Source organism: Lasioglossum baleicum, chromosome 9 (genome assembly GCF_051020765.1).
Source record: "Lasioglossum baleicum chromosome 9, iyLasBale1, whole genome shotgun sequence".
NCBI lineage: Eukaryota > Metazoa > Arthropoda > Insecta > Hymenoptera > Halictidae > Lasioglossum > Lasioglossum baleicum.
The window spans coordinates 7,645,893-8,716,156 of NC_134937.1; the positions used below are offsets into that span (position 1 = coordinate 7,645,893).

General features: G+C 43.6%; 45 protein-coding genes, 4 long non-coding RNA genes, 2 other non-coding genes and 1 pseudogene across 147 annotated transcripts; 26 read left to right on the top strand and 26 right to left on the bottom strand.

Annotated features, from left to right (window-relative positions):
- Positions 1-1,060: 1,060 nt before the first annotated feature.
- LOC143212350 (WD repeat-containing protein 13) lies at positions 1,061-5,268 on the top strand. Its single transcript, XM_076431060.1, has 4 exons — positions 1,061-2,063; positions 2,139-2,812; positions 2,888-3,180; positions 3,271-5,268. Exons 1-4 carry the CDS (start codon positions 1,982-1,984, stop codon positions 3,515-3,517), a joined length of 1,296 nt encoding a protein of 431 aa, XP_076287175.1. The 5' UTR covers positions 1,061-1,981; the 3' UTR covers positions 3,518-5,268.
- LOC143212332 (uncharacterized) lies at positions 2,137-13,865 on the bottom strand. Of its 4 annotated transcripts, XM_076431011.1 has the most exons (9): positions 13,328-13,865; positions 13,109-13,254; positions 12,991-13,014; positions 9,257-12,558; positions 8,433-8,973; positions 7,549-7,809; positions 7,140-7,266; positions 6,976-7,047; positions 2,137-6,581 (listed from the first exon to the last, which is right to left on the bottom strand). In XM_076431011.1, exons 1-9 carry the CDS (start codon positions 13,419-13,421, stop codon positions 6,052-6,054), a joined length of 5,097 nt encoding a protein of 1,698 aa, XP_076287126.1. In that variant the 5' UTR covers positions 13,422-13,865; the 3' UTR covers positions 2,137-6,051. The 4 variants fall into 4 exon arrangements, 3 of the variants coding, with proteins under 3 accessions (XP_076287126.1, XP_076287127.1, XP_076287128.1); XM_076431012.1 differs by lacking the exon at positions 12,991-13,014; XR_013009676.1 differs by lacking the exons at positions 2,137-6,581; positions 6,976-7,047 and adding an exon at positions 7,363-7,460.
- Positions 13,866-14,989: 1,124 nt separating this feature from the next.
- On the top strand, positions 14,990-15,061 carry Trnaq-uug (transfer RNA glutamine (anticodon UUG)). The gene has a single exon. It is a non-coding gene; the product is annotated as a tRNA-Gln (tRNA).
- A 754-nt stretch (positions 15,062-15,815) lies between these two features.
- LOC143212335 (structural maintenance of chromosomes protein 1A-like) lies at positions 15,816-27,288 on the bottom strand. 3 transcript variants are annotated; one of them, XM_076431020.1, is made up of 19 exons: positions 26,736-27,288; positions 24,655-24,775; positions 22,967-23,066; positions 22,693-22,871; positions 22,011-22,614; positions 21,506-21,934; positions 21,202-21,413; positions 20,957-21,125; positions 20,736-20,858; positions 20,532-20,663; positions 20,392-20,457; positions 20,156-20,313; positions 19,992-20,089; positions 19,598-19,902; positions 18,625-18,900; positions 18,365-18,544; positions 18,102-18,280; positions 17,858-18,035; positions 15,816-17,403 (listed from the first exon to the last, which is right to left on the bottom strand). In XM_076431020.1, the coding sequence occupies exons 1-19, from the start codon at positions 26,845-26,847 to the stop codon at positions 17,248-17,250; spliced, it is 3,777 nt and encodes a 1,258-aa protein (XP_076287135.1). In that variant the 5' UTR covers positions 26,848-27,288; the 3' UTR covers positions 15,816-17,247. The 3 variants fall into 3 exon arrangements, with proteins under 3 accessions (XP_076287135.1, XP_076287136.1, XP_076287137.1); XM_076431021.1 differs by lacking the exon at positions 26,736-27,288 and adding an exon at positions 24,946-25,033; XM_076431022.1 differs by lacking the exons at positions 15,816-17,403; positions 17,858-18,035 and having other exon boundaries at positions 18,107-18,280; positions 18,426-18,544.
- Positions 27,289-27,312: 24 nt separating this feature from the next.
- Positions 27,313-29,895, top strand: Dph1 (diphthamide biosynthesis 1). The gene is made up of 4 exons (XM_076431061.1): positions 27,313-27,867; positions 28,787-29,094; positions 29,177-29,560; positions 29,633-29,895. The coding sequence occupies exons 1-4, from the start codon at positions 27,555-27,557 to the stop codon at positions 29,867-29,869; spliced, it is 1,242 nt and encodes a 413-aa protein (XP_076287176.1). The 5' UTR covers positions 27,313-27,554; the 3' UTR covers positions 29,870-29,895.
- LOC143212347 (DNA polymerase delta subunit 2) lies at positions 28,942-38,898 on the bottom strand. Of its 2 annotated transcripts, none has more exons than XM_076431058.1 (6): positions 38,388-38,898; positions 37,988-38,292; positions 37,187-37,403; positions 35,273-35,507; positions 34,920-35,212; positions 28,942-34,239 (listed from the first exon to the last, which is right to left on the bottom strand). In XM_076431058.1, the coding sequence occupies exons 1-6, from the start codon at positions 38,647-38,649 to the stop codon at positions 34,184-34,186; spliced, it is 1,368 nt and encodes a 455-aa protein (XP_076287173.1). In that variant the 5' UTR covers positions 38,650-38,898; the 3' UTR covers positions 28,942-34,183. The 2 variants fall into 2 exon arrangements, with proteins under 2 accessions (XP_076287173.1, XP_076287172.1); XM_076431057.1 differs by lacking the exon at positions 28,942-34,239 and adding an exon at positions 34,620-34,844 and having other exon boundaries at positions 38,388-38,885.
- LOC143212357 (uncharacterized) lies at positions 29,898-33,081 on the top strand. Of its 3 annotated transcripts, none has more exons than XM_076431075.1 (3): positions 29,898-31,117; positions 31,358-31,594; positions 31,673-33,081. In XM_076431075.1, the coding sequence occupies exons 2-3, from the start codon at positions 31,370-31,372 to the stop codon at positions 31,904-31,906; spliced, it is 459 nt and encodes a 152-aa protein (XP_076287190.1). In that variant the 5' UTR covers positions 29,898-31,117; positions 31,358-31,369; the 3' UTR covers positions 31,907-33,081. The 3 variants fall into 3 exon arrangements, with proteins under 3 accessions (XP_076287190.1, XP_076287192.1, XP_076287191.1); XM_076431077.1 differs by having other exon boundaries at positions 31,383-31,594; XM_076431076.1 differs by having other exon boundaries at positions 29,898-31,594.
- A 963-nt stretch (positions 38,899-39,861) lies between the features above and the next one.
- Bhd (folliculin) lies at positions 39,862-46,582 on the bottom strand. Of its 3 annotated transcripts, none has more exons than XM_076431053.1 (7): positions 45,411-46,582; positions 43,985-44,090; positions 43,569-43,843; positions 43,380-43,492; positions 42,968-43,297; positions 42,653-42,887; positions 39,862-40,331 (listed from the first exon to the last, which is right to left on the bottom strand). In XM_076431053.1, exons 1-7 carry the CDS (start codon positions 45,713-45,715, stop codon positions 40,190-40,192), a joined length of 1,506 nt encoding a protein of 501 aa, XP_076287168.1. In that variant the 5' UTR covers positions 45,716-46,582; the 3' UTR covers positions 39,862-40,189. The 3 variants fall into 3 exon arrangements, with proteins under 3 accessions (XP_076287168.1, XP_076287169.1, XP_076287170.1); XM_076431054.1 differs by lacking the exon at positions 39,862-40,331 and adding an exon at positions 40,363-41,674; XM_076431055.1 differs by lacking the exon at positions 39,862-40,331 and adding an exon at positions 41,719-42,307.
- Positions 46,583-47,273: 691 nt separating this feature from the next.
- On the bottom strand, positions 47,274-56,264 carry LOC143212333 (uncharacterized). 2 transcript variants are annotated; one of them, XM_076431014.1, is made up of 5 exons: positions 56,063-56,264; positions 55,492-55,840; positions 52,161-52,447; positions 51,974-52,087; positions 47,274-51,718 (listed from the first exon to the last, which is right to left on the bottom strand). In XM_076431014.1, the coding sequence occupies exons 1-5, from the start codon at positions 56,109-56,111 to the stop codon at positions 47,736-47,738; spliced, it is 4,782 nt and encodes a 1,593-aa protein (XP_076287129.1). In that variant the 5' UTR covers positions 56,112-56,264; the 3' UTR covers positions 47,274-47,735. The 2 variants fall into 2 exon arrangements, with proteins under 2 accessions (XP_076287129.1, XP_076287130.1); XM_076431015.1 differs by lacking the exon at positions 56,063-56,264 and adding an exon at positions 55,914-56,044.
- Positions 56,265-57,352: 1,088 nt separating this feature from the next.
- On the top strand, positions 57,353-76,962 carry LOC143212334 (uncharacterized). Of its 3 annotated transcripts, XM_076431017.1 has the most exons (5): positions 57,353-57,566; positions 57,758-58,103; positions 62,392-62,678; positions 62,774-62,887; positions 63,143-76,962. In XM_076431017.1, the coding sequence occupies exons 1-5, from the start codon at positions 57,518-57,520 to the stop codon at positions 66,244-66,246; spliced, it is 3,900 nt and encodes a 1,299-aa protein (XP_076287132.1). In that variant the 5' UTR covers positions 57,353-57,517; the 3' UTR covers positions 66,247-76,962. The 3 variants fall into 3 exon arrangements, with proteins under 3 accessions (XP_076287132.1, XP_076287134.1, XP_076287133.1); XM_076431019.1 differs by lacking the exon at positions 57,353-57,566 and having other exon boundaries at positions 57,670-57,835; XM_076431018.1 differs by lacking the exons at positions 57,353-57,566; positions 57,758-58,103 and adding an exon at positions 61,396-61,880.
- Positions 76,963-95,889: 18,927 nt separating this feature from the next.
- LOC143212158 (protein couch potato) lies at positions 95,890-347,639 on the bottom strand. Of its 5 annotated transcripts, XM_076430606.1 has the most exons (11): positions 346,073-347,639; positions 268,756-268,796; positions 212,415-212,492; positions 190,193-190,246; positions 175,522-175,584; positions 168,814-168,955; positions 143,415-143,548; positions 136,077-136,285; positions 112,859-113,063; positions 99,724-99,809; positions 95,890-97,056 (listed from the first exon to the last, which is right to left on the bottom strand). In XM_076430606.1, exons 2-10 carry the CDS (start codon positions 268,756-268,758, stop codon positions 99,759-99,761), a joined length of 939 nt encoding a protein of 312 aa, XP_076286721.1. In that variant the 5' UTR covers positions 268,759-268,796; positions 346,073-347,639; the 3' UTR covers positions 95,890-97,056; positions 99,724-99,758. The 5 variants fall into 5 exon arrangements, with proteins under 5 accessions (XP_076286721.1, XP_076286718.1, XP_076286717.1 ...); XM_076430603.1 differs by lacking the exon at positions 268,756-268,796 and having other exon boundaries at positions 95,891-97,056; positions 168,814-168,952; XM_076430602.1 differs by lacking the exon at positions 268,756-268,796 and having other exon boundaries at positions 95,892-97,056.
- Positions 347,640-351,622: 3,983 nt separating this feature from the next.
- On the bottom strand, positions 351,623-360,334 carry LOC143212228 (protein GPR107). Of its 2 annotated transcripts, none has more exons than XM_076430792.1 (10): positions 360,140-360,334; positions 359,590-359,700; positions 358,319-358,485; positions 358,092-358,246; positions 355,666-355,892; positions 355,455-355,588; positions 353,996-354,263; positions 353,440-353,712; positions 353,184-353,356; positions 351,623-352,866 (listed from the first exon to the last, which is right to left on the bottom strand). In XM_076430792.1, exons 1-10 carry the CDS (start codon positions 360,227-360,229, stop codon positions 352,716-352,718), a joined length of 1,749 nt encoding a protein of 582 aa, XP_076286907.1. In that variant the 5' UTR covers positions 360,230-360,334; the 3' UTR covers positions 351,623-352,715. The 2 variants fall into 2 exon arrangements, with proteins under 2 accessions (XP_076286907.1, XP_076286906.1); XM_076430791.1 differs by having other exon boundaries at positions 351,623-352,878.
- LOC143212243 (uncharacterized) lies at positions 359,359-363,311 on the top strand. Of its 2 annotated transcripts, none has more exons than XM_076430851.1 (3): positions 359,359-360,523; positions 361,044-361,438; positions 361,518-363,311. In XM_076430851.1, the coding sequence occupies exons 2-3, from the start codon at positions 361,245-361,247 to the stop codon at positions 362,671-362,673; spliced, it is 1,350 nt and encodes a 449-aa protein (XP_076286966.1). In that variant the 5' UTR covers positions 359,359-360,523; positions 361,044-361,244; the 3' UTR covers positions 362,674-363,311. The 2 variants fall into 2 exon arrangements, with proteins under 2 accessions (XP_076286966.1, XP_076286965.1); XM_076430850.1 differs by lacking the exon at positions 359,359-360,523 and adding an exon at positions 360,543-360,827.
- Positions 363,312-364,557: 1,246 nt separating this feature from the next.
- On the top strand, positions 364,558-370,210 carry LOC143212253 (clavesin-2). Its single transcript, XM_076430863.1, has 7 exons — positions 364,558-364,791; positions 367,196-367,425; positions 367,891-368,050; positions 368,123-368,184; positions 368,369-368,562; positions 369,081-369,294; positions 369,601-370,210. The coding sequence occupies exons 2-7, from the start codon at positions 367,251-367,253 to the stop codon at positions 369,804-369,806; spliced, it is 1,011 nt and encodes a 336-aa protein (XP_076286978.1). The 5' UTR covers positions 364,558-364,791; positions 367,196-367,250; the 3' UTR covers positions 369,807-370,210.
- On the bottom strand, positions 370,187-373,604 carry LOC143212239 (putative serine protease K12H4.7). Of its 2 annotated transcripts, XM_076430834.1 has the most exons (10): positions 373,402-373,604; positions 372,929-373,110; positions 372,676-372,859; positions 372,324-372,372; positions 372,101-372,236; positions 371,952-372,018; positions 371,634-371,841; positions 371,136-371,268; positions 370,900-371,069; positions 370,187-370,351 (listed from the first exon to the last, which is right to left on the bottom strand). In XM_076430834.1, the coding sequence occupies exons 1-10, from the start codon at positions 373,597-373,599 to the stop codon at positions 370,242-370,244; spliced, it is 1,437 nt and encodes a 478-aa protein (XP_076286949.1). In that variant the 5' UTR covers positions 373,600-373,604; the 3' UTR covers positions 370,187-370,241. The 2 variants fall into 2 exon arrangements, with proteins under 2 accessions (XP_076286949.1, XP_076286948.1); XM_076430833.1 differs by having other exon boundaries at positions 372,101-372,372.
- A 362-nt stretch (positions 373,605-373,966) lies between these two features.
- On the bottom strand, positions 373,967-378,300 carry LOC143212222 (uncharacterized). 2 transcript variants are annotated; one of them, XM_076430781.1, is made up of 4 exons: positions 376,940-378,300; positions 375,725-376,026; positions 375,025-375,567; positions 373,967-374,905 (listed from the first exon to the last, which is right to left on the bottom strand). In XM_076430781.1, the coding sequence occupies exons 1-4, from the start codon at positions 377,189-377,191 to the stop codon at positions 374,107-374,109; spliced, it is 1,896 nt and encodes a 631-aa protein (XP_076286896.1). In that variant the 5' UTR covers positions 377,192-378,300; the 3' UTR covers positions 373,967-374,106. The 2 variants fall into 2 exon arrangements, with proteins under 2 accessions (XP_076286896.1, XP_076286897.1); XM_076430782.1 differs by lacking the exon at positions 376,940-378,300 and adding an exon at positions 376,089-376,917.
- A 1,598-nt stretch (positions 378,301-379,898) lies between these two features.
- Wus (TM2 and DnaJ domain-containing protein wurst) lies at positions 379,899-402,492 on the top strand. Its single transcript, XM_076430857.1, has 5 exons — positions 379,899-380,857; positions 381,010-381,157; positions 382,045-382,409; positions 382,480-382,587; positions 382,665-402,492. The coding sequence occupies exons 1-5, from the start codon at positions 380,558-380,560 to the stop codon at positions 382,887-382,889; spliced, it is 1,146 nt and encodes a 381-aa protein (XP_076286972.1). The 5' UTR covers positions 379,899-380,557; the 3' UTR covers positions 382,890-402,492.
- On the bottom strand, positions 383,411-396,662 carry LOC143212218 (uncharacterized). Its single transcript, XM_076430769.1, has 10 exons — positions 395,144-396,662; positions 392,496-392,651; positions 389,890-390,265; positions 388,828-389,265; positions 388,134-388,324; positions 386,881-387,010; positions 386,062-386,202; positions 385,752-385,936; positions 384,880-385,103; positions 383,411-384,208 (listed from the first exon to the last, which is right to left on the bottom strand). Exons 1-10 carry the CDS (start codon positions 395,156-395,158, stop codon positions 384,091-384,093), a joined length of 1,974 nt encoding a protein of 657 aa, XP_076286884.1. The 5' UTR covers positions 395,159-396,662; the 3' UTR covers positions 383,411-384,090.
- Positions 396,803-406,227, bottom strand: Metro (membrane palmitoylated protein 7-like protein metro). Of its 4 annotated transcripts, none has more exons than XM_076430783.1 (11): positions 405,468-406,227; positions 403,472-403,758; positions 402,785-402,916; positions 402,239-402,265; positions 401,128-401,295; positions 400,809-400,880; positions 400,456-400,580; positions 400,237-400,361; positions 399,498-399,800; positions 398,596-398,939; positions 396,803-398,051 (listed from the first exon to the last, which is right to left on the bottom strand). In XM_076430783.1, the coding sequence occupies exons 1-11, from the start codon at positions 405,508-405,510 to the stop codon at positions 397,875-397,877; spliced, it is 1,803 nt and encodes a 600-aa protein (XP_076286898.1). In that variant the 5' UTR covers positions 405,511-406,227; the 3' UTR covers positions 396,803-397,874. The 4 variants fall into 4 exon arrangements, with proteins under 4 accessions (XP_076286898.1, XP_076286900.1, XP_076286899.1 ...); XM_076430785.1 differs by having other exon boundaries at positions 399,498-399,674; positions 405,468-406,226; XM_076430784.1 differs by lacking the exon at positions 402,239-402,265.
- Positions 406,228-406,835: 608 nt separating this feature from the next.
- On the top strand, positions 406,836-677,554 carry LOC143212216 (protein bric-a-brac 1). Of its 7 annotated transcripts, XM_076430762.1 has the most exons (10): positions 406,836-406,995; positions 408,268-408,308; positions 462,920-463,039; positions 476,994-478,398; positions 544,090-544,152; positions 662,677-662,734; positions 668,778-668,958; positions 671,604-671,695; positions 673,734-673,973; positions 674,331-677,554. In XM_076430762.1, exons 4-10 carry the CDS (start codon positions 477,430-477,432, stop codon positions 674,882-674,884), a joined length of 2,157 nt encoding a protein of 718 aa, XP_076286877.1. In that variant the 5' UTR covers positions 406,836-406,995; positions 408,268-408,308; positions 462,920-463,039; positions 476,994-477,429; the 3' UTR covers positions 674,885-677,554. The 7 variants fall into 7 exon arrangements, with proteins under 7 accessions (XP_076286877.1, XP_076286879.1, XP_076286878.1 ...); XM_076430764.1 differs by lacking the exons at positions 406,836-406,995; positions 408,268-408,308; positions 462,920-463,039 and having other exon boundaries at positions 476,093-478,398; positions 671,604-671,689; XM_076430763.1 differs by lacking the exons at positions 406,836-406,995; positions 408,268-408,308; positions 462,920-463,039 and having other exon boundaries at positions 476,093-478,398; positions 668,781-668,958.
- On the top strand, positions 545,284-581,728 carry LOC143212273 (uncharacterized). Its single transcript, XR_013009663.1, has 2 exons — positions 545,284-571,726; positions 581,637-581,728. It is a non-coding gene; the product is annotated as an uncharacterized LOC143212273 (long non-coding RNA).
- On the top strand, positions 664,253-664,600 carry LOC143212270 (uncharacterized). The gene has a single exon (XM_076430886.1). It carries the CDS (start codon positions 664,253-664,255, stop codon positions 664,598-664,600), a length of 348 nt encoding a protein of 115 aa, XP_076287001.1.
- A 5,540-nt stretch (positions 677,555-683,094) lies between the features above and the next one.
- On the bottom strand, positions 683,095-690,914 carry Nucb1 (Nucleobindin 1). Of its 10 annotated transcripts, none has more exons than XM_076430822.1 (11): positions 690,769-690,914; positions 685,975-686,133; positions 685,795-685,902; positions 685,483-685,704; positions 685,315-685,411; positions 685,146-685,222; positions 684,970-685,072; positions 684,716-684,896; positions 684,494-684,653; positions 684,017-684,058; positions 683,095-683,886 (listed from the first exon to the last, which is right to left on the bottom strand). In XM_076430822.1, exons 2-11 carry the CDS (start codon positions 686,098-686,100, stop codon positions 683,371-683,373), a joined length of 1,632 nt encoding a protein of 543 aa, XP_076286937.1. In that variant the 5' UTR covers positions 686,101-686,133; positions 690,769-690,914; the 3' UTR covers positions 683,095-683,370. The 10 variants fall into 10 exon arrangements, with proteins under 10 accessions (XP_076286937.1, XP_076286933.1, XP_076286929.1 ...); XM_076430818.1 differs by lacking the exon at positions 690,769-690,914 and adding an exon at positions 687,118-687,242; XM_076430814.1 differs by lacking the exon at positions 690,769-690,914 and adding an exon at positions 686,952-687,219.
- Positions 690,915-691,106: 192 nt separating this feature from the next.
- On the top strand, positions 691,107-696,689 carry LOC143212259 (twisted gastrulation protein homolog 1-A). 3 transcript variants are annotated; one of them, XM_076430869.1, is made up of 4 exons: positions 691,107-691,443; positions 694,361-694,589; positions 694,664-694,864; positions 694,947-696,689. In XM_076430869.1, the coding sequence occupies exons 2-4, from the start codon at positions 694,367-694,369 to the stop codon at positions 695,252-695,254; spliced, it is 732 nt and encodes a 243-aa protein (XP_076286984.1). In that variant the 5' UTR covers positions 691,107-691,443; positions 694,361-694,366; the 3' UTR covers positions 695,255-696,689. The 3 variants fall into 3 exon arrangements, with proteins under 3 accessions (XP_076286984.1, XP_076286987.1, XP_076286985.1); XM_076430872.1 differs by lacking the exon at positions 691,107-691,443 and adding an exon at positions 691,450-691,700; XM_076430870.1 differs by lacking the exon at positions 691,107-691,443 and adding an exon at positions 693,497-693,713.
- Positions 696,690-696,764: 75 nt separating this feature from the next.
- On the bottom strand, positions 696,765-700,039 carry LOC143212244 (uncharacterized). Its single transcript, XM_076430852.1, has 10 exons — positions 699,554-700,039; positions 698,916-699,062; positions 698,628-698,849; positions 698,476-698,551; positions 698,201-698,379; positions 697,853-698,108; positions 697,469-697,699; positions 697,325-697,390; positions 697,157-697,254; positions 696,765-697,084 (listed from the first exon to the last, which is right to left on the bottom strand). The coding sequence occupies exons 2-10, from the start codon at positions 699,015-699,017 to the stop codon at positions 696,980-696,982; spliced, it is 1,335 nt and encodes a 444-aa protein (XP_076286967.1). The 5' UTR covers positions 699,018-699,062; positions 699,554-700,039; the 3' UTR covers positions 696,765-696,979.
- A 3,916-nt stretch (positions 700,040-703,955) lies between these two features.
- Fw (CUB and Sushi multiple domains furrowed) lies at positions 703,956-720,628 on the top strand. Its single transcript, XM_076430729.1, has 22 exons — positions 703,956-704,798; positions 711,949-712,066; positions 712,703-712,761; positions 713,794-714,003; positions 714,378-714,473; positions 714,554-714,676; positions 714,764-714,927; positions 715,280-715,403; positions 716,026-716,175; positions 716,270-716,446; positions 716,951-717,130; positions 717,206-717,324; positions 717,398-717,632; positions 717,701-717,874; positions 718,155-718,334; positions 718,409-718,654; positions 718,729-718,908; positions 719,002-719,175; positions 719,353-719,532; positions 719,609-719,717; positions 719,876-720,058; positions 720,129-720,628. The coding sequence occupies exons 1-22, from the start codon at positions 704,744-704,746 to the stop codon at positions 720,232-720,234; spliced, it is 3,342 nt and encodes a 1,113-aa protein (XP_076286844.1). The 5' UTR covers positions 703,956-704,743; the 3' UTR covers positions 720,235-720,628.
- Positions 720,629-721,408: 780 nt separating this feature from the next.
- Sqh (myosin regulatory light chain sqh) lies at positions 721,409-723,958 on the top strand. The gene is made up of 4 exons (XM_076430879.1): positions 721,409-721,562; positions 722,701-722,900; positions 723,120-723,333; positions 723,417-723,958. The coding sequence occupies exons 2-4, from the start codon at positions 722,711-722,713 to the stop codon at positions 723,535-723,537; spliced, it is 525 nt and encodes a 174-aa protein (XP_076286994.1). The 5' UTR covers positions 721,409-721,562; positions 722,701-722,710; the 3' UTR covers positions 723,538-723,958.
- A 596-nt stretch (positions 723,959-724,554) lies between these two features.
- Positions 724,555-801,308, top strand: LOC143212242 (uncharacterized). 5 transcript variants are annotated; one of them, XM_076430845.1, is made up of 8 exons: positions 724,555-725,483; positions 732,265-732,371; positions 750,832-750,901; positions 754,980-755,461; positions 760,608-760,748; positions 774,253-774,438; positions 798,158-798,485; positions 798,724-799,323. In XM_076430845.1, the coding sequence occupies exons 2-8, from the start codon at positions 732,292-732,294 to the stop codon at positions 798,796-798,798; spliced, it is 1,362 nt and encodes a 453-aa protein (XP_076286960.1). In that variant the 5' UTR covers positions 724,555-725,483; positions 732,265-732,291; the 3' UTR covers positions 798,799-799,323. The 5 variants fall into 5 exon arrangements, with proteins under 5 accessions (XP_076286960.1, XP_076286959.1, XP_076286962.1 ...); XM_076430844.1 differs by lacking the exon at positions 798,724-799,323 and adding an exon at positions 799,802-801,308 and having other exon boundaries at positions 724,556-725,483; XM_076430847.1 differs by lacking the exons at positions 732,265-732,371; positions 798,724-799,323 and adding an exon at positions 799,802-801,308 and having other exon boundaries at positions 724,557-725,483.
- On the top strand, positions 781,449-791,701 carry LOC143212275 (uncharacterized). The gene is made up of 2 exons (XR_013009664.1): positions 781,449-783,038; positions 790,999-791,701. It is a non-coding gene; the product is annotated as an uncharacterized LOC143212275 (long non-coding RNA).
- Positions 801,309-803,203: 1,895 nt separating the features above from the next.
- On the top strand, positions 803,204-812,756 carry LOC143212266 (uncharacterized). Its single transcript, XM_076430880.1, has 3 exons — positions 803,204-809,600; positions 811,128-811,411; positions 811,945-812,756. Exons 1-3 carry the CDS (start codon positions 809,568-809,570, stop codon positions 812,150-812,152), a joined length of 525 nt encoding a protein of 174 aa, XP_076286995.1. The 5' UTR covers positions 803,204-809,567; the 3' UTR covers positions 812,153-812,756.
- On the bottom strand, positions 812,337-816,355 carry LOC143212233 (uncharacterized). Of its 6 annotated transcripts, none has more exons than XM_076430809.1 (7): positions 815,994-816,355; positions 814,634-814,848; positions 814,336-814,554; positions 813,786-814,046; positions 813,336-813,728; positions 813,112-813,248; positions 812,337-813,033 (listed from the first exon to the last, which is right to left on the bottom strand). In XM_076430809.1, exons 1-7 carry the CDS (start codon positions 816,166-816,168, stop codon positions 812,796-812,798), a joined length of 1,638 nt encoding a protein of 545 aa, XP_076286924.1. In that variant the 5' UTR covers positions 816,169-816,355; the 3' UTR covers positions 812,337-812,795. The 6 variants fall into 6 exon arrangements, with proteins under 6 accessions (XP_076286924.1, XP_076286923.1, XP_076286927.1 ...); XM_076430808.1 differs by having other exon boundaries at positions 813,112-813,263; positions 815,994-816,354; XM_076430812.1 differs by lacking the exon at positions 815,994-816,355 and adding an exon at positions 815,371-815,948 and having other exon boundaries at positions 813,112-813,263.
- Mau2 (Mau2 sister chromatid cohesion factor) lies at positions 815,239-826,071 on the top strand. 10 transcript variants are annotated; one of them, XM_076430788.1, is made up of 9 exons: positions 821,230-821,361; positions 821,814-822,112; positions 822,383-822,562; positions 822,638-822,916; positions 822,993-823,239; positions 823,319-823,566; positions 823,645-823,850; positions 823,937-824,139; positions 824,257-826,071. In XM_076430788.1, exons 2-9 carry the CDS (start codon positions 821,888-821,890, stop codon positions 824,451-824,453), a joined length of 1,785 nt encoding a protein of 594 aa, XP_076286903.1. In that variant the 5' UTR covers positions 821,230-821,361; positions 821,814-821,887; the 3' UTR covers positions 824,454-826,071. The 10 variants fall into 10 exon arrangements, 3 of the variants coding, with proteins under 3 accessions (XP_076286903.1, XP_076286904.1, XP_076286905.1); XM_076430789.1 differs by having other exon boundaries at positions 821,243-821,257; XR_013009653.1 differs by lacking the exon at positions 821,230-821,361 and having other exon boundaries at positions 821,402-822,112; positions 824,257-825,357; positions 825,434-826,071.
- Positions 820,154-820,614, bottom strand: LOC143212277 (NADH dehydrogenase [ubiquinone] 1 beta subcomplex subunit 1). Its single transcript, XM_076430890.1, has one exon. It carries the CDS (start codon positions 820,470-820,472, stop codon positions 820,287-820,289), a length of 186 nt encoding a protein of 61 aa, XP_076287005.1. The 5' UTR covers positions 820,473-820,614; the 3' UTR covers positions 820,154-820,286.
- On the bottom strand, positions 826,072-827,714 carry LOC143212261 (NADH-quinone oxidoreductase subunit B 2). The gene is made up of 3 exons (XM_076430874.1): positions 827,555-827,714; positions 826,550-827,071; positions 826,072-826,465 (listed from the first exon to the last, which is right to left on the bottom strand). Exons 1-3 carry the CDS (start codon positions 827,577-827,579, stop codon positions 826,368-826,370), a joined length of 645 nt encoding a protein of 214 aa, XP_076286989.1. The 5' UTR covers positions 827,580-827,714; the 3' UTR covers positions 826,072-826,367.
- Positions 827,715-828,161: 447 nt separating this feature from the next.
- Positions 828,162-828,280, bottom strand: LOC143212473 (5S ribosomal RNA). The gene has a single exon (XR_013009698.1). It is a non-coding gene; the product is annotated as a 5S ribosomal RNA (ribosomal RNA).
- Positions 828,281-828,517: 237 nt separating this feature from the next.
- Positions 828,518-862,604, bottom strand: Wwk (anoctamin 8 white walker). Of its 7 annotated transcripts, none has more exons than XM_076430720.1 (17): positions 861,264-862,604; positions 848,917-849,002; positions 842,438-842,598; positions 841,296-841,572; positions 840,606-840,794; positions 840,222-840,407; positions 839,958-840,110; positions 839,149-839,284; positions 837,988-838,043; positions 836,809-836,883; positions 835,717-836,031; positions 834,773-834,787; positions 833,691-833,888; positions 833,274-833,565; positions 832,340-832,621; positions 831,814-832,081; positions 828,518-831,529 (listed from the first exon to the last, which is right to left on the bottom strand). In XM_076430720.1, the coding sequence occupies exons 1-17, from the start codon at positions 861,454-861,456 to the stop codon at positions 830,953-830,955; spliced, it is 3,459 nt and encodes a 1,152-aa protein (XP_076286835.1). In that variant the 5' UTR covers positions 861,457-862,604; the 3' UTR covers positions 828,518-830,952. The 7 variants fall into 7 exon arrangements, with proteins under 7 accessions (XP_076286835.1, XP_076286837.1, XP_076286834.1 ...); XM_076430722.1 differs by having other exon boundaries at positions 832,340-832,645; positions 835,762-836,031; positions 861,264-862,603; XM_076430719.1 differs by having other exon boundaries at positions 832,340-832,624; positions 861,264-862,603.
- On the top strand, positions 833,501-844,657 carry LOC143212280 (uncharacterized). Its single transcript, XR_013009667.1, has 2 exons — positions 833,501-837,482; positions 837,565-844,657. It is a non-coding gene; the product is annotated as an uncharacterized LOC143212280 (long non-coding RNA).
- Positions 862,605-865,773: 3,169 nt separating the features above from the next.
- LOC143212195 (uncharacterized) lies at positions 865,774-896,280 on the bottom strand. 2 transcript variants are annotated; one of them, XM_076430688.1, is made up of 10 exons: positions 895,953-896,280; positions 878,255-878,602; positions 877,698-878,105; positions 875,671-877,625; positions 875,147-875,402; positions 874,185-874,874; positions 873,286-873,735; positions 872,292-872,807; positions 869,739-870,377; positions 865,774-868,839 (listed from the first exon to the last, which is right to left on the bottom strand). In XM_076430688.1, exons 1-10 carry the CDS (start codon positions 895,953-895,955, stop codon positions 867,478-867,480), a joined length of 6,627 nt encoding a protein of 2,208 aa, XP_076286803.1. In that variant the 5' UTR covers positions 895,956-896,280; the 3' UTR covers positions 865,774-867,477. The 2 variants fall into 2 exon arrangements, with proteins under 2 accessions (XP_076286803.1, XP_076286802.1); XM_076430687.1 differs by having other exon boundaries at positions 873,286-873,744.
- A 12,832-nt stretch (positions 896,281-909,112) lies between these two features.
- LOC143212495 (5S ribosomal RNA) lies at positions 909,113-909,232 on the top strand (annotated as a pseudogene).
- Positions 909,233-920,797: 11,565 nt separating this feature from the next.
- Positions 920,798-999,270, bottom strand: Mctp (multiple C2 domain and transmembrane region protein). Of its 8 annotated transcripts, none has more exons than XM_076430714.1 (14): positions 978,016-978,665; positions 966,815-967,191; positions 956,818-957,210; positions 954,876-955,139; positions 953,830-953,972; positions 952,777-952,968; positions 940,753-940,901; positions 939,392-939,797; positions 939,122-939,264; positions 938,601-938,960; positions 937,929-938,058; positions 936,768-936,932; positions 936,083-936,408; positions 920,798-934,210 (listed from the first exon to the last, which is right to left on the bottom strand). In XM_076430714.1, exons 2-14 carry the CDS (start codon positions 966,870-966,872, stop codon positions 934,099-934,101), a joined length of 2,841 nt encoding a protein of 946 aa, XP_076286829.1. In that variant the 5' UTR covers positions 966,873-967,191; positions 978,016-978,665; the 3' UTR covers positions 920,798-934,098. The 8 variants fall into 8 exon arrangements, 7 of the variants coding, with proteins under 7 accessions (XP_076286829.1, XP_076286831.1, XP_076286830.1 ...); XM_076430716.1 differs by having other exon boundaries at positions 936,768-936,887; positions 978,016-978,659; XM_076430715.1 differs by lacking the exons at positions 966,815-967,191; positions 978,016-978,665 and adding an exon at positions 966,690-966,744.
- On the top strand, positions 968,765-973,780 carry LOC143212276 (uncharacterized). The gene is made up of 2 exons (XR_013009665.1): positions 968,765-969,114; positions 970,030-973,780. It is a non-coding gene; the product is annotated as an uncharacterized LOC143212276 (long non-coding RNA).
- A 1,273-nt stretch (positions 999,271-1,000,543) lies between the features above and the next one.
- On the top strand, positions 1,000,544-1,003,729 carry Scpx (Sterol carrier protein X-related thiolase). Its single transcript, XM_076430827.1, has 4 exons — positions 1,000,544-1,000,703; positions 1,000,837-1,001,273; positions 1,001,368-1,001,743; positions 1,001,930-1,003,729. Exons 2-4 carry the CDS (start codon positions 1,000,847-1,000,849, stop codon positions 1,002,741-1,002,743), a joined length of 1,617 nt encoding a protein of 538 aa, XP_076286942.1. The 5' UTR covers positions 1,000,544-1,000,703; positions 1,000,837-1,000,846; the 3' UTR covers positions 1,002,744-1,003,729.
- Positions 1,003,730-1,004,785: 1,056 nt separating this feature from the next.
- LOC143212197 (uncharacterized) lies at positions 1,004,786-1,018,336 on the top strand. 4 transcript variants are annotated; one of them, XM_076430691.1, is made up of 30 exons: positions 1,004,789-1,005,560; positions 1,006,450-1,006,612; positions 1,007,705-1,007,803; positions 1,007,908-1,007,997; positions 1,008,088-1,008,239; positions 1,008,395-1,008,480; positions 1,008,637-1,008,696; positions 1,008,980-1,009,145; positions 1,009,665-1,009,890; positions 1,012,752-1,012,905; positions 1,012,975-1,013,104; positions 1,013,385-1,013,606; positions 1,013,686-1,013,859; positions 1,013,922-1,014,082; positions 1,014,163-1,014,445; positions 1,014,669-1,014,798; positions 1,014,936-1,015,050; positions 1,015,134-1,015,256; positions 1,015,323-1,015,670; positions 1,015,819-1,015,989; positions 1,016,052-1,016,207; positions 1,016,267-1,016,374; positions 1,016,443-1,016,718; positions 1,016,786-1,016,840; positions 1,016,919-1,017,060; positions 1,017,195-1,017,300; positions 1,017,370-1,017,479; positions 1,017,559-1,017,697; positions 1,017,782-1,017,879; positions 1,018,148-1,018,336. In XM_076430691.1, exons 3-30 carry the CDS (start codon positions 1,007,706-1,007,708, stop codon positions 1,018,218-1,018,220), a joined length of 4,152 nt encoding a protein of 1,383 aa, XP_076286806.1. In that variant the 5' UTR covers positions 1,004,789-1,005,560; positions 1,006,450-1,006,612; position 1,007,705; the 3' UTR covers positions 1,018,221-1,018,336. The 4 variants fall into 4 exon arrangements, with proteins under 4 accessions (XP_076286808.1, XP_076286806.1, XP_076286805.1 ...); XM_076430690.1 differs by lacking the exon at positions 1,006,450-1,006,612; XM_076430692.1 differs by lacking the exon at positions 1,006,450-1,006,612 and having other exon boundaries at positions 1,004,793-1,005,560; positions 1,014,684-1,014,798.
- A 33-nt stretch (positions 1,018,337-1,018,369) lies between these two features.
- On the bottom strand, positions 1,018,370-1,022,251 carry LOC143212207 (G patch domain-containing protein 1 homolog). Its single transcript, XM_076430737.1, has 5 exons — positions 1,021,975-1,022,251; positions 1,021,655-1,021,795; positions 1,021,200-1,021,578; positions 1,020,895-1,021,119; positions 1,018,370-1,020,822 (listed from the first exon to the last, which is right to left on the bottom strand). Exons 2-5 carry the CDS (start codon positions 1,021,716-1,021,718, stop codon positions 1,018,605-1,018,607), a joined length of 2,886 nt encoding a protein of 961 aa, XP_076286852.1. The 5' UTR covers positions 1,021,719-1,021,795; positions 1,021,975-1,022,251; the 3' UTR covers positions 1,018,370-1,018,604.
- Positions 1,021,465-1,025,987, top strand: LOC143212213 (calpain-7). Its single transcript, XM_076430754.1, has 13 exons — positions 1,021,465-1,022,285; positions 1,022,384-1,022,654; positions 1,022,865-1,023,028; positions 1,023,099-1,023,312; positions 1,023,388-1,023,710; positions 1,023,789-1,023,921; positions 1,024,052-1,024,242; positions 1,024,324-1,024,551; positions 1,024,628-1,024,872; positions 1,024,944-1,025,152; positions 1,025,268-1,025,476; positions 1,025,546-1,025,778; positions 1,025,843-1,025,987. Exons 2-13 carry the CDS (start codon positions 1,022,471-1,022,473, stop codon positions 1,025,985-1,025,987), a joined length of 2,478 nt encoding a protein of 825 aa, XP_076286869.1. The 5' UTR covers positions 1,021,465-1,022,285; positions 1,022,384-1,022,470.
- Ptpmeg (protein tyrosine phosphatase Meg) lies at positions 1,023,077-1,035,424 on the bottom strand. Of its 7 annotated transcripts, none has more exons than XM_076430745.1 (17): positions 1,035,273-1,035,424; positions 1,034,114-1,034,325; positions 1,033,753-1,033,875; positions 1,033,628-1,033,670; positions 1,033,374-1,033,541; positions 1,033,172-1,033,292; positions 1,032,830-1,032,917; positions 1,032,597-1,032,749; positions 1,032,282-1,032,514; positions 1,032,033-1,032,218; positions 1,031,730-1,031,907; positions 1,031,501-1,031,668; positions 1,031,253-1,031,428; positions 1,030,746-1,030,945; positions 1,030,322-1,030,665; positions 1,029,614-1,029,898; positions 1,023,077-1,029,532 (listed from the first exon to the last, which is right to left on the bottom strand). In XM_076430745.1, the coding sequence occupies exons 2-17, from the start codon at positions 1,034,261-1,034,263 to the stop codon at positions 1,029,449-1,029,451; spliced, it is 2,700 nt and encodes an 899-aa protein (XP_076286860.1). In that variant the 5' UTR covers positions 1,034,264-1,034,325; positions 1,035,273-1,035,424; the 3' UTR covers positions 1,023,077-1,029,448. The 7 variants fall into 7 exon arrangements, with proteins under 7 accessions (XP_076286860.1, XP_076286859.1, XP_076286862.1 ...); XM_076430744.1 differs by having other exon boundaries at positions 1,033,622-1,033,670; XM_076430747.1 differs by having other exon boundaries at positions 1,032,033-1,032,203; positions 1,033,747-1,033,875.
- Positions 1,035,425-1,035,516: 92 nt separating this feature from the next.
- Positions 1,035,517-1,042,721, top strand: Dre4 (SPT16 homolog, facilitates chromatin remodeling subunit dre4). 5 transcript variants are annotated; one of them, XM_076430727.1, is made up of 14 exons: positions 1,035,517-1,035,658; positions 1,037,019-1,037,153; positions 1,037,247-1,037,351; positions 1,037,690-1,037,854; positions 1,037,951-1,038,103; positions 1,038,343-1,038,489; positions 1,038,582-1,038,848; positions 1,039,057-1,041,015; positions 1,041,148-1,041,226; positions 1,041,308-1,041,476; positions 1,041,608-1,041,706; positions 1,041,816-1,041,881; positions 1,041,950-1,042,066; positions 1,042,136-1,042,274. In XM_076430727.1, exons 2-14 carry the CDS (start codon positions 1,037,085-1,037,087, stop codon positions 1,042,140-1,042,142), a joined length of 3,402 nt encoding a protein of 1,133 aa, XP_076286842.1. In that variant the 5' UTR covers positions 1,035,517-1,035,658; positions 1,037,019-1,037,084; the 3' UTR covers positions 1,042,143-1,042,274. The 5 variants fall into 5 exon arrangements, 4 of the variants coding, with proteins under 4 accessions (XP_076286842.1, XP_076286841.1, XP_076286843.1 ...); XM_076430726.1 differs by lacking the exon at positions 1,035,517-1,035,658 and adding an exon at positions 1,036,764-1,036,922; XR_013009651.1 differs by lacking the exon at positions 1,035,517-1,035,658 and adding an exon at positions 1,042,703-1,042,721 and having other exon boundaries at positions 1,036,788-1,037,153; positions 1,042,136-1,042,227.
- A 1,047-nt stretch (positions 1,042,722-1,043,768) lies between these two features.
- Positions 1,043,769-1,045,196, bottom strand: LOC143212271 (uncharacterized). Of its 2 annotated transcripts, none has more exons than XM_076430888.1 (2): positions 1,044,558-1,045,196; positions 1,043,769-1,044,216 (listed from the first exon to the last, which is right to left on the bottom strand). In XM_076430888.1, the coding sequence occupies exon 2, from the start codon at positions 1,044,214-1,044,216 to the stop codon at positions 1,043,923-1,043,925; it is 294 nt and encodes a 97-aa protein (XP_076287003.1). In that variant the 5' UTR covers positions 1,044,558-1,045,196; the 3' UTR covers positions 1,043,769-1,043,922. The 2 variants fall into 2 exon arrangements, with proteins under 2 accessions (XP_076287003.1, XP_076287002.1); XM_076430887.1 differs by having other exon boundaries at positions 1,043,769-1,044,245.
- A 141-nt stretch (positions 1,045,197-1,045,337) lies between these two features.
- On the bottom strand, positions 1,045,338-1,049,533 carry LOC143211877 (glutathione S-transferase LANCL1). Its single transcript, XM_076429965.1, has 10 exons — positions 1,048,498-1,049,533; positions 1,047,268-1,047,427; positions 1,047,018-1,047,197; positions 1,046,784-1,046,935; positions 1,046,563-1,046,710; positions 1,046,351-1,046,491; positions 1,046,100-1,046,282; positions 1,045,877-1,046,023; positions 1,045,688-1,045,790; positions 1,045,338-1,045,609 (listed from the first exon to the last, which is right to left on the bottom strand). The coding sequence occupies exons 1-10, from the start codon at positions 1,049,415-1,049,417 to the stop codon at positions 1,045,533-1,045,535; spliced, it is 2,211 nt and encodes a 736-aa protein (XP_076286080.1). The 5' UTR covers positions 1,049,418-1,049,533; the 3' UTR covers positions 1,045,338-1,045,532.
- Positions 1,048,968-1,060,374, top strand: LOC143212267 (ninjurin-A). 3 transcript variants are annotated; one of them, XM_076430881.1, is made up of 3 exons: positions 1,048,968-1,049,093; positions 1,058,602-1,059,047; positions 1,059,814-1,060,374. In XM_076430881.1, the coding sequence occupies exons 2-3, from the start codon at positions 1,058,709-1,058,711 to the stop codon at positions 1,059,988-1,059,990; spliced, it is 516 nt and encodes a 171-aa protein (XP_076286996.1). In that variant the 5' UTR covers positions 1,048,968-1,049,093; positions 1,058,602-1,058,708; the 3' UTR covers positions 1,059,991-1,060,374. The 3 variants fall into 3 exon arrangements, with proteins under 3 accessions (XP_076286996.1, XP_076286998.1, XP_076286997.1); XM_076430883.1 differs by lacking the exon at positions 1,048,968-1,049,093 and adding an exon at positions 1,057,123-1,057,328 and having other exon boundaries at positions 1,058,697-1,059,047; XM_076430882.1 differs by lacking the exon at positions 1,048,968-1,049,093 and adding an exon at positions 1,057,127-1,057,328.
- Argl (Argininosuccinate lyase) lies at positions 1,049,706-1,056,045 on the bottom strand. 8 transcript variants are annotated; one of them, XM_076430799.1, is made up of 11 exons: positions 1,055,913-1,056,043; positions 1,055,294-1,055,477; positions 1,054,938-1,055,105; positions 1,054,605-1,054,688; positions 1,052,935-1,053,066; positions 1,052,692-1,052,792; positions 1,052,092-1,052,285; positions 1,051,292-1,051,491; positions 1,050,972-1,051,196; positions 1,050,461-1,050,567; positions 1,049,716-1,050,396 (listed from the first exon to the last, which is right to left on the bottom strand). In XM_076430799.1, exons 1-11 carry the CDS (start codon positions 1,056,026-1,056,028, stop codon positions 1,050,249-1,050,251), a joined length of 1,659 nt encoding a protein of 552 aa, XP_076286914.1. In that variant the 5' UTR covers positions 1,056,029-1,056,043; the 3' UTR covers positions 1,049,716-1,050,248. The 8 variants fall into 8 exon arrangements, with proteins under 8 accessions (XP_076286917.1, XP_076286922.1, XP_076286914.1 ...); XM_076430801.1 differs by having other exon boundaries at positions 1,049,717-1,050,396; positions 1,055,294-1,055,396; XM_076430805.1 differs by having other exon boundaries at positions 1,049,724-1,050,396; positions 1,055,917-1,056,045.
- A 4,615-nt stretch (positions 1,060,375-1,064,989) lies between the features above and the next one.
- Positions 1,064,990-1,068,672, bottom strand: LOC143212235 (uncharacterized). Its single transcript, XM_076430825.1, has 7 exons — positions 1,068,273-1,068,672; positions 1,067,198-1,067,478; positions 1,066,815-1,067,108; positions 1,066,419-1,066,728; positions 1,065,952-1,066,341; positions 1,065,582-1,065,844; positions 1,064,990-1,065,498 (listed from the first exon to the last, which is right to left on the bottom strand). Exons 1-6 carry the CDS (start codon positions 1,068,366-1,068,368, stop codon positions 1,065,587-1,065,589), a joined length of 1,629 nt encoding a protein of 542 aa, XP_076286940.1. The 5' UTR covers positions 1,068,369-1,068,672; the 3' UTR covers positions 1,064,990-1,065,498; positions 1,065,582-1,065,586.
- Positions 1,068,673-1,070,264: the final 1,592 nt, after the last annotated feature.

The following is a 1,070,264-nucleotide window of genomic DNA, read 5'->3' on the forward strand; positions in this document are numbered from 1 at the left end:
TCGTGTAAAACTACGATTTTCAACATTTTTAATCGCTTGTAGCTCGTGTGTATGTTAATCGATTTTGACGAAATTTTCAGCATGTGTATAACTAACATAGATCTACAAAGCACATATTTTAAATTTTCTTTAAGGGCCCTAATAAAAAAGTTACAAAAATGCCTTTTTTAATTTTGCGTGTAACCTCGAAAATTATAATTTTTTGGAAAATCTTTTTTGCATATCATTTCATAAACCAATGCTTCTAATTGATTATAAAAAAAATCAGGTCGTTTGGTACAATTATAAAAAAGTTATTTTGTTTTAAAGGGCGTTCGAATACTTCCGGTAACGGCCGCGAGTTCGAGACCGCGGAAAGGGTCGCTTGCCCGGCTGTATATTCGACGTCGAAACGCCGAGCATAAGAACACACTCACGTGTTTGGCGTTTTTCACTAATCAGCTGTAAAGATTTGACGTCGACCCGAGGTGAATGTACCCATAGGTAAACGCCGAGCCGACCGCGTGTGTATTAAACACTAAACCCAAGTAGCCACGTACGTCCCTAAAACGTACGGTTCACGTCCAAACGTCCTACGTCCATTCTGCGTACGTTTTAGGGATGTACGTGGCTATTTGTGGCTACTTGGGAACATTAAACACTAGTAAACACGCATCGGCAATCGCGAGGGACATCCTTCGAAATGACGCGCTACCGTTCCCTGCTTTCTTTTTTCACAACAGCACCGTCCGTTGGCGTCCATGTAAGCTGCACCTTGTCGTTAAACGTCGGAAATTAAAACGTTCATTTCAAATTCCCCACTCCGCTCTCGTTCCGAACAAATAGCCAGCCGAATATGCTGCCCGCGGACGGCGGACGTTTGCCATGAATTTCGAGCAGGTTGACGGGCCCGTAAAAAAATAGTCTCTATGGGCTCCACGCCTCCACGGTTCGTTTAGGTCAGTTCAGGTTTAGGTAAACTACCGATACTCTCTGCCGATAGCTTCCCTTTAAAGCAGTGGTCGGCAACGATTGCACCGTTCAGCCCAATTTCGAGACCTGCAACTCCCCCCGCGCGTCACGCTTCCCGTGACGGCACTAATGCTCATGCCTGTACCGTATGAAATGCGCGTGGCGCATTAGGGCGACACCGGTATCAATAGGTTTCCATATTACCACGGAGGTACTATCGTCAATGCGTTTTTTTCAGTAGTATCCTTTGTAGGCCTATTCCACTATGCCGTATGATAATTTCGGAAAAAAGTTTGAAAAATAAACTAGTAAGATTAATTTAAAAATTGTAACACTGGTTTCTCACTGGTTTCTCACAAACTTCGGACGTAGATACGTTCCTGACGGAAGCGCCTTAGGACCTTAGGTACACCGTACACTTATCAAATCTAGCTGTGCGGCTGTGCGGCTGAATGTCCCCCGCAAGGGGAAACGACCCCGCTGCGCAGTGGTAAATAGGCGGAACTTCACAACGATACGTCATCTGTCAAACGATTCACGTTGCGACAGTTCAGTTAAAAAATATAGTGACGCAAGTGTATTCACACAAACATATAAACAGTTGTCTTGTATGTTTACTGCTATAAGAAATAATGGACAGTACGCACTTTTGACGAGGTGTGTACTTTACCGTTCAAATGTTGCATCCTTCTCTCGTCGAGTGCGGTCTTTGTTTTCTTCTGCGCATCTGCGCATCCCTATGAATTTGGTCAACCCAGGTCAACTGCACAGCTACATTTGACTAGCGCCCACGAATTGCACGAATATCCCATCACATTATGTGAGAACTCCTTCCTTTTTGACAGGTGACAGTGACAGTGCTGTTGTTTACCGCAGTTCAGACCAGACACCGACGACATACTTCGTCGGTGGTTCAGCTATCCTAAGATTGTCGATGTTGATAGGTTAACTAGTACAATATTGTTTTGGCTAACAAAGCTCTACCAGAGTTGTATTGTAATGTTACTGATTTAAAAATACATACTATGAAATGGTTACTATGTGTCATCAACAAATATTTGCTCTCGATGCTAAATACAATGCGCAACGTGTAAATAAGCTGCCTTGTTTAGGTTTGTATCATTGTATCTTGCATTCAAACATATATAAATATCACATTGAAATTGTAAAATGATATAATTACACAGGAATGCTATACATTCGTCGTAGGAATCAATTGCTGAAGGAAAAATTTTGTAAAGATCCAAAGGTCTGCGAGAAGTATTTAAAGTTAAGAGCAAAGTTGCTATTTTTGCGATACGGTGAAAGCTTGGAACAAAATAGTCTCGGAAGTCATGCCACTGAAGAGGAGAAGTCTGAGACTAAAACAAAATTATGTAGCATTCAAAGGAAATCGATAGCTGAGAATTTTGCGTTCGATGGGGTGCATCATGTTTTCGATCAGCACAATGCACCTGTAACGATGCTAAAGTTTGCGAATAACGACAAGTCCAGATTATGTTGCGCATCGTTAGACGGACTGTTGTCGATATGCGAGACTATCAGCACACCGCCGAAAGTAATAGCGTTGCTGAAAGGCCATAAGAAAGGAGTGACCGCGTTAGATTGGAGTATTAGCAACGATCTGATAGTTTCGTCTTCTTTGGACTGTACGATAAGACTATGGAACGTGGCTACGGAAACTAGTCCAGCTTTCTTGAGAGAAGTTAAGGATCAACAGAGAGCGGAAGTATTGTGTTGCGGATTCGTACCTATAAATAATAATTTAGTTATAGCTGGCAACTCGCAGGGATATGTACAGATCTTAAATATATCTACCGGTATATATACGCGTGGCGGTTCTTGTAAAATTGGAGGAAAAGTTAGTGTTTTCTAATGTTTGACGATCAAAGAAAGGTAGAGTTGGATAATTTGAACGTGTTCTAATTTGATTTAGATTTTATCGTTAACTTGTGAGGGCAGCGGTGGTTTAGCGATATGGGCTGGAAACGACAGAGGAGTTATTATGTCGTTTCAATTGGAACCAGGAACCGGACGATTGACAAAGTTACGCAGAGTACAAGAGATCAGTGGAATGATAACGAGTCTCTCGTGGCGTTCGTGGTTCTCAAAAAATGCTCCGTGGCCAGCGCTTTTAGTGAGCAGTGCTTGCAACGCGATATTATTATATCACATCACTGATAATCAGGGCTCTTTGTCGCTTTGGACTAAATACCCAATAAAGCACAAGTATTATATCCTTCAAATACAATCTTCACAGTAGTACAACAAAGTTACAGAAAGTAATGTATGAAATATAATTTTGTTCTTCTCTTACAGACAGTATTTTGTTAGATCTACTTTCGGCCCTCAAATGGAGTCGTGTTTAATAGCCACTGGCTCCGAAGATGGTACGATCCACCTGCTAGATTCAGCTAGACAAGGCAAAGCAGTAAAGATTAATCGACTCGAGGGTCATGCGGCTCCAACTCTCGCGTTATGTTTCAATTACGACGAATCTCTTTTCGCATCTGCGGATCATCAAGGGCTTATTATTGTGTGGCGTAATCGACAGCGGCATATATAAACTTTTCAGCAAAATATGAAATAGTATTATTTAAATAAATGTGTTGCAAAAGCTCTTGTTCTGTTTGAAATATTTATAGTACAGTCCAGAATAACGATTCCTTCTTTTCTGACTTTGTAAAAGTTAGTTTCACTGATTACAATATTGTGTGTTTAAAAAATAATTTGTAGCTACTAAATATTACAAAGAAACTAAGAATAATATGTACAGATTTTATAAACAAAATATATATGTACTATTATATGAAATATTTCTTATTACTTGTACAATAAAGGCATTTTGTCAAATTTTCTATTGATTCCCAGATAGCACACGATGTCTTAAAGACGTCTATTTTAAGTCTGAAAGTCTTACGTCCTAAAAAGACGTGTAACTTTGCCAAAAAAGTTGAACAAAATTGGAATTGTATTCAATCGCTTGGGAAGACTGCATTTATTTTATAGATTATAACTTTATAGGATTGAAATGCAGATCGCGAAGACTCGTGGAATAGATATAATAAATTAGACTGCGGATCATTATGCAATTATGGCTTTCAAAAATTTTCGGAAAATGCTAGGATATAAAATATGACAGAATTTAGTACAACTTTAATTTACTTCAGATCTAAAGAGGTACTACATATTACCACGGCAAATGAGATTTGATTGAGTTTCTTAAAATTCGTCTACAGAAATTGCATAAACATCCTCAATCTAATAATAATATGAATGGTGTGGGAAATAATAACTGAGACGCCTGTTCCGAGTAACTAAGTTTCTGTTCTGTATAACAATATATTAATTGTTCTCTATTAATACTCTATATGTTATAATGAGCACAGAATTAGCAGTATTAATAATCATAATAATAATAATCCTATTAGTAGAAATCGCATAATGATTGTTGTGCTATAAACAGTAACTGTAGAATGTAAATTCTTCATTTCACGTATTAATTAGTATGAATGAAATGTAATAGCGCGGGTGCCAAATATATTAAACTTATTGTTTCGAGGGAGCATTCTTGCTATTCCGTTCTATTTTGCATTTATGCTATGATTTATTTTTATTCGTTATAGCAATATTCAGAGCTTTTTTCAAGATATTTCTTATGTGGATCACTATTAAGTGATTAATAATTATTAAATTATTAATGTATCATTGGTATTCGTCATTTTCATTATAGCATATTTTCAATAAATATACGCACTTCGCCGAATTCATTATTTAATACTATATTGACATTAAACAGTTGTTTTCCTCGTGCACTTCCGTACATTCAAATTTTGTTGTATTCTCATTGTTTTTTTTGTAAAAGATTATCTAAACATTAAAAATGGTTTGGAAGGCTACTTTAGGTGCTTAAAAAGTGTTGTAAAAAAATTAAAAATATTTAAAAAGTAATATATAACAAAATACCGTAGCACGAGTTTAATAACATTCTCTTGCGCTATTTTTATCCAGTTCGGCTAACTTGATTGATCGAATCGATCGAAGTAAAAGTGCACGCATTTGTATCGATCACAGTTCTAATAACGGTAAAAGTCAATACAATATATATATATATATATATTTATAAAAAAAGTATTTATGCTTCAATAACATAACTTTGATCTAAAAATCGACACTGGATTAATGTATTGTTTCTTGTTGAAAATTATAATACTTTTAGAGTAGAGAGCCGTTCTTTTTCTACTGGACTAATCTTACGACGAATGCCGGGGCCCGTAAATTAAGAAATTATGCAACTTTGTATGCAAATATCCGCAACACATATCGAGAAAACAGACATACTCTTGCGTCGCGACAGAGTATAACCGTAGGGGATGAAATCACTGCAGTTCACGGAGTTATTCAACTCCCTAATGCCGAACTATGCCGCGAGCGAAAAGTAGCCTTGTACGAACCTTGCCAGTTACTATACTTGAACAGAGAGTTTCATAATACCTGAAATTTACGAGTCGCGTGAACTCCCTTAATATAATACAATAGAATGAGAAATATCATATCCAAAGATAACAATAACAAAAAATCAATGGGAATAATTGTCGTACATCATCAACTAAAGTAATAACATTAACTTACACAGGCACTAATCCTCGGGTAACAATTACGTACTGAACGATCTTTGATCAATATTTACACGCGAACGAAACCTTTCGATAGTTCTTACGTAGCCTTTACAAATCGATTGTCAGCTACTTACTCGAGAGTAGCGATTCGTATTTGCATGAACGCTGTCGAGCTAATTGTATAAAAAAATTATGTTAATCTTAAGCTCTATTTATATCGATAGATTTTCTATACAACGAAGAAAGATCTAGTAGTTAAATGTGAAATACTATAGACAATCGATGAAATTTCAGCCGTAACATAAAAATTAGCTACATCTTATGTACACGTAGAGCCTTATGTATAATATTCGAGATTCAATTTACATACAATGATTTCGCCAGTTTCGGAAATCATTGTAATTTCGCAACAAAATTGTTTCGGACGGACTTCGGCTAAAGTATTCCCTTTAAAAATGTACAATTAGCTTTGCGAGATACGTTAGTCGTCGATTAAAACACTGCACTTGTCGGTGGGTTCAACGTTCCACTGGCTATCACATTGGGCACTTTTCGAAGAAGCTGGATCAACACTTCTCTCTTGTCGAATATCACGGAGAGGCACCGTTGGCGAAAGATCATGGTTCAAAGAGTTCGGTAGGATACATTGGTCTTGTACAAAGTTTATACTTTCTGCTGATTCCATGAGCTTGTGTTTGTCTTCCAATTGTTCAACGTCATCCTGTTTGATCTGTTTCACGAAAAGAGAGGGTGCGCCGTTCGTAGACAAGTTTAATTTCAAACGATCTCTGGTGTGTCTGAGTTCCCCTAACTGATGTTGCTGGCCATGGGCATAATCGGTTAACAATTCTATCCTATTCTGCTGCGCTTCTTGGTGACCGCCGTCCACTTCGTCCGGTTCGTCGTTAACCGTTGTAGAAGCGCCGGGGAAGAATTGACTCACGTATTTACTGTCGCCTGTTTGAAATTGAAATGGACGATTTGAACTGCTCACAAAAAATTCCTCGCTCCCTGCAACAGAAATAAACTTCAAAGTATTATACATACGTACAACTAGACAATTTTTTTTATATTTCTACACAACTTTCAAGAAAGTGGGAACAAATGAAAACTTGTTTTCAGTGGTAGTAGCCTTTGTTAATCTGAAATAAGTCAAAATCGTATTAAATTCTGTGTAATTTTAAATTTAAGCATTTTCGAGCGTGCGAAAAAGAGACACAACGTCGGACGTCGTCCGAATTGTCCGACATCGGATCCACTGTGATCGCACCCTTATACATGTGTAGATGCCCGTCCAAAATCGAGCACGTTTGCTTACTGGGTACTTATGTATACCATAATTTGAGAGTAACGGGGAGGGACCTTTTATTTAGAAGAAAGTAAAATAATACGTATTGAAACGTACCGGTATGGTTACCGTCATCATAATCCAGAGGATATAGATCTAATCGTGGTTCATCTATCATTTCCTCCCAATCTAAAAGAAAAGATAAAAATAAAATGATCTTCTTATTAGAAATTATACTAGCTAAAATATTACGTTATATTATGAAAATATAGACACGCTACCAGCATATGAAGTAGGCTCCCAGGTGGTAGATGTTTCTCCTTGAGTATCGGTAGCTAATGTTTCCTTTGGATATTCGTATACGCAGTGATAACGTTGCTTCTTGAACCAAACACTCTTCTTTTGATCCTGGACAAATCGCACATTGTCGATCCGATAAAAATGGTTAAGCTATATCTATATTTAACATATATTTAATATGTGAAAAGTACATTTGCTAAATACCTCAAATTAAATCTGGAATAGAAACATTCGTCAGAAGAAGGTTAAATATTACATGAATTACTCTATCTACAAATAAATGATACACCTACCGATTCGTCCTAGCCGCAAAATGGAGGACAAAAAGTTATAAATCTTTACGCTACATTAAAAAAAGATAGTAACAATAATAGCTGTTGTAAAGCTTACGCCAGATTTTAATGTTTTGTCTGGAGATCTTAGCGCGGAACGATGCGGAGCTAACGTTGCGTTCCAGGCTGATGGTGTAAATTCTTCTTCCTCCTCATCTTCTTCTTCTTCGTCTTCCTCGTCTTCTTCATCTTCTTCATCTTCCTCCTCTTCTTCCGCGTCCATCTCATCTTCAATATCGGCAACCGCTGCTGATCCTTCATTAGTATTAGCCAATGTACTTCGAGTTTGAACTTGTTCGACGTGCGGTTCATTGTACCTCTAAAAAGCATTGTTAAACGATCACTCCGTTGTCGATCGCTTTATGTTTAATGTAATGGGTCCCATGGAAATCACCGACAATAGTTCACTGATTCCAGATTTGACCGACAATAACTTTGACCGACAACGACTTTGACCGTCGATGAACTACATAGTGGGTGTACAAAGTATTCGTACACCTTTCAGAAACGAATAACTTTATCAAAATTGGACCCAGCAGCTTAAAAAAAAATTATTGACACATTAGCAGTTAGCTAGTAAACTAATCCTTCTAAAGTCTCAAAAAAACTTAAGCTGTTGGGTCCAATTTTGAAGAAGTTATTAGTTTCTGAAAGGTGTACGACTATTTTGTACACCCACTGTAACTATTCTACACTGACACTTGTACATTTGTATAAATGTATAATGATTACACTATAAGAAGTATTAGACGTAGTCGGCTAATGTTTGTCAAACGATGTTCATATCGAATAATACTGTTGTAGACTAAAGTCGTTGTTGGTCAAAGTCGTTATCGGGCAATGTTATTGTCAGTCAAATCTGGAGTCAGTGAAATATTATTGGTGAAAGTTGTGTCGGTGCTTTCCATGGTAACCAATATAATATCATAAACATTAAAGTACCTTCCAAACAAATTCTCCGGAGCTGGAACTATTATCTTCATCCTCTTCTTCTTCTTCGTCTTCCTCCTCGTCTTCTTCTTCCTCGTCTTCATCTTGACTACCCCATCCGTGTTCGGTTCCAAAACTTGTTGACATTAGGCCATCCTCTACCGGTAACGGCAAGGGAAGCGGGAAAGTCGGAGGTAATTGTTGCCATTTACATTCTTCTTCGGGACTTGGCAAAGGAGCTACTCCGCTTCCAATCATGATATGTGACTTTTCATCGCGAGAACGTACCACCGAACAATTATAATCTAAATTTTCTTCCTCGGAAAGATCGCCGTTGGTTGTATCTCGTTCATCATCCTGTAATCTCTCTCCTAAACCTTCCAATAAAACCATTTTGTTCGTCCGAGTATCAACTAACAACACATCGTCCGATACAGCTGATTCTCTCGAGGTGATCGACGTATCTCTCGAATTTGACATCAAGGACTCTGATGTGAGAGTACTTTCTCGTTCTTCTTGGATCGGACTAAGCGGAGTACCATAGATGTTATACCTGTATGTAATATAAACGGCTGTTTAATGTGAATTTATAAATGAATGATTACGTTATGGGGGTAGATGTTCCCAAATAATACAAATAATAATTGTCGAATAATGCAAATAACGCCTTGTAAACGTAAAAATGGGACTTTTCAGGGTGATAGCGGCCTAGATTGACCTTTTATGAGAAATGAGAAGACACATCCCGCACCCTTGCAATCCTGGAAACGAGTCTACTCTCTTCATAAGGGGTGAAAAAATAGAAATTTAAAGGTTTAAAAGTATCAGAGAAATACCTTATTGAAATACCCACTCCTCCACTGCCTTGATTCGATGTCTCATCGTTATCTTCGTCTTCGTCGTCGTCATCCCATTGTCTGTTCTCTATATCGGTAGACAGAGAAGTATTATCATCGGCATCATGCATCTCCAAAGGCTCTATAATAGACATTTGAGCATGAGGCAACTTCTCTCTGAGTTCGTTTCGAATTGCTGTAACAAACTCTTCCTCCATACCAAACGATACATAAGAATTATCGCTACGCAAACTCATCGTAGAGCTATCTTCCTCTTCGTCATTTATACTTGCATTTTGATTGTGATATTTGTTTTCATTTTCATTTCTATTGTCAGCTTCGATTTCGTTCTCATTCTCAATTTCATTTCTATTTACAATTCCATCTTCGGTTTCGTTTCTATTTTCAATTTCATCTTCACTTTGGCTTTCCTCTTCGTTCTTGTTGTCGTTGTCAAATTTCTTGTCCTCCTCCACCTCGTTCTTCATTTCAATTTTGATTTCTTCTTCACTTATACATTCCATGTTCGTCGATACGGAATGATTCTGTAATTCTGTGATTCTGTGATTCTGCGTTGAATCTTTCTGCGGAGAAGTAATATTAGCATTATTTAAATTTCTTACAGTTTCTTCTTCACCGTCCGACACGTTTAGAACACCACCTTCATCAATTTCTGTTTCAACTATGGTATTTACAGTTTGCAAAGAGTTTGCGGACTCCTCGTTGTTTACCTGATGCACGCTGCTATCTGTACATTTAACAAGGGATAAGTTTTCCATTGGTTTTTCAGAGCCCTGTAACGTTGTGTAGTACTCGGCATCGAGAATTGCATCTAGTTCGAATAAAATCTGTAACTGCTGTTCTTCCGTGCATGCTGTTGCGACTGCGGTAGAATCACTAGTAGAAGGTGGAGCAACCGAAGACGAGCAAACGTTTTCTTCCTCTTCGCAAGACTCTTTATCTCTGAAACCAGAATCAGAACTTTGTTCATCGTCTGGAGTAGATAACTGTTTTCTTTCCTCTTCTTCGTCGTTGGGTGTACATTGTTGCTCTATGTCCATGTCGTCGACATTACAAAATTCATCGGCCGCATTATACGCAGAATATTTTGTCTGAAATTGTGGAGTACTCGCCATAGACACAGAAGTTACAGTCAATTCTGGTGTGTCGTTGGTTTGTTGTTTAGGAGAGGTCTCTGTATATTCGTTAAATTCGCCTTCGTACAAGAAACCAGGGACTTTCTTTTCTAAAGCAGAATCCAACGCGTGATTCCATAGTTCAACGTCGACTACGTGATTCTCAAGTTCCTTGTAATTAACCGAAAAATTGTTGGAGAAGCAGGTGTTATCATTGCTTTCGTATTTAGATACATCATTATATCGAGATTCAATGTTTTCTTGTAATGTTTCGCAAGAAGATGCAAGATCAGGTACAAAACGAAGCAGGGGAAGGTCGGGATTTCCTTTCGACAAAAGTCTCAACACGTGTTTGTCGTTACGAGTTTCCACGGTTGTAGTTACAGTAGCATTGGTTTCTGCGATCGGTTCATCATCGTCGTCTAACGATAACCTTAAAATCGGCGTTTGACCCTGATCCATCGTTAACGTTAATAGTTTAGGCCTTTCCGACATATCTAATGTTTTGATCTTATGAGACGCATTATTTGGCAGAGGATCTCGTAACTTTCTTAATGCTTCGTCGAATTCGTCTGTGCGAACGCTATGTCTAATGTCGCTATCGCTACCGGTAGCTGGTAATTTCTTTTTAACATGTTTATCCGATGCTTGAGTTCCCATTGACAATTCTGCATCGGAATCAAGGTCGATATGAACAAGCACCATTAGATCCGTCACGGATTTCGATTTCTCTTTCACTTTCTCAGTGTAAACTCCTTGCTCGATTTGTCTTTTCCAACTTTCTTCTTCGGTTTCGGAGCTAGATTCGTGATGAACAACGATGCTTTTTACATTTGGTACGTTCTTCACCAGTTCCGTTGGTCCAAGACGAAACGAAGATTGCCGTGGCGTGTCGTCGACGATCGTAGTCCAATAATCCGAATCGATGCTACCTCTGAGATCCTGTAAGCTAGCGCTACGGATGTGTTTGGTTTTGTTCGCTCGTAAATTTTCCCATCGTTGATCGAAGTCCAAGTATTCCGTGTACTCGTTTAAAAGGACTTGCTTTAGTTCATCCAAAGTTGACCTTTTCTGTGGATTCAAGTTCAAACATAAATGAATCGCTTGAAGAATATTTGACGGACAACCTTCTAGGTAACTCTGTAATACTTGTGTACCATTCGGCAAGAGATCAGTTCTTAGAGATAACAGCATTTCAATCACTTGCTCATCGCTCTTATCGTTGTACGGTTTGCTTCCCCAAGTAGCAATCTCCCAAAGAAAAATAGCGTAACTCCACATATTCGCTTGAGGCGTGATCTCTCTTGTTTCGATAGTAGTATCCGTACACTCTATGCTTTCCGGAGCTGACCATCTTATAGGCAACGCACGATCCCCTACCACGTAATAATCTTCGGGATACTTTTCTACGCCAATTCCGTAATCTCCTAACTTCGCCGATAAATCTGACGCTACTAAACAATTTCTTGCCGATAAATCCGTATGCACAAACCCGTAATTGTGCATATGTTTCAAACCGGCTGCGATATCTAGTGCCATTCGAACTGGAATATTCTCTTTGATAAGCGCGTTCTGTGATTTTTGATCGTAATTCGATAACAAAAAGCGTTTAAGATCACCTACTGGACAAGATTCGAATATTAATAAATACGGGTCGGTTTCTAGACAAACACCCAACAAAGTCAAAATATTTTGGTGTTGCAGTTTCAAATACGGTGTTGCTTCGCCGAGAAACCAGGCTTTCTCCTTGGTAGTAGCTTCTTCCGTAAGAATTCTCACGACTACGCCTTCGTTCTTCGATATTCGTTTACATCCTTCCAAGTCTGCACGACCCTCTACGACTTTTCCAAACCAACCGTGACCTAATTCCCTCAGATATTTCAGTTTCTCTCTGGGCGTAGATAATTCCTGTGCGTCGAACCATTCGCGACAGTAATCCGGCAGAGTATTAGGATCGGAATCGCGTTCTTCGAAGAACGATGTTGACAGCGGCAGCGGTTTAGGTTTCGTGGAATTTTTAGAGCCGGATATAATGTGATCCACAGGTAGAGGTTCAAACTGAACTCTGTCTGCAATAGTTAACATACGAGGAACATCTAATTCTAATCCTTCGACGGCGTGCTCGAGTGCTGCCTCCTGTTCAATGTTGTTTCCATCTTTGAATTCCTAAAATATAAAACATTCCACATATTCACTGGATCGCTTTACCAAAAGAAAACAAAAATAAGCATTCTAAAGACTAAACAATTCGGATGCACTAAACATTGATCAATATTACATATATGTATATTTAGACACAGTTTTGATTAAGACATTCTACAGCAATATATAATACTTTGTTATGCTATAGTCGTGCGAATATTTGAAACGAAGAAATTGAGTAAATTTTGAAACAACAAATTACTATCGTCGTGTGACTCTTTCCATAAGAATATCGAGTTATCTAATTGTATGTAAATATCCATGGTGGATTCTGTTGTTTCAATTTCTATTTGATTCGGAATACTCGAATAGAAAGAGTGGACGGTAAACTTTGCAAAATCTATTCGACTAATAATAACAGACCAAAATTCACATTGTTTGTATCGTCGATATTACCTGCTTGTACTTTTCTGCTGTGTCCTACAATTAGAAACGTATAAATCATTCTTAAGACCGTAACGAATGGTACGACTTTGATCTGGTAGATACGTCGGTGAGAACGACAATATATTACCTGGAATCCTTTGGGTCGTCTAGGTCTTCGACAACAGAGACATCCAACCAAAGTAAATGCCGCAGCAGTGATACCCAAAAGAGCGATCATATACTGCACCCAATATTGTTCCCATCTTGACAAAGCATGGGTTGTATATGGAAAATCTGTTGGAAATCGAATAACCTCCAATTGGTCAGTTGTCATTAAAATACACGTTGGGATAGGCGATCGACATACCTGTTTCTATCGAGGATGATATAGGATAAGCTGTAAGTGTCGGTAGTCCCACCCAAAACAGCCAACATATCCAACATAACATAATATCCACCATCGCGCATCGAACCTCTTCAATAATGATCGTGATCCGTTTAAGTCATTCTTGAAGTTTTCAGACCCAACTTTCCAAGTTGGTGTGCAATTGCGAACGTTGACGGATTTATCAAGTCGTAACACGTTACAATTTTACGACATACATATCACAACTTTCCGTAATCTCATATTTCTGGTCTATATCTAAATACACTTTATTGGAAACTAGCTTCGGTCGTACGGAATGCTGTTAAATGACTCTGTCACAGCGACAATAAAATGTTGTAATAGTATGTAAAACAGAAATACACGTTTCTTAGGGAAACCACCTAGGCCAAGCATGGTATGTATCGTGAAATGGATACAATACAATCAGCCACGGTCCGGTTAAAAGGTAGGTGTAAAATCACCACGCTTGCCAAACCCAGTTCTATTCTTGCCCCTCTATTCTCTCTCTCTCTCTCTCTCTCCCTCTCTCTCTCTCTCTCTCTCTCTCTCTCTCTCTCTCACTTACTTACTCATACACTACTTCCAATGCAGTGATACGAAACATATGTATATGAACAATATATATGTATTTACTTTGCTAGCGATCGCTCCAGTCTCTGACATTTTGATCAGTACTACATCTTACATAGTTGACTATAGAATTTATAATTCAATTGATTATAAGTAACGGTTAGGAGTGAAGGGAATTAATTGTCAAAAATCGCGTATCAACGTCTCGTCAATTACTGCATCAATCGCTATATAATTGAAAACACTAATCGTTATATCATTAATTATTACATTTTAATTGACAAATTTAGTTGCAATTATATATAAACACCCATACCATTTTCAAAATTATTATTTATACGGTTGTTTTTATTCAGTTGCCAGTGCAACGTGTAATGTCAAATCCAGATGGCACATGTCGTCTTAAAGACGTTGTTTTTACGTCTGTTTTAGATCTGACCGTCGTACGTCCCAAAACGCCTTTTCGGCGACGTCGTTTTTACGGTTTCGAGGCGTTTCAAAGACGTCCTGGTTCAGTCGTCTTAAAGACGTCAAAAGTTCGTCTTAGAGACAAAGTTTTGTAACAAAGACAGTAGGGAGTCCTTCCAGCGACGTTCCAGCGACCATCGAGCGACTTTCGAGTTAAACCCATTATTAATGATACACGGATTTAAATATAAATTGAATCTTCGAATATAATCTAAATTTTGCAATATATTTATGTATATAAGTAAATTTTTATGTAATTCATATTATTATTATATATATATATACTGTACTTAGTACTATGTATTTAGTTAATTAATTGAAAGCTATTTAAAAGTTTAATCAATTAGTTAATTAGACTTACAACTGGAACAACGAATTTATTTACAAATCCTGAGAAATTAATGTATAAATCCCTAATGGTAATATTGAATATTTTAGCTACCATAAATTATATGATAAGACAATAATAAATCACGATGAAGAGACATATATAAGCTCTCAAAACAATTAGCAATTGTGGAAGTATCCTTTATATCTATTCAAGTGTATTCTAAAAAATGATTGACTCTTAAAACAGTAAAAATAAAAAGCATTAATACAAATGGTCCCATGGTGTAATGGTTAGCACTCTGGACTTTGAATCCAGCGATCCGAGTTCAAATCTCGGTGGGACCTGAACATTTTTTTAGTACAACTTAGTTATAAAATAATATATATTATCAATGTAAACAAATCTTTAAATAGAAATAGATATCTTTCATTTTGTTCGTACATGAAATTTTACATTAATTATGTGTAAGTATGCAAGCACTATTAATCATGAAGTATATTTCTTTGGAAAAAATATAAATTTTAAATTTCTTAGAACTCAACATTTACAGTTAAATATACTTTTTTATATAATATAATTTAATTATTATCTAACTGTGATTTTGTTTCAATAATTATTACATGTGTATATGGATGTCATTGATACGTCTGTCGCATATATTACATATTTAGAATCGAATTGTAGCAAATTCAGAGGGCATTGCTATCGACTGTCACACCGTCACACTGTCACATCTCACGGTCTCACATGCAAAGCAGAGGTACATATTGTGCAAGATTTCAAAGAAGTAAAAAAGTTTGACATATATATATATACTATGGATTGGAAATGCTTGAAACAACATGAAGAAGGCTTTGGCTGTTTGGCATGAAGCGCCACTTCCCTCTACGCTTTGCCTCACTTTACCACGCCACCAATCAGAGCAGATGAGATATTGGTGCAAGATTTCACGCATTGAGCCGTAGCGTGCTTCGAGCTGCTTCGAGCAGCTTCGAGCGAGGTTCGGCCAGTATAATGCCCGTTAGGTGGCCTCAGGTGGCCTCCGCACTCTGGGCTCGATTTCTGCTACGACAGGCCTGGTTGACTGGGTAATTTTACAAACATTTAATATATATAAGACGAAATTTATTATAATATTATTTATTATAACCGACAGAGATTTCTCCTCTAGTAAAAATAAAATGAAAATACATTTTATGTAAATTATCTATAAAATGAAAATATATATTTTGAAAATACATTTTCATTTTATTTAACAGAACAACAAACAGTCCCACACAATAACGCCACAATTTGCCATACAAACAATATTTGCTAATAATACGTACTTAACAATAAACCTCTATTATTATGCATACGGATCATTTTTTAAGGGATGTCGCTTATTTAAAGATAATCGTAACAAAGTTTTACGTTGATCGAGGAATGGTCGTTGCATTAGTTTAATCTCGACTGCAGTGTTAGTTAGGCGGTCTCATGCGCATGAGTCACTGCGCAGTTGGGAAAAACTTTGACAATTCTTAGGAGGGGAATTATTTTTTATCTGTAAATTGTGTAAGTTAAATAAAAAAAAAGCTAGTCAGTCATTTGGACTGAAGAATGTGAATTAAAAATAGCTGAAGGAAATGTTGAAAACATTTTTCAGAAATAAACGAAAATCAATTGATCGGATGAATATTTTCGAAACTGAATAAGTTCGACAGAAAAAGTTAATGAGATATATTTGAATAATCATTCATGTTTTCATTTCGTCGTTGTTGTTTTATTAATTACCATCACTTTTTCGTCACTTTTATACAAGTACAAAAGTTAATCTATATTTTTCATTGTTTCTATCTATGATGTTAATTGCGTATTCGAGAAAAGTGAAGAACTTATGCACGCTGAAAACCTCCAAGGACACTAAGTGCAAGTTTGTAGTGTGTATAGTGTGTAACAATGAGAGAGAGAGAGAGAGAGAGAGAGAGAGAGAGAGATAATTCTACATATTATATTTATATATCCCAAGTAGCCACAAGTAGCCACGTACGTCCCTAAAACGTACGCAGAATGGACGTAGGACGTTTGGACGTGAACCGTACGTTTTAGGGACGTACGTGGCTACTTGGGATTTGACATACTTAAAAATATTTTGATTTGTTTTCTCTTTTTATTGATTTATGCCTTAGGCAACCCCTTTCGATTGTAAATTAAAAGTTAAAAGAATCCGTCAAATTGCCGTTCACTAATATAATCAACATAAACAGAATAAAGTTTAATATCGATTTCTTTAAAACAAAATACCGCATGCTGAAGTGAATAGAATAGAAATAAAAAAGAAACAAAATATATTACTTCAAATATATCTCGTTCGATCATTGTTTCTGTTTTCCAATTTGTCTGATCATCTATTTCGACATTGCCCATAACACCTACCGTCTTTTCTTGTCAATTAAAAATTAAAATACAAAAGAAGATGCAATTGTAACAATAAATAATGAAATATATAAATATTAGATCTATATATCTTAATTAAATAATACGTTAAGTATTACGCCGGTCCAACGGGACTTTCCGTTCGAGCATCGCCGGTCTTCAACGGGTCTGGTGTGGGCCTTAACTGAGCGGCAACCAAAACGCGCTCAATGTGCGTGGGATATACAGATAGATCAAGTGTTATTACTTTACTTTCTAAGCATTTGCCAGACTGAAATTTAAAACAGATCAGATAACATTACTAAAGTGATTATCAAAAGTGGTAAAATATACGTGCCCAAATAGCACACGACGTCTCAAAGACGCTTATTTTACGTCTATTTTAGGTCTGAAAGTCTTACGTCCTAAAAAGACATCTTTAAGACCATAAACAGTGTGGTTTTTATATATAGCCATAATCTAGCAGTAAGTATTAGCATTGGTATTATTTGTTCGAGTTAGTGTTTTTGCTTCAATTTGGATTTCAGAATGTCGTACGAACGTCTCCTGAACGTCTTCTAGACGTCAAACAGAAGTCTTCATGACGTCTTTTATACGTACCGTTTTCTAACACAAGAGTTCAGGAGGCGTTCGGAAGACGTTTGTAGGACATTAGGAACATCTTTAAGGCGTCTGAATGCCCAACTGAAGACGTCTTTGTGGTATCTGGGCGAACAAGTGCTTACATCAGGGCAAATGCCAATCAATGCGTCAGCATGCGTATAAAACTCTTCATTCAAAGATATAACAATGGTTTGCAAGGAGCTTGTCTTGTTACGTATGTAACTTGCAACTTTTCCTATATTAGTACCATCCAGTGCAGCATCGATCTCATCCAATACAAAAAACGGTGCTGGTTGGAAACTGTAAACGCAATTCATTTGTAATTCATACCTTCAAATAAATGAATATTTACACAAATAGAATTACCTATGAATTGCAAACAACAAAGCCAACGCGGCAACTGTTTTCTCTCCTCCAGACAAATTCGACATTGGCTGGAATCGTTTTCCCGGAGCAACACAATTATAATTAATACCATTCAGGTATGGTTCTTCTGGATTTTCTAGACCAAGGAATGCCTGGGCAGACCGACTTTTTGCGAGACTCTAGAATACCACAACAATTTCAGTTTATTCATTTTATGTAATTAAATAAAAAAGAGGTAACACGAGTTGTTGACAAACAATAACCTTGTAAATCGGATCGATCTCGTTGGCCACATGCTCGAAACATGACATGAATTTGTCGTACCTCTCCTTCTTGATTTTCTCGAACTGTGTTTTCGTATTCTTCGCCTTTTTCCGGGACTGCTCGAATACTTCGTTTGTCTCTTGTAATTTCTCCTTGACGAGATCTAATCTTTCCGTCGCCTGAAAATACCAGAAATATTTTGTTCGCTTTTATCTCTTCACTGAAGTGCTAGTGCATTGCGAGATTTATTATTTATTACCTTCATATTGGGAGCTTCAATTCTTTGAATGGCACTCTGTAAATCGGTAATCAACCTCGTTAGTTCGTCGCGGGTTTTCTTGATATCGTCATCGTCCACGTTCTTCAAAATTTCAGGGAGAAGACCATAATCGATGGTGATTCGTCTTTCTCGTTCGTATTGCCGCTGATTGCTCAAACCTGAGTCATTATTGGATTCTGTGTTGTTAACTTCATCCGTCTCATTAATAATGTCCTCCATATTCCCGTGGAGCATTGGAATTACAATATCCTCCATCTAAATATCATTATTACTGTCGTTAACATTTTCCCAGTAAGCCAAATGCTCGGTTTTGGCCGGACAGCTGCGTCAGCAGAGGCAACGCTTAATGCTGGCAGAAAGACCCGGCATCTGCCCGGCAGAACTTATTCCATGTGCCAGTTAAAACTGTGACGCCCAAGGTGGTTGGGAACCCACCTTAAACTGTAGATCCCGTCGCTTAACAACCATAGCAGTTGAAGAAGCGACGTAAAACAATCAAACAAAAGGAGCTGCCGTGCAGATGGAAGGAGCTCGGTCCTGGATTCTGCCTGCGTCGCACTAACACAGACGAGGTATTCTCGTCGGTGGCACTAATCTTAGTGCGACCTGCCCTGTATAACGGCATTCGCTGCACTAGTGCGACCATGCTGCCCTCTTACGGCGGTGCAGAATCCAGGACCGAGCTGCCTTCCATCTGCCCGGAAGCCGAAAGCTTCTGCCGGGCAGACGCTGCCTGGAGAATACCACGCAGCTGCGTCAATAGAGGTAGCGGTTTATGCTGGCAGGGTGTGCCCGGCAGAATCGAGTAGATTCCGAGCATCCTATGCTTCGAGCAGCTTTGAGCGTCGTTCGGACAGGATGATGCCCGCCATCTGCTTGCTAGGCTGTGCTCGATATCTGCTCGAGGCAGGCCTGGCTTACTGGGTACTTAAACATTATTCCTACGACGTACCTTGCACTGCATCAGTATAGTGTGCCGATCAACTTTCTTTTGCTCAATTTTCGTTTCGATACCGTTCAATTGTATCTGGGCAGCTTGTATGTCTTTCGCGATTGCCCGAACCTTGCATCTCGCGTTGCCAATTTCATCGTCCTTTTGGTCAACCTTCAGTTTCTTCATGTCCCGTTCTGATTTCAATTGTTCTATTCGAGTCGCATCGTGATCCATCTCCATTTTCTGATTAGACTCAACCCGCCTTGCTGACTCGAGCTTGTCTTCTGCATCTTGAACCGCTTGTTCCCAACGTAAAACGTTGCCTAACAAAAAAATAAGATAAATTGAGCAACTCTAGTCTACCAAAATGATCTATGGAAAAAATAAGAGTATCGTTAAGAAATTTACTTACTCTCCGTGTCGCGTTGTCTCTCAAAATCTAATTGACTGTGTATGCGGTTGCATTGGTTCTCAAATTCCATTCTCTTCTTTGATCTTTCCTGTTGTGATCTGCATATAATTCAATTGTTTTTTTTATCAATTAATTTTATTTAAATTATTACGAATGATACACACCTTAACTCTTTTCCTTCGTACTGACGAATATTGGACACTCCTATTTTTTCGCAAAATCTGGCGAATACGTCATCCTCGACATTGTTCATGTTCTCTTTAATATTTTGTATTTCTCGGTCCCTTGCAGCCATAGTTTTCTCAATAGCAGCGATCGTTGGCTACACAGACGAATCAAATGAATGCAATATTTTTGTATCTATTAACTTAAATGAATGCAAAATAATATTTTCACTTACAGCGAACATATTCAACTCATTCTGTAAACCTTCTAATTCTATCGCGAGTGTTGCAATTTGTTTTTGCTGTAATACATATAATATTTAAGTACTTATTAACAAAATAAGGTAATTTTACATATATTATTTTATATACTCACAGTTTCGAGAAAATCACTCTTGCTATACTTCAGCCGTGTTTCTAATCCACGTATTTGCGATTCAACTATGTTCAATTCGGACTCTTTCCGAGACTTCTTCAAAGACTCGTGTAACTCTTCCGTTAATTTCATCTGAAAAATATTTCGAATATGCTATATCCTAATTCCGGGTGAGAAAGAAATAATATGTTTATAAAATCTTGCCTTCTGTGCTTTCAGTTGAGCCGTTTGTTTCTCGTCCCACCGTTCCGCTTTCTTTGCAAGATCCAAACTACCGCCAGATATAATTCCAGATTTTTGATAAAACGATCCGTCTAACGCAACACACTGTAATTGGAAATGTATATATATATATGTATACATACATTGTTATCTATAACTATATAGGCTCATATTTGAAATAAATAAATGAATAATGTGCATACATTGTATCTTGCATTTTTGTCCATTTCATAAGCTACTTTATTCGCATCTTCAGGCGTTTCACACACGAGAGCGTTATTCGTAGCAAACAACACAGCCCTCTCAATATCCTTCGGAGAAAAATGCAAGACGTCGTACAACAATTTTACATTTTTAGGTTCTTGAATGTTTCTGAAAACAGTATATCATTCAACACATGTGTTATGATTTTCTGAAATAAACAAACTTAATTAGTTCAGACAAATACCTAAGCCTTTCTTTCAAGGGCTTCGCTTGAATATAATCGAGAGGAAGAAACGTTTCTGGTTCGAGATACTGTTCTTTGAGGTATTGAATACAATGTCTAGCTGTTTTCTCTGTATCGACAACAATCGCCTCCATGTATCTACCGAGGACTTTAGTAATTGCAACATTGTACTTCTTATGAATAGGTTCGCACATATTATACATACGGTCGTACTAGGAGCAATAATAGTAACAATTACAATAAAACTCCTACAAGGAAAATGACGTTATATGTATACAGAAACTTAATGTGCAATATTTCTTACCACCCCAGGGAACAAGAGCTTAAAATGTTCTACAACTTCGGTTTTCCTCTTAGTCCTTGACATTTCGTGCTTGTCAACTCTCGCGTCGCCCAATTGCTCAGAAATGCTTTCCAATTCTCGTTCAAGGTTCTGTATTTTATCTTTGGCAATACCAATGTCCGACTGTAAATCAGATCTCAGCTTCTTCTGATCCTCCAAAGCAGCTTCCGACGTTTTAATATGTTCCCCTAATCTCTCTACTCTCTTCGCAGCTTCGTCTTGCATGTGACCTTTCTGTTTGTGCTTGTTCTCTACCTCAGTTTTCTTCCGTCCTTCGTTGTCTAGTCTGTCTTGGTCAGATTTTTGTTTGCGATTAATGGAATCGAGGAGTGGCAGATACCTTGCCGACTGTTTGCCTGCTTCCTCTTTCAAACGATTGTACTCCTCCACCTTGGAATCATTTTACAATTATTACAAGTACTACATTTATATTGTAATTTGACCAATTTTATTTTGAAATTTATACCTGTTCGTCTTCAAGTTGTACGTCTCTTCCTTGCAGCTGCGATTGCCCAGCTATACTTGCTTCGTAGGCTGCTTTAGCTTGCTCCACTAGTCGCAATTCGTCCTGAAGCTCATTTATATCTTTCTTATGAGCTCCATCCGCGATGCGAGCTTGAGCCAATGACTTCCGTGCGGATTCTACCTTCTTCTGCATATGCGCAACGCGTTCCTTCGCTTTGATAAACGTTTGTTTTTTCTTTGTTATGTCCGCTTCCACTTCTCTGATGTCCTGTTCGATTTTATCGAGGTCGCTTCCCAATTCTCCAGCATCTTTTTTCTTTTCTTTCAACAACTCCTTCGCCTTCTCTTTCTTCTTTTCTATCTTCTCGATCTTGTATTGCTTTTCCTTTTGCAACACTTCTAAACTCTCCGTGTGCTTCTCATTATGAAACAAACGAAACAATTGCAATTCAACTTGCTTTTCTACATATTCTTTCTTCAAACGTTGATACTTCTCAGCTTCATCCTTCTCTAGTTTCAGTTCTTTTCTCTCAGCGGCGATCCCCCTTCTCCTCTGATAGAAGAACTGCATTTCCATTTCTGCCTTCAACATTTCTGTCTTCAATCTATAAAATATCCCAAGACACGATAATTACACACATTGTATTATTATTATTCCAGGTTTAGCTTAATTGTTTATGCACCTTTCATACTCTGCTTTCAGTGCTCCCGAATTACTAATCTCTTCGAACAGTGCAGTACGCTCTTTTGGATTTTTCATGGCAATTGATTCAATGGCTCCTTGGAAAACAAGGAAATTTTTTGCTTTCACATTAATACCAAGGTGTTCCAATTCGTTAAAGTATACTTGACTCGTGACAACCTATACAATGCATATACAACACATCGATTATGTACAAAAATTCGTCCCTAGAATTAAATGTGTTCTAGTACGTTCACATAATATCGTATACAAACATTATGATTTATTCTATACTCGGAGGAAGATTCTCGCACAGAACGCATAAAATTTTTCTCACTGCCATCTTCCAGTTCAAAGACGGCGGTTACAGACGCGCTGTAAGTTAAAAAAAGAAACATCTTTAAAGTTCCCTATTCATCTTAACGGAGTAGTCTCGTTTCCAGGATTGCAAAGATCAATCTATATCGATAAAAGATTGATCTAGGCCGCAGTCGCCCTCAAAAGTCAAGTAATTCCCATTATTTAGCAGCGCAATTTGCATTATTCGGAAGCTGCGATAGTTACATCCCAGTATGCAAAATGCTCGGTTTTGGCCGGGCAGCTGCGCCAGCAAAAGTAACGCTTGCTACCGGCAGAAAGATCCGGCATCTGCCCCGGCATGCCGCAGTTGCTACCGGGTAGATGGAAGGCTGCTCGGTCCTGGATTCTGCCTGGTCGCACTAACACAGACTAGGTATGTATTCTCGTCGGTGGCATTAACATTAGTGCGACCTGCCCTGTATAACCGTGCTGCCCTCTTACTGCGAGGCAGAATCCATGACCGAGCTGCGCTCGAGCCATCTACCCGGCAGCGTTTGCCCGGCAGAAGCTGCCGGGTTGATGGAAGGCAGCTGCGTCAGCGCAGGTAGCATTTGCTGTTGGCCGCTGTGCCCGGCAGATCCCTCCAGATTCCGAGCATCCTATGCTTCGAACAGTTTCGAGCGTCGTTCGGACAAAATACTTATATAATGCCCGCCATCTGCACGGTAGGCTGTTCTCGATTTCTGCTCGGAGCAGGTCTGGCTGACTGGGATACTGCCAAATAATGCAAATTACGCCTCGTAAATGTAAAAATAGGACTTTTGAGGACGACTGAGGCCTAGATTAATCTTAACGATCTAACACAACATTCTAGCATGTAATTCTTGCAATACAGTGTGTACAGGGCAACTCATTTAACCGCGCCACCCAAATGTTACTTATAAACTCTTCGTTGTAGTTCGTTGTATGGAAATATGTTTCGCATCAAGTGGAACTTATGCCAGTCAGCACAGCCTGGCACAACCTACCAGCTGACTCAGCCTGCAAAGCCCCTGACCTGCAGATTACGGGCAACACAACGCTTGGAGCTGCTCGATTTTGGACGGGCCCCTGTGTGCACCAATGTGCCGCTTATCACCTGCAGAAACTCGAGCCCACGGCCTGCAGGCAGAGCCGGGATTCAGCCTGTTTTTGAGAGGGCAGCACGGCCACACTAATGCGGCCAATCAGGCCGATGCCAGTATACAGAACACAAGGCGGGTCGCATGAATGTGGCAGATGTCGTTAAAGTAAAAAAATAGGACTTTTGAGTGTGATTGCTGCCTAGATTGATGTTTTATCTGGCGTTTTGACTACTGAAAAACCCCGTGTTTGTATTATCACGAAATGAGAACACGAATCCCGCACCCTTGCAATCTTGCAAATGGGCAGAATACCGGCCCGGCCTGCAGGCCCTGGGCTCGAGCCCCTGCAGGTGGTATGCGCGCACCGGCGCGCCCAGGGACCCGGCCAAAATCGAGCCGGCGTGCTATCTGGGATATAGCGTGCTAATTAATGTTTTGATAGTTTGCTTCTTTCTTAGTTTACATTTCACATGTACATAATCACTGGATTGTTACAGCCTCGTACAAGTTTACATTCTGGTGTACAGAGATGGAAATACCTTCGAGCTACTGGCAGTCCTATCGCTGCTCCGTGGATCAGCTCGCTACAACGTTTCACACGTAAACTACTTGTTTTCTCTCCCATCACGAAACTGATCGCGTCCATAAAATTGGATTTTCCTGCGTAAAAAGAATGCGTATAAAATGTGATGAGTGGAAAGTAGGACTGCACAAGTACCCGAATATACGGGTTCGGGTCGGGTCTTAATGGCTTAATCGGTCAGGTAGTTTGATCGCGTCGGGTACTTGATCGTCATGGGTAGCCGGAGATATTCGGATTATGTACATACCCAGTAAGCAAAAATGCTAGATTCGGGCCATGGCACATAAGCTCGCGTGGGTTCGTATTCTTGCCTCGGCACCATCCCGGCACAAGCTGCCCTCGGCACAATCCTGGCCGCTCGGTTCATTTTAAGAGAGCAGCAGTGTCGGGGGCAGCTTGTGCCGGGCTGGTGCCGAGGGTAGAATACGAGCCCACGCTAGCTTTACTGCCATGGTCAGAACCAAGCCAGCTTCGAGCGACGTTCGGCCAGTATAATGCCCGTCAGGTGGCCTCCGCACGCTGGGCTCGATTTCTGCTACGACAGGCATGGTTGACTCGTTGACTGGGTACATTGGCCAAACTCGGAAACGATCTTTTTAACTCAAGATTGAACATACTATATGCCGTCCTGAATTATGTTCTCGCTTTTATAAGACGAAATATATATAGGGTGTTCCAAAATTTCTGTTACACGGGATATCTCTTTATCCATCGTATTTAGGAAACAATTCTTCGAGTGAAGTGAAATATTATACTATATTCTATCAAATTAATTATGATTATATTACGTGTTGTACTAATACATAAATTGAAAACTGAAATGTGCAAATGTCCCTGCAAAATGCACACTTCTTTTCTGTGGTTCGAATCACGACTGAAATATTCATAATATAAAAGAATAAATGTGAAGAAATACAGAGAAATTTATAACCAGAGACATCGGTGATTTAAATTTTAAATTATCTGGAAAAGTACTAAATGACAATAAAATTAATTAAATCTCTCAGACACTATATAATTAAAAAATTATTATAAATATACGTATATTGATTGCGATAATTAGCAGAAGGTAGGAATCATTTAGTGCAAATTTTTTCCCGATATCTCTTATGGTTCAAGAGTTATAGTAAAATATGTTACCAAATTTCTCGATCCAGCCCACTGCATGTGTGTAGGGCTGTGCGAGAACCCGAAAATGTAAAAATCTCGATGGTCGGGACAGGTCGGGTTCTCGAAAATTTCGAAATTCTCAAAAGTTTCGTAATCCTCGAAATTATCGGGATTAAAAAAAAGAATATTCAATGAATAAATTTCATAATGTAGAGAGTTTTCTGAAACGGCTCAAATATCAGAAATCTCATACCACGAATTTTATAACCGTATATGTAATAGAGCAGTGCTCCCCAACCTTTGCATCGCCGCGGACCGGTCAACGTTTAATAATTTTACCGCGGCCCGCTGAGGGAGGGGGGGGGCGTTGATTCTTTACATTTTAGATTGTTTTGATTTAATAATTTTAATTTAATTGTATTTAATGCTCCTTGGGCGGCCCGGTACCGGTCCGCGGCCGAGGGGTTGGGGACAGTTGGGGACCACTGTAATAGAGTACTGAGCTCAGTACTCTTACATTCTAGAATGTAAGAGAATCCTGAAATTTTCGAGAATCCCGAAACCAACGAAAATCTCGAACATTTTCGGGAATCTTGACATAATCGAGAATTTCAAAATTTTCGGGAACTCGTCTCGATCTCTAAAAAAAATTCTTGTCTCGACCCGACTCGACATTTTCGAGTTCTCGCACAGTGTGCGGCCGTTTGAGGCTGTATATCGCGGTGCAGCGTTCACTTATATTTTTAAAAACATTAACATAAAGGGGACACTTGGGACTAAATCATCACTTTTTTAAACGATGATTGCAAAACATTGCATTTGTTTAAACGACGCGATCAAGCTATCCGAACATTCAGATGTCTCGAGTACTCGCCCGAGCCCGCCGGACATTTTCCGACTCGACTCGACTCGAAAAACATAACCTACCACTTCCATTTGGTCCGATAACAGCGGTAAACGATTTCAAAGGACCGATAATAAGTTCCCCTTTGTACGACTTAAAGTTATCCACTTCGATATGCTTCAAAAACGCCGGCATCTTTGCAGTTAATTAATAAAATTTCACACGTAACAGCAAACTGACATAATTGCCGCCATAAAGTTTTCAACACAAACAAGCACGCTGACAGTGCACAGATCTTGTGTGATCTTGTGCAAGATTTCACGCGCATGCGCGGCAGACAGTTATATTGGCGGGAATGTGCCGAAACAATCTGTCCCGGACAAAAAGACTCCAGGACGTGTCCTACGAGTTACAAAATATACACAAATTATACATTCATTTTTCAGAATGAAATAATACCAATTTTTAAAAATGTTACGAGGGCTCAAGGTACCCCATTTTATCGAGAAGTTTACTTTACTGATATGCTAAGATCGCCGCGCATGTGGGAGAAATCTTGCACAATATCTCTACCAATCTCTACTCTGCTCACGCTCACGTCACATCATGTGTGATCATGTGACGTGACATGCACATATGAATCGAGTCACAGTCACATCTATTTAGTTTCATTCAGTTTCGTTCGACACAGAATGTGATGATGGTTCATAACCTCTACGTAATAATATTTTACCGAAGAATAATTTTAATCTATAAATATTGTACATAATACAAATATTGTGTTTATAAAAAGAAATAGACGGATGTTTTCTTAAAGATAATGAAACGTGAATGCACATGTTAAAACTTTGTAATTGTAACTAATCGAAAAGCTAATCGAATAATAAACATTGTAAATAATTATGGATGAGGATTGCAACTCGGTTGTGATAGTTAAAGCGAAACCAGTTCGTAAAGTTTTCAAAGCACCGGTTAAAGTCAATAAAATTCCAGAGGAAATCTTGAACGATCCTCTATTAAACGCAGCGATTGCTGCACTACCCAATAATTATAATTTTGAAATCCACAAATCCATATGGAGGATCAAAGAAGTCAAATCTAAGAGAGTTGCGTTACAAATGCCGGAAGGACTGTTAATGTATGCCACGACTATAGCGGATATCATAGAAGAGTTTACAGGTGCCGAGACCATTATAATGGGAGACGTAACTTATGGTAACAAAATTTTAGTTTTTTCATAATATAAATCCATGGCGATCATGTTACAAATTTGAAATTTAAAGAGGTATTCGCTTAACAAAAGTACAAAAGATAATAGCTGTCCGTAAATCCTGCTTTCATGTTGGTTTATTAACTTTTATTCACTCGCATGTAGTACTTACAATTTCAAAACTTTAAATTTAGTACTTTAAGGGCATAGTTCTCATTTCCCGAGAATGCATGAGATGGGCTTTTTCAGTAGTCAAAAATGCTAGATAAAATATCAATCTAGGCTGCAGTTGCCCTAAGAAGCCTTTTTTTTATGTTTATGAGGCATAATTTGCATTATTTGGGAGCATAAGCTGTGCATGTAGTTATTTTCATAAAACTGCACAACTATTTAACATGCAACTAATTTTGTCGCTTCACTTATTATATTATTCTTTTCTCGTTTTGTGATTTTTATATTTAGCTCATAACAATAGATCAGCAATGTTTATACTTAATTTCGTTATGCACGAATATAATCCATATGCTCGGATGACAAAGATATTGGATATTGCTTGGGCATGAATTAGTCACAGTTATTTGAAACATGCATTGGACTTTGTACTTGTGTAACTTTGTTAACACTTGAAATTTTGAAAAAGTCTTTTCGGCAAAATAAATTTGAACCTTTGTATTAACCCCTTGCCATATCATTTTCTTTGCAGTTACAGCGATTAAAACATCTTTATCCCTAAAAAATGTTGTAGAAGAGAAATGAAAATTTATATTTTTGTTAGACTTTGTTTAAAATCTTCATGTCAATTGTGAATCGTTAAAATACGGAAAGGGGTTGATAGGAAAATACAATCAGCTGTTTAGAAATAACTTGAACGAGTACCTCTATAAGCACTACCGAGATATATTCACGTTAAAATATTTTCTATAGGAGCATGTTGCGTAGACGATTACACAGCGAAAGCATTGAACGCAGATTTTTTAATTCATTATGGTCACTCTTGTTTGATACCTATCGATCAAACAGTTGGGATTAAAGTACTTTATGTATTTGTAAATATAAAAATTGATACTTCGCATTGTATAGAGTGTTTACAAGCCACTCTATCTATCACAACGAAAATAGCTCTTGTAAGCACTATTCAGTTTGCTGGAACTTTACAAGCAATCGCGTTAGAGATGAAAAAGAATGGCTATGAAGTATCTACGCCGCAAAGCAAACCGCTAAGTCCTGGAGAGGTACTTGTGATTTTCTATATAACAAGAGTTAATTAATGTGCCAAATGAATTTAAGCTACATATTTTACATTTTATACTACAGATTTTGGGCTGCACAGCACCACAAATTAGATGTGCCAATGTTGTTGTTTATATCGGCGACGGTCGATTTCACTTGGAAGCGGTAATGATCGCTAATCCAAAGCTGAGAGCATTTCGTTACGATCCGTATGAGAAAAAACTGACCGAAGAATTTTATAATCATGAAGAAATGTTACGAACTAGATTAACAGCTATAGATAATGCAAAAGAGACTGGAACATTTGGACTGGTACTAGGCACCTTAGGCAGACAAGGAAGTCTCAGTGTTTTGAGAAATATAGAGAATAAAATCAAATTACTAGGCAAAGAAACTGTTATTATATTACTATCAGAGATATTTCCTGATAAAATTAAATTATTCAACGGCATTGATGCTTTCATACAGGTAACATTCATTTGTATGCACGACTGTTCGCTTCTAAACTAAAAATATATTATGTGAAAAATTATTCGATAGATTGCGTGTCCACGATTAAGTATAGACTGGGGTATAGCTTTCGAAAAGCCATTTCTCACACCTTACGAGGGAGCGGTTGCTTTAAAAATGATAAATTTTAACATCCATGAACCGTACCCTATGGACTATTATGCTGCTGCTAGTCTTGGACCATGGACCCCTAATCATAAAGAATCAGAGTTAGAAAAACAGATTGATGCTTGTTGTGGCAAATGTAAGAAAATTGATAGTACGTAAACAATAAAGATCAATTTAAATAAAAATTTATACTTTTACAACTCCCCATTTCGTTAAAGTTTCCATATTTAAACATTTTTATTCTATACATATATTACTAAATGAAGGAAATTTCTGGTCTGGGCACTGGACAATAATAAATTCGATCGTTTATTGATTCAAAGAATTCTTATTATTTGTACGACTATTTAAAAAATTCAATAACATAAAGATCAATTTCAATATTTTGTACTTTTACAACTCCCCATTTCGTTAATGTTACCATATTTAAACATTTTTAATTACTAAATAAAGGAAATTTCTCGTCTGGGCACTGGACAATAATAAATTCTATTGCTTATTGATTTAAAGAATTCTCATTTTTCGTACGGCTACTTAAAAAATTCAAAATAACATATTGAAAAGAACCATTAATCGGAGATCGATTATTTTGAATTGCGGAGATTTAATTAAATTGCGAACGAACCGCGTGTACAAAATATATTGAAAGATATTTCACGCTGTCTTAATCGAGGGTAGTATGATTATAGGAAGATAGAAAGGACCGCGTGGGCGAATTACGTCATACGCCCACCTGTAGCCGTGCACACGTACAAAGCTTATCATATATACCGCGCGTGATAAGTGTGCGTTAAAAATGAAATTTATAAACATTAGAGAGATCCGTCTTGCCAATGAAATTTGAAATTGACAAGTATTACAAACTCGAATTTGCAATTTTTCTAAGAAATCTCGTAACATATATACGTAATGGCACATTTTACGATTCCAAGATACTCGTTTTGTTATTTCGTCGACGGTATATTTTAATGAAAATTCGATGGGATGTATGGATGTTTTCAATAAAAATTACGAAAATTTTGGATAAATTTGATGTACACGAATGGAAGTTTACGATTAGCAATGCATTATATGAGAAAGATATTAAGAAAAGGTCACAGGGTAGATCGCATAGTTCCTGGGGGTGGAAGGCTGTTTCGGCCGCACCCCGGCATCGCGACGTCAGTCGTCGTTCCAACGTGGCTCAACAAGTACACGCGGTCTTGTGCAGTTATTTAAAATATTCGAAAATGCGTTAAAACACCTGAATTACCGTTACCTTGTTTTCTATCTAAAAATACATTCCGATAAAGTTTAGTAAAAATTCGCGAATTACATTTATTAGAAAAATTAAAGTATATAACTATTATATTTGTATCTTACTTCTCTCCATTGATTAGCAACTAATAAACATTTTATTCATAAACTGTAAGTACATAAAATTTTATAAACAATATATTTCTTTGTACGAACTTATAAATACTTAATAAACAGTACTTGTTATTCTTTAATTTCTATTTATATCGACCTTGACAAAATATTTTATACACTGAATAATAATCGTTTGACTGTGTTTTTTCAATTCTGTAAAATATATTATCTAGATTTTTAATAATTCCAACAAATTCTAAAAGATACATGTAATGATAATATCATTAATTGCAAAAGGAATATTTTTGAATGAAATCTAAAGTAATGAACGGAGACAACTGGGAAGAAAACTGGTCTAAACCGCAGTCGCAGACAAGAAGATCGGTGCAGCGGAATGTCAAGAGATCTGAAAAGTCAGGCTTAAAATTATCCAAACCGTCTAGAAGAGCTACACCCAGAGAAAGAACTCTGCGAAGATTAGAAAGTAACGAAAGAGAAAGAATGAGAATGCACAGTTTAAACGATGCTTTCCAGGTAAAGATATTTGTAATGTTTCTCTTACTCAGAATTGTTCGCTTTCAAGATGGGACCATTAATCGTTACGCTTTGTAGTCTTTACGCGAAGTAATACCACACGTAAGCAAGGAAAGACGACTATCAAAAATTGAAACCCTAACTTTAGCAAAGAATTACATAGTTGCTCTCACAGATGCGATATGTGCGATGAGAAGTGAAGAGAAAACTATAGATCAAGAAAATGAAGTTTCGGAACCTCAAGAGTCAACGAGTAATATGAATATTTGTCTGAATATGAATATACCGATCCCTTCGAAGTCTTGTAGTTAGGAATGTTTTAATTTCTATCTAGATAAACATTTGTGATGTACTATAATTCTAAAAACTGTGCAGGCCTCAGAACTAATGATAATCGCTATTTGATATTCAAATTAATTTCAGTATCATGACTGTTCGAAAAACATAGTACTTAAATTTGTTACCGAAGTAACAGCCCGAAGTACCTCATAGTCTTATACTAACAGTAAAATCAATGGAACTGTTATTCAGTTAGTATCGTAGAATTCGAATTTGATTTACTTGAATAATTTCAATATTATTTGACGCTATTCTAGTAACTACTGTGCCAAAGATAACTTATATTTTCATAAGAGAGAGAAGAGACACTATTTTACTATTAAAAATTACCAGTATTATTGCATACATATATTATATCAGAATTATTTTGTAAATATCAAATGCATGCTATATTCTTCCAAACGTCAAAATAAATATTGTTAATGCAGTAAATACGATGTACAATATAATTTTATCGATGTAAAAATATATTTTATGAAATAACATCTGTTTTTTTTACATTCATGTATATAATTGGTAAAGTAACATATATAGAATATAACATTTTCTTATTTTTCACTGTTAAGTATAAACTCTATTAACACGTTAATAGTTGAACTATTTTATCGTACTTAGTGTACATTGACGTGTACAGTAGGCAGTAATATTGTAATTTATTTAATTCAGATGTTTAATTAATTCCAGCGACGATATCAGCGGATCAGATAGCAGTTAACGTGCTAATAAAGTTCCTATTTCTTTATTAACCCACTGGCGGGTGGGCTTATGTATTCACTCCCGTCCATAAATCACCGGACACTTGGTAATTAAAACTAAAATGGTAATTAAAGAATACAAGCTTTTAGCTTGATTTGATTGTTTTATATTTTTAATTATTTCAAAATTAAAAATATATACATATACTATTTGAATAAATGTTGGAAAAAATGATTCAGAAATTGTGGGATGATAATAATTCAACAAAATGGTAACTGTATACAAACTTCCAGCTTGATTTGATTGTTTTGTTTTGATTAGATGTAGCTATTATATTATACGATATAATATTTGAATGCAAAATTAAATATATTACATATATACTGTTCGAATAAATGTTGGAAAAAAGAAAAGGAGGTATTGATTGAGAGATTGAGTGATTGAAAGTGCCCATAATCTAGCAGTATTAGCACTGATATTATTTGTTCGAGTTAGAGTTTTTGCTTCAATTTCAATTCGAATTACAATTCAATGTTCAATTGCAATCTCAATTTCAATTTTTATTGCAATTTTAATTTCAATTCCAATTTTTATTGTGATTTTAATTCCAATTTCAATTTTTATTGTGATTTTATTTCCAATTTCAATTGTAATCTCAATTTTAATTCCAATTCCAGGTCCAATTTCAATTTTTATTGTGATTTTAATTGTAATTATAATTATAATTTGTATTAATTTTACTATGATTTTAATTTGCAATTGTTATTTTTATTACACTTTTTATGTTAACTCCACATGCATTCTTCTGATAAAGCTATTGGGTTGGCAAGAAAGTAATTTTTAAGGTGAAATAGAGCCCAATTTTTTTTATCCAAGCAGTGAATTTTAATGAATGAGATATTTTCCCTTTTGTTCGATGATCTTTTGCCAAAATGAATAAATATAGAAAATATTTTATTGATTGAAGTTCATTGAATAAAGATTAAAGAAATTCGGTTTTATTTCACCTCATTTCTGTCTAAATCTATTTTTACTCTTCCCTTCTTTTAATGTAATTAACATTTATGAACCTTTAAGACTTTTTAGAGACGTCCTAAAGACCTCCCGAATGCCCTACGAACGTCTCCTAAACGTCTTTTAGATGTCAAACAGACGTCTCAAAGGCGTCTTCAAGGTGTACTGTTTTCTAACACAAGACGTTCGTAGGACATTCGGGACATCTTTAAGACGCCTGAATGTCCAACCGCAGACGTCTTTAAGACGTCTTTGTGCTACCTCGGTAGAAACTAAATTGAACGTTATTTCTTCCCTTAATGATTTGAATAGAGGAGAAATCATATATTAACATTTTCAATTTTAAAAATTTTCCAACAACTTTGTATTTCATCTGCTCAATTTCGTTATAAATGCATGAAAACCGGCAGTTTAATGTTTCCTTTGCTTTTTAACAAAATCGTCCAGAAAAATTTGACGATACAGAAAAAAGGTTGGTAGTTGATCATTTATCACTAGACTGCGGATGTTTATGCAATTTTCAATTTTTCTAGACGAATTTTAAGAAGGTGGAATAAAATGCAATCTCATTTTCCACGATAGTAGCCTTTTTAGATCTGAAACAAATTAAAATTGTACTAAACTCAGTCATATTTTGTATCTTAGCATTTTTTGAAAATTCTCAAAAGCCATATAATTGCATAACTAAGATCCGCAGTCTATTTATCACGTATAATACAAAATAAATTACAGAATCCCTTCAAATTAATAAAGAACTTCCAAATCGTCGCTAAATATCCGGTAACTGGTACCTTTAACCTTATGCATATATAAATTATGGAAACAAATGCATTTATGTTTTTTGTAACGATGGATTTATGCATCGAAATAAACATTTTGTCACGATAGTGTGACGAAAAGAAGTGTGCCTGCCGGAATGTTAAGAAAAAGACTGTGCTCGTGTAACAAATGGTTTTAAACAAATCGATGCGTTGTTCGGTAGAATAAATAATATATTATATATATATTTACTATGTACAAATTATACTAAAATAATATACAGAAATGTTAATAGTTTGCGTCAATTTTAAAAATATACTAAATTAACTGACGCCAAAAGAAATCGGCGAAGTTTGTAAATCCTGTAAATCGACCAACACGGCTGTTTGCGTTTCAGAAAATTTTGGAATGCAGATCAATCTTATTGTCTCTCCTTGATTCGCTGCGAATAAATGTTCCACTTCACCATTTCCTTTATCACAATGTGAAAATAAAAATCATTTGAAAATATTCTTACCTGTGAATAGTTTGGTTTCAAATTTATCCATATTGCCGGCGAAATAAATATCAGGACATTCTGTCATAATGAACGGATCGGTGTTAAAGTATGGATAAGCTGGTACAGTGTCTGGGGCAGTTGGTGCATAATGTCTCCAATTTAATGTATATTCTAGCCATGTTAACGGTGATACATTAACAAGTCCAGCAACCTTCGTGATATCCATGATCGGTTGACCACTGGATCCAGCTACGATACGAGAGTTGATGCTACCGATCCACGGATTTGTAGATCCATAGAAACTCTTGAGTCTGTATCATGTAAACGTAAAGAATACTTCACTGTGGTAGGAAATAAATATATAACAATACCTGGAGCTTTCAGGTAATATACAAGGATGAAATGACGGTTGAGGCAGCATGTGACAAGTTGGGTCAAATTCACCCGGCATTAATACTATAGGACAACACTTTGCTATAGGAAGAAGAAAGTTGTCCAATTTGTCCGCTAGTATCGTAGCCTCCTTGAATACAGTTTCATTGTGGGTATTGGTTTCGAAATATCCTTTATGATTGTAGATTTCTATTGATCCTCTTATACTGTTTCCTAAAATAATTCATTGGACCACTTGTTTCATGTATTTAAATGTTTCTCTACGTATCCAGTTAACCAGGCCTGTTCCGAGCAGAAAGCGAGCACAGCTTGCCGGGCTGATGGGGGGTAGTATCCTGTCAGAAAGCTGCTCGAGGCTGCTCGGAGTTCGGAGCATTGGATGCTCGGAATCTACTCGGAGTCTGCCGTATACGCCCTGGCGGTGCAGGGTGCAGCTGCCGACGCAGAGCCCCGGTATCCTCCTCCCAAGCATCTGCCCGCCAGCTTCTTCCGGGTAGATGAAAGGCAGCTCGGTCCTCGGTCTTACGGCGAGGCAGAATCCAGGAACGAGATGCCTTCCATCTGCCCGGAAGCTTCTGTCGGGAGAATACCACGCAGCTACGTCAGCAGAGGTAGCGCTTTATGTTGGCAGGGTCTGTCCGACAGATTCGTCCAGATACCGAGCGTCGTTCGGACAGAATAATGCCCGCCATCTGCTCGCTAGGCTGTGCTCGATATCTGCTCGGAGCAGGCCTGGCTGACTGGGTTGTTCACTCAGGAGACAGTTACGTTGAAGTCCTCCTTAAAATGCCCTACTCTGCAAGTGTTCACAAGCTCTAGCATAAACATAATACTACAAACAGTTCGTGGACAGCTCTAACTGGTGCGAACTCAGAATAAGAATCACGTACAGTGAGCGATACTCGTTGAAACGCACTTCAAAATTGACAAATTAGAAGAATGTAGTTTTCAGAAAACCAATGTTAAAACAACATCGTAAGGCTACCCGGTTTACAATTCGCAAAAAATCACATGCACTGGACCTATGAATGACATAAAGTCATTTTTTCCAATGAAAAGAAGTTTAATTTGGACGGTTCAGACGGATGACCATTGTATTGGCATGATCTGCGTCAAAAGAATGGTTCTAGATTAAGCTGAAATTTTCATAGCGGTAGTGTTATGATTCGGGAAGATTTTTCATCATTTGGGAAACTGAAACTTTGTTTCGTTTCCCCCAAGATGAATTTAAAAAAATACATAGACATGCTAGATGGGGTGTTAATATTTTTAGAAGATGTAGTTCGAGAAAACGAATTTATATTTCAGCAGGGTAACGCAGTGGTCCACGTGTCAAGATAGTCCCGTGAATCTTTCGAAGCACAAACCATTTGTATAATGGAATGGCCAGCATGTAGCCCTGACATGAACTCAATTGAGAATTTATGGGCAATACTGGTAAGAAAAGTTTATGCCAATAGCCGTCAATTTGCCAATATAGTCAGTTCAAAAGAAGAAATTAAACGCTGCTGGGAAGAAATTCCTAATACCGCTGTTACCAATCCTGTAAATTCAATGACCAATCGAATTTTTGCTTTAACTGAAAGCAATGGCGGCCGTACAAAATATTAAATTTATAATGTTCATGTATTTTTAATTTTAAATTGTTTTCTTTACATGTGTGTTTAAAGGAATTTTGCACGTAAAATATGGTTTCGTTTGTAAAAATTCTTACATAAATGTTTTGGTAAATATATATGTACAAATATTATAGTATATAAATATATTTAAAATCCTCGTTTATTGTTAAACGTTTCTTATTAAAATTTCGAACCTTTAGCCCCGAAATCCTTATTTTTGTATGTACGTTTCAACGAATTTCGCTCACTGTATTAAACCTTGTATATTGATACCTGCTATAATAATGCACGCTATGGATGCTACTTCTGTTTGCACCTTTGGGCAACCGATCATTCCAGTTACCCATTCAGAGAGCAGATTCAAACTTAATAATTGCGTATTATTTGCCAGATCTAAGCCTGATATTATTAAAATCTTCCCCAGTTGTTCCGATGGTTTAGGGGTGGTAATTAGCTTCGGAGTACATCCTGGATAACACCAATCTACAACCTGCAATTAATACAGTTTATATATTTCAAATAGTCCAAATTGAAATGCAATCTATCACAGCATTAGTATACAATTACATTGATATTCTATCTATCTTTATATTGTCACTTTGTAAAAACTAAGTTAGCATATCCCTCTTGTTTAACCCCTTGCCCTAAACTGTGATACACCAGAGGATAATAAAATATTGATTTTATTTTGCTACGGCATTAAAAAAATTAATCAATTAATTTGTTATGACAAATTTCTTGTGTTCGGCGAATAGGACCGAAACTTCGTTAATATTTCTTTTGCTTTCTAACTAAAATCGTCCAGAAAAATTTGACGATAAAGAAAAAAGGTTGATCGATCGTTTATCACGAATAATGCAAAATAAATTAATAAAAAACTTCCGAGTCGTCACTATATATCCTGTAACTGGTACTACATTTACCCTACTAATATTTTAAATTGTTATAACTTTTTCATGAAGTTTATTACGAAAACGTGAAAAAGCGAAACGTATATCATAATATGGGGAAGAGGGCGTATTGTTTACATTACTTCTAAAGAATCATTTGTAACGTAATAAAATTGATATTTACATGAAATTCACCATTTTCTAATTGATGTCCAAACACAGCACAAATAATGCCAGTAATCACATATTGAATATTCATGTGACTTCCGTCCAATTTAACACGTAAATCATCATCTTCCAGATATAATATATCTTTGAACGATGCATAATTCGCTCTTGGTAAATGAGTCGGTAATTGAAGTTCTTCGCTTAGCTCTTGCAATGCCGATGGCTTCAACTCTTGATGTTTATATAATATTCCTATCACGATATAATTATTTTCTTGATCTTTTTCGGGAAGTTCTGACAGTGTAACCACCTCATGTTGGGCTGAATACAATAAAATATTTATTTATTTACATATATTACGAACCTAACCTAAAACGATAACGTATTTACGTAACCGAAAAATAAGAATGTTTTACCCCATTTGGCCTTTGCTTTCTGAGAGACATGATCCCTTAGTGTTCTTAATCTTGCACTATATATACGATTATATTGTTTATCAAAACTTTTCGAATCAATTTTAAACTTATTAAAATCTTCAAGTTTACACAATTTGCGATGATGCGCTGGCGGTGAACGAAATTCCATTATTAGACAATATAACTTTTTTTTTTTGTCTTCAACTAAATAGCGTATTTTATTTACATTTTGTAAACAAAAACAAAAACAAATGAAGAACATGTATACTATTTTTTAATATTTCTATTGAAATCATTGTATATAATGATAAGATCGCTAAGAGGAATTTAAAAAATTATTGCAGTATTATTAAAGAGGAAATGACATTTTTACAAATTATTTAGTGTTATCAAAGAGGAGAAATGACATTTCTTACGTCCTAAAAACCCATAATCTAGCAGTATGTATCAGCATTGGATGTTCGAGATAGTGTTTTTACTTCAATTTCAATTTCTATATCAATTTCTATTTCAATTCCAATTCCAATTTCAATCCCAATGTTTATTGTGATTTTAATTGTATATAATTGTAATTTTAATTTTTATTATTTTTATTGTGATTTTAATTGCAATTGTTATTTTTATTACACTTTTTATGTCAATTTCACATGCGTTCTTTTAATAAAGCTAACTTCAAACTCGTTTTTGTCGAAATCATTTTTACTCTTTCCTTCTTTTCATTTAATTAACATTTATGGATCTTTAAGACTTCTTAAAGGACGTCTTAAAGACCTTTCGAATGTCCTCCGAACATCTCCTAAACGTCTCTTAGACGTCAAACAGACGTCTTTAAATGGTACCGTTTTCTAACACAGGTACTTCTTTAAGACGTCATAATGTCCAACTGCAGACGTCTTAAAGATGTCTTTGTGCTATCTGGAGTAAACCTAAGTAAGTTATATACATGTACAAGGTTTCATCGAAATCGATCAAGGTTGTTATGAAATATAATTGATTGAAAATAGCAGAGATTGTAAGAATCTACGGTTTGAATGAATCACAAACCCTAAATTCACAGATTTTTACATCTTACCCATATCATTTTTTTGTGCGTCAATCGATTTCAATGAAAGTTTGTACATGTATTTTACTGTAATTGACTTGTTAGATTTACAAAATACACGTTTCAGATTATCATTACAGGGGCACAGATAAAAAATTAAAAATTCGTGACTTTTACTTTTACCTTCGCAATTGTGACTAATAACAATTTAAAAAAAAAATTATTTACACATTAGCTAGTAAACTAATCCTTCTAACGACTGGAAAAAGCTAAAGCTGTTGGGTCCAATTTTGTAAAAATTATTCGTTTTCAAAATGTGTACGAATACTTTGTACATCCACTGTACATGTTTCTCATAAAATTATGGATAGTATGGGTTAAAATAATGATTTTAACAATACTAATACTTCATATTGCCGTAAATAAGTAAACCAAAGTAACTTCTATAAAACTTTATTTTTGGTATAATTTTATTGACATTATGTAGATATTATATATTTTTATAAAGATATATATCTGAAATTTTCAGACTATAAAGATGTGTGTGTGTGTGTGTAAAATAAACTATTTTATATTAACATTAGGTTTTAACCCTCGTTTCTCAACTACATTATAAATAAAAAAATGTTGCACAACCTCGAATATATAAATATTGAAAAAACAAATTAGAAATACAAACAAGAAAATACATATTATATTAGATTATATATTACCCGATAACACTCTACGATGTATAATATATGTTCAGTTAATTAAAAGATTAAGCTGGGTTCGGTGGTAAACCCATTGACCAAGCATCTAGTAATTTTTTATCGTGAGGACCAGCACCTAAGCTAAGCATAAGTCCTGAAAGATCTTCGCTATGGCCACGACCTCGCATAGCATGAATAACCTTCGCAATGCTACAATTACAATAAAAATTATACTTTTAATTTTTAAATACATCACAATAGTATTTTAAGACAGAGTTCAACAATATTTCATTTAATCAACGATCAATTATTTAGTGACTATTAACCGATCACGAATATATGTAGTCGTATATAACTAAAGTAGGTTTCTAATTGCAGATTGAATGAATGATCTACTATTTAAATTTGATTACGCAAATATCAAAAATCCTGCTATTGTAGAGCTTCTATTGTACTGTATATGCAACTACCATATTTTAATTAGTACGCAATTATGATTTTTAGTGGTAAATATTTTTATTAATTAGTAAAAAATTATTTTGTATTACCAGATGGCTAAAAGTATTACTTCTACGATCCCTGAACAGTTGAGAGAATTGAACCACATAAGACTATAGCGGAGAAAGAATTTTTGCAAGTTATGCCACTGGAGACTAGTATTATTTTGTAATACATATGTATAGGGGAATCTAAAATTTTTTCTTCTCTAACCGTAACAGCTACACGAACTACTTTTACCCAGATAGCACACGACGTCCTAAAGACGTCCATTTTATGTTTATTTTAAGTCTTACGTCCTAAAGAGACGTCTTTAAGACCATAAACAGTGTGGTTTTTATATACCCATAATCTAGCAGTATTAGCATTGGTATTATTTGTCCGAGTTAGTGTTTTTTCTTCAATTTCATTTTCAATTTTCCAATTTCAACTTCAACTCTTCAATTCAACTTCAATTTTTCCATTTCAACTTCAACTCTTTAACTTCAATTTCTCACTTTCAACTTCAACTCTTCAACTTCGATTACAACTTCAATTTCAACTTCAATCAGACGTCTTAAAGACGTACCGTTTTTTTTTAACACAAGCCGTTCGGGACATCTCTAAGACGTGTGAATGTCCAACTGCAGACGTATTAAAGACATCTTTGTGCTATCTGGGTACATAGGAAAGTATAGAAATTCTGCAAACTTTCCCAAGTATGACAGCATATTTTTTATATCATAATAAACATTTAACTATTGTGAACGTGTCAAAGCGAGCGAATCGTCTCTAACGCGCAATTTTCACGGAAATTGTTCGATTTGTTTCGAAAATTAAATTTCTAATTGTTTTGAAATCATCGAAAACGAAACAATAAATCCTAACGTGAACGTCGTCTTTTCCGTACTTCTAGTTTGTCTATCGAAAACTAACTCTGTGTTCCATCTTCTTTTATCTTTCCGAAATAAGAAGTCCCTATCGCGGAGTGTATTTCACTTTTGCCTCAGTCCCATAGCTTTTAATCCTTTGCGCTCGGAGCTATTCTAATTCGAAAACCGAATTTTTCTTCCAGCCTGAAATATTTCCATTTTATATGATTTTCTTATATCGATAAAAATCAATATAAAACTGATATAATACCTCGTACAATACTTTCAGTAGTTTATTAAAATATTAAATACGTTCAGTAATTTATTGAATACAAAAATTATGCAACAAATATTTTGAATAATGGTACAATATGAATTATTAGTGACGCCTCCAAGTCACCACTCTAGTGCAAACGGTTAAAATAAATTAATAAATGCTTGTGAGAATTGGTGAGTTAAAACCGTGTTCCTCTTCTTAATGGCTGTTTAAATATGTTTAAATGTTTAAAATATTGTAAAAACTATACTATTCTATTTGGGAAAGTCTGCAGAATCGATTGTATCGTTATATACGTATATTACAGCTAAGAACAGAAAATTTAAAAAATTTTAAAATGATATTTTTTCAAAGATAAACTTCTTAAAAACTGAGAGTGATGGAGAAAAATGATTTTTAAACCCCGATATGGAAGAATCGTCTATTGTGTTATTAAAAAATATTTTCGAAGTGAGAACATATCGATCGTAGATTGCCCAGCAACGTCGCAAGACATTAATGTTAAGTGTGATTAATGCTGACAAATTTCAAGGAACAATGCTATGTGCATATGCCTTCGTCTGAAATTGCATAAAAATTTACCTTACTGAATAATTAAGTATTTTTAACAGTTCTATTTAATTATATCGTGCGTGACATTATTTTCAGCGACGGTATCTGATAATTTTGTCCAATTCTATTTGTGTAATTCTACTAAGGTTGGATGAGTGTCTTATAGCGTACAATAATGTGCTATAAAAGAATTCATCAAATAGAATTTCAATTAAAAGCTAACAGTTTATATTGATTAATATTTGTAATCAGTAATCGACGATTAATTTCATCGATTGCGATTTCTGACAACTAATTTTTTCTATCGATCAACTCTGTTTTAAAATATTCGTAAAATGTAAAAATAAACATACTTTGCCCATTCTTCCTGTAACGCCGCAAGGTGTGCTTTCAACGTCGAATTCCCTAGTTTCTCGTTATCGAGTGACTTTTCGATTTTTGTTAGCAGCGTCGGCAGTTTTAATGGTAACGTTCCTGTCCATCTAACAACGTGCGAGCTTGCATTTTCAATTTTGTGTTGTTCAGAAATAATATCTAATCTACATACACTCGCACATGGTACAGGTACTGCCACCGATGTATCCACGCCTGAAATCAATGATACAGTTGGCTAAAGTTATAGTACTTCTGGCAGTGCAGTTTTAATGGAAATATTTTGCAATAGATACCTATGAAGTTACATTTGTTAGGATCCATATATTCTGTGGCTTGAGTTTTGACTCTTCGACACGCACATGGAATAAGAGAACTAAGTCCGTACAAAGACTCCTTTCTTTCGAAGCTTGGACCCCTCACTAAAATTTGAACACCCGTTAAACTAGAATATAAAAGTTGTCTAAATTGGTCCTTTCCTAGGGTGGATCTTAAATCTTTGAGTATCACTGTGGCAGATTTCCCAGAGACCTCTACGAACTCCGAGTTCGTTTCAGTTTCGTTCGATGTTAAATTCAAGTGAACAGGTAATTTAGCATTGACTAAAGTGAATCCTTCGTCAGTTTCTAAAATGGAAATGTTTTCTGGTACAGCGCAACTGTAGGTAGAAGTAATCCTCTGACATGTGGCACATTTCAAGATACTGACCAATCTGATGTTCCAAATCATAATTTAACTCGTCATCTAACAAGCTCATAGGAAAAATTTCTATGAAATGTCTCGCTCCTGCGCTGAGAATCCATACCAGCCACATGTGAATTCTAATTGAATTATAATTTGTTAATAGTTTACTTATTAAAACGCTAGCGCGTAGCATATATTGAGTATAAAACGGACCTTATGAAAACATGTTTTTCATTAGTTATTTCGCTAAAAGTCCTGGGTTGTTTATGCGAACTTCTATACGATCCCGATCCGTTGTTAACCATTGTAAGACGAGCAACTCTTTGCGGACATTCCGCTTCTTCCGCGGTATATTTTTTCTCTGCGAAATCTTGCAGCTCTCTAATCACTTCCTTCAAATTGTCAACTAAAAAAGGCCACATGTTCAAGAGGAACTGCTTGTCCCTCATGAACACAATGAAACTGCACCACCTTCTGAAACCTCTTGCCTACAAAAAGCACAAGCAATCCTTTGTATTGATGAAGTTTTCCTTTTAGGAGTCTCTAAACTTTAAACACATAATTATTGAGACGATTGGAATAATTTGTTGTAATAGCTACCAAACATGCTTTTTCGTTGCATAATTCACCTGGGCATCTTTTAATGTAAACGTATGACTTAAAACATGCCCCCTGTACTCATCTCCAAAATAGCAAACACCTTCTCTCCCAGGATGTACTTCACAACTTAAACTCCTTGAACAAAGAAAATTCAAATACAATCATTTCGCTATAAACATACCAGTTAATCCGATAATGCATTCACCTACTTTATTAACCCTTTACAGTCCTAGCAAAGTAACGTATACTAATGCTAATACACTTATTTAAAAATCATATTATAGTTTGAGTTAATTATAAATTTCCATTGCATAATATTGTTTGACCCTTCGAGTGTGCAAATCTTTAGATTTCAATGTTTTCTGTAAATTGCTTGCAGCTTTCCAATCATTTATAAAATTAAACATTTTCAGTTTCCACATAAATTGCACTTAAGGGGATAGTCTCGTTTCCAGGATTATAAGAGTTCTCCTTTCTCAACAATGCAAAGATGGGATCTTTTGGTAGTCAAAAGTGCTAGATCAGGGGTGACCAACCTGTGGCGCATTGGATGATTACAAGTGACGCATTGGATCCTTGTGCCTATACTTATTCTTTTGAAGTAGGCGCCATAACTGAATCCATCTGCATATTTTCAACACCTGAGAGCTCTCAGTTGAATTTATTCAGCCTTCTTACTCATCAATTCGTCGCAATTTTTTGACAGTTTACAATTATACGATGGGAATTGCAATATTCAAGACAGTGATCGCCCTATCGTCCAAAAGATCATTTCTCACTATTGTAGATTAGTACTCCAATGAACTTTTCAACTGGCGTAAGTTAATTAATTTATTTAGTTGCATGATTGAGTAATCCCTTTTCCTCCCCTAACCGAAGCAGATCCTACCCCTATTCCTATTTTCCAACCGCAACAACGAACGTAAGAAAGTGGAAAAAGTGCTCGAGTTGTATGGCGCACCTAAACTCATATGTGAAAAAATTTTGCGCATGGTATGCAAAAGATTGGCCACCTCTGCGCTCGATAAAAGATCAATTTAGAATAATGCAAATTATGCTGCCAAATAATGCAAATTACACCTTGTAAATGTAAAAATATGAAATTTGGGAGCATCTGTGGCCTAGATTGATCTAGCGCTTCAACTGAAAAACTTCTTTGCATTATCGAGAAATGTGGAGGAGCATCCTGTACCCTTGCAATCCTGGAAACGAGATCCCCTTAATATCTTACTTGTACACTCCTCGAATTATAAAATGTGAGCAGAAGACAAAAAGGAACTTAAATAGAACATGTGCAGTCATAATAGTATAAAAAATATGCTTAAAATCATGGACATTGATTAAAAATAAGCAAAATCTTTGTCAAGTTAAAAAGAGACACAATGTTAGATCAGACTCAATATAGGACCGCAAAGGATTAAAACTATATAGTGGATAATATTTTAGTTATTATACCTAAAACATGCATGTTTCAATAAGCACCAGATATCTTGAGTTAACGATTGTTGAGCAGAAAGGAACGATGTCTTAGTTTCATGTTCGTTACTCAAATACTTGACATTACCGATGCTTTGACATCCTTCGCATTCATACTGTTCATCTTCCAATATGTTTTGACTACGTCTTAGTATTTCCTTAGGCCCATAGAATTTCAGTTTCTCTGTATTCTGGTTATCATAATTACGATACGTTTGGGTCGTGAATATCACTTTAGGTCCGTGTGATTCACAAAAAATACATAATGCGATCACAGCATTCATTTTTTATGTATGTATATTATAAAAATATTTGCTCCGCATACAGAATCATTTTAAGACCGACTTAAGTTTTAATTACAATATGCAAATCTTTTGGTACAATCTTTTGTTCAATCATCGTGACAGATATTTATTTATGTAGGATTAGAATTTCGAACCTAACCTTTGCTTGCGGTATCGCGTATTTACAAATGAAACACTCGTAACAAGAAAATTTAACTTGATCACTAATCTAATTACAGTTCACGTTTTTAAAACAGAACATATAACTTTCTTTTTAGCTTTTTCACGCGATAAGACAAGAACGAAGACAAGTCAAAAGCACGTGACATTATGATTGTCTCTTTTATATATGTCTATTACACACGTTCGCACTTTCGTCCCGATCAAGTGTATTCACATAACACATCTAAATAATTTTCCGAACCTCGCGTACGTAAAATAAAAATATACGCATTCGCATAGCGCAACAGAACAGGCTATTCATCGTATGGTACATACAACACGTAACATGATTAAAATGTCGGTCAATTTTTTTCTTATAATGTTCAAAACTAAATACAGTTCTTTCTGAACATAAGCTTGAGATCTCGCTTCGTTCTCGATCTGCATCTATTTATAAAGCTGCATTTCTGTTGTAGCTCATGTAGCTGCGATATTAAACGCAAATATTTTCTACAGCTTATTTCTTGCCAACCCAATAGCTTCGTCAGAAGAACGCAATTGAACGCATGTGGAATTGGCATAAAAAGTGTAAAACAATTGCAATCACAGTAAAAATAATAAAAATTAAAATTACAATTAAAATCACAATGAAAATTGAAGCAAAAACACTAACTCGAACAAATAATACCAATGCTAATATCTATACTGCTACATTATATTTAATGTAAATAAAAACCACACTGTTTATGATCTTAAAGACGTCTTTTTAGGACGTAAGACTATCAGACCTATAATAGACGTAAAGTGGACGTCTTTAAGACGTCGTGTGCTATCTGGGAGTATTGAAACGAACCTGTTGCAAACAGACGAGATTTATTTATTTTCGAATGCGCATTGAAGCATATCTTTCAAAGTATTTTTACATATTTTTTCGTAGTAACAAATTGAATGATTAGGTAGCACTTTGGCATTAGTCGATTAACACACAGCAATAATGTATATAGTAAAAAAGAACAGCAACTTATAAAGCAAATCGGACATCACAGATTTTAATATCATTTTACATTTGTCTTATTTAACTGTAATACAACGTCGCGATCGTTCTTTCAATAAAGGAGACGCATTTCTCAAAAACTTCTCTCAAACGCATTATAGAAAACATTTCTGTTAACATGCTGAGTTAAATGTTACTTTTCATTAAATTATAATAATTATTATTTGTCACGCGTAAACACATTAATGTATAAAAACCGAAACAATCGTTTCACAGAAATTTTCAACAATTTTTAAACTTTGTTAGCTGGTAAAACAATTCGATCAAAGGTTCTGGCAATTTCTTTTGCTATTGTGTGACTCTTCAGAATAAAATACTCTTTAGTATGGATGCAATCTTAGAGGGGGGGGGGGGGGGCGAGTTGAACCCAGCCCTAGGTTTTGCGCGATGACCTTTTTTTTAGCCAACATATCTGTCAAGGGCTATTCCGCGATTTTAATTTTGGATTTAATTTTTTTTCTTGGGTGCGCCCCCCTGGGTGCGCCACTGTACAGAATAATTGTTACTATGATGATTCGAAAGTGCCACACAATCTATAAAACAACGACACGAAATGATTAAAAATTTGTTATTTCCTAAACACGTCCTATATCGTAATATAACATAATATTGTACCTATTCTACATGTTTCAGGATGCGGAGCAAGATATGAAAACACGCATCACGGAATGTTCCCACCTTATTTAGAGCCCTTAAAAATCTTCAAGATTTAAATGAGAAAGGATTTTTTCGGTTATTAATCTATTTACCGTGTGGCAATGATATATAACATAAATTAGAAATTTAATACGGTTTACGATTAAACTAATGCTTATTTGAGGCTGCTTGCTTCTCCAAAAACATTGTATAATGCGAAATAGGTTGACGTGGATTTCTGTTGAGCATTCTCTGTCTGAATAACTTCACTTCTGAAGTCTTTTCCGATTTTTTCACCTTCTGAAGATTCGCAACATAAAAATTACTTGTACTGCCGTAAGAACTTAACGGAATGAAGTCCTGCTCCACATTTACGTTACGCTTTCTAAGCTCTGAACGAGGGATAGACCGCGATGGCAATTTTTTCGGTTCAGGTTTTAATAATTTTCGTTTCTTCGATACTTTTATAGGAAGGTCTGAAAGATTCTCGATAACTTCCTCCGCGAGACGTTTTACGCGTTTATTTGATACCTCTACCTTTGCGCATTCCGTTGGTTGATTTTCACGAATCGCCGCAGCCTTTTCTTTTAACGTTTTATTGTCATTATCCTTTGCTGTGATCTTTTTAATCCTATTACCTGTTTCTATTTCAGATTTCCTCTTAACATTTTTACCACTTTTCGACATTTCAGGTAAATCTGTTTTCGTCGTCTTTCTTAATTTACATTTTTCTTTTTTAGGAACGTCTGTGCATTTATTTTGGATTCCTTCAACATTTTCTTCCGTACCTCTCTTCCGTTGTCCTTTTTTAGTTACTTTTTTCGCGATTTCTTCTTCGAGTATTCGAAGTTTGTTTAAGAGTTCTTCCTTATCAATTTCTTCTTCTTCAACACATCTTTTTATCTTCTTCCTCTTCTTTTTCTTGCCAATTGTTCCCACTTCGGAGTTCATCATTTTCTCATCGCTTTCGGTAATTTTATCCAAACCTAATTTCTCAGACTTTTTAAATTTACTTTTTTCTTTTTCAGAGGTATCCTTATCGACTCTATTCTGTTTTCCATCCTTCATTCTTTTCTCATCGCTTTCGTCTTGCATTTGAATTTTTCCGCGTTCTTCATCTGTCGTATCTTTATCAGATTCTAGATGCTTATCATCATAGCCATTGGATGATCCCTCGTGAAGTTCGCTTGACTCGACTTCTTCAGAAATCTCATCATCATCGTTAACTACAAAATCTGCCAGATCTGATCCATTATCATCCGGATCAGATGATTCAGTTTCCGATGCTCTACATTCGTCCCCTGGTACATCATCATCGGAAAACTTACATACTTCCACACCGTTAAGGTTATATTCTCTCTCAATGTCCGAATCCATACTTTCATCTGTTTTGCTCGAATCACTTACATTTGATGGCGAGCCAATAGGTGACTTACTCAACGAATCCTTTTCATCTACAGCGTCAACCTCGCTGGGTTCCTCTACTTCGCTATCTGACTTTTCTACTGATTTGCAAACAGATTTTCTCTCATTCGACCCGTCTTTGGATAGTCTACTTTTACTTTCTCTCTTATTTAATGGTGATTCAGTATCTAAAGTTTGATCAATTTCAGTTGTTAAATTTGTATCTGCTGGCTTTTCAAGAGAAGTATCGCTCTCGAGTGGAGATTGTTTAGAAACTTCGTTTGTTATGGATGTTCTCGTAGATACATTCTCTGCATTTTGTACTTCTTCTGTCTGATTTGCCACATGTCCTTCTTGATTTTCGGAGTTAGCTTCTGCCGCGATAATTTTTTCCTGTCGCATAGATTGTTGCGTATCTTTTACCATCGTAGATTTATTTTCATTCGTTTCGCATTGAGATTCTGACATATCCATCCGTTCTACTGTTTTTTCTTGCAATGAATTTTTCTGTGCTTTCAGGAGAACTGTATCATCTGAATCATAATCGGATGATTCCTTTTCTTGTTCAATATTCTCCGCTGTTGGAGATATTTCTTTGTCAACCAAAACAAAATCATCGCATTCATTCTCACTCTCGTTCTCCAATCTCTCTGTTGACATGGAGTGCACAGAATTCTTATCAGAATTTCTTTCTGTCCACTCGTCAGCTGGAATATCTTGAAATAAGTCTGTATCGTCGACTGGCATTTTTTCTTCCTGCTTTTGCACAGTTTCAGCAATTTCATTTTTCTCTATGTCATTCTGTGAATTCGAATCAGTTATAGATTTTTTTTCCGATGCCAAACAGTTATCTACTTTAGAAGTATTCTGAGTTATGTCTACTTCTTCTGATGCTTTGTCGATAGGTTCTACCAAGGACTGTGCAACATTGTTTTCAATCACATTACTTATATTATTTTCATTTTCATTGGCAAGTTCAACATTATTTGATTGTGTATAAACATTAAAAGGTTCCTTCGTTATACTTTTACGACTAGGAACTTTGGCAGCCACTTCTGTCTCTTGTAAATCATTTGTTGTAGTTTCATCCGTAGCCATTTCTGTCTCTTGTAAATCATTTGTAGTAGTTTCATCAGTAGCCATTTCTGTCTCTTGTAAATCATTTGGAATAGTTTCATCCGTAGCCATTTCTGTCTCTTTTAAATCAATTGGAGTAGTTTCATCTGTAGCCATTTCTGTCTCTTGTAAATCAATTGGAGTAGTTTCATCTGTAGCCATTTCTGTCTCTTGTAAATCATTTGTAGTAGTTTCATCCGCAGCCACTCCTGTCTCTTGTAAATCATTTGTAGTAGTTTCATCCGTAGACGTTTCTGTCTCTTGTAAATCATTTGGAATAGTTTCATCCGTAGCCATTTCTGTCTCTTTTAAATCAATTGGAGTAGTTTCATCTGTAGCCATTTCTGTCTCTTGTAAATCAATTGGAGTAGTTTCATCTGTAGCCATTTCTGTCTCTTGTAAATCATTTGTAGTAGTTTCATCCGCAGCCACTCCTGTCTCTTGTAAATCATTTGTAGTAGTTTCATCCGTAGACGTTTCTGTCTCTTGTAAATCATTTGTAGTAGTTTCATCCGTAGCCATTTCTGTCTCTTTTAAATTATTTGGAGTAGTCTCATCCGTAGCCATTTCTGTCTCTTGTGAATCATTTGTAGTAGTGTCACCCGTTGATGTTATTGAGGATGTAGGTATTTTATCTACCGACATATCAGACAATTTCGAATATTCCACGACACCCGTGTCATTCAGGTTTCCAGACGTGTTGCACACTCCAGCTTGATTACTTTCTTCACATTCAGCATCTGCAGTCGCGATCTGAGTTAAATAAACTTCTTTCGGGTCTTCTTTATCTATGTTCGCAGTTTCTTCTGCCTCTAAGATTAAACGCATTTCAATATTTTCGTCTTTAATAGTTGTTTCATCTTCTGAAGTAGAATGCTGTATTTGTTCTTTCTTCTCATTGTCGAATTTAAAACTCTTGTCGGTATGCGTGTCACTTATATTTTCCTCACATTTCTGGATTGGACTGCCTCCATCTTGATTCGAATCATCTTGCATTTCTACGGACAATGCTTTCTGGTCCTCGTCATCGTTGAGAGAATTTAATGAATCTATGTTATTTACATTTTCTGGACATTTCATAATTTGAATGTTTTCATCTAAACTTGAATCTTCACAAACTTCTATACACGAAGCACTCCGACCTGTAATGTCGTTAAATGGAGTTCCACTTAACGATTCCGTGTCTGTTACTACTAAATGCTGTGCATTATCTGAGCTGTCCGTATCTTCATCATTTTCTTTAATTGGTTTTTCTGTACATGCGTCACTAACAACAAGCGGTTGTGGACTTTGCGATAATATGTTAGAAATTGTGAGATCGTTGCTTTTAGGATCTTCAATGATATTGGATGCCCGATTTTCCTTATTACTGAGATGTTCATCTTCTTCTTTTATTGAACTTTCATTTTTCAGTCGTAATTTCCTCGGTGTGACTTCAGTGGAGATTGGAGATTGTGTTTTTGGTACATCCGGTATGGATGTCTTCATTTGGGTTATAGTATGCGTAGACTCACTCCTACTTTTTTCACTAATGTCTGACAATGTGTTTTTATTGCTCGACATACCCGTTTCGTTCTCCTGAACTGTCTCAGCAGAGGGATGCTCTATGGGAGTAGCATGTCCTTTTTTGGCTGTAATAATTGTGAATACAAATAAATTGTAACTCAGTTTTCATATTAACACGATAAAATCATTTTTCAACATTATACCAATTACTACAATTGAATATTGTAGAAAATATCAGATCTTAAAAATATCAATTTTCAGGTTCAACGAAGAGCTGTATTTAAAAATAAAAACTAAAAGAATTTTTGTAACTTTAAGAACATTATAGGAACGATAAAAGCAATTAATAAGAAAGTAATAGTTGAATGAATTAACATTACCATTTCCATCAGCTTCCATCTCTTCTTTGCACGTATTTCCAGAACTTGAATTAAGTGTCTCCTTGGAATTGGATATTGATTTGTTTAGTGTTTCTGTTGTAGAGTTTTCTGAGTCTGAAATTTAATGTGACACATTTAATATGATATATGTATTATTAAAAGGAATATTCTTATTCCAACCACATACATGTTTCTTTCATTTCTTTAAAATTGGGCAATACACGATCCAATGTTACGAAAGGTATCTTCTCTTCGCTTTCTTCAATAACAGTTGCTTCTAAGGGTGCCATAGATTTTCGTTTTCTGGTATTAATCGGAGTATTATGAACAATTCCACTGTTATGTACTTCTAAAACATTATTCTCGATGACACCTTCTGGTCCCACAGAACTAGCTCTTGTTCTACGTGTTGGTCTTGTTATAATCTGTGGCGACTTTGATTCAGAGCCAGCTCTCGTAAGTCGCCTGCTAAAACTAAATACAGAAAACATGATGGAACTACAACGTTTTCGAAAACATTATTACTGTTCAAATACACTCCTCAAAAGAATTAAGGGATCACTTGTGCGAACCCGAAGAATTGGTCCCACTTTACGTGATCATAACTCCGTCAAAAATTGCCGTATCGACATCGTTAAACAATGGTTTGAAAGCCTGAAACCTCTAGTTTCAGATGCTCTGTTTCAAATTGTTGCTATGTTGGTTTTTTACAAAGTTATAGCCAGATGAAGACAACATTGACGGTTAACAAAAATTTTGTGCAACTTTGGAACATCACACGGGGAGCAACAAATTTTTTTGATAAATCGCGTTAATATCATTTGGAAGGGCTATCTTTCCTGTGTAAATTGTGTGGTTCTTGAATATTGTGCGATTTTTTTTATTCGAGTTATTCAACATTGAAGTAAATGTGGGCTTTTTAACTTTAACTGGCTCCAGAAAGCAAAAAAATTATCGTAGAATCTTGTGCAAAAAAGCAATAGAAAGAGCATTTCTTTCTCTTCAAGGCACTCCTTTTGTTTTTTCAATTTCATTAACATTTCGATATACCAGGTGTTTCTGAAAATATGCTTAAAAAATGCACAATTTCCATTTTTCCTTTAACTCGCTATATCTCGGCGAGAAATGATCGTAATACCATGATCGTAATACCATCAGATTGAAGCAGAGATTTTGCCGATTCGATTGAGTACCCCATGAATTCGCTGCGATAATTTTTTACCTATGGCAGCTGTGTTTGAAGTTAGTGCTTCGTAGAAATTAGCGTGCCACGTACAGCGGCTGCCTGACATCTCGAAAAACACATGTTGCTGCTTCTTTCCTTCTCTTTCACGTCCACTCCAACAAAGGAGTAGCAGCAACATCTGTTTTTTTGAGCCAGCGTTGCCCAGGTCTACTGTACAGTAACACTTCGTAACTCGTGTTTACGAATCAGTTTAGTTCTAACGTAGAAATGAACAGGAAACTTATTGTACGGCATGTCCAATGAAGATAATATTCTAAATGCAAGTGCAAAAGTTCTGGCAATTCTTGATGGAAAATATTTTACAGTTGTATCAAATGAAAATGATGGCAAAAATGTCGTGGCAATATGTGTTAGCTGTAATCGTAGTTTCAAAAGAAGTTTGCGTGTGACATTAAATTTTGTACTTCATCTTAAACGCAATCATGAAAAAATATTAAATAAATATAAAGAATATAAACGTCAGAAACAATCAGATTTATCGATGCAGAGATCACAAAACTTTAGCATTAGAAATTACACCTGAAGTACCGTGCAAATGCAGGAAATTGTATGATCAAGATCAGGCTAATAAATTAATCATAAAATATATTATAGCAACAGGAAACCCACTCTGTACTGTTGAGGAAAAGGAATTTATTCAGTTAGTTTCACATTTAAGTAAACTAAAAACTGAAGTGGTTACTATGTCTAGAAAAACTCTATAACAAAAAGAATTTAAATTTATTCCAGGAAATGATAAATAATATAAAGAAGGAAATATCAAGTGTGGATTATGTTTGTACAACTGCCGACATTTGGCCCTGTTATGGTCGAAGTTTTTTAGGAATAACAGTACATGAAATTAGCAAAACATTTATGAGATTTTGCATGCCTATGAACGCCCGTTCTAGTGGTGAGGGCCACTGGCGGCAACTCATGTCGGGCAAAGATATTTTGCTTTCTGGTTCGAAAAAAATGTCGACCACGCAAACTTGAAAGGGTGGTTTTTCAAGATAAAATGAGAATCTGTCTGCTCTTTCGCGTGGTGTAGTTCGATTTTCCGCTGGACCCTTATTTTTTTAGATAAATTGAAAAATATCCGCAAAGATTGGTGTAAAAGTGGTGTCTCTCCGTCTTTAATCATGTTTAAACAATCATAATGTATTAATGAAAAATTATTAATGTATTAATATTGGATATCACTGTATTTGGGAAAGTCTACGGAATCTTTTGATGTAAAGAACAATTCAATATCTTTTATAATAACATCACAATATTTGTTCAAAGTTGAAAAATATGTCTTTTTTTACAACACAATTTTCTCAAAAACTGTACGTCTAGGAGAAAAATTAAGGACAGATTCGGAATCAGCGCGGAAAATACTATAAGAATCATGTAGTGGGAATCGAAATACAAAAAAAGAGTTGAAATTTGTTGGACAGTGTAATCCTTTCTCTTGCATACTTTCTTACTTACTTTCTTCCTTAGAAACAATATTATTTCAAATATTTATTCCTAATACATTCTACGAAAACTGTTATTTCAAATAATTATTTCTAGAACATCGCACAGCAAATATTACTTCATTAATTAATAGCTTCTATATGTGTATATTTTCAACTATTCTTCTATGTAGAACTAAGAAATAAAATAAATGCTGAAATACTACTTAATTTGAATAAAAGTATTGTAATTACAATTTCCAATAGTTTTTATTTGAATTGCACCCAGTACTGTGGGTGTGTCTAATAAAGTTCAAAAATGAGAAACAAGTTAAATTTGCTTATACATAGCTTTACACAACATTGAAAACTATATTGGTAATATTTGCACTTGTTGTGCAATGGGGTTACTTGGATAACCCAAATGTCCTGTTCTAATAAACAAAATATAGAACGATAAATTTGCTTTCTTGATTTCTTCGGACATGAAAACATGAATATATTTGTGATCACTTGGCAATGTTCAAGTATGAAAACACAAGTATTGTCATGACCACTCTTTAAAATGTTAAAGGGAACGTAGACATGGGTACCCAAGTATCAGGTTGGACACACAAGGGTCTGTTAACGCCTGTTTAATCTGGCTAAATATTTGGAATGTATAAATAGTAACTTCAATTGTAAGATGTAAACTATCTTTGGGCAACTAATCGCTCATAAGGATAAGCTCCAGAACATTGTCTCTGCAACCATGCTGATTTACTCGAGCTGCATAACGTGTAGTCGAAGTAATAGCTTGACAGACCAGTGCTCGTAAGCAATTAGTTGCCCATGCCTGTTGTAAACCATACCTAGTTTGGTCATTCAATTTGTTGACTCCATCATTAGTAGAAATATTTCTAGTCTTTTTTGTAGGTGTGGAAATGGCAGCATGTGTATCTGCTGTTTCTATGGCATCCGACACAACAGAACTTCTTCTCAAACGTAAAGATCTACTCCGTTCAGTCATTGTAGAATTGTTCAGGGTATCTGTTCGACGTCTTGTATTTCTCACTGACTGTGTATTACTAATATTACTACTGTCGCTTGAAGGTGATTCAGGAGAAGATTCATTTTGTTTACCAGCAGACTTGACTCGAGAACTACGACGTAATGGGGAATCAACTGTTTCTGTGCTGACGATACCACGAGTTCTGTAGCCTAAAAATTTAAAAAACGTCCAATTAATGAAAACGAAAATCTCTCGGTTCAGATTTCATAAGATGTACGTCACAATGATTTAAAAGGCAAATCCATGTGCACAGATCACACGATGCGATCAAATGTTACAGTATATTCGATGTCCAAACGACTGTAATAACCGGTAGTCACACAAACCGCGTGCGCATATGTATGCAAGTGAAAAAACGAGAAAGTACAAACCTGCTTTCACATCAGTTTCTCCATCTGAATTTTTTACATAACGTGACATGTTGTCGCTTAAATGTCTTATAAAATCAAAAACTGGAACTGAAAAATGTTTTTGGTATACACATGTGCTAACGTCCAAATTCAACTTGATTCAACAGTACTGAACAGTACACAAGATGTTTTCAGTGGTTTTCAGTGCGTATTTACATTCCGTAACAGATTCGTCATGGGATATGTAACTAAATAGAGACATCGGGTAACGAAATTTTACAATACTTGATAACAGATACGGGCCAATACGGGCTGATACAGGCAGAGAGTATATATACTCTCTGATACAGGATGTATTGAAAATACTATCGGAAAAAATAAGGAATGATTCCTGAGGTGTTTCGAAGGACCTTTTTCCTTTGCCAATTCGCGCCGCAACGCTTTGTTTTCGAATTATTACCGAAAAACATGGACCAATCAGAGTGCGACCTTAGCAGATGGATATCTGCACGAACCCTATAGGGTGTGCCGGAGCGGAAATAGTAACTCGCCAATCGAGGTGAAATACGAAAACAGAGAAGCAGATATATGTTTCTCGCAGGAAAGACATTGACAGAGAATATGAAACAGCTTGATTTTTCGATCACGCGGACGGGCTGCATTTAGCGAAGAAGCAATATTTTTTTATGCTCTTTGTGTTGAAATATTTTCTGCATTATTACCTACGTACATTATAGACCTAGAATCGGTCAAGGACAGGAAGTCGTAAATTCTTAGTCAAGGACCTCTTGGAACTCATGGAACTCATCCCTCGGACCCATGGTCATGCGACGTAACACGGTGTAACACGGTAACAGTAGATTTTGGATCAAAACATGGGTTGCGGAATCGGAATTCCGTCGGACCAATCGCCGAGCCGGAATCCGTCCGCTACAGCTGTGCTCTGATCCACTAGAGCAGTGCTTCGATTGAGCCCAACTTTTTGATACGATGGATGGCCGCTAGAGGCGCTGCGCGGAAAACCAGTAACGTATCTACTATTGGGTAGATGAAATAGGGTTCCTTGAGCACCCCGCAGAATTTTAAAAAATTTATATGATTTGATTCTGAAAAATGAATGTATAACAAGTGTATTTGTGTATATTTTGTAACTCGTAGGACACGTCCTGGAGTCTTTTTGTCCGGTAAGATTATTTCGATACATTCCCGCCAATATAACTGCCTCAGGGCTCTGGCCGCTTTGCTACCCAATAGTAGATACGTTACTGTTTTTCCGCGCAGCGCCTCTAGCGGAAATCCATCGTATCAAAAAAGTTGGGCTCATCGAAGCACTGGTACCAACTGGTACAGTGTAAATACAGTTGAATTGTTGAATCGAGTTGAATTTGAACGTTAGCAAATGCGTATACCAAAATCATTTTCCAGTTCCAGTTTTGATTTTCTCGTCACTTAATAATAAGGCATTTAAGCGACACCATGCCACGTTATGTAAAAAATTCAGATGGAGAAACAGATGCGAAAGCAGGTTTGTACATTCTCGGTTTTTCACTTGCATACATATGCGCACGCGGTTTGTGCGACTACCGGTTATTACAGTCGTTTCGACATCGAATATATTTACTGTAACATTTGATCGCATCTTTGTGACGTACATCTTATGAAATCTGAACCGAGAGATTTTCGTTTTCATTAATTGAACGGTTTTTAAATTTTTAGGCTACAGAACTCGTGGTATCGTCAGCACAGAAACAGTTGATTCCCCATTACGTCGCAGTTCTCGAGTCAAGTCTGCTGGTAAACAAAATGAATCTTCTCCTGAATCACCTTCAAGCGACAGTAGTAATATTAGTAATACACAGTCAGTGAGAAATACGAAACGTCGAACAGATACTCTGAACAATTCTACAATGACTGAACGGAGTAGATCTGTACGTTTGAGAAGTTCTGTTGTGTCGGATGCCATAAAAACAGCAGATAATCATGCTGCCATTTCCACACCTACAAAAAAGACTAGAAATATTTCTACTAATGATGGAGTCAACAAATTGAATGACCAAATTAGGTATGGTTTACAACAGGCATGGGCAACTAATTGCTTACGAGCACTGGTCTGTCAAACTGTTACTTCGACTACATGTTATGCAGCTCGAGTAAATCAGCATGGTTGCAGAGACAATGTTCTGGAGCTTATCCTTATGAGCGATTAGTTGCCCAAAGATAGTTTACATCTTACAATTGAAGTTACTATTTATACATTCCAAATATTTAGCCAGATTAAACAGGCGTTAACAGACCCTTGTGTGTCCAACCTGATACTTGGATACCCATGTCTACGTTCCCTTTAACATTTTAAAGAGTGGTCATGACAATACTTGTGTTTTCATACTTGAACATTGCCAAGTGATTACAAATATATTCATGTTTCCATGTCCGAAGAAATCATGAAAGCAAATTTATCGTTCTATATTTTGTTTATTAGAACAGGACATTTGGGTTATCCGAGTAATCCTCGGAAATTTGTCTAGCTTGTCAAGCTTGTTCTTTTGCATAAAAAACTCGGTCTCTTCCAATCATCGTCTTTTTTTTCTTTGGTTCAGAAGAAATTGTTTATCTTCATCGAGCGTGATCATCTCTAAAGCATCAGCATGTGCGATATCGAAAAGATCGTCTAATTGATGAAAAAACTGTTGTTCCCGTTGATCTTGTAGCTGCGATCGTCGTTTACAACCCTCTTGTAAGGCCTTCCACTCCTGGTATAAGGATTCCAATTTCTTGATGATATGATGGCTTTGGGGGACTGGAATTCTTACCTTTTCGCACAGCACTTCCACTTCTTTCACAACAAGATATGCACTACATCGAAGGTTCAATTTCACATTCCCGGAATTGTAAAACAGAACTCTTAAAACTGGTCCTTTCGATGGCAACTTAGCGCCTATAATCTGACATTCGTCATGTCGTAATAAGAACAGTTTTTCGTGACTTCTACTCTCCATTGGGCTTCTGATTCTCTGATTCCCTATCCTAGTGCGTTTAGCGGTTACGACGCACAGTGGGCGAAAACCGGATGAAATAGACAAAATTCGATAACTAAGTGAATTCTGCAGTAAATTTTTAGAAAATTGGTACATATCTCTAGGTTGTTTTGGACGTAGATTTCAAATTTTTAATCAAAATGATCAAATTCAAAATGGTCGATTCAATATGGCGGACCGAAAAATCACAACTGAATGGATTTTTTTGAAAATTGATATATATGAGTTATTGGGGATGCTGAATTTGTATTCGAAATTGTGAAATTCAAAATCACTGATGCAACTTGGCGGAATCCGGAAAATTTGTACAAAAATCGATAATTCATTGAATACTGAATGAAATTATTTGAATATTGCTAGTCCAATGTGTTTTTGGGGTCGCTTATTTCGAATATCAAATTAAAATTGTAAAATTAACAGTGGTGAATCTAGTATGGAAGACATTTCATGAAGACAATATGTATATATATACACAATATATGTATATACAATATATATATATTAATTCATATATTGTATATGTTGAACATTACCATCAGATTAAATAGTGACTGGATTTGGTTTAATTGTTATTTTAATTATATTTGAAAATGTATGCAATTATAAGCCTTTTCACCGCGACAAGGTACCAGGTTATTTTTAAATATATTTATTTGTTAATAACAATTTGTTATTAACTTTAAAATGTTATCAACACATTAAATAAACTTAATTCAAGCTATTTTTTTACAACAGATTCACACAAATAGCCTTTCTTGATTCTGGGTATTAACTGTCTGCATGAAATACATACAGTATTATATTGGGTCGTTCGGAAAGTTCCCGCCGATTTTTAGGGTAAATTGAAATCGAAAAAAATTGTACTTAGAATTTAGTTTATTCAATTATACATTCACCATTTTGTTCGATGACCTTTTGCCATCTTTTGGTGAGTTTCATTATTCACCTCTCGTAAAACGTTTTCGGTTTATCATCGAAAAACTTTTGCAAGTGGTTTTTGCAGTCCTCCAATGAATTGAAATTTTTTCCGTCAAGCGAATTTTGCAAGGAGCGGAAAAGATGGTAGTCCGAAGGTGCTAAATCGGGACTATATGGTGGGTGCGGTAAGACATCCCAGCCAAACTCCAACAACTTTTGCCGGGTAACCAAAGACACATGTGGTCTAGCGTTGTCTTGATGAAAGACCACACCTTTACGATTCACAAGTTCTGGGCGCTTTTGATCAATTTCTTTTTTCAAATTCTCCAGCTGACTACAATACTTGGCGGAATTGATGGTTTGGTTTTGCGGTAACAGCTCGTAGTACACAATTCCCTTCCAATCCCACCAGCAACAGAGCATCACTTTCTTGACATGGATGTTAGCCTTTGGAGTGGTTGTTGGCGGCTCATTCGAATGACCCCGTGACCGTTTTCGTTTAACATTGCTGTAAAAGATCCAGTTCTCATCGCCCGTTATCATCCGCTTCAAATTGGATCGTTTTCGTTGCGTTTAAACAACAAATCGCACGTTGAAATCCGGTCCATTAAATTTTTGTCCGTCAATTTGTGCGGTACCCAAACATCGAGGCGGCTAACGAAGCCAAGCCCCACCAAATGCGCATGAATGGTCGAATTGGATACTTTCAGACTCTCTGCCATTTCACGAGTGGTAATTCGTTGATTACTGGTGATTAGGGCCTTGATTTGGTCGTTATCAACCGTGGATGGCCTACCAGAGCGTGGCCGATCTTCGAGATTAAAATCGCCATCTCTAAATTTTGCAAACCAATCGCGCACTGTCCGGTCACTTACAGCATCCTCTCCGTAAACGGCGCATATCTTTTTTGCCACTTGAACGGCATTCTTGCCTTTTTTATAATAAAAAAACATTAAATGTCGATAATGGAATTTTCTGTCCGCCATGTTTATATCGATGCCAAACAAAAACAATTGAAGCTATGATCATGGGCAATGCATGAAAATATTGGCGAAAGCGCCATCTAATAGAAAATGCATAATAGTAAAGGTTTACAAACATAGTTTAATGTTCCTAGAGTTTTTTGTGCCATCTCTCAGAAATCGGCGGGAACTTTCCGAACGACCCAATATTATTAATATCTTTTCAATAGGCAAAAATGGGCAAACGGGGTTTGTTTCATAACTTTAAGGATATTTTTCCATGAATGCTGCTTGTTGCTGAAAATTGGGTTCTTCTCCTATTATCTCTTTTGAGTGTCTTAGATTAAGAAAAAGATTTATCCTAGTTTCGTTCAGGCATAATGAGGCAAACTTATTAAATTTTGCATCGGAAACTTACTTTTTTTTATTCAAAATCGAGTTAATACGGTGGTCAATTAATAAACTTGAAAATAATTATTAAACATAATCAAAAAAATATTAAACATTTTTTATCGATACAATGTACAAAGAGCTATATAAGCAAATTTTTTTATAATTTTACATGCGACTCTAGCTGTGTACGAGGACTTAGAACAGACAAAAATATTATGAAATTAAAGGAAGATGAGCGTTAACGACAATACTTAAATACAAATATCAACTTATACTTAATAACTTTTAACTCATTTTACTTGTTTTTCATAAACTTTAGGATATTGTTAAAGACGTGAAATAATTGATTTCGGTCACATTTAAACAAAAGTTAAAAATCTATTTTTGTCCAGTTTTCGCCCACTGTGCGACGGTAGGGTCCTAATGATTTCCGGTCTAAATAAAATGTAACACATGGAAATGTTTAAATATCTCTGTTATTTGTGATTATACGAAAAAGTCTCAGAGGAGAAAATTGCACAGTTCAATAAGGTAAATATAATGGACAAAATAAAACATTTTTTTGGAAAACACATTTTCGAAATTTCAAGGTCATCATTATTTTTATTTAAAGTAGGTCATATAATTTTTCCATATTCCTATTCAGAAAAAAAGACAAATCCGACGATATGCCATGTTCCATAGTTAAGGTGAATTTCAAAATTTTCAATTTAAATTCGCCACGAGATCCTTTTACCCGATCGATCTCAAACTTTGCGCTCATTTTTTCGTCATGTAAAGGAACAATTCTGGAGGGCGCGGTGCATTGTATCACGATAAAAATTGTTCTCCAAGTATAGCTTAGATCCACCCTAATGGTACACACAAGATAAGTTAGTTTGCGAATAATTGGAACTTACCCCAAGTTATATTTGATATAACTTATATTAATACGAAAATGTATTTCAATAATCTTTACTTTTACAAATTTAACTTTTTATTATATTTGAACAGTGATAATGCTTTCAAAATGTTGTAGTTCCATCATGTTTTATGTACTTAGTTTTAGCAAACGACTTACAAGAGCTGGCTCTGAATCAAAGTCGGCAGAAATTATAACAAGACCAACACGTACAACAAGAGCTAGTTCTATGGAACCTGAAGCTGTGAAAAAGAATAATGTTAAAAAAAGAACATTTAGTGGATTAGTGTCTAATACTGTTACTATGAGGAAACAAAGATCTAAGGCACTCTTAAAAACAATCGTTATTGAAGAAGACAAAGAGAAGATGGATCCTTTCGTAGCATTGGATCGTATGTTGCCTAATCTTAAAGAGATTAACGAAACATGTATGTAGTCATTCATAAATTTTAATGTCTTTGGAATAAGAACATTCCTGCTAATAATACATATATCATATTAAATGTGTCACATTAAATTTCAGACTCAGAAAACGCTACAACAGAAACACTAAACAAATCAATATCCAATTCCAAGGAGACACTTAATTCAAGTTCTGGAAATACGTGCAAAGAAGAGATGGAAGCTGATGGAAATGGTAATGTTAATTCATTCAACTATTACTTTCTTATTAATTGCTTTTATCGTTCCTATAATGTTCTTAAAGTTACAAAAATTCTTTTAGTTTTTATTTTTAAATACAGCTCTTCGTTGAACCTGAAAATTGATATTTTTAAGATCTGATATTTTCTACAATATTCAATTGTAGTAATTGGTATAATGTTGAAAAATGATTTTATCGTGTTAATATGAAAACTGAGTTACAATTTATTTGTATTCACAATTATTACAGCCAAAAAAGGACATGCTACTCCCATAGAGCATCCCTCTGCTGAGACAGTTCAGGAGAACGAAACGGGTATGTCGAGCAATAAAAACACATTGTCAGACATTAGTGAAAAAAGTAGGAGTGAGTCTACGCATACTATAACCCAAATGAAGACATCCATACCGGATGTACCAAAAACACAATCTCCAATCTCCACTGAAGTCACACCGAGGAAATTACGACTGAAAAATGAAAGTTCAATAAAAGAAGAAGATGAGCATCTCAGTAATAAGGAAAATCGGGCATCCAATATCATTGAAGATCCTAAAAGCAACGATCTCACAGTTTCTAACATATTATCGCGAAGTCAACAACAGGTAGACAGCTCAGATAATTCGCAGCATTCAATAGTACAAAAGTTACGTAAAACTCCACTTAACGACAGTTTAGATCAGAGTAATTCATCTACAGAAGTATGTGAGGATTCAAGTTCCAATGGAAACAATCAAACTCTGAATTCTGAGGAAAATATAAATGACACACATATCGACATTATTACATTAGGAGATGAAACAATTACTTTAGATGAAAGTGATGAAATGTGTTTAATATTAGAAGCAGAAGAAACTGCGAACGTAGGTAAAGAAGACCTGAAAGAAGTTTGTATAACTCAGATCGCGACTGCAGATGCTGAATGTGAAGGAAATAATCAAGCTGCAGTGTTCAACACGTCTGGAAACCTGAACGACACGGGTTTCATGGAATATTCTAAATTGTCTGATATGTCCGTAGATAAAATATCTACATCCTCGATAACATCAATGGGTGAAACTACTACAAATGATTTACAAGAGACAGACATGGCTACGGATGAAACTACTCCAATTGATTTACAAGAGACAGAAATGGCTACGGATGAAACTACAACAAATGATTTACAAGAGACAGAAGTGGCTGCCGAAGTTCCTAGTCGTGAAAGTATAACGAAGGAACCTTTTGATGTTCATACACAATCAAATAATGTTGAACTTGCCAATGAAAATGAAAATAATATAAGTAATGTGATTGAAAACAATGTTGCACAGTCCTTGGTAGAACCTATCAACAAAGCATCAGAAGAAGTAGACATAACTCAGAATACTTCTAAAGTAGATAACTGTTTGGCATTGGAAGAAAAATCTATAACTGATTCGAATTCACAGAATGACAGAGAGAAAAATGAAATTGCTGAAACTGTGCAAAAGCAGGAAGAAAAAATGCCAGTCGACGATAATCTTTCTGATGCACATATAGATACAGACTTATTTCAAGATATTCCAGCTGACGAGTGGACAGAAAGAAATTCTGATAAGAATTCTGTGCACTCCATGTCAACAGAGAGATTGGAATCATCCGATTATGATTCAGATGATACAGTTCTCCTGAAAGCACAGAAAAATTCATTGCAAGAAAAAACAGTAGAACGGATGGATATGTCAGAATCTCAATGCGAAACGAATGAAAATAAATCTACGATGGTAAAAGATACGCAACAATCTATGCGACAGGAAAAAATTATCGCGGCAGAAGCTAACTCCGAAAATCAAGAAGGACATGTGGCAAATCAGACAGAAGAAGTACAAAATGCAGAGAATGTATCTACGAGAACATCCATAACAAACGAAGTTTCTAAACAATCTCCACTCGAGAGCGATACTTCTCTTGAAAAGCCAGCAGATACAAATTTAACAACTGAAATTGATCAAACTTTAGATACTGAATCACCATTAAATAAGAGAGAAAGTAAAAGTAGACTATCCAAAGACGGGTCGAATGAGAGAAAATCTGTTTGCAAATCAGTAGAAAAGTCAGATAGCGAAGTAGAGGAACCCAGCGAGGTTGACGCTGTAGATGAAAAGGATTCGTTGAGTAAGTCACCTATTGGCTCGCCATCAAATGTAAGTGATTCGAGCAAAACAGATGAAAGTATGGATTCGGACATTGAGAGAGAATATAACCTTAACGGTGTGGAAGTATGTAAGTTTTCCGATGATGATGTACCAGGGGACGAATGTAGAGCATCGGAAACTGAATCATCGGATCCGGATGATAATGGATCAGATCTGGCAGATTTTGTAGTTAACGATGATGATGAGATTTCTGAAGAAGTCGAGTCAAGGGAACTTCACGAGGGATCATCCAATGGCTATGATGATAAGCATCTAGAATCTGATAGAGATGCGATAGATGAAGAACGCGGAAAAATACAAATGCAAGATGAGAAAAGAAGGAAGAATGGAAAACAGAACAGAATCGATAGGGGTACCTCTGAAAAAGAAAAAAGTAAATCTAAAAAGTCTGAGAAATTAGGTTTGGATAAAATTACCGGAAGCGACAAGAAAATTACGAACTCTGAAAATAGAACAATTGACAAGAGAAGGAAGAGGAATAAGGTAAAAAGATGTGTTGAAGAAGAAGAAATTAGTGAGAAAGAACTCGCTGAACAATCTCGGAAAGTACAGATATACAAAGAAGAAATCGCGAAAAAAGTAACTACAAAAGTACAACGGAGGAGAGGTGCAGAAGAATATGTTGATGGAATCGAAGATAAATATACAGATACTCCTAAAAAGGAACAAAGTAAATTAAGAAAAACAACAAAATTAGATTTATCTGAAATGTCGGAAAGTGGTAAGAATGTCAAGAGGAAATGTGAAATCGAAACAGGTAATAGGATTAGAAAGATCAAAGCAGATGATAATGGTAGTAGAATGCAAAAAGAAAACGCTATACCAACTTGGAAAAAATATGAAACTCCGACAGTTAAATCTAATAAAATGGAAGTGTCGAGAAAAAGAGGAAGGAATCTTCTGGAAGATAGCCCCTCGGGATTTACCATCGACATATTGAAAAAGAGAAAACTAAATCTGGAAGGCTCCAGTTCGTTGAGCTTATATGGAAGCACAACGAATTTTTATGTTCAGGATATCGAGAAATTGAAGAAAAGAAAAAATACTTCGGAAACACAATTATATAGACAGAGAATGTTAAACAGAAGAGCGCGTCATTTAAATAATCTAATGTTTTTGGAAACAATAAGATTTGTGTACACAGCGAATTTAGTAGGAAACCATTTAAAGCTTTTTTAAGTTATAAATTATTTATTATGCACTATTGTTATCAGGCAGATGAATTTCGACAGCCTTAAAATTCCGTTTTTTGGTTTTCAACTTTAAACTATAGAGGAAGAAATTTATCTTATTTAGATAACAAATTTTTAATATTTTAATTGAACGTTCTATAGGCCGTATAAAATCAAAAATAAATAAATAAACAATAACCAATAAATTGGCCTCATCCAGAGTATCGTAATGTTTAAAAATCAATGGTTTCAATTAAATCTTTGAAAATGATCCGCAAGCACGGACTTGACACATCTGGAAAAACGGAAATTCCATAATGATTTTAGAAACGATTTTCGAAAAATATTTGCATTTGTATCTAGAATGAATAAGGCGGAAGTAGAATGTTTTACAATTTACTTTTACTTTTTTAATATGTTGCCTATTTATTTTGTCAAGTTACTCTATTTATACATTTTTATTACTATTTATTATTGTTGCGTATTCGCCGTTTGTTGTGCAATTATTACTGAATGATTTATAATAGTTTTCTATCGTATTATAAGCATACATTGCAAAATCAATGCAGAATCTTCTAGTTCTCAGAACTGGAGTTAGTTCCTGGTGAACATTCGAGAAGAAATAAGACTAGTCTTTAGCATCGTAGTTTTATTTGGCAATTATAAAATTGGTAAATATTACGTTTAGGGGAGGCAGCTCGGATATGATCTTGATCTCGATATATGTTCTCAAGGTCAACATTCTGAACAACTTTTCCGTATACATGTGTACATCGCTCGGTCTTAGTTTCTGAGAGATATTCGTGAAAAACCTAAATCTCGAATCAATTGGGTATTGAATACATTCTGTTCATTATTTCAAAAAATACATCAAATTAAATGTTATTTTTGTTGAACTTGTGGACAAGCTACATAGATAGCCAGCTTAACCAGCAACCAGCTTGGACTGTACCTTCCCTTCGAGATTCTGTATATTTAAAGTACCATTCACGCTTGTACGAGAATAAAGTGAACTTGTAACTTACATTTAACGAAAGTTGTTTGCAATTATCTCGGAAACTAAGTCCGATCGACAGGTAAATGTAAAGAGAAAAGTTGTTTAGAATGTTGATCTTAACAACATATTTCAAGGCCGAGGTCATTGATCCTGGGTCCCGTTTTATCAACATTTAGCATTTTTTAAAATAATAATCCTCTGTCCATTATCGTGTTACTGCTCCAAATGAGCTTTTTCCTTAATACTTGCTTCATTTCCACGCACATATTAGTCGTTTGGGCCTTTAATACTTCAAATATAACTGCTACATTTTGCAAACTTGTTTTGTTCATAACTTTTTAATAAAAAAACAAGCGATGGCTAGTACATCTTGGGGGTCACTCAGTAAGGTGACCTTGACAATGTATGTCAAAGTCCAGGTCATCCCGGCCGCCTCCCCTGAACGTAACATTTACCATAAAAATTAATCACCAAATAATATTAATCGCGCCTACTACTCGTAAATGTGCTATCAATTAAGCTTTTGTAAATATAAAGCGTTAAGAATAGTTGTTGATTTTAACTGTGATAAAAATTTTCGAAAATTATATGTATATTTTGCATTTATATTTATAGTTTGCATCGTCTTAATTTGTATATCATTCAAATTCCTTTTTTTGTAAATAAAGATCGAAAGTATGCTCGAAAGGCACCGAACTTATTTGTACACCTAATCTATATATCTGTATTAGGACGGGGAACAATAAAAACACAGAATATATTTTGCTTTTTTTATTATTTCCAAATCTTGCTTAGAACCTGAAGAAATTCTTTCACAATCTAATAATTAATTAATGATAATTAAGTTTAACATTAACGCCTGACAACGACGAAGTAAAGATTATAGATATATATATGTATATTGCTCCATATACATATATATATTTATATTTATGATTATGTATGTATATAAGCTAATCCTTGCCCAGACACACATTGTTGATATGCAGTGTTTCGCTTTCATCATTCGAATTTATTCTTTTTCTACAGGCATATAAATAAAATCTTATTGCTTAATATTTTTTTTAAATATATATATATATATATATTTATACATACAACATACAGACACACGCCAACATATATATATATACATATATACATAGGCATATATAATATATATGTATTATAGTATATATACTGTATACATATTGATATACACATATATATAAATATATATATATATATTCGTGTATGTATGTATGTATGTATATATATATATATTTTGTTTTTTTATGTATCATTACCGTTACATATGATGATATGTTTTTGTAGTCCCAATGATTAATATGCACGCATTTGTGCAAATGCCTCGACGTGAGACACGTATGGACGGATTGATCCAGACACGCATAGCGGACGTTCCGAATGATCGAGCCAGTTCCGTATCATAGTTTTCAATCTTTTTCTTTTATTTACATGGTTAACGTTGCTCCCACTACTCGGGTCATTACCAACGTGCAATTTCGAATTCTCTCGTTACCTGTAGCGTTGATAGCTTTTTGTCGGTGCTTGTTTTTGTCTTTGTCAGGGAAAAATAAAATCGGCTGGTCTCGCGATCGACTTTCGGAATGTCCTCGCGTATCTGGCAGTAATTTGACGAGGCCTAAGATTGTCGTTTGAGCCTCGCCCGTGAAAATTGCACATGTCGCAAGTAAAATAAGAAGAGAGACTTGCGGCCATTCTCACGGTTGTTTCATCGCTGTTTCACCGATCGCGGTGAGGCATATCGCTCAAAAGCCCCGTCGACATACTGATATAATATATATATAATATATATGATATATATAACATATACAATATATGATATATATTACATATACATATACATATATATATATATAATATTAATTATTATTATTTGCTCACTAAACATCAGATTCTTATTTCTGTAATAATTCATATCGCTACGGTAAAGTTATTATTTTTTTTTAGATATCACAATAACCTTACACAGAAAGCTGCAACTAATTTCTTATTATATTAATATTAATATTATTATTAAATATTATTATTCGTTATTATTAATTATTATTATTGTTGTTTTTATCATCTACCTCGTAAATACGTCGGGACTTCATTTCTTCCTCTCTCTTCTCTCTCAGTTTCTCTCCCTCCCTTTCTCACACACTTTCTCTCTCTCATCTCTCTCTCTCTCTCTCTCTCTCTCTCTCTCTCTCTCTCTCATGTTTCTCTCAATTTATCTAGTAACGAAAACACCAAAGTAACTGTTACGCGTGATTCTTTTCTTTAGAGTAATTGCTTTTATACGTGACTCGTGCGCACGCGCATAATTTTACATTATCCGTTGGTAGAGGATGGAACGTTTACTCGCGTGATTAAATAACGATGGGCAAAAAGAAGTCAGCCGGGTTTTCTTTTGCTTGCTTACACTATTTCCGAATAGTCGTTTATCACGTCCCCCGTTTTGTCGTCAAACGTTTTTACGCTTGTAATTGTCCCCCCTATCACTTCCTTGTTTCCGGTCGGGAGACTTATCCCAACACCGAGCATCTCTATACGCCAGGCATGCACAACTAGTAGCTCCAAGAGCGGCTCGTGAGCGGCTCCTGTTGCAGTTCTCCCCGCCCTACGTGTGCCAGCCAACTCGCGACCGGCTCACGAGCAGAGTCGAAAGCTCGCGTTCCCAAATTGTCCAGTTGTGCATGCCTGTTTTACGCATTGCATCAATCGAGAGTAAAATGAACATTCGTCTACAACTTGTACGAGTCGCGTGGAAGCTGTATTCCAAACTATAGTCTCGATTATCAGAAGAAACTAAAATTCTCGACATTTTATACACGGTATTTTCTTAGTCGAAAGTATGAACGAATTCCGGGGAAATCGTGATGTTCGTGTTTGTGTACAAGAACATATACAACACATTGGAGATAAATATTAGATCATCTCTAGACTACGGATCCTTACGCAAAATATAAATTGTCTGCATCGATTGCAAGAAATGGAAACTAATTATACATATATTGACATCTTGAATTTTTTTAACTTTCCAATATAATCTTGAATTTCATCTATTCAATTTTTCAATAAATCCATAAAGATCAGCAGTCTAATCATCTCCCATTTGAATGTAAGATAGTGTCGAAGGTGATTTCCCAAATTTCGAAATGAATTCTTCAGTGATAAATTGACCCGTTGCACTCGGAACTATTTGAACGCGAAAACTAACCATTTTTTCAGGCCCAGAATATTTTCATTCTATGTATATGATTTTTTTTATTTCCTGTCATTTCATTTTCATTTCAGATGTTTAGCAATTAATCTGATATAAAATAACTTAATAACGTAACAATTATTTCACATTACTGATATAGTGATATTTAGGTTAAGGGTTAAGAACGGAATAACCATTATCAGATCAAGAAATTTAACCCTTTGCAGTCGGAGCTACTTTAACTGGAAAATGAAACATTTCTTCCTAGCTAAAATATTATAATTCCACTTGATATGATTTTTTTCGTTTTATGGATATCAAATTGACACATTTACTAAATGCGTAAAGATCCGTAGTCTACCTCAACTAATCACTTTGGAATTGCACGTTGGGTTATTCCCATCAATTGTAACAGCAAATTCCTTGTATGGTATTTGAAGAAATATTTTGATCAATGAAATACATTAATCAACGACCATGAAACGTGCAAAGTCCTTTTTCTAGTCCTTTTCGTAAATAGTTAAGACGATCGTGTAAACTTCTGTAGCCGACTATAGTTATAGTTGTAGGATCGAAAAATGTAACCGTTTAATTTTATTTTCGATTGACAATGACAGCTTCGTGCGTCGCTCGTATATTAAAAACACGCATGGATTCGTTGGAATAACTTCTACCGTTCAACATGATATACACTGTCTGTACATGGGAGAAATCATGATAACAGAGTCGTACGAATTTGCTGATAATGCGGTCAATATTCTATTTCGATTGTTTCATTAGAAACTGATATCTTTGTCGATAATAATAATAGTTATAATAAATATTTCGAGAATTTCGAGTTGCTTCTCCTGGCTGCGCAATAAATTTCGTAATTTTATATTTCTGATTATTTTTTCAGACAAACGAATTACAAATATGTATTACCGAGTTTAATTTGAATTGATAAGTTAATTTCAGTTGATAAAATATGTAAGAAGTAAGAACTTATTGTTCTCTTTTTTAAATTTGTTTACGTTCAAGTGATCTATGTAGACCTCTGTAACTGAGTTTAATTATAATAATGCCCTTATCGTTATGATGTCAATAATAAACATTTCGAATTTAACGGATGGTGCATATATAAATATACGCAGATTTGCAAATTGTTCACCGTGTTCCTACATAGATATGCATACTGATGGTCCATTAGGACAGGGAGTTCTAACTTGTAGCTCGCGAGTTATACGCGCGGCACCTTCACCGCTTAGGTCCTTCTCCCACTCTTAGACTTCATCCTTATGCATATGTATAGTAACCGTCGAACTTCGTCCCTGTTCGAATCGCGGGGACCTTGCGGCTCTCGGAGGGGATCAGTTGGAACTCCCTGCATTAGGAGATGGCAGTGAGAAAATTGTAGAGACCACGTGATATTCCCACTCCGTGCTACACGCTATTGGCCGAATTAAGAGTGGCGTCTCGCGGATCACTGCTATCTCCTGATGGACTTTAAATACTTTTTTCGTTACGAATTGTTTAAGTAAACTTATTTCTAAGTAGTTCAGAAAATGTCTCAGAAAGTATAGGAAACTTCCATGGGATTTCGTTTGATGTTCTTTTGACGTGTTATCCTCAAGTTTCGTGTTAATTTCGACGGTTTCAAACAGAATTGCGTCTACTAAGATATCAGTTATTAAAAAAATGTTGCTTTCCCCCTTGCATCAAAATACAAGGGCACACTGTAGCTGCTAATATACAAGGCCAAAGTGTTATTTGACCTTGATCTTTGCATTGAAATCTGCAAACATTTCTATCGTTTTTTATTGTTGTTGCGGTAACCACAGATAAATCGTTTGAAGTTGGTCATAGTACTCGTTCGTCAACGATCGTTCGCGCGGCTAACGAGTGTACGTGCGATAACCAGGTGTATAGAATACGAAATGATCGATCGTTGCAGATTAAACGACATTGCTGGTCGCGAATGGATCGTTGATCGAATCGATTTGCATCGCGTACGACGTCCAACAGTTTCTTCCACGAACAGACATCGACTTTTATAAATGTTACAAAGGTATCACAACTCGGGCATCTTAGCTTCTATTACAGAGTGTCCTGTAACATCCATGTGTTCCATGAGTCGCCAACGGTTATGTTATTCTTATTACACATGGCCGACATTCACGCGGACGAACGCAACAATTCTGGCCGAACGATTTACGTTCGCTGTTTCTCTTATGCGAACGATGCCATGAACACGTTCTTTCGTTTCTTGTTTCCGTTTACCGTTATCCTGCTTTCACTGTCGAGAATCATCATCAGACTGCGGATCTTCGCGTGCTTGCGAGTATGTTAACAGAAATTAATAGGACTTTTTATCTCTAGCAAAAGAAATTATGGACGTTCACACAGCGATCCGCAGTTTAATTATCTTCGCATTTGATTTCAATGAATTCTCGCGTGAATTTAGAACGACCTATCAAAGCGTTCGCGTTCTTCAAATATCTTTTATACTTATGATATCGATACTTTCTTTCGAATTGACTATCAAGTTTTCCTAACATTTTCCATTACACGTTTAGCCTCGATTACGTGTCTTTTCTTCAGAGAATCGTTGAGACGCGAACGTTAATTCCCCTTCTTTTCCTCGGCTTTCGGATACTTGTTCGATGTTTCCGGTGCTCGTTCCACCGGTGAACGGTGTACCGTTGTCACGGAAGAGTTCGCGATTAGAAATGTAGAAATCAGTGACCTATTTATCGGGATATTCTTCAAGTACCCGATAGCCTTGGTACAAGCATAGTCGACGGAAATCCGATTTCAACAGCTCGAATGTTTTCTGTTCCAATGCAATTGTTACAGGAACAGAGAAAAGCTAAACTTCACTTTAGGGGGACAAACATTTTTAAACTTTTCGTTTATATAATCCTGCAGATCTTGACGAGAAAATGCCGGAAATCCAAGTTTCAATGTTAGGAATTCACTGGTTCAAAAGTTATGGGTGTTTGAAGTTAGCGTTTTTACTTATATATATACTTATAGACTTGGCATTGGTATAGGATATGCATAGGACGCAGTGTTCCAAGATAACAGAGTATTTGGTGCCCACAAGTCACGTCATCACGTTAAAATCATTCAATTTTAAACACCCATTGCTTTGGAACCAATAAATTCCTAACATTAAACCTTGGATTTTCGGCACTTTCTCGTAGAAATCTACAAGATCACATTTAAAAAAGTTAAAGGTTTCTGGTTTCCTCAGGTGAAGTTTATCGAAAAAAATACACCAACGATGTACATACGAGCTGCTAATGTTACTGTTAGTAGACTGTGGAGTTTATGCATTTATAAATATTTTATATTTTCATTTTCTAGAGCTGAACGTGTCGGCGTGTCATATCGCCATGGCAACGGCGCTTACTGGAGGGGGACAGTAGACGCTATGTGGTGGGGACGGTTTCGCCTGAATTCAGGCAAATGTGCCCAGCACCGATCTTCGTCATAGTTGTCACTGCATCTTCTCTTTACATCGTGTCTCGTTTTAATTAAGTCGTTCCCATTAGGACCAATGCGTGGTCATCGTTGAAAATTGATTCTGTGATCGAGGCTCGGACGGTTCCAATTCACTGTCGTTGGCTGCCGGCATTTTCATTCTAATTGAAATCAAATCGATTCGTTTGATTTCGAGAGTCAACGTTCTTTCCTTGCGTGGAAACTTCACGTAACGTCGTGCTCTTTCCTCCATAAAATAATCACTATTCGTGGTTAACGCTACACTTGAGATTGATCGATCATCACGATATTTTATATAATATTTATACTTATTGCAGAGCTCCATTGCTAAGCTCGCAAGATCATTACATAAATTTTTTCATACTAAATAATTGGTTCGGTTTCGGACAACTGCTAAAAAATCCTCCGTGTGGATACATATTTTTAATTTTCTATGCAGTTTCGTAAAACATTGACTACAGCGCTTTGACAATAAGCTTTCAAAGTAGATATATCAATTTTGTTCAGACTAAAAATTCGTTCAACGGATTATGTAGTTTCAGATAACTGTTAAAAAAATGTGTGCGCGTTACTTGAAAACATTTTTGCCGATAAGAAATGGATAATCTTTTTCTTCTGACAATGAGACCAAAAATTTTCCACATTTTTTTATACAGTCCTGTAGATTTTGCCAAGGAAATCCCGAAAGTTCAAGTTGTAATGTTGGGAATTCACTGGTTCAAAAGTTATGGGTGTTTAAATTTTAAAGTTGCATGATTTATAAACATCTAGAAACAGCCGAACGCCCGATATTTACATTTAGAAAAACTTGCAATTAATTAAGCTCCCGAGCACAGATTATCGCACGAATCAAAAATCCATCAGATGACAGTGGGCCCCATGAGCGTATTAAAATTAGAATATCAGGTACCTTTTCAAAACAACTAGTAAGATTTAACTTGGTTTTCGACAACACTTCCACAAAACATTACTTTTTAACCCAAAATCTAACTCGACACCAATCTTGAAGTAAAATTCTATACCAACAGAGTACCTGCTACTAAATCTTTGTGCTGCCACCTAGCGGATCAGCTCACCTTAGCAGTCAAAAACGCTTGGAATCGTTCAACTTTAAACACCCATAATTTTTAAACCAGTGCATTCCTAACATTACAACTTGGACTTTCGGAATTTCCTCGTCAAAATCTACAGGATTCTATAAAAATAGTGCAAAATTCTTGGTCCCAGAAGGAGAAGAATAGCCTAAGAAATTACTCACGAATGAAACATCGACTAATATCGAACGCTAGAACTACCAATATATTTATTTGACGGTTATTAAGATTATACAGATTCTATCGCGTGAACGATTATTGAATAAACTGTTTCACCAATGCCCGTGTTGTAGTGAAAGTCACCTTGAATCTAAGTTTCCGTAATTTGATGAATTTTTGTAAAACATTTTGAAAAGCTTATTTTTACTCCGCCGGTAGTTCTAGCGTTGGAGACACAAAATACGCAATGATCCGATATAAAGATCATTGTTCACGGTTGCCCTGTCAAACACAATGACAGCTCGCGATTTTCTCGTGCCGCAACGATTGCTTAAAAGATACCTACGGTGTTCACGACGAGGTAAAATAGCATCTTTCTTTCTTTGGGATTGTTTACGCGAGTTTTAAGAATTAATAAATAGTCGAATATCTCAGGTACTTATGTTTAAAGAACGTTCACTAGCGAGAATGAAACTGCGTGCGAGCTGTCGAGCAGACATCCGCAGCTGATTCGTGATCGTGATCATTCGTAATCAGCCTGAGAACCGTCGGCGTCGTCTCGATCGTCGATGATCCACAGCGGTTGTTTTACAGCAGAGCCGGAAAACTGGCGACCCATGGCCCATGGGTCAGTGCAGGGATATTGCACGGGTTTCACGCGCATGTGCGACGATTTTTAGCGTTAGTAACCTAAGAGTGTGGCTAAAATGGGGTACCTTGTGCACCCCGCCTAATTTCGCAAAATTTGTTATGACTTGATTTTGAAATATGAACGTATAACACGTGTGTGTTGCATTAATATTTAATATGTATGTACGTACATATATAAACAGCTGAACTCTTCCGATACTTTCCTGCCTGTAATAGTTCCCCACTACTGTCCCCACAAACTTAGGACGTAGATACGTTCCTGCATTTGGTCGCGCATATGCGTGAAACCCGTGCAATACCCCAGCACTGCCATGGGCCGCACCAGAGTCGCCAGGTCGTGGAAATCGAGGGGAATACAGTTTACCTCCTCTCTGATAACCAGATTAATACGTGACATGTTACGCGTGCGCGACGGGGATGCAACAACCAATTGAGTCGCGCGCGGCACATCACGTGACCAGTCTACGGTCTTAGTGGCGGATGCTGGAGTATGCTCATGGTGGTGAAATGGGATAGTGGAAGGGGAGAACGCGGAATGGGAAAATCGACCGTTTTTGGTCGATTCTGGCGACACTGGTCCCCACGGACCTAAAGGATTGTACATGATTCTGAAGGAGCGAGGCAAAAGACGGAAGGGGTATCAACTTGTCGGCCATCTTGTGTGGTTAAAACTGGGTGCGCTCTATAGGCAACTTTAAATACTAGTGTAGCGCCTGTATACACGCGGTACACCGGTACACGTGCGGTAGTGTTTTGTAAAGTATCGTGGCGTCGTTTTGTTTTTTTTGCGTGTTAATAAAAATTAATTTATAAAAATTGTTATTGATCCTCCACATCGAAAATTTATACATTCTTCATAACAACTCTGCTAATTTTTCAAAGCACATCCTTTATGGTAATAAATGCGGAGAAACACAATTATTACACAAGTCACAATTGACTTGGAATATACGAGATTCAATTGTACATTTTAAATGTTGCCGCGACGTTATATGGATGGCAGCACTAGTTTAACCACGCAAGCTGGCGGCAGTCAAAAATTCCCCCGCTCATAGCAGCACTCCTCCCAGCCATAAATCTACTTTACGCTCAGTTCTTTAGGCCCGTGGCTGCTGCCAATAAGCTTCCTCCACCAACGTCTCTTTCGTGACGCGCGCACCTTCGCTGCGCAGCGGTGCGTACAAGGGGGGAGCGAAAGCACGAAGAAGACGTTGGTGGGAGAAGCAGGCAACTCAGGTGGCCGTACCGTGCCCATCGCTGGCCTACCAGTATCCCCCGTCATTCGACTGCTATCCAATCAAAGAAATAGCTGCTGCCGAAGAGTGGGAGAGCAGGAAACTAATGGTGGGGATCGTGCAGCGACGGTGGGGCAAGCTTCCCGGCTCTGTTTTATACGGACAACCCGCGTGAACCTAACTCATTGTCAGACCAGGAGAGGAATTCATTTCGGATTACCTACTAATGATTTCAACCCTTTGGTAACGAAATATACCGTTCAAAGTAGTTAGGACACCATTTTCGGACAGTGAATGTATCGACGATTAACATTCTCTTTCTTTGTGATTCGAAATAATACCGTGCGTTGTATTGGTCATTATTAGACTACGGATCTTTATGCATGTATCGTTTATAAAAATTTTCAAGAAATAATAGAGTATCATATTCGACTGAATTTAGTACCATTTTGATTTATTTTCGACCTACAAATGTCATCACCAATGAAAATAGGATTTTATTTGGTACCACTTTTCTAAAATTTCTCTACAAAAATTGAAACTTGAATAAACATCCGCACAGCTCAACTTATATTTATAAATCCTTAACCAGAATTTTATCCTTCTCGGGCAACTCATACACATTGTAAGCATTATTTTCGCTCTTTTGAAAATTTCATCCATTGCATTAATTTATAAAAATTTATTCACAACAGAAATAGAATAAAAAAATCTTTTCAAAGTCCTATAGAATTGTGTATTACTTTGAATTCCAGACCATTCGAACCGAGATAAATGCATCAAATCCACACAATCTAGTCCTAATTCTAATTTTTAAAATTCCAAAAAAAGATGCAGACATAAAATATATACTCGAAACGTGTTTTTAAAATTTTCTTATATATTCTTGCATTTATCGATTAGTTGTTAATTTGTTTTGTTGTATTTAGAACGCCTCCACGACAAGGAAATAAATATGAAAATTTAAATATAAAAGTTTGTCAGACTTTTAACCAATCCGCATGGCTCATTGTCAGTGAGCCCTTAAATACTTTGAACAGCATACACGTGATGCGACGAGTAGTGTAGGGTCAATGTACAATGGTACAATAAATACGTAAAGCTAAGAATACTTTGCACAAATAAATACGTAGAGCTTAGGGTAACATTAAAGTATAACTCGTTACGATTGCAGTAGGACAAAGGTGAACGGCGTTCAACAAACAAGTTCTACAGTTCTAATCAAAATGAATAATTATAGCAAGTATCGTAGTAAATATGATTTCTGTTAATTCTGACCTCAGTCTGCCAAGACAAAGGATCAAAATCACCGTCGGACAATATTAGCTCCGCTAAAAATACGTATGACGAGCATAAAACGGACGTAACGATTTGTGGATAAACTAAATACCACAGAAATACGATCGATTTATCCTTCATAAATCACGACATTAAGAAACAAAAAAGAAGAAAAATCTCGGAAACATTATGACGTCGATACCCTAACAGCACGCTGCGGATTTTTATACGAATACCAATCTTCAGAATGCCATATCAATTTTAACCCTCGGTTGGTATAGCACATAATTTATGGTTTATGGTAGGCAGTTCCAACTAGTAGCTCCGGAGTTATTCGAGGCACCTTCTCCGCTTAGGTTCTTCCCCCACTCTTAGACTTTATATGTATAGTAGTGGGAAGCTACCACCACGAGAGGGACCGTCAAACTTAGCCCCTGTTTCCTCCCGCGCCACCACTGCCACTACTGCCTCCCAACTCACTAACTCTACAGCTGTAGGTAGTAGTGGGAAGAGGTTCGATGGTGGGGACCTTGCAGTTCTCGGTGGGGTGGGGGGGGGGGGGGGGGTGGGTGGGGGTATAAGTTGGAACTCCCTGGTTTATGTGAAAAAGGTACTGATCGTCCAGCAGGGGATGGCAGTGAGAAACTTGTGAAATCACTGCCATCTCCTGATGGACCATCGGTACAGCAAATTACCTAGCAATCACAAAATCAATAATCTAGCCGAGAGCCAGGGGTGTGGTTTCTTTCGCCTGTTCTCAGTAGCTACTAGGGCTGTTACTTTTCCGAAGCTTCGAAGTGTCCGAAGTTTCGAAGTCTTGGAATCGTACGAAGTTGCACTGATATAAACATGTGTCATAAAATATTGGGGTATTTGTTGAAAATGCCCGACTTGAATCTTTTAGCTGTGGTGGCGTATTTTTCGAAATGTAGGAGTGTCCAATCACTGTAATTGTATCAAATATAACATAACAGCGAAATTTCGAAGTTCAAAGATTCAAAACTCCGTCTCTTTTAATCTTCTAATAATTTACTACAGAGGTTCTAAATTCTCAGCTTTGAAACTTCGGTTCTCATCACCTTCGAAGTTTCTGAAATCGAAGCTTCGATCTTCGATCTTCGAAGTAAAGCAACAGAAAAAATTGTAGCGGGAAGGGAACGGGGCAAGACGAACGGAGAGGACATCTGAGTGGTCAGACTTCTTGCCTCGGTGCCTTCCCGCTACAATTCTTTCGTGCTCCGCACAGTAGTACCAGCATTCCCACACCATTCGACTGGTATTCTACGAAAGAAATAGCGTGTGGCTAATTCCCCCACTCTGGAAACAAAGTCAAGCTAGGAGTGGCGCAGACGAGTGGGAGACCAGGAAATTAATGGCGGGGGTATGTTCCCCGGCTCTGATCTAAACTGTCACGGGTCGCGAGAGACCCAACGATGCCAACCAAGGGTTAAACACAAATTTCTAACTACATGGCATTTGAAAAAATCATCGATGCCATAAAGATCTTTATGCAAATTCTTATTTCTTTTATGAAAATTGGAATGAAGAAAAAATTTCTTTCATCGACCACGAGACTCTTTGTGGAAAAAATAAGCTAGAAATATTGTTATGTTTAGAAATTGCATAAAGATTTGCAGTCTAGGCATAATTGGATAAAATCCGCAATCCGTCTACAGTGTAGACTCTACACGAACACGAAGAAGACTCAATCCTACCGTTGAGCTTGCAATAAATAGTGTTAAAATTATAACCGAGCCTAATTTCTTTGAATATATACGTCAACTACGGTCCCTACTTCTCATACTTTCGGAATGTATAGAGTCCACGATCTATTTGTATCACTTTGAAATACGGGACGCCTAAAAAGTTAGACAGGGCTTGCCAGAATGATGTCCGATGGCGGCCGTCGCCATTTTCCGCGCAAAGCCTGCGTTCTGTATTTGTGTGCTAGAAAGGAAAAAGAAACATTGATATGTCTAGTTGTACATGATTCGCGATTGCTCTCGCGTTCTCATTTATCACTTTCTTCGCTGACTCGGCAGCTTGTCGATCGCTGATGCGCGCTCGCTGTCTGAACCCCGGGAAATTTGCGTGATCGTGATCAGCCGGCGCGGCGGTTTCGAAATAGTCTGCGATCGTGTTCGTCTTTGAAAGCGTCGTTCTCGTTGTTTCCGGTTTGCTAGTTAGCTCTCTATGGACACTCGGCTTCAGTCTAACCGACGTTTCATCGAAATTACGTGACGGACAGAGCGGGCTGCGATAAAAAATAATTTTTTTGTTATTTTCTCGGGAAAAATATCGTCGTTCTCGTTCGAGACTGATCTGAGTCAACAGTTTCTGGGCGTCCGTGTTCAGTTCATCTTGTTAAGGACGGATTCGGGGTCTGTTTCAAGACTTCTTTTCCGCGGGCGTGTTGGTTCGGTTCGGTTTGTTTTCTTGTTGCGCGGTTCTGAGCACGATTTCCACGGTCTCGGGGGTTCAAAGCTCACCAGGACTAGCGTTGGATCGTCGAGCATCTTCGATCGAAATCGGAATTCCTTGAAATCTCACCGGTCACTTGGGTCACCATTAAGGACCCAACGCTAGGATACGATCGTCTCGAGGCTCGTGATCTTTGGATAGATGTGTGTTTCGACGTCTTTGGCGTTCGTCAACTTTGTTTGTTTGTCATTGGACGCGACGAGGGGATAATCTTGCCACCTTCTCGTACGCTCTCGCAAGCGATAGTCCGCGAAACTCGGCGGACAGCGATGGTTTCTTCTGCAGTAACTCGAGTCTCGCTAGGTATACGCGTCTCACAGTGTTTGTGTTTTGTTCGTTCGCAATCTTTGTTGTTCGCTTTTAGCAGATTCGAACCACAGAATATCTCTGCTCCATGCTCCTCAGGATCACTCTGTTCATTGGTTGGCGCAGCATACCTGCCGATCTATTTAGCATGGTGATCGCAGAGTAATGCGTGTATACATATATACATATGTATATATATATATATATATCTCTATTATATATTACATATACGTATGTAAAAAAAAAACGGAAAATGGACTCGTTAGAATAATTCTCTAGTTACGGTACAAAATATCCGATTCACATGTACCTATCTTTCTCTCGGACTCTCGCTCGTTCGTATTCATTCGCTCGATGTCTCTTGCTCGCTCTTCGTTTTTACGATGTCATGTGATATACATGTACATTTATATATATACTTTCCATATTTATATATCGATTTCTAATATTCTTACGCGAATGCGACTCTCTAATGTTATTAACTGTATAGAACGGTAGCGTACTGCCTACTGATATGAGTTAGTTTCACTTGTAAAGCACTTTTAAATTCAATCTAAACGATTCGTCGATCGCGAATAAGCTGCCCCATAGTGGTTCAACGGAGAACTGGCAACGGAGCGTCATTAGCGTCGCGAACACGCTCCTTTCGCGTCCATTGCTCCTTTTCTATCTTCGAGCCTCTAACCTTTTTTCCATTCCCGAAGCCGAATTTGCATCCTTTCATTGTGGATCCTTTTGTTTTCGTTTTTATTTATCTCTCATCATCATCATCGAGGACGAATCATCTGCGACGATCATCCTAACCTCTTTTACCTTTTATCATCCAAATTGATATACTATCCAAAGTAGAAAGATGCAAATTCGGCCGAAAAAGTTAATCTTCCGACCCGAATTATTGGATGTGCCGTTACACATAGTCGGACACGTAACGTCGATCTGTGAACAATAATTGATCATTGATCACGATATCGCTGAACATTCCCCTAATGTTCTCTCGTTGCTTTAGCGACGTCACGCTGATTCCCGTGCTCGTTCCGAATCCTTTTTATTTCTTAAATTGTACTTCCCTTGAGGATCACGAGTATCTTTAGTTAATGCATTTCTTAGAAAGAAGTCTCTGTCTTCGAAATCAATTTCGTCGGGTCTTCTCAAGATGGACCAGTGCAGCCAGAACGGGGAAATCGAGGGAATACAGTTTACCCCCTCTCTGATAACCAGACCAGTCTACTGGAATGGGACAGTGGAAGGGGAAAAGGAGGAGAGTGAATGGCATCCGTTTAAATGCCATCTGGCTACACTGACTGAGATGAACTGATCTTGTGTCACGGAAATCTTTCACTGAATAAACAAAGGGTCTTCGGTGAAGATATACTCCCTCTGTCCCGTACTAAGAGTAGCAGTTGATGAATTTACTTTGTCCCATAATAATAGTAGCAAAAGAAAATAAATATAGAACGCAACATTTCTTATCAAAAACTGGATTACATTAAACAATAAATTAAAAATATATTACTCTTAATTTTTATTTCGAGTGTTCAAATAGTTTCTGGATTTTTCAATAATTTCGTTGCTGCATTTTAAACTTTTAGGTAGGTCCCCTTGGCTGCGAAGCTTTGCAGTTTCTCCAATAAAATTATTGGAGCCTTCGTTCTTCATTGCTTCCAGCATAGCTTGTTTTTTCATCTTACTTTTACAATGGGTTGATATTCAACTGAAATAAAACAATTGATTTCGAGCAGCGGATGAAATTAGAAAATTAGTTATAATTCGTAATAATGAGGTTAACCTAAAAATGGTGTGAAAGATGTGTCAAAACAAATGACAGATATCATGAAACATTGACATTGATTGAAGGCTTCGCAATTTTGCACTACAACATAACTTACAGCTGCATTCGCCAATAATTCCCGTTTAAATATTCACTTGCTACTATTATTATGGGACAGAGGGAGTATTGTTTATCCTGGAGCGACTGGATTAGTTCAACTATTCGCATCCTGGCAAGAACAGTGACACAATTACAAAAACAACAATTTTGAAGTTGGAACAGTGATCGATGCAATTATTTAGTTGGCCTCGGAGTTGTGGTAATTTAAATACATTGTAATTGAATTGAGTAATTCAAGTCGAATCACGAGTGTAATCGAAATAGAATGCAATGTAAATTACTCAATGTGTACATTACACGCTTAATGTGAAAAATATCTTTCATTTTTATGGTTATGTTTATAAGAACGTTTTCTTATGCGACGATGACCCAACCCAACTTTTTTTTGTTTGATTGTTTTACGTCGTGTCTTCAACTGCTATGGTTATTAAGCGACGTTATTAATCTAACCTAACCAACCTTCCAAAATGCAGCAATCTTAGCGACAAGATGTTTGAACAAAGAGTGTTCATTAAAATTCATTTAAAACTTGCTTGCAATTGTTTGAATGAATGTTCTTTTTTTGGGTCTCTTTTATTAAATAGCGTTACTTTTTTTCTGTAGTAATTTTGTTCTATGTCTTTCTCCAATTTATATTTCTTTTCTGAAACGAAGGTAATAAACAAGTTTATTTTTTATTACACAATATGGATTCATGAATTATACCATGTTCATCACTGACACTAATCTTTTTCTTTTTGCACCTGTTATCCTTTTTATAAATAATTATACTGTACTTTGTAACTGTATTTCAATTGTAATCGAGGGAATTCAGTTTACCCCCTCTCTGATAACCAGACCAGTCTACGACCGGACTCCGTGGTCTACGGTCTTAATGGGGGACGTTGGAGTATGCGCATGGAACGGAGGAGAGTGAATTACAAAATAATTGAATACAATATAATTGAATTACTTTGTAATTATAATTCGTGTTGTAATTCAATTGTAATTCAACACAACTCTGGTTAGCCTTTGCGTACTAGAAAAACTTCATATCTCAAACTCTTAATTGAGTTATGTCAGTTTTCTTTTTGAGCTGGTTCAGATTCGTAATGACAAGAACGGTGTCATTTTAGAGTTGAGGCATCCTTAATATCATTTTCTAGAGCCTAATCGAATTGACTTCCGAAAATATTTTTCTGAAAGATTCAAGATTGAGGCAGTACTGCATTTTTGAGTTATGTCACTATTTTTGCTGGGGTGCATAGCGATTGCAACAGTGATAGAGACGAGTTTCTCAATCTTTACATTTGCGGTAATTGTACAATGTTTTCCCAGAGTAAATTCAGTTTGCAAATGATAGAAATATTCTGAAAGATGTTATATACCCCCGCCCATAAATCACCAAACACTTATTCAAATTTGGATGCAGACGATTTTTTGTTATTAAAGGACCTAAATTATGAAACAAAAATGGAACTTGCTAATTTTTTCTAAAGTAGAGAACATGTAAATAAAATCTGACCAATATATCCTACATTTTAATTGTTATTCTTATATTTTCTAATTTTTAAAATTTTAGTGGGGTGGTTCTTATCCAATTTGGCTTGCAGAGCTGTCCATGATCCTTTTTTCCAATATTTATTCAAAGAGTATATGTATATATTTAATTTTGCATTGAAATATTATCGTATAACAGCTACATCTAATCAAAATAAAACTATCAAATTAAGCTAGAAACTTGTATGCTTTAATTACCATTTGTTAAAGATAATTGAGTGTTCGGTGATTTATGGAGAGGAGTGTAAATAAGTGAAATAGTAAAATGTCGATATTAAAACAGTCGAACGTGTATCATGCGAATACTAGTTATTCAAGGGATTGGTTGAAGAATTATATTTTGAAATGTGAATCTCTCCCTTTTTACGCATCTCAGTGCCTCGCATATTATCGAAGTTATAAAGAAAATTTGAAGTTTTCATATTAGGAGAAGTGCATTGTAAACAAAATTTTATGTTATTTTGAATGTACCTTTGAATGTTGCAAAAAGTATACCTTTGAGTGTTGCAAAAGTAAATATTGTATATTTGGGAAATTGGTTCTTTTCGAGGATCACGTTTATCTGCGGTCCCAACAATGAATTTAGATAATTCACGTTCTTCCAAATATCTGTTGTTGATACGGTACTGTAAACCTTTATTCGTCTTTCAATAATTTTAAAGACGAAAAACTCATTTTGTAAATAAGATTCTTCACATTTTTCACAGCTGATATTCAGCATCAATAAAGATGAGTCAAATCGGCTCGAGAATTTTCCAAGAATCGAGATTTGGATCTATTCGAAACTTTGATAGGCTTATAATAATGTCCTTTGCATAACAATTCACGGATTATAGAAGAAAATGTTGATTTTGCAAGATGAAATTGTGCACGGTCGTCTCTAGTACAGGCCGGAGCATGTGATAACGGAAGAGGATAAATCCTTTGTGGCCAGATATGACCCGATACGATGCTTCCCCCAACACGCGGGGGCAAATGTGAAGAGTAGGTCCCCGGGTGCTGGTATATCGGGCTAAAATGAGGACTCGGACAGTAGCCCTGGGTGGTAGGTGCTAGGGATTAAGTCCCGTTCCCCCAACTTTCATCTGGGGGGGGGGGGGGGCCTGAGCCCCACATTACCCTCCAACCATCATCGTAAGAGGGTATGCGTATCGGCATTTCCCAACCGCCCTGAAAAAAAAGTCGGAGTAGGCAGAACATCAGACCGATCAGTTGGTCCGATCAAGCTACTGCGCATGCGCAATAGCATATAGAGACTTTAAATCACTTGAAATCGGACTGAGACAGCGTTGCCACTGATCGTCCATCAGAAGGTGACGGTGAGAAACTTTTAGGGGGCACGTGATATCCCTACTAAGCGTCGAAACACTGTCATCTGCTGATGGACGATCAGTACTAGAGGCGGCCGGGAATTGTGTATCCGAAACGATCTTCCGAATCGTTTTCGAAACAGCAAACTTCAGTCATCAAAATGTTACTACATCGAACAGGTACCGGTGATACAATACCTGCTCTCAGGATTCATTCTAGAGGTTCGTTATAATTCTGTAGTCGTTAACGCGAGGTCCAGCAAGAAAGAGAGAAAACGTCATCGAAACGAGCGGCGGGAGAGCGCCATAGCAGTTTATACATAGAATAATAGATCCCGAATAGACGGAGCAAGCCGTAGCTATCCATGGAAAAATCGTCTGTCGAACAGCCCTTTCCTCTGTCCTCCGGTTACACGGTATTATCACCTTTGTTTTTTCTCTTTTCGTTTTAGTACAAAAGTAGCAAAAGCTTGGCCGTGAGTGCCGAAAAATTTCTGTGTTTATCATATCTTTCTCTTTTACGCGAACGAATACATCCTGCCGGGCGACGTCCTCTAACGTATGAGCCTCGAATGACAAGATATCCCGAGCAAACCGCGTTTATACGTTTATGTTCGCACGAGTATCACTTCTCCTCGGTGCTCGGTGTGTTAAATAGTTCCTAAGCTGTTGTACGATATCTCCTGGGAGCGATACGACAGAATCGCGCGACCATCGGCGGTCGGATCACCTATAAAACACTGTCTTCTCTTACTCTCTCAAGGTGGGGTCTCCTAGGCGTGTCTGGACGCAGCGTTCAGCGGTCCATATTTCGTCGTCTAGATGCAAACCGCTTAGGAGATCCCACCTTTATTCTCTATCTTCCTTCCTCTCTCTCTCTCTCCCTCTCTCTCTCTCTCTCTCTCTCTCTCTCTCTCTCTCTCTTTCATACTCTCTTTTTCTCTTATAACAGTCGCTCGCACGATCACACAGACACGCCTATCATCAGACTCTCTCGCTCTCTTTCTCTCTATCTTGGGCAGTACAACTATATTGTTTAAATCGTAATATGATATGTTAAGTTAAGGTCAAGCGAATACGTTGCCCTTGGAAAGGCATTTGAGAGCCTCCATGTTTGTTTTCCGCGTCGGTAGTCATGGTTCGAATCCTCGAATAACGTGAAAAATAGAACAAGTCGTTACGTGGGTCCGAGAAAATCTTTGAATGGAAGAGGGCCGTGGGGGGTTTGGTGACGAGAACGATTCCCAATGGGGAAAAAGACGGGGAATCGCGAAGCATACGTACAAATTTTTCCTATTTTTTTTTACTTTCTTCCCTTCTCTCTTTCTTCCATCTTCCGTTTTCCCATTCTCTTTCTGTTTCTATCAGCGGGGGAATAAAAACGAATGGTAAAACGAGCGGCTGTCGCTGCTCTCTCCGAATTCGCAAATGTAAGGCCTCGTTTGGGTTACAACTTAGGCTATACTTTCCGTCGTTTTCAAACATCACAATCTAATGACGCGTCGAGCGGGTACGTCAGAGACGAATTGACTATACCATCCTCGGTTTCCTTCCTCCGTTTTTTCCCTCCCTCCATTTTCCCCCCTGCGTCTTTCCTTTTCCAAAGAAACAGCACAAAGGACACGAGGAGCTCCTTCTATACGGAAAAAGTTAACATTCAGTCGCGGCCTATACTTGTATAGATATAATATCTATAACATATATTTATTATATATATATAGATTTTTGTATATATATCGACGATTTTCTAATATGTCGGAAAATTTGGTTGATATGTGTTTGTGAATCGACAACGCTCTCGCGGATTCAAGCGGCTGCGCTAGTTTAACGATAAATCGTCGTATAGAAAGCGTTTGTTGAAATCGTCCGGCATAACCGAATTCAAAGGACAACGGCGCGTTTCGGTCTGTCTCCGCGTAACGATAACAAAAAACGGCCCCCACTTTCCTTTCGCTCGTGATCCAGTTCGTCACGACCTAGAGATCCTCCGGGAACCATTCCGGATCACTTTCACCAGCGCTCGGATCTACTTACTCGCGACGGCCGAGTTTCGAACGCTACGCCCCCTGGACGTGGCCGCGCGTTTCGCTCCCCGTGGCGGTCCTAGTTTGGAGCTCCCCATGCGCGTTCCACGCTCGCTATTCGTGGCGCCTAGGAGAACTAGGGCCGCCACGGGGACCGAGACGCGTGGCCGGATCGAGGGGGCGTAGCCTTCGAAACTCGGCCGTCGCGAGTAAGTAAATCCTGTAAAGCGCTGACTTTCGCCATGCTCGAATTCGAGTCTGGCTTCTTTCTCGAGTCAGAAGACATCGCTTTTACATCTTTCGTTCGTGGTGGGGACGATCGCAAACGCTTTCCAGGGCACTTGCCTATTTCAAACGACCTGCTCGGCAACCCCTTAATGACTAACGATATGTATCAGAAGAGTGACAACCCTGAAACCTCATTACCTCTCCCTCTCTCTCTCTCTCGCTCCCTTTCTCTCTTACTCCCTCTATATCTTATCATTCGTCTATCCGTTTGTCTCTGATTCGACCACACGCTTTCGGAATTCGAAGCATCGTTGCACAACAAACACAGGAAGAACATTTCGAGAATAATTTGTTCTGGCACGGCCGTTCCTAGTATTATTCGTCCAACGAAAGATGACACAGAGAAACTTGTAGGTACCACGTGATATCCATACTTCGCGATACACGTCCTCCGCGATTGGCCGAAGCATTTGACGAAGTCAGCAAACGAGCGTATTGAGTGTGACTGCAATAGAGCGATGAGGTGACGCCGAGCTCCTATGTCGACTGTTCCCGCCAGAACCTAAGCGCAAGAGTGGGGTCCAGGGTTACCATATTCTAGCCTCGCCAGGCCCCTTGCCCTTCTCTTCAGCTTCGCTGCGCAGCTGGGCGAGGGGCGGAAGGGTAAGGGGCCTGGCGAGACTCGCAGATGGCAAACCTGGTGGGGTCTCGCAGATCCCCCTGCAGCACACTGTCAAAATCTCTGTCATCTTTCGTTGGATGAATAATACAGGCCTGAACATGTGATGTGGCAACACCGCGTACATACAGAACATCAGTCCGATCGGCTGGTCCAGCTGAGACAGCGTTGCCAAATCGACCAAGTTCCGGACTGCACCAGAGACGGCCGTGATCCTCCCGTAATGACGACGGTGGTTACTGGCATACTTCCATCAAGAGATTTCCCATGATTATGGGCTGAATCGCTGAGAAAAGGACAACTCGTCTCGCTCTGAATTTCGTGACGGTCTAGTTCCCTGGGAACGGAGTCTCCACTATGCGAAGTGTCACTTCACGGTCATGGGACGGACCTGGTTCGTTTATATTGTACACAAGTAAAATATTGCTTAACATTAATACCAAGTATTACCAGCAACAAGAAACAAATCTGTTTTGAATTTATAGGAGAGAATTCGATGTTAAGCTCTTATCCAAATAATAAATTAAAAGATAAATAGTATCTTTAGTCGGTTCCAATTTCATTTAGTTGGTATGCCACGGGGTTAATAATTTTAATAATATAATCGTCATAAATCTACGAAATCTACAATCTAGTTATAATTAAATTTAAGATCTTTAAAAATAAAATCTCTCTCTTTAATAGGAATTTACGGCTTTTTTAATGATTTTGGTTTTACTTTTAATACATAGTTTACCTACAAGCTGTTTGACAGTCTTTTAAAAATCAAGGATTCAAAGCTAATTTCTTAAGTAATTATACCATGGTAATTTCAATTACTAATCAAGACGTTATTTCAAACAAGATATAGTGTATTACATCTTGCTTTTAAGATTAGTGTTTAAATAAACATTATTTGAGTCTTCTTCGATGTAGCATAATCATTGAAAAGCATATCAATAATTTTTCGGTAGATAAAGTGTTAAATTCATGTAATGATTTTCCTGTTTTACATTTCACCTATTTGTTTACATCATAAATGTATAATCGTTGCAAAGGCAACCGCAACGGTGAAAGTGCTTGTGTAAAAAAAATATACAATTATCCTATGTATATGTATATCTTCTGCCAATAATAATAAATCTTGTGAAACTTATGCTACAAAATAAATAATCATGTACACAAGGAAAAATGTAAATCGCATTATAATTCTATAAAATTTCTACCTCGAGCATAATTTTCATTTTCGTTGAAAAAAACGTAAGGTTACTGTAACTTATCAGTAACATTGTACTGTATAATCCATGTCTATGCGACTTTTATAATGATTGTAACAACAATACTGTTCAATTAAAATCTTGTTATCTCTATTATAAAATATTGTAGATTGGTCTCCTATCAATTCTTTGGTCTAGTCTACAACTTTCTGCGTTGTAAAATATATACAAGATTACGCGAGTATCTAGTTAAACAAATAATGTTTAGCATGGAAAGTTTGCTGCAGAAGTTGCTATAAAAAGTAGGTGATAATATCAGTCTCCTCTTTCTTTGAAATTAACATCGAATAAATTCTAAATACCAAATAGAAACTTCCATTAGCAAAGACAGATTTTAATGTATGAAAATTTCTTATTGGTGAAAACGAAAAATTGTCTCTTTCACAGGGGCGGATTAAGCGGTAAGCGAACTAAGCGGCCGCGTAGGGCCTCCGATGGTCCTGGGGGCAGATATTTTCCTGAAAAAAAGGTCATTCATGGCAGGGTCTCCCGGTAAAATAGTCGAACAAATCTAACAATAAAATGTGCAGTGTATGACCTCTTATTCTAAGTTGCACTGTATGGTATTTTTTATTATTTTTCTTTCTTGTTTATGACTTACTGAGAATTTTTTTGAAACTTTCTTTGGGGGGCGGGGAGGGCGAAATTTTGACCGCTTAGGGAACCCACTTGCCTCGATACGCCCCTGCTCTTTCATTTAATACTTTACCTACAAGCAAGTACCTAATAGTCTTTAAGTAATCTTTAGTCTTTAAGTAATCGATCATAATTAAGAATTACTTAGTAAATTGTTCGATATGAATTTTATTCGTAAACCTATGCGACCTAATAATGTCTTTTCAAATGAATAGGGTAAATGTACCAATAAGTACCACTAAGGATTATTCATTTTTGACATATTTGTCACGAACTAATCATCGCAGCTGTGAGAACAATCATAAGATAAGAGATTAACAAAAGAATCTTCCAGTTAATAATGTGATGTGGCAAAACCGCGTACAGACAGAACATCCGCCCGATCAGTTGATTCTATCAAACTACTGCATATGAAATCGTGACCAAAAATATTTGTGGAAATAAGATAATTCTTTCACATACCCGTCCGCCAATTTGTTCCTTGTAATTTTAATATCAGTGGATTCATATTCCACGGTACAAGAAATATGGGAACTACTAATATTGAATCTGCTATTTTGTTTCTTGTAGTTTTGACATCAGATTCATAATATAATCAGCGACCCGGAAAACGTTAGAGTATCAATTTTCAACTAAATTAGAGTACTTCTTCCATTTTGGCCACGTTTTCGCGATTTCCGACCAGTGTACAGCGTTGCTAAATCGACCATGTTCCAAGTTTTGTGAGCGAACACAGAAGCTTCCCCTATCGCCAAGTGTCCAACAGCTTCTACTCGCGTATTCGAAAGAAACGTGATTAGTATATCCTTAAATAAGAAAAGTTTGTCCGTGTCCGTGAGCCTCAACGACAGGCATGCACAACTCGTAGCTCCAAAAGCGGCCCCTGTTGCAGTTCTCCCCACCCTACGTGTGCCAGCCAGCCCGCGACCGGCTCACTAGCCGAGTCGTGAACTCGCGCTCTCAAATCGTCCAGTTGTGCATACCTGTTCAACGATAATGATAAGATCAATGGTAGACTCGTTCGCCATTCGTTTCTCAGCCATTTCACCACCGCTCGCGCCCAATTAATAAATGGCCAATGGTGGCTAGGTAGTAAAGATTGTTTTATTGGACGTGTATTGAAGATACACGTATTCACGTGTTCAAAAGTTTGGAATCACGCTGTAAATTCAGAGAAACAGAAGGTTTATTATAAGAACTGAATGCCTTTAGAACAACCAAGGAAGATGAACTTGAATGCCTATTTTTCTTTAAATTGCTCTTTCATTAAAAAACCGCCTATGTTTTTAATATCAGCCTGACATATTCAGGGCATTCTGGCCATTAGTTCTTCGAATGTTTCTAATTTGATGTTTTTCCGTGCTCCTTGTAGAAGTTACCAAAGATGGTCTTACACTGGGTGTGTAAACTATAGAAGAGCATTATGGACATAAGAAACTAGTTAATATTTGATATTATAACGATGGATCATTTCAAAATTCAAGAATCAGCAAGTGATTCCAAACTTTTTTCTGGCCGGTAGTATATATCCGTGTATTAAATAATGTCTGGACTTCTGCACGGATTACGTATTGATTATACGTGTATGTAATGGGGTATCTCTTGTAGGTAGTATAGCAAAGAAAATTGCAAAGGACAGATCGTGGCCGCGGGTCATAGTAAGCTCCCTCTTGTCGAATGCGGACAGCGGGCCACAGGGGGGTGGGGTGGGGGCTTCTCCGACAGTCCAGTGGGAGAGAAAGGTACCGGGAGGCCCCTGGGCGGTGGGGTTTTAGTGAGTATGCCTTCGTCTCATGTTTTTCTCAGGCAAGGAGAGTCCCACACTTCCCCTCCCCCATCATCAGGTGGGGGGGGGGGGTGGTGCGTAACACGCATTTCCCCACCGCCCTTAAACAAAAAAAAAGAAAGGTAGTAGAGTAAGAAATTCCCCCCGCTTCGAATTGGCGAAAGCGCTCGGTCGATAGAAGCCGCGCGAGATCTGTAGAATCATCTGTGAGAGCTACGTGAGAAAAATATGAATCTTGCGAGAGTTGTACGAGGTGTGTCTCGATCGCCGTTGAGAGAACGCGTATATTTTTCCCGTTTGCGTGGCCGTTGAAGAGCGGCACGAGGAGGGCGAGTCGCACCCCAACGGAATCGTGTCTGGATCGAGAACGCATCTTAAAAAGGAACACGCATATCCTGGATGCGGCAGCTACCTTCAAGAGGGCTAGCGTGTACGTACACGGTACACACGTATTGTAGAAAAAACGACGAGGCGATAGAAATCTATCAGGCAGGCCCGAACAGCTTTTGAGGATAGTGAAAGAAGCGTTACTTTTTTCTCCGTGTTCTCTCTCTCTCTTGTCGCCACGGGGACTCGGGTTTCACAGGGTTTTTCATTTCTTTTCTCCTGGGATTATCGGATCTGGGTGTGTGGAGAGAGGATATGTGTTCAACGTTATCTGCTTTCCTCATATTTGTTTTGTTTTTCTTTTTTTTGTTCGTTTTCCTTTTCGAAAATCGGGACGAGACAAACACACGGTACGATTACAGCATGACTCGACCAACGGGAAGGCACTTGGGCAAATTACGTGCCGAGTTGGCCGTTGTATCTAGCGCGCAGGACGCAGCTCCCGCACACCGCCACCCTCGCGTTAATATTCCTAATCCACGCCTGCGCCACTACAAACGACAGATCGTTTAAAAGTATTTTCTTTTTTTTTCTCCTCGTTATCTCCTCTCATACAAGATCTTTAACTTTCTTTTCTCTACTTGCTTAATCCTATGATATGTTCGCATTCGTTATGTATATATATATGTATGTATAAGATTATTACGTAGTACTCGATCACACTCTCTTTCTCTCTCTCTCTTTCTCTCTCTCTCTCTCTTTCTCTCTCCCATTCTCTCTCTCTCTTTCTCTCTCATTCTCTCTCTATCTCTCTCTCGCCTTCCCTTGTTACTCTTTTTTCCCTCTTTTCTTTTAGACAGCATTCTCAAGTCAACCTGGCATTCGACCTTTTCTCGTCTAGGATTACTTTAAACTCTCCTTAACAAGATACATAATTAAATGTATATGCTCGCGTTCTTGCGACGCGCCAATGATAAAACATAAATACACGCTTCTTAGGGCACCTTTGGTATTAAGCTTGATGTACTCGTCTTCGTCTCTTTTCACGTCTATATTATATGCAATTTTGTCCACGAACACCCACGACCGCCTCTGCCGGATTTCCGGCGTACCCGTGATACCACGCGCGGCCGTCCAATTCATATTTTAATCGATAAGTGAAATTTTCCTCGGGCTTCGAAAACGAGGAAACCGAGCGGCTGCAACCATACGCATACTTCGCGGCGTCTTTTCAAACCTAACAGATCGCAAGCAAGTCGCTTTAACCATTTCACATTCTCCTGGATTGAAAACGTCAGTTTGAACCCGAGAAAATGAATTCTGGACCTTTTCGATTCGACCTCTTTGAATGTTCCATGTTTATTGTAGTAAAAATAAAATATCTGTTTCTTCTTCTTATTCTGAATTCTCATCGATTCCCAGATAGCGCAAATACGCCTTTAAAACGTCTGCAGTTGGACATGCAGTCCTACGAACGTATTTCGAATGTTTTCTGAATGTATTCTGAATGTCTTGTGTTATAAAACGGTACGTCTTAAAGAAGTCTTTAAGATGTCTGTTTGACGTCTAAGAAATGTTCAGGAGAAGTTCGTAGGACATTCGGGAGGTCTTTAAGACACACTGTTTATAGTTAAAGACGTCTCTTTAGGATGTAAGACTTTCAGGCCTAAAATAGACGTAAGATGGACGTATTTAAGGCGTCGTGTGCTATCTGGGTTAATGTTCCAACTATACTCGTTGTTCTTTGAAAGTGCTATATATGTAGCAATAGTTATTCTCAGCTATTTTCAATTATAATTTGTACAATATAATAAATAAAGAAATAAATATGATATACAATAAAAAATTTTAAATAAGGAGGGAAACGTCCCATATGAATATTATATTAATATTACCTAGTAGCTTAAAAATGTCTACTTTGAGTAACTAGTTCTCGAGTATAAATAGAATTTACAGTATAAACCAACGCAAAATATAAATAATTCTCCTGTACCGCACAGTATATTAAATTTGGTGCCATATATAGTATATATCATCATATAGTGAAAATAAATAAGTTACATGTTCTCCCCAATGATCATACATAGTGTTCCTACTTTAACCTTTCTTAACAATTTTATAAATGTTTAAATTAATTCGAACCCTTATAGACAAAATTAGATCCGTCGAAAACCCAACGACGGTTAAGTTCCTTATTAATTTTATTATAAATAACTAAAGATTTTAGTTGGACGCAGGAAGGTGTGTTGGAACATTAGAACATTTTTCAAGCTGACGTAATCCAGGTCTTGATGTGTTAAAGCGACTGTGCGGAATACACATTGGCTTTCTAATATTCTTTCTCGATCTTCAACAATTTCAAAAAGAGTCTACCTAATGTTGACCCTTTGCACTCGAATGGTTGCTCTGAGAAAATAGTTTGAATATTATTAACCTTCGCAAGCTAATGTGGGGTCTCAGAGACCCCAGCTTCAGATTTTTGAAAAGAATTTTTATATGAATAAAATTAAATCTGTTTGTTTATTTTTTATCCTGTGTTATTCTTTATCCAAAATTTATTAAAAACGAGGTTATTTGTGAAATTCATTTGTCGGGGTCTTACTAAAAGATCCCACCTTACTATTTATGTGTTATTAGACCTTACCTTGCGAGGGTTAAATTCCTTTGTATTCTATAAATTGTAAAGAACTCAACTGTTGTATGAAAAAACAAACACAATGTATAAAAGACTACACTGAATAAAAATGATCTGGGTTGAAAGAAAGTCCAAAGGAACTTTAGTTAACGGTGTATTATACAGTCTTCGGACTTCTCTCGGAAAGATGTGATAGATAGAGGTTAATTCTCTAGTCACCGCCAGATGGAATACTAGACACCATTTGGCGACGGCCAGAGAACTAACCTCTATCTATCACAAAACAACCTTACAGAGGTGCTTAGTCGTAACCAGTCATAACCAGGCTTGCCATATTCCGCGCGGTACCAGGCCCCTTACCGCTGCGCCCTTCGCCCATCTGCTGGGCTAAGCCCGCCTGGGGCACTGGCGAGGAGTGGGGCAAGCCAGGCGGGCTTAGCCCAGCAGATGGGCGAGGGGCGCAGCGGTAAGGGGCCTGGTACCGCGCGGAATATGGCAAGCCTGGTCGTAACACCTCTATAATACACCGTGTTCGAGTTGGTTCGAGTCCAAAGGGTTAAGGTACGCTATCGTGCTTAGCGAGTCGATTTCCTGCATCGTGTTCGAGCGTCACGGTCCCGTCGAACTTTATGCTCGACGGAAGTAATTCTGAACAAATTGTCTGTTCAATCGAATGATAATTCGTTCGAGGACGGCGCGGGGCTCGCTCTCGAAAAAAGAATCTGTCGCGTCTGTGAACTGTGAATTTACGTGTGTGTGTGTGTGTGAACAAGTGTTACATATACGTGAGCGTGTGACTTGAAGAGTGCCTTCCTTTCTTCGTTTGCACGTGTTTAGAATACGCGGTGTCACTCAAAAACGAAATATCGATGGGGCCGTTTATGTTCTCGATTAGGTGAACTCGGACCCACCCTCCGCGTGCTCTAACCCACCCCTTCCCCCTTCCCCCCACTTCCTTCTCCTACTGGCCGCGTTCTCGTTTCTTCACCGAACGTTCGAACATTCTTCGTCGTCGTCGATCTCAATCAAGACTCGGTGGAAAATAAATAGAGAAGGTAATACACGGCTACGAATCGATAAGTTAAGTCGTTAAAAATATATATATACCTAGGAATATTATTATACGCGATTATTTGGGCCCCCGCGAGTCGCGAATGTAACGCCGTATGCGCCGCAGAATTTACAGAATTTGCCTACTGGTGCTTGCCGGGGTGCAAGGGCTCCCCCTTGCCTCCCCTCCTTTGTAATTCGTGGTACTTGTTTCTTTTTGCCTTTTTTTCGTCCGCTTTTGTTCACGTATCTCCGCGCGTACTTGCCCCCCTTCTTCTTCTGTTTCTTCTTCTTCTCTCCGTCTTGGTTCTTCGTGGTCAGAATCATCGATTCGACAAGGTCGTCGTCGTCGTCGTCGGTCCGTCCTGATGTCTCGATAGTTTCCGTTGCCGTGGCCGTGGCGAAGACGAAGGATCCAAATTTTGCTCGACTCGTTTACCGTTTGCGTTTTGACTGTCTCTAGGGGCCTAAGCACCACGCTCGAGCACGATCCCTTGCTTTCCTTACATGCCGTTGATGTCGATCTTAAGGTTGCCCGTTTTCTTCTCTCTTTGATCCCTGGAAAAACGAAGGGTCAGATTAATAAACCGGCAGAAAGGGATGCACAACGACCTCCGCGTCGTTCGTTATCTCTCTCTCTCTCTCTCTCTCTCTCTCTCTCTCTCTCTCTCTCTCTCTCTCGCACTCACTCTCCGACTCGATTCGAGAACCCTTCTAACTGGGGACCGCTCGGTGAAACGTTCGCTTTCGTACATGACGTGCGGTTTCTTGGCAGCACTTTCTGTTTTGCCAATTCCTTTTTTTCCCAACAGATTACAATACGTTTGATTGAATAGATAGAAGGTAATTGGAATTCATAACGTAGAATTTAAGCGATCGCAACGAAAACAGATGGCTAAAATAGGAGCTTCCATAGAGAAGAGTTTCTGTGAACGGCTGTGGTCGAAAGGAAGTTGAAAATTCTTTATGCGTAACTTTATTTCATAATGAAAGTTTATTAGAGTCAGGCTTGCCGAAGGTGATTGTATTTATTATCTAAGTACCACACTATGCATGAGTGATACGTAAGTGAATTTTTTAATTAGTGCGCACCAACGGACTAACTTTTAACAATGCGAATAATACGTAAACAAAGTTTCAAACCAGAACACACGAACCAGTCGATTTTTAACAATGTAATTAATATGTAAATAAACTTTTAGTTTTCATATTTTTAGCAATGTAAATAATGTGTGAATATAATGTTTGGGTAAACTTTACTTTAACGGACTCAAAATTTTGGCCTTTCTGCTATAAATTACTATGCATTTGGTATGTAATTCAGTAGATTTGTACCCGGAGAACCTGCAGATCGAAGGTTCGATCCTGTAGGATCAATGGTTCAGGAGTTATGGTTGCTTAAAGTTAAGCAATTTGTAGTGTTTTTGACGGGTAATTGCGCCGCCATATTGGTTTGTAGTGACGATCGCGCTATTTTGCAAACGGCTCTGTTTTTCACGGGGAAATACCGTGTAGGGACACTACTTTTTATGCCTGAGTCTACCGAACCGCCCGCGCCGAAAGTACAAAGGAAGCCGAACGTAGAGAAGGACAGCATGCAAACACGGATCGCGCTGTCCATCCTTGCGTCCGATACTTTCATCGTCGATTAAACCACTAAATACAGTTGAAATTCTATCGTGTTTAGTGTCATTTTAATCAGAAAAATGCCAGAAATAAGTTGGTGAAAGTCCTATAAAAAAATAATGAAAAATAAAGAAGTTTTGTAATTGGATCAGTAGTGGTTCACACCGATATACGCGAGCCGAGATCAGATTACGCGGCACAAGTGAAATTATAATTTATTCTATGGTTAGTAATGACTTTTTCAAATTTCTTTCGACCACCTGTGTAATGTAAGAGTATCGAGGGGAAACAAAGCGCAAGAAGTATGATGGGAACAGAGAAAATTGATATTTTCACGGAAAAAATGTCTGGAGCTTGTTTCCAATGACGACGCGACGACCTGAATACGTATCGGCTTTCGTTCATCGTGAAATCGAAACGGATGAACGACGCGACGTATGAAAGGAGCATTCGATCGTTCATCGCGCCTCGTTTGTCTCCATTCCATCAATTTCACGGGGTTTTGTTCGCGATACCTCTGATTTACAATCGCGAGAAAAACTGTCTGTCTAGTAGAGAGTTGTCAGCACCGAGGATTATCGCGGTTCCCGAATAAAAGCAATCCTTCGTCATCGAATCGATCGATTCTACAGCTTTTTTCATTTTTCTATGTTTGTACGCTTATACAGGGTGTTTCGGAACATAGGGATCACGGCTGAACTTCCGAAGACGTCCATGCTCAGAATTGGATGAAATTTTGGGAATAGGCTCCTTTTTGTCTAAAATGATGATTGTCAGAAGGATTTTTGGCTACTTGAAAAAGAATTTGTCACCATTTTAATGTCACTCTCTACCTCACCGACAACATTTTTTTGTAAGGTTAGGCTGGGTTAGGTCTGGACGACACCACACACACCTACCCAGTGTTTCTGAGAAGAAACGGCTAACGACTGTGGATAACCCGAAAAGTTTATTTTAAGAGGGAGCAGAAATGACATTAGACTGAATTAGGTTTGGCTAGATAACTGAAGTTGTTGTTAATCTGGAATTGAAGTTAGTTTAATAATAAACCGTTGGAAATTTTTGAAAAGAAGGTCTGGGTTGGGTCTGATTAGGAATTTGTGCGCGAAACGAATTGAATTAGTTATAGCGGTATGAAACCATGTCGGCCGCCTACGACTTTGTCGGTAGGGTAGAGAGTGACAGTGAAATGGTAAAAAATTTTTTTCGTGTCGCGAAAAATCCTTCTAACAATCTTCATTTTTGTTAAAAAGGAACCTATTCTAAAAATTTTATTCAATACTGAGCATGGACATCTTCGGAAGTTTAGCCGGGATCACGATTTAACGTATCATGTACATGAATGGATACAGACGCCGGCAAAAGTATTCGTGCACATGAATCATGCTTATGCAGTTTCATCTTTTCTCTACTTTCAATCGTTTCATGCAATTACTATGTAAATGTTTAATTAACAAATTTGTTTGTCTATGTCAATTTCAACGGAATTAATTTCTTTTGCGTGGACGAACACTTTCTCGGACAGTCGATAAGCAAAATTAAATGTAAAATAATATGCGCTTGTATTTCATATTGCATGGTTAAATAATGCATACGTACAGTGGCATGCAAAAGTTCCCGGCCAGATAGATTTTTCACTTTGTATTGCAAAAGCTATGTCTACAGTCACTCACGAAAGGTTCCTTCTGGTGAAAATAAAACAGAAATATCATTAACACATTACCTACCGACAAATTATTTAATATTGTGTTTCAGTAATCTCTGAGATTCACAAAAGTAAACATCTCTGTAACAATCTTTCAGTTGAATAGCCATTTTACGAGACGCTTAACAAGTCCTCAGTAACACAATCTAATCATTTAATAATACACTTTTCCTTAACATCTTCCGAGATAAATCAGTTTTTACATTTTCTTTTTTACATTTTCGAAACTTTACGAAAAAATATGCATAAAAGAACTTGGAAGAAATTATTTGATTTACAAAATAAAATATTGGATATAAACGGATCATAGTAGCTAATTTATATAAAACAGGTTTGTTCTTCCAATCAGCGGCTGCTATTTGGTTTAAGGAACCAAAAATTTTGGACTTTTTAAAATATAGTCCCGTAGATTTCGACGAGGAAATACAGCAAATCCAAGTTTCAATCCTAGGAATTCAGTAGTTTAAAAGTTCTGCGTATTTAAAGTTCAGCGATTTTCACTGTTTTTGACAGGTAAGGGTGTCGCCATGTTGGTACATAGTGAGCGTCGCGCGTCGTCTAACGAGCGGTGCCATTAGATGGCAGCACAAGCACGCGGTGACGTCGATAATGTCGAGAAAACTATCTTTGAGAAGTACACTTTGTTCTCGGACAAGCTATTATTGACAAAGAGAAAATGTAGTATAAGTTGGTTGGTGGTTAGGTTGGTGAGAGGGTCTGGGCGCGGCGACCTCTTCCTGTGGCCAGGGGGAGGAGGGGCTACGTTCCCCCCTCGTCTGGGCGTGGGATGGGATCACAGGAGGCCGCTGGGGATGATGTGGAAGGGGGGACGCCGGGAGGATGACTAATTTGGTGTCCCTTGTAAGAGTAGGTTTTATGTCATGAGGTGGGAGGAAGATCAGTAGCGTTAGATTACAAGCGGCCGCGTGGGGCTCCGGGATACCATAGGGCGTCGAATTTCACAGCATTCATTTTTTTCACAAAAAAATTTAATGTATTTACAAAACATTAAAACAATTTTTTCAATTTTCAATTGTGAATTATGCTTATTTTTAATACCACGAAAGTTATAGACTACTATGTTAAAGACTAAGATTGGTTTTTTATGTGAAAGACTAAAATCTTTACCGTTTGGGGCCTCCACTTGACTTGAGCCGCCACTGCCTCCCAGGGAGGGCGAGGAATCCGTAATGAGTGATTACCACGGGGAGGGGGCGGAGAGACTGACTACACTTGGAAATCTAAGTGGTCGACATCAGCGCATTCTTGTGGCGCCACCTAGTGGCTGCGCTCGATAAGTGGCGCGCGACCGTCACTACATAGCAACACGGCGACACGCTTACATGTCAAAAGCACTGAAAATCGCTCAACTTTGAACACTCATAACTTTTGACCGATTGATCTTCTAGGATCGAAACTTCGATTTTTGGCACTTTCTCGCCCAAATCTACTGGATTACATAGGAGAAGGGCAAATATTTCTGGTTACCCAAGTTACAGTTTAATCAAAAAGTTACTTCAAATGACGCCCATAATTTTTTCATATTATTACAAATAAGGAAAATATTCAAAATGGTCAAAGTTATTGGAGCAATAGGATCCAATAAGTCTATAGATATCTTTAGATTATCAGACCCTCTCTACGACTACGAAACTCGAAGTAGCAAGAGGTAAACGCAAATAATGAATGTAAATGAACATCGGGCGATCTGCCTTCCTTTTTAATTTTCTTCTAATTGTCCGCGAGTTACCGGGCCGGTTCGCGGCAAGAAGCGCGTTAATGAATTCGGCCATTGTGCAAGGACGGATGAAGAGACAACCTACATTTGTCCCTTTCCCCGAATGAGGTTCTTCCCACGGCTGAGGAGAAGAGACGCTTTGCCATTGAGTAATTTACGTACCTCATTAGGCCGTGGCTGGGTCCGGACTGAAAAGCTCTCTTTCACGGGCTTTCGGTGAGAAAGAGGGGGCGGTGGAATGGGATGCGGTGGAGGAGCAGCAGATCTTTGGTAGCCGTAGCCGGGAGCCGGGAAGGAACGAAAGAAAATGCGGAACGGTCGTGTCGGTTTATTCACGGCGGAATTTCAAGAAGAAAAGCTTTCTAATACGTTGGGCATTCCTTCAGCAGCCACGTCCGGCACGCTATAGCGTCGCGCTGCCAAGATGACTTGTTGGACAGTGAAGTGAATTAGTGACGACACGTTTCGTCTCTCCAGCCCGCCCCTCCCAACCCCTTCCACCTCCACGTATAGATTGATTATTATCGATCTTCTAATTTCGGTGAGGAGAAGGTCGGTCGATGTAACTCATTCTCTGGGAACGAACAGTTTGCAGTTACAAGCTTCTGTTCGGAGTGCATACTAAATTTTAGCTTGCCTAACAGGTTACTTTCTGACTTTTCTCGATTCTGACTAGGGTCGATCGATCGATATATGTTGATTTTTATATGCTTCTCATATATATCAAAAAATTGTAATGTTTTACAGAAAACTCTCGCGTTTTAAAAAGTATTAAAAAAAAAATCAGCTTACACTAAAAGAGGCGTCATTCAAAGACGCACAAATTGGTTTTTCAAAATTTTGTCTAGGCCAAATAGTCTAAAAATGGATTTTTCTACCCCAACTTTGAGGGCTATTTTCACCCCCTTGACACGAATCTTGGCAGCTATAAAAAAAATGTGTGAGATTTGGATTCTATATCATACAAAAATTCAATAAAAAACTGGTTAACCTCCCTTGTGAGTATACGAAAAATAAAAAAGTATTCCATATTTACTTACTTTCCTCTACAAATGCACGGATGAGAAATATATATACATATATATCAAAACAAATGAATTTGTTGTTAGCAGTGAATATTGATATACGAGTTTACATAAAAATTTTCCTTTTATTTGATAACTATTTAAATGAATTTCTGGTATTCTTTTCAATTCAAGTATTATTACAGTGAATAACTGTCTGAACTCTAAAATTGTTAATATTGCACAAAACAGCTATGTGAATTCAGTTAAGAGAACAGTGGAATATTGTTCATTCCTATAATTTTTTGCAAATTATATGTACCTTGTAAGTTATGGATAACAAAAGGTCCAAATAAAGAAATAAACAATGCAGTGATATAAAATCTTTAAATTTTAAACACCAATTTGCGCAGCACAAAATTAATTATTGCAGGGAATTTTGTAATTAAATAATTTTCACAAATATCCGCGATCGAAATTATACCAAAATTGTGTATAGCGACGTTTCGTAATCACTACATATTAGTTTACTGTTTCTAATTATAAATCATTAGCTTCAACGTTTAATTAATAGAATTGAAATCTTAAGTAAAGTACAGATTCTTAATGAATTTATGACAACCAAAAGTACTACGACACTGTACAAAAATGTTCACATAGTTGTCGGTAATGCTTTTATATTCGGAAAATGTTTGCTGATTCAGATTTCATTCCGAATTCATCTCAAGAAGAAAGGTTACCCTTTCTCTGCCAGTACCGGACACGTGCACGACAGAGACGAAACGCGTCACGTGACCACGCCGCAGCGGAAGCGGGGAGAACAGTGTCGTGGAAGGGGAAGGTAGAGAGGGGACACAAGTCTTAATCTGGCGACTCTGAGTATAACTCGTAATATTGACCGGAAACTGGGTAATTCCGCATCCGAAAATAAGTTGACAGTGTTAGGTTTAATTTTCGAGTGAATTGGAGAAGATAAATTGAGAACACTCGTACTTACTCGTCGGAAAATTTACTGCGAGCATTACCGTGAATGTACAAAAATCTTTCTTCCACAAATTTTCCAAGCAGAATATGTGCACAGGCAAATTGTGGAGAATAGAAAAATTTTATGACACAGTACCATAGACGAAGGTCCAAATTTTTATAAAATAAACACGAAGAAAACAAAATTGAAATTTATTTTCAGGGAATTTGAATTTTTGTATGTATGTATGGTATTTTAAAATAACATAAAACTATGAACTGATGAAAACAATAAAGTCAAAATTTTTACGGAACAAACAATATATGTATTTATATTTATGTAATGTGTTTCACAATATATTGTTAATTACTTTCAGTGTATCATGGTTCCAAAGAAGTTGAAAATCGCTACTGCCACACGTTCAAGTTCTATTAATTTAAATTGTGAAGTCACATTTCCATGTGCATTACTACAAATTATTCCGTAGCATGTTTTCTGGAAAACATAAAATTACGTAGATTGTGTTACTGTTTTCGTCCAACGAAACCGTCACTGTTCACGATGACTTGCTTAGACAGCCTCAGTTAGCTTTTAAAACTTGGAAAAATCGTATCAATTATAACAGATGCCTTGTAGTTGAATCCAGTCAGCCACACCCTGCTTCGAGCAAATTTTGATCAGTCTTTGTAATCGTATTTTGCGAGAAGGAAATGCAGCCATTTTGGTGCAAAGAATTTGAAGCAGAATTTCGTCCCTATTTGCTATGAATTTGCTGATCAAAACTTGTCGACAAATTTCGAGCCTATGGCGTGACAGATGGGTCGGAATTTGAGTGCAAAGTTTGCAGACGGAATTCAATGCAAAATCGAGGGCAAAATGGGGGCAGACTGTGCCTCTAAGACCTACTCTTGCTCCAAGATTAAATTTTGAGGAAAATCATGTTAAACCTTGATGTAGGAGAAAAAACGGAATTTTATTTAAGTTCTAGTTTTATGTATTTTCAATAATTTAAATATTTACAGGTGTTAAAATAATGACAATAACAATTTTGCTCGATATTTACTCCTAGAAGAAGGTTAGGTCCACTTTTAGTGCGACCGACCTGCCCTCTACACGAGTGCAGGGTGTGCACTCATTTTGTCCTCGATTTGGCATGGACTTTTGCCTGCATACTTTGCACTGAAATACCGTAGGTAATGACGCGAGAGATGGGCCGGTATTTCATTGAAAAGTTTGCAGAAGTCCATGCTAAATAGATGCCAAACCGGGGGCAGACCCTGTCTCTAAGACCTACTCTTGCTCCAAGAGTAAATATCGAGGAAAATCAAAGTAAACCTTGCTGTAGGAAGGAAAACGGAATATTTAAACTTTTAAATTATATAATTTTAAGATTCATGTATCTTCAATAATTTAAATTATTAAAAATAAATCTTGAAATAATTACAATAACGATTTTGCCCGATATTTATTCTTAGAACAAGGTTAGATGCATATTGATAAAAATTCAGAAGTTTTTCTTTGATTTTTACCAGAAGGAACCTTCTAGTGAAAAAAATAAATTTGTCCATCACTCTGATTTGATGAAACAAGCTATAAACATTGGAATGTGCGTAAAAATGTATGTATAGTCCATTACAGTATAACTCAGTCATGTTTCATAAGTCTGTACTACTTATTGAGTTGGACTGTAATAGATCACCTGAGGTTTACTAAAATCGACCATCTCGATAACTCGGCTGCTATCACTCAAAAGATAAAGTGCATCAGACTTTTATTTTATGCCAAGTAGTGCATAACTTCGTCTCAAATACATTGTTTCTAATGAATAGTATACTTTTTTTATAAATTAGATATATGTATATTAGAAGCAGTAAATATTCATACTATCCGTGCACATTTCTCAGCATATCGATCAAAATATCTTCTAAAATAATAATTTTTTACAGTTTAAATACAGGTGTTCTGCTTCTATATTTTAGTTTTATACGTTTTTTCTGCCCGTGACCTTGAATGACCTTGGGTAAATAAAGTCACTGAATTCGTAATGAAATGGACTATCATTGTAGATGTTTAAAAAAGGGTGGTTCCTTTAAAAAAATGAAGGTGACTTTGATAAATCTAAAAAGAGTTACATAAAAACAAACATTTTTTTGGTATCGCATGAGCCCCATTTTACCATTCAACTTTGTCCTCAAGACATTTAATGTATCTTTGAAAACGACAAAGATATTTGAGGTGATAACGTTAGGTGACTCACCCTGTACAATACATATAATCATATAATGTATACATATAATATGTATATAAAGAGATAATATAAGAGAATATAAAAATATTTCGTAGTAGAGGGGGAAGCTTTTTGAGAGGCATACAAGCCCGCCAGGCAATTCTGTTTATGACGGCGCTGCGCGGCGGGACAGCGGTGGGGATAGCTCGAGCGACCGTTAATTGGGATCAGTGAAATATCGGTGCGAGTTAGAAAAGACTCTAGCATAGGCCTAGAACTCGCAGGAGTCCAAAGGGTTAACGTGTGTGTGCCATTAATTACGTCACTGACGGTATATTTTGACACCAAGCACCAAACTTAATCTGGCGGCCGAGTTATTCGAGTAGCCGTTTCAAGCGATTTTGCCTTTATAGGTCCCATACTTTTATCCATCACAGTTTTGATAAGTGAAGTAAACTAATACAACTGGAATACATATTAACCTGGAACATGTTAGGTAATACTAACATTGATAAACTATTGGGTTGGCAAGAAAGTGATTTCCCTATTTTAAGGTGAAATAAAACTCAATGTTTTTATTCAAGCAATGAATTTTAATTAATAAAATATTTTACATTCTGTTCCATCATCTTTTGCCATCTTCTGGTAGCTTCATAATTCCGCGCTCATAATACTTCTGATCCTTATCAACAAAAAACTGATCCAAGTGCGACTATCAGGTCATCACCATTGGTGCATGTTTTATGGTGGAAATGATATATGGTGGATGTAACATCACTTGCCAACCAAGCTCCAATAATTTTTCACGTATTACCGAAAGATGTGTATGGCCTAGCGTTATCATGGTGGAACACGTGAAAGATTATTGGAGCTTGGTTGGCAAGTGAAGTCACATCCACCATATAGCCCGGACATTGCACCATCAGATTAGAATTTATTTCGAAGTTTATAAAACTCTTGAATGGTAAAACATTCGCTAATGATGATCACCTGAAATTGCACTTGGGATCAGTCTTTTGCCGATAACGAAAGTTGGCAGAAGATCATCGAAAAAAATGGAAAATATTTTAATGACTGAAAGTTGATTACTTGAATCAAAACATTGGGTTTTATTTCATCCTAAAATACCGAAATTAGTTTCTTGCCAACTCAATAGCTCTGTAATCCATGTAAAAAATGAAATAATTATCATCGTGATTGAAGAGATTGGTGTTATAAAAACCCACATAGGAGTTGGCGTATCTCTAAGAGCATTGTACATTAAAAATTCGCTTCAACGAAAGAATAGTCCCCGATTGTTTCACCTTTGTGTACAGTCTACGAGTTCGCAATAAAGTTCGACTATCTGGCCGAGTGATTCGTAGCGCGTCGCCATTCGTCGAGATTCGCTTGAGAACTGATTGGCGATGATACGGGTTCGGTGCAAGGGTGCTCGAATCAAATGCACACATTAAAGGGTTGCGTCCAGGGAGAGTTAAGATAGAAAAGAAGAAGAAAAAGTAGGTGGGATCAAGACGGAAAGACAGGTTGGAAAGGTCATGTAGCGAAAAAAGTAGAGAACACGGCAAACATACTACAGAGGCTCTGCGGCGCAGACTGCAGCGGAAGCAAAAGAAATGAGCTGAAACTGAACAACAACGGAGTGGAAGAAAGTAAATGGCGTAGACTTCGATGCGCTGGCAAATGGCGGTTGGATCAACTGAGACGGTGGAGCGAACGAAAACGGAGGGAAAAAGAACGGAAAACAGAAGAAACGAATCGCCATGGCGGAAATGGAATTATCTTTGTGGCGACTAACCTCATACGCTCGCCACAAGATGGACAGATAGTCAAGACCTTTCTCGTCACTACCTGATCCGTCACCGATCCCTATATACATATGTATATCGTCCTCAATCGCCTTCCGATATCCCAGCCAGTGTCGCCAGAATGAGCTCCGAACGGAGCTCATGTACTCTCCTCCTTACCACTTCCACTATCCCATTCCAGCACCATGCGCACACCCCAACGTCCCTCACTAAGACCGTAGACCACGGCAGTGATGCCAGAACCGTGGTACTGTGGTACTAAACGATACCTCCACCATAGCCTACATTTGCCCCTAAGTTCCTTTCCAACGCGCCCGCGCGCTACACTCACCAGCATACCTCTACGGATACAGTAGAGGAACGTTGGCGAGTGTAGCGCGCGGGCGCGTTGGAAAGGAACGTAGGGGCAAATGGAGACTATGGTGGGGTTATGGTTTAGTACCACAGTACCACGGTTCTGGCATCACTGGGCCACGGTGCCCGTGCCGTAGACTGGTCTGGTCGTCAGAGAGGGGGTACATTATCTCACCGTGATTCCCCTCATCTGGCTACACTGATCCCAGCGTCTAAGATAGGACCGCTAGATAGTCTTACCGATGAGCCCTCTAGCCAGGCCTAAGACGGAACGCTCTCCTTCCTTTTCTCCTTCTCTGTCACAGCTCTTCAGACGCCGTCAAATGGGGTCACCACGACGACGTTATTCGCCATACAACGCAACTAACCAGGAGCCATCAACAAATTCAAAAGTAAGGGGAGCGTTTCGTCCTAGGCCCGCTAGAGGACTAATTGGTAAGGCTATCTAGCGGACCCTGCCTTAGACGCTGGGATGTCGGAAGGCCGTTGAGGACGGTATATACATATAGGGATCGGTGACGGATCATGTAGTAGCGGAGATAGGCCGCAGAATAAAGTTTGTCGCCCACTAGACTGCACCACACCAGCACCGCACTAGCGTTTTCAGTGGCGCTCACCACTACAACGGTCTGGGTTAGGTCGTTCGACGGGTTACAGCGCGGCGAACGGCCACGCTAGTGGTAAGGGCCAGTGAAAACGCTGGTGCTGTGCTGGTGTGGTGCGGTCTGGTGTGCAGCGACCTTTATGAGGTGTGAAGAAGAGACCGGGAGGCCCCTGGGCGGTGGCGTGGGTTTTAGTGGGTATGCCCTAGCTCAGTGATGCCAGAGCCGTGGTACTGTGGTACTAAACCATACCCCCACCATAGCCTACTATTTCCAACGCGCCCGCGCGCTACACTCACCAGTGTACCTCTACGGATACAGTAGAGTGATACGCTGGTGAGTGTAGCGCGCGGGCGCGTTGTAAAGGAACGTAGGGGCGATAGTAGGCTATGGTGGGGGTATGGTTTAGTACCACAGTACCACGGCTCTGGCATCACTGCCCTAGCCTTTAGTTTTTCTCAGGCAGGGTGAGCCCCACACCGTCATCTGGAGGGGGGTGTGCGTAACATCCACCACGCCCTTAAACAAAAAAGAAAAAAAAGGTAGTAGCGGGAAAGGTCTTGACTATCTGTCCATCTTGTGGCGAGCGTAGGAGGTTTAGCCGCCACAGCTTGTACGCTTGACCGGTCGCCGCCGGCCGCGCGCGCGTCCCTCGCGGAAGAAAACAAGGAAAGAAAGACGGACAGAAAGAAGAAGAGAAAGTACAGATCGGCTGGCGCGATCCATAGACGATTAGCGACTGATAAATTGGCAATTGTCGATGCAAGTGGACCCAGCTTCGATGACGCGACGTGTTTCACGATCTGGATCACGGTGTATTATAGAGGTGTTCAGACTTCCCTTAGTAAAGTGTGATACATCTCTGGTCGCCGCTAAATGGGATATTGGGCAGAACTACCGTCCGTGAACATAATCCACACACATGGACGGTAGTTCTGACCGATATGCCATCTAGCGGCGACCAGAGAAGAAGGAGCTAACTATCACAAAACGTCAACCTTACAGAGGTGCTTAGTCGTAACACCTCTATAATACACCGTGATCTGGATGTCTACAGAGTGGGTCACCTAACGTTGCCACCTCTTTGTTGTTTTTAAAGATACGTCAAATATCTTAAGGACAAAGTTGAATGGTTCAGTGGACCTCACCTGATATTAAAAATATTTTTGTTTTCTATGCGATTCTTTTTAGAGATATCAAGGTCACCTTCATTTTTTTAAATGGAATGAGGCATTTAAAAAAAATGAGGTAGTAAAAAAAGTACTAACCTATGTATGTCGGAAAATGACTAGTTCAAGAGATATTTCAATTTAAATAATTCTAAGATACCATTACTGTCGTACTAAGTCATTAGCGTTTATTTACTAGTGTAACGTCTTAGTACGACAGCAATGGTGTTTTAGAATTATTTAAATTGAAATATCGTCTGAACTACAAACTTTTCGACATACATAGGTTAGTATTTTTTTATAGCGAATATCCAGCTAGCTGCATCGATTGATGTATTGAGAAATACCTCATTCCATTAAAAAAAATGGAGGTGACATTGATATCTCTAAAAAAAATCACAAAAAAACAAAAATATTTTTGGTATCATGTGAGCACCACTGAACTGTTCAACTTTGTCCTTCAGACATTTGACGTATCTTTAAAAACAACAAAGATATGTAAGGTAGCAACGTTAGGTGACTCACCCTGTATATGTATATTGAAATTTCGATTCGGTCGATTGAAATCGAGATAATTCGCTGCGAATCCTGCTGAGGCCACTATTCTGTTAGGAAGCTGGAGAAAATGTCCCTGGGGTCGGTCAGATGGCAAGAGGAACGTCTCCCTGCGCCTGATAACGCTCGAAGCGGATCATCGAAATTATCTTTCTCGAAATTGTCATTTTTATATCAGGCTTTCTTTGAATTATCCAGCGAGATCGAATGAATGGATATTTATTGAAAGATGGCGGAATGAAGAATGGTATCGATAGAATTCATCGTGTTTCACTTTTCAGGGCCATTCTGACCAGCTCCCCTCGTCCACTGTATCTGACAACGAAAACGCAGACCTATGCTTTGGATTCTTGCAAGATTTTCTTGGGAATTTAGTTTTGTGGATTTAGTATGAATTCCATAAAACAACCATCGTTCTCTGATTTTTTTTACATACGAGCCGTTTAATGCCAAGGTAGTGCAACATGATCTTTCTTCTTATTTGTATTTTAAAAAACGGCACTATTGTCATAACATTTTGCGACATCGTTTACTCTATCCCGTAATTAACTTTCTTCTTTATTGAATACCGATTTTACATTGAACGGTTCATGTACGGAGAGTTTCATCGTACGGATTACCATGTTTACAAACTCGTGTTTTTCTTATAAACTTTATTGCGCGAAGGAGAGTATTGTAACATATGAACGAAAATAATCCAGGTGTACTTCGAGCATGGAAACAGAGGATAACAACGATTTTTTAATGAAATCGAGGGTATATGTATGTGTTTGTATAGTTCTTAATATATTCTTTCTAATGTTTCACAAAGTTTACAGTGAACATTAAATTTGAACACTTTAATCAGCGTTACCATAAACATTTTTAGATAGAAAATAGTTTTATCTATCAGTCATGGCTTCTGAGAAATTCAATTTCCAAGCTTAGGTCAAATTTCCAACTTTAGGAATTGTTTGTGTTTCGCTTGCTATGCAAATATTTTTTACATACAACGATTCTGTACATTTTCTTAAACACAATAGTGTATGTTTTACAATATTATAAATATTTTAAAATGTTTCAACAATATTTGAAACAAGAGGGAAGGATATGGCCGGCTTATTCTATGGTGTAATTAAATTTGGTCTTGGTCCCTTATTTTTGAAAAATAAATTGAAAAAGGTTCTCCTGGTTGCGCAAAGTAAGTGGAGAAACATCGAAGTAAATCGATGCGTCAACGGTGTATCGCTCGTTTCAAATATTGTTGAAATATATGCAGCTATACGAAACTATGCTATTATATTTGCGAGAGTCTATGTATACATAGAATAGTAGTCTTTACTCTAGAACTTTGATAGTCTGCGAAAAATGTAAAAGAATGCAAATTTACGAGCATTTTTATTTTATTTCGAACGTATTAAACTTACTACCACTCTCACACGCCTATTTCTTAAATACTTGACCCAGAAGCTATATATTTTCCATAAAGATCTGCCGTCTATTTATTGGTTAACGTAACTGCAAAATAGATGTTGAAAATTTTTAGGTAGCAGTCCATAACAAGATTGAAATTACCCTTCACTTGGCGTACAACTGGATTCTTTTCAATTGCACATTACAAAGCATCCCTCCAAACATTATAAAATTAAAAAGACTCGTTTTATGTAATTCCATAGAATTTGACGAGAAAATGCTAAAAATCCAAGTTTTAACGTTAGGAATTCACTGGTTCAAAAGTTATGGGCGTTTCAAGTTGAACCTTTTCAAGCGTTTTTGTGGCAGCACAAGCACGTTGAGCAACTATTCCCTATGCACTGACCTGTCGCTCTGTCTTAGTTCCTGAGATATTCGCAAAAAATTTTAGATTGGTCAGGATTGGGTTCGACGGAGATGGAGAGTGATTGTGACGCCCTCTAGCAGCTCCGCACGTTAAACAACGTGTTGAGGGGGTAGACTCCCTTTTCCAGAGTTTTTCAGTAATCAAAAGCGCCAGATAAGAGTTCAACCTACTTCGCAATTGCCCTCAAAACTCCTATTTTTACGTTTACGAGGCGTAATTGGCATTGTTCGGAAGCATAAAGCTGCGCAATGTAGTTACTTTCATAAAGCTGCGACAGTTACATGCTGCCGGATAATGCAAATTAAGCTTCATAAACGTAAAAATAGGACTTTTGAGGGCAATTCTGGTCTATATTGATCTTTTATCTAGGGCATTTGACAACTGAAAAAGCCCATCTTTGCATTATCGAGGAATGATAAGGCGCATCCCACACCCTTGCAATCCTGGAAACGAGTCTACCCCCCTAAACTCAAGTTTAAACACGTATAACTTTTGAACCAGTGAATTCCTAACGTTAAAACTTGGATTTTTGTAATTTTCTCGTGAAAAACTAAGGGATTACATTAAAAAAATTCAAAACTTGTGGTCCCGTAAGGTAAGGTTTAACCTGAGATGTTAAATCGATGAAACGGTGTCCGTCGCTGCAGGTCGAAACGTCTAGGACAACGTCGAGGCGTGATCGTGACACGATAAGACAACGGATGAACAAGAAAAAACAGGTGTTGCGTTTTCGTGGTCGTATATGGTCGCGCGTAGGTAGCGGCTAGCGTAGCATAAAATGAAACCTACTTCGATCCAGAGATTTGTAAAGCCCACCTCGGCCATTTTTGACTTTGCATATTCGATTCGTATTGCTCCCCGGTCGGAGGAGAGGAGTAAGGATCCTTGGAGAGTGGCCATCGCCTGGGCCGCGAAGCGAACGTCTTGATATTCGACAAAGGCCACTGGCGACCCTCCCCCCGTGTGCATACGAAGCCGGGAGAAACCAGGAAAACTGTGCATAAATAAGAGAAGCGTACAATACGTGCTCTATTTAGTTATGACAGACGGTACTCTGGTAAAAGAGAGAGGGTGGTTGAGTGTTATTGCTTGGCAATGGAGCCGCTGCCACTGGCAGCGACCAGGCACGAGGCTGTTGCACGAAAAGGAGATCTATTACGATTACCACTCATCACTTTCCACAATAGACCCCGTATAGCGCGATCGAGAAACTCTTTACATATATTTCATGTGCTATTCAATGTATTATACAAAACACGTCTACTTATGTATACCCAATACAATTTATTGTCAAAGAAGATTTAATTTTTGTAGTGTTATACGGGGGTCCACTGTATGAGAAAACGTCACAACTAGACTGCAATCACTAGGCGAAATAGGAACCATTTAAGGGCTGCTCTTTACTTTACCGGACTCAAAATTACTGCCTTTCTTCTATAAGTTATTATGTATTTGGTATGTAATCCAGTAGATTTTTAAATTCTTCTAATGTTTTTACTGTTCTAAGTTATATCTGCTCATTTTTCCCATAAATGCATAAAAGTCGCTGTCTAGTTATTGCCAATCACAATATATAATCAATCAAAGTTTCTTCTTTTCTGTTATTTTCGACTTTAGAAAATAGAACGAATTTACAAAAAGTGAAGATAAACGGAGTTGCGTTTAATACTTGTATGTTCTACTTCTAAACTAAACTAAAATTATATGAAAACATTGCGACAAAATTTTTTCGCAATAATAATATGTAATTTCGTCTAGCTTACGGTTTTCCAACGTTTTCCTCTGTTTTTATAACTTCCAAGCATAGTTACACATACTTTTTGAATAATTGAAAATCCAACTTGTTGGTTCACGATTAGAATTGCTTTTGCTATTAAAAATTGATTAAATAATCATTAGCAGTGCACCAGAAATATGTAAGAACTATTTTAAATAATCTCTGGGAGGTATTGTGTTAAAAAACGTTGGATTAAAAATAAAGAAAACATTTCAGTTCACGAAGAAAATGTTGGTAGATTACCCGAACGAGATCTGATAAAAAGGACATTAGAAACTGTGAGCTCAAAAGGATCGAGGAACTGTCGTCAAGTTTTTGAATAAAATATTCTGTATCGAAGAAACGCAATCTTTCTTCGAATAAATCTTATCTTTTTCAATGAGGTCGGAATAACGCACTTTCATGAATAAATAGATATCGTATTCACACGTTTTTGCGGGGGTTTGCCACAATGTCTGTTCCAATGTTCTTCTTTCCAGCATAGTTCAAGTCACATTTTTCTGTCTCCACTTTTGTCAGTATAGAGAGAGATAGATCATACCTTATGTTAGACAATATACAGGGTGTCCCGCATACAATGGACAACCGTTTAGGAAGTCATTAGACACGAAAAAGTGAGACCAAACTAAAGAATACAATTTTTTTGTTTGACGTGTTATTGTCTCTAGCAGCAGGCGTCCTAGATAACCTTTCGTATCATAGTTGACGCTTTTAACGAAGACCGAGCTCTGGTCCGATTTAATTGGAAGTGACAAAAAACGAGAGTCTGGCCCTACGTGATCTCAGATTATAAGCAAACCATTCCATTCATTTTAGGGGTATGTAAACTCTTAAATTTTTAATATTCAAAAATTGAATTGTTCACTGAAGAAACTAAACCCTTTGCCCTCGGAGCGATTTTAACTCAAAAATGAACCATTTCTTCCGACCTAGAATATTTCCATTCCCTATGATTTCTCTGAAATTTTATGGATATCAAATTGGTACGAACCAATATATTTAATAATGTAAACAATATTTTGAGTAATGATACAGCAATTTTTAGTGGCACCTCAGAGTCGCTATTCCAGTGCTAAGGGTTAAATGATAGGTTTTAGGAAGAAATCAGTAAGAAATTGTTGAATTGTCCCCCTTAACAATCAACTTGCCTCTTTGTGGGGCGTGGACCCCACGTTGGGAAACACTGGTACATGGTCTAAGGTTCATACATACTTTTAGCATGAAACAGAGCCTAACCCATTTTACCAAGCTAAAAGTGGATATTGCTTCTGTTCCAAGCTGAAAGTGGATATTGGTTCTGTTTCAAACTGAATGTTGGTATGATCTATCTCTGTCTACACTGAAAAAAGTGGTGGCAGAAAAATCTCCGCTGTGAGCGTTCTCATATCCTAAATAATTTTAATAAACACAGTAATTCTTCCATAGTCACAAAAAGGTTGTACACGTTGAAGGCAAAAAATAATATCCCCTCCACTGTAGTAATCTGATCTCGGCTCAGGTATCTCGGTGTGAACCAGTGCGAATCCAATTACAAAAATTCTTTATTTTTCATTATTTTTTTATGGGACTTTCACAAACTTATTTCTGGTATTTTTCTGATTAAAATGATACTAAACACGATATAATTTCAACTGCATTTAGTAGTTTAATTGACGATGAAAATTTCGGGCGCAAGGAAGGACAGCGTATGGGAAAGAAAGAGACGCGGAGAGTCAGCCGCGCACGGTTTATCTTTACGCGCGCTGTCCTTTTCTACGTTCGGCTCGGTCTTTGAAGCTCAAAAAATAGTCAACGAACTGTGCAAACGAACCTCCCCGAGGCTCTTGCGACTACAGAGGATTTCTTGTAGATGTACTGAAGAATGAAGAATGTTATCGAACAAAATGAATAACGTTGACATTTGACCAAAGTCATGTCATAAATGATTTCGGTTTGCAAGAATAAATTATAATGATTCTTTTCTCATTCCGCGACTGATTATATTATACTCGAGCCACCTGACAAACAGGAGTTGTTTGCATAGCAGGTTTGAATTTTTTTATTTTACTATTATTGAAAATATACAGATGCATTCATAGTATACACTACCGTCCATAAATCACCGGACAATTACCGATCTTCAACAAAATGGTAATTAAAGAATACAAGCTTTCAGCTTGATTTTATTGTTTTATTTTCATTAGACATATACATATACTATTTGAATAAATGTTGGACAAAAGAGATTGAGAAATTCTGGGTTGATTATGGACAGTTCTAGAAGCCAAATTGGAAAACAATTGGCCCATTTAAATTTAAAAAATTAGAAAATATAAGAATAATTATTAAAATTTAGAAAATATACGGTATTTTGGTCAGATTTGATTTGTATGTTCTCTCCATCAGAAAAAATTAGTAAGTACTATTTTTATTTGATAATATAGGCCCTTAATAATAAAAAAAACGTGTGCATCCTTTGAATAAGTGTCCGTTGACTTATGGACTCAAATTTGTATTGTAACAAACATTATACCAACTCTAAATAAATACAATTTGGTTACTTTTATTGGACAACATATATCAGTTGCATTTATTGCGAGGCAATTTTTGTGTTAAAATATAATTGTCCTTCAATCACCTTTAAATGTAGACACACTCATAGCGAAACTAAATGTTGAAGCTTGTCTTTGTATTCATCCTTTCTTCAAAGATTGTAATCTGCATATTTAATGTTAACAGACATTGTTATCGTATTCACTAGTTGTTATTCTTATAAAACGAAATAAACTCAGAGGGGTTTAAAGTGCTTAAATAAAAAAATGTAATTGTGTGTCGTTTATTCTATTGACAAATAAAATCGATGTGTTAAAATGGAAATTATTTATGATTCGATCCATTATTTCAGCCAAGCCCGATATCACATGTCACTTTTGTCTTCAGAACAACTTTCGCCCACGAAAGATTTCAGTCGAATCGGTTCGTGGCGTGTACGAAGACCGATTACTGATGAATTTATAACTCTGGCCATAAGGGCCAATTGGATCGTTAGGATACCATTAACGGGAATATCGGTATCGATTACGCTTGATTTACCGTAGCTCTACCAGGCACCGCGCAACCACGGTCAATTTCGATTCTTGCCAGCTGGAGGTGGCCGTGTCACGACACGGTTCACGTTTTTGACTATTTTTCTCACTCTTACAAAATCCCTTTATCCTAGTCTCTCCTTCGAGGCCGATTAACGAGAAAATAACTCGTATTTGCGAACATTATATTATTATTATTAATCGTTTATAAACATTTTGTCACTTCTAATTTTATACAGGGTGTCTCAAAATTCCTTCAACATCTGGAAATGGAAGGTTTCTGCCATCATTTGAAGCAACAGTTTCTTTTGCAATAATGGCGTCCGCGGCTTTGTTAAGGAGTTATTAACGAAAAACATGGACCAACCAACACGCGTCTAGGTCGCGCTCTGATTGGTTCGTGTTTTTCGTTAATAACTCCTTAACAAAGCCGTGGACGTCACTATTGCAAAGGAAAATGTTGCTTCAAATGATCTCAGGTACCTCCCTTTTCCGGGAGTTGAAGGAATTTTGAGACACCCTGTAGATTCGGTTAGACCGCAAAGATCTTTCTGCAAAACTGAAATTTCCTGCCTGAAATCGATCAATTTTGGAATTGACTGGCAATCAAAGATTTTTGTAAAATATTGTCAAATATCTTTTTCCCAATTTTCTCACAATTTCGTTTTCACTTCATTTGGCAAACTATTATATTTATATTAACTTGTCAAAAAGTGCAAGTCTTTTATATGTAAATTCTTTTATATGTACATGTATGTTCTTATATGTATGTATGTGTATATATACGATTCTAAATTTTGTTAGTTTTTATCCTATTTGAAACTGCAGCTGCTCATTTTTGTTTTAAATAAATCATATTTAAATAAATCATATAATATATAAATATAATATATAAATATAAAACTCTGTATTTCATACTCTATGTATGTGAATTTTTAAATCATTTGAATCAACTATTTTATGCTATTAATAATTGTTAATACTCAAAAGAGTATTATCAAAAGAGATAAAAATATCAATCTTAATCTACACATTTTATAATTGATTGGCAAAGATTTCTCAATAAATTTTTCAGCAAGAACGTCAATTTCATTCAAGAATCAACATGCCACCCCCCTGTAACGTAATCTTATCATTTCTTCCGGTTTCCATTATTTCAAAGAATATTTAAAAAATCGTTTTCATTTCCCTGTCATTTCGTTAGTAGTATCTTGTTATTTTTCTTCGTGTACTTTCTTAGTAATAATAACGAAAATGATAATAAAAATGTGTTGGTCATACTCGTTCCACTTCGTGCGACACCTCGTGCGTGCCAACGGGTTACGGCGACAATAAACGCCACTAATGTCATCATTACTGGTATTGTTTACAGGTACTAGCATAGGTGCGTTTTGATGCCTACGAGCTACGACTGGTGGTTAGGGATGGGATCAAGTTCAACGCGTACAAGTTCATATTAACCGATTATCACCAAATATCAATACTTTATATTACAGAAATATAACATGCATCTTGAAAATGTAGAGTGTACATTGACGTCGGATTACCTTGAATAGCTATCTTGTTCTTTATTATACGGAAAAAATGTTCCTTCATTCAAAAAGACAAATACTATGGTAAATAATCAATTTTGCCGTTAAACATCACCTTAGGGACCCAGAAGTTTTTAACCTTTTTTTATACAATCCTGTAGATTTTCACGAGAAAATGCCGAAAATCCAAATTATTGCATCAAATAAAATATTTTATTTTCGAAGTTGTACAGACACTGTAAAATAAATAGGATTATATATTTACTATTTACTATTTAAAATACTATTTTCCCCAGCTCTGGAACTAATGTCGTGTTTACTCCGACAAAAAAATGTCAAATACCTCGCGAGCTTGGGTTAGTACTTTTATACGTAAGATAATAATTAAAGAATAAAACAATAAGAAATAAAGTGTAATTGCACCTGGCGGAGTGCATCCACAAAAGAATAAGGTCGTAGGAAGTTAGAACGTATTATGAGGTATATGATCTTTTCCTCTATCATTTTTTTTCTATTTTTACTTGACCACGAGCAGTAACTTGTCCCAGTTCCCAGAATCGCCCCTTGTATATGTATAAGAACTATACCATCTCTTTAAGATCATGTAAAATTGAGGGGAACTTTTAAATTAATATATAAATTTGTAAATTAGTAAATTTATTGTAATTTAAATAAAATTTAAAATTGAGGGAAAATATGATTCTGTATATTTTAATTACAATTTGCTAACAGGAATCTACAGAATCGTTTAAACCAAAAGCAAAAATATCTGGTTCCCTAAAGTAAAGTTTAGCCGCTGAAGTCAATAATTCGCAATAACATGACTCTCGCGTAATCTTGAATTCTATTCAAAACAAATTTGTGTATATTCTTTCCAGATTTGTGAATAAATCCACAAAATTTGAATACGTTATAGTAAGGTAGTATTATATTTGTTTCTAGTAATTGTTTAAAACTGTTAAAACGTAGTATGAACTTGATTCCCCCTCTCTACACGTGGCAAAATGATCAGCGGACGTTTGTGATACTGTTTGGAGGCGGTGCTGTTAGTACGAAGCTGTTAATGTTAATATTTTGATACGTGATAAGGTCCCTAAAACCATCAGCTGGCGTTGAGACAGTTGATTGAAACAAACATAGTGGAGTGTGACGATTAAATTGCGGATTTAAGGACAAAAGCAAGTAGTAGGGGTGGACGGAATTTTCGGGTATCCGAGACTCGGTTCGGGTCGGGTTGGGATCCAAAAATTCATGATACTCGGGTACCAGATTATTATATTCGGTTGGAGTAAATGAAAAATACATGTTACTGGTGAATGATTGAGAAACAGGGATTGGAAGATGGCAACAAGTTGTTACAAATAATGGAAATTATACCATTGAATAATATTAAATATATATGGGCAAGAGAGAGCTTTACTTAAGCGGACTCAAAATTTTTGTCTTTCTCCTATAAATTATTATGTATTTGGTATGTAATCGAGTAGATTTGCACCCGGAGAACATGCAGATCCAAGTTTCGATCCTATAGGATCAATGGTTCAGGAGTTAGGCTTGTTTACAGTTGAGCAATTTGCAGTGTTTTTGACAGGTAAGGGCGCCGCCATATTGGTTTGTAGTGACGATCGCGCGCCGATTACCGTGCAGAATCGCTAAATAGCTGCACGGACTGTATTTTTTAACCCAGACCAGTTAAAACGCAACATCGTGGTCATGTCTTCCAAAAGTCAAACAACAATCGCAATAACCGCTCTATAGTATCAGCATTAACGCGTGCCCGTGCTGCCATCTAGCAGTTCTGCTCGGTAAGCGCCGCGCGATCGTCACTACAAACCAATATGGCGGCGCCCTTACCACTCAAAAACAGTGCAAATCGCTCAACTTTTAGCAATCATAACTTCTGAATCATTGATCCTACAAGATCGAAACTTCTTCGGGTGCGAATCTACTGGATTACATACCAAATACATAGAAGAAAGTCAAAAATTTCGAGTCCGGTAAAGCAAAGAGCAGCCATATATTTTTATAAATTGATTCAAATGTTTTCTTTCTAATAAATAGATTGCGGATCTTAATGTAAAATTCGATAGAATTTGGTACGATTTTTATTGTAAATTTCAAGCCTACAAAGGCTACTACCATTGAAAAAAGATTTTATTTAATTCTAATAATGTGTGAACGTTCGCAGTCTACTAATAAACGTTCGCGATGAACCCGTCGAAATGAACCTGATATCGATTTCGGGTACCCGAGTATCACGAATTTTCGGATGCCCACCCATTGCTAGCGAACAGTTCGTAGCGTAATAAACACGTGGGTTGGATTAATGTGAATGTTAAGGACGCGTTGGATCGTTTGGAGAGGAAATGTAGCTGATTCGTCGGTGACCTATATGGTTCTTTTAAATTCCGAGTTGCGTAATTGTTTCCAGCGCAGAACGCGGTACTCGGTACTAAATTCGTCGTTTCCAGTTCATTGCTGCGTGGCCTGGATACGCTCGAAAAAATTGAACGTATCTAGGAAGATCGTTCCGGTGAACGAGTCATCCTGTTTCGAATCGTGAACTTCTCGCAGTTCGACGAACCTTGTTCTGTACTCTATACAGGGTGTCGCAGTTAACTTGATCACCTCGAATAACTATTAAACGATACATTTCACGAAAATTGTAAAACATGGAATTTAAATGGATTCGAGGGGTCCATCTTCTCTGGTACTTGCTTTTTTGTGGATGGAGGCGTACCGGAGATTTCAAGGTCACCTTTTTGTATCGTAAGTCAATGGAGAAAGGAATTCTCAGTACAACCCTAATAGTTAAAACCCCTTGCCGTATCTTAACGGGTCACACTCGTCATGAAGATTTTAAAGAAAGTCTAACAAATGTGAATGTTACCCCCTTCCATTCTAGCTATACAAAAAATATAAATTTTCCTTCCTCTTTTAAGACATTTTTGGTAATAAAGACGTTTTAATCACTGTAACTGTAAAGAAAATGGTACGGCAAGGGGTTAACGAGGTATTATCGAAATAATTTTCCATATGTACCTGTAACCTGGAAGTTAGTAGGTGCTTGAACTGATATCCCTCAGCTGGAATATGGTTAGTACATTTGGGAAATTACTTCGATACAGTCAAACCTCGATAACTTAAACCTGCTCTATAAGACGAAAATTTTGTTCATTCCCTTCCGTTGCACTCTATAAATCGAAATAAAACTTCCTTTAACTCGAATTGGCTGCTCTTCTCCTTGCGTAACCAGGAATTTTTGCCTTTTTCCTATGTTATCCAGTAGATTTGGGCGAGAAAATGCGATAAATCCAAGTTTCAATTCTGGAGGATCAGTGGTTCAAAAGTTATGAGTGTTTAAACTTGACCGATTTACAGTGTTTTTGTCAAGTAAGAGCGCCGCTTACTGAGCGGAGCCGCTAGGTGGCAGCATAAGCACGATCGACTGTAATATCTCGTTAACCTTCTCATTAGATTTAGGACGTATAAAAGCCAATATATTTTTACTCAGAATTTCATACTCTATTCACTTACGATACAAACGGTAGGTCATTCCATACAAAAAAGAAGGTGACCATTTAAATTCCATGTTTCACAATTTTTATAAAATGTATCGCTTAATAGTTATTCGGGGTAATCAAGTTAGCTGGGACATCCTCTGCATGTATACTATGCAAATTGTACTTTTGCAGCGCGGGTAATATTTAGTTGGCGCTCTTAGACTTTTGATGACGATTATTCCGCGTCGTTTGAGACTATACATGATGATTCAGTTGAATGTGCCACCTAAATTACTTATATACTGATTGTTATATGAAAAAATGGTAGAACTGAAAGATCTTCAACAGTAGCAAACCATTTAATAATCATAATTAGTCTTTTCTCTGGTTTGCTTTTTCATCGAGATTGTAAATGTAAACTTGAGTTTCTTTATTGTAAAAGATAAATTTTAACCCTTTGCTCTCGGAGCTATTTTAACTCGGAAAATTAAACATTTCGTGGACGGAGTTTTTTCTCAAAAGGCAGACTGTTTTAATGGCGGCGAAAGGAGGCTCCAAGTCCAAATGGGCATATACAGGGTATTTCACCTAACTTGATCACCTTAAATATCTTTGTTGTTTTTAAAGATATGTCAAATGTCTGAAGGACAATGTTAAATGGTAAAATGGGGCTCATACGATACCAAAAGAATTTTTGTTTTTATGTAATTGTTTTTAGAGATATGAAGGTCACCTTTATTTTTTTAATGCATCAATCGATGCAGCTGGACATTCGTTATAAAAAAGTACTAACCTGTGTATGTCGAAAAGTTAGCAGTTCAGGAGATATTTTAATTTAAATAACGCTAAAATACCATTACTGTCGTACTAAGACGTTACACTGGCAAGTAAACAATAACGTAAATAAAAGTAAAATTAATAATTACCTTATTCCATTTAAAAAAATGAAGGTGACCTTTATATCTCTAAAAAAAATTACATAAAAACAAAAATTTTTTTGGTATCGTATGAGCCCCATTTTACCATTTAACTTTGTCCTTCAGAAATTTGACGTATCTTTAAAAACAACAAAGATATTTAAGGTGGTCAAGTTAGGTGAAATACCTTGTATACATATATATGTATATATGATAAAATTTTGTACGTTTCTGGGATTTTAGTATAATTTCATTATTATATAATAGCTGTTCTCTATCTATAGCACGTGACCCAACATTGCCCCCCCCCCCCGCCCGGTTAAATTAGATAGTTTTATGTTTTATCAAATAATTGTGATTCTATTTATTTCGATTTTGTAAGCTTGTTATCACAAGTACGAAAACAAATAGATTTACTTAATAATTTCTTATGCAATCATCTTTATAATTCCAGCTCGTGTAAAATACAAATTCTGAAATCTATTTTTATTGACCCAGAAAATATAGAATTAATAATATCCAAACAATAATGCAGAGTGACCGATACATTACTTATGACTAAACTACGGAACTTTATGCAAAATAAAAATGTTTGCATTAACTGCAACCAACAAGGGCCAAGTAATAATTTCTTTCATTCTTGAATAATGTTCATAAGCTGCAACTAATACATTGATGTTCTTTAATTCTTTTAATTTGTCCGCTGTTTCAAATTTCAACTATCCATTTTTGTCATAAATACAGTGAACTACGAAAGTGTTTGAACGTACTTTAAAACAGTATAACTTTTTTATAATTGTACCAAACGACCTGCTATTTTGTAAGAAATTCGAAGCATCGGTAAGAGATTTTCCAAATATTACAATTTACAAGGTTGCATGCAAAAATAAGTTAAGCATTTTTTAGAACTTTTTTATTTGGGCCCTTAACGAAAATTTAGAATGTATGTTGTGTAGATTTATGTTAGTTATACACATGCTGAAAATTTCGTCAGAATCAATTAACATACCCAAGAGCTACAAATGATAGTTTTTCGCGACTTTTGGTTAGTTTTCGCTTAAAATCCACAGATTCTTATATCTTTCGATGCGTGTCGTTTTTCGCCGCATCAACCGATTTCGATGAAATTTTCAGCACGAATATAATTAACATACATCTACAAAACCATTATAAATGGTGCTTCTCTTACTGTCTCATGTAATTCTTAGCAATTGCAATTTTTTCAAAATCTTTTTTGCATGTCATTTGATAAATCAATTCTCCTAAATGGTCAATCAATAATTGGTGATCAAAAAAAGTTACACTGTTTTAAAGTACGTTCAAATACTTTCGTGGTTCACTGTATGGGCGAAAGAAAAACTGGATACGGTTGATAAGTGAAAATGCCGGCGAGCCGAGGCGAGGCAAGAAGCCAACGGCAACGGAATCGGCGCGCCATTAAATACGCGAGCATACAGGTCAAAGCATCTTCCAGCACGATGAATGAACTGGATATGACGTCAGTCGGGCTCGAATCTGACGCAACGGGTCCCTATCGATTTCCTCTTTGCATTCGACGCTGAAATAACTCGCGAGAATAGAACCCTCGAACAATCCCAACCGATAGGAATTACTTCTCGTCCTCGACCTTCCTTTCCGGGATTAAATGGGTTCGATTCGGGCCGCGGATCTTCTTTTCTCTTGCCTGCAATTTTCTCGCCTCCGAATGTTACACACCGGGACAAAAGGACCCGACGCGACGCCGCTCTCAAAAATCGATGTTCGTACGTCAAGAAACCAAAAGATAACTTCGGAAATATGCTTGCCGATCAAATGTCTTCTTACGTAAATATAGATATTGTACCAACCACTGGAACGAATAGATTTCTTACAATCTTGTATTCTTAATTGGTAAATATTATTTAATGGACAATATTGTTGGCTTTGTGGCGGCTAACCTCCTACGTTCGCCACGAGATGGACAGATAGTCAAAGACCTTTCCCTATATATACCGTCCTCAATCGCTTTCTAATATCTCAGTCGGTGAAGCCAGAATGAGCTCCAAACGGAGCTCCCGTACTCTCCTCCTTACCCCTTCCACTATTCCATTACAGTATCGTGCGCACGCGCACACTCCACGGTCCCCATCGCGCACGTGCAACGTGTCTCCCATTCGCCCCACTCATTTCCCGTCATCAGAGAGGGGGTACATCATTTCACCGTGACTCCCCTCATCTGGCTACACTGATCACAGCGTCTAAGGCAGTGATGCCAGCGGGCGCAAGTTTTCTCGTGCATGCGCGGCGATTTTAGCCTCAGTAAAGTACGATTCTCGAGAAAATGTGGCACGTTGAGCACCCCGCAGAATTTTAAGAAATTGATATGATTTGATTATGAAAAACGAATGTATGACAAGTGTACTTCTGTACATTTTGTAACTCGTACGACACGTCCTGGAGTTTTTTTTGTCCGGAACAGATTGTTTCGGTACATTCCTGGCAATATAACTGGCTCAGGGCGCTGCTACCTCATCATCCTAATACTCGTATAGATACGTTACTGTTTTGGCCGCGCATATCACAAAAGAAGAGTCGTCGAGTGGGAGACAAAAGAGAAAATCGACTAGCCACGCTACCGAATCTGAAGGCAATGTAAACGACGCGACGGTGGGACGGTCATCGTCGCGTAGCGTAATTAGTCCGTGGAATCTCGTTACACCGCAAACCTCAGGGTTCCACGTATGAATTCGCAAGTAGCTGTCCGAGTTAATTACACATGGTTCCGCGAACAAGTTGATGTCTAGAATTTTCGGGGCTGCGCGAGCCTCGGCGAGCTGGACTTCCTCTCGTTATGAATTAGTCCCTTAGCTCTTACAAGTAAAAGCTTATCTTTGTTTCGTCACATCCGAGCATTGTCAGGGATCCTTGGTGGCAGAGCTGCGTGGCGTAATTGCCTCGTAACCCTCATCTGTCCGTTGACACTGTCAATTTCACACAGTTTTCAAGGACATCGAATAAATAGTACAGTTTTCATCCAATCTAAGTGGACCAGAGTTGGGCAAAAATTTTTATTTGAATAAAATGAAGTGGATGATGTTCTTTTTCACAACAAGAAACTCTCTGTAGTTCTGAGTAATTATAGTCACTGAATTCGTAATGAAAGGGAATATCATTGTAGATGTTTAAGTATTGAATTTTTCACAATGTTCTGTTCATTTTAGTGACATTAATGGACTGAGTATCGAGATATTCATCTTATTGTCAGATATTCATTTTCCAAGACCTGACCTGATAATCGTTATATTACAAATAAAGCTCCTCGAAGGCAAACATAACTTCGTAATAGAAGGAGTACTTTACTGTGACGTGTGCTCGACGTGTTGCGCCGAATAAACAATGAATAAAAAACAATTAAATGAAAATAAAAAAGTAACAATTGAAATGATATCATTCTGAATAATTTATTTATATGTATACATATATAAATAATAAGTAATTATTTTTGTCTCTTATGTAAACTTCCACCTAACAAATATATTTTTTTATCTAAATAAACATTTAAATGAACGTTTACTTAAATGATGCCCAACTCCGGTTGTATCTAACTAATTTTTCGAAAAAGTGTAATTGCAAACATCGAAATTTGTCCGAACAATGTGATGCAGTTTTTGTCAAATAAGGATTTTGCAAAGTAATAACTTCACCAAGTATTGGTCCACAGCTTTGGGAAGTTTAACCACGAACTTCGCTTACAGTTCCCAAGTTTAAACGCGCGTACAGAATTCAGTCCAAGTTTATTCGCAGTTCTTGCTTTGCTGTAAATAATTTTCAGCGGATTCTGCAGTTGCATGAAATAGCTGCCCTCGAGCAAAAACGAGTATAGTAACTACAGTACAACACGGAAATTTTATGTCGAATAGTTTCATTCATAAACATACTATACCTCTAGCAAAAACTGTTCGACCAAATAAACCAAGCGTCTGTCATTATTAGACAGTGGATGTTTATCCAAAATAGAAATTGTAAAAATGTATTTCTTCTTTCAATAAGCAATTTTTAATACCTGTTGGCAAATTTCGAGAAAGTATGAACAAATAATATCTAATTTTCAGTGGTAGCAGACTTTATAGTTCTAGAATAAATCAAAATCGTACTAAATTCTGTGAAATTTGATATTCCGGCATGTTTCGAAAATTTTTAGAAGACACAAATACATAAAGATCTAGTCGTTACATATTCTGTACCGGAATTTTGAAAAATGGGCACGGAAATTATTCTTAGTTGAATTTTTAGTTATTTTTAGTTAAACAGCCACACTTACGGTGTAGATAGAATATTTTCAGCCAGAGGTGGTAGAATCGAATGCCCCAATCAGTGGTATTTGCTAGTTCGTATGCGGAACACATGATTCTAGTAGAATTAGAGCCCTAGCGGAGAGATTGACCCTAATTATGCTCTAACTGAGAAAAGCCTAACGTAACTTCTCCAAGAATCAGAACGCTATATACATATAGCGTGACTGTCGGTGGACAGTCTACATCAGAGGTGGCCAACCTATTACATACGATGCTTCAATTTCTTTCACATACGAGTTCAGATGCGCCATATAACTCGAACACTTTTTCTACCTTTTTATTGTTGAGGTTGGAAAATAGAGATAGGGGTAGGATCTGCTTCTCTTAGGGGAGGGAAAGGGATAAAAGTTCAAAAGATACACGTTTATTGGAGAACCAATCTACGATAGTGAGAAATGATCTCTTGGACGAGAGATCCTTTCTCCAAACAACAGTGTTTCAGTGTCGCCAGATCGAGGAAATCGAGGGGAATACAGTTTACCCCCTCCCTGATAACCAGACCAGTCTACGGCACGGACACCGTGGTCCAGTGATGCCAGAACCGTGGTACTGTGGTACTAAACCATACCCCCACCATAGCCTACTATTGCCCCTACGTTCCTTTCCAACGCGCCCGCGCGCTACACTCACCAGCGTATCATTCTACTGTATCCGTAGAGGTACGCTGGTGAGTGTAGCACGCGGGCGCGTTGGAAATAGTAGGCTATGGTGGGGGTATGGTTTAGTACCGCAGTACCACGGTTCTGGTATCACTGCCGTGGTCTACAGTCTACGGTCTTAGTCGGTGACGTTGGAGTGTAGGTATGGTGTTGGAATGGGATAGTGGAAGGGGAAAAGAAGGAGAGGAAAGAGATATCTTCTGGCGACACTGTAGTGGTTCCCAAAGTGTGGTACGCGTACCCCTGGGGCTACAGGAAGAGTTTGGAGGGGGTACGCAATGTTCTGATTCTAGTGCAACAATCCGGGTGTAGCGGGAGTCTACTGTTGTGTACAAAGGATGTATTATTCGTCCAACGAAAGATGGCAGAGATTTTGACAGCGTGGTGCAAGGGGATCTGCGAGACCTCACTCTTGACACTAGGCTGCGGATCCCACTCTTGCGCTTAGTGTGGATTTATAGTGGAGCTGCGAGCATCGATGATAGCGGCGCGGTGAAAACAAACCAACATTCGTGACAACATTTCGACACATACTAATGAAAAAGTACGTATGTATTTTCTTTGTTTTTCTTTTTTTCACCGCACAGCTCATCTGGCTGCTCCACTATAAATCCACCCTTAGGTTCTGGGGGGTACGGTCGACGTAGGAGCTCGACGTCACCACATCGCTCCATTGCAGTCACACTCAATACGCTCGTTTGCTGTTTTCGTCAAACGATTCGGCCAATCGCGGAGGACGTGTAGCGCGAAGTATGGATATCACGTGGTACCTACAAGTTTCTCTAATTGTAAGACATCTTTCGTTCGACGAATAACACACGTCTGCTACTTAATACCGATTGTTCTTAACGGTGTTACGACACTTATAGAAGGGGTACACAGATGTCGAAACTTTGGGAAACACTGTCCTGCAACAACCTTCATATTCTACAATTGTAAACTGTGCAAAAAATGCGACGGACTGATGAGCAAGAAGGCTGTATGAGTTGAACCGAGAGAACTCAGCTGTTGAAAATATCAAGATGGATTCAGTTATGGCGTCTACTCAGAGTTGTGCCCGGATTACAACATAATTTAGGAGATGTGCAAATAGCGGGGTCCTAAACTATGCTCTCTCGGACATATTAGAGGATAGAGAGGAAAGGGTCCAAGGTCCTAGACGTGCGGTTTTTTTAGTGGGAATTGGGGAAACCGAAGACTTGTTTCCCCGAGTCCCACACTAGACCCTTCGGGGGGTGTACATGAATGTATATTTTCCGCACGTCTTTAAACTAAAAAAAAGTGGAGTAAGGAGAGGAATCGTTTGTGAATCACGAGCAGAGTTGTGCTAAATTTAGCACTAAAATACATTGCAATTAAATTACGTATAATTCAATTACACTATATTTCATATATGTATACAGTATTTGAATTACTGTAATCGCATGACATAATTCCAACCTTTTCCTTCATTTAATTGCTAATTACGCGAATCAAGAGTGTAATCGAAATACAATATGTATAATGTAAACTACTCAATGTGAACATTACTCGCTTAATGTGAGAAATATCTTTCATGTTGATCCGTGTTTCTTCTGTTTCGTATTCACAGACAAGACAATTTTATGTTTATGTTTACGAGGATGTTTTTGAAAATGCAGCAAGACGTTTGAGCAAAGAGTATTCATTAAAGTTCATTTAAAACTTGCTGACAATTGCCATATCAGTGAATATGACCATATAAGCAATTGGTGCCACATGAAGAATGTTCTTTCCTTGTTTTCTAATATAATCAAGTTTATTTTTCATCATACAATATGGATTCATGAATAATATCATGTTCATCACTGATACTAGTCTTCTTCTTTTGCCACATGTTATTATTCTTATAATGCAATTCATGATTACACTGTACTTACTAATTGTATTTCAATTGAAAAATAGAAACCAGAACTAACCTAACCCATACCTAACCCAGAACCACAAATTACATTGTAATTTAATTGAATGAAACAACTGAATTTCGAATTACGAAATAATTGAATTACCTTGTAATTCGACACAACTCTGCGCCTACATCGAAAGAATAACTAGTGTGTCACAAGAACGTATGTAACGCACCACAGATTGGCCACCGCTGGTCTACGTCATGCTCTTCCTTCATCTTTTCAGCGCTGTTCTGCCAGCGCAACGGAGTGCTGCGTGACATTTTGTTGAAAGCTAAAAAGGCCGGGCGTGACATCGGATAAAGAATTGCTCTGGGAGATACAACCGTTAATGTTAGATTAATGCCTGACCAGTTCTTACGATAGAAATCAAGATTTTGGACTATTCATCATTTCAAGGTCATGTTATTCTACATATCTAAATGTATTTTTCGATCAGTTACACGATGCAATAAAAAAATATAGTTATGTCTCAAAGCACACCGATGTCCTTGATAACTCCCGACAAAAATGACCTTCGGAAAAAAATATTCTTGCCAGACATTTGTTCCATTGACACCATGCACATTATGTAACAAATATGATATTTTTTGCATCACAGTAACCTGTAGAGATACAGTAAGGAGCATAACTGATTCCACACACTTTAAATCAGAACACCTTTTTTATGAATGGACCAAACGACTTCAATTTCTCTGTAAGGCTAGAAGAATTAGCCATTGGATTTTTTTTATGGGGAAAGTTAAAAGAAGATGTTTATCGTGCAGCACCAACTACAAAAGAAGATATGCAAGAACGGATACGAAGAGCCTGTGCTGATATTAAACGCCACGACAAGGGCTACAATTGTAGGAGTTCAAAAATATGTGATTCCATTTTAAAAAAACTAAGTTGACCTTCTAATCTCTTAAGCACTTCCACTTGAAAAAAAGTTATGTAAACCACGTGATGGGCCCCTAGAAACCAAACAACTTTTGTGAGAAGCATTTCTTCCTATCTCAAGAAATGTAGAAGTTATTCAGGTGGCTTGTCTTATTGTTAGGTGACTCACCCTGTAGAACGTAGATGCAATTTCTTGGAACTGTTTATTAAAAAGAGTTTATGAGCTGGATGCTTCGGTGAAGCTCCAGACCTAATGCCATTACATTTTTTTATGGGGTCGCATAAAACGGAAAGTAATGGCTACTGCTACTACCACGAAAGGACACATGAAAATAAGAATCCGCGTGGTCTCTGCATCAAGAACCCTATATATTTTATAAACGGTTTCGTATAATATCAAGAGGAAGATTAGAAAAATTTCCATAGTACTTTCATAAACTATTCAAATGATTTATCAACCATTTTCAGTGTTCTGCAAATAATAAAATATACTCTCTCTGTCCCATAATAATAGTAGCAGTTGATGAATTTAATTTGTCCGATAATAATAGTAGCAAAGGAAAATAAATATAGAAAGCAGCATTTATTAAAAAAAACTAGATTACATTAAACAATAAATTAAAAATATTACTCCTAATTTTTATTTTGAGTGTTCAGACAGTTTCTGGATGTTTCAATCATTCCGTTACTGCATTTTAAACTTGTGGGTAGGATCCCTTAGCTGCGAAGCTTTGCTTTCCCTACATGCGTGAGCTTAAAATTATTGGAGCCATCGTTCTTCATTGCTGTCAGCATAACTTGTTTTTTTTTCATCTTACTTTTACAATGGGTTAATATTCAACTGAAATAAAACAATTGATTTCAATCAGCGGATGAAATTAGAAAAATAGTTATAATTCGAGATGTGTCAAAACAAATGACAGATGTCATGAAACATTGATTTTGATTGAAGGCTTCGTAATTTTGCGCTACAATATAACTTACAGCTGCATTCGCCAATAATTCCCGTTTAAATATTCACTTGGGTTGCACTTTACTTTGCCGGACTCAAAATTTGTGCCTTTCTCCTATAAATTATTATGTATTTGGTAGGTAATCCAGTAGATGTGTACCCGGGGATCCTGCAGATCGAAGTTTCGATCCTGTAGGATCAATGGTTCAGGAGTTATGCTTGCTTAAAATTGAGCACTTTTCAATGTTTTTATAGTGACGATCGAGCGCCACTTACCAAGCCGATCCGCTAGATGGCAGCGCACGGGCAATGCTGATAATATAGAGCGGATATTGCGATTGTTGTTTGAATTTTGGAAGACATGACCACGATGTTGCGTTTTAACTGATCTCGGTTAGGTCTGGGTTAGGTTTTTGTAAATATTTTCCACGATATTTCTTCTCAAACATTTTCTGAGATATTTTCTCTATGTTAGCGATATTAGTGTGTCCGTGCTGCCATTTAGCGGTTCTGCTCGGTAAGCGGCGCACGATCGTCACTACAAACCAACATGGCGGCGCCCTTAACTGTCAAAAACACTGAAAAATGCTCAATTTTAAGCAACCATAACTCCTGAATCATTGATCCTACAGGGTCGAAACTTCGATCTGCAGGGTCCCCGGATACAAATCTACAGGATTACATACCAAATACATAATAATTTATAGGCAAATGGCACAAATTTTGAGTCCGGTAAGGTAATGTTTACCCTTCACTTGCTACTATTACTATGGGACAGAGGGAGTAGTTTTCAATATTTCGCTTGTGTTCAGATTAATTCGCACACTACCGTAGCTTGCAAGAAAAGCCCAGCAACAGCCATCTCGATTTACGTTCACCGACCCGTGCGGCTTCGACAAATTAAAAAACGTCGAAAGAAGTTCCATGGCGCGGTGCGGAGAGCTTGGCGTTTCGAGTTCGTGACGAATTACGATCTAATACGTGGCCGCACACGTACCTCGGAATCGTGGGAAGGTTCCGCATGGCGGATCACGCGAAAATAATTTACTATGCGAGCGTAACCGTAATGCCCGGGGGAATAGCATACTTCGTGGCGATTATTTGCTGGTTGTGTTTCACGGGCATTTAGCAAAATCGCGCGCGATACCACCGGCCAAAAACCGGAACTGTCTTTGGACCAATTGCGAGCCGTTTAATTAATCAATTCTGCCACTTCGATCGAATTGTGAAACGATCAGTTCAAACGGAGTGCTAAAAAATAGAAAGATTGTTTCGAAGCAAGCATTTTCGTTTGAGAAACGCTAAAGGACTACAAATTAATTATTTAAATAATCTGTCACCTTGGTTCTTAAACGAATTCTATAGAAAATGGTAGACTTGCAAATAAAAAGTGAATCGAAACCTACTTTTGGAGTAAGCACACTTGCTATAGTACTTTATTTTACTATACTTTACTGTAACTGAAATTAATATTTATTTATATCAGATGTAACGAGGAAATGAAATGACAGTAGGTTTTAACGGATGTAGAGCCGATTACTACAATTTAGAAGTCCCAGTTGGGTTCGGACGTAAACCCTTCAGGTGAATATACTTGAGGAAAGAAAGATCCGAACCCCCCGTAATATGGCAGTGTTCTCTTTACGATACAACATTCGAACCAAAGATTTAATTAACAAACTCGGAAAACGGAAATTCCTACTACCCCTTCAAACAGAGAACTTAATTAGTAGTTCAAATACGCAAGCTCTTGTGAACGCATATTCGCATAGCCTGAATAATGTAACAAAACTGTACAAAGTTGCACAGCAATTATATAGAAATTGTAACGTACAAAATTTAATCTGTTAACCGTACGGTTTCTCGAGTCGACATTTGCAGAAACGCGATGCAATACTGTTTATAATAACTAGACCGCGGATTTTATGCATTTATGACAGAAATTGGTGGTTGCCATTTAAAACTGTAAATTGATCACTTTTTGGCGTCGCCATCGACGATTTTGTACTGAATGAAATATGTTGCAGTCCATGTGAAATTTTCCGATTCAGATTTGTTTAAAAATTACAGGCCTTCGAAGTTTGCAAAGCTCGCCTTGGCGAAAACGCCCTCACTTACGAATTTTTATCTCGGGAACTGTTTGTCCAATTGAGCTATATTTTTTTTTGTTTTATTCAGAAAGGATCGGGCTATTATAAAATAATTTTTTCAACCTAGATAATACACCTTATAATGTCGAAAAATGTAAACTAATTGTTGTTTCGATAATGGGCCAGTGTGATTTAAATTTTGAAAAAATGTGGTCATATTCCTTGGAGTTTCCCCTTCAAAATGAGCCCTTGAAAAGGTTGGAGAATTTGAAATTTATGAATGGAGAGAATTAAAACTTCGAAGGCCTGTAATTTTTAAAGAAATTCTAAACTGGCATAATGGTGACTAAAACCACCCCTAATTTTGCATGGACTACAACATATTTCATTCAGAACAAAATCGTCGATGGTGACGTTAAAAACTGATGGATTTCGCATGGAATGATCCAAAACTACTCAAGACAATTTAAGATCATCCGTATGTTATTCTCAATTTATTAAAATTCTTCAAAATGGGAACAAATTCTGAAATGGTTTCTGCATCTTGTAATCGACGAGATAAAAAAGTTATTTTACATAAAGATCCGCAATCTAATAATAATTATTATAGAGAGTTGACTCTCTATCACATGATAAAGTAAAAGAATTGTCGAATGAGTTGAGACGAAAAATGGAAAATTACCAATTGGCGATGGCGAACAGAAATGACGAGTTATCTAGTCTTCATAGAAATCTTTTATGTAGTGTAATGTAATAATGCGTAAAATAAATGCGAGCCTCAGTTTCAATCTCCGTGTTTGGCTGTGTATTTAGGGGATTTACGAGACTGTCTTGGAGCTGACCTTTTGAGAAAATCCGTCGACAAATCACCATCCCCTGAAAAGGAACTAGAAACGCGTTCTCGTCAACGATTCGACGAGCAAATGCACATCGACTAATAACCGCGACAGATACGACATACAGGGTATCCAATTTTAATCTATACATGCGAATTACTGGCGAATCATTCATTTTGTAAAAAAAATGCTTCACATACGATGCGAATGGTTTCGAAGAGGCTATAATCCGATGTAGTTAGTTTCCCTATAAATGAACAAGTTAGAATCATATAAGGTGATCTTGTACACTGGTATATGTGTAAGTGTATGGTACATGTACGCATTCGTTTTATATTTATGTATACATTATGGTTAAACTTCGCTTACAGGACCCAGACATTTTTAACTTGCTTTTATATAATCTCGTAGATTTTCATGAGATGTCAAAAATCCAAGTTTTAATGTTAGGAATTCATTGGTTCAAAAGTTATGCGTGTTTAAATTTCAGCGATTTTCACCGTTTTTAACAAGTAAGGGCGGAACCGCTAGGTGGCACCACAAGCACGCGCTCATGTCGATAACGTAGACCCCACAAGCGAACACCCTAACCACAATCAACTTGAACTATATCTTCTCTTTGAGATCCTGCATATTTGAATTACTGTTTGATGGTAGCTTGGCCCAGAACAAAGTAAACATCTCAGAGACAGCTGCTTTAGGGCAGCACCGCGTGCTTGTGCTGCCACCTAGTGACTCCGCTTTGTAATAACTAAATTCGCCACCTTTTGTTTCGTAATTATTTTCTTGTATCATTTTAATCTCATTCCGTGACCATTCCTTTTGAACTGTATATCATTGGAAAGTTCTGAATGTTGCGATCAATTTGATATAAAATAATCGCGCCTAAAAAATCTATATAAATGACTTTGTATGAGAAAATGAGTAGGTCACGAACTCAGTTGCCAACCTAATAAACATGCCGGTGCCCTTACCCGTGAAAAAGGGTGAAAATCGCTGAGCTTTAAACACGCACAACTTTTGAACCAGCGAATTGCTAACATTGAAACTTGGATTTTCGGCATTTTCTTGTCTCTTTTCGGCTCAGCCGAAACAAAGGTTAGAAAAAAGAGGTGAATAGTTCGATATGCTTTTTGCAGCTACACTATTTGTTAAATAGATATCTCTTCTGTTTGTGTTCGTCTTCTTTTTGGTATAAGTGGAATTCTCTTGTTATTTCCAAGATTAAAATGCCCTACAGATTAAAGATTTCTCGACATAAATAGCTGAATAAACTTAATCATTGAGTTTCGTAAGAAACAGCAGGGAGCTGCATCGATCCGCGAACAACAGAGGAGCAGCAGGATCTAAACAGTGTTTTGGTCGCGTTATACCGGGACTATAGCGTAACTGTAATAATGTTCCGCATTTACAGATTAAAATCGGACCCCTCCGGATAATAATAGTAAGCGAGGAGCGTGCGTCTGAATAAGGGCGCACCGTCTGGCGTACGATCTTCTTAACGCGAACGTTTCGCCTGTGGGATGTTCTCTAACCTGCTGAAGATGTCCTTGAGTTCGTGCTCAGAAACGAACTGGCCGAGGTTCGCCACAAAGAGGGTTGAACACGGTGCATTGCTGACGGCTATGTTCGGCTGTGACGAGGGCGAACCCACCGGCGATGCCAGTGCCGGCGAGGGTAAGAAATGGGGCAGCGACGCGTGTATCGACGTCAGCGTCGTAGGATGCGGCAGAGACATAGGCGCCTGAAATAAAACAGAAAAAACATTTCTTTTTTTATCCTCGACAGACATCGATTCAACGAAACTCGAGTACTACTAACAGCAAGCTATCCGTTTTTTAGGTTTATAGACGTGCGGAGAAAATACGTTTACGTACACCCCAGAAGGGGGTAGTGTGGGACTCGGGGGACACAGGTGTTCGGTGTCCCCAATTGGACAAGAACATGAGCGAAGCCAGCTCGCATAATAAACCAGACGGGAGAAATGCGAAAAGTGGGGCGCTGTCTGGCCCTCCTGCGAGCCAGAAGTTGAGGATGGAAAGGGCATTAGTCCTGGACGTGTGGTTTTTTTAGTGGGTATTGGGGAAACCGAAGACCTGTTCCCTCGAGTCCTACACTACCCCCCCCCCGGGGTACGCAAATGTATTTTTTCCACACGTCCATAAACTAAAAAAAAAGGTTTTCGGTGTCCCCTAAAAAAAACCGCACGTCTAGGACTGGGAGTCCCTTTCTCTCTCTCTCTAATGCCCTTTAGGACAGTCAGGGCCCCACTATTCGTATTTCTCCTGACTGCCTCTTTTTCCAGAGGGCTCCATTCCTGTTCTTTGCTTAACCCCTTAACTTACGATTTACTTCCCAAAAATTTTGGCCGAAAATATATATTTATTTTCAAATATTTATATTTGGCCCGATCATCGTATTACGGGCTGTCCGTAGTTTTAGGTTAAGGGGTTAAAACAGTAAGCCCACCCACTGCCGGTCAAACGACAGTCTCTTTATTTTACGAGTATTCAAATCAGCAAAGATCCTTTAACCTTTTGCAATCATTTCTTGCTACCTATATCATCTTTTTCATTTCATGGATATGAAATTGATGAAACACCTCCTCCAATACTTAAATGTATAGTGATTGATTCGTAGACTGCAGATCTTTATGCAAACTAAAAATGTTGTGTATTCATTTTAAGAAGGAGTAGCCACATAAAAAATTCTTTCTGAATAAATTCATAGTAAAAATTCATGTTTCTAAATTCTCTTAATCTTTATTCCACTTTAAATTGTACCCACCCATTTTTACCATAATTGCATAAAATCCGCAGTCTATTGATTAGATACCAACATTTAATAATCTAAACAATATTTTGAATAATGGTATAGTAACTTTTTTCGGTTTCTTTAGCAGAAACGTCTGTAAAACCAAATTTTACTGTATTGGAAACTCCTCCTAGCTAAAGAATCTTTCGCATAAATTCGAAAATAACGCGTATAAAATACCTGCGTCAGCTATTTTTCAAACTTTAACAAGCACTTACAATTATTGAAGAATATAAACAAGATATGATTGTTTACATGAATATAGGGGGAAGAGTCTCCTCTATCTTTTGACTCAAACCTGAACTTTCTCGAATATTTAGTTTTTCACGTAACACCCTGCAAAAATATCAAAATTTTTGCCATTCTTCTATAAATTATTATGTATTTGGTATGTAATCCAATAGATTTGTATCCGGGGAACCTGCAGATCGAAGTTTCGATCCTGTAGGGTCAATGGTTCAGAAGTTATAGTCGCTTACAGTTGAGTGATTTGCAGTGTTTTTGACAAGTAAGCGCTACAAACCAATATGGCGGCGCCCTTACCTGTCAAAAACACTGAAAAATGCTCAACTTTAAGCAAGCCTAACTCCTGAACCATTGATCCTACGGGATCGAAATTTCGATCTGCAGCCGCCCCGGGTACAAATCTACTGGATTACATACCAAATACATAATAATTTATAGGAGAAAGGCAAAACTTTTGAGTTCGGTAAAGTAAAGTTTACCCGAGTACAGCAACACAGGATTTCCGAGAGAAGTGGCGCAACGCGCAATTACAGGTGACATGTTGTTAATGTGAAATTACGAATTGATTGCGCGTCACGGTATCCAGTGTTGCGAGTAATCCAGGACGCAGTGCATTATTAAAACGCAGAGAATCCTGTTGCACATTTAATGTATTGAAATGCAAATTAATTGATTTCAAATATTGGCCGGCGTGGAGTGCATTCAAAGTTGCCCGTGGAAAGAAAGAATAATATAATCGATATGTTCGGAACTGGAATTCCATTTATTATTATTGGATCACTGATTCGAACGTCTGCGAATTATGCCGCAATAGCATCTGACACAGTCCTCGCGTTAATTAATACACGTTCCATAACTCGATCACGGACACCGGTTTCAATTGCGCGTATTCAGATTACTGAATAATTCCATAAATTCGACTTCTACCGTGAATTGTTTAATGTCAGTAATATTATTACAGTTGTGTAATGTACAAATAGCGAATCAATTTTGTGGAAATTCACAGTTCTTTGAATGCTGAAAGTAGTACGAGAATTTCATGTTGTTGATAGGTCTGTTGGTAGCAACATAATTACACAATGAATATGGAATGCAATTCAAAGAGATTTAAAGATTTTCTTTCTGTAAATAGTGTACCAATCACAAATTTTGCATTTAAGAATCTATAATTGTAGAGGAAGTCACTTTTAATCTTTAACAGTTTTGCATAAAAACAGTTTGTGTAAATGTGAATTGGTTTTTGTGTAGACATGTTTTACTTGTCTGTTATGCTTTTATAAACACCAAAACGTTTTCCGGATTTGAAGAAAATTTCGGCCTTTTCTTTTTTTTTATTTTTTTCTTGTTTTTCGTCTAGGAGAAAAATTAAGGACAGATTCGGAATCAGCGCGATAAACACCATAAGAATCGTATAGTGGGAATCGAAATACAAAAAAAAAGTTGAAATTTGTTGGACCGCAAAATAAATTATGCAAAATAAAAATTGTCTGCATTGATTGCAAGGAATAGAAACTAAATTGGATGTTATTTCTTCCCTTAATGATTTTAATATAGGAGAAATCATATTATTGACATCTTCAATTTGAAAAATTTTCCAATCATTTCGAATTTTATCTACTCAATTTTGCTATAAATACATAAAGATCCGCAGTCTACATATAATCCTTATTTGTAACCAATACTGTTTTTAAGAGTTGTGCCACTGTTCTTGCTGGGGTGCGATGAATAGGAACTGCGGAAAAATGTGAAAAAGATGTGGACATTGTTTTTATTGAAAAGGAAACTATTCAGAAGATTTCGAAAATACGCCTAGCGTGTCCTCCGATTGCATGCAAGGATAACAAGTTCGAGGATCACGAGAGTTACGAAACTCGAAGCAGTTAATTACATCGGCTGGTTAACTATCGCGATTGTTAACGGTAAACAAGTACGAATCAACCGAATGGGTTTTCCAAGGTTCCGTAAGGTTTTTGGGCGTGCTCGTGCCATCTGCACCGTTCAACGTATCAGAACGCGAACGGTGTGGTACAGCCGGGTACGGATTCACCAAACAGGAGATATTGATTTTTAATATCGTCTACTGCTGTGCCAGGTTAACGCGGGTACCTATCACGCACTATCGCGAACGATATCGCCCAATGGCGGACTCTCGTTCTCTCGTTCCGTCTGCACGATCGAGTGCAATAATCTTTTGCAGGTCAGAATCCGAAATTAACCATTCCTATTACTAACACAATGTGCTTGGCGTTCGAACGAAATCGTAAACGTGATTGAATATTAAACATTTCTTCCAGCTTAGAATAATTCCATTCTAGAAAAGTAATGAATCGATATTCTTAAATGCTTTTAATCATACAAAATAAAAATTGCTTCAATTGTGAGAAACAGGAGAAAAATTTGATTGTCATTTTTTTCTTTAGTAACTTCAGCAAGATGAAAGTACTGGATCGATATCCTTAAACTGTTTGCAGTCGGAGCTATTTTAACTTGAAAATTAAACATTTCTTCCGACCTAGAGAATAATTCCATTCCATATAATTTTTTTTTCATTTGATTGATATATGAAATTGATATAAAAGCTCATACAATACTTAAATGTTCAGTAATATAATTAGATACCAACATATTTAATAATGTAAACAATATTTTGGATAATGGTAAATTTTTAGTGATGACTCTGAGTGCTCAAAGTTCACCACTCGAGTTCTAAGGCTTAGATTCGTGCAAACATCGCGTGGTTTCAACCCTACGACGCACAAGAAATAAATCGGTTGCTGTAAAAAGAGGTCAGGTTTCAGGTTGGAAGGTCAGAATTTTGAAGTTTCTTCGTTATTGAATATTTTTCTTTCTTAAAAGTTGTCAAGGGGCACCTATGAACATATACTATTTGAATAAATGTTGGAAAAGAGAGATTGAGAAATTGTGGAATAATTATGGACAGTTCTAGAAAGCCAAATTGGAAAAAAATTACCCCACTTAGAGATTTTAAAAATTAGAAAATATAAGAATATCAATTAAAAGTTAGAAGATATAGGATATTTTGGTCAAATTCGATTTACATATTCTCCACATTAGAAACAATGGTTAAACTATAACTTGGGTAACCAGAAATTTTTGCCTTTTTCCTGTGGAATCCAGTAGATTTGGACGAGAAAATGCCAAAAATCAAAGTATCCATCCTAGGAGATTAGTGGTTCAAAAGTTATGAGTGTTCAAAGTTGAACGATTTTCAGTGGTTTTGACAGGTAAGATACCCACTACCCACTACCCACTAACCACAAACTAGGATGCACCTTCTCATTTCTTGATAATGCAAAGATGGGCTTTTTCAGTAGTTAAAAGCACTAGATAAAAGATCAATCTAGGCCGCAATCGCTCTCGAAAGTCCTATTTTTACGTTCAAGAGGCGTAACTTGCATTATTCGCCAGCATGTAGCTGTCGCAGCTTACCTGTCGAAAGCACTGAAAATCGTTCAACTTTGGACACTCATAACTTTTGAACCACTAATCTCCTGGGCTAGAAACTTGGATTTTTGGCACTTTCTCGTCCAAATCTACTGGATTACACAGGAAAAAGGCAAAAACTTTTGCTTGCCGACCACTGATCTACATAATGTTATAAAGAGCAATCGATCAGAACAATTTCTCCCTCTTCCCAAACCACAAGACGGCTGGGAAGTGAGGTAATAAAGTATTATCATACAATCCCGGGGAGTTGATTGAATGTCTGCAAAATTATTTTCAAAGTCCGCGGTCGAGCGTTGTCGCAACAGATACGTTTTAAAATTTTTCAGACGAATATTGAGCCGATGATCCCTTGGAATATCGATTGGTTAATATTGGGAACGACTTCCATCGTCTTGTGACCAATTTCCAACGCATTCAGCAAAATCATATTAAATTAACGTTTGTCCACTTTCGAACAACCGGACGAAGTATTTAATGTATTTTAGCGATTGATTTTTCGTATATAAACGTATAGATAGCGTTAGGAAATTTCCCTTGACAATGAGAGGATTCATGAAAGCGAACCGTGAATTTCGCGAATGAAATGCTCTATTTAGGTGAATTGCTGCCCCATTATCTCATAAAGTGGCTTCCCCAGAATATTTTCATCCCCCTTAACGAAATTCAGAACCCTTTCAAACGAAATGAATGCTATTTTCTCACATTCAAATTAAACGAGTGTTTGCCATACTCTGACGTTCCCCTCTATATTTCTACTCTTCCCTTCTTTTCATTTGATTAACTTTTATGGATTTTTAAGACTTCTTAGGGACGTTTTAAAGACCTCCCGAATGTCCTACGAACGTATTCTAGATGTCAAACAGACGTCTTAAAGACGTACTGTTTTGTAACACACAAGAGGAGACGTTCGGAAGACGTTCATAGGACATTCGGGACATCTTTAAGACGTCTGAATGTCCAACAGCCGACGTCTTTCTGGGTGTAGTATAGGTTAGTATATTAATTTTTCTTTGGCTTCTGTAATTGTGTTTGGGCTATTAGAAAACGCTAAATAGTGGAGAAGTATATACTCTACATAATTTTTCGTATTTAATGGTATGCAGTGGTGCCAACCTTAAATCATAATTACTGTAATATAATAGTCCTTAATCTTTGCCATGACTTTTTGCACACCGAATTGCACGAAAGCTGTATATTAGCGCTTATCTAAATTACAGTTTTAATCATGAAATTTTTAGCACACTTAGCCGAAGTTCACCGACTTCGCAAGATTGATAGCAAGTAATTTATAATAATTGCGGTATTAAGCTTGTTGCGCGAAATTACGGGCCTAGAAAAATAGTTTCGGAGATCGGCTACCAATACTGTGCAGTCTAATTGTACATAAGTACGGATATTAATACTTTATCGTTTCTTTGAAAAGGGTGATTCCTAAGGTCGTTTTAAATAACTTTTTCCTTTACGAAAATGTCCCCGTGGCTCGGTTGAAGATTAATGAAAAACACGGATGACGATAGCATTTGCTCAGTTAGGGGTCAAAAGACACTTTTCTTGAAATATCTCGGAAACTAGAGATAAAGTCATATTGTTACGTAAATTGTGAGTTTTCAAATAGGGGGAATTTAGTGCAACGAGAAAATTGTTAAAGTAGTTATTTGTTTAGACAATATCTAAAACATTTGAAATTCCTTGTAATCTTTATTACTAATTATTAACGTTAACCGGAGTTTACGACAACTATAGCATTAATTATATAGCATTAAAAATGTTACGTATAATGTTGTTAATGTTGACTAATTAGAAGAAGCAATTTCTTTATGTATAAAACTAATATTTACTATTGGTATTCTTTTCGAGCAACGATACAGTCAAATCAAAATGGACAATCAAATATTCTAAATGGGAGAGGCAAATAATATACTTTTAACATTTTATAATTAGCTCAAGAAGTCTTACCCCCCTAGTCTTTTTAGATTTCAAGTATCAATATAGCAAAATTAAAATATCCTTATAATACCACTTACGATAAGCTCATTTTCTAACCGTACAAAACTAATTTCCTATACTAATTGCAAGTGGATATGGTTAATCTTTGTTCTTTCGATTAGGAAGTATCAACAAGCAAATTTTCCGACGATTCGACGAACGCAATTCGGGAAGACGAATCGTCGATTCGAGGAAGAACCCGCTAGTCAGAGATCGCAAATCTTTCTACGTGCGTGTCTACCTGCTAGGTTGTACCGTATAGTAATCGAGTATAACGATCATGTATCACTAACGTGCATCGGGGCGCTCGTCGGCGGCTCCAGAGCTTTGTCTGCAGATAGTCAAAGATAGGAACGTACGGGGACCTGAGGATGTAACGCCGGATGGACCAGCGTCGCATGTTGGAGTGTGCCCGGTAATTCTCCAGCTGTTGAGTACGCCAGTGGATGGTGCCACAATTCAGGACCACCAGGGAAGAATGGGCTCCCTAGATCTGCAACAGAATACGTGGTTAGTGGAAACCTTTACTGATGCGACGCGACGTGGCGTTGATCCGGTCGAACTGTTCGCGTTCGCTGCGATTAACACTAAGGGCCCGTTCAGATACGGCGGAATCCGCGCGATTTGAACCGCGTCAAAATTGACAGTCGTTCAGGATGAGGCGGTAATCGCGCGGAGATGCAGGAGAGAGACAAAGTTTTAGCTTAGTACGAAGATGAAAATCTCGCGGATCTTTAGACCGCGCGGTCACGTGTGAACGCATCCATTTACCTAACCAATCCTGTACTAGTTTACCACCAAGGGCCTCACGAAGTATTGTAAATTAATTCGAGGGCCGTGTCGCGAGAGGGGAATACGGGCTCACCGTAAGGCAAGTAAGGGAAGCTCGTATTCTCCTCTCGCGCTGGTGTGGGTTGGATGGGGGTAGCCAATTCTACGTTCTTAACTTTCGGAGCACCAAGTTGCCATAGGCCTGTCTTCTAACATTAGCTGATAACTATAAGAAATTTCCTATAATTATTCTAGAAATTGTAGAATACTATTGTAGATACAGATTTTGTAGAAAAAGGATAAAGACATGGGAGCTCGACAGAAGTTTGACACTGAACCTACCACGAGGGGTCAAATGACCCATTCTAGATTTTTTATTTGACACTTACTGAAATTGTAAAGGTGTGTTTTCATGGGAATTTATTGAATATATTTTCTAATATATAATAAATAAATTTAATCTTGCTGTTTTCGTAATACTCTACACATCAGTCTCTTGTTGTGTCAAAAATGAATATCCAGTTTTAATTATAAAATTGAATTATCGCATTTCATGCATTCGTATTAAACGTCAAAGGATCTCAATGTTTTGCTATGTGTACGCCTTACTACATCTGTTTTTTTTTTTAAATAATTGTGCTACTACAATTTTTTCGAGTGTACAGAGTTGTCGTCTTGACTGCTCGATATTTTCAGTATTGATTAAACTGTTTGGTTGTATTACTATTTTTATTGAAATTTATTTTGCTTCTCTTTTATTTATATTTGTAATATGGAAGGTCCAATTTACCACCGTAGTACGCGTCATAATATCGTAATGGAATAATGAAAAAAGAATGTCTCTTCGTGCGATAGAGAAATAACTTATAATTCCGTAATTGTTACAAATAGGTTTGAAAAATCATGTTTGGAACTTCAGGTTTCCTTTATATTTACTACGTGTAATAAATGATGTTTAATATTTTAGAGATTCCTCCATGTTGCGTAAAATTTCCATCATATGTTTCGAACGTGATTATTGTAATTTATACATATAAAGTTAAATTTACAGTATAATATAAATGTATAATGGATGTGTAATAAATAAATTTACAAAAACAATCACACTAGAAAATTTTGCATTCCAGTATGTAACTTAATTAACAATAGTTATTAATGAATATATTTAAGATATAAAATGTATTAAAATTACGTAAACCACCATTAAGATGTACATACGTATATGTATTAGAATGGCTCTTATTTACTCTTGTCAAAATTTCTTTTACAGCACCCCCCAAAGTTGTTTCAAATAATTGAAAAAAAGCTGTGTAAAGTTTGAGCTCGATCGGATAACGGGAAAAGGTGCCCCAAATGGATCCAACATTAAAATAATTTAATGCTCATAAAAAAAACAAGTTTCGCTAATGTTTACTGATAAAAGATACTGAAACCAAACTTCAATTTTCAAATTTCAGAAACAATTTTTTCGAAAACCGTTTGTTTTACGAAAACAAGTAATAGAACATAAAAGACGCAGCCTGTCCAGATCTACAGGTTTTGTTGAACATATTTTTTGACGCAGTAAATAGTTTAGAAGATATTCGAGAAAAACAATTTTATGAGCATTAAATTTAAATTAATTATTTTAATGTTTAATTCTTTTGTGGCACGTTTGCCTGTTATCTTCGGGTACTCAACCTTTGCACGTAATCTCGCATGTTGCATGTAATGTCTTTCAGAAAAATGGGTCGAACCAAAACCATTTTTCTCATGTCTATTCATTATTTTGTCACTTAACCCTGATCCGTTCCTTATTTCACAAACTGAATTTGTCCCTCGGAGTCAAATTGTAATAGAGTGGTAATAGATCGATGAAATACCAACTAAACAGTTGTGTCTCGATGTTTTTTAATGCAAGTTGACGAGTTAACATTTACATCTTAGGTTTTCGGTTATGTGTTTCGCATTGAAAAAATAAGTCACGAAGCTTCGTTCAAATTAACCTGAATTTGTTTAGAATCTACCTAGAATTTGTCAAGTGTCTCGAGCTGCCTCAGTCTCCGAGCAGTGTAAACATGTCGCGTAATCTGATCTCGTCTCGAGTATATCGGTGTGAACCACTGCTAATCCAATTACAAAACTTCTTTATTTTTCATTATTTTTTTATGGGACTTTCACCAACTTATTTCTGGCATTTTTCTGATTAAAATCACAGTAAACACGACATCATTTCCCGATATCGATGTTGTTCCTGTCAATTGAACAAATACATCCGACGTCAACTGTTACTACACTAGCTTTTACCAATAAACACGTATTGATATTCCCTGTTTCAATGAAGCCAAGACTATATGCATGTCGTGAATAAATTACGAATCGCCAGTCCTCGTGCGCGGCGAATCGAACAAAATTTCCTTCGAAAAGCATGTGACACGCGAGCCGAGCGACTGTCACGAAATAATAACAGTCAATCAAAGCATTTCAATCGATCTAACAACTCGTGACCGGTATACCACGACGCGATCGCTTTGAAAGAAACAATCGTCGCTTGCAACTGCTTTTCACTGAAAAATTATTCCGACCGCCGATATGTATCATAACCACCTACATATACATATATGTAGGTGGTGTCATGTGTATCTATCCAATGATGAAATATTGTCCAGAGATTTCCTCGTGTAATGTAAAATTCTCGATAAAATAGAATACCTTGATGAACCTGCAGAATTTTTCAAAAATTCTTATCATTTGAGTGTGAAAAATCAATGTGTGTATTTGCCTGTGTATTTGCAAAACTACACGATGGCTGCACAACGGACGGAAGTAGATATTTCTACGCGAAAATGAGTAATAAGTAATATTAAAATAAAGTTGTTTTGTGGGGGTAAAAATCCTTGAGAGAAATTGGAAAAATAATACGTAGATGTCATTCTACCGTGATGATTAGTTCTATTTCTAAATTTCTATTATATTATTATTATACTGCGGATCTTTATGCAAAATAGCAATTTTTTCTACCTGAATTGCAACAAACTGGAACGACATAGAAATTAACTTTCTTTCGTAATATGTTTAATACGTTGGAAATAATACAACAAAATTTTTAAATTTTTCTAATGGTCTTGCTGTTTTAAATTACAGCTACACATTTTTGCCATAAATGCATAAAATCCGCTGTCTAATTAATTATTATCTATTATCTGTCCAATCGTAACTAACTAACTAAAACGATGTTTACAAAATTACCAAAAGCTATGATGATCCTTCGTTTGAAATATTTCAAGTTTTGCTACTATAAGTCAACTTTTATGAGTAATTATGCATTGCATATGTTTCTCCATTCTAATATTAATTATCTTTTAAGTTTATGTATTTTAACTGTTACTAAAAACACACCGAAAGAATAAGAAAGATTCGAATAATGAAAGAGAGTGTTTGTTTATCTTCCTTCTGAAAAGAAATTCTTAAACAAACCGATATTACTGCAATTTCTTGTGCTTCGAGTCCTTTTGTTAAAAAGCATGTCTCTGTATCTCTTCTATTTTTATTTACTTATATTTTCCTTCCTATCTACTTCTTCGAGCTCCTATATTATTTTATTTACTTTTGCTTCTCACAAGTTTCCTTCCTGCTTCACTGCGCTTTTCTCGACTTTTATGATAAAAAATATCTTTGTACATATTTGTTGCTTTTGGAAGAAAAGTAGCCATGATATCACATCGTCAAAGCTTACATATAAATCAATTAATTTGTAATTTGAATTATCTTTCTGTTTAGTACGTTTATGTATTACACAACACACAAAATCAAGGATACTATTGATTTAAAAAAAAAAATGTTTCTCCTTGAAAACATTGGCTAGCCCATAATAGTAATAATGTGTCTAATCTCCAGTTACCTCCTTTTAAAAAAAATGGATCGCAAAATTGACCTTTACTCTTCTTTTTATGGTTAAAATTGTTTTTTACTGCATCTCATAGTACTGATAATAAGGAACACAGGTCTCAAAGGAACCATGTGTCTCATGTGACCATTATTCAAAATATTGTCTGCATTATTAAGTATGTCGGTATCTAATCAGTAGACAACGGATTTTATGCACTCGAAATTTATGCTTTTCTCCTATAAATTATTATGTATTTGGTATGTAGTCCAGTAGATTTGTACCCGGGCAACTGCAAATCGAAGTTTCGATCCTGTAAAATTAATGGTTCAGGAGTTATGGTTGCTTAAAAAGTTGAGCATTTTTCAGTGTTTTTGACTGGTAAGGAAGCCACTATATTGGTTTGTAGTGACGATCGCGCGCCGCTTACCGAGCAGAACTGCTAGATGGCAGTACGGACACAAAATAATATCGCTAACATAGAGAAAATATCTCAGAAAATGTTTGAGGAAAAATATCGTGGAAAATATTTACAAAAACCTAATCCAGACCAGTTAAAACGCAACATCGTGGCCATACCTTTCAAAATTCAAACAACAATCGCAATACCCGCTCTACAGGGTGTCCCAAAATTCGTGAAAATCCCGAAAGGGGGTGGTTCCTGAGACCATTTCAAGCGACATTTTCCTTTGCAAAAATGTTATCCGCGGCTTTGTTTAGGAGTTATTAACGAAAAACACGGACCAATCAGAGCGCGATCTAGACGCGAGTTGCCACAGTCTGCCCGGCGCGCCAACTGTCTATTGGCCGACTGTGGTAACTCGCGTCTAGGTCGCGCTCTGATTGGTCCGTGTTTTTCGTTAATAACTCCTAAACAAAGCCGCGGATAACAGTTTTGCAAAGGAAAATGTCGCTTGAAATGGTCTCAGGAACCACCCCCTTTCGGGATTTTCACGAATTTTGGGACACCCTGTATATTGTCAGTCTTAACGCGTGCCCGTGCTGTCATCTAGCGGTTCTGCTCGGTAAGCGGCACGCGATCGTCACTACAAACCAATATGGCGGCGCCCTTACCTGTCAAAAACGCTCAACTTTAAGCAATCATAATTCCTAAACCATTGAGCCTACAGGATCGAAACTTGGATCTGCAGGTTCCTCGGGTGCAAATCTACTGGATTACATACCAAATATATCATAATTTATAGAAGAAAGGCAGAAATTTTGAGTCCCGTAAAGTAAAGAGCAGGCTATTACGGTATTAGGAGAACTGATCCTACGTTTTCCCGAGTAAGTTCGAAAAAAGTTGGTAAACTTTCATTTCGCTAAAACGAGTGCATTGGTATTAGATTAGGTAGATCCATTCGGCGAAAGAGTTGGTAGTGTTTGGATTGGTAGGGTGAGTCGATCGTTTCTCATGGAATCACTCGGCACCCTTTGATTTTCTCTTCGTTCCCACGTTCGGTCAGGTTGGCCGGAAGTGCTCGCCCGTATTACATTCGCGACTCGGAGACGAGGGGCGTCTGGCAACTAGCAAAATCAATGCAAATCGGCGCGCAAGGCGGCTTCCGCGAAAACGTTTGTTTCTTACGGCCGGAGATACGTCACGAACGACCAATTATGCCACAAAGATTGTCGAGAATGACCAACGTGCGCAACAAGACGTTCCGTTACAAGTTACAATGTTACAGCACGACCGGCTGTCGAGAGCTCCGATTCAACTCGCGTCAAGGCAGCTCAATAAGTAAGCAGGTTTTCACCATTTTTATTTCAAATGCCAATTATGCTATTTTAATTGTTATTGTTCATTTCGTGGATATGAAATCGATATAATACCGCGTACAACATTGAAATGTTTAGCAATTGGTCAGATACCAACATAGTTAATAATGTAAACAATATTATGAATAATTGTACAGCAATTTTTATTGGTGACTCTAGCCAGATAGCATCCGACGTCTCGTAGACATCTGTTTTACGTCGTTCTTAGGTCTGAACGTCATACGTCCCAAAAAGACGTCTTTTCGGAGATGTCGTCTAAAAAGACGCTTAAACTACGTCTGAAAGACGTAGTTTATTTCTTTCAGACGTCCGTGTGTCTTGCGGTAGTCGTCTTACAGATGTCTTTGAGATGTCTCAGTGCTATCAGGTTTGGAATGGCGTCACCACTAGGAATGGTGTGAACTGTTTCTTTATTAAAATTATTTAAATATTTTCCCTATGTTTCTATGTTGATAGATGTTAGAGTTGATGCGTGGATATATACATATTCACAACAGAATGTGTTTATTACAACCAGATTAACTAGATTACAAAAACGTGGTCTATCTATGCACACCGTTACATCGCGCTGTGTCGCCATATTGAAAAACAAGTGATCTAGTCATTCCAGTAGTGAACACACTCCAGATCATTCACTCACACCAGATGACTCTGCATACAATTATTAGTGATGATTCGGCTCACATTTCGAATGTACAAACAATATTTTTTAGCGAACTGTACTTCGGTTACAAAACTTTTTGCTCATTAACTCTGATGGAAGTTTCGATGCACTTTTTCTGCGACTGATGCATATCAGTTCGGAAGTACATGTTGGCAACAATGTGTTGTTCGTATAGTTACCTAACGACTACTATAATACGAATTTCTTTTCATCCGGAAGTTACTTAGGGAGGTATAATTTACTTAATGACCAAGGCTCCTCATAATTTTTCAGCTACATGTTCACGGTTAGTCGTGAGATTAATGAAAGGAGTAAATGCGTCTCATACATCGGATATTTAAAATTATTTTCTATTTTTAAAACAATAATGTGAAAGTACCATATTCACTACTTTTTGTTTCACAATTTTTTGATCTCTCAAATTTTTCGATTATATTATTATTTTGTAACTACAATACAAACAGTGTACAACAAATGATAACTCTTTTTTTCAAATTGTCCGACATTCAGTGAACAATTTTCACCAATTTTAACAAATTCCTATAAATCGTTTTTAAGGACTACCCCCAATTGTTTACAAATTTAATCTTAAAGAAATGTCATAATAAATCTTTAATCATAGTAATCAAAATCTACATAAACAATATCTAAAAATCTACGTAAAATTAAATCAAAATAAATCTGTTTTTGGGGAACAAACTATAATTGCAATATTGTATACATATGTTACATATGTATACGTATGTATGTGTGTAATAATATAAAAGATATAATAAGTCGTTATAATCATTTTAATAATTATTAAAAGAAGGTATTCAAATAAAAAAATTTTTTTTCTTTACCAAAATATTGGTTAAGGCTTCGTTGTTTAATTATAAATGAAGTTAAGTAAAGGTAAACATGGTTTAGAACGAACTGTCTGCAAACATAACTTTAATTAAATTAAGATCAGAAAAATGTTTAAATTATAAAACAAAATTTTAAGAAGCAACAAAGTGAAGTAAGGAGCACATCCCAGCAAAATTGGAGTTGCTCGAGTTTCTTTGAACAAGTTATTCAATAGTTTTTCCTAAAGTGGTAGTTTAAAAAAATTTAACAATTCAGCACTTTACGAAATCTGCACCTTCCTGTAAGTTTACCTAATTCCAGCAATCCTTCGACCCTATTAATATTCATTAAATCGTGGGCTTGAGCGCTCATCATTTCGATAATCTCATAATTATGTATGTATGCACTGTTAGCATCTTAGGGTCAGCTAACAAGTTCCTTTTATGAATTGTTAATAGCCCCCACACGCCTTTGTTAATTCCATGAAAGGTAGCCTATCTAGAACGATCACGACCGTGGAAAAACATGATCACTCGTATCCATATACACGGTGTCGCAGAAGAAGATGCTATCTTTACGATGGCTGCATTTGAACTACTCTCGTGAAGATTGCGATCTTATGAAATTTCTCGAGGAGATCATGCTCGGATTGAAGCTCGAATAAAATTGCACTTTTCTTTCCAAATATTCACATGTCCAGTACACTTGTAAATTGTAAACTATAATTATAATTAGAAAATTGTACCCCAAATGAAACTGGAAATTCTACCTCGAGTTCAATATTGATTACTATATGCGTTATACATATATGTATAATATAATATACAGGGTATCCCAAAATTCATGAATTTCCCGAAAGGGGGTGGTTCCTGAGAGTATTTGAAGCGACATTTTCCTTTGCAAAAATGTTATTACCAATGAAAATAGGATTTTATGTGCTACCATTTTTTAATGATTTGTCTAGATAAATTGAGAATTGCATAAACGCAGTCTATTAATAATCAATACTCTGCATTTAGTCTAATTACAGACCATATTTTACAGTTCACATTATGTACATACAATCGTCTGTAGATGTTTGTTTTGAAAAGAACACACCTGAGTCACGAAAATAATGCGACAAAAGTCAGAATAGTGGCCCACTCAGTTCCTACGTTGCAAATCTACAATTCACTTAATGTCTACATTGACAAATTATAAGTTAGTCATAGCTATTATGACCATCACCATTGAAGTTCGTATACCGAACTTCGCGGGGTCGTAACTCCCGTTCCGCTTGTTCGCGACGATACTCGGGGCTTTGACGGTGTTATAAGGATAACACCGACTATTTAAAATAAGTCGACTCCTCGGATGTTAACACTTTATATGTATTTAAAAACTTAACAATATACAATAAAACAATGAGGTTCGAGGTAAAGTGAAGTTGTTTCGGCTCGGCATCTTCCCTTATTGGTTGTCTTAAAAATGGATGGGGATGACGAAGTGATTTCTATTGGTGAGTGGGTGGTGCATTTTGGTCGTAGGAGTAGGGGCGCTTTTGTAAAACTATGTTTAGGCTATACAGGGTGTCCCAAAATTCGTGAAAATCCCGAAACGGGGTGGTTCCTGAGACCATTTGAAGCGACATTTTCCTTTGCAAAAATGTTATCCGCGGCTTTGTTTAGGAATTATTAACGAAAAACACGGACCAGTCAAAAGGATTGCTTCAAATCATCTCAGGATCCTCCCATTTCTCCCATTGAAGGAATTTTGAGACACCCTATAGTTTACATCAGTGATGTGAAATTCAAACAATATTATTCTAATTCATCATAGAGTTTGTCATTGTCCAATACGGCAACAATCAATCGTAAGATCCATTCACGTCAAACTCTGCATTGGCCGATATTCACACTAATTGCCTGACACTGTCAACAACGTGAACGATGTGTTGTTGTAGTCCGAATGTTGCATGGAGCAGGTGGCAGCCGGTTCCTTGCTATTGTGTACCGTAGCGTCGCGTCGTGTCGAGTAATTTGATATTGTTTCCGAGATCAAGTAGTTTCAGCTTCGTTTCGTTTGTAAAATGCTTGGTCCAATTTAATCCTTCGCAGCTCTCTTTCTTTGTTTCCTTTAACATTCTCAGATCAAAGACGCATGCGATCGACATTGTTCTCAACAACTTTCCATTCCCCATTATCCTGACGCGATAAGAAATCCCGAAAAAAAATTTTCAAATGTGTACACTCCAGGACAAAAAGGTAGCACACATGAAAATTTACATGATTTTCATTCGTGTTTACATTGCTACCTTCTCTACGCACTATTAAAATAGTAAATAAAATTCTTTATGTGGACGTATAGTGTTCGTACACCTTTTGGAAACGAATAACGTGTTTCTGTAATTAGTATTTCTATAGTAACATTCTTATAATTACCATTAAGGTGAGTCACAAAAAGAGACTGCGGATCTTTATGCAAAATAAATATTGTTTGCATCGATTGCAAGAAATAGAAACTGAATTGAATGTTATTTCTCCCCTTAATAATTTTAATAGAGGTGAGATTATGTATTAGCATTTCCAATTTTTTAAATTTCCAACAATTTTCAGTTTCATCTACTCTATTTTGGTATAAATGCGTAAAGATTCGCAGTCTAGTCATAAATAACACCAGTTCTATTAATCAATAAGGTAAACAACGATTGCAGCGTACTTAATTATGTATTCGTTAATATTTACAATAACTTATTGATCGGATAGCTCGTATATTATAACCCCTTGGAATAATAAATGCATCGTTACAACTTGCTCCCAGAAAGATAAGTTATTTATAACTTGGTGTGAAATATGTACATACAAACTAATAACAGGATTACATCATAAAGAAGAAGTAAGCTTTTCACTATCCTACAATATTTAAAATTTAAAAAAAAAACTCACATTGAATACGGCGTATTTAAAATTTTAAGTAATAGCATTGTATTATGCAATCCTCATACGCAACGAGGTTTTGTAATTGTTGCAACGGTTGCACAACAGGAACAACAGTTTCACCTACCGCGACCCACGCACATGTAGATACATATGTGGAAACATGCAAATTGTGGAAGTAGCAATTTGCTGTCTGGCTGCACAACGTGTTGCAGAATGGGAACCTATTGTTTTTCTATATCCCAAAACATATTCAACGTATTACGTTCGTTGCTCGAGTAGCATTCTTTACATACTAGAAAACGTGCTTATTCCGAGTAGATACGTAGAATATGCAGTTACATATTAAATTGCTGATTCAATAAATAATTTTATTAACTTGAACCATTTGCTTTTCGTCTTGCAGTTGTTACGAGCCGAGTTCTGGCGGATAAGACGTGGCCGAGGTTTGTTCGTGTGAACGGGATTTGTCGTGAACTAGCTGGTGCCTGTTTCATAACCGGGTGTCACAGAATAGGTTGTCGTGGACTAGCCGATGTCTTTTTCACCACAGGGTCGCCACTAGATAACAAATCGTGGACTAGCCGATGCCTGTTTCATAACCGGGTCGTTACTAGATGGAAGTTTGTGAACTAGCCGGTGCCTGTTTCATCACCGGGTATCACAGAATGGATTGTTGTGGACTAGCTGTTGCCTGTTTCAGCGCCAGGTCACCACTAGGTAGGAAGAAACGGGTGGTCGTGGACTAGCCGATGTCCGTTTTACAACAGGGTCGCTGCTACATAGGAAATCGTGGACTAGCCGATGTCTGTTTCACCACAGGGTCGCCACTAGATAGCAAATCGTGGACTAGCCGATGCCTGTTTCATCATCGGGTCGTCACTAGATGGAAGTTTGTGAACTAGCCGGTGCCTGTTTCATCACCGGGTATCACAGGGTGGATTGTTGTGGACTAGCCGGTGCCTGTTTCATCGCCAGGTCACCACTAGGTAGGAAGAAACGGGTGGTCGTGGACTAGCCGATGTCCGTTTGACGACAGGGTCGCTGCTACATAGGAAATCGTGGACTAGCCGATGTCTGTTTCACCACAGGGTCGCCACTAGATAGCAAATCGTGGACTAGCCGATGCCTGTTTCATAACCGGGTCGTCACTAGATGGAAGTTTGTGAACTAGCCGGTGTCTGTTTCATCATCGGGTGTCACAGGATGGATTGTTGTGGACTAGCCGGTGCTTGTTTCATCGCCAGGTCACCACTAGGTAGGAAGAAACGGGTGGTCGTGGACTAGCCGATGTCTTTTTCACTACCGGGTCCTCATTAGATGAAAGTTTGTGAACTAGCCGGTGCCTGTTTCATCACCGGGTGTCACAGGATTTCGGTAAGGGTAAGGTATTTGGAAGGTCGGCTCTCGTAACTCTTTAAAGAATTGTCGATAAACCTCGAGCGGTAAAGGTTTATCGAAGTGGAAGAATTGCTAGTTACCGGAGTTTTAATGGATGTAGAAATAAGATTAAAGACTCTCAGATGTCTAATATCAAAAGTTACAACATATTCAACAGTAGATTTATGAGATACATTTGTTATTGTATATTGTAAGTATAAGTCGCGGAAGCTAGCTCCCGAGCTCTCGGTTCTGGCGCACTGAGAAATGTGGGGGTGATTCAGTTGAGTTGCCTTTAAGAACCGCGATTCGAATCGTTTTACAGAATTTGATTGGAAGGTAATAAGAGCCTATCTCACGAAATGCGTATAGCTTCGTTGTCAGCATAGAATTAAGCCCCAAAATGGACAAGCTCCTGCCTTTTATACAGTATAGTTGATACTTGTTTAGAAAAAAGGCAGTGGAGGTATAGGAAAAATTTGGAAGACCTTTCTATGTTTTCCAGGTGTATGTACTTGACCATAACGGGAAAGCTGTTTATTTGGGCATGTGAGCCGGACCTCCTACATAAACACATGGTTTCAAGAAGGGAGTAAAAAGCCTCCGTACGTAACACAGTTTATCGTATATTATTTTGTCAATTGAAACTTTCCCGATTAACTTTCGAGCATCGAAAACAGATTAAAATGGCCAGTGAAAATAAAACACAGAAATGTTACGAACTACCACATACATAGGGTGCCACAGTTAACCGAGATCGCCTAATAAATGTCTGGTTCATTTATTATAATATGAACAAATATATTCGAGACAAAATTACAGTATATCCAAGGGTGTATGTAACAGAGGAAAGAATCTTTTTTTAAGTTTTTACGGAGTACGAACATCATCGAAATTTTTTCAAGAAAACCTTATAGTTTGTCTTCGATATTATTCGAGCATAAAATAACCATTCTGTTTCGATCATATAATACCAGGAGGCAATTTTCTTAGATCCTGAAACTCCCGGTTTCCTAGATCAAGACTTTACTGTATATGAAAAATGACTGCAATCATTATTAGTCGTATTTACTTTAATATTTATTTTCTTCTGCGATTGTGTTGCGTTTCGTTAAAGAAATTCAATTTGTTTCCTCTGCCAGCTCGATGAAGGAAACGATTTGTTTCCGAGAGTCACCCCGCATGTAAAATGTTGCCTCACGATCGGCCAAGGAAGATCTAACAGTACAACGTAGCTGCACCGAACTTCGTAATTACGGATTTTCCTGTCATCTGGGAACATCTAATTTTCTCTGAAATTTCTTTACGCTTCCTCTTCCCGCAGCAAACACAATGTTGCCGTAATGACTTGACTGAATCTGCAATAAATCCAAGGTTTCTTACATCTTTCAATATCTGTCGTTTTTTTCCCTCATCGACCGATTGGATGAAAATTTCACAATATATAATATTATAATTGACACTGATTGACCCATATAAAAAAGCAACTCTAAAAAAAAATGCTACTCTTGGTATATTCTCTACAATTCCGGTCAATTGCAATTTTTGAAAAAATTTCTCTTGACAACATGCAGTAAACTATTTAATTGCACTAACTTCTCAAAAATGTTCAAATCGTATAGTCCAATATTGAAAGTCACTGTAATTCTAGTCAGAGATAGAAACATCTCTGACAAGTTGCTCGTGACAAACATAAAATTGTTCAAGTGCCACAAATCCATAAACGTTTACATACAGTTGTGTAACGAGCAATTTTATCAACGACGAATAACGTACAATAGAAACAGTGGGGATCGTTGATGTTTCAAAGAAACACAGAAACTTCGAAAAATGATTAAAGTTCGATAAGGGGATCTTGTGTTGTTATTTCATAAATTTCTGTATACAGTACATATGAAATTTTTTTTAGAGATATCAAGGCCACCTTCATTTTTTTAAATGGAACCACCCTTTTTTAAACATCTGCCATGATAGTCCCTTTTATTACGAATGCAGTGACTATAATCACTCAAGGTCATTCAAGGCCACGGACAAAAAAAACGTATAAAACTAAAACACGGAACCAGAATACATTTATCACCAGTGAGACTTGTAGTAAACATGCTAAGCGATTTTAGGTGTGAAAGTCTTACGTCCTAAAAAGACGTCTTTAAGACCATAAACAGTGTGGCTTTTATATACCCATTGTCTAGCAATATCAGCATTGGTATTATTTGTTCGACTTAGTATTTTTGCTACAATTTCAATTTGAATTTCATGTTCAATATTAATTTAAATTTTTATTGTTATTTTTATTACACTTTTTATATCAATTGCAAATGCGTTCTTCTCATTCACAGCTATTTATTGGTTTAACTTTAAACTCGTTTTTGTCTAAATCTATTTTCACTCTTCCCTTCTTATATTTTAATTAACATTTATGCACCTTCAAGACTTCTTAGGGACATTTTAAAGACCTCCCGAATGTTCGACAAACGTTTCCTGAACGTCTTTTAGACGTCTGATTGTCCAACGCCGACTTAGCGCGGTCTTTAAGATGTTTTTGTGCTATCTGGGAGGTGATAACGTTAGATGTGACTCACCGTGTACATATATCAGAAACGCATAAACATTCAGCCTGGTAATGAGCAATCTCGGGAAATTCATAGAATGTATATTCGGTAGGTTTTAACGGCGAGTCGCGACGAACGTAATTTTAATAGAAGAAAAATTGAAAAGTGGAACATTTCGAAGCCAGGAAAATAATATTATCCCAGAGTAATTTTCCCCCGGCGAGTTATTCGACCGGTCGATTCCCTCCGCTATTCTCGAAGTATTATTTCTGTTGAAAAAATCATTGGAATATCCCCCCTCCCCCTTTGCATTGCTAAAACCGCCTCGGCACCGGTAAATAATTCAGAGGGCTGTCGCACATACGAGTACACATACCATTCGCATTTTACTGCACACAGAGGGTTTTCGTACGTGGCAGGACCTTGCACTTTATTGATTTTAGGCTGACCTGCGATTCCCACGGCGAACCGTACCCGTAAGTTCGAGCGAACCCAACCTGCCTCGATACTGTTCCCTGTCCCCACCACTGTCCGCACGATTTTCACGGCTTTCCGTGTTATTTGCTCGGAATCGTTCAACTTTTCTTTCGTGTTAAATAAACCGTCGATTCGGATCTACCAAACACTGGCCTTAAATTAACGCTAGCCAATTTACAGTTGCGCTCCAGACCTTTTTCTCCGGCTTTGAACTTTCGCTTTGCGTGCCTCGAAACGGCTTATTTTTTCACTCGGTTCTGCAGTCCTACTGGATTTAGTAAAGCAAACGAGCATTTTAAAATGTCGCCTGATTTTCTCACTATAGCTCAGACACCTAAAATATCTTTTCCTTTTATTTTTTTAATATTGTGTAGGGGTTTTTATAAAAGTGAGCGAGGTACTTTCTTCTCTATTTGTTAACATGCCTTGACTTGAATGTCTTAGCAACAGCTATAGATTGTAAACTATTACAGGGGTCGATCATACATATTATAAAATTATAGTTGTCTATTTATAACGATCGCATTAACATCGAGGTCATTAGCTATTTTGGTATACAGTTGTAGATTCAGTTTTCTGTTGACGCAATAATAAATAATCAGGTATTAGGGTTAGAATATGTGGATGCATGGACGTAATCGGAAACTTTGCCAAATCTTTTTTATTATTACTTAATTTTTTATGAAACTTTCACCAATATATTTGTGATTTGTGTTGAAATACAGCCAAAGATTTGATGTTAGTATTACAATTGTGGGGACGCACGGGCCTTTGAACTGTGCCGACGACTGGGACTCTCCGCGTCGCATTAGTAGTGGTTCACACCGATATACCCGAGCCGAGATCAGATTACTACAGTGTTTTTGCGTTTATAGATAATTTACTGTATCCGGAAGTCTCTCGTGATCCCAGTAAAATTAGAAAATTTTACAGAAGTAGACTCTTTTGTTTTTCGGATTTGGTTCTAGAATGAGAAAAACTATAAGAATCACCCAACAGTAACTGTTGAATAAAGGTGTCGTACAGTATTATTATTCGCTACTAATACGGAATCGTCCGTATTTTATAGTCGATGAATGTGAGCCGTTCAAAATCTACCTGAACCGATTTAACGTACGCTTTTACAAGAAGTGTATTCGAGAGATTTACAGTGGAAGAGACGTGGAACCGCGCAGGTAAATAATGGATACCTGACACCTTTGTCTCATCAAAACCGTGAATTTAATATCACGAGAACTGGACATCGCAAAGCAAACGTGCAAGTTACTATATCCAGCCAGGAGATATACTATTTACATAACAGAACGTAAATGTAGTAGACACTTCACCTGATTTCCGTCTAGAAAAATGAATAATACGTATTACAGTGCAGCGAATTTCATGGAAAACTAGTACTGTTACATATAAACATTTTCAGTGGACGATAATAATATATTTTTAGTTGCTTATGTTAGTCGTGAGGCAAGCCAATTTTATGTATTAAGATTTATGTACATATGTACACTAAAGTGCAAAAGAAAGAAGCACCCGGCCATATTTAATAGAAAAGCGTAAAAAATCAAATGAGCACACAGTAAGTTTTGAAAACTTGAAAAATTTCCGTAAATTTTAACTTAAAATTTTCACGAATTGAAAACTCGAAATTTCCCTTCATTCAAAACTTGAACTTTCCCCCGATTTTTACTTGAAAAATTTCCCTAAATTTAAACTTGAAATTTCCCTCAATTTAATCTTGAAATTTCCCTGAATTCATAACTTGAAATTTGCAATTTCCTACAAATTAATCTGGTCTAAACATTCTTTAATCATAATTCGCTTTTATAAATAAATGTGTAGTCATACTTAATCAAAGCTTACGAGTACATAGTATTTACAATTTTTAAGTATCATTATTAATATATAAGTATACTATTAATATATAAATATAATAAGTCCCTAGGAGAAAATGTGAAACGTGTTTTTAAAATATATAAAAAATAGATTAACTTTTTTAATAACTTTTTTATAAACAACTACCGGCGAGTAAAACATTTACAGAGTTAGAACCTGTTTTCTCTCTCATCTCCGCAGCGTGTTTACAGAAAAAAGTAAACAGACGCCGCGCCAAAACAGGCTTAGGAAACGTGCTTCGAAAATATTTAATCCACGCCTAACTTGGGTCTAACGAGTGTTGGAAATCTATAGAAATGACTATCACATTTATGTAGCACATTTATGAAAATTATTTTGTTAATAACTTTTTAACAAAAACCGAGCGACGGCTAAAGCCTTCTGAAGGTCATCGGAGCTGCCTCCCCTAAACTAGGGCTGTAACTTTCCTTCGAAGGTCGAAGATTTCGAAGCTTCGAATTTCGAAGCTTCGGAACTTCGAAACTTCGAAGCTTCGGAAAAGTTACAGCCCTACCCTAAACGTAATATTTACCAAAAACATATAGAAGGGAAATATTCTAAGTCGGAAGAAATGTTTCGGTTTAGAATTAAAATAGCTTCGAGTGCAAAGGGTTAAAAGATTGCGAATGCCCGACAGTCTCGACAAATAACTCGGTGCGTTACCAATGTGCTGAGGAATGCACGTCTGCGATCTCTCGAGTTGCACGGGTGGCTGAGTTTTCACACGCTACAAGGTGAAGCTTTTTATGCCGAAGGTTGTCGTGAACTCTGGCATACGCGTTCTACGCAGTGACTTCAAAGTTTTATCTAAATAACATACGTCTATTTACTGATCGGTATAAACCAGCGTTTCTTAATATCACACATGTAAATAGTAGATAGGAATTTAATTTTAATTTTAAATACAATTTATTTCAATGTTAATCAATGCGATTACTAGACTGCGGATTTTTATGCAAAATAAAAATATTTTGCAACGATTGCGGGCAGCAGGAGTTACAGATTTACCTAATCTTCTTTTTTTTCCACCACCTATTTTCCCGAATTATAATTCATAGTTACACTCTACTTTGTAATTGTATTTCAATTATAAGAACGATTTAAGGTGGAGTGAGGTATCTACGGGACAAGTCCGTTAATTGGTTATTTTTATTATAATATGAATGAAATTTCTCTAGCTTGTATTTATTAATGTAGTATAAGTTAGTATGAAATATTCTACATATGTTGCCCAAGAATAAAGGTGCTTTCCTCGTTTCAATCAACCAATGCCAAACAGTCACGTGCGAGGTAGGTACACGTACAACTTTGAGGTTACCCTGAACGTGCAATAGTTTACACGTTATTAATATATTCTGTGTTGTTATTTTAGGTAAGTACAACAAATATTGACGTAGGTTTACATGAAATAAACCGTTTCTAATGTATTTCTTTAAATTTATTGAGAAAAACACTAAAATGATCTTGCCCCGTAAATATTACTACACGGGGCAAGTCCGTACTATCACGGTGGAGTAAGTCCGTACTGTATGGGTAACTATAAAACTAAACAATATATTTAATGCAATAAAAAGCATTTTGTAGCAGGTTTGATAATAATTCTTTTCTTGCCCCGTAGCGCTCTTGAAACAAGGTTCGAAAGCATTTTTCTTATGAAAACCTCATTTTCTAGAACAAATTTCAATTCACAAATCATATTTTGCGATAACATATTCTCAAGATAAAACTTCATAGGATTTGGCGAAGTGATGAAATTGATATTTTTGACTAGCAAATGAAATAAAACGATGCCCTCTTAAAAAGAGCAACGAATAAATGGAACACCCGGCGTACTTGCGTAGTCGTTTCCGCTCGTTTGTCATATTGATTACCGATATACTCGCGAAGAGGGTTGAAATGGAACATCATGGCAATAAAATTCACTGTTTTAACCGACTTTCCTGTCTCTGGATGACTTCTACTTATTTCAAGAAACCTCTCAACCATCCCAGGAGCACGGATGTATATTTATTGATAACGTAAAACAAACATTCAAAGAGAATCCTCTGGAATTCCGGACCATTTCTTTTATTGGCAATCATTCGATCGCATCGAGTGCCGCACTGCCTTCGTATTTTCTTTAAAAACTCGATTATTTACTCAAAATTAGTTATTTCGACACACTTATTTGTTTATATTGTTAACCCTTTGCTCTCGGAGCTATTTTAACTGGAAAATTAAATATTTCTTCCGACCTAGAATATTCCTATTCTATATGATTCTTTTCTTTTTATAGATACGAAATTGATATAATACCTGGGTAAACTTTACTTTACCGGACTCAAAATTTTTACCTTTCTCCTATAAGTTATTATACGTTTGGTATGTAATTCAGTAGATTTATACCTGGAGAACCTCCAGATCGAAGTTTCGATCCTGTAGGATCAATGGTTCAGGAGTTATGGTTGCTTAACGTTGAGCAGTTTGCAGTGTTTTTGACAGGTAAAGGCGCCGCCATATTGGTTTGTAGTGACGATCGCGCGCCGCTTACCGAGCAGAACCGCTAGATGGCAGCACGGGCACACAGTATGTAGGGATTACGTGACGTCGCGGCCCAACTTCCTACATGCTCCACAAGAGGGACAGGTAGTTAAAAACCTTTCTCGCAAGTACCCGATTCCTCAACGATTAGTATACATATATGTATACCGTCCTCAACCGCCTTCCGACATCCCACCGTCTAAGGCAGAGCCCGAGGTGACGATGTGGTGGCACACGCCGCGGTCTTTGAGATGTTGGAACACGGTTGAGAACGGTATATATACTAATCGTTGAGGAATAATCGGGTACTTGCGAGAAAGGTCTTTAATTACCTGTCCCTCTTATGGAGCATGTAGGAAGTTGGGCCGCCACGTCACGTAATCCCTACAAGTAATGTCGCTAACATAGAGAAAATATATCAGAAAACGTTTGAGGACAAATATCGTGAAAAAATATTTACAATAAATGATAGTTTACGTACCTAATCCCAATCTAATCTCAACCACCGACGAGATACTATTAAAGACTGCCAGCCTTATGGGAGTTGATGTCTCTCGAATTTTTCGGTATTTCTTACGCCCTCTAGGATATATTCTGGCTCCATCCAGAGAAACAGAAGGCAATCGACGGCATTTTGTCGGCGAAGAAGACCATTGAGGAGATTCTCGTCGCGATGTATCGGTGAGAATGCGAATTATCACGAAACCATATCGATTATTATTAAATGTTACATTCTCCGCCATATTTCAGACGATGTTTTGGCATTATTGTGGCACTATTTCGAATTTTTAGCGATGTGGTATATCAGGTCACTGTAACTTTCACGTTATCCCCGCGCCCGGTTACCCGTCCCCCTGAATAACACAGGGGCTGGCAGTCTTTAATAGTATCTCGTCGGTGCCTCAACTAAGTAATTAAAGGCCCTAAATTGTATTTTTTAATCCAGACCGCTTAAAACGCAACATCGTGGCCATGCTTTCCAAAATTCAAACAACAATCGCAGTAATATAGAGTATATTATCGTTACTGCAATCCAATATGGCGGCGCGCTTACCTGTCAAAAACACTGCAAAAGTCCTTACAACTTTAAGCGACCATAACTTCTGAACCGTTGATCCTACAGGATCGAAACTACGGTCTGCAGGTTCCCCGGGTACAGAACTACTGTATTAGATACCAAATGCATAATAATTTACAGAAGAAGGGCAAAAATTTTGAGTCCGGTAAAGTAAAGAGCAGCCTGATAAATACCTCATGCAATGCTTATATGTTTAATAATTGATTTGATACTAACATATCTAATAATGTAAACAATATTTTGAATAATGGTATAGCAATTTTTAGTGGTGACTCTGAGTCACCGCTCGAATGCTCAGGGTTAATATTTCTCGATATACAGCGTCATTTTTATGAAGGGACCGATTGAGTTTCGTCGAAATGGATAGACATTCGAAAAAATCGATTTAACAAAAAATGTTCTGTTTCTAGGACCACATCTCCTGATGTACAGGGTTTGCAATTTCACCCTTTTGCAAATGAATTTCACCCTGTTGCAAATCAATTTAACCCTTTTGCAAATCAATTTCATCGATTGCGAATATGTAAAATTAATTATTCATTTATTTAGATTAAATTACATATTTATTTAGCCACTCGTGAACATACGTACCTACTTTCATTTTTAAAATTTATTAATCGAAAAAGGGGCTACAATGAATATACATATCTACAGAGAGAGAGAGAGAGAGAGAGAGAGAGTTTTCATACATTAGAAATAACTTATTAACATAAACTGGTAGTTACTTATTAATAAGTATTTGATGTACATTTGTACATCTTTGCAATGAATAAATTTTAAATTTTTTAACAATTAATATTCATTTGGTTTGATTTTTTTTACAAAAACTTACTTAAAAATACTTTACTTGCAAAAGGGTGAAATATTGATTTGCAAAAGGGTGAAATTCAATTGTAAAAGAGTGAATTTCCCCTTCTAGTTGGAGGGGCCTAGGAGATCTCAAGGTCAGTTTAATCTGTTTATATAAAACCTTATATTTTTGCTGTATAGTCTGACAATCTCTTGTGTGACGGGTTCGTTAACCCCGGCACGAGGTCATCCAAGGTCACATGGTAGGTCCCTCGGACCAACTAATAAACACAGAAAGTAAAATCTGTGTCGATAATCAAAAGACGATTAACTCGTCCTGATCGCTCCATTTTGATCGTCCATTGAACGTTCTAGACCAGACCTGGGCAGTAGTGCTCCGAGAATCGATGACGGAGAATCGGCTAACCCCACACTCGGCCGGCGAGCGCGAGAGGGGAATACGAGCTCGCCTTACTTGCCTTAGGCAGGCCTGGGCAATATCTTCCCCGCTGTCGCTTCACCACTCCCACTACCAGTGTGCCGGTGTTCCCCCACTATCAACTATTTCATATTACCTTCACCGTGCTTTGCCTCGCGTGATTGCGAGGATACGGCCTCCTATACATACATACATGTACAGGATGTACCAGATAAACTGTTACAACCTGTTTTTTCGAAATCTAATGAAGATATCGAATTAATTTTTTTTTAATTATATGGTAAAAGAGGGCTAATATTTTTTTTTAGAATTTATTACGTTTTTTGGGGGCGAAAGGGGGACCCCACTTTTTTTTATGAAAAGTATTATTGATTTTTTGTTATTGTGGTATCCCTTATTAAACTCAACAGCTTTTACTTGAACGTTTTTTTTCTTGTTGCGCATAGTTACAGAGTTATAGCGAACAAACTGTTGTGAATTGATACGTTGAAGAAACCAAAAAAAGAACGTAAAATATCATAGTATTATCACGAGAGACTGCGGATCATTTTGCATTTATGGCTTCTGAAAATTTTCACACAAAAGGGTGTAATATAAAATTCGACAGAATTTAAATAGTAGTACAATTAATTTGATTTTGAAATCCCTCCTTCCCCCACCATTCGAGTCCTGAAAAAACATTACACCATATAATTGTTCCCTTCATATCGAACAATTCTTGTAAACAAATTTTTTTCGTAACTTCGGTGCGTTGCGAGATATTTCCGTCTTCAGATAAATGAAACACCCTGTGTACACCTGTGTGAATTTGTTGGGGAGAACTCAGAAGTAAGGAGAGGCTTGAAGGTCGTTAGTGGCTCGTGAGCCATAACTTGCCCAGGCTTGTCTTACGGCGAGCTGGTATTCTCCTCTCGCAGTGTTGCGAGTCGAATGGTGATAGTCAGGGTAGCCGATTCTACGTCACCGACTCTCGGAGCACTAGTTGTCCAGGCCTGTTCTAGAGCTACCAATTAGGGCATCTTGTGTATATACAGATGAAACAAACGTATTGTACAGAGAATGAATATTTTTCTTGACTTATTTCTCGTGAAATTCCCGTTTCGTTGGGAATTTCGCATGCGTTCGGATGCACATTAGATGTTCGAATGTAAGTGTATATTTATTATTTATTTATTTATTGATGCCATAAACCATGTTTGGTTTATATAGCATACATTAGTATAACACTTTACCAATAATAATGAAGTATATATCGTAATATAAAGAATGTACGTGTATATGAATGATCGATGTCTACTGTTCGACGGGGTACTAAAAAAATCGCGGGGAGAACGCATGCCCACACGCACTAAATTGGCCGGACAGTGGTCCAAGTATGGTCATTAATTCGATCACTTAAATTTTAATCGTTACAGTGTTCTGTAATAGTAAAGCACTGTCAGTTATTGTTGAGAACTGTTTCGCAATATCAATTTGAAGTTATCAGTAATTTTTCAAATCTCTTTTTTTATTCTAAATTTTAAGCACGAAATGTTTTGTATCGTAAATAAGTTATCAATCACAATCAAAGTAAGTTAATATTGTGTCTATTGATTAGAATATTACTGATAGACGCAATATTAATACATCATTAATTTGAAAAGAGTATAAGGTCCTCGAATTTGTTTTTTATGAGCTACAATACTGTTGCGATGAAAATATGTTAACCCATTAAAAAGAAACTTCGATGACCTTGAAATCTCGAAAAAGTGACCTCAGAAATTTTGTTGCCTATCACTACATTTGTATATATGATTACTCTTTTTCTCTGACCTTTTTCCTATCAGATATTTAAGATGGTCAAGTTAGGTGAAATACCCTGGTTGTACCCAGACAGCACCCGACGTGTTATAGACGTCTGTTTTACGTTGTTTTTAGGCCTGAACGTCTTTTCGGAGATGTTGTCTAAAAAGACGCATAAAATACGCCTAAAAGACGTCTGAACACATCTCTAAGACGTACCGTTTTGTAACACACGATATTCAGAAGTCTTTCGGGAGCCGTTCAGACGTCCGGATGTCGTGCGGCAGGCGTCTTACAGATGTGTTTGAGATGTCTCAATGCTATCTGGGTATTAATACTAACGTATTGTTACCCTGTACATGTCCGTATTAATTGCAATAAATTTCATATGAATCTATAAATAGCATACCAATAATTATAATAGAATGGTATGAACCTTTTCAAGGTTATTCAATCCCGAAAATCATCGACGTACATATTATGCGTCCAACGAAAGATGGCACAGAGAAACTTTTAGGTACCACGTGGTATCCCTACTTCACGCTACACGTCCTCAGCGATTGGCCGAATCGTATGACGAAGACAGCAAACGAGCGCATTGAGTGTGACTGCAATAGAGCGACTTAGTGACGCCGAGCTCCTGTGCAGTGTCGCCAGATGAGGTAGACACCAGCTTCATTTCCTCTCCTCCTTTCCCCTTCCACTATCCCATTCCAGCATTATGCGCATACTCCAACGTCCCCCACTAAGACCGTGCCAGTGTCGCCAGATGAGGGGAATCACGGTGAGATGATGTACCTCCTCTCTGGTGACCAGACCAGAGATGCCAGAGCTGTGGTACTAAACCATACCCCCACCATAGCCTACTATTGCCCCTCCGTTGTTTTCCAACGCGCCTGCGCGCTACCCTCACCAGCGTACCTCTACGGATACAGTAGACTGATACGCTGGTGAGTCTAGCGCGCGGGCGCGTTGGAAAACAACGTAGGGGCAATAGTAGGCTATGGTGGGGGTATGGTTTAGTACCACAGTACCACAGCTATGGCATCACTGGACCAGACTAGTCCACGGCACGGGCACCGTGGTCTACGGTCTTAGTGGGGGACGTTGGAGTGTGCGCATGGTGCTGGAATGGGATAGTGGAAGGGGAAAAGGAGGAGAGGAAATGAAGCCGATTTCTACCTCATCTGGTGACACTGGCCCGTGCTGTGGACTGGTCTGGTCATCAGAGAGGAGGTACATCATCTCACCCAGTGATGGTACGTAAGGCGCTTTTTTCGCGCATGCGCGACGATTCTAGCCTCAGACGAGTCAGTCGAGTACGAAGATCAGGTACATTGGCCTCCCCGCTAATTTTTGGCCCCTGCCGTAGGGCAGCGCCAAAGCCGCCACAGTTCCCCACAAACTTTCGCGCATGCGCGAAAAAAGCGCCTTACGTACCATCGCTGATCTCACCGTGATTCCCCTCATCTGGCGACACTGCTCCTATGTCGAACGTTCCCGCCAGAACCTAAGCGCAAGGGTGGGATCCGCAGCCTAGCGTCAAGAGTGGGGTCTCGCAGATCCCCCTGCACCCCACTGTCAGAATCTTGCCATCTTTCGTTGGACGCATAGTAGATCTTACCCTTAAATCTCCTGTTGCCACTTAAACAAAGAACAGCTTACATAATTATAATAATTGATATACGAGTCCAGCACAGCTTTGGCGTTCCTGAAGAATTTTGCTGATCCGCAGAAGTGCGAAAAAATTAGAGACAACCTTTGTTCTTCACTGTTGTTGCGGTGAAGAATGTTTATGAATTAATAGAGATCATACTTTGGCACACTGTCCGACGCGTCGGTGTCGGGAACGTGTGAGGGCGAGCCGGGGGTGGCTTGGGTCATGTATCGGAAAAAATACAAAAAAAAAAGAACTATACTGAGAAAGTGAGAGAAACAACAGGAAGGAAGATACGCTGTAGTCGGTGCAGTGGGTGAGAATAGTAGTGAGACGTATCCAGCGAGTGAACGAGTGGCGGTGCATACTTACGTCCAGTTAGAGGGTGCATCAGAGCAGGGTGCGAGGTGGCTGCTGCAGCGGCTGGTTGCTTGGGTTTGCTAACCTTTGTGTTACTTTTTGCAAATTCCAAACGTATGGTTTGTGGCATATCAGGATCGAATCTAACCCCCTGCTGCAAATAGATTCCCTAAATTAGTAAACCGGGAGCACACGTGGAGGCTTGGATTTGGTGAGGAGAGAACAGATAGTACGCTTCATGTTTCATTGTCAGATTCAAGCGTGCCCGCAAGTTTTTCATCGGCTCCTCGACTTTCGTTTCCAGCTTGTCGCATACACTAATCCACCGACTTTATCGTTAACATTTCTTTCAAACGTTCTCTGTCCACCTAACTGCTAACCCTCAACTGCTGAGATAGAGTCGTGCGACATTACTTCATTCAAAGTTAGCTTCATACAGTAATGGAAATGTTTACTCTAGAACAAGTACGATCAATAAAAAAAATCTGCATTGCTTGTGAATTCTGAATATTTTAAAGGAGTATTTTCAGATCGATATCGATTTTCACATAGTAAGCTTACAAGGGAGGTTACCTAACCGTAACACGCCGATTTTCATGAAATTTTAGTATGGTACAGAACTCAAAAAAATATTTGACACGGATTTTTTTATAGCTCGCGACAGTATCATGTACAGGCTCATAGCCTGAATCTGTTCATGTTTATAGCCCTTTAAATTTGGAGTGGAAAATCCATTTTTGCATCTTTGAATGACGAATCTTCCAGTGTAAACTTGTTTTTAAATAAATAATTTGTCTAAAAATCACCCAAATCTACTGGATTACATAGGAAAAAGGCAAAACTTTCTGATTACGCAAGGAAAAGTGCAGCCCAAAAAAATTTAATTTTTAACATGTCCTTTAAACAAATTATTTTGTTAAGAATCATTCAAAGACGGGCAAATTGTATTTTGAAATTTTTCGTCTAGTCCTAATAGTTTCGGAGATATTCAATAAAATGGATTTTTCATCCCAAAATTTGAGGGCTATTTTGCCCCTTAACTCGGATGTCAGCAGTTATAAAAAAAGATGTGTCAAATATTTTTTTTGAGTTCTACACCATACCAAAATTTCGTTAAAATCGAAGTGTTACAGTTGGGTAACCTTGCTTTGTCAATACAAATAGTTGATCCCTTAAACTGACTATTCGTAAGTTAGAATTTAGGTGGAACTGTTGCAACCCTGGGTCAAACTAGAGCAAAATTCCGCTACCCGGTAAACTCTATACATACATATAAACGATGATATGTTTATATTCATTTGAAAGAAAATATATATGTATAGGTATAAGGCTGCTCTTCTCCTTGCGTAACCAGAAATGTTTGCCTTTTTCCTATGTAGTCCAGTAGATTTGGCTGAGAAAATGCCAAACATCCAAGTTTCAGTCGTAGGAGATCAGTGGTTTAAAAGTTATGAGTGTTTATACTTGAGCGATTTTTTTTCAGCGATTTTGACAGGTAAGGACTTAGACCATATAAACTCATAGACACGGCATGTGTATATGAAAGCCGAGAATGCAGTGAAGGAAAGATTTCTGGAACATGTGACTTCACACACACACATTCCTAAGATATCCTGTCCATTCTTTCGCCCGCTGACCCTCCCTCACCCCCCGCCCCCCATAAGCCAAGCGTAGGCTCTGTTCTTATGGTCCGCGGGCCGATGAGTATAGTTTATACATTTTTGGAACCTGTGACGTCACGTATTGCTTAATCTTTGCTTCAAGGAAAATTATCTCAGCCGTGTCTATAAATTGATGTGGTCTAAGGATAAGAACGCCGTCATATTGTTATGTTCTCAGACATCGTCTAATGAGCGGAGCCGCGACAAGGTTGGTCTGGGTTAGGTTTGTGCGGGGGTAGGGGGAGAATACGCTTGCAAGTCTACATTATCGACATCACCGCGTGCTTGTGCTACCACCTAGCGGCTGCGCTCGTTAGACGACGCGCGACTCTCAGTACATACTAACATGGCGGCACTCTTACCTGTCAAAAACACTGAATATCTCTCAACTGTAAATATTCATAATTTTTGAACTAGCAAATTCCTAATGTTAAAAAAAAGTTAAACAATTTTGGTTTCCTCAGGCGAGTTCATCCTTTCACCAGCTAAATAATGATATTCGATAAGAAGTCTAGAACATGAGAAATTTAATTAAAAGGGCCAATTTTTCTGGACTAATTCAAAGTTAACATCTTTGAAATGACCTGATAGTAATTTGTCGATCAATCGTTACACGGCAATAGCAATTTTATTTTCATAATAAATTGTTCAATAATAATAGCAATACATACTCTCAACTCGTAAAGCCACAGTTTATTTTGAGTAATATGATCCAATAACCTCTGTTGAAGCCATTACTTAGGAGGAAATTATTCAGCTTGTTTTTGACATTTCAGAATGATTGAAAGTCTCTTAATTGGTTTCCTGTAGTTAGAATATTATGAAAGCAGCAAACGTTCAAAATTGGAGGTGCTCGTGATGGAGTGGCAGGATGCTGTACAATAAAATGTCTGTTTTACTTAATTTCTTTGAGTACCATCTGTTGCAAACAACGTGCTAACGATGCTACTTATTTCAAAATATATCGTAGATCAAAATCATAGAAAACAAAATATATATCAATTTCACTGTTTTAGAAAAAGACAGATCGAGATACGTCAGAATCCACCTCGGCACTTGATGGTTAAACTTCTCCTACACTAGTTGAGGTGCCCGTAAATCCCATATTAAATAAACCATTTAAAAACCATTCGCTCTGAAAGTAGTCTTAACCCTTGGCACTCGAGTGGCGACTCAGAGTCATCATTAAAAAATTGCTGTTCCTTTAGTCAAAATATTGTTTACATTATTAAATACGTTGACATCTAATCAATTACTAAACATTTAAGTATTGCATGAGGAATTATATCAATCTCATATAATGAAATCAAATGGAAAAAGTATATAGAATGGAATTATTCTAGTTAGGAAGAAATGTTTATTGTAATTTTCGAGTAAAAATAGCTTCGAGTGCAAAGGGTTAAATTTTCTTTCATCCAGTAAAATATTCTCGCACTCCACTTGTAACTTATTAGAAATACATTGCTCTATCTGTGAACCCCTGCCTCATAATATCGCGAAGATTTTAAATTGATTAAAGAAAAAAAAACACTCTATTTTCCTCCCTTCGATATGTAACCTTCAACTCATTCCCACGAACATTATAGAAATATTTATTTCTGTGATGTTAATTAATCGAGACGATTTAGCACTGACGAACACATTTGAAAAAGGAACCACAAGACAAGGGGTTGATATATCGTGAACCAATTTCGAAACAACAGCTGGCAACGAAAGATTCGGTGAAACGATCTTCAACTGACGACGTAAAACCGACGCTAGGGGATGAGGATGCGAAAATTACAGGGAAATTAGCACAGGGTTCGTGTGTGTGTGTGTGTATGTGTGTGTGTGTTTGTGTATACGTGTCCGTGTGTCTATATACGTGGGCACTGACACAAGTGGGGGTGGTCGTTCGTTAGTCAGTTCCAGGGTGTTCTCAGCGATCGTGTCCATCCGACAAGAGGATGTTTCGGATTTCTCGTAAAGAAACTGGTTACACAGGGTTATCAGACATTGCAGGTTGCGTGAGTTCAGTTGCGGTGGTGTGGTAAAACAAAATCTCTATGTATGCAAGTATATACATATACATACATATATGTATACAATATAATGTATATATACAGGGTGATCCAAACATGTCGTGCTTCCTTAAAAGGGCTGTTTCTCGAGGTCATATCAAGTAACTTTTCCCTTCGCGAAAATCTTATCCGCGGTTTTCAGAAATTATTATTAACGAAAAACACGGAACAATCGGCTGAGCTGGAATCCGTCCGCTGTAGCCGCGCTCTGATTGGCCCGTGTTTATCGTTAATAACTCCTTACGGGGGTCGTCTCGTTTCCAGGATTGCAAGGGTGCCCGGCATCCGAGGAGGCATGGCTGTGGGGGCGGGGATGTGGGAGGGGTGGGTGCCACCTTATCGGTGGCGGCATCTTCTTACCCCGGCCGGGGCGAGAACCTTCGGGTCTCCCGCTCCGAGCGGGGGATACTCCCCCAGAGGGGTCGGGGTATGCGTAATTTTCACACAGAAAAAAAGGATTGCAACGGTGCGGGATGCGTTTTCCTATTTCTCGATAATGCAAAGATGGGGTTTTTCCTAATAGTTCCATTTTTACATCTACCAGGCGTAATTTGCATTATTCGGCAGCATGTAGCTGTCGCAGTTTTATGACAATAGCTACATGCGCAGCTTTATGCTTCCGAATAATGCAAATTACGCCTCGTAAACCTAAAAATAGGACTTTTGAGGGCTCCTGGGGTCTAGATGGATCTTTTATCTAGCGGTTCTTGGCTACTGGAAAAGTCCATCTTTGCATTATCGAGAAATGATGAGGCGCGTCCCGCACCCTTGCAATCCTGGGAACGAGTCTAGCCACTCAACATAGCCTCGAAAAACATTTTCGCAAAGAAGAAAGTTACTTCAAATGACCTCCCTCTTCAAGCAAGTAAACTTGTTTAAGACACCCTGTATATATACTACGTTAAGATTTTACCGTATATGCGCACGGCAATGCCTTGCTATTTATCGACCTATCGGAGTTTGATATGATACTCGTGTGTTCGCGCGTCGACTGCCATAGAAACTTTCTGCTACTCATGCACATAATACATATAATTAAACAGTGGATCTTTATGTGAATTTCTACCTTCATAACAGATTTAATAAAAATAAAACATTTCGTTCATTGAGTGAAAGATTCTTTGTAGTAAAGAAAAGATATAAATAGTATTCATCTATATTTCTGTATACCTTGTCCTGGATTTTAGAATATTTCATCTACTATAAATGTGCAAATAACTTGTGCAAAAAAAGTGTTTAATAACTGATAATAATTCTGAAATAAAGAAGATTAACCTTTTTTTAAAGGAGTTTTTTTTAAGTGGTCTACAATTTTTATTATAGTAAATTATAGAAGTTTGTAGGTTTTTAAGAAAAGTCAGATGTATCTATTATAATACGGGTCACGACTGACCCAGCGAATCATTAGGATTGGACCTTTATAGACAACTTCAGAGAATCAAAAATGAAATTATATTAACATCCATGGACATTTTGAGAAGTCATTACGAAAGATTATTATTATTTTATGAGCGAGTCCACAAATATCGTTCTATATACGCGTGATTTTTTATTTTTATGAAATATAGCTCGATGTTCCGATTAAAATGCGAATTTAAATTCCTCAGTATTGTTTGAACTTTTTCAGTTTCTAGAGTTGAAACTTAAGAAGATAGAGATGTGAACACGGAGAAAACGGTGTCCGTTAAAGGAACATCGAAATTTAATGGAAAAATACAGAAATTACAAGTTACAAATAATGTTTTTGAATTTTCACTGTTCTTTTCGTGATTCTAACTACGCTTGATCGACCTCGTTGGAAGTTTTCGCGAGGTCCCGATCAGCGATCAAGTAACGAGGCATTGCCGTTATACGCCGCGCCGGTATCACATTTGTACAAGATCAACTCTAAACAGTGAAACTCCTGTACAAAGACATAGGTACAGTGCTTATCAGAAGTATAGACGCACTGTGTTATTTTAATCTTCGATTGATTTTTTTTATCGTATGTTTAGAAAATTTTGAAGAATTATGATTACTACTAAAACTATTCATATATGGCATTGCAGGGAAGGATTTTCTTAGACTTTTCTTTTTGCTTCTAACTTCATATCGTACACCAGGGGCCTATATTCATTGTAAGAGTGAAGTTAGTAAAGTATTAAGAGACTCGGCATGAAGATAGCCACAGAATTGGTTGTTTGAAATATATATATATATATATTATATATAATAATATATATATATATATATTATTATATGTATATATATATATATATATTATTATATGTATATATAATTTTTCAAAGTATTCTAAACATACGATAAAAAAAATCAATCGGAGATTCATCAGAGGGTACGTTTTTGTTAGAACAGTAGGGTGATTCGGTGGTCGAGAAGAGCGAATGGAATAGTGGGGGGGGGGTGACCACGCTTGTCAGGAGGTAAAACAACACCATATAAATATATATATTTATATCGATAATATGTCACACGGTGCAACCAGCGTTATTACAGTACGGTCTTGGTACGTATACAAAAAATAGGTATTTCTACTGTATGTCCCAAGTAGAGAAGGAAGAAGCTAATGGTAGAGATAAAGATAGAAGGAGATGTGTATATATATATATATATGTACACATATATATATATATAAAGAAAGAATGAGAGAAAGTGGCAGAGAGAGAGAGAGAGGGGGAGAGAGAGAGAAAGAGAGAGATCGACAGAAAGAAAAGTAGTGTATGTGTGTAGTACTTGATAGGTAAAAGAGCTACGTAGCATTAACCCGTGCTAGCTGGAATCTAAGGCGGGGCGTTACTTTATATATTATATATATATAGATTTTTGAAAAAAAAAAGATTGAGAATTGCGGGCTATGTTTGTAAGTGTGTGTATGTGTATATATATATATATATAATATATAAAATATGTCTAGTTGTAGGCTGCCCTCGGGAGCTCTCGCGTTTAATCGCGGAGCCCGGGAATTTCTGTTTCGATGTGTTCATGAAACGGGCTATTACCTGAAGATCCTGTTTCGCCGCTTCTGCGCCGGCCCTCGTGTGAAAAGTCACGAACCCCACCGGCTGAAATCATACGGAATAAAAACATGAGTCGCGTAATCCATGTTGCGTTGCTAAGCATTATATCTATTTGTAATTTGTTGTATACAGGGTGTCTCAAAATTCCTTCAACATTCGAAAATGGGAGGTACCTGAGATCATTTGAAGCAACATTTTCCTTTGCAAAAATGACGCCTGCGGCTTTGTTAAGGAGTTATTAAGGAAAAACACGGACCAACCAACACGCGTCTAGGTCGCGCTCTGATTGGTTCGTGTTTTTCCTTAATGACTCCTTAACAAAGCCGCAGGCGCCATTTTTGCAAAGGAAAATGTTGCTTCAAATCATCTCAGGTACCTTCCATTTCCGGATGTTGAAGGAAGTTTGAGACACCCTGTATGTATAAATCTCGATAATTTAAATTAGGCCTCTTACAACTAATCGATTGCAGCTTTCTTTTCACTCTACCGTTCGTAATCGGGGTACCTGGGTGCCCGCATAAACGTGAATAGTAAAATCAGATTGCAGTACTGTATGTCCCTCTAGTAACCATGCAACATTTGTTTGAACATTTTTTGTACAACAAATAACTTAAGAGTTATTTGAGACCGTCACGTTACGAGACCTATGCTGGCTACCTGTCTTCTATTTCTCCCAAAATGTTTATTTTAATGTTCATCTTAATGTTCATTTTAATTTTATTTTTTATAATAAATAATAAATAAATGGAAAGCGATTAGCGTGCGTTAAGACATATTTCTTCCATCCGCTACTTTTTGTCATTCCAAGTAACATCAAAATTACAATAGTATTTTAGTGAGTGTACAATGAGTTCGTCATTTAGTCAAGCTCAAAATAATTCGAGTCATTTAGTCTTATTTCAGACGTTAAAACGACGTCTCGAAGAAGACGTCTAATTTCAGACATAAAAACGGCGTCTCTAAATACACGTCTTAACGTCGTTTTTTTTTCGTAAAGTCGTTTTAAAACGACGTAAAACAGACGTCTATGAGACGTCGGGTGCTATCTGCGATAAAACGGAAGAAAGCGTAGGATCTATGCATTCGATAAAGTTCTGTTTGTTCAGATTGTTGTTTAAAAGCACCGAAACGAAATGGAGAATGTCGTGATTAATTACACGGCGACAGTAATTGCAGTCTTTTATGTCGGCGTATGGTACTTTGCCCCCTTTGTTCGGTTCATATAATGTTCCGTGGTTGTGAATGATTGTCCTTTTTTATGACACCATGAATCGTGCGTCGCTCGCGTCACCCACCGGTTACGTAAAGAAGATTTAAGTAACACTTGTCCATTTATTACAGCTGAGGAGACGTTTGTTCAGTTATTACTTGAAAGGAAGTATTTATAGTGCCGGTGGGAAAGCGTACACAGCCGACTGAACGTGTGAAATATATCGCTTCAGCGATATACATACATACAATACATGTGTATATGCTCAGTTAATACAAAAAGAAATTAAATAGATAGCCAGATAGCACACGACGTCTTCAAGACGTCTATTTTACGTCTATTTTAGGTCTGAAAATCTTACAATCTAGCAGTAAGTATTAATATTGGTATTATTTGTTCGAGTTAGCGTGTTTTCTGATATCGCATCAGGTTCGTCTGCGCTTGACTCGATTCCGAGAGGCTCCCTGATTTCGCGTTAGTTTCGTCCTCGTTGGTTATAATCCTAGCGGCTCACAGTGGTCTAGAAGTCAGTTTTAGTGCGAATTAATTATTGTGCGAGGAAAAAATTGACATTTTGTGTAAAAATTACTTTTAAATATTTGGGTAAAGTAAATAAAACATAATTTACGATACTGACTACTTGTTTATTAATATAATAACTATTAATCTAATACTACATTCATTAAAATTTTTTAATGGCCTTCCAACTCTTGCGGGTTCAAGTTCGTGAATGTCAATCTCGTTAAAGGGGAATACTATGGTCGATTCTAACCAAGTCTTATTTGTTGACAGGAATCTATCTTTATAGCGTTGGCTGTGTGGAGCGAGTAGGCACTGGACTTCGAACGCACAGGCGACCCAGGACTTCGATTGAAGAATTACTGTATTTTTAATTTATTCGCGCTAGAACTGACGTTTAGACCACAGTGCGGCTCCCCAATTTCGTATTGGGTTCGTCCGCGCACCTCAACTAACAAATTGATACCATATTCCTAGGGTAACAACCCTTCGCCGGCCACTCGTGCTGCTCGCGGCTCCTGGCTCGTTACAGTATAAGTAACATACATCTACAAAACGCATATTTTGTATTTTCATTACGGGCTCTAATAAAAAAAAGTTATAAATGGTGCCTCTTTTACTTTCTCATGTAATTTCATAGCAATCGCAATTTTTTCAAAATCTTTTTCGCGTGTCATTTGGTAAATCAGCTAAAAGAAAACGTAAAACTGCTAAAAGAAAGTCAGGTCATTTGGTCCGATCATAAAAAAGTTATACTGTTTTAAAAGTACGCTCAAATGGTTCAAAGTGGTTCACTGTAAGTGGCCGAAGACTTTTGCACGGTACTGTACGAGCACGTATGCATGCATAATATCGACAGAAATTACTATTGTACGTTTCGTGTCGCGTAGATCGAATTAAATTCGCGATGTACCGAGCACCGAGGTTCGTGATTTTTCATTTCGTGACATACGTTACGTTCCCGGAATTCTTATCGGAATACAGAATTTCCGAACGTAATATACTGTTCTGCCGAGCCCATTTTTATCAATACGTCCATCGTGCAAGCTCGTAGATGTAGGTTAATAGTTTTGCACCCGCCACATAAAGAAGCACAATCAATTTTCGCGTTTCTTGCTTCGACGTTTTCGCACGCATTAAAATCAGAATCGTTATTTTTGTCGACGTGTACTTTTCAGTAAATCCTTCTTGCACTCTCGGTGTCTCACAAATATTGGATGATTTACGATTCCGTGTAATAACAGAAATTAGAACGTACGATCGATTTGTCTTGCACAGTTCCGAATTGATTAAACTCTTCGAAAATTCATATTTCTATAACTTGCTTATCAATTTCTGTTAATAGACTACGGATCTTTATGCATTTTTGTGGCCCATGAAAATTTTCAAAAAATGCTAGAATATAAAATTAGACAGAATTTAGTAAAATTTATATTTGTGTTTTGGGTCTACAAAGGCCGTTCCCATTAAAAATAGGATTTTATTTCATGACACTTTCTTAAAATTTGTCGATAAAACTTGAAAACTGCGTAAATATCCGCAGTCTACTTATTAGACTTATTTTTGTGGTCAGCTTTTCCAATGAAGTTGATCTTGTCGAATACATAACTAAAAAGTTGCGAGTTTGAAATTTAAATTCATCGTTAAAAGCTAAACAGATAGCTTCCCAGAATTATTTCTCTGGCGTTCTTTTCACAAAAATTGGCAAACTAAAAAAACTAAAAAAACTAGTAGTATCGTGTTATTTTCACGACCCAAAAGATCAATCAACGCCCAAAATATATGCGAAATTCTTTTTCAATCGATTTGTCATTATAAAACTTTTATCAACAAACTAATTAACTGATTAAATGAAGTTTCTATTCTTCTTCATTCTCGAATATCATCAATATCTCCAATATCATTTATCTTGGGTGCAACGAAACTCGTCTAAAATCAAAAAGTAAACTGTCAATGAAAGAGAAACGAGCCTCGCTTGCAAATTACAACCAAATTACCTTGCGATAGTAGGACGAATACAATTTAGACGGTCGGAGATAAAAAGCAAGAGCGACGAATCAGAGGAGAGAGAGAGAGAGAGAGAGAGAGAGAGAGAGAGAGAGGAACAAAAAAATAATTCATTCCATTTGCAAGTTCTTTTAAAAACTTCGTTCGTCGCAATTGAAATCGTCTCTTTTCCCGGGAACGAAAAAATATTGAATAAAGCAACTTCTCATGAACGCGAGTTGTTTCACGTTTTTCCACTGCGTCCCGTTCTCGCACGAAACTGCTGCCCTAGTCGGCAGCCATTATAATTTTTCAACCCCTTCGATTATGCGGAATTCCGCTACACGCAGTACACCCTCGTCGAGTGCCGTATATGCATAAACGCCGTACTTGCACTTTTCCACAATCGTGCTTACCATGTACAAATCTATTTTCTCTGCGCCCTTCTCTTGTCTACACTATTCTACACTCGTCGAGTAAACTTTACTTTACCAAACTCAAAATGTGCCTTTCTACTATAAATTATTATGTATTTAGTATGTAATCCAGTAGATTTGTACTTGGGACTCTGTAGATCGAAGTTTCGCTCCTGTAGGATCAATGGTTCAGAAGTTATGCTTGCTTAACGTTGAGAAATCTGCTGAGTTTTTGACAGGTAAGGGCGCAAAACACAAATTTTGAGTCCGGTAAAGTAAAGAGCCGTCCACTCGTTTCCTCATTGGAGAAATTTTCCTACGTAACAGATACAGTGACTCCCACTAATACACCCCCTGGCAAAAAGTTTCCTAGCGTACAGGCATTAATCCGGAATTTACAGAAAACATTCACGTTTTAGGAGTATAAAATATCACTTTATGGAGTTACAACTGATGGGAAATTAAAAGAGCCTTATTAAAGAATAAAAAACAAGAAAATAACATAAGCTTCTATTTATTATAACATAGATACGAGAAAATAAACAATATGTTACACGGAAAATAGTTTTGAAAGAGCGGGACAATTATTTTCATGTACTGTTTACATTATGAAATATGTTGGTATCTATAATCAATTACTAAACATTTAAGTATTGTATAAGCTATTATATCAATTTTATATTCACACAAAGGAAAAGATTAATATAGAATGGAATTATTCTAGGTCGAAAGAAATGTGTAATTTTCAAGTTAAAATAGCACCGAGTGCAAAGAGGGTTAATATAGTTTATATAATTCTGTGCCAAGAATATTTTGAAGCCATTGTAAAACTAAAAGGAATTCTGCCAGCTACTGAAATATCGTATATAACTAATTATTTCTTGTAATTTATTAACTGTTTTCCAATGACAATGAAACTTGGTTGTTTCCTAAGATTTCATGGTGACATTTATGGGCAACCATTGACTTCTTTTTTCGAGAGAAAATTGTAGAATTGCTTAAACAGCAAACAGCGTTTTCCACTCTTGTCTCGCACGAAACCGTGCGCGTCTCGTTTTCAAGCTTCACTTATCACTGTCAGTGGTTGACGCGATGTTTATGAATTTTATATATCTTTGTACTATGCACGATCACTTTTCGTTGCAGAGCTTCGTCCAAGAGAATTGACTGCGATAGTTGAACAACTTTCTTTTGACAACGGAGATATTTCATCTTTCTCGACAGTCCGAGTGATCTATTAGAAGATGTAAATTGTTACCTTGCAGGTTTTCTGACTAAAATGCGGATACTTATGTGTTCAGAAGTTCCTAAACTAGAAGAGGACGTCTATGATAAGAAACATTAGTGACATTTCTGTTTTATTTAGATTTTTCACAATTTTTACGATAATACGTACTCGAATAAAGGAATTTATAGTGAATAATTTCTACTGGAAGCATCTTTATAATTCCAATAATTAAAAAATGAACGATATGGAAGCGGTCGTTTGACCAGTCGCGGTACAGTTAGTGTTCAGGTGAAATGAAACCGAATTTTTTTATTCAAGCAATGAACTTTCTCGTAGCTTCATAATATTTCCGGTCCTTATCGACAAAAAACTGATCCAAGTGCGATTTCAGGTGATCGTCATCAGTGAATATTTCACCATTCAAAGCGTTTTGTTAACCTCGAAATAAATGGTAATCCGATAGAGCAATGTCCGGGCTATATGCGAATATGACGTCACTTCCCAACCAAGCTCCAACAATTTTTCACGTGTTCCCCTATGATAACTAGACTGCGGATGTTTATGCGTTTATAGCAAAATTGAGAAGATGAAATTCAAAATTGTTGAAAAATTTTGAAAATTGAAGATGACAACATATGATTTCTCCTCCATTAAAATCATTAAGAGCAGAAATAACATTCAATTTTGCATAAAGATAACATGTAACACGTGAAAAATTATTGTAGCTCGGTTGGGAAATGATGTCACATCCATTTGTTTCGAAGTGTACAAACTCTTTGAATGGTAAAACATTCGCTAATTTTTGCCGCGAAAAAGATGGGGAAAGATCGTCGAACAAAATGGAAAATATTTCATTGATTAAAGTTCATTTGCTTGAATCAAAAAATTCGGTTTCATTTCACATTAAAACTACCTGTGAGAAAACGTTAACAGAGACCTAACTAATGTGAATAAATAATTAATTAGAACTAAAATAATTGTTTTATTTCGATTGAAACATTATTATAATGAGGTCCTACAAGATCCCACGCGAGCAATTTCACAGAAATCGAGGTGCGAGTAACTAAAGGTTAAAATAGCGAAATTACTATCTTGCCAACCCAATGGTTAACTAATCCATCTAGCTCGGCAGAAAAACTGAAGTCGTCTGGTCCATTTATAAAAAAGTTACTCCGGCTTCAAGTGTGCGCCATCCGTTATGAGACTGACTGTAAATATCGGAATTGCCGAGATTTCGAGAACCGGAGTGGCGTTTTGAGGCGAGCTTTATTGAAAACGTGGTCGTGAATTGATAGTGCTAAAAGCGTTTTCACATTGTGTAGTTTCCACCGTCGTCCGGTTGACAAACGAATGGTGAGCGATTACCGTCCGGTAAAATTCCAGTTCTCTACTTTGACGTGTTAATTACGTGTATTATCGAAGAGCATAAAAATTGCGCAATGAAACGAATAACGGCGAAATCGAAGATGCTGGTCAGCCAACATTCATTTGTCAAGCAGACTGCGAAAACTGTGTACAGAATATGAAGACGCTTTAAACAACTAACTAACGAAAAGCTTTTTATTCAGAAATACAAATGGAAAGTAAATTCATTCAAAGTATGCTCCATCGACATCTACAACCTTCTTCCACCGTTCAGGTAATAACGACACAACAATCAATAATGTTCAAGAACTTCGGAATCGCATAACAACTGCATGTAATAACATAAAACGAGACGCCCTAATTATGTCGATAACGAAAAATCTAATACAAAGAGCGGAGTTCTGTATCATAGAAGATGGACCGCAGCTCGAACATCTGATGTAACTTGATTCATTTTGTAAGAAATTATTTTTCATTAAAATCACGATTGCACAAAATTTTTGAGTTTGATGTCGTTTCAAGGTCATAGCATAATAAACTGTTGAATTCGTCTCGACGTCAGCAACAATCCTATGACGTTCAAAACATATGGTGCCATTTAAAAAAGTCAAGGTGACCTTCACTTTTTTACGTAAAAAGCATTCTTTCAGATTTCAGAATATGCGAACGTGTAGCTCACCAAGTACTGATAAACTTTTGTTTAAAATATTTTTTAATTGCATTACCGGAAATGCCTAAAAAATGGTGACATAACTTAACGCGCAGAGCCTGTATGAAGCAGAAGCAAAGTTAGAGATTTTTTATGGCCGCCAGGTCGTTTGGTCCCACTGTGGAAAATCAACTTGTGCTGCACCCGAAATAAGTTGGTACACCGCGTTCCGTGCAATCAGGCCCTCGCCGACCGCCCCGGTCACTGGCACTGTTCGGTACGAATCAATACGAGACAGTTTCAGCTACCATTTGTTTGTTCTAATTGCCCCTTCGTCGCGGTGGCAAATTGCACACACCGTTGTCCCGTTACGATTTTCATAGAATATTGAATTTTGCGGAATTCGGATTGAATAATGATCGGACTGCGGATGTTTATGTAGCCATAGGATATCTATTGAAACGCGCGAGTTCTGTGTGAGAATTGTATGTATACAAACAGTGCTTGCTATGCACGTATTTACGAAATACTTATCGCTTTACAATCCACCTTCCGAAAAATTAGAATTATTAATTTATAGAAATAATTTAACTCGCGCTATAAACACAGCAAGTACGCATCTCTCGAGATCAGAGCTAAATATCATTTTAAAAATAGGAAATAAAAATGGTTCCTTTCCAAAATTATCAAAGTAGGGTAAAGGTACCAGTTACCGGATATTTAATGACCACTTGGAAGTTTTTTATTAATTTGGAGGCATTCTGGAATTTATTTTGCTTCATTTGTGATAAACGATCGATTATCAAACTTTACTTACGGAGTTTTAATCCGAAATTAATTAATTAATTTTTATTACGCCGCAGCACATTAAAATCATTATTTTATTATCCTCTGGTGTATGAAAAATCGCGTTATCGAAACAAGATTTTTAACTAATATTTTCTGCATCTCAAACAAAAATTATTTTAATAGTTTTGATTTATATACCAAGGGGGAAAATCGGTTTTAGTTTTCAAAATGAAGTAATACTAGGAACTTCATGTTATTTTTTTTAATTTCTCCTAGTGATTCAAGTATTCCATCGACACAGCTTCAGATTTCGTTTGCATTCAATTGCCGTAGGGACACGAATAAAAAAGAATTTATTTAATAATTTCGTACAAGAGAATTCCTAGGATTTCAGTAATTGTAGGGTGAACATTTTTTAATGAATAATTAGAATCCATTGTATAATTTTATTATTAAATGTAAGTATTGGCAATTTGGACAATTTAGTCTCTTTCATATCTATCGATTTTAAAATGATTTTACTGGTATGTACCTTAAGACGAGCTTGTATTAAAATAGACTATATCTTCGTTGGATCCTTTTGCGGTTCTCAAATGTATGCAAAGTAGATTGCTGACATCTTATTCAAATTGACGTTTCGCAGTGAGGAAGCTTCTTTTCGTGGCAGTAAAATGAAATGTAAGTTGATAACAGTTCTTCAATTACCAATTTTAATAGTTTTCATTCGTGGTAATTTTGGAGTCACAAGTTCCAGCGTTTTTAATGGCTATTTTAGCGATTGCAAAAACTGCTCTACGCGTGTCAAAGAGTACTATAAATCATTAAGTGGTATTCATTACTAGACTGCGTATTTTTATGCATTTACAGCATAATTGAGTAGATGAAATTCAAAATTATTGGAAGATCTTTTAAATTTAAGTTGTCAATACATTTGATATTTCCTCTATTAAAATCATTACGCGAAGAAATAACATTCAATTTAATTTCTACTTCTTGCAATCGATGCGGACAATTTTTATTTTCCATAAAGATCCGCAGTCTATTGATTACTTACAATAAGCAAGAAAATAATTAATGAATTTCCGATATGGTGGTTGGAAGATTCGGTTTCAAAATAAAGTTGTTTTCATTAATACTTTTAACACGGACAAAAGAGTTAGATGAACGAAAAAAATGTTCATATAGAGGGTGAGTACGAATAAATTTTTCAAACAAATGCTGCGTGGTTTCCAGGGGAACATACAGTGCTGCAATCTATTGTTTGTTACTTTTCTTTTCTATCAACATATGGGTGTTACCTTCAGTTTTTTAAATGGAATGGCCAATATTTTTTCTCGAATTCGAATAAGGTACTAAATTCTCCATAAAAAGTGGTGGCGGCTAACCTCCTACGCACGCCACAAGATGGACAGATAGTCAAGACCTTCCCGCTACTACCTGATCCGTCACCGAATCCAATTGTATACCGTCCTTAACCAGAGAGGAAATGAGAGTGCTCACGCCTGGGGTTTGGCCGTGCCACTTTTGTCTCCACATCATGTTTAGCCTGGAACAGCTCTTACATCATCTTTAGCATGGAATAGAACCTACACCATTTTTAGCAGGAAACAGAACCCATTTTACTGTTATTAAATCTGTGGCATGGATGAGAACTAGCTTCAACCACCGATCAGATACTATTATTTAATAGTTAATATCATTCAATAGTATCTGGTCGGTGGTTGAAGCTAGTTCTGATCCATTACACAGATTTAATAACAGTAAAGTGGGTTCTGTTTCCTGCTAAAGATGGTGTAGGTTCTGTTCCATGCTAAAGATGATGTAGGAGCTGTTCCAGGCTAAACATGATGTGGAGACAAAAGTGGCACGGCCAAACCCCGGGCGTGAGCACTCTCATTTCCTCTCTGCCTCAACTGCCTTCACGGTATCCCAGCGTCTAATTAGGGTCTTTTCCCACTAGACGCCTCCACTGCCTACCTGCGCCATCGCTCCGTCCCCGTTTTGGGTTTCTTCTGTGTATTTCAATGGGACTGCGCCTACTATACCTGCGCCTGCAGGTATATGGCGCCATTGCAGGTATAGCAGGCGCAGTCCCATTGAGATACACAGAGGAAACCCAAAACGGGGACGGAGCGATGGCGCAGGTATACAGAGGGGGCGTCCTAGTGGGTAACGACCTTAAAGGTCCTTGCAGACTATACCGACACGGCGGCTGCCTGCACCGCGTCGCTGTGTATTACAATGGGGATGCGGCGGGTCGTCGGTACGGCCTAGTATCCGCATCCCCATTGAAATACACAGAGAAACCCAAAACGGCCTAGCGGCGCGGTGCAGGTAGCCGCCGTGTCGGTATAGTCTGCAACGACCCTAAGGCAGGGCCCGCTATCTAGCCCAGGCATGGGCAGAAATAGCACGCGTGCTAGTGATTCTCAAGGAATACCCCCACTTCTCCCGGCCGCGCGTCTCAGTCCCCTTTGGGGCCGTAGTTGCTCCGAGCACTATGGCCGCCACGGGGAGTGAGACGCGTGGCCGGGAGAAGTGGGGGTATTCCTTGAGATTCCCTAGCCCGCGTGCTATTTCTGCCCATGCCTGATCTAGCCTTACCGATGAGTCCTCTAGCGGGCCTAGGACGAAACGCTCCTATTCCTTTTCCTTCCCTACAACAGCTCTTATCAGCCGTCAAATTGGTTACCCTGACTTCGAACAGAAACGCGACACAGAGGACGACCGGAGGAAACGACGACTACAACCAGGACCCAACAACATCAGGTCTACTGAAAAAACCACCGAGAATCGTAATCCCTCTCCTAGTGTGGCCACCCGTCGATCTGTCGCAGATTACCACCAGGTATCCAGAAGGCACGAGACCCACAGACCTACGACCGACGTCAGCAGATCACGACGGATTCACGGAGGATCAGCGCACCGATTCCACGTCCTCTTCGAACGGCCATGCTAGGACAGCAGCATCTAGGCTCGATAAGCAGGAGTGCGACTCACTATCTCGCCACGATGTGTGCTTACAATTCGAGCAAAACGCGCTTCTCAAAACACGACGACGACACAGCATCAATCGAGTGGGCAACGACCTGCAAGCATCCGGTCGTCCTCGCTAGATTCTGACTTGGATCATCGTAGAAATGGGAACTCGTCAAGATTATCCTTGTTCACTGGCAAGGGAGTAATGTTGCGGCTAACCTCCTACGCTTGCCACAAGATGGACAGATATGTAGTCAACACCTTTCCCGCTACTACCTGATCCGTCACCGATCCCAATATATACCGTCCCCAAACGCCTTCCGAGGGTTCCTTAGGTCATTTGAAGCAACATTTTCCTTTGCACCAATGTCAGCCGGGGCTTTGTTTAGGAGTTATTAACGAAAAACACAGACCAATCAGAGCGCGACCTAGATGAGTTCTCTAGCGTGTCTTAGACGAAACGCTCAAGAGTCTAGGTTGTTCGTAGATAGAGTGCGGATATATGTGTAAATGTTAAGACAAATTGAGAATTGTTCGACGTTTAGTATCTCTAAGAAAATGCGATAATCTACTGAAATGATAGTCGTCTTAAACTTATATCCGCTACTGTATGTATATTGTCCTAGGAAGGAGTTGAGTCTTTACATCTTCGGATTGTATGATTGTATTCAATGATTATAACCATAAAAGTGAAATTTTTGTACGTAGTCCTAATTCGATGACCAGGGACTGTAGGTTAACCGAGGTGCTACAGCAGACTGGAGGAGCAATGTCGCCAGAAACGACCAAAACTGGTCGGTTTTACTTCTCCTACTTTTCCCCTTCCACTACCCCATACCAGCACCATCAGCATACTCCAACATCCCCCACTAAGACCGTAGATTGGTCAGTAAATTGTATTCCCCTCGATTTTCTCGATTTTGCGGTACTGTGCAGGGGTGGGCACTGTAGGGGCTCCTCAAACTCCTGCTTCCTCACCAACCTCCCTTTCATGCGCGAGGTCTGTGCATTGCTTGCGATGGACAAAGCGCGACCTTCCGCCATGGTAATGAGGGATGCTGGTGGGGGACACTGGGGGCTATGGTGGGGACGATCTTGTCTCAATTCAGACAAAAATGCCCACCCCTGTGCCACTGTATTCGTAATAAATTCCTGGTCTCCCTCGTAATTTTAGTGGATTCCATGGAAACCGTGGAACTTTTCTTTGAAACGTTCACGATTTTGATCGAATATTTTCTGCCAGGGTAGTTGGACACGGAAAAAGGTTAAACGTCCGGTGTTAGCATGATTGGTGAAGCGGCCTGTACAACTAATGTCGATTATACAGCAAACGCGCTCGATATATTTAATCCTGCTACATCTTGCTAATTTTTTTACAAGCGCCTATAACGAAGACTATCCATCGTGAACACGGTTTCGATGAAATCGAGCCGACGCGCGACGCGGTGACGTCACTTGGCATTCTTCGGAGGAAATGCATTCCTTTTACGCGATCGATATCATCCCTGCTGCGTTATTTTAGAGAGCTTCGGGATGCGGGTAAAGGGCAAAAGCGTTGCACAGCTAGCTACACGAAGCGAATACACGCGCGCGCACACGTACATGCACAACAGAGGGAAATATACCCACACAGGAGCCGGACAAGAACGTTAATGCTTTAGCGGAGTGGAGATTTTATAGCGTTAGCGGTGCAGGTTGTCGCGTGCGTTGGTTCTACCTGCGGCGCATAAATTAATGCTATCTCACTGGATTATATACCAGGTCCGAGCCGACATGATGGCTTCCGCGGAGGTATAAAATTGACGTATTTTTTCCCCCCAGGAATCGATTAGATGTTTTTCCGTGTTACCTGACTCACGTAATACCGGCCGCCATCGCTGACGCCATCGTTGTCGGGGCCGGGACTTTGTTTCCCATCGCGCGTCACCTCCGCAACAATGCAATTCTTTTTGTAATTATTATTTACCGCTTTACTACTGTTACATCTGATTCAAACTGTTTTATTACACTCCGCGACGATTCCGTAAGACATTGGTACCATACAAATCTGTGTTGTGAGGAAGAATTTGTTGATCCCGTATGTGTACAGTGTTCTTCTTTACCTCGTCAAAAGTACTCTCGTCATAATTTAATACCAATAAAAAAACTTTTTTTATTATTACTTACATTTTTATGAAACTGTCACCAACATATTTGTGGCATTTCTCTGATTAAAATGATACCAAACACGATAGAATTTCAACTGTATTTAGTGGTTTAATTGACGGTATGAACATACGTTATGGTTCACATGTGGGTACAGTAAATATGGGCCAAATTATATCTTGTTTGGTATTATTTTAATAAGAGAAATGTCACACAAATATGTTGATGAAATTTCGTTAAAAATGAATAAAAACAAACGTTTCTGTCCTTTTCTACGTTCGGCTTCTACGTTCTCTTGTGACTATAGAAGATTTACTGTAACAAGATTTAAGATTCCTAATCTTTTTAAAAACAATGTGACAAGATTTAATATAATTTTTTGACACCCTGTACAAGTAATTCAGGTGGCACACTAATCATGTTAGCTGAACTACCTTGTATTATCTAAATCGGCTGATACATTGGATTAGGATTAGATAAAGGAATTGAATGTTGTCCCGCTAGATAGCTGGGATATCACGCGGGTACGGCGGCGAAAAAAATTCGATCGTACATGCGGCGACAAAATCATTGGAATCGTACAAAGTTGCTTCGATCGCAGAGCGAGTTCTATTGAAAGTTGCCGATCGCAAGTTTTCTCATTTGTTCGGTTACCGAGGAACAATCGCGAGTGGAATCTCGATACTTTGTCGAACTGCTCCCGCTTGATAGGAAAGCATCTGAAACCAAGGAAGGGAATCGATGTTCCTGAGAAGAATCACCCCGTGCGCCTGAATTTGCCCTCCATTTTGGGGAACGAATATGGAAAACGGCGTATTGGCCGGGGTTAACCTTTCGCGCAACGAAATCTAGGACAGATTCATCGTCCTGTTAAAGCCGTGTGGAACAATTTTTCTTGCCGTGAGCCACGCGAGAAGATATGGCAATGATACGATCTCGTGTATAGTAATCAGTTTGTTACAATAACTGTAAAATATTACCACGACTACACTTAGCGAGAATACTAAACCACCAATTTCGTTTTGTTTGTTACGAAATCATTCAGAAACCATCTAAAAGATAATCTTCTTATCAAAATAATAATAATAATTATTGCGTTTAATAACTTTCAAGCGAAATACGCGGATTCATTCTGGATAAAAGTCACGTATTAACCCGGCAGGGGCTTATAATTCTCTTCTCAGAATATATTAAATAGTCTGCAGATACATTTAAATAATAAAAAGTTTACTTATAGAGGTATATTTAACGTCTCGCACTACACCGGCAGTAAAAAATCTCGTATATATACAATATTACAGCGATAATTTTTCATTTTCTTGTAAACAAATACTAAATCACACAGAGAAATAAATATTGAGACTTACCGATGCTGTTTTCCCATTTTTACTTGTGATTTTCAGCAGGGACCCCTCGTACCCCTGAAACAAGATAGAATTTAGTATATTATTATTATTATTACACAGTGCAGAGATATTATATAAGAATGTTATGTAAATATGACGAATATTGATGTACGAAGAAAATTGATTTTCGCATTGAAACATTAATGTTCTTCGACACTTTTCAATTTGACATTTTGTTTTCTCCAACTCTTAATCTTTCAATGAACCCTTATAATTTGTGATTCTTAAAACATGAGAACGGATAAATAATAAGTAAGTAATAAATAATAGAATACACAAGGTAAGTCAATAAGGACAGAACGAAAACGGTCACTTCAATATTCATAACTATATAACATGTTTATATAACAGTTTATTTAACAAATAATAATGATCTTCCAATGATCCAGTTACTGATTGTCACGTCTGCTGACGTGTTGCCATAGGTTGTAAGCATAGTTAATAAGAGTAGGATATTGTAACCGTAATTATTAATAATATTCATTAGTTATAAGTAGTCATACTTCGCTCCGTTCATCAGATCCGATTCTCACCTCATACCATACACCCATTCTTATCTTAACCCTTGTATAATAATCATATCTTAATGTATTCCCTGTAGCAGTATCACGTAGCATTCACCGTAATCATTAATCGCGCATCTCATAACATCCGTAGCGTTATGTCTAACGAGACATCGCGTAGAAGATAAGACACCTATGTATTCGACCTCACGATCCTAAAAAGAGTTCAGTTAGTTCAGTTCAATTCGGACAGCCAGTCTGTCACGTTCGTTCAAGACTCCAGCGAGGCTCGTCGCCTCCTGGATGTCCCGGTCCGGACTCCGACGAGTCCTCGCTCTCATCCGCCTTTGAGCGGTCCTGCTATATCACGCGCTTCTAATTCATTGTAATTCCATTTCATACGTTACAAATATATTCCCAGTTATTAATTTAATAAGTGAGTCTCGCTTAGTTCTTGTCTCTACATCCTCGCGCTTGCGACACTCTCTTATTCAATTCGCGTTCGTCGCTATCAATTACGAAAGCTCGTGCGCGTCAACGAACGCGAGACGGAGGACAACAGCGGGGTATCTCCCGTCAACCGAGGATCACCGACGACGTGATCTTCCCAGGACGAGTGAGGATCATCGTCCTCCCTACGACGATCCAGCCTGATTCGACTGCAGCCGTCAACGAGCAACGAAAGCAGTTCGCATAAACGAAGCCTGCCTGTCTTCACCGATCGCTATACTCAACTGTCCGATAAGTCGCTAAATATTTCCCTGCGAAGATTCGCGCCGTCTCAGTTATCTCTGCTCTCGTCCGCCGCTTCGGGCGAATCTACTGTAAGCGTTAAGTAGAATACGCATGTTCGCGAAAGTCGTGGTTCCCAGTCAGACGTCGGACGTAACGTGCCGCGTGGACAAAAGGTCCAGTAAGGGGAATGGGTCGGGGAACGATAGTTTCGCGAAAGTCAGACTCCGGGACGTAACACTGATATCAATTATTATTGTATATGATTTAATAAATTTCATTCATTCGAATAATTACAGAATAATTTTAACAATTACACGCTGTATGGTTATAACCATTTTGCTGAAAATGTTGTTTCCAAGAGACTAAACAAACATTCAACATACACAGAATATCGCATTTCAATTTATCCACAGAAATATCTCTCAGACTATTAATTATTCTAAAAGATACAGTAAATCCTCTATAAACACAAAAAGGGCGTACACGATAAACGCAAAAAAATATGCTCTCCACTGTAGTAATCTGATCTCGGCTAATGCGACGCGGAGAGTCGCAATCGTCGGCACAGTTCAAAGGCCCGTGCGTCCTTACAATGTAACACCAATATTAAATCTTTTTTATTATTACTTATTTTTTTTTTATGAAACTTTCACCGATATATTTGTGGCATTTTTTTGATTTCTGAAGCAAATTATTAAAAAAAAAAAAGGATCGTAAAGTCTTAATTGATTATGTTTCGTGTTTACTTTCTCGCCTCCGGGAAGAATTTATTCCAACGGGACGACTGAATAATCAGTTGAACGACAACAATTCACGAAGTGTTTAATTACAACTGTAATTTGAAACGAATTTAAACGACGATTGGCTGGCTCCACGATACATTTTGCGCAGTGTGATTTCTATCAACTAAAATTGGTTTCGCCGATTCATCCGCGCCACACGGAATAATTCTGCGGAAGAATCATATTACAAAGCTAATCGTAAATTTATGATTACGCTGGATAATCGAGAGAAACGCAAACCAGAATAACCGAGTCGCGAACAATAACCGACTTGTGCGGCGTACCAACGACATTCGAATTATTAGAGCAAATTAGTCATTTCGAATGGAAACAAACGAATGTGTGAATTGAAAAAAAAAATACACAGCGTAGAGTGTATGATATATTCATTATAAAATCCTGTGTCGACCGAATTCTAAGTTTCAACAATCATTTCGTTCTCAGAGACATCAGTCTAATTTAAGACGACTAATCTTAAAATAATAAGGTATATCACACTTTCACCAATCTATTTCGACCTTTAATGCGGTTTTTAATAAATTATAAACGTTTCCAGAACCATTTACTTTATTACCATGAATATGTAAATGTTGTTTTGTACAATATTTTACAAAAACATCTTCTTATTAATCTGTTTTAACAATCCCTGTAGTTTCAAATTAATTTTAATTGTGGCCCACAAACTAATAAAACTATAACAATAAAAATATGTAAATATGTAATAATTTCAATATGAAAATTGTAATCATAAAACAGTCGAATTAACCTTACATTCGTCCACCCAGTTTCTTTACTTGTTTAATTCTTTTAAATAAACTATAAATTCGCTATCCCCTTTTACAGTTTTCTCGCTTCCATTATTTTATAAGATATAGATATTTACAAAAAAAATCATTGCTCCCATAAAATAAAATTTCAGTTTGTAAAAATTGTGGTTGCGATCGTATGTATCTATTACACTATTTAAACTTTTGTCTGCCACTGTATTTCCTCGAATGAGACTGAACGAAAAATATCGCTGTAAAAAGTAAATTCGTCAAAATGGAATTTCCGAAATGTAGGCAATCTCGGTTCGATATGTTGAGCTGCGTAAGAGTGGCAGAGAATAGATTGGTTGCCACAGGTTGGCACCTATTCTGATTCCGATCGAATTACTAGTCGAAGAATTGGACAGGGACGTAAAAAATATTGTCCAGAGTGAAGAAAACTCGGAATTTTTACAGGAATCCTCAATAGATCGAAAGCAAATAAAGCTCAGAGAGTCGCACACCAAACGTAAAAAATTATTCCGGCATTATTAAGAATGTAAACAATTTGAACACTCGAATTCATCAGATATATGACAGATCTACAAAAGATATTTTTTAAAATTTCAATATGGGCCCGCATAAAAAAGTTGTAAAATGCAACATTTAGTATTTTCTCTACAATTCTGGCCAAATGTAACTTTTGAAAAAATTTCTTTTCACATACTGTAGTAAACTAATTGCTCTAGCTTTCCAAAGAAGTTCAAATCGCGTAGTCCAATATTTCAAAAGTTATGGTGTTTTTAAGAGTTTCCGAATATTAGTGGGAGTCACTGTATCTAAAAGTGATAACTATCTAAAGCCTGTAACATTCGAAAGTTACAGTCGAAATTTTTGGACCAACAGTTTTTCTTGGAGGCGTCGTTCCGGTTCGAATTTCGAATGTTTCGAGTGTTCGGACAGGTTCGCATAACTCGTCAGCGGAACGAGACGGTCGAATGATATATGGACAGCGTGTTACACGATTCCGGCGCTCTTTACACCGAGCGAACACAGCACCCTGGCACCGTCGTATAATCCCAACACGCTGGTTCGCTGGCATAGTCTCGGCTTTTACTGGCACAATAAACTTATGAGTACCCGTGTTATATTTGTATGCATGTACCGCGCGTTGCTTCTCGCTAGAAAACGCGTGTTAATGAAATCTGAAATATCGTCCGGTTCCCGAGCGAGCCAACGCGACGCGACGCTCCCCGTGATCTGCCAAGGAATATTTCACCGCGAAAATAATGGATGACAAGCCGAAGATTGTCGTGCAAGGCGGATAGCTACCGGCGACGTTTCCGTTCATTCCTTTGCTTTTATGGCGAACGCTTAATAGCCGCGTAAACTTACGTCTTTGCACTTCTGTGTCATCTTTTGAGCACTTGCTCGACGATATTGCGCGATCAACTGCATCTGCCCGTTCAAATTTTGACACGTTCGAAGTCGAAACGGCCGCTCGGAATTTATTACGTCGTTCTTGACAGTCTCTGCTCTATTATCGTCTACTACTGGCTTTCTAAGTCTACTTACTTACAATTAGTAACGTCGTAGAAGGTGGATGCGGAGTCGATGATAAACAAGGGGACGTCTAAACTTTGTCGAAATATCGGGTTGGGGACAAGGTTTCGTCGTATTTTAATGCAGAAATTAATCAAGTTTTTTTCCATATTTTAAATGAAGTTTATTAAATCAAATATGTGCCGTTTTGATCGACCACCTTTTGCCATTTTTGAGGTACAACGATAATCCCGTCACTGTAGAAATTCTGTGATTTCTGGGGCAACAACCGCGACGCGTGATTTTCACAGGCCTCTTTTGAAGTAAACTTCACACCATTAAGAGAGTTCTGTAGAGATCGAAACAAATGGTAGCCTGATGGTGCAATTTTAGGACTATACGGTGGACGCATCAAAACTTCCCAGCTAAGCACTTTTAATCTTTGACGGGTCGCCAAAGATGTCGATCCACTAAATTTTTCAATGTTAACTCATGAAGCACCCTAACATCGAGCTGTTTTTTGTATCGAGTCTTCTTTAAATGGTTTAGAACTATTTTGTGGTCGATGTTTAATTCCTTACTAATATCACGACTGCTAATGTGCTGGTCTTGCTCAACTGTTTGCATGATTTCATCGACTTTTTCAGTGACTGGTCGTGATGTATCGAATTTCTTCTTTATTTTCACTCATTTTCAAGACGTAATAACTCTTGACTGAATAAACAAATATTACAATTTCTTGTTTGTATGATATATGATATGATATGACATCACCTTTCAGACGCACTCAAGTAATGCCAGATTCGATCAATATTAACAGAGTTATGGGGTAAACTTTACTTTACCAGACTCAACATTTTTGCTTTTCTCCTATAAATTATTATGTATTTGGTATGTAATCTAGTAGATTTGTTCCCGGACACCCTGCAGATCGAAGTTACGAGTCTGTAGGATCAATGATTCAGGAGTTATGGTTACTTAAAGTTGAGCAATTTGCAGTGTTTTTGACAGGTAAGCGCGCCGCCATATTGGTTTGTAGTGACGATCGCGCGCCGCTTACCAAACAGAGCCGTTAGGTGGCAGCACGGGCACGCATTAATATCGCTAACAGAGGAAATATCTTGGAAAATATTTACAAAAAGGTTCTCCTGGTACAAATCTACTGGATTACATACCAAATAGATAATAATTTATAGGAGAAAGGCAAAAATTGGAGTCCGGTAAAGTTTACCATTTATTCCCTAATTAGAGCGGCTAGATATTCTCGCGAGTGATCGTAGCGTAGGACAGACGTCAACAGCTGTGGTGGAGAATGCATTAAAAGAATGCAACGTTAAGTGAAACCAGCGAAAAGGACGCGAGTGTAACGTCCGTGGACATTATAAATATTCGGGTTCGAGCAAGGGTGAACTATTCAAATATTAAAGCGCCCCAAGAAAACTGGAGCAATCCGAGCGTGTATTTTTAAATCCTCTGCAACAGAAATGTTCTCTTTCGTTGTAACCAACCTAGTGGACGACGAATCGCAATGCACGGGGCCATCGAGAAGATCTCCAGAGTCAACCAATAACGCAGAATGCAAAATTTAATATTTTAGACGTACCATTAAAAGTTACATCTTTTTCACAATATATAGAGTCCTCATAAAATTTTTAGGGTCCCCCGTTTCGATACTTGTCGATGCGTTTTTTTCATGGATTCGATCAACTGTCAAATCTTCTTCCTGCTATGAAATTTTGTACTGCTCGAAAGAAGTAATAATAATTCGATATGGTACCGTCTACAGAATATAATGGAAGCGGCAAATTTCCAAATTGAATTCGTGAAAACTTTTTTGTCCGTGTATTTCTTAATACAATCGAACGACTCCATTTGATGAGCTAGTGCAACATCCATGCCAGTGTCATCAGATTAAGATTAAGAATTTCTAAACTCAATTTTTTCTTGAAAATCCAACCATCCTCGATTGTATTATCTGTACCGAAAAAAGCTCGTATACCGGTCCCGTATTACCGGATTCAGTATACAGGATGTCCCAAAAATGTTGTACTTCCAGAAAGGAGGGGGGTGTGGTTCCTGAAATCATTTAAACTAACTTCTTGCTTTGCGAAAATGTTCCCTGCAGCTTTGTTCAGAAGTTATTAAGAAAAAACGCGATCCAATCAAAGCGAGGCTACAGCAGACGGATGCCGGCTCGGCCACAGGTCTCGCCAAAGTCGCTAGATTAAGACAAGTCTTTTTTTCCAGACTAACACAAGTGTCCCCACCCTATATTCTCCTTCTACAGCGCTATTCCCCACGCTTCCACAGCGGCCCTATCACGTGACGCGTATCGTCTCTGTCGCACACGTGTCACAATGCCACGTGACAAATCCAGTACTGGCAGAGGCAGGGTAACTTTTTCCCCTGAACTAGTGCTTCCGCCTCATCTGACGACTCTGAGTGGACCTCGAGTATCTGAATGTCTCTAGTGTCTAAATACTCTAAAGCTTCGAATTGAGATAGCTCAATTTAAGGCGTTGCGTATGCAACGCTATTTATTGTTTATTGACATTGGCTGAGCCAATGGAGCCTTCCAAGGAAGTGCAAAATTTTTGGGAAGCCCTGTAGAATGGGAAGAGCATTGCGTGCAAAAAAGGAAATGCGAATTTTCAACGGTTAGATCAACAATCTGGTGATCATCGCTTCTTGTGCATCATGCAACAGGGCGACGTCGCATCCATTGGCGTAAAGAGGCGTAAGTTATCGCAGTGGCTCGTGCTGTTGCACTAATGAGCTTACGTCGAATAGCTCGTCGTGTTGGAATCAGCGTTATGACAGCTTCCCGTCGCCGAATATGAATAGCTTCATTTTGCGCGAATAGAGCGATTACTTTCTTACAGACCGAGCAACCTAGCACACTCGTGTGTGCTATCTTTAATTCCTCAGTAACAATGCACAATTTCATGTTTGTTAGAAATAAGACGCGAGATTGCGAACTCGGAATGCGCGGGCCACTCGATAAAAGTCGCAACGTCTCTAGGTTTTGTATAGAACGAAATAAAACTGTTTTATTCCAAGCAGAAAATAATAGCGCGCTTGTAAGGTAATACACATTTATTTAAACCATCAGCAACTTATAAATGAGCCGTTCAATGCAAAAATGGTGCAAGTCAAAACATCGATGGATAGTGAGGAATTAAGTAAAAGTTATATACAATCCGGGAGACAGAGTACCCCCACTACCAGATTGAGACTTGTGTCCTCACTCTACGTTCCCCTTCCGCGATGCTATTTCCCACGCTTCCACCGTTTCATACACTGTACGTCGTGATCAGCCAACAAATCATAAACTCAATACTTTTAATTATTTAATGTTACAATAATGGGCACATTTCCTCCTCTTGATGACCTCCTATGACAGAGACGAAACGCGTCACTTGATCGTGTTGTGGCAGAGGCGTGGGGGAATATCGTTGTAGAATGGGAAGGTAAAGTGGGGAGATAAATCTTAATCTAGCGACTCTGTGCTATACACTTGTTTGCATTCCTTATGTTCCTTTTCTAATGTGTTACATTAGAACAGATTCATCTGTTTCACGGACATAAATTATTTTGGATTAAACCTTCGCAAGGTATTGTGGGGTCTCAGAGACCACAGCTTCAGATTTTTGAAAAGAATTTTTATGAAATTCACTTCACCTTACTCTATTTATGTGTTATTAGACCTTACCTTGCAATGGATAATGTAAAATTTTTAATCGTTCATACAATACAAATTTTCATCAGTATGCATTCTCTCATCTTTTAAATCTCTACTACAAATAATTTCACAACACAGTAAAGTCGCGTTATTTTGCAAACGGCTGTGTTCTGCACGGAGAAATATCGTGTAGGGGCACTATTTTTTGTGACTACCGCGCCGACTGCGCCGAAAGTACGAAGATAGCCGAACGTAGAAACGGACAGCATGTAAACACAGTTCGCGCTTCCTTCCTTGCGCCCGTCACTTTCATCGTCAATTAAACCACTAAATACAGTTGAAATTATATTGTGTTTAGTGCCATTCTCTAATAAGAAAAATAAGTTGATGAAAGTCCCATAAAAAAATAAGGAAAAATTGTAATTGTAGCGGTTCGCACCGATATACCCGAGCCGAGATCAGATTAAGTGGCATGTTCACACTGCTCGGAGACCGAGGCAGCTCGAGCTTCTTGACCCCTTGCGACGTTGCCCCTCAGTGGAGGGAGTAGACACTTGACAAATTCTGGGTAGGCGGTCACTGAGAAATAACGCGACTTTACTGTATCTCTACTTTATGAAACATGGGTAACAGTTCTTTAGCAAAATATTAGCGAATTCTGTGATAAAATAGTAAAAGATTCAAAGAAATTTTCGTGTTCATTATCGCTTTGAATTTAGTGTTCGAAGACATTGTGTAGGGTTTTTATAGAAGTTGTTTATTAAATGTGCGTGTGTTGCTCGGTTAACAGTCGCCGAGGCTACTGTCTTCTGTTTGTTAACATGCCTTGTCTCGAATGTCTTGGCAACAGCCATAGATTATATACTATTACAATTGGAAGAATTACTCCTTTACAGATGCTATCAACTCCAAGTTTTCTTTAATGACTCCTTAATTATCCTTCCTTTTATTTATTGTAGAACTTTCACAGTTAAGACGCGCAGAATCCACTGTAGTCAAGTTTGTTTAATGAAAATCACATTGAAATTACGTAACTTCGTTCACGACTGTGGCCTACAAATGCGACAAACCTCTGCGCTAATCTAATCGCCTCGGAAGTACTTCTCTGATAGTCTGTGTAGTAACATTATGCAAATTTCCATCTTCGTGAGTTAATCTACAAAGAAAGGAGGTTAAATAGAATATATTTTCTTTATAAAAGGTTTCGTAAGATCCAAGATAAAGTAAAATTTGCATTGTGTTCGTGTACGGTATGCGCAGCGCCAATAATCCGGCCCGTATAGTGGCAGATTTTATATTTTTGCCACACGTACAAATACATACTAATATTATAGTCACACGAAAACTTCAACCAACATCTCTAACATTTCGACATTATTTTTCACCCTTAGCACGCGAATGGTGACTCTGAGACACCACTAAAAATTGCTGTATCTTTACTTAAAATATTGTTTACATTATTAAATATATGGGTATCTAATCAATTACTAAACATTTAGGTATTGTGTGAGGTATCATACTAATTTCATATAAAATTTAAAAAATCATGAAATGGAAATATTGTAGCTAGGAAGAAATTTTTGAGTTAACCCTTTGCACTCCGAATTATTTTTCGATTTTGTTGCCAACAAACTCCCTACTATTTTAAGTGTTTTATTTGAAATTTACTTCAAAGGACAATTCCTTGACTGCTACTTATTGTAAATAATTTTGTTTATAAATGACATTAGATATAGCTCTCAAACGTTGTTATAATTTATATTTGTGGAACTAATTCTGGATTAAAACTTTGTGGATTAGATCCGGGAATTCGCGTTTTTAAACATTACGGTTTTGTGAGAAGGTGTCCCGTCTGGGCACAGTGGGGCTCTGGGGCCCGCTAGATAGCCTTACCGATGAGTCCTCTAGCGGGCCTAGGACGAAACGCTCCCCTTCCTTTTCCTCCTCTCTCTCTCACATTTTTAGAACCGCCAAAGACTGTACTAATAAAATTTAAGAAATCATAGGGAATGGAAATATATATTCTAGGTAGAAAGAATTTAATTTTCGAGTTAAAATAGCTCCGAGTACAAAGGAGAATATATGGAAAAAATTCTTAACACTGTAAAAACAAGGAAGCAGTAGTAACTGCAGTCACAGGAACAATGAAGGAGGCACGAGAAAGGAAATTCTGGATACGGTTTACAGTGAAACCTATTATCTGTCGAGTGTATCCATTTTTCCAACTTTCTTCCTTGGTGGAATAGGTCCGTAACAAAGGTAAATGAAGAATTACAGGTAAACGCAGCTCGTTAGGAGTTAGGAGTGAAAACAGGCAAGCGGAAATATATAGCATCAACGGCTGATCATCGCTTGACTTTCGACCCAAGGCGAAATTTAACAAGCCGAATTGTGGCGTAAAATAATTAATTGCCCAGTTTACATTTCAAAATGAAACTTTCCCAAGTATAGCACTCTACAGGAATATTCTTGCTCGTATGGTTTTCATTTTCTATGCTTCGTTTGTCTAGTAAACAGGTGCTGAATAGGATCAACGTATTCTCTGCGTTGCGTCATTGCGGTATTGTTCATTAACAATTTTAATGATTTACCAAATTTTGAAAATTTGGTTACTTAAAAATGTAGCCGAGTTTCTTCGAAACAAAACCGTAATGGTTTTATTCAAATAAGGTGAACTTGAAAAAAGAACACTTCATACGTATTTTTGTAATATTATTGTGTTTTGTTCGTATGTTATATTTTATATGTGTAACTGCAATGTGTTAATAAAAGAAAAATGTGTTTTCTCAATTTTGAGTCTTTTTTTTATTGCGGCCCTCGAGTTAATTTATAATACTTAATGAGGCCCTTGGTGGTAAACGAGTTTCACGTGCCTGTTCTATACCAAAGGCCAAGCCACTCTTTTCGAACGTAACCTATCACCTAACATGGTTCATCCAACATCTATGTACATACATCTGACCTATGTTACGAGAGTTCTTGTACTGTCAATCTATGAAAATTGATGTTTTGAAATTTTTAAATGGCCATGCTCCCCAGGGCCGAGGTAAGATCAGTTCGCGGTAGTAGCCGATGCCCGGCCGTTTTCTGTTCACGTTTTCTCAATGCCTCAAGTGGAGAGCACAAAGCAGGTAGTGCGCTTCGACGTCTAGCATTGTGGCCCGGTCTGTATCGAGTATCATACGCGCATTACGAAATTGTCGAGGGATTCCAGAGCGAGCCAGAAACGCGAAAAGTCGATTCCTCTGCGCAGGCACAATGCCCGAGCGGTAATACAACATTCTGGCAGTGATATATTTGACCTCGTACAACGGATCGTCAAAAAATACTGCTCGCAACTGAGACTCTCCCGAGGCTTCCTCCTGTTACGACTCGTCTGTACAACTTAAGGGATGGTCTCATATTGACAGGTCCAACAGCGATATTTTCTATTGTGTTTTTTCAAAGTATAGAACCTCAAAAATTCTTCAATTGATCGAAATAACACAGTTATGCGGATTCTAGGAGAACAATGCTTCGGAGCAGCGGTGTCAGTGCGTTTGATAAAACTTCACCTGAGGAAGCCAGAAATTTTTAACTTTGTTAAATATGATCATATAGATTTCGGTAAAAAAAATTGCAAGAATCCAAGTTTTAGGCTTAGGAATTCACTGGTTCAAAAGTTATACGTGTTTAAAGTTGCGCGATTTTTAGCGTTTTGGCAGATAAGAACACTGCAAATTCAGTGTCGCGCATCATCTAACAAGCGGAGTCGGTACAAGCAAGCGCTAATGTCGACCACTACATACCTAAGACTCTTATCTGTCAAATACACTGCAAATCGCTCATCTTTAAACACTTATAACATTCGAAGCACTGATCTCCTACAACTGAAACTTGGATTTTCGGCATTTTCTCCTAAAAATGTACAGGATTACATAAGGAAAAGGCTAACATTTCTGGTTACGCAAGGTAAAGTGCAGCCACTGGTGTATCCGAGATTAAAAACTACCTAACATTCGGTTAATATACAATGTTATCTAGCCTTTCAGCAAGAGACTTTTCGAAATACTGGTTTGAGTGGTTTGGGGCTTATGAACAATAAAGTAGACTGTGTTTAGTCGATAAAGAATATATTACAAAGAAATAAACCAATAAATAAACAATCGCAGAAACCATTTTACCAGAAAATCAAGAATAATCTGGGATATACAATACACATCGGAATTCATAGGGCTTGACACAAACCTTTCTTATATTTTATTGTGTTGAATTTGCCATTGAAACAGCGCTCGCGTATTCTGATATAGTCTGTATATTGTATATTATAATGAAAAGCAAAAATCGATATTATCCATCCCTCATTGTACTTCAAATGCATTCATGTGAAGTTCGTCGTAATTTCGAATAACTACCCTTTCAACAGGGTAACGTAACTGAACCGCAAAAAGCGAAGTAAGCCTAAAAGGCTGAAGTAAGTTTATCATTTCAATATTACATGTACTCATTGCCGAAGGAACTCTTGCTCACAATTTTAATTGCCCAGACAAAATTTAAACAGATCTCTATTTCTACAAGAGTAAATGCTTTTAAAATTAAAAAATGTTTAAAATTTTTTTATAATATTAAAAATGCGCAGTTTAATTACAAAATCATATTATTATTATAAATTTGTCATTTCAATGAATCAGAACCTAAACGTTTGGGAACACATTTTCATGGTGCAATGCTTGCAAAATATATGTATAACGAAAGAAGAAATCAATTTTTGGATCCTTTCAAATGGAAATATCCTCATAAATGATTAATAAACTGCAATCGTATAGTAGCGAATATTAAAAGGCCCTTGAGTTCCAAGGAATCTGGTCACCAGTCTAACATCCACGTCGGAAATTCTCATGGAAATTCAACGTGCCCGATCAAACCAAGATCGATAATAACCGCATTAAAATTCTGTAGTTACTTACATTCGAACGAGGTTCATTCTACAGGGTGTCCCAAAAATGTTATACTTCCTTGAAAAAGGTAATTCCTGAGGCCATTTCAAATAACTTTTTCCTTTCTAAAAATGAGCTCCGCGGTTTCGTTAAGGAGTTATTAACGAAAAACACCGTAATACTACTGTTGTTACATTGGGCGACAGCAGGTCCTGCTTAATTTGTGGCATTTTTCTGATTGAAATCACGCTAAACACGATATAATTTCAGCTGTATTTAGTGGTTTAATTGACGATGAAAGTTCCGGGCCCAAGGAAGGACAGCACGATCCGTGTTTACATGTTGTATAATAAATCATTATTATTTACAGCAATTCTGTGTCAAAATCAAAGAACTTTCGATTGAAATGAGATGGAGCGATGATTTTTTTTAAATTAAAGCTGAAATATCGCAGAATATGGGGAAATAGAGAGATTTATGTTAGGAACATTCTTTAACTTTGAAAACCTGCGTTAAACCGCGTTTCGGTTAGATTTTTTCTTGACATGCTATACATCATTTCCTGTAGATTTTGTCACGCTGTAAAATTTTTGTCTACTACCTCAGGATATTAAAAAAAAATCGATTTGTGTGAAAAAAGCTAATGAAATCATAATTCTTTCGTTGAAATGATTATAATCTCTCTATTTCTCGCTTATTCTACAATATTTCAACTGTAATTAATAAAAAAATCATCGCTATATTTCACTCTGACTTAAGCAGAAGTGGGTGATATCTACAAAACACGATAGAGCAATGAAATTTTGAAAAATGAACGATAATGAACACGTGTCCTGAAAAAGAAGTTGAACACATGACACATAAAAATAAGTTTGTTTTTAGATATAATCGATTATTATTCAAATATTTCGAATGATTAGTCGAAACTCTCTTTGTTAACTTCACCTTAAATTTAAAAAAAGACTATTGTACAAATTATAATGAAAATGATCGTAAGAATTACGATTGATATCATGTATCACACATCAGTGCGTAGGTTTCTAGACAATGCCATCGAAAGAATAAACCATTTCCATAGAATGCGAAATGTAGGTTCCTGAAAACGGTGTGGCAATATGAAATATGCACAAAAATATTATTCTTCGTATACAGTGTGGTGTACGAACATTACATTATTTGGATAACCTTCATCGTTCCAATATGTGGCTCCAATATTCCAATACGAAAACACAGAGTCTGCATCACAAGCAACGAGGAATAACTCGATTCAAATTATATTACGTTCGTCATGAATAGAAGTTGCAAATAAAAAAAAAATCAGTTTTACAACCATTTCATGAAATGTGAAACTCAATCCCGACATGCTTTACACGGAAACCAAAATGCTTCAGTTTTTCACGACTAGAACGAACAAAAACCCAATTTGTTCCACATCACCAATTCTCTGTATTATTGGTGCTACTATAACGGAGAATTAATTTGTTCCACATCACCAATTTTCTGTGTTAACATTTATACTGCATTATAATTGTACCTTATAAAGGCTGCTCTTTACTTCACCGGACTCAAAACCTGTGCCTTTCTCCTATAAATTATTATGTATTTGGTATGTAATTCAGTAGATTTGTACGAGGAGAACCTAGGAATCGAATTTGCGATTCTGTAGGATCACTGGTTCAGGAGTTATGGTTGCTTCAAAAGTTGAGCATTTTGCAGTTTTTTTGACAGGTAAGTGCGCCACCATATTGATTTGTAGTGGCGTTCGCGCGCCGCTTACCGAGCAGAACCGCTAGATGGCAGCACGGGCACGTGTTAACGCTGGTAATATAGAGCGGGTGATTATGATTGTTGTTTGAATTTTGGAAGATATGGCCACGATATTGCGTTTTAACTGGTCTGGGTTAGATGTGGGTTAGGTTCTTGTAAATATTTTCCACAATATTTTTTCTTAAACTTTTTCCGAGATATTTAAGCGGCGTGCTTAAATATCAAACTTTTGATGAGGGTTTTAGGGTTTTTACATTTTAATTAAAAAGGTGTCGTTGGCCAAGAGAGGATACTAATATTGTTCTCGAGGTATAAAGAGCGTTATTTAGTCGTATACAGTTTGCTAGTATTTTCCCGAGACCAATGGCATGGCATAGACAACGGATTATAATAGCGGTGCGCTCGACTCGCCTCTACGTGAAATAGGGGTACACGGCGTCCTTTACCAGCTCATTGTGACGCCAATTTTTATAGCTCCATCCTTTTCAAGGGCTCATTTTAAAGGGGAAACTTCAAGTAATGTAACAATATTTTTTCAAAATTAAAATCACTGTGGCCCATAATAAAAAAGACGTAAAGAATATTTCTCCAAATTTTTCGACATTACGAAGTTGATTATCGAGGTTGAAAAAATTATTTTGTATTATAATAGCCCAATCCTTTCCGAATAAAACAAAAAAAAGATGTAGCTGGATCGGACAAACAGTTCCTGAGATAAAAATTCGTAAGTGAGGCCCGTTTTCGCCAAAATGGGCAAACATTTCGAATTTCGAAGGCCTGTCATTTCGAAAAAGAATCGAAACCGGCAAAATTATGACTTAAGCCCCCCTAATTTCATATGGACTAAAACATATTTCATTTAGAACAAAATTGACGATGGTGCCTGCAAAAAGTGATCGATTTGACATGGAATGACCCTTTTGGTAATAATGAAAGCACTATTATATTTATATGCACAAAGATCCGCAGTTTTCGACTTGCTTTGATTAAGATTTCTTTTCACGAAATGATTTACCGTGCACGGATTTATGGAAGCGGGAGTGGCAATATTTTAATCTGAAAGTGTAGCGTAAAAATTATTACAACGCTGAAGTATTCAAGAGCGTAATGCTGAACGTGGCTGTTCGTGGGAAGAAAATGGGTCAATACAATTTTATGGGAGTTTCTCCCGTGATAACAAATGCACCGCGGCATTTATAAGATTGCATTTTCTGTTGAACTCGTTTTCCACAAATAGCTGTGCTTAAAAAAAAACCAACCTTTATTATCTTAGCCTAGATCTCTGAAGACTGCCGGGAACTCTGGTAGAACCAGCGCGAAATTTAAAAGTTCACGTGAGAAATGTACATGCATACTTATGAGATAATTCATAATCCATTATTTAATCCGTTATTCTATTTTTTAACACTTTCGGTCACGAATTATTATTATAAATCATGCCTTTGCTAAGCAGTCCTTTGAAAGTACAAATGTTTGCATTTATTTAGTATGTCCTTATATGAGGATGCCATGACCGAAAGGGTGGACTTTCCGGACTCATTAATCTAGTTTTACAAAATAATGGTGAAGATGAGTAGGTACCCAGACAGCACCCGACGTTTCATAGACGTCTGCTTTACGTCGTTTTTATGTTTGAACATCTTACGCAAATTTCTTTTCTGTGGCGGTGCTCAGGTTCGCGAGAACTTCCCTTCCGATCGATCTGGCCTATCAGTCAAGGCGAAACTGGCGATCGATAACGGGAGAGCTGGAATCGTCCCGAACGCCGCGCGCCGCACAGCGAGACAAACCTATGAATTCTCTGTCAAAATCAAAGAACTTTTCATAGAAATAGAAATAGAAATAAAGAACGTTTTTTAACCCTGGAAATCGGTGTTAAACTTGCAGAATTTCAAGAAAATTGTGGTTTATCCGATGCCATGACCAGAAATTTTTTTTTTCACACTGATCTCAAATCTGGTCTCAAAATTTGTCTGCGACCTCAGGGTTTTAAAAAAACCGATTTCCGCGAATAAAACAAAAAAAATTTGATAACCCACTAGTTTGAAAGTATATTGTATTCTCATATATGTATAAAACACAATAAAAATAAACATAATCAAGTATTTGAACGTTTACTTGACGTATCAATTGACTGTATCGCTACCATTGTCGCTGGCACTCATTGTAGGCTGTGTGTGACTGTAATGTAATTTCAATTAGATATCTATTTTCCATAACTATATTTTCATTTACACAGGAAGTAAGGTAAGCATTTAACCTTTTTAACTTAATGGTGATACCTTATCCTTATTTTTATCACCAGAAGTACATAGATTGAGGACTTGCAACATCATAGAGTTTGGCATAGAACCGAAAAGAACTGCGCTCTATTATATGTACCTCTGTATGTATTATACATTTTCTTCAATCCAGTGGTTGAGATAGATACTGAGCTTGGACCTCTTCTCAAAGAAGCAGCAGACCCAAACTACATTATTCTGGACCACCTCGCCTATAGGACTACCAACTCTGTTTCTATTGTGGCGGCTAACCTCCTACGCTCGCCACAAGATGGACAGATAGTCATTATAGTCAAGACTTTTCCCGCTACCTAATCCGTAACCAATCCCTATATACAGGGTGTCCCAAAATTCGTGAAAATCCCGAAAGGGGTGGTTCCTGAGACCATTTCAATCGAGATTTTCTTTTGGGAAAATGTTATCCGCGGCTTTGTTTACGAGTTATTAACGAAAAACACGGACCAATCAGAGCGCGACCTAGACGCGAGTTGCCACAGTCGGCCAATAGACATTTGGCGCGCCGGGCCGACTGTGGCAACTCGCGTCTAGGTCGCGCTCTGATTGGTCCGTGTTTTTCGTTAATAACTCCTAAACACAGCCGCAGATTACATTTTTGCAAAGGAAAATGTCACTTGAAATGGTCTCAGGAACCACCCCCTTTCGGGATTTTCACGAATTTTGAGACACCACCGACCTCAACCGCCTTCCGATATCCCAGCGTCTGAGGCTGGGCCCGCTAGATAGCCTAACCTTACTACTTATGAGTCCTCTAGTGGGCCGAGGACGAAACGCTCCTCTTCCTTTTCCTTCCCTACAACAGCTCTTATCAGCCGCCAAACTATATTTACTGATGGAAGTAAAAATGAAGATGGAGATAATATTTCTTTTCATCAATTCTGAGATTTGTTATTGTAGTTCCACGATTATGATTCTCATTCTTATTATTATTAGGTGTTCATGTTAGTTTTGTTATTCTAGTCCCACGATTACAAAAAAATCTATTAATTTTTAAAATTAAATTTTCATAAAAATTTCATGCAATTTTTAATGAAAAATTTTCATTTTGAAAATTTGAGGGTCTCATCAATCATGGGACTAGAATAACAAAACTAACCGAAACACCTAATGAATAAGCAAAATTGATAAAAAGAAATATGTTTGATTGATGAGGGTAAATTTTTAGGCGAACACAAACCTCTGTGTCATGCGATGGGTAACCGTGTGTCGGACCCAGACAAGAAGAACCCCATTGCAGTGACAAGTTTAACGATAAAAAGTAGAGAACCGGCGCGGCGCGACGCGGTGTGCTCCGGCGGAACGATAAAATTGTTCTCGCTCCATTTCAAGATTTTCCTCGAAAGTTAAACCCATTGTGCCCTCTCGAGCGTGACGCGCGCAAAGTCAAAGAGAAAAAGTTACACGAAGCCTTTCTCTCCGCTCACCGTTCATAATTATCCGGCGCGCCGGAAGACCCGTTGCGTCTTCAGTCTTTTCTCAAAGAGCCAGAAAACATTTACGTTCGATCATTCGAAAATAGTGAATATCTAACTGTCTAACAAATTGGAGCTTTCTCTTTCGCTGCGTTCCGAGAACCAGTAGTACACGGTAGATTTTGCAACGATAAAGGCTTTGATGAATCATTTCTAGACTGCGGATCTATATGCATTTATGGCTTTTGAAAATTTTCAAGAAAAATACTGTAAAATTCAAATTTTATTTGTTTCCACTTTCTTAAAATTTGCCTACGAAAATTGAAAATTACATAAACATCTGCAGTCTAATCAATTTCTCTTAACCTTCATACGCTCCTCAGAAATAGTTGCATCAAAGATCCTAAGATAATATTTTACTCAGTTTTGCTTTCCATTAACATCTTTCACGGTTCAATGAAATAAGTCTCTGATGAGTCTCTAATATCGTTTTACAGTATTTAATCAGGCTAAACTTCGCTTACGGAACCCAGAAATTATTAACTTCTTTTATATAACCCTATAGATCAGAGAGTTCCAACATGTGGCTCACGAGCCACACGCGGCTGCTTCCCCGCTTAGATACTTCCCCCACTCTTAGACTTCATCATTGCCGTAGAACAGGGGTGGCCAACCTTTTATATACCATGCGTCAATTTTGTTCGCATACAAGTTCAGATGCGCCATCTACTGGATAGCATAGGGAAAAGACAAAAATTTATAGGAGAAAGGCAACAATTTCTGGTTACGCAAGGAAAAAAGCAGCCCTCAATTTTCTTGAAAATCCAACAGTCCCCGATTGCACTACCCGTTTCGAAAAATGCTTGTACACCGGTCCCGTATTACCGAATTCGGTATACAGGGAGTCCCAAAAATGTTGTACTTCCCAGAAAGGGATGTTACCTGAGATCATTTGAACTAACTTCTTCCTTTGCGAAAATGTTCCCTGCGGCTTTGTTCAGAAGTTATTAAGAAAAAACGCGACCCAATCAAAGCGAGGCTATATTCCCCTTCTACAGCGCTATTCCCCACGTTTCCGTCTATCACGTGACGCGTATCGTCTCTGTCGCACACGTGTCACAATGTCATGTGACAAATCCGGTACTGGCAGAGAGAGGGTAACTTTATCCACTGAATTAGTGCTCTCGCCTCATCTGGCGACTCTGAGTGGACCTCGAGTATCTGAACCTCTAGTGTCTAAATAGTCTAAAGCTTCAAATTGAGATAGCTCAATTTAAGGCGATGCGCATGCAACACTGTTTATTTTATTGTTTATTGGTCTTCGCTGAGCCAATGGAGACTTCCAAGGAAGTGCAAAATTTTTGGGAAGCCCTGTAGAATGGGAAGATCATTGCGTGCAAAAAAGGTCCCCAGGAAATGCGATTTTCAACAGTTAGATCAACAATCTGGTGATCATCGCTTCTCGCGCATCATGCAACAGGGCGACGACGCATCCATTGGTGTAAAGAGGCGCAAGTTGTTGCAGTGGCTCGTGCTATACCACTAATGAGCTTACGTCGAATAGCTCGTCGTGTTGGAATCAGCGTTATGACAGTTTCCCGTCGTCGAATATGGATAGCTTCATTTCGCGTGAATAGAGCCATTACTTTCTTACAGACCGACCCACCTAGCACACTCGTGTGTGCTATCTTTAATTCCTCAGTAACAATGCACAATTTCATGTTTGTTAGAAATAAGACGCGAGATTGCGAACTCGGAATGCGCGGACCACCCGATAAAAGTCACGTCTCTTGGTTTTGTATAGAACGAAATAAAACTGTTTTATTCCAAGCAGAAAATAATAGCGCGCTTATAAGGTAATACACATTTATTTAAACCATCAGCAACTTATAAATGAGCCGTTCAATGCAAAAATGGTGCAAGTCAAAACATCGATGGATAATGAGGAATTAAGTAAAAGTTATATACAATCCGGGAGGCAGAGTACCCCCACTACCAGATTGAGACTTGTGTCCTCACTCTACGTTCCCCTTCCACGACGCTATTGCCCACACTTCCACCGCTTTATACACTGTACGTCGTTATCAGCCAACAAATTATAAACTCAATACTTTTAATTATTTAATGTTACAATAATAGGCACATTTCCTCCTCTTGATGACCTCCTATGACAGAGACGAAACGCGTCACTTGATTGGGTTGTGGCAGAAGCGTGGAAGAATATCGTTGTAGAAGGGGAAGGTAAAGTGGGGAGATAAATCTTAATCTAGCGACTCTGTGCTATGCACTTGTTTGCATTCCTTATGTCCCTTTTTTAATGTGTTACATTAGGCCGTTATTAGACTAGGCCACTGGTGGGCAACTTGGTGGCGCAACTTGGTGGCGCCACCGAATTGAAGAGCTTTTATGAATCGGTAACTGGTGGTACCACCAAGCGTTCATTCCCGCTGTCGATGTAAGGCCGTTATTAGACTAGGCCACTGGTGGCGCAACCGAGTTGCGCCACCAGTGGCTCAGCACGTCGTGGGGCATTGAAACAAATGTAACCTATTAGACTACGGTAACTGGTGGAGCCACCAAAAATAGTTGCCGATCTGGTGGACGGCATCGGCAACCGGCCGGGCAACATTTGGTGGCGCCTCCACCAGCCGGGGTATTGATTTGAATGTAGCCTATTAGACAAAGCCACCAAGTTGCGCCACCAGCATCGCGCAAACATGAACAATTGACGTTCAAATTACCACCACATTTATCGTAAAATACATAAGAACACGACACAGCGTTACATCGACAGCGGGAATGAACGCTTGGTGGTACCCATAGACATATAGAGATAGACTGCGCGGCCTGAACGAAGCGCTGAAGCCCACAATGGCGGCGTGCGAGAGAGAGAGAGAGAGCATTAGCCGGGGTCCATAGCGCTCTCTTTCTATATGATGTGTCGACACATCGGCTAATGCTCTCTCTCTCACTCTTTGTACCGCGCGCCGCCATTGTGGGCTTCAACTCGCCCATAAGACGGCGCAGTCTATCTCTATATGTCTATGGTGGTACCACCAGTTACCGATTCATAAAAGCTCTTCAATTCGGTGGCGCCACCAAGTTGCCCACCAGTGGCCTAGTCTAATAACGGCCTTAGAACAGATTCATCTGTTTCACGGACATAAATTATTTTGGTTTTAACCTTCGCAAGGTAATGTGGGGTCGACGACGACGCATCCATTGGTGCAAAGAGACGCAAGTTGTTGCAGTGGTTCGTGCTATACCACTAATGAGCTCACGTCGAATAGCTCGTCGTGTTGGAATCAACGTTATGACAGTTTCCCGTCGTCGAATATGGATAGCTTCATTTCGCGTGAATAGAGCCATTACTTTCTTACAGACCGACCCACCTAGCACACTCGTGTATGCTATCTTTAATTTCTCCAAGACTACATAGAATTTCCGAATGAAACCTACCATAATTGTTACGACGCAGGAAGAAGAACCCTGTTAGTAAATGAAGTTGGCCTCGCTGTCTTTTTGTCCTTTTCTACGTACGGCTCGGTCGACAAAGCCACAAAAAACTAGAGTGTCCTGTTCCGATCTACGTCACAACACAGATCCGAGATTTGACTTAGAATGGGACATTACTGTTCTTGTATTTTGAGCTTTTTCCAGAACTGATTTATTTCGACATCGTCGCTACGCGTCGCGGACGAACGGTAGATCTCCGAGAGGACGCAAGGATCGATGGAAGAAGATGATCCGACTGAAGGATCACGGCGTATCGAGGTCGAAGAACTATCATGGACTTACCTCGTATGCTCTGAAGAGCAGATAAAGCTCCCTCGGCTTGGCGTCCATCGGCAAGCCGCTCACGAACAAGGTGCGCACCTGGAAAAAGAAGCAGAAAGAAAGCGATAATTGAGTTAATTAAGCTAATTGTTGGGGGCCAGGGGCCGAGCGATGGAGGGGAGTCCGGGGAAAAAGAAACAGAAGATACGGAGCTGAGTTCCGTACGGAACGGGAAAAAGGATTCGTGTCGGGTCGAAGGATGGCTGGAGATAACCGGGAATTAGCCTGCTCTGTTTGACTGGTGCTCTCACGGGGGCGAAGCGATAGCCAATTGTCAAATTAATAGGAAACGGTAATGCGACGGGGAACTCGCTCCCTTTGTACCGTTTCTAATTTAACGACTGATTTCGCCTATACCTTCGTTTATTTAATGTAATTCGTCCGCGTCGAACACTTTATGGGGCACGACCCACCGCCAAATAATATTGTTAGCGAAATTGAATCTGCACAGAGCTGGTCTAACCAAATACGAATCGATTTCTTTTATACTTTCGCTAACGAGAGAACTTTGGTGTAATTCCAGAATTCTGATCTATTTTAACCCTTTGCAGACGCCAGTTTGCTTACAGTAGCTCAACCAATTTGAATGTTCTGTGAATACGAATAATTTTTCAAGGAATTGTTACTATCAAACATGAAAATCGTCAAATATACTTTACTAACCTATTTAGAACAGATGAGAAATGCTACAATTAATTCTTCTTACGTATTAAGTAATGGTCGTATTATGATCATATATTATGATCAAAATAAGTACCTAACTGTTGCTGCAGAAGTCAGTCTCGACATAGAACCAGAAAAAGGTGATTTAATCCCTCCCGCCAGTAAAGCGTTAACATACAAAAATATATTAATTTTAGCGTGTTTCGGTGCTGGTTTGATTGAGCGAAAGCATGTCTCTATTTTTGAGAAATTTTAGAAATCAGGTGTTCCGAATTAGGTGCAGTTGGCAGTTAGCCTACGATGGGCACGGTAGGGGCCTCTCAAACGTCTGCTCAAACCACTCTTCTTTTTATTTTTGGTTTTATATCAATTTAAACAAAAATGCCCATTCCTGTCCTACATATTGAACTTGATCCCATCAGAAAATGTTGGTACCTCGGCTGAGACGCGTCTCATTCTAGCAAACAAGTAATGCCAGAATGAACAGAGACTCGAATTTTGTTCTCGTTTTGCGATTCTGACCGAGTGTACGCCGCGCCACTACGCAACGAGTAAGTACTCATGGGAACTATGGCAATCTGTGGTAATAGATTGTGATTTTATAAATTGTATTCGATTTAGAAATGATTCCATAGGTTGTAAAACCCGAGACGTGGTCTAATCTGCCAGTGATACCTTTTTCGCGGAGGAAAGTCTTGCCTTGGACAGTTGGACAGACCGGTCTGTCTCAGTTGGCAGCTCGCCAAATCAGTATGTAATTTACCGTCTCAGTTTTGCTTACTTCCGCGGTACCCCACAATGTGTTCTAGTCCCCGAGACCGAGTAACTGGGTCAAGAATCAATCGAAAGCGAAATAAGACGATTCTCGGGACTTGCAATATTTGACACTGGATACTCGGTTTGACGTTCCTGCGACAGAGAAGTACAAACAAACGGGACCGCTTGTTTGGCCTGTCAGATTCAATGATTTCAAAGAGGAGAGATATTGATCCGAGGTCGTTGGAAATGTAACATTCAACTTTGAATTATGGAACCGCACCCGAGACAGTAACTAATAACTCAATCGCAGTTTACGAGCGAAATTTGGCTTCGGTTAAAATTGGCGTTGGCCGGGATTTCGAGAAAAAATCTTTCAAATACTAAATAGGATACGGCCTAGTCGGCCAGAAAAGTTAACCTGAACGTTTTAAACAATGTATACAAATATGTACTGTCTAGAGAACGAGAGGAAACTACCGGGAGGGGAACGGGGCAAAAGGAACGCAAAGGCAATCTGAATGGTCAAGCTTCTTTCCCCGTTCCCTTGCCGCTAGTTTTCTCTCGTGCTCCGCACAGTATGTACATGAAAACATTTCATTTTTGGTTTTTCATTTTTGTTTTCAAGATAATTTGAATAAAAATGTATTAACCCCTCGGTCTACGATTTATTTTACGGTTTCAGTAATTAGAACTTTTTTTGTAGATTGTACTACCCTAAAAAATGAGAATATTGATATAAATTGTATGGCTATATGTTCTCGAATAACTGTATATTAACAAAAACAAAATAGAATTTTATTTCGGTTTAAAGAAAATTATTAACATACATTTTTATCAGAATCTGTTCAGAATCTTCATCACGAGTCAGACATGACATTGTAAGGCAAGGGGTTAATAATGCATAAACATTTATTAGAGGAACTATATTAAAAGGAACAATAGAGGAAATATAGACAACGTGTTCATATTGCAACACGTTGTAGAGAGGGAAGTAAGGAAGAAGTTTACGCTTTCTTCATGGATCTAAAGGCGGCTTTTGACAGCGTGGACAGAGGGAAGCTGAGGGAAGGGATGGAAAGAAGACAAAAATAAGGAATGGGCTAATCGAGAGAACAAAGGAAATATGTATACGAAGAGGTGATAAATGTAGTTAGGGTGAGAGGAATGGAATCGAAGGAATTTTAGATGGGGGAGGGCGTCAGGCAGGGGTGTGTGCTGAGTCCCACCTCATTCTTGATTTCTTTATCAGACTTGGAAACAGAGATGGAGGAGGAAGCAGAAGATATGAACCTGATACTAAAAAGGCAGAAGATATATCTAGGAAGGAAAAAGCTAGAACTAAATGCACAAAAATAAAAAATGATGGTGTTTGGTAAAGGTAGGGGGAGCAAGAAGAAGAAGGATTGAAAATGGAGGGAAGAAGAATTTGAGGAAGTGCGAGAATTTAATTACTTGGTGGTCCAACTACAGAGAAATGGAGACATAACGGGGCATGTTAAAGAAAGAGCGAAAGTAGCAAATATGATACTAAGGCAAGTATGGGGCATAGGAGAAAGATTATTTAGGGATGAATTTAAGAAAAGAATGCTTTTGTTTGACTGCCTAGTAGGAGGGATAATGATGTATGGGGCAGAAATATTTGGATGGAAGGAAAGGGAGGAACTGGAGAGAGTACAAACGAAATGCATTAAGTGGCGCCTGAAACTAGATAGGAATAGGAAACCATGAGAGAGAAGGTACGAATTGGAGTAAACCAGTATTGGGGGGGGGGGGGGGGTAAACAAGTACTGAGGGAACCTGGAGAGAAAACTGAAGAAACACTCTTTGCGAACAAAATTGCTTTGATTCGATCTAGCTCTTCTGGTTGCCGAATTGGCAACGAATGCGTGCAACCGTCAAAGATCGTGTTGAAACGAAGGCGACTTCGGTTAGACAATACTTGCGTTCGTCGCAACACTCGCAACTGGTCCCAGAAAGCAGTGTGAATTCTGTTTGGAACATTTTCCGGAATAAGAAATGACGAGACAATTGCACGAATCGATTCAAGAGAGACACTTGGTGCAACGTATGCATGCATTCGCGTGTATGGGAATCGCACGGATCAATCTCACCGAGTGCCTATGTACAATCGATCCGCGTGTTCCCACGCATTATCACCGCTAGGAAGACGGCAGGTTTTCCCAGAGGAACGCGACCGAATCGATGCGCAACGCGTCCGACACAATGCTGCGAACACGTAGACGTGGAAAACGTGGAAACAATGCGCAACCGCTTTCTCCGAGTCCGCGTTCTACTGTACGCACCGCGTTCACCGGGAGGCGAAAACTAGAAAAAAAGAGGAAAGAGGAAAATAGAGCCGGGTAAATTGTTCGCGGAGGAAAAGAGAACGGGAGAACGTTTCCCTCTCTCCCGGTTGGACGCGATAACCGATAGAGATGGGCTGAAGTACTTCGCAACCATTCAAGTATTTAAGTATCAAATGCATCAGTGCTCACTTCTACCAAAAAACGCGTGCGTTTGGGTCTAGCGCAATATTCAGATGTCTCGAAGAGAGAAAACAAACGCAAACGTGTGCGCCGAACACATATCGTAAATCGATCGACGCACGTGTTCGAGTTTGGGCGATGCTTTTTCGCTTTTCTTCGCAAGTGATCTTTGAAAACAACAAAAATATTTAAGGTGGTCAAGTTAGGCGAAATACCCGGTATAATGCAAGAATTTTACTTCCGGACCCCAAATTTTGCAAAATTTGTATTGTATTATTGTATCCGGTTGGAGGAAAAATAATGTCAGCTTTCAATCCTTAAGAGAGAGGTTACATACCTCTGTAAAATAAATAAGATCGGATTTAAAAAATGGTATGTTCTGTTAGTACAATACGTCTAAAATACTCTCTCAAAGTTTTATTTGGAAATTCGTGAAACTCCTGGATTTATAGATCCGAAAGTGCAGTCGTGTTACACATTGGTGAACGTTACACTGATCGTCCATCAGGAGATGTCAGTGAGAAATTTGTAGGGACCGTGTGATATCCCTACTCCGCGCTACATGTCTTCCACAATTGGCCGAATCGCGTGACGAACACGGCAAATGCATGTATTAATGTGACTGGAAAAGAGCGATGTGGTGACACTGAGAGCTTCTATGTCGACCGTTCCCGCCAGAACCTAAGCGTAGGAGGGGAGTCCGCAGCCTGGCGTCAAGAGTGGGGCCTTGCAAATCTCCCTGCGCTCTACTGTCGAAACGCTGCCGTCTACTGATGGACGATCAGTACATATCACTATCCTCCCGGTGAAGTGGCATAAACGTTTCACCAGGAATCGCAATGTCACACAGTGAAGTATTTGCCCCAAAAATGTGGTCAAAAGTCAATTTTAGAAATTGTACATAAATTTTCAAGCTTGTGTTTCTTGAGTTTCTCTTTGCTTCGGTTAAAATCGGAGTTGGCCAGGATTTTGAGAAAAAATCCTTCAAATACTAAATAGCATCTCTGACATCTGAATGTTTTAAACAAAAATCTGAAGGTTTTCAATGTTATAGGTACGCATGTATACAATACAGTACTCTATTTAGTAGCTAAACTTAGAGAGGTACTAAAAACTGACGATTTCTCATTTTTGTTTTCAAGATAATATGAATAAAAATGTATTAATAGCGCATAATCATTTATCAAAAGGAACTATATTAAAAGGAACAACGCTGTCCTTCCTTGCGCCTTACACTTTCATCGTCAATTACACCACTAAATACAGTTGAAATTATATGATGTTGTTTGGTATCATTTTAATCTGAAAAATGCGAGAAATAAGTTGGTGAAAGTCCCATAAAAAATAATGAAAACTAAAGAAGTTTTGTAATTCGATTAGTACTGATTCACACACCGATACGCTTCGGCCGCGCGATCCGTATTTACATGCTGTCCTTTTCTACGTTCGGCTTCGATTGTACTCTCGGCGCTGTCGGCGTGGTAGACGCAGTCATAAAAAAATGTCTCTACACGATATGTCTCCGTGCAGAACACAGGCCGTTGGAAAAATATCGCGGCTTTTTCATCAAATTTCGATAAATTTTAGCCAAATTATAGCTGTTTAAATATTGAGCGAATATTGAAATAGCTTTGACCGCATTTTCTGGGCAAATACCCCACTGTGCATCGCTCCATCGAATCTCAGTAGACTCAATACACATATTCATATATTTTCCTTAATCTTGAATTTCCTTATTTTTTATTGCAATGCCTACAGAAGTATCTGCACAAGGATGAATGATGCAGAGAATATATGTATATGAATAGTATCAGGACAGGTGGTACAAGCAGTCAACTAGTGATTTAACCCCTTGCCCTTCGATTTATTTTACGGTTTCAGTGATTAGAACTTTTTTTGTAGTTCGTAATTTGCTAAAAAGGAAGAAAATTTATATCTATTGTATGCCTACACACACACATGTTCTCCAATTCTCCAACGTGAACAAAACCAAAATAGAATTTCATCTCGGTTTAAAGAAAATTAATAACATACATACAATACATATATATTTAGGCTGCTTTTTACTTTACCGGACTCCAAAGTTTTGCCTTTGTTCTATAAATTATTATGTATTTGGTATGTATTATTGTGTATATGGCTCTTGCCTGTCAAAAACACTGCAAATTGCTCAAGTTTGAGCAACCATAACTCCTGAACCATTGATCCTACAGGATCGAAACTTTGATCTGCAGGTGCCCCGGGTACAAATCTACTGAATTACATACCAAATACATAATAATTTATAGGAGAAAATCAAAAATGTTGAGTCTGGTAAAGTAAAGTGTGCCCTATATTTATTAGACTCTATTCAGGATCTTCTCTTCTACTTACTATGCAAAAATAAAGGAATATCATGTTCTCAGTTGACGCTTCGTTTTTCAGAAGAATGGGTTTGAATATTCGTTGAGCTAGCATGCCCTTCCGTTTACAGGAAGTAGAATCGGTTGGTCACAATAGCCGCATAATTTCATTTCTACTTAATTTTTTTGCATATGGAATCATTGCTTACCCGCTTGTACCACTCGTCCTGAAACACTGTACATAATCCAGTGTTTCTCAACCTTTTTTGATTAACGGCACACTAAAAATATCTGGAATTATTTGCGGTACACCTGAATATAAAAAATGTGAAAGCTGTATGATACAAAGAAAAACAAAACAAATTATTTACTTACAAAATCTATTCAATGAGAGGGCTGAGCCTGTTTTATTGAACAAATTAAATCAAAACGAGGTTCCAAAGTTGCCAGACAAGTTCGCATTTCATCGTCAACTTTTAAAATTTCCTCCCTTTTTGGACTTGATTTCTGTCGATGCTGAAAATCCAAATTCACAGAATCACGAAGATGCAAAAGGCAGAAGAATTTGAATAGCTTTCAAGCTGATTGCAGGGTACAAATTTTTGGCAGAAAGCCAAAACTCATCGAGATTCTTTCCGAAGAATTATTTGTCAAAAACCCTTGCGGCACATTTGACGAACTCTCGTGGCAAGCTGGTGTGTCGCGGCACACAGGTTGAGAAACACTGGTACAATCGGTCACTTAGTATTTCGTTCACAGAAAATGGAGTTCATATGAGCAGAGTTCTATCGTAGTTACTAGGAACGCCTCGCGGCTAATGAAACGGAGTGAAATCGGCGAACAGACGTCGAACTTGATCCCAACCCGAGCAGCGGGCACGTGATCTCGCGAAAAGCGGGCAAATTGTCGCCTTCTTATGCGCACAGCACCGCGCACCGCAACACGCTGCTTACCTCGGCGTGTGCCGGAAGAAGGAGGCTTCACTCGCCGTCCCTGTAACTCCTTCACGTTCATATTCACGAGCGCCTATTCAATTTAACCTTGCACCCGTAAGCATCTGATGTATGCTATGCCTCTGGCGCGGCGGGCTTTCCGGGTGGACGAAATCCAGTAACGTCTCAACAGCCGAATCATCAACACTCTCGATGGGATCAAGCTCAATATGTAGGGTAACTGGCAACTGCACCTAATATGAAACACCTGATTTGAAAAACTTGCCAAAAATACAGACACACTTTCTCTTATATGGCGCCGAACCTCCTACGCTCGCCACAAGATGAACAGATAGTCAAAACCTTTCCCGCTACTACCTGATCCGTCACCAATCCCATAGGGATGTATTGTATATACAGGGTGGTCCACGCAACTTGCACACCTATAATAACTTCGAAAGTATGCGTTGCACGAAAAAGTTTTGTATACAGAAGTTCCATGGTCTGGAGGGATACATTGTGTAGTGTATTTTTTTTTACAGGTGGACGCGTAAAGGACATATGAAGCTCAACTTCATTGTTTTTAAATGGAATGAGGTATTTTTTAATACATCAATCAGCTGGACATTCGTTATAAAAAAAGTACTAACCTATGTATGTCGAAAAATTAGTAGTTCAGGAGATATTTCAATTTAAATAACTCTAAAATACCATTACTGTAAGAGTCAGTAAACACTAATGTCTTAGCACACGGTAGTAATGGTATTTTAGAGTTATTTAAATTGAAATATCTCCTGAACTACTAACTTTTCGACATACACAGGTTAGTACTTTTTTATAACGAATGTCCAGCTGCATCGATTGATGTATTAAAAAATACCTCATTCCATTTAAAAAAACAAAGTTGACCTTCATATGTACTTTACGCGTCCACCTGTAAAAAAAATAAATACACTACACAATGTATCCCTTTAGACCATGCAACTTCTGTACACAAAACTTTTTCGTGCAACGCGTACTTTCGAAGTTATTATAGGTGTGCAAGTTGCGTGGACCACCCTGTATGTACCGACCTCGTCGTAAATACAGAAAATCCGCTGTCTTCTTATCAATCTCGTCTTGCACGTTTATTGGTGTGTAAAACTTCCACATTATAATAAGGTTGATTAATTATAAACAGAAACGGAACAAATCGATGAAATGAAACAATTAATTTGAACCAGGTCGGAGAATAAAAGATTCAGGAAAACTAATCAAATCAAACAAATGCCACTACACAATGCTATTTTATTAAAATGAGGTTGATTGAAAGTTCAATAATGAGTTAAAAGTCATTGTAATCCATGGAAACAATACGTAAAATTTCGGTCACTGAATTTAAACATAGAATGTTATTTCATTGGATTATTACCAGATCTACAAAATGATTTTCGGGAAATCTACTCTGTGCAGTTAAACCGTGTAACTCGCGTCCATTTACATCTATTCTGGTGTCAAACAACGAACGAAGCCAAAAAAAAAAATAATGCAGTCGTCCATTTTTATCCGCATCACGTGTACCCCGTTAATCCTTTCCTCGTATTAATTACTCGGCCCGGACCGGGAAAACGACGCGACGCGACGGCCCGACGACCACCTATTACTTCCGGCTCAACTGGTTTTTGTGAAACATTAAAAACTGTAATATCCTGCAGCGAAACGACCGAACCAGAGAGAACCCTTATCATTCAAACACGCCGAGTAAATGTTGTCTCGCGGACAATTTTCTCGTAATAACAACAAATCATCGAAAATTGCAAGCTATACTTCAACACGGTTCGTTCCTACACAACCAATTGCAAGCAAAGTGATTCCATGCTAAATCGTTCATATAATTTTAAGTAATTTATTCTCTTTAACACGAACCGTACCGGCTACAAAATGTGTCGAATATATATATATACATTGTTTTATATAAATTACAAGACTGAATTTATTTAGAATTTTCACAATTTTTATAACAATACGCGATTACATAAAGAAATTTATTGAATAATTTCTGATGGAAGCAATTAACCCTTTCGGTCACGAATTATTTATTCCTGGAAAAAACGCCATAACTGAATCCATCTTCATATTTTCAACACCTGCGTGCTCTCTGTTGAATTCATAGAGCCTACTTACTCATCAGTTCGTCGCAATTTTTTGACAGTTTACAATTGTAGGATGTGAATTGCGGGGTTCGCGACAGCGATGAAGAGTGCCTTCTGAACTGGCGTAAATTAATTAATTTAATTGCGTGATTGAGTTAGCCCTTTTCCTCCCCTAAGCGAACCAGATCCTACTCCTATCATTATTTTCGAACCCCAAAAATGAACGTAAGAAGGTTGAAAAAGTGCAAATGCGAATAAAATTGACACGTGGTATGTAAAAGGTTGGCCACCTCTGGTCTAGAGTCTAGAGGCTGGAGTCTAGAGAGGAAAGATGGCCAGTCCTGCAATTATCTCGAGCCGGGCGGATCGCATGCTATACTGTCAGCCGATAGCGTTTCTTAACTTTATTAATTGGCGCGGCTTCGTCGTGGTAATTTAATGCATCTACATCATTACAAGTTGAGCGTCTCTCACGGTGCCATTACGTGGACACGTGCGCGCGTCATAAGTTAACGCAATGCAATTACTTAAGCTGGGTTCACGTAAGACGCTTGCCTATCGTTCCACTACGAAAGTGGAAGAGTCTATTAAGATTGATCCACACTTGTCAGTCGCCTGCTCACGCTTATGAAAATTATTATTTTTGCCGACGAATTTCAAGCAATTAGACCTGATCCGAATTGTACGGAAAATTTCAAAATCCTACATTAATGGTTTCGAGGGTGAAAAGTTAGCGGATAACATGACCAATGCTAATGCTAGAACTATCGATAGATCAAAGTAGATAATTGGATTTTATTTTAATATACTAATGACACAAACACCAAATATAGATATTGATTGACTTTTATGATACTATCGATACATTTATTACGCTTAACAGTAAACCGATAAACTATATACATTCCCTTAGAAGCACTTTATATTTAATCAATTTTGTTAATTTAATTACGGTAAAATTAAGGTAAATTTGGTCATTATTTACATTATAGGGGCTTCCTCACCGATTTTGATGAAATTTAAATATGTTATAGATTTCTACGTTTTGAACAACTTGTTCCTATATACATATGTTACCGCAGCTCGATTTTAGTTTTCGAGATATTCGCAAAAAGCTATCGCTAATACCCGGCGCGGTGTTTGTTTACTTTTTACCACGTTTTTATTAGCTCGCTTTCTTGTTTGTTTGTCTGTTCGGTGGCAAATTTTGCAATTGATTTTAAACTAACTTATAAAAAAACAAAACAAACCCCATACAGATAGTCCTGAAAAAATTAGTGATTGTGAATTTTTACTAGCTATAAAAATACTTGTAAGATTTAAAACGAAAAACGTGGGGAAAAATTCGTTTTAAATCTTTTTTTTTTGCCTTCAACGTGTACAACCTTTTTGCAATTATAGAAGAATTACTGTGTTCAAAATCTACATTCAAAAATATACAAAAATTTATGTTTAAACTGTTATTTACGAGCCAGGGCCGCGAACAGCACGACTGGCCGGCGAAGGGTTTTTACCCTAGGAATATGGTATCAATTTGTTAGTTAAGGTGCGCGGATGAACCCAATGCGAAATTGGGTAGCCGCTAGCAGGTTGGATAAGAGCACAGACGAACCTGATGCGAAATCAGGGAGCTGTTAGGATGCGGACGAACCCAATACGAAATTGGGGAGCCGCTGGGATTATAGACAGTGAGGACGAACCTGACGCGAAGTCAGGGAGCCTCTAGGCATGGAGTCAAACGCAGACGAACCTGATGCGAAATCAGGGAGGCGCTAGGATTGTTAGTGGGCCTCGTAACTAGTATAATTTAATTGATACAATCCGAGCGGTAAGATGGTATCGTGTGGGGACGTTCAATTACTCGATTAGGATAGTGGACAATAATTATGGGTTTAATGAATTTGCGCGAATTATCAAAGAACACAAATATATTCTGATTATAAGAACTTGTATTACAATTGTGTAATTGTCGCGAACGGGTTGAATTTAGAATAGAAACAATTGAAAGAAGATATTACCTTAACCTTCCGTCGGGCGCAATGTGCTCAACGGGCACACATTCAAAAAACATGATAAACACCTAATTAAGTTCATTTATACAACTGCTGTTAGAGAAATGCTGCACTTGGTGCCGTCTATACTCGTAGGGCCGCCCTTTTGGGCCATTCCCAAGGGTGGGGGTGACTGAGTCTCTTGTGTTTTCCAGATACTTACTTGCTACCCGAACCTTCGGGACTGCGACTTTATGATACGATCTGTTGGACCTGGGAGGCTAAGTTGAATGCATTGGTTGAGAAACCTTCTAATTGTGCTAAAATGTGCCACATGTTGGCTGCACACCGGTCTATTAAAGAAATGGCAGTAGATTTATATGGGGTGGCTCTGTTCGTTTATCTAGGACGGTTCCTGCCAGAGATGATCTTGAACATCTATTCGTCATCCGTAACAAAACTATAATATTCCTATGTCTAATTCATAGATTATTTAAAACAACGAAGCTAATAAAGAAATTGGATGGACAGAAGCATGTAAGTTTAATTCTACATTTGGATGATTACAATTTTGATATTCAAACATCTTGTTAGTTTTATTACTTTGTAGGACCTCCGTTGCGGTCTATTACAGTATATAGCCTGTTTGGTATACATGCAATTAACCCTTTGCCATACGATTATCTCCATGATTACAATGATTAGAATTTCTATGTCAGTAGTAATTTCACAGAACAGGGAAGAAAAATATGTATTGTATATCTGCGTTTGCTTGAACGCTTAAATATTGGTTACAAAAAAAAATGGAATTCTACTTCATTTTCAAAGAAAGACAACATTTAGTAACTATTTTTCAAGAGTTTTCAGAATAATGCATTTTTTGTTAGTACGAGCACTATAGCGAATATACTCGTTATAAATTGTACTAAGAATGTGTAAAAGTTAATATTCCCAATCCCCTCCCCCCTCGTTTGAGACATTTTTGAAACTAGTAAATGTAAATGTCTTGGTACATTTTTAAATGAGGAATTTAATCGTACAATTTAAGAAAAAGTTACTTATCTACATGATATATGTATTTATTGAATATTTCGTTTTGTTTTTGTAACTTTCCCGTGCGGTGATAATCCATTTTCATATAAACATAGGTACGCGTGTGTGAGTGTTGCGTCGTGGGTAACGGACACAATGTAGTCTGTAATTAGTCCAACTCACATGTACATGACCTATGAACTTTCGCAGCAAATTGCATATCGACGTTTACAACTTCTTTCGTTACATGAATCATTACTAACTGGCTACGTGCGATTAAAAAAAAAACCTGTTGCATTGCATATGATCGAGTGTATATTATGAGAAATCGATTATTTTTGTTATTACTTTTTTTTGTTTTAGTGGTCGACTCTTTTTGTACAAGGGCCTCGACGGGTATGGGGTACATAATATGTAATTCTATTTACAGTGGTTCCATTCCTTATTTTCCCAATATAATTTATTCCTCATAAAGTGTTAATACGATGGAAAAATGAATAATTAAGCTATTAAATTTCGTTTTTTGAACTGAAAAACTAGGAAAAGATGGACTGAGCTTAAAAAAAGATTATTCGTGGAGACCACAATAAACTTCACTTTAAGGGAGCAAAAAATGTCAACTTTTTCAATAAAGTACTAACCTATGTATGTCGAAAAAATAGTAGTTCAGCAGATATTTCAATTCAAATAACTCTAAAACACCATTACTGTCGTACTCAGGCGTTACACTATGTAGTAAGTAAATGCTAATGTCTTATCGTTAGTACACGACAGTAATGGTGTTTTAGAATTATTTAAATTGAAATATCTCCTGAACTACTAACTTTTCGACATACATAGGTTAGTACTTTTTTATAACGAATGTCCAGCTGCATCGATTGATGTATTAAAAAATACCTCATTCCATTTAAAAAAACAGAGTTGACCTTCATATCTCCTTGACGTCTCCACCTATAAGAAAATTAATGACATCAGATTACGAACGCCTCGATATTAAGTAAGTTTAGTCTGATGCATTTTCTTCAGGCGTCCTGTTTATAGTGCCCCACCCCTGTATATGAGAGAGATTTCTCATCTATTAAAATTCTTAAGGGAAGAAATAACATTTAATTTCAATTCTATGTTTTGCAATCGATGCAGACAATTTTTATTTTGCATAAAGATCCGCAGTCTATTGATCACGTTGACATGCCGTTATACTACGTCTCAACGAACATATTATTACAGATTACAGTGATCAAGACCTGCTTTTGAATTTCTTTCCGATTCCCTAGAAACCATTCCAAGTTGGTGGAAATGATTCTCCACACTGGATGCATAACGTGGTCTATTTCCATTTGAGGGGAGGTTTCGATCTAGATTTTCGAAAAAATTAAATTTGTTTGTAATGATCTATTGATTGATTGATTTTTAAATGATTTCTTTAGGTTCCTACACCGGCACCTCCCGTTAATGTGAAAATTTGAGAATCAGCAATCTGTAGTCGGCAAGCGTACCGACACTCCATTTTGGTCGGCGAAATAATTAGCCATTTCCAAGGAACTGTGATTCGTCAAAGCAAATACAGTAATGGCATTCTTTCGAACGTTATTACTGCCCTGCCTGGATGTCCTTCAAGTAGTCCCGAGAAGGAAATGCAATTTCTGCGGAACAATCGATCACAGACGATTGAATCCACCACGAAGGCCCGTGAATGGCTGTTACGTTGATGGTATTATTTCCTCTTCAAATCGAGACGCAATTCGTGTGTATTTCGCTGGTGTTCTCGCCCCGCGGATATGACTTCAATTTAATTTTAAAATTTCCTATAAATTCTCTCGTATTTGTGCTCTCGTAAATCTCTATCCGTTTGTGGTAACTACAAATTAGACATATTTTTATTATTTTAGCAATAATTTGTTAAAATAAATTTACTCCGGGTTCTAGTTCTTATAAGATCTACATATATCTATATACAGGGTGAAACATAAATTGTTTTTATCAGATATAGCATGGTTTCAAGAGAGCTTTCACGTGATTATAGCATATTTTTTGCCAACTCTTTCCTTTCATGATTTTTCAAGGTCACCTTCAATTTTTTGCAAGTATATCTATAATTTTTTACGCCTATGTGTTAGAACAGTAGTTCTTCAACTTATGTAGTCCAAGGCCCCCTTCTTGAACAACATGTTTTTTGTGGACCCCATCCCAACCCTAGGCGTTTTACATAGTTCTTGAGACTTGATTTGAAAGATGAAAATGTGAAAACATAAAATATTTTGAACAAAAAAATGATTTGAATGACCCTTTTTGAAGTGAAACTTCTTTGCTGAGGGGGCTACAATTTTCTAGCGTTATGGAAGTGACGGAATTTCGCGAATAACCTCGAATAGTTTGACAAGTAACATTTTCATAATTAATTTACTAACTTTAAAGACCTCATTGGTGAACTTTTAAGATTGTATAATGTAAAATGAAGCCTTGGTTACATTCCCATTACAGTTTTATGCAGGTTTGATGCTTAAATTGTTAGTTATTAACAAATTTTTGAGAAGTGGTATGTTATGTATGACTGTCCTTGTCGCACAGTTCGACCCTCCTTGTCTTACGCATGGAAACTTCCGAAACAATCAGCCCGCGCAACAATTGTTAATCACTTATTAATCAGAGTTAATTTGTGAACATTTGCAATTGGATAACATAGAATCAACCTCCTATCGTAACATATAACATAGAATCCTCCTTCTCATCGGATTTTGTTCCGAATGAAAGATTTATAAACAATTATCCAAACCCTTGTTCTAAACTAACCTGAAAAATTTGGACAGATGTCAGATAAATAAAAAAACATACGCATGGAGAACCACGCGCGGCAGAAGTGAAACTTCTTGCAGTCTAGTAATGTTTAGAAGTAAATTAAGATTGGAAACGGTAGATAATCCTAATGAAGCGACAACAAGATCAGGTACAACTCTCGATGCAGTATTTGCAAGACATTTAGACAAAATTGTATCAAGAATATTTATATCATATTTTAATTTTTAGCTATCACCAGCCAATTGTGTCAATGATAGAATCATAGGAAAAATAATGAACGATCAAAATTTGCGACGCAAAGAAGGAGAGCGTATGGGAAATGCTGTGAACTATGTCTCTTTCCTTCCCATACGCTCTCCTTCTTTGCGTCGCAAATTTTGATCGTTCATTATTTTTTCTATGATTTTCTATGATTCTATAATTGAAACAATTGGCTTGTGATAGCTAAAATATGATATAAATATTCTTGATTTAATTTTGTCGAAATATCTTGCAAATACTGCATCGAGAGTTTTTTAGCAAAAATATCTGTTAATGTCAAAATTCAAAATTGTTTCGCGGACTCTCGGTAAAGGCTACGGGGACCCCAGCGGTCCGCGGACCACAGTTTAAGAACCACTGTGTTAGAGGATTTCAAGACGCATTCGGTGGTGTCATAACATAAAAAATTGCAAAAAATTGCTTTTTTAATTTTTGTAATCACGTGAGAGCTCGTTTGAAACCATGCTATGTGTGATAAAAACATTTTCAATCGGACTGCTAATAACGATTCGTGGTTCACCCTTATACATATAATTGCCAGTTCCTCTGTCCTCTGTAACAGAAAAAAATTTCGGAACACAGAAGACGTAGAAAGCTGAAATTTGGAACACAGGTAGCCGTTAGCCCAATGGGGTGCACGATTATCTTTTTATCTCGGAAGTCCTCCAGAATGGTAATATTGAATTAGTGTTATTGAAGTTCCGCTGTCATCTGTATCGGTAAAAATATTTGAGAAAACTGAAATTTGGTACACAATTAGCCCAATGGGGTGCACAAACATGTTTTTATCCCGGAAATCCTTCAGGATTAATTGATAAAATTAAATTTTTCTGCCCTGTGTAATGATTAAAAAAAATATTGAGACACAGAAGCCTTAGAAGGCTGAAATTTGGTACACGGGTAGCCGTTAGGTCGAAGGGGCGCACAAATATGTTTTTATCCCGGAAATCCTACAGGATTACGTGCAAAAATGAAATTAATGGCATACCTCCAGCAGTATGCCAGCCGTTGATTTTTCAACAGGAATTATGTTAGTATATCTCTCCTCTGTGACGGAAAAATAATCTCGAAACACAGAAGACACAGAAAGCTGAAATTGAAAGCTGTCAGAAACACTGAAAAATGCACAACTTTAAGCAAGCATAACTCCTGAACAGCTACAGGATCCTACAGGATCGAAACTTCGATCTGCAGCCGCCCCGGGTACAAATCTACTGGATTACATACCAAATACATCATAATTTATAGGAGAAAAGCACACATTTTGAGTCCGGTAAAATAAAGAGCTACCTAAAAGAATGTAAATACATAAACTGCCAAAAATTAATGAGTAAACCACCGCTAACTAAACAACATAAAGAAGCTCGTTTACCATTTTCTGAGAAGTATGTTCATTGGAAGAAAGAATGGCGAAAAGAGTTATCTTTAGTGATCAGAAGAGATTTACGTTAGATGTGCCGGATGGATACCGTTGTTATATCCACAATTTGCGTAAATAACAAAAAATTTTATGCAGTCGACAATTCGGTGGTGGTGGAGTAATAGCGTGAGTGGGAATTGGGTACTATGGAAATTAAGTTTATAAGTGGAAAAATGAATAGTGGAAAGTAGATTAGTTTAATTCGTAGATTAGAGAATTCGTTGCACGTTTGGTATTGGAACGTGGTTTATTACACGCAATCGCGTAAACGACAAACAAGTCCAAACGAATGAGCGCGATCGAGACGAGCGAAATTGTCGATCCCGTAAAGCAGAACAAAACAACTTGAGCAAAGGGCGCGATTGACGTGTGAAGCGTGTGAACGATAGAACGAATCTGGTCGTCGAGGTAATGCGAGCGATTAACGGTGGTTCTCGGTAACCACATGATCACGCATCGCGAGCGCGATACTGGGAATCGCCAAAAACATGGGTTTCGCGTACAGTTGATCCTCAGGAGCGTAAATCCTGGGTCCGTGTAACGCGGGGAGCTACTGAGGGACGTATCACTCGCCCGCGACATCTTAAAACTAACTTAAGACTAATTGTAAGCTTAATCCTAAACAATTACTAATTATATGTTTAATTAGTAATTGCTTACTAATTAATTAGTATTTACTAATATTAATATTAATATTAACGTTAATATTAATATTAACATTAATATTATATACTAATATTAGTACTAATTATTACTAATATTAGTAAACAATAAAATAAAGTAAATAATAGTAATCAATTATCAACTATATACTAATATTAGTACTAATTATTACTAATATTAGTAATTAAGTACAATATTGCAATAGTTGTGAGATGATCCGATACCATGGTGTAGAAGCGGAAGCCCAACTGGAATACAGGTTGGTCAATCACGTAACAATGAGAATTCGTCGTCACGATTGGTTGCAGGAATATGGGCGCGGACTCGATCATGCGTGATAAATTGTTCCGCAAAAACTTTATCTCGGTGTTTGTTCCGGTCGAAGTTTCTCGAGTAGGAATCGATCATGAGAAAATTCTTGGATCCTACAAGAACTCGAGATCATTCGCCGATTATCTCAGCGAATGTTACTGAAACTATAATCGTCAGGCGTAAATACTATTTCTTATTTATTAGTTATTATTAGACTCCGGATGTTTATGCAATTTTTTATTTTTATAGTTAATAGTTAATCTTGAAGAAAGTGGAATCAAATATTATAGAATCTTATTGTCAGTGGCAATGGCTTTTGTAGATACAAAATTAATTAATATTGTACCGAATTCGATTGAATTTTGTATTGTATTCTTTTTTTTAATTTTTTTTACGCCATAAATGCATAAAGATACGTAGTCTAGTTATTATAGTTCTCAAAGTTTCTTTAATAATCGAATCGGCCATATAACGTGGTACAATTTCCTTTATTATTATTTTTTAGAAACTTTAATAATACTTGATTACAAGCTACGCATTATTTAGTTCTATTATACAGTCAGTGGTTTATACATTATAGTTTTGGACACGATTAAATAGGGGTAGTTCCCGAGAGTATAATACTTTGTTTTGTTTAATCCACATTATTTATAAATTTACAAGATTCGAAACCAAAATAAAGTGAAAAATAATCAACGTTTTCGTAATAATTAACGTCAAATTAACATTGTACTTTGGTTATATGATTTTAGGAAATCATGAAGTGTCGCCTAGCCTAGTACATACCGGAAACGTGAAAAATTCCGAATAGTAATTTGCAACAATAAAAAAGTAAAAGAAAGGGTATAAAGCCGAATTATATGGCCAATGGATCATTCGATAGGGCATCCAGAAAAACCATATTGTGCAAAAATTTCAACCCTGTATCTCGATCGGGAGGGTAGTTATGGGGTAAAATCTAAAAATCAGTTTTTAGCCTATTTTCCCTAGTTAACTATGTTTAGAAATTCTGAGAAAAATCTGACACATGTCAAACACTCAAATACATACTCTGCAATTCGTTTCAGATTTTTAAATTGAAGAATTAAAAAAAAAATAAAAAAAGTGCAGATTTAAGTACAGTACCGATATATTGTTATAATTACTGTCCATTAATTTTGTCTGGTTTTATGGTTAGGATAGGTTAGGCATAGTTACAAAAATAAAAAACAATTTTTTCGACAGTTTTTCCGCAAAGAACTAAGCTAACCTTAAAACTGTTCCGTTCTATTTATTCTGTAAGTCTATTAGGTACTGATAAAAACCTTGAACATTTCACAGAAATAATTAAAAAATGAAATCAACTCGATTAGTATTTTTGATTTGACCATCGTATCCGGATATACTTTCTAATATCATTACTTTCTAATATCACTACTTTCTAATATCCTTACTAATAATATAGTAAGGAAGATTTTGAAAACTGAAAAGTAGACTTCTTTCCTGTCGTACTGGCGCACCATGTGAGTTTATTATCATGATTATCATCCCGCATTGTCTCGCTTCAGGTTATTGACTCTTACCCTACACAGAGTGTACTGTAACTAAGCTCTTTGCGACTCTTTGTGTATAAAATCACCAATCAACTAATGATTCCCGCATAATTCAGGAATCATTAGAGTTTTATTATTCACTTGATTATCTCAGTATCGAAATATTCAACATGAATTATCTTATTTCTTTAAATATTTGGAATACCTGAAAAATGTAGTTGATCTTTTGATATTTGTACATTTTCTACAGGGTGTACAATATTTTATGTTCGAATCCACAATGTCTTCTGTTCGAAAAGTCCTCTCTCGTGTTTTAAAGCTTAACGTTCGAAATGTTTAGATGTTTTAATTTAATTGAACAAATCCATTTTTTTTTAAAATCCGAAAAGACATTAAAATATTATTATATTTATTTGGTTGGCTACAAACTCTTGCTTTGTTACATTAATGGTATTAATAATTACAAAAATAGGTATTATAAATGAACAGAACATCGTGGAGTCAAAAATCTGGGTAAGCTTAAATAAAAAAGTGAGCTGTTTATATTTTCCAAAAAACTAATTATGTACAAATTGTTTACATGGATGGTTACACTTGATAATATTTAACGTCGAAGAAAAATACAAATTCATTCAAACACGGTAGTCTTTGAAGTTAACACCATTCGCGAAAGATAGTGAGTGGCACAAATATTTATCGACAATGGGAAGTTTACAGTCTGCGATAAAACAATGACAAGAAATGCATGTAGCACCGTCGCGTCGCGTCGCATTGCATCGCTTGTCTATACGTATGTAGATTTAACGATCAGTGCGCTTCCGGTAAAAAGATACTAATCTTTGTTTATTGTTTCTATAGTTTCATTGCAAGCATTACTACTATTTCGTCTGTTTTCATCGTTACGATTATTTCTTTGGAGTTCCTTTCACTTCGAAAAAGTTAAATGAATTTTATTGGATCCTCAAAAGTGTAGTAAAGCGTTCGCTAAACAATAATAATGCTTTTTTAATGAAATGAATTTTGTTGATATTAAGGTACTATCTATAATATCTGTGTAGTAAAATAGAATAGATAATAATGTATAATAAACTATATCGAAGATTATAAATGGGCTTGTGTCATCTCTTGTGAAATTGTCTGATGTTTCATACTATGCTTCATATTACAGTGAAGCCTTGATCTAAGAAAAACCCTCGGGTCCGTACTGTTTCTTAGATCCTGTAGAAAAGGAGAAGAAAACTGCCGGATCCGTACTGTTTCTTAGATCCTGTAGATCTAAGAAAGGATAGCGCGTGTTAACACGGTTTCCGTTTTCTTAGATTTAGATCAAGGCTTTACTGTGTTCATAATATATTTCAAAATATTAAAAAATAATTTATATGTGTTTCTGTACAAAAACATTCTGATAAATATTTTTATGTATTCATCACCTAATTATTCTTCTATAATATTAAATACAATACTGGAAACGTTTATTGTAACAAACGAATATCGAGCACGTTATGGTTTATACTTCTCTCTCCCTCTTCTGGTCTTACTATTTTAAAATTACTTAAAACGGATGGTTGTTGGAAAAAAAATGACCAACTTATTAATTCACAGGAAGCTGTTGCATTTATTCATTCTAGTGAGTATATTTTGTACTGCATTAACACATACAGTCTACATATGCCTTGTAACAACAGCAAGACTGTTATTGTAATATATGTATGCAGAAAGGAATTTTATTTAACGATGTTCCAAAAACATATGTTTATAATTTCGATAATCGGAAAATAGAACATGTGTAACGGGCTATTTTCACCCACATAGTAATCTTAGTGTTAAAGTGAACTGTGTACGTAATTTATTAATTAACATTAGTGAATATAATCAGACTGGGTCTACACAAATCTCCGTTTTCATAAATTATTTTATAAGTTTTAAAATAAAGGGGTTTTCTATCGTCGATGAAAAAATTGTTTAAAGTAGAAATAAAATAAAAATATTATTGATAACTGAAAATGTGTGTTTCCTTTCATTTTTAACATGCAAAATATAAAATATATAACAATAAATGTCCATGTAGCTATCTCATATTTATTTTCTCCTATAAAAACATACACAGTCTAGTTACGAAAAGTAGGCGAGTGCTTGGGACTATACGCCGACCAGTTTCCACTGCTTTTCATTTTAAAAATACGAAATAATTACATATCTCTTTGTTATTTTACGCAATCGCCGAACATTTGTTTTTCGCCGTAAACGCGTTGTGGAAACACGTTCGAGCAAGTGAAAAAATACACGAGGAATTTTACAAACGCGTGATACAAGTTTCGAGAAAATAAATCGCTGAAAGTATAAACAGCGTTTGGGAAACATTTCGAAAAAGTTTTCGTTCGCCAGCCCGAGATGCCACGTGTTTGCCGTTCTCCAGGAGCACGGCAAACAGCCCGGACAAAAGGAGAGTGGAAGAGAGTTCCATGAACTCGCGGGGAAAAAGTTTACCGGAAATAAATCACTGAAAACTAACAATGCTTTCGAAATGCTGCATAAATATGTTCCTATTCGTTTTGCTGGTTTGTCGCGGCTTTATGAGGTTACCCCGTACATCGCGGACACTTCGAACGGAAGCAAACGAGGAATGATTCTGCAAAACAGGTTACTGAAGTTTCCCCAATCGAATATTCGAGTAAATACGTCAAAACAACCTTTTCATTTCTTGACATACAGTGCGCGGCTGTATCATTTAAGTACTCAATTTGTGACGATTAAACTAACTGAATAGCTGTTTCATTGAGGATATCGGAAAGACTAATGTGTCTACACGAGATACATCAAAAGCAAATTTTTCAAATTATTAATTAGGGCTGCGAACGGTCCTAAGCATTACCAATTATAGAAAATGCGATTAAACGTTTAAGTTTTTATATACAGAATAATGCTGATAATATAGAGCGGTTATTGCGATTGTTTGAATTTTGGAAGACATGGCCACGATGTTGCGTTTTAACTGATCTGGGTTAGGTCTGGGTTAAAAAATACAATTTAGGTCTTTTACTTACTAATTTGAGGTTAGGTGGGGTTAGGTACGTGTGGGGGCGGCAAGGGTTTTGCCATTTTATTGATCGCGGGATTACTGGACATCGTTGTCTCTTTATTTACCCGGCCCTGATAATTGTTCTTAACTATTATAGTTCCTCTACAGTATATGTTTATTAGGAATAGTGTTTCGCTTTCTAAAATAGTACTCTCCAAACGGGTGTATTTGAAGAACGAAACTACACTTTAATTGCTCTGTACACGTTCCTGCAGTTATAAAATACAGGAAAGAGGATTCGCTGGATTACTTACTTTCTCGTTGCTGCGAGAATAAATTGTGGAACTACGAACTCACCTGTAACAGACAATAAAAGGAAATATTAATTTACCCATCGTTCCATAATAATTTTATATAGCTTTTATATGAATATTATCTTATTCGAATTTTTAATTCTAGAATGTTTATTATCGCTTGTATGTTAATTTGAACGGAACTACGTGTTTGAGACGTTCGTTCAATAAAGATCAAAGTTTCAAGTGCACTCTACCCTAATACATATTTATATTTTATTCGCGTTTTCTTATTTGCATGATCTATCTCCTGTCTCCTGCGTACAATAACCTCTGGGCGCCATGCATTTAAAGCACATATAAATGCGGGAATAGTTCGAACATTTAATAAGATTTCTATTTCACGTTTTCGCTCTACACTTAGGCAATGTTATGTCAACATTTTGTGAATTCAATTAGATCAATTTGACAATTAATGAAAATGTTTGTCTGTAACTGGATTGCAGTATGTGTTCAGCAGATTACGCATAATAGATTAATTTACATATTTCTGTCAACGAAATATATTATTTACGTTCAGTTCAACTCAAATGGTGCATTGAGGGTGAATAACGTTTCCCTTCACCCATAAATTATGAATGACATGATCATGATCAAGTCTCTACGCTATAGTATGGATTTTTTCAAACCAAATGTTATTTGACATATAAATAATATGTATATAATAATGTTATGATATATATAAATAATTATGTATATAATAATTAGATGGACATATGTATTAATCCTATATTTTACTGAATGTTTAGATAAGAGACAATTATGTATATCATAAAATGAATTGCTATATAAATTATTTATTTATACAGGGTCTACCCTTTAAGTTATGTCACCATTTTTCAGGCATTTCCGGTAGTGCAATTAAAAAATGTTTTACACAAAAGTTTATCAGTACTTGGTGAGCTACATACTCGCATATTCTTAAATCTGAAAAAATGCTTTTTACGTAAAAAGGTATAGGTCATCTTGACTTTTTTAAATGGCACCATATGTTTTGGACGTCATAGGATTGTTGCTGACGTCGAGACGAATTCAGCAGTGTATTATACTATGACCTTGAAATGACCTCAAACTCAAAAAATTTGTGCAAACGTAATTGTAATGAAAAATTATTTCTTACAAAATAAATCAAGTTACATCAGATGTTCGAACTACGATCCATCTTCTACGATACAGAACTCCGCTCTTTGTATTAGATTTTTCGTTGCCGCCATAATTAGGGCGTCTCGGTTTATGTTATTACACGCAGTTGTTATGAGATTCCAAAGTTCTTGAACATTATTGATCGTCCTGTCTACTGCGACCAGGATGTTTCCCATCAGGAAATTTACTACGTAAAAGCAATGATTTTGTAAGATAACGGAACGTTTCTCTAGAAAGACAAATCCTATATAGAAATCGTTCTTTGTACAATCTTTCCGCCGTGCGTGCACTTATTCCACATTCATTGAAAACAGACAAACATGTCACATCTTTCTGTGTATGAAAACATACTCATTCTGAGATATCAAATCGTGATACACTAAACTACGACTGAAGCAATACTGCCAACAAGCTGATTAGATCGATGACACGATGACAAACTGATGATTCTAAAGGGTACGTGATAAATACAAACATAATGTGGGAAGCGACGAAAGTAAACATAAACCGAGACGCCCTAATTATGGCGAAAACAAAAAATCTAATACAAAGGGCGCATTTCTGTATCATAGTCTAACAATAAGATGATTGTAGGGAATAATTTGGAAGGTTCGGGGGTTGGTGGTGTGAACGAACTGCGATGCATAGTTTAATAGCTGTTCCTTATTGCGTGGCTGTGGTTTTGATAGCAAGTAAAGTTAAGACAGTGACGGGTTAACGGGTTCTTTTATTCCTCTGAGAAAAGATGACATGTGGAACGAAATCGCGAAGGAATTGTCGTCGCGAATGCCAGAAGATGCTCTGGAGTAGAAAGTACTATTTTCGACACGGTTAGATGCATTCGACTCGGCGCGGCGCGGCGGCCGTCGTCGCCCACACTGTTGGCTTCATCAAATCAGATAAACCGCACACAACGAAGCATTGTCTTTGGCTGGTGAATAGGAGCGTTTGTACGTACGTACAGTGAGAGCCCGCATACACAAAGGCCGCAGATTAGAGCGTGAAACTTCGACATGGATTTCACGAGCCGCTTTTCGATGTTCTCGAATTACCAGTAAACCTTGACTCGGGATTCATCGAACCCGCAGGAACGTAAACGGTTGTTTCACCCATTATTACCAACCCCGACCCCGAACGACAACACTGTCGAGTCACGTGGCCGCTGCACTGTTTGCTTAACCTAACCCAACATCGCGACGATCGATTAATAGAATCGATTCAGGCTGATCAACAGCTATTCTGGTCTAGAATTTTCTTGAGTTCCCTTTTTCTAGAACCCTTTTGCAAATCAATTTCACCCATTAACCCTTTGCAATTTCGAATTATTTTTCGATTTTGTTGCCAACCACTCCCTACTATTTTAAGTGTTTTATTCTGTTCCTTGACTGCTACTTACTTTAAACAATGTTAGTTTACTAATTATATGAAATACAGCTCCCAAACTTTGTTGTAATTTATATTTGTTTTTAACTAAAATATACATAAAGAAATACACATAAAAACCCGTTTTATGTATTTACAGTTTTGCTTCTCTATAACTTTTTAATTAGAGCCCGTAATGAAAATTTAAAATATGCGTTTTGTAGATGTAAGTATGTTAGTTATACACACGATGAAAATTTCGCATCGAAAGATGTAAGAATCTGTGGATTTTAAGCAGAAACTCTTGAGTATGTCAATCGATTTTGATGTAATTTTCAGCATGTGTATAACTAACATAGATCTACAAACCATATATTTTAAATTTTCATTAAGGGCCCAAATAAAAAAGTTTTAAAAAATGCTTTCGCTATTTTTGCATGCAACCTTGTAAATCGTAATTTTTAGAAAATCTTTTTTGCAGATCATTTAGTAAACCAATGCTTCTAATTGCTTACAAAACATCAGGTCGTTTGGTACAATTATTAAAAAGTTATAGATGTAGGCAAAATGCTATATGTCTGTTGAGAAGTCCCAGTAGATACCACGAAGCTAAAGGGTACCTAGAGGGGAAAGGGGAATCGACGCCGTATCTCATTCTGTAGAAATATTTATGAAAACTGTAACTGTAATATCTATTTGATTTTATTACTCGTTTAGTTTTACTTTACTCTTATTATGTTAAATATGTGGCTCTGACCAGATATTCCAAAGAAAACTTCAAATAAATTAGTAGATGGTATTCCTAGTAGGTCAACAATAAGGGAATCTCCGTGTGTATTCAATGGAAGTGTAACAAAATTAACGTTGCTCCCACATCGGAATCCCAGGGACTGAGGAAGCTAACACTATCTCAAATTCCCCCGATCTCCCATACAAATGTAAATACAATAATTAAAGAAGTTAAAAGAAGGATCATGGCTGCTTGGAATGTGAAAGAAATGGATTAGCACTCTCCTCCCAATGAAATATTAAAAATTAGACAAGACATTTATAAAAACAATTGTCCACCACTCAAAAATAGATACTATCAAGTTGTTTCCACACGCCTCCATATCGGGCACTCGCACATTATATACATCTATAAAATTTCAGAAGAAACTGCAACATTTTGTGAATCTTGCAATGCCCTATTATCCAACGAACATACTATGTATATGTATGTATATTACTTGAATGTCCAACCTTTCAATCACATCGATCAATCTTCAACTTACCTAGAAGTCTATGTGAATGCTTCAATACCGAAAACAAAACATTGTTGTGTTCTTCACTTCTTAAAAGCCACTGATCTATAATAACAAAATCTAACCTCACAAATTAAGCCCAATTAAATTAAGCCTTTCACACTACGCTATATGTACATACAGTGGCGGTCAAAATAATAGAGCCGGTCAGCAAATTAAGTTGAATAACAATAACATTTCATTACAGCGCGTATTTTTATTAAAAATAATGATATCTACACCATGTTGACGAAATAATAGCGTCTCGATTCACAATGTGAAACATACTTACAGTGACCGATACATACGCCACATGTGGGATTACGGGGAACTAAAGAAAAAGTCGTCCATTTTGACTCTACTAAAGGTGGCTCTATTATTTTGCCCGCCACTGTATACAATTATAGTTTCAGTTCAGTGTAAAAAATTGTATGACCGATTTTTTAAATTAATCAAAATAAGATTGAGAGTCTATAGTTATTCACTGTATGTACAATCAATCAAGAAAGTCGCCGTAGACCCTTCAGATTATAGATCTGCGTTATTTATAGGAGGCTACAAGGTGGAAAGACAAGAAAATGAAAGCTCGTTGGAGATTTCGAAAACTGGAGCAAGTTGCGTGCGAAAATACCAGCACAAGTAAACAAACAGAAATTCCGTGGGCCGTTTAGGCGGAATATCAATTAGGTGGAGAGGACACGTGTCCGAGAACATCCGACACCATTATTTTCAAGAGTTCTGCAACCTGTCCGCGATCGTAAGGGAGTCGAAATAAATTACGAGGCCGGCAGAGAACCGGCCATTACTCCCGCGGAGATGGGATTTTAAGGGAATCGGCGTGAATTTAAGAGAGCCCGTCGCGTCAGTCGGTTCCTTTATTACTATGAATAATTCCGAGCGTCACGAACTCGTTTCACCATTATTTATATGTATTTACGGCGCTGGTTATTTACGCGGGGCCTGGTTGGACATGGATCAACGCGGCTCCGAATCGTCGCGTCGTGCGTCGGTTCTTGATCAAACATACATACATACATTCCATCCGACCGACCCCATTAGAAACCTATCTACGGATCGTTTAATCGTCTGTCATTTTAAATTGCTCTATTCATTTGTGCCGGAGATTAATTATCTACGCGCGCTGTTTTCGCGTGTAATTTGCAGCTACATTATATTCCATTCGTGTGTCCCCACCTTTATAGCAATACCGTCAGAGTTAAAGGGCTAAGGGTTAAATCCAGTTGATTTAAATTTCCCGCGTGCTTATACAACCAATTTAAAGGGACAGTCGAACGACCGACATCAAAGGTACCGCCCGGAGCGTCGCCTCTTGTTGTATACCTACTTTCTGCTGATTGTGTCCGTGTAACGAATTCGTTAACCACAGCACAAGATCATCCAAGGTCATGCTAGGTCACACTGACCAAACTCTTCAATTACTCAGCTTAAGAAAAATAACGTGTTTATTAACCCTTAGCATTTGAATGGTAACTTTGAGAGGCGACACTAAAAATTGCTGTAGCATTATTCAAAATATTGTTTACATTATTAGATATTTAGGTATCTTATCAATTAGTGCACATTTAAGTACTCTTCATAAGGTATTATATCAATTTCATGCCCACCAAATTTAAAATCTCATAAAAAATGGAAATATTTTAAGAAATGTTTAATTTTCGAGTTAAAATAGCTCTGAGTGTAAAGGGTTAATGTGGTACTACACCGAATGCTCAAAATTATTGCTCCTCCCCCCCCCCCCCCGGTGTCTGCAAAAATCCATCCTGTTTGAGAAACTGTCTAGAGTTCTCATGTCAGGTCACTAAATCATTGAGAAGTCAATGAGACTGCAGAACTTCACGCAAAATAAAAATAGTCTTGCAGTAATTGCAATTGCAGTTCACGCAACTTGCTCACATAACTTCCAAAGTATGCGTCGCACGAAAAAGCTTTGTATACAGAAGTTGCATGACCTGAAGGGGTACATTATGTAGCGTATTTATTTTTTACAGATGGAAGAGCGTCTCGGAGATTTGAAGGTCGACTTTGTTTTCTTAAATGGAATACTATATTTTTTTATACCAAAATATGGAAGAATGTCGAATTCTGAGTAAAAAAGTATTGACCTTCATTAGCCCTAAAAGTATTAATTAACGAGTAAAGTTTTCAGGAAGTAAAGTGAAATTATTTTGTTAATTATTAGGTTAATTTTATTGAATAAAGAGACAACGAAGTCATAATCATTTCTCGACAGATAAATGTGAGAACGGTAATAGCTAAATGAAACGATATGTCTAATGAGTAGGTAGTGCGAACTGATATGTATAATGAAATTATTGTAATTTCTTGTAATTGTTTACGTATCAGAATGAGTCACATAATGATTGTATTCTACACATTTCGACAATGTACACTAAATAATGATTATAATTCCGTAATTGATCGAGTGCTTGTATTTATGCAAATTCAAGCGTTTCAGGATTAGTTTTTTATCATTAAACTACGATTACTGTTAATTTAAATATGCAGTGAAAAGTCATCCGCTTATTCCTTTCTTTGGGTCTTATATTTCAAGGTTACAATAATCATAACTTCTTTGTCTGTATAGTCTGTAATCATTTCACAGAAAAAAGAAGAAAGTTTGTATTTACCGTATATCTACATTCACTTCAATGCTTGAATATTAATTACAAAAGAGTAGAATTCTATTTGAAGTGTGCTTGGTGTCGATATCTTGCTGAAAGATAAATGACCCGAATCAACTCGAGTATCGATAACCTTGAAATATGTTATCAATGTTAATTTCATCTAAATAAATGAATAATTGATTTTAAATATTGTTAATGAGTGAAATTGATTTGTAAAGGTTGAATTTGATTTGCAAAAGAGTGAAAATGATTTGCAAGAGGGTGAAATTGATTTACAAAAAAAATGAGTGGCTCCTCCGAGTTACCATTAGAGTGCTAATTAATACTTGTATACAGAAATTCCAATATTAAATTTGTTTTTGCTTTCTTATCTCGGTTCTGTTGGTTTCCACTGATCGCAAATAGTGATGGGCACCCAATACTCTGTCCTGCAAAGCTTTCGAACAAATCAGTAACCACAGAGTTTCGAATCAATTCGATATTTATTCGAAATCAGAAATTCTTGAAATTCTTGAAAATTTTGAAAGTCTTGATAATCTTAATAAATGTTATACTTTTTACAATACTGTTTCGTGATAGATGTAACATATTTCAAGAGTTTCAATTCTTACAAACCTTCCAAAGTTTCAAGGCTTTCAAGATTCTCAAGACAATGAAGACTTTCAAGACGTCCAAGAGTTTCAAGAGTTCTAAGCTTCAAATTATCTTGCAAGTCATTCGAATTTTTTGTTGTAAACATTGAATCGAACCGATTCGAAGTGATTGAAATCCCATCACTGGTCGTAATGCGAATCCACAAGTGCCTAACTCGACGAATACGTCTATACGTGCACCGCAGTCGAAGATTTTCATTTTTCATTGCAACAACACGTTTATTTATATATATGCTGACGTAATATCGTGGTTACGTCAGTGGCGCGCGAACCTCTAAATTAATACTAGGTGCAGCACACGGCGAAGGAAACGTTAAAAAGGGCCGGTGGAAGCCAATGTGCAAGAAGCGTGCTTCCGGCTGCGAGACAAAATAAAATACCGGAGCTCGGGTTCGATGAGCACCGGGCTCGTTTTCAACGCGTTCGACTTAATACATTCGGCCTATCTCCTAACAAAGAATCTCGCGTGCACGTTACATACAGGGAAAATACGCCTAGATCATATATCTTCGAGCTCCCTTTCCCTCGGAAAAACCTTCTGATGCTCACGAAAAATAACTGCGAACCAAATACCATGGAAACTTTCCTTTCTTAGAAAACCCACTTATTATGCCAACGTTATAAGTAGACTGCGGATCTTTGTGCACAATAAACCGATTGCAAGAAATAGAAACTAAAAAAAGCCTCATTCGTTCTATCATTGACTACAGAGTTCCTATATTTACTTTCCAAAAAATGTGGATCTTGTGTTAAGAATAGAGAGAATTCAATTTGCAACCCTTCGTGTCGTCATGGGTTATAGACACAGCACTCCGACTAATGTTCTATTAGGAGAGTTCAAGCTCTGTTTACTTCGACGTAGATCCATTTTTCTATGTAATAACCTCCTCATCAATAACTTTTCCAGCAAAGGCACAGCTCTTTACAATTTAATACAAAGACTCTCTCATAAGATCCACCGGATTGGCCAATTTAATAATCAAAGCTCGATCTTTACTTCCACGTCAGATTGAGGACTTACTACAACATAGAGTTTGGCTTAAAACCGAAAATAACTTCGCTCCATACCTCTGTAAATACATTTTCTTCAATCCAGTGGTTGAGATAGATACTCTGAGCTTGCACTCCTTCTCAATGAAGCAGCAGTCCCAAATTACATTTTTCTGGACCACCTCGCCAATAGGCCTACCAACTCGGTTTCGATCTTTACGGATGGAAGTAAAAATGAAGAGACAGGAGCTGTTGGTGCTGCATGTTCTTCACCTGAACTAAATGAATCCTGCTTACTAAGCTTACATAAGGATATGTCTATGTTTTCTGTTGAATGTATTGCAATCACAACTGCCCTTGAGCTTGCTTCTACCTGTAAATACTTATCATCATGTCTACGTCTATTCTGACTGTCTGAGTGCTCCAATAGCACTAAGTAACTACTCGGGCAATGCTAAATCCAACCCTTTTCTACTTGATATCCATAAGCTGATAAACTCCTACTTTACAGAATCCAAGAAACTGTTTCTCTTTTGGATCCCTTCGCATATTGGAATTACGTTCAATGAAAAAGTGGACGCACTAGCTAAAGAAGCATCTCCACTGGCCGTTTCTTCTAACATCCTAGTTCCCTACTCTGACTTTTCCCATAGTTTTAGAAGACAAGCTAGGACGCTGACAGTATAATATTCTCCAAGAAGCAGAGTTCAAGGGCATTAAATTTTTCAGATCTTTCTACCACTCTGGGTCTAAACCTTGGTGTACTCATCTCAAGTTTCCTAGAGAATTCATCTATTGGGTTAACAGACTTCGATCTGGACATTATCAGCTGAAGGCCTCCCTTTTTAAGATTAAATTTGATGCTAATCACGTGTTATTAAATTTTGCAACGAGGGTTACTTTTTCCACCGTATACAATAGATGCCTTTTTGCGCGGATCCTCTCTTTGCCCCTTGCTTTATATATACATGCATAAATTTCTTCAGGCTCACTATGTACACCTTTAGAGCTGTATTGGGAAATGTTCCACCATATTGTCACCCTTAGACTCTAAGATATCACTGTAACGTTAGCATGCACAGTCATGTGCATGCTGCTAATAATCCCATGTGGGGATTTACAGCTTAATAAAAAAAAACATGCATACTGGAAAAAACAATTCGGTGACAATAATGAACAATGAACACATAAATGGCGATAGCTGTTTCACCCAGATGATCTGATTTCGCATGTAATTGTCAGCTGTACAGCTAATCGAGAGACACTGACACATTACAGAAACGAGCCAGAGAAATGATTCGTGAGGAATTCCAGCGGCGCGGTACAACGGCAAAGTGGAAAGTGACTGCATCGAGAGAAAAAAGGTAATATTTCCGGCTACTGTAACAGCCGAATGCACTCAGCAATCACAGAGAGTAACGAGCTGAGAAAGAAAAGAAGAAAGAGGCTTTCACGCACGGCGCCGATTTGTTTGTCCCTAGTCGAATAGTTGGCTCGTAGCATAGAAAAATCGATGAATGTAACAAAAAAATGAGAGAGAGAGAGAGAGAAGAGTGAAAAAGGAACGATAAGATCGTGGTGTCAACGTAGTCAGGCTGCCGAGCGACTCGTGAAATTGCTCGGATCCGCTCCAAATGCAATGGTACTCGAGACACCGCGGTGGACCCCGTTTTCTCCGACCTCTAAGCGCACGTGCAACTCTGTTTCGGTGCATTTTCGGCCGCCGCGAATAGCGATGGGTATCCGGATCTCTGAAGCGTGATCGGACACTTGTCCGAAACTTTCAGAGTCAAGGAATTCTTCAAACATCTAACTCAGTTGTCCTTAACCTTTTCTTTTGGTAACACTCGGTAGCGTACTAGCCACATAACTAGTGCTGTGAATAATTATAGACTCACACTTATTTCCTGAAGAATCCACTAAGTAAGTAAGTTTTACTACATTTACCAGGTCATTCAGAAAGTTCGTAGCCTGACACATATGTACATGATATTGGTAGCAGTAAAAAGATATCGTTGTTGGAAATCATACCATACCATACCATTCCAAATCGATCTGTCAGATAGCTTGCTTCAGGCAGCTAATTAAAGTAGACGTGTTTGCTTTGGTTAGAAGAATGGAAAACTTGAGAAATCGTGCAGTCATTGAATATTTATAATAGAAAAGTGCTTCTTCATATGCAATGGAAAAAAAAATGGGTTGCTCTATTTAAAACATGGTCGCACAGACATTAATGATGATCCACGTTCAGGACGTCCAAGAACTGCAACCACTTCAGAAATGATTGATCATGTCCATGATTTGGTTTTGGAAGATCGCCGATTAACCGTGGTTGATTTAGCTGAGGCCACAGGCATCTCAACTGGATCAGTTCATCAGAACTTAACTATTAAATTAGGTATGAGAAAGCTATTGACAAGATGGGTGCCGCATTCGTTAAATTCGGATCAAAAACGCTTGAAAAAAAAATAAAATTGACTTTGTGCGTTGATTTCAAATCATGGATGAAACTTGGGTTTACCACTATGATCCTGCATTGCGACAACAAACCGCAGAATGGACTGAGTTCAGTTGTTCAGCTCCAAAGCACCCAAAGTGGTCGAAATCGACAAAGAATGTCATGGCATCCGTTTTTTGGGATGCAAAAGGAATTTTGTTAATTGATTACCTTCAAACCAGGAAAGCAATAACAGGAGAGTATTACTGAAACCTTTTGGATCAACTGGATGCACAAATTCGGGAGAAAAGACCTGGCTTAGCGAAGAAAAAGTCAATTTTCACCAGGACAATGCACCGACTCACAAAGGTGTTCTTCCAATGGTCAAATTGAAGGAATTATGCTATGAATTGTTGGAGCATCCTGAAGTTATAGCAGCCGTAAATGAGTATTTTAGAGGTCTGGACGAAAATCATTTCAGAGATGGGGTAAATGAATAAGAAAATCGCTGGAAAAAATGTATTGAGCTTATGGGAGAATATACTGAAGAATTAATATATTTTTACTCATTATTTCATGTCATTTTTCATTGTTAGCTACGAACTTTCTGAATGACCTAGTATAATGAGGTAGTCGACCTTTTCTATGTAAACAGTTTTGCTGCTATCTCTCCTTCGTGCAATGTAGTAACTGAATGTTTTAAAACAAGGAGATTTTAGCTGTGAATATTTGTAAACTCAGTCGCCGTTCATACTTTATTCAGAACGTTTCTGAAGTTTTGTCAGATCTTCTTAGTAATAGTAATATTTATATAGACTGCGGATCTTTATGCAAAATAAAAAATGTTTGCATTGATTGCAAAACACAGGAGCTAAACAACAATTTAATTCTTCTATTAATTATCTTATTAAGATGAAACTAATACACTGATGGCCTTTTTAATACCTCCACTGTTTTAAATTGTACGTACCCATTTTTGTCATAAATGCATAAAATCCGCAGTCTAGTAATATTACAGCAAGTCTGTAAAAGTATTTTTTTTTAAGGATCTTTGATACAATTCTTTAACAATTATTATTATTAATAACAATTATTTTAAAAAATCAAGGTGACTTTGAAATCCTTGAAATTTCCTCTATGCCTCCAGCCACGCAGAAAATGTTTATGTCACAATATGCCCCCCTCTGTACCGTGTAAGTTTTGTTGTATAACATTTTTTGATCTTATTACGAATAGCGGCAATATTCAAAGTGGACACAGTTATTGTCCCACCCTGTATAAATGGGACCTCAATTGAAATTTTGTCTGGGGCGTGATGGAGGCTTAATCCGGCACTGACTAATGGCAGAAAAAGATATTTATTTGAAAGGACTCATCGCTATACATGTGTATATCAATAGCGCAGCGTAGCACACGTTGGAACGCATCTAAATCAACACTAAAATCAACTCCAGCCGCGCGCAAACTTGTGAATCGCGCTTACAGCTGCCAGAAATGCAGGTCACCATCGGCCCACTTGATCTGGGACACCGAGTTTCCTGTTCTCGAAGCTTGTTTCCCTCAAAAAGCCGTTCCCTATCTTATGATACAAAACTGCAAGCTTTCATTGCGCTAGCAGTTCATTGCGTTCGAATATTTGAATATGAAAATTTGTTCGATACGATGATAATGATACCATATTTATTTACCGGTATTGCATAGTTTTGCCATTCTATAATAAGAACAACAGTCTCTTTCACAAGAACATTCACTTTGTTATAGATTTAGTTACTGTTTCGGATTTGGAAATTCAGATTAGTTTAATTGTTTCTCTTTCAACTATTTCATTTACGATATAATTTAAATATATAGGGTGAACATTTTATAAAGTGTTACAGACGAGTATTTCCAAAAACATTGCTTGTACGCAAAAATGTTAGAGATGAAAGTTGTTCAGTGCCGAGGGGAATATCATGCGGTGGGGTTTTTATTTTTACCGGTGAACACACTGCAAGGTGAGTTTAAGGTCAATTTGATTTTTTTAAATGGAATGTCCTATTTTTTATACCATAGATCGATAGATTATCAAATTCTGAGTATAAAAGTGTTGACCTTCATATGTACTAAATCTAATAGTTAACGAGATATTATCGAAACAAATATCTTTCTTCTTTGGATAATATCTCGTTAACTATTAGGTTTAGTACATATGAAGATCAACACTTTTATACTCAGAATTTTATAATTTATCGATCTATGGTACAAAAAATAGGACATTCCATTTAGAAAAAGAAAGTTGACCTTCACCTCACCTTGGAGTGTTCACCGGAAAAATAAAAACCCCACCGCATAATATTCCCCTCGGCACTGAACAACTTCCATCTGAAACATTTTTGCGTATAATCAATATTTTTGGAGATATTCGTCCGTAACGCTTTATAATGTTCACCCTGTATACAGGGTGTCCCAAAATTCGTGAACTTCCCGAAAGGGGGTGGTTCCTGAGACCATTTCAAGCAACATTTTCCTTTGCAAAAATATTATCCGCGGCTTTGTTTAGGAGTTATTAACGAAAAACATGGACCAATCAGAGCGCGACCTAGACACGAGTTGCCACAGTCGGCCCAGCGCGCCAACTGTCTATTGGCGAGTGGCGGCGTTCTTACCTGTCAAAAATACTGCAGATTGCTCAACTTTAAACAAGCATAGCTCCTGAACCATTGATCCTACAGGATCGAAACTTGGATCTGCAGCGCCCCCGATACAAATCTACTGGATTACATACCGAATAAATCATAATTTGTAGGTGAAAACTAGATCCGATGATCCCGCCACCTATGTCCATGGAAATTCGACTTACACCACTTTCATAATCAATCGTTACGCAATTTCTTTTATTTGCCAATTTTAAATTGAACGAAGCATGAACATTTTTTAAGATATTAAATTGATCACAAATTATGTGATCTCATTTTTTTGAAAAAATGGACTTACATCACTTTCAAAATAAACGGTCCATTTATTGGTGATATAAGCATGTTTCAATCAATATACAAAGATTAAATTCCGTGTGCGCCACTGGTTTTACTAGATGTTTTACCGTTTTTCTTTGCGGTATTTCAGAGTTACACGTTCGGTATGCAATATTTTCTTGAAGTGAAAGTACTTGTGATATGTAATAATCTATACGCGGGCTCAAAAATGATTTCTTCGAAACTTGTCGAACTACAACATAATAACCTTGCCTGTTTTCCTTAACAGTTAAAAAAGCGTTGCCTGTTTTCCCCTTAACACGAAATCGAATTTAATTTCAATGCTAAATTTAATTACATTAATATTTTACCTATCGGAACCATATTAACAGCTCTTTTTTAATAACTGTACTATACCAAAAAAAAAGCTCAACTTTCTTATAAATTACAATTCTATGTAGAAGAAATTTAAAAATTTGTGAGAAATTAATTATTGACTAAGAAGCGAATGACGTAATAATGAAAATTTTTGATTTTGATGGATTTGAATTTGATGGCAGTAATTTCAGTATTTTAAGGTGAAATCAAACCGAATTTCTTTAGTCAAGCAATGAGCTTTATTCATTCCAATATTTTTTTATTCATTCTTTTTGGCAAAAGAGAAAATATCTTATTCATTAAAGTTCATTGCTTGAATAAAAAAACTGGACTCTATTTCACCTTAAAATACCGAAATTACTTTCTTGCCAACCCAATAGCTTTATCAGAAGATCGCATGTGGAATTCACATAAAAAGTGTAATGAAAATAACAATGCCAATTAAAATCACAATAAAAATTGAAATTACAATTAAAATCGCAGAAAAGTTGAAATTTAAATTTAAATTGAAATTGAAGCAAAAACACTAACTCGAACAAATAATACCAATGCTAGTACATTATGGGTATAAAAACCACATCCTTTATGGTCTTAAAGACGACTTTTTAGGACGCAAGACTTTCAGACCTAAAATAGGCATAAAATGGACGACTTCAAGACGTCGTGTGGTATCTGGGAGCCCGCGTTTAAACGACATTCTTCTCAATATTTATTCGAAGAACGCAACTGCACCATTCGGCGGGAAAAATCTGGGTCACGCTCTATAGTCATAATTATGTTCTAACCATTATTGTTTCAAAACTAATTTACCACCTCGCAAACTCCGTACACATGTGTAACGACATCAGGTCACGCGGGCGTGAAAACCTTTTGCGCGTTAAAAATTGTTAACATGCGACAAAAATTACGATCGCTGGACGTAACATAATTAACAGAATTATCACATCATTTTATAACATTTTCTGCAATATAGCACTGAAGTGCCTGCGTAAATTATTTCATTAACACGCCTCAACTTTACTGGAGCAATGGAAATTTTATTTTCGAAGTATACACTTTTCTCACATTGGTCTGTAATTTATATCGATAGATTTTCGCGAGCATAGAGTAACCATTTTCGAAACAAAACATCCTACACTTTAAACAGGAATTTATACAGTGTCCGAAACATGTTGCACTTCTAGAAAACTTTTTCCTTTGTGAAAATCAATTGCAGAGAATTGCAGAGAAAATACTAAAGGTTGTATTTTGCAACCTTTTTATGTGGGCTTATATGGAAAATTTGAAAAACATGTTTGGTAGATCTGTATGAGTTAAACGTATTCTGAAAATTTCATGAGAATCGGTCGACGTTGCAACGAGCTGCAAACGTTTAAAAATGGTAAAAATTACCATTTTTCGCGATTTTCTGCCTCTAACTGCAATACCGTAGTTATATGTATGTAATTATATGTATTACAGTAAATTCTTCAATAGTCGCAAGAGCCCCGGGGAGGTTCGTTTGCACAATTCGTAGACAGACACTATTTTTTTTGAACTTTAAAGACCGAGCCGAACGTAGAAAAGGACAGCGCGTGTAAAAAGAAACCGCGCGCGGCTGACACTCCGCGTCTCTTTCTTTCCCATACACACTGTCCTTCCTTGCGCCCTTGATCGTCAATTAAACCACTAAATACAGTTGAAGCTATGTCGTGTTTAGTGTCATTTTAATCAGAAAAGTGTCACAAACAAGTTGGTGAAAGCTCCATAAAAAACTAATGAAAAATGAAGAAGTTTTTTAATACGATTAGTAGTGGTTCACACTGATATACCCGAGCCGAGATCAGCTTACTACAGTGGAGGGGATATTTCTTTTGCATTCAACGTGTAGAACCTTTTTGCGACTATAGAAGGAGTACTGTATTCTAAATTTAACTATCGGCAATATTTAAGTATTTTATAAAAACGTTGTGAATAAGTAAAACATGTGCATGAAAAAGAAAAGAAAATTCGAAATTGTGAAAACTCCGTCTACAATATGAATTAATTCAATGAAAAAAAGAATGCAAAATGATGGTACATATAACGTTGGCGGAAGTTTCGTACGCAAACTCGCAGTGCTACATACATATATGTAGATACATATAATATACAGTGAATCGTAAATTATTCCCTGGTATAGTACGTTCTGCAACGGACAGCGTACTACATACTCTGGCTGGACAGCGCAGACTCGACAGCAGCATAACATGTGTGTCCGACAATTTTATTCCATTTTCCTTGATATAGCAAAACAACTGTTCGCTGCTTTCCAAAGAAAAAAGACGAAGGAGAGGCAGCTATAGTAGAGAGCCGTAGTAAGTATTGTATAGTTCCATGGAGGACGACCTCGCGCGATCGGGCCACGTTTCACAATCGAAGAAGACATACACCGGACCAATGGCGGCCAGCATGAATAATAAAAGTTGGCGAGGTCAGGCTAATTGTAATACTCGATTACACGGCGATGGAACGCGTCATGTGCTCGATCCTCACATTCATTTCGCCGTGCGAGCGCGATCTACGTATACGTATACCTGCACACTTGGCGACTTTTACTTTCTATACCAGTCCACATAATAATCCGGTCTCTCGAACCTTCCGGTATACGTATAGCGCGCAGCGAAAACCACACGGTTTATAAGTTGGACGATCGAGTTACCCACTGCACAAAGAAAGTTCAATTTTTCCCCCGTGTCGATGCAATTCAATATTTTTTACTGTCGTCTCACTTTCTTCGGCTGTTCCATGCTAACTGTACTTTTGCTTCTGCGGTGTGCAGAATCCTGCACAGTAGAGCTGTGACTTATGAGTAGACTGCGGAAGTTTATACAAATTTTATATGTCAAAATATGCACAATATATGCAATTTTAATGCATAATATATGTAAAATATATGCAAAAAATATGTTAAATGGTCGCCCTGAATAATTGTATTAGTAATGAATGAAACTGTGGTATAATATGATATATGTAGAGTAGTTGTATAATATTTATTACTGCTTGTAATTGGCATTACAATATGTGATGATAATTTTTCCTATATTTTCAACAGTCAATTGATGCCTTTTATCAGATAAAATTCCTTTATATGCTGAAAATGTCCTTTCAATATCGCAGGATGTGATGGGGGCATATTTATACTTTTACCGTCGATATTTGAATCACATGCACACATCGCTAAATTCGCATATATATGTATATGCAATTATAAGGTTTACGAGAATACAAAATGACTCTTCAACATTGCAATGAGGAGTTCGGAAGTGGTCAATTGTGAATCTATAGTGCTCCGGTGCCCAAAATGCGTATTTTTACGTTATAGAGGAATAATTTGTAATATTCGGCAGACACCGCCTGTCACAAATAATAATACAGCACCTCGAGGTTTCGAAATTTTGCACTAGTAGCACCACTGTCTCGTTCCTAAACTGCACGTTACATGATAACGGTTTACTGTGAATGTAGACAAAATGCATTGCAGGCCCGATTGCTTTATGAAGAAAGGTACAATACCCTGAGCGAAACACTCCTTCTTGGCTGACTTTTACTAATATCTACAAGTTATTTAGAGATACTGGAAGTGTAGGTGTAAGAAAGCGTAAACCTAAACGAAAGAATCCCATGACTACTGAAGGCGATGAAATTAATATTTTAATTACTCATTATGCACGAGTAGCAAGAGAAATGTTGGACTAGGTTTCCAAATCGATAATAGCCAAGAACATGAGTGGCCGAATCCGGGAAACAAAATGCAGGCAAGTGAATTGTTGACACGGGTCCTTGCTGGCATTTCCGGGTAGAAGAGGTGCAAGTAGAGGGGCGGTTCATCAACCGTCCCGGGTGAAGTTAGGTTTTTTCGCCTGATTTAAATCCACTGGATATCTTTTTGTGGGGTCTGCTAAAAGATACTGTGTACAAGATAAGCATTAGCGTATCATCATAGCATGTGCGAATATCACCTCGGATGTACTTGTCAGAGTTCAACATTCCTTCAGAGCCCGTTTACAGGCATCATATCGAACATATATGAAATACAGGTATTCTGCTTCCATGTTTTAGTTTTATACGTTTTTTCTGTCCGTGACCTGAATGACTTTGAGTAATTATAGTTACTGAATTCGTAATGAAAGGGACTATCATTGTAGATGTTTCAAAAAGGGTGGTACCATTTAAAAAATTGAAGGTGACCTCGATATCTCTAAAAAAAATTACACAAAAAACCCCATTTTACCATTCATTCTACTTCAAGACATTTAGTGTATCTTTGAAAACAGCAATGATGTTTGAGGTGATAACGTTAGGTGACTCACCCTGTATAACATAAACTTTTCCGCAATCGACGTAAAAGTATTTTAGTTTGTCCATGTTTCTATCAAGTAAAAGAATTATTAACGATGGAGAAAAAAAAACGATGTTCAACAGTTTCTCGTTGGATAAACTGAAGGTCTTTTTTAGAACGTCTTTGTTGATAGAAAAATGAATTATACTGGATGATTCCCGGAACGTGATCGCTTCGAATAACACGTAAATTATTCACCATGGTACAAAGTATTGCAAACAGTGAAGTTGCGTGACTTCAACGGGCGCGTCTTCATCGGGCGTTTATTTTCTATTTTCTTCTCTATTCTTATACAGAAATTTCGCAAGAAAAAGAGAGTTAATTTTTAACATATTATTAAAACAAATTATTTTTTTAAAAATCAGTTTATACTATAATAAAAGATTCGTCATTCAGAGGCGCACACAAATTGATTTTTGAGATTTTCGTCTGGGCCTAACAGTTTCGGAGATATTCAATAAAATGGATTTTTCACCCCAACTTTGAGGGTTACTTTCACCACCTTAACATGAATGTCGGCAGCTGTAAAAAATACGTAACAAACATTTTTTCGAGTTCTATATATTATACAAAAATTTTATTAACCCTCAGCACTCGAATAGTGACTTTGAGAGGCGGCACTAAAAATTGCTGTACCATTATTCAAAATATTGTGTACATGATTAAATATGTCGGTATCTAATCAATTACTAAACATTTAGGTGTCGTATTACGTATTATACCAATTTCATATTCATAAAATTAAAAAATCATAGGAAATGGAAATATTCTAGCCGGGAAGGAATGTTTCATTGTCGAGTTGAAGTAGCTCCGAGTACAAAGGGACTTCCGGTAGCGGGTGTTAATTTATCTGGCGGTACAGTTTACCGGTCATACAAATGCACAACAGTACATCCAGTAAAGTCGTGTTTATTTCTCAGCGACCGCCTACCCAGAATTTGTCAAGTGCCTATCCCCTCCACTGAGGGGCAACGCAGCAGGGGCCTAGAAGCACGAGCTGCTCGGTCCCCCAACAGTGTCAACTGATCTCGGCTCGGGTATATCGGTGTGAACCACTACTAATCGAATTACAAAACTTCTTTATTTTCCATTATTTTTTTATGGGATTTTTACCAACTTATTTGTGGCATTCTTCTGACTAAAATGACACTAAACACGATATCATTTCAACTGTGTTTAGCGGTTTAATTGATCCGTGTTTACATGTTGTCCTTTTTAATGTTCGGCTTCCTTTGTACTTTCGACGCGGAAGACTCATTGTCAGTCATAAAAAATAGTGTCCCTGCACGATATTTCTCCGTGCAGAACACAGCCGTTTGCAAAATAACGCAACTTTACTGTATTTCTTAAAGTGCAGTACAAAATTGTGCTGCGCTGTTAATTAAACATTGGCGTTATACTATACTGTACTGTTACTTTTGCACACGATCACGCTTGCGCGTGAAAGTCCTCTCGTTTCAAGATAATATTCAAGACAAAACGTGTTTCTGATCATTTGCTTTTTACGTAGGTTCGCATAACATCCGTGGGTCGTCTGTTTATAGTCGTTCTCGCTTGTGTATTCAACACGGAAGAATAAAAGTTCGCAGTCTATTAACCATAATCGGAGTTTTGAATCTCTTTGATAGGCTGGCAGATTGGCCGATTGTTAATTAGTGTGCCCAGTGTGATCGTAAATGGTACAAGGTGGACGTTGAGTTTGCGCAGAATAATGGCGGACTTTGCAGCGGTTCTTTGGCTAGCTCGGTCCCTTCACGGCATAAAACGCCCGTAGTTTTGCGCTCATTAATATTAATTTCGCAGCTCCCGCTGAAAAAGCGACCCTAGATTCTCAGGTAAACTGACGACAGGCCTGCATGCATCGGCGATGTCCGCCTCCTGCATCGTCATAAAGAAACAGGGCCGACCCCCTAGCTATCGTTCTTTACACCGTGTATCTCTATGTATATGTATATGTATACGTATGTATATAGCCACCTCCGTCGCTTCTCTTTCCTTTCTCCCGCTACGGAATCGTAACAGTTGCTTCTGACAACTTCTGACGGCTGCCATTACACGTTCAGTTTCAACTGCGCGCGACAAACCGGCGAACAAAACCGGAATATCTTCGCAAAAACGGAAAACAAAATTGGCTCGATGGAAAAAAGAGTAGCGCATGGAAACGCGCGAAACTTCTTATGACTTTTCACTCCACGCCACAACGAAAAACGGCTTCCGAACATTTGTCAACACCGTTTTCGCTACTTTTTATCCTTCGTCGCATCGCACCAATTTCGGCTAGCTCCCGGAATTTTTAAAGTCGATACATGCATTCTAAATAGAGAGAGTTGGGAAAAAATTTTAAAACCCATTTGGGAAAACTCGCTTTGTTCGATATTTTTATTTCAATAAAATTTTTGCCCAACTCTGATTCTAAACAAAGTTCAACCATATTTTTCTGGTTTCCACTCTACTTTGTATAGTTTGTAAAGAAAATACTAAACTATAAAAGATCCATAGATTTTAAAGCAATTTTTACTTCTTTTTTACCCATAAAGGCAATTACAATTAGAAATAAGAAGAATCCATTGGTCTCCATTTTCTACAAATTTGTTTTCAAAAGTAGAGGATTGTATAGAAGTATAAATTAAAGTGGAATACAGTCGGAGAGAAATGAACATTTTTACAATATTTACAAATATGCGTTGGATGAGTTTTCTACCGAAATCGTGTCAAGTGAATTTTAAACAGTGACGAGTCAATTAAAATGGAAAGTTTTCATTTTCATGTTTTGCAAAAATACACAGAATGGGTCGAGAATCGCAGCACACACAAGCTAAATGAAAAAATTAACAAAAATGTAATATGGAATTTTGTCACTTAAAGCTTTGTTTTCGAGGAAATCGATTTTTAATTGAATGCATTTGAATTTCGTAGTCTTGCTAAGGTGCAACGTATTTTAGCAAATTTTAAAAAACGTTTTATGATGTCGTGTACAGTCAATTGAACGTCTTTCTTGGATAACATCTCTGAAAACTGACCGAAGCAGCCCGTATATTACGAATTTTCACTATAACAAAATTAATGACAGTGGTAATTTGTAAAACGGCGAGCATGTAAAGATTGAAGTTTCAACATGCGTAACACGAAAGATTTATCATCGCATGCCAGCTAAAAATTTCTCGAAAGCTTCACGCTCTCCTAACAATTCTTGACGTCCATTTTATCTTCCGCCAGCTTGTAAAGTTCATGGACGGTGCAATAAGGTTGTCTGAATAATCGAAAATTCGTATCGAGACGCGGCGTGGCACACTCGTACATTATAAATACGCAGCGCATATTGTGCACACGTTTACAGCAAGAACGTCGACGCCATTTTATTATTTAATAATCGACGAGAGTATCGCCGGCCGTACATCCGATTCCAAAACAAAATGGAGACCATCTGAAACTCCGAGGAGAGGTATAAGGTGATCGCGCGGTATTTCGAAGTGCACAGTGTCGTTTTGGTCAACCGATTTCATAAAGAATGCAATATACGGTTCGCATTCCCATCTCCGGAGAGTCGAAAATTGAACAATTTCCCGACGAGGCTTATGCCCTTGTAAATTCCGCGACTAGAGTTCAATGGGAACTCTGCTTTCGAACGCCGACCTGCAAGCAAGCAAGAGTTCGCAGTTTATAGCGAGTGACGGTTTTACAAATAGGATAACTACTATTGTGAGTATAGTGCTCGGCATAGTAATGAGACACTTATACATGTTTACACAAGATGACCGGTTTTAGTATTTAAATAAAAATTACTTGAATACACTCCGCGACAAAAATATAGCACACTATCCAATTTTGTTAATTTTCGCAAATATAGTCGAATAACTACAGTTTTCGTATTATACAGGGTGTCCCAAAATTCCTTCAACAGCCGGAAATGGGAGGTTCCTGAGATCATTTGAAGCAATATTTTCCTTTGCAAAAATTTTATCCGCGGCTTTGTTTAGGAGTTATTAACGAAAAACACGGACCAATCAGAGCGTGACCTAGACGCGAGTTGGTACAGTAGTCATGGCGCGCCAACTGTCTATTGGCCGACTGTGCCAACTCGCATCTAGGTCGCGCTGTGATTGGTCCGTGTTTTTCGTGAATAACTCCTAAACAAAGCCGCGTATAACATTTTTGCAAAGGAAAATATTGCTTCAAATGATCTCAGGAACCTCCCATTTCCGGCTGTTGAAGGAATTTTGGGGCACCCTGTATATCATTGCTCAGTTAGTAATAGGTTGTATCTGCGCAGGGTAAATGCTTGTTTTCTGTCCATAGGTTTACGGTTAAGTCGAAAATTGGTATGTAATCCAGTAAATTTGTACCCGGAGAACCTGCAGATCGAAATTTCGATCCTGTAGGATCAATGGTTCAGGAGTTATGCTTGATTAAAGTTGAGGAATTTGCAGTGTTTTTCACAAGGGTGTTTTTGTAAGGGCGCCGCTATATTGGTTTGTAGTGACGATAGCGCGCCGCTTACCGAGCAGAACCGCTAGATGGCAGCACGGGCACACAGTAATATTGAAAATATCTCGGAAAATGTTTGAGAAGAAATATTGTGGAAGATATTTACAAATACCTAACCCAGACCAGTGAAAACGCAACATCGTGGCCATGTCTTTCAAAATTCAAACAAAGTGCCTGTGCTGCTATCTAGTCCACTATTGAAAAAGTAATCGTCTTTGTAAGAGTGTCCGAATATTAGTAGGAGTCAGTGTGTGTATTGTAGGCGGCAAAATCCTAAAGCCACCGGCGAGTGCGAGTGGCAAAAAGGGACAGAAAGAGAGAAAAAAACCCCATCGAACAATAATGATTCTCTCGATTCCGCATCTTGACCCCGTTCCAACAATACCGCCGGTTATCGACGTTCAATCGGTTATCTCCGATTTCGATAACGGTCAATAGTCCCGGCGCCTCTCCTCGGGATGAAAAGTTCCGTACAAAATGGCCGGGCGGTGCGGGTGAAGGGTCGCGGAAGAAAAGGGCCAACCGAAAAAAAGCGTTTCGAGCGAAGAAATTCTGAAAGAAGTCGCGGCGAGGCGGGCTGTAAAGACCGGCCCTGGCCCGAAGCCACTGTGCATCGAACATGACCGAGTACCGTCGCGTCGTCGGCGGAAGAGAGCAAGCTCTCCCGCTCTCTTTCTCCCTCTTGCCGAAGAGAGACACCGACGGCGAACGCGTAACGTGGGAGAGTAGGCGCGACGAGGAATCACGGAGGAAGAACGCGAAAAAGGACAAGTTATCGCGAAAAAAGGGAGTAGGGATAAGGGAAGAAGGGGAGGAAGTCGAAAAGGAGGTGGCGGGGAGCGGTAACAAGAGCCCATAAAAGAGGAACAGAGCGACATATGTAATGAAACGAAAAGAGATACCTGGAGGATGTGCAAACCGGCGAGAGAGGGTGAGGGCGAGGGCAGACTGTATAAATAAAGTGACACAAAAGAAGAAAGAGACAGGTCGGTATAGTAAAAAGAGAGGGGGATGAATGGGGGACGAGGTGGGTCGGAGACGGCTGCGGTCGACGGCAGAGCGGAAGGGAGGTTCGAGGCAGACAGGGTGAGAAGGAGAGGGTGAACACAACCTGGTAGGGGTAAGGGAGTCGACTGGAGGGGGAAAGAGTTTAAGAGGGGGTTGTTAGAGCGAGAGGCAACGAAGAGAGAGCAAAGTGGGAGAAGGTAGGGGACGGGTGACCGAGGGTGGTGGGAGGCTGAGGTCGTTCTGGCGACGCCGTGTCTGTCCCGACGCTAGGTACGAGAGAACCGAGCACAGTGGCCCGATCACTTATTCATGCGTTCCGAAATGATTCCAGGCTTCTGTGTTGTTAGCCGGCGCGGCGCGCGGCGTCGCGTTGCGTCTGTGTGGTGCGCACCGCGCGCCCAGCCGAGCAGAGCCGAGCCGCTCCGCGACTAGCCGGGCCGAGCCGAGCCGAGCAGGTGAATTAAAATGTCCGACCGCCCACCAATGGAGCGCGCGATCCCGCTTTGCCGAGCTGAAAATGCTCCGAAGGAACGGACCTTACTTTTTAACGAGGCCTCGCTTTTCAGTCGAGTGCTTATCTAATCGAAACAAGAGCCCTCCTTTTTAAAATACATGCTACGACGCGACGGCCAGTGTTTTGCACCTGTGGCAAATTGCTCGGAAAATCCTCCGGCCACTGCGCTGCTGCTGGTCGGTGGCCGCGATCGCGAGTCACGCGCCCGATCATCGGCTAGAAGCGCTGTCCGATCGATAGTCGAGTTTAGTCAAAATTTACGACATGGACGCAACTTGTTTGCTACTTTGCAGAAGGTAAACTCACGTTTCCAGGATTGCAAAAGTCCTATTTTTACGTTTACGAGGCGTAATTTGCATTATTCGGAAGTATTAAGCTGCCCATGTAGCTATTTTCACAAAGCTGCGACAGTTACATCCTGCCGAATAATGCAAATTACGTCTAAAGTCCTCTTAGGACTTTGAGGGCGATCACGACCTAGATTAATCTTTCATCTAGCGCTTTTGACTACTGAAAAACCCCATTGGGGTTTCTCACATTGATTGCACCCTTGCAATCCTGGAAACGAGTATACCCCTTAATGCCTTTGATTCTTTGTTAGTTTATTTCAATGCCAGATTAAGAGACTCCGAGTTCTTTCTGTGACGTGTAGTAAAACAATATTCTAAGTTAGTTGTTGCGGTATTTTCAAGACTAAGAGAGTGTTAGAACAGTTCCGGATCCTTATATGCTCGTACTTTTTCGAAAAGAGGAGAGGGGGTTTAAAAGCTGTTTTAGTCTTGAATTTGTCGTAACGGAGAAACACGTAGACTAATGCAGAATGTTGTTTTGCCAGTAGATTGGTGAAACAGTGTCTGGGATTCTGCACCACCCTGTGCCAGAAGTCTTTACTAATTTAATCTAAACATTTCATCCTGAAGGATTTCCGGGATGAAAACATATTCGTGTAGTCCTTTGGGCTAGCGGCTACCTGTGTACCAAAATTTAACTTTCTAAGTCTTCTGTGTTTCGAGATATTTTTGCCGTTACAGAGGACAGCGGAACTTAAATAACACTAATTTAATATTAGCACACGATCCTGAAGTACTTCCAGGACAAAAACATAATCGTGCACTCGTTTGGATTAACGAAATTAACCGAATTTCAGCTTTCAGCTGTTCACGAACTCTGTCTACTTGAATATCTTGGTTAATTCAAACAATACGAGAAACTGTTACGTACAGAAGTTGTAGGATTCAAAAAACTACTACGGTATAAATGATATTCTTGCTAGTGGAGGCGTACAGAAGATATAGAGGTCAACTTTGTTCTTTCTTTGAATGGAATGTCCAATTTTTTATGCTCGATTTCGATAGATTGGCATATTCTGAGTATAAAAGTGCTAGATTTTCAATTCAGAAAATGACCACTCTCTGACCCACATAAACAGTACATATGTTATGGAAAATGGCCCGATATAAATCTGGTTAAATCGTCCGCAGCACAGTTATACTATTATCCCCATCATTCATCGCCCCACGTTTCAGCCAGGTTCTCATGAATTCTTACTTGTGTCAGCCTAATTGATTGCTAGAAATTAGAAAAGTGGGTCGGTGTGAATTAATGAGCACGAATTCGTTTATCAAAATTTTGACGTATTTATCATTCTGTATATCTAAATACCAGGCAGTCCTGAAAGTTCGTTACAAAACTAGTAGGCGCGGTTAAATAAGTGAGAATTGAGGAAACGATAATGTATTAACGAAGCGGCGTCCGTCCAGTTTGTACACGTTCATATTGCCTAACAACATTAAGCGCCGACTTACAACAAAAACTATGCACGTGGTTTCATATACAGGGTGTCCCACACGCAACTGCCACCACGATTTTACAGCCACTTCCGGTTGTCAGATAAAAAAATGTTTGGAATAAAATTAATTAGTTTTCAGTTTTCAGTAATTTCAAGGGTATGTTATTATACACATATCTGAACGTATTTTTCGATCAGTTACCCGATGCAATAAAATAAAAATGTAGTAATGTATAAAAAAACATCGACAACCTTGATAACTCCGAAAAAAATGACCTTTGGAAAAAAATATTCTTGTCAGATATTTGGTCCACTGACACCATGCACATTACGTAACAAATATATTTTGCATCACAATAACCTGAGGAGGTATTTAGGTGTCCTGTTTTAGACGAAACACCCTGTATGATTCACATGTACAGTAAATATGGGCCAAATTGTATCTTGTTTGGTGTCATTGTAACTAGAGCTACAACCTTTATCCGGGTATATGAGATACCCGGGTACACGAGTACCCATGAGATAGCCGAACATCCGGGTATCCGGGTACCCAAGTATCTCATGAGGTATCTTATTACCCGAGCCACCGCGCCACTAAAAACGCACGAACTGCTTTGTAAACACTAAGAAAATCTACTATAAATTATTTCATGTGGTAATAATAAAAACTATCTTATATACTCGGGCATCTCATGAGTATACAAGGGATTTTATGCATTTTTATGGCATAAATGATTTGGTGCAATTTAAAACAATAAAGAAATTAAAAGAATCTAAGAACGTTGATATAATAATTTAAATTTATAGTATGTCTCCTGCTTCTTGCAATTGATGCAAACGATTGTTATTTTGCATAAAGATCCGCAGTCTATTCATGAGATACCCGGGTATCTCATAAGTAACAGCTCTAATTTTAACCAGACAAATGTCGCAAATATATTGGTAAAATTTCATTAAAAATAAGTAAGAAATAAAGAAGTAAGGCCTGTGTTTACATGCTGTCCTGTTTTACGTTCGGCGCAGTCGACGAAATCCCCAAAAAAATTGTCCTGTTCCGATCTGTGTCACAACACAGAACCGAGAAATAGCATAGAATAAGACTTTACTGTCCTATAGGCTTCAATTCACCTAAGGATCCACCCCTATCAAGGTTCTCCGACATTTTAGTGACACCCTTTCGTCTATCAGGTGTACGTGCGTTGAATCACGACTGAATACGTTGCAACATCTTTTGTAGCTGTACATCATAAAGTTTTCCTATAATAAATTCCAAAAGATGATCTATTTGTCCGCGATTTGATGAGAGGGCAGTCGCGTCGAGACGAGTGAAATGATTACGAGACGAAAGACATAACAATAAGTAAGATTCCTGTAGAGAAGGATTTGGCAGGAGTTAGCGAATCGACGCGAAGTTTAGCTGTCCGTTGACGTTGTTAGATGAGCATGAGCCGTTCGGATGATAATTCGAAGGGAGCGCAGCGAGAAGAATGACCACTCATTTCGTCGACAAGCGCGTTAAATATTTCGTACCGTCTTGTGTTCGCGATCGTGTTCGAGTGGTGATCAAAGTGGGTATGTATCGCGGACGATGATACGAATGAATAAGGGCGGTGTTCCCCGTCAAAAGTCTCGTTTGTAAAATATGCATGCTCTACATTCTATGCAGCTCTCACTGTAAATAGCTCGGTTGTTGCGGTTCCGAGCGAGATAAACGATCCGCGGCTGCTGCACTCTGAGCTCTGAGCCGCTTGGATTCAAATCGCTTGACCTTGCTCTCCAACGTGTTCCAACGATCAAGTTGTTAATTCCGCTGGATCGCCCGGGAATATCGTGACTCTATCTGACAGAATAATAACTTACCCGAGCATCATTTCTCTCGGTAACTATTAGACTGCGGATGTTCACGCAATTTTCAATTTTTATAGACCAATTTTAAGAAAGTGGCACGAAATCAAATCTTACTTTTAATGGGAACAGCCTTTGTAGATCCGAAATAAATACAAATGTTGCTAAATTCTATTGAATTTTATGTTCTAGCATGTTTTGAATATTTTTATAAGCCATAAATGGATAAAGATCCGCAGTCTAGTAATTATATGTATAGAAGTTGGGCCACATCTCTCTCTCTCTCTCTCCACCGATTCTGATAACCTTCAAATACTAGTAATTCAGAAAGCTCGTAGCCTAACAATGAAATTACATGAAATAATGAGTCAAAATATATTTATTCTTTAGTACATTCCCCCTTAAGCTCAATACATTTTTTCCAGCGATTTTCCAATTCATTTACCCCATCTCGTCATCAAAATCGTTCTCGTCCATCCGACCAACCACCACAATTCTATTATTCTGACATGAACAATGATGATAAGTACCGCAATAGTTGTATGCAACTCAATTTTCATCAATGTATCTGTTACAGCCGCTATTTTTTCAACTGTTACACCCCTCATATTGCGCACCACCGCAAAGATTCTTCTCCATGAAAATGTCTCACGCGGAGCACTTTTTCGTCGCTACCACCAATTTTCAAAATTTTGGATCACACGCATTAAGAATAGAGAAAAATTAATTTTGAGAGTGGTTTTTAGAAATTATCCCTTTGAAAAAGTATACCAAAAATGATGATGAAATATTGAAAGGAAAGATAAGATTAACGGCATTCAAATTTAATTGTTCTGTGCTGTTTGGTTGACTTCACAGTTTTCTATTTCGTTTTAAAAATATTGGCGGTCTGCCGATCTAACTTCGGGCTTTATATTCGTATGCGAGCATGCCAACTGGCTTTATTTTTTATTAATCAATTAGCAGGATAATTTCAAGTTTCGTGAAATCAGACATTTCGCGCGCGCACAAACTTGATATTACTTGTCAGAGGATAAGAGCCAGAGAAATGCGATTACAACAAAACCATGTAATAGATGTTGAATTTAACCTATATTCCTTTAACTGCCGAGTGCCAAGCCGAACACCGCATGTTCTACGCTCACAGAGCGCGACACGTCGATGAACATGTTACAATTCCCACGGACATTTGCATATTTAATTCCAGTTTCTTCGAATTTGTCTACAAAGCTGTGAACTCGTATAAAGTTCTGTAGCGTGGTTGTAGGATTGTTTGATCGCTTCTATAGCTGAATTGTTTATGCCCTATCTATTCCCGGTTAAGGAGGTCAAAACTGGCCTTCAGACGAATTGATGCATCATTGGGAGATAGTTACTCGTCATTTCGGTCAATTTACCCTGTTTCGTACGACGCGAAAATTTTGAAAAAAATATCACTCATTGCATTTATCAAACTGCATATTCGAGCATTTTTCCCGATTTTTTTTGTTGATGCAGTAAAGTCCTGATCTAAGAGAAACCGTAGCACAGTGCGGTACTTAGGTAGGAATTTGGGACAAAAATAAAAAGATACGTTTGGCGTAGTAATAACTTATATTTCTTTGTTCGGAATTGTTTTAAATGCACTAAAAGGAAAAAAACACAATTTCTAAATTGTCAGTTAAAATTAGACATGCCTCAGCCTAAGACAAAAGCCAGCCATGGCTGCTATTGACCCTCTATTAATTTTCTTGAATACTAATTTTTACATACGCGTTCCTGATTTACCGGCTGATGATTTTATTGGATAATTAGATTAGACACACGGTGCCGGATGTCGCATTCGCCGAGAATTAAGGTTAAATAACTTTGACTGTGTAGCAGTTTGTATGTAGCAGGAAAGATTTGTGAGAAATTGAAGTACAATGTCTACTAATTACGAAAAAAAACAAAAAGCACAGGATGTTTTGAATCCTGCTTGAAATATCTCTATCTTAAGGTGAGAAAACCTATTTCTACTGTATTATTTACTACTATAATGCATATAAGAGATTTACAAATTTGAAATTTCCGTCACATTAGCTGTACTTTAAGCTATCATGTCCCATAGGACATATTTCATCAAATTCTTTTCCCTGATATGTGCCATGAAAGTAAGTTACGTTTTGATCAATGAACTGCTTGATACATCATTTTCTTAAGAAAGAAACGTTTCTAACTAAACCCCTACTGAATTATTTGAATTACCTATTGATAAACGTGATAATTTAGATGTTAAGACATAGATTCAGCATAGAATCCAGTGGATATTAGACAATGAATTTTTAGATTTTTGTCCACAGGGTACCGCACTGTGCGTCGGGTTCGCGCGTCGAAGACCGCGCGTGTAAATACACGTCAATTAAACCACTAAATATAGTTCAATCTGTATCGTGTTTAGTGCCGTTTTAATCAGAAAAATGCCAAAAATAAGTTGGTGAAGGTCCCACAAAAAAATAATGCAAAATGAAGAAATTTTGTAATTGGTTCACACCGACATACCCGACGCGACGTATGCTCGGCGTTTTCTTTTCATAGCATGTAGTAAGTTAATTGCCCTGACTTCTCAAGAAACTTCAAATCGTATGGCCCAATAATTAAAAAGATATCCATCTTTTAAGAGCGCCCGAATATTATCTTTCTGCACAATAAAAATGTTCAACCTGGATTGCAACAAACAGGAGTACAATAAAAATTTATTTTCCTTCTTAACATGTTCAATAGGTTGAAAATGATATAACAATATTTTCAAATTTTTCTAATATTTTTACTGTATTAAATTGCACCTATTCATTGTCACAAATGCATAAAATCCGCAGTCTACTCATTACACAAGTAATTATGATCGTAACTATACCGTGTTTGGTGTCATTTGAATTAGAAAACACGAGACGAATACGTAAAAGTTTAACAAAAAAAAGTAAAAAATTAGAAAGGTTGCAATCTTTTGCTTCGCTTGCATTAGTGTGAGCTCACCGATACTCGACTCCTCGATGGCTCGGTCGTCGAACATGTTTACCACTTGACTAGTTCCAAGGGAGATCCCCCAATGGAGGAAATAAAATGTTGACAGTTACGATAGAGAGAGACCTCTGCGACAGTTACGCTAGGTCGCTCGCTTGCATCCAATGGTTAGGCTTTGACGTCACACACTTTAGCCAATAATTCGGCTGGTACCGAAAATACGTGTGGAATGATGTTTATCTTCTCCGCAAACAGGACACAACTTTCTATTTTGTGCACTGCACTTTTACCCTTGCGATAATAAAAACATCAAAATGTGATGAGAGTGCTCACTTTGATTTTGCATATATTTGATTGATGCGATGACAAAAAAAAATGCTTGAAAGGTTATAAAGCACTATAAGGTACGAAATGTCAGCTGTCAAGATATACAATGAGTGTACATCTTGGAATAAGGTGAAGTAACAATTAGACTGCGGATCTTTATGCAAAATAAAAAATGTTTGCATTGATTGCATGACACATGAGCCAAATAAAAATTCTATTCTCAACCCTCTGCACACTTTGGACCATAGCATTACTCAAAACAATTTCAATATTATTAAATTCTATAAATTGCAAAAAGCTCCACCGTGGGGGGATGAGAAAACAGGTTCAATTATATGTGCCCAATGAAAAAAAGATTACATAAAATGAAAAGGACCTAGGTTTAAGAAATGTCTTAATTTTGGAATTAAAATGACTTCGAGTCCGAAGGATTACTATAACGTAATGATTAGACTGCGAATTTTCATGCATTTAAAATAAAACAGTAAAGGATAATACAAATTTAAGAATATTGCAATATTGTTTTTAATGCAATTAAGTCATTAAGGGATGAAATCAGTGCAGAACATTTTTATTTTGCATAAAGATCCGCGGTCTAGTAATGATTAACCTGTCAAAAGTTCAATACAGTATGTAAAACAGCAGCAAAGTTACAGATTTTTAATCGCCGTTGGGTTGTCTCATCCCGGTGTGTGACGGAGCTGAAGTGGGCGACATTTTGAAAAGATCTTGATTAGATTACGGACTGCGATTAGGAAGAAGAGACGCAATTGGACGGGCGGACATTAAACACTTAATCGGCACAGTAAACCAGCGGCGAAATCGACGCGCACGGAACCCTTCGGAACTATTTCCGGTGTCGTCGATGTCAGAAACTAGGATGAGGCGACACAGACCAATGCGGACCGATCATTACCACTCGCCATGAGTCGCCGAGCTCAACAGACCAGCGAGTGATTAATTACTGCGCCGCCTGTAATTACGAATGGTTCGCTTCCATCGGATAATAACGTTCCCTGAAATCCTGTAATAACCTGTTAGCTAATACATACGATGCCTTAGGACGCAATGCGACCTGGGATCTTATCCCTCGCATAATAAGAAACGCTCCGTTCAATCCTGTCTATTAAGTAGGTCCCCCGGAAAAATCTTGACACGTTTCAGTTAACGAGCACGTCTTTGTTTTCCAACCCTAAATCGTTACACGTTGTACGCCACGTTGGTCGTAGGTGCGTGACACAATTCTTTATCGATCGCGGAAGTAGCCAAATTTAGAACGCCGCTGCGTACCAAAGTACAGTAATTCTTCTATAGTCGCAAAAAAAACTTTTTAAAAAAAAATTAAACCGACTTCGAAAAAACGCACTAAAAGGTATAAAATAATTTCCATTTAATTTATGTGAATACACACGATCTTAAATACAATACAATCTTTTCGGAGGCGGCGCAAATATATTATTTAAATATAAATATATTAGTATTTAGAAGAATTTAAGGATTTTCGTAATTTCCAGTGTCGAAAATTTTCAATTTTGCGCCGCCTACGAAAAGATTGTATTGTATTTAAGTTCGTGTGTATATTCACACAATTTTCGAAGTCGGTTTAATTTTTTTTTAAAAAGTTTTTTTTGTTTCGCAACGGGTTCGTCTGCGCGTCACTCCTAGTGATTCCCCAATTTCGCATTGGGTTCGTTCACGAAGTTTCACCCTCCTAACAGCTCCGTGATTACGCATCAGGTTCGTCTGTGTTTGACTCTATTCCTAGAGGCTCCCTGACTTCGCGCCAGGTTCGTCCTCGCTGTCTACAATCCTAGCAGCTCCCCAATTTCGCATTGGGTTCGTCCGTGTACCTTAACTAACAAATTGAGACTATATTCTCAGGGTAACAACCCTTTGCCGACCACTCGTGCTGCTCGCGGCCCTGACTCGCAACAAATATAAGTGTATATTTCTTTCACTTTGCGTGATATTGCATATTTGTATAATTAACGTGAATAATAATAGGAACAATGCAACTTCATTGGACTTTTGTTCTTCGTTGTTCTTGAACGTAGGACATCGGTTAAATTGCATTATCTTTTTCAGCCTTTTGAATTTGTTTTCATGACTTTTTCTCTAGTAAATACGTGAATCCTATAGTCTAGAACTTATTTAACGCGTAAACTCAAATTTTTTGAAATTGTGACACGCGATGTTTTTCCTGATAACCACAGATGTATGACCTAAGCTCGCGACAGGCGAAGAGCGTCCTTTCTCCATGGTAACGGCGCTTAGTGGTCGGGGACAGTAGGCGCTATAGTGGGAACGGTTTGCCTTAATTTAGGCAAACGTACCAGCACTGGCGTAAACGGACGAAGTTGAAAAATGAATCTACGCTCTAATTGCAGCTGCACGCATAGTTCTCATGTTCTCGTGTCGAAACAAATTAATGAAGGTTCGCTAGCTTAGTTACTTAACCATTGTTTCTGCGTACACTAATTCTGCAACTCCGAACTCACCTGCAACAAATAAGAAAACAAAATATTAATATACTTATATGCAATTTTATATGTATATTGTAACAATTTTGTAACAACTATTGGACGAATGATGTCCGTATAAATCCAGTTAAACGTAGACTTGATCGGAAAGTTCATCAAGTTTCTAAATGATGTTCCTGGGTGTAAGTAATTGCTAGACTGCGGACCTTTATGCATTTATTGCTTATAAAAATTTTCAAGAAATGCTGGAGTATCGAACTCAACAGATTTTAATACGGTTTTAATTTATTTTCGATTTACAAGCGCTATTATCGTCCCACTTTCTTAACATCCGCAAAGTAATGCGAGGTCTCAGAGACCCCAAACTTCAGATTTTTGAAAGGAATTTTTATATGAATAAAATTAAATCTGCTTGTTTACTTTTTATGCTGTCTTATCCTTTATCCCAAATTTATTAAACGAGGCTATTTATGAAATTCATACGTTGGGGTCTAAGAGACCCCACCTTTCTCTCTATTTATGTGTTATTAGACCTTACCTTGCGAGGATTAAAATTTCTCTACAAAACTTGAAAATTGCATAAACATTCGCAGTCTAATACAATAACAATATTTCTGAGACTTTATAACAGGCATGCACAACTGGACGATATGGCTGGCGTAGGATGGGGAGAACTGCAACACGAGCCACTCACGAGCCGATCTGGAAGCTACGAATTGTGCATGCCTGCTTTATAACGTAAGGTACAGATAGGAGATCCTGATTCCTCATCCATCAGGACATAGCAATGAAAAACTTGTAGGGACCACGTGATATATTCCTACTCCGCGCTACACGTTATCCGCAATTGGCCGAATCGCTTGACGAAGACAGCAAATGCGCGTATCAGTGTGACTGGAACAGAGCGATGTGGTGACGCTAAGCTTCTATGACATTCAAGGTCGACCGTTTCCGCCAGAACCTAAGCATAATAGTGGGATTCCGTAGATCCCCCTGCGCCCCATCGTATGATCGATAGACGATCAGTACACATTTTATAAAAATATAGTTTAGATATGTTTGCAAGCTTTCTCTCTCTCCAGAAACTATAAACCACTTGGTATTTGAGGTATTTTATTTTATCCGGTGCATCGAGGTTATGCACGTGTGACCCTTACAATGATAAAAATGTCGAACGGGGCTACTTGACTAAGCATATGATCTACGTCAGTGGTCCCCAACCCCCGGTCCGTAGATCAAATGGTACCGGGCCGCCCAAGGAACATTAAATACAATTAAATTAAAATTATTAAATCAAAACAATCTAAAAAATAAAAACAATCAACGCCCCCCACCCCCCCCTCAGCGGGCCGTGGTAAAATTATCAAACGTTGACCGGTCCGCGACGATAAAAAGGTTGGGGAGCACTGATCTACGTCAATCAAGAAAGATTCTTTGTCCTTAGAACCAGAGATGATACAGAATGCTTGATTTGCAATGAATCTTACACTGATACCGTTTGTGATGAAAAGTGGGTGCAGTGCACACGTTGCAGCAAATAGGCTCACGAAAAATGAACCAGATGTGTGTATTAACTATGACTCGGATGATGATTTGTAAGCCTAATTTGGCTTAATTTTGCCTACAAATCGTCATCTGATTCACTACAGTAGATACGCATGAACAAATAAAAATCCCAGTATTAGTAATACTATTACTTTTTCTTAGACACTTAAAAGTACCTGTTAAGTCAGCTGATGTCACAACCGGGGTTTGTTGACCTATTGCTCTCACTAATCTAAATTTGATTAAAAATTAAAACTATATGGCAGCTGTTAACAGCTGTAAAGATGTGTTGTAGGGAAGGAAAAGGAAGGGGAGCGTTTCATCCTAGGCTCACTAGGACTAGAGGACTCATCGGTAAGGCTATCTAGTTGGCCTTGCCTTGGACGCTGGGATATCGGAAGGCGGTTGATGACGGTATATACCATATAGGGATCGGTGACGGATCAGGTAGTAGCGAGAAAGGTCTTTGACTCTCTGTCCATCTTGTGGCGAGTGTAGGAGGTTAGCCGCCACATTACTCCCTTGCCAGTGAACAACGATAATCTTGACGAGTTCCCTTTTTCTACGATGATCCAAGTATGATCCAAGTCAGAATCCGAGAAGGACGATGGAATGCTTGCACTCGATTGATACTGTGTCGTCGTCGTGTTTGAGAATCGCGTTTGCTCGAATTGTAAACACACATCGTGACAAGCTAGTGAGTTGCGCTCGTGCCTATCGAGCCGTAATTGCTGCTGTCCTAGCATGGCCGTTCGAAGAGGACGTGGTGGATTCGGTGCGAGCTGATCCTCCGTAAATCCGTCGCGATCTGCTGACGTCGGTCGTAGGTCCGCGGATCTCGTGCATTTTGGATACCTGGTGGTAGTCTGCGACAAATCGACGGGTTACCACACTAGGAGAGGGGGTTACGTATTCTCGGCGGTTTTGCAGTAGAATCTGCATCCTCCTTGATGTTGTTGGACTCCTGGTTGTAGTTGTCGCTTCCTCCGGTCGTTGTCCGTGTTGCGTTTCTGTTCTACGTCGGTGTCACCAGTTTGGCTGCTCTGAAATGTAAGTGAAGGGAAGGGAAGGAAGCGTTTCGTCCTAGGCTCGCTAGTGGACTCATCGGTAAGGCTATCTAGCGGGCCCTGCCTTAGACGGATCAGGTAGTACATAGCAGGAAAGGTCTTTGACTATCTGTCCATCTTGTGGCGAGTGTAGGAGGTTAGCCGCCACATACTAATAGTTCATTGGTAAAAATTAAATATGTTAAAAGTTAGTCAACTAGCCCCGGTCTTCCCTATCCTTGATTCGAGGTTTCCCTGGCACCGAAACGCGAGAGAGCCGTCGAGCGCATCGGCAATGTCAATGAACGTGGGCATCGATCGAATTTCGACATGCGCATAAGCGCGCAGATCTGCCGTTAGCAGTCGCGAAAGTGCCGCGGATCCATTCCCACCCACGCCCCCCTCGCCAACCAGCTCGCGCAGTTCCATTGATCAGCTGGGCACGGAGACACGTTTGATGGTTTTGTTGCACAAACATACCGATAGATCGCACGACACTGTGTAATTAGCAGATCTGCTTTGTAAGTGAGCTACATCTTTATGTTTCAGATCACGTGTGTCGCTCGACTGCAGTATTTAATGTGGATGCAGGCGAAGAAGTCTATGAAACGAATAAAGTATCACTGCTGCAATCTCGCAGCCGCCTCTGTTTGCTCAATTTAATCTTCTCGAATCAGATATTAGGTCACGGGTACGAGAAAATAAAGCGGAACCGGGTAGGCGGGTTAAATCGGCTACCTTTGCTTCTTCCTGACTCCTGACAAGTGCTGTTGCGCGAAGCCAAGTCGTGTTATTCTTATGTTCAATGCAAAACCATTTCCGTTTACATTTTTCAAATTCATGCCGGTGCAAAGTATTTGCTAATTAAAGATCGTTCTCGTTCTCGATCTACTCGTTTTTTTCGCGAATGTATAAAACCCACTGTCTACTTATAATAGTTTTAATCAATTCAACGTATGTACTGAGAAGGAAAATCAGTTTCTAGATCTTGCCAGTTTGTTGTACCTTAGGTGGAAAATATTTATTTTGTGTAAGGATTCGCAGTCTGCTTATTATTATTATTGTCAGTCGTACTCATTCGATCATTTTTTAACGCCTGCTGCGAACATTACTTACGACTCGACGGTTGTGTAATAAATTCGTTTGCGTCTCTTTACACGAAAATGAAGTACAGGTGGCCAAACATGAAATAGTGACGTTTCGAACAATCTAACAAATAAATATCTGTCTCAGCTGTAAGCTCACAGAGTCTAAAGTGAGTGTCTACGTAAGTTACCTCACTTGTCTTGCTCAGCGGCGCACAGTGCGATAAACCGATAAATTTTCTGTCAAAATCAAAGCACTTTCGATAGAAATGAGATAGACCGATGATTTTTTAAAATTAAATCTGAAATATTGCAGAATATGTGAAAAATAAAGAGAAGAGAAACCTGCCGACCATTAAAAGTGACTAATGTGTATGGTGTTATAAAAATAACAAGATTAAATTTAGTTATATTTTATGCGATTTTTACTATAATATATACTGGAGTCCAAAAATATATCCAGTCAATTCCCATGTAAACACCTTTACAACCTCAATAATTGCCAAATAAAAAATCTAAAATGGACCATTTGATCCCTCGTGGTACGTTTAGTGTTAAACCTGCAGAATTTCAAAAAAATTGTGGTTTATCCAATACCGTGTCCGGATAGATTTTTTCTTCACATGCTATACATCATTTCCCGTAGATTTCGTCACGCTGATTTTAAATCTAGTCGCAAAATGTGTCTACTATCTCAGGATTTTGCAAAAAAATCGATTTTTGTGAAAAAAAAACCAATGAAATGACTTTTCCGTTGAAATGTTTTGATAACCCACTAGTTTGAAGGTATATTGTATTTTCATACATGGAACACAATAAAAGTAATGAAGTATTTGAACGTAGGGTATTACCTAACGTAGTATTAAAACTTATTTATGTATTGTTTGATTTTGTATCATAGCAAGATTTTATTAGGGATTTAATCATTTATAATAATTCATTGTATTTGATTACGATTTATAATAATAATTTTATTCATCACATTGTTATGACTTAGTCTATGTTATTAGTATACCTAGCTTGCTCAATGTTATTAATATCGCACATAATCGATGATGATAAAGTAAACCATTAAATATTACACTGTGCGATGCAGCTGTCTGTATTCTCAGGAAAGGAAATCACTAAAGAAAAGCGTTTCAACCTGAAACTTCTGAGGTTAAAAAATTAAAGCAGAGGACGAAGTGAAAGGAGCCTTGCTCTCAAAGGAGAAGAAAGATGAACCCTGCATCTTCAGCAATATGTTGCCCAGAATGAGTTTATGAAATTTTTCGCAGTATGCACGAGAGAATGGTCTTTTTCTGTGATTTTCTGTATATTGTTGTGAATGCATTAACATTTCGTAGGAGAGGGGTTGTACGGAGGAGGTAATTCTGAAAATGCTAGAGGAGAGGCAGGATTCAATAAGTGAAGAAATAGTAGGGAGGGAAAAGATTAAACAAAAAGATGAAAGATGGGAGAGAATCAGAGACACGAAATACAATGAATGGTACGGGAGGGTAAAGGGTGAGGGTTTACCGGGATATATTTAAGGAAAGGGTGACGGGAGAGTAGATGGCAGCGAGTGGCAAAATTTAGATTAGGTAACGGGATGAGGGGAGAGAGATAGTGGATGGAAGAGGAGATGAATAAATGCAGAGTGTGTGAATGGGAGAAGGAAACATGGGACTATGTGTGGGAGGTGTGTATGAGGATAGATGTGGAAAAAGGATGGCAGGAGAGGATGTGGGAAATCTTAGATTTCGATGAAATTTTCAGCATGTGTATAACTAACATACATCTACAAAATGCATATTTTAAATACTCATTACGGATTCTGACAAAAAAGTTATAAACGGTTCCTCTTTTACTTTCTCATATGATTCTTAGCAATTGCAATTTTTTGAAATCTTTCTTGCATGTCATTTGGTAAATCAATTCTCCTAAATGCTCAACGAAAGTCAGGTCGTTTGGTCCGATCATAAAAAAGTTATATTGTTTTAAAGAGCGTTTGAATACTTTCGTGGTTCACTGTATTTCATGCGGAAGATACATAGTTTAGCAATATTAAGTGGATATAGGAGAATATCGGTACAATGTGTTTGCGAAATAAACACTAAATTCAATAAAGCTATGGATTATTGCGCACTAGCAGTCACAATATAAATGAAATGGCAGGTTGGAAGGCGTAACGATGCAAATATTGCTGTAACGTGATATAGCTCGCATTAATCTTCCCTTTAAACACGTTTCAATGAAGCCTCAGTGATTGATGACATTGAAGGATATTATCATTTCACAATGAAGGTTCCGACACAGAACAGAGATTAATTATTATCTGGCCAGAGAACCGAGTATTATCGTATTACATAATGTATTCGACATACTTCCGTAAAGTTATTGCTGAAAATATTCCAGATAACTGAAATACAAATATTCAATGAAACGTTTCGAATAGTTTCGAAAAATTCTCCGGCCGTACGGATACAGAACAATCCCAATACTAATTGTAAGTCCGGTAATTCATTACGATCAGAGTTGGGAAAAAATTTTATTTAAATAAAAATTCCGAATAAAGTGGGTTTAAAACCCACTTGGAAAAATAAATTACTATTAACAAAGCTGACGCTACCGTTTATAGGAAACGCTAATGGAGTTCCTTCCCGAACTCTTCCTGTGGTTGCATCGTAAATTCTAAACTTGAAATCCTAACACTAAACAATACGAAATGGGAGATAAACAAATTCTGTTAATGGTTAGTACTGTTCGTTGGACTTCGAACTATGAGAAGACGAATTTCAGCTACGAATAGTGATGCATAAAGTAATTCGACAAATTAAAAATAGCCAATTTTGCACTACCGCACAGCGGACAGGTAAAAGGGTGCTTCCATAAGGGGACTCCTAGGCTCAATAATGAAAAAAATCAAAAATTGCTTTTATCTTAAAAAATTCTTAAGTATTTTCTGAAAAGATTGATATCAATTGATATCAAAAATTTGATAATGGCCATCACTAGAAATAAAACTTTTTTAAGTAAAAAGGGTTGAAAGCAAGCTGAAAGATAAAGGAATACCCCATTGCAGATTATCAGTTCTACGATCGATCTGGAACTCCAATGCTAGCAGCAGTCGTAGCAATTATTCCTGACTCTGTCACGAATGACAGCATGTTATCGAATCCTAGCTTGGAAAATTTACGTAGTACAGCTACAAATACTTCATATATTCAGAAGGTTGGCATTTATAATTATCTTTTAAAATTTTTAAACTATTCTAACCAATAAAGAGTAATATTTTATTATGTTTTAAGATAAAAGAATAAAGTGTTCTATTCCTGATTATGGAATGATTTCAATTTTAATAAAAATAATTTTTAATTTTGCAATGCGAGTAGCTCCGTGAACTCCGACGGTTTGTATGGAAAAATTTTAATTATGCCATATTGATTCCAATACACATTTACACGTATTAAAAGCTGTGATATTTTACTTACACCGGAGAGAAAGAAGGAAATAAAAAATTGCTCAGAAAATACACTTGCTAAAGTAAACTTTCAGTTTAATAAACTTCAGAGTATATAATTTTATATTTATAAATAGTTGTTTTACTAATGCTTAAAAGAATCACGAAAATATTAATACTTTCGTTTCAGATACGAACACTTTAAGTTTAAACACATCAAGCCACATGAAAGATAGTTTTACTGTCCCTAAATTTAAAATATCTAAGAAGAAAAATAATGAAAGTGATTCACTTCGAGCTTCCGTTGTAGAAGATTGAATTAAAGATCTTGAAGAAAGGGAGCAAGAAAAAAATTATAGAAGGAGAACATTTGTCAAAAAAGAAGGAAAAACAGAGAAACAAAATGAAAAATGAACAAGAACAAGAAATCAATACAAATTTACACGAAAGGAGAAAGATAAATACACAACAAATTAAAGATATGAAGTTAAAAATCAATGATAAATCTAAAAAAGTAAGATCTAAAGCTACTAATGATAATAAAGATGAAATTAAAGAAGAGAAAGCAAAATTATGCACTTAATTAGAGAATATGGAGAAAGAAGTATTGTCTCTTGAAATGCTTGCTTTGCAACAGATAATGAGAATTAAACAGCACAGAATTTAGTATACAGTAATCATATTTTCATATGTACATCATTAAAGATTTAATAAAGTTCTATGTTATAGATTATATTATGTAAATTCAATTTGTCCCGGTATAGGCTTTACTTCTGACCAGGTACTAGCTTTGATTGGATTTAATATGTCCAACTGTAGGTTTGAATTATTCTTGATAATACAATTAAAATATTAATCTAATCAATATGATTGCGGGATTTTAAATTACTTTAGAAAACTCGAATTTTATGTTAAAACCCTTAAAAAAAATTCTTGTTTCTCTAAACTGATAAAATTAAAGGTAACAAAAAATGTTGTCCAGGCATAGGGCATTTCACTTGATCACTTTTCATTTTTAATTCTTGTTTAGAGGGAAATTAATAGGTCCCTTGTCGGTCATTGTAAGCACAAAAGCCAATGATAGGGGAACACGCCTGGGCAGCAAGTTTCATTAGCACGCATAATCTAAATTTTCGTGTTATCATGTCTGCTTTAGGAATTACTGCTCGGACAATTGAATCCCCCTATCGGCGCGGTGTTGTTTCTCGCACACTGTTTCGACCACAGTTTCAGTAGGGATATACGATTCTAAAGCATTATTACTAGACTGCGGATCTATACGTATGCATTTATAGCAAAATTGAGTAGATGAAATTCAAATTGTTGGAAAATTTAAAAATTAAAGATGTCAATATAGGATTTCTCCTCTAATAAAATCATTAAGGGGGAAATAACGTTCAATTTAGTTTCTAGTTCTTGAAATTGATGCAGAGAGAGAGAGAGAGAGAGAGAGAGAGAGAGAGAGAGAGAGAGAGAGAGAGAGAAATCCGCAGTTTAATTATGTATTACTATTAGCCCTTTGCACTCGGAGCTATTTTGACTCGAAAATGAAACATATCTTCCCACCTAGAATTCAGTAATTGATTAGATACTTTGAAGATATTTTGAATAATGTACAGTAACTTCTAGTGGCGCCTCTCTATCAGAGTCACCATATTTTCGAGTGCCAAGGGCCAGATCGTTCGGAAAGCAATTTTGTTTTTCATATAGGGTTGGCATTGCTTCCATTTGTAATTACGTAATCTTATTTTAAACCGCGAAACGACACACAGTGACCCATCATCATGGGTTTCTAAATGGGTTCCATTTTAAAAAGTTAAGGTAGCCTTGAAATCTCTAAAAAAAATTCGATTTTTTTAACGACGATGAATTTTCCAAATAATTTTGAAAAAATTCTGGACAATAGTTTCAATAATAACTAACTACTGAATCCTCATAAAACTGATATCTCTAAAACTTCAATGCAAAGTGTACATATTCTTCGAATGTTTGAATCTCCAATTTTTTGAAGCATGTTCGCACAATTCGAAAAATCTGCAAAAATTCACATTAACAATCACGCCGAAACACAACGAATATATTATAATACAAACGTAGTACTCTGAAAACTTCAATATAAAATCGACAATTTTATGATTCCGGATTTCTTTGAAAATCGATTTCGCAACCAAAAATTTTGAAGTAATTCACTGTTATGTGTGCCATTATGTAGAATGTTGATGAATTTTTTCGTAATTTTTTGATAAGCGGAACAGAAGAAATGGCGCATAATTCACTCTACAACTACTCTTGTGGTAGGGGTACTGACTTGAAACTTGTAACAGAGAGATTTTTTGGCCTATCGAATGGTTTGACCAAAAATCAATTTGGTTTGGTGACACTTTTAACCAGGTTATCCGGCTATACCATTTGTGGTACAGTGCAATCAGTGTTGGGCAATGTTTAAATAAATTATGGTTACTTAAATAACAAGTTACTTGTCATTGGAATATCCAAATAAAAAGCAAAACTAATTATTTATTATTTGTGCAATTCTAAATATATTATTTAAAATAATAAAGTTAATTGTTATTTACACATACAATTTCAGTTATTATTTGTATTGACAAATAATAACCGAAATTGTATTGTGTTATCTATTAATTATTATTTATTATTCATTGTCATTAACTGTTGTGCATTATTTGAGAAGCTTTAGAGCTTGTTCAGTTGAGGCGATTTATGCGCGATTCGATTAGCGCGTTTCGATTAATGTGCCAAAATCAAACAAACTTTCGGACAGTACTTATATTTGAAAAAAAGAGTAGTTTTTATGACAAATATGAACTACAAAATACCTACCGGAAATTGAAGTTAGTACAAAATATAGTTGTATTTATGTAAATTACAGGTAATAACTATGTTAATTTCGCTAGATTTTCATAGTATGTACAAAATACAAGAAATTAGAGAAAACCGAAAACTATTTATTTGATTTCCGCCTCGATCCAATTAAGAAAAAATAATCTTTTATTCGCAAATAACAAAGTAATAAATAGATCACTTTTGGTATTATTCGAATGATTTTTATTTAAATAAAGAGTTTAGTTATTATTTGCAATTACAATCACACGGTTGTTTATTATTTATTATATATTATTCAAATAAAAATTTGCCCAACTCTGAGTGCAATGATTAATCTGTAAGGCAATACAGAGCATGCGCGAGTTCTCCGGATGATTAATCGGTCCTCGAAATATTCTCGACTTCGCGTGGCTCCCAAGTAGAATGAAAGCAGCGTGTAGGGTCGCGGTATGAGGTATGAGGCCTGGAGGGTGTAACGATATCTAACAAGCGAATCACACCAGGAGTCCCCGTAGCGAGACAATTAATCGGCCCAGTCAGTGCGAAGCTCTTCGTTGCTGGATCACATTGTCTGGTCACGGCTGTCCTCGCGGTGTGACCGGGGCTTTAATTGCTCAAAGGGAATCGCTGGGATAAATCTGGTTTCCAGGAAAAAAGGGAGCCAGTGAGCAGCCATTTTTCAACCGACCATTCAGAAACGAATGCAGTTGTGCACCGCGCCGCACTCGTTCATATCACGATGCACGAACAATTTCTTTCGTCAAAACTGTATATTCGGAGGAAATCTATATTATTAATCATATAACAATCATTTTTATGTATAGATATCGTTAATTTTCATTTTGATCTAGTAATTTTTCGTGAATAATTACCATTGTGCATATGTATACAGGGTCTACGCGTTAAGTTATGTCACCATTTTTTAGACATTTCCGGTAGTGCGATTAAAAAATGTTTTAAACTAAAGTTTATCAGTACTTGGTGAGCTGCATGTTCGCATATTCTCAAATCTGAAACAATGCTTTTTACGTAAAAAGTAAAGGCCACCCTGATTTTTTCAAATGGCACCATATGTTTTGGACGTCATATGATGAGTGTCACTTCCTTCCGAACGTTCGTTTTTGTCAATTTGTGTAATTGCGTATCATTATTAGATAGCGGATTTAATGCATTTATCACAAAAATTAGTAGGTGAAACTTAAAACAGTAAAAACATCTTTAAAATGTAAAAATACGGAGATTCGCGGAAATCGCATGCAATTCATGTATAAATATTTTATTTTGCATAATACTATTTACTATTTCACCTTGTTCTATCAATCACTAGGAAAAGTAAAATTCTAGTTCAACCGATTTTCTTAAAATTTCGATGCAAAAACAGGAAATTGCAACATTCGCAGTTGCTCGAGGAAACGTAAAATTCTGTGGAAAAATTTGTTGTCCCCGACCGTCAGACGATATTAGAAAAACATTCAGAAATGAAACGCGTCTTGAATGTTGGGGATCGCCGTTTTTACGTTTGGCGACCTCGCGAAGCAAGAGACGCGAGCGATGGAATTGAATTGTTTTTTCGCTGAACCAGGAACAGAATCAGAGAAGAGATTAAAGGGATAGATATTGAAGAACCCCTTAGAAAGATGAAGATTTGTTGGCCAAGATATTTTCAGACCCTTTAGAAACGCTGCTTTTAATTAATGAAAATTATTTTATCGCGTGCACAGGCAGGAGGTGAAAGCTCGCTTTTCGAATGAGGTCACGGAGAGAAGAAACGACTACCTGTTTTTTCGAGAGTGTGGTCATCGCAAAAAGGGGACGTAAGAAACACGAAAACGTGGAAATGTAAATGTTGTAAGGGGCGTATTACAGAAATTACGGGCCAGAAATACTGCGAAGAGCTGAGATATACACCATCGTCAGAGTTGGGCACTAATTAATTCTTTTGTAATCGATTTCTGTGGTCAATTATTTAATGTAATCATTAGACTGCGGATTTTATGCATTTATGACAAAAATGAATACCTACAATATAAAGTAGGGGACATATTCAAAAGATTTAAGGACATCAGTGCATTAGTTCCAACTTAGTAAGATGACTAAAAGAAGTAAGTAGCTTTTATTTGGCTACCTGTCTCTCCCATTATACAGGGTGTCTCAAAATTCCTTCAACATCCGGCAATGGAAGGTCCCTGAGATCATTTCAAGCAACATTTCCTTTTGCAAAAATGTCGTCCACGGCTTTGTTAAGGAGTTATTAACGAAAAACACGGATCAACCAACACGCGTCTAGGTCGCGCTTTGATTGGTCCGTGTTTTCCGTTAATAACTCCTTAACGAAGCCGCGGACGCCAATTTTGCAAAGGAAAATGTTGCTTCAATTGATCTCAGGAACCTCCCATTTCCGGATGTCGAAGGAATTTTGAGACATTCTGCATGTAATCAATTTTTATTTTGCATGAAGATCTGCAGGTTAGTAATCATAGTAACTGTGATCATTAGACTGCGGATCTTTATGCATTGATGAAGAAATTGGTTGGGAAAAATATAAAACAGTAAAAGAATTTAAAAATTCAAGAATGTTGTAATGTTGCTTTTAATGTAGCAAAGTCGTTATGGGATAAAATCAATTTTTATGTCATTCCTGCTTCTCACAATCAATGCAAAACATTTTTATTTTGCATAAAGATCCGCAGTCTAGTAATCATTAATCAGTCAATCATCGTTGAAATAAATCAGTAATCATATGACTACCTTCTATAATTTGTAATCATTAATCAATAATTTTTAGATCGTTCAATGATTAATACCCGTTTATTTTGAAAGTGACCTACGTCCATTTATATTTTAATTGACATATTTAAGAGTTTGCGTTTTTCAACAAAATTAAAAATACACGAATAGGATACCAATGTGTCGCACTGCTTAAGTGTGTGTGTATCCAATACTTCCTATCAAAGTCATAGCAATTATTAAGTGAATCTTACTTAAAATTCCAAATCTATTTTTTCGTCAAAAATTATCGCATACTCTGAATATCTACCTATCAAAAACAATGCAGATTGCTCAACTTTAAACGAGCATAACTCCTGAACCATTGATCCTATAGGATCGAAACTTCAATCTGCAGCCGCTCCGGGTACAAATCTACTGGATTACATACCAAATACATCATAATTTATAGGAGGAAGGCACAAATTTTGAGTCCGGTAAAGTAAAGTAAAGCAGCCTATTATTGTATTACGATCTTGTTTTCATGCGTTTATTCAAGTACCGCGGAAAAATATGTATTATAATCTAAAAAATAACAAATTTTTACATTAAGTATCACATGTGTCGAATAAAATGCATACATTTTCATTAAATAACATCTACTGTTCGTTGAAGTGTAGGAAATATTGACTCGAAGAGAGAGTTTAGTTAACACCAATAAAAGAAAAATATCACTGCGTTTAATCAAGTGTCGCGGACTGTACTCTAATCTGTCTTTTATTACTTTGCTTTTTTATCGAGAAGCGAGGGTCACCTTCAGTTTTTTAAATGGAATGTCTAATGTTTTGTTTCGAATTCGGATAAATCATGAAATTCTGCGTAAAAAAATATTATACAAAGCGGGACTTTAAATGCAACTGAAATTTATAGTTTATAGAAATTAATTTGTAGAAATTAGCTCGCTGAAATTTATCAGCGATTCTATAGAATGGCGTCCTAATCAGTGTATAATCTTTCCAAAGACACGAGTGCGCCAGTGGAATACTTCACGTGGTGGCCGTGTGTCCTTGTATATAATGGAAATCATTCGTTGCATCAAGGAATGACATGTTAATGCGCTTCCGTTACTAGTCCGCGTAATTGGCGCTTGTTGAATCCTGCAGAAGAATTACAGTCCGCGCATGTTAACATAGAACGATAGTGTCTATTTGTTTTCTCGAACTAGGGAAATGCATCTTCAAAAATAGTTCACTTCATTGGTAGAAACATGCGAAGCAATCGTTTGTCGATATATTTGCATCGAACTATGTTTAAACGAATGTTTAAATGGACATACTTAATTTCTAATTCTAAAAGATTGACTGGTCCTGAAATATTAATAATTCACAATTTGCGTAAAAAAAGTTGTTCCATTGCTAAAATTGCGATACTGTTGAATCGTAGTCGCAAAGTTATTGATAATTCCTTTAAAAATGCAGACGAATATGGCAAAAAAGAGCACAGGTCGTCCAAGAGTGACAACTGATCATCAATGGCGTGCAATTTTAAGAACTGCATCAAATTCTGCTGCTACTGCAAGAGAAATTAGAGCAGAAGCTGGAGTGAATACTAAGATACGTTATGTACAACGTATTATAAAAGAATGTAAATACATAATACGCCAAAAATTAATGCGTAAAACACCGCTAACTGAGCAACATAAAGAAACTCGTTTACAATTTTCTGAGAAGTATGTTCATTGGAAGAAAGAATGGCGAAAAGTTATCTTTGGTGATGAAACCAGGTTTACGTTACATGGACCAGATGGCTACCGTTGTTATTTCCACAATTTGCGTAAAGAACAAAAAATTTTATGCAGTCGACAATTCGGTGATGGTGGAGTAATGGCGTGGACGGGAATTAGATACTATGGAAACACTGAAATTAAGTTTATAAGTTGGAAAATGAATAGTGCAAAGTACATTGGTTTAATCGACGAACAATTGAAGAGACATGGTGTCAAAATTGCGGGCACAAACTTTATTTATCAGCAATATAATGCAAGCGTTCATACTGCGAAGATTGTAAAAGAATATTTTACACGAGAAAATATTCAAATTTTTGAGTGGCCAGACAGGTCTCCAGATTTAAATGTTATAAAAAGATTGCTGGGCCCATTTAGCCAAATCGGTATATGCCGGCGGAAGACAATTTCGAACCCTCGACTAATTGAAAACCTGTATTGAACGAAACTGGGTATCGTTAAGCAGAAACGTGGTTAAACAATTATATAAATCTATACCGAAACGTTTATTCCATGTTATACTAACAAAAGGCGGAGTTACAAAATATTAGAACATTATTTTTTAATCATATGCTTCATGTTTTAGTTATTTTAAGAAATGTGTACTATTTCATGTAAATTTTGCTAACTTGCTATATTTGTACAATTGATCGAACCAGTGCGCCGATATCATAAATTGTAATGTGTACTATCTTTTTGAAACACCGATTCTTCGTTTAATGTTACATATTTTCCAATAAACATGTTTCGTCTCGTAATAAATGCATAGAAACATATTGAAATAACTTTTTATTCTTATTACCCAGTACCCAGGCCACAAACAATGTAACATATTACTTGAAAAGCTAAAAACCATTTATGTGTATAATGTGCTATGTTTTTGTCGCAGAGTATAGGTGCCATTAGATCCACAATTGAGTGATTTTTCCCTCTAATCACGTCTCCTGGAAAGTAAACTCGCTGCATGCAGTGTCTACAGACTAATTGTACGACAACATTCTCACAAAGTTTGCGCTTCGAATTGAATCGTTCTATACATGTGTATGTATGTACCATCGGAGGTGTGTGTACATATATCGCAACCTTATCGAAAGATTCACCGAGAGCACCGCTCTCGAATCGCGAAAAAGGCCCGAATCAGGCAGATTCATTCCCGAGAAACAGTTCACGGGATGTTTACACGGATAGCTGTTGACCCGTTTAATATGTCCTGATTAGAGGCTTCGAATCTGCATTGATAGATAGTGATTCACAACTGCGACGATTACACGGGAATCCATTCTAGCTATTCATCCTGCATGTTGACGCATGTCTCGTGAATGTCAGCATGAACCACGCGCCGAAGAATTGACCGTAGTTTGCGTGTGGAAGAGACTCGGTTCGCTCAAACACCTGCGCTTTATCGGATCCCACGTGCTGCACGCTCCCGTATGCATGTATCTACATACATACAGTGTGTCCCACGAACTCTGTCCATCTCATAAATGTCTTCATTATCTTAAACAATATGCGAGTGTTTGAATAAAGTAAATTATCTCAGAAACGATAAGTTTTAGAACAAATCTACCGTATTTTCGGCTCCGAATTTACCATTCCATCGAAGTTGAGAACGGAAAACAAAAAATTCCATTTGTTAGGGACAAGTATCGAGACCGGGCATATAAAGAGACAACGATGTATGTATGCTGTGTATGTTCCGACTAGGGTAACTGTATCGATTACGGCGATATCACGCTTCGATCGCACTTCTCAATCTTAATATTATTCCTAATTTAGCATGAAATAATGTGTAAGCATTTTATGGAAGAATGATGTGTTCTGAATACAACAAAAGACTGGAAGCCCTTAAAACCTAATATAACATGAGAAAATATTAAAATCATAAAATCGATAACGGTTTGTACGTATTACTGTGGACGAAGAAGAGTACATGAATAATGTGTCTAATTGTCTAATCTAAATCGTTAGGCTGAAGTGAAGCTCGTTCCTCATCGTATTTGCAATTCACACCGCAGTAATAGGTACATTTACCCCATTAGTAAGATTTGTGGATACAGATAAGAGTACAATGTGGTTCAATGCAGTGCAGCCAGATGCAATACAAACGGATTGCATTCCTTCTTCTCCTTTTCCCCTTCCACTATCCCATTCCTGCACCATGAAGCACTAGGGTGGACCTTAGCTATACTTGGTAAACTTTTTTTTGCGAGATTTAATTCACGATTCCCCCTAAAATTGTGCCATTGAGTAAGAAAATAATTCCTGCAAAAGATGAAGTTGATCGGATAAGACGATCAGTTCAGACGATCCAATCACGACGACCAAAATGATTTGTTCGTTTTTTAGGAAAATCTGCTGTATCTATGCTCCTTGGTGCCAAGAGGGAAACGCACGAACGCATTTCGAGCAATCGAATAGTCGACAAATATTACGTCGCTCCGATAACTTCGTAAAGCAATCATGGAAATTGAAGACCCGCTTCTGGCGAACATATTGATCGGATCGTCCTGATTCCAGTTTAAACTGAAATCGAAACTGAACGTTGCATTAGGCAAATGATCTGCTGCTCATTGTTCCTCACGCATGATCGCACGAAGAATTCTGACAAAAATAAGGGCTGAACTTACGAAAATGTCCATGCTCAGAATTGGATGAAATTTTGACTGGAATGATGATTGTCAGGAGGATTTTTAGCGACTCGACAAAAAATTTTTTATCGTTTTAATATCACCCTCTACCTTATCGACAAACATTTTTTGTTAGGTCTTAAGGATGTTCTGGAGGTATATAAAAACGCAACAAAATTTTTGAAAATTTGACAAGATACAATTCTTACTAAATTAACGCAATTACCAAAGTTTGTGTTCGATTCACTGCACCATTTAAGAATTATAGCAACTTAAAGTTTGCACATTTTAACACGTCTTCTAATGGAGAATTCATAAAATTCCACTTCAAACCCTATTTAAACCTTGAAAAAACGCTACTAGAAACTCCAGTTTTCTTTTTATATGTAGTAAAAATTATGTAATTAATTATGTTCAAAATTTATTAGCATTCACTGAACAGTTACAGAGCAAAAGAATTATAAACTGTTACAAAACGTCAAATTTATCGTGTTGTCTCTCACTAGCATGGAAACGTGACAAGTGTAGGCCACTGAATATAGCTACAGAGGGTACAGTATTCGCAAAAGTTTAATGCAAAATATACTCATGAATCGCTTTCATTGTCATGTATTGATGGATTTCGAATTTCTTGTACTTTTGTCTCCCATTGTACCTCCAGAACATCCTTAATTGATAAGAACAGGTGTGGTTTTACCGGAGGATATAAAAAGAGTGGTACAGGGGTGTAATGCGGATAGTAGGTCCCTGTACACCTCTATCCCCGGTCAGAAGGTCGAAGGAGTAGGATGTGAAACCCTTGGACGGTGGGGTTTTAGTGGATATAGCTAAGGATTAAGTCCCGTTCCCCCAACTTATATCTTAGGGGGAAGCTGAGCCCCACACTACCCCAACTTTCATCTTAGGGGGGGGGGGGGGGAGTGGTGCGTAATAGCATTTCCTCACGCTATGAATTGTTGGAGCATCCACCATATCCAGTAGACCTTGCCACCTCTGACTTCCATTTGTTCCCAAACTTCAAAAAATTCCTACGTGGCAGGTGTTTTTCATCAAATGAAGAAGTTATAGCAGCCGTAGCATGAGTATTTTAGAGGTCTCGAAGGAAATCATTTCAGAGATGTGGTAAATGAATTGGAAAATGGCTGGAAAAAATGTATTGAGCTTAAGGGAGAATATACTGAAGAATAAATGTGTTTTGACTCATTTTTTCATATCATTTCATTGTTAGGCTACGAACTTTCTGAATGACCTGTAATTTATTTTGTTATGGAAATAAACGCTCAAACTTTGCGAAAAAATCGACATCAGTAACCGAAACAGCTGTTACGTGCCCACTATTGTCATAAATTCATAAAATCCGCTGTGTAATAGTAACAATTTCCTGCTAATATGCAATTTTGACAAAAGAAATTAATCGCACATCACGATATAAACGAGTATTGAGATATGCCAGGTTTGTCCGCGCTGTGCGACGATGCGACAGTTACGGAGATACTGCTGTATATGAAATATTACGTATCAATCACTGCTGTTGATCTATTAATGGGACGAGCGCGAGCGGAGACCGTGCCTCGGACAACACATGCACGAAACTAGCTATGTAACAGCACGAATCCCACTATGTGAAACTGGAATTCAGAATGAAGTTAATTGCAGTATCATTAAGTAATTTGAGCCAATGTAGTCGGACGGAAATCTATAGAATATCCCGTGGCATTCACCGGCGCGCGCGGCGTGGTGCGGCGCACACCGAAGAATATTCGATGGGGAAATTTGTGGAAAATCGGGCTCTCCGCGCTGCACGTACATTTAATCATATTCCGCAGTCGCGTGTGTCAGTATCAATAGACTATAATTATGAAATGCACTTCTGCTATGTACTACGAGACTGACTTCAGCAAAAGTGTTCGAAGATACTCGACGACGGCGAGACTCTACGTAATAAGCTCGCGTCACCTATAAGCGCACGTAACAACCTCCTGGCAACGTTTTTTTTTTAAATTTTTTGTCTCACCATTGTTATGCACTTCTTAAGGAGGGTGATTACGCTGATAAACAATATTTCCACCTTCGGCGATCAAATCAGACATCGTACAAATAAAACTTCTTCGTGCAAGAGTTCGAACATGTACTTTGAAATATTATTATTAGACTGCGCTTGTTGTGCGTTTATAACTAGACCGCGGATTTTATGCATTTATGACAAAAATGGGTATGTACAATTTAAAACAGCGGACCTATGAAAAAGATTTAAGGCCACCGGTGTATAAGTTTCACGTTAATGGCATAATTAAAAGAAGAAAGAAATGTTTATTTGGCTGCCGTGTCTTGCAATAAATGCAAACATTTTTTATTTTGCATAAAGATCCGCAGTCTATTTATAACGAACATGAGTAGATGAAATACACAAGACGTTGCATGAATTTAAGGGGTTAGGACACAGTAATATTTTCAAAGAATCGAAAATTTTTTTTGTCGTAAATAGTAGTTTCAAGTCTTGAGAGCGGAATGCAAAAGGTTTTACATGGATTTCAGGCTTCAATACAGAATTATTTCTCGAAGTACCGTTTCGAGAGTGATAATCGGGCCGGAATAAACTACATTTAAAATATGGAAAATCTTGATTCATTTCTGCATTGAAATATACGAAGAAACTTTGTCCCGAACCCAATTGTACGTATCGTATGAACGACGTCATTGATATCGCAGGGAAGCCAACAGTATCGATTGAGAACCATCAGGGGGAACGGTGCATCGCACCTGCAACATATGCGCACGCAGCGCTACAGTTTAAAATGCAGACCGACCACTTAACGTGAAGGGTCCTGTTGCGTTGGGTTTTTTTCTCTTTCATACGGGTATCGAGTTACGGCCGGGTCAACGTTTTCCTTTCTCAATACACTATGCAAATATTGTTTGCATTTTCATGCAGAGTTTTGTACCCTTACCCTCGACGAAGACGTGACAAGGGGTGGCACGCGTTTAATCTCTGACGGTATTTATTCAACCCAGTTAATCGAGTGACTCCGTCACCCGGATTTCAGTGCGTCTTTATTGAAGCTACCAGAACCACTCGCCTTTGGCCGAGTTTTCATTTGTGGAACACATCCGGCGAAAATAAGCATGGAAGCCGAACACCCTTAACCTTTTAACTGACAATGAGGAGGACAAGTTAACCCTCGGACAACGGACGATTTTTATAGCTATATAATTGGCAATATGCTTAGGACCGTTCACAGCCTTAATTAATCCTAGGGGGGGAGCTCCTCGAGTCCACAGGTTGGAAAAATTGAAACCAGGACTATTTTCCTTGGGTGAAACATAATGAAAAAATTAATTATTGTCGTTTACACATTATAGTTTAATATCCAGATGGTTCTGCTGTTATAGAAAAAAATTGTGGTGCATAGAAAAGAAAAACACTGACGCGAGCGGATCCTCAGGCAACGCGCCGCTCAGCGGGACCTGTCGCCGACTCGGGATCCTTTCACTATAGCCGCGCTTTGATTGGTCCGTATTTTTCCTTAATAATAACTTCGTAACAAATCCGAAGCGGGAATTTTCACTGAGGAAGAAGTTACTTAAGGAAGTAGACTCTTGTTTCCAGGATTGCAAGGGTGTAGTATGCGCCTTCACATTTCTCGATAATGGAAAGATAGGGTTTTTCAGTAGTAACCCTCTGTGCAGAATGTGCCGGGCAACCGTTGCCTCTTGGTGGTACCACAAAAACTGCCGCACGTTTAATGGAACATTTTTCTAATAAATTAGGTAGTACATCTATCAAAAATTTTGCATACTTTGTTTAATTTGAAGAGTCCCCTTGCCTTCTTAATTCTCGTCATCAAGATCAAGTTATGACTTCTCAAACGGAGAACACCCCTGAGTGAATGTAAACGTAAACAAACATTGCTGAAACACTTAAGACTAAATTTTTTTAGCTTGAAACTGATGAAAATATTCCATTTCATAAGCGTTTACGATAAATTTCTGTTTTTCATCAATTTTAAAGTTTACAACCTTGAATCACTATATCGTTGAAATTGTCGCGAAAAGGGTTGCAATCGTGGAAGTTCAAAAATATGTGGTTCCATCGAAAAAAGCTATGTTGACCTTCTAATCTCCACTATGTAGACCCCGTAATGGGCCCCTACATACCAAACAAACAATCGGATGGAGGTGGTAACACGCGCGATTCTAAAAATACTCATAACGATGAATTGTCCCATTAACAGTGTTGCGTGGTCTTTTGGAAATTAGCCATGCACTGTTGGTGGCTAGTTGTCACTGTTTAGAGTATGTTACTTTGTAATTGACAGCACATACTTCTCTGACACTGTCTTGACAGGGATTTACCAATGGTCCGGTGCACCCTCCAAGTCAATCGTCTGATCTTAACACTTTATTTAGCGGAAGCCTGTCAATGGACTTCTCAGTGATTGCGCTGTACTGAAAAGAAGCTTTAAAATCTTCTTTTACGTAACAGTCCCAAACGAAATGATTAGATTACGTTACTGAGGGAGACTTGTTGATCCACGATAGAAATTGCTATTGTTGTCGGAAGGGTTAACACTTTACAGTCGGAATTATTTTAACTCGAAAATTCAGGCACTTTTTCCGACCTAGAATAATTCCATTCCACAATCATTTTTTTTCATTTTATGGATATAAAATTGATGCAACACCTCATACAATATTTAAATGTTTAGTAAGTGATTAGATACCAACAAAATAATCTAAACACTATTTTGAATAATGGTGTAGCAATTTTTAATGGTCACTCTGAGTCGCCACTTAAGTGCTAACTCGTTTTTAATACTAAACCTACCACCACCGGTCAAAATGACCGGTTCCAGATTTTTTATTTTACAATTATTGAAATAATAAAAATTATTTCAGAAGGAATGGTTGTATAGATATCTTTAGTAGAGCACGTGTTACAATAGGGACCACGCGAAGTCTAAATAAAACCAATCTTGTCATTTTTATAAGGGAACGTGTACCAGTTACTATTAAGGCTCGGTAGGTTTAGTGTTGGCACGAGCCGAGGTTTAGGCAGCTCTGCGGAAACCGAGGGTAGTTTGGGTTGATAGATTTTGAGTCAAGGTAGGAAGGGTACACGTATAGGGTCGCCACTATATAGGGTGTCCCAAAACTCCTGCAGAACCCGGAAATGGGAGGTTCCTGAGGTAATTTGAAGCGACATTCTCCTCTGCAATGATGGCGTCCGGGGCTTTGTTTAGGAGTTATTAACGAAAAACACGGACCAATCAGAGCGCGACCTAGACACGAGTTGCCACAGTCGGCCCGGCGTGCAAACTGTCTATTGGCCGACTCTGCCAACTCGCGTCTAGGTCGCGCTCTGATTGGTCCGTGTTTTTCGTTAATAACTCCTAAACAAACCCGCGGACGCCATAATTGCAGAGGAGAGTGTCGCATGAAATAGTCTCAGGAACCACCCCCTTTCGGGAAGATCACGAATTTTGGGACACCCTGTATAGGATAGGTCTATTTCACCATCGGGTCGCCACTGTAGGGGTGCATGAGGACTAGCCGATGTCTATTTCACCACCGGGTCGCCACTGTCGGGATGCATGAGGACTAGCCGATGTCTATTTCACCACCGGGTCGCCTCGAGGAAACAAGGGAGTGGACTAGCCAATGTCTATTTCACCACTGGGTCGCCACTATATAGGATAGGGTAGCACAAGGACTAGCCGATGCCTATTTCACCACCGGACCGCCTCGTGTGAGCAAGGACTACCCGATGTCTGTTTCACCAACAGGTCGCCACTGTATAGGATAGGGTCGTGGTTCCGCTATCTCATAACTTATTGAATTGAATAGATACACCTTGAGCGGGAAAGGTGTAGCGTCATAGGATACTAGCTACTGAAAATTGAAAAGGAATATGCGTAATGGAAATGAACTCCGAATAGATTAACACAGAGTAATATATTCTTGATTATACTTGGGAAATACAAATGGTTAGTGTAATATTTCGCGGTTTCGCGGACTAATACTCTCAGTTTTAACACACCGAGAAATTCGGGGGCGATCTACTACAGAGTGCTCGACGAGGGCTTTAATACACTCGATCTTGCGCGAAGTGACTTTCGTCGTGGAACGGTACGTACTGCGCGTGTTCACTTGAATCAACCCAATTAATAGGAGGGATCTATGCCATTAAATAGTACCCAAAATCGGGGCTAAACGATGGTGGGGAGTCACGTGCCACTTCCGATTAAAACTGTGATCTTGGAAATTATACAGGGTGTCCCAAAATTCCTTCAACAGCCGATAATGGGAGGTACCTGAGATCATTTGAAGCAACATTTTCCTTTGCAAAAATGTTATTCGCGGCTTTGTTTAGGAGTTATTAACGAAAAACACGGACCAATCAGAGCGCGACCTAGACGCGTGTTGGTTGATCCGTGTTTTTCGTTAATAACTCCTTAACAAAGCCGCGAATAACATTTTTGCAAAGGAAAATGTTGCTTCTAATGATCTCAGGAATCTCCCATTTCCGACTGTTGAAGGATTTTTGGGACACCCTGTATAACTCGCTGCATCGCTTGCAAACGCCCTAGCATCTTTCAATTTTGAGTAAGCCCTGTGTTCTTAAATGGACCCTCTGTTCCAAAAATTATGATAGAATCGCCGGTGATGTGTTCAAGTCTAAATATCACGCATCCAGTACTGATCGTCCATCAGGAGATAGCAGTGATTTCGACAATGGGGCGCAGGGGGATCTGCGAGACCACACTTTTGCGCTTAGGTTCTGGCGGGAACTAACATATGTAGGAGCTCGGCGTCACCACATCACTCTGTCCCCGTCACACTAATACGCGCATTTGCTGTCTTCGTCACCCGATTCGGCCAATTGCGGATGACGTGTAGCGCGGAGTAGGGATATCACGTGGTCGCTACAAGTTTCTCACTGACATCTCCTGATGGACGATCAGTACAGTGATCTAGTGACCAATTATGCCGCACCAAACATTGACATTCTACCAGTATTGATGGTCAATTTCACGTGTCGCGTTATGCATCTGAATTACTCACAAAACTGTATACAGTGAGCCGCGAAAGTATTCGAACGCCCTTTAAAACAGAATAACTTCTTTATACTTGTTCCAGACGACCTCATTTTTTTATGATCAATTAGAAGCATTGGTTTACGAAATGATATGCAAACAAGATTCTCCAAAAATTATAATTTACAAGGCTAGGTTCGGCCGCGTGGTCCATGTTTACATGCTGTCCTTTCCTACGTTCGGCGCAGTTGACGCGGCCACAACAGAATAGTATCCTATCACTATTCATGACATAGAACTCAACCGAGAGTCGGCTTGGATTGGGACTTTACTGAGAAGCCTATATGGGTTACTAACAAAGAACTCATGTGTACTTACACGTAATAGAAGTGAAGCTAGACCTTGCTAATGAAGCCGGCCAAAGAAAATGTATCGCGACCTATCGCCACCGGCTTACGAGTATGTTGCGAAGCACATTTATGATGGAAATGATAGGGGCGGCCGTTGCCAGTATGCGGACACGTGTTTGCATTTGCGAACAGAAGATACGGAGTCAGCAGCTCTCAACCGCAATCGTTAACAAAGACGTAATATATGAATATTCGCGTACCGACGCGCGACGCGACGAAAGCTTCGCCGCAGTCTGAGAATTTCTAAATGGGAGAGCTTTCAATTTAATGCGCCGCACAATGGCCCGTTTCTATAAAGTGGAATTAGTCTTTTGCTTTTTTTTAATGCATTTGTTATTACGTCGCATCAACTGCTATGGTCATTAGTAGACTGCGGATTTCGTGCATTTATGACAAAAATGGGCGGATGGAATTTAAAACAGTAAATCGTCAAGACAATTCAAGAACATTCATATTTTTTTTTCAATTTTCTGAAACTGTTCAAGATAGAAAGAAATTTTTATATGCTTTCTGTGCATTGTAATTAACCAAGAAAATTTTTATTTTGCATAATGAAGACGGGAACTCCTTCTTCGCGTCTCGCATGTTATCCCATCGTTCTGTTTCCAGGTGAATATTCTCTTGCCAACTACGAATGGATTTTTATTAGAGATCGCGGTTTGAACGTGTATTTATAACACACATGTTTTACATTGTCAGGACACAATACATCCTCGTGACGTTGTAATTTTAGTTTTTATTATTTCTATTGTGATTTTAATTGTAATTGTAATTTTTATTACACGTTTTACGTCAATTTCACATGCGTTCTTCTAATAAAACTATTTATTGGTTTTTAAGACGTAAGACTTTCAGACCTAAAGTAGACGTAAAATGGACGTCTTTAAGACGTCGTGTGCTATCTAGGATCCATTTATCTGTTATTTCGAGCGAAACAACTTTTATACATAACTGTTCAGTATGCCATTGCAATTAGAATATCTTGTAGGTACTAATGTTTCATTTTCCAGATATTATTCGAGTAATAATCGTCTGAAAAAATGGTTTCCGTGTTCATGCAATTAGTTACGCCTTCGGAATATTCGTTGCGCTCGTAGAATTCGTTTATTATGCTGTCTGGTTGAACTAACTTTCGTTTTAACATCAACTGCGAAACCGAGAGATTTTAATCTGTGGAAATACTGTACATGACTTATTGCTCTTCGCTACACAATGGCCTTCACTAAAAACTTAAATGAAGTTCTGCGATGGTCAAGTCTGACTCTAAGTTATTTTGATTTGCGAATTAAAGCGTGCGCCGGGAAAACTATATTCATTTTCTGTGATTTCATTCGGAATACGCAACTGTCAAACGTCGTTTTCGTTCAAATGCACAACGGATTGCGTGATTTACATTGATTTGGAAGTACATATTTCGCATTATTTATATTATCGTAACTATTGCTGACAACTGGGCCGCTGATTTGTACGCGAGATAAACATTGTATACACATCGAATGCGAAAAGCAAGAAATCGATGGATATTTCTTTTTCTTTTAAAGATAATACAGTGAACCACGAAAGTATTTGAACGCACTTTAAAACTGTATTACTTTTTTATGATCGGACCAAACGGCCTGACCTTTTTTTGAGCAATTAGAAGAATTGATTTACCGAATGACAGATTTTGAAAAAATTGCAATTGCTAAGACTGGTAATTACATGAGAAAGTAAAAGAGGCACCATTTGTAGCTCATTGCAACGTCGACCGATTTTGACGAAATTTTTAGAATATGTTTAATTGACACAGATAGACAAAACGTATTTTTTAAATTTTCAATATGGGCCCGCATCAAAAAGTTGTAAAATGCAACTTTTAGTATTTCCCATTCAATTCTGACCAAATGGAATTTTTTTTTAAATTTCTTTCCGCAACATGTAGTAAACTAAATGCTCTAACTTCTGAAGAAATTTCAAATCTTATAGTACAACATTAAAAAGGTTATCGTTTCTTTGATAGCGTCCGAATATTAATGGGAGACACTGTACGAAGCTGTTGGAAAAGATGAGTTTGCGGGTGCACTTTTCGCAGCCACTGTATATTAATGAAACTTCTCTCGCCACGAAATTTAAATGTACACCGAACACACGTGTGTTGAACTGCTTGATTTAAAATAGAATACGAAATCTGAAAGTCGGGAGAGTGAATCTCCCCGGAGTGCCAAGAATCACGCTCTTCATAACTTTTGCCAGAAGTGCCACAGACGTGTCGTCACTTCTCTCACCGTCCTCTTAGCGAGGCTTTGCTGTCACTGGCCGATGATCGATTATTCGCAAAGGATTTATTTTTCTTTAACTTCCGGCAAACGCGCTACATTCTTATTTCACCAGAGAACTTTACTTTTCCAGTTTCCCGGAGGACGGCGACTTCACTCGGGCACGCGTGCCCGTAGTCCCCTTGGTCAACGTAAACGTAAACAAGTCACCGATGAGAGAATTATGCAGCGTCGAAAGCGATGTAAATATTGACGGTAAGTATGCACCGCATTCGAAACTTTAAACACAACTTTCTTTCCGCTTCAAAGAATTCAAGAAACTACCGCACTCGAGCCGCTACATTTTCGAAACTATTCAATACAGTTTTTGGAATAAGACTATTCAAATTATACACGGTGTCGCAAAATGTCGGAAAACACATTTGACAGGGGTGGTTCCTTAGGTCATTTGAAGTAACCTTCGAATCTGTCCCTCGGTGTTAAATTAACACGGTGGTAAAAGATGTACCAATTACTGCGGATTAGAATTCTAAATATACGAGCATACGGAAACAAACTCTACGTATCTAGGTACTCATTTAAATAAATCTTGAGTACAGTAACAATCCATTTTTTGATTTATTACATTTTAAATGAACAAATCTTTCATTCGTTCCAACACCGTAGAGTGTAGAGTATTATATCACACAAATAAAACCTCCATATTACACCTGCTAATTTTTCGCTAACTGCATAAAATCCGCTGTCTAGTTATTATTAGACTGCGATCACTTATCCATTTATGCTACATATGGTACGTAGACAATTTCAAAATACGCGAGGGAACTTGAAAATAACAAAAGTTAACATTTTATTTGATTCTAGGTACAAAAAATTGTCCTATTGAAAAAGTAAATTTTTCCTGTATTTTTTATATTATGTTTTTATGTATTGAGCCTTATGCAAATTCCAATTTTTACAGATTATTTTGTATCGTATCAGATGATTGCATAAGTTCGTGCACGATTTTCATAGATGTCGCTAACCGTACCTCATGGCGGAGTGTAAAAACAAAATTATATGTCACAATTCTTTTCTAATTGTAGAAAAGAATGGTGACTATAGAATTGCTCAACAAAGCTGTATTCTTTAAAATTTAACCACTGAATTTTATTTTCAAATCGGGTACGAACTTATACAATCATCTGATACAAATCGAAATGGTAGCGAAATCTTTTTCTTTTTAACCGACTTCGAAAAAGGAGGAGGTTACCCAATTCGGTCTGTTTTTTGCCTTTTTTTCGCTTTTTTTTTCTATGTATGTTCACCGATTACGCCGAGATGGATGGACCAATCGGAACGAAACCTTTTGCATCTAGTAGAGTATGTTCCCGGGATGGGCCCGTGCAAAAAAAATTTTACATTTTTTTATTAATTACGATTTTATTTGCGAAAATGTATGGTGGTGATGCCGTTGTGAACTCCACTGAATATTAGATATTAGAAACAGTAACGTCGCGACGTCGTTACCGTTATAGATTGCGGCTTTCAGATATTTATAAATTACGATTTGGAATATGACGGCTGACAGAGATAAAAAGTGTGAAATAAAAAAATTTTATAAAAAAAAAAGTTAAACCGACTTCGAAAAAACCCACTAAAAAGTATAAAATAATTTCCATTTAATTTATGTGAATACACACGAACTTAAATACAATACAATCTTCTCGAAGGCGGCGCAAAAATTAAAAATTTTTTCAAATGACAGATGTTGCCGATTTCGTAATTTCCAGTGTCGAAAATTTTCAATTTTGCGCCGCCTCCGAAAAGATTGTATTGTTTTTAAGTTCGTGTGTATTCACATCAATTAAATGGAAATTATTTTATACTTTTTAGTGCGTTTTTTCGAAGTCGGTTCAATTTTTTTTTATAAAATTTTTATATATAAGATTGGCCTACTTCAAACCAATCTGAAGAAAGTTGTTAAGCAATCAAAGGCTTCATCGAAAATTGATTATCTACATTGTAATTTTGTCTCGTCTATCATCGCGTAGATTAACGTGGGTGATGTAACTGTAATTATTTGTGATTGCAATTGTGAATTGTACGTGACTTGTAAACAGAATTCCCAGCGTTCGAGTGCGATAGGCGAACAAACAAATGGCTGCAACGGCTAACCTGTTTCCTAGATTCTTCCAAATAGCAGCTGATTCTTTTCTAGATTCTTGTATGCCCTAAGTATAAGTGATTAAGGTTTAATTTTGTAATTAATAGATGTTTCGGTTAATAATGTCGATTTTGCTAAGAGATGACGTTACCAAGTAAATCTTATCTCACCAGAAATGAGACGAAACGTTTTAAATGAATTTTATCTACGATTAGGTCATTGTGAAGCAGCAAACGGAAGACAATTCGAACATTTAATTCAGTAAAAACACACACACACATACGCACACACAAGAGATGTAAATCCAACCGTGCAACCTCCACGTGGTACATCTCGGTTAACGCTAATGCCGGCGGTATTGTACCTTTGAAGCCTTATAATCCGAAAAGTAATTGATGAAAAAGCACTGGATTATAGTGTTTTGGAAAGCTCTCGAGATCAGCTACAAGAATATGTAATAAAAAATAGGGGGTGCAATTTAAAGAAATTGAGGTAACCTTCACGTAACCTTCAAATGACTCTTCAAGGTCAAACCAATGGCACCATCTTATAGCCCCTGCGAAACCATAAAATACATGTCTGAATCATTTTTCTCTAAAATGCTTTATTTTTTAGATATTCGACCATTTCCAGACTTTTCGAACACCCTGTAGATACGTCACTGTTTTGGCCGCGTATGCGCGAGAAACGATGCACCATATCGGAACACTGCATTATGGGTATATTAAAACCACATTGTTAATGGTCTTATAGACGTCGTGTGGTATCTGGGGTATGTAGTTCGGATCCCGTCATAAAAGACAAACAGACCTGATGAGATTTTTATTGGAATAACCTAGTATGACCGATGGTGATATTAAATCATTATTTGACAAGAATGATACGTCAATTTTGAAGAACAATTTTCAAGTGATACTGTATGTTGTTGCAGATTTTCGAAAAGTCAACCACAGTGCGCTGCACCGCACCGTTTCGCCGGCCGGAAATGATTTCGCACCTGTTCCCGCGACGAACACACGCTCAAGCGTTCAAGTCAGTTTCCTACGAGCGCGGACACAGAAATAGATATTTTTCGCGTGACGAGCAGCCGTTTGCAGGTAGTCGCCCTTTGTCCCGCGATGCTTTCATGCAATTAAATGCGCGTGTTACGCGGATCCACTTTAATTAACTTCGAAAATAATTGTACGCGCGCGGCCTCGTTGTTCAATATTTAGTATCGCAGAATATGACGCTAATTAGCGGCAACTGTACGGCAAATGTATTATTCATCGGTCTAATTAAACACTGCTGACGGGCGTAGACAGACGTCGAACCCGGGCAGGACTGGCCCTCCAGTTCGGACCTTGCTCCAAGAAAAAGGAAAACAATTTTTCTCGAAACTTTTCAGAAAATTAGCCAGCTCTACGCGACCCTTCACGTTCCTTCGCATTATCAGTCATAGGGTTCACTGAACAGTAAAGTCTTGATCTACGAAAAACCATCGGGTCCTTGATGTTTCTTAGATCGTGTAGATCTACTACATATTGGATAAAATGCATTTCCCCGCCACCCTTAAACGAAAAAATCTTGTATCTAGAAAAAGACAAATACTTGAAACGTTATTAGTGCCTCTAATTGACTAACGGGCAATAACAAATAAGTTGTAAATTATGCCAACTCTAGACACCGCGCACCGCTTCAAAGGCCAGTCTCCCCTAGTAGTATTCGTCTAACACGCAAGTGCGATCTTAAAATTGATGAAAGGTTTATGAACAAAATAAAAACTACTCCGCAGCAGATACAAAATTCCCAAAGAAATCAACGACGTATATAAATCGATACAAGCCAGAGAAAATCAACTTATTATTATCATTAAAATTCATAAAGTCTGCAGACCTATGGGATGAAACCTAACCAACAGAGCACACAGTCGTCGTTAATGACTAAGAAGTCGATGCGACGTTAAAGAAGGAAAGAAGAAGAAGAAGAAGAAAATAACAACTATATTATGTGACAGATCGTTAGAGCAAGTGAGGTTCTTTCATGATTTTTCAGTGCGAATCGGAAAGTGTTACTAACATTTCGATCCGGTTTCTGTGTGGCATTTAGCGACCACTGACTGGAATTATTTACAGCGCAACACTCTGTCGTAATTCCGGTCTGACGACGACGTTTCGGTGCCACTGTCTACCGAGATTTTAGTGGGTTACATTCAAATCATCGTCACAGGTGTCTCGCTAGCGCTATTTCGATTAACAAAAATTCGCTAGAGTCCACTTTCATCGCCAAATATATTATAAGAAAAGAGGCTTCATTTTTGAAGTACCCACCAACGATATGACTTCTACGCGGACGATAAGCTTTCCACTAAATGTTCATTAACACATTACCTACCGATGATTATTCCATAATTGTTGAAAGTCCATGGCTGAGGATTTTTTCAAGGGAATTCTTAAATAGCAATAGCAACTTTAGTCATAAACCAACAACTCACCCTCAATAACAAAATCCAATAATTTCCGCTGGGATTATTGTGTAAAAGAAGATTTTTAAGCTTCCATTTGGTACAGCACATTTATTGAAAAGCCTATTAATAGGTTACCGGTAGATAAAGTGTTAAGAATGTTTCTTCTTTAGTAAATATTACTTCATAAAAGGTTGAAGTTGAATATTGAAATTATGCTTTAACTGCAGCACGCATACTTCTGATGCTGTAAACTGTAAAATGAACGAGGAAAGGTTCGCTGGCTTGATTACTTAACCATTGTTTCTGCGAGCACTAATTGCGGACGTAGAACTCACCTGCAACAGAAAAGAAAACAGAATATTCATATTACTGACGTATACAAACGCTACTTTGTTTATATTAATTCTAAAGCTCTTTAAAACAACAATGCATATTGCTGTGAAAACCCATATATCGTATCACATAAACATCAATGAATCATATCATCGTGTGATATAGCGTTGGATTATCAATATCAGCTATCAGCACAATGAACGTACTGTTCGTTGTCAAAAATGAATCAACGATCTGAGAATCGTTTCAAAACAGAGATTACGAAGTATCGATGAAACGATCTCAGAATCGTATATCTAAACAGAGATTTCAAAGTATCCGATTTTATACTTTGTTTCAAGAGCCGGATTGTGGGGCCTAACCTAAACAGTCTGGAGATCAGGGTTGCTATATGCGAGTCTCGCCTCGCCAGGCACCTTACCCTTCCGCCCCTCGCCCAGCTGCGCAGCGAAGCCCGCCTTTGCTTCCCCCACTCTTCCCATTAACGCTGACGCGTGAGCTAAGTTAGCTTGCTCCACGTGGTACGCGTCAGCGTTAGTAGGAAGAGTGGGGGAAGCAAAGCGGACTTCACTGTGCAGCTGGGCCAGGGGCGGAAGGGTAAGGGGCATGGCGAGACTAGAATATGGTAACCCTGCTGGAGATACGAGGAAACCCTGGTTTCCATTCGGGGGGTTCCAACGGTTTTCCTTCCGGCGTCAGTTGAAGCTAAGATTTCGTTTAGTAAAGAGCTTTCTCCCGCGCCGTGAAATAAAGAATTGTTTTATTTCAAAAATACCGGTGTGCATTCATTAATACCCATATCCAATATACAGGGTGAGTCACCTAACGTTATCACCTCTGTTACCATAGTAGCCAGATGAGGGGAATCACGGTGAGATGATGTACCCCCTCTCTGATGACCAGGCCAGTTTACGGCACGGGCACCGTGGTCTACGGTCTTAGTGGGGGACGTTGGAGTGTGCGCATGGTGCTGGAATGGGATAGTGGAAGGGGTAAGGAGGAGAGTATATGAAAACCGTTTGGTCCTCAATCTGGCGACACAGTCTGTTACGGATGACGAACAGATGTTCATGATCATCTCTGGCAGGAACCGTCCTAGATAAACGCACAGAGCCACCCTAGATGAATCCACATAGCTGTTTGGTTTAGGGCCTAAACATACGCACGATCAACTGGACATTGATAAAATACGAATGTTCACTCCAAGGGTACTGACAAGTACCGCCCGTCATTGCAGGGGTATGCATATATGGTTTTTAATAGGTGACTTCTTATTTATCACAGATATTGTATATTATTAGTAAGTCATAAACAAATTCTTATAATGAGAAAATGTTCATACATGCAACCGAACGTTACTATTTAATACTTTGATATTGATCTCTGTTATTTTTTTTTGTATTATTTATATTTTTATGTTATTATATTTCTATTAAAATAATAAACTATAATATGAAGCAGATATCTCATTTATGAAACCTTATACTAAACCAAAGAATAATACTTTTCCGTTAGAATATGTCTGAATCTCCAAAAGATCAATTAGTAAATTATATTTACATTCTCTTTGTCCATAATAAAAAATGACGCCTTCTTTGATAATATCTAATATTTGTTAAATCATTCTGTGCTACATAGGTCCATTACTAACTTTGTCATATTTTTTATTTAATTGTAAATAACTTAAAAAATATATTCTTTAATTAACAAAAGCCAGCTAACCGTTACAAAAATTTAATAATTATTCATATTTTATACAACTGTAAACATATTAATTGATAAATATAGAAAATAGGTGATTTTTTTAGAATTTTGTCCAGCTAAAATGGCCATTTGACACACTGTGACACCGGTGCGGTGCGGCGCGGAGTTTCGTAACACGCCGCTTAATTAGAATCCTCGTTTTTTCCTCGTTGCATCGCGTGCACGCCAATCCAGAGATATCGCAAGAGGCGGGGAATGGGTAAAACGGGAACGAGTTTTATTGGACGCTAAGGAAGGATAAAAAGTCGTGTTGCATTGACATAATTTTTCCATAATAACGCTGGAGGGGAGAGTAGAAGCATCGTTGCTCGCGCGCGATCGATCGATTGTCACCGCGGACATTTTTTTTCTAATAATAAACAGACTGGCAGAGGAAGAAGAAAAGAGGAGAGAAAATAATTCGTTGTTAATTTTCCATGGCGCGGTAAACGCGCGCGAGGCCGTTACGCTCGCAGTTCACGATAAAAAGTACCCCTCACGGATCCCTTCTCTTGCTCCCCTCTTCGCGGCGATACATCGCTCGCTTCGACGATTTTCTTTCTTTTTTATTTTTATTCCCATTTACACCAGAAAGGGAAGAGGAAGTGGCGTGTTTACCGTCCGCGAAGCACCGTCACCGTCAAACGATCGCTCGAGCACGCAAACTCGCGCGATTCTCGATCGATTCGCCGCGCGTGCTTCCATAATAAATGCAATTCTTACGCTGCAGATTTTTATGCACAATCCGGTTCTCCTACGTTACTTCTTTCACACAAATTAGAGGGAAATCTGTGACCTTATTCTAATTTCTCTAACGAGGGAAGTTACCCAACCGTAAAACGCGAATTTTTATGAAATTTTAAAAAAATATTTGATATTTGTGTCAAGGGGGTGAAAAAATCCATTTGATTGAATATCTCCGACATTATTAGGCCTAGACGAAAATTCCAAAAATCCAATTTGTGCGTCTTTGAATGACGAATCTTTTAGTCTAAACTAACGTTTAAAATGTATGGTAAAAATTAACTTTTGTTGCGAAATTTTTCTATAAAACATTACAATTTTTTCATGAACATTTGTAATAATCGTTTATTTGGAGATGCAGAACTAAAATAATTTTTGTCTCACGTTTCTTATCGAGATATATAAACTGTGTATACAAATATTCATTAAAAAATTGTAATGTTTAATATATTTTTTAAACAAATTATTTTTTTGAAAATCAGTTTAGATGAAAAGATTTGTCATTGAAAGATGCACAAATGGGATTTTGAAATTTTCGGCTCGGCCTAATAGTTTCGGAGATATTCAATAAAATGTATTTCTCACCCCCTTAATATAACAAAATAATATATATAAATAATAATAGCAAAATTTCATGAAAATCGGCGTGTTACGGTTGGGTAACCTCCCTTGTAAGTCTAGCTGGTAGAGGGAACGGTGGCCTTATTCTACAAGGTAGACTTTAAAGTATTAATCATGTTACAAATGTCGGATACGTTGTAACGTTTGTCCCCCAGGCATTGTATACAAACAAAAATGTTGCACGAGTGCTATCATTTTGAATGTTGACACTTTCGATTAGTCAAAACGTAAAGACCAATGAAAGCCATTGTGAACGCATCTCGTGAACTTTAACTTTCAGAAAATGTGCTGAAGAACGTCTCCTCCGATAAGCAATAATACTTAGCACACAAGAATAAGAAATTTGTATCAGAATCGCCAGATGAGGGGAATTTACTTGAATTCAGGGGAAAAAGTTAACCTCTGTCTGCCAGTACCGAATAGCGTTTCACCTCGGAGCGTGATGAATGAGACTCATTGCCCAGCAATTTTGTACGCGGTGCGCCTAAAGTTTACACTTCAAAACATCTTCATAATACGTTGTCGATTTTGAGTGGTCTTCCTGTACAGAATTCATGCCCTACGCCAAAATCATAATTACTATACATATAGACTGCGGATCCTTATTTAAATCTGGGGACTAAGCAGGGTGGGAAAGCAAATCAAACTTTAATTCAGCGAATTACTGCCATAGTTAACACTAGACTTACCGAGCCTTAAAAGTAAATAATACATGTTCCCTTATATAAATGACAAGATTGATTTTATTTACACTTTGTGCAGCTCCTATTACATAGGACAGGTATGCATAACCGAACGATTTGGGAGCGGGAGCTCTCGACTCGACTCGGCTCATGAGCAGGGTTGCCATATTTTGCGGGAACAGGGAACCAGTCCCCTTACCACTGCGCCCCTCGCCCAGCTGCGCTGCGGAGCCCGTCTTTGCACTCTTCCCACTCTGACGCGTCACCATTAGTTGGAAGAGTGCAAAGACGGGCTCCGCCGCGCAGCTGGGCGAGGGGCGCAGCGGTAAGGGGCTGGGTTCCCTGTTCCCGCAAAATATGGCAACCCTGCTCATGAGCCGGGTCAGAGCTGGCTGACACTCGTAGGCACACGCTCTCTAGTCTCGCAGGTGAGACTCACACGCTTACAAGTCATGCTTAGTGGGTTCCCCTTCCATACGTCCGAGTTAGGTCCCGGCTCGTGTGCAGGGTTGTCATCTGCGAGTCCCGCCAGGCCCCTTACCCTTCCGCCCCTCGCCCAACTGTGCTGTGGAGCCCGCTTTTGCTTCCCCCACTCTTCCGCCTATGGAAGCTTCAAGATTCTTATTTATTGCTCTTACACAATTTTCTTTGTAACAAATATAAACGTATTACGGTTCGAAGTTTTCATGTATAGATTTCTATGCTGATGTCGCTGTTAAAATAATTATTAGGGGCATAATTAGGCTCAGTAAACATTCCCAAAGAAGAATACATGAATGTTATATCTATTTTCTGACACATTATTTTTTTCCACTTAAAATGGCCATTCGGTACACTGTGCGGTGTCTTCACCCGGGACTTTGAGTCTTATCAAATTGACATTACTAAATGATACACCCGTTGCCTTTGGTCAAGACAGAAAACGGGAGCAAGTAACTCGTGAAAGAAGCAAAAGAAGGTGCACGAGCTGTCCAGTGGGCGCGGTGTATTTAAAGTTTATTACCAATATCATTTTTAGAAAACAACCGGTATACCATTGAGATTTTGTGCTCAGTACAGTCTCAGTGTTAGATTTAACATAGTGGTTCTATAAACTGGAATGAGCGACGTCCCAGACTTCACAAGCCAATGCGTAACACGGTAAAAGTGTAGAAAAGAAAGGTTCGAATGAAACTGTAGAAAAGGTTCTCGTTGTATCTGGCTCGACGAGACGCTCGTCGTAAGAAATAAATTCCGCGGTAATCCACGTTTTCGTAATATCGCCCGTAAACAGAAGTTTGCGTGGACGCGGTCTAATTAGAAGTTTCAAATCCATAAGAATGCCGGAACGAGTCCGGAGCAGGTGCGCTGACTAAAAAGGTGGATCACGGGTAGAATAAAAAAAGGGTGGGGAGAGGAGCAAGGGACGAGTAAAAGCGTAGAGAGAGAGAGAGAGAGAGAGAAAGAGAGCAAATAAAAAATAGAAATGGTATCAGATAGGAACAAGAGGATGAGGAATAGAGTGTCACGAGGAACAAAGGAAGAAATTAGTGTGGAGAGAAAAGAGGGCGAAAGGGAACGAGAGAGAGAGAGAGAGAGAGAGAGAGAGAGAGAGGGGGGGAGAGGAAGAAAAGGTAGATAGAGGATGAACGCTCGTGGCGTTTACGGTTTGCTGCTCCCGTCTCGTTCCTCTTGGTTGGCTAACCGTTATACAACATCCGCTCTGCCATAATGCCCTCCCGCTAGAGTCTCAAGTCTTATTGTTCATCGTTATACAATCATTCCCCGTGCTGTACGAAATTCAATGCGTTTGGTACACGCACGCGTGATACCTATTGCCGTGCCGCGCCGAGCAGCGCCGGTGAGAAGCGAAGCTGACGTGCCGCGTTGCCGCGTGCGACTCGATTCATCGATCGGACCAGCGCGCAGCGAGCAGCTAACATAGTGCGCGTATTTTCACCTGTGCTGTGCTGTGCTCCTACTCCTGTGCACCGTGCGTGCCATGGTGGTACGGTCGCGTTGTCGCGTACCGGCCAGCGCTTCAACACCTGCGGTTTCGCTTCGGATACCCTACCCGAAAAAGGCCGGGCATTTTCTTAAGCTGCAGCGGCCGGAATCAATATTGGAACGTCCTGTACGATACTAACCCTGGCAATAACTTTCCCATCAAACGCAATGGTACGAACTTCACAACAAACAACACATTAGATTATTGGAACATATAACACACTATAATTCACATCTGCTAAACAAACAAGAAATACCACTATGCGAACGATGTAAAACACTGATCACCATAACACACTTGCCACTAGAATGCACAACCGACGAACAAGCTACGAGAAATACGAAACTGCCCAACGACCTATCGACACTAATCAACACAGCTGACCACCTTCCTAACTTTCTCTAATTCTTAAACATAACCAATCTGCATAAAAAGGTATGATAGATCCTACACAAGAAACCCACCTAATAGACACAAACACCAACCCAGCATAAACCTCGTTCCTAATGACAACTGTCGTTCAAGCGATAAATGTCATAATAGCATTAAATACTATTTCATTAAGTGTTCAAAATGATGTGTTGGCCTTCTAAGCACTTTACAAATCTTATACAAATACACTGTCGAACATTTGATAGCATTACACAGGTAACGTAACATATTCGCAGAATCAACCAAATATTCACACATCATACTTAAATGTGCAGTAATTGATCTTTGTCGTATCTTTTTGTCGCGGAGTGTATTTTTCTTGCGGAAATTATAAGTTACCTAGATATTTGCGAAAACTTTCTCACCAGCACATTGAAGTCTGCCTACGCCTATACAGTGTGCATCTGTGGCACAATCACAATCACAGACATAACCGGCCGCATCTGTTACGGACAGACAAGTGGCTTTCCCTCTTCCCCTGCATCCCTATCGCCGCAAAACCTGACCGAAACCAAACTACTATGCGTTTAAGAATCCTGCCGCTGCTGTCAGCTACGCTTTTGTCTGTGTCACAGATGCACACTTTTTTCGTTTTTCCTTTATTTAACACTAAATTAAGCCTTCTAGCAGAAGCTAATGAAGAACCTCTAGAATTTAGAAGAAGAAAACTCAGCGTAACCTTCGCCATAAAACTATCCTCTACCCTATCAAACTCTCCCTACACCAAAATTTCGTCTTCTCGATATGAACTCAATTATCCAACGAAACAGTTCCTTCCTAAACGAAATGACATCATCCAAATTTCCCCTCCAATAATATCAAAATCTCCACTGTCTGACCCCCCCCCCACTGGCTAACTCCCCCTCCTAAAATCGATCTTTCCCTGAACATTCATCCTAAGAAACATACTAATCCCCAAATCTCTAAAGCCCTTTTCTATGAAATCTCCCAGAAATACCCTGATTATACACACATTTTCACCGACGTGACGCCTCCAGAAGCAAAGAAGGTTCTGGCTGTGCAGTTATCCTCCATGACAAGTCCGCAACATCCCAAGCAATCTGAGTGAATGTCTCAACGACCAAAAGACCATTGCGCTTGTTCCTACCTTCCTCAAGAAAGTAGACCTATGTTACAAAATCTAAATATCTCCACACTCATCTATACATATTACCACTAACCTTTGATTATTATTGCGCCTCGATGTTAATGCGACCTTTATAAATAAACAATGTTTTTAAAAATCACTTGTTCTTTACTCAATCTAAACAATTCTCTAAATGTTTTTCCACCATTCGGTAAGTGGTTTCCTATCAATATGTTGCAATAACTCTTCTTCGTTTTTTTTATCAGACTTCTTCAAAGAATCTCTTTATCTTCTATTTCCGCTATGAGTAGTAACAAAAGTATTTTTCGAATCATGTTTTTTCACTCCGCCCTAATTCTACTTTCTCTGCGTACATACAAACTCATCGTACTTCTGACGAAGTATGACGAATGGAGTATAAGAGGCCCCAGGATCGCAAAACACGCAGCGTTCCGACGCGCTTAGAAGATCCCACCTTTATTTTCCATTCGTCACGAATGGAAACGTGTGCACCCAGACGCACAGCAGGAAGTTACAAGGAATGGAGTATTTTTATTTTGATAACTAGATACATGAAGTGAAAAAAGAAACGGTTTATTACAATTAACTATAAAACTAGCTTACCCGCCATTTTGGTGGGTATCCTAAGAAATATACATCATACAGATTCCAAATAAATTTGGAACAGAATTAATATAGTTATGGTTTTTGTAATTTTGCAAAATTACAAAAATGCTTAATGAAGTCCGAAATAGAGAAGAATAGAGAAAAACGATTTTTTAGAGTAGCCCCCACTTTTAATTTTTTGCAATTTTCTCTATTATGCTGAATTGTGCTAAGTTGTGCTAACATTGTGCTAATGTATTACTTAAAAAAAACAAATAACAAGGAAAACAGTTACGGTCAATAAAAGGTTCGGGCATGCAAGTAACGCTTAAGTTAGTATTAGTTATTCAAATAGCATATAATTACATATCTGAGTTGTGCTAGCATAGCTTAATGATTCGCCGAATGATAAAAATTCAGCACGAATTATAAGTGTCTAATGAGATCATTCCTGTTAGAGTCACAGTGACAACCGTAATGGAAAATTCGTTCGAGTAAGGAAAGTTTGTGCCATACAAAATTCAAGAACACTTTTTATTGTTTAGCAACGTACATTAAAATTTCACTACTTTTTGAAGAGCACAGGAACAGCATCTGTAGATCCATAACAAATAAAAAAAATCTTACTAAATTCTATCAAATTGTATATTCCAGCATTTTTTGAAAATTTTCATAAGCCATAAATGCATAAAGATCCGCCAGTCTAGTAATCATTTTCCTGAAAATCAATTAAATTGAGTATCAATTTGCTACACGATACTTCAATATTAAATCAACTATATCCCTCTCTCTCTCTAATTCCAATATTATATTACATTTATCATTTAAACTAATGTAAAAACCGTATGTGGTTGCTAATGGCCGACAGAAAGGTCGATACAACCTAAAACAATTAACACCAATCATACCGAGCTATAGAAGTACATGTTGCCTTAGACTTATTGTTAGGCAAATGACAAGATTCAATTTACGTACACTTTTTGGTGGTTCTTATTGTAATGTGCGCTCTACTAAAAATATTTATTAAATCATTTTTTATATAAGCATCTTTATAATAAATCTAGAACCGGTCGTTTGACCGGTGACGGTTAGATAGGGCTTGTCCGAAAGGCACCTAGGGCTAATCTAATACAGTTGGATTGAATGACATTTAATGGAGTTAAGATATTTGTATTAGCAGAGTCAAAGGCTATAGATCCATAGTCAAGTTTGGATCTTATCAGGACAATGTAGGTTCTTAAGATTATAGTTTTTCCAGCTCCCCAGTTTTTTGGGCCGATATGGTTTTTATGATGTTGAGTCTCCCAGCACATTCATTTTTTAGGTAGTTAACATGTGCTTTCCATGAGAGGTTTATTGTCAAAAATTGGGCCGAGAATTTTGATCTGATTGGTTCTTACAATATTATGCATACCAATTGTAAGTTTAATGGGTAAGTAGCTCTTATTTGATTTCGAGAAAATTATATATTCGGATTTTGGTGCCGGAGAATTTGAAGCCAGCTCTGTTCGACCAACTGTCTAGTTCGCCAAGTGTTTCCTGAAGTATTTGTTGGGAAGTGGTGAAATTTTTACCACTGCATAAGATTGCAATATCATTAGCGAAGATAAAAATGGGTTTGGGGCTATTTGTGGCGGCCTCGTTGATAGCTATAGGAAAGAGGGTGACACTTAAAACAGAGCCTTGGGGAATACTATTTTGTATTTCAAATGTTTGAGAGAGGGAGCCATTTGCTTGAACATGGACTGATCTACAAGTGGATTTTGTTTTGTACCATGTTGGCAATAATTTAGCTAATTCATTATCACCATGAAACTGAAAACAGGGACGGATTTGGGTTAAAATCGGTCGATTGACGATGAAACATATTTATTCATAGCTATTCAGGAAATATAAGAGGTCAAAGAGAGCCACAGATCATCGATAGACGATCGGACATCGCGTTTTCTTTGGACATAGCAGGTGTTCTAATACTTAGTAATGCTTCTAAAAGCAAGTGCCTGATATAAATTTATGCTATGCACGGTATACACCAGCTACGAATACTTTTATCCGTTACTGCGTACATTCGTCTTGCATCTGATAAATATTGCACTGCAACGAAGGAACGGCAATTCGTGAGATACGGTTGCTCGATTCCGAGCACGAGCCACGCAACAGGAAATTGCACACCAAGAAGCTGTGCTCTAAAATTTTCAAGCAGTCGTTCGAAAATTTAGGGCAGCAGACACGCATCTGATCGTGTATGCTCTTGTAAATACATTATTGCTGCAAGGAAACAACTAACCTGCCACAACTCTGGCTGCGACAGGATTTATCGATCGTGACCCTGCAACCGCGCACATGCATGCACATACGTATGCATATGTATGTATGCGCGCGCGGTTACTTGGCCCCGCGAATCACAATTGTTCGTGTCGGTGTCATGGGTTTACGCAAATCAAAATCTTTTCAGCTATGGACTGTTGTAGAGGTTTGCGCTAGACGACTTTTTATGGTAAGGACATCGCTATTGTGTTCTGGGTCCGGTATGTGACTTTTGTAGTTTGGCTACGGCGATGGGCCTGCCATCGCCGCTTAGTTTCATGGCACTGTCGTCCGTAGATGGGTATCTTCGATACAGTCCCTTGCCATAAAATGTCTAAAAGTCATCGTCTCTTGGGCTCGGCGCGGCTAGATGCTTGAAGCTACAGCGTGTCTGGTTTCCAGATTGCTGGAAACCCCCAAGGTTTTGGCGAATTCTTGGGCCCGCTTCAAGCGCCTAGTTTTAAGTTCCGTCCACCCTCAAATCGTCGAAAAGGTAGGAATGAAACCCTGTGTGTGTGATAAGTTTGCGAACTCTCGATTCTCCAGTCTGACTGCACCAGACTGCACCCGACTGCATCTTAGACTCCGCTTAGTTCACACCTTAGATCTTTTTTACCACTAGTAGCCATAGTAACAGTCTCGCTGTCAACTCTTGTATTTAATGTAAATATAGTCTTTGATAGTACTCTTGCCTTGCCTTTAGTCCTTCCAAGTTGGAAGGTGGTCCTTCGAACAATCCTTAGCGGGCACCTCGCAGTGTACATTCATTTCAAGCCTTATTTGGTGTAATACTTTTTCATGGAGAATTTGATACGTTAACCGAGGGGTGGGAGGGGCAAGGCAAGGGCCACTGCGTAAAACTAGGGAATAATCACGTGGTTAGAGACGATTTTCCTCTACAAGTTGATGGAATACTAGGGTACAATTTCATAACTTGTAAATACAAGGCCATAATTAGACCAGAAGTATGCGTAGAAATTTTAGACACGCGTTGGCCCTTAGTCCAGGATGAAGAAATTACTATCCAACCACAAACAGTGACGATTATACGAGCACTCACGAAAGAACATCGACAAGGGCTAGTGGAAAAAGACAAATGATAGAACTGGTCATATATGTATATAGGCAATTGTTTGACAAGCTCTGACAACGGCACGTGCCTGATACCTGAAATAAACACGACTACGCGTGCGATACAGTTGCGGCCTCCAACAGTGCAACTGGAGACGTTCTCGACAATGCTAGACACTGACCTATGCGATAACAACGGTATCAACGACTGCGTCGGCAAGCCAACATATGATATTCGAGTGTTGACTGGAGAAGAAGATGAAGGCTCCACGCGTACAATACTAACCAGTTACAGTAAAGTCGCGTTATTTTGCAAACAGCTGTGTGCTGCACGGAGAAATATCGTGTAGTGACATTATTTTTTTATGACAGTCCACCGCGCTGACCGCGCTGAAAATACAAAGGAAGCCGAACGTAGAAAAGACTTGCGTCCGAAACTTTTGTTATGAGACGAGGGCTGGCGGATAGACATGGCCGAGGTTAGTTCGTGTGAACAGGATTGTCGTGAAGTAGCCGGTGCCTGTTTCATCACCGGGTCGCCACTAGATAGGAAATCGTGAACTAGCCGATGTCTGTTTCACCACCGGGTGTCACAGGTTTTCGGAAAAAGGTAAGGTATCAGGAAGTTCAGCTCTCGTAACTCTATATAGAATTGTTGATAAACCTCGAGCGGTAAAGGTTTATCGATATGGGTGAACTGCTAGCTACTGGAGTTTAAAGGATGTAGGAATGATATTAAAGACTCTCGAATATCTAATATCAAGAGTACAATATATTCTATAATACATGTAATGTGTCGTATGTTTCACGGAAGTTAATTCCGAGCTCTCGGTTTTGACACACTGAGAAATGCGGGGGTAAATGAGTTGATTTTAATGTATAAGTTTCTTTGCCTCTGTAAAACGGAAGTACGGACTGTCCGAGTCTGGCTTAAGAGGGTTTATGCAACTTTGAAATTGTTTCTCATAACAAAATAAAATTAAGACGAAATTTTTAATGTGGCCTTTATTATATGTATAAATCTGGAAAATTACTAAACTCGATTATGCAAAGTGGAAGACTCGCATAAGAATTTACACATGTTTTCAAGCATTTTCAACTGAATAGATATAGTGAATACCCCAAACACATAATGAATGAATGAGGTTTTGAGATGTAATAAATATATATAAGAAATGAATGTAATTTTATAAGAAAGAGCTATTGGTAGGTGTAATTTAAAAAAGTGAAACGATTAGGAAAATTTAGAAACACTGTCGCATTATTTTCAGTCTATTGAGCATATTAAGAAAAAAAATAAACTTCAACTTCACTCCAGTTAGTTGCAATTCAGGTACAAAATTTTTATTTTGCATAAAGATCAGCTGTCTATTAATTATACAAGGAAAATAACAGAAACGTTTGCCCATATACACGAGACACAGTGACGCGATTGTATGAGCGTTTGTTTGTCGCTTAGTAAACACGAAATACACTGATTAAAGTGTTTGGATCGCTTCTGGCGAGTACACGGTGTTGGAATTCATCCGCGGCTATAACGCCGATATCGATAATTGCCGCGTTAAGCGTTTAACCTTCTTTCTTTTATCGGTTAAACGAAGCCTGTAACGCCGCCCTGTCGACACCGGCAGATCCTCATTGTTCCGCAACAAATCGTCGTGACCTCTTTGCTCAAACAGGAGAAAATACTTTCTCAACGGGCGAACTTTTTACGCTTCCCGCGGGGAAACGATACAGTCGATAACCGCAGGCTAGCGATGGGTTCAACCGTGTTACGAGCATATGTTCAACTCGATGCATCCAGAGGGGAAACCCCATCGATGGGGCAGTATCAGATCAGGCCAAAATTTACTCGAATTCAGGGGAATACAGTTTCTCCCTCGCCCACTCCCTCCCCTTCTCCCTCTCTCTCTCTCTTTCTTTCTCTGACAATTAGGGGAGACCGAGGCTAGTTGACTAACTTTTAACATATTTAATTTTTACCAATGAACCATTAGTGTTTTGCTGACTTGTTGTACCAAAAGTTTGCACAATGACTTAGGTATACCGATTTAATTTTGAAAATCGCTTTGACTGAACCTATAGTTGTAGTTTTAATCTTTAGATTAGTGAGAGCAATAAGTCAACAAACCCCGGTTGTGGGGTTAGTTGACATATCTGATGGGGTTAGTTGACTTAACAGTTACTTTTAAGTGTTTAAGGAAAAATGATAGTACTTAGATTTTATTTGTTCCAAATGTAAGCCAAATTAGGCTTACAAATCATCATCCGAGTCACAGTTAATACACACATCTGATGCATTTTTCGTTAGCCTATTTGCTGCAACGTGTGCACTGCACTCAGTTTTCACCACAACCGCTATCAGTGTAAGATTCATTGCAGATCAAGCATTCTGAATCATCTTCTGATTCTGAGGACAAGGAATCTTTCTTGAATGACGTAGACCCTATGCTTTGTCAAATAGCCCCGTTCGACATTTTTATCACTGTAAGGGTCACACGTGCATAACCTCGATGCACCGGATAAAATAAAATACCTCAAATTATAGTCAAAGTATCATATTTCCATAAACTAATCATGAAAACATATCAAGCAGTACTCAATGGACAAAAATTGATAAATAGTCAAAACAAAAATATTTACTCCCCGCCGAGAGAAAGAGAGAAAGATATTTTTAGATTTTTTATTCTTATAGATATAACAGGCAAGTTTCGGTCACGACAACACATTACATGGTGAGCTAGTCATTCTTCTGTTTCAATATCGCGGAAAGCAGCATCTACTCTATATGTAGTATTACAATTAGAATGAATTAGTCGACTAACCCCATTAGTCAACAAGCCCCAGTCTCCCCTAACGGTATCCTTTGAAACAGTATATTTTTAGCATATTTCTATCCATGAACAAATAGTGCCAATTTTAATGTTACATATTTTCCAATAAAATTATTTTTTCTTAAATGCATAGAAACGTATTGAAATAATTTTTTATTCTTATTACCCAGTACCCAGATCACAAACAATGTACATAATATACTGCTTGAAAAGCTAAAAACATTGAAATAACGCTACAATACTTTTGGCAAAAAAAGCGGGTTGCTGGGGGAAGCAAGTGTTCGAGTTCGAGGGGCCCAACACTGTTGTAGAGTCTACAATGTAGAATGTAGACTCTCTCTCTCTCTCTCTGTATTTTTATGGCCAGTGAAATCAGGTTGAGAGTCCTTTCACGTCGGAATTACAATTTAGGGTTTGTAAATCAATAATATTGGATTGGTTAGGGATCGTAGCGACCGGTGAACCTTGTTGGAATAGAAAATGGTCGCAACATTAACCGCTGATTTATTAGTCACAGTCGGTGACCGCTTCATTACGCGTTGGGATAGGCGAGCAGTGGAAAGTCTGCTTGCTGATTATTCGCACTGCTCCAATCCGATTCGTTAAACCAGCGATGATGCTTTAATCAAGTGGTTTTTCCATTCGCAGGGCGCGCTTAACGCGGACGAGGTAAATTGTATTTTTAATCAATGAAATCAGTACGAAACGGAAGATCGAACCACCGTCATAATTTAGCTAGTAATACAGAACTGATTGAATGTTGATTTACGGTTCCCACATTCGAGGGAGTATAATGTGCATGAAAATGATTTTCAATTCAACTACAATATGTAGGCAAATGTTTACAAAAACATCATTTAAACCATCCACCCACGAAAGAAACGGGAAGAATACGAAAATATGTGAAATACAGTAAAGTCGCGTTATTTCTCAGCGACCGCCTACCCAGAATTTGTCAAGTGTCTACCGTCTCCACTGAGGGCAGTGCTTCGATTGTGCCCAAATTTTCTCGCGCATGCGCGGCGATTTCAACCTCAGTAACGTAAGCGTCTCGATAAAATGGGGTTCCTAAAGCACACCGCAGAATTAAAAAAAATTTATATGATTTGATTCTGAAAAATGAATGTATAACAAGTGTATTTGTGTATATTTTGTAACTCGTAGAACACGTCCTGGAGTCTTTTTGTCCGGTAAGATTATTTCGGTACTTCCCCGCCAATATAACTGCCTCAGGGCTCTGGCCGCTATGCTACCCAATAGTAGATACGTTACTGTTTTCTCGCGCCTGCGCGAGAAAATTTTGGCACAATCGAAACACTCTGACTGAGGGGCAACGCCGCGCCGCAGGGGCCCGCAGCTCGAGTTGCCTCGGTCTCCGATCAGTGTAAACATGCCGCGTAATCTGATCTCGGCTCGGGTATATCGGTGTGAACCGCTACTGATCCAGTTACAACAATTTCTTATTTTTCATTAGTTTTTAATGGGACTTTCACCAACGTATTTGTGGCATTTTTTTTTATTAAAATGACACTAAACACGATATCATTTCAACTGTATTTAATGATTTAATTGAACCATTATGGAGTAACGTTAGGACATAGAAAAGAATAGCGAGTGAAAAAGAAATAAAAACAGCGACCGCGACGGCCGGCAAAAATCAAAAACTTATTGTATTGTTTAAAATACCAATACGATGCTCATACGCCGCGCCGTATTCCGTGAAACGCCTGTTCTAGTGGTAAGCGCCACTGGCGGCAACTCATATCGGGCGAAGATATTTTGCTTTCTGATTCGAAAAAACCGTCAACCATGCAAACTTGAAAGGGTGGTTCCTCAAGATAAAAGTCTGCTCAGGGCCCGCACTAGGGGGGGGGGACAACCCGGGCATTTGCCCGGGGCGCCAAAATTTAGGGGCGCCATTTTGGCTTTGGCTGTAAGTGTGAGAAAAATATTGATGTTTTAAATATTCAATTAATAGAAAATTTCAGACTACCCTTGCCAGACAATTTTGCTAAAAAAAAAAAAGGGTCATTTTGTTCAGCGCGGTGCTTAGTGCTTAAAAAGGGGCGGCAATTTGTTTTTTTGCCCGGGGCGTCGTAACCGCTAGAGCGGCCCCCGGTCTGCTCTATCGCGTGGTATAGTTCGATTTTCCGCTGGATCCTTATTTTTTTAGATAAATTCAAAAATATCCGCAAAAATTGGTGGGAAAGTGGTGTCTCTCCGTCTTTAATGAATGTTTAAACATGTTTAAACAATCATAACGTATTAATATTGGATATCACTGTAGTCGGGAAAGTCTACAGAATCTTTTGCTATAAAAGAACGATTCAATATCTTTTACAACATCACAATATTTGTTCAAAGTTAAAAAATATGTCTTTTTTTAAAACTCATTTTTCTCAAAAACTGTACGTCTAGGAGAAAAATTAAGGACAGTTTCGAAATCAGCGCGAAAAACACTATGAGAATCGCATAGTGGTAATCGAAATACAAAAAAAAAGTTGAAATTTGTTGGACCGTGTAATCGATCAATGTCTTCTAATAAATATAATCGGTCGAAGTAGATGTCCCACGGCAAGAAGAAACCATTTAATTTTCAGTGGCACGTTTTATGTATCGACCCCGGTTCTATTTAGAAGAGAGAAATCCGAGCACAGCGCGGCGCGGCGACGCGCGATCCAGATTCACAATTGCACCCCGGGCTTACGGAGAGAAGTCGTTGCACGTCAAAGAATAATCCGCTTTTCTTGACCGCTCTTCTTTCCAATAATTGGATTTGCTCGCTCGTACGTTTCAGCGCATAAGGAACCATGTTAAATCGATTTGCCGGGGAGCTTGTATCAAAGGTATCCTCTCTATCTCTTCCTCTCCCCCTCTCTTTCTCTCTCTCGCTCTCTTGCTCTCTCTCTCTCTCTCTCTCTCTTGCTCTCACGGACCACGTGCCGTCTAGGTCTAGCCGGTACTCGCGCCGATGCCATGCCGCTGCGATCGATTCTCGAAGTCACCGCACGATCTCCTGGAAACGACAAAAGCGCAAAGTCGCTTTCGGTATCGAGACGATTCGTTGCTCTCGCAGAGTCCCGTGGAAAGCGGATCGCCAAGCGCCAATAGAATTTCGTGATGCTCAACGACGCCGTCTGCGTTCTTTCGTTTCGATTCGTATGGCCAACTATCCAATCTACGAGGAAAGGATTTAACCCACTACATATAAGACACAATTTCTCAGACGAGAAAACAGTTTCCCTCTTATCGAACTCCGTTAACTAGACTTACTTAGGCTTCCGGGTGTAGAAATATCATCTAGTCATTCAAGTCGAAGCACACATGTTAACCCTTAGCACTTGAGTGGTGACTCAGAGTCGCCATTAATAATTGCTGCACCATTATTTAAAATATTGTTGGCATTATTAAATATGTTGGGTATTATATAGGTATTATTATTATATAGGTTTTCCACTCCAAATTCAACCTTTCGCTGCTCTTTACTCTATCGGACTCAAAATTTTTACCTTTCTCTAGTAATTTACTAGATACCAACGAATTTAATAATCTAAACTCTAATCTATATTTTGAATAATCAGCAAATTTTAGTGGCAACTCTGATTCACTACTCGAGTACTAAGGATTAATAAGATAAAGAAATAGAATTAATTAATCTTTTTGTAAAAATGAAAATTAACTTTATGAATTCAAGGAAGACAGAGGGGGAGGTGTGTGGGGGAGGGGGCGCGGATGATAAGGCATCGCGGGGCCGCATTTCTAGGGTTTGCGGCCCGTAATTAACAGAATCATTAATTAATTAATTTCCCATTATCTCTCAATGAAAATTTTACTTGACAAGAACAATATTAGATTTCATAAAATTGCAATTTTATTAAAGCAATGAGATGCTTACTATAATATTATAACAGAAAACTGTCAGAGTTATACATATTTCACTCGGATTCGGACAACGGTGTGCAGATCCATTCTGACCCAGCATTCTAAAGCGATCTGACTGCTTACATAGTTTGTGGCAATCCAATTAAAACAGTAGCTATTCGATTAAATGCGGTAAGGAAATCTATGCAACGAAGTGAGTGCTAAAGTAGAATTAAGAACGTTAATAAAGAAAGATATAAATGAATCTAAACACCACGAACTGTATACAGTAAATCCTTGATCTAACAAGGGAAGGATCCCAAGTGTCCGACTTCGATTTTGATAATTTTTTGTGAGATGTTGGTATATGGATCCCTGATTATGTATGCAAAATATTAGGCGTAGTTAGTCAATAGTTTCAATGATATTAGTGTTATTTTAATCAGAAAAATGCTACAAATAAATTGGTAAAAGTCCCATGAAAAATAAAGAAGTTTTGTAATTGGATTAGTAGTGGTTCACACCGATATACTCGACCCCGTATCGCGTTACCCGGCATGTTTACACTGCTCGCTGGGTATGCCCTACACAGTGGAGGGGTTATTCTGTTTTCGTATATTGTACGGTTTCCGTACTCTTAGATCAAGGATTTACACGTTCGTTTCCTCTCTGTCATTGTAAATTACACACACGGCTGCTTTTTAAAGAGTCGATAACCATGCCATTAACTGTTATGTTAAAATATACGAATGGTACAGGGTGGAAATTATAAAGCGTTACAGACGAATATCTCCAAAAATATTGATTATACGCAAGAATGATTCAGATGAAAGTAGTTCAGTAACGAGGGAGACATCATATGGATAGACTTTTATGTTTTCCCGGTGGACACTCCAAGGTAAGGTGAAGGTCACCTTGATTTTTTAAAATGGAAAGACTTACTTTCTATATCATGAATCGATTGACTATCGAATTCTGAGGAAATGCGGGCTCCCCAGCACGGCTGAGCGAGGGACGGAACGGTAAGGGGCCTGACGGGACTCGAAGATGGCAACCCTGGTTGAGGGACATCAGTTCGAACAGCTACGATACTAAATTCCAGATAGCAGGTACATATTGAAAATTGTTTGGATAATATCTCGTTAACTATTAGGTTTAGGACATCTGAAAGTCAACACTTTTATACTCAGAATTTGATACTCTATCGATCTATGGTATAAAATATAGGACATTCCATTTAAAAAAAGAAAGTTGACCTTCACCTCACCTCAGAGTGTCCATCGGGAAGAATAATTCATCACGAAATTAACCTCGGTGCTGAATAACTTTCATCCGAAACATTTTTGCATAAAATCAATATTTTTGGGGATATTCGTCTGTAATGCTTTATAAATTTCCATCCTGTATGTATTTATAACAAGAATGAACGAGCGTTTAAATTGAAGACATCAAAAGAATTTAGTTTTTTGTCAGTCTTTAAAATTCTTCTAGAAACATCAAAATTTAACGCGCCTCATGTATCTTGCAATCGCTGCAGAACATTTTTATTCTGCAGTACAGTTATTATCGTTGAAAAATCAGTTTTCATCCTCGCCCATTACAAGATTTGGCACTGCGACGCGGTATCGAGCACCGACGCACATTCCAATTCAATACAAAATCCAAATAACCGTTGAAATCAATTCCCCGATTTGTTGTCCCGTCAATTTGAAACTGTAACAATTCCATTTGTAGCTGCCGTAATTACTCGGACCATAATGAAGCGGACACGAACGAAATTCCATAGCAGTAGTCGGGTCGAGTATCGACGGCCGGTTTTCACCGTACTTCTCCAAATTGATTAAAGTGACTGGTGTGGCCCGCGAGTGCAAACACACCGGGGCTATTTCGGTAATTGTCAATATTTAAAAGCCGGATCCCTGTGGTTTGTTGCGCAATATCGAAAATAATAATCGGCCTCAGCCGAGATCGCTTCGAGAAGCGACAGAGGACAGATAAAGGCCCGACGCGACGCGACGAGAGTGCCATCTTGAATGACGAAACTCAATTAAACTTGCCAGCCACGAAATAACATCGCCGTGATTGGGATTTATGGCCAAGACGAAAAATAGCCTGGAACACCGCCGCCCCGGAAGCTGCGTACAACTTTTACGGCCGAGCCGCTTCCGAGATCCATCATCGAAACCCTGCCAACCCTAATTTCAATCCGAAATGTTTGAAATGCACCGCGTGGCACAAGCGTATTTTTTCATATTTTACATTTTGCTCAGATCTGGGCATTCGCGGCTCGCGAGCCCCAAAGAGTCGCCATATTAACCCTTAGTAATCGAAAGGTGACACAGACTAAATCACTAAAAATTGCTTGCACAATATTGTTTACATTATTAAATATATCGATAATACCAATTTCATATCCGTAAAATTTAAAAAATCACAGGGAATAGATATATATTCTAGGTCGAAAAAATGTTTAACTTTCGAGTTAAAAGTTAAAATACCTACGAGTGCAAAGAGTTAACCCTTAACAATAGAAAGGTGACTCAGAGTCGCCACTAAAAATTGCTGTACCATGAAAAAACAAACAGCGATCACGACGATTGGCAGAAATTGAAACTTACTGTATTGTTTAAAATACCAATGCGATGCTAACTTTTTTATTTTCAATTACCTCCCTATGCAATCTTTCTCAAGATATTCATCGCATTTTTCTTATGAAAACGAGTCGTTTAAAAACCTCCAACGGGCTGTGGCTCCGTTAATTTGCAATATTCTAGTCTAATTCTTTGAGAATATTTTTTCGATATGTTAAGCTGTTTATGTAAGAAACAGACATTTTTCTATTTTTGTACTTGTTAAAACTGTGTAGAACTGTTGAACTTGTTTGTTCTATTGGCTGACTGTGCCAACTCGCGTCTAGGTCGCGTTCTGATTGGCCCTGATTAAAAAGCGTTTTTCGTTAAAAACTCCTTCACAAAGCCGCGGACCTCATCTTTCCAAAGGAAAATGTTCCTTCAAATAATCTCAAGAACCCCCCATTTCCGGATGTTGAAGGAATTTTGAGACACCTTGTATACTCAGAGAATATTGTAGAGTGTAGTAGCAGTAGTAATACATAAAAGGAATAAAAAAGATGAAGTTGAAATTGAAACAAATCAAATTGACAGTGTGTCTACCTACTTGACCATAGGAACCTGCGGTACAAGTATCGTTGGACTTCAGACTCACCTGCAACAAAAAAACAAGCTGATTATTATTTAATACACAATATTGATAATGAACTGTTTGCACTACTATTTATTTTGTGCTTATAGTGATAAGCAATTCTTTATCGTGCAGAATTTCATAGAAGAAAGAAGAAAGTTTGTATATATTTACTGTGTGCCTAAGTTTCCTCCAAAGGCTATATGTATACCGACCGCAACAAAACAGAATTTTATTTCGATTAACAAATTCAACAATTATCAGTTTTCCTCAATTTTTCGAAAACCGTTTGTTTTACGAAAAAAAGTAATACGACATAAGAGTCGTAGCCTGTCCAGATCTACAGGTTCTGTTGAACATATTTTTCAACGCGGTAAATAGTTTCGAAGATATTCGAGAAAAACTATTTTATAAGCATTAAATTAATTGTCAATGTTTAATTCATTTGGGGAACGTTTTCCCGTTATCTGTGGCCACTTAAACTTTGCACAGATTTTTTCTGGATTATTCGGAACAACCCTGGGGGGTGTGGTAAAAGATATTTTGACAAGAGTAAACAAGAGCAAACAAGTACGATTGTGTAATGTTTTTTGTAATCTAATCAAGCCCTTATTTCGTTTAAGATGATTTAGTATTTCAGAAAAATCTATTCTAAAAGTATCTATTCTTTAAATTCTGAAGATTTATTGCAAATGTATAATTCATCATAGAATCGCAATAGAATGAAGTAACGAACAACTCGGTTATGCATTGCGAGAAACTTACATGTACATACATCATGCTTCTGAAATGAAATGGGGAAACGTCCCATTCACACGAGTTAACGTTCGTATTAGATTGCTTTGTGCCCTCTCTCCAGAATGTGGCATACAATCCATTTAAACGATGAAATAATGAATGCAACTTATTTACATTATTTACGGTGTATTTCGTGCATTGTAGTAATAATAATCATGCGTTTCAGATCTCTGTACTATTGTATTTCAGGCATTCATAATATAGGGAAACAGTGACGGATACATCAACACAAAAAACACAGGCGAAAGAGATGACTGTGCTCCGCCGTGCCGTGCCGCGCCGGGAACATAATTAAAAAACTAAAAAGAATATCTACGTCATCGGGTTGGCATTAAAACATCGTTTTCTTATTCGGAAACGACGCGTGCATGTGAAAACCAGCTTAGAACTACAATAAAAGCGTGTTTCGCAAGAGCGACGATTACGCGGGAACCACTGGCACTCCTTGCGTAAACGCGCGTAACCCCCGGGAGAAATTTCCCGGGCGTTTCAACCGAAACGCTCGTCTAAATTTTATCGCCGCATCGCAGAGTGCGTTGTCATGGGACAAAAATCGAAAACTATACTTCCGTGTTATTATAAATGTCGTCACTGAAGAATTCTTTGGTATACAGTATATGTACAGGGTCTACGCGTTAAGTTATGTCACCGTTTTTAGGCATTTTCGGTAAAGCAATTAAAAAATGTTTCAAACAAAAGTTTATCAGTACTTGGTGAGCTACATCTAAATCTGAAGAAAATGCTTTTTAGATAAAAAAAAAAATGAAGGTCACCTTGACTTTTTTAAATGGCACCATATGTTTTGGACGGTGGACGGTGGTGAAAACATTAGAGAGAGAAGAATATATTATATTATATATTATACAAGAATATATACTGCTATATTATTTTCTCAACCTATTGTACATATTCAAATATTTTCCATTTTGTTCGATAATCTTTTGTCATCTTTCTGGTAGCTTCATAATACCGCGCTCATAAAACTTCAAAATTTGTCCAAAATTCGGTTTTATTTCACCTCAAAATACCGAAATTGCTTGACAACGGTGTATGCAAAAATAATGTTTTCGTAGTGTTTTGAAAAAAAAACGTCTTAACCTCACCTATCAGAATACTTACCAGAAAAATATAAATTTGAGTATGGAATTTTAAAGGTGACCTTCACACAAAGTTCCTTACAGTCACTACAATATTAAACAAATATTATCGTCATATACTGTTTTCTATACCCTACAACTTTTATTTGAAACATTCTTTAACATTTAAGATATGGAATTCTGTTCACAAAACGGGCATTCCGACGCACTGTGCGCAGCGGCGGTGTAACTTCGCCGCAATTCTGGTTTATATCGCCGGCAAATCGCGACGAAAAACCGGCTAGAAATTCTCCCCAGCAGAGCAGACAAGTCGGATTTTAATTGTATGATTCCACTTTCTTAAAATTTTATTATAAAAATTGAAAATTGCATAAAATCCGCGGTCTAATGATTGTCTATGACAAAAATTCAAAGATTTCGCCTATTTTTGAATGCCCTTGGGTGGTCTAGCCCCTTAGGAATGCCTGCTCGGCCAAGATTGAGCTTCATGGTGACTAAGGATTGATTTAGAAAGATTTTATTCGTATCTTGGCTGTCGGAGTAGTCTGCCGCACAGAACAGACGCTAAATCGGCGGCAGGTATGTATTTATGCGCAAGTGCGCATGTTTCTACGGTGAGTGCGAAACTCCGTGAAAATTTCATCGGTCCGTGAAAAAATCGACAAAGATATTTCGAATTCACTGGGCATATAGCTATCGAGCATGAGTGTAACGGCATTATCCTCTTAGCTGTGGGTTCACCGCGGTATCGCGTAATGCGTTAACTTGCATTGATGTGTGCAGATGCGTGCATAAAGAAAACCCGCTCATTCATTCCACGGACCCTTTCTCTTTCTCATGTACTCGGCCTAACTAGTGGTTTTCTGCCTGCACCGATGCTCAAAAATTTCAAATCGCCCATTCGTACGTTTCTGTTGGATTATACACTCCGCGACAAAAATATAACACGCCATCCAATTTTGTTCATTTTCGCAAATATAGTTGAATAACTACAGTTTTCGTATTATCCCAGATAGCTCACGACGTCTTAAAGACGTTCATTGTACGTCTATTTTTGGTCTGGAAGTCTTACGTCCTAAAAAGACGTCTTTAAGGCCATAAACAGTGTTTATTTTTTATTATTGGACATGATATTTGGTCCCCTCAGGGTTTCAAATTCATTTACCAATCCTCTTCCTCTTTCCACTCTCACCATCGCCTTTTCAGCGGGACCTACTGTCATAAACAGTGTTTATTTAAGTGTGGTTTTTATATATAGCCATAATCTAGTAGTAAGTATTATAATATATAATTAAATAAATAATAATAATAATAATAATAAGAATAAATAATATGATATATAATTTCAATGTCAATTTTTATTGTGACTTTAATTGCAATTTTAATTTTTTTATTTTTATTGTGACTTTAATTGCAATTTTTATTTTTATTACACTTTTTATGTTAATTCCACATGTGTTTTTTCTTCCAAAGCCAAATCGGAATATGCTGGCGGAAGACAATTTCGAACCCTCGACGAATCAAAACCTGTATTGAACGAAACTGACTTGAAATCATTTTTTATTCTTATTACCCAGTACATATCCAGGTCACAAACAATGTAATATACTACTTGAAAAGCTAGAAAACCATTTATCTGTATAATGTGCTATCTTTTTGTCGCGGAGTGTATATGTACAGCTTAATTTATAAAAATGGAAAATCAGAAATATGACAGAAGTATTGTAAAATTACGATCGCCAACAGATTGCAAAAAAGAAGACGAATTGAAACGAGCGCCCACAACAAACACGTCGGTCGTTAACTTCTGGTTATCCGTGTACCCAATTTTGTTAATGAACCCGTTTTTCCTTACGGCTTTTTCTTACGCAATGGAATTATTCTAGGTCGGAAGAAATGTTTCATTTTCGAATTAAAATAGCTCCAACTACAAAGGGTTAATGAAGTCGAGCTTTAGCAAATCAGTAATTTCCTATAGAACCATGGCTACAAACGGTGCGTTCTACAGTTAACATTGATCCCATTATAAAACACTCTATGAGGTCCCTTGTGACGCTTCTATTGGTCACGGAGTCATAGAACACAATACCGTCGACCCTAAACTGATGCATCCGATACAGACGTCTGCGGTCTGGTAGCACCATATAGGGGCTCGAATGCTGAACAAGTGTAATACAAAAGAATGAAACCCGTAGAACAGGAAGGATATCACTGTGGACCAGTGACAAATGAAAGGGCCAACTTGCGATCCATAAAACACGAAGGAGCTAACCCCTAGGCTCGTGGGGCATGAGGGGATAATTCTGAGCTGATGATATGCAATTATGTGCTCGTGGAATTTCAGGGGGAGCAGTGTCATTCTCGGATTTCGACTATTTACACGCTACCGTAAATAAATACGTGAACACTTGCAAGGGACTCGGTAATCCGAGAAGCCAAATACAACTTTGCAAACAAGTGACTTCAGAAAAAATGACTTCGGAATGTGTTCCTTTAATATTGCTAAACAAATATTAGGTTGTCCCAAAAGTTGGTTTCCGATTCATGCACATAATGCAAATTCATGTCAGGAAGTACTAAAATATTAACATAAATGTTCGGTTTCGCGACAAGATCGGGCATTGTTCATCACGTCTTTGTATTTGCGTTAGTTTTAAGAAACCGAACGTTAAAAATCTGCCACGTTCTTATACGTTTTACCGTTAATCTCTAAATTACCGTCAGCAAGGATCTCGAAAAATCGAACGTTTAGTTACGACATTGTCATCCTCAAGGCCTGTGAGAGTCCGGGGCATGTATTCACACCCCCTTGGGCCATCAGGTCGGAGTAAAAAGCGGTATTGGTCATTAGATATTTTAGAAATCTACCATTTCTAAAGGCTACCGTACGCGAGGTAACTAGGGTACCTCGCTGTACCCTAGATCACCCGCGGGGCGAGGGGCGGAAGGGTAAGGGGCTTGGCGAGACTAGAATCGGCGATCCAAGGTCCGAGCCTGATGATCGTTCGTCCAAGCTCTCCCGGCTGTAAACGCATACAAACAAAACGCATGGAAATCTCCCCAGACCAGTTCGAAAATGTATTCTTTCATGTTTTCCTGGACAAGTTTTAAAAGTGAAAGAGAATCAGTGCGTGGAAAACCTGGAAAGCGTTTCCGAACGTTGTGCAATCGATCGGGGCTCATACTGCGAGTACGGTAGAAATTTGGTATTTCGAAAGAAGAAAATTTCGAGGTGGAATCGAAGTGGAATTCGATCGTTCGCCTCGAGTTGTACCGATATCTCTGCGAACAATCGCGATCGAGTTTTAGCTTTCGCCACGGGTTTACCTTATCGACGACGCTGCGCTTGTACAGGGTGATTCAAAATTACATGCAGGTTGAGATTTCTTACAAAAATGCACCGCAAAATTGACCTTAACATTGAATCGCTACGTAAAAATTTGTTTTTATCGCGACAACCGCTCATTCGGCCCTGCTCATTCATGATTTTTGCACAGAAAACGGCATGACAGTCGAAGAGATTTCACAAGATTGACGAAATAGAAGAAAAATCAACGAACGCAAAAATCTTGTTTCACTGAAACAGCTGTAAATTTGCAACCAAGAAGGTTATCGAAATTCTGCAAACTCGGTCGTCTTCAGGAAGGTTAGAGCTAAACATAATCTAACCAAGTGCAACACGCTCCGACCTTTCGTCGACGCGCAATTTAAACAATCCTGGAACTTTTTGATCAGACCTCGTATTAAGTACACTAAATGCATTTTAATTAAACGTGAACGTATCTTTAATTTTGTCCACAAAAAGCGTGTTTTCAAACCATTGAGAGCATTTTTAACACAATTGTTCAGATATTTTTAATGATCTGATAAAAAAATGTTTCGAACAAAAGTCGATCAGTATTTACTTTTCTGCAAATGGCAGTATAAAAAATGTAAAGTAAAATTTTTTTCTATAAAAATGTGGGTCCCCTCAATTTTTTAAATATTATATATTTTTTACTTTATAATATTCTGACTGATATCGATACGAATTCAACGACCTACAATAACATGACATTAAACCTTGAAATAACGTTACAATAATTTGTGCCAGATAAAGCGGGCTCCTGGCTCACCGTGGGGTGTCTTAAAATCGTATAAACGTGGAGGAGATGATTCTACACGAGATAATAAGTCGAAAATGTAGAATAAATTTGTTCATTTGAAGCGTCATTGCCGAGGAAATGCACTAACAATCTGTCAAGTTCCGCGTGCCCAGCGTTCTTAAAAAGTAGAATGAGTTGGTCATGAACAGACGCGTCGGACAATTCCTATTCGATACCACGCGTGTTCGTCGAATTTTCAAACTGAAATTTCTCGGAACGGAGGAGACAAATGAAACTTTTTCCTATATTTTCTCTTGTAGAATAATCCCCTCCACGTTTACACCATCTTGGAAATCTTGGAAATAGCCTGCAGACATATGAAATAAAATAGTTTACGAAACTTTAAAGTCGTTTTCTAAGAGAATGGTTCCTTTGAGACTTTTTTAAGATGAATATCCCGATACTCAGTCCATTAGTACCACTAAAATTAACACTGGGTTTACAGGACCCGTCAAAATGACGGGTTCTAATATTCTTAATTTGCGACTACAGTAAATCCTCTATAAATGCAAAAGCCGTTGGGAGGTTCGTTTGCATTTTTCGTAGACGGACACTATTTTTTTGAGCTTCAAAGGCCGAGCCGAACGTAGAGAAGGACAGCGCGTGTAAAGATAGACCGCTCGCAGCCGAAACGACTGCGACTCTCCGCGTCTCTTTCTTTCCCATACGCTGTCCTTCCTTACGTCCGAAACGTTCATCGTCAATTAAACCACTAAATACAGTTGAAATCGTATCGTGTTTGGTCTTGTTTTAATCAGAAAAATGCCACAACTATATTAGTGAAAGTTTCATAAAAAGATAAGTAATAATAAAAAATATTTCATATTGGTATTACACTGTGAGGACACACTGGCCTTTGAACTGTGCCGGCGACTGCGACTCTCCGCGTCGCATTAGTAGTGTGATTCACACAGATATACCTGAGCCAAGATCAGATTACTACAGTGGAGAGGATATTTTTTTGCGTTTATCGTGTACGGCCTTTTTGAGTTAATAGAGGATTTACTGTATTAAGTTTGTAAAGATGCTTCCCTGAGGAATTATATAGCAAATTTATTTCTTCGGGTATTACATTCCCGACATTGACACATTTTTGTTACTCTTGTGAAAAATTCAATAGAGTACATGAAGCAGAAACAAAGTGTGACAGATTTTTGATCGCCGTCAGGTTGTTTCGTTCCAATGTGGCTCTGTATTTAGCAGTGGCATGCGGCATTTGACGAAAAACTGCCTGCAGTATGCAAATCGCGAATCCAAGCACAGGAACATTAAAATAACTCAAGCAACCCTAGAACTTCTTGGCAGGCACAGGCTATTCTTTTTTCCGGGTGGCGTTCCCTCTCTTTCGCTCGTTCCGGCAAAAAATAACCTGATGTTCTGAACGCGCGGGAGCTTCCAGATGGCATTAAACATTCCAACGGGCTGTTCGAAACTAATTAACCGCGAGCGGAGCTCGAAGCTCGTGCAAGTCTCATTATCCAAACCGCCAAACGACGACGTCGTGGACAAGGTTCGTTAAACGGGCTATAGGCTAAACCGTCGCGTCATCAGATTGATATCGAGAAAACGATATCTGCCCTACTTCTTTTCAGTAATTTATCACCATGAAAAATTTTAAAAAAATAAAAAAAATTCATAATAATTTTATAATAATTATAATAACAATAATTGCAATATAAAAAAAGATGTGACATCAAAATGAGCAGCAACTACATAAATGTGTTTTATTTACTTGTTTTTTATCAGAAGTATTTACAGTGAATAACGAAAATATTCGAATGCCCTTTAAAACAGAATAACTTTTTTATAATCGTACCAAACGATTTGATTTTTTATAATCAATTAGAAGCATTGGTTTGCGAAATGATAAGCATAAAAGCATTCTCCAAAAATTATAATTTACAAGGTTACATGCAAAAATAGAAAAGGGATTTTCTAAAACTTTTTGTTTGGGTCCTTAATGAAAATTTCAAATATATGTTTTGTAGATCTATGTTAGTTATACACGCGTTTTACGTCAGAATCGATCGCGTAGCTTTTTCAGCTGAGAAAAAAAAATTCTGGAAGTTGAATTGTTTACTTTTTTTTCAATCAAATTTTCCAAAAACTGAGGCAGATGGCGAGAAACAGGAAGTCTATAATGTCGAACACATGTGTAAACGTTCTCTGTGACAAAATTGAGGTTGATACTTTCTTCCCTAACTATGTGGCTGTAGGTCCTTTTCATTTATGTATGTTTTCGTGTACTCGTTCTGGAAATAGGATAGAAAATTTTCTTTGAAATATATAAAATAGAAAAATATATGAAGTGTATAGATTTTGTCGACGTTTGTAGATGTTCCTCTCTGTAATCCCCCTCGGCATCGGTTCATCAACTCGTTGACTTTCCGTTCGTTATCTTGCTTTCCGGTTTGTCGAAAACATCCGAAAATCCGATAACGATCGCGTATCACCGGGACGAAAAAAAGGGGGGAAAAACAGTGAAAAACTGGGATAGAAGGAAAGCCCATTTGTGGATACCGTGGCCAAAGAGCCGTGGGAAATGTAAAAGCGTTTCCTCGTTACGGCCGCGCTCGGGCTCATCACGCAACAAATACGGTTTTATCCGTGGTGTTGGGAGAATTAAATTTTCCTCTCGTGCTTTCCTCGAACAGACAGCAACAGTGGCGTCCACGTAGGGTAGAGGCGTGGGTGGGAAGGGCGAACAAGCAGAAAAAGAAGGAGAGAACTCGTCGAGGAGGGGGAAATCGGGGAGGAGGTGGAGAAAAACGAAATTCTACAACTTCCCCCGAAAAAAAAGTTTCACCGGTACACGCTTTTTATCTCAAGATCACCGGCTAAATTTTAATTACGAACTCTCCGCGCTGACGAGCAGAGTGTATAATTTTTATTACGCGGCTTATTTTCCGCGCCGCGAGCAGAGACACACAGCAACGTGGCCGAGCTTGGATTTTCCGGCGGAAAACGCCCGTGCGAGATATAGCGAGAGAGAGAGAGAGAGAGAGACCAGTGAACCGGAAACGCAACCGCTGATACGTTTATTGCCGATTGTTAATTTATCGATAATGCGAGAAACCACCGTGCTGTCCGCCTAATGAACTGTAAATGTTATTAAGTCGTTACATGCAGATCAAATGTTCCAGTTTTTTGTGACAGTTGTTCACAGACATTATGATTCTCTCGCCACTATGTTTGTTCATTGAAGAAAACTCCGCGACAATAATGTAAGACACTATCTGGGATGTCCCAAATATATACTTCCTTGAAAGGGACGATTCCTGAGGTGATCTGAAGTAATTTTTTTCTTTGCCAAAATAATCTCCGGGGCCTTGTTCAGGAGTTACTAACATTAACCGTACCACGGCCAATCAGATGACTGGTTTCATATTTTTAATTGAGTAAACTTTACTCTACGGGACCAAACATGTTTGCCTTTCTCATTGAACGAGGAGAACCTAGGAATCGAAGTTTCGATCCTGTAGGATCAGTGGTTCACAAGTTATGGTTGCTTACAGTTAAGCAATTTGCAGTGTTTTTGACAGGTAAGCGCGCCGCCATGTCGGTTTGTAGTGACGGTCGCAAAATTTCGTTCACAAAATTATGGTGGCCAAATCGAAGCCGCTGTTCAAGGACGATTGTTAACAGCCATAAACCATGATGGTTCTCAACTCAAGGAACGGAAGACGACGTTAAAACATTTAACATTCTTTTTTATAAGAGAACGGTTGATTTGCGGCCTATCGTTCCTTTGACAAGTTTGGTCCCCATGGTGAGTAGTGAGTAAGGTCAAAGTCAATTTTGCGGCAATTTCTTTTAACAAATCTCGATAGTGCATCAGCTTACTATTTGCTACGCAGGCGATGCGTGTTCAAGTCCGACGTGGGAATTGAGTTTTATCCTTTTTTTCCCCAATTTTTACTATGGAAATACATTGTTAATATGTACATTATTTATATGATATACATAAAAATAACTATAAAAGAGTAAATCAGAATAATATGTTAAAGGGCCCTGTTGGCCGTTCATTTTATAGTAACGTTGGCCCTACGTTGGGTATGATCGTTGTCCCAACTGCATAAAAAGACATTTCTAACGGTTGCCCAACGAAGGCCCAACAAAATGCCAAGCATAAATGCTACTAGGGTATAGATTCTAACTTGAATGACGGGGGTGTAGGAATTTTGGTGTCAGAGTTTTGAAGGTGACGTGGTCAGGCTAAGGTTCGAATATGATATGGCAAGGATAGAGGTCGAGGATGGGGCAGAGTTTGAGAATCAGTCAAAGATGAAATCATAAGTTTGTATAGTATTTTGGGTGAAAAAATGGAAGCTTGGTATCTATGTAGAGTGAAAGGACGTTGGCATACAACACGAATATTACAACACATCTCTGAAAAATGACGTGAGAAATAGCAAAAGTTCCCATTGCTTTTGCATCGAGTAGACAGCTAGCAGAATAGCGAACCGTATCGCGATATTCGTTCCCAGCAACAACGTGCGAAGAATTATTTCTGGCAGGTTGCTCTGTTTGCGGTTCAGGCTGTCAGCTTAATTCTTAAAGTTGTCACTTGCGAATTGGATTCTACGGTGAATTATTTTCCGACAGAGCGTACACTTCCACGACGCGACGATCTCGATTAGGTCTCGCGACCGCGATTCCATACCGAAGAAAATGACCGACCGGCTTGTCATCTGGTTCAGGAAGAGTGGTTTATCGAATGAGAACGGCCAGCTCGAGCAGGATACTTGGCCATCGTTTTGCTCGATTTCCTTTTACGATTCTTTTTAAAAGCGGGCACGTTCTTCCGCATTGCCGGCGAACAGAAGCATCAACTTTCGACTGTACGCGTTGCTAACCGTAACTTCAACGATAAACGTTGATCGACTCGAGAAGTTATCGGTGTCGTCATTCCGACACAAATTAGCGGTATTTCGATGAAGCTTCTCTCTATGGTTGTAACATTCAGTTGCAACAAAATCGAATGTGGTATTTCTACTGTCGAAGAATTCTGTTTCGTCTTGTTTGCTCGCGTAGCGGTCATCTTAGGGGAATCCTCAGCATTAGAAAAGAACATGAGTGGAGCCAGACCGCATAATAAACCAGATGGGAGAAATGCAAAAAGCGGGCCCCGGTCTGGCCCTACAGCGAGCCAGAAGTTGAGGGAGGTCCTGGGCATGTGGTTTTTTAGTGGATATGTATTGGGGAAACCGAAAGACCAGTTCCCCCCGAGTCACACACTACCCCCCTACGGGGGTGTACGCAAATGTATTTTTTCCACACGTCCTGAAACTAAAAAAAGGGGGGGAATCCCTAGTGTTTTAAGCCATGAACAAGAATGGTATTAGCCCGAAACCACAGTGCAGTCCAGAAGATATGTAAATAGAGGGGCCCTAGGTTGTCCTCCTTCGGGCACATCCAAGACTGGAAGGACAGGGCCCATGGTGCTAATAACTGTTAAGAACAGGTGTGGAAGGAGAGCCGGAGAGTGCATTTCGTGTAGGATGCGAAGGCGGGACAACGAAATGCTTAAGTCTCTGACTAGAGAGAAGGACGAGAAGGGTCCTTCAAGGCCCCTGAGCGGTGGGGTTTTAGTGGGTATACCTTCGCCCTAGTTTTATTTCGCCAAGGTGAGTTCCACACTACCCCTCCTCCCGACCGTTATCTGGAGGGGGGTGTGTAAAATGCATTTCTCCACCGCCCTTAAACAAAAAAAGGCCCAAATGTCTAAATGACCGAACACCCGTCTCCCCCGAGTCCCACACTACCCCCTTCTGGGGTGTACGTGAAAGTATTTTTTCCGCTCATCGTTAAACTAAAAAAAAGGGGGGAATCCCCAGTGCGCTTGGGTCTCTTCCTACACGATTTATATTTACATACATGGTATTTTAAACGTACAGCACACTGTTGCGACCAATGCTAATTAGCTGGACAAAACTCATAACGTAATTCCGTAAAACATGGATGCTAGTCATACGAAGTAATGTCTAAACAGTAATAATATCAACGTTTCTCTGTCGGTAAAACTCCCAAAGTCTCTTTTGTCGACAGAACTGTGTAAGCAATTTGTATTCGTATTTTTAAAACAAGTTTTGTGTACCTACAACTAACGACGAAAGTACATTTTATTATCTTATTAATACACCGTTAATTACATACATATATTATGAAGGTTATGTATGCAATATGCAACAAGCTGAAAGTAGGCAATAAACGCTAATGGATGGGAAAATTTTTATTGGTAAACGCTAATAGACGGAAAAATTTTTGTTGGTAGCATTAGAGCAGACTTAAAACTTTCTTAAAACTTTTAAATTTTAGAATACGAAAATCTGCGGAAATTAATAATATGTTTGGATGAATTTTCGGAAAGACAATCATCTTACTGGGTGGATAAATACGTTTTATAAAGACCAGAAGTTTGATAAGCGCGGAATTATGAAGCTGCCAGAAAGATGGCAAAAGATCATCGAACAAGATGGAAAATATCTTATTGATTAAAGTTTATTGCTTGGTTAAAGAAATGGGTTTTATTTCACCTTAAAATACCGAAATTACCTTCTTGCCAACCCAATAGATTTTTGTTTTTAAATAACTTGTTCACGCTTGGGAAGTCTTATTCAGAGGCGGAGAAAGTGATTTCGTTCGAGTAATAAGAAAACAGGATTTCGTTGTGCTACAATGCGTATCATAAATGTATCAACCCGTTAACATTTTAATATTTAACTTTATCTTTCTTATCTGCATTATACAAGAAAAGCATTCGATAGAATTAGGTACGATTCAAGAAAACTGCGAGTGGAGCTAGAATATTTTTCTTGAGCAAACGGACACACAACTTGATATCTCAAGTCTGAAATTGTAATGTCAAGAGAATATTCCGGAGAAGCAACTACATCTTCAACGCTCCACTTAAACTTAATACGGTAGCAAGAAACTTTTGAATTCGTTGTCAATGTTAGGAGAGATCATCCGAATTTGAACCAGCGCCTAGGCTGGACCTAATTTTTAAATCATAGTCAATTACCACCACTGCTAATACTGTAAGTATCTTTTTTGTTAATCCTTTGGGAACGACTATGGATTGTCAGTTTGCTTCTATGTATAGTACATACTTGGTCGCCTTTATATGATGTAACAAATGTGATAATTTCTGAATGATTTAAAGTTTTTAATGCTTTCCCTAGCTACCTTTACAATTCTGGAAAGGGAACAATATTTTCAAAAGTCTACTTTCGAGGGTTAGAGAACCCTCTCTAAGCTGACACCGTATATCTCTGGAACCAACACAAACAACGACGGATTGGTGCTTTCAAAGTCTCTTTGTTTTGCAAACAAAATCCCTGTCTCATATATAGGAACTGCGATGGAATATATGTAGGATTTCACAAAAAAGGAGGAACCGCCTCGCCAGTGGGAATCGAAACCGCGATCTCACTGGTGGTGGCTGATCAGTACACTGCGGATCTTTATGCATTTATAGTAAAATTGAAAACTGTTGGAAAATTTAAGAAATTCAACATGTCAATATATGATTTCTCCTCTATTCAAATTATTAAGGGGGTAGACTCATTTCTAGGATTGCGAGGGTGCGGGGTCCGCTTTCTCATTTCTCGATAATGCAAAGATGGGTGTTTTCAGTAGTTAAAAGCACTAGATAAGATATCAATCTAGGCCGTAATCGTCCTTAAAAGTCCTATTACTACGTTTACGAGGCGTAATTTGCATTATTCGGAAGCATAAAGTTGCGAATGTATTAGGTGTAGGAATGAGTTTATTGGACAAGAACACGAATGGAGTCAGCTCGCATAATAATCCTGACGGGAGAAATGTGAAAGCCCGTCTGGCCCTCCAGAGAGCCAGTTGAGGGAGGAGAGGGCGTAAGTCCTGGACGTGTGGTATTTTTTAGTGGGTATTGGGGAAACCGAAGACCTGTTTCTAAACTAAAAAAAATATAGATGTACAAATAAGTTCGGGGTGCCTTTACACATATTTGCTTGTGATTGCATTTCAGATGAAAATGTTCTCTCGCCGCTTTGGTGTTTTAAAACATCAACCTTACCCTACTAAAGTTTGTTCCGCGTTAGGTGAACATGCTGTAACCTATAAAACATGTAAGAAGTGGTTCCAAAGGTTTCGTAGTAGAAATTCTGATCTCAGTGATCGAGAACGCAGTGGAATGGCGGAAAAGGTGTAGGACGAGGAATTAGAGGAACTATTGAATGAAAATCCTCGTCACACGTGTATTCCTTTTTTTATAAATAAAGATCAAAACTATGTTCAAAAGGCACCGAACTTATTTTTACACCAAATAGATATTTTCATAAAGCTGCTACAGCTACCGTTGAGTTCTGACAAGGAGGTCCTCGGGGGGGGGGGGGCACAGAGGCAAGAGGGGTCTATCGTTCTGCATAGCAGTAGTAGTGTGTGTGTGGCCGCTTCGGCCAATAGAATTTTTCTATTCTAAAAATGTATTAATACTTGACAAAAACAGCCGAACACAGGTGAGAATCAATAATTAATATTCTTCATTCGAGTTATATTCTGCGTCGCCCGCATGGTAGACCGCACGATGAGGGAACCGATTATATCGATCAATATGATCGAGCGAACCTAACCTAGAAAGTGTCGCCCATGACAAACAAGGATGCGTCCGGTCACAGTATTCCAAATTATCATATTATTATATTGTTGTAATGTGCAAACTAAATATATATATTAACCCATGAACAGTGCTTATTATCATTTACGGACACACATTCCCGATCAAACGATGTGACGCCATGGGTAATTGCTAATTACCATAACTAGACTTCATTGCATCCATAATGTATTGCATTCATGGAAAATGCACAAAAAACCAGTGTCACAACATAGTTGTGCAAAATGGTTCTACTTCTCTCAATATATGTATTACAAAATTACATTTCTAATATATTCATAAGTATCCCTGGTAGCATTTATGGTTGGCATTTCGTAGGGCCTTCGTTGCAATATTGGTTGGCAAACCGTTAGAAATGTCGCACAGTGGTCTAGAAGTCAGTTCTAGTGCGAATTAATTATTGTGCAAGGAAAAAATGGTCATTTTGTGTAAAAATTACTTTTAAATATCTGAAAATATTTTAAAAATTTACTTTGTAAATAAAACATAATTTACTATACTGACTACTTGTTTATTAATATAATAATTAATTGTAAGTGTTACAAATACAGGGTGAAGCGCCAGAAACAGGCCACCTGAATAACTCGGCTGCTATTGGTGTTAGAAAGAAATGCATCAGATGGAACTTGGTTTCGAGGGGGCATTAATCTGATGTTGGTAGCTTTTTCGTAGGTGGGCGGGTAAAGGACATATGAAGGTCAACTTCATTTTTTTAAATGGAATGAGGTATTTTTTAATACATCTTTCGATACAGCTGGACATTCGGGTTTTAACATGGGATCTTACGATTTGCATATTTTTTCGCCGCAAAAAGCGGACTCCTGGACTACTGTGCGTCGCGTCGCGCCGTCGCGTCACGCCGCGTGTCGTCTGTCGCCGTCTCTACAGCAGCGTTTCCCAAAGTTTCGAGATCTGTGTACCCCTTCTATAACTGTCGTAACGCTAAGTATCTCCCGTTAAGCACAATTGGTATTAAGTAGCAGGCGTGTACATCCTTTGTACACAACAGTAAACTCCCGCTGCACCAGGATTGTTGCATTAGAATCAGTGCGTACCCCCTCCAAACTCTCCCTGTACCCCCAGGTGTACGCGTACCATACTTTGGAAAACACTGCTCTACAGTATACGATTCAAGACTTTCAAGTCTTTTTATACGTCGATCACTCAATCATCGTCAATCGTCATCGTCGAGTTTTAAGATTCGAATATTGTGTTACTTAAGAGATTCAAAGCGTCTGAAATCCCATCGCTAATCTGAGCTAGCCAAAACTTGGCCACTTTTTAACGTCCTCCTTTGCCGACGTGAGCTTCAGGCAGTTTAATGTCGGGTTATCTTAACCAGTCCAGGTCACTCGGACAGAACCTTACTACCCTGGTTTTGTATCCAGTATTTTCCAAAAATCTAAAATACTGGATACAAAACCAGGGTATGTACATAGTAGGGTTCTGTCCGACTAGCCTGGAGTGGCTAATATAAACCGACCTTTACTTAGCCTATCGATGAATCTGAAACCGGTGTGTAGAAAGATTCGCATAAGCAGGTCTGTTTACCGAGGATAATCGTCGAGCGGGTCTAGAAACGGTTTGGCGAGAGATAATCGAGAGGTACAGGTGTTATTTGATAAGGATGCGGCGCGGCGCGGCGGCGGGTTGAACGATCGACGGCGTAGAGTACACTGGGGATCGCTTTAGCGAGATTTAACCTGAGAATCCGGCTGACGGGAATCGGCAAACTCGGAATGCATATATGGATCACCAAGGACTTGGGTCGAATACCGTTTGGTTGGCGGTAACGAATGTGTCGTGTGTCGTGTGGCGTGTGGCGAAGCATAATCCGCCACCATATGATGTGACGCACACCGTGGAGGCGAGAGCCCTCGGCGGCTCTCGCGTTGCAGAAAAATCAATAACAAGCGTGGTCTGGCGTGGCGCGTCACTCTCTCAGGTGCATGGCTGCGAGCTGCGAGGAAGGAAGCCAGGGCTGTGTTAACCAGGCTAGGCAGTTAGCCAGTCAGCCAGACGGCCAGCCTGCCAGCCTGCCAACCAATGCGATCGAGCGGACGATGGAAACGAGTCACCTGCGGCACACTCTTGTGTCTTGTGTGTTGTGTGTTGCTTGCGTGTGTTGTGTGTTCTATGTTGTATCTTGTGTGGGACACGATCGAATTCCCGCCATCTCCACCATACTATCCAATGATATGGTTCTGCACATGCTACCGAGAGACACACACTTCCACACGCACAGCCATTAATGTACACACAGGGTGTTCACGAAATCGTGCCGAACTCCGCTTGTTCGATAACACTGTTCAACACGCATTTCGAAAGTTTATAGCAATAATGAAGCATCTCCACCTTTTCCATAGCTATTTTCCTGGAAAATATACTCCCATAGTCTTTTCACCACGAGTGCGGTTACCCGAAACTCCCGATTTGCTGATTTGATGCTTCATTCAAAACGTAACGTTCTAGCCTGGTTTTGTACTTTTACTTTCAACTTGTAATTGTGCAGTGCAATTGTATGCAGGAATTTTTAACCAGAGAAAGTATTATGCAATATACCTAACGTGTAAAATAATATTATTTCATTTTGCGCGGAGGAAGCATGATCGTTCCACATTTCCTGGTACCGTTATTTCACACTTTATACTTTATATTGTGTATGCGTGTGTGTCGATACTTAAAACCGAGGAAATTGCATTATTACTTTTTAGAGTTATTAACGATTGGCAATGCGCCAATCAATTGCCAAGCAATGTGACAATCACTCATTATGATCTGTTTTCTTTTTATAGAAAATTAGGGAAATTAGGAAATCGAAGCAGAGTGAATCACTACTGAGATGTCGAAAAATAAGGTTGCAGGTCGATTTGTTTGCCCTAGATATTCTCAGGGTTGGCTATACGTTATTTCGAATAAAATTTTAAACAGTCACAATTAAAGGATTAATTATTTCGACTAATACAAATAAATAACAAAGACAACATATCTTCGCTTTGTACCAATTCAAATACATCGTTTTTAAATTGTAACTTCTTTGAATTAAGTTGAATTAATTAACCGTTCGAATAAAATAACCGGCTGCAATGATATTTTATTTCTCTGTAACGCAAAACATATGTGCATGTACCTATACGTCTGTATTTGGAAAAATTTAATAAAAATAAATTTAAATTTATAAATTGAATTTTAAAATTAAATTTCAATTTAATAGAAATTTAATAAAAATAAAAAAGTATGTTGTTAGGTGTGCAAATCAATTCATATTTCGCATAATCAACCAATCGTAACATTAATTTAAGTTTAAATGTTTTATCTGCCACATTGAACGTTAGTAAATACTCGTCAACTCTTGAAATGAAAAGACACGATATCACTGGACGCTGTTGACAGCTGACGATAGAAAAATACAATACACTATTAAACACGATATGTTGTTCGATAAGTAACATCAGATACTCTGTTCTGTTTAGGTTTCAATTGAAAAAAGATGGTCTCCATACTACGGAAATTATAGGGACTTTTATTTGGGACTTTTAACCAGGGACCATAATTGTTATAACCAGAAAGAAAAAAGTCATGGAATAACAAGTATTACATCGATTAAAATCGTATTGGTTACAGATAAGGATTATAAGTAACCGAAAATTTTTTCACTTGTTGGTAAATGTTATCGTTGAGAGAAATTCATTTCGATCACTTATAACAGTTATCAATGAGATAAATTTATTTCGATCGCTCATAACAGTTATCGATACGACAAATTTATTTCGATCGCTCGTAACAGTTACTTGTAAACAAAAAGTATAAAAATCGATATTTTTTAATCATTTTGTTCTTCGAATTTTTTTCTTTATATTTTGTGTAGATTATCTTAAATGTCAATACTTTTTATTATGATTTTTATCGTAGAAAATATAGGATAACTGTTATTTTTGGTCCCTGCTTTGAACCCTTTGCACTCGAATGGTGACTCTGAGGCGCCACTAAATTGCTGTACCATTATTCACAATATTGCTTACACTATTAAATATGTAATAAATTTTCGATCGAAAAACCTTTATTATTAAATATGTTGGTATCTAATCAATAAACTGCGAATCTTTATGCAAAATAAAAATTGTTTGTATCAGCTTTAAGAAACAGAAGTCGAGGAGAAAGTTCTTTCCTTCTTTAATAATTCTAGTGGGCTGAGAATAATACACTTGTGTTCCTAAATACTCATCACCTGTAATCTTTTTCAAATTGGACTTGTCCATTTTTGTTACAAATTCATAAAATCCGCAGTCTACTAATCAATTACTAAACATTTAAGTATCCAAATTTAAAAAATCATAGAGAATAGAAGCATTCTAGGTCGAACAGATGTTTAATTTTCGAAGAGTCAAAGAATACCCATAATTTGGAGCAACCAGAAATATATACAGGGTGTCCGAAAAATGTAGGAAAACCTTGAAAGTAGCAGTTGCTGAGGTGATTCGAGGTAATTTCTTGCTTTGCGAAAATGTTCTCCGTGGCTTTGTTAAGAAGTTATTAACGAAAAACGCGGACCAATCAGAGCGCGGCTATAGCGAACGGATCTCGACTTGACGGCATGTCCCACTGAGCGCGGCGAGGCGTTACCGTTGTACCCGCGCTCTGATTGATCCGTGTTTTTCGTTAATAACTCGAAAACAAAGCCGAGGTGGAAATTTTCGCTACGGAGAAAGTTAAAATGACCTCGGTAACCACCCCCATCACGGTTTTCCTACATTTTTCGGACACCCTGTAGAACACGATGAAACTAATTTTTAGAATTATGAAGTGCTGACTTCTGAGCATTTTCTCGTCCTATTTCAAAACGTAGAATCAGCTGGAGGTAGATTGAAACTTTTAAAGCTATCAATTACTCCTGAAGCGACTATAGTTTTATGGCTATTAACGTTTTAATAATAAAAAGAACCTTCTGTGCAAGATATCCTTGTGTACATAAGAAATTTTCATTTTCGTGAAAGTAGAAAAAACGTCTAACTAATCTATTTGCATGAAAATGGAGATTATCATAAATTTATTTTATTATATTTGAATAAATACACTACATACTGATATTAACAGCAAATGAAATTTCGAGAGAAATGTTGAACTGCTATTTTCGTTGAACGATAATTAATACTCCTTCTGTCCCATAATAATAGCAGCAGAAGAAAATAAATATATGTAGAACGCAACATTTTTATTATCAAAAAACTAGATTACATTAAACAATAAATTAAAAATATTACTCCTAATTTTTATTTTGAGTGTTCAGATAGTTTTTCTGGATTTTTCAATAATTTCGTTACTGCATTTTAAACTTGTAGGTAGGATCCCTTGGCTGCGATCGATGCTTTGCTTTCGCTGTATTCGTGAGCTTGAAATTACTGGAGCCATTCATTGCTTCCAGCATAACTTGTTTTTTCCATCTTACTTTTACAATGGGTTGAAATATAACAATTGAAAGCGTTCAGCGGATGAAATTAGAAAAATAATCATAATTCGAAATAATTAGGTTAACCTAAAAATTGAAAGATGTGTCAAAACAAATGACAGATATCATGAAACATTGATTTTGATTGAAGGCTTCGCAATTTTGCACTACAACATAATTTACAGCTGTATTCACCAATAATTCCCATTTAGATATTCACTTGTTATTATTATTATGGGACACAGGGAGTATATTTTATATGTACATAATCCCTTTTCGTGTTTTTGTTCAGAGCCGTCAATTTTATATAGACAATTTTTTAAATAAAAATGGTCAGATCACTATAGGCCAAGTGTTTTCAAATTTCAATACACACATGGCAATAATTTAAGATGACACAGTGTAATTTTTATACAATTGTTTTCGTTATTATTTAAACTGATTGTATGATTACGTACAGAATATTACTTTTCATAATATCTGAATAATGAATCGACCAATCGTCTCCTTTTACATATACATATACAAGAGAGAAAGAGAGAGAGGGAGAGATCCCTTTATATTGTGAACTACAATCATTTGCAAATTTATACCAAATGCAAACGGAAAAGGATATTTATTTGGGTGACGCCCTACCTTGGATAACTGGATTACAACATAGTTTGAATGATATTGATAAACCCGAAGCATTTAAATACTGTTAACCATTGAAAGAATGCCTTTTGAAGACTACAAATACTCGATTTGCTAATATGTTAGACTTTAAGTGCTAAAAATAGTTACTATAATCGCCATAGTTACTCATCCCAAATGGAAAATGCGGTGGTTATCCGGTAATAAATATAATGAAAATAATCAACGTATTAGGTGTATTGTCTTTGGATTGTTTGCAAAAACCCACACATACTTCAATATCCAAAGAAAAATTACCTCCGACTTCTAGAAGTAAAGTGGATGAAAATTTCTTTAGTTTTATAGAAAACACAGTTTCTACAGGAAATCCGAATCCGAATTCCGAATATGAAATTGAAATGGAATTTTTACGATATTTAAAAGATCCGAATATGTCTATAGCAATGCTCAGTAAATACGATAATGTAGGAAGATTATTTTATAAATTTAATACATACACCAATTCCTTCATCGGCCCCAGTTGAAAGATTATTATTTAGTATTGCGGGACTATGTAGTTTTCTGAGGCCAGGCCGGAGTTTTAACAGATTCTTGTTTTGAAATATGCACGTTACTGAAGGCAAATAGCCGAAATACATCAATATTTTGAAAAGTTAGGGCATTAAAAAAATTAATATTTCAGATAACTATTGTAAATAAAATACTACGAAATACTAGTTGAAATAATTAATTTTCATATATTCTTAAAACAATATTATTTCAAATATTTATTCGTAATACATTCTACGAAAACTATTATTTCAAATAATTAGTTCTAAAACATCGCACAGCAAATATTACTTCGATTAATAGCTTCTATACATGTGTAATAAATAGATATTTTCAACTATTCTTCTATGTAGAACTAGGAAATAAAATAAATGCTGAAATACTACTTTATTTGAATGAAAGTATTGTAATTACAATTTGCAATACTTTTTATTTGAATTGTACCCAGCACTGAGTACTGTACACAGTCGGACACCCTGTATACAAGCAACATCGGTAGGTAGGTAACACGTAAGGTTCAGCCGTGCAGTGCGCCTGCGCGTCTCGTGACGTGAGATATCGCCGAGGTAGAAAGAGACCGAGAACGGAAGAAACGGAAGGGAGAAAGAAACAGAGAAAGGAAAGAGGGAGGAAGAGCGAGAAGAATGAGAACGGGTGCAGAGGGCGCAAGAGAAACGGGCAATATGGCGAGCGCGGGAGTAGGACGGACGGTCGGAGGGTAACCGAGAGGTAAGTTAATGGGAAGGAAGGAAGGAAGGATACCGGATGTGCTCTCCCTCCTCCTCTCCCTTTCTCTCTCTCTCTCTGTATTTATTCACCTATCTATCTCTCCGTCTTTCTTTCTCCCCTCATCCCTGTGTTGGTATACACGAACTCGTTTTGGCGCGCGCGTGTCGTTTCGAAGCGAGAGAAAGGGAAAAGGGTGAAAACGAGGAAGCGATCAACTGAGGGATGGAGGGAGGCACATACAGGGTGTTCGACAAAGTAGACGCCCCACCAGATGATCCAAAATAGGGCGAGACGTCAGAGCTATGAAACTGAATTTTCAATTTCTCGAAGGAAGAGTTCGGCCAACAGTATTTTATGCGTTCACAATTCCAAGTGAGTAAACGAAACAAGAAACATTGAATGTAATAGCAGAATTTAAGAAAACCCCATATTTACTCCATGTTGCTTGTAATTAATGAGCACAATTTTTATGTTGCATAAAAATACGCAGTGTATTTATAATCCACCGCGTTGCTATAACCCACGTATTATGCTATTGTATTATACCACTTTCGATGAACATCAGATTTCTTTTCGTTTTAAATTGTTTGTACGCTACACATTCTCAAATACTATTGTATCTGGTTTTCACGTATTGTAAAAATTCTTTTCGCAAAGAACTAGGTCATACATTAAAGTTTTATTTATTAGGGAAAATATGTGAATACGCACTAATCTTTTATCATCTAAATAGTAAAATTATTCGTTTGCAACTTTAAAGATTAGAACACTTTTATCTTCAAGACTGTAATAATTGCTATTTATTTAGCGATCATTTATTAATTTATACCAACACTTGCGACAAAAAATGTTTACAGCTCTATACAATACTTTGACGTTTTTCTAGACAATTATTGTGTATATGAAACACCAACCAGTCTTAACGTCCATCATCTTGCCATTTTTTTATTTCAGAAATCTTGATCCGAGCACTTTAAGTGTTAAAAATGTATCAATATCGTGTCACTGCCTCTGTCCCTCACTCGCGTGGTACGTCACTGTCCGCGCTCTTTCTGCCTTACGCGTGCCATTGTTGGCGGATTAAAGGGATTTTTGATAATGAAATTATTCCAAAACGCAGCACTCATATCATGTTTCGTCTCGCAGAATTATCTCTTAAAATCTGACATAACTGGGACACGAATTTTTCTAAAATTTAATAGATGTCTGACTGTTTCCTTCAAATGTTTATCAACACGAATGCATAAATGAGATACTCGGAACATCGCAACTATACGTCGCACAGTGGCATTATTGTTTATATTATATATTGTATTTATGCAAAATATATGTGGTATATTTATATTTTATAATTAATATTACAAGACGCAGGATCCAAATAAAAATTGTATTCTTCTTTTAACTATCCTATTAAGCTGAAAATAGTACACTGACGTCCTTAAATATTTTTAACATGTCCCCTGCTTTAAATTGTACGTACTCATTTTGCCATAAATACACCAAATCCACAGTCTAGTCGTAACAAATTTCCTAACCTTTCCACGTACAGTGTCAAAACTTTATAAACGCGAACAAACATGTAAAACACTTGTGCTGATCGAACCTGTGCGCCGATATCATCACACTTTGATTATCAAAAACACGATCCATAAACATTAAATTTTAAAAACACTTGTGTTCTGTTTTTTTAAAGAAAATATTAGAAATACGCTTACAGTCACAACAGCTGTAAGCGTATGTCCACCACCTGCCCCCTCCCATTGCTCCAGACTCGCAACTCGCAACAGAGGAATCAAGTGGTCAACTATTTTGACTACGAGAGTGTTTAAAGTGTCTTCTTCCGAAGAACAGGTTATAGAATATCACAAGAACAACGCACTCGGTAATATTTTAATTTCTCAACCCTGACGAATTATTCTGTTTATATGAATTTTCACTCGAGATTTGCGATCAATGACCTGAAAAGCTCGGGGACGGCAATTTCTCGACAAGTTAACCTTCGCATGGTAATGTGGGGTCTCACGGACCCAGCTTCAGATTTTTGAAAAGAATTTTTATATGAACACAATTAAATCTGGTTGTTTACTTTTCATCTTGTTATTCTTTATCCCAAATTCATTAGAAACTATGCTATTTACAAAATTCATTTGTCGGGGTCTAAGAGACCCCGCCATACTACTTATTTACATGTGTTATTAGACCTAACCTTGCAAGGGTTAAATCTTTGATATTTGCCTCTCGATCTTGGGATATGCCGTGCGCGCCAAGCGCTGCGTGTGTTCGTATGTGGGTATGGGTGCGTAATGCGCGTCGTTAACGGCACAGGGCACAGGCACGGGGGCAATGTTGCGGTACGTACCTCGTCCTCGCCGGTGGCCACCGTGTTCACGGAGTCCATACTCTGTGAGAGCGGCGCGTCCATGATGCAAGCGAGTTTGCTGGATGGTCCGGGGTTTCCGGGTGCTGCGGTTCGAGCGGGTGGCGGCGATGAGTCCACCGTATCCCGTCTCGGGCGTTTTAAAGCGGGCGGCGTTATGGTTGTACCGGCGAAGACGACAGGCGCCTCCAGGACGTATCACTGGCAATAACTCTTCAACAGATAGAAACCCAGGCGTTTCGCCTACTTCCTCCTTCTCTGCCGCTCGGCTTCTTCTTTTCCTCTTCGCCTCCTTCCTTCCGTTGTCTTTTCCCTATCTCTCTCTCTCTCTCTCTCTCTCCCTCTCCCTCTATTTCTCTTTGTTTCACTCGCGCGCACACACCGTATCTCTCTCTCTCTCTCTCTCTCTCTCTCTCTCTCCTTTCTCTCCCTTTTTCTTCCTTTCTATTCACTTCTTCTTCCGCTTCCTGTTACGTTTCTTCTTCTTCGCCGCCGCCTGCTTCTCAGCCTTCACCGCCACCACCTCCTCCAGGCCTACAACGGCACGGTGCTACTTGGCTGTTCCCGTCGTTCTCGATACACCTGTCACACGCTGTGCAAGGACGTCAGGAAAGACCAATGCAGAGAAAAAGTTGGAGAAAGAGGAGGGGTGGGTAGGGGGGGTATTAAGGGGGGCACAGCAACGAGAGAAAGCGAGCGAGGGAGAGAGCGAGAGAGAGAGAGAGAGTGAGTGAGTGTATGAGTGAGCGAGTGAGCGAGTGAGACGGCTGAGCAATACGTAGAATGTGTATGTAGCCTGCAGGTGTTCCCACGCGTCTATTTTAGAGCAATCGATACACCGTGCCCGTGGAGGAGGGCCGAACCCAGAGAACGTGTTCTACAGCGGCAGCTCGTTGACAACACTTGTTTCATCTGTCGACGGACGACTTGCAGCGGCGGTAATTAAACTGGACTGGTGGTACGTAGCGTATATTCCTCTTTATCTCGTGTCACGTTCGGCGACGGCGACCGGAGTGTCGAATCGTGTCCGGTGATCGATGGCGAGCGGAACAACAACGTCGACGACGGCTGACCGGCGGCGGCGGCGGCGGCGGTGGATCCGGCTACGGCTGTGTCCGCGCGACTTGCGCGTGAACAGGTAACGGCGATTCGCAGGAGACGTTGAGCGCGTATTTTTTTATGAACGCGCCGCGTGCGATCTTCCCGTATCCTTCTTGTTTAGACGCGAATAGTGTATGTGTATACACATCTATGTAATATGGTGCTTGTATATGTACGCGTGTCCGTAGGCAGACGGATTATCGTGTGTATGTGTGTGTGAAGTTGTGGTTGTGTGTGCGAAAACAATTGTATAGAAAATGATCGATTGGTTTTTGTTTTGACAGACCGAGTGAAAGAGACGAGCCGATCGATTTGAACGAAAAAACGTGAACCGTGATTTAAATGAACAACACACCGGCCAGGCAAGTAAGAATAATAATAATATTGTTACGTAAGCACTGCGACACGACTGGTACGCAGGTTGCCGATAGACTGACGGACTGCGAACGAGCGCGGCGCTCGAGACGGGTGCGCGCGCGGGGTCGGATTGCCGTCGGCGCAGGGGTGGGGCGCGGTGGGGTGGCCCGCGGGCTACTGGGTCGGGGTAGGTGAGTGGGTGGCTGCTTGGGGGTGGGGATCACATACGAGGCACGACGAGGGGGTCAAGGGGTGAGGCACGCGACTGGAGGGGACGAGCCCTCCCTATTCCACCTATTCCACCTTTTCCTCCGACTTCGATTCCGACTCTGACGGCCAACTCGGCCGACGAAACTGAGCTCTATCAAACCAACGCATCGGCAAGTTTGTCCGCGGTTGGGGGATGGTCAATTATACGCAGTGCTGGGTACAATTCAAATAAAAAGTACTAGAAATAGTAATCACAATACTTTTCTTCAAATAAACTAGTATTTCAGCATTTATTTTATTTCTCTTAGGGTAATTATATATTGCGTAGGGGTCTGCGTACTCCAATTTTGATGAAATTTAAATATGTTATAGATTTCGACATTTTGAACAACTTTTTCCTTCTCCAACATAGGGGGGTCGCTTTTAGTTTTCGAGATATTTGCAAAACACTATCGCTAATACTGTATTGAATTTTTCGTATTCCTGCGCGCTCCGTGGCAACCTAAGCCTGTCCCGGCGCGGCGTTTGTTTACATTTTGACGCTGTGGAGATGAGAGAGAAAAAACAGGGCTTCACTCTGGTCATACATATACAGGGTGAGCTTTCAATTTTGAAAGACTACTTCTGAATTTTCGTATGCATGGTCGGGCCGGCCTGACGGCCAGCCCTCTCCGCCCCCTACTACCTAATCCTAACTAATTCTGATCGCATAAAATTAGAATTAGTTAGGATTAGGTGGCTGGGGGGGAGGCGGAGAGGGCCGGCCGTCAGGCCGATCCGACCACGCACACGAAAATCCAGAAGTAGTCTTCCAAAATTGAAAGCTCACCCTATATATGTATAACCAGATTGAGACCCTGTTTTCTCTCTCATCTCCACAGCGTCAAAATGTAAACAAACGCCGCATCGGGACAGGCTTACGTTTCCACGGAGCGTGCAAGAATACGAAAAATTCAAAATACAGTATTGGCGATAGTTTTTTGCAAATATCTCGAAAACTAAAAGCAACCCCCCTATATTGGAGAAGGAAAAAGTTGTTCAAAATGTGTTGCTGCATAACATATTAAAATTTCATCAAAATCGAAGTACGCAGACCCTTTCGCAATAATTACCCTGGATTAATACAAAATATATTTAAAGTGATATTTAATTCTTCATAATTGAAATTAAATGATTTTTACAATTGACCGTAAAAAGAAAATGATCTAAGTCCATTTACAGCCCATAAATATACAATATTATTTTAGTTAAATTCGCCTAAAAGAAATTTATATAACCAAATTACATATTGATAAATTAGTAGAAACATTGCCAGACTTGACATAATTAATTTATTTTCTTGAATTGACTAATATGCTAGTGACTTGCACCACTTTCGAAATAAACGGTCCATATTACGGTATCAATTTAGCATGGCAGAATATACATTTTCTGCACAAATATGAAATAAAGAATATTTTCATTCAGTGTCCAGAATTAATTCCACCAGTGTATAGTAAAATAATGAAAAATGTCTAGTCCGACAGGATTGCGTGCCCAGGCGCTATACATATGTGTCGAAATGGAAACGCGCTGACTATCCGTATTCGGACATCTGCATTTTCCGCAGGGTGCAGATGGTATCGAAGAATCCTCGGCCGTGCGAGTGGAAAAAAGAGAGAGCTATGCCTACTGCGTTCTGCTCGAAAAACTTCGTAACTATACGCTTTCCCCGTGACTAACAGGTGGAAGCCGTTTGGAACGTGCAGCTTTCCTTGAGATTAGCAGGTGGAGGATGCTACGACTAGTTGTGACGCGGATTATTTCGAACCAGGTCTGGGGAAACCGCCTTCCCGTAGAAAACAGATGGACGACTTACACAAAGCGCGTTTCAAAGGGATCGCCTTTTTCCTTCCGTGCATCGTCATTAGCAAGAACAATCGGGACGACGGACGGTGGGCCAGAAACCGATCTTTTTGGACAAAATTCTGCCGACAACTCAGTTTCTCATCGATTCAATTGGAATTTTAAAATTGAAAATCTTGTAGGTTTCGTTCGGCTAAAAGTGTTACGTAGGTGTTACACAGATGTGTAACGCAAGTTGTATCTTGGGGTAGGGGTAGGTAGTGGGATGGGGGCAGTTCTTAGGTGTTCTTCCGGTGAGGAGCGTGACGACGAGTGTCATTGAGCGGTGTAATGGATGAATATTGATAAATAACATTTATTTTTTTAACTGACTTCGAAAAAGGAGGAGGTTACTCAATTCGATCTGTATGTGCCTTTTTTTCGCTTTTTTTCTATATATGTTCACCGATTACGCCGAGATGGATGGACCAATCGGAACGAAACCTTTTGCATCTTGTAGAGTATGTTCCTGGGATGGTCCCGTGAAAAAAATTTTACATTTTTTTATTAATTAAGATTTTATTTGCGAAAATGTAGGGTGGTGATACCGTCGTGAACTCCGCTGGATGTTAGACATTAGGAACAGTAACGACGCGACATCGTTACCGTTATCGATTGCGGCTTTCAGATATTTATAAATTACGATTTGGAATGTGACGGCTGTCAGAGATAAAAAAAAGTGTGAAATAAAAAAAACTTTTCAAAAAAAAATTAAACCGACTTCGAAAAAACGCACTAAAAAGTATAAAATAATTTCCATTTAATTTATGTGAATACACACGAACTTAAATACAATACAATCTTTTCGGAGGCGGCGCAAAATTGAAAATTTTCGACACTGGAAATTACGAAAATCCTTAAATTCTTCTAAATACTAATATATTTATATTTAAATAATATATTTGCGCCGCCTCCGAAAAGATTGTATTGTATTTAAGTTCGTGTGTATTCACATAAATTAAATGGAAATTATTTTATACTTTTTAGTGCGTTTTTTCGAAGTCGGTTCAATTTTTTTTTTTATTTTTGCGTTTCGTAATTCGATGATGCTCGAACGTATCATCCCTGATTCTTTTAAATAATAAATAATTAAATAATAAATAGTCGTGTGATTTTAATCCTTCTATTATATAAAATAATTTTGTGGTTTCTGAGGCCCTAAAACGCCGAGCGGGTTGCCTTCTGAAGGGGAACCGAGAATTGAGAAGCGGGTTGCCTTCCGAAGGGGAACTGAAAATTCAGCGCCGTGACAGTGTGTATTTTTCGAGAGCGGGAGTGAGCGCGCGGAGAAGAGAGAGAGAGAGAGAGAGAGAGAGAGAGAGAGAGAGGCGAACCCGCGAGGCGCAGCGAGGGCGGATCCCCCTAGTAAGAAATAAAATTGTATTCAAATAAAAAGTTTAGTTATTATTTGCAATTAAAATCGCACGTTTATTTATTATTTAATTATGTATTATTTAAACAAGAAATAAGAAAAGACCAAAAGCTATTTATTTGATTTCCATCTTAATCTAAATATTAAATAATCTTTTATTTACAATTAAGAAATAAAATTTTATTTAAATAAAAAGTTTAGTTATTATTTGCAACTAGAGGGCTCCGCCCCCTGCTCGCTTCGCTCGCCAACCCCCGCTGTGCCTCGCGGTTTCGCCGCTCTCTCTCTCTCTCTCTCTCTCTCTCTCTCTCTCTCATATAGTTCAACCAGCAGGGCAGCTACGGAATAAAAAGAAAAATCAGTTTTCGACCCTTTTTCTCTCGATAAAGTCTAAGAAAAATGATATCCACTATTTTTATCGCATATATAGTTGATCAGTAATCTGCGGTTCTTTATGAAAACGAAAACCTGTCCGTAGCACGAGACTACTTGGAAATTTCTTTGTTTCCTTAATAAATCATAAACGCATAAAAATCGCAGTTTATCGATCAGTATAGCGTTCGAGTGGCTCGCGCAGCGTAGCGACGAGAATGAGACTAGACGGCATATTCATAAAAATATCTGCTTTATTGTTTCAACTTGATTTTGTAGGGTGTCCCTTTAATTCCATACAATAAAATATGAATAGTAACAGACGTAACAATTAATGATGATAACGCGCGTGTACAATAGTAATTATAATGGTTGTAACCAGAGACTGTATTGTTACAAAATGGGGGGGACACGTCGAACGGTTAGAAACTTATCGGCTACCTTCTTTACCTGTCTCTGTCCTCGACACCAGAATTATTCCTACATAAAAGATTATCGAGTGCTTTACAAAATTGGATCTCGCGGCACGCTGAGTTTTTGGTGAGCCGCGCGCCTTATCACAAAATCACTATAGCGCCCCGCGTCGGACAGCGAGGCCCCTTTCTCCGGTTAGACGAGACTGACCGTGTCATGGGAACAGAAAATAAAGAACAAATGGAAATGTTTGGATCGCTTCGCTAAATGCCTAAGGAAAACCAGCTACAGCAGGACGCGTATCAAAAAACGTGGAACTTTCCCTCCCTCGTCGGTTGTTCGCGTTCTAGCTCGACGAACGAACGCGAACGAACCCGTCCGAGGCCCCTTTTCGCTAGATTACATCTCCCTCCAACATCTAGTACAATTATCTACCAATAAATACGGATTACACTGAATTTCAAAGTCCGTGTGATTAATTACGCTTTTTAAGACGAGAGCGACGTATCGGTAACGTAGTACGCTGTAAGATAAAACACGTTGGTGCGTCGTAAACGAAACGAAGCAGCCGAGAAAAATGATAATGTACAACGACGAACGGACCCCGGATCCGTTCAAGGAACGGATCGCGGAAAGGTTTCTTCTCACGGTCGCTGAAAAGTATCCCGTGTGTGAATTCGATAATCGATCCGATGAACGAACGGAAAAGATGATCGTTCAATTACGAAATATGCCGGCAATTCGGCTTCCTCGATGAGACAACCCTTGTTCGATCGCTTCCAGACACTGTTCCGGTTGGATGTTTCGCTTGCCGCCACTCTCCCCGCGTATCTCGAGACGAAAGAATGAGTCCCTCTCTTCCTCGTCCATGTTGAAATCGGTATACTGCGATTCGAACGATTCCGAGCGACTGGCTCAGTCGTACTCGTGCGACGGATCCGTTTTGTTGAACAGACTGTCCCTCTCTTCCTTTGTCGAAGGAACATCCGAGGTCGTAGGCCTCAGAACTTTCGGAACTTTGCTAACTTTACTGAGACCCTCGGTGATACCACTGCCGCCGGACACACTGGAAAAAAGACTGAGACCGTCACGTTAGAACTGAACAAGGTACCCTAACATCCGCTGAAACAATCATTGCAACGAACAGAGACCCACGGCCGAATTAATAACGATGTCCGTGTTGTTAGACAGTTCTACAAATGCATAGAAATTTTCTGAGTGCGAGGAACATGTCTTTACAATTTTTATATACATAGATAGATAGAATAATATCTTTACAATTTTGTGTTCCAGCGGTTCGCATTCGTTATAACGCGATGCAAATCTGCAGTCTACTAAGAACGATAAAAAGGAAGAGAATATAATAGCAAGACGAATACTCACACGACGTCCATCTCGTCGTCTTCGTCAGCATGGTTGATCTCGTCACTTGTTAAAGTGAAATACGGATTCGCGGAAGCTGGTCGGAACTTGTATCCGGTGAGGACGAAGAAGACGTACGTGGCCATTTCTCGGAACATCTCGTCGAGCCACTCGTATTGGAAAGGTACCGTGATCTGCATAAACGAATCGCAAACCTGATTGCAGAGCAATTCTCGAAAAAGACAACACCAACGCGACAGAAATACGATGATCTTACCTTGAGTAAGTACACTATGATTCGCGTGAAGTATATGTAACAAACTATCATGATATAAAAATGCCTAAAAAGCTTGAGCTTGCGTAAGTTTACAGCTGCCTTGCCGTCCGTGTGCGCAGCCTCGTGCAAATGCCTGATGCTCCAAACCACTGGGAACAGGATGGCACCGCAACACAGCAGGTCCACGAGAATGAAAACGTCTCGCCAAGTCTTGTGCTCGATGTCTCCCTTCTCGCTTTCCTCGATTATTATTTCTGCTACGTTTGCTAATACCTGTCGGATAGGGAAAAATCGTTAGCAGAAACTTCTACTCCGTCTTCACGCATGAAAGACGTCAAGTCAAAATGCAAGTCCTGTCGCTTATATTCTAACCGCAGTTTTATCTCGAAGGCTCTTCCTGCTCCAAACGTATTCTATTTTATCACCGTAGCCACCGGAAACTTATTAACATAAAGCCTATCGTCGCCGGCAGTCGGAAGTAGCATTATTCAAAGTTGTGCTTCCAATAAAAGCGACAGTACTCGTGCGTCAACCGAGTATACATTGGAATACCAACTTGTAACGGTATCACGATCATAAAAAGTTTCTTGTCCTTGTCAGCCAGAATGTGTTTGATGAACGTCCAGCCCGTGCCGACGAGGACAATGGTAATGAAAAGTACAGCACCCTTCAGCAAATGCGTGATATAATAGAGAATCGCCCACGCAGCTACGTGTTCCCCTTTCGTCTGTATGAAGTGATAGTTGATGCCGTGGAAGAGCAACGACAGAGATTTTAAGTACACCAGCACTGCCATCAAGTAGTGGATCTTGAACACGGGGTGCCTGAGCAGAAAGGAGCGCTTAGACATCGTAAACTCCTAACGTCTGTATATGAGATACAGTGACTCCCACTAAAATATTCGGACACTGTAAAGTGTAAAGGAATAGAAGGGTCGTGGAAGGATATGAAAATTAATGTCACTAGCACTGTTGGTTAAGTGTATAAAGCACAAGTCATTGTCCAGTTTACTACAAATGAAGTCAAACGAACCATCACCACTTAGAACTAACTTAAACTAGAACGTAAGAAGTTTAAACAAGAGAAGCTAGAATCCAGTGTAGGCTGGAAACTAGAAGACCAGAGAAGTGCAAAGGCCTTAGTATTTTAATAGCTCAAGCAAAGCGATTATTTTAAAGTAGCAAAAAGTGTTAACCGCTCAAGCGAAGCGGGAGTTCGAAAAGCAACTGACTCTTCGGGTAATCAGCTGTGCCCGAAGAGTCAGAACGGTAGGAGGAGAGGTGAAGAGGAGCCTCTATGGTAGAGAATCATTGTTATGGTTTTGGCAACCCCGTCACCTCTCTCTCCCCTGGCCTATAATAAGTCGCGTACCGCCGCGGAGCTCGCGCGATCCGCAACAGACACTCTTAAACACACTATAACCTTTTCAATATTGAACTATGCGATTTGAACTTTTTTGGGAAGCTAAAGCGATTAGATTGCTACAGGATGTGAAAAGGAATTTATTTCAAAAATTGCATTTGGTCGGAATTGTAGGGAAAATATTAAAAGTTGCGTTTTACAACTTTTTTATATAGGCCTATATTGAAATTTTAAAAAATACGTTTTGTAGATCTGTATCAATTATATGCACTGCGAAAGTTTCATAGAAAACTGGCGAAAACTGCAATTTTTACCATCTTTAAACGTTTGTAGCTCATTACAACGTCGACCGATTTTGATGAAATTTTCAGAATATGTTTAATTGATACAGATCTACGAAACGTGTTTTCTAAATTTTCCATATAAGCCCACATAAAAAAGTTGAAAAATACAACTTTTCGTATTTTCTCTGCAATTCCGACAACTTGCAGTTTTTTTCAAAAATTTTTGTCACGTTCTGTAGCAAACCAATTGTTCCAACTTCTCCAAACATTTCAAGTCGTATATTCCAATATGACAAAAGTTATGGTGTTTTTAAGAGTGTCCGAATATTAGTGGGAGTCACTGTACATAAGCCGAAAGGAGTCCCTTACTTGCTCTTTTTAAGTATAAACACCCAGAAACAACCCGACAAGAAGAACAGGAGCGACATCATGAAATAGAGAGCCGGCAACGGCATTTCACCGGCGCTGAGGAAATTCTGGTCGTTCGTCTCCAATATTTGTACCTGGAAACGATGTCCATCAGTACCGCGGCTGCTCGACGAAAGCTTCAAAAGTCGCCAGGTTCTCTAAATGATCTTACCGTGAAGTCTAACGCGACCTGCGAGTCGTATTTGTAGTTGGGACAGTTGTGAAAGTACAGATTATAGAGACCCTCCTCTTCCTCCTTGCCGACGTACACGCTGAAGCTGGTATTGTAATACTTCTCCCCCTTGACAGTCTGCACGGTCATCGGCAGCGTAACGCGTGAGCATCCGCTGCCTTCCGATCGAGTCTCAAACTCGTTCCCGTCCACCGATCTCTCGACACCTGCGAATGGGATACCATCGATTTATTATTTCCACCTTACCACCAGGCACAATAGATGGGAAATGCTTATCCACCGGCCTCGGTACCAGCACCAGCGTCGTTTCATTATCCATCAACAGTACCGAACGGGTTGAAGTAAGAAGGTTACGCTGCCAGAGAGGATCTGGCAACGAAGTGGCGAGGGCAAGGGTTTTATTCATTCATTTCTATTAAAGCGTCTAGCTCTATCGAACGAGTCACGGATTATTAATTGAACGCCAAGGAGATCGTAAGAGAGGCGGAGAGCGATCGTTGACATAAAATGGACTACTGTAGAAGATCGTTACCTAACCGGACCCTCAAAAATACTTGAGTTTCGAGTTATTTATAAGATTGAGGACGAGTTACGTTAATTATAGCGTCTCTCATCTCGACGGTGTTCGATCACCGATGTCGCTCAGAGACCCCGCATTCCGCGAGATATCGACCACATTCGTATTTAGTTGGGACAAGAGAGCGATGGCGGCACTCGGTGAACGTTCTCTCACCGTCCCGATGAACATACATTTAATTTTGGACATTGGAAGAGACTCTGACGTTGATCGACGCGACAGTGCGCCGTTTAATCCGCGATGCTCGTTCATCGAACGAATCTTATCGGAAAAAGAAGGAATGATATTATTTTTTCGAGATAGCGTCAAACCGGGAGCGAGAGAGAGAGAGAGAGACGAGTTGCAGCTGACTGCAAGTGCAACGAGTCGATCGTGACGCCTCTTCCTGTATCGACGCTGATCAATCAATTAAGCGCATTAAGTGTCGCACGATCGACGCAAGAAGCAAGCGATACAGAAACGATCGCGATATCAATTTAAGCAAGAATGACGAACGAATCAAGGTTACTCGATTAAACGTTCGTTTCAAGTCAATCGCGAAAACGAGAGCGGTTGTCGCAGCGATCGTTTCGCAGGAAATTTCGCCGCCGGTAAATTTACACCGGGAATGAGGCATTGCACAGGTATACACCCTAAGGTCGCGATCGTTGCAGCTCGTGCCAAGCTCCCATCGTCCCACCTGTTAGCCTGTGTCACGAACGATTCGACCGCTAATATTAGCGACGACCCGCGATTAAAATAACTCGCGGATGCGGCGACATTTATATTTAATATGTTGTCCGAATAATCCGCGACGCGCGTCATCTCTCTCTCTCTCTCTCTCTCTCTCTCTCTCTCTCTCTTTCTCGAGTTATCGGCGGGAGAGACCGCGGAGGATTTACGAGAACTTTGCGAAACGATCGAAGGCCGACCGATTAAAAGGTGCGCACGAATTTTAATCTCGCGGATCCATCGACCGAATTCCGCCGGACCAATTACCAGACGAACGAGCAGGAGCGCCGATGATCCTTTTTAAAATCGCGCTGGAAAATCGTAAAACCCGAATCGGAGCTGATAACACGATGGATGGGTGAAATTGCGGAAGTTGGAACGCGTTGCGAAGAAACGCTTCGCCCATTCCACGCGGTCTACCGGCAGCTTCCTGTCTTTGGCCGTCTGCCAAATTGAAGAGCGTGCTACGCCCGCACCTCGTAAACCCTCGCCCCTCGGTCAGTACCGTTCATCTTTACGATTAAGTAACTACAAATCTCGGGGAAATCTCTGCGAGTGCATTCTTGAGAATTGCTAGCCGTCCCGAGACCTCCAACAGAGTTGGAAAACATTTCTCGCGGAACCGAGGGCCTTGACAAATCAAATCAATCCGCACAGCGGAACCATCGAGTCCATAAACTCGAGGATTTGTGTCGAGGTTTTGGTAGAACGAGCCCATCTCCATTAACGCGCACGCTGGAAGCCATTACTCGACTTTCTGTTACAACTTTTAAGATTGTATTCTCTCGGATGACTCGATGGTTTATGAATCAAGCCGCTGTCGTCATCGAGCTGTTTAATTTACCCGCCGCCGGACGATTCGGATTTCGCGGATACTGTTCGAAATATTTATCGCGAGGATGACTCGTTGCTATACGAGGAAAGCGAGAAGCCGATAATCCTTGATTTTGAAGTACTGTTAGATAACTGCAGGTGAATAAAGCGTTAAATAATGAACGGCCCCGCGAGATCGCGACCGCGTGCAATTTCACGGAAGGCTCGCTCGGCTATTGATTCTACAAGGATGTTTGTTGTTGCGAGGGAATAGATGAAGCCAATTCAGACGATACTGACTCACCGTGCGAGCTATACCGTTTCCTCCGTGGGAAGAGCACGGTATCGCTGAACCCGGTGGTCGGCAGGGTGTCTCGTCTTTTCCGCAAAACCATCACCATGTTGCGGTTCGGGTGAATCTCCACGTTGTGCACGTTCTGGTTGCAGTTCACCTTCAGCCTGCAAACGAGTTCGCATCGTGTTCAACGAAAGTAGCAAAGCGGAAATCCCTGTGATTCGTAAAACGCTTACGTCGAATTTTTAAAGTCCATCGTGAAATATATGACGGCGCTGCTATCGTCTCTTTGCTCGAGATCGGTCTTCGAGTTTGCAGCGTCCTGTAGCACGCATCTCTCTTGGTGGTTATCTAAATACGGGTTCATCGCGTCGCTTAGCGTGCGATCCAAACTGAATCCGAACTGCGCCGCCAGAAAAAGCACATAGCATACGCGTTACACAGGAAGGACAGATCTTTCGTTAATTTTTAACACGCTCTCCGTGTCAGCCGGCTTCTAAGCGTTTCGTCTTCCGGCTGCGAGAGAGCTCGGCAAACGGAACGCGTTCGTCGACTTTATTTTAACCCTCGCGTCGTGCTCGCGTTAATCTCACATTTTCTCCGGTTTCGAGAAAGTAAAAAATCGATCGTCTAAAATAGATAATAACAGATACATCGGCATAGTGCTTTGAAGTATTACAAACATTTGAACGCGCTTAAATATGCATTGAAAGCGTTTCTGACGCGGACACGGTACGAGGGTTGATGAATAAATGTTTCCCGCTAAACCGCTGGGGAAAGCTTACGATTTCGAGATCCGTTTAATTAAAATTGAATTCGCGATGCTCACACTCGTTTTCAGGATTGCAAGGGTGTGAGACGCGCCTTCTCATTTCTCGTTAATAACAACACGGGCTTTTTCAGTTGTCAAAAGCGCTAGATAACGGATCAATCTAGACCACAATCGTCCTATTTTAACGTTAACGAGGCGTAATTTGCATTATTCGAATAGTATTCGAATTATTTTCATTATTTGAATAATGCAAATTACGCCTCGTAAATGTAAAAGTAGTACTTTTGAGGGCGATCGCGGCTTAGATTGATCTTTATCGAGAAATGAGCTTATCCTAGAAACGAGCCTACCCCCTTAAATGGCAAAACGTTTTTGGTGGAGCGTTGCGCGTTCGTAAAATAGTAAGAAACGTTTACATGAAAAAATCTAAACGAATCTATCGAAATAGAATTTTACATTACGCTCGGTAGACTCGGCCACGTTTTCCGTTCGGTGCGCGCATTTTTCGTTTGTTTGTCGATCGCGCGCAGATAAACAAACGGCTGTAAACGCGTCGATGCGATTGTTACGAAGAACGGGGAGCAGCGTGTGTTGCGAGACTGCGTTCGAGTTCGTTTCCCATTTCCCAGCGGCAATTTAGCGGCGTGAATGAGAGAAAATGGAAACAGGTGTCCGTGAATGGACGGGGACGACGACGCGTAGTATCGCGCGACCGTCCACGCTACGATAACTCACCACGGCATTCTCGTCAAGGGGCTCAGCCTTGAAATTCGTCAGATTTACATCGAGAGTGCCGCCCTTGTAAAAGCCGAAGCTGCTAAGGGCTATGTACCGCCGTGTGTCTTTCTGCAACATGAAAAAAAGTGAAAAGGCATGGCAGGCGTGAGAGAACGGGGAGGTGTCGAGATACCGTAACCTATGACTAACGCCAGGAAAGAAAACTTGAGGGCACGGTTCAACTATAACCTATACGTCACTTCTTGCCTATCGGATTCCTCGCGGAAACCATTTACGTTGTTCACGGGTGCTTCTACATAGTTTGAGTCGGGCGAACGTGGTTCACGCGAATCGAACGTCAATAACGCTCCGTCCGAGTTATTCGTTTCGCTGGATTTGTAAAGGTCCGAACTCCGAACTGCCGCGGACCACAACGCGAAACGTTTCGACAACGTGATTAGGCGTGATCGTTCGTATCGGTTCTATCAGCCGGTTAAAGGCAATCGATGCGGCTAAGGAAAACTGATAAATATACGAGAGCGTTGTTTCATCGGATTGCTCAACTAACCCGTATCTCGAGTTTGTGTATCCTAGCGGCGGCCAGAACGAGCATCGACATCATCCAGACGCATCGTATCGGTAGTTGTTTCGATTGCATTTTTGCTAGATTTGATTGGAGAAATGTCACATCACGAAAACACTAAATAATTACACACCGAAAACGTCCAATGTTCGCCCGTCGATAAACGAGCAGAAACTGAGCTTCGACCACGGCGCAGAGCACACCAGAGGTGAAACTCCGGCGGCGGTCAACGAGCAATTTTCAGTGCTCATGCGCTCGCAAGTAGGTCCGTTGTGAAGGAAGCGTTGAAACACGGGACATTCATTACGCATGCGTACGTAAATTTGTACAAGGTGAACATAGATTCATGATTACCGTTTCAATTCTTTAGTAAGTACAAAAAACAATAAAAATGCATGTAAAATTCGTTTTGATTATATACAATCTTTCGGTTACATGTGCGACTTGATGCAAGTAATTTTTTAGCAATATTCAGATCTTGCTATTGTTTAAAATATCGTTTTCCATCATACTACAGTTCAAATATTGCCACGCTTTTATGCTGTCCGTCAAAGACGAGTTTTGCGTCTGGTATATTTTCTTATCACCGGGGTTCGGATCCGGACCAATGCGACAAACGAACTGAACTGCGCGCGAATATTACAATAAAAAATCTTAGGAATTACTGATCTTGGTAATTATTGTTTTTATCAATACAGCTTTATGAATTTTAATTTTAATTGCAATTTATTTTGTACAATTCGTCAGCATTCCTCGTCATTCGTGTCATTATCTTTAAAATAATTGTTTCCGTTACGATCAAGATAAAAAAAAACATCGAGCACCAATATATTTTTGCATGAGCTGTCCCGTGTCGTATTTATTGTATAATTTAGGATAAAAATTGCAGTGAGAAGTTTCGAATATTGAAAACGTGAAAATAGATATCGTATTAACGCAGACTATACTAGGAAATAAATATTGCATATTTATTTTGAGAAGGAAAGAAGTTCTGAACGTCGGCGGAACTTCTGAGGTTATGTTCCATTCACCGGTCCCATTGGACATTTGAAAGTAATTATTTAAAACGAGTCTATTTATTAATAATGCGATGGAAGACCATTTTGCAACTTTGAAGTTGTTAGATTCAGACAGTGATACTAAACTGACCAGAGCTTTCAGTTTTTCTGAACTGCCATCGTCTCGACGGTTACACTTAGCGCAATCTTATCAATCTGGAAATGCCCCTGGTTTGGTTAGGCAATACAGTTGCGAACAAATTTTTGATCATGATGCGATCACCAGGTAAAATCTAATACTTTTTCAAATTAAATAGGTACACGTATTTACATTCTGAATTTATATAGTTGCATTTTGCTTTCAGACAATTGAAGATATCGGAAAGTATTCTGTATAGAAAGAACGAACACACAAACGAGTGGCAAACAGCGGCACCATGTCCCGATGCTTTTAAAATACCTGATTGGCATTTATACAACAGTAGTAGAGTGAAACAAAAGCCAAATTCTGCGTCAGGTGAAATAACAAACGATATAGAGTACATGGAAATTGAAAATACAGAAACTTCAAAAGAAGATATACCAATATTCGATGAACCGCTAATAAATACTAATACAAACACTAAGCCAACGCATCCGTCACCTGAGACTGAACAAGTCGATGCTACAGAAACAAAGAGCATAGGTTCCTATGAAGGTGTAAAAAGGAAACTGCGACCACTGGTTGCAACAATATCAAAGAGCCCGGTTAGAAAAAGGAAAAATATGTGCTGCCGTGGTTTAGTATGTTTATTCATCATACCAATTGTAATAGCTATAATTGCACTGTTCTTCAACCCTGTTACATACACGGTTTGCAATCGTTCCGTGTTGTTTGAGAATGGCATAGTTCAGCTAAAAGAAAAATTACACGGACAGGAAAATGCAGTGAAAAGTATTGTACACGCTTTGCGAAATGACATCGACCAATTCAAGATCGTGTGTCTCATAGGCGGAACAGGCGTTGGAAAATCTTATACTACCGAAATTATTGCAAACAATTTCCCAAGGAAAGAAAAGATATCTCTGCATGACGCGACAATAGGACTCGAGTTCGGGAAAAATGTAATCAATTCGGTCGGATCCTCCGAGTTGATGATCGTGGAGAATTTGAAAATGAACAATCTACATGGATTTCTCCAGTTGTTTAACGAGCTGAAGAAAATCAACAACAAATGCATCACGATATTCGCGATTTTTAACGTCGAAAATGTAAACGAGCATCTCATACGAAACGTAGATTTAACGAAAAGCGTCGATGAAATTAACCAAGCGTCCGCTGATAAACTGATGGACATATCTATCGTCTCTTACGAACCTTTAAAAGAGTCTGCTTTGAAAATGTGCATAACGGACGCAGCGGCGTACAGTAATTTAAAACTTTCGGAAGATCAGGTGAATGAAACTCTGCAAATTTTGTTATCGTCAGGCTCCGGTTGCAAGGGAGCTTACTCAAAAGTGCAAGTTATAGGTCGAGGATAAATACATGGTTATTCCTTCTTTTTTAATCGAAGCCAATGATTACTATTTAGGCGGGCATTATACTTGATACATTATTTTATACATGTTCCTCATTGTCAGGCATTTTAACGAGAAAACTGAATGAGAAATCGTTCTCTGCTCAACGCGTTCAAGAAGACTGTTGCATTTGTTATTTATATAGGGGTAGAACGTGTACCTGGAACCACTTCGATCTAGTGCTTCCATTTATGCCACTTCAAATGATCGAAGTTGTCATTTTACTATATTTAAATAAGCTTGACCTTCGCGTGTCCTCTGCGCATTCATTATTATGTTCTTCTCGAAGCCGTTCAAGGTTTATCCGAAATAGTTTTCGTTAAGATAATTGTTAAGTAATCGAAGCGATTCCAGAGAGTTACGCGACACACCCTGCATATATATTGTTCCTATTATATGATGTTTCTTTTTTATTGGTGCGAGTGATACATAGTGTGGTTTGCATAGGTTTTTTAATCGTATTCGTGATTGAGTTAACATTGATGAATGTATTAACATAAAACGCGATTACTATTTTTCTATTACGAAATAATTCACCGTCGAAACTATAATGTACGCCGCGATGCGATAATAAGAGAAATAAAAAGCATTTATGATCATCATCCACTCGTTCGTTTTGTCTACGTAATGCACAGTAATCAGTACCGATCCTTTCACGCACGTAATTTCTCCATCCTCAGCCGGAACATTCTTGCGAGTATATGTAGTCGCATTTCACTTTCCGATTGTAACTGTCCGAGCAGTATTGCGTGTCAAAACTAAGAAAACAGTCCAGAACCAAAGATTACGTGTACTTATGTCGGGATATTGCTACCGTTATGCAAAACCGTGACCATCTGCGTGACTATGTTGACGGTGAATGGTCGCGTTAGTGGTCGTCAGTTCCTTATCTGGTATTGTTTCAGCCATAATTAATCACGATGCCGTCATCTTCAGCCCGAAAACCTACAATAATAACATAAATCCCATGCATTGCAATTGGTCTGCGGACCTCTAAGCAAAAGTCTCCAGTCCCGGAAATAAATCGCATGGCAAAAATGGCTACTTTATTATTCAAAGTATTTCATACATTATTCAAAATTCGTTTATATTCGATAAATTACTAAATACTTAAGTATTGCGTGAATAGATTGCACCAGTAGTCCAGTCGCCAGGTACTTTTACCTGGAAAGTATTCCGAACTTAATGAAATTTTGGCACGTCATTTGGGGGTATTCTGGAGAGTCGAATCTGAGTTTTCGACCTCGAGGACCCTGTGCTAACATGGGGAGGGGAAAAAAAACCACGATTTTTGTTACCTATTTTTGGTATTTCGTCTATAACTGAAAAACTATGGGCCCTACGAACTCTTTCTTTTCATTTTTGAAAAAAGCATTCAATCTCCTTCAAATTTTACTCGTCCAACGTATTTTTTGACCCAATAGGTACAGAGAGACAGGTGTTCAAAATTAGGAAATGTTTCTCAAAATGACATAACACGAAAAAATCATGAAAATATTCTAGGCCGGGAGAAATGTTTGATTTGCGAGTGAAAATCGTTTCCGACACAGTAAAATAATCGGGAAGCCTGCTGAGCGGTACACAAAGTGTTGAGAAATAAATTCGAAGAATTTTCAATTTAACGATGCTCTAGGAAGAGGGATGCAGGACGTAATTGGAGAAGTTTCGCAAGGAACTGGTCAAGATCGCGATGGAAAGAAAGCATCGTTACGAAATTAACCACCGTCGTGGTTGGTTTAGGAGGACGGGAGATGCTACCTGTCGCGAGACATGTATAAAAGCAAGACAATTAGGTAAATCGAGTCATTCTGTAACTGCATAGAGTCGTGGGATCGTGAGCCAAGTCTGCTGGAGGACACCGAAGCTTTTCGACGTCCGGTTCTCGAGAAAGAGTCGAATCGAATCGAACCTTGCGAAGCGACAGTGGGAATTGACCCTCGAAGGGTGCTGGCAAGTCAGCCGACCGCGAGCACTCCGGAGGTGGAGCTAGAAGAAAGGTGCGACTGGAAATTATAAAAGAGCGATCGACGGTCAAGAGGAGACAGTCTCCTTCAAGTGTTCACCTGTGCGACAACGATCCGGGTATGTCAATCTTCGTTTTACTACCATACTTGCAGCAACTCGCTCCGAATTTTTCGTCGCTCTCGTTCGAAGGAACAGATCGTATTTCTTCGTTTTCAAAAATAACAATCGCACCTTCCGGTGAATAATTATAATTTTCTCGGTGACACACTAATATCGTAAGAAAACGATTTATCACGATTAACGAAAATATTTCAGTTATATTTTCTTCTGGAAACCATTATTGTGATCTCGCACGAATGTTCGCGAACATTTTGTAAATGTTCCCCGAGCGCCGCAAGGAAAAATGACAGCTTCCCAATTTCTTAAATATTCGAAAACGGAAAATATATCTTTCGATTTGAAGGTTCTCGCTCTAATTGTGATTCGATGTACTCCGATCACGATCGTCGGCGTTATTCATCGTTTCGACGCGACGAGAATTCGAAATTCTCGCGTGTAGCGGCCTCGTCTTTAACGATCGAAGATTTTAGAGGTCAAGAGTGCGAACGTCATCGTCCTTTTAAAAAATATTCAACGACCCTGGCGCTGGAGAAAAAGCATTGAAAAAGTTGCGAGAAGTTTGTTCGGGACAGTAAACATTTAACGTTCCAGGAAGTAGAGGCATATAGAACAACGGCAAACGCTAGCGACAAATTGACAATTTACACGATACTGTTTAACTAATAAGGTTTTTCGCGGTACGCGGAACGGGCCGATCAATTCGAACAAATCCCGCGAAGCTCGATTGGAAAATGATGAGAAGCGAATGTTTAATTTCGAAGGAGTCACGTGAAATTGCTCTATCACGTTACGCGATCCGATGCGAGGAAATGGTTGCGTTCGGGGTGAACGGTGATTGATGCCGAAGAAAGAACTTGAAGAGTAATAATCTCATAAGTAGCACTTTCTACGCGGAAGACGGCCGCGGCGTTTACCTTCCCGATTGCTTGGTTGTACAGTCGCCCCGTAACCTGATTAGTATTACATCCATTGAAGTTAAACGTCGTGTGAATCGTTTATTATCGAATGCCTCGTGCTCGCGTCGACGTTGACGATTCGATCTCGCGATCGCGAGAGATAGGCGAAACGTGGGTTTCCATTGTCGCAAATTAGACGTCGAATAGCGTGGATCTTGACGTTCGATTTCGTATGCGAAGCTTGTAGAGCAACGGGAGCCCTTGAGGTGCCGTCGATGGCCTAGCGATAGCTTTGTTTTTCGTTTCATTTGAGGCAAAGTTGATTTGGATAGTGGAGGCCTGTCGACGGTAGAATTAGCACGACTGATTTTTGATCCGAGGATCTTGATTTTTTCGATCTTTTTTAGATCCTTCAACAGAAATTTAAACAGAAGTTTAAGTCCACCCTCGATAACGTAATCTAACAGTTTCGTTTCGGATCATTGTGTAAAAGAAGATTTATCAGCCTCCATTTAGCGCAGCACAATTTTTCTATTAACAATTTTCTGTCATTAAAAATGTTCAAGACCTGTTGAATGCAACACAGAAAAGAAATTGATTACGAGGGATGAAGTAAAAGTTCTGTAGAATGGTAACGAGGAATGTTGCATCTCGTTTACGTAAGCCACTATAAAAATTGCGGTATGATTACATTATTAGATGAGGGTTAAGCTTACGAGGCGAATTCGCCGTGAAAATGAATGGTCATCGTACGCTCGAGCCGAAAGACGGTGATTACACGGTTGCACAATAATTTCTCCGTCCGGTAAGATTGGACTGGTGTTCGGATAGGTTGGCGGGGATAGAAAAAATACACGCAGAGCGCGGAGGATAGGTAATTTAATGGGAGACGATGGGGAAACACGATCGATTCGCGTTAGCTGGCCGTACAAAATTGGAGAACAAAGATGGGCGCGCAGAGCCCAGACGATTGCGTAACCGGAGAAAGTTGTTGCGAAACTTTCGAGGGACTCGCTTACAGCATATGTTGGTATCGCGGAACACGTAATACTCTCCGGCGTTCGTACACCCGGTCGAACATTATATCATGAACCGACGAAATTGTTATGTCACAAAATGACCGGCGAGTCAGCGATATCTATGGGGGATTACGAAACTGCTGGGGCCCATTCGTCGCGGAATGGGAATGGGAATGGGGAGGAAAGTAAGCGAGTACTATCGTACACGAGCACGTCGAGCGTGTCATGCTCGCATCCGCGGTACATAGATTCGCTTTCATCGATGGCGTGACTTTGAACGGTGCCGAGGGAAAACCATGTCAGTGGCTCGGACCCGAAGGAATCGCATCTGCCGGCTGTCGAGAAGACGGGGAACCGGATCGCATCCAGTTTCCCGTGTGCTATATCGCACATAGATTTTAAAAGCCCAAAGAGCGGCCGTAAGAACACCGATGCACTTTTAGCGGCAACGCTCGAATCGTAATCCTAAGCCGACGGGGTTTGTAGAATTTCAGCAAAAATCGGCAGCCGCTCTCGAATCACCGAACTTCGAGAATCGAAAATGGGTGCGGTAGAGTGGGTAACCGAGGAAGACAACTACGATTGCCCTCTCTCGAAGGAGACGCAACAAATCGCCAAGGATGAGCTCAGGGAGGACAAGAACACTCGGGACCAGGCCCTCGAGCAGATACGTAACTGGATCAAAATGAATCCGCGAATCGAGAACAGCCGTCTCGGTGAGAGAACCGCGTTTACCTCTGCGATCGTCTTCCCTCTTCGAATTTGCCCTGCTATCGTAATTAGTAGACTGCGGATCTTTATGCAAAATGAGAAATGTTTGCATCGACTGCAGGACACAGGAGCCAAATAAACATTGCAATCTTGTTTTAATTATTCTATCAAGCTGAAATTAATACACCGATGTCCTTAAATGTTGTTAATTCGTCCACCGCTTTAAATTGTACGTGTCCATTTTCGTCATAAATGCATAAAATCCGCAGTCTAGTATGTAATTGGACTGCGAATTTTCAGAAAATCTTTGCATCGATTGCAAGCTTAAATTTTTTAATATTGCCACTGTTTTAAATCGTGCGTACCCATTTCTATCGTAACTGCATAAAATGCGCGGTCTAATAAAATCCAACTACGTCTCTTAATAAAAGTGTATTATGTCTAATCGGTGCGTTCTTTCGAATCGCCAGATGCGCAATTCTTATTAAGGTTTCTGAGATGCAAGAAATTCAACGTACCGATGGCGGAAGAGGCCATCGAGAGATACCTGCTGCTGCGGCAGGTCTATCATCCGGCTTTCAATCATTTGGACCCGACGGAACCGACGATGGAGGAGCTGCTGTCCTTGGGGTAAGACTCGATGAAAACGGTGAACGCGAGTGTCGCCGCAAATTCTGATCCAATTTGGTTCTCTCGCTTTAGGTACCTGTTCGCCGCACCGGGTCGCGACGCGAAAGGCCGCCGTGTTATAATCGCCAGACCAGGTAAACGCCTAATCTCCTTGCATACCGTTCGATCATAATGATAGCTTACGCTTCGGCGAGCAAAGTCTGCGGAGAACACGCATGCGACCGATTGCAACCTAGTTTCCGCTCCTCGCTCGCCGGCACGAGTAGTTTTTCTCGACTCTTGTCTTCCACCTGGAACTTTAGGGAATGGTTTCCGCAGGTGTGTTCGATCCGCACAAGTACACGAACGCGGACATGTGCAGAATCCACGCGATCACCTACGAGACGATGATGGAGGACGAGGAGAACCAAGTGCGTGGATTCGTTCATTTCGCCGACGGAGCCGGCGTCAGTTTCCCGCATTTGACGCTTTTCACTCCGAAGGAAGCTGTACGCATCGTCAAGAACGGCGAGGTACCAGCTCACTCTCTCACGTTCTTTCTCTCGTTCGCCCTATTTCTGCCACGAGTTTTACCGTGAATCTAGAACGGGCTCCCGTACCAGCTTATTCCCAATCATCGATTCAAGGACACTGATGCAACAGCATTTCGTAACACCTCCGAAAACAGACAGGCCACGATAACCGGTTCTCCAGCCTCTGTTCCACTTTTCCCGAATGTCCGATGCTCTCCGGATAACGACCTTGAATTTACTTTCCACAGCATCGTCGAACACCCCGTTATGTCCCCCATTTCCCAATTAAACACGTGCCTTGCTGTTAGATAAATATTGGACTATATTTCGTCACTCGTATCCGCTGTCGTGTTTTAGAAACTTCTCGTTTTCTTCTTCGTTCAACGAAGAACATTTTCGTTTTAATTTTCATACACAATCTTTAGAAATGAAACGTCGCGATAGGATCAGACAGCTGTTCGACACAACGGACGGATGTGTACTTTCACTTACGGCGATTCATATCGAGTTTCTTTCAGCGAACCATACCCATGCGTCACAAAGAGGTCCACGCCATTAATGTCCACCCCTCCGTGAAGTTTGCTCTTGACTTCGGTCTGACCCTGATCTCCGAGAAGATCCGGAAGCGAGTGAAGATCTACACCAGCTTTGATGACGCTGTAAACCAGAAAATGGACACGAGCCTGCTGCCGAAGGAATACGGCGGCACCATGCCCATGAAGGAAATGATCGGTAATCTTTCTTCTCGTATTAATTCGCTTGAATTTCAATCTTCCGGTTCGCTCTACCGCGAGTTGAATTTCCTGGAGAGGATTACGTCTTAGTGCAGTGTTACCTCGTTTATCCGAATACGTCGGAGTACAAGGTCGTTCGGATAACAGAGGCTGACTAACTACTTAGAATTAGGGCTGTAACTTTCCTTCGAAGGTCGAAGATTTCAAAAACTTCGAAGTTCCAAAGTTTCGAAGGTTCGGAAAAGTTACAGCCCTACTTAGAATACGCGTTCGTATAGCTGATAAAACGGAACGGTTCTTGTAGATCTATGGAGGAAAGAGTTGATGGACATGAGACCAACGTTGCTGAGCCACGACAAGATGAAAGTGTATTTGGAGCTGTACTCCGAGAAGGCTCGCGAGGGTGCTGTGTCGGCCTTGAAGCAAGGTTTCGGCTGCTCCGACATTGGCTCCAGCGATTCGAACATGTACGGCATCACCGGCTCCTTCAGGAAGCTCGAGGTCGATTGATCGCACGAATTTACCCGATAACAAGCACTATCGTCTCTAATCGTATTTATACTTCGTCTGGGGGACAAATCGATTATTCTGTTGGTAGCATTCGTATCGCGGATATAAAGAAATGAATCTACGATCTCGGTCGACGCGACTGCTTTCTCGCGAGCTCGACAAATTGTTAATTTTATTAGTTGCCGCCTCTTGAGAGCAAATCATAGAGATAAGGATACACTTCACGCTTCTTTCGCTCGAGTCTCGCGGAATTGGCACCATGGAAACGGTCGTGCGAGGCTCGAGCAGAGGTAAATTAGGTTTACGCATAGATTTACGTTTAATACACAATAAGTTACATGGAATTTCATTGTGGCACTCGATCGGTTGTACATAGGAAATAAATGCACACTTTTCTACATCGATCTCGATCTCCTTGTTCTCGGCCGGTGGAAATTAAGATTTGATCCAGCTGCTGATTATGGTTCGTACCCTCGATCTTGCTTGGACCAGCTCTGGGACATCCGTGCTTTCGTGGTTGTACAAGTCGCTGCAGTGCGAGGAACCTAGAAGATGATTATCATATCTTTATCCTCACCCTTTCCTCGTGTCGGACTCGTGATAAAGATTCCGAACAGAATCTATTAAAATATGTTTCTTCTATCGATCGTATTTGCTGATAATAAATTTTTAAATGTTTTCGACGCAACGGTTCGATCGTTTAGTACGAATTATAAAGCAACTTTGCTAATCGTCAAACGAAATCAACGTTTCGATCCCAGTTTGGATCTTTTTCAAGATTTATTTGAATTGCATCTAATAACGATTCAAATAAATCTTGAAAAAGATCCAAACTAGGATCGAAACGTTGATTTTGTTTGACAATTAGCAAAGTTGCTTTATAATTCGTAATAAACGATCGAATCGTTGCGCCGGAAACATTTAAAAATTTAGAATCTATTAAATGTAGGAACTCGCAAAGCTAACTATTTAGAAGTTACCATTGTATCGATTTTGCGCCTCCATTGCGTCAATTTGACAACAAGGGACAAAGTTAGAAAAAAGGGGGATGGTCGAGGGTTAAAAGATAGTCTGCTTTAACGTCGTCCCGTACCGTCGATCAATATAGCAGGCGAGAATCGGTTCAAGTCTTGAAGAACCGATAGAGCATGCCACGGGTCGATGTTCCCGTTGGTGAAGATCACGTTTCGCAAATCCGGTCGCAGTCCTCCGTACATCAAATTCGTTCGCCTGACCCTCGTGTCCAGGAACTTTCCGTCAAAGCTAAAAAATGAACGCTACAGCAAAATGCATACACGATTTGTTATAAATCGTGCTGATGATACGTACTAATCGCCGTAAAGATCGCCGCACATGTCTGTGAAGAAGCTCAACGGGAACAGCGTGCCGAAAATCGACTTCTTCGAGTTAGTCGTTTGGTAATAACCATACTCGGTGCAGGTCTGGTAGAACCATTGTCTCACTGAAAGCGTTCAAATTACGAAAGAGAGAAGAAAGTAATCCGAGCCCTCTTCCGTCCGGAGTGTCAATTCGATAGCTGTTTCTCCGAGGTATTTGTAAACAATGGGAACAATTTTATCTCGCCTTATCTTTCGTTGGCAACGTGGCTGTTGGAAAATCTGACGATCTATCTTGCCAATACACAAATTAATATTTTATCTATCGGAAGCCTGCTGATAAGTCTTTCAATAATTGTGCCACAAAGAAAGCTGAAGGAGGATTGATAAATTTCCTTCTAGATAGCTACCTCGAAATAATGAAATTGTTATCGCTATTGAACGGAAGAGGTTGAGTTTCACGGTGACTAATGGCGAGCATGAAACGTACTGACGTCGGGTTGCATGTTCCATGGTTTCCTGGTGTATCTCTCGATGAAATCCGCGTATCCGATCGAGCATGTATCCTCATCGGCGACAAGGCGAGCCAGTCTCTGAAGCGGGCTGCCTAAATAACGCGCAGTCATGTGCTTGCAGCAGGCAGCAATTTTCGTCTCTCCCTTCACCACCTTGTCGTACTGAACGATACCGGCGAATCGCTGGCGAGAGCAAGAAACCGTTAGTTACGCAACCAAGAAGTTTGTTTTTTCGTACGCGGAAAACTCGGTAAACAGCGTGTGACATAATCGCGTGGTTCAAAGAACCGTACCTCCGCCAAAGAGTTCATAAAGAGCCCAAGGTCGCTGGACGAGTTCGCCTTTGGCACCTCGCACAAGCTAAACAAATTCATAGAAACCATATACAGTAACAGCGTTGCACACGGCTGCGTTGCGTAACGTCAAAGAAATGGGAGTTTACTTGAAGTAGGATTTCAATTTCTCCGGACCCTGCGGAGTCGCCAGCAGTTCCTCGACCGCGTCGAACGCGGCTTTAACGTCGTCCACGCATTGCTGGCTGTGTTTACGCAGCGATTCGGTCACCACTTCGTAATACTCTGCAAAAGCGTAATCGATACTTTTTTCTTCTTTGTTGCTTGAACGCAAGACGAAAGTTTCGAGAAACGTGGACGAATGAAACTCACCGTGAAAGTCGGCCTTCGCGAACACCGGAGCACTGCTGGCCAACGCGCCCTATAAAAAGGATCGGTGACACTTTCGCTAAAATCTCAGCAATATCGTCAACGCGTTGGTCATCTACACGCTCCTCGCAAATATTAAATACAATCGAAGAAGTTTATTTACCGAAGCAAACTCCTTCAATCTCGCGAAGGTACACATACTCGAGCTATCAGCGCAAAGATTGATTTTCAAGACTGCGCAAATAGCTCAGCGGTGAACGGAAAAAGTTCTCGGCTGTTAATATTTGAATTTCGAATATCTTCTATAGATATAATTGGTAGGCAAAGCGTGAAATGGAAACCATAAAAGAAATACTTGAATAAGATGAGGGTATTTCAGTCTGGCCCATGCTGCCATGTTTCCAGCGTAAGACCCTCCGAAAACGACCACGACGCTGTTCTGGAATGCTTTCTCTTGCTTTTTAGTCTCTATGAAGTACGCCAAGTCCGCCAGTGCTTGATCGACGCTCAAATACTGCAAGTTCTTCGAGGCCAGGTCTCTAAAATGTGTATCCATGTCGCGAAATTGTGATATCGTCCAACGATTGGATCGGAAATGGATCTCTTACTCGGTGGGGTGACTTTTGCCGTAGTAACGATGCTCGGTGTAGTACAGCATACCGTTGTGCACCTTGGCTACTTCGTACATTTGTCCTGTCTGCAGGAAACCCGTGGATATTTCCCATTCCCCGCCGATCATGATCAGAATGGGCCCACCCGCTTTGAACAGGGCGGAATTTTCATAGTAGCGCTGTTAGAATAGGGAAACGCGGTGAATTTTCTGATAATTAAGTGTGTTGGAGGACTTTCATTGTTTCACACACATAAAGAGTCTAGCCCGCAATCTAGTCTTCGCCTAAGGGTGGATTTATAGTGGAGCGGCGAGCATCGATGATAGCGGCGCGGTGAAAAGAAACCAACATTCGTGACAACATTTCGACACATACTAAAGAAAAAGTAAATATGTATTTTCTTTGTTTTTCTGTTTTTTCACCGCACAGCTCACCTCGCTGCTCCACTATAAACCCATACTAACGCATACCATAGACCAGGTGCGATTGTCCCGCGGATTGAAGTGATCGAGGGGCTGCTTGATCCAGGCCTCGTCGATCTTCTGCACATCGATTACGTGCGAAGTGTCTGGCTCTTCCAGACCTTGAAAATGGAATCCGTGAAGACCGACTGCATCGCCGAGATGGAGAACGGCGCACAACGCCCACAAAACGCTCAGAACGATCATGTCGAATCCTCGACTCACCCGCAGATCAACTACTACAAAGCAAATCAGCGCCTCTCTCGAGACTTACAAACGCTGTAATTCACTGAATACTGATTCTCGAGACCCGTCGATGATTGTTTTAACACCTATCAATCCGACAGTCCCCACTGAGAATCGATTCGAATTAAAAAAGAGCTTATCTGATAAAACACTAAGAAATTGATCTGTTAATATTGATCGAGTGCGCGCAATCAATCCGTCGAAAATATTGAAATATAATCATAGACGATATAGCCACTCGATAGATAAGATTTGAGACACGTTGAATTAACGCAATCATCGAGCACATAGCCCCGTGCTGCATCGGAATCGTTTATCATCTCGTTCGGCAAACAGATTCGGTCGATAATCAAACTACGTAGATATAAAATACTTTATTGTTCAAATGCACTTCGACATGGAAAAATGACTGGTCATCTGACTGCAACGATCGCAGAGTCGCATGTACACAATAAATCTCGATATACTTCACCGCTTGTCATTGACTTTCGATTCGTTCTCCGAGTCTGTCGTTGCCCAAGCATCGTCCGAGTCGTGTTTGCGAGGATTTGTGGACACTGCTGGCTTATCCGCGCCTTTCTCTTCGACGCTGCTCGAGGAATCAGACTCGGAGGACTCTAAACTGTCAGAATTGTTCTGACCGGAAGCGTCTTTATCCCATTTGGATTTGACACGCGGTATATCTTTGGCGCGGTCGTTCTTCTCGGCGACGACCGTCTCAGAGGTCGTCTTCGATTTTCGTTTCGAACAGTCCACGGTGGAATCTCGATGACTCTTCGATTTTCGCCTATCTTTCTCTCGATCCTCTCTCCCCTCTCTCCAGTATTTATTCGAGTATCTGCGAGACTTCGAATGATAGCTTCCGTCTCCGATCTTCGAGTACCTCTTGCGAGAGTGCCTCGGCGACCTTGATTCCTCCCGGTCCTCATCGTCATCGCCGTCTCTCTTCTTCTCATACTTCCGCGAGTATCTTCTGGATGAGTCGCGTCCGTTCGAAACGTCGTCGTCTTTCGCGTTCTCCTCGAAATACTTTTTGGACCGGCGCCGTTTGCTAGGAGCCTCGTCGTTATCGGTGATTAGCCGATCTCTGTCGGATTGACGCTTATCGCGAGACGGTTTCTGCCGGTGCATCGACTCGTCGTTTCGACGGTGCCGCTTATCGCTGCTCCTCGAGTATTGATGATCAGACTCAGGCTCGGGTGACTCCGACCACCTCCAGTTCTTGCCATCGTCCGCTTCGCTGCCGTCCTCCCATTTAGATTTGCTCCTGTAAATTAAAATCAGAATTGAAGTGGGAAAAGACTGAGCTGAACATAATGTACTTTTCATCCCCAACTTTCGACGTCGAGAGCAACCCGACGACGGTAGCCCGAAGGTGCAACCCACCTGTGCTCGGTCCTCCGGCTGCTCGCAACATCTTGAGAGGACGAGCCCGAGGACTTCGCCCACCTATGCGGGCTCTTAATATCGTACTCGTCGCGAGGGTTTCGAAAGGTATGCAGAAAATTGCACGCCCTCCCCTTCGGGCACTTTGCCATGCCGCAGACGGCGCTTCTCCAGGACTTCAGATTGGCAAACTCGCAATTAAGCTGTCGGCCGGCATACCAACGACCTTTCAGCTTTCTCAGTGCCCTGGCTGCCTCCCGTTCGGTGTAGTACTCGACGTACAGATTCCCTCTCAGATGGATCTCCGTGTTGCAGCAGTACTTCAGGGTCTTTATTCTGCCGAAGGACTCCAGTTCCGGGACCACGTCCTTGTAGAACTCGCGGAAATGCTCGCGCGTCTCCGAGCTCTCGAATTCCAATGCTATATCCGTGTCGTATTCCGCGGAGTTCTTCTCCAGGGAGAAATGCGTGTAGAATCCGGGTACTAGGATCACCTTGCTCAAGCACACTCTGCGGTGGTTCCTCGAGCAGGTGTCGCCATATCTGAAAATGAAAATGGTCATTGAAACGTCGTGTTGCTATTTTATTTGTTTGAATAAAACTATTGCTTCATTTCCATCTCGATTACAGCCTTGTCCAGACTCCCAAGAGCCTTTCTCATCACAGGATAATGATTAATTGCAGAAGATCATTGGGTTACCTGCAGGCAGCCGTCTTGCTGAAGAACGGACAAAGCTCTTTCCCGGGCTGACTGTCGATCATCTCGCGCAGAACTTCCGGCGTCTTGATCCCGTTGTCGATGTAGTCATCGATCTCCTTGACCACTTGCTCCTGCTTCTTAATGTCCTCTTCCCGCTTACGTTTCTCTTCTTCCTGTTTCTTGCGAATCGCCTCCTGTTTCGTCTCGAACTCCTCTCGGATCTTTGACTCCTGCTCCAGCTGCAACTGTCGCGCTTTCTGCTTCCGCTCTTGTAGGACTTGCCATTCCTTCTGAGCTCTCACCTGAGAAAATCGAACGGGACGATTAGAGATCGTGATTCGGGATTCGAGCTCCGCTCGCTTACAGGGATCATGTAATAGCTGGCAGGCCTCGGCATCCACATGTTCGCGTTCTTTTCATGGTTATACAAAGTTCTTCCCTGTAATCTCGCCGAAACGCGTGTTATCGATTACGGGAACAAAAGACGATCAGATGAGAAACTTTGGAACTGACGTTTCCATCTATAGCGGACCCTACACGGTCAATCGGAATGACAGTTTTGTCGAAGATTGACATTCGGATTGATCGTGAAAGATTAATACTGATGTACTGATGAAATGGACTGACGGATTTCCAGATATTTAGAAATCCGAGCTTCAATCACGGGAAGTGGAGGGGAGACTAACAGGCTTTCTCTTTAAAAGACATTGCGACTTAGTTATTGGTTATAAAATTTCAACATTCAATACTGTCAATCTGATAATCAGTCTGTCAATCGTGATTGAAGTAGGGATCAGTCAGGATTGGTCAGGATTGACAGTCCGACTTGGTCTGACTGTTCAATCAGACTGTCATTCCTGATTGACCGTGTAGGGTCCGCTTATTATCGATGGTATGGGAGACATTTGAAGTGATCGAGTCAGGTGAGAATCTATGTATATGTATAATTGCCGGTTCCTCTGCCCTCCGTAAATGTAAAAAAATCTCGAAACACAGAAAACATAGAAAACTGAAATTTGGCACACAAACAGCCGGTAGTCCAAAAGGGTACACGAATATGTTTTTATCCCGGAAATCCTTCGGGATTAAGTGCTAAAAATAAATTAGTGGTGTATCTTCGGAAATAAACCAGCCGTTGATTCTTCAACGGGAATTATAGAATAATAATATAATAAATTAATGTTGTTGTGTGGTACTGTGGAGAATGCAACTCACTTCCTCTTCCAGCCAGAGTCTCTCCCGCTGCTCGTGCTCCTCCTTTTCTGTCCTCTCTCTCTCGGCCTGTTCCTTCTCGCAGTTTTCCACCCAATTCAAATAGTCCGCGTTTTTCTCGAGTGCTGCCCTCAGACGTTCAGCGTCGACATCTCTCTCAGCGGCCGCTTTGCGACGCAGACGCCTACGACGCTCCTTTTTCGCTGTCCGTCGCCATTCCTTATGACTTCTCTTCGTTGGCCCGCAACCTTCCATCACCAAGCATTTTTCTTCAGGAGTGTGACGCTCGCCCTCGTCGTCTCCGACGATATGCTAAATCGTTCGAGTAAAGCGTACCGATATCCGCTACACGTCCGACACTCAATTCCAACGAAAGAACGCAGACGACACGTGCACGCCGCCATGTTGTCTTCGAGGCAAGCTTTCGATCGAGATTGTCCCTAAATATTTACAAAATTGCACGGTACAATGCAACTCACGGATTCATAATATTTTTGATATGCAAACAGACTGACGTTCCCTCTGCATCTGTTTATTTTATTTTTGTTCTAGTCGAATAGAAAGAATTCAACCTGCAGTCGACATTTTGTCTACAGATCCTCTGCTGTATAATTTAATGCGTGCATCCAGTGCGTCACAAGCTGCACCGTCGATGTCCTACAAACCTGTATTTGATCGTTCTTCGATGGACCGATTACGTTTTCCGACTCGTACGTGGCGTCACGTACAGTATAGGGAATTATTTTAGAAGGTCTAGGGACTTTTGTCTGAAAGTCACGGCCACGTCAATCTACGCCACTTTTAAAAATGGAATCTGCTTTACGATCGTAGTTTAGTAGGTCAAGTTAAGTCGAATGCATCGACCTGAGTGCGTCTCGTTCTCTCGTTGCATCAGGTTTTGCAATCTGGGTCCGACGAGATGTCATTACACGAATAATTAAAAAATTGCAACCAGTTATAACTGTACAACCGATAAACTAGATCGATGAAATCGATGGAGAGAGAGGAGGGAAACTTATTTCTCGCTTGCATTCTGTTTTAAAATATTACTTTCCGATTCGCTTGCGGTTAAAAGATCACGATCTTTCGGCGCACAGGGCGGAAATAGATCGACTCGCAAGACAGATCTATAGATCACGGATAGTTCAACGGCGGAGCCAAAATTTACGACATTTGAAACCTGCGGATACAGGGAGTCTCAATTAATATTACGATTTCGATTTACGCCGTTAATAGACCGTGGATCGTGTGCATTTATGCATGCAGGATAAATTCGAGTAGATGAAATTACAGATAGTCGAAGATTCGAAGAATTTAGGATTATTAATCATGAAAATGTCCAAGAATGTAAAAGATTTTTGAACGTTTCATAATTTCGAGTTTCCGCGGATTAGAAATGCTGCGAGCGCATGAAACCCACAGTCTGTGAATAATAAAGAACACCCCGACACGACGATATCGCATGGGACAGTGTATATAAGGAAAATTACACTGCAACGATGGTTTGCATTAATGTTTCAACGGGTTCGCCGCATCACGTTCGCAAATAGCCGGGGCGTGTTAATACAATAAAAGGGCGTTTTAGCGTACCGAGCCAGAAGTTGAATAAACTGGTAAATGCGGTATGCTATTTTCGAGAGCTTTTTAATATTTACGATGGACATTTAGTACTGTGCATTTACGGTACCAACTGAAATATCTATGCACGATCCCCAGAGAGAGTTCTCTGCACGTAAACACGGGCAAAATGTTTTCCCGGAAAATTTCCCCTCCGATTCCGTTGTTCGACACGAAAAACAGCGTAATTTCCGACTGCAAACGACCGATGAGCTACGTCCTCTCTTCAGACAAGAAAAGCGCTTGGAGAATCCTCGGGGAAAAAGGAGGAACGTTTAACTAATTTTTAGTCGAGCATACTTTCGTATGTTCCTGATAAAAATTACCGAGTTGTACAGTATAGCTTTTTAATATTCTGATGTATATAATGGCCTGAATTCTAGAATATTAAGCTGCATGTAGATGCGCTTTATAAAATGAGTGCAACGCAGGTACAGTCGTTGGTTGTGGAGCAGTGTTGGAACATCTGCAAAATTAAGTCGAGTGTTGAAGGATACTAAGAGTGTCCCGGAATATTTTAACGGTCCTCGGGTCTTTGTCATGCATTGACTCAGGTCAGAAGTGGAAGGTCTGCAACCTTCAAATTCAAAGAGGCCCTGAGTAATAAATTAAGGATCCTCCCACACAGTGATGTCAGAATCGTGGACGCGAGGACCTTTCCCCTCCGACGGCTCGGCCGGCTGGGTCCCCACTCTGACGTACCGTCCTCGCCACGTTGCTTCTGCTGCGTACAAGCTACACACGAACGTACTTCTACTCTGCCCGTGTGAGTGCCTGTTCGATTGCACGCGCGCTACACACAAGCGTACCTCTACTCTGTCCGTGTGACTACCTGCTCGACTGATCGACGCCGACGCATTCCTTCGATTTTCACGTTACCGAAATTTCGGAAGCATGAGTCGGAAAGTCGGAATCAGTGGGCCAGAATGGCTCGGTAGCTGTTCACGCCTATTTCACCATTATTTCAAAACTTAAAGACCACATTAAATAGGTCGTTGAATTCGTCTTGGCCTCAGCTATAAGGTTATTAAATAAAAAATATATAGTTATAAATAAATATTGAAGGTGACCACAATTTTTTATTTAAAAAAAGAAATTATTCAAATGTAAGATAATAGCCTACTAACTAGACTATTCGCTAGGTTAAAGGTGTGGGCGGTAAATGGTCCGCAAAGGTGCGATTTATTAAGAGGATCTTTCAGTACTTGACACTCCGAGCGTCACTGGAAGAGTGACCGCTCAGGTAAACTCCACACTCCCACATCTGTTTTTCCCGAGTGGACCCAACAGGGGTTTTTCTTTCCCCTAAAACTTTCTCTGTAGGTTCACTTCAGTTTCGGCTCGCTAACGATACAGACGTATTCTGACTAGTTCTTCTTCGGTTAAATAAAGAACAGACAGTTTGAATTCTTGTGCGTTATTTTTGTATTATAAATGCCCATTTCCATTAAGCAGGATTCGAACGTTACGAGAGGAAAGTCGGACATTGATTTTTCCCGAGATCTTGAACCTGATCCGGTCTCGAGAAGCGATCGCGTATCGAAACGGTTGCGTAGGTACGCTCCTGTACAGGTACCGTTAGCCCTGAGAGAACGTTGAACCACAAACAGTCCGAATCGGCGCGGCTGAAGCAGCTCCGGTAGTTCGCGAAACGACACGGACAAACAAGGACACGTTCTAGACCCGGCGATCTCGAGAACGTAATTTATCAAAGGAAATTGCACAAAGTAAGCAGATGTTTCTCGCTACGTGCCGAAACAATACCGAGCATCGTCGTGCCGGTTGATGATACGTATATGTAACTCGAAATTATCGGTGTGTGCATGTGTGTCGTCTGACATAGGAGACAAGGGAGCCGGACAGGTTTCGTATGCGCGATTACCAGTTATCGTTACGCGGTTCCAGTCAGCGGAATTCGACGACGAGGAGCGCCTCTCGTAAATGAATTTACCATTCGATCGTTAGAGTGCCGAACGCGCGTGTCGATTCGGGAATCGGGTCCCGATGGAAGCAATGAGGTTTAACCTGGCGAATGGACGCGACGATGAGCGGACCAACAAGATGGAACGGAAACCGAAATCGGTGTTTAGGACGTACGTGCTCTGGCTATTCGGCGGCATCTTTGGAGCCCACCACGTGTACCTGGGACGGGACAAGCAGGCGATTGTCTACTTCAGCACCCTGGGCGGGTACGGCTTCGGCTGGCTACGAGACATCTATAGGATACCATGGTACGTGGCAGACGCGAACGACGATCCTCGGTTCATCGAGGACTTCAAACAGAAAGTTCGGATCAACCGCAAGGTACTTGGAAAATCAGCCCGTGAACCGGTGGTCTCCATGTAATAATTATTTCTTCGTTGTTCTCCCTACATTTTCACTTCGACCAGCGAGTATCATTTTTGGAGACCACTGTTGCAAAGGTTCGTGTACCGTAATGTTATTCGATGTTTCAGCCGCCGTTTTCGACAGTGCGATTCACAGCAGCGACCGCCGTCGCATACTTGTGGGCTGAAATTTATCGCAGCGCGATACCGGAAGACGAGATCTATGGGATCAATTTCCGGCACCTGTTGATTTTCACACCTTACGTCATCGCGCTGGGTACGAATTTACAAATGACATACGTGCGCTTTCTGCATAATTACTGTCGAGGCGATAGCGTGTCGATGCAGCGACTGGTTGCACGATAAGACTCGCGAGGTCGCTCAATGGGCGCGTGCACTTTTACGGTTTTATTTTCTACATACAGGGTCTGTTCGGAAAGTAGCACGATCACATTTTTAAAAAGAAATCTATTCAACATATGGGTACAAACCTTTAAATTTCTTCGAAGTAGGATCCTTGGGCGTCGACACATTTTTTCCAGCGCGATTTCCATGCTTCGTATGCTCCCTGGAAGACGTTTTTTGGAACCTCTCGTAGTACCCTCGTGTCACAGCCTCTTTGACGCGTTCCACGCTTTCAAAATGGCATCCTTTTAGCACATTTTTAATTTTTGGAGACAAGATGAAGTCGGCGGGAGACAAGTCAGGACTGTACGGGGGTTGAGGAAGTGTTGTGATCCAACTAAGAAGTACCGTTTACTGTTTTCCCCGTAATGTACGGAAAAGTTTTGGTTGGAAGTGCTCGACGAGGCTGCGACGAGGGTACTACGAGAGGCTAGAGATAACGCCCTCCAGGGAGCATACGAAGCATGGAAATCGCGCTGGAAAAAATGTGTCGACGCTCAAGGATCCTACTTTGAAGAATTTTAAAGGTTTGTGCTCGCGTATGTTCAATAGATTTAAAAGTAAAAATGTGGTCGCATTACTTTCCGGACAGACCCTGTATATCACGTTACCACAGTATTTACCGATTGCGTTCACGATGGACGAACAGCGTGCTTGTCTTTGTTGTAGCCGTGTTCGCAACATTTACAAAATTCGTTTTATTCTGGAGGTGATCGAGTACCCATTTGCAATTGACAGTAATGATCGTGTAATTTTCAGCTGTATGGACGGTTGGGAACATCGGCAGGGAGCGAGGGACCATATGGTTCGCTCTGGTAGCAGCATACCTGTGCTACCCGACTTTCTCGTACATCGGAGACGAAACCATATGGATGTGCCTGATGACCATAGCTTCCGCGTTGAGCTTCGACTCGTTCAGCAAGAAATGGCGGCTGAAACCGCAGCAGAGGGAGAGCCTGGTTCGCAGGCTGTTCCATCTCGGCTTGGTTGCAGCCCTGTTCACGTCCTTGCTAGTTAGCTACTTCTACTTCAATGCCGTGGTGACCGACAGCGAGGGCGAGGAGATCAAGCTGTCCGAAGCTATCCAGCATTTCCTGACCTCCCCTATATGGCTCGATCTTAAAGTAAGTTTCGCCAAGAGGAATCGTGTTCGGGACACGTGTTCGAAATCTTACGAATCGTTCGTTTTATCAGGCTTGTCTCGAAGCGACTTGGAACCAGGCGGTGCACCAAGGTTTCTGGGCAACGTGGGCGCAGCTAATCGATCTCACCGATCCTCACGGTGAAATAAACGCCTACAAAGTAAGTTGAAAATATTCCCGGGAAACGCGTTGAAACTCCGTTTCGGTGAACCGTTATCAAACACGATTGTTTCGCAGGTGTTGGGTCTATCGCAGACAGCCACGCAATCGGAAGTGACGGCTCGTTGGAGGGCTCTGTCCAGGGATAACCATCCTGACAAGATAAAAGGCTCCGAGCAGGAGAGACGAGAGGCTCAGGAGAAGTTCATGGACATACAACAGGCGTACGAAATCCTCTCGAAGGCCAAGAACCGGAGACAACGCCGTAACAGGAAGAGCGACGTTGACTCCAACGCTGAATGAATCGGCAGCTAAGATTCGTTCCCTTCCCTCATCGTTTCTTTAAACATTTGCCGCGCTATCTCCGTTTTTGTTCGTCTAATTTTACCGGCATATTCCGTAAGTAAACATGAGACATGTATCTACAAACATAGGCTTTTAAATGCTATATGAATCATTGTTCTCTCTCTCTCTCTCTCTCTCTCTCACACATATGAACGCAGAACCAGAATATAATTAATTTTAATCGACCGACGACGCCAACCTTCATGTCTTTCTTGTAAATTTTCTATATAATGCATGTAAGAGCCTACGTTTAAACAACAGTTTGCTATTATTGTTCAACGTAGAATGTGCTGCTGAAGTTTCTCGAGAAAAGACTACGGGCAACCCTGTATTTTTAGCTTGATTAACGAGACGCATGCATCGAGACGAAGCGATCTCATTCTACCTCGTTACTACGTCCTGTTTGAACGGCGCGCGCTCTCGTTGCGCGGTGCATTCGCTAGTGTAAATATAGAGATGGGAATCGAAAGAGCGATATATATGGATGTATGTATATGTATGTATATATATTTTTCTTACAAACGTAGCCGTAGCTCGCGGCGAGAAGGAAAGCGAGAGACGTCAATGAAACAGAATCGGACGTTTAATACGAAGACATTTATTTAAAAGTTGTTACGGCGATCACCGCTTTTGATATAAAATACCGGAGGCGTTGCGGTTGCAGACGCGAGGTAAACACGGTTCAGAGCGGATTGATTCCAGATACATTAAACGATGGCGGATCTCTTGATAGACACCGACAGCATCCGAAACTATCTCGTCTATTTCTCTCCCGTTGTTCGTTGGTCGCGATGAGTCACGGCGACGATAGTCGAGACTCCGGCCGCTCCGGGTTCCTGAGTTTCGACACGTTCCGCACCGGCGGACCACCGAGATTGTAAACCAAAAATAAGTTCGGAACGCTTACGCCCTTAACCGCACGTCGCTCCCATCGAAAAAACAATCTGGAGCAACGCGCAACACACCGTGCAACGACGCTCAAATAAACCGCGTTCGAGGAAAGAAACGGGATCCGGGCGCGCGCGCGTGTCTCAGTAGAAACGGCACCGTGTTATCGCGAGGTCCACGTTTCCAACGATCGTTCGCAGCTTCGCGGAACGAGAAAAAGAAACACTAATCTCCTCCCTCGCGCAGTTCGTCAAAGTCGATCCGCCGTGATTTATTTGTTCTTCTTCTTCGATCGAGACGGCTTTACCACCGCGCTCTCGATCTTCTCCGCGAAACTCGACTTCTCCTTCGACTGCTCGAGGAAATCTTGCGCCGACACCAATGTTACCCTGCGAACCGTCAGACGCAACCAGTTATGATCGTTAGCTGTTCAGAGCAACCCTTTGATGTGTGACGGACATCTAGGGTAGACATAAAGATCCGAGGATCGTTTAGCGTTATTAGTTTTTCTTTAAGTTACGAATATTATAATTAGACTGCGGAGTTTGTGCGTTTATAGCAAAATCGAGTAGATTCATCTATTAAAATTATTATAAGATCCACAGTTCAATTATAATATGTATAGGGCGGAGGGGGCGTCCCTTAACCGGACAGGTGCTTCGAGTCTTCCCTTTCAAAGACAGAGAGAAGACCTCTCAGAATTTATCACAGACCGAACTTACATATCCATATTTCTGTTGTCGATGTTTCGGCAGCTGCAAATTTATTTGAGAAAGTAGATATTATCACGAAACTTGCAGATAGACGTTACAGATTGCACGTGACCGGTTAAGGAATATAAATGTAAAGAGATATGAATAGAGAATAAGATAAAAGTTAGTACAGATGTTGCATTACAATAAAATCAAACGAGCACCGAACTTAAATTGTTAAGAACCAAGCACGAGTCTGCGTTAGGACTAGAGGTAACAAGGAGTAAAAGCTAATCAAACTGTATCAACTGTATAAACTTTCGACGAGTTGAGAATCGGATTTGGCGGTACTGTGTCTAAAGAAATACCTGAGTTGCGGAACGCTGAGAGGCCGGAGCAAACTTTTCACCACCGGAGGAACTTCGCTGGCTTTAGGTAAGGCAGGGCTGCTGACGCAAAGCGCGGCGCTGGTCAGCTGTGAGACTAGCGAGAAATTTCGGTCTGGTCCTGACGTTGTGCGAAATACTCTCCTAATTTTCGACTTGAGGCCGGTAGAGGGTGGCGAGAGTGGCGTCGTTGGGATGGGCATCACCTACGCCGATACAACTTGTCACAGCGAGTCCTCGACTTACGTGGACATTCATTGACACGCGGATTCTCAGAAGCGAATCAGAAAACCAATTCCGAACTGTGAAATTCGTTTTTTGATTGCCAGAACGGGAATGGTAAGTGTTTGCTAGTGCACAGCGTTCTTTGAATTTTCCTTTCAAATGAGTACATACATACAGGGTGAGTCACCTAACGTTATCACCTCAAATATCTTTGTCGTTAAGATACATTAAATGTCTACAGGACAATGTTGAACGGTGAAATGGGGCTCATACGATACCAAAACAATTTTTGTTTTTATGTAATTTTTTTTAGAGATATCAAGGTCACCTTCATTTTTTTTAAAATGGAACCACCCTTTTTCAAACATCTACAATGATAGTCCCTTTCAATGCGAATTCAGTAGCTATAATAACTCAAGGTCATTCAAGGCACGGACAGAAAAATCGTATAAAACGTAAAAACAACAATTGTTTTGGTGTCGTATGAGCCCCAGTTTACCATTCAACTTTGCCCTCAAAACATTTAATGTATCTTTGAAAACAACAAAGATATTTGAGGTGCAGATCATAAGTCGAGGACGTACTGTATTCTCCTTTCGGAAAACGCGTTGGGGGTGCGAAATATGTACCTTTCCTTGCAACACCTTCGCCGCCAATTCGGGCTCGCTGCCCCACCTGCAGGAGGTCGATCTTTCCAAGAGCCGATGCCTGGCGAACCTCTCGATCACCTCAGCACAGACGTACCTGCCGCAGAATCTGGCCCATTGCTCCGCCCTTAGTCCTCTTCCGTGGTCTCTCAGTGTCGGATTCGCACCTAGACAGACAGATTCCCCAAATCGACAGAATTTCTTCGCAAAATAATACAAATTCTCCAAGTGAATCGTAAGAAACAGAAGTTAAATGCTTCACGAAGAACCGCGAAGTTGCTCCGAAACTCACCGGCAAACAGCAGAATCTTCGCGCATTTGACTCGTCCTTGAAGCGCGGCCTTCATGAGCGGCGTGAAGCCGGAAGCGTTCCTGGCGTCCACCTCGATGTCCGGACATCTCTGCAGCAGGATGTTCAAGCACTCGGCTTGGCCTGGATCGGGAACGGGAAATCGTTTAGATCGGGAACGATCGCGCGCGTCCTTCGGACGAGTTCGAGTGGCCGCTTATTTCAGGTAACGTAACGCGCGTTCGAGATCGTGTTGTTTTGGCTTGAAACGTTCGTGGACGCGCGTCACCGCGGCGCGGACCACGCGTCTCTCGAGTACCCAAGTACGCCGGTTATTTTCGGCGATAGTGACGCGCTCGAATCCTTACGTTTACTTACGGCATCGCGGCCGCGCGCGCGTGTGAAATTTCGACGTTACGTTCGCTCACGCCTGCCACGAGCACTCGGTGATATTATTCGCCGACGCGGCGAGAAACCGCGAGAAGCGCGCCGTGTTTACAGAATTTATGCTTAGCACGTGGCCGCACTTTTTCGCGAGGAGAGAGCGATAGAGCGATAGGAACGAACGTTTGCGGAGGCGGTGATTCTTCTCGAAAGACGTAACTGAAACACCGGAGCGTTTTCACTTTCGCAACCGAAGCGACGCGTTCCGCGAACGTTTATCAGCCGATCCTCTTTCTTTCCGACCCGCGAATAAATCGTGGCCCGCGAGCAACGCAAACGAGGCTCGACAAAGACGCGGTACGCGGTAACGGGATTTGCGTAAAACGCGTTATCCTTGTTCTTTTTTCGCCTCCTCCGAAGCATAATGCAACCGCTTACCCGCTTGCGCCGTGAAATGCAGCGGCGTGTTGCCCTCGTTGTCGGGAACATTCGGGTCCACCCCCTCGAACGTCAAAGCTAGCTCCAGCATCGCCGACGCACCGTTCCCGGCCATGTAGCTTATGGCGGTCTGGTATTGCAAACAAACAACCTGAATGATGGATCGCTCGAAACGATTACGTAAACCGCGTTTCCAAAGGTACGAGTCATTCGCTGGACCACGTCAACCGTCGAATAACGCGCTTTTCACTCGCGTTTTTGCGGCGGAAAAACCTCCGCGGAAGAAACCCGGCCGGTTCGTGGAAAGATTCGTTCCAGTGCCGTGCCACGACCGCGACTGGCTCGCATTGTTTGCTTTAGAAAGTTGCACAATACGCCCAGCCGCGTTATAGATCAATTTATTTAAGTGGTTACTGACGTTGACGCTGTCGTTCAGACGCCATTACCTCGTCCGCAGCGCTATAACGTAAGTACGCGCGTCAGACCCGCAATTGCGTCCGCGGATAGAGGATCGTTCGATTCCTTTCGGGCTTTAACGACTCGTTTGTGCCGTAGACCGCTCCCGTGAAAATGGACGCGAGAAGAATCGATGCTAACTTTCATCCCCTTTCCCCGAGCCGGTACCAATCCGCAACGAATTGGCAGGGACATACGGGCTCGCCGAAAGCACCGATTACCATCGATGTTTATAGTCAGCCAGCTCATTAACGGCAGACAAAATCTACCTAATTCCCGGCTCGACCGAATCGGAGACCGTGACCCGGAATGCTTCGAGCAGAGGCTCTCAATTTCTTCGCCGAGGTCCGTGCCGGGATATTCATGGCTGATCGATCGGATAATAGAATGTCATAATTTCACTTGGACATGCAAAAAATTCTGAAAATAATTAATCCCTCCTATCCCTTGTTACAGATGTTTTTACTCCTTTGAGATCCAGGTTTGAGATCGAAATAGCTGACTGAATTTTGGAGATCTCGATCTCGAAGAGCGGCTGTCGCTTTGACAACCTCGACGGAACAAGCCGCGGAAGATATCGATGTGCTTGTTGCCGTGTAAATTTACACTTTCCGCGGCAGCGGTCATGATCAAACCGTCACGGAAGGAAGCAACGGGCCTCTGTTCGTTGGCTCTCCGGAGACTAACTTTAGCATGAAACCGCTTCCTTCTCTCGAGCCGTTTGCTTCTGATCGTCGAAATCTATGTTTCGTCTCGGCGCCCAGCGAATGCGGCGAAACGGAATAAATAGTGCTCACCCTGCCGCTGCTGTCAACCACGTTGACGTCCATGTCCCCGAGTCCAAACCTCTGCACCTGCGCTGCAATCCGATTGAGCGCCTCGTCATCTGCATCTCTGGCAGCCCTCAGGAAGGCCGATCGCCGGCCCTCGGAGGATGATTCCCACGACGGCGGCACTTTTCCGACGGTGTTGTCGAGCGAGTTGCGATCTGTCCCCGAAACATCGTCAAACAGCATTTTCACAGTAAACTCGAAAAGCACAAATCAAAGTTTGAGCAGCTTGCCGCAACGTTGAATTATATCCCTACTTGGGATAAATGTAACCTACTTTCAAACTGTTTGGCGTTAGGTGCCGTTATTTGTGTAACATCCCGTACTAAGTTTAGTTCGCGATTTAGTTCTAATTAGCACGCGTAAAATTGTGCTCGATCCAGATTTTAAAAGAAGTCCGCTAAATTTTCAAATCAGAGTCCGGAGAGGAAAACGTTCGCCACGGAGGTTTCGCAAGTAGCGATTGTCGATTTATAGCTATTCAATATCGAGTCTGTTTGCAGACACGTCGAACGCGCGTATAGTTTGTCCTCTTGAAGGATTTCCAAAGAAAACAGTGACGCAAAGAGCTGCGCGCTAATCCCGGCATTTCCCGAAACCAGCTGTGTAACTAAGTCGCGGTATTCTTGGAGAATGTAAATGGATAATGAAGATATCGTACCTTGCAGGACACCCTTGTGGTAGATTTTTGCCTCGTGAACGGCACCTTTGCCGAATGGTGATCGCCTCTCCTGGAAGCTGGTGTCGGAACTGAACGAGACCGATTTCTTGACACGGCTGCTTGTCTTCTTCTTCCGTTCGATCAGCAACGTCTGGCAGCTCGGCGATCGTCCGAGAGGTTGTCGGCTCGAGTGGTGGTCACCGGTGACGCTGCTCAAGATCGAGAAGTATCCCTTCAAGGTCGAGTACTTGCTCGGACTGCCGGTGGTCTCCGAACGATAAAGGTGAGTGCCGGCTTTCCCTTGCTTCGACGAGTCGTCCTTTGCCCCCCACTCTGTGAACCTGCTCACCGAGTGAGTGAGATTCGCCAACAGGCCGGAAGATCGCTTCAGTATACCCTCCTCGGCTGTCCTTCGAGGTTTCTCACGCCCCGTAACACCTGAAGCATCGTTACGCGAAATATTAGGTTGGCCAACAATCTCCGCGGCACTGTTATCTTAACCACACCGCTTATTTTGACTGCCTCTCCTTCGGCATCGCTTTGATATTCGAAGCGAACACTAATTTTTGGCAGAGAGAGCTTTTTTATTTTAGGAAGATGGAAACTGTCGAAGAAACAAATTTCTCGGAGTATACAGTGAGCGGGCGCTGCTAACAAATGTGAGACTCCGATTGAAAGATTGAATAACGGAGATTTCGATCCGGAACACCGCGGACGAGGGGGAAATGGAAAAATCCAAGAGAGATTGCACACTCGTTAAATGTTTCACGTAAATCACTTTCATTGAATTTAAACGAACTCGGAATGACGAATAGGTAGTTCGCGATTCCTCGTTACAGCGACACGGAGCGATCGTTCATTTTTAACAGAACTCGTTACCGGAGATGAAAAACGCGTCATGCTCGACAATGTAAAACGAGAGACGCATTGGTTCAGGCTAGGACATTTATTTCGATCACTAGAAAATCATTTGAGAACATAAATGAAATAAACGCATGCGTAATATTTTTCAAAAGTAGAATAGAGCGAAGTTGAAATAGAAGTGGAAGAGAGCACGAGTACCTTCGGTGAGATTCAAGGGAACGGAGAACGACTTCCGAATGGCCCGTTGTCCAAGTTTGCCGACGTTGTTCGACTTGAGGACGTCTTCGGGGAGCTGTTTCCTCGAGAACTCTCGCTCGAAAAAGGCGTCGCGGCGCACGGCGGCGCCTCCGGTGCACGCGGATGCGTCGAGGATCGTGTTGTTCCTCTTGTTCGCGATACACGGCGCCGGCGTCTCTCTCGCTGCGCAGTTATTTCGAGCTAGCTCTCCCCTAGAGGCGACGATGCTGTAGTTGTTCACGGTGCAGGTACTGCCCTTTACCGGAGAGTTGCACTTTACTCGCGCCGCCTGGAGACCGTTTACCTGCCAGTCGTCGTCCAGAATCCGCCGGGATTTCTGCTTGAATCACCATACGTGCATAGTAAACCAACATTCCGGTACCGTTTCGCCTTTAACCCCTATGCCAATACCCAACGACGACGTCCCTTGACGTCGCGCTTTGCAGTTTCGACCGATATTTCTACGCCCCGAATTTTAATTAATTTCACAATTATTTATAAAAATTCTGTGTAGAACAATTTCGCTGTTTTCTGGGTATTGACACATGGATTAAACGTTAACTGAAGCGGACAGCTTCTGTACTCGTTTATCCGTTATTTTCGCAAGTCGATCCAACCGACGGTGTCAAAGTAACGCAATGGTAAAAAAGTAAACACGACGAGGAGATAAACGATTGTACCTTCCTCGAGGATGAAAAACTGTGGTAAGAGATGAGGCGAGATTAAAATGAGATTATTCCCGTCGGCTCATGAATAATAAATCGACGCGCAGAACGAACTTTTTTCAGGAACAGCGCGTAGAATACGTCGAACTAAATATGCGCTTACAGGAGTGCGGGGCTTGTGAAAAATGTATTGCAACATTTATTTCGGCACGCTTTGCGTTTTTGTTCGAATGTAAAACACTTTCAAACGAATACTTCAGGAAAAGCTAAGCAGCTCGAATCGGTGACATCGTTTCTTTTCACAAGTTGCTACCTGCCTATCGTATACACTCAAGATTTACCGTGCTCGCTCTATAGATAGCGTGTTGTATTTTTTCAACACCAAACCTACAAATGACCGGTTTCTTAATTAACAATTACTGAAATTCTATAGATGCCTCTTCTCGAAGTAATCGTTTTCATTCACTTTTAATACTTGGTGGATATTTAGTATGCTATCATTTTCTTCCGCACAGATACGAATAATCAATTTGGTTGTTTGTACGGAGAAGAGAAGCGTTGCTCAAAGATGAAGACATATGAGGGGTATTAACGTTGCAAGGGATGGATTAACATTGATAAATCGGAAGGTGTATAACGCGAAGCAAATGCGAGATGGAAAAGGGAGGAAGAGTGAAATCTATTTCACAGAGAAACGAACGAGCCGCGGAGACACTTACGAGGAGATCGTCGAGCCAAATATCGGAGGAAAGTGGGCGAAAGCGCGGATGAAACGCGACCGTTCCCGCGGAAATTCTCGGAAATCACTGACGCGTCGGTTGTCGGTTTGTCGCGATTCGGTGTCGCGAATCACGGGGGCACACCGAGTATCGGCCGATGCGAGGTACTCCGGAGTAGGAGAAGTTCCTTGGAAAGCGAGCCGTACCTTCCGGATCGCCTCGCAAGACGTGCACGCGAGTTCTACCGCATCCGTTTCAACTAAACGCTATTTATATGTCGGTTAAGTCCTCGCGTCGCTCGCTCGGCGGCTAGTCTGCGCGTGTACCTGCGTTATCGAAGCTGGTTCGCGAGCGATACGCGAGAAACACGCGAGCTACAACGCGAACAATTCGCGAACGCCGCTGCCGGACGCCGACTACCGATCTCTACCCGCTCGAGTCGCCATTACAGGTTTTTTACTCTCTCCGTAATTAACCGTCTCGTCGCACAGTAATGTATGCGATTCCGGCCGAAGCAAAATTATTTTTACTTCTGCTTGTTTATGCTTGTTTTTCACTTGTCATCTGCAAGAGCAACCGGGTGAAGATCGATTAAGCATTACGTGATCGGCTTGTTCAGCTGTCCTCGAAACTGCTTCTCAATGCATTTTCACAATATTTTAAAAACACGTATCACGGTAGATAGTGTCGAAGCATGGCTATGCGTGCTCCGAGAAAAATCGATAACAAAATTACCAGCGCAAGTTCCGGTTCAATGAACTTCAGCTGAATCGAAGTACCATAAAAATGAAACATCACGCCAGAGTTTCTACTGTTCCGCATTATTTCTCTTTTGTATAGGTGCGTATATATTACGTCCACTGCTGATTCATTGATAATAATCTGGAAATAAGTCGATTTTTTCGCTCCCACTCGGTTAGAATTTCAAAGCAACGCGCGTCGCCACGTAAATATTCTCCTGACATTTTCATTTGCCCCTGCTCTAGACACTCCGTCTTCGTTTTCGACTCCTCCTCCTCCGACAGCGCGCCAGTGACGTCCGCAAGCTCGGAAAAATCGGGAAACCGCGGATCCGTACGTAAAACAGTTTTGTACAGGCGTCGCGTAAATTGATCAAGCGACGATGACGCTGTCGGATCTCTTGTCAGACATGCAAATACCGAGAACGCCGAGAACCGCTTACTTGCAGAACGTTTCGCTGCACGGAGGAGACCAGCAGACCGTTTCCGAGACCGTACTTGATCCCGCTGCTGGACAGAGCAGATTTTCCCGCGAGCGACTCGCTGGAGTTGGTCAATCTGCTGCTGCGACTCCTCGCCATCGCTGATCCCATCGAGTACTGTGAACACAGTCGATCAATTTTTATTCGACAATTAACATCGTTAGCATCCTATTCCGCGACGATCAGTGAACCTGATATTGACCAGAAAGCGACTTTTCTTGGCCAAGTTCATTGAAGGAGTTTAACTCGAATTTAATTAATAACTCGAGTAACTGTATGTAGAATGTAGATGTATATGAAATGAATCTAGATTTACTGTTTGTTTCGGGCAACTATTGTGGCCGACGCGGGGGGTCTAGCATTTCAGGTATGAAGAAAATGACAGGATCGTCTAAAAGGAGAGAGATATGCGTGGACTTTGAAGCTTTGGCCAAGAATCGGCGCTTTCCAGCGTCCCACAGGTGGACAGCTGTTAGGGAAAGGCTGACAAGCGACTTATTTCTAGACGACGAACGTTTCGGTATCGCGGCCCGAGCCGTTCCGCTGGCACTTGGGTTCATTTTGTAGGTTTCCGCAGTCGGGATTCCGTGACTTCGATAGGTATTCCCGAATCGGTGCTCGAACCGTTGATGCGCTGGTGAACCGAGGTCTCGGTAACCTTTCGCAGAGTCGTCCTTTTGCGCCGGTTCGTTTCGGGCCGGGCCGAGTCGGGCCGATTCCGCGTGCTTATTTTGGCGGCGTTACATTTGCCCGAGAGGCTTGTCGTTCTCGGCTCTTCTGGCGTTAAGCCAATATTTTGAATTCTCCGATGCACGGGAATCCATCGATTATGCCGCGCTCGACTCCTGCCGTTTATCGATCTTTCAAACTTCTCGCTCGGTGTGTCTCTAGCCCGGAGGATCGCGGGATCGCCTGCCGTGCCTCGATCGTGGACTTTTCGTATTTTCCTCGTTGCACGATATTTCACGTGCAACGGAAACAATTAATCCTACGCTAACTGAACTACGGTGTATTTTCAATGCAGAGTACGCTCGGAAAAAGCTGTGTTTCGGCAAATATCTTCCGAAGCTGCGATTGTGTTCGTAAGTGATCGAAAAGCTTTCACAGTCTCGATATCGATGGGGCGTAATTACACACAGCGCGGAGTTTATGCAATTTATCGCAGACCACTCATCGGCGCAGTTTTAAAGAATACAATGCTTCCGAATAAAGATCCGCAGTCTAGTCACAATCGATGCGGCTAATTTTTGTGAATTAAACATCAAGCCGTGGCAGGTTCTCACTATTTTTAGTACACCGTACATACAATACGTCATTACGGAAACGAGATCGACACAGATACACGGTCGGGGAGAGATTAAAAGTTTGAAATTTTTATATCGGTCAGTAGTAAATTAGACGTTTCTACGGGCATCTAGGTCGTTATGTTAATGGTTCAACCGACTTGTCGCGTTAATGCTTTTCACGAGCTCCAAATATGTCACCACGCGCATATACGACTGCGAGATGCTGAAAACCGATTAATAGACTGCGGATCTTTGTTTAAAGTAAAAATGTATGCAACCGCAAGCAACAGAAACTCGCGTTTCTTCTGAAAATACCGATTTGGATCCGTCCAATACCAATTCTTGTCATCAGTGATTAAAACCCGCAGTGCCCACGAACAGATTTTAGCGTAATCGCGATTGCATAATATCTAATTAAATCTTGCCGCTTGCAGCGTAATAGGTGCGCGCACATGAATAAAAACCGATTACGTTGTGCCGAGCGGTTGTTGCGACTGGCAGGCACCGTGAACGCGATTGTTAAACATCGAAAGGAAGATCCGCGGTGAGAATGTTATTATTTTCGAACGGAAATCGCGTGTGAGCCCTCTCTAAATACACCGGCGACTACACGGCCGTCGAATTCGGTGCAAAATATTTGCAGATTCTTTCCGGCGGGTTGCGCGGCCGGCCGAAAAAAAATATGCCGGCTATCTCGAAAGAAGGCAGGATCGCCTGGGACCACTATAAATTCCGGGAACGACAAGCCGTCTGCCATTACCGCGTCGCGGAGCCGGGCAACCTTCCGTAAGGGTGTTATTAGGAGGCGTGTTATGAGTCGTACTTTCCAAATACAACGACGGCGATTAATGAAAATTCATAAGGGCGCCCCGGCGCGGCGCGCGAACCGGTGAAGGTCATCGACGCGGGCGACACGCACGCGAGTCCATAAGGAATGTTAATCGTGTCTCGTTGATAATCACGTGCGACGCCCGTGTCATTGACACATTTCAAAGGCGAGATAATAACCTCGGGGAACTCGACGGCTCCGTGTGTCCGACGAGTTTTCTCGCGGCTTCTTTGCTTTCGAAGCGGATCGGTTCCTGCCGTGTACCGACCGGGTTCGGTTTAATTTTAAACGAGGTCGACGTCGGCCCGACCACGATCCGTAAATTTGTCGCCTAATATCGTGACCGTGACACTTTAGTGGCTATTCAACGCGTGACGAATCGCGCTTTCCACGAATCCACGGTTCGAACACGACCCGACCAGAACTTTCTCCCACGGAGTTTTCGTTTTTCTTTCTTTTTTTTTCCCTCTAAGGAGGAAGACCTGTTATGATACCTGTTTCCATTCCATCTATTGCAACGGGACACCGCCAGCACACGGTCTCATGGGTAAATTAGACCTAGAGCTCTGAAGCGTTTTGATCGCGCAACACTATATTCCTCGTTCAAACTTCTGGCAACGCACGACAACACATTCTCAAATGTTCACTGTGTAACAGACTGTGAGTCGGGATCTTCCAGTTGCGTATAGAGAAACGGTGGAGCAGGAGCGTACAAAGCATTGCTAGTTCCATCGAGCGATCGTTTGGTCCGATCGGCTCGACTAAGGGTTGATTGGATACTGGGCCAAAGTTTAATTCGCACCCTCGCTCTCTCGGGAAGTATCACGAGGGCCGCACGGCACGCCGCTACCTCCGCGCAGCCGCGGATGTCGGCCAGGTGTTAGAATATTTCTCGAGTAACCGAGTCAATGGAAAATGCGACAGCAGATTTTCCTTTTCCGTACAGTCGCTTTCCGGGAGACGCTACGGAGCAGCGTGTCTCTCGTGTTCGGGAGTCGATCTCATCGATATTCCTCCCCGTTCGAGACGTCGAGGAAAGTCCGGCTCGACGCGTTCTCCCTCGATATATTTTCGATCTATTTTTGCTCGGTAACACACCGGTCGACCGATGAGACGCGCGCGCACGTGCTTCGACGCTCCGGTGATTCAAGATCAATTAGAAAATCCGAACTTACTAAAAATAGTGTTCGAAATGGCCCGCGTGCCGTGCTCGTCCGCTCCTCCGGAGCAAGCGCTCTGTATTCAGTCCAAAAGACAATTTTATTCTACTGTTGGGTGGCAACAATGAATTCAAAAGGTTCTCCAGCTAACGCACAATGAAATAAACTCGTTTGCAAATGACATTTTATTATTCACCATCGAAGATACATGTGTCCACTTTAGATACAGATCCTGTATTCAGATCCTCATGTTTCTCTTTTGGAATCGGTTCTGAATCAACGCATGAGGCGATTATGTTTTACGAGTATTAGATTCTATTATCGAATCATTCGAGTCGTTTCTGTGCTGATTTTACCGGGTCCAAAATAAAACTTAATCGCAGTTCTTTGCTCCCCGAAAAAATCGCGACTGTCGTAAAAACCAACTAAATTTAAATGTGCTACGTAAACGGCTTCGTGGAATCCGAGGAAATTAATATCGGCGGTAGTAAAAACGTAAGCCAGTCGAGTGAAACCATGATCCCGTTACTAGCACGTCCGAAAATAATTTAGAAATAAACTGACAAGATGATCGCACTTCGCGCTGTAAACAAACGAGCCTATCAAACCCGACAAAAAAGTTCACACGAACTAGACCAATCGGAAAAACGAAGATCGAGCCGCTGATTGGTCTGTGAAAAAATTCCGGACGATCGTAAAAGACAATTAGGACTCTCCGGGCTGTTCGGCGCGGTTGTTCTAGCACTCGGGGAGATCGCGATCACGCGAACGTTCCATACTTGTCACCCCGAGTTCCCGCACGGGTCACGGAACTCTTTAAAAACCGCTCTGCGAAAGGAAATGAGGCAATTTCCTTGGCGCGGTAAACGACGCGCGGATCTGCGAGGGCTCCCGCGATCTAGCTTGACGATCTCGCTAACGAACAGGTGCCGCGCCGATCGCGATGCGATCCAGGGAAACGATGGAAGGCCCTGCGGGGCAATTAAAACGTAGTTCAAAGTGTAATGCTATATTTCCGATAACATACAGAGTTTACATCGAGGATGAGCGCTATTTAATGCAACGCCGACACGATAGCGCGCATAAAACTTCTTCCTCGCGCTGGCAGCCCTTTAATTATGAAAAAAATAGCGGTATCGTGGCAATGCTGATCGAGTGAAAAATACAATAAACGTGAGAGGTGAATTTCCCCAGCACATGTTCTAGGTACGATACTTATTTTGGCAACAATCAACAACAATTGGGATCAAAGGTCATGCGCCTATTTCGACGTCGAAAGAGTTTCGAATTTGTTTACCTTAATAATTTGCTATCCGTCCAGGCGGTTTACCATTCCGAATCGTTGATCCCCCGGGGGCTACGTAAGAACAATTAACGCGGTTCTTGCGTTCCTCTCGGTCTGCACACCTTGAGATGTGTCGCCGATCTACAGAGTAACTTGCGTCTCGCGCGAGGCTGAGAACAGTCGAAAGCTGTGCGCAACGTGCACTTTCTTCGTTGTCGGACGTCGCGGAAAGCTTCGCTTTTATTAGCTTGTCGAACGCACGGTACAGAAAGGCGGAACACGTTCCGAAACAAGGTGTCTCAAAGCTTCGGAAACCGTTCGGTAAACCGTCGTCGGCGTCGGTCGAGCTCCTCGCCGCCGATTCATTTTGCTGACTCACTCGCACCGGATCGTTTCGCATCGAATCTGACGCAGCTACCAGGCGAATCCGCGATACGAGCAACAAAGACGCACACGTACATCATCCGGACTCTATTCAGAAGTCGCTAGAGACGCACGTGTGCGTCATCCGGCACCAATGTGTCGATTACAATGGCGGCAATGGAGCCAACAGGAAACAAAGGGACCGAACTCGCGTCTACGGGTAGAAAGTAGTAATTGGAAGTGTTTGACAACTCGAAACATCGTAGAACAGTGAACGAGGGATCTCGGACACGGTTTACCGAACGGTCTTCCTCGAGAAACATCAAGAAATGCATCGTCGATCTTAGGTAAGTGCTTTTAGGGAGCATCGATAACAAACAGACTCCTTCGCGACTTCGTTCCGGTGTCCGCGAAAGCTTATTGAACCCACGAAGCAGGTACCCAAAGCGGCTCCGATTCTACTCGGTGAACCGCGTTGACCAGTTGCTCGAACGCCATCGACAGGTCGGCGTTCACTATCACCTCGTCGAACAGATGCGAGTAGAGAAACTCTATCCTGGCTGCGCTGCGCAGGATCTCCTCAAACTCCTCGTCCTGTGGAACAGCGACAAAATCAGCTGGTGTTCAGGAGGTTACCGGGCAGGCGTCGGCAAAGATTGAACAAGAAAAGAGCAAGGTTGTTTTGCGATAACACTTCGATAGGATTTAGAGAGGTCTAGCTTCTTCTAGATCGCTCTAGATCCAACGTAGGCGTAGAGTGCCCTCGGGGCTTTGCATTGGTTCCGTTCGAAGCAAGAGCATCGAAGCCACGCCCATTCAGAGCCCTCTACTCGGACAGAGAGCAAAATACTTCGATTATTCTGTTACAGAGAGAAGAATTCAAAGTAGAAATTGATTGTTGGCATCGGAAAGGAGGATAGTCGACTAATAAAAAGTTAAAAAAAATTTAAACCAGAGCCAAAGAACCGACCGAAGACTTTGATCTTGGAACTCACGATGATTTTAGTCTGCGAGAGAAACGTTTAGACTCCGCAGAGACGGATTTGTATCCTTTTCTCTGTAATTTGCCCGGAGGCGTTGCTCCCCAGGGCCAAGAGCACCTGTTGCCCACGCCTGCCACCACTGAAAGGATATTTACCGTGAAGCCGCGGGAGTTGCTCTCGTCGAAGGTCGACCTAGCTCTGGCGTCGCTCCTCGTCTCTTTCAGTGTTTCAAACCTCGGCGGTTTAATGTATATCACGTACGGTTTCGTAAGCGGCGTCCGGAGCATCTTCAGTGCCTGATAGTGCGGGTTCAAGAGGCACACGTAGCCAGCGTTTATCAGGGAGCTAACGCTCTCGGAACTGGTGCCGTAGAGGTTGCCCTTGTACTCGCCGTACTCTATGAACTTGCTGGCGGCTATCTCCTCCTCCATCTTTTCGCGGCTCACGAAGTGATACTCTTTGCCGTTGATCTCGCCCGGTCTCGGTGGTCTCGAGGTATCTGAAGAGAAACGTGCAAGCGTCACCGGGTGAACATGGCGATCCGGGAAATCGTAGGAGTAATGACGTTGTCGTTAGAGATGGGATAAAGTGTGTGCCAAGTAGAGACGATGATAGTTAGCCTGTAGGTACTTGTCCCTGTGTTCGAAATCAAGTTGCGTGAAATGTACAGGGTGTTCGGCAACAGGTGGGCAAAAAATTGAAGGGATGATCGTGTCTCCGTCTCTCGCGAGATGCATCACCGTTCGAACTCCTTTGAATCGCAGCGAGACCTTCGATCGTTAATAACTGGAAGAGGAAGTTGAAGTCGCGAAGGATCGTCTCTTCAGTGTTCTCCCGACCGTTGTCAAACACCCCTGTACAAACTTCAAGTACACTCTAGCTATTGAGTAGCACTCGAAACTGATGAACCGAAGCTCGGATATCGAATTGGATTTCATTTCCTGGTTAGCGGCGCGGCTCGAATGAACGATGAAGGAGTCGAGAGAGCATGGAAGGGGTGCGAAGATCGCGGGTGGTCGAACACGGGAGAAGGGGGTCACGGGTGACCCGAACTTACAAGGCACGGGCGTCTTGTACTTATCGGGATCGGCGGCCATGAGTCGCCTCTTGAGCTCGTTCCTGCCAACTCCCGGTGGCCCGATCAGAACCACCGGCCGGTATAGACCTGGCCTCGGGTAAAGCTTCGCGACCTCTTCGTAGGTCGGTATTTCTTCCCGGTCGAAATCGTCGTTCTCTGCAGCGTCATACATGATTTTTTTAGTTTTTACTCCCTGCAAGTTGCACTTTGTGGGCGAGGCGTGCAAAGAGGTACTGGGACGGGGGCACAATGAAGGCAAAGGCACTGGAACAGAACACAAGCCTAACCGACGGTTAGGTCGTCAGGCCAACATCCGTTAAGAAGAGCAGCCTGGACCAGCTCCGAGATAGGATCGTCTATCTAGTTGCGATTCTCTTTAGTCGGCATTAACGTTAGAACATTAATGTTAGCTGAACGCGCGTATTACGCATGCCATCGGACGAGCAAAACTCCACTAAAACTACAAATCGATATTTTAAATAGAAATGACAAAGAACGAGATATCGCGCCGGATCGTCTCGTACCAACGTTTCCCAAACGTTCTCCTATCGATCCGTACAGGTTCCGCAAGATACCTCTTCGATATGGGGTTCATTATTATAATTTCGAGTGCGAAACCTGTACAAGATAGTCGTACAAGCGTCCCCGCATTTTGGAAACGCTGGTAGGATCGTTTTACGTACTTTGTTCCGTTCGAGCGTGAAACCGAGCGACTTACTTATATTGTCGTCATCGGTTTTCTCCTTCTTTTGCCTCTCGAGGATAATCCGTCTCTCCTGAAGAGCTCTACTGGGGATCAAGCCAGCTCTCATATTTCGATCACCCTCGCGTCTCGCCTGCCACCTATTTCGAAACGAATGCAATTGGAACGTGATTCCCGGTGCCATATGCCATGCCGTGTGCGTAAAAACAACGAGTCGAGCGATTGGAGTCGTACCAATAAGCGTCATCCTGGCTGACGATGTGAAGAATGTCACCCTTGGTAAAGTCGAGTCCAGCCTCTTTGCAAGGTGTGTGCGGATCGGTCGACGCCTCGTACGAAAAGTGCGCTCGGACTCGGACCTATCGCGCAACCAGAATCATTCGTTTCCGTGTTCGTTCCAGGATTCGTTCTCGGACCTCGTCGAACCCAACTGACTCGCACAATTTGTCATAACACCCTTTGAAACAGAATTACTCTCGCGACCCTGCGACTTTCCACACACCATGTTTCCTTATTCTGTTTTAAATGTTGTTCGATCAATTATGCGAGCCGCGTCCGACGAGCTCTACGACGGAACATAAACGTACCTTACTCTCCCGAATACCTCCTTTGCTGTCCGCTGGGACTATTTTAAACGTGATCGTACCTTCTGAATTTTGCTGAAAGAGACACGCGAATTTTATCCCCGCAATCCTGCATTTCCCTCCCATTTATTTGCAATTTACGACTCGACCATCCGTCACACTCCCGGACAAAAAGATGGCGCGATAAATTCCGCGAAATTGCTTCGGAATTATTCTCGTGTAACCAGCCCGTGAATGTGTACCCGAGAAATATTGTCAAAAATGTGTCTTTCTGTCCAGGGGTGTAGAAAACGAAAGGTGAAGGGGACTGTGCGTGACCTACCAGTATCTTGACAACGCAGTTTGGAGTCTTCCCTTCGACGCTGATGCCGTTGACCTCGCAAACCTCGTCCCCGACGTGAATGAGGCCGGATCTATCGGCCGCGCCGCCGTGCATTATTCGCGCTATCACGATCTTGCCGGTGACTACGCACGTTTTCATGGTCGCCCCCTATCGTCAATTTTCAAGCTAGTATTTTGATTACGTCGTGAGACACGCGCACGGGCTGGTGCTGGCGGAGCACCTTCGTTTCTCATGAGAAATGAAATCGAAACGAAACGTGAAACCAAACAGAGAACGAAACAAACTGAACCGCAATCGGGCGCGCGCGCGCTCTCTTGATCGAAGTCACTGGAAGCTGGCCGCGTCCAATGTGGCGGATACAAACACTGTTCGTTGCTGAAAATCCCTCGGGAGACAAAACAACAAACTTCGGATATTCCTCAACTCTTCGCACTCGGGTTGCGCTTTTCTCGGATACCCTACCGGAATCTCGATTATCCACGATGAAAATAACTGAACGAAGTGCAAAAGCATTTATTCGGCATGATAAACACAAATGGAAGGGATCTCCGAGTGTTGACAGTCGAGTGCGAAGGGTTTAACTAGAAATTTTCGATCGTTCACCTCGAGAGGGATCTTCGGCACTCGTACGAGGACATGCGGGACAATAACATAGGATACCAATGTAGTTACGATGGAGAAATCGTTTTATTTACAAGCAAAAATCACAAACGGAACAACACAAACTAAGGCGGACTAATGGTGGACGCAGGGTGTGTGAAATCAAGATGGAAGCGAAATGAATAAATTAGTGTGGCAGGGAAGAAAAACAGCGTTACTCTATTTACAGCGCGGTTCGTTCACACTCTATTCTCATTCCAGCATGTATAGAGCTGCGTATGTGTGAGTGTGTGAGTGTGAGTGTGTGTGTGTGATCATGTAGATTGGACGGCCGATCGAACCGAAAACGAAAAAATCGAAACGAACTGAATAGAAAAAAAATGAGAGATGACACTACAAAAGAATCGTTTACTGCGAGAAATCGATGTGAATATACGCGTGAGAACGTGTTACAGGCCTGTGTGGATGTTTCGGCTTGAAGGCGACTTACCAAAATCGGTTCAACGCCGGAGCCACACTTCGAAGCAAGTTTGACGATGAAAGAAACACGTGATTACTTGAGAAGTGTGTACGGAGCATCGCTCACGCGATACTTCGGGATACGTATTCGATACTACGAGATAATACTGTGTTACGGGGCCACGGCGCGTCTACGTCGGTACAAAGGATTAATCAGGATCAACTCCCATGCAAAATCGACGTGATTTTACGCTGTTGCAAGTTTACGGTTACGATTACGCAAGACACGGAGCATTTCGAACGATTCACCCGAATGTATCTCGCTTACAATCGATAACAGGAATCGACGTGTATTTCTCTGGTATCGATAGGAAATTAGATATTCGAAAAGCTCCGCTCTGTGTACGCTATCATGTATATCGTTCGTTAGTACAGCAGGCTATCCTGTTTATTAATGCTCTCACTCTCGATCGTGATATATCAAGCTCTCTCTTTACCGTGTTAATCGAGCGGAAAAACCTCAAAGACACTCTAACAAAAGTAAGCACCGGACGGGTAATGCCTATCTGTGACGTACCAATGGCTCGTTAGACTTGACCAACTGCACGATCTTCACCGTTTCCTCATCCTCGTCCACCTCCAGAGGGATCTCCGGCAAACGGGGGTAGTAGTCTTTCTGGGCGACCGCGTCGTGCGCGCACAAAAGACCCTGCGACAAACGGGCCTTTTATCGTCGCACCCCCTTTTCAGACAGCTTTCTCTCGACACGACTATTTTTTCGTCAGAAATTCGATAAACACCAGCTTGATCGACCTCGACAACGTCGAACACGTCGCTTCAGAATAACAACGTGTTCCTAAAGGATCTGGTGCGGGAAGACGAGGGTACGAATTCGGAAAGGGGATCGTGCTAGAAACAGCAAGATTCAAATGCTTTTAACCAGGCCGTGCACAAAAGAACCTGCGACAAACGGCTCTCTTATCTGTGCACCCCTTTTCAGTCAGGTTTCCAGCGAATCGTAGTCGCTCCGAAGACTATTTCTCGCCAGGAATTTCGACGACATCGTCCTCAGAAATATGAAAATAGGGACACGTTTCTAAGGGAACCGGCCTGGGAGTAGGGAAGACGAGGGTACCTTTTGGGTAAGTGGACCTAGCTCAGAAGGTATAAGAAGAGCGATAAGAAAGGACATAATATTATAATAATAACTGTAACGATACTGAAACACGTTTGAGAAAGCTCGTCGGCGTAGTTGCTGGTGTACCTGTATGTGCGGCTTCTGGAGTAGGTGGAACAGCTCCTTGCAGTCTTTCGAGATGTGCGTTTTGGTGGACAGCAGGTCCAAAACCTCGATGTCGATGTCCATGGAGTTCGACAGGACCGGAAAGAACTTGTCGTCCTTGACATTGCTCACAATTTTATTGTGGACGTTGACCAACGCGTTCAGTTCCTTGGACTGCAGCAGATCGCTGAGGAAGCCGAACTCCTCGTCCGTGCAGCTCGGTATCTCGTTCTTGTTCTCCTGAAGAGAATTCAGGAGCCTGGACAACGCTGGAAAATGAGACAACGAAATTATCATTGAAAGACGTCGCTGCTTGTGTTCGTTCATCGGTTCGTCCGTTATTGGAATTATATCGGGCAGAGGGGTTTTGTTATCGGAGTCGGGCAGCGTTGTTCGAGCACGGGCTCGGAAACGTCCGGTGCACGACACATTTACCTCCTGATCGATAAATTAATTTCCTGCGACCGCTCGGAGCCGAGCTTCTCTCCTTTCTCTTTTCCGTAACGAGAAAAGAAACGAATCGGCGAACAAGAGCTTCTGCCAGCCGAGTGTTTTCCTGACTAGCGATGGCGCCGAGAACGCTCGATCTTTACGTTCACGCGTGTTCGAACAACCCTCGTCGTTCGACCTGTTTACCGGATGATCTGTAGATTATAAACACCTATGCGGACGCGATTCCAGCCGAATCAAATCGATCCAACGAGGATTCTGCTGCCGCAGTGAACGCGAAGTTCCTTCCAACTATTTCGACGGGATACCGCAATAAGGGTCGAGAACAATCGGAACAACCAGCACGCAAATAAGAATCACTCTGACGAGAAATCCGATGATATTCCAAACAGTAAAACTAAAACATTTTAACTGGTCTGACGAATCGAGGGTTCAACGGTGAACCGGGTTAGCAGGCTGTACAAATGTTTTTAATTTTTGCGAGTCTACTTCTCGATATGTCGACAAAAGAATTAGGATAAATTTTTTATGCAAAAAGCCACCCCTATTTTGTTGGTCAACACTATCATACTGCTGTAAAAGCTATAGGTATCTACACAAAAGTTTACAGGAAACAATAATATCGGACCGCGTCATAAATAACTACCGTCGCAGGCATCGAGGAAACATTGAATGAGCATGAACTCACAATAATAATGGGAATATTTAAATAGCAAATATTAAGATTATCAAGCTCCTGACCCAATTTTTTGCTGAAATGTATCACTTAATATTAAATAAACAGTACACTTTGCGCGAAAGTTGAGGAGTGATGGCCGAATTTAATGCAGGCAATATTTTCGAAACAGAAATCGTCCTTTCAGATGACATTACGAGTCGGACATTACTTTTTGAAAAACAGAACAAAATTGACTAAGGGTGGATTTATAGTGGAGCTGAGAGCATCGATGATAGCGGCGCAGTGAGAAGAAACCAACATTCGTGACAACATTTCGACACATACTAATGAAAAAGCACATATGTATTTTCTTTGTTTTTCTTTTTTTTTCACCGCACAGCTCACCTCGCTGCTCCACAATAAATCCACCCTAAAACATTATTTTGTGCTCTTGCTTATGGATGCGCTCGGGTTAAGAACAGGTAAAAGTTAGGATCGGCAGTAGACGAAAATAGACGTCGAGCACCTGTCTAACGCGGTGTATTCGCCGTGCGAATTTGTAGTATCGCGACAATCACGTTGAATCGAATTGAACCGATCCGATCCGAGCCTAGCCGAACGTATCCGTACCGAGCGATACGGAACCACGACGAAGGTAACCGGTAACAATCCACGCCTTCGCGATGCATCACGAGGCTTCGTTATTTTTAAATTCCTGACGTTCGCACGCACCGCTGTCGCCGATAGACGTCGACGAAAACAAATGACGGAACGTTGGAGGTCCGATAAAAGCTGCACAGAGTTCGGCCCGGCAGGGTAGGTGAGAGAGAGAGAGAGAGAAAGAGAGAACAGATAACACAGATTACTCACCGGGATCCCAATTCACGTTTTCCATGACGAGCGCTGCTGTCATAATTTCATTCCAGCTCGAAAAGGGCCGACAACTCGGTTTCCCGGCAGTTCTCGGTGTTCAGCGAGAAGAAGCGAGCCGAGAACGGCAGAGCGTAAGCGTATCCCGCGATATCGGGACGAGAGACAGTGGAAATTCAGGTCAGTCGCGATGCTTATTTCGAGCGGATTGCTGCTGGCCAGCGCCGCGAATAACCCGGTAAAATAGTTTCTTGTTTCGCGTTCGCGGCTGGAATATCGTTATCATAGCGAGAATAATCCGTTACGTAAGCGCGGCTGTCACTCGACACGGGGTAGTATGACGAGCGCAGCTAGATTCGTCTGCTCTCTCCGCATCACGCCGACCGATGCGACGCGACGACTCCTATTCCCCTCTTCAATCTGCCGAAGATTCTCGAGCCACCGCCATTTTAGGGTGTAAAACGGGCTGGCACAACACACACCCTCGCGAACCCGTTTACCCAAGCGTCCACGAACCAGACAGAACACCCCGTTCAACCGATACTCGCGAATCCGTCCAGGATTTTCCACGATTTTCTCGTTTGCTCGCGACACGGCGCGCTACCCGCGGAAGCCATCTTTAAAGGCGCCACTGCTTCCACCACCGTCTCGGTGTCTCTCTCCCTCTCTCTGTGTCTCACCCTTCCCCTCCCCGCCACTCCGGCATCGCCACCCCTCGACGTGTGCTTCCCTTTATTCGATACTGCCCCTCGGTCTATTTATTTCGATCCATACTTTTCGTTTTCTGCCCTCACGTTTACGCGCGCCACGTCGAGACTCTTCTTCGAATCGCCGAATCTGCGATATTTTCACGAGCCCTTTGTTCGCACACCTTCTCCTCTGTGTCTCTCCCTCTTGTCACCCCTGTTAATCTATACTCTCGCTGGAGGGGAGAACGTGGAGAAGGGGAGAGAAAAATGAACTCTTAACCTTTTCCACACTCGAGCCTTCTGCAACATTTTTGTCTGGCGTAAACTTCGCCTTCGGCTCCCTGTATTTTTCTATCTTTTAGTTAAATTACAAGGAACAATCTATTACCAACATGCCGGTAGGTATAGCGTTCGTAACGTATACATATTTTTATAATTTTACACAACTCTGCCACATTCGAAAAACTACAAAACTTACAAGTGCTGTACGTAAATATATGTATGAATTGTCTCTTTATCTATTAACGCTTCTGTAACAAATTGTTCAACAGCAATGTCATTCGTAAATCGACAAGTTCAATTCTCCAACCCCGTTCGCTGAATCGAAGTTATCGGGCGAATTGATAATTTGAAATTGCGCGCGGTCCGGACCGTGTGTCATGTTTGCGCCGTGGCTGGTGCGCGGCAGCACCGTCGGCTGTGTATACATGCAGTTGTCTGCGCGAAACGTCTCGCCGCTAGGTTCCGAATGTTTTGTGAATTTTGTGTTGTTTTCCCGTGTGAAATTTTCGCTGGTGATCGTTACGAGGAACCCGTGATTTTCCGTTTGTTCAGTCCCGGTAAGATCATCGACTTCTTTCTACTTTCGCCGAGCAACGCCAGTCGAAATTTGACATGGCGTTGACACACGCATACACGCGCAGTCTTCCGTCGAAATTCCGACGAAAATTCGCCGTCCCCGTGGACCGTTCACTTTGCACGCCTGCAGATTAGATTTCGTAAGCGACACGCCTGCTTCTGAGGAAAAATCGAGCTTCCGTGTGATCTCGATCGCGCGATAAATACCCTTGATCACCGACATCGGCACACGCGTATCTCTCGTGTCTCCGATTCCACAAGTGGTTGTGTACCGCGCGAGTTCCGTGCAAACTTGATCTTTCCGAATTTTACGACAGTCGATTCAATTGTTGATTTCGTCGTGGCCGTTTGTCGTTCGCGAACGATCACCGAATTGTTCGTTATTCTCGTTCGTAGAAGCTGTACGCGTCAAGCTAAGCAAGATGTTAATTGTAATTAAGGGTTAGCTACTTCTTTTAACCCTCAGACGACCATTCAAATCCTTAGTTACAATTTTTACTACATATATCTTCTGTACTGTTTCTAAGTCAATCGTCAAAAGTTGAGATTTTTGGGAAACTGAGTCCAGATGGACCCAGGCTCCGTCGTCTAACAAGTCTGAGGGATAACCTTTTTGCTACGAGACAGTTTTTCGCCTGTTTGTATTACTGAATTTTTAAACGAGTCGTCCGAAATTCATCTAATAAATGATAAAACCAGAAATATGTTTATCTACTATTTATATTTGAGACCTTGACATATGATCTATTTAGTTCTCCGAGTCGCATTTATGACGCATTTTTAGAGTTGTCGATGATTGCAAAAGTTCGGCGAGTGACAATAGACAGCGGATATTTTCTTATTTTCTCTCTTAATATGTCCAATAGGTTGAAAATAATATAATTGTATTTTTAAATTCGTTTAATACTTTTACTTTTTCAAATTACACCTATTCATTTTTCTGTCACAAATGCACAAACTCCGCTGTCTAGTGATTACAGTCGTCGTTACTGAGGAAAGGGTTGAATTTATGGCGCCAAACCGTTCGAGCGTGAGCAATACGTATTTAGTTGCGATACGTTCGCGCGCTGCGTGTACCTTACTTATAGGGAACAGATTGTAAATCGAACAATGAACATCATCTGTTGTAAGTCACTAACGATAAGTCGAGCGGAGAATGTGTTGTCAATAAAAGCTATACAACTCACATCGACGTTTCGTTTTCATTCGAAGAGAGAATGTCTGTTTGAAATGTACTTTTTCGTTTGTTGCAGTTACCCCTGTTACCCTCGTTTTTTTTTCCGTCGTCGTTCTGGTAAGTTTGTTGATTTTACGTTCTTATTTTCCTTCCGTTTTTCCTGTTTTATTTCTCCCGCTGCTGTGTTATTTTCGAACTTTCTCCACAGATCTCAAATGTTTACAGACGTTGCAAACAATGCATTTTTTCTGTCTACGGTTCTGAATTACCGACTGTAGAAAACGCTCTAATATAGTAGCGATGGTAGCGAACTCTTCCTAAATAGGACGGTCGACTAGCGAACTACATAGGACTGCAACGCTGGAAGTGTGTGTCCGAGATTTTACAGCGTTGCCATGTGGGAAAGTGCAACGTTGCCACATTAGTTTCGCACGAGAATTATTGATGCTTGCAATGAAGCCGGGTAAGCGATTTATTTCCCCATTTTGCCTGCTTTTTTCGAAGCTATTGAAATTCCGAAGTAAGTAGTACACACTCAAAATCGTATGAGTGGGGCCCATATGGTGGCCCAAGGCAGCTCAAGGTAGCCCACAGTGGGCCAGGTTAGTCCAGCCTGTAACAAGTGATTACCAGCATGTAAAAGAAAGAAGGTTACTCTGTGTTAGTACAGAGTTGACCAAAGAAGTCCAAAGTAGTTTAAAGTAGTCCTCCTGGTCCCGGAGGGCCTGGCTCGAGACTTTCTGGAGAGTCTTACTGCGCTTATATGCGCAGCGAAGTCTGGGTTACCAATTAAGCTTTTAATGAAAACGGAGATGCAATACAAAACAATTACATGAATTAAAAAATGTGTTCACGACGAGAGGACGCTAAAATCTGTCGCAAAATCTAGAGTCGGTAATCCCCGAGTCGGTGTGCCGGTTTATTTATCAACGATCGACAAAAAACGCGCGCGCTTTCTGCATTATCCGCCGAGTTGCATGTCCCTGCATCAGTTTCGCGTCCTACAGATGACGGGAGCGATCTCGCATCGATGCACTTCGCTGCACGGGGCGATTGCTATGCATTTTTTATGGGTACACGAGCGACCAAGCCAATCGGCAAGTCCGATCGACAAGTTTCGTAAATGGGAAAACCGGGGAAGTTCAATCGTCGAGGATATTCGATACGCGAGATACACCACGGCGAACGTTATGTCCCGCGCCGCCCGAATCAACGCTCGTCCACAGCGCAGCATTCAAAATTTATCCTTGAAAATGCAAATATTGTTGCGGTAAAAAATTCGGACTGCACCGTTATTTGCACGAACGCGAGCCGCGCCGCGCCGGAAACACGCTGCTAAATAGTTTCGCGCTAAAAGCGTGGACATTGGAATGGCCTGCGACACGTACCGGCGTTAGAAACGCGAATAAAGGAGTGCCACGCTTCACCTAGTCCCGTTTTAAATCCATTCAAAGAACCGCGCCGCTGCGTCAAACACGCCGATGGAGATTTAACCAAGTTACCAGACTTTTTCGCGTTAAACGCGCTCGTGTTTCCCTGCTTACAAGGGACGTTGCACGAGTGACGATTTTAATGCGCTTTTAGCATGACACAGTGCTCGAAAATACACTGGACACGCATTTTTTTCTTCACCTCGCCAGTCGTTCGCTTTCAGGGATGGGAACAAGCATCGAAGTTATAGAATATTTCTGCAACTATTTGCCGTAGCAAAAGGAACTTTCAAATACACAGAATGAGTTTCTTGGAATTGGAAATTTATGATCACATTAAGTTCACAAGGACTGAGAAAATATGCATGATGACGCGATGAAGTTGCTTTAATTATGTGGGATGCTTTTTGTCAATGTATATATTACTCATCGTATATTTCAGTAAATTTATCTCACGAGAACAGGAGGTGAAAGATTGCGAGAATTGGTTTAAGCGCATTAAGATTGAGGATCGTCACCGGCCTGGCTCCGGCTGCGCATTATTTAAACAAATGTCGCCGTCGCTTTTACATTACTCTACGGGAATTTGGATCACGGTCGCGTGAACGTTGATTTTCGTCTGCAGCCGAGAAAAATTACTCGGTCGTTATCTCGACGTTCGTGCGATCACGGTCTTATTGTGCAACGTGCAATTGTAATTTGTACAGAAAAGAAAGTCCGCCGGAGAAATAGCTTTCGAGGAGTTGCGACGTTTCTTTCGGATATGCTTGAAAAGCGTTGCGACGACGCGCTTCGATCGAGAAAGCAACTGCACGCGATTGTCGTTTGACCAGTACATATCCATATTATTTCCGATGCTCGATGGAACGTTGATCGTTAATCGCGAGCTGTAATTCTTATTTTAAGCGATATACGTTCTCGTAATTTTCAAACAATATGTGGTCGTTGGTCGAGCACAGAATTCTACAAGCTACTCCAGATATGCGTTTGCTCCTGGAACAATGCTCCGAGACAAACGATATTACAGAAAGAGACAGAACGCTATTTATCTCGCGATTCCGTGTAGCCTGCATGGGCGTGGCTTAGTTGCTCTCGATTTCCACGGAGCTGGGTCAGTGCCCCGCAGGGCAATTTCTACGTATGCCTGATCTAAATGCAACGAAGCAGAAAAAGTTCGACAGAAATCGAACCAGTCGTAAGAAAAGGAGAAAATGCGCTCTCCATCGACCGGTGGAGAACTAGATCCTTTTCGCAGATAGACTGCGGATCTTTATGCGTTCGTAGCGTCAGCGCATTTGTGAAATACAAGCAAACGAATACAAAAGAAAGATTTTCATCATGCTACCTATGATAATGCGTTGCTCAACAATCGAAAACACCATTGAGGAATTCATTAGGAAACTAATACACTCAGCTGTGAATCACTGATTTCTAAAAGATCGTTGACCAACTTCGGGCAGGTACGGTGTTAAACAAAGTGACACTTTTATTTTATTTTTGCTGATCGATGAAATACACTATTCTGGCTTCTACAGGTCTCTGAGAATAGTGATTTAGGGAATAGTCTTCCCCGGCAGACTTTATCGCTATTTTCGGTGGTGGATAACGTGCTAGCGGACTAGCCGAGTGGTAATTGTTGCGAAACGCGTCAGACACGTCGGGACCAAGCAATGGAAAGTATGTTTGCGCTTGGATCGGAACGCTGATAAATACAAAGGAGGAGTTATCGGCGGGCATCGTCGTCCGTTTGGCAGAACGAACGAACTGTTCGAGTCCGGTCTGTCCGAGACAGCGAGACAGAGAGACAGCGGGGATTGGCGAAGGGTAGGTGGGCCGGTGCGCAGCGCGAGAGGCGTACTAGGTGTCAGGAAAGTGTTTTACTAGCCTTAATTTCGTGTGCTTTCGCAGCCAATATGTCGAGCAGTAAATTTCAAACTTTCCGGCGGGTTTCGCGTTTCGGTGTTGCGCGTTTTAGCGGATCCGCGGTTTTAACGACCCCGTCCATCCTCTCTCCGCATCCTCCGTATCCGTTGCATTCTCAAGGAACGTCCATGCGATATTAATTTCGTAAACAGCCAGCCGCCGCGCCGGGTCAGCGATTTATTTGTCTGTCGAGTCGCTCTATCCGCTGCAGAAACGCAAGTCGATAGACTTTGGAGCGACGCGTCCGAGCACTATGTCCTCGACGATTGTCAATTACGAGCTGCTTCTGATCGGAACATTCATGATGAGGTCCTGAATCGAAATATGTGATGGAGTTGGATTTAGAAGACCTCGACGATGGAGATCGAGTAATTCCATGGAAAATATTGAGAATGGGAGAAAGGAACGGAAATGTTATTCCTGGGACAGCATAATCGCATCGACCCCGTCGAACAGATCGCGTAAATGGCTCCGACTCGTTGGAATTCGTGGGAGCGAATGGTAAAAACTTGAAATTCGACTTTAGTCTCGAAAGCTCCTTCGATGGCCTCGAATGTGCGGTCCATCGAAAGCAAACAGAACGCGGAGCGACGATGAAATATTGGATAAACGGCGCATAAAACTTGACGATGTCCATCGGCGAAAGGGCAAGGGGGGTCCACCAAGAGGACACCGCGATGGAAGGATCGGAGAAACGGCATTGGAGAGGCTACGAGCGAGCCGGCTAATCGATGAAGGTAACGTGGAGAACGCTGAAAGACTGATAGAAGAAAAATAGTAATTTCGTTAGTAAAACATAAAGCTACATCGGTGGCCGGAGAAGGAAGGCAAACACATTAAACATTTAGAGGGCATAATAACCCGTAGCATACGTAATACGGCTGGCGCCCTTTTCACCGATGGCTATGAATAATGTACATACGCCAAGGTATGACGTAGGCTCGCCGAGCTGTGTGTATTTCACTGTGGGGTAGATCGACCAGACTATTTCCAATAACCGGCGCGTAACGTTATCGCGTAGCCGCGAGCGAGCGAGCTAGCTAGCTAGCTAGCTGGCGAGCAAGCAAGAAGCGAGCAAGTAGCGTGCACTAGCGTAGGCGAAAGACCCTCAGAACCCTTTTGTGCAGTTCCTTCGTTGCTTCCGCCTCGAGTAGAGGCCACGTCCCCCCCGTCTGGTCCCGTTGGCCCCCGGTTTTGCCCCGGCACGGCGGTGTCGGCTCCGTTACGAACGCATTTCCCTCGCCTTCGATTCCGTCGAAAAGACGCGGACCCCTCTCGCTACCTTTTCTCGCTAGCGGAGAACCGCGGCGCGGGTTGCATAGTCGCGTAGCCTCGATTCTTCTCGAAATCGTTTTCTCCGCGGCAGCCGACGCGTACCGTTTCCCTTCTTCTTCCCGTTCTTCGTTCCGTTCTTATTCATTTCGAATGGCAAACATTAAAATTTACGGTTGCTCTAATTGCGCGCTCGAAAGGGTTACTGCAGCTTTAACGTTGCAAGTACACGGATGAGACGGTAAAACTTTTACGATCAGAAAGCACGCCGAACGGTATCGAGGAGATGCCCCCGTGTACCCTTTTCCCTCCGCGGGGAAACGGAAAAACATTCTCGCCCTGTAGAGATTACCGGAAACAGAACGGATCCGACGGCGCGGCGCTGCGTCGCGTACTTCGTCCGGGGTCGGAGTTAGGCTGTGATCATGCTGGATGAGATTTTCGAAACTGCGTTGACTCTCATCATTTTTGCATCGACCGGCTCTACGGATCTACGTACCCCATTTGTCTGAACGCGATCGAGCCGCTTGACCGAATGCGTTACTAACAGGTATACGTCTCACCGAAAATCACATTCGACATAATAACCGCAGCCCTGCGTCGAGAATCGCGGGTGTCTCGCGAACATCGAATTTCTGGGAACCGAAGAAATAAGCGTTTATTCTCCGCGCGCGATGCAACGAGTCGTGCGTGGAATACAACGGCGAACCATCGAGCGTTGTTTCCACCGATGGACAATACCGGCGGAATTCCAGCGATTTAAAACAAATGCGCACCGCGCGGTATATTATTCAAAATCGCCGCGGGTTCGTTGTTGAGAAAACACGAGCTGCCGCGCTTCGATCGCGAAAACAGACCGCGATAAGGTTTTTGTCGCAGAAAAACGTGAATCGATCCGGCACGACAAACGATCGTCGCGGATCGATCGATCCACCTTGATGAAACGGAAAAATAAATATTCCACAAACTTTTGCTGCATACCTCGCGCGGGGGGAACAATCTTTTTGCTCGTTGCGGAGGCTCGCGATACTTCGGGTGACATTTCGGCGAGGTTTGACGGGCGACGATCGAATCGCGTGGACGGTTGTCTTCGGGGGAAATTCGTCGGCGAGCATGAAACGAGCGGGCATTTGTCGAGCAACGTCGCCGTTGGGAACGAGAGCCGCGGGCGTCCGGCTCGCGACGAAAAGTCAGGCAGGCGTCACGGTTTCGTTGACGGGCTCCGTCCGAACGAAAAACTGGTAGGACACGCGTCCTCTGTCCGATAAATCTAGTAGAGGTGTCTAGGGTAGAGGGCTGTGCGGAGGAGGAAGGGGGATTCGGCCTGCGGGGGCCGGCTCGGTGGGCAGAGAGGGTAGTAGTGGGTTTCGCGCAACGAATATCGCCATAAAGGCCAGCTGAAAAGTCAATCAAGCGGGCCGAATTACGTCGAAAAGCGTAGCGCGCACGATGCGCGGGGCGAGCGCGGCCGCCGCCGATATACAACAAAATGAAAGCTATCAGAGGTGACAATCCGCGGACGACAAATCAGCGTGTATATTTAATGCCCGTGGTGCCACCCTCGCCCCCGGAAAACCTCCCGACGCTCGAGGTGGAACGCGTTCGCACCCTGTGCGAATCTCGTTCTCTCTCCCTTCCACCTCGTTTCTCTCTCTCTCGGCTCTCTCATGATCTGGCTCTCTCGCTCAACCCATCTCTCACCGACTCTTTTCAGTAGCGTTCGGTTCGGTTCTACTCGCTCGCTCTCACTCCTTCCAGTTGCCGTTTTGATTTTCATTTCGGCTGTTTCCTGCCTGCTCGGCTTCTTCGTCCTCTCTTTCTAGCGATGGTGCAGCGCGGTGGCCATCCGCTGTCTCGTTCTCGTCGCCGTACCTCTCGTTCCTCTCGGATATGTCACTATGCTACCGGACATAACCCAGAACCACCCCAACCGGCTTGCTTCCCCGTCGATCCATCGTTTCTCGCCTCGACCGTCTCTATCCGTCGCCTGCGTTATTTGCAGCGCGTTGTTCCCTCGCACTGCGCGCCGCACGCCTCACGCCGCACGCCACCCGCCGCGATCTAGCGCAATCAGTGCTATTATATTAATATTTATGTCCCCTCCTGTTCCTTCTCCCCCCCACCGCGCCGGGAGCCGGCCCCGCCGGCTATATTTCGCGAAAAGTCAATCGAAAACGACCCCGTATCCCGTACACACCGGCCTTCAACGCCACCTTGTTGCCCACCTGTCGACACCTTCGCTCCGACTCCACCACTTCGTCTACCTGTATGTACTTCGAAAGAAAATTTTCACGCTCCAGGGCTTGTCCACTATAGAGTTCCTCAAGGCTAAGCTGGTCCTTAACTCCTCAATAACCGGGTTCCTGGTACACTTTCAATTTCTCTTCGAAACTACTTTAGCATTTTTGTTGACCAGGCTTTCGAAAATTGTGGAATAATCGCCGATAGATAGCGTGTGTGTCGCGCGGACACGTCAAGGATCACGAGGTCGAGCGAAAGTCAGCAGATGTTCGCCCGCGTTAATATTTTATATAGAATATTCCCCGGTATTTCTCTTAGGTGACCTACTTGCTTACCGTATGGAAATCTATGCGCGATAGATTCGATTGTATGTAAATAGTAATAGGAAGTGCAGTGTTTTACGCAACGCCGAAGCTTCGCCAAGCTTCTGCGGAGAAGACTCCGCGTCGGGAACGAATACATACATCTTCATTCTCGTCATGAACTTTGCCTTTGTAGACGGCCTGACAGAACCTGGACCTAACGCAATCCAAAAACCGGCTGTTCGCGCGGTTTTCACGACTCGGCGAACCCGGAATTGCTTACTCTCGGTTCACGGGCGATTAGGCATCTTTTGATCCGCCCCATCGCCATCCTCTGTTCACTGCTACCCTCCGATCCCGGTAACGTTCCCTTCACGGTTACTTTGATTAATTCTTCAGGATCTTCACTATTTTTAGACAGAATTTTCACAGTATCTTCTAATAGTTCGGGATTGAACAAACAATGCGAATCTTCGCGCAAAATAAAAAGGGCTACCTAGGACTATGAATCGAACGACATGCGAGATCGATGGTTCTTCAATTCTCTGTTGGCCAGCGGATCGGGGATAGATTTTCTAATCTGTCTGCTAACCGAGTAATCGCATTTCCCTCTTATCCAGCAGGGTTCCCCTTTGCCATGAGTTCTCTACCCCGTGGAGATTCATCCTCGAAGGTATTACCAGAAATGTTAGTCCGTGTAGCGATAGTCACAAATGGCAGACGAGCTCTCTCACTCTCTCTCTCGCGCGCGCACGATCTCCTGCTTATCTCGGCAACGCATTTTCGCAACGAGCGCCCCGAAACAACACCCTGCGCCTTTATTATTGTTTTTACGATCTCTGAAAGCGCAGATACGGCGCCCGGCTTACGAAACATGTAGAAAACGGCGACGGGGGAAAAAAAGGTAATCGATTGCGGCTAATGAGCGCAGGAAACGGCGTTGCAGCGCATTATGACACGTAGCAACGGAATTGCTGGTGGTCGTTACATATGCTAATTAATCCGTGTCGCGGAGACGCCGATTGTCTTTCGACGATTTTATATATACAACGATCAGCTGACGCATTACGTGACGCGCGTCTACAACCGGAATATTCAATTTGTCGCGCGCTTCGATAGCCGACGCTATCTGCATATAGTTCCTGATACGATCGACCATAGTTGTCGATCGTTATCGGCAGTGACATACAACCCTATTATATGTACCATGCCTGGAGTCAAATTTATAATTGCGAAGTAAAGTGCTGATCGAAGAAAAACCCTTGGGTCCGAGCTGTTTCTTAGATCGTCCAGTACTACTATTTTTTTTCGTGAACGTGGAACGTTTTTGATTGTCGTTTGGAGCACGCCATGAAATTTGCGATCGCGGGAAGGAGCGAGAAGGATCTCGTCGCTTTTGTGTTGGAGCGGCGACCACCCGTCGCGCAAAAATTGGTGCCTAATGCGAATTGTAGGTTAGATTTCTCCGGGCGGTGACGAGGCCCTTTCGTCGATCGAAATTTCATTTCCGATCGGCCGAATAGCCCGCCCGGGGTTTCCACCCTATTCGCCGCGTTCTGTTCCATTGAAATTAGATTGTAGCCGGTATTAGAAGGATAACCGTCGATTTTATTGTATGCTGGTACCAGGGGGCTGTCCCGAAATCGTCGCGACAGGTTGCGAAAACAGCCACTACGGACAGAAAATCTCGCGTTTAATCTCTCGCCCTTAACCGACGGCTCCCGGTCGTTTCGGGTGGCGAACTCGATTACGATGTCTCCGATCTGTCATGCAATTCGCGACACCATTAAGGTACGTGTCCATAGTAAAACTATCGCGAGTTGTTCCTCGCAAGGTTGGTGTTACGTGCATCATACTGGAAAATTCTAGAGGAAACCACCTGGCAATGGAAAATCGAAATGAAATCGCAGAGGCCAAGGGGTTAACTATTTCAGAAATAGAAGGAGTTGCAAGGAGAAAGAGAGAGAGGGGATAGATACATATGTATATAGAATATACGTAGGGGGAGAATTGCGGGCCACGAAATTACGCGTTAGGCGAGTTGCCATAGCTAAGCAGCAGCAGGAATCTGGTGGGATCGCGTTAGAACGGTGGTGCTCGGACATAAACGCGCAACCGGAGACTTATCCGAGCTGATGCGATGGGGTAGAGCGATCGCGAGAGGGAAGGCTGTGATTCGGTGGAATAGTAGATGATTTTCATGATTTCATGATTCGCGATATCGAAGGGGATCGTCGGTAACGAGCCGGTCGTGACTCGCCGGTTTTGTACGGTAGCTTATTCGTTGTTTCATAGCGGTACAGCAGCGGCGGCGAGCAACGACTCGGCCACGAGAGCAGAGGAACGCGTTCGATGTTTCTGCGAGCGGAGGAACTGCCACTTATCCGCTGGCTCGTCTCTAAATCGGCCGAACGCTAGAGCCAAACAGCTCTGGCTGTAGCATACGTACGAGAGAGAGAAGGAGAGAGTGAGAGAGAGAGAGAGTACTCTGGAATCGAGGCGGAGAACCGTTCTTCCCTCCGCTTCTCTTTCTTCGAATTCTGCCTTCGCTTTCTCGTTTGTTCTCCGCGCGGGAACGCGATGTGTTTCCCCTCTGCCCTCTTTTCTGCCTGTTTACACACTGCAAAGCAAACCCGAGAGGCCTCGTCGCCCGGCGATGCCAACGATCGATCGATTCCCGAGCATCAAGGAGGATGGAGAGCGCAGCGCGCTGACCACAGCCCTTCGCGGGAAATTATCGCCGATCCCTCTTTCCCCCGAAAAACGTGGAAATCGGGATTCTGGGCTCGAGAGACGCGGAGCGTCGGCTCCGACTTTTTCGTTCCCCCGCCGGTGCTACTCTAGCGTTTCCGCGGTGAGAACGGGAGCGGAGGAAGCAACGATTGTTTCTTCTAGATCGGTCGGGCTGATGATACGTTGTGTTGTTCGGGAAGGTATCGGTAGGGAGAGCAGGAAATCGGATCGCATGTCTGCCTCGAATCTTTCCGCCATCTTGCCAGAATTCTTTCCACGGTAGCGAGCGACGAGCGGCGAAAACCGAGCTCTGCGATTACATTCCCTTATAAATATGCAAATATGGCGGCACGGTGCACGTAGGGAGAAGAAACGGAGGAGAAAGAGGAGGAGGAGGCGGCGGTGGCGTAGTAGTAGGAGGAGGAGGAGGTGGAAGAGGAGGAGGACGAGGTATGGAAGCGGGGAGGAAACGGTGGCGGCGGTCGCGGTGGGTTCGCGGGTCTCCGGCAAACGAAGGTTTCTCCGAGAACGCGAAGGGGGCCAGGACGCAAAAATAGAGAGTATCGCGGTAATAATTATTGATTAGGTATTCGTGACCGACTCGCCATTGCTAGAGCCCCGTGCACCGTACAAGACCAGTTAAGTACACGTACCTCGATCTTTTCCTCCCGTTTATTCCTTTCCGAGACGGTCGCCGTGCTCCGAAAACGCTTATCGCTCTCTGCCTCGGAACGAATCCCTTTCTCGACGAATTCGTAGCAAATCGGTAAACCGTGCCGCAACTCGCGACACGATCAAGGTAAACCGCGTGTGTGTGTCGGTGCGACGACTTCTCGAGCCGTTTCAAACGCGGTCAAATCATCGTAAATGAACAGCTGCGCCTCACGTGCCCGGGGACAGAGGAATTTTCCGCAAGAAAGTTCTCTTCTTCTCTCTCCCTCTCCGTCATTGACGCTCCTACACTTTTGCCAATATACACAGACCAGTAGCAGCATGCATCTCTAATGGACGAGCAAAAGACTGCAAATTAGAATCATTAGTGCTAAATCACAAACGGGAATGTTGACAACTGGACTTTCGACTCAATTATAGAGAACAGAAGTCAGATGCAAATGTATTTCCTCTTTTGATCATTTTGATACGTCGACAATAATGTAATGATTATACTACGGATTTTTATATGGATAATAAAAATTGTCTGTATTAATTACAAATTACAGGCGCCACGTAGACATTTATAATAATTTTATAGAGTCGGCAACAACGCAACAGCATCTTTAAATTCTATAAATGATTTTCCTATTTTGCATTTGGCGTACACTTTCTTATCAAAAATGCATGAACTCCGCTATCTAGCAATAATGTTCTTGAATTCTTAATGCCCTCACAGTTTTGTGTATCACCTATTTATTGTGATCATAAATTCATAGGATTTGCAGTCTATTGATAGCATGTGTTTCGTCCCATTAAACTCATAAAATATGCATTACATTCAATTTTGGAACAGTCTTCTCTCTTCGAAAACGACGATTTATATTTTGTCGAGGAAAATTTATCTTATACACTTTCGCCCACCGGAGAAATATCCATATCTTTAAACATCCCATATATTTAGATTATCGTCGTTATAAAGTACGCGCGAAGCACATGGTAATACCACCAAATTATCGTGTCACCAAAAGACCGTGAAACATACATCAGCTTATCCCAACGAGCTGGTGTTTGGGTATCGCGAGCAGCACGAGATGAACGACGTCAAACATCCCGAACTCGAGCAACGCCATAAAGTACGCCTCGTCGAATCGGCCACCGTGTTCTCGCGTCTGTAACGGGTCGACGCAGCTAACAAAATTTCGTTGCATTATCTTCCTTAAACGGTCTCTAAGAGGGTGACCGTAGAGGAAGAAAAAGACTGGAGAGCGCATGATACGCCTCTCGCGTTGCCCGCGCTCTCGCCGTCTCCATAATTTTCGTAATACCGGGTTTTGGAGAAGCGCCCGACTTGTATTCCGGCTACCAGTCTTTACATGGCCCATTTTATAGCTCGTCGCCGTACATCGTCGACTCGATGGATCGCATTATATCGAGGCCGGCTGCGGATCGCGCTCCCGATTTCGCTTTCGATTGGAAATTTTCGGACGGTGGCAGCCTTCTCGGCGAGAAACGATGATATCGTTGGCGACGATGAGCGATCTCGTACACCCTGTAGAGAAGCCGAACTCAACGCTCAGGATGGCATACAATTGGGAGCTTGGGAGGCAGCGCGAGCTGTAATCGAGCCTAAATATTAAGGACAGTCCTCTGACGCGAATGTAGAGAAAGAGCCCACTCTTATTTCCCTTATTGACCACACGTATCGATCACCAATTGGGATAATTTAAGGCAGAGGAGCACCTCTCATATTTTTGCATTGCATCTGTGCATCGATGAGCACACGGTATTATCGTTCACCGGCTGACAGTCTTCGCGTGTCTCGTAATATAGCTCGTTGTCGTTGGGCCACCCGGGATAGCGTTAGATCGGCTGGAAATCGTGATCCCAATTCTCTCGTCGATCTCGATCAGGAAATTTCGGGGCGCGCGATGGCGGCGTTCTCGGAGAAACACGGCTTGGCTCGGCGACTCGTCGCGACGGGACGCGTTATCGCTCGGCGACGATGGGGCACTTTGTACACCCTGTAGAGAAGCCGAGCGCGACGCTCGGGAAGGTACAATGTGCACGCGGCATTATCATTCACCCTGGCCATTATCCATCCACCGGCACCATCGACGACCCAACCCCTATCCTATCCAACAGCGGTCCCTGCTATCCCCTTTCGCATTCGACGAGATGGAAATTTAGCGGAATCATTCGCGATTTACGACAGGGCAAACGCGCGCGCTACCGATCCCTATCCCAGCCCACCCGCCTCCGGTACTTACCTCGGTTTATACGCGAGAAAGATGAACAGCGTTATCTCTCGCTCCCGTTTCTACTTCTGCTTCTGTTTCTGTTCCCGTTCTTGTTCGACGACCACGATACCTCAGACCAAACCACCACCCACACCCCCCGGCATTCTAGTTTATTCGCCACCGAGCACCGTCCCGCTCTATATCTTCGAGATTCCCCGAGGATAATTATCGCGATAATCCGGGACTAACCGAACGAACCGACGAAACGACGAAACGAGTCTACTCTCTGCATCGTCGTCCCCTCCCTCACCCTCACCCTCTCTCTCTCTCCCGCTCTCCCGTACCTATACCCCACGTTTTCAGCTTTGCACCGGGGATAATTGCGCGACGATACGTAATAATTACGCAACGATTTATAAGGTATCGACGTTTTGCGGCACGCGCGACGCGACTCGGAAAATTGCCCGAAATCGCATTCGCTTTCGCTGCTAATTCGTAATAATCCGACCCGAGTGAATCTATGAGATCGATCCGCGCGAGCCCCTCGATCGGACGATTTATCGACTGCTAATTCGCCGCGTCCTGCCCCCGGCGCCACCCGAAAAAAACATTTTACACGCGGGGGCTGCCGATCCGGCCGATAAAAAACGACGCGACCACGCGGAAAAACAGCGACCCCACGACCGACCGCGGCCGGCTCGTTGCCCGATAATCGGTGCTCGAGCATTTTCACTCCGCGTCGCCGATCTTGACATTCCGGTTTCGAACGGGCCACTGGTCGGAGGAAGAGCAAGGTTTAGTACCTTCGTTTGCCCCGGTAATAGGCTTAATAATCAACATAGTTCATTAGTTCCAGCGGGCTTCGTGCATGGAGATTACAAACAAGGATTGCGCCCGTTCATATATTGCTAGATGTACGGTGTCCTCCCGGAAGGATTAAAATTAATTGGTGTCGGTGCAAAGTAAGAGATCGTGGGATCGATGCCGGGAGAAAGTCGATCCGGAAAACCGCAAAGAAACGGGGCTCGCGCGATTTTTGATAAACGCGGTCGGCGGTGGTGGCGCGGTGCGGCGACGCGTATCGAAACGAACAAACGCCTAACGCGAACTTTGAGTGTCGTTTCCACTTGGTGGTTCGCGGACTTTGACGCGGGAGCGAGACACAAGGGGTCAAAAGTGTAAATTAACGCGACGTGACGCGACGTTAACGCGTGCACCACGGTGAAAAGTGCGTCCCACCTTTTCCCGCCCCGGCAAGTCTCCCGTGTTTTATTACGCGCGGTTTGTAGTCGCGCGCAGAACGCGAGACGCGAAACAGGAAACGCGTACGCGCCTCTACGGATCGCACCTATAGCCGCGGCGCGGCGGCACACCGCTCTCCCGCGCACGCGGTTGTTAAATTTCATTTACCCGCTTACTTCTGTAGAACTTTATATTTCCCATTAGCGGGATAAACTGGGCCAATTCCGGGGCCGGTGGTGGTCGGGTAAAGCACGAGTGCGAGCGGGTCGCCAAGGGAGAAACGTTGCCACCGCCACGCCGCAGTTCGCAGTTCGCAGTTCGCAGTTCACGGTTCCCAGACAACACAGGCCAAACCTCCTCCCTCGAAGAAGATGGAAAGAGAGGAGCCCGCGTGCGCTCTCTCGCCGCGGCGCGATGAATTACTCTTCACCTAGCACCGCAACTACTTGGACCGCTCGGGAATTCAACCGGCACGCGACAAACTCCACGCTTTTCCACGATTTAACACGCTCGATCCTTCCCCGAGATATCCGCTCTTGACCTCACCTCTTGGCACTCCTAATCTCTGTCTGTACAACGATTTTACTCTGGTAGGTTCAGTGTTCGGTGTGACTGGACAGCAATTTTATTCTAGTAGCTCCTAGAACCTAGTACGTTCAATAGCCACTCTACCTGGACAACGATTTTTAATCTAATAAGTCTAATGGCATAGATCACTGGTTCCCAAAGTTTCGACATCTGTGTACCCCCTTCTATAACTGTCGCAACACTGAGTATCCCTCGTTAAGCGTTAAGTCTTCTCTCGTAAGAGAAAGCGTAGCTGGCCACTTTTCCACGTTATCAAAGCGGCAGCAGCGCTCCCTGAAACGATTACAGATCGATATCGTCGCGGAGAATTCACAATCGCGACAACTAATAGACCGAGTTAGAGATCGTGTTTCTCGTCGCGTCGAGTTCGTGGGATATCGAGTTAGCGTCGCCGCGTCGCGTCGCGTTGTGGTTGCAGGTACGTTCTTGACTGTACGCGCGACGGGTTGTTTTACGTTCTCTGTATTTTCAATGTAATTATAAGCGATTGTTAACCGTGGATGTTTCGACTACACTCTAGAGTCACCGGAGCGCGTAATACGCCGGGTGTTAGAGCTTCCGAAGTCGTTTGTTCGCGAGTTCCGAGCTCTAACGACCCCACGTTGAAGGGAACAGAAATTTTTCCGGAATCAACCCATTGCCGTACCACTAGACTGCGTCTGTTACAAGAAACAGAAGCCGCTCAAAAATGTCTACTTAGAACATGAACTTGGAATTCGTAATAAACATTTGGGACAGAACTTATTAATCCTCGTCTGCCGCTCGGTGCCAAGTTGACGTAGCGGTAAACAATCAGTGTGATGACGAATAATTGACTTCGTAAAAACTTCTGATGAAGATGAGACAAGCTTGAAATAAAATTATTCGCGTCATGGTTACAAGCGATACATGCACGTATTCTTTCCACGTGCGTAATGACGAACGATAAAGAAGTTTCGAATCTCTGCCACTGTAAAATGAATTGTAGCGCGACGGGTTAAGAGATAACGCTGTTTTGCATTCCGGTGGATCGCGGAACCTTTTCATTCGCAAAACTCGCGGCGGGTCTCGCGCGCAACGCGGGGAACAAACGAGACGGGACTGGACGAGACGAGACTCGTATCTCATAGATGATTAATCCCCGCTGGATTGTAGAGTAACGAGAAACGGCCGATGGTAATTACGGCGCGAGTAAAACACCGTTCACGCATAAAAGTAGCCAGCTGCGCCGCCTCCGGAAAAGATTCACGGTTCCGCCGATGGTGCAACATGGCTCGGTTTGGCGTGGTTTGGCTTGGCTTGGCAAGCCGTGCGCGTGTACGCGCGCCTTTATCGGCGTGGCTGCGTGCGCGCCGGGCCCGCACAAAGTGTCAGGTAATTAGTTACGTCGTGCGAATCGTGTAAACTTCGCTACGCATCGATTAAACGCCGCTGCCGTTGTCGTTGTCGCGGCCAGGGTGGGTATATCGTCGAATAGATTTGCCTCGACCGACCTCGCCGTCACGTTTCACCTTTCCGTACCGATAGGAATTGGCAGGCGACGCTGCTCGACATCGTGCGACGCTCAAAACCGTCCCTCGGAAAAGGGCCTAGCCGGCGTCGCACAGTTATGATCCCCTTTTCGCGGACGAGCCGACGTGAGCGACCGGTGTGTCGCGCACACTTCTTTGATCGTTTCGTTCTCAAAGAAGGATGAGAGAGAGAGAGAGAGAGAGAGAGAGCGCGAGACTGCTGCGACTCTCTCCGGGGCTGGCTCCGGTCTGACCTTCGATTTTTGCTTCCTCCTTCCCTTGACACGCGCTCCGCACGACTTCAAAGAAGCTTCATCGCAGCCCGGAGTCCATCGTTTCACAGCCCTCGCGAAAGATAAAGGCCGACCGGTCGCGTACCGAGAAACGTAAACGTGCACGCGTGTAAAAGGGTGCGAACGGACGAGCAGGAATAGGCGGGGCTGCAGATGCGTACTCGTGTGCATGCCTCGCTTTCTAATCATGCATAGTAGTTCTCGGAATCCCTCTGCCTATAATCGATCAGCCGGGTTATAAATTTTCCCGGTGAAACATCCTCAGCCTTCCCTCTTTTTTCCCCTTTCGACCGACCCTGCCGATCGATTCGTTTCTGGCTCGCGGAACGACGCGGTGCGATGCGATGCGATGCGTTCCGCTCGGTGCACTCTGCAATCCGATGCGTTGCAATGTTTTTCTGCGTCACGTTCGCGTTCGCCTTCGCGCCTTCCCTTTGGACCGCGAAAACTTCCTTGCGGATGGGAAACCTTCGCGAAACTCTGCCACAAACTACGGTAATCTAATTTAGACCAGTGTCTATGCTGAACCACCCTGTGTCTTCCGAAGAAAAATATTTACAAAATATTTACACGAATGGTACTAATTGCTTATGAATTGTCACGGTAGGTCCCACCCAGACACTATGGTCCATATTTCGCTGTTCTCCCCTGCTAATGTATTACACAGAATGTTTCAACAAAAGCTGTACGATTTAAATCACCTACCATTTCTCTCTCGACGAACTTTCCAAAGCTTTTATTCAACGACTGTCATCCGTAAACTGCTAGTGTATATCATGGCTTCGTTTGAATTTTACTACGAACGATTGCTGCGTTGGGCTTCGGGTTTCCTGGCTGTTCAATTTCGCGAAACGCCGACCTCAATTGGCTACCGAGATCATGCGATTCAACACCGTCAGACTTCTTTCTTTGAGGCTAAGCCAGCTACGATCCTCGGTTCGGCTACCTATACATTTCAAACGATGTTGGGGGGGAAGGATCATGCACGTTAGCAACACAAGAATGAGACTAGGTCAAAAATATTATGTATACGATCTTAACGATGTCAAAGAAAAAGCGAGTGGATCGAAGAGAAGAGTTAATTGAATGTTTTTGGATAACGACATCCTCGCTAAGATTAGAATTCTGATGCTAACTCGACACTTTATTACGAACCACGCGTTTTCCGTCGGAATCGGGTGGAATAATGAGCAATTACCGGGGCCAGGATAGAACGAAGATATTCTCGTTTTAGAAGAATTTTCGGACGGATCGAATAGTGTGACACGGTGAATTATCTTATCGAAGAGTCTATTTACTCCCGCTATATCCTGCTTCCGGAAAAATCAACGGGATGCTTGGGAAACCAGTGGTAGTCGAAAGTTGGACATCGATCTAGCTACACAGCTCCTGGTGACTATTTTCATTTGGCGACTGTACAATTGAATACACTAAAAAAAGAATGACAAGAATTAGAAAGCTGACCAAGTGGGTTCCCCAGCAATTGTCAGCAACGTATTTTTCAAAGTCTCGAGGTTTCGGTTAATCGGGTTCTGCACGCGCGAGGAAAAATTCAGTGGCAGTGAATGGGCCGAACGGTTAGCTCGAGGAGCACGTGCGACTCGGCCGACTGTTTTCGGCAATGGACAAGCGATCGAGCGTCGTGCGAAGCGTTTCAATGATTGTTTCGCGAACGGTGCGGCGACTGAGAATATTCAGAAGAATGCTAGGCTCGGCTCGGCTCGGCTCCGCTCTGGTCCGCTCGACGCCGCGTCGGCTCGGCTTGTTTTCCACTCTTAGTTATAACCCTGTGACGTTCCCATGGCATAAACAAAGCGCAACCGGCAATTCCGGCGATGAAATATTATAAGTAATAACATATACCCATAGGGAGAGCAGGCTACGTGTTCTTGACCAGGGCCTCGCGCGGGACTCGGAGAGAACGGGATAATAACACGGCACTAAACTATACGCTCGATACGCCGTACCTACATATAATTGTATAATTATTATTAATGATATCGAGTCCCTTACCGGCTTAAACGCGCGCCGACGTATATAGTCGGGGCACCGATCGAACCGTACTTGTGCTCGTTCGCGTCTTACTTTGCTCCTCGTCTCGCTCCACCCGATTGTCTCGTCTCTTCGCCAGCATTCCTCCTACTCGACCATCTCGATTTTTCTGGATCAACGATCTCCGATCTTCAGCCGCATCCTAATCGATTGTCGCTGCGACAAATCGCTGTCTTCAAGAAACAAGTGTTAGGTCAGTGCAAAAGTCCTTGCCCGGCTCCTTGATGTACTTTTAAATTTAATTATTTTCGATCAACAAAAATCATTTTACTATTTTCGTCATTGTCTTCGTTCCACACTCGACATCAAAATATTTAATACGTCGGTTAGGAACTTTTACACTGACCTAACACAGTCAATGATCCCACTCAAATCGGCATCGCTCGCGACGTGGCAACTACGAATCCAATTAGAATATAGGCTCGCAGTCCGATATCTCGCGCGTACGTTGCTCGACGAGACTCTCATCCGAAACAGGAGACGCGAAGCAAATCTTTACGACGCGTTTATCGACTCGCCCCGAGCGTGAAAACGATCGAACGACGATAAATTTGCGGGGAACCGAGAAGGCAGTTTCGAACACTTCTCTCTCTCTCTCTCTCTCTCTCTCTCTCTCTCCTGCTTCCCTCCCGCGAGGGTGGACCAAGGGTGGAAGATGTTGTACGATTTTTCGTGACCCGTGACTCGGATAAGATTTCGCGGCGATATTACAGGCCGATCCACCGACGTAACGTTGCACCGATGCATCCAGCCCGGCCAATCTCGTAATTTCTTCCGTTATTTATCGCCCTTGTTCCTCTCCGTGTAACTCGTTTTTTCGACGATCGCGAACGCCTTGACCCGAGACACTAACTATGACTAGCTTCGCGATCTATTCGAGAAGCTCTTCCTAAAAGAAGGCAGATTCTAGTCCCGTTTCAATGGCAGGGTTAAATATACAAGGTGGTCAGTTTTGTAATATTTTTAGGAACATCAGAAAATTGTTGAAAGAAATACAGTAAGTAGATACCCGGCTGTTTATGCAAGGGTTAAGTCCCGTCGATTCCAGAATGGCAGATTGAATAAGTTAATAGTCGTTCGTTAAGTTCTCCGCTAAACAAGCTTTCGTTTAAGCACACAGAATCTCGATTTTGATTAGCTGATAGTTCCAGTTTGGCAAAGTGTCCGCGGGACGACTTTGGAATTTTCAGTTCCGTCGGGGCAGACAACAAAACGAGTGGCGCAAGCGCGCGCACGAACGACATCTCGCGCTGTGCGCTCGTTGTTTAGAGAAACGTCCGTGTTTGCAGAGCAACGACAATCGAGCGAACGGTAAACCACGGTGAAACGCGGAGTCGCGTGAGTCACCGCCGGTGGGACGATTAACGACGCCTTCGGAATAAAGAGATCGTCGACCGAAAGCTCGTAACCGGCACGCGGGGATTCATTTTCTGGCGTAATAGCGAGTGTTACCGAGAGCTATCTTGGCTCGAGTCGACTCAACGAACTGTCGCTGTTGACAGGTTTTGTCCTGGGCCCTACCTGAAACGCAAGGACATTTGAAGGACACTTAAACGGGATGAAAGAGAACAGCTTGTGTTTATGAATGTTTCGACGATGAATTTTCACGACACCCCCCTGTAGGAAGGAAGTACTCAAATCATTTCTTTGCATTGAACCAGTCTTTTTACCCTTTCTCATAGTATGTCAACAAATATTTTATTATTCAAGATCCATCCACAGGTTTGCATAAACTACAAACTTGCGGCGGAGTTGGGCAAAAGTTTAATCGACGATTGACGACTAAATTTCTACTTCAATCGTTAATCGCAATTAACAATTAATCTCCTAGTTTAGTCGTTAATTGCGGATAACGATTGAACAATTAATCGTTAATTGTGGTTAACGATTAAATTTCTACTTTCGTCGTTAATTGCGATAATTAACGATTATTAATCGTCAATCGGATAGTCGATTAATAAAATAAAAACTGATGAAATTTCGAAAGGAACTATGCAATCAAAACTGTATGAATACTGAAAAAAATGTAAACTGAATTTAGGTGTATTATCATTTCGTCAAACGATTGATACAATCGTCGATTTTTCAATGATTTCTTCTTTTAATCAACGATTGACGATCAACTTCACCAATCGATTGAATCAATCGTCGATTTCTCGATGATTTCTTTTTTAAATCGTACACATTAATCAATCAATCATGTTTAGGATGACGGGTAATCCAGTGTCTAACAAATATGTTTCGCGTGATTTAACAGACAACGAATATAAATATTTATTTAAACAATAACATGTAAAAATAACAACATAAAACAAGATATAATAATAACGAGAAAACTAGTTTATGAACGTTAATAACTCGCGTACTAACAAAGTACAGAGATATATTATAACGCCGCGCGGACAACCCTAGAGCGATGTGTTCTCAACGAGTGCCACAAGCTTTCTGTCCACTGGTAAAAATCCTTTTTGGTGGGAGGATTAGCAACGTGGGAAAAACCGTTAAAATAAGGGGAGGAATTCTCCGTTCCTCAAGAGTAAGGAGAAAGTTTCCTTCCTTAAAACAATTCAAAAATCGTCGTTGCCAAGGACATTGCAACGGTTGGGTCAGGGTTCTGGCAATCGTCACTTTTACGACCGAACCCTCAACGCAACCGTCCAACGTGCGCACTTGAGAAGGATGGAATTTCCGCGTCCGGAAAGTCCCTCTTTCCAACGCACCATGTCCACTACACATGATTAAAATTTTAATCGATTAATGCCGAACTCTGACTTGTCGATGCGTTTGTAAAACAGCCACCGATTCGAAACCCGCTGCAGTAGACTGGGATAAAAATGGACGAATCTTTTAGGATCAAGTAGCTGTGGCAGAGGTTGTGTTCGCAGTCGTTTAAAGCAAAATGTAGGAGGTAACAGCCATAAAACCGAGTCAAAACGGTGAGCGCATCGGTGGGATGCGACGAAACGCGAGTGACAGGTAGGAAGGTAGAAAAGGAGAAGTAAAAAAGCGCAACGCAAAGACGACGACGACAACGACGAAGAAGAAGAAGAAGAAGAAGAAGACGCGAGAAGAGAGGGAGTGGGAGAGGGAGCGGTGCGCGTGGAATATTAAGGAGCGATTAACATAAGGGGACAGAAGCGTGCGTGTCTTCGAGATCGTGACGACGTTATCGATTGTCGTCGAGTTCTAGGTTCAGGCACGTATCGCATACACGCACTCGCGAACCGACAATGAGGAGAGGACGAGGTTAAAGACACGCGCTCGCTCGCGACGAGTCGGTCTTACGGGAAGGGGGAACAACTTGCCGGAGAGTTCGAGTCAGAGTTAGAGTCAGAGCTGGAGTCAGAGTCGGAGTTCGAGTCGCAGTCGTCGAAACAAAAAGAGAACCGCGCGAGCGCGCGCGGGAAAAAGAATGGTAGAAAGGACAAGGGGCGAGAAAGAAGCGGAGACGCTCGGGGGACCACGGAGAGAGAGAGAGAGGGAGAGAGAGGACTCGCGGTATTGTCAACCGCGAGGCCATATACCGACGACGTACCGCGTTACTGCTAACCATAACTGTACCTGCATTCCGATCTTCTGAATAACGCTGGAATAATACGACTGGAAAAAGGATGCCCTGCGCGCGAGCTCCTACACCGGGTTCTCTCTTTTTCCATCTGATCTGACTCCCTCTCTCCTCGATCGGTGTTTCGTCGCTGTTTAACCTCTGACATCTCTTTTTTCGCCCGTCTTCTCCACGTTAGGAATCGTTCGAACCCGTCTCTCCGTCGCGATCATTCTTATTCCTCCCATCGACGCGTTCCTCGCCGTATTTCATCGTAAACGTAAGCACTTTGTGCCCACGTGTCTCTGCCCCGGGGCCACTCTGCAACACCAATGCAACGCTGTATAATTCACGGCGAGACACGAGGGTTAATCTACGGCTCGCGGAAATGATTTCTCGGTGACGTCGCCGGCTCCTGAAAAATGTACCGCTACTTACGACTATCGCTTACGTGGGATCAAAACGCTCCGAGAGCTTTTGAGAAACGATCTACGAATCTCGACGTCGTTCCTCCTCAAAAATCCGACGTTTATAACATTCTCGCTCTTGAAACTCTCTTATCCGAACGCGCTTACCTCGTTCTGTTCGACGATTGCGGCTACCAACGGAGACTGACTCGAATCGCGTAAATGAAGGGAGGGGAGCATTTTATTCGTCGGTTTGTTTTGGCCCGCGATCCGAAGAACATCGCTCCGGTATCGAAAGAAAAAACCGCAGGAATGGTTTCTACTCTCCTTCGGGAGAGTCGGAGCTAGAAGGGTCGGAAGGGGAACGGGTGGAGAGAATGGGAATGAGAATGAGACGGAGACGAAGACGGAGACGGACGAGACCACCGGGCAGGGTGCTCGAGGCATCATTAAGACGGATTTTCCGGCACGCAGTCGTCTGATTGCCTCACGTACGACGGTTACGCGCGATCATTCGGTTCAATGATAATCCCTCGGGTAGCCCAGCGTCGTGGCACGTCTCCGACGGAGTCCGTAGCCAGAGTCGGAGCCCGAAGCCCGAAGCCCGGAGCCGCGGCCTGGGTCGAAGCGGGTGGCACGAAGGAAACGGACAGACCAGGCGGATACGCGGACCGAGGGAACGATTTCTGTGCTACGATCATACGCAATTACATGCTGAATCTTTAATGGAACGTTTCGAGCCTGGAATTACTCGAACGGCGTGGAAAGCTATCGCCACGTAATGCAAGCATATGCCCGTGTTCCGAGAGCACACGCAAGTCCTCATGGCTTCTTCCGCTGTTGACGCTACATCTTCGGTGCGTGTCTCTGCCGCAATCTGGCTTTCGGACCGTCTCGATCGAACGTTTCCTCGGAACGTCGTCTCGAGAAGTTCGTCGAGGAATTAATAATCGAAATTGACATCAAGAGACTGACAAACATTTTCAATTTCATCTTGTCCAAAATGTTGGTTATCGAGATTTTCGTGTCGAAAGTTGAAGTTGCTGTCAGCACCAAAAAATGCTCGGATACGGAAACTGTAGCTTTGAATCTTGGAATGTTGCATACGCCGATTGAGTCATTACATTTTTTCAGTCGATTTTCAAAAGGTGCGCTTAGGGGTTGAGGGGGCAGCCGTGACTGGATCCGATTCGCCTCGAACGGAACGAGCCTTTTCTGCACCGTTTTCTCTCTTTCTCTCTCTCTCTCTTTCTCTCTCGTTTATCTTCGGTTCGTTAAGGTCGCTGATTCGATTCCGGCCGGCCTTCTCCGTGTTTCGTTGCGTAGACGCGGCTAGTCCCACGGAATGGTTTGAAATTGATACGTAGGAATGATCGAAACCGCGGTCGGGGTTCCGTGCTACGCGGCATTTGAGCAAGCAGGCCAACGGGCCGGGCCGGACCGGGCCGTTTTCAGGGAGGGTGAGGCAGCGAAGAGGGGTGGGCTAGGGGGGAAAGGGGGAGAGCCCGAAGCGAACGTAAAATGACTTTCCAAAATTCGGAATTCCAGACGAGAGCCGAGCGATAAAGCGGCCCGTTTCCAGCGGGCACTTAGATACCACAATTTGCTAGATGGTCGCCCTGGGCGAGCCATCCACTCGAGCAACCTTTGCTTTGTGTCTCCGCCGGACAGGACAGCGAGAGAATTCGATTTAACTACCACGCGTCCAGACGTGGCTCGTGTGTGCGTGAACAGTGTCAGCACACACAGCGGGACTCTGTTCTCAGCCGAGATGCGACGCGCTCCACTTCTACAGGGTGCACGGCAATTCGAAAACTTTCCCTCCCACTAGCCGTGCTCTTGCTCTTGCTCTCTCCGTCGTTCTCGGTCGATTCCTCCAGCGACGATTGCGGTTCGGGGCAAACAAAAACTCGAGGACCGACAAAGCCCGCCCGGACCGAGAACCTAATCGCGCAGGGAACCACAGGAACAAGACCTGGAACGTGAATTCTTTCGATCTAACGATCTGTGAACGGAAAGCTACGACCAGACACAGTGGCCTCGATGCTTCTTTAACATTTGGCAATATAAACAGTTCGGTATTGTGACGCAAATCATGGTACACATTTTTATTTTATATCGAGGACCATTATCGCATTCCTTGCCATCGCCTCCGGTTTGTTGCCGTTTCTTTGAACTCACAGGAGGAACGTTACCAACACCGATTCATATTAATAAGTTTTCAAAATTCATTTTTTTCACCTAATATCTTAATCAACAGTTTAAACACTCATTTATGTATTAATGAATTTCATTTGCGGCAACCGTGGAACTTTGTACACTTGTTCTATATTTGGTACGGTATGCTGTATCCACAATACCTAGGACGCACATTAATTATCCGCATAACGATTTTATTATACAGAACGAGAAAAACATGCGTGGTTATAAATAAACATTACGTTTCACATAAAGTACATAAATGAATTCCACTCGTTAGTAGCGCTGAAGGCGTTCGACTCGCGAAGTCGTCCATTTATAATTGTTTATATAAGCCAATAATAAATTGCTTACCTTGATCCTCTAACAAACATATATGGGAACAGGTAATTTCGCGTGACATTCTTTCGGCGTGAAAGATTGTATGCGCATTTTTATTTCGTCTGTATGTAACGTGGTTTCACGTGACGCGATATTCTAATGAATCGACGGCGCGGGTTCGTTGGAGGACACCCGTTACGCGGTTTTCGCACAAAGGAACCGTACGTGTATGCACCGCGCGTCCCCCGTCCATTCGCCATGGAAATGCCGTGTAATTCAATGCGGGACTTTCGACGACGGTGCTCTCGATGTCTTTGGCGTCGCGCAAGCCTGGCCGCTGTCCCGTTCGCCGTTCTTTCGCGACGACTTCTTCTCAAAGGGTCCCTGCCTGGCCGTCGATCGAAATTGCGTCAAGTGAAACCGAAGCAAAAAGACGAGGAGGGAGCGCCGCTCGGGACTGCTCTCCGAGAGTCGAGGGATCGCTCCAAGGTCCCGACAAGTAAGTCGTTCATCTATCCGGGAGAAAACGGATCGCGGAGTGGACGGGGTGAAGGAGTGAGAGAGCAAAAGAGAGAGAGGGCGATAGATGGGGAAGGGAGGCGCGAGCAACGCCGCCGCACTCGAATTTATAAAATATCATTAATCATCGGGATCGCTCGGACCGGCAACGTAGCCAGGCTCGATCGAAACGTGTGTTTATGCGATCTCGCGGGTCCGTTTAGACGTGATTTATCGTAAGAAATTATCCGAATGCTAGAAATACCGTATCATTATCGTGCATCTCGCATCGTTCGCGCGTACACCGAGAATTTACAGCTGGGGGAAAAACGATCCACGGATCGAGAGCCGAGCGTGACGGATTAACGTTAGGAAACCGCGCGCGTAGACCGACGATAGTTTTTACTTCGCCGTTAGACACCGCTCGGCCACCCCTTCGGTAAAAATACAATACTTCGGTCTTTTTTTTTCGAGAACGAGAGACTGAGCAGCCTGTTCTCTCGCGCGAGCCTCCGCCGCCGCGCCGCGCGAGTTCCTTCCTTCCACTCGAACCCATTCGCCGTTGAAAAGAACGTCCGGCGGATCGATTAATTCCGCGGGCGTTTCAACGTTGAATCGCTTCTGCCGTTTTCTCGCAAAAAAAAAGCTCCGTACAGCTGTGTAAAATTAACAGTTCCCGCGATATTTCTAAAGGTATCGACGTGAAATTTTCACGGGAACGTTTCGCGAGGAACGCGTCCGCTCGCACTTGCTTGTATCGTTGATTTATTGCGCGTAACCGCGGCTCGGAAAGGGTGAAAAGTTCATTTGCAATTTTAATGTTCGACTTTTTGTTTCGACCGAACGCAGCGAGAGAGGGAGAACAAGAGAGACGGAAGGGGGGAGGGAGAGAGAGAGAGAGATGAATTCGCTTCACTCGGAGAGATTTAATGGAACGGTGTTGTTGCGCTCGGAGAGGAGAAACGGGCCCCGGAACGGACCCTCCTCGTCGACTCGACTCGACTCGAGATTCGACTACGTTCGGATGTCTGCGAACAGCCCGGCGCTCGGCAACCGTTGTCGCAATTGTCTCGTTACAACCAACAATACACCTTGGCTGACCTAGAATTAGAATTCCTAGCAGTGTCTATTGAAATCTGCATTCGCGATCCGAGCCGCAATCGCGAACGGCAACATGCAAATGTTCCGTACCGGCGAGCGTTGCGAAATTCCTGCGATCGCAATTAAGCCTGCCTACGATATTCCTCGCAGAGTCGCGCGACGATGGCCACCGTTGTCGAGCCGCGTAAACGATCCAGTTTAAGAAAATCAGCGAGAGCCCCCCTTCTTCTGGCGCAACCGTTTTCGATCGATATCGACGTCCGTGCGATGCTCCTTCAGCTTTCTCTTCGCTCGGCATTCTTATTGACTTCCCTACTAGAGTCTTCTCGCCTGAAATATCTCCCACCAAAGTTGCGCACTCCAAGAACAAGACAACGAGTTCCAAAACCGAAGGGGGCTGCAGCTTCGGGAGCTGCCAAAAAGTAATTGATCCGACAGGGAATTTTCCGACGAGCGTCCGGGAAGACTGTTATTTATCGTTGGCTATTAGCAGCGTGTAGTTGGCGGGATACTCGAAAGGCTGGGATCCGTGGCGGTAATTCGTAAGCTCCGGTACGAGAAGCTCGTTTCTCTTTCTCGGTTCGAAGCAGCCCTCCCTTGTCGTCTTTTCCGCGCCCATATATATCGTCCACCGTTGGTATCGATTCGTGGCCGCAGGTGAGAGACCGATGATTATATCGATCGAGTCTTAGGTCTTTGGGGTAAAGAGTAGAAGAGGGAGAAAAGGGAACCGGGGCGAGGGGGGAACGGGGGCAGAGAGAAAGGGAAAAGAAAGAAAGAGAGAGAGAGAGAGAGAGAGAGATGTCGGAGCAGGGGGATAATTTTGATATTCGGTGATTCGGTACCCGGTAGCATGATCGGCATAACGCTTATATACAGGGCCTGGGATGGTGGTTGCCTCCGGGCACTGATATTACCTACCCCCGTGATCAGCGCCTACATCGAAAATCGCTGCGCGCCACAGAGAAACAGCGCGTTTTATTCCCGAGAGTCGACGTCGACATTTTTTGCGTCTAGCCGGTAGTAAATGCAGGGTGCGTGCCCTTACGGAGGGAGCGTGGCGGAAAGAGGAGGAGGAGGAGGGGGGAGGAAGACAGAGGCCCGGGAGAAAGAGCTACCTATCCGGTCGAGAAATTCGGAACTTTGAAAAAAGGGGCGAAAACGTTCGAAATTGCACGTTTCCGATGCAAATCTTACCCCGCTCGGCGCGGCGCGGCGCGTCCTTGCGACCCGTGTCTGCGCCTCGGACGATACGTCGTCTTCTCTCCGTCGTCGTCCTCTACGAGAGAAGGGAAGGCTCTCCGGAGATGCACAGGGAGGCAGGGCTACGGCAACTCTGCTCGTATATCATCTCGGTAGCTATCCCCGCTAGAAGGATGTAACACAGTCATTAATTTTTTGCCTCTCTCGAAAAGTTCGGCTCCGGATCCGGCGCGCGGCGCGGCGCGACGCGTCGTGTTCACCTTCGTCCGGCGTGTTCGTGGCGACCTTGAAAAGATTCGAATATAAATGCGAAAGCGGTCGGGATAAATAAATTCCGTGACGCGGAGGTGCGCGATGCGGAGAGCGAGTGGCACGGCACGGCTCGGCCCGAACCGACGCGACGCTTCTGCCGTTAAATAGGAACGAATACGGGGCCGATCCGAGGTGTGCGCTCAGCACCGCGTGCCTGTATATATGTAAATATGTATAGGTATAAATATATATTCGTTCGGCGGAGGCACGGAGGGTAGGTAATGCAACAAGTGGCGGTTTTCACGGGTTTTCCCGGGGATGAAACGGAACGGGCCGCCGGTGGATGGAGTCCCACGCCACTTCCACTTCCACCTTCCACTTCCACTGCTACTTCCACGGCAAAACCGCCGACGCCGCACCGCCACCCCCTCTGTGCCCCCATGCCACCCCTTAACGGCCACAAAGCTCCTGTCTGGAATTTAAGGGTGGAACAGCCCTTACTGCAGCCACCTCGTCCCTTTGCCCGTTGAGCGAGCATCGCCAATTGAGATAGGTCGAGCAACGATTGAGCCTCTCGACCTTGCGATTAGGGGATCGCCCGACCATCGCGTCGGCATCAACCCAAAAAAGGGAGAAGACTCGCCACCCCGGAACGAGGGAAACAGCCGGGTAATTGCTTTCGTGCCGACCGCCTCGAATACAAGCTGCTGTCAAACAGAAACCGGACTCTGAAAATGACAACAACTTTCACCGTATCTCGAATCAGCTGTCTCTACGCGCGTTCGATGCTTCGGGTTGATGGTCAATCATCCCCCAGAGGATTCGAGCACGTGGCTCTTTTCCAATAAAATACTGTCGGGCGTTCACGGATGCCAGTGTAAATAGAAAATGGAAAAATATACAAACGATAACATCCGAATAGAACAACTCGCGACCTACGCGTAAACGGATAAAATTTAATCCCCTGCCTTATAAAAGCAAGTCGGATAGCTGACCTGTACCGTGCACATTTTCTTTTCTTTTCACGATGCCACGAACGACAAAGAAGTTCTCATCATTGTGTACTCAAGGCAAATTATAGTGCAACGCCTTCGCATTCTCCTCGAATGTCCTACCTAATGTTGTCCGAAAAATGCGGAGGGTGAACGTCGGCGAATCGTTCGAGATGGCTCTTGGCAGGTGTATTTCTTGCAGCTTCTCATTTCCAGAAGTCGAATACGAAGCTGACCGTATGGCGTTTCGGGCCGCTTATTAACTCGGGCTCGACCCGTACGATTCGAAAATCCCGGGGACGCGAGTCGAGGGACCGAACGCATCAATTTCTCCGGAGAAAGGCCGGTAGCGTTTCCAGGATCGTCGAGAATTCGCTCGCGTCTCTTTTTTTTTCTCTCTCTCTCTCTATAAGCCCAATCTTCGCGGGCACGGCGAGCACACGGTTGCAGTTTCTCGTTCGTTCCGCGGTGCACAGATTTCCGAGTTTAGCGGTGCGCCGGTGGAAACCATTATTTGAAATCGGCCGCCGCGATTGGCCGGCACGAAGGCACGGAGAGCGGTTCGCATGATTAAGATCATCCAATGATTCCTTCTCTATAATGATAGGCTCTGGCATGCCTGCTCCCGGTTTCAGAGCCGTGGTGGGGTGCTCGCGGGCGGGAAGGGAGGGAGAGAGGCATTACGCGAAATTACTAAAAAGAATCTTATGCTAATGAAAATGCCTAGCGTCCTATTCCCGGCGGCCGATCGTTTCGCGATTCTTTTTCAGACCGATCTGCGAAATGACAACCTTCGGGGATTGCGTTCCGCGCGTCCTCCAGAAAAATTGCCGGTTCGCCGATTCGAGAGATCGACCGACCCGTAAAATTCGGCGAATCTCCGCCAGCCTGTTTCGTTTCGCAAGAATCGCCGTTTTTCCAGCTCGTCTGCCGGCCCCGTGCCGCGGTGCTACGCATTATTCAATCTTCCGCTTACCTATGCAAATCTTTATTCAATTAATTCGCCGCGGAAAACAAAGCGTCTTCGATAATCTGGAAGAGTCGCGCGTGGAACGAGCGCCGGGGATTACGAAAGTCATTTGTTCGCGGGGACTCGGACAAATGATTCTTCTTATTATTTTCATTACGCGGCTACATAATGAAGCATCGAGCGGCGTGGCGCGGCGGCGGCGACTGGAGGGGTTCCCTCGGCCCGGGAAGAGGTGGAACACGGAGGAGGAACGTCCGATGATGCGGACGGAGTTGGACGGATTGAAAAAACCATTTAGCAACTGGCCATTATAATAATACGTGATTCGTTTATCTCATCTTCGTACAGTCGTGGTCGGTCGAATTAGTATTCCCCCGGATCTACCCAGGTCGAGAATCTCTGGGGCTCTCTCTTTCTCCCTTTGAGTTTCGCCTCGGAGGTCTTTGGCTCGCGATCCTCTGCACACGACGCGATTTTTCGAAGCCGTTTCGTTTCGGTTTCGCTGGATGATCGGTCGCATTGTTTCGATTTTGTTGCGAGCAAAGGGGACAGGAAGAAGAAGAGCAGGAGGTGGAGGAGCGGAGAGAGAGAGAGAGAGGGCTCTCGCGGGAGCTTAGAGAAGAGTATCCCGAGGTCTGGCGAATCGAGGAGGTCAGCGAAAACGGTGGTCGCGAGGGGTGTCGAAAGGGGAACACGGATCCCGTGTAGTATATCGTTTGCTGTCACCGCGCGCGGATCGAAAAGGCTTCCGTACGTAAGTCGCTTTCGTGCTGGAAACCACGGTCACGGAAGTATGTACCGTGCTGCTGTCGCGGACTGTACGATAATGCCGCAGGATGGATACCTTCGCATTACAATATGAGCCCGGGATCGCCTCGGTCACGTTCCCCCGATGTGAGTGTGTATGTGTGTGGTCCACCTCCGGTCCCGTCCTTTCTTTCGACCTTTTTTCCGCCCGTGGTCTTACCTCGTGGCCGCCCCCGCTCCGCAACCCGCGCCGTGAGCCGAGCTGTTTCCTCTTCTGCCGAGCTCGGCTCCGTGTGGTATCTTCTTCTTCTTCTTCCTCCTCTTCTTCTTCCCCCCTTCCGATCCTCCAGCTACGGAGTCGTCCCTGTTGGTCCCGCTCTCCACCGCAAAAAGACGGAAACTCATTATCCGTACGAGATTTTACGACCGGAGAATTCGCGCAGCGGTCTCAAACGATGCGCGGTGAAAATCGCAGCCTCTAGCCCTCTCTGTGATCTCTCCCCGGTTCGATCCTGATCCCCATGTCCTAGAGATCTCTTTATTCGCCGGGGGAAATCGTTTTTTTTTTCTTCTTACTTTATCCCTGAGTGACGGGAAGAATACTATCCCTCGCGATGCTATAGAGTCGCTGTCTATGCTCGTACGCACACCGAATTGGTCATTAGAAACGGTAGGAATGGTACAAAATGTCAGTGTTCTCCATTGTAATCCAGGTCAATTTCTCTTGTTACTTTGCTCCTAACATGCGGGAGCGGCGAGAAAAGTGCCGAGCGTTCTCAACAGGTGATCTCTTGGACACCGAGACGATCCCCTCAAACGATTCGACGATATCCATCCTAACGAAACTTTCAGCAATGTGAGAATATCGAAAAATATCCTAGTCGCAAATGATCGGAATAAACGAAATGAAAAACATTGAATGAAATCAAATGAAATGATATCGCAGGATTTTTGCGAAATCTTCTTCATCCAGGCTCTCAAGTATTAAGAAGCTGTGAACCAGTCGGAGTTCCGCGAACTTGTTCCCCGTTTCCGTGAAATTGTACACCGAATCCGTGTTCCCGTTGGCCGGGCAAAGAGGCAGCCGCGAAGTGGTCTCGCGACAGGCATGAATTTTATTCTTGTTCGTGCGTGCCTTGGAATTTACGTAAGGCGAGCCGGTTGCATCGTGGCATTATCGCAAAGCGGTCAGGATGCATCGGTCTAACGAGCGCGGGCATTCAAGGATGTTTACCTTTAATATTATAGAATCCGAGTCGAGCACGGTGCAGCACGCGAACGCGATCACGCTTTGTTGGTCATTTTCAATGCGCGTATCGGAAACTGCGTAATTTTCGACGATTTGCGATTGCCGGTCCAACGAGCACGGGAACGGTACGGCGGTAGACGGTCGCGTCGTCGTCGTCGTCTGGGAACAACCTTCGCGGCTCCTCCTCCGGATCGAGGTGTCTAGACTCGGCCTCGATCGCGGTTAGATTCCTCCGAAGAGTTACCGTGGATTTATAGTGGAGCAGCGAGGTGAGCTGTGCGGTGAAAAAAAAAGAATATACATATGTACTTTTTCATTAGTATGTGTCGAAATGTTGTCACGAATGTTGGTTTCTTTTCTCCGCGTCGCACCCTTAGGCATACCAGTAAAATATGTAGAGTAGGTTCTCGTTCATTCCATTGCCATTCATATGCTCGTTCATCGCCGATAATATTCCACGAAAAATTGCTCGGTCGCGTTGCGTCAATATAAATGATTAAATGCGGGATCACGACCCGCTGAGAAAGCTCGACCGGATATTTAAAAAAACATTGATTATATGAACATCTAATACCTTTAAATCGCTGAGCCACATCCGGCCTCGGCCGACGTCGAGGCCATTTATTATAATTTAAATCGAATCGTGTGATTCGTTACGCGGACGCGTGATTTCGACAGACACGTTTTCTAGACCGACGCAACATGCGCGTCGCTCGCGAGGCGTCGTCGTCGCGACTGCCTTCTCGTTTTTCCCCCCGTTCGCTCCTTTGTTTTCCGCGGGGCCAGAACTCCCCCCGATAAACAACGTGCGAAAACTCGCGCGAGCTTTTTGCCCCCTTCGCAACGGGGGAGCGACGCGGCGTTCCCTCTACTCCGAATATGGAAACTTAATCGAGATTTACGACGGCGAATCGGAGACAGATCGAACCGGTACGAAAAATGTAATCGCGTAATGACGGTTCGTCCCGGCTGACACCTCGTGATTGGCGACCCTCCGGTATTTTCGCGCGCGCGTCATTGCTTCCCGCTCCGGCGGACTCGACGCGCGACGCTCAGTTTCACCGTGACATCTAGTCGTCGGTCATCGACATCGGCCAGCTTCGACGTACCGTTTTGTCGCCAGGAGGCGAATTACCCATTCGCAGTTTCCACCGAATCACATCTGCGTACGCTTGCCCGCGACAACAATGATTCTTCTTTCGCTCCCTCGCAAAACTCCAACCCGAAGAAAAATACTAGAGGGTCCCTTGAATCGTATTGGACAAACACAATAAGCGATGCGAGTCCAATGAGACGTCGGCCTTCGAAAAGAACAAGGATTTGGTAACAGCATTTTACGATTTTGCAATTAACAGACGATGGAGATGGGAATTGTACAAAGCTGGAAGTACCCGCGCCGCACCATAATTTTTAAGGGTAGCTCTGGAGTATTTGGAGTGTTGCACCTTAATAAGATGATAATTTATTGTCAAGCGTTTCAGAAACACGACAACTTCTAAATCGTTTTGTCTCGGAAGCGCATCGGGAGAAGCGAAGTTCCTGATTATAAGTCGCGGGAAAACTTGCTAAACTTCTCGTTTAACGCTGATTGGTCGGCGCATCGATAAATGCGCTACCTACACTAATTTCCTAACACTATGAATATTAGCATCATGTTCGCCGCCGTTACATATTAATGAAGATAATAATTAACTCGTTCGCGTCGAATGACGCGAATGAATGATTAAATTTTTTCCATAGACATATAGAGATAGACTGCGCGGCCTGTACGAAGCGCTGAAGCCCACAATGGCGGCAAAAAACAAAAATAAAACATCAATAAATACATCAATTAGAAAGAGAGCGCTATGGACCCCGACTAATGCTCTCTCTCTCACTCTTTGTACCGCGCGCCGCCATTGTGGGCTTCAACTCGCCCATAAGACGGCGCAGTCTATCTCTATATGTCTATGATTTTTTCAGACTGCAGGTTATATGCTATGAAGTGTGAAGTCATCACAAGAATTTCTGAATACTGTTCCCACTTGTTTTCTTATTCTTGATATAAACTCGGACGATCATACATAATCACAGTAGTTTAGACTTGCGTCAATGCGACCCAACACAAAAACTTCGCGTTGTTTCGCGAAACGGTTCTTCGGGAAAGGGTTCGCGGAGAGTTTAGCGACTTCTAGAGCTCGACTGGCCGGTGGATGATAGTGTAGGGGACGCGATCGGATCTCGGGGGAGTCGAAGAAACGGGGCTGGACAACTGGTCGCGGGCTCGTAAATACGGGAGCTTGTAAAAGTATGGCAGGGCAGGGCAGGGCAGGGGCACACGGCCGCGGGATGGATTAAAATACGCGTGCTGGGTTCCGCTGGGGTAGTCCGACCCCCATCGCGAGTAATGTCGATGAATTATACCCATAAGTCTGTGCCAATGTGCGTGACGTGTTCCGCGGGGTGAGTGCCGAGCCGCCGGTGATGTCGATTCGTCCAATCAGGCCGCGTCCCGCAAATGGAAATTCCAAAAGTTGCTTTTCCTATTGGAAGCGCGGCCGACGTAACCCAAAATTTACATCCGAAATGATATTTCGAAGATGGACAGTCGGTCCCGACGCGGCCCGATATCTCGCGAACCGTTGCAAAACCGGATTCCCGTGGTTGCATTTCGATCGCGGCCGCATTCGGATAAGGTTGACGAGACGGCGACTCTCTCTCTCTACGAGATTTTCCGGTGCAATGCGGTGGGGCGCGGGGTGGAAGACGGACGTGGCGGGTTCAATTTCGCAGCTAGAGAAGCGTCGGAGAGAGAGTCGCGTCGCTTGCGTCGAGAGGGGTTGAAAGAAGGACCGAATTCGAGGGTGTGTGCCACGCACCCGGTAACCTAGTCCCGTGACCCACCGCTGGAAACGCCGAAACCCTCTCGTGTTCGCGATTGATTCGACCGACTACCCCTCGGTTTTTCATCCCTCGGTCCTTGGGGTGCGGCGTTTCGAAAGGGGAGTGCAAACTCTCGAATATTATTGCGGTACCGAGCGGAGAAGCGGTTCGATGCAGTCGTGAAAGGGTTCGCCGCGTCCAAGAACCGCGTTTCGAGTGGTTCTCTCTCTCTCTCTCTCTCCTTCATTCTTTTTCGACAGAAACTGTATATGTATATTCGGGATTAGATGACGGGAACAAGTCGCGACAAACGCATCATAGATGGACTCCGTCGAATACAGGATAGACCGGGTTCAGATATGGGAATAGGGACAGAGCAGGATAGGAGTGATTAGCGTTTGATTATCGCGAGGACAATGAAGATGCTTGGAACTCATTGCCCTTTATGATTTCCCACATGCGGAAACAATCGATGCAATGACGCGAGCGCGCGCTGGCTTCGGTTATCAGATTAGAGACCGAGCGGGAATAATTCGTCGGATCTTTGTCCCTAATCACAATTGATACACCAACAACGTGGCAGAATGGAGGCGGTACACCCGGTATACATACATTTTACCATTCGCCGCGCGCGACACATCGGCCCCGGTTGTTTATCGCTCAAATAGCCGCCTATAGGCGTGATCCCACGCGGTGGCTAGTATATTTAGGCTTTCGTTAGGTGTGTGCATATAATATAAACATTCGATATGCGTTATACGCGCGCACACCCATCGCACACCGCGCTCCGTACGCACACAATGTCCGTTACGTAAATACCCGTACGAGTGCGCTATACGTGGCCAGGCTAGCCTACGTACTCGTGTACTGGTACTCTCATACTCTCGTACGAGAACGCGAACGCGTATCATGCCTGTTAGCCGCGCGCGTACATCGATATCGATGGACGCCGCGCCGGCTCGAAATCGATGGCCGCTTTATTACGACGAACGATGTATAAGCGGTATTCCAACGTTGAATCCTATTATTATACCGGACAATTATAATAATTATTTGCCTTTCTCGTCGTAACAATTAATACCGCGCGCACTGGACGCGATATCGCGTGCGTTTGTGCCCAGACGGTATAGACGTATTATACGACTATAGATTGCGCTCCCTACGTTTACAACCCCTATCTATGAGGACACACGCGCGCGCCCGCGCCCGCGCCCGTACCCGCACCCGCTTTTCTACCTATGAATAGTGCCTGCACCAGCACCATCGTGCTCCGTCCTCCGTGCGTTTCTCTTTACCGATACGATGCGGCTGCATCTCGCAACGTGTACACGCAAGAACGCGTATCCGTGCGTACGCCGATTTCAAAGGTTCTCCGAACCAAGAAAACGCCCAGGCTGGCCTGGAGTGTGGTCGCGTGCGCAAACCATCGTAAGCGAACGTAAGCGAATAAGCGCGCCCGCGCGAGCGAGCAAGCGAGCCCACTCGAGCGAGTATGCGAGAACGAATATACACCGTCGCGTCGCGCACCGAACACCATCGAACGCTAATCAACCGACGCAGGATCTGCAACGAGCCCGGTCGTTTGTTTAGATGGAGTTCCAATATTATCGACAGTATTAATTAATATTACCGAGCCATCGGTAATTAGCATAAATCGGCGGAGCATCGTAACAAATTTCCGGCCGGCCGTCCCGCTACGTAAAAAGTCGTGTCCCGGCAATTAGGATTTCAATTAGATTTGAACGATGCGGACGTAGCCGGCGCGGCCGGCGATTTACGTTGACAAATTTGACCGCGGTCGTCTGGAAGAGCCGAATTTTAGAGGCGCGCGCGTACTAAACGGCTCGTTTATTTACCGTTATTTACGGAGTAAATTTGACCGGTGTCGGTATTAAATTATACGTTGTAATTTCAGCGATCAACTCGTTAAGTAAATACCTACGCGCAAATTAACCGGAATATCCTGTTCGAGCTTTTTCGAGTGTACTCTTTATCGGGCGTGGCGCGCGCGGTGCGGGGAGGGCGCGGCGGGAGGGTGGTATTTTTACGTTCTTTTTTCTTCTCGCTGGGCGATGTTCGATTCGGCAACGTTCTATCCTCGTCAGGTGAACGCTTTTTTAACAATCGTCACGCAATTCGTTCGAATCGTTGCTTGTCTATTCTTTCACCTCCTTCAGGTCAACCCTCTTGCCCTTAAGTATTCTTAGAGATTTAACTTTTCGAGGCTAGCTAGACACAAAGAGCGTTAACTAGACGTCGGACAAAACAGTCTGTTTGGAATAATGATGATCAATTGGTAAATTCACTCGTAGAAATAATAATAATTAGATCGTTTAAACGAATTAACGCGCTATTAATTTATGGTGCATTTATAGGCAGCTGTGTGATTGAAAACTGGTCTAATGCCCGTGCCAAGTTTCCTTACAAGGTAAAACGGTTTCTTTCTGAAGAAAAAAACGTGTAATTATACTGTATAATTGGCGTGGTCATTTCCATACACGACAGCTCAGTTGAATAGATTAAGCTGTCTATCAGAAAATACGGATTTCGTCGGAACGTTCGTAACCATGGGTCAAAACGGACCCACCGCAGTCAACATGTTTCGGTCAGCGGGGGCTAATAAAATCCGTCGAATAGATGGTTGGGGTGATGTTGGCGAGGACAAGTTCGGAAGAAACGTTCGCGGAAGGTAGAGGAAGTAAGTGGTAGTGAGTTTAACGGTAAAACGGGTCGGAGGGGCTGGGGGGAACGGGGATGACGGGGGTAGGAAGTGGAGCTGGTTTGCAGGAAGGGGTAGCTGCACCGAAGCGGGCGTGTAAATAATTTCTGATATAATACGGTTAAAAATTACCAAGTTTAAAATTAAATAATTCATTTTAATACTGGCTGGCGGCTGGTCGGGGGTGGAGACTGCCGTCGTAGAGACGGCGAACCCCCGCGGGCGGGGACGGGGGTGAGGGAGGCAGACGCGGCAGAGGAAAGGGGTCCGGGGCGCAGGAGCGTAGCTACTCGCAGGGGGTTGACGGGGCCCGCGCCCAGGAGGCATCTATAAATTTCTAAACTTAATAAATACCTAATGGCCAGACCTGCTTTGTAGCATAGCGCTGTGTAGATTTAACTTTACTGTAAAGGTAGCGGACTCTTCCACTTCTACGGCTCGCCCCTCGCATCCTCTTACTCTTTCCGCTCCGTGCGCCAAGCTGCTCGTGCCCCTCCCGACTCCTCTCTCGCCATCCACGGGTAGAGGCCTTCCGTGCGAGAACCCGAAAATATCGGAAGGTTCTCGCGACACGTAAATGTCGGGCTTCGAGACGCGAGCATCAGCGAACAACCGAGTACGCCCTTGTCTAGGTTTCTAGCGCGACGAACCCCATCTATTATTTAATACTGCAGGGCAGGATTTAATTGCGAGTTGTCGGACAAGAAAAGTTTAAACCGTTTGCACTGGAATGGCGACTCGGAGGCGCCACTGAAAATTGCTATACTAATATTAGAGATTAATGCTTTACCAGTTTTACCTTGTCTTTTGCCTGGAGTAGGAGAATCCCACTCCGCGCGGGGACAGGGTCGCTCTGTTGCGAGTCGCGCCGCGATTTCCGGCCAAGGGTCGCACAGAGAAAAAATTTGTAACGACGGCTCCGCGAACGATGTCGTACTTCCGCGCGGGCCCGCTCGCGAGCTGCGTTCCCCGCGCTCCCCGCGCTCCCCGCGCTGAAAAACCGACCGAGAAACGCGAGGCATGCCAAGGTTTCCGTTTTCGAATCGAGGCAACGTGTGTGTATGTGTGTCCCGCGACCCGAGACACGGCCGACACACAGGGTCAATAAAAATCAGGCGAGCGCGAATGCGAATGCGAACGCGAAAAGAAACATTAGTTGGCATTATCGCATCAACCGAGGCACGGTCGAATTCCTGGAAAAAGAATGCAAGCACCGTAGCATGTATTACGATACTCCGGCACGGTACACGGTACACGTCGCTGGACTTCCATTGTTGCACCGAGTAATATAAACAATTGGCCCTGTCCATCTCCCGGTTTCCGGCCGTCACTCGGAAGCCCCGACATTTTTATGGATCGCAGCACCGTGGCCACCCGCTCGCCTACCTGGCTGCTTGCTTGCTTGCTCTCCCTCTTTCCTTACCTGGTCGCCTGAATGCCTGACTGCCTCGCTGCCTCGCTGCCTCGGTAGCTGCAGCTAGCTGCCTCGCTAGCTGCCTGACTGCCTACCGCGAGTTTCTCCTTCCTTAAGACCTCCGCGAGCCTGAATATTAATGCGACTCTCGGTTTACATATTCCCCTCGACCCCCGCGCCGTATATTCGTACCCGAGACCGCACGACAAAATCCTTCGAGATTTCGAACTTCTCGATCCGCTTCCTCCGTTAGCCGAATGTCTTTATTCATTATTCACCTCTGCCCAAAAACCTTCGGGAAATTAATCGGGCCGAGGGGAATCGGGGGAACCCGATGAGATTGCCGATTCTTCGAGAAGGATCGACTGGAGTCTGAGCTGGGCTCTCAAAAATTCACATAATCGCCGCGCGCCGGTACGCAATGTGTTAATATACTGAAAAAACTCTCGCGTCACCGAGGAAGCTAACCACAATCCTGTTTGTTTGTTCTCTTTTTTTACCGCAAAACGTAATCGACGCGGAAATATTATTAATTGCTCGCGATATGTTAAACCGATCGTCAGCTTATGAATACTCGATGTTGTTCTCCGATAGTAATCCGAGGAGTATATGGATTCAAGGAAATATGTCCTCGATCCGTCGGTGATTTTCTTAGGATAAAGCAGGAAAGAAATTTTCGATCGAGAGAGCGAGCCTTTCAAAACGAGTTTTCGATTCGGATCGATGCTGGCGCTGGTCGGAGAGCGGACACGGTGAAAAAAAAAAAACTATTGAATAGCGTTAACGACGCGAACGCGATCGCGATGCGCTATTTTAATGCTGCACGTTTTCAACGAGAGATTTTAATTTCTTGGTATAGGGTGTACGCGCCGCGTCGATGTAAACGCATGTTTCTCGATAATTAATTCCTGCTTGCCGGCTGAAACCTATTCGAGGACACGTAACGCGGGGCAACCCGATACGCAAAGATCTTCTCCCGGCCATCGCGAATCGAAGCTGCGGTATCGATCTAGGATCGCGCGCGTTGCTGAAACTTCGAAGGTTCCGTCTCTGACAGCCTAAAATATAGAATGCGCGTACGCTTCGATGGACACGGTACGTAATCCACGCTCTCTGAATTCGAAACCTACCGGGTGTTCCGCTGCTACCGATGTTGCTTCCCTCATCTATTCGCATTATCGCGTTCCCTGACCTTCACTCCTGCTCATCTTCTTTTCTTAACAAATCTAAGAATTCTTCTCAAAAGCATTCAAGATAATTTAACACTTCGCAGCTGCACTTTTTCGCATTTCACAGCAGAAAAAAGGGATGTCCGGTGTAATCGAACAACGAAAAGGGTTGAAGCAGGGGTTTAGGATTCTTCGGTTAATTTCTTCCATTTAGCTGACCTCTGCGCTCCTCACCGAGCGGAACGAGGAAGAATTTCGTAGCCAGTTCTCGCTCCCCCAGTTTCTTTCGGTTTAACTCCCTCTCGGCACTGCTACGAGTCAATCACGGAGTATACACGAACCTCGCGCATTGCTGTGAAACAGGCTGCGGCATACATTAATCACTGATGCTAATGGTATCATAGCTAGCATAGCTGTTTCGTATTCGCGCGCACCCTCGGACACACGCAAGCCCCCGCACGACGGAATGAAGAGGAGCCGAGAGAAAGAGAGACAAGGCGACCCATATAAAACGCGTACATGCGCCCAGCCCTGAATTACTATCTCGATTCCCGGCGCTACTTTCCTCCGAGCGAACCTCGCCGAGTCCGAACTGTTCCGGGATGCAACAAATGCTCGCGTCTTCGCGTCTTTCGACTCGACGCGCGACGCGGCTTGCTTATTTCTCGCGCGAGGACTTTCTCTCGCGTTGGGCAGCTCTCTCCCTTAACCTTTGATAATTTATTTAAATCGTTTTACTTTCCCAAGTTGCGGTCGACTAAACACTCGCTCGCGAGAACCGTGTGCTCGTTGGAAATTACTAGGAAGATTGGGCAGGTAGCATTTTCAAGAGAGATGTTATGCGCGTCGGAAACGAGATTGGTGCGTAGGTTGGACCCAACTTACAATTCTTAAATAACAAACTCGTTAATGACACTGTGAGTATTTTTCTTTCACGAGATAAGGATGGTCTGGGTTAGCGTTTATCATCCTAGAATTTTTGGAACATAGAAACACAACCCCACCAACCGCGAAAAGTTCAAGTTTTGATCTGAAGCTATGCGGAAGAGTCGAGTGCGACATTCCTCGCGTCTTTTCCTAGATGATTCGGCGATCCATGAAGTTCCGTGTTCGAGAGAGAGAAGCGAAGAACATCAACGTGTCTCGGGGGATAACGAGCCGGGAGCTTTGTCCGTAAAGGCGCGTCGAATTTCGTGAGCGTTTCGCGACGGAACGGACGCACGGTGAGAGAGATTAAAAGAGAAGAAAGTGGTGGCAGGCGGGGAGATGGAGGACGGGAGAGAGAGAGGACAGCGGGCAGGAAGGGAGGGAAAAGAGAATGGACAAGAGAAAGTCAGAAGGGGGCGCAATGGCCGCTCTCTCGAGGGGTGGAACATTCCGCGGGTGTTTCGAAGAGGTCGAGGTAGAGAGGTGTAGGCAGAGAGAGAGAGAGAGAGAGAGAGGGAGGTAGTAGTGGCACACGGGATAGGGGGCAGAGCAGGGGGTAGATAGAGGTGGTAGGAGGTTGTAGGAGGTTGTACGAGGAGGTAGGAGATGGAGGTGGAGGCGAATGAAGAGAAGGGACGAGGTTCGTCCTATCAATCACGGTATTATTATCGAGTCCGTGATTAGCAAGGCATGCTAACGATATCTCTGGCCAGAGGCAGAGGGCAACGCTAGGCCGTTGTGCTCTTGCGTATGCACGTGTATGTACGCATCGTTCGCCGACGTTGCTCCACCGCCGGATGGATGTGCGTGCGCGTTGCACGTATTTCTCCGGTACATGTGTCGACGAGCCCCCCATGCTCCGTGTGTTGTGTGTGGAGATCGGTGTTGGCCGCAATGCAACTGGAGTGGCCACGATGCGATTCCAGAGTAGTACCAGAGTGTACCGTGTATACGGTGCTGCTTCTACTGCCGTTACCGCCACTGCTGGCTGCTACTGCTGCTGCTGCTGCTGGTGCTGGTGGTGATGCTGCTTCTGCCAGCACCGCCGCTGATGGTACCGACGATGGTGGTGGTGATTTCAACGACGATGGCGGAGAAGGTCGATGAAGAGGGACGAACGATGAGATGAAACGAGGGTCAGACGAGGACGCGAGAAAGATAGAGGCAGCGCAGACCAGGCTAGATAGATCGGGGAGAGCATAGGGGAAGGCGAACGGAGAACGAGGAGGAGGCTGCGATCGCTGTTACCGGTGCCTAGCTGCCTGTCTAGCTACTGCTGGCTACTAACTACAGCCCCGCCGTTGCTGATACTGCTCACCTATACCTCCTGTCCTATCCTATCCTATCCTATCCGCTATCGGCCGGTCGTTTAGCTGCTGGTGTGCTAGCCCGACGACGACGTTGCTGTTCCGCCGCTGCTTCCCCAGGCCGTAGCCGCTGTTGGCCAGCTACTCGCTGCTCAATGTTTCGCGGAGGGAACCTCCGATAGTTCTAGAGAGCCGACTCTGTCGGTGGTATGTAGGCAGAGGTAGTTGATTCGATGCGCGCGTACATTGATTTAAACCATCCCTTACCGCGGATCGTTGTACCGATGCTCCCCCGACCACCGGGATCCGCTGGCATCGTCGTTAACGGATAGCCACCGACTTTCATCCAGATAGGTACTCGAATATCGCCACGGGCGCAGCGGCGCGGCGTAACGCATAGAGACGGCAAACGAGAACACCGCGGTTGTTTCCCCGCGTTTTCTCTCGGAAGATCGAGGGATCGATGGCCCCGGAGGAAACGGCGCGCAAAGTCTCGAGATCGAGCCGCGAAACGATCGTTCGCGGACGAATCGCTCGGTCGGTTGGTCGGTCTGTCGGTTGGTCCTATCTCTGGCGTGCGGCCGATATTCGGGTTATACGGATCGCTCGCAATGCGATTCGCGGCTAAACGCGTTACGGGGAACGTAATTTAGTCCCGGTTGCATAGCCCGTCGTGCACCGTGTTCGCCCTCGTCCGTGTGCAAGCTCGCCAATGTGTTTTTCGCTATATGCGCGCGACGCGAGGTGACTCGACGCGACACGAATCCTCTCGCACACGCTCATGTCGTCGTTCCTCCATCCCTTTCTATCGGCCGCGTGTGTCCGGCTCGCACTCATCGTCCGTGCTCTCGACTCTCCTCTCTTCGTCACCCAAGTCTCTCTGTGTGACGGTAATATTCGCGATGCGGCGTGGAGCGGAGCGGAGCGGCAGTGAATTCACGAGGGATGGAGGAACGTGGGTACGAGCGGGGTGCGCGCCGGAGAGCGCCGGAGTGCCAGAGTGGCGGAGGGTGTCACACAGGCGGCAGGTAATGATATTTCGCGCCCATTATGAAATATTCGAAATGATTTGCCGGGATTGTGCATTTTGATTTGACGTACACCCGCGTAACACAGAGGTCTCACGCCCCGCCATCGCGCTTCTCGCTCGGGTCGGGATACCGATCGCTGGATCCCCGAATCCCCGAATCGGTGGATTCGACCGCCAGAACCGACCGACTGTCGTCCATCCATCCATCCGTTCGTCGCGCACCGCCGTTTTTCCTGAAATTCGCTTGTCCCGTTATTGAAATCTCTCCTCCTCGCCGTTAACGTTCCCCTTCTAGCGACTCGGGAACTGGCTCGGCCGCCTTCTCGATCGTTCGATGAAATCCTGCAAAATGCGGATCCCTGGGGCACCATTAATACCGTATTTGATGCGCAATAACAAGCCAATAAATATTTGATAAAGTACCGAAACGTATAATAATAATGCAATTACGTGGTGATGTCCAAGTCGTAATAATACTAATTTAAACCGTAATTTACCGTGGAAACGATACCGTAGCCCCGACCCTCGTTTCCCGATTCGAGCGTTGCGCGTTCACGAGGATTCTTACGATCCGGATCTGTTGGAAATATATGGACATATATAATACTTATATATTTACACTAACTGCACTATGACATTACACGGCGTCCCCGTCCACATGTCATTTGCTTTTTCTCTACGTCGGCGTGGCTTCGTTGCGAGCGTCGGGTCAGGTCCCCTTGCAAAACCGGTGCTCGTCTCCACGTGTTGGTGGCCGCGGGGTAGAATATTCATTCGCTTCCAATTATTATCATTTTTCGCTCGGCAAATCCGCAATTTGCAAAAGTTATCATAAACTCTGCGGAAGGGCGCGCCGCCGATGGAATTGCTTTTCCCTTGTACATTTCTATGGTATCGGCGATTTTTTTTTTTCAAACGAAGGTGAAGAGCGAAGGGTTCGCACGCGATTCGGCGAGAGATCGGAAAGAGGACGAGAGAGATAGATGAAAGTAATCGGGATTGGAGGACCACCGAGGAAGATGGACGGCGGGAGGATAGATCGGAGGTAGTTGGTTTAAATTCTCTTCTGCTACCGCAAACATGCATAATGCAGCCAGGCGGCGCGTGTAAACGCGTAAACGCCGGGCGGTGCCAACCGCTAAATACAAAAATCCCCAACCACCTGTGAAGCATGCCGCATCGTCCGATGCCAGCGGACGGGTGTGTGCCTGCAGAGAGAAGCGTGTTCACGTGCGTGTGCGCCTGTGTGGACGAGCCTCTCGCGTTTCCGTGTTTTTGTCGCGCGTGTCTGTGAGCGCGTGCGGCGCGATTGCGATACGCGTGCTGCCGAGAGAGAGAGAGCGAGAGAGACCCCGCAGGACGATGTGTGCGTGCACGCGCCTCCGCTCTTTGTGTAGATACGTACGTGTGTGCGTATCCCGAGTTAATTACAGCATAATTGCGGTCGACATTTTGTTGTTCGTCGTTCGTCGCAATTGTCGGCCGGCTGACCCACGGCCGATCGCTTTCGGATTTTCTCGCTGTTGAAATTCTTGCGATATCCCGCGCGCTTATTAGCATTGCTCGTCGTGGCGCTCGCTCGGATTTCGGCTCGTTGCGCCGAATTACGCTCGTTCGCGAATTATTCGCGCCATTCGAAACTCGCGCGCGTCCACGTTCTTTCCCTCGGCCGTTATATTGCCGCATGTATCGATATCGAAAGCACGATGATAATTTCTCCACCCTCTCCCACCTTCTTTTTTTTTCTCTCTCTCTCTCTCTCTCTCTATATATATATCTCTCTCTATATATATCCTTGTTGTCGCGAAATCTCGAAACGCAAGATCCTCGCGTCGAGATCGCGATCGGGACGCTTAGAAAGGATAGAGAACTGTGACGTACACGGCGCGCAAGGAGCGGGGACGAGAGAGCAGAATGAAGCGGAAACGATACCGGAATAGAAGAGAAGCGCGGAGGAGAAGGCATCGCGCGATACGTTGATGAGAAAAAGGGACGAGAGGAGAGAAGGACGGCGCAGAGTCGAGAACGGAACGGAACGGCTCGGAACGGAACGAAACGAAACGGGGCGGGTTGCGGCGCGGGAGGAACGCGGCGGAGGCTCGTCGAGAGAAAGACGAGCACAGATGGAAACGAGGAGGTGTAGATGGGCACAAAAGCACGAGATATTCAACCCTATCGGATCGTATATATCTGGTGCACCCTCCCACCCTATAAATTGATGCCAATGTACCTACGTGGCCCCGGCACGTTATACGTCTGAATATTACGCACACTCGGCCCTATGGACATCAGGGGTGGCAAGAGGTGGCAGGGGGTGGGACTATGGGTGGCAGGGAACAGAGAGAAGTCGGTGAGACCGAGAGGGAGAGGGACAGAGATATGGAAGTAGAGAGAGAGAGAGAGAAAGATCGATGGAAGGGGGAGAGCGAGAGTAGGTGAGGCGGAGAGGATGAGAGGAGAGAGAGAGAGAGGGAGAGAGAGGGAGAGAGAGGGGCGAGCAGTGCTCCGAAGGGCGGCCAAAGCGGTGAGGAACGGTAAGAGGGGTGTAGGCAGCCGCGTACCTACACGAATCGCACACCATACCTCGGTTATACCGTATAGAACACAATTAAGTAAATGAGCACGGGTTGCGCGCGCTATAGATACCCTCTATTATGTGTATTGATCTCTAGCACGGACTCCAGTTACACGTAATACGTGTTTTGTCATTTACGCGTTTGTACGTACCTGCCGATCCTCTCTCTGTATGTACGGCAGAGTGTGCGTGCAAGTGCGTGGAACAGATATCCCCGCGCGGAGAAAGGGAAAACCGGCGAATGGAGGGCCCTGGGGGGGACCACGGGGGAACCGAATGGAATCGCGGGATACCGGTTCGGATCCGGTGCGAGGGACGGAAGTTGCATCGCGAGGCCGCGAGCTGCGAGCCGCGAATTTTTCTATCGCGGCGAACCAAGCCGCGTGCTCCGTTTTCCAAGGGACACAGTCGACGGCAGAGCACACGCATCCCATACGCTTTTACGATCTCCGAGCTCTTCCGCGCAGAAATCATTTGCCTTAATTCTCGCTTAGCCGGCACACACCGGCCGAAGTAGGCGGCGAAGGCGGATACACGGTCTCGGTAGCACCGTTTGCCGGTTCCTCGACACTTTCGTTTCCGCGGTATACCTTTGTCTCACTGGCTGCGCAGGGAAATAGCACGTAAAGCTCCACCGATTCTGTACAAAAGGTTCAGTCTTAATCGCTCCGCCACCGTGATCCTCGAGCAGCTCCTCGGACGATCCGGTACTGCACGGCCGTTCGCGGCTCGCGCTCGTTTCGCGTCGCCGATCGCGTTTCTCGATTCGCACGAATCGAGGTCAGGACCGCTACACCTTCTATCACCAATTTTCATTTGGGTTTACGACGCGCTTCACTCCCTACTTTATACAATCGACATTGTCTTTTCATTTACAGCGGGTTCCCAAAGATGATCTATCGCCCCACGTTTCCAGCAGTCAGTTCTGTACATTTTTATTTACTAGATCCTCACGTCTACTATGATTTTCAGGGGGTGCGTTGATCCTGAACAGCCGACAAGCAGTCGGGAACAAAAATTGTCTGACTTTCTTCAAACAAATCTTCCGTTAACGCTAATTGAACGGCCCTTGTTAGTTCCAGAAGTTCACACGTAGTAATAGCATTTTATTATTACGTTTGTGCTGTTTCGTGTCTAAGCAATCGTGCGGTTCAATGGAAAAATTAAATATCCAAGTCGGTGTGTAAAGCACGTAATCGATGTTATACCGAGGTGTCGTGGTTGTTAGAGATGATTGCGAACACTCGAATTGCCAAGTCGAAACTATAAGACTCGTGAGACTTCGAACATCAACCTTGCTAGATAGCAAAATAAAAATGGTCTGCATCAATTGCAAGACACGGTAGTCATTGGAAGTTTCTTTCTCTCTATGTATAACGATCCTAACAAGTTGAAAATAGTACGTCAATGTCCCAAAAAAACTTATTTTTCCAATCTCGATGATATCGAAGGTCCTCGTATACAGTGTCCAGGTTCATGTAAGACCTCGGAGAAGATCCGGCGGAAAAATGAAAGAGTTCCGAGCAGGGGCCATAACTGTTGTAACCAAAAAGAGAAAAAGTTATGGAATAACAAGTATTTCATCGACAAACCCATTGTTGTCATGAGTGCATAAAGTCCGCAGTCTACTAATAACTGTTACTTGTAACGAAAAAGTATAAAAATCAATATGTTTTAATCATTTTGTTCTTCGAATCTTTCTCTTTATATTTTGTGTAGATTATCTTGAATTTCAATGACAATCAACTTTTTATTAATGATTGTTATCGTAGAAAATTTTAGGATAACTGTTATTTTTGGTGCCTGATTCCGAGTGATTTCTAATCGTACGGGGATGGTAGCAACGAGACGGTTACAATACCGTCGAACGGTGCTCGGGGATGGATCGAGGAAACGATCGAGAAATCGAAATTGGACGCGGCGGGTTGCAGTGGGATTCGTTGGAGCGGTACAAAGAGATTCCTCGGTTGTAGCTGGTTTCTCGTACTCGTACGCGACGCACGTTGCCAGCGTATGTAGGTAGGTAGGAACGCGTAGTTACCGCGGCCCGTCAACAGGAAACGGAAAGATAGTTATCTAGCGGCTAGGTAAAAAGAGTGAGAGGGTCGGAGAGAGGCGACGCAGGTAGACGCCATAGTTATTTATTTTCCCGAGGCTGATTACAATATTACGCAAGTCGACGGTATATACGCGGTCTCGTAATGCAGATGCAAATGCGACAGACATTTAGTTATACCGAGGCGACTCGGCAAAACTTCGGCCGGAGAACCGTGTTTTATTCATACAGTCGTCCACCTGCGGAAAAGACATGCACGTATTCGCGCTACGCGAACACGTACAGCCCCGTGTCCCTTCGCGCACGAACCGAAAGCTATCGTTTAACAGAGTAACGATACATTTACAATTTAAACGTTCCGCTACCGACTCGAAACGGAATCACGCCGAACTCGAGGGGACACTGTGCGCTGAACAGAGACACCGCCCCAAACAAGCAACAGAGATACAGAGAACGCACGCGAACGCGAGTGATAAAGAGAGCGAGAAAGAGAACGCACGCGAACGCGAGAGAACGACGGAGGTGAGAGGAAAAGTAGAGTGACGGAGAGAGGGAAAACTCGTGCTACCACGTTACCAGACACGTGAGAATTAAAAGGCATTATGCGTCCTAAGATTCGTCGGCACAACCTCGATCTCGCGTAATCGCTTTTAATCGGGCGGGCACCGGTTTTCGATCATTGCCGACGTCGCGAAAGATACGAGTTGAAATCTTCGCTGGCAGGGAACGTGGCGATTCACGGTCGGTGTTCCTCCATTTTTCCCTGTGCGGTTTTCGAACGCTGGAAATTCGAGAGGCTCTTAGAAAAAGAAGAATCGACCGTATCCGGCGTCGGCGGTAGCGCGGCGTGGAGGGGCGGCGGACGTTTATGCAAATTTTCTCTCCGCGAACGGAGCGATCGAGCCAAGAAGGCGGCTCGAGCTAACAACGGAAACGCAACATCATAAAAAGATCTTAATTTATGCGTTCGACGGCCTAACAGTTACCTAGGTCGATACAAATTATTCTTCGCGTGTAGCTGCGCGTACGGTACGCGTTCGCGTTCGCTCGTGTACGCACGCGTATATCGTGAGAATGTCGTGCACCGATTTCCTTAATAACGGAAACACAACGTCCCGGAAGATATCTTATTTAATTTAAACGTCGCGTGGAATACCATCGCAGGCCGATAAAGATATTATTCTTCGGCGTAGCGGCGCGGCGCGTCGTTTTCCTCGGCGACGGAAGCTCAGCGTCACGAAAAGATCTTATTTAATTCGTACGTCGCATGGAACACTGGTTATAACGATAAAGACATTAGATTTCCCACTCGTGTAGACCGCATCACGAGAGGAGCGGTATCGTACACCGATTTCCTGTGCGCCGCCTGTGTGCGGGTTGTGTGCGAGGCGAACGTATTCGCCGCGTACCTATACACTCTCCTGCATGGGATACGCTTACGTAACCCGCTGCAAAGACACGTGCATCGAACACGGACGGCTCTCTTCTCTTCTCTGCTCTCGTCTCCTCTCCTCTCCTCTCATCTCCTCCCCCCTCTCGTTGTTACCCGCTTATGCGCTCTTTCGCGTAACGATATATTATTTATATAAGTGAAGCTGTCCCAGCAAATCGTCCTAGTCTAGCAAATTACCGCGAATATAGTCCGCTAACGCGAATAATGGCGATCGTCCGACCAGAGCCGAGCCGCTTGACTTGACATTTGCGAAAAGCCGTGTTCTCGATTCGTATACCGACTCCGCATCTTTAAACCTTCCGCCGAGAACCGGATACTCGGCCATCTTATTCCAAGCTTCGATCGTGCCCTTTCATCGGACGGTTCCACCGATTCGAGAACAATCTTTAAAGAGGCCAACCGTACGCAGCTAGAATAATCTCGTATAAAACCTCGAGTAGAACATCTGCACACTTTACTATACTAGGTCAAAACAATTATAACGCAAAGTTGATTGTAACTGTTTACAACTAGACGATACTAGACTCCTTCCGTTAATACATGCTCGTTAGCGAGTAAGAAGACAAAGTTTACAGCAATTTCGTATTGTCCCACATTTTAGACGTAATTCTAACATGATTCAAACTAATTCCGGTCTTTCTTATTTCCGCAAATTCGTTCCACCGGTGCACATAGTTATACGTATATAAATGTAGTTAAATTCTGTTTCTCGTTAAACCAGTAGCATCGAATTACATGTCGACTCGGACGTAATTCTTTCGCTGAAATCGTATAACCCCTCGCACTGCAATTTACTTTACGGTTACGGCGATTACAACTTCTTCTTGCTGAGCCTCGAAGAAGAAAGAGAACATTTATATCTATCGCACGCCTACATTTTCATCGCGAGTCGTGGCGATCGATTAACCTTAAACATTGCACGAAACCAAAGTGGTTGATTCAATGAAACACTGATTAAAAATTGAAGACGCAACGGATACTGATTCAACCTCGACTGAACATACCAGCGTGAAAATTCATTTCCAAATCTGAACAAATAATTCCGTCTCCCATTTTATGGAGACACGACACTCGAAATGTTAAAAGGTAAATCGAGGACTTTCCGTTCGACAGTCAATATTTTGCTCGTTAACGTAGGGGTTAACGAAATACTTCTGCCGTGCTGGTGAATAGATAAAGGGGCCAGGAATAGCCGTTGGTGAGTCGCGAAAATAACGTTATCGGTCCAATCCGTTCCTGCTTTGGAACAACGGCGTCTCCAAATTCGGCCAAACTATAAATAGAAACCCGAATATATTGGAGCCACGCTCTCTCGAGGTTCGATAGTCGAAAGAAAGACGGTAGGAATGGAGGAGAATCGACGAGAGAGTGAGAGAGAAAGAGAGAGCGAGGGTGAGAGAAAGGGATAGGAAGGGTTTTTGGGGGAGTGCTCGAAAGGAAGTCCGCGAGCAACGACGCTGGCTCGCACGTCCGGGAGGTATACTCGGCCGAGCGTTTCGCGAGCGCATTCCCCCCGCTTGTGCGTGCACATGTACAGGAGGTGTTTCGGTGTGTAGGCTTGTTTGTGTCGAGTCGTCCCTGTCGGAAGTGCGCGGCCTCGCGCGGCGTAACGTTATTTTCTGATTTCCCATTCATGGTCTACCGTTTAGTTTCGATTTGCCGGTTCGTTACGACGCCCGGAGATTTACACGGCCAGATAGGATTGTTCCAGGCTAGCATCCCCTTCCACCCCCAATCTCCCCCGCCTCTTTTCTTAGCCGCTAATACCGTCTTCCTTCGGGTCGGCCCGTCGTCCCGCACCTCCCCCGTATCCGCGCGCCACACCGTTCTCCGTTCTCCATCGTCGCGTCTCGTCGTCCGCGCGCAGCATACCTACTCTGACTGCCTACCTGGCTCCCGTACACTTTTGTCTTTTATGTAACTGTCTTTCGTCACCGTGCGCGCGATCTACCTGGATATCTCGCTCGGTAATCACTTTTTTTCCCGCCGCTCGCTCGGACGATCTTTCCTGCCGGATGATTTGCATTTCAAATCCGCTGGACGAGCCGGGAGCCACCGATCCGATCGCGGACCGATTGCGCTCCGTGCCGCGCCGCTCTGCACCGCGCGCAACGCGATTCCTTTTTTCCGTATTGAACGCGCGCGCGCGCGCCCTCCGGAAGACCTCGGGTCCGGAACCACCGAGGAGGAAAATCGAGGAAAAAGGCAGGCGGAAATTTCGCGGGAATAGGGAAATCTGTATTTGTACGCGCGTGCTCGCGACGCAAAATTGAAATTTTTATCGACGGCCTCGTACCGGAAAAGCGGCCGAATGCCGGAAAAACCGTCGGAGAAGGTGAAAAGCGAAAGGAACGTGGCGAACGAGAAAATGGGGGAGGACGCGCAGTCGGGGGGGTTTGCCGAGGCGGAGAGAGGGAGAAGGACCGGAGGAGGAGGAAAGAGAGAGAGAAGAGAGAGGAGCCGGCGAAGAAAACAGGAGAAAAACGTGGAGAGCGTGGCGCACCGTGCCCAGCGAGTAATAAGTTAGTAATAATATTTTCACAATATCTCTCCTGGATTGGATGTTATTTCATTATATTTTATTGCCTCTTACTATTACTCTTGCCGGCGCGCAACCCCCTTACCGCCGGGTTCCCGCAGCAACCCTCCTCGACCAACACTACCGCAACTACCGTTACTACCACCGTCGCGCGGTTGCGTCCCAGTCGCTCTGTTTTATTATCTCGAGCCTCTCCGCACCGGGGGAATTCACTCGCGGAACTCATTATTGAGGGGTTTATTCTGCTGTAACCATTGCTCCCCGTACCCCTTCTTCCTCTCTTCTTTCTTTCCTCCGCCTCCCTCCCACTCCCCCTCTGCCTCTGCCTTCTCCTCTTTCGGTTTGTCTTTCGAACCCGAAACCCTTTCCTTCTCGTGCCACCCTCTCTACTACCTCCATCTTCGTCTATGCTAGATCTAGACCATTGCTTCACCGGTGGCCGCTGAAAACATCCCGGGGACTTTAAAACTCCGGTTTCTAGTTATACCTAACCACTTTGTTCTAACATTTCATCCTCAAACCCCAACCGGCCGAAAAACCATTCTACTCGCGAGCTCTGTACTAATTTTCGTGATTGTGAAAAATTCGAAATTTCACGGAATTTTTCAGATTCTACTTGACCTCCAAGGAACGAAGGACGCGAACAAATATTCTGAGAGGTCCTCAGGAATGAAACACCGCACAGTGGTCCCATGTGGCCAAAAAGCGGGAAAAAATCTATAAAAACCAAACTATCCAACAAATAAACAGTTTGAAAACTTGTGGAAAGCATGCCACAGGTACAACGGTTATCTGGCAAAAAATTAAATATGTATTTATTTTTTTATTCAAATTTTTTTACTTGGACCTGTAATGTAAAAATTCAAAATATGCGTTTTGTAGATCTATGCTAGTTAAATGTGTGCTGAATATTTCATCGAAATGGGTTGACAGTGAAAAAGAACGACACGCATCGAAATATGTACGAATCTGTGGATTTTGAGCAGGAACTGACCAGGAGCTGTGCTTACCAAGATTTTCTACGTTAAATAAATCATCTATTATAAACATAATCAAATTATAATATTGTTCAAGTGTTTTAATGTTTTAGATTCTTGTGGCTGCGTTTTTATGTAGACGCATTTATAAGCCAAAATCGCAGGTTTCCTGTTTCCAAACTTTCATGTAATTCCTAGAAATAAGTGATATTTGTAAAAAATTTGTATTGGTTTAAATACTCCAACTATCTAGTAAACGAAATTACAATGAGAAGAGTCTATGTACCCGACATTCGAACCACTGTGCGCCGACCGACCGTTAAATCGTGTTTTTGTTCGATGCCCCACAAGGCTTCTCGCTCGCGACTCATTTCCAAGTTGATACGTCGGAGGAAATTCAAGGATGAAAACGCGGCCATGAATATGGGCCCGCGTTTTCTTTGCCCGTAGCCGGGTCGTTCGCGAGGAACGACCGCCGTAAAAGCCCTTATTGAATTCGTATCCGATGCAGCTCTTCTTCGCAGCGACCCTTTCCTTTTTATTTCGCGCGAGTCTTTATTAATTTCACCGGGGCGGCTGCCCGTCGACTTTGAAAAATCTGAACGTTCTCCTATATATTCTGTAACAATTTCTTTCTTCTCGGAGAAACTGTCATCAAAGTAGATGGCAATATTGGACGTATATGGCTGACGCAATTTCTATTAGGTGTGCAAATAAGTTTTTTCCCAAATTCAAGATTTTATTACATAAAATGTAATACATATAATGTATTACATAAAATGTAATAAAATCTTGTTTGGTGTGTGACTCCCAATCTTTCTGCCAATTCTTCTTGCATCTGGGTCGGATTTTCGTCGAGCAATTCCTCTGACTCATCGTCATCGAACTTTCTCGATGCACCTGAACGATCGTCCTCTTACAAATTAAAATTTCCAGCTTTGAATCTTTGGTACCAATTTTCGCATGTTCTGTAAGATACAGCGTTCTCACCCAGTGCCGCACAAACCATTACAGTAGCTTCAACAGCTGATTTTGCTAAGCTGGAATGCAAGGACTAAGCAGTGACGCAAATGATGCTTCTCGCATGCCATATTGCTTGAAATTGAAGCATAGGACTGGAAACTTTTAGAGCGCTCATCGCGATTCTTCTCAGAACTAGAAGAACGCTCTTTCAGATGGCACCAAAATCGAGAAGTAATTCAAATTCAATCAGAAGTTATGATCGTTGAGAAAAAGGGGAACGAACTTATTTGCACACCTAATACATACTATAAATCGGACATGTCAAACACGGGGCCCGTCGACAAGTATTCTGCGGCCCGACCAAAAACTTTGAAACTAAAATATATGGACGTTGGGATTCCAGATTTCTACAATTATTTATCTGTCGATCGATTTCCCAATATGTGCAATTACGCGTATTTCAGTTTATGCATTAATTGAGATTTATAGTTCTTCATCAGAAAAAAAGTTACGAAAATAAATTCGTAAGGCTTAACAACACAATGTAATTGAACCGATATCCTATGGCAAAGCATTGGTGACCAAACCTTTGGACTGCAATATCTCGGAAATAGATATATATCTCGGAGCGAAATAAAAATTTCTTTCTTCTTTCAATTATCTAATGAAGCTGAAACCAAAACATTAATGTTTTTAAATCTTTTTAGTATGTTCACTGCTTTAAATTGTGCCTGCCCATTTCTGTGATAAATGCATAAAATCCGTAGTCTACTAATCACAAACGTTTCGTTTTCCAGCGGACCAGCTCGAGGTGGCGCGGCACGTGAGCTTGGAGGAGAGCAATGTCCCTCGCATGGAGAAAACGCAAGCTCCGCTATCAACGGTATCGACGACGCTCGAGGACGCGTAACGTATAGGTAAGCATGCCGACGATGGCGTTCGTACGCTGCAATTTCGATTTCCAAATTTCGACGCGACCTCCGAGACAACCAAGATCCTTGGTTCTCCGGAGAGAGCCTGCCGGTTTCCGCGGGACTCGGGTCGAAGCTCTCTTGGGCACGTGAAAACGATCGGCGCCCCGTTGTAAAACCGACCGAACGAAAACGTTACTAAGACGTTACGAAGACGCTCGTCCGCGGCGCACACGCGATACCCATTGACCGTAGAGGCGGTGGTCATTATTCGCGAACATGACGACAGAAATAGCGAGTGTTGTCACCGATAAATTGCAGCGAGCGATCGTAAAATTATTACATCAGAGGCTTGTAACGGCTGTGGCGCGCGAACGTGTGCGCGCCTCGCCGAGCCGGGCGCACGCACTCGCATTATGCGCATTATCGCGGCGGCTCCGCACACTGACGCAATTCCGAATTGTCGCAACAACGCAACGCCGCGATCCACCGTTTCTCCGACACGCTTCCACGTCTCTTCGTTCCCCAAGCTCCTTCGAGGCGATCAGACTCCCGGGTCGCCGGAGAACTCGAGGATATCGTCCGTCGCGGATTATAACGGCTGATCCCCCCCGTCGCGGAAGCAAAGCCGGTTCGTGTCGCTCCAAACTCGCCGTGACTAATACGACAGTTTATTCGGCCGCGGCCGTTTAACCCCTTCAATGCCAACAGCGACTACAGTCACTTGTTCGAAGTTTCCATCGACCCCTACTTTAGGCGAACGCCATGTTACTTCCATGATCAATCTCATCGATTCTCGTTCCTGTTTCGTTCCTTGACATTTCTTGGAAGAAGTGAATTTGTTCAAGTGAGCAAAAACGGTGCTGTTGACCGAAATTAAATTGCTCGCAAGAAATTAAATCTAAAAGTATTCAACATCGCATGTCGATAAAACAAATGTGCCGTTTGTTTCGTGATTCTTTTATTGCATCGTAATAACCTCGTTCAGGGGCCATTCCTTTTGAACTGTACATCATTGGAAAGCTCTGACTTTTGCTTAAAGAATACATATAAATGACTTTGTTCGAGAAAATGTGGAGGTCGTGAACCTAGTTGCCAAGCTAATGCATTGGGTAATTATTACCATATATTGTTTTATAGTATAAATAGTTACGTTGAAACAGCGAGTACAGCTTCCCGTGCAGCGGAAACACTCTGGCGAAAGACAAGCCGTATCGAAAGTGTTAAACGGTTACGAGCCGGTTCGTCGTGGCGGGTGATTTTGTCGCTTGTTAATTCGCACGCGTTCAATTCGCCACGCCGGTTTCGAGAACGAACGTCTGCCGCCCACACCGAGCTCGCAGCTCTCTTTCGATTATCGACGTCGCCGTCGTCGTCGTCGTCGTCGTCTTCTTTCTCCATAATATTTGCCGGCTGTCGGCCTTTCGTTCCGTGCCTCGCACGCGCTCGCTCCTTTTTAATTCGATTCGACCCAGTTCAGCCTAATTGAATCTAGTTTAACGTCGTCCGATCTAATTTAATCTAATTTTCGACGTTCCGTTTCTCCGCGCGGCGCAGCTAGGAGAACGCAGGGGCTAGGAGAGAGAGAGAGAGGAGAGAGAGAGCACGGGAAATATTCGCGGCCAATATTTGTCGTCTTGGGAAGAAAAATTTGCTCGACGCACGACGAAATTGCGGCCACGAGAGAACACCGGGCCCCCAAACTTTTTCGAACATTTTCACCACGGGTTGGACAAACGTTACACCGACGGCGCGGCGGCAGCGGCGGCTGCCTTCTGTAAATCCATCGGCGCCGAAAATTAAATTTCTCCGGCGAAACAAAAGTCTCTGTTCCTCCGCAAAAGAGGGACGCGTTGCAGTAATAAGGGCTGTTAATTAAATTTTTGCACGAATTGGTTACGAGAACCGGTTTTCCACCCGTTACGGGTAGGTAATAGTAATAGAAATTTGCGCGGAGCGGTTCCGGCAAGTTCATCGAGTATAACGCAATTTTACGAAACACGCGTCGCGGTCTTTCGAATACGCTTACCGAGCCAAGCCCTGTACAATCGCGTCTCCCCTTCCTCGTTTCGCGTTGTATAAGATATATTCGTTCCGATCGTTCCGACAGACCTGTACGCGCACTCTTTTCTCTCGGCTTGCTACCCCTTCCACGCTCCCCTTTCTCTCTCTCCCTCTCTCCCTCTCTCTCTCTCTCTCTCTCTCTCTCTCTCTCTCTCTCTCTCTCTCTCTCTCTCTCTCTCTCTCTCTTTGTCGCTTTCGTGTCACGGACCCCCGTGCGTCTAATTGTTATATTTATAAAAGGGGAGGACCGGTGTATGCGGTGATACGTCGAAGGGATACCGACGAGACGCGCTTTTTTTTGGCCGAGAGACGAACACGACCCCTCGACGCTTTTGCGAATCGATATCAACTCGAAACGAACGTTACTCGATTTTGCAATGCGCGATGCGCTGTACGCGCTGCCCAAAGGCAATCGGTGAAATTCGCTGGCGAGCGCGTTCGGCTCGATTCCACGTTCTCGTTCACGGAGTCGTCTTCAAGTAGATTTTCGCCCGATCCCTTTTCGCATACTGCTGAGAAAAAACATAGTCGTTTAACCCTTCCACGGTCTTAGATCCTTTTTAACCCATTCATATTTTCATTTTATTCATTAAATTAGAGTGCGTATCGCGTGGCTCGTTTAACACGTGATCGCAACTATCCAAATAAGGAGAAACGACAGAAGGGGAGCGTTGTTGGGTGGACGCACTTCTGTTAAAATAGATGTGATCAATGCGGACGCATGCTGGTCGGACAAGGAGTTTTATATAAAATAGAAAAACGGATTCGTGAAAGGTGGATCGCGAAGGCGCGGCCCGTCGTATCAGAGGAAAACGGGAGAAGCCTGGAACCTGGTAGGGAGAAGAGGACCCGGGGTGCAGGGGAGATGGTCGAGCAAGCTGGCTGGAATATTGGACAACTAATTACCTAATCACTCATTATCTAGCGGAGGCCCGAGGACCGGTAGATCGGTGCTACATACGTAGCTAGAGGTTGCTAGGTCGTAGAATAGGTTGCCCAGAGGGCCATTGTGATATGCGAAGCAGAATCATGCAGGATCGTATATTATCGATGGGGGGGGGGAGGGGGTTGGAAGCCAGCGGACCCTCGCCTCGACCCTTAACACCCCTTCCCACAGGTGGATACCGTTAACCAGATCCGTCCATGTCCACCGGCCGACGTCGGAGATCGCGCGTCGCTGCGCCAACCAATTCGATTTCGGCTCGACTCACCTCGGCCCGGATCGAATCGAATCGAATCGAATCGAATCGAATCGAATCAGGTCGAATCGGATCGAATCCGATCGCATCGCGTCTTTATTCCCGTCTCCTTCCGGCGCCCCTCTCTCTCTCCTTGGACACATCAACGGCGCTGCTGCTGCTCTCCGGCTTGTTCTATCACGGAACGCAAACATTGCCCACCAGAATAGATGACGATTGTTCGGGTTGGCGTCGAACGCGAATAAAACGCTTCCCCCGGCTTTCCCGGAGCAGCTCGTTAAATGACACAACGGCCGGAGATTTATCAATGCGCCGCGCGATTACGTCTATATCGGAAACGCTTTCGCTCGGATCTATTTTCGCGCTAGTCAAATCGAGTATGTAAACGGTCGTTCTGAAATACAGCCGCGCGGTTTCAGAAATAGATAAACGCTCCGTTCGAATCGCGGTTCTCCCTATTTTAATCTCATCGGCGAAACACGAAAGCGCGCTGCGACGACGACGACGACGCTCCGGCAGATCGTCTCTCTCTTTCTCTCGTCTTCCATTTTTCAGTAACCGCCGGAATATGCTCGCTTCCGAATCCAACCCGGAATCGTTTCTCCGCCGAGAAAACGTGTCCCTCGGAAGTCCTCGAAGGGACAAATCGGAGTCTGTAGTTGGCCTGATCGTGACACGATTTCGAAGCAGTAAACTCGGGTCTCGGCGAGCCAAGTCGAAGAGCGGCTGTCTCGTGTCCACGTGCGACCGTCGAGTCGTCGTCTGGTCTGGTAGCTCGAGTCGCTGCCGGTTCGATGATCACGCTCCTCCGAGGTCATAAACATCCCCCGGACCTCAATCCTCTCGAGTGCCGATCGAGTCTCCTTCTTCTCTCGAGGTTTTCGGCGCGGGATACAACGTCGAGAGTCGACACGGTGAATATCGATCGAGAGTGATCGGCGGGTAATTGTGTCCAGAAGCGAGGGGCGGTGGTCGGACGGAGAGCAAACAGGGTGCGCGGGGAAGGGCTCGCTGTTTAAGGTCCCCGACTGGAACAAAGGGCCTATTTAGGCGGTCGCCTCTCGACCGTCGCGCGTCGAGGAGATCGGGATCCTTCTCGCGTCTCGTATCGAGCCTCCGTGTGCCGCACTCGTCGACAAATCCATATTCCGCGCGTACGAATTTGTATATCGAGAAAGAAACGCTCTTGTCGAATAGGAGATGGCACAGCGAAAGGGAAAAAGAAGAAGCGCGAATAGAATAGACGGCCGACCGATCGGAAATAAGTGGTACGATCGGGCTTTCGAGCTTTCTAGTCGCGCGTTTCACCCCGACACGGGGATGACAGCCACTGAATAATAAAAGAAGCCACGTCGAGGTTAGATATTCTTACGATCACCGGGAACCCTTCCCTTCCACCGATACGCAGCTAAATCCTCAATTATTCAACGTTCGCCTCGAACATTTTCCCTGTTTCCGATTGCATGCAACTATATGTATACGTATACCAAACTGTGCGTTTTCGATCAGACCCCCCGTCTCGACCCGTTCCCTCTTCCTCTCCGCTGCCGTGTGTCGGCCATGTGTCCACGTGCGACGAGAAGACCGAACGTCGTATTCACCGCTCAGGGAAAAACTTTTAATTCGCGCTGCCGTTTTTTGCCCTCGACATGGACTTGCCGTCTATAACCGTCGCAGCCTACCCCGGCCCCTTTCCCCCGTGATTTCCGAACTAGCGTTTCCAATTTCTATTGGTCTCCAAGCGCGCTTCGTTTATTTATTCATATACTTACCGTCGACGGAATCCATAACCGCCCCGTGCACCCTGCTCCGTCGATCGTCACGATTAACCCTTTGCACCGCGATCTAATGGCGGGCGATAATGTCCACGCGTGAAGCTCAATGTTCGAAACGCGTTGTTTCACGGGAAGACAACCGGATCGCTTCCGGTTCGCGGAGGAAACGTTCCCTATGCTCTCTGTCGGGTCGGTCGGTCGGTCCAGCGGGTTAACGAGATCGGCAGACATTTTATAAGGACAGAGCACCGGTGCGGAGCGGGGGCCCCCTTCAATTATTCAGGCGCAATTAACACGTCAATAGGTCCGTTGCACCTGGCTGCCAGGGCTGGGCCGTCTTCCGCCAAATATGTACGTACGTTCGTGAAATGGCACCGGCAACCGACTTCTGTTCTTTTCTCTTATCTCGCTCCATCCCCTCGGCCGGCCCCTCTCTCTCTTTCTCTTTTTCTTCTCGTTTCTCCTTCCTCTCCCTTCGTCTTCTCCCCCTCGTCCCTCCGGCTTCTCGAGCCGCGCTGCGAACCTTTCCCCGTGGACGCACCGTCGCGTGGATGACCCTTCTACGGCGACGCTCTTCCTCCGCCAGCCAGCCATCGGTCGACGTTTAATCGAGCGGAAGCGATTCAAACCGGTTGTTTTTCGAAAACATCGCGATTGATTCGCTCACCCATCGCGCGACCAACGCCAGTAAGAGATGAACGAATAACAGCTTGATCTGCCAACGCGATTACTACCCAGGGTGTTAAAAAAGGGTGAAAGACTTCAGGGACTCGATCGTTCAATCGTTCTGGCGGAAGGTCGTCCCGATTGTGGGTTTTTTTCCGCGACACGTTTAATGTAGGTAATTCAGAAGTCCGTTCAAGGTTGTGCAAGATCGAACCTTCAGCTGACGTACTTCTGATTCGATATACGCTGAAGAATGGAAAATATTAACAGCGACGCGTCTGGGACAGTGTCTGTCGTGTTGCCGTACAGTTTCCGTATCCGAGATGTCTCTTCTCCTCACGGAAAGTCGACGAAGTGTTCGTTCTCCGATCGAGAACAGATTGCCGGGGTGTACTCGGCGTTTAGCCGATTGAATCGCGGTCTCTCGCTTGTTCAAGGACAGAGGGGCGGATTCTCAAGATCCCTCACGAAGGGGTTAATAAAACGAACCGACTAGAACTCCGAGCAGGCAGAGAGAGAGAGAGAGAGAGAGAGAGGCGGGCCGCGGAGATAGCGTCGCGTTTCGAGAAAAGAATTCTTCGGAGCAGAACACGGCACATAGCCGCACAGCAGAGCGGCGCGGTTTCGATGGCTTTTGTGCGGGCGAAGGAACGCGCTCGGGAGAAAAAGGGATCGCGCGAAACTACGCTCGCGTCGATAGCCTTACCGTGGTGCACCCCTCTCGGTATATTCGCGTACGTAACAAACGTAGACGCGCGTAGGTATAGTGTTCGCGCAGGTATATACCTATATAGAGAACGCGCCACTGAAGGGAACGAGATGCGAAGGGGGGGGGGGAGAGACGGGGGATGAAATGCGGGGTCGCAAGTCGGTATTGTCGTCGGTTACAAATCAAATACCCGATATCATTGTTTGGTACAAGCCAGGCACACGGCTACCCACCCACTCACTCCCCTTTTATGCCACCCCTTTCTGCAACGTTAACCTCGCGCGCAACCTGCACACCCTGCGCTCCCTGCACTCCCTGCACTCCCTGCCACGACCACGACTAATAACCGCCGTCGGAACGCTCTCTACGAGTAGGCCCAAGTATTTCGGCTCCCTTCGCCCTTCCGTCCTCCACCCTTCGCCTTCAGCCCGTTAATATTCTCAACTAATTCGGCTCTAGACGGAATCCCTGCGCGGATGCGGACAGGTTTTTCGTCGCAATCCGTTATCGCAGTGCTTCTTAATCTGTGGTCCGAAAAGCAATTCTGACATTATGACATTAACACATACTTTTGTTAAAAAAAGAAAAAAGAGAAAAAGGTAATTCAAATCCATATGTCAAATCAAAATGTTTCATGTTTTCACATTTTCATGTTTCAAATTAAGTCTCGAGGACTACGTGAAATGCCAATCCCTGCATTTCACAGAAGGCAAACACAAATTTCTTGTTTTCTTGAAAAATTTTGTAAAGCTGGAAATAACATATCGACCTCCTTGAATTGTTTTACATTGCAGCTACTCATTCTTCCCATACATGCATAAGCTCCGCAGTCTATATGTATATGTATATTCTTTGTACACCTCCGTGTGTTGCAAGGGCTAAATATTCATAGCAAACAACTGAAGTTTTATTCCGACTCGGGAGGAACGAGTGACATCAATGTTTAATGGATTCCGTTCGACATCTTCATCACGTGTGTGACTCGATATAACAATGCAAGGGGTTAACGATTGTCCGCCGTAAGGGACACCATATGTATGAACGGGGTCCTCGAACTCGCAAGTTCAAGAACCGCTGGCTACAACAACTCTGGCAGCGCGGCGAGCCTCGCAGTGACGTTCACATCGGTCGGTCGGTCGGCTCGCAGGAATTGCTTAAAGTTAAAGAAAATTTCGCGCGGGTCCGACACGGTGCGTATCTCGGTTGTATAAATCGAGGTCGTCGGATTGGCGAGGGAACAAGCTCGCGCGCGCGCGCGTGCAACGGTTCAATGGTTGGCCGGGAAAGGATTAGCGACGTCGCGATCGCTCATACCTTTAATCATAGAATCGAGCCGGGGTAATTAATCAGGGGGTTAATTACAGCTTAGTCGACGAGTCTATTCCTACGTCGGGAGAAGACTCGAAATATTCTGGCGTGCGCGGGGGTAGCATTCCTAGCCGTGGAGCGAAAGCAAGAGCCATAGGAAAGAGGCTCGGCGAGTAGAGGAGAGAGTAGTGGAGCGGAGCGGAGCGTGAGGAGAAGAGAGGAGAGGAGAGGAGAGAGAGAGTCGGAGAGGCAGAGAGCGTAAGGGGTACGAGCGAGGAAGGGGCGGTGCAGGCCGAGGGTGAGGGTGAGAAAGCGAGAACGAACGACGGCAGGAGCGAAAGGGTAGGTGGACGAGGAGAGAAGGAGAGGAGGAGAAGGGGACGAGAGCCGAGGCTAGGCACCGCAGGGGTAGGCGATTAATGATTCAGGGGCAGAATTTCGCGATGCTGAAATATTAAGCATATAACTCTCTTCCTCTTACCTGCTTTTCTTCTCGTTCTATTCCTTTCCCCTCGTACACGGCCTCCCCCGTCCCTCTCTTCTCCTACTCGTGCTCCTCTTATCTTTCTCTTCGTCAGCTCCTGGTGTCCCCTATCCCGCGTTCTCTATCCTCCTCGCTCGATTCCTCCCCGCAGCCGCTGCGTATCCTCTCGCAGCGTTCCGCTTCTCTTTCTTCCTCTCCTCGTCTACCGCTCGATGTATACGCATGGTCCTTTCACGCTGCACGCTTGTACACACGTACATACGCCATACGCGCGTATGTAGCGTGCGCGAATGCTTGCTCGCTCGCTTGCTCACGCTCAGGCTCGCGCGCTTAGCCACACGGCAGCAGCATCATCAATATTTCCCTTTGCTCATTGTTCTTGTACAATACGTACAAGGCCGCTGCCGTCTCTGTAATTCCAGGGGGGAGGGCCGGGTACAGGAGGGGGCGATGGTAGCAACGGTAGGCAGAGCCAGACCGGGTAACGATTACCGTGGAAATGGCTAATTTCGTGCTATTCCGCGAGCGCGACACACACCGTGTACCCCATCCCCTTCAAGACGCTCGCGATCCTCCCGTCCGTTCTTCGATCCTTGATCGCACTCGCCCACCAACCCGAAACGAAGCAAATTTGGCCACGCTGCTGCCGGAAGCAGCAACGAAAGGGTGGATGCAGATATCAGATATATGCTTTTGAAAATTACTAAGTATCTTGCCCTTCGATTTTTCCAAGGACGCCGCGGAAGGAAACGGATTTGCGTACACGCCGACGGAAGGAATCGCGAAAGCGCGGAAATCCCAACCGCACCGATGCTTTGCGATTTTATTTGGTGGCAGGGTGCACCCTGGGCAACCCATTTCCGTCCGTTCCTCTCGTCTCTCGTATTTTTTCATAACTGGCCCGGGAGCACGGCCGTGTCGACGTCGCGAAAGTACTGACGGCGACCAGAAGCCGTTCGTCCGAGCTTTCTCGTCGCGTTCGTCGAATCGCGACGACCTCCGGCGATATTTTCGATTCGCAAACATCTTCCGATGACCGATTCCGCTGGACGCGTCACCATCGCGCGGAAACCGCGCCGCACCGCGACCAGTTTCCTTGGTCTGCGACGCGCGACGCGGCCTCCACTGCCGAGTCGAAATTTTTCCATTTCGCCGGGACGCTCGGCGTTAGTATACTGTTTGCAGTTAAACAATATTACGTAGTAAAATTTATGGCCATGGCCCCTTCCAGCGAAGCCGGCCTCGCGCCGTGCACCCTTACAATGCGTCCGCTCCCGCGCGCCGCTGAAACTTTCAGCGATATGAGAAATACGAGCGTTATGGCCGGTGCCACCCCTGCGTAACCGGGCGGCGATGATCCACGGCTTAACGGATACTGCCGCGAATCCGAATCGCGTTCTTTCCCTCCCGAAAACACTGTAATCGCTTCCTTCTACGAGCTCTGCGGCTGAAATTGCCTAACAACGAGACTCTTCGCTTTCGAAAAATCATAATTTTCAACGAACAACGCTTCCTTCGCATTTCCGTGCGCGTTCTTTCGCGACCTACCGGAAGTCAAAGCGGAAGTTACGCGAGAACGCTACGAGAACTTTGTACAAGATATGTTATAATACGTGGTCAGTTAGGAAACGCAACTTCGTCGGTGCAACGCGTCCCAATTTACCGAGCAGCGCGCAAGAATTAAACGACCTTGCGATTCACGGAATCGATCGGCAATTGTCGTCGAGGCTAATCGTTGCCCCAGCCTTCTGTTTCGACGGGAAGACGGTCAGAGAATCTTCCTCGTGCTGTTCCTCGAAGAAGGGGTGGGAGGTTTGACGCGGGAGGTCGTCGCGAGGACGTTTTCGGGATACCGCGAACGATGCCGATGCCACGCGGAATAACGCGTGGAATTCGCGCTTTTATCGCGACGCAATCTCGCGTCGCGTTTACGCGGCGTGCCCCGTAAAAACCGAGCAATATTCCTCCGTCGGAAATCCCGCGAGCGTCGTTATTCGAATGCAAGTTCAACGACTCGTTCGTCGTTTGCCATTGCCGCGCTTGATTCGCGCTTTTACGGTTCTAATATCGCGTCTGTCCTCGCGCGCGCGCTCGCCCCCGATACTCGGCCACTTTCGCGCGAACGGACGCGAGGTCGGCTCGGGATCGGCTTCGCGAACGAGCGGAATATCGTGGACGCTGTGTCGTGTTGAGGAGAGGATGTCGCCGACGAGTGACCGATCGGCAAGGAGAACGAGTCGACCGCGAAGAAGACGTCGATCGGTCTCGCGGAGGCGACCGGGAAACTACGCGCAGAGGAAGAGAGGGCAGGCTAGGCGAGCTAGTCCCAAAATTCGCGTTAATAGCCATTTAGGAGTGTCTGCCGGAGTCGGAGGGACAGACGCGAACCGTCTCTTTGTACCCTTAATTCGATTAGGACGGCCATCTCTCCTTTCTACCGGCGAGCCGTAACTCCGTTATCGGGAAGCACGGCTCCCTAAATACGATCGTTAATATTCTTGCTTGTCTCGAGGAAACGGCAGCCTGCGAAGCGTCGTTGTCGTTAAATAATCGTTTCCCCTCTGTTCGCAATCCAATTAGTCGGTGCGCGCCGTTAAGCGCGCGGGGAACGCGGAGTCGGTCGTCACGTCCTCGGTGTGTGCCTATTCTTTAATTCGCCGCGAACAGCCGCCAAGAGCCCGAAAATTTCGGTTCGATCTCTGCACCGCTCTGCACGTCGTCGAGAAGAAACCTCCCCCCCCCCCGACACCCGAGCGAACGAGCCAGCACCGCTATCACCTCGTTGAACTCACTTGTTCGGAGGACTCCGACCCGAGAACGAAATCGTTCGCGACGCGGTGATCTCGAGGACTTCGAGGCGGAACAAAGCCGATCGACACGAATGGTCGCGTCGCAGTGATTCCGATTCGGCACAGGGCACGTTTATTCTGGGAGCTGCGATAGAAACTACGAGGACGACGGCTAAACCTGGTCATCGGTTGGTCATCTGGCAAGCGTTCCCCCCGTTCGCCGTTTCGACGCAAACACTTCCGGTATGAAGAGAATGATCGAGAAACCGAGGGGATAAAGTTTCTTCGTCGATTGATGAATAAATCGGTAGTCTCGAAACTATTCAGGCAACGAGCGAAATCTGAAGAATCTGAGTCCGTCGCCGAGGGTTCAACGGGGATGGTTTCCCTATACGATCGACGAGAATAGCTGGAGTAGCTCGTTACGTGACGCATAAATCTCCCGCCGCGATCGTTCAACCTCCAGGCTTAAAATGAATTATTTTCTTCGTTGCCGAAACGCGGCGAAGGGGATCCCCTTGAAAGTCAGGCTTAAGAACACTTTACGGGGGTTCAGCGGCTGACAGTCACCGTATGTTATTCGAAACGACCTGTTCCCCGTTACGCCCGACAAAACGATCGACGAATTAATTATGACATTTTTCGGGGATAGATCACGAGAGCATCGAGCGCGCGCCTAGGCTCCTCTTCTCTAGCAAATCCCGCGGAACATCTTTCTCCGCAGTCCGGACGTATGTTTACGCGATCGGATCGTTCTCGCGTTTGCGGATGGACATCAAACGCGACCCGCGCGACTCGTCGAATCTCGGGGTATACTTTGATCACTCGCTTTGCGTTCGAATCGTCCGTAAATACCCGAAGCGGCCTGTTATGCGAATAGAATTTTCGAACGTTCAGTCCGAGGGGATTCGGACGTTGGCCGTCGAACGGGGGATGTCCGAAGAACGGTTGAAACGAGTTCTGGACAATGTCCGTTTGCCGAGTCGAGGAAACGTCGATCGACATTGACGTTCGTCGAAGATTGATCAGGCGGGGGGGGGGGGGCAGTGAAATCGGGAATGGGGATCGGGATCGCTGGTCGACTTGGAACGTGAACGCGACGTTGACCGCGATCGCGAAGGGAGCGGGAACGCGAGGAAACGCAACGCAACGCGCGCGCGAACCATCCGCGGCGTTCGAAAGAGGAACGCGCGGAGGACTGGAAGCAAACCGAAGGGGCAGAGGAGAGAAGAAGACGGGCAGGACGGGAGAGCGAGGGCGAGTACGAGCACGAGTACGACTACGAGTACGAGTAGGAGTGCGAGGACGAGAACGAGGACGAGGGCGCGAGCGAGAACGAGAAGGAGAGCGGGCGCGAACAACGGCGGCCACCACCACCGGAATCGACGCGGCTCGACGCGGCTCGACGCGGCGTGACCTCCTCTCGTCGTCGTCATCGGTGGATCGGAGTTTTGGGAGGCCGATCGGTGGGCCTCCTCTCCGATCTGCCGCGGGAGAATTCTCTTCTTCGCGGTGAAGGAAGCGAGAGGCCGATCGCGAGAGGGAGAAAGAAGGAGAGGCGGTCTCGGGGGGCGGCGCCTGTCGGCGCGTCCGATCGGAAGGTGAGCCTCCCGATTGGCCGATGCGACGGTGGAGCGAGGGGAACGCGAGGACGCGCGAGCTACGTACGCTTCCTCCACCCGCGGCCGTTCGTTCTCTTTGCGATCCCACCTCTCGCTCGCGCTCCCGCTCTCGCACTCGCTCTAACTAGAGGCCACCTCGTCCCTCCGGCCGTCTCTCCACCGCTCGATGTGCGTCTCTTTCGCACCGGCGCCGGCCCGCTGGCCTCCCTCTCGTTCACGCTCCCGGCCCGCCTTGGCCGATCTCTTTCTCCCGGTGGCACGGTCGTCTCTCTCGCTCTCGCTCTCGCTCACCCTGTCGAACACCCACCCCCGCCCGCTCCCGTTGCGCCGCCGCTCCGCTCGGAGCCCGACGCTCTCTACCACCGCTGCTGCAAACACACGGTATATCGGCGCTCGACCGCCTCACGGCCTCTCTACTGCTGCCGCTCGAGCGAACCGTCGCCGCGCCGCGACGAGCTTCTCAGTTGCGACGCGCTCGTCACGGGGTGCAGATCGTGCGTTGTTGCTCGCCCCATCGGTCTGTCGAACGCGCGCGTCCACACGCGCTCTTTCGAACCTGCTACACCCCTGACAACCGACGACCGCGAATGTATCGAGAGCTGGCGTGCGAGCTCCGGTGCCCTGGTGCTACTAGTGTTACGCGTCGATGGTGATTTTCGAAGCGGTGTCGGTGCCATCGTAGCCTGCTTCTCGGTCTATCCAACGGCCATCGCCGCAACCGCAACAACGCTCCTTTCGACGGCCGACTCGCGCCGCCGCGAGACGTTACGAGGAGCGCGTGGCACCTGTCCGTCACCTGGATCGGGCACCGGGAAACGTGGATCGGGGTTCTGTGAAACCGAGAAACGGGAAGGAGAGGGAGAGAAAGATATCAGTTTGATTCGGCGTTTGGTGGCGCGCGCGGGAACACCCGCCGTCCCCGTCCTTTTTCAAAAGTCGCGCGCGCGCGTGCGACCGCGACCGCACGCTGCGACCACGGTTTATCCTCGGTTCGTGAACACTGTCGTCGAGAACGATGCGTTCGGTGAGCTGCGTTGTTTCGCGAGGACACTGACCGTTCGGAACAGTATCCGGTAGAATCCGTTTTTGGAAGCGACGCGAACAGGACTGTTTTCGGTTAGGGGGTGAGAACGAGGGAAAGGGAACGATAGAGACAGAGACGTTATCGGGAGGCTGGCCGAAAGTATTAAAGGATGTTCGACCGCGACATCCTCGGGAGAAGTATCCCCGAGGTCGCGCACGTCTGACGGATCGTCGCGCGTTGCCACGAGGAGGTGCGTGGAGAAACGCGTGGTTCGCGCGTATTTCGAAGTTCGCGCGTGGCTGTGTACGTATGTGTTCCAGATGCGGCCTGGCTGTTGATACGTTCGCGATCGGTCGCTAAAACCTCGAGACGTCGACGGGCCGACGTACTCCGTTCGAGACAGCTACGGTCGAGACGGAGCCAGAAGCTGTGAACGAGGAGCGAGCCGTTACGGAGGAGCTGGAGGAGGTGGAGGTGGAGCAGCTGGTGCAGGCGGTGCTGGCGGAGCGAGAAGAGGAGTGGGACCGCGAGGAGGAGGAGGAGGAGGAGAACGAGGAACCGGAGGAGAAAGAGGAAGAAGAAGAGGAGGAGGAGGAGGAGCTGGACGAACTGGAGGCGGAGAGGAACGGATCCGGAACCGGAAACGGGAACGAGAACGAGAACGAAAAGGACAAGGAGAACGGGAACGAGAGCGGAAGAGGAAGCTCGAGCGGACAGGAAGCCGACAGAGACGCGAAATCTCCCGAAATCGAAAACATGACGCAACAGAGCGGAGCTGGGTCGCCCCAGCAATTTTGCCTGAGGTGGAACAACTATCAGACGAACCTGACGAACGTGTTCGATCAGCTTCTGCAGAGCGAGAGCTTCGTGGACGTGACCCTGGCCTGCGACGGGCACAGCGTCAAGGCGCACAAGATGGTACTGTCCGCGTGCAGCCCGTACTTCCAGGCGTTGTTCTTCGATAATCCGTGTCAGCACCCGATCGTCATCATGAAGGACATCAAGTGGCCGGAGCTGAAGGCCGCCGTCGAATTTATGTACAAGGGCGAGATCAACGTGTCGCAGGAGCAGATCGGCCCGCTGCTGAGGGTCGCGGAGAGCCTGAAGATCCGGGGCCTGGCGGACGTGAACAGCGAGCAGGAGCTGACATCGCGGCCCAGCATGGAAGAGGCGGCGAACGCGGCCGCTGCCGCGATGCACAGGAGGAAGCGGCGCCGAATATCGGGAGAAAGATCGCCACCGGGTAGCAGCCCCGATCGGGTCGCATCCGGAAGCCTGCCCGACGATCAGGACCCGAACTCGGCCGGAGGCGTGATCGTGCCCGACATTCACGGCATGCTGACCAGCAGCTCGACTCCGAGATCCCTCGGATCCCCCGGCACTCCGAACATCTCCGTCACCCCGCAGATCAACCTCCAGGAACTTCCGGTATCGCTACCGTTACCGCCACCCCCGCCACCACCCCCTCAGGGCCAGCAGGGATCGCACTCCGTGTCCGCTCACCATGTGCCCGGCCACGTGAGTTCCGGCACCCACGCCTCCGTCAACCACCTGACCACTCACGGCCAACAGCTCACCGTCCAGCAACAACAGCAACAGCAACAACAACAACAGCAACAACAACAGCAACAGCATCACCAGCAGGGTGTTCCCGGACAGCCGAACCCCGGAGACGATCTGGAGATCAAGCCCGGCATCGCCGAGATGATTCGCGAGGAGGAAAGGGTGAGTACCGATCTCACGATTTTTCCTTTTCTGTTTCCTAGCGGGTCTTCTTTCTCTTTTCCCCCTTCAGTGGTTGTTTCCCTTTGTAAAAGATGGCCGGGAGCCGACCGGAACCCATCGAGAGCGTGAACGTCGCGACAGAAACCGCGCTCTCGCCGTTCTCGATCAAAGGGGTCGGCACGCGGCTCGATCGAACGTTCGATGGGGACGTCAAAGTTTTTCCGGTCGACGGGAAAGTCGACGCGCGACGCAGGAAACGCACGGAAAACGAGCAAAGAAGCGAGAGACGGTTGGCGCGGAAAGAGGCGACGCGCCGCGCGCGGCTGACGGCTGGCAAAGGCGCGGGAGAGAAGGCGACGCGGTCATAATTGGAGGCTCGGTTTTCGAGGTAAACTCGGCTGTGCCTCGCAAGTGCACGCGAGAAATCGTAGGGCGCCGTGTCGCGGTCCCAATTACCGCGAGAAACGAAACGTTTTTAACCGAAACGACGTCCAACGGAAAGACCGTACGAACGAGAGCCCGTCCCGCCTTTGCCGGAGAGGTCCAATTACCCGGCGATCGGCTTCGACGGTGTGCACTAATTGAGAGTATCAATGAACGTCAATGAGCATAGTCAATATTTGGACGCGGAGCATCCGACCGTTTTGTAACGTTCTTTTTGTTAAAACGAATGACAAATATTGACTACGCGCTCGTTCGCGCATACGTGACACACACCGGGTATCGGCTGTTCTCGTTAATTACATCGGGACGACGGTGTCTCCTGCATTATTTATCGTCCGCCACCGGCGCAAGTTATTAAACGAACAGCTACCGTGTGCGCGCCTCGCCTCGCCTCGCCTCGCCTCGCTTCGTTTCGTTTCGCAATCCGCTCGTGTCTGCCCTTCGACAGGCTCGCTGAATTCCTCCGGTTCGATTCTGGATCGAGAATCCGCGGCGCAGCCATTCCTCTCGAACCGCGAGACTTTGTCGTTGAAACCGGCTCCGTACGATTCCTCGGTGGTCCCTTTGACAACAATGTTTCTCTTCAGCTTGTTCCTCGAACCGGTGGAGGAAAGAAAAACGGAAATCCACCGTTGGAGGAATAGGAATCTGTACGCGTGTCGCGTAATCTAATTTGTCCGCGGCGAAACGGCCGAGATCGATCGTAGATCGGCAAATACACGCGGAGGTATCTTTGTTTCTCGAGCAATCTAGAAAATTGAAGCGAGTCGGTCGTCGGAGGCCGAGCATTATTTTTCTATCGCGGCTATATATCGGACCGATGACGCAATCGGCTATGTATAATGGGTATAACATTCCGCGGAATTCCATTATGTTAACGCAACCACGTTCCAATTCTCCGGGCATGCCTGCTCGTATCGTAATACGCTAGTATATCGCAACTATTCCGCGGTAGTGGCGCGGCGAAGCCTTTCCGATTAAAATGCCTAATTGATGCGGGCGAACGTAATACGATGTATACGCGCCGTAGTCTGATATTTCGGCGGCTAGCGATGGCACCGCGGAAACTCGTCGAAAGTTCGTCGCAGGTTCCGCCGGTGATAAATTCGCGCTGTAAAACCAACAGTGGGGGTCCCTCGCTCCGTAACCTGTAACCTGTAACCTACCTATCCGTCGCAGTTACACCTACGGCTAGGTGTGCGCGGCACTCGCTGTGGGTAGCAAACTCGCCGAGAACGAGACCGGCGAACAGCGTCGCGAAAAATGCTTGTCGGCGAGACGCGCGCGCCACTCGAGCATGGATTATTAAAGATTTAACCGCCGCAAAGGATCGCTTCTACCGCGGCAGGCGGATTTCCTTCGGATTAAGAGCTTTAATGAAACGGGATTTAAATATAAATTGTCTTTTAACTCTTCGATCGTTCGCCGATACCGGCCGATACACCGTCAACGGCGCACGATCGCGCCCGGATCTAGAAGGGCGCGCGCGAACGTCCCGCAAATTGCCCGCAACTTTTTTCCCCCGATCGTCTCATCGCCCAATCCGAAGACTTTCCGGAAGGGGGAGGTGGAGACGAACGAGAGCGACGAGATAGGGTGGCCGGAACGAACGAGCGACGCGTTTCGCAAAAATGTACACAATGTACAACGCGAGAACCAGCAAAGCGCGATCACGCGGTCGGTTGAGCCCGAAAGGACGGGTCGAAAAAAAATTTAATCTTCCCTCGCATTATCCTTTTTGGCAATAACGGCTTTACCTACCGGATCCTCCTACTCTATGCAACCGTTGCTCTCGCTCTCTCTCTCTCTCTCTCTCTCTCTCTCTCTCTCTCTCTCTCTCTCTCTCTCTCTCACTCTGTCGGCGTTTCGGGGGATCTCTCTATCCGTTCCTCTGCGTTCGCGCTGCTCGAGGCCGGTGGTTCGAGAGAGTCGCGCTTGTGTCCCCTGTCGTGTCGAGAGACGCACGGGACGGACACCGGCGAGGGGAAAGAGCAGAGAAACAGCAGCAGCAGAGCAGGAGGGTGAGAGGAGGACGAGCAGGAGAGATCGGAGAAAAAAGTCGCAAAACGGTAAATCGTGATTCGTAGTAACCGAGCGAGCGCCATTCATCCTGATACACAGCGGATGCGACTACGTATTTCCTTCGTTCCGTTTAAATTAGTGTTTTTGCCGTACGGTCTTGATTGTGTTTTCGCGCGTCCCGGCTCCGTTCGCGGCCGCGCGACGTGCATACGGCGAGCTGCGAGCTCGCTCGCTCGCTCGCCCGTACGCACGCGTATCGATTCCGCGTTGATGAACGCGTAACGGACCACCTAAGCGATATATCAGGAGCGTCGTTTCGACGGGCAGGGCTCGTCGCGATACCAGCCGCGGCAAAATTGAAAAGCTTGATGTATTAAAATGCGTGACGGCGAACCCTCCTTCGGAACGTCGGAGTAAAAAAGCCACCGCGACGCCCCGCGCCGTCTATGCGCGCGAGTCGATTACGCCGCCCGTCAAACGGTGATCGAGAGTTTTCGTCTATCGCCGCAGCGATCTTAAGTCTCGTCCGCTCCTCCCCCCCGTCCCACCGAATTTTCCGCGCGCAATTCGGCTGCTGCTATATGCGAGAGAGAGGACCCCTTCCCAAAGCCGTAACGATAGCGCCCGCGTTCCGACGCGACGCTCGCACGTTGCAGCCAGCGACAGTGTCAACTCGCGTCGAACAACGTTTTATTTGCGCGCAGTCTGCGGCCACGATAACGATCGAGAAACGTCTGCTCTTCGAGGCCTGTCGAAAAAGGTGACAAAAAGCTTCGTTTTTAAAAATTATTTGGTCCCCTCAGGGTTTCAAATCCATTTACCAACTCCCTATCTTTCCACTCTCACTACTATCGCCTTTTCAGCGGGGCCTACAGTTTATAAAGGTGGGTTCCGAACCACCTTGGGTCACCATAGTTTTAAAAAGGCACATGGAATATTTCCAGAGGTGACAAAAGGCTTCGTAAAATTCGCATTTCTGTTCGATTCACTACCGAATCCCCGATACATCTCGCGAGGACCACGCCGCATTACAGGTGTCCCCTAACTTTTTTCAGCTAGCCGAGTCGTGTCGGAGGATGAATATATGTACCTCGGAGGATGACTAAACGTGGAAACCGCGATGCATAATTTCGCGAGCAAAGTTCGAGGTACGGTGGTTGATTTGAATTGCGTACACTGCTGGAAAAGGAGGCGCTTCGTCCGGCAGCTACTCTCGGATTGATCCGCGTCTAAGAGTCTAGGCCGTTTGGACTCGCCGCGTTCTTGTTGCGTATCGTAATCGTTGACGGATCGACACTTTTATCTACCGGTTGTTTGTAGCCGTCCTTGCGTGGCTGCTTGCTCGTGGAGAGGAGGGAATAATACTCATTATCGTTTGAATAAATCAAACAACCTTTTTTTTCAAGAATTCTGAGACTAGAGGAAATCGTTGTTCGAGCAACATCGCGTTGGTTACGCTCTGGCGAGTCGCTTAACTCTGCCACCTCGTGCAGACCGCCTCGCTGGAACATATAAATTGATTTCACATCAACAATTCGTGTATCCCGCACGCAAGTTAGGAACTAGTCTTTTTCCGGAATCGAACGTCAACCGTGATCCAATTTAATTCTCAATCTACCAGTCGCACAGTGGCGATATAAATCGTTGGCCAACGAGTTGCATAATCGCAGGAATTCGTTTCAATATACATATTATTAACACTTGCCAATCCATCAACCTTAAAAATTCCATCGAATCAAAGTGCATAATTTATCGAATGAAATAATGATTGAAAAGATAAGAGTGCGTGTTACACCCGACTACTTTTTCAATCGTAAGAAAATGTTGCGCACCGAACAAATCATTCTGTCTCCCATTTTTGAGCGTCCATTCTCCAGGAAATCTCGTCAAATCAGAGCTGGCAGCGAAGGCTGTGATCGACGCGTCGATCGCCATCGGCGGGGGCGGAGTGCTCGATCCGCGTTAGGGTGCGGACGCGAATTTATCGATCATCCGTGAACTTGCTGGCCGGAGGATGCGAAAAAATAAGTTCGTGGCACCGGTGTCTCGTTAAAGTGAGCGTATCCGGCATGGCGAGGCGAAGCAAGCGTTTACGAGGGGAAGAGCAACAAAATGCGAATGGGACTGGTCCACGGTGGCAGGCAGGGCAGGCTGAGTGGATCTTACAATGTAGAAACGTTCTTGCACGGTCCAGTTGCTGCGGCGAGTCTCTTTTTTCGAGCGTTTTCGCGCGGGTGCGATGTACACGCAACGTAGCCGCACGCACGCGATCCAGCGGCGCTCCGACCGCACCGTGTCCACGGCCGTGAGCGCCGCAGATACGTTGTATAGGTGTATAGCTTCCGGCGATGGCAGGTAGAGTTAGTTTTTGTGGGATTCGTGGCGGACCTCGACTCGCCTCTCGTCTTGCCTCGCGTCTTCGCGGCTGAGAGCCTGCAAGGACGGAGCCGGAAGAAATTGGTGGGTAGCTGCGCGCGTCCAACGGTTGTAATTTCGTCGTGCGATCGCGTCGGGACGAACCGGTGAGAGAGAGCGGAACACGGGAAGGACCGGGGCGAACGAGAACGTTGAGAAACGTGGATGTCGGGGAGAGAGAGTCCTTCGACTCTCTGCTCTTTCCTCTCCTCTCCTCTCCTCTCTCCTCTTCGCGTTACGTAGCTATCCCTCGCGAACACTATTTTATAATAAGGGACGGTTTAGCGGCGGTAATTGTATGTATTTTAAATATTTCGAAAATTGCCTTCCTAGGAAACTTCTCCTTATAATGGCAATACTTGGAATATAATCTCGGGGTAACCGGACCACATGGACGCTCGAACGGTTAACCGCGGTCCTCGTCCTCTCTTTTTTCCGGCGGCTCTCTCTCTTTCTCTCTCTCTCTCTTTCTCGCTTCGCGCGCCTCCCCGAGATTCCACGGTCTTTCTCGGTTTTGTTTCGCGACACGCGTGACTCTTTAGAAATATCTCTCGACGTCGATCTTCCCGACGTTTCGCTCGAATACTCGAATTCGATGCGGTCGCGACCGACCAAGCTCTCCCTCGCGGCTCGTTCGCGGTCGTCGTTCGGGACCCGAACGGTTGCACGGAACACTGTGCATTTATCCCTCGCTCGAAACCTCGACCTAAAGCCGATCGATTCGCAGGGATACCTTCCGAGGATCCAGACAGAGTTCAAATACTTCGACCTAGTGAAATTCGCTCTGTCCTCTGGATCATAGAGGCGATGAATTCGTAATCGGTTCGAATGTGCAGGAGGCGCGTCAATTTACACGGGAACGTATTTATGAAACGATCCGCCACGGGTTAGGAGACCGATTCACGAAAGCACGAGTCATCCGAGGCACAATATTTCGGCCTCGGAGCGACCCGCAGGTCCAGTCTGGCTGGGACCGGGTTAGAAAGAAAGCTGCTTGTTCTTAAAAGATGTAAGCTCGTCCAGTGGCAACGTCCGCGATACCGTCTTGAAAAATTCAGCCGAACGACGCTGGAAAGACACTTTTTCGCGATTCCCGGCCAAGAAATTCCCGTGAGGGGTTTCTCGCAATAATGTAACCAGCCGAAGCGTCGCCGCGCCGAGTTGACGACCGAACGAGCACCGCTTATCGCTCGCGATTTCGCGGTGGCCGCGTCCTCGTCAATTTTTCACCGTCGCTCCGGAATCAAATTCAGAGTATCCCGTTTCTACGAACCGCGGGGAGGAAGGGATACGTTTCCATTTTGGAAACAGGGCTCGGGACGGATCTCGGGCCGCGATGTACGGCGATGGGTCGCCGGCGGCCGGCAGCCTGCAACAGCGGCGAGGCCGCGGTAAATCAGAAATTATCTTGCGTCGCGTCCGAGTTGCGCGCTGCCTTTTCCCATCGAAACGCGCATAAATACCGAGAGCACGAGAGCGAGCGCGGAGCAAGAGGGAGCGCCGCGTCCCGCGCGCGTCGTCCATCGTCCATCGTCCATCGTGTATCGTGCATCGTGCATCGTGAATCGCGCGCGCGTCGTGTAGAACGAGGCGCGCGTAGCACAGCACCGCGTGCAGCCGTATACCATACACACCGTGCACACCATACAGCACGCCAAACACCATACATAGACACGGTGACATCGCACGGTGGCTTGCACACACCGCGTACACCTCGTACGCTGCTCCCACCGTATACATTCTACGGTGTATACGCGATACACGATACACGACGCACCCGCAGCCCCGCTGCGAACGGAGAGGCCAGGGTCCGTGGACGGCATGCAGTGCTCTCTCCGCGTAGCTGCGGCCCGCAGATATATTAATACGTAGACTGTACGTCGCGGTACGCGTGACTTGATGGACGGATGACCGGACCATTCCGCAGATTGCTTCGCTCCCGATTCCGACCGGAAGGAGATTTATAACCTCTCGTCGTTATCTCTACCGCCGCGCGTACCACACCGGCGACACTCTCTCCCGCCGCTCCTCGTTTCGCTCGATCATCGATCGATCGACGTCTTTCCGATGGTTTTTTTCACGCCCGTCGCCACTCGCGCGATCAACTGACGGGGTCGGACTCTCTCTCTCTCTCTCCCTCTCTCTCCCTCTTGCCCGCGCCCTCACCCGTCGAAACCCCGTTTTTAACCCTCGCGCTCACCGGCTCGTTCTTTTTTCCTTTTTTTCGGGGCCGTTTCATGCTTTTAAGCGGGTCGACGCCGATTGAAATTGCGCGTCGATCGAGACAAACGATGCGGGAGAGATCGCTCGCGCACGGCCGTTCCGCTGTCCAGGGAAAAGAGTTCGTTGCCACGAGTTCGGCAAAAGGACGGTTTGGCGGGTGACGGGTCTTTCGATTTGGAAACGCGGTACGCTCCGCTCCGGTCCGCGCGATGCACCGCGCCGGCCGGTTGGTTCTCTCTCCGTCTCCCTCTCTCTCTCTCTCTCGTTCTCTCTCCCCTCGGCTCGGCTTGGCCCGGGGACGGGTCCCTGAAACGCGACACGAGCGTCGCGATAAATTAGATTTAATGACTGTCGCAAAAAAGCGCGATATGAAAGTCGAACGCGCGGGACGAACCGATAGAATTAAATTCTAGGATATTCGATTACATTCTCCCTTCTTCCCCCTTTCACCTAGTCACCGTTCCTCGCGTTCAGTTCGTTCGTTCGTTCGGCTCGGTGGCCCTTCCTCTCCTCGCCAGCCAATAAAACCCTCGCCTGGCGCTAGCTCGCGTCGTGTGCACCACGGCATTCGAGTTTTCATCGGCGTCGACGCCGACGTCTACGTCGAATCCAAAAAATCCGTCAGCCGCTCACAATACGGAATAGGCACGCGCGCGCGCGCGCGCGACCCATTCAAACAAGACACGCGACGACGATCGCGCCCGTTTAATTCCGACGCGAAAGGCGAAGGACGTTTCTCGTCGAGTTTTCCCCGCGTCGCGCGTCGCGTCACCGGCACCGCACCGCCGCTTGTTTTACGTTTCAATGCCTCGAACGGTTGAATCGTCGTCGGCGTCGCGCGTTCAAATCCGCTTGCTCGAATTTGGTGCGTCGCCGTCGTCATCGTCGCCGTCGGTTTAGCGTGCACACACCGTCGACTTCGCCGTACTCCGCCCGGTGAACATTTTCAAAAGCCGGCGTGTTGTCGCCTGTACTTTCAGCGTCGGCGTTCTCGCGCCGCGCCGCGCCGCGCGCGTAATACTTTCGAATGCTCTCGCTGCGTATAATTTTCGCGTGAACGACGTCGTCCCGCTAGTTGTTTCGAGGCCGCGCTCGAAATTCCATTTCGCCCCCGGAAGGAGCGACGAGCCACGGTGCTCTCTCCCCCGAAAAGTTTTCTCGCTCTCGCGAATCGAGACCCGATCGAATCGCTTCGACTTCGGGGAATGGGAACGCTCTCGCGTTAGCCTCGCACTCGCTCGCACCCGTTCTCGTGCGAGCGTATATTTGTACATATTACATACGGTACGAGCTGGCTGAGTCACGCGCTCAAATTTGTTTGTCGGAACGGCGCGCCGGTTAATGCCGAGCGTTACTATTAGGAGGCGGAATATAATTTCATTCGCGTCGATGACTCACGGTCGCGATACTTCTAGCGAAATATGATTCATTCGATCCGATTTAAACGATACATACTCTCGGTTTCCGAGCGATTTCAGCGACCGCGATCGGCGCACGACGAAGGAACCGCTGGAAAATCAAATCCATTCTGCCGTTCGCGGTTCACTTCGGTCGCACGGCTTCCTGTTTTAAACGGCTGTCAGCGTGGTTGATCGGTTCCCCGCGGCGATAACGATTTATTTTCCGCGAAAACGGGAAGAAAAAGGAACGAATTTAGACCGGCGGTTAAGGAGATTATTGGACTTAAAGAGTCAATTTTGGGAAGCGGCTGCCAACAATAGCGCGGGTATATTAAAAGGAAACATCCAGAGAGAGAGAGAGAGAGACGCTGTTCGCGGCCGAGGTTCGCGGAAGCGAGATTAGTTTTGCCGTTACGAAATACCGGGACGAGATTAAGGCGAATCGGTCTCGAGAAAGCCATTGTCTCGCGCCTCGTTTCGTATTCTTATCCACCCGTTAAAAACTCTATGTTCTATTGTACCGGCGAGATTGCGTCTCGAAGGAGAAAACGCGTGCGTCGATCGACGCCACGACGACGGGAGAAGGAACGGCGCGGCGGTCGGATAGGCGACGCGACGCGCCGATCCGAGAGCCGCCGGCATCGCTTCGAGTCCGATGCACCTGCCCCGTGTGCCATTTCACATGTCGGTGTTTCGCTTTGTGTCGTCACGACGAGCGACCGTTCTCCTTGTACTGTTGCCTCGAAATGATCGTCGTCGAAGAGACGCGACTAGCTTCGACTCGTCGAAATCGGACCGCTCCGTGGAACGAACGGGGACGCGAAGCACGGAGGAGAAAAAGTATATGTACTCGGGTGGACGAGGCTGCGAGGCGATACATACAACGTAACGTTACGTCCGTCGCATATCGGCTAGAACGGGAGAGATGGCGGCCCATTGTCTGGACTACAAATTAATCCGGCGATCGATACGAACGATGTCTTGCCGGGCTATACACGGTGCGGTGACTCGCGGAAACAAAGTCGATGGAATGGTCGAGGCGACCGGCGCGGCGATAGCTTCGAGTGTAGCTGTTGTAGCACGGCACTCGTTCCGCGGCGAGGTGCCTTCAAAGTCGTGCTCGTTCGATCGATGCGCGATTAAGGCGGCTACCGCCTCCGCCGCACTTCTGGACGCTCCTACGAAACTGTGTCGCGCGCCGCCAGCCGTCTTGCACGATTCTTACACGGTTCTCCGACCGCTTCATCGATCCCTTCCTTTTTCTAGATAATAAATCTCGCGCGGAGTACCGAATTCTTTTTGGGGGAACTCCGTTCGAGGAGACAACGTATTTTTGGTCACCGCGAGCAAGCTCCCGGCGACGGTAGACAGCAGCAGCTCTCCGTGTGCTCGTTTCCGTTCTCCCGGTCGGGATTATTCCCGCGGAGCGGTAACGCGATAGAATATTCAACTAGAAAATAAAAAAGGGTTTCTGGACGGCGGGGGGTATTGCATTAACCAAGATTGCCGACGATAAAATGAAAATAATGCGGAATGACGTGCGCGTCGGCCGAGTGGGACGGGTATATAGGGTAAGCAAAGGTAGGAGCGACGGCGCGGCGGGTGTGGGCGAGAGGACGGCAGAGGACGGCAGAGGACGAGAGAGCGAGTACAGTCGACTCGAGACGCGACGAGACGAGTCGAGGGTGCGAGGGGGTGAAAAACGGATAAAGATAAAGTACGGGGCAAAGTAGGTTCGTGGGCGAGTTTGCCGGGTGGGGGAGCAGGACTGCTGGGAACTAAAGAGGACGGGAGAAACGGAGCAAGGAGGAAGAAAGAAGGGAACGGAGGAAGGAACGGGGTAAAGAGGAGTCGGAAGAAGCGAGGAGAAGGAGAAGGAGGAACCGACTGGCACGCTGTTACGGTGGTGTAGTAGCTAGCAGCAGCGGTGAAGGATGAGACATCGGCCGATGGGCGAGAAGGGGCTGAGACGCCGGGGGAGGTAGCCGGCGGAGGCTGTGGGTGCGAAAGCGGAGCGAGGGTGGCGTGGGGAGGCGCCAGGAGTCGCTGGTAATTGCGTTAAAACTTGTTCCGTGCAAAAACATTCCTCGAAACGCGTTTTCGCCAGGCGCGACCCCGTGGGATTCGTCTCGCTCTCCGAGCGAGCGTTCTCCGTGTCATCGGCGCCAAGCGCACCGCGGGAAACGCTGCTTTCCCGATACAGTTTCGCCGCCGAATCGTTTCCGAATTCTGCCGCGAGACAAAACGATAACCGTCTCGCGGACGAGACGACCGACTGCGCGCAATCTCGTCGCCAACCCACGATCACGTAGGGTGGAAGTTTCCTGCTCGAAGCGGAAAGTTAGCGAGATCGCTCGCAGTTTCTTTTTTGCGGGATAGCGACGGGTGGGGCGAAGAAAAAGAAAAAAAAGCAGGCAAAAAGACGAGATGGAAGAGGAGGTTAATGTATTCGGTGGCGGCGTTGACGCGCGTTTACCACGTACCGCGTAAAACGTGCAAGTACACGTGTAAAGCCCACGTACGCGACTTACACGGCCGAGACGGTCGCGTGCCACGCGAGCTGCGGCTGCGAGAGCTCGAGACACGGGAGAAGAACAGCGTTCGCGATTTTCTCACGACGTCACCGCCGCCACCGCTCCGTGCCGCCTTGAAGCACACCGACAGAACCGGCCAACTTTCCGGTCGGATTTTTTCGGGGCTTTTTTTCCAAGGGGTGGAGAGAGGGTGCGGAAGGAAGGTGTGGCGCCGGGTGAACATTATTTTTTTTCTCGTTCACGGCTGGATACGTAACGAAGCGCATACGTTACCCGATGCAATGACGAACGGGCAAACGTAAAATTTTAATATCGCGGCGCGCGCGCCACGCCGTGTACCGCACCGCACCGCACCGTTCCGCGCTGGCGGGAAAATTAACGAGATTTCGCGATCGCGAAATACGCGTCGCGTGTCGCGGTTGTCGGTTGCGAACGCGGGGTACGGGAAAAAGGGTGTAATTTAGAAGTTTAATATCGCCCGGCATGATTTCGGTGCACCGGTGATCGATAATCGCACACATCCTTTGTCTCCGCGGGCCGACGCTTCGCGAGAGGCAGTGGAGGCAGGTTGGAGGCAGCTCGAGGAACACGCGGCGCGCTAGCTATGTAGCAGTTCCTCGTTGGCTGGCAAATCGTCCGCTCGTGGGAACCGAACGGAATGGTTTCGAGCGGCGCGGCGGTGAACGAACGCCCCCGCGAATTCGGTCCACGAACGGCGCACCGCCGGCTGCACGACGGGTGGCCAATCGGTGAAAAAAACCGGGACTAAAAACAGAGGGCCTCGTACACAGGGGTGGTTCCATAATCCTGCGCCCTGCGACGCGAGGGTGGGGTAAATGCGCGGGTGCGACAGCGCGAATTCCTGCCCCCCCACTCTCGATGCACCTGCACGTGCATCGCATCGACTGCACACACGACTCATTCACCGTCTCCTCCTCCTCCTCCGCCTCCTCCTCCTGCTTCTCCTACTTCTCCACCACCTTACCCACCCCACTCGAACACCCCCTTTCGCTCCCCCTCTCATCCCTTTCGTTGGCCGAGCACCTCCCGGCGCTTCGCCTTCTAATCCTTCTTCTTCCCATTCTTCGTGTTTCGCGGCTATCCCTTCTCGCTCGGAGTGTCCGCATCGAGAACCAGAACGATCGGTCGTCGGTCGAACGAACGAACGAACGAACGTTTCTTCGCGTTCTCGCCTGGCAGGATTTACGAAAAATTAGTCCCCGGGTCCGGATCGCAACGTCCGGGCGCGTACGCGTTTCACGAGCTCGTTAATTCGTAATTTCGCCGCAAACGACGAAGCAACGAAAAATTCTCGTCCAATCAAGAACGCGAACCATCGGATGTTCAATTATTTAAATTGTACAGTCTGCCGTTCCCTCTTTACGACACCTTCGCCTCTCTCGAACCATGAATTTCGAACCTCGTACCTTCAACGTCTTTTAAACGGTTTTCCTCGGGATCTCTCCCGGTTTCCTTGCTTCGCCTTACCTCGCCTCGACGGCCCTTCGAGAGAGCGGTGCAGTTGAAAGCCCGCGGGCGCGCGAGACGCGTCGGAGGTGATCCCCGTCGGTACTTGATCCGAGAGCCGAGTACAGCGACTCGGAAACCCGGCCCGGTCTCGATCCGCGTCTCAACTCTCCGCGATCCTTTCGCGGAAACACCGGTTGAACTGATTCCAAATCTTTCCCGTCCGACGAAATAAAGAGGCAAGGAGATGGATAGGGGTTGCGAGGGGGAGCGCGCTCGAGGAAAGTTCGATTCCGTTAATTTGTAACGGCAGTGGCCACGGATAGTCGAGCAATCGACGGCGGCCGCTCGAGTTCGAGGGAAATCCGAAATTCCTGGCACGAACGGCCGATCCTCGCTGCATTAACGTTTCATCGCGCTCGGTACATACGGTAGGGTGGCACATCGATCGTTACAAAGTTCGGACTCGAGTCGAGCGTCGGAGAGCGTTGGAAGAGCAAGGGAAAGGACAGGGAAAGAGAAAGAGCGGGTGCGACGCTCTCCGCGGCGCGTTTCTCTCCTCGTCGCGAAGCGCGGCAGTGCCAGAGGGACACCGAGACTTGTGCCAGACTGAGACGGAAATATAGACCCCGACCGACCTACCGAGTACGAACGCGAGAGAAGACGCGAACCGTCGCCGCGCCGCGCCTCTCCTCTCCTTTCCGCGCTCCCTTCTCGCCGCTCCTCTCCTCGCGCGCCACACCGGCAAACGGGACAGAACTAGGGTGAGCCGACGACGACGGAGACGAAAAGAGCGAGAGACGCACCGACCGAAACGAGAAGGCAATGAAAGACACCGGGAGAAAGAAAGACGCGTGTACCGGGACGAGAGGAGAGTAAGTTGACTTTGCATTATTTAAACGGCGTCCTAGCACCGTAACACGTGTTCTTTTGAAGTCTCGCCCCCTTCAAATATTCAGGCTGACGTCACCGCCCGTCATATTCTTCGCCCGTGGAAACCCAGAAAAGCATATACGCCCGGAATACACGCGCTATTTCTTTCTCTCCTTCTTTTCTCCCGTCTTTCTCGCTCGGCGTGTCTCTCCCCCCTCGCTAGCTCTCTTTGTCCATCTTATCCGTTTATCGCGACTCTCTCTCTCTCTCTCTCTCTCTCTTCCTCTCTCTCTGTGTCGGCTTGCCGATCGTCCACTGATCCGCGTCCGCGCGGATTCCCACCCCCGGACATTATTACCTTCCTCGAAAGCACTCTCCAACCGACAACGGTCTCGACGCCAACTTGTTTCCTATCGCGTGGTTACCACTTCGTAAGGGTACGAGTAAAAGCCTCGAAATGTACATTGAAGCGGCTCCGTTGGACTTTTACCCTAACTGGTAACGATCTCGTTGCGCTTGTTTCCCGTCCAAGTCAACGGTCGATCGGCGCGCGCGATGATCTCGATCCAACGATCCAGCGGGAAACGCGCGCAGGTGGAACTACGTTCTCGGAAGATCCCGGCATTGTTCGCTTATTAACGACACGCCGGCTGACGGCTGGCGTTTCTCGGAGCCATCGCCGCGTTCCGGAAAAAATTAATGCGCCGTGGAAATAAATATTATTATCGCAGCCAGGCACCGACAATAAAAACGATATTGTTCCGCCGGCCGGATTATCGCGAGCCCGGCGAAAGCGTTTTACGCGCGCCTTTATGCTCCGTTATTTTATTTTTCCCTCCGGCCGAACGACCGTTCCCGGAATTCGTCCGACTCGACTCGACTCGCGGCATGGCGCGGCACGGCTCGAGCCCGAGGAGAGTCGTATGCCTCTCGCCGTGCAACAACCACTGTTTGGCTTGCGGCGCCTGCCGGGCTCCTCGAAACGTTGCTGCTCGCCCGCGAAATTCTTACGTCGGCAAACCTACGTCCGCGTAACGCAACACCCGGCCCGCTGAAAAGAAATTCTTCAGCGGAGTCCTCCTCGCGTCGAACGAGTTTCCAGATTCTAATTTCAAAGACTAATATTTACGGAGACGTTCCGAGAGCGGGACGCTCGGTTTAGCGCCTTCGGAACGCGAGATCGAAGGACGCTGTGCACGCCGGTCGATGGAATCTCGCGTCTCCCGAAATCGTAACGACTTATCGACTGGGATTCCCGCAGTCTACTTTCTTCTCGCTATTTTCCGAAGTTCCGAATCATCTCACGGAACGTTATCGCGCTCCGTTAACGAGTTTACGCTCGTTCTCGTCGTGCTGCTCCGAAGGGTTTGCGGCATTTCCAGAAAACGACGATTTCTAAGAAGCTTGTAAGTGACGAAACGTCGCTGGTTTTTTCGTGATTCCGTCACGGTGGGCATCGCGGTGTAAGAAAGCCAAGACGGAGCAGGCCGGCGCGGCGGCTCGTCCGCACCCTCGAACCGACTGGCAACGAACTTACGTCATGCCCGCACGGAACACGTTCTTTATTATATAACACTCGAGAACCTTCAACGAACGACTGAATAGGCCATTCAGCGTGTTTCTAAGGGACCGTTAAGTTATTCCGCGGATATAATTGACGCCGAAGTCCGCGTGGGACTTTTGCCGCGCGCGTTCCCGCAATAAACTGCTTGAAAAACGTCGGGTTCCGTGTTTATTTCGTGCTACCGCTGTCCTCGTGGTTTGCCGTGTTCTCCTTACCTTTTCTCTGCTCCAGCTGCCTGCTGGTCCTCCACTCTCTTACTCGCTCTTTTAGTTGGTCGCTCTCGCACCCGGGTTCTCCTTTCGCTCCTTTCTTTCATTCTGCCTCAGCAGCGAACCAGAAACTCGTCGAGAACGGGAGAAAGGGGTTCGGCCCAGGGGCAGGGGCTGCCACGGGAACGGAAGAAAAGGGAGGAGAAGGTAAAGCAAAGCCGTCCCGCGCGGCTCCGGTCGCGGTTACGACCGCGGCGACGGAGGCGGTGGAGGCGGTAGCTCCCCGACCACGGATGCCGGAGAGAACTCGTCAAGAAGTCGAGAGAGTCGAACTAAAAAGAGGCAACTGGGCGATGCTAAAGCGTAATTGAAACTTTGTTTCGTTCGCGACAATGCCGGAAATTGTTCGCACGAGCAGAACCGCCCGACGAGAGGCCTCTCTCTCCCGTCTTTTCCCCCGGATCGCTCGGCGTCCGGCGAACCGTTTAAATCGGAGGAGTGCGAGTAACTCTTGTCCGAGGGCCGCGATTACCGTCTTTCCTTTTCCGCTCGCCACCTCTCGGCTCGGCTTGGCTTTTAAACTATTCTTGGCCGGCTGCCGCTTTCAGCGGTGGCTCCGTTGTACAGCGGGCTCTGCCCACTCGAATCGCAGTCGCTGCACCGCGAACGGAATGTCCAGGACCGATTCAACGCGCGGTCGGGTCAAACTCCAATCGACCCGACATTCTTCGCGTCCGTTCCTTTCCGCGGGGACGGTGTGCTTCGACGCCGCGACCCGCGACCCCCGATCGACTTTCCGTTTCGCGATCGCACTTGTTGCGTGAAGCCCGGCCGCTGCACCGTAAGCAGCTCCCGCGAACGTTGTTAGGTACCCGCACACGCTTCGCCAGACATCCCGCACTCGAATTCGATGCGACGTCGCGGGACGACGACCCTGATCACGAAACAGGTGGCCGCGAGTCTCGGAACTTTCGGCTGCGTCGCGCCACTGCACGGACACAAACGGTATTCTAACATTTTTATGGTCTCTTAAGAACTAAATCTTAAGGGACGAGTGAGCCTCTGCCGTTCGAAAAGATGGAAACTTAGAAATAAATAGGCATTCTGAATGTTTGGCGAATACTAAACTACCGAGCCTTAAAAGTAACTGGTATATATGTTCCCTTATAAAAATGACAAGATTGATTTTATTTAGACTTTGTGCAGCTCCTATTGTAATATGTGCTCCACTAAAGATATCTATACAATCATTTCTTACGAAATTATTCTTATCATATCAATAATCGTAAAATAAAAAATCTCGAACCGGTTACGTTGACAGATGATAGCTCCGCTAAATGCTCCACTAAAGATATCTATACAATCACTTCTTATGAAATTGTTTTTATCATATTAATAATTGTAAGATAAAAAATCTGGAACCAGTCATTTTGACCGGTGATGGACGAATGCTTGTTCGAACCTCAATTTTGTCGGAGTGGGGGCCGAACGAGCAACGATCGTTTGATCTAAACGCACCTTTTTGGATATTTATTAGTATAAAGCCGCAAGATGATAAACTTGGCAAGATCCCTGGATGAATCAAGTGGCTGAACCTAGACGCGTTTGCAGCCGTCGAAATAAGACTCCAGAAACGAGTGCGCGTCGCACTAGCAGCTCGACAGAGATGCAGGTGTTATCGTCGTCGCGCGAACGCAAACGCGAACACGATCGCTCGCCGCACACACACGCACACCTACTCGCGCATACAAACGTAACGACGTGTCATCCCGAGAAAGGGGCAGAGAGGCGGAAAGGGGGAGACACGGCGACAAGGAGGAGACAAAGAGGGAGCGAGAGAGGGCAAAGTGGCGCTCTCGAGAAGCGCCTGTCTGCCGTAAAGAATGCAGGGGGACCGCCTCGTTTGCTTAGCTCGCTACAAACGGTCGGTGCTGCACTTTCAGGAAGAACACCAGCACCAGGCCACCAGTACTCGGAACGCGACGTGCCACGTACAACCACGTACAATCTGCGAACAAAAACGCGGCCACGTACGACCACGCAGAGCTCTGGTGTACGCAGTCCGCTCGGGATCTTGCCACGACCTTCAGCTTGGACGCTCCGAAACAACTTCCGGCAGAGTCGACGGCCCCGTGGCCCGTCGCGTGCGCCGAACACGCAGCTGGCTACGAGGAAATCAGCGCCGGAGAGAGCCTCGATGTCGTTGGACGCCGAGGCGTGCTACTCGAACGGAAGTCCGAGATGCGAGATAGGCTCTCCTGGCGCCGCACACCGGAATCGACAAGACGCTCTCGTCGGCCCCGCATCTCATCGATTATTCGAATCGTTCGTTAGCGTCCTTGGAATACCGATTTTCGTTTCATTCCCCTTCCGCCACCTGTTAGAGCGCTTTCTCGTCGTCCAGTTTTCCCGTTCTCGATCTCGGGGATGTTGGTGCCCCCACCGTCTTCGTGTTCGTAGACGTTTTAATTCAAGGTTCAAAAGTACCGACCTCGGAGGCGCCTGGTTTCGATATTTTGTTTTATGGAACCTTGCGTCCCTCTCGGAGAGGAATAATTGTAACGAGAGTCTTCGAAAAAGTAGTATGAAAAGTGTGGAAACATCATCGCGCGCCGATCGTCGACGGAATATCGCTGTCGTCGAGTTTCGACTCGGACGAGCGACGTTTCATTTATGAACGAACAGTACGAGCGTCAGCGAAAATCAACGATCGCTTTTCATTGTTCGTTAGGTCGATGCTGTTTCGCGCGATTTAGCGTTTCTTACGGTGCACACGTTGTATTCCGCGATAGATCGTGGAAAAAGTCCGAGAATTTCGGCGACACCCGGTACGCGTGAATTTTTCATCGAGCGTCCAGACATTTATTTGCTACTCAAAAATACGTTTGATTAGAAGAAATTGAGTTTGACCGTCGGGGGGCCCGGGGACGCGGGAATTTCATGAGATCTGGCGCATCAAAATATCAATTGTCGACGCTGTTCGCCGGGACAGTGCATTCGTTAACTATATAATGGAATATTGCACGAAAGCTGGCGATACACGTCGGTCAATCCTTCGATCATTGCGCGTATATATCTTTCCGTATTTTTTTCACCGCGGGTGCCCACGACCCGGACACATTCTCTTATACGGTTGTCACATAAATTATCAGCGTTCCAACGACGTTGAAAAGCTTGTGACGGACAACGGGATCGGATCGAAGCGTCGCTTTGCTAGTTTGTTTCACGCCGCCATCGATTCCACGCAGCTTTTAAATATTCCATTCCGCTGGAACCCTCGCCGCTCGACGTCGACTCAACACGGCCGTACTCTACCCGCTCCTCGGACTCCATTTTGACCTCAGAGTCGAAAATCTCGCGTGCCGGATCGGCGACGATTGAAATTCGGCGATGGAGGGAACGCGCGGCTGGGTTTAATTGCCGCGCGATGACGACGCGATAACGATCGCTATTTTTATCTCGTTGCCGATAAAAACGCGACGCTCGGCGCGTGCAATATTCCCCGGATCGCCCGCGTCTATGCTCGAGAAAGAGAGAGAGAGAGGGAAAGATAGGAGAGATCACCGACACTGACTTTGCGCTGAAATTACAAGACGGAGGCTGCGTTTCCACGCGGGAAATTGTTTTTCTGGGACTGGCTCGCAAGGTCTGCGATCGCAGCCACGGACGACTCGCAATTTGCGCGCAGCTGCCGTCGTTCCGACGACAACGGGATTGGCAGTAATTAGATAGGTTAAACTCGCCAACGCGATAACGATACCGGAGAAAATAGTCGATCCGCGCGAGTCTCGTTCGATTTATGTATCCCGCTAACGAACAAAGGTGAAACGCAGCTTCGCTGGATAGCTGGGAGCATGCTCGCGCGCGTATGACCCGCGCTCGCTAGAGAGAGAGAGAGAGAATAAGAGATGGACATCGTAATGAAATTCATTACGGTGCGGTGGTAAGAGTCGCCGTTGTCTACGGCGTCGCGCAGCATCGACGCCGTCGTCGTCGTCGACTCAGTCGTCGTCGCTGTCGTTATTATTACCGTAATACGCATATAATGCCGCATAATACGAGTCGTCGTGACATGACGTGGGTCGTCTGACGTTGTCGTTGTCGTCTCCGTTGCCGTTCTCCCGTTGTCGCGGCCATTGCACAAACTCGCGTCTCCATGCACGATTATAAATCCTATTACGATCGTACGATCGTAGCCTACATGGACAAAGGCACGACGCGCACACCAGCGAAAAACTAAGAACGTACACGGACGCACACGCACGCGCGACACGTGTCATGCTCTCCGCTCGAGTCCAGCTCCCGGACTTTACGTCCACGAATTCTTTCCCGCGACCGCGTTTGCACCTGAAATTCATTTCCGAACGCGTGCCGATACGCTTCGGCATCGAGTCGCCATTTCTTCGATCAGGTCAGCGCAAAAGCACGTGCCCGATTCCTTGTTGTACTTTAACAGGAAATCGGGCACGAACTTTTGCAAATGACCTAATGTACTATACTTTGGCCGACTGCGCCGCGCAAGTGGAACCGTTCCGTGTAGGTTCCTCTCGCGGAAGAAAAGTTGGCGATTCCCGATTTCTGTCGCTATCGGAGAAAGCGAGAGGTCTGAATATTTTCCCCGAACTTTGCTAGCGTCCTATGGGTCGTGGAAGCGGATCAAAATTTGTTTTTTCTGATTCGATTCCGCTGGAACGTTCCTCAAACATATAAGTTTTATTATCACGTTGATAAAACATAACAAAAAAATTCCCCACTGTGCGACGACGACGAGAGACGAAGACGAAAAGGAGGGAAAACGGAAAGAGACGAGCAGCAGCGGGCACCGTGTAGGGGTTGGAGAGAGGAAAAGGGAAAAGGGTTCCCCGTTCTCTGTCATTACACGCACCGCCCTCGGAGAACAATCTCTATTACACGTCCGCGCGTGTACACCTGCATTGTCCGGTCTGCACGATTCGTGCGGGCCGAAGCGAGGCGGTGAGACAAGTCGGGGACAGAAACAGAGAAAGAGAGAGCGAGGGAGAGGCAGGGAAAGAGAGACAGTCAGAGAGAGAGAGAGAGAGGGAGTGGTAAAGCGACGATTAAGGTCCGTGACAACGATAAGCTCGCATTATGTAATTCGAATGCGTTCAATTTGGCGTAATTAATAAAAATTGAGTTTTACGCGAGCGAGCACACCTATCGATTATTCCGGTTTATATAATCGGCGATTGTGTTCTCGCCGAGAGACCGATGCCACATGCCGATAATAAAAACGACGCGCATCGGTCCAGGGCCGTACGAAGGTAATATCTGCAGGATGGCCCCATCACGGCAACTTATGATTCTCTAATTGAACCGGTCCATTCAGCCGCCGCATACAGAATAGAGCCCACATCCTAGACCGTGCCGTCGCCATTCTAATGGCAAATTGCATCAATATTATATGCAGATTTCACCGTGCCGCTTTATACGCAGATAAGTACCTACAGCTAGCTGGCTGCGGCCGGCCAACCGAACGAGTCCGCCAACCCCCGCGCTATACCGCTCTTCCGCGACCACCGACGCTGATCGCTAGTCGTTCTCCGTCCGGTTGCTCCGAGGATTAACTCCTGTCCTGTCCTGTATCGATTCCAGCTCGACAGTTCATCTGATTCCTTATCTAAATCGAGAATCTCCTTATTTTCTACGTATGTACATCAGCGAAAATTCCTGATCTTCTGGACCGTTTGAATCTATAAGTGTCATTTCGTTCCCCATTCTACTTTCTTCGGCTCTCGCAACCGCAAAGGGTCAACATGCTCTTCGGAGCAACCGGCCCGCGGACTCCGTGCAGGGCGAGCTCTTCGGACGAGGATTCGGGCCGCAGAAACGGTTGCTCGAGGTACTTCCTACCGTCGCGAATAACATAACCTAGATTCGCGGCAATAAGCCACATCCTACCGCGCACGCACGGCTCTTACACGCGCGCAGCCGACTCTCGCGAGCCACTCACACACCGATCCCGACGCGCGCTGGCATACAAAGTAGAAATAATAAGACGCAGAGTAAATTCGACCCACTTAACGCTACTTAGCGCTTACACCGAATACGTTATGTTTTGCACAATATTGTCTCGTCGACGAGTGACCGTCGTGCTCGTCTTTGGAGCCGTTGCGTAATTCTCCGGTTTTGCTTCTTCTCGCGAACTTGCTCCTGAGAAAAAATACGACGAAGAATCTTTGCCCGTTTTGCATGGCTGTGCGATGTTTGCGATCTGGAGAAGGTTGAGGAATCGAACGAAATCGACCCGGTCGAAGGGATATTAGTCTTTCTTAAATCGTGCAGCTACCGTTTCCCGATCTTGCTCTATGTAAAGACCAATACTTGTCTGAAGATGAGCAATAGCTTCGAGATGTTTGCTTGGTAGCGAGAGCTTGACGATACGCGTTGCTCAGTGGGTTTGTCTTTGATCTGTAATCCTCCTACGCCTCCTGCTCTTATTTTCTCTGGTATTGTCTGTATCTCGTGCATCGTTGGCACGCTTCGTGTCAGAGATTCGCGCAGCGAAAGGTCCGATCCTCACGCGTTATCGCTCTTCGTGGAACGGAGCGTACACGATCGACCACCGAAAGAAGACGGGACGAGACGAATCGGTGTTCGCGGATGAGGTGGGACCCGATTGGCCGAGCCCGGCGACGCGATATAAGAAAAATGATATCGACCTTCGATGTTTATTTATTTAGCAGGCGCGCACGGTGGCTATAGCCGTGCATCGAGCCGCGATCGAACGAGCATGGGGGACGAGAGTAGGTGGGACGAGAGCGAGAGAGGAGAAGAGGACCGGTGAAACGACACGAGCGCGTCCGAGAGGTGTATCCTTTCCCGTTCCCTCTAAAATTAGAGGTACAATACCGCGTGTAATTTATCCGACGCTGAAAGAAGCGCGTCATTCTGGTTATAAAAGAGACAATAAAGAGTATTAAAAGCGGAGAGCCAACAATGCAGATTGCGAAGGCTGCAATAATACGGTAACCTTCGTAACCGTGCTATGCGCGCGCGAGAGACCGACTCGGGAGAGAGAGAGAGGGAGAGAGCGGGCTCGATACGCGTCCGTAAAACTCCAAGCATAATGCACATGTTATTCGTAACAGTACCAATTTTATTACGCGGCCTGCACGATTTGTTTCTGTCGGGTCGGGTCGGATCGGGGCGGAGTGCGCGCGGCAACCGAGAGGGACAGCGAGAGAACGAGAGAGCCGCGGGCAGCGGATATTGTCTCTTCGTTTGTTGTAACGGAGCAACGAACAAGAGCAAAATCCTCGCGGAACGCTTACTCTCGGCGGCGTTGTTCCTCGATCGCAAACCTTTGACAAACAATCGAGGAACGAGTCTCGACCTCGTCGCGGTGGCAGCCGTTTAGCGCCGACTTCCGAGTCGGAGGCAGCACGTTATTCTTCGGCGATGCCCGGTGCGAGGTTTTACTGCAATGGGAGCAATGATTGCATCGCGGGGCCACTAAACCACGCCTACTTGAGCCGCGTCCGCAGAAGTCGATCTCGCTCCTCGAACCTCGGCGCATTCGTCGAATCTCCAGCCTTCGCTATGCCAGTAAAAAATGATCATACCCAAACGATATCCAACAAACTCTTATGACTCTTATTACGTCTATGCCTTATTTGAACTCTTACATTGATCAGTAGATAATCTTGATTTATAGAAAAAATATACAAAGAACTTTTTCAAAACCACGCTTATAACTTCATTTAATAGTTTCATTTAAGATTGCAATGTAAAAGAAAATTTCTATGCTTTCCGTTGGTACAGCACAGTAATGTGTTAATATAAGCGTGGTTTTTAAAACGTTTTTCTTATATATTTCATTTTCTACTTTTATTTATACGTTTTTATAAGACGTTTAAAATTCGATTACAAGATTTGAGGCATGCAACAACAACACGGCAAGTTAATACAAGCGTGGTTAAAAAACGAACGTATGTAACCCATCAGAAAATTCAATAGCTCCTCATCCGCAATTAGGTAATATTTTCGATTCTCGAGGGACTACGGCGTCTTATACGAGCTCCCGACGATAGGATTCTTCCACGCGGCTGCTCGTAGTTGCGTTCTCACCGATGCACTCGCCGCCTCCCTCTTCCTCTCGTCGGTCCTGTCCCCCGTCCCCGAGCCCCGTTCTCTCTGATTCTCTCTCTGTCTCTCTTTGCTTCTGGCATTCCACTCTCCTATCGTCGCCACCGCTGTGTGCCACCGCCGACGCCGACGCCGCCCGGCCGCGTCCCCCGCGTTATATAATAAATTATTTCATAAATTAAGAGCTATTAACGCGTAATTATCCTTCGCGTGTGCGTGTTTTTCCATGACTGCGGTTATAGACCGCGTTACGCGGACTATGCGCGCGCCACGGTGAAATGAATAATATGCCGGCGGTGCGGTCACTTAGGGGTGCGCGCGCGAGTCCCGGCAACCCCCGCGGAACATCCGTCAACGTTATTCCATCCTGAACAGATAAATTCGGCTTTATCGCGGAACCAGCGGAACGATATTTTCTAGACAGCGCGCCGCGTCCCTCTGCTTTCCTCTTCGTCCCTCTCGATACGATCGCGAATATGTTTCCTCTTTTCCTCCCTTCCTCTCTCTCTCCCTCCCTCTCTCCCTCTCTCTCTCTCTTTCCCTCTCCCTTGGTACCCTCCTTTATCCGGCGGTTTCTTCTCTCCGGCCGCGGGTCTCGCCCGCGCATCCGCGCCTAATAACAATAGCTGAAACCGGTCGCGATAGACGATTAAAGGAAAAGCAAACGACGATAACGCAGAACGCGAGCGAGCGCGCGGGCGCTGGCGCGATAACGATGGAAATATGTTTACACAATGACATACTTTGAGCGACGATACTGCGCGGCGAACGCGCGCAGCCGCCCGCGACCGAGAATGTACACCGTACAGGATGATTCACCTAATTTAACGCGGACTCGCTCGTAAACCGTTCTCTTACAATTTTTTTCCGGTTGCAAGATCCTGGCCCCCTCCACGCACGCCGAAATTTCCTGCTCGAACCGAGATCGTATCACGCGTTCTCCATCTGAAATGTTAATCCCTTGCCCTACGACTTCTTCCACGGACATACAACCGGGTTCTTGAATGTCAATTGCTTCCTAGAAGAAACAGAACTGTGGTCGTACGTGCAGAGTATGTGTGTGCGCGCGAGTTGTGAAGAGAGTGGGAGTACGCGAAGTGTGTAGCGCGCGTGTAAGCCCGGCCATCGATAACGATCTCTTAATAATAACAAGTATCGAAGCTGTTTCTTTCATTGTGTGATTATTAAAGACTGGCCCGACCGAGTCGTACCGAGAACAATTAGTCTGCGTCGCGACATTATAGGGCAAAGGGTTGATCGTTAAGTTCATTTACCTTTTAGGGAAGAATGAAATGTTGAAGATGCTCGTCCGTCTACTTTTCGTTTGGCAGCGCGACGATGGAATTGCATCGTTTGGCAGTGGCGATCGACGCGCGCGAGAGCCAATTCCGAACGCCTCGGTTTTCCTTGGAAAGGAATCTCGATGACCGTTCTCTCTGTGAATCATTCTGCACGTTCGCGGCGAACGATCACTCTTGTTGTTTGAATAATCATAATGGTTGCGCAATTGGCGCGAGTCCGCTTGATAACCAAAGCGGTTTATCTCGCGAGAGGAGAGATAAACGGTCTCGCGGCCCTCTCGTTGTTCCGCGATCGAAAAGAGGAAATCGGCAACGGACGACGGTCGTCGGTCGTGTGCCGTTCTCGAGGACCGGTGGGGACAACGGGGGGGGAAAACGTGTGGCACCGCGGGGCATCGCGGGGCACCGCGGGAGGCCTATGGTCGCGCGTTTAGCCGTCACTTACGAGCCGGAGCGCGGACTCGCGTCACGCGATTTCACCGCGCGACTTTGTTGTTTTAATTTTCGTTATGTTTACCGTTTCCCCCTCGTGTATTTACCCGCGATGCGAGCGCCGCGATGACTGCGGTCGCATCATTTTGTAAATATTGTTCCGCGCGTGAAAACGCGCACCCCGCTGCCACTCTGCGCCGCCCGCGTTCTCCCTCTCCTCGCCTCTCTCGTCTCTCCACCTCCTTGTGCCTCGACGGTGTATACTGCCGCTGCTCGGTTAGCCAGGTTTTTCCGAATGAAAATTACTCGAGTGCCGAATGATCGACGGCGGAGGATCGTTGTGGCCGAACGACGCGCACCGTCCACCGGTCGTTTGGTAATTATTAAATCGTCCAGCGAACCGTTCCCGATACGTACGCGGAATAAATTAACGAGCGGTCATTTCGAGCAAGATACACCACGCTCCCGACGAAAATAACAGAGCACGGCTGCCGAACGGGTCGTCACGCGGCACGTTTCTTTCCCTTATTCTCAATTTTCTACGCGCCATTTTCTATCACCGCTCGAGACGCGCCGCGTTCAGACGCAGCCCCGTACGCCGACGATAACGCAACCCTTGCTTTCTTCGTCGTTTTCGCGAAAACCATTCGAAGACTTTCGTCATCCTCTTTTTCATCTTCTAATAATAGCAACGGTAATAAGTTCTAATTCGTTCCGACCTTCTCGACCGATGAATTCACGCTCGATTCAACTATTATCCGCGTACAGTCGGTGCATCTAGTCGCATGCGACAGACACTATTTCCTGCGCTTTTTCTTTTTCCCGCCGCGCTCTTTTTTTATACAGTGCCATGTATAATGCCCGACTCCGCGGACAAGCGACAGGAGCTTAAAGTCAATTTTAATGCGGAGAATAAAGAAGAATCGATTCTGGAACGGTTTCGAAACCAAAACGGAAACGGTCGCCGAAACGGATACTGGTTGGAAATTTCGAGTTTTAATCGGCACCATTGTATAACAGTTTTAAACAGTTATTTTCGGGACCGTTTTAAATCTTGATTTTAACACCGCGGAAAATATTCTTGCAGCATCGCTTTGGGCAAAAAAAATGGCACGCTTATCGGTCGTTCAACGTGGAGGAATAAATTCTAGTTTGCTCGATGGAGCGTTTTTAAGCGGCGCTTTTCGCCGTTCTAAGCCGCGGCCGTTCTCGGCGCTGTCTCTTTGGCCTGGCCGCGGTTTACCGGTATAATTAGCCCTTTCCACGCGGACAATAGGGTCATTGTACCGCGATTTTTTGATAAAGCGAGCGCGAATGGGATGCAACGGAACGGAACGGGACGGGACTCGACGAGCAGAACAGAAGAGAGGAGAGAACGCGCATCATCGGTATACGGTGCGCGCAGAACGTCATCTCGCGCGGGTACGCACTCGCTCATTACGCGACGAGCTTCGTGCAGCATACGAGATCAAAGCGAGGCATTTCTTAAGGACTCTGGGAGGGTGTTTTTCGGCTGTTCGCGTAGAAGCCGGCGTCAAAGCGCTCAACGGAGCGCCCCGACCAACCCTCGAATCTTTCCGAGAGAGCGTGCGAGCGAGCGAGAACGCGCGCGCTCGTTGACAAATAGATGTTTACACGAGCGACACGCTCGCGTGGCACGCGAACGGCGAAACCCGTGTTGTATCTGGCCGCCGATCGGGTTAGCATCTCCGTTTCTTCCGCTCCTCTCTTCCCCATTCAGGTAAGCGGCGCTGACCGATCCGACCGGGTCGACCAGTCCTCTTCGTGTTCTCTCTCCGCGACGGAAGCGGTAGGGTCCTTTGTCGCTTTGTAACGAGTTGTAAAACGATGTCCCAACTGGCCTCCGCTTTCTCGTGCAAGTCCGATAACCGCGTATCAAGCACCAAGCGAGCGTGACCGCGTAACCTCGGCTCTCCTCGCCACGCGATCGCGGCCAACCGAGGCTGCAATGATTTTCGTCTTCCGTGGGATTAGCCTCCTTCTCGATACCTTTCGAGTTCGACCTTCTCGATACAATTGTCAAATAGCATAAGGAGCCGCGTGTATCGACACGGGGGGCCGTAGTTTGTCTGGCCATGCCACGAACCATGTCATGAGAAAGAACCTCTTCCTGTTCGACAGGGACTCTTTCTGACGTAGATCGTCGAAGTCGCAGCTAATACATACTTACGTTGTTGGAGAGTTTACATCGAAGAGCTCGGAGCAGTTGTTTTATCATTGTAAAACATCGATCGGCTCTCGTCCCACAGGAATTCCTTTTTATGTTTTCGGTGAAACACAGAATCGTTTGCGCACCGGTATGTATTCGTGACAGGTCGCTCCGAACCGTCTGGTTGTTCCAAAAGTTAACGGTCGTGGCTCGTAGCAGGGGCTCGTATCGTGGCGCATTCTTTCGAGTGCTCCGGCCACCGAACAATGCTTAGGAGGATTATACTCTCTCGACCAACGCCTCGAATCTCCTGTATAGCCGTCGTCCTTGGCTAAGGTACTTCGGACGCAACGAGAAATCGTGGCTCGGAGAGGAGCGGGTGGTGTGCTCGCGACGATTCAACTGCGATACGAACAAAAACCAGCCGGATAAAATCAGAAATATATTTCATCGATTCGTTCGGCCGAGTCACAAGGATTCCATAAACGGCGTTATTTGGGAAGTCTGCTTGCCATTCGTTCCAGGAGCCTCCGGGACATTGTTTACCTGCGAGCAAGAAGTCGCATGGATGCTCGATTAGGGTACGATTTCCGATCGCATGCTGCTATCGCTTATTTCAATACGTTTTTAACGCGTCCCCACCTCCCAATCCATTTTGATATATCCGTGCGACGATGCCGATCATTTGTCTCGATGCAATTTCGCCGAATACGGGGTTCGCAGCACAGACGCGATCGAAACGCTTCGAAACAAGTGACACGACATGCTAAACTGAATTTATTCGTCGAGCTACTATCGCCCAACATTGACCGAAGCTGGGTAACCTGGGATAGAATGTGTCCCGAAAATAAGTCGCAATGAACACAGCCCTTAAAGATTCCACGAAACCAAACTAACTTATACTGGATATGGGTGTTAATAAATGCACACTGGTAGTTTTGGAATAAAACAATTCTTTATTTCACGGCGCGGGAGGAAGCTCTTTAGTAATCGAAATCTTAGCATCTTAGCCAGAATGTTTAGTACCATGTACATACCAGAATGTTTGACCACTGCCGGTCAAATGACCGGTTTTATATTTTTCATTTCGTAATTACTGAAATGATGAAGTTCCTTACGTGGAAATTGATTCAGTAAATTTCTTTCTCCGAGCATATATTGTAATCAAAATTGCAGAGAGAATAGAAATGAATAGAGCTTTGTCATTTTTAAAAGTTGAAACAATTTAATCGCTTTCAGTGGTTGGTAGGTTTAGTGTTAGATTAGGCCGCACAGTCCGGCTTTTGAAACAAACTATCAAATCGATACATACTTCATCATCTCTGTTGATTAATACGATTCTGAGATCGTTGATGGATTTTTGACAACGAACAACAAGTTCGTTGTGCTGGCAACTTATCGATAATCCAGCGACTTACTTCACGAAATGAAAATTGAAACACTGAAAGTATTCTTTCGACCTTCTCCTATTTTGCTGGGGGGGGGGGCAGATGTGGCACGGTGTTGAAAGGAATTCCTTGCGCGACCGTGTAGGTGGACAAGAATGGAGATCGAGGAAAAGAGACTGTTCTACGAACTTCGTGTCGCAAAACCTCGGTCGTTCGTGAAAATTTGAGCAGCTCGGAGACGTTATCGCTCGCGACGATCTGTATCGACGACCGATGGAGAAGTCGATCTCGCAGTTTGGGATCGCGTGGAGCGGACCGCGGCTTCGAAGCTAGAAAACTCGCGCGACACAGAGCAGAGAGCGCAGAGCAGAGAGGAGAAGCCGGTGCCATAGAAAGGGAAAGAAGGCTTCTACAAAGAAGACGCGGCGCGATAGCGGCGGTCGGGGTTCGGGGGTCGGGGTTCGTGGTTCGGGGTTCGAGGGGAGATCAGGGGAAGCGTGGTGCGGCTTGGCGCGGCTCGGTGACGAGAGGAAAGGAGAGGTGAGAGGAGAGGCACGGCCGTGACGAGCACGGCGGGGGAGCGGGAGAGCGACGAGCACACACAGGGAGAACGAGGCGCGTTCATTATGATTCGTGTATTTATATAAGGTCTAAAAATATACGCGCGCTGTGCCGCCGGGCCCCACCCGGTATTTCATCTGAGAATAATATTTTAATGTACATACGTGTCCCCTCTTTCTCCGTCCCTTGCCCCTTCCTTTGCTCTCCGTCTCGGTCTCCGGCTCTCTCTCTCGCTCTCTTTCAGCCCCCTTCGCCCCGAGCTTACACATCAGTCGACACCGCCGCGGTTCCTCTCTCTCTCTTTCCCTCTTTCTCTCTTTTTCTCGCTCTCACCGCGCGACTCCCGCTTTCCGTTTCTTCTCCTCCCGCCTCTTCTTTATATAGCTGTCTCTGTCCCGTGACAATCCCGTTGCCCTTACCGCCTCTATCCGTCTCTTCCTCCTCCGTCGTCGTCGTCGTCGTCGCTCTCTCTCTCTCTCCGCCTCATTCTTTTTCCTAACGTTTTATCTCCAAAGTCCCTCGGTTTCCGTCTTCGTTTCTCGTTTCTCGGGCACGCAGCAGCGGTCCTCGTCCCCGCACACGCTGCCGAGGAGCTTTGTGCTCTCGGCCCGGTTTTTGATGTTTCTCCACGAGCGAGCGTGCATTTGTCGTTGGAATCGCGCGCACCTACGCGTTTCCGGACGATCGGGCGACTCGCGTTCTCTCTCGCTTGGCCCGTTCGCACCCGAGGCACGATCCGCCGATTGATTCGAAGACGGGCGACGACGGCGATAGCCGATCATCCTGGAAACGGCGAACGGAGCGTTTCCATAGAGACCGGCTGTAGATAATTTCGATAACAATATACGAGTTCCGGCCGAGCTTTTTCCGTCGATGGATCCGGAATCGTCCATTTGTTCGCGCTCAGCTCGATAAATAAATGATATTCTATAAAAGAAAAATCATCGGATGCGTAGCCGGGCTGGAAGCACGCCGCCGCGCCGCGCCGCGCCGCGCGAGCGCGTTTATCGGACCGTCGTTCCCCGGGGACCGAAAATGTAAACTCGCGGCCCGACAAAACATCCAATCGAATCGAATCGAATCGGTGGCTATTACTTCTCTGCCGCCGATCTATTCATCGCTGTCGTTGCGATCTATGACACGGAGATTCTCCTTCTTTTCGAGGAGTCGCGAGCGATTCGCGGAATCCCATAGGCAGGAGACAACCTCGGGAACGAGATCGATGATCGACCCCGAAGCGGCGGGATAATCGAGTCGAACGGAATCGAATGCGGCCGAGACAGCACCGCGGGAAACGACGAGATTGCCGCGATAAATTTCGATGTAATCGCAAACACCGAGAGATAATAAGATACAAACGCGTATACGCGACCCAGTAACGGAGCTGGTCTCCGCGGCTCTACGGAGCGGCGAGCAGCTACCGCGTGCGCGCGAGCAAGCGAGCGAATAAGCCGAGGAGAAACTCGTCGAAACAAGATCCATCGTATTTCAATTGTAAAGATCCGACCAGTTCCCCGTAAGTTTTTCTCGGGCCAATATCCGGGAAAGCATCGGGTTCTGGCACCTACATTACCGGCCGCCACAGAGACGCCTGTGTCTACGTGTATACATATGCACGTCCGCCGTCCCTGCGTCTACGTGTGATACGTGTGCGTTTGCCCACCCAGGACACACCGTGTGCCGTTACAACGATCCCACGTACCAAGTAAATTCCCCGATCGAAATTATTCAAAGTCGGCGCAATAAAATCGGAAAGGTATGCGCCGCGGTCCGTTTACACGAAACGGGAAAGTTATTCCTTCATTTCGAAAGGAGTCGTTCGACGCGGCCCGATCGAACCGCCCCGCGACAGTCTCCCGAAAACCCCGAGAACTCCGCGAGCCCTAAAATCCGCCGCGGAAAATCTTTCGAGCAAATAACACCGCCGCTATCGAGACCAAATTTATTCGCTTCTGTCTCCTGGCCCCGGACGCGCCACCATCTCACTGTACGCGTATTTATCTCGCATCGAGATCGCGCGAATTTACATTCTTCCCGAATCACGAACATGTGGACAAAGAGAGACAGAGATGGAAGCAAGACCGGCGGCCGATTTCGAAGATAACGGCGAGCGTTCTAGCTCGTGATCCGCGGCGTTCCCCGTACAGGCTTTCCCGTGCCAAATTACAGCAATAAAGTAGCGAGTTCTCTGCAAAGTTGCTCAACGGGATCCAAGAAACCATAGTTTTCTCTTGTATCGTCGCTTTCTTATCCCCGCGCAATAATACCAACCCGGTAGGCCATGGAATTGATTTGCTGCGGAGCCATCATCCCCTATCCGTACACGCTGCTCTGTAAATCAGCTTGGTGTAAGCTGAATTAGGAATTGTTGTTAAAAGAGGAATATAATCGGCTGCCGATCTTTACGCGAAATAGAAATTGTCTACGCCGACGAGAATCTGAATCGTTCCAAAGAAAATCTGGATCATTCGAGTGGCGTATGGTGGATACCGTTGGTGAAAACTAGACTGCGGATTTTGTGCAATAATAGCAAAAATAGGCAGGTACAATTTAAAATAGAACAAAGATTAAGAGAATTTAGAAACATGAATTTACTATTTTCAACGTATTCAAATTATGAAAGGATGAAAGAATTGTTATGTGTGTAGCCTCTCCTTCTTAAAATGAATGCACAGAATTTTTATTTTTCATAAAGACCCGCAGAGTCTAGTGATAACTAAAAACTTATGACATTTAGAATAGATATAATAAAGAAGTGGAATGAAGAAGTTACAAAAAAACATTTTTTCTCCTAGTGTACAGCGAATAGAAGACAGCGCGGCGACTCGCGGGTCGCTAACGAGGTAAAGCTGCAATCTGAAAAAGGAACGGTAGAGACGGCGGGGAGCTCGAAGGGTTAGGTAGCATATGTTCGCGGATACGGCGAATCGTGGCGAGTTATCGATCTCGATCTACGGCGCGGTTGGTCTCGCCGTGACCGCTTATAATTCGCAAGCGGCGATCGGGAATTAATAAATACTCGATACGGCCGAGCGATACGAGGCAACTGCAAGCAACGGCGAGCAACGGCAATGGCAACAGCAAAGAGCAACGGCAGCAGCAGCGGCCACTGCCAGGCCCGATTGGCTGCGGCAAAGAGTAAGCAAGCGTTCACTCTTGTCCCGAGCGGTACGTGGGTGCACGCGTGTGCGTCCAAGCTTGGGTTACGAATATACCGGTGCACCGTGCACGGTGCATGGTGCACGCTGCACGGTGTCGGTACCCGGCGCATAATATATTGCCTGGTACGAGCGGTAATCTATAGGGTTTTAATAAATCTTATTCTTCGCATATGAAATACGATAATAATAATTTATAACGTAAACTATAAGCCCACTGTAAACCGCATTGCTCGGCTCTACCTTGCCGTCCCCCTTCGGTCCCCTTCTTGGCGAGCCCCCCCCTGGCCCCTCGGCCTCCGTCAGCCCCTACGATCTCGATCTCTTTCTTTCGTTTCTCGTTTCTCGTTGGTCGTTAGTCGTTGGTCGTTGGTCGTTGGTCGGCTACGCGGATCAACCGCTTCGCTCCAACTAACTACCTACGCGGACGCTCGTGTTCTCTGGCTGTTCGGCTCTCCTGCCTTCGCTTCGTCTTGGTTTCCCAGCCACCCCCCACAGCCCCCTTCTTGCCGCTCTTTCTTTCTCTCTCTCTCTCCCTCTCTCTCTCCCCCCCCGCTCTCTCTCCCTCTCGTTCTCCCGGCCGTTCTCTCGGTCTCGTACACTACACCGTGTATACGAGCGTACGTCTTTAAATAAACTTTTATTTATACGACCAGTCGCCGAGATGAATTTGCGCGATTCCTATCGTACACGGCCGGATATGCACGATGGATTCGAGTCGCTTTCGTTCCCACCAAATGTATTCTCCGAAGTCATTGACCGTTGGACGAGACCGTTCCTCGGAATACACGGCGCGCTGCCTCGCGCAACACCGTGGCTTTCCGGAATTTCGGAAAAACAAATATCCCGCCGCGACAGAGTGAAAAGAAGTTCGCGTCGGCATCGAATCCCGCGAAAATTTCACGGCTGCCACGAAACACGGGAAGAAGACCAGCCGCGTCGGATCGCGCACGCGTTTTTCGGCTTGTCCTCGTTTAATTCGCACCCCTCCGATTCCAGGGTCTGTCCGGACCCTCCCCTTCGAAGGGGAGAGTAGGTGAATCTAAATTAGAGCCCAAGTCGAGTCTATCTTGCTACGTACGGTCAATTAATTCCACTGCAAATATTTTTCTTCTCCATGGTAGAAAGCTAAACCACACCCACGGCATTATTCATAGCCAATTAATACCATTAATAAACCTGCAATTATTTTCCTTTCCCAACACGCGTGCCGGTTCCATCAAGGCGCTGGTCCAAACACTACCACTCTCCCGTACATTGTATATTGATAGAGCAACAATTACTGAAAGAACGTTGTCTATACCAACTTAACAAACACCGAACACGCTTAATGAATAGCTCCGAGAAAGGATCTCCTCGATTTCAGAACGTGCCGAACACATTCCGAACGATATAACAAATAATAAGTATAATTATTCTTACATTGAACCTGTTACACCTCAATTCTTTAACATTGTCGAGCGCGAGTCGCTGAAAGAAAGCAACTGTTTGTGGAAACGTGAATCGACGGAGTACAAGAATGGGTTAAAGTACAGGGAAAAGCGGAGGAAATGGTATCGCAAGGGGGAAGATAGTGGTCGCGTGGTGCGTGCCGCGAGCGTAAGACGTCTGATAAAATCCGCTCGTCGATCCGCGGCGTTTCTTTTCTTCCGAGCAATTGTTCGGGAACGCGCGAGCGAGCGAGCGAGCGATCCCCCGGTTGTTTTCAGCGGGGCAGAGAGCGTTGCTCGTCGGAGCCGAGATAACGGACCCATTGACCCACAACAATACCGTCGTTGTATCTTGGAAACCGCTGAGCGGTATCCCGGACTACGAGTTTACATAAACTATTCTTCTAATTTGGAGTACCGCTAGTCGTGCTAGTGCTAGGCGTCGGAGCCGAAGAGGCTAGGAGTCTCTAGTCTAGGCAAGACGAGGGGGGGAAGGGAGAGGGGCAGGCGTTGGCCGGTCAAAACCGGAAGCGTGGCGAGCGTGTGCAATTAAGAAGGGAAAAAAGACGATGGAAGGCGGGGAGAGAGCAGAGTCGTCGGACGAGAGCCTCGCTCTCGCGGATCCGCTCGCTTTCGGACTTAGCATAGCCGCATACGGCATGCAGATTGTACATAATATGCTATTCGCGCATATAATACGCAGAAACGTAGAAGCGGAGAAGCGCGGAGCGCGCCGTATGTGCTCGCACGCAGCGGTCGCGCGGTCTCGCGGCTCCGTGCAGAGCTCGCTCGCTTGCTGTGTGTCTGGGTACAAGCGCGGCACTCACGCATCCACGCACACAACCCGGCCACACAAAGGCGAGTAGTCATAAATTTCAATAAAACACTCGGTGTGCGTAGAGACCGCGGCGGAGGAGAGAGACGTCGGGGGACTGAGGGGGGGCGAGAGAGGGGTCGACGACGAGGCGTTGCGGGAACGAGAAGGAGAGGGAATGAGAGAGCGAGAGAGAGAGAGAGAGAGAGAGAGTGAGCACGAAGAGAGAAGGAGAGAGAGAGAGTGAGAGAGCGGGTTCGACACGACTCATATACGTTCATTACGAATGCATACGAGCACGTTAGATTGTACGTTAGTGCCTTGTAATAAAATATTGTAATGGTGGCCTACTTCTGCACCACACTGTAGTCGCCGTATAATATCTCCCGCGGCATTCTTACCACGGCGTTATTTATTCTGCGCCGTGCACAATGGCGGCAGCGCCGGTGGTGCCGGTGGTGGCGTCGGCCTCCGTTCCCATCTACGGGGTGTGCCCGCGGAAAACGGTGTATGCCCCGTTTCTTTTCCAATTTTCCCTATCTCGATCGACGGGATCGCGTTTTTCGATCGTCATCGATCCGCTTCGAAGGATCGCCCTCGGCTATCGCGGGCACGGAAAAACGGTCTCGCCTCCGCGATTAAGCAAAGACATCGAGGGAGACAAACGCGACCGGCAGCCGCGCTAGATAACGAACCGGATGGTCGAGATTTATAGTTGGTTTTCGCGATAGCTCGAGGTCCGAGGGCCGACCGATTTTTCACGGGCGATAACCGGCTCGACGCGCGGCCCCCCTCCACGCTCCCCTCTCTTTCCGTTGAACCCGTGGATTAAAAATTGATCGCGCACCCGGCCTGCGGGGAAAAAAAAGATACGCGTTGCGTCCCGTCGAAAGGAGACACTCGGCTCTCTCTCGAAAAAGGAGCAGCGGAAAACGCGGGGCTCGATCTTCGTCCGCGACGCTCTCGTTGGCTTCCTTTCGGTTTCGCTGTCCCGAGCGAGCGCGCGCTCCCTCTTTCTCAACCGAACCGAGCCACTCGCAATTTTCCAACGAACCGCAATTTACCGGAGTCGTTGAACGCAGCCGCGCCGCGACGGTTGCGGCCACGTTTAAAAACGGCAAGCCGCGAGAGAGGCCGCGAGAGAGACCGCTCGCCGGTTTGCCGGTTTGCCGGTTGCCAACAGCCGACAGCCACCTGAGAATTCCGACGAGCGTATATTTTCTATCAAAGCGCTCTCTCTCTCTCTCTCCCTATCGTGTCTGGCTGGCTCTCCCGCGTCGAAAAACTGGGACAATTGTTTTATCCCGCTGCCACAAATCAAAATTCAGAAGCGATAAAGTCCGGCGGGGGCAGCAGTCGGTTCGCGTATCGCTTTTCGCCGAAATCGAGCCACAAGCGTTATACTCGAGCGTAGAACATAGAACGCTCGTCAACCGAAACGCGGCCAAACTCGCGAAATTGAGGAATCGCTATTCCGCAGCGTAGAGAAGTCTACATTTTCTGAGAATGTGCGCGGACGAGCGCGAACGAGACCCCCGCAATCACCGGCACGAAAGTTTGCGAAACTCGACAAAGTTGTACGATTTCGAACGACCTACTGCTCTCGAGTCGCGGTGCAAGTCTGACGAGCCGTGCCGCGTCGCGTCGGTGTAGATCGCGTAAAAACCAAAGGACGCCTCGACGCGGATAGAGCGATCGCTACATCGCCTCTCCGAGTCAAGGATATCGCTCGCGAGCGCACGCACACTTTCGGAGCACTGCGTAGAAGATCGAGTAGGTGTACCGCGCGCGCAGTATGGCTGATATTTTATTTGTACAACATTATACATCGGCCTCGTGCCGCCGTGTTTCCCCCAGTTTCGTAGCTCGCGCGCGTTCCCAGTCCCCACCGCTTTTCTTTTCGCAGCGCCGCGCTGCGTGGCTTCCGCGTCCACGCTTATTTTATTTCGATTCGTACGATCCCCTCCCGTCATACGTTTCGCTGCGATCCAGGCTAATCTTGCCCTCCTCGATACCGTTCCTCGGTGATTCAGCAATGATCCGCGATGTTAATGCAAAGTTGCAACAACGTCGTTTTTCTCGAGGCCTTTACGATGAAACTGCACGTCGAGTCCCATCCGAGTGAACCAACGGGTGATAATGTGTTGAAGAAAGACTGGAGAAACATTTCAATCGTTTAATAAATTGTCGTCTCATGTGAACACATTGGTAATCCGAGTTTAAATTGAGTTTTCCATAGGTTTGTATTGTTGTATGTTGCTGAAATCTTGCTGAAATTTTGTATACACACTTGCTTCCGATGACAATAAAAGTAAAAAACACAACATATATTAAAAAGACTTTTTAAAAACCACGCTCTTATGTTAAAACGTACTAAACAGGAGAAAATAATTTTTTTCCTGGTCCTCCATAAAATACCGAATCCAGTTAAATGATTAATAATTAGTTCAACATTTCTTCTGTTATTAAATTAGTGTCGGAATAGATAGAAAAGTTTAATATACATTTAAATAAAATCACGAACCAGGAAAAAATAATTTTCTCCTTTTTACAATGTAAGCGCGGTTCGTAAAAAGTTTTTTTAATATATTCTTTTGTATTCCACACGGTCTATGAATAGGGATTTTTTAATATGTCCTTCTAGACGTGATCTAACAATTTCTTACGTTAAACACAATTACGGAAAATCCTGTTAACAGGCTTCGAGTAGATAAAGTTAACCGACTACGGCGAGGATAGCATTTAAATCGTCGTGGGGCAGATCGGATTGCGATCGGTCGTTTCACGCGCGCGCACCTCGATGGAGCGTTTTGCCCGCGGAATCGAAATACGAATCGGACACGGTGATTCCGAGCGGTCGAGTTTCTGGAGCGGAACTCTCGGTGCGCGCCTTGCCGGTGAAATCGCGTCCTTGCGTTAGCCGTGGCAGTGCAGTGGAGCGCAGAGGGTTAATTCCGAGCGGAGAGTTTAATCAGTTGGAGAACTCTCGTGCGGCGCACGCAGCTCGTCGCGGTCCGCGTTGTGCGGAGTGCGGCGTGCGTCGAGCACGCGGCCAAGGTATCGCGTGTTACGCAATAATATCTATAAAAATATTTTGCTCGAGACGCGGAGGTCCGATATATATGTACTCGGCGGAACGCGAGATGTTACGAAAACAGTGATTTACCGCGAGAGAAACGTAAAAAGTTTCTCAATCGGATGAGAACGGCGTGGCGTGCCTTAGCCATAGCTTTAGCCGAGGCGATGCGATTGGGAACGGGATAGGGAGGACTCCGGCAGCAGGAATTCCTTTCCCCTTACACGGTGTTTCCGTTGGAGGTAGCTGCGGGGCCCTCCGACAGCTCCATTATCTGAACACGGAGATTCGTCCCGAGTAACACGGGTCCTCTTCGATCGGAAACGTTTACCCCGAGATTTACTCGGTCGCCGACTACGACGCGACGGTTCGACGAGTTTCGCACCTTTCTCGGCGCGTTCGAGATTATTTGAGCGGAGTGTGGAGGCGTTGCGGAACACGGAGCGGGAGCGTCGCATCGTGTCGCGCACGAGGACGAGGCGTTGGAAAGCGCGCGCGTGCCCGTCCGTGTTTGCCGACTTTTATTAACGCGTTGTGTACGGGCCATTTTCAAATCCCGTGTAAATAGAAATTCGCGGCGGCATTAAAATGCAGATTTCCCGGGGAATTACTCGATCAATTATGGAACCCGAAAAAGAACGCGTTCGCGGCCGGTCGGCGAGCGAGCGAGACCGCGCGAGAGCCGACCGTCATCGGGCACTTTCATAAAATAAAAGACCCGTTATGAAATGTATAAAAATTTTAATGAAAATCAATATCGCTTTCAACGCGGCAGGACTGGCCAGGAGCGCATAAAAACACGCGATCCTCGCGTAATGCGTTAACGGACGATGAAGCCTGGCTTAATCCACTGGGACGAAATTTATTTTACTTCGATATGTAAAACGAGGGGAACGCGCGACGATTTTCGTTTCCGGTCGCGTTCGTTGCTGTTGCTGTTGCTGTTGCTGGCGTCGCGCGTCGTACGCGCGAGTAGTTCGCGAACGATTCAAACGCGTTCCGAGCCGACGGTTTTTCGACTTTACGTATTTACGACGGGCTGTTTTCTCTGCTCAAATTATTTACGATCCTCGTCTCTGAACGGACGCCGATAATTGGTCCTAAAATCAATGTCCTTCGGTAGCTGGCTTCTTCGGTACGGGCAGACGGGGCCCCATCGATCGTAACTCATCCGTCCGCTATAAGCCCGCGCGTTACCGCTTACCGCTCGCCGTAGATTGCGCAGGGATCTCCGATCGAAATCCGCTCTCGGATCTTTTTGCCCGCTCGGTCAAACCGCGTGCCAGCTGCAAGCTTACGCACGATTTTACCAATGTTTTATCCATTGTGCGTACGTGGCAAAACGTGACAATTCATACACTGCAAAATTATTAAGTCTACAATTAAATTCGAGTCTTCCAACAGCCAATTTTGGACTGGAGTGGAGTTCTTTTAAACCGAAAGACACACAGCCGAGTGAAATAAGAAACTTTAATATTTCAAATGAACGGGAAATAGAAACTACACTACACGTATATGAGAACGCAACAATTCACACATCGCAAAATTATCAACTCTACAATTCAATTCGAGGCTTCCAACAGCCAATTTTCTTTTAAATCGAAAGACACAACCTAGTGAAATAAGAAACGTTAATATTTCAAATGAAAACGGAAAATGGAAGCTATACTATACAGATACGAGAACGCAACAATTCTTGGATTCGTTTATTATACTGCAAGATATTTGTACGCTTCAGAGGGACGAGTTACGAATTAGAAAATGTTCCGACAGAATGTATTCGCGAACGGTGCGAGAGAATGGAGTGGAAATAGAAGAATAAGAGATAGTTTCGACCGGTGGTTTCGAATGGAATTGATCGTGGGTCCTCGGGTGGTGGATCGAGGCGATGCTCGGGTTCTCCGAGCAATGGGAATTTGTCGCGTACCTGGTCGCGACGAAAAACTTTGAGAAAGTTTCGTGCAGACAGGGTCGAAGGTCTCGAGCGAGCTGGTGGAAGGGTGCGATGTCTTTTGCAGCGAGGTAGCGTCGGCGTCGGGGGGTGGCAGAGGGTAGCGGAGGGTGGCGGGGTTGGCGAGGAGAGAGCGAGAGTAGACGCGAGGGAGTAAAAGGCAAAAGGTGGCCCAAGATCCGAAAGAGAAGGAGACACGGATAGATGGAAAGGGAGAAAATCGGCAGGTAGACGAAGCGCCAGACTGGCAGGCGGCGCGCGGAAACGGAGGACAGAGACACACGGAGCACCAGGGAATGAGTGATAGAGAGGGGAGCGGGGAGGGAGAGAGAGAAAGTAGCCGAGCGAGAGCTCGCTCGCAGGGAGACATGGGCGAACAAACAGGGCAGGAAGGAAGGAAGGAAAGCGAGCCGCGAAACATCGTGAAAGAAATTCGCGGCGAAAAGCGTACGCGTTGGCACGCTTTAGCAGTAATTTCGTATTAAGGCCGGCGTGACGTGTGCCTCGTCGGAAAGGCCGAGGGAGTATTTGCGAGGGCAATGCACTCTGGAATGCACGAGTCGGCCAGCCGGCGGTACGACGTAATATTATATATTTTATCGCTTTATTTGTTCTAAGTTCCCCTCACGGCCCCGCCTCGACCTCTCGCACCGTGTCCTTCTCGCGTTGCGACGAGCCGCTTCGATCGTACCACGTTTCTTTCATCTGCCCCCGCTCCTCCACCGCCTTCGTCCCTCTTCTCGCTTCTCTTCTCTACTCTTCTCTTCTCTTTTCGATGTTCTCGGCCGACTAGCCTCTCCCCGACTCTTGGTCTCTCTCTCTCTCTCGCTCTCTCCCTCTCTCTTGCTCTCCGTCTCGCAGCTCCGCTCACTTACTCTTCTCCTCTCCTCCGCGTTCCTCGTCCAGCTCGGAGTCGACACCGCTCCAGCGCGCGCGTTGCCGACTCGCTCGACTCGACTCGGCTCGGCTTGGCTCGACTCCGCCGCGGCGGGAATCTGTTTTTTCCTTAGTCCGTCAAAAAGTTGCGCGCTCGTTCGCGATTTCGAAACCAGGCAAGGTATCGTCAGCTTGTTATTGACCGGACGGTACGCGATAACGCGTGATATTTTTATAGACCCACGGGGTTACGTACAATAATAAATATCGTGACGCGAGATTAAATAATAAATCTCCGCGAGAGATACCGCGCTCGTCGCGTCGCCCGCGAACGCCGACTAGCGAATCTCGCGCGATCGACGAGGTCCTCCAGTTACCCTTCGCCAGACTCCGAATCCGTCAGAATTACCAAGTTACATAAATCGAAAGATAGCCGCGGCGAGAGAGTTTAATAATCTTTAGGGGAAACGAAAAGGATAGTCTGCAAAACAGTCGAACTCTCTTGGTTTACGACGCGGTACATACTGGGAACGGCCTAGTTTATGACACCCTCTCGAGCACTTCGCCTTCTTTCGCTTATGGTTGGCGACGACGAAAGCTAGACGCTCATCCTGAACGCTCGCGGTTTCCATTTTCCCCGAGCACAGAACTCCACAGGACGATACGTAGATCCGCGATCTTTACCGGACGATTATGGTTTTTAACGTCTGTCGCGCGAACGATCGAACCGGGCGGCCAGGCAATTTTTTGGCGAATGGTCTCGCACCGCCTGGGAAACGACACGGCCTGGGTGTGGCCAGGGAAAATTGGAAACAACGGTTTGGTAAGCCGAAAAATCGTGGCGAACGGTGGAGGCACGCACGTGGCCGCACACACGGCCGCGTACCTCCATCCTTGCTGGGGTGAGGGAGAATGCTAAAAAGCCGGAGCTGAATAAATAAACAGTTTTTAATTGCGGCCCGCTGCTGCTGGATAAAAACAATAATTATTGGCTTGCCGTAGCAACGTATCCGCGTGTTACGTCCCCGATGCGACTCGGCACCGACGTCCGTTCACCCTTTTCCAAGCCGGCGAGGAAACCTCGATCGCAAGCCCCCTCTCCGCTAATTATGCGTCAACCCTACATGTCGAATTCTCCGATCATTCATAGTTAAACGCATCCTTGTAGTATCTTACTCAGCTGTGTCTTTTACATTGCTAGCGCGGGGGAAACAGGCAAGAAAGTTTTTTTAATGCATCCGTAGTAACTATGTGTTTCGTTAACGAGATCGAAGAAGAAAATAAAATAAACGTTTCCTTCGCTTTTTCTCGGTTTCGCATGAAAATCCGCAGTCCGGTCGAAACAGTTCGAGAAATATTCCTGGACTACATCGGTCACGCGATGACCGCCGAACCACCGGCCCGAGAAATCCCACGAACTCAATGTAATTTAGGCGATTAACTCTTTCTCTCTCTCTCTCTCTCTCTCTCTTGCAAATCATAACTAAATTAAAAGTGAACAAACAAGTTGCGTCACCGTCGACGGTCAGTTATGAAATTCTTGCGTGAAGGGTTAAACGTCACTGTTCTAGTTTCGCGGCTCATTGCTGTGTAATCGATCTCCTCTCGAGTATCGAGCGAGAGTAACTCGGATTGCGTTCGGAAGTTGTCCTATTCGTCGGAATCCACCGAAAAATCGATCGACTCACCGTCTCGACGGTGCTAACCATTGTGTATCACAGCGAGGCGAGGACGAGGGGTCAGGTCGCGCACGTATGCGTGCGTGCTTTTGCGACAACGACGCGACACGACGCGACAAAGGTATAGAAGAGGTTGACTATCGGCCGCGCACCGCTGAAACACTCGCTTCCGAGTTTAGTGCTCCGCCGAGGGGGCTGTGATCGAATTTGATCGTCGAATGTCTAGCGTCAGAGGGAGGGAACGATGTTGATCGTGCACCGCGCGGAAATAACCGGTGACTCTCCACGTATACCCGAAGATAGGCGGTGAAAAAAGCTTGCGGGAATCTTAATTAGCGCGACTCGGTGCTTCGAATCTCCTGTGATCGTCTACTTTGGCGAGCCGCGCAAGAACCAAGTGGCTCCGCGCCGATACGGGGAGGAAAAGGGACGATCAGAGGCAGCGACGCACCGCCGACGATTCGACCGACTCGATGCATGCTCGATGCATGCTCGATGCACTCGCCAATCACGCCGCTTCGTAAAAGAAAATTCGCCTCGGCGAATAATAATACAACCGTTTGACCCTCTCGTATTTTTCATATTTCCATCGCGGTCGTGCACGGGAGTTCTTTCGATCTGGTCGAGTCCTCGTTCCAGTAACTCCTTGAAAGTAAATGCACGATATTCGCACGCTAATCGATTCCTGTGAAAGACGAGAAAGGGGCGCGAACGAAACTCGCCGTTTCGAGTGTAACGATCGCTGTAGTTCCGACACGATGAGTCAGGTGGTTTCCGTCAGAATGTCCACTCGTCATCCCTCCGAACGCACCAGTCAAAACGCCCCGGGCCCAGGGGTTGTTGGCGAGTGGGGGTGCTCAGGTAGTTGTGTCGTCACCTGCGCGTCTCACGTCTGTATTTCTTTGTTACGTCAACTTTCTTCTTCTTCTCGGAAGTTAGAAACTACGAAGAATATTTGAATAGGATTGTTAACCCTCGTACCCTTCTCAGAAATCGATGCGTAAAAGTGGCTTGGCTGATGTCTCGCTCATTCTGCTTTATACTAGATCAATAAATTGTAATTTATAACGTCACATTTCAAAGAAATACATCTAGCGACACGAACAAAAAGAGACGAATTATTTCACAGCATACGAAATGCAGCAAATCGATTCACGTGTAACCGCATTTTAATTCTCGTTTTGTTACTCGTTTTGTCTGGCCTTCGTTGCAAATCTCGAAATCAAGTCGCCGATCAGTTTGGACCCTTGCGGAGAAAATTGTAGACCAAGTGGTTAAAAATAGTGTTAACTTTTTCTCGAAGTATTTGATTCCCGTGACCGAACCAAGAATAACACAGTATGGCTAACGTTACCCTTGGAGCTGTCAGAAATTTTGGTCACGGATCATGTTTCTCGTGGAGTCGTCTTTCTTCGCCTACGGAGGCAGCGTGTCCAGTTTCTTCCACGATCGACTCCAACTGTTACGAGCGTGAACAGTAAAAACCGCGATGAAAGCTTATCGAATCGTTGGTTTAGGGGTTTTGAAAAATTTCCGGTAGAAGCTGAACGGTCGATTTCGATCGAAGCGTTCGTGCGTCGATTCGAGGGAGCGACGTAAGAGAAAAGACTGCGCGTTCGCAAGGGTTCCGTCTGTGTTCGCGTTTGGTCGGTGCATCTCTCGGTATCCACGGTTTTCTTGGTAGTGGTCCTCGCGAGAGAACTCGTTCCACGAACAAGAAAGTAAATGATTTATCTATCTTGGCTGGCTTTTCCCCCCTTTCCTGGACGGGGTTTCCTTGTTCTCCGCGGTGGTTGGAGGCGAGCGGCCGGCTCGTTCCCGCGGTATTTGGTACAACGGCGGCCCTCTCTTCTTCCAGCGAGCTCGGTAATAACCGGCGCCGAGCACAGACGAGCACAGCTATAAATATCGTATAGTAAACACGAGAGCAGATAAGGGAGAGCGTGAAAACTTCGGGTATAATAAAATACAGATAAGTCCGTGAACAAATAGTTCTGACCGTAGAATTTTACGGAGAAAAGGCAAGAGAGAGAGAGAGAGAGAGTTGAAAAGAGAAACCAAGGAGGAGAGAGAGACGGAGAAAAGAGAGAAGAGGAATGCTGCGAGAAAAGAGGAGTTTGAGTGGCGGCGGATAGCGGCCGGAACGAGAACACCGACGGACGCCGCGCCGCGCCGCGCGCCGAGGAGAATAGTCGTGAAAATTACTCGCGGGCCAACTTCTGACCGCGAGCGCGGAAAAGAAAACTTTGCGGTAGAGATTGCGCGCGAATCTTTCTCTCCCACGGTCTTTAATTATCTTTCTTTTTCCGGCGGGGAGATACAAGCTCGAAGTAACGGGCAACGATGATGAAATTCGACGGAGGTGTCGGGGCATGCTGCATGAAAACAGCGAAACGCTCCTTCGAGGGGGAGGAGAAGAATCGAACGCGAAAACGACGATCCTCTGGAAGAACCGGAGCGATTCTTCCCGCTCGGTTCCGCGAAAGAAATGCCGGGACGGTTTCGCGGGGGTAGACCGCGTCGAGAGAGAGAGGGATAGAGAGAGAGAGAAAGAGATAGAAGTGGGAGAAAGCGAGCGAGAACCAGCTGGAGGGAGGGAGGAAGGATGGACAAGAGTAGAACGTAGAGCTGCGATTAACGCCGACGTTTTCTTGCGCTCGCTCGGCCGGAGCGATGTTTGTTCTGGGAAATGCAATCACGCTGTCATATAAAATATAACGTGCTTCCTTTTCCTCCGCCTATTCCGCCCGTCTCGTCCCTCGGCCCCCTCCATCCCCACCGTTCTCACTGTACCTCTCTGCCCCTCGTTCTTGTTCCCCAGGATACGCCGAGGCTTCTTACGCGGCTCCGTCGGCGCGCCTCCTCTCGATTTCCACGCTAACCGGAGAACACTGACATTAGGCCTCGCCGTGCTCCGCAGATTATGCGAAAACTACCGGCCGTGCTGTTTTTTCCCCGATTGCCCTCCCTTCCGAGAAGTCCGCTAGCCGTCCTCCTTCCACCGCTCCTTTCTCTCTCTCTCTCTCTCTCTCTCTCTCTCTCTCTCTCTCTCTCTCTCTCTGTTTCTCTCACCGGTCGCGGTTCTCCAGTTTTTTCGCTCTCCCGACTTTCGTCCAGCGCTCGCCTCTTCGCACTGCTGCCCCCTTTTTCGAGCGGACCGGAAAACACAGCCGTGGCTTACACCTGCCGCGACCTTACCCTCGATCGCCTCTCGCACATCCGGCTCTACTCACCCTAACGAGCCACTCCTCGACGAGCGACGACGTTTCGTCGCGTCGTCGACGAGGTTCCCGGTAAACGCCGCTGCAACGTTTCTCCGTGCAGGGGACGGGATGTGGTAAAACGCGCAGCGAAGCCCAATCTCCGCTTATACATGATCTAGGGGAGTGCAGCCGAATTTGAACCAGCCCCTAGGTTGGACACAATTTACTATTCATTGTCCATTAGCACCGCTAATAACGCTGTACATAATTTTCTTCTACAAGATGCGTGGACAAATCATTGTCGACATGTAATATCATTACTGATACAACAAGCATTTTCCTCCTCAAGATATGAACATAGTGTGGCGACGTAGGTACAGGTTTGAATTAGGCTACACCCTTTTATCTTCGACGAATAGGATTTTGGGCTGAAACGATCGAACAAAAGGTTCTGGAATAATTGCGATATTAATCGCGATCAACTTTCTTCGTTTCTCCACTAATTTTGTGTTGCTACTATGGCGGCGCGTATCCTGTTCGACGGAAGTTCGGCGAGAGAGTTAAGCATGAGACCGATTTAGGAATGCTGAATGGTTAAAGAGCGCTGATTTAGAGATTCCTGGAGTGTTCGTACCTCAAGATGTACAAGTAGGTACTACACTACTACTACTTGACGCAGTTATTTCAGATTTTTGTCTGGTTTCGGGCCACGGAATTTCCTTGACCCATTTGTTCGACGACTTGCAAGCGATTCTCCACGTAAGCGACAATGAACTGTCTCTCTTTCCACCGATGAATCACTGGAAGAAGCAGTCATGCTTGTCTCTCGTCCGGCAAACCCGAAGCCATCAGAGAGAGGTTGTCTTAGAGGTCGCGGGGGTGGGGGAATGTTCGGGCAAAAAGGAAATCGTGGTTCGCGGCGTCGCGTGACGTGTGGCGTCGCGTCGCGTCGGTGGAAACGAGGGTCGCGGAGAGACAACGGCTGCCGGGAAAATTTGGCTGGCGGGATAATCTCGCGAAATTGACACGCGGAAAACCGAGTACGTCCGCGCCTCGTCGCGCCGGCATGCGATAAAAATCGTTGGCTCACGTGAGAACGGCCAGTTGATTTTTCCACGTGCCTGCCGCGTCGTTCCGAGTTTCGCCCGGCTGAAATTTTCAACGCGTTCCGTTCCCAGCGGGACACGGGGTTTCGCGCGATAGCGTCTTCCATGGAACGCGACGGAAGACGAAATTCCGAGGGTCGACTCGAAGGTATCGCGGTACAATTTACTTGTTCGGTCGGATCGTCGAGCCACCCGGAGCTCGTGCACGAGCGATCGTTTCGCGAAAAGGAGAGAACGAACCGGCGCTGTGGTCGCGACGTAAACGGAAAGGGAAAGACGAAACCAGGCAGCAGCGGGGCTCTGACCGAAGAGAAACATATTTCTTTATTATTACTCCCACCAAGCTTATTTTTCTTACCCACCGAGTTGGATTCCAGATGGTTGGCTCGGCTCTTCTCCTTTCCTTTCGTCCCTCCCGACACACCCGTCCTCCTCTCCTTTTCTCTCATCCTTTCCTCTCCGGAACCTCTCTCTCTCTCTCACTCTTCCTCTCTTCCCTTTCCCTCTCCCTCTTAATCTCCTTGTCTTCTTAGACAAGAAAAACTTAACCCCGAACTCGTCGTTCCCTTTTTGTACGCGCATTGCCGGGAGGGATCCCTCCGGTGTTGGCCAAGGGAGAGACCCATCGGCGAGAGCGGGAGAGAAGATGACCGAGCGAGAGAGAAACGCGCCGAGAAAGCAGCGCGAAGCGGAACAGAAAAGGAGAAAGAAGGAGAAACGGACGGACGCGCCGCGTCGGTGCTACTCTCCTGCAGGCGATACACGGCAAATAAATACACCGCGAGAGGAAACCCGGTGACCGACGATCTCGACGATCCCGACGATCGCGGTCCACCGCTACGTCCCTTTGAATCGCGACACGCGAATCTCGTCTTCACCAGCGATTCGCGCCGACGATTTCTGCCACGGCTACAGACTCACGTGTGGACACAATCGACGAAAACTAAATGGAACAGTTCGGATCTGAAACGGAAAACCTCGGACCCTTTTCGTGAACTCGCGAGCCGAATATTCTCCCGCGAGAGAGGATCACCGGCATCGCGGGTCGGCTGGCTGCCAGGAAACTTTCTCGGTGGACTGTACTGGCGTCAGGCGGACGCTGTGGCTGTTATTATTTAGTATATTATGATTTAGATACAATTATATCTGCCTCCTCGTTGCTCTCGCCGTGGAACCGCGCCGCCACAGTGCGAGTGAACGCCCGAATGCTGGCCAAGCGTTAGAAACACTAGAAGAACACCAAGAACCTTTCTGAAAACACCGCGTTGCTAATCTTTTGAGGTCGCCGATGATATCTTCATATAAACGTTTTTCTATCTATGAACATTTGTTTGAACATCGAATCGAAACGTGAATGTTCCAAACGAATGTTGTTCAAAATTTAAAACATCAAAGCACGGGCAAGATTTTCTGTTAGAACATGGTTGTAGAAAATGAATGATTGAAGCGATTACTTAACGACATCGCCGCTTGGATGAACAAAATTCTTTACCTCGAAAAATTGTACATTGGCCGGCGTCCGGAGAGGGAGGGAGAGAGCGAGAGGAAGAGAAGGGGACGCCGTGGCTGCGGGCGGAGGGAGGGAGAGAAAAGAAAAGGGACAGAAAGGTATAATAAAGTCTCGTGGAGAGCGAGGGGAGTGGAATTGCGTTGCGTAGTGGTGGAGAGTCTCGAGCGAAGGTGTTCGTAGATGCCGTGCGAGCAAAGGAAGGGAACGGACTAAGCGGCGGCCCGGCCGGGGTGAAGCGACGGGGGTGTGCGGGAGAGGAGCAGGGAGAGACAGGTGAAGGAGGAGAAGAAGCCGGTGGTCGCGGTGCTCGCCGACGAAGGCGAAGGCGGAGGTGGTGAGGCGGTGGAGCAGGTGAGGGTGGAGGAGTTGTGGAGGAACCGTGGAGGCACGGCGAGCAGCCTCGCAGAGACGGCAATAAAATATATTACCGGAGAAAAATGATGGCACTGCGAGACAAAGAGGGCCTATGGCATTAGCCGCGGCGCTGCAGCCGAGAGGAATTCCACCGGCGTTATTTCGTTGCGTTACCTGCAACCCGAGTTATCTACCTGCGCCGAGCTGGAAATACACCTTCGGGAGCCGGACAAGACCTCCGGGACCGAGACCCTTCGCCCCGTTTCCGCTCTTTTCGGCACGGCCCTCCTCTACGCACGCGTTTCGCTCGAGCGAGGCGAGAATCGTGGTTTCGCGGAAAAGCTGCGAAAAGAGGAGGGGAGGGAGGACGCGTTCTAAACATTCCTCGCGGAGAGTGCGGAGGAGAGAGGCGCCGCCGTGCCCTCCGACCGAATCTGTGCGCGTTCAGGCCTGGCCGGTGAACTCGGCCCGGTCGGGTGCGAGCGCGTATCGGCGTGAAAAGAAACATCGTTTCCTGGAAAAAGAACGCGGCAACGAAACGACGTTGGTGGCGGGGCGTAGACGGGAGAAGGAAGAAGGAAGAGGCACGGCTCTCGTCGGCCAGGGGAAAGAGAGAGAGAGAGAGAGTGAGAGCGAGCGACAGAGGGAAAGAGAGCCGGAGCCGGAGCCTTTGGCTCCGAAAGAGGCGCGAGAAACGAGGAACGAGAGGAGGGAGCTTCGAGGACAGCGGGTGGGGGCCGCTCTTGGAAGCGGGGGTGGCGGAGAGGAACGGCGGAGCCGGTGACGAGGGGGGCACGGAGGAGCGGGAGGGACGAGGGCGTTTTGTAATTTCTATAATTTAAACTCCGCGGCAGCTGGCGTGGCTCGTAATTACTCTAACCCGGAGGAACGCGTGAGCCTGCGTGTTTACTTTTAATTCCTTCTGCTAGTGCCGCAGCCGCAGTCGGTGCCGTTGTTACTCCAGCCGTTTCTCGATTCGACGCAATATCAAACGAAACTTCGCTCGACTAGACGGCCGCGGACGGTTAACAACGGCCGGACACGTCCAAGAAAAACACAAGTTCGCAAACTTTTCGAATCTGCTCCGACTTCGGCCGGTGTTCGGGCCGCGGTGAGCGAACGAACCGCCACGCGTTTCTCTCTTTGACCTCGTTTTTCAACGAATTCGCGCAGCCTCGTTCTCTTCCCCTCGCCCGGAAGAATCCTTCCTCGTTCGCGATACGCTCGCGTACGCGTACGTTTTCTATTGCGGGAGACCGCCGCGTACCGCTGTTCCTGAGCGAGCGGAAGTCCGGAAAAGACACAGGAAAATGTCGGAACGCGGAGCACATCGACGACGCGGCGGTTCTCGCGAAATCGGATCGTTGGTCGGCGGCCGCGACGGATAGCTCGCGGCCCATCGTTGTCAGTCTTCGGAGTCGTCGTAGTCGTGTCTCGTCCCTCGTCGCTCGTCGTAAATGACGCATACTGTACACTGTACACAGACTGGCAGAGAGTAGCTTCCTCTTCTCGCTTCCTTCTCAACCCGACCTTCTTCGTCTCCCGCCCCCACTGACAGAGTATCTCGACTTTTTCCTCCCCTTCTCTCGTCTTCTTTTCTCTGGTCTTTCTCTCGCGGTCTCTCCCGTCGTCTCTCCTCGTCTCGTCTCGTCTCGTCTCGCGTCGCCTCTCCTCGTCTCGCCTCGCTTCGTTTCTCCGACTCGTTGAAAAATCGTCCGTCGTAAACGGGAACAGCGGTTTTATTGTTCCACGGCAGACAATGCCCGGGAATATTATAAAAACTTTCCGACGGAATATATTAATGTTAACTCATCGCTTTACCGTTAGGCAAACTTTTCGGTCGAGCAAGCTTCTGGCGTCTTTGTGCGTGTCTCCGTTCCTCTCTCCCAGTTCCCCCGCTCTGCTTCCTCCTCCCTCTCGGTTCTTTCCCGTCCTCCGTATTCCGTATTCCGTATTCCGTATTCCGTACTCCGGGCTCGTGCTCGTCCTTGTCTCCCTCGCCTCCACGGCTCCGTGGCTCCGTACTCGTTCCATTTTGCGACTTTAAATCACCGTGATACCGAGCGCGATTCCCGCGACGCGCTCCCGTCGATCGCGATACGATTCATCGGCCGAAGAATAGATTTCCTAGGTTGCCGCGCGAAACTTGGCACGAGCGAAGATTGCGCTGGAAAGGGCGGTCGAGACCGCGGGCAGAGCTAACTTATCTTCGATAGCGTTCGAACGCGATCCTATCGCGTGTAACTCGTCGATTAACGCGCCGACTACCGTGACACCCGTGTACGGCCGACGAAATTATTCACCGAGATTTAAAAATTCATTCGCGCCCTAATATATTCGGTGCGGTGAGCTTGTTTAGGGTGTGCAACATACAACAAGGTCGTAGAATTACTCCAGTTCAATGCCAGGCCATCCTCGGAGTCAAACTGACACCGTGGCGTTCGAACAGTTTTTTTTGTTTCTATGTGTTCCACCAATTACAGTCGCATTTAATTACATTGGATTGACATTGCCGCGATGTTCACCTCGCTGCTATCCTCGACCTTCGCCCTTCACTATCCGCACCCTCAGCGCTGAAAACGATAAACGAGAAGTGAGACCCCGTTCGATTTCGAAGCAATTCGAAAAGAGCAACGCGTCTGAACGGTTGATCCGACAGCGCGCTGGTACGACGTTCCCGGAAGGAAAAGTTCATTTTGGCCGAAATTTCGAAGAGAAAGACGCCCTCGTAATTATTCCAGCGAGGCGGAACCACCCGAGCGATCTCCACCGGCTCGAATTCAGGTCGTTTCGGGGCACTTTGCGCTCGAGGAGCGGAACGGCATGGCTCGGATCGGCTCGGCTCGACGCGGTGGTCGCCGAGCCACGATAAACTTTAATGTATTCGGAATTATTAAAATATATTCCCGGCTGCGTGGCGTAGATATTTTAACGAGCCTGGCCGCGCGCTGGCGTCTCTCCCGCGTCTCCCGTTGCGGCACTAACCGAACAAATTATACTCTTATAACGTCTTATTTAAATTTATATCGCGCCTAAATATATCTCGGCTCGCGAGAATGCCCGAACTCGTGCCACTCTCGCTACGCGTTACGATTTCCGCGAGCCGTACTTTTAGCGGCGAGAGAATCCCTCGCCCGTCGTTATCGGAATGCCATTGTTTTCTTTTTCCGGCGGTCGCGGCCCGACGCGAAACCTATTTATTATCGGGACTTCCGGCGCGGCAACGGCCTCCGCACCGCTCTGTTCTGCTCGGTGCCGGTGTTTCGCTCGTTGTCTTCGCGAAACACGAGGTGGCAAGGGGAGGTGAGGCAAAAAGCAAGGCAAGGGAAAGATTTCCGATAAAGTCGTCTCTCTCGGCCGAGCGTCGAAGCGAATCGGAATTCTCCGGCCGCGGACGATAATCGCTTCCAGCGCTTCTCCTCGCCGCTGCAGATATTCCACGATCGAGCGATGATTTAGGTAGGTAATTATATTCGGTACCGCGAAGTGGGATTGCTCGCGCGGCAAACAATTAATTGCGAACGAATAGGAAGGGGCTCGGCCCCGCGGAATATTACCGCGCTTATTTTTCATCCGGCCTCTCCGGGCGCGCATTTCGCGCCTGTTTTTAATATTACACCGCGGTCGCGAATGTTTTAGCCCTCCCAACCCGCCCTTTCGGGAAGCGGTATCGCGTCCGTAACGAATTTACGATATTAATTTGGCGTACCGCCTTGGCGATTTATTATCTACGCGGCGTCGGAGAGAATGAACAACAAAAAAAAGCCCGAAAAATACAGTACACCGCCGGGAGAGACAGAGAGAGAGAGAGAGAGAGAGAGAACCATGCGGCGATTGCGCTGGAAAAAGGGGCGAGGTGGAGGAGGATGAGAGGAGAAGCGACAAGAGGAGGAGGAGGAGAGCGAACGAAGAGGGTTAGCCCTCGAGGGATTCGCGACAATTCGCGAGGATGTGCGCGCGCGAGCCGCGAGAGAGCGAGCGCTGCGTGCAAGCGATCGCCGAAAAATGTACACCCGCGGTGTACGTCTATATGCGAGCGCGGCGATAAAACGATAATTCTATAATTTATTCCCGTAGTATGCGTGTACGTGCGAACGAGGCCGGCCGCCGATCGCGCGTGTTACGTGTACACGTGCCTATATGGGCCGCACAGTTGGCGTTAATATATCATCGGACGCATCTGCCCCCAACGACGCGTTTCAATATGTTCTACGAGTGTATAACCGTTTCTATAGAAATATTCACGCGCAACCCGCTACGCGTATCTCCATCGAAATATGTTCACCGTGTGTGTCCCCCGTACTCTCTCGCGCCGCAATCGCTCGAATCCAACTTCTTCGGATTCCTGTTCGAACAGTGTCGATCCACACGGTTTTCCCCTCTAGCGTAGCGCGGTTCGTCGACACGCCGCGACGCTACCGAGCAGCGCGCGTCTATGAGATTTTTACGACTCTGTAACTTTGGTCAACCTTCTAGCAGCGAGTTACCAATCAGCGAGAGCGAGGAAAGAAAAATTTCACGTCTCCGTAACTGCGTCCCGCACCTCCCATGTTGATTGCAGTTATGGAGCCATCGCGCTAACGAAGAAAACTGCGTAAGAACGCGTTACGTTAAGCTATGTCTCCATTTGTTACCCGAAGACGTTGCCCAGTTACTCGTTTTCCTGATTTTCTCAAATCACTTGTTTCAAAAGAACCACTGTGAGCGCGCTGCTTCGCGAACGCAACAGTATCTGCCTCTACCTTTGCGAAATTGTTCTCGAACTTTTTACTAGTCCAAACAAAGTCCCAAAGTTAAAAATTGTGTTCCTTCCATTTCCCTCTACACCCCCCTTACGAGCATTCATTGACTGGACTAAGTGGACAGGTTCAGAATTTGAAGACGATGTCAAAGTGGATCTCTCGTGCCCGCAACAAGGTTCGCAGTCAGCTTTTGCGATGGCAGTCGCCACAGGCGCACCTTTCCGCGAGCACTTCGTGAAGAGGGCTGCGCTGACCTTCGCCGGCCGGTCTTCTTCTTCGGGACTGGTAGTTGCAATTTTGTATCGACCATTAGCGCCGTGGTCGGTGCACGGCTTGATGGAAATTTATGACAGCCACTTGATTGGGTTCAACGTTCCCCGTATTTCATCCGTGCCATGCGGTGGTTGCCTCTCTACTTGTTTTGCCCGGCAGTTCGAGGCTTTGAGGTCTTAACGATCTGGCGGACGATTAAAACGCGCGCCGGATACCACTAGTTTTTAGCCGTTCGCTGCTCAACCCGACGATGCCCGCGACCTCGATCGAACGATTCGACGATTCGAAGGAAACGACCGACGAATTCACTAGCTCGCTCGTGCCGCAGCTAACGAAGGTAGTCGGCCGGAATCTGTTGGTTGAAGCGTTGCGAACTAGTGAATCGGCAGGCTGACTTGGAGATATCAAGCGCAGGGTCGCCAGATCAGGGGAATTAACTCGAAGTGAGGGGAAAGTTGTGATATACAGTAGAGGGGGAAGGTAGAGCAGGGAGACAAGTCTTAATCTGTCGACTCTGGTCAATCGCCGAAGATTCAGAAGACAATTTCTCGTTTCTCGATGTCGAAGTCGCGTTAAAGGCGAAACATTCGCCGTTTTCGAAGCAGGTAGGGGTCCGCGTAGCGCGGTTTGGTTTTCGCGTTTGTACGCGGCGCTGGTGAGAACACTTTTGTCGCGATTATTCGGAAAATATTGTGCTAGTGTAATTCGAACGGGGAGAAGGCTAGACGGCGACCACTCGAGGCTCGTAGCGGGGTGTAAAACATAGAAATAATGGTATAACGAGAACAATAGCCGCGGAGGAGGGGGCGAGAGCGTGCAGGAACGCGGGAAAGGAATAATAGAAGCGTCGAAATTGCCCTCGAAGACTCAGCGTTCGCGTATCGCGTATCGCGTTTCGCGTTTCGCGTTCGTATTCGTACGCGCTCGCGCGCGTGCTGATTTACACGGTCTCGAAGTGCCGCGACGAGAGGGCGCGCTGCAGCTAGCTAGCTAGCTCAGCTCGCGAGCGAGCTGGTTGGGCCAGAGAGCGTGCACGCATCACCGAACTTTTTTTACAATTATTATTTTTCCGCGTTTATTCCAGGCTCGCGTATTACCGGTCGTAAATTTTCTCCGGCGCTCTCCGAGGCACCGGCTGGAAATTGGCCGCGTTTCCAGAACCCGGCCGCGCGCGCTCGCTCGCGTTCCCCTCTCGGAGCCTCGTGATCGCGCGGCGACGAGCTTTGCAACGCTCCTCCTCGCCTCGCTTCATCTTCTCCGGCTCTCCCCCTCGGGCTAATGGAAACGTCGTTATGGTATTGGGTCGGATTAGCCGATCGAACTGATTAATTCCCCGACGATTTCATTTAATTAAACTCTCTTTGCCGGGCGCGGGCGTCGGAATTAAACGACGTTAAATTATCGCCAGACGCGTCCTTGGAATCGTCTCGCGGATTAACGACGTTGCTCCGAGGTGGCGCGGACGCTGGAAAAAAGGAGGATCGGTCCCGGAGGAGCGGCCGGCTTCTTCGCTGCCCAGGGAAAGCTCCGGGAGACAGGGTTTCCACGGTGCCATTTGCCAGAAAGAGAGGCAGAGCTCCCGTCGATATTTTCGCCGCGGTCGAAGTCGACGGCTGGTCGATCGACGTCCGCTCTTCCGTGGGGTCGATACCGCGGGAGGACAGCCGAGCCGGGAGATGGATGACTCTTTCTCTTTGTTCAGCTCCGAATTTCGTTTCGCAGCTTTTTGCGAACACGCTCCTGGCAACTGTGCTCTCGCTCCGACTCGACTTAAACCCTACCGAAACGACGAGTCTAGCTTCACGTGAACTTTTCCTGTCGAATAGGCGAGCACCAGCCGCGGTCGTTAGGAATGATCCAGCAACGAAGCGTTTAACCACGAACAACTTAACGAAGAATACAGATGCAAGTCTCTATGGCAACTGCTACTTTATAAAACTAGGAAGACTGAAAGTTTGTTCGTTTGGTGTTCCCCGAGCTCTGACGATTCGTGCTTTTTTTTAGACAGGATGGGACCTGTGGTTTTATCCTGGGGTTTTTGGTTAAAAGTCTCCTAGAGCAGTGTTGATCTCCACTTTAGCTATCCTGATTGTTATTCAACAAGAAAATTTTTAAATAACTTGTGCGGCTTCTGAGATACATTATTAGCTTCATCTTGAGTGTGATATTAAGTTCTGACGATTCGTGCAACCATCCTTGCTGTTTTCATACGATTTGTCGGATTCGTGGTTGCACGGTAGGTGACCAATCGGCGATCGTCGTGACCGCCTGGGGTTTTTCATGTTCGAATTGCTTCGGTGCCCGTTGGATCGAGCAGGTGGCAGGACTGCTCGAGGTGTTACGGAATCGGAACGCGTGAAATACGGATCGCAACATTCTTTCTCTCCCCGTCCCCCTCTCTCTCTCTCTCCCTCTCGCGGAGTGCTGTCGGAAGCCTACCGCACGGAACGTTTCAGGAATCGAAATGAAAACGCGGTCGAGCAAGCATCCATAAAAACCCTTTCGCCCCCAGCAATTAGCAATAAAGTTTTCATCGTTTAATAAAGGTCGGTACAAATAAATGGGACGATAAAAAATCGGCGTACAATACGCTCGCGCGCGGTGGTAGATCGCGCGAGCGCGAGCGCGAACGCGCACGCTGCCCTGTCCCTCCCCAAGAGCGCGACAGATATATAATTCTCGGATGTACGTGCAGAGACTGTATCCCGATGAATGCGCGACCGTACCGCCAGATTTCCCGTGTCCGTTTTATTGTACCGGGCCGGCTTTACGAGATCGTCGTTTTATTTCGTTTATCGTATATAAAAAATATATATCCCGGGACTATGGCGCTCGTTTCCTGCGATGCATCGATGGATCCGCTCTCCCTTCCGCCGCGGCGAGGCCGGAATCCTCGAGTTATGGAACCTAGTCGCGCGAACCGACGAAAAATCGCGTCGAATCGTAGTCCGAGACGTGTCTTGCCGCACGTCCGTGTTCTTTCACCGTTTTATTTGTCCGATCGGTTCGTCGATCGAAAGGTCCGTATCGCCGCGGCGGAAAAATCCGCGAGAGATCCCGGTAAAAGGGAAAAGGATCCCGTCGAAACGGTTTAACGAGGCAGGGGGAGAAAGACGGGGGGGGGGGGGGAAGAGGTAGGGCAGCGGACAGACGAGCGAGTGGAAGCAGAGATACATTCCACCCGAGGCAACGCGAATACGCGAATACGCGTGCGTCCGTGCGTGCGGCAGCAGCTTCAGGAACGGCAGTGGCAGTGCGACGATGGTAGCGGCCAACACGGCCGAGGAATAGAGGGACGAAGCGAGGAAGCGTGAATGGAAGAGCCGCGGGGCACGCCGGGAGTGAGAGCCGGAAAAATATGTCATCGTTTCATCGACAGTCATCACAAAGAACTGAACGAACGAACGAACGAACGAACGAACGAACGGACGGATCGACGAACGAATCGAACGAGCGAACCAACGAGCGGAGGCGAGTCGAGCCGGTATAGGGAACGATTCGTGGCGTCGAACCGCGTATCGTGTGCGTACACCGCTCTCGTGTACGTCTCCCCTTCCTTCGATTTCTTTCATCGCGCACCACCCTCTCCTATACCCTCTTTTTTCCCTTCGCCTGGTTCTCCACCTCCGTCTCCGGTCTGCGCCACACTCCACCTCCGCATCTCCGTCGATGCAGTCATTGTGCGCTGCTCATCCCGGTGTATTGTCATTCGAAACAATGATTTCATAAAAATACACGCAAGCATGCCTGGCTGCGTGCCTGCCTGCCTGCCTGCCTGCCTGCTTGCCTTCGTGCATACGTGCGTGCGTGAGAGCCTGCGTGCGTGCACGACCGCTCAGCTATACATACCGCCGACAGAGATGTAACCCACGGGATGCGAGAACCACGGGAGTAGGGGAGTCCAAGAATACCGATCGAGGAGCGCTCGATTTACGAGAAAAATACTCGTTCGACTCTGGAGACGAACGCTGGAACGGGAGAGAGAGGGGGGGACAGAGAAAACATAAAGGGGCACGCAGGAGAAAGAACAAAAACGAAAGAAACCGAAGGGAGAGGGACTTCGCGAACCAGCTGTCGCGGTCTCGAGAAGAAGCGCGCGGGCGCGGGCTGCCTCGCGTACCCGCATCGCAATCGAATTTTTCATAATCGACGGCCGACGATTTTTCGGTCTCGCGGAAAGCATCGGCAATTTCGCGAAATCGATGCGAAACGAATTTGCCGGATAACGATCGTTCCCTCGGAATCAGCGACGTCGTTTTTAACGGTACACGCGTTTCCTCTTTTTTCGCCTTTCCCGTTCCTCGTTCCCGTGGTCTCTCGCTCTCGCCCTCTCTCGTTCCCTCTCTCCGGTTCGATTCTTTTTGCTCGGGAAACGCATCGGCCGCGAAAAAGTAGAAAACGCGGCGCGATGGGTTGACCGGTGTGCCGGTGGCTCGATATCGCGGAATATCGGGATATCGAGTATCCGACATCGAGAAATTCTTCGGTTTAACGCGGTGCCGCGAAAAGTTCGGCTTGACATAGGGGCGGAAGGTTAAGGGGGTGAGTAAAAGGGACGAGGCTAGGGGCGTTTTTCGGGCTTCGTGACGCCGTATGCAACAGGTTATAGTTTTTGGCACACACCGCCGCTTCGCCCTTTCCCGTTCCCTCTCTTTCTCGCCCTTCTCACGGCTCTCGCTCTCTCGCCCTCTCTCCTCCCATCGCGGTCTCTCGCGTTCTCGTCCTTTCGCTCGCGCTCTTTTTCCGTACGCTATTCCGTCCACGGAATTTCCCTTATTCGACTCGCGTTTACCGGCGGATTCGCCCCGTCGCGTCGCAGTCGTCTCTCGCGGGAGATCGTGCGAAAAACCAGCCTTTTGTCGTCACCCAAATACAGTCGCTTCTGATTCCGCCGCAACCGATTCGGTCTTTGCCGAGTGTGTTTCGGCTGCGTCTCTCGGAGCGCTGAACGATGCTGCGCCTAGACTTCACGCGGGACACAGTGGATTTCTTTTGTGGACACATTCTTTTCCCTACCGTTGATGAGCAGATCATGATGATGATCGCAGTGGAATTCGACAGATGCGGGAACGAATCCAGAGACGCGGACCCCGGTTTCCCCGAGACTGTCGGTTCGGATTTTCTTGGTCGCGGTTGAATCGAGATCGCGATGTTGGCCGGACGAGGACGCGAAAGAGGATGGGATGAGGTCTGAAAACGGCGATTTTCGCGGGGGCCTTGGCACCGTGTCTGGGCGAGAACGATGAAAAAGGGGGGCCGCGCGGGAGGAGCGGCCGGGAGAATCGACGAACCTCGGATGGAACTGGAATTTTCGTTTGTCCCCTTTTCCGCCCTTGCTTTCGTTTCTTTTTTTTCTTTTTTTTTGTCAAGCGAGCCCTCGCGGCACTGCGCCGCGTCGAAAAAAAGCCCGATTTTTTCCTCGCTACACTTCTGTGTTATTTGCTTTATGGAACGCCTGTTACAGATAAATATAATAGGCATTCATCGCCGCGTATTGTCCCCGACGAAGCGCCGTGCGCGCCGGGGCTTTTACATTTTTTCCACCCCCTTCCTACCCATTTTTTTTTGTCTCACCGCCGCCACCAACACCAGCACCACCACCCTCGCAGAGTCACCACTACTACACGGGCATACGTCCACACGCACGCACACATATCTGCAGAGTGGTGGTCTGGCAGCGTCGCATCAGCGTCGCACCGGCATCGTGCTGAGCAGAGCAGAGCAGAGCCGAGCCGAGCCGAGCCGAGCGGTGCCGTACCCTATCGTGTGCCGGCACTGGCATCGCCATCGCCATCGCCATCACCATCGCCACCACCGCCGCCACCACCATTGCCGGGACCCACACACGCGGTGCACGCGAGCTCTCATTTTTATTATTCGCGTTTTTTGGAATTTTTCCAGTGGCGCCCAGCATTGTTTCACGGTTTGTCATTGTTATACGCCTACATCCTGCCAAGCGAGAAAGAGGCGAGGGCTCTAGAACCGGGATCCACCGAGCCCTACAACGCCACCTCCCTCCGCCTATCTCTCGCCCCTGTACCCATTCCCCCGACCCTCTACCTTCTCCCCCCCCGTACCTTCACTCTCCACCTCCTCCCACCTCCTGCTTCTTCCCCCGACGATTCTATCCCGGAGCTAACCCATACGGCACACCTCTCCCTCTGGTTCCCTCTGGCATCCCTCTAACTCCCTCTGGCTCCCTCTCTCTCCCTGTTGCCCCCGTCCGCCCCCTACCGGTTCCTCCGCCACCGTTCCCCGAACCGACCAACCCCGTGTCCCGACAACGCGATCCTCTGTGTCGCGTTTCTTCTGCTCTCGCGGATCGCGGTCGCGATCACGATGATGATGACGCGGCCGCGCGCGCGTTGCAAGAGCCAACAACTACCGTATATATATCCCGATGACGACGACGCGGCGGGTACACGGTTGTTGCAGATGAGGAAATGGATGACGATGACGGCTACCCTGCTACGCCCTCCCGTTCCTCGTCCCTCGCCCGTCGCCGTGCGTCTCGTCGCGGGGAACTGACTGGGAACCGAGGGGTGCCAGAGCGCCTGCCAGCTAACGGGGGCCTCTGATGACTGTCGAATGACTTCGGGCGCTATTGATTCCGGCATCGTTCCGCGGAAAACGATCTTTCCTGCGCCAGTTGCCGGTCCCTCTGCGAACCGCCCGCCCCCTTCGTCCCGCGCCGTCCTTCGTCTCGTCTGCGCGTCCATGGACGGTTTCCTTTTGTGCCGGGCTCGTCGATCGTTCGCCGGTTTCCTCTTTTGTCGTTCCCCCCACCGAGACCGCCGAGAAACCGATCTGCTCGTCCGGCCCCTCCGATATAGGTACACGCGGAAACAGAGATTTTCGCGACACGGGATTCGCGAGCGCGCTCGCAGTTTGATGGAAAACGGCCAGGCCGAAGGCTCGCGCGGATGCCGGGAATCGTGTGTCGTCGATAATCCGAGAAACGAGAACGAAATCGAAAATAAATGCTCGCGGTACGTCGGCGAGATCGGCCGTTAAAATCGTTCGGTGAGGAACGACCAATTAAAGTGACGATTCCGTGGACCGCTTGTGCACAGCTAACCGAGAGAGAGAGAGAGAGAGGGAGAGGGAGAGAGATGGGGATCGGGGGCGGTATCTCCGGACGATGTCGGATCCGATCGTGAATCCGCTACGATCGGTCGCGTATGATAAATACGATCCGAGCATCGACGCGATTGTAGAGGGCTGAAACGATAGCGGGAGAGCCGGCCTCGCTTCTCTCACCCCAAATCGTCGCACAAAATACGCGCGGCCTGCGATAAACGCGCGCGCGTTCGCGTCCTCTCTCCTCTCTCCTCTCGCCGCTACTCCGATTCGGCTTGTCCTCGTTGCGCCTCGCGCCATTAAGTATACCCGCTGCGTTTATCATTTCGGCTTTACGTTTACGTTTACGGTTACGGTTACGATTCCGATTTCGATTCCGATTCCGATTCCGATCCGGCCGGTGACTCTCGCGCGCGCGTGCCCTGTTTTTCCCAGCCGCCGCCGCCGCCCCGTAGCAGCCTTCCGCTTTTAAAACCCCGCGCTATCCGATCCGCCGAAAATTATCGTTAGTCGATGGACGAATCGCCGACCGATTCTCGCGATTCCCGATCCCGTGGAATTCGAATTGCCGGCGGTGCTTTTTGTCACGATCGGCCGCGCTGCGAACGAACAATCCCCCTTCGATCATTGCTCGCGCGAAACGATGCGTCCGACGGGGTAAGGACGTTTCAAGCAGAGCTTTCGAGAGCCGAGAGCGGCCGCCCGGGCTTCCGAACGTTTATTCGCGGTCCGTACACTTTGAACCGTGTGTCTACTTTGTTTTCCTTCGGCGGCGGTTAATTCCGGATCGAAAAAAGCTAATTTACTCGCGTGTGGGCGTTCCGTGTCGTTCAGACTGTCGGACGCGCGGTTCGCTCGATCCATTGGACCACGTTTTTTTTTCTATTCGAGAGAGAGAGAGAGAGAGAAATGGGGGAGGAGGAGTTAGCTCCCATTTCTACGTTGCATGCGGCCGCGCTTTTGTTTTCTTTCCGATCGGTCCGATTCCATAATTTTGTTCCGACCGCAATGGGAAATGCGGTCTGCGAAGAGCGGCGGTCGCTTCTCCTCTCTTTGCAGAGGAGGTCAGAGAGACCGGATAATCGGCCGGATCGGCTCGACCCGATCGAATCCCCGATAAAACGGCCGGCGAGAGAGGAACCGAGCGGCGCGGCGCGGCCTTCCCCTTGGCGGTGCAACCGGTGCACAGGGGCACTGCAGTTGTGGATCGGTGGATCGGTCGCGTGCACGAGCCGACCGTCAGGATAGAATCCCGTTAACCAGCTTTTACTTCCTTCCGGATGGCAGTGCGCGAGCCAACAACGCGGTTTTCGCTCCAATTTCGAGCCGTTCCTCTATGATTCCTCGATTGGAAGTAACGCCGTAGGGTGCGTCGAGAGGTTTGAACAGCCAAGGCGGAGGGAGAGAAAGAACGAGGGAGAGAGAATTGACCTCGCATTATCGGCCGGCCGATATTTGCACTCCACTCGTATTTGCGCGCGCGGCAACGGCAACGCATCTCCTTCCATCCAGGCTTTTTTCCCCCCAGCTGGCAGCAGTGCCAGCCGCGCGTTCTTCCTCGCAACCTCTTCGGCTTTTACAAGCGTCTCTCCGTCCGCAAGTCTGTCGCGGGCAAGAAACGTCCCTTCCGCCGCTAATTGGCAGCGATCCACGCGAACGGACGCTTCGCGGCGGAAGGATACCGACGAAGGCACCGCTATCCTCCGCTCTTCGTCTCCTGCCGACGCTGATCGCTTTCTCGCTGTCCGTCCAAAGTAGTCCCTAATGCACGAGTAAGATCCTCCGGACCCTTTAGGCAGACCGCGAGGAATCAATTGTCATGCTCCACCACCGGGATTGGAATTCCCCTTTCGGTCAGCAATCTGTGTTACGAATTGTTGTTTCACGAAGTGGAAAGAATTTCTCGAGTTCAATGTTCATCCACAATATTAACCACAATGAACCTAGAAACATTGTCTGCTCGAAGAAGAGTGTCCGACCAGAGCTTTATTTTTAATTTAATTAATAATTGTATTGATTGTCCCCCTCTGCTTGCGCAAATCAATTTCTATGTACCTGAACGTGTATTGAGAACTAGAGCAGGATTTCAGACCCTTAAAGCCAGATCTACCTATGGATTTTGGTGAGAGGACTGTGTTAGGGTGCGATCACAGTGGATCCGATGTCGGACGTTGTGTCTCTTTCTCGCACGTTCGGAGAAAGAGACAGATGCAGATCTAAACTCCAGGCAGTTGCCCCACAACCGTCTTAGAAAAAAGTCGCGATTAGTAAAGTGGACATTATGTCACAGATCCTAAACAAATTCGCTACACGCGATACAATGACGCAAAGACTCGTTTCAACTCGTTATGAATCTGTACAACTAATTCTGTTTCGCGCGGCACCGGAACCTTTCCTCGTCTTCGAGACGGGTCGGGAGATTGGGGAGTCGACCCTCATTTTTCACAACCGCGATCGATACTTCCGCTTTGAGTGAAACAGCCGTTAAGAAGCTGTTTTTCGTAAAATCCCCCGCACGAACGCAAAGGTGGCGTAACAAATGCCCGCGGAGCGGATCGGATTGGTGAAGGTGACGCGGCGCGGGGTTGGAGGGCTCGGTGGATCGGGGAAGGAAAAAGATAAAAAGCTCGAGGAGGAGAGGAGAGGAGAGGAGAAGAGAAGAGAGCAGAGAGACTGCAGAGAGCCGAGAGCCGAGAGAAGGGTACTCGCGAGGCTCGCGTCCGTGTTGGTCGGATGGGTGCTCGTCTGCGCGCGGGGCCGGTGCAGCAGCTTACGGGTTATTCAAATGAACGGTAAAAATCATCCATAACCGAGGGTAGAAGGCACCCTGGTATTGGTTATATTTAAATGGGTTTAATGCCCCGGCCGTACCCTCGACCAGCCGGCAACCGTCCTGCGTCTATCCTCTGCTCTCCCTCGGCCGCGCGCGCGATCCATTCTCATCCTCCGTCGCCACCTACGTTCCACCTCTTGCACCCTTTCTCCGCACCCTCTCCTTCTCCCTGTGTCCCCCTTCACCCTGTTCTGCCCCCTCCTCCGACCTCTCGGTCTCCGTCCGCAGAGCCCCACACCCCAGCCATACCGCGGCTCGAGGGTAAAAGTACGCCGTCGATAAAAAGCAAGTGTGCCGACGCGGTGAAGGAGAGCGAGAAAGAGAAAGAGAGAGAGAGAAAGCACGAGAAGGGGGCAACGTAGGGGCACGAGAGCGCGCGAGGGCAAAGACGGAGCGCGACAGGCACGCGGAGACAGAAGCCGGAACGCGACCGCGTCGAAAAGAGACGGCCGAAACGGAAAGGGGTAAGAGAACGAGAAGAGTCGAGAGGCCGTCGCGCGCGGCGAAGGGAAGAGGAAGGGCTTGAGGGAAGTCGGTGTCATTTTCATTCTTCCGCCTTTCTCTTCCTCTTCTCCGGCACCTTTTTTTCCTTCTACGCCGGCTGTACTCTCAACAATTAGGTATATCTCGGGCCGCCCTCGACATTGTTTTCGCGGCATCTCGAGTGAGCTTTTCGCTCGAGATTCTTTCGACGCGGCGCGGTGCGGCTCGGCTCGGCGTTGCGCTCGCATCCTCCTCCTCCTCCTCCTTCTCATCCCCGTCTCTTCTTTTCTCCCGGCCTCTTCATTGATGGTTCTCGCGCGCGTACCCCCGCTCAAGGATTCAGGATCTCGTTTGATCGGCTTCTAGGATCTAGGATTCGCGGAAGGCCGCCGCCGATACAAAGTGGAAATGGCGAACGAAAAGCAAATATTTTTTCATCTAGACGGACGGGAGAGGTTGCGCTCGCGGCCGTTCGGTAGCCCGATCTACCGCTAATCCGGCCTCCGCAAAACGGTATCGGATTTTTGCGCCGTTTGCGGCTCTGGTAAAAAAGGCGGAAAAATCGGCGCTCGCAAAAAAATCCAGAGATACGCGAAGAGACGGCCGCGATACGGCGCGGCGGGATATAGGGTGCCGCGAGGGGTTGCGAGGGATTGCGACCGGGGGGACCAAGGGGGTTGGTGACGCGCGGCGTTGCAGGGGGGGTGGTGGTGGTTGCGGATGAACGAAAAGCCGCGATCGGACGCGGAAACAAAAATTGCGTGTAGCTTCCGAGCGACAATAATTGAAACGGCGCGTAACACCGTCCGAATCCTCGGAACCCATTTTATATTTTAATCGTACTTCGATAGGCTCGTCGCGACCCTGTGTCTCGTCTCGATATCGCTCGGCCGCGCACCGGTTGTTCCCTTTGTGCGTTCCTCGACCACGCGCTTTGACGCGATCTCCGACGTCTCGTTGCTCTCTCGACGCCTCGCACGGTTCAACGTCGATTATCGAACGGCCTATCCGTCTGCTGCATCGGCGACGGTGTGCTGTCGTGTCTCGACTCAGCTGTGAAGGCGACAGTTACATAAGGCGCTGTGTCGCAAGTACAATGCTCGGCGCGGAACATTCGAAACTCTGCACTCGCATTAATGCAGCCCTCCTCGGCGAATTCGTACTTATACTTGCGCGAATCGTGGAATTCGCTTCGAGCACGATTTCCATACCGAGTCGCTTGTAAAATAGGGGAGAGTAGTGTGCCGCTACCAAGAATAATATCTTTGTTTTATCCCGACCGCAAAGAATATCCCGCCGAACGAAAGAAATCTTTAGCTTTCTCTTATTTTAATAAAACGTCACGCAACGATGGCTTACGAGCGTTGCCGTTGAGAAACGATTGGCACTTCGTAGTTCGCAAGATGCCAATCATTCGTCGAAGCAACTTTGTTGGGTGACAACGGCGTGGCCGTACATAAATGTACGTTCCCATCGGCGCGATTTCGTCGAGCAGAGCCGAAGGTTTCGCGGGAGAACGCGAATTCCTGCGTGTCGTCGAGCCGATCGATGATAATATACTCGCACGGAGCATTATTCATCGATTTCCTAATCGTCGCGTTTCGAGATCATGGAAAATAATTATGAAGCTCGATCGGCGGGGAAAAAAAGGAGACCGCCAAGGAAAAAGGTTACACCGGTATTACGGAATACGCGCCGCTCCGGAGGCCGCTGAAAACGATTCCGTTGCGCGATGGCCGCGCGTTGAGAAATCGATTTCTACGCGTAACACCTAATTGCGTTAATACGTATTTACGTCCGTCCGCGTTTCATAGTAATTTATTATTTCTGCGCAATGTTATACACATATTATATGCCTCGAGGTCGAGCTCTCGCGCCTCGTTCGCAAAGCGCGTAGGCGAAACCATCCTAGGCTGTGTCGTTGGCGACAACGATGACGATGACGCGCGGTTGCCGCTCGTTAGCGCGCATCGATAATCGTCGCTTAATCGATCTTTTCTGCTTTCTGTTACAGGTGAGTACGCGACAATGGCACACAGGCAGCGGCGGAGCCAGCTGTCAGGCTGTTTGCACGCGAGTAAATCATTCCCACCATTCTTGTCTCGCAGCGCGAACTCTCCGAGCGAAATCGACGACGAGAGGCGCTGCCCTCCGAGAAAGAAAGAGAAAGAGAGAGAGAGAGACGATCTCGAAATCTCCTGCTCGTTCGACTAGCGAAATCTCGGAGGCGTCGACACAGTTTATCTCGCGCGTTGCGACAAAGTCCTCGCGGAATGCCATAACCGCGAGCCGGAGTTTGCTGCTCCCGGATTAGAATCGGCCGTAATCGTAAAGATTTTACCACGAGAAGGCGGCCGGAGAAACGGGTACCGCGAGCCTCGTTATTTACGATTTTTAATATACCGAGAATCGCAACCCGGCCGCCCGTCGTCTATCCGCTCGTCCATCCGCTTCGCTCGGATATGAATAAACATTAAATTCCTCTTTACTCCTTTTAATAACTTTTTATACTTCATATTTTATTAATGCGAGACATTCCAATCGGGCCCGCTGCGGCGGCGAGTTGCGCAACGTGATTTGCGTTTCAATAACGCGTACGTACTCGCGGCTCCAGCCTTTTCTTCCTCCTTCTCCGCTTCTCCCTTGCCTCTTTTTCTCTCTCTCTCTCTCTCTCTCTCTCTCTCTCTCTCTCTCTCTTCCTCTCGCTCCCCTGGTGTCTTGGTCGGTGCCCCCGCCATCGGAGCTGCTACGATTTTAAAGGAGATACGGTTCGGAACTCGCGCGCCGTTTTCCTAAAGCAGCGCCGCGGACGCTTTTAGCCGTCGAACGATGACGAAGGGATGACGCGCGCGCAAAGTTATGTCCTGTGAACAGCGCCGAGAGACCGCGAACGAGAGAAAGGTTTCGCGGATGTTGGAGAGATCGGTCGCAATACACGAGACGGAAACGTTGTGTTTCGGGCCAGAATTCAATCGGCGGGCTCGCGTTACGGACGCCCGACCCGAAAGTTTTCGGAAACACGAAACCTCGGTTTAGGCTGCGTTTATAGTTCCTGACTCGCGTGCTTTTCGTCTCGCGTGCTTTTGGTCTCGCGAGACAGCGGGTCAGAAATTTCGAGCGGGGTCGACGGGCCCACTGTGCGAGGCACGAAAAAAGGTCTCTACGGCTTACTACCGATAGCTTTCCTTTAAGGCGGTAGGATATCTTCGGAGACCTTTTTTTGTGCCACGCACAGCGGGGGGCACAGTGGGCCCGTCGACCCCGCTCGAAATTTCTGACCCGCTGTCTCGCGAGACCAAAAGCACGCGAGACGAAAAGCACGCGAGTCAGGAACTATAAACGCAGCCTTACACGCTCGAGGAACGACGCAACTACAGCATCGCGGTTTCACCGTTTTTCGCGTACTCTAATTGTTTTTTTTTTTTCGATCGGAATACAATCGCGGCGAGAGCGAGAGCGACAAACGAGATTTTCCGCAACGGAACGGAACGGAAACGCGCCGCGGCGGCGGTGCTGTCGGTGCAAGCTCGGTTTCGAAATCGGGCGCGTGCGACCGCGAGAGCGCAAGAGCCGAGGCTCGTGTCTGGCTCCGAAGGAGAATTCCAAAGCGGAGCCACAGTGCCGGCTATCACGCAGAAAGGGGGTAGAAGCGACGTAACTGTATTGGCCCTGTACGGTGGCTGGATTTTAATCGAAGCGCAACGTATAAAGTTGCTGAAAATCAGATTATCCCTGCTCGCCCTGTTCCTCGTCCTCCTCCTCCTCCTCCTCCTCCTCTGGTTCGGTATCGTTCTCTCTACCCCTCTACGATCCCTGCTTTCCGGTTGGTCACGACTGCGAACCATTTTTTATCTCCCAGCTTTTATCCGGTAGATTTTTATTGATTCGGGCAAATGAAACGATTCGACTATGGGTGAGCTGACTCGTACCGACGAGGGATTGCTCGGAACGCTCGGCCACGCACCTAACCGAGAACCCTGTGACCTTGGAGCCAGGAGGGAAAGCTCGTTCCTCGGTGGTCGGAGCTGATCGGACATGTTCGGACTCCCACGCTTACCGTGGTGGCATTAGTCCTTGAAGTTTGAATCATTCAAGGAGAATCAATTTGTAGAATCTGTCATTCTACAAATTGCCCTCCGGAGCACTGGCCTGGCTCCGCAGAAGCCGGAGGCAATTTGGCCACGCCCATATAGAACGTTCTGTCGAGCCTCCAATTCGATTGGTAGACATCCTGTTTCCTCTACATCAGTCTGGAACAAATATAACCACGGATTAGACACACAAAGGCTGAGCTGCCCCGTGGAGCAGTGCTTCGGCCCCGTTGAAGTCGAGAGCAACAAAGCCACGCCCATTAAGAGAAAAGTTGCACAGGGGCCAATGGTTAAGCCGTGACGTCACACACTTTAGCCAATAATTCGGCTAGAACCGAAAGTGCGAGTGGAATGACCCAATCGGACGGCTTGCTGCCGCATTCCTTTCGAATTCCTGATAGAAGACTGCTTGGAGAGTACAAAAAGAGTACAATCTATACGATTTCAAGAGATTCAGGTTCTTCTAGGCTACTGTGGATTCAGCATGGGGTGTACATTCCGCTGCGGGGCACTGTCCCGACTCCATCGAAATCGAGAGCAACTCCCTTCGAAGATGTAACGCGATGATGCGGTTCGGCTCGAGCATTCCTATCGGATGATTGGTCGCCCGAAAGCGAGGCGTTGCGACTCGCAAATTTCCCGAGGCGTTCCTCGGATCGAACGGCTAATGGAATGTCTGTGCGACCTTCGCCGCGCGACGTCTTTACTCCGACGATTGGCGTTCGATCGCTCGACACCGTGAGCACGGAAAGATTTCGGCCTGGTGTCGTATGCCGCGCGAAGAGTCGTTGAACCAGTGTTCCAAACGTCCTGTTTTCCCTGGCGGACCAAAACGGGTACAATTCTTCGGGCGATATTTTTGGCCGTCGATCTTTAATGCATCGGGAATGTCGAAACGTTTACCCACCTCGTTAATGCGCTAACGCTAGTACGGAATTAACCGGCGCTTCAATAATTTACTTCGCGGAACGTCTTCGATGTCGCTGCATTTGTTCGATTAGCGGGCTATTTCGGCCGTCCGACGTAAAAAACATTTTGCAGGAGCGGGCGGCGCGGGTCGATTCGCGAAGAGGACCGTGTCCTCGTTTGCTGCGGCCGTTCGCCTGCGAGGCAAACCGAACCACACCGAGGCAAACCGAGGCAAACTGAAGCAACACAGAACGACCGGCTGGTTTTCGCCGGACCGGCTTCACGCAGCTCGGACAATTACTCTCTCGCGTTGAAAATCCACGAGACAATAATTTCGCACGAGGACGCGTGGGCGAATAAGGAGAAGCTCGCGCCGGGAACGTTACAGTATTATTTTTAATAACGGTCACGGAGAAGCGGGGACCCGTTCGCCATTACGTTACGCGGTAAATAATAAACGTTTATATGGCCTTGGAAGTTATTATACAATATATACGTTCGTATACGCCCGATGCCATTACGGCTATCGTATATTATTAATGCAGCGGCTCTCAACCTAGAGGCGCGTCGCGCGCATTACTATCCCGAGCCTCGAGTCGTTCCGCTCGATTCTTCGTCCGCTGCTAGTTAGGCTCTCTCTCTCTCTCTCTCTGTCTCTCTCTCGCTCTCTCTCTCTCTCGGATATGTTATAGCTCACGATCGGGATGTTAGAAGTACTTTCTCCCTTATCCGCGACAACTAAATGCTCGTCGATAACCTCGTACCGTGGCGCTAGTTGGATTCAGTTTGTCAAAGTCCTTAACCCTTGGCACTTGGCGCTCTACTAAAAACCGTCACACTATTATTCACAATTTTTAGATCGCCGTGTTTGTGTCTAAGGAATTGATAAAGATTGTTAATTATATAGAAAAGAGTACGCCTCACGGATTTTGATGAAACTCGAACATGTTGTAGAATTCATAGTTCTAAACAACTCTTTCCTGTACGTGTTACCGCCGCTCGGTCTTTGTTTTTGTCACGGTAAAACGTTAGGCTTTTTACTGTATGTACTTTGTGGAAAACCCCACATCCTAGGAATATTGGGAAATACATACCTGATTCCCCTTGGTTTTATAGCACGCCGTCCTCCCTTCGGGTATGAAGGTACGTAGGATGAAGAAACCTATGACAACGTCTTCTTGTACTTAAATATATTTCTTCCACCGTCTTCGTATATGTATAATTATTTTCACTTAACCTCTCAACGAGATATTTGCACAAAACAGTTCTCATGCTCTTTCGTTCGATTTCAGTTAGGTCTGGAATAGTTTTGGGTTTATTTTCGTCGTATCGTGGTACAATACCTTTAGACGTCTCCCCAAATGAAAATCATGAATTCTACAATATACTTGCATTTCATCAAAATCGATGAGGCGTGCCCTTTTCTGTAAAATTACCAAAAAATTAATTAGCAAAATAGCTAGGACTGCAAACGGTTAATTGTTGCAAGCACGAGGAATAAACGTCGTACGCCTAGAAGGACTCGAGTAGAACATTCCAGGGATGTCTTGCACAGTTCAGTCTAAACCATCGAGATTTAAGGGATAAAATTCTTTCAAGCTCGGCGAATCGAAAGCTGGCGGATGTAGAAAAGAATAATAACGAATGTAAAGAATACATGTAGGAGTGGCGGTAGAAAGAGTCGGCTTTCTCAAGGAAATATCTTTGTCTGGGACACGCGATGGGTGCGTGATCCGCAGCTGTCCAGGCTGTTCGGCCGTGATTGAATCGGTTCGAGCATCGGATGCTACCTGCGCCAGGTCGCCAGACTCTGTCATCGGGTGTCCCGGGACTGAATGGTTCCACTCGTTTGGAGAGCGGAATTCGTATCAAATCTGACTGGCAGCGGAAAATATCCGTCAAGGTGACTCGGGCGTGAAACGACACACGCTTCCGATGTAATTATATCGTGGCATAATATTGCTGACGGTTAATGAAACGTTTGAACATAATGGCCGGCTGGCGAATCCGTTCCCCTCTCCTCAAAAGAATCGCGAGAACGGGTGCCGTGTCGCGGTTTCGTCGACGACGGAGTTTCGCGGGTGTTCGGGCCTCCGTTTGATCGCGAAGAAACAAGCACGGATCTCCTCTGGCAAAGGAGCGAGAGGCGGCAAGATACGGAGCGAGACGCGGGACGCCGCGGAACAAGCTCGTTACGCGAACAATAAGTTTCGGTAGAGCCGAGGCGAACTAATTGCGCAGTTATTTCGTTAAGATAAGGCTCACGCTCTGGCTTCACGGTCGCTCTCCGCTAGATGGAGATTAGGCGAATTACATTATTTTACGTGTAGCATCACAGCGCGGCCTGGGGAGACGATAGCGCAGTCAAAGTTTCGTATCAATATTTATTGTATAACGATAAGATTAAAAGGAATTTGTTAATGCGCGCGGCTCGTGTTTATATTGTTACGTCACGCGCCAACTCGAGCCGACCGTACGGCGAGACAAGCTTCTCTGTATCGAATGAAACAAAGCGGTTCTCATTCGCGACCCATTCGCGACCTCCAAGGGATCGAGAATCCGAGGTTCGAGGTTCGTCTGCCGGGATCTCTCTTGATTTCGCGCGCGTTTCCCCTACACGGACATCGTGGCACGATTGCCGAAGAAAATTGGGGAAACCAACCTGATGAACAGTGAACGTAGGTGCTAATTAACTCGAATCGATGAATCGTCTACGTCCTGTCGCCGCCGCTGGCTAGAACGATTTGCCAAAGGTCTGCGTGGGCAAATTGCGGAGAATATCGGCGTTGCGAGAAGAGAATAGAAATATTGCGCGCGAGAGACTGCTGTATCCTTGGAAGCGAATGCAAAACGTCGAACCATACGACATTATTAATAAACGCGCGGCGATTCATTGCGGTAATCATGGTCGCCTCGCGATGACGCGCGTGCATAGGCGGGCTGCGAGGAACGTCGCGAGAAAAAAAGAGAAAACGCTGCGGAGGTGGGACGGTGGCCGAGGCAAAGACGAGAAAACGAAGAGAGAGAGAACGAAGGGCGTGATCGTCCTTCCGGCTATGATCGAAGCGAGTCGAGAAAATCGTCGGACACGTCTTTTTCAAACAGCTAGGTCGATTAACGAATACCATGGAAATCTCAGGCTCCGGACAACCTCGACAACAGCGAAGTCGAACACGAGCATTACAGCGGACGGTAATCGGCGAATGTATTGTTGGTCAATCGGACAAAGTGGAGGCGCTGCAACGTTCTGTCGCGCGTTGACGGGTGTTAGAGCGACGCTTGTCGTTTGTCGGCCGGTCGATCGACCGAGGCTCTAATTAAAGATTGCCTGTCAACGCGATCGGGCAGCGTCTTAACGAGGGTAATTTTCCGGCGAGTAAGTAAAAAAAGAAAAAAGGGAGAAAAAAAAGGGAAGAAGGGTAAAGATCGGCCCCCGTACCTACTCCCGACGCTTTTTCACCGGCGAGGAACTTCATCCGGCGGATTAAAAGGAATCTCGGGCCGGCAATAACGAGGCGCTTATCGATCGATAATAATTTAATGATAGTTATTCTCGAGCGGGCTGTTATTCCTCTCGAGGCGCGCCCCGGGTAAAATATTTTTGTTTCGTTCTGGTCGTCGGCTGGAAAGTCGATTCGTCACGACCTCCGCGTAGAAAATACGCTACTTCATTCTCGTCGGAGAGAAGAGCACAGGGCCGAGAGAGATAGAGAGAGAGAGAGAGAGAACTTGTACACACACGCACACGGTTTCGAGTATATACGAGAGAGCTGTACAGCGACCGCGGAACAGAGACAAATACTCGAACCGACGAGGAGAGAGAGAGAGAGAGAACGGCGGTTCTCTCCGCGTGGAGAGCAGGACAGAGAGGCAGCTCGGGACACCTACGTCTTCGGTAACGCTCGTACGCTTGTACGCGCGTACGTACGCGCGCGCCGCTCGCGGTTCCGCTGTGTTGGTACGCGCGAGGGTACTTATATATAGAATTAAATATACGATACATTATTCATTTTAAGTTCTTTCTCCTTGCTTGTCCGGAGATCGTATGTATTACGCGCACACTAGCCGCTCTCCCACACACACACGGAGAACCGCGTTTCTGCCCGTCCCTCTCTCTCTCTCTCTCTCCCTTTCGATCTGCCTTTGCTCCTCTCCCTCGTCTCAGCAGAACGCATTCACGGACGTGCCTCGCACGCCTACCAGTCGACTCTTTCACGTACACGCGTTTAAAACCGCGCGCTCCGTCGAAACTTACGGGCGCACGCGAGCGGTAGAGAGGCAGAGAGAGAGAGAGGGCACAGTTATAACTTTTTATTTTAAAGATGGCAGCGTCTCATTTGCAATTCTATGCAGGACGTCGATACGCCTGATTTATCGTTACTATACTTATACCGGGTCTGCGCGCTTCTGCCACAATTTATATCGAGAATACGGGACGGCCGTCGGTGCGTCTCTGTGCCCCGGAACCGCGATCCGCGCTTATCCACGCCGCGTTTCTCTGCGACGATACCTCTATGCAGTCGCGGCACCGGTCGTCGACCAATGCCGGAAACCGTCGACAAGAATTCCGCGAGAGGAGCCGCGCGGAATTCGACCCGCAAAACGGCAAACACGCCGGCAGAGAGATAAGATTGTGAACGCGGAAAAAGCGGTGCCGACCGGAGCCGGATCGAAAGAATTCTTCGAACGGCGCGAGCTATCGAGGCAGTCCTGCAGCTTGTTTCGATTTTATGAATCTTGTTGACGAGCCGTGTAACGGAAGTACATTCTACTTTTGTGTATAAATACATTTTAGCGTTGATTAAACGGGAGCTTGAACCTCCGAGAATTTCGTACTGTCGAACAAGGGAAAGAGAAAGCGGCATAGGCATTCGAGGCTGCCATAAATTAGCCCTTCCAAGAGACCAGAAGATTGTTGCACGACCACGTCATTGGACGTAGTTACTGTTCGTGGAATCGTCTAACACTTTCAACCCGGTTGGAAAGAAGCTGCGAGGATATCGCTGAAGGGTTGACGAGAAATCGACGAACCCGAGTCTGTTGCTACGACGATTCCGGACCGAAAGGAGCAGGCGTTTGGCTTTGCTCGAGTTCTTGTTCCGCTGTCGTGGAGAGAAGGTCGCGAAAGAGACCGAATAAAGGGAGGGGAGGAGAGAGGCAAGAGCTCTAGTAATATTTCGGAAAGGCAGCGAGAGGGAGAGAGAGAGAGAGGGCGTTTAGAGAGGGGCCAGAGAAGCGACCTTGATCGACGTGTCCACTGATCGAGCGTACGCTAACTCGTAAGAGAAGTAGATCGTAAAAAAAGTCGGCAATAAAAATGGTAATGCGCCGAGTAATACGCGCATAATACCAGCCATTATCCACGCGCGTCTTCCTTTATTATCTTTTTTATACTCGATACAGTACGGATCGTAAAGATCGCGGTAATAAAAAGTATTATTTTGTGCCGCGCGCAGACCGATGGATACTAGTCTGCGGTGGTGGTGGCCCGACTGTCCGACAGAGACGGAGCTTAACGAACCCGTTTTAATCGCGTGGTATCACGGACGGATAAAAAGTTCTCTTTTTCAATGAGGAACTAATTACGTTTCGTGGCGTAGTGGTCGGTCGAGTCCCTCTCGCTCTCTCTACTCCTTTCGCTCTATCTTTCTCTCTCTCTCTCTCTCTGCCTCGTACAGGGGTGGGATAATTAAGCAACGGGACGAGTGCGGCTGCCAACTTCTTTTAGTTTGTCAACGATAAAGTTTCCCTTTCGTTCGAGAAAGATGCCCGAGCGACGCTAACAGGGAAAGAGAAAAATGGGGACGCGAGCGCGTGTTGGCAGATAGAACGGGGGACAAAGAGAGCAACGGAATGAGAGAGAGAGAGCGAGAGAGAGAGAGAGAGCAGAGGGCGAAGAATAGTGAGCGCGATCGGAAATTGCTCGAAAGAGCGGACGGAATGACGGTCGAAAAGTCCCTAACCTGTCCCGTTCGGCGCGAACTCGCGCCATTGTTCGACTTATCGGCCTCCACCACGTGCTTTACATAATGGCAGTGTCGAAAATGCGGTTTAACGATATCTAAACACGAGTACTCGGCCGTTTTAACTGGAAACGCGACGCCCGATGCGATGCGACACGGCGCGACAAGGATAGAGGCGAAACAGAGAGAGAGAGAGAACGATCGTTGTGTTTTCCGGCAGCGAAATCCCCTTCGGTAGGGAACATTCTGAACTGGATACGTTGCGCTCTCTCGCCCTTTCTCTCTCGGCCCTTGTGTCGCGCGGACCAACGCATACCTACGGAAACGAGAGAGAAGACACGGGGTGCGAAAAGCGAGAACGGGAATGGGAACACACGCTTTCCGTTCGTAGCGCTGCGCGCTGCGAGAACCAGATATCGGTTTACATCCGAACAATTACTGCCTTTTACCGGCCCCAAAACGCTATGCTAATTGGCTCGCCATCCGTCCAACTCTTCAGCCCCGGGAGCCTCCAGCCGCTCTCCAAAGAAATTCGTCGTCGCGACGATACCGAACACATTGTGGCGCTCGATTCTAATCGTTAAGGTACTGTCCAGAGAACGAAAGAAAACTTGCGGGAAGGGAACGGGGCAAAGGAACGCAAAGGCAATCTGAATGGTCAGTGTTCTTTCCCCGTTCCCTTCCCGCTAGTTTCCTTTCGTTCTCTGGACAGTACATGTCTCAGAGCGACGATACTCGGGACTTTGACGAGGTTACAGAAGTAACAACGACTTATTGAAATGAAATCGACATTTTTTGGATGTTAAAAAACACTTTAACCGCTCGCCCTACGATTTATTTTAATGTCTCAGTGATTACAGTGAAAAAGGAGAGAATTTATTTATACCTATTGTATGCCTACATGTTCTCCAATAACTATACATTAACGAAACCAAAATAGAATTTTATCACGGTTTACGGGAGATTAATAACATACATATTTATTAGACATACATATTTATTTATTAACAATTTCTTTTGTTCGCTTATTTTTTCATAGTTTTTCAAGGTCATCGTCATTTTTTTTATCGTTGAAAACTTATTTTTTTTATATATAAATAGAAAGAAATAAGTTTAAAAAGAGTAAAAAAAAAGAATAAAAAGAATAGAAAAATAATTTAAAGAAATAAGTTTTCCCGATAAAAAAACAACGTCGACCTTGAAAAAACTATGAAAAAATAACCGGACAAAAAAAATTGTTCTTCTACGATATTTCTCCTTCGATGCCATTTAAATTATGCCAAATATATTTTTTTTTTGGTGCCATTAAAAATAAAGGAGATTCAAGGTGGCCTCCTTCAGCTGAGACCCTGTATATTTCAATCTTAACAAGGTCCTGGTTCATACTAACTTATACTACATTAATAAATACAAGCTAGAGAAACATTTCGTTCATATTATAATAAAAATAACCAATTAACGGACTAGATCCGTAGACGGACTTATCCCACTCCACCTTAAGTCTAAATCTCACGTTCGGTCTGCTTGGGACCGAACAAATTCAAATGGCCGCATACCTGAGAAGACTTTTCGAGAGTTGACTATCACTATCTCCGGGAGCAAAACATTTCTGAAGTGCTCTCAAATGGACACGCAAATGGAGAGTACTCTCGAGAGCAACTATCGACAGAAACTCTGAGATGGACACATACCCTTAGTGAGAGGAAGAGAGAGTACACTATGATAGACCGCGGATCTTTTTCTTTCGAAAACTGGGGAAATCCTTTCGGGTCCACATCAATTGCAAACACTATTAATATTTGCACGGGTAAGCGCGCGAAGTTTCGCGGTCTAACGTATCGACGTATTCCTACATTTCAAGGATTAAATGTCTCTAATAAACTAATAAATAGGACAAGCAGTCAAGAAAAACCTTGAACGCTTCACGCGGACGATATGCATGGAAACGAGATCAATCCATTGGTTTCCCAACAATGTCAATCGGTGTTCACTGCTTTCTAACGAGAGAATCGGCCCGCATATTTTCGGACCGAGCACGTACTCGGAAGAATTCATTCGTTTCGATCGGAGTCCGAGAGAAAAATGAGCCGGCGCGGCGCGGCGAGCAGTTTTCGCGAAACTGGAGCGAAGAGAATCCCGCTAGGCAAGGGGGGCCGAGCCGGGCCGGGCACGGCAAGGAGAAGATAAATATTTCTGTAATGGTTGATTGCGTTTGACGCGTCGACGATCCGTTGAAATTGCTCGGATGGTTCCATTTACGTGTCATTAAAGCGGTGAGCAACAATAATATCGGCGCACGTGCATAAACATTCGTATAATAATTATTCTATTTAACATCGCGATCGATTCGCGCACCGATTCGTATTTTTACGGCGCGCGGCTCGGCTGGGCTCGGCAGAGTCGAATGACGCGACCATAAAGGCGGCGATGGCTCATCGCCGCGGCAACCGTTTCGTATAGTTGCGTTTACGATTCATTAAATTACTACATTGTACGAAATATATAAATATTCATAGAGAGAGCGCGCGCGATGGCGCTGGCGCACGCACACCGCGAACTCCCAACGAGAATACCCCGGCGACGCATCTCGAAACGAGGGTTGCGCACTCGCGGTTCGCATTCGTACCGTTCGTTCGTATTTCTTCTAATCGTGCCGACTATAATGCGACGGGGATCGGGACGAGGTCGGCTCGATAAACAACGACGATTAAAACCGTGTTCAAATATTCGTCGGGCCGATTATCGCGTTAACGTCGCGATACGATGCGATCCGACGCGATGCGATGCTCGCTGCACGTAATTAGACGCGCGAGAGAACGGGTGCAAGGTATTATCGTCCGGAGCGACTTACGTGTAATTAAGTTAGTCGATGCTCGTGCGTATTAATGTAACGTGTGCGTAACCAGACACGATGCAACGTTGCATGCAACGACACGGTGTTGGTAGAACCTATCGTTTCTTCGAGATCTTTTCGCCGGCAGGTTCTCCCCCGATGCAAGATACATCTCGCGAGTACTTGCCAACAACGCGATTCCGTGTAGTTGGCCGTGGTTGTTCCGATAAAAATGCCGCGATAACGAGACCCGGAGAATAAAGAAATCCGTGAACGCGAGCAGGTACGACTTCGAGCAAGACCCACGAGCACAGCTATACGCTATATGTATATCGCCGGCACACCGGTACCTATATCGATTAGATGGGGATTTAGATTGACCGAAACGCTTTCGCCGAAGCGGTTACACGCCGACGACAAAGAAATCGCTCGTTCCTAGCGGCAACAGCTGTAATTATCATATTCGATGAAATATGGTCTGTCGGTCGACCTGTCTCCCCTCTCTCTCTTTCTCCCTCTCTCTCCATCGGAACTCTCTCCGTGTTTCTACGTCCGTCTGTATTCGCGCGCGCGTTTGTGTGACCGTGCGCGAATTGCGGGGACAAAACTAGTTTGTCTCCTGGAACGCGAGCGCCGCCCTGGCCGAGCAATTTACGAATCGGAAATTGCTGAAAATGGGCAAACCGTTTGCGATCGTCGATGTTTTCCGTTCTCGGGTCCCGCGGACTTGGAAAGCTTCGATATTCTCCGCTTAGAAGCATCGGCCCGGCGCCGTAAATTCCCAAAAACTATTACCCTCGAATCAGCCCCGGAATTCGTCTATCCGCCTCGTCCTAAACGGTTACGGTGCTCTCGCCGAGATCCTGCAAAGTAGATGGTCGGCTCGTATTAGCCCGTTACATCTCGCGTCCCCGTGCTATACACACTCTGAATTTATATTTCCTATTGGCCGGGGCGTACTAGATGACATCGCGCCCGGCTGTAAACGAAAAACAGTACCATCGAGTGGCGGACGCTATTTCCCATTGGCCAGCGACTACATGACTACGTAGACTCTCGTTATTCTGTTTAACCCACGAGTACCGGACCGTTGCGACGATTCCACGGTCCTCGATGCTCGCGACAATTCGCAGCTTCATTTGCCGCATTTTGAAAAAATGATCTAGGCAGTCTGTTTATTACTCGTAGCGAAATAACAACTATCATTAGTTGTAAGTGTTTGTTGCTAGTTATGAGTGATTGTTGTAACGTAAGATCGAGGACGATCTTTTGCCAGGCTGGCTGAACTGTAGCTGTTTGTAATTGTACATGGCTGTTGCCAAGACATTGAAGACAAGGCATGTTAACAAACCGAAGTAAGCCGAGCAACACGCGCACGTGATAAATCAGTTTTACAAAAGCCCTACAGAAACTCCAAGTAATCGCATAATAAACTCTGTGTCGATTACGTCCAGCGAAACAGTTGGAAAAATGATGTTAAGTCGGATAAGATACTGTAGGATGCGAATAGTGTATGCGCGCGAGACAGAGAGGGTGAACACGAGAAGAGAGAAAGCATGATTGAGACGCAGTACGATTGGGACGCGGCACGATTGCAGCATACAGTTTTCCACAGCGGCCGTGTTCTTTTCGAAACGGTCGAGTCGACGTATCCGCGAGCGGTTGTTTGCCTTGCGAATAATCGATGAGCAGCTTGTTACGAGACAAACGTCGCCGTTGACGTAAACACGCCGCGCGCCGCGACGACCAAGACGATAGAAAACGTTGCTCGTCCGCGTCGAATCTCGACGACTGCACAGGCGATTATTCCGACCTTCGGTTTCCGGTGTTGCTCGGTCTCGCGAACATATTTCGGCGCGTGTTTTCGATCTCGGCAGACGTCGAAAGGGGATAGGGTAGCCGATACGGGATAGGGACCTCATGCAAATCGACGGCCGCGTCCACCCTTGATCCCGTCGTTGCTCCCCTGCAGCCCGAAGGAACGTATTTCCCGTCGATGGTCGACCGCGAAACGTCGGGAACGCGTTTAGCCGTCGGCTAACGAGGCTCGCGAACAAGATCGACGGCTAAAATTCCGTCGGACGATCCGCGCGGGCGAAAAAAAAAGGGTTTCCACGGGCGGACGGGTCTTCCGAGCTGACAGATCCTTCCGGAAGACTCGCCGCGCGTACGCCTGTCGATTGCCGCGGATTTAATCGCGAATTCGTTGAAAACGATTCGTCTTCACCGCGCTTGTCTCGGCTGTCGACGGCGACGAGGAAATCTCTCGGATCTCGAGCTCTCCCGCAACCGGCGAAAGTAATTTCGAGCCACGGGACAGAGAGAGAGAAAGAGGGAGGACTGTACGAATGGAGAAAGAGAGAGAGAGAGAGAGAGTGATGGAGGGAGGAAGAGGAGGAGGGAAGGCGAAAGGAGTCGTTGCGACGCTATCGCTTGAATTTCTGAAACCACGCTCTCCGGATCGTACGTTTCGCCGTGCGCGCGGAATGATAATAATAACAATAGCAATGATGATAAAAATAATAATAATATAAATAATAGTAATAGCGCCGGCAATAATAACGGTAATAATAACGTTCGTAATAATAGCAATAATAATAACAATAACAGTAATAACGACAGAGCGTTATTGCGCGTAATAATTTTCAACGGCGTAATCGTTAAGAAAGGACGTCCCAGGGTAACTGCGCCTATAATCGTTATCGTTACGGTTTACGCCGCTCGGTTCCCTTCCTCGTTCCGTTCTTTCTTCCTCGGTACTCGGGTCCTCGACCCTCCTCCCTAACTCCCTACCCGTTTGATCTTCACCGTCCACCCACGGTTTTCCGAGCCGCGAGTTTTCTCGAGCGTCCGACGTCCGCGGATTTCGAAATTCGCTGCGACCACGGAAAATTTCGATGATCCGCAACGGTGTGCTCGCGAGAAGCGTTTCGCGTTCGGGAGGCGTCGAGGACTCGAAAGGTCGAAGGTTGCCGGCGAAGGAGGCCGTGGAACTCGAGGAGGCAAGACGTTCGGACCCGACTCGTGGGGAGAGGTGGATACTGGGACGACGGGTACAGGATACGGGGTTGGGGCTGGTATTGGTGGCACACGTACTCGAAAGAGAGCATTAGTTTCAACGATTATTAGAGTTAGTTCTAGCCGAACGAGTTTCATAAATGCCCGAGGAAAACTCCGAGCGTATACTTGTATTTATACGAGCAGCCAGACGGTGACGGGAGGGCGAGGGGCGGCGGTGCCGAGGGTGGGGCAGGGGTCAAAAGAGGAAAGGAGAGAAAGAGAGAACGACGGTATTCGCAGAGCCGAAGTATCCTTCGTTCCGCTTCGTCCCCAGGGGTTGGGCGCACCCTCCTACCCCTCTGTACCCTCGTTCCTTTTCCGTACTCTCCGCTCGGCCTCCTATTATTATTATTTTTTATCACAATATTTGCTTTTCCCACATTCTGTTTTATGTTAATGGTCGCCGCCTCCCCCGGCCTCCACTCGCCCCGTCCTCGGTTCTTTTTCTCGCTGGTTCCCGCTTCGTATGCATGGCCTCGGGGAACTTTTAGCATTTTGTCTCGAATTTAAAAAGTTTTTCCGCCTCTCCCGTCCCCGCGATTTCTCCCTCGCCGTTCCTCCTCGGTCTCCGCCTCTACGCCCTCGCGCGTCCCTCGTCCCTACGTCCCCGTTTCGCTTCTTGGTCCCCGGTTCTCGCTCTCTATCCATCTCTACCGCTCCGCGCGATTCACCTTCCTTCTTCTCCCCTTTCTTCGCCATTGATTCCGCGCCCGCGTCTTCCAAACCGGTCGCGTTCTCGTTCCTGTTCTCGTTTTCGTTCACGTTTGCGACCGCGAGCGCGACGAAATCGTCGGAACCCCGATCCGCGCACTTATTTATTGCGTTTACTCTTGATCGCGACGGAACACGCGCGCGTCCCGACGCGGAAAGAAACGGAATTCGACTCGTAGACTCTGGCGTCGGGAGGAGGGCGTCGCGCGACGCGGCGGTCGGGAACTGGCAGAGGAACAAACGCGACAAACTTCCGCGAAACCGTCTCGACGTCGAATCGATCTTTTCCACGGCGCTCCCGCGATTCGCGAAACGACGGATGAAGAAAGCGAGGGATGGTGTGCGTTCGTGTGCACGACCGAGCGTGTGTTCTCTCCCGCGCCCATGTATCGCGAGGCTGAGGCCGAGGCCGAAGGGGCGACGGAGAGAGAGAGAGGCACAACAGCGTAGTTTCTCGAGCTCGAAATCCATAAGTTAAGAATTTTTCGCGGAGTGGAAAACTTTCGAATAATATAGCGTTCGGTCCCCGGATCCGAGCATCGCCGCGAAGTTTCGTAATATATTACGCGTGTTTCTCTGGCTGGTCGCGGGCTTAACGGCGCACCCAACCCTCGAACAAATTGGAATTTGTACGTCCGAAAGTCGGGCGGCGCGATTTCTTCGTCGAAATCGTGGGCGCGATGCGGTTCTTCTCTCGAAATCGGTTCGAAGATGCGCGTTTCTTCGATATCGTTTTATCGCCGGCCGCAAATCGAGACTCGAGCGATCGTGCTCGTCGCAACGGCTTTGAAGATATCATATAGATCGAATTATTATTATTACACTCTGTCGATCTTTCCGCTGTTTGAAATCGTACTTGTACCCTTTCATATCCGCAGTCTAGCAGAGGCGGCATCAAAGTTGCCGGCCGAGAAATCCTAACTCGGATGCAGAAGACATCGAAACAAGCGCCGTGGGCTCGATCGATGCGGATTCTTCGAGTTTAATTTACGACTTTGCTTACTCCGAGGTTCGTTCCAAGCTGTCACCGACATCCCCGAGGTGTTAACGACGGTGTACCCGCGCACGAAGCGGACTTACCGCCGCCGAAAAAGCGGTTCCGAATCGCGAATCGCCGGAAAGTCGAAAGTTTCTCTCGCTGTCGGAATTATCTCGGCGACGCGAGATTTTCCCTTGGAGCGGAACACGGAGGGATAGAGAGAGAGAGGTGGCCTCGCGGCGAGCAGAAACGGCCGCTTTATCGGGACGAAATCGATCGATTCGCGCGCAACGGAGTCTCGTGCAAAATATAAAAAAAAAAGGGAGGGAAAAAAATGGGGAGAGAGAGGCAGTAGAATAGAATTCCTCGTATCCCCGCCGCTCCATAACTTTTGACGAGTTTCAGCGAGTCGAAACCGTGGCGAGATGCGGATATAATTTTATCCAGTTTTTTATTGCGGACATGTTGAACTGGTAAGGGCTTCGATAGCGGCAGCTGAATCGGAAATATTGCCCATAAATATCGGAGATACCCACCCAGCCACGTGTAACTTCACGCACGTGCAGCCTCGCGCGTAGGTACGCGTTATTCTCCGGGTGTGTGCCTTTCGCGGATTCGTATACGCGTACGCGCACACACCACAGCTCCACACGCTAGCTGCCTCTACTCCTCCTCCTCCTCCTCCTCCTCCTGCTCCTCCTCCTCTTCCTCCTCCACCACCTCCTCCTCCTGCTCCTGCTGCTACCCCACATCCTCCACCCTCTTCCACCCTTCCGCCCTTCCAGCCTGCTGCCCCCCTCCGGCGGCCTACCCGCCGCGTACCTGCAGATAGCCGATTCGTATCGTCAATCCTGGCTACCCTACACCCTACACCCTACACCCTGCACCCTATAGCCTATACCCTCGTCGGTATAGGGCCTACGCTGGTGCCGCGCGCGTCCCGTATCTATTCCGCGACGGCTCTATCGCGAAATGGATTTTTTTTCAAAATCGTCCAAGCGCTCCGCCCTACCCCTTCGTTGCCACCACCACCACCACCTCCACGTCCACCTCTATCTCGGCGCTCTGACCTCTCGTCGCCCCCTTCCCCGGCCCCTTCGCCTCGCTTCATCTCGCATACCATCCTGCCCACCGCGGTTACGCTGGAAAAAATGTTTCGAATTCCTCGAATTGCCGCGATTAGTTTCCGTCTCGATTGTTCGATCGACTGCCCATTCGAGACGGATCGTCGACGTAGACCGTCGAAATATAACGGACGCGGCCTCCGCGTTCGTTATTGGATCCGCCGATTCGAGATGCCTCGGCAGTTCTGCTCGCTTTTGTCGCTCTACGCGCGATCCTTGCTCCCTCGAAACACTTTGGCGAAAGCTCCTCGGTCCCTCCGGATCCCGACAGAACCAGAAGGATATCCTGTGTCTTGTTCATCACTGTGTACAGGGTTTAGGGATGCTTGACCTCCGCGAAAGGCTTTGGCGAAAGCTTAGGAACAAACGGCATCGGAGTTCGCGGATCGCCCCCGTCGTCGTCTATCCTGCTGCTCTTCGTTTCTCTGGATCGCGTCAGGACCAGAGAGGGATATCCGTGACCGTGCTCTCTCGCTTTAGGGTCTCGATGCAACGGTGTATGTATAGTTCGCCGGGCGAAACGCGGCTGGGACGATCGCGCGGATCCGCGCGCGCCCCGCGTCGCGTCGTTCGAAGCGAGCGTAACGAGTCTCGGGTACGGTCGAAGCACGACAAAAGGCGAAGTGGCTCTTTCATTGGCCGTGGTAGAAAGCGCGAAATAAAAAAAAAAAAAGCGTCGAGAACGAAGTGGCTGGATCGGGGCAGGGCGCGCGGAAACGTTCGCGGTGGAGGGAGATAGGAATAAAGGAGGCTTCGCATTATTTTAAACGCGGACCTCCGACTCTCCCTCTGGCTCCCTTCTTTTCTTCGTCCCTTTCTCTGTCCGTCTCTCTCTTTTCTCTTCCCGTTCCGGCGTGGCGTGGTGCGGTGCCATGCCGGTCTACCGGCGCGACGGTTTTCGGCTGGGAGAGAGACAGAGCCTCTCTCTCCCGGATAGGCGCACCAGAACAAATCGTTGAGAATGCAGCGCGAAAAGAGCCGGAGAAAATTCGTGGCAGCGCCGAGATAGATAGGCCGTGGAACGGGGAAAAACGCTTCCCGCTTTCGAGACGCTTTTCAACGACACCGCCGTTGTCCCCCAGGCGCAACGACGATCGCTCGAACACCGATTGACCGTTTGCCTTTTCTCCTTCTCCCTTCTGCCTTCTCCACCCTACCACCGCGAAAATATTCACCTCAAAACCTTTGCCGTTCCGAGCCGAGCACCAGCGAACCCGGTCAGTTTCATCGTGTACGCAACTGTGTTTCCGATTCTGTTGTTCTGTTGCAAACTTTTTTTTTTTTAAATCTGTAAGCATTTTAAACCCTTCTGGGTTTATTTCGCTTTACAGGAATAATATAAGCGAATACAATAATATAGATTACAGTAATAACACAGTAAGAATACAATAATAATACAAGCGAAGGCAATAATACAATAATAATACAAGTGAATGTCCGTCAACTCTAAATATGTAAATTGCAATCTTTGAAAAAAGAATGAATACTAAGGCAAGCTCCAATATTTGGCTTTGCTATGAGCGTGTCTACATTGAGAGGAGGTTGAAGGCCCATACTTCTAAGTAGAGCACTTATTAACTTGCGCCTTTGTGGATTATACAATACGCATTGCCAAATTATGTGGTCAAGGATTTCGCAACCCTGATTACATTTACACTGGCTATCACTGTTGCAAACTTTGTTTAGTGTGGCCGGTACGGTAGAGATCCAATTTTTCCTTAAAATGTTTTGTGTGATCTTGGAAATTGGTACTGAAGCGGGAGGATTATTCCATTCACACATTTCTCATGATTTTTCAATCAAGTGCTTGCGATAATCTGACAAAAAAATATTTTAACCCTTTGCACTCGAGCGGCGAATCTGAGGCGCCACTAAAAATTGTCCACACCATTATTCAAAACAGTTTTAACGTTCTTTAATTTGTCTGTGTTCTATAAATTGTAAAAATCTCAAGTTTTATATAAGAAAACAGGTTCAATTTGATGTGCACAATGTAAAAAAGATTACATAGAACAAAAGTGATCTGGGTTGAAACACAAATATCTTGATTTTGGAGTTCAAATTGCTTCGAGTGCAAAGGGTTAAGCAAAAGTTGATCAGTTTTCGGTTGGATGTACATTGCAATAAAAGAAGTTCGAAAATTTTCTTTTTAATTATTGCCAAGGCCACCTTCACTTTTTTAAATGGTACTTCAAGATCATCTGAAGGTCATGACATATTAGGTCGTTGAATTCGTCTTGATACGGGCTATGATACTGTTAAGTCAAAGATACTTAGTGCCATTTAAAATAATGAAAGTGGCCTTGACAATACCAAAAAAAAAAGAAATTTTCGAACTTTTTTTATTACAATGTATAGCCAATCTTTGGTCAGGTCGCTACAGCAAAATCGATTTGGATCTTTACTACAAACTTATCAAGTGTCAGGATGAATGAATTAATGATGCACGAGCATGATTTAATTTCATCAGAACTTGTCGAATTTTAAAGATGATCTGAGCGTTACGAGAGAGAAGAGACGCGTGGCTTGGACAACGGTTAAGCATAATTGGTATCGATAATTGTTGGAATGATTTGGACGCCGGCTTACCGTATAAAGTGTCGAACGAGCCTAAAATTAGCGCGGCCGCCGGAGGCGGTGGCCCGCGGTTGATCGCGCGAGGGAACAAAGGACCACTCGGTGTAAAATTGATATAAAGTGGCGAGCAAGTATAGCAGCTGTGCTCGTGGAGGAGCGTGAACGCGCAATTGATATCGAATGGCTAGAATACCTCGGAGAGGAATAAAAGGAATCGCGAAGCCGTGGAGAATCGATGGAAACGATTCCCGGCGTTTCTCGTTTCCGACGATACGCAGATTCGAACGGCGCGGATTTCTCGTCGATAAACTTGCACCGACGAGCCGTGCTTCCCTCGGCGATCAAATCGACGAGCGCCGATTAAAAGGTTCCCAAGGTCCGATGTCTCTCTCTCTCTTTTCCTCCCGTTCGTCAGTGACGATTCGCGATCTGTGGAAGCTGGCGAAAATCTCGATACTCGAAAGAAACGCTGTTCAGGCTTCCTGGATGTGAGCCGTGTCCTTCTGGAATTGTTTGCTCAACTTTCGTAAAGGGCCGGAAGATATCTAGACCACGTGTCTTTTTAATTACTAAGCCGTTGGGTTAAATTATCCTTTCTAGTAATTACTGAAACATTACTGCGTCGCTTGTTGGGAAAGGAATTTCTAAAGGACGCAGCCTACACCCTCGACAGTGAGAACTGTGTAACGCGAGCCGCGCGGAAGCTTGAAATCTCTGGAAAGAAACCTGGGAAGGTTAGTTTCTAGCGTAGGCTATCCGAAGAATCTTTCGAAGCGTTGGCCCGAGAGCGTTCACCATCGAGCCCGTCGCTTCCTCCTCTCGGGATGCTAAGTACGCCCTCGGATATGAACGTGATTAATTACCACCAAATAGGAGCCGACGTAGATTGATATATCGAACGTTCTTGCAGCTTTCCCGTCGATTTACGGTCGCATCCATGGTTTATGACAATGGGGACAGAACGGCCGAGGGAAGGGACGCTGTATGCGGTTGTCGTCGATGCGCCGAGCTGTCGATAGGCCGAAGAGAGAAAGGAGATGGATAGATCGGCGAATAGCCGGATAGGTGGATGGCCGCGGGTATCAGTAGGGAAATACAGGGAAGAAAAGAGCGACGGTGGCGAGATGGTCGAGCGGGTTCGCGCGCGGTGTCGCCGAAGAATTGCTCGTCGACGAGCAAAATGGAAAACATGGAAAAGCGTAAAAGGAAAAAGAAAAATGTAACCGCTCGGTGGCAGAGCGAGTATCGCGATTCGTCGCGTTTCATATTGTACTCATCCGCGATTCTCGCTCGCGCGCGCGCGTTGAACCCGCCGTCGAAGCGGAACCAGAATTTGAATACCGGACACTCGAGTCTAATTATTCTTCAAGGTTCTTTGAAAGTCGACGTCCGATACACGAGGGGTGACTGCGAAAAACGTCGGGCTCCGATCGGGGCTCGATGACGAAGCGAGCGAGCGAGCGAGCGGGTAGATACGCGAGCTCTCGTCTTCAAATTCCCGGTTGTCGTAGTTGGAATAATAATTAGTCAATTAATTAACGTACACATAATTATCAAGGAAGACGTGGAAGCCGTGGGTGGAGAGCGTGGTTGGAAGTGCCAGCTGTCGCTTCATCGGTAGCATAACCACCATCCACGCCTCGTTCGGTTTCGCCTTCGATTAGGAATTATTCAGGAAATTAATTGTGCGTGAAGTCTGCCAACGCGAACCTCTCCTGTCTTTCTCTCCCTTTTCGATCTCTCTCTGTGTGTGTACGCGTCTGTCTCTCCCTCTCTCTCTCTCTTTCTGTTTCTGCGATTCTCTCTCTCCATCTGTTTCCTCGCACGGGATCCCTTCCTCCCCCGTTTCTCACTCCACGGCGCTTTGCTCAATTTCTCAGTCCGTTCCACTCTTTTCTCGATTCTCTGTCCCTCGATACCAAACAGGCTCTCTCTCTCTCTCTCTCTCTCTCTCTCACTTTCTCCCTCCCTCTCACCGGGTCTCTCGATCCGAGTTGAGTCGAGAGTCGAGTCGACGAGTTGAGTCGAGTCGAGTCGAACCGAGTCGACTCACCCTAGCGCGTACCACTTCCGCGGTCTCCCATTCTCCGCAACCACCCACACGCGTCACCACGCTCTCCCCCCGCGATCTCCCTGCTCTGACGGTGGTGGAGGCGGTGGAGGAGGCCGGGGTCGGAGAGCGCACCCGTCAGAAGTGGCACTCTTTTTTTCAATATCGTGCTCCTCGAGCCCCGTGCGTCTCGAGGCTCGGAAAATATGACGCATCGAATATAAAAAAATATACAACGCTCGCTCCATTATTATTCCCCTGAAGCAGCCTCCCTGCGGTTTACCTAATTCTTTCTTCTGCCGATTCCCCTCCTCCTCCTCTCGCTGTTTCTGCTCCTCTCCCCGGCGCCCGCTTCCCGCGTGCCCCTCCCACGCAAACGCTCTTTTCTCTCCTATAATTTTTGCGCGGGGAGAACGCGACGCTGCGTACGGTCGCGGCTTCGAGAGCCCCGCGGATGCGTTCGATCCGACGCCCACGCGCGTCCGCCTTTCCTCCGCGAAAGTAGCACCGCGACTCTCTCGCGGATATTCCACGAGTCGGCGAAAACGAGAAATTACTCGGGCGCCTTTTAAAAACCGCGCCCGGGCTATGACGCGTCGTTTCCGTTCTTGTTCCCGTTCCCCGTTCCGCCGGAGAGGATGTTGGATAAATTAGTGTCGAATAATCAAGACCACTGTATATTTCGTTGGCAGCGGTTGAGATTGCATTGTCGGCCGGAGAGAACTAGGAACAATGAGACGAAGAGAGAGGAGCTAGCGAGAGCGGGAGAGCCGAAGAGAGGGATAGAGAACCGAAGGGGGTTGGAGGGTTGCGAGATCGTCGGGGTCTGGGTGCACAGAACAAATTGCACCTGTGTACGAGTGAATCGGGGGCGCGCTCTACTAATAATTGTACTCATCTATTTATATTAATTATCGGCGATTAGCAATACCAATTAATCGCATTATCGTCGAATCCCGGTTGCGTGGGCGAGCGTGATCGCGCGGGCGCATGAGAGCCAGCGAACGAGTACGCTTTCCACCGAAAACGGTGAACCGAGCCGCATCATCGAATAGAGAGCGGGCATAGTTGCTGGCCGATGTAGTCGTTGCTGTCTATTGCCTCGTTGTCGGCATTCCCGGCGTTGCCGTTGCCGTTGCTGGAAAGAGGGTGGCAGCTCGGAGGGCAACCCTCTACGCCGGGGGTGGGATCGCGCTACCACGGCACCAGCGACGAGTCGCTCCGCCTCGTGAGTAATTTACTGTTATTGGTCGAATTATGCCACGGTCGAATGCATATTTATGCGGTTAATTATAATTTATGATAAAGCACCGTCGTGAACGACGATCGGCAGTTTAACGTGGAACGACCAGTCTTCCTGACGAAGCGATCCTCCACCGGAAATTATTTCGAAACATACTACCCCATTCGTCGCTCGTACGATCTCTCATTTTCTCCTCCGCTTATCCGCTCTCCTACTTTACGATTTTAAATATTCCCGGACCGATCAGCTTCGACCATCCCATCGCACAGTCGACGATGCTTAGGCCCGTTTACGCCCTCGTCTATAAACTGGCAATATTCACCTACGCGGACAGAGATTTTTATGAATCAACTTGTAAAAATTCGAAACACGAGAAAAAGGTTGTTCTCTCGTGTGCCAAGTGCACAGAGTGTGTACAAGGTGTCCCAAAACATTTTTCCTCTGCAAAAATGTCGTTGGCAGCTTTGTGTAGCGGTTATTAATGAAAAACACGGACTAATCAGAGCGCGAGCTACACGCGAGTTGGTACAGTCGGCCAATTGACAGTTAATAACTCATAAACATAGCCGCGGACGACATTTTTGCAGAGGAAAATGTCGCCTCCCATTTCCGGGAAGCGAAGGAGTTTTGGGACACCCTGTAGAAATAACTGATTGACCAGGTCCCTTCATCCTGGGGTAGAAGGTCCAAAGGGAGACCTGACCCAACGGCACCGCTCAGAACGCTACTTCGTTGAAGAGAGTATCCGCATATTTTATTTCGATCTCGACACCGAACGCGACAAAGTTGAGCGTGGATCGCTGGTGTTGCGAGATTGTTGCGAGTGGAGCGCGTTGCTCGGAAAGCGAGTTGGGCCGATGTTGAGGGGTGGAGGGCGACGACTTAAGCGTAACGCGAAAATATACGATAAATCCATAGGAGTATCCGCGACTGTCGCGTGCTCGCGTCAGAGAAGAACGAGCGAGCGCGGGAGCGGATCGGGGGAGGGTACGAAGGAGACAGTCGAAAGAGACGAGCGGTCTAGGGGTTGGGGCTACAAAAAGCAACAGCTCGGGTTGCCGCATAATGGGGTTTTCATATTTTCACCCGTGAATGGCATCGCGCATCGCTGAGTCGTGTAAATGGGAAGGCGCGCTGGTAGGTTTCGCGCTGGAATACAGTCACAGCTGCAACTGCAACCGCGGATACAACGCCGGAATCGACAACGACAACGACAACGAGGGTGTCGACAGCGACGACGACGACGACGACGACGACGACGGCGACGACGGCGACGGCGACGATGCTGAAGGATGACGGCGTTTACTTTGCAAAAGTAGACGAGCGGGAGAGAGCACGACCACGAATCGTGCAGCCGTCGAATCGACCACGCAACTTCGAATTAATAACTCGCACGAGTAACCCGCGACGGGTAATCCGGCTGCGCTACCCCACGCGGATCCTCTTCACCGAGCTTTCACCGTTTTTTGTATTTTAATCGGCCGCGTTTCCGCAAGATTCGCCGCGGTTCTTTTTTTATCGCGCCGCTCGAGTTCACCCGCTTTTCACACCCGTTTTATATTATCGCCTGTAATTATACCGTCGCGACGATCCGGCCGAGACGGCCGCAGCAACGTCGCGCTTCTGACTACTGTAGAACCTCCTTTATCCGAACCAATTCATGCTAAATCTGTTGTATACGAACTCTTTACCGAGCTCTACAGCGGACCATCCCCTTTTAAACAACCACCACGATAGTGTCTTCCATTGAGAATTCAATGACTGTAATTACTCGAGGTCATTCAAGGTTACAGGCAGAGGAATCGTATAAAAAGATTATTTTTGTCGGAGTGCTCCAACAAAAGCTGAAGATCACCATGACAGCATGTACGAATATCAGCTCGGATGTTCTTGCCAGAGTTGAAAATTCCTTCACAGTTCGTTCAGCCTCGACGGAGGAGTGTGACCGATCGGTCTAAGAATTTCCCTCGGCTGTTACAGAATTTAGGAGTTTCTCGCCGCAATCGGAGGTGTCCGTGTCGTTCTGTCGAGGCGAATCGCAGCTCGAACGGCCACCGGCGGGCCCTGGGTTCCCTTAATCCGGTTTGCGCGCAAGTTTTCGGGTCGTGGTGCAACTGTCGGCGAAACAAGTGAGGAGGGCTGCGCCGGAAAGTTGATAAGGCGGGTTCGTAAGCTACGTACCTTATGGCCTTTCCTTAATATCGGTGGGAGGTGAGGTGGTGGCGGTGGTAGCGAGTGCAAGCGGTAAATCGCGCGTCGTACGAGGCTACTTACGCGAGAAGGGATCTCTCTCCCTCTCTCTCTCTCACTCGCTCACTCGATCTTCGCTCGTCTCTCTCTTCGGTGAAAGAGGCCTCGGTTCGTCTTCGTCGCTCCCCGGCTCCGCGTAACCCTCTCTCGCCGCTCTTAAACGTACCCACCCCTGTACAGTCCCGTTCCACCGGTTCCCCCCTGTTCCCCGGCACCGCGCCCCCGCAACCGTATCCGCGAACTCCTCCACGAGCTTAACTCTCCCTATCGGTAAGCGCGATCTAATGCGATTTGCATTTATATTAAAATATTAATATAACGGTACGCGCGCGCGACGGAGGAGGTGGTTGGCGGAGGCGGTGCGGCGGGGCTAAAGAATGCTCCGTGGAAAGATCGCTTTTAAATGGGAAACGAGCTCGCGCGCGGTGTATCGTCGAACGTGTCCCCCCAACGATCGAGCGGGACGTTTCCTCCGAGCATTCCGTGCGAGGAAGTTGGACGGTTGAAGGAACCAAGGCGAAGGGGCGGGAAGGGACAGGGAGAGAGGCGTGACAAGCGCCGCGCGCGCGGACTCGAGCGGTTGCGGGCGACGTTATGAGCGTTACGAGTGTTACGAGTGTTTCGACGTGGGACGGAAGCCGCGTGAAAAAGAGCGTACACGCGGTCGTATATCGTGCCGCGCGGACATTAATTCCGAAAGGTAGGCAAGCCGGGGCAGTACGTACGTAGCGGGCGCAAGTACATCCAGCTAATGTCACTTTGATTCTAGGTTGGGGCACGGAGAGAGCGCGAACATTGGCGCGAGCGCGACACACAGGCGGCCTCGGCTCGGGCTTCGGCTCGGGCTTCGGCTCGGGCTTCGGCTTGAGCTGGGGCGCGACGTTGTTGCAGCCCATAGTCAGCTCCTCGAGCTGGCTCGAGCGAGCCCGAGCCTGCCATACATATTCATAAATAAGATATGTACTCGGTTTTTGCCCTCTCCCTCGCTCGACGGCCGTCCGCGCGCCACCATTTTCACCCGCGCCGCGCCTGTCTTTTCTGCTCGCCGCGGGCCGAGGTGACTCGGCGCGACCCGCTTCAGCCCGCTACAGCTCGTTCCTGCCTGCCTGCCGGCTAGGACCCTCGCTCGATTCTCCTTTTCTTTCTTCCTTTCTTTCTTCCACCGGAACGATCGTTCGGGCACGAACACGACAAAAAGAGCAAGTCTCCCCTCGTCGCGGCGGACCGAGCCGGCGAACGGAATCGTATTTGCATGGAATCTCTGTTCTCGTTCCTTTTGCCGCGTGCCGTCGGCCCGCGGAATTAAGACACCGACGGCGAGCTCTAGTCTCTCGCTCTCTCGCTCTCTCACCCTCTCCAGCGGAATACTTCGGCAACCGATAAGCCGCGAGAATCGGTTTTTCACTGTTACAAGCGGTTCTTTCTTTTCCCAGGTCGGCGTTCTCGAACCGCGGGCAAGAAAACGCGCGTCCCCTTTGCGAGCAACGACTCGTGGAGACTAGAAAAACGGAGAGAAAGAGAGAGAGAGAGCAGGATAGAAGCACGCGGCATCCTTTGGAACGTTTTCGATCTCGATAACCGACGAGTTCCGTAGTCGCGCTCGCAAAAACGACGATCGAGAAGAGGCTTCTCGTTCCGTTCGTCGCGTTTGCACTCCGAGGAGGGGGGTTCGAGGCATTGGGTGGTCGCGATGCATCGATAATTTAGTAGCTCGCGGAACGGGATCTGGATCGGATCGGGCCGGGCCGGTCTGGTCCAGGCCGGTCCCGATCGAGGATTCGCCCGGCCGGAAGGAGAGGAGGACGATCTCTACCTGGAAACCGTTCTCTATTTCCCACGGAGCCGACCTTCGCGGATCCTTGTACGTGTTCCCTCTCGAATCAGATAAGAGCATCTTATTAATCTTGTTAATTATTAGACAAATTAACATTCCTAATTATCGTTCCCGCTTCCATTCGCTCCCGTGTTCTCTCAACGTTTATTGCCCGCGGTCGTTGCAGCCTCGTTAGTCCGTTCGGACAGACGGAGCAATAATAATTATCGGGCCGTCTCGCTTTTTTACCACTGCCCCGGAACGTGAAACGGCAACGGTTATTATCGCTCGTTTTACTTATTAAGCGAACACCGTGATTCAACACCGTGATTCGCGCCGCGCCAATTGAAAAATTATTACAGCGCGGGCCGGGCTGGTACGGCAAGATACAAAGTCCTTGCTACTTTGCTTCCATCGCTCCGCTCCGCTCCGATCCCCTCCGGTCCGCTCCGCGCGGACGGATTTCGGGTCCAGCTTCCGGTTCGATCGATCGTCACCCCTAACGGAGGCCGAACGTCGCGGTCAACGGGATCGGAAATTTGATCGACGAGATCGCGAAAGCGCGGTCGCCGGCCCAGCTTGCCGCGAAATTGTGAAACCCCGTTTCCCGCTGGCCTCACGCTCGCCTAATCGCGTCAACGCGTTTCGAAACCGCGCGAGATTTTCCGGCTGGTTGTCGTCCGCCTAGCCTGTTCCGCGACGTTTTCAGCGAGTTTCGAGCGAGTTTATCGACGCGATCGCCTCGGGAGCAGTGGCCTAACGAGAAGAAGAAACACGCGGCCGTCTCTTATCTCGAATTTCTGTATGAATCGAACGATAAAACCGTGAGTACCGGGCAAGACGCGCGCGGATGCTTCCTGTTTTTTTCAATCTCCGAAGCGTCTTCCTTCGCTGGTTCCCGCATGTAATCAGGATGACTGGGCGATTCCTCGCAGCGGCGCCGTTTCTCTCTTCCCTCGGTGTTGAATTTCTTTGTCGATTCCCGGCGTCGCGCTTCGGTTTCTAAATATATCTCGCGGTAATTGGCATAATTGTCGCGTAGCGGGGGCTCGGTTCTCGTTACAGGGAGGGGGAGGGGACGGGGACGGGGAAGGGAAGGGCGAACGATCTCGAGGGTCGAGAAAGTTGGTGAGCGCGGCGCGGCGTGCCAGCAGGAAGTTGGGAATCGTAACGAAAACGTGTGGCGGTGGGTCGCATTAATGCGTCGCGGCGCGCCTACCAGAGCCGCGTGCAGGGCCGCCCATGGGGTAGGTCGCGGAAGAGATAAATTTTCCAAAGACTTCTCATCCATTTCAATGCGACGATCCGGCCGCTCTCTTCTTTGTGATGCTAACGAGTAGCGTTACCCGCAAATATGCAATGACCTCGCATATTTTCTACTTAATTGCATTTTCGTATTCGACGACGCGACATGGTGCGGCCTACGGGCTCAGACCAGCGCACACCGCCGCCGCCGCGGCGATTCCCGTGCCCCCTTCGCCGCGGATTCGTCCGCGACGAGCCTGTTATCGCGCTTAGCCCCGTATGCAAAAGGTCTCGTGACGGATTCGCGCACGGACACCTACGCGCCTTATTTATTCGCGACGCGGCGAAACCTCGCACCGCAACCACGGAATCGGAAATTCAAAGCCACCGCGACCCGTTGCGGCGCCTCACCTCGCGGCGAGACGACTCGCGCGTCCCGTCGCGTCCCGGCAACCCTAACGACACCCGGGACGCTTTCATTTTCTCCCCGCGAGTCTCTCGTTTGCCTGCCTAGCCGACTCGCAAATTCCGCGCCCTCGTTAACGGCCGAAGTTAACCCCTCACCGGATCCGACGAGTCTCGGAATCCCCTGTCTAACTCTTTCCGCTAAACGTTCCATTTTTCCCGACACTTCGACCTCTGACGCCTACGGTGCTCGAAGACCGTCGGTGATTGGCAACTGCGGATCCGCTTAAACTTCTGCGCTAGAAATTGTGAATTCGACCATCGAATTGGACCTCATTTAATTCAATCAATCTCCAATATTTCTATCGATGCGAGAACTGTGCGAAGGATATGTAAGAAGAATCTAAAGAATTATCTGCGCGTGTTCCGCGCGCGTCGTTGTTCCCGCCAGCTTAGCAACAGCTTCGCATGTTCGTCCACGCGCCGGTGAATTTGCAACGAGTATCTCGCTCAAGGTCCCGAGTCTCTCTACTTTCACGAATAATTACCATGAGCGGCTAATAATTATCGGCGGACATCGGCCCAACTCGTTCTCTCCGCGATGGCGTCGGAACTCGGTTAGGCGTCGTTCTCTGGTTCGGAGGAAAACGATAGAGGCGGGCTCGAACTGTTTCGAGGGCAGAGCTTGTCGTCGAATATGAATCCTGAAAGGATACGAGTTTCATTTCCCGATTGCTCGACGAAAGATCGCGTTATTTCCGGGCGACGCGGAAACCGAACCTTAATTCCCCGCTTCTGGATGTAGCCGAGGAAACGGCGAGGCGATAACGCGTTTGGTGGTTCACGGTTTTGCGGAGCGGGCGCGGCGATTCCGCGCGATTCCTCCGACCCTCCTCCCGGTGAATCGGGAGCCCGGCCGATATCCACGACGACGCCATCGCTCTTCTTCGCACCCTTCTGCCGCGACTAATTGACGCGGGGTTGGAAAATCAAGATGGCCGACCTATTACGCTCCCAATCTCGCGTACCCCCGTACCCGGGAGGCAACATCCTCCCCCGAAATAAATATATTTCGCGCGCTCGAACGCCTCGTCCCGATCCTTCCGCCGTTTTTCGCCCGAGCGACGGCTGTCTGGTTCCTTTCCTGCGAGAAAAACCTCGAGAGAGCCGGCGGGGACGCGCTGCGAGCAAAGTGGAAAAACATGGGCTCGTAATTCCGCGGGCAAACCAATCGACCAAACGCTCGAGAGCGTCTCCTCGTGGTCGGCGGGGCATTACAAAGTCATGGCGGCCCATTGAAAATTCCATTTTTACAAAATTTGTTAGGGGTCTCGCGTAAAAAAATAGACAGCCGACGCGCCCGCGAAGCTAAAAGAGAGACCTCGGTTTTTTTTCGCGTTCCCTGCTCTCTCTCTCTCTCTCCCCGTCATTGTTCCGCTGTCGCTCGCTCTCTTTTTTTTCCGTGGAGGAGAGAGCCGAGAACCGCCGCGCGCGCGCGACCAAAAGCCGAGGATAAAGAGTAACGCGAATCGAGTTCCCCGCACAAGTCTGCAGTTTTATTTGTAGCCGTAATAAAGAAATCTCGTTAACCTCGGGAACCGCGATCGTTCATGACAATCATGACCCGTCGAGCGGATGAACCGTGCTGCTCTGGATAAGCACGGTGTGCTTGGAACTGGGGGGCGGGGAGGACCGACCGATTAGGCGAGCAGAGGGAAACGAACGTGTCGGGACGAAGCGGCAGGGATTCGACAATTTCTCGCCAATGACGAGCGGAGACGAGAAATTGCCGCGGAATCCGTTCTCGCTCCCTCCGGCAGTCACTTATTTCCTATTTACCACCCTTCCGTCTCTGCTCCGTTAGCCCTGCGACGCCGAACGACCCCTTCTTACGCGTGGTTTGCCCCTCGATACCTTAACCTTTGTCGTGGTGCACCCAAAATGGCGGCCGTAAGATGGCTACCGCGATCGCGCAAAGCTTTTCCACCACGATCGTACGCGTTCGACAAGCATACGCGACCAAGCATCGTCTGCTGTACCCTCCAGCCTTGGGACCAGTGTAACTTGCGTCTGAAACACGATTCTAGATTTATTTTTCCAAGTTGTATTAAACGCATAGCCATTTAGCAATGCACAAATTGTTTTGCCTCGGAGGGGACAGTCGAGTAGAAAGGGTGTTCATCGCCTGCAAAGAGAGTCGAGTAAATAGTCAGCCCCCGGTGGAGCGCTTGCAACTTCGAAACCAAATAGCCCGACCCACATATCTTTCGAACGAGTTTACAGCGAAGAGCGTGAAAGGTCAAACGGTGTGTGAGCGGAGCTATTAAAAAAGCTTCTCGGAACCACCGTTGCCTAAACAGCCGGCTTTCTTCCGAGGCGGCGGATAAAATAAAAGTTTGGTCACGCGCGCTAACACGATTCCGCCGAGAAAGCGGTGTTAAACAGCAATTACAGGTGCTTCGAGGGCACCGTTTAAACGAAAATGTTTCGGTCCACGCGAAACCCCGCTGATCGTTCCGAGCGTGCACGGCGAGGCGCGGAGAGACCCGTTCTCCTAGCTCGTGAATCATTTATCGGCGAACCCGCTTCGACTCCTCCCGCGCGCTCGTCCAAACACGTAAGAAGAGTAATATTTACCTCCGGCTAAGAATCGAGCAGGTCTCGCTTATTATTTTTCAGAGGTCCCCCCGTCGGTATCGATCGAGAACGACGTCGGCGGGACGACGAATAACAATTCGCGGAATTGAAAAGGAGAAAATTACTGTTAATCCCGGGAGCGGCCGCGCTCTGGCATTTCGATCTTGTCTCGGCGAATTCTAGTGGAATTACCCGCAGTTTCTGTTTTCTTTCCCGTCGTTGATTTTTTCCCCGTATCCGCTTCTTCGCGGCGGCGCTCATTGTGGGTGCTAACCTTTTTATCGTTTAACCGGTCGGCGTCCATCCTCACCCTTCCCCTCCCCTACCCCTCCGTTTCAGCGCTTCTTTTTACTTTTCTTCCATTCGCCGATCCCGGTCCCCCGCCCCGCCGCCCGTCAATATTATATTATCTCATTTCTTCTCGTCGGCTTTTATAATTTTTCATCCGGTCGACTAGCTCGATCCCCGCCCACCATCCCCTCCTCCAATTTCTCCTCGTTTCTCCGTGGATCTTCGATCTCCTCACTCCGCGATCTGCTTGCTCCGGTTCTTTAGTTTGGGAACGCTGGAAGACTTCGGATAGAAGGTGCTCAAAAATATTTTTCTGCGATGCGTTTGCAGCGAAGTAGCAATGGAGTTACAGGTTCGTTCAAAAGTTAGGCGTCGCGAGAGAACAACGCGTCCTCGAACGGGGAATATAGCAGTGTAGCAGCGCTCGAACTGACGGACTCGAGGAGCAACTAAGTATTTCCATCCTCGGCTAAGTAGCAACTATGTGCCGGAAACGCGACGCTACTGGGCCATGGAGAATGAACACATCCGACGGTAAATATTACCGGGTGTTCCACAAGACTACAAAGCGGCCGGAAACACGAAGACAGTGTTGTGGCGAGATTATCGTGATTCGTCGAGGTCAATAATTTCGACTTGATAACAGTGATTAGCGGCGTACGCGGTAGCAGCGGGTCCGCGAACGTGGATACAATGTAGACGGCGGAGGAGGCCCGGTTACAACAAAGTCGTTGTCGGTTGTCGTTGTCGTCGGCTCGCTTTCCAGGAATTGCATAGCGTTTCAGTTAATGTTACGTATTAGCCGGAGCGGCCTATGAAACCGAATAATTGCGGCCGTATCTCGAGGACCTCGCGGAGGCCGGGGGATGCGCGAGGAATCGTTTTAACAGCGTGTTGTGGCGCGCTGCGCGTCGCGGAGATTCGTCGAGCGACTCCTTCGCGGGGCCGGAGGAGATAATGGAATCCAACGAACGCTGCGTACTGGCGACGCATTACGAAATTACGCCTTAAACGACACGGCGAACGAGCGAACGAAAGCGAGAGAGAGAGCAAAACAGCGATCGGGCCAACAACAAGGGAGAGGGTTGGAGGAGCCGCTGAGGCTGGCAGAGAGAAGGGTGGTCGAAAAGGGGAAAAGAGGAAAATTGGGAACCGGGGAGTGGGTTGGGAGGAAGAAGCGCGCGAGATAGGGAGTACACGAGCTTCCGGTTTGTCCCCGGCTTTCCAATATTCTTCTCGGTCGACGATTGGAGATCGAATTGTCCGTTAATTGAAATGATTAATTGTCTCACCTCTGGTGGCCCTCGGTCGAACGGTTCGCGTCCCCTGATTGCTTATTTACAAATAGGAAATTCGAAAATGTGCAGAATCGCGCGCGCGACGGGTGGCTGTTCCCGTTGCCACTGTCGCTGCCCACTGCCATGGGGCGGCAGAGCGGAACAAGGCGAAGAGGAAGCTGCGCCTCTGTCCCTGTGATGCAACCGACAGGGACGGGTTGATGGGAGTGCGAGCGTACGAATACGCGAGCGAGAGTGAGACAGAACAACCGTACAGTGTACACACGACGACGGCCAGGTGTATATCTGTGGGGAAAGGGGTGGAGAGAGAGAGAGGAGGCCGGCGATGGTGATGGCGATGGCGATGGCGATGGTGCTCCGGTGGTGGTATCGGTGTTGGTGGTGGTAACTCGGATACTCGCTCTCGCTCCCCGAGTTTCCATCGGCGGAGAAGGGGTGACAGGGGCCACGAGGTGGAGGCCATACGAGGGCCGCAATATCGTAGGATATTACGAATTTGCTATTTTCCGCGGCGGCCGAATTGAAACTGGGATTGTTAATTACTCGGTGATTATCGCAGGCAGAATCGAAGTCGCGCCGAAATTGCAGAAATCGAAATTACTTTTACGATCCTCCTTCCCGGCCCTCCTCTCGCCGCGGCAGCAGCCACGAGACCAGAGGCAGGAGTTTTTCGAGGGTCGTCTTCTCCTCGTCCGGCCACCTCGGATTAGCGAAACGCGAAGGTCGAGTTTATCGTTTGTTGGAGCAGAGCGTTTTCCACGCCCGTCTCTCGAGAAAGGACCGACACAGTGGCGACAGCGGGGAGAGCTAGACGCGAAGGGACGCGTCGGAAGGGACGGGGAAGGGCGAGACGCCGCAGAGAAGGAAGAGGAGTGGTTCTCTCGGTCAACGGCAGCGGGCAAATTGAAATTCGTAGATGCGGTGCAGCTCGCTCGGCCAATTGGAATGCAGAATCATACCGGAAATGCCGAGTAATGCGCCAATCAGAGTCTGGGAATAGTTAGAGGCCCGGATGATTAGGAATGCGCGCAATAACCTCTGATTAATGTGATCGGTGTATGGTATATGCCGTGTAGCGTGGCACGACGGCGTCGGTGGCGTCGGTGGTTCGTTGCTCCATCCTTTGGCTTGGCTGCCGCTTATGCGAATGCATCCTTCCTCTCTCTCTCTCGCTCTCTCTCCCTCTCCCTCTCTCTCTGAGTTCGAGTTCGGATCGTTCCCTCCCTATTTCGATCGGGCCGTGCGTCTGTTCTCGTCTTTCTCTCGCGGCGATGCCCCTCGCCTCGGCGAAACCTGCGTCCGTCCTCGTCCTACACGAGCGTACAATTACACGCGCCTTACGCGCGCGCCTACGTGTGCCTACGTTCACGCAGATCCTACCGGAGCGGCGCGTTACGTTGCGTTACGTTACGTTACGTTACGATCCGTTGCGTTACGTTGCGTCGCGCAATCCTACGTATTGCTATGTGTTCGCGTATAATATATGTCCGTCCACCGGCGCTATAGTTTGTGCAAGAGCTTGCCATCGGCAGCGGTCGGTTGCAAACGAGAGAGAACCTGTGGGGTTGGGCCGGGAGGGACGAAGGAGGGCGGTAAGGGAAACGGTGCGCGCGAGTGCTCGACTCGCGTGCCTGCGTGGGATGAGGGAGTATGCATTTACATAAATACATAACGCGGGTGCATACAATGTTAGTGCTATGCTGTCAATTCTACCCTTGCTGCGAGGCAATTCTGAGTTATGCCAGAACGCCATGCCCTATGACGGGCCTCCCTTCTAGTATGCGGCTGCACCCTTCGCGCGCGCCTACCCGTATGTTTGTGCCCGCCGATTCTCCTTCACCTCTCGAACCACCCCTCGCACCCCCTAGCCACGCTCGCGTCCGCTCCGGATTCGTGATTGCCACATTCATCTTGCGGCCTTAAGGGGACAACTCCTGCAACCGGCTTAAAACAGTCGATTCTTCAACGTTGTCTCGCGGAAACCGATAATGTCGCGTCGAAAATTTTCAATTCCCAATCCCTATATTGTACAACCAACGGGGGTGATACTACATGCAGAAATAAGTCGAAAAAAGGAATAACATTTTCTCGTTTGACGCTTCGTTTTCGAGAAAATCAAGTTTAAAGTTCCGCCAGGTTCGCGGGCTTTAAGGGGCCTATTCACGATCAAGCATGTTGCGCAACGTGATCGATCGTGAATGATAATGATAGACTAATCGCGCAACCTATTGTGTAAAATCAGAATTTCCCGATATTTTCTGCACAACAAACATTGCACTGTTGCACGAATTTTGTCAGACGAGTCTCATCGCTGCTGCTGCATGTGCCCGACTATCTGTCTGTGCGTCTGATTGCTCGAATTATGTGTCAACGGGAATACTATTTGGATTTGAGCAACATCATGCTGCACAATAATCGTTGCACAACATGATTGATAGGGAATAGGCCCGTTAGTACATATATGCACAAAGTAGAATTGGTTGATCATGGTCAGACGCGTCAGACGATTCGTTGAATTTTCAAACTCGATTTTCTCGAAAACGAAGCGTCAAACAAAAAAATGTTATTCCTATTTTTCGACTGAGTTTTACATGTAGTATCGCCCCCTAATCGGTGGTATCACCCGTCCGGCCACAGGCTGTAGAATGGCGAAACAAGCGAAGGGGAATGCCTCGAGTTTTCAGAAAGAACTAGACAAATAATAACGATATATCGAAAAGCGCGGCGAAAACATAATGAGTAGACCGCCGAATTGCAAGATCGAAGTGCGAGCAACAAAATCAAGCGCCAACAAATTAGGTACCGCTGGAAGCCAATACGCCCGCGATCTCTTCCGCGAGTTTGTGGATCAACGAGGCGGTAGGAATTGGCGAGGGGATACCGGCAAAGTGGCGAGCAGATAACAGAACAGGGAAAGCTCACACCGGAAGGGGGCCGAAGAAACGTCGCTGCTCGATATCGCCGGCGAGCGAAATTCATGGGCGATTACATCGAGGATTGCTCGTTGCTGGGAAAAAAACCCGGGGAACGAGCGGAGCGTGGCGGTTTAATCTAAACGCGGCGCGGGCTGAAAACAAAACCGCGACCGAGCCCGATTCCTCGCGCGTTCTGCGCGAACCCCATTAAACGAGCCGCCACTTACGCTTACATAATAATAATGCTGAATAACGAGAAGGCGTCTTTGTTCGACCGGTTTGTTTTTTTCCCCCGCGGGCTGCGCGGAGGGGTATGGAGCGGGGGTGGCAGCCGTCGGGTCGCACCGGTGCGAAATTAAAACTACTAAATCTCTTTCGGCGAGCGTTATAAAGCGATGTCCCCCTCCAGGTCTATATTTCCTGGCGGTGACGATATCGAAGGCGGCACGCGCGGTGCGCGACAACTCTCCGCGCGACGCTGTCCGCTCTGTCGCGAGCCAAAAGTCTTTTTGTTCCTTACGCAGTTCTTTTAAAACAGTCGGAGAATTCCAGTCGGCTGTACAATACGCGGTGCACTTGAATTTCCAAGGCTGTAGCTAATATACTTAAAGTTGGTTTGAGAAATTTTGGAAGAATCGATCGAAATTGCGAAAAAAATATATAAGAAGAACTTTAAGAACTACGCTTATATTAAAATGCACTGAAAAGGGGAAAATAATTTTTTCCTGGTTCTTCATAAAATACCGAATCCAGTTAAATGATCAATAATATTTTTCTCCAGAATTTTAAGGAATTGGTTCAAAATTTCTTCTGTTATAAAATTAGTGTCGGAATAGATAAAAAAATTTAATATAAATTTAAATAAAATCATGACGTTAGTGACTATTAATAAAAGCGTGGAGCGCCCACGAAGATTACGTAAAGATCATGTCATGACTTTATTTAAATTTATATTAAATTTTTCTATCTATTCCGACAAGATAGGACTATGGGAATATGTTTAAAATTCGATTACAAGATTTGACGCATACAACAACGCGGCAAGTTAATATAAGCATGGTAAAAAGACGAAAGTCAATTTTTGCAACTTCTTTATCACACCTTAACGCTCCATAACGCACTCGCTCACCTCCTTCCGACACTAATCTATTTTTCTTCTGGTTCCAGGTGAGTAGCCGCTTGTCCATCCAGTAGCAGGCTCCAAGGTAGCCGTCTCTAGAGATCGAGAGATCGCGCGGTGCGTGATACCGAGCCGTTAGGTACGTAATTTTTCCGCGTGTCGCGATCACCGCCGAACCAGTCGAACGATTAATAACGGGACGACCGTCTGCAGAGATTTCTCGGCCACTCGATAACACACACACACACGCGCGCACAGCCGTTGAGAAATTTTGCTTGGTTCCATTCTACATCCGCGCTCTTCAAGTATTCACGATGCAGGCGCGAAAGCGCGCGCCGGATAATCCTAGAATATAATATATTTGCCGCGACATCGGTCAAAGGTCGCGGCATCAGCTTTAAGGAATACCGACGTGGAGCTTTCCCACCGCGGATGCAGATATTTTACGAACCCGTACCGTCGCGCATCGGTATAACTCACTCGGCGGCTTATGCATTTGTTCGTACGAAACATTTTAAGACGCCGCGTATATTATAGCGTGAGGCGTACATTCTATCGGCGGATGCTAACATATTATTTCCTAGCCGCTCGCGAGGAACGTTACTTTTGCCCGTGCACTCTCTCCTCTTACTTTTGTAATTGCTTTTGTGTAGTTGTACGTTATCGCGGTCGGCCGTTCAGGCAACCCCTAGTCTCTCTCGCCCCCTTCGGAAAACTCTGCGTACATTATATTAGTTGTGCGAGTCTACCCAGCGTAATAAAGACGATGCGAAAGGCAATTATTAGACCGCGGGTTTTAGGTATGCAGTCGCGAGAAGAAAGGGCATATGAAATGCTAAACAGCGTTGACGTGACGTTCAAAGAATTCAAAGGTAATCCTGTCGTTTTCTTAAAGTAAATCTGGTCGACACTTTGTTTTGCAGATCCTAACCATTTGCTACGTATAAGATTAATATCGATTGAAGGTTAATATTTATAGATGAAAGCCACATTTCAAACTCCTCGCATGCCCAAACATATTCACGAACACCCCCCCCCCCATGCAAAACAAGCGTGTTGCTCGGTGTTGCTCTTCCGTTATTCAAGATGCAAGCCAGGTTAATATTTTTCTGTTTTTAATTTCTTTCTTTCCGAAACGCTTCCACCTGTAAAAACAATAAATACACCACATAATGTACCCCTTCAGACCATGCAACTTCTGTATACAAAACTTTTTCGTGCAACGCATACTTTGGATGTTATGTAGGTGTGCAAGTTGCGTGGACCACCCTGTATATACTTTACCTAACAAAGCACAAAATCCCTTATTACACAACCCAATATATCCGTGAGACTCGAAGGGTTAAGGGAACAGCGAAAATTTTCGTTTCGTAAAATCTGTATTAACACATTACCGACCGGTGATTATTGCATAATTTTGAAAAAATCTATGGTACATGGCTAAACACTTTTTAATGGAACCTTCAATAGCAACAGCAATTTTCATTGTGAACTAACAAGTCACGCTCAATAACGTCATCAGATACTTTCATGGAAGTTTGCAATGTAAAAGAACATTTCTATGCTTTTTTTTTGGTACAGCACAATTATTGAAAAACCTATTACTAGGCTTCCGGTAGGTAAAGTGTTATAACAATAGAGAAAATAGATTCGTGTATCGCTGCCGCTTCTAGCCGTAGAAGACGGTCCAGTCGCCGAAGGGTGCGTTTAGCAAGAATGGCGAGAGGAGTGATCGCGTTTGTTAGAGTCCTTTCGTTTTCCGTCGTAAATCACCGGTAACGTATTGTCCGTGAAAGAGCGACGAGTGTGTGGTGCACGTTTGAATCGATCAGTTGGTTGCGGGATGGCTATAAGGTCGTTCGAACGACCGTCGAAGCTCTGTTCTGGTCTCGGCGGTGTTATTGTCAGGGCTGTAGAGGGTGCAGATCGGTCGGTAGATGTCGCATGCTGGCTTCTGTGCAGCGACGATACGTTCGTCCAGGCGGACCAGATAAGAAAGTACTTTATTCGCGAAACGAGCCGACGTTACCGCTCCTCCGGCTTGTCCCGCACGTCGCGCTCGGTATCGCGTAATTTTTCTTCCGTTCCGGAGGTTGCGGCTCGAGCGTAAACGCGATTCTTGGCGACGGTCGGCCGCTATACACGAGTACCACACCGGATAGTGGAAGGAAGCGGCGGTACTATTCGCGCCATTCATCTCCCAGGAGACGCGGCGTCGTTGAACGGACTCTGTCGCAACGACCCCTCTCTCTTTCTCTTACACTCACACGATCACGGACGAGAGAAGACACGCATGTGCTCGCTCCTGGAAGATGTGTGCAAGGGAGTCGGACGAGTATCCGGCGAAACAAATATCAAACATAAAATATATACACGTGTATCTATATACATAGATGCGTGTATACATAAAGTATATGTATATATATTAATGCTCGGCAGTTTCTTCGCGAATGGCGTGCCCGCCGAGATAGCGAGCCCGAGAGCTCGAGCCAGAGTCCGGGAGAGAAAAATATCGTATGAATCATTTATCAGTCTGGCTGCGTCTGAACCTACGTACATACGTTCGGCTGTGAGAATTTGTGGCTGTGTGCGTGGCTCCGCATCGGTGTCTGTCGAGTTACGCTCTCTCTCTCTCTGTCTCTCTCTCGCGCGCGCACACACGCACGCAACCCTCTCAGGAACAGGAGGATTGATTTTTTGTCTTCGGTAACTGTTTATCGTAACAGTTTTTGTCTGGCCGCAGAGTTTTAATTTCGAACAGCACTCCTGAAGTCCCGGGTATAAATTTTGGTTTAAATTGCGCCACCGAGCCGTTCAAGGATTTAATAAAATATAATTCAGAGATCGCTCCGCACGCGCCGCGATTAAAAACGCCCCGTTCACGGAGAAACGAGCGTTGAAACCGTCGCGTCGCTTTGCCAGTCGGAAAACTCGGCCGCCGCCGCCCCCTCCTCCGTTTGCTCGGGATTCGGTGGCACCAACTTTTCCCCGTCTTGAATTTTGCTCCGCGGCACGAATTAGGGTGCGATTACGCTTGTCGTGTTTGCTCTACGGGCTTTTTTCACGCTTCCGGATTGTCCTCGCGCCAACGCAAATAAGAATCTTGTATGTGGGATCGATCAATCGATATCGGTAGACGTTCGCGGCGCGCCGCACACGAGATTTCCCGTGAAGTTCGTTTCGAATCCGAGCGTCGCGACGCTCCGTGGAAAGTTTGGGGTCGAGAGAAGGGACGGCGAAGATCGATGGAGATTTTGACGGTGCATTTTTTACGAGCGGAGCCCTCGGTTCTCGCGCTCGAAACGCGAGACCTTCGGGGTCGGAATATCGCGAGCCGAAGTTCCGTGCGAAATTTATGGAGCGGCGTGCGCGGCTATCGATCGAGCGAGTTGGCGAAATTCGAAATTGCAACCCCCCTCCGGTAACGCCTTGCTCCGCAAGACATTAAACGGGAGGCGAGGGAAAGTAAGGCAGCCGTTAAATTAAGTGTCGCTTATTATAATTGCGACTTTAGAGAAATTATTCCGGCGCGTAACAATTCGGTTCCCCTTTTCATTGTTTCTTTCCTCGCGTTTCGCCTTTCATACTTTTACGACGGCTCTCGGGTAGTAAAGCGGCCCTCCTCCTCCTCCTCCTTCGCCTTCTACCGCGTTTCTGCTTCTCCACCTACACCGTCTCCTCCACCCTCGACCCTCCGCCTCGTCCTCGTCCCGTTCCCAACGGGAATCGGCTCGTCCTTTCGAGTTTTTTACGCTCTCGAAAAAAATAAAGCTGCGAGCATAAGATGCGATACTAGCCGGAGGGAGAAACGGTTACGCGCGCGAGCACCGAACGAAACGCGGTCGTTATCGCGAATCTTGCTTCGGAAATTTATCGAATTCCGCGCTGGCTCGATTTCCTGTTTCGTCCGGCCGCGGTGCCGCGTGCTTGAGAATCGATTCGGTGTACGCGTTTAAAAAGATTCCCCGAGTCGCTGCCGCGCACCACTGCCGACCGGTAAATGCTATTTTTTCATTTGTTTTCACTTTCCATTACGGCAGACGAGGTTTCGTCGATATCCGTTTAATGTTCCCTCGCACCTCTTTTTCAATGCTTCTATTCCGCCCGCCCGCGTACGCTCGTTCTCTCGTTTCCCTTACGGCCGACTTTATCCCGCCGTACAACAGTGTCCTCTTCGTTTTCTCGCCTTGGGGAGGCGAAATACCTTTACTCTTGTTCGTGCGATCTTTGCTCTCATTGGAGCAATATTCCGAACGAACTGGAACAAAAAAAATCGGACGGGACACGGGGGCCGGACAGTGGCCGACGGCAGAGCTAAGCAGAGTTGAGAAGAGCGATCGGGGGACGCGTTTCTATTGGATCGCGCGTATATTATACGTGCTCTCGATATCGGGGCGACGCGGAGGACGACGCGATTCTCGCTTTTGCTGGCCGATTCGAAAAAAGCGATCGCGACGAGGCGAAGGCTCGAACGGGGCGCGCGCTCTGCTCGGGAATAATATTCTCCCGGTGTATTTGCTCGCGTGTCGGAAGGAGAGCGCGTCGTCGAATCCCGGATACGGAACAGAAACATCCCGGCACCGGTAGCGACGCTTTATTGCGATTTTTATATTTCATTCCGTTGGGGTCCGGCCCGATCAAAAGCACTCTGCAGTATGCATGGGGACTCCGATCTACCTTTGGTACCTGGTCGTGTGCTGGTCGGGCTCGGTTGCGCCGCGAGAGACCAGAGGAAAAAGCGAACAAGAGGATATTCGCCGGTGAGAGAGAAACAAGAGGCGAGGCCGACGCAGGGTTCGACGGAGACAGAGTCGGAGAGAGCGAGCCGCGCGTTCGGTTGCTGGACAGAGAGAAAGAGAAGCGCGCGCGAGAGAGAGAGAGAGAGAGGGGGGGGCGGAGGGTGAGAGAAAGAGAGCACGAGAGGAAACACCAATTTTTCACCCTCGAATAAAATTATTATCGACGAATGAGTAAGTGGGTTGCAGGTTATCGGGTAGGAGGCGGGTTGGCCGCGTCGAGGGTCGGCGCGGTTGCAGCACGAGGGGGGTGACCCGCGATGGATGGCGTTTGGAAAAGCTCGCGGCACCGAAGGAGAAAGAAAGAGGGGGGACCAACGAGCCGCGCGGAGGGAGAAAGAGCGCGGTCGGCTCATTTTTAATATTTAAAATTTAATTTACAAAATGCCACCGGCTGCCCTCTTCCGCGTCCGAGGCACTCTCGCGAGCCGCGTGTACCCGAACGCAATCGTTACAGTTTCGCTTACTCGCCGGTATGGTCCGGCGCGGCGTTTCGCGCTGCCCTGCTCCGCTCCGTTTCGCCTCCCACATTCCTGCTGTATTTTTTTTTTTCGTTTTCGACCAGTCGACACGCTTTCGCGCTCATCTTTTCTAGGATTTTCAAGAGAAACCATCGGCGGTCTCGAGAGTCCGAGAACGATCTGGCATCTTTTCTCTGCTTCTCTCGCAGTTTCTCCTCTACATTCATTTGAAACTGTTTTTTTTTTCGTCGTCTTACACAGGCGAGAGTATCGAAATTGTACAGCTACGTTCGAGCGCAGTCTGAACCGACAAGCGTCGAAAAACCGTTGACCGACAGCTGATCTGGAGGCAACCGCACCGCGAAGACTTGGCTTCAGATTGTTCGTTTGTTGAGAAGTCGACGTCGACCTGGTTGACGTCACCGAGGGTTGTAACGCTCTCGAAAAGTTCGGTGGTTCCGGTACCACGCGTTCGGCGGGATTTCTGGGTGGCCCACTGCTCGCACAAAGAACAGATTCGCCGGTCACGCAATTACTGGAGCAAGGATGTCGAGGCGAAGCGAGGGTAGAGGCGCGAGTGTCAGTTTACGAGGAACGAGGCGTGTAGACGTCGTCGTCGGTCGGACTTCCCCTCGGTGTCGGTGCTCGCCGGTCTTGGAGGCTAGGCGGCTCGAGGCCCTCGCCTCGAGGAAGGTCCGGAGGGCGATTATTTGCGCGCGGAACGCCCGGTGTCATTGTTATCCTCGTCGTCGCCGTTGTCCCGGTCGTTATTGCCATCTCGCGCTATGACAATTCCACTTTTATCGATCGTTCCGGCCGGACGACGTAGCCGCCGCGCCGCACCGCACCGCGCGCGTCTCTATCTTCTTCGCTCGCCTCTCATCCTTTTTGCTCGCCCACCCTCCGTCGTTCTGTTTACGGTGCTCGTCGCGAGGGAGATAGCAGGCGCCTCGACGAAACTTAAGCGGTCGTGTACCTTAGGTATACGCGGCGGCGATGGTGACGGTGGCGTCGTCGTCGTCCTCGTAGTCGTCGTAGTCGTCGTCGACGGCGGCGGCGGCGGCGGCGGCTTCGCGTGTACCTACATAATACGATGTAAGTTACGACGCGCCATGTAACTTTGGCACTTTGGACAATAGCTGCGTCTCTCGCTCCCTCGCGTTCTACCACGTCTCTCTTCCACCTCCTCGGCCTCAGCCTCCGTCTTCGACTCGTTCTCCTTCTCCGACGGAGTTCTCGACCATCCTCTCACTCCCGCGACACTCTTCCTCCTCTCCCTCCTTTTCTCTCTTATTCCGTTTCGCTCTCGTTCGCCGTGTACAGTGTACATACACTCTCTGCTCCCCGAGAACGACACAAACGACTACTAAATACTCGACGCGGCGGCGCGGAAGACCCGACCTAGCCCAACGGTAGGCCTTGCTCGCCGACAACCGCGTGTCGCATAAACCGTAATGGGTATCGCCATCGTCGCGTTAACCGATAAATGCTCGACCCGCGCGCTTCCTGCAACCACCGCGCGTCGCACCATACGGATTCTTCCTGCGTAGCCTATTGCCGCGAGCCTATTTGTTCCTCGGGCGTTAAACAGGAACGTTATCGCGCGAAGGCGACGCGGTCGATACCGAGGGTTCCGCGCTATCGCTCGATGACCAAGTTCCGAGGATAGTCTGGTGTATCTCGTCGTCGAAACGGAATACATTTGCGACCGTCCGGAGGAAAAGACGCCGGTGTAACGTACGAAAAAGTTTCGCTTTTTGCTACTCCTCTTCTTCTTCTTCTTCTTCTTCTTGTTCTGTAGCTGCGATAAGCGCACGAATGAAAATCTCATCTCGAAATTATGATTCGCTCGGCAGTCGCTCGGCAACAATTTACATAACAGGTTGCGCCGCATCGGCGGCGGAGGCTAAACACGCGCTCGCGTACACGGAGCGTTGAAAACTGAAAATCGTTCGGTGTACCCCGGAGGCTGAAATCTTTCCATTAGCATAGAACCTTCGCCGGTCGACAGTTGCGATATTTCCATATCGGCACGTTCTCCGCGGCGCTAATTGTTTCGAGATCTCCGTGGTGGAGGGGAAAAAATTCAAGGACACTCGATGTCGAAGGGTTGGTGCTCGGGTGGAGAGTAGCCGTCGAGCGCGGTGTTCTCATCGGGCGTCTTCGGTTCCGGTGTCGTTCCGTAAAAGCCGATCGCGCCGCGCGCGCGGTCGGTGAGGATCGTTCGAACGTTGCGGCGTGGCTGAGTCCTCGAATCGGATCGGCTAGCGGCGAGAGGCGAGAGGCGAATGGCGAGTGTCGAGTGGCACGCGGGTAATTCGAACGTGACGACGCGACCCGGCGGCAGCGGTGACGGTGGTCAGAGGTTAGTCGTGAATCGCGGTGGTGGTGAGTTGGCAGCGTCAGGAGCACACGGCATGGTTCGGCGTCGACCGGCATCGAGCAGAGCATGGGCGATGGGGGCGGGTGGCGGCCGAGCCTCGCCTCAAACGAGCGACGTATCTCTAATCCAACGCCATAGAACTGACCGGCGCTATTTAGCCTGCATTGTATCGGATAAAGCGAGTACCGTGTAGCACCAGCATAGTAACATCGTGCCCTCTGTCGATCTCTCCGCTGGACCTCGCTCTAACCCGGTTCGGTCCTTCTCTCGACCGTCGGACACCCCCTTCCACCCTCTGTCCCCCCTATGTGTCCCCCGTTCGGTGGCCGGCGTCGATGTCTCGCTTCGTTCCCGGGATTCTCTCGCTTCCTCCCGCCGTCTCGAATAACCCTTGTGCCGTCGCGCCGGGCCGCGCGTCGCTCTCTCGGTCGTTCTCTCCGTTCACTCCGGTTCTCTTCGTCCGCCCTCACCCCCGTGGAATCAATTGCGGTCGCCATGACTACCGTAATGGAGATCCAGGACCAGGAGGGTGCCTTTTCCACGGGAGGTTGACCAAAGCGTATCCCGTAATGCCTACACGTCAGGACGAAATCAAAGACCAGGATCCAACGCATCGAGTCGACCGCTACGATTCGTACGCGCGAGTCCGTTCTCTCTCTCTCTCTCTCTCTCATCCTCTCTCCGTGTTCCTCTATTCCGCGCCCCCTGTCGCTTCACCCTTCGTTTCTCCTCTAGTTAAGCTCGATCGCGCGGAAAGATCGGTCGCTTTTGACACGGTTCGGAAACCGAGCGAGGATAAACGAATAAATCCGTGCCGTCGATGGCGGAGCGCGACGTCGCGTCTGCCGTTTCATTGGGGCGACGAGATTCCCCGAAAGAACGTGGGTGGGCGTCCGCGCGCGCTTACGAGTATCCACGAAGAGAATAAGAAAAGGAGGAAGCGCGAAAGAGCGCGTTTAGCGGGTTGCTTGCCGCAGCACGGTTCTCGTGTGTAGGTCGGTAGGCCGGTGGGGCAATCGGTTACGCGACAACGCGTCGAACCTCGTCTATACGAGTGCCGAGGGATACGAGGAAAAACGGTGAAAGGGTATTTAGTGGCCTTAGGTCGAGGATGGCACGAGGGTGGCTCGAGGGTGGCTCGAGGGTGACGCGCGGTGCCCGCTAGTCGGCCGTTGCCGTAGTCGTAGCCGCGTGTCTTACTCCTTTCCACCCCCCTCTCCTCCCTCTCGCACCACGTAACGCGTATCCGAGCGGAGGCAGGTTGGGATCACGCGATCGGAACGCCCGGTAGCGGTATCAACCCTTTTCTCTGAAATCAAATTCAACTCGACCCTCTTCCGCCCTCTCGCCGAGCACGAGGTTCCCTTCCTCTTTCTTTCTCCGTTTCTCGGCTTCTGCGAATCAACCCGTCCTTGTTGGTTCGTCGTTTCTTCGTTCGTTCGTTCGTTCGTTCGTTCGTTCGTTGGTTCGTTCGTCAGCTCGTCCATTCGACCGACCGGTCTAGATGTAATTACATAATGGTTTTACGTGCACCCTTCTCTACTACTCCGAGTCCTTCCCCACCCCGAGAATTTGCCTTTCTCTCTGTTGCTTCGTCCTCCCCCTTATATATCCGTAGCCTTCTCCACCCTCGCGTACGCGTGTCCGCGCGTTCGCGCTCGCGCGCCTGCGTACACACACGCAGCAGCAGACACATGGATAACCGGGCAAACAGCCGGCTAAACGGACAGACAGGTAGGCAGGCAGGCAGGCAAGCAGGCAGACAGGCAACTGGAAAGGTTGCACGCATGCATATACGCAGGCAAGTAAGCAACCGAGCAGGCACAGGCATAGGCAGTACTAGGCAGCCAGGGTATGCAAGCAAGGCAAGGCAGGGCAGGGCAGAGCAGGGCAGGGCAGGCAGACCAGAGCAGGGCAGAGCAGAAAGGCGGGTGGTGGGTTCGGGGGGAGGGCGGGTGGGCACGCACGTACTCACTCACTTAGGCAGCACGCACCGACCCTCCGTCTCCCCCTTTTCGATGCAACGGCAGAAATACGTGGCTCGCGGTTTATCAATATTGCACGGTTGCTTACACGAGGGAGGAAACAACAGAGGAAAAGGAGAGAAAAAAAGAGCGTTCTCGTTAAAAAACCTGTCATTATTCTCGTAGCCTCTTGGCGATGGTGCTCGTTGATCGGAAAAGTCGTTCATCCCCTTGGTGCGCGGTTAATGCAGGATGAAGGAGAAATCGGTGGAACGCCTGCACGACGAGCAGTATTTCTTTCTCTCTTATCGACCGGGTTGAAAAATTCACGCTCCGCTTTTTCCGCTGTTCCGAGCCTGGAATTCGCTGTTTTCTCGATGGCTGGCTCTCTCGTACGTAGGACGTCGGGGCCTATTTCGCGCCGCGATTCGGCGACGATTTTTCTACGCTCTTCCCCCTACCTCTCTCTTCCACGGTCCTTTTATATCTCTGTCTCTGTTTCTCTGTGAAACGTCGGCGGAGATCGTCGCGGCCGTGGGTACATAATTCAAGAAGCGAGACGCGCCGGAGAGAGGGAGCGGACACGCGGGGAGAGAGACACACACAGAGAGAGAGAGAGAGAGAGACAGTGGAGGATGCGAGCACGGGGGGGGAAAAACCCTTCCTCCCCGACCTGGCGAAAGGGTTAAAACATAGGGGCCGATGAAAAATTCAAGGGGATTTCAGTGGCTGAAAAACATTGTTTAGCCCCCTGGTACCATGGTCCGAGTAACCGGTTCATCTATTATTTCCGCGACACCGAGTAGACGCGCCACGCGGAACGCGAGCCGCTCGAGCCCGCGTCCGGCCTTCTCCTCTCACTCTCTCTCTCTCTCCCTTTTTTCCCCTGGCCCGTTCCTCCTTGCAACTTTGATCGCGCTCAGCCCCGTGGATAGTCTTCGTCTCTCGCTACACCCTCGCTACCACTCGCACCGGATACTCAGACTTTCCAAAGTATTTGCTCCTCGCGAATTGCCCGGCGCGGCGTGGCGCGCAATACGTTGCGATGCGATGCGATGCGATTCGAAAGCAGGGAAACGAAAGAAGCCGGAATTAGGACAAACGGTGTCAGGCTGTTGTTCGGGGGTAGAGGGATTAAGCCCTAACGCGGCGGAAAGGCTCGGTCTCCCCCCTCTTGTTCTCGCGCGCCGAAAGTTTTGTAGCGTGCGCGCGGGTAAATACGCCGCGCGAAATTTATCGCCGACCGAAATTCGCGGGGCCGATATATCGGTTGATTTATTCGCGGATAGCTAAACGCGAAAACTTCCGAGCTTTCTACGTGGGAAGGACCTTCGAGACGCCTTCTGCCAATGTTGCTCGCGTTCTCGAGATATCGCGGGCATCGTCGGGCCTTCGACGCCGCGGTGCGCGAGATCCGAGCTCCTTAGAGCTGCTCGATATTTCGAGTTCCGCCGTTCGCGGCCCGAGGAGGACTCTTAAATCCTTCGGGACGGCTGGAAGCTCTATTTATTCTTCGAGCGAGGCTTCTAAAATTAGGCGAAAGCAGGAGAGCTAGAATCGATAGCAGCACCTAGCGGCGGCCAGGGTGGTGGTGGAGGTGGTGGCGGTGGTGGTTGCCGGCAGTGGTGGTGGTGTTGTTGTCGGTGATGGTGGTCGTGGGGGTGTATCGTGGCGCGATATAGAGAAGGTCGGAGAGTAAGCAACAACGGCAGCCGACCACCCTGCCGCCCAACTAAATTAATCTAAGTAATTCATGTCGAAGTTTGTTCCGCCAGCTGGTGTGCGCTCGTATGCGTGCCCGACTACTTGTGTGCACACGCGTTTCCATGTTCCTCGAGGCTCGATTGTGTGCGTGCCTGTCACCGGCACACTCGCTCCTGTCGCGACTATACTCGTACGCGCTCGCGCGCGCCGCTACCTACGTATGTGCCCGCGTTTCGCGATTCCTTCTCGCGTTTTCGCAACCATTCGCCCCCTGCGACCCTTCGAACCGGTTCCACCGCCGATCTTTCGTCCCTTCTCGTCCCTTTTCGCCCCGTTCCTAAATTCTTCTACCGGCTGTTTGGCCTCGCCCTTTGCCAGACGATAAATCATCGCAGTTTATTCGCATTGCTTTCCGTATTTTCAGCAATCGCAAGAAACAGCAGTCGAATGTGTTCGTCCTTCTATTACCACGAGGAATTTAAGAAGCGTCGCGTCCTCGGACACCGCAATTCGTTTCCCGAATTTCGCCCGCTCGTAAATTCCAGTTCGCTCGTTCGCGGTGATACGCAAAGGACGCCGGCTTTTGTGAAATTAATCGTATCTAGCCTTGTCGAAATAATTAACCCGCGGCACGTCAACGATTTACATAAAGAGAATAGAACGCTATTCGTAAATGCATAAAATCCGCAGGCTACTAATTAGGTTTGCGGGCTTATCATCGAATATTCTCGAGTACAAGTTCATACGGCAAACGATGTTTCGAAAAGTACAAGCGAACGACCGACGTTTCCGCGAATATTGACAGTAAACCTCATAAATTCTATGCAGAACGGTGTACGGCCTCGCGCGACTGCCAAGCGTACTCGGTGTTGATCGAAGACCTAGAATAATAAATTAGGTTTATAGTTTAAACCATGCAATTGTCATCTTGAGGTTATCGACTGCATGTAAATTTTAAGTGTGGGGGAACTTCTTTTTCTTGTTAAAGAAAACTCATTCAATTCTATACATAAGGTGCGTCGCCTGGAGTTCGAAATAGTTGGTCGATTTCGGCGGGTCGCGAGACTTCCCTGAGGATTAGCAGAGTCCTGGCGCTCGGAAGCTCTCGGAGAATCCTCCGCAAAGGCAAACATCGGCCGCGAAGTTTCGCGGGAACTCGACCTTGAGCATCTTGGTGCGTTGCTCGCGTTTGGAATGCCCGGCTATCCGAGAACCTTTTGAACCGTGTTCCTCTCGAGTCGGTGGACAGCGAGAAAGGAAAAGCAAAAGGAAAAGGGAACCACGGTGCACAACGCGTACTCCATTTTTCTTCGGACGAGTTGTATCGATCGAGTCGAGACCATCGCGGAGAGAGTTTCCCGACGCGTAACCGAATTCCCCGAAGGAGGAAAACTCGAATCGAACAGGGCGATCAATTTTCGGTGGCGAGACGGCTTCCGACAGGCTATCGGGGATCGCGAGGGTCCGCCTTCGAGCCTCAAGCTCGCGAGGATTCGCGTGACGCGCGGTCTCTATTAATTCGAGCACCGTTAATTATAATCGGAGATCCTCCGCGGGAGAGCCACCCCCGACCACCTCCCTCTCCGATGCCGGAGGGGGGCGGCTTTCTTGATTTACGAGGACAAAACGACGGAACTGATTTAGAAAATGGTCGATGGGTATCTCGGAGTCCGGGCGGTGGTCGTTGCCTCGCCTATAAATAACGCCGCTCTTTCCCGCCGGTAACCTCGAGCTTGTGTGTCCAAGTGATTCTCGCGGAGGCGCGAGACCTCGAGTGTGATAATCACGTGACACTTCTGCGACGCCATTCCTGCGAGGTTTCCTCGCGGTTTCCCGCCTAGACGACCGACGAACTGTTTCCGACACGCGGACGACAGGCGTCGTCCAAAAGAATATCTAAAATTTTCTTTATTAAATCCCAATTAGAGGATTCTCCATCGTCGGGGAAAAGCTTCACCGCGCCGGAGAGAACCTTACGAGACGCCATTTACTCGGTAATCGAGTTAGCATCAGAATGCATTCCGGGGGATCCGCATCAGCGACGCGGCCGATCGATCGATGGGCGAGAATCGTCGTCGAAAAAAGAAATATGCTAGGGCTCGCTATTTTGAGGTCGGCGACGACGCTGCTGGCGGTTTTAATAACGCGGTTGAAAAATTAAACCGCTCGATAACCGGAGGAAACGAACGGCGGCGTGTCGATGGATATCTTTTTTTTTCGAGAGAGAGTGAGAGAGGAGGCGAGACGAAACGAAACAGACAACGATTTTTGATGGGTGTTTATACGATTTTCGCTAGCGCGTGCACGGTTAAGAATAGCAAAGCGGTGCGCTGCTCGGTCATCGTCCCGATATCCCGTTACGGCCTCCTCGTTGTCGTTCTACTCGGGAACGAAACGCGCAAAAGTGCGCTCCGACGAGCGGCGTAGCGGCCGCAATAAGCAGATATACGTGTTACGTGTGTTAGGCGCGTGTCGGCCGCGCCCATATCGCCGCGGCGAGCTCGCGTTTTACGAACCAAAGAAAAATGGCGTCGGAGGAAATAGATATTAGCTAACGGGTCTAGCCGCCCCCCTCGCTCTCCGCCGTTATGGATATATACCTGTAAAACGATTCTCGAGAGCCTCCACCCCCTTTAGGGTGCGGCGATTCCGACCGAGCTTTTTCTTTATACCTTATATCGCCACCGACGCCGACGCCGACGCCGCCTCACCCTCCGTTTTAACCAGTGTTTGACCCCTGTCCCCTCCTCGAGCTCTTTCTCTTCTTCGCGCCATTCTCCGTCTAGCCAAAGAGGATCCTAGCACACTCTCGATTCAACTTCTGGCCCCCCGAAACCAAACGAATCCCTCGCGTGATCCTCCGACAAACGCGTTCGGCAGGACACACCGAGCAAAGACGCTCCGTCAACGAATGCTACGGCCGCACCTCGGCCTCGCGAACCAATCACGCCGCGCGTTGATAACTATTAACGAGTTCTTCTACCCTCGCTCTTTCTACCGATTCGAGCAAAATCTGCGACGGAAAGAAAGCTATATCCGGCAACATCAACATTCATGAAAGAAGACGAGGAGGAAGGCAACAGAAAGTTGCTCGACGTTGCTCCGCGCACACGTGTTAAGTTAAGTAATTTGACGAAGATTCGCGTCCGCGCGTAAAAGTGCCGTTCGAGGTTCCAGTTTGCGAGAAGCTCTCTGTCACCGTCTGCCTACGTTACCTACGGAATGGGCGCGAGAACGATGCCCTTTGCCGCGGCGGGCGCGTTTATAGCCGCGTTATGGTATCGCGTCGCGGAGCAGCGGACGACGTCGAAAATTTTTTCGCCGAAACAAGGGAGTCGTGCGTCACGTTTAACGACCGGACGCGACGCGGAACCGCGAAACCAGGATCTAGTCCCCTCCAGACACCTTTAAACTTTGCTGGCGCGCAGGGCCGTGCGCGAGGAGCGGAGACACAGGCATTCGAGGGGGTGAAAAATCGAACAAAGAAATGTCCTCGCGCCGTGCGTGGCTTTCGATGCCGGCGACACGCGCTCCCCGGATGAACAAATGGAAGCGAACCGTCGCGGGGATACACCGCGGAGGAGCTTGTAGTCGAGAGATAATCCCGGTGGTCATCACGAAGCGCAGAAGAGGAGGAGAAGGGGGTGGCATGTTTCCCAGAGGTTCGAGGTTTTCGCGGGGCACGCGAGGGGGCACCCCGTGGGGGGAATGGTGTCGTAAGTAAGCATTCGGCCTTGTCGACGCGCAGCCCTCGGCGATGTCACCTGCGCGCGTCCGAGCAGCGATGAATTATTTTTTCCGTCGGTTCGTCTACGGGGCCGCAGCTAGGTAACGCCACGGCGGAAAAGTAGGAAATCCTGTCGAAAAGATTAGAACACGGCCGCGCCCGTGTCCAAGTAATACCAGTCGGGTAATATCTCACCATTAGGCATAATCATCCCCTTACACATCCGACGAGCACATCCACCGGAGTCAGCCCGACCCCCTAATGCCTTATAATTTATAACTCACCCCCTATCTCCGCCGCCTCGTCTACGCCCATCCTACCACATCCAGAGCTTGGTCTCCTCCTTCCCCCTTCGCCTCTCGCTCTCTCTCCCCCCTCCCCCTCCCCCTTTGCTCCTTGTCTCTCCTCCGCGCTCTCCTTTGCTCTAGCACGGTCCGCGGTAGTCTCGCGCTCCTGGAAAATATATCAGCGTTAGAGTTAGAGGCCGCCGCCCCCGACCAGGAAAATAAGCTCCGAAATTGCCCGGAATTTATAAATACGTCGACTAATATCGCGTCTTTATCATCGGTCGCGGGCTCCCGAAAGGTCTCTCGGAGTATGTATCTATGTATATACTATATACACAGCGAAGGGACAACGGTCTTTCTCTCTCTCTTCCTCTCCCTCTCGTGGCTTCATTTCGCGGGAGATCGTCTTGCAAAAGCGAGGATCGAGCAGGTGAAATCAAGACCAGTCTTGGTCCCGCAATTATTCGTCAGGGTACACACGCTGCTCGCGAGCCCTCCTGTCCGCTCCTCTCTCCTCTCGCGTCTGGTCTCCTCGGCTCGGCTCGACGGTATATTACGCCGGCATTTCGTCGACGCGGATACGCGAACGCGAACAGGGAGAGAACGAGGTAAAGGAGCAGGAGAAGAGCGAGGCGGGGATGGAAGAGCGGCCGGGCGATCAGCATTTTAAAATAGAGCTATTTTTAATTATGCCGGCTCCGCCGGTGATCCGCGATAGAGAAGAGCGGCGGGAGAAGGGGGAAAGAGGCGTGCAGGGGAGAGAGGCTGACTGGAAAAGCGAGAGAGAGAGAGAGAGAGAGAGAGAGAGAGAGAGAGAGAGAGAAAGAGGGAGAGTCGGAAGAGAGGCCGGAAAAAAGAGTAGGATGATGGAGCAGAAGGCTGAAGCGTCTCTAGCGCGCGGAGCGGGTCGCGGTCGCATCCTCGTATTCCCGCGTTTATCCACCTACGGCACGACATATTAAAAATCCGCGCGCGCGGACGCGCCGAGGGGAGGCAGGGCGGGCGCGTACTCTGCCGGATACGGGTTCCCGATCTTTTTCGCAAACATGGAATTATATGTAAGCCCTAAGACATAGACAAAGGGAGCGCGCGGCTGTGTGCTGGCAGCCAGATGCGAACAGAGCTACGCGATCCGAACATAGTCGCAGCGCAACCCTCTCTCTCTCTCTCTCTCTCTCTCTCTCTCTCTCTCTCTTCTGGTCCTCTGTCTTTTCCTCGCGAATGTACGACCGCGTTCGATACACGACTGTGCGCGGAACCTGGTAGACGGAGACGGCAGACGACGACGGTAGACGGTCGCTGGTTCAGCTCGCTCTCGCGCGCGACACCGTGTCAACCGTATGTCCTGAGCCCCTTTGCCCCTCGAAACGTTAAGCTTCCGAGCGGTACATAGGCCTTAAGCCGCATCGTCGCCGATCCCCTGGCCCCTTTTAACCAGCCGTCCCTTAGCGCGGATCCACCTCCTCCTCTCCTTCTCTCCTCCACGTACCAAACTCTCCTCTCTCTTTTTCGTTCTGTTCCCCCCTCGCAACCCCTATCCTTTCCTACTCCGTACATCGTCGTCGTCGTCGTCGTCGTAGTCGTCGTCGTGGTGCGCGATACATCGCGACACGAGCTATCCGCCGGGCACTGCTCTTACCGCCTTAATGCATTCGGCAAACATTCGCCAGCGTTGCGAACGGCTCTTTATTTACACTACGGATTCTTTCCGGCGTGCAGAGGGTCGGTACTCGTGTGCGTTATGCTCCTCGTACGTCTCTGCACGACGTGTTCCGCTTCTGTCCCGCCTCACCCCCGTTTTCCAGCTCTCCTCCTCTCTTCTCTCTTCTCTCCACTCCTCTCGACCCTTCTCCGAGCGTCGCGTCCGAGCACCGCTTTGCGAACGGCCGTTCGCGTCCTACCGCAAAATAAAATTCGTCGGTTTTTTTCGACTCCAAAACCCATCGCCAGCGAGAATAAAGTCTGTCCCATCCTCCTTGGCGTCGAGTCCCGCCGAGAGTCGTCCAAAGATCTCTCCGGAGCTCTGACGTTTCACGCTGTTCATCTGCGAGCAGAATATTCGAGCCCGATACATTATAACTTTGTGAGGAATTGGAGAAATAACGGAACTACACGATCTAAGGAACATTTGTGTCTTCATTGCGGCTCGATGGACACCGAACGTCGCCTATCGGAAGGATGCTAAACGACTGTGTACTAAACTGTGCAATCATACTGTCCTGAACGACGCGACGCCTTTTTTTTTTGTTTAAGGACGTGTGGAAAAAATTCGAAGGGAGGTAGTGTGGGACTCGGGGGAAACAGGTCTTCGGTTTACACAACACCCACTAAAAAATCCACACGTCCGGCACTTTTGCCCTTACCCCGCTCAACCTCTGGCTCGTTGGAGGCCAGACGGGGGGCCCAGCTTTTCGCATTTTCCCGTCTAGTTTATTATGCGAGCTGACTCTACTCAAGTTCTTGCCCAATGACCCATGAACTACGCGACGTCTGCTCTCGAACCGTGCAAGCTCGCTAGGAAGCTAAATGGTGGTGGTGGTTTGGGGCGGTTCTTGGTAGAGACCCTGCACTCCACGCAAACCTGGTGTGCGTGTGGCGATCGGGTAAGGGGATGCTAAGTCCCTTACCTTCGATTTCCAAGAAATGTCCTACTCGTACTTTAGCCGGCGCGTGTGTTCGCGATACGTCAATGGCTGCCGGGAGCCAGAAGAACTGATTTTCTGGCGATAAATGAAAAAATCAACACAAAAATAAGGTGAAGTGGAGTAAGTCCGCCATAGTTTTTACAAAGTTGGACTTTAAACTGATGTATTTCCAGTCTGGTATGTAAAAACTTAACGTTCTTGGTATCAAACTCTTGCCACAGTTATTACCGATGAATTAGTATTATGTAGGATTCTAATTATGCTGGAAAATTATCATTTTGATAGGATATTGTACAAAGTGTCAACTGGGACGCACTTGCCCCGAAAATGGGGCAAGTTCGTCTCTGACAGTTCAAAATGCTTTCGAACCTTGTTTCAAGTGCTACGGGGCAAGAAAAGAATTATTATCAAGCCTGCTACAAAATGCTTGCTATTGCATTAAATATATTGTTTAGTTTTATAGTTACCCACACCTTACGGACTTACCCCACCGTAATAGTACCGACTTGCCCCGTGTAGTAATATTTACGGGGCAAGATCATCTTACAAGGAGAGCGCAAGGCCTTCGGGTCACCGTTTTAGTTGAGACTTCGTATACTTATAGATTATGATCTCCCTTTCCCGAATATATACCATTATAGGGGCAAACACTCAATAATTGTTGAGATATTTATAAACAAAGTTTTTTCATAACCAGTAGTAGAAATATGCTGTTGTAGAGTAAGTATATAACGAGTAATATCCTGGTGTAGTGGCAACGTAACTAGACTTACTTACCCGGTGGCCTAGGGTTCGATTCCCGCCCGGGAAAAATATTTTTTAACTCATTTATTTATATTACCTATTCGCTGTGTAACATTAACTTGTTCATAAGCGATACTACATTTATTACAAATCAAAGAACAAAAGTTTTAATTAATTATAAACAAATTAACCGAAATGAATAAAATAGTATATTACCGTCTCGTGTCTGGAAAGAGAAGAAATAAAGTAAATATAGGAAGAGAAAATATGGTATACGATAAATTTAATAATATTGTACTTACAATTACATTAATTAATTTAAATTTAATTAATAAAAATATATTACTCGTTATATGCTTTCTCTACAATAGCATATTTTTGCTACTGGTTATGAAAAAACTTTGTTTATAAATATCTCAACAATTATTGAGTGTTTGCCCCTATAATGGTATATATTCGTGAAAGGGAGATCATAATCTATAAGTATACGAAATCTCAACTAAATCGGTGACCCGAAGGCCTTGCGCTCCCCTTGTTAGTGCTTTTCTCGATAAATTTTAAAAGATACAATATAAAAACGGTTTATTTAATGTAAACCTACATCAATATTTGTTGTACTTACCTAAAATAACACCACAGAATATTTTAATAACTTGTAAACTATTGCACGTTCAGGGTAACCTCAAAGTTGTACGTGTGCCTCACACGTGACTAATTGGAATTGGTTGATTTAAGCGAGAAAAACACCTTTATTCTTGGACGATATCTATGTCGAGTAGTTCATACTAACTTGTACTACATTAATAAATACAGGCTGGAGAAATTTCGTTCATATTATAATAAAAATAACCAATTAACGGACTTGCCACACTCGACCTTAGTTGATACAATTATACTTTCCACTATGCAACAATTAGGAAATCGGCAAACGTTCGTTTGTCGATCGGACAGGGTAACTAATGCCAAAAAGGATCTGAAGGTGGTAAAAGTTCTTTGACGATGCGTCGAGCGAAAGATAGTGGAGGTTTCAGGTGAACAGCAACGTTGAGAGGAAAAATTTCAACTGCGATTACCAGAGCTGCTCTTAAGAATACCTCGGAGACTCCTCGATCTTCGTGGAGCGGCAGAGAGATGCAACAGGGGTTTCGAGCGACGGGAACGGCCGCGGAAAGCAGCGTCGGCAAAGTATTCGAGCAAATGAATTCCGAGAAATCCGGCTCGCGTTCTCGTCATCGGAAGTTTAATCGAGGGTAAATACTCCGATGAGCTTCTCCCTCGAGTTATTATTAGTCGGCGCGACGGGAATACCGTATTCGGTTAGAAAATGACCCGGCGCGGCGATCGGGTTCGACTGGCTCCGAGGCGAGAAAGAGATTCCCCCGCCTGGCTCTCGAGAGCTCACCAAGAACCAAGAATCGTACGCTTGCTCGTTGAACCGCGAAAGAATGCCGGGAACCAGGTTTTGTCACTCGCACCCCCCACGCGCGCACCGTGTTCCCGGACCCGGCTCTCGACCCCTGGGTTCCGGGTTTCGCACGGTTTTTATTTCCGTCGGAGGGAAATTAATTATCAGTTCGATCCGCCCTTCGACCGATATTTGATGTTTAATTATCTTCCATCGAGAATTTCTCGCAGTTAAATCTCTACTTGGGTAAGAGAGAACTGTGGAAGGGGCGCGCGCGCGGGAACAGGAACGGTTAATAATTGGAATTCGTGTTATTTTTCTAAAAATTTCAAGCAATTTCGCTGGGGAAAGGAAGCTCTCTAAACGAAACGTAAATTGAATTTCTCGTGGCGCGTTAGTTTCCCGAAGAAACGTTCGCGCGCTTATTTCTTCCATTGCGTCGTGACCCGTTTATCGATCCGGAGGAACGCGGGCGCGAACGGTCGCGAGCGTGAACCAAGCGTGAGCGAGCGAGTAGGCGAACAGTCCCGAACAGGCGAGCGTCTTTTAAACGTCCTCGCTCGTTCACGACGCGAGTTCTCCGCGCGCGCGTTAAGTAACAATTAGGCTGTTTTATCCGGCGCCGGTGGACGCTCGAGTGGAACGGATTAAAGACTTAGCTGGAACGAGCACGAGGAAACCAGACAATTTATCCCCCGTAATTTTTTTTTTCCCTCGATAAGACTCCCTCTTCGATCTCTGCTCGTCGCCGGCGAGCGCGAGCAGGACGGAACGCGGGACAATGAGGGGCAGAGAGAGAGAAGGAGGGTGAGAGACGAAGAGAGACGAAGAGAGAGAGAGAGAGAGAAAGGGGGGAACACGAGGGAGACCGAATAGGTTTTCGAGCAGCGTATCCGACGCGGTGCGGCAAATTTGACGTATTGCGTGCGCGTCAAATTGACGTACGTCAACGTGCCACCCTGCTCCTCCCACCGAATACGTTTTGTTCTAATACAGTCCGCGTTATAGCGGCATCAAACCACCGCGACTAAAGCATTATCTCTCTATCGCGTCCCGAGATCTGAAAAAGAACTGTCGCGTTACGCGCGAACCATCGATTCCCAAGTATCGCTCCATTTTTTTTTCGAGAGTCCTAACCGGTGCATCCTACATTTCCTGCATTCTCTCCGGTGTCTCGCGACTTGTAATATTAAAGAGCGCTATTGTTCCGAGTCGATCCTGCCCTTCAAGTGGGATAAGACTCTACCGATATAATTCTCGAGCGTTCTTCTTCACCGAGTACATCAAACGGTTAACCCTCTGTATACCATCAATGATTTTCGTAGTATTATAATTGTTTATACTTTAATTGACCGGAGAAAAATTGAACGTCGCCATCTATCAAATAATCTCTCAGATCTTTTCACCACGCTTATATTAACTTGCCGTATTTTAAACCTTTTCCCATAGTCCAATCTTGCTGAAATTTTGTACACACACTTGCTTCCGTGATGACAATAAAAATAGAAAATAAAATATATAAAAAAGACTTTAAAAACCACGCTTATAGTACAATGCAGTAGAAAGGAGAAAATATTTTTTTTCCTGGTTCTCCATAAAATACCGAATCCAGTTAAATGATTAATAATATTTTTCCCCAAAATTTTAAGCAATTAAGGTGGAGTGGGGTAAGTGCGTCAACGGGGTAAACGAAATTTCTCTAGCTTGTATTTATTAATACAGTATAAGTTAGCATGAACTACTCGACATAGGTGTCGGCCAAGCATAAAGGTGTTTTCCTCGCTTAAATCAATAATACAACTTTGAGGTTACCCTCTGGACGCGCAATAGTTTACAAGTTATTAATATATTCTGTGGCGTTATTTTAGGTAAGTACAACAAATATTGATATAGGTTTACATCAAATGAACCGTTTTTATTGTATCTTTTAAAATTTATTGAGAAAAACGCTAAGATGATCTTGCCCCGTAAATATTACTACACGGGGCAAGTCCGTACTATCACGGTGGGGTAAGTCCGTACTGTATTGGTGACTATAAAACTAAACAATATATTTAATCCAATAAAAAGCATTTTGTAGCAGGCTTGATAATATTTCTTTTCATGCCCCCATTTTCGGGGCAAGTGCGGCCTAGTTGACACTTTGTACAATATCCTATCAAAATGATAATTTCCAAGCAAAATTAGAATCCTACCTAATACCAATTCATCAGTAATAACTGTGACAAGAGTTTGATACCAAGAACGTTAAGTTTTTACAAGCCAGACTGAAAATACATCAGTTTAAAGTCGAACTTTGCAAAAACTACGGCGGATTCACCCCTACTTCACCTTAAATTTAAATAAAATCATGACATTAGTGACTATAAATAAAAGCGTGGAGCGCCCACGAAGATTACGTCAATATAGTTCAGTGGCTCCACGCTTTTAGTTTTATATAGTCACTAATGTCATGATCTGATTTATATTGATATTAAATTCTTCTGTCTATTCCGACACGAGTTTTATAACAGAAGAAATTTTGCTTAAAATTTTGGGGAAAAATATTATTAATCATTTAACTGGATTCGGTATTTTATGGAGAACCAGGAACAAAATTATTTTCTACTTTCTAGTGCATTTTAATATAAGCATGGTTTTCAAAAAGTTTTTTTATATATTTTATTTTCGACCACCACGCGACAATATAATATTTCAAAGCAACCAGTAAACGAACAGTGTACGGCGAACGGTGTTAAGAATTCAACCGTCACAGTATTTTTTTATATACCACGTTATGTAGATAAAAGTGTCGAGCGATCGTCATTCGCGCAATTATCCCGGACAATTTAAACATCTGTCGCTTTATCGATTAATTATGCCAGACCCGACGGATGCTAGAGCAAAGCGTTTAACGATCTTCACCGTCGACGCACGAGCACGAAACTCCTGAGGACGAATTCGCGATCAGATAGCATCGATCAGCGAGAGCTCCCGGCGCAAGTATTTGTATTCGTATTACAAGCGATCCCCTAAAAAATTCACCGTTGAAATAATTAAAATCTCCCCCTTTTTTCCCCGTCGATTAAATTTTTGCGCGATTCCCCTGCTCGCGCGGGCACATACGGATCCCGTGGCAAATTAATTCGTTCCGATTAAAAAAAAAAAAAAAAAGTAGCGGGATGAAAGTTTCGCGGCAACGTTGGAATTAAATGTGGAAAATTACATTTCAATTAATTGTTTTCGCGGCAATCGTTCCCGATCCATCTCTCGCCGAGAAGAATTTCCATTGGCTTTCTGAACGAATCGCGCGTTTCTCTCTCTCTCTCTCTCTGTTTCCCTCTCTCGTTCACTGGTCCGCGCGCGTAGTCCGAATGCCTGTCGACTTTTTCGTCGATCCGAGTAAAAAATACGAACCGTGGACGACAGAAGTTCGTGAAATATCCTTTCTGATGCGCGATTTAAACGTTTCAGGGTCACAGCTTAGTTTAAAGGTATCAGTGCATCGCAACTCCTCTGAATTGTTTCCTTTTGTCTACGATCTACGGATCTACCGATATAACTTTTTCTTTGGGAAGTGAAGTTATGATTCGCGATCGCGAAATGGCTCGGCCTGGCGCGCCGATGGGTTTTGGGGAAGCGGAGGAGAGTCGAGCGCATCTATCGAGAGGAGAGAGCCGGGGCGAGCGAGAGAGGGAATACATTCCGCTTGGCTGGTCGGCTGGTCGGTTGGCCGGTCGGCGAGGGATAACGCGATGCAATGGAAATCAAGCGCAACCCCTTACCGCGGATTGGTATATACGAACCATCGCCCGATGGAAGCCATTATCTTGATATGCTGGCCGAGCATCGAACCGCTCTCCTCGTTCCGTATAGCCGTATAATTAAAGTTGCCATCCGACGATCCGACGAGAGAGCCGATGATCCAGCGAGCTGGAGCGCTTCCTCCTCGAAGATCGCATTTCGAAAGAGGAGGGGAGGGCCTTCTTTCGCGGCGTCAGCCGAAGCCTTCGATCCGGAAACGGAATCGGATCGCCCAGGCACTCGGGTTTCGTCGGATTTCGGTGGCCGGTGGTGTATTCTACCCGGGCCGAACGGGGGAAAAATAAACGTGGGTAGGAAGAAAGAAAGGGTGTCGCCTAATAGCGGCAAATTACGCGTTCTTACTTCTTCCGCGGACCGAGAAGAGGGTAAGAGCGGTGTAGAGCGGCTGCTGCGCCGCGGAGTAACTCTCTCGTTTTTATTTCCTCCGTTTCGTCCGCCTTTTATTTTTAAGTATTCCGCTCAAGAAAAACAGCCATTAGCGAGAGTTTTCGCTTTTCGCGCAAAACTTTTACTCCGTCCCGTAAATTCGCCCTTTCTTTCTCTCGCGGAGGCAGCGCGAAGGAAGAGGGATGGCTAGAGAGAGAGAGAGAGGGAGATACGGAGAGATGGAGAAGGACAGGCAAACAGCGAGCAAGAAAGAGAGAGAGAGATCTCGCGGGGGTGGCGGTGTAGAAGCAGGGCAAGGGAGGACGAAACGAAACGGGCCGACTGGGCGAGGGGCGACAGGGGCAGAGAAAGGAGAAGGAGGAGAGAGAAAGAGCGAGAGAGAGTGAGAGGGTGAGGAGGAAGGGGCGGGAGAAGGTGGAGGAAGAGGTTGGGAATGGGTTGGGTGGAAAACTCGAGCGAAACTCCAACTTTCGTCCGCATTTTTCATCGTCTATAAATTCTTATTTATATGCGACGCCATGTTTCCTTTCGATTAGAGCGCGCTCCCGAGCCTGCCAGCCGAGTTTCCAGAGATATCGAGGCAAATTTGTCAAAGTATTTTGCGGCGCGCGCGATCGCGAATCGACCGTCCGCAGCCGTTCGAGCGGGCGAACCAGCGAACGCACCGAAATTGCCAAAGTTGCGAATTTTCGCCGCTGTAAAATTAATGCGTCCCACTCTCTCTCCCTCTCTCCTTCGTCTCGCGCGCGTTGTCTCTGTGCTCGCGCCATCGCGCCGTGCCCGTTTCTCCGCGTAAGTGCGCGACCGTTCTGTTTCTCTCGATTTTCTTCGTGCCGCCCCCCGTCGCCGCGGCGTTCCCTCGCCGCCAAACCACCGCCAGCACCGCCAACCCCCTCGTCCGCACCCTCGTTCTCGTCCTCGCCCTCGTACACCTCGCCCTGCTCTCTCTCTCTCTCTCACTCTCTTTCTCTCTCTCTCGCCCTCTTCCTCGCACTCTCCCTCGCCCTCGTCCTCGCCCTCTCCGACCGCGTCTCTGGAGCGGACGAGAGGCGAACAGATAGGCGCATTTACGCCGACGAGCCAGGCTTACGTTCTCGTACGAGTGTATTTACGTAGAATTCGATAGTACGCTCGATGCGAGGCATCCCCGTACGAAGGGTACGGCGGGGCTATCGAATAGGTCATTAATCAAACCACACCCTCGCGAATAGGCACGGTATACCGGGCGTCTTTCGCGGAAAGGATTCACCGACGCTCAACTCGGCGCCAGCACAACTCCCTGCCTCCACCATCCCCTCGCGCTAACATTTCCCTCGCATCCACGACGATCAAAACTTTTTCCTCGCGCACTAATTCCCTAGAAGAAACGGAAAATCCGTGTCGTTCGTATTCCTCTGTTGACATGAAACCAATAACGTAGATACTGTAGAGGGTGCACAAAAGATTTCCTCCGAAAGATTCTGATTCTTCTATTCAACGAGCTGTGTCCTACGACATGAAATTAAAAACAGGTGACCCGTGATACTGTAGGGCAATACACACCGCGTGTCGAATCGAATTTCGACAGACATTTTCGTGTGAAAAGGATCGATCGAATCCGAGTCGAGGGAACGAAACTTAGCAGCAGATACGCCGAGGAGATAATCCTAGGGAGCAAATGATTAATGCATAAATCGAGTATAAAACCTGTTCGGCTATACGGCATCCAATTATGGGGTACGGCAGCGGAAAGTCATATATCCAGGATCGAAGCCTCGCAGTGAATGGTACTCGGAACGATAGTAAGTGCAGCCTACTTGGTTTCTCGTAGCGATGAAGTCTGCGAGAAGCTTCGGGTGAGGCTGGTTACGGAAGAAATATCGCGTCTATGGGGTCGGCGCGAGGTAAAACTAGACGACCGTTCCGACGCGGTGGCCAGAAACCCGTACTCGTCGTCCGATCAGCCTGAAAAGACTACGCAGAAAACATCCGAGTAATCTGCCCTCCGGATAACGAGCCAGCTGCTGCGATTACCCTTCGCTCGTACCGAGCAGATTTGCATCGGCCGGCGATAGCAATCTGAAGGGACAACCGCAATTTACCGAATGTCCTTGCCGAACGAATTGTAAAGATGCCAGGTAACAGTTTCACCCCGCCGCGCCGTATCCTCTCGCCTTCTGTATTTCCAGTTGCTCCTCGCTTCTCTCGTACTTGCAACTTCGAGAACAAAGTCGCGCGAAATATCTGTAAATAAAGTTCGGGGAGATGGTAACTCGCGAAATATCGAACAGACGCTCGTCGACGCAACGCCGAGCAAAGTGAATTTCGAGATCTCGATCGCGGCAGCTCGCTAGACGTTAGAGTCGAGAAAGAGAGCTAGAGGGACGAAGAGAGAGAGAGAGAGAGAGAGAGAGGGAGAGAGCAGAACCGAGCCATTCCTATTCCGGAGTAAATTAGAGGAGTCGCGTATCAAATGGCTTCTCCCCGGGCCTGCTAGCTAGTGCACTTCACGGTGGTAAATTTAGCGCGTGTTCTTCGCCGGAGTGGTTCTAGTAGGGTTGCGATCCCCCTCGGCCGCGCTCAGACGCCGCAGACACCGGAGAGAACAGCTTGTAAAATACTGTCCTCCTCGAGGCTCGCGAGAACTCGCCGTTTAAGGCGAGCCTGGATGAAAAACGAGGACCGCCGAAAAGCGTAGGAAGAACGCGGGTGCTGAGACTCCGCGGCGTACTCTGCTTACCGCGTAGAATAAGGGTAGGTGCGCCGCGCGTCGCGTAGATAAGATAAGAAGAAAAACAACAAAAAAGAAACGGCACAGAACGAAATAACATAAAATCGAGCGAGACGGTACGCGACGGAGGGAAATTCTGTCGGTCGTATGCAAAGCGTTCTCGAACGAAAGGTCCGTAGCGACGCGTAGCCGCGTCACGGCGCCGCGGTGTCACGGTTGGGGTGATACGGTCTCTCGGAGGCGGGGAGAGGATTCGGCGAGAAAGAAGTCCCGCGACTCCGATTGCGCTGCAGGGAACGGCGAGGGGCGGCTTTCGAATTAGCGTATTTGAAACTTGGTATACACCGCTCGATGGCGCGGCACAGTTGCCAAGTGACGTATTATAATATTTCATCCCCGTCCTCCGCGTGGCACGCACACCGGTCCGACGGAGCAGCAGCGTCGGAGCGACGGAGCGTCGCGTCGCAGCGCGCGCGAGCGCTCGCTCGGATAGGCTGCTGCTCCACCCCTTCGCGCGTTATACGCCGCGCACCGTACCGACGGCGTTTTACGTCTCTCTCCCGCCTACGCAGACAGTAAGCACGCGTACGTACGAGTAATATCGTTAATTTGTATGTGTTTGAGTTCCAAGGGGGAGCAGAACCACCCTAATATATTCACGTGCGCGAATAGGATGTACAGTCGGTGCAAAATGCATCCGCCACCGCCGTCACCATCGCAGACCTCTCCTCTCTCTCTCCTCTTGCTCTCGCTCTCTCTCTCTCTCCCCTCGTTCTCTCGTCCTCGCCTTTGCGTGCTCCTGGTGGAGGAGGGCTTCCCGCCTCCTCCTCCTCCTCCTTCTCCTCTGCCCTCCTCCGCTCGGCCTTCGACCTCGCGTCTCTTCCCGTTCGTTGACGGAGAAATTTCGGCGCACCTGGAAATATTATTTCGTCCATCGCTCCCTCGGTCTACGAAAAATTCCGAGCCGGCAACTTTGTCTGCTCTCTCGCCTCTCTGCCAACCTCGAAAGGGGTGAGTTTCGACTCCGGAGGAACTGCTAGCCGTGGGTGCCATGGTTTTCTCCGCGATAACGGAATTCCGTGTTCGAAGAAAGCCGCGGCGGTCTCGGTGTATGTACCGGGTGGGAGACAAGCGGGTTGCGGGTGGTAAGGTTTACACCGGCGATGCTCGAGTCGCAGGCGAACGTATCTTTCACCGCCGACGGACGGACGCGGCGGAGAACGATGCGCCTTCGATCGATAGCGCGGCAAGTTTCGAGGCGCTGAGCGAACGTGGCGTGCCAATTTTCGACCACGTTTCCCTCCTCGCGTTTTTCCCACGTTTTGCTAAACGAGTTATTCTCCGCGGCCGCGAGCCACGCGCGATCCCAAAGCTACCGTGTTGCGCCGTTTTTCTTCGGCTCCTGTCAGCTGTTCCTCGCTCCACGCCCGGCACGTCCGCCGCCTCCACCCTCCCCCGTCCCCGAATCGCATTCTTATCTCGAGAAGAAAATCTCTGCGTTCCCGGGTCTCGAAAGCGGAAACCTTGGTTAAACGCTTAGTTGCCGCGGCTCCGATAAATCCTTGGCGAGAAAGTGGGAGACGAGCAACGTGGCGGGAGTCCTTGGAGGAAACAATGCGTCCAGTAAGAGACAACTGCAAGAACCATGATTCGAGTGTCGCTAAGTCCGAAAAAATTGAAATATATGGAGACTATCGATACAGTTCTTTCGTCTTGCTAAAAGTCTTGGAGAAAGAAAAACTTGTAGGTGGCTGCTGTTACTCGCAACCGATACGGAATATGTATTTCTATTCTGCATGCAAATCCGCAGTCTATTTATCGCGCTTTCAAGGTTTCATGATACCCGGTGGCCTGATTTCGACGAGCGTTATTTCGTCGTCGAGAAGGTGACTATCTTGTTCGGAATCGCGACGTTAGCGGGCGTTTGGTCGCGACTCGCAACAGGCTCCTTCCGCGGCGTTGTGTCGGCTGGCATCGCGACGCGACGCCGCGATAGTACGTAGTAGGTTAGGAGGCGACGAGTTAAGGCTGGTAAGGGTTGCGAAAGAGGCGATCCTGACGATCGTCGACGAAGCGGTCGGAAGGTGGCGTTCGAGAATAGCCGAGGAGGAGCGCGAGGCGGATTGGGTGGGTCGGCGGGTAGTGCACGAGGGGATGAGAGAACTCGGAGGGTCGGGGTGGTACCAAACACTGCTCGCTAGCTCGCTAGCTCGCGTACTATTGTGTATACTATTGTTCTGGTTGGCTAATATCCAAGATGGCCGCCCAGTTATACTCGCTTCCGCGGTGTGCGTGTCCTCTCGGCGTACACGCGCGCGTACCCGTACACGTGTACGAGAGCGGTAGAGAGCAGCTCGGCCGCGGCGGGGGCGGAGGTATGCGCGCCGGAGCGCTCAAGTAACGCATAGGCATACGCGCGCACCGCTCCGCACCGTATTTGTGTACGGGGAATTCAGTGTACCGAGCAATGCACGGAGCGATGCATATATACGCGTGAGATAATAGCCATTGGCGGAGCCTTAGTCTCCTCGAGGTATATCGATCTGGCGTCGTTGCCGAACACCGAAGACTTCCTGTTGCGGCGGGCACCGACGTCGGGACGCCTCGAACGCGGCCATCCTCGCCGTTACCGCGTGTTTTGCGACTGGCGATCCGCGACCGGCGACTAGCGATCGACAGCGCGGCCGTCCAACGCGCCGCGCCGCGCCGTTCCCCGTTGCTCGCCCCTTCGTATTCCGCCGTTATCGTTACCGTTACCATTCCAGTTCCCGTTATCGTTATCGTTACCGTTCCCGTCCGCGTCCGCTTCCTCCTCCTCCGCACCAAGGACACCGGAAAACGCGACAAGAAGGGGAAAAGATCGAAATTGACCGCCCTCCTCCGCGTCAGCCTTGTTATCGACGCGACTTTCCTCGCGAGCCTCGCGAATGTCCTTTCGGGTCCTCCGAGCAGATATCCTCTGCGAGAGAAGGGACAGGACCGAGAAGAGAACGGAGGGGCGCGTCTTCGTTTCGACGCCTAGGCTTTCCTCATTTCGCGGAAGGAACGATTACCGCGCAGACTCTTGGTTGCTCGTCGATGTAAATTATTATCCAAGTTTTTCATCGTCGAAACCTCCTTCGTCGCCTGGATAAAACTCGAGCTCTCTCGTTCTCGTCCTTTTTCACCGCTCCCCCTTCGTTCACCCCTCGCCTCCGCGCTCCCGCGAGCTCCCCCCTCATTTCGCCCCGTGGTTCCCTCCGTTCCACCTCCGCCTCTTTTCTCCATTCCACCTCCTCCCTCCCTCCCTCACCACCTCCTCATCCTCCTCCAACGACTCCTCTTTTTTCTCGGTCCCCCGCACGCACTCTCCATTCGCACGGCCGCGTAGACGCCGGCATAAAATGTAGATTAATATAAATATTCATAAACACCATAAAGTTTATGTCTCGGTAGCGGGAGCGGGAACGAGGGTGAGGAACGAGCGGCGCGTTTCGCTCGTCGTAAAACCACCCCAACTACCTTTGCTCGCCTCCGCCCACTCCGTCTCTCTCTCCTCCCTCTTTCTCTGCTTCTCTATCTCTGTCACGACGCCTCGCCGCCACACCGTGAAAAGATCCGCGGAAAAAGGGAGAAAGAAGGAGAGAGAGAGAGAGAGAGAGAGAGAGAGAGAGCGAGAGGGTGAGCGGGTAGGAGAAGGGAAACTGCGATGCAGTTCCGACTTCGTTCGTTTAACCTTCGAAGGAGCTGCGGGGGTGTCGGCGCGAGACTGCCGAGACTCGTCGCCCTTACAGGTCGACTTCCTACGGTGCTAAAAAAAATCGTCCGAAATTTGTCCGCGGATATTGTTGTCGCGATCGAGGCGTGCGGGAAATTCACCTCCGCTCTGTAACGGGGGTGAATTGCACCGCGGTCCTCGTTTGATCTCGTCGAGTAACGTTTCCCGACGACTTTTCGAAAAGTCGAGAACGACGATCGGACTCTACGCGCGCGGAACGGCGAGGAACGGAAGCCGCCGCGCCGCCGTCGAAAAAGGAGGAAAACACGAGGGCAGAGGGCAGAGGACGGAGAGGAGGGTGTGTGTGTTGGGCCGTTTGCGATTCAGCTTTGAGCAGCGTTGCATGGTCGCGACACGCGTGCCCTTATAATTAATGAATTAATGGTCGACTAACGCGATCCTCGACGGAAGCGTGGCATTTTTAATTTTACGACCACGCGACCTAGGCCGCGCGCGCCACGCCGAGCCGAGCCGGTGCTTTGCCTCGGCTGGCGTGTTGTGATTTTTATCGGGCAATTAACGCGACCGTACACGTGTTGCGCCAACGTTTACGCCTCGTTGACCGGTCGTCGACAATTAAAACGAACCCGAAGAAGCGGGATATCGCCGGTGAGCGCGCGTGTCGCCGCGACAGGCCTCGGTTACGCTCGTTGTCCTCGCCGACACACCGGTGGAATCTCCGGACGCGTTCCCGATCGAAATCGCGACATCGCGTCCGGATCGAAGCAGCCGCCCGGGGCTGCCGTTAAACAAAAACGTTAATTATTTCGGAACTCTTTGTCGACTCGATCCACTTCAGACGGGTTTTTGTCGGGCCGCGTTATGACGCCAGGAAAGAAACGATCGAAAAACCGTGGACGCCCGCGCGATGGGAAGACCGGATGATACGCGTCGAAGAAGGACGACAAAAACCGCTGTCCTTGCGGTATCGAGCGCTTCGGTTTTCCAGATTCGGTTGATACGGTTCAACGCCGCGTCGAGATCGTTTCGAACGGGAACGGTCTTCCGGCAGATTTGCCACACGATTCGTGTGATTCGTGCGAAGGGGAGAATGGCGGAGACAGAGCCGAGAGAGCGGAGCGGAGCGGGCGCGCGAGTCGAACGTGTCGCGAGCTCCATCGAAACTAAACCGAAACGGTTGCGATAATCCTCCGACTCGCGCGGTATACGCGTATCATCGTTCCGCAGCGACATGTCACCGGCATTATCTAATTCGGAGAGCAAATTCGACACCCGATACGGTATTGTCGATTCGTTATCGCGCGCACGCCACTCGTTTCTTTTCGCCCGAGTAGACCGTCCGCGTCCGCGCGCGCTCGACGCTCGATTTCGTCGAAAGAGAATTCTCATTCTCTCCCGTCGCGTCGTCCTTTTTCTCTGTTTCTCTCTCTCTCTCTCATAAGCGACACACGCTAACGGTTACTTGGAAGACGGCTAAAAGGGACAGGTATTTATAATTGAGCGAAACACTTTCCAGGCGACGTGAAAAAGACGGAATTGAATATCGGCTGCAATATTAAGGAATTTGAATGCATCCATGTCCAAGGAATGTGGGTCAGTCCTATAAGTAAATGGTACCACGATGAAATGCTATTTATTAACTGGTCAATTTAAATATGTTACTTTGTCGTGTCGTTCGCAAACCTGTCATTGATTAAATGTCAGCCGGCTGGATAAAAGTTGCAATTGTAATACTCTCGGTCGATGTGTTTCGCGATGTTTAACTTTCGAACTTAACGACGCATCCTATTCTTCGGAATTATTTACTATTCGAAACGATTGTTCGGCTTGTCGGCATCGCTCGTCGACGGTTGTTTGATAACTCCTGTTTAATCGATGCTTCCTACCGATCGAAGCCGGCGAGACGTCGTGACCTTCGGCTTCGGAACAACGTGTAACGATGTAACCGCGCGTACATGTAGAACTCGATTCTCGAAAACACACGGCATCGCGGGAAATTTTTTATCTCGATTCCAGAGATCAGCTGTGAAACAGTCATTTGCTCGATGAGTGACGAAGAATATGAATATTCCAAAGAACGAAGTAGACAGCGCGGACGAGAATTAAATTGCTACCCGATAATATTTTGACCAGGATCATCAGCTGTTCGCAACAATGCAAAAATGTTCATACTCCGTCTCCCAGCCGCGAGAGAAAGTCGACAAATTTTTTTACGGTTTCGACATTTCAAATGGATGGAACTTCGAAATTGGCGAACGTTATTCACAAATCTGTGGTTGCAATGAAAAGATTTGCGTTTATGCATTAATGTAGAGTATAGGATTTACGTATTTACCAGAAAAAAATATATAAAAGAACTTTTTAAAAACCTCGCTTATATTCAAAAGCACTGAAAACGAGAAAATAATTTTTTCTTTCCTGGTTCTCCATAAAATACCGAATCCGGTGAAATAATTAATGATATCTTTCCCCAAAATTTTAAGCAATTAGTCCAACATTCCTTCCGTTATAAAATTAGTGTCGGAATAGACAGATAATTAAATATCAATTTAAATGAAATCATAACATTAGTGACTATAAATAAAAGCGTGGAGCGCCCACGAAGATTAGATCAATAGTAGATAGTCACTAATGTCATGATCTTATTTAAATTTATATTAAATTTTTGTATCTATTCCGATACTAATTTTATAACAGAAGAAATGTTGAACTAATTGCTTAAAATTTTGTGGAAAAATATTATTAATCATTTCACTGGATTCGGTATTTTATGGAGAATCGGGAATAATATTATTTTTTACTTTTTAGTGCATTTTAATATATAAGCGTAGTTTTTAAAAAGCTTTTTATACATTTTATTTTCTACTTTTATTGTCGTCGGAAGCAAGTGTGTGCACAAAATATCAGCAAGATTGTACTATGGGAGGCGGTTTAAAATTCGATTACAAGATTTGACTCGTACAACAACACAGCAAGTTAATATAAGCTTGCATAAAAAAGTCATGTAAACAAATTCGAAAGACTGAAAAAAATAACCCAAATCACCTGATGTTCTACGTTCAGAATTAGAGACCAAAATTTTAAATGGCAATATCTCGAAAGTGGAAGTATGCGACATGCGACGTTCTTCCTTGCAGCCACAGAAATTAGCCTGAGAAATAAAGAAAACTATTGGCGAGGGTGCGGGGCGTTGGAAAAAGGCGTTCGACGTTCGGTAGCAACTGTTGCTTCCGCATCTTGACTCGATCGAGCGACCAGAGAGAGAGAGCGTAACCGCAGATCGTCGTGGTGGTTGTTTTCGTCGATTATCCATGCACGTGGCAGCGGGAACGACACCGAGATTTCGGGGTGTCTGTCCGTGGAAGGCCGGAAACGCGAACGGGTAAGTGGAAAGAGCGAAGTTCGAGGGTGAGAGAGTGTCGGGCGCGAGAAGGAGAGGGAAACGAGAACCGGAGAGAACGCGAGATAAAGGGAAAGGGTGTGGGGACGCATCCGCAGGAAAATCGCAACTCCGCGGAATGTCGGTTTCGACGGTCGAGGACCAACCAACGGGGGTTGCGGGGTTGCGGGGGTGCTGGAGCGAATCGAGAGCAACGGGCGTCGTCGCGTCGAAAGGGTGGAAATCTGGCACGCGCCAAACTTGCCTCGCGTTTACCGAGAAATTAAAACGCTCGCGCCAGCCCCTTTGTTCGACCGTCGCCGCGGACGTTTTTCGAGATGCTCGGCTCGGCGCGGCGATTCGGTCCGACTGCAATTTCCCACTCGCGATTTTCCTCGGGAATAACCAATTTCCCTCTTCCACGCGAACTCTTCGACAATCCAGTAAATGATAAAACAAGTAGAGAGTACACTGTGACATCCACTTAGAAGAGATGTGCGCACGACATATAAATGGATCTTAATTCTCGTGCAAAAGAAACGGAGAGAGGGGGGAAGCACGTGGCGGATTTCGCGCGCGAAAACACTCGACGAGGTGGGAACACGGTCGGACGGCCGATGATTTTCGACGATGATTTGCGTGAACGCTCGCGGCGGCTACAAATCCTTTTTCGAGGTAGGCGTGAGCGTTGACGAGCGCCAGAGAGGGAGGAGAGAGGGTTGGAGAGACGAGGAGAGGCGAGAGGAGCGGGCCGAGCGAGGGCAACGAGGCCGCATAATCCGGCCGCAAAATCCGGAAGCGTTTAACATAATTAGGTATCGGGTGTCGAGTATCGGGTGTCGGGGGCGTAGAGAGAGAGAAAGAGAGCCTGCCAGAGAATCAGAGGGTTGACGGGGCGAGGCGCGGTGAGGCCGATCGGGCGTCGAGAGGGACGAGAGAGGTGAGGGAGGTGAGGAAGGTGGCGAGGTGGACGAGAGGGAGGAGAGGAGTCGAGGACGAGGACGAGAACGAGGGTGGAGGAGATCGAGGAGGTGGAGAGGCCAGGCCGATGCCGATGCCGCGCAGGAGAGGCGAGAGATACAGAGGGTCGAGAGCGAGGGCGACACGCTTCGCGTTCTGCGAAACAGACGATCGAGCGAACAGAGGACGAAAATCGAGCGCGGAAACTAGAGGAGAGGAGAGGATAGAACTAGCGAAAGATGAACAAGGTTCGCAAGCTTACGCTGGACACTGGCCACCACCGACGCCGAGGGAAAAAGAGACCGAGCGATCGACCTAACGGAGAAGAGAACAGAACCGAGCGAGCACGGTATCGCCCGTATCGCGATACGTGTGCCGGCTGGGTTAATCGTTAGCACGTTGTCGCGGTAAAACAGTTTGGCATTTTAGCCCGTTTGCCAGTGCCCCGCGCAGTCAAAGCTTCCGGTGGCCGTGACGGCGCGCGCGAATCTACCGCGAAACTACCGCGAAACGCGTCGATTTCCACGCGCGGACTGTAATTCAGCGATTTCGCACGGACACCCACTTGCGGACGAACGATCGAGAAGACGCGAAAGAAACTATTTGTAAAGGTATCGTGTTCGCGCGGCGAGACGAATCGCTCGATGTTCCAGGCCGTTCTTGCTCGGATGCTCTCGGCTCTCCGCTCTCTCTCTCCGCTCTCTGCTCTCTGCTCCATGCCGGACGCTGCACGATGGACGCGCTCCGTCGCATCGGCCGAACACGTTCCTTTTTTGCGGGCAATTCGCCGCAAATGACGGCCAATTACGGCGTTCCCCGATAGGCGTCGAAATCGCCGGCTCGCCGCGCGCGCTCCACCGCGACCAATGAAATAAATAAAGTGCGACCGGGGGAAAAACGGTCCTGGAAATAGCGCGACTCTCTCGCGAGGTTTTTCGCGGGCGAGGCGCGAATAAAATAAAAGAGTTTATCGGCCGCTATAATCCGGCCGTTTTACCCGGGCCAGCGATCGCGAACGATGAACTACGGGGGCTCGCTTCCGGATAAAAATCATCGAGCCTCCGATGAGCCCCCCCGCTAAACCGTCCGGAAACTCTACCGACCGAGGAAAACGGAGACGTTTAACCCCGCGGCCAATATAAAACAGTCCGATGTTTTTCCTTTCGTGCAATTTGATTTTATAATTGAGCCTTGGGAGATCCGACGTGATATATTCCTCCGAGAAACACGGCCAGGAAAACTCCCGCCTGTTCGTTATTCGTGAAACATGGTTGTAACATGCGCCTGTAAAAAGAATTGTCTACACTAGTCTGCGCAAAATCTTTCAAGAGTTTTTAGCAGAATAGAATTTTAAGAAGAATGGAATAACGTTTACGTTTAAGAGGTGGAATATTCATGGCGAACCCGACTCGGAATTATACGGCAGGGGTATACGACAATTCCCAGAAATGGTTCTGCTTGAAAGCAGCTGGAAATCTTGGAACCGGAGCGCGTGGCGTCGAAACGAACAAATTTCGATGGGCCTGGACTTGGTAATCCCCAGCTCCCTCTTCGTTTTCCGTTTTGCTCGTGAGGATGGGGAGCAGACGCGAACATTGAAAAGACGGTCGAAGATAGACAATGGCCGTGTATCATCGGCGGAGCGTCGTTAGCGATTTCGCGTGTGTGCAGATACACTTGGATACGCGAGAGACGACGTTGTATCGAGTGGGTTCGAGTGGGAGTGGTTGCGGGTGCGGGAGAGAGCCGCGTCTCCTTTTCGGGCTGCGATCTGCTTCGAAACGGGCGAGAAGTCACGGGACAAAACCTGGCTTCGACGCATTGTTTCGTTGTTTTCAATGGCGCGTGCACAATGCGAGCCGATGCGCGGATGGCGAAGTTGCATCCATCGGACGTGCGCGCACTCGTTCCCCGGTCGGCCTCTCGTATCAAGCAACGTGTGTTTGCTCGTTCGTCGGCCGTTCGCTTGCTCGTTCGTTCGTTCGTTCGCGTTCGTTCGGCTCGTTTTCGTATCGTCTATTCTCGAAGGTTTACCCTCCCTTTCGACATCGGCTACGCCAGTTCTCTCCCCTGTTCCTCTCTTCCTCCTCTTTCTCCTCTTTCCTGTTTCCTCTTGCTCTCTATCCTTTGGCTTTCGTTTTATGAAACGCGAGAGAACGAAGAGGGTACCGGTTCTCCTCTCTCTCCTCTTGCGCATCGCACAGAAACCTACCAATAGATACGGCCGTTCCATTACAAGTTGTTAATGAGACAGCTCTGTTATACGCGCCCTCCCCTTCCGCTATCGTCCGACATTGTCGGATCGATGTGTATCGGCCATTGTCTCTCGCGGATAATAATATCTGGGTAACGACCGAGCACGAGTCCGAAAGAATCCTTCTTTGCACCGGTCCCGGAGCCGTTTCCTGCCGTTTCGTTTTCCGTCCGCCGGCACCGGTCGCTTCGAGTTGCCAAGTCGAACAGCCTGGAACAGCCGTCCGACGGACGACGAACGAGAATCGACGGGCGATGTCCGATACCCGTCCGTCGTTCACGATCGATTCGTCTTTCGAAACGCTCGAAAGGAACGGAAGCGCCGGACCGAAAGATATTCACCGAATAGGCGGGCCCCCACGGAAAACGGAAATACCGTAACGGAACGGAACGGAACGACGAGAAAAGGTCTGGATCGAATTCGAACTAGGTCTGGGTTAATTCGATGGAAACGAGACCCGAATCGGCAATCGCCGCTAAACTTGAACCGTTTCGAGTTCGCAAGTATTTCGCGCACGGATTCCGCTAAATATTCTACGATGGACGACTCGATATCCGTTAGCCGGCGCGCACAGTCGATTACGATCGAGTTCGCGGGTATCGATCGAATCGTTTCGAAAACGTTTAAGTACCTATCGCGTTGGTTTCGCTGGAATCGAATTACCTGGAAATACTATCGGCGTCGACGCCGATACGCCTGTACTTTTGCGATTATTAACGATTCGGATCCGTTCTCGTTCCCTCGTCTCTCTCGCGCACTCGCAAATCGGAATCGTTCGACCACGCTCCTACGCTCGCAGGCGCGCGTTGTCGGTCAAGCTTTCAAGTTGGCCGTCGCGATTTGATCGAATCCCGTCTCTCCCGGGATTCCGACTTTTCGAATCCCAGCCTCGGAAAACCTTCACCGTTAAGTGGGATTAAAAGCAAAAACCGTTCCGCGCACAAGCAGAATTTCGACGACTTTACTGCTGCCCGGCCTGCCGCTCGGTCGTCGGTCGATAGTTGCCATTCGTTTGCGAATGTTACAGCGCAAACGTCTGCTACATTATTTACCGGTTCTGTCTAGAACGTATAAATACCGGCAACAAAGTAAATTGTCAAGCAGCGAATCGATTCCAACCTTCGGATTTCAACGGGCGGTTGCTCGTCGCTGACACGACCCACGAAAATACTCCGAAAACTCGTATCAATTGAACTACTGTACGATTGATCTATATTAATAGACATGCTGGTCTTTTTCAACAAGTTGCATAATTTAGATGAAGTCGATATCCGCGAATCAATTTTTTTAGATGCTAGGTGCTAGTATTAGCTACCTGCCAATTGAGCTGCGTAAAAATATCGACTAGACTTTTGCGCTCGACGCGTCGCCAGGCTCGGAAAGATCGAGGATCGAAGGGGACTGGTGCGAGTTCTCTTTGAGGAGATCGCAGGGATCACGGTGGCGCTTCCTGTAGGAGCCGGGAGGGTGTTCTCTGATCGCGAGGTGGTCGACAACCCTCCGGTCGCGATGTCCAGGCCGAGGTACGCGTTCGTGCGTGCCCACCGGAATTGCTTTGCATACCATTTCGCGCAATCGCGAGATCTTAATATCGGCTGTAATTTAGAGCGGCGTTCCACCCCTCGACGCCTCCGTTTGCATTATTCCGCGTCCCTAGACGCATCCCCTGCTGGCCGCGTCCCACGTCCCTCGCCTCCGGTTGCACTCCGCTCCACACCGCTTCGATTTCACCGCCTCGTTTCGCTCGAACCATTTATCCGACACACGCGCCTACTTTCCGCCGTATCACCGGCCTCCATGAATCTTATTTTCATAGCGCGTAGTCCGCCCCCGATATATCGCGATCTCTGCCCCTTTCTCTCTCTCTCCCTCCCCCCTTTTCCGCGGATTCAGTGCAGCGCACCGTAAATTACACCCGATCGCCGTGCTCCAAGACGCCGCCGCCGGTTCGACGATCTCGAACGATCGACGGTTTTAACGAACGCGGCAATCAACGATTCGCTTTCCAAGAAGCCACGAGTTAACGCGAGAAATGTCGGGTGTTGTTGGGAACCGACGGCATTTTCCGTAACGTTCTCTGCCGCTTCTAATTGTCCGATTCCGTTTCTACAAAAGTATCGTGTTTCGAGATAATGAAACACTATCGACCCATTTTCCGCACAGTGTGCAGGACAAGCCCCGGTGCATCGATCCGCATAAATAAAAATCTAGGGGCAGCTAGATTTTGAATAATTGATCGCGGAATATGCTAAACTACAATTGTTTGCGGTCCGACATACTGTTCCTACGCGACAGTGGTACACGTACGAGAACTTCCTGTCGTAACAGGACCTCCGGGATATATCTCTCTGGTTAGTTCTCGGATTATATCCAGCGGGAAGCAAGACAAAAATTCCTCGGGAGCGTTTCCTCCGGCCAAGAGACGCGTGAAAAGTTTGAAGGATCGTGGAACTCGGAGATCACGGGAACAGAGAAAAATAGAGAGGGGAATAGAGCGGTCGGTGTGTCGCGGGGAAACGACGATATCCTCTTTAGCTTTAAACGCGTAACCGTCGAGTGTTGGGTTCTCTTAACCCGCTTCGGCTCGGTGCGGCCGTAGAGTGAGACGCGCGAGGGGTTTGCAAGCGGGTTGCAAGAGGGATGCGCGAAGACGGAGACAGCGGCGCGAGAGGTCGACGGGGGTAAGGCAAGGGGAGGGTAAGTCGCGGCAGGAGGGAAGGAAGGAGGGAAGGAAGGAAGGAAGGAAGGAAGGAAGGGAGCGAGAGAGCGGAGTCGGGTAGTTGGCGTATCCGAAGCAACCAAGCGGCCGTCCGTATTTTTATATAAAATACTCGCGCGAGTCTCTTCCCTTCTCTTGGCTCTCTTCTCTCGCACCACCGCCGCGCCGCCACCAGCCGCAACCACCCCGCAAACCACCCAGCAACCGCCCCGCGAGCACACCCCGCGAGCACCCGCGCCTCGTCGTCGGGTACGCCCGGTGCATTCAGGCATTTACATCAAGAGACTGCGCGACGATGATAATTAGTATATAAGAGGGTGGTTGAAACGCGAAACCCCTAGACCACGCTGTACTGACTTCTGTAGACCACTAGAGGGAGGTTTACCCTGTCCTGTCCCTCTGCCGCTATCCGTCGCGCAGCCACGAGAATAAAAAGACGCGTAGGCACGTACGTATACTTAAACGTACACGTGCCCATGCCCGTGTATCCTCCATTCTCCGAGTTCCGTTGCATCTACCTCCTCCACCTACTCTTTCCGCCCACCGACACTTTTTCTTCTCCCTTCTACCGTTCCCTCCGACCCTTTCACCCCTTCCACATTTTCCCTCTCCTCTGTCTCTCTCTCTCTCCTTTTTGTTGCTTCTCTCGAACCTTCTTCCGTAATTTTCGCAGACCGAGCTCTCGCTACCTGCGTATCGTCATTACGATTAATTAACGCTCTCAGGTTTTTCGGTGATCGTAGTCGGATAGAGACACCCATCCCGGCCATGGAACGGAATCGATTTTCCTTGGCGAAGGCGTTGCCATAACTCGCGAGAGTTGTTCGCGGGTTGTTGGATCCGGGAAGGAAGCGAGAGGGGATCGATAGCTGGTGGTTTTCTCCGCGGGCCGTATCGTCTACGGTTCCGCGGGGTTATTTAACCGATAGAAGAGGCTCGAAGTAGCACGAACGAGCGTAGGGCAGGCGCCAGTGCGGAGGTGGCTGCTGGCAGTCCGGGTAGGATGGCAAAGGAATCGTAGGAGCACTGCAGGAACTAGGAACTCTGTAGGATCGGACGGCGCGCGGCGATCGGGCACGTCGGCCCACTACCTTCCAGCTTTCTTCCTCGCCCAGGGAGACTAACGGGAAAATAATACCCCGTTGATTGGCAATTTAGCCTGAGATTGCAGCGGCAAGAAACTCCTCGAGAAGAGCGAAAAAACGAGTCGAGGGACGACGGAAAGCGAGAGAAAAGAAGGGCAAACGTCGACGGGGCAACGCGGCCAAAGGGAGGAAACTGGGAGATCGAGACCGTTTCCTGGCTATCACCGTTCTCTCTCTCTTCCTCTTTTGCTCTCACTCTCTCTTTCACCCTCCCACTGTTTCTCTCTACCTCCGGCCGATCCTCCCGTTTTTAAATACCTGCCCGTCCCTTTGAATTTACTTTACTCGATTAGGGTGTATTTTAACTCGACTTTATTGCCGGTCGTACACTGGTAATCTCGGCGCCGCTCGTTGATTCCCGGAGAAACGCGGAACGACGCTCGGAAACGAACCGGATGGCTGAAACTCGAACAGTCGTAAGATTACGGGGTATCCCTCGAGATCTCTCGCGTTTCTCAAAAATCATTTTGATCGCAGATCGCGAGCTCGTTCTGTTTTCGCGCCGTGTTCCCGGACGCGGAAAATCATGCGAATGATTGTTCGCGAACGAGCCGCGCATTTGTTCAATCGATGAATTCCGCGAAATATAAATACGGATAAATTGATGAAATTGTGTACATTCATTTTTGAAAATTCTTTCAATTTCTGTCATTCAGCGGTATTAAGCCCTATTATCGAGGAAATTTATTTTAAATGGAAAAATTTAAGCGTCGATCAACCGCCCCGCCGAAAAACTCGCTCTGTAAAAATTCTTTTTGCGAAACAATTCGAAAGGTGGGCTTGGCACTTGAACGTTTCGATTAATAATCCCGAAAGAAATTAACGGTTCACGATTATTGGAATTGACACATTTTCAATTCGCGAAATAGATCCTTTCCTTGTAGACGTCGTTTCCTGAGAATCGCAGCTGTTTGTGCAGAAGATTTTCGAGTTTTCGCACGGCTCGGGGCCAGCTGTTTGCGAACGAAATGCGGGTTTGCATGGGAAGAGGATGGAAGAAGGGTCGCGGCAGTCTGAGATCGCGGGAGGTCGGGATCCTCGGGATTGGCTCGTTTATTAGAGTCCCGGTTCCATTTGTTCCTTGTCGGGCGACAGCGCTCGAAAATTTCGGGGCTAATTCACGCGCTTTAATCGCTCGGCTCATTTGACGCGGCGCATGAAAAACGGCTGCCGATAAATTTTGACAGTATTCTGTCCATTGCATTGCAATAATACCGGACCATATATTAGGGTGGTCGCGGGACGATGTCCATCGCGGGCGAGGGTGGTCGAGGGGAGGGCAACGAGTGTCCGAAGGGGTGGCGATCCACGGTGGCAGGGGGGGAGAGGACGGGGGGCCTGGCCAAGGGGGTGGGTCGCTGGCTTTCGTATAGTTTGCCGGTAACATATTACGAATTAATACCAACTGCTCCGGTGAAATATTACTGCAAAATACTGACCGTTATTTGCGCTCGCGAGCGCGCGAGAACGCGCGTGCTGCTGCCATCGGTTTGCGAGCGCTCGCGAGAGCAGTCACGCCGCTCTCGAACCAATTGCCTCGGATGGCAGCATTTTCGTCGCTGTTCAGAATTTGTCTCGGCAGTTCAGTTCGAGGCACCAAGACGAAGGCACCGTCGTTCGATAGCGGATCGAAGTAGAAACGTCCGGCAAGAAATAATACTCCGGCGCGGCGACGGAGTCGACAACGAAGTTTCCCCTTTCAGAAGGGAGTCGTTCTCGAGACGCGAGACCGTGGAAAAAGCCAGCGTTCCCGTAATCGTCGTTTCTTTGTTCGTCGAGGAAACGCGGCATTTCGCTACGTAAATTCCAGCGGATTCCTAGAGAAATCTTTATTCCGTCGTAAGCTGTGTATTCCGGTGCGATAAACGGGTCTCGTAAACGTCGGCGTAATAGAAAAACGCGTGCGCGGAGAAAGCAAAATAGAGGTTCGGCATCGATCGCGGGAAAGTTCGCAGGGTAGCAGAGGCGGGCCTCTCTCGCCTCGAGATCCACCACGCGGGGTCTCGAAACTGTCGCGAACGTTTACTTTCAATTTCGTGCGAGAACGGACTTGGCTCCAGGATTCGCGTTATAACGACGCGACGGGAACGCGCGGTTGCCCGACGCCCGAGCTACGTGGCCTTCGCCGTCGAGGAACGATAATGTTCCGTAGCGTGAGCATAAATCGACGAAAAATCGGTGGAAGGCTACTCCAATTAAGAACGTATCCCTCGCGCGTCGGGTCTGGGTCTTTCCTCTGTTCCCTGCCTGCCGGCCTCCTCGAGATCAAATTCTCCCGGGCACACCTACGGGTACGCTAATGACTTTCGATGCGCGTTTAATTGGCGCGGGAAACGAAAAAAGGAGGAATGGAAAATAAGAAACGAGGGTGGAAGGCGCACGGACCGGAGCCAGAATCGCTTAGGCTTAATCAATCCGCTCGTTACGGGCCCGCGCCCCCGCAATCCCCTCGGTCCCCTCAGTCCCCTCATCGCCACGGTCCCTCGTCCCACCGCCCGATTGAATAACTAACGATTTTCACGCGAGTCTCGTTAAAAATGCTTTTACCCTGATCACCGTAAGCTTTTTTTCGGCCGAGCCGATACCGCGGCGACCCTCCACACCACCCTCACTCTCTCTCTCTCTCTCTTTCTCTCTCTCCCAGCCGGGAATCGCGTTCACCGCGGCAACCGGTAACCGGCAACCTACGATCCCAAGCATTCCATCTATTAGCGTCGTTAATTCGATCGCGCCTCGTTCGCCGCACGATCTCGCCTTTCCGAGGCTCTTGCGAATCCATCGGCTCGATTTCTTTAATATACCTTCGTATAACGTTAACGGTTTTGTCAACTACCCTAACCACTCCAATCCCGATGCCAACTTACTCCCCGTGCACTCGATCCGTTTGTCCTGGGCCCGGCCGTCGCCCCACTTTCGATTCAAGTCGACGAAAGGCGCATTAGAACGTACTGCAACCAGAACTTTGACTTGGAATTTTTATATGCAGAAAACCGAATTAATATTCCGACGCTCTAAATAAGACGAAAAAGGGGAAAAGGAGACCTTCTACGTGCCCCCTGCACCCCGCTCACCTCCTAGGAGTAGGGACTTTTAGTATGTTTACCCCCTAACTAGTGCAAACAAAGTCCCAAAGTTAAAAATTGCGTTCCTTCCATTTCCCTCTATATTTGAAAAAAGTTGGCTTTCCAACTCGATCCATGTCCCGTTACAATTCATTCTTCTCCTGTCTCGTGACCCGCACCCTGCCTGACGAATGGTCGAGAGTAAGACCTTTTCAGGAACGAAGAAAGTAATTGCGGAACGCGGAGATTAGGCGAGCTGCGTGTTTCTGGTGATTTGTTGTGACCGTGGTGCGGAGTGGAGCGGTGTTTGGTGGCGTCCGAATAATGGAGACCCTTGGTTCCGTCGCGTTCCGCGGTCTTGTTAGGGGTGTGGGCGCGAACGACGGCGCGGCGCGGCAACGAAATCGGAAATGCCGAATGCGAACCGCAATCCGCGTTATTCCGGCCGCTGTATAAACCTCCACGCCAGCGAGCACGGCCAGGCCGTACGGCTCGCCTCGCCTCGCCTCGCCTCACCTCGCCTCGCCATCCCGGGGTTTCAATTTTCACGAACAAAAGTTAATTTATTTACTAAATTTATATTGCAAATCCTTCGATCGCGGAGCGGAACCCGGCGGGGCTGGCGCGGCGCGGCGGTCGGGTAATTAAAGAGGCGGAATAAAAATTTCGGTGTACTTAAACCGCGGGAATGAATCAGCGATGCATAAATATAAATTACATCGCTCCGCGGCGAAACGCCGTTCGGTCGCTGGTGTGCGATATAATTTTAAATTTAATTAAAAATAATGAACCCCATTGTATTCGTAAAACCCCGGTTAAATGATATACCGCGGTAAGTGTATTATACCCGTAAACCCATAAATTTTCAAAGACAATTTTCCAAGCTTCTTTGGGGAGTTATCGATCGAACGAATATCGCGCGCACTCTGCGAGTGCAGAGAAAAAAAGGAGGAACTGGCACGGGAAGGGGAAGAGGTACCAACCGGGGAGAGAGAGAGGGAACGGGACGCGAAAAACCGGCGAGCCATAAAACGACAGAGAAAAGGAGGAGATCGAAAAGAGGAGGAGAAACGAGGTAGAGAAGGAGAAGAACGAGGAGAAGAAGGGGAGAGGGGAGGGCGTAACGAGCGTCTCGAATCGCAGGATCATCGCGGAAGGAGGTGGTTTAATCGCGCGATTAAAAGGTGCGGTTTCGATTGGAAGAACGACGCGTGACGGGATACCGCCGGTAATTACTACTAAACAAACTCATTAAACCGGGACGATCTGGTCCGGGTGAACGGCGACCACGCGTGAAACTTTGATCATCCCGCGAATCGAGCGTAGGATCAGCGATCCCGGGATCGGGTAAACGCCAGGCTGACGTTAAATTACCGCATCGGTAAGCGTGTCATACGCCAATTAAACGACCGCTATTTTCTGCATCGAAATTGATAATCGCGATTAAAAGCCGAAGGGCCGGTGACACGCGCGAAAAGAGCGTTCCTCCCGCGAGAAAGAACGCAATTATATTTTTTTCATCGCTTACCTCTCCTCATCCTCTTTCTCTCCTCTCTCCTCTCCTCTCCTCTCCTCTCCACTCCTCGACGCGACAGTTCGAACCGAGCGGAAAATATCTCTTTTCACGGAGTACCATCGTCGTTCCGTTGACAAGTTTTATACAATCGCGCCGCTGCCATCGCACCTATCTTCGTAAATATATTTAAGCGTCTGCATCCGGAAACCGGTAAACCTCACCGAGCAAAAGCGAGACCACAACGTTTCTCTCTTGGCTGACGAGAGAATCTCCTTTCTTTCGTCTTTCTTTTTCTTTTTTTTTCGTCGACGCTCGATGAAGTAGAAAAAACGAACAGTGTCGCGTCGATTCCGCAGCAGCTGATTTATTCCGGGTTACACCTGATTCCGAGCAGGCGCCGCGAATATCATTCGGCGGACTGCCTACCGTCGGTCGCTTCGATTAAGCGAAATTATTAACGCGGCGCTCGATAAACTAATTTTCATTTCTGATATTTTAGCCAATTATGAAATGTAATTATTTTCGCACCGGCCGTCGTTTTAATATCGCGCCGCGGTATTGGTGTCACCGACAACCGCCGATTCTGCGTGGTCGCGCCGCTAAATGTGGAATGACGATTTTCGAGGGTTGCGCGGATTCCCGAAATTTTCGGTTATCCCTTGTCCCGTCTCGTCTCGTTTCGTCTCGTCTCGTCTCGTCTCGTCTCGTCTCGCGATTCTTTCGGACGCGATTTTCGACTGGCTCGCTCGCCGGATAACGAAATAAAGATACGAATCGAAAAGAGATGGAAACGAATATGGACGCGGCTAACTGAAGATTCATGAATATAATAGGCTCCGATTGACCGAGCCCTCCCTCTCTCTCTCTCTCCTCTCCCCATCTCTGAATCCCCGAATTTTTTTTATTTGGGAAATCATATCGAAACCCCATACGTTTCGGGACTTTCACAGGCGCCGGACGTTTGCAATGGTAATTCGCGGCACGGTGGAAAAAACTACGAGGGTGGCTGCGAGAGTGTGTGTGCGAGAGAGAGAGAGAGAGGGGGAAGAGACGAGGAGGAGGTGTAGCCATCGATCACGAGTCTGTTTACCGATTTTTCCACAGGCGCCATGTGGATATTTGTAATTACAGAACGGAAGCTGCCACGGCCAGTTTTTATTCGCGATTCGAACGACGATTTTTAATTTCGGGTAATGAAGCGCCACTGGTCCCGCCGCTGTTGATATTCGTTATTAATTTTTAATCGTCGTTCCGTTCGGTCCAGATGTTGAATATTGTCTCGCGGTGGAAATTCCCAGGGAAAAAAAGGTATTTTTCCGCATTCGCGCTCTCGCACAGCCCCCACCGTTTCCACCCGGTGTTTCCGTGTACCCGCGCTCTCTCTCACATTCGTCTCGTCTCGTCGATTCACGATCTCAGTAGTCCCGAGGAACGATTTCTTCTTTGCTTCTCGATGGGGCATCGGTTCGCGGTATAGTTTTTCCCCGAGCTAGATTACACCGAGTAGAGAGACACGCGGGAGAAGTTGAGCAATTTGTCGGCGTATCAAAACGAAATCAAGCCGGCAAGATAAACGTTTCGCTGTCGGGTCCATGCATATTAATTTTAAGCCACGAAAAAGCCAGCTTCTGTTTTCTCTGCCCTCCTCTCGTCCTCGTTCCCGTTCTCTCTCTTTCTCTCCCACGTTCGGATACGCGTATCCCCGTGGCCGTCGGTCCGACTCCGTCTAAAACGCAAAACAAGGCACAATCGCGGCGCTATCGGAAAACTCGCAACAATTATTTTTCGATCGGCGGACTCGGTGCGTAAAAACGGCGCGCAATTACGAATTAATGCACCCGGTCGGCACGGAAAAAAAATAGTGACAGCCGGTGATCATCGGCGAACAGCTCGCTCGGTTCCGATTGGAATTTAAAAAAAACATTATTCTTGGGAATTAGCGACGAAACACGCCGGCGCGCGCGGCAGCCCGCCTCGCCTCGTCTCGTCTCGCTCTCTGCTCCGTTGTTGGTGAATCGCGAGAACGGGATTCGCGTCGATACAACCGTCACAGGCTGTGTGGCGTAGTTAAAACCGCGTTCGACGAAATTAAAAGTTTATTAATCGAGCCCGCGCGTTCCGAAGGAAACGTCGACCGCCCTTCTCTCTCTCTCTCTCTCTCTCTCTCTCCGCCCCCGACTCTGGTGAAAAAAGAATTGAGCTTCGAAACGCCGCCCGCGCGCGGCACGTAATAATACAAATCACCGGGACGGAGTTTCACGGCGGTATACGCCGGAATAATACCGCTCGTTACGCCGGTTCGCGTAACACGATATAATATAATAAACAAACCACCGGCTCTTTATTATTGCGGTGAAAAAGTGGTCTCGAACGTTGTTTGCCGGCTACGCCGCACCGTGCACCGTCGTCCTCTTCGTACCGGCCGCGAAAACCGAACGCGAACGAACCTTCTCCCTCCTTTTTTCGGTCGCCGAAAGCTCCTCGAAGCGCCGCGCAACTTTGCCCAGCGTTATAAAAATGTACGACCGCGGATAACGTTGCCCCTACGAGTTATTAGGTCGTATCACACACAAGTAATGCGGTTTCCCCGGAACGCCGAGTAAACGCATAAAACTGGCCGCGCGATGCGCACCCAACGTTTCGGTGCAATACCACCGCCGCAGACTTTAACTCGAATCTCGCGCGTCGTCCAAACTGTCCGTCGGAAAATCCCTGCTACATTCTCTGAATACATGAAAAAAACGACTCGATAGTTTACGAACAATTGCATTCACTCGTCAACCCCTCACCGCATGCTTACGAATGTCATTATTAGACTGCGGATCTTTATGCAAAATATAAATGTTTTGGAGTAACTAAAAAAAAAAACAAAAATTTCGAACTTCTATTTATTGCAACGTATAGCCAATCAAAAACTGATCAACGTTTGTTGAAGATATTTTTTTGTCAGATTATCGCAAGTACTTTAAAAATCGTGAAAAGTGTTACGTGAGAGACACCTTGCATAATTATAGATTTTCTTTGAAATCTTCATTTCGACGATTCTACATAAAATATATTTTTTACCGCGTGATCTCGCAAAGGGGGGCAGATAGAGTAGAGAGTAAAGCGAGCCGCACCGGATTACAAGAAAAGGTGGCGGTTCTGTACTCGATTAATCTTGAAGAGGTGCTCGTTGCGCCGATAAAAGCCGTCCGCTTATTCGATGACCTACAATTCGTGGCGCGTCGGCTTTAAAAACGGTGGCTCGTCGTCGTGGGATCGTCTGTGCTCGCGACGGTTAGACACAGAGGGACGCGCGTACCCTGCGTGCGAACAAGGAGTCTAGTCGACGCGTGGTCGTTGTCGTCGTCGCGGTCGAATCGATTCGCGTGAACGCGTCGCGGATACGAGGCACGGTGGAGCGGAATGCGTATCGCATAGTCGATGCAGAGCACAGGCGGCAACCAGTCAGCCGTGCAGTCCCTTCGAGGCAAAGAGGTTGCGCGGACCCGGTTTAAAGCAGCTCCCTTATTGCCTCCTCCGTTGAATGAGTCGAGTCGAGGCGAGTTGAGTCGCGCGGGCGAGCGGGTAGCGGTGACTTTTTCCGGTGCATGCAAAAAATAAGAGAGCGTTTTTGCTCGAGAGCGGACAATAGAACGGAGGTCATCGGTGAGAAACGCAGGGAGGATGATACTCGGTCTCTGTGTGAGCGCGCTCGCGGGGGCGGCCGAGAAGAGGGCGAGGGGGGCGGCTGCTCGCGAGGCCGAGGAGGATGAAGACACAGGAAGAGACCCCGCTCGCGCGAGGAGAACGACGAGAACGAGGAGAAACGAGTAGAACGAGGCTGCGTCGAGGGGTAGCGACGGCTACGGGGGAGGAGAGAGACCAGAGCCAGGCACGAAAGGGGGCAAAGAGGGGTCGGGAATCTCGGCTTCAAGTATTTCGCTCTTTGATGTGCGACCTGCCCCAAACTCGGCAGTCCGTGCCACCCTTTCCAAGTGGCTCGGCCGGCTTCAAAGAAAGTGGCTTGGGACCACCCCCGCCACCCCTCGGTTCTCCTACCGCGCCTTCCTACAAAACCCTACCGGTATTCCGTATTATACCGCCACAGCCAGCTAACTTTCTTTCCAGAGAGCGAGAGAGAGAGAGAAAGAGACCTCGACTCTCTGGGTCTGCACTTTCTCTCTCTCTCCCTCTTTCGTTCGACTTCCCGACGTTTGCCCGAAAAGAAGGAGCACGCCAGGGGAGAAAAACCTTGGCGGGTGGAAACTTGTCGGCTCGGCGTAGAGAATCGAGGAATTTCCTTCAGCGATTTTTCGATCGACTCTCCTCTCGGTCGACCGAAGGCGGAGAATGGGGTTGCTCGCGGTCGGCGAGAAGAACATCGCTACATCTTTCATATTAATGACACAATTTTACCTTTCCTTCTACATAATCGGTTCTATATTTTAAACAATTTCAGACATCAGAATATTCAGAATCGCGACTAATTCAGCCTCTTGAAAATTATACGCTATACACCGAGCACTCGGACAACCTAGTTCGCTCCATGAAAAGCGATATTTGTATAAACGGTGTGACCTTTTTACCTCTCGGTTTCCCCGTAGAGTCATTATCCGAGTACACAATAAGGCAAGAGCCGTGCCTCCATCGGAAAATTCATTTTTGGCTTGTTGGCCACGTTTTAGCGATTTGGGACCACTGTGGCGGCGCCGAGAGCAAAACTTTCGGGGGCCGCCGCGCCGGGGCGGCGACGGGGGCGGGAGCGCCGTATCCCCGACGGCAAATGAGCCGTAACGTCGTTTGTTCGCCGTTTCTTCCGGAGAAACAGCGACGAGTCATCAAGGATCCGCTTTACGAACTAAACTTCGTTCCTCCGGCGTTCACGCCTTTCCTCGCCTGGCGTAATAAGCGCCCGAGATGAAGTGCTCCTCGCGAACCTCCGAGACGGAGACGGAAGTGGAGACTACGCCGGAGAAAAGAACGGACGAGACGAGAAGAGCCACAAAAGCGGAGGAAGACGTCGCTCGGTTGGTCGCGCGCGCGCTGCCTAAAAATGCGCGCAATTACTCGGCGCCCCCGACAGAGTAGCGAGCCGCGGCAACGAGAAGCTGCTACTACTGCCCGCTCGCGAGGGCAACGAGGTCGCTCGATATTATTCGAGTCTCGACCTCTTCGTCCAGGGACAACTGATTTCGGTCCAATAACATTATATCTATTAGCAAGCACTCAATACTATTAATAATTAATCAACAGCTAATATTCCGCATTTGCCCGCGCGCACTTCGTTCGCCATCTCTCCGCCCACCGTGCTTCGGACCTTCACCCCCATCCATGCCGCACACGAGCTCGGCCCTTCCGTCCACTATTTCCAGCATGGTTTGCAACCCCTTCCTCACCCTCCCTCTCTCTCTCTCTCTCTTCCTATTTCGGTCTCTCTCTACGATAGCTTCGTCTAGGACCATCGAATGCGTCGAATGCCTCGAAAATATCTGTCGCATCTACGTGTTCAGGTCGTTGGTATCGGTAATCGCAATAACGTCGCCTCTCGAAATTCGCTGTCAACGGTATTCGATGACGCGAGCCAGTTTTATCTTACGCGGTCTCCTACCGAACTAAACGCGACCGCGCAACTTGCCGTTTCAATCGTGGCTGTATCGAGATTCCCGATGCTCGGCCAACCGAGAATAAGTGAGATATGTTATTCTCGGTCCTCTCGCGGCGATCATTTTCTAGATCGAATTATTTTAACTTCTCGAATTGTGCCAACTATCGGTCGCCGTGGGGAAACCTGAAAAATTCACAAGGAAAAACGTGTAGTTCTCTGTCGCGCTTGTATTAATTATTTACAAGCAGGTACATGTGTCTACGGAACCGACAAGACTCTCGATGTGGACAATAAGATTGTAGGATACTCGTCTTTGTCACGAACCGGCGTCCAACTTTAACGGCGGCTCGACGGTTAAGTGTTGCAAGGGTTGGAGCGTGCGAATATCGACCACGGAGAGCACGCATCGAGGAAGCATCGCGGCTCTTCCAATTGTCCACGATCGAAACGAGAACATAGAGTTGCATTCCATTGTCGCGTTGTGGCGAAAATTACGCGGCGGCCCGACTGGATCCGACTAAACTCGACTCGGCTCGATCGACGGAACCAGAAAGAAACGCAGAAGCGAAAGAAAAACAAAAAGAAGTTGTGTGCACGAGGGCGGCGATTGGCGAGAGTTCAGGAGCGTCGCTTAGAATCGAAAATGGTGCACGTCGGAGGATAGCTCGGCACAACGAGGAGGAACAAGGTTCGCGGAGAGGAGAGGGGCGCTCTCGCTCCATATATATTCACGGGGAAAACACCTGTGGCTCCGCTCGTTAGATTCGCGCGACTTTTCCAAAGATAGTAAGAGCCATCCTCTCTCTTCCCTCTCGGTTTCCGTGCTCGTTCGACCCCCAACCTCCGACCTCCGCCTCCGACAAGCTACCTGTTCGACCCGACCCGACGCGACACGAGGCGCGTCGCGACGCCGCGCCTCGTCTTCCCTCGCCCATACCCCTCGCACCGCCTCGTAAATTCCTTCGACCTCGAAAATAGTTCGCTCGATTTCTATAACGGACCACAATCCCGCAAGGATAGACACCCTTCTTTCTCGGTTAGCTCCTTCGCGGGACCGCCGCGACGGAACGATCCCGTCCCAACGCAGACGCGATGTCTATTTCGGGGTCGCGAATCCTCACGCTCGCGGCACGAGGAATAGAGGATTCGAGCGAACGCGTCGGTATAAGCGCCGGCATATTTTACGCTCTTATTGCGTTCCGTCTCCGGTGAATTATTCCAGCGAATTTGCATAGTACACCGCGACGAATAAGACGGCGCCGGGAACTAGCGCGGGGCGGAACCAACCGAATCGAATTCGTAGAAAAGCGTAATTAAACGTTTAGAACGATCGATAGATTACGATCGTCAGCGCGTTTCGCTACACAGGCCGAGGCGGCCGCGACTCTGACCGTTGCTCCGCGAGAATGGAAAGGAAGAATGAATATCGCCGACGGCTGTCGACAGTTCCGTAACACGCTATATCGCTTATTATAGAAAAATGACGAAATGAGAGTGAGAGAATTCGTGGCGGCAGAGCTCGAAACGTTTTCGTACGTTTTCGATTCTGGAGTTGTGTTCCAATTGGTTCTGTAAGTATAATGTACACACGTACACTGAAATGTGTCTATTGTACCTATGTTAGGAGGGCGTGATTCGATGTATGACTGTGCGAGGATCGATATTAGCGATTCCTCGAGAAAAATATCGAGGAGCGGGGCGCGCGCGGTCGAAGAATCGAGCGTTGTCTGGTCGCGAGGTAACGAGAAGCGAAGGGGGCGATATAGCCGGGAAGGAAGAAAGTATCTGCGGATATCGTTCGATCGAGAGGGCTCGGGGAGGAAAGGGTTGTCAATTAGTTCGGGCGGCGTTTAACGGAGGTTAGCGTAGGGGGTAACGTGGCGAGTGAACGGTCGATGGCAGAAACGTAGCCGGTGGCTAGTCCAGGATAGTATTTAGGCACGGTCCTAGGCTGGTTCGCGGAGATACCGGCCGCTAATGCGCCGGAATAGATTAATACCGACCAATAGGAACGTCGATCGAACGGCCTGGAGCACATTACTCAATTATTTACGCTTCATTAAGTATATATCCAATAGCGGCGAGTGTAGGGCGAGCTGGAGCGCGAGCTGGAGCGCGAGCGCGCGGTCGTCGAACACGACCGAGCTTCACCGACGCGTCGCCTCGTCTCGCCTCGCGTCGACTCGACTCGGCAAGCAGGCAGGCAGGCAGGGCACACACACGATCAGAGAATGAGAGAGAGAGAGAGAGTCGTAGAGGGTGGACGTACGAAGACCGGTACACGTTCTGTCGCAATGTACGCTTACGCGCGCGTAAGTACGCCTAGCCCTGGTACACGCGTACGCGTTTCGCCAATGCACTACTCCGCGCCGGCCAGATCCAGGAACACGAGCACGAGCGCACGGCCACGATCACGAGCACCGCGTTCACGTTCAACTCCGTTTCCACGCGTCGATGGATACACACGTACTGGTTTCCCTCTGTCTCCCCGGGCCTCTCTCATTCTAACCTTCTCTCTCTCTCTCTCTCTCTCTCTCTCTCTCGTCACCCTCCTACCCTCTCCGGCCACACCGCCATTCCAGAGTACGCGTGTACGCGTACCTACCATGTACCGGCACTTCTACATAATGTATGAGACTGTGTGTTGGTAGGTAAGCGACCACCCCTAGCTCACCGAGGTCTAACTTAATTATTCGAGAAATTCAGCGATCCATTCCTGCACCCTCCGCTCTGCCACCCTCTGTCCTCCGGTGTCCCGCCCCCGGTCCCGCGCTCTGCCGAGGCCGTCCACCTTCTCGGACCCTCCAGCGATCCCTCCGAGAACCTCCTCCCGTCCCGAGGTTTCGACGACGAGTCTGTCGAAATCGATCTCGTCCGCCGTTCGATTCCGTGGAGCGCGACCGGACCCGGGCTCTCTCGATTCTCTCCCGTCTCGTCTCGTCTCGGCTCGTATTTTCGCGAAACGTTCTATACGACACACACACACACACACACACACACACGGCATAGGCCGCCGCGTCGAGGTCGGTCGCGCGCATTGTTCGCCGCCTCGCACGACCGACGATATTCAAATGAGCGCGGAAAAGGCGGAGGGACGCGATGGCGACCAAGACACACAGGCGGTTTCGCGCGGAGCCCGCGGTATCGGTACACAACCGGAACAGATAGATCGTCGGTCCCGATATACCGTCCCCGAGAGACTTTAATTATCATCGCGGACGGACTATTTATATGGCAGGAAGCGCTTAAATAATATTTCTCGGAGAACAGAGTGCCGAGGAACCGCGCGGGACCGGGGAAAAGGAACGGCAGAAGGCCGGCCGGGAACCGGAGCCCCGTCCTTTCGCAGATGGGAACGGGATATTGCGCACGCTCCGGCTCGCTACCGAAGCCGCTGATCCGACCGTCAGATAGGTACGCACCGTGCACGGCTGCTGCTAACCTGCCCGGTGGGCGGAATCGACTTTTATCGCGGCCGGAAGTCAAAAACAATACGCGCGAAAAACGGTTCCGAGTGTTCTACCTGCCCGGGCTGGCCTGCGCGGCCTGACTCTCTGTACGGTCTCGTTCCGTCTCTGTTTCTCCGAGTTCCTCGGCGCGAAACACTGGCGAAAAGAAACGGCGCGGCTTACGCGCGACCACAGCTTCGATGCGTCGTAGGCGTGTCGGTGTACCGGCGCGTTCTTCCGGTAGCCCCAACTTCGCCGAGCGACTTTTCAACGGGCTATTCGGAACGCGTTCCTTCTCGTTTTGTTTCTTTGTGCTGCTCCGCCAGTCCATTGAGAATCGTTCTCGTTTCGCGGTCTATAGCACCGACGAGCCTCTCTCCGATCGAATCGATACGATCGTTTCGATTCGCCCGCGCTATAGCCCTCCTCCGGACCGTTCAACCACGGGGAAAAATGCCTCCGCGATACCGCGAATTATTTTATTGTTATTGCACCTGGTCAGATGGAAAGGGAGAACGTGTGTATCCATTGTTCGCGGTTGCTCGTGGTAACTATTACCGCCGCGTGGTCGATATCTTTTTATACGTTTCCAACGTTCCGCCAGCGAAAATGCTGCTCCCGGCACGTAAGGAAATGTCCATGAGAGTAATTCCCGACTGGAACCGAACGAGTCCTAAACGCGGCGGCGCAACAACTTTCTCTTCGAGAATTTCGATGGCATCTTGTATAACTTAGACGCTAATTACCGTGCGGTCATAAATAACGCGGGACTACTAATTTAAACACAAATTGTGTTGCGATTAGCATCTCTCTTCGGAGGCTCGTAAAAAGGCTGATAGATTTATCGTAGACAATTTTACGGGATATTCCCAAGTATTCCAACGGATATAGAAAATATTATGTCCTCGCGTCGGTATTCCAGGGGCGGACGGCGTCGGAGCACCGATTAGGGGACGATTAGAGGAGGTGTTCTGGCCCGGGAAAGAATGACGCGACGAGGCGTTCCGGTTGTTCTATGGGGATGGCTGCGGCGTCTCCGGTGTCCGCGTCCGGGCATCGGATCCCGGCTTCGATCCCGGAACGGATCGATCGTCGAGTAATTAGCGCGCACGGCCGAAGGTGCCCGCGGACATTATCGTGGCTCAGAAACGAGCCTCGACACCTATTAAAGGCGGAGCACGTCACGGTAATAGCCACAACACCATTAACGCGAGAGTAGACCGACCGAGAAGAGAGCGAAGCGGAGAGCCGAGGGTAGAGAACGTCGGAAAGGAGAGAGAGAGAGAGAGAGAGAGAGAGAGAGAGGAAGAGAGAGAACGGATCGTGGAGGGATAGGAGGGGTGAAGATCGAGGAAGGGAATCGGAGAAGAACGACGAAACTGCCAGCCGGAGGAAAAGGTAAACGGTTGGAGCGGTGTCGCGTGGGGCTGCCACGGGTTGCAGAAGAATGCCGCGTATAATCTCGCGCGGAAAACGATTCGGTAGTCGAATTAAGCCGATAAATTGATTCGACCCCTCGGGTCGTGTTCTCGCATCGTAATTACGCGGATTAAACTCGGCTGCACGCTCCGCTCGCCGAGCAGAGCCGAACCGAGCTGGAGCTCGAGCCGTCTCGATCTCTCCGGGCGTTTCCTATCGGGAAAACTCTGCCGTTGGTCTTTTCTGGATAATTAGGACATCCGCGACGTCACGCAGGGCCCCTCCCACCGTCCAGATACTCCCCTCGCCGAGAGCGCGTCGGAGAATCACCCCCTCCCTCCACGAATCACTGTATTCCCCTGGATATACAGATTCGAAAAATTGTCAAGAACGTAGGTAGCTGTCTTGCGATTTGACCAAGCTGAATATCCCGCAAAGAATTAAATTGTAGAAAGTTTCAGGTGATTGAGACCGACAGGGAAATTTGAGCGAACAAGCGCGGCGAAAGACGGGTGTTATCGTACAGCGGAATGAGCGTCGCGGTTTCTCGCGATCGGAGATTTCCCGGGCGTTTTGTACACGCGAAATCGCGGAACCGAGGAAGAGGCTTATTAACGGATGATCAACATACGCGAGTAAAGTAATTGCTCGAGATAAAGTTATCGGCCGGCGATCGTGGCAACGCGTTACGCTAATCGCGGAACGGTCGGTTTAAAGCGTGTTCCAGTCGTATTTCGCGAGGAGGGTTTTTACGGCTTGTACCGCGACACGCTCGTCGAGCTCTTATCGGGAAACGCCGGGGAAAAAATAGAAACCCGACACGCCAACCGTTCGGCCACGTTCTCTCCTGCTCTCTCCCTCTCTCGCTCTCACTCTCCCTCTCTCTTTCTCGATTCACGATCAAATTGTTTCCCGTTCTACGATTACGCGTCATCGCGGCACGCGCGTCGCGACCCTAGCGTCAAACGCCCGCCAAACGAGATCGCGATTCTTAACGCCCGCACGAAATACGTCGAATCAAACCGCACACTCTGCGATCACGAAACCCGTTCAGATTTCTTTATCATTAGACTGCGGATCTCTATGCGAAATTTAAATGTTCTGCACCGATTGTGGGACGCAGAGGTGAAATAAAAATTGATTTCATCTCTTAACACTGAATGTACTGTTTGCCGCGAAGAAGGAAAGGACGAGGTTCCACTCCACCTTAATTTCTTTGTATCTCAGCACAAGAAAAACAATATCTATGCACAGACTCGAAGCAACAAGTTTTTAGAAGCAATTTCGGGCAGTCTTCTTCTGATCAGCCGCACACGTTGCTAATTACCCGCGAACACGACTACCACGACGAAACGAACGCGATTGTCGACTGTCGGCAGCACGTTTTCTCTCGCATTCCGTTACGTTTCTCACGGTGCGGTGTGAGCGTCGAAAATAAATTTCGCTTACCCTGTCCGCGAGACGCTTAAAGGTTTCCAGCGCCTGTATATTTTCTCGCGAGGAGGCCGAGCGGTACGAATTATCGAGACGCGTTGCCTTTGCCCGCGCGTCCACTTAACACTTAACCTGTCACACGTTTCACGCAGAAGCGTCTACTCGTTTCAGCGCCGAGCAGAGCGATTGGCGGCTACAGGACTAAACGATCGCGGACAACAATCGCGCTCGCCCGTTCTTACTTTAGTTTCCCTTTGTTCGCGCTATTGATTCTGGAAACGTTAACGAAAGGATTGAATTAACGCAACGAGAACCGTGAGTTGAGCGAAAGAATTATTGCTCGAATTAAGATGAGAATGAAAAGTTACCGAAAGGCGATTACCTTCAGGAACAACGAGTTCAAATAAAAGTTCTGTTCACAACGCGGAAGGTTAAAGGTTCAGAAGTTCTCCGCGGGAGAATCGTCCCGGATAATTTCGAACAGGTCTTCGCGGAGTCTCGGATCGGATCGGTGTTTGTTGTGCGTGCCCTTTATCCGCTTGGTTATGCGGGTGGTTTGGGCTACAGCCTTTTCCATACGCGAGGAAACCGCGAAGCGAAGGTGACGCGGGTCCAAAGCGGCGCACCTGCTGTTTCGACAGACCAAAGCGAGGCCGATAGACAGATGGAGACGCAGGACAGGGGAGAGCAGGGCAGGGCACGCAAACGGCTGCACGAGAGAGCGAGAGAGAGGAGAGAGAGAGAGAGTTCGGCAGAGGCGAGAACGTTCGCCGAAGCAAAGTACGGTCGTACTTTGTACGTACGCGTTATGTGGTCTGTCAGCTATGTACGTAGCGGGTGTACGCGTCGCTTATGATTCAGACGCGCTATACATAGAAGTCTGCTCTGCCCCCCGACCGTTCGCTATATTCGATCATAAAGTGCATTGCCTTCCCTTCTGCCTGGCAGCCAACCTGCCTCGTTGCCAGCCAGCCTTTTCGCCGGACAATCTCGAGCCGACCGGCCGGCCGGCCCGCAGTCGCTTTGTGTATCACCGCCGTGACTCGGCTCTCTCGACACCGGTTCGCCACGTCCATTGTATCTCATACTTTCTCCCCTGTTTCTTCTCCTTGCCCGTTCCTTTGCCGGACACGACGCGACGAAACGCGACGCGTCTACCAACCTTCGATTGCTACCGGAATTTCAACCCTTGCTGCAGGCGACTACGGTCACCGGTCGCTTCGTACCAGCGACCTATAGTCACCCGTTAAAATTTTGATTCGCAACCATAGTCCACGTTACATCAACGTTTTTTGTCACTTGTGCCACACGACAAAGTATCGAGCGAGCGCGATTCTACTCCACCAAGAAAATATAATGCCCGCGACTACGAAAACGCGGATTACAGAGGCGCGCACACTGGTGGTGTATGGTGTACGCACCCTCTCTCGAAACAACAGGGTCCGAGGCGAGATCAGCCGAAAACGTATCTTTTTAAGCGGGTCAATGCCGGCGCGACGCCATGCATATTTAAGCGACGCTGACCGTGGCGAGATCCCACGTCCCGAACGTCGTTCGCGATCGATGATCGCCGCGTCCACGGAAATAGATCGGTAAGAGAACTCGCGTGGCGATCGAAGCAGACGCGGGCCCCGTCGCGTCGGGTCGACGAGAGTCGAGAGACACCACCGGTGTGCGCCGTCGTCGTCGTCTTCGTCGGTAGCCGGGCCGCGGCTGTATCGTATAATACGAGCGCGCTCGTGCAATTTGTATGGCTCCTCGAAAGATTTGAACGTTTCAAGACTCGTTAAAGATTCAACGGCTTGTCAAGACACTCGGAGCCTTTAAGCTCTTTCAAATTTTCATATACTCTTAATTTGGGGGCTCGGTAAAATGTCGAATCTGGGCCGATGTTCGTCACCAGCCGAGAACCGGCTTCGCGTCGCGCCGCGTCGTTGTGTCGTCCGCAAAAATTTGAATCGTCGTCGACGGGGTCCGCGGGTCCGAGTAAATAGCTGTTCTCTCTCTCTCTCCGGGAGGGACGGAAATTACAAGCGTACGCAGCCAACGGCGGCGCACATACAGAAAGAATACGCTTGTATTTTCCTTGCAGCCGTAGAAGGGAGATCGCGGACGATATTTCATTCGATATTGCAGTCCTGGCATTATTTCTCTATTTCAGTAGCCGGCTCGTTCTTCGTTCCCCGGTGGTCTTCGCTCCTTGTTCCTCGTTCCCCTTTTCGCTTCTCCGCGTTTCTCTCGCAGCTTCGCCCCTGCCGGCTGCCGCAGCCGGAAAATAAATTGTTTAATTTATATTAAAAATAAATAGAACCGCGCGCGGAGAGCGAGAGCGCGATTCCAGCGGCGCTGCGCCGCGGACGGCCCGAGAAATATTACTTTTAATATTAGCATTCGCCCCGGCCCCCGGCCCCTGCACGCCCTCCCGACTACCAACGCCCATCGTTCCTCCCTGCCGGCTCCGTGTCACCCACCGGCTCCTGCACACCCCCGCTCTCTGCCCCCGACCCATCGTCGACAGCCTCCGTCAGCCCCCTCTCGACAACCCTTACTACCACTCTTTCCTCTGTTCTGTTTCTCTTCTCTGTTCTCTCGTCTCTGTTCTCTCGTCTCTGCTCTTTCCCATCGAGCCGAGCTCTCTCCGCCGCTTCTTTTTTCGTCCTTGCCGAATCGTCCGTCTACGCGAGAGACCGTAGCAGGGAGCGCCGCGCGAGCTTCCGCCGCGACACATGAGTTACGCGAGCGCGACCGACTCGCGCCGACGGGAACGGCGAGAACCGTGAAAAATTGATCACTACCAACCGGCCGATACACGACGAGATACCCGTTGCCTCGCTTCCCCAGGATCGATCTGTCGCGCTCGCCTCGAATATCCGGCGCGAACCGTTGCCGGATAAGGTAATTCTTCAAACGCCTTCGAGACAAAGCCAACCCGCGAGCCAGAGATATTCGGCGAACAAATTCAATCGCTGTTGGCCTGGACACCCTTGTTCAGCATCCCGTCGAACTCGGCGAACTCAAAGTCGCTTATCGCCATCATCGGGCTTCAGTCTTTCGGGCACTCGTTTCGCAAGATATTAAACGATTCTCGGCGACGTATTTTATTGAGCAGAAGAATCCCAAGGATTTAAAGGTGAGAGGTCTTTCTCACCGTTGCCTGTTCCCCCACGTCCTACCATCACGCAAGTGCTACCGAACTGCCTTAAATTTTCATCTCTCGCACGATGGAACTGGAAAAATTGTTTACAGACCTTGTAGTCTGTCCGACGAGACGAGTTCAAGTTACACTTCATAGTTAGCAAAAGACTCGCCTCGTTGGACAAACTGCAAGGCCGAAAGTTTAGAAGATTTAAGAATTAGAAGAAAGTGAAAACTGATTCAACTGGCAACTGCCCTCCGATCGCTCGGTGGGAGAAGCTTCTGCACGAACACGTTGTGCTTCGGTACAACCGCTCGGAGCGAAGAGGGTGAGCGAAGGGTTGGAAAGAACCGCGCAAAGTTTCGGGGATGGCCAGAGCGAGCGGGACGAAATGTTGGCCGTTCGGTAGCGGAACGCATGCGCCCGCTGTACGGAAAGATCAGCCGGGAATTTTCGGGCAGTTTTGAAGGGCAGTGCGCTGGGGCGCTCGGTCCCGCGACCATCTCGCGCTCGTCGAGACAATGCCGAAGGAATTATTAAGTTGCGAAAGACGGTCGAAGCGGCGCGTAAATCTAGGTTACCGAGCAGCGAGAAATCCCCAGAGCGGCTCGTCGCGTCGCGTCGAGGCTCGACTCGGCTCGGCGTCGTCCAGTCGGCTCGTTTAAAGCTCGAAGCCGCGCTGCGAAATAGTCGAGACGAATACAGGAGAGAACGGGGGTGCTCCCCTCGGTCGGCCTCGAGTCTCTCTCCTCTCCCTCTCTCGAGGTCTTTCTCTTTCGGTCTGTTCTCGGTCTCTCTCCCCTCGGGCCCTCCATCTCACTCTCGTTCTCTCTCTCTCTCTCTCTGCTCTCGGCTCTCGGAAAGCCTGCTCCAGCTGCCGCCGCGCTCCGAGCCAGCCACCCCCGCGCCCGCACCCACACCCGCACCCTCTATATAATGTACGGAGCGCGAGCGAGATGAATGGCAAGACGGCGACGAATATTTCATGAGACGCATTAATATTGCAACGTCTCATCTCACGGATGTATCGAGGTAACATAATGCTCTGCTATAGATAGCTCCTTATTAAACCACGACGCCGCCGCGTTGAGCAACCTTCCGACTGCGCTGCGAGACCTGCAGAATCTCGCCTTTTCGTCGCGTTCCCGGAATCATTCTACCGGTGCGTCTGCCAGCCTCGCGATCTCCCGCGAAAATACCCCCGATGCCCCATCGACCAATCAACGACCGACCTTCTCTCAGATTTTCTCGAACGCGTCCACAAACAGACCGTGCTGTCTACAACCCTCGAACGCGATTCATCGTCTGAATGATCCAGAGTACTTTCGGCGCTGTTAAACGAAAAGGCAGCAGACGATCATCGCGGAATATCGATACGAATGCATTCGTTGCGGACGATATTCCGTCACTCATCCTATACCTCAATCGATGAGCTTTGTAGCAATGTATACATTTATACTTTCGCTGTTGCATGGTAATTGTGAACTTGTTTTATATTCTTTCGTGTGGACGCGATCAAGAGTGAAAAGACAGTGGCGTCCACTCGTCTCGAGAGGTTCGGGGCGAGCGTCGTACGCGTCCGAGCAGGTACAGGAAATCCGACGTTAACCCGGCAGACGTTGAACCGTTGGTTGCCGTTTACCCGAGCAAATGGGAGCGGGGCTGCGGTTTACGGGTTACAACACCGTAGCCGGAAATTAGCCGGTCCATTGCAACCGTTTAAAGTTACAAAGCACGGATTCGCGGGACAAGATCCGCGGAGGTGGTCACGGGCTGACGGATCGTCGTCCGCTCCCGGGTTGCTCGGATGTTCAGCTACTCGGCGGAGTCGACCCGTTCGGCTTGCGAGGGCAGACCGAACCGCGTCCAAACTATTATTTCGAGTTCCTATCGGAGAACGGGCCGAGCGAACTTTGCCATTAGCGGGGGTGGCCCCGCTCGTATCGTGTCCCGTGTCCCGTGTCCCGAGGTAAAATCCGGCCGCGTAATGTATTACCCGCGAAAATAGATTATCGAGGCACGTTATCAAAGTTATAAACATTCCACGCCGGCAATTTCGCGATCTACGAGCGGCGTCGACGCCGAACCCGAGAGCGTGCTCGCCCGCGCTGTTCGACCCTATTAATAGCTTTCTTTCTGGCCTCGGTTGCTTGCTCTCTTTATTTCCCGCCGCCCTCGTCCGTCGGCGCGTATCCGCTCTTTCTCTCTCTCCCTCTCCTCGCGCGCAGATGCGCGATATAGACTCGCTCGTGATAGATGTCGAGGCTGTCTTACCTTTCTTGCGGCGAGCGAAATATATGGAGGTTCATCCATCAGCCGTCCCGGTGAAACTGCGAAAAAAGAAGGATTCCACACCGACGCGGATACCGCCTCCCGCATCGCGCCACGGCAGCGTTTAATGCGACCAAATTAATTATCGACGCGGCCGCGCTGTGCTCGGCTCGCACCGAAAACGGCTAGCTGCGAGCTCGTTCGCGGCTTCAACGCCGCGTACCTTCTTGCCTCTCGAATCGGCCTTGGCGATTTTTTTTCACGGGCAAGCAGAGCGTTTCATCTACGAGAATGCGTCGAAAATTGTCTTCCGATAAAGTTAATCGCCAGTGAATATCTCTTCGTCGGTGCGAAGACCGCTCGTGCACGAGGAAGACATTCGAGCGATTCAACTTTATGGATTTCTCGACGAAGATCCTTCGATTCGTTCGATCGAACAACGGATATTTCATCCGAGCTACGTACACGCGAGCATTGTCTCGGCGCGTGGCGCCTTTCACGCGAGAACGTTTTACGATCGGTTCGCGAATCCGACTTCTGGCAGGCTTTGGTCGATCGTTTAGGCTCAGGCTCGATTGTTACAAGGTAGCAGCGATCGTGGGCGCAATGGGCGTGTCGTTGAACGCGAGGCTGGAAGCCTGAGTCGCGCCGGAACTCGGTTAACGAGACGTCCGCGGGCCGAAGCCACGAGACGAACGGGCTGGCTTCCAAGAAATCGAAGAAACTCCACCGGAGAGATGGAGGGGAAGGAAACAGCGGCACCGGAGAGAGTGAGAGAGAATGAGCAAAACAGACAGAGATAGAGAGCGAGCAGAGAGGGAGAAACGCGATACAAAGTGCAATCAAACATCGATCGCGCGATGCAGGGACCTCTTTCCTCTTGGTAGGTACCTACGTGCGTATCGAATGCATACCATGGGGTTGCATCGCGCATGCATGCGAGGCCCTGTGTTTGTGTTTCGAGGGGAAACGTTACTACCCCCGGCGAGCGACCAAGGAATCGATAGCCCGCGTAACCGAGGCACAGGCACGTACGAATAATGCTCGAGCCTATCCTCTAACCGCTAAGTCGATCGAAACCGTTTCGCTGTCCGAATCCAGCCCGACTACTCTTCCGCGGGCTCCTGCACTCCGGACTATGTACCCGACTAACCAGCCGCACACGCTTCCCCCGTTACCTTTTTACTCTGTTGCGAACCCGTTTCCGCAATCGCTCTTCCTTTTCGGAGGTTCCTCTCTCTCACTCTTTCGCAACGGGCGGGCATCCTCCGAGTATTCACGACTCTTCCAAGAGCAATAATAAGTACCCTTCTTTAAGGTAGATTGCTTTAATTTCGTTGTGAAATTGCGTGTAGAACTTCTCGCTGATTATTCACAGGGTGTACAAGGGATGAAACAATTTATGTATACTTCTCCGTACGAGTGGAGGTTATAGGAGGGAATCGGGACTAGAACAATTTTCCAACGATTTTGGAAGTCACGTTAGAGATACTCTTGGAGGAACAGTGCGAAACTTCGGGAAAATTCTGGACATTGTTTACAAGGAAGTCTTGTTCCGTGCGATTCCGATTGGCAGATGTCTGAAATCGTCGATGGCCAGTGAAGTAAATGTGGCGGGAAAGTTTCGTGGACTAAAAACGTGACAATTTTTCGCGTGTACACATTCCGCGGAAGATCGTTTTGTCCCGTAGCGGTGGAAATGCGGCCTGGCCTGGCGATGAGCGGAGCAAAGGAGCAGCGAGAGCAGCTAGCTCGTCGGTATATTTTTTTTTTCCTCCTGCGGATCGCGCGAAGTGATCGGAAATAACGCGATTAACTCTCGAACCCTTGGGGAGCGAAAAGGGAGAGGAGGATTTTTCCCGGGCGCGTTGTCGTTCCTCGGTGACACTAATCGGTGCCGCATCACTGACACGGTATTCAAACGCGATTCGCTTATCCCGCTCGAGCGGCGCCGGCGTTCCGACCGTTCTCGAAGGGCACTCGATGCCATCCATTCGAGAAAAGGAGCGCGGTTCTCGCGCGGCCGGATCGATCGCAATGCACGCGGACCGCACGACGAATTCGCCTCCCGACCGCACAAATCGAATCGAATGGCCCCCGTCGATCGACCCGTCGTACCCGTCGCCCCTTTCCGCCCACGCCGGAGCCCTCACGACCCTGTCCTACACCTTTTTACGCACCGACAAACGCCACAATCTGGGCTTTTTGCGTGAGAACACCGTTAGCAATGTGTGGTCGCCGTGGTTGCCGCGGTCTCTTTTCACACGTGTGTCTCTTACGTAAGGCGTCGTACGTACGTGTGCACCTCACAGGCCTTTCCCCTGCCGGAAACCGAAGACAATTTGGTCCCCTCGATCCGCACTTTTGTTTGGCCGACAGACACCGTTTACCGTAATCGCGAATACTTGCAAATTATGTGATATGTTCTTGTAGTAATCCACATGCATGGAATAAATCTTTGATACGTGAACGAAGAAGAAAATTGTCGGTTCGAAGCGTCAGCGAGCCGCCGAATAAGTCAGCTGGCTGACGAGGGGAATTGTATGTACAGGCTGTATAAAAAGTAATGGTCATCCGTCGTAAGGGTGAATCTACACCTCTAGATCGATGGACATTTTTAAAGGAAAGACGCAAAATTGTGGGCAACAAAGAAAATTGTTGTTGAAGTTTGTTTTTACATCGATACCTACTACTTCGTCGAGAAGAGATAAGTTTAAAAGGAGCCACATGTCGCAAACAAATAGTTATCGAGATACGGTTACTCTCCAATGCAACTTTTAGTATTTTTTCTACAATTCCGATCAATTGCAATTTTTAGTGGTCCCTCGACAAATGTAAAGTGTCAGGTGCCGTCTGTTTTCGGAGATGATCTCGCAAGTATCTGAACGCGTGCAATCACCTGTTTGCGGTAGGCTCGTCCCGGAGCGTATTTCCGTAGTTCTCGCGGTGGAGCGTCGCGCGACCCCGTCTAATCGACGATCAAAGTTCCGGAATTCGTGAAAACGCGGAGCGCGCGCGCGCTCCATGTACCAGTGGTCTCGCCTTTTTTGTTTCGAGCCATCGAGGGTCGTTGTTTTTTTCGAAGCGAACGCATTCCCCCCTTGACCGGAGCGTGTTTCCGCTCTTGCCACCCTGTCCCTCCGCACTCCCCGGTGCTCTTTCGCGTCCTTTTACGTGCGATCGAGCGAAAATCGTTCGGCGGACTCGTGTTACACGGCTCTACGCGGCTCGGCGCGGCGCGGATCGTTCGCTCGTAAGAGAATTCGAAAAAAGACGGGTAATTATACGAGCTTATAGAATTCAAGATCGATCGTTCTCTCGCGGAACGCTAGAGCCGTGGAATATGACGGTCGGACACGAGGCAAGGGAAGCATAGAACATTCATAAGGATGGAATTACGTTGCCTCCGCGGTGACTTTTGTTCGCCGACTCTTTAATCGTAGTACCCATTCCGCTAAAAAAAATATGTATATGTGTGTGTAGGTGTGGAGGAGTGTGCTACGTGTGCGCCGGTTCGTCGGGGGGCAACGTCCTCGTCTGACGATTTTAAAATTTCGAATTCCTCCCCTCGCGCCTGCCTGCCTTCTGCCTCTTGCCTCTTGCTCCCTGCCTTGCTCCCCTTTTCAGTGGTCCATCACCGCTCCGTCACCTTCCCGCCTCTCCTCGGATCTCCGGGAACGGATCCGAAAGCCGAGAGAGAGAGGAGCTGTCCGTCTCGCCGACATTAATAATGAAACGACGTGTTTCGTGAAAGATAAATTGTTTCGGATGCGGGGATTCGCCCCTGGTGTCGTTAAACAACAACAACAAAATACGGAAAAAAGGGAAATACCGTTCGCGACCGATAAGCCCGAAAGTTTTTGAAAGCCGGCTGCGCCGGGACACTCGACACCCGCTCGATTCGTACGCGAAGAGCTTGATCATTTTCGCCCGGTACAACAGGGGTGGAAAGGGCTATCGCGACGAGAAGATCGCCGCGCCGCATCGCGACGCGCGTAGAGCGCAATCGATGGAGAGGACCGAGAGAGAGGCGGAAACGACAGCGACAGCGACTGCGACGACAGACGGAACTCGCCTCGAGAACGAGGTTAGAATAATTCTGATGAGACCGACGAGCGGCGAATTAGTTTTTGTCGAATTAATCGGCCGAATTAATCCAATCGAATCGCGCCGGAATCGATTTGGATTCAATCGAGTCGGCACCCCGCATTAAATTAAATCGCTCGAACGATATTGCCGGGACGTCGTGCTTTTAATCGGCTCGAATTAGAATCGGGCACGTTAATTGCCCGCGAACGCGCCGCTCGGAGAACCGACGCGACACGCGACGCTTCTGCGACTCGCGGTCTTACGTAGTTTTTTTTCAATATTTCCTCTCGACCGTCAACCGCTCCTCGAGCTTCGCATTTTTTTTTCACGGTATCAAGACGCCCTCCTATCGTCTGCATCACTTTATTATTTTTATCATTGTTTTCTGCACTTGATATAAATATCGTTTGATACTCCCTCTGTCCCATACTAATATCGGCAAAAGAAAATAAATATGGAACGCAACATTTATTGCGTCAACCTAAAAATTGAAAGATGTGTCGAAACAAATGACAGATGTCGTGAAACATTGATTTTGATTGAAGGCTTCGCAGTAATTCCCGTTTAAGTATTTACTTGCTACTATTATTATAGGACAGAGGAATACATAATTGCACCCTTCGCGACTGCTGTGGATTAATATCATTCGCATATTTCCTGAGAACGATTAAAAGTATTACTTTACATTTCCATTTTACTGGTACAGTCTTGCGTGTATGCTTCACAATTTTTACCCCTCGTTGTTCGAAGCACGTGACGTAGAATGCAACAGCTTTCCATGAAAAACCGAGTGCCCGTTCTATCGCTATTATTATTTTAGAAAAGCGTTTGCCCATTCCACAAGGAGAATACGTTTATTCGCGAAGTCCGAAGCGTACGGTAGCCGTTCGTCTTTGTTACAAGGTGGCCGGTTACGAGACGTTGAAAATTCAACGGAATCATGATCGCGCCAGAAATATTACACACATACACGTTTCGAAGAATCTATCGGTTGGGGCGAAGGGAATTTTGCATCGGCCGTTAATCCGACGACAACCGGTGACGGGTCCTCGTCGAGAAGAAATTAAAGAATCACGTGTCCCGACAAGCCGCGGAAAGACGTTTCGATCGGTCGCCGAATGACGAACACGTAGGATCACGTGTGTGTGTGTGTGGTTGGGACGCGGTTATAGAAATCGCGTGGCGTTCGTCGTACAATTTTGATGAGCGACGAGTAGCGCGTCCGGCCGCCGTTATCAATCCGAGTATTATTCTTCCGATCGGTGTGCATAATTCATGCTGCGAAGAGTCGAGTTTCGTGAGATGCGCCCGCGGCCGCGCGACCGGAGCGAAGAAGGCTGGCTTTATAAAACCGGCGTTGCTGCGATGTAATCGTTTAAATAAATAAAAGGTTTCGTCTGTGACCCGGTCGCTGACTAATAATACATCGACTGGCCCGGGGGGGGGTAGAGAAATTCGACGAAATACATTAGAACGAAGCTTTCGTCTCGATCAACGGCGAGATGCAGAAACAAAAGAAGAAGGATGGGGGTGGGAAGAAAGACGACGGGGCTCGGGAGCTCAAAGGAGCAAGCTCTTCTGTTCGTTTCATCGGACATCGATATCGTATTCTCGCAGAAAATTGATCGCTCGACGAACAATGGGATTCCCGGAGCTTCCGGTCAGCTTTCCGCGTGATCCAGGAATCGTTCTGCTTTACCGATCGGTGAATTCTCCGCGCGTCTTCCTCGCGATTCCTGGCTGTTTACGAATTAACGCAGTCGGAGAGCGACGCGTGACCGCGATCATCTCTGGCGTGTGCTCTCTCCCCCGTAGACGCGGGAGTACCTGTACGTGTATATGTGTTGGATCGAACGCGCGCGCGCGCGCCTGTAAAAGACAAAAGACCGGCCCGGCCGACAGTAGCAACGAATCGAGTAATAGTCGGCCGTTATAGAGTTACCTTTATAGAAAACGGGGAAACGGTTTCGTTCTAGTCAACCGTTTTCCGTTCGACCATCCGATTCGAATCGTATTAAACGGTTATGACACGGCTCGCCGGGAACGAGCGGGAATCACGGGGCTAGCCCCGAAATAGCGGCGAACGTTATTGTTGAGTTTAGTGAAACCGGGGTTTAAATATCTACCGGATGTTTGGCGTGTATATCACTTCGTAAATTTAAAGTTTACGGTCGTTCGCGCCGCGGCTAGCCTCCAGTGTTTCTCTCTTTCTCTCTCTCTCTCGTTCCTTCCGACTCCTCATCGGTTTTTCTCGCTCCTCGCCCCCCTTCCTCCGTTCGTTCCTTCTTCCCTTCTTTCTTTCCACGTTCCTTTCTTTCCTCCCCCGCTGCTTTCCTGTGGTTCTCGAGCGGTTCCCCGGCTTTCTCCTTGCACGGGATCGGCCAGTAGAATTTTTTCTTTTGTCGTCTTTGTTTTCTTTGCGTTGCGAGCGTAACCTTCCATTGTGCCTTCGATTCTCTCTCTTATTTATCTTAATTACCGTTGGGGCCGTGTACACCGTCTACAGTGGCCCGATTCTCTCCGCGTCCCGGCTCCGATCCGCCTCGCCACGACTCGACTCGAGCCGAGCCGAGCGCGGAAACGGCTCGCGTTCCTTTTCTTTTGGCCGCTCCCCCTCGACTCCCGCTTTAAAAAGATTGTTCTGCTTTTTGAGCATCTTTCGGAGCATGATCGTCGGCGAGTCACGCTCGCGTTACCTAGCCGCGCGGTCCTCTTTGCCGTCGTTTTCTTCTTTTCCTCTCCTCTCGCTTCTGTCAGCCTCGGTCTTTCTCTCGACCCGGTCGTCTTTGTTCCCTCTTGTTTCGCGCAGTGCTTACCGGCGTGTTTTTCTCCTGTGCACACTCCGTTTACGAGGACCCTCCGCTTTTCTTCGCCGCTTCTCCGGACCCGTATCGAGATTAGGTCTCGATCTCCGCGGCAGATTGGTTCGCTATTTCCAGTTTAGCCCTTTGCCGGAGGTAACGCGTATAAAACATATTGTAAGATGAATTATTACGAGTGGCAGGCAAGCGGATCAAGCAATATACCTATAGTCGAGCTATCGTGACAGAACAAACGTCTCAAAATTCTTCTGTTCTGTCGAAACGCGTATCCTGCATCGGGCCTCAAAGACGGGGGAGAACGAGAAGTGGACTGCCAATTTTTCCGCACGAACGGTATATCGCTTTTTGCGTAACATTCCGGCGCAAAGCGGACGAAGAAAATTTGCGAAATTTACGAGCAGCGGCGTACGCGAAACGGAACACGGTTAATCCTCGATAGCGTATAGTAGTCGGGCTAAGCGAGCACGGCCGAGGGGATCGTAAAGTATCGTTTGGGTGTCGCCGGTGACTCTGGATTTCGCGAACACCCGTTGTACAGGATTTCAGACCGGCTAGGGCTCCGCCAATGGCAAAGCTTGTACTGTACAAACCTCGGTATATCTATGCGGAAGGTACACGACTCTAATACATAGTTCAGTACTCTATCTACATACGCGCGAGCCAACATCGCGCTAACTCCGTTCTCTGGCCAGTTCGAGCTGCCTGCCGTCTTCCCTCTCTCTCTCTCTCTCTCTTCTCTATCCTCTCTTCGGCATTCTACTTCACTCTCTACTCCACATTTCCCTTCCCATCGGAGCAGCGCGCAGCGCGGCGGCCGCACACGTTTCTATCCCTATTCCTAACGCAGCGGCGAACACACCCCGATCTGGCCAAAGAGAGGCTCGCCGGGACACGCGTGGCTGCACGCGTGCATGCTGTACGCGTGCACGCACCCGTGAGCAGACTCTGTGCGTGAGCTCGCACTCGCACTCGCGTTCGAATCCACCGACCACCAACGTTGCTTGCGGCTTAGTACCCGCCACCACCCGGCACATTATTCAACGGATAATCCATTCCTTATATATTAAAGCTTGAGAACGATCTATCGCTCCGATAGATCACCCGGCCTCCGCTGCATCTATAATCTTAGAGAGGCCTCGTCTTCCTACAAGGGAAGCAACGCAGCGCAACCCCTCCGCGCCCGTTCAATCGACTCGCAAGCTCTATTCTTAACAAGTTCAACCCCGGTGACCCGACATCGAGCCGCGGCAGGTCGCGAGCTGCACTTTTGTCGAACCGCCTGACCTGCCCGAGGGTCGCGCGCCGCCTTCGGCATTTCTATTTTCATTTTTAACACTACAATCGCTGAGCATCGAACCGTTCCAATCCACTGCTGCGTATCAACCACGAGTTTGTTTTTTGCGATTTTCTGCACCGACGTTTTCCGCGATATGTAGAATTCTGAAGTGGTCGAAAGGAACGGAAAATCGTACTCTTAGCACTGTGAATTTTTCGGTAAAATGAAAATGTTGTGCCTTGACTTCAAGAAACGGGAGCCTTTGGCTATAGCCAAAAGAAACCCTCTCTGCTAAGTTTCAGCCCCCTATCTCATCTGTAAAGGTAGTTGTCGAGAAAAATCGAAAAACCAGTTTTTGGCCCATTTTCCCTATTTATTGACAATTAAAAATTCTGAAAAAAATCTGACACATGAACTGACATAAGAAAAATGTATCGATTTCTAAAAGAAATTCGCGTTGGAGCGAGTTTTAGATCGTCTAGGCTACCGGTAGATAAAATGTTATCACCTTGACGACAATAGCAACGTTTTCACTGTTTTACAATTTTGTTTGTATTAGAAAGCAAGTGTTAGAAAGTAAAACGGAACACATTATCGTAAGTACATATTATCGAGCAAGAAAGTCTTCTCGCAGCTCGAAGAGAGAAAAGCACGGACAGTTCGCGGCAATCGGCGCGCACAATGTTTCTGTGTTCCCCGTAAAATCGTGATTCGCAAGTCCGCGCGATCGAGAGGCCACTCAACTTGGTCGGAATAATATACACGGGAAACGTATTTACAGCGGGCGTAGGGTTGCTCGCGGTCGTTATCTTTGGCGCTCGGTCGGGAACGCCGGAAGAAGCCTGCCGTGAGAGGAGGAGAGCTCCGATCGAGCGCAAATATACCGTGTTCTCGGTGACGTTTCGTTCCCTCCTCGACGGGGACGGGGCGTGTGTAGGTGGGATCGATTACTGTGAACTCCGTGGGGTCAAAGAGTATTTTATCCTTTCCTACATTCTATCGATGGGAGAACTTCTTCCTGCGATGATGATACCCCTTCGACCATGCGAAAACTGTTTGATTACTTGTACCGTTGGCGTCGTGTACTTGACTGAGTTGCCCCGAAGTTTTACCTGTCTTACTATTACACAGTTTATGCGAAATGATAATGTAGAACTCCATCTTCTTCTTCGACAGTCTTAATAAACTGAAGACAATGGGCATATGGACATTTTTGAATTCTTTTAGTCTCGTATTTCTTCCATTCATTTTGCTCATAAATAGTATAAATTATTGAAGAACGCGTTGGGAATAAGAGAATAAGATACCCGGGAATAAAATGTGAAACTTGTCAATACGTTAATTCACTACGGGCATCCGGCGAAGAGTGCCCTCCTTTCTTTCCGCGGCGGCACTCTCGTCTAGAACAACTGACGATCGGTCCTTGTAGCCAACCTCGTGGTTAGAGATCGTATGAACTGCTACTTCCGAATCACTCGTGATTCGATCACGTTCGTTCCAAATCACCTCGCTTCTGATTGGTGGAGAGCAAAGGAATATAACTGTTCTTGGTCACAAATTACCAAATCTTCTGCACAAGTCCAGGACCTTTTAAAGCGGCAGCGGCTATGGAGTTCATGATGGTTGCCGCGGAACGACATTCTGGTAGCCGTCGGTCTCGATGATCCATCTTTGGATTGACCCAGAGCGAGACGAAAGATGTAGTTGAAACGTACTTTTCTTCCGTCTGTTGGACAAGTTTCCTGCGGTGGATATCGTGGGTGGATCAGCGGATCGGAAAAGGGTCGCCTGGTTCGTGGACCAGTGGCGGGATCGATTTAAAAGCGACGCGATAAAAGCGCACGGGGTTCGATCGCTGTCGAGCATCGAGTAAGTCGAATCGCGAACGAGATCGGATACGCGACACTAAACGCTTTGGAGAAAGTTCGCGTTAAATTCGAGCGCGGCGGTACGCGATGGGACGCGGGATGGCCATAGAGATGGGGGATGGGGTATGCGGACGAGAATGGGGGATGGGGATGAGGATGGGTCGCGATGCGATGCGATGGGATGAGATGGAATGGGATGGGACGGCACGGGACGGGCCGCGTTTCGCTGGAAGCCAACATATTTCGTCGCTTCCACGCGACTATTCGAGAGGAGGATTTATCTGGACGGTCGTTTCCATCGAGCGTGCCCCGTACGTGACTACCTGTAGAGTCCCGCTCGAAATAAAACGGAACGACGAAAAAGCAGTGACCGGCAAAGAGCGCGCGAGAGACTCGTGAAAACGGGTGAAACGGTGGAGCGAGAGAGGGGAACGGTTGCTCTCTCGTCGAACGACGACAGCCACGGGCGGTACACAAATAAACCCGCTCTCTGGCTAAAAACCGTGGTAGTTCCAATCGGAATCGGACGATTCGTTAAGCGATAATGACGAGTCAATGCGTCAACGGCGCGCGCCGCGCTCCACCTCGCCTCCCCTTCGTGTTCTCCTGCTCGCCGCATCAACATACTCGGCCCGATTACCTCTGTAAATTGTAAATAATTCGATGCCACTGTCCGAGCGCACGTGTGCACTCTTCCCCGCGCTCTTTTCCGGTGGTCGCGCGCGCGTCCGAGATCGAGACGGCACGGCGCGAGATCGCTCGATCAAATTTTGCCCGTCGATATATATTTCGATAGAGCCCGGCGTGTCTTCTCGAAATTCGATAGGGCGCGTGATCCTGCCGGTCGATCGCGATGTTTTCGTCGCATCCCGTGTGTACCGATGAATAAAACACGCGTCGCGTCGTTCGTATTCGTTTGCGCGCGGCCGGTGACAGGAGAAGCGAGAGTCCGAACGAAATTCCGAGCGACAGGACGAGGAGGGAAAGTTAAGCGCGGCAACTGGTCGACTATCGGTGGAATAGTTGGAGCGCGATATCGGTGAATAAAATATCAGCGCGTGCGTGCGTTGCACGAGGAGAGGATCGCGTGTCCTCGAACGCCGCTGTCCCGTGTCCCGTTTCGCGTTTCCCGTTTCCCGTTTCCCGTTCTCGTTCCCGTTCCCGTTCCCGTTTCCGTGTGCGCGCAGATTCGCGGCCCGCGTGTGCCATGTTTTTGCGCGAGCCGCTCTCGCGTCTCTCCGACAATTAGCCGAGCACGTGCTCCGAATTCCTCCCCGTCTTTTCCTCTTTCTCCCGCAGCGCTGCTGCTCCTTTCCCGCCCCAGCTAGCGAAGCCGGGTGTAGGCCACGGCCACATCGCTCGCCGCAGGACAAAAGCTTTATCGCGCGGACCCCGTAGCATTCCACTGTTTTCGGAGCTTCGCAGCTACCGATTCATTCTCAGATTTACCTTCCTCGACCTCCGTAAATTCGAAGGTAAAGCACTTTCGCACCTTTGACTGCACCGCGGGCGCGCGCGCGTCACCACTCTAGGTTTTAGCAAGTTCGGGAGAGGATCGCATTAATTATCGCATAGTTCAAGAGCCTGTTAGGGCTCCTTCGGTCGGCTATTCCGTCGACCCGGACTCTTGAAACAAAGGCTTAAACGCACAAGAACTCGCCACGTTTCGGAACACCGCGAATCCTAACACGTTCGCTGTCGGCAATGTTTCGGAGCTCGGTCGCTTTGCTGTTGAAATATTTTAATAAGGTCAACGAGTTCCTCCTTCGTAACATGTTGAAACGGTTTAGCAGGAGGTAAGCGGATAAAGTTAATTTGACTATTTTCGAGTAAACTCCGGGAAGAGCCGTTTAACCAACAAATAGCACAATCGTACATACGAAAGCAGAAAGTTCAAAATGCTTGGAAAATTCTAATTTTTTTCCAAATCAAATCAGACACTCCGTCTTCAAGCTCGACCAATCCCTTCCGAAAGGGATTTCCAAACTCCAAACACACCGTTTCACTTTCCATCGGTAAGAAAACATTCGACCCGGAGAGTCTAAGTAAGCGCGGAATCGACGACTTCCTCGGAAACAGCATCGAAGCACTCGAGAAGCAGGTCGCAGAGCCAAACACGTGGCCCCGACAGAGCCACTCCCCGCAATTTTGCCTGGGGCGGTTGCTCGAAGAAACAAGATGATCTCGATCCGCGAAAGAGCGGACGACACGGCTCGGAGATTCGCTTCGGGTCGGGGCCGAGAAAGAGAGGGTTTTCGCCCTTCGAGAGAGCCGAAAGGAAAAGATTCAAACGATCCATTCAGCTTCTTCGTCGACTCTCGCGCTCGCTTCCGGCCCTCTTGTTTCCTCTTGGATCCCTGCACCGCGCTCGCCCGTTGCTCTCGATCCCGGCGCTCCTCCTCCGACGGCGCTCCCTCTTCCGACGTTAATTTAGACGAATTTCATTAGAACAAACGAACTTTGCTAATCCGCGCTAATCTGATTAGAAATTTGCCGTGGCGCGGTGCATTCTGCCGCGTGAAACTCCAGCCGGTCGACGGGAGCCTCCGACGACGTCGACGGCGTCGGTGGGGCGTCGGTGGGGCGTCTGTGGCACCGGTGAAGGAGAGAACGAGCCTGCTCGTCGACTAGCGTTCGTCCTTGTCCCCGTCCTCGTCCTCGTCCTCGTTCTCGTCCTCGTCCTCGTCCTCGTCCTCGTCCCGTCGCGTTCACGCAAATCCCCGTGCATACATCCGTGCGCGCCCTCTCTCTCTCTCTCTCCCTCTCATCTTTCTCCTTCGTTTAACCTCCCCCCGCGCGCGCGTCCGACGCCTACTCGTTCCGCCCACGCCTATATCCTTGCCCGGCAAATATTTGCAGGAATTAGCAACGATAGACGACTGCCTCGTAAATTCTCCTCGGCAGAAGGTTCACGGGATTTTCCGTGAGAACGGCCGGGAAACCGTGAATTCGAAGCCCTTCTTAATTAGGCCAGCCGACATCTCGCTCGTCCGCGTCTATCCCGACTTTTGTTTATCGCCGCCCTCCCGTATCCGAGCTATCCGTCTGTCGTCGTTTCTCGCGGTCCCATTTCTCGTTTCTCGCTTTTCGTTTCCAGCGTCGCGCCGCGCCGGTTATCAAGGGAAAGCGCGCGCGCGCTCCGGCCGAGAACAGTTTTCACCATGAACCCGTGAAAAATAGCGGGTGTCTCGCCTCCCAGGATTACCTCGCGACATTCTTCTCTCGCGTCTCCTCGCGCAACCACCGAGAGCCAACTTTCGCGGACCAAAGTTTCCTTCGAGGTTTTTCGCCCGACCCGGCTCGGCCGGGTGGGGGTCCCCCGCCGCGGAAAAACGACAAGATTCGGAAACCGCTACTTAGCGGCAGACACGACCGAAGTTTCCGCGGGGGCCATTTGTTACCCGCGCGGAACCATTTGTAACGTTTAACGTTCCGAACTCCTCCGAAAAATGGCCTCCCATCAAACTTCCGTGTCGTCTTGTAATGTAAAACATCGAAACTTCGGTTCTAAATAGCGACGATATTTCGTCTGTTTCGAGCCGTTACGAGCAGGCGATGCTCTCTGCCGATACGGATCGGACAAGGGGGGCGGTGAACCCTCCCTCGGCGGACGCGACCTACCAGGAACAAGGTTATGCAACTGCTCGAGCGGACAGAGAGCAACGGACAAAAAGCATCTACGGAAATTGTAGGTCGCGAGTTTGCTGGAAATCTTCGTATCGAGTGCGACTCGTCATTATAGCGCGAAAGATTGTAAAAGCTCTTTCTGCGGTGAGAGAAGGGGCGAGCAATGCAAAGGTCAAGGACCAGTAAAAATTGCAAGGTCGCGCGGATGCGAGAGCACTCGATAGCGATTGCATTCTTGAATTTACGTCGACACCAGCACTCCGATGGGTTAAGTGTCGGAAGACTCCGACAACTGTTCCCCGAATCGACGTTGTTCCCTAGCGAACGAGTACGAGAGAAAAAAATGGAAAGAATGCGAGGAGCAATTTCCTCGTTAATGCCGCGGAAGAGCCTTGTCGCGTGCATCGGGGACGACGTGCATTCTTCGAGGCGCAGCTCGCGACAGACGGACGGAGACACGAGACAATGAAAAATGCACGCATGACAGGATGCGGCGTGTGTGCGCACGATGAACTCGTGCCGAACATCGGTACGAGCGCACGCGGGCAAGGGCAACGGGCACGGGCAAACTCGATTTCCCTGTCGTGCGCGTCTCGGTGCTCAGATGCACACCGGTCGCACTCGTCCTGCGGTTTTCCCGCGCCGCGCGTGCAGCTTTCCTTGCCTCGATACGATAAGATGTCTAAATAATTTACAACGCCATAATGCGGCTACGAACCGATCGCCTTGCCGTCTAGTCGATTTTCAAGGTAACCGCAGTTGTTTCGCTGCTGCACCTTTCCATTCTCTCTCCTTCCGACCGCAAAGTCGAGGCAAAAGTCGCTTAAACGCGTTATAAATATTTCTGGTTTTTTCCCCATGGGAGTGTCGCGCCAACAATTTCCGTCGTGATACAACATATGCGACCTAACTTTATGGCTTTACGCGATGCAGCCCAGAGCCCAGTCGCGATCCAAAAGATAAAAACAATTTAAATTGAAACCTTGCGGAAAAATAAATTACACAGAAACTTTTGGTACTACCCCTCGGAGGGTCGAGAATTCGACCCCTCATAGTAGATTTAGTGTTAAATATTTAATCAACGATTGACGAACAAATTTCTGCTACAATCGTTAATCACAATTAACAATTAAACTCAATACATGATTACATTCTTCTCAATTGTAATCGTCTATCGGATAATTGGATTAATGATTAACTGCTGAAATTTAACTACTGAAAAAGATGTAAACTGAGTTTTTGTTGAGATATATTTCTGTCAATTCTCCATCTCCCCACTCTCTGTTTCTCTCTCTCTCCCTCCTTGTTACAATTTATGGATACACCGTGTGGCGATTAACTTCAAGAATTGCTTAAATCAGTCTCCGATCTTTCGATGATTTCTTTTTTCAAGCAACGATTGACGATCAACTTCATCAATCGATTGAATCAATCGTCGATTTTTCAATGATTACCTTTTTCAATCGTACACATCAATCAATCAATTTTGACTAAAATTTTTAACCCGGCGTTAGTTAGGTGGGGTCTCGCAGACCCCAGAGATTTTAGATTGATTGTAACATTGTAAAGATGTTTCATTAGTTAAGTATTTTTGAATAATACAAATTTAATTTCGTGGATCTGCGTTTTACTCTGATAAATTGCAAGCCTCTTAAGCAATACCTGATCATATAATTATGAGAAAAAGGTATTTATATTTCTATAATACAATATATTATTTCGATGGGTCTGTGAGACCCCACCTTACCACTTACAATACATTTTCCCACCTTACCAACGCCGGGTTAATTGATTAATAATGCCCAACTCTGATTCCGGGACACAAATCCGTGATTTCTTTTAACGCATGATCGCGAGAAACGGCCCCCACAGAAAAATCCGTGATGCGCGATCCAGATTTTTTTGAAAACGGTGAGGTGTCCCATGATTCGTGGCCGAAGCGGTGGTACATACATGTATCCGGCTCCGTTCTAGCGCGTCGTCGGAGGCGCGTGACCGCCATACGAATAAACGAATAAACGAAGCGTCGTCATCCCGATGGAACGTAGGACAATCGCAGACCTTATCTTCTTATTCAAGGTTCCCGCAGAGCATCGTGCGCAGCGCGCGGGCCGCACCTTCAATTACTATTATAAGTATTATTGACTTGAATGCTCCATCTGGACGCATTCTTTCGCCACGGCCGCTCCGCATCGGACGACGAATTCGAACTCTTCGCAGAATAGAGGCTATTCTGTTGGCGGAGCGGCCTTTGTTCCGCAATTCATTTTTTTCTCTCCTAGTCTATTCATCGCGGCCGCAACAGCTCTCCGCGCCTCACCGTATAAGACGCGGCCCTTGCCTATACGTTTATGCCTATTCTTTCGCCGATTACAGATCTCGCCCGGTATTATTGCCACTTACGCCGACGCCATGTTTCTATTGTCGTGCGAAATCTACACGCTCGTAAACGTATAAGGCTCTCCTTGGCAAGGTTCCGGCACAGAGCTGAAAAAATTATTTTAAAACATATTTCCAACAAAATTTAATCAGTATTTACACGTTTACAAAACATCTATTCGTAAAATATCGTAAAAAAATGTGTGTTGAGGATTGTTCGTGGTCGATCAGTAGATCGTTCGAGCTTCTCGTATACTTGCACGTAGTGTGCCGACTAATTTTATTCGTCTCGAAGGACCACTCCCCACAAAGGGAAGAACTAAGTTGAAATGCGTTGTAAACAGTGTACTTTATTGCTAAGCTAAGTGAGACCTCGACTGCCGCTACAAGGTTTCTAGAGATAGGTGCTACTAAATCGACAGTCGGAAAGAATCTGAGAATATCTTGATGTATCTTCCTCGTGTTCGCCTGGTCCTAAAGTTTGTCTCCTTCCAGCTTCCTTTTCCTTGGCCAATAGGAAAATTCGGATCCTTCAGCTGGACGTTGATTAATCGGGTGGCCCGTCTTCGGTTGCAGTTCGATGGTGATTGGTGGTGGAGGTGCCTCAATAGCGCGCGCACGAGAGTGGGGTACACGCGAGGGCGAAAGCCCGCCAAAACAAGGGTCGTGGGACCGAGCGAGAGAGAGGTCCGAGGGAGTCCCAAGAGGTCCTTGACTGAGAATTACGACTTCCTGTCCTCGACCGATTCTAGACTTTGACTGTCTATTTATGAGAAATTGGAGAAGCTCCTCCAAGAGGTTGCGTGACTTTACCCAAATTCCTCGATTAGTCTCGCCCATCCGGTTTCGTCAAGGACCTCCGTGGAAACCTCTTGTTTTCCCTACTTATTCTAAGCCGAAGCGCTTACATATCTCTAAACAATGTGTTTAACGCAAAAATCAAGGTCACGTTGATTTTTTAAATATCAATATTCATTTTTTTTCTCTCAGGAAGTTGTACCTGACGTTACGACAAAGCCAGCGACCATATTATAGCGTTGATGCTGTAAGTAACGCTAGGATAGTCATTTTCAGGGGGGGAAAAAGATCCCCGGACTCGAGAAACTTTGTTTGAACCGCGGCGGAGAGCGAAGAGAGCGAGCCAGCGAAGAGAGGTGGTCGAAATTCCGGCGAAACGAAAAAAAAAAATGGAAGGGGTTTCTCGTCTCCGATAGAGGATCGAGGCGTGTGGATCAAACGAGCCGGACAGGGGGCCGTTCGGCCCTTAAAAATTAATTTGAAAAGTCAGCCGAGTGCCGGCTCCTGAAAACGATCCGCTATATGAGAAGTCTCGGGATAGGCTGGGACCTTTTCGTATTGCGGAAATCGCGAGCGAGCCGCGTCAGACCGCGGACGAAAACTTTTCAAATGAGCCAACTTTGCGTGTGTCTTGCGCTTTCGGCGCGTCTCGCAACCCCTTTCTAGAGACGCGGAAAACCTCGCATATTAGTAAAGTTGTCGACAGAGACGCGCGCGAGCCTCCGTATACTGTTCTCCGGAAACCGTTGCGCCCTCCCGCTCCGGTCGAGCATCTTCCGGCCGAGCTCTCTTCCCCCTGTCGGCGACCGTCTCCTATTTAACCCTTTCAACCCTTCCGAATGACAAGTGTTCCCTTCAGGACGGTATAATCGCCGCAACCGCGATAAAAATCGAACTTTATCCTAAAATATCTCGAACCACGAAGCTGTTCTCGTTGCGGGCCGCACGCGTACGAACTTGACGCGCGGCCAGCTGCGCGGCTGCTCGGTTTTCGGTGGCCGTTCAAAGTGATTTGCGGTACATGTGTAACATTCGCTTCTCGTGTTCGTAACCGGGCGAAGATTTGTAGCCGATCTCTCGAGGCGAAAGCTAGACGACCGAAACGACGGACACGTTCTCGAGCAGAGTCTCTAACCGTTTCGTTTCTTTTCTGTTGCAGGCCAAGTTGTTGGAGTCATCCCACGCTTGGCTCGGAGCCTCCACGTCGAGTATAGCAGGTAAGTTGTTCGACGCTCCTCCCTCGTTTACCTAATTGTCCAGCGGCAGCTGTCGCGACAAAACAGCGCATTTCAGGAACGACAGATGATAACGCGACCGAACTCCTCGGACCCGTTTCCTCGAGATTCTCGTCCCCGAGGGTCTCGTCGAGGCGAGTCCGCGCGATTCCGAGTTGTCCCGTGATACACCTATAGAGTCGCGATCGTTTTTCACCAAGAACGTCGACCGATTCTCCCTTGTTGGCCGGGCAACCGGCGGATCAAGCGATCAACGAGAAACCGAGGATAGAAGAAACGGGAGGAAAGCGACGGCTAGAGGCGGCGAGTAAACGGTGAGACGACTCGGATGAACCCACAGCTCGACGCGATGCTTACGTCGAGGAGAACGTGGCCGCGGTTACAGCCGAGGAAGAGGAAGAGGAGCGGAGAAATGTGTTGAGCGATGCGAGCCGCGGAACACGCATTCGCCGTTATCCCGGCAATAACGAAGCCGAAGAACGCGCGTTGTGCTTTAATATAGAAAGCAATTTAGATAGACAGTCGAGCAAGGTCGGGCCGTTAATGGCACCGCCGATAACGTGCTCGTGATTCCAGCCGCCCAAGGAGCCGACTCGTCTGCGGACTCCCACGCATTCGCGCGTCGATATTCGCATCTCCGCGAATTCATCTTTATACCTCCTTCTCGAGGACAAGCGCTCGGAAACGCGATCCTCGTTCCGATCTGAAAGTTGCGTCCGTGCGGAGTGTGCCCGGAAAGTGTTCTACCTCGAGCTGTAGCTGGAGGAAGGGTTGATCTTCGTGTTTATTCGTAAAGCTCGTCCTCTCATTTTCGTTGAAAAGCTGAAACATTTTATTTTCTTTATTCTTCTTTGTAACCTTTTCTGAGATGCCTATATCAGTAGATGACGGTCCTTGGGATACTTTCCGGACACGCGTATCACGTTCTTCGAGACGTAACGCGATCGCAGGCCTCCGACCAGAGTTAAGGGCGATTCCAATCCGTTCGTCTCACCGATGTACCGCAGCCACCCTCATTTCCGCCCGTTTTCTCCGCGAAGCATCGAGAAACCGTTTTCCGCCCACGCAGACTTCCTTGGAGCGGACGATAAGCGTGGACGTAGGATCGAGGAAGGAAAGTGTCGATGAGATCGGCTTCCGAAACGAATGCGGAAACTCTGGCATGAATGGATGCGTAGGAGAGAGAGAGAGAGGTGGTGGGTTGCGGGGGTGGTTGCCGGGAAAACTAAGAAATCTCGATCGGACGGGGATATAAGAAACCGTGTAACGCGGGGGGCCGGCCGATCCATGGCCGGATCCATCCCCGATCCATCTCGAGATCCGTCGGATCCGGGTTGCGTGAAGAGAGAGGGCCGCACATATGGGCTTACCGCCAAAGCAAAAAGTCGAACTGCCTGACACTGTTTTTTAGCTGACTATACGACCCTGCTGAAGCTGAAGGCGCCCACGTGGACGCGGCACGATCTCCAGGAAGCGATCGAGGCCGTGGTCACTCAGAAGATGCGATTCACCCAGGCCTCGACCAAATACGGGATACCGAAAGGCACCCTGTACGACAACATCCTCGGGAAGACGAAGCGCATGATGGTCCTCGAGGAGGCGGGCCTGAACTCGAGCGAGGAGACCGCCGTGCTCGAGTTCTGCTGCGACATCAGCGTCAGTCCGTACAACCGTCGCACCAAAAAATCCCTGAACGCGATCCTCAACTTCGTCGAGAAGCTCCGACGGAAGCGCGAGCCCGGATTCGTCTTCAACGGCCTCTCAGGGTTTCGGTGGTGGTGGGCCTTCTGTAAAAAGCACTCGATAGTCTCGCTTTACTTCAACGACGAGAACGAGAACGACCAGTGATTATTATTCGCGCGAACTTCGCCTGCTTCGTCTCCGCTTCTCGTCTTTCCACGGTGTTTCGCCGGTGTCGCGCGAAAATCGCTCTTTACTCGCTGGACCGAGTCCGAATCGGACTGAGAGACGTCTATTCGCGTTCGACGTGAACACAATTAGTGAAAGTATGCTCTTACTTTATGTTATTACAATCACAGAAATATTTACTACGACACGGTTCTTGTTTAGCATTCCTGTTTTCGTGAATCGACACCGATCGTCGCGGTAATTACGAATTCGACAAATACATTTGAAGAGTTGAATTTGTACACGTTAAAGGTGTATAGTTGAATAAAGGTCGGTTTATCGTAGTCAGTCCGGCCCGTCGGACAGGAGCTTATTGCTCTGGTTTCGTATCCAGTATTTTATTTTTTTGAAAAATACTGGATACTATTGGGTTGGCAAATAAGTTCGTTCGGTTTTTTACATTGGAATAAATCACAAAAACCGATTTTACAAAAACCGTATTTTAGCTGTTTGGAAAATACTGGATACTATATAATCACCCTGGTTTTTCGTATCCAATCTGTTAGCTTTAAAATACTGGATAGAAACCATGGTAGTAATAAACCAACCTTAACCGTTTGTAATTTGTGGAAATCAATTTGTAAAATTGAAATTGATAGAAACCAACATTCCGACAAAGGTGGATCATTCCTGCATGAAACTTCAACGTTTAAAGTTTTGCGTAATGGTACGTAATAGTACAAACTACATTCCACGATATTTCTATATTTTATATTTTCGAAAACACGGTTTTCGACCATCGAGCGAAGCACCGTGCGACGATTCGAGGAGTCGCGTCTTCCGTCGAGAGTGCCTTAATTCGAAATCGTTGGATCGGTATGCCGTCGGTACACGGCAACGAACCCTTTCAACGAGCGCGATTCGAATTCTTTTCAATTGTGACATTCCACGCGCATTCCATTGAATCCGTGGCTACTCCCGTAGCAGGACCAATAACGAGCGTAATAAATTGTAGCAATAATAGTACTAATGATTACGTATACAGCGATAGAAATAATAATATATTGCGTTGTCGCGGCTACCAGCGATAATACAGTGCCTTTCCCCGACGTCTTCCACTCGAATAGAATTTACCGCGAATTCGATCTTCCAATCCGTAGTCCCTGGCTCGATTCTCGTGAAACGATCCATCGATCGACGCGTTCCTGTCCGCGAGTGCCTTCCTCGATTGTGATTTCATCGAATCTCACAATTGTTCGAGATTATTAGTGTTTAATAAAGTGTTTGCGTATTAGCGGTGTCTTACCATGAGCGAGAGTCGAGTCGAGACGAGTCAAGTCGAGTCGCGCGTCGCATAAAAGCCGAGGTATGTATTTACACAGTTGATCAAAATGATAAGGCACCTCAAGGTTTTTAGCAGTGAACATTCATTTGTACATGCATACATGTAGAAAGTGAATATACAACAAAATGAGGTACTAACTTTTATATAATATAGCAAAAATATATTAAATAACTCGTTCAAACAAAAATTGACTTTTAATTCGTTTCCACTGAGATTTCACGACACATATATGAAATTTTGTGTGTGTACGACGATGCCTTATCATGTTGTCCACCAGTGTATCAAATTGTCCATTGCCGCGCGAATCTCGTCGACGAATTCCGAATCAAGACACACTCCGATTCAGAGTCGCCGGATCAAAACTTGTGTCCCAGCACTACCGTCCCTTTCCACGCCACAATGTCGCAACGTCACGTGACCGATCCGGTAGCGGCAGGGAGAGGGTAACTTTTTCCCCTAGATTCGAGTCGGTTCTCTCGATCTGACGACTCTGCTTTCGGCGTTCTTGCGAAAATTCAATATTTGCTCAACGAGGCGGTGGAATCGGGTATTCATTGGCCAGAAAATTGTCGATATTAATTAGCGGTCTTGCGATCCGGCGGCTGTTTCGCAACGAATGGCGAAACGACACGAAATCATGCTACTTCGCAAGCAATCGCGGATGCTTAAACCGTTGATTCTGAACGGTCTCGTCGGCGGAGTTCGCGGAAATTGAAAAAGAGCAGAGCACATCTTCGACAAAGATGTTGCAAGCTCGTAGAACGCGGCGCGGATACAGCATTCCTGTAATTATAGTCGAGCCAAAGGTTTCGGTTTCTCGAGGCCGGCAAGAGCGGTAGTGTGGTGTTGCACCCTGTTATTTAGCTGGCCGAAACAGAGAAGGTAACGGCGATGAGAAGAAGACAGCGGATAACAACGAAATAAAAAGATGCCGTTTGACGCGACTCCGCGGCCGAGCGGACTGGCCTCGAGCGGTTGAAACCTTTCGTGGCGGATAAGCGCGCGACCGCGCTCGAACCAATTTTGGGGACGACAAAGGATACTCTTATTGTTAGACTCGATGTCCCTAGAAACACGCCAAGATTCTCGTTCCGTGATACATAGAATTATAGCGCTACCTCGCCGAAACGAACCGTCGCGTTTCTGTTCCACGCGTTACGGGAAAGACGCGCTCCGCCTGCAGAAATAGTCAGACGCGAAAATCTAGATCGATATCCCTCGGCGCTACGTAACGATAAGACCGGCCTCCACACGGTGGTACAGAGCGGAAGATTTAGCGACATTTTTCACGTAGCAACGTTGGGCTACGAATATTTTATCGCAAGCGAGATTAATAATAATCTTTCAGGTCTTTCCGATCGCCCGGCAAAGAAATGTCTCGTTGAGAACGGAAAAGGAAATCGGCAGATTGAATGATTTCAATTTTTGAGACTGATAGGCATTTAGGGATAGGATGTTAGGTCACTGTTTCTTTTTTGTTTTCGAGAAAAGATCGCTGAATTCTTCGGTCCGAGCCACTGTGCGGTTTCTCGAAAAATTCCGCGATGCATATTTCCGAGCGACGATCTCATGACGGCACGGACACCGAGGCAGACACCGTTCTTGAAAGTTAGAAAAACCGAGGACTCGGACGCTCTTCCTATTATGCATTCCTCGTTAAGTCTAGAACGGTAAATAAATACCTTCTCGTACCAAATGAAAAGCAGTCTCCGAGTCCTCGCGTCTGCTCCAAGTCTGGAGACAAGAATAACGTGTCGGACCTTCCGGAAAAATCGTGGGCAAACCGAAACGTCGCGTTTATCGCGTTGGAACGGTCAGAGACGACTCCGATCTCCGCGGTTTCTATGGTTATTGTCGCGGGCGCGCGCGCGCGCTCGTGCGTGCGTACGCAAGCGCAAATGGTCCCGCACCGCGTCCGCGCAACTTGGCGGGCGCGTCTTTCCAATTAATTGTATTAATCGTCAAATTGGAGGATGCTCAATTAAACCCAATAAGTTAACTATTAAATAATCGTTGCGAATTGAGGTCAGCCGTCCGCGACGTACAGCCGGTGCGCGCGTTCGAGTTGTATCGCTCGCGCGGAGGCAAACCGTTGGCGAGCCTGCGATTACCGGTTTAACGTTAAGCAAAATATTTTCTATTAACGAGCGAGCTTGTTCCGTTATGAACTCACACGCGTTTTTCTCTCTTTCTTTGTCTTTCTCTTCCTCTTTCTTTTCTTGTTCTCGTTTTTTTTTCCCCGACACTGTCTTTGTTTCTCCGACTGTGTTCTTTTCTCTTTCCCTGCGAGGATTGTATGCTAACGACAATACAATCGATACGTGAACGTTCAGATGGCGGTCTCTGTGTGTGTATCTTTATTCCCCGACCCTTTCCCCGCCGCAATTTGCCTTTCAACAGTTTGTTCGCAGGTACGCTTCGGCAAAGCAGCTACCACGATGGAACCTATCGCACGTGATTCTCGCACCTTCACTCGACTTACCCACGTTTGGCTATTTACGTTATTCACGTGACTCGCCGACGCGGCGCATCGTTCCGACGAACGTCACACACACACACACACACACACCGTTACCATTTCGATTTTACTCTCTAATACTCGCGATTACCGATTACGCCGAAACGCGATCGACTTTTCGATCGGCCGATCTGCCAGACGAATGCAACACGCCGAGCAGCCACAACCAGCTTGTATCGAAAAGTTGTTCGCGTGATCGGTTTTTTCCCGATCTCGAACCGATCGCGTCTATCCTCCCTCCCAGATTGAAATCGAGGCACTGACTAACGCTCTGCTTTTTCTGTTTTCTCTTTTCCGTGGGGGGCGTAAACTAGCAGACAGCTACCAATATCAACTGCAGTCGATGTGGCAGAAGTGCTGGAACACCAATCAGAGCCTGGTGCACAATCTACGTTTCCGAGAACGCGGGCCCCTCAAGTCCTGGAGACCGGAAACGATGGCGGAGGCGATCTTCAGCGTCCTCAAGGAGGGATTATCCCTGAGTCAAGCCGCGAGGTAATCCCAAACTTCTACTTTTCATCCGTTCTCTCCCGGTCTCGCTTTCTTTTTTCATCTCGAACGGTACCGTTTACTTTCCGCACGCGTAATCCCGCGATCCTCGAACGAGATCGCGATCTCCCCGGTTTTTCGGGAAGCTACTCCGAGAGTCAAAATTTCTTCGTTACGATTTCTTTGCGGTATGTCTTTCAATTCAATTTTTAACCCTTAGCACTCGAAAATTGCTGTACCATTTTTCGCAATATTGTTTGCATCATTAAATATGTTGATACATTCATCAATAAATTATCTAGTCAATTCCATATCCATAAGATCCAAACAAATCATATACAGGGTGCGGCAAAAGTTTGGAAACTTTCTACATAATTACTGTGCAACCAAATTTTTGTTCATTAAATCGAACACAACAAAAATAACGTTGGAAATCCATAAAATTTATGTTATACAAAGAGTTAGGGCAATAATCAACTAATATTTAAAAATGGCTAATAGTCTTTTTGAATGTTAGTCGTAGCAAAATAGTCATTAGTCAAAACCTTTTGATTAGTTAGTGATAACTAAATGGCAAATAGTTAGAATTAGTAGTTGGTGATCAGTCATCAATCTTTACAAATATTTTTCGTCGGAAAACAATATTCGTTTGTGAAACTGTGCACCGTGACTCCGTTTCAATGCCAGACAACGCTTCTTCCGTTCATTGTTTTTTTATCATTTAAATGTTGTCCTTTTTAAAGCAAATGAATAGACCACTGATACCATGAACTAGCAAATTGAATGACGGACGCCCTGAATATAAAAGTATACAGAAGAGATACATGTCTTTTGCCGCATCCTGTACAATGGAATTATTCTAGGTCGCACGAAATTTTAGTTGACACATCATCTATCGGCGATTATTCCATGATTCTGCCAAGTCTATGGCGCGTGACTATGGATTTTGTAATGGATCCTCCAACAGAAACTTCAATCATAACCCAACAACTCACCCTCAATAACGTAATCTAATAATTTCGAAAGAAATTTTAACGAGTCACACTCGTGACGAAGATTTTAAACAAAGTCTAACTAATATGAACGTTACGCCTCTCTTTTTAAATGAAACAATATTTGATTCGTTTGTAATCAATATTTAAGCATTAAGATAAATGTAGCTAATTCAATTTGGTAGATCACAACAATTGATGTTGAGAAAATATTGGAACCTGTTGAGAAGGATCGGATCACAAAATCGTGGCTTGAGAAAGCACATGCGCGTAGCAGTGGTCGTAAACATTTTGAATAATTGCAACGTTCTCGTATTTAGACGAGGGATTAAACGTAGATCGTTAAGAGATTGCGTCTTTGTCTTCGCGGAGACGTTTTATAACGAAACATTTGAATAATTTGCGTCGAGAATCGGAGACACGACTCCTGGCCAACTCCTCGGCGATTTTCGCCACTGTGCGTCGCTCAAACTTGGCCGAACTGAATTTTGTACGGCCGTGGAATAGAGGAGCGCGTCGCGCCGTTATTTAACTAGTCAAATCGTCTGGATTACGTCCGCGTCAGACGTTTCCACCGTTTAAGGAACGCGCGCTGAGAAGAATTTCATTATTAGATGGATATTTGCGGCGCGACGAGTTCAATTCAACTAAGAAAGTTCATCGGACCGCCTCTGCAATGAAATGCCGAATCTTAAACGATACTGTCGCCGTGTCTGACTTGTCGCGTCGCAGTCGGGGTCTCGGTTAGTCTTGAACACCACGATCCCATCGATCTCCCGAACGTACGAACGGATTAGACACGTTCACGGGTTTGAAACGCGGACGCCGAAGAAGCCCCCGGCTGAATTACTATTTCAGTTTCTCTGGTTATCTCTTTATTCTCGAACCAACTTCCCACGAAAACATACTCCGCGGGTATAAATTTAGTACGGTACGGAACCAGCTTCATTAGCTTCTCAATGAGTAACACATTCTCCGATTATCCTTAACCTTTCCCCGTGCGATGAAGAGCCGGATTCGCGACCAACCGCGAGCCTCGTTCGTCTGTAAAATTTTATTCGTCCGTTATCGATATGTAAACGAAACCTATCAAGGATAAAAAAGTTTTAATCGCGGTCGTTGCGGAGAGAACAACAAACGCAACAACGAAGTGTTTGCGTTTTCATGGTGGTTTTCATGCTGCATTAAAGAAAGGAAAAGGGGCAGTCGCGAGCCATGAAAGATTGGAAAACTATGGGTGGTTCACTCGATTCTGGATTCTCGTTCGCGGTCGTTCGTGGTCGAGGAGAGGCGATCCGGATTGTTTCTGACAAGCCGTGACCGACGGACGTAAATGGGTCAAAACGCGGAAAGGAGGAAAGAATTGCAGGCGTTACAGCTGTCGAGTCGAGCCGAGCTTAGGCGAGTCGAGTCGCGGCCGCCTTAAGAACTTTTTACAGCTCGGTCGTAAAACGCGTATCGCGTACGCGTAATAACGCGTCGCTGTTAAAAGGTTTTTCCCTTTGCGCGAACAAGGGGGCGCGCACGATCAAGGGGAACGTTTCGCGGAACGGGCCCGATAATCTTAACGAGAATCGATCGAGGGAGCGGCCAGGCCGTCCCCGCGGAGGTCAACGAAACCTTCTCGCAAACTAATCACGGTGTTGTTTCTTTTTGCAGGAAATACGACATCCCGTACCCGACGTTCGTCCTCTACGCCAACCGGGTGCACAACATGCTGGGTCCGAGCGCCGACGGCGGGGCCGGTGAGTGTTAGTTGCCATTTTCATTAAACCGTCGCGACACGGCCGTTTCTCGATCATGGATCTAGGGGAAGTGCGGACGCGCAACGAGCTTCCGATCGGGGATGCTTTTATCCGACCCTTCACGGGGCCTCGATCGACGAATCTTTGATACGGGACGCTCCATACTCCATGAGAAAGATGTTTGCGAATTCGCGCGTCGTCCACGACAAACTCGTCTTCGTCTCCACCTTCCCCTTTCGTCGACGTTACAGTTACGTTTTGAACCGCGAACCGAGCTGATAAAACGCTCTCTCGTCGCAGTGTAGTTTCCATCCTCGACGCTTTTTGGCTACCGGAAACATATTCATAGGCTTTTTATTGGCTGCTATGTATTCGATGGAGAACCTTAACCCTTTAGCTACTGGTATGTATTCACAAATGTGTCTGTCTAAACGCAAAACAAAAACAAAGAAACGATGTACAAGTGCTGATATGTAGATTCATTTAGTACTAAGTATTCCTATTATAATTGTACCAAACGACCTGATCTTTTATAATCAATTAGAAGCATCGGTTTACTAAATGACGTGCGAAAAAAATTATAATTTACAAGGTTACATGCAAAAATGAAAATGGGGCTTTTTAGAACTTTTTTATTTAGGCCCTCGATGAAAATTTAAAATATATGTTTTGTAGATCTATGTTAGTTATATACATGCTGAACACTTTATCGAAATCGATTAACGTACACACGAGCTACAAGCGGTTAAAAATGGTGAAAATCGCAGTTTTAGACGACTTTTGATCAGTTTCTGCTTAAAATCCACAGAATCGTGCATCTTTCGATGCGTGTCGTTTTTCCTGCAACATAGATCTACAAAACATATATTTTAAATTTTCATTGAGGGCCCAAATAAAAAAGTTTTAGAAAATCCCTTTTTTATTTTTGCATGTAACCTTGTGAATTATAATTTTTTGGAAAATCTTTTTTGCATATCATTTCGTTAACCAATGCTTCTAATTGATCATAAAAAATCAGGTCGTTTGGTACAACTATGAAAAAGTTATTAGTTTTTAAAAAGTGTACGAATACTTTGTACACCCACTGTATATGTAATGATTTACGTACATAAGAATGTCAAAATTAGAGGGAGTAAACGGGGTAATTACCTCCCCACTTGAATATAATTACACTTATACATTATATAAAAAATACGTTTGCTAAGAAAATTAGTCCCTCTAAGCTTGTGGTCTTATTTCTAAAATAAATAAAAGTCAACAAGCGACCCCCGTTCCCGGCATAATTCATCAAATCGCTTATTGACGACGGTCGTATCTGACGAAAGTTTCGTACCGTCGTCTATTGACGACAGCCGTAGTTAAAGGGTTAATAGCGGAGACTCGTTTTTCCTGGGGAAAAATAGGACTTTTGAGGGTGATCGCGGCCTAGATTGATCTTTTGTCTAGCTCTTTTGATTACTGAAAACCCCATCGCATGTATTATCGAGAAATGAGAAGGCGCATCCCGCACCCTCGCAGTCCTAGAAACGAGTATAGCCCCTTAAGAATAAACGTCGCCGCTCGTTTGACGGCGCAACGCCTGCACTCGAACGGCTTCGGACGTATTCGCATTATTTACTGTTTTAATGGAAGTGCGTGTCTGCTCAACGACGACAGTATCGACATTTTCCTCTTTCCTCCATTTGGTAGTTGCGAATACGTCGATGCTGGTGTAACGTCGTTCAGGCGCTGCGTTGTTTCACGAACGTCGACCTTAATTCGTGGATTGTATTACTCGTTTTACCTTTCAAGATTTCTTGAAGAAAGCACTGTTACAAGCTATACCGGTAGATAAAGCGTCGAAACGCGCTTACCCATTAACCCTTTGCGTCGCGAATAATCATCGTGTTCGGGCGACCGTAAGGGGTTAATGGGACTTAGGAAGAAAACGCGTGTCTCGTGTCCGGGCCGAAATTCGAGAAACGGTGGATCGTCGCGAGTACGTCGCGGTTAAAGCCAACACCAGACATTCAAATACGATTGCTGTTCGTTGTTCGTTGCTCAGATCTCCGGCCGAAGGGAAGAGGTAGGCCGCAAAGGATTCTGCTGGGTGTTTGGCCCGACGAGCACATCCGCGGCGTGATTCGGGCCGTCGTGTTCCGCGACGGCCACTCGCCGCACATCGTTAAGGAAGAGCCGGCCTCCATGTACCCGAGTTTGGCGAATTACGCCGCCTGCAACGGCCCGGAAGGAGCGGTCAGCCCCGGAGCTGCAGCCGCGGCCGCGGTTGCGGCGGTCGCTCAAGGTAACCTGACGTCTGCGTCTCTTTCGCGCTTTCTGCTTTCTACCGTGCCGCCCGCTTCGGGCAAACTATGTATCCCCTCTGTATCGCCTGTGAATTAGTCATCTCTTAATTGACCGAGTAACGCTCCTGCTCCTTCGAAGTTCCGCGGCAAGCGCTGTGCGATACGTGTACCTCGTGCACGAGAAGAGCATCTCGATCGGTTTATATGTTTCGACCTACAAATTTCTCTGTGCCATCTTCTCGAAAACCGGGAGCACGCATCCTCTTTTAACTCTCAAAGAAGCAGAAACGCGAAACATACAGTAGACCCCGAAAGATATAGATTGCGGTTCTAACCGAGAAACGTTTGTGGCTTAGGTCTCCGACACCAGATGTGCAGCATGGTAGCAGCGGCTCACTCGCAGCAGCACGAAATGATGGCGACGAATCTCTCGACGAACCTGTCGACGAACCTGTCGACCAGCCTGTCGTCGAACCTGCAGGCGGCGATGCAGGCCAGTCAGCATCACCACAATAGCAACAACAGCGGTGCCGTGATCGGCAGTAACAACGGTAGCGGAGGTGTCGGAGGTCCTGGTCACGGTCCGGGACCGGGTAACAACGGCAACTCGCCGTTGAATCTTGGCCTGGCCAGTCCAGGATCCGGTGGACCACCGGAAAGCCCGATGGAGAGTCCTCTGGCGAGCCCACTGGGCCCGCTGATGGACCCGGGACACATACCGAGCAGCGTGGAGGTCGGTATCGGCGTCAGCGGAATGACCTACAAGCCGGCGCGAAGTTTCGTCAGCCCGCGGCCGGAGAATCTCTTCCAGGAGGACATCGCGGATCTCGTCAAGAGCTCGCACGGGCTCAAGGACAAGGACAAGATCCCGGTGAAGCTCGAGCCACTGACGGACTCCCGTTGCGAATAGTAAGCCAGAGACTGCCGAGCACGAAAGAGCTAATCGTTGCCGGTTTTCGGACCAGCAGCACGCTCTGGTCCCGCGACAGGCTTTTCCGTCAGCGGCCGGCTCTTTCCGCGCAAGCAACCGAGCAACCGAGCAACCGAGCGCGCTCATCACGGAGAGCGACATGGGACGGATTAGCCGACCCAATCAGAAGAACAACGGGCCGAACTGGCGCGGCGTCGGCCGATTCGTCACCGATCGCGACCGAACCGAGCGACTCTAGCGACGATTCGCTCTCGCAGCGACGCAAAAGTATACCTGTAGCGATCTTGGAAGAGATCGAGGCTTACAATCAAAATGATGCAGAGAAAGGGAGATGGGGATAGAGAGAGAGAGAGAGAGAGGGGGGGGAGAGACGTCGATAGCCGGCGAGAGGGACCGCGAGGATCGCGATCGACGTTCGACAGACCGAAACCAGACCGATGCTCTTTTCTTCCCTCGCGATCTCGGCCGTGGATCGCGATCACCCGCGGTCGGCCTTCGCGCCGTGCGACGATCGACGTGTCTCGCGCGCGACCAGATCGGATTCGGGTCGCGAGTCCATCGGCTCTCGGAAAGTATGCTGTATTCACGGAGAAGAGAGAAGAGCTAGCGAGCAAGCGAGCACCGCGTGGTGGCGCAGGGACACACGCTTAAACTCGAGATTTATATATCCACGCATATACGATAACCGTACGTTTAATGCCAAATGTATAGTAATTGGCGCGCGGCCTCGGGCCAAGGGCCATTATCCGCGCCGCTCGATCGCCGTCCGAATCGGAACGAGTTCGGTACGGTTCGGAACGGTTCGTCGCGTCGACGCGGACTAGATGTTTCAGTTTTTTGATCGAGACGCGGCTCGTCGGGGATCGTCGCGGTTCCGGGCAACGCTAGAAGATCAACGTTCGGTTCGGATTTACTAGAGAGTTAAACAGATCCGATACGATCGCGACTGGAAAGCAGCTCTCACGATCGAGGGACCGCGCGAGCAGCCCGACGAGTCCGAGATGTACAAAATTTGCTTACGAGTGTCTGTCGCACGAGAAAACGACTAAACCCTTTACGGAACGAGAGAGAGAGAGAGAGAGAGAGAGAGAGAGAAAGAGAGAAAGAGAGTGAGAGAGGAGAGAGATGAGCACTGTTCGACTCGAGAGCGAACACCGAAAGGAAACACGCGAAAGAAAGAAAGAAGAAAAAATACCGATTGCTATACTTTATTAAGTGTAATGATTGCCTTCCTGCCATATTTGGGGTATGCCAAGTATAAAAATTATAAGGTTTAGAGATTAGGGAAACGAGGAAATTCATTGAATTTGGAAATGGGAGAACATGTCGATAGAAGTGTGCGAGTGTGCGAGAGCGGCGTGCATCCGTTGTTGTTGCGATCGCGTGCGCGTTGAGAGTCGACGAGAGAGACACTGCTTGCCTGAGAGAAGTTCGCACGAGAGAATGGGACAATGCGTGTGCGCGCGCGCGCGACCGAATGCTTTTGTTTCGGAAAGATCGTGCTATTTTTCAAAATTTTACAATACCGCGCGTACGACTTTTTCGCGAAGGGACCCTCGATCCTCGACAATCTGAGAACGATCGGCATATCGAGTAGCCGGCGAAATCGATTTCTCATCGAGATATCCTCGGACCCCCAACAGCCGCCGAGTCGATCTCGATTCGAATTTCGTTACGGCTACTCCTCGGATCGTTCTTGCCACGGACCGCCGTTCAAAGATATCGTGCGACGTCCACGAGCGAGTTCGTTTCGGGCCTAGCCATCCCAGGGACAGCAAGGGAAAGAGAAAGAAAGGGAGAGTATGTTTGTGTGTGTGCGTGTGGCTGGCTGTGTGAAAGAGAGCGCGTGAGAGAGCATGGGAGAGCACGAGCGAGAGACAGAGAAAGGACAGAGGATGGGGTGGAAGAGGAGCGCGAGTGTGAAAAGGAGAACGGAACTTTCTAAAAACAAAAAAAAGACGATACAAGAAGAGAGGAGGGAGATTTTTAAAGTCGGCACACCGGTTCGATTGACTCTTTGTAAGTATTTAAAAAGTAATTAAAACAAAATAACAATTTTCGAAGTGGCCTTCTGTGAAAGGAAAAGACCATCGCTTTTCGCTTTTGCTCGGAAAACAAAAAAAAAAAGAAGAAAGAAATAAATAAACGGTGCGGATAGGTTCTCGGTCAGTCGTGTTATCCGTTTGTCTAGGGAAATTTTTCGGAAGGACCGTTGTTCTCGCGCCACTCCCCTACCGGAAGCTTTAACGGATTTAATGAGACGGCTCGTAGGAAAGTATTCGCGAGGAGGATCGATTAGCAAGATATATTATTATTATCGGCCATTAGAAAATTAAACAAATTCGTGGGGAAACTTTGAGACGCGTTATTCTTGATACGAAAGATTTTTTTGGGGGGCGTGAACGGGGGATGTGAGAAAAAGAAGAAAGACGTTTTCGGGCGTGTTACGCTCTGTCGGCGAGGGGGAGCACGATTTTATTTTCCGCGTGAATCGGAGCACGAGAGAAACAGAGAACGAGAGCAAGAGAGAACGAGTGTGCGTGTATGTGTGCGTGAGAGAGAGAGAGAGAGAGAGAGAGAGAGAGAGAGAGAGAGAGAGAGAGAGAGAGAGAGAGAGAGAGAGAGAGAGAGAGAGAGAGAGAGAGAGAGGTAGAGGTAGAGAAAGAGAGAGCAAAAAGAGCGAAGAGATAGGAAACAAACGAAAATACGGTAGATCGCGATCTTAAAAGATTTTATTACGATTTAGGCTTAATGTGTTCAACGAGAAGGTAAATTTGAACGAAACCAACGGGCGAGGGTGAAGCGAAAGAAGATATTCGAGAGCCGAAGCGGGCAGATGGAATTGGGAGGGAGTAAAGAGGGAAAAAAATACGAGTTCAAAGAGTAGCGAACGAAATTGCGAGGAAGAATTAGCGGCAAGGGGACAAGGGAGGGTAGGGGGGAGGGATTAGGGGGAGAGCGTGCGAGAGGGAAAGAGAGACCGAGCGAAAGAGTGGGAGAGAGCGAGCGAGAGTGTAAAGGACGGGGCATGTGAACAGGCGAGAATGTGGAAGAGATTAAAATTAATATTGTATAAAAAAAAAGTAGTAAGTGCCTTTCAAAGAAAAAAAAAAAATTAACGTGTCCCGTAGACCGTGACCACTTGTACATGATGAAAAGTCGTTCGAAATTTCGCGTCACCGGATACAACGTTTGCGACTGATACAGAAAGACGAGGAAAAACATAGACGAAGATGAAGACGAACACGAAAAGAGAGACGAAGTATATCGTTTGTGGGGACGTTGCGTAAAATAAAAATTCTTACACAAGATTTCTTCTCAGCGCGACACGCGTGTGAACGCGTTCTCACGCGTTCCGGTGGGTACGTTATAAACATACGCGTACAATTCTCTTCGTCTCGTCTCGAAAAGTCATAACGACGCTGCGCGATTTCTAGGAAGTATTAATAAAGAGCACCACGGTTTAATAGTCGAGGATAGAATCGATGGAGAAGAAAACACTGGGAATATTTTGCGACAAAAACTTTTGGCTTTCCTTTTTCGGACAACGCGGGGTGGGGAGGGAGTTAGGGAAGAGATTTTTCTTCGTCGATTACGCAATGTGTCTACGAATCCTTTTGTGTGTGCGTGCCGAGAGCGAATGTACAGGATCTACATGCAAGAAAGCCGGACAAAATTTCTGTTTCGGATCTAACCACTACCGGTAATACCCTGAATGGCATATTCTCGTAAACGTTTCTTTTGATTCGCTTGTACGAGAGAGATATCGGGCGAGAGAACGCGTGACAGATTGGAAGAGAGAGAGAGAGAGAGAGAGAGAGAGAGAGAGAGAGAGAGAGAGTGTGCGTGTGCGTGTGAGAGGGAGCGAGCTAGAGAGAGAGAGAACGCAGATGAACGTTAAAACGCAGGAGGAGAGGCAAGCGTATGACTTGAATCAGCAGAGGGAACGGATATTTCGAGAAACTTTCGTTTACGCATTTTGATATATATCTGTGAACAGATGAAGAAGAAAAAGAACAAAGATACTTATATTACATACATAAGGTGTAAGTGAACAAAAAAAAAGCATCTAATACGCTATTATTGATATAGGACACAAAGTAAAAGTAAATATATATATGAGACAAAAAAGGTATATATATACATAAATTGATATATTGACGCTATATAAGGTTGCTGCTGGACGCGCGTTTTACTTTGAGGGAGGAAAGGTGAATGCGCAGTTTTTCCGTTCAAACGTCGTCGAGGACGAAACAAAAGTTCACGCGAGGAAGAGATTAAGTTAGACAAAAGTGTAAGGACCCTAGAGTCGAAGATAAAGTAGCTCTTAGAATTTTTATCGAGGCAACGTAAGGACGGACGGGCGTGACGCTAGTATACCACTTTCCAGGAAGAAGAGAGAGAAAGCAAAAAAAAAAGAACGAATGCGTGTGTGTATGTGTGTGTGCGTGCGCGCGAGAGAGAAGAAGAGAAAGAAAGAGAGAGAACGAAAGAAAGAAAACCTGCCCATTTGTCCTCGTGGCTTCTGCGTTTCGCTTGCTTGTCGATCGGTCTCGCGGGTTTTCCGAGCTCTCGATCCACCTTGGAGCGGCTGAGGATCCCGAAAACTCTCCGCGCGCGGGACGGATCGAAGGCTAACGCGATTACGAATCGGAAGTCGCGCGATTGAAGAGAACCGTTCGCGGTTCTCCGCGAGTGCGACGTATCGAGCCGCGAGGTGGGACTACACAGCCGCAGCCATACTTCGACAGCCTGACACTCGAGAATCGAGATTCGTCGTGCGTCGGAGAAAGTAATATTTCCCTGTACATTGCCCACGCGTTCTCGATTACGGTGATGATCAATCGTCCTAAACCAACGAGACCAAAGAAAGTCTCTCGGAGGTGGTTCGCTCTAGATCGAGCACGGATTGCCGCACGGGGCAAACGGGCCAATTCGGGCGATTCTACGGAAAATTTCCGAGGCGATTTGGCTCCGTGGGCAATTCGGAGCGGTCGTCGGTGTCCCCTGACTGGTTCGGAGCGGCATACGACTTTTGCGACATGGACGCAGCGCGCAGCTCGAGTATCGGGCCGTTCGAATATTAAACGCGGCCGATTATTTACAGAAATATCCGACGTTCGTTCCACTTGGACAACCCGCGAGAGACAGGATCTGAAATGTATCACGCACGCGCCGAACTCTTACCTTTATTTTCGCCTTAGCTTCGAGGTGTAACATCGTGTTTATAATTAATGGTCGACCGACATACACAGCCACACACTCGATCCGCTCGAGAAACGGACAGAAGGGAGAGAGAAGGTAAAGGTACCGACGAAACAATCCCACGGCAAAACTGTACGAATAACGCGATAATTTACGACTAGCTTACAGGATGTGTAACACACGTAACGGCGGCATTCATCGGCGGGAGCCAAGGATATAGGCAGAGAGTGAGAGAAAGTGTGAAAGGGAATTTAAAGGGACGTTAATAGCAGCGGAGGAGAAGAAACGAGAGTCGCGCCGTGCAACAGGGGGAGAATCCATCCCCGTGTTTTCCATTTCTCTGCCGCGGTAACGACCGAACCATTCGAGGATAAACACTAGGTGGCATCCTAATTTACAGGAACCAGTAGTCGAGCAATAGAACCGCACATTTTTCAGAACCTGATTATTTAATCGTACACACCCGGTCGCGAGCCGATATTCAATAAAAACACGACACGCGTATCTGAAACTTGTACGGTCATACACACGCGTATAGACGGACACACATACACGCAGAGGACACGCTTACAGAGCTACAATAAATATACACAGGTGCACACGATAGAGAGACGAACATACGCAGTGGCGGCAAGAAGTCGATTAGGTGGAAAGCGATCGATCGCGTACGGTTCTCGCTGTTATGCTTTTCGAAACGATGTATATTTTGTTTAGCCTTTAAAATGTTTAGTTCGATGGGATCGGTTGTTGGTGACCGATTTAAAAATTGGTTTTTAATCGGGATCGAATTGGAAATCCCATCGGACGCGCGTGCTTCTAGCGGATTGTGTACAAAATACTATGCAATAGAAACTTGTTTGTTTACAGCAGACCTATCGCGTGTACCATTGCTTTTATCTGCTCGAATTGCGTGAACGAGATGTAGATGTTAACTCTTAATTTTCGTCCTGTACGATCCCGAACTGTTACCGAACATTCTGTACATGACAAGAAATAATTGTATATAATACTTCGATCGCAATGGTTTATTGTTAATTGCATTACAAAATTGGCTAATTCCGGTTGAAGGAAGGTCGACTCGCGCAGCCGCAAGACTGACAGCGAGAGCCGTGGCTGCACCCAGCCGTGAAAACTTTGAATCTCTCGACGAGGCGAAAGATGTTGCTCGTTCAAGGTCACTCGCGCCACCTAGACCCGTGGTTTGTAATTTCGCCGCGAGCGTGATCTAGCAATGGGTACAGCGGGTACCGCGAGTATATCGAGGGTGGCGCATTTATTGACTTTGGACGTGTAAATCGTTCGGCCTTCGCTCCACGAGCAGCGGATAATAGCTATAGAGGAGGAATGTATTAAAACGATAGCCAGATACAACGGAGAAATGGAACAATCGGAAGAAACGTTGAAGAATATAAACGAAAACCAGGTGACAAAGAAAAGAGACACACTCACACACGGTTGACATTCTGGAGGACAAGTACACTGGAAGAGGTAGACACCATACGTTACGCGACAAGAGACAGACACAACCCAACCGCGCGTTCACTGTAAATAGAGAAAAATGCAACATTAATTATACAAGAAAGTTCATCTTTATTATCGTAACCTTGTAATATATTTATTTGTCCGCTCGTGAAGATACTTTTATCGTAGTTGAATGATAAAACGAGGCCTCTGTTCCGTTTGAATCTGCCGCTGAAGCGCGCCAAAGGGGCATTGGTCGCACATAACGAGAGAAAGAAGAAGAGAGCGAGAGAGAGAGAGAGTGTGAGAGAGAGTGAGAAAGAGAGAGAGAGCGAGAGAGAGAGAGAGGGGCGTAAACGCGTTCTCCGTTTTTTGGTACGATAACAAATATTTTTGAAAACGCTTGCGAATAAAAGTCTGGAGCGCACGCGGCCTCTCCGAGCAATGCCTCGCGAGTATTAGAATGATGAAGATCGGGAAACGTTAGGATCGGGAGAACGAACAAAAAGCTCTCGCGATCGAGGCTGATCGTGGCCGATTTCAGACCAGTTCTTACCTCGAAATTTTTAGCGATTCCGCTTATACACAGGACGTCTCAGCCTCGTTCGCGCGAGGGATCTCCCAGATCGGTGTATTCGTTTCCGCCGCCTGTAATCTCGACGATCGATCCCGTTCGAAATCGTCGATATAAGCGGCCTATTAGAAAGACGCTCGCTGTCCAAGGACGACGACCAGCGCCGAGTTTCTTTGCAGATGGCGATAGTTTATAGTTACTATTTCTTTCTATTTTTACGTTAAACGAAGTATTTCTTTTTGAGTAGATAGTCGAGAATTGATTGAAGAAAACCCGACACACAGGAAACCCATACGCGAATAGTTGCCCGCAAACCAGCAATTTGTACATGTACCCGTGACGAATCGCGATGCGACGTATGCTTTTTCCGTTTCATTCCGAGATGTACCTTGGGGGACACACGTCGAAGCGTTTCGAGAGAGAAAAAGAAAAAAGAATAGTTTTACTTTTGTAGTCACGGATGCAAAGCAAAACCTTGTCAACCATTACAAATTCCTCTTTTATTTATTACCGATTAGCATGTAAGATGACGTTCTACCGACATATGCTATTATTATAAATACACCCTATATATAGTGGAGTAAGCGTTACATTACCTACCTACCTACCTACCTACCTACCTACCAACCAATCCGTGCTTGACGGGTGAACAACAGATGAATCACGCAATCATACATTTAAGTTGCTATTTGGCACGTATACCTAAGTAATATACTAACATAAACAGTATGCAATAATAAATATGAGAAATTAAACACGATCTCTCTTTCACTTGAATCGTTCGATACAACCCCTTTCCTTTGCGTGTTCCGTATCTCGAGGCACGCGATGTTCCGACTATCATTCCCGATAAAAATATGAATTATACACGGGGCCTCGAGGAGATAAATATCCATCGGCGTTTCGGTGTGTGAAAGGTACGTGGCAAAGTCTTTTTTGAACGGTCAGCTTTCCTGGAAACAGTATTTATTTACAGTTGACAATAAATAAATGACTCGATTCCGGCGTCAACACGCAACATTATAACTTTGCATATAATCGTATAAAGATAATAAAATCAATGGGCTGACAAAAGTGACAAAGGCATGGAAGTTGTAAGATAGAGTAGCTTCATAGTTGTCTCCTTCAACACATAACATTCCGCTCCGATCGAATCTCTTCTAAGACTCCCGGGTAGCGTATTGCACCATTCGTTGGTAAACTTTTATCGATGAAAAGTTCACGTTTATGCTTTCCCGACAGCTGGTATATTGTTTCTGTTAATCTCCTGTTGCACTGGAACCTGCGCAAATTGCGAGTTCGGTTGGTTATGCTGTTGCGACGCCACGTTGCTTTGAACATTTTGTGGTATTTGATTGGCGACTATCTGTTGCGGTTGCTGTTGCTGCTGCGGTTGTTGTATATTCGGTGCTTGAACTTGCTGAACTGGGACTTGGCCTTGAGGCTGTTGCTGGATCGGAACTTGTCCTTGAGGCTGTTGCTGGATCGGAACTTGTCCTTGAGGAACTTGTCCTTGAGGCTGTTGCTGGATCGGAACTTGTCCTCGAGGCTGCTGAACCGGAACTTGTCCGGAAACCAATTGCTGACCAGTCATCTGCTGCTGTTGATACTCCTGCTGCTTGAACTGTTGGAACTGTGGTTGGTATTGTCCTGGTGCAGGATTAGGGTACTGTTGTTGATGCTGAAATTGTTGCTGATGCTGAAAATCTTGAGGCGGAACCTGCGCGTACTGCGGCGGGAACTAGAAAACGTTCGGAACAATTGTGTTAGAAAATCAGTAGATTTTAATCAATCGTATTTTATAATCAACAGTTTTTTTCGTGAAACGAGTTTCTAAACAAGGTGTTACTGATAGCACTACAATTACTTACCGGCTCGTGCTGTGCGGGCATACTACCTTGGTGTTCTGGTAGCTAATAACAGCAACAGAAAGTGCACAAGCTAATTATTGTCCATTACAAAAACATCACAAAACTCTGAGCAAAAAACAGGTTGGACGAGTACAAGCGAATAAAAGAACAGACGATGAAATTCTAGATTATTATCGAAAATCTTGGCTAGAATCTATCCCTTCTAAACGACAAAGTATCTACTTGCAGCTATTATTCGATTCTAGAGCTTTTACTATTCGAATATCCAATTACACGAATTCAAATATCCGTGAATCCTTTAGCACTCTATTCTTCTAATTTATTTTTCTGTTCAATTAAAAAACTAGTGATTAGACTATTACATGCGGTTAGCCAAACTTGTATCGTGAAAGCCTCAAAAGTCTCATCGAATCAAAATATTTGCAATTTATCAAAAACTAATCGTTCCTACGATATTTTGTATTTTCGAGTACTCACGATTCCTTGAGCGATCATTCTTTGCATCTCTTGTTGCTTGTGCAGCCTTTCGAACTCTTCGAATTCTTCTTGAGTGAAAATCTGTCCTTCGTCCAGTCCTTCCCATCCCTCGTCTCTTTGAAACTCTGGTTTCTTAGTTTGCTCTAAGAATTCATCATAACTGAAATAATACGGTAAAATAGAAAATCTTGAGCATGATAGATGAGCATTTTCTCTACAAACCTGATGAGCGCATCCTTGTTGAGATCGGCCTCGTTAAATACATGCTCCCTCATCCTTTCCATTTCCTCCATACGTTTCAATAATTCATCTTGCGATGCTCCTTGAGAGTAAAGTTTATCTAATTCTTTTAAAAATAGAGCTTTAACTTCATCTGTATCCCATACTCCGTTACCATCGATATCTAAACGACAAATTATACATATTATTTCTCATCCATGCAAAACGTAAAATAATAATTAATGATTTTACAGTACCGTGCATGTAGAAGAATGTTTTAGGATTAAAATTCTCAGTTTCCATGTGATCCTGTTTCTCCCATACGTCTTCTAATTGCTGTTTACTACCTGGATGATGCACCTGTGAATGCAACATATAGTTGAAAATAAATCAATTTGAGAAAAAATTATGCAAACTCTTACGCTCAACTTACAGGCTCGTGCTTTTTATGTTTCTCTTTTAGTGCTTTCAGTTCCTGCTCATATTTTTCTCGTTCTACCTCATTCATATCTGCGCGAGAACATGAATATTAAAAATATCAGAAGGAAAGCATTATTTGAAGAAATAAAATTATGTGGAAGAGATTCAACTTGTAGCATTACGTTCCAATTTTTTCTGTTCCTCGTATTTCAATTCCATTTCGTGTTTTTTGAATTCTTCTCTCCGTTTGTAATCAGTCTCTGTTAAATCTTTCGAAATCTACAACAGATATATCAGCGACCGTATTATTCTTGTCTGTCATTTAAAATTGATTATACGATCGACGTTACCTTGGCAATTAATTTCTTCAGATCATATATCTCAAATGTACGTGTATTCGTATGATCCACGTGACCGGCTATCTTCATGTGACCGGTATCCAACCCATTTCTCAACTCCTGCTCTTTCGCAGCGAGGTGTCTCAATCTTTCCAGTTCCTTTCTTTTGATCTCGTCTAGTCTGGTTCTAACATTGTGACTTACGAATTGTAGTTGGTCTGCTATTTTTCCTGACTAATAAAAAGGTGCGTTTACTCATGACGAAAATCGTAAGCTTCTTCTCTGCATCTTTCTCCCAACAAAATTGCTAGAACGATGGCTTACACGTATGTCCGCTTCAGATGCTTCCTTCACCTTCGCTCGGAAGTCTTGATCGTTTTCCAATACCTGAAGCACTTCCATCAGGTATCGATGGTACTCCAGATCGTCCTCCTACGCGAACAATAGATGCTGTAATTTCTTTTCTGGTGCTTTTTTTCTAATTTTCAATTTATAGAATCATACCGTTCCTTCTGGATTTTCGATTTCATTTTCACTGTCGTGACCTGCATCCTTTTTCTGATTAACGGGTGGCCCAACAACATATTGCACCGCTATACAAGCCAAAGCGAGCAACAGTAAGGTCCGCATTTCTCAGACCGAAATGCACAGTGTCCACAACAACTAAAACAGATAATACACATTATAGTGAGAATTATAATTTAACAAAGTAAACATATGTTAAACTAGAGTATAACGATTAGTCTTCTGCGATTTTCACGCTGGTGAAGCAGATAGAGAAAACTGTCTATAAACCGCGATTCCACTTTCACTGTAGCACCGAACAGGAAAAAGAACAAAATTCGTAAACGCGGAAATGCGATTACACGTACATCGTTGTGAGATGTCGAATACGTGTCAACGATTGCTCAGCTGACGGACCGATAACAATATCGGAGACACGCGAAACACGAATCGTTTACTCCACGTTGGTGAGCACTCGGTATTAAACGATTACCGTGTAACCGCGAAAGCCTTCCTCGCGAAAGGGAAACTGAATCCGGAGCTTTAATGAAAAAGCGATGAATGTCCACGAATTCGACGCCGAACTGACCGCGAACGAGGTCACGTAGAAAAAGGTACATATACAGAACGAATTCCTCTTAATATCGCGGGTTTTACCGTTACGTGGATCGAGCTCGGTGAAAGTGGCGGAGATGTAACAAATTTTCACTGAGTGCAACAGAAGACTGACCGACGTTCTCGCCTCTCGAATCTAACCAATGAAAGTTCGCGGGACTTCCGAGTATGTAACCAGACCCCCGTCTAAATCCGCGTGACTGAAACTCAGGCTTGTACTTGCCACTATAGCGGGAAGATAACGAGACTATATAAAGACACGCCGATACGTGTATGCACTTGTTGTTCGAACCGTGTAACTGCGACTGAACAAGATCGAGACGCAGGAATTTGTTTTCAAGATTTGTTTCTCTGACGTGTACCTCCGCAGCGAAATTTTCACCAACACGAAAAAAGATCCATGGGATTTCCCCACTCGATGCTCGCAATAGATAATTGTCTGACGTCACGGCTGTCGATAGAAATTTCAAAAGACACAGTCGAGCTGATAAACGGGAACACGAGAGATTAATATGGAGTTATTGGTACCGGTCAGTACAGATTGGTACTGAATTATTCACGATACATATTCGGTCTCGTTGCTCGGCATCGCGTGCAATCGCGTGCTTGCGTGGTGTTGCGTGGTCTCACTCTCACCTCTCTCTCACCCTCACCTCACCTCGCGGTCCGCGACGTTCACGGTTCACCGTCTTCCTGCTAGATGGCGCCAGAAACACGGTCTGGCGCGAAATTCAATTAATCAAAGCTTCTTTTTTCGTACATCGTCATTTATCAGTTTATCAAGACGAAATTCAGGAATTTTCATTCCGTGTGATCGGTTAATAGTCCTTGGAATCCGTTTTTCGTTACGAAATTGAATTTAATTACATTCAATTTTTTCTGCCTCGACCATAAAAGATGCAGGACTGATTCTTCCGTAAAATGGTTCCATAGACAACGGTGTACTTTTTTATAACATTTAAATGTGATTAAACGATGTTGAAAGAGTTTAGACATCAACAATGTATAAAAAGTAAAATAGTTACAGTACTCGGCTTGGCGAGATTTGTTGAAACGATGATGGAACCTAATTTAGATTAAATATCGACGTTCCGATACCAGCAAAAGTTAAAATTATGATAAATACAATTCAGTGCAATTGACGAGTTAACTCGCCTCCTTCGGTTAACGGACCAAATTGCCTGAAAATGTATAATTTAATACGTTCCAGCCCGGTCGACGAATATTCGTTTTGTTCGATTACAAGTCACCTTTGATCCTTGATCAACGTTATTGCGCGTTAATTAACGGATTTAATGTAAACTGATTTGATCCTGTTAAACGTAGGATATTTACGATATTCCGTGTATGCGGTTTCACGCGTAATTTCGTCCCTTCGAACAAGATGACGTTTCATTTGTTCGGCACGTGCTCTACCGTAATTGCATAAATGTTGCTGCGCGTAATAATTGCGAAATGGAACACGGATTCGTCGTCGCGTACCAATGAATTAGATACCGACGTAGAATCGTCCTAAGAAAAATCTTTAAAAACCGTTCACGTATACCGACGTTTCCATTTGCGTGGCCAGGAAAAAATCAGGCAAGCCAACGAGCGCATAAATTCATCGAGTACTATTAAAAAACATGGAACAATGCGTTTTGCCGTCCGCGAATGGAATCGACAAAAATTTTTCCGCGCCAAGTGCCAAGTCAAAGACGTCAACTATTTGTCCGATAGGTGTTTCCACGGTTTCACCTTGGCGAAATCTAAACAGGAGGTGAAAGGATCGAATGCATGCATACATCGGAATAGGGTATATGCAACCATAACCACGCCCATGACCGATCGAAACGCGCCGTGCAACAAATTATGGCATAAACAACTGCTCGAGCAATTTAATCAACGTTCTCGAAACATCGCGATGCGTGCTCCGTTCGCTGTGGCAACGGCTGCGACGATCATACTTTTTTCATTTCTATCAGAGTAATACATATATGCCGAACTAATTTCTAAAGCGAAGAAAGTCATTCAATCCCTCGATGCAAAACCAAAAGAATCTCGATGAAAAAGCGCAAGCAGGAAGCACGCGTGTCAACGAAGCCACGCGGTAAAATCGTAAAAAAGAAACTGGCGACGACGCAAACAAGAGTACTGCACGTGCACCTGGAATGCGTAATCGAGGAGACAAACACGCGAAAAGCGTCGCGTGACTCGGTAAACGAGGAAGATCGATTGACTGGTCGGGAATCTGGCTTCGCTGCATTTTGAAACGTTAAGACCGTGTTTACCTTGGCGAGGCGCGGCTCGATGTTACCGGTGTACCACGAATTTCGATATTTTTACGAGTTGTTGTTTTACTCACGGGAGCTAAAAAGTCTGAGGAATGCCAGTCGAGAGTCCGTCGTAATTTATTGGACGATACGCTCGCGTCGGAAAGGGCGCGAACGATAAACCGGTGAAAAGAGGCTCGCTCGAAGGGCCCTGTCCGTGCTCCGGAAATGCTATAATCGCGGTCCCGCGCGCGCGGCTTTCAACTTTTAACACGGTAAAATGGCAGGGGAGTGCTCGTGAGCGTTCGCGGCCACCCCGGCGAACGTTCGAGGACCCGTGAAGCTTCGAATTCCTCGAACGGTCATTAGGACAAAAGTATACCTGTGTCGACGACGATCCTTCGTGGACCTGTTGTCCTCGGACAATGCCCAGCCCGACAAGTGTTTTCGTATCTGATTGACCCATCTTTGGACGGAACACTCCGACAAACGGCTAATTTTTCTTCCAGCTAACGACCTTCGTATACCTGGCCTATCCTATTCCCCGCCCCTCGGCCACCTTTGTCTTTTCGATTTTGTCTCTGTCTCTCGAGAAACACTCCCGTAGGACTGCAGAGTCACGCGTGCACGTCGGGAACGAGTTCTTCTCGATCTCTTACTTATTCTCGGTCCGCCATTCTCCACGCTGCCAATCAAATCCGATTCAGACATTATCTATCCGAAGCCGGCATTTCCAGGCGATTATCAAACCCGCCCGATCGAGGCTGCCAAATATGTATTTCAGGATTCTGAACATTCAAGGTGCTGCATCGAGCAATTTAAAACATTACGCGCAAACAATATCGCAAATTATGGTTCCTCTAGCGAAATTTCTGGCAGATTTTCGCACTCCCATTTCTATCGAACGTGTTGGAAAGAACGGGCAACGTATCGGCCGCGACCCTCGGCCACGAAAAACGGGTTCCAGGGAGTCGTCGCGTCCGGCGGTATGAAAAAAATTCTCGGTACACGCCCGAGATATGACGGAAGCAGCTAAATACTTAAACGCTCGAAACTCCAGGCTTAAATGCCGTTGATTGCAGTAGGAGGGAAATGAGAGGTTGCACGACGGACTCGTGTCTCGTGGCAGCCGAGCGTTGTTACAAGTTACAAGACGGTCGCTCCGAAGTTGTACCGGTTCGAGTCCTTCCTCGAATAGACGGAATGGACGATCGCGCGGCCCAATTCCCGATCCGAAACTCCCACCACGTAATCATCGAAATATCTTCGGATACCCCCAACGATTATCCGCTGGCAAAATGGCGAAAGGTAGACCGTGTGTAGAAGATTGTATCGAGATGGTTCGCGCTGCGTTTCCCCTTTCCACGCATCTCGAAATTACCATCAGAATCGCTATTCCTACGTTTCTCGCTATCATCGTGGTTTCGATCGTTTATCATGGCTTCGAGAGAAACGTACCCTAAGGGATGACCAAACGCATGGCCGAAGAATACGCGCGGCGCAAGAGGAAACCGAGAAAGAAGGGTCGAAGGAGGTGGGGTGAGGAGGCTGGAAGAGTCGGGGAGTCAGAGAAACGGGTAAAGGGCAGTAGAAGTCGAAGAAAAGAGGAGGGGAGAGAAAAGGAGAAGGAGCGGGACCGGGACGAGGCGGAGAGGCCGCGCGGGACAGGTAAAAACAAAAAGTCGGGAAAAAATTGAAAACCAGTCTCGCGCGGTTGGTAGATCGGAGTCTAGCAGACTGCGAACGGACTCGGTCTCTTCTCCTTTTCCACCACCATCGCTATCAGCAACCACCACCACCAGCAGCAGCGTCTTCGGCAACGACTTACGGTGTTACGGTGTAACAACTACGCTGCTGCTGCAGAAGCAGCACCGACTCACTTAGCTACCATCGCCAACACCTCTTTTTCCTCCTCCACCTCGTTCACCTCTTTCCCTTTCCGCTTCGGTCCGTTTCTCTCGGTCCACGTCCTTCCTTAATTCAGTCCAATGAGAGCCGCTCTTCGATTCGTCGCACCCGTCACAGATCTCTCTCCGCGCGTCGATTTTCAGAGGATACCGCTCGATTCTGTTGTGCGTTGGCTCGGTCCCCTCCGCGAGCTAGCTGCGAGCTGCCAGCCGCGGTTCCCGCTGGTTCTCTCGCCTGCCTCTCGCCAGCCTCTCGTCCTCACCTCCGCCACCAGCGCAACCTCCGCCTCAACCTCCACCTCCGTCGCGCCAGGCAGACTCGAGACGATCGGAATTTCGCGAACCGGTTCCTCCGCGGACACCAGCTACGCCAGAACAGATTCTGTGCTCGGAGAAAGTGTCTATTCGGACAGTGTTGGCCAGTGTCAGCCAGTGCTAAAACCCTCGCGACGTGCCCGGGATACAACGTAACACGGTGCACGCAGGACGATCCAGCGAACATTCGACCAGAGAGAGACTCGTCGTCGTCGTCGTTCCTACAGTCGGGATATACACCTCACGGAGGAAATATGTCTCGCAATAGTTGCAACGCGAACCGGTTGCGCGCTCTTAAAATAGTTCTCCGCTTAGCATAGGTTTACCGCTTTACCCGCTTACGCCGTTCACTCGCTGAAACACGTCGCAGGACTAACAAGGTAACTATCAATCGATCACCGCCAACGTGCGGACATCCTCTTCCGGCGATCCACCGATCGGAGAACAGTTATTCCCAGATTTTCTGGCGATCATCTAGCATCGCGAGTCGCTCGCGGTAACTGCGCCTCGAATCGACCGAGATTTCCTGATGCACCGCGGTGCATCGTGAAACGTTTTCGAATCCCCGGTGCCCACGAGGTGTTTCGCGATCGGAACGTGAGTGCTGCGACGCTGGAGAACCGCCCGACGATGTGCGGTACAGTTGAAAAGTTTCTGGAATGCTTGTTCTTTGGAATTTTGCTTACATTGATACAGAGGGTAGCGAAAAGCGCCACTAATATCTATGTGTGAGAGAAATTCGGTTTGGGGTTTTTTAAGAACGTCGAACGCGATTAGCGATCGAACATGAAGCATGGGAATGCGTCGCTCTGTATCCGGCGACGTTCCGCGACAATTATGGACCGATAAAACTTCGTGTGCCAGTTTCTTGGGACTCTTCGTGCCGCGCCGTTTCCGAAGAAACGTCTATCTTGTCTCTCGCACACATCCACGGTCGGCCATTTTACGATTTATCAGGGGACCCCCCTTTCTATTGCTTCCAAGAACGAGCAATAGACCGGGCCGTTCAAGCAATCGGCGCGAACGGTTGACCGTTCACGCGACGAATGAATTGTACTGTTCGAACGACCGTTCGCTTTTAGATTGACTTAATCGTTGGTCGTAAACCATTCGAGTGCAAAACAGTCGATGAAACTTCCCGAGGAGAGCAAAGCCGCTCTTCAACTCCTCGCGCTACGATTTCCTTTGCATCTGCAACGAATAGAATCTCTTTGCCGTTTATAACTTCCTAGAAGCGTTAATGAATTAAACGTTATTTCGATTGGACTCGACATTATTAGATTATAGGGCAATGGAAAATTTCGATGGAATCAAAGCTCGCAGTGACCGAGAAGAAAATCCGAGAAAATTGGAAAGATAAGGAGGTCGAGAGCGTTTACTGCGACGCAATCGAACTCGATTTTCCTTTGAAACGAAGATAGAAAATGGGGAAGATGAGTCGAGGCGGTCGAGGTGGGAGACAAGAGAGAGAGAAAGAGATTCGAAAGCCCTCGGCCACAGGCCACAGGCGAACATAGGTGCCTTCTACGAAGTCGATTGCCGTTTGTTATTGAAGCTATTCCATCGCCTCGGGCCAGAACAAGGCGAGGCAAGCCGGCTGCGAGCAGCACGTTTGTCCCTGGACGACGATCGCGATCGTTTACATTTCAATGCAAACTGGAATTCATCTAAAACTGCTGGCTCTCTCGGTCTCTCGCAGCGCCACGCGAGACACCTCCATCGTGATTCCTTCGGTGCATAGGACATCCGCGCGGCATTTCAATTAGTCGCTTCGAGGAATAAAAATTGCAGTGCTCGACGCCGCGTGTTCTCGCTCCGACGAAGTCTCTCTCTCTCTCTCTCACTCGACTCTCGACGAATGAAACGAAAAATCCAGCCGCCGTGTTCTTCGCTCGAGAGTTCAATCGTATTCAATGAACTTTTTCGATTTCTGAGAATGCAAAGCAGCTGCGCGCAATCGCGTAACTCGAGCTCGCAGTTTCGCGAGGCGTTCGCCCATTTACGACGAGCATGATCGCGGTTCGATGAACCACCTATGAATAGAACTTTCTCGAAAGATCGGTGCCCGCGTCGCATCCACCTGTTGCGACTTCTCGATAATCGCGACCGACTCCCGTTCGTCGAACTCGCTAAGGGTGCATGACTAACGAACTGTTGAAGAATCTGTTAAGAAACTCTTAGGCGTGGACATCATGGCCTTGCAAAAATTATGAAATAATATCCAACATTCTAAAAATCTTGGTATCCTAAATTATTCGTAAACGTGCCTGCACAAATACTGCCAAAGCAATCCAACCGGAAAATAACCGCTGACTTCAACTGTTCAATGGTAGCTCGTTAAGGGCAAGTTGATAGAGTGGCGCTTGCCGAGGGTTGCGCCCGGGACAAAGAGACAAGGGATCAACGATTACCCGGACGAAATCGAGGTAAAACCGATCCGAGTCCATCCGTTTACGACGGTACCTTCTCAAACGCAAAAGTGGGGACAGCGCCACGGTGTGAAAAACGAGGCTCGGGCTTTCGATCCTGTTAGTCGGTGGAAACACGGTCGAGGATAAGCGCCGGACGAAAAGTCGCTCGGGAACACGCAGATTTGGAATTTTCCTGACCTGTCCTACTCTGTTCTGTTCAGTTTAGGCTCGCTTTCGAGGTAACACTCGCGATTTTTTCGCAAATCGGCGCCGCGTAACGGGTCATTGGACCGGAATTCCTTTCCGATAATCATTCACTTGAAATATCGTGGGAAGCGCGATTATGCGGGATAAAAATAGTCGGTTAATCGGCACGTTCGAAACCTATAATTATTGCGCGCGCGCCATCGTTTAGCATCGGATTATCGCTCCGCTCTTCTTTCCTCGTTGGAACAGTGCTTTTCCTAGATCGGTAGTTTCCTTCCAAACTTCGCCCGCGGCGGTGTCGAGTATCACTCGATGAAAGGTGTCGTATTATTTTCGACTCTGCAGAAAGTGCATCTCAAAGTATCGGAGATCGATCGCTGTCCAAAGAGAAGATCGCGGTGACGCGAGGAGACGGCTGTGCGAAGGCTTGTGTGGATTCGAAATTCGTTCTTTTGGCCACGTCCCTCTCTTAACAACATCCCGTCTCGCGTTCATGCATATTCTTAATAACCTTAATCGAGCTTCATGGTCGTAATCAACGCGATTCACGGTCCTCCTGCTGCTTCGCGCGCCGTCCGCAGGAACCCGTGAGAATTCAACTCGCGAGACTGTCCCGGTACTCTTCTCTCGTTGTACCGTGACCTTTCGTTTGATTTCGGTGATCGTTTTTCTTTCGCAGAGCATCATGACGAGTTGGAGGAGAACGCTGATCGCGGGTATCGTCGGGATCTTGTTCGCGGTGGCTGCGAGGAACTACACCGAAGCCTGCAACGAGGCGATCTGCGCCAGCGTGGTTAGCAAGTGCATGCTCACGCAGAGCTGCAAATGCGATCTAGTCACCTGTGCCTGCTGCAAGGAATGCTTCTCCTGTCTCAGCTACCTGTACGACGAGTGTTGCTCGTGCGTTGGTGAGTACATCTTCGAAAAGTATTCGTCATGGCGTCAGTTTCACCGGATTGATACCGGATCTCGTTGCTCGCAGACCTCTGTCCGAAACCGAACATCACGGACAACCCGTTGAGCAAAAAATCGCACGTGGAGGACTTCAACGAGCCGATGCCTGGTCTCTTCCAAGCCCTGACCGCCGAACCGGACCCGCACGAGCGCTGGCTCACGTTCACGTTTCCGGTGGACTTCGACATGTCCCTGTTCACGCCGAAGCACGAAGTGAAGTACCATATGCGTGAGTATCGCTGACAAAGAAATGTATTCGAGTCGCGCGAGTAGATCTTACGACCAACTGTTCGATCTGTTGCGTTTTATAGAGACCACCGACGAGGAAGCTCATCCCCTGAAGCCGAACGTGATGACGGTAAACTGCACGGTGGTGTTTATGGCGCAGTGCAATTCGTGGAACAAGTGTCGCGGAGCCTGTCAGAGCATGGGGGCCACCAGTTACAGATGGTTCCACGATGGCTGCTGCGAATGCATAGGCGACACTTGCATCAACTACGGGATCAACGAGTCCAGGTGCATACACTGTCCGAAGGACAAAGAGGACGACGAGCTGAAGGAACAGTACGATGATTACGGCCAGGACGACGATGACCTCGGGGACGAAGTGTTAGACTAACGGGCGCCCCTGCGACCAAATAACATTCTCTCTTGCGTTCCTCGAAGCGGGCTGTACTGTGCTTGTGCCTACGTGTGCTGTGCGTGCGTTCCCGGTGGCGAGACTTTCACGGCAAAGACTCGCGATTCTTCTTCCCGCGCAGGAGTTGTGCAGTGTACAATAAATCAATGACGTTCTCGCGGTATTAACTTTTAAAGGATAAACGAGACGAACAATTCTCCCTTGAAAAGGGATCCGGTCGTTAGGTAACGTAATTGAAAGGATCACGGTCCATATGGCTTAAAGCCATTGACTGTTTACGTCCGTATTTATCCGACCAAGCCGATATGCGATGGTCGGATCGAAGTGGCCTTGCGAACTGACTGGTTTACAACGTGGCTGTTGCGACATCGATCTTCAAATGAGTGAAATGCGCGAAACCGGGGAATCTCCTCGCGCGACGGCTTCAAATTAATGACCGTACGTTAAAACGTTGCACAACGCGATCGAATAATTCATTTATTACTATTTCTCACGAAGAACAGTAAACGAAGAATTATTCCATCGCGTGACCTCCCTGATTCTGTGCAATTTGAAATGTTTGTTCGTATGGTCAATAATTTACGAGTCATTTTTCGGTCTTTGAGTCGTGGAGATTCACCCTGTATAGGGTGTTTGACGCGCATGCTAAATTGTTAACCGCCCTTGCTTTATAATGAATTTCACAATTAGTGCGATTAGATCTGCTTTGTCGTTAATAATTCTCCGAAAGATAAAATAACATTTGTATGTCGCGAAGCAAGGGATCAATACCGTTGCACTTTGTTTCTTATAAATTGTCGAACACCCGGTACGCGTGAGCGGTCCTATGCCGTCGAATTTTTAGTACTCGTCCGTGCCATATGAATAGAATCGTACATTTATAAAATTGTTCTTGGTCCCCGACGCGTGCTATGCCTGCTGATCTTGTCGTTTACGCGCGGTAAACGTTGTCTGTGTATTGAATCTTTGGTTGCTTCTCGAAATGTGGAGAGAACAAGCGGGAGCATGCTTGTCGATGGTGTACATAGAAATAATCAGGTCGGAGGAAATGCGATATGATACGATATGGTTTAATACTGCACTTGATTACGCCAATGTACAACACGGAGACAATGCGAAGGATCGAACAGGTATATTCTCGAAGTAATGTGCAATTCATGCGGTTAAATGTAAATAAAACTATTAGTATACGTATAGATACTTAAAACTGCGGGTACCGTTAAAGCTTGATGAACAGTGATTATCCCGAGATCGAAAGACCACTAGAAAAATAACGACGAGAGCGATCGTTCCCCCGAGGAATTGTGAACAGACTAGAGAGGGGACATCGGATCGATATCAAATAATCATTCGTGGCTAGACTAGTGTAAATAATTCTTTCTCAAAATCGTTACAATAAAGTTTTATAAATAGACCCACTTTGTGGTATTATTCCGCCCCCGAATGATTATGTACCGATGCGTCTCGCGCGATACACAACACACAATCATCCAACTCTACTGCGTTATATTGATCATCAAACGGCGCGTTTCACGCGAACCGTCAACGATCGTATACATTAATCCATGGACGCACTAATCGCGCGCGTTACCGAGTCTCGGTGACAAATACGACATCGAACAATTTTTATCGCTCCACGTTAGTAGATTGATATCGTCCGGAAGAAACCGCAACTAGCCGATATCGCCTGGAAGTGCCGAATAATTATACAGGTGGATGATCGTCATGAGTCTCGTTGCTCTCCGGGAGCTTTATGAAGGGCAAGTCACTACCGCTCCACATCGAGTATAGCTGCGATCTCGCGCATTCCTGAAATTAGCACAGCCTTCAATATATAGGTCTACAAATTTCTTAACTTCGAATATCAGATTTGTGCATTACCCCGCCACCAGTGCTCTCAGACCCCGAACGGCTGTGTGCTGATATGCATGAATCTGTCGACGAGCTGCTTTTACGGGACGCTAACACATCCACGGCACCTAGCGGGAAAATAAAAAAATCACGGATAAACCTTTTTATTGGACGTCATTCTTCGTAATGCATACTTACCTAGTTCTGTCTCTCTATGATCGCTATCTTTACTATCCGCATGGCTACCGCTGGCCACACTGGGCTCTGTAACCAGATTACAAACAAGCAGAATCAGCAAACCTGGTGGACGAGCGAGCATCATCGATGCGAATAAAATAGTACCTGAATCTCTATGCTCGCCGCTGTGCGTGCTTTGATCGCTCTCGCGACGTCCCGATTGGTCCGCATGGTCGCTCGAATGGGAATCGTACGGCCAGCTCCTCAACGAGCCTACTTTCCGTGATCCGGGCCATATCGTCGTGTCGTAGCTTGATTCAAAGTTGCACGCCGTTAATGTTACGCCCGGAATATGTTGACTGGTATAAGCTGCTAGTTGATTCAACGGTCTAACTCCTGTTTAGACATTGAGACAACTCGATGCGTAAAGAACATATTTATTCGTGCAAGTAACATCACCCGCGCAACGATCATTTGGAAGTTTGGACGATGCTGCTTGTTAGAATATCGTTGATAAACGGAACTCGTATTCTTTCGTTTTGCATGTACCTGGTTTGCAGGACAACAATTGTATCGCCTCCTGTAAGCCATCCTGACTAGCTATGCTAGGCGTTTTCCATATCATGTCCGGTGTAGTGGACCTACTTCTATCTTGATGAGGAACCCTTAATATTGACCTGGCGTCCTGCCTCGGCCAATCCGTGATATTTCGACAATCCCATGGCATGGACCACCTTCTCATCGTGTTCTCCGATGCTTCGCCCAACATTTCCGCAGCTGCTGTTTCCGACCATCTCCTCTGAACCTACGCAATCGATTAATGGGTTCGTTTATATCGTGTAGAAACGACAGAAAGCGAAGAATCGTAGTTCTGTTCGTCCGACACACCGACATTACCTGCAGAGGAAATAAAGGATATGGTAAAGGTGACCTATGACAGTTCTGCACCGACTGTTGCGTCGATGACGAAGACACTAGTGGCGGTGAACTATATAATCTTTCGAAGCATTGTTGTAAAGATGCAATGTCGCATTCGGCAGTACCGGTTTGTGAACACGAGCATTCTGCCATTCCACCTGATAAGAAACAAGTAGGTGAAATTTAGATCGGTAGAAAGATTAGAAGAATTTCAGAAGTGTATAGATTAATCCAAGATGATCGTTGACTCTTACCTAGACACTCGCAGCAAGCAACACAGAATTGGTATTGCAAATTTATGAAAGTTAATAAATTATCTCTAAGTATGTCCTGAAACCAACAACATTTCATATAATATGGTATAACGATTCAATTATAGTTTAAGCCAAACCGTAGCAATACACACATGCTTGTTCGCTTCGTTATCTCGAGTTTCATGATCTCTCAAAGCAGAGATAATGTGATTCTTCACGGTGTTGCTGGCCACGTACGTCGCTTTGGTAAGCTCTTCCCAACCGGCGAGGCATTGTCCAGTTAACCTGCATTGCGCAGCTGTGTCATGAGCGGACAAGAGCGTTTGCAGAGACCGAGCCAACTTTGCACCAGCTGTGCATAGGCCATTCAGCGTCTAGATCGACGAATGCAATTAGTTCCAGTACTTACTAATAGAATGCTTGTAAAAAGATCTACGTACCTGTAAGTACACTAGCCAATTACCAAGACACTCGTTCACCTCAAGTTGAAGTTTAGATACTTGATTGTCATTGGACTTTGGTTCTGTTCCACCTTCTGCCATATTTACATAATTTTAAACCTTTGATTTTGCGCAGAGTATAGTCACCTAATTACATAAGAAAGTATTGAAATTTTCATGTCTGGATGAAGCATTAAGATCTTTCAAAGAATTTAATCAAAATTTCTGAAAATACTTGGAACAAAAGTCTGTAGTGCTTTTAATTAAAATTCAAAGATAAAATTCGGATTTATTCAATAACATGATCAGTTACCTCGAAAATAGCATAAAGTAATAAAACGGAATGGGAAATATCTTATTGAATAAATATCATAATTTTATCATTGAATTAAAATTGAATTACTCAGAAAGAGTTAAAAAACGAGTGGCGAAAACTAGAATACAGAAAATTGAGCTTTGGAGAGACCGTGCCATTACAAAGTTCAGAGGATTTGGTAAATATTGTAGGACTTGTGAATCGAGTTTGTGGATCGGTGAACGGCGCCGATGAACTTTGTTGCGTATCTTTCGTTACGACCTCCGAGAGGATCCGAAAGCGCGAGATTTCTAACAGAAAGTATCGGAAATCGGTGACTTACATGTTTTCTTGTTGTTCGGCGTGTATCCTCGGCAATAAATTAAGGTAAAAAAGAAGAATCACAGGTCTCGCTTCGGCGACGAAGCACGGTTACCGGCTGCATCGTAACCCGGCTCGTGCATACCTCTCCGCTCAAATCGAACGTTACAAAAAGCGAAACGAATCCGGTGGTACGCGGCGGCAACGCTCACTCTATGTCTGCCCTGCCGTACCGTGCTCACCGTGCTGCGAGTTTGCAGAGTCTGCGCTCTGCGTCTGGAGGTCAGACTTAGACCATATGTACACAAACACGACGTAGACAGATACGGCATCTACGAGTTCCAAAGATGATAAGCCTTTCTGCTATAAGCTACTATGCACATCGACTCACGGAGCATAAGGACAGTGCCGACAATCGGCTTACAGCATACGGGGAGGAGGCAGCGCGTGCATTTTTCAGTACAACTTTCAATACAGCATTTTGCACCATTTTTAATAGGTCAAATACGAAACTAAACACACATTAGACGAATTTAAGGATATTTTGATATCATTTCCTACATTTTAACGTGATTTAAAAAGAATATACATTTTGATTTAATTTCAATTTCGTACAATTGACTTGGACAATTTTTATTTTGCGCATAAAGATCCGCAGAATCACTTACACAGAAAATTCGAAGTAAACGAAGTTGTTTGTATTGCAGCGTAATGTATAATGTGTAATGCCGTGGCGGGATAGTGTCTTGTCATTTTGGAATTATCTTGTGACGTCACACAGGTTCTCATTTTTCTGGATTCTCGACTTCCTATTCACCAAGTTTCGGAATTATTTGCTCGATCAAAGACATTTTTGAAGGCCACGCCCCCTTGACCCGGCCATGCGTCCCCTCCCCGTGACGGTCGAAGTTCCCGAACCACTTCAGGGCCGTACCATATGAACTGCGCGTGACGCATTAGGGCCACATCGGATCGAAAAATATATAAATGGTGAAGAATACGTAGTGGAATAGGCCTACAGAAGATACCACTGACAAAAAACGCATTGATGATAGCACAGATGAGATATAGGAGCAGACCAATCACCATATGGAATTTCGTGTCTCTCGATCTGAAATACCGACATCGTTAACAACAACTCGGTGTCTTACGCCCTCTGCGCTGACGAACGATAAATGCTGGAACTAGATCCATGAGCCTTGATCCCTGTCGCGGCTAACAAATATCTTTATACATCAATTTTGTCTTATAAATTATATTCTCTAACGTCTTTCAGGTTAGTATCGCGATTAACGTAAACAGCTAATAATTAAACCTAGCTGCCATAAATCAAAATAGACTCGAGTCTCATCCATTATTGCAGGATACAAATTATACATTGCTTCGCACTCTTCGGGGCACATAGTATTTCTTCGTCTTGCTGGAAATTACTGTAACACCTGCATCTTTCTATGTAGATGAGAAATTTCAAACCAGTTCTCAGGCATATTACATTCGTCGAACGATAATATTTCGGTGGTTCAGTTATTCCTGAAAGTTCAACGAGTTAATCGTGCTATCTTTTCGCAGGGGAGCGTGCACGATCGCGTGAACTCTTGACTCGATCTGGTCATCTGTTCGCCGATCGGCCGAATTCTGGCGTGTTTCTTTGAGAAATCGAAACGAAGACGCAAGAAGGCTCGGCTGAGGTGAAAGGGACCCAAGCTCGAGTGCTCGAGCACTCTGGAGCTCGCGCTCCTACCGGTGACGTATACCGTTGATAAAAAAGAAAAAGGACAGAGCGAACGGTGAAAAGGATGGAGCCCGAAGCTGCGAGAAAGACAGGAGAGAAAGGTTGAAACGAGAGGAAAGAAGTCGGGAGAGCAGAATGGAAACGCGATCGCGCGCCGCGCGAGGGACATCGTGACTCAGGTGGGGACCTCGATGTGGTAAGAGGACAGGAGGGGGAGGGGTTTAACGGTAAAGAGTCGGTGTAACCTTATAGCAGTGTTTTTCAACCTTTTTTTTCTCTCCGTCCGAGATATGTACCACCCTAACGTTTCGATACCCTTTTGTAGTCCCGACTGTCTCTACGTAAACGGGGATGTTTCTTAATGTGTCGTTAGGCACCCGGGGAACAATGAAGACACGCTTTTACGGTTCGGCATGCCCGAAACCGTGTTGCCTTTTATTTACAGGTTTTTCCATTCTGACAATTATCTGCTTGCCTTTGTGGAAAGACAAATTGCCATCTCCGGTTCGAGCATATGCCTTAGCAGAGGGTACTCATTGTCTGCATTGTCCATATCGCCGTCACGTGGCGTTCGTTCGAATGCCATGGTTTCTGAACAGGGCTCCTTGTCCTCGCAATGAAATCTTCTGCTAAAGGCTATTCGAATTTTCTTTCACTTTTTATCTATTTCGAACGATCTGGGATTGGAAACTGTTCTCCGTGGAAGCTGGGAACAGCTGAATCGGGACAATTGTTTTGCCAACGTCGCTGCAAAGAATGCAATATCCGGCGTTCATTATAAATTCATTAAAATCTGCACACTCTATTTACTTTCTACAAGGTAAGAAACGACAGTGTCTCGCCGACACTAGGAAGGGGAATAGGAGGAAAGCAGCACATCCAGGTTCGGTTTATCGAGCAAATTATAATCCACGAGACCCAGCTCTGCGTTTTAGCCGGTGACCGTTGCTAACGAGTAGATTGCAGATTTTTGCGCGTTTATATCAATCAAGAACGCGAGAAGTACGATAAGAGAACACAATTAGATTTAATTATGCTTTCACTTTAACGCACGGTAGAACTTCGTTTATACGAACGAAGTTTTTGTTTATCGCCAGTTATGTCACACTCTTGTATACTTTCAGTGATACCGTTATTGGAATTAATAAAGGCGACAACGAACTCCTGTGTTGTCCGAACGGCCTTGTTCCCCGACAAGTTCGGATAGACGAAGTTCCAAGGAAGAGCAGATCGAGTCGCGTTACTAATGAGCAAGAAAATACGGTTCGAACACGCGACGCGCTCCTGTTTTAAGTCGCGCGTCGCGGCGGGAGAGAGTTTCTCGAGCAGGTGTCCGAGACACCATCGGGAATGGGAATCACTGATTCGCGGTGTCCCGATGTCGAGAGCCATTTCGTCGTCACTGACCACGGCGCGGCGCGTTTTTTCGAGGGAAACGAGTTGCCAGGACGTAGGCAGCTGACGCAGGACTTCACCGTTTTCATGGCGTCAGTTGAGTAAACGAGGCGGAAAGAGGGGTGCACTTACTGGAACACGGCGAACGAAACAAACGCGACAACAGATGGAGATCTCGCCGTGTTTACGAAAATTCGAAAGATGGAATCTTTATTTTCAAGAGGAAACAGGTAAATTACAGCAGCCTTATTCAAAATGTCCATCGTCATTCAACGCTGTTGCAAACTTGTATTATCTCACGACCAGATCGCTGGTTTTATGCACTGACAAAAATGTGTGGCACAAGAAAGAATGAAACTGCTAAAATATGTACGGTGGACACTCAAGTGGAGCATTTCGAAATGGAAAGTCGGCGATTTACGGCGTTATGTTTTGCGTTTGCTAGTGGTACCGCCGACTATGCTATCCACTTGTTTTACGGAAGAAACATACGGTATTAAGTGTGGATAATCGTTGGCGCACACGTGCGAGAGTATCCGCGTTATTGTAGAACTCCGATTCGACGTGATTTGCAACGCCTCTGTAAATTGCTAGGCTCGCTCGCCAAGCAGGAGGAAGCAATTAGCTTTTTCTAAATCGATCGATCGTTCCGTCCGCGAACTGCAATCAGGTTCGAGTAAAAGTTCCAACAGCTACTCGACCGTATGTTAATTGTCTCACCTTGAAGGCGTTACGGATACGCGTACGATACGTACGCGGGGATTCCGATAAAAATGTATCGCGCTCGCGGACAGGTATAGCCGTCTTCTCGATCGGGATCGTGACGCGGCAGGACGAAGCATTCTGTCCGCGGAGTATAGTTGCATTTCTACTGGAAGATCTATTTACGACTGCTTCGTCACAGAAGATATTCGTTGGAAGATTTACCGGCTCTAAAAGCTCTGCGTGCCATAATGAAAATAGAATTATGATAGATGGCGTCTACTTAACAATCCGGAAATCATTTTCTCGGAACAGGTTTGTAAACAGGCCAGTGCAAAAGTACGTGGCCGATTTCGTATAAAAATACAAGGAATCGGACACGGACTTTCGCACTGACCTAATAGTTTTATTTTTGCGGCAATTTAACACCGACGAACTTGAGATGAGAAAACGGGGAATAGCTGTTGTAAAAATGGGATATTTCGCTCGCAAGAAGCTGGTGTCGTTTCTGTCGGTGAAAAGAATAGGAGGAGGGAAAAAAGTGAGACAAAGGTGGTGTCCGGTGGTGCAAGACGCCTATTCCCGCAGCCGGTCATGAGGCGAAAAGTCGAGAGGACCGTAGTCGAGCGTAGGTTCCCCCGTAGTAGCCCGACTAGATGCACGGCGTACGACGTGCACAGCAAGGTACACACCGTACTTTCATAATGTCGAAGGAGTACAGGAGACCCGAAGCCCGTGGCACTCGTCGGACGGCTAGTGAAGGGAACGGATCGTCATAGTCGGTCGACGCTCGACCAAACGGCCAGCGAAAATGCCGTCCGCGCGTCGCGCTTAACGGTCTTCGGTCTTCTGTGTTCGGTAACAGGTGAATCGACGTTTCCGCGAATCGGCTGTGACTTCTCCGAGGCAATTCGGCTGGATGGGTGAATCGGAGGAACGGGGAAAGACATGAAGAGTCTGGAGGAAGGTCCTCGGGCGCAAATCACCGCGAACAATCGATGCCAGCGTTGGACGAATTGAGAGAACGATGGAAGGAACATCGCTCGACGCCTCGACCCCGGCACTGACCAAAGACTAGTTCGCCGCTTTTTCCGCTCTCGTCGGAGTAAACACGCGAATCGTTGCATTAACGGACAAGCGCACGTTGCGAACGCGAAACGAGTTTTCATCGGTGCCGCGCGCGCGCTCGCGCCGAACAAAGAAACTTCTCGTGAAAGTTGCCGCGAGGTGCGCGGATAAAGAGTGTTCTCCGGTAGCGGGTATCGTGAATCGTGCCCACACCGCGGATGATCGCGACCACGGCCAGTGAGTTCTCAATGTGATCCCGCCTTTCGTCGAGGCCAGAACGAAAAAGAAAAAAAAAATAAGAACCACACATCAAGGATGACGCGAGAAATTCTTCTGTCCCTTCTGGGGATCCTCGTCGTGGGCGCAGAAGGCACGTAACGTAACATTTCAGCCGCAGCGCGCGCTGCATTTCTCCAAAGCCGAGAGACCCCGATTCATCGAGCTGCCCGGCCGATCGTTGCTCGAGCACGTACGCTTCGGTCGCGACTCGTTTCGTTCTGTTCCGTTCCGTTTCGTTTCATATGGCACGAGGTATTCGAAGAAAGCGACCGTCGACATGCAAGATTTGAAAATTGTTGTAGAGATACCAGGGTTTCGAGTCTATACTTTGCGCCGGGTGAAACGCGCGATCTCTTCTCTTTTCTTATTGCCAGGGGAAAACGTTCGCCGACGAGGTTTCCGCGATCCTCGTCGAACGGAAATCGGACAGAAATCGGATGGATCGAGCGCACGCGAATAGATTATCTCCGAGGTCCGTTGAACCGCGCGGTCGAATATCGGCGCCCCGGAATGGAGCGCAGGAATTTCGAATCCTCGTTTTCCATCTGTTTCTCCGAGTGTTTGTCCACGGACACCGAGGAAAGGAATACGAGAGCGAGCAAAACAGGTACCGCCCACTCGGTTCTCGTCCACGCGGATTTTCTGGAGTCTCGAGGTCACCCGGTGTATCCGCCTCGAATAAAACGCGCGCAGGTCCCTGTCGCTTTGCCTGTCTCCGCTGGCCTAAACCTTGCGAATTCCACCCGATTTTTTCACCTCTTTCTCCGAAGGGAAAAACGACCGGCTATTTTCGTTCGAGGACGTTTCGCTCGTGGAACGCAGAAGAAGGCGACGCGACGCGATCGAGGTGATTCGCAATTCGGCAAAAGCTGCGCGCGGCCGACCGTGCAGAGACCAGACGCACACTCGTCGTGCGTGACAGCGGAAATAGGGTGAATTCGTGTTGCCCGTGGGTCGCACATTGCCGGTTGGGGCTGGGCCCGATCAATTTCGTGTTTCCCCCGACCGAGAATCGATGTTCGACTCGGTTTGAACGGAACTGGTCGGGCGAGTCGAGGCGTGTTTCGCCTTTTGTAACTCTTGTTCTCCTAGCTGACCTACATGAAACACCTTGATAGTCCGGGCACCGTTTCTGCGTCGCGCGCGCGATATTACCTCCGCGATGCGCAATTACTCCTTTTAAAGTTCGCTAAACCCACACGTAAGATTCGAGGAACTTTCCTAAATTCAAAAGATCGATCGACGTCAATTTAACATGTGCCTACTTAGAAATAGCAATGTCTGTAGCGATTAAGTCGTTGTGAACACGTGGACAGACAGCGATCGTTTCCCCGGAACGCGATTTATTTTCTTGCCGGTCGGCTGTTTCGCGCGCGGCGCGAGGCACTTTCGATTCGGCCATGACGAATCGAGCATTCAGAAAAATTTAGTAAACGTACCGAGCAGCCCGTTTGCGTCATCGACAGCCAAGCCACGGTTGGTCCCTTCCTCGGCGACCAACGCAACGGGCAACGCCATAACACCGCACCGGCTCGAACTTTCATCCGCGCCGGACAAAAAACGCGTAGGAAGGACGTATCTTTGGCGTCTGGGCAATTACCAGGAAATTACAGCTTCGAGGACGATAATTGCCCTCCGATGTTGCTTTCGGTATGCGTTTTATTGCCTTCGCGCTGTACCTGGTAACGAAGGGGATGGCCAGCAGGAAGAACAGGCGGCCATTATCTATTTATTAGCTCGAAACATTCAATTTTCTCGGGTACGGTTTCTCGAGTCGCGAAATTCCTTTCGACACCCTGTTGACATTCTTTCGACGGACATGCGTGACGTCCGCAATGTCGTAGTTTAAATAAAAGACTAGTCAAATTCATTTTATGTACGCTGTGATTTAAAGCATAAATATCTCACATCACATATTTTATCAAATCGGTCGATACGAATCGATTTAGCTGTGTACCTCCGCACGTCCATGGCTCCGACGCGGAAGATTAGCGTCTTGTACAGCTCTCCGGCCGATGTTGCCGTGGCGAAAGGGTTAAACGTTGATTCTGCAGCGACGAGGTAACTCGAACGTGCTGACAGAAGCGGCAAGAGCCGTCGTTTCCATGGTTAACTCGTAAATAGAATGGTCAGCGATCGTCGAGAGTTGCGAACGAACGCGAGTACACTGTGTGCGTTTGCTCTTTGTGTGTGCGTTTGTGGGAGAGGTTGGTTCGCACGGCTCTGATCCGATTCCAGAGGTGTTGCGAGAGTGTCGGACGAGAAGGACAGGGGTTGATAGGTCGATTAATAGACTCTGATATAGCCGGTGGTCGGTGCTAACTCGTTTAACTGGGCAAGTAAAAGCGTCCTCGAGATTCTAGGTGAACGCTTTTCTTTCCTTCTCCGCGGGAGGAAAGAGGAAGCGTATCTAACCAGCCGTGCTGGAGGCACGTTTCCATCGAGCCAGCCAGGCCAGTGAGACGGTCGTAACATTTAGCTGGGCCGGGTCTGGCTAGACTCATTGTCGGAAGCACGCGAAACTCGCGCTCCTAGGCTAACCTATGCAAACGCAGCACACGTGGGTGGGGCACGGATCGACGCAGGTGAAATTTCGATCCGTCGCACCGCTCGTTACTTCCATCCGATCTCGATCCAATCCGAATCCGATATGCGATCGGCATGCACGACCGAACGCGAATAATTTGGCGACGGGACGCAATTCGACGCTACCACCGCACCGGTTACATAATCCCGAGTCACACTGTGTCTACCGGAACGTTCTCCAGAGTTTCACGTGTCACGTGTACCTACGCGGGTCACCGTCCACCTTTGTTTTGACTTGCATGACAACGAACGAAACTCGCCGGACTTTCGCCCATAACTCCATCGGAGAACGAGCGCGGCGAAAGCCCTACCTCGGCGAGCAGGAACAACCGATTAACGATTCGTCCTTGCTTCATTCGGAATTCCAAGTTGCCGATCTCGCCGTCACATAGGCGTCGCCCACTTAACGGCACAGCTTGGAGACTCCTCTTCAAAGAATCTGTGAAATGCCGACGAGGAACGCGTGGCTACAAGGAGTTTATCGTTGACGCGATTCGCGTGGACGCGTGGGGATCGCAGGAACTTTGCATAGTCCGGTAACGCGAAGTTTCCCCGAGTTTGTACCAGCCTGTATCCGTCAGCGGACGCGGGACAATCGCACGAAAGTACACCTTTCGCGGCACGATTTTCATTTCCTGACGCGTTGCAAGGTGTCGCAAGTCATCGCCGATCGCGACGACACGGCACACGCACCACGTGCTTCCCTACCTTCGTCGTGCAACACAATGGATTAGGAAATCCGCGAAAGGAACTGGTTGTTCCTCGGTGCCGATACAGCCGATATACAGCCGAGCGCCGAAGATACGGTCGATTTGAAAATTGGTGGGCTAAGTGGCACGAATTCCGAGGCGGAGCGGCACAACACGACGGTTGGGCGTTCGGTCGGTGGCGTTGGACACCTCTTCGTGGAACCGAACGATCACCGTTAACCGGTTCTTCCCTCGTGGCCTACTGTCGTCGGCCATAAAATTCGCTCTCGGTGCGCCGTATTTACGTAAACGCGACGACACGTAATATCCGTCGTTACGATCGCGTACATCCTTTCCCGCCTCTCCCTCGCCTGCTTTTACGATCCCGTCGGAAATCGTGGCGCGAGAACACCGCGGGAAAAAAACGAGTTATCGATCCCCTCGAATCTCGCAACGACTCGCGTCGATAGTGTTCCGGCCAATCGCGGATCGCCGAAAGGAAATTTCGAAGGACTTCCGCCTGGAGAAAAATCGATACCAAATCGCTGTTTCACAGCCTCGGACGTATCCTTGGCGATCGATCCGATCTTTCTTTTTCGCGAGATAGATCGCGGACGGGCACGCCCACTTTCCAACCTCCCAACAATCGCTTCTGCACAAGCGACGTGTACAACGAGCCGTGGAACAAGCGATTCTACACTCTCGGGAGAATAATCGCAACACGTTCGAATAATTGCACGTTCCACGATATTTATTTATGATAGTTCATTTTAGAAGCAAGCGTACCAAAAGTCGCACACGGTTGGACGACATAGCGCTTAGACTACTGGATAGTAGCTAGTATTATAAATTACGCACCGAAGAAGGCGTTAACTCAACCGTGTAGCCTTGGTTTATCGCAACACATAGGATAAACTGCTTCTCAGTTCACACCGGGAACGATAATTGCAACAGATTCGCGCGGACGGTTCTATTTTTGACGCCGGTCGATCGAAGCTGCACAACGACCCTTCGTGGATCAGCTCCAAATCGCTCGTCCCGTAATTAACTTCCTGATTGTTCCGCGAAACGGTTCCGTACCGTGAACCAGACGTACACCTTCCCCGGCAAACAAAAAGCTACACTGACAAGAAAGTCGAGCAATTATCGTTTCGCGTCGCTGAAAGTGTACACAATGGGAAATGATTACCGCGACGCACAATTACATGGGGAAAAAAAAGGGAAACGAGAGGCGTCCGGAGTCCGCGGGAAATTAACGAGAGTCGGCTTTCCTCGGATCGAACAAGGATACGGAAAAATGGCGATCGACCAAGAACTGTACCGTGACACGCTTCACCGGCAGTAGTCCCGACCCAACACGAAGTAGCTCCATGTCGTACCGTTATTTTGGCTTTAAAGTTTTGTAACCGCGTGACCCAGACCCACGAAGCGATCAGCGAATGCCAAAGACTCGAGGCTGAAGCCTAGTACCAACGAGTACGCACATGCACGCGCCGCGACGACACTTAGCCACGGAATTCTTCGAGTTCTCGAGAGTTCTGGAGCCATTCACGCCCATCGCGGTCGCGTCACGCTCCAGACCACTCCAAATTTGCCGCGGAAATTCCTCGCGCCTTCTAAAGCGCGTTTGCTTGCTGTCGGTGGGCGATGCAAAGACTTGTAACGGTACACGAAAAATTTGTTTGTGATCTGCGAGATGGAGGAGTGGCCGTTAGGACAGCGTGAATTTTTAGCTATCAAGTTTGTCGCGGTAATACTATATTTATACATATGTATTTTAATTTTTTCGTATAATTTCGACTGGTTCGGAACCTGTCACATTCCTCCGGCGAAGTGAAAGATCGCCGCAGTCAAGTTGAAAGTTTACCGTCCATTCTCGGGGCGGGTAATTAAAAGCGCGATTATTAATGCAAGGTGAAACCATATTAATTAGAAGCTGCGTGGAGAGTGAGCCGCGGAAGAATCGGGAGACGCAGCACGCGCGAACGCGTTTACACCGGGTTTAATTAACCCGTTCACACGAAACGGTAACTCCGCGTCCCACGAGAAACGGGGTCTTTCCGAGAGTTCGAGCCGTCTAAAGAGACAACGGATGCTTTCACCCCGCGCGGCGCGCAGGTGATTCAATGCGCGCAGACTCTCCTATTTAAATGAACGGGGCTCTCTCTTTCTCTACTCGCCCCGCATCTTTCTCTCCGTCTCCCTCGGGATAGCGGTCTCGAAGGAATTACGAGGCGATGCAAACGAGGATGATCGTCGAGAGGCTCGAGTCGATTCGAAAATCAAAGGCCATCTGCGATCGGCCTTGAAGCACCACCGGAAACTGTATTCCCCGAGCCGAGAGAATCCGCCGCTGCAGCTCCTCTAATCGCGCCAAAGATTTTATCGTCTTCTCCCAGGTCCTTCGACAAGTTTCACGACGCTCCGGCCATTATCGTTGCCTACTTCCATCCTGATGGACGGCCTTGCATCCCAATAATCGGCCGGCTTATCGACCGTAGTAAACAGCCACGGGTAAACCGCTCGCCACGGACCAGTCCCGGACATTCTCTTCTGAATATCCTCGTGCCAGAAAATGCGAAGATATGCGGCAGGAAGCCTTGCAATCTTTGCGACAGATTGTCCTGAAAAAGAAAGAAAATGCTCGACGAGACTTCGTTGGTCGAGAGGATGACATTTTTACTACGCTTGCCGAGTTGTCGATGTTGTCGTTGTTGTCAAATCTTGTAATCGAATTCTAAATCACTTCCCGATGAGCCAGAGACTTGAAACTTTAAACGTAGCTCAGAACTGGATGACAATGCAATATTAAAAAACAAATTTAAAAAGAAACCTGTGCGTCTAGGAGAGAAAAATATTTAAATATTAACCGTCACATCCTCGCCGCGCGACGCTCGGTAGTACGTCATCTTGTTCAGCGATCCCCACTCCGCGCGCCAACGCTCCCTACTCCACTTTCCTTTATGCATATTTATGCACACTGGTAACTCGTTGATTTATCCTGCAGGATATTCCTGCGTCCAAAACGGTTCTGGTGTAATCGAGATGGTTTCATTTCAGCGAGTGCCGTTCCTCATCGTTGTAGTTCGCTTTTTCATTGGAAACGGTTCTTGTAGAAATTTCGTCCGCCGAATATGGTGGACGATTTCCATCGGTCGTTTCACTCGGAGAAAAAGTTCCGCGGAGCTCAGCTTCTGAGATGGCAGTTCCGCTCATAGAAAACCCTCTGTCACCGCACGAACGGCTGTATAACTTTATGGCTATCGCGCGCGCGCGACCCACTAAGTTCGATCCTTTCGCGGACGATAGAAAATCCACGGTGCGCGACTAATTTCTCGAGCCGCGAATAATGGTGGACGCGTGGGACTTTGCCCAAGGTTTTCCTCGATCCGATGTCGCGCACCGTCTATTGTTCGATTTACTTTTACAGCGGTAATAGTCTACGGGCGAAAGAATCGCGGTTTTCACGGAAAGACAAACGCGCCCTTGACACGTTGTCGCCAATTAACGATCCGCCGCGACGACGCCTTGCGTAACGAAAATCGCGAAAGATCGACTGAGAACGAAAGGGAAAACCGTGGGGAAACTGCAGTCTATCTTCGAGGCTGTTGCTTTCGAATTTGAGTGATTACTCCAGTTTCGCCGGGTGCTTGATTGTCGACGGACTCGCGTTTCCAGGAATCCTTTCCGCCGTAAAATTTCTTTGTCGGACGGTTTTTTTTTGACTCTGCGCTCGGAAGGCGGTCGAGAAATCGTCGAACGACAGCGGTCGATTCCATCGCGGGGAAAAAACGCAATCCGCGGTTAACGGCGGCGGAGAAATGGGAACTTCGGTATTCGACTAGTTGTTAGCGAGCCATTAAGAAACTACCGCAACGATCGGCGGCGGTTAATGAATCCGTGTTGGGGAGCTCGGAGTCGGTTTCGAGGCGTCACGACTCAGAGACGTAATTTTCTTGAATACAGGATTGAAGTGCGGTCATCCGGCAGTACCGATGAACGCCAAGGTGTCGTTGTCCGACGACTCGCTGGAGACCGGCTCTCTGGCGACGTACACGTGCGACGTCGGCTACGAATTATTCGGGTAAGTCTAATTGGCTCGAACACGCATGCAGATCCGAGCCGAGGGCTTCCTCGGAGATAAACGCAAGCAATTTGCGCGCGGCCGCGAAGTCTTCCATTAATTTGATCATCGCGAACCGTTACTCTCGAAATTGCTAAACAAACGTAGACCCACGAACCGGGTCACGTGACCGCGACGCGAATCCCGTTTCCTCGACAAAAATCGTCGCAACCTTCGTCATCTTTTTTTAGATATACATTGGCTAAAGAAGTTTTTCAGTACGAATATATATATTTAGAGCGGAATCGGAATGTGTTGTCGAATTGGACGGATTCCATAAGCGGCGAAACGGGTCCTAGAGGCGCGTCAGAAATATTTTCCCGGTTTTAGCAGCTTGCGCAGCATTCGGAGTCCCAGTTTTTCCTGTTGGAGGTAGATATATGCAAGTACGCGTGGCGGTCTCAGTGGAGCGAGACGACGATGGTCCGCTCGGCACGACAGTAGTCGATCGCCGACCCATTACGAACTTTCTCCGTTTTCATGTAATTCGTATGATCGAAGGGGGGTACTTGTTCGCGTGTCCGCGTCCATCGTTTACAGCGTTTACAGCGATTCGAAGGATTTCGATGATTCTGATCGAGGCAATTGGTTGTTTAGCAGCGGCAGCCTGACGTGCAACGCCCGGGGGAAATGGCAAGGAGACCTACCATTCTGCGGTAAGCATTCCGCCTGCGAGGACGACGAAATCTTTCCGCGACGCGCATAATTTCTCGGTCGCGGCTCGCAACGGGGAGCACGATTCTCGTTCGATCACGAGTCTTCCTTGACAAGCAGATCGCTCGCGCAGCTTTCTCCTCGGAGGAGCCGTTGCATTCCGCGATCGAAGAAATTCGACCGCGTTCCCGCTTAAAATGCGACGCCGTCCCCCTTTTCTTTCTCTTCTTTCGCGCGTCCGATGGAAAGCGATTTCGCGAGGTGACATGTGCGTTGACCTCCCGACGCCATCGTCGCACGCTGCGCCGCTTCAACACGCGCGAGTAAGCCAGAGGCAGTGGATGCAAGCCTGTTATTAGTCCGTAAACGCACTTCCAATTTTTTTGTCGGAAAAATGAATGCTTGATTACAGACATTTCGTTCTTTAACCCTTAGGCGCCACTAAAACGTACTAAATTATTGTTTCAAACGGGTTTCACGTCACTATGTATTTAAGAAATCGATTAAGAATAATTTTGTCAATTGAATTTGCTCGTCGGTGGTCGGGCGTCGCGACGGAAGGAAAAGTTTCACTTTTACTTGGTCAAAATTCGGGCCGGCAATTTGGTAGGTAAAACGCGTGTCGGCGACGCGTTGTGCAACCGGAGATTCCGCACGGCGACAGCCGTTTCGAGAGCCGAAACTGTACGACGCGGCGGAAATCATTTCGAACGAGCTGTCGCCGAGAATGCGGAAACCCGTGGAAGCCGGAAGATTCTGAAACCGCGAAGTATGTACGACTCGGTGAAACCAGCTGGGACAACCGACGGATAATCGTTCCTCTCTATTATTGAACGCATCCTGTCGTTAATGGCCGTTTTGTTAGTCGCTCGTAGCCGGCAACACCTTTCTTCGGCAACAGCGTCGTTCGGTTCCGAACAATTTGCTTCGCACCGGTCCGGATCGAGCCACCGATCCTTTCTTTTCCACGGTTCTCTAGGCTTCTGTGCTCGCGATCAGCTGGAGACGCTTAACGGAGAAAATCTATGCCACAGGTACGAACGTTGCTTTCCGCAAACCCACAAATCAATCGACCACCGTGCGAGGCGGGGACGCCAGCCACGGGAACGACGGCGATTCGAGCACCGAGCACGACGGCAAAAGGTGCACGGAGACGCAAAGGGAGCCGAGCCCGTGGTGGAAGGTCGACCTTCTCAAGTCCTACTCGGTAAAGGTCGTCAGAGTGACGACCAGGGGTTGCTGCGGTAAATTTGCCTTTTTCGTTTCGACGGGACCTTCAACCCCTCAAGGTCGCCACACTATCGATTAACACGTCGAGCACCGTGTTTCTATCGTACGAACCACGCTGAACCCTCTGATCGGATTATTAGACGCGAACAAGCTCTTTACATTCTAAATCTCTCGATAACACTATCGGTTGATCGTTTTGGCAAATTATTAGCTCGGTCTTCGACGTGTTAACGCGAATACGGGCGCCTTCAGGATGCGATAGGAATCATCCCGCTTCTTGTAATCCGCTTGGAAGCTATTTAGGGGATACTCTGTCTTCCCGTAATCCATTCATGGAACTCGGCTGCTCCCCGAGTTGAAATTGAGAAAGTTCTCTGGTTCTCGATAGGTCACCAACCCCTTCAGGATATCGAGATACGCGTTGGAAACAGCAGCGCGGAGTTGCAACGGAACCCCTTGTGCGCTTGGTTTCCCGGCACGATCGGTTAGTATCTCGAAACTCGTGTTCGAAATCTAATAGATTGAAAAATCTACGATTCCATCTCCGTTCTTTTGTTTCCGTAGAGGAGGGCATCACGAAGACTTTCGTGTGCGCCAGAGCGCTGATCGGACAGTACGTGTTCTTGCAGCTGGTCGGCGTCGAGGGCAGTTTGAGTCTCTGCGAGGTCGAGGTGTTCGCCGTTGACGGTAAGTTGGAGGTCCGAGAAGGGTCCGCGGTCTCTGGCAATCAGTCCAATCAATTCCCATGGAATAGTTCTACCCGAATTTCCGCAGAGTTCTCGACGGACAGGTGCGCCTACGACGGAACGCCGGCTGACGCTGATCTGGCCGCTTTCAACTCCACCTGCTACGAGTTCGTGGTGAAGAAGGGTGGGTCCTTTCAGGACGCCCAGAAATATTGCCGCGCGAGGGGCGGCGATCTCGTTCATGGCTTCAAGGTTTCTATGAATCCTCTTTCAGTCGCGTTTCGCTGCACAATCGGGAGGATACGTTTACGTTGGAGCTGCGAGAGGTTCTTGTAATTGATTCGTAATCTCATCGACGACTGATCTAAAGTAGAAACAAGTTGTTACTATCACATCGCTGTAAACGGACCAAAGAAAGATATCCTCAAGCAGTTTTTATCGCCGCTCGAACACAAACGTACCCCAACGCAGACGTTCTCTTCGATTTCGCCTTCCCAACGGAAAGTCGCGAGTCACGGTGGCACGCTCCAGTTGTCGGTCGAGCTTCTACACGTTTTTCCCCGCTGGTTCTCGCGATGATTTTCACTTCCATGTCCGATTGCAGGGAGCGGCGTCGGTCTATATACTGAACAATCTCGAGAGACGAAAGGACAAGCTGAAAACGCAGCTGGTTTGGATAGGCGCGCAAAAGGAGCCGATCCCGGGAAGGACATGGCGCTGGGTGGATGGTGAGTACTTCTTTATCCATCGACTCGGGGCCGAAACACTCTTTTTCCTCCCTTCTCACGATCCATCGGCTGCCGCCGCGTTCATGGGAACCGGGCCGTTGGGCAATTCCGGTCGGGATTCGACGACCCGACCCGATCCGATCCAATCGATCCGCATTGGCAATTACGCGATAATTATAGTTCCGTCTGCCGCCGGAATTCATTTGATCCGAGAGCAGTTTGGAAACTCGACTCGCCGACCGGCCGTCGCGCACCGGTCATCGGGGGCCTGTGAAATCGAAGTTTGAATCGTCGAGGAGCAGAGCGGGGAACTGTCGGCGCAATCGCACGCGCTAATAAATAGAACGTGAAAGTTGCCACTGTGGGGAAATCGACGGGAAGTTACACCCGCGAGCGTCTGCTCGAACGTATAATCTCTCTTAATCGTTTGTTGCGTCTGGATCGAGCAGACGAAAAGATTACACGTTCGCTCGTGGGAGCCCCATCGGGGTTTAAGGACCTATTGGGCCAACTTTAACCCTCTCGCTCTGCCAACAACCTCCCATCGGAATCTTGCATTCGTTAACGAGTCTGGTAGGCGCCGAACAGTTTGTTAGCCTGCGTGTAATCGATTCGATTTCAGGGGAGATCGTGCAGAGGCCTTCCTGGGGGAAGGATCAGCCGAACAATTACAACAACGATCAAAACTGCGTGGTGCTGGACGGCGGCCGCAGTTGGCTCTGGAATGACGTCGGCTGCAACCTTGACTACTTGCACTGGATATGTCAAAGCAGTGAGTGAGCTCGATTCGTTGTGCGTACAACCACCGATGTGTGGTTGTCGCTGCTGTAATATCGAATCTCACTCGCCACTCGTCCACGTTTCAGAACCGCCTACTTGTGGTAGTCCGGAGAAATCTGCGAACACGACGATAGTGGGAACGAACAGAGCCATAGGCTCCACGATAGACTATGTCTGTCCCGACGGATATATGCTGATCGGCTCGAAGAACAGAATCTGCGAGCCCAGCGGATTTTGGAGCGGCGAGCCGCCCACCTGCAAATGTAAGCTTAATCGAGCGCGATGGCACGCGAGCCGCATAATTATCGCGCGGACGCGAAGATGCGGTTGCCGATTCGCAATTCGCACCGCGTCGCGTATCGTCGCCAGACTGCATCTCCTTGTGGGCTTGCTATTGCGTGAGCAATCTCGTCGTATCAAGACTGAACGATGTTTCCATTTCGGTTTTCCTTCGGCTAGATTCGTCTGCTTCTGATTGTTCAATATTTGGGATCAGGAGCTTCTAGAAGCTAATCAGTAGACTGCGGATCTTTATGCAAAATAAAACAATGTTTGCATTGATTTCAAGACACAGAAGCCAAATGAAACTTTCATTCTTCTATTAATTATCTTATTGAGATGTAGCTAATACACTGGTGGCCTTAAATTTTTGAATACGTCCACTGTTTTCAATTGTACGTACCAATTTTTGTCATAAATGCATAAAATCCGCAGTCTACTAATCAGCTACGAATCTTATTGTACGATTATTGTACCGATGTCCTCAGTCGTCGATTGCGGAGCCCTCCCGGAATTGGAAAACGGCGTGATCACGCTGATCGACAAGAGGACGACGCACGGTGCTCTCGCCGATTACGCTTGCAAGGAGAATTACACGCTGATCGGGGACGCCAGACGCAGATGCGGGGACGGCGGTATTTGGAGCGGACATAAACCTCAATGCTTGTGTACGGAACAAGTGCCAGTAATACCAGAAGCCGGAACACATCAGCGACGATGCCTTAACGTTCCTTATTTTCCAGTTGATTGGTGTCCAGAACCGCCGCCGGTCAATGGCGGACTCGTCACCACCACCGGGAGACGTGCTGGATCGACTGCCACTTACTCCTGCCAGAACGGCTTCATTTTATTCGGCGACAATGTGAGCAATTTTACAATTTCACTTTCGTACTTTCATAATTAGATTCTAGAGGTATAGCGATCGATGTCCGCAGGTTCTGACGTGCGACGTCGGCGGCGAGTGGTCCGGCAAGGCAGCCCAATGCAAGTTCGTCGATTGCGGTGCACCTGCTCAAATCGAATTCGGCACGGTGTCCCTAATCAACGGCACCACTACGGTGAAAAGTCTGGCGGTGTACACGTGCCAGGAGGATTACTGGTTGGTCGGCGAATCGAAGCACGAGTGCACGAAAGAAGGGAAATGGAGCCATGCCACCCCGTCTTGCGAGTGTAAGTTTCAACCTTTCCTCGATGCAAACAACGTAGAAAGACTCTGATTGATCTTTGGGTTTTCGCAGTGATCACGTGCGAGGAACCAGAGGTGCCGACAGGAAGCTACGTAGTCGGTTACGATCTGAACGTTCACAGTGCCATCGAGTATCACTGCGAGGCAGGATATCTGCTTCAAGGGGAGGCGAGACACACGTGCGCTAGAGACGGAGACTGGACCGGCGAAGTGCCGACCTGTGAATGTAAGCCTAAAGCGTTAGCGTGTGAAACGAGTCTGGATCCTCACTGCTTCGACATAGTCATTAAAATACCTTTTGATCAAAGCTGTAATAATATTCCAAATATTGCGATCTCCTGGAATCTCCTTAGAGTCGCTTTAGCTCGAAGTATCTATCTTATCGCGTTATTTGAACAGTCCCCGAGTATCTAGAATAAATACTCCAGGAACAGAGACACGAACCGGAGCGTGAATCGCCCAACAAGCCGCTCGACAACAATGAAACCGAATTCGATGTTTCGCAGACGTAGAGTGCGGCAAAGTTCTGCCCGTGCTGAATGGAGCAGTGGAGTACGCGAACGGGACAACTCATCTGGGAAGCGAGATCACTTACAGCTGCACGAGGAACTACAGGTTGAACGGAGTGTCGAGGAGATACTGCTTGGACAATGGTCAATGGAGCGACGCGACGCCGAAGTGCGAAGGTACGTCGATGTCCGAGGCGAAGAAGAGTTGGTCGATCGTTCACGCGAATCGATTGAAACGCGTTCGGTTGCAGAAATCCGATGTCCGGAGCCGGTGTACGCGGAACATGGGATCCTCTCGGTGACCGGAAACGACAGAATGTACGGGAGGACGTTGATCCGCACCGGGACTCCGGAGAACTTGAACACCGGCGCGACGTCCTACAAGATCGGCGCTCTCGCCAAGTACCGCTGCGAGAGAGGATACAAGGTGGTCGGGGAACCTTTGTCCACCTGCGAGGACAATGGAAAGTGGAGCGGCGAGGTTCCGCGATGCGTCTGTAAGAACGACACACTTGTTTAATCCTTCGACCGTGTTTGCGCAGTCTACTTTAATCCAGCAATGTTCGAACAGACGTCGATTGCGGCAAGCCCGAGCAAATTCAACACGGAAAGTATACCCTGACGTCGAACGCGACTTATTACGGGGCAGCTGCGCTCTACGAGTGCGACGGCAACTTCGAGCTGGATGGATTCGCCAGGAGACTGTGTCTGGAGAATGGCACCTGGAGCAGCGACAAGCCGGTTTGTAAAGGTAAATGTTCTTAATGTATGAACTAATCCGTAGATAATGGAGCATATTCGTGAAAGTGTTTTATTCGTTCACACTGGATTGTTCCATTCACAGAGATCAGGTGTAAAGACCCTGAGAAAGAAGGAGTATTGTCCACGCAAGTTTCGACGCACAGCGTGGGCGGTATCGCCCACTATGCTTGTCCGCGTGGCTACTACATGGAAGGGAATGAGACCAGAGTGTGCTTGCAGAACGGCTCCTGGAGCGGACGCATGCCCGCTTGTTCCTGTAAGTAGTTTCAATCGTTTTATTGTCCTAAGGGTATCGTAGCATTCGTATCATTTCAGCCACCGGTCATGAACCCACTGGATCTTATTATGAAGTTACCAATTTTGATATGTTAATGATTTTAAAAAAGATGTGGCTAGAATAGTGTGTTAAGAATCATGAAAAAATGCTCCGTAGCCGTCGAGTGCAAGCATCCGGGGCCCATAGAGAACGGAAGAGTGATCGTGGTGAACGGGACCACAACGTACGGCGGGACCGCAGAGTATCATTGCCTACCGCAGTTCGAGAGAGTCGGCCCGTTCCTCAGAAAATGTTTGGATACCGGATCTTGGAGCGGCGAGGAGCCCAAGTGCGAGTGTGAGTACGATCTCCGAATGAGTACCGAGTTTCTACAGGGCCGTTGACGTTGACGTTTTGTTGGTTTGCTCGACAGTCATGCCGAACGAGGTCGCGGAAGCGCAAGGCGTGGGTACCAGCGTGGGGATCGGTGCCGGAGTCATCATATTTATATTAATTATACTTGGACTCGTTTACCTAAGACTGTAAGTAAAAGCTGGAAAATGGCAGTCAGGCCAATTACAGCCGACTGCCATCTTCTCGGTTCCCAACAGTGGTAACGAAAGAAGCCCGTTGACGTATATTGTTCATCTGTGAATATAGTAATAAAGTTTCAAAGAAAATTGCACGGTGTTCGTTGCAGGAGGAAAGCTACACCAGTGAAGAATACAGAGAACGTGCAGGCTGCCGAAAGGAAAGAGGATCAGAACGCTGCTGTAATGTCCTACGCTACGCTTAACGATGGAACGCCCAACGCCATGTACGAGAATGTGCCGGAAGACGGTCTTTATGATAGCCCTTACAGTATAAGCGGCAGTACCTACGGGTAAGTCTCGAAGCTTGGTAAATCGGACCGGTGGGAAACAAGCTTTAACGAACGATTCTCCCGGTTGAAGGTACGGCAACAACGTCAGAAGACATTATGGAAGATCCGGACACTACGAGGCGGAACCAGTGTCGAACCGAAACGGAATCACCATCAACGGAGTGTCCGTGCGATAGTCTGTTAGAGCCGTCCTCCGAATCGGATAATATTTATGTACAGAACAGAGGTGTGGGAGGACACCGACGCGCGCGCGCGCGAACCATTGTTGCCTTTATTTATGTTATCGTGTAGTCGGCGTATCGCCGATTTCTGTAAATAAGTAAAGAAGCGGAGCGCAACGACGTTGATCGTGAAACTCCGCGCGAAATTCGCGTCAATGGTTTTTCCAGGCCGCGGCAACACCGAAATTTGGCAAGCTTTCAATTCCACGTGTGTATCATTGTGTATATAGAATGTTCCCGTAATTTAGGACAACTATTTGTACATCTCCAAGTGAAATGCGCATCCTCTGTAACATAAGCTTGATTGTTCGTTGGTTACGCGAATAAAGAAACCAATGCTCTTGTTTTATTCGACGCGATACTGTATCTCCCTGGGACACCGGCGACTTCCTTCTGCCTCCGCGAACTTGACCTCTTAACCGGCTTACTTTTTCTGAAAAGAGTTTCAAGAGGACACCGCGATAAAGCGATAGAATTAGAGAGAAAACAAGAAAAGGTTGCCGAAAGATTATAGACAAGAAGAACGACGAGTTAAATTTATTTCGTTGCAATTATACTTATAGAGAACACCGTAAACGCGATTACGAAACGCGCGGCAACTATATCGGGTCCTCGCGCCGCCTTATAAGGCGATGCTTTCGCTGTCAGTAACTTGCTCCAACTACGGTATCTGCAATGACGTGTCTTCAAAGGGACCATCAAAGTTCCACAAAAATAGTCTCTTCGAGTCTTGGATACCGTTTCCGTCCGAAATCTAACGCCGTAGAAATCAAATCAAACGATCAACTTTCAGAATTTGTTGTGCTTGAATCGCGAAAGCTGTGAACTCGTTTCTCGGGTAAAATGATTCACCGAATTTTCCCGAATACAGTGGTGTACGCTTTATGGTACATATTTTAAATAATCCAGCGAACGGAGCACCGTTGCCGTATCGATTTTCTTGGATGTTTCGAAAAATGTAGCTCATGCGACGGAGCAGATATTTTTCCTAAGGAAATCGTTAGAGATTAAGCGAAATCAATTCTATTTTCGGTGGAGAAAATAAAATAGTTCGGCGAGCGATGGGGTGTCGGCAGTGATCGAATCGATTGACCCCATAAGGTGTTCGAATGGTTGGGTTGAGAACCTCTGTGACAGACGATCCTTTCACAGATGGCGCTACCCGTCCGGGTGTGGTGAATAACCATAGAGTGACGCGTAACGTGAGTCACAGTAGCGCACGAGTCTCTGTGCAGTTCTGTATTTCGTGACACTTTCTCCAGTAGAAGTTTTCTATTAACCAGGTATGTAAACATTCATTACTTTGTCCAAGGTTTCTCACGTGGAACACGCGACCTATTGTTTAAAAATCGCGACGGTATATCACGGAAGGCGTGAAACATTTGACAGCAGTCGTCTCTCTGGAAGGGCGGCCATTGTTTACTGTGTCCTCGATTTTTTACTACTCCAGTTACTTCCCTTGGCTTTTGGAAATGTATTTTCATAATTTTCCCAGACAAAAAACATTGAAATTTGCGATTCACCGTGCTTTGCGACACGCGTGGAGCCTTTCTCGCGAAGAAGTTATCCATAGTCAAATATAGCCTGTACCGATATAGCCTAGGGAAAGTTTGCAGACAAAGAGCCACAAAGTATAATTAGAAAATCAAAATGCACTGCTGGAGCACGATTCCTCGAAGCTCCACTGCGCTGTACATTTACTTGGCAGAGCTACGAGAAAAGTAACATCGAAAGCTATCGATGACACGAAACTTATCTCCCGTATCGATGAGTATACAGTCCACGTTACAATGCTCTACTTCAGCTTTTGTTCTCGCAACGATTAAACATTAAACACGAGTCAAGTTTAGACGAATGAACTCATCGGTGGACTGCGAATGTTTATGTAAACTCGATTTTCAAGAGAAATTAGAGAAAAGAAAAGTTGTAGAGAAACTTGTCTGCTAGGTTATAGTTATTTCTTCGTTGCAGTGAAATATTGCAAGAAAATGTCAATTTATTCGCGAGTAAGCATATTTCAAAGTCGTCGTACGGTTAAAGAGTAACGTCCTCTTTATTGTGCCAAGCAGACGATCTTATTTTTATCCTGATATCGATTACGCTGCCATTTCCCGAATTAATCATCTAAAAATAAATGATTCGCTTCGACAATAAATAATAAACGAATAAACGAAAGAATAAACGAAACGTTCCGGCAATCTTGTTCTCACGGAATCGATCGAATCGATTGTCGAATTCGCATAACCTTATCGTGCAACGTGTTTTTGGTAATTTTTTCTGTCAAAGTTCGGAGGTTAACATTTGTAAAAAAAATGAAGACAGCTCCGGAATTTAAAAGATCATTTAGGGGAGAGAGAGCTTCAAAGAAAATTCTCCAAACTGGTCGTACAAAGCCAGCTGAATCTTTATTTATACTTACAGGGATACCAACATGTCCTCCCGCAAAACTGCCGGCCGTCGTGCAACGACGAAGAAGCGCGCGCAGCGCGCCACATCCAATGTCTTCGCGATGTTTGATCAAGCTCAAATCGCTGAATTCAAAGAAGCCTTCAACATGATCGACCAGAATCACGACGGTTTCATCGATAAAGAGGATCTCCACGATATGCTTGCCTCTTTAGGTTGGCTGAAATTATTTACACGTTTCGTTTATGTCGAAATAATATGATAAATCAATGGCAAATTTTGTTCAAGCTGATCAATGTAATTGTCTAGCGAAAAAAATGTTAAAAGGGAAACATTTTTTTATTCTCGAGGTCATATTTTCAATTTTTCCACATTTGTTTTTTTATGATAATGTACGTTTTGATCGTTGTGGTTAAAGAATGATAATATTTTAGGAAAAAATCCAACCGACGATTACTTGGAAGGCATGATGAACGAAGCTCCAGGGCCAATCAACTTCACGATGTTCTTGACGTTGTTCGGCGAAAGACTTCAAGGCACCGACCCGGAGGACGTGATTAAAAATGCGTTCGGCTGTTTCGATGAAGAGAACAACGGTCATATAAACGAAGAACGTCTCCGCGAGTTACTGACGACGATGGGAGACAGGTAATGCTTCATATGTCCAACTAAAATTCGATTGTACGATAAAGAAAGAAGACAAAGTCGGTAATTACTTTTTCTCATTTAAGATTCACGGACGACGATGTGGACGAAATGTATCGCGAGGCTCCCATAAAGGGATCGATGTTCGACTACATCGAGTTCACGCGAATTTTAAAACACGGAGCTAAAGACAAGGACGAGCAGTGAGGCAACTCGTGGAATCATCTGTACTCCGTATTTGTGTGATCGATTGCGCGGAAAAACGCGCGTCTATATCGTTGCAATTGTAAAGTTTGAAATATTACTTGTATTTTGTACATCCTCTATTAATGAGAATAACCGAAAATCTAGAGTTTATATTATTTTTTCGAACGACAGCCTTATATCACACTGGAACATGTCCTGAAAATGTGTAGACTCTCGAGATCATGTATACCGCGTTCACCGTATTTATTTCGAAGGAAAGAAAACAAAACTGGAGACGAAACTCTAACATATGTCTTGCCATAAGTTGCGCTCTCTGAAGAGTTAACGAAACCGAAATATGTAATATATTATATGCTACATGGATCTGTAGCCGTTGAAAAGTTGGCATTTATATTTTAATATACTATTGTACATCAAAAGAGCGTAGTGTCTTTATAACCACTCTATTCGACGTTTCGGCGATGCTTTGTGTGTACCGGGAGACACAAATTTAATTTATCAGATTTCATAAGTCTTTCCGATTTACCACGATTAATAAAATAGGCGATGCATTGTTTTTGTAGTTTATTCGAATCGATCGTAAAAGTATTCATTTCTGTGGAAAAATACAATCTGTCGGTAATGACGCAGGGAAACCTTGTACCGTTGATCGCGCTCGATAATCAAATATTTAAATTGTACCTGCACTGTCACTTTCCACCATTTATTGTACGGATGGATTGGTTAGAGTATCTTCGTGGTTCCCAGTGTATCGTAGAAAAGAAAACAATGTATACATACCTCTTTCTCTTAGAATAGCTACATAGATATCGGGAGAGAACTAGAATTGAATTTTCATTGAAAGGAAATAAACGACGTAGGAAGTTGTTGAGACAGGGGGTGAAATACAATCGTCGAGAACGACCTTCGGCGAAAATGTTCGAAAAGTGGCCTGGTCCGACGATCGCGACCGACCGAGTTCGGAGCGTTCTGCGTCTGCGCGCGGCCGTTTATGTACAGTGTATACGCGGAATAAAATCCAACGAAGCCGCAGTATCATTTCCACTGGTGGCGGAGTGGGGTCCGGCTCGTCTGTTGGTTTCCACGGTTCTACCGCTTTCCCTGTCGCGTCCTTTCGCTCGGTGGTTGTTTCGTTCGACAGTGACTGTAACAACCAACAACAGAGGACGTATAGCAGGTGGATAGGATACGCATAGATTGGGTGGCAGTGCATCCAGGAGCATCGGCGGTGGCCGATCTCCTCGTCGATTCGAGCCCGGGATCGCTCGGAAATCGCGACACAACTCGTCCGTCATCGATGATCCACCGTGGCTCGCGCGGTGTGTTTACCAGTTCGGTGGATGATGTTGCCACAGTGAAGCACCGTGTGCCCCGTGTAGTACTTAACAATTAGTCCGCGATCATTCTCGGCCTGGTGCCTGGTGTCTGGTGCCTGGTACATATATATCAGTGAAAGAGTTTCCTCGGGGCAAAGAAACGCCGACTCGGGACGGTGAGGGAAAGAGAGAATGAGACGAGGGACAGCAGAAGCAGAGGCCGAAGCTGCCAGCCGCGAATTGGGTTACGTCCCGTTCGCCTGGCGACGATATATGACGCAACGACCACCCTTCGCGAGTACCACCGGTCCTCGTAATCTTCTCGTGTCGCTTTAACTGCGACAGGACACTCTCTCGCCCGTCCCGTCCCGTCTCGCGTCGCTTGTCACTCGGGACACACGCGGAAATAATCAGCCGTCGTGTGTGTACTCCGTACATGCGACCAGCGACCAACTATCCCCGCCCCGTCGCCGCTTCGTTGCCTCGTCGTCGCCCCGCGTCCACTCGATTGCGCAGCTAGTTTTGGAGGTTAGCCGATCACGATTGAGAAACTCGAACGAAAGCGACACCCACCGAGCGAGCCAGCCGGATCAGCTGTTCCCCAGGACGACCTTTTCGCCGCTACCCCCGGTGAGTCTGCCTATTTCTTCTCTTTGTCATCGTTCGTTAAACTGTCAAACCCCACCGAACAACGCGGTCCCTCGTCCTTCGGTCACTTCCGGTTTCTCTTTCGTTTTATCGATGCATCTCCGAACCCAGGACCCCCCATCGCGCCACCAAAAAATTCCTTTCGTAACCTCCCCGTTTACTGCCACTTCCTCATCCGCATATCGTCTCTTCAACCCTTAGCATTCTCCTTCAAACGCGTAGAACAATTGACATTTTATTTAGGGACACATACGAGAACGTTCAATCATTTGTTTAAGGAGATTCATTCTCGAACTAGGTTGTACTACGTTCCATTTCGTATAATTGTATCGGGATGCAACTGCGTCGTACATTGTTGAATTTATTTTGAACCGTGAATCATGGGGCGTACTTGATCGAGAAATCATCCCTTTAACGGGTTACATTCCCTCGAATTGGACTCGCGCGCTCCCACTTGGGCGTTCTCCTTGACGTTTCGAATCTATTGCGCAATTGTTGCAACGTTCTTCTACTCGCACGTATAGTCGATCGTCTCCACCGAGTAATTAGAGGCTCGTGACCGTCGCGCAGTGTGCTGTAGGATTTTTCAACGAGGATCGGCGCTTTTGTTCGATTAAGTTTCTCTCGAGTTAGAGCAATTCGCTGAACGTGGGGGAGGGTTGCATATATATTGTGCTCGACTCTGAAGCGTACCTCGTCAATTTATACTCGAACTGCGCACCGCGCGTTTATTACGACGCTGGAAAAATTCATCCACTCGAACCAGATATTTTCATCGTCGACAACTACGACTATTCGTCCGTCTAAAATGCTTGTTTATACCTTTTTGAACTTCTTACGTTGTGTAACGAAGCTAACTTTTTCAAATAATTGTATTGTTCAAATTTTATAGACATTTTTGAAAATTCGATAATTGTGTCGGCAGTTGTTCATCCTTGAAAACGAGAAAACTAAACTAAAGGTGGTTATTGTGTTGTGCCAAGAGAAAGCATAGAAATTTTCTTTTACATTGCAATCTTAAATGAAACTATTAGATGACGATATTATGGGAGACTTGTTAGTTCTCAATGAAAATTGCTGTTTCCGTTGAAGGTTCCATTAAAAAGTGTTTAGCCATGTTCCATAGATTTCTTAAAATTATGCAATAATCACCGGTCGGTAATGTGTTAAAATCGTTTACTTGCAACAATTAGTGCAAATTACAAGGAAAACACCATACGAAATCTAATTTAGGAACAGAGTAGGCAAATGCGGAGTGGTTTGCTTATTCTTCCGCGAAAGATTATTACGTCCAGAAACATTATTTACGCTGTGACGATCGCTTTCGAGCAATCCTGTAGGTCTTGTGTAGTAAAAATATATTTTTAGAAAATCCATACGCGTGTTTTTCATAAATATTTTTCAGTGTACGATCAAAATGTATGCACATCACATGTGTATGCACAGCTTCCCACGTTGTTTAACCTGTGCGTTTGCTCAGTGTATTGTAATGTACACAGTTGAGTTAAAACGTTAGAAGTACATAGTTGATTGCAATAGCGGTTTAAATGTGAAGCAGTGAAATAAAGGGAATATCGGGAAATGGCTCGCGCAAATAGAAGGACGGGAATATAATGGAACGTAGCGAAACAGGAACTTTCACAGAAATAATGGAGTTTCTTTTCCATGTTCCTCTGCGATGGACACCTTAGTTAGCGGATTTTATCCGTGACATTATAAACTGGTCTGTGCGATCGTAAAATCGATTGCCTATAATTGCGAATGTACGCGACGTCCACCGATGAAAATCCAACGTCAACAAATTAATAACACCTCGGTGCTACGTCTTATACAGTAACACCAACATTAAAATACGGATTTCAGATTTCTCGGAAGATTATACATAAATCGATTCGCGTTCGAGGCATAAAAACATGCGCTGAAACGACGAAGTACGGCGTTATCGAACGTCTTAGGAAAAATTTCATGTATTGACACAAGTGTTGGAACAGTGTGGGAACCGTTTATAGGAAACGGATGCTGCTCGCGTTTCGCTGCGATCGTCGAAAAATTTCCATCCGGGACAAACGTTGTGTCGCGTTTCAAGGGGAACTGGGAATTGCAAATGGCTGGGCCCGTTAAATCGAGCGTGGATAGTTAATATCGAAGCAGTAGACGGCCGGGCACGTGACTATGGATGATAGCGTTGTCGAAAGGAGCGTCGCACGTTCTCTTCGAGCTGAGAACTCGACTCGACGTACGTACAAGAGTCCTTTCATGCGTCTCTGTAAAGTCTAGACGCTAATTGGCAAAGGACGAATTGCACGGCGAAAAATAGATCTTTGTGAGACGGATCATTGTGAAACGAACTGCCATGCCGGCGCGGAGCGTCCAGCAGCGTTTCATCGAATCGCAAAAAGCGCAAAGAGGTAACCGTGTACGTTGCGTATGCTCCACGCGTAACACGATCCAACGCTCGAACAACCGGTCGCGTATCGCTTTGATATTGCGTAACGGCGTCCGCGCGACCACGGAACAATATTAACGCGACGGTGTTACGAATTTAACCTGTTAACCCTTACGCTGCCAATTATCTGTCGCTTTTCGTCATTATCGAAGCCGATCCTCGCGTGTCCCTTCCACGTCGGTGCAGAATATTTCAAGTTGTCTTTAGATTTCAATCTCTTGGTCTCCATTTTTCACACTTAAACAAATAGTATTTTTCCAATAACAATCGAAAGAGGTTACCGTAGACATTAATTTCTGCTCTCCACAGTTTGAATAAATTGTAAATAATGAACAGGTGATACCAAAATTAATCTGATGTTTAACCTACTCATTCTTAGGAGTAATTTCTTGGTACACGACTGAAATGAATATCGCCCTTACTAAATGGGCTGTATAATGCCTGCAGTGCATGTGAGTAATAAGGTCTTTATCTTCCAATTGTCTTTTCCATTTTCCCTTTAGAAAAGCGAGGAGGTAAAGACGTGGAAAGCTTTGTTCCGGTAATAGCAGCGATGACAGCGAGATAAGAGCGATAATGGTAACAGCGAGATACGAATAAAGCGCTCGCGCAGGACAATGTAGTTGTGAGAAACAAATTGAATTAAAAAAAAAAGGGGCGAATGAATAAAACACGCGTTCCTCGACGATTTAACTGGTCGTCCCGGTTAGCGGGTCAATGCGTCTGCCGCAGGGTTGTGCCGGCGGTCCCAGTTTCCGTGATTCGCGAGCGAAATGTGCTCGGCGGGATCGGTCGGGAAAAAGGTTGCGGCTCGGCAGCCGTTCGTGCTTAATTAAGAAATTACGCGCGGAGAGAGTAACAACTTGTCCCGCGAGAAGTGCTCGCGGCTCGATCTCGGAGACACGTACGCCGTTGGGAACGAAGTATAAAAGAGAGAAGAAGTTTTTTGGCGGAGAAACTGGCCCCGGAGCCCGTCGAACAGGAAGTCCGGCTGATCGGTATAAAGTTACGCACGAAATTAAGTCGTGGGAAGAAGTTTTGTTATCCGTCGTTTTTCGTGAGCCGCACCACCTGCAAAAACCAGTTCTCAGTGGAAGCGGTATTAGTAGTAGGCTAATTGCGTCCGAGTCAGGGACGACTCTAATACACGTCGGCCACGTTTCCAAACAGGTCGCTCCAGATACCGATGCGACTGCGAACCGGCTAATACGTTTAACTTGGAAATCTGTTATAGGCGATTTCGCGTTCTGTGTCGCGAATCCTCGCGACAGGCCGCTCGGCTCGCGTGTCGCGGTGTTTCGCTGGAGACGTCTAATCCGCTCGACCCGCGGCTAATAGTTTTATAAAATTATCACCAGCTTGCGTAACCAAGCTCCGTGGCTCGATCGACCGTAACACCGTTGCTTCTGTAAACCGGACGCCTCTCTTGCCGCTCGCGTTTCTTGCCGCTCGCGGACCTTTGCCTAGATCGCACTGCTCTCGTGACCCATCCAAATTGGATAATGAAACTGTACCACGCCCGCAATCGTTCCCTTCTAATGCTCGCGTTTCCCCCCGCTCGACCCTTCGCCAGCCGCGCGGAGTTACACAATTAGCTGCTCGGGATCACCCTATCATTCCTCTGGTGGTCCGGCGAAACAAGCTTTGGCCGAAGCAAGAGGTGCTCGTTTCCAAAAACAGAACGTATCTGCATGCAATATTTCAATCTTCAACATCCTGAGATTTCTGGGAAATCTCTTCGAAAGACGCGAAAGCATAATTTTATTAAAAAATTGACATGCACTCGGATCTTCAGGTAGCTATTGCAAAGCTCCAGCCACATTTGCTAACATCCCTGTTCACAGCCAATAACTCCGCGCACGGGAGATACAGAAATTGTCCCATGTCGTTAGTATATGTATTTATCTGTATAACTCGCGGTCGGAGAACCAGCCGGGTTAACAGGTTAAACATATCGATCCGAGCTGAAAAGATACATTTGAATGAAATTGGATGTCTGCGGTGGATAAACCGCAGTTCGTACCAACCTCTGTTTTCTCTCCCTCCCTCGGAAAACGTTTCAATAAAAGTTTAACCGTCAATTCCGAGCGGCTGCGTCGTTCCACCGTCATATCGAAGGACGTTCTAACTAGTAACGCGTGCGTGCCGCGAGAGCTATAAACGAAGTTAGGCTAGCTTCCGAAAGTTCCGTCGCGTTTCCTCTTGTCTCGTAATAAAGATCTACGGTGCGGAGCTGCATATATGCCGAATATTTTTCAACAAACTATGTACCGGTGTTTGTCCTATTTTAAACCGTAATCTTATTCGTCGCAATCGCTGCACAGATAAATATTAATCATTATTCACCGGCTTAAGTTCTCCACATAGTTATCTATATACTCGCGCGATTAAAAGTATTTATGCGACCGCGGTTATCTCCAAAATGGGTCATGGCTCGCGCAAACTGTCGCACCTCACGCAGAAAAGACGTTGTACTCTTTCGGGACAGTAAGATGCCGTGTTTTCCGATATACCAAGAAAATATTAGCGGAACGACAGCCTCTTATCCGCGACGCTTGAGGTAAAGTTCAAGCAAATTGCCTCGCGCCAGTCGCATGACGATCGCGCGAGCGGAATGATCGACGAAGCACACGGTGACCATGTTACGCCACGTGTGTGCTTCGAGCCGCGAAATCAACTCGCGGAACATCCTCGCCGGATCGAATGCGATCCAGCTTGATCCCGGCTGAATAAGCCGTCGATCGTTGATCTTATCGAGACCGTATCGCGGCGATCGTGCTCGGGAACGTGCAATCATGTTGTTTGCCGCAGCCTGAAGTGCGCCGTATTAACTCGTCGAAGAGGCTCGATCGTGTAAGCCCGCTAAAATTATCGCGAACGCGAAGCTGCGATAATAACGCGAGTTTAGGTCAATCCGGTCTCGACGACATACAGTGGATTCCTTTCACTGAATTTCATACGGATAGCGAGTCCAATATGCAGGCTACAATTTTTATTGTTCGAGAAAACTACAAGTCTGATTATCTGATTTGAAATTTTAAAAAAACTTTTTCAAAGCCATGCTTCTATTAAAATTATTAGATTATGTATTTAATCAAACAAATTAACTTATTGAAGTTTTATTAACACAACTATGAGCACACACTATAAGTATGGTTTTTAAAAAGTTTTCTTTATATATTTTATTTTTTCTACTTTTATTGCCATCGGAAGCAAGTGAAGAGGCTTAAAATTCGATTACAAGAATTGACGCATACAACAACACGGCAAGTTGATATAAGCGTGGTAATAACCAATATATAATTTCGAGTCTAAATGTTCTCGGGTCGAGGATTGGCGGCTGAGCGAATTACCATTAGCGTCGCAGTCGGCCACGTTGAAACGATCCACGAGTATACCAGTATTTTCGGATCATCGTCGAGCAGCCATGCATTGTTGTTCCTCGTAGAGCTGCCAACCTGTTTCGTCGCTCGAGCCCTAATTACCTCGATCGCCGCGCGATAACGCGGAATCGCATGCTCGGGACACTCGATTGACATTTTTTTCAAGGACGACCGACATTCCCGACGCGCTAGCTGCCATTTCCCTTCCCCTGCACGAAGAAATGTCGCGATTCTTATTGCTCGATCCCGAGTGCGCGTACTTTCCCCTTCGCCGACAGTTATACATAGCAATAAAAGATATACGGGAGGCGTAAAAAGTTTTATTATAATAGTCATTTCTCGTGCACGATACCGTTCGGCAAGGTAGTTCCTCGAACAATCAGTTCAAAGTCTTTTCGTGGTGTCTTCGTAAAATGCACAAAACCATATTTGCTAGTTAATCTGAAAGACAGAATTTTCGTTGCTCGGAATTAAATCCAGTAAGGGAAGCCGAATATCTCGTGGACCCCGTCGAGCTTGGAATTTGAAAATGCAGTTTGCGCGTCGTTCGGCGAGGAATTTGTGTAGAAAAAAAAATTGGTTTCGACCAGGACGACTACGAGCAGCTAGATCAGGCAGACAAGCTAACCCACTGTGCGCTGGGTAAACAATTTCCGCGCGAAACGGTCGCGGCCGAGCTATATCGGTCCGGTATGCAGGTTCGTGCGCTGTACATCGTCTTTCTCCAAAGCACGTTGGACTTGGTCTAGCCGCGATACAATCTCGAGCCAAAATATATCCGGGTCAGCCGGCTCGTGTTAGAGAACGAGCGGGTTAAAGTTTGGTGTGTCAGGAGGCCGCGAGATGTCTAGACGCCGCGACGCTACGCGTCGATGCGAACCCGTGCGACGACGATCCTGCAACCAGAGAATCAAAAGGATTGATTGTGTTCCAGTGTTCGAGTCCAACGAGGTTTCCTACGATGATAGAATACCAGTCCTTGCCGATGCAGTACAGCGGAGTTGGGCAAAAATTTAATCAACGATTGAAGAATAATTTTGGGTATAATGTACATTTTAATTATGTCCTTAATTTATCCGAGCTGTTTGCCTTCCGATCAAGCTGGTTAATCGAGGTCCTACTGTATTAATTTAGCCGAAATTTCCCAAATCCTAGGAAGATGATAGAAATTTTTGAAACGCGTCCCAAGTATCTAAACAATGCGAAGAAACATTTCAGAGACGAGTGTTGACAATTGTTTGGATTCGCGATGGCCTTGGAGAGTCCTTTGAAGGCGAAACCTTTAAATGGAACTCCATAAATACATTTGATTACGTATTTCCACGCTTGCATTCGTGTCGGCACAATTTTGTTAAGTGTATCTATGTATACGACCACCGCCACTGTACATCGTTAGTGATTTGTATAGGATATCGCGGTACGAAAGCTCATTAAAATCGAAGTCGGACGGCTGGGGTTCTTCCGTTGGTAGACCAGGCCGAGTGTCTGACGTCGAGAAGGTCCTGCTGCTCTCTAGATGGAAAGAAAGTCTGTACAGCGTTGGATGCCAATAAAATGTCGTGAGTTAGTAGCGATGGGGATGCTCTCCGCGTTTCGATAACGAAACCCGAAAGCGGCTCGTAGATAGACTCGGGGGATGGTAGAAGCCCGGCTCTCCTATAGAATGAACGACGCCGCCGATTCCACCGGGGTTGGTCTCGTGGCGCGCAGGCGTCGTATCGATTTCTTCCTTTGCCTTTGTCAATGCCTTTGCCTTTGCTTTTACCTTTACCTTTACCTTTACCTCTGCTTTTGCATTCGCTATCGCCGTGCGTGTACACAAGAACCGACCAGCCGACCGTCTCACGACCGTTCCCTCTTCCTGTGCAGCCCACGGTCACTATTATCGCGGGGGATGCATCGGCCGAGCACTATGCGGGCTTTCCCGACGATTCCCTGTATGTATCGATAGTGTTTCGATTTTGCACCCTGTACACGACAGAACGATTATATTTTACTTGAAATAGGGGTGGTGGGAATTTTTTCAAAAACGGAAAAGAGTATCTTTAGATTTAGGATGTTTTGGAAGAGCTTCGACGAAGCGAAAGTTCGCGTTATTGGAGGTCTGTTTGCGCCTCCGATGATGAGAAACGGTTTCGATAAACGGCAGTCGAAGCAGAACGGAAACGAAACGGCGGATTCGACCGGAAATTTGTTGACCGTGACAAGGTGGCGAGGGTGACTCGCGCTTTGTAAGAGAAATCCGCTCGATCGCAGCGTTTCGCACCTCGACCCTGTGATTCTTGAACGCTCGAGAGTTTGGGAAATGGGATCGACTCGCCGTTGGTTCGAGTTTCGACCCCGACTGGGGTGGGCTTCCGCGCTCCAACCCCTTGTTCCCAGGCCGTATGGCCTGTTCCCTCCAATTGCGGTGCATCGTGCGTGGGCGAGTCCATGTTGATCGTTACTCCCCGGATTTATTTGCGATTTCCCCGGGGACCTTTCGAGCATCCTAGTTTCCCTTAGCGGTTCTGTTTATTGTCGTGGATGGACCAATGATTTTTTCGCCGGTTTGTATTGTCATACTTAACTGTGAAATAATCGAGTAAGTTGACGACGAGGTCATTATTTTTGAAAACCGGAGGAATTCGCGAAGGGAATAGAAAACAGAATCGGACGGGGGAAAACGATGATGGGACCAGTTGTACGGTCCCATGGTCGATAGCGGAGATCCAATCGACTGTCGCTTGCCAAGCGTGGCCGCGATTCCGGCCAGAATGCGAAAAGTATGCGAACTACGCGGTATGGTTGCGTCGGATGGCAAGACGGTTGGAACGATCCCCTTGGCTGTCCACCGTTTACCGTTGATCGTTTGCCGTTCACCGTACACCGTGCACCCCTTGGCCCGCCGCTAATTGGAGCCAGCAGCCAAGCTAAATCTCCCGGTAGCGGCGCAGGTATTTGTACGGGCAGCTTCTTCCGGTTCGTTAACCGAACGAATCGGACGAGTAGCTCTCTCGGCCGCAAATCGCAGCCTGGCGCACCTGTTCGCAGCCTGCGAAGCTCTGATCGGCTCTGCTCGGCTGAGCTCGATCGGACACGTCGGTTTTCGAGGGTGGAGCGACAATGAAATTCGATAGTCTCGGATAACCTATCCGGTGTGCGGCGGCGGCGGATCGGTGGGTTCACGGGTCAGCGAGTTCGCGACAATGCCGAAAGCCGGACAGGGATAGTCGGTCGGCGATCAACGGGGAACCGGAGGATAGAGTGAACAGAGAGAACAGGGAAGAGGAAGGGTCGAGCGAAAGTGTGGCGATCTTTGTGTTAAGTGGTTGAAACTCCATGCATCCTGCCCATCCTGTCTCCGAGACTCGAACGTGTCGTTGCCCTGTCCCAACGCTTTGCAACGCGTTACGCGGTATTGCGTACCTACGCGCAACTCGATCGACCGACTTAGTCCGCTCGCCACTCCTCATTAACTTTCATTAACGGGTAATCTTCGGTTCGATACGGAACCATTAGCCGTCCCGAGCCTGCAGAGGTTTCTCGGGGCATTAACCCGGCGGGACGCGTTCAGGGCCTTTCGCAGGAAAGTAATGATCGTGCTCCATCTTTCGGTATTCTGCGCTCCGATCGGTTATCGCTGTCCGAACCGGGGCGAGTCGATACATTTTGATTTTACACTTAACGTACAAGAAAAATCCGCCGTCTACTCGTTACACGTTATAAGCATAGCTTCTTGCACTCGCAAATTCGTTGCGGATCTCGCTAGGGTGGCGCACCGTGATTGCGCTGGTCAGGCGCGGCGCGTGTAACGTGGAATGTACACACAACAAACCGTACAACACGGCATAGGTGGTCATACGTACCGCGGAGGGTCGGTAGGCGTGCAACAGTGCCGATGCAACTCGCGCGGCGTGGATCTTTCTCGTCAAGGGCAAACATTTTGATCGATACAGCCGCTAGGAGGAACACGGTTTCAGCCGTGTTACCAGTTACGACGCAAAACGGGCGCACACAGAGCGTGCACCCACGTCGGTACACCGGTGTAGCATATACAAGTGTGTATCGTGGGCTCAAGTCATTCGCCAGAATTAGATCGAGGCGGGCGGCGAATGATGGACGTCCGCGTTTCAAATTCGATACGTGCATATACGCGCGCGATGCCTTCTCGCTCGTTCTTTTCGGGCCGTTTAGGTTCGCGTGACGCATTCCCGCTCGCGATCCGAGACCAGCTCCGTTCGAGACCAGGCGTTCTCTCCCGTTATTAACGAGATACCTAGCATCCACCGGCTCCGTTTTAACGACGCTACTGTGCGCCTCTCGAGTGCCTTCCCCCTCGTTCCTTTGTTCCCTTTATTATCAAGCCATCGAAATCGCGCTCCGCTCTCCGTACGATTACTCGTCTGCTCTCTCTCTCTCTCCTCTTGTCCGCTCTCCTCGTCTCACCTCGCCAACTTCCGTCTACGCGAGGCTTATGTAACGCGTCATCCGCGTTCTCTCGCACATCGCATCTCGCTCTCGTCGCTTTTCGATCTAATTTTGACCGTTGCTCTACGCTTCTTCCCGCTAATTCCGCGAGCTTACGTTTTCACAGCCCGCTGGATCGTTCGTCATTCCGCCTAAACGACCAACGACCCACTGCGAATTAGGCTGCGGTTCTACCGAATGCGATTTTCCCGGGAGTACCGTGCTCTCTCTCGAGGTGCTGCGGAAACGCTCGTTTTCTTCCAATTCCGTCGAATTAAAGCTCCATCAAGAGAGGGTTCGTTCCGGCACAAGCAAAAACCGGCGGACCCGTCGCGTTGCCTCGTAGCTGGAAGTGGATACGCAATGGTGTTTCGAACTTGATGACAGTCGCAGTTTGATCGTCGAGCTTCCGACTGGGAAGCGGCTAATGAGCGCGAAACGAATCCGAAGAGATTTCGCGCGGCGAACCTGTCTGCATCCACTGGATATATAGATAGAACAGCAGGCATGGAAAGCACGCGGCAACGCACGCTTCCGCGACCGTAAATTAGGCGTAGCGAGAGTTGAATTAAATCGTTGCACCGGCCATTTGAAACGTTCCCTCGCCCGGACCACGGTAACTCGGAGCAAAGATAACAGATTCCCCGATAAGATCGCGATCGCTCGCACGATTATTCGGGGATTACGGGTCTTCGCACTCCGCGAACCAACAAGAACTGCGTCGCTTCTCGAGACGACGAAAACAGAACGAAATTTTTCGAATCGTCATTGCAATAATATCATTTTTATTAATATGTATTGAATTTCTGTACGAAATAAATATAGGTTCACTGAATCATTTTCTAGTTGAACGTAACAGAATATTACAAATGTACGTACAAATTAATTATTTGGCCAGAGAACTCGGTATTTAGTTGGTCCTTCAGTGTTTTTTATGACCTCAAATATCCTTTGTGGCATTGAGTCTATTAATTTCTCTAAAGTCTCTGATCCGATCGGAGACTTATTACCCGTTGCGTATTGTTTGCCATCGCTGTACAATTTTCTTGATAAAATGCCCCATAGATTTTTCATGGGGTTAAGGTCTGGACCTCTTGATGGCCAAGGTAAAACCTCAACTTCTGCCACCTGAAAATATGCTGTAATTGCTTTACGACGATGAATTGGTGCATTATCGTGTTGGAAAATAAAATTCGGACCAACAATTCTGTCATCATATTCGTCTAACGCATATTCGAACAGTTCTTGGTACTCTTCCGCGTTGGCCTTTGGCGCAAACCACATGATCCGAGTTTTACCGTTGTAGCCGAAAGCTGCCCAAATCATCACGCTACCTCCTCCATCAGTTCTGCTCATTCTAATCTCTCTCTGATCACGCAGATCATTCCAGTAATATCGGAAACCGCGTCCGGACATCACAGGAAAATCACAGTTTTCTCCATTTTTCCGTCCATGACATACGATCCTGTGCAAACTTGAATCTTTCATGTTTGTACAGCTTGGTGAGAGGGGTCTTTCCCCTCTTCTTCGGTATCGAAGCGTCTTACTTGTTTTCAAAACCTGTTGCACACGTCGTACAACTGGTAAATTTAATTTTCCTCTGATTTGAGAAGCGTACAATTTATTTTCTCGTGCTTCCACTGCGCCCCACCATCTTCTAAGCTGCGCGAAACGGGGTTACTCTCTCGTGGGATATACCTTAGTAAGAAAATGCCTTTTCAAAATATAAACAAACACTACGGTGTGTTCCACGACGCAGAGAAATCATTATTTCGGCCACTGTAGCTTCATTGATTTTCTTAATTCGTGGAGACACACGCATTCGTCGTCCACACGCATCTGCAAATTGAATAACGCCTGATGTCAGTCCGGAAGCATGATTTTTTTCAATTGAAGCTCGCGTGACGTTTCCCAGGGAATACCCGCGCTCGTCGTTAACAAAGATGGCACGTAGGATGACCGAAGCGTTCAGGAAATTGTCTCGGTGCGCTGACCCGCGTTCACAGCTGGATCGAAATAACTTGGCCTGGTTCGTGGAACCATCGAAATCCCTTGAAAGCCTCTTCGTCGACCGATTCCGCGAGACCAGACACATCTTCCGTAAAATTTGCGATTCACCCGCCGCACCGCGCCGAGTCGATCGCGGACCGCGTTTGCTATATTCCCTCTTGCAACGTGCACAACCTGCAACCTGCAATTTCAGGCGAGACCATCGCCGCTGCACCGTCATTACATCATTCGTTCATTATCGCTCTCCCCGTGTTTTCGCGTTTTTTCGAACTTTCCTTTCAAGCCGAGACCGGGCGACTTGTGAATGAGCTTCGCCGTCTCTCCCTCTCACGCTCTCTCTCTCGCTATCTTTCAGCAATTATTCCGTTACGCGTTGCCATCGTGACTGCGTCGATGAGTCACGCAGGCGGACTGTGTACGCACCTTACCAGCCACGTATATTCGTCAGCGTCGATATCGAACACGATTCACGTACGATGCCAGTTACACGACTCGGGACACGAGACACAATCCACCAAGCTGAATGATCGACCGACACGCGTCTGCCTCCATACACTCGCGCAGTGTGTCGTGTCTTTGTTCGGCCCGTGTTTCTCTTATTAATTCATCTCTCCCAATCATCGCCGTACCTATCACACGCCTGTGATCGTAACAGTCCCGCGAAATCAAAGTAACTCGCTCGATCTTCTTTAAGCATTCACGAGGAAAATGTGTACGTGTGTGCAATTTAATGTAGCGAACTTTCCCTCCAACCTAATGTACAGGGTGTCTCGTTTATGTGATAACAGAAATATCTTGAAGTTACGAAAAACATTAGTTAACAAAAATTGTTCGGTATGAAGGATACAATCATATAGTCTCATTTTTTTTAGGACTTGAATGGTGGGCAGGGAGGATTTCAAAGTTAAATTAAGTTTTTTGAATGGTATGTTCTATTTTTTGTACCATAGATCGATAGAGTATCAAATTCTGAGTATAAAAGTGTGGAACCTCATATGTGCTACACCTAATAGTTAACGAGATATTATCCAAAGAAGAAAGAAAATTGTTTCTCGCCGAGAGAAAATTTGGACGCGTCCATTTGCGAATTTCATCTTTCTGTTCGCTCTTCGGGACGGTACGCTGACGAATTCGACTCTCGAGAGTAACTCGCGGTAGTTTTCCTCCGAGATGGACACGTATCTTACGGATGTTTTATCGCCGTTCAACGTAAACGTTCGCCGACACCAAAAAGCCTGAACGGGGCGAGGTTTTTCAAGTTTTACGGTCTGGAGGAGCGACGTCGCGACGGGCACTCGGGTTTGCGCGGTACATCGGTAAGGGAAAGGGGACGTAATCGAATAAGAAGTGGGTTTTCGCGAGCGCCTCGGCGCAAGGTTCGCGGGGTAGCTGGCAATGAGTTTATTGGATTACCTCACTGCGCGACGCATCGCTGCAACTTGACCCGACCAATTCCGCCGGTTGACTCCGCGCGCCCACGCCGCGCCGCGTCAGTACCGATGCACCACCACTGCGCCACTATTGCACGGCCGAAGATATTCGACTAGCCAGCCGGAGCGGTGCAACACGGTTGGCATTCCAAACGACCCGGTTGCTCGAGACTCGAGAGACGCTCGTTCGTCTCTCCTCTTCGACCAGCTCGAACATGCCGGCCACGACCGGCGTGAAATCGATCCGCGACGAGCAAGAATTTCGATCGAATACTTCCTCCCCAGTATCCAGTATCCAGTCTCTAGCAACTCGAATTCCGAGGAAGCGAGGAGAGCAGTCCGCCGGGCAAGAACGGGAACAACGCGGCTGCAGCCATTCGTTACTTCGTTTCTTCGGCGGAAACTGCAACCCGCAAGTTTCTAATTCAATTTTACGGAACGAATCGCGAACGAGCAAGAACGCCGGACGCTCCTGTCCGCGATGTACGGGGTGCGAACGATTCGAAAAGTAGCGACGCGCGATCCACGTGAAAAACCGAGCCGAAAGAATACAATGAAGATTTTTCTCGCGAGGCTTGGTTTACTGGAAGAATGAACAATTTTATTCCACGTTTCCGGCTCATTTTTTTCCGTCGACTGAGTCGGCCTGAATGGTGCCGAGAATAGTGGGACACCTCGTATAACGGCGAGCCGACGTTGAAGAGATTGAAAAATCCCGCTTTTGTCTCGGATAAATCTCCGGAACGCGTTTCTCGGAGGGCACCGGGGAAAAAAGGTGGGAACGGAGACGAGAAAAACGGGCCGTTTAAAATCGCGCGACGCAGCCAGTCAGCCAAGCCACAGACGTGGGAGAAAAGAGTCCAAGGGGCTCGATTGCGCGAGCACGAGGAGGGTCAACGAGAATGTCGCGTGCACGCGTCGCTTGTCGTTACGCCACAAGTCGCGATACCTCCGCGACCAATGTAATCGCGATACATGTATGCGTACCCTCTTGCGCACCTGGCCCTCTACGCTCGACAGCCCTTGGCGTTCCGAGCGTTCCCCTCGACGACGAAAAAACCTTTCACGAATGCGAAACACGCGCGAAACGTTTTGCGTCTGACTAATCGCGACGGCGATCCCCTACCGAACGGCGCGAGACGACAACCCGGCGTTAATTCGCGTCCGTTGATCCGTCGCCGATCATCCCGTCACCTAAAGCAATCGTCGCATCGCTCGTCTTCGGTCAGTTTAGGGTTGCTCGGATTGTTTCGAACCCCTCACGACCTCGACAGTTTCTGTCCGTGCCGATTTTCAGCCAATCCGTACCGGAGTCGGGCATTAATCGATTAAAATTTTTGTCATGAGACTGATTTTGATTAATGTGTACGATTAAAAAAAGAAATCATCGTAAAATCGACCATTGGATTAATCGATTGATGAAGTTAATCGTCAACCGTTGGTTAAAAGAAGAAATTGTCGTTAAATCGACGATTGGATCGATCGATTGATGAAGTTAATCGTCAATACTTCATTCAATACTTCCATTGTATATACATGCAATTTCCTCTGGCAAATAATCTATGACGAGGCAGCTTTAAGGAATCACGGAGGGTTGAAGCGTAATTTGCGAAGTTCTGTGAGAGATCGAGGGGTGAAAACGATTGTCGCGATCGTTTCGGGAAATTTTTCCAGTTTTGCCGGGACGGTAACGAGGGAAGTCGTGTATAGGCGAGGTAACGCAGCTCGAGTCGATCTTTACGATAAGTCGAGGGGACGAGGCGACGAGACGCGCGCCGCGACGCGCGACGTCCCCCGGTCGGACGCGCATCTTCCTGGTTATAATGCCAGCGGACAGCGTCGAGAAGCATAGACGTTCGCTGGCACCCAACCAGCTGTCAGAACCCGTACGGGTTCATCCGCGCGACCCGACCCTGCTTCGGCGATACGGTGCACGATGCGCGATGCACGATCCACGATGCAGACGACGTCGCACGGATATTTCGCAATTGCTCGAGAAGATTAATGTCGAGAGGCCGAGTGGCGCGCGCGAACCAACCACGGCTTCACCGGTGCGCTGACATCACGACTGTCGTTGCCGTTGATTTTTTCCAAGAACTACTCGATCAAACCGTCGAAACTTCCAATTGTATCTTGGGAAAGGAATCGGACGTTGATCGACAGCGGAGAACGCGCGGCATTCGTCAGACCGCAGCGACAGGATACACCGAAGATCCGTTGTCCAATTTGCAGACTTCAGTCCGCTGTCCACCGCTCCGTTTCGCGATAATTAATCAAAACCGGGACACGGTAATACTGCAGAAATTTATCTTACTCCAGTTCTCTCCTCGTTCGATGCTTGTGCTTTTCTCCGGGTTCGAACAAGAAGATTCGTTGTGTCGTCGCTGGTAGCAGTCAACCATAAGTTATACATACTTGCTACAAATTAACTGCTTGCGTTACTATTTACTCGCAGTCTTTTATGTTTTAGTATTAATGTGTTTCAGCTTATAAGAATGACAAGGTTCTATTTATTTAGATTTTGTGCAATTTTTATCCCAGTATGTGGCTGGATAAACAAAATTTATCGAATCAATATCCACGTGAACAACTTCATAATTTCGAAAATTGTAAAAAGAAACAAGTCTCTAACTCATCGGGAAGTTATTAAAATCAATTGCAAAATTTGTACCGATCAGACAGACAGACAGACAAGAAAGCGAGCTAATAAAAACGTGGTAAAATATAAAACAATAAAATATATCCTAGAACAAAAAGGAAATGTGTAGTTTAAATTATAAATTGTATTCAAATTTTTGAATCATAATTTCTGGAGTGCAGAGAACGAGCCCACTAGAAACATAGCGACAATTTACGTTTCTAATAGGCTCGTTTTCTGCAGTCCAGTAACAACAGTAATAATAATGCCACCGTCGGATTATTATTCATGGCATATCGGCAGTCCGGATTGCAAAGAATGGAAGGTCGCCGTTCCATTCGGCCCTGCTTATCGATATATATACGGTACTTTTGTGGGAGACCGTACAATGCTTCCGATAGAGGCGTATGCAAAGTTGTGTTGGTTGGAACGCGGCCGGATGAATTGGGTCGTGCCGAACAACCGATTTTTAAGCAAGAATCGGAAAAAAACCCGTTTTCCCCTTGCAGCGCCCGCGAGCCAGATTGTCGTGCACTATTTTACTCGTCTGAATACGCGATCTAGAAACTAGAGGCTCGTCTGCGTCCTTTCTCGCGGCGATGCTCGCAGCATCCATCCTCCGCGTGCGTCGTCGATGTTCATTTCTCTCCCGAACAGACCAGTCAAAGCGGTTTCGAAAGAGCACGCGACACGGCCCCCATGTAGTAAGTACTACGATAATAACAGTAATTGATCTCCCGAAGGGTTTTTTTCCCCGAAGAACGTTAACGGGTCGAAACAAGGATCGCACGCAACTCGTTTCCTTCGATTTTGCAAGCGACAGTCCAGCTTTGTAGCCAAGACGGTGCCCGGTACAATGTTGAATAGCGCCTCCCGGTTCGAAAAGCGACGATTCCGCGATCGCGGAAGTCTCGCGCGAAACAACCCCCCTTTGTTCGTCTCGTTTCACAACGTAAACGCTGGGAACTGTGCTCCCGTTGGCACGGGTACAGAATTAAATGAAAATCTCGGAGCGCGCTTCCGTCGTATCCCTTAACGAATCGCTCTTTGTGTACATTAGCGATCGTTTTCCCTCTTATTCGCTACACGGAGTACCGGGAAGGGTCCGCGCGCGACGCCCTCGGCAGCCGAGGGTAGCGATTCTATATGCGTTTCGCGACAAAGAACCGTTCAAACGCTCGTTTACGGCTGCTTCCTGGATCGCGTCGTCGTCGGCTCATCCTCCTGGCCATCTAACTTTCCAAACTTTGAATCCTCTATTTTTATCCCGCGCGGCGTTTCCCGTTTCGATAATGCTCCTCCGTCGATTCGGCAGCAAAAAAGCTTCCCTCGATGCAATTTTCAAAGTCCGCGGAATCGGAGTTGGGCAAACATTTAGTCAACGACTGACGAATAACTTCAATCGTTAATTGGGAGAATAACGGTTAAATTTCTACTTTAGTCGTTAATTGCGATTAACGATTACATCCCTTTCAGTTGTAATCGTCAATCGTATAATTGATTAATAAAACATCGAAATGAAGTACGGAATCCAAACTGTATGAATACTGAAAAAAATAACATGTAAATTAAACATTTAGATCCTTATACTTAGAACTAATTACAAGTACATACATTGTGGAAAAAAATTTTTGCTGAGATATATTTCTGTCAATTCTCCATCTCCGCTCTCTGTCTCTATCTCCCTCCTTATTACGATTTATAGATAGACCGTGTGGCGATTAACTCCATCAATCAATTGAATCCGTCGCCGATTTTTCGATGATTACTTTTTTAATCGTACAAATCAATCTTGGTTAAAATTTTAACCGACTAATGCCCATCCCTGCGCAGAATACACACACACAGAGAGAGAGAGAGAGAGAGATCGCGAGTTTAATCGCGCGTGCATTAACGGTACAGGTAAAATGAAACCACCGAGGAAAACTCTGCGCCAAGACTTACCCTCTTAAATATACGAGCATGTTCAATGAAAAACTTATCTCGACCGAAGCTGCAGCGTTGACTTGTACAAAAACCGACGTCATTATCGTACGTACGTGATGGCCGCGGAAGCTAAGATACGTCGGAAAGCGGAATACGGCGGAATAGAGATTGCACGGAGGAAGGAGGATCGAGAGGGACTCGTCGCGACAGGATCAAGATCACGATCGCGAATCCGCGCGACGCGGGAAGAGGGAAAACCTAACGGATCTCGGGCAGCGACATCCGTCCGCGCTCGTTGGTTTTAATGGCGCGCGGACTGACAGAAAAGTCAATTACTCCGGTCGCTAATAAGCCCAGGAAGCGTGTCCTTCGACGTGGTAGCAACGCGTAATAATCGGTTACAGTTTCCGTCCGTCATTCTCTTGGTGCTCCTTTCTCTCGGTGTTCTTCGCGTTGCGCGAGACCGGTTGCTCCGCTCTCTCTCTCTCCTCTCTCGCCTCTCTTCGCCTTCCGTTCCCTCTCGTCTCTAAGTCTCTATTCCTCCTCTCTCCTTTTATGCTTTTCCTCTGTTCCTCTTTTTTCCACGCTGCCGACGTGTCTCTGTCACGGGCATTAACGTAACTGTAGTACCGGCCGGGCCGGACACCGTAACACGAGTACGAGCACGGCTCTTCTTCGTCCCTCGTGTTGCGCAGCGTGCAGCGTGCACTGCACGCGCAAGAATCCACGGATGCACGCAAAGTCGACAGGATTACGCAGCCGGCCGCGGTGCGTATCTCGCGGCGAGCCTCCTCCGTGTCTCTCGCACGCTCATTCGGAGAGCTGCGAGCAGAAACGGGTCTCCACCGCGGATAATTAGATATCCAGTGTCATTCGCCGTGGTTAACTCGGCCGGATTTTTTCTTCTCGCCCCAAAGCTCCCGCGCCAGCTCGCTCGCCTTCCCACCCGACCGCGCGACGAAACGATAGCCATTCTTGAAACCTCGTTCATACAATCGCGAATACACGAACAACAATATTTTATCTTGGACAGAAACATTTTATGAATCGTCCGACGTCACGGCAATCACACGTTCCGATCGCCAGTTTTACGGGCGGTTGGATTTTCAGGGTTACAGGCATCATTTTTCTTGCGAGCGCGTCGTCACGCGAGTTCCACGAGGCGATGCTAATCCCGCCCTCGACACTTCATTCAGCGCCAGTTACGTACCCGGTAGTCCTTTGAAAATCGAAGATAAAATGTGTCCGAATGAATGTAAAATCGCAGCTTCTGCGCAGACAGTCCCGTCTTTTGGAGCCTTCACCTAAAAGACAACTGTTGCGGCGCTCTTTGTCATCTCGTCCCACTCGAAGTCCATCGACCGACGCCGCTGAAACTAGTACGACTGCTGTTCCTCTTCTCGTTCCTGTTATATTCTTTATTTGCGTTTCACTGCCAAGAAATCTCGACTCCGTCTACGGCCTCGATGTGTCTTCGAAATTTCAAGAGAGAAAACTGGATAATTCGAAACGTTTCAATGGTTCAAGTATCAAAAGAGGAGTGTGTCTATAGTTTGCTTTCGAGGTCTCATTGTGGAACGCGTTAATTCCGAATGAATGGCGTGCAGTTTCCGCGTGATAGTTTGCATCGTTGATTCTACTGTTCGCGCGGACAAAAAGGATGATTGCTGTACAGCTCGGAGCGACGCTAAATGTTTCTGGTGGTCTGTTCGTTGTCGATTCGCGCGATTGGCTCGCCGTTAATAAATGGCTCGAGACAACAATGACGCCGCAAGGGGAGAGCGAGAGGAGAACGAACCCGCAGAAATGAAAGGGGGCGTAATTTCGCGGTGGAACAAAAGAATATCGGACGGGAGTTGAAAATTTATCGCCGACTTAGGAACGAGCGGAATATCCTTACGGGCGCGGTTTCGAATTTACGGCGAGTGAATCATGTCGGATGTTCCCACAAGTCGTGAGAATCATTTATACCGTGTCCGCGTTGCGGGGAACCTCGTGTTCGACGCGAAACCACGTTCGAGGACCATCTGTGTTCTGCAGCGGTCCCCGATGACCCAGTCGTTCGAAAGTCCGAGGCACAAGCATAATTGTCTTGTACGAGGCGTTCCCCTCGCTCGATATGAACCAGTATCGCCAGATCGAGACCTGTGTCCCCACTCTACATGATTTCATGATTTCTATAGGCAGAAGTTGCACACGAGGCTTATTTTTCTTATTTGAACGCGATGGAAAGTTAAAAACAATAGTGATTCTGGGTTACGGAGGTATCGCTTTCAAGATAAGAGCGCAATTTTTAGAAAATTTCAACTTCGGAATTAAATTCCCCCAAATGAGCAGCGAGGAATGCAATAAAAATGATTAGAGAGACAAACGAAAATGTCCAATCGATATAGGAAACGAAGTACATCGGTTTTTTTTATTATCTGGTCGGTAGACTACGGAATTCTGGGCACTCGGAACGTAATTATCGGAGCCCGTACTTTCCCCGATACTAGTTCCCCGCATGTACGTATTCGTGCGCGAGCAAGAAGTTTATAAAGGGGCTGTGGAGAGTCCAACTTTCGAGAACTTTTCGGCATGAAAGCATCCTATTTCCGAATGTCAAAGCGACACAGACACGGCACGCTCTCTTTAATCTGCAGATGGATTTATCCTATCCGAGCGTCGCGAGTTAATAAGAAAATAATAGATACGAATCACCGATAGAACGAACAACGCGAGCCTACATTAGAGAAACAAACATTCGAATGACACACGAGAGGGACTTTTACTTTGCCAGTTAGCGATCGTTCAAGCAGCGGAACTGTTAGCGACAGGAAGTCACGGTGCCGGAAATCTCGTTCGATGTAACGTTAGAAGTCCGTGGCCGGAAATGGACATCTTCGAATCGCTTGATCGCCGATCGTATTATCGAATTAAACGACGGAGGGTGACGAACTCGCGCGACGCTCGTGCTCCGACGTTCGCGCGCCTTGATAGCGTAATTAGTAGACTGCGTATCTTTATGCAAAATAATAAATGTTTGCTTTGATTGCAAGACACAGGAGCGAAATAAAAATTTCTTTCTTCTTTTAATCGTCTGATTAAGCTGAAGCCGATACGCTGATGTCTTTAAATCTCTTTAATATGTCCATTGCTTTAAATTGTGGCTTACCCATTTTTCTCATAAATGCATAAAATCCGCAGTCTGGTAATTTTAGTATGGTAATATAATAGAGAGAATATATTAGAATATAAACAATTTTCAACGACCCAGAATGAAATTGACAGTATTCCGATAACAATTTTGAAATGACGTAGGTGCACGTTTGAGATCCGCGTGCTGGCGCGTCGTTTATTTGTTTCAAGACCGATATTCTTCAGCCTGGATCCATCGAACCGGGTTTTCAGCGGCTGGTATTCGGGACGTCTGCCTCGACTCGTGGATTGATTCGGTCGAGAGCTGCTCTGGTTCACCGGTTCGGGAGACTGTTGCGAATTTTTCGCATCGTCGAGCGCTCTAATTGACGGGCAGGGTCGCCGAGCTTCGATTTTGGCTACTCAGCTCGCACCGCCGCCATTAGACTGCGTACACCGCACAGTGCAATGCGCAATCCCCGACTTTTTTAATTTTACGCTTGCTCGGTCATTGATAAAAGCGGATCCACCTTCAGACATAGAACTCGTGCGTTGGTCCACCACGCTCAACAAAATATCACTGATAAATATGTAGACTGCGAATTTTTTCGTATTTTACGACATACTGTGAGAATGCTTGATTCTTAAGCTGCCGGTATTTTTCCACTAAAAACATGATACTCCCTCTGTCACGTGATAACAGTAGCAGTTGATGAATTTAATTTGTCCCATAATAATAGTAGCAAAAGAAAGTATACGTATATTTGAATATTAAAAACAGATTGGATCTACTTTTAATATCATATGAATGTCTACACAATATTTTGTGCTACTAGGGTAAAGTTACTACACTCAACTTACAATTGATGCAGTAAAACGTTCATTTCGTATAAAAATCCGCAGCCCCGTCATAAGTCCAAGGCGAACCACCTGTTAGAAAAATTGAAGGAACTCTACAGAATGAATAAATATGTACATCGTTTCGTCAATGTTCTCTGCCGTTTATATTTTGGCAAATGATCGGATCAATTCCTGGATGGAGACATGTTGCGCATTTGGCACGAGGTTCGCGGTCTTCTCGCGCTGCCTTCGACAGACAGGTGGTCTCGTGCACGTTTTTTGGCTTCTCCGATTCTGAAACGGAGAAATACAGGCTGACGCGGATGGGACGTGTCCAATAGACACGTGCGCTGCCCCGATGGACTTTAAAGGGTTAAGCAGTTTAATCAGCTCGACTCGATGCGACGCGTCGCGTCGACGGGGACGGTGGACCCCCTGTGTCTGCGTCGCAGTTCCATCGTCGCGTCGTCTCGCCGGTTGCATAACCCGTCGCGTGTTCATCCCGCGAGTGAACCAAATATTATTATGGTAATGCAATTCATAATCGATAACGGGAGCGGGCTCAAGCGGCAATTTCGCGTGAAAATCTTCGCCGGTTTAGCGAGGGAAAACGGCACGGGAAAACAATACCAGTCAGCCGGAAAATATTCGAAAGATAACGTGATACGGCGACTACGATGTCGCCAGACCGGAGAGTTCCCGTGGGGAGGATAGTGGGTCGATCGGTTTCCACGGAAGATGGAGATAAAACCGGTGATAAGGCGGTCGACGATGGTAATCTTTTGTTTCCGCGGCGCTCGGAAAAATCGGGAACACTCGCTGTTCCGGCTTTCTCGCTCGTGAACGAGCGTGGACGAAGTTTAGACACGACGTTGATTAAAAACGGAGTCACCGAACGCGCATGGAATCGCATTTTGCAGTTAATATGAAGCATTCGTGAAAATGGCAACGTCAATTTCAAACACGAGCAAGATAAATGAAATTAGTGTGCAAATTAGCTCCTTCCCCTTCGTTTCTACGATCATAACTTCTGACCGAATTCGTATTACTTCCCGATTTTTTGTAGCATCTGAAAGAGCGTTCTTTTAGTTTTATGAAGAGTCATGATGAGCGCTCTAGAAGTTTCCGGTCCTTTGCAACAATTTCAAGCAATATCGCGTGCGAGAAGCATCATTTGCGTCACTGCTTATTTTTTGCATTACTTAGAAAATCAGCTGTTGAAGCTACTGAAACAGTTCGTGCGGCACTGAGAGAGAACGCTGTAGCTTACAGAACATGCAAAAAGCAATACCAAAGATTTAGAGCCGGTTAAATGAATTTGGAAGACGACGATCGTTCAAGTGTACCGAGAAAGTTTAACGACGGTGAGTTCGAGAAATTGCTCAACGAAAATCCGATCCAGACGCAAGAAGAATTGGCAGCAAGATTGGGGGTCACCACAAATACAAGATTTACAATGTAATAAAATCTTGAATTTGGAAGAAAAAAAAGGGAAAGAACGTATTTGCACACCTAATAATATAAATGGAAAGATTTACAAGCGGAGCGTGCGAGATTAGGTTATCCAGAGTGAAATCGACGTGAACCAGCGACGAGAGTTGGATGTTCTCCGATGGCTCGAAGGAAGAGGGACGCAAGCCAGAGCAGCTCGTCGAATAGCGGGGTCGCGCAGATTTATCAATTCAGCGGTACGACAGAGACGGTTGTCTCGATGCCGTAATCGCGTCGCGCAACACCGCTGAACGAGCGTCGCCCTCTTTGTTGTCGGTGCTCGCGGTTTGCACGCCGCGAGCGATCCATCCGCGAGTTCATCTACCCGGTGCGGCACGATACCTCGATTGCAGTCAACTTGTTCTAGGGTCCTCGAGATTCGATCGATCTCGTGTCTCCGTTTGCGCATAATAAACATTTGCGTGTCGGGAGAGCGTTTCTCTCTCTCTCTCGGTGCCGAAAAAGAGATTACTCGAGCGAAAACGGAGAAAGAGAGGTTAGGGGACGGGAGAGCTACACGGGGCTAAACAACGTGTCTCGCGGAACGAGGGAGGGCCTGCTTGTCCGTCGAGTAGGTTCCGTATCCCCGGAAATCTCTCGAGAGAAAGATAGGAGAGGGCCTGGCCAGACGGTCGAAGCCACTCTTTCTCTCCCCAAGACGCGTCAGCCTCGAGGAAGGTTTTATTCTCGATGTCGCATTCGTCTGTCGGCGCACCCGCGCTCTTCTAGGAGTCATTGCCCTTCTCCCGGTCTATCCCGAGGTTCTCACGCGTTTCCATAGACCGGGCCGGGCCGTGTCGTGCCCTGTCGTGCCTTGCCTTGTCCGTTCCCGTATCTGCCCGCTTCTACCCGCGCCTATCCTCGTCGCCGAGGTGCATCGGTGCGTCGCGTCGCGCTCTCGCCGGTACGTGTTCGTGTCACCTGTCTGCGAAAACAGGTGCCTATTCAAGCGACGAGATCGTTTCCTCCCGCCTCGTCCCGCGCCGCGCCGCGCCCGTCGACCCATTGCGACGCATTGCCCATTGAAAAAGAGTGGCTCCGCGCGGCCAGGGTTGAAGGCTGCCGCGCCGGTCGCGAGCCGAGGGTGCATCCCGGCGTTTCTCTCGACTAATGGCCTTTTTTAGAATCGCCCGGCGCGGCGGTACGCGTTACCCTCCAGCGAAACCCCGTTTTCATTCTCCCCCGCTGAACTATCCTGGAATGCCGGCGCGGTGCCGATAACTTCCAAGGTACTTTTTTCATGCAGTATATGCATGATCGTTCGATGCATTTTCGTGGCCAACAATGGCAAGGCATTACCGTTTTTGTAGTAACCGCGACGGGGTTCTAAAAACAAGACTACGAGGAAAGAATGTAGAGAGGATAGGAAGAGATTATGAAAGAAGGGAAGAGAGAAAGGGCCCAGAGGAGAGATGGGAGAGGGATTCAGAAAGGGATGAAGAATCTAGACAGGGGAAGGGATTATGGAGGGTAGAGGAGGTCCTAGGAAATGCAGAGATGGGTGCAGGGCAAGAAGCTGTGTTGTTCTCCGTCGCTTCCGACAATTCTCGCGGCGATCTAGGCTAAAACCTGACCAGGGACTATCGCGTTTCTGTTACAGGCAGCCCAAATGCCAGTCCAGCACGCGAGCCTCGCGAAATCCAGCAACCCTGGAACAGCTTTCCACGAGCGTAAGTATCCGAAGAATGAAATGGTACTCGTCTGCGACCCGTTTTCACGGTGATTTTACGCGAGCCCACTCCGCGCGAATAATTCACGAATAATTCACCGTCGCGTCGTCGGCATCGCTTCGACCTCGCTCGATTTCGGTTTCCCGATTCCGCGATGTTTGCGCGGGCTTGCTCGCGTAATTGGATCCACTTGGAATATTGGATATTCCTTTCAGAACTACGAGAGGTCGCTTCGCGAGAAGAAACGTTCCCGTCATTTACCGTTCGTCGGATTCTATTACGCTCGCGAGACGAAACTTGTACGGTTTTCTCTTTGTGCGTTTCACGTTCGAAAGTGAAAGAAAAATAACACGCGGCCGTAACGCACGATGAACGCGTCGACGAGGCCACCCGTGAGATTCGAGGGCCACGATCAACGGGCCACCATCTCCGAATCTTCTCTCCGTTCCACAATAGAGCTACTCACTGCTAATTCATTCGTGTCTTCGTTTGCTATTGTGTCTCTATTCTCCGAGCTTTTTAATGCCTGTTAGAAATCATTTCGTTGAAACATTTCCAAGCGTCGCACGCTGGACCCGATTGAAGAAGCCCGCGACATGTTTGAGTAACTTTTAAACCACCAAAGATATCGCAATGGAACTGAATATTTATAAACATAATTCGTTCTCAATGATTTGTAACTTAATATATCTCGCAGTTGGTGGACATTTAGAAGTCAATAGCAATTGAAAAAATATCAAAATGTGAAAGTTGACTATTCCCATTTATGTCGCGTGCTTCTTCAATCAAACTCAAGCGGTTACGTCGCCCCGGACAAAAAAGCAAATTGCCGCCCCCTAAGAATATATATATATATATATATATATATATATTCTAAATGAACGTACATATTTATTTTCAATAAAAATCAAATCATTTTATTTAAATTTTAATAAAAGCAAATTTTCTATTAATTGGGTGTTTAACATATTAATATTTTTCTCACATTTACAGCCAAAATGGCGCCCCTAAATTTTGCCGCCCCGGATAAATGTCCGGGCCCTGTACCGAGAGATTCGAAATGTCCGCGAAGCTGTACAAAAGCTTAACTACTGGAAAAGATAATGCCTAGATCCCGAAGGGTATTATTCCGGTGCTTCGATGGGGAAGGCGACGCGATGCGGGTGGCTGGTCGAAAGGATTATCTACGCGCGTCGGCTCGCGCAGAGCTCGGGAGCGCAGAACGCGAGCGAGCGAGCGAGCGAGGCCCTCGAGAGTGCATCGCAAAGTCTCGAGCGATGATTGAAGCCCGGAGGTCGATTCGCGAGTATAGTGTACGCGGAACCGATATAGGTAAAAGCAACGGCGGTGGAGGCGGCGGAGGCGGTGGAAGCGGTGGTGGGGTCGTTCCGATATAGACGGTTTTCGCGTCTATTGCATCGCCGCTCGGCTCGATCGAACGACGACTGGTTGGGGCGGGCGGGAACGAGGCAAGAGCAAGGCGAGAAGTGAGGCGAGGCGCGACGCGAGCACAGTTTGAGCGAGGAGCGAACTTCCGAGCACAGTGGAGTAGACGTAGGTATAAGCGTCCGAGGCCGCCATTCCTCTAACCTTTGGGTCGGTTTTGCGTCGCGGTTTCGCGCGACGTTCTCCCCGCCAGTTGCGGAGAACCGTTCTCGTGGCGAACAGTCCACGTTTCTTCCTTCGATTCTTCCTTGCTACGCGACGCGACACCTTCTTCGATTTCCCGCCAGGCTGCCGCGCGCCACGCTGAGAACCGCTAGTCATGGGTAGCCGATCGCTTTATCGTCGCTCTAATGGGCTACGGAGCTTCCGGTCCACGTATGTTCTACACATTAGATACTTAGATTATGTCAATATTCGTGACCTTGCTCCTCTCAGGCTCCCGACTTCTCTACTTTGTTTCTAACTTCTTAGCTTTCAACACCTCTTCCAGCTTCTTCTTCGCGATTTTCTCAATTTTTTCGATTCTCTTCCGTCTTTCTGATTAGACTCTCGCCCAGACCATCGTGAGAAGACAAGGGTCACGCGTAGGTATGACCGTCGCCGACCGAGAAACGTCCAGGTGCATTACGCTCGGCGAGGATCGAGAGAATTCCCGGACTGGCGTAAAATAGCCGGTAAAAAGACCGATACGGAGAATCGCGGGGAGACGGACCGTGAGTCACGATCTGCCTCTCGAACGGCTTTCGCGAGCCGCCACACCGATGCGCCGATGCGCGTCGGCATCTTCCCGGGCGCATCCTTTGAGCGCGAACGCGATCCACTGTGGTCAGCGATGATCCAACGTCTTGGATTCCCGTCACGGCTCTCGGGATTCCTTTCTCGGTCTTCGCCTCCGATTCGAAGCTCCTTTCCCCCCCGTATCGTCCCGAAAAAAAACCGTGTACCGCCGCGAAAATCAAAGGCTAACGGACATTCCCTCTTTCATGAGATTCCTCGTTAACCCTTTCGGCGCCACGGACCTGTGATGATTCGATGCTGAGGAGCGTGCCACGAACGATAGGGTATTCGATACCGAAAGGGTTAAGCTCTCGTTCGCATGAGAGCGAGGACGCGTGAGAAGGAGCGCTCTCGCGGCGGCGCGGCGTCTCTAGTCTATGGAGTCGGGCGACGCCGTGTCGATCCGCTATGGGAAAGAAAGCGCTCCACGGAGATCGTTGAAGCGTTAATAGATATTAACTCACGGCGCTCGGTGTAATTAGTTCCAATTGGTAATTCAAGCGCGACCTCTTTCCCGCTCGGCTCGGCTCGGCTCGGCTCGGCGAGACGAGCAAAAGGATAGATTCCGCGGACTCGGACCGATCCTCGAGCCGCATCGATTTCTCCGCTTCCCGTCTCGTCTCATCTCTGCGAATTACTCGAATTCCGCAAACGGTAAACTACCATTTCCCGACTGAAATCATACATTCATTCTTTATCTTCTCGCTTCATTTGGAACATGTGCTTGTGACCTTTTTCATCCAAAATATGGGAAAGTACCGTTTGGACCGGCACCTAGGTTGGGTACTACAGGGTGCGCCATCTTTTATGTCGGTATGTGAATATTGAATAACTTTAAAAAAGAAACAATCGATTTCCATGTATGAGGTATTTTTATTTAATTTGGACCTTTACCATTTATTTGGACTAGTTTTTGAATATAAAATCAATCAAGTGGCCGCCTTTATTGGCCAAAGGGCGGTATAGCGACGATTGTGGCACGAATATTTGCCTTGAGCTCGTCAATGGTCTGAGGCTTGCTGGCGTAGACTTTGCTTTTCAAATAACCCCACAAAAAGAAATCCAGAGGGGTCAAATCTGAAGATCTGGGTAGCCAGTCAATGTCGCCATTTTTTGACACCACACGTCCAAGGAAGTTTCGTTGCAGAAACTGCATTGTTTGATTTGCAGTGTCTTGGGCGTTGATGAACGGCATGTCGACGATCTCCCACTGTCCCGTGCTCAACAAAATTCGACACCAAACGACCAATAGTGTTGTCAGATGGTGCTTCTTGGCCACGATATTTTCAACGATCTGCACGTCGAGTTAACACAACTGAACGACTATTTTCAATGTACAGCGTCACTATTTCGGCGCGTTGTTTCGGTGTGAAGCGATTCATGGTTAAAATTGTACTGAATTGACGTTTCGAAAACATGTTTACTCAAGTCACAATCGGTTGATAAATGTTAAAAGTTATTCAATCTTTACATACCGACATAAAAGATGGCGCATCCTGTACCTCGTACTGACTTTCAGGAATATTTCATAAAAATTTCCATTTGCTATTGTTCGCTTTCTAGGAACAACATCAAAAAAAGTCTAAATCGTCATGAAATTATGGTAAAATGCCGGAAGAGTTAATAATGCCACAAAGATATTATTTCTCAAGATACGCGGCGGTTCGACGTAGGTGCAGGTCGATAAACGTTCGGTATGACCTGTACACATTTTGATTATGGCTTGGGACCACTTTGAAAATGGCTGGCAGCGCGTCGCGTGGTTGCCGGTAGTCCGCGTACAACGGTGTGCCCCCAGCGCAGTCTGTTTTCCATTTCCGGTCTCAGAGCGGTCTTGTTGTTCTGTTTCGCGCAGGTGAACGGAGGCAGGACGATGTTGTCGTACATGTTGCCGACGGAAGACAAGCCGCCACCGGGAGACTCGAATCAGACGAGCCATCGCGTTAGTAAGCTGCCGAAGAGCCCGAGAGAACGTCCTCACCTGGCCTCGAAGTCGGCGATCACCGTTTCCCCGAGGAGTCGCTCGGACGCCGCCAAAACCATGATCGTCCCGACCAAGATCGAGGAGCACACCTCCTCGATCAACGACCAGCGCCACCGGCAACAGCATCAGCATCAGCATCAACATCAGCATCAGCAATATCAACCGGGGCTACCGACCATCGAGTGCTTCGGTGACTCCAAGCACAACGGCACCGTGGTCAAGAAATCGACGCTGCACACCCCCAAGGTCACCAAAGACGACAGCCTGTACAGCATCAACAGCGACGCCAGCACCGTCGGCAGCGATCGAAAGAACAAACTGTTCAACGGCGCCAAGCACACTAGTCTGAAAAGGTAAGCACTTCAAAAAGCAAAATTAAATTAAATTAAATGTTCCGTTTTGCGTTGAAATAATTTCATTAAGCAAACGAGTAACAAACTGGACAATTTTGACATTCATTGTTTCATTTACCGATGGTAATAACTAGACTGCGGATCTTCATGCAAAATAAAAATATTTTGCATCGATTGTGGGAAGCAGAAATAACATAAAAATTGATTTCATCCCTTAACGACTTTGTTACATTACAAAACAACATTACAACATTCTTGGATTTTTAAAATCTTCTATTGTTTCATATTTCGTCCGACCAATTTCTTCATAAATGCATAAAGATCCGCATTCTATTTATAACTAATGTACACGACTAGACAGCGGATTTGATGCACTCACGATAAAGAGAACTGTACGAAACAAATATATTTGGAGCTCTATGTCGTCCTAAACGTGGAACGAAATCTGGGTGTGCCGCTCGACTTCCTGTCGCGGTCTCCGGAGTCAACTCTCTCCCGGAGTCTCGGTCTTTTTAGCCGGTAAACGATCGATCGACAAGCATTTCCTGGAACCCGAGAGATGAACGATAATCGGATTTTCTCTATTATCCGTCGCGCGTCAATGTTTCCACGGGATCGCGATACGGACTCCTTTGATCGCACGCGAAAAGGTATTTCCGTGTGACTCGAACGAAGAATCGACGCGAAACCACGCGGAATGGTAGGAACGTTTGCGTCAGAGAGGACACGACGGGAGTCCGTTCACTGTCAAGGTGCGAGCGTTTCGAGCCGAGTCGCTTGGGTTAAAATTATCCCCTTTTCTCTTCGGGCGGCTCCTTTTATTTTCGGTTGGTGAACCGAGATCGAACGCGGAAACGGTGATCGACGCGCGGCCTTCGTCGCTCGCGTCACCCACCGATGTTACGGCGCACCGCCTCGAAGAAAGGCGGAACGGAACGGGTGACTCGCGCGTTAATTCATTTGATCGGACATCGGTTGACAAAGCGGAGGCTCGTCGATCGAACACACGAAGAAGACACGAGGATACTCGGCGCCACACCGCGCAGGATGCGATACCATGGCATACCGGTTTCGCGAACGGGCCGAGCGGAGCCGAGCCGCGCCGAACTGATCGCGAGCCGTCTTTCGCGTTTCAAGGCGCATCCCACAAGAAACTCCCGTGACATTTACATGTTGGCTAGGTCACGGTCATGCGAACGTCTTGCGAACCGTGCTCGAACAAAGCCCAACCTCTATACCGCCTCTGTCCTTGCAGACACAGTTACGAATACTTCTTTGTCGATTACACGCGCGCACTTATACGCCCGATCGCCGTTAATAAACATCCTTTTATTCGACGAGCACATCCACCCACGCGAGCCTGATATAAACATTTCATCGTGCGGACAGAGTAACAGAATTTCTCGAGCGTGAAACGCCTCCTCAGTCTCCCGAAGGTCGGAAGACGATCGGATCTTCGCGCGCGTCTTTCAATTTTTTCTTCCTCTTCGCTGATCCGCGATTACTTCCGGATTGTTAGGCATACCTTGAGCCTCGATACACGCCGCGCACTTAGAAGGCCAGCTGAACGCGATCGGATCACGGTGGATATGTAGTTACAAGTTCGAGTGAACAGATTAAAGTGACTCTTAAGAAGACGATAACCTTTTTAACATTGGACCATACGATTTTCACTTTTTTGAGACGTCAGAGCAATTGGTTTGCTACGCTACGTGACACAAATTGCAAGTTTTCGGAATTGCAGAGAAAATAGTTAAATTGCATTTTTCAACTTTTTTATGGGGGCTTGATTAAACATATTCTGAAAATTTCATCAAAATCAGCCGACGCGACGTTGCAATTAGCTACAAACGTTTATAGATGGCAAAAATGGTAGTTTTCCACGATTTTCAGCCTCTAACTGCGACAAATCGAAGGATTCTTAATATCTTTCACAATGTCTGTCGTTTTTCCCCGCATCATTCGATTTCGATGAAACTTTCGCAACGCATATCATTGACACAGATCTAAAAAAACGTATTTTTTAAATTTTCAATATGGGCCCACTCTTTTGAAGAGTGTCCAAATAAAAATGTGGAGTCGACTCTCGTTACCACCTCTATGTACGGAAGTACCAGTTTATTTAAATAAAATTTTCGAATAAAGTCGATTTAAAACCTACTTGAAACAACAACCCACTTTATCCGAAATTTTTGTTTGAAGAAAATTTTTGCCCAACTCTGGGAGGTACGTATGAATGAAGTTTGAAACAGTGCGGGGGTGCAGCCGAAGAGCTTGATCTCGCCCACCAGACGTTTCTTAACGAAAGCTCGTTTCCTTTATCCGTACAAGTCCGTTAGAGTAGGTGAAAGCCGGGGGGTCGGCGCGTTTCAGCGTTTTTGGAGTTGTCCGACGAGAGAGGCTTGCGCAATTTCCTCTTGTTACGATTTTTGCTGGCCGCGTGAGTCACGATAGGAAGTACTTTCAGTGGATGAATTCGCGTTTCGGGGGAGGAGAGCGAGAGAGCTGGGAGCGTGGGCAGATGGTTGCGAATTATAGTTACGTCATCGGCAACAGTTTGAAACGGTGACACAGATCGGCCGTAAGTAGAGGGGTCGGTCGCTGACGCTGTACAAAAGGATACGGGCCTGTGTGTGTACACAGATGTCCGAATGTTTTCGGGCAATTTCAGGAAGATACGATCGTTATGTACAGGATGCATAAAAAGTAATGGTCATCCGTCCCATGGGTGAATCTACAGATCCGGATCGGTGGACATTTGTGAGACAAACTTGCCGCCAAATTATTCATAAAAAAGAAAATTGTTGTTAAAGCTGTTTTACAACACCTGCCACTCATCCAGAGGAGAAAAATTTTGAAAGAAGCTACGTGTCGTATCGAAGCTATTTGTCTGCGACAAATAGTTGTTGAAATGTAAACTGTTAAAGTTTCCGCAAAATTTGATTGTGTGGAGTTATACTTATAGACAGAAGCCTACTACCACGCAAAGCAAACCTACTCAAGCAAAACGAAATTTAAAGGGACATTCGTCGATAGGCCCGTACCAAAAAATAGTGATCGTCTCCCTGCCCATTCGAATCATAAATTTGAAGTTGCAAAATGTGAAAGAATACCTTTGTATCCACTGTTACACATAAGAATATTAATCCTACATTATTAAATACGAATGTGAAGTATAGGTACACATTTTGCAAAAACTTCAACAGCTTATATCTCAATAACTATTGATCTGCGACATGTGGCTTCTTTTGAACTTTCTCTCTTCTGGATGAGTGGAAGGTATTGATGTATAAAAACAAACTTTAACAACAATTTTCAGAGGTGTAGATTCACCCCTAGACCAGATGACCATTATTTTTTTACACACCCTGTACGGGAGCTTGCAGCAATCGTAGCCGATCTTTTTGTAAAAGCTTTTATAGAAGCATCATGCACCTTTTCCAACGCGTTGATCGCTGAGCCGCCCCCGTAAAAAATCCGACTTAAAACTTCGTTAACCTGTTTCGAATGGTTGAAAGGATTGCGTCATTGATACGACAGTGAACGTGTCAAGCGACGTTAAAACCCGTTTGTTTGTGTACACCGTCCGACGCATCTCCGCGATGCATTATCGGCGTGTTACCCTTGAAACGATGCAGTTTCGTTGAATAATCTTCCCACCACGTGGCAGCACCGCACCGACAATCGGTCTAGTCTGGATCAGAACCCCGTTTCGCCACCGAAAGCAGGAACTCTCGCCGCGACCAGAAAATATTGATCAACCACGCGGAGCCTTAGGACTTGTTGTTAGTACGCTCAGGCGCACCATAAGTATCGACTTCTAGACCCGAGAAGGAAAATCACGGAAATCTTAATTGCCGCGAGACTACTGAAAAATTTATAAAAGAGAAAATATCAAATTTTATCCAGAGGGAGGTTTTAAAGGAGGAGGAAGAGAACATTCGATTATGAAAATTTCGATGAAGGGATAGATTAACCCTTATGTAGCCAACCAAAATGTATAGATTATTAAAAACCTTTTGTGTTTAATATATTTACATAAATTCTCATTTTAAGATTATAAATTAATATAATTAGCGAGCAAAGAATGGACATTCAGAGAAATTTTGTAATATTTTACACAAGGGGTTAAGTCTGCGGTCTGCGGTTCGGTCTAGTCGTTTATTTTCGAGGAGATGATAATATTTCGAAAAGTCAGCGGAAAACAGGCGAAGACCGTGCGTACAGACTCGCAGCTTTAATCTCGACGGTGCTTGATCGGCGTAACTCGATCCTCGATCGCGGGATTTCGATTTTGATATGGGACCGCCCGCTGCATGCGGTTACCGAGTGTCCGATTCACTCGCTTCGAGCTCTGTCACGCGATAGGAAATTGAGGTTTACGCCAACTATTTTTGCGACTTTCCACAAGGCGGCGGCGGCGGCTAACTGCACAGTTTTCTTTTCTTTCCGAATCGGTGCTCGTCTACCGCACCCTCGAAGCCCTTATGACTAGGGATGGGATCAAGATCAATATGTACTCACGAATACGAGTCAATTTCAACAACCAAGTTTCATTTCATGGGTTTCCATTGCTACTTAAAAGCAGTAATGTTTCAATGATTATATTTGAAAAGTATTCATTTTTTTTTTATACAACGTCAAAATAACAACGAGTCTTCTTTGCGTTCTAAATATTGTGATTTCAGATAATTTTCCACTTCTAACATAGCAGACGATGAAAAAATAATGATTAGAAATATCAGAGAATTTCCGGAACGATATTCAGAAAAGTTTCGAATCTGTTCGACCAAGATTCGAATATACTTGCAAGCATTATTTCCGTTTAGCAAAGTACTTGTAAAAGGTTCGAAACTGTATGGCATAGGTTCGAGTATACTTAGGAGTACTGTTTCTGTTTTGGGAGAGCTTATGGAGAATTTGAATGCAATCAATCAAAGTTCGAACCTGTTTGCGAGGTACTTGATCCCATCCCTACTTACGACCCTTTTCGAAAAGTCAATTGCAACCAGTTTTTCTCCAAATTGGTATCCTTCCTCTTGGAAATGGAAACTTTCCGGTTGTTCCAAAGCCAAATTTTTTAGCGCAACGAAAAACTTTACCAACGATCGAATCATTTCGAATAATCTCTTTTTCTATCCCGCAGAGTTTCCTTCGGTTCGAGCAAAGGATCGATGGTGGAAACTCTGGTGTACGAGACACCAGTTCAAGAAGAGCCGGAAAACAATCGTTTCCTGGACCACAACGGACTCGTACCTTCTATGATCGTACCTGTACCCGATACCGAGTAAGTAGACAGTCTTTTCAACTGATTTGAACCGAAGGTGACGCAGTCGGGTTGAAATTTCGGTCCAGCAGTCAACAAAGGGATTACGGTTAGAAAAAGAAGGGACACCTGGTCCAGGTCCCTTAGAAACTAGTTTCCCGTTGGGACCAGCTCTCAGACGAGTTTTCAGATACCGTAGGTGGTCGTGGGCCCTGGCCCTCGACGGGGTCTCGCGTTGATTTCGAGCATTCCTATGCAACAAGTGTCGCTCGATTGTATTTTTCATTCTAGCAAGAGAACCCTCGAAGGTGTATATAGAAATCGGACTCTTCGCACGCGTATTCGCCGACCTAACACTGCTAACAATAAATCAGAGCTCGTCATTGTTCAGCCTTTGACGCGCGGGACTCGATTTCCCGTCTCCGAAGTTATCTCGATTTTTCGCGGCAAGATATCCGAATCGCGGATGTTATCGGCGCGACAGTTTCGCCTACACTCGCGAGCCACAGTCTAATAGGCTCCCACTTATCGCACGGTGCGATCATCGTCGCATCTGATTTCGTTGTACGACGACGCACGAGTCGGGAATATTTAATGCCGATTCTCTCGACGAACGGCATTCAGAAACCGGCAAAGTATCCGCCGACCTGGAAACCAGCGGTTCGCCGTACAATCCTTTATATTTCATTCTCCACTTCCATTTTCTTTTATTTCTTTTCCGTTTTCCGAATATGTAATTCGTAGACGCAAACGTCGATCGCGCCAACCGGAGAATTCCGCTTGAAACCGAAAAGTGGCACACCGACATAAAAGGTGGCGATATTGACATCATTTCTCGGGAAGGTTTAAAATAGAGATAAGGCATGATGTCATTCGAAGAATTTGCACGTCGATGAATATGAATTTGCAACGCTCGTGTTCTTGGGATATGTCCGGTTAAACGCGTTCTCGAGTAGCCGTACGTAACGGCGGGACGTTAGCAACAATACGTCTTTATTGCATGCTCGATCATTGTTGCTAAACGGAGGAAAAAGGAACGCCAGAGAGAGAGGGAGAGAAAAGATCGAGATATATACAACGGTGCAAGGACAGTGCGGAAACAATGTGCAAAATGACGGTTTATTATTATCGTATCGGCTTTATTGCGCAACGATAGAACATAAATGTTATAAATAGTTTGTGCAATATTGCGTAAGCGCTATATGCATTTCGACAATGGCATATAGCCTCTTTCGTTTATCTTTTTCTAACGTTCACCACTCGCAAGCATAATCGGCGGCGTGCAAGCGCGATTGAATTAATAATTGTAAAGTATCGTGGTTTTTACCATTCTTTACATATTTATAAAAAGAACAATACTGAAGCCTTATTCTTCAGATCTTCTACCCCTTGCCGTAACATTTTCTTTACGGTTACAGTGATCAAAACGCCTTTACCCCCAAAAATATCGTAGAAGAGAAAAGAATATTTGCACTTTTGGTATGGCTACATTTATTTTGATGCTTAAATATTGATTACCAACGAATCAAATTTTATTTCATCTAAAAAGAAACGCGTAACATTCATATTTGTTAGACTTTTTAAAAATTTTCATCGCGAATCTGACTCGTTAAGGCGGTAAACTCGTTTCCAGGATGCAAGGGTGCGTGATTCGCGTTCTCATTTCTCGATAATATAAAAATGGGGTTTATCAGTAGTCAAAAACTCTAGATAAAAGATCGATCTAGGGCGCTATCGTCCTCAAAAGTCCTATCCTTTCGTTTACGAGGCGTAATTTGCATTTTCGGCAGCATGTACAGTGACTCGAATTAATATTCGGACGCTCTAAAAAACACAATAACTTTTTTAATATTGTACTATAAAATTTGATCTTTTTAGGGAAGCTAGAGCAATTAGTTTACTACAGGATGTGAGAAGAAATTTAAAAAAAATTGCAATTAATTGGAATTGTAGAAAAAATACTAAAAGTTGAATTTTACAACTTTTTTATATGGGCCTATACTGGTGCACTGTAAAAGAGTCATCGAAATCGGAACAGTTAGAGGCCGAAAATCGTAAAAATCTGCAATTTTACCATCTTTCAACGAAATTTTCAGGATATGTTTAGGCGACACAGATCCACAAAACGTATTTTTTAAATTTACAATATAGGCCCACATAAAAAAAAGTTGTAAAATGCGACTTTTAGTATTTTTTCTACAATTCCGATCAATTGCAATTCTTGAAAAAATTTCTTTTCACATCCTGTAGTAAACTAATTGCTCTAGCTTCCCAAAAAAGACCAAATTTTACAGTACAATATTAAAAAGGTTATTGTTTTTTCTAGAGCGTCCGAATATTAATTATATGCTGCCTAAAAAAAATAGGACTTTTGAGGGCGACAGCGCCCCAGGTCGATCTTTTATCTAGCGTTTTTCACTACTGGAAAACCCAGTTTTTGTATTATGTATCGAGAAATGAGAACGCGAGTCCTGCACCCTTGCAATTCTGGAACAAGGAGTCTGCTCCCTTAAAATACAAGAGCTTCGCTACGGTCGGACATAGAAAATTTTACGCAAAAATCGTGGAAAATTTTGAAATCGACTATATTTCCCAAGTTTTCCACCGAAAAGCGGAGCTTCGGTAGATAGTAGGTTGTTTGGGGGTTCGCCGAGAGAGGACGGCAGCGTCGCGTTTTCTCTCCCGAAGTCCCTTGTCTCGGTTAGTTGGTTGTTGGTCGTCGGTTCCCTGTCCAGTGTTCTCGTGAGACCGGGCGGAGCGAGGGAAGTCTGTAAACGCAGGCGTGGTGCGCCGAGGATTTACGATCGATTCCGCGGCTGTTCCACACTCCACGGCCACGACTCCACACTCCACACGTTCTAGCAACCGCCTCGCCGCGCCGGAGACCGGAGACGCGAAGTTTAGTTGGTGTCGTGCCCGGGCTGGCATCGGTCAACAGCCTCGCGCGAGTGTCTCCGCAAAAGTGTCGTATCTCTGTACCGTATCTCGTTGTCATCGTTATCCATTGCCGCCAGTCAGTGATCGCCGCGTTTACGATCGGAAATTTAAAGGTTGAGGACAGTGTGCATGCCAGGAGTAGCCAGGGGAGCCTTTCGTCGTTGTTCCCGAGCCGCGGCCACGGGGAGCTGACGGATTCTCGTCTGTCAGGTATTTATCGTATATGTCCGATACATATATGTCCGTATAAGTCTATACATATCTAGTCCTCCCTCGTAAACAGCCGGCTGACTCCTCCACACGGTCCACGCCGATTCGGAACGGAGATTGCGACCGGGGTGGATCGTTCCGAATCCGTCGTTCCTCGTCCCTATCGCGCCTCGTTCCTCCACACCGGAACAAATAATCGCATCGATTGTGCTTTTTCATTGAATTTTTCTGCCCGCGAACCTTTCAAAAGCACGCGTCCGACAACTGACACTCGATTGGTAAAAAAGTAGACTCGCCCCTAAGGACTCGAACGCACCGGGTCATTGCCGACGCTTCGATTCGGTGACGTATTTCGAACGGACCGATTCTTGTAGATTTTTAGGAATTATAAACATGATTTAATGAATATCTTTATTGGAGCACGTATTGTAAGAACGGCGCAAAGTCGAAATAAATTAATGGTTCATTTTTCTACCCTGCTCCTTAATGGTTAATTAAATTGATAAATAATGACTTGATGGACCGATGGACCCCTTCACTAGGGTGAACGCTAAAACAACCAATTTGAAACCGGTATAAATCAGTCCTTTTTAGAGATCGACATCGGTGTTTCGAAAGAAAACACCCGAGACTCGCTCCAAGTCATAATAGCTGACCACCCCGGTCCACTTGCTTTGGACCGGCGACACCGGCGTGGAGTGGACAGCTATTATGATTATGGAGGAACTTCAGGTGCGCTTTTGTCCGTCAGAAGAGAACCTATGGAAATCGCACTGTCGCGCAGTGTGTCGAGTATATGAGCGTTCGGGAACAAAATCATAACTCTTAAACTAAGTAATTTTCGGGGAATGTACTTGTCCTAATAGACTGCGGATCTTTAAATTTATATAGCAAAATTTGAGAAGATTAAATTCAAAATTGTTGGACAATTTTAAAGATTGAACATGTCAATATATGATTTCTCCTCCATTAAAATCCGTTAAGGGAAGAAATAACGTTCAATTCAGTTTCTATTTCTTGCAACCGACGCAGACAATTTTTATTTTGCATAAAGATTCGCGGTCTATTTAAACCATTAAATCGAACACATAAGAACTGATCAAATGGCACGCGTTTAAAACTAATTGCAACAAATTTCTTCGAGAGACCAATCGTCACAGAACCGTCGTACCTCTACTGCCAGGGGAATATTGCTAACGGCGGTTGGTGGGGGTAGGGAATGACTGTTCGGGGAAGCAGAGTATAGTAGCGAGCGTTATCGGTCCTCGCAGCAGGCGGTGAAGATCGCGGGTAACGACGGGACCGAGTTAACGTAATAAAAGGGGGAGCGCGGGACATTGCGGAGGAGAAACGTGTCGCAGTCGCAGAGTAGAAAGGAAATGCAAAAGAGAAGAGCCGACCCAGAGAGTACACGTTCCTCCTCCGAGTTACCATGGCGACGAGCCATCTTGACACACTACAGACCCTTTCTTTCGAACCTGCGGATTCTCCTTTCTTTTTTTCCGGTCTCTCCCTCTCGAGCCAACGCTCACCCTCCGCTCTCAAGAGCGACCAGGTAACAGGACGCGTTACCCGTCTCTCTCTCGCGTTAACCCACTGATCCTCGTTTCGCGCTCTTCCCCCCCGGTGGTTCGGCTAGCTGAAATCGGCACGCTCGAACAGCGCTCGCCGAGTCGTATCGAATCAAATGCGATGCTAATGCACATATCGCGAGTACCGTTCCGAGAAAAGATTTCCGTATTAACCTTGCATTTTCGCGAGATCGATGCGGAACGCGGTTGGCGATTCGAGTGCTCCTCTCTCTCCGATCTCAATTGAATATTCTATTCGATCGAGCGGCTCGCTCGCGACGAGGGTGCATTTCGAATCGCTTCGGAATAATTGTGCAGTTCCCAATGTCGGGGCAAGGGCGAATTTCTCTTCTGCCAGCAGAAAGATCGTTCATCTCCGTTGACATGCGCGACGATTACTTACATTTTCAAATGTTGCATTCCACCTAAAAAGCAGAAACCACCTTTAATCTAATCTACGAGTATGATGTAACGGGCGCCGTTACGCATATCGCGTCGCAGTTTGATCGAATGACCGTTCAGCGAACAAACGAGAACACGAAAGCGAAGTTTTATCTCGCCGCCCACATTACCGGAGCTTCTAAAACCAGCTGCAATCGAGGTAGACTCGCGAGAACGAATTAGAAATCACTGTCGTGATTATTGCAATTATGAATGGAGAGAACGAGCCTGTCGATCATGGACGATATCGGGTGAAATCGGTGAACAGATAACGCGTATTAGTCATGATCGAACAACGCCCAGAGCTCGAAAAATGTTTCATCGATTGGCGAATTTGTTCGGAGGAGAAGCTATCTCCAGGAAAGAAGCGTGAATCCATGAGGCGTGAGTGAAAATTCGTTTGCGAAAAGCCGTTGCGTACCGCGATTCGAATAACTTCTGCGGAGGCTTACCGCCGATCGAAATAAAGTCGAATCGCTGTCTCGCGAAAGATAGTGCTGTTATCTTAGCTCTCGCACGGAGCTATCGTTATTTTTCTAGCGGAGTCTACCGTTTTATCCGCGCGTATCTCCTCGAGTCCACACTGGCGGGAGCGCTCGATTGTTCTTCTTCTTGTTCGACCAAGAAATTTGCTATTTTCTCGAACGATGAGGAACTGTGAGGTTTCGCAACGGTTCCGGGCAGCGAGAGAATGAAAAGAAAGAAATCGACGCGAGGCTCTCCCGAGGTTGTATAACAATCGAACGACTCTCCTCGCGGCGTGTTTGTTCTCCTTGCTTTCGTAACCGTGTAAATTGAAGCGTGATATGGAACCCTGAACAGGAGTCGGCGATGCGTGACCGGCGTGTCTAACGCGTTCTGCGTATGTACAATTTGTGAACCGCGTCGAACGTCCAGAGACACGGAGATCTTCGTGTACGAGGCGCGCCTCTTGCCGTTTGGTCAATACCCGGGCCTATCTGTGGTCCGAAAAAGTCAACACCGTGTACATATAGCGAACCACGCCCTTGCTGCATTTCGATTTATCGGGACCAGGCATCGAGCGAATTTTAGATATTGCTCGTATCGAGTGGACCTGGTCAAAGTTGGGCAAAAATTTTATTTAAATAAAAATTTAAAAAAGCCACTTTATTCGAAATTTGTATTTAAATAAAATGTTTGCCCATCTCTGGACCTGGTGATTCAATAAGGCTAGGGACGAACTGCATTAATCTATTCTGTTTGTTGCTCCGTTTTAAAATAATACAAGATAATTGACCTCCTTTCGAAGATTCAAAAATTTCTGATCGCAGACCTCGAACTATCGAGAGTCAAGGAAAGTTGTTTTCGACGACGGTCTCGATCCTCGGTCTCTTTTCGAGCAGGCACGCGAGCCCCGAAGACCCCGGTCGCGTTTCTCAGCGATAAATTCCTCGGAATGATGAGCACAAATTGACGTCGTCTGTGTGGGAGTCTGCGCGGCGATACCTAATTTCACGGCGGCCCCCATTAGAACGTTTGATACGGTCGTCGACGTCGCCGTCGTGGATCCGATCGGATATACACGGTATCGTTACATAAATTCCGACGAGCGTAAGAAGTTAAAAATACACCGTGCCAGAAACGAAACAGGCATGCTGTGCTTCGAAATCGAAGATGGCGAACCGCGTCGATCGCTTTTGCCCGCGCAATGGGGATAGGTAGCAACGGTGATGCTTGGTCGAGACTCATTCCAAATCGTCGACCTGTTTGTGCTTCGAGATTTTTGAATGATTGTCTACCGATTATGAAAATGCTAAATAATGTAAAAATTTGTTGGATCCCATTCACGAACGATTTCGAACTGGTGGATGATGGACAAACATGTGGGGGTTGAATTCTTGTTTGAAACAAAACAGGCACGCCGTGCTTCAAAATTGAAGATGGCGAGTTTCGTCGATCGCTTTTAGAATGTCAAAATTTGTTGGATCCCATTCAGGAATGATTTCGAACTGGTGGATGATGGACAAACATGTGGGGATGAATTCTAGTGTGAAACGAAACGAAACAAGCACGCTGTGCTTCAAAATCGAAGATGGCGAGTCTCGTCGATCGCTTCTAGAATGTCAAAATTTGTTGGATCCCATTCACAAATAATTTCGAACTGGTGGATGATGGAGAAATATGTGGGGGTTGAATTCTGGTTTGACGATTCCGGTGTCGGAAAATTTTTCTGTCGGCGTCCATGACCGACGCGGCATCCAGCGTGTTAAGAAATGGCAAGCGTGACCAGCACAGCGCATTGAATATTCCGTGTAGATTGTGGGTAGATTCTCGATACCACTGACCGTTCCCGTTCGCAACGAGTATAGCATAGCGAGGCCGACCTCGTGGGGTTACAGACGCAATGGCGCCCACGTATGTACTAGTCGTCCATCCGGCCTTTTCTCCTCCACTGATGCCGTTTTCTCTCTAATAACGCTTCGATCCGCGGGAAAACATCCCTCGGAAATACTAGATTCTCCGAAATATCCCATTTCGTACAAACAGCTCTAACGCTGTCTTCTTTGTGACCCAAAAGCAGACCTTCGCTTTCAATTATTCCTGAACACTGCACAGAAACCACCGTTAAAGAATTCATCGAACGCAGTGTTACTTTTTCGGTCGTCTCGAGCGATTGGTTCCCCAAGTTAAACAACCAGGAAGACGGTCTAATTTCAGTGAGCACATAGTCTGATTGGCATCGTCGCGCGCGTCACTCCACCGGGGAATGTTTCGGGATGATATCACGGACTCAAGGTCTAAAGTTTAAATCGTGCAAGTAGGTGTTTAACTGGCCGATGACGTCAGAGCACGCGCTACCGTGGCAAAAGACTTGGAGCGTGGGTGTTTGGAAGTGTGAGGGCAGACGGAGACGCGACGCGAGAACGATCGTAAACATTCGATGTGCACAGGCCGCGGGAGAGAGACTGTCTGGTCGGCGTTGGCGTCGCGTAAAATACATACGAGTACGCCAAAACGGAGCCTGGAATTCTAACGTCGCGTAAAATAGCGCTGCTCTCACTCTTTTTCGCTTTCAGATTAGAATATCTCTTGAACAATCATCTAACTTTTATGTGAAAGATCTGCATAAAAGGAAGAAAAGAGCGTCGAAGGAAATGTAAAAAAAAGTCCCAAGCGAGCAGAGAATATTCAGTGTTTTCCGAGTCCTTGCTCTCAAAGGATCCCAGTCCTCGAAGGCTTTCAGGTAGCCTTCGGTCACCGTTGTTGACCTTTTTCGCCATCTTTGGTCACCATCCGTGACCACGCTTTCATCGACGACTATCGTCCGCCATGTCCCGTGAAAGGGTCTCCCGAGGTCCTTGGAGGTTCTTGCGGCCGCTGCTGCTCCTTTGACGAACCTCGCAAACTTTCGGTCGCCTAAGATCGTGCCTTGGTCGTTGGTAAATTGGGCTTGTCCTTCTTCCGCTGTCGAGCAAGCAAGGATCTTGAACACTCTCGGACAGACTCTTGCTCCTTTACCGTTCTGTAGGTTTACTTTCTGGTTCACGTCAATGTCCAAGGACCCCTGAAAATTTTGTCTCCTGAGTTAGTCACTGGAACAACACCGTGCTCTTGCACGACGAACCTGAGGAAACTTCAGCCGAGCTAATAGACGCGGTCAGCCATTAGGAGCGGCGATGATGGATTAATTTAAAGATTCGTTTCGTTTTTTTATTTCCTTCACGAATTCAGGGAGTTCGCGAAGCAAGCAAGTGGCGTTTAAGCGTGTTGAAAGTGAATCCGATCGACGAATTGCGAGAAGATCTTTCGTACAAACTGAATAGATGAATCTGTACGAATTCGGAAGTACATATTGGGTTGGATAGAAAGTTCGTACCGTTTTCAAATGAAGAATCGAAGATAAAATGAAGGTATTCATTCATATGTTTATTCACCACACACGAGAAGTTACCTCGAGAATGGCAAAAAGAAATAGAACTGAATTTTAATTTTCCATAACAACCCAATATAAGCAATGGTCGCGAGTTTTATTTTCACCCGGGCACCGAGTAGCATTCGCGAAGATTTGATAGCCTGGCGGCACGACGCGACGGAGACGTTTATGGCAGTTCCTCGTAAGCGTTATCCTCGTTAGCCCCGATTCGCGCAGCACGTGTGCTTTCGCGGTCCCTCGATTTCTCTGTAGTTAAGCGCGCGTAACGCTCGTGCTTTATCGTCGCAGGATCGATTCTTTCGTAACCGGCCGCATCGGGATGAAAAGTCGCGTGACCGTGGCACGGCTCGGTGGAACCGGTTTCTCGATCCGAGCTAGACCTCGGCTTCGTTCCTCGATCCTTTCGGTTTCTTTCGTTCTCGTTGCGTGAAACTGCCCTCCCGGCCGCCCACACCGCTTTTTTTACGTTTTCGCTCGAACGAATGTCGGAGGAAAAGAATCGATCGCAGACACGAGGGAGAAAAAGAGAAAGGGAGAGCGTGTAGAGCTCGTTTGGGAATACGGTATTCTCCGTAGCACCGCATCAAGAGCGGCGCGTCGCGTTTCGACGAATGAAAGAAACGCGTTCCATCGTCGGTTAGATAATGTTAACACGTGCACGCGGCACGTGCCTTCGCGATTCGAAGGAAAACTGATAAATCGACCGACAACGATAATTGCTCATAAGCAATGATGGGATGAGATAACCAAGTTTCATTTCATGGGTTTCGATCGCTACTTAAAAGCAGTAATGTTTCAATGATTATATTTGAAAAGTATTCATTTGATACAAATTGATATCGAACCTCGAAATGAGTACTTATGAGTTTCGAAAAGATACTTATATGTATCTTTACGAAAGTACTTCTAAAAGGTTCGAAACTGTCTGACATAGGTTCGCGTATACTTAGGAGTACTATTTCTGTTCTTCGAAGTACTTATAAAGAGTTCGAATTCGATCAATCAAAGTTTGAACTTGTTTGCGAGGTACTTGATTCCATCCCTACTCATAAGTAGGCAGCGGATCTTCATGCAAAATTTTCTACTTGATTTGCAACGAACTGGAGTGGAATAGAAATTTATTTTCTTTCCCAATATGTTTAACAGGTTGAAAATTATATAACAGCATTTTTAAATTCTTCTAGAAACCGCTGTCTGCTCTCAAGTCGAAACAAAGTTACGACGACGTTCTTGTAAGCAAGCGTGTCCGTACTTTTCTTGCTCTTTCTTCGCATCCGGAATTTTGCAACCCTGTCAAAGGTAGCCGAGCAATGGTTAAACGGCATAAAACTGTGTACTTGAGACCGTTATCGGGAATAATAGTGGCGTGACACACGACGGATAGGGTACATTTGTTATAAAAAGCAATGAACAACAATATTACAGGCCCAAACGCGAGCAAGATAGATTCTCGCGTGCTAATAACATATTCTAGCTGTTTCCACTGTATTTCTTTCGTCACGAAACGTACCGCTCTACAATTGGAAGCCTACATTAGTCGTTTCCTGCACGTGATAGAAGCTCTCGAGCCGACAAATAAATAAAACCGTAATTGAACGACAACAAATAGACGGTCTCGACAACGGAACCGGACGGATTCATGAGGAACAGTATTAATATAAAATTCAGTCTTGCTTTCATTTGGATCACGAAATACCTTCTCATTACGATTTCTACAAAATGATTTACGCGTCTAAAAAATTTCATGAAAATCCACGAAATAATCTTCACCCTTTTAATTACAGTTTAAAATCGGTATATTGTCGGTATCGACGAAAATCCACTAAGCTTTCACGACACAGTGGCCCACAAAAGTGTTCGTACAACCTTTAAAACAGAATAACTTTTTTATAATTGTGCCAAACGACCTGATTTTTTTATAATCAATTAGAAGCATTGGTTTACTAAATGATGTGCAAAAACATTTGGAAATTTTCAGTATGTGTATAACTAACATAGATATCTACAAAACATATATTTTAAATTCATTAAGGACGCAAATAAAAGTTTTAGAAGATGCCTTTTTTTATTTTTGCACATCATTTATAGTAAACCAATGCTTCTAATTGCTTACAATACATCAGGTCGTTTGTTACGATTATAAAAAAGTTATTCTGTTTTAAAGGGTGTACGAACACTTTGGAGGGCCGCAAAAGTATACAATGAAATTTTGTGTGTGTACAACGGTGCCGTATCGTTTTGTCCATCAGTGTACATGTTTCGTGGCAACATTTTTTAATACAAGGGTGTGTAAAGAGGGGATACGGCTATAGGTTGCCAGACCCTCGGCGCCATATCTGTTAGGTTAATTTTGCGAACTCGAGGCTCGAGCAGTGCGAATCGTCGAGTGACGCGCGTGTTTCGTCGAGCGGAGCTCCCGCGTCGAAAAATATCGATTAAACGGTTTCGCCCCGGAGATATCCGTAGGGGTGGCCCTCGACTAGTAAGGGTGTAAGAGGGTCACCGTTTCCAGTGCGGGGCGGTGGCGGTGACGATGACGGCAAACAACCATCCGTCGAATGGGGTGACAATCTGTCTCGAGGCAAATTTCCCGGTTTTTTTTATCGTTCCGCAAGGTCGCCTCTCTCTCCTCTCTGACCGCGGTCGCTCTTCTCCGTCCTCTCGGTGTGCACGCCGCAGTGTCGCGCCGCACGCGCACACGCGGCTTTTTCCCTGACAAACAGAGCAACCTCTGTCTCTCGGTAACTCGGTTTACGGCGCCGTAAACGACAGAGAGTTCCCTTGAAAGTACTCTCGCGCGGAAACCACTCGCTTTATGCATCGAAAGGTTGATCCGTCTCCTAATTGGTTTCCCGCTGGCACCGACATCATCCACAGAACGCCGCGCGTGGAGGGATTAATTGTAGGCCACGCCGAGAACAAGCTCAAGATGTTCTCCCTGGTTTTCGAAGAGCGACAACGCTTTTACAGAGTAGCAATTTGCGAGCCGAACACGTTTGTTTGTTATTTTATCAAGTTAGCTTCTCTCGAAACTGTCTCTTCGTCTACGTCAGGTGCGAGCTCGGGCGGTTCTGTTGGAGGCGGAGACAATGCAGCCACGCCCTCCGAGAGCACCCTAGGCGAAGAGAACAACATGGATAACCTTGGAAAGGATTCAGCTTTCCCAAGGTCTCTCTAGATCGGGGATGAGGTTGCCCTATGGGACACTGTTCTCGCTCCGTCAAAATATACAGCAACATAGCCACGCCCCTTCGGAGGATAATTCTGTAGTTGCAAGGAGAAACGCCGCATGTCACAATTTCAGAAAATTTGAGTTTATGCATTCATTGAGATTCGTAGTATAGGATTGACGTATTTACCAGAAGAAAGTCATGGAGACAATTTCGAAAGGCTCGAAAAAATAATACAATTCAACCGATGTCCTATGTCGAAGTATTAGTGAAAGTGTGCGACATGTGGCGTTCTTCCTGGCAACCGCAGAATTTTCCTCGAGGATCCAAACGGTTTCAAGTTCCTCTAGATCGTTCTAGATCAAGCTCTCGAGCACTGTCTCCATCGAAATGCAGAGCGAAGAAGTTGCCTCCCCCTGAGCGGGACCTAGAAGCAGGGTAGAAATAGTCTTCTGTCGCAACACGAGGAGTTTTTTCTTTCTGTGCCATCAGTTGCCCCACGGGGCAGAGCGTAGAGCGCCGCCAGAGCGAAGCGCGCTCGTCGCTCGCTACCAGAGATCCATACGCTCGATCGAAGCTAACGACATCCTGTTTCGTCGATACGTCGCGTTATTATATTGATACGGTTATCGAGTCATTCCGCAAATTGGCGTGTGTCAGCACACCCTTTGGCAGCGAGCCATTCGTGCAACACGTGAGGCCAACCGAATAGTCGACGACTATGATGAGCGTCACCAGGGCAGAAAGTCGAGCTTGGTAAATCGCCATTAGTTAATCGAGCCTTCTCGTGCCGGTCGCGATGCTAATCGATTCCTCCGGTTTCACGGCTTTTACCGATCCTGCTATGCTAAATCTCACGGAAAACCTCTCTAATCCCGGCTAATTTTCTCTCACAGATTTTTCTGGTCCCGAGCGGTAACCGTGTTTCATCGGATTTCAATTTTCTCGCGGGGCCAGTATCGCTTTTCCGTTAATCTCATTTATGCGGATTAATTAATTCTTTAACGGTCTTCCATTAAAGCGAGAAACTATGGCACGAGGAGCCATACGCTCGAACAATTCCCCATCTCATTTCTTGCGCGAAATTGGCGCACCGCCATCGTACGTGCAAAAAATTCTACTTGCACCACGAGATAGCGCCAAGCATTCCCGTAAAAGGGAAAGTCTGCGGTTCGCCGTGGATTTTCTCGGAACTAATTCCAGAAGGAAATCGTCTGCGTTTGTATATGTATTAGTTGTAACGCGGGTCTCGTCGTTGGCCAGGATTTTCATGCGTCACGTTCTGTTTGTTCTTTTTACAGCGAAGGTAGGGAAATGGTACGGGTGTCGTTGCTAGGGCCACAACCTTCACCGACAACGCCCGGCGTATTTCAGGTGCAGCCTATCGCGATATCGAGGACTCAGCCGATCGACATGGACACCGTTCCGGCGGAACTCCTGACCACGCACACCGAGCACACGGCTCCCGCCTACCACACGCAAATAAGGTAAGCTAACCTTTACCTTCTCCGCGCCTAGTCTAATCTCGTCTAGGCTAGGCTAGTCTAGTCTCGTCTCGTCACGTCACGTTTCGTCTCGTTTGATTCCGTTCCGTGTAACTGGCGATCCGCCGAACCTTGTCGACGAGCGAATCGAGCGGCTCGCCCAGCCGCTATCTATCTCCAGTTCGGCCTATCTGTCGATCGCGAGCTCTCCGAGCAACAAGCGCGATTATTCCCGAGATTAACGGGCACAAAGAGACTCGCCAGCCCAGAGATTCCAGCCGGATCTTCTTATGGATTTGATCGCCGCACAGCATTTGGCCCGATAAGTCGGGGAAAGAACTATTTTTTAGGCTAGGCAGGTTGTTGAATTCGTCTCGTTGAAATCGTCAGTGAAGTTTTATAATTGTAGAACAACTTATACTTGAAAAACTTCTGCGCTGTAAGAACTTGCACAATTTCTCCTCGAAATACTTGAAAATCGTTCATGAAAGAATCCTGTTTCTAACCACGTCGGACAACAAAAATTGTACAACTTACTGCAAAATTTTAAAATCGACTTTTCCCCGATTCTTCGGGCCGAATACCACACTGTGCTTTCAGAGCCTACGTGTATCAGGACACAAAAACATAGAATCTCTGAATCTTGTTCGAAAAATGCACGACCCGACCACCGGTCCAGCAAGAAATAGTAATAAATCGCCAGGCGGCGTGAGCAATTTTGCTGAAACTTAAACCACTTCTTACCTCGTTGTCGCGATATCCCGGCTCGCGGTAGAAAACATAAATTCCTACTGGATCGCGTTTTTTGCGAATCAGAACGTTCGTTATAGTCTAGTTGACCACCGTTCGTTACTTTCGCTGTAATAGTATTTGTAGTTACGGTGGTTGCTCCATGTCTTCACGGACTATGAGAACAAATTTAACGGAGAAAGTGATAAATTTTTAATTGCTCTGCGACCTGGAACAGCAACGAGCCCCAATTTCATTTGACTTTCTTTACGTAAGATACGAGGAAAGACACTCCACATTAGACGATCAATGTAGTATACGTTTTCCTTTAGAAATTTAATTTGTGGAGACGACCTCGACGGAAGCGTTGGCCAATTTCCGTCTCCTTAGAAAAGCGCGATGTTCGGGTAAAACCGAACCTCCCTGGGGTGAGTGCGGTGATATAGGGAGGAATATTTACGACGATAATTAGCGGCGTATCTCGATGGTCCCATCGCCTCGACGGAATGAGAGCCTCTGTCTTTCTTATAATTAGCTCCCTGCGCGCAACACTAGCGAGCCCCCCGTGTTGCTCTTAATGGACCGGAAGTGACGTACCGTCCCCTCGTTCTCTTCTCTTTTCATCATCTTACTCTCTCTCCCTCTCTCTCTCTCTGTTCCTCGAACGGTGCACCCTGCACCGGTGCTCCAGCCAATTTGCTTACGATCGACTCCTCAGGCCACTATCTAGTCCTCTATGAACACGGTTAACCAAATCACCGTTAGGCGTTCGTCACGTGCCTCTCGTCCCATCGCATCGCATCGTATCGTATCGCGTCGATTCTGTCCACGACAACGCGATCGGTTTACGAATCGACAGAGCCGGTCGATCGAGCCGACTCTCTCGCTCCATTTACTCCTCTAGCTGCCGCGAAACCGTCTCGCGAGTATCATTTTACCCCGCCAGTGTTCGTTTTCACGTCTGAAACTAATCGTCGCGTATTTCCTCGCCACGCTTCCTCGAGGCAACTGCTCCTGTTGCTCATCTCGGCGTGAGTTGGCACGGTTAGGCTACAAACACATAAACGGTAGTCCTGTGTCCCGAATTAATCAATTGTCCTGAAAAACTCGGATTCACGCCATTACTTTGCTGCCTTTTTGTCGCTCGGTAGCCACGCGCGTGACCAATACTTTCTGTCTCGACAATAAAGGAAACGAGGGGGTTCAACAATTGAATGGGTGTCTGGAAGAAGGGTCAGGATTTTTAAATTTTAAAGGGGAACTTATTTCGCTTTAACATTGCATAAAACAAACCGTGAAAAAAGTCTTTCAGTTTTCAGTCTTTTTACCACGGTTAAATTAGCTTGCCGAGTTGTCGATGTTGTCGTTGTTGTATGTTGTAAATGACTTCCCGATGAGCTAGAGACTTGAAACTTTAAACATAGCTCGGAACTGGATGACAATGCAATATTAAAAAACAAATTTTTAAAAAAAAACTGTGCGTCTAGGAGAAGAAAAAATTTTAATATTAACCGTGACACCTCGCCGCGCTACGTTCGGTAGTACGTGATCGCGTTCAGTGATCCCCACTCCGCACCCCAGCGCTCCCTACTCCACTAAACTCTTACCGAGCCTTAAAAGTAACTGGTACATGTTCCCTAATAAAAATGACAAGATTGATTTTATTTAGACTTTGTGCGGCTCCTATTATAATACGTGCTGCACTAAAGATATCTACACAATCATTTCTTATGAAATTATCTTTATTATATCACTAATCGTAAGATAAAAAATCCGAAACCGGTCATTTTGACCGTTATCGGTAGGTTTAGTGTTAATGTGGGCCAATCACAAGCCACGTTCCAGGTTCCCAAGCGTATTGCAAATTCGATAGCGATCCGGTTTGTCTCGAACATAGAATATTAGCGAAACTTTCGCGAAAGTTTGGTATTCTCGCCAACAGTCGTTCAAGAGAGAACTTCCCGAAAGCACTTCGTCTTAAGAAATTTATAAAGATGCCAGGATGAAAGATTGTTCGTGGAAATCAGGGTGGAAGCAATCGCGGAGATGAAAATATTTCTCAACGAAGGAAATGCTCCCTGGGGCCGGGCACACTCTCTTAATGATATTCAGCGGCGATAAGAAAAACAGATGCATTATTTAACGTGTGTTCCTTGCAGTTCATTAAAATTACATGAAGGTTAAAACCACACGATTCTGCTTCTGCGACTGGAAGAAATGTGTTACGATCCTGACGTAATCTAGTTTCGTTGGTTGCTGGAAATTATTTCTGCTTCTTTTCGCACGCGATCTTAAGAAACGTCGCACATTGCGACAGTTACGGAAATAATTCTATTTATTTGATTCAACCGAGCCTTAAAAGTAACTGATACATGTTCCCTTATAAAAATGACAAAATTGATGTTATTTAGACTTTCTGCGGCCTCTATAATAATACGTGCTCTACTAAACATATTTATACAATCAATCCTTATAAAATCATGTTTATTACTTCAATAATTGTAAAATAATAAATCTGGAACCGGTCATTTTAACGGGTGGTGGTAGGTTTAGTGTTAAATAGGTCCATTTCGCATTAAAATTTTCGAGTCACAATGCTGCAAAGAAGAAGAAAGATGAAACTTTTTAGAAAAATTGAGAGTAAAACATTTAAATGGGATTCGACTAGGTTTATAGATGCCCGGATGTCTCTTTAGAGAGGACAGGCGGAGGATTAAGGTCTTGTTAACAGGACACAACAGGTTTCCGCGAACAATGTGATTGCATCGCCAATAACACGCGTACGGTATGGTCCATCCGATGATCGACCTGCTCGGTGACGGCGGCGGCGGCGGCTGCAACGCGAAACGAAAGGACCTCGGCGCAGCCCTAAGCGCCGCGGAAGAATAAAACCGAGGGTTAAAAAAGGGGTAATAACGCGATCGATATTTCTCTTGGGGAGTGCAACGTCCTGGCGGTTGCGACGCCTGCATTTTTCCGACTCGACTCGGTCGGACGACCGATGTCGTCGAGTTCTGTCGCGTTGTCTTTAAATAGGCCGAATGACCCTCTTACGCAAGTCGCACGCACGCTTAATGGCTGTATCAAACGTGTTGCGAAGGCATATTACGAAGTCGCGACGCTGCCTCGCTGCCTCGCTGCCAGTTATCGACCTATTCGGTAATCGAGAGAACCAGCCTCTACTCCGGAGCCACGGCTCACAGTGGGGAAAAGTGACCTAACTCGATTCAAAAAGAGATAACTTTCGATAGAAATGAGGTAGAGCGATGAATTTTGCTTTTAAATTAAAGCTGAAACTTGGCAGAATATGGGAAAAATAGCGAGATTACGGTACGAACGGTTTTTAACCTTGAGAAAATTCGTTAAACTTTCACAATTTGAAGAAAATGTGGTTTCTCCGTTACCACGGACGGAAAATTTTTTTTAATTTTTTCTATATATCATTTCCCGTAGATTTTTTCACGCTGATTTCAAATCTGGTCTCATCAGGACTATCTGTACGGAGCTAGGAATCTGTATGGGGCTAGGAGAAATAATGTTATACTTTTTAGTCCGTCTTAAAAACGTGGTATATTAAAAATTTTTGTAAGTTATACTTGACGTTTTTTTTTTTATACGGAATTATGTATTTCTGGAAGTTGGATGTATAAGAAGTCGTTGAAGAAGAAATTGAGTCGTTACGATTGTCCAGAAAATAGAAGAATCTAGCAACACGTGATAAATAAGTGGAAATAAAAATGCTTTTAGCCAGCCATAATCACATATTAAGCCACTTGCGCGCTCCGGAATGGACCCTGGAGCGAGAGTCGGTTCCTCGTCGGAGGGAGGACATCGTTTGCACAGGGGAATCTTTGTTCAAGGACTCCGGGAACAAAGGGGAGACAATGTCGTTAGAAGTGGGCGTGTACAGAAGTAATGGCCATCGACCCCGAGCATCGGATCCAAACTTTCTGAACCGTGGGCGCGAGATTTCGCGCGTCCACCGAACTTGGCACGAGCGCCGACTCCTCTCGATATCGCGCTTTTCGATTTTTCTTTCCTCCCGTAACATCCTCTTCCGGTGCCGGAACTTTCGGAACGGAGAAATGAGACAATTTTCGAATTTATTGCTATTGGAAACGGCCGCGCGCGCTGCAAACAGTGTGTCACTGAACTTTTAACGATCCTCGCATTCTCCCGATTCTGATTTTCATCGAATATCCTTCGCGAAAACAACTTTCGCAATTCTTCTTTCACTGGCTCGAACTAATAAATTCGTCGAGGCGTTTTCGACCGCCGGCAACCGATTTAAAACGCCTGTCCATTAGACTATGTTGCAGCGAGCGAAGCAAATGGTAATCAGATGTAGCCGCGTCAGGCGAACAAGCTATCAGTCACAGTTCCTTCACCGTGGGCAGCGCAACCATTCGGCTGCTTTCGGTCACGGTTTTTCCAAGATTTAATGCAAATTGCACGCGGCGCTGAATATGCAGTTTATCCGCTGCTTGAACTTTCGAAGTTTACATTTACGCGAAACGGTTTAATCGTGAATGCTTCGAACAATAGATGTTTCTTGCTGAAACATTTTACCGATATTAGGTAATTTCACGGGTTCAATTTTGCTCCTTACGTACTTACCACTAGACCTTCCATCACCAATCAAAATGACCGGTTTCAGATTGTTCATTTTACGATTATTGACATATTGGGTTGACGAGAAAGTAATTTCGGTATTTTAAGGTGAAAAAGAACCCAATTTCTTTATTCAAGCAATGAACTTCAATCAATAAGATATTTTCCCTTTTGTTGGATGATCTTTTGCAAAGAAGAATAAATAAGAAAATATTTTATTGATTAAAGTTCATCGTTTGAATAAAGCAATTCGGTTTTATTTCACCTTCAAATACCGGAATTACTTTCTTGCCAACCCAATAATGAAAATAATTTCATGAGAAATGATTGTATTGATATCTTTAATGGAGCACATATTACAACAGGAGCTGCACAAAGGCTAAATAAAATCAATCCACTCATTTTTATAAGGGAACATGTATCAGTTACTTTCAAGGCTCGGTAGGTTTAGTGTTAAACTTGAAGAGAATGAAATAAAATTGATGTTTGGATCGTTGGAAAAGAGACCACCCCCTTAAGCGAGGGTTACTGGATTTTGTAAACAGTTTTACACCAAGTTGACCAGAAAAAAGTGGTTTCAAAGAATAAAAACGCATTCTGACGAGAAGATTTCTGAAAGTACCCAGAACTGGAGGGCTTCTTCGGCACGTTTCGCACGAATTGGCCTGCTCGAAGCGCGGATTTCGGAGAGCATCGTCAAGTGACGGTTGACGCGTGACGGACAATCGACTGCTGTCTGCCGATCAACGCGCAATTAGTTGCAAGCGACCTTTTCGTCGCGAGCGGCTTACGTAATCCTCGGTTGCTGCGTATTACCTGTGGAACAAGCTCGTTCGAAGCCAAACCGCGAGACGAGGAAACATTCTGGCGTTTGTACAGTATCGAATAAAAAGGCACTCCGACTGGGCCGGTCATCCCGTCGTTTCCTTTCCCATTGTCCTCCTTAGTCCGACGATTACATCGCTATCCACTCTGGCACCGAGTTATATAATCCTCTCGAGTCCTGACTTCCTCCGACAATAAAGCCGTTTCTCCGCGCGACCGAACCGAGTCACGCGCTTCCCTTTCTCCCGGCAATTAGGCGAACGGGTTGCGGAAAAAGTGCCCGCGCGTCTCGCGTCTCAAGGTGATTCTAATCCGATCCGCCATCGCGAGAAGTCGAATTTGCTCTGGTAATGATTGCCTGCTGCAGACCCCGTGTTTGTTTATCTATTTATTATTAACAGCTTGACCTCATTCCGCGAGTCGGATTGCCGCGGACTCGACAGTACCTAATCGCGAGAAAAATTTCATTCCACTATCTCTCTCTCTCGATTGAAAATATTTCCAGCTCTGTGAGAGTCTTCCATCGCGACGGGTATCTCTCATCGGTGAGTAATCACGCTCTACAGAAATTGTTTATAATCGCCTGCGTCTTCTAACGAGAACAATGTTGCCGAGTCTCGCGGTTCTTTCCCAGGTTTAACGCGCAGTCGGTAAAATATTTATTATTCGCGCGAAACTCTAATGACTATCTGCAGAAAAACCATCTAATTACCTTGAATGTCTTCGTTGGAAATTAGCAAGAGTATCGTAGACTTTTGTATTGTTAAAATAAAAGAAACTATAGGGTACGTCATTGAATATCGTAGACAGTTTTGGTCATTTAAATGAAGGAGCCACGTAACAAGTATGGTTCCTCGTGGAAATGGGGCAGAATTTTCCGGCAGACCTAATATGCGGCAACCGTATTAAGGTTAACGATCTCCGGTGCAGACGCGTGCTCCCAAAAGACGCATCCTCTAGCGACCGGAGTATCTGTCTCCTTGGCAAGAAGGAGGATACGCTATTCGACGGAGAATCTCTATCGGGTAGAGAAGATAGGACAAGGCGACGTAACTTTTACCCGGTGCAGGAACATCGTAAAAAAGTACGTGATCCAGAGAGCAGCTGTAACAGCGACTATATCAGCCCACGGACTTGCACGCAATTGGGTCCACCGGAGCGACCCTCTGACTCGAACTTGAAGGGGTCTCGATGCCGGTGCCAACACGTTGCACAGGATGACGAGTCACCAATTTAGCTGGACAAAATTCCAGATGGCCGATCTTCTACGCTCCTCGTTGATGCATTTCCAGCTTAATCCTTCATTCGACCTAGTTTGTCACTGGTAGTCAATTAGCGCCACTAATAACGATGCAAGTGTTAGTCTTTTTTAAAGTATATAAGGGGATCCATGTAGTACAAAACTGGGCCAGCCTGTCCTACGACTAACAGCCACATTTAAAAAGAGTTAGCCTTTGTTAATCGGATAGTATACTTTGAGCTGTTGTAGTTACGTTCAGTAGAATGTGAAACGTACAGTGGCGCAGAAATTGGGGTGACGTTATTTTATAGAACTGTAGGGCTGTCAACTTGGGTCGGACGCCAAGGTGGAGGATAAAAATGAAAATATTTTATGGGAATCGTCAAAGCGACTGTTATCCAATTTGATTCCCGATCATATACGATATGTAGTCCAAACTGGACCTCCCTATCCTACGACTAACAATCACGTCAAAAGAAAAAATTAGTCTTCGTTAATCGGATAGCATGCTTTGAGCTGTTGTAGTCACGTTCAGTAGAATGCGGATCGTACAGTGGCGCACAAATGGGGGTAGCGTTACCTTACAGAACTGTAGAGCTGTCAACTTAGGTCGGTTACCAAGGTGGGTAGATAACGTGCCGCAAAAATGAAAAGATATTATGGGAATGGTCGAAGCGACTTGCTGTCCAGTTTGATTCCCGATCCGTGACATTGTGCGGTGGTACCGGGTGCATACACAAATAGCACATCGGCAATGATACTATTAACAGTACCGCTACCACGAGTAGCACTAGCTAGGTACTACTCGGCGGAAGCAGGGGACAACGCGGGAGCGAGAAAGAGAGCCTAGGAGCCAAGAGGAGTAGAGGAGAGAGCAGAGGGCAAAGAGAGGGAGAGAGCGAGAGGAGAGGAGAAGAGGAACGATCGATATAGCGTGGGTGGATGTGCAGAGGTGCGGTAGGACAGCCGCCAGTTGTGCTGTCGGCTGCATCAGCGAAGAACCGTGCTCTCGATCGGCTCGCAGCGCGCCTCGCCGCGGACTTCTCGCTTCTCCGTCGCAGTGTGCAACCGGGATATGCGTCCAGGTGCAATGGAGGGTCCCCGAGGGTAGCTCTGTCACCGGGACAGCTCCCTTCGCGAGACAAACCCGTCCCCGTCCTCTCGCATCGGTGAATCCTCGGTGACGACGATGACGACGGTGCGATGCCTGTGTGGAGAAAAACGTGTCAGCGCTCCAGGCGCGATTTCGATCGCTCGCCTTGCTCCCTTGCTCGACTTCCGGAACCCAGAGTGGTCCTTGCACTCCGTCGCCGCGGTTCTTCACGGTGGTTCCCTTGCGACGCTCGAATATTCGACGTGTTAGGACTCCTGCCGCTAGAAAGAAATCCTCGAAGGATCGGGCGATCGCGTGACTCGCGTGCACGTTCTCCTCTTCAACGACGAGGACTCGCCCGCTCGAGTTGCTCGTTTGCTCTTGCTCTTCCTCCGGCTGGCACTTGTTTGCTCTCTGCTTCCACTCCAGTTGCACTCGGGACACCGGAACACCGTATAAAAATAGCGATGCCGTTCAACGAGACTTCCGGCTGCCAGCCGTGTCCAGAATGTTTTCGGAACGACTACGCCAACGTGGTGTGCTACACTGACCCACAAAATCGTTCGTACTCTAAGCGAGGACAAGTCTTGATGTCTCGACAATCGCGTGCGCGATTCAAGCGACGTACTTAATCGACGATGTTTTGTCAATTTGGCCAATCAATTTTCGCCAACGCGGCACTACGCTGCTCCGCAAAAGCGTTTGAACGCGAGGGCAAAGTATACTCCGTTACACACGGTGCAAGGGAAGTTCTTAATCAACGAATTTTACGCGATATCGAATCGTTTCGGACTAATTTCCTTGACCAAGAACTTTAATCGGATGCAACGATACGTATTGCGCAACGACGTTGTTCAAGGGTCAACGATTCAATCGTATCGGACGGATTCAGTCCGTAAGAACGGTTTTATGGGAACCATTGTGTGTGGATGCAACGTCGGGGAATAGAGACGTTCACGTGGACACGGTTCCCAGAAAGTCTCGGCGAACAATAGCAATCCCGGTGAAAGCCTGAAATCTCCGATAGCGACGCAACGCCGCATCGATAGGCGAGAGCATAGAATTCGAGGAGCCGTGAATTCCAGAGGCGAGGGCCGCTTTGGAAATAGAAACGAACCCGGCGGTGCAGCGACGCGCGGCTTTGCTGTCCACCAAAGATAGAAGACAAAAGGAACACTGCTCCTCGGGAACCATGACCTATCTCGACTCCACCGCTCCGCGGATCTTCCTCGCCGCGGAGATTGTTCCTCGTTCCTTGTTTCGTCGTGACTCGGCGAGCTCCGCTCGCTTCGGAAAAGTCTATTCACGCCCGGATTTTCGTTTCTATGATTTCTTCGTATTTTCTAATTTCCGGATTCGGATGTTTAATCTACCAGTTCTCGTCGTCGTTCGGAAATACGACAATTCCGAAAGTAAATTCTGCATTTGTGGCGAGAGGTAGGAGCCGGATGTTTCAGTCTTTCTCCAATTATTTTTTAACTGGTTGATACATCAGCATTTTTTAGGAGAACTCTGCATTCATCCGTATTTTCAGTTCCTTGCGACCAGGATTTTCAAGCGAAAGCCCTCGGAGAAAATGTTCACGAATCGCTAATCCGATTTTCCGATTTCCGAGAGTGCGAGTTCGTCGGGAATCGACTCGGCCGTGTAAGAGTACGTTAACCCGCGATTGAATGAAGTAGGCGGTGCAAATTGAGCATAATAATGGTCAGCGGAGTCAGCAGGTCGCCACCGCGGCGGAGAAGGAAATCAATTCGCGTGTATCGGCGGAACACACTGCCCTAGATGTCTATTTATCGTCGGCTCGACACGGAGCTCGCGTTCGACGCTCGATGCTCGACGCTCGACGTTCCTCGCGTTTTCCAGCCGCGATTTTCCCGACGAACGGGCACAGCGCGTCGCGTCGACGCAGTCGCGGAAAACGCGAGCCGCTGGCATCGTCGAAACGATGGCGCAATCGTCGGGACCCCCTCGCGAAACCTCGCCGACAAAGTTTCTCTTTCCGGTCTCTGTTTTCCCGCCCCGGCCATTCAACGCGAGAAACATCCGACGAGGACAATTCCTTCTTCCGTTCGTGGACCTTGAATCCCTTTTCCATGAAATAGACGAGATCGTGTCTATTCGTAAGCTTGTAACGAGGTATACCAAACATGTATCGATCGATTCGTATTTTTATCTCGTATTAAAAATTTCTATTGGCCATCCTATATATCCTTTACCTCGAGGCTTCGTGCACGGTACGCGCGTGCTGCTTGTTTACCGTGTTACCGATTTCAGCTGCAAAGCGTTTAGCGTCCCTTAGCACCACTTGGAAGCATTTAGACGCTCGTTGAAGCATTCCGAGCTGATACTTGCGCCCGTCGAAAATGTTCCTCCTCCCCGGCGACTCCCACCGAATCTGAATTTCGAGTAAGATTTTCTAAATGAATTAACGCATCGGCGGAGCCTGCTCGCGCGAGGTGCAATCAGCTGATCGCGCCTCACCTTGGCGAACTTTGCGGGTCTCGCGATTCGTGCATGTTTCAGTAGTCGTCCGGGTCGGTCCGATCGCGGCGAAGTCTGAGAAGTTTATCAAGGTGAAACCTTGTTATCCATCGAACGGCAATTTCCGATATTGACCGGGTCGCCGTGGAGAGTTCCGAGCACACACGAAGAATCAGGTGTGGTACGCGATATACTAGTCGAGGAAAATTGAACGATCTTCAGTCTCGGCGAGAAGGTCGTCGAGAAGACATGGTCCGTGTGTTTTTTCCCGAGAAAGATCTCTGATTGCGTCGAAGTACCTGGTTACCGGCAAAAGGCTCTTCTTCTGGTACGATGTATGCGTTCAAAGAAGCGAGTTTCGCAATTGGCCGAACAGGTAGGCGCAGCAGAAGCTGTGAGAAAACACGACGCGGTGGGGAAACTGTTGATCATCCACGCTACGTCCCAGATATCCAGCTAAAACGATTATCATTTGCGTGGGCGGCTCGCGGAACCATTACGAAAAGATTCATAAAGTTGGCGAGCTGCCAACTGCACACGGATGCGATGATCGTCGTGCGGTATCGGTCCACCAGATACGGGATCGCGACGAATGTAAACGATCGGTGCAGGGACTAACGAGGCACATATTTGGACGACTTGATACACAAACGTACGTCGGCTGTTCATACAAGGCCAGAATCCCAGCTGTTCCATTTCGATTCGATACTCTATCATCTTGATCGTTCTTATGCATACGCCTCTGTCGCTCGACCTTACTTTCCAAGATATATATTTAGCGGTACATCTGGTTGATATCGTGGAAAATTACCGTGTCCGCGGGACATCTACTCGCAGATGTACGATTATCATACCTAACCGGGGTAGATTTGAAATCTGACCCAATTTCACGATGGAAAATTCGGTATTTTATTGGGAATAATTCGATGAATTCTGTAAGCAAATAGAAACTATCATTCAGGTTTAATATGTTCTGGGGTAATTATTGGGTCAGCTATAATAAAGTTATGTGGCATTCGCGGTGTAGCATTGAATACATTTTTGCGAATAAATCGAAAACACGTCGTTTCACTGTCGTCGCTGAATTACCTAGTCGAAATAATTGCCGAAAACGCGCATCAGGCGCAGAGAAGCGTTCCGGATCCCCGTGGATACAGGGTGGCTGCGTCCGTCGTCCTAGTTAGCACGAGCTACGGTGCACAGGTACAGGGGTTGCGCGAGTCTACGCATGTCCGTGAGAATCAGCGAGAATCGGCGAGAGAGAACGCACGGACACGGGCACGAGGCACAGGTGTGCCAGTGGGCCAGAGCGGTGGCCAGCGAGAACGCCGAGCGACAGCCATGACCCATATACGCGTACTCACCCTCGACAACCGTCACCCCCGGCCAACCCCATCGCTGGAACCGGCCAGACGAGCTCGGTCGAGCCGGGTTGTTTCGCGTCGCGTCGGCTCGGGCCAAGCTGTCGCCACCACGGCCTATCACATGTACGCGGTGAGTCACGCAAACGGGACACCTAAATACCTCGGTCACATTAATTGAATAGGGATCGTCTGGCGTGTCTGGCTATAGCCAACCAATTCTACTGCTCGAGAACGCCAGGACACGCGGATCCGTACAATTTTCGGACCCCATTTTCTCGGAAACGAAGCGTGTTACCCAATCATGTTCATTTTTTACCACGCGTCCTGAGTAGATTGTGAATTTTATGCATTTATGACAAAAATGAGTGGCTGAATGAGCACTTCTTGATTATTGAAGTCATTCAAGCAAACTGGAAATTTCTACAGTAGTCCAGTCAACGAAAGATTGTAGAGGGAAATGGAAGGAATACAATTTTTAACTTTGGGTCTTTGTTTGGACTAGTTAGGAGGTAAACATACTAAAAGTCCCCTTTTTCGGTTTTCCGCTTATATCTCGGAAACTATGCATCCTAGCGATAAGACCATTCCATACAAAATTAAAGCTGACAAAATGTGCTATAATATTGACTCTATTCAGTTGTTCGCTATCTCGCATAGTTTCCGAGATATCCGCGCTCAAAGTTCACTAATTGTGCTGAAGAGTTAGCTAGTCAAATAAGGCAAAATTTTCTTTTTCACAATTAGTGAACTTTTGAGCGCGGATATCTCGGAAACCATGCGAGATAGCGAAAAATTGAATGCAGTCAATCTTGTAGCACATTTCGTCAGTTTTAATTTTGTATAGAATGGTCTTATCGCTGGGACACATAGTTCCCGAGATATAACCGGAAAACCGAAAAAGGAACTTTTAGTATGTTTACCTCCTAATTAGTCCAAACAAAGTCCCAAAGTTAAACATTGTGTTCCTTCCATTTTCCTCTACACCCCGCTTATGAGCATCCATTGACTGGACTATTGGTATCTGTTCCCTGCAATTGATGCAGAACATTTTTAATTTTAATTCTGAAACACCCTGTATCGCAGCAAAGTGTAAAGGTTCGACAGAGCAAATGCGAAGACGATGACAAACCGATAACGGTATCGACGACTAATTGATAAAACGAGCACCACGCGTTGACGCATCCAAACTTGGCGATCACGACGTCGGGTCCAAGAAGTATCGAACGAGTCATAGATCGATACGAGAAATGAATTATTTCATTTGACCTCTCGGAGTTGAGATGTTTGGTCTTTGGCGAACCACCCCGTACACAGACGCAAACATTGGCACAGGAGTCGCGATACATACTCACACCCCTTCGACAACGTCAACCGCAAACGTGGCGAGGCCGTGCCGCTCGTTGATCGGCATATCCTGAAAATGTCGCAGCTCGAAATAACAAATTCACCCGGCAAGATTGCTTTTTCCGGGCGAGGAGGCGCCCCGGCCGTAGGCGCTTCGCCGGCCTGTAGGGTGGCTCGGATAAAACGCGTGAAATGTCATCCCCGGCGATCAAATTCCACGTTAACGCGTCCCGCCTTCAATCCTGACTTCCTAGAGCTTCGTGTCGGATCTCGCATTCCGTCGATCCCACTTTTTTCCCCTATTTATTCTCACCGTAAAACCGGTGAGCCCGTGATTTCTCCATCTTATCCTACCCGTAGCCCTCTAAACGCCATAACACGATAACGTTCTCGAACATTTTTATATTTTCCTACGTATGACGCACTTACGCGTCGATCATCTTCAACGATCCCTCGAGAATTTCATTGTTTACGGTACCTCGGACCCGTCGACCTTCCTCTTGGCGTAATTTCAAATATCTCGCGGCATCCTCGCGTTCTTGACAGAAACGCTCTTCGCTCGCGATACCCGGAAGACGAGATTCTGCCGAATTATTTCGAGACACCGCGTTTCGTCCGCGGAAAATCTCCTCGAGTTTCATTATTCTTGGATTTGTAGGAAAATTCTCTAGTCCTCCGGCGATTTATCGCCTTCGTGGAACGGCTCGAATAGTTTCCCGCTGCCCATTCACCGACATCGTCTACCACGTACGCGTCCGGCTGTAATTTCCAAGTTTCCGTTCGCGAGCCGCGAAAGATCGAATCTGCGGCTCTCTTCTCCAACCGCGTTTCAAGCTCGCGTAGACAATTTACGTCTACATAAACGAAGGATAAAAGCGACGTGCGCCGACAATGTTTCACCGATGCTATCGCTGTTGCATTATTTCCGTAGAATCCTGTAAGAAAACCGCGCGGAATATTTCCTCGGTCTTACTTGGATCGGATCGCGACGCGGACTTTTTGTTGCTGCGAGAGCCGATCGGCGTATAATTATCTCGGGGCATCGTACCGCTCGTTATTTATAACAACGGGAAGCGTGAATAGCTCGGCCATAGCCATTCCGCTCGATGGAACGCGATCAAAGGGGTACCCCGGATATTTTTACGGGGATTATTCGCGGCGGCGCGGCGCTCGTGTCCGTTTCCCGCGGGTTCGGTTCCGTTATCGGCGGCTCGGGACCGTGGAATCGTTCGTGGTTCGTACAGATCGTGTCTGGATAGGTTGGTTATCGCGTATACCAGCTGCGACGCTCTTCGTCCACCGGATGCCGTTCCGTTCTATGCCGTTCCGGTTCGAAACAGAACCGGATCGATGTCTCTAGCCTCCGTCAATTTTCGCGATCGATCGCCGACCAGGAAAATCTACCTGTCCCCGCTATCGCTTCATCTTTTAACGTTCCAGCCGGTCGTTCCTGCCGAGAGCAAACGTGTTATTCTCGTTTCACTCGATCCTTCGCGAATGCTCGTCCCTGTCCTGCCAGTCCGCGCGATCAATCGTGCCTCGCGGATTAATCATTCAGCCGATCTACCTTCCACCATGCATAACGTTGCAAATTATTTAGAAATGCTATCCTGTCGGCCGCAGCCTTCCAACGATGCTCGCGTTCCTACCTCTGCGCAAAGTAAAAATTATTTGCAACAAACCGCAGTGACATGAACATTTATTTTCAACGAAAATAATATAAAAGTATCTCGGAATTTTTTCGTCTAATGTTCGCAACGTTTTAAATCACACCTACTCATATTTGTCACAAATGCATAAAATCCGCGTTCTAGCGATGTCCCTTGTCAGACGCGTAAAATCTCTGATCCAATGATCAAGAATCCCGCATTACCGCGACGAAGTGTTAAGGAGAAAAATCGGAGGAAGTCGCTTAAGGTCTGCGCGCGTAAAGCACACTAATTAGACAGACGTCGATCGGAGTTCTCGTTTTTCCCCGGTTGGCCGTGAAGAGGCATGTGGAGAGAAAGAACGGCGGAGCCCTTGTCGATACCAGGAAGGTGGAGAATGGTGGACAGCATGGGGATTGCGGAGTAAATGGGTCGAGGACTCTGCGGAAATAGGTCAGAGCTTCGACTGGCGCGGATCGATGCACGGCTCTCACGCGTTTCATTAGGATCGTCGAAACGGACGCCTCCGCGCGGAGCCGAGCCGAGTCGAATCGAACGCGCGCCGCACCGGCTGGCTCTGTTTATTTACCGTCGCTCCGGAAATTAACATCGTTCCCTCCCGCACACAGAATTTCAATTATTCCCGGAAACCGGCGAGTTTCTCCCGCGTCTCCTTCCTCAAGGAAAATTCCCGAGTTTATTCTGGACTCGCGTTCTCCCCTTGGTCGCTCTGGATCGTGCAAGCTGGACACTCGTCTCGAAACGACCTAAACGAAGCTGAACATCTTTGAATTCATGACGAAGTCTTGATAAAAGACCGTCTACCTCGTTCTCTTTGTCTGGAGTGTCTTGAGGGGCGTGGCCTCGTTGCTCTCGCTTTCAACGGTGCCGAGAGAGCACTTCGTAACATAATCCGTACCTGTACTTGGTCTAGAGCGATTTAGAAGAAGATAAATCTCCTTGTATTCTATCAGGGTCTTTGAGGAAGACTGTACGCTTTGTTCTTCTCATCTGGAATATCTCGAGTGGGCGTGGTTTAGTTGCACCTGCTATTCGATCTACGCCCATGTTCAATCTGGACGAATCTAGAAGCATCCGACATTTCTTGAGTCGTGTCAGAATTCCAGCAGAAACTTGTACACCTTGTCCTCTTCGTGTCGAGTGTTCCGAGGGGGCGTGGCTTCGTTGCTCTTGACTTCAAGGAACCGGGTTGTGTCCCTACAGGTCAATCCGTACCGGTGTGTGGGAATTCCATTTCAGTTTCTTGCATAAAATGCATAGGCGTTTAGAAAGGAATGTAGTTTTCGACGCGAGAAAGAGGATTTACACCGAGAAAGACCATCGCCCCGGAGGGGCGTGTCTGGTCGAGGAGCGTGTCGCGCGCAACGCTAACAGTAACAGTAACAACAACAGCATAGTCGACGACGGGACGGAAGGACGCTTTCTTGGTCGCGAACGCGGCCTGAAATAACGGATTGCGTCGACGTACCGTGACGGCGAATCAGAGAAAGGGGAGGTCGGGAGGAAGAGCACGCGAGAGGAGAAAGAGAGGAGGCACGGCCAGGCGGTAGTTGCAAGGATCTCCCGCCACGATTCCGCTTAAAAATAAAGTCTTACGTTCGCGGTTTCGAGTTGGTCGAGCGAGCGAGCGAGCGCGCGTATGCGCGAACGCGCGAAATCACAGCCGGCGAATTTTCTCTGTCCCTCCGCCGTCGCGACAGGCTCCGGCAAAATATTTGGACCAGTGACCGGCGAGCGAAACCGCGAGAGAGATCGAGCATGATCGCCGGGAGATCTGCTGCTCGCGATCTCTAGTCGAGATTCCCAGTGGAGTGTCGAGCTCGAAGAACAGTTTGCGGACGAGCGGCTTCGCGATCGCCGAGATCGATGTTGATGTCGAGAGCCGCGAATTCGCGAGCGCGAGCAAAATGACCACCACTCACGGAGGACACATGTACTATGTGATCAAGGTACCGAAGGATGCGGACGGCAATGAAAGGTAACGATCCTGACCGAGAGTCGGACACCTATCTCGCGCTTCTCAACTCCTTTTCGTGTTTTAACCAGTCACACTCGTGACGAAGATTTTAAACGAAGTCTAACAAATATGAAGATTACGCCTTTCTTTCTAAATGAAATAACATTTGATTAAAAAAGTATTGATACGAAAAATATAAATTTTCTTTTCTCTTCTACGACATTTTTCGGGATAAAGTATTTTTGATCACTGAAACTGTGAAGAAAATGAAACGGCAAAGAGTTAAGGGGGTGGACTCGTTTTCAGGATTGCAAAGATATGGGGTATTTCAGTAGTATAAGATACAAGATTGATCAAAAGTCCTCTTTTTACGTTTACAAGGCGTAAGTTGCATTATACGGAAGCATAAAGCTGTCGCAGCTTTATAAAAATAGCTACACGCGCAGCTTTACGCTTTTAAATAATGCAAACTACGCTGCCGTTACTGAAAACCCCCACTTTTGCATTAACGAGAAATGAGAAGCATTCCACCCCCCTAATTTTGTAGTTGTAGTAAAAATGTTCTCATTTCATTTGCAAAGAGAAAGATCATTCTTGCGATTATTTTTGGGAGTGTACGCGGGTTACAGAGGTGGCTAGAATCGAGTAGGGTGAACGTCCGGGGGGTGAAAAGAGATTTTAGCAGAGCGTCTAACTATCCGAGGCCAGCAGCTGGGTCATCGACCGTACAAAATAGACGAAAGAAAAAACTTGTATAGAAGCAGTTTATGGGTTAATGGGGGGTGGGGGTGAGAGAGATTGTAGACACAGCTCTGAATGTTAGGAGACCGCGTTCCTGGCCGACATCGCCGAACGATGACGTAGCCGAAATTCTTGATTCGGCGGCAGTGGCGCACATGACCGCGATTCCCATCCGCAAACACGAGCATCTCCAACCTCTTAAATCATATACGCGCGGATCTTTAATTTGCATGCTCGGCTCGTTCGAAAGCTCGAACCACAGCGGCACACGGAATATTTGCATACAAAGGCTCCGATCGTTTTCCTTTCGATGCTTGTACCGGTTTCGCGTTAGCGATCGTTCCGTCGCACGAAAAACGCGACGAGGCCACGCGACAGCGGAACGGAGGCCTGCTCGTGCCACGAGGACGATAGAGATTCCAGCGCGATAGAAAAATCGTTGGAAATCGCTGGCTCGAGGCTGTGCGAGGCAGCGGTTGCTCTGGACAGTAGTTACAAATGGAGAGAACAAAATTGTATAAAACTATAACAATATCGTATTCAAGCTTGAACTGTAAGTTCGCGTTAATATCCAGAATTTTGCTGTTATCGATATTTAACCATTAGAGAAGATGTACGTATAAAACATAAATCTAATGGACCACTTTATTCTAATTTTGTGTTCATACTTTTAGTCAAACATTGTTATCTTTAACCCTGTGGAGTTTATCGGGACATATGTGTCCCAGTGTCCCACTCATGTATTACGTGCGCCTAATGAGACAAATAGATCCCGTCTTCCATTATACGCGAATATACCAATCTTAATAAATCGAAAAATAAATCACACTCCAAAGGTTAGGTTCTTTATGTTATGGCGAAGAGAATCATTCTTTCGAAAGGGGTCGATGTAGGGAAAAGGTTGGGAACCCCTGCTCCAGTGCACTGCAAACGACAAATCAATTTACCCGTAAAATAGTGCAATAGGTTAATTGAATTCACTGATGCAACAGTTCTCCGAACACCAACTTTAGTTTTCGAGTCGCGTCTGTCTCGGTGCAGCGGTGTCGCGTCTAATCCGATAATCAGAAAATAGTATAGCGATGAGTAAGCCTTATTTTGCTCGTGCTGTCGGCCTGTTGTCAGAAGGCTCAGTTAGAATCGTGGACACGGTGTGACGCGTCTGACGCAATCGCGCGACAACAACTCGCAAAATATATATAATCCCGATATTACGGCGGCATGACCGTTTCCGTCGTGACATTTCTCGGCCGGCGCGCAGATAACGGAATCAAGAGTAATTAATTAATCGGATCACGAATCGATGAGCGTACGCGCCACGTCGTCTCGCCTCCTATATCTGCTCGGTCGTCCGATATCGTGCGTGAAAGTCATCGCACACGACTTACCCGGCGATAGTTTAAATATAAAACGATGAGCCGTGTACCGGCCTCAAGGACCATTCGCTCCAGCTACGTGTTTAACTGTTTACCGTGAATCCGCCGGAGCCGGCTCGAGCAACTTCCACCCCCGCTAATAACGCACCACTTTGCCATTTGTTACGGCAATTCAAGCTGCCGCTACAAACACTACGATGTTCCACCGGTTTTCAACCTGGAAATACCGCCGTATCGTTTTATTCTGCGATTTCATCAATGGAGATCGAGACCGAATCAAATCCTGTTACATTTATCTTGAAACCTGTTCAAGGAACAATTCGTGCATTAATATTCTGCGAATTGGAATCGATCGAAGTTGACATATACAGGTAAAACTTCACTTTTTCAAATGTAATCCTATAGATTTTGACGAGAAAACGTCGAAAATCCACGTTTTAATGTTAGGAACCCACTGGTTCGAAAGTTATGTGTGTTTAAAGTTCAGCGACCTTCTGCGCCCGTACCTATGAAAAACGCTTAACTCCGCTCAACTTTACGCACGCGTATCTTTTGAACCAGGGAGTTCCCAACATTGAAGCTTGGATTTTCAGCATTCTCTCGTCAAAATCTATAGGATTACATTTTAAAAAGTGAAACAATTTTAGTTTGCTGCGGCAAAGTTATTATGAAATTCCTGTACTTCCTTAATGAAGACGATCAGCAGCAAGGGCCGAACGTGTTCGCAACAGTTAGAAAGGTAAATGCACTCGTCGGAGAACCAATTGCAGATAGGTGCTTGGATTGGCGGCGGTCATTTTATCTTATTGAAGCTTTTGAATGCACAGAGAAATCAAAAGCGTAAGTACTTATGCGCGTGAATGCGATTAATGGATCGGTTGATCGATCAGTGTCTATCGGAATCGACACGGATGGTTTCGTTTTCGATAGGGCCGGTTGGTCGCGGAACGGTGCGGCGCGAATGGGCGAATAGGCGAACGGGCGCGTCCGTCTCTTCCATTGTCGCGCGCGCTGTCGGAACTGCGGACAAACGCGATGGAATGCGATCCGGGAAGATTAATCGCAGCGGGGAAAGCGGGGGAAAACGGGGAAAGCGGGGGAGGCAGCGCGCAGTTTCGCAATATCGGACATTATTAGTCCGGTTGGCCCTGATCCAATGGTTCCGACGAGAGAGCCTACTAACCGTTTCGCTTCGTCCTGCCTCTTGCCTTACCCTGCCATCGTTCCTATACCTACGTCACGTACCGGGTGTCCCCGAAACAATTATTATATCCAAATTCAGTCACCAGTCACAGCCAGTACACCACCAATATCTTTGCGTTAATTGTGCGATTGTGAACGTCACATATGAACATGCCACGTGTGGTACTTTTCAATAATTGTGCTGTACCAAATATGGAAGCTTAAACATTTTCTTTTACACAATAATCCCAAGCGAAATTGTTGGAGTACGTTATTGCAGATGATTGATTTGTTTATGACGTTATATGTGAATACTATTTAAAGCTTTAAAAATCCCCCACGGAGTGCGGAATTAAAATCACGACGAGTATACACGTCGGACGCAGGGCAAATCATCCTATTATAGATTTTACGAAAAACGGGGAAGACTTACATTTTTTTTTTGTAAAGAATTAACAATTCATTCTTGAGAATTTGGATTGACGTTTATACACGTCGAACGCAGTTAACTGGTTAATAGTTAATGCAGTACTAAATGTATTAATACATTTAATACAGTATGCTGTATTAATACATTTGTGCAATGTCCTCATACATTAAAAGATTATTAAAATATACAGTATTGTGTATATTTTACTGTATAAATGTATTCTGTATTAATTCAATTCACAACAATTCCGTATATTTTAATAATATTTTAATGTAGGAAGATATATTAGCGTCACAAGAGGGAGGGTGCATAACGTCGCCAATAAATCAACATAAAAAGAAAACACAAATCGTCTAATGCTGTGGAAATATATCGAATTGTCCCAGATTTTCGGGACACCCTGTGCGACCCCTCCATTCGATACGGTGTCTTCCGGCCGACTACCTATCCTCCTTTTCATCCGTCGACGATTCCTCCTCTATAGACGAAATCCGCGAACAATGAACGCGGCGAAGTGTCCCAGAATATCCAACTACGTATTCGTTGCGACCCAGCAAAACTTCGGAAACACTCGAGGCGCGATCCAACCCTGTAACAGCAATCTGTACACTGGCTGTGAACGAGCGGGAGCAACTTTCTTGGGTATCTTTCCGCTGCGAGCGGGAACCATTTTGTTGCTGGAACTTCTCTTTGGTATCGTGTTTGCGGAAAATACGCTAGTGCAGTGGTCAGCAAACTCATTAGTCGAAAGAGCCGAATATCGGCAGTGCAACGATTTAGATTTCTTCCGAGAGCCAAACTCCTTTACAAGAACCCAGTTTTTCAAAATCGGTTAAAACTAGATACATATATCGAATAAAACTGAAAATTGAATTGAAACAAAATAAGTTTATTTTAACACTTTACCTACTGGAAGCCTTACTTTCTATCATTTCTTACCGTTTATTTAATCGTATAAACCTAATTTCTACTTAAAACCAAAAAGAAAAATACAGAAGAATGGGGAATTAATATACGCTCGCTATTTTATCTATACCTATCCTATAATTACTATTTTATTTACCTACTGGAAGCCTATTAATAGGATTTTCAATAATTGTGCTGTACCAAAAGAAAGCATAGAAATTTTCTGTCACATTGCAATCTTAAATGAAACTATTACATGACGTTATTGAGGTTGACTTGTTAGTTCACAATGAAAATTGCTGTTGCCATTGAAGGTTCTATTAGAAAGTGTTTAGCCATGTACCATAGGTTTTTCAAAATTGGCTCAAGTAGCCAAAGATCCGCAGTTTGCCGACCACTACGCTAATGGAATCATTCGAATCCGAGAGAACGGTCGCCAAGCAATGCGAAAATTCAACGTAGACAACGAACGAAGAGAACAACGCGGGTATTCGATGGCGAATTGCACGGGTAATTAATTCGGAGAACGGCTCGCTGGCAGCCCTTTAAAAGGATTATACTCTTAACCCAGTTATTTTAATGCCACGGCCGCGTAAAGGCGATCATTGTCTTTGTCGTTATTGTTTCTCAAGTTGCTCACGGTTAATTGCATTACGCGCTGCTTCTCGTTACGCCGAGACGCATAATTACGCGGAGAGTTACGCGAAACGGCCGATATCCCAATCGCTTCGCTGTCTCGGCGAAAACGTAAATCAACCCGCGTTAACCAGGAAATTGGGAGGAAATGTCTCGTAGATCGAGCAATCGCGGCTCCGTTCGAGGAATCGCGAACGAGGTCTAGCCAGTTTCAGGAAGCGATTACGCTTGTACATCAGCGCCGGTCAGGGAGCGAACGGAAGATCAGCTGCAATTAGGCGCAATCCGATATCGTGGCCAATGTCACGGTTAACTGGGAGCGGCAATTATAATTGAAGCCGACTTGTCGCGCAGTACCGCGAACGGTCACGGGCAAAATATGTGCTATACCGCGTGTTTTTCAACAGAGGTTCTCGAGCGGATAATTAGGCGGGCGCTCGTGCCGCGATTAGCAATTAGCGACGATCGAAAACACGCGCACGTCGCATAAACAACCGTCATGTACATATTAACATATCTACCAGTGGTTGTTTTGTCATTTTGGAGGTCTAGGATCCATGGATACGGGATTGTTTGAATTATTGATCATCTCTATCGATTTGCTTAAGAAATTAACTAAATTATAGTGCAAGGTGCAAACTTTATTATCAAGTAACCGATAATTAAACCGCGAAACTTTATGCAAAATAAAAATGGTCTGCGTCAACTGCGACAAGCGAGGTCCACATAAAAATGTCTTCCATTTTTTAATAATGTTCATGAGCTGCGACTAACACATTTACGTTCTTAAATTGTTTAAATCTGTCCACTGTTTTAAATTGCAACTAATAATTGTTCGTGCGAACGAATCTGCGACTCGAAGTGATTTTTCCACGCGAAAATGGCGGATGTAAAGCGTGTTGGCGGTAGCCTCGCGCGTAACAGAAGGAACACGAAGGATCGAGAGCGCGGTCGGGCGAGCAAACGATACCAGTTCCGGTTTCTCGAGGTACGCGTAGCTCTCGTAGCTTTCCGGGAAATTTGATCGGGTCGATCCGGTAGGATCTGGTAGGGTACGATAGGGTTAGAGGGGTGTGGTGGCCCGATGATAACGAGCACGAAAGTTCTGAACGAACCGGTGGAATTAATTTTCAGCACGGACAGCGGCTGGGATAATCCGTTCAGACCGGACGGCGACCTTTCAAGGGAGGCCGACGAGATAGTGGAATTGATAAAAGGTGGGAAACCCATCACGCCGACCCCCGGCCAGACCGCTCCGCCGTTGCCAAGATGCGAGACCGACGCCGGGAACGCGACCACCCTCGACCACGACTCGAGTTCCAGCCCCCTGCTCAAGTCCTCCGCGAATTCGACCAACCGACGGCCGAACTCGTCACCGAAACCCGGACAGGAGAACGGGAATGCCCACAGCACCCCCATCAAATCCGCCGCTGCGAACAACCAGCAGCCTGTCAATGATAAGGTACGTGTGTCCATCACCTTTCTCTTCTTTATCCGATTGCTTAACACTAGCGAGCACTTCGGATGTGCGGATTGCTCTTTACTGCGGGAACGAAATCACATCTGCGAGTTCTACGGGTCTGATTAATTAGTAATTCTACTACAGTAAAGTCGCGGTCTAGCTCTAGCGATCTATGTAGTGTAGGGAAACGATTTTTTTTTACGACCGCGCCGAAAGTACAAAAGTATGCCGAACGTAGAAAAGGACAGCAAGTAAACGCGGCAGCTGGAGCTTCTTGGCTCCTCGCGGGGCTGACCCCCAGAGGAAGGGGTAGGCGAAGGGACGGTGATCGTGGAGATCCTCGGAGAGCTAGATCGCGACTTCACTGTACTGATCAAACCAGCAATTTCAACGGTAAACTAAAACACGCCCCAGTTAATCTGCTCACTTTTTAACACTGACCGCACCACGACCGGTTTCACATTTTTTATTTCTGAATTATTGAAATTATAAACATGCTTCCATCAGAAATTATTCAATAAATTTCTTTATTTCGTCACGTATTATTATAAAAATTGTGAAAAAACCAATTAAGTTCAGTCTTGTCATTTTTATAAAACAATGCGTGTACCCGACGCCATTTGTAGCCGGTACGGTTAGTGTTGAACGTAGTCGTCTCCAGAGCTGGGAAAAATAGCATTTTAAATAGTGAATATGTAATCCTATTTATTTTAAAGTATGTGTACAACTTTGAAAATGAAATATTTTATTTGATGCAGTAATATTTGAAAATAAAATATGTTGTTTGATGCAGTAATTTTTGAAAATAAAATATTTTATTTGAGGCAGTAATTTTTTTGGAAATAGTATTTTATTTGAAGAATATTGAGAATATTTGTATTTTGGCTTTATTTACAATTTAAATTTTAAATATTATTGCTGAAAATAATGGTTCGAATTCAATACATTTATGGGTGTAAATCGTTTCTAATCAATAAGATAGACTGATTGTTAATATAGAAATATTCTATTTTCGTAATATTCTATATCTTATTTAAAATACTATTTTCTTTAAGCAAAATAAAATCTAAAATATTAAATAGTATTTGAAATATTTGTGTTTCGCCAAATAATGCCCACCTCTGGCCGTGTCTCATTGTCGGCACGAAATCCATAAAATCGGCAGTCTACTAATTAGGGAAAGGGGGAACTGGCAGACATAAAGTTCTGCATAAAGTCCTTAATGGGGTAGAATAGTGGAAGCGGGGATAAAGCCCGCGAATATCGGGTAAAATCGATGAGAAACGAGTGAATAATAGGATACGTTGAATGCACAGGTTGCAGCGTCGAGGGCAGCGACCGTGGAAGTGGCTAGAATGACGGCGCAGGGACCAGGCGACGCTTCGCAGGTCGAACACGTCACCCTGAAGAAGAAGCCTAAATGCAAATGTTGTGTTCTGCAGTAATCGGAAGAGGGCTGAGCGAGCGAGCGAGCGAGCGAGCGAACGAGCAGAACGACGTCCGAGCCACCGGATGATCGTTGTTCGTCCGTGGACGACGCATCGCGGCGGCGACTTCTCTCTTCGACGACCAGTTTGTCGGTTTCGCAGTCGCGTTTCCCGAGCGGTTACGACCGGGTCGTCGGGTCGCCGTGGAACACGACCAGGATTCTCTCGTCCGGGAACCGCGGGTTCCCCCCAGCAAGTTAGGGAGTGAGGGGAGACCGTGACGCGGCCATTCGAACGCTTATTTCGCGCGACACGCGACACGGCATGTTCTCTTTCCCGAAACGAAGTTCGACTTTGCTCTCGAAGGGACACCGCGAAGAGCGGTCGCCGGAAGGGTCCCGAGGTAGCACGCGAAACCGATTTCGACAGACAGTATATATGGGAATCCTGGCCAGGATTTCGGTCGCGACCGAAAGTGGAAGATACCTGAACGCGCGCGAAAAGCACCGAGCCTCTTGATAGCCTTTCAGAGACAGTTGAGTGTCCATAAAGTACATAGACTATGAACGGAGAGAATTAAGAAGAAGAAGAGAAGAAAAAAAAAATATATATATATATAAATACAAATATACATAAAACTATATTGTAGATACAGAAAAAATGGTAGTTGTATAGCTTATATGCTTTTACTATTGTGGTTAATTACTGTCAAAATTATCATCGTGGTTTCAAGAATGTATAAACGAACGACTAATCGGCGAGCGAGCGTGATAGAGACGGTCGACGGTTGCGCGGAACGATGTTCGAGACTCGAGCTTGCTCGAGTTTTTAATCCGAAAGAGAACGCGAACGAACAAGACAGAGAGAGACGTTACAGAAGCTATTATTATCACTTCGTTGGACATCGACATATTAATACTACGATAGGTTGATAGATTCTCGTTTTTACTAAAGAAACAAAAACCCGAAAAAAGGAAGAAAATGAAAAATGACAAAACGACAAAGAAACCGGAAACCTCTTCTATAATATGTATATGCGACTTTTACGAAAGATTTTTTAAACCATCGAGTATAGCACGTGCGCTAATCAAAAAAAAAAAATGGTACTACACTGTACGATCGTGATGAAAACTGGACGAATGTGGCGGGGGAGGGGTTGTGGGCGGACGAGTAACAGAATGCCGGCGTATTTTTTCTTGTCGCGTGCGAACAGACGCATGATTTCTCTCGGTGGATGATGTATTATCTATTCGCAATCGCTTCACACGGACACGGAGGATTCGTTTGGTCGACGTGCGTTCCGACGTCTCGCGAGATCGCTGTTGCGAGGAGGATCGAAAACAAAAGAAGAAGAAAAAAAAGAAGACAGTTTCGTCGAGTAATTGATTCAGGATCGTCGCGTCCTACGACAAAATCTGTAAATACCGCGATATTTTTGGCGAAGCGTGTGCGATTGTCGTCGACGCGATTGCGAGCGAGATTTTGCTGTACAAGCACAAACTAACGCGTTCCACGACGAGAACGAGAAGAGAAAGCAGGAGCGAACGCGATCGTTCGGCGATTTCTTGCGTTCGGCGGACCTTTGTTCATTTCTTATTCGACGACGCTCTTTATTTATTCGATTCGTTTCGTTTCTACCGACGTGCGTGTCCTCGTTTCTATGTGTCTCACTACTTCGCAGCTTTTAACCCGTTTTTATCCTATTTAACCGCGTGTATGCGCGCACGTACGTTTCGAACTGTGTGTGTGTGTGCATCGACCACGATAAAAGAGAATGAGAAAGAGAGAGAGAGCGTGTGTGCGTGCGTTGTGTGTGTATGCGAGAGAGAAAGAGAATCGCGAGCTGGACGAACCAACGAAAGTTCGCCGAGCTCGTCGATGGGGATACCGTTGATCGGTCCCACGCATAATTATTACGTGTAAGAAAGTCGGGGAATCCCGTTTTTCCGAACCGCAACCGCAACCGCTCGAACACCGCCCGGCACGATGCCTGAGAAAATCAAAAACAACAAGAGGGCCGTTTCTTCCCGACTGTTAAAACAGGTTCGAGAAACTCGGACTCGCGTTCGTATCGGCGATCTTGCGCGTTCATCGTATAAACGATTATGGAATTTCAATGTTTACATGCGTTTATGATTTTTTATTCGAGCGATCGATGCCCGAAGCGAAAACGAGTCGATTCGATCGACCGCTAATTGTAAATATGAATCGTTGAGATCGGCAACTGTTAATTTTTAATCGAAATTGAATGGAGATGGTCTATTCGACGTACGCTTCTAGAATTATTTTTACGTATTTAACAGTTGTATATTGAGATATTTATTTCACGACGAAGAGAATTTTAATGGAAACTCGTTGATTACGATTGTGTGTATGTCAGTTGAATTAAAAAGAAATTGTATCAAATATTACAGGAGGTTGTTTTATGCGACGGTGATCAGCGGAGATATTGGTTGTTTTCAATTTTCGCGATTGAAATTTCATGGTGGCGCATTGTTCGATGAGGAAACGTTGCGAGAACGTTTCTCGACGAGCAGGGGACGGTTCGCGATTGGTTCGGAGGGTTTATTGCGTGGCTGCGTGTCTGCCTGCGCGAGTGCCTGTATTTTTTTAATGCACATATCCGCGTATTTTTCCTAGATCGCCCGAGGCAAACAGATATTTATGAAACGCTGCGGCACAGTGGCGTTGGAACGGCTGGAACGACAGAGTGCGAGAGAGAGAGGGAGAGAAAAAGAGAAAGAGAAAGAAAGAAAGAACGTATGAGCGTGAGCGTGAGAAAGAGCGAAAGAAACCTTGAGAGCGAGAGAAGAGCGACAGAAAATGAACATAAGATTTCCTTTATTTTCATTCATTGTACGCAGTCGCAGTGTATGTAAGGAGAACAGAGTGTAATATAAAATTGTAAGTAATAGGAGAGATCCTGAATAATTTACTCGCGTCCTCGCAGATGTATGTATTCCGGAATGGTCATCGTTGTTTTCGAGGAAGGAGACAAAAACCGATAGAGCGTATAACAATGTCACACGAACAACGTGCACACACACCGCGCACGCACGAAAACATGCAGACGCAGAGAGACGCGGCCTGTCCAACTCTTTCGCTTGGTATTTCCTAAGAAAGTGATAATAAAAAGACTTGTGGAAATCTGTTGACGGTCGAGTTAATGCTACCGATATTCCACGGCTCTCTCGGTAACACGATTACCGACAGCTGAAACGCGAACTCGAATATAATCGTTAGACCGCGGATCTTTATGCAAAATAAGATTATTTCGCATTGATCGTGAGAAACAGGAATAACATAAAAATTTATTTCATCCCTTAACGACTTTGTTACATTGAAAGCAACATTGCAACATTCTTGAATGTTTTTAATCTTCTCCCATTTTATATTTCGCCCAATTTCTTCATAAACGCCGTAAAGATCCGCAGTCTAATAATCTTCAACGGGAAAATACCGAGTTCGAAAAATTCGCGTAAGCGCAAACAAGGCCGTACCCGTTTCTTTCCATCGTTGACGTGGACAGAGCGCAATCACGAAGACGATCGAGATATAGCGTTGAACGGACTCGATGAATCGGTGATTAGCTCTGTCGCAAGATCCACCAGCTGTCGATATATCGAGCATGTTGTCCTTTAAAGGTTACCGAAACGAGAGAAGATAGATCGATTAAAAGATCACAAGAATTCGCGGGAACATCGCTCGTGCAGGTCGACCGCGTTCAAATCTCTCGCGCGATCCGTTTTCCTGGCCGACTTCGCGCGATTTATCGCAGTCGGGTCACGGGATTCTTGCGCGAGATCATCGATCGAATCTCGAAAAAATTCATCCTTCTTACCGCTTCGAGTTCGTCGGTTCCTGGTATTAACCCTTTGCACTCGGTGCTATTTTAACTCGAAAATTAAACATTTCTTTCTCCAATTGATTGGTAGACTGCGGATCTTTACGCAAAATGAAAATGTTTTGCCTTGATTGTGCAGGAGTGACGTAAAAATTGATTTCATCCCTTAACGACTCTGTTACATTAAAAACAATGTTATAACATTCTTGAACTTTTTGAATCTTGTCCCGTTTCATATTTCACCCAGCCAATTTCTTCTATTCATTAGATATTAACATATCGAATAATGTAAACAATATTTTATTGGTATGTATTTTTATTGCGGTTGGTATTGAAAATTAAGCAGATCTTCCGACCTAGAATATTTCCATTCTCTAAATGTTGTCTCTAAATGTTTAGCAATTGATTAAATACCAACATATCTGGTAATGTAAACAATATTTTCAATAATGGTGCAGCAATTTTTACTGGCGCCTCAGCCACTCGAGTGCTAAGGGGTAATCCGAAAACCGAAATGCTCGTAGCAACGGCGGCGATCCCAGCGTCGAGAGAAATCCCACGCAGCTTGCGCGAAACGGAGAAAGGAAAATCCGAAGGGTGCCGAGCATCGAAGATCGCGAAGATGTTAAACTTACGCGCATTCATTTACATTAACAATTGCGCAGCGTACGAGCAAACACGAGAGGAACAATGAAAGCGTAAAAAACACGAGTCGTCGGATAGTTGTTACGCGTAAAAGTTAATTCGCGCCTAGAAAGTTTCTCCGACCGCTAAAAAGACAATTCTCTTGTGCTAATACTACGATATTGGCGAATCGTACGCATTATTTCGCGCTAATGCATTTGCATTCGGTGGTAATTGCTCGACGTAATCCGCGACGTAACTGCTTACTCGCTTCTGTCTTTCTCCGCGCGAGACGTTCATCTTTCTGCTTGTTTTCTAAAAAAAAAAAAAAAACGAGAAGGAAGAGTCACGGCTGATCGGTGAAATTGAATCCTGCCGGCAGACCCGTTGCCCTTCTCTATCCTCTCGATTCCTCGAATATCCAACTCGTAATAAAGAACGCGAGAAATCGATTGGTTCTACGAGCCGGATTCGTAGCTTTTGATCTCGCGACAGCTTTCTCCTTCGATGGGAATCCGTTTGTTTTTCGGCCCTTCGGCAAACGGATTTAGCGCATTGTGTGCCCGGCAAAATAGCGTAGAATATATATTTTTCAAAAAATCCTATTATATTTTTACTAAATGTTCGCCGTACGCGCTTCAACGAAACACTGTCCAACATTGTATAGAGATGCCAGGCCCCGGTGTACATACAATATACATATGAAGAAACGCTGAAAGGGTTGATTCCCTATTTTTTATTCCGATTTGTTTCATTTCACGATTTCATCGATGCAGTTCGGTATTGAATAAACCCCTGTTACATTTATCTTGAAACCTGTTCAAGAAACAATTCGAGCTATTATATCAAACGATTGCATAAGTTCGTGCCCGATTTTCAAAGATGTTGCAAACTGTACTGCATACAATTGATTAATAAAGCTGTATTCTTTCAAGTTTAACCGTTGAATTTTATTTTGCGAGTCGGGCAGGAATTTATGCAATCGTCTGATATTTTTACTAAATGTTCGCCGTATGCGCTTCAACAATACACTGTCCAATTGTATTGTGTAGAGATGGCAGGCCCCGGTGTACATGCAATATACATATGAAGAAACGCTATAAAAGGCGTAATTCTCTATTTTTTATTCCGATTTGTTTACCCCGGGGAAATCTCGGTCAGCGGTGCTCGTCCTCGAAAAGTCAGGTGTAATTCACGGCGCGTGGAATGGTTGCCTGCGCCGATAACGCTGGGAATCGCGGCGATAACACGCGGTTGTTCCCCGAGTCTCGGAGCGAGACCGAGTCCTTTCTCCCGACTCAGCCATGCATCGGCTGCGTCGCGGGTTCCGAGCTACGATCCCCGTTCGATTACGAAATCGTTACATCGTACGGACGATCGGTATCGTGCGACCGATGCCTGGGACACCGGTATCTCGATACCGAACAGCCGGCGCTCGATCGGAGACGCGCGGCGAGGCCGTAAATTGAGACGCGACCAGGTAAGTAGACAGAACACCTCGCGGAATCCAGGTAAGATCAGACGCACCGGGCATCCTTCGCTTCTGGCTGTCTCCTCGAATCAATTATATACTTTATAATCTCGCGAGGAGCCCATTGTGTCGCGTGCACAGTGTACGCGATCGACAATCCCGAGCAAACAACGCCGGAGTGATAAATCGCTCGCGATGACTCGGGAAGTCGGTCTCCTTCTCGATTCCGAGTCCGAAGTTTACGTTAGAACACGACAGTCAGGTTTCATTAATTGTCTGACTGTTGAACCGGCAATCATGAAAGGTTTGCAAAATTAAATTCGTTCGTTTATGCGTCTAGCATGCGAATTTCCTGCGTTTAAGACAAATCAGGAGTTTAACGCTAAACCTGCCAAGCTTTAAGAGTAGCCGCAACATGTTGCCTTGTACAAATAACAAGATTAAATTTATTCGAACCTTGTGCGATTCGTATTATACAGGGTGAGTCACCAAACGTTACCACCTCAAATATCTTTGTTGTTTCTAAAGATACGTAAAATATGGTAAGGACAAAGTTGAATGGTACAATGGGGCTGACACGATGCAAAAAAAAAATTTTGTTTTTATGTCATTTTTTCAGAGATATGAAGGTGACCTTCATTTTTTTAAATGGAATGAGGTATTTTTTAATACATCAATCGATGCAGCTGGACATTCGTTATAATAAAGTACTAACCTATGTATGTCGAAAAGTTATTAGTTCAGGAGATATTTCAATTTAAATAACTCTAAAATACCATTACTGTCGTACTACGACGTCAGTGTTTACTTACTTATGTAACGTCTTATCACGACAGTAATGGTGTTTTAGAGTTATTTAAATTGAAATATCTCCTGAACTAATAACTTTTCGACATACATAGGTTAGTACTTTATTATAACGAATGTCCAGCTGCATCGATTGATGTATTAAAAAATACCTCATTCCATTTAAAAAAATGAAGGTCACCTTCATATCTCTAGAAAAAATTACATAAAAACAAAATTTTTTTTTTGCATCGTGTCAGCACCATTGTACCATTCAACTTTGTCCTTACCATATTTTACGTATCTTTAGAAACAACAAAGATATTTGAGGTGGTAACGTTTGGTGACTCACCCTGTATTTATTTAAGAGGATAGTCTCGTTTCCAGGATTGTAAGGGTGCGTGATGCGCCTCCTCATTTCTCGATAATGCAAAGATGGGGGTTTTCAGTATAAATCTTGAAAAAGATCCAAACTATCGAAACGTTGATTTTGTTTGGCAAGTAGCAAAGTTGCTTTGTAATTCGTAATAAACGATCGAACCGTTGCGCCGAAAACATTTAAAAATTTATTATCGGCAAATACGATCGATAGAAGAAACATATATACCGTGTATGCATGTATTAGTTTTCGAAATCGTCGATTCCAAGCAAGCGGCACGTTCGACCAGCGACCGGTGCGCCGTCGGCGTTAATTACCTCTCCGCGACAAACGTTACAAGTGAAAAACATGGGAATCACGATGATCCACGACGTACTAGTCAACGGTTTTCTAATATTAGCTTACGTATAGCTCGAATGCGACCCGAAGAGCTCGTTCGACGAGAGCCCCGCGTTGTCCCAAATCCAAGAAGAAGGCACTTTCCGATAGAATTGTGCTCGCCGATCGATCTCTGGCCCTCCGCCAAAGTGATCGCGAGAGACGGAGGACGACGAACCTTCGATTTGGTCGTCTTCGCCTAGCTCGCCACAATCACGAGGAGCTTAAACGCTCCTACTAAACTACTCGAGGGAACGATCAGTCCCTTCTCTCTGTTCCCGTGTGAAGTATCGAAAAGAAAGAGAGAAGGAGGAAGAACGTCAACGACCGTATCACGCGGACAAGTTCCATTATTCGAGTTAAGCTGACAACCCGACTCTAACCTGGTAAAACCATGGTACAATGAGTCCTCGACTTACGCGGATTCGTTTCACGCAGAAAACCAATTCCGAACTGTGAAATTCGTATTTTGATTGGCAGAACGGGAGCTTTGTCGGTAGGTTGTAGGTTGTAAGTACATAAACTTTAAGTGTTTATATCTTTAAAACTATTGAGTAACTACACCTAATATTTTTCATACATAATTAGGGATCCATATACACCACCATCTCACAAAAAATTATGAAAATCGAAGTCGGACACTTGGGGTCCTTCCCTAGTTAGGTGTGCAAGGGATAATGGTGTCTCCTGGTCTTGAGTCAGGCCTCTCTGCTTTGCAGTCGCAATCGTAGGTTGTAAAACGATACGGCACGATCGTTAATGACTTTGATCAGGACATCCCGTAGGTAGCAGCGAGCACGTTCAGTCGAAGCAAGAAGGTATCGTCGTCGGGGTGGGATCGACGCTGGGCAAGAATCGAAGCGTGGGCGAGCCGCGATCTCGATCGATCGCGACCGGGACGAAAGGGATCTCTTGATCAGCTACCGGGCACGGAATGCGAGTGGGTTCGGTGTGCGAAAGGACGGAATAAAAGGGTAAAATGTCATCGTGACTCTGTTCTACCTAGGAAAGAGCAAACGCATCCTATTAGCGGTTCAGAGATCGCATTGTTTGCCCGTGTGCCCTTAAACGAGCGAAATCTCATCCATCGTAACGACGTTGGCCTTTGAATCGCGTGCCAAACGGATGGCGATAAATCCAAGCGCCGACTTCATGGCTCGCCGAAGAAGATACGTTCGCATACGTTCGCATACGTGCATACGTGAAGACGAGCTTGCGCGATCTGCGAGCTGTGAGACGCGGCGAGCTAGGGTCCGAGACGGTGTCTCCCGAGTAATTCATCGAATACGTCCGACACACTACGATTCTCGGAGATACGCAACGATAAGGCCGTTCGCCGGTCCCAACATGGAACGCGATGCGTTCGTACGGTCTTCCGTGGGATATATTTTCTATCTTATACCTTATACATACGTACCGCGATGGCACCGAATCGAGACGCGTCCGTGGAATCGCGTTCCATTGCCAAGTTGACGTGGCAATCTGGGTCTTGCGATTCCAAAGTCAGCTATTAGCGAATCTTCCATTTTCTTAACGTCTGTATCCCTGCTCGGCCACTCCGACCTCATGTCCCAGTTCAATCTGAAAATATAGTATCCTTTAATATACAAAATATTTTATAAATCGCCTCAAATGTGTTACCGATCTCTAAAATCGGAAATGGGAGAGAAAGATCATAAAATGTTTGCTTTAATTTTTCCGAAAATTCTAATCCTCTTATTAAATCTTTTTACAAAATAGAAAGACCTAGATATGTATAAAACGATGCACAACTTTAGTGAACTAAATTTCAAGTAGTCAGATAAGGGCCAATGCGGTGGGTTTCGCGTTCAACGAATATTTCGTAAGTCAGACATTCCCAGATCTGTCTGCCGATGGCAGAAGGCGAAGAGATTTAAAAAATGGGAGCTGCAGAGGAGCGCTCATGGGGAGGGAATGGATAGGATGTTTCCGATCCCTCTTGAGAATCGGTCGCGAATCAGGGGGGGAAAAAACCGTCGTCCTTCTAGTCGGCGGACACAGTATCGGGTATATAAAAGCTCGGTGAACGATCGAGCAGAGATGTTGTTACCAGCTTCTGAAATCCATCGATTGCGTCGCGAATCGAGCAGTCGCGAGTGCCTCGAGGGATGCCATTTCGTGTGTCGTCAGTGTGACCGATCCTCTGGCGACGATGACGTCTCGCAGAATTGTGTCTCGATCACTGGTACGTTCCTGAATCGACGAATCGCGTTTGGACTACTCGTTTTCGCGAGTTTTTCGAACGTGGCTCTCAGCGGGGGCTGATACCGATGACTCTCCGAAGAAACACCCTCGAACCAGTTTCAACCTCGAGATATTCGGTTGATCGAGGAACTGAAACAGAACGTTTGTGCGCACTCTCTTTAGGAATCCAATCTCTGATTGCCATTTTCGATCCTCTCGATTCGCGGAGCCAGTGTTCAACCGTTAATCGAAGATTACGACTCGGTGACACGATCGGATAAAGTGCAGAAACGGAGAAGAGGAACGGTACCGTGCTTATTTCGCAGGATTCGCAACCAATTGCCCTTATTTGTAACTGTTCGAGTCGAAGGGGGGAAAAGGATGGTTAATCGTGACGCAATAGAGATTATTTCGAACGGTCGTCGTCTCGGGGACTCGATAAAGTAGAAAGTATCCTTTCAATTTAGCCATAGTGTTACATGTTTACGCGGAAGATTCGCCGACAGCAGGCGATCCTGGTATGCGTACACGGTCTGTCGGTCGAGAGGTCACCGAGCCACGAAAGAAACCACCTCGGGCGAACAGCGTCTTCGTTCGTTGCAAAGTTACGTCTTCGCGGATCAGATGTACCATATCTACCCGCGACTGCGATCTCACCGTCGTGGAAAAGTCCGAAACCCATTGCAAAACGCGACATTCCGCATCCACGAGGCAATCGCTAGAAAACGGGTTCTCTTATCACCCTCGAACGATCGGCGACACTTCTTTTCAACCCTCGCACGTTCCTCGGGTCCAGTCGAATGAAATGTTCCTCGTTTTTTCTCCGTTTCACAATTCAAGAAATTCTGCTCGCTTTTTATCGATCCTTTCGTTTCTGATTACGAACGTTCCATCTAATTTTCTAGCAACCAGCCTCTTTAACCCTCCATTAAGGGGGTAGACTCGTTTCTAGGATTTCAAGGGAGCGGGATGCAATGATAGGGTTTTTCAGTAGTCAAAAGCGCTAGATCAAAGATCAATCTCTTACAAGGCGTAATTTGCATTATTTGGCAGCATTTAGCTGTCGCAGCTTTATGAAAATAGCTACATGCGCAGCTTTATTTATTAGATTGATCTTTTTAAATTTCTTAGAAAGGATTCTCTAAAAGGATTTTTTAAAGAGAGACCCCCATCTTTGCATTGTCGAGAAATGAGAAGGCGCATTCCGCACCTTGCAATCCTGGAAACGAGACTTCCACCTTAACGAGGTGACTTTCTAGATAGTAACGTTTTCATATTGTCATACAAACTCGACAAGTAGAGGAGGGAAATTTTAGTTACAACGAACACGGCCAGACGATCGTTGAAACCTTTTCATGCGGTCTGAAAGTTCTTATCGTGGATTTGGTAGGAGCTGTTCGACGAAGTAGAAGTACGACGAGTTCGGTCCAAAATTTCGTGCAGTTCGATTGAACTTTTCCCGAGTCTATCGACTCTCGTTAGGTCTGATAGGAATTTTAACCGGACGAATCGACGCGTGTCCTCGCAGGTCCTGTGGCTGGTGGTCCTGTCCGCGTGCTGTTGCGCCGGCGACATCCTGTCTCCGGATCAGAAGGCGCCTCCGTTCGCGCGTGGTTCCGGCGGGCTGATCCTGAACACGCCGCTGGAGGACAACAAAGCCAGGAACCGACCGATACCGAGCAGCCCGGCCGCCGGGGATGAAGTGCAGAGGGAGGAGACGGAGACGTACAAGGAAGTGGACGGAGAGCTAGTGCGAGCCGTCAAGGGTAGCTTCTCGTACAAGAGTCCCGAGGGTCTTCCGATCTCCGTCAAGTGAGCTTTCTTTTTCTTTGCATTCGTATTTCCCGCGAACAAGAGTCGATCGAGGCCGAGGATTTTCTCAGTATGATGCAAGTCTTCGAAATGCCGTCCCATAAATGTTTTTTCTTTCGAATAACATTGCGGTAAGGTTGCCGACGATATGGTTCCTCTCAAAAAAATTTATTTTTATAATTAACAATAACTTTGGCCGACAACGATTTTAGTCGACGACAGTATTATCCGATAGTAACATTGGTTCTAAAGATAGTGCTGACATCTTTTTCTTTAACTATTCTGCACTGACACTCTTTTACTTTTGTATAAACACATAATTATTACACTATAAGAAGATGGATGCAATCGGTTGAAGACGTTGTCGGCAAAAGTTATTATCGGTCAAATCTGGAGTCGGTGAAACCTGTGTCGGTGATTTTCATGGGACCCGCTAGGAAAAGTTTGTGCCTCTTATCGATTCCTAAAAAACCGTTGAGATATAAATGAAGTCTCTGGTCTAACAATAAAACTACCGGATGGTTCTATCGAAGGTACGAGGCCGACGAGAACGGAAACAGAGCGAGCTTCAAATTCGGCACCGGCGAACCGGGAGGTTTGGGTAAACCCGGCCCTTCGGGGCCGAAGAAAGGACAGAACGGGTCAGGATCAAAGGGATCAAAGGGACCGAATGGATCGAAGGATAAAGCGTACCTTCCGCCCAACAAAGATGTCGACAGAAGCTACTTGCCTCCGAAATAGTAACCGCTCCGCTTTACTGAAATCGCGACGCGATGTACATATACAGTCGGTGGAAAAGACACGGAAACCGTACTAGTATAGCAATTCGTTAACCCCTTGAACTACGATTTCCCTGATATCCGCAACGCTTAGGACTTCCATGTACTTTGTTTCTTAATTTTCCGAAAGAAAAAGAAAATTGATATTGTTTGTGTATTCGTATATTTTCGTTAATGGTTAAACATCTGTAACAGAAAGATATTATAGGACAAGGGGCTAACGATCCAAGGATCTTCTTCAGGAGCATCAAGCTGTTCGCTCGGTAGAATTGTACAAAGCCTGTAAACACTTAGCTGATTAAATTAATAAACGATGCGACTCCATGACTTTTGTACACAGTACGCAATAAAATATATTTTTCCACACATGCCAATGTTCCTCTTAGCAATCTGTACCGTCGAAATCTCGTAGTCCAGTCAGCGCGTTACATTTTCATTATTTACATTTCATATCTTTTCGCTTCAGATAACTCTTAGAAAAATATAAGAATACTGGCGAGCTGAGATTTCGGTACTCCGCATTATAAAAAACTTTTATTATTGCATAATCAAATATTTTTATAACACGTTCGTTACTTAAAATATTGGTCGATTGTCGTCGGTGTTCATTTCTCGGAACCACGGTAAGTGGAATAACCGAACGGGCTTAATAGTAAAGGTATGTGATAATGTCCGGCTGGATCCTTCACGTCGAACACAACTTCGATGAAAGGATACATGGTCGCTATTCTCCTCAACGTGAAGTACTTGTCCACGTCGAAATGGATCTTGTATCGTCCGGCTGTAAAACTGGCTCTAATGCTATCCACTAAATCTACGCATCGTCCGTTCGGAGAAGTATTACTGAAAATAAACACGACGTTTTAACGGTGAAACTATTTGCCCCTGATATAATTCGTTTAAAAATCATTCGAGATATACCTTTCATTTAAAAAGGTCCATCGACCGTCCATCAGTTTGTACAGACTAACTTGTAATCCTCCGACTGGCAATCCTTTGCTCGTGTCCACAACGTGCGTAGAAATTTGAGGTTTCTTCGACGTCGAAGATCTAACAGACTTTAAAACCGTAGGCTGAAATGCACGACAGTGCGAAAAATAAAAGATGAATCAACTGAATATTTTCATCAACTCGTGATACAATACCTTTTTCGGCGTTTGATAACTAGTACCCGCCACAGCCGTTTGCTCCTTGTTTATCGAAATGGGTTTGGGCGCGTCTCCCGCCTGATTAGCTGCAATTGCAGGTTTCCTATCAGCTAGTAACACCGTGGGAAGTTTATTCTTGATTTTACTCAGGACATACTGAGTACCAGGTTGGAAAGTACCACCTGACAAAGTTAGGGTTTTACCACCCGACGTTAAAGTAATCGTTTTATTTTGCGCAGGAGCGATCGGTAGACTGTTCACCGGTTGAAGAACTCCTATCGTGTTGGTGGGCGATGCTATCGATGAATTAATTTGATATGATGTCGCGCCTAAAATAGGTAACGGGCATGCTACCAGTATGTCCGAATCCACCTGATGTTTCTCGTCGTGCTGAAAACAAAGCGGACCGCTAGATTTCACGCGTAAACATTTGTTTGCGACGCTCACCATTAATCTGCTAGATTTCCTATCAGTTTTACTCTCGGATTGTAGAATGGTTTCACCATTCTCGCACGACTCCTTCTGCGATTCCTTGTTTGAATCTTCCTCGTCGGATAGGAGCGCCACAACCTGAATCTCGGAGCTGCTGTGATCCTCCGACTCTACCACCATTTCCATCTGCACATTTCCATCGTGATTCTCTGGCTCCTCCAGATATTCGCTTTGCATTTGATCCATCGCATCCGCTAGAGGATCTTCAGTGGTATCCTAATCAAATCGAGTTACGATTTTAGTTATGAACTCGTCTATTAAGGGGGTAGTCTCGTTTCCAGGATTGCAAGAACTTTTCAGTAGTCAAAAGTGCTAGATGAAAGATCAATCTAATTATGCTTCCAAACGTAAAAACAGGACTCTTGAAGGAGACTAAAGTCTAGATTGATCTTTGAAAAACTCCATCTTTGCATTATCGAGAAATGAGAAGGCGTATCCCGCATCTTTGCAATCCTGGAAACGAGTCCCTACCCCTTAAACCATTCAAAAAAATTCGAGTAATCACGCAAACTTCCACTCGCTCCATTTTGATCTTTTTCGTAGAATGTTTAACATCCTCGTCCTCCTCCATAGACATTTGTAAATGCATATTTTCCTCATCATCGTCGACATCATCCACATCGCCTTTGATGTGCGTTTCATCCAGCTCGTCGTCCGTTTCCAATCTTTCGACAACGTATTCTACTCCCTCGTCGTCCACTTCGGTTTGAATGGTCTCACATGCCTAATGACAATAGAAATCATTATAGCCTGTTAAAGTTTTTTTAGATAGTTTGAAACTCAACAAACTGAATAATACAGACATCAATTTCGCTGATCTCTACTTCAACTTCCTCTTCTCCATTTAACTTTTGGGCAAGAGCCTTCTTCTTTTCTTCTGCCTCGTGCAACAGAGCTGCTCGCTGGTGCTTCATGGTACATGTGTGCTTCAATAGAGATAGTCGATGGGCATGCAAGTTTTTCTTGCAGTACATGCAATAAGCACGCGTCACTTGAAAAGGTACAGATGTTAACCATCCTGCGAAATATATTTCATCGAGTGTATACATAATTGTTACTGAGCATACTTTACATAGGGTATTGTATTTACAATATTATTCATTCGTAGAACAAATGTTTCCTCGAAATAAAACAAGCGAAAAAGAACTAAACTCGTGGTTCTACGTTACTTAGAAAAAACCGGCTGTAAAACATGAAAATATAACGGATAAAATAACGTTAGATCTATTTATAGGTTGTGTAAATATAATTTTCATTCTCACTTCGCTATGAGGTTTCCTTCATTTCTATTTACAATTCGGTCCGATATATGTATAGCAACGGTACATTGGTACATTACATATACATATGTACATATATAGGTACTACATATGCGAGTGTCGCTATTGTATACCTGGTCCTAACGCGAAGCGAATTAAACAAAGTAGCAAACAACGAACGTACCGCGGTGTTCACATTGATTTGCAATTTCGCGCCTTCTCTGCCGAATAATCGGTAGCCTACCATCCAAAATGCGACATTCCACTAAACGTGTTCCTACCGTATGGTGATATCTACTCGGCCGGCCATCGAATTACCCAGGAGCACCTTTACTGGTGACTTATTAACGCTAGTAATATGGTTCGACATGTAACAACACAGTGTCCGGTGATGTCACGTCATGTGCGTTCACGCGATGCTGGGCTATTCTAATTTTTCGAGAGCCGAGGAACGAGTCTTGACGAATTTCGCCCGTTCCAGTTTCACACGAACGAAATAGAAACGACCGATGGCGTGGAGACGATACAGTACGGAATTAAGAAAAAGCGACGAAAATACTGCCATGGTTATCCACGAAAACATTCTCGAGAGAGCCCGTGTAAGATGCCCATCGATAGTCGATCTAAATATTCGATAAAAGAAGAGGTACCTATCGGTTGTTACGCGGGTTGCGTGCTCTCTAAAAATAATGAACTGGCTGTAAGAACGAAAGTGTCGTTGCTCAAGGCGATCTCAATGATGTTGCACGTTGCTTTTAGTATACGATTAGAACGTGTAGGTATGTGGTCTGCGTGGCAGAATTCACACAAGCAACGGCAATGTTTGTCATTTATCGACGGATGGCTCTGAGAAACAGCTATATAACATACGGTAATGGTTACGGTAACGATAACGAGCTGATACCTTTAAAATCGGGCATTTGCTCCCACTCTTTTCTATATCTCTGCGTGTAGACGCGCGTTTTAGCATGGCTAATTTTCCCTGTAGGGGTAAGCCGCTGACCCGTTGGCGATAGGAGACTGGCGTGCATCACAGTCTCCGGGCTCGTGATCATATCCAAATGGTTCTTCGTATCCATCGCTGTCGAACGCGAGCAGACCGATTTGAAATCGCCCGGATCTCAAAATACCCAAAATCGTAACACGAAATCACTAAATAGTTTTTTCCACGATCAAAGGGGGAGGGGGCACGCGACGAGTCGCCGAGATCCTCACCTAGCCTAGTACCGAAGTTAACTCCCTAGCAATGGCGGACAACTGCAACACTACAACAGTACGCGCTCCCCTCTAGCCCCCTCCGCTATCCGGGACCGAGTTGCGAGTTGCGAGAGTTACCTCAAATTACAGGGACGTATCAATCCCTCCCTGAGGCCCCCGGCTTTCCACACGTATATTTATTCATTTTCTCTTACAACACGAGAATTTCATGAGAGATCTCGTCGATTTCATAAACTCTACTTATTTTTCATATTGTTACTAATATTATGCACACCGCATAAAGGGCTGTGTGTACACATATGAATATTAAACATTTTTCTTCTCAAGGTGAAATCATTTATCATCGTAATCTTTTGCTTCCGCCGACCCACAGATACTGGAAAATATATATCTTCCGAGTCAATCGAGTTTATTTAAATTGATTCTTAGACAATAATTTATTATAATTTAACATGATACTTTATAATTTATTGTTTACGCGGCAGTAATTATTCCAATTGCGTTAACTCCATATGCTGTTCATACGTACGACACTGTACTTCGATAGGGATACGTAATAATTGCTTGAATCGATATGCGCGCGCATTCTAACGAGAGCTTCGCATTAGGCGGGAAAAATAACAAATGATTCTAAAGAGAAATTGTGTGGATTCTCTCACCTCGGTCAGAAAGTTGAAAATATTTATTGAATATTTCTTGTACGAACTAGACAATTTAAATGCGAACAAACCGAATACAATGCTGGAATAGTGTCCAACATATACTTCGAAAAGTCATGAACGCCATCTAGAAGGCCCCGAATTAATGAATCAATAGTAGCGCACCCTTTACGAAAGAATCAGGTAATATATAAATTAGGGGAAACCTTTTAACTAATTTAAAATATTACAGATGACGAAGTATGTGGAAAAATACAATCGTAGTTCTAGTTATTTTCAAGTTCTATAACCCTATAACCCTTTCTTCTTCTGCCGTTCAATGCATTCTTGCAAACAGAGTAGAACATATTTTTATAATCACCAGCGTCTCCATAGTTTCATATTTTGCTAATAGAATATAATAGAATATAATAGAATAAAAGTTAGTAAAATATATATAAAAAAATTGAAAATATACTTCCCACGAATGGCCCGACAAATAAAAAATGTAACTTTTTTAATGCACAAGAAGCTCTTTACAATGATTATATGAATTTATTATGTATGTTTCTTAACCGTATCGTTGTTAATATAATTTAAATGATATAATTTAAAGAATATTTTTTTGAACAGCAGTAGCAGTACTCTACGTAATCCGTGTAAACTTGTAATATCACTAGCAATGTGCAGTAATATAAAGCTACCTTTGCTCTAGAAATAGTACCAGTCAAATTATTTAAAAATACAACACACAACAACGCTACAATGTTTTGATACGCTGTCGCGGAATATATTTTGGCATTGTTTGTTCGAATTCCTATTACGGTGACACAAAGAACCATATGACTTTTTCAGGAATGTAACATAACGCTAGGTTATGCACTAGGAATAGCAGACTCGCGAAACGTGTGATCATGGTCCCATTTATCTCATATTTTGTACAAGTTGTTCTGCATGCGTAAATATGAATGCTTTCTTCAGCTGGACGAGTTTTCTTACAACAATTGTGAAGGAGAGTTCTACTGGGGTTAATTCCAAACGGTTACGGTACTGTCGCATGGAAAATGAACCAAACAAAGACTAGTCACGTGACCGAATCCATCGCCATGTTGCTATCTATGTGCACACTCTCAAATGGAATTTATGTACATGTAGTCGCTGCCTTTGCGTGTATAGATCACGGCCAGCGGCGTGGTCAGGTTAGTCAGGTATACAAACACACATTGCCGCACAAAATACAAAACAAGACAAGGTAACTGACTGAAAGATTTGTTTGTACCGTAGAATGAAAGCACACGTAACAAGTGGATTAGATTTAATATTGTTGGCGAAATAATTATTCAACATTTTTGTGACATTTAGAAGAAGTGACAGTTGAAAAGTTAACGTATCACATCGTAACAGATATGCCGCTATTATTCGAACAAAGTATTATTTGTTAAAACAAGTATCTTGTTTGCTGAAAATTATGTGTATAACTTTACTGACAAAAATACACTGAACGAACTACTTACTTAACAATTTAAACAATGAAGCCAGCAAAATACAGGGTAGAAGCTTTTATTATACCTATGTGCATCAATAACAATACAAATTTTATTTCAAGTGACACTCGCGACGAGAGATCACAATCAAACAGTGTTAGTAAAGTAACTGTTAGCATTGAAAAGACTGAAGCAACCTGTCTTGAGAATAATACAAACAATTCGCTCACCATAGAAGAGGAGAGCATTCAAAATGCAAAGAACTCTATAACTCTTGAGAGGCTCACAAAAGAGAATCGGAATACATCTAGCAATTTTGATTGTTCCCCTCAGAATCTTGAAACGAAATACAAGGCATCGTATAATACTAGTTTCGCTTCGAAAATATTTGACAAAGTTGAGAGGTTGTCGCCGATCGATGAACAGAACGAGGATACAGAAGAAAAAATAACAGATCTGTGTTATCACGGATGCAGAAATGGATGTTCTGCTGTCGTACCAACTCCACAGGAAGTTAGCGAAGAAATATTTAAAGAGAATTGGCTTCAGAAGTTGGAAAATATCAAACAGAAAGAAGCCAAACTGATTAACAGAGAAGTAATTTTACAGTATCGTGAAAGAGCATTGACTAAGAAAGAAGACGAACTAAGAGAACTGGAGTATCAATTAGACAATATATTAGAGCAATTGGATTTGGAACTTAAAAAAACTAAGCATATACACGATTTAATGAAAATATCTATTATTAACATAGGAAACATATGTAAGAATTTGCAGGAGAAAAGAAGCAGTGGAAGTTCGTCTTCGTCTTCTGAGCATAGCATATCCGATGGAAAAAGATATAGGCAGAGGCCGACTATCAGAAGCTCAGCAACTTTAAAATCTTCTAGTTCTAGAATAGTTTCTAGCAATTCCAATAAAATAAAGAGACCTGCAAAAATATGTTACGAAGATTTAGATACCACATTGTCCGCGGACATAGGAGATTCATCTTTTGTTCAAACCTCGCAGAAATTTAATCCAGAATTATATAAAAAACCGTATGCGTTTACAAGGTCGGCCAGCGAACGTCGTGGAAAGTATCAAAGTAAAGGAAGCAGCACAAATCTTCAAGCGAAGAACTTGACCAGTATTTGGGAAGTTTTTGAAAAACCTGCTGAAATGGAGCAGGAGAAGGTGTTACAAAGAGTAACAAAAAATATATCTGTTTCACAAGATAAAAGTACAAAATTTCAGAACTATGGTCTTATAGATGATAACATAAGTACGATTAACACAGAGCATAAAATTGAAAATGAGAAAAAATATTCTTATCTGAATTTAGAAACAGGGAGCAAATTATGCTTGCATCAAAGACTGATGAAAAACTCGAAAGACAACAGACCGGTATCTTGGAGCGAAGAAAATAACGAATGGTTACAGAATAAACGAAAAGCTTACATGACAACACCAAAATTATCAACAAAAGACACAGAAGATAAAGAGAACCATAAATGTAATACCAAAACCGATAAAACTGAGAAAGTTTCAAGAAAGAATGACATTAAAAATAAAATTCTTACTATATTTCGCTGATGTCCCGCTGATATGGAAACTGAACAATAAAATCGTAAAATTTGTAATTGTATACCATTGGTTACTTGTTACAACAAAATCGCATGTATATTGAAATATTTTGTAGTGTTTTTGTAGAAATAAAATTGTATTTCATTCTATCAATGAGATTTGTAATTTATGATTACGTTAGAACGTGTTTATTTTACTGTACAGATTACGTAAGCATGTAATAACATTGTAATAACTTCAGAAGCTTAAATACCCCCGATGAAGTTGCAAAACTATTACATTTTTAAAAGATTATGGCCAAGATGGTGGCTCTCCTGGTTTCAGTTCCCTTCCAAACAATGCTGACTTATCTCGAAACCGAGTCATTCTTAATGATTCTGATCTATCGATGTACCATCCAACTGTACCAAAAACTCCTGCTCCAGCGAACAGCATAATGTACACTTTTATATAACTGCGTAGAAGTTCAGCCGACATTTTCGTTTTCAAACAGTAATTTTTCTTTGGCTACTTTCTTCTTCCACTCTTGGGTATGACTCCAATCTGCATAAACACAACCCAAGAAGAAAACCGGGAAAACGACGCTTGGCCAATACCGTTTAATTAAACGTGTGATATCGATTGCCATCAAGCTAAAACATAAAATTGCCATTGTAAGCTTAAGTTTGATGCGTGCAACATTTTGTAGAACTGATGTTTACATAATACGTATCCTTTAATTGCATCTAGAAAGCAAAAAATACTTAAAGTTTAATAATAATTTTGCGTTTACGAAATTAAATCTTTCTTTGAAAGAATTACCTAATTTTATTTTAATATAGCGGTTATGAACTCTATGTAAGAAAGAAATAGAGTTTTGCGGTTATAAGAATCACCGGAAGAGTACGATAATTATAACTAATGGAATGTAATAAGACTAAACACTACATAAGTAACAGTAAACAGATTTACCATTTCTAAATGTACAATTCGAAAGCGGTAGTAAAATATGTGCGCGATATTAAATGCTACAGAGTGACGTAATCGAATACAGCCATATATATATAGGCAATAGGGTATAGCGCCGCACCACGGCACCACAGTGTGTCTGTGATGATAATCTCCTCAGTGGCCTTCTGCATCGATGAGATACCGATGTGGTATGGTCGCTGTTTCGTGGTAAAAGCGTGCTCTACGGTGCGCCTAGGAGCTGTTCCGTGCTAAGCGTGAGCGTGCCAGAAAGTGGTGGCAACTGGTGGCAAGTCAGACCCGGGCGTGAGCACGTGAGCACTCTCTTATCCTCTCTGATAGAATTATTTGACTGCAGTTACTTTGTTACATTCAATTACTTGCATAATTCTATGTGCTCCTATTTTTTATATTCCGAGTGAGTTTACAAAATATATTAGATCTATGTATATATAATACCCTCTCTCCGAGTCAGAGAAACAATAATTTCCCTAAGTAGTTCAGTTATATCTGGTTATATCCTGGTTACATCTGATGCATAACGAATCTATATATATCGAATACAGTTTTTTTTACCGTTATGTATCAAAATTATTAATAATGAACAATGTCGTGGTCCACCTAAATTGGTTTTGTTCGCGCGGTGTTAACGGTTCGCGTTTGCTAACGAGAAACCTTTAAATACATGCGCAAAAAATGCGTAGCAATAATGTAGAAATTGTCGTGTTACATATACATATGTATGTAAACATTACGCAACATAGCGGTTTCCAGGGGAAACGCATTCGACGGGGCACCGCGAAATTGTAAACCGTGTCGTGATCACGGTTACCCCGTTTAGGACAGTGATACAGTTTTTATTGTGTTTAGTGACGAGAGTTCTTGGTTACGAACCAGTGACCGTGTGTTATCACGGCTGGAGATTTTGCTTGTGAAATGTCAAAATGGCGTCTTCGCAGGACGCTTGGTATCTGTCGTTATTAGGACTAGCAGAAAACTTTCGAACGTCGAATCCGCCGAATATTAAATCGTGTATACAGTGTTTGCAAGCGGTTTTCAATTTTAAGCCACCCCCAAGGGTCGAAGCACGTACTCATCTTCAGCTTGGTAACATCCTCCTTACGCATACCAAAAACATCGATTTGGCGCGGTCTCATTTAGAACAAGCGGTCAGTCTCAATATTATTTATATTATAATCACCTACATTCAGCATTCTTCAGCGTTGTCTTTGATTATCACCATGTATTTCTTGTAAATTTTCCTATATTTTCGTTAGCGGCGATTCTAACCTTTCTTTTTATTTTGGTACCATCGGTAATGTAACGTACGGTGATTAAAATGCATTTGTTGTGTCAGTGAATCTACTGAAATAATAGTTAAATATATCGTGATAATAATAATAATCCCAGTTTCTTTAATAATTCGCATTGAATTTCAGTGGCGTTTAAGTCAAAACATAAATACTTTCGACGATGTTAAGTTCGAAGCAGCAAGTGTAGTCGCAGAGCTATATGAACAACAGCAACAACCAAATCTCAGTAAGCCAATATTAAGGAAAGCTATAGAACTTTCGCAGCACAATGTGTATTGGCATTGTAGACTTATTTTCCAACTCGCAGTAAGTATTACATGGGTACAACTAAATTTATAGGATAATTTGAAAATCGAACTGATCTCGCATTCTTTGTTTTAGCAAATACACGCGTCGGAAAAAGATTTTGTAGCAGCAAGTAGTTTGCTTGCTGTAGGTGTTGATTACTCTCATATTAGTAATGCGAGTTATACGAGAGTTTTGTTCTTATTGAGCAGGTGTATGCTTTTATTAATAGACAAAAAATTTACCGAAGTTCATCCTCTCTTAAATTCGGCGGGTCATCATGTAGAAAATTGGCAGGGTAGTCCACACCAGAAAGAATATTTAAAAGTATATTTTTTGGTACTTCAAGTTTGCCATTACTTGATGGCAGGCCAGGTGAGTAACTACCAGAGTTTTGTCATTATTCAGAGAAGAATCGTTTGATAATCATAATTGTTATTGTTTTCGACAGGTGAAAAGCGTTAAGCCTTGTCTGAAACAATTACAACAGAGTATACAAACTATAATGTCTCCTAGTTGGCCAGCCGACGAAGTAGTTACAGGCTCGAATATTGGAGATATGTTTATATGGATGCCAAAGGACCATTTATATGTTTTGGTATATTTAGTAACAGTTATGCATTCAATGCAAGCTGGTTACATGGACAAAGCTCAAAAATATACGGATAAAGCATTAACTCAAATTGAAAAACTCAAAAGTAAATATAGTATAAATGTGTACGTTATGTTCCATTATGATTTCAAACCGAATGTGATCATCGTGAACTCTTTTTACAGATGCTGATAACAAACCTATACTTTCGGTTTTTCAATTAATGTTGTTGGAACATATAGTGATGTGTCGACTTGTAATGGGAAATAAAAGCGTAGCACTAGCAGAAATTTCACAAGCATGTCAACTTTGTAGAACCCAACCTAGGTTACTTCAAGGTCATAGGCCACAATTACATGCTTTATTAGGGTTATATGCAATGTCAATGAATTGCATGGAGGCTGCAGAAGCTCAGTTTACGGCTGCTCTCAGGGTAAAATTATAATCACGAATGAAAACGATTGTATCTATTGTTTGAGGGATAATTTATATACACTGTTATTTTCTTTAGACGTCACAAGAGCGGGAGCTTTGGACTTTCGCGAACTTAAATCTGGCAATAGTATACCTAAGAACTAAAAGAGATACTGAATTAGGTGCATTGCTAGAACGAATAAATCCCGAATCTTTGCCATCCCACTCGCATTCTTTAAGAGCAGCGGCGTATTATGTTCAAGGACTTCAAGCGTTTTTTGGAGCTAGATACAACGAAGCAAAGTACGAATTTATACGTTACATCAGTACCAATAATGTATTATTATCAATTATTATAATTATCGAGATGTGTGTGAATTCAATTTTAGGAGATATCTTCGAGAAACGTTAAAGATGGCCAATTCTGAAGATTTGAACAGACTTACCTCGTGTAGTCTTGTACTTTTGGGACATATATTTCTTTCTTTAGGAAATAGCAGAGAATCTATGAATATGGTCACGCCAGCGATGCAGTTAGCTTCAAAGATACCTGACGTTCACGTACAACTATGGGCTACTGCTATCCTAAAAGGTATGTGTCTGTTTGGTACATATAACTAAAAAAATATACGTGTATTATACATATAATAACTACACATGTTACCAATAAAAGCACGGAAATGTTGACAGCGATGTTTCTGTTTGGCAGATCTTTATAGAATTTGTGGAGATCCGAGTCGCGAAAGTGAAGCGTATCAAATGCATTGTAATTTTTCACAAACGTTGTTGAAAGATCATTTTCAAAGTACACAAATGGGTGAGCATTCCCTCATACAGTGGACTGATGGGCCAGTGCCAGCCTTACCAAGCAATCCACCACCTTCCACATCGCAAGCCATCCTTTAATATTATTCAAAATTTCTACATTTAACGACTGTAATTTGAAACGTGTAACATATTTTGATGAAGCACAGAAACGTGCCAGGTTTGTACAATTTTATTGTTTAAATCACAGAATGAACAACAATAAATCAAAGAACACTAGTGGTACCGATAGATGGAAAATGAAAAAGAGCCTGCCTGAGCTCTGTTACATGGAAATTAACTATCGCACCGCAAAAGAGTAATGATTGGAGTCGCAATCAGAATTGAGGATAAGGAATTTTTAGTTATTTACTATGGCTATCCACAGAATCGGTGTTTATCATTCAAATCTTTTCAGGTATCTGTAAATCATAGATTTTCATTTACAGAGTTTCATAAAAAGATTCTATATTATACATAGATTTGTACAATTTATTGTAGTTGTTTTCTACGTCACAGAGGATATGCAAGAGATGAACATATGTGTATAGAACTTTTATATATTTTATTATTTTGTATATTGTAAATTATATCTCAAACTTCTTTGTTTTCCTTTTTTTTTTGTATTGTATATCTGCAAACTGAGAAAAGTAGAAAACAAAAATGGAAAAAACGACAGCATTAATGCCGAGATTGTCGGACCAGGACACGTTAAACGGGAATTAGACATTTTGTTGACTTAATTGTTACACCGTCGCACAAAACATTTTCGAAACCAAGCTTGACCTTAATTTATGCTGTAAAGATAGTAGCTTTCGTTGTAACAAGGCATGCTTGTATTGAGAGGTATATTTAAAAGTACGCCGTTACGTGTTAATGATGTTCTTCAAGAAATGACACAATGCTCTTGGCTGGATTTAATTCTTCTTTTACATATCATTTGCTCTCTAGAAAACAAATTGTACCGTATGCGATGCAGCAGGCATAGGATATGATAAAACGAAAGGTAACATTAGTATTTTACGATCATACGTTGACTTCATTTGCATACGTTTTTAAATTTAGAACTCCTACTTTTTCAGATTTACGTATCACATTGACAAATATGTCTGCATAATTGGCCTTTGAAACAATTCGAATCTAATCTGTTGTAGCATGAAATTGTGATCGATTTATATCTCAAATCTAATTACCAAAAGTCAAATTTGTATCCGATTAAAGGTTTTTGTAAATCTTTGAAAAAAAGAAGGAAAATCGTCAATAGAACAATGATTATATTTCCAGCGTACTGTGCTCTTCAATGACCAAAGTAGGCGTTTAAATTCAGGCTGTGGACATAATAGACGTGTATGTTCATAAAAAAAGTATACTCTTGCACATGAACATAAAACGAAGTAATAGGTACAATACAATAAGTCGCCGGGTGACTTTCTTTTGTTACAGAAGTACTGTACCTATTGTATGCGTGGTGCGTATCAGTTGATGTGTTTTTATTAAGTAATGTATGTATGTAATGTATAATTAAAATAAACAGAATGGTAATTAGTATTAGATAGAGCAATATATAAAGAAGAAAAAATAAAGGGGCCTTAATATGTGGTAAGCTAAATGGCAAAGATGTTCTGCCTAACTCTTTGCTTTGTTTAAACTAAGATATTGTACATATTTTAAATAGTGAAGATAATAAAGAATAAAAATAATGAAGAGAGAATATAATTAATTACATGTCTGTAGAATGATGTTTTATTACTTTTTTTTTATGCGTTATTACAACCATAGTTATTGCTCCCTTGTATTTTACTTAATATTCTTCTCTTGTTAAAAATGATAGCAGCGTGCTTGTGAGATGGATACTTTCATTTCTTGGGAGTTTGTATGACTTGTAAATGCATGAGAAGAGTTTCAGTTACTATTGTAATCAATTTATAATAACAATGGTTTACCTTAATTACACTTCATATTTTAATAACGAAATTCTTTATACATGATTTGCTACGGAACTCAGGTACATTTACATTACTTCCTATACCAAAGCTGAGCTGTCTGCATACGCTTGATCTTCTTCTGTAACTGTAGTATACCGTACATCAAAGCTTCTGCTGTTGGGGGACATCCTGAAGTGTTGTTACATGCACAAATACAGTTATAATCTTTCCCATAGATAAATATGATCTTAAACGTATATTAAATTATATTACCTGGCACATATATGTCCACAGGTATAATTCTGTCGCACCCTCTGACAACAGAATAACTATAATGGTAGTAGCCTCCACCATTGGCACAGCTTCCCATTGAAATGACCCATCGTGGTTCAGGCATTTGATCGTATATTCTTCTTAAAGCTGGAGCCATTTTGTTTGTTAATGTCCCAGCAACGATAATAACATCGGACTGTCTCGGAGAAGCTCTGAATACTACTCCGTATCTGTCCATGTCGTATCTGGGCGCAGCGATGTGCATCATTTCAACTGCACAGCAAGCCAGACCAAATGTCATGGGCCATATCGAATTTTTGCGTCCCCAATTTAAAAGGTCATCTAGTCTGGCCATGGCATATTCTCCTACGCCATGAGTATTTTGAAATGGGCTGTAAGGCTTCCTTTCTTGTTTTTCTGGTAGATTAGCCACAGTCCTGGTTTGTGACGTCAAAGCCGCAGGACACCCTGACAGAGCTGCATTGTTGCGAATCAGGGACAATAGGCCCTGATTCACAGTGGCTAAAAATTAAAGCAAAGCTGTGGTGCATTTAAAATACTATAAATTGAATGATTTGCATTGATCCAATTATAATTAGTTTGTAACAGAGTTCTTCATTTTTATTGAGCATATTATGGTATCGTAATATTTACAAAGGTCAACTGCACAGAGGCATTGTTTTTTTAATATCGTGGAGAGCTGATTTTAACGTTAGAGGTTATGAAACATGTTGCAATAGTAACATAATGCAACGGTCTGTGTCAACAACCAAAAATTGTAAAGTTAATTTAGTTTATTCGAGTTAGTGCATCTTATGCAATACAAACTGTTCTATAGAATCCAGCGCAAAGTAGATATGCGATGAAACATGTATAGAACTCATATCTGCGTTCACGATAAATCGAGCAAAACGAATAACGAATTATTACACTTCTATGTCAATTGATATTTTCGCTTGACGAATAAAATTGCAGATTGTGAAAATCTGTTGTGGAAAAACTTACGCGAAAACATAATAGAACGCAGCATTTTCAGCCCAACGAGACACACTCACGTCACGGAGTGGTCTGCTTTACTGTGATTCTGCGCACCCGCACTCGCACTCCGCACCAGTGCATTGGATCGTCTATATCGGGCAAATATTTAAAGAACAATTTCACTGACGATATGGATTCAAATCATGTGGTAATCGAAATTCTATGAATAAATAACCTATTACATTTGGCTACATCTATTCTCGTTGGAGATGGAGTAAATAAATAGTAGCTTTACTTCATTAGAATTGAACAGCCGGTGTTCGTCGATTTTGGCGCCACGTTTCAATTTTAAACTTGGAAGTATGGTAATGATCATTAGTAGACTGCGAATCTTTATGCATTTATGGCTTACGAAAATTTTCAAAAAAAGCTAGAATATAAAACTCAATAGACTCTTGTACGATTTATATTTGTTTTCGATCCACAAATACTGCTATCATTAAAAATAGGATTTCATTTTATTCCGCTTTCTTAAAATTTGTCTACAAAAATTGGAAAATGCATAAACATTCGCAGTCTAGTCATTAGTAATGAAAAAAGTACCTAATAGTCATTAAAAAAAGACAAAAAAAAGTGACAACAGCACGTGGTGTTCCCAAGCGGTCACCCATCCAAGTACTGACCACGCTCAGCACTGCTTAACTTCGATGATCGGACGAGAATCGGTTTTTTCAATGCGATATGGCCGTTGCCGTTAGCATTAGTTCAGCAATGAATAATATACAATTTATTTTTCACAATCTAGTATATCAGTCTTTAGAGTTGTATCTGTAATCTTCGAGGATCGACGAAAAAAAAGCTCGCGAATATATATATGCATATATCCAATAGCCATCAAATATTTGTCAGTTATATTTTCAAAAAGAGGAGAGATATACTATCAGATCGCAGAACTACTAGATTGCGCGTGGAAATGGGGAGAAGAATGAATTGTTGTCTGTTCGTAGAATGTTTTTATTGGCTCAGTTCCTGTTTTATACAAAACATCTAACAAACATAGATGCGTTCCGCTGACATTTTTTAAAACCTCGCCTTACGAAAAGCGACTAAACTATATCGACTTCGCGGATTCTAGTCTCGCGGTTCCCAAAGGGCACGCTACAGTACGATGCAAAATACTGATTTTGCTTGAACAGTGCTCAAACGTCGTCGCGGCGTCTAATCGCTAGCTAGTCATGGTGATGGTCGTTAAAAAGTTAGAACGTAAGAAAGTGCCTCCGTAAACGACTAACGCTACTTCAGCTGCGGACGGGGACGTCAGCTAGGCCATGGAACCAAATCTATACGCGTGGCTCGTTAAACAATTCGCTATATACAAAAACGGTTCCTACAACTTGTCAACAGAACCGTATGTTTCTCCTTCTTACCGATTATATTTTCATCAGCCGTTTTCTTCTTTCCCAAACGAAATGTAAAACCGAAACGGATGTGTGATTTGTAATTTCGTTATTTCTGTGTACAGTGGTTCGAATCGACTCGTTAATCGCAGATGTCCGTGTATGTGTGTGTGTATGTATGTGTGCGTGTGTGAATTGCGGTTTGCCTGTATGTATAATTGTAGAGACTTCCGTAGAGATCTATTTAGCAAAAGTTCGTTAACCCATAAACATCTAGGTAACATTAAATAACAACTTATACTTCAGCAACAACAACGGGATCTCTGTATCGTTCCTGTCCCGTATCGGGCCGGTAATTCTGAGCGGCTCTCCTTACGAGCATCGGTTGTTTATACACTTTACAAATGGTCGTAACAGTGTGTCGCGTTCATCGCGGTCTCCGACCTGACGCGCGCATGCGCGACTTCCTCTTTCGCGCCCTCTCCTGCATCATTTATTCTTGTGTCGACCTGTTCATTTTGTTTCATCAACCCTTGCACTACCAACAGGTGTAATTAGCAAAGTGCAAGCCCCAATTGACCTGGCGAGTCTGCTCTGTGTGGTAAGTTTCATTCATCAGTTTGAATTATCGTTACTTTGGTAGTACAGCGGTTATCCCTACAGCGTGTCATTGTAAATACGATGTTTACAAAAACATGTAGGTAAACAAAATGTGCAGATGAAGAACAGCAATGAATGGGAACCGAAGGGAACATTAAAAATACGTGTTGACGGGAAGAAAACATAGCGTCGGAGAGGTAAGAAAATGAATATTTTGAAGGTTAGCGGAGAAGTAACTAATTCGAATATACCAGCCAATTCAATTTGCCGTATGAAACCGCCGACATTTTTGTTCGTTAATATTCTGCTCACGTTCCGGAAATTCGAAGGAAGTCGATCGCGAGAAATTAATCGATCCTTCTCGCAGTTTACAGACTACGATACCGAGGTATCGACTAACCTACCAAAATTGTGACTCTTTTAGGATGATACGCTAAACTGGTTTCTATAGAACGTCGTCTATTTGTAACGTTTGTGCGCCGTTTCATTGTTCTTTCTCGTTGGTGTGTTCTCTGTCTCTCTCTCTCCTTCTCTTTGGCTGTTGTATTACGCCGCCAAAAGAAGTCTTTTGGCTTTCGGCTCTTTTTCGTTTGTAACTTCTTTATGGTTTGTATGAGCGTTCCGGTGCGCGCGATTCGCGTACGCAAATGATACTCATTTAAAATATCAATAGAAATTCATAGAAAACATTTTGTTTATCGAAACATCGGAGTTTTGTTTGTTCTTTTTTTTTAAAATACGTTTTTGTGTTTTTTCAGACAAGAATTTCGGGGAGAGTCAACGGACACATACAGTAAGCAGAATTTTAAACGTGATGATCGATCGGTAAGGATCGAATCGGGGTGCGATTTTACCGACAATTTCAACAAAGTTTTGATCAAACGCGAGTTTCAAATAATTTAAATTTTTTCACGTTTCGAGGTAGATTCGTAAGCCGGAAAAACGGGCTTCTATTAACACGTTAATTGCCAGATAACGTTCGATTAAAGCAGTGGCGGATTATGTATTCGAGTGGGGTTCTACTTAAAAATATACCTGGAATTAAATTTAAATTTTGTTAATGAAAGTATGTTAAATATGAGTGCAATAATCCGCCACTGGGTTGGAGGAGATTAATTTATCTTTCATTAAAATGTACCAAGCTAAATGAGATGTTAATGAGATAGAATGTACAGTTTTAACAGCAGGTTTAGCAATGAACGTGTTAAAAGACACCTGTAGTATTTCATACTGTTTCTGTAGCGTAAGAGAGTTAACTCGTACGAATCCGTTATTTTTGTAATCGTGTGGTTGGCTGTTCTCGATCGTTTAGCAAAGATTCAAGGTTCGGTATCGCGATAGAGCAACATTCGTATCATAGCGAGTATCACTGGCGCAGACGAATGTTTCTACGTAGCGTGTGAGACGAAACTGAAAGTTCAAAAGCGGCTAATGATTAAGTCTGCGTAGTTCCATGGCTGCGATGTCATCCACGGATATAAGCTTATCTATGGGGATGCAGGAGAGTTCGCCGCCGACGCAGGATTGCGGCTGTTGCCACCTTGCCTCCTTTTCGGCTTCTTTCGCCTTGAGCTCTGCTTCCCTCGCTCTGCGCTCCTTTAGTTTCAACGAGAATATCGCGACGGATCTCGCCCTCTTCATCAGGCTCTGTTTCACCCGGGTCTTCTTCGCCTCGTGATCCTCCTTGCTTGGCTTTTCCTCCTCTTGACTGGTTTTGCTCGAGTCCGACCGACCACTCGAGTCTTTGTCTTTCTCGGAATAGTGGGACGTTTGTTGTTTGTGTTCGTGGCTCTCGCGTTGATGATGATGCTGTTGTTGTTGTTGCTGCTGTTGTTGCTGCTGTTGCTGCTGCTGCAACTGTTGCTGTTGTTGTTGTTGCTGCTGCTGTTGGTGATGATGATGTTGCTGCTGCTGCTGCTTCTCCACCTTTTCCCGTTCCCTTTCCCTGTCCGGTGAGAAACGGAATTTCTGGTTCCTGTGCGCCATCGACCATGGCGGGGCCGACCTTCAAACAAAAGAGCTCATTTACTTTTGCTACCCATTGAGGCTTTCGTTTATTCATTATCTTTGGTCTGCTTAGCAGGGATTTCATTTAGAAACGTTTACTAACGTTCCATCTAAATTCAAATCTTCCAGAGCAGCTAATTTAAGTTGTGTCAGATACAATATCATTAATGTCGTTCTCAAAGAAGCAGGATCAAATAGATGTACATGAAAGAAAGTTGATATGGATTTAATGACTTCCAGGTTGAAACTGCTGGTCGAGAAACGAAGAAGTATTGTACACACCTGAGGAGATCGCTATCCGACGACGAAGCAAGCTCTTTCGAGACAATGCAGTCGGTGGATCGATGAAGATGCGGAAGTTTGTCTGTCCTACCATTGACGCTGCCAGCTCCGCTGATCTCGGAATCGCTGGATTTCCTACCACCGGGTTCGAGACCCAATCTTCTGACCCAGTCTACGCCTCCGTGGGGCCCGATCGTCAAGTGATGACTGTACTGATCGCCGCCTGATGCCTCTGGTTCGTTAGTCAACCAGTCTCTCGATCTCCTTCCTGCGATTATTCGCAGATGAAAACGTATCCTTTACGCCCTTTGTCGTAACTTTCGTAGCTGTACTTTGTATAAAATTGCTGATAGTTATGCTACTCCTGGGAGAAGAACATTCAATTTCTGCGAATAATTAAGTAATTTCAGTAGTTCTCACCAGGAGTAGCATAAGCCGCGTAACGAGTCTCCTAGCGAAAGATCGGAGACACTAGCGAGAAGCTTGGTCTAAAGGCGAAAAGGAAGAAAGGGATAATAGATCGAACCTCGTTCTCCGCCAGGAATGGAGCACCTAGGTATGTGAAGGTCGCGAATGCTGCCCATGTTAATTTCAGTCAGGAAAGTTGTACCTATATCGCTGCTGGCCGCGCTGCCTGGTGTCTGAGCAGCGGACGGTGTCTCCGAAATTCTCGGGACAGACCCAGCACTTGGCGTGGGCGGACTGCTCGGTGTTTGGGTCGTCGAAGCCAGGGTCGGTGTGTCTGGGAGACTGGGCGAGGTTGCGTCTCCGGTACGTTCGGAAAGCAGTTGTTCTTCGGTCTCTCCGTCTGCTGGACTCACCACGAATCTCCCTGAGTTCGAGCGAAATTAATAGACGGTAGGAGAGAGAGAGAAGGAACGTGTGATGGTCTCGGGCGAGAACCGTTTACCCGATATCGGAGGATGAGGATGGGTTCGCCGACACGATACTGAACCTCGGACCTTTTCACGCGTCAACAGCCGGGTCTCCGCTTTACTCGGATTTACTCCGGACTTATGGGTTCGTTAAACTTATATTGCTGACCAGACGATAATTGGCTCGCTGCAACGTCATGTAACTCTGTTGGCTTCGAAACAGAATTTAGGCGGGTGCTATGGAAGCAGAGGGTAATCGCGGAGCTGTGTAAAAGACATTCTCTCGCTGATGGATGGAAGGTAATAGATTATGAGAGTTACGAGGGTATACTTGGGAAGCTACAAGAGCTACGAGGGTACACTAAATATGTACGCTATGCTTCCAAATTCTAATAGATTGGTGTTAGCGAGGGAGATGAATCGTGCACTCAGTTCAATATCGATCGGGTACTGGATGGTTTTATGGTTCATTTTGACATTTATCTCTCCTGTTATTGGACGAGCACGTTGGTAAGGGATAGAGAGAAGAATAGAGAAACATTGATTAGATTAAAAAGATAGTATATGTCATTGGGATTTGCTTACCTATTACTGTGGCGGGTTGCTGTTCCGGTGACGGAGTGGAGGACAGTCGTCTGACTGCCTCCCTTCGCAAGAATTCTACCTTGGCCATTTCGGTGGCCACCCAGTGCGGTATGTCGGGTATCGCGCAGATTATGATGAACCGTATCGCCAGCATGATGTGTTCCAGGGCGACGATCAGCAGGATCGTTTGGGTGGCCGACATCTCTGGGAACATCCGTTGAACTTGTCCGCTCAACCCGATCAACGCGCAATTCACCAGTATAGCTACCAGACCCATTGCTTCCATCGCGTTCTATATAATTAAACGATTTTAGACGAATTAGACTGGTCGACAAGATTAAATTTCGTCGAATAAATTCATTTCGCAGTTGATCTTTTAGAACTGAGAGTACAAATTGCGTTTGGTTCGTCACTCACTTGCCAGGTTCCAATGTTAGAAACCCTTCGACCAAACGGTCGCTGGAGAACGAAGCAAAGTTTGAAAGCATCTCCGCGAAGCTCGAGTAGATTACCGAGCAGGGCTGCCATGGCTGCCAATGGAAACGCAGAAGAGAATAGGCAGACGTAGCCGAGTTGCGACAGCATCTCCAAGTGTTCTGAGAATGCTCCATCGTACTGTAAAATAGAAAAGGAGGCGTATAGATGACCACGAATCTATCCGAAACATTGTTAGAAATATCTACCGATCCTTGAAACGAAAGAGCATGGTTAATTTATTCATTGAGTTAAACAATTGTCGTCGAATTCGTTACTGATTTCCAAGAGCAAGCCACGTATTTTGTAGAACAATTTTCATGATCAAAAATATTCCGATTTTTATAACACAGCAACGAAAACGAGACTGTAAATATCGAGGTTTGTTCAGCGAAACATCGTCTATCACGTGTGTATAGTGTATCTAGCGTAGGTGGTGCAAGGGTCACTATGCTCGTCGAACTAAACAAAAGAAGCGAGCGCTTGAATATGGGGCCCAGCGTGAAAAGCTGTGAATCTTGTGTTCAACCCTTTCAGTTATACGATTGTGACTGTACTGGAAATGAACATGGAACTAAAACAGTGAATAGAAATTCTATGCCAATGAATCCTGAGGATTTTTCAGAGTTTAATCGGTGCAATCTAAAATGCAGTAGTTGAAAGAATTCAAAAATACTCTAAGAACCAGAAGCGTTTATCGCTGCGAAGCAATTAACTAAGAGTGCGTTGAAAATGTAATCCAGAGGATTCACTTTGATTTGGATTTAACATCTTGTACTATAACATCGAGTTAGACTCGTGATGAAGATTGCGCGCGAACAGGACCAACTAAATACGTGTGTATGTCATTAATTTCTTTTAATTTATTATTATACGTTATTGATCACTGCAATCGTAAAATAATTGATAGAAATTTCAGTTGAGCCTGCAGGCACTCCATCGTATGCTGAACACTATAGCTTTCTTGATCAATGATTCGGTAAATTGAAAGGGTTAAGAGAATTGAGAATGAGCGGTGATATTACCTTTCTGGTGGATACCTGCGCGTCGTCGACGGAATCGGTGGAAAACGGGGAAACAAATGATTAAAACTCTGCAAAAAGAACCGATCAGACAGCACGGGACAACATTCATGTTAGCTGCATCGTCCGTCGTTCTCCTCAACGTGCGTGTGTAACGTGGGGGGAACGGATGCGCAAAGGTTCTCAAGGTTTTCAAACGAAATCAAAACGAAACCAAACGAGAAATGCCGAACACGCAAGCCAGGGATTGTTGGAGACACATCATGATAGGGGTGACAATCAATGGAGTGATAATGTTCGAACATTACAGCGTTGGCAATCGGTATGAGACGTTTAATAGGTCTTCAGGTTTAATCATCGAGAAGGTGTTTGTCGTTTCGTCAACGTTCACGGGTTCCAGATGTCTTGAATTGTAATAGAGAGAGAGAGAGAGAGAGAGAATCTTATTGAAACGAAACCTCTATTCGGTTGGCGGAAAATAAATGGATGTTTGAACGCGTTTCAATTCAAATAGTGCTAATAGCTTTATTTGGTATGACTATAATGTAAATATGTGCAACATAAGAGATTATACAATTATATATTCACTTTGGATTGTGGTAAAATGTACATATGATGTAGTACTATATAAAACACGTATTTCAATAACGATGACGTCATCGCTTCGGATAATCGAGGTTCTACTGAATCGTGTATCAAACAAGCAAATGTTCTTCGAACTATGTCATGTTTGGACTCATTTTAATCGGAAAAATATCGCGAATGTGTTGGTAAAGGTTTCGCGGTGATCGAAGAAGTCTTCAACGATCCATTCATCATCCTGCCAACCGAATAGCGTGGAAAAGTCGGTTTTGTTTTGACTAAAAGTCGCGAACGCCGCTACGTTCAGCCCGCGTGGTCGCAACGTGCGTCAGAAATAAAAGAAATAGGCTAAATCTAGACCAAACCTTGAACGAAACGTCACTAAGTAGAGAATTAGTGGGATGCCCTACTCTGTAGAGGGAACTTTCCAGCTCAGCTTGGCTGACGTTTCTCGGTTGCGTGTTCTTCCCGCTGTCGGACCGTTCGCTCTTGTCTTCAGGTTCTTTGTTGTTCTCGTCGTTGTTCTCTTCTCCGGGAGGCGGTCTGGCCTCGCTCGGGCTCAACGCTCCGAAAAGTTCGAAGCTCAAACGGGCCAGTTTCAGCTGCTCGATCAGATACGGGACCGCCGACTCTTTCAGATTGCCGATTACCTGGCGGGCTATCAACAGAGCTGCCAGTTGCTGGAACGACAGGCAATGTTGTTAATCGTAGTTCAATCCTGTGTATCGTTTCGGCACATCGCTTATTTGTTAATCTCTTGCGCTGTTCCGTGACTTCGCTCATTAACCGGTCGAGTGCAAAGATCTAAGGGAATATCTATTACGCAAAGTTCGAAGTTGTGTTCCTTGTCGAAAGTTCTAGTTCGTAATTTGTTCTGTTACCACCAACGGGATCGTTAAAACTTCTCTTCTACATTATATAATTCATAGAAATCGCCAGTTCAAACTTAGGATGTAATCGGCACTCGAGCGATTACTTCGCGGAAACCGTCCGGTTGTTTTATTTCTATCCTTATATTACCTAACCCAGATCGCGCGAATAGTTTATTTTGTGTAGAGTACGCGCGACAACACGGAGTATGTATTCATTTCAATATACGTTCATTACTATCTCGCGGTAGTTGTTTCATGAATGTGGGGAACTGTATACATCGGTTTCATATCGAAGAACACTACCAAAACTAGCTACCAAAAGAATAGAGATAGATAATAAGTAGTTCTCAAATGTACAAAATTGACATATACAATCGATCTATCGATTAGTGAGATCTAATACCGACAAACGTGTGTCTACAGTCGTTCTCAAGGCATCGATACATTAATAGGCGTCAAGGCATTAATATATTTTATTTAAGGGTTGAACAGTCGTAGTTATATCGCATCGATCCCCGGAGAAAGACGGTTCGCAAAGTACAATCGTAGAACGGGAAGAAACGGGGGAATAACGGGGACCCTTACCTCCTTTAGTCTCTCTTGATCTTGTAGGTAGAAGGCGATGTAAAATAGCGATAGGAAGGAGTTTACAAACTGAAACTGAAATACATAGTTCTCTTCTGTATACTCTCTATTTGTCGCAGTGGATTTAACACACATACAACGCTAAACGGGCGCGCGAGAAGCCGCGCGCGTTACAAAGCAACAACACGGACAAGATTGTTCTACGAGACATCGAGATCGACAGGAAGCGCAAGCAGAAGAAAGTATTTTCCGTGTGGAGTAAGGGAGAACAGAGAGATTTCCATGCGGCGACAGAGACAGCCAGAGCAGCCGCTTTCACTGGACAATTTGAAACGGATAAGCGTACGCGGGCTCTAATTTTATAGTACACTGAAAAAGGTCCACCTCTAAATGCACGATTGAACTTGTTGGTCTCGCGGCTGAAACCTTGTTTCAACGTCGTTTATTCGCTTCGAAAAGTGATCGCGGTAATGTCTCGGGAAAATCCGAAATGTTACTTACATCGTATACATATAAAGAAATAATTGAGAACAAATTTTTCGCAAGGAGACATTACTGTAAGGAGATTCTATAGCGTACAGGCTGCGTCGACGTTGGCAAAATATTCACGGTGACCATCCGGTCTCGAACTGGGTCGAAATTCTGGAACAACTTCAACGTTTCCTTCACACAAGGTCTGTTTCGAGGAAATAATAAAATTAAAGTAGATCATCGCAAGTGTATGATGTTTTGACACAGTCTTTTTACATTTTTCAGTGTTGGTTTAATTCCAAAAGGGAGATGCTCTTCCAGTTTCTCGATCGATCGTCGACCAAGGGATGGATTCGTACGTGTTTGCACAGCCGTCCACGTTGCACGGTGCACGTAGTAGAATTTCTTTCGCAAACAACGACGAGAATGGTGGCAGACAAAAACTGTGCGAAACGATCGTAACCGGGCGCTACAGTAGTAAAAATGCTCGAAGAAATGCATGCAGTGTAAGAATCTGAAAAGAAAAGCAACGTCGAACATCGCGTCGAACATCGCGTCGAATAGATGAATAAAGAAAAGGGCGCGACTATAGTGTCGATTAGAGGAGGACACGAGAAATTGGCTGTACACAAACGAAACACACACGCCCAGCCACGCACAAACATACAGACAAACTATTCGTGGTAAATGGAGTGTTCATCTTATTACCAGTGCCACCTTGTAGATCAGATGATTCTCGTACTCGGTGTCTAGCCGATAGTTTTCTGCGTCCAACACACAAAAATCACAAATACTATCTACTGTAACATGACCACTCTCCAGTATGTAAAAAAAGAAACAGAAAGGAAAAGGAGAATGTAAGAGAAACGAAACCAGTGTGAAGAAAAGAGAAGAAGACAAAGAAAAAGTAGAAAGTTGTTGGTAAAAGAAGAGACACATAAATGGTTCTAGATTGACTCTCGCTCATCGGTATACTTCGACACATCTAGAACGGCGGTGTCAACGCTCTCTTCAGCAATTTTTTCGTTTTAATTAAACAGTAGAAATCATTCGTTTGAAACATTAGAAATCGCCATTGAATCATAGTATCAGATTCGAGTGTCATTAGTGAAATGACCATTCGCGTTATCGGTGGATCATGCCGTTCTGAATGTGTAAACCCTTTCAAGACTGGATAATACGTCTCAAGTTAACTTTTACAAATGAACTACCTGGATGCTTGCTCAAACTCTGTAGATTTAATAAAACAGCATATTCCACTTTGGAGATTACAATCAATTCTTTCTCTGCGTGCATCCTAGTGTGTCTAAATACAAAATCAACAGATTGGATACGATGAAATAATGTTCCTTAATGCGATTCTTTAAGCCCTCGCCTTGTGAACATGACAAATGCAGAAAATGTTTATTTCACTGGACAATATTTCACTTCAATGTGTACGTCAAGGGGGTCGGCGTGAGTCGTTAAACTCGACGCTGCAAGGCGAAGGGTTAAAATTTACCTTGAAAGGGTTCATCGTAGACGGAACACAAAAGAACATTCGTATGATCGTGATAAGAACGGTTCTCGATCGGTAGTGTCGGTTGATCGGGTACGAGTAATAGTTCAGATAGTTACTGTCTAGAAGAAGCTAAGCTGTGAAAGAGATTCGGAAAGAGTATATATATAATATGCTAGGCTCTTGGAAACTAGACGTGCATAGTGTGTCTCGGTGATTGTAGAACGAAGTCGATGCGGGGAAGCTCGAAAAAACAAATGTATGTCGATCTTGTCGCGAATCTGCACGGTAGGGCGAATCGGTGTGTCATGGGGAGTGATTAAGACTATGGGGAGTCCGACGAATGGTGTTCCTTCGCTTCCCATACGTACCCATGTCGTTCAGCCACACGGCGACCTTAAAGTAAGCCTCGTCCATTAACGCTATCACCACGGCGAGCAAAACTTTTGGCACGTAGCTCAACCAGAACCCGTATCCCCCCGCCTCCAGACGAGCGTCCCACCAATCCTGAAAGTATGTTCACGAAGTATGTTAACAAGTTGACTTCCCTGTCACCCACATCCCGCCGACAAAACCGTTCGCTCGGATCTAAAGTGCATTTCTGCGCTGGTGGATCCGGTGCGCCAAACTTTCTCGCGATCTGCGAAATGCGAGAGAATTCGCAATCTCCAGCACATGCATTCCCTTATATGCACGATGGCCATGCGTCCTTTATTTAAAGGGGCAATCTTCTATTTTAATACGTGGCGTGTTCGAATACACTTTATTCGAAAGTAGAATCAGATGTCTACAAAGGAGGTTCGGGGTAAAGCCCTCTAGCGCAACGAAAAACCGATAGAGTTAGGTCAGTAACGTAAAACGGCGTTTTTGCGTTGTCGATGGGTACAGGCGACACCGAGGAGATCTCGCGCAAAAAGATGCCGAGTTTTTGGCAGTCGGAGTCGGTTGAACAGGGTCCAGATGGTCCCGCATCGATTTGTCATTACGACGTCCAATGATGCATCGTTGCTTCACTTCTGAAGAACTTGCACGAGTGCGGTTGCACTGTTTTATATACGGAAACGAGGTTTGCAGAGCGCTAACATTACTTCGTAGAAATAAATAAGAATGTCCGAGTGTTTTGACAGGTCCGGTGAACAAAAGAGATCAATCGCGAAAATTAGTCGAATGATCCGTTTACCTGTATCTGGAAGCTCAGGATCATCACGATAAAGACGAAGAATAGACACGCGGCGATGACAGGCACGCTGACGAAGTACCGGAACATGTTCCTCTTCCATCTGGGATAGGTAGGTTCCAGTCTTCCGGTCACAGACGAGATTTCCAAGGTACCCTGTGTACCAAAAAAAAAGAAGAAAAAAAAACAAAAAAGAAGAAAGTTAAGTGGACAGGAAAGTTAATTGAAGCGAACCCGGGTGTCTATGATCGATTAAGAAAAGCTCACCGTGAATAAAGGCCTAGGCTCGACAAGTAGGTCGTCTCTTTGATCCAAGGTGCCCCACCTGTAGGCCAGTTCGGCGCCTCTTCTTTTCCAGGTTTCCAGATAGACGGTGGCCCAGATCACGTTGAAGACGGAGAACAGAACGTACGCTACGTCTTCCACCGCTTGATTCCTACCGATGATGCCGACCTGTGTTCACACGTGTCAGTACTGTTAGTCTAATTGACGTAGGGTAGATTTTTCGAAAAGAATCTCCCCACTGAGAATCCCAAACTTTTTGTATTCGTTCAAACCTTGAAACTGCATGACGATACTTTAAATATTGAACGTTATTACAATAAAGGGGGTATACAGAAAGGAATGGAGGGTGATCGGACGTCTAGTTACCCAATATATGGCACCCACTGCAGCTGGAACGATTAAAGCGGTGGTGTAATGTCCGAGCCACGCGAAATACATAGTAATCTTTACTCCGAAGTATTTACAAATATCGTCCAAGGGCTGGGGACTGAGAAACGCCCGGACCCATGTCCGTTGCAGCTTCTCCAACGCAGGCAATTCGTGAAGAGGGAAGACCTGTTGGTAGAAAAATGGCCAATTCTCTTTAATCCGATTTTTGATTTTTCTTGTAGGTGTTATCAACACCAAGTTAGAGCAGAAATGTACAGGCTGTCTCAGCTAGAGGCCACTTAAACATCTTCGAGGTCTTCAAAATCATCTGGAGGTCATGATTTCCAAAAGGGTGAGTTTGATTTGTAAAAAGATGAATTTTTTTGACGGAACTGGAACTTAATTGTCCCTTAATCGTTTCTAGACTGAGAAGAAAATGAAGAAGGAGCCAAGAATTAATTAGTACGCCTGATAGGTGTCCTCTTTTAGCCAAGACTTCCTGTACATGCAAGGTTAATAGCAAGGAGAGTCAAACTCGATTATAAAACGTATTTCTCCACCGCATCCGGTGGATCGAACAAAGTAGACCGAAGGGAGAGGACAAGTTTCCCCGAACAAGATTGGTCCGGGTTTGTGAATTCCGTCCACAGAAGAGATTGGACATCAGGTTAGCCGTGACCTCGTTACCTGGGAAATGATCCCAGAAGAAATGCACTTTGGAATAATTGCTTGTTCTTCTACCATCTTTAGACCCGGTAGACTGTGAAGGTCCTGCGGTCCTGCTCTGAGCGTGTGCAGCAAATGCAGGACCAGGGACTGCCTTTCCTGAGTAGTGAAGAATTGAGCTTCGTCGTCGCTACCCTCGAAGCAACTCGCCTCGGAGCCCACGAACTCTTTCAGACCACCGCCGAACTCCTGGCGCAGTGTCTTCGGTAAATGCACCTCTTCGGCGGCTTTTAACAATCTGTCGAACACGTCAGACTTCATTCGATTAGCTCACTTTCGCTTGGTCGCGGCCGCTTTTTTCATACTAACAAGGGAACTCCGAAAATTCCGATTTTCTTTAACCCGTTCAGGCCTGGAATTGATTCCACGTCAGAATTTTATGAAATTCTTCTAGCAACTTTTTTGCTACAACAATTTCTCACACAAATTTTGAAAAAGTTTTATACCGAATTATATCGACTATGGGTCATTCGATAGGACACCAAGAAAAAACATACTGTGCAAAGTTTCAACCTTGCTTCTCGATCCGGAGGGTAGTTATGGGGTAAAATAGAAAAATCAGTTTTCGGCCTATTTTCCCTAGTTAATGATGTTTAGAAATTCTGAAAAAAATCTGACACATGTCAAGAATCCAAATACATACTTTGCAAGTGGTTTAAGATTTTCAAAGTGAAAATCCAGCTTGTAAAAAATCAAAAACCTCAAAAAAATCGAAAAAATGCAGATTTCACATGGAACTTCTAGAGTGTCCACATTTATATTTTTACAGTAGCGATATATTGTCATAGGTATTGTTCATGAATTTCTTCAGATTTTTCGGTTTGGTGCGCCGTTGTTAAAAAAAGTAAAAACCGATTTTTTCGACGTTTTTTCCGCGAAGAACTAAGCTAACCTTAAAATTGTTACGTTCTATTTATTCTGTAAGTCTATCAGGCACTGACATCAATTCAAAATGAATCGAAGAATGTTCTGGAGCCTTCCTCCATCTTATTTCTATTCTTGTCCGTTTCACCGTTGTCTCGGTTACGAGGCGTATCGAAGAAACACGTCAGACGTGTGCGATGTTAGACGGGTATGTAGCATACGATGCACGGTATACTTACACGCTAAATGGGGCTGTTAAGTAAAACCCGTAACTATCTGACGAGGCATGGTGTCGAACGTGTACAACTAGGCCCGGGGTTCCAGCCCGAAGACGGCCTAGAAGCCACATCAAAGTCTCGTCGCTCGCTCTTCCCGGGAACATCACTATGACGTCGCATTCCTGCAACAAACGATATTCATCATTTAACACTACCGCCTCCACACCGATCAAAATCAGCCATCGCGCCGTCTGCTTTTCGAAATTCAAATTCAATTGAGAAACATTTGTTAAGCGCAGAATTAATCTTCCTTCTTTAACACTTTGATTGTAGCGTTTTGCAGAAATGTTAGAGTGATTTGTGATTTCGTTGAATATATTGCTTCGATTTTACGAAGTTTCCGTTTGGCAGTCAAAGTGTTAACATTCTTGTCCAGGTGTCTGCGCCCAAGGACAAATTTTGAGGTGTTATTTTACAGTGGCCGGCTGGTAAAGCGAATTTATTTCGTGTTGTAACTGTAGGTCCGACACCGGAACCGGCAAATTCTGGCACAACGAGGCGACGTCGTTTGGCCTGGCCCTATTCCAAACGGTAGCAGACTGCTCGGTATTGCCAATCCACGTGCAACGATATCCTGATGGCATGCCTGACCTAATAGCGCCGACGAAATTCACTTCGACGGTCCTGCGATCGCCCGGGATCAGGATTAAAGAAAATACCTGCGCATTTAATTTTCCGATCCAGTGACGCAACGGGTTGCAGCAAGGGTTCGTACCAGAATTACGTTAAACTTATTACATATACATTTCTCCATTTTGTGCTGGTCACATTTATTCACCGAAAAAGAACGAAAAATAAAGCGTTGAACGATTGTTTTTATGCACCGCATAAAGCAAATTGCGATTGCATAGTAATTTCTCTCTTTGTCAGCGGGTGACATTACCAGACAATTTCTGTAGGCATTCGAATCGATGCGAAGCAACTCCGCGTATAAAAGGAAATTCGAAATTGAGTTTCAGCATGAAAATGAGGGTGAAATGACGATAAAGCGTTTCATAACACGGGAAACTTCGGTGGGCGTAATGTGGGAAATGTCTTCAACTATACTTTTAGGGGGACAATATTGAAAGGTCAGTTGATAATGAAATTATTCCTCGTTTCCTCGTGGAATTAAAGCGTCGATGAATGGCGCCAGAACGAGCGTAAAAAAAAGGAGCTGATCAGCCGCGTATAGTAATGACAAATGACACGGTGTGTACAGCACCTGTTGCATCATTTTGATTTAGCGTTTAATGTCGGGTGCAACTTGGACGAGAGTTTGCGGTTGTTTAACGTTATTGGCGGCTGCGAGACGACTTTCGAAAATAAACGGCAGCTAAGGGAGTCATTGCTCGTGACACGATCGACAATTTCCTGCTTCGACTCTCGGTAACCGACACTGTGGAAATTAATTGCGAAATGCTGATGGTTGACAGAGTGGTGCGCGATATTAAATATTTCCACGTTACACACTGGCAATTATTAACACTTCTTTAGACATTTATGACGCGTACCAAAAAGCTAATAGCATTTTTCAATCGGTAGCAACAATGATATCAGTTCTGGTCTCTGATCATTTCTCTGTCTCTAAAAATCTATTAATGTTAATCAGACATGATTCACAAGTCCAACAGTCCCATCGACATGAGCGCAGATGGTCCACACTATTAACACATCACTCATAAAGTCTCCATTTTTCATTTTTCGATGCGGCTGACATGATTGGATTACCGGAGCAAATGCATGGTTAATGCTAATTCGGTCGATACGATGATGATGTCGTCCCACAGAACACGCCCCAGAACACCAGAATAATATATCAGCCAATTAATTAATCCGAAGCATCGATCTATCCTTAATTAGTCCTGCCGAGCATCGGACCGCGTCGAGTTGCACACGGTGATAATGAGGAATGTGATTGCGTGGTGCTTTTATTTATCGATGGTTGTTTAACGGAGCTGCGTTACCGCGTTTCCGTCACAACGCTGTCAGTGATCTTTCCCCCAATGAAATCAGTCAATTAGCATTCCGCGTGCAAAAACGAAACGGACACATAAAGGAACATTCGCTATTGTTAAATGGCGACTTTGACCTGCAAATGGGCGAATTTTATTTCGTCTCCGGAACGAAGGTTATAGCAGGGACGTATCACGGTGTCGCATCGCGAAATGAGGTCCGCGTTCGCTCTGCAGGGGCGTTCGCCCTGCAGGGACGTTCGCAAAAACGGGAAGGCTGCATGAGACCGTCCCGGCCGATTTGTTTCTATTATTAAATGCCAGCTTCCTATCGATTTCACGTCACTCCCATAAAGTATGCATTAGCTAGCGCGGCGTGTGTGTAATCACTGGATCCCTGTGCGAGCTTAAAACGCGAATCGAAGCCCGAAAACGGGTCGCGATAACGATAATGCACGTCGAACGCACACGTGATCGTCCCGAACTCGACTCGATTCGTGTGCCCATTCGCGTCACGTTATTCTTAGGTACACAATGCCTTCAATAGCGGCCGACGGTTATTCAAAATACGAAATCGCGGAATACATTATGTATCCGGGGTGCACGATATGCCCCATCCCCATATGTCGTAAGATAGCAAAGAGTTCGTGTGCAAACGCATTCGGTAACATTCGGATTTTAAACGATGTACAAACGGTCGTTAGTCGTTGGCACTTATCGTGAGTTTCGCGTTGTGCCGTGATTTTTCTTTTTGAGCGACGGATTGGGTGTTTGTTCCTTTTGTGCGAACGATGGTTTCCTCTGTTTTTGTTATTGGACACCTGGGTGCCATTATCTGGAACAATCCCAAGCCACTGGTGTCGTTTTCTCGCCATTGATTGGCCATTTGGAGGCGTTGTTTTAACACAGGAACCTCATCAGTGCTAGATTACCCGAAGATCTATGTTCCACAGATGTTAAAGTTGTAATGATTGCCTCGTTTCGTTATTGCACACCTGGATTCGATGGTTTAGACTTAGACCAATCCTATAACACTAATTCTTCCTCCCCGCTATTGATCAACTGCTTGGAGGCATTGTCCCGGGAAGACCTTGACTCTATCATTGCTAGACTGCCTAGAATACTATGTTCAAGTTCCAGCTTTGAAGTAGGGCAAAAAGATGTCCATAGAATTCAAAACGAGAAAGTAAATAAATAAAATTCAAATGTCTACGATATTCTTCGCAAGTGAAATGTTATTTCTTGATACTTTTTGAAAAAAGATTTCAATAAATGGTTATTTACTATTTCCTATTTAAACTACTATTTTACCCAGCTCCCTTCAGGGGACAATTCGAGCTCCGTTCGATAAATTCAACCATTCGATACCAAGGCGTCCGTCTTCCAAGCCAAACATTTATCGTGCATCGTTTCCGATCGATTGATGCCGGGGAATTCGAACGATTTAACAGCGTAGAACTGTAGAGACGATATTGATCTCCGGTGGAATTATTAAACAGGAAAAAGTTTGTAACTACAGCTCGCGCCGCGTTTGAAAATTTCAAATAAACTTCCTCGAGTGAATTCAGCTTTGAATTTCTTTCCGATAGAAATGACTGCGACGACATTTACTCTATTTTCTACGTCGCAGCGTGTTTCCGCGGGGACGTCCTGCATTCATAGAGTATCGTGGATAACTGTGTATGTTTTGTACATGAAAAACAGTGTACGGTGTACTAGCTGTTGTAACGATTGCGGCACACTTTCAATGAAAAGAGTAATAAACCGGTAATAAACAAATAGTACGAGTTTTATGCAGTCGTTATAAGGGAGGGACTCCCAGCTCTTCGAGTTCATGGTGATCCGAGTCGTGAGAAAACATTTTTATACTCTGCACAGTGTCCTCGATACGAAACTGGGAGAAGAACATTAAATACAGGCTGGGACAATAACTATGTCCACTTTGAATATCGCCGTTATTTGTAATAATATGAAAAAATGTTGTATACAAAACTTACACGGTATAGAGAGGGACATATTGCGACACAAACATTTTCTGCGTGGGTGGAGGCATAGAGGAGATTTCAAGGTCACCTTGATTTTTTAGAAAAGAATGTCCTTTTCTTATATCATAGATCGATAGAGTATCAAATTTTCAGTATAAAAGTGTGGACCTTCATTTTAGTATATGTAAAAGTAGAAACGTTGCCGTTTGAAATAAGCCCACGTAAATCGTAAAAATAAAAGTTTAAATAAATAAAACATTGTACGATGTTTGTCGATGAGGTTACGACAGTGTGACCTTTAGATTTTTATTAATAATTTCGTTCATCAAAATAAACAATTCGAATAAAACAGAATTGAAAACTGTTTGTCTCGTCCACGTTAATTCCACGGAACAGGATTCGCCGCTTTCTTTATTACGAATTCCGGTCAGCGACGCAGCTGAATCAGTTTGCAAATCCAAAGCACCGATTCGCCAATTCCGGGCGAGCTAACAAAATCGCGTAGTCCGGGTGTGTAGGATGCCAGGCAACCAATTCCATCGGCGCGTCCGGTAAACAAACCACTTAATTCCGATTATTATCAGGGAATGCGGCCAGAAGTACAAATAACGAGAATTCGATTGCGCGCAGAGGTTCCCGTAGAATGGTGGTCGCCCGTTTGCCGTCGTATCGATTACGGTTGCCTAGGAATTCCGCGACAGACGAACTATTCAAATGCATATAAGGGACAGACGGGAGGAAGGGCGTGAAAAGGGGGAGGGCCGAGATGAATTTCCACGGACGGCGGATATTTTCGAACGTTGCGGGGGCTATCTTTGGCCTCGTCACGAGTAATTCATCCCTGACAATGGACGAGAAATCAACGTTTCAACCGTGGACACAGTGTGCCCGCTCTGGCTATTTCACCGCGCGCGGGTTGCGTGCCTGTCGGACAGGTTAAAAATTAATCGACCGGCTTGACAGCGAAAAGTCACGTGCGTTATTGTTAGCCGGTAACAGCCGGAAGCGTCTACGGACTGTCTCTTCGATTAGCTCGACGCTGCCACCGAGAACCACGCGCTTTCGAAACGCATTGGACGATGACTCATTGTTTCCACGAGTATACGGCTATTGTTCCAGTAGTCGGTCGTCTAAAGCGTTGTCGTATCATTTTCTAAATTCTCAAATTTGGAAGAAATTGGAGCTCGGTGACCCATATTGCCAGTGGAGTGTCAATTATCTTTTTAACGAGGCTTTTACCGACATATTTGCCACACTTTTCCGGGTGAAATGTTGGTAAACGTCCGTTTTCATATTTTAGAAGCAATATGGACATTTTTAGCACTGCGTAATTGTAGTGATAATTTCTGGAAACGCTTCGCACAGAGTTCGAGGCCATCTTGTGGGGGTGGAATCCGGCTGTTGAGGTGTGGAGTCTGGTGCCCGAATCAATAACAATTTCACTGGATTAATCACTGTTATTATCTCGCTTGAAATACGTATGATTTATGAGAAAATCGTGAATTAACTTCGAAACATTTCGCAACAATAAAGTCCATGCTAGAATGAAGAATAATAACACATTTTACGTAGCTAAAATATTTGTTAGAACAGTAACATAATTTTCGTCTTCATCACTTTGTTTTCGAGTGAATGAGTTGTTGAAGGAATTAATGAATCCATTTTCATAATGATCAGTCTTGCGCTGTCTCGCTGTACCAATTAAGTAAAAAGCAGTATTGCTAGCTGTTGCGAATAACATTTTAATGACGCTGTCGGAGATCTGTTTGCCGTCCTAAGGGGAAAGCTAAAACTCCGGGATCTTCGGAGAATCACTTGAACAACTTTATTACACGTTTCCTGCGAAAGTCCGAACTCTCCGGTAACACGAACATAAATCTTTGTAAGGAGTTCGCGACAACGCGAAGAGTGTTCGAGCGGAGACAATTTGGCAGTCGCCGCAACACAATTCGGACCGCGACTAAAAACCGCGAAACATTTGATTTAGAACGGCAGTTCCGCATCCGTTCACCTCAGAAATCGACGGCTATTAATCCCAGAACTGCTGGAAGTTTCACGATAAAAACTAGCATGAATACACGCGTTATGCGTTGCACGGAAAAAGTTATAACTTTGGGCCAATGAAAGATGCATGAGAAATAGAAATTGCATTGAGAATTCCAAGATATAGTGTATCTTCTTATGCATCTATCAATTATTCTAAATATTAAGATACTTGCGACAAGAGTGAAGTAATTCCAAAGATATTATTTCTGACCTACTTAGCCCTGAACCTACCGAGCCTTAAAAGTAACTGGAACGCGTGTACCCTTATAAAAACGACAAGATCAATTTTATTTAGACTTTGTGCGGCTCATATTGTAATGCGTGCTCTACTAAAGGATGCTATACAATCATTTTTTCTCCTTTTTAGTGCATTTTTATATAAGCGTGGTTTTTAAAAAGTTCTTTTTATTATTACATCTGGGACCGGTCATTTTTAAAAGATTAAGGAAAAAGTTAATCTGGTGTTTTGACATACCTGGGTTGGAACCTTTTGTATCCATAGGCGGCGGGGGGTCATCAGGTGGCCTGTACATGGTATCTTCCGTCTGAGTAGGCGGGAGGCTGAAAAAGAAAGTTGAAAATTCGTTATTTAAGCATTCCTCTGCGTCGCGTCACGATTTTTAACGAGACAGATCGTTAGCGGGGCCCGCGTGATTTTTATTGGGATTCATTTTCCTCCGTAACAGGTCGGCTTCTTGATAAATTGCTGAATCGTTCCGTTTGCGAGTTGCATAATTGATGGACACGCGACGCCATTCACCGTTCATCGTTATCGGGGCCTTTCATTCACTGAATGTGTCGATAAGCAGTGCACTGTATTATAATATTAATCCTTTCTCGACACACCGGAATTACCATCAATTTATGCATAAATTCCATCAATATATAAATTCCTTTACAAGTTGGAATGCCGCCGTAAGCAATATCATATAATTATCTGAATGTAATTCTGTGCTGTGTTAAAAAGAGACATTGAATAAAATTTATTTATGTCGCGACCTTTTACTGTGTATCAATAATGTATGGAACTTCGTAGGTATTTTAGGAATTGATATTACAATTTATGCAATTATTCCTGCTCTTTGTTCTTGCAAATTCTGCAACAGTTTCTTCGAAGGTACATATTCTGTTAAGACAGAATTTCTTCGTAAATAGCTGACTCTCTTCGTGGGCAAAGAGGTGGAAGACTGCGAAGGAATATTACAATTATCGTTTTACCTTTCTGCCACGGTTACAACGTTTTATTTCATGAAAAATGCCGGCATTCTTTCCGATACGTGGACGATCCGAACGAACTCATTCGAAATAAAATAATAGAGGTCGACGTTGAGCATCAAAGGCAAGACATCGACGGATTTTCCTCCGTTTTAATAACTTTGGGAAGAGCCACGTGACTTGGGCATCGTTAGGGACGACTCCAGTGGCTCTCGAACAACGATAATTCTTGGTTTAATTCCCAGTAACCCGTACCTTTGCATGGATCTTATATACGTATACACGAACGTTCGCGAAAGGGAAGAGAGGGCGTCGTTATCGTGAAGTACGTTTGAGATTGCTGGTCTCTTGAAGCTGAAAAAAAGCCACGAGTGTGCGGGCGTTCCTCTAACGAACTTCCTTTGTCTGGCAATCAATTGAATTTAGACGTACCGACGTATCGCGGTGTCGTTAACGAGACATCTTTCTTCTCTTGCGTCTCACCTTGTTCTTGCTTCCACAGTCTTCGTGAAAAAGAACATCGGCAGTGATCGTAGCGAATGAAAGGGTAATGTTGTGAACACTTTCCTGATTAAGATGAGTCCAAACACGGCACAATTTCTACCATCTAGTTGATCTTCGAAAAGATATGAATCCAGTGTCCAGACGGCAACGAATAAAAACGGACTCTAAAACAGGTGCGCAAACGAGCTAGATTTAAATAAAACAGAGCTACTTCTTTATACAACCGCGTACTCCATGACCACACACAGTCCCGACAGTCAATTCACAAATTGAATTCATTAGCATCGCTTGGAGAGCAGCTTCAATCATCTCCGGATAATCCGCAACCCTAATTTCGTGCTCCTTCGCGGCGAGGCGTCAATTACAACGACAATTTGTCCGCCTCGGTAACAAATTGAATTACCGCGCGTATCTCACCGCGCCAACGGGTTGAAAAATCTTAGGGGCTGATAAAACGCCGTGGCAAATGAACATTTTTATCGATCTTTCCCTCGGGTCTGTATTATAAATAATTATTATTACTAAAAACTAATCATTAAAATTGGCTGTTCAAAAATTAAATCTTCAAACTTCAATTTGGTCAAAATGTGGATCCACCCTCATGCAAATATATTGGGTTGGCAAGAAAGTAATTTCGGTATTTTAAGGTGAAGTAAAAGTCAATTTTTGTTTTTTCATTCAAGCGCGATAAACTTGAATCGATAAAATATTTTCTTATTCATTCTTTTTGGCAGAAGATCATCGAACAAAGTAGAAAATATCTTATTCATAAAAGTTCATTGCTTGATTAAAAAAAGATTGGGCTCTATTTCAGCTTAAAATACCGAAATTACTTTCTTGCCAAGCCAATATTTTAGATTGCACTAGCCCATTTCCGTAATACATTGTATAATCCTGATTTTAATAGTTAAACATGCTTTTCACTGACTATACTATTTTGCAAGGTCTTATTCAGCGCCCACGATCTATTATACACGAGGAATTTTCGTTTTTTATCGGCGCAACGGATATCGATTTCAGGTCGTAATGTTGTCGCGGAAGAGTGCACACGCAAGGCTCGCGAGAGATTTCCATTCGCAGATAACGATTGAAAATATGACCTATAAGCAATGTGGGTGGCCGACCTGCGCCTTGAAAATCGACTTCGTGGATTTTCTGCTGTCGACGGCTACACGAAAATTCTGTCACCCGATTCCAATGCGCTTTTTACCGGTCTCCGGAACCGCTGCTAAATGTATGCAGTGGCGCGAACGTTTGATTACTTTATTTTTCGCGGCGAAGGAATTTACGGTTCCGAGGAAAAGAGGAAAAAACACCATTGTGTTTCATCGCTGCTTTTCGAAGGTTCAAGCACTGATAAGTTGTGGAAATGTTCGTCTGGGTGCATCCGTTTCAAACAAAAAATTAATTTCGTCGTTTCTATAACCAGTAATTTTTGATCTTTCAAAGAAAACATTCGAATAAATTTGCACAGTTGGTAAAATTAAAATTTGTTTGAGTAATTGGAAGAAATACGCGATTGGAACAGAGATTTATTCCTTATCGTAGAATGACCTGGGAATGGAACAATAATATTCGAAAAATATTGCAGAATTTTACCACGTTTGTATCAGCTTGCCCAGTTGTCGTTGTTGTATGCGTCAAACCTTGTAATCGAATTTTAAACCACTTCCCGATGAGCTAGAGACTTGAAACTTACCTCAGAACTGGATGACAATGCAATATTAAGAAACAAATTAAAAGAAAACACTGTGCGTTCCAGAAAATAAGAGAAAATAATGTTTTTAGACATTAGTGACTATAAATAAAAGCGTGGAGCGTAAAAACATTATTTTCTCCTTTTTAGTGCATTTTAATATAAGCGTGGTGTTTAAAAAGTTTTTTTTTATATATGTTCTTTACAATTTCGAAACGGTAGCTGTCTCCAGGAGGCACGTAGACTACGTTCTCTGTAACCAGCACTATTCAAATTTGAATATTGCCTAAGAAACTTCGTCACCTCCAGAGCGAAAGTTCGTTGTGATGCAATGAAATTCCTATTTCACCCGCCGCGTCCCTTTGTCTGAGCTAGATTAAGTGTTTGTCACAATTTAATCAGCCCGAGAAACTGTCTCATAGCAAACTCCCGCCGGTGGAGATTCACTTTAATCCTTAAATTCAATTAGCCCTGTTAAAACGGCTTAACGATATTAATAGTTTTCCGGCACCCGGGAAATTCGTCCGGATCATCAGCGTTAAATGAACTCTCGCCGGTTTGCTCCAGCGGGAAACCGCAGAGTTAAATATTCTGGGCTGAAGAAATTAACGAATGGGGGGGCTTCGGATGAATAACATTAAATTATTCACACCGGATCGCGGAAAAAAAATCATCAATCGGCCTCATCATTGGAAAGTATGGTGGGGCATGGAAATAGAGAGAGTAATGTCTGCTAAGAAATTCGCGAGGAATGCTTAAAGTAAGGGTAAGTGGGTTATCGTTCGAGTACGAGTGGGACTCGCACAACCGTTCGAACAACTGCGAATAAAATCATGACAAATTGACATTGTGTTGCACCCTCGGGCCGCCCACAAGGTGAATTTTATTTGCGAGAGAGTGCATTTGATTTGAAAAAGATGAATGTCTGTGCGAGGGTGAACTAGATTTGTAAAAAGTCGAATGTGGTCTGTGCGTGAATTGAATTCGTCGAGGGTGAAATTTGATTGTCGGAAAGATGAAATTTGTTCTGCGTGGGGGTGCACTCGTGCGAAACCTGTAAGAATAGAGAACGACGCAGATTTAAGAACTGCACGAAACCGCAGACCACAAGCGTGGCTGCACGCCAGCAACATCGGTCGCCGAAACGCCAATTCTCATCAAATCTACACGAAGCGTAAACTCCCTCCGACAGTGCGCAGTTTAATCCTCTGTTAATTCCCTTTTGCGATGGAACTGTGGCACAGCGTTGGAAATCGCGTGCACGCAACGTCACGCCAGAGTTGCAGAGGTGTTTGGCGAAACGTGGCTGTGTTTTAATAAGCGCGCGACCCGTAGATAGTGAAACGCAGAAGCAACCCCCGAAGCAACCAACCATCTCCGCACAGCCTGTTGTGCGTCAGATAACACTCCGCGTGGTCGCAGCTTCAACACAATCTGAACTTTCTTCGTTTCAAGTTTGCGCATAATTATTAGCTTAGGGACATTGTGGCAAGGTGACACGGTGCAGCTTGCAGCCGAGTTGATTGGGCGAACTCGAGAGCTGAAATGATAGGGCGCAGGAACACCTTCGTTCACAGCAACGAGCGTGGCTTCGCGAACGTATGCTGCGATAACTTTCCTCGACGTATTTATCGAAATCGGTATTATTTATTGCTCTCCACTACGATAGGATCGGAATGGATTTGATAAATTAGCACTCCGATTTGTCTGTTTGTTCTCGCTGGTGAGACTTGGTTAGCACGTTCGTTTAATTAGAGGTGGGTAAACAGTAAATACACATTTATTTCACTTGGAACATTAAGCACTGCAAATTTCTTTTATGATCCAAAGAATGTTGGTACATTTGATATTTATTTTGATTTATCTTACCGGAGGTTTAATCAATTAAAATGCGATTAAACCGTCTGCTGATCTCCGTTGGAGGAAGATCGACTTCCGACATTTATTCGAGGTAATTGCCGAGAAAGGTATAAGGATCTGGGTACAAAACAGGAGGAAGACTGACAGCACATAATAGAGGTATATAATTCATATAATAAAAGCATATACGAGTCATAAATTTGAGAGGGTTGTTTAAGGTTGGGTCGCTCCGGCTCGTTAATAATTAATGATCGCAACACGGGAAATCACTCGGCAGGAGGATTTCAGTTCGCGCATCGATGGTCGTTTCCGAGACGTTAGCGCTGCTCATTTTGGTAGCGGATAGGGGATGGTGGAACCTCTTACGTCACTGCAAAGTATTCAGAGCAGCCTCGCAGAGAAACTCCTCTAGGTTTCAACCCCGGACTCTCATACCTTCGATAAATAAACGTCGATTGAGGTCTGGCAATTTCGTGACCCGGCAATTTCGCATCAACCCATTGTAACCAATTTCAAATTCAAGGTCACGCCGTCCGCTCGACCGTATTAGGTCTCTGTCACGGCTGCGGTAGATCGCGACGCGCCCCCCCCCCCCCCGCAAATTCTATATATCAATAATATATATTTAATTATAAATTATACAGGAGGCCACCTAAATATCTCCTTTATTTTTAACGACACAAAAAATATTTATGGCATAATTTAAATGGTATAGAAGGAGAAATATCATAGAAGAACGATTTCTTTTGTCCGGCTATTTTTTCATAGTGTTTTCAAGGTAATAGTTATTTTTTTTATCGGGAAAACTTATTCTTTTTTATTCCATCTTATAGCGGCTGAAAAAATACATTTAAATATGCTTAAGTTATTAACAAGATGGAATAAAAAAAAGATGTTTTCCCGATGAAAAAATAACTATAACTATTGAAAAGACTATGAAAAAATAACCGGACAAAAACAATTGTTCTTCTATGATATATTCCTCCTTCGATACCATTTAAATTATGCCATAAATATTTCTTTTGTGCCATTAAAAATAAAGGAGATATTTAGGTGTAGGTATATTTAGAAACTATACTCGGTCTACTAGAACCCAGATTCGTTTTATTTTTGTTTCTGCAATTATTTTAATCACCGTTTCTCTTGGACAAATCGTTTTTTATTTAAAATTAGAAGTAGTTATTCTTTTATGGAACTTAAACTGTGAAATTCGAACAGTTTCCATGAGCAGATTAAACACAAGAAAGCCGCGTTTCTGATTGGAGAATGCTGTAGCTTAGCTGGGTAGACGGTTTTGCACCCCCATGGTTAGTGGCGAACACGGTTCGTTACTTTCCACAAGGGGTCACTGTACTAAAACCGTCTCCCTTTGTTTACAGCTTTTTTCAGCGAGCCTCCCTTGTCACTCGAGCGACATAATTAATTTTCACGGTGAAATCTGCTGGCGGCTATTCATTCGATTTTTCTTCCATCCCTTCTTTTTCTCTTGGATCGTAATTTATTTCTATCTTCATTGTTCCATTTATTCAAGGATTTCTCTTCTCCTTGTCTTTTCAGTTCTCCTGAACCGTTCTATTTTTAATTGAATGCACCACATTGTTTTTACGCCTCTTTATTAATTAGGACAACATTTATAAATTCTGGAGGCATAAATCATTTCTGTTCCTGGAAATTTTATCTTAAGGGCAAGAATCATACATTAAGTAGAATGGAGTTCATTTAGTGTAAATATCCTTTTCCTTTAACCCCTTGCACTACGATTTATATTACGGTTACAGTAATTAGAACTTGTAGTTCGTAATTTCTTAAAAGAAAGAAGATGTATATCTATTGCATGCCTATGTTCTCTAATAGCTGTACATTAACAAAATCAAAATAAAACTTTACTTCGAATTAAAGAAACTTAATAACATACATATTTATCAGACTCTGTTCAGAATCTTCATCACGTGACTGACTCGATATTATAGGGCAAGGGGTTAAATATCTCGAAATGAGAAATGTATGACTTACAATTAGATTCGAATATGGCCACAAATGGCAACGAGACATTGCAAATAGAGTTGAGATATCGAGACGAAAGTGGATCAGTTTAACAGTTTCTCGTTTTCCATGATCGTCGGCGGAGAAGAAACGTAGGAATTTCCGGTTAAATCCATCGGATCCCATTTTGTCGCGTAATCCTCGTCGGAATCTTACTTTCGCTCGATGGAATACAGTCTGCTGCGACAGACCGTGTATTATCATAATCATAATGCCTCCCTGCGGTATATAAGACGGTCGTGCCTCAAAACAGGTCAGCGTGTTCGGGGATGATCCGGCCTGCTATGAAATAGAGCTTGCAAGATCGTGTCTGTATCGAAAAAAAAATATCTGGAGGGCAGGGACGCGTTATGATGCTCGCAAGCCCTAGGCACTTTTCTAATGACTCCTTCATTTCCCACCCCTCGGTCCACCCTATTCATCAACTGGGAATTTCACTGCTTGCGGCAATTTCGTTCGCACATACAGTTCCTTCATTTATTCAACATTCCCTCGCGTCAACTTCTTACAATTGTTTATATTTATTTAATCTTGTTTATTTTGTATTAGGTGTGCAAATAAGAGTTCCTTCCCCTTTTCTTTCTATTATCATAACTTCTGACCACGTGTACTTCTACTGTACCACAAAAAGTGGTACACCAAACATTTAAAGTCGGAAATTTTCATTTGGAAGACGACGATCGGGTGCACCGAGAAAGTTCGATGATGGTGAGTTAGAGAAATTGCTCAACGAAAATCCGATTCAGACGCAAGAAGAATTAGCAGAAAGATTGGGAATCACCAGACAAGATTTTATTACAATTTATGTGATAAATTGGATTGAATGAAATCTTGGAAAAAAGGTGAAACAACTTATTTGCACACCCTAATATTATTAGTCTTGGAAAACATTGAGGGTCTCTTAAACTAAAAACGTGAAATGAAAATGGCCGAGAACCGCGAGAAAATCTTCGAGGATTAAAAAGTTTATTAATAGGCTCGCTAATAATCCATTATGTAAAACGAGCTAGATAGAGTATTAATACTAATCCGATTTCCTACGAATTACGGAAGCTTGTTCGACCAAAATGGCGTTGCTCGCGAAAATCTTCGTTTCATTTCTGGCCCTCGCCGTTCCCGATCGTCGGATTAAAAAAGCGGCGAACAGTGAACCTTCTTTGACCCGATTCACGAATATCCTCGTCCGAAAATCCAATAATCGAGCGCATTTAGCCGAGGCAGCCCGCCGTGCGAGGTATTTCGATCGGCGTTTCGATCAAAGGATCGAAATTGTGGGCCGGTTATTGGTCTCTACAGCGTAGGGTCACAGGCGCAACGAAAGGTCAAGTCAGAACCGATTATGTCACACGATGCACAGAGACTGTGCTCAACCGGAAACCCTTCAATCCGCAGGACTAACAGGCCGTTAGAAATGATAAACGGCCGATCCTCGACGCCACTGTTCCGATAAGAGGACAATTTACTCTGAAACGCGATAGCCGTAAGCGACAACGCACGCGATTTCCACTAACCCATTCCACACCCCATTCTCTCTTTCTCTCCTACGCTCTTGGGATTTTAACGGCGAAAATCTAGATTTCCCTACAGGGAACCTGATTCAACAATCACGGGAGAAAAGAACTGCACACGTTTAACAGGCAACTGCGTTTTCACACTTTGATGCGAGGGCATTTCGAGGCTCGAGTTCGTTCTGTATTCTTTTCTTTTTCACTTAACACTTTACCTACCGGAAGCCTATATTAATAGGATTTTCAATAATTGTGCTGTACCAAAATAAAGCATAGAAATTTTCTTTTACATTGCAATCTTAAATGAAACTATTAGATGACGTTATTGAGGGTGACTTGTTAGTTCACAATGAAAATTGCTGTTGCTATTGAAGGTTCCATTAAAAAGTGTTTAGCCATGTACCATAGATTTTTCAAAATTATGCAATAATCACCGGTCGGTAATGTGTTAACTTTTAATCACTCGCATATATTTAGTATCAATCTCAAAATTTTTAATTTTACAAATATCTACTATTTTGCATTAAAGTAATTCTATCGAATAAAAATTTATTTATGTTGGAGTCACATCAAGTAACCAGTTATGTAAAATATTGTAGAAAATGAAGTGCGAGTAACTAATGGTTAAAATTACCCAGTTTCATTCACTAGTTTTCATCTTTAATTGACCGTTTACCGAGATAAAACGCAAAGGAGAAAATAGTGAAGGAACATTTAAAAAAAAATTTAAAACAAAGGAGTATTTTAATTTGATTAGTATCGTCTCTTATCACGAGTCTGTTAGAAATTCATCACAGTTCAGCGGAGACTCGCTGGGAAGATTGCAGCGACTATAAAGTTCAACGTAAAGAACCGACGTCCGCGTGAACATATTTGACTAAAATCTCCACCATCAAGATCATCGCATTCGTTTGACTGGCAAACCAGCTGAAACGCCTCTAAAATCTACATACGTGCTCGAACCTCGACCTAGTCGTTACTCTCTCTCTCTCGCTACTAAATTCCCCTTTTTTCGCGTCCTCTCTCCGATGCCAGTCGCCCTTGAGCATATACTCGCCCCACGAAATACAAACACCTCCTCATACCGGGGGAGCACTTAGCCATTCTAAGGCAAACATTCCTCAAATCCTTATTTCGTAAACGTCGGGATCGGCTCACCCACGTTCGGAAAATACTCGAGTGGCCGCATCCTCGAAAGAACTCTCCAACAGTTCGTAAAATGGCGCCCCTATGGACGCGGGCCAAACACTTCTGCTCCCCTTCTCGTGCCACCTTATTTATCCAAGTTTCGTTTACCATTTCTCGAATATTTTCTTCGCATTTTTCGGTTTTTGATGATCAAAAATTCGAGACACCCGGTATGCTCATTCCAACCTCGGTACACAGGCACGAGTGAAAAAAGACGACGTGCAGGTGAAAGGGAGATAAGCTGCAATCAAAGCTGGATGAGGTTGCAGAGGGTGGGTCGCGCGATTTTCGGTGAGCGGATCGATCCTGGCCGAAAATAGGCGGCCGTAACCCTCGAAAATCATCGTCGATGATCCGATGCACGGAACAGGTCCTCGCGAACTAGTTACGCGAGCTTTCGTAACCGCGAATCTTATTGCTTTAAGCTGGGTCCTCAAACGACCCAGTCTCCTAAAGCTTTTCCGCGACCGGTGATTTTCTTTGTCTCCGTGATACCGAAACCCGCTTCGAGCGGAGTTCGGCGAAAGCTGGTTGTCGCGGGTCAATTGTCTGCCATTCGTGCTTGAATTACAACAATTTGCTTTCGAATGTCTTCTCCGTCCGAACCGCATTCGACAAGCCAGCCAATTTCTGACGAGACTGCCAGGTATAATCGAATGCTTTTCAAAATCTGATCCTGCATTTGCTACTTCTACGATTTCGTGGCGAATGAGAACGCGATTTTCGGGGATTTGTAACGCAGATTTGGATTAATGGATCGCGACCTCGATTGGAGATTTATGGTAATTTCGGTGAGGTGGATGCAGAGTCAACGGAAGTCTGTGTATACTAAATTTTAAATATTCAATGTTAGATTCACAGAGTATACTAACAGCAACTATTTTATTTGGTCAAACTAAGAAGATTGTATTAATTTAGACTTTAGACTTTCCTGTGAACGCATCTTTACAATTTCAATAACCATGAATATTAGAAAAATGTCGAACCTGTCATTTTGATAGTGTTAATAAAGAACGACGATATAGTTTATCTTATGGCGGTATTGATTTTTTAGTTAATCTTTAGTAAAACAAACAATACAAAATATATTGATACGATTATAGTCATGTTTTCATCGGAATTATTTTTGCCGTTGTTTGCGATTTTATATTTTCGTTCATACACGAAATCTATCAATTATAAGACAAATAGAAACTGTGTGTCAACTCTCCTGACGAAAATAAAAGTATACAAGAACAATATGAATAAATTCCTACTCTAATATACAGAATTTCCATGGAACACGATTATTTTAACTGCATTTATAAAGAAAGGAACCAGTATATCATTGTATACAAACATGTGACAATTTCTGTACAACGATTCGACAACGTTTCCACGGACAAAATGAATTGCGATGCAACGTTTCCTTCGCAATGTTACTACAACCTCACCACCTACATAGCACATCTCTGATCGTTATACCAAACATTCCTACGACGAAAATTCCACCAAGAGGGTTGGCAGCGCACGAACACCAAGCGGCTTGCACGGGTATTCGAGGTGGCCCGATTCAATGTTTATCACCGATGCAGCCGAGAGATTGCACAAGAGGGTCGCTACTATAGTCCACTCTTACCTCGCTTACATAATAACACACAGAGAGAGAGAGAGGCCGACATACCGCGTTGGAGGATAAAGAAAAGTCAACCCGACTAAAAACGTTCATAGTACACCAAACACCGAGGAGTCAACGATACTGTGACCGGAACAAACACAGCGACTTTCTTGGACCGCTGTCAAGTGGCTCGATAAGCTACCCTTTGCAGGTGAAAACCGCTAAGCTCCTAGTTGCGCGGAACGGCCGTTGGTAGCGAACGAACCCGCTGACACCAATACCGTGTTCGCTGTGCGTAGAGTCAACGGGACAAGGGATACAGTCAACAAACAAATACCCTAAACCGCGACTATGTCATCTCGAGATCACCATTCATCGAATCTGCACTGTCGCACTTCCTGTCCCATTTTGGCGACACTGATCTCTGATCTAGTAGGACGGTGAAGGACTTGCCGAGCTAGCCAGCGAGTCAGCTAAGGTAGATTAGGATCTGTTTCAGATTAGGTCCTCATTGTAGAGGAAGATTAGCTAAGCTGCCCATTTAGACCAAGTGGGACCTGTTTAGAAAATTGAAGAAACTGGTAAGAAGACGCCAGTGACACTGGTCTCTGGAGCCTCTGGCCTATCGGGAAGACCATCTAGGCTAGTCATTATCTTAGGCACAAACTAGGACCTGTCTAGGAGATTGTAGAATACGTTTAGAAGGAACTAGTAGGAAGACATCAGTGACATTGATCTCGGAGGTTCTGGACTATCAGGAAGACATCTACGCTAGCCATTATCTTAGGAAAACTAAGAGCTGTCTAAGAAATTTCGAAAAAGGGTCGCCGAAGACGATGCTAGTGAGAAGACGCCAGTGCAACCGATCTCTGAAGGCTTTTGACGATCAGGAAGACCAGCTAGGCGCTACCGATTAGCTCGGACGAAGTGGACTTTGTTTAGGGCTTCGTAGGAGACGGTTGATTGGAGACGAAGCTGGAGAGAAGACGCCAGTGGGAGGACCGCAGGCAGGGTGTCCGCGCCTATGGGGTCAGCGCGAAAGAGGATCGACCCTGCGCTGGCAGCGAACCGTGGACCTTGGGGTGTCGGTTGTGCTACGTCCACGAGAGCGTTCCGACGCTGATGGGGTTGCGAAAGATAGAGAGAGAGAGATATGAGGAGGAAGAGGGAGCCAGGGGAGCGAGATGGCGGCGTAGGGGTTGCAGACTCACCCTTGTCGAGGGTTTCTTTGGCCGCGTGGATGACCTTCCTCCGTCTGAGTCCGTCGCCCGCGAGCACGGCCGTCATCGTGCTCGGTACGGTGCCCGTCGTCCTTTCATCCTCGTCACTGTTCGCGCACTCGCCGGAAGTGGTCGATGCACGGTGGCCGAGGAGATTGATCGGGGACCCCTCGCCGCCTGGCATGGTGTCCCGATTAGCAGGACCGTCGCGTCCTTAACCGAGGACCCTTGCGCCTGAACTGAACTCGCTCCCTCTATGCAACCCCCAGGTACTCCCTCCTATAACAGAGCCTCCCTCTCGCTCCCACCACCTCTCTTCTGCTTCTTCTGCTACCTCCTCTCGCCGCTTTCGACCCCCACAACCCTGTGCAACCCCTTCTGCGACGCCAGAGGGTGCACCGCCGTTCGACGACGACCAGCGCGCCACTCGCGGCGCCACCAACGATGCACGCGGAATCAATTTTTAGCTGGGACCGAACGCGACGGTTATACCGAGCATTTTTCGGCAGAAATTTATCACTGAAACTTGTTTCCTTTTTCAATGCCACGTTTACAACAAACGAACGAATGCTCGCTCAGTCCCGGCTCGATCTTCGACGCTGTTATTAAAGAACGATTTCTGTGTACGGGGAAGTTGTTTTGAACGGCATTAAATCACTTTGAATTATCTCGGAAGACCAAAATATTACAGGTCAATGAATTCGCGTCTCGGAACAGGATTAAATTATTATTTATTTTCAAGGGAACGAATTTTTCAATAACCTTCCGTACTAAAAAAACGTATATTCATCGAGCAGGGGATCTAACGTAGCGCCCTTTCAACAGGGTTGTATATTTACCTTACATGGGAGACCGAATAATCAATTCATGCTTAAAAAAAAACTTCAATCAATGTAAAATACTATTATTTTATCGATGGTGCTGAACGGAATGGTAAAACTTGAAATACGCATCAGTGTAAATATTGTGTTGCACAGTGTCTGCATATATGCATGGATTCGTAAATGTTATTTGACATGTACACTCGGATACGATGCAAATAAAATATTTAGTTAGCGTTCGCATGGACGGTCGTAAATGTCAGAAACTTTTGGGAAATTCTTGTGTAACCGAATGCATTTGCACGTATTAATTTTTCGTGGAAGCATCGATTTCCATCGACGATTAAAATTGTTTATTGTACCATGAAAACCGACGAGCTTTCTCAGGTAGAATAGGAAGAAGATAACGCAGACGTTTATCTAAAATTTCGTTTGGAGAACCGCTCGTTTCCGGTTCGAGCGTCGTTTCTGCCCGCGCAGTACTCGCCGTCCTCGATGTCATTGCACCATGACTCACTATCGGGGCTGTTTTCCGCGAAACTGCGAAACATTTCCGCGTAGTCCCGCCATCTGTGGCGAACTATGGCTGCGAACCGACGATCGATCGCCAGCGAACGCCATTTTTCGCTCGACTACGCCGCGATGCGCGACACCTTCCCCTTCGATCTTCTCCTTGATGGCTCTCGCTTTTCCACACCATGCGACACCATCGAGGGTCACGATGTACACGTGCCATTGAAAAATTAGGTTAACGCTTCGGTTAACACGACTGTCCAATACTGTCCATCCCCCATTGCCTCTCGAGCTCGCAATTCTCATTTTCAACCCTGCACTCTCTTCCGTCTGTAGATCCTGCGAGAAATCGTCCACCAAATTCTGTTCCCAGCAATTCTCATGAAGTAATTAGACTTTTTACGAGGCAAAGGGGTTGCGATAAAAATCGTAATAATTTTCAATTTCCCGCAGTTTCACCGACTAAATCATTTCTGCCAGACTTGCCAAGGTTGCTGTTCAATTAGGCAAGGAGAGATTCGATCATGCGTCGCTGCAAATGGCAGCGTAGATCCTTCATCTTCGAGGTAATTGAGCCCTTTCATCCGGCGAGGCTTTCATCGCGTAAAATTTCTATGAGAAGCTGACGCGGTACAGAAAACGCGAAGTCAAATATCATTCGCGGGGTGGTGGTATTGACTCGCGCGTAGCATGGGGGTTAATTCCGCAGCGGATGAATGCTGGTATAGGCGAAATCCTGGCTCGCGGCGAGGAACGGTGAAAAGCATGTATCGGTGATTTCAATGTAACCCATTTAAGATAGCTGTCGGCCTCAGCTGCGATCGGAAGCGGATCTGCCGCGAGTTCGACTTCCTTGTCAACGGAATACTTAAATATGGGGCGGGGGCCCGCTGAAAGCGTCCCTGACGAGGGAAATTGACTCTTTCGACGGTGTCAAGGGCACGCTCCAAATTCGCCCGCTGACACGCTATTTCGAGACAGTGTCGAGAAGATTATTCCCTATTTCCGGAGGCGAAGTGGCCATCAGAAGCGCCGGCGGTGTCGTTTCACGCGGCACCAGATATCGATGGTAATCGATGGGAATCGATGCGAATCGATGGCTCCTGTTCCCGCCCTCCGAACGCCATAACCGCCCCGGAAAACTCGCGCTATTGGTAAATGATCGTAATGCCACTTCCGGGCCGCTTTGATAACGCGCTTCAACAAATTTTGCGACTACCGGTGCCTCGCGCCCTTTCAAACTGTGTTTATACGCTCGCCGCTGCGATTTTTTCCCCATTTTTTTTTGTACCAACAATTCGTCAAAGAAGCCCCCGTTTCCTGGACAAAATTAGTATTGTCCAGGTAAACATTGTCGGTGAAATGTCGTCGATTAAACCATCGTTGGTAACTCGACGACAAACCCGTTTTAAATACCAACATAAAAGTTGATTTTCGTCCATTGTCAACGCACTGCGCGTCGGGTTGCGTAACCGAAGTTAATCCGTGTTGTTCGGCGCGCGCTATCGCGAAATGCCCGATAAAAACAAAGGGGGTTAATCAGAGGAGACGCAACTGGGTCGGTGAACTCTATTGAACTTCAACCGGCGAGTTTGTTGGCTCAATTTAACGCGAAAGTGCCCCTCCTTCTCCTCTGTTCGAATCACGGCGAGGAAGAACATCAAGGGTACAATAAAGGAAACGTTACTCTCTTGGCGCTGTTTTCCGCCGAGTCATTTAATCCCTTCAGCTTCAACGACCGATTACCCGCCATTCTTTTCTTCGGATTCCGCTCGAATTGCTCGCGGTATCTCTCGGTTTCAGGGTTTTCATAAAATTTGACCTTAATTCGGAGGAGACGCCGCCGTTCACGCTGTGTCCGAGCATTAACTGTATTAGCACTGTCATCGTCGATCAAAAATCTTCTGAGAGAACGTCCGCGTTTCTACTCTGATTGAGATTTAGCGCGGAAGTCCGCGACTCCTTGGCAGAGCTGTAGCCGGGTAGCCTGGCAAAACAATCTCACGGAAGTGTCAACTTCCCGAGAAGACTGTATTATTTTAAAGATACAATTTTCTCCTTTTTTCATTTTTGTCTATGTTTGTAACTGGATTAAGGATTTTATGCATTCGGTAGAGACATTTGGGGAATTTCAAAATATTGTTCTCTACTTGATAGAATTATTACGGAAACGAATACAGGGTGGCAGTTATAAAGCGTTACGGACGAATATCTCCAGAAATAGTGATTATTAGACTGCGGATTTTATGCATTTATGACAAAAATGAACATGTGCAGTTTAAAGCAGTGGGCGAATTACGAAGATTTAAGGACATCAGTTTATTCATTTCAGCCTAATAAGACAATTAAAAGAAGAAAGAAATTTCTGTTTGGCTCCTGTGTCTTGCAAGCAATGGAAACATTTTTTATTTTGCATAAAGATCCGCAGTCTAATCATCATTATCGAAACAATTTTCTTTCTTCTTCAGATCATATCTCGTTAACTATTAGGTTTAGGACACATATGAAGGTCAACACTTTTATACTCAGAATTTGATACTCAATCTATCCATGGTATAAAAAAGAGAACATTCTATTTAAAAAAAGAAAGTTGACCTTCTCCTCACCTTGGTGTGGCCATCGGGAAAAATAAAAGTCCCACCATATGATGTCCCCCTCGATACTGAGCAAACTTTCAAACATTTTTACGTATAATCAATATTTTTGGAGATATTCGTCTGCAACTCTTTATAATTGCCACCTTGTATATGTAGGTTTTACTTGAAATCATTATCTCGAGCCTGACTCGTTACACGGCGCAAGGAATGAATAGAAAAAATATAATGATCCGCGTTATCGGTTTTTCGCGCCGCGTTCTAATCCAATTAACAGCTTACTCCCGCGGCCGTGTTGCTATGATATTACACTATGATTATGAGGATAGCGGTACAGTGGAATGGAATGCCGATATAAGAGGATCGATCGAACCGGAAACGATGCCCGAGAGAGAGAGAGAGAGAGAGAGAGAGAGAGAGAGAGAACCATTATCTCGCGTTCGCGACTTGTTTGTCCATGTAGAATTACCTGTCGGATTATCGGTGAATACAGAGAACGAGGACAAAGTGGGTCAACGGCAGGGAGTCAAAGGACTACGGGCGCGGGTTAGGTGCGAAACGAGGCCAACGCCGTTGCTTTCTCCTTATTTTTATTAAAATACTTAAACGCTTAACTTACACGTACATCGACGCTGCGGCCGGTTTGTAATTCAGTTAAATAAACTTAGCCCACTATCGTTCGAAACGGCGGCGCGTGTCGGACACGGGTGGTTCACGCGTTGTTGTCCGCCGCGTTTTCCCGCGAGTCGCACGGAGGCTGCCAAAAAAGCTCGCTGCTCTCTTCCGAACGCCTTCGTTCCGTTACTCGCGAAACAAAACGATCGATCTCGAGCCACTTTCCTCTTCGTTCGCTCTCCACGTCGAACCAGTTCTACCCTGACCAGGGCGACGCTACTGGACTATCGTTTTTAACACTTTTACATTTGGTGAACTCGATGAAACTCACTCTCCGCTGATTAAAATGTACAGGGTGACTCGGTGAGCGACCTCGCGAAATATTTCATAAACCGCTGATAAACGGAAGAGCAAAAATACAATTGTAAGTTAGCTCAGCGACAAAACAAATATGTTCAACTCGCAGAAAAATGTGTCGTACATCGAAAGATTTCGCGATGCCGCCGAGGAGTCAGCTTAGCTCGACTGTAAGACCCACCGAACTCGTCAGAGAAACGACGACGGTCGAACCTCGCGTTTCATTAGCTTGAACGAAAAGCTTTCACGTTTCCACCTCGTTTAGGTGTCGCTATACTTCTACAAAAGCTGATGCGTTTAATCGATATCGTAATTTCCGTCGATTTCTATTGCTCCCTCCCGCGCCGCGTTACAAACAAGCGAAAGAATAATTAGCGACGAGCCAAGCAACCGAAACGCGAGAGCCATTCCGTTCGACCTGGCACGATCATCGAGATCACGCTTCTGCGGCGAATCATTGAATAAATTAAGAAGAGAGGCGTGTTCACGGTGCTCGGCGGTCGGGAAGTTGCGAACCCAGTCGTCTCGATTGTTCGGCAGTTCCAGCGCTGAGCTAGAGAGGGGGAGAGAGAGTGAGAGAGAGACAGAGAGAGAGAGAGAGAAACAATTCGCCTCGAGCCGGATGAATAAATAATAGAAATGTTCGCGAGGATCGTTGATGAACGTGGCCCTTGGACAGGTCCGTTTCTTGAGAACAGGAGTGTTCGACCGTGGCTCACTGTATTCGCTTCTGTATGTACAGAGTTCGGAGCCAGACGAAAAGCAGCAGAAAGTAAGATACGTCTTACCGTGGACCGCCCTAGACATTTACCGTTTCGCTCTTTTGCCGTCGCTTTTCACTGCGGGCACGCCCCAAACACGGGCTGAATGAGAGAGCGAGGATAAGGGGCTTTGCATGGTGCTATTGCTCTTTACAGACCACTCGTGCACTTTCGAGTGCATCGGATTTTGCGAACACGAGCACAGATTCCCGTTTCCAGCCCTGGCTCCGTCGGGAGCAACGAAACCACGCCTACTGAAAAGGAGTCTCCGCCTGTTGCATGATCTGATTCGTTGATGTCGTCACTATGATGATCCTCAAATGTTATGCCTGTTTAATACCCAATCAGACTTCTTTCCAGTGTACTCAGACCACGCCCACGTTGCTCTCGAGGGCAGTCCCTAGTGCTCCCAGGGCAAAGAGCGGTTTCTACTTAACGCTGCCACTTTTGCAATCTGGCTCCACGAGTCACGGGTAGAACAAGCCTGCTTCTGGATCTGTAAGAGCGATGACGACGATCCTCACGGTAGCTTGGCTCGCTTCGCTCATCTGAGCCGCTCGTCCTGGCTGGGCCTGGTCATGATGCAGCGGCCCCTGTAGCAGATCTCCGTCATGTGCGAGACTCTGGTGGTCGTCGAGGTCCTTAGGATTTTGCCGAGGAGCGAATCGGTCGCGTTGGCAGCGACGGTGGTCGTCATGATCGTTGTCGTCGGCGGATCCGTGGCCTGTGCTTCAGTCGACGACCCCGTGGTCGCGGTCTCGGGGGTCGCAGTGACTCCTTCCAAGGTTGTCGCGTCTTCACGGTCGATATATGTCGTTGTCTCCATTGGCTGAGTCGCTTCAGTCCTCGCATCGTCAACATCGAGCATAGTCAACACAGTTGTCGCAACTTCAAGATCCTTCGTGGTGGTCTTCTCCTCGCCCAGCGATTCTTCTTCAGCCTCTAATGGAGTCTGCAAGGTCGTCGTCATCCCTTCGGACATCGTGGTCTCCTCCTCGGCGCTCTTCACGGTTTCGAAGATCGCCTTCACGTAATCCGACAGAGTCTTCACGCTGCTGTCGCCCTCCTTCTTGTTCACCAAGCCTGGGATACTCGTGGTGGATTTGGAGCCTAGCTTGGACTCCTGGCTCCTAGTCTGCGACTGGTCGAAGGCCGACGGGTACCTCACCTCGCTCCACTTCGCTCTGTGATTCTTCGGATAAGCGTAATCCTTCTCAGCCTTTTTTCGCGGCACGCTTTCATCGCTCGATTCTAAGTCATCGTTTGCTGGTTTTAAACGAGCACTGGGCTCCTCGCCGATGTGACTCGCATCCCAGTCGTCGCCCAGTTTAACGTCGTTCTCCTTGGCCTTGTACTTCTCCGCGAGGAAGTTCAGGTCGAAAGCCGGCCGCTCGTTCCAATTGTCGTTCCAAGAGTCCGTATTCTTTTTCTGATTGTTATCCGCCTCCACGGACCATGACTTCTCCGCTTCCTTTGTCTCGGAGCTCGCTGATTGAGGGGAGCCGACGTCAAGAGGCCTCGTGGTCGTTGCGTCCTCTGGTTTGATAGTGGTCGGCGGTATAGTTGTCATTTGGCTCTCGGTACTATCCTCGGAATCGCCGGGGATAACCGCGCCGGTCGTTACCGCCGGAGACATGGTCCAGGCAACCTCCGGTACCTCGGTGGTCGTCGATTTGATCGTCGGCGGGTCGCTCTTCAGAATCTCCTTCAGAAACTCCTCGAAGCCCGACTTTTCCGATAAAATCGGCTGCGGTGTCGGCAGCTTCATTTCCCGCACCGGATTGTACTGTTTGTATTGTTCCCGGATCAAACCGTTCAGAGCCGAATTATAGTGCTGCGACTCCGCGGTCACGAAGTCGTCCACTACTGGCCTCACATTCACCTTGACCCTTCTTCTTCGGGTACCCTAAAACAAATCGTGAAAATACACGTAGACTCGTATACAGAAAATGTCATTCGTGTATCTTGTACAGAATATCTGTAGTCTGATCTCTTATATCGAACGTGGAAGAGGATAAAACAGTCATAAAAATTGTAATGCGAGAACTAAGATGCTACATGAACAAAAGACGACTATTCATTTTGATCATAACTGTTATAACCAAAAAGAAAAATATATATTACGATAACTGTTATGAGCGACCGAAATAAATTTCTCTCATTGATAACTGTTATAAGTGATCGAAATGAACTTCTCTCATCAATAACTGCGTTGAGCAATCGAAACAGTTTTTCTTCATCGATAACAGTTATCGAGGAGGATCCAATTTTTGAACACTAATAACTAGACAGCGGACCTTTACGCAAAATAAAAATTTGTTATGCGGATTACAACAGATAGGAGCAAAATAGACGTTTAATTCCATTCTTAATATATTTAATAGCTTGAAAATAATATAATAGCATCTTTAAATTTTTCTAATATTTTTACTGTTTTAAATTACACCTACTATTCTGCCATAAATGCATCAAATCCGCGGTCTACTAATAACTGTTATTTGTAATCATTTTAGTTCTTCGAATTTTTTTCTTTATATTTTGTGTACACTATCTTAGATTTCAATAATAAGCAACTTTTTATTCACGATTTTTATCGTAGAAAATCTTAGAATAACTGTTATTTTCGGTCCCTTGATTTACTCAAAATAGGAGGCACTTTAGAACACGACCATTGCCCATCGATTCGATACTTAAAGGTCTCGTGGACGCGGGAACACCCGATCAAGCACACCTGAAAGACTCTCACTCGATTTTACCGGCAATCTTGTGCAAAGCCATTTACTCTAACGATCACGCTCGTCTCACCTTCTTGCCGGCGGGAGCGCCAGGGCCCTTTTTCCGTGTTCTCTCGAGATCGATAGCTGTTTGTCGGTCGTCGGAGTTTACCAGTCTATCCATCAGCCAGGACTCCTTGCGCGTTTCATCGTTCCTGATCCTTTCTCGCGTCGTCGTCGGCGCGTAAGTAACAGCTTGACTTTCGTTCATTTTCTCCGTGTGATCCGGCATGCCGGTCTTCCTGCCGAAATCCGTCGTGCCCATCAGCATCGACTCCTCGTCTTGCACGGCCGCGTCGGCTTGTCCTTTGTCGTCCGATGACACGAGCAGAGTGACGGACGAGATCTCCGGCGCAGCGGTAATTATGTCGGGAACGTTCTCGTCCTTGAAGATTCTCGTCCTTCCGCGGTCCTTGGATTTGTCACCGAGCACCTGGTTCACCGCGAAGCTCGGCTGGAAGGAGGTCCTCGTCAATTTCGTGGACCACTGACTCTCCGCTCCGTAAATGTCGCCCGTCGTCGGGCTCGACTCGTCCGCCGTGTGCTTGCTTTCCACGGTGTCGCTGTACTTTCGCGGGGAACTGCTGGCGAGCTGCGTTTGATCGAACTCCTCCCTCTGAGACGGCTGATCCGGGTAATTGCCGAAGTTCAAGATGAATTCCGATGGGTACTGAAACGAAAACGGTTATTAAGAAGCGGCGACAATCAATTTTCCACAACGTTCCGCGCCAGCCTGCCATTTTTGAAGTACAGTGCGGTGACACGAATTTTAAAGAGTAGACTCGTTTCTAGGGTTGCAAGGGTGCGGGATGCGCCTTCTTATTTCTCGATAATGCAAATATTCTTTTGTTAATCAACGATCGACGATTAACTTCATCAATCGATTGATTTTTCAATGATTACCATTTTTAATCGTATACATACATTAATCAATCAATCTTGGCTGAAATTTTAATCGATTTTAATCGACAAACTTGAAAATAATTTCGAAATTTTCCTACGTCATCCAGTCTCCCTGTAATAAATTCCTAAAAATGATCCACTTTCTTGTACGATATAATTGTAAGATGCTCTCAACCGACATGTTAAGTAGAACTTATTACAAGTTAATTAGATTGTTCTCGTCCCTTGCAAGTGATGCAAATTTCGATGCAAATTTAACAGAGAAGCTGTTTCTAAAAATATGCACGAGTCTGCTCGATTATCGTTGGTATTGATGGGACGAAAACAGTCTTCGAGGCTCCATTGCACAAAGCGTTTTCCATTACGTAGTTTCACAACGTTAATTAATCATACTCGCGAGTGCACAAAGATCGTAAGCTAGTTAGTATCGATAACTATAGTTGCCGGTGGCACGACGAACAAGCCCGATAACTTCTTCCGTTTCCAACTGACCCTAAAGTCTAGTTAGCCGCACAGCGAGCGTTGTAAACACTATTTTTATCTGATTTTATGAATCGGCTGACACAGAATTTCGGATTCCAGATAGAGATTAACGAATAAAAAGGCAAAGCACATATCGAGATGATCTCTTAGGTTTGCGTATCACGGCTTACGCGAAACTCATTATCTTCGCCATTATTCACGCCCCGCGACCACGTAACGAAGTTCGCATGCCGAAATCGATAAAACAAAACAGAAACCAGGTGGTGGAGCCGGTCGCTCTCGAATTTCTAATCTCAGATGATTCGAACACTTTTCTGTTCCGTATATTTTTCAATCATTAGACTTTTCATCATTGTATTAAACGGATGGATTAGGGACGACGGATCTCCGTTTCCTGTAAGTTTACGTAAGTTCGCGTAAGCATCTGCAACCGGAAGGCGACTATCGATTTTCCGGCCGACAATCTTCCACCGAATTGAAAACTTCTCCCGTTGCCACTTCAGTTTTTGCAATGAAGTATGGAGTTTCGTGGAACTTTCCACAACTTTATGCGAGCTTATTTTATTCGGAATCTAATGGTTTCTGTCTATTCCGGCACTAATTTTGTAACAGATGAAATTTTGAACTGATTGCTTAAAATTTTGGAGAAAAATATTATTATTTTTATTATTATTATTATTATTATTATTATTATTATTATTATTATATTAATATTAATAACCGTTTAACTAGATTCGATATTTTATGGAGAACCAGGAAAAACATTATTTTCTCCTTTTTAGTGCATTTTAAAATAAGCGTGATTTTTAAAAAGTTTTATTTCTATATTTTATTTTCTCTACTTTTATTGTTATATATTATATTGTTATATAAAATTTCAGCAAGATTGGACTATGGGAAGAGGTTTAAAATTCAAGTTAATAGAAGCGTGATAAAGAGAAAATTCAAGTGGTACGATCCACAGTATTAAAAAAGCTCTTTTGAAAGTGTCCGAATATTATTGCGACTGTACACAGGTCTTCGCTAAATAATTTCTTGACCGCGTTATACGGCAGTCTATTATATTTGCCAGCAGCCGGAAGCTCGTGCATTAAAGAGATTGCCGCCGGTAAAGGGTGAATCGGCCAGTAAAATAAACTCGCTTGAAGCGATCCTTCTCCCATAAACTTTTAAAGCGAGATTAACAACGAACACTCACGTTCTCGCTGGAGGTCTCGTAGAACTGTTGGCTGGCAGGATTGCGATTCTGAGGGAACGGAGAGGATTCTTCGTAATTGTCCTCGTAGTGGTTCGCCTGGTGCTCGGTGGTTGTTGGCTGAGCTCGTATGCGCGGATAATTCTCGTCCAATGGTAGCTCGTTGTGAGATTCCAGAACGGACTCGGTAGTGCTGGTACTCTGTACCCGTTTCTTTCCGGGTCGTCGTACCCGAGCTCTGATCCTCGTCTGCCTCGAGTCGTCGGGTCGCGATTTCGTTCTTGTCGGAAACACAGCCTCGTCGGGCAACACTGTGGCAACAGGTATTCTTTCCGTCGTGGTGACAACCTCGACGATCGGCGTCGGCGTCGTCGTCGTCGTCGGCAACGTCGTCGATTTTCCTGACACGCGACGATTGGGCGCCGATTGATATTTCTGACGAGCCTTTGACAACTGCGTTTGCGGAGGACTCGACTCCACTGCGGTTTCGTCGTTCGGCAACAAGGACTGTTGTGGCACCTGTTCGTTCGATTAAATTAGAAACTTTAAGAACATTGACATTGCTCTTTTGTTTAGTCTGCGGTAGACTGCGGATCTTGAGCAAAATAAAAATTGTTTTCATCAATTGCAAGACACGAAAGTGATTTTGAGGATGGAAAATATCAAAAATACATTACTGTATTTTTTACAACAATTTACAACGACATAAAGGGAAGGACATCCTGGACAAGGATCTAGAGTGAACGTGTATTTGAAAGCTCACCTCTGGGATCGTTTAATCATTGTTTAATCATAACTAGACTGCGGATCTTGGGCAAAATGAAAATTGTTTTCATCAATTGCAAGACACGAAAGTGATTCTGAGGATGGCTATGGAAAATATCAGAAACATCTTACTGTATTTTTTCGCCGAGTGCTTTAACACCAATTTACAACAACATAAAGAGGAGGACATCCTGGGCAAGGATCTAGAGTGAACGTGTATGTGGAAGCTCACCTCTGAGATCGGTGGCCGGAAGGTAACAGGTGCCTGGAACCTGTTATCCACCGGATGTACGGGCCGGAAATTCGGTGGCCTTATAAATCCATAGTCGACGTCCTCTTCCGGTTGGCTCTCGACTACGGCGGTGGTCGTAGACGGCGTGGTCGTGGTGGTTGCGACTTGCCTCTGCTGCTGGACCGCGTGGATCTTGATGTACTCGTTCCCGTCGGTCTGAACCTGAGATCCGTGGTTCTGATTGCGTGTCCTGGATCTGGGTCTCTGTCGATTCGAGGACGTTCGAGTGGAATCCTGATTGACGACGTTGAAACGAACGTATTCGTCCTGCGCGCCTCTGTTCCTCGTTTGAACGGATGGCTCGTGATGAACACGGCTGCCGATGCGTCCTCGGACCCGCTGACGAATCACGATTGGCGTTGTGCTCGTTGTCGTGGCCTCCGTTGTAATCTGCAATAACTATTCTTCACTTCGACACGCGTTTCGTTGCACGGAATTGATTTTCTAATAGCCATTTCGCACAGCAAAAATGAGAAGACGAAATTTAACACTAAAGCTACCGACCATCAAAACTGATGTGTATAGTATTATAATAATAACGAGATTAAACTTATTTATATCTCTTGTGCGATTATATGGATTCCCATGAAAATACTTTTACAATTTCAATAATTGTCAAATAAAACTAAAATGTGTCATCTGACCCCACGTGGAAGGTTTTAGTGTTCAAATAATGCAGTGGTCAATTTCTTTTTCAGCAGTCCACTAAGAAGAGCAACGTTGATCAGCATTGATAAAATTGGCGAAAGCCTCGCGAGAGTTAAAAAGTTACGAATGTATTAAAAAAAGTACGAAGAGAAGCTGTGTCCTCCAAGCTTATTCATTATGAAAGGACTAACCTCGGTTAGGGGAAGCTCCGTGGACGAAACAGGCAGCGCATAGTCCTCCTGCTTGTTCTCCGGCAGGGGAATGAATATAGGCTGCTGGCTCTGATCACTGCCGAGCACGCTGGTCTGGATCTTCTCGCTCTCCAATCGATGAAGATTATCCTGTCCGGTCAAGCTATACTCCGGCTGCGTCTGCGGCACGTTCGTATCGTAAATTGACGAGTAACGTTGCTCCTCCGTCGTTTTGAACCGTGGGTCCGGCGTGGTAGCCAATTCGAAGTCGCTATTCTCTGCTTTCCCGTCCAGTTGGTAGTCCTTCGGTCTCTGGAGAATTCCTTGATCCGACGGGTCTCCGTTCTGAGCTTGGTAATTGAATCCGTTTACCGGTGTCTTTTCCAGACCAGTGTGCTCGACAGTTTGCTCGTAACCGCTCCGATACTGATCGGGAACCGTCTGCGGATAGTTTTGGCTCCTGGCGTAGTCTTCGGAGATTAATGAGGATGCGTGGTTCACCGTCGGATAATTCTCGGTTGTGCCCGCTGTGGTTGGTGGATAATTTTCTGGGGTGAAGTCGCTCAGGCTAGACGTTGTGTCCAGTTGATGAGGAATTGCTTCTGGGACCGTTGATTGTAGGAAACCGGCTCCTGTTGGTGGAGATCCTGCTTCGCTGTTTGAGACGTCGTACGTTTGCGCTTGAGGACTCTGTGTCCGAGCACAAAACATAATTGTTCGTTTTTATTACAATAAAGATACTGTTTTTAGATGATGTAAACAGTTTTGCTAGTGTTTTCGACTTCACCCAACGAACAGGATTTATATTTTTACTGAAATGTCTCCCCAAATAAATGATCTAGGAGAGAGCCATTGGGAACAAGAACTTATATCTACTTTGATGACAAATGTTTGCTTCCTCCAATCTGTTCGGAGCTGAAAGGAGAAACGGAAAGGTCAAAAGCTTATGATAAAGTGCCTACCTCGGACTGCTGACTGGTCCTGTCGCGAGTCCTGTGCTTCTGCGTCCTGCTGGCAGGCCTCCTATGTTCAGAACTATATCTCAACGTCGTCTCCGGAATCCTTGATTTAGACGGCTCGTAAGATTCCTGATACGGCTCGGTTGTCGTCGTGAATCTAGACCTGGACCTGTTGTACGGTCTTCGATTCCGGTCGACGTTTACCCTTGTGGTCGGCGCTGGGGTCGTTGTCCTTGGTTTCGCGGTTGAAACTCTGTTCCTGAAGTAAACAAAACATTTCCTTGCGTTTCCACCGTTTCTTGAACGCCCCTTTCAACTTGGACAATCGATTCCACCGCGGGTTCTCGCGAGAATCCCGAGGGGAAAGTTCGCCCCGATCGTCGGAACTTCAGATGGAAGTCATGAAAGCGTCCGACAAATTATTTATCGCCTCCTGCGCGTCTGCTGTTTGCTCTCGACCACGATTTTACACGGTGTCGAAGGAACGAAAGTACTAAATTCGAATTTTCTAAGTCGCTGTCACTCACCTCTGTCGTCCCCGTGTTCTGTAGGTAGTGGTAGGGGTGCGTTCAGTGGTGGTAGTGGCGGCGGTAGTGGTCGGCGGGGCCGCGGTTGTGATAGTCTGCAGTCCTTCGTTCTTATCCAGCAAAGAATTAACCAGACCAGGAAGATGCGGCGAGATCGCTGGCAGTTCAGCTGGCAGACTGTACTGCGTGGGTCCGACAGGTCCCCTAACCTCATTAGCCTCGCCAGTGTTGATATCACCCTCGAAAGTACTGCTCAGACCAGTCGTAGAGTCATCCTGGGCATACTGTCCCGTATTGTACCTCTCAGTTTCTCTTTGCTGAGCGAGTTCCTGATTAATCAACGCCAATTGAGCAGCCAGCTCCTGTTCTTTGGTGGAGGGATCCTGAGGACCTACTGGACCGTCCTTGAAACTCGGCGTGGTCGCGTAAGAGACTTCCTCCATCTGGCTGACAGAAACCTCTCCTCTAGGCCTCTCCGTGGACCTTGCATTGTCATCATAGTACTTGTGCTTCCTCGTGGTAGGCCTCTGATCCTCGTAATAACCGGTGCTGATGACAGAGGCTGGTTTGTTCTCGCCATAGTACTGCCTGAACCTAAACCTGGCTCCGGAATATCCAGGTTGCGAGGTGGTGGAATAACTTTGCTCGTACTTAGGAGTGTTGGACATCTCCTGGGTGTATCCTACGGTGGTCTGCGGCTCGTACAAGGGTGTAGTAGAGTCCAGATCACTGTCGAGTCCAACGCTATAAGAATTAGGCTCGATCAGCGGGGTTGGACTAGGGTTCTGATCATCTCCATCCTTGGGATCCGTGTTATCCAAGGTGTTCACTACTACGGAGCCTATATGGGGTGCTGGGAATGGGATTTTCGAGTATCCCGGCGGAGGATCGAAGCTGAGAGGAGCTACGAAGAACGGTAGCTTGTCCACTTTCCTCTCGACCCTGTTGTGATCAATGGAGGACAGGTATGGTAGATCGAATTTAGCGTAGCCGGACGGAGGATCCAGGTTGGTAGGTCCCACGAACACTTGGGGAGTGTCAGGACCTACCGTATCCAGCACAGCGATCGTCTTAGCGTCTTTCAAGAGCTTCAAGACATCGGACACTCTGGCATTGTTGGCTTTCGAGTTCGAGTTTCCCATGTAGACGGATAGAGGTGGTTGGTTAGGGGATGGGGTGGTCGTGGGTTCTCTGTGGTAGCTCTGTTGCTCCTGATATTGATTCCTCGGACGATGTCGTCCCCTTAGCTTGCTCCTCACCGGTTTAGACGTTTCCTGATGGTGCTGACGATGGAAATCCTGTTGATCTCTAGTTAAGGGCAGAGCTTGACCACCTTGGTGCTCGGATAGTCCTTGATTAACAGCTCTGGTCTCCTCCTCACGCTGCTTGTCGAGGATTCGCTGCTGCTTCAGCGCTTCCTGGATCTCCAACTCTTTTTGCCTCTCTAAAGCAGCCAGTCTCTCCGCTTCTCTCTGCCTGGCCGTCTCCTCGGCCCTGCGCTTCTCTTCCTTCATCCTAATCTCCACCTGTCTCCTTCGTTCTAACTCCTCGAGCCTCTGCTTCTCTCTAGCTTCACGGATCCTATCCAGTTCTCGTTGCTTGGCCATCTCTTCCAACTTCTCCAGCTCCTTCTTCTTCTTCTCCGCGTCTCGTTGTCTCTGCAGCTCTTGCTCCCTCTGAACAGCCTCCTGCTGCAGGCGAGCCTTCCGCTCCAGAGCTCTCTGCTCCTCGCTCAACCTCGCGAACTCCTTCATCCTTTCCTCGTTCAGGAACTGCCTGTTCTCCTCGCGTTCCTGCTGGATCTGCTGCAGGATCAGGTGCTGATGATGAGACTGCGGCTGCTGATGATGGTGGTGCGATTGTTGCTGCTGTTGTCGCATCGGGTACTTCCTGCCGCGACCTCGCTTTTGACCTCGCTGGGTTAACGTTTCTGCGGGCACGTAGATCAGCTGCACCTGGAAATGATTGATTCGTTTCACCGATTGAACAGAACAATGGTGTTCGAAAGAATTTCATTCGATACGAACCTCTTCTTCATCGTCCTGACCACCTTGCACCTGGCCGTTCAATGTCGCCTGACTCGGCTCCTTCATGTGTTTCCCGGTAGGTCGTTGATTCTCACGAATATCCTCGGCGTCCCCGACATTGTGACCCTGTTGCAGCAGGTGGGTATTCTTGAAACTTTGACCGGGCAAACTCGTGAATTCCTGCGGAACGTTTAGGTTGTCGTGTTTCGTCGGCGGAGGAGCCCGAGCTCGCTGACCCGGAAGGAAGCTCTGCGCCGGAAATACCGGAGGCAACGCTTCCGTGGCCGGTAACGGAGGCACCAGATCCTCCGGAGCTAAGTCCGTTTGCTGATGCCCTAATCCACTTTGCTGCAACCGTTTCTCCTCCTCCGCGTTGCCAAACCCGCTCGGCAAGAACGTTTGCGATTGCTGGAATAAAAACATCCACGAGATTCAATTCGATGGCTGACCTCTACGAGCTTCTCTGCATTTAATGAAAGTTTTCAACAATCGAGCCAAGCATGTTATATGATTCGATACTTTGAACAGTCACAGGGAATGTAGTAATGTTACTATACCTGAAGAAGTTGTTGCTGAGCCTTAAGTTGCTGTTGCAGGAGCAGCAGCTTCTGAATGTTCTCCTGCGTCTTTTGCAGCTGCAGAAGCTGATCCTGATACTGTTGCTGAAGGGCCGGTGGCAAGGATAATTGAGGGATTTGTGGTAATTGTGCCGTGCCGCTCGCTACTAGACCCACTTCAGGACTGCTTTGTTCCAGCTGAGCTTGCGTCGCCCTTGGATCCGGTAATGGGATCCATTCGCTGTTCGAAACCTGTCGAGACCATCGTTCGGCTTCAACACCGCCGAACTCGACCGACAGGATCAAACTGTAGATTGCTATTGCCGAAGACAGACACTTCCGCACAATCTGGAAACAGTCGGGAGACTCGTCAGACGGCGAAACTAATCGCCAGACCGCGCATCTTTATGCAAAATATAAATCGCATATAATCCGCAGTCTACTAATAACCAGACCGTGGATCTTCATGCGAATTCCTACTTTCATAATTTATTTTATGAATAACGCAAACACCTCTTTTCACCGATTAACGTTCTTTGATTACGGATTTTATCCATTTAAGTATTTCTGGACAAATCTGTAGTAACTCGGATTATTGTTGGAAAGAAAATTGTTGAAACTTTTTCTAATGTTGCACGGTCATTTAGAAACTTGCTATACATTCACTTCTTGCGACTGTTTCTAGTATCTCGCAAAAATTTGAAGGTCATTAGCGACTTTCATTGCGATACTTGCACGAATGAACGAAAACATTCGTGCATTTCGGTACAGAATTCTAATTTTGACCGGCTTCGCAGCGAAGTAACAATTTTTAAAAGTTTTCGAGTGGGACGCGATAAACTAGAAACTTTTAATTAAGTTCCAAGTCAGGTTCCATATATTTTTTTGCGTTATTTAGTGAAATCATTTATCCAGATATTTCATTTCCGCTCTCATAAATCAGCCCACGAGAGTGTACATTTGCATCAGTATTTATTCTATTGTTTTCTCGAGTGAATGGAAATTAACGATCGTTGAACATGAAATAGCTGTTCAATTTGTATTATAACAAGGCGAGCTATCTCGCAGCGGTATCTGATCGCTTACAGTAATTGCGTTAGTCGAGCTCTCATTCAGACAATTTCAGTGCATAAAATCCAGCAGTTCTCGAAAAGATATGATCATAACAGCAGCATCAAAAACGGTGTTAGACCAAATGATAATTCAGTAAGTGGAGCATCAGACCATTTTCGAAAACTAACAAAAGAGCACTCGCATAAGTAGAAAATTGGACGAACCAGATCATTTTAAATGCAAATGAAATGTTTTGATTTCCAATGATTTTTTAACAAAATTTTTAGCAACATATTCACGACGATCTTCTGATTGAAATGAGTCCGAACATGATAGCGACGAAAGATGCGTGTAGTTATACGATCAACGTCAGAAATCGAGTGACAGTGACGAAGGGATCGAATCGGTTTCGCCTGAAATCAATTGGTTCTCGTACCGTGCAGCATATTCGTGACCGCTAACCGATAACGTGCTTAATAGTTAATAGAGGATTGAAAGGCGTATTCGGGACAACGACTCTGCGAGAAAGGAGGCGGAAAAAGGAACGGACCGGACCGCAATCCGGCCCCGGCCGATCACGAAATACATAAGAAATCGAAATATTCGCGGCAAGTACTTAGCCACGATTCAGTTGGCAAGCTATTAAACGAAGTCTCGCGGTTTTTTCCACCGGAGCAAAACCACGAGAACGCTTCGACGATCGGCGAAAAAAACGAAAGAGAGACACGATCCCCACCGAGTTTTACTTATCTAAACACCAGCTTTCATAATTTTCCACTGGGTGGATCGGCAGGAATTTTCTAATTGAAACGAGAAGAATCGAGCCACCAGCTGTCCGGTAATTGGAAATTACTGTTTCGCGGCTGAAAGTCTCGTGGCTGACAAAACCATTAATAATTATTTTCACTTAGAACAACTTTCATCCCATTTGTCCCGAGCCGTAAACATCGATGAGATTCCTTTAATTAACTGCAAACGTCTTTGCGTTGTTTACACGAGATTCTCGTTTATTTAAGATAAGCTGAGTCGACAATTAACTGGAATAGCATTCTACGATACACTGGAAACGAGGCGATGCGACTATCCCCTTCAATAATGTTCAATATCTGAAATAATCTTCAATAGTTGTCCACAATTTTATTTTAGATTTTAGACATTTTTGTTAACTGTTGTAAAACAGTAAAAATATTACAATGATGATAAAATTTATTTCGATTCCACTCCAGTTTGTCGCAATTCAGGCGAACAATTTTTATTTTGCATAAGGATCTGTCTATTTATGGCTATATCTATCACACATCAGGAAAAGGACTTCCGTTAGCGTGGAACTTAATTAACAATAACGCAATCGAATGAGTCAGGAGTGCACGCGGGTTCAAGCTTCGATGCTGTCGATAAGGAAAAAGTTAATTGTCCTGCTGGCTGAGTTCAGGTAGCGGAGAGAACGGTATGAAAATGTAAACGCGTGTGACGCAAATTTCTGTGTTGCGTTTTCGTGTCCGCCAGAAGGACGACTACATTCACTGTTTTGCCTAGCTATCGGTCGAGTTAGAAACCTGATTCGGTGCTAACAGGAGACACGTACCCGGCCAACATCTAGAAACTTCGAACACAGCTTGTTTGTTGATATTCATAATAACGGGGAATTGCATACTTGCAGAGTCAGAGAGTCCTCGCAGTCCATGAATTTGCATCGTGCATCCTGGTTATACACGTAGACATCTTCATTATTATTATTACTTTATTATTTACTACTTTTATCAGCCTCTTTATTATCTCCATTTGGGATCATACACATACATAGATGTTTTCCAATTGGTTATAAAAATAATTAATTTTTAAACTTATTTATTAGACCTCCTTTACTAAACTAATTCTTCTAGCTTTACAGAGAAATTGAAGTCGTTTGGTCCATTCATAAAAAGGTTATTCTGATTTAAAGTGTGTGTGATCAGTTTTGCTCCTTACTGTTTGACTAACCGTTTAGAGCAAAAATTTTAAAATAAAATTTGCCGGAGACGATGTTTCGCATTGCGTGGCGTTTCGGTGCAAGTGCCGCGGCATATCTGGAGTGCAACCGAAGCTAACGAGCTGCGAACTGCATAGCGCCGACGTGCGGGGTGATTTCTAATAAATGCCAAGCAAGTCTGCACGGCCGATCTTTCACTCGAATCAACGAACATATATCCGGAAAATATCTTTCCATTGAACAATGAAATTTTTCTTTAATTTTCTATGCAAAATAAAATTTGTCTGCATCGTTTACAGGAAAGAGAAGTTACATGAACATTAATATCCTCTTAATATTAATTTTAATAGGTTGTAAATAATGTTCCAGTAATATTAAATTCATAAAATCTGCAGTCTACATTCTACATTAAAAACAAACGCACCACGAACCAATATTATTCTCGTATAGAAAAAATTATTAAATGAATTATACCGGAAAGTTTTGATGGAAAAAATTGGTGATTGTGTAATTTCTTTTACTATCTCGATAATCTCTGAAATATGAATATTTCCATCCGATTGAATTTAGTGAGCGATTAACAATTCGTCCGAATATTTTCCACCGGCGTTCACCGGCGCCATGGCGACCGGTTTTTGTAGGTTAAGCTATAATTGAAGTTCAATAGGCAGAACGGTTCGGGTCCGTAAAAATAATATTCGTTCCACGTAATCGGCGTTTCCGTAACCGCGGTTTTGCTACAGAAAAATCTGGATCAAAAGCAATCCCAACGTTACTGTACCGTGAAAGATGCAAATTCGACTTCCCGCATCGTTACCTAATTATCCGAATCCCTTTGTTTTTGTTTCGATTGTTCCTTGGCTCCGGTTGAAATCGAACGCGGCAGGTATTGTTCGCCGAAGAGAAATTCTCGATAATTAAAAAAATGTTGTTTTTCGTGGAGGATAAATACCTTCAATCATCCTGTTCAATTACCGCTTACGATTCTTCGGTTAATGAGATGGGATTGAACAATCGAGTTGTACATGAGTCCATCGTGTAATCATTTATGAGATTGCGTTATAATTACCGAAGAAAACTAATGAAAACCACTCGGCAGAACAATGCTATCGAAAATAATAGTTGGCTGAAGTGTAATTCAATTGCAGGGAGGCTGTGCATCCACTTCACTTCACGGTAATTAACTTCGATTCAATTCCTGCTGAAATGATCAATAATTGCTGGACTTTGCTTTCGAATTAAACTCCAAACTTTCAGAAATCGATTTTTCACTTTCACAGGAGAAAAAAGTTTGTTTTCGGAAATAATTTTCAAGCAAATTAAGAATTTGCCGGACGTTCAAGGGTTAAAAAATTAAGTAAAAATAGGGAAAGTCTTAAATCTTGGGATTCTTGAAGCAAATTAAAAATTTGCAGACCTCTCAACATAAGGTATTACGTTCTGGGATTTTTTAAACGAATTAAAAATTAGGGTGATGCTTCAGGGTTGAAGTATGAAGTAAAAGTAGGTGCAGTGTTATATCCTGCGATTTTTTAAGTAAGCTCAAAATTTGCAGAGCGTTCAAGGGTTGGAATATGAAGTGCAAAACGATGAAGTATTATGTCCTGGGATTTTTTAAGCGAATTAAAAAATAGGGGGTTGCTCGAGGATTGAAGTATGAAGTAAAAATAGGTGAAGTGTTATATCCTGCGATTTTTTAAGTAAGCTAAACATTTTCAGAGCGTTCGAGGGTTAAAGAATTAATTAAAAATAGGGGAAGTATTATTTGCTGGGATTATTTAAGCAAATTAAAAATTTGCAGAGCGCTCAAGGGTTAGACTTTAAAGTACAAAAAGATAATGTATAATATTATGTCCTGGAATTTTTTAAGCGGATTAAAAATTTGGGGGTTACTCGAGGGTTGAAGTATGAAGTAAAAATAGGTGAAGTGTTATATCCTGCGATTTTTTAAGTAAGCTCAAAATTTGCAGAGCGTTCGAGGGTTAAAGAATTAAGTGAAAGTAGGGGAAGTATTATATCCTGGGATTATTCAAGCAACTTAAAAATTTGCAGAGCGCTCAAGGGTTAGGATATGAAGTACTATATCCTTGGATTTGAAGTATGAAATAAAAATAAGTGAAGCGTTATATCTTGGGATTTTTGAAGCAAATTAATGTGGCGTTCCGCGCGCTGTCGTCGTAATTACGATGATAATCCCTGTGTCGATCAAGCGATCTCAACGCACCGATTCCCCCGGTTCAATTACAGTCGGGGAATCGCTGACTTTCCTCCTCGCGGTCCGAAATGACGCCGTACTACTGACATCATTCCGATTACGAGGCGCGTCGGATCGACGGCACGCGATATCTTCCGCAATGAAAATCGCGTGCCGGACACGGGCCCACGGTTTTTCTGCTTTCTTCGTTACTCCCGGCCGTCACTTTAGAAACGGGACCACCGACTGTGAAATCACAGTGATTCGCGAGCCACCCGCGGACGGCGTCGCGCGATTGATTCGTGCTGTTCGCTACGTGCCCGGCTTACCCTCGACCGGCAACAATCATTCGTACGTCGCCGGGAAACGCATTCCGATGCAGCTCGCGTTCGATTCACTACGAACGCCGGTTGCGTCACGACGTTGCGTGATCCTCGGGACCTGCTCGGACCACCGAGACGGTTACCAGATCGAAATTTCGGTCCCAGGACTCGTACCGATCGTAAAACAGGTTACGCAAATCGACCCGATTTTCGACGTCGGATCTGCTTTCTGGGATACTTAGCGATTTTTTAACGGGGAACTGCGAAAGCCTACACTCTGTTTACCTTCTGGGGATAGTTCAAGTTGCGCGTCGGTGTCGTCCACAAATTTTTAGACCGCCGAAAAATCAACGTTGACTTTGTTATTAATGGTTTATAAAAGGAATACGCTGTTTCTGAATTTTCTACCATGTAATAGTGAAATTTTTTAATATTATTCTTTCCTGTACAGTTTTAGGCGTATGTTATTATTGTCCACAAATTTTTAAACGAACGAAAAATCAAAATTGACTTTGTTATTGCAGGTCGGTAAAAAGGACATCGGGTCAAGCGTGCTTTTTTTACAGTAAAGTCGCGTTTACTGTCGGCGATCGGGTACGCGATCACTGTCATGCTGTCCTTTTCTTCGTTCGGATTTCTTTTGAACTCTCGGCGCGGTCGGCGCTGTAGACGCAGTCATAAAAAAATAATATCGGTATGCGATCACTGTCCGTGCAGAACACAGGCTGTTGAACAGTAAACGCGACTTTACTGTATAAATTTTTTATGGAGATCTACTTAATACTAGGACTGAATGAAGACAATAGAAATATTAACGAAAACTAGATACTAAATAAATAACGTGTAATATAAACAGATTTTGTACATTTATGACAGAAATAAGCAGAACACAGGAACACGGGAAGTGTGCATGTTGAAGATTCATGGTCCAGTTATAAAACAATGCATTCCCGCAGTCGGTAAACGGGTCGTTTCTTTCGGAGAAAGGTTTTTCGACGAACTTGCCGGGGAAACGTATGGCGAATGCTAGCCGTGATTACGCAAATGGCGACTAGCGAAACGAGAACACGACGTATTAATAAACACCGTATAATGTACTTGAGACGACCGACGACGGTGCGCAATAAAGTATGCGATGTATATTCATCGTGGCTTATCTTACAATTGGTACAGCGAACGTCTCTCTATCAGTATTCATTGCCTGCGATTTTCTAAATGGACCTCGCTGCTGTTTTCTCTCCTTGCGAAATCTCCGCAAAAACAAATCACTATCAGCTCAGAAAATAGTCTAATCCGGGCACTCTTCGCAAATAGTTACACAATAAGTCTCCCTAAGTGTTATTTACTCATTTCACAATTTACACTTTCGTTAAAAGATTATTAAATTGCAATGTACATTACGTACAATAAGCTTGCTACTTGTTTTTCACTGCGATGATCGATTTCATGGGACGAAGTCTCGACATGGTAAAAATGCCAATCTGTGTCCATTTTGTACACTTGTATTTTAGCTGATCCATAAAATGCGGATTTTATGCATTCGCGATAAAAGCGAGTGGGAATAACGCGAAACACAGTAGAAACATTCATTTGAACATATTGCCATATTATTTTTAATCTACTGGATCCGTTAGGAAAGAAAATGAATTTTTATTTCCCTGTAGTTTGTTGCGATTGAGGTGGACAATTTTTATAGTGTTCTCTATCTACAGCTCAGAAATGTTTCGAATTCCACTTTCTTCTAAATTGCAGAGCTCATTTCGAAATCACATTATATTGAATTCATACAGTTTCCAATTTCTCTGCAACCACGATGGCCTCTGCTAACCCAGTTAGCAGATCCAAAGTGATAGAAACAACAATCCCTCTTTCTAAATAACAGTGCTTCACTCAACAATTTTTTTCGCTGTTATAAAAAGTCTGTTTTTGATCAGTTGTCCCGAAACAGCTAAAAATGCCAGTTTCTCTCGCGTCGTTGTTCAAGTCCCGTTTCTAAAGTCACGGCACCGAACTCGTTCGAGTTCCAGCGGACCATACACGAGTCGATCATCTGGTTCACCTCGCGAGTGTCGTTTCGCGTCGTGCGGATCCTCGTTTTCGCCAGTTCCAAGAAGAACCGGTGGCAAGTCCGCGGTGAACTATGCTCTATTCGGCGAGGAGCGATGTCGAGGCGACCGCGCCTTCTCAGAGAAGCGGCTTCTTCTCTCAAGGAGAGAAAGGTGCCTCGACCTCCTTTTCCGATTGCCCTCCATCTTTTTCATCTGCGATCCGCGAGCGGGACCCGCTGATTACAAGCAATTCCTCGATACTGGCAATTTTGTCGAGCATTTATCCCCGTTGCTGTCTAACCCTTGGATTACTGTGCGGCGGAGGCGGGGTCCGTTCAGACCCGTGCGTAGAAGTTGGTATTTTCTTTATCGAAAAATTCTTTGTAAAATTAACTATTTTTAGTCACCATTTCGTATACATATATCACCGTACAGTATCAGAAATGATCTAAAAAACATATTTTTTAAATTTTCAATATAGGCCCACATAAAAAAGTTGAGAATACAACTTTTTAGTATTTTTTCTACAATTCCGATGAAATTTCTGAAAAAATTTCTTTTCACATCCTGTAGTAAACTAATTGCTCTAACTTTCCGAAAAAGTTCAAATCGTATAGTATTATATTAAAATAGTTGTCGTCTTTTTTAGAGAAAAAAAATGTAAACTGAATTTAGGTGTATTGTCATTTGGTCTACAATACACATTCTGTTTACGTGCTTTTATGTTTTTTTTTCGATGATTTCTTCTTTTAATCAACGATTCACGATTAACTTCATCAATCGATCGAATCATTACCTTTTTCAATTGTACACATTAATCAATCGATCTTGATTAAAATTTTAATCGATTAATGCCGAACTCCGTCCAGTGGTAATACACCAGTAATAGTAGGCATGCAAATGGGAATTTGTATGGGGAATTGCGGCGCACTAATAAGATTTTTAATCCCTGTAATTTGGCGAGGCGAGTCGGACAGGCCAGGGAGGCGGTAAAGGTCGCAGTTAATCGAATCAAACAAATTATCCGTGGGAGCCGGGCGAGCAGAAACGACGCGATAATGCCGGCTAGCTGACAATAGATTCTGAGAATCGCGATCGTCGATCGTGAATGGGGTCGACCGGTCGCGGTTTCGAGAGAAGAAAAATCCGCTCCCGACACAGAAGCACGCGCGCGCTCCAGTGAGCCTCGATCCTCTCCCGTTTGCGTCAGGTATTAATTTCTAACAAGTTTCCAATGAGCTTCACGATCTACATAACTCGTGGGCCGCCTACTTGCTCGTAAAACGAGGAGGAGGTAGAAGTAGGAGGAGGAGGAGGAGGAGTAGGAGGAGAAGCACGCTTTCGAACCGAAAGGGATCGAGAAATCTCGAGACCCTCGATCGAAACGGATCCCGCGAAAAAAAACTCTCCCTTTCACTGTCGAAGAAAGCCGCGGTGTGGCACGCGTTACAATTCCTGTGCGCGATACCCACTATATCCACCTTTCCCGGACAGTTCGGGCGTGTTCCTCCTCGGTCAAACGATCCAGCGATTAAACGATCCTCCTCTCGATCGCACGTAGACAGCGTGTGACTTTCTCCGACGACTCGGCCGACTACGACGTCGATTTTCCCGGACTCGTTGCCTCCTCGTTCGTAAACATCACGTTCAATGTTCGTTCTTAACGAACATGATTGTTAACCTGCTCACTCGGTCATTCAAGTGTTCAGTTTGTGGCAATTAAACTAAATGAATAGCTGTTGATAATATTAATCAGATCCGTGAACGGTCCTATAAGCTTCGTCAATTATAATAAAAATCGCCCGTTGGTTAAATCCGAGGGTTAAATCTACGGTGGTTTCGTAACGACAGAGATTTTGGCTATGTTTTTACAGACTTTTCGATTTATACGATATTGGACCAAACGTTGCATAAACGTGATCCATTGATCAAGGAGGATAGATATAGGGATCGATGAGAAAAAAGAAAGAAAGGTTCACCCTTTTGGAATTCGAAGTTTTATTGAGGACTAATCGTCGCAAGAATAATTAATAACATCCACATTCACATGGTTTTAAGAGGCGAAAGAATCTTCATAAATATCGTACACAAATATCTCGGACAAAATGGACGTCGTGTGAGAAAAGTAGAGGGTTCAAGCTTTAAAATGAGTCCAATTCTACTGTTGTACTATTATTTTTAGCGAAATGATGTGCTGATAAACAGACAAATAATGACTCGCGCCATTTTCGCATTAAACGGCTCCTACGGCCGGCACAATTTTCGACTGAATGAACTTTCATACGGAATGCACCCCGGTCCGAACGAGAAACGAAAGTCTACGAAAGAGAGAAAGATACTTCGAGATCAGTTTCTCCCGTCGAGACATGCAAGTAGAGCGTGAAACACCGAAGGCCGGCCAATGTGGCATTTTCGCGTGTCGTTTCCTCGATCGTGTTACGGCACGACACTGCCATTCGAATCGCCACGTGTCGCTTCGTTTCGTGTCCGAGAGAGACCGAGGGGATCGAGCCAGCTGACCGACTGTGTTATCACGCCCCTGTTAGTCTGAAACTAGCCAAAGCGTGGGCAGCACAGTCACCATTTTCCTTACGTCTATCCGACTCCACGTTCAATTCCTTTGATCCCCTCGGGCCGATCCAATCTTAACGTACCACGAAACCGTGACTGATTGGAGAGAACCGAAGTTTATCGAGGTTTGTTGATACTCGCTGATAAACACGCGATCCCCAGTCGTTCCGATAACTTCGGACCCCATCGACATATAAACGTATCCGGCACGAATTTCTTGAACTGTCGGTGTCTAGAGCGTTTTCAAAAACCTTACATTCAAATATAAAAATTTCTTATTTTTGGTTTCCGTTAATCAAACTTTCACCATCCCATTCGTCTCGTTTTTCTGATTAAAATGACACCAAACACGATACAATTACGATCATAATTAGAGTTCACAGTTACGGTAGAGGTACACGAATTCTTAACTTCGCTTGTTACACAAGTAATTGTGATCGTAGCCATGCCATGTTTGGTGTCATTTCAATTAGCAAATCGAGAGGAATACAATGGTAACAATTTTGTTTATGAATAACCAAAAATAAGGAAGTTTAATTTCTATTTAAAGGTTCGCGCCAGTCTTTCATTCTTTGCGAACGCTCAGACGTGTACAGTGTTACATTTTTCCTTTTTTCTAGGATGATAAAATGGTGGGCGTCTCGACAGGTCGACAGCCTCTGAAATTTCGCTCCTGTTGGAACTTTGTCCGGGTCTAGCCCTCGGATACGCCCCGGCATCGTTAGCGAAGCTTTCTGCTTACGGAAACGGCTGCTTTCGCCCATTCTTCGAGCCCTTTTTCCCCCTCTCTGCCCGTTCCTCTTCTCCTCTTTTTCTGTTCATTCAGATGTAAACAGAGATGTGCCTTTCGGCAGTATTCGAACACTGGCTCGAGAGCGGCTCCGCGTGAAAGGTTCCTCGGAGACGCTTCACTTTGGTCGAGAATGGCCAAAGGCGATCACGCTGGAGCCTGGCGCTTTATCGTCGAGTGTTCCTTCGTTCTTCCACGTCTTCCCTCGTTTTTCCTGGTCTTCTCGTTTCGTCTTCGTCGTCGCACCTTATCGAACTGTCCGACGGCGATTTCGCTTCTGAGAAGAATCGCTTATTGCGTCGATTGCGCTCCATAAGTTCATCGAGGTGGCCCGGAAATCTTATACTCGAGGGTCGTATAAACATTTTTTTAAATTCCTCTGCGGACATTTCCAGCTGGTGCCGTAAAACGCCAAGATTTTCACCAAGAAGTTTGAACCGAGTTTTTCTGGTACGTTCGTTTCGGTTAACCCGGCGTTGGTAAGGTTTTTATAAGATAATTATAAGATTAGGTACTGCTTAAGAGGCTTGCAAATTAAATTTTTATTATTCAAAAATACTTAACTAATGAAACATCTTTACAATGTTACAATCAATCTAAAATCTCTGGAGTTTGTGAGAGATCCCACCTAACTAACGCCGGGTTAAGTAAAAGCTTGAAAAACTAAAGTTTACGAGCGATTGAATAAAAAGGCGCCAAACTTATTTGCACACCTAATGCAGCGACGCTACCGGAAAGGTGTTTCCATCAGTTCTCCACGGCTATTATGCGCGAAGTATCGCACGATTGTATAGAAACTTGCAGCAGCGGTCGTGCCGAGACAATTGAATTCCGGCGGAGTTTCGGGAAGGTTACGTAAAATTGTGCAACCATGGATCATCGAAAAATCCCCGAAGACAACCGAGGTAAACGGTCTTTCGGGCGACGAAAGGTTCGATGATCGACGACGACGACGCTTTCCCGAAAAAGCTTTCGAATTTTTCGGCTCCGACGACCTAGAAAAAAGATACGATCGGTCGACCGGGACCTTAGAGATGAAAATTTCATGGAATTATGCACACACGAATGGATTTACGACACAAGGCGGCAAAGCGACGCTAACGAGAGACGCTGCAACAGTTCGAACTTGTAATTTCCAGCACGAAATCGACTTTCTCTAGAATTCTAATTACCGGAGCGAGCTCTCGTTCCCCGCGAACTACTCGCGCCGACGACGGCGAAATACCTCGTTACTGGAAATTGTCGTGATCGGCCCTTTTCATTAAAAACATTTTTGCCCCCCGCCGCGCCGCGTCGGTTCTCTCGCGCATTTACCCCGCGAGCACCATTTTGCACGGTGCTGTGCTCTTTTTGGCAATCCACTCGCTTCTGTTCAATTTCCATCGCTCGCTTTCTGTTCAAGTTAAATCGTTGCGTGGCGGGCGTGCTTTTTAAAAAAAAACTTCTCTCTCGCTGTTCATATCCTTTGCGAATTCTACTTTTCTGTTGTGCTCTTTGTTTTCTCTGCTTGCTTCTGGCAAATCACGCGGGAAACGTCGGAGCTTTTGCGATCGGGAATATCTGTTGTGCTTTCATTAAGTTTTTATTGGTAATGCTACAATTTTATTCCCACACCACATTCAAAAATAAATTGTCGAATGCGTAGCATCTGCAGTCCACGGCTGAGTCGGGCAAAAATTTAATCAACGATTGATGAATTTTCTACTTCACATTTGTAATCGCAATTAACAATTGAACTGCTACTCTAGTCGTTAACTGCGGTTAACGATTACATTCTTTTCGATTGTAATCGTCAATCGGATAATTGATTAATGACACTGTCCACAACAAGTTTCAACTTTTTTTTTATGTTTCCTAATTACTGTTGGGTGGTTCTTATAGAGCTTTTCGCGCTGATTCCGAATCTGTCATTAATTTTTCTCCTAGCGAAAAATGTTTCAGACGAAAGTTGTATGGTTTCAAGGGGGACATGAAATGGTGTTATTGATTGGACCTTGGATAGTCGTTTGAAAATCACGCAAAGGTCATCTTCAATTTCTTAAATAGAACTGCCTATTTTTTATTGCATATTCTTGTAGCTTGTTTCGAGAGCTTTTCAAAACACTACAATAAAATATTTTTCAAGTTATAAGGCTTGAAAGTGACAGTTCAAATGTTCCACTATCGTCACGCTTTTTCATAGGCTCTCGATAATCTGAGGAGAAAATGTTTCCAACAAAAGAGGAACGGTATTCAGACGACTACAAATTTCAATATATGAAAGTTCTAAAAAAAATTTTCTTTACAAAAAATTGAGGTGGATTTGATTTTCTAAATGCTAAAATGTGTTTTGTATTTCATAAGATGTTGTAGCTGATCTTAAGACGAATCCACAACGATATATAATATTATAACCTTGAGCCTATAAATAACGTTAAAATTGTTCTTTTTCCACTTTTTCTGGCCAAATAGACCACTGTGCGGCGAACGAAGGGAGCCTCTCGCGTAATCATTCCCATCGATCCCTATCCTCCTCGATCAATGGATCACGTTTATCCGACGTGCGGTAATCGTGTCCATTGTTATAACGATCCCCGCGATAATTATGAAGCATGTGCGAGCCAAGAGATTCCAGCCGGAGACTTTCACGATGATCAGGGATTCATAATTCTACGCAGCCTTCGGCGTTAGTGTCGTTCGCACAGAGAGCAAGTTATCAAGCGAAATACAATTCGAACGATCGAACTTCCTTTCTCACGTGGCTCTCTATACAGAGCCCGATTCCCGTGTCCTCCTGATGTATCGTCCGTTCCACTTATCGCGTTCCAGCCACCGCCGCAGCTGGACTTTCTTCTCGTGGCCTCATCCGAGCTCGGTAACTTTCGCCTTCGAGCATTTCGACCGACTCCGTTCCGATCCACCATTCAACTCGGATTTCCGCTGGAAATGATCCCGACCGACTCCGCTGGCAAATCCGCCCCCGCGATTTCAATTAGCCGACAAACGGTAAACGCGTTCGTCACCTGTCCGCGGATTTTATGCCATTTCATGCGAGACGGAATACGAAAATGTGAAAACTTAATTTTATAACTGTAATATATATATATAAATAACAATAATTCTTAGCCCTTTCTTGTCTGCAATTCGGTGACCATTTGCAATTAATCAAAATACAAATAATTACCGAGTCCTCAATTCGGTCTACGAATGATTTAGACATCAAATAAATTGAATTGATTTATTGAAATTATTAACGGTGGATATTTCCTATTTATTAGCATTTTTATTTAACAGGATTTATTTCCTATTTATTAACGATTTATTAACAGGAAAAATATCACAGCCTGTGTGAATCGTACGAAAAAGGAATTGGATATTTTTCGAAATTGAGTGAAACTACAGCTTTTCCGAAGATTGTCTGAATGCTGGCGCGGCTATTCGAGTAACAATTAAGAGGATTAGAATTGAAGGAGAAAGAGTCTGAGTGGGGAAGTCTTCCGTTTCAAAGGAGTCGTCTAGAGGGTTGGGATTCCGAGGATGTCTAAGGATCAGACGAGGAAGCGGAATTCCAGGACGCTCTCAAGTTTCCGCGAGACATCCGCTCGTCTATAATATTCCCTTTCGCGTGGACACCGAGGAAGGAAACCACCAGGAAGAGAGCTCTTTATACCGCGCTAATTGCGAGAAGTGTGCACGTGTCCTCGGACGGGCAGAGTCTCGGTTTGATGATTCAAGCGATGAAGATCGTGGTAATTAAAAGTCTTAGCAGGAAATGCAGAAAGTGGAGACAGTAGGAAATACGGAACGAAAGGATTTCCTTGACACTGATTTCGTTGCTCTCTAGGAATTTCGTTAACGATTTATTCACCGGCCGTTGTTCAACCCCCTCGTTTATTATAACTGGGCTCTCGGTGCGGCTTCAATCTGAATTTTATATTCTTCTCGCACTGGATTATAACGACGATCACCAGTCGAATAATACGAAGTACGAAAATGAAAGAGATAAAAGAGAAATTGCGGTCGCAGCCTCTGATTTGTACTTTTCATTCATTTTTAAAATTTCTTAAGGCGAGTGTTCATTGGGAAATTGACAGTGCTCGGAAGGATCCCTTTGCGTACACGTTCGAGAATGCTTTATGGTTAAGGAAAATGCAAAGGCACAGAGTTCCTCCTTAAGGCGACTTCATTGGGCAACCGATTGAAATTGGCAGTTCTCGCGCGGAACGAGAAGCCGGAGGGAAATGGCGAGGCACGGGCCGACAGGATAGATTGGATCTATCGTTTCTAGCCGCGCATACAGCCGACTTAATAGACAATGAAGATTTGCGGCTGCGATAAGTCCTCGAACCACAGGAATCTCCCTTTTTCCCGTTTCCTCGGCGCTACCGCGCCTTTGTTAAATGTTCGCCGATGAAATTCGTCGTAAATTGTATACGCGGATTCGCGTAACCGCGCGGATTCTTCGGATGATATCCTATATCGTTGCGATAGAAAGTGAATTGTGATAGTTCGTCAGAACGCATAAATACCCGCCGTCATTGACGCAACATCTCGACGCCGAGGATTCTCTACGTTCATTAGGGCTAATTGTCCCAAGACGCGGCGCTTTCCTGATTTCTTAAGCACACCACATTGCAAACAAAAATGTGTTTCTGTCGCATAACCACTTTGGACATTGAACGGTACGTAGAATAATAATAGAAGACAATATTTCTAGCATTGTTTAGTACAAGAAACATTTTTGAACGCAGAACAGATGTGAATTCAATGTAAAACAAAAAAAAAGAGCAGGAACGAAAGAATGAAAGATTTTTAACATCGTAGGATTTCCAGCAGGTACCGAGATCCGTGTTAAAGGAACGAACGCGAGACCGAAGGGAAACTAAAAAATTTATAGAACACGGTGAAGGAAAGAAGGAAACGAGAGAAGGGTTCGTGTGGCACCGGTGTCCCTGATCGTCGACGAAAACACGTACACCGACGCGACGGGGAAAAGCGGAAATTCGGCTGCAACAACTCAATCTTTTCCCGTGCGATAAGAAAAAGAGAAAGAAAGAGAGAGAAACGGGGCAACAGGATTGAAAGAGGAAGACGGTCGGCGACCTCTTGAATTGCGACATAAGGAGCGAGGCTGTTCACACACTGACCCCCATTTCCTTACCGCCGCCGGCATGGCTTTAGCACCGGCTTCGATTTTCCCATTACCCGATCCGACTACGCCTGTTTCTTACGTTAATTGCTGAAACGGTTCGATTTCGTGCCGACTGGCACAGCCAACCCATTCATATTGTTATACTAGATCCGACAGAAAACGATCAGCAATTTTTCAATTGCATTTTGTTCAACGAGTTCGCTACTCCTCACTAATCTCCACAAAAATCACACAAAATCTGAACAATTTGATCAATTGTACATTATTTCCAAAATTTCTACAACCCAAATCAAACTCCCTGGTTTGCTGAAAATTTTGATGACCACATTAAAAGGGGTTTTATATCCACAGTAAACTGTATCAGGGCCAATCATTATAATCTCGTTGCCTCTCTGTATCGAGTAAATATTGTTAGCGATCCTAGTTGTAAGTGAGTTATAGCTCCGAGGACTTAGATCATGTTTTATGGCAGTGTTGTCTTTATGATTCCCAAAGAATTATTTGATCAGTAATATAAGAGTAAAGAATATAAGATCTTGTTATAATAATACACAGCAATTATTAAATATTCTTGCAGCTTGTAGACTCTAACAATGTTTGGTTAACTTATAATATTATAATGAAAATCGATTTTTTCACCGGACATCAATTTCGATCCAATTCAATTTACGATCAATAGTAAATTGTTTTGACCATTTTATAGTAATAGATTGACTCTTTGGTATTCCTTTTAAATTTCTCCATCGACTGAAACGGATTGATATACTCCCTGCCTCATTCGCATGAGAGGAGTGACAATTAAAAAAGAAATGCTGCTTTCCACAACTTGGTTCCTTCATTCCGTACGCGCGTGGGTGCAATCCGACGATTCGATCGACTAATAAAGTAATAGAAAGTTCGCGGCTAGAATCGAATGACGATATCCGGGAAATTCCTGAACGTCTGGACAACGTTGTCCTTTCATACACGCATCCTGACTGTTTTACAAATTTCATTAGTCTGTGCTCGATGGCCGTGTTGACTTACTTTCCTATAAAAATTCGGAGTCGACGTGGCCTGACTCGAATTTATGCTAATAATTATTTAATGTGCAACTATTAGCAATTATAATCGGACAGCGGATTTCATGCATTTATGACGAAAACGAGTAAGAGTAATTTGAAACAGTGGAAACATCGGAAGAATTTAAAAGTACTATATCTCCAGTTTGTTGCGATTCAGATAGCAAATTTTCATTTTTTTTACAAAGATCCGCTGTTTAAGTACGACTATTTGTGGACTTCGATGAAATTTTGTTACCTCGCTACGTTTCTATTTTAATCGATTGCATAAATTCGTGCCCAATAGTTAAATTTTAAAGATGCGTTAAATTCAAATTAAAAAATGGTTAAATTGTCTACAATTAGAAAAGAATAGTGACTGTATGTATAATCGATTAACGAAGTTGTATTCTTTAAAATTTAACCATTGAATTTTATTTACAAATCAGTCACGAACTTATGCGATCATCTAATATTTAATGAAGATCACACCGGTCAGCTATCAGCAGTACCACGCGAAGAAAGACTCGATCAAAAGATCGCACTGAAGCTCGATCGATCCAGTGATCCATCACTCACCATGGTGCAGAGTGTTCCAAGACGAAAATCACGTAGCAAACCCTGGGCTGGTTCCTCGATCCGGGATCGATCGAAATGAATAAGTTTCACGTCTGTTCGTTAATGTTCTCGGTTGCACTCTCTCACATCGCACCACGAACTAGCCATTGCCTCTAGCGCTCGACTTTTGAGCGCAACTATAGTTCGCTCCCGGAAGACACCACCCTTTCTCTCTCTTTCTGTTTGACCAATGGGGGAGGGCACAGGGTTGCTATTCAGATCCCGATAGATCCCCGGGTGTCTCGATATGCGCGCACGGGCTTAGGATCGCGAACAGTTTGAAGGGGCTCACCGGGAATGGACAGCCTATATAGATATCCCCTCCAAAATGACGAGGCTGCAGCGTAAAGGAGCACCGGCGAACCGTGATCCAGGAGAAAGCCTCTCCTTCGATTGGCCCCCACCTGGCTGGACTAGCGTACCCCCCGAAGACAATCCCAGTTGCCTTTTTCCGTCCAGCGGTATTGTCGGTCCACGCATATTTCCGTCCCCTGGAACCCGCGTCGACGCGACGTGTTTTTCCGCACCTGGTCTCGCAGAGAAATTCTTGACGGACGATTATATCGGTGAGAGCAGCCTCGTCTCTTCGCCCGCTCTAGAATCTAGGTGATAACTGGATGACAAGTTGCGGAAGACGCTCCTGGCCACTTCCGGCGGCTGGTGGTCGCGTGCGCCCATACCGAAACACGAACTTTTATCCAAGTTGCAAGATACGGACGTTTTCAAGACAGACACTAAAATGCGAATTTTTATCCTCCACCTTTTACAGGACACAGACGTTCTAAAACGAATACTAAGATATTGGGTTGGCAAGAAAGTAATTTCAGGTGAAACAGAGCCCAATTTTTTTATTCAAGCAATGAACTTTAGTGAACAAGATCTTTCGCCAAAAAGAATAAACAAGAAAATATTTTATTGATTGAAGTTCATCGTTTGAATAAAGGAATTCGGTTTTATTACGCCTTAAAATACTGAAATTACTTGCTTGCGCGCGCCAACCTAATTTTATATTTTATATATTCAACCTCACCAATTTTTAATACAATCTCAAATTACACCAACAAGTTAATCTTTTTATTTTAAACTGGAGCGGCCTCCTCTTCGCCGGCTCTAGAAGCTAGGTGATAACTAGACTGCGGATCTTTATGTAAAATAAAAAATGTTCGCATTGATTGCAGAACACAGGAGCCGAGTAAAAATTTGGTTCTTCTTTTAATTATTCTATTAAACTGAAACTAATATATTGATGTCCTTAAATATTTTTAACATGTCCACTGCTTTAAATCGTACGTGTCCATTTTTTGTCATAAATGCATAAAGTCCTCAGTCTAATGATAACTTTATGACAAGTTGCGGAAGACGTTCCCTAGACACTTCCGGTGGCTGGTCGCGTGCGCGCCAGTTTGCTGACAGGTTGTCTCTACGCTGTTGATGTAGGATAATAATTATTAGTACTTGCAGTAGTAGCATTAACAATCTCAGATGTTTGGTAGACCAATTTTTTTTTACGGCAATTCCAGCCGCTCATTTTTGTGCAGTTCTATACGCGGAACATGTGGGAAAAAGGACTCTTCAGAAAAGATCAACAACAATTTTGATATTAGTTTAATTTAACAAGCTGCTTAATAGACGAACTTAATTGTCTGTGAAAACAGAACTTTCGTTTCTCTGCAATGTCTTCCTAGTTAAACTGAAGTCTCTCCAGCACGCTACTAATGAGGGAAAAATTCACTGGATCAACGTGAGGTTAAAGGTAATTGCCCTATTAGTTGATGTAATTACTGAATCTGTATTTTATACTTTTCTTGTGTTTCTTATGTAATTCTGAGGAATTTTAATTATGAGGATTATGAGGAGTTTTATTAATGTGCTAATCGCATCATTTACACTGCTCATCAAAGACCATCCAAGTTACTGAAAAAGTATACAAACATCCACAGTGCGGTTATGAAACTACAATAAACCGACTGCTCTCAATTGTCTGTACCGAGAACAGACTTACCAGAAAGGAAGGAATGCAAAGTGTTTATGACTCACAGTACCGTATTCTCCGAGCAGTCCAATGAACTGGATTATCGGTCGTCCTTGGCGGTGTGAGCAGAAATCGTTCCTGTTGGAGCCCTTTCTAACATGATTACAATCCTCACCTTTGACTGGTCAGCAGGCTTTTGCGAGAAACATGAAAATTAAGGAACAATTAAGTGGATCTTCAAAATGTACCTTGGACATGACACTGGATGATGAGGATAAATGTTCACTTGCATCGTCCACTTTTCGCAGCAACCTTCGTTCGCCTAATCGAGTTAGAAGTGTTAGAACACAGTCGAAGGTTCGGTGAACTCGGGTTTCTCACGTGTTCAGCAGCCACGATGACCGTCACGCGTTGCTTTGCAAAACGGTGCTCGCAAGCGACGTAACGCATCGATCAAACTGTTCCGATCTAACGGGCGGCGATCATTGTCAGGAGGACTCCTCGTTACGAGACCGCTCCTCGATTCCGGAAGACGAGTTTAGGCATCCGGCGTGACCGTCGCGTCGATTCCGCCGATTCCTCGTCGCTGAAAAGGAAACGTTTGTCGTGGGTGTCGCGGTGAAAGTGTCCCGTCGCTGACGAATTATGTTAATTAAATAGAAAATCGCGCGGAGACGTTATCACTTGAAGCGCGCGCAGAGTTGCTTCGAATAAAAAAGAATCCTCTTCGACCGAAGAAAGCGGGCTCTGACCAAACACTTTCTACCGTGTTCGCGGCGCTCGCTGGTGTCAAGAACTTCTGATATTTCGAGGAAACTGTGTCCCACGATTGTTTCGCTGCTTCCACATTTTTCTGTGGGCATCCACAATTTTTTTGTTGGTTACACGCTTCTCTGTGAGGCCTCTACAATATTTTTGTGTGGGTTACACGTTTTTCTGTGGTGCTTCTACAATTTTTTGCGGGTTACACATTTTTCTACGAGGCCTCTACAATTCTTGTGTAGGTTACACGTTTTTCTGTGGGCTTCTACATTTTTTTGTTGGTTACACATTTTCCTGTGGGGCCTCTACAATTTTTTTTTGTGGGTTACACATTTCCCTGTGAGGCCTCCACAATTTATTTCACATGCTCTAAAAATTGTTCGTGAATTTTATCATTTTTTAATGGACCTTATGATTTTTTCTGGAGCCTGCAACTTTTTCTCGTGGATCCTAAAATTTCTTCAGAAGATTTACATTTTTATCATTGCCATATCATTTGTTAATGGGTTCTACAATTTTTGCACAGACTGCACAATTTTTGAAAAGACAAACCTCCTTGTTCAACATGTCCTACAATGTATTCCCAATTTTAAAAGCCAAACTATACCGTGGTCCGACATATTAAAGCACGGCGAATTTTCGGGCTTGTACCCGCGAGCCGCGTTTAATTAGCAATTAATCGCGCCTGTAGTTCATTAGCGGCACGTAAACGCACGCTGTCTTAATTGTTTTCTTTTCTGCTCTAGAAGTTCGTGGAACGTTTCTACGTTTCGAGTCCAATAAACCGGTCATTGGTGAATTTTCTTACGCGGCAGTTTGCTGCGCTCTTGATACTCCTTTTCTCGGATGTAAAAGCTTGACGGATGTTCAAACGGTTAAACGTCAGTGGAATAATCACTTTTAGGTTTCTCTTATTAGCAGCGGTCAGCTATGTGAGATTTCGCTGGCCAGTTGTTTTTTCTTTCTCGCGTAAAATTGAACACTTTACTCATGAAAATTCGCATAACACGATATCTGCGATTTACTCTGCCGATTTGCTATCCAAGATACTGTCGTATGCAGCGCTGAACGATAACCAAATTTTTAGTAACTGTTTACATAAATTTCCATCCGGATGAACTTGCAGTCACACACGGTAACCGAACTTTCTCTTATCCAATATTTATCTATATGTATAGAAATTCGCTTTTATAGAAACAAAACTTTCATCCACGTTTACCAGAGACATCCTCCACGAGAAATGCGAATCATTGTTAATACTATTTACAAGAATACAGAAAAATGCGGGAAGTAATTACACAACCCAATAAAAATTTGAATAAAATCTGTGAAAATAAATTTCAACCGAATCACCTTTCATAGATTAATGTTTAAAAAACCACAGCTATACTCTCAAATATTCTTAAAGGGTACTTCCAATAATAGTGAAGCCATAAACGGTAAAAAATATAAGGGCTATAATTAAGCAAAACCATGTAAACAAAAGTTTGTTTGCAGTTTCATGATCTCCATACATTGTTCTATGACAAAAGGTGCACATTTCGAATATTTCGGGATTGCATGCAGGAGAGAATTGATGAAGTTGTCAGAAGAAATGGGACTTTTACGTACTGTCTCCTGGCAGAATGTAATGCGAGGCACAGTGGGTAGTATAATAACAGCAAGGACGACGTCCCATCGAGCCTAATGGCAGAGCAGCGCGACTGGTAATGTTCTACCGTTATACAACCTGCCCCTATTAATAACCATTAAGTTCGGGGCAGTGTACTGTCATTTCGACTGTCTTCAATAAAGGTGTCGCCTGACAGTTTTTCTTCCTGGCCGAGGAATCGCTGTGCGCAAGAGCTGCGCGAGTCCACAAAGTGACTGACCCCAACGATTCCTATCAGAAGTTGCATAAGAACCGAGCACTCGTATACACTAAGACCGCCTGCCTCTCACTTCGCCAGTTCGAATCGCGGCGTGCTTCGTGCTCTGAATATGATTGAAATTCGTTCGCGGATCCGAATAACCCATCCGTGACACCGAACGCAATTCTTCATCCACGTTTCAACATTTTCGACTGAATCGCTTCAAGCTGGAACGCCCTGTATATGAATGAAACGATGCAGGTTGTGGGCCAATTCATTTTTAAACGTCCTGTATATAAACAGATTTTATCAACGAAATTAGAGTGTGATGTATATGCATAATTCTTGTATTCACTGCAATCTTGACAATAGAATTTGATGCAGAATAAGATAAAGCAAGAAAAATTGATTGATAATTTTGGAACGTCCTGTATGATGAACAGAGATGTTCAGAGATGAACAGAGATGAACAGAGATGTTCAGAGATTAACCGAGATGTTCAGAGATGTTCAGAGATGGTCAGAGATAAACAGAGATATTTAGAGATGTTCAGAGATGAACAGAGATGTTTAGAGATGTTCAGAGATGAACAGAGTAAAGAATGTGGTGGACGTAGTTATAGCATTCGATGCATTTTGCAATAACAACAAGAATTGTGATGAAAACAATTGCTCGTCCAATTTTGAAGCGCCCTGTATGTGAGAAGAATAAAGAATATCTTGGATCTAAAATTAAATGTAGCTTTATACATATGCTCCAATCAAATGTACGGAATAACAGCAAGAATTGTAATAAAAAAATTGCTGAATTTTGAAGCGCCCTGTACAAAAGAAGGTTGCATTTCCTCCGTACTTTCGCATAAACCAGCGCCGATGGAAAACCAGCTAGTTTCGGACACGGATTCGAAGCATGAAGATCTATAAGACGAATGTCCACACCTGTACCACGCGTGATAAAATGTCTCGCGCGCAACGGCAGGCAATTTCAGTCGTGAAGTACTGGAATTAAACTAATTAAGTCTAACAAGTCTTGCTGTTCCGGCGAGAAATAACACGACGCGTCGTCACGCGGAAATAAGCGAAGCTTGTAATCACCTGTATATCATCGTTCCGACGAGATACGTTCGTCACGGAGAAGTTTCTCCCAGATAGCATCGATAAGAATCGCCGCGCCAGCTGAGAAGTCGATTAATCGACACGTACGATACGTGGAAAAAATCGACGACGTAGCATGACTCTGTTTCTGCTTGGTATCGACACCTAGTCGTGTTATTGGAAGCATTATCGCCTTTTCCTGTTGCTCGATCGAATGTTAACTCACTGAGATTTTTTCCCTCAACGCTAAACCTACCACGAGGGGTCAAACGACTCATTTTAGATTTTTTATTTGACAATTATTGAAATTACGAAGTTGCGTACACGGGGAATTGATTCGATCAATTTCTTTGTCCAAGCACATGTTGTAATAAAAATTGCACTAAATTTAAGTAGATGGAACCTTGTCATTTTTATAAGATGAAACGCGTTTTAACACTAAAGTTAACACTACGAGGGGTCGAATGACACATTTTAGATGTTCTATTTGACAATTATTGAGATTGTAAACGTGTTTTCATGGGAATTGATTTAATACAATTTTTGACTCGAGTATATGTTATAATAAAAATTGCACAAAGTATAAATAAATTTAAACTTCTTATTTTCAACACTTTTGATGGTCGGCAGGTTTAGTATTAATAAGTTTAGGATGTTATGAATAATATATCAGTAACATTAAATTTTGTGTTTCACCTCATACAGTGCTAAAATATCGATGAAACAACAAGGTAAACAGTTATTTTTAACATTTACATCTTAGGCTTTTGATTTTTTTCAAACCCCACAAATCACAGAAAAGTCTACTTATTTCGGAAAAACTGTCGAATTGACACGAGGAACAGATGAGAGTTAAACGCATAAAATCCGCAGCCTAATAACTAGACTGCGGAACTTTGAGCATTTATGGCTTCTGAAAATTAAAAAAATGTTCGAGTATCAAATTCGACAGAATTTAGTACGATTTTTATGTGTTTTGGATCTGCAAATGCTGTTGCCAATGAAACTAGGATTTGATTTGGTCCCACTTTCTTCAAATTCGTCTGAAAAAATTGAAAATCGCATGAACATCCGCAGTCTACTAATGACGAGCGCCTAGAATTTTTGCGATTACGCAAACGGAGATCGGGATTTCTGGTTTTAAAAGGAGAACTGATTGGTACACGTTCGATCGTTTGGTCGGATGTGCATGTCTCTTCTCGGCGATTGGAACCGCGCACGGTCCTTGCATGGCGGTTTCGTCTTGCGAAAGATAAGCGGTCGTGAGATGTACAATGAAGAGGATCCGAAGGAGGGCGAGGAGAATCCTCAAATTCAATGCCCGGATACACGGCATGCTGATGATTACACGGCTCCAGGACTCCTCCAATCCCACGTACTTGAGGCCACCGATGGCTATTAAGCACGCTGAAAATACCCCCGCGCCTGCTGAATAACACCGCTGGGAAAGATAAACTGCCATCCTCCCCATTGTTTTCGCCGTTTTGTAATCTATAACACACGTTGTGCTGCACCAGCTCGCCGGGCTAATTGAATGAACGGAGATAGAGCCGGCCCCTTTGAACGATCAGCCATTCAGACCACGAAGAGAACGATCCACGAGGCCCTTCATTATTTTTCGGACTGCAATTCGATTTTTATCGATGCAGATAGCTCCTCTAGACGGGATCTTTATTCATCAAGGATTCTGAAAGTGGTTTAAAGATTTATTTTACGATTTTATCATGGATAATGATTGTCTTGAAGAGTTTAGACAGTTCAGAACCAATGAATTCGAATCATACTGTTCTTAGGCTAACGAATAAAAGATATCTTGTAACATGCACGAATAAAACAAACCTGAAAGTAATTATTTATATTTCATCATTATAAGGTGCGTACGACTTCTGTGATTTTTTGAGGTCAGCTATAAAATGGCTGCTGCGATCTCGCACCAAACCGCGACACAGTAATGAGCATCATCAATTAAATACTTGAATGTTTCTCTATAATTATATTTCACACATCCATAACAGGCGAGGTTTATAAAATGGCATAATAACATCCTCAAGATTAGCTTCGTAACCGTAGTCCACTTTTGAAGAAAAGGAGATGAACGAAGCCGGGCTCGACGCAAATCCGCGACGGAAAAATGTACAACAAGAAACGGTGGATGTTGTACACTAGCTCTACAGTAAACGGCTCAAATAATTTCCGAAGTTCGTCGCTGTCACGACGTTAAAGTAGAAAACAAACTGCAAAGCTCATTCGGAGCAATATGAAGTTTCGAAGTGGCCTCGTACGCGACGGTGCCGCCGCCGTCGCCGGAAGAAACTGCGAAATAATGGGACGGACTTCCGAAGTCTCGTTTTATGTAACGTTATCAATCTCGATTTTACGATTGTCTGACGGATAGGAGGGGCAAGAGCTGGTTTTATTTTCGTTCGCGTACCGCGATCAATACGCGTCGATAATTTTAGAATCGTTTCCGTCGAGCCGCTTGAGAGCTCGAGCTCGACGTAAAACAAGATCCACGAATTACAGATGAAAACGTGAGGTACTTACTTTCCTTTCTCGTCCGTGAGATCTGTCGATCCCGGTCGATCGACGTGATACAATCGCGAGTATAGTGGATACCGCGAAAGAATGTCTGATCGCTCGCACTGTCTACTCCACTGTCTCTGGTAAATCGTATCTGGATCCGACAAACTTAACCGACTGTTATAAACTTTCTTCACACGTCGGATGTAGAAACCACCTGTCATCGTTAAACGCGTGGAAATGGTAACAGGAATTTTTATCCTCTACCATTTGCAGCAGATACGGACATTTTGAAAACAGACACTAAAATACGACAGTTTTATCCTCCATCATTTATAGGATGTGCAGACGTTCTAAAACAAATGCTAAGAGGTACGAATTTATATTTTCTTCCCATTTATAGGATACGGACGTTCTACATACAGTGGCCCGAATTAGTATTCGGACGTTCTAAAAAAGACGGTAACATTTTTAATATTGTACTATACGATTTGAACTTTTTTTCGGAAGCTAGAGCAATTAGTTTACTACAGGATGTGAAAAGAAATGTTGTTTCGAATTGTAGAAAAAATACTAATAGTTGCATTTTACAACTTTCAATGTGGGCCTATATCGAAAATAAAAAACACGTTCTGAAAATCTCGTAAAAATCGGTCGACGTTGTGACGAGCTACAAAGGTATGTTTTGAATTTTCAATATAGGCCAACTTAACAGAAATGCAACTTTCAGTATTTTTTCAACAATTCCGATCAATTGCAATTTTTCAAAAAATTCCTTTTCACATCCTGCAGTGAACTGATTGTTCTAGCTTTCCCAAAAAAGTTCAAATCGTATAGTACAATATTCAATAACAATATACAAATACTAAAATACGAATTTATAGAAAACAGACGTTCTCCAACTACCTCATAGATTTTTGAAACAATTTTGAGACACACCAAGACTTTAATTTCCTGATACAATATTTTAAACTGAAGGCACCTTTTACATCCGAATGGATTCAAGAAGAAATCGATAATAAATCTGGCATGAAATGTGGAATTTCTCATTGGCAGAGCTAATGGCTGGAAAAGTTAGCATATATATCTTCCCAGAAGGATGCACCACGGGCAAGGAAAATGCATCACGGTGAACCCACGTCTTTTTCACAGATAATGTTCACCTTTACCGCGGGTGCGAGCGTGAAATATTTTTTCGTGGCGATGCAGGTACACGTGACCGTATCAACGCGCGGAAATGCGCTCGATGCAACGTTGCACACGTACGAGAGCGTTGCACACGTAGAGCCGCGAATTTTTCTGCGTTGCACCAGTGAAAGGGAAAGATACCACCAGTCCAACAGGCCTAGATACCCGAGATCTGTCTATCGTGTACTCGTTTGCATTCAGCTAACTTCTCTTGGCTGCGAATTCGAGCTAATGTCCGAGATTTCCGTCTTGCACGCCCATCGCCCGCCGCGATAATGAGGCGAAATCTACGATGTCTTTCTTGGAACGACCAGTCCCATCGTTACGTCTTCGGCGTGTTTCCATGTTTCATGTTCCTTTGTGTTTTAATCGCTAAACAGCCATTCTCCCTATCTGCGTTATAACATTTCGCACAATCAGTTATTTAAGTAGTCGTATCCTTTCAATTAGCTACTGAACGTGCACGATACTTATTTTTAGAAAATATTATACGGGTAAACTTTAGTTTACCGGACTCAAAAGTGCCTTTCTCCTATAAATTATGACGTATTTGGTATGTAATTATGAATATTTGGAAAATAATTAATTTCTTTTCTCAACACAAAACCTAACGAGCTTCATTCAATCGTTTACCACGAAAGCAGCTTTGTAATTTCAATAATCGTGAAATAAAAAGTCCGGAACCAGTCATTTGACCGGTGGTGGTAGGTTCAGTTTTGATAATTTCATGAACTCGGGAATAACACGGCGGAATAATAATTTAAAAAATGTACATTTGCACAAATCCGTCCGCGAACATCGAAGTAGAGCGACGACGGAAAATCGAACGATTTTTATATTTCCCATGAATCCCGCGTACCCTTCCAATTAAATGTGTGCACACGTCCGGTGCAGCGATCCAAATGAGCGCGAAATCGATGAACTTTTCTGAATGGGAACGGTCATTAAGGATTTACGAGGACGTCGAGGCGGTGTTGCATCGACCGTAATGCTTTCATACCTTTTCATCAAACATTAGTACATACAGTATTTATATTGTCCGCCCTTGTTCGATATCGATCATGCTACACAATTGAACGAATCTGAACAGCTCACAGTAGTGCCGTGTCTTTATAAGTACAATGTATACGCTAACGGTAAAGCGATGTTGCATAATGTACTACGGTAAAGTTCGTTTCGTTCTCATTCATTAATAACACAGACTGATTACAAATGTTTATGCCGAAGCGAAACACATAGTACGCGGTCCCATGAATCATCGGATATTAACGTGGAACGTATTGCTGCGATATTTCTGTGGTCGGATTGCATAGCGCGATACGCGCGACCCTCATAATTTTACGACACGACGATTTTAAATTTTAATGCTCGCTAACGGCGGACGTCGCAGTATCTTTATACTACGCCATTGTTATCGTCAAATCTCTATAAACAACAATTTTTTTCTGGGTTACACATTTTTCTGTGAGGCCTCTACCATTTTTTTGCGGGTTTCACATTTTTCTGTGAGGTCCCTACAATATTCTTGTGGGTTTCACATTTTTCTGCGAGGTCTCTATAATGTTTTTGTTGGTTACACATTTTTCTGTGGGCTTCTACATTGTTTTGTGGGTTACACATTTTTCTGTGAGGCCTCTACAATTCCACTTCCACGTTCTACCGCAGTTCAGGATCAAGCGTGTCCACTAAAAGCACAGAACACACCTCGCTTCTTGTCCGTGTTCATTACCGATCGGCAAGAACGTCGAAAGTCCTGTATGATTTATGGCCGGCGATTGTTCAAAGCTTACAGAACAACGCGTTCAAACATTCCTTGCAAACCTGCCTCCAGATGAAGCAAGAACCTATTCCAGCTAGAAAGTTAATTATGCGTATTTTGTTCTTATTGATCTCGATCGACGATTCACTAGCGGGTGATAAAAGGGATCGTAAATTTCTCCGGCTTTCACCCTCGATCGGCCATCGTATTGTTACGGAATATTAATCCTTTTGTCGATCGATAGAAGCAGTCTAACGATTAGAACGGACCCGTTGCTCAGCGTCCTTGTGGAACTGGACCGGGGGAGGGAGTTCGTCCATTTTCTTCTCTCCATTACACGTTAATCTGCTGCAACGATCGTGCTACACTGACTGCCTCTCTCTCTCTCTCTCTCTCTCTCTCTCTCTCTCTCAATGGCGATGGCTATGGCAAATGAATTCCCCTTTCCCGCCGCGATCCGCAAAACAGCAAATGGCGAGTCCTAATTTTCCGTAATCGTTGAAGTTCTGATCAAGGACGAGCCTCGTTGCGGTGCTCGGTTTTAATCATGCTTACGGATCGCTTTGCCGCTCCACGGAAACTTTTCGTCCTTTTACCACGCTCGTATTAGGTGTCTGCAAACGTGCACCGGCCACGGAAAGCATCGGCACACAAAATTTTCGCTTCTAAAATTGATAGTTTATCGGTGTTCAACGTTTTACCGGCGATTTTGCTTCTTTAAGTTGAAGAACGGTTCAGAAGATCTCGATAAAAAGGCTACAATGTGAAATTTTATTGATCAACAAATTTTGTGGGATGTGTATGGTGCAACACAATTTCTACTAAAATTATTGTAAAAAAATCATGGAACTTTTCTGGAATTATGGAAAAAATTATGGACTGCGGATGTTTATGCAAAATAAAAATGTTTCGCACCGATTCCAGGCATATCAGGAGTTAAATAAAAATTCATTTCATCCTTTAATGTATTTTTTACATTGAAAATACTATAACAGCAACAACAAATTATATTTCACCCATCCAAAATTTCTACATAAACCCATAGAAATCCGCAGTCTACTTTTATATCGTATAAAAAAATTTTAATAGAAAATGAACGCTGTAAGAGGCCTCAAGGTTAAAGTTGAGTATAAATTATTGTTCTATGATTTTTGAAAGAGACTGTTCGTGTAGTTTCTCTCGAGCCTATAGGTTAGCAGTAGCATGTTGAATGAGAGATGATTTATCTCATCCGGCGATCCTTCGACGTCTCCCTCAAGTTCCACCGGGTCCCAGAAATAAGAGATTGCCGTCACGAGGCTAATTGATCGCGAAGACAATGGATTTTCATCCCAGTGACAACATCGTCCTAGTGACAGGATCGGCGTGGGTGAAAGCGACGAGGACCGCGAACCGGAATGCATTCCTGTGCGCAGGCTAGCCAGTTCGTCTTATACCGTTTTCTGTGTGTAATTATCTTAATAATCGTATCACTTGGTTTTCCAATGTCCTGAGAACTCCTTTCCCCGGTTATACCGAGCCAGTAGGCACGTTGCTCTGTTACCTATGACGTTCGACAGCGTGCGCGAACATTTCTGCTGGAGAGGGCGTGGCATTGATTGCCCTTTGGGGCAGTGCGTTGGCCCCGTTCAAGTTGGGAGCAACGAGGACACGCCCCTTCAGGACTTTCTATACAGAAATTCTATTTTGGTTTTGTTAATGTGTAGTTATCGAAGAACATGTATGCTTGCAATAGATATAAATTTTCTCCTTTTTTAGGAAATTACGAACTACGAAGGAAGCTCTAATCATTGAAACCGTAAAATAAATCGTAGGGCAACGGGTTAATAACAGTATTAGAGAGAGGAATAAATTCCCACTTGGCCAGTTGGTTCTGTTTTTCGCAACCAACTGTGTCAGTAGAATAAATGTTAACATATTGAAGTTAAACGGAATTTTATAGTGGAATGTTATTCAGTTTTTAACATTTTACAAAGGCCAACGACCAAATCGCATTGCAAAGAACCGATTCTCGTCCGATCATCGAAGTTAAACAGTGCTGAGCGTGGTTAGTACTTGGATGGTTGACCGCTTGGGAATACCACGTGTTGTTGGCACACTTTTTTTTAATTTTTTCACAAACCACATTTCACAACAAAAATATGTAGCAGTATACTTACCATCTTATTTTCGAATTTTGATAATAGCGACGACGTGCCCGGCGGGAACAGCTAATAACAAAAAAACTTTCAAGAGAGAGTTGCGAGCCAAAAGAGTTGAGGGACCGTACTCTACATTGCTACTCTGAATTACTCCGTATCTAGTGGCGCGAGTGCTAATAAAGGATTCTTTTGTGTCTAGATGGCAAGTTGGCGGGCGTTAGTCGAGTGGCTCCTGTATTCTATCAATCTCATGCTCAAAACTTCATATACATATAAATTCGAGAATCTAAAAATCTTTAATTTCTAAGAATTAAAATTTTAAAAATCAAAAAATGAAGGAAGTTGTGAACTTCCACTCTGATAATAGCGACAATGTGCCCAGCGGGGGCAGCTAACAACAGAAACCTCGAAGACGGAGCTGCGAGCCAAAAAAATTGAGAGAGATAGAGCATACTCTAGCATTGCGATTCTGAATTACTGCGCATCTGGTGGTTGGAGCGTTAATAGGGGATTCTTTTGTGCTTTGGTGGCAAGGTGACGGGCGTTAGCTAAATGGCCGTGCGACCATGCTCGCTGTTGAAGAAGGGCGCAGCGGCCGGGGATCGATTCCACACGGATGCTGAAGTTTCGCATTGTTACGCGGCTGACCTTTATCGTAGCTCACGGTTCCGCCTTCCTACCCCGCCAGTTGTTTCCCACGGGAAGGTGCTCGCTTTTCCCGCCAGCTCCGACCACCAGCTCTCTTTTCCTCTCTCTCTCTCTCTCTCCCTCATTTTCCCTCCCTCTTTAGCACGCGCGAACCTACAATTTTATTTCTGATCTGCGGACTCGCAGCCGCGTTGCTGGCCACACGATGATAAACCTGCGCGATACGTGAAACGCCGAGGAACAGTGAAAGCTGTCCAGAAAGCCGCTCCGCGATGTTTAGGGGGAATGCTTAATATAGAAATATATGCGGACAAACATCCAGTAGACGTCTCTCCCGCCAGATGAAACAGATATGAAGATATGTACGCTCAGAGGCGGATAAGTTCACGCACGCTCCTGACCTACTCTGTTTCACAGGATTGAATAGCGTAATCTGCTGACCATGCGTGTCCGCTGCTGGCTGGGGAACATTTTTTCCCCATCTTGATCCTCGTGTGCTCCTTATTTTCCTTTATACGGTAGTAAAGTGAGCACGCGAGGGCAGTGACGGCTCAAGTCAAGTGGACTTGCCCCCAGCGGTAAAAACATACATTAATATTATTAATTAGATTATCACTAACTAATCAAAAAGTTTTGACCAATGACTATTTTGCTATGACTAACATTCAAAAAGACTATTAGTCATTTTTAAATATTATTCGGTTATTTCCCTACTCTGTGGAAAATAAAATTTCTATGCTTTTGGTACAGCAGAATTGTTGAATATCCTATTAATATAGATTTCCGTTGTGGGTAAAGTGTTAATATAAGTTAATCATTTACATAAATATAATAATTATTTTAACCACCGGTGATTACTCCATAATTTTTTAAAGTTCATTTTCATAAACCATATTTCTATGTTTGTACACCTGCCATCGTAACCCGATTTCTATGATCGTGCTCATTCAAGGTCATTTAATGTCACGGGTGGGAGAAAGGATGAAAGTGAGCACAGAGTAAGAGTTCGTAGGTGGTTGAGGATACATGGATCTGTTTGAGAAAATGGAGCGGGCCCCCAACCTAGACCTTCAAACACCGTAACGTGACATTTCTATATAATATAAAAAAATATTATTATCCCTAAATGTCAACAATGCTTCCAGAAAACGTGTATCACCTACAATTTTCATAAAAATCGTAGGAGGTCGTTTGATCGAGAATTTTGAAACTGTTCCTACAGTTTTGTGATGGAAACCTGACCCCCGACCCAACCTAGACCTTTCAGGAGAAAGATCAAACTCTTCTTGTCACATCCCGTAAATGTCAACAAAATCGGAGGAAGTCAGTTGATGGAAAATGTCGAAACTGTAAGTACAGTTCTACGATTAAGAGTATCGCGTGTCACGCAGACGCCAATTGATTTCGTGTCGCTTTAATGGCGCCACGATCGGACAGATAAATGTATGCGACTCCACTTTTCCACGATTCCCGTGAAAATTCTGTCTTACTTTCTATCACGTGTCGGGTCGTTACTGCACGCGATAAACGACTGCGTGCCACACACACAGCGCAAACATACTCGCCAGTAATTGTATAAGACTCCTTTAAAAAGTGGAAGAAAGTTCGTATTTCGAAACTTTCGTGCGTTACGCCAATGGGAAAATCTGTTGAAAGTGGATCAATAGTTTATTTGATCTCCATACAAAATTAATTGCTGCTTCTGGTAGCATCACGCATTTGCAAAGTAATCAAATTGTCATTGGAATAAGTGCTGTATCAAGTGTACGGAGGACACTTGAAACCTGTGATGTTCGACGCTCGATTAGAGATCCTGACGTGTCCACTTTTCTTCGAGTACTTGTATACATACATTTTATTCGAGGGGAACTTTTTCATGAGATACTTGAACTTCCTACAGTCTTGCTTTACTCAAGTCCTGTATATCATGTTTCAACTACATTGAAATTTAGTAGACAAGATACTTCAGGTATTTCGAATATGTTCATTTGAATTCAAGCAGATCATGAAAGTACTTCAGATACGTTGAACATGTTCAGGTATTTCGAATCCCAGTAAAACGTGCCATTCAGGTACTTTGAATTATAATTAATTTTCATGTCTCAGGTGCATTGAAATTGAACAGGACAGGAACTTTAGGAACGTCGAACATGTTCAGGTATTTTGATTTAAAATGAAATATGGAGTTCAGATACGTTGAACCCTAATGGAATTTTACTTCAACTACATTAAAATTGAATGAATGTGGTATTTCATGCACTTCGAACATGTTTGGGTATTTTGAAGCCCAGTAAAACATGCAATTCAGGTATTTCGAGTTATAATTAATTTCATGTCTCAGGTGCATTGAAATTGAACAGGACAGGAACTTCAGGCACGTCGAACATGTTCAGGTATTTTGAACTGAAATAAAATGTGCAATTCAGGCACGATGAACCCTAATGAAATGGTTGCTTCAAGTACATTGAAATCGAATGAATTTGTTATTTCAGGCACTTTGAACATGTTCGGGTACATTGATCCCAAGTAAATCATGTAAATCAGGTACGTGGAAGCCTAATGAAGTTGTAGCTTCAACTACATTGAAACTGAACGAATGTAGTACTTGAGGCACTTCGAACATGTTTGGGGACACTGATCGCAAATAAATCATGTAATTCAGGTACGTCGAACCCTAATGCAGTTGTTGCTTCAAGTACATTGAAACTGAACGGATGTGGTAGTTCAGGCACTTCGAGTATGTTCGGGGACACTGATTGCAAGCAAATCATGCAATTCGGCTACTTCGAGCTCCAATTAACCTGACGTTTCAAGTATATTGAAACGACTTACTTCAGCGGCAGAAAGACAGGAGGAAAAGAGAGGCAAATTGAATAATCGACGATACAGGCGACGGTGTCGAGGATCATCGTGCCAACAAGATCGTAGGCGTCGTGATTCCGTCGCACCGCGAGAAGGCAGGTGAGCAGGACGGGCACAGGTGAAAGAATCAGGCGGAGGGCGGAGGGAAATGGCAGTATGGCACGCGTGCGAGGGAAGGCCAACGTGCCGTGGATGAGCAATGAACTTGACCGGATGTGGGTCAGGGTAAATCTTCCTTGTGCTCGATGAGCCTCCTTATTCGCGGCGTCTCGCCGTGATCCTTCGAGTATGACCAATCACCGGTTTCAACTTTAACGAATCAACCAGCGACGAGCTAAAACGCCGCAATAAATTCCGACGTGACCAGCTCCGGGTAAACACATGCGTTTTATCGATATTCATCAATCACCGACGTGAGTTCATGGACGAAGAAAGTGTAGTGTAAGCGCACTACAATGCATTTGTCAATTCAACAACGAAGCAGAAATGATTGTCGCAAGACATCCTGCGACCCGCCATTTACCATAATGCGTACCTTTCCCTTCTGCATAATCTCGCCTCAAGGTACAATACTTGATTTTAAAAGTCAGATGATCTACCTTGAGACCGGCTGTATAGAATTTGCATCGCATGCATACGGAACTTTTGCAGCTCGCAAAATTCACTTTCTATTAGCAAGTTCTGCCCTTTGTGCACTGAATTTCACGATCGATCGCAAGTCGCACCGGCGCCGCGTCCGGCTGTTGCAAAGTTAACCAATTTTTCGGAACACAAATTCCGATCGAACGTCCCATGAATAATTTCGCGACGCGAGCCCGGGCATTTGAAAAATGTAAACGAAGCGCAGCGGTGAAAGAGAGAACGAGAGAGAGAGAGAGAGAGAGAGACGCTGGCGCGGCTTTTTAAATTATACATGCACTGTGTCGGGGTGAAAGTTGATTGCCAGAAGCAAACGAACGCTTGCCCTTCAACTATGTGGAATACTCGGGGTCTTTAAACGTTCCATCTTTTTTAGCGAGCAAACTTTTAGCAAAAGTTGTTTCGACGAAGTTTCCATCTCTCTGATATTTTTTCCTGCATTTCAAAAGCTTCTTGTTCGTTCTCGCGTTCCCTCGATCGCTTTCGCACAATTAGACAACTAACGAAGACGGTTCTGTTGAATTTCTAGACCTAGAATATATTTCAACTCCTGTTAAGAAGAGAATATAAAAGGAAAGAAGTGATCTGAAACCGAGTGAACATAAAATTCGCCAAAGAGCCAATTTTCTAAAATTGCTTGTGATCTGTTACTGCTAGAATATGTCTGAAGTGTCGTTAAAGCGAAGTACATCGCGATTTACGACCCCGTGACGTGAAGAGCATCGTGTAATTATATAATAAACGAACCTAATTATTGCCGGCACGTTTCCAAGTGCGACGCGTGCGAGGCGCTTCATTAAAAGAAATTATCGCAGCGAGATCTAGATTCGCCGGTGATCGTGGTTCACGACAGAGCAATCAGAGCATCTAGGAGTGGCGTACTCGCCGACGAGCATAATCACAGGGACTCTAACGTAATTGCTCGAGGGAGTTCTGTAATTCTCAGCGAGGGCATTAATATTCCTGTTAATCAACATCCTTCGACCGTTTAGCGGTTAACACGTGTGGAGACCTTTCGGCACCTCACATTTACACGTGCAACGACTATATATTTGTTAGATGTATTGTAGAACTGGGCAAAACACAAACGTAAATTGCCTTTGTATGAATTTTTTCGTGTCTCCCGTTCTCCATTAGTATCGGCAGAGTCGTTTGGATTCGAAGAATTATGTAATGGAATGCATCTTATGCAACAGATGGATCTGTCAATAAAAATGAAGGGCTCAGAAAGTAGAGACTCCAAGCTTGGAAACGAGTTCAGAATGATTGCTGTACGATCTTTTGTAACGAAGTTGCAACAGTTCGAACCTGTGTGGTTGGAGAGGAATGGAAAAACAACGCGACGCCCATTACCGTGAAAAAGACACCATAATGGTAAAATGTTAATGAAACAGTTTCTACGTTCGCGCGAACAGGATTCAGCACTCGGGGGAAATAGTAGAGGAGCGCGCGTGGCCTCTTCGGGGCTAATAAAGCATACCGATTCTTAATGAACAACAGCGTGGCTCGCGTTCTAAAGGGAAATTTATATTGGCGGACACGGTTGAAATTCGCGACGCGAGTTTTTCCATCTGCTCGCTCGCGGATAACTCGCCGGCTCTCTCGGGCTCCCGGGAAAATTGAAAGAGCCCCTCGAATTAATATTCCATTACGCGTCCCTATCGTTGTTTGCGGAAGAGCTCCTTTCACGTAACGTAGATCTCGCACGATCGCCAAGCAGAACGAGGGATCACGTGATTCCCGTCGCGGTTGATTTATGGGTTCCATTACACCCGGTTTTTCGATCAGGTTTTCCGCTACAACCGTGATTTTCCCCGAAGATTTTCTCGTTCTTCCGAGCGAGCCGCGCGCTGCGACGCTAACCGAACTATCGATTTTGCAATAACCGGACACGTGCGGCTAGTCATCGCTGATTGAAGTTTGCGTTCGCAGCAGTGGAGATTTTCCAGATTTGTTCCAAGTTTTTTTTAACGAACTACGCTGTAAAGTTTCTTTTATTATTTCCTGTTCTCATAGTGGCGAAAGATGCCGGAGGAAGTGGTAAAAGGACTCTTTGGATTATTCACGGTGGAGGAGTATGGCTTATGAAAGCTTTTCGGATTAATAAATGAGATGGAAATTGAATGCGTGTGCTAACAATTTAATTGAGAGTTGAACTTTTGCCGAGCAATTACTCAACTGCGGATTTTATGCATTTCCGACGAAAATTAGTAGAATGCGAAATAGTAAAATCATTTATAGGGTTTGCAAAGTACCGTTGCACTGGTTTCGACTCTGTAAAATTATTAAGAGAAGCTCCTGTGTATCTTATAATTTTTATTTATTTTAGTGTGATATAGTTACGCTCAAATAAGTGTTAATTAGTCCAGTGAATTTTGAGAAACAAGTGGATTTTTCTTGCTCCCGATCATTTGTAATAAGAATGGGCACGTTCTACGTCGTCGCGTTATCTCCGCGACTGCAGGACGTATTTAAACGACGACGATAAAAGCATTAACGAGTATTGACATTTTCCTTGTTTCATTTAATCTGGAGAAATGCCGGGCTGTTACAGCATAATCCCATAATTCCGGTAACACTGACTGGAATTTGTAGTTTCATTAATTACATAATAGCCAATTCAATAGCAAGCACCGTCTCGCCAGCACGATCTAGAGACACTGTGACCTTTTAAAAGCGAGATTTTCCAATGATCGCATACTTCGCTAGTTCACCTGGTCAGTAAGTGCAGCATTTGCAACAAAACCAAGCAAGACCACTGATGACAAGATAATAAGAATAAATTTGTCATGGAATAAATTTCTATATATGCCATTAACATAACCAATTTACATAAATGATCACACTTTTTGTCTCTTTTGTGAACAAATATATACAGTGTGTGTAAAAAGTATTCGTATTTTACAAACTAATAACTTCTGTATAATTGCACCAAACGACCTGATGTTTTATAATCAATTAGAAGCATTGGTTTACGAAAAATGATATGCAGAAAAGATTTTCCAAAAGTATAATTTACATGGTTCCATGCAAAAGTAAGAAAGGGATTTTTTAAAACTTTTTTATTTGGGCCCTCAATGAAAATTTAAAATTTGTGTTGTTTTTTCCTGCGTCTACCGATTTCGATGATGTTTTCAGCATGTTTATAACTAGACTGCGGATCTTTATGCAAAATAAAACAATGTTTGCATTGATTGCAAGACACAGGAGCCAAAAATAAAAATTTAATTCTTCTCTTAGTTATCTAAAATTAGTACAAAATTCAACAAAAATTCGTAGTGCAACAATCCGTATCTCCACGGTTCGCGCGTTTTAAGTAGAACCTATAAAAAGTTGGTTAATTCTCTCGATCGTCAGGTTACAAAGAAAAGAGATCGAGTGCGCGTTGTTGGAGGGGCGAAACAATTTAGAAAATCGTGATTACGAGGTCGGATGACATCGTAGAAAGGAACGGGGGCCGATTAGCCGGGCACATGTTCGCTGGATCCGGATCCTACCACGTAGAATCGTGAAAACTGGACCGACCGGCTCCGCTCGTTACTTTCCATCATGGCGTGTATGAAAATTTCAGTCGGCCGGGTTCAACACGGCAAACCTCCGGAAATTAAAAAATCACCTGTTCAGGTTTTCGTGTCTCCGACACGCCGGAATATTTCTTCCTGCTCTGAGAGCTCGTTCGCGATGACCGAATTGATTCAATCTCTTGAAAAGTGCATTCCGAAGCTGGCAGATGAGATCTGATTGACACCTGATAAAAAGCCAATTGTTAAACAACCTAGGTAGAAATCATTTCTTAACATTCACCTTCAAAAGAACGACAACATTTTCAACATCAAACTGTTTACCACAAGACGTAACACAAAATTACAGAGAAAATATTGGAAGTTGTTGTTTAGAACTCTTTTATCTAGAAAATTTCATCTTTCATGCAAGCTAAAAATTGTCTGCATTAATTAGAAGATAAAGGATAGTATAGTGATTGGTTTTTAATTGAGAATTTAAATCAGTTGAAAATTTTATGCGACACTATAAAATTCTTCGAATAGTTTTACGACGGGACGACGGTGACTCCAGACGCCATTAATTTGATTCAGGAATTCGGTCTCATTTTTTTCGAGCACTTTGGTCAATCTTTCTCACTAAGCTCTCCGGTTCAATGCTTTCTCGATGGGACCCAAATCTGAGATCGATCTCGACCTCGGCTTTCACCCTCGCGCAAGGTCTAGGACACGCAAGGTGTACGATGAATCCTCTGCGACACCGGAAGCGTTCGGATTTCACGGTTCTTTCGATCCTTTCTTTCTACCACGACTTTGACAGTCGTCTCACCTAGCAAAAGGTGCATACAGGAGGGTCTTCCATTAAGAAGTGTTATTTTAAATTGTAAAAAACGCTGTTTTCACATTTAACCATTTCTTACAATTTACTATTTTCTTTGCAATTTTCCAAACCACGTGTCGAACTGTTTAACGAATTTTCTCAACGTTAAAAAACGTTCTTGCCATAATCTCCCTATTGTTCCCATAGTCTGCAAAGTTTCAGCTTTAATTTTAAAAAAATTTCATCGCTCTACCACATTTCTATCGAAAGTTCTTTGATTTTGTCTCCGATTTGGACGAAAGGTCCCACTGTGCGCCGTGCAGTACAGTTTGCGACATCTATGAAAATCGGGCACGAATATATGTATGCACTCATCTAATTGAATGTGTCTCGCAGTGGATGCACAAACTTTTTAGTTTGCACAAAGATCTGGAGTCCAGTGATCACCGATCAATTCGAGAGATAAAGTTTATAAAATGAATTTAACAATCTCCAAGTGAAGAGATCGTGTGACGTATCCGTGACGGTGCCAGCGAAAGCGTTAATAAAATACAGCAATTACGAAGGCTGTCAGCGAACCGAACATTGACAGGGAGCACTGCCACTTCCTCGTGCTTTGTTTCCTGCGCGCGACTAGTCGATAAATTAGGTCAGATCCTGTCAGGCTCGAGGCAAGAAGGTTCGCAACAAAGGATATTGCATGACCATATGTGCGTCATACCGCGTGCTAGAAAGATTACCTGTGTACAGTTACGAGCAAAACTGATCACACACATTAAATCGGAATAACATTTTTATGAATGGACCAAACGACTTCGATTTCTCTGTAAGGCTAGAAGAATTATTTCTGTGAATTACATCTAAAAAATATCTTGAGAAAATGCATTTGGTCGTTATCGTGAAAAACAATAGTAATAATTGACTTTTTAAGGATGTGTTTGGTCAACGCGTACAAATTATATACGCTCCGAAAATTTCATTGAAATTGGTTAATTGGTTCACAAGTTATAAACGATCAAAACTGGTATAAAGGCCGGAAATTTCGAAAAATTGCCATTTTTACCACTTTTGCTCGTTTATAACTCGTAAACAAATTAACCAATTTCAATAAAATTTTTGGTGGCGTACATACGTAATTCATACGAGTTGATCAAACACACCTTTGAAATTTTCGTTATTGGAGAGCAGCTAAAAAAGTTGTAAAAATCAATTTTTACTATTGATTTTCTCAATTCCGAACAAATGCATTTTTCCAACATATTTTTTATCTGTCATTTGCTAAACCAATTCTCTAGCCTTACAGAGAAGTCGAAGTCGTTTGGTCCATTCATAAAAAAGTTAATCCGACTTAAAGTGTGTGCGATCAGTAGACAGCGGATCTTTATGCAAAATAAAAGATATCTGCATCGATTCCAAGACACAGAAGCTAAATACGAATTTCTTTCTTCTTTTAATTATTTTCTGCATTCATAAATGCATAAAATCCGCAGTCTAGCGATCAGTTTTGCTCCTAACTGTATCCTACATAAGACTGGTCAGCGTAGAGGCGACGAATGAAGCAGAAAAGAAGCAAATAGGTGTGAGTCAGCATCCCGTGGGTCCCGAACTCAGTCAGCTTCGCGCGCGGTTTCACTTTCACCGTTCGAAGTATGCGCAGTCCGTATCCCTGAGAGCTGTTCTCTCGAACGGGCCTCCTTCCTTTTTTTTTACGGCGATCCATGAAAGTCGAGCCAGGTTTTAGGTATCGGGGTCGCGGAGAGGATGTGAAACGAAGTCCGCCGCATTCCAAATAATTTATGGGCGTCGAGATGTCGTTATCATTGCGAAAAATCGAATGGAATCGCTCGTCGTCGACGAATCACCTGCCTGTAGTTTCCGTTTCCCGTATGCCGCGCAGTGGGACCTTTCGTCCAAATCGGAGACAAAATCAAAGAACTTTCGATAGAAATGATGTAGAGCGATGAAATTTTTTTTTAAATTAAAGCTGAAACATTGCAGAATATGGGAACAATAGGGAGATTATGGTAAGAATGTTTTTTAACGTTGAGAAAATTCGTGAAACTTGCACAATCTCGTGAAAATTGTGGTTTTTCCAGTACCACGCGTGGAAAACATTTTTTCTGAACATGCTGTACTTCATTTCCCGTAGATTTTTTCGCGCTGATTTCAAATCTGGTCTCAAAATTTGTCTACGACCTCAGGATATTGCAAAATCGATTTCTTGAAATTCTACATGTTTAACGAATTTTCTCAAGGTTAAAAAACGTTCGTACCATAATCTCCCTATTTTTCCCATATTCCGCAAAGTTTCAGCTTTAATTTAAAAAAGATTTCATCGCTCTACCTCATTTCTATCGAAAGTTCTTTGATTTTGAATCGAGTCTAGTCCAAATTTTCCACTGTGCGCCGACGCGACGAACAGTGGGGGTCAAACCGACGAAATCTGTGTCAAAATTTATTTATTTATTTAGATATTCTCTATTTATTTAGATTTTCTGCCATTTTATACAAATTTACAACAAATATTTTTCATTATTTAAGTCTGTTGAGATTGTAATTGTTTTTAAATTAAATTAATCGTTTTTTTTTAAAGAAAATACGTGGTTTCCTTTACCCGTCAATTTGACAGGTGTCCGTAAAGTGTAGGTATACAAAAATTACCGTACACCTAGCGTTAAAAAACGGAGTGCAACCGATTAAAAAACGAATGACATATTAAAAAATTAAATCATACGCATTTTCAACAGAATTTCCACTAGGTAATATTTTCTCCTTTTCAAAAAAAAGAGTATCTTTAGTTGGAAGGGGTGATTGAGAGACAGTACGCCAGTTGGATATTAAAAGCTTTGTTTATTTTAAATTTTATCCCTTCTTTTTTTTATATTATGAATATAATAACGATTCTTATCACCCTTTGTCGTAAGTACAATTTGTCGGGAACACCGAGAACGCCGACCAAGTCTCGGGACTCGATCTAAACAACATTAATAATCGTGATCGCGTGTTCGGCTTCGCATCTGTTTTTCTTCTTGTGTGTGTCTCTGTCTGTTCTTCTTTTTTTTGTTACATTTCAATTCGCAGGATCAAGATCGCTCACGACGAGAACTCGGGGTGCAAACTTTCTTTCGCAAGGCGGCACACACGCGATTTCCTCGTTTCTCGTCCGAGAACTCGCACGAGCCGACTTTGAAAATCATCGCCAGTTCGAGTTTTCCTTCGTTTCTTTTTTCTTTTCTATCTAAATTTCTTAAAGTTTAAACGTTCGTTTCCCTTAACGATTAGGAAGTAAACAGACGTGTGCGGAGCGTTGCCTATCGATCCGCCGGCTCTGGGTCACTATTCTTCGGCCACGAAGATCAATCTGTCTTCGGGAGAACACAATGCTTTTTTAAAACCTATAATCCTCGGACGATCGATGGTTTTCAGTAATTTCTAGGTCCAAACAGACTCGCAGTGAAAGCTTCCATTTTGTTTCAGAGGAATATGCGTCAGAATTTTATTTTATTTTATTATTAATCCTCTTGGGAAACTGCTAATAATTGAAACTTCTACGAGGTTCGAATTTAAATGGAACGCTTACAACTCTGGGTCAGAATGGACCCCACCATCGCTATCTGAGGGTTCATTGTGTGACATACATTTCAATTCCGATATATTCGATAATCAACTATTCGCATTTGTTACAAATTTCTATCATTATACTACAGAGATTTATATTTATCGTGGAACAAGAATGTTACGAACAGACTTGGAGTTTTTATGCAAAATAAATATTATTTAAATGTTCTATTCATTTTGGTCATAAATGCATAAAATCCTCAGTCTAGTTATGAACATTCTTTTGCGATTAACCCATTGCCGAACGATTTGTTTCGTGGCTACAATAATTAGAACTTGTCTTGAATAATTTCCTGAAAGAGAAAGAAAATGTATATTTAATCTATTTAATTCACACACTGTAGAATTTTATTTCGGCATAACAGAAAAGCATTCGGATTTGGTATACAAAAGGAATTGGAATTTTTAATTAAACCCCAACCCACTCACATTCAGCGTAATGCGATAACGACGTTACCTGGCAATGTAAAAAATAGAGAAACGAAGAGATTTACAATAATTATATTAACCCTTTGCACTCGAAGCAATTATTAATTCGAAAATCAAGACATTTCTTTCAAGCCAGATTATTTTTATTCTATGTAATCTTTCTTACATTGTGCCCATCAAATTTAACCAGTTTTCTCATGTATAACAGTTGAGCTTTTCACAATTTATAGAAAACAGACGAATTAAATAATATATTAAAACTATTTTGAATAATGGTGTGGCAATTTTATTGGCGCCTCAGACTCGCCATTCGAGTGCGAAGGGTTAATATTGAAATATTCTCATTAATAATTCTTTTCACGCATTTTCCATTCCGCAAGATAACCGTGTATCGTTCGACAGGAATGCAGAACAGTAAGAAATTTGATAAACGAAGAGTACGTTCAGAGTGTGCTCGCGTCTTCGAAATAGTTCCGCATATTGTCTCGCTCGGTGTTACGCTCGCGTGACTATAAATGCGCAAAGCGTGCCGAAGAATACTCATCCAGAGGGCCGACATGAATTCCGGAAAAACAATTCTTGTCCTGATTCCGTGAAAATCAAATACGTCCCGGTGACTATACATGTATGTATCTCGAGTCCTGTTTCGCCCGAAATTTTCCCGCTCGTTTTCCCGCTCTCGCTTTTCCTCTTAACGACTAAAATAGCTGAATGAAGATTCATATAACACGAAGAAACTGGAGCATGCAGACTCGAAAGTGCGCGTACGAGATTAATGTACGTATGAATTTCTGTGTGGGCGTTATATGTCTCTGTGTAGGCGCGTGTCTATGTTTTGTGTGTCACCATTCGCGATCCTGCGTGTCGAGGTTTCGCGGCAGAGAGGCGGCGGTGCACGTGTTGTACCCGAAGGTAAAGACCGACGACTATTTCACACCGTGCGACTATCAGAAGACATTGGATCCAAGAGAAAGCGATCTGCTCTAAATTTCGAAGAATGTATGTATGTATGTGTACCGCGGTTTTTGTTTTTCAAACGCGTTTGGAAGTACAAAACTTGTGTGGAAGAGTAGAAAAACGACACACGGTAGAAACGTTGCAACCGCGGAGCGTTTGTCGATTGCTGCTCGGCTCTGTTCTACTATAATACTGATACGATTGCGCGGGTACTATACTGCGTTCGTGTCACGTGGTTTTAATGATCCTCGTGGCTGATCCTCTGGGAATAGTACGCGATCGGATGGCGCAATTTGACGCGCTGAATTATCGATGGAATTCTCGCCCGTCTCTCTCTCTCTCTCAGGCGAATCCAATTTCTACGAACAACGAGAATTACTCGATTCAACTTCCTCAAGTTGTTTAGAAGACTTTGTAATCGCAAAATATTTTATTTCTAATCCCTTAGACTTTTTAAACTTAAAGGTCGACGATTACAAAGTTGTTTATAAGACTCTGTAGTCGCCAAATATTTTATTTCTAATCTTCTAGACTTTTTAAAATCAAACATCGACGATTACGAAATTGTTTATAAGACTTTGTAGTCGCAAAATATTTTATTTCTAATCTTCTAGACTTTTTAAAATTAAAGATCGACGATTTCTCAATGTTGTTTAGAAGACTTTGTAATCACCAAAATATTGTATTTCTATTCTTCTAGACTTTTTAAGATTAAAGATCGACGATTATAAAGTTGTTAAGAAGACTTTGTAATCGCAAAATATTTTATTTCTAATCTTCTAGACTTTTTAAAATTAAAGATCGACGATTACAAAGTTGTTTATAAGACTCTGTAGCCGAAAAATATTTTATTTTTGATCTTCTAGACTTTTTAAAATTAAAGATCGACGATTTCTCAAAGTTGTGACTTCGCAGCCACAAAAATTATTTCTAATCTTCTAGTTTTCCTTAAAATTAAAGCTCGACGATTTCTTAATAAATTGTTCAAGAGCCCCAGTAATTTCATTGGTAATTCAACACATTTTTAGAATTCATATAATATGAGGTAACAACGAACAACTCCTCCTGAAATCAGCAGGTTAATTTGTTGTAAAATTAGGCGCGCCATGTATAATTATGCCATCCGATCATAAAACCAGTCACGTTCCGCTAGCGTTGTAAACGACCTGAATGAAGACTATTACGACAAGCCGTTATTGTCGGCGAGAAACTGATGGGAAACGTTATTGTGGTTTTGAACGCCGATTGGAAATGTTACGGCGATTATAGTCACTGAATTGTGGTCGAATAACGTTTATAGTCACTGCCTAACTTGTTATCAATACAAAATGCATAACAGCGACTAATTACGTCTGTCATTGATTATGCTAGTAGCCTAGCTACTGTCGACGCAAGATGACACATAAACGCTGATTATTGATAATAGTCATAGTGATAAGGCCTGAGTTTCGTTATAATAGAACTTGTTATTGATTGTAGTCACAATATCGTACTCTATTATCGATAATAATCATGTTTTTGTCACCTGGTGTTGACAATACTCACTGTTATGTTTACTTTTATAGTAAATCCTCTATAAACGCAAAAAGGCTGTACACGATAAACGCAACAAAAAATATCCCCTCCACTCTAGTAATGTAATCTCGGTTCGGGTATATCCTCTGCTCGGGTAAGGTCCTCACAATATAATACCAATATAAAATGTTTTTTATTATTACCTATTTTTTAACGAAACTTTCACCAATATATTTGGGGACGTTTTTCTGATTAAAATAAGACCAAAGACGGTATAATTCAACTGTATTGAGTGGCTTAATTGACGATTAACGTTTCGGGCGCAAGGAAGGACAGCGTATGGGAAAGAAAGAGACGCGGAGTATCGCAGTCGCTTCGGCGTCTCAGTCTCTTTACACGCGCTGTCCTTCTCTACATTCGGCTTGGCCTTTGAAGCTCAAAAAAATAGCTACACGTCTACGATAAACGCAAACGAATTCCCCCGAGGCTTTTGCGTTTATAAAGGACTTACTGTACTAACGTTCCGGAACGTCGAAAGTGACATTCTTGTATGATACTAGGCTCTCGTGTTTACAACGTCAACGAAACGTCACGACTATTCCGTTCAAGGTCACGCTAATAAACATCTAGCTGTTCCGTCCCCGTTTCGACTGTGAAAGTCTGATCCATTTGATAGTCTCGCAGTCGACACACGCTCGGGACTAAACGAAATGCGCGACAGGGTGAACTGTGTATGGGTACGACTACAACTGGTACGATCGGCCAAAGGAGAATAACGAAAAACGAGAGACTCGTTTAGTCACGACATGTTCGAACGACAATCCTTAGAACACGTTCGATGTCTTAGAGTTTGTCGAGTTAACTCCAACCGCTTACAGTCAGTCGAATCATTCGATGAGTCTGGGCCAGGGATCGAAATGAAATTTCGGTTTTAATCAAATTCTGTGTTCGAACCTCCCAGTTCAAGTCCCTGTGTGACGTTTATGGAAAGAAAAACGTGGGCTTGGAAACTTCTTCGAAAAGCGTACTTGTGAGATGTGTCAATTTAACTGTAACATAATTAGACAGCGAATCTTGATGCGAAATAAAAATTTTGTACCTGAACTGCACCAAACTGGAGCGGGATAGACATTGATTTTCTTCGTTAATGTGTTTAATAGGTTGATAATAATATCACAAATAAAACCCGCTGTCTGGTAATAATTGTTTAACATCATTACGGTAGATACTATAAGTTAAAGATCGATAAAATATATTTATCTCTGTAATAAAAAGTTTATATTTTCACATTTCATAGATTCTGTTTGTTTCTCGATCGGAATTGAAGTATAAGAATTTATGATTTCGGCGCGCCAGGTTCGATCAATTATAAAAATACAGCAAATGTGCAATTATTTAAACATGTATCTTGACGTTTCGATCCCTATGTGGATCATTTTCATAAAGAACATTTATTGCGTCTGTGAAAATGATCCACATAGGGATCGAAACGTCAAGATACATGTGTAAATAATTGCACATTTGCTGTATTTTTATAATTGATCGAACCTGGCGCGCCGAAATCATAAATTCTTATAATTCTGTTCAAACTATTGCTTTCGAAAATGTTCCTTTCCCATCGGAATCGATAACTAGACAGAGTTCCACCTGAATTGCAACAAACCGGAGCGACATAGAAAAATTTATTTTCTCTCGTAATGTGATCGATAGGTCGAAAATCGTATAAAAGTATTTTTAAATTCGTCCAATGTTTGTAGTGTTTGAAATTGCAGCTACTCGCTGTATCTATTGATAAAGCACGTTCTTCAAGAAAAGTTCTACGCTCCACGATCCCCTAATTTTTTCGATCCCTGGCCTGAAACACAGACGAAATTCACCAAGAACAAGCGGAGAACTAATGGAACAGTGTACCCACACGATGTCCGGCGATAGGAATGCTCCCAGGAATGATTGTATAGAAAAGTATCGACTAGCCGGCCGTGCGATCGTTAACTTTTCAGCAACGAATCACTCTAGAGCTTGTTAATTGACATCGCGCACTAAGAATGGCCGAGCGAATCGAACAGATAACTGCCCGGCAAAGATCCTCGACGAATTGCGTCACCGAACCTATATAATCGCACGACCGGTACCCTAAAACGAGAAGAAAACGATTCGAAGTATCACAAGTTTCTCACTTACTAAGAAAGTTCGTTGACTACATGACAAAAAGAATCGCACCTCTTTCCCTCAATTTCTTCTCCCGTCTGTCCGCGATTGTTTGCCATAGTGTGCCCATGAATGCACCGGGTGATCCTCAACTTCGAAATGCGCGATCACAGGTGCTTCAAAAATCCGAGGTTGTAATTTTCTGGATTAATTGTTTTCACAAATTTTTCGATCCATTCTCTGTCGTCGATTCTTTCTGCTTGATACGAATAAATTATGGCTAGATTGCGGATCTCTGTGGAAAACACAATGTTCATGCATCGATCGCAAGAGAGGGTAGTTAAATATTTCCTAATTATTTTTCTAATGTTATTCGTATTTCGTCCACTCGCTTTGGCATCGATGCATAAAATCCACAGTCAGAGTTGGAAAAAATTTAATCAACGATTGACAAATAAATTTCTACTTCAATCGTTCATCGCAATTAACAATTACATTCTACTCAATTGTAATAGTCAATCATATAATTGATTAATGACACTGTCCAACAAATTTCAACTTCTTTTTATGTTTCCTAATTACTGTTTGCTGGCTCTTATAGAATGTTTTGCGCCGATTCCGAATTTGTCCTTAATTTTTCTCCTGGACGCACAGTTTTTGAGAAACATGACTTTGAAAAGAAACATATTTTTCAACTTTAAACAAATATTGTGACGTTATTATAAAAGATATTGAATTGTTCTTTGCAGCAGAAGATTCTGTAGACATTATGATTGTTCAGACATGTTTAAATTTACACATGTTTTATTTTTAAATTAAACATGTTTAAATTTAAGCAATCGTCAATTTCTCAATGATTACCTGGTTTAATCGTGCACATTAATCAATCAATCGTGATTGAAATTTAAATTGATTAACGCCCACCTCTGTCCACAGTCTAATGATTCAAGCTGGTGGCTAGAAACGCAAAGTTTGAATGGGACGTTTGTAGTCCTGGGTGAAAATGGACCCAACGCGTGCAGATAGAGGTTCAGGACTCACCCGGTGTTTGCCTCGTGTGTTAGGCCCAGAAACGACGATGAAGAGAACGATAGTTTCGACCATATTTTGACCCTCGATGCACGACCGCCGAGGGCTTCCGGTACTGTCTGCCAGCGACTATCGGCGAGAAATTACAGTAAAGCCAGTTTTATGTAAGCTCTTACGATACCGTCGCACGCTCGCCAGTGTCGCATTTCACGATTCGTCGACTTCACAGACGGCCAGTTTTCCATTATCTAACGGCGGACGTAAATAGAGTAACAGGTAACAAGTTGCGGGAGAATTAACAATATAATTAGATCGCGGACGTCCATAAATTCGTAACGCGTCGAATACGTCGACAACGCGAGAACTATGCGCGTTAAATGATTATTTAATTTTCGTCGAAAAGCCCGCTCTCTCTCGGGTTTTCCCTTTAAATAATAAAATCGATGGGAATGGTCGGTTCGCGTGCGACGAACTAATAGTCGAAAAGTAGGTGAAAAACGAAGATTAATTCGATTCCCCGTTCAGCGACGCTTCGGAGGGTCAAATAATGCTTCGAACGATGCAAATGGTGTCTGCCGTTAAAGTTTCATGGATGACAGGGATGACAGCGCGATAGTGTGGCCTCCAGACGCCATTTTAAATCAGCCGGAGACCTGAGGGATCGAGTTACCTTTAAGAGAAATCGATAAATAGTAGACAAGTTAGAGTAAAAAATCGAAAGATATACTTCACGGAAAAGGGAATATCTGGGTTATTGGAATTTTTAGAACGCGATCTGTACCGGGTGTCCCATTTTCACCGAGATATCTGAAAGATACGTTGAACATAAACATTCCCGAAGCGAGACAATAGTCATTGAACATTGTTCCACGCAATTTCATAATAAAAAATAGACCATTTAAAAAAGGTTTCACCGAAAATATCACATCCTTTTCGTTCTTTCTTGATCTCGAAGAAGATTAGTTCTCGCGCGAATTCAACGTACTTTTGCGAGGCGTCGGTGTTTTGTTTAGAGTGAAAATGGAACAGTCTGTAGAGTCGAATATGGTTCCTCCGCGTCCTCGTTGCCGTAACGCGCGATCCTAAGAACAAGAGGGATCGACGGCGCGGCGAGAGACCGGAGAGAAAAAAGGCGGCGGGGCGTTCGAAGTTTTCGTGTTCTCGAGAAAAAAGCGGATAAATGGATCGGCGATGTCTCTCTCTCTCTCCTTCCTCGTGTTCAGCTTTCTCATCGGCCGGCACGAACCGTAAAATCGCGGTTAGGATTAATTAATTCCGCGCGTTACCTCCCTCCTCGAGCATGCGTGCCAGTATTTCTCGTAATATTCCATGTAACGGGTCGTACGATCGATTAAAAACCGAACGGGCCGCGAGACTCCCCCGAAACTTGCTCGTCGGAACACGTTTTTCCTCCGTCTGCCGCCATTTACTTTGCTCCAACCCCCATGATATATTTTTCTCGCGATCATCCTCGTGAAACCTGTGTCGATCTTCCAGACGGGAAACTAACGTGACAAAATATGAGATATGATGTAAGCAACTTCATCATTTCAATATAATTCCAAGATGAAAAATATAAAACCAGTAGTATACGTTTAGTGTTAATTTTCGAATGAAAATATATCTCCGAGCGCGAAGGGTTAATTGCAAAATGACGATTCGCTAAGAAGAGGATGTTTCAGCGAGGCATTTTTTCAGTAAACTGAAGAGGAACATGGTCTCCGCGGCAGGGCATAACGAGCCGGAAGCAGCAATGAAATATATGCGGAAGCCGGGCGTTGTTTTCATGAGAACGACAAATTGCACAATCGCGTAGGAGGAAAAACCTCGGGAGAGAAAGAAAATGGCGGGCAGAGCGTAATGTTCGCGACGAAGAAAGTTACGGGGGTCGGGCCCGGCTTGTTATTCAATCGGCGACCGAGCCAGAACCATCGTCCTGGGAACAACAATGACTATTATTCTTATAAAAATAGTAATGCCACCGGTCGGAGAAACTTTTACCTTCCACCGACTATAATTTCTCCTCTTTCGTTCTCTTTTTTTTTTGTCTGAACGGCGAGGTACTGCGCAGGACGATTCTGGAACAGCACGAAATTTCGGTATCCTAGATTCGTGGTGTGTGGACTGTACAGTTCTGCGACACTGATTCAGAATCATCCTGCGTACGATATATACTTTCGGCAACTTTAATCGTTTCGGTATTGATTGGAGATTTGGGGGAATCTGATATGTTCCTTGTTACTCTGAAAATACTTGTCCTATCGATCCAGAAGATCTACATATACGTTAGTACAACAGACACTGGACACATCGGTGTATCACTGACTATACCTTCAACTAATCTGCAATCTCCCTCGTAAATGTTCATTTGAAAAAATGAAGAATAAGATTCTTCTTCGAAACGGTAAGGGCTCGATTCGTTATCGATGGCCTACATTTCGATATAGTTACTGCACCGAGCCCGGCTATCGATTATAGTCACTATCTCGTGACCCATTATCGACAGAACTTACTCCGCAGTGACCCATTATTGATTATAATCACGCTATAGCCTCTTTTGCACACGATAATACTTATACTCGATCTGCAGATCAGAACGAGGCGCGATGCAGTGGTCCATTCTTGATAATACTCACAGACAGACGAACTATTGGGTTGGCAAATAAGTGCGTTCGGCTTTTTAGGATCGAATAAATCACAAAAACCGAACGAACTTATTTGACAACCCAATATTATCGACTGTAGTTGCTATCTAGTGACGACTTATCGACACAAGGTACTCCATAGTAGCCTGTTATCGGTAACAGTCGCTATGATTTGAACTGTACCTGATTCTACTCAGCATTCTGAGGTTGTTTATCAATTCTAATAATCTCTATATTGTAGCCTCTTATCAATAATAGCCACTGCAATCGAAATAATTGAAGAAAACAGATGATTTGAACCGTGCCTGATTCTACTCAGCATTCTGTGGTTGTTTATCAATTCTAGTCTCTATATTGTAGCCTCTTATCAATAACAGCCACTGCAATCGAAATAATTGAAGAAACCAGTTGCATATAAAAATCTTCAATATCTAATTTCATGACCTGTACCTAGAACAATGGAAAACAAGTGAAAAATTGTATCTAGAGTTCAGGTAGATCGATCTGAAAAATTGTGAAAGTGTGTGGAATGTTTCTAAGGGAGATTCGATCGTTGAAACTGTTGTCAAGTGATCCAACATAGTCCAATAACGATAGCATACCTTCCACGCGGAGACAACCGCTTCGATCCATGCTCGAGGAGATCACCTAACGCACGAAGGTGTGCGTTGGAACGAATAATTCGATAATATTAAACACTATTAAAGAGAATAACGTCGAGACAATCCCGACGGTGTAAGACTACTATTTCGTTTCAGGAACGACGAAGAATTTCAGCGCTTTCGTTCTCAAGCACTTGTCCCGATTTCTCTGGATCTCGTAGATCGGAAAATCGCGATCGAACGCGTTTTTAGAGTATTCCCTCGTTATACGCTAGTCGCGGGGGTCCGGCGAGTCTCGTATATCGAGGGGACCAACGCGTTTCTCTCTTATGCGATCGATACTCCTCAATTATTTATAACACTAGACGAGGTAACAAGTAACGAGGGAATACTGTACAGTAATCAGCATCGAAACAGTGGTAGAAACGATTTTCGGATAGTTCAAAAGAACGCGCGCGCGTTTAATGCATCGACTGCCATGTAAACGATGGCTTTGAAAGTTTCGAACTGACTAGTTACATTTCTTTTCATCCAGATAGGTCTGTGTTTTTTCGTAGGAAACACTTTTCAGTTATTCATCAGATCATCAATGAAATAAATGAAGAACTGTAAAATTACTGACACCCGTTCAGAGAGGATGTACCTGACCCTTTCATTGCACGTATCTGGCCTAATCAAAAAGAAGAAGGAAAAGTTTTTCTATATCCAGAGTTGGGCAAAATTTTTATTTATGATAAATAAAATTGTTGCCCAACGCTGACTATAATCTAACCACACGTTTCGAGTAAAAAGATGTTTTTACGCTAAAAATTTTAAAAACTATATCTCCCTATCTCCGAAACATCTCGATGCATGCGTGTTCGTCAAGCTTATGTGTCGAAAGGGGGTGAAACGAACATGGTCGAGTTCACGAGACGCTGATTCGATAGAAAAATGAAGGAAATTAATCGGGCAGTCAGCATATCGAGACAGCTTCCGTAAGAGGTGAATGAAAAATGGATTTCGTTCGTCGCTCCTAAAATAATGGCAGCGCGCTAAGCGAATCCGCGACGTTGCCACAAAACAACACTGTCCTTTACATTATTTTGTTTCTTCTCCTTTGTATCTCATTCTCTCTGGTAACAATTTGCTCTCTCTCTCTCTCTCTCTCTCTCTCTCTCTCTCTCAGCAGCTATGTATATCTACGACACCGATGGACGAAACGAATCGGCGAGAATGACCCTTGGCCAAAGATCATTCTCGCGTTTTGTTCGAATACAGCGCTTCCCCCCGTAAGGTCGCGCTCTGAGGGAAACACTGTACCCCAAGTGCCATTTCTTCATCGACGACACGGTCAACTAACGCACTGGCTACCGAAACGGAAAATGAAACGCACGTTCCTCGCTCGGTCAACGTTCCTTCTTATCTTGTTTTGCAATTTTTCTTTTGATATGCTCGAAACGCGGCCACCCGCTCATGCGGGATACTTTCAAGAGCTTCTTCTTCATTCTTCGACTACCGATCGGCCTAACGACGCAGTTATCGACAGCTTTTTGATGTCAACGGGAACACACATTATTGATTTACCGACAAAATATCCGGGGAAATGTGTTAACCCTCGGAAAGTGGACGTTCGAGAAACAATTTGACGCTTAATTAAACAGCTATCGGTTGAAATTATTCACTACAAGATGAATAATTAGGAGGATGGATAGCTGGGTCAAGGTCGACCCAATCATCGACGTTCGAGGGTTAACAGTAAACCTATCAAACGATTAGCAGCGTAAAGATTGAATAGTGATTTCTTCTAATTACCGAATTTTCGTAGGTATAAAAATACTTGATAATTTTGTATTATTTAGAAATATGTATGTTTTTAAAACACAAGTTCACCAGTAAGATATCGATAACTGCCGAGACCGTTTCTATTACTGGCTGGTCGAGAGGGATGTCAAACATATGTTCCTTGCTCAAACAAATTATTAATCGTTTATTTGTCTTCCTCGCAACGTCTTCCTCGTGTTTGTTTCTCTTCACACGAAACGGTTTTATCGCCTCCAGGAATAACGCGTTCTATATTCGAGGAAAACGTGAAAAAATAAATAGACAAGATGTGCGAAGATTGTAAAAGTAACCTGTATATAACATTTCTATGATAACATTTCGAACGAGATGCTATATATTTCTTAATAAATATTTTTTTTAACAAATTTGCCTTCCCTCTTGACCGTCTATTACACATCATCCTCGCTATTCCACGCGACTACGCTCGACGATTGTTACCACAAAAAGAAACTATCTAGACGAAAAACACTGTGTCTCAAGTCTCGATGTACTTCTCCCGAGCTACTGAACGGAAAACCTAGCAACAATGTGCGTGGTATGCCTCGGAAACACCTCCGACGAATCTACTTTCGATCGTTTGCATTAAACGCAAACAAATTTTGTTGTTGAACATCGTTCGGCGATTTTTAAACCATCGGCAGAGCAACATCGACGAGTTTGCTATCACCGTTTATTCCGGAAACAGTCTTCGCAATTACAATACTCGAAACATAACTCTGTATATAAAATAGTTAAACATTTAATTGGAAGTCTCATCGGTTTCTCAATGTAGTACGTATTACGGTATAAAAATGTAAATAAAAAATTGATAGAAATTTTCTTCAATTGACTTTATATTACATTTAACATTGAACAGTGAACAGCCAGTAAAATCAACTTGGATTTATTTACACAAAGTAGAAAATGGCGATGGTTGACATTGTATCGAATACGATTTCAATATTGAACGAGTAAAATTAACATGATTTTCTTTATACAAAGTAAGAAGTAGTTAATATTATATTAAATATGACAGCTTATGAATCTGTTTGAATGAATGGTACAGTACTTATACTTATTACGAATAGAATTCCAGTCGCTTTGCCTGTTTCGCTGAACCAACATCAATGCATACTTTGAAAAAAATATCAAAATCCAACTATATCAAGAAAGATGGCCAATTAAGAGTTAACGGCGAGTACAATCAGCTTGGTTTTCTTTGTGCAAAGAAGAGAATGTGGCCAATATTCTATGAAATATGGAATACACGTGACACAGGTAGCAAACTCGTCGCGCAGAACGTTCGCATTCGGAAGAACCAAGCGTAAGAACCGGTCTCGTTTCACGGAAACCATCGCGCGACAGTCGCTTCGAGGACATACCACGCGTGGTGTTCGTACTCGATCGACGAGAGTGGAAACTATGATCTCAGACATTCTCGCTAGCCTAGATATATCTACTAGTGAAAACGTAGTGTTTCTCAGTCTATGTCGATCACATCCGAATTCTCGGTCGATTCCTTCCGGTGGCGTTTCCGGCGCATCAGGACCGTCCTCAGGATGCTCGGTGATCGTAGACCCGCGACTTCCGGCCGCGGGGCATTCTGCTACGCGGCCTTGTGCCTCTTCCTTTGCTCCCGCCTTGACAAACTCGACGCAACGTGAAGCCCCGAGGTGCCAGCCCTCTCGCAGTCCGCTGTTGGTAAAGGTTTCAATTCCCTGCAATTGAAAAACGCCTTGAATTCTCATTTCGAGCGAGGAAACTTAGCATGTTTACATCAAGATTAGTAAAAGTGAATTGTAGGACAAATGTAACTTGGAGACGACTTCTGGATCTGCAGACCCAGACTAGAAACTCGGTCAGAAAGTCTTGGAGATTGAAATTAGAGCTAGCGATACGTTACATTTATCCTACACGCGGTGTAAATGTTAACATCGAAGAACATAGGATAAGCAAAATTGTGTTGGTTTCGTTGGAACACTAAATTGTTTGATATGAGTACATTCAGATTTCGTTAGACACTTAGAAAGTATGCAGTGGAAGTTCAGATTAGTGCGACTATTAGATTCCCTCTTCTAATATCAGTAGGGTTATTCCATTCCAAATCGATCACTTTTACCATCTTTTTCAAGGGCTCATTTTAAAGGGGAAACTTCAAGGAATGTAAACATATTTTTTTTCAAAATTTAAATCACTCCGGCCCCTCATCGAAGAAAACGTAAATAAAGAATTTGTTTAAATTTTTCAACATTATAAAGTTGATTTTCAAGGTTGAAAAAATTGTTTTGTAATAGCCCAATCCTTTCCGAATAAAACAAAAAAAGATGTAGCTGAATCGGACAAACAGTTCCCGAGATAAAAATTCGTAAGCGAGGCCCGTTTTCGCCGAAATGGGCAAAAATTGAAAACTTTGAAGGCCTGCCATTTCTAAAAAATTTCGAAACCGGCAGAGTGATGACTTAAACCCACCCTAATTTCACATGGACTACAACATATTTCACAACATATGATTTGGCATGGAATGACCCAGTAACAGTTTTATTAATTATGTTAAATCTCTGGTTCGATTGCACTAGTCCATACTTTACCTTATTCAATAAATCGATCACCAAAATAGTTGTGTTCTTAAAAGCTAAATAACAGTGTCGATGTTCAAACAAGTAAACGACGAACGGCATAATCATACATGGTTAACAGATGCTCGTTCCGAATTGACAGAAAAGAATGTTGTAAACAATAGGAAACGATGTGCTGTAGTGGTAAACGTGTTTCTCTAAGTAACGTGATCTTCGTGTGTCGACGGTTAAGACATCTAGGAACCGTGAAAATTGTTTCACATTCTCAAAAAGGTAATCGGCAACAGTCTTGTTGACAGTTCTCTCACGTTTCAGTCTTACCCGGATTCGAGCGGACGTTTGGAAACGGTTCTCCTCAAAATTTGTGTTTAATGAACTCCAAATCACTGGATCAAATAAAATTCGGAGATTGAATACTTGGACAGGACACTGCGATGAGGTAAGAGTACAATTGTCTATTGCTCGCGAGCGTTCTTTAAATTACTCGATGATTCGAGAATGATTATAGAGGTATTCTGGTTTTCAATGAATTTACGATTCTTCAGATTGTAAATTAATGCTGTTTGGATTGTAATCTTGATTGTAATCTTCTTTAGATTGTAAGTTAATGTTCTTTGGATTGTAATTTTCATTGTAATCTTCTTTAGATTGTAAATTAATGTTCTTTGGATTGTAATCTGATTGTAATCTTGATTGTGATCCTCTTTAAATTGTAAATTAATGTTCTTTGGATTGTGATCTTGATTGTAACCTTCTTTAGATTGTAAATGAATGTACATATTACAAGAAAATTGGCTACAAATTTGGACAGACACGTTCTCCATAATGTTACGTATAAATTAAGTAATCTAAAATCGTCACTTTCAAGGAAAACTGATCTTTTAAAAGATCAAAACCAGAATACCACCTTAAAAGAATATTTCAATTGTTTCAATAGTACATTTCGTTCAGAATAAACGAAAGTGAAAGAGTCCCAGGAGCACTGGATGTAAAATTTGCGAAATGATTCGCTACCTGTAATTGAGTAGCTCCTCGTCGTCGGGCACTCGGGATATCAGATCGAGGACCTCGTTGTTCGGGACCGAGTGAGGCCGGATAACCTTCCTGAAGAATTTATTGATGCCCCACGCCAAGATAAGGTATCTGACCGGGATGAAATAGAGAACAACGGCGCCGAGGATTACCAGCACTATGGCCACGTAACTCAGATAGGGGACAGTGAAATTGAAGAGATTCTTCACCCTCTCGCATAAGCTGGCTATGTAGCCGATCGAGTTCTGAACGGTTTGGGTCACCTCCTGAATCGCCTGCAGTCGCTCCTTCAGACTTTTCTTCTCTTCCTAACAAAAACACATCAAAAATTAATTTAATATTACTGCTACATTACGTACAATGTGCAACCTATCAAAATAATATTAACCCTTTGCACTGATTTGTCGAATGTGATTCGACATCAGAGAAAGGAAAATTTTTACATGTATTTGGTTCTTCCTTTATTTATTTAAGTCGTATTTTTTAGTTAAAAACGAATACAAGTTCCAGAAATCTAAATGACAACAAAGTTTCAGAGGGCTATATTGGCAACAAAATTGAGAAATAATTCGGAGCGGAAAGGGTTAAGAGAAGAAATCAATTACGTATTATTAACTTCCCTAGTTACGAAATTCTGATCGAGATAAAATTGTGTAAGGCCACTCACTTTGTCCTTGTCATCGTCGTCGTCATCGTCGTCGCCCGGAGTGGCTGGACCGTCGTCACCCTCGTCGTTGAAATTGGAGCTGGTGTGATGAGTTAGGGGTGTGCCAGTGATCACTGCAACCTGTCCGGAAATCCATTGATTCAGCCCACTCCCATCGCCGTTAAGCTGGCAGAGTAGCGAAGAAGGTGGACATGCGATGATGCAGGAAAAGGTCGTCGAGCATTATGCTTATACAGGATGAACCATTACAATGGGAACATGTATAATCATCTAAGCACTATACGCTGCTGAAATGTCTGTTAAGGTCAGAGTTCAGCCCCGGGGAAAAACAAAGGGGAGATCGGTCTCGAAATCATTTCCTCCAGAAGAACTGAAAGATCAAAGCTCTTTAGAAAAATGCAGAGAAAGATTGTACGATCAAATCTCAAAAGGTACAAACAACCTTGACACATTTCGAAAGGAAAACTATTAAAAGAATGGTGCTGGAATACTGTAGAAAATGATTAGATGTGTTCCCATATAAATGGTGGAATGCTTACAAACTACCTTTAAAAAGTTTGAGTACACTCGGTCGAACAATAAGTTGAAAAAATCGTAAACGCAAGTTTCCTCGAGAAATTTGCAAAATCATTTAAAGCCTTCAACTTTTGTATGACGGTGTACACAAACTTCGGTGAGTCAGTGGTATTAACTAAGCATTGTTGAGCATTAAGCGTATCATTAGGTGTAAAAAGTATTATAGTGTTTAAACCTATGGTAGATTCATGCTATTTACACGCCTCTGCTACTGTCATTTCACTTCTCTGATAGATAGACTAATTTCTATCAGCTAATAGCAATCGGTGTAACAAATGGGCTTTTCTACCTTGTCGACAAATGTACAAAAGTTTCCTGTCTGGAAGCTGGCCACTACATATGGGTAATCGTGTGTCCGAATTCATTAATTAATTAAACACGACGGGTGGTCTTATTGGGAATAATTCGGTACAGGCATTTTAATCGGGGAAAGTCTAATTACGGGGTCGTAAGAATTACTGAATATAAGAAAAATTCAGATTATACGTAAAAGGTATAATACAGTGTGTGTGGAAGAGATTTAATCTGTGTAGGTAAAGATATTTCAGAGATAAGAGAGTATCAAATTTGATTGATTCTACTTACCAAGTAATACTTTAGAAGTATAAGTAACGCTGCGCCGGGGATCATGTAAGGCTCGAAGTAGTAACAGCCGAAAATGAAGATGACCAACGCGATGATGCTTCTCATTTTACTTTCCCACTCCCAGCAGCTCCTGAATGGCATCATCGAATGCAAAATAAGCAGTGGCTTCGCAACGCATTAAAATGCATAATTAGTAGTAGCGTTTTTAAATCAAAATTCAAAGATAAAATTAAAATATTTATTCATAGGTTTATTGAATAACATGATAAGTAGACTGCGGATCTTTATGCAAAATAAAAAATGTTTGCATTGATTGCCAGACACAAGGAGCCACATAAAAATTTCATTCTTCTTTTAATTATCTTATTAAGGTGAAACTAATGTACACTGGTGGCCTTAAAATCTTTTTAATACCTCCACTGTTTTAAATTGTACAAGCCCATTTATGTCATAAATGCATAAAATCCGCAGTCTAATGATAAGTCACCTAAAAAATGGCAAAAAGTAATAGAAGAGAATGGAAAATACGCTACTGAACAAATCTATGTATAAACATCCTAATGTTATCCGTTTGAGTTTTAATTGAAAAACGCTACGAACTTTCGTTCGAACCGAATGAATAAATTTGTGGGAAGAATAACGCGCGATTGTTGAAAGAAATGGGCTACGCACTGAACGTATTTCCCGATGTCGATGAAGTAGATGATGATGGCCTTCAGCCTGAGGACATTTCGCAGGAAGACCTGTCTCTTGAACTTGATCTCCGGCTCCATGTACTTCTTCTCCTTCGGATTCAAGGTCCTCGCACAGGCCCTGATCATGTTCCAGAGTACAGTCATCTCCAACAGGATCTGCGGCGAGTTTCCCTTCGCTCGACCTCGAAGCTTCTTGTCCTTCAACGCGTACCACCTCTTCTCACCGTTCCGGATTCTCAGCAGCGGTATGGCGACCTTCCCGAGGAACTCTACTTTGTGGTCCCTGTCCTCGTCGTACACCGTCACCTCGAGCACCGAGTTAATGTCCTTCACATTGCTGAAAACGGTATGGACACTTTCAAACATCTGCGTGTCAACGCCTTTCACTCGGCCAAGTAAATAAGACAATGTTATTCAAGGTTCTACAAGATTAACCATCCCCAAACATTACGTGTATACGTATACAAGCTGTTTCAGTTAAGTATTGCAGTCACTTACAAGGTGAAGATCTTCTGCCAGTTCGGCGCCAGAGTTTTATACTCCGTTTGAGTCTGCAGTCTGGCGTTAACCAACTCGAGGACGCAGAAGGGATCGCTTTTCCCACCTAAATCGGCCGCTGCGAGACCTTGAGCCCTGAATACCTGCGCAGCAATGGAAATACGTTCAACCCTTTATTTTATTTTTATTTTTCTATATCGGTCGTTTACATCGGGACGACTTTTTTTTATAAAAATTGATTCGGCAAGCATCGATGAAAAGAATAAGCACCTTCACGGTTAGATGTCCAACGTCCCGTACCCTCTGCAACGTGTTCATAATCGAATATCTATGGTACAATTGCTCTCGTTCTCGAGGAGTGTCCTCGTGCGCAGCCAGGTCACTTATGGTCTCGCTGGCTGTCGTTCCACTGATGGTCAACAAGAGGAAAACATTTCCAGAGCCATCCTCAAGGTCGCGCCATAAGCGATGAGTGGTTTCGCGTTCGAGCGTCGCCAAATCGATCACCGTCCTTCCCATTAGGTCATCCTGGTGGCTTTTGTCCCGATCCCAGACGGTGACCTCCAGTTCCTGACCTAGGTACGGGTCCTCGTATAGATGGAGATCGAACTGCTCCAGCCAGACCGGGTTCAAGGTCTTGTGCACCACTTTCGACTTGTATTTCTCGGTTCCTAGTCTGCGCGAAAAGAGCCATCGTTAAGGAGGTAGACTTTCCAGGGTTGCAAGGGTGCGCGATGCGCCTTCTCATTTCTTAACCCGGCGTTAGTTAGGTGGGGGTCTCACAGACCCCAGAGATTTTAGATTGATTTGTAACATTGTAACAACGCGTGACAGTTATTAAGTTACTTATTTTTGAATAATAAAAATTTAATTTCGTGGATCTGCGTTTTTACTCTAATAAATTACAAGCCTCCTAAGCAATACCTAATCTTATATTTATGAAAAAGGTATTTATTTCTATAATACAATATATTTTTTCCTGCGGTCTGTGAGATCCCACCTTACCACTTACGATACATTTTCCCACCTTACCAACGCCGGGTTAATAATGCAAAGATGGGGGTTTTCAGTGGTCAAAAGTGCTAGATAAAAGGTCAATGTAGGCCGCAGTCGCCCTCCAAAGTAATTTGCATTATTCGGCAACATGTAGCTGTCGCTGCTTTATGAAAATAAATGCGCAGCTTCATGCTTCCGAATAATGCACATTACGGCTTGTAAACGAAAAAAATAGGACTTTTGAGGGCGATCGCGGCCTAGATCAGTCTTTTATCTAGTGTTTTTGACTACTGAAGAACCCCATGCTTGTATTATCGAGAAATGAGAAAAATTGAGCCGAGCATTTAATTGAAAACAATGTGTTTCGAGGCAATGTATATCGCAGAGGATCGATTGTCGAACATTAGACACGTACATGAGTAAATGTCAAGCTTTCACAACACGTCAAAGTGTTTATTGGAGATCGTATTTCCTCGTGATCGACACGGTTACCGCTCTCTGTGGTGTCAGTGGCGCACGGGGGTGGAACAAGGAATGTAGCGAATTAATAAGAATAGGATACTGTAGTTGTTTAAAAGGAGAGACACTAAAATAAGCAGGCAGACAGATCGATGCGCTGGTGAATAATTCCGTACCGAAACTTGACGTACGGATCCGATAGACCGTCTATATCCATCGGCAGCAGATTCTTCGCTTCCACGAGAACAATCGTCACCACGGAGCTCCATATCTGCGACTTCAGCCGTCTATTTACGTCCGCCAATCGATTTGTCCTCTGGAAGTACTGTAACATAAAAATAAAACCCGTTAAATTTGGTCTCGAACCGTCTCCGCTGGAATAGGATCCGCGTTCCAGGGGACTGGAACTGACTGATCTCAAACTGTCTTTTCATGGCGAAGATATGTATCATCGCGGATGAGCGACCTCCAAAGCAATTTTTGCGAGATCTTCTTGCTCGGACGACTCCAATTCGTTCAATTGATTCCGAGCTTCCTCAAGAATTTTAATAGTACTGTCGATCAGAAAATACTGCGGATCTTTTGATATGAAAATGACATTGCTAAGCAGTGAACAGTTAAAAATTTTTTTATACTATGGTAGCAATTGGATCATTGTAGATAAACAACCTATCAATTTGTGCCGCCGGCGAATACAAATCATCCCCGCATCCGACTAGTAGTGGATTCCATAAAAGACGAAAACGATCCATAAACATTTATGGTAAATCTCTCTACCCTATGAATATCCTCCATCTTCTCCCTAACGTTGTCCTTGAACTTGTCGAACAGATCGTGATGCCTGGCGTCCCTCATCTCAACAACGCCATTCTCCTTCGCCGTATTGTTCTCCTCTTTCTGCGACGCGCTCTCCGATCTCTTCAGCTTCGAAATTAGGTGGACAGCATCGAACCCTGCCTTGACAGAAGTCGTTGTCCTCCCTTTCCTCAAGTTCTCCATTCTGCTGTCGATCTTCGGCTCCTCGTGCTCACTTTCAGCCGCCGTGAACTTGATGTCGTAGCTCGGCTCGATCTTGGATCTTTCAGTCTTCTCCGGCACCTTCTGCCCAGCGATCCGTCGATCCGGAAGTTTCGGAAGGCTGTCGTGTTTGCAATGCTCGGCGATCCAGGACTCGATGGGCAAAAGCCAGGGATGCTTCTCCACGTTCTCTTCAAGGATTCTCTCGACGTGATCCTCCAGCATCCTCTCCACGGAACCCATCTTCCGCTCCAGAGAGGACTTCAGAGTTCCGATCTTCTCTTTGAACTTAGGCTTCTCTGGAACCTCCGTTTTCAAACTCTTTGATTCTTCGAGATCCTTCGCAGGAAGGTTCTCCAAGGAGCTCCACCTCCTGGCAGACAGGTCCGAGTCCTTCGATCGATCAATCATCATCTTTTCTCTCTGAACCTCCTCCTCTTTCGAGTCCGCGGACAAAGTGCTTCTGCAATCGCCGCCTTCCTCCTCTTTTATTTTCTCATTCTGTGCACTGTCCTCTTCCAACAACTTCTTCGAGCTATCTCGATCGATCACTACGTTATCGGTCAGATCACAGTCCTCTACTTTCGTGATCGCCTTTGATCTCGCCACCGCAATACTCGATTGAATCTCCTCGACGCTGCTTTCCTCACTGATCTTGCTAAAGGACCCCAGGTCCAAGCTCGAGGATCCACGGTCCTCCAGATCGAATCGCATGTCCTTGATCGCCTTACGGAAAATGGCGTCCGCCTCGACAGTCTTCAGATTACTGGCGTCCTCGGATTGTTTCTTTGACGCGTTGTCTTCCAATTTGTGCTTGAATCGCTCACTCTGCAACTCCCAGAATTTCTTCAACTTGCTATCCGTGTTCTCCTCGGCGACGATCACTTTGAACGATCGGGAGGATCTCGAATGATTTTCTAGATCGACCGAAGGCTCGCTGGCGATTATGTCACCGACCTTGCCGCGCTTGTGGAACAAACGCCGAGCTGGTTTTTGGATCTCCATGGGCTCAGGATCGATTCTCATCACGATCGGTTTAGGTGGATCGATAGAACGATTCTCCGATGACTCTTTAGCTCCTGGATCGTTGCTCTCGACGCCATTGTTTGTGGTTTTTTCGTCCAGTGCGACCGAGTCGTTGGACGTCGGTGGTTTGATGTCTTCTCGAGGACTGCTCATTGTCGGTTGATCAGAAACTTGAAATCAAGGCACTCTCTCTGTGTTTTCATCGTCGACTTGTGCTTCAAGCAACACCTGCTCCCCACCTCGGTCGCTATGTTACGCAAGTCGTAAGTGGCTTCTTCCGGGACAGACTGGAGACCCGCTCGGTTAGGATGATACGCGATTCCATCACTGCGTGGTTTCTTTTCGACGGAGACAATGGCCGAATAAATTGTTTGTCACGTTGGGCATATATGGATGTCACTATTTTTTGACCAGAAACCAGTTTGTATCGAGAGTTGCGGAATCTTTACAGTTTCTGATTCAACCAACTGTTCTGTGTATTATTGAATATTTTTTAATGAGTTGGGTGGTTTGTTTAATCACTTTTTTCCACTTGCACACATGTACACTGACGTGTAACACTTTCTTTTATACTTAACTTCTGGTTGTTTTTAATATAAACAGCCGCACTTCCTGTTCAAACTAGAGCACACCGTAACAGATCAATTAAAATACGTGGATCCATCTTGTACAGTTACTCGAATTAATATTCGGACCTTTTATTAAATATTCTGCATCGATCCGATAAGCTGATTTGTATTGAAGTCGATAGACAACTAATGATGATAGTATTTAAACAATAAGCTGTGAAACAATGATGGAAATTACATTGAATTAAAATTAACGTCAGATTAAGTGGAAAACGTATACTTGTTTTAGGAACTGTATTATCTGCATTTTTCATTAAATTGTTTTTAAATAGGATTTTATTCTCCGAGGTTCCCTGCGATTGTATTAGTAGCATTTTTCAGTACAAAACTATTTATTGGGTTGACAAGAAAGTAATTTCGGTATTTTAAGGTGAACTAAAACCGAATTTCTTTATTCAAGCGATGAACTTTAATCAAAATTTAATTAAAATATTTTCTTATTTATTCGTTTTGGCAAAAGATCATCGAACAAAAGGGAAAATATCTTATTCGTTAAAGTTCATTGCTTGAATAACAAACTTGGGCTCTATTTCACCTTAAAATACCGAAATTACTTTCTTGCCAAATTGATTTATACTGAAATTGGTTTGAGGCCATATCTTATTTTTTTTGAAAACATTGATGTCAAGCTATTCGCTTATATGATTGGCGGAAATGAGTTTTGCTATTGAAATTCAATAGTATTAAATATTAAAATAAGTTCATATGATATTGACACTATTCAATAGTACATCTTATTGAATCAACATATATTTTTTTTGTTTCGACAGGATTTTTTTCTCAGTGTAGGTAAAGTGTTAAAAAGAATTGCAAAATTTAATTCTACTCGTCTTCTCGTCTCGTAATTTATCTTGATTCGATGCTCAAAGTAAAACACTGCAACCACTGAATAGTAAACATTTTTAAGAATGTCGCCTGTTCATTTTTCCGTGTTTATTCGCCGCATTTAATTCGCGGACGGAAATCGCGGAATTAGCCGCAGTCTTGGCGCCGATCCAGACCGTGAAAGAAATCGCCTACAAGCACGTCGATAGACACATGTTCGCGGTTATGCACAAATTAACCGGCCACTTAACAGTGGTGAGTCATCGCAACGTTAGATATCGCACACGTGGTCTCGAGACGGACTTCGGTCAGTTTTCCTATTTTCCTCGTCCTTGACTTTTTCCCCGCGATTCTGATACGCGGAGAACGAAACAAAAAATCTTGCTATGAGTCAGGAAACTATTTATGTATTTTCCGAGGTGATCGAAAGAAACTCGAATTTTTTTTAGTACGGATTTTTAATGTAAACGTTTCTTAGTAGTAAGATTGTCCCGTTTGAAAAAGAATGTGTTTTAAATAAATTTAACCCGGTTCAGAGAGTCGTTAGAGATCGTAATTAAAAAATTTCCACTTCCCAAGAATTAAAACCGACTTTCCTGTACTCCATTATTCAAACACATTATTCGCTATTCATTAAGGTGTCCGTGAAGCGATTCTCCAATTTCCAGCACGTCCCCATCTTTATTTTTCACTGACGACCTAATTCGTTATTTTTATTTCCTCGCGCAAAGCGTCCTGGTTTCCTATTTCTTTAGTAATCTCCTCGAGTGTCGTTAAAGCCTTTCCTGTTCCTGAATTTTATCCTCGTTCGCTTGCATACAACCAAAGCAATTTTACCATTAATTCACGAAAAATCGTTCCTGAATTTTTCCTTCTCGTTCATAGAAATTCTACGAATTTTACCATCGCGGAAAGTCACGCGGAAGCAAGAAAATCCTCGAACAATAGGGCATTCCCGGTGTCGTAAACGCGAGTGCTCGTAAGTTTACGATCTAGAGATGATCATTTGACTGATCTGGATCGCGTGTTATTTATGCTTTCAATCCCTCCTCATTGGCAGCTGCGAGGCTGTTATTACCGAGTTGCACAACGGTACACAATTTTGCATTTACGTTGCCGATCTTTTATGGATTCGTGACGAACACGGTCAGACAGTTTCTTAAAGAAACCCGGTAGACCACTCTTTTTACGTTCTCATTAAAATTTTTAATGCTCGGAGTGAATATTGTTGCATACTTTTTCTTGTTATTAAATCATACGAGGTTCTAATTTGCGTAATTATTCGTTTCCTAGATATCGAATATTCAGTACGACGAGTTCGTATTTTATCCAGCGGGAGGCTGAGGACAATATTATTATTTACTTGTAGTTCAAGTGCGCCACTGTGGACGCTTAAGACAAATCGACTCGTTTAGGCGGTTGCTGTGTGTTCGATATTCGCAATCGTTGACACAGATGACAAGTGTACTCACTGGAGACAATTGCCGTTACGTGAGCGAATGGAACTATGCGAATTACACTTATTACACCTCTATTGTTGTTATCAAAATAATGTTTGCCGACGAGGCGAATCGTTCCGAGAACGAGGAGATAATTTTCCCTTTAAATGTTTATTTTTCTATGAATTTTCAAACGTGATTAATAAATCATGGACATGAAAATTTAATTTTTTAAAGTTATTGAACGAGACTACCTTTTTATTAAATATTCTTTTGTTTGGAGATGCGATATATTCGATTAAGCTTGGAATGCTGAAATGAAATTGGTTCGTATCGCTGAACAAATTTCAATTTCAATGAATTTGCAATTTCTCGACAAGTTTCGCAGACGATTCATTTAATATTGAATTTAAAGTTTCCAGTACTTTATTACTTTAATGTCCACTTTCCTCAACGTTCAACACTGTGTTGGTGTAACCTGTGTCATACACGAAACGCGTTAATCGATAAATCCAGATTCGCGATAACAGAACCCGATAATTTGGTCGAAACAGCGAAAATATTTTACCGCATGTTAACGTTAAAGATATAATTCAATGACTAAACCGTGGATATTCAAACCAGTACTATCACCTAAATTACACAGGAAGTAAGAAAGATGCTTTTATTTACTCTATTAATCGTTCCAAGATAAAACGAAGCCACGCGGGAACGTGATTAATCTAGCTAACTTGTTTGTGGGGACTGTAATTTACTGTGTAAAGGAAATTGAATCAGTTTAATGAGGTTCCATGGTGTTCGTGCAGTTAACAGAATTCCTTCGTCAACGTTCCGTAAAATATGAATTTATTTATTCGTGTTAAACAACATTCGTGAATGGAGAAATCCCATTTAGAAAGTAGAATATTCTGTAAAAATCAAGACGCTGATATGTCAAATATTTATCAACACAAAATCTGCTCCAGTCTCTTCAGAGAATAGCGATACTGAACGAACAGGTCCTATTTCAAAGGCGGAATATAAATAATGTGATATAAACAATGTTCTCTGAATGTGTCACGATAAATTGCGTCTCACAGTTCGCTGAAGTTAGGGAAAAAGTAAAAGTTGTTTCAGAGAAATAGCAGAGCGACGCAACAGATGCCGTTTCGGAGGTAGAATATTTTCTAGAAAATCTAGACAATAAATAAAATATCCCCCAAAATATCAAGATTAAATTTACTCTACTTTTGACTGAGATTTCGATAAAACTGGAGCTTCAAAGAAACGGCAAGCGTAAAGCGACATCGACCGAACACTGAATAAACAGGTGCCGTTTCCAAGGTAGAATATTTTCCAGAAAATCGAGACACAATACATGAAATAGTTTTCTAAAATGTCGAGATAAAATTTACTCCACTTTTGACTGAGATTTTGATAAAATTGGAGCTTCAGAGAAACGGGAAGCGTAAAGCGACGTCGACCGAACACTGAATTCGAAACAGGTGCCGTTTCGAAGGTAGAATATTTTCCAGAAAATCGAGACACAATACATGAAATAGTTTTCTAAAATGTCAAGATAAAATTTACTCCACTTTTGACTGAGTTTTCGATAAAATTGGAGCTTCAGAGAAACAGCAAGTGTAAAAAACGACACTGAACGAACAACTCCCGTTCCGAAGGTAGACTCGCCAGCTTGTCGCGAACAATTCCGCGGCAATTAACACGCGTCACCGATAAAAACGCAGTAGAAATCAGTAGGAAAACAAAAGAGAGACCGGGCTTGCTCGACGAACGCCGGTGACTGGTTAACGATATGGATAAACGAGACCATCAAGCCTGTGGTTCCCTCTCCATTCGCAGCGAGAGGTAAACATTGTGATAGTATCCCGGGTTATGGTTACGGTCTACGGTCTATTATGCCTGTGCCCGCATAACGCTGACGTACAGTGCTCTGGATTGAAGAATCCACTCGCTGACAGTTCGCTGTGACAGATACAGTGGTCTCCCAGGCACCGTGAGATTCGAACTTGTCGCAGAAAGTAAATAAAAATCGGAATAACCATCTGGACTTCCGAGATAATTAGTTGAACGATTTTTAACGACCTCACACAAGATAATACGTTATCCTCAGCCTTGAAAGATAAGAACAGTTCACGCGAAAAAACTCACTTACCAATTTTTCAACTAATTTCTTTAATTACTTCACGGTACGTTCAGTTTCCTATTAGTAGACTGCGGATTTTATGCATTTATAGAAACAATAAGTTGTTGCTATCTAAATTCGTAGATACACTAAAAGGGAATTTAAAAAGCAACATTTTATTTTGTATAAAGATCAGTCTTGTCATTAGCAGCCACACGATTGCTATGCGAGTAATTTCTATCTTGTTTCATATTTCATTCGCATTTTTCCCAACAAATTCGCATTGCTAAATTCTGTTCTATTATATAGAATATATGTTACTTTACTCTGTTCTATTATCTGCAATTTATGTATTATTAAATTCTGTGATACTATTCAGAATTTTCATTGTTAAATTCTGCTCGATCATTTGGAATTTATATCATTAAATGCTGTTTTATTATTCATACTCAATTTGCATTGCTAAATGCTGTTCTATTATTTTATGCTGTTCTATCATATAGGATTCATGTTATTTTATTCTGTTCTATCATCTACAATTTATGTATTATTAAATTCTGTGATATTATTCAGAATTTTCATTGTTAAATTCTGCTCGATCATTTGGAATTTATATCATTAAATGCTGTTTTATTATTCATACTGAATTTGCATTGCTAAATTCTGTTCTATTATTTTATTCTGTTCTATCATATAGGATTTATGTGTTATTTTATTCTGTTCTATCATCTGCGATTTATGTATTATTAAATTCTGTGATATTATTCCGAATTTTCATTATTAAATTCTGCTCAATCATTTGGAAGTTATATTATTAAATTCTGTTTTATTATTCATACATTATTAAATTCCTCCACCCACAGTTCCCAAGATATTTTTAAACCCTCAAAAATTGAAAAATTTCTCTGAATACACCAATTTTCATGCTATAATTAAAGGAACAAAAATATAGTGAATGCGTGCGAGGCCGTCGGTACTTCCGGCGTGGATGGGGAGTGCCAGTTCCAACACATTTTATCTCATATTGATCATGACATTAACACGACACACTGAGAAACCTCTGGCGAGCACCTCCGCGATCAGCGGGGTTCATTAAACGTGTTTGCAAGCTTCAGTCGGGCGATGACGGACTATCACCAGGGATTAGGGGATGCACGTTTATATCGTGTCGTGTCACAAGCAAGGAGCCGATTAAGATCATTTTCCGAGTGGATCTCGCGATAAAATTTGTCATGCTGCTATCAAGTTGATAGTACTGCTATCGGTTGATTCATATTAAATTTTTGTACAAATTCCAATAAGGACTTTATACAGTACATTTTTATGGATATTCGATCTGATATTTTTTTTAATGGTTTTAGTTAATATTTCATAGAAATCCAAGTACTAGTTTTCACCCATAACATTCCAATTTTTTTAATTCATTCAAATTTTGCAGAGTGAAGTTTTATGAAAATTCAATTTTATAAAGATTGGACAATTGATTTTAAATGTGATGTGAACATACTAAATAAATTCTTCGCAACAGCTTCGTAAATCATTAAACATTCTCCTTAATTGTCAGAGAAAATTTGGATGTCGAAGACTGCCTAGTCAATGAACAAAATGGAGTTTCACTTTCTACGTGTACAAATTAGAAATACAAGTTCGAAGAAATTCTTGCTGTGGTATATATCATTCTCCAGAGGCATAAAGACACCAGTGAAAAATGTTTAACGAGTACCCTCACGAATTTCGGTAAGAGTTATCAAACACCATCCGCAGGAGACACCGTCACAATGAGAAAAGTTACTAGCCTTCGAACTTCAGAACCATCTTCACGACAATAATACAACAAAGTCAATATCGTAACGGACACGAGTTTGCTCCTCACTCCTAACCCAGTTTTCTCGTTCTTCAACCCGCCAGAAATACATATACTCTCTGCATATTTGAGGGCATGCCCTGCACGCCCGAAACTACCTTCAAACTGACGAACTTGTAGAAACACGAACACTCGTTTTTTCTCGATTTTATTCATCGACATCACTATTTCTTATAATCCTGTTTCTAATTTCTCAGGTGTCCCAATTTATTTAGTTCATCCTGTCCGATTTATTCTTCGAAGAATTTTCGAAATTTTAAGTTCGAAGGTTCAGTGAGCGATGATCTCAAGCGTTCGCTGCGGTTCAATTCGTTATCGGCTGCAGCGATTGGAATAATCGGTCGATGAGAGGTCAGATCGAAACGAGTGCAGATATTTATTTCACCGTGAATACTATAATCGATGTTTCCGAAAAATATACTTGGAACAAATGCTTGTGTCGCGTATTAATAATTCGCTCTTCTAAATTCTCCAAAATATGTTTATTAAGAAAAATGAATTTTTCTCTAGAAGGAATTTAGAAGAAATTTTTTCTTTAGGAAGAAGGATCCTTAAACATATTAATTGGTTGAAAAGTAACAGTAATTTTCTAATAGAAATGCCTTGCAAAAAATCTAAAATAGGTCATTCGACCCCCCGTGGTAGGCTTAGTGTTAAGGGGGGAAACCTTATGAACTTATAAACTTATGTACCTTATAAACAAATCAAAATGGATTCGTTAGTTTCTGCAAAACCGCTCACCATAACATCCTTCTTCTATTAAAATTTGCAAAATTGCAAAATTGGCGAAGTTTTGAAAGAAACAACGGATTTTCTGTTAGGAACAATTGTTAATGACAATATTTTAAATAACAGGGTGTCCAAAGCCACCCGTCCAGGGGTGTTAACTTCTCAGATAAGCATATTCGGTAACAATTTGCAATAAAAGTTGCAGGGATTAATGGCGGACATATGTCCATGACCTTGTATTTGACCTTCGGATCCATTTTCGAGGTTATCTGGAGGTCAGTACGTATTTTTTTTAAATGGGAACCCCTACTTTTGACTACGGATTTTGAAAGAGCTCGAAATTTCACGTTCATTTTACACAAGAGCTCAAAATTTCATTTTACACAAGGTTCTGCCGTAAAGGTTCCGAATGGTCTCAGCTCGAGGAGCTGTCATAAGCATTATAGTAGAATGGCAGGCCAAAGTGGCAGGCAAAATTGGATGATCGATATCTTTCGACTGTAATCGGAATATTGAAAGAATCGCAGGGGGACAACGAATGGTACCGATGCGAGGGTTAAAAGGTTACCAATCCCTTGATAAATGCACGATCGGACCGGTACACGGGCAGGTTCGTAGCTACGAATATGTGTCAATTGTTGATACTCGAGGGGTTTATGGAGAGGGGATTTATCGTTTTTCGATATTTCATTACGCGGAAGCAGCCGCGGCATCGGCGACGGATCAGGGAGCGGTATTTAATGTTTGCCTGAAGGCTATTTGCACCATCGTCGAGGGCAGGTTGAAAAGATTCCAGCCACTCGACCTCAAATTTAGTATACGAGGCTAATTTTCGACGATCAATCCACCCTGCAATGAAATAGTCGGATTATGCGCTTTATTCTGCGCCGATATTATCATGTATTCAATCATCGCACGCCGCGGCGTTGCATCTCCGGTCAGACAAGAGTCCGCAGATCTTATCTCCGACTTTGCTTTGCGAATTTTCCACGGGCTCATCGCTTTATGATCGCCATTCGGAGCAGAAGGAATTTTTTCTCTAAATAAATCAATTTATAATAATTTCGCACGATACGTTAACAATGTTGCATCAATACTCGTCTGTTAGCGAGTTAAGAAATGAACAAACTCCAGAAGCAAGTTTCAGGCTCTTTTTCCAAGATGGCGGTGCCGGCAACGTTCCCGAGCTTCCAAGAGGTGGAAAGCGTATCGAACTTTCTTCCCTGCATCTTTATCTTGAATCTGGGAAGCAGAATATAGTTACCAGAAGTCGGATGAGGCCAATATAACGGGTAATCAAACTGTACGAAAGTTTACGAGGTCGACAAGCTTGAGCCGAAGGCTTCGACCTTCCGCCATCTTGGATGAGTAACCAAGATAATCGCCGAATTCGAGAGAAGTATTATACATAGTTGCACAGAGCTATGAAATAATTCTCTTTTTAATCTTTACTAAAGTTTAATCATTTCTTAATGTCGCCCACGATAAAAATTGTTTTAAATGTAATCGTAAGAGTGCTTGTGTAAAAATATAAACGTTTCGCAATTCGTTTGCATAATGTGGAACGCAAAGCAGATTGTTAACAGACGACGTGTTACCTACAGCATGGAAAACCTTCATTAAAATTCTACTCGCAGATTATATGGTCTAAAAAGATAGCGTTAGGTAAACCAGCGTTCTACGCCCCTATCGCCACCACGATATGCAAATATGGTGATGTTGCCTACATCCACGGACATGGAATTCGTTGTCTCTAACCTCGATGGCGTCGCCAGTCACTGAATTTCTTAATACCACGTCCTCTTTTCGAGCCTATCACGTTGTTATATGCGAGAAGTGTTCGGTTCGAAGGCTACCATTTTTGAAATTCAAGACTTCAAAAAGGATCACGATACATAGGAGCCATAGAAATTCAAAAGGTCACATATCCTATGGGTTTTAGACATTCGAAAGGTGACAATTTATTGGGGTTTTAGACATTCGAAAGGTCATAATACTAAGGGCCACAGGTGCTCGGAAGATACGATATTCAAAGGTCATGTGACTACAAAGTGGCCACGATGGAAAAATCACTTGAATGGTCACCATTTTAAAGTTCATAGCTTTGGGAAGGGTCACACGTCTTGTGAGTTGAATGGACGACTTCAGCTAGTTAAAAATTCGACGAGATTGTACAAAATCCACTGAATTTGACAGTGAACATTTTTGTTGGATGGATGATTTATCGAATTAGAAGCTTACGAATTATCTTGGACGAGTTGAGCGAATTAAAAACAAAACGAGATGGTCTAAAATCCACCGAATTTGACAGTGAACATTTTTGTTGGATGGATGATTTATCAAATTAGAAACACGATGAGATTGTCTACAATCCACTGAATTTGACAGTGAACGTGTTCGTTGGATGGATGACTTCACCCAATTAAAACTGGTACGAGATTGCACAAAATCCACGGGACCTTCCAGTGTATATTTTCGTTTCAATTTGTGTGTGGATGTTTGCATGAAGTGCCACAGTACAGTGGAAGGGTGGGTTAGTAACGTACTTGCTCTTTTTCCTGCTGGTTCCTCGGCCAAAGGGTCGCGGTTAAGTAGATGTCGCCGAGATGCTGTTTCGGCCTGGCCGGATCCTTCAGCTCCAACACGATATCCTGCGGTTGGCCGAGTTCGAGCTGCGTCAGCTCCAGCTGAGCAGCGCCCATGAAGTCATCCTGAAGACCCCAGTCATAGTCGAAGACCTGCCGAAACGACGAACGTCTGTTGCTGGTCGAAAGAAAGAGCAAGAAGCGAATAAAACATCCGACGAAGCAGTTCCCGGTTAACACTTAGCAGAACGCTCGCGAGATTCCCCGATAATCCTCTACTTACTCTACTTCACACCTGTACTCAACATTTTCCGATCAGATAAAAAAGTAACCATTTTACATTGTTTCATCAAAATAACAAGACTGTATCTATCGAAATTGTTAAATAATTCCTCTTGGATGCATCTTTACAATTTCATATAATCGAAAATAAAAAATATTAGAATCCGTCATTTCACATTCCGATAAACCTATCGTTAAAAAAGGTCTCGAGGCCTCTGAAAATAAATCATTTTGTGGCACGAACTTTTGCGATCATCCAATAACAATCGTTCATCTACCAGTTACTGTTGCACTGAACCTAAGCAAATTCCTTTATTCACAAAATCTAAATAAACTCACATCCCAGTCATGTCTACAAGGCAGAAGAAGCCAGTCACTTTCAGCGTAAGTTCAGTGTTAATTGGTTTCCTCGTGCGACAAGGGCCGTTAGGTAAATAATGGCTATCTTTAGACGAGAAAATTACCAGTGTTGCAGAGCAACGCTGCAAGGAAATATTACGCGGTCATTTATGCGTTAAGACACTCCGGAGCTAATGATTCATTAACGCGAGGAGCGGCAGGGGTTGAAGGAGGATGAAAGCAGAGATAGGATCTCTCGAGGGCTCCGTGTCGCTGGAAGACTCGGAGCTTGTTAAATAAATTATATCGCCACGGTTAAAGAAGCGTGTCGGTGGTGGCACGCGACAAGTATGTGGCGGCACAAGTGTCGATATTGAATCGTTTGGATTTTACCTTGATTGTGAGCGCCTGGAACGGGTCTTCAATAGGCAAGGTCACGCTCTCGTCCCAAACTGGATTCAGGTCGCGGTGAACCGTTCGGGACTTGTGCAGCAATCGACCGGAGCATTTCACTTTCACGTAAGGATCGCTGGCGCCTGGAACACGAAATCCGTGATGCGAACAATCGGCGAATAATTGGAGTGGAAATTATTATCGCGAGTGTCATTGTCTCGAGCCGCTCGGTCCTCCGCGTCTCGATCAAATTAAAACAGCTTCGGCCGAGGAAACGACTTCGGACGTTTCATTCGTTCACTTCGCGATACAATGGATCTGGTTGTTTCAAAATTCTGACCGTTCCACATTTTTCTGAATATTTTATTAGGCTGTAAAGAAAGAAATGCAGTTCCTTTGTGTTTTAATGAGTTATGGTATATGCCATTTTAATGCTTGTTTTACGCTCTATTTAATTATGCTTTTGATATTTGATTTTATTCCAATTTTTTTATTGAATTATTTGGCTTTTATTTCAGGATATCAAAACGCGATTTTCGCATTATTTTTTTCTACGAGTTCAAACTAGGCCGAAGAGCCGCTCAAGCGGCTCGAAATATCAACCAAGTATGGGGCAAAGAAAGTGTCAACGAATGCACAGCTTTACAGAGAACGAGCATAAAATTACGGTGGTGATACACCCTTGTCTCGGCGTTACGAATATCGCGAAGCAAAGTCGACTTTGACTTGCGAATTCGATCAAAACCGACACCCGATTGTTGGGTTTTCGAGGTTCGTTTTACAGAAGGATTGTAGTCGAATAGGTGATTGTGCAGAACGAAAGTCGACTGCGTACGGTATATCAACGGAGAATTAGTTTCGATCAAGCGAAACGCGCATCGGATTCAGATTCCCGGATCGCAGAGGCAAGCGGAACGGAATAGATAAAGAAAGAAAGAGAGAGGGCGCGAGTAAAAAAAGCCGTTAACGGTGTAGACTCATTGGAAAGCAAAGGAGAGAGAGAGAGAGAGAGAGAGAGAGAGAGAACGGTAAAAATATTCGCTTACCGCATCTATCCATAGCAACGAGATTCGCCCCCCGTCTGATGTGCAAACGAAGCTGGAAAAACGCATGCTGCCTCAACGCCAATTCCCTCCTTCGGGTGGCTTCCTCCTGAACGAACGCGTTATCATCCTGGCCGATCGATCCGGGAGCTTCCTCGTTCTGCGTCTGGAAGCTCAAGGATCCTTTCGCGTGAGCCTCGCTGCTTTTTCCGGGACTATCCTCCGGCTTCGTCACGACATTCTGCCTTCCGCGCACCAAAGGCGACTCTGGAAACAGAAAAATTGCGATGCTCTGTGAGAAACGACTTTGACGATGCACAGACGAAATAGTGAGGCGCGAGTCGATACGATAGTTTGATACAGTCGACCGACCCTCGTGTCGATAACTGAGTAGCCTGGTCGATACTTGTGCTACCTATAAAGGTCAGGAAGAGGAAAGGAGTGGAAAGGGATAGGAAAAGTGGATCTAAGGACGGTAGATCTAGGGAAGGGAATGAGGAATGGAACTAGGGAAAGAGATCTAGGGCTCTGAGGGTAGGAAAGGTTGATCTAGGCTAGGGAAAGGGGCTGTTCAGGGAACAGGGGACCTAGGGAATGGGGAATATAGAGAAAGGAATGGAAAGGGAGGAGATTTAGGGAATGGGGGACGTAGAAGAAGGCATGGAAGAGGAGGAGGACCTAGGGAATGGGGAATGTAGAGGAAGGCATGGAAGAGGAGTGGGATCTAGGGAATGGGGGATGTAGAAAAGGGAATGGAAGGAGAAGGGGTCTAGGGTAGGCTGAGCTAAGAAAGAAAGCTCTAGGGAAACAGGAGTCCAGTGTAAGGGGGGCCTAGGGAAGGCATAATTTTTCATTACTCCGTCCACCGTGTAAAAATATAATTAGAACAGTCTATTCTACAGGGAAAACACCTGACCCCCGACGCAATAAATTTCAAAGTTACCGTCCATGAAACTTCGTTACCGTCGACCTCCACGGAGTTGAAACACTTTTTATCAGGTTTGATCGATTTCACCGTTAACACGTTGACATGCCACGTGGTTGACACGTGGCTGACACAAATCATCGTCTGTCTTTAAAAATTAATTTTGTTCACGATACAGTCGCTCGAACCGAACTTTATTGTTATTCGCACGATCTAAAAGAGTTCCACAAGCAATCCTTACGATAAGCTTTAATTCTCCAGGTTTGTAGGATTTTCGAGGGCGATAGTTCGGCAGTGAACCTGTTAGTCGAGCGTGCTAATTGGAGTTTAATTAATAAAGAGGAAAATAAGCCCATCAGAGGAAGGAAGCGGCAGTCGTTAGGCGATCGCGTTGCTCCGAGGAACGCCTTATCAATGGTAATGCGCGTGAACCAGTTTTAAACAGTTACGAAAACACACCTTCGGAAGAATGTCGCCGAACTGGGTCGAGCGAAATTGCTGCTGTTTGCTGTAACGCAGATTCGGAAGAAAAACGATCTTGTTTTTTTGTGTCGACTGTAAACTGCGTCTCGCTGCACGCTATTACATTTGATAAATGTTCTAATGTATCACGTGGCTTAACAAAACGAAAATATATGCACGTGCTGTGGAACGATCTGAGACCATAAAGGTAAAAGTTAATGCAAATTCAATAAGATTTAGTGGTATCATAAAACACATTTCAACTCGTTTAGAGATCAAACATTAGACAAAAGTTTAAACGGCAAGGTGCATTCCGATAAAAATGAATTCTTAAAAATGAGAAGAACTGTCTTGTTCTCTTCTGATCCTGCAGATCCCAATAAAGTTCCGTTTGGACAACAAATTCCGTTTGCGTACAAGTAAATGTTTGAACAACACACAGTAAAACCAAAGTGAAGAAATGAGATTGCCGGTAAAGTTGGATGTGGAATATCTTTTTAATGGGGACGTAGGAGTTTCGAAATTTTCAACGAGGGATAAATGAGAAAGAGGATGTACCTGGATGATTGAGGCAGTGCCTGGCCGGACTCTGGGTGGCCGATGAGCTTTTGCTGTGCTCGGAGGAGTAATCCGCGGCGTAATCGGATTCGACGCCCTTGTAAGACGCGTCCTGGGTGTGCAGGTTCCCGCCATCCTTCGATTTTTTCCGCTCTTTGCTGCGGCTGCGAGCCCAACGGCTCTTCAAAGTGGCGAAGAAAGTGTGCGTCCGCTGCGCCACCGAGGTGGCGTGACGATGATGATGACGGTGCTGATGCGAGCCCCCGGAGTCGGGCTGTTCACCGCGTCGTGACGGTGAACCGTTGTCGTTGTTCCGGAGCTCCGTGGCGCTTTTCGAGAGCTGACGGCTCCCGTTCAGGTTCAGTCTGGATCTCTCCTCCACTCGGCTGGTATCTGAAATTAATTGTTCATCCCAATTACCACTTCACTTCATCCGAATTTCAACATCTAATCATTTTAAACAACTTATGAGAGCGAAAATCGCGTTATTACAAGTTAAGCATATTGTTCTATTTTTTAACACTGGAAGTACATTGCCTTAAAATAATAACAAAATTGCATTTGTTTAGATTTCGTACCAGTTTTGCTTAAATACTTCAATAGAGAAGTTCACTAAAAAAATTTCTCAGAAAAACATATTCATAATTTTAATATTTCCGAAAGGAAAAATCAGGAGCTTATTATAAGTTCTTCCTCCGGCGGGAATTGTAGTCAGACTAATGTTTACGCGGAGACTCCACTCAATGCACTCGGGGTGAGTTGTTGAGGAGTGGGGGTGTGTATTGTTATCGGGGTGGCAACGTTGTTGGATTTAGGTCAAATCACAGCTGTGGGCCTGAAGGCCAACGCTCAGGGCCCGTCGGATGGTCCCGCCACGCAACCTTTGTAAGTCCACGTTTTATTTTAAGGTGGAGGTCCGAATAAACTTCGTAGCTGGACAGGGGAAGGTTGAAAAATATAATCCCCGATCCGGGAAACCCAATAAATCAACACTCCAAGCTGGAGAAGTTTGCTAAGCAGACACTTTAACTCGCAGGAGTCGTGACCTTGTGCTAGAAAAGTCCTATCAACAGGATCTCCGTGATATAAGACTCGATAAGCCACAGTCGTGCAAGTAGGAACTGGAAATTTTGGTAGAAAATATCGATGAAACAAAAGGTAAGATACCGAACTCGGTAAGACCTAAAATCGAGCCTGAAAGATCCGAAGCCGATGAACGCGAACAAATGAAAGAGATTGATAAAAATTGATAAAATAATAAGCATTTTGATTGATCTTCGTTGAAAAATTTAGAACATTCGTTTGCTTTACAGTTGCACGAAGATTAATAGTTTCTAATAAATGTTAAATGCTTTCGGCGCAACGGTTCGATCGTTTATTACTAATTACGAAGCAATTTTGCTAATTATCAAAGAAAATCAACGTTTCGATCGTAGTTTGGATCCTTTTCAAGATTAATAGTTTCTCTCACGATCCAACACGTCCCGCAGGCGTCTAGACAGGTTCATCGAGTTCCCAACTTCAAATTCGAGATTTACTTTCGCTAATCAGTTTAAAGAGAAAGCCCCATGATTTATAGGACACAATCAATTTATGCTGTTTATCGAACTTTTGGAAGTTTGTGTTCTGCTTAACGAGCTTGTAGACCAAAGGATTGTGGCTCCCTGGGTGCCGAGTGCTCGGCATCATGCTTGCTCCAACACTATCATAATTAGACTATGGAACTTCGTGTTGCGCGTCTACCACCTTCGAGAATTTATAGGGTGTACAAACTTAACAGAATCTGATTCTCCATCGGATTCTTAACTCGCTGGAATCACTGTGAAAGTAAACTTCGCATGTAACTTTTTTCACTTCACTGATCAAAATCAAAATTTGTTTTACAAGTGTCATAAATGTGTTTCACAAGTCTAATAAACTGAACCATGATTAAACAGTAAACTTTGACTTTATGCAAATTAAATGAACTCCTCTGTTGCCTCCTCGAGTGTTCTCGTGAAATTGAAGATGAAGTTCTACGGTGTAATTGTGTGTTTCTATTTAGCAGTGCTTGTAAGGTAGAGGAAGATTGAAGAAAAGAGATTGTTTCTGAGCGATTAGGATATTCTTATGGATCGTGTTAAGGTCTTTAACCTTACAACGAGGAAACTGACCGGGAACGCCTGTCCCCGTGTGCATTATATATGTATAATAACGTTAGGGAGCTGATCGATTTCTATGAACGCGAGAAAGCTGCTTCAGCCTTTAATCCCTCCAACGAGGCCATTACAATCTCTTCGACGAAGGGATGTAATTACCGGCAGGTGATCAAGCCACTTCGATCAAGTTTTAGAACAGAAGCAATCAGTTCTTGGTACGGATTTATTTTTAGCCCGGACGGTTTTTCCTCTTATTAAATATTTTGCATCGATTCAATAAGCTGATTAGTATTGAAGTCGATAGACGACTAATGATGATAGTATTTAAACAATAAACAGTGAAACAATGACGGAATTTACATGGAATTAAAATTAACATCAGATTAAGTGAAATAATACGTGTCTTAGGAACTTAGTCGCGTCGAGGTTCTCTGCGATTGTATTAGTGGCACTTTTCACACACACACAGTACACAAAACTATCTAAATATTATTACAGTGAACCGGATTAATATTCGGACGCTCCACAAAAAAGACGATAACTTTTTAAATATTGAACTATAAGAATTTGAACTTTTTTTGGGAAGCTAGAGCAATTAGTTTAATACAGGATGTGAAAAGAAATCTTTTCAAAAATTGCAATTCATCGTTGCATTTTACAACTTTTTTATGCGGGCCTATATTGAAAATTTTAAAAATACTTTTTGTAGATCTAGAATTAGATCTACAATTAAAACATATCTTGCAATTAAAATCACACGTTCAGTTATTATTTAATTATATTTATTATTTAAAATAAAATTTATACCGAACACTGACTGTAAGTCCTAGATGTTTTGGTCCTCGAAATCATTGTAATGATCCTGGTTATTCTACGAGGGCGAGAGCTAGGGAAAAAAGGAAACTTTTCATGGAAGTAGGACGTTCAACAAAGCTGCAGCATACACACGCGCGCGCCCGCGCGTGGTTCGGAACACCATTCTATGTATTTAGGAAATTGCTATGTGGATGTAGGTCTTACTTCCGGCATCGACTCGACACATTTACGACGTCCTGTGGAATGATTAGAAGCGATAGAGGCTGCGCAGTATTTTTTCCTCTATTTTACTGTTTTTCCCCCCCTCGTACTTCTCGCTTCATTTTCATTAGTATGCGACACGTTCATTTCATCACTCCGGAACTTTGTCTGTGCATAGTTTGTGAACATCGTTGAAATAAAATAGAAGTTCTCGTAAAATTGCTATTCATACTAATTTTGAACCCTTAAACTCTAAAAGGATCATTCTCGTGCCAGTATCATTCGAACATTTTATAGAGTTCATTGTGTTTCGATGTCTTGAAAAACTATTTTTAAATAACAATTTCTTAATGAATTAGTTTATTAGCAAGCTGAACGTGAACAACATTTATCAGACGAAATGATGGATGAATGACCGGCAGTGCGAGCATTAATCACGTCACAGCCAGAGAAGAACGAAAATTGATGACCGCGAACAACCTGTCAATCAATCCCGTCCGAAATTTCGAAAAACTCTTGAAGTACCAACCAGAAACTGCAGCACAATTTATTGTTGATTTACAAACAATCGAGAAATAATCGCGATCATCCTCATTTACTTCATGCTACAGGTGACTACTTAGTACATAGCCTAAAACAACGTTACAACGATTTAATCGCGAGGGTCACGAAGGAACTTGCGCACCTAATATAAACGGAATTAGGATACTTCGTCAAGGACCCTCCAGGAAATTGAATCAAGTCCAAAGCTCGTTAAACTTTACGGAACCTTGAATTTTTGGCATTGAATCGCGCATCGCGCGTCTCGAAACGTGACCTGTCCCATTTTCTGTGTCACGCTTGTGCAAAATTTCAAGGCTTTCAAGATCTTCAAGATTCGAAAATATACCTCACCTTTAATACAAATTGCAAATACTAAACAGACTAATACTCAACATAGTGGGATAATAAACGAAAGTGGGATTCTTCATAGATGCTATAAAAGGAACGCATCCTCAGGCAAAGAAAATTCAAGCGAAGCGCATTCTTTGTCCCCGCTATCCACCATCATCCATTTTCCCCATTGACGTGCTTGGCGACATTATGCCTGTACACATGGGACGCCATTTAGATTTCCATAACGCGCCACGACGTCCTCGTATGTATAATCCTTGAAGAAGCACGTGTAAAGCGTTTCCCTTGTATATTCTTTCCACTTCCGTCGTTCACTCCTATTTTACCTACAAAGCTCCCCTAACTCCTGTCCACCCCCTTCGTACATCGATATCCTTTTAACGGGAGTATCGAGTGTCCCTAATTCTTGTGTTCTTTCTAATTTGCCATAACTCCTGCGGAGAAACTTTTGTAGACTTTGGTCCCCTTCTTTACAAGGAAATTTGAGACGTACTACTTTTTGAGAAGCTTAAGGGAGTAGACAGAAAAAAATTAAACCGACTTCGAAAAATGTTCTGACATCGACAGGTGAAAGTTTGTTTATTGCATCAGGGAGATTAGGGCAGGGAGAACATTTTCGCTGACGGGAACCGATAAATTTTATGAAGTTACGTAGTCAGCTGATAGGGGTTGATCGAGATGATCATGACAGGAGGCAGGACATCCGAAAAGGGAGGAAATGACCATGGTGCGTCGGAGGTTTATTAGATTTCGGCCAGATTCCCCGGAAATGTTCTCAACTCATCGATCCACGAGGGAAACGATTGCGGCATGCAATTCCGCCATTACAGGATATTGCTTTAAGCTAATTCCCATGGGCTATGATAAGTGCTGGTCTGCGATAAAATGGCAATCTCGTGATCGAGTGACATCATCCTCACACACTGTCGTCTTATACTCGTAGAAATGATTTATAAACTGTCGACGAAGAATTTAATTCTGTTCAGAAAACACTGCGGAACAATTTTTTGTAAAAATACAAGTCTCTATCAGTTGGCATAAAGCATGAAATATTTATATGCACCATAGAATCTTTATTTTATGTACACTCTACAATCGTTCAACTTTAAACACGCATATCTTTTGAACGGGTGAATTCCTAACGTTGGAACTTGGAATTTTGGAATTCTCGTAAAAAAAATCTACAGGATTCTGTAAAAAAGAAACCGAAAATTTTGGTCCCCTAAGGTGAAGTTTAGCCACTTCCAGAACAGAAATTCTATATTTTGCACAGATTCAGACAATTTTTCTTTCGCACAAAGATCCACAGTCTAGCGATTATACTATTGGGTTGGCAAGAATGTAATTTCGGTATTTTACAGTGACATGAAATCCATTTTCTTATCCAAGCAATGAATATCGATGAATAGCAATGAATGAAATCGCACTTTGATCGGTTTTTGGCCGATGAGGACCAGAAGTTTCATGAGCGCAGAATTGTGAAGCTACCACGAAAAGGACAATAGATCATCGAACAAAAACAATAGGGTTTTATTGCACCTTAAAATACCGAAATTACTTCCTGAACGATTTCACAAGGAAGATTTTAAAGAAGATATTGGAAAGAACAAATTTATGTTGCGACCACACATAATTTTCGATTAGTTTTTGCAGAAGCTGAACCATCGTTCTCATCGCGAATAATGGGGAATAAGAGCTCGTGAATCCTGGCGTTAGTGAGCATCTGACGCGAACTAAGAAGCTTCGGAACAAGGCCAGAGAGGAGCGTGTATGAAGCTTTTATTACTTCGTGTCCTGAATTCCCGTTTGACATTATGTCCACATTTTATTCAACACCCATTACGACCTAATCGATCGCTCGTGAAATTCCGAACGAAATTCTCAGTCGCACTCCATCGTACACAATGATTGCATTTCAATCATCCGTTTGTTACTAACAGTGGATGTTATTAAATTGCGAATTCGATTCATTGGAGAAATGAATAAATGGAATTAAAACACGGCTATGTTTCAATAAAAATCTGCATCGTTAGAAACTGAACCGGGTTGAAACAACTACATCATTAAAATCGTTGGGCTTGGACAATATGATGAAAAAATAGCGAGATTCAGAGCACGAGTTAAACAATTTGAGGCAATTTATTGCCAGAGTGTAATCGCAGGTGTTATCGGTAATTCGGCCACTCGTAACTCAAAGGGAAGCTGTTATTCGGCGGAGATGAGGGGCAGCCATCGTTCGAGAATCCTGGCTATATATTTTCGTGTCCCCACGGAGAAATATGAAGGTTGTTTAGTCTGCTCCAGCCGTAAAACCCGCGGGGAACGGCTGGACTTTTATTACGGGGACACCCGAGAAGAGGGAGCTGGCTGTGCTCCAATTGTTTTTCAAAAATATCACACCAAATTCGACGCTCTCCTCGAACCAATTTCACCAGTCAATCCGAAAGCTCCTCTTGACCCACTCGATCCCCAATGAAATACAGCAATTTTTATATTCGCTCAGAAAACACACCCCCTACGATAGAGTAACATTTTTAACACTAAACCTACCGACCCTGAAAAGTATGTAACTGGTACACATGTTCCCTTATAAAAATGACAAGACTTATTTTATTTAGACTTCGTGCGGCTCCTATTGTAACACGTGCTCTACTAAAGATATCTATACAATCATTCCTTATGAAATCATTTTTATTATTTCAATCATTCTAAACTAAAAAATCATTTTGACCGGGGGTGGTAGGTTTACTGTTAGAAGTGGATCAAATGATTTTTTTTTTACACTAAACCTACCACTGCCGGTCAAATGACCGGTCTCACATTTTTAATTTCGTAATTATTGAAATTATGACGTTGCTTAGATGGAAAATGATTCGATAAATTTCTTTATCCAAGCACATATCGCAATAAAAATTGCACGAAATCTAAATACAGTATTTTATCGATAATTGTCCCCAACACGGTTCTGCCCAGGGACAATTATCCGCCAGAGATACTATTCTTTGACTTTTGCCGAACGTAAAAAGGGACAGCGGAGCTGGAGAGAGGCCTCGGTCGCCTAGAAGAGTGTGAACATAACTAATCCAAAACAAAAGTGGCTCCGGTGGAAGAGTAAGATCAACGACAAAGTAAACTGACAAGAGTCGAACTGAACTCGAATGTAATCCTGCGTCCTGCGGCCATTCGAACGGCCCTTGTTTAATCTAGCTGCTGATCCTACGGGCACGAATAACGATCTGACTCGAGGCATGCTGCTTTGAATTCGATCGGGATTGAATTCCTCGTTTCGACGATTCCCTTAACGAGATAGAACGTTTTCCGCGCACTCGCGGTTGCCGGAATGGTATCCGCCGACACGAAACGCGTAAATTAGAAGGAGAAGAGGCTTGTCCAATCAGGGCGAATTCATGCTCAATTTGAAGATCGTTGGAAAAGACGAGCACCCTGTAACACGATCGAATCCTGGACTCGAGATTAATCATTCGGACGATTTGATCAAAAGATCGATATTAATCGCCTCTGGGAAAATGTGGATCTTGTGAAACAAACTGTTGGGCTTAGGGAAGTGAGATTAATGAATGGAAATGTATTCAGAAATGTCTGAATATATGTGAAAGCGTATACAACATGATTCATTGTATGTATTTACAAATCAGTATATGTAGATTGAATCCGACAAGGTCAATGAGATATTGGTTTAGCGAGAAAATGGTTGAGCCTATAAAAGTAGCCCTACTGAAACTGTAGGGCTTCTGACAACATGATTAACGAGTAGAAAATTTAAGTGGAGATAAAAATAAGTGAATGGAATAGGAAAATGTTGAAATTATAATTAGACCTAAATTGTAGAGCCCATAAACAGGTAGCTCTAAGCAAAATAATTTTGATGGTGATTTGGAGTGGATAAATGCTGAAATGACGAGGCCCAGAAATGAATTTTTGAGACCTTGATTCGTCTATAAATTTCTGAAATGCTTGAATCGCACAATGGGAATTTGTTGTGGGTGTAAAAGTACAATTGAGAATCTTGTGTTAAAATGGTTACAAAGAGCGTGGGATGAATGTGAAGAAAAGAACAAAGAAGTTAATTCAGCACTCTGGAAACATGCATTCCGTCGATTCGAAACAACACCCGCGATAGTGAATCTGATTTAACGGTTTACGTAATCGCCGTGTGAAGCCAGATTTAACACCAATCATTGTCAATACGACCTCGTTAAGCTTCATTGACCACAGCTTGTGAATATTATCCGACACTTTATACAGCACGTGACACCGCGTTGAGGGATGATGTTTATTTGATGTTGCTCGTTTTCCCTTCAACTGTATACACAGGATAACGAGACGGACAAATTGTTGTCCGTTTTCTCCGACACCCTGACTGAATTCTAATCATCACATCTGGAGGTTGAACCTTGTCGTTTTGCCCTCCGGGAAATTAATTTGATCAATTGTTATGCGCCAACCTTGAATACCTAGACTATTCCGAAGCATTATTCATTGATCACGATGAGAATGGTCGATTTTCTGTTATTATCGGAGTCGTATAATTATAACGACCTTCAGAGCTTTCGACATTAGCAAGACTTGGAGAACTTTCAAGGTTTTGTAGATTGTTGTAACTTTGCGGACAGTCTATGCTTCCGGAACTTTCAAATTTTCAAGATAATTCCAGCGTTCAGAACTTTGGAGGCTTCAAGGCTTTCAAATGGTCTAGGCTTCCAGGACTTCAAATTTTTTAAATTCTCGAAGCTTTCAGGATTTTCAAGTTTTTAAAACACCTGACGTTTTCAAGACTTGAGTTTTTGAGACTCTTGAAACTCTATTATTTACAAAACTTCCAACGACTTTCAAAGATTACAAATTCTTTCAAGATTTTCAAAATTCCCATGACTTACAATATGTTCAAGTTTTTCCAAGTTTTTCAAGTCCCTTCAGGCAGTCAAAGATGTCAGAACCTCGAAAGATTTCAAGACTGTCAAAACTTGTACAACAATCTACAATACACTAGCAGAAAATCATCCTCTAATGCTACAATTAGCGAAGACCGAAGGAGGAAGTTCTGCCACACACCCCGCAAGGTATCAGACAAGCGGAACAACCTCAGGTGCTCTACACACTCGGGGAAAGACGCAACATCAAAAACAGAGAAAAAGGAACATGTAAAAGCATGGTGAACCGTGTTTCTCGCTCGATAAAGCGAGTTTACACGAGAGGACACGTGTTCCATTAGCCGATGACTGGCTTCTCGGAAAATCCAAAGGCAGGGGTACGTATAGAAACCTCGTCGAGCTTCGCACGGTGATTAATTTGCCCAAAAAAGCGGATACAAATATTCATTAGTCGCACGTTATTCATTACTAGACTGCGGATCTTTATGCAAAATAAAAAAATGTTTGCATTGATTGCAAGACACAGGAGCCAAATAAAAATTTCTTTCTCCTTTTAATTATCTCATTAACGTGAAACTTATACACTGGTCACATTAAATCTTTTTCATAGGTCCACTGTTTTAAATTGTACATACCCGTTTTTGTCATAAATGCATAAAATCCGCAGTCTATTCATTACAAACAAACCATTTTCAAATTTTCAAGAGACATGAATGATGGTTCGTGAAAGTTGAAGTTTCAAACATGCTTTAGATTGAACTGTTTGTGTATTCAGGTAATGGAGGTTCTTCGTGGATTAAACAAGTACATAAATACGATCAGAATTCCATCGTGTTTGTACTCATTTTAATCAGAAAATTGTCCCGAATATGTTGGTAAAAGTTTCATAAAAAGAAGAATGTTGTAAATAAATTTTTCCGAAATATCGTACCTTGGAGATTCATCGAGGCGTCAACGTAATCGGGTTTCATGAACGGAAAGCTTGTTTTCTCAGGAATTTGGACCACGTTTTCGGGCAGATTGATCGCTATACGTCGTTTAGGCTGGGAAACTCACCCACTGTTATTTGTTCACTGTCCTCCGACCCAGCGAGTAGCTCGACGCTCTTGCTCATCTTATCCGCCTTGCACGCAGATCGTTTTTCGATGCTGCAGCTCGCGGGCCTTTAATCTCTTCTTGAAGTGCGCCAGTCTGCCGCATGCCGGCAGCATGATTTCGTCGTGATGATTAGGGGGTTGGGGGAGGGATTAATGAACCCTAAGGCGCATCGATCAGCGGCCGCATATTCGTGATTTCCATGGGGGCTTCCACCAACCCGTCGATCGAATCCTTCGACGTCGATCCTTCCCCCGATTCTCCTCGATCAACCATTCACACCGGCTGGATCATTCTGTGTTGGCTTTCGCGATTCCCGATGAGACCGAGGGACAGAGCTGCCATGATATAGATGAAACAATCGTGAGAGAATGCGTGATCATTTATCTTTCGTTTGGTTTTCGAGTGTTTCGCTTTACTCGATTCCACATTTAGTCTCTATTTTGCGCAAACAACCCTGCAACCGATTGCACAAACCTAATTCTGATGATTAGACTGTGGATTCTTTTCATAATTTTATAGCGACTTGGAAATAATACAATATCTCGAAATTCTTTAAATGCTTTTTTATACTATTCAGTTTTGTCGAAAATGCATAAAAATTTTTAAATTGTATTAATCCGTTCACTGAAAATGTAGCACTCGTCGGAATAAATTTGAATTTTATACGGAAATGTGGTAAAACTAAATATTACGGTATTTGAATAAACTAAAGCGAGCGTGAATTTTTGTAAAAATCTTAATATGGAAAACTCGTGTCCCAGTTGAAAATTTTGTTCGAAATAAAACGAATGGATACGAACGGTGAAAATCTCGATCAGGAAAAAATTACGTTCCAGTCGAAAATTTTTTTGCGAATAACAGAATCTAATTTTTGCTATAATTTTTCTGGTACACGCGTTTCCAAACAATTTCCAATTTTGTTCTGAACGCATGAAAATCCACAGTTTAATCATCACTGTTTCAGTAAAATCGCACAGCAAATACGCTTTCTGAAATTGAATTTTCGAGAACAGACGTCCGTAGCTAAATGAAGATAATTAAATGTTTCCTATTATTTGGTTTGAACCACCGGTTGCGGGACGTCCTGTATACAGAGTGATTTAAAAGAGGATGAAAGAAAATTTGGAAACACAATAACCAACAATGTATGTTTACCAAGCGAACTTGAGGCTTGGCGTGTATAAAAAGTAATGGTCATCCGTTCTAGATGAACACCTCCGCGGATCGGAGGATATCTGTACGAGAAAAACTTGCCGCAAAATTGTTTATAACCAGACTGCGGATCTTTATGCAAAATAAAAATTTTCTACACCGATTGCAAGAAATAGAAACTAAATTAAATGTTAATTCTTCCCGTAATGATCTTAATAGAGGAGAAATTATATATCGACATCTTCAATATTTAACATTTTTCAACAACTTCGAATTTCATGTACTCTATTGTAGATTCAGCCCTACCTGTACAGGTAATTGATTACACGAGGAAATAAACAGGAGACCTCAAGCTTTCTTGGTAAACCTATGATATATTCGCAAACAATTTTGTACATATACATAAAATATTTGACAAATGCAAATCATAAGACTTCGAGCATTGAGTAAACTTTCTCCAACAGGAAAGTAACTTTCAACAGAAATGAATAATAACTAATTATACGATCATCTAAAGTAAAAACTAGCAAAAACAATACGTAAATTGTCATCTCCGCTCTACGAAGGAGTAACTAACAAAACAATTAAAGTTTGAAGTTACACAAGCAAGAAATAGGCGAGCTAAAAAAAAAGAGACATAATTAATTAATTGTGAATTGCATGTAATGTGTGTGCATGAGGAAACTAAATAAATATACACAATATTTTTAAACAATTCTCTGATCATGTTATATAAAAATCTACTGTGACATGTAGTAAATGTTTGAGTTAAGTGAATCACTCCGTGTCTAATCGTGTTGATGTAATTAAGAGAATCGAGTAGAAGAATGTTGCGATGTGTGTGTGTGTCACGTTGATTGTCTCGTTGATCGAGGATGTATGGCATTTCCTACGAGTATAGTTGGCCGTGAATGTGTAACGACTACAGAGAGCAAAGAGCAACGAGTCACTTTTGACTTCCAGTCAATGGTAGGAACGATGAAAAGTCAGAGAAGTTCAAGTGTCATCGAGAGAGCGTGGTAAGGAGGAGTTGTCGGACTTAGTGTTATTGATCGGAGGGTGAACTATAGTTACGTTTGCGGAGTATAATCGCAGGATGATTACAGGTATGCGTGTGTTGACAGAATCATCTGTTATGTTCCAAGTTTGTTGTGTTACACGATGTCAGATTACAAAACATGGTGGGGGGACTACTGTGCAAATATAGAGAACCATCCAGTGTTGTTCGTGGTAAACGTACTTACTTATACCATTGAAAATATTATATTTAACCTTCGCAAGGTAATGTGGAGTCTCGGAGACCCCAGCTTCAGATTTTTGAAAAGAATTTTTATACGAATAAAATTAAATCTGTTTGTTTACATTTATTAAAAACGAGGCCATTACCTTGCGATGGTTAAACATTGAAGGAACAACTACATATAGAAAAGCTGTTGCAAACGTTTCTGTTTACGTCTAATATTTATGATCACCAGACTGTGAATCTTTGTGCTAAATCAAAATTTTTCTGAAGCAATTCGGGAAGGTAAAGTTTCAATAGAATTCTGTAAAATGAAAAATTCAAACTTTGGAAATAGAACTTGTAAAATTTATCTGGAGCTTTTATTGTTGCATTCAGGTTTGCTGCAATTGCATGAACTTAATTATTATATTCTGTGACAAAAATTGAACTGTCTACGTAGAATTTTCTAAACTTGAAAAAGAGAATCTTTGCAACAACTTAACGAACCATTGATAATTAGACAGCGGATCTTTATGCAAAATAAAAATGTTCTACTTTCAAAATATGGTTAACAGGTTGAAAACAATATGACAGTATTTTTACATTTTTCTGTTTTGAATTACTCATTTTTCACAAATGCATAAAATCCGCTGTCTACTGATAATAAAGGTAACAAGATAAAAGATGAAAGAACGTGTACGTTTCTCTTGCTAATTAAATTACGCCGACAAATCGCGCCTAACAAATCGACCGATCGATCGAAATTCATCTGCTAATGAAGTCGAAATTCGAAATACAGACGGGGCGACGAGACGCTGCGACTCGGTTGACTTCCTTTGGGTGTGTGCCACCGACACTCCCGATGGAGATTTGCCGGAGTTAATGTATCATTCGGCTGAAAACGCCCGGACGTTTCAATTAACGGAAGCACTGTTCCGCAAGATTAATACTGTGACATCTCTGAGCGAAACATTCGCTTTTTAATCATGTCTGCGGAATACTCCTAAACTTTCATCGAGAATCTCCATAAAAAGGTAATTAAGTCCTTCCAGCTGGACGGGAAAAGAAAATCTGCATTTAACTCTTACTCTTTGACAACGCGATTCATCAAATTTGCGGTTCGGAGGAGAAACTTTTTAATCTTCTTAAAACAACGACCCTGTATAATATCCTTATCATAAGTTGTGCTCGTGATGGAGATTAGAGAACATAAATATATTTGCTATCGAGATCGTGGACTACCTTTATGTTCAATCTTTCGCGATAGCAAGCTCCGCGTTTGATTTATTGTGGAAGATATACCAACAATAACGTGTGATAAGTTTATATAATACATTTTTATGCAACTTAAATGCTTTTACTGTTTTATTTTGGTACCATTCATTTTCGTCACAACTTCGGTATGTTAATACAGTTAACAATTAATGAAGATACATTCCACTTTTTGTGAAACCGATGTAGAAAAAATGTGGGATTCCATGAACCTGCTCAATCTACGAATGACCTTTCCGTCAAATTGACCTGATCAGCCTCTACTCCAAGCATGATTGCCATTAAAAGCTCATTCTACGGATGACGAGATCTAACCCAGACCTTGGCGACCTCGCGCACCAAATACGCGCAGCCATAAATAAATTGAAGACGCGCGAATGCTCGATTAAGGGGGTAAACCCGTTTGAATCGATATTATTTCATATTTTCATAGTGACACGAGTATTATAAAGAAAGTCTGTTGTGCCGCAATACAAGAAAATAACGATGTTTTAGCTATAGAAAAATGTAAACCTTCGTAAAGTTTCCACTGTCTGTATGATACGATTGCTGAAAACGGATGAAACTGCGAAGATATTAACGAGTCTAATTGATTTATTGCATCTCTACGTTATTTCCATAAAAATGTGTCTATGTGAGAGTCATGTTTGGCGTCGCGGTTAGAATCGCGTGTTCCCTAAGGGTTTCTTTAATAATACAGCCGAGCCGATTTCGCTTATCCGGGGAGCGAGTGTTCAGCAGAAATCAGGTGGCACAAAGGAATAAATAACGAAGGCTAAATAATTGAAAGCCGTTTGAACGGACAGAGTCTTCTGTTGCGTAATAGAACGTACATCGGCAATACGCTCGAATTTCACCCTCGCTTCGACAAATTTCTCAATCTAGCGTAATTCGCTTAAGGGGTCGTTAAAGCGTGGAAGTTTGAAAGAAGCGGCGTCATACTCTTCTCGAATTTCGATCCTTCACCCGATGTTCCCCCGGACAATCGTTTCGCGGCGAAACGGTGCCGTCGTTAAAACTCTCGGGGCGTTTATATCGGGGGAGCATGTTTTAATTAGGGTAATTTCGTCCGGTGCAGTTTTACCGCAGTGGGAGACGCGATGGGGGAAATTGTTTTAAGAAAATTGGAAATCAGCCGTTAGGATAGTCCTACAAAGCGAAACAAGATGAATAATTACCCAATAAATGTTCCCTCAAGATCAAGATAAACTTTATTCGGGGGTTGAAACGCAGCCGGAAGCTCCCACTCTTTTTCCACTTCAGAAAAGTTGAAATTTCACCATTAAGATATTCGTACAAAGCGAAACAAGATGAATAATTACCTATTAAATGTCCCCTCAAAATCAAGATAAATTTTATTCGGGGGTTGGAACACTGCCGGAAGTTCTACTCTTTTCGTATTTTAGGGAAATTAAAAATCATCCGTTAAGATAGTCCTATAAAGTGAAACAAGATGAATAATTACCTAATAAATGTCCCCTCAAAATCAAGATAAATTTTATTCGGGGGTTGGAACTCTGCCGGAAGTTCTCACTCTTTTCTCACTTCAGAAAAGTTGAAATTCGCCCGTTGAACTACACTCATTAAGATAGTCCTACGGAACGAAACAAAATAAATAAATGACCAATAAAGGTCCCGGTAAGATCTAGATAAGTTCCTATTCATTTGGGGGTTGAAACGCTGCCGGAAGCTTTTGTCCTCCGACTGCCGCTCAACGACGTGTCTTTGACCCCATTCTGGGCGACAGCCACTGTGTACACATTTTACGTCTGCGTGAAAGCATTCTAGCTGGCTATAGGCCCTTTGTGCAGACACTCCGGCTTAAAAGTCTGAAACCCGAACTTGCGTAACGCAACTGGCAAATTTGTTGTGTCCGCAACAACGAAATTGCGCGGACGTGCTTACGGCGAAACCTTTACAACGCTTCTGCCGACGTTCTAGCACGTATAATGAAAAAATTTGACTGTTAGAAAATCGATACGTCCGAAGCAATAACCGTTTGATCTCGGCTGCACGAAAATATTGTACATGCGAACACGAGGTTTCATTTCACGTGCCCACGCGAAATGAAAAACGAAGCTGGTTTTCGACTCGGAAATGTTTCAGCTCTCTACTAAAACCATAGATATTTTGTAACGTTTCAATTTGACAACTCGGGGCAAACAGCGTAAATTATTGAAGATATTTCCGAGTTTAATCAAACAACGAGTTTGCGAATTGTTGATTTATTTGTACAGGTCTGTCGATTGAAGTGATTAACACGTTCGCACCAGCCGTCATCGTTGCAATATTCTATAAAATTCGATCTATATCCTCTTGTAAAATATGAAAAGAGATATTGTCGTATCAATCTGTTTCATCACTGAAACTGTAAATTTGTCTTTCCGGTTATCACCGGCCCAATTTTTCCCACGACTTTTCGCGATCCATTCACTGACTCCTCGATCAGGCCATTCTTCAACGATTCCATTACCCTTCGTCCGGACGCATCATTTATAACCGTGAATCTGTCGCTTGAAAACTTCGATCGGCGTTCTCATCGATCACGAACAATTCCGTTCTTACCGCTAATTCTGCGATTCATTCGTCAGCCTATCCCCATGAAATTCTCCGGTAATACGTGTTGCACAGTGTGTTGGCAATCCGACTGATCTCGAGATCCTTCAGTAATGGAGGCTTCCGATTGCACATGATTCGCGGAGTTCCAGACCACGACCGACAACCTGCCAGTTAAATTTCGGTTTCAGAGTACATCTGTTCCATCCCCAACCGCTTGACATACAATCTATTTTGTAGCTTCAACGACTGGAGTTTCCATGTCTTTAATTATCTCGCACACGAACAAGGAAAGAGTTTCCAATCTATTTGACATTTATTTCCATTGGAGCATATACAGGGTGGGACAGGGGATGATTCTACTCGTTCGAGAAAATAAGATTAACCTTTAGTTACTCGCACACAACTTTGTAGCTCGTTGCAATGTCGACCAATGTTGACGAAATTTTCAGAATATGTTTAATCTTTTAAATGTTCAATATAGGCCCACATAAAAAAGTTGTAAAATGCAACTTTTAGTATTTTTTCTAAAATTCCGATGAATTGCAATTTTTGAAAAAATATCCTGTAGTAAACTAATTGCTCTCGCTTCCCAAAAAAGTTCATATAATATAGCACAATATTAAAAAAAGTCAACGTCTTTTTTAGAGCATCCGAATATTAATTCGAGTAACTGTACTTTAATAAAAATTGCAAAATTTAATTCTACTCGTTGTCTTCTTGTCTCGTAATTTATCTTGATTCGATGGATCAAGTAAAATACTACAACCACTGAATAATGAAAATTTTTAAGAATGTCGCCTATGCATTTTTCCGTGGATCTGAAAATTTCATTTCACATCCTGTAGTAAACTAATTGCTCTAGCTTCCCAAAAAAGTTCAAATCGTATAGCACAATATTAATAAAGTCAACGTCTTTTTTATAGCGTCCGAATATTAATTCGAGTAACTATATCTAGCATAGTACTTATAGAGAGTTCGAATTCAATCAATCAAAGGTCGAACCTGTTTCCGAGGTACTTGATCGCATCCCTAATTAAAAGTACACTATGCGAGTAATTAAAAGTTGAAAAGAGCCGTCGGGTTCGCGAGCCTCGGTGTATGTACGCAGGAAGTAGAATTAGTTGGTCATGCTCAGACGCGTCGGACGTTTCCTATCTAAATAGCTCGGAAGAAAAAATGTTATGAAATATTTTTTTATTCTTCCATGTAGAATCACACACTGACCGATTGTACCGCGATTTCCGTCCCACCCCGTATAAAATGGTGCTCTCAAGGAGAAATATAATTTGTGAACGGTTTCCTTCCTGCTAATTAAAAATGAACTCTTTCCTCTCTCTTTAGTGCGTGCATAGTAAGAATTTCTGGAACAGAGTTGCGAAGTTTACGTATTACACAGCATTCTCCTTTCGCCAGCGGATCGCTCTCGTTCCCTTTTCTTTTTCAACTCCTTCGTTAGCCGTATAAGCGAGATTAAATTCCCGGAAAGGAATTAACGAGCTGGGCGCGCTAACTTCCCGCTTGCGATTTTTCTGCATGTATAAGTTATTCGAAAAGTGTCGGTGTTTACAGATGGACGCGCGCGGTTTTTCAAGCTCGATGTATTTAACGCTCTTTGCTCCAACTCTCTAAATTAAATTTGATTGATATTCCGGACAAATGCGTGCCATATGGTAACAAACTAATAAACGAGAAATATGAAACCGCGAGAAAAGGGAAACATATTGTGCGATTTCTGTGGGGAATGCTGTGGCAGCGAACGTGTCGATTTGCAATTTTAACGCGGCCAGGGCTCATCTCGGCGTGGTATTATGACATTATTTCGAATTATGGAGGTCGCATGGATACACGATGCTCGCATCCCCCGTGTTTACAGAAGAATCTCGGCGCCACCGACGTTTAACGATCACACAAAGAAAACAACCGCTTTTCTTCTCCTCCCCCTCGTTGTATTTACCCTCCACTCGTCACTTTCTCCTCCCATCAACAATTTGTGTCACCTACCGTATAATCCCCACGAATATAAATTGTCTAATTAATGCGATTAGTGCGACGACAAGTCCCAAAGTCCCACGAAAACTAATTAATTTTTTACAAAGTTATGTTGGTCTTACAGATTATAACTGATTGACACAGCAGTCGATTAGTTAAGGAAATGGGAAATTATTTGCAATTAGTCTCGAATATTAAATATACCGGTACAGAAACATTAATTTACCGAGACTGAGCAATCACAGAAATGAGGCTCATTATCGAGCTAATAATTCAAGTGATAATTGCAATGTTGCGGTTTATTCAGTCTCCGCTTCCTCACTATCTCGTGATGAGATTGCGGATATTACGAATTCGCGACAAAAGTAAGTAGCACAAAACAGTCGTCAAAAATTTTCAAACACTGTTGCGCTATTTCCAACTTATAATTGGTGTAGAACATGTTTATTCTTCATAAAAATTCGAAATCGATAACTGTTATGCGTGATCGAAATGAACTTCTCTCATCGATAACTGCTTTGAGCAATCGAAACAGTTTTTCTTCATCGATAACAGTTATCGAGGAGGATCCAATTTTTTGAACACTAATAACTGTTATTTGTAACCGAAAAGTATAAAAATCGATATTTTTTAATAATTTTGTCCTTCGAACTCTTTTTCTTTATATTTTGTGTACATTATCTTGGATTTCAATACTAATCAACTTTTTATTAATGATTTTTTTTTATCGTAGATAGTTTTAGAATAACTGTTATTTTTGGTCCCTGGTTGAAATTACAAAAATGCATGGAAGAAAGAACAGAATTAGAATGTAATATTTTTCCGAGGTGAAAAGGCGTAATTAGTATTCGCGTCACCACTGGAAAATAAATTAATTAATACATCTCTCATTTTGTCCCGTATAATACGCGAACCGTTTGCGTCGAAAATAAAGTTTGATTTCGCTTTTATCCCATCAATATGTTCAGTGTCCACTGAATAACGATACGTACTCAGTCGCATCTCGTCATTTTATTGTTTCGACAGTTAATAACGCTGCATCTCTGTACAGATTGCTGTCAAAGCAGCGAGCTAATTAAACCGTTCCAGTCAAGTCAACTGTTTGCCGTATTAAATCCTCATTGCACTTTTCAATGACACCACTTATTACGGCCAACACAGGGTGTCCACGAATTTGCATAAGTTCATTGGTAGAAGAGATTGCGGTATTAATTAAAGGATCAGTCCGCCTCATTATTTAAATCCGTCGCGGAAGAATTCTTATCCTACGATACACTAACGACGCTCGTCAAAATGATAACCAAACAAATATGCTTTAATTAATTAACCGATCTTCTGCATACATGATGCAGCCGTTTTGCATGAATATAAAATTGCCTCGAGTCGCAATTAGGATAAATCGTATCGCATTGACCCACAACCTCAATTACAAAGATCTCGACTCATCGACCAACTATCGTATACGCGGCTGTTCGCGATCACATTTCCACGACGAGCAGTTTAACGTATTCATCGGATGGAAAAAAAAGTTGCTCACCGTCAGCCGGGAAATGCAAATTGCACTCGCGTGATAATGATTCCGCGGAATCTCGGCGAAGTGGCAGAATCGATCGGGGAACTCGAGAAAATTCGGTCGCCGGTGTGTTGCACAGGGAATCTTATTACGCGGCGCGGTGTGTTGATTCGATAAAAGGCGGCTACGCGAACGCTCCCGTCAACGGAAGTCGAATCCGACGGGGACGGGACTGGAAAACGGATACGGACGACCGATAACGACACCGACTGTGTCAAGTGCACGAGCCGAACCGTCAACGTGCCAGAGAAAAACACTAACCTCTGCCATTTACGTTCGCACAGTATTCTCAATCGACTAACTCGTTTAAATTACCCGCCGAGCTCTTTCAAACCGCCTCCGCTACTTCCTCCCGTTTCCCATTCAAACTAAACGCCACAAATGCGTGTCAATGGAAGAAACATAGCAACTTCCGCTGCGATGTCCACGGAAGTGTTCCGCTTCGTCCCGAGCGATTTAACGCAAATCTACCGATCGCGAAACACGTAAAAATTTCGAATTAACTAGAAGATGTCATTACTGCAAGGTTTCGCGCTTAAATAAAAAAAGTCAATTCAGTCATTATGCAGACAATAGTTATACAAACAGTGAAAACGATTCTGAAGAATCTTTTAAATGTATATCGTTCAAGAAAATATTACAAGTAAAATATAAATTTTAGGTTCAATCCCTGAAGAGATATTTTTTAGTCATCATGTGTTCGCCAGATTGAAAAAAAACATAGAAACGTGCGTATTATATAATATAATAAAAAGAATTGAACTAAAAAAAAAACCTCTCGTACTTCAAGACTATCTGCTTCCATCCCCGAAAGCTCTAGTCTCGCACGACCAACAGTAATTCTGAGAAAAATTCTTGAAAATCACTTGTTTCCACTGCCGTGAAATAAATGCACCCCCTTAAATCCATTTCCTGTCGTCGGGCACACACATTCGAAGTAGAATTGACCTCGCGTGTGTACGTACAACAGGATTTCTTCTGGTTTCACTATGACCTCTTATTATCACAGTTATCAACACTATTAGTATCAGCCCTGGCGGAAGTCTCACCTACAATGGATTCAATGAAACATCACAATCTTTCGTACTCCTGTCACATCCGAGGAAAACTATGAATGATAATCGAACGAGCACAACTGTATCAACTGTATCCCATCGAGCACAGAGACTAAATCGAATCCGTGATCCGTCCATCAGCCGAGAAACACTCCATATTTCCGGTACTGCGAGAGCGGCAGAGCCTTTCCCTATCAACCCTATCTCTGCCCTAACCAAGAAATCACGGTGTTTCGTGTGTCACAGGCACCATGCCCTTCGATCCCTCAGTGTCACAAAAAGAACTTTTCACCGTGCTACGAGCATGCAATTAGATATCGAATATAGAACACGTTACCTCGGGATCAACGCGGGTCACTCGATGCTATCGAGCCTCCGGAAGCGAGTTGCGTACGACCGCGTGAGAAATCGTGGTGAACCGAGGGTTTCAGATAAATGGGGGTTAGAATGGACGAGCGTGTTCGCCGGTCCGCGTGCTCGACGCTTTCGTGTCCGAGAGGCCACTGACAGAACTTGCGATACCCCATCTTGCGCGGCTACTCCTACCCCCACCGTCGACGCGGTGCATACGGTGGGAGTAGAAAGAGAGAAGGACGAAGGGTCGCGCGCTTGCGCTTGCCCGAGAGAGAAACAGAGAGGCTCTATCGACCCGAGCGGAGCGCGGTTGTGCAGAAGATGGAGATACACTGGCAGCGATGGATCCAAGGAAAACGGTTCTCGTTCGTTCCGCGCCCTCGTGTATGATACGAATGGAATAATAAACTCCTACCCCATTCACGCACGCCTTACCGATCCTCCATTAGTTTGATTACTCGAGCATACACCATTGTCATCATCCTCCTCCTCGCCCCGCGGAATATCAAATTTACAGAAAAACCGTGGGTGAGGTTATGTGCGCCCTTAGGGCTCGCCGCCGCCGACACGAGCGGATTAAATCGCTGAACTGGCTCGTTGCGCTGTCACGACTGAATTCATGTATTTCTTAATGATTCATCTTTACTTGTTAATAGGACAATTTTACGAGTCTAGTATTATCTTCTTGATGGGATGCGAAGCTACCCTTGTAAGGGATGTTTCGTGCTGTCGAAACAAGACTATGCTAGTTGATTTCGAATGTAATTATTAGACTGCGGATTTGCAGTGGACATATTTAAAAAATTTGAGAACATCAAAACGTGTCAGATTCATTGTAATAAAATAATTAAAAGAAGAAAGAAATTTTAATTTAATCTCCGTGTCTTAGAATCGACGCAGACATTTTTTATTTTGCATAAAGATCCGCAGTCTAGTAATTATACTGTACAAATTGCTAATTTGGTAACGAAGGACTGGACAAATGGACATTTCATTTGAAAAAGTTGAATTTTCTACTGAAAGGATAAGCGAGGGTGGTGTGTATAGTGACAAAGGGGGTTAATCAGTTTACCATATTTAGGACTGCCTGCTATCAACAAGTTGAACGGTAACGCAAGCACGCAGAGGATTGTTGAATGCGAAAAGAGAAGAGAGAAAGAAGGAGAGACAGAGAGGGAGGATCGATGCTATCACTATGCACATGCACGTAGTCGCGACGTCGAGACGACAAAACGGCGCCAACGTTGGCCTTGGTAGGGAGTATAATATCTTTCGAAATTTTCACGCTTCCGGGGGTTGGAGCGGTTGACGGTGTTACAGAGCCGGTTGGCCTAAGAAACGATGGGGGGGACGAAGAATCACGGATAAGCATCGCATAGGGGTGAGGTGTCTCCTCGAAAACCTTTACCGCTATATCCACCTAATCCCCGTGTACCTTTAGGTCAATTTACCCTCGCCCGGATCGAGCACGTGAAATTCATTCGTTTGCACAGTCTCACTCAACTCGGAACGTTCCCCGTAAGCTACTACTCCGATAATTCCTCTATCGGGTTAATCCCCTTAGAACTTCTTTAATTATTGTAATTGGATACATATTATAGCAAACTTCCGCGCTGAACTTTTGCGGAAATCAGAGTTAGTAACGACCGCTAATGATGCGGATATTCAAAGTTAAATGCTGGGAGAAATTAGTCGTGTTTATTCGGAAATTAATTGTCGAAATGTGTAGTTCACTATTTCGAGGAAAAGAATCCCCGAGTTAATTAAATTATTTTTACGTGGAACCTAAGTGTCGATGCTGCCTGTAAACTTTATTTTAGAAAGTCGAATTTCCCGGTTACCGAAGTCCCCTCTGGTGCCCGGTGAATTGTAAATAACGAACAGACATCTTGGTCAAGTTTGTATCGATACCTGCGCAGCTGAAATTCAATTTTCTTTTTCTCGACTTTCTCCACGTTCTCGGATGTTTTTTCACGTAGAATCATCATCCCGCCTCTTGTGCCAACGGTTACGACGCGCACTGTCTATTTAGCGACATGTTCCAGCCCGTTTGCGGTCTGAATAAGCCCTCCAATACAGTAGGATGCACGCGAGGGTAAAATATACACGATATCTAACCAGGAACTTCCCGCATACCAGGTATTACAAGCACTCTTGATTGTAAAAGCTTTTCAAAAATGGATATTTCGAAAATTAAGAACGGAATAACAATCGCGAGCGAATCCGCATATACCGCGCAATCTATGCAAACATTTTTATAATAAGAATTACAATTGTCAATATTTCTTAGTGGTTTAACAATGTAAATCTCTTTAATTCATTAGATAGTACTGACGAAATTTAAAAAGAATTATAATAAATAATATAATTACAGGAATCTATAACTAATAATTAATGTATCTAACGTTGTTGAAGTTTGACGTTTTTTCAGCTGCTTGTTTCTAGAAATGAAAGCAATTCCGTGTAACGTATCGTGTCGGAGAGGTAGCGACAGCAAAGTCACTGCGAGGATTTGTGTTAATTAATAAAAACGCATTAACTTAATTAGCAGTCGAACCACGCCTCGACGTACGCACGCAATTCTTGTACAGTCAGTGGTGCTTCAATTTTAAGCAACAATCAGATTCTAGGATGAAAAAATAATTTAATCAAGAGATATTTAATTCACCGGTTGAACGATCACACGGAAGTCCATTATAATTTCGGAGGCTGGTTTTCTTAGTGCCTGATGATATCTACTGGCCGCTTAAAATCGTCTTATTCTCCTTACTCCGTTCGGATCCCCTACTTCAAACACTCGGCTGAAGAGGGCGGCGCGAGCTATAATAATACACAGACGGTTTTTATTTCGCGTATAACCTCCTGTCTGAAAAGCTTCTTTATCAACGATGTCTGCGCCTCAAAACCTCCTGTAACTTTTATGTCTCCTGAAAAATCGCGGGACACCACCTTCAAAATTCAGACTCGAACCCTCGCCTCATGGTTGCTTTCGTAACTGCTCCCTTCTTTTGAAAATTCGCTCCGGGAAATGAAAATTCTGGTTCCATTGTAAATCCGCATCCATTCCGAAAAATGTCAAATGGTTCTTAAACTCATTTTGACAGAAAGAGGACTTGACATACAAAATATTAAGCAAAATCTTGATTGTACTACTATGAAAGTATTGTCGCGTTGCTACTACTAATTTATTAATGGTCAAAGTCATGTAACGAGGGAAACATACGAAATCGACATCATAAAAAGATAAATTGCGACAGGAAGAATGCTCGAGTGCCAGCAATTACTCGGTAATGAAATACAATGGCTCCGAAGCATTCGTACGTCCCGCAAGTATAACAACGTCCCCATAATTGATACATAACGGAAAGCGTTTCAAGAATTGCGTGCCACGTGTACACGAACTGCGCTGTAATACGCGATACAATCTGTAATGGTAATTGTCGGTGAGAAACTAAGTCCGATGCGTGGAATAATATTTACTCGACCGCCATTCTAGAAACAAACGTCCCCTTGTTATTGCGTTCGTGATAGAAACGAGTTTCAACGTCCACCTATGCGCTCGATTTATTCTTTACCAGGCCATGTATCGTGTTTACAGTGAAAATATTTGCACGCTTACCTGTTCACCGCCATCTGTAGCAGTCTCGATTTCCCCTGGGCCGCGAAAAGTCCTCCTTCAGAGTACGTCACGGAAGGACACGCCTGCGTCCACTGATTAATGTCCTTCGATCCTAAGATACTGGAAAAGAAAGAACAAAGTACAATTATGCGACACACAGAACTTTCGATACTTGTCACGTACACACTCAATTTACAGAACGTAATTTCATGAAACAATCGATTGGTACTCGAGTAATTGTTAGACTGCAGATGTTTGTACAGATTACAGTTTTATAGACTTTGATGGACATGAAACTGGTATTAAATTCGATTGAACTTTGTCTGTTGTCATTAGAATATGAATTTTATGCACTTGTAATAAAAATTGCTAGTAGGAATGCGCGACCGTAAAAACGTTAAAAGAATTTAGAAAAATGGTTACATTATTTTTATTGAATATATTCTTATTTAATTTTTATTTTACATAAAAATTCATTGCCCTGCCATGCACGCACTTGTTCTACTTGTCTGATCGGAAACAGGAGCATCTTACTACTGTCTGACTACAGATGAACTTATATCACTTGTCCGATCGAAGGCAGAAGCGTTCTACTACTGGTTGAACGTTACAGAACTCGTATCACTTGTTCGATCAGAGACAGGAGCGTTCCACTGTCTGAACATAAGCGAACTTATATCACTTCTCCGATCAGGAACAGAAAATCGTTGTACTGTTAGGTGAATATAGAATTATATGTTTTGTTAAATCTGATCAGGGTCAGATGCATTTTACTCTGCTACCTAACCACTATAAAATGTACAATTATGTTTCTTATCTGATCAGGGTCAGAACCATATTCTGCTGTTAGCTAACTACTATAAATAATAAAATTATATCTTTTGTCTGATCACAGAAGCATTCCACTGCTATTTGACGACTATACAATGTGGAATTATATTTCTTGTCCGATCATGAAAAATACAGTTAAATGCATAAAAATAAGTGCATAAAATTCGCAGTCTAATGATAGAATGAAAATAGAAAGCTGCACTTAAATGCATAAAATTCGCAGTCTAATGATTGAATGAAAATAGAAGACATCTTTAAATGCATCCAATTTGCAGTCCAACGATTGCACATAGACATACTACAGCTAATGAAAATAGAAAATGGTGCATGAATCGAGAAAGATTCAGAGAACAAAGCAGACAAGAGGAATGCTCTTGGCGAAAGATTCTCGAATTTCGAAGCACGTTGCGGAAATCGTTGCTGAATTACCGACAACGATGGCAGTTCCGTGAGTCAGCGCACTCTGCGACTTACGATTACGTACTAAAGCCGTCGCGCGGCTGGGAAGTTCCGTGAAAAATCGTTATCTCGAGCCTTTGTCGCGGTCATAAACCCTTTACAGGGATCAAGCGAGACTCGCGACGTTTCCAAACGTTGGCAAACACGGTTGGAACCCGGCCACGCGGACGTAGGCCAATTATGACATAATAATGGCTGATTGTCGTAACATCCGACGCGACGTGAGACGACGTGATTAACAGACAGCCCCCCTTGTATTTAATCATACCGCGACGTATAATTTCGCCACGGACACGATGTTCAACGAATAGATCCGGAAAATCCGGAATCCCGAAACTTCTGCATTCTCTTCCCAAAGATGGCGTCGCGAGTCTAGGACGTGCCATTTTTGGTGCAATAACGAGACAAAAATATACTTCTGGTTTGCTTTCAATGATTTATACACGATTCAACAACTGGGGCTGCCTCCCCTTTTACAAAATCACAGAAAACAGGGTTGAATTCGTTGGATCGACTGCGTTAATTGCAAAGGGGCGTCTGTGATCGATGAAATTATTAACGGGTCCCAAAAAAAACATTCGGTGCAGACTTTATCAATTATTTTCTTTAAATAATAAATGAAAACAATCATTCTTTTATTTCATTATAGATGTTAAAATTTCAGCCAACGAAAGAAAAAGAAATTGTTGTAAACTGAATACGACGAAGTAACGTGGAAAATAAATGCAGCGTGCATCGAATCAAGGACATTGTTATCATCCTGATCTTGTCTGAATCTGTCGCGAAGAACTTTGTGAATAATTCAAGACATGTAGAATTCAAAGAACGTATTTTCATTAGATAAAAAAGTTGACTTCCGTGGAAGCCTTTTGGAAAAGTTGTACTATGAGAAATTCTCCGGCAAAGAATTTTCGCCCCTTTGCATGTAACCCCGCGAATTGCGTAACAGACGAAGCAACCGGAAGTGCCGTTCAAGGATTCTTTGCATTTGGGTGTTCGCATAAATTTTATTTTCTGCTTTCCTATTTTGAATCCGGTATAGATATTCTGAATTATCGTGTAACACCCTGTAGAATCTCAAGAAAATGAATTCGGCTATGAAGATGAAAACGATAACGATTTTTCTCGACGATGATTGAACGATTACAACAGAAACATCGATACTTATATACATATATATTCATATATTTATATATATTTCATCGAACTTCGATCTCTTTAAGTATCTCGTTTCAAAACATACATATATACACACGTACAAATATAATATATAATATATACATTATATTCATGATCTGACACACTTATAAATACATTCCCCACGCGGGAACGTAACAAACGAAATGAAGATCTCGCAGGGGACCGACAATCATTCACAATCGTTCGTTGTATAACGTACAAAATATATATATATGTATATACATATACATGTACATCATAGACAGCATACACGGTATGCAGGAGTTCGGTTTCACGCGGGAATATAAAACTCATCGACGATCTATTATTAAATAACTAAATAATGGCCTGCTTTTGCGCGAGATTATCGTCCGGGATAATCGAGTCTGGCTTATTAATAGAACTTCAGATCGATTGCCTTCGTGCACCGTATCGGAAGTTCTCGAATACTGTGTGAAAAAAATCAGAGAAAAGAAGGAAAAAAGCGCTACGGGGAAACGTCCTCTCCCGTATCATACACGTCCGCCATTTTTGTTTCTTCTCTTTCCTTCGAAAAGACGAGAGCATACAGAGTCGGACTAATATAGTATACCGCTAACAAATTAGTCGTTTTAACAAACGGAAAATCGACGATTTCGAGGAAATTAATAGACGGTCACCCGGTGACGAAAAATCGAACGCAACATTTGCAACTTGCTAACTGTCGTGAGAGCTCAACGACTTCCGGTGTCTAATAACCCCCTAAAAGATTCTTCAAATAAAATCAATAGTCTGTGCAAAATTTCATTTCGATCGGTATCGGAACATGAAAACAATTAAGTGACGACACACAGTGTTGGGCAATAAATAAATTTAAATAACAAGTTATTTATTATTTCAGCAAGTCTAAATGAATTATTAAAAATAATATAAAGTTAATTGTTATTTACACATACAATTTCAATTATTATTTGTATTGACAAATAATAAATTAAATTGTATTTTTTTATAATAATAAAAGGTTGCTGTAGCAGACAAATAAACGCGCACGTGTTCACTGTATATACAAAATACAAGAAATAAGAGAATACCAAAAACTATTTATTTGATTTCCACCTGAATCCAAATAATAAATAATCTTTTATTTGCAAATAAGAAATAATAATTTATTTAAATAAAAAGTTTAGTTATTATTTGCAATTATAAAATCACGCGTTTATTTATTATTTAAAATTTGCCCAACACTGTGAGTGACGATACCATCGTATTTTTTCGATTATCTCCTAAATTATTGATTGTATAAAAAAATGCGTGAGACGAACTTCATAGATCTACGCAGGAAGCATCTTTTATGCTTGAACCTTTTCTTCGTGGAACGAACGATTCTTTTAACAAATGAAGATTTGTGTTGAATAGTCTGACTGGAATGTATCGCGAAAAAAGTTCAAATAATTTTTTGAACATCCTGGTTAGGAGGTTCCTCATTTTTTATCAGAACTCTGCAAGTATGCGAGGACTTGATGAGAGGAGATAGCGGAAGTCGGCGACACCGGAAATCGAGACAGCAAGAAAAAGATTTGTTTCCGGTTTCCTCGAGTGAAGGCACTTCGCGCTTAGGATCAATTCGAACCGATCGATCTTCCTCGGCCCTCCGCGTTGGACGTCGACGCGTGGCGACCATACTCGCTCCCCTAAGCCGAGATAAAATCGTTCGAATGGAACTCGAACGACGCGGGTGGCCGTGGCATGCACCGCACGCATTAACTCTCTCCCATTCCCTTTCACGTTGCACTTTTCCAGACGACGCGGGTTTCTCATGCTTGTTATGCTCCCGGGTTATACCACAGGGTCCCTAACGAGCGATCTCACCCCCTTGGCACCGAACCAACCGAACAACTGGCAAAGAATATTAGGTTGTTGCGCATTTTGTCACCGTTCTTCATTTCTCTCTTTCTTTTAATTTTTCCGAGGCGAGTCGATTCTAATCCTTGTCTGTCCCTCAGTCTTACAACCTGTTCTCTAATGTCAAATCGACACAATGGTAACAGATCAACAGGATGGATTCATAAATAATTAATTTTGGAAACCTAAGGTATAAAAAAACGTGGTAATGAGAGAAGTTCAACCCTCCAGTGGTTTGCTGTTCCCTCGAACTAAGAAGTACTGCGGTCTTCCTAATAATTTAGTTAGATTAATTTATATTACAAAACCAATTAGCTCAACAATTATCTTGTAATAAAAAATTTTACCGACTTCGTTACTCGTTTAACTATTTTCTATTTTACAAATTGTCTACAATTGACGTCTGTAAATGGGAACACTCTCTCAGTTTCATATAATGCAGCGATAAGAAATATGTTTTCTATGCCTGCAGTGTTTTCCTTTGAAGGGTGGAAAACGGTCCTTGAACCTAGAGAAAAACGTATCGAGTGAATTAAAATATGTGCTTAGGTCGATTTAAAAAGTCTACTGAACACGTAATCCGGTTTGTAACTTTCTCGTCAGTGAAATGGCGGAGCGACTCAGTCGGCGATTCTGCACGCGAAAACAAACAGAAAAATGAAGAGTGATCGTTCCCCGCTGAACTTGGCAGATTAGTTAGGTTTCCTTTGACTGATCGATCGCTTCGCCAAACTTTCCAGACTTCGTCGGAAGATCGAATAAAGTGATGTACGCATCGCGAAGATTGCAAGTTTCACCGATCGCGTCTAACTCCGGCGCCAATTCCGCCATTCTTTTTATTAGTTGTGTACAGCTCCGAATCGATTTTATTGTCACTACAAATCGTGTCTTAGAGACGGTACAGTGCACGCATTATTTTACTATATGTATATATATTGTATATAAACATTTGCGACATCTGCCAGGAGATCTGATCTCTAGGAGTATAGTCGAACGTGGCTAAACGCAACAACCTAATATTTCGGAAAGCGGACCCCGCTGCTCATTTTCACAAAATGAACTTAAAAAATGAAAAAAAAAATAAAGCTCGATACGGTCACGGTCTAGTTACAATTGCGGATAATTAACGCTAAAGGCTACTCGATCGTCAGGCCACAATTCGCTGGACGAGTCGCTGACTTGCGAGAATGAAATCACTGCCAATCCGCGCGCGCGCGCGAAGCTAATCGCCAAACTGCGTGTGCTTCGCGGATAAAATTAACTTCACTGAAGTCGAATACTAGCTCTCTTCAATCGGCCGTTACCTTCAGCATCGAAAATAAATCGCGAACTGAAAACTGTCCAACTAAATATCAGTCGACATCTAAAAATCCGTATAGAGCAAAATTGTACGCACAAGAAGCTCATCGAGAATGTGGAAAAAAATTTGTTCGTCTGCCGCCTCGTTTGCGGAACAATTGTGTTAAATGTACAAATTAATTCGCGTGGCCCTCAATCTTTTTATTTTGCACGAAGATCCGCAGTCTATTTGTGAAACGGAGTACACGCACAGCGATGGAGATCGTTTTCAACAATTTCAGAAGAAAGGACTACGAATTAAATTGTACATCTGACAGGTTTAAGTATTCGTCATCGAGGTGCAATACATAATTCTACTAAAACAGTGAGCGAAATGAAAAAATCTCACTCTGTGTTCCGACTATTTCTTCGCATAATGAACACGCCCGAGGGAGCAACGTTCCTCGAGGATCCTTCGAGTTCCGAGCGGTTTTATCGCGACACAATCGCGTGAGAAATTGCACATCGGCTTCGCGATGATCGAGAGCCAAGAATATTTACACACATTCGCAAAAATATTTCCTTCTATCGTTAACACTGAACCGGCCACGTGTTTCGCACGATTACTTGATTCGTGCATCGATTTTCCTACAAATATTCGCCAGGAAAGTTCACGCCAAGCACTTTTCATATCCCATAAGCAGCATCGGTGCACTATTGCACAAAATAGTCCATCATTACTCATTTAACGATCTTATGTGGTTCATTTTGTTCGATTCTCTTTAAAATTTGTTTATTACAGCTATTCTCGCAGAATACTTGTAGTTTCGTAGCTGATAGGCCAAATAAAATGTCAAGTTCAGAACAAAATATTAAACGAATAAGACAAATGATCTATCGAGGAAGGAAGACGAAAATGATTTATTTCTGTTCGAAACGAACTGTGCAAACGATACTGTTTATGGGATAGTCAGCTCCATCGAAAATTATTCGAATGACTGGTCGACTGAGTCGTCGATTAATTAAACATCTCTAATGAAACTTAATCGCGGTGGCAAACACAGAATATGCGCGTGTCGCCGACAGTGAAAGAAGTAGAATGCAAGAGTCATCATTTGAGTAACATGATCAAGACAGAAGGAAGTATCTTCGTTTTATTTGCAGTATACAGAATGAAAGAACGCGGTGTACACGTTCGAAGTGTGCGATCGTGTCGGAGGAAATGACTGCCTCGGTGTCGAATTACTTTCTTTCTCTATCTAAAGAAATCGACGAAAATATTTATTATCCCGCGGATCATTGTTTCTTCCAACGAATTGACAACTCTTCTATTCTATTTCTCTAACATACACCACCGCTCTGAAGCAGTTACAATAGTCACTCTCACAATCTTCCGGAACGAAAATAAAAGATATCGCAGTCTATATCATTTCATGACTGTCGTTTCACGACATGCATTCAGTTGCACACATCAACATCATCAGCAGAGAAAAGTTTTGTCCTCCGCGAAACAAAAAAAAGTATTCAGTGTTCGTCAAACACGCATGAGAACATTTTCAACAGGATGATTGTCTCGTAAGAGACGCCATTTTTACTCAAAGCTATCATTAATCTGCGCATCTTTATGCGAAATAAAAATTCTCCGAGTCTTTTTGATAAGTCGAAAATAGTGTAGGATTGTTCTTAAATTCTTCTAATGTATATACAATTGTGTATTTCGCCTACTCATACCTGTCGTAAATGCATAAAATCTAGTTATCACGATTTCGAGTGATTTTTATTATGTACAAATGAAGAAATTGATTGATCGGGTAGTTTCTTAACAAGAGAATCACCCTGTACTTTTGATACATGTGCGAATAATTGCAGACTCCTTGCAGAAAACACCGTGAGCGTCAAGCTAGGAACAATTTATTCTTAATTGTTAATAATTAATTTAAAGATAAACCTATAAATAAATAAGATAAAAGAACGTCGCTTTTTGCTTTACATTTATCCGTTATAGCTTACTTTCTACAATATCAAAAGAGCCACATACTAAAAGTCTAATTAATCAACCTAGAATGACATTAAAAAAAATCACACAGAACCCATAAAAATGAATATTTTCTTTTTTCAAGAACATTTCAACTTCGGACACTCACAGTGTTTTCTACAAATAATCTACGATTGCTGTTCGCGTTCACTCGTTCGATCGAATACTTGTCGGCAAAATTCCAGTTTTCGCGAAAGAAACTCGGGAACTCACGCGACCGTGAGAGCGGCCGTACGAGCTCGGCACTGTTCTGGCCATTTTCCCCGAGAAATCGTTTCGCCGAGATATCGCATGCGAACGGCTGACCACCTTAAATCACGCATACAACGTGTCGCCGTGCAAAATCGATACGCCCGCACGCAGGTTTCGCGTGGCGATTCCGCACGCCGATGAATTCGCTGGTTCACGTTGCCATAACCGAGAACCGAGACGTTCTCGATCGTCTGCACGATACACGGGTGCATGGTCGTCGATACAGGATCGTCCATAAACCCGGATGCTTCGAAAACGGAAAAGCTATTAGGTCAGCCCAGAAACTGGCGACTTGGCAATCAATAATCAACAACCTCTGCTCAGGATTATGGCGTTAGACTCCCTCTAATCCAGCTTTCAAGGCCGTTCCAAACAATTGTACTTCCCTCAAGATTTTCTCCAATAGTCCTTGACGCCTGTGCCAACATTTTCCACTATGTAAATGGTCGACACGTGACTGCTGCCTATTCGAAACAATTAAGATAATCTTGCATTTACAGGCCCTACAGTTCTCTTCTATATATTTTTCTGTAAACAACAATTTTCTTTCTTTCTACAATTTTTTTGTAGCTCCTGTTCATTCCACTCGTAAGACGGTCCCAGCCGCAGTTACTTTTTATGGAGCAGTTGTTTTAGCATTTCGATCAGGATCGCGACATGCAAGAGAATCAAAAGAGACCTCGAATGGACCTGCAGAATTTTTGCAGTTCTTCAATCAACGTGTCGATGAACATGTACGAACGATATATACAATTTTCAATTGGATTTGCAAGTGGTAACCGCCATCATTCGTCAAACCCGATAATGATCTGTAAAGCAGGAGTCTACCGATGGTTTTGCATAGTTAGCCGCGTACAAGGGAGTAGCGATAAGGCACAGACTTAATAAATAACATAAAGCATAACGCGACGTGCTGTTGCGCGCAAAAAAAATTGCAACGCCGGGGAAAACCAACGAACCGAGTTCGAGGTGGTGTGTACTCGCGCAAGTGGCATGTCCACTCGATATTGAACGACTGTTATTACACAATCGATCCAATTAAACCAGCCGGTTTTACAGTCGCAATCACAGATTTTCATCAGCTGTATTTTGTTTGGATGAATGTTGCAATTTCCCTGCGCAACAGGAATGTACAATACGCGGTTCATACGAATTGTAGCCGCTCTAAAATCGGAAGTCATCGCACAATGGTTACAAATTTTCAAATGCCATCGACGCTCAAAATTTTCTTCAGTTTCGCAAATTTTACGCTCATCGTTACGCGAACGTCCTCGATAAAAATATCTGTAGCCCGAAATTATCGCATCTTTCTCGAGAACCGAAGAATTGAAAGCTCTTCTTTCGATTATTTTGTCAGTGATCGCGAAAATTGCTCTGCCAAGCGCAAGGAAGCGTTGAAGACCGTGCAGTGCCAAATTATGGGACAACCTGCTAAATCGACTAAATTGTCGTCGGTGAACTTGACAAAAGAAACGAAACGAATAAAATATTTGTTGTCGATAAACGGACTTTATGCCTTTATAAAATTCACGATTATCTAACAGCCGGCGCAACGAAAAGCGGAATCAATTTTCACGACTTCTATTTTCAGCAAAACTAAAAATAAATCCTCTTATTTCACTCCCTGATAAAACCATTGAAGCTTTGGCTGCCGCAGGTGTTGGAACACCGTTATGGTCGAACGTGTGCGAATGATCTGTGATTGTGAATAACTGCACTAGTATTTCAATGTTGATTGAATATACATGCAAAACTGTAGGAAAATATTTGTAATAAATTTCTGCAGCAGTCAAAGCTCTACTGGAAAGCAAACAAGATTTGGTATAAGACGTAAATAAAAGTTGAATTCGTGCTTCCTCCGATAATAACAATTCTGATACGTTCCGATGGATCGTGGGATTATTATAAAAGCATAAATACTGATTTGGGATGGCGAAAGTACAATTTGCGTGGGTGCTAATCCGGAAGACGTGTTCAAGTCGAATGATTTGCGCAGAGTTCGGTGTACATCGCGCGAGATCTGTCCGTCGATCGAGTGTTGTCAGGGGTCCTCGGTGGATTGCAATGTTTTATTAAACAATCATTTGGTTTCCAAGGATTGAACTTTGCCATACGCTAATTTCACGTGCGCTCGCTAACAATATGCGTCTATACTATCCGGCTGACAATGATTCGTTCCCTTTCGAAAAAGAAGAAACTAACGAAATCCCGCTCGAAATACAATGGACGCTTCCGGAACTGTCGATGACAGTGATTATCTACTAGACCATGGATTTTCTGCATTTATAGAATTCACCTGGACGGTAATTTTATGAAATTGTCAACAGAAAAAATTCATTCCAATTTGAAATTTTACAGACTCATTTTCGTTTATTCCGCCCAGGATCCTCTATTAAATTGAAAATAAAACAAAGACCGGGCGAGGGATTGCTAGTCTTCATTTTATTCGAAAATGCATAAAATCGACTAGTCTGACAATAATAGTATATCCCAGAAAGTATTGCGTATTCGAGGCACCACTGCGCCAAGCCACGAGCGCGGTAAAATAGAACTTTAACCCTCGAAATGCGTGTAAGCGTCGTCGGTTCGCTCGACCCGTAAGAATAAAACAACTGGAAAAGAAAGGTGAATAAAAATACGCAATAGATCCTGGCACATCCATAGTAATAAAAGAAATCCCCTGTCTCGATTGATTTATACAAAGTTTCGCATGTACGCGCGTTCCTCGTTGAAACAGATACTAACTTCGTGTGGTCACATATTTATTTATTAACAGACGAAGTCACGATGATGATAATAATAATACCTCTATACTAATCACCAATCGATACACTTCTGTTTTACTAGTTACAAACATTTTTTTGTGAAACACATCTTACATCGCTCTGTTTGTTAAGAAACAAATGTACGTACATAAACGAAGTTAGTGTCTACTTTTAACAGAAAAAAACGGCCTTTTATAGAGTGCACGAGGACTGTGGTAACTCGACTGCGGATCTTTGTGCAGAATCGAAAGAATTTCTGTCCTTGTTGAACTATTTTGGTAGGTCCAGAGTAATATTCACGAGAACGGTCTTTTTAAAAATCTTTCTATTGTTCTGCAGCTACTCATTCTTGTCAGAGGTGCATAAAGTCCGCAGTCTAGTAGTGACGGTACGCAGTTCCTTCCACGGTGCACCGTGAGTAAAAGCGGTGGTGTCTATGGTGTTCGCGCGTGAACGTAATTCGATAAAATATGAAAAGGAACACAGCAACGAGAAACGGAACTAAAAACGATTAGGCCGAACCGCGTACGCCATTATGGTTCTCGGGTATACACCAGAAACAAAAATACAAAATGGTACAGTGTTTTTGCGGTTCTCCCCCCTCGCGAGGCGAGGACAAGAGAGCATGATCGATTCGTTCGAGCTCTGCCGCTCCTCTGATCCCGGTCGCAAAAAAAAAATATATATAAAAACAGGGGAAATGTACGAACTGGACCAGAACATAAACATTGCATTTTTATTAATACAGCTTGAAAGTTCATTGACACGCCTGCTTATAATCCACGACGGGGGACACGATCGTTCGACGGTCGAACAGGCAGCAGCAGATCCGTGTGTTCGTATGCGGAGGCGAACGAAGAAACGAGACAAGGGACCTTGGCCCACCTGGTCCTTCGACCTTGACATGATCCTCTCGATCCTCATCCGCCGTCTTGCTTCTCTCGTTCTTGATTCGTTTCCGCGAAGACGGGACGAGAATTCTCTTTCGCCGAGATCCTGGCCGATAAATATTCGATCGTACTCGTGAACGCATTTTACACGTAAAACAGAGAGGTTTTTTATCATTGACTTACATTACGATCCTAGAAGGTAACGCGCGACCATCATCGCCGGGGCGGCTCCCGCGTCCATAGTACGATTCAATGATCTCGTCGATCCGCGCGGGACCCGCCCCGACGATACACAGCTAGATCTTATTAAACGGAGAACGTGTGTAGTATTGGTGAGTTCGAGCTCCATTCCGTGTTTTCTGTGTGATACATCCTCTTTTTTATATATCTATGTATCTATATAGTTTATTTATATATGTATATAGGCGAATCAATCGCACAAAAGCGCCGAGCACCTTCCGAAGGACGAAGACGGCCGATCTCCAACGGAAGGATCCCCGCCTTAGAGGCTCCAAAGACACGCGGCACAAAAGACCGAAATATCGTTTGGGGGTGGGAGGGGGTCGAGTTCGACGGCTCGCAACAACATATGTACAGAAATAGAAAAAACGACGAGTGTCTCTCTCTCTCTCTCACACACATATGCGTGGGCTTACAAAGTGTTCGTCCTGTTTATCGGGTAGCAACGATCTACCAGTTGTTGCCCCGTCCCCGACCCCTGAACCCGTTGCCCCTGAACTGACCGCCGCGTTTCATCCCCCTTGGCATGAAGTTGCCAATCGCTGGGCCACGGGGCCCTCTATCCATCCAGGGAGCCCTGGGTCCTCCGCGGAACCCTCGGCCACGGGGTGGACCGCCTCTCCACGGTGGGAACGGGACGGGACCGGCGAGACGTGGCCGGAAGTTAGGCCCTAACGGACCGTCGAATTCGTAGATGCCTGAATGGGACTCCGCCGACGCTTGAGGTATCGGTCCGTTCAGACCGGAATCGGATCCGGTCGGTGTCTGGGGTCCGTTCGACAGCAACCGTTTCTTGTTGACGTGCTCGTCGGCCTGATCGTCGAAGCCGCCATTCGTCGACGGTCGCTTCAGATCATTATTCGACGTGTTCACCAGATCCTCCATCTGCTGGTTCATGTGCTGCGCCTGCTGCTCGTTGAAGCTCATTTCCTGGCAGGCCGTGTCCGGCGACTCGCTGTCACGGGGCTTTTCCGATGTTACAGGTTCCGATTCAACGTGCTCCTCGTACTCGGAGATCGGCACGTACTGACTCAGCTGGGAGTCCTTCGAGTCCGCTGCTACGGGCACGACCGTCACTTGGTTCAGCGGTGGTTGATCCTCCGGCTCCGAGGTCCCGGGCTCGGACTCGTGCTCGTGCACGAGACTCGATCCGCCTGCGTAAGGCGGCTGGTCCAGGTCGCGGGAGTTCGGAGTACCGTGTGACGATCTACGGTCTTGCGAAAGGAACTGAGGATTGTCATCCTGGTCCTGGTCCGGCGCGTGATCCCCACTCTCCAGGGTGTCCTTGTCGTCCGGAAGACCAATCGGCATGCCCTCCTCGTCGAGGATCACCACCGTATCCGGTGGCTGGAGCAGCAGAGGTCGACTATTCGGTAGGATCTCCGGTGACGACCTCTGATGTTGATCCAGGGACCGTGGCTTTCGGTTGTTTAGCAGATTCCTTTGTTTGTTGTGATCGTCCGAGTACCTGTCTCTTCGATTCCGCGGGAATCCGCGACCTCCCCGACCTCCTCTATCGTTCCGGTGGAACGGCATGTCCCTGTGCGGGTGGTCGTTCGGCTGCGAATACCTCCCGCGCATCTGCGACTCGCCGTGGAACTCCGGGTTCGGTCTCAAGCCGTGATTCTCCCGGTACTCAAAATCCTGCTGGGGAAAATCTGGCTGGGACTGGTGCATCTGATGAAATTCTTGTTGACCGAAATCCTGCTGGTTCTGTAGGAAGCCGGGCGGTGGCCTGTTCTGATGGAAATTCGACTGAGACGGATGAAAGTCCGACGAGGGATTGTGACGGAAGTCTCCTTGATCCTGGTGAAACGGTGCCTGGTTCGGATGAAACTGAGGCGGCAGAGGAGGAGGCGGAGGTGGTCCCGAATGCATGTGCACGTCCTGCATCATTGGTCCGTGGGGACCTGGCATTTGCCCGGATGGAAGCGGGATCATGCGCATGTCCATGTCCATGTGTTGGGAAGGCGGCGGATTACCGACTCTCATGTCTCTATCCTGCGACCTGACGTCCACCAACACCCTCCCTTTCGGCTTACTGTCGGTTTCGTCGTCGGACATCTCCATGTCAACACTTTCCACGATATCACCGGATTGCATGTGTTGCCTGATATTTGCATTGTGAAGATTTTAATTTAAGAAAATTACTTTTACACGCTGCTGAGATAAGAGCTATGTATACCGTTCACTTACCGATAATCCTGATCGCCCGAGGACCATAAGGTACTGCTATTCGGTATCGTGCTCATCGAGCTCTCGTTTACATTGTGATTCGCGGGACTGCCCGTTAGACTGATCAAATTACGGTGGTCGACGTCCGCCGCTTTCATCAATCGATACGGCAGCTGATTCTCCACCGTCATCGGTATCGGTATCACTCTAGAAAAACGTGGTTTAGTAATGCATACGCGAATCGAACGTTGTCTCCGAGATCGATCGATCCCGTTCAACTACTAAATGTTTCACCTATGATCTACATCCCCAGTGGTACTCAGAAGAGATTCTTGTGGTTGAGGATCGTCGTACTCTACCGGGTCTGTGAATCCAGCTTTCTCATACATCGGCGGCGATTCCGGCGTTTCCGATAGGATCTCGCTTTTTCCCCTGACTGGGTTAACCCACGTGGTCTCGTTGCTCGGATCCCATCTGTCCGATTCACCTTCCATCCAAACTTTCGTTTTCTCGTCGCACTCACCGGACCAACTAGGATTCATGCTATTCTTTCCTGAAGATATAGCGAAACCCGCTACGTTATAAAAAAATTCATTATTTTAAGATCAGACTTCTCTGGCGTTATGTTCTACGTTTTAAAATCCCATACCCTTTTCTTCCCACTTGGCTGCTTCTTTGATAGATTCGTTCGGCGGTGTCCACGTGGGGAATTTTGGTGGCAACTTATTATAGCAATTCTCATCGTCGAGAAATATCGGCGGAGGTAACGGAGGAGGCGGTAACGGGTTGACTGTGTTATTGTTAGTGGGGCCGTCGAAGGGTACGGTAATGTTACTCTGACTGTTTTGACTGGAGTACGGGGAGGGAGTATGTGACTCGCCGGACAAATTCCGGACAGGCAGTGGGGTACTGTGGGTCATTTGGCAATTATTCACGCCCATGGGCGTATTTTGACTACCCATCATTCTTGAGATCACAGGGGTTACAGGATGTTGTCCTAACACAGGTGAATGTCTGTAGTTGGTACGTTGGGGGGAACCTACTTGGGACTCGGGAATATCTAGACCAAGACCTGGGATTCCACCAGGATCTTGTGTTCCGTCAGAAGAAGGAAGAACAGTCTTTAAGAAACTAGAGATATTAAAGTCCGCGTTAGTACTTTCGTTTTTGGAGGGCCTCATATTGATTACTTCTATTGGTTTAGCCTGGAAGAAAACGTGTAAAGTTTGAATAATATTTTAAGGAAGTAGACTCGTGTTTCCAGGATAGCAAGGGTGCTAATTACTAGAAACTAGAAACGAGTCTACCACCTTGATACGAGATATATTTTATTCTTAAGGGGTTAGGCCACACTGGATAAAGACATAAACAATTACTCCTTATAATTTGTATAATACTTCAGATCATACTCCAAATTTCACTTTGATTCAATTCTTGTACAAAAAAAATTGCAAAAGATGTCTACGAATTTAACACACTCAAGGTAGCCTAACCCCTAGATTTTGATAGATGTACCTCTAAAGAGTCGTTATACTGCTGTGACATTCCAGTAGGCGTTGACGATCTTTCGTTGAATATATTTCTCTGTAAAAATAACAGCATGCATAATGACCCTGGCACCATGCAATAATAAGATTTTCTGGCTGAGAGTTCTTACCATACTACCAAAATCCATATTTCCTCCTATAAAGGACGAAAAGTTATTGGTGAAGTCACCGGAATCATTGCCCTGACCCAATTCTGGAGCTGGTACAGGCACAGGATCGTACTCGTGCGAATATGACCCATACATAGATGGTGGCGCCACATCTATCATTCCCAATTGATTTTGAGTCTGATTTTCGTCTCCTGGTAGATCTATATCACTGTCAGGACTCGGAGATGGAGCATTGATGTCTGGCGAGGGGATCGGAGAAACCAATGTTGGTAAGAGTTCATCCAGCTTTTTCTTTAAATTTTTTACACGGCTTCCAAAATTCCTGTATGCCTGTTTACAAGAAAGTATTGCACACTGAATGATACCGACCAATACAAAAAAATAGTACTTGTTCGTTCCATACTTACATTGGTAACTATTTTAACTTCACCCCTCTGAGTTTCATAAAACTGATCTGCTTGTTCTAGCAATTCGAGCACTTGTGTCCTTTCCCTAATCTCTGCTTCCAATGCACGAACATAATTTTCAACATTTCTCACTGCCAAATCAACTTCCTTCTCAGCATCTTCGACCCTTCTTCTGTCTTTCAAAGAAGCGCATAGCTCTTCTGCATTTTCTACATCTATATTACTTTCCCTTAAGTCTCGTAATCTTGCGTCTGTTGCTTGCTCCAACGTGGCACACGATCTCATAGTAGAAATAAGTAGAGCAGCTTGAAACTCTTCCGGCGCTGTTGTCGGCTGTGGATCCAATTTCTTTTTCGGAGCTGCCGAAATTAATCCAGACAAGTCCGCGAGGAACTCTTCGTCGTATACTTGTCGCTGATCCCATATTTTAAATATCCTCAGTATACGATGCTTCACTTTCTCGTCCCTGACCATAGTTGTTGCACGTTGCAAAGTTGTCCCCCACGACTCCACAAACTCGAAATTTTTTCTCTTCGAGTATTGGATAACATCGTTTGCCAGATAAAAGAGCGTCAAACGATGCTCGACTTTCACTGTTATATAAAACATATTACATTATCATCCATCGTGTTAAAAGCGATGGAGTAAACTGTACATTAATGAAATTACATTTGAAATGCAATTAAAACACACATTATTTTGATAGACACTTAAAACTATAGCGAGTAATCCCAAAAGTAATTTAAAAATTCTGATACTTAGTAAACTAAGAACTGAGATTACATTGGGGCAGTGGACCGGGAACATCTGATATCTAAATACATGTAGTTTTCAAGTAACTTTGATTATGAAACGTTACGGAACCTACCTTTCTTTAGAACCTGCAACCACGTAGCAACAATCTTTTTATGGTGTTGTCGCCTTTCCAGACACCAGGAAGAGAGACCCTGAATCGACTCCTGGGAATCCTTCAGCGTGTGGAGCCTTCGCTCGAAGAGCTCCATATCAAAGTCACTGTTCGCCATTATAAGTTAGAACAATACATTTAACAGATTGTCTATGAACTCGTTGCAATGTCACGTTTTAACGTGAACCACCGAGAGGAACACGTGTAACGTTGTTCAGATATCATAGGTACAACATCTACCTAGCCAATCAACCTAACCAAGTAACTGTTGCTGATGCACTAATCATCGGGATCTCGAACATCGTAAACATCCGTCGGAGTTAAACCATTTTTCTCGTCGGGGACGATATTGTTCTCTAGCTTCTCGGACAGCGTTTCGCACAGAAAACAACAAAAATCTTTGAAGAAAACCACTCGTATCGTTGTTCGTATGATCCGCACGCTGAAGACACCGCTTTCGCGTCACTCACAACGCTTAAAGAAACTTTCTCGATTCAGCAAGCAAATCCGTCGTAATAATGGTTTTATGCACTCGACAATATCACATGTATAACATGTCAACTTTTCTAGTACATTTCAAAACTATCGTAATCCAGTGTGACCGATCTTGAAAACAAGAGTCCGCCATCTTTTCAGAACCAAAACACGAGCGCGCAATGGCCGGCGCGATTTTCTAGTATATATAGCACGCGACGAAATTTAGAAAGAATAGCCCCGTATAATGTCACATGCATCCCTCGTAAACGTTCTCGTTAAATATTCTAACAAGCGATATATTATACTTCAAGCAAGATTTTTTATTTCAGCCATTTCACGCGTAAGTAAATACCTCGAATATAAGTTATTAATATTTGACGTTTTGTTGTCGACTATATGTAAACAAAGGCTGAAGTAAAGATCAGCAATAATAAGATACGAGAGATTGTAGAAATATTTAATATTTCATCTATGTGTTGAAAAAATAGATTTTTCAACTCTTTCATATATTTCTTACTGTTTACATCTTCGTAATTAAATATTAAATTGGTAGTTTCAATGTTCGATCAAATCTCTGCTCTTATTACGTCGATAACGTTTATGCATTTCTACGTTTGTAAGCTTCACTCGATAATGGTGTACATTATTTATTTAAAGTTCAAATGATCCTGAGGTTTGCCGCGCTGAGTCGAGCGGTTGATAATAGAGTCTGCGCACTGAGAACACGGTGCATATCTGCATTATTATATGTATTATTAGATGGTAAATAGTCTATTTTATTTGAAATCATACGTGCACTTTTGAAAATGAAAATATTTTATTTGCGGAAATTTTACTGTTTATATGAAATAGTATTTTATTTGACTTATATTTAGTAGAACGATTGTTCAAAATAGTATTTGAAATATATATTTTTTCCTACAATATTTTAGCCAGATCTGAAGTTGAAAGTTTTAAAGTTTGATCAAATCTCTATTCCTATTACGTTGATGACGTTTATAAGCTTTTACTCGATAATGGTGTCCATTATTTATTTAAAGTTCAAATGGTCCTGAGGTTTGCCGCGCTGAGTTGCGCAGTTGGTAATGGAGTCTGCGCACTGAGGATGCGATGCGTGTCTGCAGCACAGTTCATGGAATCAACAAAGTGATGATCAACAAGCGACATCTAAAGCAGAACTCGAGAAATAAGTTCATGCAGTAATCAGCAGCAATGTTGTCCTGTCGCAGTGATGCCAGATGCGGGGAGTCACGGTGAAATGATTTACCCCCTCTCTGATGACGGGGAATGAGTGGGGCGAATGGGAAACACGTTGCACGTGCGCGATGGGGACCGTGGAGTGTGCGCCTGCGCACGGTGCTGGAATGGAATAGTGGAAGGGGTAAGGAGGAGAGTACATGAGCTCCGTTTGGAGCTCATTCTGGCATCACTGCCCCGTCGAGCCTGCGATTTCCCCGTGATTGCTTGCGCAAGCGCGAGTCGCGCTTGGCTCGGCACACACACTGACACACACGCGGACACGCAGTCGAGCGCAGCGACGCTGGTCATAAAGTAGCTTTGTCATTCGTCGATTTTATGTGCTTTTTTTCCGTGATTAGATACTGCGGCAGAGTGTAAAGGTCAGTTTTTGTTTGCCACATTTATTAGTAGACACGATACATCAGTCCAGTTAAGGAAACAGTAGTGCGAGCATTAACTTCGCGTATTGTTTCCTCGTATTTGACTTCACTTTCCCTGTGTTTCTCTATTCAGAACGATCAAGATGTCACCGAAGAAAGTTTACGTTGTTGGTGTCGGTATGACAAAATTCGAGAAGCCGGGCAAACGAAATGATATCGATTATCCGGAAATGGCAAAAGAGGCCGTGACGAAGGCTTTACAGGACGCACGGATCCCCTACGACGCGATACAAGCTGCCTGCGTTGGTTACGTGTACGGAGATTCCACCTGCGGTCAAAGGGCACTCTACCAAGTCGGAATCACTGGTTGCCCCGTGTATAATGTAAATAATAATTGCTCAACTGGTTCTACCGCTTTGATCATGGTTAAACAGCTAATCGAAGGTGGTTCCATCGATTGCGCCTTGGCCCTAGGCTTTGAAAAAATGGAAAAGGGCTCTTTAATGTCAAAATTCATGGATCGTACAAACCCCATGGACAAGCATGTAGAAGTTATGGCTGACATTGCTGGTACCAAACTTTTATTTTTTTACAAGTTTGGATGAGTACTTTCTTTTTTTCTCTAAATTTCTCCCTATTTTATCTTGTGCCTGTTCAATCATAGGTATAAACGAAAGTCCAGTAACTGCACAGCTATTTGGAAATGCTGGCATCGAACACATGAAGAAATACGGCACAAAACCTGAGCATTTCGCAAAGATTGCCTACAAAAATCATTTACATTCCACGAACAACCCGTACTCTCAATTCCAAGATAAATACACTTTGGAGCAAATAATGAACTCTCCTAAAGTGTTTGGACCACTCACTAAGCTACAGTGTTGTCCTACATCGGATGGTTCAGCAGCCGTGGTTCTTGCCAGCGAGGACTTTGTTCGTAAACACAAGCTCGAGTCTCAAGCAGTAGAAATTGTAGCCATGGAAATGTCTACCGACTTGCCATCTACATTCGCAGAGAGGAGTGCCATTAAACTTATTGGGTATAAGAACAAGAATATTGTTGGTCGGGTTGGGTCGGCAATTGCTCGGGAATCCCAAATATTTTCGCGAAATCCGGTATATTCGGAAATCCCGAAATTTTTGGGAACCCGTCCCGACCACAAATTTCGTGCTCTCGCACATCTCTAATGGGAACAAATGAAAATAGTGATTCTATCTTTTTACAGCTATGACATGACAAAGAATGCAGCTGATAAGGTGTTCACTCAAAGCCCTTACAGACCATCCGATGTGGATGTGGTGGAATTGCACGATTGCTTTTCGGCCAATGAACTTATTACTTACGAAGCATTGGGTCTCTGTGCTCCTGGCCAAGCTGGTAGACTGATTGATGCTGGTGATAACACGTATGGAGGAAAGTATGTAATAAATCCTAGTGGTGGATTGATCTCAAAGGGACATCCATTGGGAGCAACAGGGCTGGCACAGTGTACTGAACTCTGCTGGCAATTGCGAGGCTTAGCTGGTAAAAGACAAGTGCCAAAAGCAAAGCTTGCTTTGCAACATAATATAGGTTTAGGCGGAGCAGTTGTGGTTGCTCTGTATCGATTAGGTTTTCCTCAAAGTGTACAGAAAAATAATGTCAGCGGACAAGTAAATCCAGATGGCTTCAAAGCAAACGCGTTGTTTAAAATATTAGAAATCGCAATGCAAGAAGATGAGGATGGTTTGATCGACAGAGTTCGTGGAATATACGGGTTCAAAGTTACAAACGGACCTGGCGGTACAGAAGGTATTTGGATCATAGACGCCAAAACCGGAAAAGGAAAGGTTGAATACAATGGAACGACTAAACCAGACGTTATGATCACCATTAACGATGCTGACATCGTCGATTTTATATCTGGAAAGTTGAACCCACAAAAGGCCTTCTTCCAAGGAAAAATTAAAATCCAAGGCAATATGGGATTAGCGATGAAATTAATCGACTTGCAAAAACGTGCCGCTCAGAAAATTGAACTGCTTCGTTCGAAATTGTAAAGCGTAGAAACCTTGAGATTTTTCTAGATTCCTTGATCGGATATCGAAGTTGATATAAATATGGTCTCGATCAAAAATTAGATTTGGAAGCTTGCATCAAAATGCGCTATACTCATTCCTGTTACATAGTATAAACTCGTTTTTAATCAAAAATGTTGAATATTCTAGAATTTTTTATATACAATTACGTAATTGATGTACGAATAATTAATTCTATTTTTCTAAATAGTAACGCTACTACATATCGCCAAAAACAATTGTTCAATAGTAAAAGTACATCTTAAATAATCCAATTAGATTAGAAAAAGTTTCAGCATTTCGTGAATTAATTCGCGTTAAATTACAAGATCAATTCTAACTGAATTCTTAATTGAATTGTATTTATAATTTAAACCAAATTGACTGTCTATCGTTTTTATTGAAAGATTATGAATCCATTAAATTATATTTTCGTTAAATTGTGCATAGTATAAGTATCTTGTTATATTCCATCTTTAGACAAATGAAGGTGTAGGTGCTATAAGGGCGCGAATGCTAACAATTGATTGCAACAAAATGGCTTTCGACATCCACAAATTGCACGAGGATACTTTCAAAAAGCTTTTATGTAAAATTACCATGTTCCATTTTACACCTGTCACCTAAAATGTTTATATGGAACGGTATATTATGGATATGTGTATTAAATTCTATATCCGTTTTATTGTTAGCATTTTAGAAATACTTTAAAGATTAAACGAGGAAAGGCTCGTAATTGCACTGTATTAAAAATATGATAATGAAGAGTAATTTATACGAGATATCAATTATATAACTTTTTTTACGAAATAGAATTATAGTTATTACTATTGAATTATTGATGTAATAAGTGGAAGCAGGGTGCAATTAAGATGTTATACACAGTTTTTATAAAAAAAGGTGTAGGTTTTTATACTTATTACCAAAAATGTTTTTATTGAAAAATAAACGTTGTTTAATATTTAAAACGAATTTGTTTTTACTTTACAGCAATATGTTTATCTCCTGTTTATTCCAATTTTCGTACCGATAACTGCTATCATCGGCATATTGTTATCGTTAAAAAACAGCCAAGTATATAACTTAAAACGTTTCATTGATAAGTTAAAATTAATGCAATTATTTTTCTCATTCAAATGAAAACGTCGTTTCTCGCACAAAAGACAAATCATTAGGAATTAGGAAACTACATCCGCTATATCGATAGCTAAAAATAACGCTTCCGGTTGATATGTAAAATTTCTATTGACTTCGGCTTTACTTCTTTTGCTAATGTGGTCATTTAACCTGTATCTGAAATAGAGGTTAATATGACCATGACAGTCAACTATGTTGTACTTACATTTTCAGCAGTCATTATTATTGTAATGACTCATTACAATGGCCGTTCCTGCATAAAACATTGTGAACTCTTTGATTATGCATTACATGAAGAAAAAAACCGATGTGCTTCAAAATATACGAAGTTAAGTGCATGTACAAAGGAAAACAAATATATGGAACAAGTATAAAGAAATGAAGATAATAATTATCGCTATGACAATACTACGACTAGGATTTATAAATATTAAAAACGTTGTTGAGAACGAAATACAGTAAATATTTAGAATATTCCAAAATCCGGATATGTAGTTCGTTCGAAAGTTTAAATCAAGATTTCGTCCTTCCTTCCCAAGCAAGTCGAAACAGGTTGGACCAGACCAGAGATGCTACAATCTTGCACCAAGGCGCGCGTTTCTTTACGTGTAGTTGTAGCGGTTGTATCAGCAAGTACTAAATTTCGATTTGTTTTGTAAATGGTTCGCTTGCAACCGCATTGCGATCAGCAAATATTAACCTTTCTCCTCGAGTGGTGTGTCTATATTATTCATAATATTGTTTACATTATTAAGTATTGTACGAGGTATTATATCAATTTTATATTCATATGTACAAAGAAAAAAATTAATATAGAATGGAATTTTATTCTAGGTAGGAAGAAATGTTTAATGTTTGAGTTAAAATAGCCTCCCGAGTACAAAGGATTAAAGTTCGATTTGTTTTGCTAGCGGCGGAGTTGCAACCGTGTCGCATCCTTCAGAAGGACATCGTAAATAGGTGACGTTCGCGGTGTTCGCGGAATACTTGGGTGGAAAAGAATTCGGTGCGCAATAAAGTATGTCTGAAACTGGACTCGGTGATAATTCATCGAACAGAGACGCCAGTTTCTGGCACTAGTCTGTCTACCGTCGCGCCGATTTTCTAGGATATATCCTGAGGCCCGCGCACGCACACGTGTACGCGGGACACTCGCAGGAAAGCATGTATGTACTATATTTATAGCTAGAGATAAATATACACCCTGGCTAGTCTCCAAATTACCACACGTACGAGAGAGCCCCGAGTTCGAGTAACGGCCTAACCCCTGTAATAGCAGCATCGTGTCAGTGCTATTAGTGACGTCTATCGACGTTGCGACTGTCGCGGGTAACGAGAGGCGAAGAAAGGTAGAAAATAAAAAAGGAAAAAGAAGTAACCGGGGATTGCGCAGAGGGACCATCACGAAACATGTAAACGGTCCTCGGGCTCTTCGAGTTACCGATAGGGAGACGAAAAATCCGTGAAATCGTCGATCATACGTTTTCGGTTCGGTCGTTCGTTCGTCTCCTAACATTCGTGTTCTGATATGAGATTGCCGGGCCCATCTTCTCAGCCCGGTATGGAAGGTGCATTCCCATACGTCGTGTGCGACCGTTCTTAACGACGTGCCGGATAAATTTAATCGTGACCGCTTGCTGCATTTGGGTTAACATCGATCAAGTAAGTACACACCAGTCAATACCTAATTGCGTAAGTTCTGACCGGGATCCAGCAATCAATTTCACGGTTACTCAAGCATTTTGTCTCGGCCGACCATATAGATCTCCGTAAAACGCATTAATCTCCGAAAGAGAATCGAGATTCGTTCTCCACCCGTTTCACGGCACGAAGATCGAACAAAAATCATTTCATGCGCATAGAGGCAGATGCTAGTTTTAATACGGAATTCGAAACTCGATGTATTGCGCTCTTGTATTTTTGGAAGACTGCAACGAGGCTTGCGTGGGTCGAACGAATCTAGCGAGACAATTGCCTCTATCGTGCGATTTAATTTAAATCGATCTAGGTATACAGGTGTATAGCAATTACAGAATTCTAAGCGGTAACAAGCTTGGTGGAACGTACGTCGTCGTAAATGAAAAATTGATCGATATTAACGATATGATAATGTTGTATTATGCAGGCGTGAGATTTGCCCAAACGTTAACGTTATCAGCGGATTTACGATGTCGAAGATACATCGATGCAAATAAGCATATTTTTGTCCGTTCAGATTGTAAACAACTGCAAAATATTTACAGTCCACATGAGAGAGTATTATTGACATTCGTGAGTGATAGTAATAATCTGTGAAGGAAAAAAATGTACTGATTGTCACTTTACACGAATGCGATCAGTATTATCAGAAAATAGCAATACTAAAATAATGTTACAAATTGTCCGAAATTTTTCAATTGTTTGATATCTATGAATTTCGATTATCTCGAAGACGGGAGCGCGATTTGAAATTCATTTGCGCGTCGTCAACTATTTCGCGTTCCGCAGAAAGCCAAGTTGCCTGACGCGTTTCGCAACGCGTTCTCCTATTAATTCAAGGTTTCGTTTCTAGGTCCTCTCGTGAGCCGGCTCTCTAGCTTTTAGAGTCGGGAAGGGCTCGATTGTTAGATTGCCGCGTGTGACACACTCGCTACGAGATATGCCCTGCGCCGGAAATCTTTCACCGAGATTTTCGATTCGCAGCTATTCAAATTCCCCGCGTCTCGTTTACGGTGGTATGCAGCTTTCCAGGACGTTCTTCGTGTATTCTCGTCTCGTGATCCTTTCGCTCCTGTTCACCGCCACCTTTAACCTTGAAACAGCCTGCAACAGCGACACAGAACACTGACGCCGGGTCACTTGCGGCCCACGCGATTTGAAACACATCATTTCTAACAAACCGATGTTTAGATAGTTGATCGGAAGAGGCCCGGTATTGGCTGAGCGTAATTTAATATCCATGAATAGATTGTGGATTTTATACATTCATGGGAAAAATGAGTACATCGAATGCGAAACAGTAAATACATTTTGGAGATTGTATCTTTTTCAACTCGTTAAAGTTATAAAGAGAAGGAACATGTGTTTTCAAACTCGGGCAATCTTTATCTATTCTATATAATAAAAATCAAATGCTGTTCGTTGGTCACGACATCATGGGAGAACGGCTGGACCGATTTGGCTAATTTTTTTTTCAAAATGTTCGTTTTAGTCCGAATCAGGTTTTTAGATTTTAAAAAATTGGAAAAGTATCACGGAAAAATGGAAAATTCGGGAAAAACTAAAAGTGCTTTTAGAATCATATTTCAATACAACAACAAAAAAACGAATATCGTAGCTTTTAATCAATATTTCAATCGACGTCTATTTGCATTATCGACATTATAAACATTTTGCGAGAGCGAGCGAGCAACAACTCCCCTCTAGTTTTGTATAAAAATCCACGGTCTATTAATGAATGTCGCGGCAACTAATAATTCGATGGTCTATTTCTTCTTCAAAGCATTATTCTGTCTCTCTAACACTGTTGCACCTCCTTGAAAGTGTCTGGGTTTAGCATTAATAAAAATGCGACAGTGGATGAATGTGGAAGCATTTCTATGCATAAAAGCTCATTTCTAATGATTTACGAGTTCTGTGTAAATAACATATTTACAAGTTATCCTTGTCTATGTAGTCCATCATGTGGAATCACCATATAATTGTCTCTGTTAAACATACGATTCTTGCTGATTAACGACGCCGCGTCTGGCTACAAGCAGCAATAATTATTCAAACGACTGTAGGAGTTCGTTCGCGTTGATTAATCTTCTTATTTTCCCATGCAGAATGCACCATATGTATTCGTCGAAGAAAGGTGACCCCCTCTGCCCCCTCGGCTTTCATCCTCAAGTGCGATGGCCGACCCGCTGTAAGAGATGCTTCAGGTACTATAGTTTTCATTTGAATTGAATAAAATAGTGAGGCCTCGCAGTCGCCATTCGAGTGCGAAGGGGTGTAATAATCATTATAATCAATGAACATTTTTTAGGGATTACAAAGAGCACGGGGGTAAAAGAGACAGCCTGAGGGACATCACATCTTCCACACCTAGTCTTTCATTCGAGCAATCGTCGGCCCGGTCAGTTGAAATGCAGCAATTATATTTATTGATACATCGAGAACAACGAAATAGAATTCTGTTTCTCATCGTTGCAATTTTCACGCTTAGTTCCGCTGAAAACGGAAAAAGAGTCTGGTCGTCCGCAACGAATCTGGCGAAAGATGACTTCAAGAATAGTACAGAAACATCGGCTGCAGCAGCCGGATGGACGTCGCTCATGGATCTGTCTGCTATCGACAAAGAGGAAGAGAGGAAGGAAGGTAGTCGCGTATGCGTAAACATTTTTTTGCAGCTTATGTAAGAATGTATTAGCATTTAACGTGCATGAATAACTGCGCACGGTTGTATGAGTAATATTAAGTTGAAACACTTCTGAAATATTAATATGTTTGTGACTGTATAACGTTTTTTACAGTCAGAAGACCATCGAAACTGCAAATCAAGGAGGTTATAGATAACAGTAACAAAAATGCCTCGAACGACGTCGAATTCATAATACAGGTATTGCTGATAGTGATCAATTAATTCTTTCATTGGCTTTTGTAGAACGGACTGCAGATTAGAACACTGAGATTGCATACCTCGCGGTAGTCAGCCTGTTTTAATTTTAGAAGACCTTTAGCGATAAAGAATAATAATAGATTTATCCATATTCAGGTGAAGAAATCGCGGACACCGAAGAATTCCGTACAGAATGACGAGTACCGGAAGGAAGAGGTGACGACAGACAAACATAACGATACTAAGATTTTTTCCGTTCAAATTCATTATACCGAGCAACTTTTAATCATATCATTTATCTCGATTTATATCTTTTCATTATCACTTCTTTCTAATCACACGAACAACACGTCGTGTGATTTAACGTATCTCTCGAAAGCTATTATCGTCTTCCATACGATCAAAGATCATCTTTTAAATCGAGTCGATAAAAAACTTTTTAAGTCGTTAAGTCGTGCGACCAAAGTATAATCCAGGAAACGAAATTTATTACAAACAGAGCGAGGTGGAGAAGTTGAAGTTCCAAGTGAGCGAATTACAAGCGCGATGCGAGAAAGCGGAGAAAGAGAAAAGCGAGATACTGATGAGACGATTATCCACCATGGAAACTATATCGAGCAAATCCTCGTCGAATGAAGTACAAAAGTTGCAAAAGAAAAACGAAGGTACTAGCGTAGAGAGAATTGAAAAGAAAATAGGGTACGGTATTTCCTCGGTAATGTCACGTGAGCTGGGAGACGCGGCGAGAGTCTTGGAAACAATGGAGAGGCTGTTACGTTTTTATCCTCATTGGCTGAGTTGGTGCTGCATCGCGGCCAGAGAGGAATAGGAACAGTGCCGAGAAATCAGAGAGCGAATTATAAGCACAAACACTTATGCTTTTGGCTCCGCCTCCTTCCTCACTACCATTTCTCTTTCACGAAAGTCTGTGCACTGTACAATGATAGTGGGGATAGACACACTATACTACATATAGTGACTGTCAGAACGTGGCGGTACTGAGGAAAAATGCCATATTTTCTTTACTATTCACGAAAATTGAAAATAATAGAACTTGAAAGATAAATGTTGAAATGACTGAATCATTTGACTCTCTCATGACCGAAGGAGTAAAATTTTTGTAGACTAACTTGAAAAACAAAAATTGGTGGTAATTATTATTAATATCTATTAACGATATGCAGCTCTGGCGCAAGAAAAGACCAGTCTGATGACAAAGATAAGAGAACTGGAGAAAGAGGCGAACACGAAAGCATTTAGAGGTGAAAGGGATAGGGAGAAAGATGAGCTTCGCTCGAAACTAAAAGCGGCGGAAAATTTATGCGAATCTTTAATGGACGAGAACGAGGACATGAAGAAAGAGATCCGACAATTAGAAGAAGAAATCTACGAGCTGCAAGACACTTTCAGGTAATCTTCGTCCTCTTTGTGGTTGTATACGTACTGTAAATACATAGCAGTTTATAGTTTCCTTTTCTCGCATGTATACTTTGGCTTCTTCTTTTGTCCACTTGTAATATCTAAAATCTAAACTGTGGATTTCATACGTTCATTACGATGTTCGAAAAGTCTATGCGAACAATTTAATTTCAATGAATAATTTCGCCATCTGCGATGACGTGTCCTGAAAAAAATTCGATTTATCATTGAAAGATATTCCTGTGTCTGCATTCATATCGGACATTATTGTCGCTGGCAAGAAAGAACAGCGAACGCGTTTTACTAACTGGTTTGTCTGAATTCGAATTCATTAATCAATGGATAAACACTTTGTATCCACACAGCGGCGAACCATGACTCGCCTGTTGCGTACAGTTTCTTCTTTTGCTGAATAACATATACCTCTTGTGTTTGCGGATGCGACTGATCACTGTGTAATTAGCGCTGGGTAATCAAGCCGCTCGATCCGATTCTGACTTGACATTACCCCTTTTATCCCTTCCATACAGTTTGAGCGAGAGGACAAGCTAGGATGTAAACATGGAATGAATCACACATAAATAAAAATGTAAATTGTGTTTTTCAATTTGCATTAGTAGACCCGGACACCTACTTTTTATCAGGAGAACGTAATAATTACTAGACTACGGATCTTTATGCAAAATGAAAATGTTTTCATCCCTTAACGACTTTGTTACGTTAAAAGCAACATTACACATTCTTGAATTTTTTAAATCTTTTACTGCTTTATATTTCACCCAACTGATTTCTGCATAAATGCATCCAGATCCGCAGTATAATAATTACAATGATTGCCGGCGCCACGATAATTTGAGGTCGTAAAATCGGCTGGGCCCTAAAGCATTTAGGTTGCAGTAGTCGGGACAGTGACGATTTATGACCGGATCAGGCCTCGAAACGACGGTCAGGACCGCACGAAAACATAACACGAATAAGTGTCGATTTCCACCAGCTTGATTTACGACTTTACGACCTAAAGCAAATATCTTGGCCCCGACTGTACCAATAATGCCTCGGTAAACAGTCGCGTTTGCCTCCGCCACCTATTAGGACCGGATGGTGTCCTTTCGTCATTTACCTCAAAGAAAATGTACACAATACACCCCCTGTTGGGTCCTCGAACCCTCGGCTACTGTTTGAGGAACATTTCTCAGTCCCACAAGTCCTTCAAAGGTGAGGAAAAGGTATCTTGCCTCGAGGAAATGGTCAGTTGTCGATTTTTCATAGTAGGTACAGTGTTTCCGAAGGGAGTATACGACATAAAGAATTCGCAGAAGGGAACCGTGCGCCAAAACCGATCGGGAAGCTATGTACATACGTGTTGCACCAACAATTACAGAACTATAAATGTTTATTCATGTGTGATTTATCTTATGTTTACATTGTTATCTGACGCTAGGTCTCCGACTCAGGCAGTTGCCAGTTTGCTTGGGAAAGGTCCGGACCAATCTGGCCTCAAGTCGGCTTTCTAGATCCGAAACTGTTTGATGACCCAACACATCACGTGTACTACACATTTATACAGGATGGTTCACCTAAGACCACAAACACCTAAATATCTCTTTCACTTTTAACGACGCGAGCATTGGGGATCGCGGAGATGTTTAGACGTTCGTGCTTAGATAAAACATCTTGTGTAACGGAAAGAAAGTATTTAGAACACTTGAAACGAAATAACATAACGTGTTTGGCTGATTAGCATTGTACCTGGCACAGGAACAAACGCACACGAACACTTTGAAGGGGCTCGAAAACAGTGGATTTCCACTTACTGCAGTTTCCGAAATCAGAGAACAAACCGAAAACGAACTAAAATAAAAAGAAATAGAATAAAGGGAAAGAGTGCGATGAAAGGAAAAAAGATGTACTTTCGAGAAAAAGTCGAATTTTTTTCGAATCACGGAGAAGAACGAAAGAGAATGAAAAGGGTAAAAAACATAGAAACCAAAGATCTCTCGAGTATAGTCTCAGGCGGGAACGAGTGCGAACAAAAACCAAAAATTTAAAAAAACAACAACAACAAAGAAAACCGAGTGCAAAAATATTTTTAGCAAAATCAGCCATCTGAATTGTTGCAGGACGACGATTTGGACGGAAGACGGTTCCAACACTATGGTCACTGCATTTCGTCAAAACTGGATCGAATGCCGGTGTTTCGTTGCCTCGGGATAACCAGTTTCCCGACTTTGAACAGAGACAGAGCAAATTTTCAATCGAGAAAAATGGAAGAATCTTCCAAAAACGAAATGACAGAGAAAAAAAGAGAACGTCGGATCATAGCAAGACCGATGGTGATGAGATATAGCGTTGCTTTTTTTCGAATTTGAACAAAAATGAGAGAGCAGTATGTGGAACGTTATACTGTCGTCGAACCCTTTCGATGTTTCTGAACTTGTTCGCGCGCTTCCGACGTGCTTCCGTCGCGAACGGAGCACCGTTCCGACCGTTTCGGCTTCCATTTAATTGATTGTGTACGTGAGAAATTAACAAACAGGTAATTATATATGTCTGTCGCGTCTCTTTGATCACGCTTCGCTCGGCGGAACTGGATAACTCCCTTCATCCTCAGATATTTTTCAGTACAAAACAAATCGTCTTACAGTATTGTCGAACACGAATTCATTGACCATATAATAAAATCTTTAATGAAGGAAATGAATCTCGGAATAAATTCCGTGGTTTCAACGATAAAAATCGGCACGCGCGTAAACAACAATGGTCGATTTATGATTATCCGGTTTCGTAACGCCGCACTACTCTTATGACGTCTAAATGAAATGCATAATATACCAATATTTCGTATTCTTAAGGGATGAGCAAGCGGACGAGTACGTCCGTCTGCGAAAAAGTTTGGAACAGTCGAATAAAAATTGTCGAATTTTATCGTTCAAGCTGAGGAAGGTCGAGCGTAAGGTCGAGGAGTTGGAGACCGAAAAAACAACACTGGAGACGAAGTATGAGCAGGTAGAATAACGATTTGAATGATAATCGAACAATAAAAATCGCATGCGTTTACCGTCGTCTGAATTCCAGGTGAAAAAGGTCGAGGATACTTTGCAGAAGATTAAAAGTGATTTCCAAAATCGGCCGCAGAAGAAGGCGACCGATTTCACGACCAAAGTGCAACTGAAGAAATTGGTGGATGAAATGGAGAAAGAAATAGGTTCGCCATTGGCCTAACAGCGAGCACTTGAAATTGTTCAAACATATAAAACGTTCGATAAATAATCGTTTAATTAACGTGACACGTCGAGCAAATTACACTGGTCAACACACCTAAACCTTTTTTCGGGCTTTTAAAACTTTTAATAGAATTTTCAGTGCCCATATGAATGTTCAGTACTTACTTCTTCTAAATTTCAAAGAACTTGTTCTTCCTATTACAATGATCCATTTTTCTGATACAAAGGGACTGTTTGATAAAAATATTGTTTATATTTCAGGAGACATGATGACTGTTTTTACGAATGTTTCCGAGGGCAAGGACGTGGACATTCAAGAGCTGAAATCCAAGGATCACGGCAAGTATGATGAACTCTTAAAGGAACATGAATTACTGAAAGAGAAGCTCGACTCTTTGACGAAAGAACTATCCCATGAGAAAGAGAAGAAAAAACCACAGTTATCCGTGAAAGGAGATGATAAACATGCAGATTTACAGAACAGTGAGTGATCCGAACGATTAATCTTCCTTTCGATTTTGTGCTGTACATTTTGTACGCTGCATATATTGAAATATTACAGTGAAAAAGAAATTGGACGAAGCTGTCTCACTAAGGGAAGTGGAGAGAAAAGCATGGGACGAAGACAAGTTGGCCTTATCCGAGGAGAAGGAGAAACTGAAGTCGAAGCTTCTGTCGCTTTCCGCAGAGAAATTGAAAGTGTATAATGAAGTTGTTCAGTTGAAGAAAGACTTAGGTATTTTTCTATAGCGTAAAAGCTTCGTAAAGATTTGATAAAGCTTCGTTGGCTTTTTATAGAAGCGGCCAAGTCTTCGGAGAAGGATGGAGTGAAATTGGAAAAATCGTTGAACGAATTGAAGAAAGAACTGACGCAGGAGCGTGATAGGTGTAAGAAGCTGCAAGACGATTTGTCAGCGTACACTGAAAGGGAGTCGAAAATGTCGCAATCGATCTCTTCTGTGAGTGTGTTTTAATAATCACTGCGGATTTTCGTGGAAAATACAAATTGTCTGCATCAAGTATATTTTTGTTAACAAAGGTGGAACAATCGAAGACCAAGTTGGATGCTGAAGTGAAACGGCTGAAGAAAGAGCTGGAGAACGCAAAGTCCTCGAACGCCACGAAGATAAACGATTTGACGGCCGAGGCAGCTCAGCTGAAAAAAGAGAAGGAGTCTGTGCAGCGGGAAATTGATCAAGAGAAGAAGTCGAGAGAATCCGAAGTGGCCGAGCTAAAGAAGAAGATTAGCTCGTTAGAAAAGACTGGACTGAACGCAAAGAAGATGAATGAGATGAGGCAATCGTATAACGAAAAGATTTTGAGTAAGTCTCTTTACTGTACGATGAACCGGTCACGATGGTGCCAATTAAAATATCTCCTGATTTAATTGAACGATGAATTAAAAATCTGTGATTCCATGTGTAAAAAATGCGGTTGACCTTCGTATGTCCTTCGTACGTCCAGCTACAAAAAAAACACTACTTACGTCATACTATATGTACCCCTTAAAATCATTTAAATTGAACACTCTGGATGAGACAACAGTGTCTTACATTGCAGATTTGGAAAACGAGCTGAAGAAAGGGCAACAGGAGTACAACAACCTCAGTGATAAACTTAGTATGCTTGAGAATTTGAGGAAGCAATTTGAAATGGATAACGGAGCTCTTAATACGTAAGCGATAGAAAGTCCTAGCAATGAATGTAATGCGTTAAATCTGTAACAACCAGTTCCATTAAAATGGTAGAGTTGGATAATTTTCCCCGTATTTCAATGGGAATCAGGCTAAAATTGTAATCGTTCATTTGTAGCAAGCTGCGGGAGCAGAACACAGAATTGATCGGCATTCGCAAGGAATTGGAGACGCTACGACAATCTGTGAAACTGAAAGAGAGCGAATGGAAGTCTGAAAGAGCTACGTTAGAGGTAAACGCAGCAATTTAACGCGGAAGATCATGCTAAATATTTTAAGGTGTGTGAAATCGATTTTCTTTGCTTTCACATTATAGAACCGAGTGAAAGAGAGCGAACTGCCGAACAAGGCTTTAATAACAGACCTGAACAACGACATTAGTAATTTGAAGAAAGAGAACAATACTTTGGTGACGCGATTAGAAGATATAAGAAAGGCGGTAAGCTAAGGCTCGAAACTATTATTGAAATCGATATCTACATGGATTTCAATTTATATTTCACAGAACGATGACCTTTCGGACAAACTGAAAGATTACGAAGCCGTGTCGAAGATCCACCAAGCTTTAACCCCAGACACCACGGCGCTAGAATCCGAAATCCGGAAATTGAAGAACGCCCTGGAGAACATGGAGAAAGCAAAAAAAGCAGACCTGGCTCAATGCAAAATGCGATATGAGCACAGGATCACCGCTATCAACGACGAAATCAAAACCATCCAGAGCCAACTGTCTCGATACAAACGCGAACGCGACACTTACAAGCATATGCTCGAAGGCGCCCAGAAGACTATCGCAGATTTGAAATCTGCCAGGAGTAGACACTCGAACGCGTCTTCCGGAAAGTCTGACGAGGTTGGTTCCTCTCGCAATGAAAAACTTTGGGTCCACTAGGCTCCAGAGTGTTCAATTAACACGTTGACAGCCGCGTGAATTTTCCGTGTTACATACTGATAGGGTGTCTATGCTAATTACATATATTACGTATATGCCACGAATGTAGGAGGAAGAGATATCCGGTACGAACAAACTGGTTCTAGAAAGGCAGATCAATAGCTTGGAAGATGAACTTTCTGAAGCACGGCTAGAAACGTCCAGACTGAAAGCTGAATTGGTATCCGAGAAGTCGGCCAGTCACGTTAAAGTATCAGAATATCAGTCACGAATTAACGAGGTATCGCATTGATTCACAATTGACTTTAACAGTCTTTAGATCGGGTTATTTTATATTCGTAGCTGGAAGAAGAGAGGATGCTGACGAGTGGCAGAACGAAAATTCCAGGTCTGAAAGTTCGTATGGAATTAGCGTGGCAGAAAGAGAGAGAAGAGCACCAGAGACTTTTGCAGGAAACAGCTACGTTAGCGAGGGATCTACGTCAAACGCTGTTTGAAGTATGTACAATCGGGGGAAATAGTTAATGGCCCCTCTTTGATTTTCATTGTTATTACAGATCGAGAGAGAACGTTCCAAAGAGCGCTTGGAGAATAAGAGGCGACAAGACCAGTTGAAGAAAGTATACGACGAAGAGAAGGAAGAGAGCAGAAAGAAATTATTAGAAGTGACTACATTTCTATAAATTTGAATCTTCAAGCATCCACGGATAGCAATGAACGTTTATTTTTTCAGTTACAATGCGATTTGTTAGAATTGAGGGACGCCCACGCGAAATTGAGGACCAGCAACGAGAAAATGAGACGCGAGAAGGAGCGGCACGAGAAGGAGCGAGAAGAGCTCCGAGATGTAATTACGAAGAAATCTAGACAGGAGCAATCCGAATTGCGGAATATCAATGTGCTATTGCAACAAGTTAACGATTTAACGAAACTCTTCCCCGAATTGAACGGTATAGCTGAAAACGGAACTTCGAGTACTTACACACCCACTCCGCCTAGGCGACTAAAGGTATATAAAATTACAAGATCAATCAATGAATGTACAATTATCGAAATAAATTATTGATGTCTCGTAGGGACCAAAGTCAAGAGAATCGTCGCCAATGTTGGACGCAAAACCTGATCCAAGAGGTATAAACGCTAATCCTTCATCGAATAAAGTTAACAAATCTTAGTCTACATTATACTAATACGTTTCATTCCTATCAGACTCCAATTCACAACTCGGCGAAAGGACAGACAAGTTGGAGTACACTATTAAAAAATTAATGGACGTGGCCAGAGAATTGAAAGATTCGAAGAAAACAACCGATGAGGCAAGTGTGATGCGGATGAAGAAATTTGGTAAAAGGTACCTATCGCTATTATCGTCATGTAAAATTATTAACAGACGAAACACATTTTCATGTAACTCTTCTGTTGCCTACAATTGACTTGGAATATTTTTATTTTGCAAGTTGTATAAATGATTACTTCGCTTTGCAGATCAACGTCCGTGGAGAGTGATCCGGGTAAAGGTATGACGAGCCGCTCCAAGCCGCGTTTACAAAGGAAAAGTTTATCTTTGGAACAGACAGCTCGGAATGAAGAGGTACACGTACAATGCGATTTGTATTTATCGCAAAACATATGTTCCTAATTAGTTTATTTAATCTTTCAGTCTCAACGTATATGGGGCACCGATAGCAATTTATCTAGTTTGCAATCGTTAGAAAGCTCAGACATTGAAGGCGGAACTATGAGCTTGCAGAGAGATTCCAGTGTGGATAGGTAAGATTAACACATTCGTGAGCGAACATAGTTTTCATTTCATTCGTATAATTCTTTTCTTTCATTTGTTCGTAACCAGTCGCCTCTCAACTGGCTCTACAAAAAGTGAGATGCTAGAACGAGATAAGAAACACAGTAAAGGTTTAATGAAGAAACTCACGAGTAAATTGACTAAATCGTCTAGCGTGGACGATCCAAATGTTTCCATAGATCTTCAGGTAAGTAATAAGAGTAATTACGCGGTTCTCTATTCAGCCTCATAATTGATAGCACATATACAAAATTAATTGTCCGTCTTATAGACATCGGGATCCGAAACGAGTATCAACGAGAAGACTGAGAAGAAAAATCTGAAGAAGAAGTTAACGGATATGTTTAAACGAGGTTCTAGAAGCAGCAGGTGCGTTACCGCCTTCCATCCGAATGGAAGAAATTTTGAAACATAAATAAAAAAGATTATATTTATAACAATCATTTATAACAACTGGACAAATTGTATAAATCATGCCGAAGTGTCTGGAGCACACACGTTTCGCGATTCGCGTCGTGAAATCGAAGAGATAGTAACTTTTACTCGATTATTGCGTTCACTATAAATGTGCACAGATGCAAAGTATTTCTTAGCAATTTGAAAATTAAAATAATGTTTATCTAACGTGTATTTTTAGCGTCGAGAAGAAGCTGAACTCCACAAATCACAGCAGACCAGCTTCAAGGAACTCTATGACATCGAGCAAATAATTGTACAACGCGTTTATACCAGTGTTTAACAGCAACAAATGACGCTACGACTAAAGAGAAAATTGCTCAATTTCGCGTACTAGAGCATATACAAAAATATATATATAGATACCATTACATATATATATATATATATATATATATATATATATATATATATATATATATATATATTCTTGTACATATCGGATGTGCCTTTACTGATTGTAATTACAAACTTGTACAACTTGTAATTGCGGGAGCATTTTCAAACTGTTCATTGAATGTAAACACAGTGTCGCATACACAAAGGAAAGACCACACAATAAAAAAACAATGCGCCTGTTGTTGTTACAATATCTTTGCTCGTTTCAGTTCATTGTTACAGTTTCATTAGTCCCTGGTTCACGAACTGCTGCGTCTCTCCTTCTTCGATTTTCGCTTGTGCTTCGAACTTTTATGTTCTTTGTGTTTGTGCTTTTTCTTCTCTTTCTTTGATTTCTTCACTTTCCTCTTCTCGACCCACACTCCGGAAATCTTGGTGTCCGTAGTTGGTTTCGTTACAACACTTCTGAACAAAGGTTTTACGGTTTGAGAAGTGGTTGCTTCGGACGTAGTATCTTCGACTTTGACGAGTTTCGTGGGAAGGGCTGGTCCGTACATGTCGGGTAACAATATTGGCTCGTCGGAATTTATATTACTATCATTGCTTTGATTCGATGTGATTCCTACATCAGACTGAGATGCTGTATTCGTATCTACCTCCTTATTTACATTTTTATTCGCCTGTTCACTGCTCTTCGAACCGGAGAGAAGATTATCCAAGTCTACCTTAGCAAAAATTCCCCTTGGCGGAGAAGTGTTCCTTTTGATATTCACTTCAGACGGTTTACCAATCAGAACCGACTTTACAGCCTCGCTGTCTATGCTCTCCTCTGGCTCAGATTCTGATTCTTCGCTGCTGCTCAAGAAAATTGCTTTGAAAAGGTCTTTCTTTTCTTCAGCTGTATTCTTCGGTACCTGGTTTAACGTATTAGTATCATCTTGACTCGTCCCTGCTACCTCCAAGCCTTTGGCTACGGTACTCGAATCAGTTTCAATGTCCAAACTTTGTTTAATTTCAGAAATCGTGGAGGGTGTTTCTTGAACTTCTTTGCCGAAGACTTTCTCGTAAGAAGCCTCGAAATTTCTTACCTTATCTGACACAGGCTTCGATTCTTGAGGTTCATTGGGAGGTAGGTCGTTACTCGACTTTATTTCTGAGAATGCACTACTTGCAGCATCTCTGTCTTTCAATTCAGAATTAGTTTGCACAAGTGGCTTTGGTACAGTGTCAGTTGCTTTCAAGAATTTCGAAGAATTGCTAAAATCAAGCGAATCAAAGATCGAGAACTTCTGCGCTTTCTTCTTCAGCTCAGGCTGAGCACAACCAGCTTTTGGTTCTGGAATATTGAACCTCTTGCAGACTATACTCGCAGGTTTCCATTCAATGCGTTCCCTAGTCAATTTCCCAAACAATTTCATCTTCACGGCTTGCTTCAATTCATCTTCCGGGCTGTACTTTTCAGGAACGGTGTCTGTACTTGTGGACTCGGCAGCGTGCGTAAACTTGTTCGAGACATAATCATTGGTTGGTTGCTCGAACAGTCTAACCGCTTGCTCGAATTCTAGTCGTTCATGTTCTCGGTCCCACTCTGTCATCGATAGCGATTGTAGACTGTCCAGTTTGCTCTTTTCACCTTTCTTCAAAAGGATCAAATACTGCTCGAAACGTCTCTGCTTATCAGGATCTCCGAAAATCGGTTTCACTGTGCTTTTCTCCAAGGAACTATCTTCCTCCGGTTTGTTCGTACTTTGACCCTCGTCGATTTTAGATGAATCCTTAAATTCTTCTAGGTTTTTTAAACTCCCTTCGGCTTCTTTGCTAGGACCAACGAGACCACCTTTAACGAAACTCTGGGCATTGAGTTTGTCCATCCACGAGGTGACTACCTTGGCTTGTTGACTCTCTAATTTCTGTCTTTCCTCTGTTTGTTGTTTTCCATGTAAATTTAACGTTTTCGTAATAATGTTAGAAGCAACCGAGGGAACCGCGTTCGGATGCGAGTCTGATACTTTTTTAACGGTATGCGTATCTTCCAATATTCTAGCTCTATCGGCAGCCGTAAGATCTTTACGCTTCCCATTTTCTACTGTGCGAGGAACGTTCTCGATCGGTGGATAAAATCGACTTTTTCTGACCGCGTGCACCGGTACATAGTCTTTAGGCAACTCTGGAGGTGGATAAATCTTTTTCTGCTCCAATTTGCTTTTCGCCGGTACGAAACCTTCTAAACAATTACTAGAGTTCCTAGAATTGCTATCCTCTGACCACCTGGACTTAGTTTTGCGTTCTGGGCCCAGGGAGAAGTCGTACCGAGACATGTCCTCTCTCTCATAAATGTCTTCGTCATCGGCTTCGAACGCGCCAACACCGAACGCTTGGCCATGTATTGACAATTTTTTATTTTTCTCTTGAACGCTAAATGCAGGAGTATCGAATAAATTGATGTGACCAGACAGTATGGTTCTTCTATCTAATCCACTATATCCTATACCAAAATAATTATCTTTTGGGTTGCATCTGTGAAAAGAAATACGTCGATTACTATCAGTATTATTTACCGAAACAGGTTTCTACCGATCCCTAAATTACCTAAACGGTTCATAATCGTCGGGAGCAAATGTAACATCTCCATAATCGTCCTCCGATTCATCTGAACTAGTTCCTGAACTAGCTTTACCATACTGTTGCTTCAATGCTCTTATTTTCTCATTTCTTCTCTTAATTTTAGCCTTCTCTTTCTTAGTGAGCCTGGATCCTACGCCTTGACCAGGTCTCCAGCCCATTTGCTTCAATAACATAATACCAACTGTGTCTCTGAATATTACATTAAATATTAATTTAGATTAACATTTATACATTTTCAGATTTATCTTTAGAATTATATAGTTGCTTACTTGATAGGCTTCAAAAGCTCTTTTAATACAGGTGTACCAGGAATGGGACCGCTACTATCCCGATTAATTCTCTCTCGTTTCACTCCTCTCTGACCGTGATCCGCATAATCGCTGGTAGCACGAATACCTTTCGGAGCAATTCCGAATTGACTCGTGTCCTCGTCGTCCATAAAATCTTCAGGTCGCTGAGTAACGCTCTCTGCTTTACTGCCCCTGGAAGACTTGAACTGTTGCGGTCTCCATCCATCTCTGGTACCAACAGTGTTAAAATATCCAGCAGAGAAACCGCCTGTAAACGCTCCGTGAAACCTGCGTCTACCTTGCTCATCATACGCATATTGTTCTTCAATTGTCACAGGTTTCTTTCGTGGTATATTCTCTGCAGAAAAGTTTCGGACGAGATTAACAAATTGTATAATAAGAATTTTTACCTCGTTTTTGAAACACCAACATACCTTCGTCTATGGGATCGAGAGGAACTCCGAAGGCCACGTAATTCTCGTCTTCGGAGTCGCTCATTTTCGACGCGCAATATTTAACTATCGGTCAACAGCGGCCAGAGTTAGAAAAACACTATTTGTTGCTAATTTATACAACTGTCAAAAACAGAACATTTTAGGTTACACACGGAGAATGTATACATCTTACGTCTTACGCTAATCTTATTTATCTAAAGACACCAGCAAACTTCTTATCGCGAACGGGGCGAGCTTTTGCATGGTGACCGAAATTCTAGAAAAAAACACTAATCAAAGTTTCCAATATATAGGACAACCTTTTCAACCATTCTGCTAGAGAGTCTGAATTGGTCTGAATCAGAGTCTGATTGAACGAAGTGTGATCCGGGTCCTGAGTCCTGAATCCTGATAGAATGTTACTATTTAGGGCGGGAATGTCGGAGAACATTATAACTTAAAGTTTCATGGTGATTGATTGAAAGAAATATTTACATCGGATCCAGTGAAGAATTTACAATCAATTGTATCGGCGTTAATTATATTAAATGTAACTGCGTTACACCTAACCTGTACGGTTTGTTATGAAACGTAAAAATAACCGTTAGTCATCGCAAACTGTCAAAAGAATGTAAGTAACGTCACAATATTATTATTTTGTATCGTAAATATGTAGAAACGATATATACAATCGCAGAAAATGCAATCGTAAATGTATGTGACATTCAGTTTCAGGCTCAATGCAAGTGGAATTAAAAAGGAGTATGAAATATTTATGTATATAGAATTACCAATTTAATAACGACAATTTACAAAATGACTTTGGAAGCTGCACAAAATGCAGCCCGAAAAGCTGTGCAATTTGACAGTCGGAGTCAATCCAAGCAGGCCATGTACTACTATAACATCGCTATTAAATTACTTAACGAGTTGCAAAATCCTGTATATGATCAGAAAGTTACGGAATATCAAGATAGAGTAACAGCAATAGAATCTCTGAGTAAGTTTAATATTCTAATTCTAATTCATCTACAGTCGGTACTTGCTCGTTGCATGAAAACAGGATAGAAATTTCAGGCAAGATCCAAGGTTTTTGTAAGGTACGTGTCCAATCGATCGCATAAGATTTCCCGCTATCGACAACGAGCGAGAACCTACTGTGTACATTATAAATAAGAACACAGAATAATAAGAAAATGGAACATTGCAGTCAATGAAGAAGACAGAAAGCATAACAGTGCACAACCTGTGCATCAATCAGAACTACAAAGGTGCATGTTCCTTGTGAATCAAGCTCAAGACGCGGATGAATCAGGTGTAAAAGATGTAGCTATAAAGCTATACACCGATGCTGCTGAGCTTGGACTAAAATTTGTATGTAATCATTATTTTTCAAACCATTATGTGTACGAATATTAAACATTGGCTTTAAATATGACTATAGAAAACTACAGATTCTGAAGTGAAAGGAAAATTAACGGCTCTTATTCGACTAGCCTTGGACAGGGCAGAATCTTTAAAAGGTATAAAACTAGACGACAACAATGATATTTTTAAAACACTGTCCCAATTGCCTGCTGTACCGGAAACAAGTTTGGATGAAGATGTAGACACAGTATTACCAGTTACTACAACTTCTACGAATCCCAATAACATTGGTAATATTGGATATGTGGATGTTTAATATTGAAGTAGTTTCTATTGTAAATATTGAAATGTTTTTAATTATTTAGGAAAGCAAGCTCGGCCACCTTTGAAGCATGGCAGTAGTGTTAATTTGAAAGTAAGCGGCGGTAGTAGCGGTTATTCCGACGAGGAGAAATGGGTTTTACACCATAGTTCCCATATTAACGACCATAAGTTCCTCCCTTTTATGAACATCGATCTTACAGAAAATTTTCATTTCCCCATTCCGTTTACTGACAAAGACGGCTTCCTAGAACTAGCACCAAAGCAGAAGCTTGACTTTGCAAGATGGTGCCGTCCAGAGGAATTATTCCCTGAGCCAACTATGCTCATGTCTCATCACGTCGATTATTACAGCATAAAACAAACTGTTCGTAAAAACTGCTCTTGTCATCTATTCGCCAATAATCAATGTCATTCTAGATTTAAACTTTATCTGTAATTTCAGGTTGTTTCCGATTGTTCGTTCGTTGCGTCGCTTGCCGTTAGCGCTCAATACGAAAGGAGATTCGGACGCAAACTAATCACGTCCGTTATTTATCCACAAAATAGAAACAAAGAACCAATTTATAATCCGTTCGGTAAGCGCGGTTCGTTTTATTTTACAAACTACTTCCACTCTTTTTGGAATCATATTGATTTCTAGTCACTTGTTATCTCGCCCCAGAGATTTATTCCAATAAAAATTAAATCGCGAGTATTTTATGTTAGGAAAGTACATGGTGAAACTTCACATTAACGGTGTTCCACGAAAAGTTATAATAGATGACTTATTGCCTGTAAGCCGGTACAACCAATTACTTTGTTCCTACTCTAGCAATCGTGGTGAGCTGTGGATCTCGTTGCTCGAGAAGGCTTATATGAAAGTAATGGGTGGTTATGATTTTCCTGGTTCGAACAGTGTAAGTTACTTTTGATGCAGGTTCACCTTATTAATTTATTCAGTTACGATTAGTATATCAACTAAATATTTCTTTTTATAGAATATAGATTTACATGCTCTGACTAGTTGGATACCAGAAAGATGGGCTATAAGACCAGATGAACCAGACTTTAACAAGGATCAATTATTTAATGTTTTATTAACACGCTTGCATAAAGGAGATGTACTGGTAACAGTAGCCACTGGAAAGTTGTCCGATTTAGATGCTGAGAGAACTGGCCTTGTACCTACTCATGCGTATGCAGTTCTCGACGTCAGGAAAGTAAATGTGAGTGATTACTTACGCTAACAAAGAATCTATGAAAAATGAATGTTTCCTTAAAATTTGTGTATTTATCTCACAGGACGAAAGATTACTGCTACTTAAAAATCCTTGGTCACATTTACGATGGAAAGGCAACTATTCTGAACTTGATACTGTACATTGGACCAATGAATTAAAAGAAACATTGAATTATGACCCAGATTCTGCCTCCCAATTTGATAATGGCATATTTTGGATCGATTACGATAGTATATGTCGCTTTTTCGACGTGTTTTATTTGAATTGGAATCCGGGTCTGTTCAATTATACTTACTGCATGCACCAGTAAGTTCCGAGTACTGTTGTATGCTCTATGCGTGTGCAGAAATTTAATGAAGATCGTTCTTTTTTAACAGAATGTGGAACGCAGGCGTTGGACCAGCAAAGGACGCGTACAATATAGGCGATAATCCTCAGTTTTTGCTAGAAGCGCAAAGCAATGTTACAGGCGTTATATGGATTCTTCTTACAAGACATATTACTGACATCGCGGACTTTCGACAAAACCAGGAATACATAACAGTATTGGTCTATAAAAATGATGGGAAAAGAGTTTATTATCCACGTAAGTCCGAAAAGTTTATGCTGTATGTCTTCAATATTCATTTCTAAAGGATACATAGTCGTGTCACGCCATCTACGATAATCTGCGGTGACATTGAGAACTTTTCATTTTACAGACGACCCACCACCGCATATTAATGGCGTGAAAATAAATAGTCCACACTATCTTTGCAAAATAAAACTGGATACCGCAAGTGATACACGATACACTCTAGTCATTTCACAATATGAGAAAACAAATACGATATATTATACTTTACGCGCGTACGGGACTTGCCCGTTCACGTTACGCAAGATGTCGAACTTTTATAAACACGAGAAGGAGGTAAGATGTTTTACATAAATGTAAATAGAATTTTGTTCTTTCTTTGTAGTTAATTATTATTTTGTTTAGATCACCGATGGTCAATGGAAAGGTATCACAGCTGGCGGATGCATCAACCATCCAACATACCCAAATAATCCACGTTACCAATTAGTATTAGAGAGTTCCAGTAACGAGAACTATCTGTTGATTATATTGAAAGGTCCAAAGCAATATCAAATAGGATTTGATCTTGTGACGGTAGTGTTGAATAATCCTGATGCGCCTGGAGCGTTTCAAACGAAAAACACTGGTCCATTTAGGTAATCTACACATTACGCATAATCTAATTTGTAGAATGCATACTAATGACTCGATTTAATATAGGTCAGGGTTTATCTATCTCGAATTGGATAATGTGCCAGCCGGATCATATAATATTGTTCCGTCAACGTACAATCCAGGCCAGGAAGGTCCATTTTTCTTAATATGCAAATCCTCTTGCAAACTGCAACTTCAACGGCTTCAATAACCGAAATGAATTCTAGCACAAATTAATGTTTTTGTATTTAAAAGAATTGGAATCATATATTATAGCTGTGGAAAGCACAATTTATACACGAAACATATGTTTAATAAGAAAAAAGATTTAAATACTTATATTTACTGTTATGTCATTAATGGTGAAGTGATTAAATGACAAAATACTATAAAATGCTTTTATTTTATATTTTCGAAGTACAAATTAGTATTGAGACTAGACAACTACTGACTGTATTATGAATATTTTTGTGGCACTTTATTTATAATTAGCATTTATCTTGTGTGGTATCGTTTGGCACGTATGCAGCTGAATATCATTGAATATAACTTCTCAATATTTTAATAAACTATTCAATATTCTTTGTACTGTTTTTATGTACACACGAAGAATGAGAATGAATTCGAATGTGTTCCGCTTTAATGAATTGTGTCGAATGAATACTACGCGGCATACATGTTCTTTCAAAATGCAGTGTGAATACAATATCTATTTCCATAAATGTATTGTTAATGTTTTTTAGAAGAATTACAAAAGAATGCTTCTCGCGTTTCTCTTTATAGATTTCACGTACTTCACTGTATTTTGCATCTATCGTGTAGAAACTATGTTCTTAAACATCGATTCTGAATTGTACAGAATTGTTTCTTTTGATTACATCACTGTGTTACATTATCTTTGTATTTGTTCGAACCGAGTCCAGTGTTTTATATCGTATATATGCGTCAGAACAGAAAAAATCTAAGGTGCTACTTAAACAATTTAATTTATATCTGTAATCGTGTATCTCGGATAAGACATTCGTATGGTTGTGATATTTTGATCGATTTATATAACTATGATGTAATTGTTCGTGAGTTGCCGGAAACAGCTTGAAATGTAAACTATTAATTACACTTATCGTTACTGTATTTATAATGTTATTGTATCGTTAATACAATCGTAATTGTAAATAAATAATTGCGTGACCTGTATGAAATCATGGTTTATGAAATAGGAATTACAATGAAACGTAAATATATTTACAATAATTGCTGACAGATAAATTATAAAAAAAAAACGAATTATGAACAATTATACAAATAATATACAGAAACTCAATGTTAATTTAGAATGAGATTGTTAAGATAACTGTATCGAGTGAAACTGTTAAAAGTATGTAACAGTCGTTGTGACCGTGAGTTCTCGCCTTGTAATTGTGGTCTGGATGCACGTAGAAGGCACTATTGTCAATAATTTCGATAAATATTATTAATCACACGGAAAATATCGAAACAGCATTGTGCTTTTACTACTTATTGTTATGATATGCCTAACAGATTCACCCAATCCTTATGTATTTATTATTGAAAATATGTAACAACAAAATGATGACCCTTTGCAGTCCAGTCTTATTCATAACAAAAAATCATTATGCACCAATATCTCTGCATTTCCGATCCCGTCGATTGATATTTCTAAAGATTAGACAAAATTTTTACAAAAAATGTATAAATCACACTGTAAGATTCTCAATATATCGAAAATAAAGTTAGGACGATGAAAATGGACACTTACACATAATTAATACTTTAAAGAACCGCAAAGGATTACAATATACATGTATATATATATATGTATATATGTACATACAAAAATGGCAACGTGTTTTGCAATACGATATCATATATCCCTACACGCAAATAATTTATGTGTTGCATTCTTCGTTAAATGATATCCACGTCTATATAAATATTTCACGACAGACACAAACAAGTAAACATAAATCTGTTCGTTTCAATTTCATCGTTCTATTTCCTTTGTGTGTATCATCGTTATTTTTCGATTGTAAAAAGAATGGAATTGTATATCACACAATATGAGTGAGCGTACCTCCGATTCATTTATTTTTGTGCGCAAAAGATAATTTCGCGGTAAGTTTCAACTACCAAAAATTCGATTACGCGACTGTTCAATTTGTTGTAAAAATTTGACGTATGCAAGACACAAAGATATTCGGACATTGCGAAAAATGGGCGGAAAGTAGAACACATTGTACACTTATAAAAAAATAGTACGCTTTGTTAACATTACTAGAACGTTTTAAAGGACGTCAATGATTCTTAAAGAGGCATCTTCTCAAGATAGATTACTTCGTAGCACATTTTTCATCACTGTTTTTGATTTCGTTCTACGTTTTTACTATCGATCTTACTCGCAAACTATTTTGGACTACGTCCAAAAAATTCGAACACTGTACCATTTCCGGTTTTAAACAGTTCTCTTTACATTATAGTTGCACTTTGCTCGCGGCCCGAGCGTAAACTTTAATACTTCAGTAGAATATTTGCCATTTATATTAGTCCGTTCCTTTTTTTTTTTTGCTTAATAAATTCTAAACTGTACACTGTTTATACGATATTAGAAATTGTTACGTTCGTTATATGTAGAATATGATACTTAGCCATAAGTTAATAGTAGAAACGGGTTGCTACGAGTTAAAAAAGTTTCTTTTATCCATTACACGAACGCGCGTGCTACCTCTCGACTCTATTCGACATAATGAAATATTGGTACTCGATCGAAGATGGCATTACTTTCAATTATTTTATGGCCAAGCAGTATTTATGACTAATATGCTTATCTCGAAATTATATGGAAACGTTTAAAGATTCAAAAATCGTGTCTTACGGTCTCGTTTTATAAAATTACATTCTGTAGCTTATTGAAATAGATTAACTATAGACTTTACCATTTCTTTTTAATTCTGCGCTTAATTACTTTGTAACATTTCATTTTGCGGTTTTTCTTCAAGGCAATATTTCTATATTGACACCTCCAGTATTTCTAACAATTTCATCTCAACATTCCGATCAACATTTATAGATCTTAAGGCGTTATGCTTGATTTCATGAGTGTGGTCGCATTTGCACTATTATTAGTTACCCGATAACAATTTGCAAATAGTACCCTACGGAATCGAACGAAACGATGATCCATTTGATCGCGACAAACTTGATTTTCACAGATCTGAACAAAATATACTTCTGCGATCCATACCATACACGAAATCCGAAATTAACAAATGATGTGGACAATTAAACTATGACGAAAAATCATTCGAAATAATACGTTTTCAGCCTAAATATAAATACTTCGTCAAGGTTACACTATTTACAAACGCACTTCCAAATGAGAACTTTTCTCAACTTCTTCACAAACCAAAGATGCCAAAAATTATGGTTTCTCCCTCTTCTATGAAATGAAGTTCTACATGAAAAAGAAAAAACTGATTCGCGAGAAGATAGAAACTACCTACTATAAATAGCAATATTATCTTCCCTACTAATCAATAATATATGTGCATATTATTGTCTGAGTATAAAATTATCCTCTAATGATGTGATGCTTTTCTTTCCTTAGTAAAATGTAAGAAACATGGTAATTACAATGCGTTCCTACTTCTCGTGTTTTCACCTGCTGAACTCCGGTAGTGGTTTAGCTATTCCTTCGCTGTAAGCCTTGTGCACCGCTTCGCAAACGAATCTATACTGACTCTATAAAAAGTGAATACACGTATTATTAGTTATTATAAAAAGGAGCACTTCTCGACGTATTCATGAAAACTGTTAACTCACAGCATTTTGTATCATCATCGCCCTTTGATCTCTCATAGAACGCACAATGTCTAACGGATACACTGGTTGGTTCGCTTCGATAAGACACAGTGCTGTCTCCATTAATACTAAAACACCCGTTCTACCAATCCCGGCAGAACAATGGACGACAGCAGGTTCTACGATTCCTGTTCGAGCTGCCCTCACCCTCTCGGTAAAAGTTGTGAACTGTCTCCAATCGCTGGGCACTCCGTGATCGGGCCAACTGCAGTATTGCATATGCGTGATATCTCTTTCTTCTCCAGTCTGGAACGTGGAGCCATAATTAGTGCTCGAACGACATCGATTTATTTATCGAATTAAGGGAATAGACTCGTTTTTCCAGGATTGCAAGGGTGCGGGATGCGCCTTTGGGTTTTTCAGTAGTCAGAAGCGCTAGATAAAAGATCAATCTAGGCCGCTGTCTCCATCAAAAGTCCTATTTTTAATTTGCATTATTTGGAAGCATACAGCTGCACATGTAGCTATTATAATGCAAATTACGCCTTGTAATCGTAAAAATGGGACTTTTGAAGGAGACAGCGGCCTGGATTGATCTTTTATCTAGCGCTTTTGACTACTGAAGAACTCCGTCTTTGCATTATCGAGAAATGGGAAGGCGCATCCCGCACACTTGCAATCCTGGAAACGAGTCTACCCTCTTAATTTTCAAACATAAGTAATCCCTACATTTATATCACGGAGTATAAATTCTCTAAATATGAAAGTGTCTTCGACGTTTTCAACCGTCGAAGTGAGCGTGAGATTTCGTAGCGTGAGCGTTTCGTTAAGCGCGGGCCAATATTGATGGCATTTGGCTCGGCCGCGTTCAACAAGAGTTGTCAGCATAACGACAAGGGTACTGCCTGCCTCTAAAACCATCTGCCAAAAGTCAGCGACAGTTGTTGATAATGGTCCTTGTGTGGCAATGTATCTATTGATAATACCCGACCCGGGGATTTCCATGTTCACGTAATTAGCGTTGATGTAGTCACCGTTCGAAGAACCCATAAGTATCACTCGAGTAACATCATCTAAAACAATATATAATACATGAATGTCTGTAACTGAAACCTTTAAATAATTCGTGGGCGGTTTTTTTCTATCCACTTACACGGCGAGATGTCCCGATAACGATTTTTATTTTGATTTTCAGGCTTCTTGGACTCCAGAGAAGTAAGCTCGGGATTCTTCCGATACAGTTGCTCGTACTGAGCGATTAGGGCACCGCTCGCAAGGCCATCGGCAAGCAGCAACATTGATTGTGCTAATGCGTCCGATCCGATTGCTGCGTGAGGCGCATCCGGTACGTACCTTGAAACGTTTAAGAAATTATGTTTAGTGCTTCGTAAACCCAGTGTTAAAATTAACCCTCTTGTTTTGAAACTTTGTGACTTATATTTTCTTAATTCCGGAACACATAACCGTAAAACCTAAGATGTAAATATTAACTCATCAATTTGAATAAATGAACATCGAAAAATAACTGTTTCTCTCTCTCTCTCCCTTGTTATTCTATCGATTGTTTATCACTGTGTCGACTTGACACCGAGGGACAGATTCAATTCGTGAGATGCGGTACGGATGTGGGTTAATTAACGCTAGCAATCAGCTGCAATACCTATACGGCGGTTCCTCTTCAGATGTTTCATCGGTACCAGCTAACGCATTGTACAAAGCATTTGGCCTGACAGTTAATGTCAGCTCACCGGATCCCGAATCGCGGGATTTACGAATCAAATGTACTACATGCTCGTGCAGTAATCCACTCACGTCGATCCCATTGATGTAGACTACCTATTTGATCAATGTATTGATGACGATTGCCTTATGGGTGATAAGATAATTATGTGATAGTAAAATATGAACCTGATCTCCTTCGTTTAACTTCGGATAACAACGATCGGCGGGTGTGTTCGGAGCCACCCTCGATACTAAAATAGGCATGTCAAGGTCCAAACCACCTTTCACATTGAATCCGAACCGACCTTGTTCATCCGGTGTCAGAGTTATCGACACCAATCCATCTTCCACAATCTGCAATGATAATCGACCATTATATTGTCTATTTATAAATAAAAGTTTGATCGTAAAGTACCTGAGGAGCGGGCGAGCTAGTAGGTTCGCTGTAATCCGGTAAATCGTAAATATTTCTTTCAGCGGTTGTATCATCGTCTGCGTAACTTAAGACTCTGGAACCTAATACGGGAGAAAATGCGTTGCCTTGTGTATGTGAACCTGATATTTCATCTCGTAGAGATAAGAAACCACCCTCGCTGCAGAACAGAACGAAAAGAATTGCAGATTACGGTCAAAGAGATTGGCCCATTTGCATCGCAGCTCTAAATACGAATGCAAATGGGTTAAGAATTCGAAATTGTTTAATTATATTTCAACTAACTCGTCGCTAGGATTGCCTTCGCCCCATGCTTGGCGAGGTTCGCGAGCACCAAGAGATTGAACTTTATTATCGTATGGCCTAGGAGGTCTTCCAGGAAGTACAGATAATTTTCCTTTATCGTCTATAAGCGGAGCCGATGTAACTCCATGTACCAATCTTTTACTAGGAGATCTGTCATCGAAGTCACTATATAAAAATTGTTTAAAACATAATATTACAGTGGTACGAAATAGAAAATATTAATTTTACCGTATAAATGTTCTTTCCACTCTTGCTCTGTGTTTTCCATCCTCGACTGTCTGGAATTCTGTACGTCCTGAATAAGTGAACCTACTGCTTAAAGTAAGGGGGAATCGTCTCGGCCTCATTTTAGGACTGTGCAACCTGAAGAACGTATGATGCTCCACGCACGCTTTCCATAAATTTTTAGAACTACGATATGTCTGCATGTTGAATCCCAGTAGTGTATCGTAGTTTTCTGACTGTAACGTAATTTTGTATATAAATTACGATCAAGGTCTACACGCCTTTGTCTTTATTTTAATTATTCGATGCATTGATTACCTGTTCTCTCCTAAGTTGAATGAAAAATTGTTTCCGTTTGAACGAGATTTTCACTATTTTCGACCAGGAGAACACATTGATTTTTATTCCATTCTGAAATACTACTAAACCTATAGACGTTACGCCTAATTGTATTTCTTTGTTCGTTGAATCCTAAAGAAACGATTAGAAGAATTTCAGTAAAAATAGAATTGTGTGGTGTTAATAGAAAGTCATACGATATAGATGTATACCCTTGCTTTGTGTAATTCTACTCCATACATATCTAATCTCTTTGCGTGATCTAAAAAATTGAATTCTGCGTCGGCCGGTAGTTGACCTCTGAAAAGATTTTGATAGTTTTAATAAAGTATGCATTAATACAATTAGACTGCGGATGTTTATGCAATTTGCAATTTTTGTAGATGAATTTTAAGACAGTGGAGTAAAATAAAATCTCATTTTATTAAATAAGTAAAAATTGTTCTAAATTCTGTCGAATTTTACATTCTACCATTTTTTAAAATTTTCAGAAACCATAAATGCATAAAGATCCGCAGTCTAAATATAATATTTGATATGCAGTCTCGACATACTTGTGAAGTTTATGTAATTCGGTTATCTTCTTCTCCATTTCCTCAGTCTGGCCTGGTATAAGCTGCAACCTAGAAAGATATCCTGCACCATGTTCTTCAGGGTGATAATCGCCTAGCTCAGCTGCAATTATATCACACCGAACAGGATTTGACATAAATTCATCATACAATTTTGTAATTTCCAATGCAGTGGTATCCTCACATTGAACGGTGTAGCTAGCGATAAGACATGCTGTACTCGGCGGTAATTGAAGTCTTCCTTGAAGAATATCTCTTCGTATTTGAAGGTAGAATTGATACCTAGTGTACTCCTCTTGTAATTTGCTAGGATCCGATACATAAAATTTCACCCTGAAATAAAACTGTCCACCTGAAATGATACATTTTCGTTTCCGTGTCTTGAATTCCTTTCGTTCATACAAACTATATCAACTTAAATATGATCTTTACCCTTACTTCTTATCTGCTTTTTCACTGGTTTCGTAGGGTCCAACCACCTCTGAAATGCCAATGCAATTTGATTATCATTCGACTTGTCAACTAAATGGTTTTTTTTTTTTTAATAAAAGCGTTACCATTACATCTGGAGAATATGTACAAGCCGTGGCTCCGTTTTCTGCATATTGCAAGCCAAAATAGTCTTTTTCAACGAGTTCTAGATGTTGAAACACCAAATCCAATAATACTTGACCTTTCGCTCTTTTCTGAAATATTTGTATATATTACACGTAACATTAAACAATATTCCATTCTTATTTTAATGACTAGACTGCGGATCTTTATGCATTATAGTAAAATTCAGTAGATGAAATTCGAAATTGTTGGAAAATCATTAAGGGAAGATTTAACATTCAATTTTGTTTCTATTTCTTGCAATTGATGCAGACAATTTTCTTATTTTGCATAAAGATTCGCACTCTATTAATAACTATTCTAACTTACATCCAGCTGAAATGTGTGCTGTGTATCATCAAGAAAGACAACAGTGGCAGACAGAGATTTCAATCTACGATTCCTCGCTAGTTCAGCACCACGAACGTGGTAGCTCCCACTGGAGCCACTCAACGCTCTGCGCGACACACTTTCGATCATCTCAAAGATATGAAGGCGTGTCAACCACCTTCCCGACACCACCTCTCTGCTATGCTGACCACCTGAACGAACAATTGAACATGGAACAGTTAAAAATGATATTCAGAATATATTAGAAATTGCAAATGCAGGATTTATAAATAGACACATTCCGCTTTACGATTTCTAGGAATGTAATTACACGAGCAAATAATATACGCAAATTTATTTATGCAGAGACATTTGATCACCCATTATAAGCACAAACTCGACCATATTAGGTATAGTATTGGAAAGACGCTATTTTGCTTATGATAGCTGGTAGGTTATGTTAAAATTCATTCTATCAATTTTGTAGAAATGACTGAAACGAATGATTGTATCCGATGGAAGCGCACAGGCTGGTTAATTCTATAACACTGTTAAAAGTGTAATTACATTCGGTCGATGTCATTGAAAAGAAATTCATTGGGTCGGTAATCTAATGTCAGTTACATAAGCAAGTTCATATCTACTGCGTGCCAGAATAATGTAGAACGGGATATTCTGAAAATAGTTTACATAGAAGAAGCAAAACGAATGCATTAAATGCCAATACTACTCGAGTACCTTGAGCCAGTCTCAATTAAGAGAGACCTTATACTAATTACTCCCGGACGAAATTGAACAGACCAGACTGAAAAGTTCATTCGTTTCTTTTTCTTTTTATTATTATACAGTTGCACGGCGAACGCGATGAAATATTGTTGAACAGGTTCGACTGCAAAAATCGTACGCGGAGTCGTTGCAGCGAAAATGCATGTTTGCTGATGCAGTTTTTCCGACCGTTACGACGGAAATTGTAATTGCACTTTTCAGAGAAGAATAAAATAAAAAGAAAAATTTCTCTCGGAACAACATCCGATTTTTCGGACGCGAGTGTTTCCGGCTTATGTTAATCCGGTGCATGCACATTCCCATGTATGTTTCGTTAAATTAGTCATTCGTATGCATCGGAGCGAACTGCATGCACTGTAAAATCTGCGCTTACATTCATGATCCGTTGCAGTGCCTCCAGTGCTGTTTTCACAGGTGTCCTTACACAATTGACAGAGCAAATAGCCAACATTCGTTAGCACTGTCACGGGGGACCAGGGGACGAACTTATCGGAGCATCGGAGAATGTATTATCTCCCTCGAACGTATCACAGTGACGGCGAGAATTTTTTCCTCTTTAAAGCCCTTCTCATTATTTTTTTTATAATATCGGCGTATCAACGCTTCAACGGTGTCGAGACATTTCTAGTTCCCCTTAAAACAGGATGCATCGAAATTGTTCGACGTCGATCGTTCGACCTCTCCGCTGCGGTTCCCAATCAAACACGTTTGATCGCATAGAACTGCGGTTCTTTCACTCGCACCGTAGCAACATATAAGGTAACACTCTAATAAATCGGCACGAGCTAGGCGCGACGATGTGAATGAATTACAACCGAAGTTCTCTCACACATTCGCGACGATCGTTACGGGGAGACGTATAGATGGGCCGGTAATCGTATCACAGTTCCGTAATATATATATTTTTTGTTCGGATGATATATCCTAAAAATTAGAGTCTTATTTGCAATAAAATTGACGCCCCGATAGAAACCCCTATGCATACGTATATGTATGCATCGGATTACACGTTCGCGTGCGTGTTAATGTTAGCCATAGAATAATTGATTTTGAGACTACGTTATCGATATCTCGACCAGAGAGTACGGCGTAACAAGAGGCGACACTTCGGGCGGACCTTTGAAGTCGATCGGCGCCCTGTCCTTTTAAATTGATTGTATAGCCGGGCGGGAAATTTAAATCAACTGGATAATATTTATTGCTATTGGTTTTCGGAGTATTGACATTCATTGTATACGATTGAAAAGTTGAAAAGAATACCTAGAAAATACGGAGATGTTACAAAAATGTTTATTAATTTAATTTATGCATTTCAATACATTATCCTTTCCGAAAATGTCCTCTGCTGTCACGAAAATCAGGGACTAATCAAAGCGCGGCTACAGCTGAGCGTGGCGTTGGCATTGGCCAAGTCAGAAACCGCCCGCCATAGCCGCGCTCTGATTGATTTGTGTTTCCCGTACATAGAATATTTTCGCAAAAGAAAAAGTGATTTCAAATGACTTTGGGAATCACTCCTCTCAAGGAAGTACAATATTTTTGAAATACCCTGTATATTATATCTGCATGATTATAACATATTTATAACGCAGTTTAACGAACATCGCCGAAGTTTATCGATTCTTACCGAACGGATCTTTAAATTGATTGTATTACCTGGTATTTGGTATTACCTCATCTCTCTCTCTAAAAGTAGCTTCTTCGTGTGTCGCCTCATTGTTATTACTCTTTGATTTTGATCTTGACTTGATAGCAAGGTCGAGCGAGCGAATTTTCTGCGTCGCGCGTATGCTGAAGTATGCTCTATGTCTATGGCAATGTAAACGCTCTTTACGTTAGTTCCTAACCTAACCGCTCGGGGTGTTGTCAGTCGATTTTAATTCGCGAACACCTACGCCCTGCATAAATCCGTTCCCGCCGCATGCTCCGTACTGTTCGTAGTTTGTTGACTACTGTTGCGGTTTGGTTGCAATTCCCGCCATCTCCGCATCGGACGGCGAATTTTGATAATATTACTTATTTTGTAAGGAACACCAAGGAAAATGTGATAATATTTAAGGATTTCGCGTTGTCTAAATGTTTGGTTCGTTATCGTTTATGATGGGACTGTTTATTATAGTTTTACGTCGAGTTAATTTCGCGGAAGCGTGTCATGCTGCACCGAACGTGTTGAAAACAAGAAGCGATGGCAAACGTATCTGTTGACAAAGACACGTTCTTTCGGCGCATGAAGCGTCTTTACTCCGCGTGGAAGGTAAGCAAACTTTCGCGTGATATGTTATGTCGTTTTAAACAGTATTATTGTTCCCCAATAATTTAAATAATCCTTTCGTTTGCGGTTCGACAGGATGGAGAAGTTGGTACAGATGACAGTTTCAGTAAAATGGATTGCCTCGTCTCCGCCGTGGGCACAGACGAGGATATTGTTTATAGCAAATCCACGGCGTTGCAAGTAAGTTCCAGCCTTTTTCTTTTTCTACTTGTATATACTTCAGTACTTCTTTATTGTTCGTGCTACCATTGTTCTCTTGTAGCTAAACATTGTTATATAACCTAATTTTTGTGATTTCATCAAGTAGAATTCTCCTCGAGTTTAGTATTTCTCGCGAATACTTTGGATATATTCCTGTCGCAGTCATAGATGCAGCTTTGCAACAGCTCCTGCGGCTGTGCATTGTAAATTAGTTGTTAATTATATGACTAAGGAAGAGCCGTTAACTGCGTAATAGTTATGTATTTCTATCTTTGTATGGTATTGTTGTTTCCTTAAATGTAATTAATTTATTTCAGACATGGCTGCTTAGTTATGAACTTACCGATACTATAATGGTTCTGGCAGAGGATTCTGTCAACTTTCTAGCTAGTAAGAAAAAGATTGAATTTTTAAGAAAGTTAGAAAACCAGAAGACAGAAGAGACAGGAGTGCCTCCTGTGAAGCTGCTTGTGAGAGACAGAGTATGTATTCTATGCGACATATATCTGTTTTACGGAAGTAAGCTTATAACGCGTTGCCCGAAATATTTCTTAATTGTACATGTGTCTTCTTTACAGAATGATGAAGACAAAGGCAACTTTGCTAAACTCATCGAAGTTATAAAGCAAAGCAAGAAAGGTAAAACATTAGGCGTGTTTTCCAAAGAAAATTATCCGGGTGTCTTTATGAATGACTGGAGAGCTGCATTGAAGCCTAAGTCATTTGATACGGTAAAATATAGCTATGTATTAGATGATTGCAAAAGTTGAAAATAAAACCCAAGCGATTACACGTTCGAAGAACAATTTTACGAAACAATTATTTAATCTACAAGTGTTGCCTAGCATTTTACAAGCATTTTACATTTTAAAAGAAGCTATTGAGCTTTTGCAATCATCCAATATAATCGTATACCAAAAACCTGTCTCCTAAATCATTCTAATTTCATATTAAATACTCTACTGTTTAGGTTGACGTGAGTGCTGCAGCTGCGTACGTAATGTGTCCGAAAGAGGATGCTGAAATTCTCACCATAAAGAAAGCATGTCTAGTGTCTGCAGATGTTTTCACAAAGTACCTTAAAGATCAGATTATGGAAATTATAGACTCCGACAAAGTAACTAATCGTATTTGTTTTTAAAGCTACGAGAGATTGTAACAAAAGGAAGTATCAAAGCTAACAATAACGTGCAATTATTTCAATTTCAGAAAGTTAAACATTCGAAGCTCGCGGAAGGTGTAGACGCAGCTATAACAAATAAGAAGTATGTAACTGGCGTTGATATTACCCAAGTAGACATGTGCTATCCAGCGATAGTACAAAGCGGTGGAAACTATTCCCTGAAATTCAGTGTTGTTAGCGATAAGAACACTTTGCACTTCGGTGTTATTGTTTGTTCACTCGGAGCACGGTACAAGTCTTATTGTTCTAATATAGTTAGAACGCTATTGGTGAATCCCACGAAAACGATCGAGGTAAATCTCCTATAATCATAACTAGACTGCGGATGTTTATGCGATTTCCAATTTTTGTAGACAAATTTTAAGAAAGTGGTACCAAATAATATTTCCATTTTCATTGGTAATAGCACTTGAAGATCCGAAATAAATGCATAAACATCCGCAGTTTAATCATAACTTATAAACTGTATGTAAACGGTAGTAACATACACATTTGTCTTAGGACAATTACAATTTCCTTTTACTATTGGAAGAGGAAATTCTGAAGAAGCTAACGTCAGGAGTGAAGATAAGCGAAGTATACGAAGCAGGCGTGAAATACGTGAAAGATGAGAAACCAAATATGTTAGACCATTTAACCAAAAACTTTGGATTTGCTATGGGTATTGAATTTAGAGAAAGCTCCTTGCTCATCGGTCCAAAGACCCATGCGATAGTGAAGAAGGGCATGGTGTTTAACGTTAACGTCGGATTGTCGAATCTCGTCAATTCGGAAGCTAACGAGAAAGAAGGAAAAATATACGCTCTCTTCGTTGGTGATACTGTCATGGTTAATGACGGTCAGCCGGCTACGAACTTGACACCGTCGAAGAAGAAAGTGAAAAATATTGGTATATTCGTGAAAGATGAAGAAGATGAAGAGGAAGAGGGAAGTGAGAAGGAAAATGCACCTAAGCCCGAGATTCTTGGCGGCCGTAGTAAAAGGACTGCGGTTATAGAATCCAAGTTGAGGACGGAGCACAGTTCGGAAGAGAAAAGGAAGCAACATCAGAAAGAGCTGGCGCAACAATTGAACGAGCTAGCGAAAGCTCGGTTAGCTCAACAGTCTGGTGGAAAAGAACAGGAGAAGATACGAAAATCGACAGTGTCTTATAAAAGTATAAGTCATATGCCTCGTGAAACAGAAGTGAAAGAGCTGAAGCTATACGTGGACAAAAAATATGAAACAGTGATTCTACCAATTTTTGGTATTCCTGTGCCCTTCCACATATCTACCATTAAAAACATCTCTCAATCTGTCGAAGGAGATTACACGTATTTGAGAATAAACTTTTTCCATCCTGGTGCCACAATGGGACGCAACGAAGGTGGAACTTATCCACAACCAGATGCTACATTCGTCAAGGAAGTAACGTATCGAAGTACAAACACCAAAGAGCCTGGTGAGATTTCAGCACCATCGTCCAACTTAAACACAGCCTTCAGATTGATCAAAGAAGTCCAAAAGAAATTTAAGAACAGAGAAGCGGAAGAAAGAGAGAAAGAAGATCTCGTGAAGCAAGACACTTTGGTGTTATCGCAGAACAAGGGTAACCCTAAATTGAAGGACTTGTACATTCGACCGAACATAGTTTCGAAAAGAATGACCGGAGGTTTGGAAGCGCATGTGAACGGCTTCCGTTATAATTCGGTCAGAGGGGATAAAGTTGATATTCTCTACAATAATATTAAGAACGCCTTTTTCCAACCGTGCGACGGAGAAATGATTATACTGCTTCATTTCCATTTGAAGCACGCGATAATGTTCGGGAAAAAGAAGCACGTGGATGTACAGTTTTACACGGAAGTTGGTGAGATCACGACGGATTTGGGAAAGCATCAGCACATGCACGATCGTGACGACCTCGCTGCTGAACAATCCGAGCGGGAACTTAGGCATAAATTGAAAACTGCTTTCAAGAGTTTCTGCGAGAAGGTTGAGAGCATGACTAAACAAGAGATCGAATTCGATACGCCATTCCGTGAACTGGGATTCCCAGGCGCTCCGTTCAGGAGTACTGTCCTTTTGCAACCTACCAGCGGATGCTTGGTCAACCTTACGGAATGGCCACCTTTCGTTATCACATTAGAAGATGTTGAACTGGTCCATTTCGAGAGAGTACAATTCCACCTGAAGAACTTCGATATGATCTTCGTCTTCAAAGATTATCACAGAAAAGTCGCGATGCTGAACGCCATTCCTATGAACTTGCTGGATCATGTAAAGGAATGGTTGAACTCCTGCGACATTAGATACACGGAGGGCGTACAGTCTCTGAATTGGACCAAAATCATGAAAACAATTACGGACGACCCTGTTGGTTTCTTTGATAATGGCGGCTGGACCTTCTTGGACCCAGAGAGCGACGCAGAAAACGATCAGCTGGAAGACGAAGAGGAAGAAGAAGACGATGCTTACGAGGTTTCAAATATACTTATGTGGGGAACCTGCAGAATGACTATTTTTGGATATGTTGTAAATAACATGTCCAAAATTGATTCTGCAGGTTTACTGAAATTTTATTAAACTAATTGCAATATTCTGTTTGTCTAGCCATCGGACTTCGACAATGAAGAGGAATCTGATGATGATTCCGAATACTCTGAAGCGTCTGAAGACAGCGACAGCGAAGGTAATTGATTACTCTTAATTATGTGCCACGGACAAAAGAAAAGTTTACGTTTTGTTTAAAAAAAACCCTTTCGGTTTTTAGAGGAAGAATTGGGCAGTTCCGAAGAATCAGGTAAAGATTGGTCAGATTTGGAGCGAGAAGCAGCTGAAGAGGACAAGGAAAGAGGGGACGAGCAATTCCGCGATGACTATAACTCTACCAAAAAGAAGAAATCTAACCGGAAACATTCGCCCTCTCCATCAAAAGACAGGTAATTATCGGAGGTGTGCGAGAACCCGAAAATGTCGGGTTATATTTTGGGAATCTCGTAATAATCGACATTTCGTACTGTAAACCATTATAGTGATTTCTACTCCTATACGAATGAAATTCACGTTACAGGCATAGTTCGAAGCACAAGAGCTCTTCCAGTAGTAAAGACAAAAGCAAATCTTCGTCCAGCAGTAAAGATAAAAAATCCTCGTCGTCGGACAAGCACAGGTAAGAGATCGCGCCGATGTTTGCGCTGCTTGTATGTGTTCAAAGCTTTAATTTAGAACGCTAAGACTTGTCGTAAAACTATATTAAGTCTATATTTCAATAATTAAAGATCGGATCGATCACGGAGTGGAGGATCACAGAAGAAAGTGTCTCCTTCCAAATCATCCAAACATAGGTGATTAGATAGGAAGGAAGTTTGTCTTGTAAATCGCATTACATCTGTTTTTTTGTTTGTTTGTGCAGTCCCAAGAAGAGCGACAGACACGACAAACACAAATCAAACCATTCTTCATCTAGCAGTAAAAAACGATCTCGCGATGACAGTGCCGAAAGGAACGACAAGGGGTCGAAGAGATCGAGGTACGTAAAAATCATTGTTTGATATGTATTTGTTGCAGATTTATTGTCATTATGTTTTATATCTTACAGGAAGTGAAAAGCATTGTCTCACGTATTGGAAACAAAGCACATTCAAAAATAGGAACACCAAGTTGATTCTACCTAAAGCTATCTTACTGATGGTACGTCGATTAAGTTATAAGAACAGTACATTTTCTTGCATTGACTTTTCTGAATTGGTGGACGACTTATTGGCATTACATGGATGTTCGACGCCGAACTTCTAAATGCATCTATTACTTGGCAGTACAGTAATAACGATTAATACGTGTGAGCTGGCTCTTTATAGATTTCTCATAAATTTCTAAATGAATGTTCATTTTCAATCTTTGCTATTCGTTCATAAACATTTCGATAGTATAGCTACTAACACAGAACTATTTCATTCCATTATACAATAACTAGACTGTAGATGTTTACAGAACTTTACGTTCTTCATATTCTGATCACAAGCGCAGAAATACAATCGTCAGATATTTATGTAGCAGGTTTTATTCAGGTCAAATTGTACGCAAACTTGCGAACATCGGCAGTCTAGTAATAACTTAGTACGTTGGTGAAACTGTATTAAAAAGTCAAACAATATTCATTGTACAGGTAGTGCCTGAAAGGAAAATTGTTTCGTCTGTTGCAATAACGTTCACTAACGGAAATGGGCGTGTATGTTGGCTCGTAGCGAGGAGTAACCTGTTGTAGGTACAATCGTAACAGCCTCAATGCAAGACAATGCACTAACGATAACCTTCGTACATAAGATATCCAGAACATAGATATTAACTCGCTAAGCGAAGAAATCTGAAATGGATAAAAAGATACCCTTGATAATTACATACGCACTGTTCTGAGATTTGTACCTTGGTAAACGAAATAAATACTTTTTAAGTTATTTCTCATATTAATGTACAAACAATTGTCATTCATCGCTCGCGAAGTTTCATTGGTAAAATTTTCGAAATACGAAGCTTTTTATTTTTATACAAAGGATATCGCATTACAATAAAATCCTTGTTTAACAACTGAATATTAATACGCGTCGTGGGAGAAAAATATTACAAACGCCTATTTCAACCGTTTTGCTCAACGAGAAAAGTTTTTGAACAACAGCAGGATAAGACACAATTAAAAATTCATTCATCTGTGAGAAGTTACGCAACGACTTTCCGTTGAAGTCGAGAGAAGAAGACGGAAACGTTCGACTCCCGAGGACGGTGAAAGTGTGATGAAAGTGCACGTGTTTTGCGAAACTTTCCGTACCCTTGGCTTATTTTTATTTTATTTGTTCACGTGTCCGGCAACCAACCGTACTGGAACAAAGTTAATTGCTAATTTGATGTTACGTTCAAATTAGCAGACGGTACATACATTATGCACGAAAGAAGACCTATCTCGACAACAACATGAACGTAGAAGTGAAGGTGTACTGCCGGTTTGTGGTTCTGCAGCTTTCTCCGCGACATCGTCGGCCACATACTTAATTCTGACGATCGATTTCGTTCACCATTTCCTAATATACGCAGTGACGCATCTATAATAAATAAATCTAGCAACGCTTTGATTTCTTATTCAAATTATACAAACAATACGTTTTCAGATAAATGCATTTATTACAATTTCTACATTTACTTCATCTTATCGTCTAAAATCTAAAAAGTAAGAATACACGTTTGGTTTTCACTCGTTTATTCAGAAAAAGTGAAAGGTCTAAGTACATCGTTAAAAAAGGAGCACACATTATCACATGTCATAAATATTCGGTACAAAAACTTAAGGCTAAAGAATTCTTTACAAAGATGAATAAACAGGGTGCAAAATCCAGTCTAAGGCCGTCCTACTTGATCAATCTGAGCTTGGAGATTGTTCACCACTTCCGGTGGTACATGGGCTCCTAGGATCTCGAAAAGGTTGATCTTCTGATCGCCGGGGATCGATTCGTATGCCGCTAATTCGATGCCCTCTTGTACTTTTTGTATCGTAGCGTCTTTTGGAATGAGATAGGTGTTCTGAGCTTGTTTTATGGCCTCATTGCTAAAAATTTGACCATCTTTTTGCGGGAATGCCAAGCATACTCCTGCCGTTAGCAGCGTTGCTAACACTGTTAAGCGGATAGCCATCTGGAAAACAGCCATCTAGTCACTATAGACTGCGGATTTTTATGAAAAATAAAAACTGTCTGTATGAACTGCAAGATACAGGATTCACGTAGACAGTTATACATTTTTAAAAATAATACAACAGTATTTTGTCATTAAAGCAAACAATCCGCAGTCTACTAATCACTAAAATAATGTATATACACGTTCATGCAAAGATCTCTAAACTGTAAAGTGTGGATGAGCAATGGAACTGCGGTATGATTTAGGCTTTTGATTTTCTACCGTTTGGGAATTATGTTGATGTCTGTGCACGACACTTGACGCAGTTTTAGATTTAACAATTTAATTATGGTACTCACGTTGAGAGAGCGTCGTTTCTGAATCGGTCGCTACGGTGCGAAACTGAAGCGCGCCGCCGGCAGAAGCGGCTTTTATACTCGAGATGGTCACCACTCCTGTCCATCTAGCGACGATCCACCTTCCAACTTGTTCAAACTACCAGGAAGAATCGCTCGTTGACCACTTACACTTTCGATCGTCCCTTGTGAACTATCCGTCTTCCGAATCAGATATAATTAACATAGATAAATTCCACCGCTCTTACAACGCTATTTGTTCATGATATACAGTTTAGAAAAAAATTAATATTCCAAAAGTTCACCTAAACAAGGCACAAAGTAAATCGATCAGAATTTCGGAACGGGATAAGTTAATTTGAATACAACGACCTAACAAATCATTAATTTCATTTTTATGTTTCTAGATTGCTATATGAATGTTTAATTATCTAGGATTAAATGTGTGACTTCATTAAAAACAGTGAATGTTACTCTAATATCTTGAAAAACATATACAATATAAAAAGTCAAGGTGGGAAACGTTTTTCGATCATAACAACGAGAGATCAATGCTCTGAAAGTTTTGAATGACAGTAGTACTTTGAGCATTTCTCTTTACACTTTTACAAATACCATCGTACGACCCGTCATGAATATTAGTGGCCCATTGACCGATATAGTGCTGTGGGGACGTCGGATTTATTGGTGTGGCGTGATCGAGGTTTCACTTTTACTATTGTCTCTTTCAAACACGATGTAAGAAATAGTGTTGCATTGTGTTTTGTTCGCGCATTAATAATATTTTCTAATAGAATCCGTAGATTGATTTATTCATTAATAAAGGATACATCGAGTTACATGCTTTCACGCATAATTTCGTATATATGAACTGGAAAAGTAAGAAAAGTTTCGTGGTAGTCTGTAAAATATTTAATCAATATCTCATTGATTGAATATTTTTAGTGAACAAATAATAAATATTCAAGTGGTGTCGTTTTACACTGTATATGCTGGAAATTTAGCCGATAATGGACTCTGCATGTCAAGTAAAAAGTAAATGGTACCGGCAAGACCTGAAATAATATATGTATCATTAATTGAAAATTAATTCGAGAGTATACTGGAAATTATAACATTATAGTACACGGTACCTTCGAATAATGAAAATGGTCTATCAGGAGACATCGTTCTATGTGATCCATAATCCATGCACCATTCTGCAAATTTGCATGCTCTGTACAGGTGTTTTGCATCCTGAAACAAGAATGACAGTCGATTAATATTTCGGCAGTTTCAAAGTACAAATTTAATAGAAATGTAATTTCTTATAAAATTCTGACCTTTGTCTGCTGGAAGAGACATAAAAATGTATAAGCATTCCCAGCTACCCCATGACATATTCCATATCCTTTTTTAAGAAGTCCTCTCTTCCAAATCACTTCGCCGCATTGTAGAGCAATGTCCAAGTACTTCTCGTCTTTATATATCTGTTCAAACGTATAATTAATCACTTTCCTTTCTCGAATTATTTTACTCTTTCGTTTCGGTAAAAGTAGTAGTGACCTCATAGGCTAAACAGAATAGCATAGGCATTCCAGGTGCACCGTGACACCAATGCACCAATTTGTCAGTTTTGCTTCCAATGGACGATGGAAAATTTCCAGATGGATAACGTAAGCTAACAAGAAATTGCAATGCCGGTTTTATATCGCTTTCCAACTGAGATTCTGTTAAGTACGGTCGTGCCTGTAAAACATACATTTTGAGAAACGACTTCAGCGCATTATACATACATCTAAACTATATTTTCATACTTGTAACAATAGATAAAGTATTCCCCCTAAGCCATGCGCGCCGCCGAGATATTCTGAATCATGCCAAGCATACATCAAGGGTGTTTTGTATTTTCTTGATGCAGCGTATGAATTGCCTGATTTGATCGTAGCTGTAACAATCTGATGTAATAGTTTTTATGAGTTCAATTGATTCTGGAATGGATTAATCAACGTTATCACAATTTTAGTACCTGTCTAATAAGCTCGTCCTCTACAGGTGGCGGAGATATATGTTTATTCAAGAACAGGAGGGAAAATAGATAGCCAACTCTCCCGTAAAGCAATTCATCGGGTATATCGCTGTGTTGATTCATAACATGAGGCGATAACGACTTCAATCTAATAGGGAATATAAAAACTGTTACATATGTATGCAGTATGCATGAAACTTGAACAGATTATGCGAACATACTTAGTTATTATATTTTGCGATGCTTCATTATTCCCTTGCGAATAAAGAACAACTGCGTACAAAGCCATTGGGCCAGCGATGCCAGTTAGAAACGTATATTCGTGCCTACCTCTGAATTTATTCGCACATGATTGCAGTAGTTCTTCAGCTACCTGTATAAAAAGTATCATTAAAGTTGATTATGTTAACGAAAAGAAATTTATAACATAAATATATACACGAGCTTATAATTACATCGATGTAACTGGGCTCGTTAAAACATTTCCCACAGTGGTAATATACATATGCAATCCCAGCTGATCCTGTGTACACAGAACAATCGTCGTGATGTAACCAATGCTTCCGATTTTTTTCTAATAGCTCCAGTAATCTCTTTGTACCCTTATGCAGTATTTTTTTATACTCTTCGCTGACCTAACAGCAATCAAATAACTTATATTCATATTTATAAAATTATGAAATATTTAATTTCGTAAGTGATTACCTCCTTTGTGTCTGCATTCACAAGTTGTTGAGCCTTTGAATTAGGATATTCCTCGAAAGGATTATCGTAGTACCTAGTGTTCTCCATCTTATTTGGTTGAACACTGTTTACAGTCCGTAATCCAATCTTGTTATTTATATAATTTACATTCAGAGCTCGCCTATGTTACAAACACGCACAAAAGACAATAATATTAGTAATATTTGTGATTGTATTACCTGTAAACGACTTTAAACACGTTGTTTGATAGTTATGGTCACTGTCAAAAGTCGAAACAATATTGCCGGTTTAGCCGGCAAAATAACCGGGCAATATTTCCTTTGTCAGATGTCAGATCAGTGATGGGGGATATGGGATGATATGGGATATTGCACGGTTTTTGTCGCGCATGCGCGAAAAACTGTTACATACATTCCCGCAATATACAAACTTTACGCTATTTAAATACGCGCTTGTAAGAAATCTATAATTATAGCACAGAAAAATCAATGTAATAACTACATAGACTGTGCGGATCTTTATGCAATTATGAAGAAATTGCTTGGGTGAAACATAAAACAATAAAGAATTAGGAAACTTTAAGAACATCGTAATATTACGACACATGTTGAAAACAACATATGTTGTTTTTAATGTAACAAAATGAATTTTTTTATTTTATTCCTGCTTCCCACAATCAATGCAGAACATTTTTATTTTGCATAAACATCCGCAGTCTAGTGATAACATAACTATAGCGGTGTATATACGTTCATAAGTTGTTTCATAACAAACCTGTCTTTTTGCGTAATAAGAAGATAAATAAAAGTTTGAAACTTACGCGACTATTTTAGCAACCAATTGTGCCATCAGAATTATTGTATGTAACTAACATGTATAGAAGGAAACACAAAACGTAAACGTTTGACAATTATGGTTTGTTCATACGCGTTTACACTGCCGCTGTTAGCTGCGACGCGCATGCGCGGGAGCATACGAGATTCTAAAAAGAGACAAGAGATTTGAATTTGAATTTAAATATCTGCTTCGCTTTCGATTGTACAATTGACATTAGAATGTTTATTAAGGTGTACAAAAACTTGACAATTTTATTTGGCATCGCGGGAAGGATTCTGGAGGTTCTCGGGAATCCCGATACATTCGAGAGTCCCAAATTTTTCTAATTGCAATAAATTAGCAATCTGTTCTTCAGCTTAAAAGTTATATATTTCAATATTTGTACAAAATTATCCGATGTAACGACGTAGCACGTTATTCCGGTTCCCCTCCATGACGTTGATCATCCAAAGGACAACGGAGGTGGGTGATGCCCGATATATCAATTTAATCATTGTGATCAGGATCGAATGCTGCAGGAAACCGGTGGTCACGGTATCCTTGCCTATAGACTTCATCGCACTTTGCACGTACTTCTCGGGTGTGGGTACCATTGATCCTGGTTTCGGCGAATATAACGTATGATTCGTTACCGTTCCCGGTAGCAGGCATTGCACGATTATACCGTGCTTCGCGTACTCGATTTGCAGATCCCTGCTGAATTTTACGATGTACGCTTTTGTAGCTGCGAAAACTGTCAAAAGGGGGCTTGGCAGCACGGCCACCATTGACGCTACGTTCACAATTACACCCTTCCCCCTAACGACCATCTGTGGCAGCAAGATGCGACACATGTTCGTGACCACCACGACGTTGCAATGAATGATGCTCATGTAGATCTTCTCTTTGTGGGGAAGATCGAGGAAATACTCCGGATGCGGATAAGACATGCCGAGATTATTGATCAACACTCCGATCTCCAAACCGAACATCTCTTTCTCGATCACGTTGTAAGTATCCAGGCCTTCGGACAAGTCCAGCTTGATCACTTTGGTCTTCACGTTGTACATTACCTCGATACTAGTCGCGATCGTCTTCAGGTTCTCCGTATCAGGACTCACAAGGATTACGTTCAATCCTGTTTTCGCTAATGCTTCCGCGTACGCTCTTCCTATGCCATGGGAACATCCTGTCACCACCGCCCATTTACCCATCGAATGTAAATCGACGGTTGACCTCGAATAATAATTCTTGTAGATTTTATAGATCACATCACGCGTCAGCTTGTATCCCCAGTACACGATCGTCGCATAACCTATTTTCTCGACCAACATTGTTAGCGATAGCACGCTTCCGGTTCGCACATGTTAATGGGACAATGCTTTCAGCGATAAAGCCGATCGGCCTCCCTTATCATCTCAAGTAATTCACTCGAATCAACGTCGCCCTCGAAGATTCCTGCAAAATGATTTATTTGCGAGCTACGGTTCAGGTACCATAAGAAACGACATGTTTCGAGCTGTGAAAACAGACGAACGGGACACGAATGGCACGATGTGTGTAAAAGTGTAGACTGCGAATGTTCGTACAAATTTTTATAGTTTTATTGCCCACGGTGGTCACCGGTGGCCGGCGCTATTCCTTTGTCAACACATCATTTTTTCGAGATCGTACATTTGATCATTTCAAACTTGTTGGGGTCATTCTATGGCAAATCGATCAGTTTTTGCAGGCACCATCGTCGATTTTGTTCCAAACGAAATATGTTGTAGTCCATGTGAAATTAGGGGGGGTTTAAGTCATCATTTTGCCGGTTTAGAATTTTTTTAGAAATGGCAGGCCTTCAAAGTTTTCAGTTTTTGCCGATTTCGGCGAAAACGAGCCTCGCTTACGAATTTTTATCTCGGGAACTGTTTGTTCGGTTGAGCTACATTTTTTTTCGTTTTATTTGGAAAGGATTGGACTATCACAAAATAATTTTTTCAACCCCGACAATCAACTTTGTAATGTCTAAAAATTTAAACAAATTCTTTTTTACTATAACTGAGTACAACATATTTCATTTAGAACAAAATCGACGATTGTGCCTGCAAAAAGTGATCGGTTTGGTATAGAATGACCCGTTGAGGGTTTTTTAATTTGAGATATTCATTTTTATTGACTCTTTAAACATAATTATATTGCCGCAACCAAGACTCAAGGATATTAATCTGTTCGCCTAAGGCTGCTTCGCTCGTCCCACCTTCGACTTTATATTGTTCGACGCTGTTGGCAAAATTCCACACTTCCATCACGTCGTCTTCAAATTTTTCGCTGTAAACATAAAATTGAAAGTAAAAACTTACGACTGACAACAACGCGAACAAACGATACTGACCTGACGGTTCGTAATTGTTCCAGACTTAACTCAGAAATTGGTACAGCAACAGATTCCGATAGAAGCACAACGTTTCCAGCCAAATGATGTGCTTTTCTGAATGGAATCTGCGATCAGAAAAGTGACGTTTTCATTATTCTTTACGTCGATCATGAATGATTTCCTTCCACAGAAACAAACAAGGAAGGTTGTATGCATTCTCTTAATGATTCATCGTACTCGAGCTACCAGATTGATAATTGAGTTCGTTCCATTACGAAATAGATATACTAAAACAGAAATGATTTATGACTCGACCTGTTTGCTCATTTATCAGATTGCGGATTTTATGGATTTATGGGAAAAATGTGACATTCAAATCTCAACGAAGAAAGAAACGATGATTCAGCTTTTGCGTTTGCTCTTGAAGCAGACAATTTATATCTTGTTTACATTAATATGGAAAGAATCATTTGTAAAATTAAACAATGACAGCAAACGTGAAGGACGAGTACAAAAGTGTTCTACGCACGCCTTTGCGTACGAGATAGTACGCCAGATCGGTTGCCAACATGTTAGGCGCTAGAGCACCCTGACACTTCCGGTCATTAACCTCGAGAGTGGCCAACGCTTTGGAGGCGACAGCAATCACACTGTTCACAGTATCGAACGCGGAGAAAAGAGCCTCCTTATCTTCCTGAAGATCCTTGTTGTACGTCGAGGGGATTCCTTTCAGCGTCGCCATGAAGCCCACGCACTGAAACGTCAAATATTAAACCGCCCAATCGCGCCTCGACAAGATAACCGACTTGATAAACAGTGGATTGCTTCAAACGAATCGTTCTGACTAACCTTTCCAAGCAGAGTGCCAGACTTGCCGCGAATCAGCTCCATGCAGTCCGGATTGCGTTTTTGCGGCATCAGGCTACTTCCGGTTGAGAATTCGTCGGCCAGTTTCACGAAGCCGAACTCCTCGCTGCTGAAGATTATCAGGTCCTCCGAGAGTCGGCTCAGATGAACCGCGGCCAGGGCCGACCAAAACAAGAATTCGGCTTCAAAGAAATTTTTCGTTCGGATTTATGTGAACAATTACAGGGTGTCTCAGCTGCAGGAAGCCACCTCTAAATGTCTCCTTTATTTTTAATGGCACAAAAAAGATATTTCTGGCATAATTTAAATGGTATCGAAGGAGGAATATCATATAGAAGAACAATTTTTTTTGTCCGTTTATTTTTTCGTAGTTTTTTCAAGGTCGTCGTTATTTTTTTATCGAGAAAACTTATTTTTTTCTATTCCATCTTGTTAATGACTTAAGCATATTCAAATGTACTTTTTCAGCCGCTATAAGATGGGATAAAACAAACTAAGTTTTCCCGATAAAAAAAATAACGATGACCTTGAAAAAACTATGAAAAAATAACGGAACAAAAGAAATTGTTCTTCTATGATATTCCATCTTCGATACCATTTAAATTACGCCAGAAGTATATTTTGTGCCATTAAAAATAAAAGAGATTTTTAGGTGGCCTCCTTCAGCTGAGGCACCCTGTGTATTAATTAGAGAATGGACTTGAAAGTGGTGCGAAAGCAAAGTAGATAAAACTGCGAATGGTCTGGAGTGTCCGGAGCATTGTCAATTATGCATCGCTTACCGACGAAATCTCGGTCTCCCACAGCGTGCATGCTGTTCCGAGTGATTTCGCAAAAATTCAGCTCCCTGGCCAAGAAACATCGATCAATTTGGAAAGGATTCCCGGCAATTGCACCACTGCCCAGTGGCAACACGTTCGACCGCTTGCGAATTTCTTGCAATCTTTCGATGTCCGCTTTCGCGTACCAAGCGTAGCTGCGAATTGCCAGAATGTGGTTTCCTCGTTATCAGAGGGATCGCGCACAACGTCACAAGTACAACTGTACGTAATTACTAGACCGCGGATTTTTATGCAAAACCAAGAGTGTTTGTATTAATTGCAAGATGCAGGAACTATTTTCGTGTAGCGATGAAGACAATGCAACACTATGCTTAAATTCGTGAAATGTTTCTACTGTTTTGCATTTGATCTATACACACAAACCTGTTTTTGTGCGATTTTTTTATGCGGTATACATATGAATATCAGATCAGATCAGCAGGATATCCCGGAAGACGTTGTCGTTATCAAAAAAGTTTATCCTTAAAGTTTCGTTGTAAATGCATAAAGTAGTAATTACTATAATCTCGGGAGGAGATGTCAGGTAAATTCGCATTTTACCTGAGCAACCATTGGCTCCACCTGACCGGTTGCGCGCGTTGCATGTGCGTGTAGCCGGGCATCAGAATTTCCATGTCTTCTTTAGCCCGAGCAATTAGGACCTATTGTAATAAATAGACTGTGGATTTATATGCAAAATTAAAATTGGCTGCATTCATTGCACTCATTTCATCTTTGAAAAGAGAGTTTGCATGTAGATTCGCAACCCCTGAAGAATGGTCATTGGTTATTTTTGGACTATACCTCAACGAATGTTGTCATTTTGTTTGTCAGCTCGTCTATAGACTTCCGAAGCCATAATTTCGTGTCGGTTATCGTTTGATCATTGCGGCTCCTTCCGGTGTGCAACTTTTCAGCCACGCTACCGATTAGTTCCTTTGTGGATACAAGTGTAATTACATACAGTGACTCCCACTAATATTCGGACACGCTTAAAAACACCATAACCTTTTCAATATTAAACTATGCGATTTGAACTTTTTTGGGAAGCTAAAGCAATTAGATTACTACAGGATGTGAAAAGGAACTTCTTCAAAAATTGCATTTCGTCGGAATTGTAGAGAAAATATTAAAAGTTGCATTTTACAACTTTTTTGTATAGGCCTATATTGAAATTTTAAGAAATACGTTTTGCAGATCTGTGTAAATTATATGCACTGTGGAAGTTTCATAGAAATCGGTTGATGCGGGAAAAAACGACAAGCCTTGAAAGATGTAAGAATTCTTAGATTTACTGCTGTTATAGGCCGAAAATCGTGAAAATGTTTAAACGCTTGTAGCTTATTGCAACGTCGACCGATTTTGACGAAATCTTCAGGATATGTTTAATTGAAACAGATCTACAAAACGTATTTTTTAAATTTTCAATATAGGCCCACATAAAAAAGTTGTAAAACAGATCTTTTAGTATTTTCTCTACAATTCCGACCAATTGCAATTTTCGAAAAAATTTCTTTTCACATCCTGTAGTGGACTAAGTGCTCTAGCTTAGAATATGTTTAATTGATATAGATCTACGAAACGTGTTTTCTAAATTTTCCATATAAGCCCACATAAAAAAGCTGAAAAATACAACTTTTAGTATTTTCTCTGAAATTCCGACAACTTGCAGTTTTTTTCAAAAATTTTTGTCACGTTCCGTAGCAAACCAATTGTTCCAATTTCTCCAAAAATATCAAGTCGTATATTCCAATATTAAAAAAGTTATGGTGTTTTTAAGAGTGTCCGAATATTAGCGGGAGTCACTGTAAATAATGATTAATTTCTTTGTTTTCGTCTGCAAAAATGCGAAGCACGTAGCGAGCAGGCATAGCAGTGTCCTTGAATGATAAGTGAGTCTCTTTTTAAGAGCATAATAGTAATTAGTCATAGGTACTTGCATCGCGTGGTAAAAAATAGTCCGGAGCATTCATTCGATACACAATACCAGAACTTGGAATGTTATATTTCAATTCCTCACGGCTTTATTTCACGCTGTCAGATCAATTCCCAAGACAAACCGAGAAGAAATTGCTTTGCAAATGTACATACCGTTACAAGACAAGCAGTTTCAACATAGTTGATGCACGAAAACGTATTAGCATGTGATAAGCGGTTCCGGTGACCATTCGATAACCCACAGCGAAGCGTTTACACAACTAACAGCTTATGGCAAGCAAGTCTTTGAGTCAACAAAAATCCCGAGACATATGTAGAAGAAAAAGAAAACAAAGAATTAATTTTTTACTGTTTGCTCATTTTTCTCAATTCATTCGGAAAAGATTTTTCTAATTCAATTCAATTTTTTCGATCTCTCGATGATTGTTATAATTGTGAGTTTACGATGAAATATGGGTTAGTATGCTGATTTCATTTTATTACAGACACTGGAGTAAATTGCAGTGCATAAAATCTGGAGTCTGTTGGCGATATACCGAAAGTCGACGCTCGTTTGCACTGTGAATGTCCTCGTCTTGAGCATGTATGTCGAAATGACCCTTTTCCCACTCAGCTTTCACCTGTGCGACACGTTGTTCTCGTTATCTACAATTTTTTCTCATAAATTACGATCACACGAATCATTAGGCATACCAAACATTCCTTTCTATAAACAACAAAACTCAAGGTTCACCATTGTTCTCCAACATCTGATATCTTTAATGATGTATTATTCTTTTCTCTACTTGTTTGTTATAATTCAATCAAAAATTACGAGGAGAACATTACTCAGCTAATCAAGCTAAGAAATCTATCGTATGCTCACTTACAGTATTTCTCGATGACTCACTTATTGCGAAGATATCTGTTTCATTGTTTTCTATTATTTTTGTACACGTTTTATTAAATACCTTCTCGAGACCTTCAATTATAGTTCGTAGTTCCTCTTCAGAGAGAAGATTAGCCTCGTGTATCGCTTTCGCGTAAGCAATGCTTCCCTGAAAAGAATGATAATTAATACAGTAGCGGTAAACAATGCGTTATCGATGACAGAGCAGTGCAAATACACATTCGTCAATACTTCATAATATTGTTCAACAAGGAAATTCTTGCCGAGCGTAACGAATTTATTCTCTAAACAATTCTCGCGAATCGTTCCGAATTAGATATTGTCCGACATACGAACCTGTATATCCTCGGCGAACAAGCGTTTGTCGATATCGATCGACGCATTGAGATCACAGAATTCTACATCAATCTTTTTGCTAAAACGACCGCCCCACATTTTTCTGCTCGTACAAATTTTTTTTACCAAACCGGAAAATCGATTTTTAGTACAATCTACTCGATAACGCGAACTTTGTTCGGATCTATAAGGTGCAACAAGATGATAGTTGTAAGAATGGTTCACCGTTCGAGGGTTAATCAATTGTTTAAAAGGCTAATAACAAGACTGCGGATTTTATGCATTTACTATGACAAAAATGAATAGGTGTAATTTCTGACAGCAGAAAGGATAAATGATTTGAACAGTGTCGACACACTATTTTTAACATGTACAAATTATTAATGAGGGAAATAAATTGTTACTTAGCTTCTGTAGATCGTACTTTACGTATAAAAATTTTATTTTGCATAAAGATCCGCAGTCTACTAATAACGAAGACATGAAAATCTGACAATGGTTTATTGTCGATTCAGTTCCAGTGATATCTAGTTTGCCGCGAACGGTATTAAATGGAACGAACAGTATTAATCACGGAAATGTCGTATGTTAATTAACTCAACTCGGTGAAATGACTCACTTACACCGTGGTTTGGTGAAGTAAAACCCCGACGCGTCAACTTCGCGCGAATCCTCCGCTTTGAGAGGCGACAGGCAGACTCCGAAATGTCGGTGACGAAACATTCGCGAGTTCATTAGCAATGGTTAATGAAATATCGCGCAATTGCCAGATAAGACGATGCGTTGCATAAAATAAACGCGAGCCAATCGAACCAATCGTTTCATCCGCATTAACAGAGCACACCATTCCAAATGTCCCAAAGAAGTTAAGGAAACTTGATATTCTCAATTATAATGATGTTATTATAAAAGATATTAAATTATTCTTGACAGCAAAAGATTCTGTAGACTTTCCCGAATACAGTGATATCCAATATTAACACATTATGATTGTTCAAACATGTTTAAACAATCACTAAAGACGAAGAGACAGCACTTTTGCACCAATTTTTTAGGATATTTTTGAATTTATCTCAAAAAATAAGGGTCCAGCGGAAAATCGAACTATACCGCGCGATAGAGCAGACTTTTATCTTGAGAAACCACCCTTTTAAGTTTGCAACATCAGCGTTTTTTTTCAAATCAAAAAGTAAAATATCTTCGCCCGATATGAGTTGCCGCCCGTGGCGCTAACCACTAGAACAGGCGTTCGACCGGATACGGTGCGGCGAAAATATGTTTAAACCATCATAATGTATTAATATTGGATATCACTGTATTCGGGAAAGTCTACAGAATCTTCTGCCGTAAAGAACAATCTTTTATAATAACTGTGACAGATTCGGAATCAGATCGAAAGGTAAAAAAAAAGTTGAAATTTGTTCGACCGTGATAAGACAAGGCGCGTAGAGGCAAATAGTTTATCACCGTTTTCGAATTCGTCTGATAAATAAACTCCAGACAATTGCATTCAACCTTATCAATGGTCAGATCTAATCGCAACAGCGTTATCGTCGAGGGATTAATAGAAACGTGTCGAAGTTAGTGTTACACGTGGGCAACCCACCACCCGCAGTGTCTGCAAATTCGCCTTTCCAAAAATAACTGGAGGACCAAACTAGGTCGCTAATTTTCGGACATTTTCCATTTCCCATGCATTTGTAAATAGTTCTTTCTCTTTCTTCGTTGTGTTTGTCGTTCTACGATAAGCTGGCGCGAACCGGCGAACAGAGGCCACGCTTTTGTTTTGATTGATACGGGATGTGTACATCTGTTGTCCTTAGACACTTCCCTTCGGCTGTGCGTCACTTGTGGTTTCATTAAACCGCATCGCGGCGCTCTCTTTTCTAATACAGAACACCATACACGGCATCGTTATTGTTTCGTTGGCCAGCGACACAGCCAGGACAACTCCATTTAGGGCAACGTCCACGTTCGAGTATAGCGCCCACTTCTCTTAATCATTGGGACATAGTGATCGTCTGGGAAAGCCACTGTAAGTGACACTTCTCGCACTTCATCCGTACAACTAATAATATAGTAATCCCGAAATTCTTCTGTGACGCTAAACAGAAGTCAAAATGGCCGGTTCCTAATCTTTTCTTTCATTATTACTGAAATTGTAAAAATGTTCCCGTCAGAAATTTTATGAATATACATCAGTTGCTTTCGTTACTCGGCAATCCTAATGTTAAGCAATCATTCTAGTCTAGAAGTCGCCCACACCGCAGAGTTGTTTGTACAGTCACAGTTATATATATAGTTCTATTTGAAAGCCGTCATTTTGGCTCTGTAGTTCTGTGATAAATAGACTGCGGATCTTTATGCATTTATAGCAAAATTGAGTAGAAATTCAAAATTGTTGAAAAGTTTTAAAAATTGAGGATGTCAATTCTAGTTTCTATTTCTTGCGATGGATGCAGACAATTTTTATGTTGCATAAAGATCCGCAGTCTAGCGATAAATTAGAGTGAATAAACTCTCGTCTCCTCGCGAAATCGTGCTCGCATTTTCCGGGAGAACAGCTCCCGTAGATCCTGGAAAAATCTCTACAGTGATCGCTCGTTCGCATCATCCGCTCTCCGGCGACGCACAGTGGGCCAAACCGACGAAATCTGTGTCAAAATCAAAGAACTTTCGATAGAAATGAGGTAGAGCGATGAAATTTTTTTAAAATTAAAGCTGAAACTTTGCAGGATATGGGAAAATAGAGACGATTATGGTACGAACGTTTTTTAACCTTGAGAAAATTCGTTAAACATGTAGAATTTCAAGAAATCGATTTTGCAATATACAGGAAATGAAGTACAGATGTTCAAAAAAAATTTTTTCCGCGCCTGGTATTGGAAAAACCACAATTTTCTCGAAATTGTGCAAGTTTAACGAATTTTCTCAACGTTAAAAAACGTCCTTACCATAATCTCCCTATTTTTCCCATATTCTGTAATGTTTCAGCTTTAATTTTTAAAAAATTTCATCGCTCTACCTCATTTCTATCGAAAGTTCTTTGATTTTGTCTCCGATTAGGACGAGAGGTCCCACTGTGCGACGCTCGGATCAGGTGCCGGTTTCTCTGCAACAATACCCTTTGTCACAAGCCACACTCATGCCTCCTGTTACGGCAGCGACTTCCTGAACCAACGTTTGCCTTCGCGGATCCCAATGCACCCAATTGCTGCAATACCCTTTGTATCAGAGTTATCTGGACAGTGCTGATAACACGTCACGAACCGATAGCAATCGTTTCTGATCGAGATCCAATTTTGCAGACATTGATCATACTGTCTTCGCGTACGGCCGCGTGAAGTAGTCCGGGTTGAGGACGAGTGAGATTTTGCCGATCAGTGACAGAGTTTGATGACAGTTAGAGACGACAATGGAAACTATGGGTGAGAAGGGCACCCCGGAGAAGTTGGAGAACATGGACACGGATAAGGATGAAATGGACAAGGTGGATAAGAACCTGGAACTGGATACTGTCGTCGAGGAAGTGGTGATCAATGATCCTACGATGATCGTCGACACCACCGACAAAAAGAGCAAGTACAAACAGTCGAACACTTTCGCCGCGAAAAAGACAGTGGCCCAGGGAATGATGGATGTTGCCTTGATCACTGCCAACGCTAACCAGCTCAGATATCTGCTAGAATATCAGAAAAACACCAACACTTTCCTGCTCATACTTACCCTGATTATTGTCAGCCTGTCCCTGCAGGTAAGACTTCCGAACGAAATAGAGAAAATTAGCTATTCTGCTTCGAAGAATCATTTTTTACAGGCTGGAACAATTATTACAAAATTAGTATGATCGATGGGGACCAAAATAAGCGAAACATCTTGTTGTTCAAAATAATTGTGGCACTCGGAAGGTCAAACTTTCTTACTTAAAAAATCCATTTTCTCTTGTAAATTTGAATGGTACCTCTTCTTTCTCGGTCTCAGGGTGAAGAAAAAATTCAAAGCATTTTGGACCCGCGAAAAACATCGTTTTATTTGCTGGCGAAAGGAAAATGGGGAAAACTGTCCGACCGACAGTTTCTGGACGTTACTTAGTTAAAATTGCCATGATTTTCGACACTTACATTTCGAGCCGCGTCACATTTGGTAAACTATCGAGTTACCTGGATAACTCTGTTATCTGCGATAGTCGTCTTCCAATTAAACATCTTCTTGAATCTTTCATTACGGATCAGTTTGTAAACCGCAGTATCTCTCGCGAAGAATACCTCTGAACGCAATTTTCGTCCACGGAATTACGATAATTAGACTACGGATTTTCATGCATTTACAACAGAACAAACATCGCGAGATTCTAGGAGCCTCGATGCATTTCTTCAATCTCCTGAAATCATTAAAGAAAGGAAGAATTTTTGATTTGGCTTCTATTTCTAGTAATCGATGTGCAGACAATTTTGATTTTGCATAAAGATCTGCAGTCCACTCGTGTCCCGATAATAATAATGTTTTGGGTATGATCGCAGGTCGCCGTGGGAATTGGCCTGGTGTTCAAGGGTCGTTTCGACATCAAGGAAAAATCGAAGTCGAACATTGCCCATAGGATCAACAATTACGTTGTGGTCGGCGTTTTTCTCATCACAATCATCAACGTTTTCATCGCGTCGTTCAGCATATCCACGCAGCCGAGTACACCATCGTGAACGATATAACGAATCATGTGTCTACATGCTCGTTATCAATGACCGATCAACAGTTCTATGATTAACGATAGCATCCAAGAAATAGCTCTTTGCATTCTCCATTTCGTTTTATTATCATCGTCATGATAGTAAACGTTAAAGCGGTGTATGCACTTTTGTTTCGTTTGAGATTAACGTGATAAGATATGCGGACCGATGGTGCATGATAGATTTGTAATGAACAGTTGCAGCGCATTTAGGGATCAATTAATATTCGGTTGAACGATCGCGCGTTTTTTTCAGCCATTCTATTAATGTTAAGATGAAGATTCTCTTACGCGAATATGTATAGTACTATGTAAAGTAATAAATTATTATTGAACCACTTATGGTGTTTCTTAATACCTGTTTCTTAAAACAGGTGTGCGTTTGATCATCGTGAATTCAAGCACAATAAAGAGGAGACTCCCTTCTATAGTAGGATCACATTGAAACATACATATATGTAAAAAAGTTTTCTTTATACCAGGCCTGGCCAACCCAAATGGTTTCACGGGCCACTTTGATGACGCGTAACGTTACAGCGGACCGCATTTTAGGTAAACATGCTTTTAAAAAATATAAGACAAAATACAAAATGAATAAAACTTTACTGTTATACTATCATTCAATATAATTAACTCTCGAGTCTTAATTAATGAGATATTTGTTTAACCTTTCTTTCACTCAATTCTTGTAAATCTATATTTCTGTTCGACGTGGCACATCTTACCTGGTTAATGCAGCACGTGATGAACTCATTGTAAATTTCATCTTCAAAAAAATGTTTCACAAACATATATAGATCCAAAAGCACTTACAACTCGTTGTGCAGAATACCTTAAGTTGTGTGGAATATCTCTCGGATGTAATATAAGTATTGTAAAAATTTATTTTTGATGTGGACGCGATAATTTCTTTCATTTCATTGTCAATATATATAGAACTGGAGTTTGTATATACGCTCCGAAAATTTCATCGAAATTAGTTAATTGGTTTACGAGTTATAAACGATCAAAAGTGGCGAAAAGGCCAAAAATCTTGAAAAATTGCAATTTTCACCATTTTTGATCGTTTATAACTCGTAAACCGATTAACCAATTTCAATGAAATTTTCGGAGCGTATATGATTTATACAAGTTGACCAAACACATCTTTTAAATCTTTGTTATTGGCCCAGCTAAAAAAGTAAAAATCAATTTTTACTAATGTTTTTCACAATTCCAACCAAATGCGTATTTTAACATCTTTTTTAGACGTGTCATTTACTAAACTAATTCTTCTAGCCTTACAGAGAAATCTAAGTCGTTTGGTCCATTCATAGAAAAGTTATTCTGATTTAAAGTGTGTGTGATCAGTTTCGCTCCTAACTGTATAACGAGAAACAAAAGTTTCAATAGAAATATAAAATCGTCCGGCGGACCGCGGGCCACGTGTTGGCCAGGCCTGCTTTACACCGTAGAATCAATCGAATTTGTAAAAATGCGATTTTAGTCGCGAAGAGATCTCCCCGATTTCGGAAAGTATTTGTCTGTTTTATTAGAGCGATGTGATCACTTTGGATGTAATGTTTTATTACTTCAAGACCCATTTCCATTGTCTTTTACAAAATATTCGGATTTCCCTTACGTGTCCATTTCGAATTGCAGATTTAAATACAGCTGTGACATTCTCGTTATTTTTGCTATTCCTACGATTCTGATATGTGTTTGCATCCGTTTCTTTCAGTCCCATTCGCTTTTTTTTTGGTCATTTCGCGTAGAGGTAAGCTCGTAAGATCTCGATTCGGCTCCACGGTCAACGCATTCCGTTCGATCCTCATTCGTAGCAAAAATACTTAGTCCGATTGATCTCGTCACGCAATCCAATTCTTCCGCGATACATAATAAAAGCTGTTCGTTAAATAAATAATATAAACATTACTTTAACGCATGCTCGGTGTCCTCGTCGGACCTATGTACACGTAATAACAAGTTTATTTTGCCCCTGGCAAAAAGTATTCGATCAAACAAATCAAATGTCTATCGTAACCATACGCCATACGCACATTCGACGTGGAAACTATTTCCATGGACGTTAAAATGCAATGACGAAACCTGTTACGTACAAAGAGAAAATATTAATGGAAAAATGAATATTCCTGGTCGATCGTGAAGCGCAAAATATAAATATTTCACTTTGATTCGAGGAAGGGTTGAAATTTGTCTCATCGTTTCAAGTATTCAAAATTCTTTTTATAATTTTCACAACGGTGAACAGTGCGTTACTGCATATTTGGTAAAGGACAAGAGCATTCATCGTTTTATTAATATTCCTCTGGGTTTTCGTTAATTGTTACAGCATGTTTGTCTAACATATGTACGATGCTATTCTTTCATTTGTATTAATATAAATACAAATAATTCGCTTAGTCAAATATTTTCTGCCAGGAGTAGTTCTACAGAAACGTTCATTCTGTATGCTCGTGTTCTCTCCTCGATAACAAAAAGAAAAAGAAAATGAAATAGTTAGTCGATAAAATTTGCGCTATAAATTATCCGTAACGTAAGTCTAGCTCTTGGGTATAATATAAATAAGAAAATTAATACGGTAAAAGGAAGTTGCGTATTGAAGTAAATTAGTTTCTTCTTTCTTTCTTTCTTTCCATCATCTGTATCTCGTTTATAGCTTCTCATACTCGGTAGTCACAGTACAAACCGAACATGGATTCGCAGCATGCCCACATGTATACAATCGATAGACGACAGAACGTGCTCCGAAGTAGTCTGGACCAAAAATACACGTCCATAACACTATTCAACACACATTTGGATTTTTAACTTTGAGTAAACGTTTCTGGCAGCCTCTCGTAAGTCGTGCAAATCTCAGTTTTAATTCTCGCACGCGGTCTTCGAGAAACTCAACTCTTCCCAGAATGCTACTACTTAAAACAAAATTAATATATTCCCAGAACATTTACAGATTTCACACGCAAGTCTACCGGAGACGTTCACTCGGCAAGTTACAAACCAGCAAAAAGTCAAAATTTGTTGAGCAGTGTTACAATTCATTCCCTTTCTCTTAAATGCAACAATATCTATAATGCATCATTAAATATCGCATTATAATTTCTCGCTCGTCTTCTCGAGTTCTCGGATATATTATTAGTTCCATTTCTTCTTCTTTTTTTTTATAACAAGTCATCGTTAAAACATTCCCCGCTACTTTCTCTTTATTATAGTTCAACAAACAGTTTCATATAGTTCTTCTCCCGTCTTTGTTACGCGTTTCATGCTTTACACGCCGATAAGAAAGATTCGAGGCGGCCGAACAGATCCTCTGTAACGTGTCGATCTCATCTCGACCGAGATTAGTATTCTTTTTTTTCCGGGCAACGAATGGTTCACGTTAGATAATATTGCGTTATAGAATATAATAAAATACAATAACTAATAATTAACATGTTCGTCTCTATTTTTTCATTTCTTTTTGCTCGTTTTTTCTACCTTTCTCTCTCTCTCTCTCTCTCCCTCTGCTGGTGTGACTAGGATTCTTCTCATTATCGGCATAACTATATACGTTACGCCTCATCTATCTCTCTTTCCCTCGTTACTTCCGGTGGATAATGTCTCTATTCGCGTTTCAACATCCGCGGGCTTGTCACCTATATCACACACGTGAAAATATACAGTTCTTACTACAATTGTTAATTCGTAATCTTACGCGTACTTTAGTAGGATATCTAAGAGTTATTTTGATGTGCCGTTCTCTTTTTCTTCTTCCTTTCTTTCTTTCTCTCTTTCCTTCTTTCATTCATGTATAATCAACGACGGGAAGTTACCGTAACGTATACAACGACAGCACTATGGTACACTTTGTGGCGTTTTACTCCTTCGTTTTGTTTCTCTTCCTTCTCTCTATCATTACAGTGGCCAAATCGACGGTAATAAATTAAAGTAAAGAGACAGGGATATAGAGTTTGAAAAAAAACGAGAAAAAAAGCGTCAAAAAATTCTGTACCCGTGACTCGTTGGGTCGTTCAACGGACACCGTGGATGGACACCGCTCGGGGGTTATACGTCTTTTACGCCCGTCCAGGGTACCTGCTTTGGCTTCATAAACGACTAGATATAAAGCCGTAATTTCGATATCCCTCCCAAAGCGATCTCCTTGCCGGTGAACGAGCCAACGATCTATCTAACGATCTTTCTAGAATTAAAATTTCTCCGCACACCGTTGAATTTACCTACAACTTACAGTATATTTTTTTTTGTGATATCTCGACGATCTTCGCTATTCATCTCTCGGACGCGTCGGCTAGCAAAAATCGACCATTTGTCCTCGACCTGACGCAAGAAATGTTACAATGAACTTCAGTTTGATTGTTAAAGATTGATCTGTACAACAGTATATGCGATAGATAATATATACACATGTATGTATAGTACATACGTAGTTATGCACACGTACACGTGCGCATATACATATACTTATACATATGTCTCTGGAGTGTTATTATACTTCTAAGAATTAGAACTTTTTTTTCTCGATGTACATATCTCTTTACATATGTAGCTCATTATCAAAATCATTGCAACTTCATAGAGTATTAAACTGAAAAGGAATCTAATAATATTTCTAATACTCTTTTCTCTTTCGCTTCTATTACAACTGAATAGGGCTATTCCAATTAATTTGGAATTATTATATACCTGTACGTTTACATTTGTTCCATCGTAAAAGTGCGTGTCTCGCACGAAAGTCATTGCTAACTTAATATTACGCATACTTTGAGTTGCACGATTTGGGCAGGGCAAACTAGGGCAAAAGTACAGTCTCAGAGTATTGAGATACCAAGCGATCGCGATGGAATCGTGTGAACTCGTTTGAAATTCACGATTTCGGTAGCTGCAGTATATACAGTAACATCGCTTATAACTTATTTAGTAGTTTTAATCACTGTATCGTCTACGATGCTCATTAAAACAACGTGAATAGTTTATCTTTCTAATATTCGTTTTATTTGGCAAATATCGTTTCTTCCAGTTAAATAAATAATGTCATATAAGAAACCATCACTTTTATACTGTGCGCCGCTACTTAAGTGATACAGATAATTTATCTTGTTAAGCATCGAAGATAATTGCCTGCATCGCTCAAGCGTGAACACACCGTATTCTATATCTGTATACTTATTGTGCTATATAGCATTATCTCCATTGTACGGTATACCTGCTTTGAGAATCGTATGTTGCTGTTTTTAAAACAATACCAGAACCTTTATTCTGCCCTTACCTGCCCTATCCACGTGATTGTGCCTTACTTCCTGATAACACATTTAACTGATTCCATTTTTCGGAACATTCATATATATGATTTTCATTCTTCTTTGGATATCAAATTCAAAATCGTTACATTATACATTTACAGTAGCTAATCTGTTTAAATGTTTATCAATAGCAGATTTATCACAGTGGTACATTATTGTATTCCTCAAGTTGTATATTCCATCTGAAATCAATCCTCGTAAGAAAAAGTGCGGATTTAAAAGAAAAGAAAAAGAAGAAGAAACAAAACTGTCAAGACAATCCAACCTGAGTTAATCGTCCCACTCATCCTCGTCACTGGTTTCACTAGTCGAATCATCACTTTCACTATGGATTGCACTTGATCGCTCGGCAAGAGCTCTTGACAAAGCACTAGCTAGACCACTTCCTTGGAACATCGGAGGATTCTTTTGCGACTTTACTTCGTTTGCGACAGGCCTTAACTCAACCCCTTGACGAATTTGTTCCAATAATGCATTTCTGGTGTCTGGGGGCGGCGGGGGTGGTTTTGATTCGGTTTTTTCAACTTTCTGTAAGAGAAATTCACATTAGAATACCGGACAGTCTTTCGCAGGCGTTTCAACTAAGGGTGTGCAGAATCCCGAGTACTTATCAAATTAGTTTGTCAAATACTAACTCGAAGTGTGGTGCCGCTTCTAATTGATTCCATGAGCATTGACCTGGGGTCAGCGTTTTCTTCGTTATTATTATTACTATTAGTATTGTTATTATTATTCTTATTATTTGTAGCACTTGTATTAACAGTTTCTTCCTCGGTATTCACTAAATTAGGCAGTGGTGGTGGTGGAGGAGGAACGGGCGCACTCGAATTAGTTCTGGAAGGTGGAACTGGAGCTGGCGGAGGTGGAGGCGGAGGTGGTGGCAACGATGGTGCCGTGGTTATAGAAGGAGGTGGTGGTCGTACTGGTACTCTATGCACTGGCGGTGCATTGGATGGTGCACTCGGCGGCGTTGAAGGTGCATGTATTCGACTTGGAGGTAGTGACGGAGCGCTTTTTGTCTGATGCTAGAAGAAAAGGTGTTAACGTTAAGAACATTTATCTTCCGTGGAGAAACTATTATCGTTATAAACAGTATACAAACAGATACTATCCGTGCAGGAACTGGCGGCGGAAATTCCTGTCTGTGAGGTGCTACCAAAGGTGGTGGTTGTTGATGCTGGTGTTGTTGTTGCTGTTGTTGTTGCAACTGATGTACATTAGGTGTTGAAACGTCTTCTCGAATGGCACTCATGCCTCCGTTCTGTTCGATAAAGTCATAAATAAACTTGCGCGTCTCCTGATTACTAAATTGATCCTCCGACACGCCTACTTTATCGAGGAACATTTTTAAGTGCGGATCGACTGGATCCACTATCTTGTTATTACTGCTGAATTGCAGGTGTGTTAGATGTCTGTAAATATAAAAAAACATAGGAATATTTTTGTCATCGACAAGAAGCAAGTATGTATTGCTTAGCTAATTCGACGAACTACCAACCTAAAATTGGATGGTGGACCTATATCGTCTTTCGTTAATCTTCGCTTAGTTTTGTCTCGTTTCTTCTTTTTAGGCTTGTACATGGAACTACTCGATGCACTTCTATTCACACCGATTGTGGTTGGAGTCCCATTCGCTAAATTGGAAGTCGACCCAGTGCTAAACGCAACAGGTGATGGGCTGCTTTGATTCCTCCATAGTAATGTCCCACCGTGTTGACCTTCTATTTCCATTTTAGACCGTCTTTGCTGTCTCTTGTGGCGTTTCGCATTCAATTTGTCAAGGAGAATATTTCTGAAAGCAAATAGCAGTTAGCATGTTAGTAGTTATAAATATTTTCGCTATTTTTAAAGACTGAGTAGAGTAATTCTTGTTAGACTCACCTTAACGTTAATGCATCGGTTTCACTTGCAAAATTAAAAGCAGCCATATACTCTTCAGCTTCGAATGTATGGAAATAAGACAATGGTGCTTTATAGCCCATTGCATTGTACACTTCGTGTTCCCATATCATTGCCCTCCTTTGCAGACAATATAAACGGAGGAAGAAACTACGCCTAGGGTTATCTCTTATCAGTGTTATAATACCTGTAGTTTTCTTTATCCATTCTTTATGTATAGGTGGTTCAGTCAAATATAATTGAATAACTCCTGCTGCTAAACACTACAAAAAATGAATAAACATCAAAAACTTTGTTCGTCGAAAACTTTTCAATGCTTTACCCGCGTACACTTTATGTTTATTTTGAATATGTAGTTAAAAAAAATTCTGTATCACAAGAATCTGTTCAAGAAAACCATATAATCGACTCATTCAACATTCCTGCATAATTATGAATCCTCTGATGTCATTCGATTCCCTCATGACTAATATACCATTTTAAAAACATGACGGTATTCTCGTATCAATTTTAAACATAAAATATAGTATATACGGGTTACCACATACAAAAAAAGCACGAGTGTAACTTAAAAATTCAAACGAGGCTAGACTTCTAATTATAAAATACGATAATATTTCATCTGAAATGAATAAACATTTGCTCAAAGTTGTTGAACCAAATAAACATATCATTCCACTTGTACATCATTGACCGAACGAATAAAGTTTTGCCCATCTATGACTGTAAATATATATTCCCACACCAGATGACTAATTCCATAGTTCTAGTTTCAATCAATCCTTTTCTGAAGCATTAAATATGTTGCTGGAAAAAGGTCTCCTAATATCATGTATCCAATGAAAATTTCACCGAACTATCGAATAAACCGTAGCGAATGGTTCGATCGATGCTTATCCACGTCGTTAATAACGGCAGAAGTTCTTGTTGAAATAACATCAAAATCGAAATGACAGTACGTGTTTATCCGTGCTCGTCGATCGTGAGAATTTAGGTCAAAATCGGTGCGTTTCATTGACAGTTTTGGTAATCGGAATTTTTCGAAGACATGTCTCACCTGGCACCGATTTCCTATTAATTGGAAGACTTGCTCGTTTTCTTCCGGTTTCAAAAGTATCGAGCCTCTGTGTTTGTCCACGGTGCCCGACTTCATTTTTAAACAAGGTTAGGATCTTTGCGCTATCGTGCCCTAATATTCCTCGCTGCACGCTCTCTCGATCAATAGATTCGCTTTCATAATTCAACATGAACACGGTTCATTTTGCCACATTTTTACGTGTCGAGTGCACACGTCGACCGTGAAATCCTCTGGATAAAACGAGCCAAACACCACCCACCGAAAGCTATCTCTTCGATACTATCCGCACAGGAAACTCTACCAGTCGGTGATGACATTTTCATCTATCCGGTTCAATGTTCCGCGTTTCCTCATTCGATATATCTCCTCGCTCAAATCAGATTGGGCCTCGCAGAACCATCAAGTATCATAACTAGACGACAGAGCTGCGTAAAATACTATTTCAAATAGCGAATAATAAAATATATACTTATAGTCTATTTCATTTTAAATCATACATGCGCTTGCGAAAATAGAATATCTCATTTGTTAGAAAAAGTTTTTAACATCCCCGACAGCACAGTCTGCCCGAGCCCACCGCCGGACCCAGCTAGCCGAGCCCCAGCCCGACACGTTACGGGCTAACGCAATGCTTGGCTCAGCGTTGAGACCAAATCAGGACGATTTAGCCTGGCCCCTGTGCACAAAAGGGCGCGATTTTCACCTGCCGGGGGCTCGAGCCCAGAGCCTGACGGCCGGGCTGGGATTCAGCCTGTTTTTGAGAGGGCAGCATGGTATCACACTAATGTGGCCAATCAGTGCTTCGATTGGGCCCAACTTTTCTCGCGCATGCGCGACACAGGGCGGGTCGCATCAATGTGGCAGTACTTTGCAAATGCGTAGCAGTCTCCCTTGTTACCGACAAAAGTATAATAAGTTAATAAATAAGACCTTTGAGGGCGATTGCTGCCTAGATTGACCTTTATCTGGCGTTTTTGACTACTGAAAAAACCCGTGTTTGTATTATCACGCAATGAGAACGCGAATCCCGCACCCTTGCAATCTTGCAAATCGGCTGAATCCTAGCCCGGCCGGCAGGCCCTGGGCTCGAGCCCTCGGCAGGCGGAAAACGCGCCCTTTTGTGCACAGGGGCCAGGCTGAAACCGAGCCGGTGTGCCGTCGGGGATAGTATGTAAAACAGTATTTTATTTTAAGGATTCTCAAAATAGTGAGAATTTTATTTGAACTATATTATTTGTTTCAATTTATTTTTAGAAATATTATTTCTAAAAATATGAATGTATAGGGTGTGTCAAAAATAGTCGCAGCGTGATTATACACCTCTACTGGATCGGTGGAGATTTGTACAAAAAAAGTCCGTGCAAAAATGTCCTTGACCTTGATTTTCAAGGTCAACATTTTTTAATTATAACGGAGATTGCTCGTAACGGAGAATCAAAGTCTCAAAGAAACCATAGATCACAAATGAAACATCCTTTTGGAAAACGAATTTGAAATTCCGTAAATTATTTTATTCCATATGTCTACAGGGTGTTCCAGTATTGGGTACAACCGTATGGAGGGGGTAATTCTATATGCAAAATTTCTCCGATCCCAATTTCGAATTCTCACATTTGCTACAAATAAAATTTACAATCTAATTGCAATAAAAACTTATTATATTTGAGATCGCGGAATATAAATTACTTCATTTATAAGAAAAAAATTGTTCCATATGCTATGTACTGATTGCTACATATATACTTTTTATCTAAAATAGGGAGTTATTCTTTGAAATGATATACGACACATTATCTTTGCACAAAAGATAAGAGACATGAGTATGCATGAAGACGTACAGAAAATTCAATAGTCAATATAAAAATAAAACATTACAACAAAACTCATAATTCATAATAATTTAATTCATCACTGTTCCATTCATCTGAGTAAACGATTGATTGAATTCCCATAATGTTAGGAAGAGACTCT

Coding starts and splice junctions, on each gene's coding strand:
- LOC143212350 (XM_076431060.1), top strand. CDS start 1,982: ATGGTTACTATGTGTCATCAACAAATATTTGCTCTCGATGCTAAATAC. Junction 2,064..2,138: donor AAATAAGCTGCCTTGTTTAG/GTTTGTATCATT, acceptor ATAATTACACAG/GAATGCTATACATTCGTCGT. Junction 3,181..3,270: donor AAATACCCAATAAAGCACAA/GTATTATATCCT, acceptor CTTCTCTTACAG/ACAGTATTTTGTTAGATCTA.
- LOC143212332 (XM_076431011.1), bottom strand. CDS start 13,421: ATGGTGGATATTATGTTATGTTGGATATGTTGGCTGTTTTGGGTGGGA. Junction 7,810..8,432: donor CCGGAGAATTTGTTTGGAAG/GTACTTTAATGT, acceptor AATGCTTTTTAG/AGGTACAATGAACCGCACGT. Junction 7,048..7,139: donor GGAGCCTACTTCATATGCTG/GTAGCGTGTCTA, acceptor CTTTTCTTTTAG/ATTGGGAGGAAATGATAGAT.
- LOC143212335 (XM_076431020.1), bottom strand. CDS start 26,847: ATGCCGGCGTTTTTGAAGCATATCGAAGTGGATAACTTTAAGTCGTAC. Junction 24,776..26,735: donor TATCGGACCAAATGGAAGTG/GTAGGTTATGTT, acceptor CTTTTTACGCAG/GAAAATCCAATTTTATGGAC. Junction 20,664..20,735: donor CTCAACTGAAAGCACAGAAG/GCAAGATTTTAT, acceptor AATATTTTTCAG/ATGAAATTAACGGAAGAGTT.
- Dph1 (XM_076431061.1), top strand. CDS start 27,555: ATGGATGAGGATTGCAACTCGGTTGTGATAGTTAAAGCGAAACCAGTT. Junction 27,868..28,786: donor AATGGGAGACGTAACTTATG/GTAACAAAATTT, acceptor TATTTTCTATAG/GAGCATGTTGCGTAGACGAT. Junction 29,561..29,632: donor GCATTGATGCTTTCATACAG/GTAACATTCATT, acceptor ATTATTCGATAG/ATTGCGTGTCCACGATTAAG.
- LOC143212357 (XM_076431076.1), top strand. CDS start 31,370: ATGAAATCTAAAGTAATGAACGGAGACAACTGGGAAGAAAACTGGTCT. Junction 31,595..31,672: donor GTTTAAACGATGCTTTCCAG/GTAAAGATATTT, acceptor TACGCTTTGTAG/TCTTTACGCGAAGTAATACC.
- LOC143212347 (XM_076431057.1), bottom strand. CDS start 38,649: ATGTTCTTCATTTGTTTTTGTTTTTGTTTACAAAATGTAAATAAAATA. Junction 37,404..37,987: donor TAGAAAATGGTGAATTTCAT/GTAAATATCAAT, acceptor TATTAATTGCAG/GTTGTAGATTGGTGTTATCC. Junction 34,845..34,919: donor TGAAACCAAACTATTCACAG/GTAAGAATATTT, acceptor ATTTATTCGCAG/CGAATCAAGGAGAGACAATA.
- Bhd (XM_076431053.1), bottom strand. CDS start 45,715: ATGAATGCTGTGATCGCATTATGTATTTTTTGTGAATCACACGGACCT. Junction 43,298..43,379: donor TGATTTGGAACATCAGATTG/GTCAGTATCTTG, acceptor TTTCCATTTTAG/AAACTGACGAAGGATTCACT. Junction 42,888..42,967: donor TAACAAATGTAACTTCATAG/GTATCTATTGCA, acceptor CATTGATTTCAG/GCGTGGATACATCGGTGGCA.
- LOC143212333 (XM_076431014.1), bottom strand. CDS start 56,111: ATGTCACGTTATGTAAAAAATTCAGATGGAGAAACTGATGTGAAAGCA. Junction 55,841..56,062: donor AGAAACTGATGTGAAAGCAG/GTTTGTACTTTC, acceptor TTAAATTTTTAG/GCTACAGAACTCGTGGTATC. Junction 52,448..55,491: donor AAATTGAATGACCAAACTAG/GTATGGTTTACA, acceptor TTCTGTATTTAG/TTTTAGCAGGCGACTTACGA.
- LOC143212334 (XM_076431017.1), top strand. CDS start 57,518: ATGCCACGTTATGTAAAAAATTCAGATGGAGAAACAGATGCGAAAGCA. Junction 57,567..57,757: donor AGAAACAGATGCGAAAGCAG/GTTTGTACATTC, acceptor TTAAATTTTTAG/GCTACAGAACTCGTGGTATC. Junction 62,888..63,142: donor GATGGAAGCTGATGGAAATG/GTAATGTTAATT, acceptor CAATTATTACAG/CCAAAAAAGGACATGCTACT.
- LOC143212158 (XM_076430602.1), bottom strand. CDS start 346,135: ATGGACGCGCCGCTCTCACAGAGTATGGACTCCGTGAACACGGTGGCC. Junction 190,247..212,414: donor TGCTCTTCAGAGCATACGAG/GTAAGTCCATGA, acceptor ATCTTGTTTCAG/GGGTACGAGGGGTCCCTGCT. Junction 136,286..143,414: donor CGTTACATCCTCAGGTCCCC/GTACGTTCCTAT, acceptor GTTTTATTTCAG/GCGCCTATGTCTCTGCCGCA.
- LOC143212228 (XM_076430791.1), bottom strand. CDS start 360,229: ATGCAATCGAAACAACTACCGATACGATGCGTCTGGATGATGTCGATG. Junction 358,486..359,589: donor CCCTTGACGAGAATGCCGTG/GTGAGTTATCGT, acceptor CTGGCGGCGCAG/TTCGGATTCAGTTTGGATCG. Junction 354,264..355,454: donor TTTATACTTAAAAAGAGCAA/GTAAGGGACTCC, acceptor CTTTCTGCTCAG/GCACCCCGTGTTCAAGATCC.
- LOC143212243 (XM_076430851.1), top strand. CDS start 361,245: ATGGAAGACCATTTTGCAACTTTGAAGTTGTTAGATTCAGACAGTGAT. Junction 361,439..361,517: donor GATCATGATGCGATCACCAG/GTAAAATCTAAT, acceptor TTTTGCTTTCAG/ACAATTGAAGATATCGGAAA.
- LOC143212253 (XM_076430863.1), top strand. CDS start 367,251: ATGGGTGCGGTAGAGTGGGTAACCGAGGAAGACAACTACGATTGCCCT. Junction 368,185..368,368: donor TGTTATAATCGCCAGACCAG/GTAAACGCCTAA, acceptor TGGTTTCCGCAG/GTGTGTTCGATCCGCACAAG. Junction 368,563..369,080: donor GCATCGTCAAGAACGGCGAG/GTACCAGCTCAC, acceptor AGTTTCTTTCAG/CGAACCATACCCATGCGTCA.
- LOC143212239 (XM_076430833.1), bottom strand. CDS start 373,599: ATGATCGTTCTGAGCGTTTTGTGGGCGTTGTGCGCCGTTCTCCATCTC. Junction 372,019..372,100: donor AAATTGAAATCCTACTTCAA/GTAAACTCCCAT, acceptor GAATTTGTTTAG/CTTGTGCGAGGTGCCAAAGG. Junction 371,269..371,633: donor GAACATGCAACCCGACGTCA/GTACGTTTCATG, acceptor GAACGCTTTCAG/TGAGACAATGGTTCTACCAG.
- LOC143212222 (XM_076430781.1), bottom strand. CDS start 377,191: ATGGAAGGTTGCGGGCCAACGAAGAGAAGTCATAAGGAATGGCGACGG. Junction 376,027..376,939: donor GACTCTGGCTGGAAGAGGAA/GTGAGTTGCATT, acceptor CGATTTTCTCAG/GTGAGAGCTCAGAAGGAATG. Junction 375,568..375,724: donor AGCAAGACGGCTGCCTGCAG/GTAACCCAATGA, acceptor TTTCATTTTCAG/ATATGGCGACACCTGCTCGA.
- Wus (XM_076430857.1), top strand. CDS start 380,558: ATGGAAGCAATGAGGTTTAACCTGGCGAATGGACGCGACGATGAGCGG. Junction 380,858..381,009: donor AAGTTCGGATCAACCGCAAG/GTACTTGGAAAA, acceptor TCGATGTTTCAG/CCGCCGTTTTCGACAGTGCG. Junction 381,158..382,044: donor ACCTTACGTCATCGCGCTGG/GTACGAATTTAC, acceptor TGTAATTTTCAG/CTGTATGGACGGTTGGGAAC.
- LOC143212218 (XM_076430769.1), bottom strand. Junction 385,937..386,061: donor GAAGATTCTGCTGTTTGCCG/GTGAGTTTCGGA, acceptor CTGTCTGTCTAG/GTGCGAATCCGACACTGAGA. Junction 385,104..385,751: donor CGAAGGTGTTGCAAGGAAAG/GTACATATTTCG, acceptor GTATCGGCGTAG/GTGATGCCCATCCCAACGAC.
- Metro (XM_076430783.1), bottom strand. CDS start 405,510: ATGACAGCAGCGCTCGTCATGGAAAACGTGAATTGGGATCCCG. Junction 400,362..400,455: donor AGCCAGGATGACGCTTATTG/GTACGACTCCAA, acceptor GTTTCGAAATAG/GTGGCAGGCGAGACGCGAGG. Junction 399,801..400,236: donor AACCGATGACGACAATATAA/GTAAGTCGCTCG, acceptor ACCGTCGGTTAG/GCTTGTGTTCTGTTCCAGTG.
- LOC143212216 (XM_076430762.1), top strand. CDS start 477,430: ATGACGCAACAGAGCGGAGCTGGGTCGCCCCAGCAATTTTGCCTGAGG. Junction 662,735..668,777: donor CTCCACGTCGAGTATAGCAG/GTAAGTTGTTCG, acceptor GGCGTAAACTAG/CAGACAGCTACCAATATCAA. Junction 671,696..673,733: donor CGACGGCGGGGCCGGTGAGT/GTTAGTTGCCAT, acceptor TTCGTTGCTCAG/ATCTCCGGCCGAAGGGAAGA.
- LOC143212270 (XM_076430886.1), top strand. CDS start 664,253: ATGCGATTCACCCAGGCCTCGACCAAATACGGGATACCGAAAGGCACC.
- Nucb1 (XM_076430822.1), bottom strand. CDS start 686,100: ATGCGGACCTTACTGTTGCTCGCTTTGGCTTGTATAGCGGTGCAATAT. Junction 685,073..685,145: donor AACATAAAAAGCACGAGCCT/GTAAGTTGAGCG, acceptor TTGCATTCACAG/GTGCATCATCCAGGTAGTAA. Junction 684,654..684,715: donor AACAAGGATGCGCTCATCAG/GTTTGTAGAGAA, acceptor GTATTATTTCAG/TTATGATGAATTCTTAGAGC.
- LOC143212259 (XM_076430869.1), top strand. CDS start 694,367: ATGACGAGTTGGAGGAGAACGCTGATCGCGGGTATCGTCGGGATCTTG. Junction 694,590..694,663: donor CGAGTGTTGCTCGTGCGTTG/GTGAGTACATCT, acceptor CGTTGCTCGCAG/ACCTCTGTCCGAAACCGAAC. Junction 694,865..694,946: donor CGAAGTGAAGTACCATATGC/GTGAGTATCGCT, acceptor TGCGTTTTATAG/AGACCACCGACGAGGAAGCT.
- LOC143212244 (XM_076430852.1), bottom strand. CDS start 699,017: ATGGCAGAAGGTGGAACAGAACCAAAGTCCAATGACAATCAAGTATCT. Junction 697,700..697,852: donor ATTGTTGTCCTGCAAACCAG/GTACATGCAAAA, acceptor ATGTCTAAACAG/GAGTTAGACCGTTGAATCAA. Junction 697,085..697,156: donor CTGAGAGCACTGGTGGCGGG/GTAATGCACAAA, acceptor TGCTAATTTCAG/GAATGCGCGAGATCGCAGCT.
- Fw (XM_076430729.1), top strand. CDS start 704,744: ATGACGCGAGAAATTCTTCTGTCCCTTCTGGGGATCCTCGTCGTGGGC. Junction 717,633..717,700: donor TGCCACCCCGTCTTGCGAGT/GTAAGTTTCAAC, acceptor GGGTTTTCGCAG/TGATCACGTGCGAGGAACCA. Junction 718,909..719,001: donor CGACAAGCCGGTTTGTAAAG/GTAAATGTTCTT, acceptor TTCCATTCACAG/AGATCAGGTGTAAAGACCCT.
- Sqh (XM_076430879.1), top strand. CDS start 722,711: ATGTCCTCCCGCAAAACTGCCGGCCGTCGTGCAACGACGAAGAAGCGC. Junction 722,901..723,119: donor CGATATGCTTGCCTCTTTAG/GTTGGCTGAAAT, acceptor ATAATATTTTAG/GAAAAAATCCAACCGACGAT. Junction 723,334..723,416: donor CTGACGACGATGGGAGACAG/GTAATGCTTCAT, acceptor TTCTCATTTAAG/ATTCACGGACGACGATGTGG.
- LOC143212242 (XM_076430844.1), top strand. CDS start 732,292: ATGATAGAATACCAGTCCTTGCCGATGCAGTACAGCGGAGTTGGGCAA. Junction 750,902..754,979: donor TGGAACAGCTTTCCACGAGC/GTAAGTATCCGA, acceptor TGTTTCGCGCAG/GTGAACGGAGGCAGGACGAT. Junction 798,486..799,801: donor AGCAGCCTGTCAATGATAAG/GTACGTGTGTCC, acceptor TTGAATGCACAG/GTTGCAGCGTCGAGGGCAGC.
- LOC143212266 (XM_076430880.1), top strand. CDS start 809,568: ATGACGTCTCGCAGAATTGTGTCTCGATCACTG. Junction 809,601..811,127: donor GAATTGTGTCTCGATCACTG/GTACGTTCCTGA, acceptor GTGTCCTCGCAG/GTCCTGTGGCTGGTGGTCCT. Junction 811,412..811,944: donor GGTCTTCCGATCTCCGTCAA/GTGAGCTTTCTT, acceptor GTTCTATCGAAG/GTACGAGGCCGACGAGAACG.
- LOC143212233 (XM_076430808.1), bottom strand. CDS start 816,168: ATGGATACGAAGAACCATTTGGATATGATCACGAGCCCGGAGACTGTG. Junction 814,849..815,993: donor GCAAATGCCCGATTTTAAAG/GTATCAGCTCGT, acceptor TATATTTCGCAG/GATGGTTAACATCTGTACCT. Junction 813,034..813,111: donor TGGACCTTTTTAAATGAAAG/GTATATCTCGAA, acceptor GTTTATTTTCAG/TAATACTTCTCCGAACGGAC.
- LOC143212277 (XM_076430890.1), bottom strand. CDS start 820,472: ATGTCGGCTGAACTTCTACGCAGTTATATAAAAGTGTACATTATGCTG.
- Mau2 (XM_076430788.1), top strand. CDS start 821,888: ATGGCGTCTTCGCAGGACGCTTGGTATCTGTCGTTATTAGGACTAGCA. Junction 822,563..822,637: donor GACTTATTTTCCAACTCGCA/GTAAGTATTACA, acceptor TCTTTGTTTTAG/CAAATACACGCGTCGGAAAA. Junction 824,140..824,256: donor GGCTACTGCTATCCTAAAAG/GTATGTGTCTGT, acceptor TCTGTTTGGCAG/ATCTTTATAGAATTTGTGGA.
- LOC143212261 (XM_076430874.1), bottom strand. CDS start 827,579: ATGCTGCGTTCTATTATGTTTTCGC. Junction 827,072..827,554: donor GCGTTCTATTATGTTTTCGC/GTAAGTTTTTCC, acceptor TTTAATTTTTAG/CCACTGTGAATCAGGGCCTA. Junction 826,466..826,549: donor TGTGGACATATATGTGCCAG/GTAATATAATTT, acceptor ACAACACTTCAG/GATGTCCCCCAACAGCAGAA.
- Wwk (XM_076430717.1), bottom strand. CDS start 861,456: ATGCCAGGCGGCGAGGGGTCCCCGATCAATCTCCTCGGCCACCGTGCA. Junction 849,003..861,263: donor CAAAGAAACCCTCGACAAGG/GTGAGTCTGCAA, acceptor TTTCTTTTTCAG/CCTCCCGCCTACTCAGACGG. Junction 840,111..840,221: donor AGCCTAGGCCTTTATTCACG/GTGAGCTTTTCT, acceptor TTTGGTACACAG/GGTACCTTGGAAATCTCGTC.
- LOC143212195 (XM_076430687.1), bottom strand. Junction 875,403..875,670: donor AGAACACGGGGACGACAGAG/GTGAGTGACAGC, acceptor TGTTTACTTCAG/GAACAGAGTTTCAACCGCGA. Junction 874,875..875,146: donor GGACCAGTCAGCAGTCCGAG/GTAGGCACTTTA, acceptor GCTCGGACACAG/AGTCCTCAAGCGCAAACGTA.
- Mctp (XM_076430710.1), bottom strand. CDS start 942,772: ATGAGCAGTCCTCGAGAAGACATCAAACCACCGACGTCCAACGACTCG. Junction 940,902..941,353: donor AGATGGAGGATATTCATAGG/GTAGAGAGATTT, acceptor TTTATGTTACAG/TACTTCCAGAGGACAAATCG. Junction 939,265..939,391: donor TTGGACATCTAACCGTGAAG/GTGCTTATTCTT, acceptor ATTGCTGCGCAG/GTATTCAGGGCTCAAGGTCT.
- Scpx (XM_076430827.1), top strand. CDS start 1,000,847: ATGTCACCGAAGAAAGTTTACGTTGTTGGTGTCGGTATGACAAAATTC. Junction 1,001,274..1,001,367: donor AGTTATGGCTGACATTGCTG/GTACCAAACTTT, acceptor GTTCAATCATAG/GTATAAACGAAAGTCCAGTA. Junction 1,001,744..1,001,929: donor AGTGCCATTAAACTTATTGG/GTATAAGAACAA, acceptor ATCTTTTTACAG/CTATGACATGACAAAGAATG.
- LOC143212197 (XM_076430691.1), top strand. CDS start 1,007,706: ATGCACCATATGTATTCGTCGAAGAAAGGTGACCCCCTCTGCCCCCTC. Junction 1,017,301..1,017,369: donor AGACAGCTCGGAATGAAGAG/GTACACGTACAA, acceptor TTAATCTTTCAG/TCTCAACGTATATGGGGCAC. Junction 1,017,698..1,017,781: donor ATGTTTCCATAGATCTTCAG/GTAAGTAATAAG, acceptor TCCGTCTTATAG/ACATCGGGATCCGAAACGAG.
- LOC143212207 (XM_076430737.1), bottom strand. CDS start 1,021,718: ATGAGCGACTCCGAAGACGAGAATTACGTGGCCTTCGGAGTTCCTCTC. Junction 1,021,120..1,021,199: donor GAGCTTTTGAAGCCTATCAA/GTAAGCAACTAT, acceptor TGTAATATTCAG/AGACACAGTTGGTATTATGT. Junction 1,020,823..1,020,894: donor GACGATTATGAACCGTTTAG/GTAATTTAGGGA, acceptor TTCTTTTCACAG/ATGCAACCCAAAAGATAATT.
- LOC143212213 (XM_076430754.1), top strand. CDS start 1,022,471: ATGACTTTGGAAGCTGCACAAAATGCAGCCCGAAAAGCTGTGCAATTT. Junction 1,023,313..1,023,387: donor TACGAATCCCAATAACATTG/GTAATATTGGAT, acceptor TTAATTATTTAG/GAAAGCAAGCTCGGCCACCT. Junction 1,023,922..1,024,051: donor ACCAATTTATAATCCGTTCG/GTAAGCGCGGTT, acceptor ATTTTATGTTAG/GAAAGTACATGGTGAAACTT.
- Ptpmeg (XM_076430741.1), bottom strand. CDS start 1,034,263: ATGATCGAAAGTGTGTCGCGCAGAGCGTTGAGTGGCTCCAGTGGGAGC. Junction 1,031,908..1,032,032: donor GAAGGCAATCCTAGCGACGA/GTTAGTTGAAAT, acceptor TCTGTTCTGCAG/CGAGGGTGGTTTCTTATCTC. Junction 1,030,946..1,031,252: donor GAAGAGGAACCGCCGTATAG/GTATTGCAGCTG, acceptor AAACGTTTCAAG/GTACGTACCGGATGCGCCTC.
- Dre4 (XM_076430727.1), top strand. CDS start 1,037,085: ATGGCAAACGTATCTGTTGACAAAGACACGTTCTTTCGGCGCATGAAG. Junction 1,041,016..1,041,147: donor AAGAAGACGATGCTTACGAG/GTTTCAAATATA, acceptor CTGTTTGTCTAG/CCATCGGACTTCGACAATGA. Junction 1,041,882..1,041,949: donor TCCAAATCATCCAAACATAG/GTGATTAGATAG, acceptor TTGTTTGTGCAG/TCCCAAGAAGAGCGACAGAC.
- LOC143212271 (XM_076430887.1), bottom strand. CDS start 1,044,231: ATGGCTGTTTTCCAGATGGCTATCCGCTTAACAGTGTTAGCAACGCTG.
- LOC143211877 (XM_076429965.1), bottom strand. CDS start 1,049,417: ATGTTGGTCGAGAAAATAGGTTATGCGACGATCGTGTACTGGGGATAC. Junction 1,046,711..1,046,783: donor TCGCAAAATATAATAACTAA/GTATGTTCGCAT, acceptor ATTCCCTATTAG/ATTGAAGTCGTTATCGCCTC. Junction 1,046,492..1,046,562: donor AGGACGAGCTTATTAGACAG/GTACTAAAATTG, acceptor CTATTACATCAG/ATTGTTACAGCTACGATCAA.
- Argl (XM_076430799.1), bottom strand. CDS start 1,056,028: ATGAACTCGCGAATGTTTCGTCACCGACATTTCGGAGTCTGCCTGTCG. Junction 1,053,067..1,054,604: donor CAAACGAGCGTCGACTTTCG/GTATATCGCCAA, acceptor GTATCCACAAAG/GAACTAATCGGTAGCGTGGC. Junction 1,051,492..1,052,091: donor GGGAGACCGAGATTTCGTCG/GTAAGCGATGCA, acceptor ATTTCTTTGAAG/CCGAATTCTTGTTTTGGTCG.
- LOC143212267 (XM_076430881.1), top strand. CDS start 1,058,709: ATGGAAACTATGGGTGAGAAGGGCACCCCGGAGAAGTTGGAGAACATG. Junction 1,059,048..1,059,813: donor TTGTCAGCCTGTCCCTGCAG/GTAAGACTTCCG, acceptor GTATGATCGCAG/GTCGCCGTGGGAATTGGCCT.
- LOC143212235 (XM_076430825.1), bottom strand. CDS start 1,068,368: ATGAAGTCGGGCACCGTGGACAAACACAGAGGCTCGATACTTTTGAAA. Junction 1,066,729..1,066,814: donor GGTCCACCATCCAATTTTAG/GTTGGTAGTTCG, acceptor TTATATTTACAG/ACATCTAACACACCTGCAAT. Junction 1,066,342..1,066,418: donor TTCCTGCACGGATAGTATCT/GTTTGTATACTG, acceptor CTTTTCTTCTAG/CATCAGACAAAAAGCGCTCC.